General features: G+C 42.7%; 1 protein-coding gene and 18 long non-coding RNA genes across 21 annotated transcripts; 15 read left to right on the forward strand and 4 right to left on the reverse strand.

The window, feature by feature from the left end:
• Positions 1 to 101,105: 101,105 nt before the first annotated feature.
• Positions 101,106 to 643,632, reverse strand: LOC140693502 (uncharacterized). Its single transcript, XR_012069253.1, has 4 exons — positions 643,358 to 643,632; positions 640,542 to 640,692; positions 639,677 to 639,784; positions 101,106 to 101,177 (listed from the first exon to the last, which is right to left on the reverse strand). It is a non-coding gene; the product is annotated as an uncharacterized lncRNA (long non-coding RNA).
• On the reverse strand, positions 506,185 to 511,127 carry LOC140693504 (uncharacterized). The gene is made up of 3 exons (XR_012069255.1): positions 510,946 to 511,127; positions 507,684 to 507,756; positions 506,185 to 506,310 (listed from the first exon to the last, which is right to left on the reverse strand). It is a non-coding gene; the product is annotated as an uncharacterized lncRNA (long non-coding RNA).
• On the reverse strand, positions 553,709 to 558,581 carry LOC140693503 (uncharacterized). Its single transcript, XR_012069254.1, has 3 exons — positions 558,476 to 558,581; positions 555,214 to 555,286; positions 553,709 to 553,840 (listed from the first exon to the last, which is right to left on the reverse strand). It is a non-coding gene; the product is annotated as an uncharacterized lncRNA (long non-coding RNA).
• Positions 643,633 to 655,960: 12,328 nt separating the features above from the next.
• On the reverse strand, positions 655,961 to 677,777 carry LOC140693501 (uncharacterized). The gene is made up of 12 exons (XM_072957323.1): positions 673,384 to 677,777; positions 671,808 to 671,893; positions 671,221 to 671,341; positions 669,861 to 669,926; positions 669,000 to 669,063; positions 667,580 to 667,647; positions 665,487 to 665,618; positions 664,009 to 664,116; positions 661,989 to 662,099; positions 661,546 to 661,607; positions 659,236 to 659,320; positions 655,961 to 656,325 (listed from the first exon to the last, which is right to left on the reverse strand). The coding sequence occupies exons 1-2, from the start codon at positions 677,637 to 677,639 to the stop codon at positions 671,824 to 671,826; spliced, it is 4,326 nt and encodes a 1,441-aa protein (XP_072813424.1). The 5' UTR covers positions 677,640 to 677,777; the 3' UTR covers positions 655,961 to 656,325; positions 659,236 to 659,320; positions 661,546 to 661,607; positions 661,989 to 662,099; positions 664,009 to 664,116; positions 665,487 to 665,618; positions 667,580 to 667,647; positions 669,000 to 669,063; positions 669,861 to 669,926; positions 671,221 to 671,341; positions 671,808 to 671,823.
• A 185,464-nt stretch (positions 677,778 to 863,241) lies between these two features.
• Positions 863,242 to 914,302, forward strand: LOC140693022 (uncharacterized). The gene is made up of 17 exons (XR_012068671.1): positions 863,242 to 863,358; positions 864,849 to 864,934; positions 865,401 to 865,521; positions 866,816 to 866,881; positions 867,681 to 867,744; positions 869,085 to 869,152; positions 871,115 to 871,246; positions 872,593 to 872,700; positions 874,552 to 874,662; positions 875,042 to 875,104; positions 877,329 to 877,413; positions 888,334 to 888,459; positions 892,095 to 892,138; positions 893,092 to 893,178; positions 895,843 to 895,993; positions 896,751 to 896,858; positions 914,054 to 914,302. It is a non-coding gene; the product is annotated as an uncharacterized lncRNA (long non-coding RNA).
• Positions 914,303 to 925,116: 10,814 nt separating this feature from the next.
• Positions 925,117 to 930,331, forward strand: LOC140693025 (uncharacterized). Its single transcript, XR_012068676.1, has 4 exons — positions 925,117 to 925,289; positions 929,662 to 929,732; positions 929,941 to 930,031; positions 930,114 to 930,331. It is a non-coding gene; the product is annotated as an uncharacterized lncRNA (long non-coding RNA).
• A 97-nt stretch (positions 930,332 to 930,428) lies between these two features.
• LOC140693023 (uncharacterized) lies at positions 930,429 to 935,486 on the forward strand. Of its 2 annotated transcripts, XR_012068673.1 has the most exons (4): positions 930,429 to 930,586; positions 934,959 to 935,029; positions 935,238 to 935,328; positions 935,411 to 935,486. It is a non-coding gene; the product is annotated as an uncharacterized lncRNA (long non-coding RNA). The 2 variants fall into 2 exon arrangements; XR_012068672.1 differs by lacking the exon at positions 930,429 to 930,586 and having other exon boundaries at positions 934,773 to 935,029.
• A 224-nt stretch (positions 935,487 to 935,710) lies between these two features.
• LOC140693024 (uncharacterized) lies at positions 935,711 to 940,925 on the forward strand. 2 transcript variants are annotated; one of them, XR_012068675.1, is made up of 4 exons: positions 935,711 to 935,883; positions 940,256 to 940,326; positions 940,535 to 940,625; positions 940,708 to 940,925. It is a non-coding gene; the product is annotated as an uncharacterized lncRNA (long non-coding RNA). The 2 variants fall into 2 exon arrangements; XR_012068674.1 differs by lacking the exon at positions 935,711 to 935,883 and having other exon boundaries at positions 940,070 to 940,326.
• Positions 940,926 to 972,787: 31,862 nt separating this feature from the next.
• Positions 972,788 to 977,738, forward strand: LOC140693028 (uncharacterized). The gene is made up of 3 exons (XR_012068679.1): positions 972,788 to 972,960; positions 977,333 to 977,403; positions 977,612 to 977,738. It is a non-coding gene; the product is annotated as an uncharacterized lncRNA (long non-coding RNA).
• A 48,010-nt stretch (positions 977,739 to 1,025,748) lies between these two features.
• Positions 1,025,749 to 1,030,734, forward strand: LOC140693026 (uncharacterized). The gene is made up of 3 exons (XR_012068677.1): positions 1,025,749 to 1,025,930; positions 1,030,303 to 1,030,373; positions 1,030,582 to 1,030,734. It is a non-coding gene; the product is annotated as an uncharacterized lncRNA (long non-coding RNA).
• Positions 1,030,735 to 1,041,639: 10,905 nt separating this feature from the next.
• Positions 1,041,640 to 1,046,554, forward strand: LOC140693033 (uncharacterized). Its single transcript, XR_012068684.1, has 3 exons — positions 1,041,640 to 1,041,821; positions 1,046,194 to 1,046,264; positions 1,046,473 to 1,046,554. It is a non-coding gene; the product is annotated as an uncharacterized lncRNA (long non-coding RNA).
• Positions 1,046,555 to 1,057,530: 10,976 nt separating this feature from the next.
• LOC140693027 (uncharacterized) lies at positions 1,057,531 to 1,062,462 on the forward strand. Its single transcript, XR_012068678.1, has 3 exons — positions 1,057,531 to 1,057,712; positions 1,062,085 to 1,062,155; positions 1,062,364 to 1,062,462. It is a non-coding gene; the product is annotated as an uncharacterized lncRNA (long non-coding RNA).
• Positions 1,062,463 to 1,062,836: 374 nt separating this feature from the next.
• LOC140693029 (uncharacterized) lies at positions 1,062,837 to 1,067,754 on the forward strand. The gene is made up of 3 exons (XR_012068680.1): positions 1,062,837 to 1,063,009; positions 1,067,382 to 1,067,452; positions 1,067,661 to 1,067,754. It is a non-coding gene; the product is annotated as an uncharacterized lncRNA (long non-coding RNA).
• A 393-nt stretch (positions 1,067,755 to 1,068,147) lies between these two features.
• Positions 1,068,148 to 1,073,044, forward strand: LOC140693032 (uncharacterized). Its single transcript, XR_012068683.1, has 3 exons — positions 1,068,148 to 1,068,306; positions 1,072,679 to 1,072,749; positions 1,072,958 to 1,073,044. It is a non-coding gene; the product is annotated as an uncharacterized lncRNA (long non-coding RNA).
• A 386-nt stretch (positions 1,073,045 to 1,073,430) lies between these two features.
• Positions 1,073,431 to 1,078,344, forward strand: LOC140693030 (uncharacterized). Its single transcript, XR_012068681.1, has 3 exons — positions 1,073,431 to 1,073,603; positions 1,077,976 to 1,078,046; positions 1,078,255 to 1,078,344. It is a non-coding gene; the product is annotated as an uncharacterized lncRNA (long non-coding RNA).
• Positions 1,078,345 to 1,089,334: 10,990 nt separating this feature from the next.
• Positions 1,089,335 to 1,094,238, forward strand: LOC140693031 (uncharacterized). The gene is made up of 3 exons (XR_012068682.1): positions 1,089,335 to 1,089,493; positions 1,093,866 to 1,093,936; positions 1,094,145 to 1,094,238. It is a non-coding gene; the product is annotated as an uncharacterized lncRNA (long non-coding RNA).
• A 10,972-nt stretch (positions 1,094,239 to 1,105,210) lies between these two features.
• Positions 1,105,211 to 1,110,128, forward strand: LOC140693039 (uncharacterized). Its single transcript, XR_012068690.1, has 3 exons — positions 1,105,211 to 1,105,383; positions 1,109,756 to 1,109,826; positions 1,110,035 to 1,110,128. It is a non-coding gene; the product is annotated as an uncharacterized lncRNA (long non-coding RNA).
• A 334-nt stretch (positions 1,110,129 to 1,110,462) lies between these two features.
• LOC140693034 (uncharacterized) lies at positions 1,110,463 to 1,115,515 on the forward strand. The gene is made up of 4 exons (XR_012068685.1): positions 1,110,463 to 1,110,680; positions 1,113,884 to 1,113,956; positions 1,115,053 to 1,115,123; positions 1,115,332 to 1,115,515. It is a non-coding gene; the product is annotated as an uncharacterized lncRNA (long non-coding RNA).
• Positions 1,115,516 to 1,121,101: 5,586 nt separating this feature from the next.
• On the forward strand, positions 1,121,102 to 1,126,012 carry LOC140693037 (uncharacterized). Its single transcript, XR_012068688.1, has 3 exons — positions 1,121,102 to 1,121,274; positions 1,125,647 to 1,125,717; positions 1,125,926 to 1,126,012. It is a non-coding gene; the product is annotated as an uncharacterized lncRNA (long non-coding RNA).
• The last annotated feature ends 11,121 nt before the right edge of the window (positions 1,126,013 to 1,137,133 follow it).

The raw sequence follows: 1,137,133 nt of genomic DNA on the forward strand, positions 1-1,137,133 counted from the left end.
ACAAATTTCACTTTGTTTCCAAAACTTCAACATTTTGTTTTTATTTTGTGCATTATTTATACTCTGTTCACAAATCTGGTATAAATTTTTGTACAAAAGGAAGTAGATTGGTTTCATTTCAAAACCCCAAAATTAAATTATTTAAAAAGATTTTAAGGGGAAAATATTTGCATATCACACTATAAAAATATTCATCCTATATGTTTCATTTTAACTGGATGTATGAGAAGGAAACACTGGCTGAATTTTACACTTGGGTTGCTAGGAGACCAGTCGTTTTGTGATGTCACAGCTACTCAGGTTAAGAACCATTTTAATGGCCTAGCAGTTTAACTGTGCAGGCTTGCCTAAGCAGCATTGGAAGCTGCAGTGCTCAAAATCATGCAAATTTGAAAAGTAGCTGTAGAAAAAGTTATTTGAGATGGCACATATTTCTTCAGAAATTCAAGATTTGTCTCCTTCAGATGGATGAACTGGTTCAGGAAACTCCAGTAGATCTCTATTGTGTGATCAAACATTCTCTGGGGACTTGGACTTAGGTGTATGATTGAAGAAAATGATTTTCAGACTTAGTCTGAAGAATCCTTGATTAAAAAAAAAACCATGTTACACATATTGTGTCTTTGAAACAGATGAAGATAATTATTTTCGTTCTCTGACATTTCCAAGAAAACTGTGGAAAATGGCTGGGAGTGGACAATTTATATCCCTCTGGTGTGATGATAACTGAACTTCCATAGTGATTGATGAAGATGTCTTTAATAAGAAAGTTTTGTAAAGAAAGGCCCATTTCACAATATTTGAAACTGGGAGTATGAAAAGTTTAGTTAGACAGCTTAACCTTTATGGGTTTAGTAAAGTGCGGCAGAATTTTCAGTGATCTGATTGTCTAGCTGACTTTCTGGCAGAAGAAAAAGAAGTCTATGTTTTAAGCAAGGAATTCAGAAATTTTAGCTATGACTTGGTAACTTATATATAAAATTTTATTTTCTAATTTAATCTATGGTAATATAAATGTAAAGCTAGATTTTGAAAATTGTATAAAACTACTAAGGCTAAAATTCTTTATTTTTTCTAAAAATGAAGACAGTGCCTTAAGTATTCAAGATTATGAGAAACTTTGCTAGCAAATATAAATCTTATCTGAAACCTAAATAAAGGTATTAAAGCTGCTTTTCAAAAGTGGCACTCACCGTTACTGCAAATGATAACTTCTTAAATTTGATGACTATACTATTTAAATGTGTATTTTCCAAATAAGGAACTTCAAAATATCATCAGCTATATTCATATTTTGATGATATTATCTTTGCATTGTAAACGTGAAATCTGAGGTTTTATAGGTTAGGCTTATTTTAGTCTTGTATTTTGATTTAAATATTACTAAAATCTTTCTCATTTTGTTGTAGCTGCAGACCTACCATAATCCAAATTTTAAACGAGGCTTTCCCCTGCTTTTAGAGAGAATAAATAGAAGAGTTGGGATTAAAATGCCTCTTTGGTATCTTTATTGGCTAAAGATTTTAACAAGAAGCAATTTAAAGGAGGAGGAAATGTGGTTAAAAATAATTGTTATTTTGTGCTGACACTAGTGGAGAAAGTGCATTTTTACCTTCTGCAAATTTAAACATGCCTCTAATAAGAAAGCCCTCTACTAGCCACAAAATTTGTGATACAAATACCATGATCAGAGGTGATTTTTTTCCTCCATCATCAATGTCAGTTAGACCACCAGAAAACCTGCAGTGGATCAACGTGCTATTTTAAATCAGTGGACCACTTTTCACGGGCAATCTGAAAGCAGCTACACTCAAGCAAATGGCTGTGTTGTGAACTTCATTACAACTACAACTTCTACTTCTCAGTACAGCATCTTGTCTCCCATACAGAGCAATTAATTTGGACTGATGGTTGAGCCTTCTACTTTTCCAAATAGATATCACAAAATATCTGCCAATGATGGTCGTTTTTCTCAACTTCAACCATGAAGCAACCCACAGTTCCCAGTGCCAGTGATAGCTGATACATCAGCTACCTCTCTTTCAAGGCCAACTCATCAGCCATCTTCAGTTTATGAACGTCAGCCTAATTACAAATTATCTACCAGAGGACTACCAGATTATGCAGGATAACAAAGATTGAAATTGATGTTGGCAAATGTTGACAAATATCTACAATTTTCTTATTTGAACAATAAACATAAATGTGTACCTGCATTTTCCTTATATTTTTTTAAAACACAGTAAAGTGTTAAATGGGAGACTAAGCTACCATTCAAAGAAGAAAAGAGATATTTGATTGATATGATCATTTGATGGAACAATATGGGTGTAAATTTAAATTATTTCTATAAGGAATAAGACAAAATGGAAGAATTTGGAAAAAGACTAAAATATGGAGAGAGGGAAAATAACTTAGTGGTTTCTGGTTCAACCTGGAAAGTATTAAATGTGTAAGTTACGATAGGTTGGAATGGGAAATAAATACTAGAACAGGCCCAGGGATCATGGTCTCTAAATTGTCATCCCTGGTATGATACAGGTCACATGATGTAGTCTCAGATGGCACATTCAGCATGTGGTAGAATTTAAGAAGTAATTTTATCTATGGTCTTCTTTGTGCTGTTTTGAATGCATTCCAATTGGAGCTTTCTTTTCCTCCCCTCAAGACTCTACACTATATTTTCATGTGAATATTTTATGTTACAATTATGTTCCAGCCAAAGACAAGCTTACATCCTCAGGGTTGCACTTAATTCCTTTCCAAATCTAAGCCCACAAGTTCAACATAGTTTAGCAATTTATTTTTAGATCTGGCATCTGACAACCTTGGCATATCTTTATGTTTCTATGCTTCTGGAGATACACCCAGGCAAATGCTTGTCAACCGTATTAAATCCAACCTCACATCTTTTGCTCCAGCTCAGCCTTGGACTTAGGATATCCTCCTTTTACCTATTTAGACATCCCCAGTCTCAGCACAGAAATCACCTCCACCAGATATTTTCTGTCTATCCCCCTTTCCTTGTCTTACTTGAATACCAGCACAGTAAGCACATCACATGCCACAGGATGCATTTTAGTATTTAGTGAATGAAAAATACATGTTGACTTTAAGCAAAATCTACTTTCCTGAAACAATAAAACTCTCATGGTTTTCAAAGTATTTCATTATGGTCTTTACTCTTCACCACAAACTAGCTATTTTCATAGTCCAAGGCCTTGTCAATCAAGACAGTAATTGGAGGTAGGTACTGGAGACAAAGTATTATTTTCTTCTTAATTCATGCCTCCAGAGTCCTAAAGCTTTCCATTATCATTTGCTGGATTTTTTCCTGTCTCTTTATCACCCACCCACCCCAAAATAGCTGATTCTCTTCCCCATGCCAATAACTATACTGCCTTCTATTTAATTTACTTCTTAGAATCAGAGGTTTATCCAGAAGAGAGAGTGATATTGCCATAATTTTATATAGGTTTAAATACCCCACAAAACTAGTGCCCCTTCTAACCTTCACACAGTAAGTATCAAAGAGGTACTAACCCTTTGGTTGCGGTGGTCGTATTCAGTAACCAAATTGCAATCCAAACTGTGTGGACTACAAAGTGGTGAGGGTGGTAGAATTAAAAATTTGTCCAACTACAAGAATACCAAATTTCTGCAGATATTAAGAAATATAAAATATTCATGGAAGACTTTGACTATTTCCCATTAATTTAAAATAAAAGGTGAAGCATTTTCAGAATGTGATATGCCCTGAAATGCTGGAAAAATTGTAGGCTAGATCAGGGAGCCTAAGGCTTCTGCTCACAATCATGCAGCCAGTGTCAGCCGATAAGACTAGAATGGAAACATTGAGTCCTGAAAATGTGTCACCAGTTGTGATGAAAGCTTTTGATAATCCGGAGAATGGGCAAATGGGCCAGGGTAAACTCTAGCATCATCATATAAATATGACTTTACCAAGAGAAGAAAAGAGCCCATTTGCAGCAGGAGATCTGTGTCTGGACAGCAGTGGTTGTTCCTACAACAGAAACATCAAGCTTTAAATTTGTCAGCTTAACTCTGATGATGGCTATGTTGTTGCTTACATTAGCAGTCTGGGGTTCAGATGGGCTGTTTCACCAGCTAGTTTCCAGCTCTCTTATCAGACAGTGGGTCTTACTGTGATCATCATAACATGGTTCTACACTGGTAAGTCAAAAGCTACAGTTTACTTTCAAAATTAGAAACCCTAAAGAAGAATATTGTTTGTTTGTCCATCTGTAGACTTCTACCTGGGAAAACTAGACTATTGGCAAAAGTACAAAATTTGGCTGTGGCTTTGAACACTAGTCTCTGATTTCTGCCCACTGAATTCTTCCCACTAAATACTACAAGTCTGTCTCCTGCCTCTGTTAACTGCAAATCTAATTTTTTTCTATAAGTATGTTTGTTTGTTTTTAATGTATAAAACTGTTTGTTTCTCTTACATAACATACTGTTTGCTTTTTTTAATACATTTAAAACTGATCACAATATTAAATCTATTTATTATATTTTGCTATTTAAAATATTTCATAGTTATTGACTATTCCCCATACTGTATATTTCTTGTCCCTGACTCATTTAATTTTCAACTGGAAAATATTCTCTCTTAATTATCCTCAACTATTTCTTTTTCTTCACCACAATTCCCTCCTTCTTGTGAGCAACCTGTTTCTTTCTATATCTATATCTCCATTTATGTTTTGTTATGTTCATTTGTTTTAAATTCCAAATATGTGTAAAACCATTCAGCATTTGTCATTCTCTGTCTGACTTATTTCACTTAGCGTATTACCCTCTTAGTCTACCCATTTGTTGCAAATGACAAGAACTTATTCTTTTTAGAGCTAAGTAATAACCCACTGAATTATATAGATATATTTATATATATATTTAGTGTGTTTATATATTATATATATATATATATATAAATCTCTAGTTAATAGATGGGTTGATATATATACTATAAGCACACATCTTCTTTACCCATCATCTATTGATGAGCAATTAATTTTCTTCTATATCCTGGGTATTGTAAATAATGCCACAGTGAATACAGGTTTGAATTTTTCTTTCCTGATTAGTGTTTTTATTTTCTTGCAATAAGTATCCAGATATGGAAATGTTAGATCATATTTCATTTTTAATTTTTAGATAAAACTCCATACTGTTTTCCACAGTGGCAGCACAAATTTACATTCACTCAAGTAGTGAATCAGGGTGCTTTTTCTTACATCCTCACCAAAACTTATATTTTTATCTTTTTGATAATAGTCATTCTGACAGGACTGACATAAAATCTCATTGTGTTATGGACTTGCATTTTTCAGATGGTTAGTTATATTTACTGATTTCATGTGCCTGTTTGTTACTTTCCCCCCACTGAATATTCATTTTTATAATGGTCTAAATGACCATAACTCTCTGATTTCATTTTTAGGCATTGTGTTGTGTTCCATTATTCTGTTTCTTTCGTGCCACTACCATATTCTTTTTAGTACTATTGCTTTCTATTATAGATTAAAAATAGGGACAGTGATACATCCTCTTTGTACTATGTCAAAGTTGTTTGTGTTTTTAGTTTGGTTGTTTTCTTTCCTTTTCTTTTTCTTGTGATTTCAACTCTTTTGTGTTTACATGTAAATTTAAGAATTATTTATTTTAAGTGTCTGAAAATGCCCTTGGTATTTTAAAAGGCTCTTAATTTAATTTGTGTAATTTCTTGTCTAGTACTGTCATTTAAACAATATTTTTTTCCTAATCTATTAACAGAGTATATCTTTTCATCTGTTTGCATTATGTTCAATTTGTGTTATAAATATTTTATAGGTTTCTGAGTATAGATCCTTTACCTCCTTGGATGGATACATTCCTTGATATTTTTTGTAATATAACTGTAAATGATACAGTTCCCTTACTTTCTCTATCTGTTAGCTTGTTGTTAGTGTGTAGAAATGCAAGATTTCTGTATGTTAATTTTACATTCTGAAATTTTACCAAATGCATTGATAAGCCTCGTAGTATTGTGGCATCTTCTATAGGATTTCTGTTTAAAGTATTTCATCTGCAAACAGATACTTTTACTCCTTTTCTGAAATAGCTATATTTTATTTACTTTTATTTTGGATAGCTATGGCTAGAATTTCCAATACGATACTTAATAAAAGTGATAAGAGTGAGAATTCTTCTCTTCCTCCTACTCTTAAAGGAGATGCTTTCAGCTTTTAATAAGTGAGTGTCATGTTAGATGAGTTCTTATCATATATGACCTTAACTGTGTTGAAGTATGTTTCCTTATGCCCACTTTGAGGAGAAATATAATCTTAAATAGATACTGAATATGTCACAATATTTTATGACTCTTTCTAGGCGACCATATAATTTTTATTCTTCAAATTGTTAGTGTGGTGTATCATATTAATTAATTTCTGGGTAATGAATTACTTTTGAATGCCTGGAAGGAAATGGACTTAATCATAATGTATAAACCTTTTAATGTATTGTTTGCTTTGCTAACATTTTAGTGATGAGTTTTCATCTATGATTATCAGTAGTATTTAACCAGAAATTTTATGTGGTATTTGTTCCAGTTTTATTAATAGTGTGATACAGATTGGTGGGGTAGGAGTCCTTCCTTCCTCTTCAAAATTTTGGAATTCTCTGAGATGTATTTTTGATTGCTCTTCTCTAAATGTTTGGCAGGAGTCACCTGTGACGCTGACTAGGGCTGGAATTTTGTTTCATGGGAGATTTTATTTAATTACTCATTCAATTTCATTAGTGATAACCTGTTCATATTTTCTATTTCTCATTCCATCCTGGAGATTAAGTTTTTCTAAGACATTGTCCAGTTCTTCTAGGTTATCCATTTTTATTGGCATATAATTTGTTGTGTCTTCTTATGATGTTTTGTGTTACTTTGATATAAGCTGAAACTTCTCATTTATTTTGGAGCTTATTAATTTGTACTCTCTATTTTGCTCATGAGTCTAGTTAAAGTTTATCAATTTTATTTTTCTTTTAAAAGGCATTATTTAGTTTGATTAGATGTTTCTATTTTTAATATTTATTTTATTAATTTATTTTCTGACCTTTCAGATGTCTTTCCTTCTAATAACAAGTTTGTTTATTATTTTGCTACATCTTTTGTTTGTAAGATTATGTTATATAAGAGAGATGTTTCTTTTTTGTATAAGTGGGATTATTTTGCTATAAGCATCCCTATTAATATTCCTTTGGCTATACCCCATGGACTTTGTTTTTGTAGTCATATTTCTTTTTATATTTTTTCTTTGATTTATACAGCAATCTATTTGCTGTTTAACATTGTATGATTTATCCTCCACACTTTACTGTTTTTCCCAGGTTTCTATTTTTAGTAAATTTCTATTCTCACAGAATCCATAAGTTTCTTCACAAAACAAGGAGAAAAATACTAAAATTTATACAAAAATATGAAATGCACAAATTTTCTAGAATTATCCTTGAAAAATGAACAAAGTTGTGGGTATTATCCTCCCTGCCTTTGAACATACTACAAGGCTACAGTAATGAAAACATCAAAATATTGCACTAAAAAAAATACATCAATGGAACAAAATAAAGAGTCCTAAAATAAACCCACACACATATGGTCAATTAGTCTACAATGAAGGAGGCAAGAGTATACAATGGAAAAAAGGCAGTCTCTTCAACAAGTAGTTCTGGGAAAACTGGACAGTACATGTAAAATGAAGGTGTAAGAGCACTTCCTTCTATAATATATAAAATAAGATAAAAATGGATTAATTTCCTAAATGGAAAGCCTGAAACTATACAATTTCTGACCAAGAAAAGGAGCAGAACTGACTTTGAGATAAATCAAGGCAATATTTATTTTTGATCTATCTCCTAAGTAGAAAAAAAGGAAAACTAACAATAACAATTTTTAGTTTACTGAAGAAGCAATAGATGTACCATGTGATATTCAGATTCCACTTCTTGTATAAGTGTGAAGTGCAAAACCTTTTGCAGAGCAAATGAAAGCTTCAGCAAGACTTATGACAGCACACAGAATAGAATGAAGAATTTTAGACAATTAAAGCAACATTTTGTTACTATCCATTATATATATGTAGCATATCAGACTCAATATTTAAAAACAAAGACCACAAGTTAAAAACAGTTTAAGGATCTTCATGGAAAGTTTTCAAAAACAGACATGTGGATGATTTTCATGCACAGAAATAGAAACGTAATGTTGATATTCATTAGGAAATTGTAAATCAAAACCAGGATGAAACATAATCTCACAGCAACCAAAATTGTTATTAAAAAAATTCTTCAAATGACAAATATTAATAAGAAATTCTATAAGAGGGAACCCAGGTACAATTTTGGTGGAAATAAAAATTGATGCATCCACTTTAAAAAATGTATGGAGAGTGCCCAGAAAATTTGTAATAGAAACATTATTTCTTGCAACAATTCAAGTTTTGGTACAAATCTGAAAAAAATGAAAACATTAAATTTAAAGGATATATTACCCTCAATGTTCTTAACAACATCATTTATAATAGCCAAGGATAGATGCACAACTCAAATGCCATTCAACGGATGATTGGCTGAAGTAGATGTGAAATATAGATAACATAATAAATACTTAGTCATTGTCATATCAAAAAATAAATTTCTGCCTTTCGGAGCAATGTGACTGGACCCAGACAGTGTTACACATAGGAAAATAAGTCATACGGAGAAAAACACTCTACGTTATCATTTACATGAGGAAACTAAAGATATAAGAGAAATAATCATAAAAAATAGAAACAGAATCACATATATATATGTGTAGTGTACCAAGTAGTGGTATCATGTGGGGACAAGGGAGAAGGATGGAGAAGACAGGAATGTGCAAGCTACTAGTTATAAATTAGAGAAGCAACAGGGCTGTATTTACAGCACAGAAATATATTTTAATATATTAAATGACTTTAAAGAGATTATAGTCATATATTATAGTAAAATGTGCATGTATGTGGGAAAAGCATTGAAGAAAAGACCCCAGGAAAAACAAAATATTGTGTAGAACTCTGATATTAAGGGAGGTGATTTGTTCACTTTCTTTACTGTTCTTAAAATTTCCATAGTAGAATTTAAGCTTTTAAATGAAAAATCATATACTTTTGAAAAAGTGATATGTTAAAATTATTTCTGTCTCTCCCCTTAAATCAACAGTCAGTGACGATCACATCTCAACAACGATAACTACAACACAAAACAATACTCCAGAAAGCATGTGTACAGCTGAAGTTTGGTGGGCTAAAACACATAAAGGTGCCTGAACTGAGGGAAGAGCAGGTTTGTTGCCTGCGTCCAAAGCCCACTGACTAGGGTATCTGAGCCCACAGGTTCAGAGTACCCAGTAGATACAGGGTCTCAGTGGTTCACACAGCTTTAGCCTCCAAGTTCACCAGTACACATGGTCACAGGTAACTAGGAGGGAGCCACAATGGAGACAGAAATTCCATCCTTCAGACACTCAGACATTCATGACACTGTCCCTACTCCCCATTCAAAGTGGTGGAGACAAGGTACCTTGCAACACTGTACATGGCAAAGGCACTTGCCTGAATCCAACTACCCACCTGCGTTTACACCTTTCTTCAATATGTACACTGAGTCTCAAGGGATATCAAATAAAAGGAAGGGTTTGCTGTCCCAGTGACAACAGTGGCATTAACCTCCATAGAATTCTAAGAAGTTACAATGAAAGCACATCTTTTATCCAAAAAGTAGCGACTGGAAAGTGCCATTTTGAAATATTATCAGAGGTAGATCAGGTAAGTAAAACCAAAAATTGTGCAATATTGCAAACTACCAGATAACAAAAGGAAAGACTCCAACTCCCTAGCTGTTATTTAGCGTCATCAGAGCAAAAATTTACTAAAATCATGACCAATCACAGTAACATTATAGCACACACGCACACAGATACACACACACAGACATCAACACAGACGCAGACACACATGTACAGGCACACGCACAAACACACGCGCACACACACACACAATTTCAACACTGCAGCAAACTTAAAGTCATGGAATATTGCCATATAACTAATAGGGGATCCAGAGACATATCATACAGAAACTCAATACAAAAAACAAAACCCAGAAAGAAGTTTACTCAGCTCTGGATTAAAATAAATGATGATATGGTATACATTACCTAAGAGATTGAAACTATAAAATAACCAAACATTATTGGAGGACCAGATGAACTTAGTAAATGAGATGAAGAATGCAACAGAAAGCATTGGAAGAAGACTGTCTTTGTGGAAGAGAGTTTAGAAAACTCACCAATACAAAACTGGAAATGAAAGGAGATGGCAGAGATACAAGTTATTGAAAAGTGAGGAAATTCTACAATACCCATCAGACTTCTTCAAGAAGTACACATTAGAGTGAAATTCTGGATGGGGAAGAAAGTTAGAAGGCAGCTAATGGTTTATTTTAAGAAGTAATAGTTGATAAATTCGCAAACCTGGAAAAGGAACTGATATACAAGTGTGTGAGCCAAGAAAACACCAATAACTTTAAGACAAAGAGACCTCCTTCAAGATATGTGATATGCAACTTGGAAAGTCAATGACAGAGTAAAATTTTAAAGGCAGCCAAAAAAAGTTGTGATAATCTACAAAGGAACCCTCATTAGGCTATCAGCAGTTTTCTGAGCAGAAAACATATGCCAAGCGTAAATAAAATGACATTTTCAAAATACTGAAATAAGAAATCTCTCACCTAAGAATACTCTACTTTGCACAGTTATTACTTAGGTATAAAGTGAAAATAAAAACTTTACCAGACAAACAAAACCTGAATGAGATAAAAAACAAAACCGAGACACCTTACAAGAGGAGCAGAAAAGAGCTCTTCTAAAAGAATAAAATGGCAAAAATACGCAAAACATTGAACAAAATACTAAGCAGAGACCACGAGAAAGTTGCAACTGTTTCTTTGTTTATGCTTTTAAATGCTAGTATTCTATATGGATTAAAGAGAGGAAAATACGAAATCATTTGCAATAAATGTAGATACATCAATCTGGTATGATGTTCACAAAAGTAAAAGAAATAATTTGAGTCAGTATTCATAAAAGGAAAAGAGTGAAAATAAAACAATATTAAAGGAAGATGCAATCAGTGGAAAAAGGACTAAATTATACATGAGATGTTTTATTTTTAATTGACGTACGGTAGATGTACTATATTGTGTTGTTTCATATGTACGACATAGTGATTCCAACCACATTGTAGATAATATTGCATTATAATTTATTACAATAATTGTAACATACAATTATTATATGTTATTGTGTATAATTCCCTGATCTATACAGATTATCCTTGTTGCTTATCTCCTTAATGTATACTACTTTCCATCTGTCAATGTCCTACCATTAATTACTCTTTCCCTTCCACTTTGGTAAACATAAATTTTTTCCATATCTTTCAGTCTGCTTCAGTCTTGTCTATCTAATCTCTCTATCTCTATACCACATCTCAATCAATCTATCTATCAATCTATCTGTCATCTATTATCTATCTATCTATCTATCTATCTATCTATCTGTCTATCATGTATCTATGTATCTATCCATATATCTATTGATCTGTCATTTATCAATAGATATCTATAGATAGATGTACCCAGATATTTGTTATTCTTTAGATTCCACATATAAATTATATTATTTACTTTTGTCTTTGTCTAAGTTACTTCACTAAGCACATTATTTACTAAGCCCATTCATGATGCTGAAATTGCAATGTGTCATAATTTTTCATGGCTGAGTAATATTCCATTGCATATTTACAGTAACATCACATATTCTTAAGTCCATATTCAACAGTGGACTCTTGGATTGCTTCCGTGTCTTGCATATTATAAACAGTGCTGTTGTGAACATTAGTTCTTCTCAATTTAATATTTTTCCCAAGATTTCTCCTAGGAGAAGTATTACTGTTTCATATGGTAGTTCTCTTTTAACTTTTTAAAAAATCTGAATACTGTTTTCCATAGAAGTTGTACCAATTTATATTCCTACCAAAGTATACAAGAGATTTGTTTCCTCCACATCGTCTCCAACACTTTCTATTTGAAGACTTTTTGATAATAGCCATTTGACCAGTGTGAAATGATACCTCATTGTGGTTTTGAACTGCAATTACCAATAATTATTATTGTTGTGCATTTTTATCACTTGCCTATTACTCATCTGTATGTTTTCTTTGGAAAAATATTAACTAAGGTACTCTGCTCTTTTTTTGATTGGGTTTTTTTTTTCACATTGAGTTGGGTAACTTAAATCCATGTTACATCTATTAACCTACATCTATTAACCCCTGGTCACTTGCATTGTTTGCATATATGTTCTCCAATTACATAGGCAATGTTTTCACTTCATTGATAGTGTCCTTAGCTGTGCAGAAGCTTTCAAGTTTGTGTATGTCTCACTTGCTTATTTTTGCTTTTATTTCTTTTGCTTTAGGAGACTGATATAAGAAAATGTTCCTATACTATATATCGAATTGAGTATCACCTATATAACATTCTGGCAGTTTTATAGTATCAGGTCTTACATTTAGGTCCTTAATAAACTTGGAGTTAATTTTTGTATTTGATGTCTGGGAATGCTCTAATATCACTGTTTTACATGTAGATGTCCAGCTTTCCCAACACCATTCATTGATGAGACTGTCTTTTCTCCATTGTGTACTCTTGCCTCTTTTATCATCGATTCATTACTCATAGGTGTGTGGAATTATTTCTAGGCTCTCTATCTGTTTTTATTGATTATATCTCTGTGCCAATGCCATGCTGTTTTTATTACTGTAGGCTTATAGTATACTAAGGAATCTGGCAGGCTTATACCTCCAGAGTTGTTGTTTTATCTAAAGACCATTTTGGCAATTTTTAATGGTTTCATGTAAAACGTAGAGTTATTTATTTTCTGGTTCTGTGTGAAATACTACAGCTTTGTAACAGGAATTGCAATAAATCTATAGGTTCCTTTGTGTAGTACGGCCATGTTAACAATATTAACTCCTTCAATCCAAGAGCACAAGGCATCTTTTCATTTCTTTGAGTCATTTTTAATTTCTTTATCAATTTTTTTAATTTTCAGTGTGTAGGTCTTTCATATATGTGGTTACATTTATTCCAAGATGTTCGGTGGGATGGGATTTTAAATAGTATTGCTTTCAATGGCCATTTTATGGTATCTCATGATTAACGTGTAGAAATGCAAGAGACTAATTTACATTAATCTTGTACCCTGCTCCATTGCTGAAATTATTTATTGTTCATAATAGTCTGTGTGGAGCACTTAGGACTCTATGTAGATTGTTATGTCATCAGTACTGGTGCCAATTTTGCCTCTTTCTTTCCATTTGGCATTTCTTTTACTTCTTTTTCTTTCCTTTCCTTTCTTCTTTTACTCTGGAACAGAAGTCCTGAGAGTAGAAATACTTGTGTTGTTCCTGAATTTACCCAGAAGACATTCAGCCTTTCCCCTGAGTATTATAAATGTTATAAATGGCCTTTAGTATGTTGAGAGATGTCCCCAATGTAATCACATTCACGAGATTTCTGATCATGAATGTATGTCGAATTTTGTCTAATGATTTTTCTGTGTGTATTGACATGGTCCTGTGAAATTTGTCCTTCCATATTAAATTTGTGTCATGCTGATTGACTTGTGTATGTTGAACCATCTTTGTGACTCTGGAAGGAATTGAACTGATCATTGTGTATAATCATTTCTATGTATTCCTGGATTAATTTGTTGATGTTCTGTTGAGGAATTTTTAATATATATTCATCAAGGATATTGGCTTTACATTTTCATTTTTTTTTTGTAGTATCTGTGACTGGTTTTGTTTTCATGATATTGGTGGCTTCATAGAATAACTGTGGGAATTTTCCTTCCTCCTTCATTTTTTGAAATAGTTGGGAGGAAAGAGGTTTTAGTGAATGCATCCAGGCATTTTGTTCAAGGGGTGTTTTTAAAATTATAGATATTATTTAACTTATACTGATTGCTCTTTTCAAGTTTACTGTTTTCTCTTTATTCAGTGTTGGCAGGCTGTATGTTTCAAGAAATTTGTCCATTTCTTTAAGGTCCAGTTGTTTGTCACGTAACTGCTCAGAATGCTTTTATAATCTTTGTTTGCATTTCTGTAATATCAGATGTTATTTCAACTGTTTCATTTCTTATTTTGTTTGTGTCCACTCTGTATTTCTTGATAAGCCTGGCTAAATGCTTATCAGTTTGTTAATATTTTTAGGAAAAATTAAAGCTGTTGATTTTATGACATTTAATTTATTTTTTAATTTTTTATTTATTTTCAATGTAATCATTAAAGATTTCTCATTCTACTGCCTTTGGGTTTTGTTTGTTCTTATTTCTAGTTATTTTTGGAGGTAAGCTTGGTCCTTTGTGTCAGGTTTTCCTTTTTCCTTGTAGAAGGCCTGAATTGTTTTAAACTTCCCACTTAGATTTGCTTTTCCTGCATCCTATACCTTTTATGAAGCTGTGTTTTCATTGTAATTTGTTCTGAGGTATGATTTTATTACCTCTTTGATTTCATCATTGACCTTGTTTTATTTTATTTTTTTAAAGGATGTGGTTTAATCTCATGTTGGTGCTTTTCATGTTCTTCTTTCTAGAGTTGATGCATAGTTTCATACTTTTTTGTATGGAAAAATACTTGCTGTAAACTATATTTGCTTAAATTTCCTGAGGCTCTTTTCATGACATAATATGTGGTTAATTCCTTAGAAAACATCCTGTGCACACTTCAGAAGCTTGTGTGTTCTTCTTTTCTGATCCAGTGTCCAATAACTCATTTAGGTTCAAATGATCTAATATGTTATTAAGACCTCTGTTTCCTTAAAGATATTCTTTCTGGGTGATCTGGCCATCAGAATAGTGAGGTGTTAAACTCATCTACTATTATTGTTTTATAATGAATTAATTACTTCATGTTTACTAATATATCTTTTTATACATATGATCTACACTTTTGGATCCATATATAATTTAATGAGTGTAATAATCTTTTTTTAATGTTGATCTCTTATTTCTTTATGTATTCTTATATTTATCTTTCATTGTGACCCTTATTTTAAAATGTATTTTGTATGATTTGAGCATTGCAATCTGCAATTTCTTGTCATTTTCATGAAATATCTTTTCTATATATTTCCTGGCTGTGTTTATCTTCCACCATAAAGTGAGACCTTGTGGGGTGGGATGCCAAGATGGTGGAGGAGAAGGATGCTTGTAGCACACTCTTTCTCACAAATGCACCAAGACTCATCCACAGACCCACACAATTAACCAGGGAACCTGCAGAACTCTGATAGTACATTGCCCTCTTCAAAAGATAAAGATGCAAAATACCTGGTAGAAGAAAAGGAAGAAAGAAAGAAGAAAAGGCAAAACAGATTGGGACAGTTCCCACAGGGAGGGAGCAGCTAAGAAGGACTGGTGCTCATTCACTGGGTCTCCCTTCTCCAATTGGGGGTTCGGCAGGAAGGAGAGGGAGCCTCCAAGGATTGGATCTCTACAGAGTATAAATTGACTGACAGAACCAAGTTAAACAGGCACAGAGGATCCTTGTGACACCCAGCCCAAGATGCATCCTGTCAGCTGAGGGCAGGGCCATGCTTCACGAGCTAGGTGGAAGATGGGGATGGCTGCACTGAGGCAGCGCAGGGGAATGGAGTGGTCTGTGTGCCATTGCTATGGGTCCACAGGACAGAAAAACCTAGGCCCTCCATAAAACAACAGGGCAGACATGCCCTGGGAGGGGAAAGGTGCATTCCCCATCTCTGAAAACCCACAGAATTTTCTAGGTGAAGAGAGATGGGGCTCAGACACAGCCACCATACCCTCTGGAGCTTTGCACACAGGTGGCAGTGGGGGCAAAACCTGCATCCACTCCTAAGGACTTAGTAGCCTCAAGAGCATGACGGGGACTTGTCTACACCATGAGGCAGATAGGATACATCCGTCCTATTTCCACAGAGATCATGCTCTGCCAAGACAAACAAGGAGCTGAGTTTTGGCCCAAACAGGGACAGGGATGTTCCTTAGTCTACCCTGAGCCCAATCTGGTGTGCAAACCTGAGGCGGAGCATACAGTGGTAAAGAGCAGTGGAGAGACTGGCAACCTGCGAGGCTGTTGGCCCCCCACCTTTTGGGATGGAATGCAGCCCCTGACCACGTGGCTGTGAGAGGTCTTGATGCCCACTCCTGCCTGGTCAGTCTGAAACATCTGACTGTACCATCGGGCAGGGCAGTGACAATCCAGCCCACAGTAAAGAGAGATGCTTGGGAACAAGTGTTGGGAGTAGGAGTGATCTGCTTGCTGACAGGCCCTGGGAGCAGCACAGAGGCGGGCTCCAATGGAGAGCCAATGGAAAAAGCAAGTTGAGCTTCCAAAACAGGATGAATAGAGAAAGAGTTCACATTAAAAGTACACAATATCCGGGAGGAAACTGAACACCCCCTTGTTTTAATCTGTTTTCACCTGTTCCATTTTCTATTACCCTCTTAATTTTTACTTTTTCTGCAATTATAAATACCCCATTTTAATCCCTTTGAAATTTTAAAAAATATTTTTATTAATATTATTTTTCAAAATTGTGCTTCAACTTGCTTTTATATTATTTATTATACAATGTCTTCAAACCTTTATTTCTCCCTTCTTTAAAATTCTTTATCTCTCTCAATTTTCTCTTTTCTTAGTTGTATTACTTCATAGGAATTAAGTAGATAAACTCTTTTAGGACCACAGTAGATAACTGATACTCCATAAACCACAGTGTCAGAGAGGTAGGAGCAAGATGAATAAGCAGAGAAACAAGTTGCAATTAAAAGAACAAGAGAAATCCCCTGAAAGAATGATAAGTGAAATAGGGATTTATAGCCTATGATATCATGATTTCAAAAAAGGAGAGATGAAATTACTGAAGTAAATAAAAGATAGGGTTTAGAGATATAAAATATGTTAAAAATGAAATGGAAGCTATAAAGAAGAGTCGAGTAAAATAGGTAAACCCATTGACTGAGATGAGGAATTAAATAAAGGCGTCACAAAGCTGACAAGACAATGCAGCAGAACTACTTAGTGACTTAGAAGACAGGACAGTACAAAGCATCCAATCAGAAGAGCTAGAAGAGAAACAATGGGAAACAAATGAAAAAAAGCATAAGAGACCTATGGGATAATATAAAGCATGTCAAACTTGGCATGATAAAAGTCCCAGAAGGGGAGGATAGATCAAAGGGGATTGCAAAGGTGTTTGAAGAAATGATGACTGAGAACTTCCCAAACATAAAAAAGGAATCAGATATCCAACTACAGGAAGCTCAGAGTGTCCCAAACAGGAAGAACACAAATACAGCCACACCAAGACATATAATTAAGATGGCCATAGTCAAGGATAAAGAAATAATCCAAAAGGAAACAAGAGAAAGTAAACATTGAGTTACAAAGGAATTCCCTTAAGGTTCACACCTGATTTCACTACAAAAATACTACAGGACTGAAGGGAGTGGAAAGATATATACAAAGTCCTGAATGAAAAAACTGATATACACTAGGATACTTTAACCAGCAGGGCTGCCCTTTTTGGTAGAAGGAGACATAAAGAATTTCACAGACAAGAAAAAGCTTCAAGAGTTTAGCAACACTAGACCCATGCTAGAAGAAATATTGAAAGGTCTACTGTAAATACAAAAGCAGCCGAATGCTTCAGAAATGTGAAACTCACAGCCGGAAACTTGATAACTCATGATCTACAAATAAAACACACACAAAATTTTAAAATAAGACATACAAATCATTGAGAGTGTTAGGGGGAGGCAGGAAAATAGAGAATTTTTTTTTTGGTCTTTCGTTTTAAAATTTTTTGTTATCGGCAGGATGGGTTTGAGACCATGTTACTATCAGTTAAATAAAAGCAGTTATAGTAGTTCTCTAAAAGACTTATAAAAAGGGTAACAAGAAGAAAAATACTTATCAGGGTGTCACTAAAACTAAATAAAATTCATGATAATACAAAGGAAAATGACCAAACCATAAAAGGAAGATGAAAGGAACAAAGAGGAAATACAAAATCATCTGCAAAGATAAGGTCAAATTGGCAATAAACACAAGCATATCATCAATTATTGTAAATGTTAGTGGGCTAAATGCTCCAGTCAAAAGTCATAGAGTGGCAGGCTGGATAATAAAGCAAGAACCTTCAATATGCTGCATACAAGAGACCCACTTCAGAGATAAGGACACATATAAATTGAGAGTGAAAGGATGGAAAAGTGTATTCCATTCAAACGGAAAAGCCAAAAAGCAGAGGTTGCAGTACTGATTTCAGACAAAATATTCTTTAAAACAAAGACCATAAAGAAATATAAAGAAGGACATTTTATAATGATTGAAAGAGTGATACAAGATGAGGATAGCACACTCGTTATTACATATGCACCAAATAGATGAGCACCTAAGCACATAAAATAATTACTAACAGATATAAAGGGGTATAGCAATGGGATTCTAATCACAGCTGCAGATTTCAACACTGCATTAACATCACTGTACAGATCACCAAAGCAGAAAATATATTAGGCAAAAGAGAAGTGAAATAATACAATAGAAATATTAAAGTTGGTGGATATTTTCAGAGCATTGCACCCCACACAAAATAGTACATACATTCTTCTCAAGTGCACATGGGATATTTTCCAGGATTCATGATATAGTTGGGCACAAAGGAAACTTCAGCAATTTTAAGAATATAGAAATTACCTCAAGCATCTTTACTGACCACAATGACATGAAGCTAGAAATCAACAAAAGAGAAACAAAGGAGAACAAAAGGAAGACATGGAGATTAAACAATATGTTATTAAAAAAAAATGGGTCAATGAAGAAATCAAAGCTGCAATGAAAATTACCTTGAGACAAAAGAAAATGAAAGCAAAACCACAGAAAATTTATGGGACAGAGCAAAAGCAGTGCTGAGATAGGAGTTTAGAGTGATACAGGCCTTTTTCAAAAAAGAAGAAGAATCACAAATAAACAATTTAACACACCAGCAGAATGAACTACAGAAAGAAGAAGAAAAAAAACCGTGAAGGGCAGCAGAAGGAAGGAAATCACAAATATTGGTGAGGAAATTAATAAAATAGAGATTAAAAAGACTATAGGAAAAAATTCAACCAATCCAAAAGCTGGTTTTCTGAAAAAGTAAGTAAAATCAACAAACCTCTGGCAGAACTCAAAAAGAAGAAAAGAGAGAGAGCACAAATTAGCAAAATAAAAAAGAGAATGGAGAAATTACAACAAATAAAAAAGAAACACAGAATATCATACGAAAATATTATGAAAAGTATGTGGAAACTTACTGGATAACCTACAGGAGATGAGCAAGTTTCTGGAAACATACTGTCCACCAAGAATGAATTAAGAAGAAACTGACCCCTTGAACAAGCAGAGCACTAGAAATGAAATCAAAATAGCAATATAAAACCTCCCTACAAATAACAGTCCAGGACCGGATGGCTTCACTGTGGAATTCTACCAAACATACAAAGAAGAGCTCATACCATTCCTTCTCAAACTCCTCCAGAATATTAAATAGGAAGGAATACTCACAAAGCCATTCTATGTAGTCAAAATCACCCTGAGACCACAATCAGAAGACACTACTAAAAAAGAGGATTACAGGGCAATGTCACTGATGAACACAGACGCCAAAATCCTCACCAGAATAGTATCAAAGAGACTCCAACAACACAGGAAAAAGATTATGCACCAGGACTAAGTGGGGATTATGACAGGGACACAGGGGTGGTTCAACATAGGCAAATCAATCAATGTAATACAGCACATCAACATGAGAAAGGACCAAAACCACATGATTTTCTCAGGAAAAGCATTTTATAATATTCAACACCCACGTATGATAAAAACTCACCAAAGTGGGCATAGAGTGAACATATCTCAGCATCATGAAAGCTATAGATGGAAAACCTACAGCTAGCATAGTACTCAATGGTGAGAAAGTTAAAAAAATCTTCCCACTAAAATCTGGGACAAGACAAGGATGCACACTATCACCATTCCAACTCTATATAATCTTGGAAGTCCTAGCCACAGCAATCAAACAAGAGAGAGAAATAAAAGGGATGCAAATTGGAAAGGAAGAGGAAAAAGTCTCACTATATGCAGATAATATGTCACTATATATAGAAAACCCTGCGAGATCCAGACAAAAACTTCTACAGCTGATCGAAGAATTCAGCAAGGTAGCAGGTTACAAGATTAAGGTTCAAAAATCAGTGGCATTATTTATGCTAATGATTCAGATAATACTATAGAGCTACAGTCAACATGACAGCAATGTATTGGAAGGAAAACAGACATATAGGCTAATGGAACAGAATAGAGAACCCAGAAAATAACCCACAAACTTTTGGTAAATTAGTCTTCAAACAAAGAGGCAAGAAAATACAATGGAATAGAGACAGTCCCTTCAGCAACTTGTGTTGGGAAAACTGGAAAGCAGCATGAAAATCAATGAAACTAGAACACTCCCAATGAAGCTAGAACACCATACACAAAAATAAACTCAGAATAGTACAAAGGCTTAAACATAAGACAAGATAAAATAAACCTCCTAGAAGAAAATATAGGCAAAATATTATCTGACATAAGTCTCAAAAATTTTCTCATAGAAGAAATAAAATCAAGAAAAAACAAATGAGACCTAGTGAAACTTACAAGCTTCTGCAAAGTAAAGAAACCAGAAGTGAAACAAAAAAACAACCTACGGAATGGGAAAAAATTTGAATATGAAACCAAAATAGGCTTGATCTCCAGAGTATATAAGCAGCTCATCCAACTGAACAAGAAAAAATAAACTACCCAATGGAAAAATGGGCAGGAGACCTAAACAAGCAATTCTCCAAGGAAGACATAAAAATGATCAAAAGGCAAATCAGAAAATGCTCAATATCACTGATTATCAGAGAAATGCAAATCAAAACTACAGTGAGGTATCACCTCATAACAGTCAGAATGGCCATCATTCAAAAATACACAAATGACAAATTCTGGAAAGGCTGTGGAGAAAAGGGTACAGTCCTTCACTGCTGGTGGCAATGCAGTTTGGTGCAGCCACTGTGGAAAACAGAATGGAGATTCTTCAAAAGCCTAAGAATATACTGACCATATGACTCAGGAATCCCGCCCCTGGGCATAAATACAGAAGGAACCCTACTTCAGGATAACACATGCACACCAATGTTCATAGCCAGCACTATTTACGATAGCCAGGACATGGAAACAACCTGAATGTCCATCGACTGTTGACTGGAAAAAGAAGAGGTGGTATATTTATACAATGGAACACTAGATAAACATATAAACCTATAACATAATGCCATTTTCAGCAACATGGATGCTCCTGGAGAAAATCAGTCTAAGTGAAGTAAGCCAGATAGGGAAAGAAAAATACCATATGAGATGGCTCTTCAGTGGAATCTAAAAACAAAACAAAACAAAACAAAACAAAAACACAAATACAAAGCTAAATAGACTCGCAGACATAGAATACAAAGTTTGGTTGCCATGGGGTTGGGGGTGGAAAGAGATAGACTGGGAGGTCAAAATTGTAGAATAGTTAACAGGATTGTACTTTATAGCACAGGGAAATATATAAAAGATCTTACAGCAGCCCACAGAGAAAAAAATGGGGCTACAAGTGTATATATGTTCATTGTAACTGCAAAATTGTGCTGTACACTGGAATTGGAGACAACTTTGTAAAATGACTGTAAATCAATAAAAAAGTTAAAAAACATAATCTTAAATATTACAGGTGTGAATATAAATTAGAGAGAATAAAAACAATGAAAAGAGTAATAAAACCAAAGATTTTGTTTTATGATTTCTTTTTAAAATAAACAAAATCAAAAAACCTCTAGCCATGTGCATCATGAAGAAAAGAGAGATGCTACAAAGAAATAAAGTAAGAAATAAAAGAAGAGAAATAACAATTGTTACCTCAGATATACAAAAAAGGGAACATTTTGTCAACACTTACAAGCCGAAAAACTGGACAACTTAGAAGAAATAGACAAGTATCTAGAAAGAGACAGAGATAAGGAGAAACAAACAATTTGAACAAACTGATTACTAGACGAAAGATAGAATCTGCACTTAAAAAAATCGTTAAACACTAGTGCAGATTTAAACAGCTCCCGTGGAGTACTGTACAAAAATACAAAGCAGAACTTATACTCTTCAAAGTATTCAAAAATATTGAAGATGTGGGAAACTCCCAAATTAATTTTATGAAGATTTCATCATCTTGATAGAAAAGCCAACAAACAAAGTACATGCAAAGAGAATTTCAAGCTAATATATTTGATTGATTTAGATGCAAAAATTCTACAAAATATTATTAGCAAACTAAATCCAGCAATACATAAAATGAATCAAACACCATGATCAACTTGGATTCATTGCAGAATCAAAAGAGAGGTTCAACATACACAAATCAATCAGTTTGATACACCATATTAAGAGAAGAAAAAGAAAATGACTTGGTCATCCCAATAAATCCATAACAATTATTTCACAAAATTCAATATTTATTAATTAATACAGCACAACAGCAACAACAATAACAACAACAGCAGAAACCTCTTACCAAAGAAGTATACAGGAAATAACTCTCAACATAACTAAAGTCATTAATTGCAGACCCACAGACAACATAATATGCAAAAGTGAAAAACTGAAAGCCAAATTAAAGAATAAAACAAGGATGCCCACTCTCACCATTTCTATTAAACACAGTATGGGATGTCCGAGAAACAGCAATCATAGTAGAAGAAAATTTATTCAAGTTGGATTGAATGAAGTAAAACTGTTATTATTTTAGATGACACAATAGTCTATATAGAGAACGCTAAAAATTCTCCACACCAGGACAACTAAAACTAATAAAGACATTTAGCAAACTTCCATGATTCATGATTAATGTACAAAAACTATCACATTTCTTTAAACTAAAAATGAAATATTTCATAATTTTAAAAAATCCATATGAAATCAAATCAAAAAATGAAAAATATATGGAAAAACCAAGATAATAAATTCAATAGGAAACTGAAAAACAAATTTGAAGGTGATGCAAAGAAATGGAAAGAAATCTCAAGGTCTTAGTTTAGAGGAATTATATTGTTAAAATATATATACTACAAAAGATGTCTACAAATATAAAGTGATTCATATCTAAATACATGATATTTTCCACAGAAACAAAAAAAGTCCAAAGATTTATAATGAACTGCAAAAGAACCAGAACTGCAAAAGGAACAATGAGGAAAAAGGTCAAAGATGGATGCATAACCCACACCCCTCCCAGATCCCAGAATTTATTACAAAAATACAGTAATTAAAACAGCACAATACTGGAAAAAAACAAACATGTATATCACTGGAATATAACACAGATGCAGAAATAAAACCTCACACCTATGGTCAACTAAACTATGACAAAGGAAACAAATACATACAATGCCTAAAACACAGTCTTCAGCAAGTTATGTTGAGAAAACTAGACAGCTACATGTAAATCAATGGAATTAGAACACTCCCTCACACTGTACAAAAATAAAATCAAAATGTTTTAAATATCTGAATCTAATACATGAGACAATGAAACTCCTGGAAATTAACATAGGCAAAAAAAGAGATAAAATGTCATGAAAGTTTCTTATGTCACTCTCCAAAGCTGAAAACAGTAAAAGCAAAATAATCAAATAGGTCCTAATTAAATTTAAAAGCTTGTACACAGCAAAATATACTGAATGAAAAGATGAACTTCCAAATGGGAGAAAACATTAGGAAACAATGCAATCAACAAGAGGCTAATTTCTAAAATACACACATCGTTCATTCAACTCCATTTCAAAAATCTACAAACAACTCAGCCAGAAAACGAGCAGAAAACAATTCCCAAAAGAAGACCCACCGATGACAAACAGGAATATAAAAACATGCTCACATAGCTAATCATTATACAAAGGCTAGGCAAAAATTAAATATTGTTTTTCTTCACACTAGTGAGAAGGGCTGTCATCCATATGTCTACAAATAATAAAGACTGTCTAGGTTGCATAGAAAAAGGGACTCTCCAACGCTGTTGGTGGGAATGAAAATTTGTGCAAACACTTTGGAAACAGTATGGAAGTTCTTTAAATAATAAAAATAGACCTATCATATCACCCGGCAATTCCACTCCTGGGCATATAAAACATAAAACCTGAAAACAAAGAATCCAAGGGTAAAACATAAGAAGTACACTTGACTTAATTTGATTTTTCATATCTCTCATCTGGCAAGGGAAGCAGAAGAAATTAACAAAAGATGATTACATCAGTTTAAACAGATTTACACTGCAGAAGAAATGATCAATAAAATGAAAAGTCAGCCAACACAAAGGTAGAATATATTTGCAAGTGATATTTTCCAATCAAGTGTTAATATCCAATATATATGGTAAACTCATACGCCACAACAATAAAAAACCCCAAGCAATCCAATTGAAAAAATTGTCCATAGGAACTGAATAGATAGATCTGAATCAATTTTCTGTGGAAAACATGCAGTTGGCTTAATGACACATGAAAATATATTCAGAGTTATAAATTATTAGGAAAGTCATAACCCAAAAATGAGGCAAGACCTCACATTTGTCAGAAGGCTCTCATCAAAAAGAAAAGAAATAGATGTTGGTGAGATTGTGGAGAAAAAGGAACACCGTGGACACTGCTGATAGGAATGCAAAGTATTGATTCCATTGCATATGTACATCAAATTTTCTTCATCCATTTGTCTGTCAAGGGGTGTTAGGTTTGCAGGCCCCTGTCTAAAGGCTCTAGAGTATAAGCCCATGGGCTGAACTGATAAACAAGCTGTGAGGAATGTCACATATCCAGGCTGGAGAAGAAATGGCCTACTCAATGTTTCCACTATGGATGGATGGATAGCCTATTCTCGGAAAGATCCTCAGAGGAGGACAATATAAGACAGGCACAGCCGGCTGGAGAAGAGATGGCCTACTTAATGAAGTTCTGTGATGAACTTTAAAGCCTTCCTTGATCATTTAACATCCTGTGCTTACTGCAGAAGCATGGGGGCGTAAAGAGCTTAAGATTATTAACATTGTTATAACTTAGATGATATGTGAGGCATTGTGCATGTCCTATATAAACCCTTTTTCTATGAATCAATAGACAGATAACTACTTCGCTTCTCTCCACACAGTGTTTGTGTGTATAAGATATCGTGCCACTGACAAGGTTAATTTAATTTGTTGGGAGTATCTTAAAAGGATGTTGCATTACATACAATGTCCTTTCTGCACCTATTGAGATGATTATGTGAGTTTTATTTCTCATTCTATTAGTGTGGCATGTCACCTTTATTGATTTGAATATTTTGAAGTATCCTTAAACCCAGGGATAAATCCCTTTACTCATGTAAGTGTATGATACATCAAATGTGTTTTTTAATTCATTTTGCTTGTGTTTTGTTGAGTATTTTGGCACATATATTCATCAGGGATAATATTCTATATTTTGTATATAATGTCTTTTCTAGCATTGTTATGCAAATAATGCTGGCATCAGAAAACAAGTTTGGAGTCTTTCACCCCCTTCAAATTCTTGGAAGATTTGGGAAAGAATTGGTGAAAAATTGTCTACAAATATATGACAGAATTCACCAGTAAAGTCATCTTGTAAATTTTTTCTGATTTGGGATGTATGGATTACTGATTTACTCATACACACTTTTGTTCTATTTCACTTTATAATTTCTTCTTCATTCTGTATTGGAAGACATATGTTTCTGGGAACTTGTCATTAGTTCTTGGTCATTAAAATCATTGGCTAGTGGTAATTTCTTATGATGCTATGCATCTCTACAACATCAGTGGTAATATTTTCTCTTTTACTTCTAATTTTATTTGAGTCTTAATTTTCTTAGCAAACCTAAACTTTTGTCCACTTTTTGTTAAAAAGAAACAGACTTAGGTATAAAATTTTCATCTTTTCAATTGTTTCTCTTATTATTTGCCTTAATCTCATTCATTCAATTTTCTTGTTTATTCTTTCTGTTTTATCCTAAATTCTTCATGTGTAAAATTAAGTAGTGTGAATCCTTTTATTTCTTTTATTATTAAATTTTATTTATTCATTTAGTATTAATTTATTTATTTGTTTATTTATTTGTTTACATAATAATTTATTTATCTTTGAAGGACTGCCATTTACAATGTGTCAATCTGTAGTGTAGAGCACAGTGTCCCCATAAACACATATATTTTTGTGCCTATTAAAGATTACTTCACGATACTTAACTTACTGCCCTGTGTCATAGAAGAGAAATTTTGAAAAAAATCTATTTTTATATATAGTGGATAACATTTATAAATCTACAGCTCCCAAATATATCCTCTCACAGCCCCTTTCCGCAGTAATCATAAAATTGTTTAGCATATCTGCGAGTGTGTTTCAGTTTTGAAGATGAAATCATAGTGCTCTCATCCAAATTTTTTTCTAAGGTTCCACATATGTCTTGTCATGTATTATTTTTCTTTCTCTTTCTGGCTAACTTCAATTAGAATGACACTTTATGGGGACATCAATTTGCTGCAAATGTCATTGTTTTATCATTTTTTATTGCACAATATTATTCCACTGTGTAAATATGACATAACTTCTGAATACTCTCATCTGCTTTTGGAAAATTACCTTGCTTCCATGTCATGGCTGTTGTATACAGCAGTGCTAAGAACATCAGGGTGCAGGTGTCTTTTTGAATTACTGTTCCCTTTGATATATACCCAGAAGTGGGATTGCTGGAATGTATATTGTCAATTTTTATTCTTTTGAGGAATACCCATCCTGTATTCCACAATGACTGCACCAAACTACATTCCTTCCAACAGTGTAGGAGGGTTCCCTTTCTCCACAGCTTCCCCAGCACTTATTGTCTGTAGACTTTTGAATGATGGCCATTGTGACTATTGTGAGGTGATACTTCATTATAATTTTGAATTGCCCTTCTCTGATAATGATAGTAAGAAATTATTTTTTTTCATATTGCTATGTGGCATTTCTATGTCTCTATTTGAGAATTGCTTGTTTAGGGCTTCTGCCCATTTTCAGATTGGGTTTCTTTTTTTTTAGGTTTTATGAAGTATTTATATTTTAGAAATTAAGACTTTGTCAGTTGCATCACTTCTAAATATTTTCTTTAATAATGTAGTTTGTCATTTTGCTTTGTTTATGGTTCCCTTTCTCTGAAAAAGCTTTTAAGTTTAATTAGGTCCCATTTATTAATTTTGCTCTTACATCCATTACCTGGGTAGTCAGTTCTAGGGGATCATTGATGAGATTTACCTCAAAGAGTTTTGCGTATGTTTTCTTCTAGGAGATTTATTTTGTCTTGCCTTACATTTAAATCTTCAAGCCATTTTGAGTTTATTCTTGTGTATGGAGTGAAGAAGAGTTCTACTCCATTGCTCTGCATGCTGCTATCCAGTTTTCCCAACACCAGTTGGTGAAGAGATCCTCTTTTCTCTGTCATATTCCCGGCTACTCTGTCAAAGGTTAATAGAACATAGGCCTGAAGATTTATTCCTAGGCCCTCTATTCTGTTCCATTGGTCAATATGCCTGTATCTGTACCAATATCATGTCATTTTGATTATTCTAACCATGCAATAGTTTATGGAGACATGGTGGTTTATTCCTCCAGCCTCTTTCTTTTTCTTTAATATTGCTTTGGGAATTATGTATCTTTTATGAATCTATGTATATCTTAGGATCATTTGTTTTAGTCCTAAAAAGAAATGTTTTGCATAATTTGATAAGAAATCACATTTAGTCTGTGGATTGCCTTGGGCAGTATGGCCATTTTATCAATATTGTTTCTTCCATTACAAGATCATTGGATATCTTTCCAATTCTTCATATCTTTTTTGATTTCCTCAATGTTTTCTTGTTCTCCATGTATAAGCCATTCACCTCTTTGATCAGATTTATTCTTAAGCATTTTATAGTTTTGGGTGCAGTTATAGAAGCGGTTGCTTCTATACTTTGTTTTCCTGTTGACTCAATGTTAGTGTAAAGAAATGCAATTGGTTTTTGTACATTACTATGGGTACCTTGCCCAGTTCTTTTTTCAGCCTAAGCAAATTTTTGTGAAGCTTTTACACTTTTCTATATATAGTGTCATGTCTGCATATCGTGACAATTTTACCTCTTCTTTTACAGTCTGAAAATTTACTTCTTTTTCTTGCCTGATCGTTGTGGCTAGGACTTCCAAGACTATATTGAATTGAAATTGTGAGAATGGGCAACCTTGACTTGTCTCAGGTTTTTGTGGGAAGGGTTTCAGTTTTTCACCACTGAGTATTTTGCTGGCTATATGTTTGTCATTAATAGCTTTCATAATGTTGAGATATGGTCCCTCTATTCCCACTGTGATAAGAACTTTTATTGCAAAAAGGGGTTAAATTTTATCAAATACTTTCTCTGCATCTACTGAGATGATCATGTAGTTTTTTGTCCTCTCTGTTGTTGATATGGTGTATAACAATTGATTGATTGATTTGTATATGTTAAACCATCCTTGTTTTCCTGGGGTGAACGTAACTTGACCATGGTGAGTGATCTTTTTTTACATGCTGTTGGATTCTGTTTGTTAATAGTTTCTTAAGGACATTTACATCTAGGTTTATCAATGATATTGGCCTAAAATTTTCTCTTGGGGAAGTGTCTTTGTCTGGTTTTGATACCATGTTGATGGCCTTATGGTGTGAGTTTGGGAGTACTCTCTACATATCAATCTTTTGGAAGAGATTGAGGAAGACTGGTATGGATTTTTCTTTGTATGTTTGGTCAAATTCCACAGTGAAGTTATTTGGGTCTGAATTTTGTTTTCAGAGGTTTTTTTTTATTTATAATGCCATTCCATTTCTGGTGATCTGTCTGTTCAAATGGTCAATTTCTTCTCGATGCAATAATGGTTGGCTAATGTTCCCAGAAACTTCTCCATGTCTTCTTGGTTATTCGGTTTGTTTCCATGCAGTTTTTCATGGTATTCCCTTATGATATTATGCAAATTTATTGTACTCTTTGTAGTTTCTCCATTTTCATTTCTTATGTTATTTGTGTTCTTTGTCTTTTCTTGTTGGTGAGCCTGTCCAGAGTTTTGTCAATGTTGTTTACTATTTCAAAAAAGAGTTTGAATGATTTTTTTCTGTTTTTTAATTTGTATTTCAATTCTTTCTTCCTTGATCTTTCTTATTTCCCTCTTTCTGCTGACTTTTGGTTTGTTTACTCTTCTTTTCATGATTAGTTTACATAGAACTTTAGATTATTTATTTGAAATTGCTCTTCTACTTTGAGGAGGGATTTGTCACTCTGAACTTCCCTCTTAAGCCTGCTTTAACTGTATTCCATAGACTTTGAGTAGTGTTTTGTCATATTTCTCAAGATTATTTTAATTTCTTCTTTTACTTCTTCACCTCCCCCCCTTATTTTAATACCATGTTGTTTAATCTACACACTGTCATTTTTTCTCCCTGTTTTTCTGTGATTGATTACTAGTTTCATGGTATTATACTCAGAAAAGATGCTTGAAATTATTTTTATCTTCTTAAAATTGTTGAGGCTTCTTCTGTGACTGAGTACATAATCTTTCCTAGAAAACGTTAAATGTGCATTGGAAAAGAATTTATATTCTGTTTTGGGGAGAAGTACTGTTTTGAAAATATCAACCAACATCAATTATTTTTTCGTAACATTTAGTATCTTTGTTCCCTTGTTAACTTTCTTTATGAAAGCCCAGTCTAATAATGGTAATGGGGAGTCATATTCTACTTCTGTGTTTGTGTTCCCATCGATTTCTCCATTTTTATCTATTAGTATTTGCTTTATGTATTAAGGTGCTCCTATATTGAGTGCATATATCTTAATGAGTGTAAAACCTTCATTTTGTATTCCTTCTTTAATCATTATATCATGTCCCTGTTTATCTTTCTCTATGGCCTTTGGTGTAAAGTCTATTTTGTGTGAAGTCAGTACAGCTAGTCCTGCTTTCTTGTCATGTCCATTAGCATGGAATATATTTTTCCATCTTCTGACATTCAATTGATGTGTAGTCCTCTTACAAAATTGGGTCTCTTGTATGCTTCAAAATGTAGGGTCTTGTTATATTATCCCACCTTACAATATATATCTTTTGATTGAACCACTTAGTGTATTAACATTTGTAACAATTATTCGGAGACTGGTGTTTATTTCCATTTTGAAGTTCATTTTCCAGTTGATTTGGTATTTCCTTTTTGTTCATTTCTTTTTCTTTTTGTGGCTTGGTAAGTTTTCTTTTATTATCTTGGTTTCTTTTTGGCTTTGTGACTTCATTGTAAGCTGTTGATTTATGGTTACCATGTTTTGCATGTATATTGACCTGTTACTATATATTTGTTTATTTTAACTGATAGGAATACAAACTCTATCCCATTCTACAGAGAACAGAAACAAGAAGAAAATACTCTGTATTGTCCTGTTTCACTTTCTGACCCTTAAAAATTTTCATGTCCTGTTTTACAACATCATGTTTAATCTGTTGTAAGTCATTGCAGGTATTGCCTTTCTAATTATGCCTTTCTCCCTTCTGTAGTATCCTGCTTCTTTTTTTTTTTAGGGTAAACCTTTCATTATTTCTTTTTCTGTTGCAAAATTCTTTAAGTATTTGATTTTGTGGAAGTTATTTATCTCTACTTCTATTCTAAAGGATAGCCTTGCTTGATAAATTGTCTTAGATTACAGCTTTCTTTCATTCAGGAATTTGAATATATCTTGTCACTGCCTTCTGTCACTTGTATTTGCGTAGGAAACGTGTTTACAAATAAATATATATTTATATATATATATATGTATATATGTAAAGAATACCTAGAAATGAAGTTAACAAATAAGGAGAAAACTTTTACTTTAAAAAATAGAAAACATTGATGAAGGAAATTAAAACTGATCCAAAGAAATGAAAAGATCTCTTATGTTAATGATGTGAAACAATGTGGTTGAAACAACCATACTACACAAAGCAATCTACATTTCATGTGATTCATGTCAAAACACCCATGAGATTTTCCATTTAATAGAACACATAATTTCAAAATTTGTATGTATTCACAAAGAACATGAGTTGCAAAAATAATCTTGAAAAAAGTGTATTAAATCTAATGGTGAAAATTTCTATGATGTCAAACAGCCCTACAAACTTTAGTAATTTAAACAACATGATATTGGCTCAAAAACAGACGCCAATCAATAGAAGAGAGTAGAGCAACCAGATATAATCCCTCACACGTCTGATCAATTAACCCATGAAAAACGAAGCAAGTGTATAAAGAAACTGTATAAAAGAAAAGACATTCTCCTCAATAAGTAGTGCTGGGGTGATTGAACATGTAAAAGATAGATTAGAATAGCTCCTCACATTTTATACAATCCATAAGCACAGAATATCTTTCTAATTATTTTGTTTACTTATATTTCTTGCCCCTGCAATTTATTGATCTATGTTTATTTCTTTTATTTCACTTATCAAATGTATTCCTATTTTATTCTTTTTTGTATAAATATATACACAATTGTTTTCCTAATTTCCCTTTCTGATAATGTGTTGTTACTATATAAAAATGCAAAGGATATTTGTATATTGATTTTGTATTTTGCAAGTTTACTAAGTTTGTTCATTATTTCTAACAGTCACTGGAGGAGTATATGGACTTTTCCATCAATGTATAATTATGTCAACTCTGAAAATTTTACTGCTTTTTTGTAAGTTGGATACCTTTTATATTTTGTATTGACTGGTTGTTCTGGCTAGGACTTCTTGTAGTGTAATTTAGGACAAGTGAGAATGAGCTACTTTTTCTTATTACTGGACCAGAGGAAAACCTACCTGTACGTTTACATTGAACTTATAGTCATGGGTTTTTCATAAATGGCTTTTATTATGTTTAGTTACATTCTATCTAAAGTGAATTTGTTTAGAATATTTTTATAAAAAATTAAGATCAGATCTGTCAATAATTTTCCTACATAATTTGAGATTTTTATTTTTGAATTCTCTGTATTTTAAGGGATGGTATGACATATATTGATTTGCATACATTAAATAATATTGATGAATCAGGACTAAATGCAACTTAACTATAGTTTCTAATACTTATATTATGCACAATTTCATGTTGCTAATATTGATTTAGAATGGAATATACACATACTGAAGGAAAAATTTACATTGTGGCTTGAGTTTACATTTATTTATTTAAAATTTTATCTCTCATTTTGAATTTGGCTTATCCTTAATGGAATTTATTTCTAAATACAGAATATAACTTTTGGTAGAACTTGATTTACTACAGTTAACTGATACAAAATATAGCTATTGTTTACATTTAGTGAACCAATCACTTGCCTCAAAATGCTGTATTTTGATAACAATGCCAACTGTTTCAGGACTGAGAAACATAATGCTTCCTAGAATGCATAACGTGGTCTTTTTCACCCCAACCAACATATACTGTTATATCTTTGTTTTTTGATTGTTTGTTTGCCCCTTAATGGAGTCAATGCTTATAGAACCCAGGATCTTGTGCATAAGTGTATTTATCAACATCATTTTGGAACACATAACAGAAGCCACAAGAGTATTGATTATAAAGATGGCAAGAAAATTTATTTCTTCTAAGGACTGAAAAACCTCTGAGTCAAAGAATGTCAAAAATAAAAATTTTTAAATACACAATAAGATTGGCTCTTTTGTAATTTTAAAGTAGGATATTAAATTACAATTGTTTTAATTATAGCACTGAATTAGATTTTAAAACAAAAATTCCCCACTTTGGGATTTCTTAAATTTGATTGATTATATTAATCTAATTTTATTTCAGAAATAATTACTATTTATTTATAAACATACCAGATAAACTGATATTTATTCTGCCCATGTTTTGAACATAGAGCTACTTATTGTAAAGTACACAGATAAATACCTACTTCCATTTCCAAATCAAATTATGTTTAACTTTAATTACAAATTATAATAAAATAGTTATACATTCTCTGAACAGGTTTTACACAAATTTCACTTTAAATTCCAAAACTTAAAATTTATTTTATATATTTTTGGCATTATTTATACTCTGTTCACAAATCAGGTATAAATTTCTGTATAACAGAATGGAGATTGGTTTTATTTCACAGACACCAAAATTAAATTATTTAAAAAGATTTTGTGGGGATAATATTTGCAGATAACACTATAAAAATAAGCATCCTATATATTTCAATTTAACTGGATGAATGAAAAGTAAACACTGGCTGAATGTTACACTTGAGTTTCTAGGAGACCAGTCATTTTGTGATGTCACAGCTTCTCAGGGTGAGAAACATTGTGACGGCCTAGCTGTTTATCTGTGCAGGCCTGCCAAAGCAGCATTTGAAGCTGCAGTGCTCAAAATTATGCAGATTAGAAAAGTGGCTGTAGAAAAAGTTATTTGAAATGGCACATATTTCTTCACAAATTCAAGATGTGTCTCGTAAAGATGGACCAACTGGTTCAGGAAACACTGGTAGATCTCTATTGTGTGATCAAACATTCTCTGGGGACTTGGACTTGAGGTCTATGATTGCAGAAATTGCTTTTCAGACTTTGTCTGAAGAATCCTTGATAAAAAGACCATGTTACACACTTTGTGTCTCTGAACCAGATGAAGATAATGATTTTTGCTCTCTGACATTTCTAATAAAACCCTCAAAAATGGCTGGGAGTGACCAATTTAAATCCATCTGGTGGGATGATAATGGAACTTCCATAGTGATTGACGAAGATGTCTTTAAGAAGGAAGTTTTGGAAAAAAATGCCTTTTTTATAATATTTGAAACTGGAAGTATGAAAAGTTTACTTAGACTGCTTAATCTTTATGGGTTTAGTAAAGTGCGGCAGAATTTTCAAAGATCTGCCTGTCTAGCTGACTTTCTGGCAAAAGAAAAGTAGTCTCTGTTTTAAGCAACATATTCAGTAATTTTAGTTACCACGTGTTAACTTATATATAGAAGTTTATTTTATATAACAATTTATGGTAATATAAATGTAAAGCTAGATTTTGATAATTGTATAAAACTCCAAATTTAAATCCTTTATTTTTTCTAAAAAAAGAGGACAGTGCCATAAGTATTCAAGATTATAAGAAACTTTGCTTGCAACTACGAATCTTACCAGAAATCTAAATAAATGTATTAAAGCTGCTTTTGAAAATTGGCATTCACAATTACTGCAAATGCTAACTTCTTAAATTTGATGTCTATACTTTTAAAATGTGAATTTCCTAATAAGGAATATCAAAATATCGTCAGCTGTGCATAGTAAACATGAAATCAGAGGTTTTATACATTACGCTTACTGTAGTCTTGTATTTTGGTTTAAAATATTACTAAAACCTTTCTCCTTTGGTTTTAGCTGCAGTTCTATCAAAATCCAAATTTTAAATGAGGCTTTCTCCCAATTTTTGTGAGAATAAAAAGAAGAGTTGCGATTACAAATGCCTCTCTGGTATCTTCATTGGTTGAAGATTTCAAAAAGAAGCACTTTAAAGGAGGGGGTAATGTGGATAATTATAATTCTGTTTTTGTGGCTGACACTAGTGACGAAAGGGCATTTTTACATTCTGCAAATTTAAACATGCCTCTAATAAGAACGCCCTGAACTAGCCACATAATTGGTGATACCACTACCCTGATCAGAGATGATATTTCTCCTCCATCATCAATTTCATTTAGACCACCAGAACAAATTGCAGTGTATCAACATGCTCTTTTAAATTGGTTGACCACTGTCCATGGGCACTCTCAAAGCAGCTACACTGAAGCAAATGGTCTTGTTGTGAACTTCATTACAACTACAACTTCTATTTCCAGGACAGCATATTGTCTCCCATACAGAGCAATTATTTTGGATTGATGGTGGAACCTTCTAATTTTCCAAATAGATATCACAACATATCTGCCAATGAAGGTCGTTTTTCTAAACTTCAACTAGGGAGCAACGCACGGTTTCCCATGCCAGTGAGAGCTGATACATCAGCCACCTCTCTTTCAAGGCCAACTCATCAGCCATCTTCAGTTTATAAACGTCATCCTAATTACAACTTATCTGCCAGAGGTCTACCATATTATGTAGAATAAAAAAGATTAAAATTGATGTTGGCAAATGTCGACAAATATCTGCAATTTTCTTATTTGAAAAATTAACATAGTTGTGTACCTTTATTTTATTTATTTTCTTTTTAAATAGAGTTAAGAGTTAAACGGGAGACAAAGATACCACTTAAAAAAAGATATTTGATTGATATGATCATTTGATGGAAAATAATGGGAGTAAATTTTAGTGCTTTCTTGTAAGAAAGAAGAGAAAATGGAAGAATTTGGAAAAACACAAAAACATGGAGAGAGGGAAAAGTACTAAATTGTGTCTGGTTCATCGTGGAAAGTATTAAAAGTGTTAAGTTAGGATAGGTTGCAACAGGAGATAAATGCAGGAACCGGCCCAGGGATCATTGTCTTTATTATGTCATCCCTGGAGTCATAAAGGTCACATGATGTAGTCTCAGATGGCACATTCAGCATGTGGTAGAATTTAAGAAGTAATTTTATCTATGGTCTTCTTTGTGCTGTTATCAAAGCATTTTAATTGGTGCTTTCATTTCCTGCCCTCAAGAGTCTACACTATATTTTCTAGTCAATAATTTATGTTGCATTTATCTTCCAGCAAAAGACAAGCTTACGTCCCCAGGGTGGCATTTAATATCTTTCTAAATCTAAGCACACAAGCTCAAGTTAGTTTAGTCATTTCTTTATAAATCTGGCATCTGATTACCTTGGCATATCTTTAAGTTTCACTGTATCTGGAGATATATCCAGGCAAATGATTGTCAACTATATTAGCTGCAAACTCACCACTTTTGCTCCAGCTCATCCTTGGATTTTGGGTGTCCTCGTATTACCTACTTAGACTTTCCGAGTCTCAGCACAGAAACCACCTTTTCCAGATGTTTCCTGTCTATCCCCCTTTCCTTGTCTAACTTGGGTACCAGCACAGTAAGCACAGCACACGCCACAGGATGCATTTTAATATTTAGTCAATGAGAAATACATGTTGACTTTAAGCAAAATCTACTTTCCTGAAACAACAAAACTTTCATGGTTTTCAAACTATTTCATTACGGTCTTTACTCTTCACCACAAACTAGCTCTTTTCATAGACTAAGGACTAGTCACTCAAGACAGTAAGTGGAGGTAGGTACAAGATACAGGTATTATTTTCTTCTTAATTCATGCCTCCAGAGGCCTAAAGCATTCCATTCTCATTTGCTGGATTTTTTCCTGTCTCTTCATCACCCACCCACCCCAAAATAGCTGATTCTCTTCCCCATACCAATAACTATACTGCCTTTAATTTACTTCTTAGAATTAGAGCTTTCTCCAGAAGAGAAAGTGTCATTGCAAACATTTAATATATGTTTATACACACCACATAATTTGTGCCCCTTCTAACCTTCACAATGGAAGTATCTAAGAGGTACTAGCCCCTTGGTTATGGTGGTGGTATTCAGTAACCAAATTGCAATCTATAATGTGTGGACTAGAAGGAGGTGTGGGTGGTAGAATAAAAAATGTGTCCGAATGCAAGAACACCAAATTTCTGCAGATATTATGAAATATAAAATATTCATGGAAGGCTTTGACAATTTCCCATTAATCTAAAATAATAGGTAAAGCATTTTCAGAGTGTGAAATGCCCTGAAATGCTGGAAAATTTGTGGGCAACATCAGGGAACCTAAGACTTCTGCTCACAATCATGCAGCCAGTGTCAGCTGATAAGACTGGAATGGCAAATTTGAGTCCTTAATATGTGTCACCAATTGTGAAGAAAGACTTTTGTAATCTGGAGAATAGGCAAATTGGCCAGGGTAAATTCTAGCAACATCCCACCAATATGACCTTTACCAAGAGAAGAAAGGAGCCCACTTGCAGCAGGAGAACTCTGTCTGGAGAGCAGTGGTTGTTCCTACAACAGAAACATCAAGATTTTAAGTTTGTCAGCTCATCTCTGATGGTGGCTTTGTTGTTGCTTACATTAGCAGTCTCGGGTTCAGATGGGCTGGTTCAGCAGCTAGTTTCCATCTCTCATATCAGAGAATGGGTCTTACCGTGAACATCTTAACAAGGTTCTATACTGATAAGTCACAAGCTACAGTTTACTTTCAAAATTAAAAATCCTAAAGAAGAATATTGTTTGTTTGTCCATCTGTAGTTTTCTAACTGGGAGAAGCTAGACTATTGACTAAAGTACAAAAGTTGGCTGTTGCATAGAAAACTATTCTCTGAGCTCTGCCCACTGAATTCCTCCGATTAAATACTACAAATCTGTCTACCACTGTGTGTTTGTGTGAAGATGGATTGTTAGGCAGTAACTAAGTTTTTCTTATTTGAGTCATCAGTGAATTATTCCCTTGCATCTGGCAGATTCTCTGTGAATTAAGAGATTTATTGAGCCACCAGATTTTCTTCAGATCAGGGAGAGGTAGATTATATTTCTCCCACAATACTAATTGTTACCTGTTCATTGAATCCCGAGCTGATGCTAGGGACAAGCCACTGAACCCTGGAATTGGACTGAGGCATATACATTCCCCATTCCCCATTCCCCAGACCCCAGTGCAGGACTGTCACCTTTTTAGTTTAAGCTTATGTCTAAGTATTTTGCTTTTAATTCTCATTGTTGACACACTTATTTTGGCTTTGAACACCCGTTGACTAATTTATAGAGACTGAACCACTGACTTATTCCCGTTCACCTAGAAATTGCAATAACCTTCCTTTCCTTGGACTACCTGGAATAGAGTGAGCATAGTCATCATTTTGAAAGCAGTCCTCAGTCCTAATAATGCAGAACCTTTACACTTCTTTGCCCAGGACTTGAGCAAGAATGTTTGTTTTGGATCTCAGGGATTATCCTCACATCCCCAAATGCAAACATGAGAAAACACCACATCTTTATCCAAAATCAAGCTTTTGTCAGTTTTGCATTCCCATTGCAAAACAGTTAACAATTGTAGGAGTTCTGAGATTTTACCATGCTGAGATTTTTAGCAACCCAGCATGTTCATTTCCTACAGATGCTGTCGGGGAGATGAGACCACCGTTCAGAGACAGTGAACTTTATCACTCACAGCAAGAGCAGCCAGTTTTAAATTTGTATCCATTCCCTAATCTCAGATGAATACACACAGTGAAATTTTGATGCCTACAGAAGCAGTGGGCTGTTTACATGAAGAAAGTTTAACGCATGGTAAAACACTAATTTTATTTTTATCTTTATATATAATTTATTAGAATCACTTATTTATTTGTATCTTTACCTAGGATAAGTATACCAGGACTCAAGTTTACTTGCTGCAAAAACAATCATGAGAAATGACATGGGAAAAAATGACCATTGAATTTTCATTTTTCCTTTTGCTTTTATTGAGGTTTAATTGGCATAAAACATTGTGTAAATTTTGGTGCACAGGATAGTGATTTGATTTACACGTATCATGAATAACTATCTTGGCAACTTTAGGGAGAATTCATTATCTCTTTTAGATACAATTTTAAAGAAATACAATTTGTCTTTTTGTTGTGATGTGAAAACTTATGGTCTACTCTCTTATCAACATTCATATAGAACATAAAGCATTATTAATTATACTTTTCATGTTACTATGGGGTATCCCTAAAACACGTTTATTTTATAGCTGGAGATTTGTAGCTTTCGAGTGTATTAATCAAATTCTCACTTACCAACGCCTGCCTCTGTTAACTACAAATCTATTTTTTCTATAAGTATGTTTCTTTGTTTTTGAAGTGTACTTTAATCTATAACACTGTCTTAGTTTCTCTTACACAATATACAGTTTACTATTTTTAATACATTTCCAACTGATCACCAGAATATATCTAGTTAGTATATGTTGCTATTTAAACTTATTACATTCTTATTGACTACTCCCCATACAGTAAATTTCTTGTCCCTGACTCATTTTATTTGCAACTGGAAAATTTTCTCTCTTCATTATCCTCAACTTTTTCTTTTCCTCACCCCATTTCCCTCTTTCTTGTGAAAAACCTGTTTCTTTCTATATCTATATTTGCTTTTCAGTGTTGTTATGTTCATTTGTTTTAAATTCGAATTATAAGTAAAATCATTCAAGAATTGTCATTCAATTTCTGAGATATTTCACTTAGCCTATTACCTTCTTGGTCTACCCATTTGCTGCAAATGACAAGAACTTATTCTTTTTAGAGCTGAGTAATAACCCATTGTATTTTTATGTGGGTGTGTGCATATATATATATATATATATATAATGCCTATATATAGTGTGTGTGTATATATATACATAAATATAGATGAATCTGTAGTTAAGCTGTGTAGATATATATAGTATAAACACACATCTTATTTATTCATCATCTATTGATGTGCAATTAATTTGCTTCTATATCCTGTCTATTGTGAATAATGCTGCAATGAATATATGGTTGAATATATCTTTTCTAATTAGTGCTTTTATTTTCTTGAAATATGTATCCAGTTATGGAAATGTTGGATAATATTTCATTTTTAATTTTTAGATCAAGCTCCATGTGTTTTTCCACAGTGGCAGCACATATTTACATTCACTCCAGCAGTGCATCAGGATCGTTTTTCTTACATCCTCACCAATAGTTAAGTTTGTTATCTTTTTGATAATAGTCGTTCTGACAGGAGTGACATAAAATCTCACTGTGTTTTGGACTTGCATTTTTCTGATGTTTAGTGATGTTGATGGGGTTCATATGCTTGTTGGTTACATTTACCCCACTGTAAATTCATGTTTTGTAATGGGCTAAATGACCATAACAGTCTGATTTCATTTTCATGCATTCTTTGTTTTCCATTATTCTGTTTGTTCTGTGCACTACCATATTCTTTTCATTACTGTTTCTTGTATTATAGTTTAAAATCAGGGACAGTGATACATCCTCTTTTTTCTTTGTCAAAGTTGTTAGTGTTTTTAATTTGTTTTCCTTTCTTTCTTTTTTTTTAGTGATTTCAACTATTTTGTGTTTATATGTAAATCTTAGAATTATTTTGTGTAAGTGTCTGAAAATGCCCTTGCTGGTTTGATAGGCACTGAGTTTAACTGATGTATTTTCTTGGCTTGTTCTGTCATTTAAACAATATTTTTTCCTAATCTATGAACACAGTATATCCTTTCATGTGTTTGCATTATCTTCAATTTCTTTTATAAATATATTATAGTTTTCTGAGTACAGGTATTTTACCTCCTTGGTTGTATACATTTCTCAATTTTTTTTTTGTAATGCAACTTTTAATGAGACAGTTCCCCCAATTTCTCTATCTGTTAGCTTCTTGTTAGTGTGTAGAAATGCAAGATTTCTGTATGTTAATTTTACATTCTGAAATTTTACCAAATGCATTGATAAACCCCAGTAGTTTTGTGGTGTCTCCTTTAGGATTTCTGTTTAAAGTATTTCATCTACAAACAGATTCTTTTACTCCTTTTATGAAATAGCTATATTGTATTTACTTTTATTTTGTAGAGCTTTGGGTAGAATTTCCAATACTATACTGAATAACAGTGGTAAGAGTGAGCATTCTTGTCTTCTTCCTGCTCTTACAGGAGATGCTTTCAGTTTTTAATCAGTGAGTGTCATATTAACTGAGTTCTTGTCATATATGACCTTAACTGTGTTGAGGTATGTTTCCTCATGCCCACTTTGAGGAGAAATATAAGCATAAATAGATGCTGAATTTATCAATACATTTTATGTCTCTTTTGAGGTGACCATATAATATTTATTTTTCAATTTGTTAGTTGGGTGTATCATATTGATTAATTTGTGGATTATGTGTCACTTTTGCATCCCTGGAATAAAAGAGACTTAAACATACTGTATAATCCTCTTAATGTATTGTTTGCTTTGCTAAAATTTTAGTGATGATTTTTGCATCTATGCTTATCAGTAGTATTTAACCTGTAATTTTATGAGGTATTTGTTCCAGTTTCAGTAGTAGTGTGATACAGAAATTTGGGGTAAGAAGCCTTCCTTCCTCTGCAAATTTTTGGAATTCTCTGAGAAGTATAGGTGATAGCTCTTCTTTAAATGTTTGGCAGAAGCTGTCTAGTCTTGGAATTTTGTTTCTTAGGAGATTTTATATAATTACTTATTCAATTTCATTAGTGAAAATCTGTTAATATTTCTATTTCTCATTCCATCCTGGAATTTTGGTCTTTCTAAGAAATTGTCCATTTCTTCAAGGGATTGCATTTTTATGTCATATAATTTGTTGTATCATCTTATGATGCTTTGTGTTACTTTGATATAAGCTGTAACTTCTCATTTATTTTGGAGCTTTTTTATCTGTACTCCCTTTTTTGCTCATGAGTCTCATTAAATTTTATCAGTTATATTTATCTTTCAAAAGCCATTATGTAGTTTGTTTAGATGTTTCTATTTTTAATCTTTATTTTATTTATTTATGTTCCTACCTTTCTGCTGTCTTTTCTTCTACTAACAAGTTCATTTAATATTTTGCTACATCATTGTTTGTAAGATTATATTATAAGAGAGAGATGTTTCTTATTTGCATAAGTGGGATTATTTTGTTATAAGCATCCCTATTAATACTGCTTTTGCTATATCACATGGACTTTGTTTTTGTTGTCATATTTCTTTATGTATTTTATCTTTGATTTATGCAGCAATCCATTTGTTGTTTAATATTGTATGATTTATCCTCCACATTTTACAATTTTTCTCAGGTTTTTCCTTTTAGTAAACTTCAGTTTTCATAGAAGCTGTATGTTTCTTCACAAAGCAAGGAGAAAAATAATAAAATTTATACAAAATTCTGAATGACCCAAATTTTCTAAAGTTATCTTTGAAAAATGAACAAAGCTGTGTGTATTATCCTCCCTGGCTTTAGAACATACTACAAAGCTACAGTAATCAAAACATCAAAATATATCACTAAAAGAGTCACATAGATCAATGGAACAAAATAAATAGTCCTAAAATAAACCTACACACATATGGTCAATTAGTCTACAATGAAGGATGCAAGAGTATACAATGGAAAAAGGCAGTCTCTTCAACAATTAGTTGTGGGAAAAATGGACAGTACATGTGAAATGAAGATGTAAGAACACTTTCTTCCATAGTATACAAAATAAGATAGATATTGATTAATTTCCTAAAGGTAAAATCTGAAACTGTAAAATTTCTGACCAAGAACAGGAGCAGAACTGCCTTTGAGAGAAATCATAGCAATATTTATTTTTGATCTATTTCCTAAGTAAAAAAAAAAAAAAAGGAAAACTAACCATAACAGTTTTAAATTTTACTAAGGAAAAATTAGGTGTATTATGTGATACAGGGATTCCACTTCTTGTATAAATGTGAAGTGCAAAACCTTTTGCAGAGCAAAGGAAACCTTCAGGAAGACTTATGACAAAACACAGAATTGAAGGAAGAGTTTCAGACAATGAAACCAACAAGGTGTTAATATCCATCTTATATATAAAGCACATTAGAGTAAATATTTAAAAACAAAGACCCCCACTTAAAAACAGTTGAAGGATCTTCATGGAAACTTTTCAAAAACAGACATGTGTATGATTTTCATGCACATAAAAAGAAACATAACGTTGCTATTCATTAGGAAAACATAAATAAAAACCAGAATGAAATTTAATCTCACAGCAACCAAAATTGCTATTAAAAAAAGTCTTCAAATGACAAACATTAATAAGAATGTTGATAAAAGGGAACCCAGGTACACTATTGGTGGAAATATAAATTGATGCATCCACTATTATAAAAGAGTGGACAGTGTGAAGAAAACTAGAAATAGAAACATTATATTTTGCAGCAATTCCATTTTTTGATATAAATATGGAAAAAATGAAAACATAAACTTTAAAGGATATATTACCCCGAATGTTCTTAACATCATCATTTATAATAGCCAAGGAGAGAAGCACAATTCAACTGCCCATCAACAGATGATTGTCTGAAGTAGATGTGAGATATAGGTAACATAATAAATACTTAGTAATTGTCATATCAAAAAATAAAATTCTGCTATTTGGAACAATGTGACTGGACCCAGAATGTGTTGCACATAGGAAAATAAGTCATACAGAGAAAAACTCTCTACATTACCACTTACATGAGGAAACTAAAGATACAAGAGAAATAATCTTAAAAAAACAGAAACAGAATCACATATATATGTGTAGTGTACCAAGCAGTGGTTTCCATTGGGGACAAGGAAGAAGGATGAGGAAGACAGAAATATGCAAGCTACTAGTTATATATTAGTGAAGCAACAGGGCTATATTTACCGCACAGAGAAATATTTTAATAATTTAAATGATCTTAAGAGACTATAGGCATATATTATACTAAAATGTGCATGCATGTGGGAAAAACATTGAAGTAAAGAACCCAGGATAAACAAAATATTTTGTAGTACTCTGATAAAAAGGGAAGTGATTTATTCACTTTCTTTACTGTTTTATAATGTCCTTATTAGAATTTAAGCTTTTAAATGAAAAATTATAGACTTTGAATAAAGTGGCATAAGTTTAAACTATTTCTGTCTCTCCCCTTAAATCTACAGTCAGTGAAATGATCACATCTCAACAAAAATTACTACAACACAAAACAATACTCCAGAACATATGTGTCCATCTGAAGTTTGGTGGGCTAAAACACAAAAATTCGGCTGAAATGAGGGAAGAGCAGAGTTGGTGCCTGCCACCAAGGTCCACTTACTAGGGTATCTGAGCCCACAGTTTCAGTGTAACATGTAGAAACAGGGTCTCAGTGGTTCACACAGCTTCAGCCTCCAACTGTACCAGTATTCATGGTCACAGTTAACTTGGAGGGAGCCGAAATGCAGACAGAATTTCCATCCTTTAGACACTCAGAGATTCATGACACTCTCCTTACTCCCCATTCACAGTGGTAGAGACAATGTACCTTGCAACATTGGACATGGCAAAGGCAATTGCCTGATTCCAACTACCCACCTGTTTTACACCATTCCTCAATGTGTGCACTGATTCATAAGGGATATAAGATAAAAGGAAGGGTTCACAGGCCCAGTGACAACAGTGGCATTAACTAACAGAGTTGTCTTAGAAGTGACAATGTAAGCAATCTTTTATCCAGACAATTGCGACTTGAATGTGCCATTTTGAAATATTATCAGAGGTAGCTCAGGTAAGTAAAACCAAAAATTGTGTAATATTACAAACTACCAAAAACAAAAGCAAGGACTCCAAATTCCAATCTGATTTTGCTGTCAGCAGAGCAATAATTCACCAGGATCATGACCAATCACAGTAAAATTATAGGGCATGCACACACACAGATACAAACACACGGACACCGACACAGACACAGACACACTTGCACAGGCACATGCACACACACATGCACACACACACACACCGAATGCAACCCTGCAGCAAACAAACTTAAAGTCATGGAATATTGCCATATAACTAATACAGAATCCAAAGAGCTGTCATAAAGAAACTCAATACAAAAAACAAAACTCAGATAGCAGTTTAGTGAGCTCAGGAATAAAATAAATCTTGATAAGGTGTACATTACCTAAGAGACTGAATCTATAAAACAAATAAACATTATTGGAAGACCAGATGAACTTAATAAATGAGATGAACAATGCAACAGAAAGCACTGTCCTCTGTAAGAAGACTGTCTTTGTGGAAGAGAGATAAGCAAACTCACCAATACAATACTAGGAATGATAGGAGAGGGCAAAGATACAAGATAGTAAAAAGTGAGGAAATTCTACAGTAGCCATCAGACTTCTTCAGGAAGTGCACATTAGAGTGAAATCCTGGAGGGAGAAGAAAGTTAGTAGGCAGCTGATGGTTTGTTTAAAGTAGTATTAGTTGATAACTTCCAGAACATGGATAAGTAACTGATATACAAGTCCGTGAGCCAACAAAACACCAATAACTTTAAGACAAAGACATCTCCTTCAAGAGACATCATATGATAATTGGCAAGTCAATTACAGAGTAAAATTTTAAAGGCAGCCAAAGAAAGTTATGATAATCTACAAAGGAACCCCCATTAGGCTATCAGCATATTGCTGAGAAGAAAACAGATGCCAAGGGTAATTAAAATGACATTTTCAAACTACTGAAATAAGAAATCTCTCACCCAAGAATACTCTACATTGCACAGTTATCACTTAAATATAAAGTGAAAATAAAGGTTTACCAGAAAAACTAACCTGACTGAGATGTAAAAAACAAAACCGAGGCACCTGAAAAGAGGTGCAGAAAAGAGGTATTCTAAGAAAAATAAAATGGCAAATATACGCAAAACATTGAGCATAATACTAAGCAGAGACCACGAGGAATTTGAAACTGTTTATTTGGGTACGTTTTTAAATGCTACTATTCTATATGAATTAAAGAGAGAAATACAGGAAATCAGTTGCAATAAATATAGATACATATATCTGGTAACATGTTCACAAAAGAAATAGAAATAATTTGAGTCAGTAATAATAAAAGGAAAAGAGTAAAAAATACAATATTAAAGGAAGATGCTATCATCAGAAAAAGGACTAAATTATACATGAGATGTTTTATTTTTAATTAGAGTTGATGAACTATAATATGTAGATTCAGATGTACAACATAGTGATTCCAATCCCTTTGTTGATTATATTTCATTATAATTTATTACAATAATTGTAACATACAATGATTATAAGTAATTGTGTGTAATTCCCTGATCTATACAGATCATCTTTGTTGCTTATCTCCTTTATGTATACTAATTTTTGTCTGTCAGTGTCCTACCATTTAATTGTCTATCCCTTCCACTTTGATAAACACAAATTTTTTCCCATATTTTTCAGTCTGCTTCAGTCTTGCTTATCTAAACTCTATATCTCTCTACCATTTCTCTATCAATCTATCTATCTATCTATCTATCATCTATCTATGTATCTATATATCTATCTATCTGTCTGTCGGTCTGTCTACCTATCTATCTATTTATCTATCTATCTATCATGTATCTAAGTATCTATCCTTCTATGTATCTATTTATCACTCATCTATCAATAGATAGCTACAGATAGATGTACACTGATATTTGTTATTCTTTAGATTCCACTTATAGATTACATTATATACTTATGTCTTTGTCTAAGTTACTTCACTAAGCACAATATTTACCAGGTCCATTCATGATGCTGAAATAGCAATGTGTTATACTTTTTCATGGCTGAGAAATATTCCATTGCATATTTATAGAAACATTATATCTTTGTAAGTCCATAGTCTACTGTGGACTCTTGGAATGCTTCCCTGTCTTGCATATTATAAACAGTGCTGTTGTGAACATTGGTTCTTCTCAATTTAGGGATTTTCCCCAGATTTTTCCTAGGGGAGTTATTACTGCTTCATTTGGTAATTCTGTTTTAGGATTTAAACAAATCTGAATACTCTTTTCCATAGAAGTTGTACCAATTTACATTCCTACCAAGAGTATACAAGAGATTTGTTTCCTCAACATCATCTCCAACACTTTCTATTTGTAGAACTTTTGATAATAGCCATGTGACCAGTGTGAAGTGATACCTCATTGTGGTTTTGAACTGAAATTAACTAAAAATTAGTAATGAACATTTTTATCACTTGCATGTTACTCATCTGCATGTTTCCATTGGAAAAATATTAACTCAGGTACTCTGCTCATTTTTTGATTGGGTTTTTGTTTTTCACATTGAGTTGTGTAACCTAAATCCATGTTACATCTATTAACCTACATCTATTAACCCCTGGTCACTTGCATTGTTTGCAAATATGTTCTCCAATTACACAGGCAGTGTTTTCATTTCATTCAAAGTGTCGTTAGCTGTGCAGAAGTTTTCAAGTTTATTTAGGTCCCACTTGCTTATTTTTGCTTTTATTTCTTTTGCCTTAGGACACTGATATAATAAAATATTCCTATGATATATATCCAATAGGATATCACCTATATCCCCTTCTAGCAGTGTTATAGTAACAGGTCTTACATTTAGGTCCTTAATACACTTGGAGTTTATTTTTGTATATGATGTCAGGGAATGCCCTCATTTCATTCTTTTACATGTAGATGTCCAGCTTTCCCAACACCATCCGTTGATGAGACTGTCTTTTCTCCATTGTGTACTCTTGCCTCTTTTATCATTGATTCATTGCTCATAGGTGTGTGGAATTATTTCTAGGCTGTCTATCTGATTTTATTGATTATATCTCTGTGCAAATGCCATGCTGTATTTATCACTGTAGCTTTGTTGTATAGTAAGGAATCTGGGAGGATTATACCTCCAGATTTGTTGTTTTTTCTCAAGATCATTTGGACAATTTTTAATGGTTTCATGTAAAACTTAGAGTTATTTATTTTCTGGTTCTGTGGGAAATACTACATCTTCATAACAGGAATTTCACTAAATATGTAGTTTTCTATGTGTAGTACGGCAATGTTAACAATGTTAACTCCTTCAATCCAAGAGCACAAGACATCTTTCCAATTTTTTGAATCATTTTTAAATTCTTTGTCAATGTTCTTTTAATTTTCAGTGTGTAGATCTTTCATATATATGGTTACATTTATTCCAAGGTATTCGGGGGGAAGGGATTTTAAGTAATATTGTTTTCAATGTCCATTTTAGGGTATTTCATGATTAATGTGTAGAAATGCAAGAGACTACTTTACATTAATCGTGCACCCTGCTCCCTTGTTGAAATTATTTATTGTTCATATTAATCTGTGTGGAGCCCTTAGGACTCTATGTAGATTGTTATGTCATCAGTACTGGTGACAATTTTGCCTCTTTCTCTCCAATTTGTGTTTCTTTTACTTATTTTTCTTTCCTTTTCCTTTCTTCTTTTACTATGGAACAGAAGTTCTGAGAGTAGAAATCCTTGTCATGTTCCCAAATTTACCCAGAAGTCTTTCTGCTTTTCCCAAAAGTATTATAAATTTTTATAAATGGCCTTTAGTATGTTGAGAGATTTTCCTATTGTATTCTCTTTCATGAGAGTTCTGATTATGAATGTATGTTGAATTTTGTGTAATGCTTTTTCTGTGTGTATTGAAATTGTCCTGTTAATTTAGTCCTTCCATTATTAAAAATGTGTCTTGCTGATTGACATGTGTATGTTGAGCCATCCCTGTGACTCTGGAAGGAATCAAATTCATCATCGTGTATAATACTTTCTATGAATTGCTGGATTAATTTGTTGAAGTTTTTTGAGGATTTTTAATGTATATTCATCAAGGATATTGGTTTACATTTTCTTTTTTCTTTTTTTTTTGGTAGTGTCTTTGACAGGTTATGTTATCATGCTATTGGTGGCCTCATAGAATAACTTTGGGAATGTTCCTTCTTCCTACATTTTTTGAAATAGATGAGAGGAAAGAGTTTTTAGTGAAGGCACCCAGGCATTTTGTTCAAGCGGTGTTTTTAACATTATAGATTTTATTTAACTTATACAGATTGCTCTTTTCAAGTTTTCAGTTTGCTCTTTATTCATTGTTGACAGGCTGTACATTTCAAGAAATTTGTCCATTTATTTAAGGTCATCCAGTTTTTGTCACGTAACTGCTCAGAGTGCTTTCAAAATCTTTGTTTGCATTTCTGTGCTATCAGATATTATTTCTTCTGTTTCATTTCTTATTTTGCGTGGTTCCACTCTGTATTTCTTGATAAGCCTGGCTAAATGATTATCAATTTGTTAATACTTTTAAGAAAAAAGCTGTTGATTTTATGAATTTTAGTTTATATGTTAATTTTTATTTTATTTATTTTCAACCTAATCATTAAAGATTTCTCATTCTACTCACTTTGGGTTTTGTTTGTTCATATGTCTAGTTATTTTTGGTGGCATGTTTGTCCTTTGTGTGAGGGTTTCCTTTTTCCTAGTAGAAGGCCAGAATTGTTCTAAACTTCCCTCTTAGATTTGCATTTGCTGCATCCCATACATTTTTTGAAGCTGTGTTTTCATTGTAATTTGTCTCCAGGTATGATTTTATTACTTCTTTGATTTAATCATTGACCTTATTTTATGTTATATTTTAAAGGATGTGATTTAATCTCATGTTTGTGCTTTTCCTGTTCTTCTTTCTACAGTTGATGCATAGTTTCATAATATTGTGTATTGAAAAATACATGCTGTAATATATATTTGCTTAAAATTCCTAAGGCTCATTTCATGACATAATATGTGGTTAATTCCTAAGATAACATCCTGTGCACACTTGAGAAATTATGTGTTCCCCTTTTCTGATGCAGTGTACAATATCTCAGGTTCAAATGATATAACTTGCCAATAAGACCTCTGTTTCCTTACAGATACTCTTTCTGGATGATATGTCTATCAGAATAGTGAGGTGTTAAACTCATCTACTATTATTATTTTATAATGAATTAATTCCTTCATGTCTACTAATATATCTTTTTATACTTAGGATCTACATTGTTGGGTTCATATATAACTCAATGAGTGTAAAGCTCTATTTTTATATTGATCTCTTCTTCTGTATATAATCTCATATTTATATTTCATTGTGGCCCTTATTTTAAAATGTATTTTCTATGAGTTGAGCATTGCAATCTGCACTTTCTTGTCATTTCCATGGAATATCTTTTCCATCTTTTTACTGGTTGCTTTTATTTTCCACCATAAAGTGAGACTTTTTGTGGGGGAATGCAAGATGGTGGAGCCAAAGGATCCTCATAGCTAACCCTTTACCACAAATGCACCAAGACTCATCCAGAGACCCACTCGGCTAACCAGAGAACCTGCAAGACTCTGATACAGCATTGTCCTCTTCAAAAGATAAAGATGCAAAAAATATGGTAGGAGAAAATGAAGAAAGAAAGAAGAAAAGGCAAAACAGATTGGGACAAGTCCCACAGTGAGGGAGCAGCAAAGAAGGACTGGCGCTCATTCACTGGGTCTCCCCTCTCCAACTGATAGGTCGGTATGATGGAGGGGGAGCCTCCAAGGATTAGACCTCTACAGACTATAAGTTGACTGACAGTACTAAGTTAAACAGGCACAGAGAATACTTGTGACACCCACCCCAATATGAATCTAGGCAGCTGGTGGCAGGGCCATGCTGCCCAAGCTGGGTGGAAAATGGGGATGGCTGTTCTGGGGCACTCTGGGTGAATGGACGGGACTGTGTGCCATTCCTGTGGGTGCACAGGGCAGGACATCTTGGGCCCTCCATTTAGCAACAGGGCTGACGTTCCCTGGGAGGGGAAGGGTACATTCCCCATCTCTGAAAATCCATAAAAGTTTCTAGGACAAGAGAGCTTGGGCTCAGACACAGCCACCATGCTCTCTGGTGTTTTGTACCCAGGCAACAGCGAGAGCAAAACCTGCATTCACTCCTAAGGACTTAGACTCAAGTGCCAGATGGGTACTTGTCTACAGCCTGAGGCAGATAAGATCATTCCGTCCTATTTCCTCAGAGAACTTGCTCCACCAGGACAAACAAGGAGATGGGTTTTGGCCCAGATCAGTGACAGGGCATAGTGCAGTATAGAGACTGGCACCCTCAGGGTGCTATTGGCCCCCCACCTTTTGGGATGGAACGCAGCCCCTGACCATGTGGCTGGGAGATGGTGTGATGCCCAATCCTGCCTTGTCATTCTGAAACATCTGACTGAGGCATTAGTCAGGTCAGTGACAAGCCAGTACTTAATAAAGAGAGCTTCACTGGAACAAGTGTTGGGAGAAGGAGTGATCTGCTTGCCGACAGGCCCTGGGAGCAGCACAGATAAGGGCTCCAATGGAGGGCCTCAGGAAAAAGCAACCTGAGCTTCCAAAACAGGATGAATTCAGAAAGACTTCACTTTAAAATTACACAGTCTCCAGGAGGACACTGACCACCCCCTAGGTTTAATCTGATTTTTCCTTTTCCATTTTCTATTACTCTCTTAATTTTTACTTCTTAAGCAAATATTTATACCCCCATTTAAATCCCATTTCAATTTTTAAAAATATTTTTATTATTATTATTTTTCTAAATTCTGCTTCAACTTGCTCTTCTATTATGTATTATAGAATGTCTTCAAACATTTATTTCCCCTTCTTTAAAATTCTTTGTCTCCCTCACTCTTTTTTCTCTTTTTTAGTTGTATTAATAATTAGGCATTAGGTAGATAAACTCATTTAGTACCACAGTAGGTAACTGATACTCCATAAATCACAGTCCCAGAGAGGTAGGAACAAGATGAAAAAGCAGAGAAACCATTCCCAATAAAAAGAACAGGAGAAATCCCCTGAAAGAACGATCAGAAAAATAGATATCGATAGCCTTCTAGATCAAGATTTCAAAAGAGGATTGATCAAATTACTGAAGGAAATAAAAGATAGTGTTTAGAGATATAAAATGTGATAAAAATGAAATGGAAGCTATAAAGAAGATCCGAGTAGAATAGGTAAAACCGTTGAATGAGATGAGAAATGATCTAAAGGTGTCACAAACCTGGCTATGTAACGCAGAGGAATGAATTAGTGACCTAGAAGACAGGACAATAGAAAGCACCCAATCAGAAGAGTTACAAGAGAAACTATGAGAGACAAAAGAAAAAAGCATAAGAGACATATGAGATAACAGAAAGCATTCCAAATTTTGCAGGATAGAATTCCCAGAAGGGGAGGAATGATCAAAGGCGATTGCAAAGGTTTTTGTAGAAATCATGACTGAGAACTTCCCAAACTTAAAGAAGGAATCAGATATCCAAGTACAGGAAGCTCAGAGTGTCCCAAACAGGAAGAATCCAAATAAACCCACACCTAGACATAATTAAGACGACCAGAGTCAAGGATAAAGAAATGATCCTAAAGGCAGCAAGAGATTAGCAAAGAGTGAGTTACAAGGGAATTACAATAGGCTCACAGCTGATTTCACAACACAAATACTAAAGGCCAGAAGGGAGTGGAAAGATATATTCAAAGTCCTGAATGAAAAAATGATATAAACTAGGATACTTTAACCAGCTAGGCTATCCTGTATGGTAGAAGGGTACATAAAGAATTTCACAGACAAAAAAATCTACAAGAGTCTAGCAACACTAGACCCATGCTAAAAGTAATATTGAAAGATCTACTCTAAAAAGTAAAGCAGCAGGATGCTACAAATATGTGAAATTCATAGCTGGAAAGGTGAAAACTCATGAACTACAATTAAAATAAACACAAAATTTTAAACAACACATACAAATCATTGAGAGTGAGAAAGGCAGGCAGGAAAATAGAGAAAAAATATTTTTGGTCTTTCCTTTTAAAATATTTTGTTCTCAGTAGGATGGTATTGAGATCATATTATTATCAGTTTAATAAAATCAGTTATAGTAATGGTCTAATAGACTTATATAAAAGGGTAAAAACAAGGCAAAAATTTATTCCTGGAGTCACTGAAACTAAATAAATTTCATGATAATAAAAAGGAAAATGACCAAACCAAAATAGGAAGATGAAACGAACAAAGTGGAAATACAAAATCAGCAGCAAAGATAAGGTCAAAATGGCAATAAACACAAACATATCATCGATTATTTTAAAAGTTAATGGACTAAATGCTCCTGTCAAATCATTGAGTGATAGGCTGGATAATAAAACAAGAATCTTCAATATGCTGAATACAAGAGACCCACTTCTTAGAGAAGGAAACACATAGACTGAGAGTGACAGGATGGAAATGGTTATTCCATACAAATGGAAAAGCCAGAAAAGCAGGTGTTGCAGTACTGACTTCAGAGAAAACAGTCTTTAAAGCAAAGGCCATAAAGAATGATAAAGAAGGACATTTTATAATGATTGAAGGAGTGATACAAGATGAGGATAGCACACTCATTAATACATATGCACCAAATAGAGGACTACCAAAGTACATAAAATAATTACTAACAGATATAAGGGGGATAGTGATGGGGAACTAATAATTGTTGGAGATTTCAACACTGCATTTAAATCACTGGACTTATCATCGATACAGAAAATAAATTAGGCAATAGAGAATTTAAATAATACAATAGAAATATTACACTTGGTGGATATATTCACAGCATTGCACCCCCCACAAAATAGTATATATATTCCTTTCAAGTGCACATGGGACATTTTCCAGGATTCATGATATACTTGGTACAAAAGAAACCTCAGCAATTTTAAGAAGACAGAAATTACCTCAAGCATATTTACTGACCACAATGCCATGAAGCTAGAAATCAACAACAGAGAAACAAAGGAGAACAAAAGGAAAACATGGAGATTAAACAAAATGTTATAAAAAAACAAATGGGTCAAAGAAGAAATCAAACCTGAAATGAAAAAGTACTTTGAGACAAAAGAATATTAAAGAAAAACCACACTAACCTTATGGGACACAGCAAAAGCAGTATTGAGAAGGGAGTTAATAGTGATACAGGCCTTCCTTAAATAAGAAGAAAAATCACAAATAAACAATTTAACCCATCAGGAGAATGAACTAGAAAAAGAAGGACAAAAAACCCCAAAAGGCGTCAGAAGGAAGGAAATCATAAATATTGGGGAGGAAATGGGTAAAATAGAGTTTAAAAAGACCATAGGAAAAATTCAACCAATCCAAAGGCTGGTTTTTCAAAAAAGCAAGTAAAATCGACAAACCTCTGGCCAAACTCAAAAAGAAGAATACAGAGACAGCACAAATTAGCAAAATAACGTAGGAGAATTGAGAAATTACAACTAATAAAATAGAAATACAGAATATCATATGAGAATATTATGAAATTTATGTGGAAACAAACTGGATAACCTAGAGTAGATGGACAAGTTTCTGGAAACATACTGTCCACCAAGACTGAATTAAGAAGAAACTGACCCCTTGAACAAACAGAGCATGAGAAATGAAATCAAAATAGCAATATAAAACCTCCCTACAAATAACAGTCTAGGACCGGACGGCTTCACTGTGGATTTCTACCAAACATGCAGAGAAGAACTCATACCAGTCCTTCTCAAACTCTTCCAGAAGATTGAAAAGGGAGGAATACTCCCAAAGTCATTCCTTGGATCCACAATCACCCTGATACCACAACTAGGAAAAGACACTACCAAATAAGAGAATTAGAAGCCAATATCACTGATGAACACAGATGCCAAAATTCTCACCTAAATATTAGCAAATATAATCCAACAACACAGAAAAAAGATTATACATCATGACCAAGTGGGGATCATGCCAGGGACAAAGGGGTAGTTCAACATATGCAAATCAATCAATGTAATGCAGCACATCAACAAGAGAAAGGAACAAAACCCCATGATCATCTCAAAAGATGCAGGAAAAGCATTTGATAAAATTCAACACACACTTACAATAGATAGTCTCACCAAAGTGGGAATAGAGGCAACATATCTCAGCATCATGAATGCTATAGATTACAAACCTACAGCCAGCATAGTACTCAATGGTGAGAAAGTTAAAATCTTCCCAATAAAATCTGGGACAAGACAAGGATGCACACTATCACCACTCCTACTCAACATAGACTTGGAAGTCCTAGCCACAGCAATCAAACAAGAGAAAGAAGTAAAAGGAATGCAAATTGGAAAGGAAGAGGTAAAAATCTCATGATATGCAGATAATGTTACTATATATAGAAAACCCTACAAGATCCAGACAAACACTCCCACAGCTGATCAAAGAATTCATCAATGCAGCTGGTTACAAGATTAAGGTTCAAAAATCAGTGGCATTTTTTACACTAAAGATTCAGATAATACTATAGAGCTTAAGTCAACATGACAGCACTGTATTGGTAGGAAAAGATACATATATTCCAATGGAACAGAATAGAGAGCCCAGAAATGAACCCACAAACTTTTGGTCAATTAATCTTCAACAAAGGAGGCAAGGAAATACAATGGAATAGAGACAGGCCCTTCAGGATCTGGTGTTGGGAAAACTGGACAGCATCATGTAAATCAAAGAAGCTAGAGCACTCCCAATGAAGCTAGAACACCATACACAAAAATAAACTCAGAATGGATCAAAGACTTATACATAAGAGAAGATACAATAAACCTCCTAGAGGAAAACATAGGCAAAACAGTATCTGACATATGTCTCGTAAATTTTCTCGTAGAAAAAATAAAAGCAAGAATAAACAAATGAGACCTAATGAAACTTAAAGCTTCTGCACAGTAAAGAAACCAGAACTAAAACAAAAAGACAACCTACGGAATGGGAAAAAATTTGAATAACAAACCGACGAAGGCTTGATCTCCAGAGTATATAAGCAGCTCATCCAACTGAATAAGAAAAAATAAGCTACACAATGCAAAAATGGGCAGAAGACCTAAACAAGCAATTCTCCAAGGAAGACATACAAATGATCAAAAGGCACATCAGAAAGTACTCAATATCACTGATTATCAGAGAAATGCAAATCAAAACTGCAATGAGGTATCAACTCACACCAGACAGAAAGGCCATCATCCAAAAATCCACAAATGACAAATGCTGGAGAGGCTGTGGAGAAAAGGGAACCGTCCTTCACTGCTGGGGGCAATGCAGTTTGGTGCAGCCACTGTGGAAAACAGGATGGAGATTCCTCAAAAGTCTTGGAATAGACGTACCATATGACCGAGGAATCCCGCTCCTGACCATAAATCATGAAGGAACCCTACTTTAGGATGACACCTGCACCCCAATTTTCATAGCCAGCACTATTTACAATAGCCAAGACATGGAAACAGCCTAAATGGCCATCGAAAGTTAACTGGATAAAGAAGAGTTCATATATTTTTACAATGGACTACTGGTCAGCCATATAAACCAACAACATAATGCCATTTTCAGCAACATGGATGCTCCTGGAGAAAATCAGTCTAAGTGAAGTAAGCCAGAAAGAGAAAGAAAATTACCATATGAGATTGCTCATATATTGAATCCAAAACAAAACAAAACAAAACAAGAAAACTCAAATACAAAACAGAAATAGACACACAGACATATAATAAAAAGTTTTGGTGGCCAAGGTGGCGGGGGGTGGGAATAGATAGACTGGGAGTTCTATGTTGTAGAATAGATAAACAGGATTGAATTATATAGCACAGGGAAATATATAAAAGATCTTACGGCCACCCACAGAGGAAAAAAATGGGACAATAAATTTATATATGTTCATTGCAACTGGAAAATTGTGCTGTACGCTGGAATTGGAGACAACTTTGTAAAATGACTGTAAATCAATAAAAAACTTAGAAACAGAAAAAAACATGATCCTAAATATTACAGGTGTAAATATAAAATAGAGATAAAAATAAAACTATGCAAAAGAGCAGTAAAATCAAAGATTTTTTATTTTTTTTAAGATAAGCAAAATCAAAAAACCTCTAGCCAGGTGCATCATGAAGAAAAGAGAGATGCTCCAAAGAAATAAAGGAATAAATAAAAGAAAAGAAATAACAACTATTCCCACAGGTATACAAAAAAGGGATAATTTGTCAACACTTACATGCCAATAAACTGGACAACTTAGAAGAAATAGACAAGTGTCTAGAAAGAGACAGAGATAAGGAGAAACAAGTAATTTGAACAAACTGTTTACTAGAAGAAAGATAGAATCTGCATTGTAAAAAATCGTTAAATAGAAGTGCAGATTTAAGAAACTCCCATGGAGAACTGTACAAAAATACAAAGCAGAACTTATACTCTTCAAACTATTAAAAAATACTGAAGATGTGGGAAACTACAAAATTCTATGTAACTTTCATCACCCTGATTGCAAAGTCAGCAAACAAAGTAGAGGCAAAGGGAACTTCAAGCCAGTAAATTTGATAGATTTAGAAGCAAAAATTCTACAAAATATTATTAGCAAACTATATTCAGCAATAACTAAAATGAATCATACACCATGGTCAACTTGGATTCATTGAAGGGTCACAAGAGATTTTCAAATACGCAAATCAATCTGTTTGATACATCACATTAACAAAAGGAAAAGAGAAAATGACGTGGTCATCCCAATAAATCCATAAAAAGTATTTCACAAAATTCAACATTTGTTCATTAAAACAGTAATAACAGCAACAACAACAAAAACAGCAACAACAGAAACCTCTTACATGAGTAGAATTCAGGAAATATATCTCAACATAACTAAAGTCATTAATTACAATCCCACAGACAACATAATATACCAGAATGAAAAACTGAAAGCCAAATTGAGGAATAAGACAAGGTTGCCCAATCTCACCAATTCTATTAAACACAGTATGGGAAGTCCTAGCAACAGCAGTCGGACAAGAAAATAATGTATTCAAGTTGGAATGAATGAAGTAAAACTGTTATTATTTTAGATGACATGATAATATATATAGAGATCCCTAAAGATTCTCCAAACCAAAACAACTAAATCTAATAAAGAGATTTAGCAAAGTTGCATGATTCATGATTAATATACAAAAACTGTCACATTTCTTTACACTAACAATGAAATATTCCAATTTTAAAAAAATCCATATGATATCAGATCATAAAATGAAAACTCTATGGAAAATCCAAGATAATAAAATCTATAGGGCACTGATAAAAAATTTGAAGATGATGCAAAGAAATGGAAAGAAATCTCAAAGTCTTAGATTAGAGGAATTAATAATGTTAACATATACACACTACAGTATGTCTACAGATATAATGTGGTTCAGATCGAACTACATGATATTTTCCACAGAAGTAAAAACAGTCCTATGATTTGTATGGAACTGCAAAAGAAACAGAACTGCCAAGGAAAGAATGAGGAAAAAGAACAAATTTGGAGGCATAACCCATAACCCTCCCAGATCTCAGACTATATTACAAAAATACAGTAATCAAAACAGCACAATACTGGATAACAAACAAACATCTATATCAATGGAACAGAACACAGAGGCAGAAATATAACATCACACCTATGGTCAACTAAACTATGAGAAAGGAAACAAAAATAAACAATGCCTTAAAGACAGTCTTCAGCAAGTGATGTTGAGAAAGCTAGACAGCTACATGTAAATCAAAGAAATAAGAACACTCCATCACACTGTATAAAGATAAACTCAAAATGTTTTAAATATATGAATCTAATACATAACAGAATAAAACTCCTGGAAACTAACATAGGCAAAACAAGACAAAAATTGTAGCAAAATTTTCTCATGTCACAATCCCAAGCTGAAAACAATAAAGGCAAACTAAACAAATAGGTCCTAATTAAACTTAAAAGCTTCTACACAGCAAAATAAATAGAATGAAAGTTGAAGTTCCAAATGGCAGAAAACATTAGGAAAGAATGCAATCAAAAATTGGCTAATTTCTAAAATACTCAAATCGTTCATTCAACTCCATTTCAAAAATCTACAAACATCTCAGCCAGAAAATGAGCAGAAGACAATTCCCTAAAAAAGACACACAGATGACAAACAGGAACATAAAAATGTGCACACATTGCTAATCATTATACAAAGGCAAGACAAAAATAAAATAATGTTATACCTCACTCTAGTGAGAAGGGCTGTCATTCAAATATCTACAAATAATAAAGACTGGGGAGGTTGTGGAGAAAAGGGACTCTCCAATGCTGCTGGTGGGAATGAAAATTTGTGCAACCACTTTGGAAACAGTATGGAAGTTCCTTTAAATAATAAAAATAGACCTATCCTATGACCCAGCAATCCCACTCCTGGACATATAAAATATAAACCTGAAAACAAAGAATCCTAGGGTAAAACATAAGAAGTACACTTGACTTAATTTGATTCTTTATATGTCTCCTCTGGCAAGGGAAGCAGAAGCAAAACTAACAAAATATGATTAGATCACTCTAAACAGATTTACACTGAAGAAGAAATGATCAATGAAATGAAAAGTCAACCAACACAATGGGAGAATATATTTTCAAGTGATATTTTCCAATCAAGTGTTAATATCCAAAATATATGGCAAACTCTTACCCCAAACAAAAACGAACAGACCAAAGAATCCAAATAAAAGAAAATGTCCATAAGGAACTGAATAGATAGATCTGAATCAATTATCTGTAGAAAACATACAGTTGGCTAAATGACACATGAAAATATGTTCAGAGTTATAAATTATTAGGAAAGTCATAAACCAAAAATGAGACAAGACCTCACAATTGTCAGAAAGCTCTCAACAAAAAGAAAATTTATATATGTTGGTGAGATTGTGGAGAAAAAGGAACACCGTGCACACTGTTGATAGCAATGCAAAATATTGATTCCATTGCATATATACATCAAATTTTCATCATCCATTTTTCTGTCAAGGGATGTCGAGTTTGTAGGCCCCTGTCTGAATGCTCTAGGGAATAAGCCCATGGGCTGAACTGATAAATAAGCTGTGAGGAATTCACATATCCAGGCTGGATGAGAAATGGCCTACTCAATGTATCCAGTATGGATGACTGGATAGCCTATGCTGGGTAAGATCCTCAGAGGAGGACAACCTAAGTCAGGCAAAGCCGGCTGGATAAGAGGTGGCCTACTTAATGAAGTTCCATGATGAACTTTAAAACAATCCTTGATCATTTAACATCCTGCACTTACTGCAGGAGCATGGGGACATAAATAGCTTAAGATTATTATCATTGTTATAACTTAGATGATATGTGAGTCATTGTGCAAGTCCTATATAAACCCTTCTTCTAAGAATCAATAAACAGAGAACTGCTTCGCTTCTCTCCACACAGTGTTTGTGTGTAAATGATATCGTGCCAGTGACAGGATTAATTTAATTTGTTGGGAGTATCATAAAAGGATGTTGCATTGTATACAATACACTTTCTGCACCTTTTGAGACGATTGTGAGTTTTATTTCTCATTCTATTAGTGTGGCATGTCACCTTTATTGATTTGAATATTTTGAAGTATTGTTAAACCAAGGGATAATTCCCTTTACTTATGTATGTGTATGATACATTAAATGTGTTGTTGAATTCATTTTGCTTGTTTTTTGTTGAGAATTTTGGCACATATGTTCATCAGGGATAATATTGTATATATTACATCTAATGTCCTTTCTAGCATTTTAGTGCAAATAAAGCTCACATCATAAAACATGTTTGGAATCTTTCACACCCTTCAAATTCTGGGATGATTTGGGGAAGAATTGGTGATATTTGATTTCAAATATATGACAGAATTCACCAGTAAATTAGTCTTGTAAATTTTTTCTGGTTTGGGAAGTTGGGATTATTGATTTACTCAAACACTCTTTTGCTCTATTTTACTTTCTAATTTCTTCTTGATTCAGGATTGGAAGACATGTTTCTGGGAATTTGTCTTTTGTTCTAAGTCATTCAAATCGTTGACTAGTGGTAATTTCTTTTGATGCTTTGCATCTCTACAACATCAGTGGTAATATCTTCTCTTTAATTTCTAAATTTATTTGAGTCTTTATTTTCTTAGCCAACTTAAATTTGTCCAGTTTATGTTGAAAAGAAACAGACTTAGATATTTTCTTTTTTATCTTTTCAATTGTTTCTGTTGTTATTTGTCTTACTCCCATTCATTCAATTTTCTTCTTTATTCTTTCTGTTGTTTCCTAGATTCTTGAGATGTAAAGTTAAGTATTGTGTATCTTTGTATATCATTTATTATTATATATTTTTATTTATTTATTATTTATTTATTTATTTATTTACATATTTTTTCATTTATTTATCATTGAATTACTGCCATTTACAATGTGTCAATCTGTGGTGTATAACACAGTGTCCCGTACATGCATATAATTGAGTGCCTATTAAACATTACCTCACGATATTTAAATTATTGCCCTGTGTCTTACAGGAGAAATTTTGAAAAAAATCTATTTTTATATATAGTGGATAACATTTTTAAATCTACAGCTCCCAAATATATCCTCTCACAGCCCCTTTTCACAGTAATCATAAAATTGTTTAGTAGATCTGCAAGTGTGTTTCAGTTTTGTAGATGAAATCATAGTGTTCTCACCCAAATATTTTCTAAGGTTCCACATATGTCATGTCTTGTATTATTTTTCTTTCTCTTTCTGTCTAACTTCAATTAGGATGACACTTTTTGGGAACATCCATTTTGCTGGAAAAGTCATTGTTTTATCATTTTTCATTGCAGAATATTATTCCATTGTATAAATATGACATAATTTCTGAATACTGTCATCTGTTTTGGGGAATTATGTTGCTTCCATGTCGTGGCTGTTGTTTATAGCACTGTGAAGAACATTGCGGCGCAGGTATCTTTTTGAATTAGGGTTCCCTTTGATATATACCCAGAAGTGGAATTGCTGGATCATATCTTAAGTCTATTTTCAGTCTTTTGAGGAATCCCCATCCTGGTTTCCACAATGACTGCACCAAACTACATTCCTTCCAAAAGTGTAGGAGGGTTCACTTTCTCCACAGCTACCCCAGCATTTAAAGTTTGTGGACTTTTGAATGATGGCCATTGTGACTATTGTGAGGTGATACTTCATTATAGTTTTGAATAACCCTTCTCTGATTATGATAGTGAGCAATTTTCTTTTTCATATTTGTATGTGGCATTTGTGTGTCTCTATTGGAGAATGGCTTGTTTAGGGCTTCTGCCCATTTTCAGATTGGGTTTCTTGTTTTTATTTTTTATTACTATTAGGATGTATGAAGTCTTTATATTTTAGAAATTAAGACTTTGTCAGTTGCATCACTTCTAAATATTTTCTTTAATCCTGTTGTTTGTCATTTTGCATTTTTTATGGTTCCCTTTGCTGTGCAAAAGCTTATAAGTTTAATTAGGTCCCATTTATTAATTTTGCTCTTACATCAATTACATAGGTAGGTTCTTCTAGGAGATCATTGCTGAGATTTATCTCAGAGTGTATTGCCTATGTTTTCTTCTAGGAGTTTAACTGTGTCTTGCCTTTCATTTAAGTCTTCAAGCCATTTTGAGTTTATTCTTGTGTATGGAGTGGTGGAGTGTTCTAACTCCATTGCTCTGCATGCTGCTATCCAGTTTTCCCAATGCCAGTTGGTGAAGGGATCGTCATTCTTTGTCATTTTCCTTTCTACTCTGTCAAAGATTAATTGAACATAGGCCTGTAGATTTCTTCCTAGGCCCTCTATTCTGTTCCATTGGTCCATATGCCTATTTCTATATCAATGTCATGTCATTTTGATTATTATAACTCTGCAATACTCTATGGAGACCTGGTGGTTAATTCTTCCAGCCTCTTTCTTTTTCTTTAATATTGCTTTGGAAATTATGGATCTTTTATGACTCTATGTAAATCTTAGCATCATTTGTTTCAGTCCTTAAAAGAAATGTTTTGCATAATTTGATAGGAAATCACATTAAGTCTGTGGACTGCCTTGGGCATTGTGACCATTTTAACCATAATGTTTATTCCATTACAAGACCATTGGGTATCTTTTCAATACTTCAAATGTTTTTTGATTTCTTCAATCAATCTTTTCTAGTTCTCCATGTATAATTCATTCACCTCTCTGGTCATATTTATTCTTAAGCATTTTATTATTTTCAGTGCAGTTATTAAAGCGGTTGTTTCTACACTTTGTTTTCCTGTTGATTCAATGGTAGTGTAAAGAAATCAAATTGGTATTTGACCTTACTCTGGGTACATTGCCCTGTTCCTTTTTTAGCCTTAGTAAATTTTTGTGAAGCTTTTATATTTTTCTATATATAGTATCATGTGTGCATATTGTGAAAATTTACCTCTTCTTTTCCAGTCTGAACATTTAATTTCTTTTTCTTGCCTGATCGTTGTGGCTAGGAATTCCAAGACTATATTGAATTGAAATTGTGAGAATGGGAAACTTTGTCTTGTCTCAGGATTTTGTGGGAAGGTTTCAGTTTTTCACAATTCAGTATTTTGCTGGCTATATATTTGTCATAATTAGCTTTTATTATGTTGAGATATGGTCCCTCTATTCCCACTGTGATAAGAACTTTTATTGCAAATAGGTGTTAAATTTTATCAAATGCTTTCTCTGCATCTACTGAGATGCTCATGTGGTTTTTTGTCCTCTCTGTTGTTGATATGGTGTATCACAATTGATTGATTGATTTACGTATGATAAACCATCATTTTTTTCCTGGGATGAACCTAAGTTGACTACGGTGTATAATCTTTTTTTACATGCTGTTGGATTCAGTATGTAATAATTTCTTAAGGACATTTACATTTATGTTTATCAATGATATTTGCCTATAGATTTCTCTTGGGGCAGTGTCTTTGTCTGGTTTTGGTATCAGATTGAAGTTGGCCTTACAGTGTGAGTTTGGGAATACTCTCTCTATATCAATCTTTTGGAAGAGTTTGAGGAGGACTGATATGTATTATTCTTTGTATGTTTTTTCCAATTCCGAAGTGAAGCTATTTGGGTCTGAATTTGTTTGCAGAGATTTTTTATTTTATTGATAATTTTTTTCGATTTCTGGTGATCGGACTGTTCAAATGGTTAATTCTTGATGCAATATAGGTGGGCTGAATATTTCCAGAAACTTCTCCATTATTTCCTGGTTATCCAGTTTGTTTCCATACATTTGCTCATGGTATTCACTTATGATATTATGCAAATTTGTTGTACACGTTTTAGTTTCTCCATTTTCATTTATTATGTTAATTGTGTTCTCTCTCTTTTTTTCTTGGTGGGTCTGTCCAGAGTTTTGTCAATTTTGTTTGCTATTTCAAAAAATAGTTTGATTGATTTTTTCTATTTTCTAATCTGTAATTCAATTTTTCTTCCTTGATCTTATTTCCCACTTTGTGCTGACCTTTGGCTTTTTTTAATCTTCTTTTCATGATTAGTTTACATAGAACGTAAGATTATTTATTTGTAATTGCTGTTCTTCATTGAAGAGGGCCGTGTCACTTTCAACTTCCCTCTTAAGCCAGCTTTAACTGTTTTCCATAGACTTTGTGTAGTGTTTTGTCATAATTGTCAAGATATTTTTTAATTACTTCTTTTCCTTCATCACCTCCCAGCCTTGGAATAGAATCACATTTTTTAATGTACATGTTTTCATATTTTCTCACAATTTTTCAGTGATAGAATTCTAGTTTCATGGTATTATACTCAGAAAAGTTGCCTAAAATAATTTTTATCTTCTTAAATTTGTTGACGCTTTTTCTTTGCCTGAGTCAATCCTAGAAAATGTACCATCTGCACTGGAAAAGAATGTATATACTGTTTTGGGAAGTAGTACTTCTACATTCATAACCTGGGTTGGGATGGTTTGGTTTGAGGCACAGGATGCACAACAGCTCTGTGGTTGTCTTCATGCATCCGGGCCACAAGGATGAGAGGACAAGGAAGAGTGGTCAAAGTCCACAGCATGAGAAGATGAAGCATTCCTCTCAGCATTATATCCCAAAAGCAGATGCTACATTTTGGATGGCACAGAAATGGTACGGCACAAAGGACACCAAGGTCGGTCTGCGGGATCATTCCAGCAGGCACTGATATATGACATCCATAGGTATGTTTCCACTGGTGTTTCTGTAGACAGACAAGCTCTGGGAAGAACTAGTTTCATTGGGACATTCCCATGGAACTAGAGAGCACAAGCACACTCTCAGTTTGCTGTTTTGGTAACACTCCAAAATGAAATAGAGCCGAATGCAGAGCTGAGAAGCTTTAGAAGCTTTAATTCCACAAGAGGAAGTGTCCTGTGCACTTTCAGAATTGAGAGATCAGCATAATAAATGTGTGGTTATGCTAATCGAAATAGTATGGGGTGTTAATCACAAACAAAGGAAACAACAGCAATTGGAAATATGCCAGACAACACACACAGGAACAGGACATGGCATCAATGTCTAGGAGAAATTGTCCTCACAGAAATCCCATGGAATTGCGTAGTGCCAAGAGTCTAAAACTTTCACTTAACAAAACATAGAATTCTGCATTAGATACCTGATATTACCTGACCAGTAGAGATGAAGAAGTACAGTAAAAGAAACAGGAAGTACCATTTTCAGTTCCAAAGAGAATGAAGGCACAAAAGATAAGCTTTCAAACAACTAGACTGCAAAACGCTACCAGAGCAAGTATTGAAAACAGAGGTGAGGGAAACACTGAAGAACAACAGGGTCTCAGAATCACAAAAGGCAGAATACCAGAAAAGGGGAAGAGAAAGTCTCAACACGAGCCAAAAACTATCAGAAAACTCAGTGGATGAGATAATATCAGGGCTAAAATTCAGTCCTAAGCAGACTAGATAATGCAAAGGGATGCGTGAATGTCTGTGAAGACAGGGGAACAGAAATCCCTCGGTCACAAGCACACATAGAAAAGCAAGTGCAAACCAATGAACACATTGCTGTTGAATCCTGGGTAAGAAAAGGCATGAAAGACAAGGAATCATAAGAGTCCCAGATGGAAAAGCAAGAGATAAAGAGAAAAAAATATCTGAAAAGATATCTGAAAAAAAAATTTGACTGAAACTTGCTTAAAGCCAAGAAAGAATCATCTATTCGGATTCAGGAAGTACACAGTGTCCAAAGGAGGTGGAATCCCAATAGAACTACCAGCAGCGGTATGATTCAAATCAACAGAGTTCACGAGCACCCCAGTGATTAAAATTGCACCTGGAGGAAAACAACATAGTCACCAGAGTACATCCAGAGGGGTTTCAGCTGATATATTGGCAGCAATATTGTAGGACATGGAGGAGTGCCAGGACATAGACCATATCCTGAATGGCAAAATGCTGCCATCTCTGGTAGCCTATGACACATGACCCCCATTTCTAATAATGGCAGAGATAGAGAATTCCACAGACCGGCAAATCTTAAAAGAATTCAGCAGTTCGAAACTTTTCCTAAAAGAAAGGTTGAGAATATTCCCCTGAATAGAAAAGCAGCAAGATGAAATGGAAAAGAAGCAAACCATTATTGGAAATGCAAGAAGAGCTTGAGTGGCAAAGAAGAAACAATAAGGCAAGGAGGACATCAAAACCCTAATGATGGGAGAGGGAAGCAGGAAATCCTAGGTGATTGGAAGCACTGTCTTAAGTGAATCAGCTTATATGACTCTCTCTTTGAAGCGAACGGAGAGATGAATGGCATGACATTTTGCTAAACAAACGAGAAGCAGGCCAACAAAGAATCAAACAGACAAACAAGTAACAAAAGGGTACGGTTGACTGACATATACCAAGGGAAACATGATTATTCAAAAGAAAATACTCAAAGTGATGTGAAGGATCATTTAGCACGCATCGAACTAGTATCGCGGCTTGCATATATTCAACACACTTGTTTTTGTAAATCGAAGGCGTGCATTTCTATTCATAAATATTGATTCATAAGAGCATATTGTGACCTAAACCAAATGCCGATTTGGTATCAGATGGATTCCTAGTCAGTGATATATACTTGCAAGTCTTCCAACAGGATGAATGAATGCCATATTATACCCTACATAGAGAAGAAATGGCATAAGCCTATAACAAAGACAAGTAGCTCTGCAAAAGTGTACCAAGAGCAAAAGGGATAGACATTAAAGTGCACATTGTTGTTGGTTTCATCTCTTGGAGTTTCAGCCCCAATGAAACCAATGGATCCATGTCCTGAGATTGTGGGGGTTTCAGCAGAAATCAACCAACGTATATGTATCCCGGATATACGGGTATTACAGGAACATAAGATTCTTTATTGGGTCTCTGTGTACTGTGAAGTGTAAGAAAGTTAAAAGACGTGTGGAACCATCAACTGAAAATGGACACACTTCCCTCCTTTGGTACTGTGCACACAAATCAGAACAAAAGGATACAGGGGAGAACAAAGGCCCTTGGGACGCTAGTGGGTAGAATCACATTTGCCTTAGGAACCTCTCGTCAGATGCAGCCACTCCCCTAACAATGACAAGAGGCAGCAGGCTTTGGGGGTGGCAGTTAGCGGTTGGATTCCAGGTGGAATGTTGGTGTGTACCGCGAGGCTTGTTGTGGCTGGTGGATCCTAGGTAACCGGGCAGAGTTCTGTGGGTGGATCAGTGTGATGGAGGGGCTGCCGCCCTCTGTGGAGCATGGCTTAGTTCTTTCGTCTGGGAAGCTGTGTAAGTTCGAGATTCTGCTGCTCTTCCCCTAAGACCTGAGTTCACGGGTAAGTTTCCAGAACCTGAAAGGCAGACAGTGGAAGATCAGCCTATCATCAGCTTACTGGTAAGGCTCCAAAGTACTTTCAGACATGCCCAGTCATGTTGAAGTTGACTTTATGGGAGAAACGAAGAGAAGCTGGCCAAAAAGCTGGCTGCACGGACTGAGGAGAGATGCGAACACACTGATTAGAAATATTCTGCTACAATGGAGAATACTGGCCTGGAGACAGCTGTAGACAATACCAGGTTCGAAAGACATTCATGAGACATATTGAACCTTGCTGATACTGGTAGAAACATACAGAGTGCCAACGTGGACTTGAGGAAGTTCCTCAATTCTCTGCTCCAAGAACGGGTCCAAGATGCCTGACGTCTAAAAGTGAAGAGATGGCAGAGATGATCAAAACGCTCATGTTCTTGGAAGAGGTCGTGAGAATCCACACTTCCCAAGGGGCATTTCCAAGCCATTCAGACCAAAATGAACCAAGCCCAGGTAAGCCTTATTCCAGGTTTGGGCCTAGCTAGCAAGCACTTTCTCTTCCCTCCCCTCCACTCAGGCATCCATTTTGAAGGATCAGTACCTGACCTGCAATGAGCCAGTAAGAGAAATGCAAGCCCCTCCTAGAATCAGAGTTCCTCCTGCTTCACACTCTGTGAACAACAGTGAACTCTTTAAAGGTCAAATAGTCTCGACTGAAATAGATAGGAATTGAATACTTCGCTCACACAAAGAAACGATGTCCTTCCTCTAGATTCAGCAAATGCTGGGTTTATGTCTACTCTGGGGTGAAGGGAATGTGGTAAGTGAGGGGAATCTTTGACTGAACTTGAATATGTATTAGGCCTCATATTTTCAAGACAGTATAGGTAAATATTATAAGTCTGATAGTGAGCTGAAATGTAAAATTCGCCAAAGACATTAAAGATTCAGCTTATGTGGACCGTCCTTCACTTGATTCAAGCCCCCGGGGCACTATATCATGGGGGAGCAGACTTGGTTGCGTTAAATGACTTTAACCAACATGATCGGAAGATTAAGCGTTCTCATCACGGATAGAAAAACACCTGGTTCTCAATAGCCTAACATAGCTGCAACAGGGTTCTCAAAACTATAATGCTTCTAGGTGGTTTTGGATTCAAACCTAAATGTATATATTTGGGTTGATTTCTTTTGTATTTTCCTAGAGTGGGATGTTACACCTAGAAATGCCAACACTGGCCAGTAGGAGTCATTGGGAGTAAAGGGCACAACATGCACAAGTGAATCCAATGTTGGGGGTTATTGCTATTTTCCAATAGGTATTTCATGTTTCCTGTTGGTTTCGGTGGCTTCAACAGGAAAGAGTTGACATGACTGCTTCAACAGTTTGGACTGCTAGTTTAGATTCTATCTGTCTATGTTTTCCTTGGAGCTGACAAAATGTTACCAAAAATGACAAGTCTCACTTCTAGGTCAATTTAGAAAGTTTCAAAAACTAACTTCATTTCCGTATAACTTCCAAAACATGTAAATCAATTCTATTAAGATTTTTAAAGCCTGCAAATGAGATATCAACACAATGTCAAAACTGGAGTCTTTGGACAATCCCTCCCAACATGGCTATATGGAAACAAAGAACAAAACAAAACACATTTCTATGAACTGTATCTGGAAAGTGTCGATTCATCGATGCCCAGTTGGCAGAGAAGCTGTTCAACCTGCGCTCACTCGTTCCCATGTACACAGAAATGGAAACATCCACTCACACAGCCCTTGGCACAGGACAATTGCAGAAGAGAGGTCTGTTAGTTCCAAAGACAGGATGAGACCACAGAACACCTGAAAGTTGTAGAAGGCAAAGCAGGGAATGGAAGCAAGTGCAGGGTCTGATCCCTGGTGATGGAGCAGCAAAGGTGAAACTCTGTTTATCTTGGACCCACAAATTCAAGCGGACAGGAGACTTGGGATTGAATGTGATGTGCTGAGTGTTAGAAGAGTGCAGAGCAGATGCTTGGATGACAGAATTCAAAGAAACGGGTGCAAAATATACCCACATTTGAATCTGAGACCAAGATCCGAGCTGCCAAATTTGAGGTAGCAGAGGCAACGGTCAGTGAGGGATAGGGCTACAGATGACGGCACACGCTGAGTCTCAGGGATCTGGAGTGCGTTGTGGGATGTGGTGGGACCTATCAAGAGAGCAAACCGACCTGTGACCCTATGAGAAAGCAACCTCAATATCACGTGCCTTTGATTTTTTGCATATGTCCCATGGCCACACCCAGTGCATCTGCAGGACCAGGGACCAATTGGGCATTTTGCCAATAGAGCACGTGTGGGGCTGAATCAGAGCTATCGTGCATCTGGTCTGAGGGATACAGGGGTCCTTGGGTTTGAAATCAGAATAAAAAGCCTTAGGATCTGCTACATTCATAACCTGGGCTGGGATTATGGTTTGGTTTGAGGCACAGGGTTTGCAACAGCTCTGTGTATTCCTTAGTGCACAGGTGCCACAAGGATGAGAGAACAAAGAAGAGTGGTCCAAGTGCACAGCGTGAGAAGAGGAAGAATTTCCTTCAGCATTATCTCCCAAAAGCCGATGCTACATTTTCAATGGCACCGGAACGGTACGGCACCGAGGACACCAAGGTAAGTCTGCGGGATCATTCCAGCAGGCCCTGATGTGTGACATCCATAGATCTGCTTCCAATGGTGTTTCTGTAAACAGAGAATCTGTGGGAAGAACTGGTTTAATTGGGACATTCCTGTAGCACTACAAAGCACAAACGCACTCTCAGTTGGCTGTTTTGGAAACACTCCAAAATGACACAGAACAGAATGCAGAGCTGAGAACCTTTAGAAGTTTCATTTCCACAAGAGGAAGTGTCCTGTGCACTTTCAGAAATTTAAGATAAGCATAAACAAAATGAGGGTATGCTAATCGAAACAGTATGGGGTGTTCATCGCAACAAAGGAAACATCAGCAATTGGAGGTGTACCAGACAACACACACAGGAACAGGACATGGCATCAATGTCATGGAGAAATAGTCCTCACAGGAATCCCATGGAATTGCGTAGAGGCAAGAGTCTAAAGTTTTCACATAACAAAGCCATAGAAGTCTACATTAGATACCTGATATTACCAGAGCAGTAGAGACGAAGACGTACAGTAAAAGAAGAAGGAAGTACCATTTTGTCTCACCAAAGTGGGAATAGAGGCAACATATCTCAGCATCATGAATGCTATAGATTACAATCCTACAGCCAGCATAGTACTCAATGGTGAGGAAGTTAAAACCTTCCCACTAAAATCTGGGACAAGTCAAGGATGCACACTATCACCACTCCTACTCAACATAGTCTTGGAAGTCCTAGCCACAGCAATCAAACAAGAGAAAGAAATAAAAGCAATGCAAATTGGAAAGGAAGATGTAAAAGTCTCACGATATGCAGATAATGTTATTATATATAGAAAACCCTACAAGATCCAGACAAACACTCCCACAGCTGATCAAAGAATTCAGCAATGCAGCAGGTTACAAGATTAAGGTTCAAAAATCAGTGGCAGTTTTTACACTAAAGATTCAGATAATACTGTAGAGCTAAAGTCAACATGACAGCACTGTATTGGTAGGAAAAGATACATATATTCCAATGGAAAAGAATAGAGAGCTCAGAAATGAACCCACAAACTTTTGGTCAATTAATCTTCAACAAAGGAGGCAAGGAAATAAAATGGAATAGAGACAGGAACTTCAGGAACTGGTGTTGGGAAAACTGGACAGCATCATGTAAATCAAAGAAGCTAGAACACTCCCAATGAAGCTAGAACACCATACACAAAAATAAACTCAGAATGGATCAAAGACTTATACATAAGAGAAAATACAATAAACCTCCTAGAGGGAAATATAGGCAAAACAGTATCTGACATATGTCTCGTAAATTTTCTCGTAGAAAAATTAAAAGCAAGAATAAACAAATGAGACCTAATGAAACTTACAAGCTTCTGCACAGTAAAGAAACCGGAAGTAAAACAAAAAGACAACCTACGGAATGGGAAAAAATTTGAATAACAAACCGACGAAGGCTTGATCTCCAGAGTATATAAGCAGCTCATCCAACTGAATAAGAAAAAATAAGCTACACAATGCAAAAATGGGCAGAAGACCTAAACAAGCAATTCTCCAAGGAAGACATACAAATTATCAAGAGGCACATCAGAAAGTGCTCAATATCACTGATTATCAGAGAAATGCAAATCAAAACTGCAATGAGGTATCAACACACACCAGACAGAATAGCCATCATTCAAAAATCCACAAATGACAAATGCTGGAGAGGCTGTGGAGAAAAGGGAACCGTCCTTCACTGCTGGGGGCAATGCAGTTTGGTGCAGCCACTGTGGAAAACAGGATGGAGATTCCTCAATAAGCCTTGGAATAGACTTACCATATGACCGAGGAATCCCGCTCCTGGCCATAAATCATGAAGGAACTCTACTTTAGGATGACACCTGCACCCCAATATTCATAGCCAGCACTATTTACAATAGCCAAGACATGGAAACAGCCTAAATGGCCATCAAAAGTTAACTGGATAAAGAAGAGGTCATATATTTTTACAATGGAGTACTGGTCAGCCATATAAACCAACAACATAATGCCATTTTCAGCAACATGGATGCTCCTGGAGAAAATAAGTCTAAGAGAAGTAAGCCAGAAAGAGGAAGAAAAATACCATATGAGATTGCTCATATATTGAATCCAAAACAAAACAAAACAAAACAAGAAAACTCAAATAGAAAACAGAAATAGACTCACAGACATAGAATACAAAGTTTTGGTGGCCTAGTTGGCAGGGGGTGGGAATAGATAGACTGGGAGTTATTTGTTGTAGAATAGATAAACAGGATTGAATTATATAGCACAGGGAAATATATAAAAGATCTTACGGCCACCCACAGAGGAAAAAATGGGACAACAAATGTATATATGTTCATTGCAACTGCAAAATTGTGCTGTACGCTGGAATTGGAGACAACTTTGTAAAATGACTGTAAATCAATAAAAAAACTTAAAAACAGAAAAAAACATGATCCTAAATATTACAGGTGTAAATATAAAATAGAGAGAAAAATAAAACTATGCATAAGAGCAGTAAAATCAAAGATTTTTTATTTTTTTAAGATAAGCAAAATCAAAAAACCTCTAGCCAGGTGCATCATGAAGAAAAGAGAGATGATCCAAAGAAATAAAGGAAGATAAAAAAGAAAAGAAATAACAACTATTCCCACAGATATACAAAAAAAAGGATCATTTGTCAACAACATGCCAATAAACTGGACAACTTAGAAGAAATAGACAAGTGTCTAGAAAGAGACAGAGATAAGGAGAAACAAGTAATTTGAACAAACTATTTACTAGAAGAAAGATAGAATCTGCATTTTAAAAAATCTTTAAATAGAAGTGCAGATTTAAACAACTCCCATGGAGAACTGTACAAAAATACAAAGCAGAACTTATACTCTTCAAACTATTCAAAAATACTGAAGATGTGGGAAACTACAAAATTCTATGTAACTTTCATCACCCTGATTGCAAAGTCAGCAAACAAAGTAGAGGCAAAGGGAACTTCAAGCCAGTAAATTTGATAGATTTAGAAGCAAAAATTCTACAAAATATTATTAGCAAACTATATTCAGCAATACCTAAAATGAATCATACACCATGGTCAACTTGGATTCATTGCAGGGTCACAAGAGATTTTCAACATACACAAATCAATCTGTTTGATACACCACATTAACAAAAGGAAAAGAGAAAATGATGTGGTCATCTCAATAAATCCATAAAAAGTATTTCAGAAAATTCAACATTTGTTCATTAAAACAGTAACAACAGCAACAACAACAAAAACAACAACAACAGAAACAAAAACAGAAAATTTTAACATGAGTAGGATTCAGGAAATATATCTCAACATAACTACAGTCATTAATTACAATCCCACAGACAACATAATATGCAAGAATGAAAAACTGAAAGCCAAATTGAGGAATAAGACAAGGATGCCCAATCTCACCAGTTCTATTAAACACAGTATGGGAAGTCCTAGCAACAGCAGTCGGACAAGAAAAAAATGTATTCAAGTTGAAATGAATGAAGTAAAACTGTTATTATTTTAGATGACATGATAATATATATAGAGATCCCTAAAGATTCTCCAAACCAAAACAACTAAATCTAATAAAGAGATTTAGCAAAGTAGCATGATTCATGATTAATATACAAAAACTGTCACATTTCTTTACACTAACAATGAAATATTCCAATTTTAAAAAAATCCATATGAAATCAGATCATAAAATGAAAACTCTATGGAAAATCCAAGATAATAAAATCTATAGGGCACTGATAAAAAATCTGAAGATGATTCAAAGAAATGGAAAGAAATCTCAAAGTCTTAGATTAGAGGAAATAATAATGTTAACATATACATACTACAATATGTCTACAGATATAATGTGATCCAGATCGAACTATATGATATTTTCCACAGAAGTATAAACAGTCCTATGGTTTGTATGGAACTGCAAAAGAACCAGAACTGCAAAAGAAAGAATGAGGAAAAAGAACAAATTTGGAGGCATAACCCATAACCCTCCCAGATCTCTGACTATATTACAAAAATACAGTAATCAAAACAGCACAATATTGGATAACAAACAAACATCTACATCAATGGAACAGAACACAGAGGCAGAAATATAACATCACACCTATGGTCAACTAAACTATGACAAAGGAAACAAAAATAAACAATGCCTTAAAGACAGTCTTCAGCAAGTGATGTTGAGAAAGCTAGACAGCTACATGTAAATCAATGAAATTAGAACACTCCCTCACACTGTATAAAGATAAACTCAAAATGTTTTAAATATCTGAATCTAATACATGACAGAATAAAACACCTGGAAACTAACATAGGCAAAACAAGACAAAAATTGTAGCAAAATTTTCTCATCTCACAATCCCAAGCTGAAAACAATAAAGGCAAACTAAACAAATAGGTCCTAATTAAACTTAAAAGCTTCTACACAGCAAAATAAATAGAATGAAAGTTGAAGTTCCAAATGGAAGAAAACATTAGGAAACAATGCAATCAAAAATTGGCTAATTTTTAAAATATTCAAACCGTTCATTCAACTCCATTTCAAAAATCTACAAACATCTCAGCCAGAAAATGAGCAGAAGACAATTCTCTAAAAGACACAAAGATGAAAAACAGGAACATAAAAATATGCACACATTGCTAATCATTATACAAAGGCAAGACAAAAATAAAATAATGTTTTACGTCACACTAGTGAGAAGGGCTGTCATTCAAATATCTACAAATAATAAATACTGGGGAGTTTGTGGAGAAAAAGGTACTCTCCAACGCTGCTGGTGGGAATGAAAATTTGTGCAACCACTTTGGAAACAGTATGGAAGTTCCTATAAATAATAAAAATAGACCTATCTTATGACCCAGCAATCCCCCTCCTGGACATATAAAATATAAATCTGAAAACAAAGAATCCTAGGGTAAAACGTTAGAAGTACACTCTGACATTGGACTTAATTTGATTCTACATATGTCTCCTCTGGCAAGGGAAGTAGAAGCAAAACTAACAAAATATGATTGTATCACTCTAAACAGATTTACACTGAAGAAGAAATGATCAATAAAATGAAAAGTCAACCAACACAATGGGAGAATATATTTTCAAGTGATATTTTCCAATCAAGTGTTAATATCCGAAATATATGGCAAACTCTTACCCCAAACAAAAACAAACAGACCTAAGAATCCAAATAAAAAAAAAAGTCCCTAAGGAACTGAATAGATAGATCTGAATCAATTATCTGTAGAAAACATACAGTTGGCTAAATGACACATGAAAATATGTTCAGAGTTATAAATTATTAGGAAAGTCATAAACCAAAAATGAGACAAGACCTCACAATTGTCAGAAAGCTCTCAACAAAAAGATAATATATATATGTTGGTGAAATTGTGGAGAAAAAGGAACACCATGCACACTGTTGATAGGAATGCAAAATATTGATTCCATTGCATATATACATCAAATTTGCATCAGCCATTTTTCTGTCAAGGGATGTCGAATTTGTAGGCCCCTGTCTGAAGGCTGTAGAGAATAAGCCCATGGGCTGAACTGATAAACAATCTTTGAGGAATTCACATATCTAGGCTGGATAAGAAATGGCCTACACAATATATCCAGTATGGATGACTGGATAGCCAATGCTGGGTAAGATCCTCAGAGGAGGACAACCTGACAAGCAAAGCCGGCTGGATAAGAGTTGGCCTACTTAATGAAGTTCCATGATGAACTTTAAAACAATCCTTGATCATTTACCATCCTGCGCTTACTGCAGGAGCATGGGGACATAAATAGCTTAAGATTATTATCATTGTTATAACTTAGATGATATGTGAGTCATTGTGCAAGTCCTATATAAACCCTTCTTCTAAGAATCAATAAACAGAGAAATGCTTCACTTCTCTCCACACAGTGTTTGTGTGTAAATGATATCGTGCCAGTGACAAGGTTAATTTAATTTGTTAGGAGTACCGTAAAAGGATGTTGCATTGTATACAATACTCTTTCTGCATCTTTTGAGACAATTGTGAGTTTTATTTCTCATTCTATTAGTGTGGCATGTCACCTTTATTGATTTGAATATTTTGAAGTATTGTTAAACCAAGGGATAAACCCCTTTACTTATGTATGTGTATGATACATTAAATGTGTTGTTGAATTCATTTTGCTTGTTTTTTGTTGAGAATTTTGGCACATATGTTCATCAGGGATAATATTGTATATATTACATCTAATGTCCTTTGTAGCATTTTAGTGCAAATAAAGCTCGCATCATAAAACATGTTTGGAATCTTTCACACCCTTCAAATTCTGGGAAGATTTGGGGAAGAATTGGTGAAAATTTGATTTCAAATATATGACAGAATTCACCAGTAAATTAGTCTTGTAAATTTTTTCTGGTTTGGGAAGTTTGGATTATTGATTTACTCAAACACACTTTTGCTCTATTTTACTATCTAATTTCTTCTTGATTCAGGATTGGAAGACATATGTTTCTGGGAATTTGTCTTTTGTTCTATGTCATTCAAATCGTTGACTAGTGGTAATTTCTTATGATGCTTTGCATCTCTACAACATCAGTGGTAATAACTTCTCTTTAATTTCTAATTTTATTTGAGTCTTTATTTTCTTAACCAACTAAAATTTGTCCAGTTTATGTTGAAAAGAATCAGACTTAGGTATTTTCTTTTTCATCTTTTCAGTTGTTTCTGTTGTTATTTGCCTTACTCCCATTCATTCAATTCTCTTCTTTATCCTTTCTGATGTTTTCTAGATTCTTGTGTTGTAAAGTTAAGTATTGTGTAGATTTGTATTTCATTTATTATTATATATTTTTTATTTAGTTATTATTTATTTATTTATTTATTTACATATTTTTTCATTTATTTATCATTGAATTACTGCCATTTACAATGTGTCAATCTGTGGTGTATCACACAGTGTCCCGTACACGCATATTATTGAGTGCCTATTAAACTTTACCTCACGATATTTAAATTATTGCCCTGTGTCTTACAAGAGAAAATTGGAAAAATCTATTTTTATATATAGTGGATAACATTTATAAATCTACAGCTCCCAAATATATCCTCTCACAGCCCCTTTACACAGTAATCAAAAAATTGTTTAGTAGATCTGCAAGTGTGTTTCAGTTTTGTAGATGAAATCATAGTGTTCTCATCCAAATAGTTTCTAAGATTCCACATATGTCATGTCTTGTATTATTTTTCTTTCTCTTTCTGTCTAACTTCAATTAGAATGACACTTTTTGGGAATATCCATTTTGCTGCAAATGTCATTGTTTTATCATTTTTCATGGCAGAATATTATTCCATTGTATAAATATGACATATTTTCTGAATACTGTCATTTGTTTTTGGGAATTATGTTGTTTCCATGCCGTGGCTGTTGTTTATAGCACTGTGAAGAACATTGCGGTGCAGGTATCTTTTTGAATTAGGGTTCCCTTTGATATATACCCAGAAGTGGAATTGCTGGATCGTATATTAAGTCTATTTTCATTCTTTTGAGGAATCCCCATCCTGGTTTCCACAATGACTGCACCAAACTACATTCCTTCCAAAAGTGTAGGAGGGTTCACTTTCTCCACAGCTACCCCAGCATTTAATGTTTGTGGACTTTTGAATGATGGCCATTGTGACTATTGTGAGGTGATACTTCATTATAGTTTTGAATAACCCTTCTCTGATAATGATAGTGAGCAATTTTCTTTTTCATATTTGTATGTGGCATTTGTGTGTCTCTATTGGAGAATGGCTTTTTTAGGGCTTCTGCCCATTTTCAGATTGGGTTTCTTGTTTTTTTTATTACTATTAGGATGTATGAAGTCTTTATATTTTAGAAATTAAGACTTTGTCAGTTGCATCAATTCTAAATATTTTCTTTAATCCTGTTGTTTGTCATTTTGCATTGTTTATGGTTCCCTTTGCTGTGCAAAAGCTTATAAGTTTAATTAGGTCCCATTTATTAATTTTGCTCTTACATCCATTACATAGGTAGATTCTTCTAGGAGATCATTGCTGAGATTTATCTCAGAGTGTTTTGCCTATGTTTTCTTCCAGGAGATTAACTGTGTCTTGCCTTTCATTTAAGTCTTCAAGCCATTTTCAGTTTATTCTTGTGTATGGAGTGGTGGAGTGTTCTAACTCCATTGCTCTGCATGCTGCTATCCAGTTTTCCCAACGCCAGTTGGTGAAGGGATCGTCTTTCTTTGTCATATTCCTTTCTACTCTGTCAAAGATTAAATGAACATAGGCCTGTAGATTTATTCCTAGGCCCTCGATTCTGTTCCATTGGTCCATATGCCTATTTCTGTACCAATATCATGTCATTTTGATTATTGTAAATCTGCAATACTCTATGGAGACCTGGTGGTTTATTCTTCCAGCCTCTTTCTTTTTCTTTAATATTGCTTTGGAAATTATGGATCATTTATGACTCTATGTAAATCTTAGCATCATTTGTTTCAGTCCTTAAAAGAAATATTTTGCATAATTTGATAGGAAATCAAATTAAGTCTGTGGATTGCCTTGGGCATTGTGACCATTTTAACCATACTGTTTATTCCATTACAAGACCATTGGGTATCTTTTCAATTCTTCGAATGTTTTTTGATTTCCTCAATCAATGTTTTCTAGTTCTCCATGTATAACTCATTCACCTCTCTGGTCATATTTATTCTTAACATTTTATTATTTTCATTGCAGTTATTAAAGCGGTTGTTTCTACAGTTTGTTTTCCTGTTGATTCAATGATAGTGTAAAGAAATGCAATTGGTATTTGTACCTTACTCTGGGTACATTGCCCAGTTCATTTTTTAGCCTAAGTAATTTTTTGTGAAGCTTTTATATTTTTCTATATATAGTGTCATGTGTGCATATTGTGAAAATTTACCTCTTCTTTTCCAGTCTGAACATTTAATTTCTTTTTCTTGCCTGATTGTTGTGGCTAGGAATTCCAAGACAATATTGAATTGAAATTGTGAGAATGGGCAACCTTGTCTTGTCTAAGGATTTTGTGGGAAGGTTTCAGTTTTTCACAATTGAGTATTTTACTGGCTATATATTTGTCATAATTAGATTTTATTATGTTGAGATATGGTCCCTCTATTCCCACTGTGATAAGAACTTTTATTGCAAATAGGTGTTAAATTTTATCAAATGCTTTCTCTGCATCTACTGAGATGATCATGTGGTTTTTTGTCCTCTCTGTTGTGGATAAGGTCTATCACAATTGATTGATTGATTTACGTATGATAAACCATCCTTTTGTTCCTGGGATGAACCTAACATGACTATGGTGTATAATCTTTTTTTACATGCTGTTGGATTCTGTTTGTAATAATTTCTTAAGGACATTTACATTTATGTTTATCAATGATATTTGCCTATAGATTTCCCTTGGAGTAATGTCTTTGTCTGGTTTTGGTATCAGATAGAAGTTGGCCTTACAGTGTGAGTTTGGGTGTACTATCTCTATATCAATCTTTTGGAAGAGTTTGAGGAGGACTGATATGTATTATTCTTTGTATGTTTCATCAAATTCTGAAGTGAAGCTATTTGGGCCTGAATTTGTATGCAGAGATTTTTATTTTTATTGATAATTCTAATCAATTTCCGGTGATCGGTCTGTTCAAATGGTTAATTCTTGATGCAATATAGGTGGGCTGAATATTTCCAAAAACTTCTCCATTATTACCTGGTTATCCAGTTTGTTTCCATACATTTGCTCATGGTATTCACTTATGATATTATGCAAATTTGTTGTACACGTTTAAGTTTCTCCATTTACATTACTTATGTTAATTGTGTTCCCTCTCTTTTCTTGTTGGTGAGTCTGTTCAGAGTTTTGTCAAATTTGTTTGCTATGTTAACAAAGAGTTTGATTGATTTTTACTATTTTTTAATCTGTATTTCAATTCTTTCTTCCTTGATCTTTCTTAGTCCCCACTTTCTGCTGACTTTTGGCTTTTTTACTAATCTTTACATGATTAGTTTACATAGAACGTAAGATTATTTATTTGTAATTGCTTTTCTAAATTGAAGAGGGCCGTGTCATTTTGAACTTCCCTATTAAGCCGGATTTAACTGTATTCCATAGACTTTGTGTAGTGCTTTGTCATATTTGTAAACATATTTTATAATTTCTTCTTTTACTTCATCACCATCCCCCCTTGGTATAGAATCACATTTTCTAATCTACATGCTTTCATATTTTCTCACTGTTATTCGGTGATTAAATTCAAGTTTCATGGTATTATACTCAGAAAAGTTGCTTAAAATAATTTTTAATTTCTTAAATTAGTAGAGGCTTCCTCATTGCCTGAGTAGATAATCATTCTTAGAAAATGTTCCATGTGCACAGGAAAAGAATGTATATTCTCTTTCGGAGAGAAGTACTGCTACATACATAACCTGGGCTGGGATTATGGTTTGGTTTCAGGCACAGGTTGTGCAACAGCTTTGTGGTTGCCTTCGTGCACATGGGCAACAAGGATGAGAGGACAAGGAATAGTGGTCCAAGTTCACAGCATGAGAACAGGAAGCATTTCCTTCAGCACTATCTCCCAAAAGCAGATGCTAAATTTTGGATGGCACCGGCAAGGTACGCCACCGAGGACACCAAGGTTGGTCTGCAGGATCATTCCAGCAGGCCCTGATGTATGATATCCATAGATATGTTTCCACTGGTGTTTCTGTAGACAGAGAAGCTCTTAGAAGAACTGGATCCATTGGGACATACCCATGGCACAAGAAAGCACAAACGCACTCGTAGTTTGCAGTTTTGGAAACACTCCAAAATGACATAGAGCCGAATGCAGACCTGAGAACCTTTAGAAGCTTCATTTCCACCAGAGGAAGTGTCCTGTGCACTTTCAGAATTGGGAGATAAACGTAATCAAAATGAGGTTATGCTAATCGAAATAGTAAGGGGTGTTCATCACAACAAAGGCAACACCAGCAAGTGGAGATAGACCAGACAACACACAAAGGAAAAGGACATGGCATCAATGTCTAGGAGAAATTGTCCTCACAGAAATCCCATAGAATTTTGTAGAGACAAGAGTCTAAAGTTTTCACATAACTAAGCCAAAGAATTCTACATTAGATACCTGATATTACCTGACCAGTAGAGGCGAAGAAGTATAGTAAAAGAAACAGGAAGTACCATTTTCAGTTCCAAAGAGATTGAAGGCCCAAAAGATAAGCTTTCAAACAACAACACTTCAAAACGCTACCCAGAGCAAGTATTGAAAACAGATGTGAGGGAAACACTGAAGAACAACAGTGTCTCACAATCACAAAAGGCAGAATACCAACAAAAGGGGAAGAGAAAGCCTAAAGATGAGCCAAATAATATCACAAAACTAAATGGACGAGATATTATCATAGCAAAAATACAGTAAAAAGCAGACTAGATAATGCAGAGGGACACGTGAATTTCTGTGAATACAGGGGAACAGAAATCTCTCGGGCAGAAGCAGACATAGGAAAGCAAGTGCAAACCTATGAAAATATTGCTGTTGAATCCTGGTTGAAGACAGGGCATAAAAGCCTAGAATTCATAAGAGTCCCAGATGGAAAAGCAAGAGAAAAAGAAACAAAAAAGTCTGAAATGTTATCTGTAGAACAATCAGACTGAAACTTGCTGAAAGCCAAGAGAGAATCATCTATGCAAATTCAGGAAGTGCACAGCGTTCAAAGGAGGTGGAATCCCAATAGACCTACCAGGAGCTCTATGATTCAATACAAGAAAGTTCATAAGCATCACAGTGATTTAAAATGTGCCTCAAGGAAAGCAATATAGTCAAAAGAGAACCACCAGAGTGGTTTCAGCTGATATTTCCACAGCAATATTGCAGGACAGGGAGGAGTGCCAGGACAAAGACCATATCCTGAATGGCAAAATGCTGCCATCTAGGGTAGACGATGACTCATGAATACCATTTCTAATAACGGCAGAGCTAGAGAATTTCACACACCTACAAATCTTAAAAGAAATCAGCAGTTCAAAACTTATTTTAAATAAAGTTTGAGAATTCTCTACTGAATAGAAAAGCAGCAAGATGAAATGGAAAGAAGAAAACCATTATTGGAAATGCAAGAAGAGCATGAGTGGAAAAGAAGAAACAAGAAGAAGGCAAGGAGGACATCAAAAGCCTAAAGAAGGGAGAGGGAAGCAGGAAATCATAGGTGATTGGAAGCACTATCGCAAGTGAGTCACCTGATATGACTATCTGTTTGAAGCGAACGGATAGATGCATGGCCTGAAGTGTTTGCAAAACAAACGAGAAGCAGACCAACAAAGATTCAAATCAACAAACAAGCACCAAAAGGGTACGGTTGGCAGACATATACCAAGGGAACCATGATTATTCACAAGAAAATACACAAGGTCATGTCAAGGATCATTCAGAACGCATCGACCCAGTATCGCGGCTTGAATGTACTCAGCACACCTGTATTCGGAAATCAGAGACGTGCATTTATATTCGTAAATATTGATTCATAAGAGCATATCGTGACCTAAAATAAATGCCGATTTAGAATACAATGGATTACAAGTCCGTGAAAAGACTTGCATGTCTTCCAACAGGATGAATAAATGCCATATTTTACCCTACGTAGAGAAGAAATGGCATAAGCCAATAACAAATATAGGAAGCTCTGCAAAAGTGTACTAACAGCAAAAGAGACAGACAGTAAAGTGCACATTGGGGATTGTATCATTCCTAGGAATTCCAGCCCCCTTGAAACAAATGGATAGATGTCCCGTGAATGCGGGTGTTTCAGCAGAAATCAACCGACGGCTATGTATTGCGGGTGTGCCCATATTACAGGAACAATAGTTTCCCTTAGTGGGTCTCTGTGTACTGTGAACTGTTAGAAAGTTTAAAGACGTGTGAAACATTCAACTGAAAATGGACACACTTCCCTCCGTTGCTACAGTGCATACAGATCTGAACAAAAGGAAAGAGGGAAGAACAAAGGCCCATGGGACGCTAGTGGGTAGAATCACATTTACCTTAGGAACCTCTCGTCGGATGCAGCCCCTCCCCCAACACTGACAAGATGCAGCAGCCATTGGGGATGGCAGTTAGCGGTTGGATTCCAGGTGGAATGTTGGTGTGTACCGCGAGGCTTGTTGTGGCTGGTGGATCCTAGGTAACCGGGCAGAGTTCTGTGGGTGGATCAGTGCGATGGAGGGGCTGCCGCCCTCTGTGGAGCTTGGCTTAGGTCTTTGGTCCGGGAAGCTGTGTCAGTTCGAGATACTGCTGCTGCCCAAAGACCTGAGTTCACGGGTCAGTTTCCAGAACCTGAAAGGGCAGACAGTGGAAGATCTGCCTGTCTTCAGCTTACTGGAGAGGCTCCGAGGTCCTTTCAGACTTGCCCAGTCCTGTTGAAGTCGACTTTATGGGAGACACGAAGAGAAGCTGGCCGAAAATATGGCTGCACGGATTGAGGAGAGATGCGAACACATTGATGAGAGATGTTCTGCTACAATAGAGAATACTGGCCTGGAGACAGCTGTAGAGGATAGCAGGCTCGAAAGGCATTCATGAGACATATTGAACCTCGCTGATACTAGCAGAAACATACGGAGGGCCACCGTGGACTGGAGCAAGTTCCTCAATTCTCTGCTCCAAGAACGGGTCCAAGATCCCTGACGTCTAAAGAGAAGAGATGGCAGAGATGATAAAAACGCTCATGTTCTTGAAAGAGGTCAGATAATCCACACGACCCAAGGGGCAATTCCAAGCCATTCAGATCAAAGTGCACCAAGCCCAGGTAAGCCTTTTCCCAGGTTTGGGCCTAGCTATCAAGCACTTGCTCTTCCCTCCCCTCCACTCAGGCATCCATTTTGAGGGATCAGTACCTGAGCTGCAATGAAGCCAGTAAGAGCAGAGCAAGCCACTCCTAGAATCAGATTTCCTCTAGCTTCATCCTCTGTGAACAACAGGGAACCCCATAAAGGTCAAATACTCTCGTATGAAATAGATAGGAATAGAATACTTAGCTCCCACAAAGAAACGATGGCCTTCCCCTAGATTCAGCAAATGCTGGGTTTATGTCTTCTCTGGGGTGAAGGGAGTGTGGTAAGTGAGGGGAATCCTTGACTGAACTTGAATCTGTATTAGGCCTCCGTTTTTCAAGACAGTGTAGGTAAATATTAGAAGTCAGATAGTGAACGGAACTGTAAAAGTCGCCAATGACATGAAAGACACAGCTTATGTGGACCGTCTTTCAATTGAGTCAAGCCCCCGGGGGCAATCTATCATGGGGGTGCAGACTTGGTTGCATTCAAGTGCTTTACCCAACATGATCGGATGATTAAACGTTCTCATCACTGATAGAAGAACACCAGGTTCTCAGTAGCCTAGCAGAGCTGCAGCAGGGTTCTCATAGCTATAATGCCTCTAGGTTCTTTGGATTCAAAGCTAAATGTATATATTTAGTTCGTTTCCTCTTGTATTTTCCTTAAGAGGGATGTTACACCTTGAAATGCCAACATTGACCAGTAGGTGTCATCGGGAGTAAAGGGCACCACATGCACAAGTGAATCCAAGCTTGGGGGTTATTTCATGTTTCCATTAGTTATTTCATGGTTCCTGTTGGTTTCGGAGGCTTCCACAGTAAAGAGTTGACATGACCCCTTTAACAGTTCAGACTGCTAGTTTGCATTCTATCTGTCTATGTTTTCCTTAGAGCTGACAAAATGTTACCGAAATTGACAAGTCTGGCTTCTAGGTCGATTTAGCATGTTTCAGAAACTAACTTCATTTTCGTATAACTCCCAAAACATTTATATAAATTCTATTAAATTTTTAAAGACTGCAAATGAGAGTTTAACACAATGTCACAACTGGAGTCTTCGGACAATCCCTCCCACCACGGCTGTATAGAAACCAAGAGATAAAAAAAAATCACATTTCTGTGAAATGTATCTGGAAAGTGTTGATTCATCGATGCCCAGTTGACAGAGAAACAGTGCAACCTGCGCTCACTCGCTCCCATGAACACAGCAATGGAAACATCCACTCACCCAGCCCTTGGCACAGGACACTTGCCGAAGAGAGGTCTGTTACTTCCAAAGACAGGATGAGGCCTCAGAACACCTGGAAGCAGGAGAAGGAAAAGCAGGGAATGGATACCAATGCATGGTCTGAGCCCTGTTGATGGAGCAGTAAAGGTGAAACTCTCTTTAACTTGGACGCACACTCTCAAGCGGACAGGAGACATGGGATTGAAGGTGATGCGCTGAGTGTTAGAAGAGTGCACAGCAGATGCTTGGCTGACAGAACTCAAAGAATCCAGTGCAAAATATCCCCAGAGTTGATTCTGAGACCGAGATCCGAGCTGCCAAATTTGAGGTAGCAGAGGCAGCGTTCACGGAGGGATAGGGCTACGGATGATGGCACACGCTGAGTCTCAGGGATCTGGAGTGCGTTGTGGGATGTGGTGGGTCCTATCAAGAGAGCAAACCGACCTGTGCCCCAATGAGCAAGCAACCACCCTGGCGCGTGCAGTTGAAATTATCGATATGTCCCATGGCCACAGCCAGTGCATCTGCAGGACCAGAGACCAATTTGGCATTTTGCCAATAGAGCATGTGTGGGGCTGAATGAGAGATATTGTGCATCGGGTCTGAGGGATCCAGGGGGCCTTGGGTTTGAACTCAGAATGAAAAGCCTTAGGATCTGCTACATTCATAACCTGGGCTGTGATTATGGTTTGGTTTGAGGCACAGGATGTGCAACAGCTCTGTGGTTGCCTTCGTGCACCCGTGCCACAAGGATGAGAGGACAAGGAAGTGTGGTCCAAGACCACAGCGTGAGAAGAGGAAGGATTTCCTTCAGTTTATCTCTCAAAAGCGGATGCTACATTTTGGATGGCACCGGCACGGTTCGGCAGCAAGGACACCAAGTTCGGCCTGCGGGATCATTCCAGCAAGCCGTGATGTGTGACATCCATAGATATGCTTCCACTGGTGTTTCTGTAGACATAGAAGCTCTTGGAAGAACTGGTTTCAGTGGGACATTCCCGTGGCACTACAAAGCACAAGCGCACTCACACTCTGCTCTTCTGGAAACACTCCAAAAAAACATAGAGTAGAATGCAGAGCTGAGAAGCTTTAGAAGCTCCACTTCCACCAGAGGAAGTGTCCTGTGCTCTTTCAGATTTGTGAGATAAGCGTAATCAAAATGAGGTTATCCTAATCGAAATAGTATGGGGGGTTCATGACAACAAAGGCAACACCAGCAATTGGAGATAGACCAGACAACACACACAGGAACAGGACATGGCATCAATGTCTAGGAAAATTTGTCCTCACAGAAATCCCATACAATTGTGTAGAGCCAAGAGTCTAAAGTTTTCACTTAACCAAGCCCTAGAATTCTACATTTGATACCTGAAATTACCTGACCAGTAGAGATGAAGAAATACAGTAAAAGGAAAAGGAAGTACCATTTTCCGTTCCAAAGGGATTGAAGGCCCTAAAGATAAGCTTTCAGACAACTAGACTGCAAAACGCTCTCCAGAGCAAGTATTGAAAATGGAGGTGAGGGAAACACTGAAGAACAACAGTGTCTCAGAATCACAAAAGGCAGAATACCAGAAAAGGGGAAGAGAAAGACTAAAGACGAGCCAAATAATATCAGAAAACTCAGTGGATGAGAAAATATCAGGGCTAACATTCCGTCCTAAGCAGACGAGATATTGCAGAGGGACGCGTGAATGACTTTGAAGACAGGGGAACACAAATCCCTCGGTCAGAAGCACACATAGGAAAGCAAGTGCAAACCAATGAAAACATTGCTGTTGAATCCTGGTTGAAGACAAGGCATGAAAGACTAAAATTCGCAAGAGTCCCAGATGGAAAAGCAAGAGATAAAGAAACAAACAATGTTTGAAAAGTTATGTGTAGAAAAATCAGACTGAAACTTGCTGAAAGCCAAGATAGAATCATCTAGGCGAATTCAGGAAGTACACAGCGTCCAAAAGAGGTGGAATCCCAATAGACTTAGCAGCAGCTGTATGATCCAAATCAACAAAGTTCATGAGCATCCCAGTGATTTAAAATGCGCCTGGAGGAAAGCAACATAGTCACAAGAGAACCTCCAGAGGGGTTTCAGCTGCTATCTCACCAGCAATATTGCAGGACAGGGAGGAGTGCCAGGACATAGACCATAGCTTGAATGGCAAAATGCTGCCATCTAGGGTAGCCTATGCCACATGACCACCATTTCTAATAACAGCAGAGCTAGAGAATGCCACAGACCTGCAAATCTTAAACGAATTCAGCAGTTCGAAACTTATCCTAAAAGAAAGGTTGAGAATTCTTCCCTGAAGGGATAAGCAGCAAGATGAAATGGAAAGAAGAAAACCCTTATTGGAAATGCAAGAAGAGCATGAGTGGAAAAGAAGAAACAAGAAGAAGGCAAGGAGGACATCAAAACCCTAAAGATGGGAGAGGGAAGCAGGAAATCATAGGGGATTGGAAGCACTATCTTAAGGGAGTCAGCTTATATGACTCTCTGTTGGAAGCAAACGGAGAGATGCATGGCCTGACGTGTTTGCAAAACAAACGAGAAGCAGACCAAGAAAGAATCAAACAAACAAACAACACAAAAAGGGTAGGGTAACATGAATATTCAAAAGAAATTACTCAAGGTGATGTCAAGGATCATTCAGTACGCATCGACCCAGTATCGCGGCTTGAATGTACTCAGCACACCTGTATTCGGAAATCAGAGGCGTGCATTTATATTCGTAAATATTGATTCATATGAGCATACCGTGACCTAACCCAAATGCCGCTTTGGAATCCAATGGATTCCTAGTCCGTGATATAGACTTGCAAGTCTTCCAACAGGATGAATGAATGCCATCTTCTACACTACGTCGAGAAGAAATGGCACAAGCCTATAACAAGGAAAAGTAGCTCCGCAAAAGTGTACTAAGATCAAAAGAGACAGGCAGTAAAGTGCACATTGGGGATTGTATCATTCCTAGGAATTCCAGCCCCCTTGAAACAAATGGATAGATGTCCCGTGAATGCGGGTGTTTCAGCAGAAATCAACCGACGGCTATGTATTGCGGGTGTGCCCATATTACAGGAACAATAGTTTCCCTTAGTGGGTCTCTGTGTACTGTGAACTGTTAGAAAGTTTAAAGACGTGTGAAACATTCAACTGAAAATGGACACACTTCCCTCCGTTGCTACAGTGCATACAGATCTGAACAAAAGGAAAGAGGGAAGAACAAAGGCCCATGGGACGCTAGTGGGTAGAATCACATTTACCTTAGGAACCTCTCGTCGGATGCAGCCCCTCCCCCAACACTGACAAGATGCAGCAGCCATTGGGGATGGCAGTTAGCGGTTGGATTCCAGGTGGAATGTTGGTGTGTACCGCGAGGCTTGTTGTGGCTGGTGGATCCTAGGTAACCGGGCAGAGTTCTGTGGGTGGATCAGTGCGATGGAGGGGCTGCCGCCCTCTGTGGAGCTTGGCTTAGGTCTTTGGTCCGGGAAGCTGTGTCAGTTCGAGATACTGCTGCTGCCCAAAGACCTGAGTTCACGGGTCAGTTTCCAGAACCTGAAAGGGCAGACAGTGGAAGATCTGCCTGTCTTCAGCTTACTGGAGAGGCTCCGAGGTCCTTTCAGACTTGCCCAGTCCTGTTGAAGTCGACTTTATGGGAGACACGAAGAGAAGCTGGCCGAAAATATGGCTGCACGGATTGAGGAGAGATGCGAACACATTGATGAGAGATGTTCTGCTACAATAGAGAATACTGGCCTGGAGACAGCTGTAGAGGATAGCAGGCTCGAAAGGCATTCATGAGACATATTGAACCTCGCTGATACTAGCAGAAACATACGGAGGGCCACCGTGGACTGGAGGAAGTTCCTCAATTCTCTGCTCCAAGAACGGGTCCAAGATCCTTGACGTCTAAAGAGAAGAGATGGCAGAGATGATAAAAACGCTCATGTTCTTGAAAGAGGTCAGATAATCCACACGACCCAAGGGGCAATTCCAAGCCATTCAGATCAAAGTGCACCAAGCCCAGGTAAGCCTTTTCCCAGGTTTGGGCCTAGCTATCAAGCACTTGCTCTTCCCTCCCCTCCACTCAGGCATCCATTTTGAGGGATCAGTACCTGAGCTGCAATGAAGCCAGTAAGAGAAGAGCAAGCCCCTCCTAGAATCAGAGTTCCTCTAGCTTCATCCTCTGTGAACAACAGGGAACCCCATAAAGGTCAAATACTCTCGTATGAAATAGATAGGAATTGAATACTTAGCTCCCACAAAGAAACGATGGCCTTCCGCTAGATTCAGCAAATGCTGGGTTTATGTCTTCTCTGGGGTGAAGGGAGTGTGGTAAGTGAGGGGAATCCTTGACTGAACTTGAATATGTATTAGGCCTCCGTTTTTCAAGACAGTGTAGGTAAATATTAGAAGTCAGATAGTGAACGGAACTGTAAAAGTCGCCAATGACATGAAAGACACAGCTTATGTGGACCGTCTTTCAATTGAGTCAAGCCCCAGGGGGCAATCTATCATGGGGGTGCAGACTTGGTTGCATTCAAGTGCTTTACCCAACATGATCGGATGATTAAGCGTTCTCATCACTGATAGAAGAACACCTGGTTCTCAGTAGCCTAGCAGAGCTGCAGCAGGGTTCTCATAGCTAAAATGCCTCTAGGTTCTTTGGATTCAAAGCTAAATGTATATATTTAGTTCGTTTTCTCTTGTATTTTCCTTGAGAGGGATGTTACACCTTGAAATGCCAACATTGACCAGTAGGTGTCATCGGGAGTAAAGGGCACCACATGCACAAGTGAATCCAAGCTTGGGGGTTATTTCATGTTTCCATTAGTTATTTCATGGTTCCTGTTGGTTTCGGAGGCTTCCAGAGTAAAGAGTTGACATGACCCCTTTAACAGTTCGGACTGCTAGTTTGCATTCTATCTGTCTATGTTTTCCTTAGAGCTGACAAAATGTTACCGAAATTGACAAGTCTGGCTTCTAGGTCGATTTAGCATGTTTCAGAAACTAACTTCATTTTCGTATAACTCCCAAAACATTTATATAAATTCTATTAAATTTTTAAAGACTGCAAATGAGAGATCAACACAATGTCACAACTGGAGTCTTCGGACAATCCCTCCCACCACGGCTGTATAGAAACCAAGAGATAAAAAAAAATCACATTTCTGTGAAATGTATCTGGAAAGTGTTGATTCATCGATGCCCAGTTGACAGAGAAGCAGTGCAACCTGCGCTCACTCGCTCCCATGAACACAGCAATGGAAACATCCACTCACCCAGCCCTTGGCACAGGACACTTGCCGAAGAGAGGTCTGTTACTTCCAAAGATAGGATGAGGCCTCAGAACACCTGGAAGCAGGAGAAGGAAAAGCAGGGAATGGATACCAGTGCATGGTCTGAGCCCTGTTGATGGAGCAGTAAAGGTGAAACTCTCTTTAACTTGGACGCACACTCTCAAGCGGACAGGAGACATGGGATTGAAGGTGATGCGCTGAGTGTTAGAAGAGTGCACAGCAGATGCTTGGCTGACAGAACTCAAAGAATCCAGTGCAAAATATCCCCAGAGTTGATTCTGAGACCGAGATCCGAGCTGCCAAATTTGAGGTAGCAGAGGCAGCGTTCAGGGAGGGATAGGGCTACGGATGATGGCACACGCTGAGTCTCAGGGATCTGGAGTGCGTTGTGGGATGTGGTGGGTCCTATCAAGAGAGCAAACCGACCTGTGTCCCCAATGAGCAAGCAACCACCCTGGCGCGCGCAGTTGAAATTATCGATATGTCCCATGGCCACAGCCAGTGCATCTGCAGGACCAGAGACCAATTTGGCATTTTGCCAATAGAGCATGTGTGGGGCTGAATCAGAGATACTGTGCATCGGGTCTGAGGGATCCAGGGGGCCTTGGGTTTGAATTCAGAATGAAAAGCCTTAGGATCTGCTACATTCATAACCTGGGCTGTGATTATGGTTTGGTTTGAGGCACAGGATGTGCAACAGCTCTGTGGTTGCCTTCGTGCACCCGTGCCACAAGGATGAGAGGACAAGGAAGTGTGGTCCAAGACCACAGCGTGAGAAGAGGAAGGATTTCCTTCAGTTTATCTCTCAAAAGCGGATGCTACATTTTGGATGGCACCGGCACGGTTCGGCAGCGAGGACACCAAGTTCGGGCTGCGGGATCATTCCAGCAGGCCCTGATGTGTGACATCCATAGATATGCTTCCACTGGTGTTTCTGTAGACAGAGAAGCTCTTGGAAGAACTGGTTTCAGTGGGACATTCCCGTGGCACTACAAAGCACAAGCGCACTCACACTCTGCTCTTCTGGAAACACTCCAAAATAACATAGAGTAGAATGCAGAGCTGAGAACCTTTAGAAGCTCCATTTCCACCAGAGTAAGTGTCCTGTGCTCTTTCAGATTTGTGAGATAAGCGTAATCAAAATGAGGTTATCCTAATCGAAACAGTATGGGGTGTTCATGACAACAAAGGCAACACCAGCAATTGGAGATAGACCAGACAACACACACAGGAACAGGACATGGCATCAATGTCTAGGAAAATTTGTCCTTACAGAAATCCCATGCAATTGTGTAGAGCCAAGAGTCTAAAGTTTTCACTTAACCAAGCCCTAGAAGTCTACATTAGATACCTGAAATTACCTGACCAGTAGAGATGAAGAAATACAGTAAAAGGAAAAGGAAGTACCATTTTCAGTTCCAAAGAGATTGAAGGCCCTAAAGATAAGCTTTCAGACAACTAGACTGCAAAACGCTCTCCAGAGCAAGTTTTGAAAATGGAGGTGAGGGAAACACTGAAGAACAACAGTGTCTCAGAATCACAAAAGGCAGAATACCAGAAAAGGGGAAGAGAAAGCCTAAAGACGAGCCAAATAATATCAGAAAACTCAGTGGATGAGAAAATATCAGGGCTAACATTCCGTCCTAAGCAGACGAGATATTGCAGAGGGACGCGTGAATGACTTTGAAGACAGGGGAACACAAATCCCTCGGTCAGAAGCACACATAGGAAAGCAAGTGCAAACCAATGAAAACATTGCTGTTGAATCCTGGTTGAAGACAAGGCATGAAAGAATACAATTCAAAAGAGTCCCAGATGGAAAAGCAAGAGATAAAGAAACAAAAAATATTTGAAAAGTTATGTGTAGAAAAATCAGACTGAAACTTGCTGAAAGCCAAGATAGAATCATCTAGGCGAATTCAGGAAGTACACAGCGTCCAAAAGAGGTGGAATCCCAATAGACTTAGCAGCAGCGGTATGATCCAAATCAACAAAGTTCATGAGCATCCCAGTGATTTAAAATGCGCCTGGAGGAAAGAAACAGTGTCACAAGAGAACCTCCAGAGGGGTTTCAGCCTCTATCTCAGCAGCAATATTGCAGGACAGGGAAGAGTGCCAGGACATAGACCATAGCTTGAATGGCAAAATGCTGCCATCTAGGGTAGCCTATGCCACATGACCACCATTTCTAATAACAGCAGAGCTAGAGAATGCCACAGACCTGCAAATCTTAAACGAAATCAGCAGTTCGAAACTTATCCTAAAAGAAAGGTTGAGAATTCTCCCCTGAAGGGATAAGCAGCAAGATGAAATGGAAAGAAGAAAACCCTTATTGGAAATGCAAGAAGAGCATGAGTGGAAAAGAAGAAACAAGAAGAAGGCAAGGAGGACATCAAAACCCTAAAGATGGGAGAGGGAAGCAGGAAATCATAGGGGATTGGAAGCACTATCTTAAGGGAGTCAGCTTATATGACTCTCTGTTGGAAGCAAACGGAGAGATGCATGGCCTGACGTGTTAGCAAAACAAACGAGAAGCAGACCAAGAAAGAATCAAACAAACAAACAACACAAAAAGGGTAGGGTAACATGAATATTCAAAAGAAATTACTCAAGGTGATGTCAAGGATCATTCAGTACGCATCGACCCAGTATCGCGGCTTGAATGTACTCAGCACACCTGTATTCGGAAATCAGAGGCGTGCATTTATATTCGTAAATATTGATTCATATGAGCATATCGTGACCTAACCCAAATGCCGATTTGGAATCCAATGGATTCCTAGTCCGTGATATAGACTTGCAAGTCTTCCAACAGGATGAATGAATGCCATCTTCTACACTACGTCGAGAAGAAATGGCACAAGCCTATAACAAGGAAAAGTAGCTCCACAAAAGTGTACTAAGATCAAAAGAGACAGGCAGTAAAGTGCACATTGGGGATTGTATCATTCCTAGGAATTTCAGCCCCCTTGAAACAAATGGATAGATGTCCCGTGAATGCGGGTGTTTCAGCAGAAATCAACCGACGGCTATGTATTGCGGGTGTGCCCATATTACAGGAACAATAGTTTCCCTTAGTGGGTCTCTGTGTACTGTGAACTGTTAGAAAGTTTAAAGACGTGTGAAACATTCAACTGAAAATGGACACACTTCCCTCCGTTGCTACAGTGCATACAGATCTGAACAAAAGGAAAGAGGGAAGAACAAAGGCCCATGGGACGCTAGTGGGTAGAATCACATTTACCTTAGGAACCTCTCGTCGGATGCAGCCCCTCCCCCAACACTGACAAGATGCAGCAGCCATTGGGGATGGCAGTTAGCGGTTGGATTCCAGGTGGAATGTTGGTGTGTACCGCGAGGCTTGTTGTGGCTGGTGGATCCTAGGTAACCGGGCAGAGTTCTGTGGGTGGATCAGTGCGATGGAGGGGCTGCCGCCCTCTGTGGAGCTTGGCTTAGGTCTTTGGTCCGGGAAGCTGTGTCAGTTCGAGATACTGCTGCTGCCCAAAGACCTGAGTTCACGGGTCAGTTTCCAGAACCTGAAAGGGCAGACAGTGGAAGATCTGCCTGTCTTCAGCTTACTGGAGAGGCTCCGAGGTCCTTTCAGACTTGCCCAGTCCTGTTGAAGTCGACTTTATGGGAGACACGAAGAGAAGCTGGCCGAAAATATGGCTGCACGGATTGAGGAGAGATGCGAACACATTGATGAGAGATGTTCTGCTACAATAGAGAATACTGGCCTGGAGACAGCTGTAGAGGATAGCAGGCTCGAAAGGCATTCATGAGACATATTGAACTTCGCTGATACTAGCAGAAACATACGGAGGGCCACCGTGGACTGGAGGAAGTTCCTCAATTCTCTGCTCCAAGAACGGGTCCAAGATCCTTGACGTCTAAAGAGAAGAGATGGCAGAGATGATAAAAACGCTCATGTTCTTGAAAGAGGTCAGATAATCCACACGACCCAAGGGGCAATTCCAAGCCATTCAGATCAAAGTGCACCAAGCCCAGGTAAGCCTTTTCCCAGGTTTGGGCCTAGCTATCAAGCACTTGCTCTTCCCTCCCCTCCACTCAGGCATCCATTTTGAGGGATCAGTACCTGAGCTGCAATGAAGCCAGTAAGAGAAGAGCAAGCCCCTCCTAGAATCAGAGTTCCTCTAGCTTCATCCTCTGTGAACAACAGGGAACCCCATAAAGGTCAAATACTCTCGTATGAAATAGATAGGAATTGAATACTTAGCTCCCACAAAGAAACGATGGCCTTCCGCTAGATTCAGCAAATGCTGGGTTTATGTCTTCTCTGGGGTGAAGGGAGTGTGGTAAGTGAGGGGAATCCTTGACTGAACTTGAATATGTATTAGGCCTACGTTTTTCAAGACAGTGTAGGTAAATATTAGAAGTCAGATAGTGAACGGAACTGTAAAAGTCGCCAATGACATGAAAGACACAGCTTATGTGGACCGTCTTTCAATTGAGTCAAGCCCCCGGGGGCAATCTATCATGGGGGTGCAGACTTGGTTGCATTCAAGTGCTTTACCCAACATGATCGGATGATTAAGTGTTCTCATCACTGATAGAAGAACACCTGGTTCTCAGTAGCCTAGCAGAGCTGCAGCAGGGTTCTCATAGCTATAATGCCTCTAGGTTCTTTGGATTCAAAGCTAAATGTATATATTTAGTTCGTTTTCTCTTGTATTTTCCTTGAGAGGGATGTTACACCTTGAAATGCCAACATTGACCAGTAGGTGTCATCAGGAGTAAAGGGCACCACATGCACAAGTGAATCCAAGCTTGGGGGTTATTTCATGTTTCCATTAGTTATTTCATGGTTCCTGTTGGTTTCGGAGGCTTCCACAGTAAAGAGTTGACATGACCCCTTTAACAGTTCGGACTGCTAGTTTGCATTCTATCTGTCTATGTTTTCCTTAGAGCTGACAAAATGTTACCGAAATTGACAAGTCTGGTTTCTAGGTCGATTTAGCATGTTTCAGAAACTAACTTCATTTTCGTATAACTCCCAAAACATTTATATAAATTCTATTAAATTTTTAAAGACTGCAAATGAGAGATCAACACAATGTCACAACTGGAGTCTTCGGACAATCCCTCCCACCACGGCTGTATAGAAACCAAGAGATAAAAAAAAATCACATTTCTGTGAAATGTATCTGGAAAGTGTTGATTCATCGATGCCCAGTTGACAGAGAAGCAGTGCAACCTGCGCTCACTCGCTCCCATGAACACAGCAATGGAAACATCCACTCACCCAGCCCTTGGCACAGGACACTTGCCGAAGAGAGGTCTGTTACTTCCAAAGACAGGATGAGGCCTCAGAACACCTGGAAGCAGGAGAAGGAAAAGCAGGGAATGGATACCAGTGCATGGTCTGAGCCCTGTTGATGGAGCAGTAAAGGTGAAACTCTCTTTAACTTGGACGCACACTCTCAAGCGGACAGGAGACATGGGATTGAAGGTGATGCGCTGAGTGTTAGAAGAGTGCACAGCAGATGCTTGGCTGACAGAACTCAAAGAATCCAGTGCAAAATATCCCCACAGTTGATTCTGAGACCGAGATACGAGCTGCCAAATTTGAGGTAGCAGAGGCAGCGTTCAGGGAGGGATAGGGCTACGGATGATGGCACACGCTGAGTCTCAGGGATCTGGAGTGCGTTGTGGGATGTGGTGGGTCCTATCAAGAGAGCAAACCGACCTGTGTCCCCAATGAGCAAGCAACCACCCTGGCGCGCGCAGTTGAAATTATCGATATGTCCCATGGCCACACCCAGTGCATCTGCAGGACCAGAGACCAATTTGGCATTTTGCCAATAGAGCATGTGTGGGGCTGAATCAGAGATACTGTGCATCGGGTCTGAGGGATCCAGGGGGCCTTGGGTTTGAATTCAGAATGAAAAGCCTTAGGATCTGCTACATTCATAACCTGGGCTGTGATTATGGTTTGGTTTGAGGCACAGGATGTGCAACAGCTCTGTGGTTGCCTTCGTGCACCCGTGCCACAAGGATGAGAGGACAAGGAAGTGTGGTCCAAGACCACAGCGTGAGAAGAGGAAGGATTTCCTTCAGTTTATCTCTCAAAAGCGGATGCTACATTTTGGATGGCACCGGCACGGTTCGGCAGCGAGGACACCAAGTTCGGGCTGCGGGATCATTCCAGCAGGCCCTGATGTGTGACATCCATAGATATGCTTCCACTGGTGTTTCTGTAGACAGAGAAGCTCTTGGAAGAACTGGTTTCAGTGGGACATTACCGTGGCACTACAAAGCACAAGCGCACTCACACTCTGCTCTTCTGGAAACACTCCAAAATAACATAGAGTAGAATGCAGAGCTGAGAACCTTTAGAAGCTCCATTTCCACCAGAGTAAGTGTCCTGTGCTCTTTCAGATTTGTGAGATAAGCGTAATCAAAATGAGGTTATCCTAATCGAAACAGTATGGGGTGTTCATGACAACAAAGGCAACACCAGCAATTGGAGATAGACCAGACAACACACACAGGAACAGGACATGGCATCAATGTCTAGGAAAATTTGTCCTTACAGAAATCCCATGCAATTGTGTAGAGCCAAGAGTCTAAAGTTTTCACTTAACCAAGCCCTAGAAGTCTACATTAGATACCTGAAATTACCTGACCAGTAGAGATGAAGAAATACAGTAAAAGGAAAAGGAAGTACCATTTTCAGTTCCAAAGAGATTGAAGGCCCTAAAGATAAGCTTTCAGACAACTAGACTGCAAAACGCTCTCCAGAGCAAGTTTTGAAAATGGAGGTGAGGGAAACACTGAAGAACAACAGTGTCTCAGAATCACAAAAGGCAGAATACCAGAAAAGGGGAAGAGAAAGCCTAAAGACGAGCCAAATAATATCAGAAAACTCAGTGGATGAGAAAATATCAGGGCTAACATTCCGTCCTAAGCAGACGAGATATTGCAGAGGGACGCGTGAATGACTTTGAAGACAGGGGAACACAAATCCCTCGGTCAGAAGCACACATAGGAAAGCAAGTGCAAACCAATGAAAACATTGCTGTTGAATCCTGGTTGAAGACAAGGCATGAAAGAATACAATTCAAAAGAGTCCCAGATGGAAAAGCAAGAGATAAAGAAACAAAAAATATTTGAAAAGTTATGTGTAGAAAAATCAGACTGAAACTTGCTGAAAGCCAAGATAGAATCATCTAGGCGAATTCAGGAAGTACACAGCGTCCAAAAGAGGTGGAATCCCAATAGACTTAGCAGCAGCGGTATGATCCAAATCAACAAAGTTCATGAGCATCCCAGTGATTTAAAATGCGCCTGGAGGAAAGAAACAGTGTCACAAGAGAACCTCCAGAGGGGTTTCAGCTGCTATCTCAGCAGCAATATTGCAGGACAGGGAAGAGTGCCAGGACATAGACCATAGCTTGAATGGCAAAATGCTGCCATCTAGGGTAGCCTATGCCACATGACCACCATTTCTAATAACAGCAGAGCTAGAGAATGCCACAGACCTGCAAATCTTAAACGAAATCAGCAGTTCGAAACTTATCCTAAAAGAAAGGTTGAGAATTCTCCCCTGAAGGGATAAGCAGCAAGATGAAATGGAAAGAAGAAAACCCTTATTGGAAATGCAAGAAGAGCATGAGTGGAAAAGAAGAAACAAGAAGAAGGCAAGGAGGACATCAAAACCCTAAAGATGGGAGAGGGAAGCAGGAAATCATAGGGGATTGGAAGCACTATCTTAAGGGAGTCAGCTTATATGACTCTCTGTTGGAAGCAAACGGAGAGATGCATGGCCTGACGTGTTAGCAAAACAAACGAGAAGCAGACCAAGAAAGAATCAAACAAACAAACAACACAAAAAGGGTAGGGTAACATGAATATTCAAAAGAAATTACTCAAGGTGATGTCAAGGATCATTCAGTACGCATCGACCCAGTATCGCGGCTTGAATGTACTCAGCACACCTGTATTCGGAAATCAGAGGCGTGCATTTATATTCGTAAATATTGATTCATATGAGCATATCGTGACCTAACCCAAATGCCGATTTGGAATCCAATGGATTCCTAGTCCGTGATATAGACTTGCAAGTCTTCCAACAGGATGAATGAATGCCATCTTCTACACTACGTCGAGAAGAAATGGCACAAGCCTATAACAAGGAAAAGTAGCTCCACAAAAGTGTACTAAGATCAAAAGAGACAGGCAGTAAAGTGCACATTGGGGATTGTATCATTCCTAGGAATTTCAGCCCCCTTGAAACAAATGGATAGATGTCCCGTGAATGCGGGTGTTTCAGCAGAAATCAACCGACGGCTATGTATTGCGGGTGTGCCCATATTACAGGAACAATAGTTTCCCTTAGTGGGTCTCTGTGTACTGTGAACTGTTAGAAAGTTTAAAGACGTGTGAAACATTCAACTGAAAATGGACACACTTCCCTCCGTTGCTACAGTGCATACAGATCTGAACAAAAGGAAAGAGGGAAGAACAAAGGCCCATGGGACGCTAGTGGGTAGAATCACATTTACCTTAGGAACCTCTCGTCGGATGCAGCCCCTCCCCCAACACTGACAAGATGCAGCAGCCATTGGGGATGGCAGTTAGCGGTTGGATTCCAGGTGGAATGTTGGTGTGTACCGCGAGGCTTGTTGTGGCTGGTGGATCCTAGGTAACCGGGCAGAGTTCTGTGGGTGGATCAGTGCGATGGAGGGGCTGCCGCCCTCTGTGGAGCTTGGCTTAGGTCTTTGGTCCGGGAAGCTGTGTCAGTTCGAGATACTGCTGCTGCCCAAAGACCTGAGTTCACGGGTCAGTTTCCAGAACCTGAAAGGGCAGACAGTGGAAGATCTGCCTGTCTTCAGCTTACTGGAGAGGCTCCGAGGTCCTTTCAGACTTGCCCAGTCCTGTTGAAGTCGACTTTATGGGAGACACGAAGAGAAGCTGGCCGAAAATATGGCTGCACGGATTGAGGAGAGATGCGAACACATTGATGAGAGATGTTCTGCTACAATAGAGAATACTGGCCTGGAGACAGCTGTAGAGGATAGCAGGCTCGAAAGGCATTCATGAGACATATTGAACTTCGCTGATACTAGCAGAAACATACGGAGGGCCACCGTGGACTGGAGGAAGTTCCTCAATTCTCTGCTCCAAGAACGGGTCCAAGATCCTTGACGTCTAAAGAGAAGAGATGGCAGAGATGATAAAAACGCTCATGTTCTTGAAAGAGGTCAGATAATCCACACGACCCAAGGGGCAATTCCAAGCCATTCAGATCAAAGTGCACCAAGCCCAGGTAAGCCTTTTCCCAGGTTTGGGCCTAGCTATCAAGCACTTGCTCTTCCCTCCCCTCCACTCAGGCATCCATTTTGAGGGATCAGTACCTGAGCTGCAATGAAGCCAGTAAGAGAAGAGCAAGCCCCTCCTAGAATCAGAGTTCCTCTAGCTTCATCCTCTGTGAACAACAGGGAACCCCATAAAGGTCAAATACTCTCGTATGAAATAGATAGGAATTGAATACTTAGCTCCCACAAAGAAACGATGGCCTTCCGCTAGATTCAGCAAATGCTGGGTTTATGTCTTCTCTGGGGTGAAGGGAGTGTGGTAAGTGAGGGGAATCCTTGACTGAACTTGAATATGTATTAGGCCTACGTTTTTCAAGACAGTGTAGGTAAATATTAGAAGTCAGATAGTGAACGGAACTGTAAAAGTCGCCAATGACATGAAAGACACAGCTTATGTGGACCGTCTTTCAATTGAGTCAAGCCCCCGGGGGCAATCTATCATGGGGGTGCAGACTTGGTTGCATTCAAGTGCTTTACCCAACATGATCGGATGATTAAGTGTTCTCATCACTGATAGAAGAACACCTGGTTCTCAGTAGCCTAGCAGAGCTGCAGCAGGGTTCTCATAGCTATAATGCCTCTAGGTTCTTTGGATTCAAAGCTAAATGTATATATTTAGTTCGTTTTCTCTTGTATTTTCCTTGAGAGGGATGTTACACCTTGAAATGCCAACATTGACCAGTAGGTGTCATCAGGAGTAAAGGGCACCACATGCACAAGTGAATCCAAGCTTGGGGGTTATTTCATGTTTCCATTAGTTATTTCATGGTTCCTGTTGGTTTCGGAGGCTTCCACAGTAAAGAGTTGACATGACCCCTTTAACAGTTCGGACTGCTAGTTTGCATTCTATCTGTCTATGTTTTCCTTAGAGCTGACAAAATGTTACCGAAATTGACAAGTCTGGTTTCTAGGTCGATTTAGCATGTTTCAGAAACTAACTTCATTTTCGTATAACTCCCAAAACATTTATATAAATTCTATTAAATTTTTAAAGACTGCAAATGAGAGATCAACACAATGTCACAACTGGAGTCTTCGGACAATCCCTCCCACCACGGCTGTATAGAAACCAAGAGATAAAAAAAAATCACATTTCTGTGAAATGTATCTGGAAAGTGTTGATTCATCGATGCCCAGTTGACAGAGAAGCAGTGCAACCTGCGCTCACTCGCTCCCATGAACACAGCAATGGAAACATCCACTCACCCAGCCCTTGGCACAGGACACTTGCCGAAGAGAGGTCTGTTACTTCCAATGACAGGATGAGGCCTCAGAACACCTGGAAGCAGGAGAAGGAAAAGCAGGGAATGGATACCAGTGCATGGTCTGAGCCCTGTTGATGGAGCAGTAAAGGTGAAACTCTCTTTAACTTGGACGCACACTCTCAAGCGGACAGGAGACATGGGATTGAAGGTGATGCGCTGAGTGTTAGAAGAGTGCACAGCAGATGCTTGGCTGACAGAACTCAAAGAATCCAGTGCAAAATATCCCCACAGTTGATTCTGAGACCGAGATCCGAGCTGCCAAATTTGAGGTAGCAGAGGCAGCGTTCAGGGAGGGATAGGGCTACGGATGATGGCACACGCTGAGTCTCAGGGATCTGGAGTGCGTTGTGGGATGTGGTGGGTCCTATCAAGAGAGGAAACCGACCTGTGTCCCCAATGAGCAAGCAACCACCCTGGCGCGCGCAGTTGAAATTATCGATATGTCCCATGGCCACACCCAGTGCATCTGCAGGACCAGAGACCAATTTGGCATTTTGCCAATAGAGCATGTGTGGGGCTGAATCAGAGATATTGTGCATCGGGTCTGAGGGATCCAGGGGGCCTTGGGTTTGAATTCAGAATGAAAAGCCTTAGGATCTGCTACATTCATAACCTGGGCTGTGATTATGGTTTGGTTTGAGGCACAGGATGTGCAACAGCTCTGTGGTTGCCTTCGTGCACCCGTGCCACAAGGATGAGAGGACAAGGAAGTGTGGTCCAAGACCACAGCGTGAGAAGAGGAAGGATTTCCTTCAGTTTATCTCTCAAAAGCGGATGCTACATTTTGGATGGCACCGGCACGGTTCGGCAGCGAGGACACCAAGTTCGGGCTGCGGGATCATTCCAGCAGGCCCTGATGTGTGACATCCATAGATATGCTTCCACTGGTGTTTCTGTAGACAGAGAAGCTCTTGGAAGAACTGATTTCAGTGGGACATACCCATGGCACTACAAAGCACAAGCGCACTCACACTCTGCTCTTCTGGAAACACTCCAAAATAACATAGAGTAGAATGCAGAGCTGAGAACCTTTAGAAGCTCCATTTCCACCAGAGGAAGTGTCCTGTGCTCTTTCAGATTTGTGAGATAAGCGTAATCAAAATGAGGTTATCCTAATCGAAACAGTATGGGGTGTTCATGACAACAAAGGCAACACCAGCAATTGGAGATAGACCAGACAACACACACAGGAACAGGACATGGCATCAATGTCTAGGAAAATTTGTCCTTACAGAAATCCCATGCAATTGTGTAGAGCCAAGAGTCTAAAGTTTTCACTTAACCAAGCCCTAGAAGTCTACATTAGATACCTGAAATTACCTGACCAGTAGAGATGAAGAAATACAGTAAAAGGAAAAGGAAGTACCATTTTCAGTTCCAAAGAGATTGAAGGCCCTAAAGATAAGCTTTCAGACAACTAGACTGCAAAACGCTCTCCAGAGCAAGTTTTGAAAATGGAGGTGAGGGAAACACTGAAGAACAACAGTGTCTCAGAATCACAAAAGGCAGAATACCAGAAAAGGGGAAGAGAAAGCCTAAAGACGAGCCAAATAATATCAGAAAACTCAGTGGATGAGAAAATATCAGGGCTAACATTCCGTCCTAAGCAGACGAGATATTGCAGAGGGACGCGTGAATGACTTTGAAGACAGGGGAACACAAATCCCTCGGTCAGAAGCACACATAGGAAAGCAAGTGCAAACCAATGAAAACATTGCTGTTGAATCCTGGTTGAAGACAAGGCATGAAAGAATACAATTCAAAAGGGTCCCAGATGGAAAAGCAAGAGATAAAGAAACAAAAAATATTTGAAAAGTTATGTGTAGAAAAATCAGACTGAAACTTGCTGAAAGCCAAGATAGAATCATCTAGGCGAATTCAGGAAGTACACAGCGTCCAAAAGAGGTGGAATCCCAATAGACTTAGCAGCAGCGGTATGATCCAAATCAACAAAGTTCATGAGCATCCCAGTGATTTAAAATGCGCCTGGAGGAAAGAAACAGTGTCACAAGAGAACCTCCAGAGGGGTTTCAGCTGCTATCTCAGCAGCAATATTGCAGGACAGGGAAGAGTGCCAGGACATAGACCATAGCTTGAATGGCAAAATGCTGCCATCTAGGGTAGCCTATGCCACATGACCACCATTTCTAATAACAGCAGAGCTAGAGAATGCCACAGACCTGCAAATCTTAAACGAAATCAGCAGTTCGAAACTTATCCTAAAAGAAAGGTTGAGAATTCTCCCCTGAAGGGATAAGCAGCAAGATGAAATGGAAAGAAGAAAACCCTTATTGGAAATGCAAGAAGAGCATGAGTGGAAAAGAAGAAACAAGAAGAAGGCAAGGAGGACATCAAAACCCTAAAGATGGGAGAGGGAAGCAGGAAATCATAGGGGATTGGAAGCACTATCTTAAGGGAGTCAGCTTATATGACTCTCTGTTGGAAGCAAACGGAGAGATGCATGGCCTGACGTGTTAGCAAAACAAACGAGAAGCAGACCAAGAAAGAATCAAACAAACAAACAACACAAAAAGGGTAGGGTAACATGAATATTCAAAAGAAATTACTCAAGGTGATGTCAAGGATCATTCAGTACGCATCGACCCAGTATCGCGGCTTGAATGTACTCAGCACACCTGTATTCGGAAATCAGAGGCGTGCATTTATATTCGTAAATATTGATTCATATGAGCATATCGTGACCTAACCCAAATGCCGATTTGGAATCCAATGGATTCCTAGTCCGTGATATAGACTTGCAAGTCTTCCAACAGGATGAATGAATGCCATCTTCTACACTACGTCGAGAAGAAATGGCACAAGCCTATAACAAGGAAAAGTAGCTCCACAAAAGTGTACTAAGATCAAAAGAGACAGGCAGTAAAGTGCACATTGGGGATTGTATCATTCCTAGGAATTTCAGCCCCCTTGAAACAAATGGATAGATGTCCCGTGAATGCGGGTGTTTCAGCAGAAATCAACCGACGGCTATGTATTGCGGGTGTGCCCATATTACAGGAACAATAGTTTCCCTTAGTGGGTCTCTGTGTACTGTGAACTGTTAGAAAGTTTAAAGACGTGTGAAACATTCAACTGAAAATGGACACACTTCCCTCCGTTGCTACAGTGCATACAGATCTGAACAAAAGGAAAGAGGGAAGAACAAAGGCCCATGGGACGCTAGTGGGTAGAATCACATTTACCTTAGGAACCTCTCGTCGGATGCAGCCCCTCCCCCAACACTGACAAGATGCAGCAGCCATTGGGGATGGCAGTTAGCGGTTGGATTCCAGGTGGAATGTTGGTGTGTACCGCGAGGCTTGTTGTGGCTGGTGGATCCTAGGTAACCGGGCAGAGTTCTGTGGGTGGATCAGTGCGATGGAGGGGCTGCCGCCCTCTGTGGAGCTTGGCTTAGGTCTTTGGTCCGGGAAGCTGTGTCAGTTCGAGATACTGCTGCTGCCCAAAGACCTGAGTTCACGGGTCAGTTTCCAGAACCTGAAAGGGCAGACAGTGGAAGATCTGCCTGTCTTCAGCTTACTGGAGAGGCTCCGAGGTCCTTTCAGACTTGCCCAGTCCTGTTGAAGTCGACTTTATGGGAGACACGAAGAGAAGCTGGCCGAAAATACGACTGCACGGATTGAGGAGAGATGCGAACACATTGATGAGAGATGTTCTGCTACAATAGAGAATACTGGCCTGGAGACAGCTGTAGAGGATAGCAGGCTCGAAAGGCATTCATGAGACATATTGAACTTCGCTGATACTAGCAGAAACATACGGAGGGCCACCGTGGACTGGAGGAAGTTCCTCAATTCTCTGCTCCAAGAACGGGTCCAAGATCCTTGACGTCTAAAGAGAAGAGATGGCAGAGATGATAAAAACACTCATGTTCTTGAAAGAGGTCAGATAATCCACACGACCCAAGGGGCAATTCCAAGCCATTCAGATCAAAGTGCACCAAGCCCAGGTAAGCCTTTTCCCAGGTTTGGGCCTAGCTATCAAGCACTTGCACTTCCCTCCCCTCCACTCAGGCATCCATTTTGAGGGATCAGTACCTGAGCTGCAATGAAGCCAGTAAGAGAAGAGCAAGCCCCTCCTAGAATCAGAGTTCCTCTAGCTTCATCCTCTGTGAACAACAGGGAACCCCATAAAGGTCAAATACTCTCGTATGAAATAGATAGGAATTGAATACTTAGCTCCCACAAAGAAACGATGGCCTTCCGCTAGATTCAGCAAATGCTGGGTTTATGTCTTCTCTGGGGTGAAGGGAGTGTGGTAAGTGAGGGGAATCCTTGACTGAACTTGAATATGTATTAGGCCTACGTTTTTCAAGACAGTGTAGGTAAATATTAGAAGTCAGATAGTGAACGGAACTGTAAAAGTCGCCAATGACATGAAAGACACAGCTTATGTGGACCGTCTTTCAATTGAGTCAAGCCCCCGGGGGCAATCTATCATGGGGGTGCAGACTTGGTTGCATTCAAGTGCTTTACCCAACATGATCGGATGATTAAGTGTTCTCATCACTGATAGAAGAACACCTGGTTCTCAGTAGCCTAGCAGAGCTGCAGCAGGGTTCTCATAGCTATAATGCCTCTAGGTTCTTTGGATTCAAAGCTAAATGTATATATTTAGTTCGTTTTCTCTTGTATTTTCCTTGAGAGGGATGTTACACCTTGAAATGCCAACATTGACCAGTAGGTGTCATCGGGAGTAAAGGGCACCACATGCACAAGTGAATCCAAGCTTGGGGGTTATTTCATGTTTCCATTAGTTATTTCATGGTTCCTGTTGGTTTCGGAGGCTTCCACAGTAAAGAGTTGACATGACCCCTTTAACAGTTCGGACTGCTAGTTTGCATTCTATCTGTCTATGTTTTCCTTAGAGCTGACAAAATGTTACCGAAATTGACAAGTCTGGCTTCTAGGTCGATTTAGCATGTTTCAGAAACTAACTTCATTTTCGTATAACTCCCAAAACATTTATATAAATTCTATTAAATTTTTAAAGACTGCAAATGAGAGATCAACACAATGTCACAACTGGAGTCTTCGGACAATCCCTCCCACCACGGCTGTATAGAAACCAAGAGATAAAAAAAAATCACATTTCTGTGAAATGTATCTGGAAAGTGTTGATTCATCGATGCCCAGTTGACAGAGAAGCAGTGCAACCTGCGCTCACTCGCTCCCATGAACACAGCAATGGAAACATCCACTCACCCAGCCCTTGGCACAGGACACTTGCCGAAGAGAGGTCTGTTACTTCCAAAGACAGGATGAGGCCTCAGAACACCTGGAAGCAGGAGAAGGAAAAGCAGGGAATGGATACCAGTGCATGGTCTGAGCCCTGTTGATGGAGCAGTAAAGGTGAAACTCTCTTTAACTTGGACGCACACTCTCAAGCGGACAGGAGACATGGGATTGAAGGTGATGCGCTGAGTGTTAGAAGAGTGCACAGCAGATGCTTGGCTGACAGAACTCAAAGAATCCAGTGCAAAATATCCCCACAGTTGATTCTGAGACCGAGATACGAGCTGCCAAATTTGAGGTAGCAGAGGCAGCGTTCAGGGAGGGATAGGGCTACGGATGATGGCACACGCTGAGTCTCAGGGATCTGGAGTGCGTTGTGGGATGTGGTGGGTCCTATCAAGAGAGCAAACCGACCTGTGTCCCCAATGAGCAAGCAACCACCCTGGCGCGCGCAGTTGAAATTATCGATATGTCCCATGGCCACACCCAGTGCATCTGCAGGACCAGAGACCAATTTGGCATTTTGCCAATAGAGCATGTGTGGGGCTGAATCAGAGATATTGTGCATCGGGTCTGAGGGATCCAGGGGGCCTTGGGTTTGAATTCAGAATGAAAAGCCTTAGGATCTGCTACATTCATAACCTGGGCTGTGATTATGGTTTGGTTTGAGGCACAGGATGTGCAACAGCTCTGTGGTTGCCTTCGTGCACCCGTGCCACAAGGATGAGAGGACAAGGAAGTGTGGTCCAAGACCACAGCGTGAGAAGAGGAAGGATTTCCTTCAGTTTATCTCTCAAAAGCGGATGCTACATTTTGGATGGCACCGGCACGGTTCGGCAGCGAGGACACCAAGTTCGGGCTGCGGGATCATTCCAGCAGGCCCTGATGTGTGACATCCATAGATATGCTTCCACTGGTGTTTCTGTAGACAGAGAAGCTCTTGGAAGAACTGATTTCAGTGGGACATACCCGTGGCACTACAAAGCACAAGCGCACTCACACTCTGCTCTTCTGGAAACACTCCAAAATAACATAGAGTAGAATGCAGAGCTGAGAACCTTTAGAAGCTCCATTTCCACCAGAGGAAGTGTCCTGTGCTCTTTCAGATTTGTGAGATAAGCGTAATCAAAATGAGGTTATCCTAATCGAAACAGTATGGGGTGTTCATGACAACAAAGGCAACACCAGCAATTGGAGATAGACCAGACAACACACACAGGAACAGGACATGGCATCAATGTCTAGGAAAATTTGTCCTCACAAAAATCCCATGCAATTGTGTAGAGCCAAGAGTCTAAAGTTTTCACTTAACCAAGCCCTAGAAGTCTACATTAGATACCTGAAATTACCTGACCAGTAGAGATGAAGAAATACAGTAAAAGGAAAAGGAAGTACCATTTTCAGATCCCAAGAGATTGAAGGCCCTAAAGATAAGCTTTCAGACAACTAGACTGCAAAACGCTCTCCAGAGCAAGTTTTGAAAATGGAGGTGAGGGAAACACTGAAGAACAACAGTGTCTCAGAATCACAAAAGGCAGAATACCAGAAAAGGGGAAGAGAAAGCCTAAAGACGAGCCAAATAATATCAGAAAACTCAGTGGATGAGAAAATATCAGGGCTAACATTCCGTCCTAAGCAGACGAGATATTGCAGAGGGACGCGTGAATGACTTTGAAGACAGGGGAACACAAATCCCTCGGTCAGAAGCACACATAGGAAAGCAAGTGCAAACCAATGAAAACATTGCTGTTGAATCCTGGTTGAAGACAAGGCATGAAAGACTAAAATTCGCAAGAGTCCCAGATGGAAAAGCAAGAGATAAAGAAACAAACAATGTTTGAAAAGTTATGTGTAGAAAAATCAGACTGAAACTTGCTGAAAGCCAAGATAGAATCATCTAGGCGAATTCAGGAAGTACACAGCGTCCAAAAGAGGTGGAATCCCAATAGACTTAGCAGCAGCGGTATGATCCAAATCAACAAAGTTCATGAGCATCCCAGTGATTTAAAATGCGCCTGGAGGAAAGCAACATAGTCACAAGAGAACCTCCAGAGGGGTTTCAGCTGCTATCTCAGCAGCAATATTGCAGGACAGGGAGGAGTGCCAGGACATAGACCATAGCTTGAATGGCAAAATGCTGCCATCTAGGGTAGCCTATGCCACATGACCACCATTTCTAATAACAGCAGAGCTAGAGAATTCCACAGACCTGCAAATCTTAAACGAATTCAGCAGTTCGAAACTTATCCTAAAAGAAAGGTTGAGAATTCTCCCCTGAAGGGATAAGCAGCAAGATGAAATGGAAAGAAGAAAACCCTTATTGGAAATGCAAGAAGAGCATGAGTGGAAAAGAAGAAACAAGAAGAAGGCAAGGAGGACATCAAAACCCTAAAGATGGGAGAGGGAAGCAGGAAATCATAGGGGATTGGAAGCACTATCTTAAGGGAGTCAGCTTATATGACTGTCTGTTGGAAGCAAACGGAGAGATGAATGGCCTGACGTGTTAGCAAAACAAACGAGAAGCAGACCAAGAAAGAATCAAACAAACAAACAACACAAAAATGGAAGGGTAACATGACTATTCATAAGAAATTACTCAAGGTGATGTCAAGGATCATTCAGTACGCATCGACCCAGTATCGCGGCTTGAATGTACTCAGCACACCTGTATTCGGAAATCAGAGGCGTGCATTTATATTCGTAAATATTGATTCATATGAGCATATCGTGACCTAACCCAAATACCGATTTGGAATCCAATGGATTCCTAGTCCATGATATAGACTTGCAAGTCTTCCAACAGGTTGAATGAATGCCATCTTCTACACTACGTCGAGAAGAAATGGCACAAGCCTATAACAAGGAAAAGTAGCTCCGCAAAAGTGTACTAAGATCAAAAGAGACAGGCAGTAAAGTGCACATTGGGGATTGTATCATTCCTAGGAATTTCAGCCCCCTTGAAACAAATGGATAGATGTCCCGTGAATGCGGGTGTTTCAGCAGAAATCAACCGACGGCTATGTATTGCGGGTGTGCCCATATTACAGGAACAATAGTTTCCCTTAGTGGGTCTCTGTGTACTGTGAACTGTTAGAAAGTTTAAAGACGTGTGAAACATTCAACTGAAAATGGACACACTTCCCTCCGTTGCTACAGTGCATACAGATCTGAACAAAAGGAAAGAGGGAAGAACAAAGGCCCATGGGACGCTAGTGGGTAGAATCACATTTACCTTAGGAACCTCTCGTCGGATGCAGCCCCTCCCCCAACACTGACAAGATGCAGCAGCCATTGGGGATGGCAGTTAGCGGTTGGATTCCAGGTGGAATGTTGGTGTGTACCGCGAGGCTTGTTGTGGCTGGTGGATCCTAGGTAACCGGGCAGAGTTCTGTGGGTGGATCAGTGCGATGGAGGGGCTGCCGCCCTCTGTGGAGCTTGGCTTAGGTCTTTGGTCCGGGAAGCTGTGTCAGTTCGAGATACTGCTGCTGCCCAAAGACCTGAGTTCACGGGTCAGTTTCCAGAACCTGAAAGGGCAGACAGTGGAAGATCTGCCTGTCTTCAGCTTACTGGAGAGGCTCCGAGGTCCTTTCAGACTTGCCCAGTCCTGTTGAAGTCGACTTTATGGGAGACACGAAGAGAAGCTGGCCGAAAATACGACTGCACGGATTGAGGAGCGATGCGAACACATTGATGAGAGATGTTCTGCTACAATAGAGAATACTGGCCTGGAGACAGCTGTAGAGGATAGCAGGCTCGAAAGGCATTCATGAGACATATTGAACCTCGCTGATACTAGCAGAAACATACGGAGGGCCACCGTGGACTGGAGGAAGTTCCTCAATTCTCTGCTCCAAGAACGGGTCCAAGATCCCTGACGTCTAAACAGAAGAGATGGCAGAGATGATAAAAACGCTCATGTTCTTGAAAGAGGTCAGATAATCCACACGACCCAAGGGGCAATTCCAAGCCATTCAGATCAAAGTGCACCAAGCCCAGGTAAGCCTTTTCCCAGGTTTGGGCCTAGCTATCAAGCACTTGCTCTTCCCTCCCCTCCACTCAGGCATCCATTTTGAGGGATCAGTACCTGAGCTGCAATGAAGCCAGTAAGAGAAGAGCAAGCCCCTCCTAGAATCAGAGTTCCTCTAGCTTCATCCTCTGTGAACAACAGGGAACCCCATAAAGGTCAAATACTCTCGTATGAAATAGATAGGAATTGAATACTTAGCTCCCACAAAGAAACGATGGCCTTCCGCTAGATTCAGCAAATGCTGGGTTTATGTCTTCTCTGGGGTGAAGGGAGTGTGGTAAGTGAGGGGAATCCTTGACTGAACTTGAATATGTATTAGGCCTCCGTATTTCAAGACAGTCTAGGTAAATATTAGAAGTCAGATAGTGAACTGAACTGTAAAAGTCGCCAATGACATGAAAGACACAGCTTATGTGGACCGTCTTTCTATTGAGTCAAGCCCCCGGGGGCAATCTATCATGGGGGTGCAGACTTGGTTGCATTCAAGTGCTTTACCCAACATGATCGGATGATTAAGTGTTCTCATCACTGATAGAAGAACACCTGGTTCTCAGTAGCCTAGCAGAGCTGCAGCAGGGTTCTCATAGCTATAATGCCTCTAGGTTCTTTGGATTCAAAGCTAAATGTATATATTTAGTTCGTTTTCTCTTGTATTTTCCTTGAGAGGGATGTTACACCTTGAAATGCCAACATTGACCAGTAGGTGTCATCGGGAGTAAAGGGCACCACATGCACAAGTGAATCCAAGCTTGGGGGTTATTTCATGTTTCCATTAGTTATTTCATGGTTCCTGTTGATTTCGGAGGCTTCCACAGTAAAGAGTTGACATGACCCCTTTAACAGTTCGGACTGCTAGTTTGCATTCTATCTGTCTATGTTTTCCTTAGAGCTGACAAAATGTTACCGAAATTGACAAGTCTGGCTTCTAGGTCGATTTAGCATGTTTCAGAAACTAACTTCATTTTCGTATAACTCCCAAAACATTTATATAAATTCTATTAAATTTTTAAAGACTGCAAATGAGAGATCAACACAATGTCACAACTGGAGTCTTCGGAAAATCCCTCCCACCACGGCTGTATAGAAACCAAGAGATAAAAAAAAATCACATTTCTGTGAAATGTATCTGGAAAGTGTTGATTCATCGATGCCCAGTTGACAGAGAAGCAGTGCAACCTGCGCTCACTCGCTCCCATGAACACAGCAATGGAAACATCCACTCACCCAGCCCTTGGCACAGGACACTTGCCGAAGAGAGGTCTGTTACTTCCAAAGACAGGATGAGGCCTCAGAACACCTGGAAGCAGGAGAAGGAAAAGCAGGGAATGGATACCAGTGCATGGTCTGAGCCCTGTTGATGGAGCAGTAAAGGTGAAACTCTCTTTAACTTGGACGCACACTCTCAAGCGGACAGGAGACATGGGATTTGAGGTGATGCGCTGAGTGTTAGAAGAGTGCACAGCAGATGCTTGGCTGACAGAACTCAAAGAATCCAGTGCAAAATATCCCCAGAGTTGATTCTGAGACCGAGATCCGAGCTGCCAAATTTGAGGTAGCAGAGGCAGCGTTCAGGGAGGGATAGGGCTACGGATGATGGCACACGCTGAGTCTCAGGGATCTGGAGTGCGTTGTGGGATGTGGTGGGTCCTATCAAGAGAGCAAACCGACCTGTGTCCCCAATGAGCAAGCAACCACCCTGGCGCGCGCAGTTGAAATTATCGATATGTCCCATGGCCACAGCCAGTGCATCTGCAGGACCAGAGACCAATTTGGCATTTTGCCAATAGAGCATGTGTGGGGCTGAATCAGAGATACTGTGCATCGGGTCTGAGGGATCCAGGGGGCCTTGGGTTTGAATTCAGAATGAAAAGCCTTAGGATCTGCTACATTCATAACCTGGGCTGTGATTATGGTTTGGTTTGAGGCACAGGATGTGCAACAGCTCTGTGGTTGCCTTCGTGCACCCGTGCCACAAGGATGAGAGGACAAGGAAGTGTGGTCCAAGACCACAGCGTGAGAAGAGGAAGGATTTCCTTCAGTTTATCTCTCAAAAGCGGATGCTACATTTTGGATGGCACCGGCACGGTTCGGCAGCGAGGACACCAAGTTCGGGCTGCGGGATCATTCCAGCAGGCCCTGATGTGTGACATCCATAGATATGCTTCCACTGGTGTTTCTGTAGACAGAGAAGCTCTTGGAAGAACTGGTTTCAGTGGGACATTCCCGTGGCACTACAAAGCACAAGCGCACTCACACTCTGCTCTTCTGGAAACACTCCAAAATAACATAGAGTAGAATGCAGAGCTGAGAACCTTTAGAAGCTCCATTTCCACCAGAGGAAGTGTCCTGTGCTCTTTCAGATTTGTGAGATAAGCGTAATCAAGATGAGGTTATCCTAATCGAAAGAGTATGGGGGATCATCACAACAAAGGCAACACCAGCAATTGGAGATAGACCAGACAACACACACAGGAACAGGACATGGCATCAATGTCTAGGAAAATTTGTCCTCACAGAAATCCCATGCAATTGTGTAGAGCCAAGAGTCTAAAGTTTTCACTTAACCAAGCCCTAGAAGTCTACATTAGATACCTGAAATTACCTGACCAGTAGAGATGAAGAAATACAGTAAAAGGAAAAGGAAGTACCATTTTCAGTTCCAAAGAGATTGAAGGCCCTAAAGATAAGCTTTCAGACAACTAGACTGCAAAACGCTCTCCAGAGCAAGTATTGAAAATGGAGGTGAGGGAAACACTGAAGAACAACAGTGTCTCAGAATCACAAAAGGCAGAATACCAGAAAAGGGGAAGAGAAAGCCTAAAGAGGAGCCAAATAATATCAGAAAACTCAGTGGATGAGAAAATATCAGGGCTAACATTCCGTCCTAAGCAGACGAGATATTGCAGAGGGACGCGTGAATGACTTTGAAGACAGGGGAACACAAATCCCTCGGTCAGAAGCACACATAGGAAAGCAAGTGCAAACCAATGAAAACATTGCTGTTGAATCCTGGTTGAAGACAAGGCATGAAAGACTAAAATTCGCAAGAGTCCCAGATGGAAAAGCAAGAGATATAGAAACAAACAATGTTTGAATAGTTATGTGTAGAAAAATCAGACTGAAACTTGCTGAAAGCCAAGATAGAATCATCTAGGCGAATTCAGGAAGTACACAGCGTCCAAAAGAGGTGGAATCCCAATAGACTTAGCAGCAGCTGTATGATCCAAATCAACAAAGTTCATGAGCATCCCAGTGATTTAAAATGCGCCTGGAGGAAAGCAACATAGTCACAAGAGAACCTCCAGAGGGGTTTCAGCTGCTATCTCAGCAGCAATATTGCAGGACAGGGAGGAGTGCCAGGACATAGACCATAGCTTGAATGGCAAAATGCTGCCATCTAGGGTAGCCTATGCCACATGACCACCATTTCTAATAACAGCAGAGCTAGAGAATGCCACAGACCTGCAAATCTTAAACGAAATCAGCAGTTCGAAACTTATCCTAAAAGAAAGGTTGAGAATTCTCCCCTGAAGGGATAAGCAGCAAGATGAAATGGAAAGAAGAAAACCCTTATTGGAAATGCAAGAAGAGCATGAGTGGAAAAGAAGAAACAAGAAGAAGGCAAGGAGGACATCAAAACCCTAAAGATGGGAGAGGGAAGCAGGAAATCATAGGGGATTGGAAGCACTATCTTAAGGGAGTCAGCTTATATGACTCTCTGTTGGAAGCAAACGGAGAGATGCATGGCCTGACGTGTTAGCAAAACAAACGAGAAGCAGACCAAGAAAGAATCAAACAAACAAACAACACAAAAAGGGTAGGGTAACATGAATATTCAAAAGAAATTACTCAAGGTGATGTCAAGGATCATTCAGTACGCATCGACCCAGTATCGCGGCTTGAATGTACTCAGCACACCTGTATTCGGAAATCAGAGGCGTGCATTTATATTCGTAAATATTGATTCATATGAGCATATCGTGACCTAACCCAAATGCCGTTTTGGAATCCAATGGATTCCTAGTCCGTGATATAGACTTGCAAGTCTTCCAACAGGATGAATGAATGCCATCTTCTACACTACGTCGAGAAGAAATGGCACAAGCCTATAACAAGGAAAAGTAGCTCCACAAAAGTGTACTAAGATCAAAAGAGACAGGCAGTAAAGTGCACATTGGGGATTGTATCATTCCTAGGAATTTCAGCCCCCTTGAAACAAATGGATAGATGTCCCGTGAATGCGGGTGTTTCAGCAGAAATCAACCGACGGCTATGTATTGCGGGTGTGCCCATATTACAGGAACAATAGTTTCCCTTAGTGGGTCTCTGTGTACTGTGAACTGTTAGAAAGTTTAAAGACGTGTGAAACATTCAACTGAAAATGGACACACTTCCCTCCGTTGCTACAGTGCATACAGATCTGAACAAAAGGAAAGAGGGAAGAACAAAGGCCCATGGGACGCTAGTGGGTAGAATCACATTTACCTTAGGAACCTCTGGTCGGATGCAGCCCCTCCCCCAACACTGACAAGATGCAGCAGCCATTGGGGATGGCAGTTAGCGGTTGGATTCCAGGTGGAATGTTGGTGTGTACCGCGAGGCTTGTTGTGGCTGGTGGATCCTAGGTAACCGGGCAGAGTTCTGTGGGTGGATCAGTGCGATGGAGGGGCTGCCGCCCTCTGTGGAGCTTGGCTTAGGTCTTTGGTCCGGGAAGCTGTGTCAGTTCGAGATACTGCTGCTGCCCAAAGACCTGAGTTCACGGGTCAGTTTCCAGAACCTGAAAGGGCAGACAGTGGAAGATCTGCCTGTCTTCAGCTTACTGGAGAGGCTCCGAGGTCCTTTCAGACTTGCCCAGTCCTGTTGAAGTCGACTTTATGGGAGACACGAAGAGAAGCTGGCCGAAAATACGACTGCACGGATTGAGGAGAGATGCGAACACATTGATGAGAGATGTTCTGCTACAATAGAGAATACTGGCCTGGAGACAGCTGTAGAGGATAGCAGGCTCGAAAGGCATTCATGAGACATATTGAACTTCGCTGATACTAGCAGAAACATACGGAGGGCCACCGTGGACTGGAGGAAGTTCCTCAATTCTCTGCTCCAAGAACGGGTCCAAGATCCTTGACGTCTAAAGAGAAGAGATGGCAGAGATGATAAAAACGCTCATGTTCTTGAAAGAGGTCAGATAATCCACACGACCCAAGGGGCAATTCCAAGCCATTCAGATCAAAGTGCACCAAGCCCAGGTAAGCCTTTTCCCAGGTTTGGGCCTAGCTATCAAGCACTTGCTCTTCCCTCCCCTCCACTCAGGCATCCATTTTGAGGGATCAGTACCTGAGCTGCAATGAAGCCAGTAAGAGAAGAGCAAGCCCCTCCTAGAATCAGAGTTCCTCTAGCTTCATCCTCTGTGAACAACAGGGAACCCCATAAAGGTCAAATACTCTCGTATGAAATAGATAGGAATTGAATACTTAGCTCCCACAAATAAACGATGGCCTTCCGCTAGATTCAGCAAATGCTGGGTTTATGTCTTCTCTGGGGTGAAGGGAGTGTGGTAAGTGAGGGGAATCTTTGACTGAACTTGAATCTGTATTAGGCCTCCGTTTTCCAAGACAGTCTAGGTAAATATTAGAAGTCAGATAGTGAACGGAACTGTAAAAGTCGCCAATGACATGAAAGACACAGCTTATGTGGACCGTCTTTCTATTGAGTCAAGCCCCCGGGGGCAATCTATCATGGGGGTGCAGACTTGGTTGCATTCAAGTGCTTTATCCAACATGATCGGATGATTAAGTGTTCTCATCACTGATAGAAGAACACCTGGTTCTCAGTAGCCTAGCAGAGCTGCAGCAGGGTTCTCATAGCTATAATGCCTCTAGGTTCTTTGGATTCAAAGCTAAATGTATATATTTAGTTCGTTTTCTGTTGTATTTTCCTTGAGAGGGATGTTACACCTTGAAATGCCAACATTGACCAGTAGGTGTCATCGGGAGTAAAGGGCACCACATGCACAAGTGAATCCAAGCTTGGGGGTTATTTCATGTTTCCATTAGTTATTTCATGGTTCCTGTTGATTTCGGAGGCTTCCACAGTAAAGAGTTGACATGACCCCTTTAACAGTTCGGACTGCTAGTTTGCATTCTATCTGTCTATGTTTTCCTTAGAGCTGACAAAATGTTACCGAAATTGACAAGTCTGGCTTCTAGGTCCATTTAGCATGTTTCAGAAACTAACTTCATTTTCGTATAACTCCCAAAACATTTATATAAATTCTATTAAATTTTTAAAGACTGCAAATGAGAGATCAACACAATGTCACAACTGGAGTCTTCGGACAATCCCTCCCACCACGGCTGTATAGAAACCAAGAGATAAAAAAAAATCACATTTCTGTGAAATGTATCTGGAAAGTGTTGATTCATCGATGCCCAGTTGACAGAGAAGCAGTGCAACCTGCGCTCACTCGCTCCCATGAACACAGCAATGGAAACATCCACTCACCCAGCCCTTGGCACAGGACACTTGCCGAAGAGAGGTCTGTTACTTCCAAAGACAGGATGAGGCCTCAGAACACCTGGAAGCAGGAGAAGGAAAAGCAGGGAATGGATACCAGTGCATGGTCTGAGCCCTGTTGATGGAGCAGTAAAGGTGAAACTCTCTTTTACTTGGACGCACACTCTCAAGCGGACAGGAGACATGGGATTGAAGGTGATGCGCTGAGTGTTAGAAGAGTGCACAGCAGATGCTTGGCTGACAGAACTCAAAGAATCCAGTGCAAAATATCCCCAGAGTTGATTCTGAGACCGAGATCCGAGCTGCCAAATTTGAGGTAGCAGAGGCAGCGTTCAGGGAGGGATAGGGCTACGGATGATGGCACACGCTGAGTCTCAGGGATCTGGAGTGTGTTGTGGGATGTGGTGGGTCCTATCAAGAGAGCAAACCGACCTGTGTCCCCAATGAGCAAGCAACCACCCTGGCGCGCGCAGTTGAAATTATCGATATGTCCCATGGCCACACCCAGTGCATCTGCAGGACCAGAGACCAATTTGGCATTTTGCCAATAGAGCATGTGTGGGGCTGAATCAGAGATATTGTGCATCGGGTCTGAGGGATCCAGGGGGCCTTGGGTTTGAATTCAGAATGAAAAGCCTTAGGATCTGCTACATTCATAACCTGGGCTGTGATTATGGTTTGGTTTGAGGCACAGGATGTGCAACAGCTCTGTGGTTGCCTTCGTGCACCCGTGCCACAAGGATGAGAGGACAAGGAAGTGTGGTCCAAGACCACAGCGTGAGAAGAGGAAGGATTTCCTTCAGTTTATCTCTCAAAAGCGGATGCTACATTTTGGATGGCACCGGCACGGTTCGGCAGCGAGGACACCAAGTTCGGGCTGCGGGATCATTCCAGCAGGCCCTGATGTGTGACATCCATAGATATGCTTCCACTGGTGTTTCTGTAGACAGAGAAGCTCTTGGAAGAACTGGTTTCAGTGGGACATTCCCGTGGCACTACAAAGCACAAGCGCACTCACACTCTGCTCTTCTGGAAACACTCCAAAATAACATAGAGTAGAATGCAGAGCTGAGAACCTTTAGAAGCTCCATTTCCACCAGAGGAAGTGTCCTGTGCTCTTTCAGATTTGTGAGATAAGCGTAATCAAAATGAGGTTATCCTAATCGAAAGAGTATGGGGGTTCATCACAACAAAGGCAACACCAGCAATTGGAGATAGACCAGACAACACACACAGGAACAGGACATGGCATCAATGTCTAGGAAAATTTGTCCTCACAGAAATCCCATGCAATTGTGTAGAGCCAAGAGTCTAAAGTTTTCACTTAACCAAGCCCTAGAAGTCTACATTAGATACCTGAAATTACCTGACCAGTAGAGATGAAGAAATACAGTAAAAGGAAAAGGAAGTACCATTTTCAGTTCCCAAGAGATTGAAGGCCCTAAAGATAAGCTTTCAGACAACTAGACTGCAAAACGCTCTCCAGAGCAAGTGTTGAAAATGGAGGTGAGGGAAACACTGAAGAACAACAGTGTCTCAGAATCACAAAAGGCAGAATACCAGAAAAGGGGAAGAGAAAGCCTAAAGATGAGCCAAATAATATCAGAAAACTCAGTGGATGAGAAAATATCAGGGCTAACATTCCGTCCTAAGCAGACGAAATATTGCAGAGGGACGCATGAATGACTTTGAAGACAGGGGAACACAAATCCCTCGGTCAGAAGCACACATAGGAAAGCAAGTGCAAACCAATGAAAACATTGCTGTTGAATCCTGGTTGAAGACAAGGCATGAAAGACTAAAATTCGCAAGAGTCCCAGATGGAAAAGCAAGAGATAAAGAAACAAACAATGTTTGAAAAGTTATGTGTAGAAAAATCAGACTGAAACTTGCTGAAAGCCAAGATAGAATCATCTAGGCGAATTCAGGAAGTACACAGCGTCCAAAAGAGGTGGAATCCCAATAGACTTAGCAGCAGCTGTATGATCCAAATCAACAAAGTTCATGAGCATCCCAGTGATTTAAAATGCGCCTGGAGGAAAGCAACATAGTCACAAGAGAACCTCCAGAGGGGTTTCAGCTGCTATCTCAGCAGCAATATTGCAGGACAGGGAGGAGTGCCAGGACATAGACCATAGCTTGAATGGCAAAATGCTGCCATCTAGGGTAGCCTATGCCACATGACCACCATTTCTAATAACAGCAGAGCTAGAGAATGCCACAGACCTGCAAATCTTAAACGAATTCAGCAGTTCGAAACTTATCCTAAAAGAAAGGTTGAGAATTCTCCCCTGAAGGGATAAGCAGCAAGATGAAATGGAAAGAAGAAAACCCTTATTGGAAATGCAAGAAGAGCATGAGTGGAAAAGAAGAAACAAGAAGAAGGCAAGGAGGACATCAAAACCCTAAAGATGGGAGAGGGAAGCAGGAAATCATAGGGGATTGGAAGCACTATCTTAAGGGAGTCAGCTTATATGACTCTCTGTTGGAAGCAAACGGAGAGATGCATGGCCTGACGTGTTTGCAAAACAAACGAGAAGCAGACCAACAAAGAATCAAACAAACAAACAACACAAAAATGGAAGGGTAACATGACTATTCATAAGAAATTACTCAAGGTGATGTCAAGGATCATTCAGTACGCATCGACCCAGTATCGCGGCTTGAATGTACTCAGCACACCTGTATTCGGAAATCAGAGGCGTGCATTTATATTCGTAAATATTGATTCATATGAGCATATCGTGACCTAACCCAAATACCGATTTGGAATCCAATGGATTCCTAGTCCGTGATATAGACTTGCAAGTCTTCCAACAGGTGGAATGAATGCCATCTTCTACACTACGTCGAGAAGAAATGGCACAAGCCTATAACAAGGAAAAGTAGCTCCGCAAAAGTGTACTAAGATCAAAAGAGACAGGCAGTAAAGTGCACATTGGGGATTGTATCATTCCTAGGAATTTCAGCCCCCTTGAAACAAAGGGATAGATGTCCCGTGAATGCGGGTGTTTCAGCAGAAATCAACCGACGGCTATGTATTGCGGGTGTGCCCATATTACAGGAACAATAGTTTCCCTTAGTGGGTCTCTGTGTACTGTGAACTGTTAGAAAGTTTAAAGACGTGTGAAACATTCAACTGAAAATGGACACACTTCCCTCCGTTGCTACAGTGCATACAGATCTGAACAAAAGGAAAGAGGGAAGAACAAAGGCCCATGGGACGCTAGTGGGTAGAATCACATTTACCTTAGGAACCTCTCGTCGGATGCAGCCCCTCCCCCAACACTGACAAGATGCAGCAGCCATTGGGGATGGCAGTTAGCGGTTGGATTCCAGGTGGAATGTTGGTGTGTACCGCGAGGCTTGTTGTGGCTGGTGGATCCTAGGTAACCGGGCAGAGTTCTGTGGGTGGATCAGTGCGATGGAGGGGCTGCCGCCCTCTGTGGAGCTTGGCTTAGGTCTTTGGTCCTGGAAGCTGTGTCAGTTCGAGATACTGCTGCTGCCCAGAGACCTGAGTTCACGGGTCAGTTTCCAGAACCTGAAAGGGCAGACAGTGGAAGATCTGCCTGTCTTCAGCTTACTGGAGAGGCTCCGAGGTCCTTTCAGACTTGCCCAGTCCTGTTGAAGTCGACTTTATGGGAGACACGAAGAGAAGCTGGCCGAAAATACGACTGCACGGATTGAGGAGCGATGCGAACACATTGATGAGAGATGTTCTGCTACAATAGAGAATACTGGCCTGGAGACAGCTGTAGAGGATAGCAGGCTCGAAAGGCATTCATGAGACATATTGAACCTCGCTGATACTAGCAGAAACATACGGAGGGCCACCGTGGACTGGAGGAAGTTCCTCAATTCTCTGCTCCAAGAACGGGTCCAAGATCCCTGACGTCTAAACAGAAGAGATGGCAGAGATGATAAAAACGCTCATGTTCTTGAAAGAGGTCAGATAATCCACACGACCCAAGGGGCAATTCCAAGCCATTCAGATCAAAGTGCACCAAGCCCAGGTAAGCCTTTTCCCAGGTTTGGGCCTAGCTATCAAGCACTTGCTCTTCCCTCCCCTCCACTCAGGCATCCATTTTGAGGGATCAGTACCTGAGCTGCAATGAAGCCAGTAAGAGAAGAGCAAGCCCCTCCTAGAATCAGAGTTCCTCTAGCTTCATCCTCTGTGAACAACAGGGAACCCCATAAAGGTCAAATACTCTCGTATGAAATAGATAGGAATTGAATACTTAGCTCCCACAAAGAAACGATGGCCTTCCGCTAGATTCAGCAAATGCTGGGTTTATGTCTTCTCTGGGGTGAAGGGAGTGTGGTAAGTGAGGGGAATCTTTGACTGAACTTGAATCTGTATTAGGCCTCCGTTTTTCAAGACAGTCTAGGTAAATATTAGAAGTCAGATAGTGAACGGAACTGTAAAAGTCGCCAATGACATGAAAGACACAGCTTATGTGGACCGTCTTTCAATTGAGTCAAGCCCCCGGGGGCAATCTATCATGGGGGTGCAGACTTGGTTGCATTCAAGTGCTTTACCCAACATGATCGGATGATTAAGTGTTCTCATCACTGATAGAAGAACACCTGGTTCTCAGTAGCCTAGCATAGCTGCAGCAGGGTTCTCATAGCTATAATGCCTCTAGGTTCTTTGGATTCAAAGCTAAATGTATATATTTAGTTCGTTTTCTGTTGTATTTTCCTTGAGAGGGATGTTACACCTTGAAATGCCAACATTGACCAGTAGGTGTCATCGGGAGTAAAGGGCACCACATGCACAAGTGAATCCAAGCTTGGGGGTTATTTCATGTTTCCATTAGTTATTTCATGGTTCCTGTTGATTTCGGAGGCTTCCACAGTAAAGAGTTGACATGACCCCTTTAACAGTTCGGACTGCTAGTTTGCATTCTATCTGTCTATGTTTTCCTTAGAGCTGACAAAATGTTACCGAAATTGACAAGTCTGGCTTCTAGGTCCATTTAGCATGTTTCAGAAACTAACTTCATTTTCGTATAACTCCCAAAACATTTATATAAATTCTATTATATTTTTAAAGACTGCAAATGAGAGATCAACACAATGTCACAACTGGAGTCTTCGGACAATCCCTCCCACCACGGCTGTATAGAAACCAAGAGATAAAAAAAAATCACATTTCTGTGAAATGTATCTGGAAAGTGTTGATTCATCGATGCCCAGTTGACAGAGAAGCAGTGCAACCTGCGCTCACTCGCTCCCATGAACACAGCAATGGAAACATCCACTCACCCAGCCCTTGGCACAGGACACTTGCCGAAGAGAGGTCTGTTACTTCCAAAGACAGGATGAGGCCTCAGAACACCTGGAAGCAGGAGAAGGAAAAGCAGGGAATGGATACCAGTGCATGGTCTGAGCCCTGTTGATGGAGCAGTAAAGGTGAAACTCTCTTTAACTTGGACGCACACTCTCAAGCGGACAGGAGACATGGGATTGAAGGTGATGCGCTGAGTGTTAGAAGAGTGCACAGCAGATGCTTGGCTGACAGAACTCAAAGAATCCAGTGCAAAATATCCCCACAGTTGATTCTGAGACCGAGATCCGAGCTGCCAAATTTGAGGTAGCAGAGGCAGCGTTCAGGGAGGGATAGGGCTACGGATGATGGCACACGCTGAGTCTCAGGGATCTGGAGTGCGTTGTGGGATGTGGTGGGTCCTATCAAGAGAGCAAACCGACCTGTGTCCCCAATGAGCAAGCAACCACCCTGGCGCGCACAGTTGAAATTATCGATATGTCCCATGGCCACAGCCAGTGCATCTACAGGACCAGAGACCAATTTGGCATTTTGCCAATAGAGCATGTGTGGGGCTGAATCAGAGATACTGTGCATCGGGTCTGAGGGATCCAGGGGGCCTTGGGTTTGAATTCAGAATGAAAAGCCTTAGGATCTGCTACATTCATAACCTGGGCTGTGATTATGGTTTGGTTTGAGGCACAGGATGTGCAACAGCTCTGTGGTTGCCTTCGTGCACCCGTGCCACAAGGATGAGAGGACAAGGAAGTGTGGTCCAAGACCACAGCGTGAGAAGAGGAAGGATTTCCTTCAGTTTATCTCTCAAAAGCGGATGCTACATTTTGGATGGCACCGGCACGGTTCGGCAGCGAGGACACCAAGTTCGGGCTGCGGGATCATTCCAGCAGGCCCTGATGTGTGACATCCATAGATATGCTTCCACTGGTGTTTCTGTAGACAGAGAAGCTCTTGGAAGAACTGGTTTCAGTGGGACATTCCCGTGGCACTACAAAGCACAAGCGCACTCACACTCTGCTCTTCTGGAAACACTCCAAAATAACATAGAGTAGAATGCAGAGCTGAGAACCTTTAGAAGCTCCATTTCCACCAGAGGAAGTGTCCTGTGCTCTTTCAGATTTGTGAGATAAGCGTAATCAAGATGAGGTTATCCTAATCGAAAGAGTATGGGGGTTCATCACAACAAAGGCAACACCAGCAATTGGAGATAGACCAGACAACACACACAGGAACAGGACATGGCATCAATGTCTAGGAAAATTTGTCCTCACAGAAATCCCATGCAATTGTGTAGAGACAAGAGTCTAAAGTTTTCACTTAACCAAGCCCTAGAAGTCTACATTAGATACCTGAAATTACCTGACCATTAGAGGTGAAGAAATACAGTAAAAGGAAAAGGAAGTACCATTTTCAGTTCCAAAGAGATTGAAGGCCCTAAAGATAAGCTTTCAGACAACTAGACTGCAAAACGCTCTCCAGAGCAAGTATTGAAAATGGAGGTGAGGGAAACACTGAAGAACAACAGTGTCTCAGAATCACAAAAGGCAGAATACCAGAAAAGGGGAAGAGAAAGCCTAAAGAGGAGCCAAATAATATCAGAAAACTCAGTGGATGAGAAAATATCAGGGCTAACATTCCGTCCTAAGTAGACGAGATATTGCAGAGGGACGCGTGAATGACTTTGAAGACAGGGGAACACAAATCCCTCGGTCAGAAGCACACATAGGAAAGCAAGTGCAAACCAATGAAAACATTGCTGTTGAATCCTGGTTGAAGACAAGGCATGAAAGACTAAAATTCGCAAGAGTCCCAGATGGAAAAGCAAGAGATAAAGAAACAAACAATGTTTGAATAGTTATGTGTAGAAAAATCAGACTGAAACTTGCTGAAAGCCAAGATAGAATCATCTAGGCGAATTCAGGAAGTACACAGCGTCCAAAAGAGGTGGAATCCCAATAGACTTAGCAGCAGCTGTATGATCCAAATCAACAAAGTTCATGAGCATCCCAGTGATTTAAAATGCGCCTGGAGGAAAGCAACATAGTCACAAGAGAACCTCCAGAGGGGTTTCAGCTGCTATCTCAGCAGCAATATTGCAGGACAGGGAGGAGTGCCAGGACATAGACCATAGCTTGAATGGCAAAATGCTGCCATCTAGGGTAGCCTATGCCACATGACCACCATTTCTAATAACAGCAGAGCTAGAGAATGCCACAGACCTGCAAATCTTAAACGAATTCAGCAGTTCGAAACTTATCCTCAAAGAAAGGTTGAGAATTCTCCCCTGAAGGGATAAGCAGCAAGATGAAATGGAAAGAAGAAAACCCTTATTGGAAATGCAAGAAGAGCATGAGTGGAAAAGAAGAAACAAGAAGAAGGCAAGGAGGACATCAAAACCCTAAAGATGGGAGAGGGAAGCAGGAAATCATAGGGGATTGGAAGCACTATCTTAAGGGAGTCAGCTTATATGACTCTCTGTTGGAAGCAAACGGAGAGATGCATGGCCTGACGTGTTTGCAAAACAAACGAGAAGCAGACCAACAAAGAATCAAACAAACAAACAACACAAAAATGGAAGGGTAACATGACTATTCATAAGAAATTACTCAAGGTGATGTCAAGGATCATTCAGTACGCATCGACCCAGTATCGCGGCTTGAATGTACTCAGCACACCTGTATTCGGAAATCAGAGGCGTGCATTTATATTCGTAAATATTGATTCATATGAGCATATCGTGACCTAACCCAAATACCGATTTGGAATCCAATGGATTCCTAGTCCGTGATATAGACTTGCAAGTCTTCCAACAGGTTGAATGAATGCCATCTTCTACACTACGTCGAGAAGAAATGGCACAAGCCTATAACAAGGAAAAGTAGCTCCACAAAAGTGTACTAAGATCAAAAGAGACAGGCAGTAAAGTGCACATTGGGGATTGTATCATTCCTAGGAATTTCAGCCCCCTTGAAACAAAGGGATAGATGTCCCGTGAATGCGGGTGTTTCAGCAGAAATCAACCGACGGCTATGTATTGCGGGTGTGCCCATATTACAGGAACAATAGTTTCCCTTAGTGGGTCTCTGTGTACTGTGAACTGTTAGAAAGTTTAAAGACGTGTGAAACATTCAACTGAAAATGGACACACTTCCCTCCGTTGCTACAGTGCATACAGATCTGAACAAAAGGAAAGAGGGAAGAACAAAGGCCCATGGGACGCTAGTGGGTAGAATCACATTTACCTTAGGAACCTCTCGTCGGATGCAGCCCCTCCCCCAACACTGACAAGATGCAGCAGCCATTGGGGATGGCAGTTAGCGGTTGGATTCCAGGTGGAATGTTGGTGTGTACCGCGAGGCTTGTTGTGGCTGGTGGATCCTAGGTAACCGGGCAGAGTTCTGTGGGTGGATCAGTGCGATGGAGGGGCTGCCGCCCTCTGTGGAGCTTGGCTTAGGTCTTTGGTCCTGGAAGCTGTGTCAGTTCGAGATACTGCTGCTGCCCAGAGACCTGAGTTCACGGGTCAGTTTCCAGAACCTGAAAGGGCAGACAGTGGAAGATCTGCCTGTCTTCAGCTTACTGGAGAGGCTCCGAGGTCCTTTCAGACTTGCCCAGTCCTGTTGAAGTCGACTTTATGGGAGACACGAAGAGAAGCTGGCCGAAAATACGACTGCACGGATTGAGGAGCGATGCGAACACATTGATGAGAGATGTTCTGCTACAATAGAGAATACTGGCCTGGAGACAGCTGTAGAGGATAGCAGGCTCGAAAGGCATTCATGAGACATATTGAACCTCGCTGATACTAGCAGAAACATACGGAGGGCCACCGTGGACTGGAGGAAGTTCCTCAATTCTCTGCTCCAAGAACGGGTCCAAGATCCCTGACGTCTAAACAGAAGAGATGGCAGAGATGATAAAAACGCTCATGTTCTTGAAAGAGGTCAGATAATCCACACGACCCAAGGGGCAATTCCAAGCCATTCAGATCAAAGTGCACCAAGCCCAGGTAAGCCTTTTCCCAGGTTTGGGCCTAGCTATCAAGCACTTGCTCTTCCCTCCCCTCCACTCAGGCATCCATTTTGAGGGATCAGTACCTGAGCTGCAATGAAGCCAGTAAGAGAAGAGCAAGCCCCTCCTAGAATCAGAGTTCCTCTAGCTTCATCCTCTGTGAACAACAGGGAACCCCATAAAGGTCAAATACTCTCGTATGAAATAGATAGGAATTGAATACTTAGCTCCCACAAAGAAACGATGGCCTTCCACAAGATTCAGCAAATGCTGGGTTTATGTCTTCTCTGGGGTGAAGGGAGTGTGGTAAGTGAGGGGAATCTTTGACTGAACTTGAATCTGTATTAGGCCTCCGTTTTTCAAGACAGTCTAGGTAAATATTAGAAGTCAGATAGTGAACGGAACTGTAAAAGTCGCCAATGACATGAAAGACACAGCTTATGTGGACCGTCTTTCAATTGAGTCAAGCCCCCGGGGGCAATCTATCATGGGGGTGCAGACTTGGTTGCATTCAAGTGCTTTACCCAACATGATCAGATGATTAAGCGTTCTCATCACTGATAGAAGAACACCTGGTTCTCAGTAGCCTAGCATAGCTGCAGCAGGGTTCTCATAGCTATAATGCCTCTAGGTTCTTTGGATTCAAAGCTAAATGTATATATTTAGTTCGTTTTCTGTTGTATTTTCCTTGAGAGGGATGTTACACCTTGAAATGCCAACATTGACCAGTAGGTGTCATCGGGAGTAAAGGGCACCACATGCACAAGTGAATCCAAGCTTGGGGGTTATTTCATGTTTCCATTAGTTATTTCATGGTTCCTGTTGATTTCGGAGGCTTCCACAGTAAAGAGTTGACATGACCCCTTTAACAGTTCGGACTGCTAGTTTGCATTCTATCTGTCTATGTTTTCCTTAGAGCTGACAAAATGTTACCGAAATTGACAAGTCTGGCTTCTAGGTCCATTTAGCATGTTTCAGAAACTAACTTCATTTTCGTATAACTCCCAAAACATTTATATAAATTCTATTAAATTTTTAAAGACTGCAAATGAGAGATCAACACAATGTCACAACTGGAGTCTTCGGACAATCCCTCCCACCACGGCTGTATAGAAACCAAGAGATAAAAAAAAATCACATTTCTGTGAAATGTATCTGGAAAGTGTTGATTCATCGATGCCCAGTTGACAGAGAAGCAGTGCAACCTGCGCTCACTCGCTCCCATGAACACAGCAATGGAAACATCCACTCACCCAGCCCTTGGCACAGGACACTTGCCGAAGAGAGGTCTGTTACTTCCAAAGACAGGGTGAGGCCTCAGAACACCTGGAAGCAGGAGAAGGAAAAGCAGGGAATGGATACCAGTGCATGGTCTGAGCCCTGTTGATGGAGCAGTAAAGGTGAAACTCTCTTTAACTTGGACGCACACTCTCAAGCGGACAGGAGACATGGGATTGAAGGTGATGCGCTGAGTGTTAGAAGAGTGCACAGCAGATGCTTGGCTGACAGAACTCAAAGAATCCAGTGCAAAATATCCCCACAGTTGATTCTGAGACCGAGATCCGAGCTGCCAAATTTGAGGTAGCAGAGGCAGCGTTCAGGGAGGGATAGGGCTACGGATGATGGCACACGCTGAGTCTCAGGGATCTGGAGTGCGTTGTGGGATGTGGTGGGTCCTATCAAGAGAGCAAACCGACCTGTGTCCCCAATGAGCAAGCAACCACCCTGGCGCGCGCAGTTAAAATTATCGATATGTCCCATGGCCACAGCCAGTGCATCTGCAGGACCAGAGACCAATTTGGCATTTTGCCAATAGAGCATGTGTGGGGCTGAATCAGAGATATTGTGCATCGGGTCTGAGGGATCCAGGGGGCCTTGGGTTTGAATTCAGAATGAAAAGCCTTAGGATCTGCTACATTCATAACCTGGGCTGTGATTATGGTTTGGTTTGAGGCACAGGATGTGCAACAGCTCTGTGGTTGCCTTCGTGCACCCGTGCCACAAGGATGAGAGGACAAGGAAGTGTGGTCCAAGACCACAGCGTGAGAAGAGGAAGGATTTCCTTCAGTTTATCTCTCAAAAGCGGATGCTACATTTTGGATGGCACCGGCACGGTTCGGCAGCGAGGACACCAAGTTCGGGCTGCGGGATCATTCCAGCAGGCCCTGATGTGTGACATCCATAGATATGCTTCCACTGGTGTTTCTGTAGACAGAGAAGCTCTTGGAAGAACTGGTTTCAGTGGGACATTCCCGTGGCACTACAAAGCACAAGCGCACTCACACTCTGCTCTTCTGGAAACACTCCAAAATAACATAGAGTAGAATGCAGAGCTGAGAAGATTTAGAAGCTCCATTTCCACCAGAGGAAGTGTCCTGTGCTCTTTCAGATTTGTGAGATAAGCGTAATCAAAATGAGGTTATCCTAATCGAAATAGTATGGGGTGTTCATCACAACAAAGGCAACACCAGCAATTGGAGATAGACCAGACAACACACACAGGAACAGGACATGGCATCAATGTCTAGGAAAATTTGTCCTCACAGAAATCCCATGCAATTGTGTAGAGCCAAGAGTCTAAAGTTTTCACTTAACCAAGCCCTAGAAGTCTACATTAGATACCTGAAATTACCTGACCACTAGAGATGAAGAAATACAGTAAAAGGAAAAGGAAGTACCATTTTCAGTTCCCAAGAGATTGAAGGCCCTAAAGATAAGCTTTCAGACAACTAGACTGCAAAACGCTCTCCAGAGCAAGTATTGAAAATGGAGGTGAGGGAAACACTGAAGAACAACAGTGTCTCAGAATCACAAAAGGCAGAATACCAGAAAAGGGGAAGAGAAAGCCTAAAGACGAGCCAAATAATATCAGAAAACTCAGTGGATGAGAAAATATCAGGGCTAACATTCCGTCCTAAGCAGACGAGATATTGCAGAGGGACGCGTGAATGACTTTGAAGACAGGGGAACACAAATCCCTCGGTCAGAAGCACACATAGGAAAGCAAGTGCAAACCAATGAAAACATTGCTGTTGAATCCTGGTTGAAGACAAGGCATGAAAGACTAAAATTCGCAAGAGTCCCAGATGGAAAAGCAAGAGATAAAGAAACAAACAATGTTTGAAAAGTTATGTGTAGAAAAATCAGACTGAAACTTGCTGAAAGCCAAGATAGAATCATCTAGGCGAATTCAGGAAGTACACAGCGTCCAAAAGAGGTGGAATCCCAATAGACTTAGCAGCAGCTGTATGATCCAAATCAACAAAGTTCATGAGCATCCCAGTGATTTAAAATGCGCCTGGAGGAAAGCAACATAGTCACAAGAGAACCTCCAGAGGGGTTTCAGCTGCTATCTCAGCAGCAATATTGCAGGACAGGGAGGAGTGCCAGGACATAGACCATAGCTTGAATGGCAAAATGCTGCCATCTAGGGTAGCCTATGCCACATGACCACCATTTCTAATAACAGCAGAGCTAGAGAATGCCACAGACCTGCAAATCTTAAACGAATTCAGCAGTTCGAAACTTATCCTAAAAGAAAGGTTGAGAATTCTCCCCTGAAGGGATAAGCAGCAAGATGAAATGGAAAGAAGAAAACCCTTATTGGAAATGCAAGAAGAGCATGAGTGGAAAAGAAGAAACAAGAAGAAGGCAAGGAGGACATCAAAACCCTATAGATGGGAGAGGGAAGCAGGAAATCATAGGGGATTGGAAGCACTATCTTAAGGGAGTCAGCTTATATGACTCTCTGTTGGAAGCAAACGGAGAGATGCATGGCCTGACGTGTTTGCAAAACAAACGAGAAGCAGACCAACAAAGAATCAAACAAACAAACAACACAAAAAGTGTAGGGTAACATGACTATTCAAAAGAAATTACTCAAGGTGATGTCAAGGATCATTCAGTACGCATCGACCCAGTATCGCGGCTTGAATGTACTCAGCACACCTGTATTCGGAAATCAGAGGCGTGCATTTATATTCGTAAATATTGATTCATATGAGCATACCGTGACCTAACCCAAATGCCGCTTTGGAATCCAATGGATTCCTAGCCCGTGATATAGACTTGCAAGTCTTCCAACAGGATGAATGAATGCCATCTTCTACACTACGTCGAGAAGAAATGGCACAAGCCTATAACAAGGAAAAGTAGCTCCGCAAAAGTGTACTAAGATCAAAAGAGACAGGCAGTAAAGTGCACATTGGGGATTGTATCATTCCTAGGAATTCCAGCCCCCTTGAAACAAATGGATAGATGTCCCGTGAATGCGGGTGTTTCAGCAGAAATCAACCGACGGCTATGTATTGCGGGTGTGCCCATATTACAGGAACAATAGTTTCCCTTAGTGGGTCTCTGTGTACTGTGAACTGTTAGAAAGTTTAAAGACGTGTGAAACATTCAACTGAAAATGGACACACTTCCCTCCGTTGCTACAGTGCATACAGATCTGAACAAAAGGAAAGAGGGAAGAACAAAGGCCCATGGGACGCTAGTGGGTAGAATCACATTTACCTTAGGAACCTCTGGTCGGATGCAGCCCCTCCCCCAACACTGACAAGATGCAGCAGCCATTGGGGATGGCAGTATGCGGTTGGATTCCAGGTGGAATGTTGGTGTGTACCGCGAGGCTTGTAGTGGCTGGTGGATCCTAGGTAACCGGGCAGAGTTCTGTGGGTGGATCAGTGCGATGGAGGGGCTGCCGCCCTCTGTGGAGCTTGGCTTAGGTCTTTGGTCCGGGAAGCTGTGTCAGTTCGAGATACTGCTGCTGCCCAAAGACCTGAGTTCACGGGTCAGTTTCCAGAACCTGAAAGGGCAGACAGTGGAAGATCTGCCTGTCTTCAGCTTACTGGAGAGGCTCCGAGGTCCTTTCAGACTTGCCCAGTCCTGTTGAAGTCGACTTTAGAGGAGACACGAAGAGAAGCTGGCCGAAAATATGGCTGCATGGATTGAGGAGAGATGCGAACACATTGATGAGAGATGTTCTGCTACAATAGAGAATACTGGCCTGGAGACAGCTGTAGAGGATAGCAGGCTCGAAAGGCATTCATGAGACATATTGAACCTCGCTGATACTAGCAGAAACATACGGAGGGCCACCGTGGACTGGAGGAAGTTCCTCAATTCTCTGCTCCAAGAACGGGTCCAAGATCCCTGACGTCTAAAGAGAAGAGATGGCAGAGATGATAAAAACGCTCATGTTCTTGAAAGAGGTCAGATAATCCACACGACCCAAGGGGCAACTCCAAGCCATTCAGATCAAAGTGCACCAAGCCCAGGTAAGCCTTTTCCCAGGTCTGGGCCTAGCTATCAAGCACTTGCTCTTCCCTCCCCTCCACTCAGGCATCCATTTTGAGGGATCAGTACCTGAGCTGCAATGAAGCCAGTAAGAGAAGAGCAAGCCCCTCCTAGAATCAGAGTTCCTCTAGCTTCATCCTCTGTGAACAACAGGGAACCCCATAAAGGTCAAATACTCTCGTATGAAATAGATAGGAATTGAATACTTAGCTCCCACAAAGAAACGATGGCCTTCCGCTAGATTCAGCAAATGCTGGGTTTATGTCTTCTCTGGGGTGAAGGGAGTGTGGTAAGTGAGGGGAATCCTTGACTGAACTTGAATATGTATTAGGCCTCCGTATTTCAAGACAGTCTAGGTAAATATTAGAAGTCAGATAGTGAACTGAACTGTAAAAGTCGCCAATGACATGAAAGACACAGCTTATGTGGACCGTCTTTCTATTGAGTCAAGCCCCCGGGGGCAATCTATCATGGGGGTGCAGACTTGGCTGCATTCAAGTGCTTTACCCAACATGATCGGATGATTAAGCGTTCTCATCACTGATAGAAGAACACCTGGTTCTCAGCAGTCTAACAGAGCTGCAGCAGGGTTCTCATAGCTATAATGCCTCTAGGTTCTTTGGATTCAATGCTAAATGTATATATTTAGTTCATTTTCTGTTGTATTTTCCTTGAGAGGGATGTTACACCTTGAAATGCCAACATTGACCAGTAGGTGTCATCGGGAGTAAAGGGCACCACATGCACAAGTGAATCCAAGCTTGGGGGTTATTTCATGTTTCCATTAGTTATTTCATGGTTCCTGTTGGTTTCGGAGGCTTCCACAGTAAAGAGTTGACATGACCCCTTTAACAGTTCGGACTGCTAGTTTGCATTCTATCTGTCTATGTTTTCCTTAGAGCTGACAAAATGTTACCGAAATTGACAAGTCTGGCTTCTAGGTCGATTTAGTATGTTTCAGAAACTAACTTCATTTTCGTATAACTCCCAAAACATTTATATAAATTCTATTAAATTTTTAAAGACTGCAAATGAGAGATCAACACAATGTCACAACTGGAGTCTTCGGACAATCCCTCCCACCACAGCTGTATAGAAACAAAGAGATAAAAAAAAATCACATTTCTGTGAAATGTATCTGGAAAGTGTTGATTCATCGATGCCCAGTTGACAGAGAAGCAGTGCAACCTGCGCTCACTCGCTCCCATGAACACAGCAATGGAAACATCCACTCACCCAGCCCTTGGCACAGGACACTTGCCGAAGAGAGTTCTGTTACTTCTAAAGACAGGATGAGGCCTCAGAACACCTGGAAGCAGGAGAAGGAAAAGCAGGGAATGCATACCAGTGCATGGTCTGAGCCCTGTTGATGGGCAGTAAAGGTGAAACTCTCTTTAACTTGGACGCACACTCTCAAGCGGACAGGAGACATGGGATTGAAGGTGATGCGCTGAGTGTTAGAAGAGTGCACAGCAGATGCTTGGCTGACAGAACTCAAAGAATCCAGTGCAAAATTATCCCTACAGTTGATTCTGAGACCGAGATCCGAGCTGCCAAATTTGAGGTAGCAGATGCAGCGTTCAGGGAGGGATAGGTCTACGGATGATGGCACACGCTGAGTCTCAGGGATCTGGAGTGCGTTGTGGGATGTGGTGGGTCCTATCAAGAGAGCAAACCGACCTGTGGCCCCAATGAGCAAGCAACCACCCTGGCGCGCGCAGTTGAAATTATCGATATGTCCCATGGCCACACCCAGTGCATCTGCAGGACCAGAGACCAATTTGGCATTTTGCCAATAGAGCATGTGTGGGGCTGAATCAGAGATATTGTGCATCGGGTCTGAGGGATCCAGGGGGCCTTGGGTTTGAATTCAGAATGAAAAGCCTTAGGATCTGCTACATTCATAACCTGGGCTGTGATTATGGTTTGGTTTGAGGCACAGGATGTGCAACAGCTCTGTGGTTGCCTTCGTGCACCCGTGCCACAAGGATGAGAGGACAAGGAAGTGTGGTCCAAGACCACAGCGTGAGAAGAGGAAGGATTTCCTTCAGTTTATCTCTCAAAAGCGGATGCTACATTTTGGATGGCACCGGCACGGTTCGGCAGCGAGGACACCAAGTTCGGGCTGCGGGATCATTCCAGCAGGCCCTGATGTGTGACATCCATAGATATGCTTCCACTGGTGTTTCTGTAGACAGAGAAGCTCTTGGAAGAACTGGTTTCAGTGGGACATTCCCGTGGCACTACAAAGCACAAGCGCACTCACACTCTGCTCTTCTGAAAACACTCCAAAATAACATAGAGTAGAATGCAGAGCTGAGAAGATTTAGAAGCTCCATTTCCACCAGAGGAAGTGTCCTGTGCTCTTTCAGATTTGTGAGATAAGCGTAATCAAAATGAGGTTATACTAATCTAAATAGTATGGGGTGTTCATCACAAAAAAGGCAACACCAGCAATTGGAGATAGACCAGACAACACACACAGGAACAGGACATGGCATCAATGTCTAGGAAAATTTGTCCTCACAGAAATCCCATGCAATTGTGTAGAGCCAAGAGTCTAAAGTTTTCACTTAACCAAGCCCTAGAAGTCTACATTAGATACCTGAAATTACCTGACCTGTAGAGATGAAGAAATACAGTAAAAAGAAAATGAAGTACCATTTTCAGTTCCCAAGAGATTGAAGGCCCTAAAGATAAGCTTTCAGACAACTAGACTGCAAAACGCTCTCCAGAGCAAGTATTGAAATTGGAGGTGAGGGAAACACTGAAGAACAACAGTGTCTCAGAATCACAAAAGGCAGAATACCAGAAAAGGGGAAGAGAAAGCCTAAAGAGGAGCCAAATAATAACAGAAAACTCAGTGGATGAGAAAATATCAGGGCTAACATTCCGTCCTAAGCAGACGAGATATTGCAGAGGGACGCGTGAATGACTTTGAAGACAGGGGAACACAAATCCCTCGGTCAGAAGCACACATAGGAAAGCAAGTGCAAACCAATGAAAACATTGCTGTTGAATCCTGGTTGAAGACAAGGCATGAAAGACTAAAATTCGCAAGAGTCCCAGATGGAAAAGCAAGAGATAAAGAAACAAACAATGTTTGAAAAGTTATGTGTAGAAAAATCAGACTGAAACTTGCTGAAAGCCAAGATAGAATCATCTAGGCGAATTCAGGAAGTACACAGCGTCCAAAAGAGGTGGAATCCCAATAGACTTAGCAGCAGCTGTATGATCCAAATCAACAAAGTTCATGAGCATCCCAGTGATTTAAAATGCGCCTGGAGGAAAGCAACATAGTCACAAGAGAACCTCCAGAGGGGTTTCAGCTGCTATCTCAGCAGCAATATTGCAGGACAGGGAGGAGTGCCAGGACATAGACCATAGCTTAAATGGCAAAATACTGCCATCTAGGGTAGCCTATGCCACATGACCACCATTTCTAATAACAGCAGAGCTAGAGAATGCCACAGACCTGCAAATCTTAAAAGAATTCAGCAGTTCGAAACTTATCCAAAAAGAAAGGTTGAGAATTCTCCCCTGAAGGGATAAGCAGCAAGATGAAATGGAAAGAAGAAAACCCTTATTGGAAATGCAAGAAGAGCATGAGTGGAAAAGAAGAAACAAGAAGAAGGCAAGGAGGACATCAAAACCCTAAAGATGGGAGAGGGAAGCAGGAAATCATAGGGGATTGGAAGCACTATCTTAAGGGAGTCAGCTTATATGACTCTCTGTTGGAAGCAAACGGAGAGATGCATGGCCTGACGTGTTTGCAAAACAAACGAGAAGCAGACCAACAAAGAATCAAACAAACAAACAACACAAAAAGGGTAGGGTAACATGACTATTCAAAAGAAATTACTCAAGGTGATGTCAAGGATCATTCAGTACGCATCGACCCAGTATCGCGGCTTGAATGTACTCAGCACACCTGTATTCGGAAATCAGAGGCGTGCATTTATATTCGTAAATATTGATTCATATGAGCATACCGTGACCTAACCCAAATGCCGCTTTGGAATCCAATGGATTCCTAGCCCGTGATATAGACTTGCAAGTCTTCCAACAGGATGAATGAATGCCATCTTCTACACTACGTCGAGAAGAAATGGCACAAGCCTATAACAAGGAAAAGTAGCTCCGCAAAAGTGTACTAAGATCAAAAGAGACAGGCAGTAAAGTGCACATTGGGGATTGTATCATTCCTAGGAATTCCAGCCCCCTTGAAACAAATGGATAGATGTCCCGTGAATGCGGGTGTTTCAGCAGAAATCAACCGACGGCTATGTATTGCGGGTGTGCCCATATTACAGGAACAGTAGTTTCCCTTAGTGGGTCTCTGTGTACTGTGAACTGTTAGAAAGTTTAAAGACGTGTGAAACATTCAACTGAAAATGGACACACTTCCCTCCGTTGCTACAGTGCATACAGATCTGAACAAAAGGAAAGAGGGAAGAACAAAGGCCCATGGGACGCTAGTGGGTAGAATCACATTTACCTTAGGAACCTCTGGTCGGATGCAGCCCCTCCCCCAACACTGACAAGATGCAGCAGCCATTGGGGATGGCAGTTTGCGGTTGGATTCCAGGTGGAATGTTGGTGTGTACCGCGAGGCTTGTTGTGGCTGGTGGATCCTAGGTAACCGGGCAGAGTTCTGTGGGTGGATCAGTGCGATGGAGGGGCTGCCGCCCTCTGTGGAGCTTGGCTTAGGTCTTTGGTCCGGGAAGCTGTGTCAGTTCGAGATACTGCTGCTGCCCAAAGACCTGAGTTCACGGGTCAGTTTCCAGAACCTGAAAGGGCAGACAGTGGAAGATCTGCCTGTCTTCAGCTTACTGGAGAGGCTCCGAGGTCCTTTCAGACTTGCCCAGTCCTGTTGAAGTCGACTTTATGGGAGACACGAAGAGAAGCTGGCCGAAAATATGGCTGCAAGGATTGAGGAGAGATGCGAACACATTGATGAGAGATGTTCTGCTACAATAGAGAATACTGGCCTGGAGACAGCTGTAGAGGATAGCAGGCTCGAAAGGCATTCATGAGACATATTGAACCTCGCTGATACTAGCAGAAACATACGGAGGGCCACCGTGGACTGGAGGAAGTTCCTCAATTCTCTGCTCCAAGAACGGGTCCAAGATCCCTGACGTCTAAAGAGAAGAGATGGCAGAGATGATAAAAACGCTCATGTTCTTGAAAGAGGTCAGATAATCCACACGACCCAAGGGGCAACTCCAAGCCATTCAGATCAAAGTGCACCAAGCCCAGGTAAGCCTTTTCCCAGGTTTGGGCCTAGCTATCAAGCACTTGCTCTTCCCTCCCCTCCACTCAGGCATCCATTTTGAGGGATCAGTACCTGAGCTGCAATGAAGCCAGTAAGAGAAGAGCAAGCCCCTCCTAGAATCAGAGTTCCTCTAGCTTCATCCTCTGTGAACAACAGGGAACCCCATAAAGGTCAAATACTCTCGTATGAAATAGATAGGAATTGAATACTTAGCTCCCACAAAGAAACGATGGCCTTCCGCTAGATTCAGCAAATGCTGGGTTTATGTCTTCTCTGGGGTGAAGGGAGTGTGGTAAGTGAGGGGAATCCTTGACTGAACTTGAATATGTATTAGGCCTCCGTATTTCAAGACAGTCTAGGTAAATATTAGAAGTCAGATAGTGAACTGAACTGTAAAAGTCGCCAATGACATGAAAGACACAGCTTATGTGGACCGTCTTTCTATTGAGTCAAGCCCCCGGGGGCAATCTATCATGGGGGTGCAGACTTGGTTGCATTCAAGTGCTTTACCCAACATGATCGGATGATTAAGCGTTCTCATCACTGATAGAAGAACACCTGGTTCTCAGTAGTCTAACAGAGCTGCAGCAGGGTTCTCATAGCTATAATGCCTCTAGGTTCTTTGGATTCAATGCTAAATGTATATATTTAGTTCATTTTCTGTTGTATTTTCCTTGAGAGGGATGTTACACCTTGAAATGCCAACATTGACCAGTAGGTGTCATCGGGAGTAAAGGGCACCACATGCACAAGTGAATCCAAGCTTGGGGGTTATTTCATGTTTCCATTAGTTATTTCATGGTTCCTGTTGGTTTCGGAGGCTTCCACAGTAAAGAGTTGACATGACCCCTTTAACAGTTCGGACTGCTAGTTTGCATTCTATCTGTCTATGTTTTCCTTAGAGCTGACAAAATGTTACCGAAATTGACAAGTCTGGCTTCTAGGTCGATTTAGTATGTTTCAGAAACTAACTTCATTTTCGTATAACTCCCAAAACATTTATATAAATTCTATTAAATTTTTAAAGACTGCAAATGAGAGATCAACACAATGTCACAACTGGAGTCTTCGGACAATCCCTCCCACCACAGCTGTATAGAAACAAAGAGATAAAAAAAAATCACATTTCTGTGAAATGTATCTGGAAAGTGTTGATTCATCGATGCCCAGTTGACAGAGAAGCAGTGCAACCTGCGCTCACTCGCTCCCATGAACACAGCAATGGAAACATCCACTCACCCAGCCCTTGGCACAGGACACTTGCCGAAGAGAGTTCTGTTACTTCTAAAGACAGGATGAGGCCTCAGAACACCTGGAAGCAGGAGAAGGAAAATCAGGGAATGCATACCAGTGCATGGTCTGAGCCCTGTTGATGGGCAGTAAAGGTGAAACTCTCTTTAACTTGGACGCACACTCTCAAGCGGACAGGAGACATGGGATTGAAGGTGATGCGCTGAGTGTTAGAAGAGTGCACAGCAGATGCTTGGCTGACAGAACTCAAAGAATCCAGTGCAAAATTATCCCTACAGTTGATTCTGAGACCGAAATACGAGCTGCCAAATTTGAGGTAGCAGATGCAGCGTTCAGGGAGGGATAGGTCTACGGATGATGGCACACGCTGAGTCTCAGGGATCTGGAGTGCGTTGTGGGATGTGGTGGGTCCTATCAAGAGAGCAAACCGACCTGTGGCCCCAATGAGCAAGCAACCACCCTGGCGCGCGCAGTTGAAATTATCGATATGTCCCATGGCCACACCCAGTGCATCTGCAGGACCAGAGACCAATTTGGCATTTTGCCAAAAGAGCATGTGTGGGGCTGAATCAGAGATACTGTGCATCGGGTCTGAGGGATCCAGGGGGCCTTGGGTTTGAATTCAGAATGAAAAGCCTTAGGATCTGCTACATTCATAACCTGGGCTGTGATTATGGTTTGGTTTGAGGCACAGGATGTGCAACAGCTCTGTGGTTGCCTTCGTGCACCCGTGCCACAAGGATGAGAGGACAAGGAAGTGTGGTCCAAGACCACAGCGTGAGAAGAGGAAGGATTTCCTTCAGTTTATCTCTCAAAAGCGGATGCTACATTTTGGATGGCACCGGCACGGTTCGGCAGCGAGGACACCAAGTTCGGGCTGCGGGATCATTCCAGCAGGCCCTGATGTGTGACATCCATAGATATGCTTCCACTGGTGTTTCTGTAGACAGAGAACCTCTTGGAAGAACTGGTTTCAGTGGGACATTCCCGTGGCACTACAAAGCACAAGCGCACTCACACTCTGCTCTTCTGGAAACACTCCAAAATAACATAGAGTAGAATGCAGAGCTGAGAAGATTTAGAAGCTCCATTTCCACCAGAGGAAGTGTCCTGTGCTCTTTCAGATTTGTGAGATAAGCGTAATCAAAATGAGGTTATACTAATCGAAATAGTATGGGTTGTTCATCACAAAAAAGGCAACACCAGCAATTGGAGATAGACCAGACAACACACACAGGAACAGGACATGGCATCAATGTCTAGGAAAATTTGTCCTCACAGAAATCCCATGCAATTGTGTAGAGCCAAGAGTCTAAAGTTTTCACTTAACCAAGCCCTAGAAGTCTACATTAGATACCTGAAATTACCTGACCTGTAGAGATGAAGAAATACAGTAAAAAGAAAATGAAGTACCATTTTCAGTTCCCAAGAGATTGAAGGCCCTAAAGATAAGCTTTCAGACAACTAGACTGCAAAACGCTCTCCAGAGCAAGTATTGAAATTGGAGGTGAGGGAAACACTGAAGAACAACAGTGTCTCAGAATCACAAAAGGCAGAATACCAGAAAAGGGGAAGAGAAAGCCTAAAGAGGAGCCAAATAATATCAGAATACTCAGTGGATGAGAAAATATCAGGGCTAACATTCCGTCCTAAGCAGACGAGATATTGCAGAGGGACGCGTGAATGACTTTGAAGACAGGGGAACACAAATCCCTCGGTCAGAAGCACACATAGGAAAGCAAGTGCAAACCAATGAAAACATTGCTGTTGAATCCTGGTTGAAGACAAGGCATGAAAGACTAAAATTCGCAAGAGTCCCAGATGGAAAAGCAAGAGATAAAGAAACAAACAATGTTTGAAAAGTTATGTGTAGAAAAATCAGACTGAAACTTGCTGAAAGCCAAGATAGAATCATCTAGGCGAATTCAGGAAGTACACAGCGTCCAAAAGAGGTGGAATCTCAATAGACTTAGCAGCAGCTGTATGATCCAAATCAACAAAGTTCATGAGCATCCCAGTGATTTAAAATGCGCCTGGAGGAAAGCAACATAGTCACAAGAGAACCTCCAGAGGGGTTTCAGCTGCTATCTCAGCAGCAATATTGCAGGACAGGGAGGAGTGCCAGGACATAGACCATAGCTTAAATGGCAAAATACTGCCATCTAGGGTAGCCTATGCCACATGACCACCATTTCTAATAACAGCAGAGCTAGAGAATGCCACAGACCTGCAAATCTTAAACGAATTCAGCAGTTAGAAACTTATCCAAAAAGAAAGGTTGAGAATTCTCCCCTGAAGGGATAAGCAGCAAGATGAAATGGAAAGAAGAAAACCCTTATTGGAAATGCAAGAAGAGCATGAGTGGAAAAGAAGAAACAAGAAGAAGGCAAGGAGGACATCAAAACCCTAAAGATGGGAGAGGGAAGCAGGAAATCATAGGGGATTGGAAGCACTATCTTAAGGGAGTCAGCTTATATGACTCTCTGTTGGAAGCAAACGGAGAGATGCATGGCCTGACGTGTTTGCAAAACAAACGAGAAGCAGACCAACAAAGAATCAAACAAACAAACAACACAAAAAGGGTAGGGTAACATGACTATTCAAAAGAAATTACTCAAGGTGATGTCAAGGATCATTCAGTACGCATCGACCCAGTATCGCGGCTTGAATGTACTCAGCACACCTGTATTCGGAAATCAGAGGCGTGCATTTATATTCGTAAATATTGATTCATATGAGCATACCGTGACCTAACCCAAATGCCGCTTTGGAATCCAATGGATTCCTAGCCCGTGATATAGACTTGGAAGTCTTCCAACAGGATGAATGAATGCCATCTTCTACACTACGTCGAGAAGAAATGGCACAAGCCTATAACAAGGAAAAGTAGCTCCGCAAAAGTGTACTAAGATCAAAAGAGACAGGCAGTAAAGTGCACATTGGGGATTGTATCATTCCTAGGAATTCCAGCCCCCTTGAAACAAATGGATAGATGTCCCGTGAATGCGGGTGTTTCAGCAGAAATCAACCGACGGCTATGTATTGCGGGTGTGCCCATATTACAGGAACAATAGTTTCCCTTAGTGGGTCTCTGTGTACTGTGAACTGTTAGAAAGTTTAAAGACGTGTGAAACATTCAACTGAAAATGGACACACTTCCCTCCGTTGCTACAGTGCATACAGATCTGAACAAAAGGAAAGAGGGAAGAACAAAGGCCCATGGGACGCTAGTGGGTAGAATCACATTTACCTTAGGAACCTCTGGTCGGATGCAGCCCCTCCCCCAACACTGACAAGATGCAGCAGCCATTGGGGATGGCAGTTTGCGGTTGGATTCCAGGTGGAATGTTGGTGTGTACCGCGAGGCTTGTTGTGGCTGGTGGATCCTAGGTAACCGGGCAGAGTTCTGTGGGTGGATCAGTGCGATGGAGGGGCTGCCGCCCTCTGTGGAGCTTGGCTTAGGTCTTTGGTCCGGGAAGCTGTGTCAGTTCGAGATACTGCTGCTGCCCAAAGACCTGAGTTCACGGGTCAGTTTCCAGAACCTGAAAGGGCAGACAGTGGAAGATCTGCCTGTCTTCAGCTTACTGGAGAGGCTCCGAGGTCCTTTCAGACTTGCCCAGTCCTGTTGAAGTCGACTTTATGGGAGACACGAAGAGAAGCTGGCCGAAAATATGGCTGCACGGATTGAGGAGAGATGCGAACACATTGATGAGAGATGTTCTGCTACAATAGAGAATACTGGCCTGGAGACAGCTGTAGAGGATAGCAGGCTCGAAAGGCATTCATGAGACATATTGAACCTCGCTGATACTAGCAGAAACATACGGAGGGCCACCGTGGACTGGAGGAAGTTCCTCAATTCTCTGCTCCAAGAACGGGTCCAAGATCCCTGACGTCTAAAGAGAAGAGATGGCAGAGATGATAAAAACGCTCATGTTCTTGAAAGAGGTCAGATAATCCACACGACCCAAGGGGCAACTCCAAGCCATTCAGATCAAAGTGCACCAAGCCCAGGTAAGCCTTTTCCCAGGTTTGGGCCTAGCTATCAAGCACTTGCTCTTCCCTCCCCTCCACTCAGGCATCCATTTTGAGGGATCAGTACCTGAGCTGCAATGAAGCCAGTAAGAGAAGAGCAAGCCCCTCCTAGAATCAGAGTTCCTCTAGCTTCATCCTCTGTGAACAACAGGGAACCCCATAAAGGTCAAATACTCTCGTATGAAATAGATAGGAATTGAATACTTAGCTCCCACAAAGAAACGATGGCCTTCCGCTAGATTCAGCAAATGCTGGGTTTATGTCTTCTCTGGGGTGAAGGGAGTGTGGTAAGTGAGGGGAATCCTTGACTGAACTTGAATATGTATTAGGCCTCCGTATTTCAAGACAGTCTAGGTAAATATTAGAAGTCAGATAGTGAACTGAACTGTAAAAGTCGCCAATGACATGAAAGACACAGCTTATGTGGACCGTCTTTCTATTGAGTCAAGCCCCCGGGGGCAATCTATCATGGGGGTGCAGACTTGGTTGCATTCAAGTGCTTTACCCAACATGATCGGATGATTAAGCGTTCTCATCACTGATAGAAGAACACCTGGTTCTCAGTAGTCTAACAGAGCTGCAGCAGGGTTCTCATAGCTATAATGCCTCTAGGTTCTTTGGATTCAATGCTAAATGTATATATTTAGTTCATTTTCTGTTGTATTTTCCTTGAGAGGGATGTTACACCTTGAAATGCCAACATTGACCAGTAGGTGTCATCGGGAGTAAAGGGCACCACATGCACAAGTGAATCCAAGCTTGGGGGTTATTTCATGTTTCCATTAGTTATTTCATGGTTCCTGTTGGTTTCGGAGGCTTCCACAGTAAAGAGTTGACATGACCCCTTTAACAGTTCGGACTGCTAGTTTGCATTCTATCTGTCTATGTTTTCCTTAGAGCTGACAAAATGTTACCGAAATTGACAAGTCTGGCTTCTAGGTCGATTTAGTATGTTTCAGAAACTAACTTCATTTTCGTATAACTCCCAAAACATTTATATAAATTCTATTAAATTTTTAAAGACTGCAAATGAGAGATCAACACAATGTCACAACTGGAGTCTTCGGACAATCCCTCCCACCACAGCTGTATAGAAACAAAGAGATAAAAAAAAATCACATTTCTGTGAAATGTATCTGGAAAGTGTTGATTCATCGATGCCCAGTTGACAGAGAAGCAGTGCAACCTGCGCTCACTCGCTCCCATGAACACAGCAATGGAAACATCCACTCACCCAGCCCTTGGCACAGGACACTTGCCGAAGAGAGTTCTGTTACTTCTAAAGACAGGATGAGGCCTCAGAAGACCTGGAAGCAGGAGAAGGAAAAGCAGGGAATGCATACCAGTGCATGGTCTGAGCCCTGTTGATGGGCAGTAAAGGTGAAACTCTCTTTAACTTGGATGCACACTCTCAAGCGGACAGGAGACATGGGATTGAAGGTGATGCGCTGAGTGTTAGAAGAGTGCACAGCAGATGCTTGGCTGACAGAACTCAAAGAATCCAGTGCAAAATTATCCCTACAGTTGATTCTGAGACCGAGATCCGAGCTGCCAAATTTGAGGTAGCAGATGCAGCGTTCAGGGAGGGATAGGTCTACGGATGATGGCACACGCTGAGTCTCAGGGATCTGGAGTGCGTTGTGGGATGTGGTGGGTCCTATCAAGAGAGCAAACCGACCTGTGGCCCCAATGAGCAAGCAACCACCCTGGCGCGTGCAGTTGAAATTATCGATATGTCCCATGGCCACACCCAGTGCATCTGCAGGACCAGAGACCAATTTGGCATTTTGCCAATAGAGCATGTGTGGGGCTGAATCAGAGATACTGTGCATCGGGTCTGAGGGATCCAGGGGGCCTTGGGTTTGAATTCAGAATGAAAAGCCTTAGGATCTGCTACATTCATAACCTGGGCTGTGATTATGGTTTGGTTTGAGGCACAGGATGTGCAACAGCTCTGTGGTTGCCTTCGTGCACCCGTGCCACAAGGATGAGAGGACAAGGAAGTGTGGTCCAAGACCACAGCGTGAGAAGAGGAAGGATTTCCTTCAGTTTATCTCTCAAAAGCGGATGCTACATTTTGGATGGCACCGGCACGGTTCGGCAGCGAGGACACCAAGTTCGGGCTGCGGGATCATTCCAGCAGGCCCTGATGTGTGACATCCATAGATATGCTTCCACTGGTGTTTCTGTAGACAGAGAAGCTCTTGGAAGAACTGGTTTCAGTGGGACATTCCCGTGGCACTACAAAGCACAAGCGCACTCACACTCTGCTCTTCTGAAAACACTCCAAAATAACATAGAGTAGAATGCAGAGCTGAGAAGATTTAGAAGCTCCATTTCCACCAGAGGAAGTGTCCTGTGCTCTTTCAGATTTGTGAGATAAGCGTAATCAAAATGAGGTTATACTAATCGAAATAGTATGGGTTGTTCATCACAAAAAAGGCAACACCAGCAATTGGAGATAGACCAGACAACACACACAGGAACAGGACATGGCATCAATGTCTAGGAAAATTTGTCCTCACAGAAATCCCATGCAATTGTGTAGAGCCAAGAGTCTAAAGTTTTCACTTAACCAAGCCCTAGAAGTCTACATTAGATACCTGAAATTACCTGACCTGTAGAGATGAAGAAATACAGTAAAAAGAAAATGAAGTACCATTTTCAGTTCCCAAGAGATTGAAGGCCCTAAAGATAAGCTTTCAGACAACTAGACTGCAAAACGCTCTCCAGAGCAAGTATTGAAATTGGAGGTGAGGGAAACACTGAAGAACAACAGTGTCTCAGAATCACAAAAGGCAGAATACCAGAAAAGGGGAAGAGAAAGCCTAAAGAGGAGCCAAATAATAACAGAAAACTCAGTGGATGAGAAAATATCAGGGCTAACATTCCGTCCTAAGCAGACGAGATATTGCAGAGGGACGCGTGAATGACTTTGAAGACAGGGGAACACAAATCCCTCGGTCAGAAGCACACATAGGAAAGCAAGTGCAAACCAATGAAAACATTGCTGTTGAATCCTGGTTGAAGACAAGGCATGAAAGACTAAAATTCGCAAGAGTCCCAGATGGAAAAGCAAGAGATAAAGAAACAAACAATGTTTGAAAAGTGATGTGTAGAAAAATCAGACTGAAACTTGCTGAAAGCCAAGATAGAATCATCTAGGCGAATTCAGGAAGTACACAGCGTCCAAAAGAGGTGGAATCTCAATAGACTTAGCAGCAGCTGTATGATCCAAATCAACAAAGTTCATGAGCATCCCAGTGATTTAAAATGCGCCTGGAGGAAAGCAACATAGTCACAAGAGAACCTCCAGAGGGGTTTCAGCTGCTATCTCAGCAGCAATATTGCAGGACAGGGAGGAGTGCCAGGACATAGACCATAGCTTAAATGGCAAAATACTGCCATCTAGGGTAGCCTATGCCACATGACCACCATTTCTAATAACAGCAGAGCTAGAGAATGCCACAGACCTGCAAATCTTAAACGAATTCAGCAGTTCGAAACTTATCCTAAAAGAAAGGTTGAGAATTCTCCCCTGAAGGGATAAGCAGCAAGATGAAATGGAAAGAAGAAAACCCTTATTGGAAATGCAAGAAGAGCATGAGTGGAAAAGAAGAAACAAGAAGAAGGCAAGGAGGACATCAAAACCCTAAAGATGGGAGAGGGAAGCAGGAAATCATAGGGGATTGGAAGCACTATCTTAAGGGAGTCAGCTTATATGACTCTCTGTTGGAAGCAAACGGAGAGATGCATGGCCTGACGTGTTTGCAAAACAAACGAGAAGCAGACCAACAAAGAATCAAACAAACAAACAACACAAAAGAGTAGGGTAACATGAATATTCAAAAGAAATTACTCAAGGTGATGTCAAGGATCATTCAGTTCTCTTCGACCCAGTATCGCGGCTTGAATGTACTCAGCACACCTGTATTCGGAAATCAGAGGCATACGTTTATATTCGTAAATATTGATTCATATGAGCATATCGTGACCTAACCCAAATGCCGCTTTGGAATCCAATGGATTCCTAGTCCGTGATATAGACTTGCAAGCCTTCCAACAGGATGAATGAATGCCATCTTCTACACTACGTTGAGAAGAAATGGCACAAGCCTATAACAAGGAAAAGTAGCTCCGCAAAAGTGTACTAAGATCAAAAGAGACAGGCAGTAAAGTGCACATTGGGGATTGTATCATTCCTAGGAATTCCAGCCCCCTTGAAACAAATGGATAGATGTCCCGTGAATGCGGGTGTTTCAGCAGAAATCAACCGACGGCTATGTATTGCGGGTGTGCCCATATTACAGGAACAATAGTTTCCCTTAGTGGGTCTCTGTGTACTGTGAACTGTTAGAAAGTTTAAAGACGTGTGAAACATTCAACTGAAAATGGACACACTTCCCTCCGTTGCTACAGTGCATACAGATCTGAACAAAAGGAAAGAGGGAAGAACAAAGGCCCATGGGACGCTAGTGGGTAGAATCACATTTACCTTAGGAACCTCTCGTCGGATGCAGCCCCTCCCCCAACACTGACAAGATGCAGCAGCCATTGGGGATGGCAGTTAGCGGTTGGATTCCAGGTGGAATGTTGGTGTGTACCGCGAGGCTTGTTGTGGCTGGTGGATCCTAGGTAACCGGGCAGAGTTCTGTGGGTGGATCAGTGCGATGGAGGGGCTGCCGCCCTCTGTGGAGCTTGGCTTAGGTCTTTGGTCCGGAAAACTGTGTCAGTTCGAGATACTGCTGCTGCCCAGAGACCTGAGTTCACGGGTCAGTTTCCAGAACCTGAAAGGGCAGACAGTGGAAGATCTGCCTGTCTTCAGCTTACTGGAGAGGCTCCGAGGTCCTTTCAGACTTGCCCAGTCCTGTTGAAGTCGACTTTATGGGAGACACGAAGAGAAGCTGGCCGAAAATATGGCTGCACGGATTGAGGAGAGATGCGAACACATTGATGAGAGATGTTCTGCTACAATAGAGAATACTGGCCTGGAGACAGCTGTAGAGGATAGCAGGCTCGAAAGGCATTCATGAGACATATTGAACCTCGCTGATACTAGCAGAAACTTACGGAGGGCCACCGTGGACTTGAGGAAGTTCCTCAATTCTCTGCTCAAAGAACGGGTCCAAGAACCCTGACGTCTAAAGAGAAGAGAAGGCAGAGATGATAAAAACGCTCATGTTCTTGAAAGAGGTCAGATAATCCAAAAGACCCAAGGGGCAATTCCAAGCCATTCAGATCAAAGTGCACCAAGCCCAGGTAAGCCTTTTCCCAGGTTTGGGCCTAGCTATCAAGCACTTGCTCTTCCCTCCCCTCCACTCAGGCATCCATTTTGAGGGATCAGTACCTGAGCTGCAATGAAGCCAGTAAGAGAAGAGCAAGCCCCTCCTAGAATCAGAGTTCCTCTAGCTTCATCCTCTGTGAACAACAGGGAACCCCATAAAGGTCAAATACTCTCGTATGAAATAGATAGGAATTGAATACTTAGCTCCCACAAAGAAAAGATGGCCTTCCGCTAGATTCAGCAAATGCTGGGTTTATGTCTTCTCTGGGGTGAAGGGAGTGTGGTAAGTGAGGGGAATCTTTGACTGAACTTGAATCTGTATTAGGCCTCCGTATTTCAAGACAGTCTAGGTAAATATTAGAAGTCAGATAGTGAACGGAACTGTAAAAGTCGCCAATGACATGAAAGACACAGTTTATGTGGACCGTCTTTCAATTGAGTCAAGCCCCCGGGGGCAATCTATCATGGGGGTGCAGACTTGGTTGCATTCAAGTGCTTTACCCAACATGATCGGATGATTAAGCGTTCTCATCACTGATAGAAGAACACCTGGTTCTCAGTAGCCTAGCAGAGCTGCAGCAGGGTTCTCATAGCTATAATGCCTCTAGGTTCTTTGGATTCAAAGCTAAATGTATATATTTAGTTCGTTTCCTCTTGTATTTTCCTTGAGAGGGATGTTACACCTTGAAATGCCAACATTGACCAGTAGGTGTCATCGGGAGTAAAGGGCACCACATGCACAAGTGAATCCAAGCTTGGGGGTTATTTCATGTTTCCATTAGTTATTTCATGGTTCCTGTTGGTTTCGGAGGCTTCCACAGTAAAGAGTTGACATGACCCCTTTAACAGTTCGGACTGCTAGTTTGCATTCTATCTGTCTATGTTTTCCTTAGAGCTGACAAAATGTTACCGAAATTGACAAGTCTGGCTTCTAGGTCGATTTAGCATGTTTCAGAAACTAACTTCATTTTCGTATAACTCCCAAAACATTTATATAAATTCTATTAAATTTTTAAAGACTGCAAATGAGAGATCAACACAATGTCACAACTGGAGTCTTCGGACAATCCCTCCCACCACGGCTGTATAGAAACAAAGAGATAAAAAAAAATCACATTTCTGTGAAATGTATCTGGAAAGTGTTGATTCATCGATGCCCAGTTGACAGAGAAGCAGTGCAACCTGCGCTCACTCGCTCCCATGAACACAGCAATGGAAACATCCACTCACCCAGCCCTTGGCACAGGACACTTGCCGAAGAGAGGTCTGTTACTTCCAAAGACAGGATGAGGCCTCAGAACACCTGGAAGCAGGAGAAGGAAAAGCAGGGAATGGATACCAGTGCATGGTCTGAGCCCTGTTGATGGAGCAGTAAAGGTGAAACTTTCTTTAACTTGGACGCACACTCTCAAGCGGACAGGAGACATGGGATTGAAGGTGATGCGCTGAGTGTTAGAAGAGTGCACAGCAGATGCTTGGCTGACAGAACTCAAAGAATCCAGTGCAAAATTATCCCTACAGTTGATTCTGAGACCGAGATCCGAGCTGCCAAATTTGAGGTAGCAGATGCAGCGTTCAGGGAGGGATAGGTCTACGGATGATGGCACACGCTGAGTCTCAGGGATCTGGAGTGCGTTGTGGGATGTGGTGGGTCCTATCAAGAGAGCAAACCGACCTGTGGCCCCAATGAGCAAGCAACCACCCTGGCGCGTGCAGTTGAAATTATCGATATGTCCCATGGCCACACCCAGTGCATCTGCAGGACCAGAGACCAATTTGGCATTTTGCCAATAGAGCATGTGTGGGGCTGAATCAGAGATACTGTGCATCGGGTCTGAGGGATCCAGGGGGCCTTGGGTTTGAATTCAGAATGAAAAGCCTTAGGATCTGCTACATTCATAACCTGGGCTGTGATTATGGTTTGGTTTGAGGCACAGGATGTGCAACAGCTCTGTGGTTGCCTTCGTGCACCCGTGCCACAAGGATGAGAGGACAAGGAAGTGTGGTCCAAGACCACAGCGTGAGAAGAGGAAGGATTTCCTTCAGTTTATCTCTCAAAAGCGGATGCTACATTTTGGATGGCACCGGCACGGTTCGGCAGCGAGGACACCAAGTTCGGGCTGCGGGATCATTCCAGCAGGCCCTGATGTGTGACATCCATAGATATGCTTCCACTGGTGTTTCTGTAGACAGAGAAGCTCTTGGAAGAACTGGTTTCAGTGGGACATTCCCGTGGCACTACAAAGCACAAGCGCACTCACACTCTGCTCTTCTGAAAACACTCCAAAATAACATAGAGTAGAATGCAGAGCTGAGAAGATTTAGAAGCTCCATTTCCACCAGAGGAAGTGTCCTGTGCTCTTTCAGATTTGTGAGATAAGCGTAATCAAAATGAGGTTATACTAATCGAAATAGTATGGGTTGTTCATCACAAAAAAGGCAACACCAGCAATTGGAGATAGACCAGACAACACACACAGGAACAGGACATGGCATCAATGTCTAGGAAAATTTGTCCTCACAGAAATCCCATGCAATTGTGTAGAGCCAAGAGTCTAAAGTTTTCACTTAACCAAGCCCTAGAAGTCTACATTAGATACCTGAAATTACCTGACCTGTAGAGATGAAGAAATACAGTAAAAAGAAAATGAAGTACCATTTTCAGTTCCCAAGAGATTGAAGGCCCTAAAGATAAGCTTTCAGACAACTAGACTGCAAAACGCTCTCCAGAGCAAGTATTGAAATTGGAGGTGAGGGAAACACTGAAGAACAACAGTGTCTCAGAATCACAAAAGGCAGAATACCAGAAAAGGGGAAGAGAAAGCCTAAAGAGGAGCCAAATAATAACAGAAAACTCAGTGGATGAGAAAATATCAGGGCTAACATTCCGTCCTAAGCAGACGAGATATTGCAGAGGGACGCGTGAATGACTTTGAAGACAGGGGAACACAAATCCCTCGGTCAGAAGCACACATAGGAAAGCAAGTGCAAACCAATGAAAACATTGCTGTTGAATCCTGGTTGAAGACAAGGCATGAAAGACTAAAATTCGCAAGAGTCCCAGATGGAAAAGCAAGAGATAAAGAAACAAACAATGTTTGAAAAGTTATGTGTAGAAAAATCAGACTGAAACTTGCTGAAAGCCAAGATAGAATCATCTAGGCGAATTCAGGAAGTACACAGCGTCCAAAAGAGGTGGAATCTCAATAGACTTAGCAGCAGCTGTATGATCCAAATCAACAAAGTTCATGAGCATCCCAGTGATTTAAAATGCGCCTGGAGGAAAGCAACATAGTCACAAGAGAACCTCCAGAGGGGTTTCAGCTGCTATCTCAGCAGCAATATTGCAGGACAGGGAGGAGTGCCAGGACATAGACCATAGCTTAAATGGCAAAATACTGCCATCTAGGGTAGCCTATGCCACATGACCACCATTTCTAATAACAGCAGAGCTAGAGAATGCCACAGACCTGCAAATCTTAAACGAATTCAGCAGTTCGAAACTTATCCTAAAAGAAAGGTTGAGAATTCTCCCCTGAAGGGATAAGCAGCAAGATGAAATGGAAAGAAGAAAACCCTTATTGGAAATGCAAGAAGAGCATGAGTGGAAAAGAAGAAACAAGAAGAAGGCAAGGAGGACATCAAAACCCTAAAGATGGGAGAGGGAAGCAGGAAATCATAGGGGATTGGAAGCACTATCTTAAGGGAGTCAGCTTATATGACTCTCTGTTGGAAGCAAACGGAGAGATGCATGGCCTGACGTGTTTGCAAAACAAACGAGAAGCAGACCAACAAAGAATCAAACAAACAAACAACACAAAAGAGTAGGGTAACATGAATATTCAAAAGAAATTACTCAAGGTGATGTCAAGGATCATTCAGTTCTCTTCGACCCAGTATCGCGGCTTGAATGTACTCAGCACACCTGTATTCGGAAATCAGAGGCATACGTTTATATTCGTAAATATTGATTCATATGAGCATATCGTGACCTAACCCAAATGCCGCTTTGGAATCCAATGGATTCCTAGTCCGTGATATAGACTTGCAAGCCTTCCAACAGGATGAATGAATGCCATCTTCTACACTACGTTGAGAAGAAATGGCACAAGCCTATAACAAGGAAAAGTAGCTCCGCAAAAGTGTACTAAGATCAAAAGAGACAGGCAGTAAAGTGCACATTGGGGATTGTATCATTCCTAGGAATTCCAGCCCCCTTGAAACAAATGGATAGATGTCCCGTGAATGCGGGTGTTTCAGCAGAAATCAACCGACGGCTATGTATTGCGGGTGTGCCCATATTACAGGAACAATAGTTTCCCTTAGTGGGTCTCTGTGTACTGTGAACTGTTAGAAAGTTTAAAGACGTGTGAAACATTCAACTGAAAATGGACACACTTCCCTCCGTTGCTACAGTGCATACAGATCTGAACAAAAGGAAAGAGGGAAGAACAAAGGCCCATGGGACGCTAGTGGGTAGAATCACATTTACCTTAGGAACCTCTGGTCGGATGCAGCCCCTCCCCCAACACTGACAAGATGCAGCAGCCATTGGGGATGGCAGTTAGCGGTTGGATTCCAGGTGGAATGTTGGTGTGTACCGCGAGGCTTGTTGTGGCTGGTGGATCCTAGGTAACCGGGCAGAGTTCTGTGGGTGGATCAGTGCGATGGAGGGGCTGCCGCCCTCTGTGGAGCTTGGCTTAGGTCTTTGGTCCGGAAAACTGTGTCAGTTCGAGATACTGCTGCTGCCCAGAGACCTGAGTTCACGGGTCAGTTTCCAGAACCTGAAAGGGCAGACAGTGGAAGATCTGCCTGTCTTCAGCTTACTGGAGAGGCTCCGAGGTCCTTTCAGACTTGCCCAGTCCTGTTGAAGTCGACTTTATGGGAGACACGAAGAGAAGCTGGCCGAAAATATGGCTGCACGGATTGAGGAGAGATGCGAACACATTGATGAGAGATGTTCTGCTACAATAGAGAATACTGGCCTGGAGACAGCTGTAGAGGATAGCAGGCTCGAAAGGCATTCATGAGACATATTGAACCTCGCTGATACTAGCAGAAACTTACGGAGGGCCACCGTGGACTTGAGGAAGTTCCTCAATTCTCTGCTCAAAGAACGGGTCCAAGAACCCTGACGTCTAAAGAGAAGAGAAGGCAGAGATGATAAAAACGCTCATGTTCTTGAAAGAGGTCAGATAATCCAAAAGACCCAAGGGGCAATTCCAAGCCATTCAGATCAAAGTGCACCAAGCCCAGGTAAGCCTTTTCCCAGGTTTGGGCCTAGCTATCAAGCACTTGCTCTTCCCTCCCCTCCACTCAGGCATCCATTTTGAGGGATCAGTACCTGAGCTGCAATGAAGCCAGTAAGAGAAGAGCAAGCCCCTCCTAGAATCAGAGTTCCTCTAGCTTCATCCTCTGTGAACAACAGGGAACCCCATAAAGGTCAAATACTCTCGTATGAAATAGATAGGAATTGAATACTTAGCTCCCACAAAGAAAAGATGGCCTTCCGCTAGATTCAGCAAATGCTGGGTTTATGTCTTCTCTGGGGTGAAGGGAGTGTGGTAAGTGAGGGGAATCTTTGACTGAACTTGAATCTGTATTAGGCCTCCGTATTTCAAGACAGTCTAGGTAAATATTAGAAGTCAGATAGTGAACGGAACTGTAAAAGTCGCCAATGACATGAAAGACACAGTTTATGTGGACCGTCTTTCAATTGAGTCAAGCCCCCGGGGGCAATCTATCATGGGGGTGCAGACTTGGTTGCATTCAAGTGCTTTACCCAACATGATCGGATGATTAAGCGTTCTCATCACTGATAGAAGAACACCTGGTTCTCAGTAGCCTAGCAGAGCTGCAGCAGGGTTCTTATAGCTATAATGCCTCTAGGTTCTTTGGATTCAAAGCTAAATGTATACATTTAGTTCGTTTCCTCTTGTATTTTCCTTGAGAGGGATGTTACACCTTGAAATGCCAACATTGACCAGTAGGTGTCATCGGGAGTAAAGGGCACCACATGCACAAGTGAATCCAAGCTTGGGGGTTATTTCATGTTTCCATTAGTTATTTCATGGTTCCTGTTGGTTTCGGAGGCTTCCACAGTAAAGAGTTGACATGACCCCTTTAACAGTTCGGACTGCTAGTTTGCATTCTATCTGTCTATGTTTTCCTTAGAGCTGACAAAATGTTACCGAAATTGACAAGTCTGGCTTCTAGGTCGATTTAGCATGTTTCAGAAACTAACTTCATTTTCGTATAACTCCCAAAACATTTATATAAATTCTATTAAATTTTTAAAGACTGCCAATGAGAGATCAACACAATGTCACAACTGGAGTCTTCGGACAATCCCTCCCACCACGGCTGTATAGAAACAAAGAGATAAAAAAAAATCACATTTCTGTGAAATGTATCTGGAAAGTGTTGATTCATCGATGCCCAGTTGACAGAGAAGCAGTGCAACCTGCGCTCACTCGCTCCCATGAACACAGCAATGGAAACATCCACTCACCCAGCCCTTGGCACAGGACACTTGCCGAAGAGAGGTCTGTTACTTCCAAAGACAGGATGAGGCCTCAGAACACCTGGAAGCAGGAGAAGGAAAAGCAGGGAATGGATACCAGTGCATGGTCTGAGCCCTGTTGATGGAGCAGTAAAGGTGAAACTTTCTTTAACTTGGACGCACACTCTCAAGCGGACAGGAGACATGGGATTGAAGGTGATGCGCTGAGTGTTAGAAGAGTGCACAGCAGATGCTTGGCTGACAGAACTCAAAGAATCCAGTGCAAAATATCCCCACAGTTGATTCTGAGACCGAGATCCGAGCTGCCAAATTTGAGGTAGCAGAGGCAGCGTTCAGGGAGGGATAGGGCTACGGATGATGGCACACGCTGAGTCTCAGGGATCTGGAGTGCGTTGTGGGATGTGGTGGGTCCTATCAAGAGAGCAAACCGACCTGTGTCCCCAATGAGCAAGCAACCACCCTGGCGCGCGCAGTTGAAATTATCGATATGTCCCATGGCCACAGCCAGTGCATCTGCAGGACCAGAGACCAATTTGGCATTTTGCCAATAGAGCATGTGTGGGGCTGAATCAGAGATATTGTGCATCGGGTCTGAGGGATCCAGGGGGCCTTGGGTTTGAATTCAGAATGAAAAGCCTTAGGATCTGCTACATTCATAACCTGGGCTGTGATTATGGTTTGGTTTGAGGCACAGGATGTGCAACAGCTCTGTGGTTGCCTTCGTGCACCCGTGCCACAAGGATGAGAGGACAAGGAAGTGTGGTCCAAGACCACAGCGTGAGAAGAGGAAGGATTTCCTTCAGTTTATCTCTCAAAAGCGGATGCTACATTTTGGATGGCACCGGCACGGTTCGGCAGCGAGGATACCAAGTTCGGGCTGCGGGATCATTCCAGCAGGCCCTGATGTGTGACATCCATAGATATGCTTCCACTGGTGTTTCTGTAGACAGAGAACCTCTTGGAAGAACTGGTTTCAGTGGGACATTCCCGTGGCACTACAAAGCACAAGCGCACTCACACTCTGCTCTTCTGGAAACACTCCAAAATAACATAGAGTAGAATGCAGAGCTGAGAAGCTTTAGAAGCTCCATTTTCACCAGAGGAAGTGTCCTGTACTCTTTCAGATTTGTGAGATAAGCGTAATCAAAATGAGGTTATCATAATCAAAATAGTATGGGGGGTTCATGACAACAAAGGCAACACCAGCAATTGGAGATAGACCAGACAACACACACAGGAACAGGACATGGCATCAATGTCTAGGAAACTTTGTCCTCACAGAAATCCCATGCAATTGTGTAGAGCCAAGAGTCTAAAGTTTTCACTTAACCAAGCCCTAGAAGTCTACATTAGATACCTGAAATTACCTGACCAGTAGAGGTGAAGAAATACAGTAAAAGGAAAAGGAAGTACCATTTTCAGTTCCAAAGATATTGAAGGCCCTAAAGATAAGCTTTCAGACAACTAGACTGCAAAACGCTCTCCAGAGCAAATATTGAAAATGGAGGTGAGGGAAACACTGAAGAACAACAGTGTCTCAGAATCACAAAAGGCAGAATACCAGAAAAGGGGAAGAGAAAGCCTAAAGACGAGCCAAATAATATCAGAAAACTCAGTGGATGAGAAAATATCAGGGCTAACATTCCGTCCTAAGCAGACGAGATATTGCAGAGGGACGCGTGAATGACTTTGAAGACAGGGGAACACAAATCCCTCGGTCAGAAGCACACATAGGAAAGCAAGTGCAAACCAATGAAAACATTGCTGTTGAATCCTGGTTGAAGACAAGGCATGAAAGACTAAAATTCGCAAGAGTCCCAGATGGAAAAGCAAGAGATAAAGAAACAAACAATGTTTGAAAAGTTATGTGTAGAAAAATCAGACTGAAACTTGCTGAAAGCCAAGATAGAATCATCTAGGCGAATTCAGGAAGTACACAGCGTCCAAAAGAGGTGGAATCCCAATAGACTTAGCAGCAGCTGTATGATCCAAATCAACAAAGTTCATGAGCATCCCAGTGATTTAAAATGCGCCTGGAGGAAAGCAACATATTCACAAGAGAACCTCCAGATGGGTTTCAGCTGCTATCTCAGCAGCAATATTGCAGGACAGGGAGGAGTGCCAGGACATAGACCATAGCTTGAATGGCAAAATACTGCCATCTAGGGTAGCCTATGCCACATGACCACCATTTCTAATAACAGCAGAGCTAGAGAATGCCACAGACCTGCAAATCTTAAACGAATTCAGCAGTTCGAAACTTATCCTAAAAGAAAGGTTGAGAATTCTCCCCTGAAGGGATAAGCAGCAAGATGAAATGGAAAGAAGAAAACCCTTATTGGAAATGCAAGAAGAGCATGAGTGGAAAAGAAGAAACAAGAAGAAAGCAAGGAGGACATCAAAACCCTAAAAATGGGAGAGGGAAGCAGGAAATCATAGGGGATTGGAAGCACTATCTTAAGGGAGTCAGCTTATATGACTCTCTGTTGGAAGCAAACGGAGAGATGCATGGCCTGACGTGTTTGCGAAACAAACGAGAAGCAGACCAACAATGAATCAAACAAACAAACAACACAAAAAGGGTAGGGTAACATGAATATTCAAAAGAAATTACTCAAGGTGATGTCAAGGATCATTCAGTACGCATCGACCCAGTATCGCGGCTTGAATGTACTCAGCACACCTGTATTCGGAAATCAGAGGCGTGCATTTATATTCGTAAATATTTATTCATATGAGCATACCGTGACCTAACCCAAATGCCGCTTTGGAATCCAATGGATTCCTAGTCCGTGATATAGACTTGCAAGTCTTCCAACAGGATGAATGAATACCATCTTCTGCACTACGTCGAGAAGAAATGGCACAAGCCTATAACAAGGAAAAGTAGCTCCGCAAAAGTGTACTAAGATCAAAAGAGACAGGCAGTAAAGTGCACATTGGGGATTGTATCATTCCTAGGAATTCCAGCCCCCTTGAAACAAATGGATAGATGTCCCGTGAATGCGGGTGTTTCAGCAGAAATCAACCGACGGCTATGTATTGCGGGTGTGCCCATATTACAGGAACAATAGTTTCCCTTAGTGGGTCTCTGTGTACTGTGAACTGTTAGAAAGTTTAAAGACGTGTGAAACATTCAACTGAAAATGGACACACTTCCCTCCGTTGCTACAGTGCATACAGATCAGAACAAAAGGAAAGAGGGAAGAACAAAGGCCCATGGGACGCTAGTGGGTAGAATCACATTTACCTTAGGAACCTCTGGTCGGATGCAGCCCCTCGCCCAACACTGACAAGATGCAGCAGCCTTTGCGGATAGCAGTTTGCGGTTGGATTCCAGGTGGAATGTTGGTGTGTACCGCGAGGCTTGTTGTGGCTGGTGGATCCTAGGTAACCGGGCAGAGTTCTGTGGGTGGATCAGTGCGATGGAGGGGCTGCCGCCCTCTGTGGAGCTTGGCTTAGGTCTTTGGTCCGGGAAGCTGTGTCAGTTCGAGATACTGCTGCTGCCCAAAGACCTGAGTTCACGGGTCAGTTTCCAGAACCTGAAAGGGCAGACAGTGGAAGATCTGCCTGTCTTCAGCTTACTGGAGCGGCTCCGAGGTCCTTTGAGACTTGCCCAGTCTTGTTGAAGTCGACTTTATGGGAGACACGAAGAGAAGCTGGCCGAAAATATGGCTGCAAGGATTGAGGAGAGATGCGAACACATTGATGAGAGATGTTCTGCTACAATAGAGAATACTGGCCTGGAGACAGCTGTAGAGGATAGCAGGCTCGAAAGGCATTCATGAGACATATTGAACCTCGCTGATACTAGCAGAAACATACGGAGGGCCACCGTGGACTGGAGCAAGTTCCTCAATTCTCTGCTCCAAGAACGGGTCCAAGATCCCTGACGTCTAAAGAGAAGAGATGGCAGAGATGATAAAAACGCTCATGTTCTTGAAAGAGGTCAGATAATCCACACGACCCAAGGGGCAATTCCAAGCCATTCAGATCAAAGTGCACCAAGCCCAGGTAAGCCTTTTCCCAGGTTTGGGCCTAGCTATCAAGCACTTGCTCTTCCCTCCCCTCCACTCAGGCATCCATTTTGAGGGATCAGTACCTGAGATGCAATGAAGCCAGTAAGAGAAGAGCAAGCCCCTCCTAGAATCAGAGTTCCTCTAGTTTCATCCTCTGTGAACAACAGGGAACCCCATAAAGGTCAAATACTCTCGTATGAAATAGATAGGAATTGAATACTTAGCTCCCACAAAGAAACGATGGCCTTCCGCTAGATTCAGCAAATGCTGGGTTTATGTCTTCTCTGGGGTGAAGGGAGTGTGGTAAGTGAGGGGAATCCTTGACTGAACTTGAATATGAATTAGGCCTCCGTATTTCAAGACAGTCTAGGTAAATATTAGAAGTCAGATAGTGAACTGAACTGTAAAAGTCGCCAATGACATGAAAGACACAGCTTATGTGGACCGTCTTTCAATTGAGTCAAGCCCCCGGGGGCAATCTATCATGGGGGTGCAGACTTGGTTGCATTCAAGTGCTTTACCCAACATGATCGGATGATTAAGCGTTCTCATCACTGATAGAAGAACACCTGGTTCTCAGTAGCCTAGCAGAGCTGCAGCAGGGTTCTCATAGCTATAATGCCTCTAGGTTCTTTGGATTCAATGCTAAATGTATATATTTAGTTCATTTTCTCTTGTATTTTCCTTGAGAGGGATGTTACACCTTGAAATGCCAACATTGACCAGTAGGTGTCATCGGGAGTAAAGGGCACCACATGCACAAGTGAATCCAAGCTTGGGGGTTATTTCATGTTTCCATTAGTTATTTCATGGTTCCTGTTGGTTTCGGAGGCTTCCACAGTAAAGAGTTGACATGACCCCTTTAACAGTTCGGACTGCTAGTTTGCATTCTATCTGTCTATGTTTTCCTTAGAGCTGACAAAATGTTACCGAAATTGACAAGTCTGGCTTCTAGGTCGATTTAGTATGTTTCAGAAACTAACTTCATTTTCGTATAACTCCCAAAACATTTATATAAATTCTATTAAATTTTTAAAGACTGCAAATGAGAGATCAACACAATGTCACAACTGGAGTCTTCGGACAATCCCTCCCACCACAGCTGTATAGAAACAAAGAGATAAAAAAAAATCACATTTCTGTGAAATGTATCTGGAAAGTGTTGATTCATCGATGCCCAGTTGACAGAGAAGCAGTGCAACCTGCGCTCACTCGCTCCCATGAACACAGCAATGGAAACATCCACTCACCCAGCCCTTGGCACAGGACACTTGCCGAAGAGAGGTCTGTTACTTCCAAAGACAGGATGAGGCCTCAGAACACCTGGAAGCAGGAGAAGGAAAAGCAGGGAATGGATACCAGTGCATGGTCTGAGCCCTGTTGATGGAGCAGTAAAGGTGAAACTCTCTTTAACTTGGACGCACACTCTCAAGCGGACAGGAGACATGGGATTGAAGGTGATGCGCTGAGTGTTAGAAGAGTGCACAGCAGATGCTTGGCTGACAGAACTCAAAGAATCCAGTGCAAAATATCCCCACAGTTGATTCTGAGACCAAGTTCCGAGCTGCCAATTTTGAGGTAGCAGAGGCAGCGTTCAGGGAGGGATAGGGCTACGGATGATGGCACACGCTGAGTCTCAGGGATCTGGAGTGCGTTGTGGGATGTGGTGGGTCCTATGAAGAGATCAAACCGACCTGTGGCCCCAATGAGCATGCAACCAACCTGGCGCGCGCAGTTGAAATTATCGATATGTCCCATGGCCACACCCAGTGCATCTGCAGGACCAGAGACCAATTTGGCATTTTGCCAATAGAGCATGTGTGGGGCTGAATCAGAGATATTGTGCATCGGGTCTGAGGGGTCCAGGGGGCCTTGGGTTTGAATTCAGAATGAAAAGCCTTAGGATCTGCTACATTCATAACCTGGGCTGTGATTATGGTTTGGTTTGAGGCACAGGATGTGCAACAGCTCTGTGGTTGCCTTCGTGCACCCGTGCCACAAGGATGAGAGGACAAGGAAGTGTGGTCCAAGACCACAGCGTGAGAAGAGGAAGGATTTCCTTCAGTTTATCTCTCAAAAGCAGATGCTACATTTTGGATGGCACCGGCACGGTTCGGCAGCGAGGACACCAAGTTCGGGCTGCGGGATCATTCCAGCAGGCCCTGATCTGTGACATCCATAGATATGCTTCCACTGGTGTTTCCGTAGACAGAGAAGCTCTTGGAAGAACTGGTTTCAGTGGGACATTCCCGTGGCACTACAAAGCACAAGCGCACTCACACTCTGCTCTTCTGGAAACACTCCAAAATAACATAGAGTAGAATGCAGAGCTGAGAAGCTTTAGAAGCTCCATTTCCACCAGAGGAAGTGTCCTGTGCTCTTTCAGATTTGTGAGATAAGCGTAATCAAAATGAGGTTATCCTATTCGAAATAGTATGGGGTGTTCATCACAACAAAGGCAACACCAGCAATTGGAGATAGACCAGACAACACACACAGGAACAGGACATGGCATCAATGTCTAGGAAAATTTGTCCTCACAGAAATCCCATGCAATTGTGTAGAGCCAAGAGTCTAAAATTTTCACTTTACCAAGCCCTAGAAGTCTACAATAGATACCTGAAATTACCTGACCAGTAGAGATGAAGAAATACAGTAAAAGGAAAAGGAAGTACCATTTTCAGTTCCCAAGAGATTGAAGGCCCTAAAGATAAGCTTTCAGACAACTAGACTGCAAAACGCTCTCCAGAGCAAGTATTGAAAATGGAGGTGAGGGAAACACTGAAGAACAACAGTGTCTCAGAATCAGAAAAGGCAGAATACCAGAAAAGGGGAAGAGAAAGCCTAAAGATGAGCCAAATAATATCAGAAAACTCAGTGGATGAGAAAATATCAGGGCTAACATTCCGTCCTAAGCAGACGAGATATTGCAGAGGGACGCGTGAATGACTTTGAAGACAGGGGAACACAAATCCCTCGGTCAGAAGCACACATAGGAAAGCAAGTGCAAACCAATGAAAACATTGCTGTTGAATCCTGGTTGAAGACAAGGCATGAAAGACTAAAATTCGCAAGAGTCCCAGATGGAAAAGCAAGAGATAAAGAAACAAACAATGTTTGAAAAGTTATGTGTAGAAAAATCAGACTGAAACTTGCTGAAAGCCAAGATAGAATCATCTAGGCGAATTCAGGAAGTACACAGCGTCCAAAAGAGGTGGAATCCCAATAGACTTAGCAGCAGCTGTATGATCCAAATCAACAAAGTTCATGAGCATCCCAGTGATTTAAAATGCGCCTGGAGGAAAGCAACATAGTCACAAGAGAACCTCCAGAGGGGTTTCAGCTGCTATCTCAGCAGCAATATTGCAGGACAGGGAGGAGTGCCAGGACATAGACCATAGCTTGAATGGCAAAATACTGCCATCTAGGGTAGCCTATGCCACATGACCACCATTTCTAATAACAGCAGAGCTAGAGAATGCCACAGACCTGCAAATCTTAAACGAAATCAGCAGTTCGAAACTTATCCTAAAAGAAAGGTTGAGAATTCTCCCCTGAAGGGATAAGCAGCAAGATGAAATGGAAAGAAGAAAACCCTTATTGGAAATGCAAGAAGAGCATGAGTGGAAAAGAAGAAACAAGAAGAAGGCAAGGAGGACATCAAAACCCTAAAGATGGGAGAGGGAAGCAGGAAATCATAGGGGATTGGAAGCACTATCTTAAGGGAGTCAGCTTATATGACTCTCTGTTGGAAGCAAACGGAGAGATGCATGGCCTGACGTGTTTGCGAATCAAAAGAGAAGCAGACCAACAAAGAATCAAACAAACAAACAACACAAAAAGGGTAGGGTAACATGACTATTCAAAAGAAATTACTCAAGGTGATGTCAAGGATGATTCAGTACGCATCGACCCAGTATCGCGGCTTGAATGTACTCAGCAGACCTGTATTCGGAAATCAGAGGCGTGCATTTATATTCGTAAATATTGATTCATATGAGCATACCGTGACCTAACCCAAATGCAGCTTTGGAATCCAATGGATTCCTAGTCCGTGATATAGACTTGCAAGTCTTCCAACAGGATGAATGAATGCCATCTTCTACACTACGTCGAGAAGAAATGGCACAAGCCTATAACAAGGAAAAGTAGCTCCGCAAAAGTGTACTAAGATCAAAAGAGACAGGCAGTAAAGTGCACATTGGGGATTGTATCATTCCTAGGAATTCCAGCCCCCTTGAAACAAATGGATAGATGTCCCGTGAATGCGGGTGTTTCAGCAGAAATCAACCGACGGCTATGTATTGCGGGTGTGCCCATATTACAGGAACAATAGTTTCCCTTAGTGGGTCTCTGTGTACTGTGAACTGTTAGAAAGTTTAAAGACGTGTGAAACATTCAACTGAAAATGGACACACTTCCCTCCGTTGCTAAAGTGCATACAGATCTGAACAAAAGGAAAGAGGGAAGAACAAAGGCCCATGGGACGCTAGTGGGTAGAATCACATTTACCTTAGGAACCTCTGGTCGGATGCAGCCCCTCCCCCAACACTGACAAGATGCAGCAGCCATTGTGGATGGCAGTTTGCGGTTGGATCCCAGGTGGAATGTTGGTGTGTACCGCGAGGCTTGTTGTGGCTGGTGGATCCTAGGTAACCGGGCAGAGTTCTGTGGGTGGATCAGTGCGATGGAGGGGCTGCCGCCCTCTGTGGAGCTTGGCTTAGGTCTTTGGTCCGGGAAGCTGTGTCAGTTCGAGATACTGCTGCTGCCCAAAGACCTGAGTTCACGGGTCAGTTTCCAGAACCTGAAAGGGCAGACAGTGGAAGATCTGCCTGTCTTCAGCTTACTGGAGAGGCTCCGAGGTCCTTTCAGACTTGCCCATTCCTGTTGAAGTCGACTTTACAGGAGACACGAAGAGAAGCTTGCCGAAAATATGGCTGCACGGATTGAGGAGAGATGCGAACACATTGATGAGAGATGTTCTGCTACAATAGAGAATACTGGCCTGGAGACAGCTGTAGAGGATAGCAGGCTCGAAAGGCATTCATGAGACATATTGAACCTCGCTGATACTAGCAGAAACATACGGAGGGCCACCGTGAACTGGAGCAAGTTCCTCAATTCTCTGCTCGAAGAACGGGTCCAAGATCCCTGACGTCTAAAGAGAAGAGATGGCAGAGATGATAAAAACGCTCATGTTCTTGAAAGAGGTCAGATAATCCACACGACCCAAGGGGCAATTCCAAGCCATTCAGATCAAAGTGCACCAAGCCCAGGTAAGCCTTTTCCCAGGTTTGGGCCTAGCTATCAAGCACTTGCTCTTCCCTCCCCTCCACTCAGGCATCCATTTTGAGGGATCAGTACCTGAGCTGCAATGAAGCCAGTAAGAGAAGAGCAAGCCCCTCCTAGAATCAGAGTTCCTCTAGCTTCATCCTCTGTGAACAACAGGGAACCCCATAAAGGTCAAATACTCTCGTATGAAATAGATAGGAATTGAATACTTAGCTCCCACAAAGAAACGATGGCCTTCCGCTAGATTCAGCAAATGCTGGGTTTATGTCTTCTCTGGGGTGAAGGGAGTGTGGTAAGTGAGGGGAATCCTTGACTGAACTTGAATATGAATTAGGCCTCCGTATTTCAAGACAGTCTAGGTAAATATTAGAAGTCAGATAGTGAACTGAACTGTAAAAGTCGCCAATGACATGAAAGACACAGCTTATGTGGACCGTCTTTCAATTGAGTCAAGCCCCCGGGGGCAATCTATCATGGGGGTGCAGACTTGGTTGCATTCAAGTGCTTTACCCAACATGATCGGATGATTAAGCGTTCTCATCACTGATAGAAGAACACCTGGTTCTCAGTAGCCTAGCAGAGCTGCAGCAGGGTTCTCATAGCTATAATGCCTCTAGGTTCTTTGGATTCAATGCTAAATGTATATATTTAGTTCATTTTCTCTTGTATTTTCCTTGAGAGGGATGTTACACCTTGAAATGCCAACATTGACCAGTAGGTGTCATCGGGAGTAAAGGGCACCACATGCACAAGTGAATCCAAGCTTGGGGGTTATTTCATGTTTCCATTAGTTATTTCATGGTTCCTGTTGGTTTCGGAGGCTTCCACAGTAAAGAGTTGACATGACCCCTTTAACAGTTCGGACTGCTAGTTTGCATTCTATCTGTCTATGTTTTCCTTAGAGCTGACAAAATGTTACCGAAATTGACAAGTCTGGCTTCTAGGTCGATTTAGTATGTTTCAGAAACTAACTTCATTTTCGTATAACTCCCAAAACATTTATATAAATTCTATTAAATTTTTAAAGACTGCAAATGAGAGATCAACACAATGTCACAACTGGAGTCTTCGGACAATCCCTCCCACCACAGCTGTATAGAAACAAAGAGATAAAAAAAAATCACATTTCTGTGAAATGTATCTGGAAAGTGTTGATTCATCGATGCCCAGTTGACAGAGAAGCAGTGCAACCTGCGCTCACTCGCTCCCATGAACACAGCAATGGAAACATCCACTCACCCAGCCCTTGGCACAGGACACTTGCCGAAGAGAGGTCTGTTACTTCCAAAGACAGGATGAGGCCTCAGAACACCTGGAAGCAGGAGAAGGAAAAGCAGGGAATGGATACCAGTGCATGGTCTGAGCCCTGTTGATGGAGCAGTAAAGGTGAAACTCTCTTTAACTTGGACGCACACTCTCAAGCGGACAGGAGACATGGGATTGAAGGTGATGCGCTGAGTGTTAGAAGAGTGCACAGCAGATGCTTGGCTGACAGAACTCAAAGAATCCAGTGCAAAATATCCCCACAGTTGATTCTGAGACCAAGTTCCGAGCTGCCAATTTTGAGGTAGCAGAGGCAGCGTTCAGGGAGGGATAGGGCTACGGATGATGGCACACGCTGAGTCTCAGGGATCTGGAGTGCGTTGTGGGATGTGGTGGGTCCTATGAAGAGATCAAACCGACCTGTGGCCCCAATGAGCATGCAACCAACCTGGCGCGCGCAGTTGAAATTATCGATATGTCCCATGGCCACACCCAGTGCATCTGCAGGACCAGAGACCAATTTGGCATTTTGCCAATAGAGCATGTGTGGGGCTGAATCAGAGATATTGTGCATCGGGTCTGAGGGGTCCAGGGGGCCTTGGGTTTGAATTCAGAATGAAAAGCCTTAGGATCTGCTACATTCATAACCTGGGCTGTGATTATGGTTTGGTTTGAGGCACAGGATGTGCAACAGCTCTGTGGTTGCCTTCGTGCACCCGTGCCACAAGGATGAGAGGACAAGGAAGTGTGGTCCAAGACCACAGCGTGAGAAGAGGAAGGATTTCCTTCAGTTTATCTCTCAAAAGCAGATGCTACATTTTGGATGGCACCGGCACGGTTCGGCAGCGAGGACACCAAGTTCGGGCTGCGGGATCATTCCAGCAGGCCCTGATCTGTGACATCCATAGATATGCTTCCACTGGTGTTTCCGTAGACAGAGAAGCTCTTGGAAGAACTGGTTTCAGTGGGACATTCCCGTGGCACTACAAAGCACAAGCGCACTCACACTCTGCTCTTCTGGAAACACTCCAAAATAACATAGAGTAGAATGCAGAGCTGAGAAGCTTTAGAAGCTCCATTTCCACCAGAGGAAGTGTCCTGTGCTCTTTCAGATTTGTGAGATAAGCGTAATCAAAATGAGGTTATCCTATTCGAAATAGTATGGGGTGTTCATCACAACAAAGGCAACACCAGCAATTGGAGATAGACCAGACAACACACACAGGAACAGGACATGGCATCAATGTCTAGGAAAATTTGTCCTCACAGAAATCCCATGCAATTGTGTAGAGCCAAGAGTCTAAAATTTTCACTTTACCAAGCCCTAGAAGTCTACAATAGATACCTGAAATTACCTGACCAGTAGAGATGAAGAAATACAGTAAAAGGAAAAGGAAGTACCATTTTCAGTTCCCAAGAGATTGAAGGCCCTAAAGATAAGCTTTCAGACAACTAGACTGCAAAACGCTCTCCAGAGCAAGTATTGAAAATGGAGGTGAGGGAAACACTGAAGAACAACAGTGTCTCAGAATCAGAAAAGGCAGAATACCAGAAAAGGGGAAGAGAAAGCCTAAAGATGAGCCAAATAATATCAGAAAACTCAGTGGATGAGAAAATATCAGGGCTAACATTCCGTCCTAAGCAGACGAGATATTGCAGAGGGACGCGTGAATGACTTTGAAGACAGGGGAACACAAATCCCTCGGTCAGAAGCACACATAGGAAAGCAAGTGCAAACCAATGAAAACATTGCTGTTGAATCCTGGTTGAAGACAAGGCATGAAAGACTAAAATTCGCAAGAGTCCCAGATGGAAAAGCAAGAGATAAAGAAACAAACAATGTTTGAAAAGTTATGTGTAGAAAAATCAGACTGAAACTTGCTGAAAGCCAAGATAGAATCATCTAGGCGAATTCAGGAAGTACACAGCGTCCAAAAGAGGTGGAATCCCAATAGACTTAGCAGCAGCTGTATGATCCAAATCAACAAAGTTCATGAGCATCCCAGTGATTTAAAATGCGCCTGGAGGAAAGCAACATAGTCACAAGAGAACCTCCAGAGGGGTTTCAGCTGCTATCTCAGCAGCAATATTGCAGGACAGGGAGGAGTGCCAGGACATAGACCATAGCTTGAATGGCAAAATACTGCCATCTAGGGTAGCCTATGCCACATGACCACCATTTCTAATAACAGCAGAGCTAGAGAATGCCACAGACCTGCAAATCTTAAACGAAATCAGCAGTTCGAAACTTATCCTAAAAGAAAGGTTGAGAATTCTCCCCTGAAGGGATAAGCAGCAAGATGAAATGGAAAGAAGAAAACCCTTATTGGAAATGCAAGAAGAGCATGAGTGGAAAAGAAGAAACAAGAAGAAGGCAAGGAGGACATCAAAACCCTAAAGATGGGAGAGGGAAGCAGGAAATCATAGGGGATTGGAAGCACTATCTTAAGGGAGTCAGCTTATATGACTCTCTGTTGGAAGCAAACGGAGAGATGCATGGCCTGACGTGTTTGCGAATCAAAAGAGAAGCAGACCAACAAAGAATCAAACAAACAAACAACACAAAAAGGGTAGGGTAACATGACTATTCAAAAGAAATTACTCAAGGTGATGTCAAGGATGATTCAGTACGCATCGACCCAGTATCGCGGCTTGAATGTACTCAGCAGACCTGTATTCGGAAATCAGAGGCGTGCATTTATATTCGTAAATATTGATTCATATGAGCATACCGTGACCTAACCCAAATGCAGCTTTGGAATCCAATGGATTCCTAGTCCGTGATATAGACTTGCAAGTCTTCCAACAGGATGAATGAATGCCATCTTCTACACTACGTCGAGAAGAAATGGCACAAGCCTATAACAAGGAAAAGTAGCTCCGCAAAAGTGTACTAAGATCAAAAGAGACAGGCAGTAAAGTGCACATTGGGGATTGTATCATTCCTAGGAATTCCAGCCCCCTTGAAACAAATGGATAGATGTCCCGTGAATGCGGGTGTTTCAGCAGAAATCAACCGACGGCTATGTATTGCGGGTGTGCCCATATTACAGGAACAATAGTTTCCCTTAGTGGGTCTCTGTGTACTGTGAACTGTTAGAAAGTTTAAAGACGTGTGAAACATTCAACTGAAAATGGACACACTTCCCTCCGTTGCTAAAGTGCATACAGATCTGAACAAAAGGAAAGAGGGAAGAACAAAGGCCCATGGGACGCTAGTGGGTAGAATCACATTTACCTTAGGAACCTCTGGTCGGATGCAGCCCCTCCCCCAACACTGACAAGATGCAGCAGCCATTGTGGATGGCAGTTTGCGGTTGGATCCCAGGTGGAATGTTGGTGTGTACCGCGAGGCTTGTTGTGGCTGGTGGATCCTAGGTAACCGGGCAGAGTTCTGTGGGTGGATCAGTGCGATGGAGGGGCTGCCGCCCTCTGTGGAGCTTGGCTTAGGTCTTTGGTCCGGGAAGCTGTGTCAGTTCGAGATACTGCTGCTGCCCAAAGACCTGAGTTCACGGGTCAGTTTCCAGAACCTGAAAGGGCAGACAGTGGAAGATCTGCCTGTCTTCAGCTTACTGGAGAGGCTCCGAGGTCCTTTCAGACTTGCCCATTCCTGTTGAAGTCGACTTTACAGGAGACACGAAGAGAAGCTTGCCGAAAATATGGCTGCACGGATTGAGGAGAGATGCGAACACATTGATGAGAGATGTTCTGCTACAATAGAGAATACTGGCCTGGAGACAGCTGTAGAGGATAGCAGGCTCGAAAGGCATTCATGAGACATATTGAACCTCGCTGATACTAGCAGAAACATACGGAGGGCCACCGTGAACTGGAGCAAGTTCCTCAATTCTCTGCTCGAAGAACGGGTCCAAGATCCCTGACGTCTAAAGAGAAGAGATGGCAGAGATGATAAAAACGCTCATGTTCTTGAAAGAGGTCAGATAATCCACACGACCCAAGGGGCAATTCCAAGCCATTCAGATCAAAGTGCACCAAGCCCAGGTAAGCCTTTTCCCAGGTTTGGGCCTAGCTATCAAGCACTTGCTCTTCCCTCCCCTCCACTCAGGCATCCATTTTGAGGGATCAGTACCTGAGCTGCAATGAAGCCAGTAAGAGAAGAGCAAGCCCCTCCTAGAATCAGAGTTCCTCTAGCTTCATCCTCTGTGAACAACAGGGAAACCCATAAAGGTCAAATACTCTCGTATGAAATAGATAGGAATTGAATTCTTAGCTCCCACAAAGAAACGATGGCCTTCCGCTAGATTCAGCAAATGCTGGGTTTATGTCTTCTCTGGGGTGAAGGGAGTGTGGTAAGTGAGGGGAATCCTTGACTGAACTTGAATATGTATTAGGCCTCCGTATTTCAAGACAGTCTAGGTAAATATTAGAAGTCAGATAGTGAACTGAACTGTAAAAGTCGCCAATGACATGAAAGACACAGCTTATGTGGACCGTCTTTCTATTGAGTCAAGCCCCCGGGGGCAATCTATCATGGGGGTGCAGACTTGGTTGCATTCAAGTGCTTTACCCAACATGATCGGATGATTAAGCGTTCTCATCACTGATAGAAGAACACCTGGTTCTCAGTAGTCTAACAGAGCTGCAGCAGGGTTCTCATAGCTATAATGCCTCTAGGTTCTTTTGATTTAATGCTAAATGTATATATTTAGTTCATTATCTCTTGTATTTTCTTTGAGAGGGATGTTACACCTTGAAATGCCAACATTGACCAGTAGGTGTCATCGGGAGTAAAGGGCACCACATGCACAAGTGAATCCAAGCTTGGGGGTTATTTCATGTTTCCATTAGTTATTTCATGGTTCCTGTTGGTTTCGGAGGCTTCCACAGTAAAGAGTTGACATGACCCCTTTAACAGTTCGGACTGCTAGTTTGCATTCTATCTGTCTATGTTTTCCTTAGAGCTGAAAAAATGTTACCGAAATTGACAAGTCTGGCTTCTAGGTCGATTTAGTATGTTTCAGAAACTAACTTCATTTTCGTATAACTCCCAAAACATTTATATAAATTCTATTAAATTTTTAAAGACTGCAAATGAGAGATCAACACAATGTCACAACTGGAGTCTTCGGACAATCCCTCCCACCACAGCTGTATAGAAACAAAGAGATAAAAAAAAATCACATTTCTGTGAAATGTATCTGGAAAGTGTTGATTCATCGATGCCCAGTTGACAGAGAAGCAGTGCAACCTGCGCTCACTCGCTCCCATGAACACAGCAATGGAAACATCCACTCACCCAGCCCTTGGCACAGGACACTTGCCGAAGAGAGGTCTGTTACTTCCAAAGACAGGATGAGGCCTCAGAACACCTGGAAGCAGGAGAAGGAAAAGCAGGGAATGGATACCAGTGCATGGTCTGAGCCCTGTTGATGGAGCAGTAAAGGTGAAACTCTCTTTAACTTGGACGCACACTCTCAAGCGGACAGGAGACATGGGATTGAAGGTGATGCGCTGAGTGTTAGAAGAGTGCACAGCAGATGCTTGGCTGACAGAACTCAAAGAATCCAGTGCAAAATATCCCCACAGTTGATTCTGAGACCAAGTTCCGAGCTGCCAATTTTGAGGTAGCAGAGGCAGCGTTCAGGGAGGGATAGGGCTACGGATGATGGCACACGCTGAGTCTCAGGGATCTGGAGTGCGTTGTGGGATGTGGTGGGTCCTATGAAGAGATCAAACCGACCTGTGGCCCCAATGAGCATGCAACCAACCTGGCGCGCGCAGTTGAAATTATCGATATGTCCCATGGCCACACCCAGTGCATCTGCAGGACCAGAGACCAATTTGGCATTTTGCCAATAGAGCATGTGTGGGGCTGAATCAGAGATATTGTGCATCGGGTCTGAGGGGTCCAGGGGGCCTTGGGTTTGAATTCAGAATGAAAAGCCTTAGGATCTGCTACATTCATAACCTGGGCTGTGATTATGGTTTGGTTTGAGGCACAGGATGTGCAACAGCTCTGTGGTTGCCTTCGTGCACCCGTGCCACAAGGATGAGAGGACAAGGAAGTGTGGTCCAAGACCACAGCGTGAGAAGAGGAAGGATTTCCTTCAGTTTATCTCTCAAAAGCAGATGCTACATTTTGGATGGCACCGGCACGGTTCGGCAGCGAGGACACCAAGTTCGGGCTGCGGGATCATTCCAGCAGGCCCTGATCTGTGACATCCATAGATATGCTTCCACTGGTGTTTCCGTAGACAGAGAAGCTCTTGGAAGAACTGGTTTCAGTGGGACATTCCCGTGGCACTACAAAGCACAAGCGCACTCACACTCTGCTCTTCTGGAAACACTCCAAAATAACATAGAGTAGAATGCAGAGCTGAGAAGCTTTAGAAGCTCCATTTCCACCAGAGGAAGTGTCCTGTGCTCTTTCAGATTTGTGAGATAAGCGTAATCAAAATGAGGTTATCCTATTCGAAATAGTATGGGGTGTTCATCACAACAAAGGCAACACCAGCAATTGGAGATAGACCAGACAACACACACAGGAACAGGACATGGCATCAATGTCTAGGAAAATTTGTCCTCACAGAAATCCCATGCAATTGTGTAGAGCCAAGAGTCTAAAATTTTCACTTTACCAAGCCCTAGAAGTCTACAATAGATACCTGAAATTACCTGACCAGTAGAGATGAAGAAATACAGTAAAAGGAAAAGGAAGTACCATTTTCAGTTCCCAAGAGATTGAAGGCCCTAAAGATAAGCTTTCAGACAACTAGACTGCAAAACGCTCTCCAGAGCAAGTATTGAAAATGGAGGTGAGGGAAACACTGAAGAACAACAGTGTCTCAGAATCAGAAAAGGCAGAATACCAGAAAAGGGGAAGAGAAAGCCTAAAGATGAGCCAAATAATATCAGAAAACTCAGTGGATGAGAAAATATCAGGGCTAACATTCCGTCCTAAGCAGACGAGATATTGCAGAGGGACGCGTGAATGACTTTGAAGACAGGGGAACACAAATCCCTCGGTCAGAAGCACACATAGGAAAGCAAGTGCAAACCAATGAAAACATTGCTGTTGAATCCTGGTTGAAGACAAGGCATGAAAGACTAAAATTCGCAAGAGTCCCAGATGGAAAAGCAAGAGATAAAGAAACAAACAATGTTTGAAAAGTTATGTGTAGAAAAATCAGACTGAAACTTGCTGAAAGCCAAGATAGAATCATCTAGGCGAATTCAGGAAGTACACAGCGTCCAAAAGAGGTGGAATCCCAATAGACTTAGCAGCAGCTGTATGATCCAAATCAACAAAGTTCATGAGCATCCCAGTGATTTAAAATGCGCCTGGAGGAAAGCAACATAGTCACAAGAGAACCTCCAGAGGGGTTTCAGCTGCTATCTCAGCAGCAATATTGCAGGACAGGGAGGAGTGCCAGGACATAGACCATAGCTTGAATGGCAAAATACTGCCATCTAGGGTAGCCTATGCCACATGACCACCATTTCTAATAACAGCAGAGCTAGAGAATGCCACAGACCTGCAAATCTTAAACGAAATCAGCAGTTCGAAACTTATCCTAAAAGAAAGGTTGAGAATTCTCCCCTGAAGGGATAAGCAGCAAGATGAAATGGAAAGAAGAAAACCCTTATTGGAAATGCAAGAAGAGCATGAGTGGAAAAGAAGAAACAAGAAGAAGGCAAGGAGGACATCAAAACCCTAAAGATGGGAGAGGGAAGCAGGAAATCATAGGGGATTGGAAGCACTATCTTAAGGGAGTCAGCTTATATGACTCTCTGTTGGAAGCAAACGGAGAGATGCATGGCCTGACGTGTTTGCGAATCAAAAGAGAAGCAGACCAACAAAGAATCAAACAAACAAACAACACAAAAAGGGTAGGGTAACATGACTATTCAAAAGAAATTACTCAAGGTGATGTCAAGGATGATTCAGTACGCATCGACCCAGTATCGCGGCTTGAATGTACTCAGCAGACCTGTATTCGGAAATCAGAGGCGTGCATTTATATTCGTAAATATTGATTCATATGAGCATACCGTGACCTAACCCAAATGCAGCTTTGGAATCCAATGGATTCCTAGTCCGTGATATAGACTTGCAAGTCTTCCAACAGGATGAATGAATGCCATCTTCTACACTACGTCGAGAAGAAATGGCACAAGCCTATAACAAGGAAAAGTAGCTCCGCAAAAGTGTACTAAGATCAAAAGAGACAGGCAGTAAAGTGCACATTGGGGATTGTATCATTCCTAGGAATTCCAGCCCCCTTGAAACAAATGGATAGATGTCCCGTGAATGCGGGTGTTTCAGCAGAAATCAACCGACGGCTATGTATTGCGGGTGTGCCCATATTACAGGAACAATAGTTTCCCTTAGTGGGTCTCTGTGTACTGTGAACTGTTAGAAAGTTTAAAGACGTGTGAAACATTCAACTGAAAATGGACACACTTCCCTCCGTTGCTAAAGTGCATACAGATCTGAACAAAAGGAAAGAGGGAAGAACAAAGGCCCATGGGACGCTAGTGGGTAGAATCACATTTACCTTAGGAACCTCTGGTCGGATGCAGCCCCTCCCCCAACACTGACAAGATGCAGCAGCCATTGTGGATGGCAGTTTGCGGTTGGATCCCAGGTGGAATGTTGGTGTGTACCGCGAGGCTTGTTGTGGCTGGTGGATCCTAGGTAACCGGGCAGAGTTCTGTGGGTGGATCAGTGCGATGGAGGGGCTGCCGCCCTCTGTGGAGCTTGGCTTAGGTCTTTGGTCCGGGAAGCTGTGTCAGTTCGAGATACTGCTGCTGCCCAAAGACCTGAGTTCACGGGTCAGTTTCCAGAACCTGAAAGGGCAGACAGTGGAAGATCTGCCTGTCTTCAGCTTACTGGAGAGGCTCCGAGGTCCTTTCAGACTTGCCCATTCCTGTTGAAGTCGACTTTACAGGAGACACGAAGAGAAGCTTGCCGAAAATATGGCTGCACGGATTGAGGAGAGATGCGAACACATTGATGAGAGATGTTCTGCTACAATAGAGAATACTGGCCTGGAGACAGCTGTAGAGGATAGCAGGCTCGAAAGGCATTCATGAGACATATTGAACCTCGCTGATACTAGCAGAAACATACGGAGGGCCACCGTGAACTGGAGCAAGTTCCTCAATTCTCTGCTCGAAGAACGGGTCCAAGATCCCTGACGTCTAAAGAGAAGAGATGGCAGAGATGATAAAAACGCTCATGTTCTTGAAAGAGGTCAGATAATCCACACGACCCAAGGGGCAATTCCAAGCCATTCAGATCAAAGTGCACCAAGCCCAGGTAAGCCTTTTCCCAGGTTTGGGCCTAGCTATCAAGCACTTGCTCTTCCCTCCCCTCCACTCAGGCATCCATTTTGAGGGATCAGTACCTGAGCTGCAATGAAGCCAGTAAGAGAAGAGCAAGCCCCTCCTAGAATCAGAGTTCCTCTAGCTTCATCCTCTGTGAACAACAGGGAAACCCATAAAGGTCAAATACTCTCGTATGAAATAGATAGGAATTGAATTCTTAGCTCCCACAAAGAAACGATGGCCTTCCGCTAGATTCAGCAAATGCTGGGTTTATGTCTTCTCTGGGGTGAAGGGAGTGTGGTAAGTGAGGGGAATCCTTGACTGAACTTGAATATGTATTAGGCCTCCGTATTTCAAGACAGTCTAGGTAAATATTAGAAGTCAGATAGTGAACTGAACTGTAAAAGTCGCCAATGACATGAAAGACACAGCTTATGTGGACCGTCTTTCTATTGAGTCAAGCCCCCGGGGGCAATCTATCATGGGGGTGCAGACTTGGTTGCATTCAAGTGCTTTACCCAACATGATCGGATGATTAAGCATTCTCATCACTGATAGAAGAACACCTGGTTCTCAGTAGTCTAACAGAGCTGCAGCAGGGTTCTCATAGCTATAATGCCTCTAGGTTCTTTTGATTTAATGCTAAATGTATATATTTAGTTCATTATCTCTTGTATTTTCTTTGAGAGGGATGTTACACCTTGAAATGCCAACATTGACCAGTAGGTGTCATCGGGAGTAAAGGGCACCACATGCACAAGTGAATCCAAGCTTGGGGGTTATTTCATGTTTCCATTAGTTATTTCATGGTTCCTGTTGGTTTCGGAGGCTTCCACAGTAAAGAGTTGACATGACCCCTTTAACAGTTCGGACTGCTAGTTTGCATTCTATCTGTCTATGTTTTCCTTAGAGCTGAAAAAATGTTACCGAAATTGACAAGTCTGGCTTCTAGGTCGATTTAGTATGTTTCAGAAACTAACTTCATTTTCGTATAACTCCCAAAACATTTATATAAATTCTATTAAATTTTTAAAGACTGCAAATGAGAGATCAACACAATGTCACAACTGGAGTCTTCGGACAATCCCTCCCACCACAGCTGTATAGAAACAAAGAGATAAAAAAAAATCACATTTCTGTGAAATGTATCTGGAAAGTGTTGATTCATCGATGCCCAGTTGACAGAGAAGCAGTGCAACCTGCGCTCACTCGCTCCCATGAACACAGCAATGGAAACATCCACTCACACAGCCCTTGGCACAGGACACTTGCCGAAGAGAGTTCTGTTACTTCCAAAGACAGGATGAGGCCTCAGAACAACTGGAAGCAGGAGAAGGAAAAGCAGGGAATGGATACCAGTGCATGGTCTGAGCCCTTTTGATGGGCAGTAAAGGTGAAACTCTCTTTAACTTGGACGCACACTCTCAAGCGGACAGGAGACATGGGATTGAAGGTGATGCGCTGAGTGTTAGAAGAGTGCACAGCAGATGCTTGGCTGACAGAACTCAAAGAATCCAGTGCAAAATTATCCCCAGAGTTGATTCTGAGACCGAGATCCGAGCTGCCAAATTTGAGGTAGCAGATGCAGCGTTCAGGGAGGGATAGGTCTACGGATGATGGCACACGCTGAGTCTCAGGGATCTGGAGTGCTTTGTGGGATGTGGTGGGTCCTATCAAGAGAGCAAACCGACCTGTGGCCCCAATGAGCAAGCAACCACCCTGGCGCGCGCAGTTGAAATTATCGATATGTCCCATGGCCACACCCAGTGCATCTGCAGGAACAGAGACCAATTTGGCATTTTGCCAATAGAGCATGTGTGGGGCTGAATCAGAGATATTGTGCATCGGGTCTGAGGGATCCAGGGGGCCTTGGGTTTGAATTCAGAATGAAAAGCCTTAGGATCTGCTACATTCATAACCTGGGCTGTGATTATGGTTTGGTTTGAGGCACAGGATGTGCAACAGCTCTGTGGTTGCCTTCGTGCACCCGTGCCACAAGGATGAGAGGACAAGGAAGTGTGGTCCAAGACCACAGCGTGAGAAGAGGAAGGATTTCCTTCAGTTTATCTCTCAAAAGCGGATGCTACATTATGGATGGCACCAGCACGGTTCGGCAGCGAGGACACCAAGTTCGGGCTGCGGGATCATTCCAGCAGGCCCTGATGTGTTACATCCATAGATATGCTTCCACTGGTGTTTCTGTAGACAGAGAAGCTCTTGGAAGAACTGGTTTCAGTGGGACATTCCCGTGGCACTACAAAGCACAAGCGCACTCACACTCTGCTCTTCTGAAAACACTCCAAAATAACATAGAGTAGAATGCAGAGCTGAGAAGATTTAGAAGCTCCATTTCCACCAGAGGAAGTGTCCTGTGCTCTTTCAGATTTGTGAGATAAGAGTAATCAAAATGAGGTTATACTAATCGAAATAGTATGGGGTGTTCATCACAAAAAAGGCAACACCAGCAATTGGAGATTGACCAGACAACACACACAGGAACAGGACATGGCATCAATGTCTAGGAAAATTTGTCCTCACAGAAATCCCATGCAATTGTGTAGACCCAAGAGTCTAAAGTTTTCACTTAACCAAGCCCTAGAAGTCTACATTAGATACCTGAAATTACCTGACCAGTAGAGATGAAGAAATACTGTAAAAAGTAAATGAAGTACCATTTTCAGTTCCCAAGAGATTGAAGGCCCTAAAGATAAGCTTTCAGACAACTAGACTGCAAAACGCTCTCCAGAGCAAGTATTGAAAATGGAGGTGAGGGAAACACTGAAGAACAACAGTGTCTCAGAATCACAAAAGGCAGAATACCAGAAAAGGGGAAGAGAAAGCCTAAAGAGGAGCCAAATAATAACACAAAACTCAGTGGATGAGAAAATATCAGGGCTAACATTCCGTCCTAAGCAGACGAGATATTGCAGAGGGACGCGTGAATGACTTTGAAGACAGGGGAACACAAATCCCTCGGTCAGAAGCACACATAGGAAAGCAAGTGAAAACCAATGAAAACATTGCTGTTGAATCCTGGTTGAAGACAAGGCATGAAAGACTAAAATTCGCAAGAGTCCCAGATGGAAAAGCAAGAGATAAAGAAACAAACAATGTTTGAAAAGTTATGTGTAGAAAAATCAGACTGAAACTTGCTGAAAGCCAAGATAGAATCATCTAGGCGAATTCAGGAAGTACACAGCGTCCAAAAGAGGTGGAATCCCAATAGACTTAGCAGCAGCTGTATGATCCAAATCAACAAAGTTCATGAGCATCCCAGTGATTTAAAATGCGCCTGGAGGAAAGCAACATAGTCACAAGAGAACCTCCAGAGGGGTTTCAGCTGCTATCTCAGCAGCAATATTGCAGGACAGGGAGGAGTGCCAGGACATAGACCATAGCTTGAATGGCAAAATACTGCCATCTAGGGTAGCCTATGCCACATGACCACCATTTCTAATAACAGCAGAGCTAGAGAATGCCACAGACCTGCAAATCTTAAACGAATTCAGCAGTTAGAAACTTATCCAAAAAGAAAGGTTGAGAATTCTCCCCTGAAGGGATAAGAAGCAAGATGAAATGGAAAGAAGAAAACCCTTATTGGAAATGCAAGAAGAGCATGAGTGGAAAAGAAGAAACAAGAAGAAGGCAAGGAGGACATCAAAACCCTAAAGATGGGAGAGGGAAGCAGGAAATCATAGGGGATTGGAAGCACTATCTTAAGGGAGTCAGCTTATATGACTCTCTGTTGGAAGCAAACGGAGAGATGCATGGCCTGACGTGTTTGCAAAACAAACGAGAAGCAGACTAACAAAGAATCAAACAAACAAACAACACAAAAGGGTAGGGTAACATGAATATTCAAAAGAAATTACTCAAGGTGATGTCAAGGATCATTCAGTTCTCATCGACCCAGTATCGCGGCTTGAATGTACTCAGCACACCTGTATTCGGAAATCAGAGGCATACGTTAATATTCGTAAATATTGATTCATATGAGCATTCCGTGACCTAACCAAAATGCCGCTTTGGAATCCAATGGATTAATAGCCCGTAATATAGACTTGCAAGTCTTCCAACAGGATGAATGAATGCCATCTTCTACACTACGTCGAGAAGCAATGGCACAAGCCTATAACAAGGGAAGTAGCTCTGCAAAAGTGTACTAAGATCAAAAGAGACAGGCAGTAAAGTGCACATTGGGGATTGTATCATTCCTAGGAATTCCAGCCCCCTTGAAACAAATGGATAGCTGTCCCGTGAATGCGGGTGTTTCAGCAGAAATCAACCGACGGCTATGTATTGCGGGTGTGCCCATATTACAGGAACAATAGTTTCCCTTAGTGGGTCTCTGTGTACTGTGAACTGTTAGAAAGTTTAAAGACGTGTGAAACATTCAACTGAAAATGGACACACTTCCCTCCGTTGCTACAGTGCATACAGATCTGAACAAAAGGAAAGAGGGAAGAACAAAGGCCCATGGGACGCTAGTGGGTAGAATCACATTTACCTTAGGAACCTCTGGTCGGATGCAGCCCCTCCCCCAACACTGACAAGATGCAGCAGCCATTGGGGATGGCAGTTAGCGGTTGGATTCCAGGTGGAATGTTGGTGTGTACCGCGAGGCTTGTTGTGGCTGGTGGATCCTAGGTAACCGGGCAGAGATCTGTGGGTGGATCAGTGTGATGGAGGGGCTGCCGCCCTCTGTGGAGCTTGGCTTAGGTCTTTGGTCCGGGAAGCTGTGTCAGTTCGAGATACTGCTGCTGCCCAGAGACCTGAGTTCACGGGTCAGTTTCCAGAACCTGAAAGGGCAGACAGTGGAAGATCTGCCTGTCTTCAGCTTACTGGAGAGGCTCCGAGGTCCTTTCAGACTTGCCCAGTCCTGTTGAAGTCGACTTTATGGGAGACAGGAAGAGAAGCTGGCCGAAAATATGGCTGCACGGATTGAGGAGAGATGCGAACACATTGATGAGAGATGTTCTGCTACAATAGAGAATACTGGCCTGGAGACAGCTGTAGAGGATAGCAGGCTCGAAAGGCATTCATGAGACATATTGAACCTTGCTGAAACTAGCAGAAACATATGGAGGGCCACCGTGGACTGGGGGAAGTTCCTCAATTCTCTGCTCGAAGAACGGGTCCAAGATCCCTGACGTCTAAAGAGAAGAGATGGCAGAGATGATAAAAACGCTCATGTTCTTGAAAGAGGTCAGATAATCCACACGACCCAAGGGGCAATTCCAAGCCATTCAGATCAAAGTGCACCAAGCCCAGGTAAGCCTTTTCCCAGGTTTGGGCCTAGCTATCAAGCACTTGCTCTTCCCTCCCCTCCACTCAGGCATCCATTTTGAGGGATCAGTACCTGAGCTGAAATGAAGCCAGTAAGAGAAGAGCAAGCCCCTCCTAGAATCAGAGTTCCTCTAGCTTCATCCTCTGTGAACAACAGGGAACCCCATAAAGGTCAAATACTCTCGTATGAAATAGATAGGAATTGAATACTTAGCTCCCACAAAGAAACGATGGCCTTCCGCTAGATTCAGCAAATGCTGGGTTTATGTCTTCTCTGGGGTGAAGGGAGTGTGGTAAGTGAGGGGAATCCTTGACTGAACTTGAATATATATTAGGCCTCCGTTTTTCAAGACAGTCTAGGTAAATATTAGAAGTCAGATAGTGAACTGAACTGTAAAAGTCGCCAATGACATGAAAGACACAGCTTATGTGGACCGTCTTTCAATTGAGTCAATCCCCCGGGGGCAATCTATCATGCGGGTGCAGACTTGGTTGCATTCAAGTGCTTTACCCAACATGATCGGATGATTAAGCGTTCTCATCACTGATAGAAGAACACCTGGTTCTCAGTAGCCTAGCAGAGCTGCAGCAGGGTTCTCATAGCTATAATGCCTCTAGGTTCTTTGGATTCAAAGCTAAATGTATATATTTAGTTCGTTTTCTCTTGTATTTCCCTTGAGAGGGATGTTATACCTTGAAATGCCAACATTGACCAGTAGGTGTCATGGGGAGTAAAGGGCACCACATGCACAAGTGAATCCAACCTTGGGGGTTATTTCATGTTTCCATTAGTTATTTCATGGTTCCTGTTGGTTTCGGAGGCTTCCACAGTAAAGAGTTGACATGACCCCTTTAACAGTTCGGACTGCTTGTTTGCATTCTATCTGTCTATGTTTTCCTTAGAGCTGACAAAATGTTACCGAAATTGACAAGTCTGGCTTCTAGGTCGATTTAGTATGTTTCAGAAAATAACTTAATTTTCGTATAACTCCCAAAACATTTATATAAATTCTATTAAATTTTTAAAGACTGCAAATGAGAGATCAACACAATGTCACAACTGGAGTCTTCGGACAATCCCTCCCACCACGGCTGTATAGAAACAAAGAGATAAAAAAAAATCACATTTCTGTGAAATGTATCTGGAAAGTGTTGATTCATCGATGCCCAGTTGACAGAGAAGCAGTGCAACCTGCGCTCACTCGCTCCCATGAACACAGCAATGGAAACATCCACTCACCCAGCCCTTGGCACAGGACACTTGCCGAAGAGAGGTCTGTTACTTCCAAAGACAGGATGAGGCCTCAGAACACCTGGAAGCAGGAGAAGGAAAAGCAGGGAATGGATACCAGTGCATGGTCTGAGCCCTGTTGATGGAGCAGTAAAGGTGAAACTCTCTTTAACTTGGACGCACACTCTCAAGCGGACAGGAGACATGGGATTGAAGGTGATGCGCTGAGTGTTAGAAGAGTGCACAGCAGATGCTTGGCTGACAGAACTCAAAGAATCCAGTGCAAAATATCCCCACATTTGATTCTGAGACCGAGATCCGAGCTGCCAAATTTGAGGTAGCAGAGGCAGCGTTCAGGGAGGGATAGGGCTACGGATGATGGCACACGCTGAGTCTCAGGGATCTGGAGTGCGTTGTGGGATGTGGTGGGTCCTATCAAGAGAGCAAACCGACCTGTGACCCCAATGAGCAAGCAACCACCCTGGCGCGTGCAGTTGAAATTATCGATATGTCCCATGGCCACACCCAGTGCATCTGCAGGACCAGAGACCAATTTGGCATTTTGCCAATAGAGCATGTGTGGGGCTGAATCAGAGATATTGTGCATCGGGTCTGAGGGATCCAGGGGGCCTTGGGTTTGAATTCAGAATGAAAAGCCTTAGGATCTGCTACATTCATAACCTGGGCTGTGATTATGGTTTGGTTTGAGGCACAGGATGTGCAACAGCTCTGTGGTTGCCTTCGTGCACCCGTGCCACAAGGATGAGAGGACAAGGAAGTGTGGTCCAAGACCACAGCGTGAGAAGAGGAAGGATTTCCTTCAGTTTATCTCTCAAAATCGGATGCTACATTTTGGATGGCACCGGCATGGTTCGGCAGCGAGGACACCAAGTTCGGGCTGCGGGATCATTCCAGCAGGCCCTGATGTGTGACATCCATAGATATGCTTCCACTGGTGTTTCTGTAGACAGAGAAGCTCTTGGAAGAACTGGTTTCAGTGGGACATTCCCGTGGCACTACAAAGCACAAGCGCACTCACACTCTGCTCTTCTGAAAACACTCCAAAATAACATAGAGTAGAATGCAGAGCTGAGAACCTTTAGAAGCTCCATTTCCACCAGAGGAAGTGTCCTGTGCTCTTTCAGATTTGTGAGATAATCGTAATCAAAATGAGGTTATACTAATCGAAATAGTATGGGGTGTTCATCACAAAAAAGGCAACACCAGCAATTGGAGATTGACCAGACAACACACACAGGAACAGGACATGGCATCAATGTCTAGGAAAATTTGTCCTCACAGAAATCCCATGCAATTGTGTAGAGCCAAGAGTCTAAAGTTTTCACTTAACCAAGCCCTAGAAGTCTACATTAGATACCTGAAATTACCTGACCAGTAGAGATGAAGAAATACAGTAAAAAGAAAATGAAGTACCATTTTCAGTTCCCAAGAGATTGAAGGCCCTAAAGATAAGCTTTCAGACAACTAGACTGCAAAACGCTCTCCAGAGCAAGTATTGAAAATGGAGGTGAGGGAAACACTGAAGAACAACAGTGTCTCAGAATCACAAAAGGCAGAATACCAGAAAAGGGGAAGAGAAAGCCTAAAGAGGAGCCAAATAATAACACAAAACTCAGTGGATGAGAAAATATCAGGGCTAACATTCCGTCCTAAGCAGACGAGATATTGCAGAGGGACGCGTGAATGTCTTTGAAGACAGGGGAACACAAATCCCTCGGTCAGAAGCACACATAGGAAAGCAAGTGCAAACCAATGAAAACATTGCTGTTGTATCCTGGTTGAAGACAAGGCATGAAAGACTAAAATTCGCAAGAGTCCCAGATGGAAAAGCAAGAGATAAAGAAACAAACAATGTTTGAAAAGTTATGTGTAGAAAAATCAGACTGAAACTTGCTGAAAGCCAAGATAGAAACATCTAGGCGAATTCAGGAAGTACACAGCGTCCAAAAGAGGTGGAATCCCAATAGACTTAGCAGCAGCTGTATGATCCAAATCAACAAAGTTCATGAGCATCCCAGTGATTTAAAATGCGCCTGGAGGAAAGCAACATAGTCACAAGAGAACCTCCAGAGGGGTTTCAGCTGCTCTCTCAGCAGCAATATTGCAGGACAGGGAGGAGTGCCAGGACATAGACCATAGCTTAAATGGCAAAATACTGCCATCTAGGGTAGCCTATGCCACATGACCACCATTTCTAATAACAGCAGAGCTAGAGAATGCCACAGACCTGCAAATCTTAAACGAATTCAGCAGTTCGAAACTTATCCAAAAAGAAAGGTTGAGAATTCTCCCCTGAAGGGATAAGCAGCAAGATGAAATGGAAAGAAGAAAACCCTTATTGGAAATGCAAGAAGAGCATGAGTGGAAAAGAAGAAACAAGAAGAAGGCAAGGAGGACATCAAAACCCTAAAGATGGGAGAGGGAAGCAGGAAATCATAGGGGATTGGAAGCACTATCTTAAGGGAGTCAGCTTATATGACTCTCTGTTGGAAGCAAACGGAGAGGTACATGGCCTGACGTGTTTGCAAAACAAACGAGAAGCAGACCAACAAAGAATCAAACAAACAAACAACACAAAAGGGTAGGGTAACATGAATATTCAAAAGAAATTACTCAAGGTGATGTCAAGGATCATTCAGTTCTCATCGACCCAGTATCGCGGCTTGAATGTACTCAGCACACCTGTATTCGGAAATCAGAGGCATACGTTTATATTCGTAAATATTGATTCATATGAGCATTCCGTGACCTAACCCAAATGCCGCTTTGGAATCCAATGGATTCCTAGTGCGTGATATAGACTTGCAAGTCTTCCAACAGGATGAATGAATGCCATCTTCTACACTACGTCGAGAAGAAATGGCACAAGCCTATAACAAGGAAAGTAGCTCTGCAAAAGTGTACTAAGATCAAAAGAGACAGGCAGTAAAGTGCACATTGGGGATTGTATCATTCCTAGGAATTCCAGCCCCCTTGAAACAAATAGATAGATGTCCCGTGAATGCGGGTGTTTCAGCAGAAATCAACCGACGGCTATGTATTGCGGGTGTGCCCATATTACAGGAACAATAGTTTCCCTTAGTGGGTCTCTGTGTACTGTGAACTGTTAGAAAGTTTAAAGACGTGTGAAACATTCAACTGAAAATGGACACACTTCCCTCCGTTGCTACAGTGCATACAGATATGAACAAAAGGAAAGAGGGAAGAACAAAGGCCCATGGGACGCTAGTGGGTAGAATCACATTTACCTTAGGAACCTCTGGTCGGATGCAGCCCCTCCCCCAACAATGACAAGATGCAGCAGCCATTGGGGATGGCAGTTAGCGGTTGGATTCCAGGTGGAATGTTGGTGTGTACCGCGAGACTTGTTGTGGCTGGTGGATCCTAGGTAACCGGGCAGAGTTCTGTGGGTGGATCAGTGCGATGGAGGGGCTGCCGCCCTCTGTGGAGCTTGGCTTAGGTCTTTGGTCCGGGAAGCTGTGTCAGTTCGAGATACTGCTGCTGCCCAGAGACCTGAGTTCACGGGTCAGTTTCCAGAACCTGAAAGGGCAGACAGTGGAAGATCTGCCTGTCTTCAGCTTACTGGAGAGGCTCCGAGGTCCTTTCAGACTTGCCCAGTCCTGTTGAAGTCGACTTTATGGGAGACACGAAGAGAAGCTGGCCGAAAATATGGCTGCACGGATTGAGGAGAGATGCGAACACATTGATGAGAGATGTTCTGCTACAATAGAGAATACTGGCCTGGAGACAGCTGTAGAGGATAGCAGGCTCGAAAGGCATTCATGAGACATATTTAACCTCGCTGATACTAGCAGAAACTTACGGAGGGCCACCGTGGACTGGAGGAAGTTCCTCAATTCTCTGCTCCAAGAACGGGTCCAAGATCCCTGACGTCTAAATAGAAGAGAAGGCAGAGATGATAAAAACGCTCATGTTCTTGAAAGAGGTCAGATAATCCACACGACCCAAGGGGCAATTCCAAGCCATTCAGATCAAAGTGCACCAAGCCCAGGTAAGCCTTTTCCCAGGTTTGGGCCTAGCTATCAAGCACTTGCTCTTCCCTCCCCTCCACTCAGGCATCCATTTTGAGGGATCAGTACCTGAGCTGCAATGAAGCCAGTAAGAGAAGAGCAAGCCCCTCCTAGAATCAGAGTTCCTCTAGCTTCATCCTCTGTGAACAACAGGGAACCCCATAAAGGTCAAATACTCTCGTATGAAATAGATAGGAATTGAATACTTAGCTCCCACAAAGAAACGATGGCCTTCCGCTAGATTCAGCAAATGCTGGGTTTATGTCTTCTCTGGGGTGAAGGGAGTGTGGTAAGTGAGGGGAATCTTTGACTGAACTTGAATCTGTATTAGGCCTCCGTTTTTCAAGACAGTCTAGGTAAATATTAGAAGTCAGATAGTGAACGGAACTGTAAAAGTCGCCAATGACATGAAAGACACAGCTTATGTGGACCGTCTTTCAATTGAGTCAAGCCCCCGGGGGCAATCTATCATGGGGGTGCAGACTTGGTTGCATTCAAGTGCTTTACCCAACATGATCGGATGATTAAGCGTTCTCATCACTGATAGAAGAACACCTGGTTCTCAGTAGCCTAGCAGAGCTGCAGCAGGGTTCTCATAGCTATAATGCCTCTAGGTTCTTTGGATTGAAAGCTAAATGTATATATTTAGTTCGTTTCCTCTTGTATTTTCCTTGAGAGGGATGTTACACCTTGAAATGCCAACATTGACCAGTAGGTGTCATCGGGAGTAAAGGGCACCACATGCACAAGTGAATCCAAGCTTGGGGGTTATTTCATGTTTCCATTAGTTATTTCATGGTTCCTGATGGTTTCGGAGGCTTCCACAGTAAAGAGTTGACATGACCCCTTTAACAGTTCGGACTGCTAGTTTGCATTCTATCTGTCTATGTTTTCCTTAGAGCTGACAAAATGTTACCGAAATTGACAAGTCTGGCTTCTAGGTCGATTTAGTATGTTTCAGAAACTATCTTCATTTTCGTATAACTCCCAAAACATTTATATAAATTCTGTTAAATTTTTAAAGAGTGCAAATGAGATATCAACACAATGTCACAACTGGAGTCTTCGGACAATCCCTCCCACCACGGCTGTATAGAAACAAAGAGATAAAAAAAAATCACATTTCTGTGAAATGTATCTGGAAAGTGTTGATTCATCGATGCCCAGTTGACAGAGAAGCAGTGCAACCTGCGCTCACTCGCTCCCATGAACACAGCAATGGAAACATCCACTCACCCAGCCCTTGGCACAGGACACTTGCCGAAGAGAGGTCTGTTACTTCCAAAGACAGGATGAGGCCTCAGAACACCTGGAAGCAGGAGAAGGAAAAGCAGGGAATGGATACCAGTGCATGGTCTGAGCCCTGTTGATGGAGCAGTAAAGGTGAAACTCTCTTTAACTTGGACGCACACTCTCAAGCGGACAGGAGACATGGGATTGAAGGTGATGCGCTGAGTGTTAGAAGAGTGCACAGCAGATGCTTGGCTGACAGAACTCAAAGAATCCAGTGCAAAATATCCCCACAGTTGATTCTGTGACCAAGCTCCGAGCTGCCAAATTTGAGGTAGCAGAGGCAGCGTTCAGGGAGGGATAGGGCTATGGATGATGGCACACGCTGAGTCTCAGGGATCTGGAGTGCGTTGTGGGATGTGGTGGGTCCTATCAAGAGAGCAAACCGACCTGTGTCCCCAATGAGCAAGCAACCACCCTGGCGCGCGCAGTTGAAATAATCGATATGTCCAATGGCCACACCCAGTGCATCTGCAGGACCAGAGACCAATTTGGCATTTTGCCAATAGAGTATGTGTGGGGCTGAATCAGAGATATTGTTCATCGGGTCTGAGGGATCCAGGGGGCCTTGGGTTTGAATTCAGAATGAAAAGCCTTAGGATCTGCTACATTCATAACCTGGGCTGTGATTATGGTTTGGTTTGAGGCACAGGATGTGCAACAGCTCTGTGGTTGCCTTCGTGCACCCGTGCCACAAGGATGAGAGGACAAGGAAGTGTGGTCCAAGACCACAGCGTGAGAAGAGGAAGGATTTCCTTCAGTTTATCTCTCAAAAGCGGATGCTACATTTTGGATGGCACCGGCACGGTTCGGCAGCGAGGACACCAAGTTCGGGCTGCGGGATCATTCCAGCAGGCCCTGATGTGTGACATCCATAGATATGCTTCCACTGGTGTTTCTGTAGACAGAGAAGCTCTTGGAAGAACTGGTTTCAGTGGGATATTCCCGTGGCACTACAAAGCACAAGCGCACTCACACTCTGCTCTTCTGGAAACACTCCAAAATAACATAGAGTAGAATGCAGAGCTGAGAAGATTTAGAAGCGCCATTTCCACCAGAGGAAGTGTCCTGTGCTCTTTCAGATTTGTGAGATAAGCGTAATCAAAATGAGGTTATCCTAATCGAAATAGTATGGGTTGTTCATCACAACAAAGGCAACACCAGCAATTGGAGATAGACCAGACAACACACACAGGAACAGGACATGGCATCAATGTCTAGGAAAATTTGTCCTCACAGAAATCCCATGCAATTGTGTAGAGCCAGGAGTGTAAAATTTTCACTTAACCAAGCCCTAGAAGTCTACATTAGATACCTGAAATTACCTGACCAGTAGAGATGAAGAAATACAGTAAAAGGAAAAGGAAGTACCATTTTCAGTTCCCAAGAGATTGAAGGCCCTAAAGATAAGCTTTCAGACAACTAGACTGCAAAACGCTCTCCAGAGCAAGTATTGAAAATGGAGGTGAGGGAAACACTGAAGAACAACAGTGTCTCAGAATCACAAAAGGCAGAATACCAGAAAAGCGGAAGAGAAAGCCTAAAGACGAGCCAAATAATATCAGAAAACTCAGTGGATGAGAAAATATCAGGGCTAACATTCCGTCCTAAGCAGACGAGATATTGCAGAGGGACGCGTGAATGACTTTGAAGACAGGGGAACACAAATCCCTCGGTCAGAAGCACACATAGGAAAGCAAGTGCAAACCAATGAAAACATTGCTGTTGAATCCTGGTTGAAGACAAGGCATGAAAGACTAAAATTCGCAAGAGTCCCAGATGGAAAAGCAAGAGATAAAGAAACAAACAATGTTTGAAAAGTTATGTGTAGAAAAATCAGACTGAAACTTGCTGAAAGCCAAGATAGAATCATCTAGGTGAATTCAGGAAGTACACAGCGTCCAAAAGAGGTGGAATCCCAATAGACTTAGCAGCAGCTGTATGATCCAAATCAACAAAGTTCATGAGCATCCCAGTGATTTAAAATGCGCCTGGAGGAAAGCATCATAGTCACAAGAGAACCTCCAGAGGGGTTTCAGCTGCTATCTCAGCAGCAATATTGCAGGACAGGGAGGAGTGCCAGGACATAGACCATAGCTTGAATGGCAAAATGCTGCCATCTAGGGTAGCCTATGCCACATGACCACCATTTCTAATAACTGCAGAGCTAGAGAATGCCACAGACCTGCAAATCTTAAACAAATTCAGCAGTTCGAAACTTATCCTAAAAGAAAGGTTGAGAATTCTCCCCTGAAGGGATAAGCAGCAAGATGAAATGGAAAGAAGAAAACCCTTATTGGAAATGCAAGAAGAGCATGAGTGGAAAAGAAGAAACAAGAAGAAGGCAAGGAGGACATCAAAACCCTAAAGATGGGAGAGGGAAGCAGGAAATCATAGGGGATTGGAAGCACTATCTTAAGGGAGTCAGCTTATATGACTCTCTGTTGGAAGCAAACGGAGAGATGCATGGCCTGACGTGTTTGCAAAACAAACGAGAAGCAGACCAAGAAAGAATCAAACAAACAAACAACACAAAAATGGTAGGGTAACATGAATATTCAAAAGAAGTTATTCAAGGTGATGTCAAGGATCATTCAGTACGCATCGACCCAGTATCGCGGCTTGAATGTACTCAGCACACCTGTATTCGGAAATCAGAGGCGTGCATTTATATTCGTAAATATTGATTCATATGAGCATACCGTGACCTAACCCAAATGCCGATTTGGAATCCAATGGATTCCTAGTCCGTGATATAGACTTGCAAGTCTTCCAACAGGATGAATGAATGCCATCTTCTACACTACGTCGAGAAGAAATGGCACAAGCCTATAACAAGGAAAAGTAGCTCCGCAAAAGTGTACTAAGATCAAAAGAGACAGGCAGTAAAGTGCACATTGGGGATTGTATCATTCCTAGGAATTCCAGCCCCCTTGAAACAAATGGATAGATGTCCCGTGAATGCGGGTGTTTCAGCAGAAATCAACCGACGGCTATGTATTGCGGGTGTGCCCATATTACAGGAACAATAGTTTCCCTTAGTGGGTCTCTGTGTACTGTGAACTGTTAGAAAGTTTAAAGACGTGTGAAACATTCAACTGAAAATGGACACACTTCCCTCCGTTGCTACAGTGCATACAGATCTGAACAAAAGGAAAGAGGGAAGAACAAAGGCCCATGGGACGCTAGTGGGTAGAATCACATTTACCTTAGGAACCTCTGGTCGGATGCAGCCCCTCCCCCAACACTGACAAGATGCAGCAGCCATTGGGGATGGCAGTTAGCGGTTGGATTCCAGGTGGAATGTTGGTGTGTACCGCGAGGCTTGTTGTGGCTGGTGGATCCTAGGTAACTGGGCAGAGTTCTGTGGGTGGATCAGTGCGATGGAGGGGCTGCCGCCCTCTGTGGAGCTTGGCTTAAGTGTTTGGTCCGGGAAGCTGTGTCAGTTCGAGATACTGCTGCTGCCCAAAGACCTGAGTTCACGGGTCAGTTTCCAGAACCTGAAAGGGCAGACAGTGGAAGATCTGCCTGTCTTCAGCTTACTGGAGAGGCTCCAAGGTCCTTTCAGACTTGCCCAGTCCTGTTGAAGTCGACTTTATGGGAGACACGAAGAGAAGCTGGCCGAAAATACGGCTGCACGGATTGAGGAGAGATGCGAACACATTGATGAGAGATGTTCTGCTACAATAGAGAATACTGGCCTGGAGACAGCTGTAGAAAATAGCAGGCTCGAAAGGCATTCATGAGACATACTGAACATCGCTGATACTAGCAGAAACATACGGAGGGCCACCGTGGACTGGAGGAAGTTCCTCAATTCTCTACTCCAAGAACGGGTCCAAGATCCCTGACGTCTAAAGAGAAGAGATGGCAGAGATGATAAAAACGCTCATGTTCTTGAAAGAGGTCAGATAATCCACACGACCCAAGGGGCAATTCCAAGCCATTCAGATCAAAGTGCACCAAGCCCAGGTAAGCCTTTTCCCAGGTTTGGGCCTAGCTATCAAGCACTTGCTCTTCCCTCCCCTCCACTCAGGCATCCATTTTGAGGGATCAGTACCTGAGCTGCAATGAAGCCAGTAAGAGAAGAGCAAGCCCCTCCTAGAATCAGAGTTCCTCTAGCTTCATCCTCTGTGAACAACAGGGAACCCCATAAAGGTCAAATACTCTCGTATGAAATAGATAGGAATTGAATACTTAGCTCCCACAAAGAAACGATGGCCTTCCGCTAGATTCAGCAAATGCTGGGTTTATGTCTTCTCTGGGGTGAAGGGAGTGTGGTAAGTGAGGGGAATCTTTGACTGAACTTGAATCTGTATTAGGCCTCCGTTTTTCAAGACAGTCTAGGTAAATATTAGAAGTCAGATAGTGAACGGAACTGTAAAAGTCGCCAATGACATGAAAGACACAGCTTATGTGGACCGTCTTTCAATTGAGTCAAGCCCCCGGGGGCAATCTATCATGGGGGTGCAGACTTGGTTGCATTCAAGTGCTTTACCCAACATGATCGGATGATTAAGCGTTCTCATCACTGATAGAAGAACACCTGGTTCTCAGTAGCCTAGCAGAGCTGCAGCAGGGTTCTCATAGCTATAATGCCTCTAGGTTCTTTGGATTGAAAGCTAAATGTATATATTTAGTTCGTTTTCTCTTGTATTTTCCTTGAGAGGGATGTTACACCTTGAAATGCCAACATTGACCACTAGGTGTCATCGGGAGTAAAGGGCACCATATGCACAAGTGAATCCAAGCTTGGGGGTTATTTCATGATTCCATTAGTTATTTCATGGTTCCTGTTGGTTTCGGAGGCTTCCACAGTAAAGAGTTGACATGACCCCTTTAACAGTTCGGACTGCTAGTTTGCATTCTATCTGTCTATGTTTTCCTTAGAGCTGACAAAATGTTACCGAAATTGACAAGTCTGGCTTCTAGGTCGATTTAGCATGTTTCAGAAACTAACTTCATTTTCGTATAACTCCCAAAACATTTATATAAATTCTATTAAATTTTTAAAGAGTGCAAATGAGAGATCAACACAATGTCACAACTGGAGTCTTCGGACAATCCCTCCCACCACGGCTGTATAGAAACAAAGAGATAAAAAAAAATCACATTTCTGTGAAATGTATCTGGAAAGTGTTGATTCATCGATGCCCAGTTGACAGAGAAGCAGTGCAACCTGCGCTCACTCGCTCCCATGAACACAGCAATGGAAACATCCACTCACCCAGCCCTTGGCACAGGACACTTGCCGAAGAGAGGTCTGTTACTTCCAAAGACAGGATGAGGCCTCAGAACACCTGGAAGCAGCAGAAGGAAAAGCAGGGAATGGATACCAGTGCATGGTCTGAGCCCTGTTGATGGAGCAGTAAAGGTGAAACTCTCTTTAACTTGGACGCACACTCTCAAGCGGACAGGAGACATGGGATTGAAGGTGATGCGCTGAGTGTTAGAAGAGTGCACAGCAGATGCTTGGCTGACAGAACTCAAAGAATCCAGTGCAAAATATCCCCACAGTTGATTCTGAGACCGAGATCCGAGCTGCCAAATTTGAGGTAGCAGAGGCAGCGTTCAGGGAGGGATAGGGCTACGGATGATGGCACACGCTGAGTCTCAGGGATCTGGAGTGCGTTGTGGGATGTGGTGGGTCCTATCAAGAGAGCAAACCGACCTGTGGCCCCAATGAGCAAGCAACCACCCTGGCGCGCGCAGTTGAAATTATCGATATGTCCCATGGCCACACCCAGTGCATCTGCAGGACCAGAGACCAATTTGGCATTTTGCCAATAGAGCATGTGTGGGGCTGAATCAGAGATATTGTGCATCGGGTCTGAGGGATCCAGGGGTCCTTGGGTTTGAATTCAGAATGAAAAGCCTTAGGATCTGCTACATTCATAACCTGGGCTGTGATTATGGTTTGGTTTGAGGCACAGGATGTGCAACAGCTCTGTGGTTGCCTTCGTGCACCCGTGCCACAAGGATGAGAGGACAAGGAAGTGTGGTCCAAGACCACAGCGTGAGAAGAGGAAGGATTTCCTTCAGTTTATCTCTCAAAAGCGGATGCTACATTTTGGATGGCACCGGCACGGTTCGGCAGCGAGGACACCAAGTTCGGGCTGCGGGATCATTCCAGCAGGCCTTGATGTGTGACATCCATAGATATGCTTCCACTGGTGTTTCTGTAGACAGAGAAGCTCTTGGAAGAACTGGTTTCAGTGGGACATTCCCGTGGCACTACAAAGCACAAGCGCACTCACACTCTGCACTTCTGGAAAAACTCCAAAATAACATAGAGTAGAATGCAGAGCTGAGAAGATTTAGAAGCTCCATTTCCACCAGAGGAAGTGTCCTGTGCTCTTTCAGATTTGTGAGATAAGCGTAATCAAAATGAGGTTATCCTAATCGAAATAGTATGGGGTGTTCATCACAACAAAGGCAACACCAGCAATTGGAGATAGACCAGACAACACACACAGGAACAGGACATGGCATCAATGTCTAGGAAAATTTGTCCTCACAGAAATCCCATGCAATTGTGTAGAGCCAAGAGTCTAAAGTTTTCACTTAACCAAGCCCTAGAAGTCTACATTAGATACCTGAAATTACCTGACCACTAGAGATGAAGAAATACAGTAAAAGGAAAAGGAAGTACCATTTTCAGTTCCCAAGAGATTGAAGGCCCTAAAGATAAGCTTTCAGACAACTAGACTGCAAAACGCTCTCCAGAGCAAGTATTGAAAATGGAGGTGAGGGAAACACTGAAGAACAACAGTGTCTCAGAATCACAAAAGGCAGAATACCAGAAAAGGGGTAGAGAAAGCCTAAAGACGAGCCAAATAATATCAGAAAACTCAGTGGATGATAAAATATCAGGGCTAACATTCCGTCCTAAGCAGACGAGATATTGCAGAGGGACCCGTGAATGACTTTGAAGACAGGGGAACACAAATCCCTCGGTCAGAAGCACACATAGGAAAGCAAGTGCAAACCAATGAAAACATTGCTGTTGAATCCTGGTTGAAGACAAGGCATGAAAGACTAAAATTCGCAAGAGTCCCAGATGGAAAAGCAAGAGATAAAGAAACAAACAATGTTTGAAAGGTTATGTGTAGAAAAATCAGACTGAAACTTGCTGAAAGCCAAGATAGAATCATCTAGGCGAATTCAGGAAGTACACAGCGTCCAAAAGAGGTGGAATCCCAATAGACTTAGCAGCAGCTGTATGATCCAAATCAACAAAGTTCATGAGCATCCCAGTGATTTAAAATGCGCCTGGAGGAAAGCAACATAGTCACAAGAGAACCTCCAGAGGGGTTTCAGCTGCTATCTCAGCAGCAATATTGCAGGACAGGGAGGAGTGCCAGGACATAGACCATAGCTTGAATGGCAAAATGCTGCCATCTAGGGTAGCCTATGCCACATGACCACCATTTCTAATAACAGCAGAGCTAGAGAATGCCACAGACCTGCAAATCTTAAACGAATTCAGCAGTTCGAAACTTATCCTAAAAGAAAGGTTGAGAATTCTCCCCTGAAGGGATAAGCAGCAAGATGAAATGGAAAGAAGAAAACCCTTATTGGAAAAGCAAGAAGAGCATGAGTGGAAAAGAAGAAACAAGAAGAAGGCAAGGAGGACATCAAAACCCTAATAATGGGAGAGGGAAGCAGGAAATCATAGGGGATTGGAAGCACTATCTTAAGGGAGTCAGCTTATATGACTCTCTGTTGGAAGCAAACGGAGAGATGCATGGCCTGACGTGTTTGCGAAACAAACGAGAAGCAGACCAACAATGAATCAAACAAACAACACAAAAAGGGTAGGGTAACATGAATATTCAAAAGAAGTTACTCAAGGTGATGTCAAGGATCATTCAGTACGCATCGACCCAGTATCGCGGCTTGAATGTACTCAGCACACCTGTATTCGGAAATCAGAGGCGTGCATTTATATTCGTAAATATTGATTCATATGAGCATACCGTGACCTAACCCAAATGCCGCTTTGGAATCCAATGGATTCCTAGTCCGTGATATAGACTTGCAAGTCTTCCAACAGGATGAATGAATGCCATCTTCTACACTACGTCGAGAAGAAATGGCACAAGCCTATAACAAGGAAAAGTAGCTCCGCAAAAGTGTACTAAGATCAAAAGAGACAGGCAGTAAAGTGCACATTGGGGATTGTATCATTCCTAGGAATTCCAGCCCCCTTGAAACAAATGAATAGATGTCCCGTGAATGCGGGTGTTTCAGCAGAAATCAACCAACGGCTATGTATTGCGGGTGTGCCCATATTACAGGAACAATAGTTTCCCTTAGTGGGTCTCTGTGTACTGTGAACTGTTAGAAAGTTTAAAGACGTGTGAAACATTCAACTGAAAATGGACACACTTCCCTCCGTTGCTACAGTGCATACAGATCTGAACAAAAGGAAAGAGGGAAGAACAAAGGCCCATGGGACGCTAGTGGGTAGAATCACATTTACCTTAGGAACCTCTGGTCGGATGCAGCCCCTCCCCCAACACTGACAAGATGCAGCAGCCATTGGGGATGGCAGTTAGCGGTTGGATTCCAGGTGGAATGTTGGTGTGTACCGCGAGGCTTGTTGTGGCTGGTGGATCCTAGGTAACCGGGCAGAGTTCTGTGGGTGGATCAGTGCGATGGAGGGGCTGCCGCCCTCTGTGGAGCTTGGCTTAGGTCTTTGTTCCGGGAAGCTGTGTCAGTTCGAGATACTGCTGCTGCCCAAAGACCTGAGTTCACGGGTCAGTTTCCAGAACCTGAAAGGGCAGACAGTGGAAGATCTGCCTGTCTTCAGCTTACTGGAGAGGCTCCGAGGTCCTTTCAGACTTGCCCAGTCCTGTTGAAGTCGACTTTATGGGAGACACGAAGAGAAGCTGGCCGAAAATACGGCTGCACGGATTGAGGAGAGATGCGAACACATTGATGAGAGATGTTCTGCTACAATAGAGAATACTGGCCTGGAGACAGCTGTAGAAAATAGCAGGCTCGAAAGGCATTCATGAGACATATTGAACCTCGCTGATACTAGCAGAAACATACGGAGGGCCACCGTGGACTGGAGGAAGTTCCTCAATTCTCTACTCCAAGAACGGGTCCAAGATCCCTGACGTCTAAAGAGAAGAGATGGCAGAGATGATAAAAACGCTCATGTTCTTGAAAGAGGTCAGATAATCCACACGACCCAAGGGGCAATTCCAAGCCATTCAGATCAAAGTGCACCAAGCCCAGGTAAGCCTTTTCCCAGGTTTGGGCCTAGCTATCAAGCACTTGCTCTTCCCTCCCCTCCACTCAGGCATCCATTTTGAGGGATCAGTACCTGAGCTGCAATGAAGCCAGTAAGAGAAGAGCAAGCCCCTCCTAGAATCAGAGTTCCTCTAGCTTCATCCTCTGTGAACAACAGGGAACCCCATAAAGGTCAAATACTCTCGTATGAAATAGATAGGAATTGAATACTTAGCTCCCACAAAGAAACGATGGCCTTCCGCTAGATTCAGCAAATGCTGGGTTTATGTCTTCTCTGGGGTGAAGGGAGTGTGGTAAGTGAGGGGAATCTTTGACTGAACTTGAATCTGTATTAGGCCTCCGTTTTTCAAGACAGTCTAGGTAAATATTAGAAGTCAGATAGTGAACGGAACTGTAAAAGTCGCCAATGACATGAAAGACACAGCTTATGTGGACCGTCTTTCAATTGAGTCAAGCCCCCGGGGGCAATCTATCATGGGGGTGCAGACTTGGTTGCATTCAAGTGCTTTACCCAACATGATCGGATGATTAAGCGTTCTCATCACTGATAGAAGAACACCTGGTTCTCAGTAGCCTAGCAGAGCTGCAGCAGGGTTCTCATAGCTATAATGCCTCTAGGTTCTTTGGATTGAAAGCTAAATGTATATATTTAGTTCGTTTTCTCTTGTATTTTCCTTGAGAGGGATGTTACACCTTGAAATGCCAACATTGACCACTAGGTGTCATCGGGAGTAAAGGGCACCATATGCACAAGTGAATCCAAGCTTGGGGGTTATTTCATGATTCCATTAGTTATTTCATGGTTCCTGTTGGTTTCGGAGGCTTCCACAGTAAAGAGTTGACATGACCCCTTTAACAGTTCGGACTGCTAGTTTGCATTCTATCTTTCTATGTTTTCCTTAGAGCTGACAAAATGTTACCGAAATTGACAAGTCTGGCTTCTAGGTCGATTTAGCATGTTTCAGAAACTAACTTCATTTTCGTATAACTCACAAAACATTTATATAAATTCTATTAAATTTTTAAAGACTGCAAATGAGAGATCAACACAATGTCACAACTGGAGTCTTCGGACAATCCCTCCCACCACGGCTGTATAGAAACAAAGAGATAAAAAAAAATCACATTTCTGTGAAATGTATCTGGAAAGTGTTGATTCATCGATGCCCAGTTGACAGAGAAGCAGTGCAACCTGCGCTCACTCGCTCCCATGAACACAGCAATGGAAACATCCACTCACCCAGCCCTTGGCACAGGACACTTGCCGAAGAGAGGTCTGTTACTTCCAAAGACAGGATGAGGCCTCAGAACACCTGGAAGCAGGAGAAGGAAAAGCAGGGAATGGATACCAGTGCATGGTCTGAGCCCTGTTGATGGAGCAGTAAAGGTGAAACTCTCTTTAACTTGGACGCACACTCTCAAGCGGACAGGAGACATGGGATTGAAGGTGATGCGCTGAGTGTTAGAAGAGTGCACAGCAGATGCTTGGCTGACAGAACTCAAAGAATCCAGTGCAAAATATCCCCACAGTTGATTCTGAGACCGAGATCCGAGCTGCCAAATTTGAGGTAGCAGAGGCAGCGTTCAGAGAGGGATAGGGCTATGGATGATGGCACACGCTGGGTCTCAGGGATCTGGAGTGCGTTGTGGGATGTGGTGGGTCCTATCAAGGGAGCAAACCGGCCTGTGTCCCCAATGAGCAAGCAACCACCCTGGCGCGCGCAGTTGAAATAATCGATATGTCCAATGGCCACACCCAGTGCATCTGCAGGACCAGAGACCAATTTGGCATTTTGCCAATAGAGTATGTGTGGGGCTGAATCAGAGATATTGTGCATCGGGTCTGAGGGATCCAGGGGGCCTTGGGTTTGAATTCAGAATGAAAAGCCTTAGGATCTGCTACATTCATAACCTGGGCTATGATTATGGTTTGGTTTGAGGCACAGGATGTGCAACAGCTCTGTGGTTGCCTTCGTGCACCCGTGCCACAAGTATGAGAGGACAAGGAAGTGTGGTCCAAGACCACAGCGTGAGAAGAGGAAGGATTTCCTTCAGTTTATCTCTCAAAAGCGGATGCTACATTTTAGATGGCACCGGCACGGTTCGGCAGCGAGGACACCAAGTTCGGGCTGCGGGATCATTCCAGCAGGCCCTGATGTGTGACATCCATAGATATGCTTCCACTGGTGTTTCTGTAGACAGAGAAGCTCTTGGAAGAACTGGTTTCAGTGGGACATTCCCGCGGCACTACAAAGCACAAGCGCACTCACACTCTGCTCTTCTGGAAACACTCCAAAATAACATAGAGTAGAATGCAGAGCTGAGAAGATTTAGAAGCGCCATTTCCACCAGAGGAAGTGTCCTGTGCTCTTTCAGATTTGTGAGATAAGCGTAATCAAAATGAGGTTATCCTAATTGAAATAGTATGGGCTGTTCATCACAACAAAGGCAACACCAGCAATTGGAGATAGACCAGACAACACACACAGGAACAGGACATGGCATCAATGTCTAGGAAAATTTGTCCTCACAGAAATCCCATGCAATTGTGTAGAGCCAGGAGTGTAAAATTTTCACTTAACCAAACCATAGAAGTCTACATTAGATACCTGAAATTACCTGACCAGTAGAGATGAAGAAATACAGTAAAAGGAAAAGGAAGTACCATTTTCAGTTCCAAAGAGATTGAAGGCCCTAAAGATAAGCTTTCAGACAACTAGACTGCAAAACACTCTCCAGAGCAAGTATTGAAAATGGAGGTGAGGGAAACACTGAAGAACAACAGTGTCTCAGAATCACAAAAGGCAGAATACCAGAAAAGGGGAAGAGAAAGCCTAAAGACGAGCCAAATAATATCAGAAAACTCAGTGGATGAGAAAATATCAGGGCTAACATTCCGTCCTAAGCAGACGAGATATTGCAGAGGGACGCGTGAATGACTTTGAAGACAGGGGAACACAAATCCCTCGGTCATAAGCACACATAGGAAAGCAAGTGCAAACCAATGAAAACATTGCTGTTGAATCCTGGTTGAAGACAAGGCATGAAAGACTACAATTCGAAAGAGTCCCAGATGGAAAAGCAAGAGATAAAGAATCAAACAATGTTTGAAAGGTTATGTGTAGAAAAATCAGACTGAAACTTGCTGAAAGCCAAGATAGAATCATCTAGGCGAATTCAGGAAGTACACAGCGTCCAAAAGAGGTGGAATCCCAATAGACTTAGCAGCAGCTGTATGATCCAAATCAACAAAGTTCATGAGCATCCCAGTGATTTAAAATGCGCCTGGAGGAAAGCAACATAGTCACAAGAGAACCTCCAGAGGGGTTTCAGCTGCTATCTCAGCAGCAATATTGCAGGACAGGGAGGAGTGCCAGGACATAGACCATAGCTTGAATGGCAAAATGCTGCCATCTAGGGTAGCCTATGCCACATGACCACCATTTCTAATAACAGCAGAGCTAGAGAATGCCACAGACCTGCAAATCTTAAAAGAATTCAGCAGTTCGAAACTTATCCTAAAAGAAAGGTTGAGAAATCTCCCCTTAAGGGATAAGCAGCAAGATGAAATGGAAAGAAGAAAACCCTTATTGGAAATGCAAGAAGAGCATGAGTGGAAAAGAAGAAACAAGAAGAAGGCAAGGAGGACATCAAAACCCTAAAGATGGGAGAGGGAAGCAGGAAATCATAGGGGATTGGAAGCACTATCTTAAGGGAGTCAGCTTATATGACTCTCTGTTGGAAGCAAACGGAGAGATGCATGGCCTGACGTGTTTGCGAAACAAACGAGAAGCAGACCAAGAAAGAATCAAACAAACAAGCAACACAAAAAGGGTAGGGTAACATGACTATTCAAAAGAAATTACTCAAGGTGATGTCAAGGATCATTCAGTACGCATCGACCCAGTATCGCGGCTTGAATGTACTCAGCACACCTGTATTCGGAAATCAGAGGCGTGCATTTATATTCGTAAATATTGATTCATATGAGCATATTGTGACCTAACCCAAATGCCGATTTGGAATCCAATGGATTCCTTGTCCGTGATATACACTTGCAAGTCTTCCAACAGGATGAATGAATGCCATCTTCTACACTACGTCGAGAAGAAATGGCACAAGCCTATAATAAGGAAAAGTAGCTCCGCAAAAGTGTACTAAGATCAAAAGAGACAGGCAGTAAAGTGCACATTGGGGATTGTATCATTCCTAGGAATTCCAGCCCCCTTGAAACAAATGGATAGATGTCCCGTGAATGCGGGTGTTTCACCAGAAATCAACCGACGGCTATGTATTGCGGGTGTGCCCATATTACAGGAACAATAGTTTCCCTTAGTGGGTCTCTGTGTACTGTGAACTGTTAGAAAGTTTAAAGACGTGTGAAACATTCAACTGAAAATGGACACACTTCCCTCCGTTGCTACAGTGCATACAGATCTGAACAAAAGGAAAGAGGGAAGAACAAAGGCCCATGGGATGCTAGTGGGTAGAATCACATTTAACTTAGGAACCTCTCGTCGGATGCAGCCACTCCCCCAACACTGACAAGATGCAGCAGCCATTGGGGATGGCAGTTAGCGGTTGGATTCCAGGTGGAATGTTGGTGTGTACCGCGAGGCTTGTTGTGGCTGGTGGATCCTAGGTAACCGGGCAGAGTTCTGTGGGTGGATCAGTGCGATGGAGGGGCTGCCGCCCTCTGTGGAGCTTGGCTTAGGTCTTTGGTCCGGGAAGCTGTGTCAGTTCGAGATACTGCTGCTGCCCAAAGACCTGAGTTCACGGGTCAGTTTCCAGAACCTGAAAGGGCAGACAGTGGAAGATCTGCCTGTCTTCAGCTTACTGGAGAGGCTCCGAGGTCCTTTCAGACTTGCCCAGTCCTGTTGAAGTCGACTTATGGGAGACACGAAGAGAAGCTGGCCGAAAATATGGCTGCACGGATTGAGGAGAGATGCGAACACATTGATGAGAGATGTTCTGCTACAATAGAGAATACTGGCCTGGAGACAGCTGTAGAGGATAGCAGGCTCGAAAGGCATTCATGAGACATATTGAACCTCGCTGATACTAGCAGAAACATACGGAGGGCCACCGTGGACTGGAGCAAGTTCCTCAATTCTCTGCTCCAAGAACGGGTCCAAGATCCCTGACGTCTAAAGAGAAGAGAAGGCAGAGGTGATAAAGACGCTCATGTTCTTGAAAGAGGTCAGATAATCCACACGACCCAAGGGGCAATTCCAAGCCATTCAGATCAAAGTGCACCAAGCCCAGGTAAGCCTTTTCCCAGGTTTGGGCCTAGCTATCAAGCACTTGCTCTTCCCTCCCCTCCACTCAGGCATCCATTTTGAGGGATCAGTACCTGAGCTGCAATGAAGCCAGTAAGAGAAGAGCAAGCCCCTCCTAGAATCAGAGTTCCTCGAGCTTCATCCTCTGTGAACAACAGGGAACCCCATAAAGGTCAAATACTCTCGTATGAAATAGATAGGAATTGAATACTTAGCTCCCACAAAGAAACGATGGCCTTCCGCTAGATTCAGCAAATGTTGGGTTTATGTCTTCTCTGGGGTGAAGGGAGTGTGGTAAGTGAGGGGAATCTTTGACTGAACTTGAATCTGTATTTGGCCTCCGTTTTTCAAGACAGTCTAGGTAAATATTAGAAGTCAGATAGTGAACGGAACTGTAAAAGTCGCCAATGACATGAAAGACACAGCTTATTTGGACCGTCTTTCAATTGAGTCAAGCCCCCGGGGGCAATCTATCATGGGGGTGCAGACTTGGTTGCATTCAAGTGCTTTACCCAACATGATCGGATGATTAAGCGTTCTCATCACTGATAGAAGAACACCTGGTTCTCAGTAGACTAGCAGAGCTGCAGCAGGGTTCTCATAGCTATAATGCCTCTAGGTTCTTTGGATTCAAAGCGAAATGTATATATTTAGTTCGTTTTCTCTTGTATTTTCCTTGAGAGGGATGTTACACCTTGAAATGCCAACATTGACCAGTAGGTGTCATCGGGAGTAAAGGGCACCACATGCACAAGTGAATCCAAGCTTGGGGGTTATTTCATGTTTCCATTAGTTATTTCATGGTTCCTGTTGGTTTCGGAGGCTTCCACAGTAAAGAGTTGACATGACCCCTTTAACAGTTCGGACTGCTAGTTTGCATTCTATCTGTCTATGTTTTCCTTAGAGCTGACAAAATGTTACCGAAATTGACAAGTCTGGCTTCTAGGTCGATTTAGTATGTTTCAGAAACTAACTTCATTTTCGTATAACTCCCAAAACATTTATATCAATTCTATTAAATATTTATGACTGCAAATGAGAGATCAACACAATGTCACAACTGGAGTCTTCGGACAATCCCTCCCACCAAGGCTGTATAGAAACAAAGAGATAAAAAAAAAATCACATTTCTGTGAAATGTATCTGGAAAGTGTTGATTCATCGATGCCCAGTTGACAGAGAAGAAGTGCAACCTGCGCTCACTCGCTCCCATGAACACAGCAATGGAAACATCCACTCACCCAGCCCTTGGCACAGGACACTTGCCGAAGAGAGGTCTGTTACTTCCAAAGACAGGATGAGGCCTCAGAACACCTGGAAGCAGGAGAAGGAAAAGCAGGGAATGGATACCAGTGCATGGTCTGAGCCCTGTTGATGGAGCAGTAAAGGTGAAACTCTCTTTAACTTGGACGCACACTCTCAAGCGGACAGGAGACATGGGATTGAAGGTGATGCGCTGAGTGTTAGAAGAGTGCACAGCAGATGCTTGGCGGACAGAACTCAAAGAATCCAGTGCAAAATATCCCCACAGTTGATTCTGTGACCAAGCTCCGAGCTGCCAAATTTGAGGTAGCAGAGGCAGCGTTCAGGGAGGGATAGGGCTATGGATGATGGCACACGCTGAGTCTCAGGGATCTGGAGTGCGTTGTGGGATGTGGTGGGTCCTATCAAGAGAGCAAACCGACCTGTGACCCCAATGAGCAAGCAACCACCCTGGCGCGCGCAGCTGAAATTATCGATATGTCCCATGGCCACACCCAGTGCATCTGCAGGACCAGAGACCAATTTGGCATTTTGCCAATAGAGCATGTGTGGGGCTGAATCAGAGATATTGTGCATCGGGTCTGAGGGATCCAGGGGGCCTTGGGTTTGAATTCAGAATGAAAAGCCTTAGGATCTGCTACATTCATAACCTGGGCTGTGATTATGGTTTGGTTTGAGGCACAGGATGTGCAACAGCTCTGTGGTTGCCTTCGTGCACCCGTGCCACAAGGATGAGAGGACAAGGAAGTGTGGTCCAAGACCACAGCGTGAGAAGAGGAAGGATTTCCTTCAGTTTATCTCTCAAAAGCGGATGCTACATTTTGGATGGCACCGGCACGGTTCGGCAGCGAGGACACCAAGTTCGGGCTGCGGGATCATTCCAGCAGGCCCTGATGTGTGACATCCATAGATATGCTTCCACTGGTGTTTCTGTAGACAGAGAAGCTCTTGGAAGAACTGGTTTCAGTGGGACATTCCCGCGGCACTACAAAGCACAAGCGCACTCACACTCTGCTCTTCTGGAAACACTCCAAAATAACATAGAGTAGAATGCAGAGCTGAGAAGATTTAGAAGCGCCATTTCCACCAGAGGAAGTGTCCTGTGCTCTTTCAGATTTGTGAGATAACCGTAATCAAAATGAGGTTATCCTAATCGAAATAGTATGGGGTGTTCATCACAACAAAGGCAACACCAACAATTGGAGATAGACCAGACAACACACACAGGAACAGGACATGGCATCAATGTCTAGGAAAATTTGTCCTCACAGAAATCCCATGCAATTGTGTAGAGCCAGGAGTCTAAAATTTTCACTTAACCAAGCCCTAGGAGTCTACATTAGATACCTGAAAGTACCTGACCAGTAGAGATGAAGAAATACAGTAAAAGGAAAAGGAAGTACCATTTTCAGTTCCCAAGAGATTGAAGGCCCTAAAGATAAGCTTTCAGACAACTAGACTGCAAAACGCTCTCCAGAGCAAGTATTGAAAATGGAGGTGAGGGAAACACTGAAGAACAAGAGTGTCTCAGAATCACAAAAGGCAGAATACCAGAAAAGGGGAAGAGAAAGCCTAAAGACGAGCCAAATAATATCAGAAAACTCAGTGGATGAGAAAATATCAGGGCTAACATTCCGTCCTAAGCAGACGAGATATTGCAGAGGGACGCGTGAATGACTTTGAAGACAGGGGAACACAAATCCCTCGGTCAGAAGCACACATAGGAAAGCAAGTGCAAACCAATGAAAACATTGCTGTTGAATCCTGGTTGAAGACAAGGCATGAAAGACTACAATTCGAAAGAGTCCCAGATGGAAAAGCAAGAGATAAAGAATCAAAAAATGTTTGAAAGGTTATGTGTAGAAAAATCAGACTGAAACTTGCTGAAAGCCAAGATAGAATCATCTAGGCGAATTCAGGAAGTACACAGCGTCCAAAAGAGGTGGAATCCCAATAGACTTAGCAGCAGCTGTATGATCCAAATCAACAAAGTTCATGAGCATCCCAGTGATTTAAAATGCGCCTGGAGGAAAGCAACATAGTCACAAGAGAACCTCCAGAGGGGTTTCAGCTGCTATCTCAGAAGCAATATTGCAGGACAGGGAGGAGTGCCAGGACATAGACCATAGCTTGAATGGCAAAATGCTGCCATCTAGGGTAGCCTATGCCACATGACCACCATTTCTAATAACAGCAGAGCTAGAGAATGCCACAGACCTGCAAATCTTAAAAGAATTCAGCAGTTCGAAACTTATCCTAAAAGTAAGGTTGAGAAATCTCCCCTGAAGGGATAAGCAGCAAGAAGAAATGGAAAGAAGAAAACCCTTATTGGAAATGCAAGAAGAGCATGAGTGGAAAAGAAGAAACAAGAAGAAGGCAAGGAGGACATCAAAACCCTAAAGATGGGAGAGGGAAGCAGGAAATCATAGGGGATTGGAAGCACTATCTTAAGGGAGTCAGCTTATATGACTCTCTGTTGGAAGCAAACGGAGAGATGCATGGCCTGACGTGTTTGCAAAACAAACGAGAAGCAGACCAACAAAGAATCAAACAAACAAACAACACAAAAAGTGTAGGGTAACATGAATATTCAAAAGAAATTACTCAAGGTGATGTCAAGGATCATTCAGTACGCATCGACCCAGTATCGCGGCTTGAATGTACTCAGCACACCTGTATTCGGAAATCAGAGGCGTGCATTTATATTCGTAAATATTGATTCATATGAGCATATCGTGACCTAACCCAAATGCCGATTTGGAATCCAATGGATTCCTTGTCCGTGATATACACTTGCAAGTCTTCCAACAGGATGAATGAATGCCATCTTCTACACTACGTCGAGAAGAAATGGCACAAGCCTATAACAAGGAAAAGTAGCTCCGCAAAAGTGTACTAAGATCAAAAGAGACAGGCAGTAAAGTGCACATTGGGGATTGTATCATTCCTAGGAATTCCAGCCCCCTTGAAACAAATGGATAGATGTCCCGTGAATGCGGGTGTTTCAGCAGAAATCAACCGACGGCTATGTATTGCGGGTGTGCCCATATTACAGGAACAATAGTTTCCCTTAGTGGGTCTCTGTGTACTGTGAACTGTTAGAAAGTTTAAAGACGTGTGAAACATTCAACTGAAAATGGACACACTTCCCTCCGTTGCTACAGTGCATACAGATCTGAACAAAAGGAAAGAGGGAAGAACAAAGGCCCATGGGATGCTAGTGGGTAGAATCACATTTAACTTAGGAACCTCTCGTCGGATGCAGCCACTCCCCCAACACTGACAAGATGCAGCAGCCATTGGGGATGGCAGTTAGCGGTTGGATTCCAGGTGGAATGTTGGTGTGTACCGCGAGGCTTGTTGTGGCTGGTGGATCCTAGGTAACCGGGCAGAGTTCTGTGGGTGGATCAGTGCGATGGAGGGGCTGCCGCCCTCTGTGGAGCTTGGCTTAGGTCTTTGGTCCGGGAAGCTGTGTCAGTTCGAGATACTGCTGCTGCCCAAAGACCTGAGTTCACGGGTCAGTTTCCAGAACCTGAAAGGGCAGACAGTGGAAGATCTGCCAGTCTTCAACTTACTGGAGAGGCTCCGAGGTCCTTTCAGACTTGCCCAGTCCTGTTGAAGTCGACTTATGGGAGACACGAAGAGAAGCTGGCCGAAAATATGGCTGCACGGATTGAGGAGAGATGCGAACACATTGATGAGAGATGTTCTGCTACAATAGAGAATACTGGCCTGGAGACAGCTGTAGAGGATAGCAGGCTCGAAAGGCATTCATGAGACATATTGAACCTCGCTGATACTAGCAGAAACATACGGAGGGCCACCGTGGACTGGAGCAAGTTCCTCAATTCTCTGCTCCAAGAACGGGTCCAAGATCCCTGACGTCTAAAGAGAAGAGAAGGCAGAGGTGATAAAGACGCTCATGTTCTTGAAAGAGGTCAGATAATCCACACGACCCAAGGGGCAATTCCAAGCCATTCAGATCAAAGTGCACCAAGCCCAGGTAAGCCTTTTCCCAGGTTTGGGCCTAGCTATCAAGCACTTGCTCTTCCCTCCCCTCCACTCAGGCATCCATTTTGAGGGATCAGTACCTGAGCTGCAATGAAGCCAGTAAGAGAAGAGCAAGCCCCTCCTAGAATCAGAGTTCCTCTAGCTTCATCCTCTGTGAACAACAGGGAACCCCATAAAGGTCAAATACTCTCGTATGAAATAGATAGGAATTGAATACTTAGCTCCCACAAAGAAACGATGGCCTTCCGCTAGATTCAGCAAATGTTGGGTTTATGTCTTCTCTGGGGTGAAGGGAGTGTGGTAAGTGAGGGGAATCTTTGACTGAACTTGAATCTGTATTTGGCCTCCGTTTTTCAAGACAGTCTAGGTAAATATTAGTAGTCAGATAGTGAACGGAACTGTAAAAGTCGCCAATGACATGAAAGACACAGCTTATTTGGACCGTCTTTCAATTGAGTCAAGCCCCCGGGGGCAATCTATCATGGGGGTGCAGACTTGGTTGCATTCAAGTGCTTTACCCAACATGATCGGATGATTAAGCGTTCTCATCACTGATAGAAGAACACCTGGTTCTCAGTAGACTAGCAGAGCTGCAGCAGGGTTCTCATAGCTATAATGCCTCTAGGTTCTTTGGATTCAAAGCGAAATGTATATATTTAGTTCGTTTTCTCTTGTATTTTCCTTGAGAGGGATGTTACACCTTGAAATGCCAACATTGACCAGTAGGTGTCATCGGGAGTAAAGGGCACCACATGCACAAGTGAATCCAAGCTTGGGGGTTATTTCATGTTTCCATTAGTTATTTCATGGTTCCTGTTGGTTTCGGAGGCTTCCACAGTAAAGAGTTGACATGACCCCTTTAACAGTTCGGACTGCTAGTTTGCATTCTATCTGTCTATGTTTTCCTTAGAGCTGACAAAATGTTACCGAAATTGACAAGTCTGGCTTCTAGGTCGATTTAGTATGTTTCAGAAACTAACTTCATTTTCATATAACTCCCAAAACATTTATATCAATTCTATTAAATATTTAAGACTGCAAAAGAGAGATCAACACAATGTCACAACTGGAGTCTTCGGACAATCCCTCCCACCAAGGCTGTATAGAAACAAAGAGATAAAAAAAAAATCACATTTCTGTGAAATGTATCTGGAAAGTGTTGATTCATCGATGCCCAGTTGACAGAGAAGAAGTGCAACCTGCGCTCACTCGCTCCCATGAACACAGCAATGGAAACATCCACTCACCCAGCCCTTGGCACAGGACACTTGCCGAAGAGAGGTCTGTTACTTCCAAAGACAGGATGAGGCCTCAGAACACCTGGAAGCAGGAGAAGGAAAAGCAGGGAATGGATACCAGTACATGGTCTGAGCCCTGTTGATGGAGCAGTAAAGGTGAAACTCTCTTTAACTTGGACGCACACTCTCAAGCGGACAGGAGACATGGGATTGAAGGTGATGCGCTGAGTGTTAGAAGAGTGCACAGCAGATGCTTGGCGGACAGAACTCAAAGAATCCAGTGCAAAATATCCCCACAGTTGATTCTGTGACCAAGATCCGAGCTGCCAAATTTGAGGTAGCAGAGGCAGCGTTCAGGGAGGGATAGGGCTATGGATGTTGGCACACGCTGAGTCTCAGGGATCTGGAGTGCGTTGTGGGATGTGGTGGGTCCTATCAAGAGAGCAAACCGACCTGTGACCCCAATGAGCAAGCAACCACCCTGGCGCGCGCAGCTGAAATTATCGATATGTCCCATGGCCACACCCAGTGCATCTGCAGGACCAGAGACCAATTTGGCATTTTGCCAATAGAGCATGTGTGGGGCTGAATCAGAGATATTGTGCATCGGGTCTGAGGGATCCAGGGGGCCTTGGGTTTGAATTCAGAATGAAAAGCCTTAGGATCTGCTACATTCATAACCTGGGCTGTGATTATGGTTTGGTTTGAGGCACAGGATGTGCAACAGCTCTGTGGTTGCCTTCGTGCACCCGTGCCACAAGGATGAGAGGACAAGGAAGTGTGGTCCAAGACCACAGCGTGAGAAGAGGAAGGATTTCCTTCAGTTTATCTCTCAAAAGCGGATGCTACATTTTGGATGGCACCGGCACGGTTCGGCAGCGAGGACACCAAGTTCGGGCTGCGGGATCATTCCAGCAGGCCCTGATGTGTGACATCCATAGATATGCTTCCACTGGTGTTTCTGTAGACAGAGAAGCTCTTGGAAGAACTGGTTTCAGTGGGACATTCCCGCGGCACTACAAAGCACAAGCGCACTCACACTCTGCTCTTCTGGAAACACTCCAAAATAACATAGAGTAGAATGCAGAGCTGAGAAGATTTAGAAGCGCCATTTCCACCAGAGGAAGTGTCCTGTGCTCTTTCAGATTTGTGAGATAAGCGTAATCAAAATGAGGTTATCCTAATCGAAATAGTATGGGGTGTTCATCACAACAAAGGCAACACCAACAATTGGAGATAGACCAGACAACACACACAGGAACAGGACATGGCATCAATGTCTAGGAAAATTTGTCCTCACAGAAATCCCATGCAATTGTGTAGAGCCAGGAGTCTAAAATTTTCACTTAACCAAGCCCTAGGAGTCTACATTAGATACCTGAAAGTACCTGACCAGTAGAGATGAAGAAATACAGTAAAAGGAAAAGGAAGTACCATTTTCAGTTCCCAAGAGATTGAAGGCCCTAAAGATAAGCTTTCAGACAACTAGACTGCAAAACGCTCTCCAGAGCAAGTATTGAAAATGGAGGTGAGGGAAACACTGAAGAACAAGAGTGTCTCAGAATCACAAAAGGCAGAATACCAGAAAAGGGGAAGAGAAAGCCTAAAGACGAGCCAAATAATATCAGAAAACTCAGTGGATGAGAAAATATCAGGGCTAACATTCCGTCCTAAGCAGACGAGATATTGCAGAGGGACGCGTGAATGACTTTGAAGACAGGGGAACACAAATCCCTCGGTCAGAAGCACACATAGGAAAGCAAGTGCAAACCAATGAAAACATTGCTGTTGAATCCTGGTTGAAGACAAGGCATGAAAGACTACAATTCGAAAGAGTCCCAGATGGAAAAGCAAGAGATAAATAATCAAAAAATGTTTGAAAGGTTATGTGTAGAAAAATCAGACTGAAACTTGCTGAAAGCCAAGATAGAATCATCTAGGCGAATTCAGGAAGTACACAGCGTCCAAAAGAGGTGGAATCCCAATAGACTTAGCAGCAGCTGTATGATCCAAATCAACAAAGTTCATGAGCATCCCAGTGATTTAAAATGCGCCTGGAGGAAAGCAACATAGTCACAAGAGAACCTCCAGAGGGGTTTCAGCTGCTATCTCAGAAGCAATATTGCAGGACAGGGAGGAGTGCCAGGACATAGACCATAGCTTGAATGGCAAAATGCTGCCATCTAGGGTAGCCTATGCCACATGACCACCATTTCTAATAACAGCAGAGCTAGAGAATGCCACAGACCTGCAAATCTTAAAAGAATTCAGCAGTTCGAAACTTATCCTAAAAGTAAGGTTGAGAAATCTCCCCTGAAGGGATAAGCAGCAAGAAGAAATGGAAAGAAGAAAACCCTTATTGGAAATGCAAGAAGAGCATGAGTGGAAAAGAAGAAACAAGAAGAAGGCAAGGAGGACATCAAAACCCTAAAGATGGGAGAGGGAAGCAGGAAATCATAGGGGATTGGAAGCACTATCTTAAGGGAGTCAGCTTATATGACTCTCTGTTGGAAGCAAACGGAGAGATGCATGGCCTGACGTGTTTGCAAAACAAACGAGAAGCAGACCAACAAAGAATCAAACAAACAAACAACACAAAAAGTGTAGGGTAACATGAATATTCAAAAGAAATTACTCAAGGTGATGTCAAGGATCATTCAGTACGCATCGACCCAGTATCGCGGCTTGAATGTACTCAGCACACCTGTATTCGGAAATCAGAGGCGTGCATTTATATTCGTAAATATTGATTCATATGAGCATATCGTGACCTAACCCAAATGCCGATTTGGAATCCAATGGATTCCTTGTCCGTGATATACACTTGCAAGTCTTCCAACAGGATGAATGAATGCCATCTTCTACACTACGTCGAGAAGAAATGGCACAAGCCTATAACAAGGAAAAGTAGCTCCGCAAAAGTGTACTAAGATCAAAAGAGACAGGCAGTAAAGTGCACATTGGGGATTGTATCATTCCTAGGAATTCCAGCCCCCTTGAAACAAATGGATAGATGTCCCGTGAATGCGGGTGTTTCAGCAGAAATCAACCGACGGCTATGTATTGCGGGTGTGCCCATATTACAGGAACAATAGTTTCCCTTAGTGGGTCTCTGTGTACTGTGAACTGTTAGAAAGTTTAAAGACGTGTGAAACATTCAACTGAAAATGGACACACTTCCCTCCGTTGCTACAGTGCATACAGATCTGAACAAAAGGAAAGAGGGAAGAACAAAGGCCCATGGGATGCTAGTGGGTAGAATCACATTTAACTTAGGAACCTCTCGTCGGATGCAGCCACTCCCCCAACACTGACAAGATGCAGCAGCCATTGGGGATGGCAGTTAGCGGTTGGATTCCAGGTGGAATGTTGGTGTGTACCGCGAGGCTTGTTGTGGCTGGTGGATCCTAGGTAACCGGGCAGAGTTCTGTGGGTGGATCAGTGCGATGGAGGGGCTGCCGCCCTCTGTGGAGCTTGGCTTAGGTCTTTGGTCCGGGAAGCTGTGTCAGTTCGAGATACTGCTGCTGCCCAAAGACCTGAGTTCACGGGTCAGTTTCCAGAACCTGAAAGGGCAGACAGTGGAAGATCTGCCAGTCTTCAACTTACTGGAGAGGCTCCGAGGTCCTTTCAGACTTGCCCAGTCCTGTTGAAGTCGACTTATGGGAGACACGAAGAGAAGCTGGCCGAAAATATGGCTGCACGGATTGAGGAGAGATGCGAACACATTGATGAGAGATGTTCTGCTACAATAGAGAATACTGGCCTGGAGACAGCTGTAGAGGATAGCAGGCTCGAAAGGCATTCATGAGACATATTGAACCTCGCTGATACTAGCAGAAACATACGGAGGGCCACCGTGGACTGGAGCAAGTTCCTCAATTCTCTGCTCCAAGAACGGGTCCAAGATCCCTGACGTCTAAAGAGAAGAGAAGGCAGAGGTGATAAAGACGCTCATGTTCTTGAAAGAGGTCAGATAATCCACACGACCCAAGGGGCAATTCCAAGCCATTCAGATCAAAGTGCACCAAGCCCAGGTAAGCCTTTTCCCAGGTTTGGGCCTAGCTATCAAGCACTTGCTCTTCCCTCCCCTCCACTCAGGCATCCATTTTGAGGGATCAGTACCTGAGCTGCAATGAAGCCAGTAAGAGAAGAGCAAGCCCCTCCTAGAATCAGAGTTCCTCTAGCTTCATCCTCTGTGAACAACAGGGAACCCCATAAAGGTCAAATACTCTCGTATGAAATAGATAGGAATTGAATACTTAGCTCCCACAAAGAAACGATGGCCTTCCGCTAGATTCAGCAAATGTTGGGTTTATGTCTTCTCTGGGGTGAAGGGAGTGTGGTAAGTGAGGGGAATCTTTGACTGAACTTGAATCTGTATTTGGCCTCCGTTTTTCAAGACAGTCTAGGTAAATATTAGTAGTCAGATAGTGAACGGAACTGTAAAAGTCGCCAATGACATGAAAGACACAGCTTATTTGGACCGTCTTTCAATTGAGTCAAGCCCCCGGGGGCAATCTATCATGGGGGTGCAGACTTGGTTGCATTCAAGTGCTTTACCCAACATGATCGGATGATTAAGCGTTCTCATCACTGATAGAAGAACACCTGGTTCTCAGTAGACTAGCAGAGCTGCAGCAGGGTTCTCATAGCTATAATGCCTCTAGGTTCTTTGGATTCAAAGCGAAATGTATATATTTAGTTCGTTTTCTCTTGTATTTTCCTTGAGAGGGATGTTACACCTTGAAATGCCAACATTGACCAGTAGGTGTCATCGGGAGTAAAGGGCACCACATGCACAAGTGAATCCAAGCTTGGGGGTTATTTCATGTTTCCATTAGTTATTTCATGGTTCCTGTTGGTTTCGGAGGCTTCCACAGTAAAGAGTTGACATGACCCCTTTAACAGTTCGGACTGCTAGTTTGCATTCTATCTGTCTATGTTTTCCTTAGAGCTGACAAAATGTTACCGAAATTGACAAGTCTGGCTTCTAGGTCGATTTAGTATGTTTCAGAAACTAACTTCATTTTCATATAACTCCCAAAACATTTATATCAATTCTATTAAATATTTAAGACTGCAAAAGAGAGATCAACACAATGTCACAACTGGAGTCTTCGGACAATCCCTCCCACCAAGGCTGTATAGAAACAAAGAGATAAAAAAAAAATCACATTTCTGTGAAATGTATCTGGAAAGTGTTGATTCATCGATGCCCAGTTGACAGAGAAGAAGTGCAACCTGCGCTCACTCGCTCCCATGAACACAGCAATGGAAACATCCACTCACCCAGCCCTTGGCACAGGACACTTGCCGAAGAGAGGTCTGTTACTTCCAAAGACAGGATGAGGCCTCAGAACACCTGGAAGCAGGAGAAGGAAAAGCAGGGAATGGATACCAGTACATGGTCTGAGCCCTGTTGATGGAGCAGTAAAGGTGAAACTCTCTTTAACTTGGACGCACACTCTCAAGCGGACAGGAGACATGGGATTGAAGGTGATGCGCTGAGTGTTAGAAGAGTGCACAGCAGATGCTTGGCGGACAGAACTCAAAGAATCCAGTGCAAAATATCCCCACAGTTGATTCTGTGACCAAGATCCGAGCTGCCAAATTTGAGGTAGCAGAGGCAGCGTTCAGGGAGGGATAGGGCTACGGATGTTGGCACACGCTGAGTCTCAGGGATCTGGAGTGCGTTGTGGGATGTGGTGGGTCCTATCAAGAGAGCAAACCGACCTGGGACCCCAATGAGCAAGCAACCACCCTGGCGCGCGCAGCTGAAATTATCGATATGTCCCATGGCCACACCCAGTGCATCTGCAGGACCAGAGACCAATTTGGCATTTTGCCAATAGAGCATGTGTGGGGCTGAATCAGAGATATTGTGCATCGGGTCTGAGGGATCCAGGGGGCCTTGGGTTTGAATTCAGAATGAAAAGCCTTAGGATCTGCTACATTCATAACCTGGGCTGTGATTATGGTTTGGTTTGAGGCACAGGATGTGCAACAGCTCTGTGGTTGCCTTCGTGCACCCGTGCCACAAGGATGAGAGGACAAGGAAGTGTGGTCCAAGACCACAGCGTGAGAAGAGGAAGGATTTCCTTCAGTTTATCTCTCAAAAGCGGATGCTACATTTTGGATGGCACCGGCACGGTTCGGCAGCGAGGACACCAAGTTCGGGCTGCGGGATCATTCCAGCAGGCCCTGATGTGTGACATCCATAGATATGCTTCCACTGGTGTTTCTGTAGACAGAGAAGCTCTTGGAAGAACTGGTTTCAGTGGGACATTCCCGCGGCACTACAAAGCACAAGCGCACTCACACTCTGCTCTTCTGGAAACACTCCAAAATAACATAGAGTAGAATGCAGAGCTGAGAAGATTTAGAAGCGCCATTTCCACCAGAGGAAGTGTCCTGTGCTCTTCAGATTTGTGAGATAAGCGTAATCAAAATGAGGTTATCCTAATCGAAATAGTATGGGGTGTTCATCACAACAAAGGCAACACCAACAATTGGAGATAGACCAGACAACACACACAGGAACAGGACATGGCATCAATGTCTAGGAAAATTTGTCCTCACAGAAATCCCATGCAATTGTGTAGAGCCAGGAGTCTAAAATTTTCACTTAACCAAGCCCTAGGAGTCTACATTAGATACCTGAAAGTACCTGACCAGTAGAGATGAAGAAATACAGTAAAAGGAAAAGGAAGTACCATTTTCAGTTCCCAAGAGATTGAAGGCCATAAAGATAAGCTTTCAGACAACTAGACTGCAAAACGCTCTCCAGAGCAAGTATTGAAAATGGAGGTGAGGGAAACACTGAAGAACAAGAGTGTCTCAGAATCACAAAAGGCAGAATACCAGAAAAGGGGAAGAGAAAGCCTAAAGACGAGCCAAATAATATCAGAAAACTCAGTGGATGAGAAAATATCAGGGCTAACATTCCGTCCTAAGCAGACGAGATATTGCAGAGGGACGCGTGAATGACTTTGAAGACAGGGGAACACAAATCCCTCGGTCAGAAGCACACATAGGAAAGCAAGTGCAAACCAATGAAAACATTGCTGTTGAATCCTGGTTGAAGACAAGGCATGAAAGACTACAATTCGAAAGAGTCCCAGATGGAAAAGCAAGAGATAAAGAATCAAAAAATGTTTGAAAGGTTATGTGTAGAAAAATCAGACTGAAACTTGCTGAAAGCCAAGATAGAATCATCTAGGCGAATTCAGGCAGTACACAGCGTCCAAAAGAGGTGGAATCCCAATAGACTTAGCAGCAGCTGTATGATCCAAATCAACAAAAGTTCATGAGCATCCCAGTGATTTAAAATGCGCCTGGAGGAAAGCAACATAGTCACAAGAGAACCTCCAGAGGGGTTTCAGCTGCTATCTCAGCAGCAATATTGCAGGACAGGGAGGAGTGCCAGGACATAGACCATAGCTTGAATGGCAAAATGCTGCCATCTAGGGTAGCCTATGCCACATGACCACCATTTCTAATAACAGCAGAGCTAGAGAATGCCACAGACCTGCAAATCTTAAAAGAATTCAGCAGTTCGAAACTTATCCTAAAAGTAAGGTTGAGAAATCTCCCCTGAAGGGATAAGCAGCAAGAAGAAATGGAAAGAAGAAAACCCTTATTGGAAATGCAAGAAGAGCATGAGTGGAAAAGAAGAAACAAGAAGAAGGAAAGGAGGACATCAAAACCCTAATGATGGGAGAGGGAAGCAGGAAATCATAGGGGATTGGAAGCACTATCTTAAGGGAGTCAGCTTATATGACTCTCTGTTGGAAGCAAACGGAGAGATGCATGGCCTGACGTGTTTGCAAAACAAACGAGAAGCAGACCAACAAAGAATCAAACAAACAAACAACACAAAAAGTGTAGGGTAACATGAATATTCAAAAGAAATTACTCAAGGTGATGTCAAGGATCATTCAGTACGCATCGACCCAGTATCGCGGCTTGAATGTACTCAGCACACCTGTATTCGGAAATCAGAGGCGTGCATTTATATTCGTAAATATTGATTCATATGAGCATACCGTGACCTAACCCAAATGCCGATTTGGAATCCAATGGATTCCTAGTCCGTGATATACACTTGCAAGTTTTCCAACAGGATGAATGAATGCCATCTTCTACACTACGTCGAGAAGAAATGGCACAAGCCTATAACAAGGAAAAGTAGCTCCGCAAAAGTGTACTAAGATCAAAAGAGACAGGCAGTAAAGTGCACATTGGGGATTGTATCATTCCTAGGAATTCCAGCCCCCTTGAAACAAATGGATAGATGTCCCGTGAATGCGGGTGTTTCAGCAGAAATCAACCGACGGCTATGTATTGCGGGTGTGCCCATATTACAGGAACAATAGTTTCCCTTAGTGGGTCTCTGTGTACTGTGAACTGTTAGAAAGTTTAAAGACGTGTGAAACATTCAACTGAAAATGGACACACTTCCCTCCGTTGCTACAGTGCATACAGATCTGAACAAAAGGAAAGAGGGAAGAACAAAGGCCCATGGGACGCTAGTGGGTAGAATCACATTTACCTTAGGAACCTCTGGTCGGATGCAGCCCCTCCCCCAACACTGACAAGATGCAGCAGCCATTGGGGATGGCAGTTAGCGGTTGGATTCCAGGTGGAATGTTGGTGTGTACCGCGAGGCTTGTTGTGGCTGGTGGATCCTAGGTAACCGGGCAGAGTTCTGTGGGTGGATCAGTGCGATGGAGGGGCTGCCGCCCTCTGTGGAGCTTGGCTTAGGTCTTTGGTCCGGGAAGCTGTGTCAGTTCGAGATACTGCTGCTGCTCAAAGACCTGAGTTCACGGGTCAGTTTCCAGAACCTGAAAGGGCAGACAGTGGAAGATCTGCCTGTCTTCAGCTTACTGGAGAGGCTCCGAGGTCCTTTCAGACTTGCCCATTCCTGTTGAAGTCGACTTATTGGAGACACGAAGAGAAGCTGGCCGAAAATATGGCTGCACGGATTGAGGAGAGATGCGAACACATTGATGAGAGATGTTCTGCTACAATAGAGAATACTGGCCTGGAGACAGCTGTAGAGGATAGCAGGCTCGAAAGGCATTCATGAGACATATTGAACCTCGCTGATACTAGCAGAAACATACGGAGGGCCACCGTGGACTGGAGCAAGTTCCTCAATTCTCTGCTCCAAGAACGGGTCCAAGAACCCTGACGTCTAAAGAGAAGAGATGGCAGAGATGATAAAAACGCTCATGTTCTTGAAAGAGGTCAGATAATCCACACGACCCAAGGGGCAATTCCAAGCCATTCAGATCAAAGTGCACCAAGCCCAGGTAAGCCTTTTCCCAGGTTTGGGCCTAGCTATCAAGCACTTGCTCTTCCCTCCCCTCCACTCAGGCATCCATTTTGAGGGATCAGTACCTGAGCTGCAATGAAGCCAGTAAGAGAAGAGCAAGCCCCTCCTAGAATCAGAGTTCCTCTAGCTTCATCCTCTGTGAACAACAGGGAACCCCATAAAGGTCAAATACTCTCGTATGAAATAGATAGGAATTGAATACTTAGCTCCCACAAAGAAACGATGGCCTTCCGCTAGATTCAGCAAATGCTGGGTTTATGTCTTCTCTGGGGTGAAGGGAGTGTGGTAAGTGAGGGGAATCCTTGACTGAACTTGAATCTGTATTAGGCCTCCGGTTTTCAAGACAGTCTAGGTAAATATTAGAAGTCAGATAGTGAACTGAACTGTAAAAGTCGCCAATGACATGAAAGACACAGCTTATGTGGACCGTCTTTCAATTGAGTCAAGCCCCCGGGGGCAATCTATCATGGGGGTGCAGACTTGGTTGCATTCAAGTGCTTTACCCAACATGATCGGATGATTAAGCGTTCTCATCACTGATAGAAGAACACCTGGTTCTCAGTAGCCTAGCAGAGCTGCAGCAGGGTTCTCATAGCTATAATGCCTCTAGGTTCTTTGGATTCAAAGCTAAATGTATATATTTAGTTCGTTTTCTCTTGTATTTTCCTTGAGAGGGATGTTACACCTTGAAATGCCAACGTTGACCAGTAGGTGTCATCGGGAGTAAAGGGCACCACATGCACAAGTGAATCCAAGCTTGGGGGTTATTTCATGTTTCCATTAGTTATTTCATGGTTCCTGTTGGTTTCGGAGGCTTCCACAGTAAAGAGTTGACATGACCCCTTTAACAGTTCGGACTGCTAGTTTGCATTCTATCTGTCTATGTTTTCCTTAGAGCTGACAAAATGTTACCGAAATTGACAAGTCTGGCTTCTAGGTCGATTTAGCATGTTTCAGAAACTAACTTCATTTTCGTATAACTCCCAAAACATTTATATAAATTCTATTAAATTTTTAAAGACTGCAAATGAGAGATCAACACAATGTCACAACTGGAGTCTTCGGACAATCCCTCCCACCACGGCTGTATAGAAACAAAGAGATAAAAAAAAATCACATTTCTGTGAAATGTATCTGGAAAGTGTTGATTCATCGATGCCCAGTTGACAGAGAAGCAGTGCAACCTGCGCTCACTCGCTCCCATGAACACAGCAATGGAAACATCCACTCACCCAGCCCTTGGCACAGGACACTTGCCGAAGAGAGGTCTGTTACTTCCAAAGACAGGATGAGGCCTCAGAACACCTGGAAGCAGGAGAAGGAAAAGCAGGGAATGGATACCAGTGCATGGTCTGAGCCCTGTTGATGGAGCAGTAAAGGTGAAACTCTCTTTAACTTGGACGCACACTCTCAAGCGGACAGGAGACATGGGATTGAAGGTGATGCGCTGAGTGTTAGAAGAGTGCACAGCAGATGCTTGGCTGACAGAACTCAAAGAATCCAGTGCAAAATATCCCCACAGTTGATTCTGAGACCAAGCTCCGAGCTGCCAATTTTGAGGTAGCAGAGGCAGCGTTCAGGGAGGGATAGGGCTACGGATGATGGCACACGCTGAGTCTCAGGGATCTGGAGTGCGTTGTGGGATGTGGTGGGTCCTATCAAGAGAGCAAACCGACCTGGGACCCCAATGAGCAAGCAACCACCCTGGCGCGCGCAGTTGAAATTATCGATATGTCCCATGGCCACAGCCAGTGCATCTGCAGGACCAGAGACCAATTTGGCATTTTGCCAATAGAGCATGTGTGGGGCTGAATCAGAGATATTGTGCATCGGGTCTGAGGGATCCAGGGGGCCTTGGGTTTGAATTCAGAATGAAAAGCCTTAGGATCTGCTACATTCATAACCTGGGCTGTGATTATGGTTTGGTTTGAGGCACAGGATGTGCAACAGCTCTGTGGTTGCCTTCGTGCACCCGTGCCACAAGGATGAGAGGACAAGGAAGTGTGGTCCAAGACCACAGCGTGAGAAGAGGAAGGATTTCCTTCAGTTTATCTCTCAAAAGCGGATGCTACATTTTGGACGGCACCGGCATGGTTCGGCAGCGAGGACACCAAGATCGGGCTGCGGGATCATTCCAGCAGGCCCTGATGTGTGACATCCATAGATATGCTGCCACTGGTGTTTCTGTACACAGAGAAGCTCTTGGAAGAACTGGTTTCAGTGGGACATTCCCGTGGCACTACAAAGCACAAGCGCACTCACACTCTGCTCTTCTGGAAACACTCCAAAATAACATAGAGAAGAATGCAGAGCTGAGAACCTTTAGAAGCTCCATTTCCACCAGAGGAAGTGTCCTGTGCTCTTTCAGATTTGTGAGATAAGCGTAATCAAAATGAGGTTATCCTAATTGAAATATTATGGGGTGTTCATCACAACAAAGGCAACACCAGCAATTGGAGATAGACCAGACAACACACACAGGAACAGGACATGGCATCAATGTCTAGGAAAATTTGTCCTCACAGAAATCCCATGCAATTGTGTAGAGCCAAGAGTCTAAAATTTTCACTTAACAAAGCCCTAGAAGTCTACATAAGATACCTGAAATTACCTGACCAGTAGAGATGAAGAAATACAGTAAAAGGAAAAGGAAGTACCATTTTCAGTTCCCAAGAGATTGAAGGCCCTAAAGATAAGCTTTCAGACAACTAGACTGCAAAACGCTCTCCAGAGCAAGTATTGAAAATGGAGGTGAGGGAAACACTGAAGAACAACAGTGTCTCAGAATCACAAAAGGCAGAATACCAGAAAAGGGGAAGAGAAAGCCTAAAGACGAGCCAAATAATATCAGAAAACTCAGTGGATGAGAAAATATCAGGGCTAACATTCCGTCCTAAGCAGACGAGATATTGCAGAGGGACGCGTGAATGACTTTGAAGACAGGGGAACACAAATCCCTCGGTCAGAAGCACACATAGGAAAGCAAGTGCAAACCAATGAAAACATTGCTGTTGAATCCTGGTTGAAGACAAGGCATGAAAGACTAAAATTCGCAAGAGTCCCAGATGGAAAAACAAGAGATAAAGAAACAAACAATGTTTGAAAAGTTATGTGTAGAAAAATCAGACTGAAACTTGCTGAAAGCCAAGATAGAATCATCTAGGCGAATTCAGGAAGTACACAGCGTCCAAAAGAGGTGGAATCCCAATAGACTTAGCAGCAGCTGTATGATCCAAATCAACAAAGTTCATGAGCATCCCAGTGATTTAAAATGCGCCTGGAGGAAAGCAACATAGTCACAAGAGAACCTCCAGAGGGGTTTCAGCTGCTATCTCAGCAGCAATATTGCAGGACAGGGAGGAGTGCCAGGACATAGACCATAGCTTGAATGGCAAAATGCTGCCATCTAGGGTAGCCTATGCCACATGACCACCATTTCTAATAACAGCAGAGCTAGAGAATGCCACAGACCTGCAAATCTTAAAAGAATTCAGCAGTTCGAAACTTATCCTAAAAGAAAGGTTGAGAATTCTCCCCTGAAGGGATAAGCAGCAAGATGAAATGGAAAGAAGAAAACCCTTATTGGAAATGCAAGAAGAGCATGAGTGGAAAAGAAGAAACAAGAAGAAGGCAAGGAGGACATCAAAACCCTAAAGATGGGAGAGGGAAGCAGGAAATCATAGGGGATTGGAAGCACTATCTTAAGGGAGTCAGCTTATATGACTCTCTGTTGGAAGCAAACGGAGAGATGCATGGCCTGACGTGTTTGCGAAACAAACGAGAAGCAGACCAAGAAAGAATCAAACAAACAAACAACACAAAAAGGGTAGGGTAACATGACTATTCAAAAGAAATTACTCAAGGTGATGTCAAGGATCATTCAGTACACATCGACCCAGTATCGCGGCTTGAATGTACTCAGCACACCTGTATTCGGAAATCAGAGGCGTGCATTTATATTCATAAATATTGATTCATATGAGCATATCGTGACCTAACCCAAATGCCGATTTGGAATCCAATGGATTCCTAGTCCGTCATATAGACTTGCAAGTCTTCCAACAGGATGAATGAATGCCATCTTCTACACTACGTCGAGAAGAAATGGCACAAGCCTATAACAAGGAAAAGTAGCTCCGCAAAAGTGTACTAAGATCAAAAGAGACAGGCAGTAAAGTGCACATTGGGGATTGTATCATTCCTAGGAATTCCAGCCCCCTTGAAACAAATGGATAGATGTCCCGTGAATGCGGGTGTTTCAGCAGAAATCAACCGACGGCTATGTATTGCGGGTGTGCCCATATTACAGGAACAATAGTTTCCCTTAGTGGGTCTCTGTGTACTGTGAACTGTTAGAAAGTTTAAAGACGTGTGAAACATTCAACTGAAAATGGACACACTTCCCTCCGTTGCTACAGTGCATACAGATCTGAACAAAAGGAAAGAGGGAAGAACAAAGGCCCATGGGACGCTAGTGGGTAGAATCACATTTACCTTAGGAACCTCTGGTCGGATGCAGCCCCTCCCCCAACACTGACAAGATGCAGCAGCCATTGGGGATGGCAGTTAGCGGTTGGATTCCAGGTGGAATGTTGGTGTGTACCGCGAGGCTTGTTGTGGCTGGTGGATCCTAGGTAACCGGGCAGAGTTCTGTTGGTGGATCAGTGCGATGGAGGGGCTGCCGCCCTCTGTGGAGCTTGGCTTAGGTCTTTGGTCCGGGAAGCTGTGTCAGTTCGAGATACTGCTGCTGCCCAAAGACCTGAGTTCACGGGTCAGTTTCCAGAACCTGAAAGGGCAGACAGTGGAAGATCTGCCTGTCTTCAGCTTACTGGAGAGGCTCCGAGGTCCTTTCAGACTTGCCCATTCCTGTTGAAGTCGACTTATTGGAGACACGAAGAGAAGCTGGCCGAAAATATGGCTGCACGGATTGAGGAGAGATGCGAACACATTGATGAGAGATGTTCTGCTACAATAGAGAATACTGGCCTGGAGACAGCTGTAGAGGATAGCAGGCTCGAAAGGCATTCATGAGACATATTGAACCTCGCTGATACTAGCAGAAACATACGGAGGGCCACCGTGGACTGGAGGAAGTTCCTCAATTCTCTGCTCCAAGAACGGGTCCAAGATCCCTGACGTCTAAAGAGAAGAGATGGCAGAGATGATAAAAACGCTCATGTTCTTGAAAGAGGTCAGATAATCCACACGACCCAAGGGGCAATTCCAAGCCATTCAGATCAAAGTGCACCAAGCCCAGGTAAGCCTTTTCCCAGGTTTGGGCCTAGCTATCAAGCACTTGCTCTTCCCTCCCCTCCACTCAGGCATCCATTTTGAGGGATCAGTACCTGAGCTGCAATGAAGCCAGTAAGAGAAGAGCAAGCCCCTCCTAGAATCAGAGTTCCTCTAGCTTCATCCTCTGTGAACAACAGGGAACCCCATAAAGGTCAAATACTCTCGTATGAAATAGATAGGAATTGAATACTTAGCTCCCACAAAGAAACGATGGCCTTCCGCTAGATTCAGCAAATGCTGGGTTTATGTCTTCTCTGGGGTGAAGGGAGTGTGGTAAGTGAGGGGAATCCTTGACTGAACTTGAATCTGTATTAGGCCTCCGGTTTTCAAGACAGTCTAGGTAAATATTAGAAGTCAGATAGTGAACTGAACTGTAAAAGTCGCCAATGACATGAAAGACACAGCTTATGTGGACCGTCTTTCAATTGAGTCAAGCCCCCGGGGGCAATCTATCATGGGGGTGCAGACTTGGTTGCATTCAAGTGCTTTACCCAACATGATCGGATGATTAAGCGTTCTCATCACTGATAGAAGAACACCTGGTTCTCAGTAGCCTAGCAGAGCTGCAGCAGGGTTCTCATAGCTATAATGCCTCTAGGTTCTTTGGATTCAAAGCTAAATGTATATATTTAGTTCGTTTTCTCTTGTATTTTCCTTGAGAGGGATGTTACACCTTGAAATGCCAACGTTGACCAGTAGGTGTCATCGGGAGTAAAGGGCACCACATGCACAAGTGAATCCAAGCTTGGGGGTTATTTCATGTTTCCATTAGTTATTTCATGGTTCCTGTTGGTTTCGGAGGCTTCCACAGTAAAGAGTTGACATGACCCCTTTAACAGTTCGGACTGCTAGTTTGCATTCTATCTGTCTATGTTTTCCTTAGAGCTGACAAAATGTTACCGAAATTGACAAGTCTGGCTTCTAGGTCGATTTAGCATGTTTCAGAAACTAACTTCATTTTCGTATAACTCCCAAAACATTTATATAAATTCTATTAAATTTTTAAAGACTGCAAATGAGAGATCAACACAATGTCACAACTGGAGTCTTCGGACAATCCCTCCCACCACGGCTGTATAGAAACAAAGAGATAAAAAAAAATCACATTTCTGTGAAATGTATCTGGAAAGTGTTGATTCATCGATGCCCAGTTGACAGAGAAGAAGTGCAACCTGCGCTCACTCGCTCCCATGAACACAGCAATGGAAACATCCACTCACCCAGCCCTTGGCACAGGACACTTGCCGAAGAGAGGTCTGTTACTTCCAAAGACAGGATGAGGCCTCAGAACACCTGGAAGCAGGAGAAGGAAAAGCAGGGAATGGATACCAGTACATGGTCTGAGCCCTGTTGATGGAGCAGTAAAGGTGAAACTCTCTTTAACTTGGACGCACACTCTCAAGCGGACAGGAGACATGGGATTGAAGGTGATGCGCTGAGTGTTAGAAGAGTGCACAGCAGATGCTTGGCGGACAGAACTCAAAGAATCCAGTGCAAAATATCCCCACAGTTGATTCTGTGACCAAGATCCGAGCTGCCAAATTTGAGGTAGCAGAGGCAGCGTTCAGGGAGGGATAGGGCTACGGATGTTGGCACACGCTGAGTCTCAGGGATCTGGAGTGCGTTGTGGGATGTGGTGGGTCCTATCAAGAGAGCAAACCGACCTGTGACCCCAATGAGCAAGCAACCACCCTGGCGCGCGCAGCTGAAATTATCGATATGTCCCATGGCCACACCCAGTGCATCTGCAGGACCAGAGACCAATTTGGCATTTTGCCAATAGAGCATGTGTGGGGCTGAATCAGAGATATTGTGCATCGGGTCTGAGGGATCCAGGGGGCCTTGGGTTTGAATTCAGAATGAAAAGCCTTAGGATCTGCTACATTCATAACCTGGGCTGTGATTATGGTTTGGTTTGAGGCACAGGATGTGCAACAGCTCTGTGGTTGCCTTCGTGCACCCGTGCCACAAGGATGAGAGGACAAGGAAGTGTGGTCCAAGACCACAGCGTGAGAAGAGGAAGGATTTCCTTCAGTTTATCTCTCAAAAGCGGATGCTACATTTTGGATGGCACCGGCACGGTTCGGCAGCGAGGACACCAAGTTCGGGCTGCGGGATCATTCCAGCAGGCCCTGATGTGTGACATCCATAGATATGCTTCCACTGGTGTTTCTGTAGACAGAGAAGCTCTTGGAAGAACTGGTTTCAGTGGGACATTCCCGCGGCACTACAAAGCACAAGCGCACTCACACTCTGCTCTTCTGGAAACACTCCAAAATAACATAGAGTAGAATGCAGAGCTGAGAAATTTAGAAGCGCCATTTCCACCAGAGGAAGTGTCCTGTGCTCTTCAGATTTGTGAGATAAGCGTAATCAAAATGAGGTTATCCTAATCGAAATAGTATGGGGTGTTCATCACAACAAAGGCAACACCAACAATTGGAGATAGACCAGACAACACACACAGGAACAGGACATGGCATCAATGTCTAGGAAAATTTGTCCTCACAGAAATCCCATGCAATTGTGTAGAGCCAGGAGTCTAAAATTTTCACTTAACCAAGCCCTAGGAGTCTACATTAGATACCTGAAAGTACCTGACCAGTAGAGATGAAGAAATACAGTAAAAGGAAAAGGAAGTACCATTTTCAGTTCCCAAGAGATTGAAGGCCATAAAGATAAGCTTTCAGACAACTAGACTGCAAAACGCTCTCCAGAGCAAGTATTGAAAATGGAGGTGAGGGAAACACTGAAGAACAAGAGTGTCTCAGAATCACAAAAGGCAGAATACCAGAAAAGGGGAAGAGAAAGCCTAAAGACGAGCCAAATAATATCAGAAAACTCAGTGGATGAGAAAATATCAGGGCTAACATTCCGTCCTAAGCAGACGAGATATTGCAGAGGGACGCGTGAATGACTTTGAAGACAGGGGAACACAAATCCCTCGGTCAGAAGCACACATAGGAAAGCAAGTGCAAACCAATGAAAACATTGCTGTTGAATCCTGGTTGAAGACAAGGCATGAAAGACTACAATTCGAAAGAGTCCCAGATGGAAAAGCAAGAGATAAAGAATCAAAAAATGTTTGAAAGGTTATGTGTAGAAAAATCAGACTGAAACTTGCTGAAAGCCAAGATAGAATCATCTAGGCGAATTCAGGAAGTACACAGCGTCCAAAAGAGGTGGAATCCCAATAGACTTAGCAGCAGCTGTATGATCCAAATCAACAAAAGTTCATGAGCATCCCAGTGATTTAAAATGCGCCTGGAGGAAAGCAACATAGTCACAAGAGAACCTCCAGAGGGGTTTCAGCTGCTATCTCAGCAGCAATATTGCAGGACAGGGAGGAGTGCCAGGACATAGACCATAGCTTGAATGGCAAAATGCTGCCATCTAGGGTAGCCTATGCCACATGACCACCATTTCTAATAACAGCAGAGCTAGAGAATGCCACAGACCTGCAAATCTTAAAAGAATTCAGCAGTTCGAAACTTATCCTAAAAGTAAGGTTGAGAAATCTCCCCTGAAGGGATAAGCAGCAAGAAGAAATGGAAAGAAGAAAACCCTTATTGGAAATGCAAGAAGAGCATGAGTGGAAAAGAAGAAACAAGAAGAAGGAAAGGAGGACATCAAAACCCTAATGATGGGAGAGGGAAGCAGGAAATCATAGGGGATTGGAAGCACTATCTTAAGGGAGTCAGCTTATATGACTCTCTGTTGGAAGCAAACGGAGAGATGCATGGCCTGACGTGTTTGCAAAACAAACGAGAAGCAGACCAACAAAGAATCAAACAAACAAACAACACAAAAAGTGTAGGGTAACATGAATATTCAAAAGAAATTACTCAAGGTGATGTCAAGGATCATTCAGTACGCATCGACCCAGTATCGCGGCTTGAATGTACTCAGCACACCTGTATTCGGAAATCAGAGGCGTGCATTTATATTCGTAAATATTGATTCATATGAGCATACCGTGACCTAACCCAAATGCCGATTTGGAATCCAATGGATTCCTAGTCCGTGATATACACTTGCAAGTTTTCCAACAGGATGAATGAATGCCATCTTCTACACTACGTCGAGAAGAAATGGCACAAGCCTATAACAAGGAAAAGTAGCTCCGCAAAAGTGTACTAAGATCAAAAGAGACAGGCAGTAAAGTGCACATTGGGGATTGTATCATTCCTAGGAATTCCAGCCCCCTTGAAACAAATGGATAGATGTCCCGTGAATGCGGGTGTTTCAGCAGAAATCAACCGACGGCTATGTATTGCGGGTGTGCCCATATTACAGGAACAATAGTTTCCCTTAGTGGGTCTCTGTGTACTGTGAACTGTTAGAAAGTTTAAAGACGTGTGAAACATTCAACTGAAAATGGACACACTTCCCTCCGTTGCTACAGTGCATACAGATCTGAACAAAAGGAAAGAGGGAAGAACAAAGGCCCATGGGACGCTAGTGGGTAGAATCACATTTACCTTAGGAACCTCTGGTCGGATGCAGCCCCTCCCCCAACACTGACAAGATGCAGCAGCCATTGGGGATGGCAGTTAGCGGTTGGATTCCAGGTGGAATGTTGGTGTGTACCGCGAGGCTTGTTGTGGCTGGTGGATCCTAGGTAACCGGGCAGAGTTCTGTGGGTGGATCAGTGCGATGGAGGGGCTGCCGCCCTCTGTGGAGCTTGGCTTAGGTCTTTGGTCCGGGAAGCTGTGTCAGTTCGAGATACTGCTGCTGCTCAAAGACCTGAGTTCACGGGTCAGTTTCCAGAACCTGAAAGGGCAGACAGTGGAAGATCTGCCTGTCTTCAGCTTACTGGAGAGGCTCCGAGGTCCTTTCAGACTTGCCCATTCCTGTTGAAGTCGACTTATTGGAGACACGAAGAGAAGCTGGCCGAAAATATGGCTGCACGGATTGAGGAGAGATGCGAACACATTGATGAGAGATGTTCTGCTACAATAGAGAATACTGGCCTGGAGACAGCTGTAGAGGATAGCAGGCTCGAAAGGCATTCATGAGACATATTGAACCTCGCTGATACTAGCAGAAACATACGGAGGGCCACCGTGGACTGGAGCAAGTTCCTCAATTCTCTGCTCCAAGAACGGGTCCAAGAACCCTGACGTCTAAAGAGAAGAGATGGCAGAGATGATAAAAACGCTCATGTTCTTGAAAGAGGTCAGATAATCCACACGACCCAAGGGGCAATTCCAAGCCATTCAGATCAAAGTGCACCAAGCCCAGGTAAGCCTTTTCCCAGGTTTGGGCCTAGCTATCAAGCACTTGCTCTTCCCTCCCCTCCACTCAGGCATCCATTTTGAGGGATCAGTACCTGAGCTGCAATGAAGCCAGTAAGAGAAGAGCAAGCCCCTCCTAGAATCAGAGTTCCTCTAGCTTCATCCTCTGTGAACAACAGGGAACCCCATAAAGGTCAAATACTCTCGTATGAAATAGATAGGAATTGAATACTTAGCTCCCACAAAGAAACGATGGCCTTCCGCTAGATTCAGCAAATGCTGGGTTTATGTCTTCTCTGGGGTGAAGGGAGTGTGGTAAGTGAGGGGAATCCTTGACTGAACTTGAATCTGTATTAGGCCTCCGGTTTTCAAGACAGTCTAGGTAAATATTAGAAGTCAGATAGTGAACTGAACTGTAAAAGTCGCCAATGACATGAAAGACACAGCTTATGTGGACCGTCTTTCAATTGAGTCAAGCCCCCGGGGGCAATCTATCATGGGGGTGCAGACTTGGTTGCATTCAAGTGCTTTACCCAACATGATCGGATGATTAAGCGTTCTCATCACTGATAGAAGAACACCTGGTTCTCAGTAGCCTAGCAGAGCTGCAGCAGGGTTCTCATAGCTATAATGCCTCTAGGTTCTTTGGATTCAAAGCTAAATGTATATATTTAGTTCGTTTTCTCTTGTATTTTCCTTGAGAGGGATGTTACACCTTGAAATGCCAACGTTGACCAGTAGGTGTCATCGGGAGTAAAGGGCACCACATGCACAAGTGAATCCAAGCTTGGGGGTTATTTCATGTTTCCATTAGTTATTTCATGGTTCCTGTTGGTTTCGGAGGCTTCCACAGTAAAGAGTTGACATGACCCCTTTAACAGTTCGGACTGCTAGTTTGCATTCTATCTGTCTATGTTTTCCTTAGAGCTGACAAAATGTTACCGAAATTGACAAGTCTGGCTTCTAGGTCGATTTAGCATGTTTCAGAAACTAACTTCATTTTCGTATAACTCCCAAAACATTTATATAAATTCTATTAAATTTTTAAAGACTGCAAATGAGAGATCAACACAATGTCACAACTGGAGTCTTCGGACAATCCCTCCCACCACGGCTGTATAGAAACAAAGAGATAAAAAAAAATCACATTTCTGTGAAATGTATCTGGAAAGTGTTGATTCATCGATGCCCAGTTGACAGAGAAGCAGTGCAACCTGCGCTCACTCGCTCCCATGAACACAGCAATGGAAACATCCACTCACCCAGCCCTTGGCACAGGACACTTGCCGAAGAGAGGTCTGTTACTTCCAAAGACAGGATGAGGCCTCAGAACACCTGGAAGCAGGAGAAGGAAAAGCAGGGAATGGATACCAGTGCATGGTCTGAGCCCTGTTGATGGAGCAGTAAAGGTGAAACTCTCTTTAACTTGGACGCACACTCTCAAGCGGACAGGAGACATGGGATTGAAGGTGATGCGCTGAGTGTTAGAAGAGTGCACAGCAGATGCTTGGCTGACAGAACTCAAAGAATCCAGTGCAAAATATCCCCACAGTTGATTCTGAGACCAAGCTCCGAGCTGCCAATTTTGAGGTAGCAGAGGCAGCGTTCAGGGAGGGATAGGGCTACGGATGATGGCACACGCTGAGTCTCAGGGATCTGGAGTGCGTTGTGGGATGTGGTGGGTCCTATCAAGAGAGCAAACCGACCTGGGACCCCAATGAGCAAGCAACCACCCTGGCGCGCGCAGTTGAAATTATCGATATGTCCCATGGCCACAGCCAGTGCATCTGCAGGACCAGAGACCAATTTGGCATTTTGCCAATAGAGCATGTGTGGGGCTGAATCAGAGATATTGTGCATCGGGTCTGAGGGATCCAGGGGGCCTTGGGTTTGAATTCAGAATGAAAAGCCTTAGGATCTGCTACATTCATAACCTGGGCTGTGATTATGGTTTGGTTTGAGGCACAGGATGTGCAACAGCTCTGTGGTTGCCTTCGTGCACCCGTGCCACAAGGATGAGAGGACAAGGAAGTGTGGTCCAAGACCACAGCGTGAGAAGAGGAAGGATTTCCTTCAGTTTATCTCTCAAAAGCGGATGCTACATTTTGGACGGCACCGGCATGGTTCGGCAGCGAGGACACCAAGATCGGGCTGCGGGATCATTCCAGCAGGCCCTGATGTGTGACATCCATAGATATGCTGCCACTGGTGTTTCTGTACACAGAGAAGCTCTTGGAAGAACTGGTTTCAGTGGGACATTCCCGTGGCACTACAAAGCACAAGCGCACTCACACTCTGCTCTTCTGGAAACACTCCAAAATAACATAGAGAAGAATGCAGAGCTGAGAACCTTTAGAAGCTCCATTTCCACCAGAGGAAGTGTCCTGTGCTCTTTCAGATTTGTGAGATAAGCGTAATCAAAATGAGGTTATCCTAATTGAAATATTATGGGGTGTTCATCACAACAAAGGCAACACCAGCAATTGGAGATAGACCAGACAACACACACAGGAACAGGACATGGCATCAATGTCTAGGAAAATTTGTCCTCACAGAAATCCCATGCAATTGTGTAGAGCCAAGAGTCTAAAATTTTCACTTAACAAAGCCCTAGAAGTCTACATAAGATACCTGAAATTACCTGACCAGTAGAGATGAAGAAATACAGTAAAAGGAAAAGGAAGTACCATTTTCAGTTCCCAAGAGATTGAAGGCCCTAAAGATAAGCTTTCAGACAACTAGACTGCAAAACGCTCTCCAGAGCAAGTATTGAAAATGGAGGTGAGGGAAACACTGAAGAACAACAGTGTCTCAGAATCACAAAAGGCAGAATACCAGAAAAGGGGAAGAGAAAGCCTAAAGACGAGCCAAATAATATCAGAAAACTCAGTGGATGAGAAAATATCAGGGCTAACATTCCGTCCTAAGCAGACGAGATATTGCAGAGGGACGCGTGAATGACTTTGAAGACAGGGGAACACAAATCCCTCGGTCAGAAGCACACATAGGAAAGCAAGTGCAAACCAATGAAAACATTGCTGTTGAATCCTGGTTGAAGACAAGGCATGAAAGACTAAAATTCGCAAGAGTCCCAGATGGAAAAACAAGAGATAAAGAAACAAACAATGTTTGAAAAGTTATGTGTAGAAAAATCAGACTGAAACTTGCTGAAAGCCAAGATAGAATCATCTAGGCGAATTCAGGAAGTACACAGCGTCCAAAAGAGGTGGAATCCCAATAGACTTAGCAGCAGCTGTATGATCCAAATCAACAAAGTTCATGAGCATCCCAGTGATTTAAAATGCGCCTGGAGGAAAGCAACATAGTCACAAGAGAACCTCCAGAGGGGTTTCAGCTGCTATCTCAGCAGCAATATTGCAGGACAGGGAGGAGTGCCAGGACATAGACCATAGCTTGAATGGCAAAATGCTGCCATCTAGGGTAGCCTATGCCACATGACCACCATTTCTAATAACAGCAGAGCTAGAGAATGCCACAGACCTGCAAATCTTAAAAGAATTCAGCAGTTCGAAACTTATCCTAAAAGAAAGGTTGAGAATTCTCCCCTGAAGGGATAAGCAGCAAGATGAAATGGAAAGAAGAAAACCCTTATTGGAAATGCAAGAAGAGCATGAGTGGAAAAGAAGAAACAAGAAGAAGGCAAGGAGGACATCAAAACCCTAAAGATGGGAGAGGGAAGCAGGAAATCATAGGGGATTGGAAGCACTATCTTAAGGGAGTCAGCTTATATGACTCTCTGTTGGAAGCAAACGGAGAGATGCATGGCCTGACGTGTTTGCGAAACAAACGAGAAGCAGACCAAGAAAGAATCAAACAAACAAACAACACAAAAAGGGTAGGGTAACATGACTATTCAAAAGAAATTACTCAAGGTGATGTCAAGGATCATTCAGTACACATCGACCCAGTATCGCGGCTTGAATGTACTCAGCACACCTGTATTCGGAAATCAGAGGCGTGCATTTATATTCATAAATATTGATTCATATGAGCATATCGTGACCTAACCCAAATGCCGATTTGGAATCCAATGGATTCCTAGTCCGTCATATAGACTTGCAAGTCTTCCAACAGGATGAATGAATGCCATCTTCTACACTACGTCGAGAAGAAATGGCACAAGCCTATAACAAGGAAAAGTAGCTCCGCAAAAGTGTACTAAGATCAAAAGAGACAGGCAGTAAAGTGCACATTGGGGATTGTATCATTCCTAGGAATTCCAGCCCCCTTGAAACAAATGGATAGATGTCCCGTGAATGCGGGTGTTTCAGCAGAAATCAACCGACGGCTATGTATTGCGGGTGTGCCCATATTACAGGAACAATAGTTTCCCTTAGTGGGTCTCTGTGTACTGTGAACTGTTAGAAAGTTTAAAGACGTGTGAAACATTCAACTGAAAATGGACACACTTCCCTCCGTTGCTACAGTGCATACAGATCTGAACAAAAGGAAAGAGGGAAGAACAAAGGCCCATGGGACGCTAGTGGGTAGAATCACATTTACCTTAGGAACCTCTGGTCGGATGCAGCCCCTCCCCCAACACTGACAAGATGCAGCAGCCATTGGGGATGGCAGTTAGCGGTTGGATTCCAGGTGGAATGTTGGTGTGTACCGCGAGGCTTGTTGTGGCTGGTGGATCCTAGGTAACCGGGCAGAGTTCTGTTGGTGGATCAGTGCGATGGAGGGGCTGCCGCCCTCTGTGGAGCTTGGCTTAGGTCTTTGGTCCGGGAAGCTGTGTCAGTTCGAGATACTGCTGCTGCCCAAAGACCTGAGTTCACGGGTCAGTTTCCAGAACCTGAAAGGGCAGACAGTGGAAGATCTGCCTGTCTTCAGCTTACTGGAGAGGCTCCGAGGTCCTTTCAGACTTGCCCATTCCTGTTGAAGTCGACTTATTGGAGACACGAAGAGAAGCTGGCCGAAAATATGGCTGCACGGATTGAGGAGAGATGCGAACACATTGATGAGAGATGTTCTGCTACAATAGAGAATACTGGCCTGGAGACAGCTGTAGAGGATAGCAGGCTCGAAAGGCATTCATGAGACATATTGAACCTCGCTGATACTAGCAGAAACATACGGAGGGCCACCGTGGACTGGAGGAAGTTCCTCAATTCTCTGCTCCAAGAACGGGTCCAAGATCCCTGACGTCTAAACAGAAGAGATGGCAGAGATGATAAAAACGCTCATGTTCTTGAAAGAGGTCAGATAATCCACACGACCCAAGGGGCAATTCCAAGCCATTCAGATCAAAGTGCACCAAGCCCAGGTAAGCCTTTTCCCAGGTTTGGGCCTAGCTATCAAGCACTTGCTCTTCCCTCCCCTCCACTCAGGCATCCATTTTGAGGGATCAGTACCTGAGCTGCAATGAAGCCAGTAAGAGAAGAGCAAGCCCCTCCTAGAATCAGAGTTCCTCTAGCTTCATCCTCTGTGAACAACAGGGAACCCCATAAAGGTCAAATACTCTCGTATGAAATAGATAGGAATTGAATACTTAGCTCCCACAAAGAAACGATGGCCTTCCGCTAGATTCAGCAAATGCTGGGTTTATGTCTTCTCTGGGGTGAAGGGAGTGTGGTAAGTGAGGGGAATCCTTGACTGAACTTGAATCTGTATTAGGCCTCCGGTTTTCAAGACAGTCTAGGTAAATATTAGAAGTCAGATAGTGAACTGAACTGTAAAAGTCGCCAATGACATGAAAGACACAGCTTATGTGGACCGTCTTTCAATTGAGTCAAGCCCCCGGGGGCAATCTATCATGGGGGTGCAGACTTGGTTGCATTCAAGTGCTTTACCCAACATGATCGGATGATTAAGCGTTCTCATCACTGATAGAAGAACACCTGGTTCTCAGTAGCCTAGCAGAGCTGCAGCAGGGTTCTCATAGCTATAATGCCTCTAGGTTCTTTGGATTCAAAGCTAAATGTATATATTTAGTTCGTTTTCTCTTGTATTTTCCTTGAGAGGGATGTTACACCTTGAAATGCCAACGTTGACCAGTAGGTGTCATCGGGAGTAAAGGGCACCACATGCACAAGTGAATCCAAGCTTGGGGGTTATTTCATGTTTCCATTAGTTATTTCATGGTTCCTGTTGGTTTCGGAGGCTTCCACAGTAAAGAGTTGACATGACCCCTTTAACAGTTCGGACTGCTAGTTTGCATTCTATCTGTCTATGTTTTCCTTAGAGCTGACAAAATGTTACCGAAATTGACAAGTCTGGCTTCTAGGTCGATTTAGCATGTTTCAGAAACTAACTTCATTTTCGTATAACTCCCAAAACATTTATATAAATTCTATTAAATTTTTAAAGACTGCAAATGAGAGATCAACACAATGTCACAACTGGAGTCTTCGGACAATCCCTCCCACCACGGCTGTATAGAAACAAAGAGATAAAAAAAAATCACATTTCTGTGAAATGTATCTGGAAAGTGTTGATTCATCGATGCCCAGTTGACAGAGAAGCAGTGCAACCTGCGCTCACTCGCTCCCATGAACACAGCAATGGAAACATCCACTCACCCAGCCCTTGGCACAGGACACTTGCCGAAGAGAGGTCTGTTACTTCCAAAGACAGGATGAGGCCTCAGAACACCTGGAAGCAGGAGAAGGAAAAGCAGGGAATGGATACCAGTGCATGGTCTGAGCCCTGTTGATGGAGCAGTAAAGGTGAAACTCTCTTTAACTTGGACGCACACTCTCAAGCGGACAGGAGACATGGGATTGAAGGTGATGCGCTGAGTGTTAGAAGAGTGCACAGCAGATGCTTGGCTGACAGAACTCAAAGAATCCAGTGCAAAATATCCCCACAGTTGATTCTGAGACCAAGCTCCGAGCTGCCAATTTTGAGGTAGCAGAGGCAGCGTTCAGGGAGGGATAGGGCTACGGATGATGGCACACGCTGAGTCTCAGGGATCTGGAGTGCGTTGTGGGATGTGGTGGGTCCTATCAAGAGAGCAAACCGACCTGTGACCCCAATGAGCAAGCAACCACCCTGGCGCGCGCAGTTGGAATTATCGATATGTCCCATGGCCACAGCCAGTGCATCTGCAGGACCAGAGACCAATTTGGCATTTTGCCAATAGAGCATGTGTGGGGCTGAATCAGAGATATTGTGCATCGGGTCTGAGGGATCCAGGGGGCCTTGGGTTTGAATTCAGAATGAAAAGCCTTAGGATCTGCTACATTCATAACCTGGGCTGTGATTATGGTTTGGTTTGAGGCACAGGATGTGCAACAGCTCTGTGGTTGCCTTCGTGCACCCGTGCCACAAGGATGAGAGGACAAGGAAGTGTGGTCCAAGACCACAGCGTGAGAAGAGGAAGGATTTCCTTCAGTTTATCTCTCAAAAGCGGATGCTACATTTTGGACGGCACCGGCATGGTTCGGCAGCGAGGACACCAAGATCGGGCTGCGGGATCATTCCAGCAGGCCCTGATGTGTGACATCCATAGATATGCTTCCACTGGTGTTTCTGTAGACAGAGAAGCTCTTGGAAGAACTGGTTTCAGTGGGACATTCCCGTGGCACTACAAAGGACAAGCACACTCACACTCTGCTCTTCTGGAAACACTCCAAAATAACATAGAGAAGAATGCAGAGCTGAGAACCTTTAGAAGCTCCATTTCCACCAGAGGAAGTGTCCTGTGCTCTTTCAGATTTGTGAGATAAGCGTAATCAAAATGAGGTTATCCTAATTGAAATAGTATGGGGTGTTCATCACAACAAAGGCAACACCAGCAATTGGAGATAGACCAGACAACACACACAAGAACAGGACATGGCATCAATGTCTAGGAAAATTTGTCCTCACAGAAATCCCATGCAATTGTGTAGAGCCAAGAGTCTAAAATTTTCACTTAACAAAGCCCTAGAAGTCTACATAAGATACCTGAAATTACCTGACCAGTAGAGATGAAGAAATACAGTAAAAGGAAAAGGAAGTACCATTTTCAGTTCCCAAGAGATTGAAGGCCCTAAAGATAAGCTTTCAGACAACTAGACTGCAAAACGCTCTCCAGAGCAAGTATTGAAAATGGAGGTGAGGGAAACACTGAAGAACAACAGTGTCTCAGAATCACAAAAGGCAGAATACCAGAAAAGGGGAAGAGAAAGCCTAAAGACGAGCCAAATAATATCGGAAAACTCAGTGGATGAGAAAATATCAGGGCTAACATTCCGTCCTAAGCAGACGAGGTATTGCAGTGGGACGCGTGAATGACTTTGAAGACAGGGGAACACAAATCCCTCGGTCAGAAGCACACATAGGAAAGCAAGTGCAAACCAATGAAAACATTGCTGTTGAATCCTGGTTGAAGACAAGCCATGAAAGACTACAATTCGAAAGAGTCCCAGATGGAAAAGCAAGAGATAAAGAATCAAACAACGTTTGAAAGGTTATGTGTAGAAAAATCAGACTGAAACTTGCTGAAAGCCAAGATAGAATCATCTAGGCGAATTCAGGAAGTACACAGCGTCCAAAAGAGGTGGAATCCCAATAGACTTAGCAGCAGCTGTATGATCCAAATCAACAAAGTTCATGAGCATCCCAGTGATTTAAAATGCGCCTGGAGGAAAGCAACATAGTCACAAGAGAACCTCCAGAGGGGTTTCAGCTTCTATCTCAGCAGCAATATTGCAGGACAGGGAGGAGTGCCAGGACATAGACCATAGCTCGAATGGCAAAATGCTGCCATCTAGGGTAGCCTATGCCACATGACCACCATTTCTAATAACAGCAGAGCTAGAGAATGCCACAGACCTGCAAATCTTAAAAGAATTCAGCAGTTCGAAACTTATCCTAAAAGAAAGGTTGAGAATTCTCCCCTGAAGGGATAAGCAGCAAGATGAAATGGAAAGAAGAAAACCCTTATTGGAAATGCAAGAAGAGCATGAGTGGAAAAGAAGAAACAAGAAGAAGGCAAGGAGGACATCAAAACCCTAAAGATGGGAGAGGGAAGCAGGAAATCATAGGGGATTGGAAGCACTATCTTAAGGGAGTCAGCTTATATGACTCTCTGTTGGAAGCAAACGGAGAGATGCATGGCCTGACGTGTTTGCGAAACAAACGAGAAGCAGTCCAAGAAAGAATCAAACAAACAAACAACACAAAAAGGGTAGGGTAACATGACTATTCAAAAGAAATTACTCAAGGTGATGTCAAGGATCATTCAGTACGCATCGACCCAGTATCGCGGCTTGAATGTACTCAGCACACCTGTATTCGGAAATCAGAGGCGTGCATTTATATTCGTAAATATTGATTCATATGAGCATATCGTGACCTAACCCAAATGCCGATTTGGAATCCAATGGATTCCTAGTCCGTGATATAGACTTGCAAGTCTTCCAACAGGATGAATGAATGCCATCTTCTACACTACGTCGAGAAGAAATGGCACAAGCCTATAACAAGGAAAAGTAGCTCCGCAAAAGTGTACTAAGATCAAAAGAGACAGGCAGTAAAGTGCACATTGGGGATTGTATCATTCCTAGGAATTCCAGCCCCCTTGAAACAAATGGATAGATGTCCCGTGAATGCGGGTGTTTCAGCAGAAATCAACCGACGGCTATGTATTGCGGGTGTGCCCATATTACAGGAACAATAGTTTCCCTTAGTGGGTCTCTGTGTACTGTGAACTGTTAGAAAGTTTAAAGACGTGTGAAACATTCAACTGAAAATGGACACACTTCCCTCCGTTGCTACAGTGCATACAGATCTGAACAAAAGGAAAGAGGGAAGAACAAAGGCCCATGGGACGCTAGTGGGTAGAATCACATTTACCTTAGGAACCTCTGGTCGGATGCAGCCCCTCCCCCAACACTGACAAGATGCAGCAGCCATTGGGGATGGCAGTTAGCGGTTGGATTCCAGGTGGAATGTTGGTGTGTACCGCGAGGCTTGTTGTGGCTGGTGGATCCTAGGTAACCGGGCAGAGTTCTGTGAGTGGATCAGTGCGATGGAGGGGCTGCCGCCCTCTGTGGAGCTTGGCTTAGGTCTTTGGTCCGGGAAGCTGTGTCAGTTCGAGATACTGCTGCTGCCCAAAGACCTGAGTTCACGGGTCAGTTTCCAGAACCTGAAAGGGCAGACAGTGGAAGATCTGCCTGTCTTCAGCTTACTGGAGAGGCTCCGAGGTCCTTTCAGACTTGCCCATTCCTGTTGAAGTCGACTTATGGGAGACACGAAGAGAAGCTGGCCGAAAATATGGCTGCACGGATTGAGGAGAGATGCGAACACATTGATGAGAGATGTTCTGCTACAATAGAGAATACTGGCCTGGAGACAGCTGTAGAGGATAGCAGGCTCGAAAGGCATTCATGAGACATATTGAACCTCGCTGATACTAGCAGAAACATACGGAGGGCCACCGTGGACTGGAGGAAGTTCCTCAATTCTCTGCTCCAAGAACGGGTCCAAGATCCCTGACGTCTAAAGAGAAGAGATGGCAGAGATGATAAAAACGCTCATGTTCTTGAAAGAGGTCAGATAGTCCACACGACCCAAGGGGCAATTCCAAGCCATTCAGATCAAAGTGCACCAAGCCCAGGTAAGCCTTTTCCCAGGTTTGGGCCTAGCTATCAAGCACTTGCTCTTCCCTCCCCTCCACTCAGGCATCCATTTTGAGGGATCAGTACCTGAGCTGCAATGAAGCCAGTAAGAGAAGAGCAAGCCCCTCCTAGAATCAGAGTTCCTCTAGCTTCATCCTCTGTGAACAACAGGGAACCCCATAAAGGTCAAATACTCTCGTATGAAATAGATAGGAATTGAATACTTAGCTCCCACAAAGAAACGATGGCCTTCCGCTAGATTCAGCAAATGCTGGGTTTATGTCTTCTCTGGGGTGAAGGGAGTGTGGTAAGTGAGGGGAATCCTTGACTGAACTTGAATCTGTATTAGGCCTCCGGTTTTCAAGACAGTCTAGGTAAATATTAGAAGTCAGATAGTGAACTGAACTGTAAAAGTCGCCAATGACATGAAAGACACAGCTTATGTGGACCGTCTTTCAATTGAGTCAAGCCCCCGGGGGCAATCTATCATGGGGGTGCAGACTTGGTTGCATTCAAGTGCTTTACCCAACATGATCGGATGATTAAGCGTTCTCATCACTGATAGAAGAACACCTGGTTCTCAGTAGCCTAGCAGAGCTGCAGCAGGGTTCTCATAGCTATAATGCCTCTAGGTTCTTTGGATTCAAAGCTAAATGTATATATTTAGTTCGTTTTCTCTTGTATTTTCCTTGAGAGGGATGTTACACCTTGAAATGCCAACGTTGACCAGTAGGTGTCATCGGGAGTAAAGGGCACCACATGCACAAGTGAATCCAAGCTTGGGGGTTATTTCATGTTTCCATTAGTTATTTCATGGTTCCTGTTGGTTTCGGAGGCTTCCACAGTAAAGAGTTGACATGACCCCTTTAACAGTTCGGACTGCTAGTTTGCATTCTATCTGTCTATGTTTTCCTTAGAGCTGACAAAATGTTACCGAAATTGACAAGTCTGGCTTCTAGGTCGATTTAGCATGTTTCAGAAACTAACTTCATTTTCGTATAACTCCCAAAACATTAATATAAATTCTATTAAATTTTTAAAGACTGCAAATGAGAGATCAACACAATGTCACAACTGGAGTCTTCGGACAATCCCTCCCACCACGGCTGTATAGAAACAAAGAGATAAAAAAAAATCACATTTCTGTGAAATGTATCTGGAAAGTGTTGATTCATCGATGCCCAGTTGACAGAGAAGCAGTGCAACCTGCGCTCACTCGCTCCCATGAACACAGCAATGGAAACATCCACTCACCCAGCCCTTGGCACAGGACACTTGCCGAAGAGAGGTCTGTTACTTCCAAAGACAGGATGAGGCCTCAGAACACCTGGAAGCAGGAGAAGGAAAAGCAGGGAATGGATACCAGTGCATGGTCTGAGCCCTGTTGATGGAGCAGTAAAGGTGAAACTCTCTTTAACTTGGACGCACACTCTCAAGCGGACAGGAGACATGGGATTGAAGGTGATGCGCTGAGTGTTAGAAGAGTGCACAGCAGATGCTTGGCTGACAGAACTCAAAGAATCCAGTGCAAAATATCCCCACAGTTGATTCTGAGACCAAGTTCCGAGCTGCCAATTTTGAGGTAGCAGAGGCAGCATTCAGGGAGGGATAGGGCTACGGATGATGGCACACGCTGAGTCTCAGGGATCTGGAGTGCGTTGTGGGATGTGGTGGGTCCTATCAAGAGAGCAAACCGACCTGTGACCCCAATGAGCAAGCAACCACCCTGGCGCGCGCAGTTGAAATTATCGATATGTCCCATGGCCACAGCCAGTACATCTGCAGGACCAGAGACCAATTTGGCATTTTGCCAATAGAGCATGTGTGGGGCTGAATCAGAGATATTGTGCATCGGGTCTGAGGGATCCAGGGGGCCTTGGGTTTGAATTCAGAATGAAAAGCCTTAGGATCTGCTACATTCATAACCTGGGCTGTGATTGTGGTTTGGTTTGAGGCACAGGATGTGCAACAGCTCTGTGGTTGCCTTCGTGCACCCGTGCCACAAGAATGAGAGGACAAGGAAGTGTGGTCCAAGACCACAGCGTGAGAAGAGGAAGGATTTCCTTCAGTTTATCTCTCAAAAGCGGATGCTACATTTTGGACGGCACCGGCATGGTTCGGCAGTGAGGACACCAAGTTCGGGCTGCGGGATCATTCCAGCAGGCCCTGATGTGTGACATCCATAGATATGCTTCCACTGGTGTTTCTGTAGACAGAGAAGCTCTTGGAAGAACTGGTTTCAGTGGGACATTCCCGTGGCACTACAAAGCACAAGCACACTCACACTCTGCTCTTCTGGAAACACTCCAAAATAACATAGAGTAGAATGCAGAGCTGAGAAGCTTTAGAAGCTCCATTTCCACCAGAGGAAGTGTCCTGTGCTCTTTCAGATTTGTGAGATAAGCGTAATCAAAATGAGGTTATCCTAATCGAAATAGTATGGGGTGTTCATCACAACAAAGGCAACACCAGCAATTGGAGATAGACCAGACAACACACACAGGAACAGGACATGGCATCAATGTCTAGGAAAATTTGTCCTCACAGAAATCCCATGCAATTGTGTAGAGCCAAGGGTCTAAAGTTTTCACTTAACCAAGCCCTAGAAGTCTACATAAGATACCTGAAATTACCTGACCAGTAGAGATGAAGAAATACAGTAAAAGGAAAAGGAAGTACCATTTTCAGTTCCCAAGAAATTGAAGGCCCTAAAGATAAGCTTTCAGACAACTAGACTGCAAAACGCTCTCCAGAGCAAGTATTGAAAATGGAGGTGAGGGAAACACTGAAGAACAACAGTGTCTCAGAATCACAAAAGGCAGAATACCAGAAAAGGGGAAGAGAAAGCCTAAAGACGAGCCAAATAATATCAGAAAACTCAGTGGATGAGAAAATATCAGGGCTAACATTCCGTCCTAAGCAGACGAGATATTGCAGAGGGACGCGTGAATGACTTTGAAGACAGGGGAACACAAATCCCTCGGTCAGAAGCACACATAGGAAAGCAAGTGCAAACCAATGAAAATATTGCTGTTGAATCCTGGTTGAAGACAAGGCATGAAAGACTAAAATTCGCAAGAGTCCCAGATGGAAAAGCAAGAGATAAAGAAACAAACAATGTTTGAAAAGTTATGTGTAGAAAAATCAGACTGAAACTTGTTGAAAGCCAAGATAGAATCATCTAGGCGAATTCAGGAAGTACACAGCGTCCAAAAGAGGTGGAATCCCAATAGACTTAGCAGCAGCTGTATGATCCAAATCAACAAAGTTCATGAGCATCCCAGTGATTTAAAATGCGCCTGGAGGAAAGCAACATAGTCACAAGAGAACCTCCAGAGGGGTTTCAGCTGCTATCTCAGCAGCAATATTGTAGGACAGGGAGGAGTGCCAGGACATAGACCATAGCTTGAATGGCAAAATGCTGCCATCTAGGGTAGCCTATGCCACATGACCACCATTTCTAATAACAGCAGAGCTAGAGAATGCCACAGACCTGCAAATCTTAAAAGAATTCAGCAGTTCGAAACTTATCCTAAAAGAAAGGTTGAGAATTCTCCCCTGAAGGGATAAGCAGCAAGATGAAATGGAAAGAAGAAAACCCTTATTGGAAATGCAAGAAGAGCATGAGTGGAAAAGAAGAAACAAGAAGAAGGCAAGGAGGACATCAAAACCCTAAAGATGGTAGAGGGAAGCAGGAAATCATAGGGGATTGGAAGCACTATCTTAAGGGAGTCAGCTTATATGACTCTCTGTTGGAAGCAAACGGAGAGATGCATGGCCTGACGTGTTTGCGAAACAAACGAGAAGCAGACCAAGAAAGAATCAAACAAACAAACAACACAAAAAGGGTAGGGTAACATGACTATTCAAAAGAAATTACTCAAGGTGATGTCAAGGATCATTCAGTACGCATCGACCCAGTATCGCGGCTTGAATGTACTCAGCACACCTGTATTCGGAAATCACAGGCGTGCATTTATATTCATAAATATTGATTCATATGAGCATATCGTGACCTAACCCAAATGCCGATTTGGAATCCAATGGTTTCCTAGTCCGTCATATAGACTTGGAAGTCTTCCAACAGGATGAATGAATGCCATCTTCTACACTACGTCGAGAAGAAATGGCACAAGCCTATAACAAGGAAAAGTAGCTCCGCAAAAGTGTACTAAGATCAAAAGAGACAGGCAGTAAAGTGCACATTGGGGATTGTATCATTCCTAGGAATTCCAGCCCCCTTGAAACAAATGGATAAATGTCCCGTGAATGCGGGTGTTTCAGCAGAAATCAACCGACGGCTATGTATTGCGGGTGTGCCCATATTACAGGAACAATAGTTTCCCTTAGTGGGTCTCTGTGTACTGTGAACTGTTAGAAAGTTTAAAGACGTGTGAAACATTCAACTGAAAATGGACACACTTCCCTCCGTTGCTACAGTGCATACAGATCTGAACAAAAGGAAAGAGGGAAGAACAAAGGCCCATGGGACGCTAGTGGGTAGAATCACATTTACCTTAGGAACCTCTGGTCGGATGCAGCCCCTCCCCCAACACTGACAAGATGCAGCAGCCATTGGGGATGGCAGTTAGCGGTTGGATTCCAGGTGGAATGTTGGTGTGTACCGCGAGGCTTGTTGTGGCTGGTGGATCCTAGGTAACCGGGCAGAGTTCTGTGGGTGGATCAGTGCGATGGAGGGGCTGCCGCCCTCTGTGGAGCTTGGCTTAGGTCTTTGGTCCGGGAAGCTGTGTCAGTTCGAGATACTGCTGCTGCCCAAAGACCTGAGTTCACGGGTCAGTTTCCAGAACCTGAAAGGGCAGACAGTGGAAGATCTGCCTGTCTTCAGCTTACTGGAGAGGCTCCGAGGTCCTTTCAGACTTGCCCATTCCTGTTGAAGTCGACTTATTGGAGACACGAAGAGAAGCTGGCCGAAAATATGGCTGCACGGATTGAGGAGAGATGCGAACACATTGATGAGAGATGTTCTGCTACAATAGAGAATACTGGCCTGGAGACAGCTGTAGAGGATAGCAGGCTCGAAAGGCATTCATGAGACATATTGAACCTCGCTGATACTAGCAGAAACATACGGAGGGCCACCGTGGACTGGAGGAAGTTCCTCAATTCTCTGCTCCAAGAACGGGTCCAAGATCCCTGACGTCTAAAGAGAAGAGATGGCAGAGATGATAAAAACGCTCATGTTCTTGAAAGAGGTCAGATAATCCACACGACCCAAGGGGCAATTCCAAGCCATTCAGATCAAAGTGCACCAAGCCCAGGTAAGCCTTTTCCCAGGTTTGGGCCTAGCTATCAAGCACTTGCTCTTCCCTCCCCTCCACTCAGGCATCCATTTTGAGGGATCAGTACCTGAGCTGCAATGAAGCCAGTAAGAGAAGAGCAAGCCCCTCCTAGAATCAGAGTTCCTCTAGCTTCATCCTCTGTGAACAACAGGGAACCCCATAAAGGTCAAATACTCTCGTATGAAATAGATAGGAATTGAATACTTAGCTCCCACAAAGAAACGATGGCCTTCCGCTAGATTCAGCAAATGCTGGGTTTATGTCTTCTCTGGGGTGAAGGGAGTGTGGTAAGTGAGGGGAATCTTTGACTGAACTTGAATCTGTATTAGGCCTCCGTTTTTCAAGACAGTCTAGGTAAATATTAGAAGTCAGATAGTGAACGGAACTGTAAAAGTCGCCAATGACATGAAAGACACAGCTTATGTGGACCGTCTTTCAATTGAGTCAAGCCCCCGGGGGCAATCTATCATGGGGGTGCAGACTTGGTTGCATTCAAGTGCTTTACCCAACATGATCGGATGATTAAGCGTTCTCATCACTGATAGAAGAACACCTGGTTCTCAGTAGCCTAGCATAGCTGCAGCAGGGTTCTCATAGCTATAATGCCTCTAGGTTCTTTGGATTCAAAGCTAAATGTATATATTTAGTTCGTTTTCTCTTGTATTTTCTTTGAGAGGGATGTTACACCTTGAAATGCCAACATTGACCAGTAGGTGTCATCGGGAGTAAAGGGCACCACATGCACAAGTGAATCCAAGCTTGGGGGTTATTTCATGTTTCCATTAGTTATTTCATGGTTCCTGTTGGTTTCGGAGGCTTCCACAGTAAAGAGTTGACATGACCCCTTTAACAGTTCGGACTGCTAGTTTGCATTCTATCTGTCTATGTTTTCCTTAGAGCTGACAAAATGTTACCGAAATTGACAAGTCTGGCTTCTAGGTCGATTTAGTATGTTTCAGAAACTAACTTCATTTTCGTATAACTCCCAAAACATTTATATAAATTCTGTTAAATTTTTAAAGACTGCAAATGAGAGATCAACACAATGTCAAAACTGGAGTCTTCGGACAATCCCTCCCACCACGGCTGTATAGAAACAAAGAGATAAAAAAAAATCACATTTCTGTGAAATGTATCTGGAAAGTGTTGATTCATCGATGCCCAGTTGACAGAGAAGCAGTGCAACCTGCGCTCACTCGCTCCCATGAACACAGCAATGGAAACATCCACTCACCCAGCCCTTGGCACAGGACACTTGCCGAAGAGAGGTCTGTTACTTCCAAAGACAGGATGAGGCCTCAGAACACCTGGAAGCAGGAGAAGGAAAAGCAGGGAATGGATACCAGTGCATGGTCTGAGCCCTGTTGATGGAGCAGTAAAGGTGAAACTCTCTTTAACTTGGACGCACACTCTCAAGCGGACAGGAGACATGGGATTGAAGGTGATGCGCTGAGTGTTAGAAGAGTGCACAGCAGATGCTTGGCTGACAGAACTCAAAGAATCCAGTGCAAAATATCCCCACAGTTGATTCTGAGACCAAGCTCCGAGCTGCCAATTTTGAGGTAGCAGAGGCAGCGTTCAGGGAGGGATAGAGCTACGGATGATGGCACACGCTGAGTCTCAGGGATCTGGAGTGCGTTGTGGGATGTGGTGGGTCCTATCAAGATAGCAAACCGACCTGGGACCCCAATGAGCAAGCAACCACCCTGGCGCACGCAGTTGAAATTATCGATATGTCCCATGGCCACAGCCAGTGCATCTGCAGGACCAGAGACCAATTTGGCATTTTGCCAATAGAGCATGTGTGGGGCTGAATCAGAGATATTGTGCATCGGGTCTGAGGGATCCAGGGGGCCTTGGGTTTGAATTCAGAATGAAAAGCCTTAGGATCTGCTACATTCATAACCTGGGCTGTGATTATGGTTTGGTTTGAGGCACAGGATGTGCAACAGCTCTGTGGTTGCCTTCGTGCACCCGTGCCACAAGGATGAGAGGACAAGGAAGTGTGCTCCAAGACCACAGCGTGAGAAGAGGAAGGATTTCCTTCAGTTTATCTCTCAAAAGCGGATGCTACATTTTGGACGGCACCGGCATGGTTCGGCAGCGAGGACACCAAGATCGGGCTGCGGGATCATTCCAGCAGGCCCTGATGTGTGACATCCATAGATATGCTTCCACTGGTGTTTCTGTAGACAGAGAAGCTCTTGGAAGAACTGGTTTCAGTGGGACATTCCCGTGGCACTACAAAGCACAAGCGCACTCACACTCTGCTCTTCTGGAAACACTCCAAAATAACATAGAGAAGAATGCAGAGCTGAGAAGCTTTAGAAGCTCCATTTCCACCAGAGGAAGTGTCCTGTGCTCTTTCAGATTTGTGAGATAAGCGTAATCAAAATGAGGTTATCCTAATTGAAATAGTATGGGGTGTTCATCACAACAAAAGCAACACCAGCAATTGTAGATAGACCAGACAACACACACAGGAACAGGACATGGCATCAATGTCTAGGAAAATTTGTCCTCACAGAAATCCCATGCAATTGTGTAGAGCCAAGTGTCTAAAGTGTTCACTTAACAAAGCCCTAGAAGTCTACATAAGATACCTGAAATTACCTGACCAGTAGAGATGAAGAAATACAGTAAAAGGAAAAGGAAGTACCATTTTCAGTTCCCAAGAGATTGAAGGCCCTAAAGATAAGCTTTCAGACAACTAGACTGCAAAACGCTCTCCAGAGCAAGTATTGAAAATGGAGGTGAGGGAAACACTGAAGAACAACAGTGTCTCAGAATCACAAAAGGCAGAATACCAGAAAAGGGGAAGAGAAAGCCTAAAGACGAGCCAAATAATATCGGAAAACTCAGTGGATGAGAAAATATCAGGGCTAACATTCCGTCCTAAGCAGACGAGATATTGCAGAGGGACGCGTGAATGACTTTGAAGACAGGGGAACACAAATCCCTCGGTCAGAAGCACACATAGGAAAGCAAGTGCAAACCAATGAAAACATTGCTGTTGAATCCTGGTTGAAGACAAGGCATGAAAGCCTAAAATTCGCAAGAGTCCCAGATGGAAAAGCAAGAGATAAAGAAACAAACAATGTTTCAAAAGTTATGTGTTGAAAAATCAGACTGAAACTTGCTGAAAGCCAAGATAGAATCATCTAGGCGAATTCAGGAAGTACACAGCGTCCAATAGAGGTGGAATCCCAATAGACTTAGCAGCAGCTGTATGATCCAAATCAACAAAGTTCATGAGCATCCCAGTGATTTAAAATGCGCCTGGAGGAAAGCAACATAGTCACAATAGAACCTCCAGAGGGGTTTCAGCTGCTATCTCAGCAGCAATATTGCAGGACAGGGAGGAGTGCCAGGACATAGACCATAGCTCGAATGGCAAAATGCTGCCATCTAGGGTAGCCTATGCCACATGACCACCATTTCTAATAACAGCAGAGCTAGAGAATGCCACAGACCTGCAAATCTTAAAAGAATTCAGCAGTTCGAAACTTATCCTAAAAGAAAGGTTGAGAATTCTCCCCTGAAGGGATAAGCAGCAAGATGAAATGGAAAGAAGAACACCCTTATTGGAAATGCAAGAAGAGCATGAGTGGAAAAGAAGCAACAAGAAGAAGGCAAGGAGGACATCAAAACCCTAAAGATGGGAGAGGGAAGCAGGAAATCATAGGGGATTGGAAGCACTATCTTAAGGGAGTCAGCTTATATGACTCTCTGTTGGAAGCAAACGGAGAGATGCATGGCCTGACGTGTTTGCGAAACAAACGAGAAGCAGACCAAGAAAGAATCAAACAAACAAACAACACAAAAAGGGTAGGGTAACATGACTATTCAAAAGAAATTACTCAAGGTGATGTCAAGGATCATTCAGTACGCATCGACCCAGTATCGCGGCTTGAATGTACTCAGCACACCTGTATTCGGAAATCAGAGGCGTGCATTTATATTCATAAATATTGATTCATATGAGCATATCGTGACCTAACCCAAATGCCGATTTGGAGTCCAATGGATTCCTACTCCGTCATATAGACTTGCAAGTCTTCCAACAGGATGAATGAATGCCATCTTCTACACTACGTCGAGAAGAAATGGCACAAGCCTATAACAAGGAAAAGTAGCTCTGCAAAAGTGTACTAAGATCAAAAGAGACAGGCAGTAAAGTGCACATTGGGGATTGTATCATTCCTAGGAATTCCAGCCCCCTTGAAACAAATGGATAGATGTCCCGTGAATGCGGGTGTTTCAGCAGAAATCAACCGACGGCTATGTATTGCGGGTGTGCCCATATTACAGGAACAATAGTTTCCCTTAGTGGGTCTCTGTGTACTGTGAACTGTTAGAAAGTTTAAAGACGTGTGAAACATTCAACTGAAAATGGACACACTTCCCTCCGTTGCTACAGTGCATACAGATCTGAACAAAAGGAAAGAGGGAAGAACAAAGGCCCATGGGACGCTAGTGGGTAGAATCACATTTACCTTAGGAACCTCTGGTCGGATGCAGCCCCTCCCCCAACATTGACAAGATGCAGCAGCCATTGGGGATGGCAGTTAGCGGTTGGATTCCAGGTGGAATGTCGGTGTGTACCGCGAGGCTTGTTGTGGCTGGTGGATCCTAGGTAACCGGGCAGAGTGCTGTGGGTGGATCAGTGCGATGGAGGGGCTGCCGCCCTCTGTGGAGCTTGGCTTAGGTCTTTGGTCTGGGAAGCTGTGTCAGTTCGAGATACTGCTGCTGCCCAAAGACCTGAGTTCACGGGTCAGTTTCCAGAACCTGAAAGGGCAGACAGTGGAAGATCTGCCTGTCTTCAGCTTACTGGAGAGGCTCCGAGGTCCTTTCAGACTTGCCCATTCCTGTTGAAGTCGACTTATTGGAGACATGAAGAGAAGCTGGCCGAAAATATGGCTGCACGGATTGAGGAGAGATGCGAACACATTGATGAGAGATGTTCTGCTACAATAGAGAATACTGGCCTGGAGACAGCTGTAGAGGATAGCAGGCTCGAAAGGCATTCATGAGACATATTGAACCTCGCTGATACTAGCAGAAACATACGGAGGGCCACCGTGGACTGGAGCAAGTTCCTCAATTCTCTGCTCCAAGAACGGGTCCAAGATCCCTGACGTCTAAAGAGAAGAGATGGCAGAGATGATAAAAACGCTCATGTTCTTGATAGAGGTCAGATAATCCACACGACCCAAGGGGCAATTCCAAGCCATTCAGATCAAAGTGCACCAAGCCCAGGTAAGCCTTTTCCCAGGTTTGGGCCTAGCTATCAAGCACTTGCTCTTCCCTCCCCTCCACTCAGGCATCCATTTTGAGGGATCAGTACCTGAGCTGCAATGAAGCCAGTAAGAGAATAGCAAGCCCCTCCTAGAATCAGAGTTCCTCTAGCTTCATCCTCTGTGAACAACAGGGAACCCCATAAAGGTCAAATACTCTCGTATGAAATAGATAGGAATTGAATACTTAGCTCCCACAAAGAAACGATGGCCTTCCGCTAGATTCAGCAAATGCTGGGTTTATATCTTCTCTGGAGTGAAGGGAGTGTGGTAAGTGAGGGGAATCCTTGACTGAACTTGAATCTGTATTAGGCCTCCGGTTTTCAAGACAGTCTATGTAAATATTAGAAGTCAGATAGTGAACTGAACTGTAAAAGTCGCCAATGACATGAAAGACACAGCTTATGTGGACCGTCTTTCAATTGAGTCAAGCCCCCGGGGGCAATCTATCATGGGGGTGCAGACTTGGTTGCATTCAAGTGCTTTACCCAACATGATCGGATGATTAAGCGTTCTCATCACTGATAGAAGAACACCTGGTTCTCAGTAGCCTAGCATAGCTGCAGCAGGGTTCTCATAGCTATAATGCCTCTAGGTTCTTTGGATTCAAAGCTAAATGTATATATTTAGTTCGTTTTCTCTTGTATTTTCCTTGAGAGGGATGTTACACCTTGAAATGCCAACGTTGACCAGTAGGTGTCATCGGGAGTAAAGGGCACCACATGCACAAGTGAATCCAAGCTTGGGGGTTATTTCATGTTTCCATTAGTTATTTCATGGTTCCTGTTGGTTTCGGAGGCTTCCACAGTAAAGAGTTGACATGACCCCTTTAACAGTTCGGACTGCTAGTTTGCATTCTATCTGTCTATGTTTTCCTTAGAGCTGACAAAATGTTACCGAAATTGACAAGTCTGGCTTCTAGGTCGATTTAGCATGTTTCAGAAACTAACTTCATTTTCGTATAACTCCCAAAACATTTATATAAATTCTATTAAATTTTTAAAGACTGCAAATGAGAGATCAACACAATGTCACAACTGGAGTCTTCGGACAATCCCTCCCACCACGGCTGTATAGAAACAAAGAGATAAAAAAAAAATCACATTTCTGTGAAATGTATCTGGAAAGTGTTGATTCATCGATGCCCAGTTGACAGAGAAGCAGTGCAACCTGCGCTCACTCGCTCCCATGAACACAGCAATGGAAACATCCACTCACCCAGCCCTTGGCACAGGACACTTGCCGAAGAGAGGTCTGTTACTTCCAAAGACAGGATGAGGCCTCAGAACACCTGGAAGCAGGAGAAGGAAAAGCAGGGAATGGATACCAATGCATGGTCTGAGCCCTGTTGATGGAGCAGTAAAGGTGAAACTCTCTTTAACTTGGACGCACACTCTCAAGCGGACAGGAGACATGGGATTGAAGGTGATGCGCTGAGTGTTAGAAGAGTGCACAGCAGATGCTTGGCTGACAGAACTCAAAGAATCCAGTGCAAAATATCCCCACAGTTGATTCTGAGATCAAGTTCCGAGCTGCCAATTTTGAGGTAGCAGAGGCAGCGTTCAGGGAGGGATAGGGCTACGGATGATGGCACACGCTGAGTCTCAGGGATCTGGAGTGCGTTGTGGGATGTGGTGGGTCCTATCAAGAGAGCAAACCGACCTGGGACCCCAATGAGCAAGCAACCACCCTGGCGCGCGCAGTTGAAATTATCGATATGTCCCATGGCCACAGCCAGTGCATCTGCAGGACCAGAGACCAATTTGGCATTTTGCCAATAGAGCATGTGTGGGGCTGAATCAGAGATATTGTGCATCGGGTCTGAGGGATCCAGGGGGCCTTGGGTTTGAATTCAGAATGAAAAGCCTTAGGATCTGCTACATTCATAACCTGGGCTGTGATTGTGGTTTGGTTTGAGGCACAGGATGTGCAACAGCTCTGTGGTTGCCTTCGTGCACCCGTGCCACAAGAATGAGAGGACAAGGAAGTGTGGTCCAAGACCACAGCGTGAGAAGAGGAAGGATTTCCTTCAGTTTATCTCTCAAAAGCGGATGCTACATTTTGGACGGCACCGGCATGGTTCGGCAGTGAGGACACCAAGTTCGGGCTGCGGGATCATTCCAGCAGGCCCTGATGTGTGACATCCATAGATATGCTTCCACTGGTGTTTCTGTAGACAGAGAAGCTCTTGGAAGAACTGGTTTCAGTGGGACATTCCCGTGGCACTACAAAGCACAAGCACACTCACACTCTGCTCTTCTGGAAACACTCCAAAATAACATAGAGTAGAATGCAGAGCTGAGAAGCTTTAGAAGCTCCATTTCCACCAGAGGAAGTGTCCTGTGCTCTTTCAGATTTGTGAGATAAGCGTAATCAAAATGAGGTTATCCTAATCGAAATAGTATGGGGTGTTCATCACAACAAAGGCAACACCAGCAATTGGAGATAGACCAGACAACACACACAGGAACAGGACATGGCATCAATGTCTAGGAAAATTTGTCCTCACAGAAATCCCATGCAATTGTGTAGAGCCAAGAGTCTAAAGTTTTCACTTAACCAAGCCCTAGAAGTCTACATAAGATACCTGAAATTACCTGACCAGTAGAGATGAAGAAATACAGTAAAAGGAAAAGGAAGTACCATTTTCAGTTCCCAAGAGATTGAAGGCCCTAAAGATAAGCTTTCAGACAACTAGACTGCAAAACGCTCTCCAGAGCAAGTATTGAAAATGGAGGTGAGGGAAACACTGAAGAACAACAGTGTCTCAGAATCACAAAAGGCAGAATACCAGAAAAGGGGAAGAGAAAGCCTAAAGACGAGCCAAATAATGTCAGAAAACTCAGTGGATGAGAAAATATCAGGGCTAACATTCCGTCCTAAGCAGACGAGATATTGCAGAGGGACGCGTGAATGACTTTGAAGACAGGGGAACACAAATCCCTCGGTCAGAAGCACACATAGGAAAGCAAGTGCAAACCAATGAAAACATTGCTGTTGAATCCTGGTTGAAGACAAGGCATGAAAGCCTAAAATTCGCAAGAGTCCCAGATGGAAAAGCAAGAGATAAAGAAACAAACAATGTTTGAAAAGATATGTGTTGAAAAATCAGACTGAAACTTGCTGAAAGCCAAGATAGAATCATCTAGGCGAATTCAGGAAGTACACAGCGTCCAATAGAGGTGGAATCCCAATAGACTTAGCAGCAGCTGTATGATCCAAATCAACAAAGTTCATGAGCATCCCAGTGATTTAAAATGCGCCTGGAGGAAAGCAACATAGTCACAAGAGAACCTCCAGAGGGGTTTCAGCTGCTATCTCAGCAGCAATATTGCAGGACAGGGAGGAGTGCCAGGACATAGACCATAGCTCGAATGGCAAAATGCTGCCATCTAGGGTAGCCTATGCCACATGACCACCATTTCTAATAACAGCAGAGCTAGAGAATGCCACAGACCTGCAAATCTTAAAAGAATTCAGCAGTTCGAAACTTATCCTAAAAGAAAGGTTGAGAATTCTCCCCTGAAGGGATAAGCAGCAAGATGAAATGGAAAGAAGAAAACCCTTATTGGAAATGCAAGAAGAGCATGAGTGGAAAAGAAGCAACAAGAAGAAGGCAAGGAGGACATCAAAACCCTAAAGATGGGAGAGGGAAGCAGGAAATCATAGGGGATTGGAAGCACTATCTTAAGGGAGTCAGCTTATATGACTCTCTGTTGGAAGCAAACGGAGAGATGCATGGCCTGACGTGTTTGCGAAACAAACGAGAAGCAGACCAAGAAAGAATCAAACAAACAAACAACACAAAAAGGGTAGGGTAACATGACTATTCAAAAGAAATTACTCAAGGTGATGTCAAGGATCATTCAGTACGCATCGACCCAGTATCGCGGCTTGAATGTACTCAGCACACCTGTATTCGGAAATCAGAGGCGTGCATTTATATTCATAAATATTGATTCATATGAGCATATCGTGACCTAACCCAAATGCCGCTTTGGAATCCAATGGATTCCTAGTCCGTGATATAGACTTGCAAGTCTTCCAACAGAATGAATGAATGCCATCTTCTACACTACGTCGAGAAGAAATGGCACAAGCCTATAACAAGGAAAAGTAGCTCCGCAAAAGTGTACTAAGATCAAAAGAGACAGGCAGTAAAGTGCACATTGGGGATTGTATCATTCCTAGGAATTCCAGCCCCCTTGAAACAAATGGATAGATGTCCCGTGAATGCGGGTGTTTCAGCAGAAATCAACCGACGGCTATGTATTGCGGGTGTGCCCATATTACAGGAACAATAGTTTCCCTTAGTGGGTCTCTGTGTACTGTGAACTGTTAGAAAGTTTAAAGACGTGTGAAACATTCAACTGAAAATGGACACACTTCCCTCCGTTGCTACAGTGCATACAGATCTGAACAAAAGGAAAGAGGGAAGAACAAAGGCCCATGGGACACTAGTGGGTAGAATCACATTTACCTTAGGAACCTCTGGTCGGATGCAGCCCCTCCCCCAACATTGACAAGATGCAGCAGCCATTGGGGATGGCAGTTAGCGGTTGGATTCCAGGTGGAATGTCGGTGTGTACCGCGAGGCTTGTTGTGGCTGGTGGATCCTAGGCAACCGGGCAGAGTGCTGTGGGTGGATCAGTGCGATGGAGGGGCTGCCGCCCTCTGTGGAGCTTGGCTTAGGTCTTTGGTCTGGGAAGCTGTGTCAGTTCGAGATACTGCTGCTGCCCAAAGACCTGAGTTCACGGGTCAGTTTCCAGAACCTGAAAGGGCAGACAGTGGAAGATCTGCCTGTCTTCAGCTTACTGGAGAGGCTCCGAGGTCCTTTCAGACTTGCCCAGTCCTGTTGAAGTCGACTTATTGGAGACATGAAGAGAAGCTGGCCGAAAATATGGCTGCACGGATTGAGGAGAGATGCGAACACATTGATGAGAGATGTTCTGCTACAATAGAGAATACTGGCCTGGAGACAGCTGTAGAGGATAGCAGGCTCGAAAGGCATTCATGAGACATATTGAACCTCGCTGATACTAGCAGAAACATACGGAGGGCCACCGTGGACTGGAGGAAGTTCCTCAATTCTCTGCTCCAAGAACGGGTCCAAGATCCCTGACGTCTAAAGAGAAGAGATGGCAGAGATGATAAAAACGCTCATGTTCTTGAAAGAGGTCAGATAATCCACACGACCCAAGGGGCAATTCCAAGCCATTCAGATCAAAGTGCACCAAGCCCAGGTAAGCCTTTTCCCAGGTTTGGGCCTAGCTATCAAGCACTTGCTCTTCCCTCCCCTCCACTCAGGCATCCATTTTGAGGGATCAGTACCTGAGCTGCAATGAAGCCAGTAAGAGAAGAGCAAGCCCCTCCTAGAATCAGAGTTCCTCTAGCTTCATCCTCTGTGAACAACAGGGAACCCCATAAAGGTCAAATACTCTCGTATGAAATAGATAGGAATTGAATACTTAGCTCCCACAAAGAAACGATGGCCTTCCGCTAGATTCAGCAAATGCTGGGTTTATGTCTTCTCTGGGGTGAAGGGAGTGTGGTAAGTGAGGGGAATCCTTGACTGAACTTGAATCTGTATTAGGCCTCCGGTTTTCAAGACAGTCTAGGTAAATATTAGAAGTCAGATAGTGAACTGAACTGTAAAAGTCGCCAATGACATGAAAGACACAGCTTATGTGGACCGTCTTTCAATTGAGTCAAGCCCCCGGGGGCAATCTATCATGGGGGTGCAGACTTGGTTGCATTCAAGTGCTTTACCCAACATGATCGGATGATTAAGCGTTCTCATCACTGATAGAAGAACACCTGGTTCTCAGTAGCCTAGCAGAGCTGCAGCAGGGTTCTCATAGCTATAATGCCTCTAGGTTCTTTGGATTCAAAGCTAAATGTATATATTTAGTTCGTTTTCTCTTGTATTTTCCTTGAGAGGGATGTTACACCTTGAAATGCCAACGTTGACCAGTAGGTGTCATCGGGAGTAAAGGGCACCACATGCACAAGTGAATCCAAGCTTGGGGGTTATTTCATGTTTCCATTAGTTATTTCATGGTTCCTGTTGGTTTCGGAGGCTTCCACAGTAAAGAGTTGACATGACCCCTTTAACAGTTCGGACTGCTAGTTTGCATTCTATCTGTCTATGTTTTCCTTAGAGCTGACAAAATGTTACCGAAATTGACAAGTCTGGCTTCTAGGTCGATTTAGCATGTTTCAGAAACTAACTTCATTTTCGTATAACTCCCAAAACATTAATATAAATTCTATTAAATTTTTAAAGACTGCAAATGAGAGATCAACACAATGTCACAACTGGAGTCTTCGGACAATCCCTCCCACCACGGCTGTATAGAAACAAAGAGATAAAAAAAAATCACATTTCTGTGAAATGTATCTGGAAAGTGTTGATTCATCGATGCCCAGTTGACAGAGAAGCAGTGCAACCTGCGCTCACTCGCTCCCATGAACACAGCAATGGAAACATCCACTCACCCAGCCCTTGGCACAGGACACTTGCCGAAGAGAGGTCTGTTACTTCCAAAGACAGGATGAGGCCTCAGAACACCTGGAAGCAGGAGAAGGAAAAGCAGGGAATGGATACCAGTGCATGGTCTGAGCCCTGTTGATGGAGCAGTAAAGGTGAAACTCTCTTTAACTTGGACGCACACTCTCAAGCGGACAGGAGACATGGGATTGAAGGTGATGCGCTGAGTGTTAGAAGAGTGCACAGCAGATGCTTGGCTGACAGAACTCAAAGAATCCAGTGCAAAATATCCCCACAGTTGATTCTGAGACCAAGTTCCGAGCTGCCAATTTTGAGGTAGCAGAGGCAGCGTTCAGGGAGGGATAGGGCTACGGATGATGGCACACGCTGAGTCTCAGGGATCTGGAGTGCGTTGTGGGATGTGGTGGGTCCTATCAAGAGAGCAAACCGACCTGGGACCCCAATGAGCAAGCAACCACCCTGGCGCGCGCAGTTGAAATTATCGATATGTCCCATGGCCACAGCCAGTGCATCTGCAGGACCAGAGACCAATTTGGCATTTTGCCAATAGAGCATGTGTGGGGCTGAATCAGAGATATTGTGCATCGGGTCTGAGGGATCCAGGGGGCCTTGGGTTTGAATTCAGAATGAAAAGCCTTAGGATCTGCTACATTCATAACCTGGGCTGTGATTGTGGTTTGGTTTGAGGCACAGGATGTGCAACAGCTCTGTGGTTGCCTTCGTGAACCCGTGCCACAAGGATGAGAGGACAAGGAAGTGTGGTCCAAGACCACAGCGTGAGAAGAGGAAGGATTTCCTTCAGTTTATCTCTCAAAAGCGGATGCTACATTTTGGACGGCACCGGCATGGTTCGGCAGTGAGGACACCAAGTTCGGGCTGCGGGATCATTCCAGCAGGCCCTGATGTGTGACATCCATAGATATGCTTCCACTGGTGTTTCTGTAGACAGAGAAGCTCTTGGAAGAACTGGTTTCAGTGGGACATTCCCGTGGCACTACAAAGCACAAGCACACTCACACTCTGCTCTTCTGGAAACACTCCAAAATAACATAGAGTAGAATGCAGAGCTGAGAAGCTTTAGAAGCTCCATTTCCACCAGAGGAAGTGTCCTGTGCTCTTTCAGATTTGTGAGATAAGCGTAATCAAAATGAGGTTATCCTAATCGAAATAGTATGGGGGATTCATGACAACAAAGGCAACACCAACATTTGGAGATAGACCAGACAACACACAAAGGAACAGGATATGGCATCAAAGTCTAGGAAAATTTGTCCTCACAGAAATCCCATGCAATTGTGTAGAGCCAAGAGTCTAAAGTTTTCACTTAACCAAGCCCTAGAAGTCTACATAAGATACCTGAAATTACCTGACCAGTAGAGATGAAGAAATACAGTAAAAGGAAAAGGAAGTACCATTTTCAGTTCCCAAGAGATTGAAGGCCCTAAAGATAAGCTTTCAGACAACTAGACTGCAAAACGCTCTCCAGAGCAAGTATTGAAAATGGAGGTGAGGGAAACACTGAAGAACAACAGTGTCTCAGAATCACAAAAGGCAGAATACCAGAAAAGGGGAAGAGAAAGCCTAAAGACGAGCCAAATAATATCAGAAAACTCAGTGGATGAGAAAATATCAGGGCTAACATTCCGTCCTAAGCAGACGAGATATTGCAGAGGGACGCGTGAATGACTTTGAAGACAGGGGAACAGAAATCCCTCGGTCAGAAGCACACATAGGAAAGCAAGTGCCAACCAATGAAAACATTGCTGTTGAATCCTGGTTGAAGACAAGGCATGAAAGACTAAAATTCGCAAGTGTCCCAGATGGAAAAGCAAGAGATAAAGAAACAAACAATGTTTGAAAAGTTATGTGTAGAAAAATCAGACTGAAACTTGTTGAAAGCCAAGATAGAATCATCTAGGCGAATTCAGGAAGTACACAGCGTCCAAAAGAGGTGGAATCCCAATAGACTTAGCAGCAGCTGTATGATCCAAATCAACAAAGTTCATGAGCATCCCAGTGATTTAAAATGCGCCTGGAGGAAAGCAACATAGTCACAAGAGAACCTCCAGAGGGGTTTCAGCTGCTATCTCAGCAGCAATATTGCAGGACAGGGAGGAGTGCCAGGACATAGACCATAGCTCGAATGGCAAAATGCTGCCATCTAGGGTACCCTATGCCACATGACCACCATTCTAATAACAGCAGAGCTAGAGAATGCCACAGACCTGCAAATCTTAAAAGAATTCAGCAGTTCAAAACTTATCCTAAAAGAAAGGTTGAGAATTCTCCCTTGAAGGGATAAGCAGCAAGATGAAATGGAAAGAAGAAAACCCTTATTGGAAATGCAAGAAGAGCATGAGTGGAAAAGAAGAAACAAGAAGAAGGCAAGGAGGACATCAAAACCCTAAAGATGGGAGAGGGAAGCAGGAAATCATAGGGGATTGGAAGCACTATCTTAAGGGAGTCAGCTTATATGACTCTCTGTTGGAAGCAAACGGAGAGATGCATGGCCTGACGTGTTTGCGAAACAAACGAGAAGCAGACCAAGAAAGAATCAAACAAACAAACAACACAAAAAGGGTAGGGTAACATGAATATTCAAAAGAAATTACTCAAGGTGATGTCAAGGATCATTCAGTACGCATCGACCCAGTATCGCGGCTTGAATGTACTCAGCACACCTGTATTCGGAAATCAGAGGCGTGCATTTATATTCGTAAATATTGATTCATAGGAGCATATCGTGACCTAACCCAAATGCCGCTTTGGAATCCAATGGATTCCTAGTCCGTGATATAGACTTGCAAGTCTTCCAACAGGATGAATGAATGCCATCTTCTACACTACGTCGAGAAGAAATGGCACAAGCCTATAACAAGGAAAAGTAGCTCTGCAAAAGTGTACTAAGATCAAAAGAGACAGGCAGTAAAGTGCACATTGGGGATTGTATCATTCCTAGGAATTTCAGCCCCCTTTAAACAAATGGATAGATGTCCCGTGAATGCGGGTGTTTCAGCAGAAATCAACCGACGGCTATGTATTGCGGGTGTGCCCATATTACAGGAACAATAGTTTCCCTTAGTGGGTCTCTGTGTACTGTGAACTGTTAGAAAGTTTAAAGACGTGTGAAACATTCAACTGAAAATGGACACACTTCCCTCCATTGCTACAGTGCATACAGATCTGAACAAAAGGAAAGAGGGAAGAACAAAGGCCCATGGGACGCTAGTGGGTAGAATCACATTTACCTTAGGAACCTCTGGTCGGATGCAGCCCCTCCCCCAACACTGACAAGATGCAGCAGCCATTGGGGATGGCAGTTAGCGGTTGGATTCCAGGTGGAATGTTGGTGTGTACCGCGAGGCTTGTTGTGGCTGGTGGATCCTAGGTAACCGGGCAGAGTTCTGTGGGTGGATCAGTGCGATGGAGGGGCTGCCGCCCTCTGTGGAGCTTGGCTTAGGTCTTTGGTCCGGGAAGCTGTGTCAGTTCGAGGTACTGCTGCTGCCCAAAGACCTGAGTTCACGGGTCAGTTTCCAGAACCTGAAAGGGCAGACAGTGGAAGATCTGCCTGTCTTCAGCTTACTGGAGAGGCTCCGAGGTCCTTTCAGACTTGCCCATTCCTGTTGAAGTCGACTTATGGGAGACACGAAGAGAAGCTGGCCGAAAATATGGCTGCACGGATTGAGGAGAGATGCGAACACATTGATGAGAGATGTTCTGCTACAATAGAGAATACTGGCCTGGAGACAGCTGTAGAGGATAGCAGGCTCGAAAGTCATTCATGAGACATATTTAACCTCGCTGATACTAGCAGAAACATACGGAGGGCCACCGTGGACTGGAGCAAGTTCCTCAATTCTCTGCTCCAAGAACGGGTCCAAGATCCCTGACGTCTAAAGAGAAGAGATGGCAGAGATGATAAAAACGCTCATGTTCTTGAAAGAGGTCAGATAATCCACACGACCCAAGGGGCAATTCCAAGCCATTCAGATCAAAGTGCACCAAGCCCAGGTAAGCCTTTTCCCAGGTTTGGGCCTAGCTATCAAGCACTTGCTCTTCCCTCCCCTCCACTCAGGCATCCATTTTGAGGGATCAGTACCTGAGCTGCAATGAAGCCAGTAAGAGAAGAGCAAGCCCCTCCTAGAATCAGAGTTCCTCTAGCTTCATCCTCTGTGAACAACAGGGAACCCCATAAAGGTCAAATACTCTCGTATGAAATAGATAGGAATTGAATACTTAGCTCCCACAAAGAAACGATGGCCTTCCGCTAGATTCAGCAAATGCTGGGTTTATGTCTTCTCTGGGGTGAAGGGAGTGTGGTAAGTGAGGGGAATCCTTGACTGAACTTGAATCTGTATTAGGCCTCCGGTTTTCAAGACAGTCTAGGTAAATATTAGAAGTCAGATAGTGAACTGAACTGTAAAAGTCGCCAATGACATGAAAGACACAGCTTATGTGGACCGTCTTTCAATTGAGTCAAGCCCCCGGGGGCAATCTATCATGGGGGTGCAGACTTGGTTGCATTCAAGTGCTTTACCCAACATGATCGGATGATTAAGCGTTCTCATCACTGATAGAAGAACACCTGGTTCTCAGTAGCCTAGCAGAGCTGCAGCAGGGTTCTCATAGCTATAATGCCTCTAGGTTCTTTGGATTCAAAGCTAAATGTATATATTTAGTTCGTTTTCTCTTGTATTTTCCTTGAGAGGGATGTTACACCTTGAAATGCCAACGTTGACCAGTAGGTGTCATCGGGAGTAAAGGGCACCACATGCACAAGTGAATCCAAGCTTGGGGGTTATTTCATGTTTCCATTAGTTATTTCATGGTTCCTGTTGGTTTCGGAGGCTTCCACAGTAAAGAGTTGACATGACCCCTTTAACAGTTCGGACTGCTAGTTTGCATTCTATCTGTCTATGTTTTCCTTAGAGCTGACAAAATGTTACCGAAATTGACAAGTCTGGCTTCTAGGTCGATTTAGCATGTTTCAGAAACTAACTTCATTTTCGTATAACTCCCAAAACATTAATATAAATTCTATTAAATTTTTAAAGACTGCAAATGAGAGATCAACACAATGTCACAACTGGAGTCTTCGGACAATCCCTCCCACCACGGCTGTATAGAAACAAAGAGATAAAAAAAAATCACATTTCTGTGAAATGTATCTGGAAAGTGTTGATTCATCGATGCCCAGTTGACAGAGAAGCAGTGCAACCTGCGCTCACTCGCTCCCATGAACACAGCAATGGAAACATCCACTCACCCAGCCCTTGGCACAGGACACTTGCCGAAGAGAGGTCTGTTACTTCCAAAGACAGGATGAGGCCTCAGAACACCTGGAAGCAGGAGAAGGAAAAGCAGGGAATGGATACCAGTGCATGGTCTGAGCCCTGTTGATGGAGCAGTAAAGGTGAAACTCTCTTTAACTTGGACGCACACTCTCAAGCGGACAGGAGACATGGGATTGAAGGTGATGCGCTGAGTGTTAGAAGAGTGCACAGCAGATGCTTGGCTGACAGAACTCAAAGAATCCAGTGCAAAATATCCCCACAGTTGATTCTGAGACCAAGTTCCGAGCTGCCAATTTTGAGGTAGCAGAGGCAGCGTTCAGGGAGGGATAGGGCTACGGATGATGGCACACGCTGAGTCTCAGGGATCTGGAGTGCGTTGTGGGATGTGGTGGGTCCTATCAAGAGAGCAAACCGACCTGGGACCCCAATGAGCAAGCAACCACCCTGGCGCGCGCAGTTGAAATTATCGATATGTCCCATGGCCACAGCCAGTGCATCTGCAGGACCAGAGACCAATTTGGCATTTTGCCAATAGAGCATGTGTGGGGCTGAATCAGAGATATTGTGCATCGGGTCTGAGGGATCCAGGGGGCCTTGGGTTTGAATTCAGAATGAAAAGCCTTAGGATCTGCTACATTCATAACCTGGGCTGTGATTGTGGTTTGGTTTGAGGCACAGGATGTGCAACAGCTCTGTGGTTGCCCTCGTGCACCCGTGCCACAAGAATGAGAGGACAAGGAAGTGTGGTCCAAGACCACAGCGTGAGAAGAGGAAGGATTTCCTTCAGTTTATCTCTCAAAAGCGGATGCTACATTTTGGACGGCACTGGCATGGTTCGGCAGTGAGGACACCAAGTTCGGGCTGCGGGATCATTCCAGCAGGCCCTGATGTGTGACATCCATAGATATGCTTCCACTGGTGTTTCTGTAGACAGAGAAGCTCTTGGAAGAACTGGTTTCAGTGGGACATTCCCGTGGCACTACAAAGCACAAGCACACTCACACTCTGCTCTTCTGGAAACACTCCAAAATAACATAGAGTAGAATGCAGAGCTGAGAAGCTTTAGAAGCTCCATTTCCACCAGAGGAAGTGTCCTGTGCTCTTTCAGATTTGTGAGATAAGCGTAATCAAAATGAGGTTATCCTAATCGAAATAGTATGGGGTGTTCATCACAACAAAGGCAACACCAGCAATTGGAGATAGACCAGACAACACACACAGGAACAGGACATGGCATCAATGTCTAGGAAAATTTGTCCTCACAGAAATCCCATGCAATTGTGTAGAGCCAAGAGTCTAAAGTTTTCACTTAACCAAGCCCTAGAAGTCTACATAAGATACCTGAAATTACCTGACCAGTAGAGATGAAGAAATACAGTAAAAGGAAAAGGAAGTACCATTTTCAGTTCCCAAGAGATTGAAGGCCCTAAAGATAAGCTTTCAGACAACTAGACTGCAAAACGCTCTCCAGAGCAAGTATTGAAAATGGAGGTGAGGGAAACACTGAAGAACAACAGTGTCTCAGAATCACAAAAGGCAGAATACCAGAAAAGGGGAAGAGAAAGCCTAAAGACGAGCCAAATAATATCAGAAAACTCAGTGGATGAGAAAATATCAGGGCTAACATTCCGTCCTAAGCAGACGAGATATTGCAGAGGGACGCGTGAATGACTTTGAAGACAGGGGAACACAAATCCCTCGGTCAGAAGCACACATAGGAAAGCAAGTGCCAACCAATGAAAACATTGCTGTTGAATCGTGGTTGAAGACAAGGCATGAAAGCCTAAATTTCGCAAGAGTCCCAGATGGAAAAGCAAGAGATAAAGAAACAAACAATGTTTGAAAAGTTATGTGTAGAAAAATCAGACTGAAACTTGCTGAAAGCCAAGATAGAATCATCTAGGCGAATTCAGGAAGTACACAGCGTCCAAAAGAGGTGGAATCCCAATAGACTTAGCAGCAGCTGTATGATCCAAATCAACAAAGTTCATGAGCATCCCAGTGATTTAAAATGCGCCTGGAGGAAAGCAACATAGTCACAAGAGAACCTCCAGAGGGGTTTCAGCTGCTATCTCAGCAGCAATATTGCAGGACAAGGAGGAGTGCCAGGACATAGACCATAGCTCGAATGGCAAAATGCTGCCATCTAGGGTAGCCTATGCCACATGACCACCATTTCTAATAACAGCAGAGCTAGAGAATGCCACAGACCTGCAAATCTTAAAAGAATTCAGCAGTTCGAAACTTATCCTAAAAGAAAGGTTGAGAATTCTCCCCTGAAGGGATAAGCAGCAAGATGAAATGGAAAGAAGAAAACCCTTATTGGAAATGCAAGAAGAGCATGAGTGGAAAAGAAGAAACAAGAAGAAGGCAAGGAGGACATCAAAACCCTAAAGATGGGAGAGGGAAGCAGGAAATCATAGGGGATTGGAAGCACTATCTTAAGGGAGTCAGCTTATATGACTCTCTGTTGGAAGCAAACGGAGAGATGCATGGCCTGACGTGTTTGCGAAACAAACGAGAAGCAGACCAAGAAAGAATCAAACAAACAAACAACACAAAAAGGGTAGGGTAACATGACTATTCAAAAGAAATTACTCAAGGTGATGTCAAGGATCATTCAGTACGCATCGACCCAGTATCGCGGCTTGAATGTACTCAGCACACCTGTATTCGGAAATCAGAGTCGTGCATTTATATTCATAAATATTGATTCATATGAGCATATCGTGACCTAACCCAAATGCCGATTTGGAATCCAATGGATTCCTAGTCCGTGATATAGACTTGCAAGTCTTCCAACAGGATGAATGAATGCCATCTTCTACACTACGTCGAGAAGAAATGGCACAAGCCTATAACAAGGAAAAGTAGCTCCGCAAAAGTGGACTAAGATCAAAAGAGACAGGCAGTAAAGTGCACATTGGGGATTGTATCATTCCTAGGAATTCCAGCCCCCTTGAAACAAATGGATAGATGTCCCGTGAATGCGGGTGTTTCAGCAGAAATCAACCGACGGCTATGTATTGCGGGTGTGCCCATATTACAGGAACAATAGTTTCCCTTAGTGGGTCTCTGTGTACTGTGAACTGTTAGAAAGTTTAAAGACGTGTGAAACATTCAACTGAAAATGGACACACTTCCCTCCGTTGCTACAGTGCATACAGATCTGAACAAAAGGAAAGAGGGAAGAACAAAGGCCCATGGGACGCTAGTGGGTAGAATCACATTTACCTTAGGAACCTCTGGTCGGATGCAGCCCCTCCCCCAACATTGACAAGATGCAGCAGCCATTGGGGATGGCAGTTAGCGGTTGGATTCCAGGTGGAATGTCGGTGTGTACCGCGAGGCTTGTTGTGGCTGGTGGATCCTAGGCAACCGGGCAGAGTTCTGTGGGTGGATCAGTGCGATGGAGGGGCTGCCGCCCTCTGTGGAGCTTGGCTTAAGTCTTTGGTCTGGGAAGCTGTGTCAGTTCGAGATTCTGCTGCTGCCCAAAGACCTGAGTTCACGGGTCAGTTTCCAGAACCTGAAAGGGCAGACAGTGGAAGATCTGCCTGTCTTCAGCTTACTGGAGAGGCTCCGAGGTCCTTTCAGACTTGCCCATTCCTGTTGAAGTCGACTTATTGGAGACATGATGAGAAGCTGGCCGAAAATATGGCTGCACGGATTGAGGAGAGATGCGAACACATTGATGAGAGATGTTCTGCTACAATAGAGAATACTGGCCTGGAGACAGCTGTAGAGGATAGCAGGCTCGAAAGGCATTCATGAGACATATTGAACCTCGCTGATACTAGCAGAAACATACGGAGGGCCACCGTGGACTGGAGGAAGTTCCTCAATTCTCTGCTCCAAGAACGGGTCCAAGATCCCTGACGTCTAAACAGAAGAGATGGCAGAGATGATAAAAACGCTCATGTTCTTGAAAGAGGTCAGATAATCCACACGACCCAAGGGGCAATTCCAAGCCATTCAGATCAAAGTGCACCAAGCCCAGGTAAGCCTTTTCCCAGGTTTGGGCCTAGCTATCAAGCACTTGCTCTTCCCTCCCCTCCACTCAGGCATCCATTTTGAGGGATCAGTACCTGAGCTGCAATGAAGCCAGTAAGAGAAGAGCAAGCACCTCCTAGAATCAGAGTTCCTCTAGCTTCATCCTCTGTGAACAACAGGGAACCCCATAAAGGTCAAATACTCTCGTATGAAATAGATAGGAATTGAATACTTAGCTCCCACAAAGAAACGATGGCCTTCCGCTAGATTCAGCAAATGCTGGGTTTATGTCTTCTCTGGGGTGAAGGGAGTGTGGTAAGTGAGGGGAATCCTTGACTGAACTTGAATCTGTATTAGGCCTCCGGTTTTCAAGACAGTCTAGGTAAATATTAGAAGTCAGATAGTGAACTGAACTGTAAAAGTCGCCAATGACATGAAAGACACAGCTTATGTGGACCGTCTTTCAATTGAGTCAAGCCCCCGGGGGCAATCTATCATGGGGGTGCAGACTTGGTTGCATTCAAGTGCTTTACCCAACATGATCGGATGATTAAGCGTTCTCATCACTGATAGAAGAACACCTGGTTCTCAGTAGCCTAGCAGAGCTGCAGCAGGGTTCTCATAGCTATAATGCCTCTAGGTTCTTTGGATTCAAAGCTAAATGTATATATTTAGTTCGTTTTCTCTTGTATTTCCCTTGAGAGGGATGTTACACCTTGAAATGCCAACGTTGACCAGTAGGTGTCATCGGGAGTAAAGGGCACCACATGCACAAGTGAATCCAAGCTTGGGGGTTATTTCATGTTTCCATTAGTTATTTCATGGTTCCTGTTGGTTTCGGAGGCTTCCACAGTAAAGAGTTGACATGACCCCTTTAACAGTTCGGACTGCTAGTTTGCATTCTATCTGTCTATGTTTTCCTTAGAGCTGACAAAATGTTACCGAAATTGACAAGTCTGGCTTCTAGGTCGATTTAGCATGTTTCAGAAACTAACTTCATTTTCGTATAACTCCCAAAACATTAATATAAATTCTATTAAATTTTTAAAGACTGCAAATGAGAGATCAACACAATGTCACAACTGGAGTCTTCGGACAATCCCTCCCACCACGGCTGTATAGAAACAAAGAGATAAAAAAAATCACATTTCTGTGAAATGTATCTGGAAAGTGTTGATTCATCGATGCCCAGTTGACAGAGAAGCAGTGCAACCTGCGCTCACTCGCTCCCATGAACACAGCAATGGAAACATCCACTCACCCAGCCCTTGGCACAGGACACTTGCCGAAGAGAGGTCTGTTACTTCCAAAGACAAGATGAGGCCTCAGAACACCTGGAAGCAGGAGAAGGAAAAGCAGGGAATGGATACCAGTGCATGGTCTGAGCCCTGTTGATGGAGCAGTAAAGGTGAAACTCTCTTTAACTTGGACGCACACTCTCAAGCGGACAGGAGACATGGGATTGAAGGTGATGCGCTGAGTGTTAGAAGAGTGCACAGCAGATGCTTGGCTGACAGAACTCAAAGAATCCAGTGCAAAATATCCCCACAGTTGATTCTGAGACCAAGTTCCGAGCTGCCAATTTTGAGGTAGCAGAGGCAGCGTTCAGGGAGGGATAGGGCTACGGATGATGGCACACGCTGAGTCTCAGGGATCTGGAGTGCGTTGTGGGATGTGGTGGGTCCTATCAAGAGAGCAAACCGACCTGGGACCCCAATGAGCAAGCAACCACCCTGGCGCGCGCAGTTGAAATTATCGATATGTCCCATGGCCACAGCCAGTGCATCTGCAGGACCAGAGACCAATTTGGCATTTTGCCAATAGAGCATGTGTGGGGCTGAATCAGAGATATTGTGCATCGGGTCTGAGGGATCCAGGGGGCCTTGGGTTTGAATTCAGAATGAAAAGCCTTAGGATCTGCTACATTCATAACCTGGGCTGTGATTGTGGTTTGGTTTGAGGCACAGGATGTGCAACAGCTCTGTGGTTGCCTTCGTGCACCCGTGCCACAAGAATGAGAGGACAAGGAAGTGTGGTCCAAGACCACAGCGTGAGAAGAGGAAGGATTTCCTTCAGTTTATCTCTCAAAAGCGGATGCTACATTTTGGACAGCACCGGCATGGTTCGGCAGTGAGGACACCAAGTTCGGGCTGCGGGATCATTCCAGCAGGCCCTGATGTGTGACATCCATAGATATGCTTCCACTGGTGTTTCTGTAGACAGAGAAGCTCTTGGAAGAACTGGTTTCAGTGGGACATTCCCGTGGCACTACAAAGCACAAGCACACTCACACTCTGCTCTTCTGGAAACACTCCAAAATAACATAGAGTAGAATGCAGAGCTGAGAAGCTTTAGAAGCTCCATTTCCACCAGAGGAAGTGTCCTGTGCTCTTTCAGATTTGTGAGATAAGCGTAATCAAAATGAGGTTATCCTAATCGAAATAGTATGGGGTGTTCATCACAACAAAGGCAACAACAGCAATTGGAGATAGACCAGACAACACACACAGGAACAGGACATGGCATCAATGTCTAGGAAAATTTGTCCTCACAGAAATCCCATGCAACTGTGTAGAGCCAAGAGTCTAAAGTTTTCACTTAACCAAGCCCTAGAAGTCTACATAAGATACCTGAAATTAACTGACCAGTAGAGATGAAGAAATACAGTAAAAGGAAAAGGAAGTACCATTTTCAGTTCCCAAGAGATTGAAGGCCCTAAAGATAAGCTTTCAGACAACTAGACTGCAAAACGCTCTCCAGAGCAAGTATTGAAAATGGAGGTGAGGGAAACACTGAAGAACAACAGTGTCTCAGAATCACAAAAGGCAGAATACCAGAAAAGGGGAAGAGAAAGCCTAAAGACGAGCCAAATAATATCAGAAAACTCAGTGGATGAGAAAATATCAGGGCTAACATACCGTCCTAAGCAGACGAGATATTGCAGAGGGACGCGTGAATGACTTTGAAGACAGGGGAACACAAATCACTCGGTCAGAAGCACACATAGGAAAGCAAGTGCAAACCAATGAAAACATTGCGGTTGAATCCTGGTTGAAGACAAGGCATGAAAGACTAAAATTCGCAAGAGTCCCAGATGGAAAAGCAAGAGATAAAGAAACAAACAATGTTTGAAAAGTTATGTGTAGAAAAATCAGACTGAAACTTGTTGAAAGCCAAGATAGAATCATCTAGGCGAATTCAGGAAGTACACAGCGTCCAAAAGAGGTGGAATCCCAATAGACTTAGCAGCAGCTGTATGATCCAAATCAACAAAGTTCATGAGCATCCCAGTGATTTAAAATGCGCCTGGAGGAAAGCAACATAGTCACAAGAGAACCTCCAGAGGGGTTTCAGCTGCTATCTCAGCAGCAATATTGCAGGACAGGGAGGAGTGCCAGGACATAGACCATAGCTCGAATGGCAAAATGCTGCCATCTAGGGTACCCTATGCCACATGACCACCATTTCTAATAACAGCAGAGCTAGAGAATGCCACAGACCTGCAAATCTTAAAAGAATTCAGCAGTTCAAAACTTATCCTAAAAGAAAGGTTGAGAATTCTCCCTTGAAGGGATAAGCAGCAAGATGAAATGGAAAGAAGAAAACCCTTATTGGAAATGCAAGAAGAGCATGAGTGGAAAAGAAGAAACAAGAAGAAGGCAAGGAGGACATCAAAACCCTAAAGATGGGAGAGGGAAGCAGGAAATCATAGGGGATTGGAAGCACTATCTTAAGGGAGTCAGCTTATATGACTCTCTGTTGGAAGCAAACGGAGAGATGCATGGCCTGACGTGTTTGCGAAACAAACGAGAAGCAGACCAAGAAAGAATCAAACAAACAAACAACACAAAAAGGGTAGGGTAACATGAATATTCAAAAGAAATTACTCAAGGTGATGTCAAGGATCATTCAGTACGCATCGACCCAGTATCGCGGCTTGAATGTACTCAGCACACCTGTATTCGGAAATCAGAGGCGTGCATTTATATTCGTAAATATTGATTCATAGGAGCATATCGTGACCTAACCCAAATGCCGCTTTGGAATCCAATGGATTCCTAGTCCGTGATATAGACTTGCAAGTCTTCCAAAAGGATGAATGAATGCCATCTTCTACACTACGTCGAGAAGAAATGGCACAAGCCTATAACAAGGAAAAGTAGCTCCGCAAAAGTGTACTAAGATCAAAAGAGACAGGCAGTAAAGTTCACATTGGGGATTGTATCATTCCTAGGAATTTCAGCCCCCTTGAAACAAATGGATAGATGTCCCGTGAATGCGGGTGTTTCAGCAGAAATCAACCGACGGCTATGTATTGCGGGTGTGCCCATATTACAGGAACAATAGTTTCCCTTAGTGGGTCTCTGTGTACTGTGAACTGTTAGAAAGTTTAAAGACGTGTGAAACATTCAACTGAAAATGGACACACTTCCCTCCGTTGCTACAGTGCATACAGATCTGAACAAAAGGAAAGAGGGAAGAACAAAGGCCCATGGGACGCTAGTGGGTAGAATCACATTTACCTTAGGAACCTCTGGTCGGATGCAGCCCCTCCCCCAACACTGACAAGATGCAGCAGCCATTGGGGATGGCAGTTAGCGGTTGGATTCCAGGTGGAATGTTGGTGTGTACCGCGAGGCTTGTTGTGGCTGGTGGATCCTAGGTAACCGGGCAGAGTTCTGTGGGTGGATCAGTGCGATGGAGGGGCTGCCGCCCTCTGTGGAGCTTGGCTTAGGTCTTTGGTCCGGGAAGCTGTGTCAGTTCGAGGTACTGCTGCTGCCCAAAGACCTGAGTTCACGGGTCAGTTTCCAGAACCTGAAAGGGCAGACAGTGGAAGATCTGCCTGTCTTCAGCTTACTGGAGAGGCTCCGAGGTCCTTTCAGACTTGCCCATTCCTGTTGAAGTCGACTTATGGGAGACACGAAGAGAAGCTGGCCGAAAATATGGCTGCACGGATTGAGGAGAGATGCGAACACATTGATGAGAGATGTTCTGCTACAATAGAGAATACTGGCCTGGAGACAGCTGTAGAGGATAGCAGGCTCGAAAGGCATTCATGAGACATATTGAACCTCGCTGATACTAGCAGAAACATACGGAGGGCCACCGTGGACTGGAGCAAGTTCCTCAATTCTCTGCTCCAAGAACGGGTCCAAGATCCCTGACGTCTAAAGAGAAGAGATGGCAGAGATGATAAAAACGCTCATGTTCTTGAAAGAGGTCAGATAATCCACACGACCCAAGGGGCAATTCCAAGCCATTCAGATCAAAGTGCACCAAGCCCAGGTAAGCCTTTTCCCAGGTTTGGGCCTAGCTATCAAGCACTTGCTCTTCCCTCCCCTCCACTCAGGCATCCATTTTGAGGGATCAGTACCTGAGCTGCAATGAAGCCAGTAAGAGAAGAGCAAGCCCCTCCTAGAATCAGAGTTCCTCTAGCTTCATCCTCTGTGAACAACAGGGAACCCCATAAAGGTCAAATACTCTCGTATGAAATAGATAGGAATTGAATACTTAGCTCCCACAAAGAAACGATGGCCTTCCGCTAGATTCAGCAAATGCTGGGTTTATGTCTTCTCTGGGGTGAAGGGAGTGTGGTAAGTGAGGGGAATCCTTGACTGAACTTGAATCTGTATTAGGCCTCCGGTTTTCAAGACAGTCTAGGTAAATATTAGAAGTCAGATAGTGAACTGAACTGTAAAAGTCGCCAATGACATGAAAGACACAGCTTATGTGGACCGTCTTTCAATTGAGTCAAGCCCCCGGGGGCAATCTATCATGGGGGTGCAGACTTGGTTGCATTCAAGTGCTTTACCCAACATGATCGGATGATTAAGCGTTCTCATCACTGATAGAAGAACACCTGGTTCTCAGTAGCCTAGCAGAGCTGCAGCAGGGTTCTCATAGCTATAATGCCTCTAGGTTCTTTGGATTCAAAGCTAAATGTATATATTTAGTTCGTTTTCTCTTGTATTTTCCTTGAGAGGGATGTTACACCTTGAAATGCCAACGTTGACCAGTAGGTGTCATCGGGAGTAAAGGGCACCACATGCACAAGTGAATCCAAGCTTGGGGGTTATTTCATGTTTCCATTAGTTATTTCATGGTTCCTGTTGGTTTCGGAGGCTTCCACAGTAAAGAGTTGACATGACCCCTTTAACAGTTCGGACTGCTAGTTTGCATTCTATCTGTCTATGTTTTCCTTAGAGCTGACAAAATGTTACCGAAATTGACAAGTCTGGCTTCTAGGTCGATTTAGCATGTTTCAGAAACTAACTTCATTTTCGTATAACTCCCAAAACATTAATATAAATTCTATTAAATTTTTAAAGACTGCAAATGAGAGATCAACACAATGTCAAAACTGGAGTCTTCGGACAATCCCTCCCACCACGGCTGTATAGAAACAAAGAGATAAAAAAAAATCACATTTCTGTGAAATGTATCTGGAAAGTGTTGATTCATCGATGCCCAGTTGACAGAGAAGCAGTGCAACCTGCGCTCACTCGCTCCCATGAACACAGCAATGGAAACATCCACTCACCCAGCCCTTGGCACAGGACACTTGCCGAAGAGAGGTCTGTTACTTCCAAAGACAGGATGAGGCCTCAGAACACCTGGAAGCAGGAGAAGGAAAAGCAGGGAATGGATACCAGTGCATGGTCTGAGCCCTGTTGATGGAGCAGTAAAGGTGAAACTCTCTTTAACTTGGACGCACACTCTCAAGCGGACAGGAGACATGGGATTGAAGGTGATGCGCTGAGTGTTAGAAGAGTGCACAGCAGATGCTTGGCTGACAGAACTCAAAGAATCCAGTGCAAAATATCCCCACAGTTGATTCTGAGACCAAGTTCCGAGCTGCCAATTTTGAGGTAGCAGAGGCAGCGTTCAGGGAGGGATAGGGCTACGGATGATGGCACACGCTGAGTCTCAGGGATCTGGAGTGCGTTGTGGGATGTGGTGGGTCCTATCAAGAGAGCAAACCGACCTGGGACCCCAATGAGCAAGCAACCACCCTGGCGCGCGCAGTTGAAATTATCGATATGTCCCATGGCCACAGCCAGTGCATCTGCAGGACCAGAGACCAATTTGGCATTTTGCCAATAGAGCATGTGTGGGGCTGAATCAGAGATATTGTGCATCGGGTCTGAGGGATCCAGGGGGCCTTGGGTTTGAATTCAGAATGAAAAGCCTTAGGATCTGCTACATTCATAACCTGGGCTGTGATTGTGGTTTGGTTTGAGGCACAGGATGTGCAACAGCTCTGTGGTTGCCTTCGTGCACCCGTGCCACAAGAATGAGAGGACAAGGAAGTGTGGTCCAAGACCACAGCGTGAGAAGAGGAAGGATTTCCTTCAGTTTATCTCTCAAAAGCGGATGCTACATTTTGGACGGCACCGGCATGGTTCGGCAGTGAGGACAGCAAGTTCGGGCTGCGGGATCATTCCAGCAGGCCCTGATGTGTGACATCCATAGATATGCTTCCACTGGTGTTTCTGTAGACAGAGAAGCTCTTGGAAGAACTGGTTTCAGTGGGACATTCCCGTGGCACTACAAAGCACAAGCACACTCACACTCTGCTCTTCTGGAAACACTCCAAAATAACATAGAGTAGAATGCAGAGCTGAGAAGATTTAGAAGCTCCATTTCCACCAGAGGAAGTGTCCTGTGCTCTTTCAGATTTGTGAGATAAGCGTAATCAAAATGAGGTTATCCTAATCGAAATAGTATGGGGTGTTCATCACAACAAAGGCAACACCAGCAATTGGAGATAGACCAGACAACACACACAGGAACAGGACATGGCATCAATGTCTAGGAAAATTTGTCCTCACAGAAATCCCATGCAACTGTGTAGAGCCAAGAGTCTAAAGTTTTCACTTAACCAAGCCCTAGAAGTCTACATAAGATACCTGAAATTAACTGACCAGTAGAGATGAAGAAATACAGTAAAAGGAAAAGGAAGTACCATTTTCAGTTCCCAAGAGATTGAAGGCCCTAAAGATAAGCTTTCAGACAACTAGACTGCAAAACGCTCTCCAGAGCAAGTATTGAAAATGGAGGTGAGGGAAACACTGAAGAACAACAGTGTCTCAGAATCACAAAAGGCAGAATACCAGAAAAGGGGAAGAGAAAGCCTAAAGACGAGCCAAATAATATCAGAAAACTCAGTGGATGAGAAAATATCAGGGCTAACATTCCGTCCTAAGCAGACGAGATATTGCAGAGGGACGCGTGAATGACTTTGAAGACAGGGGAACACAAATCCCTCGGTCAGAAGCACACATAGGAAAGCAAGTGCAAACCAATGAAAACATTGCTGTTGAATCCTGGTTGAAGACAAGGCATGAAAGACTAAAATTCGCAAGAGTCCCAGATGGAAAAGCAAGAGATAAAGAAACAAACAATGTTTGAAAAGTTATGTGTAGAAAAATCAGACTGAAACTTGTTGAAAGCCAAGATAGAATCATCTAGGCGAATTCAGGAAGTACACAGCGTCCAAAAGAGGTGGAATCCCAATAGACTTAGCAGCAGCTGTATGATCCAAATCAACAAAGTTCATGAGCATCCCAGTGATTTAAAATGCGCCTGGAGGAAAGCAACATAGTCACAAGAGAACCTCCAGAGGGGTTTCAGCTGCTATCTCAGCAGCAATATTGCAGGACAGGGAGGAGTGCCAGGACATAGACCATAGCTTGAATGGCAAAATGCTGCCATCTAGGGTAGCCTATGCCACATGACCACCATTTCTAATAACAGCAGAGCTAGAGAATGCCACAGACCTGCAAATCTTAAAAGAATTCAGCAGTTCAAAACTTATCCTAAAAGAAAGGTTGAGAATTCTCCCTTGAAGGGATAAGCAGCAAGATGAAATGGAAAGAAGAAAACCCTTATTGGAAATGCAAGAAGAGCATGAGTGGAAAAGAAGAAACAAGAAGAAGGCAAGGAGGACATCAAAACCCTAAAGATGGGAGAGGGAAGCAGGAAATCATAGGGGATTGGAAGCACTATCTTAAGGGAGTCAGCTTATATGACTCTCTGTTGGAAGCAAACGGAGAGATGCATGGCCTGACGTGTTTGCGAAACAAACGAGAAGCAGACCAAGAAAGAATCAAACAAACAAACAACACAAAAATGGTAGGGTAACATGAATATTCAAAAGAAATTACTCAAGGTGATGTCAAGGATCATTCAGTACGCATCGACCCAGTATCGCGGCTTGAATGTACTCAGCACACCTGTATTCGGAAATCAGAGGCGTGCATTTATATTCGTAAATATTGATTCATAGGAGCATATCGTGACCTAACCCAAATGCCGCTTTGGAATCCAATGGATTCCTAGTCCGTGATATAGACTTGCAAGTCTTCCAACAGGATGAATGAATGCCATCTTCTACACTACGTCGAGAAGAAATGGCACAAGCCTATAACAAGGAAAAGTAGCTCCGCAAAAGTGTACTAAGATCAAAAGAGACAGGCAGTAAAGTGCACATTGGGGATTGTATCATTCCTAGGAATTTCAGCCCCCTTGAAACAAATGGATAGATGTCCCGTGAATGCGGGTGTTTCAGCAGAAATCAACCGACGGCTATGTATTGCGGGTGTGCCCATATTACAGGAACAATAGTTTCCCTTAGTGGGTCTCTGTGTACTGTGAACTGTTAGAAAGTTTAAAGACGTGTGAAACATTCAACTGAAAATGGACACACTTCCCTCCGTTGCTACAGTGCATACAGATCTGAACAAAAGGAAAGAGGGAAGAACAAAGGCCCATGGGACGCTAGTGGGTAGAATCACATTTACCTTAGGAACCTCTGGTCGGATGCAGCCCCTCCCCCAACACTGACAAGATGCAGCAGCCATTGGGGATGGCAGTTAGCGGTTGGATTCCAGGTGGAATGTTGGTGTGTACCGCGAGGCTTGTTGTGGCTGGTGGATCCTAGGTAACCGGGCAGAGTTCTGTGGGTGGATCAGTGCGATGGAGGGGCTGCCGCCCTCTGTGGAGCTTGGCTTAGGTCTTTGGTCCGGGAAGCTGTGTCAGTTCGAGATACTGCTGCTGCCCAAAGACCTGAGTTCACGGGTCAGTTTCCAGAACCTGAAAGGGCAGACAGTGGAAGATCTGCCTGTCTTCAGCTTACTGGAGAGGCTCCGAGGTCCTTTCAGACTTGCCCATTCCTGTTGAAGTCGACTTATGGGAGACACGAAGAGAAGCTGGCCGAAAATATGGCTGCACGGATTGAGGAGAGATGCGAACACATTGATGAGAGATGTTCTGCTACAATAGAGAATACTGGCCTGGAGACAGCTGTAGAGGATAGCAGGCTCGAAAGGCATTCATGAGACATATTGAACCTCGCTGATACTAGCAGAAACATACGGAGGGCCACCGTGGACTGGAGCAAGTTCCTCAATTCTCTGCTCCAAGAACGGGTCCAAGATCCCTGACGTCTAAAGAGAAGAGATGGCAGAGATGATAAAAACGCTCATGTTCTTGAAAGAGGTCAGATAATCCACACGACCCAAGGGGCAATTCCAAGCCATTCAGATCAAAGTGCACCAAGCCCAGGTAAGCCTTTTCCCAGGTTTGGGCCTAGCTATCAAGCACTTGCTCTTCCCTCCCCTCCACTCAGGCATCCATTTTGAGGGATCAGTACCTGAGCTGCAATGAAGCCAGTAAGAGAAGAGCAAGCCCCTCCTAGAATCAGAGTTCCTCTAGCTTCATCCTCTGTGAACAACAGGGAACCCCATAAAGGTCAAATACTCTCGTATGAAATAGATAGGAATTGAATACTTAGCTCCCACAAAGAAACGATGGCCTTCCGCTAGATTCAGCAAATGCTGGGTTTATGTCTTCTCTGGGGTGAAGGGAGTGTGGTAAGTGAGGGGAATCCTTGACTGAACTTGAATCTGTATTAGGCCTCCGGTTTTCAAGACAGTCTAGGTAAATATTAGAAGTCAGATAGTGAACTGAACTGTAAAAGTCGCCAATGACATGAAAGACACAGCTTATGTGGACCGTCTTTCAATTGAGTCAAGCCCCCGGGGGCAATCTATCATGGGGGTGCAGACTTGGTTGCATTCAAGTGCTTTACCCAACATGATCGGATGATTAAGCGTTCTCATCACTGATAGAAGAACACCTGGTTCTCAGTAGCCTAGCAGAGCTGCAGCAGGGTTCTCATAGCTATAATGCCTCTAGGTTCTTTGGATTCAAAGCTAAATGTATATATTTAGTTCGTTTTCTCTTGTATTTTCCTTGAGAGGGATGTTACACCTTGAAATGCCAACGTTGACCAGTAGGTGTCATCGGGAGTAAAGGGCACCACATGCACAAGTGAATCCAAGCTTGGGGGTTATTTCATGTTTCCATTAGTTATTTCATGGTTCCTGTTGGTTTCGGAGGCTTCCACAGTAAAGAGTTGACATGACCCCTTTAACAGTTCGGACTGCTAGTTTGCATTCTATCTGTCTATGTTTTCCTTAGAGCTGACAAAATGTTACCGAAATTGACAAGTCTGGCTTCTAGGTCGATTTAGCATGTTTCAGAAACTAACTTCATTTTCGTATAACTCCCAAAACATTAATATAAATTCTATTAAATTTTTAAAGACTGCAAATGAGAGATCAACACAATGTCACAACTGGAGTCTTCGGACAATCCCTCCCACCACGGCTGTATAGAAACAAAGAGATAAAAAAAAATCACATTTCTGTGAAATGTATCTGGAAAGTGTTGATTCATCGATGCCCAGTTGACAGAGAAGCAGTGCAACCTGCGCTCACTCGCTCCCATGAACACAGCAATGGAAACATCCACTCACCCAGCCCTTGGCACAGGACACTTGCCGAAGAGAGGTCTGTTACTTCCAAAGACAGGATGAGGCCTCAGAACACCTGGAAGCAGGAGAAGGAAAAGCAGGGAATGGATACCAGTGCATGGTCTGAGCCCTGTTGATGGAGCAGTAAAGGTGAAACTCTCTTTAACTTGGACGCACACTCTCAAGCGGACAGGAGACATGGGATTGAAGGTGATGCGCTGAGTGTTAGAAGAGTGCACAGCAGATGCTTGGCTGACAGAACTCAAAGAATCCAGTGCAAAATATCCCCACAGTTGATTCTGAGACCAAGCTCCGAGCTGCCAATTTTGAGGTAGCAGAGGCAGCGTTCAGGGAGGGATAGGGCTACGGATGATGGCACACGCTGAGTCTCAGGGATCTGGAGTGCGTTGTGGGATGTGGTGGGTCCTATCAAGAGAGCAAACCGACCTGGGACCCCAATGAGCAAGCAACCACCCTGGCGCGCGCAGTTGAAATTATCGATATGTCCCATGGCCACAGCCAGTGCATCTGCAGGACCAGAGACCAATTTGGCATTTTGCCAATAGAGCATGTGTGGGGCTGAATCAGAGATATTGTGCATCGGGTCTGAGGGATCCAGGGGGCCTTGGGTTTGAATTCAGAATGAAAAGCCTTAGGATCTGCTACATTCATAACCTGGGCTGTGATTGTGGTTTGGTTTGAGGCACAGGATGTGCAACAGCTCTGTGGTTGCCTTCGTGCACCCGTGCCACAAGAATGAGAGAACAAGGAAGTGTGGTCCAAGACCACAGCGTGAGAAGAGGAAGGATTTCCTTCAGTTTATCTCTCAAAAGCGGATGCTACATTTTGGACGACACCGGCATGGTTCGGCAGTGAGGACACCAAGTTCGGGCTGCGGGATCATTCCAGCAGGCCCTGATGTGTGACATCCATAGATATGCTTCCACTGGTGTTTCTGTAGACAGAGAAGCTCTTGGAAGAACTGGTTTCAGTGGGACATTCCCGTGGCACTACAAAGCACAAGCACACTCACACTCTGCTCTTCTGGAAACACTCCAAAATAACATAGAGTAGAATGCAGAGCTGAGAAGCTTTAGAAGCTCCATTTCCACCAGAGGAAGTGTCCTGTGCTCTTTCAGATTTGTGAGATAAGCGTAATCAAAATGAGGTTATCCTAATCGAAATAGTATGGGGTGTTCATCACAACAAAGGCAACACCAGCAATTGGAGATAGACCAGACAACACACACAGGAACAGGACATGGCATCAATGTCTAGGAAAATTTGTCCTCACAGAAATCCCATGCAATTGTGTAGAGCCAAGAGTCTAAAGTTTTCACTTAACCAAGCCCTAGAAGTCTACATAAGATACCTGAAATTACCTGACCAGTAGAGATGAAGAAATACAGTAAAAGGAAAAGGAAGTACCATTTTCAGTTCCCAAGAGATTGAAGGCCCTAAAGATAAGCTTTCAGACAACTAGACTGCAAAACGCTCTCCAGAGCAAGTATTGAAAATGGAGGTGAGGGAAACACTGAAGAACAACAGTGTCTCAGAATCACAAAAGGCAGAATACCAGAAAAGGGGAAGAGAAAGCCTAAAGACGAGCCAAATAATATCAGAAAACTCAGTGGATGAGAAAATATCAGGGCTAACATTCCGTCCTAAGCAGACGAGATATTGCAGAGGGACGCGTGAATGACTTTGAAGACAGGGGAACACAAATCCCTCGGTCAGAAGCACACATAGGAAAGCAAGTGCAAACCAATGAAAACATTGCTGTTGAATCCTGGTTGAAGACAAGGCATGAAAGACTAAAATTCGCAAGAGTCCCAGATGGAAAAGCAAGAGATAAAGAAACAAACAATGTTTGAAAAGTTATGTGTAGAAAAATCAGACTGAAACTTGTTGAAAGCCAAGATAGAATCATCTAGGCGAATTCAGGAAGTACACAGCGTCCAAAAGAGGTGGAATCCCAATAGACTTAGCAGCAGCTGTATGATCCAAATCAACAAAGTTCATGAGCATCCCAGTGATTTAAAATGCGCCTGGAGGAAAGCAACATAGTCACAAGAGAACCTCCAGAGGGGTTTCAGCTGCTATCTCAGCAGCAATATTGCAGGACAGGGAGGAGTGCCAGGACATAGACCATAGCTTGAATGGCAAAATGCTGCCATCTAGGGTAGCCTATGCCACATGACCACCATTTCTAATAACAGCAGAGCTAGAGAATGCCACAGACCTGCAAATCTTAAACGAATTCAGCAGTTCGAAACTTATCCTAAAAGAAAGGTTGAGAATTCTCCCCTGAAGGGATAAGCAGCAAGATGAAATGGAAAGAAGAAAACCCTTATTGGAAATGCAAGAAGAGCATGAGTGGAAAAGAAGAAACAAGAAGAAGGCAAGGAGGACATCAAAACACTAAAGATGGGAGAGGGAAGCAGGAAATCATAGGGGATTGGAAGCACTATCTTAAGGGAGTCAGCTTATATGACTCTCTGTTGGAAGCAAACGGAGAGATGCATGGCCTGACGTGTTTGCGAAACAAACGAGAAGCAGACCAAGAAAGAATCAAACAAACAAACAACACAAAAAGGGTAGGGTAACATGAATATTCAAAAGAAATTACTCAAGGTGATGTCAAGGATCATTCAGTACGCATCGACCCAGTATCGCGGCTTGAATGTACTCAGCACACCTGTATTCGGAAATCAGAGGCGTGCATTTATATTCATAAATATTGATTCATATGAGCATATCGTGACCTAACCCAAATGCCGATTTCGAATCCAATGGATTCCTAGTCCGTGATATAGACTTGCAAGTCTTCCAACAGGATGAATGAATGCCATCTTCTACACTACGTCGAGAAGAAATGGCACAAGCCTATAACAAGGAAAAGTAGCTCCGCAAAAGTGTACTAAGATCAAAAGAGACAGGCAGTAAAGTGCACATTGGGGATTGTATCATTCCTAGGAATTCCAGCCCCCTTGAAACAAATGGATAGATGTCCCGTGAATGCGGGTGTTTCAGCAGAAATCAACCGACGGCTATGTATTGCGGGTGTGCCCATATTACAGGAACAATAGTTTCCCTTAGTGGGTCTCTGTGTACTGTGAACTGTTAGAAAGTTTAAAGACGTGTGAAACATTCAACTGAAAATGGACACACTTCCCTCCGTTGCTACAGTGCATACAGATCTGAACAAAAGGAAAGAGGGAAGAACAAAGGCCCATGGGACGCTAGTGGGTAGAATCACATTTACCTTAGGAACCTCTCGTCGGATGCAGCCCCTCCCCCAACACTGACAAGATGCAGCAGCCATTGGGGATGGCAGTTAGCGGTTGGATTCCAGGTGGAATGTTGGTGTGTACCGCGAGGCTTGTTGTGGTTGGTGGATCCTAGGTAACCGGGCAGAGTTCTGTGGGTGGATCAGTGCGATGGAGGGGCTGCCGCCCTCTTTGGAGCTTGGCTTAGGTCTTTGGTACGGGAAGCTGTGTCAGTTCGAGATACTGCTGCTGCCCAAAGACCTGAGTTCACAGGTCAGTTTCCAGAACCTGAAAGGGCAGACAGTGGAAGATCTGCCTGTCTTCAGCTTACTGGAGAGGCTCCGAGGTCCTTTCAGACTTGCCCAGTCCTGTTGAAGTCGACTTATGGGAGACACGAAGAGAAGCTGGCCGAAAATATGGCTGCACGGATTGAGGAGAGATGCGAACACATTGATGAGAGATGTTCTGCTACAATAGAGAATACTGGCCTGGAGACAGCTGTAGAGGATAGCAGGCTCGAAAGGCATTCATGAGACATATTGAACCTCGCTTATACTAGCAGAAACATACGGAGGGCCACCGTGGACTGGAGCAAGTTCCTCAATTCTCTGCTCCAAGAACGGGTCCAAGATCCCTGACGTCTAAAGAGAAGAGATGGCAGAGATGATAAAAACGCTCATGTTCTTGAAAGAGGTCAGATAATCCACACGACCCAAGGGGCAATTCCAAGCCATTCAGATCAAAGTGCACCAAGCCCAGGTAAGCCTTTTCCCAGGTTTGGGCCTAGCTATCAAGCACTTGCTCTTCCCTCCCCTCCACTCAGGCATCCATTTTGAGGGATCAGTACCTGAGCTGCAATGAAGCCAGTAAGAGAAGAGCAAGCCCCTCCTAGAATCAGAGTTCCTCTAGCTTCATCCTCTGTGAACAACAGGGAACCCCATAAAGGTCAAATACTCTCGTATGAAATAGATAGGAATTGAATACTTAGCTCCCACAAAGAAACGATGGCCTTCCGCTAGATTCAGCAAATGCTGGGTTTATGTCTTCTCTGGGGTGAAGGGAGTGTGGTAAGTGAGGGGAATCCTTGACTGAACTTGAATCTGTATTAGGCCTCCGTTTTTCAAGACAGTCTAGGTAAATATTAGAAGTCAGATAGTGAACGGAACTGTAAAAGTCGCCAATGACATGAAAGACACAGCTTATGTGGACCGTCTTTCAATTGAGTCAAGCCCCCGGGGGCAATCTATCATGGGGGTGCAGACTTGGTTGCATTCAAGTGCTTTACCCAACATGATCGGATGATTAAGCGTTCTCATCACTGATAGAAGAACACCTGGTTCTCAGTAGCCTAGCAGAGCTGCAGCAGGGTTCTCATAGCTATAATGCCTCTAGGTTCTTTGGATTCAAAGCTAAATGTATATATTTAGTTCGTTTTCTCTTGTATTTTCCTTGAGAGGGATGTTACACCTTGAAATGCCAACATTGACCAGTAGGTGTCATCGGGAGTAAAGGGCACCACATGCACAAGTGAATCCAAGCTTGGGGGTTATTTCATGTTTCCATTAGTTATTTCATGGTTCCTGTTGGTTTCGGAGGATTCCACAGTAAAGAGTTGACATGACCCCTTTAACAGTTCGGACAGCTAGTTTGCATTCTATCTGTCTATGTTTTCCTTAGAGCTGACAAAATGTTACTGAAATTGACAAGTCTGGCTTCTAGGTCGATTTAGCATGTTTCAGAAACTAACTTCATTTTCGTATAACTCCCAAAACATTTATATAAATTCTATTAAATTTTTAAAGACTGCAAATGAGAGATCAACACAATGTCACAACTGGAGTCTTCGGACAATCCCTCCCACCACGGCTGTATAGAAACAAAGAGATAAAAAAAAATCACATTTCTGTGAAATGTATCTGGAAAGTGTTGATTCATCGATGCCCAGTTGACAGAGAAGCAGTGCAACCTGCGCTCACTCGCTCCCATGAACACAGCAATGGAAACATCCACTCACCCAGCCCTTGGCACAGGACACTTGCCGAAGAGAGGTCTGTTACTCCCAAAGACAGGATGAGGCCTCAGAACACCTGGAAGCAGGAGAAGGAAAAGCAGGGAATGGATACCAGTGCATGGTCTGAGCCCTGTTGATGGAGCAGTAAAGGTGAAACTCTCTTTAACTTGGACGCACACTCTCAAGCGGACAGGAGACATGGGATTGAAGGTGATGCGCTGAGTGTTAGAAGAGTGCACAGCAGATGCTTGGCTGACAGAACTCAAAGAATCCAGTGCAAAATATCCCCACAGTTGATTCTGAGACCAAGTTCCGAGCTGCCAATTTTGAGGTAGCAGAGGCAGCGTTCAGGGAGGGATAGGGCTACGGATGATGGCACACGCTGAGTCTCAGGGATCTGGAGTGCGTTGTGGGATGTGGTGGGTCCTATCAAGAGAGCAAACCGACCTGGGACCCCAATGAGCAAGCAACCACCCTGGCGCGCGCAGTTGAAATTATCGATATGTCCCATGGCCACAGCCAGTGCATCTGCAGGACCAGAGACCAATTTGGCATTTTGCCAATAGAGCATGTGTGGGGCTGAATCAGAGATATTGTGCATCGGGTCTGAGGGATCCAGGGGGCCTTGGGTTTGAATTCAGAATGAAAAGCCTTAGGATCTGCTACATTCATAACCTGGGCTGTGATTGTGGTTTGGTTTGAGGCACAGGATGTGCAACAGCTCTGTGGTTGCCTTCGTGCACCCGTGCCACAAGAATGAGAGGACAAGGAAGTGTGGTCCAAGACCACAGCGTGAGAAGAGGAAGGATTTCCTTCAGTTTATCTCTCAAAAGCGGATGCTACATTTTGGACGGCACCGGCATGGTTCGGCAGTGAGGACACCAAGTTCGGGCTGCGGGATCATTCCAGCAGGCCCTGATGTGTGACATCCATAGATATGCTTCCACTGGTGTTTCTGTAGACAGAGAAGCTCTTGGAAGAACTGGTTTCAGTGGGACATTCCCGTGGCACTACAAAGCACAAGCACACTCACACTCTGCTCTTCTGGAAACACTCCAAAATAACATAGAGTAGAATGCAGAGCTGAGAAGCTTTAGAAGCTCCATTTCCACCAGAGGAAGTGTCCTGTGCTCTTTCAGATTTGTGAGATAAGCGTAATCAAAATGAGGTTATCCTAATCGAAATAGTATGGGGTGTTCATCACAACAAAGGCAACACCAGCAATTGGAGATAGACCAGACAACACACACAGGAACAGGACATGGCATCAATGTCTAGGAAAATTTGTCCTCACAGAAATCCCATGCAATTGTGTAGAGCCAAGAGTCTAAAGTTTTCACTTAACCAAGCCCTAGAAGTCTACATAAGATACCTGAAATTACCTGACCAGTAGAGATGAAGAAATACAGTAAAAGGAAAAGGAAGTACCATTTTCAGTTCCAAAGAGATTGAAGGCCCTAAAGATAAGCTTTCAGACAACTAGACTGCAAAACGCTCTCCAGAGCAAGTATTGAAAATGGAGGTGAGGGAAACACTGAAGAACAACAGTGTCTCAGAATCACAAAAGGCAGAATACCAGAAAAGGGGAAGAGAAAGCCTAAAGACGAGCCAAATAATATCAGAAAACTCAGTGGATGAGAAAATATCAGGGCTAACATTCCGTCCTAAGCAGACGAGATATTGCAGAGGGACGCGTGAATGACTTTGAAGACAGGGGAACACAAATCCCTCGGTCAGAAGCACACATTGGAAAGCAAGTGCAAACCAATGAAAACATTGCTGTTGAATCGTGGTTGAAGACAAGGCATGAAAGCCTAAAATTCGCAAGAGTCCCAGATGGAAAAGCAAGAGATAAAGAAACAAACAATGTTTGAAAAGTTATGTGTAGAAAAATCAGACTGAAACTTGTTGAAAGCCAAGATAGAATCATCTAGGCGAATTCAGGAAGTACACAGCGTCCAAAAGAGGTGGAATCCCAATAGACTTAGCAGCAGCTGTATGATCCAAATCAACAAAGTTCATGAGCATCCCAGTGATTTAAAATGCGCCTGGAGGAAAGCAACATAGTCACAAGAGAACCTCCAGAGGGGTTTCAGCTGCTATCTCAGCAGCAATATTGCAGGACAGGGAGGAGTGCCAGGACATAGACCATAGCTTGAATGGCAAAATGCTGCCATCTAGGGTAGCCTATGCCACATGACCACCATTTCTAATAACAGCAGAGCTAGAGAATGCCACAGACCTGCAAATCTTAAACGAATTCAGCAGTTCGAAACTTATCCTAAAAGAAAGGTTGAGAATTCTCCCCTGAAGGGATAAGCAGCAAGATGAAATGGAAAGAAGAAAACCCTTATTGGAAATGCAAGAAGAGCATGAGTGGAAAAGAAGAAACAAGAAGAAGGCAAGGAGGACATCAAAACACTAAAGATGGGAGAGGGAAGCAGGAAATCATAGGGGATTGGAAGCACTATCTTAAGGGAGTCAGCTTATATGACTCTCTGTTGGAAGCAAACGGAGAGATGCATGGCCTGACGTGTTTGCGAAACAAACGAGAAGCAGACCAAGAAAGAATCAAACAAACAAACAACACAAAAAGGGTAGGGTAACATGAATATTCAAAAGAAATTACTCAAGGTGATGTCAAGGATCATTCAGTACGCATCGACCCAGTATCGCGGCTTGAATGTACTCAGCACACCTGTATTCGGAAATCACAGGCGTGCATTTATATTCATAAATATTGATTCATATGAGCATATCGTGACCTAACCCAAATGCCGCTTTGGAATCCAATGGATTCCTAGTCCGTGATATAGACTTGCAAGTCTTCCAACAGGATGAATGAATGCCATCTTCTACACTACGTCGAGAAGAAATGGCACAGGCCTATAACAAGGAAAAGTAGCTCCGCAAAAGTGTACTAAGATCAAAAGAGACAGGCAGTAAAGTGCACATTGGGGATTGTATCATTCCTAGGAATTCCAGCCCCCTTGAAACAAATGGATAGATGTCCCGTGAATGCGGGTGTTTCAGCAGAAATCAACCGACGGCTATGTATTGCGGGTGTGCCCATATTACAGGAACAATAGTTTCCCTTAGTGGGTCTCTGTGTACTGTGAACTGTTAGAAAGTTTAAAGACGTGTGAAACATTCAACTGAAAATGGACACACTTCCCTCCGTTGCTACAGTGCATACAGATCTGAACAAAAGGAAAGAGGGAAGAACAAAGGCCCATGGGACGCTAGTGGGTAGAATCACATTTACCTTAGGAACCTCTGGTCGGATGCAGCCCCTCCCCCAACACTGACAAGATGCAGCAGCCATTGGGGATGGCAGTTAGCGGTTGGATTCCAGGTGGAATGTTGGTGTGTACCGCGAGGCTTGTTGTGGCTGGTGGATCCTAGGTAACCGGGCAGAGTTCTGTGGGTGGATCAGTGCGATGGAGGGGCTGCCGCCCTCTGTGGAGCTTGGCTTAGGTCTTTGGTCCGGGAAGCTGTGTCAGTTCGAGATACTGCTGCTGCCCAAAGACCTGAGTTCACGGGTCAGTTTCCAGAACCTGAAAGGGCAGACAGTGGAAGATCTGCCTGTCTTCAGCTTACTGGAGAGGCTCCGAGGTCCTTTCAGACTTGCCCAGTCCTGTTGAAGTCGACTTATGGGAGACACGAATAGAAGCTGGCCGAAAATATGGCTGCACGGATTGAGGAGAGATGCGAACACATTGATGAGAGATGTTCTGCTACAATAGAGAATACTGGCCTGGAGACAGCTGTAGAGGATAGCAGGCTCGAAAGGCATTCATGAGACATATTGAACCTCGCTGATACTAGCAGAAACATACGGAGGGCCACCGTGGACTGGAGGAAGTTCCTCAATTCTCTGCTCCAAGAACGGGTCCAAGATCCCTGACGTCTAAAGAGAAGAGATGGCAGAGATGATAAAAACGCTCATGTTCTTGAAAGAGGTCAGATAATCCACACGACCCAAGGGGCAATTCCAAGCCATTCAGATCAAAGTGCACCAAGCCCAGGTAAGCCTTTTCCCAGGTTTGGGCCTAGCTATCAAGCACTTGCTCTTCCCTCCCCTCCACTCAGGCATCCATTTTGAGGGATCAGTACCTGAGCTGCAATGAAGCCAGTAAGAGAAGAGCAAGCCCCTCCTAGAATCAGAGTTCCTCTAGCTTCATCCTCTGTGAACAACAGGGAACCCCATAAAGGTCAAATACTCTCGCATGAAATAGATAGGAATTGAATACTTAGCTCCCACAAAGAAACGATGGCCTTCCGCTAGATTCAGCAAATGCTGGGTTTATGTCTTCTCTGGGGTGAAGGGAGTGTGGTAAGTGAGGGGAATCTTTGACTGAACTTGAATCTGTATTAGGCCTCCGTTTTTCAAGACAGTCTAGGTAAATATTAGAAGTCAGATAGTGAACGGAAGTGTAAAAGTCGCCAATGACATGAAAGACACAGCTTATGTGGACCGTCTTTCAATTGAGTCAAGCCCCCGGGGGCAATCTATCATGGGGGTGCAGACTTGGTTGCATTCAAGTGCTTTACCCAACATGATCGGATGATTAAGCGTTCTCATCACTGATAGAAGAACACCTGGTTCTCAGTAGCCTAGCATAGCTGCAGCAGGGTTCTCATAGCTATAATGCCTCTAGGTTCTTTGGATTCAAAGCTAAATGTATATATTTAGTTCGTTTTCTCTTGTATTTTCCTTGAGAGGGATGTTACACCTTGAAATGCCAACATTGACCAGTAGGTGTCATCGGGAGTAAAGGGCACCACATGCACAAGTGAATCCAAGCTTGGGGGTTATTTCATGTTTCCATTAGTTATTTCATGGTTCCTGTTGGTTTCGGAGGCTTCCACAGTAAAGAGTTGACATGACCCCTTTAACAGTTCGGACTGCTAGTTTGCATTCTATCTGTCTATGTTTTCCTTAGAGCTGACAAAATGTTACCGAAATTGACAAGTCTGGCTTCTAGGTCGATTTAGTATGTTTCAGAAACTAACTTCATTTTCGTATAACTCCCAAAACATTTATATAAATTCTGTTAAATTTTTAAAGACTGCAAATGAGAGATCAACACAATGTCAAAACTGGAGTCTTCGGACAATCCCTCCCACCACGGCTGTATAGAAACAAAGAGATAAAAAAAAATCACATTTCTGTGAAATGTATCTGGAAAGTGTTGATTCATCGATGCCCAGTTGACAGAGAAGCAGTGCAACCTGCGCTCACTCGCTCCCATGAACACAGCAATGGAAACATCCACTCACCCAGCCCTTGGCACAGGACACTTGCCGAAGACAGGTCTGTTACTTCCAAAGACAGGATGAGGCCTCAGAACACCTGGAAGCAGGAGAAGGAAAAGCAGGGAATGGATACCAGTGCATGGTCTGAGCCCTGTTGATGGAGCAGTAAAGGTGAAACTCTCTTTAACTTGGACGCACACTCTCAAGCGGACAGGAGACATGGGATTGAAGGTGATGCGCTGAGTGTTAGAAGAGTGCAGAGCAGATGCTTGGCTGACAGAACTCAAAGGATCCAGTGCAAAATATCCCCACAGTTGATTCTGAGACCAAGCTCCGAGCTGCCAAATTTGAGGTAGCAGAGGCAGCGTTCAGGGAGGGATAGGGCTACGGATGATGGCACATGCTGGGTCTCAGGGATTTGGAGTGCGTTGTGGGATGTGGTGGGTCCTATCAAGAGAGCAAACCGACCTGTGACCCCAATGAGCAAGCAACCACCCTGGCGCGCGCAGTTGAAATTATCGATATGTCCCATGGCCACAGCCAGTGCATCTGCAGGACCAGAGACCAATTTGGCATTTTGCCAATAGAGCATGTGTGGGGCTGAATCAGAGATATTGTGCATCGGGTCTGAGGGATCCAGGGGGCCTTGGGTTTCAATTCAGAATGAAAAGCCTTAGGATCTGCTACATTCATAACCTGGGCTGTGATTATGGTTTTGGTTGAGGCACAGGATGTCTAACAGCTCTGTGGTTGCCTTCGTGCACCCGTGACACAAGGATGAGAGGACAAGGAAGTGTGGTCCAAGACCACAGTGTGAGAAGAGGAAGGATTTCCTTCAGTTTATCTCTCAAAAGCGGATGCTACATTTTGGATGGCACCGGCACGGTTCGGCAGCGAGGACACCAAGTTCGGGCTGCGGGATCATTCCAGCAGGCCCTGATGTGTGACATCCATAGATATGCTTCCACTGGTGTTTCTGTAGACAGAGAAGCTCTTGGAAGAACTGGTTTCAGTGGGACATTCCCGTGGCACTACAAAGCAAAGGGCACTCACACTCTGCACTTCTGGAAACACTCCAAAATAACAGAGAGTAGAATGCAGAGCTGAGAAGCTTTAGAAGCTCCATTTCCACCAGAGGAAGTGTCCTGTGCTCTTTCAGATTTGTGAGATAAGCGTAATCAAAATGAGGTTATCCTTATCGAAATAGTATGGGGTGTTCATCACAACAAAGGCAACACCAGCAATTGGAGATAGACCAGACAACACACACAGGAACAGGACATGGCATCAATGTCTAGGAAAATTTGTCCTCACAGAAATCCCATGCAATTGTGTAGAGCCAAGAGTCTAAAGTTTTCACTTAACCAAGCCCTAGAAGTCTACATTAGATACCTGAAATTACCTGACCAGTAGAGATGAAGAAATACAGTAAAAGGAAAAGGAAGTACCATTTTCAGTTCCAAAGAGATTGAAGGCCCTAAAGATAAGCTTTCAGACAACTAGACTGCAAAACGCTCTCCAGAGCAAGTATTGAAAATGGAGGTGAGGGAAACACTGAAGAAAAACAGTGTCTCAGAATCACAAAAGTCAGAATACCAGGAAAGGGGAAGAGAAAGCCTAAAGACGAGCCAAATAATATAGGAAAACTCAGTGGATGAGAATATATCAGGGCTAACATTCCGTCCTAAGCAGACGAGATATTGCAGAGGGACGCGTGAATGACTTTGAAGACAGGGGAACACAAATCCCTCGGTCAGAAGCACACATAGGAAATCAAGTGCAAACCAATGAAAACATTGCTGTTGAATCCTGGTTGAAGACAAGGCATGAAAGACTACAATTCGCAAGAGTCCCAGATGGAAAAGCAAGAGATAAAGAAACAAACAATGTTTGAAAAGTTATGTGTAGAAAAATCAGACTGAAACTTGCTGAAAGCCAAGATAGAATCATCTAGGCGAATTCAGGAAGTACACAGTGTCCAAAAGAGGTGGAATCCCAATAGACTTAGCAGCAGCAGTATGATCCAAATCAACAAAGTTCATGAGCATCCCAGTGATTTAAAATGTGCCTGGAGGAAAGCAACATAGTCACAAGAGAACCTCCAGAGGGGTTTCAGCTGCTATCTCAGCAGCAATATTGCAGGACAGGGAGGAGTGCCAGGACATAGATAGCTCGAATGGCAAAATGCTGCCATCTAGGGTAGCCTAAGCCACATGACCACCATTTCTAATAACAGCAGAGCTAGAGAATGCCACAGACCTGCAAATCTTAAAAGAATTCAGCAGTTCGAAATTTATCCTAAAAGAAAGGTTGAGAATTCTCCCCTGAAGGGATAAGCAGCAAGATGAAATGGAAAGAAGAAAACCCTTATTGGAAATGCAAGAAGAGCATGAGTGGAAAAGAAGAAACAAGAAGAAGGCAAGGAGGACATCAAAACACTAAAGATGGGAGAGGGAAGCAGGAAATCATAGGGGATTGGAAGCACTATCTTAAGGGAGTCAGCTTATATGACTCTCTGTTGGAAGCATACGGAGAGATGCATGGCCTGACGTGTTTGCGAAACAAACGAGAAGCAGACCAAGAAAGAATCAAACAAACAAACAACACAAAAAGGGTAGGGTAACATGAATATTCAAAAGAAATTACTCAAGGTGATGTCAAGGATCATTCAGTACGCATCGACCCAGTATCGCGGCTTGAATGTACTCAGCACACCTGTATTCGGAAATCAGAGGCGTGCATTTATATTCGTAAATATTGATTCATAGGAGCATATCGTGACCTAACCCAAATGCCGCTTTGGAATCCAATGGATTCCTAGTCCGTGATATAGACTTGCAAGTCTTCCAACAGGATGAATGAATGCCATCTTCTACACTACGTCGAGAAGAAATGGCACAAGCCTATAACAAGGAAAAGTAGCTCCGCAAAAGTGTACTAAGATCAAAAGAGACAGGCAGTAAAGTGCACATTGGGGATTGTATCATTCCTAGGAATTTCAGCCCCCTTGAAACAAATGGATAGATGTCCCGTGAATGCGGGTGTTTCAGCAGAAATCAACCGACGGCTATGTATTGCGGGTGTGCCCATATTACAGGAACAATAGTTTCCCTTAGTGGGTCTCTGTGTACTGTGAACTGTTAGAAAGTTTAAAGACGTGTGAAACATTCAACTGAAAATGGACACACTTCCCTCCGTTGCTACAGTGCATACAGATCTGAACAAAAGGAAAGAGGGAAGAACAAAGGCCCATGGGACGCTAGTGGGTAGAATCACATTTACCTTAGGAACCTCTGGTCGGATGCAGCCCCTCCCCCAACACTGACAAGATGCAGCAGCCATTGGGGATGGCAGTTAGCGGTTGGATTCCAGGTGGAATGTTGGTGTGTACCGCGAGGCTTGTTGTGGCTGGTGGATCCTAGGTAACCGGGCAGAGTTCTGTGGGTGGATCAGTGCGATGGAGGGGCTGCCGCCCTCTGTGGAGCTTGGCTTAGGTCTTTGGTCCGGGAAGCTGTGTCAGTTCGAGATACTGCTGCTGCCCAAAGACCTGAGTTCACGGGTCATTTTCCAGAACCTGAAAGGGCAGACAGTGGAAGATCTGCCTGTCTTCAGCTTACTGGAGAGGCTCCGAGGTCCTTTCAGACTTGCCCAGTCCTGTTGAAGTCGACTTATGGGAGACACGAAGAGAAGCTGGCCGAAAATATGGCTGCACGGATTGAGGAGAGATGCGAACACATTGATGAGAGATGTTCTGCTACAATAGAGAATACTGGCCTGGAGACAGCTGTAGAGGATAGCAGGCTCGAAAGGCATTCATGAGACATATTGAACCTCGCTGATACTAGCAGAAACATACGGAGGGCCACCGTGGACTGGAGGAAGTTCCTCAATTCTCTGCTCCAAGAACGGGTCCAAGATCCCTGACGTCTAAAGAGAAGAGATGGCAGAGATGATAAAAACGCTCATGTTCTTGAAAGAGGTCAGATAATCCACACGACCCAAGGGGCAATTCCAAGCCATTCAGATCAAAGTGCACCAAGCCCAGGTAAGCCTTTTCCCAGGTTTGGGCCTAGCTATCAAGCACTTGCTCTTCCCTCCCCTCCACTCAGGCATCCATTTTGAGGGATCAGTACCTGAGCTGCAATGAAGCCAGTAAGAGAAGAGCAAGCCCCTCCTAGAATCAGAGTTCCTCTAGCTTCATCCTCTGTGAACAACAGGGAACCCCATAAAGGTCAAATACTCTCGTATGAAATAGATAGGAATTGAATACTTAGCTCCCACAAAGAAACGATGGCCTTCCACTAGATTCAGCAAATGCTGGGTTTATGTCTTCTCTGGGGTGAAGGGAGTGTGGTAAGTGAGGGGAATCTTTGACTGAACTTGAATCTGTATTAGGCCTCCGTTTTTCAAGACAGTCTAGGTAAATATTAGAAGTCAGATAGTGAACGGAACTGTAAAAGTCGCCAATGACATGAAAGACACAGCTTATGTGGACCGTCTTTCAATTGAGTCAAGCCCCCGGGGGCAATCTATCATGGGGGTGCAGACTTGGTTGCATTCAAGTGCTTTACCCAACATGATCGGATGATTAAGCGTTCTCATCACTGATAGAAGAACACCTGGTTCTCAGTAGCCTAGCATAGCTGCAGCAGGGTTCTCATAGCTATAATGCCTCTAGGTTCTTTGGATTCAAAGCTAAATGTATATATTTAGTTCGTTTTCTCTTGTATTTTCCTTGAGAGGGATGTTACACCTTGAAATGCCAACATTGACCAGTAGGTGTCATCGGGAGTAAAGGGCACCACATGCACAAGTGAATCCAAGCTTGGGGGTTATTTCATGTTTCCATTAGTTATTTCATGGTTCCTGTTGGTTTCGGAGGCTTCCACAGTAAAGAGTTGACATGACCCCTTTAACAGTTTGGACTGCTAGTTTGCATTCTATCTGTCTATGTTTTCCTTAGAGCTGACAAAATGTTACCGAAATTGACAAGTCTGGCTTCTAGGTCGATTTAGTATGTTTCAGAAACTAACTTCATTTTCGTATAACTCCCAAAACATTTATATAAATTCTGTTAAATTTTTAAAGACTGCAAATGAGAGATCAACACAATGTCAAAACTGGAGTCTTCGGACAATCCCTCCCACCACGGCTGTATAGAAACAAAGACATAAAAAAAAAATCACATTTCTGTGAAATGTATCTGGAAAGTGTTGATTCATCGATGCCCAGTTGACAGAGAAGCAGTGCAACCTGCGCTCACTCGCTCCCATGAACACAGCAATGGAAACATCCACTCACAGAGCCCTTGGCACAGGACACTTGCCGAAGAAAGGTCTGTTACTTCCAAAGACAGGATGAGGCCTCAGAACACCTGGAAGCAGGAGAAGGAAAAGCAGGGAATGGATACCAGTGCATGGTCTGAGCCCTGTTGATGGAGCAGTAAAGGTGAAACTCTCTTTAACTTGGACGCACACTCTCAAGCGGACAGGAGACATGGGATTGAAGGTGATGCGCTGAGTGTTACAAGAGTGCACAGCAGATGCTTGGCTGACTGAACTCAAAGGATCCAGTGCAAAATATCCCCACAGTTGATTCTGAGACCAAGCTCCGAGCTGCCAAATTTGAGGTAGCAGAGGCAGCGTTCAGGGAGGGATAGGGCTACGGATGATGGCACATGCTGGGTCTCAGGGATCTGGAGTGCATTGTGGGATGTGGTGGGTCCTATCAAGAGAGCAAACCGACCTGTGACCCCAATGAGCAAGCAACCACCCTGGCGCGCGCAGTTGAAATTATCGATATGTCCCATGGCCACAGCCAGTGCATCTGCAGGACCAGAGACCAATTTGGCATTTTGCCAATAGAGCATGTGTGGGGCTGAATGAGAGATATTGTGCATCGGGTCTGAGGGATCCAGGGGGCCTTGGGTTTCAATTCAGAATGAAAAGCCTTAGGATCTGCTACATTCATAACCTGGGCTGTGATTATGGTTTTGGTTGAGGCACAGGATGTGCAACAGCTCTGTGGTTGCCTTCGTGCACCCGTGACACAAGGATGAGAGGACAAGGAAGTGTGGTCCAAGACCACATTGTGAGAAGAGGAAGGATTTCCTTCAGTTTATCTCTCAAAATCGGATGCTACATTTTGGATGGCACCGGCACAGTTCGGCACCGAGGACACCAAGTTCGGGCTGCGGGATCATTCCAGCAGGCCCTGATGTGTGACATCCATAGATATGCTTCCACTGGTGTTTCTGTAGACAGAGAAGCTCTTGGAAGAACTGGTTTCAGTGGGACATTCCCGTGGCACTACAAAGCACAAGCGCACTCACACTCTGCTCTTCTGGAAACACTCCAAAATAACATAGAGTAGAATGCAGAGCTGAGAACCTTTAGAAGCTCCATTTCCACCAGAGGAAGTGTCCTGTGCTCTTTCAGATTTGTGAGATAAGCGTAATCAAAATGAGGTTATCCTAATCGAAATAGTATGGGGGATTCATCACAACAAAGGCAACACCAGCAATTGGAGAAAGACCAGACAACACACACATGAACAGGACATGGCATCAATGTCTAGGAAAATTTGTCCTCACAGAAATCCCATGCAATTGTGTAGAGCCAAGAGTCTAAAGCTTTCACTTAACCAAGCCCTAGAAGTCTACATTAGATACCTGAAATTACCTGACCAGTAGAGATGAAGAAATACAGTAAAAGGAAAACGAAGTACCATTTTCAGTTCCCAAGAGATTGAAGGCCCTAAAGATAAGCTTTCAGACAACTAGACTGCAAAACGCTCTCCAGAGCAAGTATTGAAAATGGAGGTGAGGGAAACACTGAAGAAAAACAGTGTCTCAGAATCACAAAAGTCAGAATACCAGGAAAGGGGAAGAGAAAGCCTAAATACGAGCCAAATAATATAGGAAAACTCAGTGAATGAGAATATATCAGGGCTAACATTCCGTCCTAAGCAGACGAGATATTGCAGAGGGACGCGTGAATGACTTTGAAGACAGGGGAACAGAAATCCCTCGGTCAGAAGCACACATAGGAAAGCAAGTGCAAACCAATGAAAACATTGCTGTTGAATCCTGGTTTAAGACAAGGCATGAAAGACTAAAATTCGCAAGAGTCCCAGATGGAAAAGCAAGAGATAAAGAAACAAACAATGTTTGAAAAGTTATGTGTAGGAAAATCAGACTGAAACTTGCTGAAAGCCAAGATAGAATCATCTAGGCGAATTCAGGAAGTACACAGCGTCCAAAAGAGGTGGAATCCCAATAGACTTAGCAGCAGCAGTATGATCCAAATCAACAAAGTTCATGAGCATCCCAGTGATTTAAAATGCGCCTGGAGGAAAGCAACATAGTCACAAGAGAACCTCCAGAGGGGTTTCAGCTGCTATCTCAGCAGCAATATTGCAGGACAGGGAGGAGTGCCAGGACATAGACCATAGCTTGAATGGCAAAATGCTGCCATCTAGGGTAGCCTATGCCACATGACCACCATTTCTAATAACAGCAGAGCTAGAGAATGCCACAGACCTGCAAATCTTAAAAGAATTCAGCAGTTCGAAACTTATCCTTAAAGAAACGTTGAGAATTCTCCCCTGAAGGGATAAGCAGCAAGATGAAATGGAAAGAAGAAAACCCTTATTGGAAATGCAAGAAGAGCATGAGTGGAAAAGAAGAAACAAGAAGAAGGCAAGGAGGACATCAAAACCCTAAAGATGGGAGAGGGAAGCAGGAAATCATAGGGGATTGGAAGCACTATCTTAAGGGAGTCAGCTTATATGACTCTCTGTTGGAAGCAAACGGAGAGATGCATGGACTGACGTGTTTGCGAAACAAACGAGAAGCAGACCAAGAAAGAATCAAACAGACAAACAACACAAAAAGGTAGGGTAACATGAATTTTCAAAACAAATTACTCAAGGTGATGTCAAGGATCTTTCAGTACGCATCGACCCAGTATCGCGGCTTGAATGTACTCAGCACACCTGTATTCGGAAATCAGAGGCGTGCATTTATATTCGTAAATATTGATTCATAGGAGCATATCGTGACCTAACCCAAATGCCGCTTTGGAATCCAATGGATTCCTAGTCCGTGATATAGACTTGCAAGTCTTCCAACAGGATGAATGAATGCCATCTTCTACACTACGTCGAGAAGAAATGGCACAAGCCTATAACAAGGAAAAGTAGCTCCGCAAAAGTGTACTAAGATCAAAAGAGACAGGCAGTAAAGTGCACATTGGGGATTGTATCATTCCTAGGAATTTCAGCCCCCTTGAAACAAATGGATAGATGTCCCGTGAATGCGGGTGTTTCAGCAGAAATCAACCGACGGCTATGTATTGCGGGTGTGCCCATATTACAGGAACAATAGTTTCCCTTAGTGGGTCTCTGTGTACTGTGAACTGTTAGAAAGTTTAAAGACGTGTGAAACATTCAACTGAAAATGGACACACTTCCCTCCGTTGCTACAGTGCATACAGATCTGAACAAAAGGAAAGAGGGAAGAACAAAGGCCCATGGGATGCTAGTGGGTAGAATCACATTTACCTTAGGAACCTCTGGTCGGATGCAGCCCCTCCCCCAACACTGACAAGATGCAGCAGCCATTGGGGATGGCAGTTAGCGGTTGGATTCCAGGTGGAATGTTGGTGTGTACCGCGAGGCTTGTTGTGGCTGGTGGATCCTAGGTAACCGGGCAGAGTTCTGTGGGTGGATCAGTGCGATGGAGGGGCTGCCGCCCTCTGTGGAGCTTGGCTTAGGTCTTTGGTCCGGGAAGCTGTGTCAGTTCGAGATACTGCTGCTGCCCAAAGACCTGAGTTCACGGGTCAGTTTCCAGAACCTGAAAGGGCAGACAGTGGAAGATCTGCCTGTCTTCAGCTTACTGGAGAGGCTCCGAGGTCCTTTCAGACTTGCCCAGTCCTGTTGAAGTCGACTTTATGGGAGACACGAAGAGAAGCTGGCCGAAAATATGGCTGCACGGATTGAGGAGAGATGCGAACACATTGATGAGAGATGTTCTGCTACAATAGAGAATACTGGCCTGGAGACAGCTGTAGAGGATAGCAGGCTCGAAAGGCATTCATGAGACATATTGAACCTCGCTGATACTAGCAGAAACTTACGGAGGGCCACCGTGGACTGGAGGAAGTTCCTCAATTCTCTGCTCCAAGAACGGGTCCAAGATCCCTGACGTCTAAATAGAAGAGAAGGCAGAGATGATAAAAACGCTCATGTTCTTGAAAGAGGTCAGATAATCCACACGACCCAAGGGGCAATTCCAAGCCATTCAGATCAAAGTGCACCAAGCCCAGGTAAGCCTTTTCCCAGGTTTGGGCCTAGCTATCAAGCACTTGCTCTTCCCTCCCCTCCACTCAGGCATCCATTTTGAGGGATCAGTACCTGAGCTGCAATGAAGCCAGTAAGAGAAGAGCAAGCCCCTCCTAGAATCAGAGATCCTCTAGCTTCATCCTCTGTGAACAACAGGGAACCCCATAAAGGTCAAATACTCTCGTATGAAATAGATAGGAATTGAATACTTAGCTCCCACAAAGAAACGATGGCCTTCCGCTAGATTCAGCAAATGCTGGGTTTATGTCTTCTCTGGGGTGAAGGGAGTGTGGTAAGTGAGGGGAATCTTTGACTGAACTTGAATCTGTATTAGGCCTCCGTTTTTCAAGACAGTCTAGGTAAATATTAGAAGTCAGATAGTGAACGGAACTGTAAAAGTCGCCAATGACATGAAAGACACAGCTTATGTGGACCGTCTTTCAATTGAGTCAAGCCCCCGGGGGCAATCTATCATGGGGGTGCAGACTTGGTTGCATTCAAGTGCTTTACCCAACATGATCGGATGATTAAGCGTTCTCATCACTGATAGAAGAACACCTGGTTCTCAGTAGCCTAGCAGAGCAGCAGCAGGGTTCTCATAGCTATAATGCCTCTAGGTTCTTTGGATTCAAAGCTAAATGTGTATATTTAGTTCGTTTCCTCTTGTATTTTCCTTGAGAGGGATGTTACACCTTGAAATGCCAACATTGACCAGTAGGTGTCATCGGGAGTAAAGGGCACCACATGCACAAGTGAATCCAAGCTTGGGGGTTATTTCATGTTTCCATTAGTTATTTCATGGTTCCTGTTGGTTTCGGAGGCTTCCACAGTAAAGAGTTGACATGACCCCTTTAACAGTTCGGACTGCTAGTTTGCATTCTATCTGTCTATGTTTTCCTTAGAGCTGACAAAATGTTACCGAAATTGACAAGTCTGGCTTCTAGGTCGATTTAGTATGTTTCAGAAACTAACTTCATTTTCGTATAACTCCCAAAACATTAATATAAATTCTATTAAATTTTTAAAGACGGCAAATGAGATATCCACACAATGTCAAAACTGGAGTCTTCGGACAATCCCTCCCACCACGGCTGTATAGAAACAAAGAGATAAAAAAAAATCACATTTCTGTGAAATGTATCTGGAAAGTGTTGATTCATCGATGCCCAGTTGACAGAGAAGCAGTGCAACCTGCGCTCACTCGCTCCCATGAACACAGCAATGGAAACATCCACTCACCCAGCCCTTGGCACAGGACACTTGCCGAAGAGAGGTCTGTTACTCCCAAAGACAGGATGAGGCCTCAGAACACCTGGAAGCAGGAGAAGGAAAAGCAGGGAATGGATACCAGTGCATGGTCTGAGCCCTGTTGATGGAGCAGTAAAGGTGAAACTCTCTTTAACTTGGACGCACACTCTCAAGCGGACAGGAGACATGGGATTGAAGGTGATGCGCTGAGTGTTAGAAGAGTGCACAGCAGATGCTTGGCTGACAGAACTCAAAGAATCCAGTGCAAAATATCCCCACAGTTGATTCTGACACCGAGATCCGAGCTGCCGAATTTGAGGTAGCAGAGGCAGCGTTCAGGGAGGGATAGGGCTACGGATGATGGCACACGCTGAGTCTCAGGGATCTGGAGTGCGTTGTGGGATGTGGTGGGTCCTATCAAGAGAGCAAACCGACCTGTGACCCCAATGAGCAAGCAACCACCCTGGCGCGCGCAGTTGAAATTATCGATATGTCCCATGGCCACAGCCAGTGCATCTGCAGGACCAGAGACCAATTTGGCATTTTGCCAATAGAGCATGTGTGGGGCTGAATCAGAGATATTGTGCATCGGGTCTGAGGGATCCAGGGGGCCTTGGGTTTGAATTCAGAATGAAAAGACTTAGGATCTGCTACATTCATAACCTGGGCTGTGATTATGGTTTGGTTTGAGGCACAGGATGTGCATCAGCTCTGTGGTTGCCTTCGTGCACCCGTGCCACAAGGATGAGAGGACAAGGAAGTGTGGTCCAAGACCACAGCGTGAGAAGAGGAAGGATTTCCTTCAGTTTAACTCTCAAAAGCGGATGCTACATTTTGGATGGCACCGGCACGGTTCGGCAGCGAGGACACCAAGTTCGGGCTGCGGGATCATTCCAGCAGGCCCTGATGTGTGACATCCATAGATATGCTTCCACTGGTGTTTCTGTAGACAGAGAAGCTCTTGGAAGAACTGGTTTCAGTGGGACATTCCCGTGGCACTACAAAGCACAAGCGCACTCACACTCTGCTCTTCTGGAAACACTCCAAAATAACATGGAGTAGAATGCAGAGCTGAGAAGCTTTAGAAGCTCCATTTCCACCAGAGGAAGTGTCCTGTGCTCTTTCAGATTTGTGAGATAAGCGTAATCAAAATGAGGTTATCCTAATCGAAATAGTATGGGGTGTTCATCACAACAAAGGCAACACCAGCAATTGGAGATAGACCAGACAACACACACAGGAACAGGACATGGCATCAATGTCTAGGAAAATTTGTCCTCACAGAAATCCCATGCAATTGTGTAGAGCCAAGAGTCTAAAGTTTTCACTTAACCAAGCCCAAGAATTCTACATTAGATACCTGAAATTACCTGACCACTAGATTTGAAGAAATACAGTAAAAGGAAAAGGAAGTACCATTTTCAGTTCCAAAGAGATTGAAGGCCCTAAAGATAAGCTTCAGACAACTAGACTGCAAAACGCTCTCCAGAGCAAGTATTGAAAATGGAGGTGAGGGAAACACTGAAGAACAACAGTGTCTCAGAATCACAAAAGGCAGAATACCAGAAAAGGGGAAGAGAAAGCCTAAAGACGAGCCAAATAATATCGGAAAACTCAGTGGATGAGAAAATATCAGGGCTAACATTCCGTCCTAAGCAGACGAGATATTGCAGAGGGACGCGTGAATGACTTTGAAGACAGGGGAACACAAATCCCTCGGTCAGAAGCACACATAGGAAAGCAAGTGCAAACCAATGAAAACATTGTTGTTGAATCCTGGTTGAAGACAAGGCATGAAAGACTACAATTCGAAAGAGTCCCAGATGGAAAAGCAAGAGATAAAGAATCAAACAATGTTTGAAAGGTTATGTGTAGAAAAATCAGACTGAAACTTGCTGAAAGCCAAGATAGAATCATCTAGGCGAATTCAGGAAGTACACAGCGTCCAAAAGAGGTGGAATCCCAATAGACTTAGCAGCAGCTGTATGATCCAAATCAACAAAGTTCATGAGCATCCCAGTGATTTAAAATGCGCCTGGAGGAAAGCAACATAGTCACAAGAGAACCTCCAGAGGGGTTTCAGCTGCTATCTCAGCAGCAATATTGCAGGACAGGGAGGAGTGCCAGGACATAGACCATAGCTTGAATGGCAAAATGCTGCCATCTAGGGTAGCCTATGCCACATGACCACCATTTCTAATAACAGCAGAGCTAGAGAATGCCACAGACCTGCACATCTTAAAAGAATTCAGCAGTTCGAAACTTATCCTAAAAGAAAGGTTGAGAATTCTCACCTGAAGGGATAAGCAGCAAGATGAAATGGAAAGAAGAAAACCCTTATTGGAAATGCAAGAAGAGCATGAGTGGAAAAGAAGAAACAAGAAGAAGGCAAGGAGGACATCAAAACACTAAAGATGGGAGAGGGAAGCAGGAAATCATAGGGGATTGGAAGCACTATCTTAAGGGAGTCAGCTTATATGACTCTCTGTTGGAAGCAAACGGAGAGATGCATGGCCTGACGTGTTTGCGAAACAAACGAGAAGCAGACCAAGAAAGAATCAAACAAACAAACAACACAAAAAGGGTAGGGTAACATGAATATTCAAAAGAAATTACTCAAGGTGATGTCAAGGATCATTCAGTACGCATCGACCCAGTATCGCGGCTTGAATGTACTCAGCACACCTGTATTCGGAAATCAGAGGCGTGCATTTATATTCGTAAATATTGATTCATAGGAGCATATCGTGACCTAACCCAAATGCCGATTTGGAATCCAATGGATTCCTAGTCCGTGATATACACTTGCAAGTCTTCCAACAGGATGAATGAATGCCATCTTCTACACTACGTCGAGAAGAAATGGCACAAGCCTATAACAAGGAAAAGTAGCTCCGCAAAAGTGTACTAAGATCAAAAGAGACAGGCAGTAAAGTGCACATTGGGGATTGTATCATTCCTAGGAATTTCAGCCCCCTTGAAACAAATGGATAGATGTCCCGTGAATGCGGGTGTTTCAGCAGAAATCAACCGACGGCTATGTATTGCGGGTGTGCCCATATTACAGGAACAATAGTTTCCCTTAGTGGGTCTCTGTGTACTGTGAACTGTTAGAAAGTTTAAAGACGTGTGAAACATTCAACTGAAAATGGACACACTTCCCTCCGTTGCTACAGTGCATACAGATCTGAACAAAAGGAAAGAGGGAAGAACAAAGGCCCATGGGACGCTAGTGGGTAGAATCACATTTACCTTAGGAACCTCTCGTCGGATGCAGCCCCTCCCCCAACACTGACAAGATGCAGTAGCCATTGGGGATGGCAGTTAGCCGTTGGATTCCAGGTGGAATGTTGGTGTGTACCGCGAGGCTTGTTGTGGCTGGTGGATCCTAGGTAACCGGGCAGAGTTCTGTGGGTGGATCAGTGCGATGGAGGGGCTGCCGCCCTCTGTGGAGCTTGGCTTAGGTCTTTGGTCCGGGAAGCTGTGTCAGTTCGAGATACTGCTGCTGCCCAAAGACCTGAGTTCACGGGTCAGTTTCCAGAACCTGAAAGGGCAGACAGTGGAAGATCTGCCTGTCTTCAGCTTACTGGAGAGGCTCCGAGGTCCTTTCAGACATGCCCAGTCCTGTTGAAGTCGACTTTATGGGAGACACGAAGAGAAGTTGGCCGAAAATATGGCTGCACGGATTGAGGAGAGATGCGAACACATTGATGAGAGATGTTCTGCTACAATAGAGAATACTGGCCTGGAGACAGCTGTAGAGGATAGCAGGCTCGAAAGGCATTCATGAGACATATTGAACCTCGCTGATACTAGCAGAAACATACGGAGGGCCACCGTGGACTGGAGGAAGTTCCTCAATTCTCTGCTCCAAGAACGGGTCCAAGATCCCTGACGTCTAAAGAGAAGAGATGGCAGAGATGATAAAAACGCTCATGTTCTTGAAAGAGGTCAGATAATCCACACGACCCAAGGGGCAATTCCAAGCCATTCAGATCAAAGTGCACCAAGCCCAGGTAAGCCTTTTCCCAGGTTTGGGCCTAGCTATCAAGCACTTGCTCTTCCCTCCCCTCCACTCAGGCATCCATTTTGAGGGATCAGTACCTGAGCTGCAATGAAGCCAGTAAGAGAAGAGCAAGCCCCTCCTAGAATCAGAGTTCCTCTAGCTTCATCCTCTGTGAACAACAGGGAACCCCATAAAGGTCAAATACTCTCGTATGAAATAGATAGGAATTGAATACTTAGCTCCCACAAAGAAACGATGGCCTTCCGCTAGATTCAGCAAATGCTGGGTTTATGTCTTCTCTGGGGTGAAGGGAGTGTGGTAAGTGAGGGGAATCTTTGACTGAACTTGAATCTGTATTAGGCCTCCGGTTTTCAAGACAGTCTAGGTAAATATTAGAAGTCAGATAGTGAACGGAACTGTAAAAGTCGCCAATGACATGAAAGACACAGCTTATGTGGACCGTCTTTCAATTGAGTCAAGCCCCCGGGGGCAATCTATCATGGGGGTGCAGACTTGGTTGCATTCAAGTGCTTTACCCAACATGATCGGATGATTAAGCGTTCTCATCACTGATAGAAGAACACCTGGTTCTCAGTAGGCTAGCAGAGCAGCAGCAGGGTTCTCATAGCTATAATGCCTCTAGGTTCTTTGGATTCAAAGCTAAATGTGTAAATTTAGTTCGTTTCCTCTTGTATTTTCCTTGAGAGGGATGTTACACCTTGAAATGCCAACATTGACCAGTAGGTGTCATCGGGAGTAAAGGGCACCACATGCACAAGTGAATCCAAGCTTGGGGGTTATTTCATGTTTCCATTAGTTATTTCATGGTTCCTGTTGGTTTCGGAGGCTTCAACAGTAAAGAGTTGACATGACCCCTTTAACAGTTCGGACTGCTAGTTTGCATTCTATCTGTCTATGTTTTCCTTAGAGCTGACAAAATGTTACCGAAATTGACAAGTCTGTCTTCTAGGTCGATTTAGTATGTTTCAGAAACTAACTTCATTTTCGTATAACTCCCAAAACATTAATATAAATTCTATTAAATTTTTAAAGACGGCAAATGAGATATCCACACAATGTCAAAACTGGAGTCTTCGGACAATCCCTCCCACCACGGCTGTATAGAAACAAAGAGATAAAAAAAAATCACATTTCTGTGAAATGTATCTGGAAAGTGTTGATTCATCGATGCCCAGTTGACAGAGAAGCAGTGCAACCTGCGCTCACTCGCTCCCATGAACACAGCAATGGAAACATCCACTCACCCAGCCCTTGGCACAGGACACTTGCCGAAGAGAGGTCTGTTACTCCCAAAGACAGGATGAGGCCTCAGAACACCTGGAAGCAGGAGAAGGAAAAGCAGGGAATGGATACCAGTGCATGGTCTGAGCCCTGTTGATGGAGCAGTAAAGGTGAAACTCTCTTTAACTTGGACGCACACTCTCAAGCGGACAGGAGACATGGGATTGAAGGTGATGCGCTGAGTGTTAGAAGAGTGCACAGCAGATGCTTGGCTGACAGAACTCAAAGAATCCAGTGCAAAATATCCCCACAGTTGATTCTGAGACCGAGATCCGAACTGCCAAATTTGAGGTAGCAGAGGCAGCGTTCAGGGAGGGATAGGGCTACGGATGATGGCACATGCTGGGTCTCAGGGATCTGGAGTGCGTTGTGGGATGTGGTGGGTCCTATCAAGAGAGCAAACCGACCTGTGACCCCAATGAGCAAGCAACCACCCTGGCGCGCGCAGTTGAAATTATCGATATGTCCCATGGCCACAGCCAGTGCATCTGCAGGACCAGAGACCAATTTGGCATTTTGCCAATAGAGCATGTGTGGGGCTGAATCAGAGATATTGAGCATCGGGTCTGAGGGATCCAGGGGGCCTTGGGTTTGAATTCAGAATGAAAAGCCTTAGGATCTGCTACATTCATAACCTGGGCTGTGATTATGGTTTGGTTTGAGGCACAGGATGTGCAACAGCTCTGTGGTTGCCTTCGTGCACCCGTGCCACAAGGATGAGAGGACAAGGAAGTGTGGTCCAAGACCACAGCGTGAGAAGAGGAAGGATTTCCTTCAGTTTAACTCTCAAAAGCGGATGCTACATTTTGGATGGCACCGGCACGGTTCGGCAGCGAGGACACCAAGTTCGGGCTGCGGGATCATTTCAGCAGGCCCTGATGTGTGACATCCATAGATATGCTTCCACTGGTGTTTCTGTAGACAGAGAAGCTCTTGGAAGAACTGGTTTCAGTGGGACATTCCCGTGGCACTACAAAGCACAAGCGCACTCACACTCTGCTCTTCTGGAAACACTCCAAAATAACATAGAGTAGAATGCAGAGCTGAGAAGCTTTAGAAGCTCCATTTCCACCAGAGGAAGTGTCCTGTGCTCTTACAGATTTGTGAGATAAGCGTAATCAAAATGAGGTTATCCTAATCGAAATAGTATGGGGTGTTCATCACAACAAAGGCAACACCAGCAATTGGAGATAGACCAGACAACACACACAGGAACAGGACATGGCATCAATGTCTAAGAAAATTTGTCCTCACAGAAATCCCATGCAATTGTGTAGAGCCAAGAGTCTAAAGTTTTCACTTAACCAAGCCCTAGAAGTCTACATTAGATACCTGAAATTACCTGACCAGTAGAGATGAAGAAATACAGTAAAAGGAAAAGGAAGTACCATTTTCAGTTCCAAAGAGATTGAAGGCCCTAAAGATAAGCTTCAGACAACTAGACTGCAAAACGCTCTCCAGAGCAAGTATTGAAAATGGAGGTGAGGGAAACACTGAAGAACAACAGTGTCTCAGAATCACAAAAGGCAGAATACCAGAAAAGGGGAAGAGAAAGCCTAAAGACGAGCCAAATAATATCGGAAAACTCAGTGGATGAGAAAATATCAGGGCTAACATTCCGTCCTAAGCAGACGAGATATTGCAGAGGGACGCGTGAATGACTTTGAAGACAGGGGAACAGAAAACCCTCGGTCAGAAGCACACATAGGAAAGCAAGTGCAAACCAATGAAAACATTGCTGTTGAATCCTGGTTGAAGACAAGGCATGAAAGACTAAAATTCGAAAGAGTCCCAGATGGAAAAGCAAGAGATAAAGAATCAAACAGTATTTGAAAGGTTATGTGTAGAAAAATCAGACTGAAACTTGCTGAAAGCCAAGATAGAATCATCTAGGCGAATTCAGGAAGTACACAGCGTCTAAAAGAGGTGGAATCCCAATAGACTTAGCAGCAGCTGTATGATCCAAATCAACAAAGTTCATGAGCATCCCAGTGATTTAAAATGCGCCTGGAGGAAAGCAACATAGTCACAAGAGAACCTCCAGAGGGGTTTCAGCTGCTATCTCAGCAGCAATATTGCAGGACAGGGAGGAGTGCCAGGACATAGACCATAGCTTGAATGGCAAAATGCTGCCATCTAGGGTAGCCTATGCCAGATGACCACCATTTCTAATAACAGCAGAGCTAGAGAATGCCACAGACCTGCAAATCTTAAAAGAATTCAGCAGTTCGAAACTTATCCTAAAAGAAAGGTTGAGAATTCTCCCCTGAAGGGATAAGCAGCAAGATGAAATGGAAAGAAGAAAACCCTTATTGGAAATGCAAGAAGAGCATGAGTGGAAAAGAAGAAACAAGAAGAAGGCAAGGAGGACATCAAAACCCTAAAGATGGGAGAGGGAAGCAGGAAATCATAGGGGATTGGAAGCACTATCTTAAGGGAGTCAGCTTATATGACTCTCTGTTGGAAGCAAACGGAGAGATGCATGGCCTGACGTGTTTGCGAAACAAACGAGAAGCAGACCAAGAAAGAATCAAACAAACAAACAACACAAAAATGGTAGGGTAACATGAATATTCAAAAGAAATTACTCAAGGTGATGTCAAGGATCATTCAGTACGCATCGACCCAGTATCGCGGCTTGAATGTACTCAGCACACCTGTATTCGGAAATCAGAGGCGTCCATATATATTCGTAAATATTGATTCATAGGAGCATATCGTGACCTAACCCAAATGCCGCTTTGGAATCCAATGGATTCCTAGTCCGTGATATAGACTTGCAAGTCTTCCAGCAGGATGAATGAATGCCATCTTCTACACTACGTCGAGAAGAAATGGCACAAGCCTATAACAAGGAAAAGTAGCTCCGCAAAAGTGTACTAAGATCAAAAGAGACAGGCAGTAAAGTGCACATTGGGGATTGTATCATTCCTAGGAATTCCAGCCCCCTTGAAACAAATGGATAGATGTCCCGTGAATGCGGGTGTTTCAGCAGAAATCAACCGACGGCTATGTATTGCGGGTGTGCCCATATTACAGGAACAATAGTTTCCCTTAGTGGGTCTCTGTGTACTGTGAACTGTTAGAAAGTTTAAAGACGTGTGAAACATTCAACTGAAAATGGACACACTTCCCTCCGTTGCTACAGTGCATACAGATCTGAACAAAAGGAAAGAGGGAAGAACAAAGGCCCATGGGACGCTAGTGGGTAGAATCACATTTACCTTAGGAACCTCTCGTCGGATGCAGCCCCTCCCCCAACACTGACAAGATGCAGCAGCCATTGGGGATGGCAGTTAGCAGTTGGATTCCAGGTGGAATGTTGGTGTGTACCGCGAGGCTTGTTGTGGCTGGTGGATCCTAGGTAACCGGGCAGAGTGCTGTGGGTGGATCAGTGCGTTGGAGGGGCTGCCGCCCTCTGTGGAGCTTGGCTTAGGTCTTTGGTCCGGGAAGCTGTGTCAGTTTGAGATACTGCTGCTGCCCAAAGACCTGAGTTCACGGGTCAGTTTCCAGAACCTGAAAGGGCAGACAGTGGAAGATGTGACTGTCTTCAGCTTACTGGAGAGGCTCCGAGGTCCTTTCAGACTTGCCCAGTCCTGTTGAAGTCGACTTTATGGGAGACACGAAGAGAAGCTGGCCGAAAATATGGCTGCACGGATTGAGGAGAGATGTGAACACATTGATGAGAGATGTTCTGCTACAATAGAGAATACTGGCCTGGAGACAGGTGTAGAGGATAGCAGGCTCGAAAGGCATTCATGAGACATATTGAACCTCGCTGATGCTAGCAGAAACATACGGAGGGCCACCGTGGACTGGAGCAAGTTCCTCAATTCTCTGCTCCAAGAACGGGTCCAAGATCCCTGACGTCTAAAGAGAAGAGATGGCAGAGATGATAAAAACGCTCATGTTCTTGAAAGAGGTCAGATAATCCACACGACCCAAGGGGCAATTCCAAGCCATTCAGATCAAAGTGCACCAAGCCCAGGTAAGCCTTTTCCCAGGTTTGGGCCTAGCTATCAAGCACTTGCTCTTCCCTCCCCTCCACTCAGGCACCCATTTTGAGGGATCAGTACCTGAGCTGCAATGAAGCCAGTAAGAGAAGAGCAAGCCCCTCCTATAATCAGAGTTCCTCTAGCTTCATCCTCTGTGAACAACAGGGAACCCCATAAAGGTCAAATACTCTCGTATGAAATAGATAGGAATTGAATACTTAGCTCCCACAAAGAAACGATGGCCTTCCGCTAGATTCAGCAAATGCTGGTTTTATGTCTTCTCTGGGGTGAAGGGAGTGTGGTAAGTGAGGGGAATCTTTGACTGAACTTGAATCTGTATTAGGCCTCCGTTTTTCAAGACAGTCTTGGTAAATATTAGAAGTCAGATAGTGAACGGAACTGTAAAAGTCGCCAATGACATGAAAGACACAGCTTATGTGGACCGTCTTTCAATTGAGTCAAGCCCCCGGGGGCAATCTATCATGGGGGTGCAGACTTGGTTGCATTCAAGTGCTTTACCCAACATGATCGGATGATTAAGCGTTCTCATCACTGATAGAAGAACACCTGGTTCTCAGTAGACTAGCATAGCTGCAGCAAGGTTCTCATAGCTATAATGCCTCTAGGTTCTTTGGATTCAAAGCTAAATGTATATATTTAGTTCGTTTTCTCTTGTATTTTCCTTGAGAGGGATGTTACACCTTGAAATGCCAACATTGACCAGTAGGTGTCATCGGGAGTAAAGGGCACCACATGCACAAGTGAATCCAAGCTTGGGGGTTATTTCATGTTTCCATTAGTTATTTCATGGTTCCTGTTGGTTTCGGAGGCTTCCACAGTAAAGAGTTGACATGACCCCTTTAACAGTTCGGACTGCTAGTTTGCATTCTATCTGTCTATGTTTTCCTTAGAGCTGACAAAATGTTACCGAAATTGACAAGTCTGGCTTCTAGGTCGATTTAGTATGTTTCAGAAACTAACTTCATTTTCGTATAACTCCCAAAACATTTATATCAATTCTGTTAAATTTTTAAAGACTGCAAATGAGATATCAACACAATGTCAAAACTGGAGTCTTCGGACAATCCCTCCCACCACGGCTGTATAGAAACGAAGAGATTAAAAAAAAATCACATTTCTGTGAAATGTATCTGGAAAGTGTTGATTCATCGATGCCCAGTTGACAGAGAAGCAGTGCAACCTGCGCTCACTCGCTCCCATGAACACAGCAATGGAAACATCCACTCACCCAGCCCTTGGCACAGGACACTTGCCGAAGAGAGGTCTGTTACTCCCAAAGACAGGATGAGGCCTCAGAACACCTGGAAGCAGGAGAAGGAAAAGCAGGGAATGGATACCAGTGCATGGTCTGAGCCCTGTTGATGGAGCAGTAAAGGTGAAACTCTCTTTAACTTGGACGCACACTCTCAAGCGGACAGGAGACATGGGATTGAAGGTGATGCGCTGAGTGTTAGAAGAGTGCACAGCAGATGCTTGGCTGACAGAACTCAAAGAATCCAGTGCAAAATATCCCCACAGTTGATTCTGAGACCAAGCTCCGAGCTGCCAAATTTGAGGAAGCAGAGGCAGCGTTCAGGGAGGGATAGGGCTACGGATGATGGCACACGCTGAGTCTCAGGGATCTGGAGTGCGTTGTGGGATGTGGTGGGTCCTATCAAGAGAGCAAACCGACCTGGGACCCCAATGAGCAAGCAACCACCCTGGCGCGCGCAGTTGAAGTTATCGATATGTCCCATGGCCACACCCAGTGCATCTGCAGGACCAGAGACCAATTTGGCATTTTGCCAATAGAGCATGTGTGGGGCTGAATCAGAGATATTGTGCATCGGGTCTGAGGGATCCAGGGGGCCTTGGGTTTGAATTCAGAATGAAAAGCCTTAGGATCTGCTACATTCATAACCTGGGCTGTGATTATGGTTTGGTTTGAGGCACAGGATGTGCAACAGCTCTGTGGTTGCCTTCGTGCACCCGTGCCACAAGGATGAGAGGACAAGGAAGTGTGGTCCAAGACCACAGCGTGAGAAGAGGAAGGATTTCCTTCAGTTTATCTCTCAAAAGCGGATGCTACATTTTGGATGGCACCGGCACGGTTCGGCAGCGAGGACACCAAGTTCGGGCTGCGGGATCATTCCAGCAAGCCCTGATGGGTGACATCCATAGATATGCTTCCACTGGTGTTTCTGTAGACAGAGAAGCTCTTGGAAGAACTGGTTTCAGTGGGACATTCCCGTGGCACTACAAAGCACAAGCGCACTCACACTCTGCTCTTCTGGAAACACTCCAAAATAACATAGAGTAGAATGCAGAGCTGAGAAGCTTTAGAAGCTCCATTTCCACCAGAGGAAGTGTCCTGTGCTCTTTCAGATTTGTGAGATAAGCGTAATCAAATTGAGGTTATCCTAATCGAAATAGTATGGGGGGTTCATCACAACAAAGGCAACACCAGCAATTGGAGATAGACCAGACAACACACACAGGAACAGGACACGGCATCAATGTCTAGGAAAATTTGTCCTCACAGAAATCCCATGCAATTGTGTAGAGCCAAGAGTCTAAAGTTTTCACTTAACCAAGCCCTAGAAGTCTACATTAGATACCTGAAATTACCTGACCAGTCGAGATGAAGAAATACAGTAAAAGGAAAAGGAAGTACCATTTTCAGTTCCAAAGAGATTGAAGGCCCTAAAGATAAGCTTTCAGACAACTAGACTGCAAACCGCTCTCCAGAGCAAGTATTGAAAATGGAGGTGAGGGAAACACTGAAGAACAACAGTGTCTCAGAATCACAAAAGTCAGAATACCAGAAAAGGGGAAGAGAAAGCCTAAAGATGAGCCAAATAATATCGGAAAACTCAGTGGATGAGAAAATATCAGGGCTAACATTCCGTCCTAAGCAGACTAGATATTGCAGAGAGACGCGTGAATGACTTTGAAGACAGGGGAACACAAATCCCTCGGTCAGAAGCACACATAGGAAAGCAAGGGCAAAACAATGAAAACATTGCTGTTGAATCCTGGTTGAAGACAAGGCATGAAAGACTAAAATTCGCAAGAGTCCCAGATGGAAAAGCAAGAGATAAAGAAACAAACAATGTTTGAAAAGTTATGTGTAGAAAAATCAGACTGAAACTTGCTGAAACCCAAGATAGAATCATCTAGGCGAATTCAGGAAGTACACAGCGTTCAAAAGCGGTGGAATCCCAATAGACTTAGCAGCAGCTGTATGATCCAAATCAACAAAGTTCATGAGCATCCCAGTGATTTAAAATGCGCCTGGAGGAAAGCAACATAGTCACAAGAGAACCTCCAGAGGGGTTTCAGCTGCTATCTCAGCAGCAATATTGCAGGACAGGGAGGAGTGCCAGGGCATAGACCATAGCTCGAATGGCAAAATGCTGCCATCTAGGGTAGCCTATGCCACATGACCACCATTTCTAATAACAGCAGACCTAGAGAATGCCACAGACCTGCAAATCTTAAAAGAATTCAGCAGTACGAAACTTATACTAAAAGAAAGGTTGAGAATTCTCCCCTGAAGGGATAAGCAGCAAGATGAAATGGAAAGAAGAAAACCCTTATTGGAAATGCAAGAAGAGCATGAGTGGAAAAGAAGAAACAAGAAGAAGGCAAGGAGGACATCAAAACCCTAAAGATGGGAGAGGGAAGCAGGAAATCATAGGGGATTGGAAGCACTATCTTAAGGGAGTCAGCTTATATGACTCTCTGTTGGAAGCAAACGGAGAGATGCATGGCCTGACGTGTTTGCGAAACAAACGAGAAGCAGACCAAGAAAGAATCAAACAAACAAACAACACAAAAATGGTAGGGTAACATGAATATTCAAAAGAAATTACTCAAGGTGATGTCAAGGATCATTCAGTACGCATCGACCCAGTATCGCGGCTTGAATGTACTCAGCACACCTGTATTCGGAAATCAGAGGCGTGCATATATATTCGTAAATATTGATTCATAGGAGCATATCGTGTCCTAACCCAAATGCCGCTTTGGAATCCAATGGATTCCTAGTCCGTGATATAGACTTGCAAGTCTTCCAGCAGGATGAATGAATGCCATCTTCTACACTACGTCGAGAAGAAATGGCACAAGCCTATAACAAGGAAAAGTAGCTCCGCAAAAGTGTACTAAGATCAAAAGAGACAGGCAGTAAAGTGCACATTGGGGATTGTATCATTCCTAGGAATTCCAGCCCCCTTGAAACAAATGGATAGATGTCCCGTGAATGCGGGTGTTTCAGCAGAAATCAACCGACGGCTATGTATTGCGGGTGTGCCCATATTACAGGAACAATAGTTTCCCTTAGTGGGTCTCTGTGTACTGTGAACTGTTAGAAAGTTTAAAGACGTGTGAAACATTCAACTGAAAATGGACACACTTCCCTCCGTTGCTACAGTGCATACAGATCTGAACAAAAGGAAAGAGGGAAGAACAAAGGCCCATGGGACGCTAGTGGGTAGAATCACATTTACCTTAGGAACCTCTCGTCGGATGCAGCCCCTCCCCCAACACTGACAAGATGCAGCAGCCATTGGGGATGGCAGTTAGCAGTTGGATTCCAGGTGGAATGTTGGTGTGTACCGCGAGGCTTGTTGTGGCTGGTGGATCCTAGGTAACCGGGCAGAGTGCTGTGGGTGGATCAGTGCGTTGGAGGGGCTGCCGCCCTCTGTGGAGCTTGGCTTAGGTCTTTGGTCCGGGAAGCTGTGTCAGTTTGAGATACTGCTGCTGCCCAAAGACCTGAGTTCACGGGTCAGTTTCCAGAACCTGAAAGGGCAGACAGTGGAAGATGTGACTGTCTTCAGCTTACTGGAGAGGCTCCGAGGTCCTTTCAGACTTGCCCAGTCCTGTTGAAGTCGACTTTATGGGAGACACGAAGAGAAGCTGGCCGAAAATATGGCTGCACGGATTGAGGAGAGATGTGAACACATTGATGAGAGATGTTCTGCTACAATAGAGAATACTGGCCTGGAGACAGGTGTAGAGGATAGCAGGCTCGAAAGGCATTCATGAGACATATTGAACCTCGCTGATGCTAGCAGAAACATACGGAGGGCCACCGTGGACTGGAGCAAGTTCCTCAATTCTCTGCTCCAAGAACGGGTCCAAGATCCCTGACGTCTAAAGAGAAGAGATGGCAGAGATGATAAAAACGCTCATGTTCTTGAAAGAGGTCAGATAATCCACACGACCCAAGGGGCAATTCCAAGCCATTCAGATCAAAGTGCACCAAGCCCAGGTAAGCCTTTTCCCAGGTTTGGGCCTAGCTATCAAGCACTTGCTCTTCCCTCCCCTCCACTCAGGCACCCATTTTGAGGGATCAGTACCTGAGCTGCAATGAAGCCAGTAAGAGAAGAGCAAGCCCCTCCTAGAATCAGAGTTCCTCTAGCTTCATCCTCTGTGAACAACAGGGAACCCCATAAAGGTCAAATACTCTCGTATGAAATAGATAGGAATTGAATACTTAGCTCCCACAAAGAAACGATGGCCTTCCGCTAGATTCAGCAAATGCTGGTTTTATGTCTTCTCTGGGGTGAAGGGAGTGTGGTAAGTGAGGGGAATCTTTGACTGAACTTGAATCTGTATTAGGCCTCCGTTTTTCAAGACAGTCTTGGTAAATATTAGAAGTCAGATAGTGAACGGAACTGTAAAAGTCGCCAATGACATGAAAGACACAGCTTATGTGGACCGTCTTTCAATTGAGTCAAGCCCCCGGGGGCAATCTATCATGGGGGTGCAGACTTGGTTGCATTCAAGTGCTTTACCCAACATGATCGGATGATTAAGCGTTCTCATCACTGATAGAAGAACACCTGGTTCTCAGTAGACTAGCATAGCTGCAGCAAGGTTCTCATAGCTATAATGCCTCTAGGTTCTTTGGATTCAAAGCTAAATGTATATATTTAGTTCGTTTTCTCTTGTATTTTCCTTGAGAGGGATGTTAAACCTTGAAATGCCAACATTGACCAGTAGGTGTCATCGGGAGTAAAGGGCACCACATGCACAAGTGAATCCAAGCTTGGGGGTTATTTCATGTTTCCATTAGTTATTTCATGGTTCCTGTTGGTTTCGGAGGCTTCCACAGTAAATAGTTGACATGACCCCTTTAACAGTTCGGACTGCTAGTTTGCATTCTATCTGTCTATGTTTTCCTTAGAGCTGACAAAATGTTACCGAAATTGACAAGTCTGGCTTCTAGGTCGATTTAGTATGTTTCAGAAACTAACTTCATTTTCGTATAACTCCCAAAACATTTATATCAATTCTGTTAAATTTTTAAAGACTGCAAATGAGAGAGCAACACAATGTCAAAACTGGAGTCTTCGGACAATCCCTCCCACCACGGCTGTATAGAAACGAAGAGATTAAAAAAAAATCACATTTCTGTGAAATGTATCTGGAAAGTGTTGATTCATCGATGCCCAATTGACAGAGAAGCAGTGCAACCTGCGCTCACTCGCTCCCATGAACACAGCAATGGAAACATCCACTCACCCAGCCCTTGGCACAGGACACTTGCCGAAGAGAGGTCTGTTACTCCCAAAGACAGGATGAGGCCTCAGAACACCTGGAAGCAGGAGAAGGAAAAGCAGGGAATGGATACCAGTGCATGGTCTGAGCCCTGTTGATGGAGCAGTAAAGGTGAAACTCTCTTTAACTTGGACGCACACTCTCAAGCGGACAGGAGACATGGGATTGAAGGTGATGCGCTGAGTGTTAGAAGAGTGCACAGCAGATGCTTGGCTGACAGAACTCAAAGAATCCAGTGCAAAATATCCCCACAGTTGATTCTGAGACCAAGCTCCGAGCTGCCAAATTTGAGGAAGCAGAGGCAGCGTTCAGGGAGGGATAGGGCTACGGATGATGGCACACGCTGAGTCTCAGGGATCTGGAGTGCGTTGTGGGATGTGGTGGGTCCTATCAAGAGAGCAAACCGACCTGGGACCCCAAAGAGCAAGCAACCACCCTGGCGCGCGCAGTTGAAGTTATCGATATGTCCCATGGCCACACCCAGTGCATCTGCAGGACCAGAGACCAATTTGGCATTTTGCCAAAAGAGCATGTGTGGGGCTGAATCAGAGATATTGTGCATCGGGTCTGAGGGATCCAGGGGGCCTTGGGTTTGAATTCAGAATGAAAAGCCTTAGGATCTGCTACATTCATAACCTGGGCTGTGATTATGGTTTGGTTTGAGGCACAGGATGTGCAACAGCTCTGTGGTTGCCTTCGTGCACCCGTGCCACAAGGATGAGAGGACAAGGAAGTGTGGTCCAAGACCACAGCGTGAGAAGAGGAAGGATTTCCTTCAGTTTATCTCTCAAAAGCGGATGCTACATTTTGGATGGCACCGGCACGGTTCGGCAGCGAGGACACCAAGTTCGGGCTGCGGGATCATTCCAGCAAGCCCTGATGGGTGACATCCATAGATATGCTTCCACTGGTGTTTCTGTAGACAGAGAAGCTCTTGGAAGAACTGGTTTCAGTGGGACATTCCCGTGGCACTACAAAGCACAAGCGCACTCACACTCTGCTCTTCTGGAAACACTCCAAAATAACATAGAGTAGAATGCAGAGCTGAGAAGCTTTAGAAGCTCCATTTCCACCAGAGGAAGTGTCCTGTGCTCTTTCAGATTTGTGAGATAAGCGTAATCAAATTGAGGTTATCCTAATCGAAATAGTATGGGGGGTTCATCACAACAAAGGCAACACCAGCAATTGGAGATAGACCAGACAACACACACAGGAACAGGACACGGCATCAATGTCTAGGATAATTTGTCCTCACAGAAATCCCATGCAATTGTGTAGAGCCAAGAGTCTAAAGTTTTCACTTAACCAAGCCCTAGAAGTCTACATTAGATACCTGAAATTACCTGACCAGTCGAGATGAAGAAATACAATAAAAGGAAAAGGAAGTACCATTTTCAGTTCCAAAGAGATTGAAGGCCCTAAAGATAAGCTTTCAGACAACTAGACTGCAAAACGCTCTCCAGAGCAAGTATTGAAAATGGAGGTGAGGGAAACACTGAAGAACAACAGTGTCTCAGAATCACAAAAGGCAGAATACCAGAAAAGGGGAAGAGAAAGCCTAAAGACGAGCCAAATAATATCGGAAAACTCAGTGGATGAGAAAATATCAGGGCTAACATTCCGTCCTAAGCAGACGAGATATTGCAGAGGGACGCGTGAATGCCTTTGAAGACAGGGGAACAGAAATCCCTCGGTCAGAAGCACACATAGGAAAGCAAGTGCAAACCAATGAAAACATTGCTGTTGAATCCTGGTTGAAGACAAGGCATGAAAGACTACAATTCAAAAGAGTCCCAGATGGAAAAGCAAGAGATAAAGAAACAAACAATGTTTGAAAAGTTATGTGTAGAAAAATCAGACTGAAACTTGCTGAAAGCCAAGATAGAATCATCTAGGCGAATTCAGGAAGTATACAGCGTCCAAAAGAGGTGGAATCCCAATAGACTTAGCAGCAGCTGTATGATCCAAATCAACAAAGTTCATGAACATCCCAGTGATTTAAAATGCGTCTGGAGGAAAGCAACATAATCACAAGAGAACCTCCAGAGGGGTTTCAGTTGCTATCTCAGCAGCAATATTGCAGGACAGGGAGGAGTGCCAGGACATAGACCATAGCTCGAATGGCAAAATGCTGCCATCTAGGGTAGCCTATGCCACATGACCACCATTTCTAATAACAGCAGAGCTAGAGAATGCCACAGACCTGCAAATCTTAAAAGAATTCAGCAGTTCGAAACTTATCCTAAAAGAAAGGTTGAGAATTCTCCCCTGAAGGGATAAGCAGCAAGATGAAATGGAAAGAAGAAAACCTTTATTGGAAATGCAAGAAGAGCATGAGTGGAAAAGAAGAAACAAGAAGAAGGCAAGGAGGACATCAAAACCCTAAAGATGGGAGAGGGAAGCAGGAAATCATAGGGGATTGGAAGCACTATCCTAAGGGAGTCAGTTTATATGACTCTCTGTTGGAAGCAAACGGAGAGATGCATGGTCTGACGTGTTTGCGAAACAAACGAGAAGCAGACCAAGAAAGAATCAAACAAACAAACAACACAAAAAGGGTAGGGTAACATGAATATTCAAAAGAAATTACTCAAGGTGATGTCAAGGATCATTCAGTACGCATCGACCCAGTATCGCGGCTTGAATGTACTCAGCACACCTGTATTCGGAAATCAGAGGCGTGCATTTATATTCGTAAATATTGTTTCATAGGAGCATATCGTGACCTAACCCAAATGCCGATTTGGAATCCAATGGATTCCTAGTCCGTGATATAGTCTTGCAAGTCTTCCAACAGGATGAATGAATGCCATCTTCTACACTACGTCGAGAAGAAATGGCACAAGCCTATAACAAGGAAAAGTAGCTCCGCAAAAGTGTACTAAGATCAAAAGAGACAGGCAGTAAATTGCACATTGGGGATTGTATCATTCCTAGGAAATTCAGCCCCCTTGAAACAAATGGATAGATGTCCCGTGAATGCGGGTGTTTCAGCAGAAATCAACCGACGGCTATGTATTGCGGGTGTGCCCATATTACAGGATCAATAGTTTCCCTTAGTGGGTCTCTGTGTACTGTGAACTTTTAGAAAGTTTAAAGACGTGTGAAACATTCAACTGAAAATGGACACACTTCCCTCCGTTGCTACAGTGCATACAGATCTGAACAAAAGGAAAGAGGGAAGAACAAAGGCCCATGGGACGCTAGTGGGTAGAATCACATTTACCTTAGGAACCTCTCGTCGGATGCAGCCCCTCCCCCAACACTGACAAGATGCAGCAGCCATTGGGGATGGCAGTTAGCAGTTGGATTCCAGGTGGAATGTTGGTGTGTACCGCGAGGCTTGTTGTGGCTGGTGGATCCTAGGTAACCGGGCAGAGTGCTGTGGGTGGATCAGTGCGTTGGAGGGGCTGCCGCCCTCTGTGGAGCTTGGCTTAGGTCTTTGGTCCGGGAAGCTGTGTCAGTTTGAGATACTGCTGCTGCCCAAAGACCTGAGTTCACGGGTCAGTTTCCAGAACCTGAAAGGGCAGACAGTGGAAGATGTGACTGTCTTCAGCTTACTGGAGAGGCTCCGAGGTCCTTTCAGACTTGCCCAGTCCTGTTGAAGTCGACTTTATGGGAGACACGAAGAGAAGCTGGCCGAAAATATGGCTGCACGGATTGAGGAGAGATGTGAACACATTGATGAGAGATGTTCTGCTACAATAGAGAATACTGGCCTGGAGACAGGTGTAGAGGATAGCAGGCTCGAAAGGCATTCATGAGACATATTGAACCTCGCTGATGCTAGCAGAAACATACGGAGGGCCACCGTGGACTGGAGCAAGTTCCTCAATTCTCTGCTCCAAGAACGGGTCCAAGATCCCTGACGTCTAAAGAGAAGAGATGGCAGAGATGATAAAAACGCTCATGTTCTTGAAAGAGGTCAGATAATCCACACGACCCAAGGGGCAATTCCAAGCCATTCAGATCAAAGTGCACCAAGCCCAGGTAAGCCTTTTCCCAGGTTTGGGCCTAGCTATCAAGCACTTGCTCTTCCCTCCCCTCCACTCAGGCACCCATTTTGAGGGATCAGTACCTGAGCTGCAATGAAGCCAGTAAGAGAAGAGCAAGCCCCTCCTAGAATCAGAGTTCCTCTAGCTTCATCCTCTGTGAACAACAGGGAACCCCATAAAGGTCAAATACTCTCGTATGAAATAGATAGGAATTGAATACTTAGCTCCCACAAAGAAACGATGGCCTTCCGCTAGATTCAGCAAATGCTGGTTTTATGTCTTCTCTGGGGTGAAGGGAGTGTGGTAAGTGAGGGGAATCTTTGACTGAACTTGAATCTGTATTAGGCCTCCGTTTTTCAAGACAGTCTTGGTAAATATTAGAAGTCAGATAGTGAACGGAACTGTAAAAGTCGCCAATGACATGAAAGACACAGCTTATGTGGACCGTCTTTCAATTGAGTCAAGCCCCCGGGGGCAATCTATCATGGGGGTGCAGACTTGGTTGCATTCAAGTGCTTTACCCAACATGATCGGATGATTAAGCGTTCTCATCACTGATAGAAGAACACCTGGTTCTCAGTAGACTAGCATAGCTGCAGCAAGGTTCTCATAGCTATAATGCCTCTAGGTTCTTTGGATTCAAAGCTAAATGTATATATTTAGTTCGTTTTCTCTTGTATTTTCCTTGAGAGGGATGTTACACCTTGAAATGCCAACATTGACCAGTAGGTGTCATCGGGAGTAAAGGGCACCACATGCACAAGTGAATCCAAGCTTGGGGGTTATTTCATGTTTCCATTAGTTATTTCATGGTTCCTGTTGGTTTCGGAGGCTTCCACAGTAAAGAGTTGACATGACCCCTTTAACAGTTCGGACTGCTAGTTTGCATTCTATCTGTCTATGTTTTCCTTAGAGCTGACAAAATGTTACCGAAATTGACAAGTCTGGCTTCTAGGTCGATTTAGTATGTTTCAGAAACTAACTTCATTTTCGTATAACTCCCAAAACATTTATATCAATTCTGTTAAATTTTTAAAGACTGCAAATGAGATATCAACACAATGTCAAAACTGGAGTCTTCGGACAATCCCTCCCACCACGGCTGTATAGAAACGAAGAGATTAAAAAAAAATCACATTTCTGTGAAATGTATCTGGAAAGTGTTGATTCATCGATGCCCAGTTGACAGAGAAGCAGTGCAACCTGCGCTCACTCGCTCCCATGAACACAGCAATGGAAACATCCACTCACCCAGCCCTTGGCACAGGACACTTGCCGAAGAGAGGTCTGTTACTCCCAAAGACAGGATGAGGCCTCAGAACACCTGGAAGCAGGAGAAGGAAAAGCAGGGAATGGATACCAGTGCATGGTCTGAGCCCTGTTGATGGAGCAGTAAAGGTGAAACTCTCTTTAACTTGGACGCACACTCTCAAGCGGACAGGAGACATGGGATTGAAGGTGATGCGCTGAGTGTTAGAAGAGTGCACAGCAGATGCTTGGCTGACAGAACTCAAAGAATCCAGTGCAAAATATCCCCACAGTTGATTCTGAGACCAAGCTCCGAGCTGCCAAATTTGAGGAAGCAGAGGCAGCGTTCAGGGAGGGATAGGGCTACGGATGATGGCACACGCTGAGTCTCAGGGATCTGGAGTGCGTTGTGGGATGTGGTGGGTCCTATCAAGAGAGCAAACCGACCTGGGACCCCAATGAGCAAGCAACCACCCTGGCGCGCGCAGTTGAAGTTATCGATATGTCCCATGGCCACACCCAGTGCATCTGCAGGACCAGAGACCAATTTGGCATTTTGCCAATAGAGCATGTGTGGGGCTGAATCAGAGATATTGTGCATCGGGTCTGAGGGATCCAGGGGGCCTTGGGTTTGAATTCAGAATGAAAAGCCTTAGGATCTGCTACATTCATAACCTGGGCTGTGATTATGGTTTGGTTTGAGGCACAGGATGTGCAACAGCTCTGTGGTTGCCTTCGTGCACCCGTGCCACAAGGATGAGAGGACAAGGAAGTGTGGTCCAAGACCACAGCGTGAGAAGAGGAAGGATTTCCTTCAGTTTATCTCTCAAAAGCGGATGCTACATTTTGGATGGCACCGGCACGGTTCGGCAGCGAGGACACCAAGTTCGGGCTGCGGGATCATTCCAGCAAGCCCTGATGGGTGACATCCATAGATATGCTTCCACTGGTGTTTCTGTAGACAGAGAAGCTCTTGGAAGAACTGGTTTCAGTGGGACATTCCCGTGGCACTACAAAGCACAAGCGCACTCACACTCTGCTCTTCTGGAAACACTCCAAAATAACATAGAGTAGAATGCAGAGCTGAGAAGCTTTAGAAGCTCCATTTCCACCAGAGGAAGTGTCCTGTGCTCTTTCAGATTTGTGAGATAAGCGTAATCAAATTGAGGTTATCCTAATCGAAATAGTATGGGGGGTTCATCACAACAAAGGCAACACCAGCAATTGGAGATAGACCAGACAACACACACAGGAACAGGACACGGCATCAATGTCTAGGAAAATTTGTCCTCACAGAAATCCCATGCAATTGTGTAGAGCCAAGAGTCTAAAGTTTTCACTTAACCAAGCCCTAGAAGTCTACATTAGATACCTGAAATTACCTGACCAGTCGAGATGAAGAAATACAGTAAAAGGAAAAGGAAGTACCATTTTCAGTTCCAAAGAGATTGAAGGCCCTAAAGATAAGCTTTCAGACAACTAGACTGCAAACCGCTCTCCAGAGCAAGTATTGAAAATGGAGGTGAGGGAAACACTGAAGAACAACAGTGTCTCAGAATCACAAAAGTCAGAATACCAGAAAAGGGGAAGAGAAAGCCTAAAGATGAGCCAAATAATATCGGAAAACTCAGTGGATGAGAAAATATCAGGGCTAACATTCCGTCCTAAGCAGACTAGATATTGCAGAGAGACGCGTGAATGACTTTGAAGACAGGGGAACACAAATCCCTCGGTCAGAAGCACACATAGGAAATCAAGGGCAAAACAATGAAAACATTGCTGTTGAATCCTGGTTGAAGACAAGGCATGAAAGACTAAAATTCGCAAGAGTCCCAGATGGAAAAGCAAGAGATAAAGAAACAAACAATGTTTGAAAAGTTATGTGTAGAAAAATCAGACTGAAACTTGCTGAAACCCAAGATAGAATCATCTAGGCGAATTCAGGAAGTACACAGCGTTCAAAAGCGGTGGAATCCCAATAGACTTAGCAGCAGCTGTATGATCCAAATCAACAAAGTTCATGAGCATCCCAGTGATTTAAAATGCGCCTGGAGGAAAGCAACATAGTCACAAGAGAACCTCCAGAGGGGTTTCAGCTGCTATCTCAGCAGCAATATTGCAGGACAGGGAGGAGTGCCAGGGCATAGACCATAGCTCGAATGGCAAAATGCTGCCATCTAGGGTAGCCTATGCCACATGACCACCATTTCTAATAACAGCAGACCTAGAGAATGCCACAGACCTGCAAATCTTAAAAGAATTCAGCAGTACGAAACTTATACTAAAAGAAAGGTTGAGAATTCTCCCCTGAAGGGATAAGCAGCAAGATGAAATGGAAAGAAGAAAACCCTTATTGGAAATGCAAGAAGAGCATGAGTGGAAAAGAAGAAACAAGAAGAAGGCAAGGAGGACATCAAAACCCTAAAGATGGGAGAGGGAAGCAGGAAATCATAGGGGATTGGAAGCACTATCTTAAGGGAGTCAGCTTATATGACTCTCTGTTGGAAGCAAACGGAGAGATGCATGGCCTGACGTGTTTGCGAAACAAACGAGAAGCAGACCAAGAAAGAATCAAACAAACAAACAACACAAAAATGGTAGGGTAACATGAATATTCAAAAGAAATTACTCAAGGTGATGTCAAGGATCATTCAGTACGCATCGACCCAGTATCGCGGCTTGAATGTACTCAGCACACCTGTATTCGGAAATCAGAGGCGTGCATATATATTCGTAAATATTGATTCATAGGAGCATATCGTGTCCTAACCCAAATGCCGCTTTGGAATCCAATGGATTCCTAGTCCGTGATATAGACTTGCAAGTCTTCCAGCAGGATGAATGAATGCCATCTTCTACACTACGTCGAGAAGAAATGGCACAAGCCTATAACAAGGAAAAGTAGCTCCGCAAAAGTGTACTAAGATCAAAAGAGACAGGCAGTAAAGTGCACATTGGGGATTGTATCATTCCTAGGAATTCCAGCCCCCTTGAAACAAATGGATAGATGTCCCGTGAATGCGGGTGTTTCAGCAGAAATCAACCGACGGCTATGTATTGCGGGTGTGCCCATATTACAGGAACAATAGTTTCCCTTAGTGGGTCTCTGTGTACTGTGAACTGTTAGAAAGTTTAAAGACGTGTGAAACATTCAACTGAAAATGGACACACTTCCCTCCGTTGCTACAGTGCATACAGATCTGAACAAAAGGAAAGAGGGAAGAACAAAGGCCCATGGGACGCTAGTGGGTAGAATCACATTTACCTTAGGAACCTCTCGTCGGATGCAGCCCCTCCCCCAACACTGACAAGATGCAGCAGCCATTGGGGATGGCAGTTAGCAGTTGGATTCCAGGTGGAATGTTGGTGTGTACCGCGAGGCTTGTTGTGGCTGGTGGATCCTAGGTAACCGGGCAGAGTGCTGTGGGTGGATCAGTGCGTTGGAGGGGCTGCCGCCCTCTGTGGAGCTTGGCTTAGGTCTTTGGTCCGGGAAGCTGTGTCAGTTTGAGATACTGCTGCTGCCCAAAGACCTGAGTTCACGGGTCAGTTTCCAGAACCTGAAAGGGCAGACAGTGGAAGATGTGACTGTCTTCAGCTTACTGGAGAGGCTCCGAGGTCCTTTCAGACTTGCCCAGTCCTGTTGAAGTCGACTTTATGGGAGACACGAAGAGAAGCTGGCCGAAAATATGGCTGCACGGATTGAGGAGAGATGTGAACACATTGATGAGAGATGTTCTGCTACAATAGAGAATACTGGCCTGGAGACAGGTGTAGAGGATAGCAGGCTCGAAAGGCATTCATGAGACATATTGAACCTCGCTGATGCTAGCAGAAACATACGGAGGGCCACCGTGGACTGGAGCAAGTTCCTCAATTCTCTGCTCCAAGAACGGGTCCAAGATCCCTGACGTCTAAAGAGAAGAGATGGCAGAGATGATAAAAACGCTCATGTTCTTGAAAGAGGTCAGATAATCCACACGACCCAAGGGGCAATTCCAAGCCATTCAGATCAAAGTGCACCAAGCCCAGGTAAGCCTTTTCCCAGGTTTGGGCCTAGCTATCAAGCACTTGCTCTTCCCTCCCCTCCACTCAGGCACCCATTTTGAGGGATCAGTACCTGAGCTGCAATGAAGCCAGTAAGAGAAGAGCAAGCCCCTCCTAGAATCAGAGTTCCTCTAGCTTCATCCTCTGTGAACAACAGGGAACCCCATAAAGGTCAAATACTCTCGTATGAAATAGATAGGAATTGAATACTTAGCTCCCACAAAGAAACGATGGCCTTCCGCTAGATTCAGCAAATGCTGGTTTTATGTCTTCTCTGGGGTGAAGGGAGTGTGGTAAGTGAGGGGAATCTTTGACTGAACTTGAATCTGTATTAGGCCTCCGTTTTTCAAGACAGTCTTGGTAAATATTAGAAGTCAGATAGTGAACGGAACTGTAAAAGTCGCCAATGACATGAAAGACACAGCTTATGTGGACCGTCTTTCAATTGAGTCAAGCCCCCGGGGGCAATCTATCATGGGGGTGCAGACTTGGTTGCATTCAAGTGCTTTACCCAACATGATCGGATGATTAAGCGTTCTCATCACTGATAGAAGAACACCTGGTTCTCAGTAGACTAGCATAGCTGCAGCAAGGTTCTCATAGCTATAATGCCTCTAGGTTCTTTGGATTCAAAGCTAAATGTATATATTTAGTTCGTTTTCTCTTGTATTTTCCTTGAGAGGGATGTTAAACCTTGAAATGCCAACATTGACCAGTAGGTGTCATCGGGAGTAAAGGGCACCACATGCACAAGTGAATCCAAGCTTGGGGGTTATTTCATGTTTCCATTAGTTATTTCATGGTTCCTGTTGGTTTCGGAGGCTTCCACAGTAAATAGTTGACATGACCCCTTTAACAGTTCGGACTGCTAGTTTGCATTCTATCTGTCTATGTTTTCCTTAGAGCTGACAAAATGTTACCGAAATTGACAAGTCTGGCTTCTAGGTCGATTTAGTATGTTTCAGAAACTAACTTCATTTTCGTATAACTCCCAAAACATTTATATCAATTCTGTTAAATTTTTAAAGACTGCAAATGAGAGAGCAACACAATGTCAAAACTGGAGTCTTCGGACAATCCCTCCCACCACGGCTGTATAGAAACGAAGAGATTAAAAAAAAATCACATTTCTGTGAAATGTATCTGGAAAGTGTTGATTCATCGATGCCCAGTTGACAGAGAAGCAGTGCAACCTGCGCTCACTCGCTCCCATGAACACAGCAATGGAAACATCCACTCACCCAGCCCTTGGCACAGGACACTTGCCGAAGAGAGGTCTGTTACTCCCAAAGACAGGATGAGGCCTCAGAACACCTGGAAGCAGGAGAAGGAAAAGCAGGGAATGGATACCAGTGCATGGTCTGAGCCCTGTTGATGGAGCAGTAAAGGTGAAACTCTCTTTAACTTGGACGCACACTCTCAAGCGGACAGGAGACATGGGATTGAAGGTGATGCGCTGAGTGTTAGAAGAGTGCACAGCAGATGCTTGGCTGACAGAACTCAAAGAATCCAGTGCAAAATATCCCCACAGTTGATTCTGAGACCAAGCTCCGAGCTGCCAAATTTGAGGAAGCAGAGGCAGCGTTCAGGGAGGGATAGGGCTACGGATGATGGCACACGCTGAGTCTCAGGGATCTGGAGTGCGTTGTGGGATGTGGTGGGTCCTATCAAGAGAGCAAACCGACCTGGGACCCCAAAGAGCAAGCAACCACCCTGGCGCGCGCAGTTGAAGTTATCGATATGTCCCATGGCCACACCCAGTGCATCTGCAGGACCAGAGACCAATTTGGCATTTTGCCAAAAGAGCATGTGTGGGGCTGAATCAGAGATATTGTGCATCGGGTCTGAGGGATCCAGGGGGCCTTGGGTTTGAATTCAGAATGAAAAGCCTTAGGATCTGCTACATTCATAACCTGGGCTGTGATTATGGTTTGGTTTGAGGCACAGGATGTGCAACAGCTCTGTGGTTGCCTTCGTGCACCCGTGCCACAAGGATGAGAGGACAAGGAAGTGTGGTCCAAGACCACAGCGTGAGAAGAGGAAGGATTTCCTTCAGTTTATCTCTCAAAAGCGGATGCTACATTTTGGATGGCACCGGCACGGTTCGGCAGCGAGGACACCAAGTTCGGGCTGCGGGATCATTCCAGCAAGCCCTGATGGGTGACATCCATAGATATGCTTCCACTGGTGTTTCTGTAGACAGAGAAGCTCTTGGAAGAACTGGTTTCAGTGGGACATTCCCGTGGCACTACAAAGCACAAGCGCACTCACACTCTGCTCTTCTGGAAACACTCCAAAATAACATAGAGTAGAATGCAGAGCTGAGAAGCTTTAGAAGCTCCATTTCCACCAGAGGAAGTGTCCTGTGCTCTTTCAGATTTGTGAGATAAGCGTAATCAAATTGAGGTTATCCTAATCGAAATAGTATGGGGGGTTCATCACAACAAAGGCAACACCAGCAATTGGAGATAGACCAGACAACACACACAGGAACAGGACACGGCATCAATGTCTAGGAAAATTTGTCCTCACAGAAATCCCATGCAATTGTGTAGAGCCAAGAGTCTAAAGTTTTCACTTAACCAAGCCCTAGAAGTCTACATTAGATACCTGAAATTACCTGACCAGTCGAGATGAAGAAATACAATAAAAGGAAAAGGAAGTACCATTTTCAGTTCCAAAGAGATTGAAGGCCCTAAAGATAAGCTTTCAGACAACTAGACTGCAAAACGCTCTCCAGAGCAAGTATTGAAAATGGAGGTGAGGGAAACACTGAAGAACAACAGTGTCTCAGAATCACAAAAGGCAGAATACCAGAAAAGGGGAAGAGAAAGCCTAAAGACGAGCCAAATAATATCGGAAAACTCAGTGGATGAGAAAATATCAGGGCTAACATTCCGTCCTAAGCAGACGAGATATTGCAGAGGGACGCGTGAATGACTTTGAAGACAGGGGAACAGAAATCCCTCGGTCAGAAGCACACATAGGAAAGCAAGTGCAAACCAATGAAAACATTGCTGTTGAATCCTGGTTGAAGACAAGGCATGAAAGACTACAATTCAAAAGAGTCCCAGATGGAAAAGCAAGAGATAAAGAAACAAACAATGTTTGAAAAGTTATGTGTAGAAAAATCAGACTGAAACTTGCTGAAAGCCAAGATAGAATCATCTAGGCGAATTCAGGAAGTATACAGCGTCCAAAAGAGGTGGAATCCCAATAGACTTAGCAGCAGCTGTATGATCCAAATCAACAAAGTTCATGAACATCCCAGTGATTTAAAATGCGTCTGGAGGAAAGCAACATAATCACAAGAGAACCTCCAGAGGGGTTTCAGTTGCTATCTCAGCAGCAATATTGCAGGACAGGGAGGAGTGCCAGGACATAGACCATAGCTCGAATGGCAAAATGCTGCCATCTAGGGTAGCCTATGCCACATGACCACCATTTCTAATAACAGCAGAGCTAGAGAATGCCACAGACCTGCAAATCTTAAAAGAATTCAGCAGTTCGAAACTTATCCTAAAAGAAAGGTTGAGAATTCTCCCCTGAAGGGATAAGCAGCAAGATGAAATGGAAAGAAGAAAACCTTTATTGGAAATGCAAGAAGAGCATGAGTGGAAAAGAAGAAACAAGAAGAAGGCAAGGAGGACATCAAAACCCTAAAGATGGGAGAGGGAAGCAGGAAATCATAGGGGATTGGAAGCACTATCCTAAGGGAGTCAGTTTATATGACTCTCTGTTGGAAGCAAACGGAGAGATGCATGGTCTGACGTGTTTGCGAAACAAACGAGAAGCAGACCAAGAAAGAATCAAACAAACAAACAACACAAAAAGGGTAGGGTAACATGAATATTCAAAAGAAATTACTCAAGGTGATGTCAAGGATCATTCAGTACGCATCGACCCAGTATCGCGGCTTGAATGTACTCAGCACACCTGTATTCGGAAATCAGAGGCGTGCATTTATATTCGTAAATATTGTTTCATAGGAGCATATCGTGACCTAACCCAAATGCCGATTTGGAATCCAATGGATTCCTAGTCCGTGATATAGTCTTGCAAGTCTTCCAACAGGATGAATGAATGCCATCTTCTACACTACGTCGAGAAGAAATGGCACAAGCCTATAACAAGGAAAAGTAGCTCCGCAAAAGTGTACTAAGATCAAAAGAGACAGGCAGTAAATTGCACATTGGGGATTGTATCATTCCTAGGAAATTCAGCCCCCTTGAAACAAATGGATAGATGTCCCGTGAATGCGGGTGTTTCAGCAGAAATCAACCGACGGCTATGTATTGCGGGTGTGCCCATATTACAGGATCAATAGTTTCCCTTAGTGGGTCTCTGTGTACTGTGAACTTTTAGAAAGTTTAAAGACGTGTGAAACATTCAACTGAAAATGGACACACTTCCCTCCGTTGCTACAGTGCATACAGATCTGAACAAAAGTAAAGAGGGAAGAACAAAGGCCCATGGGACGCTAGTGGGTAGAATCACATTTACCTTAGGAACCTCTCATCGGATGCAGCCCCTCCCCCAACACTGACAAGATGCAGCAGCCATTGGGGATGGCAGTTAGCGGTTGGATTCCAGGTGGAATGTTGGTGTGTACCGCGAGGCTTGTTGTGGCTGGTGGATCCTAGGTAACCGGGCAGAGTGCTGTGGGTGGATCAGTGCGATGGAGGGGCTGCCACCCTCTGTGGAGCTTGGCTTAGGTCTTTGGTCCGGGAAGCTGTGTCAGTTCGAGATACTGCTGCAGCCCAAAGACCTGAGTTCACGGGTCAGTTTCCAGAACCTGAAAGGGCAGACAGTGGAAGATCTGCCTGTCTTCAGCTTACTGGAGAGGCTCCGAGGTCCTTTCAGACTTGCCCAGTCCTGTTGAAGTCGACTTTATGGGAGACACGAAGAGAAGCTGGCCGAAAATATGGCTGCACGGATTGAGGAGAGATGCGAACACATTGATGAGAGATGTTCTGCTACAATAGAGAATACTGGCCTGGAGACAGCTGTAGAGGATAGCAGGCTCGAAAGGCATTCATGAGACATATTGAACCTCGCTGATGCTAGCAGAAACATGCGGAGGGCCACCGTGGACTGGAGCAAGTTCCTCAATTCTCTGCTCCAAGAAAGGGTCCAAGATCCCTGACGTCTAAAGAGAAGAGATGGCAGAGATGACAAAGACGCTCATGTTCTTGAAAGAAGTCATATAATCCACAAGACCCAAGGGGCAATTCCAAGCCATTCAGATCAAAGTGCACCAAGCCCAGGTAAGCCTTTTCCCAGGTTTGGGCCTAGCTATCAAGCACTTGCTCTTCCCTCCCCTCCACTCAGGCATCCATTTTGAGGGATCAGTACCTGAGCTGCAATGAAGCCAGTAAGAGAAGAGCAAGCACCTCCTAGAATCAGAGTTCCTCTAGCTTCATCCTCTGTGAACAACAGGGAACCCCATAAAGGTCAAATACTCTCGTATGAAATAGATAGGAATTGAATACTTAGCTCCCACAAAGAAACGATGGCCTTCCGCTAGATTCAGCAAATGCTGGGTTTATGTCTTCTCTGGGGTGAAGGGAGTGTGGTAAGTGAGGGGAATCTTTGACTGAACTTGAATCTGTATTAGGCCTCCGTTTTTCAAGACAGTCTAGGTAAATATTAGAAGTCAGATAGTGAACGGAACTGTAAAAGTCGCCAATGACATGAAAGACACAGCTTATGTGGACCGTCTTTCAATTGAGTCAAGCCCCCGGGGGCAATCTATCATGGGGGTGCAGACTTGGTTGCATTCAAGTGCTTTACCCAACATGATCGGATGATTAAGCGTTCTCATCACTGATAGAAGAACACCTGGTTCTCAGTAGCCTAGCATAGCTGCAGCAGGGTTCTCATAGCTATAATGCCTCTAGGTTCTTTGGATTCAAAGCTAAATGTGTAAATTTAGTTCGTTTCCTCTTGTATTTTCCTTGAGAGGGATGTTACACCTTGAAATGCCAACATTGACCAGTAGGTGTCATCGGGAGTAAAGGGCACCACATGCACAAGTGAATCCAAGCTTGGGGGTTATTTCATGTTTCCATTAGTTATTTCATGGTTCCTGTTGGTTTCGGAGGCTTCCACAGTAAAGAGTTGACATGACCCCTTTAACAGTTCGGACTGCTAGTTTGCATTCTATCTGTCTATGTTTTCCTTAGAGCTGACAAAATGTTACCGAAATTGACAAGTCTGGCTTCTAGGTCGATTTAGTATGTTTCAGAAACTAACTTCATTTTCGTATAACTCCCAAAACATTTATATAAATTCTGTTAAATTTTTAAAGACTGCAAATGAGAGAGCAACACAATGTCAAAACTGGAGTCTTCGGACAATCCCTCCCACCACGGCTGTATAGAAACAAAGAGATAAAAAAAATCACATTTCTGTGAAATGTATCTGGAAAGTGTTGATTCATCGATGCCCAGTTGACAGAGAAGCAGTGCAACCTGCGCTAACTCGCTCCCATGAACACAGCAATGGAAACATCCACTCACCCAGCCCTTGGCACAGGACACTTGCCGAAGAGAGGTCTGTTACTTCCAAAGACAGGATGAGGCCTCAGAACACCTGGAAGCAGGAGAAGGAAAAGCAGGGAATGGATACCAGTGCATGGTCTGAGCCCTGTTGATGGAGCAGTAAAGGTGAAACTCTCTTTAACTTGGACGCACACTCTCAAGCGGACAGGAGACATGGGATTGAAGGTGATGCGCTGAGTGTTAGAAGAGTGCACAGCAGATGCTTGGCTGACAGAACTCAAAGAATCCAGTGCAAAATATCCCCACAGTTGATTCTGAGACCAAGCTCCGAGCTGCCAAATTTGAGGTAGCAGAGGCAGCGCTCAGGGAGGGATAAGGCTACGGATGATGGCACACGCTGAGTCTCAGGGATCTGGAGTGCGTTGTGGGATGTGGTGGGTCCTATCAAGAGAGCAAACCGACCTGTGACCCCAATGAGCAAGCAACCACCCTGGCGCGCGCAGTTGAAATTATCGATATGTCCCATGGCCACAGCCAGTGCATCTGCAGGACCAGAGACCAATTTGGCATTTTGCCAATAGAGCATGTGTGGGGCTGAATGAGAGATATTGTGCATCGGGTCTGAGGGATCCAGGGGTCCTTGGGTTTGAATTCAGAATGAAAAGCCTTAGGATCTGCTACATTCATAACCTGGGCTGTGATTATGGTTTGGTTTGAGGCACAGGATGTGCAACAGCTCTGTGGTTGCCTTCGTGCACCCGTGCCACAAGGATGAGAGGACAAGGAAGTGTGGTCCAAGACCACAGCGTGAGAAGAGGAAGGATTTCCTTCAGTTTATCTCTCAAAAGCGGATGCTACATTTTGGATGGCACCGGCACGGTTCGGCAGCGAGGACACCAAGTTCGGGCTGCGGGATCATTCCAGCAGGCCCTGATGTGTGACATCCATAGATATGCTTCCACTGGTGTTTCTGTAGACAGAGAAGCTCTTGGAAGAACTGGTTTCAGTGGGACATTCCCGTGGCACTACAAAGCACAAGCGCACTCACACTCTGCTCTTCTGGAAACACTCCAAAATAACAGAGAGTAGAATGCAGAGCTGAGAACCTTTAGAAGCTCCATTTCCACCAGAGGAAGTGTCCTGTGCTCTTTCAGATTTGTGAGATAAGCGTAATCAAAATGAGGTTATCCTAATCGAAATAGTATGGGGGGTTCATCACAACAAAGGCAACACCAGCAATTGGAGATAGACCAGACAACACACACAGGAACAGGACATGGCATCAATGTCTAGGAAAATTTGTCCTCACAGAAATCCCATGCAATTGTGTAGAGCCAAGAGTCTAAAGTTTTCACTTAACCAAGCCCTAGAAGTCTACATTAGATACCTGAAATTACCTGACCATTAGAGATGAAGAAATACAGTAAAAGGAAAAGGAAGTGCCATTTTCAGTTCCAAAGAGATTGAAGGCCCTAAAGATAAGCTTTCAGACAACTAGACTGCAAAACGCTCTCCAGAGCAAGTATTGAAAATGGAGGTGAGGGAAACACTGAAGAACAACAGTGTCTCAGAATCACAAAAGGAAGAATACCAGAAAAGGGGAAGAGAAAGCCTAAAGACGAGCCAAATAATATCGGAAAACTCAGTGGATTAGAAAATATGAGGGCTAACCTTCCGTCCTAAGCAGACGAGATATTGCAGAGGGACGCGTGAATGACTTTGAAGACAGGGGAACAGAAACCCCTCGGTCAGAAGCACACATAGGAAAGCAAGTGCAAACCAATTAAAACATTGCTGTTGAATCCTGGTTGAAGACAAGGCATGAAAGACTACAATTCAAAAGAGTCCCAGATGGAAAAGCAAGAGATAAAGAAACAAACAATGTTTGAAAAGTTATGTGTAGAAAAATCAGACTGAAACTTGCTGAAAGCCAAGATAGAATCATCTAGGCGAATTCAGGAAGTACACAGCGTCCAAAAGAGGTGGAATCCCAATAGACTTAGCAGCAGCTGTATGATCCAAATCAACAAAGTTCATGAGCATCCCAATGAATTAAAATGCGCCTGGAGGAAAGCAACATAGTCACAAGAGAACCTCCAGAGGGGTTTCTGCTGCTATCTCAGCAGCAATATTGCAGGACAGGTAGGAGTGCCAGGACATAGACAATAGCTCGAATGGCAAAACGCTGCCATCTAGGGTAGCCTATGACACATGACCACCATTTCTAATAACAGCAGAGCTAGAGAATGCCACAGACCTGCAAATCTTAAAAGAATTCAGCACTTCGAAACTTATCCTAAAAGAAAGGTTGAGAATTCTCCCCTGAAGGGATAAGCAGCAAGATGAAATGGAAAGAAGAAAACCCTTATTGGAAATGCAAGAAGAGCATGAGTGGAAAAGAAGAAACAAGAGGAAGGCAAGGAGGACATCAAAACCCTAAAGATGGGAGAGGGAAGCAGGAAATCATAGGGGATTGGAAGCACTATCTTAAGGGAGTCAGCTTATATGACTCTCTGTTGGAAGCAAACGGAGAGATGCATGGCCTGACGTGTTTGCGAAACAAACGAGAAGCCGACCAAGAAAGAATCAAACAAACAAACAACACAAAAAGGGTAGGGTAACATGAATATTCAAAAGAAATTACTCAAGGTGATGTCAAGGATCATTCAGTACGCATCGACCCAGTATCGCGGCTTGAATGTACTCAGCACACCTGTATTCGGAAATCAGAGGCGTGCATTTACATTCGTAAATATTGATTATTATGAGCATATCGTGACCTAACCCAAATGCCGCTTGGGAATCCAATGGATTCCTTGTCCGTGATATAGACTTGCAAGTCTTCCAACAGGATGAATGAATGCCATCTTCTACACTACGTCGAGAAGAAATGGCACAAGCATATAACAAGGAAAAGTAGCTCGGCAAAAGTGTACTAAGATCAAAAGAGACAGGCAGTAAAGTGCACATTGGGGATTGTATCATTCCTAGGAATTCCAGCCCCCTTGAAACAAATGGATACATGTCCCGTGAATGCGGGTGTATCAGCAGAAATCAACCGACGGCTATGTATTGCGGGTGTGCCCATATTACAGGAACAATAGTTTCCCTTAGTGGGTCTCTGTGTACTGTGAACTGTTAGAAAGTTTAAAGACGTGTGAAACATTCAACTGAAAATGGACACACTTCCCTCCGTTGCTACAGTGCATACAGATCTGAACAAAAGGAAAGAGGGAAGAACAAAGGCCCATGGGACGCTAGTGGGTAGAATCACATTTACCTTAGGAACCTCTCGTCGGATGGAGCCCCTCCCCCAACACTGACAAGATGCAGCAGCCATTGGGGATGGCAGTTAGCGGTTGGATTCCAGGTGGAATGTTGGTGTGTACCGCGAGGCTTGTTGTGGCTGGTGGATCATAGGTAACCGGGCAGAGTGCTGTGGGTGGATCAGTGCGATGGAGGGGCTGCCACCCTCTGTGGAGCTTGGCTTAGGTCTTTGGTCCGGGAAGCTGTGTCAGTTCGAGATACTGCTGCTGCCCAAAGACCTGAGTTCACGGGTCAGTTTCCAGAACCTGAAAGGGCAGACAGTGGAAGATCTGCCTGTCTTCAACTTACTGGAGAGGCTCCGAGGTAATTTCAGTTATGCCCAGTCCTGTTGAAATCGACTTTATGGGAGACACGAAGAGAAGCTGGCCGAAAATATGGCTGCACGGATTGAGGAGAGATGCGAACACATTGATGAGAGATGTTCTGCTACAATAGAGAATACTGGCATGGAGACAGCTGTAGAGGATAGCAGGCTCGAAAGGCATTCATGAGACATATTGAACCTCGCTGATGCTAGCAGAAACATACGGAGGGCCACCGTGGACTGGAGCAAGTTCCTCAATTCTCTGCTCCAAGAACGGGTCCAAGATCCCTGACGTCTAAAGAGAAGAGATGGCAGAGATGATAAAAACGCTCATGTTCTTGAAAGAGGTCAGATAATCCACACGACCCAAGGGGCAATTCCAAGCCATTCAGATCAAAGTGCACCAAGCCCAGGTAAGCCTTTTCCCAGGTTTGGGCCTAGCTATCAAGCACTTGCTCTTCCCTCCCCTCCACTCAGGCATCCATTTTGAGGGATCAGTACCTGAGCTGCAATGAAGCCAGTAAGAGAAGAGCAAGCCCCTCCTAGAATCAGAGTTCCTCTAGCTTCATCCTCTGTGAACAACAGGGAACCCCATAAAGGTCAAATTCTCTCGTATGAAATAGACACGAATTGAATACTTAGCTCCCACAAAGAAACGATGGCCTTCCGCTAGATTCAGCAAATGCTGGGTTTATGTCTTCTCTGGGGTGAAGGGAGTGTGGTAAGTGAGGGGAATCCTTGACTGAACTTGAATCTGTATTAGGCCTCCGTTTTTCAAGACAGTCTAGGTAAATATTAGAAGTCAGATAGTGAACTGAACTGTAAAAGTCGCCAATGACATGAAAGACACAGCTTATGTGGACCGTCTTTCAATTGAGTCAAGCCCCCGGGGGCAATCTATCATGGGGGTGCAGACTTGGTTGCATTCAAGTGCTTTACCCAACATGATCGGATGATTAAGCGTTCTCATCACTGATAGAAGAACACCTGGTTCTCAGTAGCCTAGCATAGCTGCAGCAGGGTTCTCATAGCTATAATGCCTCTAGGTTCTTTGGATTCAAAGATAAATGTATATATTTAGTTCGTTTTCTCTTGTATTTTCCTTGAGAGGGATGTTACACCTTGAAATGCCAACATTGACCAGTAGGTGTCATCGGGAGTAAAGGGCACCACATGCACAAGTGAATCCAAGCTTGGGGGTTATTTCATGTTTCCATTAGTTATTTCATGGTTCCTGTTGGTTTCGGAGGCTTCCACAGTAAAGAGTTGACATGACCCCTTTAACAGTTCGGACTGCTAGTTTGCATTCTATCTGTCTATGTTTTCCTTAGAGCTGACAAAATGTTACCGAAATTGACAAGTCTGGCTTCTAGGTCGATTTAGTATGTTTCAGAAACTAACTTCATTTTCGTATAACTCCCAAAACATTTATATAAATTCTGTTAAATTTTTAAAGACTGCAAATGAGAGATCAACACAATGTCACAACTGGAGTCTTCGGACAATCCCTCCCACCACGGCTGTATAGAAACAAAGAGATAAAAAAAAATCACATTTCTGTGAAATGTATCTGGAAAGTGTTGATTCATCGATGCCCAGTTGACAGAGAAGCAGTGCAACCTGCGCTCACTCGCTCCCATGAACACAGCAATGGAAACATCCACTCACCCAGCCCTTGGCACAGGACACTTGCCGAAGAGAGGTCTGTTACTTCCAAAGACAGGATGAGGCCTCAGAACACCTGGAAGCAGGAGAAGGAAAAGCAGGGAATGGATACCAGTGCATGGTCTGAGCCCTGTTGATGGAGCAGTAAAGGTGAAACTCTCTTTAACTTGGACGCACACTCTCAAGCGGACAGGAGACATGGGATTGAAGGTGATGCGCTGAGTGTTAGAAGAGTGCACAGCAGATGCTTGGCTGACAGAACTCAAAGAATCCAGTGCAAAATATCCCCACAGTTGATTCTGAGACCAAGCTCCGAGCTGCCAATTTTGAGGTAGCAGAGGCAGCGTTCAGGGAGGGATAGGGCTACGGATGACGGCACACGCTGAGTCTCAGGGATCTGGAGTGCGTTGTGGGATGTGGTGGGTCCTATCAAGAGAGCAAACCGACCTGGGACCCCAATGAGCAAGCAACCACCCTGGCGCACGCAGTTGAAATTATCAATATGTCCCATGGCCACACCCAGTGCATCTGCAGGACCAGAGACCAATTTGGCATTTTGCCAATAGAGCATGTGTGGGGCTGAATGAGAGATATTGTGCATCGGGTCTGAGGGATCCAGGGGGCCTTGGGTTTGAATTCAGAATGAAAAGCCTTAGGATCTGCTACATTCATAACCTGGGCTGTGATTATGGTTTGGTTTGAGGCACAGGATGTGCAACAGCTCTGTGGTTGCTTTCGTGCACCCGTGCCACAAGGATGAGAGGACAAGGAAGTGTGGTCCAAGACCACAGCGTGAGAAGAGGAAGGATTTCCTTCAGTTTATCTCTCAAAAGCGGATGCTACATTTTGGATGGCACTGGCACGGTTCGGCAGCGAGGACAACAATTTCGGGCTGCGGGATCATTCCAGCAGGCCCTGATGGGTGTCATCCATAGATATGCTTCCACTGGTGTTTCTGTAGACAGAGAAGCTCTTGGAAGAACTGGTTTCAGTGGGACATTCCCGTGGCACTACAAAGCACAAGCGCACTCACACTCTGCTCTTCTGGAAACACTCCAAAATAACATAGAGTAGAATGCAGAGCTGAGAACCTTTAGAAGCTCCATTTCCACCAGAGGAAGTGTCCTGTGCTCTTTCAGATTTGTGAGATAAGCGTAATCAAAGTGAGATTATGCTAATCGAAATAGTAAGTGGTGTTCATCACAACAAAGGCAACACCAGCATTTGGAGATAGACCAGACAACACACACAGGAACAGGACATGGCATCAATGTCTAGGAAAATTTGTCCTCACAGAAATCCCTTGCAATTGTGTAGAGCCAAGAGTCTAAAGTTTTCACTTAACCAAGCCTTAGAAGTCTACATTAGATACCTGAAATTACCTGACCAGTAGAGATGAAGAAATACAGTAAAAGGAAAAGGAAGTACCATTTTCAGTTCCAAAGAGATTGAAGGCCCTAAAGATAAGCTTTCAGACAACTAGACTGCAAAACGCTCTCCAGAGCAAGTATTGAAAATGGAGGTGAGGGAAACAATGAAGAACAACAGTGTCTCAGAATCACAAAAGGCAGAATACCAGAAAAGGGGAAGAGAAAGCCTAAAGACGAGCCAAATAATATCGGAAAACTCAGTGGATGAGAAAATATCAGGGCTAACCTTCCGTCCTAAGCAGACGAGATATTGCAGAGGGACGCGTGAATGACTTTGAAGACAGGGGAACAGAAATCCCTCGGTCAGAAGCACACATAGGAAAGCAAGTGCAAACCAATGAAAACATTGCTGTTGAATCCTGGTTGAAGACAAGGCATGAAAGACTACAATTCAAAAGAGTCCCAGATGGAAAAGCAAGAGATAAAGAAACAAACAATGTTTGAAAAGTGATGTGTAGAAAAATCAGACTGAAACTTGCTGAAAGCCAAGATAGAATCATCTAGGCGAATTCAGGAAGTACACAGCGTCCAAAAGAGGTGGAATCCCAATAGACTTAGCAGCAGCTGTATGATCCAAATCAACAAAGTTCATGAGCATCCCAGAGATTTAAAATGCGCCTGGAGGAAAGCAACATAGTCACAAGAGAACCTCCAGAGGGGTTTCAGCTGCTATCTCAGCAGCAATATTGCAGGACAGGGAGGAGTGCCAGGACATAGACCATAGCTTGAATGGCAAAATGCTGCCATCTAGGGTAGCCTATGCCACATGACCACCATTTCTAATAACAGCAGAGCTAGAGAATGCCACAGACCTGCAAATCTTAAAAGAATTCAGCACTTCGAAACTTATCCTAAAAGAAAGGTTGAGAATTCTCCCCTGAAGGGATAAGCAGCAAGATGAAATGGAAAGAAGAAAACCCTTATTGGAAATGCAAGAAGAGCATGAGTGGAAAAGAAGAAACAAGAAGAAGGCAAGGAGGACATCAAAACCCTAAAGATGGGAGAGGGAAGCAGGAAATCATAGGGGATTGGAAGCACTATCTTAAGGGAGTCAGCTTATATGACTCTCTGTTGGAAGCAAACGGAGAGATGCATGGCCTGACGTGTTTGCGAAACAAACGAGAAGCCGACCAAGAAAGAATCAAACAAACAAACAACACAAAAAGGGTAGGGTAACATGAATATTCAAAAGAAATTACTCAAGGTGATGTCAAGGATCATTCAGTACGCATTGACCCAGTATCGCGGCATGAATGTACTCAGCACACCTGTATTCGGAAATCAGAGGCGTGCATTTATATTCGTAAATATTGATTCATAGGAGCATATCGTGACCTAACCCAAATGCCGCTTTGGAATCCAATGGATTCCTAGTCCGTGATATAGACTTGCAAGTCTTCAAACAGGATGAATGAATGCCATCTTCTACACTACGTCGAGAAGAAATGGCACAAGCCTATAACAAGGAAAAGTAGCTCCGCAAAAGTGTACTAAGATCAAAAGAGACAGGCAGTAAAGTGCACATTGGGGATTGTATCATTCCTAGGAATTTCAGCCCCCTTGAAACAAATGGATAGATGTCCCGTGAATGCGGGTGTTTCACCAGAAATCAACCGACGGCTATGTATTGCGGGTGTGCCCATATTACAGGAACAATAGTTTCCCTTAGTGGGTCTCTGTGTACTGTGAACTGTTAGAAAGTTTAAAGACGTGTGAAACATTCAACTGAAAATGGACACACTTCCCTCCGTTGCTACAGTGCATACAGATCTGAACAAAAGGAAAGAGGGAAGAACAAAGGCCCATGGGACGCTAGTGGGTAGAATCACATTTACCTTAGGAACCTCTCGTCGGATGGAGCCCCTCCCCCAACACTGACAAGATGCAGCAGCCATTGGGGATGGCAGTTAGCGGTTGGATTCCAGGTGGAATGTTGGTGTGTACCGCGAGGCTTGTTGTGGCTGGTGGATCCTAGGTAACCGGGCAGAGTTCTGTGGGTGGATCAGTGCGATGGAGGGGCTGCCGCCCTCTGTGGAGCTTGGCTTAGGTCTTTGGTCCGGGAAGCTGTGTCAGTTCGAGATACTGCTGCAGCCCAAAGACCTGAGTTCACGGGTCAGTTTCCAGAACCTGAAAGGGCAGACAGTGGAAGATCTGCCTGTCTTCAGCTTTCTGGAGAGGTTCCGAGGTCCTTTCAGACTTGCCCAGTCCTGTTGAAGTCGACTTTATGGGAGACACGAAGAGAAGCTGGCCGAAAATATGGCTGCACGTATTGAGGAGAGATGCGTACACATTGATGAGAGATGTTCTGCTACAATAGAGAATACTGGCCTGGAGACAGCTGTAGAGGATAGCAGGCTCGAAAGGCATTCATGAGACATATTGAACCTCGCTGATACTAGCAGAAACATACCGAGGGCCACCGTGGACTTGAGCAAGTTCCTCAATTCTCTGCTCCAAGAACGGGTCCAAGATCCCTGACGTCTAAAGAGAAGAGTTGGCAGAGATGATAAAAACGCTCATGTTCTTGAAAGAGGTCAGATAATCCACACGACCCAAGGGGCAATTCCAAGCCATTCAGATCAAAGTGCACCAAGCCCAGGTAAGCCTTTTCCCAGGTTTGGGCCTAGCTATCAAGCACTTGCTCTTCCCTCCCCTCCACTCAGGCATCCATTTTGAGGGATCAGTACCTGAGCTGCAATGAAGCCAGTAAGAGAAGAGCAAGCCCCTCCTAGAATCAGAGTTCCTCTAGCTTCATCCTCTGTGAACAACAGGGAACCCCATAAAGGTCAAATACTCTCGTATGAAATAGACACGAATTGAATACTTAGCTCCCACAAAGAAACGATGGCCTTCCGCTAGATTCAGCAAATGCTGGGTTTATGTCTTCTCTGGGGTGAAGGGAGTGTGGTAAGTGAGGGGAATCTTTGACTGAACTTGAATCTGTATTAGGCCTCCGTTTTTCAAGACAGTCTAGGTAAATATTAGAAGTCAGATAGTGAACTGAACTGTAAAAGTCGCCAATGACATGAAAGACACAGCTTATGTGGACCGTCTTTCAATTGAGTCAAGCCCCCGGGGGCAATCTATCATGGGGGTGCAGACTTGGTTGCATTCAAGTGCTTTACCCAACATGATCGGATGATTAAGCGTTCTCATCACTGATAGAAGAACACCTGGTTCTCAGTAGCCTAGCATAGCTGCAGCAGGGTTCTCATAGCTATAATGCCTCTAGGTTCTTTGGATTCAAAGCTAAATGTATATATTTAGTTCGTTTTCTCTTGTATTTTCCTTGAGAGGGATGTTACACCTTGAAATGCCAACATTGACCAGTAGGTGTCATCGGGAGTAAAGGGCACCACATGCACAAGTGAATCCAAGCTTGGGGGTTATTTCATGTTTCCATTAGTTATTTCATGGTTCCTGTTGGTTTCGGAGGCTTCCACAGTAAAGAGTTGACATGACCCCTTTAACAGTTCGGACTGCTAGTTTGCATTCTATCTGTCTATGTTTTCCTTAGAGCTGACAAAATGTTACCGAAATTGGCAAGTCTGGCTTCTAGGTCGATTTAGTATGTTTCAGAAACTAACTTCATTTTCGTATAACTCCCAAAACATTTATATAAATTCTATTAAATTTTTAAAGACTGCAAATGAGAGAGCAACACAATCTCTAAACTGGAGTCTTCGGACAATCCCTCCCACCACGGCTGTATAGAAACAAAGACATAAAAAAAATCACATTTCTGTGAAATGTATCTGGAAAGTGTTGATTCATCGATGCCCAGTTGACAGAGAAGCAGTGTAACCTGCGCTCACTCGCTCCCATGAACACAGCAATGGAAACATCCACTCACCCAGCCCTTGGCACAGGACACTTGCCGAAGAGAGGTCTGTTACTTCCAAAGACAGGATGAGGCCTCAGAACACCTGGAAGCAGGAGAAGGAAAAGCAGGGAATGGATACCAGTGCATGGTCTGAGCCCTGTTGATGGAGCAGTAAAGGTGAAACTCTCTTTAACTTGGACGCACACTCTCAAGCGGACAGGAGACATGGGATTGAAGGTGATGCGCTGAGTGTTAGAAGAGTGCACAGCAGATGCTTGGCTGACAGAACTCAAAGAATCCAGTGCAAAATATCCCCACAGTTGATTCTGAGACCAAGCTCCGAGCTGCCAAATTTGAGGAAGCAGAGGCAGCGTTCAGGGAGGGATAGGGCTACGGATGATGGCACACGCTGAGTCTCAGGGATCTGGAGTGCGTTGTGGGATGTGGTGGGTCCTATCAAGAGAGCAAACCGACCTGGGACCCCAATGAGCAAGCAACCACCCTGGCGCGCGCAGTGGAAGTTATCGATATGTCCCATGGCCACACCCAGTGCATCTGCAGGACCAGAGACCAATTTGGCATTTTGCCAATAGAGCATGTGCGGGGCTGAATGAGAGATATTGTGCATCGGGTCTGAGGGATCCAGGGAGCCTTGGGTTTGAATTCAGAATGAAAAGCCTTAGGATCTGCTACATTCATAACCTGGGCTGTGATTATGGTTTGGTTTGAGGCACAGGATGTGCAACAGCTCTGTGGTTGCTTTCGTGCACCCGTGCCACAAGGATGAGAGGACAAGGAAGTGTGGTCCAAGACCACAGCGTGAGAAGAGGAAGGATTTCCTTCAGTTTATCTCTCAAAAGCGGATGCTACATTTTGGATGGCACCGGCACGGTTCGGCAGCGAGGACACCAAGTTCGGGCTGCGGGATCATTCCAGCAGGCCCTGATGCGTGACACCCATAGATATGCTTCCACTGGTGCTTCTGTAGACAGAGAAGCTCTTGGAAGAACTGGTTTCAGTGGGACATTCCCGTGGCACTACAAAGCACAAGCGCACTGACACTCTGCTCTTCTGGAAACACTCCAAAATAACATAGAGTAGAATGCAGAGCTGAGAAGCTTGAGAAGCTCCATTTCCACCAGAGGAAGTGTCCTGTGCTCTTTCAGATTTTGAGATAAGCGTAATCAAAATGAGATTATGCTAATCGAAATAGTATGGGGTGTTCATCACAACAAAGGCAACACCAGCATTTGGAGATAGACCAGACAACACACACAGGAACAGGACATGGCATCAATGTCTAGGAAAATTTTTCCTCACAGAAATCCCATGCAATTGTGTAAAGCCAAGAGTCTAAAATTTTCACTTAACCAAGCCCTAGAAGTCTACATTAGATACCTGAAATTACCTGACCAGTAGAGATGAAGAAATACAGTAAAAGGAAAAGGAAGTACCATTTTCAGTTCCAAAGAGATTGAAGGCCCTAAAGATAAGCTTTCAGACAACTAGACTGCAAAACGCTCTCCAGAGCAAGTATTGAAAATGGAGGTGAGGGAAACAATGAAGAACAACAGTGTCTCAGAATCACAAAAGGCAGAATACCAGAAAAGGGGAAGAGAAAGCCTAAAGACGAGCCAAATAATATTGGAAAACTCAGTGGATGAGAAAATATCAGGGCTAACCTTCCGCCCTAAGCAGACGAGATATTGCAGAGGGACGCGTGAATGACTTTGAAGACAGGGGAACAGAAATCCCTCGGTCAGAAGCACACATAGGAAAGCAAGTGCAAACCAATGAAAAATTGCTGTTGAATCCTGGTTGAAGACAAGGCATGAAAGACTACAATTCAAAAGAGTCCCAGATGGAAAAGCAAGAGATAAAGAAACAAACAATGTTTGAAAATTGATGTGTAGAAAAATCAGACTGAAACTTGCTGAAAGCCAAGATAGAATCATCTAGGCGAATTCAGGAAGTACACAGCGTCCAAAAGAGGTGGAATCCCAATAGACTTAGCAGCAGCTGTATGATCCAAATCAACAAAGTTCATGAGCATCCCAGAGATTTAAAATGCGCCTGGAGGAAAGCAACATAGTCACAAGAGAACCTCCAGAGGGGTTTCAGCTGCTATCTCAGCAGCAATATTGCAGGACAGGGAGGAGTGCCAGGACATACACCATAGCTTGAATGGCAAAATGCTGCCATCTAGGGTAGCCTATGCCACATGACCACCATTTCTAATAACAGCAGAGCTAGAGAATGCCACAGACCTGCAAATCTTAAAAGAATTCAGCACTTCGAAACTTATCCTAAAAGAAAGGTTGAGAATTCTCCCCTGAAGGGATAAGCAGCAAGATGAAATGGAAAGAAGAAAACCCTTATTGGAAATGCAAGAAGAGCATGAGTGGAAAAGAAGAAACAAGAAGAAGGCAAGGAGGACATCAAAACCCTAAAGATGGGAGAGGGAAGCAGGAAATCATAGGGGATTGGAAGCACCATCTTAAGGGAGTCAGCTTATATGACTCTCTGTTGGAAGCAAACGGAGAGATGCATGGCCTGACGTGTTTGCGAAACAAACGAGAAGCCGACCAAGAAAGAATCAAACAAACAAACAACACAAAAAGGGTAGGGTAACATGAATATTCAAAAGAAATTACTCAAGGTGATGTCAAGGATCATTCAGTACGCATCGACCCAGTATCGCGGCTTGAATGTACTCAGCACACCTGTATTCGGAAATCAGAGGCGTGCATTTATATTCGTAAATATTGATTCATAGGAGCATATCGTGACCTAACCCAAATGCCGCTTTGGAATCCAATGGATTCCTAGTCCGTGATATAGACTTGCAAGTCTTCCAACAGGATGAATGAATGCCATCTTCTACACTACGTCGAGAAGAAATGGCACAAGCCTATAACAAGGAAAAGTAGCTCCGCAAAAGTGTACTAAGATCAAAAGAGACAGGCAGTAAAGTGCACATTGGGGATTGTATCATTCCTAGGAATTTCAGCCCCCTTGAAACAAATGGATAGATGTCCCGTGAATGCGGGTGTTTCACCAGAAATCAACCGACGGCTATGTATTGCGGGTGTGCCCATATTACAGGAACAATAGTTTCCCTTAGTGGGTCTCTGTGTACTGTGAACTGTTAGAAAGTTTAAAGACGTGTGAAACATTCAATTGAAAATGGACACACTTCCCTCCGTTGCTACAGTGCATACAGATCTGAACAAAAGGAAAGAGGGAAGAACAAAGGCCCATGGGACGCTAGTGGGTAGAATCACATTTACCTTAGGAACCTCTCGTCGGATGCAGCCCCTCCCCCAACACTGACAAGATGCAGCAGCCATTGGGGATGGCAGTTAGCGGTTGGATTCCAGGTGGAATGTTGGTGTGTACCGCGAGGCTTGTTGTGGCTGGTGGATCCTAGGTAACCGGGCAGAGTTCTGTGGGTGGATCAGTGCGATGGAGGGGCTGCCGCCCTCTGTGGAGCTTGGCTTAGGTCTTTGGTCCGGGAAGCTGTGTCAGTTCGAGATACTGCTGCAGCCCAAAGACCTGAGTTCACGGGTCAGTTTCCAGAACCTGAAAGGGCAGACAGTGGAAGATCTGCCTGTCTTCAGCTTTCTGGAGAGGTTCCGAGGTCCTTTCAGACTTGCCCAGTCCTGTTGAAGTCGACTTTATGGGAGACACGAAGAGAAGCTGGCCGAAAATATGGCTGCACGGATTGAGGAGAGATGCGAACACATTGATGAGAGATGTTCTGCTACAATAGAGAATACTGGCCTGGAGACAGCTGTAGAGGATAGCAGGCTCGAAAGGCATTCATGAGACATATTGAACCTCGCTGATACTAGCAGAAACATACGGAGGGCCACCGTGGACTGGAGCAAGTTCCTCAATTCTCTGCTCCAAGAACGGGTCCAAGATCCCTGACGTCTAAAGAGAAGAGTTGGCAGAGATGATAAAAACGCTCATGTTCTTGAAAGAGGTCAGATAATCCACACGACCCAAGGGGCAATTCCAAGCCATTCAGATCAAAGTGCACCAAGCCCAGGTAAGCCTTTTCCCAGGTTTGGGCCTAGCTATCAAGCACTTGCTCTTCCCTCCCCTCCACTCAGGCATCCATTTTGAGGGATCAGTACCTGAGCTGCAATGAAGCCAGTAAGAGAAGAGCAAGCCCCTCCTAGAATCAGAGTTCCTCTAGCTTCATCCTCTGTGAACAACAGGGAACCCCATAAAGGTCAAATACTCTCGTATGAAATAGATAGGAATTGAATACTTAGCTCCCACAAAGAAACGATGGCCTTCCGCTAGATTCAGCAAATGCTGGGTTTATGTCTTCTCTGGGGTGAAGGGAGTGTGGTAAGTGAGGGGAATCTTTGACTGAACTTGAATCTGTATTAGGCCTCCGTTTTTCAAGACAGTCTAGGTAAATATTAGAAGTCAGATAGTGAACGGAACTGTAAAAGTCGCCAATGACATGAAAGACACAGCTTATGTGGACCGTCTTTCAATTGAGTCAAGCCCCCAGGGGCAAACTATCATGGGGGTGCAGACTTGGTTGCATTCAAGTGCTTTACCCAACATGATCGGATGATTAAGCGTTCTCATCACTGATAGAAGCACACCTGGTTCTCAGTAGCCTAGCATAGCTGCAGCAGGGTTCTCATAGCTATAATGCCTCTAGGTTCTTTGGATTTAAAGCTAAATGTATATATTTAGTTCGTTTTCTCTTGTATTTTCCTTGAGAGGGATGTTACACCTTGAAATGCCAACATTGACCAGTAGGTGTCATCGGGAGTAAAGGGCACCACATGCACAAGTGAATCCAAGCTTGGGGGTTATTTCATGTTTCCATTAGTTATTTCATGGTTCCTGTTGGTTTCGGAGGCTTCCACAGTAAAGAGTTGACATGACCCCTTTAACAGTTCGGACTGCTAGTTTGCATTCTATCTGTCTATGTTTTCCTTTGAGCTGACAAAATGTTACCGAAATTGACAAGTCTGGCTTCTAGGTCGATTAAGTATGTTTCAGAAACTAACTTCATTTTCGTATAACTCCCAAAACATTTACATGAATTCTATTAAATTTTTAAAGACTGCAAATGAGATATCAACACAATGTCAAAACTGGAGTCTTCGGACAATCCCTCCCACCACGGCTGTATAGAAACAAAGAGATAAAAAAAAATCACATTTCTGTGAAATGTATCTGGAAAGTGTTGATTCATCGATGCCCAGTTGACAGAGAAGAAGTGCAACCTGCGCTCACTCGCTCCCATGAACACAGCAATGGAAACATCCACTCACCCAGCCCTTGGCACAGGACACTTGCCGAAGAGAGGTCTGTTACTTCCAAAGACAGGATGAGGCCTCAGAACACCTGGAAGCAGGAGAAGGAAAAGCAGGGAATGGATACCAGTGCATGGTCTGAGCCCTGTTGATGGAGCAGTAAAGGTGAAACTCTCTTTAACTTGGACGCACACTCTCAAGCAGACAGGAGACATGGGATTGAAGGTGATGCGCTGAGTGTTAGAAGAGTGCACAGCAGATGCTTGGCTGACAGAACTCAAAGAATCCAGTGCAAAATATCCCCACAGTTGATTCTGAGACCAAGCTCCGAGCTGCCAAATTTGAGGTAGCAGAGGCAGCGTTCAGGGAGGTATAGGGCTACGGATGACGACACACGCTGAGTCTCAGGGATCTGGAGTGCGTTGTGGGATGTGGTGGGTCCTATCAAGAGAGCAAACCGACCTGTGACCCCAATGAGCAAGCAACCACCCTGGCGCGCGCAGTTGAAATTATCAATATGTCCCATGGCCACACCCAGTGCATCTGCAGGACCAGAGACCAATTTGGCATTTTGCCAATAGAGCATGTGTGGGGCTGAATGAGAGATATTGTGCATCGGGTCTGAGGGATCCAGGGGGCCTTGGGTTTGAATTCAGAATGAAAAGCCTTAGGATCTGCTACATTCATAACCTGGGCTGTGATTATGGTTTGGTTTGAGGCACAGGATGTGCAACAGCTCTGTGGTTGCTTTCGTGCACCCGTGCCACAAGGATGAGAGGACAAGGAAGTGTGGTCCAAGACCACAGCGTGAGAAGAGGAAGGATTTCCTTCAGTTTATCTCTCAAAAGCGGATGCTACATTTTGGATGGCACCGGCACGGTTCGGCAGCGAGGACACCAAGTTCGGTCTGCGGGATCATTCCAGCAGGCCCTGATGGGTGACACCCATAGATATGCTTCCACTGGTGTTTCTGTAGACAGAGAAGCTCTTGGAAGAACTGGTTTCAGTGGGACATTCCCGTGGCACTACAAAGCACAAGCGCACTCACACTCTGCTCTTCTGGAAACACTCCAAAATAACATAGAGTAGAATGCAGAGCTGAGAAGCTTGAGAAGCTCCATTTCCACCAGAGGAAGTGTCCTGTGCTCTTTCAGATTTGTGAGATAAGCGTAATCAAAATGAGATTATGCTAATCGAAATAGTATGGGGTGTTCATCACAACAATGGCAACACCAGCAGTTGGAGATAGACCAGACCACACACACAGGAACAGGACATGGCATCAATGTCTAGGAAAATTTGTCCTCACAGAAATCCCATGCAATTGTGTAAAGCCAAAAGTCTAAAGTTTTCACTTAACCAAGCCCTAGAAGTCTACATTAGATACCTGAAATTACCTGACCAGTAGAGATGAAGAAATACAGTAAAAGGAAAAGGAAGTACCATTTTCAGTTCCCAAGAGATTGAAGGCCCTAAAGATAAGCTTTCAGACAACTAGACTGCAAAACGCTCTCCAGAGCAAGTATTGAAAATGGAGGTGAGGGAAACACTGAAGAACAACAGTGTCTCAGAATCACAAAAGGCAGAATACCAGAAAAGGGGAAGAGAAAGCCTAAAGACGAGCCAAATAATATCAGAAAACTCAGTGGATGAGAAAATATCAGGGCTAACATTCCGTCCTAAGCAGACGAGATATTGCAGAGGGACGCGTGAATGACTTTGAAGACAGGGGAACAGAAATCCCTCGGTCAGAAGCACACATAGGAAAGCAAGTGCAAACCAATGAAAAATTGCTGTTGAATCCTGGTTGAAGACAAGGCATGAAAGACTACAATTCAAAAGAGTCCCAGATGGAAAAGCAAGAGATAAAGAAACAAACAATGTTTGAAAAGTGATGTGTAGAAAAATCAGACTGAAACTTGCTGAAAGCCAAGATAGAATCATCTAGGCGAATTCAGGAAGTACACAGCGTCCAAAAGAGGTGGAATCCCAATAGACTTAGCAGCAGCTGTATGATCCAAATCAACAAAGTTCATGAGCATCCCAGAGATTTAAAATGCGCCTGGAGGAAAGCAACATAGTCACAAGAGAACCTCCAGAGGGGTTTCAGCTGCTATCTCAGCAGCAATATTGCAGGACAGGGAGGAGTGCCAGGACATAGACCATAGCTTGAATGGCAAAATGCTGCCATCTAGGGTAGCCTATGCCACATGACCACCATTTCTAATAACAGCAGAGCTAGAGAATGCCACAGACCTGCAAATCTTAAAAGAATTCAGCACTTCGAAACTTATCCTAAAAGAAAGGTTGAGAATTCTCCCCTGAAGGGATAAGCAGCAAGATGAAATGGAAAGAAGAAAACCCTTATTGGAAATGCAAGAAGAGCATGAGTGGAAAAGAAGAAACAAGAAGAAGGCAAGGAGGACATCAAAACCCTAAAGATGGGAGAGGGAAGCAGGAAATCATAGGGGATTGGAAGCACTATCTTAAGGGAGTCAGCTTATATGACTCTCTGTTGGAAGCAAACGGAGAGATGCATGGCCTGACGTGTTTGCGAAACAAACGAGAAGCCGACCAAGAAAGAATCAAACAAACAAACAACACAAAAAGGGTAGGGTAACATGAATATTCAAAAGAAATTACTCAAGGTGATGTCAAGGATCATTCAGTACGCATCGACCCAGTATCGCGGCTTGAATGTACTCAGCACACCTGTATTCGGAAATCAGAGGCGTGCATTTATATTCGTAAATATTGATTCATAGGAGCATATCGTGACCTAACCCAAATGCCGCTTTGGAATCCAATGGATTCCTAGTCCGTGATATAGACTTGCAAGTCTTCCAACAGGATGAATGAATGCCATCTTCTACACTACGTCGAGAAGAAATGGCACAAGCCTATAACAAGGAAAAGTAGCTCCGCAAAAGTGTACTAAGATCAAAAGAGACAGGCAGTAAAGTGCACATTGGGGATTGTATCATTCCTAGGAATTTCAGCCCCCTTGAAACAAATGGATAGATGTCCCGTGAATGCGGGTGTTTCACCAGAAATCAACCGACGGCTATGTATTGCGGGTGTGCCCATATTACAGGAACAATAGTTTCCCTTAGTGGGTCTCTGTGTACTGTGAACTGTTAGAAAGTTTAAAGACGTGTGAAACATTCAACTGAAAATGGACACACTTCCCTCCGTTGCTACAGTGCATACAGATCTGAACAAAAGGAAAGAGGGAAGAACAAAGGCCCATGGGACGCTAGTGGGTAGAATCACATTTACCTTAGGAACCTCTGGTCGGATGCAGCCCCTCCCCCAACACTGACAAGATGCAGCAGCCATTGGGGATGGCAGTTAGCGGTTGGATTCCAGGTGGAATGTTGGTGTGTACCGCGAGGCTTGTTGTGGCTGGTGGATCCTAGGTAACCGGGCAGAGTTCTGTGGGTGGATCAGTGCGATGGAGGGGCTGCCGCCCTCTGTGGAGCTTGGCTTAGGTCTTTGGTCCGGGAAGCTGTGTCAGTTCGAGATACTGCTGCAGCCCAAAGACCTGAGTTCACGGGTCAGTTTCCAGAACCTGAAAGGGCAGACAGTGGAAGATCTGCCTGTCTTCAGCTTTCTGGAGAGGTTCCGAGGTCCTTTCAGACTTGCCCAGTCCTGTTGAAGTCGACTTTATGGGAGACACGAAGAGAAGCTGGCCGAAAATATGGCTGCACGGATTGAGGAGAGATGCGTACACATTGATGAGAGATGTTCTGCTACAATAGAGAATACTGGCCTGGAGACAGCTGTAGAGGATAGCAGGCTCGAAAGGCATTCATGAGACATATTGAACCTCGCTGATACTAGCAGAAACATACGGAGGGCCACCGTGGACTGGAGCAAGTTCCTCAATTCTCTGCTCCAAGAAAGGGTCCAAGATCCCTGACGTCTAAAGAGAAGAGTTGGCAGAGATGATAAAAACGCTCATGTTCTTGAAAGAGGTCAGATAATCCACACGACCCAAGGGGCAATTCCAAGCCATTCAGATCAAAGTGCACCAAGCCCAGGTAAGCGTTTTCCCAGGTTTGGGCCTAGCTATCAAGCACTTGCTCTTCCCTCCCCTCCACTCAGGCATCCATTTTGAGGGATCAGTACCTGAGCTGCAATGAAGCCAGTAAGAGAAGAGCAAGCCCCTCCTAGAATCAGAGTTCCTCTAGCTTCATCCTCTGTGAACAACAGGGAACCCCATTAAGGTCAAATACTCTCGTATGAAATAGATAGGAATTGAATACTTAGCTCCCACAAAGAAACGATGGCCTTCCGCTAGATTCAGCAAATGCTGGGTTTATGTCTTCTCTGGGGTGAAGGGAGTGTGGTAAGTGAGGGGAATCTTTGACTGAACTTGAATCTGTATTAGGCCTCCGTTTTTCAAGACAGTCTAGGTAAATATTAGAAGTCAGATAGTGAACGGAACTGTAAAAGTCGCCAATGACATGAAAGACACAGCTTATGTGGACCGTCTTTCAATTGAGTCAAGCCCCCGGGGGCAATCTATCATGGGGGTGCAGACTTGGTTGCATTCAAGTGCTTTACCCAACATGATCGGATGATTAAGCGTTCTCATCACTGATAGAAGCACACCTGGTTCTCAGTAGCCTAGCATAGCTGCAGCAGGGTTCTCATAGCTATAATGCCTCTAGGTTCTTTGGATTTAAAGCTAAATGTATATATTTAGTTCGTTTTCTCTTGTATTTTCCTTGAGAGGGATGTTACACCTTGAAATGCCAACATTGACCAGTAGGTGTCATCGGGAGTAAAGGGCACCACATGCACAAGTGAATCCAAGCTTGGGGGTTATTTCATGTTTCCATTAGTTATTTCATGGTTCCTGTTGGTTTCGGAGGCTTCCACAGTAAAGAGTTGACATGACCCCTTTAACAGTTCGGACTGCTAGTTTGCATTCTATCTGTCTATGTTTTCCTTAGAGCTGACAAAATGTTACCGAAATTGAGAAGTCTGGCTTCTAGGTCGATTTAGTATGTTTCAGAAACTAACTTCATTTTCGTATAACTCCCAAAACATTTACATGAATTCTATTAAATTTTTAAAGACTGCAAATGAGATATCAACACAATGTCAAAACTGGAGTCTTCGGACAATCCCTCCCACCACGGCTGTATAGAAACAAAGACATAAAAAAAAATCACATTTCTGTGAAATATATCTGGAAAGTGTTGATTCATCGATGCCCAGTTGACAGAGAAGAAGTGCAACCTGCGCTCACTCGCTCCCATGAACACAGCAATGGAAACATCCACTCACCCAGCCCTTGGCACAGGACACTTGCCGAAGAGAGGTCTGTTACTTCCAAAGACAGGATGAGGCCTCAGAACACCTGGAAGCAGGAGAAGGAAAAGCAGGGAATGGATACCAGTGCATGGTCTGAGCCCTGTTGATGGAGCAGTAAAGGTGAAACTCTCTTTAACTTGGACGCACACTCTCAAGCGGACAGGAGACATGGGATTGAAGGTGATGCGCTGAGTGTTAGAAGAGTGCACAGCAGATGCTTGGCTGACAGAACTCAAAGAATCCAGTGCAAAATATCCCCACAGTTGATTCTGAGACCAAGCTCCGAGCTGCCAAATTTGAGGTAGCAGAGGCATTGTTCAGGGAGGGATAGGGCTACGGATGATGGAACACGCTGAGTCTCAGGGATCTGGAGTGCGTTGTGGGATGTGGTGTGTCCTATCAAGAGAGCAAACCGACCTGGGTCCCCAATGAGCAAGCAACCACCCTGGCGCGCGCAGTTGAAATTATCGATATGTCCCATGGCCACACCCAGTGCATCTGCAGGACCAGAGACCAATTTGGCATTTTGCCAATAGAGCATGTGTGGGGCTGAATCAGAGATATTGTGCATCGGGTCTGAGGGATCCAGGGGGCCTTGGGTTTGAATTCAGAATGAAAAGCTTTAGGATCTGCTACATTCAAAACCTGGGCTGTGATTATGGTTTGGTTTGAGGCACAGGATGTGCAACAGCTCTGTGGTTGCCTTCGTGCACCCGTGCCACAAGGATGAGAGGACAAGGAAGTGTGGTCCAAGACCACAGCGTGAGAAGAGGAAGGATTTCCTTCAGTTTATCTCTCAAAAGCGGATGCTACATTTTGGATGGCACCAGCACGGTTCGGCAGCGAGGACACCAAGTTCGGGCTGCGGGATCATTCCAGCAGGCCCTAATGGGTGACACCCATAGATATGCTTCCACTGGTGTTTCTGTAGACAGAGAAGCTCTTGGAAGAACTGGTTTCAGTGGGACATTCCCGTGGCACTACAAAGCACAAGCGCACTCACACTCTGCACTTCTGGAAACACTCCAAAGTAACATAGAGTAGAATGCAGAGCTGAGAAGCTTGAGAAGCTCCATTTCCACCAGAGGAAGTGTCCTGTGCTCTTTCAGATTTGTGAGATAAGCGTAATCAAAATGAGATTATGCTAATCGAAATAGTATGGGGTGTTCATCACAACAAAGGCAACACCAGCAGTTGGAGATAGACCTGACAACACACACAGGAACAGGACATGGCATCAATGTCTAGGAAAATTTGTCCTCACAGAAATCCCATGCAATTGTGTAAAGCCAAGAGTCTAAAATTTTCACTTAACAAAGCCCTAGAAGTCTACATTGGATACCTGAAATTACCTGACCAGTACAGATGAAGAAATACAGTAAAAGGAAAAGGAAGTACCATTTTCAGTTCCAAAGAGATTGAAGGCCCTAAAGATAAGCTTTCAGACAACTAGACTGCAAAACGCTCTCCAGAGCAAGTATTGAAAATGGAGGTGAGGGAAACACTGAAGAACAACAGTGTCTCAGAATCACAAAAGGCAGAATACCAGAAAAGGGGAAGAGAAAGCCTAAAGACGAGCCAAATAATATCGGAAAACTCAGTGGATGAGAAAATATCAGGGCTAACCTTCCGTCCTAAGCAGACGAGATATTGCAGAGGGACGCGTGAATGACTTTGAAGACAGGGGAACACAAATCCCTCGGTCAGAAGCACACATAGGAAAGCAAGTGCAAACCAATGAAAACATTGCTGTTGAATCCTGGTTGAAGACAAGGCATGAAAGACTACAATTCAAAAGAGTCCCAGATGGAAAAGCAAGAGATAAAGAAACAAACAATGTTTGAAAAGTGATGTGTAGAAAAATCAGACTGAAACTTGCTGAAAGCCAAGATAGAATCATCTAGGCGAATTCAGGAAGTACACAGCGTCCAAAAGAGGTGGAATCCCAATAGACTTAGCAGCAGCTGTATGATCCAAATCAACAAAGTTCATGAGCATCCCAGAGATTTAAAATGCGCCTGGAGGAAAGCAACATAGTCACAAGAGAACCTCCAGAGGGGTTTCAGCTGCTATCTCAGCAGCAATATTGCAGGACAGGGAGGAGTGCCAGGACATAGACCATAGCTTGAATGGCAAAATGCTGCCATCTAGGGTAGCCTATGCCACATGACCACCATTTCTAATAACAGCAGAGCTAGAGAATGCCACAGACCTGCAAATCTTAAAAGAATTCAGCACTTCGAAACTTATCCTAAAAGAAAGGTTGAGAATTCTCCCCTGAAGGGATAAGCAGCAAGATGAAATGGAAAGAAGAAAACCCTTATTGGAAATGCAAGAAGAGCATGAGTGGAAAAGAAGAAACAAGAAGAAGGCAAGGAGGACATCAAAACCCTAAAGATGGGAGAGGGAAGCAGGAAATCATAGGGGATTGGAAGCACTATCTTAAGGGAGTCAGCTTATATGACTCTCTGTTGGAAGCAAACGGAGAGATGCATGGCCTGACGTGTTTGCGAAACAAACGAGAAGCCGACCAAGAAAGAATCAAACAAACAAACAACACAAAAAGGGTAGGGTAACATGAATATTCAAAAGAAATTACTCAAGGTGATGTCAAGGATCATTCAGTACGCATCGACCCAGTATCGCGGCTTGAATGTACTCAGCACACCTGTATTCGGAAATCAGAGGCGTGCATTTATATTCGTAAATATTGATTCATAGGAGCATATCGTGACCTAACCCAAATGCCGCTTTGGAATCCAATGGATTCCTAGTCCGTGATATAGACTTGCAAGTCTTCCAACAGGATGAATGAATGCCATCTTCTACACTACGTCGAGAAGAAATGGCACAAGCCTATAACAAGGAAAAGTAGCTCCGCAAAAGTGTACTAAGATCAAAAGAGACAGGCAGTAAAGTGCACATTGGGGATTGTATCATTCCTAGGAATTTCAGCCCCCTTGAAACAAATGGATAGATGTCCCGTGAATGCGGGTGTTTCACCAGAAATCAACCGACGGCTATGTATTGCGGGTGTGCCCATATTACAGGAACAATAGTTTCCCTTAGTGGGTCTCTGTGTACTGTGAACTGTTAGAAAGTTTAAAGACGTGTGAAACATTCAACTGAAAATGGACACACTTCCCTCCGTTGCTACAGTGCATACAGATCTGAACAAAAGGAAAGAGGGAAGAACAAAGGCCCATGGGACGCTAGTGGGTAGAATCACATTTACCTTAGGAACCTCTGGTCGGATGCAGCCCCTCCCCCAACACTGACAAGATGCAGCAGCCATTGGGGATGGCAGTTAGCGGTTGGATTCCAGGTGGAATGTTGGTGTGTACCGCGAGGCTTGTTGTGGCTGGTGGATCCTAGGTAACCGGGCAGAGTTCTGTGGGTGGATCAGTGCGATGGAGGGGCTGCCGCCCTCTGTGGAGCTTGGCTTAGGTCTTTGGTCCGGGAAGCTGTGTCAGTTCGAGATACTGCTGCAGCCCAAAGACCTGAGTTCACGGGTCAGTTTCCAGAACCTGAAAGGGCAGACAGTGGAAGATCTGCCTGTCTTCAGCTTTCTGGAGAGGTTCCGAGGTCCTTTCAGACTTGCCCAGTCCTGTTGAAGTCGACTTTATGGGAGACACGAAGAGAAGCTGGCCGAAAATATGGCTGCACGGATTGAGGAGAGATGCGTACACATTGATGAGAGATGTTCTGCTACAATAGAGAATACTGGCCTGGAGACAGCTGTAGAGGATAGCAGGCTCGAAAGGCATTCATGAGACATATTGAACCTCGCTGATACTAGCAGAAACATACCGAGGGCCACCGTGGACTGGAGCAAGTTCCTCAATTCTCTGCTCCAAGAAAGGGTCCAAGATCCCTGACGTCTAAAGAGAAGAGTTGGCAGAGATGATAAAAACGCTCATGTTCTTGAAAGAGGTCAGATAATCCACACGACCCAAGGGGCAATTCCAAGCCATTCAGATCAAAGTGCACCAAGCCCAGGTAAGCCTTTTCCCAGGTTTGGGCCTAGCTATCAAGCACTTGCTCTTCCCTCCCCTCCACTCAGGCATCCATTTTGAGGGATCAGTACCTGAGCTGCAATGAAGCCAGTAAGAGAAGAGCAAGCCCCTCCTAGAATCAGAGTTCCTCTAGCTTCATCCTCTGTGAACAACAGGGAACCCCATTAAGGTCAAATACTCTCGTATGAAATAGATAGGAATTGAATACTTAGCTCCCACAAAGAAACGATGGCCTTCCGCTAGATTCAGCAAATGCTGGGTTTATGTCTTCTCTGGGGTGAAGGGAGTGTGATAAGTGAGGGGAATCTTTGACTGAACTTGAATCTGTATTAGGCCTCCGTTTTTCAAGACAGTCTAGGTAAATATTAGAAGTCAGATAGTGAACGGAACTGTAAAAGTCGCCAATGACATGAAAGACACAGCTTATGTGGACCGTCTTTCAATTGAGTCAAGCCCCCGGGGGCAATCTATCATGGGGGTGCAGACTTGGTTGCATTCAAGTGCTTTACCCAACATGATCGGATGATTAAGCGTTCTCATCACTGATAGAAGAACACCTGGTTCTCAGTAGCCTAGCATAGCTGCAGCAGGGTTCTCATAGCTATAATGCCTCTAGGTTCTTTGGATTCAAAGCTAAATGTATATATTTAGTTGGTTTTCTCTTGTATTTTCCTTGAGAGGGATGTTACACCTTGAAATGCCAACATTGACCAGTAGGTGTCATCGGGAGTAAAGGGCACCACATGCACAAGTGAATCCAAGCTTGGGGGTTATTTCATGTTTCCATTAGTTATTTCATGGTTCCTGTTGGTTTCGGAGGCTTCCACAGTAAACAGTTGACATGACCCCTTTAAGAGTTCGGACTGCTAGTTTGCATTCTATCTGTCTATGTTTTCCTTAGAGCTGACAAAATGTTACCGAAATTGACAAGTCTGGCTTCTAGGTCGATTTAGTATGTTTCAGAAACTAACTTCATTTTCGTATAACTCCCAAAACATTTATATCAATTCTATTAAATTTTTAAAGACTGCAAATGAGATATCAACACAATGTCAAAACTGGAGTCTTCGGACAATCCCTCCCACCACGGCTGTATAGAAACAAAGACATAAAAAAAAATCACATTTCTGTGAAATGTATCTGGAAAGTGTTGATTCATCGATGCCCAGTTGACAGAGAAGAAGTGCAACCTGCGCTCACTCGCTCCCATGAACACAGCAATGGAAACATCCACTCACCCAGCCCTTGGCACAGGACACTTGCCGAAGAGAGGTCTGTTACTTCCAAAGACAGGATGAGGCCTCAGAACACCTGGAAGCAGGAGAAGGAAAAGCAGGGAATGGATACCAGTGCATGGTCTGAGCCCTGTTGATGGAGCAGTAAAGGTGAAACTCTCTTTAACTTGGACGCACACTCTCAAGCGGACAGGAGACATGGGATTGAAGGTGATGCGCTGAGTGTTAGAAGAGTGCACAGCAGATGCTTGGCTGACAGAACTCAAAGAATCCAGTGCAAAATATCCCCACAGTTGATTCTGAGACCAAGCTCCGAGCTGCCAAATTTGAGGTAGCAGAGGCATTGTTCAGGGAGGGATAGGGCTACGGATGATGGAACACGCTGAGTCTCAGGGATCTGGAGTGCGTTGTGGGATGTGGTGGGTCCTATCAAGAGAGCAAACCGACCTGGGTCCCCAATGAGCAAGCAACCACCCTGGCGCGCGCAGTTGAAATTATCGATATGTCCCATGGCCACACCCAGTGCATCTGCAGGACCAGAGACCAATTTGGCATTTTGCCAATAGAGCATGTGTGGGGCTGAATCAGAGATATTGTGCATCGGGTCTGAGGGATCCAGGGGGCCTTGGGTTTGAATTCAGAATGAAAAGCTTTAGGATCTGCTACATTCAAAACCTGGGCTGTGATTATGGTTTGGTTTGAGGCACAGGATGTGCAACAGCTCTGTGGTTGCCTTCGTGCACCCGTGCCACAAGGATGAGAGGACAAGGAAGTGTGGTCCAAGACCACAGCGTGAGAAGAGGAAGGATTTCCTTCAGTTTATCTCTCAAAAGCGAATGCTACATTTTGGATGGCACTGGCACGGTTCGGCAGCGAGGACAACAATTTCGGGCTGCGGGATCATTCCAGCAGGCCCTGAAGGGTGACATCCATAGATATGCTTCCACAGGTGTTTCTGTAGACAGAGAAGCTCTTGGAAGAACTGGTTTCAGTGGGACATTCCCGTGGCACTACAAAGCACAAGCGCACTCACACTCTGCTCTTCTGGAAACACTCCAAAATAACATAGAGTAGAATGCAGAGCTGAGAAGCTTGAGAAGCTCCTTTTCCACCAGAGGAAGTGTCCTGTGCTCTTTCAGATTTGTGAGATAAGCGTAATCAAAATGAGGTTATCCTAATCGAAATAGTATGGGGTGTTCATCACAACAAAGGCAACACCAGCAGTTGGAGATAGACCAGACAACACACACAGGAACAGGACATGGCATCAATGTCTAGGAAAATTTGTCCTCACAGAAATCCCATGCAATTGTGTAAAGCCAAGAGTCTAAAGTTTTCACTTAAGCAAGCCCTAGAAGTCTACATTAGATACCTGAAATTACCTGACCAGTAGAGATGAAGAAATACAGTAAAAGGAAAAGGAAGTACCATTTTCAGTTCCCAAGAGATTGAAGGCCCTAAAGATAAGCTTTCAGACAACTAGACTGCAAAACGCTCTCCAGAGCAAGTATTGAAAATGGAGGTGAGGGAAACACTGAAGAACAACAGTGTCTCAGAATCACAAAAGGCAGAATACCAGAAAAGGGGAAGAGAAAGCCTAAAGACGAGCCAAATAATGTCAGAAAACTCAGTGGATGAGAAAATATCAGGGCTAACATTCCGTCCTAAGCAGACGAGATATTGCAGAGGGACGCGTGAATGACTTTGAAGACAGGGGAACACAAACCCTCGGTCAGAAGCACACATAGGAAAGCAAGTGCCAACCAATGAAAACATTGCTGTTGAATCCTGGTTGAAGACAAGGCATGAAAGACTACAATTCAAAAGAGTCCCAGATGGAAAAGCAAGAGATAAAGAAACAAACAATGTTTGAAAAGTGATGTGTAGAAAAATCAGACTGAAACTTGCTGAAAGCCAAGATAGAATCATCTAGGCGAATTCAGGAAGTACACAGCGTCCAAAAGAGGTGGAATCCCAATAGACTTAGCAGCAGCTGTATGATCCAAATCAACAAAGTTCATGAGCATCCCAGAGATTTAAAATGCGCCTGGAGGAAAGCAACATAGTCACAAGAGAACCTCCAGAGGGGTTTCAGCTGCTATCTCAGCAGCAATATTGCAGGACAGGGAGGAGTGCCAGGACATAGACCATAGCTTGAATGGCAAAATGCTGCCATCTAGGGTAGCCTATGCCACATGACCACCATTTCTAATAACAGCAGAGCTAGAGAATGCCACAGACCTGCAAATCTTAAAAGAATTCAGCACTTCGAAACTTATCCTAAAAGAAAGGTTGAGAATTCTCCCCTGAAGGGATAAGCAGCAAGATGAAATGGAAAGAAGAAAACCCTTATTGGAAATGCAAGAAGAGCATGAGTGGAAAAGAAGAAACAAGAAGAAGGCAAGGAGGACATCAAAACCCTAAAGATGGGAGAGGGAAGCAGGAAATCATAGGGGATTGGAAGCACTATCTTAAGGGAGTCAGCTTATATGACTCTCTGTTGGAAGCAAACGGAGAGATGCATGGCCTGACGTGTTTGCGAAACAAACGAGAAGCCGACCAAGAAAGAATCAAACAAACAAACAACACAAAAAGGGTAGGGTAACATGAATATTCAAAAGAAATTACTCAAGGTGATGTCAAGGATCATTCAGTACGCATCGACCCAGTATCGCGGCTTGAATGTACTCAGCACACCTGTATTCGGAAATCAGAGGCGTGCATTTATATTCGTAAATATTGATTCATAGGAGCATATCGTGACCTAACCCAAATGCCGCTTTGGAATCCAATGGATTCCTAGTCCGTGATATAGACTTGCAAGTCTTCCAACAGGATGAATGAATGCCATCTTCTACACTACGTCGAGAAGAAATGGCACAAGCCTATAACAAGGAAAAGTAGCTCCGCAAAAGTGTACTAAGATCAAAAGAGACAGGCAGTAAAGTGCACATTGGGGATTGTATCATTCCTAGGAATTTCAGCCCCCTTGAAACAAATGGATAGATGTCCCGTGAATGCGGGTGTTTCACCAGAAATCAACCGACGGCTATGTATTGCGGGTGTGCCCATATTACAGGAACAATAGTTTCCCTTAGTGGGTCTCTGTGTACTGTGAACTGTTAGAAAGTTTAAAGACGTGTGAAACATTCAACTGAAAATGGACACACTTCCCTCCGTTGCTACAGTGCATACAGATCTGAACAAAAGGAAAGAGGGAAGAACAAAGGCCCATGGGACGCTAGTGGGTAGAATCACATTTACCTTAGGAACCTCTGGTCGGATGCAGCCCCTCCCCCAACACTGACAAGATGCAGCAGCCATTGGGGATGGCAGTTAGCGGTTGGATTCCAGGTGGAATGTTGGTGTGTACCGCGAGGCTTGTTGTGGCTGGTGGATCCTAGGTAACCGGGCAGAGTTCTGTGGGTGGATCAGTGCGATGGAGGGGCTGCCGCCCTCTGTGGAGCTTGGCTTAGGTCTTTGGTCCGGGAAGCTGTGTCAGTTCGAGATACTGCTGCAGCCCAAAGACCTGAGTTCACGGGTCAGTTTCCAGAACCTGAAAGGGCAGACAGTGGAAGATCTGCCTGTCTTCAGCTTTCTGGAGAGGTTCCGAGGTCCTTTCAGACTTGCCCAGTCCTGTTGAAGTCGACTTTATGGGAGACACGAAGAGAAGCTGGCCGAAAATATGGCTGCACGGATTGAGGAGAGATGCGTACACATTGATGAGAGATGTTCTGCTACAATAGAGAATACTGGCCTGGAGACAGCTGTAGAGGATAGCAGGCTCGAAAGGCATTCATGAGACATATTGAACCTCGCTGATACTAGCAGAAACATACGGAGGGCCACCGTGGACTGGAGCAAGTTCCTCAATTCTCTGCTCCAAGAACGGGTCCAAGATCCCTGACGTCTAAAGAGAAGAGTTGGCAGAGATGATAAAAACGCTCATGTTCTTGAAAGAGGTCAGATAATCCACACGACTCAAGGGGCAATTCCAAGCCATTCAGATCAAAGTGCACCAAGCCCAGGTAAGCCTTTTCCCAGGTTTGGGCCTAGCTATCAAGCACTTGCTCTTCCCTCCCCTCCACTCAGGCATCCATTTTGAGGGATCAGTACCTGAGCTGCAATGAAGCCAGTAAGAGAAGAGCAAGCCCCTCCTAGAATCAGAGTTCCTCTAGCTTCATCCTCTGTGAACAACAGGGAACCCCATTAAGGTCAAATACTCTCGTATGAAATAGATAGGAATTGAATACTTAGCTCCCACAAAGAAACGATGGCCTTCCGCTAGATTCAGCAAATGCTGGGTTTATGTCTTCTCTGGGGTGAAGGGAGTGTGGTAAGTGAGGGGAATCTTTGACTGAACTTGAATCTGTATTAGGCCTCCGTTTTTCAAGACAGTCTAGGTAAATATTAGAAGTCAGATAGTGAACGGAACTGTAAAAGTCGCCAATGACATGAAAGACACAGCTTATGTGGACCGTCTTTCAATTGAGTCAAGCCCCCGGGGGCAATCTATCATGGGGGTGCAGACTTGGTTGCATTCAAGTGCTTTACCCAACATGATCGGATGATTAAGCGTTCTCATCACTGATAGAAGAACACCTGGTTCTCAGTAGCCTAGCATAGCTGCAGCAGGGTTCTCATAGCTATAATGCCTCTAGGTTCTTTGGATTCAAAGCTAAATGTATATATTTAGTTCGTTTCCTCTTGTATTTTCCTTGAGAGGGATGTTACACCTTGAAATGCCAACATTGACCAGTAGGTGTCATCGGGAGTAAAGGGCACCACATGCACAAGTGAATCCAAGCTTGGGGGTTATTTCATGTTTCCATTAGTTATTTCATGGTTCCTGTTGGTTTCGGAGGCTTCCACAGTAAAGAGTTGACATGACCCATTTAGCAGTTCGGACTGCTAGTTTGCATTCTATCTGTCTATGTTTTCCTTAGAGCTGACAAAATGTTACCGAAATTGACAAGTCTGGCTTCTAGGTCGATTTAGTATGTTTCAGAAACTAACTTCATTTTCGTATAACTCCCAAAACATTTATATCAATTCTATTAAATTTTTAAAGACTGCAAATGAGATATCAACACAATGTCAAAACTGGAGTCTTCGGACAATCCCTCCCACCACGGCTGTATAGAAACAAAGAGATAAAAAAAAATCACATTTCTGTGAAATGTATCTGGAAAGTGTTGATTCATCGATGCCCAGTTGACAGAGAAGAAGTGCAACCTGCGCTCACTCGCTCCCATGAACACAGCAATGGAAACATCCACTCACCCAGCCCTTGGCACAGGACACTTGCCGAAGAGAGGTCTGTTACTTCCAAAGACAGGATGAGGCCTCAGAACACCTGGAAGCAGGAGAAGGAAAAGCAGGGAATGGATACCAGTGCATGGTCTGAGCCCTGTTGATGGAGCAGTAAAGGTGAAACTCTCTTTAACTTGGACGCACACTCTCAAGCGGACAGGAGACATGGGATTGAAGGTGATGCGCTGAGTGTTAGAAGAGTGCACAGCAGATGCTTGGCTGACAGAACTCAAAGAATCCAGTGCAAAATATCCCCACAGTTGATTCTGAGACCAAGCTCCGAGCTGCCAAATTTGAGGTAGCAGAGGCAGCGTTCAGGGAGGGATAGGGCTACGGATGATGGCACACGCTGAGTCTCAGGGATCTGGAGTGCGTTGTGGGATGTGGTGGGTCCTATCAAGAGAGCAAACCGACCTGGGTCCCCAATGAGCAAGCAACCACCCTGGCGCGCGCAGTTGAAATTATCGATATGTCCCATGGCCACACCCAGTGCATCTGCAGGACCAGAGACCAATTTGGCATTTTGCCAATAGAGCATGTGTGGGGCTGAATCAGAGATATTGTGCATCGGGTCTGAGGGATCCAGGGGGCCTTGGGTTTGAATTCAGAATGAAGAGCTTTAGGATCTGCTACATTCAAAACCTGGGCTGTGATTATGGTTTGGTTTGAGGCACAGGATGTGCAACAGCTCTGTGGTTGCCTTCGTGCACCCGTGCCACAAGGATGAGAGGACAAGGAAGTGTGGTCCAAGACCACAGCGTGAGAAGAGGAAGGATTTCCTTCAGTTTATCTCTCAAAAGCGGATGCTACATTTTGGATGGCACCGGCACGGTTCGGCAGCGAGGACACCAAGTTCGGGCTGCGGGATCATTCCAGCAGGCCCTGATGGGTGACACCCATAGATATGCTTCCACTGGTGTTTCTGTAGACAGAGAAGCTCTTGGAAGAACTGGTTTCAGTGGGACATTCCCGTGGCACTACAAAGCACAAGCGCACTCACACTCTGCTCTTCTGGAAACACTCCAAAATAACATAGAGTAGAATGCAGAGCTGAGAAGCTTGAGAAGCTCCATTTCCACCAGAGGAAGTGTCCTGTGCTCTTTCAGATTTGTGAGATAAGCGTAATCAAAATGAGATTATGCTAATCGAAATAGTATGGGGTGTTCATCACAACAAAGGCAACACCAGCAGTTGGAGATAGACCAGACAACACACACAGGAACAGGACATGGCATCAATGTCTAGGAAAATTTGTCCTCACAGAAATCCCATGCAATTGTGTAAAGCCAAGAGTCTAAAGTTTTCACTTAACAAAGCCCTAGAAGTCTACATTAGATACCTGAAATTACCTGACCAGTAGAGATGAAGAAATACAGTAAAAGGAAAAGGAAGTACCATTTTCAGTTCCAAAGAGATTGAAGGCCCTAAAGATAAGCCTTCAGACAACTAGACTGCAAAACGCTCTCCAGAGCAAGTATTGAAAATGGAGGTGAGGGAAACACTGAAGAACAACAGTGTCTCAGAATCACAAAAGGCAGAATACCAGAAAAGGGGAAGAGAAAGCCTAAAGACGAGCCAAATAATATCGGAAAACTCAGTGGATGAGAAAATATCAGGGCTAACCTTCCGTCCTAAGCAGACGAGATATTGCAGAGGGACGCGTGAATGACTTTGAAGACAGGGGAACAGAAATCCCTCGGTCAGAAGCACACATAGGAAAGCAAGTGCAAACCAATGAAAACATTGCTGTTGAATCCTGGTTGAAGACAAGGCATGAAAGACTACAATTCAAAAGAGTCCCAGATGGAAAAGCAAGAGATAAAGAAACAAACAATGTTTGAAAATTGATGTGTAGAAAAATCAGACTGAAACTTGCTGAAAGCCAAGATAGAATCATCTAGGCGAATTCAGGAAGTACACAGCGTCCAAAAGAGGTGGAATCCCAATAGACTTAGCAGCAGCTGTATGATCCAAATCAACAAAGTTCATGAGCATCCCAGAGATTTAAAATGCGCCTGGAGGAAAGCAACATAGTCACAAGAGAACCTCCAGAGGGGTTTCAGCTGCTATCTCAGCAGCAATATTGCAGGACAGGGAGGAGTGCCAGGACATAGACCATAACTTGAATGGCAAAATGCTGCCATCTAGGGTAGCCTATGCCACATGACCACCATTTCTAATAACAGCAGAGCTAGAGAATGCCACAGACCTGCAAATCTTAAAAGAATTCAGCACTTCGAAACTTATCCTAAAAGAAAGGTTGAGAATTCTCCCCTGAAGGGATAAGCAGCAAGATGAAATGGAAAGAAGAAAACCCTTATTGGAAATGCAAGAAGAGCATGAGTGGAAAAGAAGAAACAAGAAGAAGGCAAGGAGGACATCAAAACCCTAAAGATGGGAGAGGGAAGCAGGAAATCATAGGGGATTGGAAGCACTATCTTAAGGGAGTCAGCTTATATGACTCTCTGTTGGAAGCAAACGGAGAGATGCATGGCCTGACGTGTTTGCGAAACAAACGAGAAGCCGACCAAGAAAGAATCAAACAAACAAACAACACAAAAAGGGTAGGGTAACATGAATATTCAAAAGAAATTACTCAAGGTGATGTCAAGGATCATTCAGTACGCATCGACCCAGTATCGCGGCTTGAATGTACTCAGCACACCTGTATTCGGAAATCAGAGGCGTGCATTTATATTCGTAAATATTGATTCATAGGAGCATATCGTGACCTAACCCAAATGCCGCTTTGGAATCCAATGGATTCCTAGTCCGTGATATAGACTTGCAAGTCTTCCAACAGGATGAATGAATGCCATCTTCTACACTACGTCGAGAAGAAATGGCACAAGCCTATAACAAGGAAAAGTAGCTCCGCAAAAGTGTACTAAGTTCAAAAGAGACAGGCAGTAAAGTGCACATTGGGGATTGTATCATTCCTAGGAATTTCAGCCCCCTTGAAACAAATGGATAGATGTCCCGTGAATGCGGGTGTTTCACCAGAAATCAACCGAAGGCTATGTATTGCGGGTGTGCCCATATTACAGGAACAATAGTTTCCCTTAGTGGGTCTCTGTGTACTGTGAACTGTTAGAAAGTTTAAAGACGTGTGAAATATTCAACTGAAAATGGACACACTTCCCTCCGTTGCTACAGTGCATACAGATCTGAACAAAAGGAAAGAGGGAAGAACAAAGGCCCATGGGACGCTAGTGGGTAGAATCACATTTACCTTAGGAACCTCTCGTCGGATGCAGCCCCTCCCCCAACACTGACAAGATGCAGCAGCCATTGGGGATGGCAGTTAGCGGTTGGATTCCAGGTGGAATGTTGGTGTGTACCGCGAGGCTTGTTGTGGCTGGTGGATCCTAGGTAACCGGGCAGAGTTCTGTGGGTGGATCAGTGCGATGGAGGGGCTGCCGCCCTCTGTGGAGCTTGGCTTAGGTCTTTGGTCCGGGAAGCTGTGTCAGTTCGAGATACTGCTGCAGCCCAAAGACCTGAGTTCACGGGTCAGTTTCCAGAACCTGAAAGGGCAGACAGTGGAAGATCTGCCTGTCTTCAGCTTTCTGGAGAGGTTCCGAGGTCCTTTCAGACTTGCCAAGTCCTGTTGAAGTCGACTTTATGGGAGACACGAAGAGAAGCTGGCCGAAAATATGGCTGCACGGATTGAGGAGAGATGCGTACACATTGATGAGAGATGTTCTGCTACAATAGAGAATACTGGCCTGGAGACAGCTGTAGAGGATAGCAGGCTCGAAAGGCATTCATGAGACATATTGAACCTCGCTGATACTAGCAGAAACATACCGAGGGCCACCGTGGACTGGAGCAAGTTCCTCAATTCTCTGCTCCAAGAACGGGTCCAAGATCCCTGACTTCTAAAGAGAAGAGTTGGCAGAGATGATAAAAACGCTCATGTTCTTGAAAGAGGTCAGATAATCCACACGACCCAAGGGGCAATTCCAAGCCATTCAGATCAAAGTGCACCAAGCCCAGGTAAGCCTTTTCCCAGGTTTGGGCCTAGCTATCAAGCACTTGCTCTTCCCTCCCCTCCACTCAGGCATCCATTTTGAGGGATCAGTACCTGAGCTGCAATGAAGCCAGTAAGAGGAGAGCAAGCCCCTCCTAGAATCAGAGTTCCTCTAGCTTCATCCTCTGTGAACAACAGGGAACCCCATAAAGGTCAAATACTCTCGTATGAAATAGATAGGAATTGAATACTTAGCTCCCACAAAGAAACGATGGCCTTCCGCTAGATTCAGCAAATGCTGGGTTTATGTCTTCTCTGGGGTGAAGGGAGTGTGGTAAGTGAGGGGAATCTTTGACTGAACTTGAATCTGTATTAGGCCTCCGTTTTTCAAGACAGTCTAGGTAAATATTAGAAGTCAGATAGTGAACGGAACTGTAAAAGTCGCCAATGACATGAAAGACACAGCTTATGTGGACCGTCTTTCAATTGAGTCAAGCCCCCGGGGGCAATCTATCATGGGGGTGCAGACTTGGTTGCATTCAAGTGCTTTACCCAACATGATCGGATGATTAAGCGTTCTCATCACTGATAGAAGAACACCTGGTTCTCAGTAGCCTAGCATAGCTGCAGCAGGGTTCTCATAGCTATAATGCCTCTAGGTTCTTTGGATTCAAAGCTAAATGTATATATTTAGTTCGTTTTCTCTTGTATTTTCCTTGAGAGGGATGTTACACCTTGAAATGCCAACATTGACCAGTAGGTGTCATCGGGAGTAAAGGGCACCACATGCACAAGTGAATCCAAGCTTGGGGGTTATTTCATGTTTCCATTAGTTATTTCATGGTTCCTGTTGGTTTCGGAGGCTTCAACAGTAAAGAGTTGACATGACCCCTTTAACAGTTCGGACTGCTAGTTTGCATTCTATCTGTCTATGTTTTCCTTAGAGCTGACAAAATGTTACCGAAATTGACAAGTCTGGCTTCTAGGTCGATTTAGTATGTTTCAGAAACTAACTTCATTTTCGTATAACTCCCAAAACATTTATATCAATTCTATTAAATTTTTAAAGACTGCAAATGAGATATCAACACAATGTCAAAACTGGAGTCTTCGGACAATCCCTCCCACCACGGCTGTATAGAAACAAAGAGATAAAAAAAAATCACATTTCTGTGAAATGTATCTGGAAAGTGTTGATTCATCGATGCCCAGTTGACAGAGAAGAAGTGCAACCTGCGCTCACTCGCTCCCATGAACACAGCAATGGAAACATCCACTCACCCAGCCCTTGGCACAGGACACTTGCCGAAGAGAGGTCTGTTACTTCCAAAGACAGGATGAGGCCTCAGAACACCTGGAAGCAGGAGAAGGAAAAGCAGGGAATGGATACCAGTGCATGGTCTGAGCCCTGTTGATGGAGCAGTAAAGGTGAAACTCTCTTTAACTTGGACGCACACTCTCAAGCGGACAGGAGACATGGGATTGAAGGTGATGCGCTGAGTGTTAGAAGAGTGCACAGCAGATGCTTGGCTGATAGAACTCAAAGAATCCAGTGCAAAATATCCCCACAGTTGATTCTGAGACCAAGCTCCGAGCTGCCAAATTTGAGGTAGCAGAGGCAGCGTTCAGGGAGGGATAGGGCTACGGATGATGGCACACGCTGAGTCTCAGGGATCTGGAGTGCGTTGTGGGATGTGGTGGGTCCTATCAAGAGAGCAAACCGACCTGGGACCCCAATGAGCAAGCAACCACCCTGGCGCGCGCAGTTGAAATTATCGATATGTCCCATGGCCACACCCAGTGCATCTGCAGGACCAGAGACCAATTTGGCATTTTGCCAATAGAGCATGTGTGGGGCTGAATCAGAGATATTGTGCATCGGGTCTGAGGGATCCAGGGGGCCTTGGGTTTGAATTCAGAATGAAAAGCTTTAGGATCTGCTACATTCAAATCCTGGGCTGTGATTATGGTTTGGTTTGAGGCACAGGATGTGCAACAGCTCTGTGGTTGCCTTCGTGCACCCGTGCCATAAGGATGAGAGGACAAGGAAGTGTGGTCCAAGACCACAGCGTGAGAAGAGGAAGGATTTCCTTCAGTTTATCTCTCAAAAGCGAATGCTACATTTTGGATGGCACTGGCACGGTTCGGCAGCGAGGACAACAATTTCGGGCTGCGGGATCATTCCAGCAGGCCCTGATGGGTGACATCCATAGATATGCTTCCACTGGTGTTTCTGTAGACAGAGAAGCTCTTGGAAGAACTGGTTTCAGTGGGACATTCCCGTGGCACTACAAAGCACAAGCGCACTCACACTCTGCTCTTCTGGAAACACTCCAAAATAACATAGAGTAGAATGCAGAGCTGAGAAGCTTGAGAAGCTCCATTTCCACCAGAGGAAGTGTCCTGTGCTCTATCAGATTTGTGAGATAAGCGAAATCAAAATGAGGTTATCCTAATCGAAATAGTATGGGGTGTTCATCACAACAAAGTCAACACAAGTAATTGGAGATATACCAGACAACACACACAGGAACAGGACATGACATCAATGTCTAGGAAAATTTGTCCTCACAGAAATCCCATGCAATTGTGTAGAGCCAAGAGTCTAAAGTTTTCACTTAAGCAAGCCCTAGAAGTCTACATTAGATACCTGAAATTACCTGACCAGTAGAGATGAAGAAATACAGTAAAAGGAAAGGAAGTACCATTTTCAGTTCCCAAGAGATTGAAGGCCCTAAAGATAAGCTTTCAGACAACTAGACTGCAAAACGCTCTCCAGAGCAAGTATTGAAAATGGAGGTGAGGGAAACACTGAAGAACAACAGTGTCTCAGAATCACAAAAGGCAGAATACCAGAAAAGGGGAAGAGAAAGCCTAAAGACGAGCCAAATAATGTCAGAAAACTCAGTGGATGAGAAAATATCAGGGCTAACATTCCGTCCTAAGCAGACGAGATATTGCAGAGGGACGCGTGAATGACTTTGAAGACAGGGGAACATAAATCCCTCGGTCAGAAGCACACATAGGAAAGCAAGTGCAAACCAATGAAAACATTGCTGTTAATCCTGGTTGAAGACAAGGCATGAAAGACTACAATTCAAAAGAGTACCAGATGGAAAAGCAAGAGATAAAGAAACAAACAATGTTTGAAAAGTGATGTGTAGAAAAATCAGACTGAAACTTGCTGAAAGCCAAGATAGAATCATCTAGGCGAATTCAGGAAGTACACAGCGTCCAAAAGAGGTGGAATCCCAATAGACTTAGCAGCAGCTGTATGATCCAAATCAACAAAGTTCATGAGCATCCCAGAGATTTAAAATGCGCCTGGAGGAAAGCAACATAGTCACAAGAGAACCTCCAGAGGGGTTTCAGCTGCTATCTCAGCAGCAATATTGCAGGACAGGGAGGAGTGCCAGGACATAGACCATAGCTTGAATGGCAAAATGCTGCCATCTAGGGTAGCCTATGCCACATGACCACCATTTCTAATAACAGCAGAGGTAGAGAATGCCACAGACCTGCAAATCTTAAACGAATTCAGCACTTCGAAACTTATCCTAAAAGAAAGGTTGAGAATTCTCCCCTGAAGGGATAAGCAGCAAGATGAAATGGAAAGAAGAAAACCCTTATTGGAAATGCAAGAAGAGCATGAGTGGAAAAGAAGAAACAAGAAGAAGGCAAGGAGGACATCAAAACCCTAAAGATGGGAGAGGGAAGCAGGAAATCATAGGGGATTGGAAGCACTATCTTAAGGGAGTCAGCTTATATGACTCTCTGTTGGAAGCAAACGGAGAGATGCATGGCCTGACGTGTTTGCGAAACAAACGAGAAGCCGACCAAGAAAGAATCAAACAAACAAACAACACAAAAAGGGTAGGGTAACATGAATATTCAAAAGAAATTACTCAAGGTGATGTCAAGGATCATTCAGTACGCATCGACCCAGTATCGCGGCTTGAATGTACTCAGCACACCTGTATTCGGAAATCAGAGGCGTGCATTTATATTCGTAAATATTGATTCATAGGAGCATATCGTGACCTAACCCAAATGCCGCTTTGGAATCCAATGGATTCCTAGTCCGTGATATAGACTTGCAAGTCTTCCAACAGGATGAATGAATGCCATCTTCCACACTACGTCGAGAAGAAATGGCACAAGCCTATAACAAGGAAAAGTAGCTCCGCAAAAGTGTACTAAGATCAAAAGAGACAGGCAGTAAAGTGCACATTGGGGATTGTATCATTCCTAGGAATTTCAGCCCCCTTGAAACAAATGGATAGATGTCCCGTGAATGCGGGTGTTTCACCAGAAATCAACCGACGGCTATGTATTGTGGGTGTGCCCATATTACAGGAACAATAGTTTCCCTTAGTGGGTCTCTGTGTACTGTGAACTGTTAGAAAGTTTAAAGACGTGTGAAACATTCAACTGAAAATGGACACACTTCCCTCCGTTGCTACAGTGCATACAGATCTGAACAAAAGGAAAGAGGGAAGAACAAAGGCCCATGGGACGCTAGTGGGTAGAATCACATTTACCTTAGGAACCTCTCGTCGGATGCAGCCCCTCCCCCAACACTGAGAAGATGCAGCAGCCATTGGGGATGGCAGTTAGCGGTTGGATTCCAGGTGGAATGTTGGTGTGTACCACGAGGCTTGTTGTGGCTGGTGGATCCTAGGTAACCGGGCAGAGTTCTGTGGGTGGATCAGTGCGATGGAGGGGCTGCCGCCCTCTGTGGAGCTTGGCTTAGGTCTTTGGTCCGGGAAGCTGTGTCAGTTCGAGATACTGCTGCAGCCCAAAGACCTGAGTTCACGGGTCAGTTTCCAGAACCTGAAAGGGCAGACAGTGGAAGATCTGCCTGTCTTCAGCTTTCTGGAGAGGTTCCGAGGTCCTTTCAGAATTGCCCAGTCCTGTTGAAGTCGACTTTATGGGAGACACGAAGAGAAGCTGGCCGAAAATATGGCTGCACGGATTGAGGAGAGATGCGTACACATTGATGAGAGATGTTCTGCTACAATAGAGAATACTGGCCTGGAGACAGCTGTAGAGGATAGCAGGCTCGAAAGGCATTCATGAGACATATTGAACCTCGCTGATACTAGCAGAAACATACGGAGGGCCACCGTGGACTGGAGCAAGTCCCTCAGTTCTCTGCTCCAAGAACGGGTCCAAGATCCCTGACGTCTAAAGAGAAGAGATGGCAGAGGTGATAAAAACGCTCATGTTCTTGAAAGAGGTCAGATAATCCACACGACCCAAGGGGCAATTCCAAGCCATTCAGATCAAAGTGCACCAAGCCCAGGTAAGCCTTTTCCCAGGTTTGGGCCTAGCTATCAAGCACTTGCTCTTCCCTCCCCACCACTCAGGCATCCATTTTGAGGGATCAGTACCTGAGCTGCAATGAAGCCAGTAAGAGAAGAGCAAGCCCCTCCTAGAATCAGAGTTCCTCTAGCTTCATCCTCTGTGAACAACAGGGAACCCCATACAGGTCAAATACTCTCGTATGAATTAGATAGGAATTGAATACTTAGCTCCCACAAAGAAACGATGGCCTTCCGCTAGATTCAGCAAATGCTGGGTTTATGTCTTCTCTGGGGTGAAGGGAGTGTGGTAAGTGAGGGGAATCTTTGACTGAACTTGAATCTGTATTAGGCCTCCGTTTTTCAAGACAGTCTAGGTAAATATTAGAAGTCAGATAGTGAACGGAACTGTAAAAGTCGCCAATGACATGAAAGACACAGCTTATGTGGACCGTCTTTCAATTGAGTCAAGCCCCCGGGGGCAATCTATCATGGGGGTGCAGACTTGGTTGCATTCAAGTGCTTTACCCAAAATGATCGGATGATTAAGCGTTCTCATCACTGATAGAAGAACACCTGGTTCTCAGTAGCCTAGCATAGCTGCAGCAGGGTTCTCATAGCTATAATGCCTCTAGGTTCTTTGGATTCAAAGCTAAATGTATATATTTAGTTCGTTTTCTCTCGTATTTTCCTTGAGAGGGATGTTACACCTTGAAATGCCAACATTGACCAGTAGGTGTCATCGGGAGTAAAGGGCACCACATGCACAAGTGCATCCAAGCTTGGGGGTTATTTCATGTTTCCATTAGTTATTTCATGGTTCCTGTTGGTTTCGGAGGCTTCAACAGTAAAGAGTTGACATGACCCCTTTAACAGTTCGGACTGCTAGTTTGCATTCTATCTGTCTATGTTTTCCTTAGAGCTGACAAAATGTTACCGAAATTGACAAGTCTGGCTTCTAGGTCGATTTAGTATGTTTCAGAAACTAACTTCATTTTCGTATAACTCCCAAAACATTTATATCAATTCTATTAAATTTTTAAAGACAGCAAACGAGATATCAACACAATGTCAAAACTGGAGTCTTCGGACAATCCCTCCCACCACGGCTGTATAGAAACAAAGACATAAAAAAAAATCACATTTCTGTGAAATGTATCTGGAAAGTGTTGATTCATCGATGCCCAGTTGACAGAGAAGCAGTGCAACCTGCGCTCACTCGCTCCCATGAACACAGCAATGGAAACATCCACTCACCCAGCCCTTGGCACAGGACACTTGCCGAAGAGAGGTCTGTTACTCCCAAAGACAGGATGAGGCCTCAGAACACCTGGAAGCAGGAGAAGGAAAAGCAGGGAATGGATACCACTGAGCCCTGTCGATGGAGCAGTAAATGTGAAACTCTCTTTAACTTGGACGCACACTCTCAAGCGGACAGGAGACATGGGATTGAAGGTGATGCGCTGAGTGTTAGAAGAGTGCACAGCAGATGCTTGGCTGACAGAACTCAAAGAATCCAGTGCAAAATATCCCCACAGTTGATTCTGAGACCAAGCTCCGAGCTGCCAAATTTGAGGTAGCAGAGGCAGCGTTCAGGGAGGGATAGGGCTACGGATGATGGCACACGCTGAGTCTCAGGGATCTGGAGTGCGTTGTGGGATGTGGTGGGTCCTATCAAGAGAGCAAACCGACCTGGGACCCCAATGAGCAAGCAACCACCCTGGCGCGCGCAGTTGAACTTATCGATATGTCCCATGGCCACACCCAGTGCATCTGCAGGACCAGAGACCAATTTGGCATTTTGCCAATAGAGCATGTGTGGGGCTGAATGAGAGATATTGTGCATCGGGTCTGAGGGATCCAGGGGGCCTTGGGTTTGAATTCAGAATGAAAAGCCTTAGGATCTGCTACATTCAAAACCTGGGCTGTGATTATGGTTTGGTTTGAGGCACAGGATGTGCAACAGCTCTGTGGTTGCCTTCGTGCACCCGTGCCACAAGGATGAGAGGACAAGGAAGTGTGGTCCAAGACCACAGCGTGAGAAGAGGAAGGATTTCCTTCAGTTTATCTCTCAAAAGCGGATGCTACATTTTGGATGGCACCGGCACGGTTCGGCAGCGAGGACACCAAGTTCGGGCTGCGGGATCATTCCAGCAGGCCCTGATGGGTGACATCCATAGATATGCTTCCACTGGTGTTTCTGTAGACAGAGAAGCTCTTGGAAGAACTGGTTTCAGTGGGACATTCCCGTGGCACTACAAAGCACAAGCGCACTCACACTCTGCTCTTCTGGAAACACTCCAAAATAACAGAGAGTAGAATGCAGAGCTGAGAAGCTTGAGAAGCTCCATTTCCACCAGAGGAATGTCCTGTGCTCTTTCAGATTTGTGAGATAAGCGTAATCAAAATGAGGTTATCCTAATCGAAATAGTATGGGGTGTTCATCACAACAAAGGCAACACCAGCAGTAGGAGATAGACCAGACAACACGCACAGGAACAGGACATGGCATCAATGTCTAGGAAAATTTGTCCTCACAGAAATCCCATGCAATTGTGTAGAGCCAAGAGTCTAAAGTTTTCACTTAACAAAGCCCTAAAATTCTACATTAGATACCTGAAATTACCTGACCAGTAGAGATGAAGAAATACAGTAAAAGGAAAAGGAAGTACCATTTTCAGTTCCCAAGAGATTGAAGGCCCTAAAGATAAGCTTTCAGACAACTAGACTGTAAAACGCTCTCCAGAGCAAGTATTGACAATGGAGGTGAGGGAAACACTGAAGAACAACAGTGTCTCAGAATCACAAAAGGCAGAATACCAGAAAAGGGGAAGAGAAAGCCTAAAGACGAGCCAAATAATGTTAGAAAACTCAGTGGATGAGAAAATATCAGGGCTAACATTCCGTCCTAAGCAGACGAGATATTGCAGAGGGACGCGTGAATGACTTTGAAGACAGGGGAACACAAATCCCTCGGTCAGAAGCACACATAGGAAAGCAAGTGCCAACCAATGAAAACATTGCTGTTGAATCCTGGTTGAAGACAAGGCATGAAAGACTACACTTCGAAAGAGTCCCAGATGGAAAAGCAAGAGATAAAGAAACAAACAATGTTTGAAAAGTTATGTGTAGAAAAATCAGACTGAAACTTGCTGAAAGCCAAGATAGAACCATCTAGGCGAATTCAGGAAGTACACAGCGTCCAAAAGAGGTGGAATCCCAATAGACTTAGCAGCAGCTGTATGATCCAAATCAACAAAGTTCATGAGCACCCCAGAGATTTAAAATGCGCCTGGAGGAAAGCAACATATTCACAAGAGAACCTCCAGAGGGGTTTCAACGGCGATCTTAGCAGCAATATTGCAGGACAGGGAGGAGTGCCAGGACACAGACCATAGCTTGAATGGCAAAATGCTGCCATCTAGGGTAGCCTATGCCACATGACCACCATTTCTAATAACAGCAGAGCTAGAGAATGCCACAGACCTGCAAATCTTAAAAGAATTCAGCAGTTCGAAACTTATCCTAAAAGAAAGGTTGAGAATTCTCCCCTGAAGGGATAAGCAGCAAGATGAAATGGAAAGAAGAAAACCCTTATTGGAAATGCAAGAAGAGCATGAGTGGAAAAGAAGAAACAAGAAGAAGGCAAGGAGGACATCAAAACCCTAAAGATGGGAGAGGGAAGCAGGAAATCATAGGGGATTGGAAGCACTATCTTAAGGGAGTCAGCTTATATGACTCTCTGTTGGAAGCAAACGGAGAGATGCATGGCCTGACGTGTTTGCGAAACAAACGAGAAGCCGACCAAGAAAGAATCAAACAAACAAACAACACAAAAAGGGTAGGGTAACATGAATATTCAAAAGAAATTACTCAAGGTGATGTCAAGGATCATTCAGAATGCATCGACCCAGTATCGCGGCTTGAATGTACTCAGCACACCTGTATTCGGAAATCAGAGGCGTGCATTTATATTCGTAAATATTGATTCATATGAGCATATCGTGACCTAACCCAAATGCCGATTTGGAATCCAATGGATTCCTAGTCCGTGATATAGACTTGCAAGTCTTCCAACAGGATGAATGAATGCCATCTTCTACACTACGTCGAGAAGAAATGGCACAAGCCTATAACAAGGAAAAGTAGCTCCGCAAAAGTGTACTAAGATCAAAAGAGACAGGCAGTAAAGTGCACATTGGGGATTGTATCATTCCTAGGAATTTCAGCCCCCTTGAAACAAATGGATAGATGTCCCGTGAATGCGGGTGTTTCACCAGAAATCAACCGACGGCTATGTATTGCGGGTGTGCCCATATTACAGGAACAATAGTTTCCCTTAGTGGGTCTCTGTGTACTGTGAACTGTTAGAAAGTTTAAAGACGTGTGAAACATTCAACTGAAAATGGACACACTTCCCTCCGTTGCTACAGTGCATACAGATCTGAACAAAAGGAAAGAGGGAAGAACAAAGGCCCATGGGACGCTAGTGGGTAGAATCACATTTACCTTAGGAACCTCTCGTCGGATGCAGCCACTCCCCCAACACTGACAAGATGCAGCAGCCATTGGGGATGGCAGTTAGCCGTTGGATTCCAGGTGGAATGTTGGTGTGTACCACGAGGCTTGTTGTGGCTGGTGGATCCTAGGTAACCGGGCAGAGTTCTGTGGGTGGATCAGTGCGATGGAGGGGCTGCCGCCCTCTGTGGAGCTTGGCTTATTTCTTTTTTCCGGGAAGCTGTGTCAGTTCGAGATACTGCTGCTGCCCAAAGACCTGAGTTCACGGGTAAGGTTCCAGAACCTGAAAGGGCAGACAGTGGAAGATCTGCCTGTCTTCAGCTTACTGGAGAGGCTCCGAGGTCCTTTCAGACTTGCCCAGTCCTGTTGAAGTCGACTTTATGGGAGACACGAAGAGAAGCTGGCCGAAAATATGGCTGCACGGATTGAGGAGAGATGCGAACACATTGATGAGAGATGTTCTGCTACAATAGAGAATACTGGCCTGGAGACAGCTGTAGAGGATAGCAGGCTCGAAAGGCATTCATGAGACATATTGAACCTCGCTGATACTAGCAGAAACATACGGAGTGCCACCGTGGACTGGAGGAAGTTCCTCAATTCTCTGCTTCAAGAACGGGTCCAAGATCCCTGACGTCTAAAGAGAAGAGATGGCAGAGATGATAAAAACGCTCATGTTCTTGAAAGAGGTCAGATAATCCACACGACCCAAGGGGCAATTCCAAGCCATTCAGATCAAAGTGCACCAAGCCCAGGTAAGCCTTTTCCCAGGTTTGGGCCTAGCTATCAAGCACTTGCTCTTCCCTCCCCTCCACTCAGGCATCCATTTTGAGGGATCAGTACCTGAGCTGCAATGAAGCCAGTAAGAGAAGAGCAAGCCCCTCCTAGAATCAGAGTTCCTCTAGCTTCATCCTCTGTGAACAACAGGGAACCCCATAAAGGTCAAATACTCTCGTATGAAATAGATAGGAATTGAATACTTAGCTCCCACAAAGAAACGATGGCCTTCCGCTAGATTCAGCAAATGCTGGGTTTATGTCTTCTCTGGGGTGAAGGGAGTGTGGTAAGTGAGGGGAATCCTTGACTGAACTTGAATCTGTATTAGGCCTCCGGTTTTCAAGACAGTCTAGGTAAATATTAGAAGTCAGATAGTGAACTGAACTGTAAAAGTCGCCAATGACATGAAAGACACAGCTTATGTGGACCGTCTTTCAATTGAGTCAAGCCCCCGGGGGCAATCTATCATGGGGGTGCAGACTTGGTTGCATTCAAGTGCTTTACCCAACATGATCGGATGATTAAGCGTTCTCATCACTGATAGAAGAACACCTGGTTCTCAGTAGCCTAGCATAGCTGCAGCAGGGTTCTCATAGCTATAATGCCTCTAGGTTCTTTGGATTCAAAGCTAAATGTATATATTTAGTTGGTTTTCTCTTGTATTTTCCTTGAGAGGGATGTTACACCTTGAAATGCCAACATTGACCAGTAGGTGTCATCGGGAGTAAAGGGCACCACATGCACAAGTGAATCCAAGCTTGGGGGTTATTTCATGTTTCCATTAGTTATTTCATGGTTCCTGTTGGTTTCGGAGGCTTCCACAGTAAAGAGTTGACATGACCCCTTTAACAGTTCGGACTGCTAGTTTGCATTCTATCTGTCTATGTTTTCCTTAGAGCTGACAAAATGTTACCGAAATTGACAAGTCTGGCTTCTAGGTCGATTTAGTATGTTTCAGAAACTAACTTCATTTTCGTATAACTCCCAAAACATTTATATAAATTCTATTAAATTTTTAAAGACTGCAAATGAGAGATCAACACAATGTCAAAACTGGAGTCTTCGGACAATCCCTCCCACCACGGCTGTATAGAAACAAAGAGATAAAAAAAAATCACATTTCTGTGAAATGTATCTGGAAAGTGTTGATTCATCGATGCCCAGTTGACAGAGAAGCAGTGCAACCTGCGCTCACTCGCTCCCATGAACACAGCAATGGAAACATCCACTCACCCAGCCCTTGGCACAGGACACTTGCCGAAGAGAGGTCTGTTACTTCCAAAGACAGGATGAGGCCTCAGAACACCTGGAAGCAGGAGAAGGAAAAGCAGGGAATGGATACCAGTGCATGGTCTGAGCCCTGTTGATGGAGCAGTAAAGGTGAAACTCTCTTTAACTTGGACGCACACTCTCAAGCGGACAGGAGACATGGGATTGAAGGTGATGCGCTGAGTGTTAGAAGAGTGCCCAGCAGATGCTTGGCTGACAGAACTCAAAGAATCCAGTGCAAAATATCCCCACAGTTGATTCTGAGACCAAGCTCCGAGCTGCCAAATTTGAGGTAGCAGAGGCAGCGTTCAGGGAGGGATAGGGCTACGGATGATGGCACACGCTGAGTCTCAGGGATCTGGAGTGCGTTGTGGGATGTGGTGGGTCCTATCAAGAGAGCAAACCGACCTGGGACCCCAATGAGCAAGCAACCACCCTGGCGCGCGCAGTTGAACTTATCGATATGTCCCATGGCCACAGCCAGTGCATCTGCAGGACCAGAGACCAATTTGGCATTTTTCCAATAGAGCATGTGTGGGGCTGAATCACACATATTGTGCATCGGGTCTGAGGGATCCAGGGGGCCTTGGGTTTGAATTCAGAATGAAAAGCCTTAGGATCTGCTACATTCATATCCTGGGCTGTGATTATGGTTTGGTTTGAGGCACAGGATGTGCAACAGCTCTGTGGTTGCCTTCGTGCACCCATGCCACAAGGATGAGAGGACAAGGAATTGTGGTCCAAGACCACAGCGTGAGAAGAGGAAGGATTTCCTTCAGTTTATCTCTCAAAAGCGGATGCTACATTTTGGATGGCACCGGCACGGTTCGGCAGCGAGGACACCAAGTTCGGGCTGCGGGATCATTCCAGCAGGCCCTGATGTGTGACATCCATAGATATGCTTCCACTGGTGTTTCTGTAGACAGAGAAGCTCTTGGAAGAACTGGTTTCAGTGGGATATTCCCATGGAACTACAAAGCACAAGCGCACTCACACTCTGCTCTTCTGGAAACACTCCAAAATAACATAGAGTAGAATGCAGAGCTGAGAAGCTTTAGAAGCTCCATTTCCACCAGAGGAAGTGTCCTGTGCTCTTTCAGATTTGTGAGATAAGCGTAATCAAAATGAGGTTATCCTAATCGAAATAGTATGGGGTGTTCATCACAACAAAGGCAACACCAGCAATTGGAGATAGACCAGACAACACACACAGGAACAGGACATGGCATCAATGTCTAGGAAAATTTGTCCTCACAGAAATCCCATGCAATGGTGTAGAGCCAAGAGTCTAAAGTTTTCACTTAACCAAGCCCTAGAATTCTACATTAGATACCTGAAATTACCTGACCAGTAGAGATGAAGAAATACAGTAAAAGGAAAAGGAAGTACCATTTTCAGTTCCAAAGAGATTGAAGGCCCTAAAGATAAGCTTTCAGACAACTAGACTGCAAAACGCTCTCCAGAGCAAGTATTGAAAATGGAGGTGAGGGAAACACTGAAGAACAACAGTGTCTCAGAATCACAAAAGGCAGAATACCAGAAAAGGGGAAGAGAAAGCCTAAAGACGAGCCAAATAATATCAGAAAACTCAGTGGATGAGAAAATATCAGGGCTAACATTCCGTCCTAAGCAGACTAGATATTGCAGAGGGACGCGTGAATGACTTTGAAGACAGGGGAACAGAAATCCCTCGGTCAGAAGCACACATAGGAAAGCAAGTGCCAACCAATGAAAACATTGCTGTTGAATCCTGGTTGAAGACAAGGCATGAAAGACTAAAATTCGAAAGGGTCCCAGATGGAATAGTAAGAGATAAAGAAACAAACAATGTTTGAAAAGTTATGTGTAGAGAAATCAGACTGAAACTTGCTGAAAGCCAAGATAGAATCATCTAGGCGATTTCAGGAAGTACACAGCGTCCAAAAGAGGTGGAATCCCAATAGACTTAGCAGCAGCTGTATGATCCAAATCAACAAAGTTCATGAGCATCTCAGAGATTTAAAATGCGCCTGGAAGAAAGCAACATATTCACAAGAGAACCTCCAGAGGGGTTTCAACTGCTATCTCAGCAGCAATATTGCAGGACAGGGAGGAGTGCCAGGACATAGACCATAGTTTGAATGGCAAAATGATGCCATCTAGGGTAGCCTATGCCAAATGACCACCATTTCTAATAACAGCAGAGCTAGAGAATGCCACAGACCTGCACATCTTAAACGAATTCAGCAGTTCGAAACTTATACTAAAAGAAAGGTTGAGAATTCTCCCCTGAAGGGATAAGCAGCAAGATGAAATGGAAAGAAGAAAACCCTTATTGGAAATGCAAGAAGAGCATGAGTGGAAAAGAAGAAACAAGAAGAAGGCAAGGAGGACATCAAAACCCTAAAGATGGGAGAGGGAAGCAGGAAATCATAGGGGATTGGAAGCAGTATCTTAAGGGAGTCAGCTTATATGACTCTCTGTTGGAAGCAAACGGAGAGATGCATGGCCTGACGTGTTTGTGAAACAAACGAGAAGCAGACCAAGAAAGAATCAAATAAACAAACAACACAAAAAGGGTAGGGTAACATGAATATTCAAAAGAAATTACTCAAGGTGATGTCAAGGATCATTCAGTACGCATCGACCCAGTATAGCGGCTTGAATGTACTCAACACAGCTGTATTGGGAAATCAGAGGCGTGCATTTATATTCGTAAATATTGATTCATATGAGCATATAGTGACCTAACCCAAATGCCGATTTGGAATCCAATGGATTCCTAGTCCGTGATATAGACTTGCAAGTCTTCCAACAGGATTAATGAATGCCATCTTCTACACTACGTCGAGAAGAAATGGCACAAGCCTACAACAAGGAAAAGTAGCTCCGCAAAAGTGTACTAAGATCAAAAGAGACAGGCAGTAAAGTGCACATTGGGGATTGTATCATTCCTAGGAATTTCAGCCCCCTTGAAACAAATGGATAGATGTCCCGTGAATGCGGGTGTTTCAGCAGAAATCAACCGACGGCTATGTATTGCGGATGTGTCCATATTACAGGAACAATAGTTTCCCTTAGTGGGTCTCTGTGTACTGTGAACTGTTAGAAAGTTTAAAGACGTGTGAAACATTCAACTGAAAATGGACACACTTCCCTCCGTTGCTACAGTGCATACAGATCTGAACAAAAGGAAAGAGGGAAGAACAAAGGCCCATGGGACGCTAGTGGGTAGAATCACATTTACCTTAGGAACCTCTCGTCGGATGCAGCCCCTCCCCCAACACTGACAAGATGCAGCAGCCATTGGGGATGGCAGTTAGCGGTTGGATTCCAGGTGGAATGTTGGTGTGTACCGCGAGGCTTGTTGTGGCTGGTGGATCCTAGGTAACCGGGCAGAGTTCTGTGGGTGGATCAGTGCGATGGAGGGGCTGCCGCCCTCTGTGGAGCTTGGCTTAGGTCTTTGGTCCGGGAAGCTGTGTCAGTTCGAGATACTGCTGCTGCCCAAAGACCTGAGTTCACGGGTCAGTTTCCAGAACCTGAAAGGGCAGACAGTGGAAGATCTGCCTGTCTTCAGCTTACTGGAGAGGCTCCGAGGTCCTTTCAGACTTGCCCAGTCCTGTTGAAGTCGACTTTATGGGAAACACGAAGAGAAGCTGGCCGAAAATATGGCTGCACGGATTGAGGAGAGATGCGAACACATTGATGAGAGATGTTCTGCTACAATAGAGAATACTGGCCTGGAGATAGCTGTAGAGGATAGCAGGCTCGAAAGGCATTCATGAGACATATTGAACCTCGCTGATACTAGCAGAAACCTACGGAGGGCCACCGTGGACTGGAGCAAGTTCCTCAATTCTCTGCTCCAAGAACGGGTCCAAGATCCCTGACGTCTAAAGAGAAGAGATGGCAGAGATGATAAAAACGCTCATGTTCTTGAAAGAGGTCAGATAATCCACACGACCCAAGGGGCAATTCCAAGCCATTCAGATCAAAGTGCACCAAGCCCAGGTAAGCCTTTTCCCAGGTTTAGGCCTAGCTATCAAGCACTTGCTCTTCCCTCCCCTCCACTCAGGCATCCATTTTGAGGGATCAGTACCTGAGCTGCAATGAAGCCAGTAAGAGAAGAGCAAGCCCCTCCTAGAATCAGAGTTCCTCTAGCTTCATCCTCTGTGAACAACAGGGAACCCCATAAAGGTCAAATACTCTCGTATGAAATAGATAGGAATTGAATACTTAGCTCCCACAAAGAAACGATGGCCTTCCGCTAGATTCAGCAAATGCTGGGTTTATGTCTTCTCTGGGGTGAAGGGAGTGTGGTAAGTGAGGGGAATCTTTGACTGAACTTGAAACTGTATTAGGCCTCCGTTTTTCAAGACAGTCTAGGTAAATATTAGAAGTCAGATAGTGAACGGAACTGTAAAAGTCGCCAATGACATGAAAGACACAGCTTATGTGGACCGTCTTTCAATAGAGTCAAGCCCCCGGGGGCAATCTATCATGGGGGTGCAGACTTGGTTGCATTCAAGTGCTTTACCCAACATGATCGGATGATTAAGCGTTCTCATCACTGATAGAAGAACACCTGGTTCTCAGTAGCCTAGCATAGCTGCAGCAGGGTTCTCATAGCTATAATGCCTCTAGGTTCTTTGGATTCAAAGCTAAATGTATATATTTAGTTCGTTTCCTCTTGTATTTTCCTTGAGAGGGATGTTACACCTTGAAATGCCAACATTGACCAGTAGGTGTCATCGGGAATAAAGGGCACCACATGCACAAGGGAATACAAGCTTGGGGGTTATTTCATGTTTCCATTAGTTATTTCATGGTTCCTGTTGGTTTCGGAGGCTTCAACAGTAAAGAGTTGACATGACCCCTTTAACAGTTCGGACTGCTAGTTTGCATTCTATCTGTCTATGTTTTCCTTAGAGCTGACAATATGTTACCGAAATTGACAAGTCTGGCTTCTAGGTCGATTTAGTATGTTTCAGAAACTAACTTCATTTTCGTATAACTCCCAAAACATTTATATCAATTCTATTAAATTTTTAAAGACAGCAAGTGAGATATCAACACAATGTCAAAACTGGAGTCTTCGGACAATCCCTCCCACCATGGCTGTATAGAAACAAAGAGATAAAAAAAAATCACATTTCTGTGAAATGTATCTGGAAAGTGTTGATTCATCGATGCCCAGTTGACAGAGAAGCAGTGCAACCTGCGCTCACTCGCTCCCATGAACACAGCAATGGAAACATCCACTCACCCAGCCCTTGGCACAGGACACTTGCCGAAGAGAGGTCTGTTACTTCCAAAGACAGGATGAGGCCTCAGAACACCTGGAAGCAGGAGAAGGAAAAGCAGGGAATGGATACCAGTGCATGGTCTGAGCCCTGTTGATGGAGCAGTAAAGGTGAAACTCTCTTTAACTTGGACGCACACTCTCAAGCGGACAGGAGACATGGGATTGAAGGTGATGCGCTGAGTGTTAGAAGAGTGCCCAGCAGATGCTTGGCTGACAGAACTCAAAGAATCCAGTGCAAAATATCCCCACAGTTGATTCTGAGACCAAGCTCCGAGCTGCCAAATTTGAGGTAGCAGAGGCAGCGTTCAGGGAGGGATAGGGCTACGGATGATGGCACACGCTGAGTCTCAGGGATCTGGAGTGCGTTGTGGGATGTGGTGGGTCCTATCAAGAGAGCAAACCGACCTGGGACCCCAATGAGCAAGCAACCACCCTGGCGCGCGCAGTTGAACTTATCGATATGTCCCATGGCCACAGCCAGTGCATCTGCAGGACCAGAGACCAATTTGGCATTTTTCCAATAGAGCATGTGTGGGGCTGAATCACACATATTGTGCATCGGGTCTGAGGGATCCAGGGGGCCTTGGGTTTGAATTCAGAATGAAAAGCCTTAGGATCTGCTACATTCATATCCTGGGCTGTGATTATGGTTTGGTTTGAGGCACAGGATGTGCAACAGCTCTGTGGTTGCCTTCGTGCACCCATGCCACAAGGATGAGAGGACAAGGAATTGTGGTCCAAGACCACAGCGTGAGAAGAGGAAGGATTTCCTTCAGTTTATCTCTCAAAAGCGGATGCTACATTTTGGATGGCACCGGCACGGTTCGGCAGCGAGGACACCAAGTTCGGGCTGCGGGATCATTCCAGCAGGCCCTGATGTGTGACATCCATAGATATGCTTCCACTGGTGTTTCTGTAGACAGAGAAGCTCTTGGAAGAACTGGTTTCAGTGGGATATTCCCATGGAACTACAAAGCACAAGCGCACTCACACTCTGCTCTTCTGGAAACACTCCAAAATAACATAGAGTAGAATGCAGAGCTGAGAAGCTTTAGAAGCTCCATTTCCACCAGAGGAAGTGTCCTGTGCTCTTTCAGATTTGTGAGATAAGCGTAATCAAAATGAGGTTATCCTAATCGAAATAGTATGGGGTGTTCATCACAACAAAGGCAACACCAGCAATTGGAGATAGACCAGACAACACACACAGGAACAGGACATGGCATCAATGTCTAGGAAAATTTGTCCTCACAGAAATCCCATGCAATGGTGTAGAGCCAAGAGTCTAAAGTTTTCACTTAACCAAGCCCTAGAATTCTACATTAGATACCTGAAATTACCTGACCAGTAGAGATGAAGAAATACAGTAAAAGGAAAAGGAAGTACCATTTTCAGTTCCAAAGAGATTGAAGGCCCTAAAGATAAGCTTTCAGACAACTAGACTGCAAAACGCTCTCCAGAGCAAGTATTGAAAATGGAGGTGAGGGAAACACTGAAGAACAACAGTGTCTCAGAATCACAAAAGGCAGAATACCAGAAAAGGGGAAGAGAAAGCCTAAAGACGAGCCAAATAATATCAGAAAACTCAGTGGATGAGAAAATATCAGGGCTAACATTCCGTCCTAAGCAGACTAGATATTGCAGAGGGACGCGTGAATGACTTTGAAGACAGGGGAACAGAAATCCCTCGGTCAGAAGCACACATAGGAAAGCAAGTGCCAACCAATGAAAACATTGCTGTTGAATCCTGGTTGAAGACAAGGCATGAAAGACTAAAATTCGAAAGGGTCCCAGATGGAATAGTAAGAGATAAAGAAACAAACAATGTTTGAAAAGTTATGTGTAGAGAAATCAGACTGAAACTTGCTGAAAGCCAAGATAGAATCATCTAGGCGATTTCAGGAAGTACACAGCGTCCAAAAGAGGTGGAATCCCAATAGACTTAGCAGCAGCTGTATGATCCAAATCAACAAAGTTCATGAGCATCTCAGAGATTTAAAATGCGCCTGGAAGAAAGCAACATATTCACAAGAGAACCTCCAGAGGGGTTTCAACTGCTATCTCAGCAGCAATATTGCAGGACAGGGAGGAGTGCCAGGACATAGACCATAGTTTGAATGGCAAAATGATGCCATCTAGGGTAGCCTATGCCAAATGACCACCATTTCTAATAACAGCAGAGCTAGAGAATGCCACAGACCTGCACATCTTAAACGAATTCAGCAGTTCGAAACTTATACTAAAAGAAAGGTTGAGAATTCTCCCCTGAAGGGATAAGCAGCAAGATGAAATGGAAAGAAGAAAACCCTTATTGGAAATGCAAGAAGAGCATGAGTGGAAAAGAAGAAACAAGAAGAAGGCAAGGAGGACATCAAAACCCTAAAGATGGGAGAGGGAAGCAGGAAATCATAGGGGATTGGAAGCAGTATCTTAAGGGAGTCAGCTTATATGACTCTCTGTTGGAAGCAAACGGAGAGATGCATGGCCTGACGTGTTTGTGAAACAAACGAGAAGCAGACCAAGAAAGAATCAAATAAACAAACAACACAAAAAGGGTAGGGTAACATGAATATTCAAAAGAAATTACTCAAGGTGATGTCAAGGATCATTCAGTACGCATCGACCCAGTATAGCGGCTTGAATGTACTCAACACAGCTGTATTGGGAAATCAGAGGCGTGCATTTATATTCGTAAATATTGATTCATATGAGCATATAGTGACCTAACCCAAATGCCGATTTGGAATCCAATGGATTCCTAGTCCGTGATATAGACTTGCAAGTCTTCCAACAGGATTAATGAATGCCATCTTCTACACTACGTCGAGAAGAAATGGCACAAGCCTACAACAAGGAAAAGTAGCTCCGCAAAAGTGTACTAAGATCAAAAGAGACAGGCAGTAAAGTGCACATTGGGGATTGTATCATTCCTAGGAATTTCAGCCCCCTTGAAACAAATGGATAGATGTCCCGTGAATGCGGGTGTTTCAGCAGAAATCAACCGACGGCTATGTATTGCGGATGTGTCCATATTACAGGAACAATAGTTTCCCTTAGTGGGTCTCTGTGTACTGTGAACTGTTAGAAAGTTTAAAGACGTGTGAAACATTCAACTGAAAATGGACACACTTCCCTCCGTTGCTACAGTGCATACAGATCTGAACAAAAGGAAAGAGGGAAGAACAAAGGCCCATGGGACGCTAGTGGGTAGAATCACATTTACCTTAGGAACCTCTCGTCGGATGCAGCCCCTCCCCCAACACTGACAAGATGCAGCAGCCATTGGGGATGGCAGTTAGCGGTTGGATTCCAGGTGGAATGTTGGTGTGTACCGCGAGGCTTGTTGTGGCTGGTGGATCCTAGGTAACCGGGCAGAGTTCTGTGGGTGGATCAGTGCGATGGAGGGGCTGCCGCCCTCTGTGGAGCTTGGCTTAGGTCTTTGGTCCGGGAAGCTGTGTCAGTTCGAGATACTGCTGCTGCCCAAAGACCTGAGTTCACGGGTCAGTTTCCAGAACCTGAAAGGGCAGACAGTGGAAGATCTGCCTGTCTTCAGCTTACTGGAGAGGCTCCGAGGTCCTTTCAGACTTGCCCAGTCCTGTTGAAGTCGACTTTATGGGAGACACGAAGAGAAGCTGGCCGAAAATATGGCTGCACGGATTGAGGAGAGATGCGAACACATTGATGAGAGATGTTCTGCTACAATAGAGAATACTGGCCTGGAGATAGCTGTAGAGGATAGCAGGCTCGAAAGGCATTCATGAGACATATTGAACCTCGCTGATACTAGCAGAAACCTACGGAGGGCCACCGTGGACTGGAGCAAGTTCCTCAATTCTCTGCTCCAAGAACGGGTCCAAGATCCCTGACGTCTAAAGAGAAGAGATGGCAGAGATGATAAAAACGCTCATGTTCTTGAAAGAGGTCAGATAATCCACACGACCCAAGGGGCAATTCCAAGCCATTCAGATCAAAGTGCACCAAGCCCAGGTAAGCCTTTTCCCAGGTTTAGGCCTAGCTATCAAGCACTTGCTCTTCCCTCCCCTCCACTCAGGCATCCATTTTGAGGGATCAGTACCTGAGCTGCAATGAAGCCAGTAAGAGAAGAGCAAGCCCCTCCTAGAATCAGAGTTCCTCTAGCTTCATCCTCTGTGAACAACAGGGAACCCCATAAAGGTCAAATACTCTCGTATGAAATAGATAGGAATTGAATACTTAGCTCCCACAAAGAAACGATGGCCTTCCGCTAGATTCAGCAAATGCTGGGTTTATGTCTTCTCTGGGGTGAAGGGAGTGTGGTAAGTGAGGGGAATCTTTGACTGAACTTGAAACTGTATTAGGCCTCCGTTTTTCAAGACAGTCTAGGTAAATATTAGAAGTCAGATAGTGAACGGAACTGTAAAAGTCGCCAATGACATGAAAGACACAGCTTATGTGGACCGTCTTTCAATAGAGTCAAGCCCCCGGGGGCAATCTATCATGGGGGTGCAGACTTGGTTGCATTCAAGTGCTTTACCCAACATGATCGGATGATTAAGCGTTCTCATCACTGATAGAAGAACACCTGGTTCTCAGTAGCCTAGCATAGCTGCAGCAGGGTTCTCATAGCTATAATGCCTCTAGGTTCTTTGGATTCAAAGCTAAATGTATATATTTAGTTCGTTTCCTCTTGTATTTTCCTTGAGAGGGATGTTACACCTTGAAATGCCAACATTGACCAGTAGGTGTCATCGGGAATAAAGGGCACCACATGCACAAGGGAATACAAGCTTGGGGGTTATTTCATGTTTCCATTAGTTATTTCATGGTTCCTGTTGGTTTCGGAGGCTTCAACAGTAAAGAGTTGACATGACCCCTTTAACAGTTCGGACTGCTAGTTTGCATTCTATCTGTCTATGTTTTCCTTAGAGCTGACAATATGTTACCGAAATTGACAAGTCTGGCTTCTAGGTCGATTTAGTATGTTTCAGAAACTAACTTCATTTTCGTATAACTCCCAAAACATTTATATCAATTCTATTAAATTTTTAAAGACAGCAAGTGAGATATCAACACAATGTCAAAACTGGAGTCTTCGGACAATCCCTCCCACCATGGCTGTATAGAAACAAAGAGATAAAAAAAAATCACATTTCTGTGAAATGTATCTGGAAAGTGTTGATTCATCGATGCCCAGTTGACAGAGAAGCAGTGCAACCTGTGCTCACTCGCTCCCATGTACACAGCAATGGAAAAAACCACTCACCCAGCCTTTGGCACAGGACACTTGCCGAAGAGAGGTCTGTTACTTCCAAAGACAGGATGAGGCCTCAGAACACCTGGAAGCAGGAGAAGGAAAAGCAGGGAATGGATACCAGTGCATGGTCTGAGCCCTGTTGATGGAGCAGTAAAGGTGAAACTCTCTTTAACTTGGACGCACACTCTCAAGCAGACAGGAGACATGGGATTGAAGGTGATGCGCTGAGTGTTAGAAGAGTGCACAGCAGATGCTTGGCTGACAGAACTCAAAGAATCCAGTGCAAAATATCCCCACAGTTGATTCTGAGACCAAGCTCCGAGCTGCCAAATTTGAGGTAGCAGAGGCAGCGTTCAGGGAGGGATAGGGCTACGGATGATGGCACACGCTGAGTCTCAGGGATCTGGAGTGCGTTGTGGGATGTGGTGGGTCCTATCAAGAGAGCAAACCGACCTGGGACCCCAATGAGCAAGCAACCACCCTGGCGCGCGCAGTTGAAATTATCGATATGTCCCATGGCCACACCCAGTGCATCTGCAGGACCAGAGACCAATTTAGCATTTTGCCAATAGAGCATGTGTGGGGCTGAATGAGAGATATTGTGCATCGGGTCTGAGGGATCCAGGGGGCCTTGGGTTTGAATTCAGAATGAAAAGCCTTAGGATCTGCTACATTCATAACCTGGGCTGTGATTATGGTTTGGTTTGAGGCACAGGATGTGCAACAGCTCTGTGGTTGCCTTCGTGCACCCGTGCCACAAGGATGAGAGGACAAGGAAGTGTGGTCCTAGACCACAGCGTGAGAAGAGGAAGGATTTCCTTCAGTTTATCTCTCAAAAGCGGATGCTATATTTTGGATGGCACCGGCACGGTTCGGCAGCGAGGACACCAAGTTCGGGCTGCGGGATCATTCCAGCAGGCCCTGATGTGTGACATCCATAGATATGCTTCCACTGGTGTTTCTGTAGACAGAGAAGCTCTTGGAAGAACTGGTTTCAGTGGGACATTCCCGTGGCACTACAAAGCACAAGCGCACTCACACTCTGCTCTTCTGGAAACACTCCAAAATAACATAGAGTAGAATGCAGAGCTGAGAACCTTGAGAAGCTCCATTTCCACCAGAGGAAGTGTCCTGTGCTCTTTCAGATTTGTGAGATAAGCGTAATCAAAATGAGGTTATCCTAATCGAAATTGTATGGGGGGTTCATCACAACAAAGGCAACACCAGCAATTGGAGATAGACCAGACAACACACACAGGAACAGGACATGGCATCAATGTCTAGGAAAATTTGTCCTCACAGAAATCCCATGCAATAGTGTAGAGCCAAGAGTCTAAAGTTTTCACTTAACCAAGCCCTAGAAGTCTACATTAGATACCTGAAATTACCTGACCAGTAGAGATGAAGAAATACAGTAAAAGGAAAAGGAAGTACCATTTTCAGTTCCAAAGAGATTGAAGGCCCTAAAGATAAGTTTTCAGACAACTAGACTGCAAAACGCTCTCCAGAGCAAGTATTGAAAATGGAGGTGAGGGGAACACTGAAGAACAACAGTGTCTCAGAATCACAAAAGGCAGAATACCAGAAAAGGGGAAGAGAAAGCCTAAAGACGAGCCAAATAATATCAGAAAACTCAGTGGATGAGAAAATATCAGGGCTAACATTCCGTCCTAAGCAGACTAGATATTGCAGAGGGACGCGTGAATGACTTTGAAGACAGGGGAACACAAATCCCTCGGTCAGAAGCACACATAGGAAAGCAAGTGCCAACCAATGAAAACATTGCTGTTGAATCCTGGTTGAAGACAAGGCATGAAAGACTACAATTCGCAAGAGTCCCAGATGGAAAAGCAAGAGATAAAGAAACAAACAATGTTTGAAAAGTTATGTGTAGAAAAATCAGACTGAAACTTGCTGAAAGCCAAGATAGAATCATCTAGGCGAATTCAGGAAGTACACAGCGTCCAAAAGAGGTGGAATCCCAATAGACTTAGCAGCAGCTGTATGATCCAAATCAACAAAGTTCATGGGCATCCCAGTGATTTAAAATGCGCCTGGAAGAAAGCAACATATTCACAAGAGAACCTCCAGAGGGGTTTCAGCTGCTATCTCAGCAGCAATATTGCAGGACAGGGAGGAGTGCCAGGACATAGTCCATAGCTTGAATGGCAAAATGCTGCCATCTAGGGTAGCCTATGCCACATGACCACCATTTCTAATAACAGCAGAGCTAGAGAATGCCACAGACCTGCAAATCTTAAAAGAATTCAGCAGTCCGAAACTTATCCTAAAAGAAAGGTTGAGAATTCTCCCCTGAAGGGATAAGCAGCAAGATGAAATGGAAAGAAGAAAACCCTTATTGGAAATGCAAGAAGAGCATGAGTGGAAAAGAAGAAACAAGAAGAAGGCAAGGAGGACATCAAAACCCTAAAGATGGGAGAGGGAAGCAGGAAATCATAGGGGATTGGAAGCAGTATCTTAAGGGAGTCAGCTTATATGACTCTCTGTTGGAAGCAAACGGAGAGATGCATGGCCTGACGTGTTTGCGAAACAAACGAGAAGCAGACCAAGAAAGAATCAAACAAACAAACAACACAAAAAGGGTAGGGTAACATGAATATTCAAAAGAAATTACTCAAGGTGATGTCAAGGATCATTCAGTACGCATCGACCCAGTATCGCGGCTTGAATGTACTCAGCACACCTGTATTCGGAAATCAGAGGCGTGCATTTATATTCGTAAATATTGATTCATAAGAGCATTTCGTGACCTAACCCAAATGCCAATTTGGAATCCAATGGATTCCTAGTCCGTGATATAGACTTGCAAGTCTTCCAACAGGATGAATGAATGCCATCTTCTACACTACGTCGAGAAGAAATGGCACAAGCCTATAACAAGGAAAAGTAGCTCCGCAAAAGTGTACTAAGATCAAAAGAGACAGGCAGTAAAGTGCACAATGGGGATTGTATCATTCCTAGGAATTTCAGCCCCCTTGAAACAAATGGATAGATGTCCCGTGAATGCGGGTGTTTCAGCAGAAATCAACCGACGGCTATGTATTGTGGGTGTGCCCATATTACAGGAACAATAGTTTCCCTTAGTGGGTCTCTGTGTACTGTGAACTGTTAGAAAGTTTAAAGACGTGTGAAACATTCAACTGAAAATGGACACACTTCCCTCCGTTGCTACAGTGCATACAGATCTGAACAAAAGAAAAGAGGGAAGAACAAAGGCCCATGGGACGCTAGTGGGTAGAATCACATTTACCTTAGGAACCTCTCGTCGGATGCAGCCCCTCCCCCAACACTGACAAGATGCAGCAGCCATTGGGGATGGCAGTTAGCGGTTGGATTCCAGGTGGAATGTTGGTGTGTACCGCGAGGCTTGTTGTGGCTGGTGGATCCTAGGTAACCGGGCAGAGTTCTGTGGGTGGATCAGTGCGATGGAGGGGCTGCCGCCCTCTGTGGAGCTTGGCTTAGGTCTTTGGTCCGGGAAGCTGTGTCAGTTCGAGATACTGCTGCTGCCCAGAGACCTGAGTTCACGGGTCAGTTTCCAGAACCTGAAAGGGCAGACAGTGGAAGATCTGCCTGTCTTCAGCTTACTGGAGAGGCTCCGAGGTCCTTTCAGACTTGCCCAGTCCTGTTGAAGTCGACTTTATGGGAGACACGAAGAGAAGCTGGCCGAAAATATGGCTGCACGGATTGAGGAGAGATGCGAACACATTGATGAGAGATGTTCTGCTACAATAGAGAATACTGGCCTGGAGACAGCTGTAGAGGATAGCAGGCTCGAAAGGCATTCATGAGACATATTGAACCTCGCTGATACTAGCAGAAACTTACGGAGGGCCACCGTGGACTGGAGGAAGTTCCTCAATTCTCTGCTCCAAGAACGGGTCCAAGATCCCTGACGTCTAAAGAGAAGAGATGGCAGAGATGATAAAAACGCTCATGTTCTTGAAAGAGGTCAGATAATCCACACGACCCAAGGGGCAATTCCAAGCCATTCAGATCAAAGTGCACCAAGCCCAGGTAAGCCTTTTCCCAGGTTTAGGCCTAGCTATCAAGCACTTGCTCTTCCCTCCCCTCCACTCAGGCATCCATTTTGAGGGATCAGTACCTGAGCTGCAATGAAGCCAGTAAGAGAAGAGCAAGCCCCTCCTAGAATCAGAGTTCCTCTAGCTTCATCCTCTGTGAACAACAGGGAACCCCATAAAGGTCAAATACTCTCGTATGAAATAGATAGGAATTGAATACTTAGCTCCCACAAAGAAACGATGGCCTTCCGCTAGATTCAGCAAATGCTGGGTTTATGTCTTCTCTGGGGTGAAGGGAGTGTGGTAAGTGAGGGGAATCTTTGACTGAACTTGAATCTGTATTAGGCCTCCGTTTTTCAAGACAGTCTAGGTAAATATTAGAAGTCAGATAGTGAACGGAACTGTAAAAGTCGCCAATGACATGAAAGACACAGCTTATGTGGACCGTCTTTCAATTGAGTCAAGCCCCCGGGGGCAATCTATCATGGGGGTGCAGACTTGGTTGCATTCAAGTGCTTTACCCAACATGATCGGATGATTAAGCGTTCTCATCACTGATAGAAGAACACCTGGTTCTCAGTAGCCTAGCATAGCTGCAGCAGGGTTCTCATAGCTATAATGCCTCTAGGTTCTTTGGATTCAAAGCTAAATGTATATATTTAGTTCGTTTCCTCTTGTATTTTCCTTGAGAGGGATGTTACACCTTGAAATGCCAACATTGACCAGTAGGTGTCATCGGGAATAAAGGGCACCACATGCACAAGGGAATACAAGCTTGGGGGTTATTTCATGTTTCCATTAGTTACTTCATTGTTCCTGTTGGTTTCGGAGGCTTCAACAGTAAAGAGTTGACATGACCCCTTTAACAGTTCGGACTGCTAGTTTGCATTCTATCTGTCTATGTTTTCCTTAGAGCTGACAATATGTTACCGAAATTGACAAGTCTGGCTTCTAGGTCGATTTAGTATGTTTCAGAAACTAACTTCATTTTCGTATAACTCCCAAAACATTTATATCAATTCTATTAAATTTTTAAAGACAGCAAGTGAGATATCAACACAATGTCAAAACTGGAGTCTTCGGACAATCCCTCCCACCATGGCTGTATAGAAACAAAGAGATAAAAAAAAATCACATTTCTGTGAAATGTATCTGGAAAGTGTTGATTCATCGATGCCCAGTTGACAGAGAAGCAGTGCAACCTGTGCTCACTCGCTCCCATGAACACAGCAATGGAAACAACCACTCACCCAGCCTTTGGCACAGGACACTTGCCGAAGAGAGGTCTGTTACTTCCAAAGACAGGATGAGGCCTCAGAACACCTGGAAGCAGGAGAAGGAAAAGCAGGGAATGGATACCAGTGCATGGTCTGAGCCCTGTTGATGGAGCAGTAAAGGTGAAACTCTCTTTAACTTGGACGCACACTCTCAAGCAGACAGGAGACATGGGATTGAAGGTGATGCGCTGAGTGTTAGAAGAGTGCACAGCAGATGCTTGGCTGACAGAACTCAAAGAATCCAGTGCAAAATATCCCCACAGTTGATTCTGAGACCAAGCTCCGAGCTGCCAAATTTGAGGTAGCAGAGGCAGCGTTCAGGGAGGGATAGGGCTACGGATGATGGCACACGCTGAGTCTCAGGGATCTGGAGTGCGTTGTGGGATGTGGTGGGTCCTATCAAGAGAGCAAACCGACCTGGGACCCCAATGAGCAAGCAACCACCCTGGCGCGCGCAGTTGAAATTATCGATATGTCCCATGGCCACACCCAGTGCATCTGCAGGACCAGAGACCAATTTAGCATTTTGCCAATAGAGCATGTGTGGGGCTGAATGAGAGATATTGTGCATCGGGTCTGAGGGATCCAGGGGGCCTTGGGTTTGAATTCAGAATGAAAAGCCTTAGGATCTGCTACATTCATAACCTGGGCTGTGATTATGGTTTGGTTTGAGGCACAGGATGTGCAACAGCTCTGTTGTTGCCTTCGTGCACCCATGCCACAAGGATGAGAGGACAAGGAAGTGTGGTCCTAGACCACAGCGTGAGAAGAGGAAGGATTTCCTTCAGTTTATCTCTCAAAAGCGGATGCTATATTTTGGATGGCACCGGCACGGTTCGGCAGCGAGGACACCAAGTTCGGGCTGCGGGATCATTCCAGCAGGCCCTGATGTGTGACATCCATAGATAAGCTTCCACTGGTGTTTCTGTAGACAGAGAAGCTCTTGGAAGAACTGGTTTCAGTGGGACATTCCCGTGGCACTACAAAGCACAAGCGCACTCACACTCTGCTCTTCTGGAAACACTCCAAAATAACATAGAGTAGAATGCAGAGCTGAGAACCTTGAGAAGCTCCATTTCCACCAGAGGAAGTGTCCTGTGCTCTTTCAGATTTGTGAGATAAGCGTAATCAAAATGAGGTTATCCTAATCGAAATTGTATGGGGGGTTCATCACAACAAAGGCAACACCAGCAATTGGAGATAGACCAGACAACACACACAGGAACAGGACTTGGCATCAATGTCTAGGAAAATTTGTCCTCACAGAAATCCCATGCAATAGTGTAGAGCCAAGAGTCTAAAGTTTTCACTTAACCAAGCCCTAGAAGTCTACATTAGATACCTGAAATTACCTGACCAGTAGAGATGAAGAAATACAGTAAAAGGAAAAGGAAGTACCATTTTCAGTTCCAAAGAGATTGAAGGCCCTAAAGATAAGTTTTCAGACAACTAGACTGCAAAACGCTCTCCAGAGCAAGTATTGAAAATGGAGGTGAGGGGAACACTGAAGAACAACAGTGTCTCAGAATCACAAAAGGCAGAATACCAGAAAAGGGGAAGAGAAAGCCTAAAGACGAGCCAAATAATATCAGAAAACTCAGTGGATGAGAAAATATCAGGGCTAACATTCCGTCCTAAGCAGACTAGATATTGCAGAGGGACGCGTGAATGACTTTGAAGACAGGGGAACACAAATCCCTCGGTCAGAAGCACACATAGGAAAGCAAGTGCCAACCAATGAAAACATTGCTGTTGAATCCTGGTTGAAGACAAGGCATGAAAGACTACAATTCAAAAGAGTCCCAGATGGAAAAGCAAGAGATAAAGAAACAAACAATGTTTGAAAAGTTATGTGTAGAAAAATCAGACTGAAACTTGCTGAAAGCCAAGATAGAATCATCTAGGCGAATTCAGGAAGTACACAGCGTCCAAAAGAGGTGGAATCCCAATAGACTTAGCAGCAGCTGTATGATCCAAATCAACAAAGTTCATGGGCATCCCAGTGATTTAAAATGCGCCTGGAAGAAAGCAACATAGTCACAAGAGAACCTCCAGAGGGGTTTCAGCTGCTATCTCAGCAGCAATATTGCAGGACAGGGAGGAGTGCCAGGACATAGTCCATAGCTTGAATGGCAAAATGCTGCCATCTAGGGTAGCCTATGCCACATGACCACCATTTCTAATAACAGCAGAGCTAGAGAATGCCACAGACCTGCAAATCTTAAAAGAATTCAGCAGTTCGAAACTTATCCTAAAAGAAAGGTTGAGAATTCTCCCCTGAAGGGATAAGCAGCAAGATGAAATGGAAAGAAGAAAACCCTTATTGGAAATGCAAGAAGAGCATGAGTGGAAAAGAAGAAACAAGAAGAAGGCAAGGAGGACATCAAAACCCTAAAGATGGGAGAGGGAAGCAGGAAATCATAGGGGATTGGAAGCACCATCTTAAGGGAGTCAGCTTATATGACTCTCTGTTGGAAGCAAACGGAGAGATGCATGGCCTGACGTGTTTGCGAAACAAACGAGAAGCAGACCAAGAAAGAATCAAACAAACAAACAACACAAAAAGGGTAGGGTAACATGAATATTCAAAAGAAATTACTCAAGGTGATGTCAAGGATCATTCAGTACGCATCGACCCAGTATCGCGGCTTGAATGTACTCAGCACACCTGTATTCGGAAATCAGAGGCGTGCATTTATATTCGTAAATATTGATTCATAAGAGCATTTCGTGACCTAAACCAAATGCCGATTGGGAATCCAATGGATTCCTAGTCCGTGATATAGACTTGCAAGTCTTCCAACAGGATGAATGAATGCCATCTTCTACACTACGTCGAGAAGAAATGGCACAAGCCTATAACAAGGAAAAGTAGCTCCGCAAAAGTGTACTAAGATCAAAAGAGACAGGCAGTAAAGTGCACATTGGGGATTGTATCATTCCTAGGAATTTCAGCCCCCTTGAAACAAATGGATAGATGTCCCGTGAATGCGGGTGTTTCAGCAGAAATCAACCGACGGCTATGTATTGTGGGTGTGCCCATATTACAGGAACAATAGATTCCCTTAGTGGGTCTCTGTGTACTGTGAACTTTTAGAAAGTTTAAAGACGTGTGAAACATTCAACTGAAAATGGACACACTTCCCTCCGTTGCTACAGTGCATACAGATCTGAACAAAAGAAAAGAGGGAAGAACAAAGGCCCATGGGACGCTAGTGGGTAGAATCACATTTACCTTAGGAACCTCTCGTCGGATGCAGCCCCTCCCCCAACACTGACAAGATGCAGCAGCCATTGGGGATGGCAGTTAGCGGTTGGATTCCAGGTGGAATGTTGGTGTGTACCGCGAGGCTTGTTGTGGCTGGTGGATCCTAGGTAACCGGGCAGAGTTCTGTGGGTGGATCAGTGCGATGGAGGGGCTGCCGCCCTCTGTGGAGCTTGGCTTAGGTCTTTGGTCCGGGAAGCTGTGTCAGTTCGAGATACTGCTGCTGCCCAGAGACCTGAGTTCACGGGTCAGTTTCCAGAACCTGAAAGGGCAGACAGTGGAAGATCTGCCTGTCTTCAGCTTACTGGAGAGGCTCCGAGGTCCTTTCAGACTTGCCCAGTCCTGTTGAAGTCGACTTTATGGGAGACACGAAGAGAAGCTGGCCGAAAATATGGCTGCACGGATTGAGGAGAGTTGCGAACACATTGATGAGAGATGTTCTGCTACAATAGAGAATACTGGCCTGGAGACAGCTGTAGAGGATAGCAGGCTCGAAAGGCATTCATGAGACATATTGAACCTCGCTGATACTAGCAGAAACTTACGGAGGGCCACCGTGGACTGGAGGAAGTTCCTCAATTCTCTGCTCCAAGAACGGGTCCAAGATCCCTGACGTCTAAAGAGAAGAGATGGCAGAGATGATAAAAACGCTCATGTTCTTGAAAGAGGTCAGATAATCCACACGACCCAAGGGGCAATTCCAAGCCATTCAGATCAAAGTGCACCAAGCCCAGGTAAGCCTTTTCCCAGGTTTAGGCCTAGCTATCAAGCACTTGCTCTTCCCTCCCCTCCACTCAGGCATCCATTTTGAGGGATCAGTACCTGAGCTGCAATGAAGCCAGTAAGAGAAGAGCAAGCCCCTCCTAGAATCAGAGTTCCTCTAGCTTCATCCTCTGTGAACAACAGGGAACCCCATAAAGGTCAAATACTCTCGTATGAAATAGATAGGAATTGAATACTTAGCTCCCACAAAGAAACGATGGCCTTCCGCTAGATTCAGCAAATGCTGGGTTTATGTCTTCTCTGGGGTGAAGGGAGTGTGGTAAGTGAGGGGAATCTTTGACTGAACTTGAATCTGTATTAGGCCTCCGTTTTTCAAGACAGTCTAGGTAAATATTAGAAGTCAGATAGTGAACGGAACTGTAAAAGTCGCCAATGACATGAAAGACACAGCTTATGTGGACCGTCTTTCAATTGAGTCAAGCCCCCGGGGGCAATCTATCATGGGGGTGCAGACTTGGTTGCATTCAAGTGCTTTACCCAACATGATCGGATGATTAAGCGTTCTCATCACTGATAGAAGAACACCTGGTTCTCAGTAGCCTAGCATAGCTGCAGCAGGGTTCTCATAGCTATAATGCCTCTAGGTTCTTTGGATTCAAAGCTAAATGTATATATTTAGTTCGTTTCCTCTTGTATTTTCCTTGAGAGGGATGTTACACCTTGAAATGCCAACATTGACCAGTAGGTGTCATCGGGAATAAAGGGCACCACATGCACAAGGGAATACAAGCTTGGGGGTTATTTCATGTTTCCATTAGTTACTTCATTGTTCCTGTTGGTTTCGGAGGCTTCAACAGTAAAGAGTTGACATGACCCCTTTAACAGTTCGGACTGCTAGTTTGCATTCTATCTGTCTATGTTTTCCTTAGAGCTGACAATATGTTACCGAAATTGACAAGTCTGGCTTCTAGGTCGATTTAGTATGTTTCAGAAACTAACTTCATTTTCGTATAACTCCCAAAACATTTATATCAATTCTATTAAATTTTTAAAGACAGCAAGTGAGATATCAACACAATGTCAAAACTGGAGTCTTCGGACAATCCCTCCCACCATGGCTGTATAGAAACAAAGAGATAAAAAAAAATCACATTTCTGTGAAATGTATCTGGAAAGTGTTGATTCATCGATGCCCAGTTGACAGAGAAGCAGTGCAACTTGTGCTCACTCGCTCCCATGAACACAGCAATGGAAACAACCACTCACCCAGCCTTTGGCACAGGACACTTGCCGAAGAGAGGTCTGTTACTTCCAAAGACAGGATGAGGCCTCAGAACACCTGGAAGCAGGAGAAGGAAAAGCAGGGAATGGATACCAGTGCATGGTCTGAGCCCTGTTGATGGAGCAGTAAAGGTGAAACTCTCTTTAACTTGGACGCACACTCTCAAGCAGACAGGAGACATGGGATTGAAGGTGATGCGCTGAGTGTTAGAAGAGTGCACAGCAGATGCTTGGCTGACAGAACTCAAAGAATCCAGTGCAAAATATCCCCACAGTTGATTCTGAGACCAAGCTCCGAGCTGCCAAATTTGAGGTAGCAGAGGCAGCGTTCAGGGAGGGATAGGGCTACGGATGATGGCACACGCTGAGTCTCAGGGATCTGGAGTGCGTTGTGGGATGTGGTGGGTCCTATCAAGAGAGCAAACCGACCTGGGACCCCAATGAGCAAGCAACCACCCTGGCGCGCGCAGTTGAAATTATCGATATGTCCCATGGCCACACCCAGTGCATCTGCAGGACCAGAGACCAATTTAGCATTTTGCCAATAGAGCATGTGTGGGGCTGAATGAGAGATATTGTGCATCGGGTCTGAGGGATCCAGGGGGCCTTGGGTTTGAATTCAGAATGAAAAGCCTTAGGATCTGCTACATTCATAACCTGGGCTGTGATTATGGTTTGGTTTGAGGCACAGGATGTGCAACAGCTCTGTGGTTGCCTTCGTGCACCCATGCCACAAGGATGAGAGGACAAGGAAGTGTGGTCCTAGACCACAGCGTGAGAAGAGGAAGGATTTCCTTCAGTTTATCTCTCAAAAGCGGATGCTATATTTTGGATGGCACCGGCACGGTTCGGCAGCGAGGACACCAAGTTCGGGCTGCGGGATCATTCCAGCAGGCCCTGATGTGTGACATCCATAGATAAGCTTCCACTGGTGTTTCTGTAGACAGAGAAGCTCTTGGAAGAACTGGTTTCAGTGGGACATTCCCGTGGCACTACAAAGCACAAGCGCACTCACACTCTGCTCTTCTGGAAACACTCCAAAATAACATAGAGTAGAATGCAGAGCTGAGAACCTTGAGAAGCTCCATTTCCACCAGAGGAAGTGTCCTGTGCTCTTTCAGATTTGTGAGATAAGCGTAATCAAAATGAGGTTATCCTAATCGAAATTGTATGGGGGGTTCATCACAACAAAGGCAACACCAGCAATTGGAGATAGACCAGACAACACACACAGGAACAGGACTTGGCATCAATGTCTAGGAAAATTTGTCCTCACAGAAATCCCATGCAATAGTGTAGAGCCAAGAGTCTAAAGTTTTCACTTAACCAAGCCCTAGAAGTCTACATTAGATACCTGAAATTACCTGACCAGTAGAGATGAAGAAATACAGTAAAAGGAAAAGGAAGTACCATTTTCAGTTCCAAAGAGATTGAAGGCCCTAAAGATAAGTTTTCAGACAACTAGACTGCAAAACGCTCTCCAGAGCAAGTATTGAAAATGGAGGTGAGGGGAACACTGAAGAACAACAGTGTCTCAGAATCACAAAAGGCAGAATACCAGAAAAGGGGAAGAGAAAGCCTAAAGACGAGCCAAATAATATCAGAAAACTCAGTGGATGAGAAAATATCAGGGCTAACATTCCGTCCTAAGCAGACTAGATATTGCAGAGGGACGCGTGAATGACTTTGAAGACAGGGGAACACAAATCCCTCGGTCAGAAGCACACATAGGAAAGCAAGTGCCAACCAATGAAAACATTGCTGTTGAATCCTGGTTGAAGACAAGGCATGAAAGACTACAATTCAAAAGAGTCCCAGATGGAAAAGCAAGAGATAAAGAAACAAACAATGTTTGAAAAGTTATGTGTAGAAAAATCAGACTGAAACTTGCTGAAAGCCAAGATAGAATCATCTAGGCGAATTCAGGAAGTACACAGCGTCCAAAAGAGGTGGAATCCCAATAGACTTAGCAGCAGCTGTATGATCCAAATCAACAAAGTTCATGGGCATCCCAGTGATTTAAAATGCGCCTGGAAGAAAGCAACATAGTCACAAGAGAACCTCCAGAGGGGTTTCAGCTGCTATCTCAGCAGCAATATTGCAGGACAGGGAGGAGTGCCAGGACATAGTCCATAGCTTGAATGGCAAAATGCTGCCATCTAGGGTAGCCTATGCCACATGACCACCATTTCTAATAACAGCAGAGCTAGAGAATGCCACAGACCTGCAAATCTTAAAAGAATTCAGCAGTTCGAAACTTATCCTAAAAGAAAGGTTGAGAATTCTCCCCTGAAGGGATAAGCAGCAAGATGAAATGGAAAGAAGAAAACCCTTATTGGAAATGCAAGAAGAGCATGAGTGGAAAAGAAGAAACAAGAAGAAGGCAAGGAGGACATCAAAACCCTAAAGATGGGAGAGGGAAGCAGGAAATCATAGGGGATTGGAAGCACCATCTTAAGGGAGTCAGCTTATATGACTCTCTGTTGGAAGCAAACGGAGAGATGCATGGCCTGACGTGTTTGCGAAACAAACGAGAAGCAGACCAAGAAAGAATCAAACAAACAAACAACACAAAAAGGGTAGGGTAACATGAATATTCAAAAGAAATTACTCAAGGTGATGTCAAGGATCATTCAGTACGCATCGACCCAGTATCGCGGCTTGAATGTACTCAGCACACCTGTATTCGGAAATCAGAGGCGTGCATTTATATTCGTAAATATTGATTCATAAGAGCATTTCGTGACCTAAACCAAATGCCGATTTGGAATCCAATGGATTCCTAGTCCGTGATATAGACTTGCAAGTCTTCCAACAGGATGAATGAATGCCATCTTCTACACTACGTCGAGAAGAAATGGCACAAGCCTATAACAAGGAAAAGTAGCTCCGCAAAAGTGTACTAAGATCAAAAGAGACAGGCAGTAAAGTGCACATTGGGGATTGTATCATTCCTAGGAATTTCAGCCCCCTTGAAACAAATGGATAGATGTCCCGTGAATGCGGGTGTTTCAGCAGAAATCAACCGACGGCTATGTATTGTGGGTGTGCCCATATTACAGGAACAATAGATTCCCTTAGTGGGTCTCTGTGTACTGTGAACTTTTAGAAAGTTTAAAGACGTGTGAAACATTCAACTGAAAATGGACACACTTCCCTCCGTTGCTACAGTGCATACAGATCTGAACAAAAGAAAAGAGGGAAGAACAAAGGCCCATGGGACGCTAGTGGGTAGAATCACATTTACCTTAGGAACCTCTCGTCGGATGCAGCCCCTCCCCCAACACTGACAAGATGCAGCAGCCATTGGGGATGGCAGTTAGCGGTTGGATTCCAGGTGGAATGTTGGTGTGTACCGCGAGGCTTGTTGTGGCTGGTGGATCCTAGGTAACCGGGCAGAGTTCTGTGGGTGGATCAGTGCGATGGAGGGGCTGCCGCCCTCTGTGGAGCTTGGCTTAGGTCTTTGGTCCGGGAAGCTGTGTCAGTTCGAGATACTGCTGCTGCCCAGAGACCTGAGTTCACGGGTCAGTTTCCAGAACCTGAAAGGGCAGACAGTGGAAGATCTGCCTGTCTTCAGCTTACTGGAGAGGCTCCGAGGTCCTTTCAGACTTGCCCAGTCCTGTTGAAGTCGACTTTATGGGAGACACGAAGAGAAGCTGGCCGAAAATATGGCTGCACGGATTGAGGAGAGTTGCGAACACATTGATGAGAGATGTTCTGCTACAATAGAGAATACTGGCCTGGAGACAGCTGTAGAGGATAGCAGGCTCGAAAGGCATTCATGAGACATATTGAACCTCGCTGATACTAGCAGAAACTTACGGAGGGCCACCGTGGACTGGAGGAAGTTCCTCAATTCTCTGCTCCAAGAACGGGTCCAAGATCCCTGACGTCTAAAGAGAAGAGATGGCAGAGATGATAAAAACGCTCATGTTCTTGAAAGAGGTCAGATAATCCACACGACCCAAGGGGCAATTCCAAGCCATTCAGATCAAAGTGCACCAAGCCCAGGTAAGCCTTTTCCCAGGTTTGGGCCTAGCTATCAAGCACTTGCTCTTCCCTCCCCTCCACTCAGGCATCCATTTTGAGGGATCAGTACCTGAGCTGCAATGAAGCCAGTAAGAGAAGAGCAAGCCCCTCCTAGAATCAGAGTTCCTCTAGCTTCATCCTCTGTGAACAACAGGGAACCCCATAAAGGTCAAATACTCTCGTATGAAATAGACAGGAATTGAATACTTAGCTCCCACAAAGAAACGATGGCCTTCCGCTAGATTCAGCAAATGTTGGGTTTATGTCTTCTCTGGGGTGAAGGGAGTGTGGTAAGTGAGGGGAATCTTTGACTGAACTTGAATCTGTATTAGGCCTCCGTTTTTCAAGACAGTCTAGGTAAATATTAGAAGTCAGATAGTGAACGGAACAGTAAAAGTCGCCAATGACATGAAAGACACAGCTTATGTGGACCGTCTTTCAATTGAGTCAAGCCCCCGGGGGCAATCTATCATGGGGGTGCAGACTTGGTTGCATTCAAGTGCTTTACCCAACATGATCGGATGATTAAGCGTTCTCATCACTGATAGAAGAACACCTGGTTCTCAGTAGCCTAGCATAGCTGCAGCAGGGTTCTCATAGCTATAATGCCTCTAGGTTCTTTGGATTCAAAGCTAAATGTATATATTTAGTTCGTTTCCTCTTGTATTTTCCTTGAGAGGGATGTTACACCTTGAAATGCCAACATTGACCAGTAGGTGTCATCGGGAGTAAAGGGCACCACATGCACAAGGGAATCCAAGCTTGGGGGTTATTTCATGTTTCCATTAGTTATTTCATGGTTCCTGTTGGTTTCGGAGGCTTCCACAGTAAAGAGTTGACATGACCCCTTTAACAGTTCGGACTGCTAGTTTGCATTCTATCTGTCTATGTTTTCCTTAGAGCTGACAAAATGTTACCGAAATTGACAAGTCTGGCTTCTAGGTCGATTTAGTATGTTTCAGAAACTAACTTCATTTTCGTATAACTCCCAAAACATTTATATCAATTCTATTAAATTTTTAAAGACTGCAAATGAGATATCAACACAATGTCAAAACTGGAGTCTTCGGACAATCCCTCCCACCACGGCTGTATAGAAACAAAGAGATAAAAAAAAATCACATTTCTGTGAAATGTATCTGGAAAGTGTTGATTCCTCGATGCCCAGTTGACAGAGAAGCAGTGCAACCTGCGCTCACTCGCTCCCATGAACACAGCAATGGAAACATCCACTCACCCAGCCCTTGGCACAGGACACTTGCCGAAGAGAGGTCTGTTACTTCCAAAGACAGGATGAGGCCTCAGAACACCTGGAAGCAGGAGAAGGAAAAGCAGGGAATGGATACCAGTGCATGGTCTGAGCCCTGTTGATGGAGCAGTAAAGGTGAAACTCTCTTTAACTTGGACGCACACTCTCAAGCGGACAGGAGACATGGGATTGAAGGTGATGCGCTGAGTGTTAGAAGAGTGCACAGCAGATGCTTGGCTGACAGAACTCAAAGAATCCAGTGCAAAATATCCCCACAGTTGATTCTGAGACCAAGCTCCGAGCTGCCAAATTTGAGGTAGCAAAGGCAGTGTTCAGGGAGGGATAGGGCTACGGATGATGGCACACGCTGAGTCTCAGGGATCTGGAGTGCGTTGTGGGATGTGGTGGGTCCTATCAAGAGAGCAAACCGACCTGGGACCCTAATGAGCAAGCAACCACCCTGGCGCGTGCAGTTGAAATTATCCATATGTCCCATGGCCACACCCAGTGCATCTGCAGGACCAGAGACCAATTTGGCATTTTGCTAATAGAGCATGTGTGGGGCTGAATGAGAGATATTGTGCATCGGGTCTGAGGGATCCAGGGGGCCTTGGGTTTGAATTCAGAATGAAAAGCCTTAGGATCTGCTACATTCAAAACCTGGGCTGTGATTATGGTTTGGTTTGAGGCACAGGATGTGCAACAGCTCTGTGGTTGCCTTCGTGCACCCGTGCCACAAGGATGAGAGGACAAGGAAGTGTGGTCCAAGACCACAGCGTGAGAAGAGGAAGGATTTCCTTCAGTTTATCTCTCAAAATCGGATGCTACATTTTGGATGGCACCGGCACGGTTCGGCAGCGAGGACACCAAGTTCGGGCTGCGGGATCATTCCAGCAGGCCCTGATGTGTGACATCCATAGATATGCTTCCACTGGTGTTTCTGTAGACAGAGAAGCTCTTGGAAGAACTGGTTTCAGTGGGATATTCCCGTGGCACTACAAAGCACAAGCGCACTCACACTCTGCTCTTCTGGAAACACTCCAAAATAACAGAGAGTAGAATGCAGAGCTGAGAACCTTGAGAAGCTCCATTTCCACCAGAGGAAGTGTCCTGTGCTCTTTCAGATTTGTGAGATAAGCGTAATCAAAATGAGGTTATCCTAATCGAAATTGTATGGGGGGTTCATCACAACAAAGGCAACACCAGCAATTGGAGATAGACCAGACAACACACACAGGAACAGGACATGGCATCAATGTCTAGGAAAATTTGTCCTCACAGAAATCCCATGCAATAGTGTAGAGCCAAGAGTCTAAAGTTTTCACTTAACCAAGCCCTAGAAGTCTACATTAGATACCTGAAATTACCTGACCAGTAGAGATGAAGAAATACAGTAAAAGGAAAAGGAAGTACCATTTTCAGTTCCAAAGAGATTGAAGGCCCTAAAGATAAGTTTTCAGACAACTAGACTGCAAAACGCTCTCCAGAGCAAGTATTGAAAATGGAGGTGAGGGGAACACTGAAGAACAACAGTGTCTCAGAATCACAAAAGGCAGAATACCAGAAAAGTGGAAGAGAAAGCCTAAAGACGAGCCAAATAATATCAGAAAACTCAGTGGATGAGAAAATATCAGGGCTAACATTCCGTCCTAAGCAGACTAGATATTGCAGAGGGACGCGTGAATGACTTTGAAGACAGGGGAACACAAATCCCTCGGTCAGAAGCACACATAGGAAAGCAAGTGCCAACCAATGAAAACATTGCTGTTGAATCCTGGTTGAAGACAAGGCATGAAAGACTACAATTCGCAAGAGTCCCAGATGGAAAAGCAAGAGATAAAGAAACAAACAATGTTTGAAAAGTTATGTGTAGAAAAATCAGACTGAAACTTGCTGAAAGCCAAGATAGAATCATCTAGGCGAATTCAGGAAGTACACAGCGTCCAAAAGAGGTGGAATCCCAATAGACTTAGCAGCAGCTGTATGATCCAAATCAACAAAGTTCATGGGCATCCCAGTGATTTAAAATGCGCCTGGAAGAAAGCAACATAGTCACAAGAGAACCTCCAGAGGGGTTTCAGCTGCTATCTCAGCAGCAATATTGCAGGACAGGGAGGAGTGCCAGGACATAGTCCATAGCTTGAATGGCAAAATGCTGCCATCTAGGGTAGCCTATGCCACATGACCACCATTTCTAATAACAGCAGAGCTAGAGAATGCCACAGACCTGCAAATCTTAAAAGAATTCAGCAGTCCGAAACTTATCCTAAAAGAAAGGTTGAGAATTCTCCCCTGAAGGGATAAGCAGCAAGATGAAATGGAAAGAAGAAAACCCTTATTGGAAATGCAAGAAGAGCATGAGTGGAAAAGAAGAAACAAGAAGAAGGCAAGGAGGACATCAAAACCCTAAAGATGGGAGAGGGAAGCAGGAAATCATAGGGGATTGGAAGCACCATCTTAAGGGAGTCAGCTTATATGACTCTCTGTTGGAAGCAAACGGAGAGATGCATGGCCTGACGTGTTTGCGAAACAAACGAGAAGCCGACCAAGAAAGAATCAAACAAACAAACAACACAAAAAGGGTAGGGTAACATGAATATTCAAAAGAAATTACTCAAGGTGATGTCAAGGATCATTCAGTACGCATCGACCCAGTATCGCGGCTTGAATGTACTCAGCACACCTGTATTCGGAAATCAGAGGCGTGCATTTATATTCGTAAATATTGATTCATAAGAGCATTTCGTGACCTAACCCAAATGCCGATTTGGAATCCAATGGATTCCTAGTCCGTGATATAGACTTGCAAGTCTTCCAACAGGATGAATGAATGCCATCTTCTACACTACGTCGAGAAGAAATGGCACAAGCCTATAACAAGGAAAAGTAGCTCCGCAAAAGTGTACTAAGATCAAAAGAGACAGGCAGTAAAGTGCACAATGGGGATTGTATCATTCCTAGGAATTTCAGCCCCCTTGAAACAAATGGATAGATGTCCCGTGAATGCGGGTGTTTCAGCAGAAATCAACCGACGGCTATGTATTGTGGGTGTGCCCATATTACAGGAACAATAGTTTCCCTTTGTGGGTCTCTGTGTACTGTGAACTGTTAGAAAGTTTAAAGACGTGTGAAACATTCAACTGAAAATGGACACACTTCCCTCCGTTGCTACAGTGCATACAGATCTGAACAAAAGGAAAGAGGGAAGAACAAAGGCCCATGGGACGCTAGTGGGTAGAATCACATTTACCTTAGGAACCTCTGGTCGGATGCAGCCCCTCCCCCAACACTGACAAGATGCAGCAGCCATTGGGGATGGCAGTTAGCGGTTGGATTCCAGGTGGAATGTTGGTGTGTACCGCGAGGCTTGTTGTGGCTGGTGGATCCTAGGTAACCGGGCAGAGTTCTGTGGGTGGATCAGTGCGATGGAGGGGCTGCCGCCCTCTGTGGAGCTTGGCTTAGGTCTTTGTTCCGGGAAGCTGTGTCAGTTCGAGATACTGCTGCTGCCCAGAGACCTGAGTTCACGGGTCAGTTTCCAGAACCTGAAAGGGCAGACAGTGGAAGATCTGCCTGTCTTCAGCTTACTGGAGAGGCTCCGAGGTCCTTTCAGACTTGCCCAGTCCTGTTGAAGTCGACTTTATGGGAGACACGAAGAGAAGCTGGCCGAAAATATGGCTGCACGGATTGAGGAGAGTTGCGAACACATTGATGAGAGATGTTCTGCTACAATAGAGAATACTGGCCTGGAGACAGCTGTAGAGGATAGCAGGCTCGAAAGGCATTCATGAGACATATTGAACCTCGCTGATACTAGCAGAAACTTACGGAGGGCCACCGTGGACTGGAGGAAGTTCCTCAATTCTCTGCTCCAAGAACGGGTCCAAGATCCCTGACGTCTAAAGAGAAGAGATGGCAGAGATGATAAAAACGCTCATGTTCTTGAAAGAGGTCAGATAATCCACACGACCCAAGGGGCAATTCCAAGCCAATCAGATCAAAGTGCACCAAGCCCAGGTAAGCCTTTTCCCAGGTTTGGGCCTAGCTATCAAGCACTTGCTCTTCCCTCCCCTCCACTCAGGCATCCATTTTGAGGGATCAGTACCTGAGCTGCAATGAAGCCAGTAAGAGAAGAGCAAGCCCCTCCTAGAATCAGAGTTCCTCTAGCTTCATCCTCTGTGAACAACAGGGAACCCCATAAAGGTCAAATACTCTCGTATGAAATAGATAGGAATTGAATACTTAGCTCCCACAAAGAAACGATGGCCTTCCGCTAGATTCAGCAAATGTTGGGTTTATGTCTTCTCTGGGGTGAAGGGAGTGTGGTAAGTGAGGGGAATCTTTGACTGAACTTGAATCTGTATTAGGCCTCCGTTTTTCAAGACAGTCTAGGTAAATATTAGAAGTCAGATAGTGAACGGAACAGTAAAAGTCGCCAATGACATGAAAGACACAGCTTATGTGGACCGTCTTTCAATTGAGTCAAGCCCCCGGGGGCAATCTATCATGGGGGTGCAGACTTGGTTGCATTCAAGTGCTTTACCCAACATGATCGGATGATTAAGCGTTCTCATCACTGATAGAAGAACACCTGGTTCTCAGTAGCCTAGCATAGCTGCAGCAGGGTTCTCATAGCTATAATGCCTCTAGGTTCTTTGGATTCAAAGCTAAATGTATATATTTAGTTCGTTTCCTCTTGTATTTTCCTTGAGAGGGATGTTACACCTTGAAATGCCAACATTGACCAGTAGGTGTCATCGGGAGTAAAGGGCACCACATGCACAAGGGAATCCAAGCTTGGGGGTTATTTCATGTTTCCATTAGTTATTTCATGGTTCCTGTTGGTTTCGGAGGCTTCCACAGTAAAGAGTTGACATGACCCCTTTAACAGTTCGGACTGCTAGTTTGCATTCTATCTGTCTATGTTTTCCTTAGAGCTGACAAAATGTTACCGAAATTGACAAGTCTGGCTTCTAGGTCGATTTAGTATGTTTCAGAAACTAACTTCATTTTCGTATAACTCCCAAAACATTTATATCAATTCTATTAAATTTTTAAAGACTGCAAATGAGATATCAACACAATGTCAAAACTGGAGTCTTCGGACAATCCCTCCCACCACGGCTGTATAGAAACAAAGAGATAAAAAAAAATCACATTTCTGTGAAATGTATCTGGAAAGTGTTGATTCCTCGATGCCCAGTTGACAGAGAAGCAGTGCAACCTGCGCTCACTCGCTCCCATGAACACAGCAATGGAAACATCCACTCACCCAGCCCTTGGCACAGGACACTTGCCGAAGAGAGGTCTGTTACTTCCAAAGACAGGATGAGGCCTCAGAACACCTGGAAGCAGGAGAAGGAAAAGCAGGGAATGGATACCAGTGCATGGTCTGAGCCCTGTTGATGGAGCAGTAAAGGTGAAACTCTCTTTAACTTGGACGCACACTCTCAAGCGGACAGGAGACATGGGATTGAAGGTGATGCGCTGAGTGTTAGAAGAGTGCACAGCAGATGCTTGGCTGACAGAACTCAAAGAATCCAGTGCAAAATATCCCCACAGTTGATTCTGAGACCAAGCTCCGAGCTGCCAAATTTGAGGTAGCAAAGGCAGTGTTCAGGGAGGGATAGGGCTACGGATGATGGCACACGCTGAGTCTCAGGGATCTGGAGTGCGTTGTGGGATGTGGTGGGTCCTATCAAGAGAGCAAACCGACCTGGGACCCTAATGAGCAAGCAACCACCCTGGCGCGTGCAGTTGAAATTATCCATATGTCCCATGGCCACACCCAGTGCATCTGCAGGACCAGAGACCAATTTGGCATTTTGCTAATAGAGCATGTGTGGGGCTGAATGAGAGATATTGTGCATCGGGTCTGAGGGATCCAGGGGGCCTTGGGTTTGAATTCAGAATGAAAAGCCTTAGGATCTGCTACATTCATAACCTGGGCTGTGATTATGGTTTGGTTTGAGGCACAGGATGTGCAACAGCTCTGTGGTTGCCTTCGTGCACCCGTGCCACAAGGATGAGAGGACAAGGAAGTGTGGTCCAAGACCACAGCGTGAGAAGAGGAAGGATTTCCTTCAGTTTATCTCTCAAAAGCGGATGCTACATTTTGGGTGGCACCGGCACGGTTCGGCAGCGAGGACACCAAGTTCGGGCTGCGGGATCATTCCAGCAGGCCCTGATGTGTGACATCCATAGATATGCTTCCACTGGTGTTTCTGTAGACAGAGAAGCTCTTGGAAGAACTGGTTTCAGTGGGATATTCCCGTGGCACTACAAAGCACAAGCGCACTCACACTCTGCTCTTCTGGAAACACTCCAAAATAACAGAGAGTAGAATGCAGAGCTGAGAACCTTTAGAAGCTCCATTTCCACCAGAGGAAGTGTCCTGTGCTCTTTCAGATTTGTGAGATAAGCGTAATCAAAATGAGGTTATCCTAATCGAAATAGTATGGGGTGTTCATCACAACAAAGGCAACACCAGCAATTGGAGATAGACCAGACAACACACACAGGAACAGGACATGGCATCAATGTCTAGGAAAATTTGTCCTCACAGAAATCCCATGCAATAGTGTAGAGCCAAGAGTCTAAATTTTTCACTTAACCAAGCCCTAGAAGTCTACATTAGATACCTGAAATTACCTGACCAGTAGAGATGAAGAAATACAGTAAAAGGAAAAGGAAGTACCATTTTCAGTTCCAAAGAGATTGAAGGCCCTAAAGATAAGTTTTCAGACAACTAGACTGCAAAACGCTCTCCAGAGCAAGTATTGAAAATGGAGGTGAGGGGAACACTGAAGAACAACAGTGTCTCAGAATCACAAAAGGCAGAATACCAGAAAAGGGGAAGAGAAAGCCTAAAGACGAGCCAAATAATATCAGAAAACTCAGTGGATGAGAAAATATCAGGGCTAACATTCCGTCCTAAGCAGACTAGATATTGCAGAGGGACGCGTGAATGACTTTGAAGACAGGGGAACACAAATCCCTCGGTCAGAAGCACACATAGGAAAGCAAGTGCCAACCAATGAAAACATTGCTGTTGAATCCTGGTTGAAGACAAGGCATGAAAGACTACAATTCAAAAGAGTCCCAGATGGAAAAGCAAGAGATAAAGAAACAAACAATGTTTGAAAAGTTATGTGTAGAAAAATCAGACTGAAACTTGCTGAAAGCCAAGATAGAATCATCTAGGCGAATTCAGGAAGTACACAGCGTCCAAAAGAGGTGGAATCCCAATAGACTTAGCAGCAGCTGTATGATCCAAATCAACAAAGTTCATGGGCATCCCAGTGATTTAAAATGCGCCTGGAAGAAAGCAACATAGTCACAAGAGAACCTCCAGAGGGGTTTCAGCTGCTATCTCAGCAGCAATATTGCAGGACAGGGAGGAGTGCCAGGACATAGTCCATAGCTTGAATGGCAAAATGCTGCCATCTAGGGTAGCCTATGCCACATGACCACCATTTCTAATAACAGCAGAGCTAGAGAATGCCACAGACCTGCAAATCTTAAAAGAATTCAGCAGTCCGAAACTTATCCTAAAAGAAAGGTTGAGAATTCTCCCCTGAAGGGATAAGCAGCAAGATGAAATGGAAAGAAGAAAACCCTTATTGGAAATGCAAGAAGAGCATGAGTGGAAAAGAAGAAACAAGAAGAAGGCAAGGAGGACATCAAAACCCTAAAGATGGGAGAGGGAAGCAGGAAATCATAGGGGATTGGAAGCACCATCTTAAGGGAGTCAGCTTATATGACTCTCTGTTGGAAGCAAACGGAGAGATGCATGGCCTGACGTGTTTGCGAAACAAACGAGAAGCAGACCAAGAAAGAATCAAACAAACAAACAACACAAAAAGGGTAGGGTAACATGAATATTCAAAAGAAATTACTCAAGGTGATGTCAAGGATCATTCAGTACGCATCGACCCAGTATCGCGGCTTGAATGTACTCAGCACACCTGTATTCGGAAATCAGAGGCGTGCATTTATATTCGTAAATATTGATTCATAAGAGCATTTCGTGACCTAACCCAAATGCCAATTTGGAATCCAATGGATTCCTAGTCCGTGATATAGACTTGCAAGTCTTCCAACAGGATGAATGAATGCCATCTTCTACACTACGTCGAGAAGAAATGGCACAAGCCTATAACAAGGAAAAGTAGCTCCGCAAAAGTGTACTAAGATCAAAAGAGACAGGCAGTAAAGTGCACAATGGGGATTGTATCATTCCTAGGAATTTCAGCCCCCTTGAAACAAATGGATAGATGTCCCGTGAATGCGGGTGTTTCAGCAGAAATCAACCGACGGCTATGTATTGTGGGTGTGCCCATATTACAGGAACAATAGTTTCCCTTAGTGGGTCTCTGTGTACTGTGAACTGTTAGAAAGTTTAAAGACGTGTGAAACATTCAACTGAAAATGGACACACTTCCCTCCGTTGCTACAGTGCATACAGATCTGAACAAAAGAAAAGAGGGAAGAACAAAGGCCCATGGGACGCTAGTGGGTAGAATCACATTTACCTTAGGAACCTCTCGTCGGATGCAGCCCCTCCCCCAACACTGACAAGATGCAGCAGCCATTGGGGATGGCAGTTAGCGGTTGGATTCCAGGTGGAATGTTGGTGTGTACCGCGAGGCTTGTTGTGGCTGGTGGATCCTAGGTAACCGGGCAGAGTTCTGTGGGTGGATCAGTGCGATGGAGGGGCTGCCGCCCTCTGTGGAGCTTGGCTTAGGTCTTTGGTCCGGGAAGCTGTGTCAGTTCGAGATACTGCTGCTGCCCAGAGACCTGAGTTCACGGGTCAGTTTCCAGAACCTGAAAGGGCAGACAGTGGAAGATCTGCCTGTCTTCAGCTTACTGGAGAGGCTCCGAGGTCCTTTCAGACTTGCCCAGTCCTGTTGAAGTCGACTTTATGGGAGACACGAAGAGAAGCTGGCCGAAAATATGGCTGCACGGATTGAGGAGAGTTGCGAACACATTGATGAGAGATGTTCTGCTACAATAGAGAATACTGGCCTGGAGACAGCTGTAGAGGATAGCAGGCTCGAAAGGCATTCATGAGACATATTGAACCTCGCTGATACTAGCAGAAACTTACGGAGGGCCACCGTGGACTGGAGGAAGTTCCTCAATTCTCTGCTCCAAGAACGGGTCCAAGATCCCTGACGTCTAAAGAGAAGAGATGGCAGAGATGATAAAAACGCTCATGTTCTTGAAAGAGGTCAGATAATCCACACGACCCAAGGGGCAATTCCAAGCCATTCAGATCAAAGTGCACCAAGCCCAGGTAAGCCTTTTCCCAGGTTTGGGCCTAGCTATCAAGCACTTGCTCTTCCCTCCCCTCCACTCAGGCATCCATTTTGAGGGATCAGTACCTGAGCTGCAATGAAGCCAGTAAGAGAAGAGCAAGCCCCTCCTAGAATCAGAGTTCCTCTAGCTTCATCCTCTGTGAACAACAGGGAACCCCATAAAGGTCAAATACTCTCGTATGAAATAGATAGGAATTGAATACTTAGCTCCCACAAAGAAACGATGGCCTTCCGCTAGATTCAGCAAATGCTGGGTTTATGTCTTCTCTGGGGTGAAGGGAGTGTGGTAAGTGAGGGGAATCTTTGACTGAACTTGAATCTGTATTAGGCCTCCGTTTTTCAAGACAGTCTAGGTAAATATTAGAAGTCAGATAGTGAACGGAACAGTAAAAGTCGCCAATGACATGAAAGACACAGCTTATGTGGACCGTCTTTCAATTGAGTCAAGCCCCCGGGGGCAATCTATCATGGGGGTGCAGACTTGGTTGCATTCAAGTGCTTTACCCAACATGATCGGATGATTAAGCGTTCTCATCACTGATAGAAGAACACCTGGTTCTCAGTAGCCTAGCATAGCTGCAGCAGGGTTCTCATAGCTATAATGCCTCTAGGTTCTTTGGATTCAAAGCTAAATGTATATATTTAGTTCGTTTCCTCTTGTATTTTCCTTGAGAGGGATGTTACACCTTGAAATGCCAACATTGACCAGTAGGTGTCATCGGGAGTAAAGGGCACCACATGCACAAGGGAATCCAAGCTTGGGGGTTATTTCATGTTTCCATTAGTTATTTCATGGTTCCTGTTGGTTTCGGAGGCTTCCACAGTAAAGAGTTGACATGACCCCTTTAACAGTTCGGACTGCTAGTTTGCATTCTATCTGTCTATGTTTTCCTTAGAGCTGACAAAATGTTACCGAAATTGACAAGTCTGGCTTCTAGGTCGATTTAGTATGTTTCAGAAACTAACTTCATTTTCGTATAACTCCCAAAACATTTATATCAATTCTATTAAATTTTTAAAGACTGCAAATGAGATATCAACACAATGTCAAAACTGGAGTCTTCGGACAATCCCTCCCACCACGGCTGTATAGAAACAAAGAGATAAAAAAAAATCACATTTCTGTGAAATGTATCTGGAAAGTGTTGATTCCTCGATGCCCAGTTGACAGAGAAGCAGTGCAACCTGCGCTCACTCGCTCCCATGAACACAGCAATGGAAACATCCACTCACCCAGCCCTTGGCACAGGACACTTGCCGAAGAGAGGTCTGTTACTTCCAAAGACAGGATGAGGCCTCAGAACACCTGGAAGCAGGAGAAGGAAAAGCAGGGAATGGATACCAGTGCATGGTCTGAGCCCTGTTGATGGAGCAGTAAAGGTGAAACTCTCTTTAACTTGGACGCACACTCTCAAGCGGACAGGAGACATGGGATTGAAGGTGATGCGCTGAGTGTTAGAAGAGTGCACAGCAGATGCTTGGCTGACAGAACTCAAAGAATCCAGTGCAAAATATCCCCACAGTTGATTCTGAGACCAAGCTCCGAGCTGCCAAATTTGAGGTAGCAAAGGCAGTGTTCAGGGAGGGATAGGGCTACGGATGATGGCACACGCTGAGTCTCAGGGATCTGGAGTGCGTTGTGGGATGTGGTGGGTCCTATCAAGAGAGCAAACCGACCTGGGACCCTAATGAGCAAGCAACCACCCTGGCGCGTGCAGTTGAAATTATCGATATGTCCCATGGCCACACCCAGTGCATCTGCAGGACCAGAGACCAATTTGGCATTTTGCTAATAGAGCATGTGTGGGGCTGAATGAGAGATATTGTGCATCGGGTCTGAGGGATCCAGGGGGCCTTGGGTTTGAATTCAGAATGAAAAGCCTTAGGATCTGCTACATTCATAACCTGGGCTGTGATTATGGTTTGGTTTGAGGCACAGGATGTGCAACAGCTCTGTGGTTGCCTTCGTGCACCCGTGCCACAAGGATGAGAGGACAAGGAAGTGTGGTCCTAGACCACAGCGTGAGAAGAGGAAGGATTTCCTTCAGTTTATCTCTCAAAAGCGGATGCTACATTTTGGATGGCACCGGCACGGTTCGGCAGCGAGGACACCAAGTTCGGGCTGCGGGATCATTCCAGCAGGCCCTGATGTGTGACATCCATAGATATGCTTCCACTGGTGTTTCTGTAGACAGAGAAGCTCTTGGAAGAACTGGTTTCAGTGGGATATTCCCGTGGCACTACAAAGCACAAGCGCACTCACACTCTGCTCTTCTGGAAACACTCCAAAATAACAGAGAGTAGAATGCAGAGCTGAGAACCTTGAGAAGCTCCATTTCCACCAGAGGAAGTGTCCTGTGCTCTTTCAGATTTGTGAGATAAGCGTAATCAAAATGAGGTTATCCTAATCGAAATAGTATGGGGTGTTCATCACAACAAAGGCAACACCAGCAATTGGAGATAGACCAGACAACACACACAGGAACAGGACATGGCATCAATGTCTAGGAAAATTTGTCCTCACAGAAATCCCATGCAATAGTGTAGAGCCAAGAGTCTAAAGTTTTCACTTAACCAAGCCCTAGAAGTCTACATTAGATACCTGAAATTACCTGACCAGTAGAGATGAAGAAATACAGTAAAAGGAAAAGGAAGTACCATTTTCAGTTCCAAAGAGATTGAAGGCCCTAAAGATAAGTTTTCAGACAACTAGACTGCAAAACGCTCTCCAGAGCAAGTATTGAAAATGGAGGTGAGGGGAACACTGAAGAACAACAGTGTCTCAGAATCACAAACGGCAGAATACCAGAAAAGGGGAAGAGAAAGCCTAAAGACGAGCCAAATAATATCAGAAAACTCAGTGGATGAGAAAATATCAGGGCTAACATTCCGTCCTAAGCAGACTAGATATTGCAGAGGGACGCGTGAATGACTTTGTAGACAGGGGAACACAAATCCCTCGGTCAGAAGCACACATAGGAAAGCAAGTGCCAACCAATGAAAACATTGCTGTTGAATCCTGGTTGAAGACAAGGCATGAAAGACTACAATTCGCAAGAGTCCCAGATGGAAAAGCACGAGATAAAGAAACAAACAATGTTTGAAAAGTTATGTGTAGAAAAATCAGACTGAAACTTGCTGAAAGCCAAGATAGAATCATCTAGGCGAATTCAGGAAGTACACAGCGTCCAAAAGAGGTGGAATCCCAATAGACTTAGCAGCAGCTGTATGATCCAAATCAACAAAGTTCATGGGCATCCCAGTGATTTAAAATGCGCCTGGAAGAAAGCAACATAGTCACAAGAGAACCTCCAGAGGGGTTTCAGCTGCTATCTCAGCAGCAATATTGCAGGACAGGGAGGAGTGCCAGGACATAGACCATAGCTTGAATGGCAAAATGCTGCCATCTAGGGTAGCCTATGCCACATGACCACCATTTCTAATAACAGCAGAGCTAGAGAATGCCACAGACCTGCAAATCTTAAAAGAATTCAGCAGTCCGAAACTTATCCTAAAAGAAAGGTTGAGAATTCTCCCCTGAAGGGATAAGCAGCAAGATGAAATGGAAAGAAGAAAACCCTTATTGGAAATGCAAGAAGAGCATGAGTGGAAAAGAAGAAACAAGAAGAAGGCAAGGAGGACATCAAAACCCTAAAGATGGGAGAGGGAAGCAGGAAATCATAGGGGATTGGAAGCACCATCTTAAGGGAGTCAGCTTATATGACTCTCTGTTGGAAGCAAACGGAGAGATGCATGGCCTGACGTGTTTGCGAAACAAACGAGAAGCCGACCAAGAAAGAATCAAACAAACAAACAACACAAAAAGGGTAGGGTAACATGAATATTCAAAAGAAATTACTCAAGGTGATGTCAAGGATCATTCAGTACGCATCGACCCAGTATCGCGGCTTGAATGTACTCAGCACACCTGTATTCGGAAATCAGAGGCGTGCATTTATATTCGTAAATATTGATTCATAAGAGCATTTCGTGACCTAACCCAAATGCCGATTTGGAATCCAATGGATTCCTAGTCCGTGATATAGACTTGCAAGTCTTCCAACAGGATGAATGAATGCCATCTTCTACACTACGTCGAGAAGAAATGGCACAAGCCTATAACAAGGAAAAGTAGCTCCGCAAAAGTGTACTAAGATCAAAAGAGACAGGCAGTAAAGTGCACAATGGGGATTGTATCATTCCTAGGAATTTCAGCCCCCTTGAAACAAATGGATAGATGTCCCGTGAATGCGGGTGTTTCAGCAGAAATCAACCGACGGCTATGTATTGTGGGTGTGCCCATATTACAGGAACAATAGTTTCCCTTAGTGGGTCTCTGTGTACTGTGAACTGTTAGAAAGTTTAAAGACGTGTGAAACATTCAACTGAAAATGGACACACTTCCCTCCGTTGCTACAGTGCATACAGATCTGAACAAAAGAAAAGAGGGAAGAACAAAGGCCCATGGGACGCTAGTGGGTAGAATCACATTTACCTTAGGAACCTCTCGTCGGATGCAGCCCCTCCCCCAACACTGACAAGATGCAGCAGCCATTGGGGATGGCAGTTAGCGGTTGGATTCCAGGTGGAATGTTGGTGTGTACCGCGAGGCTTGTTGTGGCTGGTGGATCCTAGGTAACCGGGCAGAGTTCTGTGGGTGGATCAGTGCGATGGAGGGGCTGCCGCCCTCTGTGGAGCTTGGCTTAGGTCTTTGGTCCGGGGAGCTGTGTCAGTTCGAGATACTGCTGCTGCCCAGAGACCTGAGTTCACGGGTCAGTTTCCAGAACCTGAAAGGGCAGACAGTGGAAGATCTGCCTGTCTTCAGCTTACTGGAGAGGCTCCGAGGTCCTTTCAGACTTGCCCAGTCCTGTTGAAGTCGACTTTATGGGAGACACGAAGAGAAGCTGGCCGAAAATATGGCTGCACGGATTGAGGAGAGTTGCGAACACATTGATGAGAGATGTTCTGCTACAATAGAGAATACTGGCCTGGAGACAGCTGTAGAGGATAGCAGGCTCGAAAGGCATTCATGAGACATATTGAACCTCGCTGATACTAGCAGAAACTTACGGAGGGCCACCGTGGACTGGAGGAAGTTCCTCAATTCTCTGCTCCAAGAACGGGTCCAAGATCCCTGACGTCTAAAGAGAAGAGATGGCAGAGATGATAAAAACGCTCATGTTCTTGAAAGAGGTCAGATAATCCACACGACCCAAGGGGCAATTCCAAGCCATTCAGATCAAAGTGCACCAAGCCCAGGTAAGCCTTTTCCCAGGTTTGGGCCTAGCTATCAAGCACTTGCTCTTCCCTCCCCTCCACTCAGGCATCCATTTTGAGGGATCAGTACCTGAGCTGCAATGAAGCCAGTAAGAGAAGAGCAAGCCCCTCCTAGAATCAGAGTTCCTCTAGCTTCATCCTCTGTGAACAACAGGGAACCCCATAAAGGTCAAATACTCTCGTATGAAATAGACAGGAATTGAATACTTAGCTCCCACAAAGAAATGATGGCCTTCCGCTAGATTCAGCAAATGTTGGGTTTATGTCTTCTCTGGGGTGAAGGGAGTGTGGTAAGTGAGGGGAATCTTTGACTGAACTTGAATCTGTATTAGGCCTCCGTTTTTCAAGACAGTCTAGGTAAATATTAGAAGTCAGATAGTGAACGGAACAGTAAAAGTCGCCAATGACATGAAAGACACAGCTTATGTGGACCGTCTTTCAATTGAGTCAAGCCCCCGGGGGCAATCTATCATGGGGGTGCAGACTTGGTTGCATTCAAGTGCTTTACCCAACATGATCGGATGATTAAGCGTTCTCATCACTGATAGAAGAACACCTGGTTCTCAGTAGCCTAGCATAGCTGCAGCAGGGTTCTCATAGCTATAATGCCTCTAGGTTCTTTGGATTCAAAGCTAAATGTATATATTTAGTTCGTTTCCTCTTGTATTTTCCTTGAGAGGGATGTTACACCTTGAAATGCCAACATTGACCAGTAGGTGTCATCGGGAGTAAAGGGCACCACATGCACAAGGGAATCCAAGCTTGGGGGTTATTTCATGTTTCCATTAGTTATTTCATGGTTCCTGTTGGTTTCGGAGGCTTCCACAGTAAAGAGTTGACATGACCCCTTTAACAGTTCGGACTGCTAGTTTGCATTCTATCTGTCTATGTTTTCCTTAGAGCTGACAAAATGTTACCGAAATTGACAAGTCTGGCTTCTAGGTCGATTTAGTATGTTTCAGAAACTAACTTCATTTTCGTATAACTCCCAAAACATTTATATCAATTCTATTAAATTTTTAAAGACTGCAAATGAGATATCAACACAATGTCAAAACTGGAGTCTTCGGACAATCCCTCCCACCACGGCTGTATAGAAACAAAGAGATAAAAAAAAATCACATTTCTGTGAAATGTATCTGGAAAGTGTTGATTCCTCGATGCCCAGTTGACAGAGAAGCAGTGCAACCTGCGCTCACTCGCTCCCATGAACACAGCAATGGAAACATCCACTCACCCAGCCCTTGGCACAGGACACTTGCCGAAGAGAGGTCTGTTACTTCCAAAGACAGGATGAGGCCTCAGAACACCTGGAAGCAGGAGAAGGAAAAGCAGGGAATGGATACCAGTGCATGGTCTGAGCCCTGTTGATGGAGCAGTAAAGGTGAAACTCTCTTTAACTTGGACGCACACTCTCAAGCGGACAGGAGACATGGGATTGAAGGTGATGCGCTGAGTGTTAGAAGAGTGCACAGCAGATGCTTGGCTGACAGAACTCAAAGAATCCAGTGCAAAATATCCCCACAGTTGATTCTGAGACCAAGCTCCGAGCTGCCAAATTTGAGGTAGCAAAGGCAGTGTTCAGGGAGGGATAGGGCTACGGATGATGGCACACGCTGAGTCTCAGGGATCTGGAGTGCGTTGTGGGATGTGGTGGGTCCTATCAAGAGAGCAAACCGACATGGGACCCTAATGAGCAAGCAACCACCCTGGCGCGTGCAGTTGAAATTATCGATATGTCCCATGGCCACACCCAGTGCATCTGCAGGACCAGAGACCAATTTGGCATTTTGCTAATAGAGCATGTGTGGGGCTGAATGAGAGATATTGTGCATCGGGTCTGAGGGATCCAGGGGGCCTTGGGTTTGAATTCAGAATGAAAATCCTTAGGATCTGCTACATTCATAACCTGGGCTGTGATTATGGTTTGGTTTGAGGCACAGGATGTGCAACAGCTCTGTGGTTGCCTTCGTGCACCCGTGCCACAAGGATGAGAGGACAAGGAAGTGTGGTCCTAGACCACAGCGTGAGAAGAGGAAGGATTTCCTTCAGTTTATCTCTCAAAAGCGGATGCTACATTTTGGATGGCACCGGCACGGTTCGGCAGCGAGGACACCAAGTTCGGGCTGCGGGATCATTCCAGCAGGCCCTGATGTGTGACATCCATAGATATGCTTCCACTGGTGTTTCTGTAGACAGAGAAGCTCTTGGAAGAACTGGTTTCAGTGGGATATTCCCGTGGCACTACAAAGCACAAGCGCACTCACACTCTGCTCTTCTGGAAACACTCCAAAATAACAGAGAGTAGAATGCAGAGCTGAGAACCTTGAGAAGCTCCATTTCCACCAGAGGAAGTGTCCTGTGCTCTTTCAGATTTGTGAGATAAGCATAATCAAAATGAGGTTATCCTAATCGAAATTGTATGGGGGGTTCATCACAACAAAGGCAACACCAGCAATTGGAGATAGACCAGACAACACACACAGGAACAGGACATGGCATCAATGTCTAGGAAAATTTGTCCTCACAGAAATCCCATGCAATAGTGTAGAGCCAAGAGTCTAAAGTTTTCACTTAACCAAGCCCTAGAAGTCTACATTAGATACCTGAAATTACCTGACCAGTAGAGATGAAGAAATACAGTAAAAGGAAAAGGAAGTACCATTTTCAGTTCCAAAGAGATTGAAGGCCCTAAAGATAAGTTTTCAGACAACTAGACTGCAAAACGCTCTCCAGAGCAAGTATTGAAAATGGAGGTGAGGGGAACACTGAAGAACAACAGTGTCTCAGAATCACAAACGGCAGAATACCAGAAAAGGGGAAGAGAAAGCCTAAAGACGAGCCAAATAATATCAGAAAACTCAGTGGATGAGAAAATATCAGGGCTAACATTCCGTCCTAAGCAGACTAGATATTGCAGAGGGACGCGTGAATGACTTTGTAGACAGGGGAACACAAATCCCTCGGTCAGAAGCACACATAGGAAAGCAAGTGCCAACCAATGAAAACATTGCTGTTGAATCCTGGTTGAAGACAAGGCATGAAAGACTACAATTCGCAAGAGTCCCAGATGGAAAAGCAAGAGATAAAGAAACAAACAATGTTTGAAAAGTTATGTGTAGAAAAATCAGACTGAAACTTGCTGAAAGCCAAGATAGAATCATCTAGGCGAATTCAGGAAGTACACAGCGTCCAAAAGAGGTGGAATCCCAATAGACTTAGCAGCAGCTGTATGATCCAAATCAACAAAGTTCATGGGCATCCCAGTGATTTAAAATGCGCCTGGAAGAAAGCAACATAGTCACAAGAGAACCTCCAGAGGGGTTTCAGCTGCTATCTCAGCAGCAATATTGCAGGACAGGGAGGAGTGCCAGGACATAGTCCATAGCTTGAATGGCAAAATGCTGCCATCTAGGGTAGCCTATGCCACATGACCACCATTTCTAATAACAGCAGAGCTAGAGAATGCCACAGACCTGCAAATCTTAAAAGAATTCAGCAGTCCGAAACTTATCCTAAAAGAAAGGTTGAGAATTCTCCCCTGAAGGGATAAGCAGCAAGATGAAATGGAAAGAAGAAAACCCTTATTGGAAATGCAAGAAGAGCATGAGTGGAAAAGAAGAAACAAGAAGAAGGCAAGGAGGACATCAAAACCCTAAAGATGGGAGAGGGAAGCAGGAAATCATAGGGGATTGGAAGCACCATCTTAAGGGAGTCAGCTTATATGACTCTCTGTTGGAAGCAAACGGAGAGATGCATGGCCTGACGTGTTTGCGAAACAAACGAGAAGCCGACCAAGAAAGAATCAAACAAACAAACAACACAAAAAGGGTAGGGTAACATGAATATTCAAAAGAAATTACTCAAGGTGATGTCAAGGATAATTCAGTACGCATCGACCCAGTATCACGGCTTGAATGTACTCAGCACACCTGTATTCGGAAATCAGAGGCGTGCATTTATATTCGTAAATATTGATTCATAAGAGCATTTCGTGACCTAACCCAAATGCCGATTTGGAATCCAATGGATTCCTAGTCCGTGATATAGACTTGCAAGTCTTCCAACAGGATGAATGAATGCCATCTTCTACACTACGTCGAGAAGAAATGGCACAAGCCTATAACAAGGAAAAGTAGCTCCGCAAAAGTGTACTAAGATCAAAAGAGACAGGCAGTAAAGTGCACAATGGGGATTGTATCATTCCTAGGAATTTCAGCCCCCTTGAAACAAATGGATAGATGTCCCGTGAATGCGGGTGTTTCAGCAGAAATCAACCGACGGCTATGTATTGTGGGTGTGCCCATATTACAGGAACAATAGTTTCCCTTAGTGGGTCTCTGTGTACTGTGAACTGTTAGAAAGTTTAAAGACGTGTGAAACATTCAACTGAAAATGGACACACTTCCCTCCGTTGCTACAGTGCATACAGATCTGAACAAAAGAAAAGAGGGAAGAACAAAGGCCCATGGGACGCTAGTGGGTAGAATCACATTTACCTTAGGAACCTCTCGTCGGATGCAGCCCCTCCCCCAACACTGACAAGATGCAGCAGCCATTGGGGATGGCAGTTAGCGGTTGGATTCCAGGTGGAATGTTGGTGTGTACCGCGAGGCTTGTTGTGGCTGGTGGATCCTAGGTAACCGGGCAGAGTTCTGTGGGTGGATCAGTGCGATGGAGGGGCTGCCGCCCTCTGCGGAGCTTGGCTTAAGTCTTTGGTCCGGGAAGCTGTGTCAGTTCGAGATACTGCTGCTGCCCAGAGACCTGAGTTCACGGGTCAGTTTCCAGAACCTGAAAGGGCAGACAGTGGAAGATCTGCCTGTCTTCAGCTTACTGGAGAGGCTCCGAGGTCCTTTCAGACTTGCCCAGTCCTGTTGAAGTCGACTTTATGGGAGACACGAAGAGAAGCTGGCCGAAAATATGGCTGCACGGATTGAGGAGAGTTGCGAACACATTGATGAGAGATGTTCTGCTACAATAGAGAATACTGGCCTGGAGACAGCTGTAGAGGATAGCAGGCTCGAAAGGCATTCATGAGACATATTGAACCTCGCTGATACTAGCAGAAACTTACGGAGGGCCACCGTGGACTGGAGGAAGTTCCTCAATTCTCTGCTCCAAGAACGGGTCCAAGATCCCTGACGTCTAAAGAGAAGAGATGGCAGAGATGATAAAAACGCTCATGTTCTTGAAAGAGGTCAGATAATCCACACGACCCAAGGGGCAATTCCAAGCCATTCAGATCAAAGTGCACCAAGCCCAGGTAAGCCTTTTCCCAGGTTTGGGCCTAGCTATCAAGCACTTGCTCTTCCCTCCCCTCCACTCAGGCATCCATTTTGAGGGATCAGTACCTGAGCTGCAATGAAGCCAGTAAGAGAAGAGCAAGCCCCTCCTAGAATCAGAGTTCCTCTAGCTTCATCCTCTGTGAACAACAGGGAACCCCATAAAGGTCAAATACTCTCGTATGAAATAGACAGGAATTGAATACTTAGCTCCCACAAAGAAACGATGGCCTTCCGCTAGATTCAGCAAATGTTGGGTTTATGTCTTCTCTGGGGTGAAGGGAGTGTGGTAAGTGAGGGGAATCTTTGACTGAACTTGAATCTGTATTAGGCCTCCGTTTTTCAAGACAGTCTAGGTAAATATTAGAAGTCAGATAGTGAACGGAACAGTAAAAGTCGCCAATGACATGAAAGACACAGCTTATGTGGACCGTCTTTCAATTGAGTCAAGCCCCCGGGGGCAATCTATCATGGGGGTGCAGACTTGGTTGCATTCAAGTGCTTTACCCAACATGATCGGATGATTAAGCGTTCTCATCACTGATAGAAGAACACCTGGTTCTCAGTAGCCTAGCATAGCTGCAGCAGGGTTCTCATAGCTATAATGCCTCTAGGTTCTTTGGATTCAAAGCTAAATGTATATATTTAGTTCGTTTCCTCTTGTATTTTCCTTGAGAGGGATGTTACACCTTGAAATGCCAACATTGACCAGTAGGTGTCATCGGGAGTAAAGGGCACCACATGCACAAGGGAATCCAAGCTTGGGGGTTATTTCATGTTTCCATTAGTTATTTCATGGTTCCTGTTGGTTTCGGAGGCTTCCACAGTAAAGAGTTGACATGACCCCTTTAACAGTTCGGACTGCTAGTTTGCATTCTATCTGTCTATGTTTTCCTTAGAGCTGACAAAATGTTACCGAAATTGACAAGTCTGGCTTCTAGGTCGATTTAGTATGTTTCAGAAACTAACTTCATTTTCGTATAACTCCCAAAACATTTATATCAATTCTATTAAATTTTTAAAGACTGCAAATGAGAGATCAACACAATGTCAAAACTGGAGTCTTCGGACAATCCCTCCCACCACGGCTGTATAGAAACAAAGAGATAAAAAAAAATCACATTTCTGTGAAATGTATCTGGAAAGTGTTGATTCCTCGATGCCCAGTTGACAGAGAAGCAGTGCAACCTGCGCTCACTCGCTCCCATGAACACAGCAATGGAAACATCCACTCACCCAGCCCTTGGCACAGGACACTTGCCGAAGAGAGGTCTGTTACTTCCAAAGACAGGATGAGGCCTCAGAACACCTGGAAGCAGGAGAAGGAAAAGCAGGGAATGGATACCAGTGCATGGTCTGAGCCCTGTTGATGGAGCAGTAAAGGTGAAACTCTCTTTAACTTGGACGCACACTCTCAAGCGGACAGGAGACATGGGATTGAAGGTGATGCGCTGAGTGTTAGAAGAGTGCACAGCAGATGCTTGGCTGACAGAACTCAAAGAATCCAGTGCAAAATATCCCCACAGTTGATTCTGAGACCAAGCTCCGAGCTGCCAAATTTGAGGTAGCAAAGGCAGTGCTCAGGGAGGGATAGGGCTACGGATGATGGCACATGCTGAGTCTCAGGGATCTGGAGTGCGTTGTGGGATGTGGTGGGTCCTATCAAGAGAGCAAACCGACCTGGGACCCTAATGAGCAAGCAACCACCCTGGCGCGTGCAGTTGAAATTATCGATATGTCCCATGGCCACACCCAGTGCATCTGCAGGACCAGAGACCAATTTGGCATTTTGCTAATAGAGCATGTGTGGGGCTGAATGAGAGATATTGTGCATCGGGTCTGAGGGATCCAGGGGGCCTTGGGTTTGAATTCAGAATGAAAATCCTTAGGATCTGCTACATTCATAACCTGGGCTGTGATTATGGTTTGGTTTGAGGCACAGGATGTGCAACAGCTCTGTGGTTGCCTTCGTGCACCCGTGCCACAAGGATGAGAGGAGAAGGAAGTGTGGTCCAAGACCACAGCGTGAGAATAGGAAGGATTTCCTTCAGTTTATCTCTCAAAAGCGGATGCTACATTTTGGGTGGCACCGGCACGGTTCGGCAGCGAGGACACCAAGTTCGGGCTGCGGGATCATTCCAGCAGGCCCTGATGTGTGACATCCATAGATATGCTTCCACTGGTGTTTCTGTAGACAGAGAAGCTCTTGGAAGAACTGGTTTCAGTGGGATATTCCCGTGGCACTACAAAGCACAAGCGCACTCACACTCTGCTCTTCTGGAAACACTCCAAAATAACAGAGAGTAGAATGCAGAGCTGAGAACCTTTAGAAGCTCCATTTCCACCAGAGGAAGTGTCCTGTGCTCTTTCAGATTTGTGAGATAAGCGTAATCAAAATGAGGTTATCCTAATCGAAATTGTATGGGGGGTTCATCACAACAAAGGCAACACCAGCAATTGGAGATAGACCAGACAACACACACAGGAACAGGACATGGCATCAATGTCTAGGAAAATTTGTCCTCACAGAAATCCCATGCAATAGTGTAGAGCCAACAGTCTAAAGTTTTCACTTAACCAAGCCCTAGAAGTCTACATTAGATACCTGAAATTACCTGACCAGTAGAGATGAAGAAATACAGTAAAAGGAAAAGGAAGTACCATTTTCAGTTCCAAAGAGATTGAAGGCCCTAAAGATAAGTTTTCAGACAACTAGACTGCAAAACGCTCTCCAGAGCAAGTACTGAAAATGGAGGTGAGGGGAACACTGAAGAACAACAGTGTCTCAGAATCACAAACGGCAGAATACCAGAAAAGGGGAAGAGAAAGCCTAAAGACGAGCCAAATAATATCAGAAAACTCAGTGGATGAGAAAATATCAGGGCTAACATTCCGTCCTAAGCAGACTAGATATTGCAGAGGGACGCGTGAATGACTTTGAAGACAGGGGAACACAAATCCCTCGGTCAGAAGCACACATAGGAAAGCAAGTGCCAACCAATGAAAACATTGCTGTTGAATCCTGGTTGAAGACAAGGCATGAAAGACTACAATTCAAAAGAGTCCCAGATGGAAAAGCAAGAGATAAAGAAACAAACAATGTTTGAAAAGTTATGTGTAGAAAAATCAGACTGAAACTTGCTGAAAGCCAAGATAGAATCATCTAGGCGAATTCAGGAAGTACACAGCGTCCAAAAGAGGTGGAATCCCAATAGACTTAGCAGCAGCTGTATGATCCAAATCAACAAAGTTCATGGGCATCCCAGTGATTTAAAATGCGCCTGGAAGAAAGCAACATAGTCACAAGAGAACCTCCAGAGGGGTTTCAGCTGCTATCTCAGCAGCAATATTGCAGGACAGGGAGGAGTGCCAGGACATAGTCCATAGCTTGAATGGCAAAATGCTGCCATCTAGGGTAGCCTATGCCACATGACCACCATTTCTAATAACAGCAGAGCTAGAGAATGCCACAGACCTGCAAATCTTAAAAGAATTCAGCAGTTCGAAACTTATCCTAAAAGAAAGGTTGAGAATTCTCCCCTGAAGGGATAAGCAGCAAGATGAAATGGAAAGAAGAAAACCCTTATTGGAAATGCAAGAAGAGCATGAGTGGAAAAGAAGAAACAAGAAGAAGGCAAGGAGGACATCAAAACCCTAAAGATGGGAGAGGGAAGCAGGAAATCATAGGGGATTGGAAGCACCATCTTAAGGGAGTCAGCTTATATGACTCTCTGTTGGAAGCAAACGGAGAGATGCATGGCCTGACGTGTTTGCGAAACAAACGAGAAGCCGACCAAGAAAGAATCAAACAAACAAACAACACAAAAAGGGTAGGGTAACATGAATATTCAAAAGAAATTACTCAAGGTGATGTCAAGGATCATTCAGTACGCATCGACCCAGTATCGCGGCTTGAATGTACTCAGCACACCTGTATTCGGAAATCAGAGGCGTGCATTTATATTCGTAAATATTGATTCATAAGAGCATTTCGTGACCTAACCCAAATGCCGATTTGGAATCCAATGGATTCCTAGTCCGTGATATAGACTTGCAAGTCTTCCAACAGGATGAATGAATGCCATCTTCTACACTACGTCGAGAAGAAATGGCACAAGCCTATAACAAGGAAAAGTAGCTCCGCAAAAGTGTACTAAGATCAAAAGAGACAGGCAGTAAAGTGCACATTGGGGATTGTATCATTCCTAGGAATTTCAGCCCCCTTGAAACAAATGGATAGATGTCCCGTGAATGCGGGTGTTTCAGCAGAAATCAACCGACGGCTATGTATTGTGGGTGTGCCCATATTACAGGAACAATAGATTCCCTTAGTGGGTCTCTGTGTACTGTGAACTTTTAGAAAGTTTAAAGACGTGTGAAACATTCAACTGAAAATGGACACACTTCCCTCCGTTGCTACAGTGCATACAGATCTGAACAAAAGAAAAGAGGGAAGAACAAAGGCCCATGGGACGCTAGTGGGTAGAATCACATTTACCTTAGGAACCTCTCGTCGGATGCAGCCCCTCCCCCAACACTGACAAGATGCAGCAGCCATTGGGGATGGCAGTTAGCGGTTGGATTCCAGGTGGAATGTTGGTGTGTACCGCGAGGCTTGTTGTGGCTGGTGGATCCTAGGTAACCGGGCAGAGTTCTGTGGGTGGATCAGTGCGATGGAGGGGCTGCCGCCCTCTGTGGAGCTTGGCTTAGGTCTTTGTTCCGGGAAGCTGTGTCAGTTCGAGATACTGCTGCTGCCCAGAGACCTGAGTTCACGGGTCAGTTTCCAGAACCTGAAAGGGCAGACAGTGGAAGATCTGCCTGTCTTCAGCTTACTGGAGAGGCTCCGAGGTCCTTTCAGACTTGCCCAGTCCTGTTGAAGTCGACTTTATGGGAGACACGAAGAGAAGCTGGCCGAAAATATGGCTGCACGGATTGAGGAGAGTTGCGAACACATTGATGAGAGATGTTCTGCTACAATAGAGAATACTGGCCTGGAGACAGCTGTAGAGGATAGCAGGCTCGAAAGGCATTCATGAGACATATTGAACCTCGCTGATACTAGCAGAAACTTACGGAGGGCCACCGTGGACTGGAGGAAGTTCCTCAATTCTCTGCTCCAAGAACGGGTCCAAGATCCCTGACGTCTAAAGAGAAGAGATGGCAGAGATGATAAAAACGCTCATGTTCTTGAAAGAGGTCAGATAATCCACACGACCCAAGGGGCAATTCCAAGCCATTCAGATCAAAGTGCACCAAGCCCAGGTAAGCCTTTTCCCAGGTTTGGGCCTAGCTATCAAGCACTTGCTCTTCCCTCCCCTCCACTCAGGCATCCATTTTGAGGGATCAGTACCTGAGCTGCAATGAAGCCAGTAAGAGAAGAGCAAGCCCCTCCTAGAATCAGAGTTCCTCTAGCTTCATCCTCTGTGAACAACAGGGAACCCCATAAAGGTCAAATACTCTCGTATGAAATAGACAGGAATTGAATACTTAGCTCCCACAAAGAAACGATGGCCTTCCGCTAGATTCAGCAAATGTTGGGTTTATGTCTTCTCTGGGGTGAAGGGAGTGTGGTAAGTGAGGGGAATCTTTGACTGAACTTGAATCTGTATTAGGCCTCCGTTTTTCAAGACAGTCTAGGTAAATATTAGAAGTCAGATAGTGAACGGAACAGTAAAAGTCGCCAATGACATGAAAGACACAGCTTATGTGGACCGTCTTTCAATTGAGTCAAGCCCCCGGGGGCAATCTATCATGGGGGTGCAGACTTGGTTGCATTCAAGTGCTTTACCCAACATGATCGGATGATTAAGCGTTCTCATCACTGATAGAAGAACACCTGGTTCTCAGTAGCCTAGCATAGCTGCAGCAGGGTTCTCATAGCTATAATGCCTCTAGGTTCTTTGGATTCAAAGCTAAATGTATATATTTAGTTCGTTTCCTCTTGTATTTTCCTTGAGAGGGATGTTACACCTTGAAATGCCAACATTGACCAGTAGGTGTCATCGGGAGTAAAGGGCACCACATGCACAAGGGAATCCAAGCTTGGGGGTTATTTCATGTTTCCATTAGTTATTTCATGGTTCCTGTTGGTTTCGGAGGCTTCCACAGTAAAGAGTTGACATGACCCCTTTAACAGTTCGGACTGCTAGTTTGCATTCTATCTGTCTATGTTTTCCTTAGAGCTGACAAAATGTTACCGAAATTGACAAGTCTGGCTTCTAGGTCGATTTAGTATGTTTCAGAAACTAACTTCATTTTCGTATAACTCCCAAAACATTTATATCAATTCTATTAAATTTTTAAAGACTGCAAATGAGATATCAACACAATGTCAAAACTGGAGTCTTCGGACAATCCCTCCCACCACGGCTGTATAGAAACAAAGAGATAAAAAAAAATCACATTTCTGTGAAATGTATCTGGAAAGTGTTGATTCCTCGATGCCCAGTTGACAGAGAAGCAGTGCAACCTGCGCTCACTCGCTCCCATGAACACAGCAATGGAAACAACCACTCACCCAGCCCTTGGCACAGGACACTTGCCGAAGAGAGGTCTGTTACTTCCAAAGACAGGATGAGGCCTCAGAACACCTGGAAGCAGGAGAAGGAAAAGCAGGGAATGGATACCAGTGCATGGTCTGAGCCCTGTTGATGGAGCAGTAAAGGTGAAACTCTCTTTAACTTGGACGCACACTCTCAAGCGGACAGGAGACATGGGATTGAAGGTGATGCGCTGAGTGTTAGAAGAGTGCACAGCAGATGCTTGGCTGACAGAACTCAAAGAATCCAGTGCAAAATATCCCCACAGTTGATTCTGAGACCAAGCTTCGAGCTGCCAAATTTGAGGTAGCAAAGGCAGTGTTCAGGGAGGGATAGGGCTACGGATGATGGCACACGCTGAGTCTCAGGGATCTGGAGTGCGTTGTGGGATGTGGTGGGTCCTATCAAGAGAGCAAACCGACCTGGGACCCTAATGAGCAAGCAACCACCCTGGCGCGTGCAGTTGAAATTATCGATATGTCCCATGGCCACACCCAGTGCATCTGCAGGACCAGAGACCAATTTGGCATTTTGCTAATAGAGCATGTGTGGGGCTGAATGAGAGATATTGTGCATCGGGTCTGAGGGATCCAGGGGGCCTTGGGTTTGAATTCAGAATGAAAAGCCTTAGGATCTGCTACATTCATAACCTGGGCTGTGATTATGGTTTGGTTTGAGGCACAGGATGTGCAACAGCTCTGTGGTTGCCTTCGTGCACCCGTGCCACAAGGATGAGAGGACAAGGAAGTGTGGTCCAAGACCACAGCGTGAGAAGAGGAAGGATTTCCTTCAGTTTATCTCTCAAAAGCGGATGCTACATTTTGGATGGCACCGGCACGGTTCGGCAGCGAGGACACCAAGTTCGGGCTGCGGGATCATTCCAGCAGGCCCTGATGTGTGACATCCATAGATATGCTTCCACTGGTGTTTCTGTAGACAGAGAAGCTCTTGGAAGAACTGGTTTCAGTGGGATATTCCCGTGGCACTACAAAGCACAAGCGCACTCACACTCTGCTCTTCTGGAAACACTCCAAAATAACAGAGAGTAGAATGCAGAGCTGAGAACCTTTAGAAGCTCCATTTCCACCAGAGGAAGTGTCCTGTGCTCTTTCAGATTTGTGAGATAAGCGTAATCAAAATGAGGTTATGCTAATCGAAATAGTATGGGGTGTTCATCACAACAAAGGCAACACCAGCAATTGGAGATAGACCAGACAACACACACAGGAACAGGACATGGCATCAATGTCTAGGAAAATTTATCCTCACAGAAATCCCATGCAATTGTGTAGAGCCAAGAGTCTAAAGATTTCACTTAACCAAGCCCTAGAAGTCTACATTAGATACCTGAAATTACCTGACCAGTAGAGATGAAGAAATACAGTAAAAGGAAAAGGAAGTACCATTTTCATTTCCAAAGAGATTTCAGGCCATAAAGATAAGCTTTCAGACAACTAGACTGCAAAACGCTCTCCAGAGCAAGTATTGAAAATCGAGGTGAGGGAAACACTGAAGAACAACAGTGTCTTAGAATCACAAAAGGCAGAATACCAGAAAAGGGGAAGAGAAAGCCTAAAGACGAGCCAAATAATCTCAGAAAACTCAGTGGATGAGAAAATATCAGGGCTAACATTCCGTCCTAAGCAGACTAGATATTGCAGAGGATCGCGTGAATGACTTTGAAGACAGGGGAACACAAATCCCTCGGTCAGAAGCACACATAGGAAAGCAAGTGCCAACCAATGAAAACATTGCTGTTGAATCCTGGTTGAAGACAAGGCATGAAAGACTACAATTCGCAAGAGTCCCAGATGGAAAAGCAAGAGATAAAGAAACAAACAATGTTTGAAAAGTTATGTGTAGAAAAATCAGACTGAAACTTGCTGAAAGCCAAGATAGAATCATCTAGGCGAATTCAGGAAGTACACAGCGTCCAAAAGAGGTGGAATCCCAATAGACTTAGCAGGAGCTGTATGATCCAAATCAACAAAGTTCATGGGCATCCCAGTGATTTAAAATGCGCCTGGAGGAAAGCAACATAGTCACAAGAGAACCTCCAGAGGGGTTTCAGCTGCTATCTCAGCAGCAATATTGCAGGACAGGGAGGAGTGCCAGGAAATAGACCATAGCTTGAATGGCAAAATGCTGCCATCTAGGGTAGCCTATGCCACATGACCACCATTTCTAATAACAGCAGAGCTAGAGAATGCCACAGACCTGCAAATCTTAAACGAATTCAGCAGTTCGAAACTTATCCTAAAAGAAAGGTTGAGAATTCTCCCCTGAAGGGATAAGCAGCAAGATGAAATGGAAAGAAGAAAACCCTTATTGGAAATGCAAAAGAGCATGAGTGGAAAAGAAGAAACAAGAAGAAGGCAAGGAGGACATCAAAACCCTAAAGATGGGAGAGGGAAGCAGGTAATCAAAGGGGATTGGAAGCACTATCTTAAGGGAGTCAGCTTATATGACTCTCTGTTGGAAGCAAACGGAGAGATGCATGGCCTGACGTGTTTGCGAAACAAACGAGAAGCAGACCAAGAAAGAATCAAACAAACAAACAACACAAAAAGGGTAGGGTAACATGAATATTCAAAAGAAATTACTCAAGGTGATGTCAAGGATCATTCAGTACGCATCGACCCAGTATCGCGGCTTGAATGTACTCAGCACACCTGTATTCGGAAATCAGAGGCGTGCATTTATATTCGTAAATATTGATTCATAGGAGCATATCGTGACCTAACCCAAAAGCCGCTTTGGAATCCAATGGATTCCTAGTCCGTGATATAGACTTGCAAGTCTTCCAACAGGATGAATGAATGCCATCTTCTACACTACGTCGAGAAGAAATGGCACAAGCCTATAACAAGGAAAAGTAGCTCCGCAAAAGTGTACTAAGATCAAAAGAGACAGGCAGTAAAGTGCACATTGGGGATTGTATCATTCCTAGGAATTTCAGCCCCCTTGAAACAAATGGATAGATGTCCCGTGAATGCGGGTGTTTCACCAGAAATCAACCGACGGCTATGTATTGCGGGTGTGCCCATATTACAGGAACAATAGTTTCCCTTAGTGGGTCTCTGTGTACTGTGAACTGTTAGAAAGTTTAAAGACGTGTGAAACATTCAACTGAAAATGGACACACTTCCCTCCGTAGCTACAGTGCATACAGATCTGAACAAAAGGAAAGAGGGAAGAACAAAGGCCCATGGGACGCTAGTGGGTAGAATCACATTTACCTTAGGAACCTCTCGTCGGATGCAGCCCCTCCCCCAACACTGACAAGATGCAGCAGCCATTGGGGATGGCAGTTAGCGGTTGGATTCCAGGTGGAATGTTGGTGTGTACCGCGAGGCTTGTTGTGGCTGGTGGATCCTAGGTAACCGGGCAGAGTTCTGTGGGTGGATCAGTGCTATGGAGGGGTTGCCGCCCTCTGTGGAGCTTGGCTTAGGTCTTTGTTCCGGGAAGCTGTGTCAGTTCGAGATACTGCTGCTGCCCAAAGACCTGAGTTCACGGGTCAGTTTCCAGAACCTGAAAGGGCAGACAGTGGAAGATCTGCCTGTCTTCAGCTTAATGGAGAGGCTCCGAGGTCCTTTCAGACTTGCCCAGTCCTGTTGAAGTCGACTTTATGGGAGACACGAAGAGAAGCTGGCCGAAAATATGGCTGCACGGATTGAGGAGAGATGCGAACACATTGATGAGAGATGTTCTGCTACAATAGAGAATACTGGCCTGGAGACAGCTGTAGAGGATAGCAGGCTCGAAAGGCATTCATGAGACATATTGAACCTCGCTGATACTAGCAGAAACATACGGAGGGCCACCGTGGACTGGAGGAAGTTCCTCAATTCTCTGCTCCAAGAACGGGTCCAAGATCCCTGACGTCTAAAGAGAAGAGATGGCAGAGATGATAAAAACGCTCATGTTCTTGAAAGAGGTCAGATAATCCACACGACCCAAGGGGCAATTCCAAGCCATTCAGATCAAAGTGCACCAAGCCCAGGTAAGCCTGTTCCCAGGTTTGGGCCTAGCTATCAAGCACTTGCTCTTCCCTCCCCTCCACTCAGGCATCCATTTTGAGGGATCAGTACCTGAGCTGCAATGAAGCCAGTAAGAGAAGAGCAAGCCCCTCCTAGAATCAGAGTTCCTCTATCTTCATCCTCTGTGAACAACAGGGAACCCCATAAAGGTCAAACACTCTCGTATGAAATAGACAGGAATTGAACACTTAGCTCCCACAAAGAAACGATGGCCTTCCGCTAGATTCAGCAAATGCTGGGTTTATGTCTTCTCTGGGGTGAAGGGAGTGTGGTAAGTGAGGGGAATCTTTGACTGAACTTGAATCTGTATTAGGCCTCCGTTTTTCAAGACAGTCTAGGTAAATATTAGAAGTCAGATAGTGAACGGAACTGTAAAAGTCGCCAATGACATGAAAGACACAGCTTATGTGGACCGTCTTTCAATTGAGTCAAGCCCCCGGGGGCAATCTATCATGGGGGTGCAGACTTGGTTGCATTCAAGTGCTTTACCCAACATGATCGGATGATTAAGCGTTCTCATCACTGATAGAAGAACACCTGGTTCTCAGTAGCCTAGCATAGCTGCAGCAGGGTTCTCATAGCTATAATGCCTCTAGGTTCTTTGGATTCAAAGCTAAATGTATATATTTAGTTCGTTTTCTCTTGTATTTTCCTTGAGAGGGATGTTACACCTTGAAATGCCAACATTGACCAGTAGGTGTCATCGGGAGTAAAGGGCACCACATGCACAAGGGAATCCAAGCTTGGGGGTTATTTCATGTTTCCATTAGTTATTTCATGGTTCCTGTTGGTTTCGGAGGCTTCCATAGTAAAGAGTTGACATGACCCCTTTAACAGTTCGGACTGCTAGTTTGCATTCTATCTGTCTATGTTTTCCTTAGAGCTGACAAAATGTTACCGATATTGACAAGTCTGGCTTCTAGGTCGATTTAGTATGTTTCAGAAACTAACTTCATTTTCGTATAACTCCCAAAACATTTATATCAATTCTATTAAATTTTTAAAGACTGCAAATGAGATATCAACACAATGTCAAAACTGGAGTCTTCGGACAATCCCTCCCACCACGGCTGTATAGAAACAAAGAGATAAAAAAAAATCACATTTCTGTGAAATGTATCTGGAAAGTGTTGATTCATCGATGCCCAGTTGACAGAGAAGCAGTGCAACCTGCGCTCACTCGCTCCCATGAACACAGCAATGGAAACATCCACTCACCCAGCCCTTGGCACAGGACACTTGCCGAAGAGAGGTCTGTTACTTCCAAAGACAGGATGAGGCCTCAGAACACCTGGAAGCAGGAGAAGGAAAAGCAGGGAATGGATACCAGTGCATGGTCTGAGCCCTGTTGATGGAGCAGTAAAGGTGAAACTCTCTTTAACTTGGACGCACACTCTCAAGCGGACAGGAGACATGGGATTGAAGGTGATGCGCTGAGTGTTAGAAGAGTGCACAGCAGATGCTTGGCTGACAGAACTCAAAGAATCCAGTGCAAAATATCCCCACAGTTGATTCTGAGACCAAGCTCCGAGCTGCCAAATTTGAGGTTGCAGAGGCAGCGTTCAGGGAGGGATAGGGCTACGGATGATGGCACACGCTGAGTCTCAGGGATCTGGAGTGCGTTGTGGGATGTGGTGGGACCTATCAAGAGAGCAAACCGACCTGGGACCCCAATGAGCAAGCAACCACCCTGGCGCGCGCAGTTGAAATTATGGATATGTCCCATGGCCACACCCATTGCATCTGCAGGACCAGAGACCAATTTGGCATTTTGCTAATAGAGCATGTGTGGGGCTGAATGAGAGATATTGTGCATCGGGTCTGAGGGATCCAGGGGGCCTTGGGTTTGAATTCAGAATGAAAAGCCTTAGGATCTGCTACATTCATAACCTGGGCTGTGATTATGGTTTGGTTTGAGGCACAGGCTGTGCAACAACTCTGTGGTTGCCTTCGTGCACCCGTGCCACAAGGATGAGAGGACAAGTAAGTGTGGTCCAAGACCACAGCGTGAGAAGAGGAAGGATTTCCTTCAGTTTATCTCTCAAAAGCGGATGCTACATTTTGGATGGTACCGGAACGGTTCGGCAGCGAGGACACCAAGTTCGGGCTGCGGGATCATTCCAGCAGGCCCTGATGGGTGACATCCATAGATATGCTTCCACTGGTGTTTCTGTAGACAGAGAAGCTCTTGGAAGGACTGGTTTCAGTGGGACATTCCCGTGGCACTAAAATGCACAAGTGCACCCATACTCTGCTGTTCTGGAAACACTCCAAAACAACATAGAGTAGAATGCAGAGCTGAGAAGCTTTAGAAGCTCCATTTCCACCAGAGGAAGTGTCCTGTGCTCTTTCAGATTTGTGAGATAAGCGTAATCAAAATGAGGTTATCCTAATCGAAATAGTATGGGGTGTTCATCACAACAAAGGCAACACCAGCAGTTGGAGATAGACCAGCAACACACACAGGAACAGGACATGGCATCAATGTCTAGGAAAATTTGTCCTCACAGAAATCCCATGCAATTGTGTAGAGCCAAGAGTCTAAAGTTTTCACTTAACCAAGCCCTAGAAGTCTACATTAGATACCTGAAATTACCTGACCAGTAGAGATGAAGAAATACAGTAAAAGGAAAAGGAAGTACCATTTTCAGTTCCAAAGAGATTGAAGGCCCTAAAGATAAGCTTTCAGACAACTAGACTGCAAAACGCTCTCCAGAGCAAGTATTGAAAATGGAGGTGAGGGAAACACTGAAGAACAAGAGTGTCTCAGAATCACAAAAGGCAGAATACCAGAAAAGGGGAAGAGAAAGCCTAAAGACGAGCCAAATAATATCAGAAAACTCAGTGGATGAGAAAATATCAGGGCTAAAATTCCGTCCTAAGCAGACGAGATATTGCAGAGGGACGCGTGAATGACTTTGAAGACAGGGGAACCCAAATCCCTCGGTCAGAAGCACACATAGGAAAGCAAGTGCCAACCAATGAAAACATTGCTGTTGAATCCTGGTTGAAGACAAGGCATGAAAGACTAAAATTCGCAAGAGTCCCAGATGGAAAAGCAAGAGATAAAGAAACAAACAATGTTTGAAAAGTTATGTGTAGAAAAATCAGACTGAAACTTGCTGAAAGCCAAGATAGAATCATCTAGGCGAATTCAGGAAGTACACAGCGTCCAAAAGAGGTGGAATCCCAATAGACTTAGCAGCAGCTGTATGATCCAAATCAACAAAGTTCATGAGCATCCCAGTGATTTAAAATGCGCTTGGAGGAAAGCAACATCGTCACAAGAGAACCTCCAGAGGGGTTTCAGCTGCTATCTCAGCAGCAATATTGCAGGACAGGGAGGAGTGCCAGGACATAGACCATAGCTTGAATGGCAAAATGCTGCCATCTAGGGTAGCCTATGCCACATGACCACCATTTCTAATAACAGCAGAGCTAGAGAATGCCACAGACCTGCAAATCTTAAAAGAATTCAGCAGTTCGAAACTTATCCTAAAAGAAAGGTTGAGAATTCTCCCCTGAAGGGATAAGCAGCAAGATGAAATGGAAAGAAGAAAACCCTTATTGGAAATGCAAGAAGAGCATGAGTGGAAAAGAAGAAACAAGAAGAAGGCAAGGAGGACATCAAAACCCTAAAGATGGGAGAGGGAAGCAGGAAATCATAGGGGATTGGAAGCACTATCTTAAGGGAGTCAGCTTATATGACTCTCTGTTGGAAGCAAACGGAGAGATGCATGGCCTGACGTGTTTGCGAAACAAACGAGAAGCAGACCAAGAAAGAATCAAACAAACAAACAACACAAAAAGGGTAGGGTAACATGAATATTCAAAAGAAATTACTCAAGGTGATGTCAAGGATCATTCAGTACGCATCGACCCAGTATCGCGGCTTGAATGTACTCAGCACACCTGTATTCGGAAATCAGAGGCGTGCATTTATATTCGTAAATATTGATTCATAGGAGCATATCGTGACCTAACCCAAATGCCGCTTTGGAATCCAATGGATTCCTAGTCCGTGATATAGACTTGCAAGTCTTCCAACAGGATGAATGAATGCCATCTTCTACACTACGTCGAGAAGAAATGGCACAAGCCTATAACAAGGAAAAGTAGCTCCGCAAAAGTGTACTAAGATCAAAAGAGACAGGCAGTAAAGTGCACATTGGGGATTGTATCATTCCTAGGAATTTCAGCCCCCTTGAAACAAATGGATAGATGTCCCGTGAATGCGGGTGTTTCACCAGAAATCAACCGACGGCTATGTATTGCGGGTGTGCCCATATTACAGGAACAATAGTTTCCCTTAGTGGGTCTCTGTGTACTGTGAACTGTTAGAAAGTTTAAAGACGTGTGAAACATTCAACTGAAAATGGACACACTTCCCTCCGTTGCTACAGTGCATACAGATCTGAACAAAAGGAAAGAGGGAAGAACAAAGGCCCATGGGACGCTAGTGGGTAGAATCACATTTACCTTAGGAACCTCTCGTCGGATGCAGCCCCTCCCCCAACACTGACAAGATGCAGCAGCCATTGGGGATGGCAGTTAGCGGTTGGATTCCAGGTGGAATGTTGGTGTGTACCGCGAGGCTTGTTGTGGTTGGTGGATCCTAGGTAACCGGGCAGAGTTCTGTGGGTGGATCAGTGCGATGGAGGGGCTGCCGCCCTCTGTGGAGCTTGGCTTAGGTCTTTGGTCCGGGAAGCTGTGTCAGTTCGAGATACTGCTGCTGCCCAAAGACCTGAGTTCACGGGTCAGTTTCCAGAACCTGAAAGGGCAGACAGTGGAAGATCTGCCTGTCTTCAGCTTACTGGAGAGGCTCCGAGGTCCTTTCAGACTTGCCCAGTCCTGTTGAAGTCGACTTTATGGGAGACACGAAGAGAAGCTGGCCGAAAATATGGCTGCACGGATTGAGGAGAGATGCGAACACATTGATGAGAGATGTTCTGCTACAATAGAGAATACTGGCCTGGAGACAGCTGTAGAGGATAGCAGGCTCGAAAGGCATTCATGAGACATATTGAACCTCGCTGATACTAGCAGAAACCTACGGAGGGCCACCGTGGACTGGAGCAAGTTCCTCAATTCTCTGCTCCAAGAACGGGTCCAAGATCCCTGACGTCTAAAGAGAAGAGATGGCAGAGATGATAAAAACGCTCATGTTCTTGAAAGAGGTCAGATAATCCACACGACCCAAGGGGCAATTCCTAGCCATTCAGATCAAAGTGCACCAAGCCCAGGTAAGCCTGTTCCTAGGTTTGGGCCAACCTATCAAGAACTTGCTCTTCTCTCCCCCTCACTCAGGCATCCATTTTGAGGGATCAGTACCTGAGCTGCAATGAAGCCATTAAGAGAAGAGCAAGCCCCTCCTAGAATCAGAGTTCCTCTAGCTTCATCCTCTGTGAACAACAGGGAACCCCATAAAGGTCAAATACTCTCGTATGAAATAGATAGGAATTGAATACTTAGCTCCCACAAAGAAACGATGGCCTTCCGCTAGATTCAGCAAATGCTGGGTTTATGTCTTCTCTGGGGTGAAGGGAGTGTGGTAAGTGAGGGGAATCTTTGACTGAACTTGAATCTGTATTAGGCCTCCGTTTTTCAAGACAGTCTAGGTAAATATTAGAAGTCAGATAGTGAACGGAACTGTTAAAGTCGCCAATGACATGAAAGACACAGCTTATGTGGACCGTCTTTCAATTGAGTCAAGCCCCCGGGGGCAATCTATCATGGGGGTGCAGACTTGGTTGCATTCAAGTGCTTTACCCAACATGATCGGATGATTAAGCGTTCTCATCACTGATAGAAGAACACCTGGTTCTCAGTAGCCTAGCATAGCTGCAGCAGGGTTCTCATAGCTATAATGCCTCTAGGTTCTTTGGATTCAAAGCTAAATGTATATATTTAGTTCGTTTCCTCTTGTATTTTCCTTGAGAGGGATGTTACACCTTGAAATGCCAACATTGACCAGTAGGTGTCATCGGGAGTAAAGGGCACCACATGCACAAGGGAATCCAAGCTTGGGGGTTATTTCATGTTTCCATTAGTTATTTCATGGTTCCTGTTGGTTTCGGAGGCTTCCACAGTAAAGAGTTGACATGACCCCTTTAACAGTTCGGACTGCTAGTTTGCATTCTATCTGTCTATGTTTTCCTTAGAGCTGACAAAATGTTACCGAAATTGACAAGTCTGGCTTCTAGGTCGATTTAGTATGTTTCAGAAACTAACTTCATTTTCGTATAACTCCCAAAACATTTATATCAATTCTATTAAATTTTTAAAGACTGCAAATGAGAGATCAACACAATGTCAAAACTGGAGTCTTCGGACAATCCCTCCCACCACGGCTGTATAGAAACAAAGAGATAAAAAAAAATCACATTTCTGTGAAATGTATCTGGAAAGTGTTGATTCCTCGATGCCCAGTTGACAGAGAAGCAGTGCAACCTGCGCTCACTCGCTCCCATGAACACAGCAATGGAAACATCCACTCACCCAGCCCTTGGCACAGGACACTTGCCGAAGAGAGGTCTGTTACTTCCAAAGACAGGATGAGGCCTCAGAACACCTGGAAGCAGGAGAAGGAAAAGCAGGGAATGGATACCAGTGCATGGTCTGAGCCCTGTTGATGGAGCAGTAAAGGTGAAACTCTCTTTAACTTGGACGCACACTCTCAAGCGGACAGGAGACATGGGATTGAAGGTGATGCGCTGAGTGTTAGAAGAGTGCACAGCAGATGCTTGGCTGACAGAACTCAAAGAATCCAGTGCAAAATATCCCCACAGTTGATTCTGAGACCAAGCTCCGAGCTGCCAAATTTGAGGTAGCAGAGGCAGCGTTCAGGGAGGGATAGGGCTACGGATGATGGCACACGCTGAGTCTCAGGGATCTGGAGTGCGTTGTGGGATGTGGTGGGACCTATCAAGAGAGCAAACCGACCTGGGACCCCAATGAGCAAGCAACCACCCTGGCGCGCGCAGTTGAAATTATCGATATGTCCCATGGCCACACCCATTGCATCTGCAGGACCAGAGACCAATTTGGCATTTTGCTAATAGAGCATGTGTGGGGCTGAATGAGAGATATTGTGCATCGGGTCTGAGGGATCCAGGGGGCCTTGGGTTTGAATTCAGAATGAAAAGCCTTAGGATCTGCTACATTCATAACCTGGGCTGTGATTATGGTTTGGTTTGAGGCACAGGATGTGCAACAGCTCTGTGGTTGCCTTCGTGCACCCGTGCCACAAGGATGAGAGGACAAGGAAGTGTGGTCCAAGACCACAGCGTGAGAAGAGGAAGGATTTCCTTCAGTTTATCTCTCAAAAGCGGATGCTACATTTTGGATGGCACCGGCACGGTTCGGCAGCGAGGACACCAAGTTCGGGCTGCGGGATCATTCCAGCAGGCCCTGATGGGTGACATCCATAGATATGCTTCCACTGGTGTTTCTGTAGACAGAGAAGCTCTTGGAAGAACTGGTTTCAGTGGGATATTCCCGTGGCACTACAAAGCACAAGCGCACTCACACTCTGCTCTTCTGGAAACACTCCAAAATAACAGAGAGTAGAATGCAGAGCTGAGAACCTTTAGAAGCTCCATTTCCACCAGAGGAAGTGTCCTGTGCTCTTTCAGATTTGTGAGATAAGCGTAATCAAAATGAGGTTATCCTAATCGAAATAGTATGGGGTGTTCATCACAACAAAGGCAACACCAGCAATTGGAGATAGACCAGACAACACACACAGGAACAGGACATGGCATCAATGTCTAGGAAAATTTATCCTCACAGAAATCCCATGCAATTGTGTAGAGCCAAGAGTCTAAAGATTTCACTTAACCAAGCCCTAGAAGTCTACATTAGATACCTGAAATTACCTGACCAGTAGAGATGAAGAAATACAGTAAAAGGAAAAGGAAGTACCATTTTCATTTCCAAAGAGATTTCAGGCCATAAAGATAAGCTTTCAGACAACTAGACTGCAAAACGCTCTCCAGAGCAAGTATTGAAAATCGAGGTGAGGGAAACACTGAAGAACAACAGTGTCTCAGAATCACAAAAGGCAGAATACCAGAAAAGGGGAAGAGAAAGCCTAAAGACGAGCCAAATAATATCAGAAAACTCAGTGGATGAGAAAATATCAGGGCTAACATTCCGTCCTAAGCAGACGAGATATTGCAGAGGGACGCGTGAATGACTTTGAAGACAGGGGAACACAAATCCCTCGGTCAGAAGCACACATAGGAAAGCAAGTGCCAACCAATGAAAACATTGCTGTTGAATCCTGGTTGAAGACAAGGCATGAAAGACTACAATTCGAAAGAGTCCCAGATGGAAAAGCAAGAGATAAAGAAACAAACAATGTTTGAAAAGTTATGTGTAGAAAAATCAGACTGAAACTTGCTGAAAGCCAAGATAGAATCATCTAGGCGAATTCAGGAAGTACACAGCGTCCAAAAGAGGTGGAATCCCAATAGACTTAGCAGCAGCTGTATGATCCAAATCAACAAAGTTCATGGGCATCCCAGTGATTTAAAATGCGCCTGGAGGAAAGCAACATAGTCACAAGAGAACCTCCAGAGGGGTTTCAGCTGCTATCTCAGCAGCAATATTGCAGGACAGGGAGGAGTGCCAGGAAATAGACCATAGCTTGAATGGCAAAATGCTGCCATCTAGGGTAGCCTATGCCACATGACCACCATTTCTAATAACAGCAGAGCTAGAGAATGCCACAGACCTGCAAATCTTAAACGAATTCAGCAGTTCGAAACTTATCCTAAAAGAAAGGTTGAGAATTCTCCCCTGAAGGGATAAGCAGCAAGATGAAATGGAAAGAAGAAAACCCTTATTGGAAATGCAAAAGAGCATGAGTGGAAAAGAAGAAACAAGAAGAAGGCAAGGAGGACATCAAAACCCTAAAGATGGGAGAGGGAAGCAGGTAATCATAGGGGATTGGAAGCACTATCTTAAGGGAGTCAGCTTATATGACTCTCTGTTGGAAGCAAACGGAGAGATGCATGGCCTGACGTGTTTGCGAAACAAACGAGAAGCAGACCAAGAAAGAATCAAACAAACAAACAACACAAAAAGGGTAGGGTAACATGAATATTCAAAAGAAATTACTCAAGGTGATGTCAAGGATCATTCAGTACGCATCGACCCAGTATCGCGGCTTGAATGTACTCAGCACACCTGTATTCGGAAATCAGAGGCGTGCATTTATATTCGTAAATATTGATTCATAGGAGCATTTCGTGACCTTACCCAAATGCCGATTTGGAATCCAATGGATTCCTAGTCCGTGATATAGACTTGCAAGTCTTCCAACAGGATGAATGAATGCCATCTTCTACACTACGTCGAGAAGAAATGGCACAAGCCTATAACAAGGAAAAGTAGCTCCGCAAAAGTGTACTAAGATCAAAAGAGACAGGCAGTAAAGTGCACAATGGGGATTGTATCATTCCTAGGAATTTCAGCCCCCTTGAAACAAATGGATAGATGTCCCGTGAATGCGGGTGTTTCAGCAGAAATCAACCGACGGCTATGTATTGTGGGTGTGCCCATATTACAGGAACAATAGTTTCCCTTAGTGGGTCTCTGTGTACTGTGAACTTTTAGAAAGTTTAAAGACGTGTGAAACATTCAACTGAAAATGGACACACTTCCCTCCGTTGCTACAGTGCATACAGATCTGAACAAAAGAAAAGAGGGAAGAACAAAGGCCCATGGGACGCTAGTGGGTAGAATCACATTTACCTTAGGAACCTCTCGTCGGATGCAGCCCCTCCCCCAACACTGACAAGATGCAGCAGCCATTGGGGATGGCAGTTAGCGGTTGGATTCCAGGTGGAATGTTGGTGTGTACCGCGAGGCTTGTTGTGGCTGGTGGATCCTAGGTAACCGGGCAGAGTTCTGTGGGTGGATCAGTGCGATGGAGGGGCTGCCGCCCTCTGTGGAGCTTGGCTTAGGTCTTTAGTCCGGGGAGCTGTGTCAGTTCGAGATACTGCTGCTGCCCAGAGACCTGAGTTCACGGGTCAGTTTCCAGAACCTGAAAGGGCAGACAGTGGAAGATCTGCCTGTCTTCAGCTTACTGGAGAGGCTCCGAGGTCCTTTCAGACTTGCCCAGTCCTGTTGAAGTCGACTTTATGGGAGACACGAAGAGAAGCTGGCCGAAAATATGGCTGCACGGATTGAGGAGAGTTGCGAACACATTGATGAGAGATGTTCTGCTACAATAGAGAATACTGGCCTGGAGACAGCTGTAGAGGATAGCAGGCTCGAAAGGCATTCATGAGACATATTGAACCTCGCTGATACTAGCAGAAACTTACGGAGGGCCACCGTGGACTGGAGGAAGTTCCTCAATTCTCTGCTCCAAGAACGGGTCCAAGATCCCTGACGTCTAAAGAGAAGAGATGGCAGAGATGATAAAAACGCTCATGTTCTTGAAAGAGGTCAGATAATCCACACGACCCAAGGGGCAATTCCAAGCCATTCAGATCAAAGTGCACCAAGCCCAGGTAAGCCTTTTCCCAGGTTTGGGCCTAGCTATCAAGCACTTGCTCTTCCCTCCCCTCCACTCAGGCATCCATTTTGAGGGATCAGTACCTGAGCTGCAATGAAGCCAGTAAGAGAAGAGCAAGCCCCTCCTAGAATCAGAGTTCCTCTAGCTTCATCCTCTGTGAACAACAGGGAACCCCATAAAGGTCAAATACTCTCATATGAAATAGACAGGAATTGAACACTTAGCTCCCACAAAGAAACGATGGTCTTCCGCTAGATTCAGCAAATGTTGGGTTTATGTCTTCTCTGGGGTGAAGGGAGTGTGGTAAGTGAGGGGAATCTTTGACTGAACTTGAATCTGTATTAGGCCTCCGTTTTTCAAGACAGTCTAGGTAAATATTAGAAGTCAGATAGTGAACGGAACAGTAAAAGTCGCCAATGACATGAAAGACACAGCTTATGTGGACCGTCTTTCAATTGAGTCAAGCCCCCGGGGGCAATCTATCATGGGGGTGCAGACTTGGTTGCATTCAAGTGCTTTACCCAACATGATCGGATGATTAAGCGTTCTCATCACTGATAGAAGAACACCTGGTTCTCAGTAGCCTAGCATAGCTGCAGCAGGGTTCTCATAGCTATAATGCCTCTAGGTTCTTTGGATTCAAAGCTAAATGTATATATTTAGTTCGTTTCCTCTTGTATTTTCCTTGAGAGGGATGTTACACCTTGAAATGCCAACATTGACCAGTAGGTGTCATCGGGAGTAAAGGGCACCACATGCACAAGGGAATCCAAGCTTGGGGGTTATTTCATGTTTCCATTAGTTATTTCATGGTTCCTGTTGGTTTCGGAGGCTTCCACAGTAAAGAGTTGACATGACCCCTTTAACAGTTCGGACTGCTAGTTTGCATTCTATCTGTCTATGTTTTCCTTAGAGCTGACAAAATGTTACCGAAATTGACAAGTCTGGCTTCTAGGTCGATTTAGTATGTTTCAGAAACTAACTTCATTTTCGTATAACTCCCAAAACATTTATATCAATTCTATTAAATTTTTAAAGACTGCAAATGAGATATCAACACAATGTCAAAACTGGAGTCTTCGGACAATCCCTCCCACCACGGCTGTATAGAAACAAAGAGATAAAAAAAAATCACATTTCTGTGAAATGTATCTGGAAAGTGTTGATTCCTCGATGCCCAGTTGACAGAGAAGCAGTGCAACCTGCGCTCACTCGCTCCCATGAACACAGCAATGGAAACATCCACTCACCCAGCCCTTGGCACAGGACACTTGCCGAAGAGAGGTCTGTTACTTCCAAAGACAGGATGAGGCCTCAGAACACCTGGAAGCAGGAGAAGGAAAAGCAGGGAATGGATACCAGTGCATGGTCTGAGCCCTGTTGATGGAGCAGTAAAGGTGAAACTCTCTTTAACTTGGACGCACACTCTCAAGCGGACAGGAGACATGGGATTGAAGGTGATGCGCTGAGTGTTAGAAGAGTGCACAGCAGATGCTTGGCTGACAGAACTCAAAGAATCCAGTGCAAAATATCCCCACAGTTGATTCTGAGACCAAGCTCCGAGCTGCCAAATTTGAGGTAGCAAAGGCAGTGTTCAGGGAGGGATAGGGCTACGGATGATGGCACACGCTGAGTCTCAGGGATCTGGAGTGCGTTGTGGGATGTGGTGGGTCCTATCAAGAGAGCAAACCGACCTGGGACCCTAATGAGCAAGCAACCACCCTGGCGCGTGCAGTTGAATTTATCGATATGTCCCATGGCCACACCCAGTGCATCTGCAGGACCAGAGACCAATTTGGCATTTTGCTAATAGAGCATGTGTGGGGCTGAATGAGAGATATTGTGCATCGGGTCTGAGGGATCCAGGGGGCCTTGGGTTTGAATTCAGAATGAAAAGCCTTAGGATCTGCTACATTCATAACCTGGGCTGTGATTATGGTTTGGTTTGAGGCACAGGATGTGCAACAGCTCTGTGGTTGCCTTCGTGCACCCGTGCCACAAGGATGAGAGGACAAGGAAGTGTGGTCCAAGACCACAGCGTGAGAAGAGGAAGGATTTCCTTCAGTTTATCTCTCAAAAGCGGATGCTACATTTTGGATGGCACCGGCACGGTTCGGCAGCGAGGACACCAAGTTCGGGCTGCGGGATCATTCCAGCAGGCCCTGATGGGTGACATCCATAGATATGCTTCCACTGGTGTTTCTGTAGACAGAGAAGCTCTTGGAAGAACTGGTTTCAGTGGGATATTCCCGTGGCACTACAAAGCACAAGCGCACTCACACTCTGCTCTTCTGGAAACACTCCAAAATAACAGAGAGTAGAATGCAGAGCTGAGAACCTTTAGAAGCTCCATTTCCACCAGAGGAAGTGTCCTGTGCTCTTTCAGATTTGTGAGATAAGCATAATCAAAATGAGGTTATCCTAATCGAAATAGTATGGGGTGTTCATCACAACAAAGGCAACACCAGCAATTGGAGATAGACCAGACAACACACACAGGAACAGGACATGGCATCAATGTCTAGGAAAATTTGTCCTCACAGAAATCCCATGCAATAGTGTAGAGCCAAGAGTCTAAAGTTTTCACTTAACCAAGCCCTAGAAGTCTACATTAGATACCTGAAATTACCTGACCAGTAGAGATGAAGAAATACAGTAAAAGGAAAAGGAAGTACCATTTTCAGTTCCAAAGAGATTGAAGGCCCTAAAGATAAGTTTTCAGACAACTAGACTGTAAAACGCTCTCCAGAGCAAGTATTGAAAATGGAGGTGAGGGGAACACTGAAGAACAACAGTGTCTCAGAATCACAAAAGGCAGAATACCAGAAAAGGGGAAGAGAAAGCCTAAAGACGAGCCAAATAATATCAGAAAACTCAGTGGATGAGAAAATATCAGGGCTAACATTCCGTCCTAAGCAGACTAGATATTGCAGAGGGACGCGTGAATGACTTTGAAGACAGGGGAACACAAATCCCTCGGTCAGAAGCACACATAGGAAAGCAAGTGCCAACCAATGAAAACATTGCTGTTGAATCCTGGTTGAAGACAAGGCATGAAAGACTACAATTCGCAAGAGTCCCAGATGGAAAAGCAAGAGATAAAGAAACAAACAATGTTTGAAAAGTTATGTGTAGAAAAATCAGACTGAAACTTGCTGAAAGCCAAGATAGAATCATCTAGGCGAATTCAGGAAGTACACAGCGTCCAAAAGAGGTGGAATCCCAATAGACTTAGCAGCAGCTCTATGATCCAAATCAACAAAGTTCATGGGCATCCCAGTGATTTAAAATGCGCCTGGAAGAAAGCAACATAGTCACAAGAGAACCTCCAGAGGGGTTTCAGCTGCTATCTCAGCAGCAATATTGCAGGACAGGGAGGAGTGCCAGGACATAGTCCATAGCTTGAATGGCAAAATGCTGCCATCTAGGGTAGCCTATGCCACATGACCACCATTTCTAATAACAGCAGAGCTAGAGAATGCCACAGACCTGCAAATCTTAAAAGAATTCAGCAGTTCGAAACTTATCCTAAAAGAAAGGTTGAGAATTCTCCCCTGAAGGGATAAGCAGCAAGATGAAATGGAAAGAAGAAAACCCTTATTGGAAATGCAAGAAGAGCATGAGTGGAAAAGAAGAAACAAGAAGAAGGCAAGGAGGACATCAAAACCCTAAAGATGGGAGAGGGAAGCAGGAAATCATAGGGGATTGGAAGCACCATCTTAAGGGAGTCAGCTTATATGACTCTCTGTTGGAAGCAAACGGAGAGATGCATGGCCTGACGTGTTTGCGAAACAAACGAGAAGCCGACCAAGAAAGAATCAAACAAACAAACAACACAAAAAGGGTAGGGTAACATGAATATTCAAAAGAAATTACTCAAGGTGATGTCAAGGATCATTCAGTACGCATCGACCCAGTATCGCGGCTTGAATGTACTCAGCACACCTGTATTCGGAAATCAGAGGCGTGCATTTATATTCGTAAATATTGATTCATAAGAGCATTTCGTGACCTAACCCAAATGCCGATTTGGAATCCAATGGATTCCTAGTCCGTGATATAGACTTGCAAGTCTTCCAACAGGATGAATGAATGCCATCTTCTACACTACGTCGAGAAGAAATGGCACAAGCCTATAACAAGGAAAAGTAGCTCCGCAAAAGTGTACTAAGATCAAAAGAGACAGGCAGTAAAGTGCACAATGGGGATTGTATCATTCCTAGGAATTTCAGCCCCCTTGAAACAAATGGATAGATGTCCCGTGAATGCGGGTGTTTCAGCAGAAATCAACCGACGGCTATGTATTGTGGGTGTGCCCATATTACAGGAACAATAGTTTCCCTTAGTGGGTCTCTGTGTACTGTGAACTTTTAGAAAGTTTAAAGACGTGTGAAACATTCAACTGAAAATGGACACACTTCCCTCCGTTGCTACAGTGCATACAGATCTGAACAAAAGAAAAGAGGGAAGAACAAAGGCCCATGGGACGCTAGTGGGTAGAATCACATTTACCTTAGGAACCTCTCGTCGGATGCAGCCCCTCCCCCAACACTGACAAGATGCAGCAGCCATTGGGGATGGCAGTTAGCGGTTGGATTCCAGGTGGAATGTTGGTGTGTACCGCGAGGCTTGTTGTGGCTGGTGGATCCTAGGTAACCGGGCAGAGTTCTGTGGGTGGATCAGTGCGATGGAGGGGCTGCCGCCCTCTGTGGAGCTTGGCTTAGGTCTTTGGTCCGGGAAGCTGTGTCAGTTCGAGATACTGCTGCTGCCCAGAGACCTGAGTTCACGGGTCAGTTTCCAGAACCTGAAAGGGCAGACAGTGGAAGATCTGCCTGTCTTCAGCTTACTGGAGAGGCTCCGAGGTCCTTTCAGACTTGCCCAGTCCTGTTGAAGTCGACTTTATGGGAGACACGAAGAGAAGCTGGCCGAAAATATGGCTGCACGGATTGAGGAGAGTTGCGAACACATTGATGAGAGATGTTCTGCTACAATAGAGAATACTGGCCTGGAGACAGCTGTAGAGGATAGCAGGCTCGAAAGGCATTCATGAGACATATTGAACCTCGCTGATACTAGCAGAAACTTACGGAGGGCCACCGTGGACTGGAGGAAGTTCCTCAATTCTCTGCTCCAAGAACGGGTCCAAGATCCCTGACGACTAAAGAGAAGAGATGGCAGAGATGATAAAAACGCTCATGTTCTTGAAAGAGGTCAGATAATCCACACGACCCAAGGGGCAATTCCAAGCCATTCAGATCAAAGTGCACCAAGCCCAGGTAAGCCTTTTCCCAGGTTTGGGCCTAGCTATCAAGCACTTGCTCTTCCCTCCCCTCCACTCAGGCATCCATTTTGAGGGATCAGTACCTGAGCTGCAATGAAGCCAGTAAGAGAAGAGCAAGCCCCTCCTAGAATCAGAGTTCCTCTAGCTTCATCCTCTGTGAACAACAGGGAACCCCATAAAGGTCAAATACTCTCGTATGAAATAGACAGGAATTGAATACTTAGCTCCCACAAAGAAACGATGGCCTTCCGCTAGATTCAGCAAATGTTGGGTTTATGTCTTCTCTGGGGTGAAGGGAGTGTGGTAAGTGAGGGGAATCTTTGACTGAACTTGAATCTGTATTAGGCCTCCGTTTTTCAAGACAGTCTAGGTAAATATTAGAAGTCAGATAGTGAACGGAACAGTAAAAGTCGCCAATGACATGAAAGACACAGCTTATGTGGACCGTCTTTCAATTGAGTCAAGCCCCCGGGGGCAATCTATCATGGGGGTGCAGACTTGGTTGCATTCAAGTGCTTTACCCAACATGATCGGATGATTAAGCGTTCTCATCACTGATAGAAGAACACCTGGTTCTCAGTAGCCTAGCATAGCTGCAGCAGGGTTCTCATAGCTATAATGCCTCTAGGTTCTTTGGATTCAAAGCTAAATGTATATATTTAGTTCGTTTCCTCTTGTATTTTCCTTGAGAGGGATGTTACACCTTGAAATGCCAACATTGACCAGTAGGTGTCATCGGGAGTAAAGGGCACCACATGCACAAGGGAATCCAAGCTTGGGGGTTATTTCATGTTTCCATTAGTTATTTCATGGTTCCTGTTGGTTTCGGAGGCTTCCACAGTAAAGAGTTGACATGACCCCTTTAACAGTTCGGACTGCTAGTTTGCATTCTATCTGTCTATGTTTTCCTTAGAGCTGACAAAATGTTACCGAAATTGACAAGTCTGGCTTCTAGGTCGATTTAGTATGTTTCAGAAACTAACTTCATTTTCGTATAACTCCCAAAACATTTATATCAATTCTATTAAATTTTTAAAGACTGCAAATGAGATATCAACACAATGTCAAAACTGGAGTCTTCGGACAATCCCTCCCACCACGGCTGTATAGAAACAAAGAGATAAAAAAAAATCACATTTCTGTGAAATGTATCTGGAAAGTGTTGATTCCTCGATGCCCAGTTGACAGAGAAGCAGTGCAACCTGCGCTCACTCGCTCCCATGAACACAGCAATGGAAACAACCACTCACCCAGCCCTTGGCACAGGACACTTGCCGAAGAGAGGTCTGTTACTTCCAAAGACAGGATGAGGCCTCAGAACACCTGGAAGCAGGAGAAGGAAAAGCAGGGAATGGATACCAGTGCATGGTCTGAGCCCTGTTGATGGAGCAGTAAAGGTGAAACTCTCTTTAACTTGGACGCACACTCTCAAGCGGACAGGAGACATGGGATTGAAGGTGATGCGCTGAGTGTTAGAAGAGTGCACAGCAGATGCTTGGCTGACAGAACTCAAAGAATCCAGTGCAAAATATCCCCACAGTTGATTCTGAGACCAAGCTCCGAGCTGCCAAATTTGAGGTAGCAAAGGCAGTGTTCAGGGAGGGATAGGGCTACGGATGATGGCACACGCTGAGTCTCAGGGATCTGGAGTGCGTTGTGGGATGTGGTGGGTCCTATCAAGAGAGCAAACCGACCTGGGACCCTAATGAGCAAGCAACCACCCTGGCGCGTGCAGTTGAAATTATCGATATGTCCCATGGCCACACCCAGTGCATCTGCAGGACCAGAGACCAATTTGGCATTTTGCTAATAGAGCATGTGTGGGGCTGAATGAGAGATATTGTGCATCGGGTCTGAGGGATCCAGGGGGCCTTGGGTTTGAATTCAGAATGAAAAGCCTTAGGATCTGCTACATTCATAACCTGGGCTGTGATTATGCTTTGGTTTGAGGCACAGGATGTGCAACAGCTCTGTGGTTGCCTTCGTGCACCCGTGCCACAAGGATGAGAGGACAAGGAAGTGTGGTCCAAGACCACAGCGTGAGAAGAGGAAGGATTTCCTTCAGTTTATCTCTCAAAAGCGGATGCTACATTTTGGATGGCACCGGCACGGTTCGGCAGCGAGGACACCAAGTTCGGGCTGCGGGATCATTCCAGCAGGCCCTGATGTGTGACATCCATAGATATGCTTCCACTGGTGTTTCTGTAGACAGAGAAGCTCTTGGAAGAACTGGTTTCAGTGGGATATTCCCGTGGCACTACAAAGCACAAGCGCACTCACACTCTGCTCTTCTGGAAACACTCCAAAATAACAGAGAGTAGAATGCAGAGCTGAGAACCTTTAGAAGCTCCATTTCCACCAGAGGAAGTGTCCTGTGCTCTTTCAGATTTGTGAGATAAGCGTAATCAAAATGAGGTTATCCTAATCGAAATAGTATGGGGTGTTCATCACAACAAAGGCAACACCAGCAATTGGAGATAGACCAGACAACACACACAGGAACAGGACATGGCATCAATGTCTAGGAAAATTTATCCTCACAGAAATCCCATGCAATTGTGTAGAGCCAAGAGTCTAAAGATTTCACTTAACCAAGCCCTAGAAGTCTACATTAGATACCTGAAATTACCTGACCAGTAGAGATGAAGAAATACAGTAAAAGGAAAAGGAAGTACCATTTTCATTTCCAAAGAGATTTCAGGCCATAAAGATAAGCTTTCAGACAACTAGACTGCAAAACGCTCTCCAGAGCAAGTATTGAAAATCGAGGTGAGGGAAACACTGAAGAACAACAGTGTCTTAGAATCACAAAAGGCAGAATACCAGAAAAGGGGAAGAGAAAGCCTAAAGACGAGCCAAATAATCTCAGAAAACTCAGTGGATGAGAAAATATCAGGGCTAACATTCCGTCCTAAGCAGACTAGATATTGCAGAGGATCGCGTGAATGACTTTGAAGACAGGGGAACACAAATCCCTCGGTCAGAAGCACACATAGGAAAGCAAGTGCCAACCAATGAAAACATTGCTGTTGAATCCTGGTTGAAGACAAGGCATGAAAGACTACAATTCGCAAGAGTCCCAGATGGAAAAGCAAGAGATAAAGAAACAAACAATGTTTGAAAAGTTATGTGTAGAAAAATCAGACTGAAACTTGCTGAAAGCCAAGATAGAATCATCTAGGCGAATTCAGGAAGTACACAGCGTCCAAAAGAGGTGGAATCCCAATAGACTTAGCAGGAGCTGTATGATCCAAATCAACAAAGTTCATGGGCATCCCAGTGATTTAAAATGCGCCTGGAGGAAAGCAACATAGTCACAAGAGAACCTCCAGAGGGGTTTCAGCTGCTATCTCAGCAGCAATATTGCAGGACAGGGAGGAGTGCCAGGAAATAGACCATAGCTTGAATGGCAAAATGCTGCCATCTAGGGTAGCCTATGCCACATGACCACCATTTCTAATAACAGCAGAGCTAGAGAATGCCACAGACCTGCAAATCTTAAACGAATTCAGCAGTTCGAAACTTATCCTAAAAGAAAGGTTGAGAATTCTCCCCTGAAGGGATAAGCAGCAAGATGAAATGGAAAGAAGAAAACCCTTATTGGAAATGCAAAAGAGCATGAGTGGAAAAGAAGAAACAAGAAGAAGGCAAGGAGGACATCAAAACCCTAAAGATGGGAGAGGGAAGCAGGTAATCATAGGGGATTGGAAGCACTATCTTAAGGGAGTCAGCTTATATGACTCTCTGTTGGAAGCAAACGGAGAGATGCATGGCCTGACGTGTTTGCGAAACAAACGAGAAGCAGACCAAGAAAGAATCAAACAAACAAACAACACAAAAAGGGTAGGGTAACATGAATATTCAAAAGAAATTACTCAAGGTGATGTCAAGGATCATTCAGTACGCATCGACCCAGTATCGCGGCTTGAATGTACTCAGCACACCTGTATTCGGAAATCAGAGGCGTGCATTTATATTCGTAAATATTGATTCATAGGAGCATATCGTGACCTAACCCAAATGCCGCTTTGGAATCCAATGGATTCCTAGTCCGTGATATAGACTTGCAAGTCTTCCAACAGGATGAATGAATGCCATCTTCTACACTACGTCGAGAAGAAATGGCACAAGCCTATAACAAGGAAAAGTAGCTCCGCAAAAGTGTACTAAGATCAAAAGAGACAGGCAGTAAAGTGCACATTGGGGATTGTATCATTCCTAGGAATTTCAGCCCCCTTGAAACAAATGGATAGATGTCCCGTGAATGCGGGTGTTTCACCAGAAATCAACCGACGGCTATGTATTGCGGGTGTGCCCATATTACAGGAACAATAGTTTCCCTTAGTGGGTCTCTGTGTACTGTGAACTGTTAGAAAGTTTAAAGACGTGTGAAACATTCAACTGAAAATGGACACACTTCCCTCCGTAGCTACAGTGCATACAGATCTGAACAAAAGGAAAGAGGGAAGAACAAAGGCCCATGGGACGCTAGTGGGTAGAATCACATTTACCTTAGGAACCTCTCGTCGGATGCAGCCCCTCCCCCAACACTGACAAGATGCAGCAGCCATTGGGGATGGCAGTTAGCGGTTGGATTCCAGGTGGAATGTTGGTGTGTACCGCGAGGCTTGTTGTGGCTGGTGGATCCTAGGTAACCGGGCAGAGTTCTGTGGGTGGATCAGTGCTATGGAGGGGTTGCCGCCCTCTGTGGAGCTTGGCTTAGGTCTTTGTTCCGGGAAGCTGTGTCAGTTCGAGATACTGCTGCTGCCCAAAGACCTGAGTTCACGGGTCAGTTTCCAGAACCTGAAAGGGCAGACAGTGGAAGATCTGCCTGTCTTCAGCTTAATGGAGAGGCTCCGAGGTCCTTTCAGACTTGCCCAGTCCTGTTGAAGTCGACTTTATGGGAGACACGAAGAGAAGCTGGCCGAAAATATGGCTGCACGGATTGAGGAGAGATGCGAACACATTGATGAGAGATGTTCTGCTACAATAGAGAATACTGGCCTGGAGACAGCTGTAGAGGATAGCAGGCTCGAAAGGCATTCATGAGACATATTGAACCTCGCTGATACTAGCAGAAACATACGGAGGGCCACCGTGGACTGGAGGAAGTTCCTCAATTCTCTGCTCCAAGAACGGGTCCAAGATCCCTGACGTCTAAAGAGAAGAGATGGCAGAGATGATAAAAACGCTCATGTTCTTGAAAGAGGTCAGATAATCCACACGACCCAAGGGGCAATTCCAAGCCATTCAGATCAAAGTGCACCAAGCCCAGGTAAGCCTGTTCCCAGGTTTGGGCCTAGCTATCAAGCACTTGCTCTTCCCTCCCCTCCACTCAGGCATCCATTTTGAGGGATCAGTACCTGAGCTGCAATGAAGCCAGTAAGAGAAGAGCAAGCCCCTCCTAGAATCAGAGTTCCTCTATCTTCATCCTCTGTGAACAACAGGGAACCCCATAAAGGTCAAACACTCTCGTATGAAATAGACAGGAATTGAACACTTAGCTCCCACAAAGAAACGATGGCCTTCCGCTAGATTCAGCAAATGCTGGGTTTATGTCTTCTCTGGGGTGAAGGGAGTGTGGTAAGTGAGGGGAATCTTTGACTGAACTTGAATCTGTATTAGGCCTCCGTTTTTCAAGACAGTCTAGGTAAATATTAGAAGTCAGATAGTGAACGGAACTGTAAAAGTCGCCAATGACATGAAAGACACAGCTTATGTGGACCGTCTTTCAATTGAGTCAAGCCCCCGGGGGCAATCTATCATGGGGGTGCAGACTTGGTTGCATTCAAGTGCTTTACCCAACATGATCGGATGATTAAGCGTTCTCATCACTGATAGAAGAACACCTGGTTCTCAGTAGCCTAGCATAGCTGCAGCAGGGTTCTCATAGCTATAATGCCTCTAGGTTCTTTGGATTCAAAGCTAAATGTATATATTTAGTTCGTTTTCTCTTGTATTTTCCTTGAGAGGGATGTTACACCTTGAAATGCCAACATTGACCAGTAGGTGTCATCGGGAGTAAAGGGCACCACATGCACAAGGGAATCCAAGCTTGGGGGTTATTTCATGTTTCCATTAGTTATTTCATGGTTCCTGTTGGTTTCGGAGGCTTCCATAGTAAAGAGTTGACATGACCCCTTTAACAGTTCGGACTGCTAGTTTGCATTCTATCTGTCTATGTTTTCCTTAGAGCTGACAAAATGTTACCGATATTGACAAGTCTGGCTTCTAGGTCGATTTAGTATGTTTCAGAAACTAACTTCATTTTCGTATAACTCCCAAAACATTTATATCAATTCTATTAAATTTTTAAAGACTGCAAATGAGATATCAACACAATGTCAAAACTGGAGTCTTCGGACAATCCCTCCCACCACGGCTGTATAGAAACAAAGAGATAAAAAAAAATCACATTTCTGTGAAATGTATCTGGAAAGTGTTGATTCATCGATGCCCAGTTGACAGAGAAGCAGTGCAACCTGCGCTCACTCGCTCCCATGAACACAGCAATGGAAACATCCACTCACCCAGCCCTTGGCACAGGACACTTGCCGAAGAGAGGTCTGTTACTTCCAAAGACAGGATGAGGCCTCAGAACACCTGGAAGCAGGAGAAGGAAAAGCAGGGAATGGATACCAGTGCATGGTCTGAGCCCTGTTGATGGAGCAGTAAAGGTGAAACTCTCTTTAACTTGGACGCACACTCTCAAGCGGACAGGAGACATGGGATTGAAGGTGATGCGCTGAGTGTTAGAAGAGTGCACAGCAGATGCTTGGCTGACAGAACTCAAAGAATCCAGTGCAAAATATCCCCACAGTTGATTCTGAGACCAAGCTCCGAGCTGCCAAATTTGAGGTTGCAGAGGCAGCGTTCAGGGAGGGATAGGGCTACGGATGATGGCACACGCTGAGTCTCAGGGATCTGGAGTGCGTTGTGGGATGTGGTGGGACCTATCAAGAGAGCAAACCGACCTGGGACCCCAATGAGCAAGCAACCACCCTGGCGCGCGCAGTTGAAATTATGGATATGTCCCATGGCCACACCCAGTGCATCTGCAGGACCAGAGACCAATTTGGCATTTTGCTAATAGAGCATGTGTGGGGCTGAATGAGAGATATTGTGCATCGGGTCTGAGGGATCCAGGGGGCCTTGGGTTTGAATTCAGAATGAAAAGCCTTAGGATCTGCTACATTCATAACCTGGGCTGTGATTATGGTTTGGTTTGAGGCACAGGCTGTGCAACAACTCTGTGGTTGCCTTCGTGCACCCGTGCCACAAGGATGAGAGGACAAGTAAGTGTGGTCCAAGACCACAGCGTGAGAAGAGGAAGGATTTCCTTCAGTTTATCTCTCAAAAGCGGATGCTACATTTTGGATGGTACCGGAACGGTTCGGCAGCGAGGACACCAAGTTCGGGCTGCGGGATCATTCCAGCAGGCCCTGATGGGTGACATCCATAGATATGCTTCCACTGGTGTTTCTGTAGACAGAGAAGCTCTTGGAAGGAATGGTTTCAGTGGGACATTCCCGTGGCACTAAAATGCACAAGTGCACCCATACTCTGCTGTTCTGGAAACACTCCAAAACAACATAGAGTAGAATGCAGAGCTGAGAAGCTTTAGAAGCTCCATTTCCACCAGAGGAAGTGTCCTGTGCTCTTTCAGATTTGTGAGATAAGCGTAATCAAAATGAGGTTATCCTAATCGAAATAGTATGGGGTGTTCATCACAACAAAGGCAACACCAGCAGTTGGAGATAGACCAGCAACACACACAGGAACAGGACATGGCATCAATGTCTAGGAAAATTTGTCCTCACAGAAATCCCATGCAATTGTGTAGAGCCAAGAGTCTAAAGTTTTCACTTAACCAAGCCCTAGAAGTCTACATTAGATACCTGAAATTACCTGACCAGTAGAGATGAAGAAATACAGTAAAAGGAAAAGGAAGTACCATTTTCAGTTCCAAAGAGATTGAAGGCCCTAAAGATAAGCTTTCAGACAAATAGACTGCAAAACGCTCTCCAGAGCAAGTATTGAAAATGGAGGTGAGGGAAACACTGAAGAACAAGAGTGTCTCAGAATCACAAAAGGCAGAATACCAGAAAAGGGGAAGAGAAAGCCTAAAGACGAGCCAAATAATATCAGAAAACTCAGTGGATGAGAAAATATCAGGGCTAAAATTCCGTCCTAAGCAGACGAGATATTGCAGAGGGACGCGTGAATGACTTTGAAGACAGGGGAACCCAAATCCCTCGGTCAGAAGCACACATAGGAAAGCAAGTGCCAACCAATGAAAACATTGCTGTTGAATCCTGGTTGAAGACAAGGCATGAAAGACTAAAATTCGCAAGAGTCCCAGATGGAAAAGCAAGAGATAAAGAAACAAACAATGTTTGAAAAGTTATGTGTAGAAAAATCAGACTGAAACTTGCTGAAAGCCAAGATAGAATCATCTAGGCGAATTCAGGAAGTACACAGCGTCCAAAAGAGGTGGAATCCCAATAGACTTAGCAGCAGCTGTATGATCCAAATCAACAAAGTTCATGAGCATCCCAGTGATTTAAAATGCGCTTGGAGGAAAGCAACATCGTCACAAGAGAACCTCCAGAGGGGTTTCAGCTGCTATCTCAGCAGCAATATTGCAGGACAGGGAGGAGTGCCAGGACATAGACCATAGCTTGAATGGCAAAATGCTGCCATCTAGGGTAGCCTATGCCACATGACCACCATTTCTAATAACAGCAGAGCTAGAGAATGCCACAGACCTGCAAATCTTAAAAGAATTCAGCAGTTCGAAACTTATCCTAAAAGAAAGGTTGAGAATTCTCCCCTGAAGGGATAAGCAGCAAGATGAAATGGAAAGAAGAAAACCCTTATTGGAAATGCAAGAAGAGCATGAGTGGAAAAGAAGAAACAAGAAGAAGGCAAGGAGGACATCAAAACCCTAAAGATGGGAGAGGGAAGCAGGAAATCATAGGGGATTGGAAGCACTATCTTAAGGGAGTCAGCTTATATGACTCTCTGTTGGAAGCAAACGGAGAGATGCATGGCCTGACGTGTTTGCGAAACAAACGAGAAGCAGACCAAGAAAGAATCAAACAAACAAACAACACAAAAAGGGTAGGGTAACATGAATATTCAAAAGAAATTACTCAAGGTGATGTCAAGGATCATTCAGTACGCATCGACCCAGTATCGCGGCTTGAATGTACTCAGCACACCTGTATTCGGAAATCAGAGGCGTGCATTTATATTCGTAAATATTGATTCATAGGAGCATATCGTGACCTAACCCAAATGCCGCTTTGGAATCCAATGGATTCCTAGTCCGTGATATAGACTTGCAAGTCTTCCAACAGGATGAATGAATGCCATCTTCTACACTACGTCGAGAAGAAATGGCACAAGCCTATAACAAGGAAAAGTAGCTCCGCAAAAGTGTACTAAGATCAAAAGAGACAGGCAGTAAAGTGCACATTGGGGATTGTATCATTCCTAGGAATTTCAGCCCCCTTGAAACAAATGGATAGATGTCCCGTGAATGCGGGTGTTTCACCAGAAATCAACCGACGGCTATGTATTGCGGGTGTGCCCATATTACAGGAACAATAGTTTCCCTTAGTGGGTCTCTGTGTACTGTGAACTGTTAGAAAGTTTAAAGACGTGTGAAACATTCAACTGAAAATGGACACACTTCCCTCCGTTGCTACAGTGCATACAGATCTGAACAAAAGGAAAGAGGGAAGAACAAAGGCCCATGGGACGCTAGTGGGTAGAATCACATTTACCTTAGGAACCTCTCGTCGGATGCAGCCCCTCCCCCAACACTGACAAGATGCAGCAGCCATTGGGGATGGCAGTTAGCGGTTGGATTCCAGGTGGAATGTTGGTGTGTACCGCGAGGCTTGTTGTGGTTGGTGGATCCTAGGTAACCGGGCAGAGTTCTGTGGGTGGATCAGTGCGATGGAGGGGCTGCCGCCCTCTGTGGAGCTTGGCTTAGGTCTTTGGTCCGGGAAGCTGTGTCAGTTCGAGATACTGCTGCTGCCCAAAGACCTGAGTTCACGGGTCAGTTTCCAGAACCTGAAAGGGCAGACAGTGGAAGATCTGCCTGTCTTCAGCTTACTGGAGAGGCTCCGAGGTCCTTTCAGACTTGCCCAGTCCTGTTGAAGTCGACTTTATGGGAGACACGAAGAGAAGCTGGCCGAAAATATGGCTGCACGGATTGAGGAGAGATGCGAACACATTGATGAGAGATGTTCTGCTACAATAGAGAATACTGGCCTGGAGACAGCTGTAGAGGATAGCAGGCTCGAAAGGCATTCATGAGACATATTGAACCTCGCTGATACTAGCAGAAACCTACGGAGGGCCACCGTGGACTGGAGCAAGTTCCTCAATTCTCTGCTCCAAGAACGGGTCCAAGATCCCTGACGTCTAAAGAGAAGAGATGGCAGAGATGATAAAAACGCTCATGTTCTTGAAAGAGTTCAGATAATCCACACGACCCAAGGGGCAATTCCAAGCCATTCAGATCAAAGTGCACCAAGCCCAGGTAAGCCTTTTCCCAGGTTTGGGCCTAGCTATCAAGCACTTGCTCTTCCCTCCCCTCCACTCAGGCATCCATTTTGAGGGATCAGTACCTGAGCTGCAATGAAGCCAGTAAGAGAAGAGCAAGCCCCTCCTAGAATCAGAGTTCCTCTAGCTTCATCCTCTGTGAACAACAGGGAACCCCATAAAGGTCAAACACTCTCGTATGAAATAGACAGGAATTGAACACTTAGCTCCCACAAAGAAACGATGGCCTTCCACTAGATTCAGCAAATGCTGGGTTTATGTCTTCTCTGGGGTGAAGGGAGTGTGGTAAGTGAGGGGAATCTTTGACTGAACTTGAATCTGTATTAGGCCTCCGTTTTTCAAGACAGTCTAGGTAAATATTAGAAGTCAGATAGTGAACGGAACTGTAAAAGTCGCCAATGACATGAAAGACACAGCTTATGTGGACCGTCTTTCAATTGAGTCAAGCCCCCGGGGGCAATCTATCATGCGGGTGCAGACTTGGTTGCATTCAAGTGCTTTACCCAACATGATCGGATGATTAAGCGTTCTCATCACTGATAGAAGAACACCTGGTTCTCAGTAGCCTAGCATAGCTGCAGCAGGGTTCTCATAGCTATAATGCCTCTAGGTTCTTTGGATTCAAAGCTAAATGTATATATTTAGTTCGTTTTCTCTTGTATTTTCCTTGAGAGGGATGTTACACCTTGAAATGCCAACATTGACCAGTAGGTGTCATCGGGAGTAAAGGGCACCACATGCACAAGGGAATCCAAGCTTGGGGGTTATTTCATGTTTCCATTAGTTATTTCATGGTTCCTGTTGGTTTCGGAGGCTTCCATAGTAAAGAGTTGACATGACCCCTTTAACAGTTCGGACTGCTAGTTTGCATTCTATCTGTCTATGTTTTCCTTAGAGCTGACAAAATGTTACCGATATTGACAAGTCTGGCTTCTAGGTCGATTTAGTATGTTTCAGAAACTAACTTCATTTTCGTATAACTCCCAAAACATTTATATCAATTCTATTAAATTTTTAAAGACTGCAAATGAGATATCAACACAATGTCAAAACTGGGGTCTTCTGACAATCCCTCCCACCACGGCTGTATAGAAACAAAGAGATAAAAAAAAATCACATTTCTGTGAAATGTATCTGGAAAGTGTTGATTCATCGATGCCCAGTTGACAGAGAAGCAGTGCAACCTGCGCTCACTCGCTCCCATGAACACAGCAATGGAAACATCCACTCACCCAGCCCTTGGCACAGGACACTTGCCGAAGAGAGGTCTGTTACTTCCAAAGACAGGATGAGGCCTCAGAACACCTGGAAGCAGGAGAAGGAAAAGCAGGGAATGGATACCAGTGCATGGTCTGAGCCCTGTTGATGGAGCAGTAAAGGTGAAACTCTCTTTAACTTGGACGCACACTCTCAAGCGGACAGGAGACATGGGATTGAAGGTGATGCGCTGAGTGTTAGAAGAGTGCACAGCAGATGCTTGGCTGACAGAACTCAAAGAATCCAGTGCAAAATATCCCCACAGTTGATTCTGAGACCAAGCTCCGAGCTGCCAAATTTGAGGTAGCAGAGGCAGCGTTCAGGGAGGGATAGGGCTACGGATGATGGCACACGCTGAGTCTCAGGGATCTGGAGTGCGTTGTGGGATGTGGTGGGACCTATCAAGAGAGCAAACCGACCTGGGACCCCAATGAGCAAGCAACCACCCTGGCGCGCGCAGTTGAAATTATCGATATGTCCCATGGCCACACCCATTGCATCTGCAGGACCAGAGACCAATTTGGCATTTTGCTAATAGAGCATGTGTGGGGCTGAATGAGAGATATTGTGCATCGGGTCTGAGGGATCCAGGGGGCCTTGGGTTTGAATTCAGAATGAAAAGCCTTAGGATCTGCTACATTCATAACCTGGGCTGTGATTATGGTTTGGTTTGAGGCACAGGATGTGCAACAGCTCTGTGGTTGCCTTCGTGCACCCGTGCCACAAGGATGAGAGGACAAGGAAGTGTGGTCCAAGACCACAGCGTGAGAAGAGGAAGGATTTCCTTCAGTTTATCTCTCAAAAGCGGATGCTACATTTTGGATGGCACCGGCACGGTTCGGCAGCGAGGACACCAAGTTCGGGCTGCGGGATCATTCCAGCAGGCCCTGATGTGTGACATCCATAGATATGCTTCCACTGGTGTTTCTGTAGACAGAGAAGCTCTTGGAAGAACTGGTTTCAGTGGGATATTCCCGTGGCACTACAAAGCACAAGCGCACTCACACTCTGCTCTTCTGGAAACACTCCAAAATAACAGAGAGTAGAATGCAGAGCTGAGAAGCTTGAGAAGCTCCATTTCCACCAGAGGAAGTGTCCTGTGCTCTTTCAGATTTGTGAGATAAGCGTAATCAAAATGAGGTTATCCTAATCGAAATAGTATGGGGTGTTCATCACAACAAAGGCAACACCAGCAATTGGAGATAGACCAGACAACACACACAGGAACAGGACATGGCATCAATGTCTAGGAAAATTTGTCCTCACAGAAATCCCATGCAATTGTGTAGAGCCAAGAGTCTAAAGTTTTCACTTAACCAAGCCCTAGAAGTCTACATTAGATACCTGAAATTACCTGACCAGTAGAGATGAAGAAATACAGTAAAAGGAAAAGGAAGTACCATTTTCAGTTCCAAAGAGATTGAAGGCCCTAAAGATAAGCTTTCAGACAACTAGACTGCAAAACGCTCTCCAGAGCAAGTATTGAAAATGGAGGTGAGGGAAACACTGAAGAACAAGAGTGTCTCAGAATCACAAAAGGCAGAATACCAGAAAAGGGGAAGAGAAAGCCTAAAGACGAGCCAAATAATATCAGAAAACTCAGTGGATGAGAAAATATCAGGGCTAAAATTCCGTCCTAAGCAGACGAGATATTGCAGAGGGACGCGTGAATGACTTTGAAGACAGGGGAACACAAATCCCTCGGTCAGAAGCACACATAGGAAAGCAAGTGCCAACCAATGAAAACATTGCTGTTGAATCCTGGTTGAAGACAAGGCATGAAAGACTAAAATTCGCAAGAGTCCCAGATGGAAAAGCAAGAGATAAAGAAACAAACAATGTTTGAAAAGTTATGTGTAGAAAAATCAGACTGAAACTTGCTGAAAGCCAAGATAGAATCATCTAGGCGAATTCAGGAAGTACACAGCGTCCAAAAGAGGTGGAATCCCAATAGACTTAGCAGCAGCTGTATGATCAAAATCAACAAAGTTCATGAGCATCCCAGTGATTTAAAATGCGCTTGGAGGAAAGCAACATCGTCACAAGAGAACCTCCAGAGGGGTTTCAGCTGCTATCTCAGCAGCAATATTGCAGGACAGGGAGGAGTGCCAGGACATAGACCATAGCTTGAATGGCAAAATGCTGCCATCTAGGGTAGCCTATGCCACATGACCACCATTTCTAATAACAGCAGAGCTAGAGAATGCCACAGACCTGCAAATCTTAAAAGAATTCAGCAGTTCGAAACTTATCCTAAAAGAAAGGTTGAGAATTCTCCCCTGAAGGGATAAGCAGCAAGATGAAATGGAAAGAAGAAAACCCTTATTGGAAATGCAAGAAGAGCATGAGTGGAAAAGAAGAAACAAGAAGAAGGCAAGGAGGACATCAAAACCCTAAAGATGGGAGAGGGAAGCAGGAAATCATAGGGGATTGGAAGCACCATCTTAAGGGAGTCAGCTTATATGACTCTCTGTTGGAAGCAAACGGAGAGATGCATGGCCTGACGTGTTTGCGAAACAAACGAGAAGCAGACCAAGAAAGAATCAAACAAACAAACAACACAAAAAGGGTAGGGTAACATGAATATTCAAAAGAAATTACTCAAGGTGATGTCAAGGATCATTCAGTACGCATCGACCCAGTATCGCGGCTTGAATGTACTCAGCACACCTGTATTCGGAAATCAGAGGCGTGCATTTATATTCGTAAATATTGATTCATAGGAGCATTTCGTGACCTTACCCAAATGCCGATTTGGAATCCAATGGATTCCTAGTCCGTGATATAGACTTGCAAGTCTTCCAACAGGATGAATGAATGCCATCTTCTACACTACGTCGAGAAGAAATGGCACAAGCCTATAACAAGGAAAAGTAGCTCCGCAAAAGTGTACTAAGATCAAAAGAGACAGGCAGTAAAGTGCACAATGGGGATTGTATCATTCCTAGGAATTTCAGCCCCCTTGAAACAAATGGATAGATGTCCCGTGAATGCGGGTGTTTCAGCAGAAATCAACCGACGGCTATGTATTGTGGGTGTGCCCATATTACAGGAACAATAGTTTCCCTTAGTGGGTCTCTGTGTACTGTGAACTTTTAGAAAGTTTAAAGACGTGTGAAACATTCAACTGAAAATGGACACACTTCCCTCCGTTGCTACAGTGCATACAGATCTGAACAAAAGAAAAGAGGGAAGAACAAAGGCCCATGGGACGCTAGTGGGTAGAATCACATTTACCTTAGGAACCTCTCGTCGGATGCAGCCCCTCCCCCAACACTGACAAGATGCAGCAGCCATTGGGGATGGCAGTTAGCGGTTGGATTCCAGGTGGAATGTTGGTGTGTACCGCGAGGCTTGTTGTGGCTGGTGGATCCTAGGTAACCGGGCAGAGTTCTGTGGGTGGATCAGTGCGATGGAGGGGCTGCCGCCCTCTGTGGAGCTTGGCTTAGGTCTTTAGTCCGGGAAGCTTTGTCAGTTCGAGATACTGCTGCTGCCCAGAGACCTGAGTTCACGGGTCAGTTTCCAGAACCTGAAAGGGCAGACAGTGGAAGATCTGCCTGTCTTCAGCTTACTGGAGAGGCTCCGAGGTCCTTTCAGACTTGCCCAGTCCTGTTGAAGTCGACTTTATGGGAGACACGAAGAGAAGCTGGCCGAAAATATGGCTGCACGGATTGAGGAGAGTTGCGAACACATTGATGAGAGATGTTCTGCTACAATAGAGAATACTGGCCTGGAGACAGCTGTAGAGGATAGCAGGCTCGAAAGGCATTCATGAGACATATTGAACCTCGCTGATACTAGCAGAAACTTACGGAGGGCCACCGTGGAATGGAGGAAGTTCCTCAATTCTCTGCTCCAAGAACGGGTCCAAGATCCCTGACGTCTAAAGAGAAGAGATGGCAGAGATGATAAAAACGCTCATGTTCTTGAAAGAGGTCAGATAATCCACACGACCCAAGGGGCAATTCCAAGCCATTCAGATCAAAGTGCACCAAGCCCAGGTAAGCCTTTTCCCAGGTTTGGGCCTAGCTATCAAGCACTTGCTCTTCCCTCCCCTCCACTCAGGCATCCATTTTGAGGGATCAGTACCTGAGCTGCAATGAAGCCAGTAAGAGAAGAGCAAGCCCCTCCTAGAATCAGAGTTCCTCTAGCTTCATCCTCTGTGAACAACAGGGAACCCCATAAAGGTCAAATACTCTCATATGAAATAGACAGGAATTGAACACTTAGCTCCCACAAAGAAACGATGGTCTTCCGCTAGATTCAGCAAATGTTGGGTTTATGTCTTCTCTGGGGTGAAGGGAGTGTGGTAAGTGAGGGGAATCTTTGACTGAACTTGAATCTGTATTAGGCCTCCGTTTTTCAAGACAGTCTAGGTAAATATTAGAAGTCAGATAGTGAACGGAACAGTAAAAGTCGCCAATGACATGAAAGACACAGCTTATGTGGACCGTCTTTCAATTGAGTCAAGCCCCCGGGGGCAATCTATCATGGGGGTACAGACTTGGTTGCATTCAAGTGCTTTACCCAACATGATCGGATGATTAAGCGTTCTCATCACTGATAGAAGAACACCTGGTTCTCAGTAGCCTAGCATAGCTGCAGCAGGGTTCTCATAGCTATAATGCCTCTAGGTTCTTTGGATTCAAAGCTAAATGTATATATTTAGTTCGTTTCCTCTTGTATTTTCCTTGAGAGGGATGTTACACCTTGAAATGCCAACATTGACCAGTAGGTGTCATCGGGAGTAAAGGGCACCACATGCACAAGGGAATCCAAGCTTGGGGGTTATTTCATGTTTCCATTAGTTATTTCATGGTTCCTGTTGGTTTCGGAGGCTTCCACAGTAAAGAGTTGACATGACCCCTTTAACAGTTCGGACTGCTAGTTTGCATTCTATCTGTCTATGTTTTCCTTAGAGCTGACAAAATGTTACCGAAATTGACAAGTCTGGCTTCTAGGTCGATTTAGTATGTTTCAGAAACTAACTTCATTTTCGTATAACTCCCAAAACATTTATATCAATTCTATTAAATTTTTAAAGACTGCAAATGAGATATCAACACAATGTCAAAACTGGAGTCTTCGGACAATCCCTCCCACCACGGCTGTATAGAAACAAAGAGATAAAAAAAAATCACATTTCTGTGAAATGTATCTGGAAAGTGTTGATTCCTCGATGCCCAGTTGACAGAGAAGCAGTGCAACCTGCGCTCACTCGCTCCCATGAACACAGCAATGGAAACATCCACTCACCCAGCCCTTGGCACAGGACACTTGCCGAAGAGAGGTCTGTTACTTCCAAAGACAGGATGAGGCCTCAGAACACCTGGAAGCAGGAGAAGGAAAAGCAGGGAATGGATACCAGTGCATGGTCTGAGCCCTGTTGATGGAGCAGTAAAGGTGAAACTCTCTTTAACTTGGACGCACACTCTCAAGCGGACAGGAGACATGGGATTGAAGGTGATGCGCTGAGTGTTAGAAGAGTGCACAGCAGATGCTTGGCTGACAGAACTCAAAGAATCCAGTGCAAAATATCCCCACAGTTGATTCTGAGACCAAGCTCCGAGCTGCCAAATTTGAGGTAGCAAAGGCAGTGTTCAGGGAGGGATAGGGCTACGGATGATGGCACACGCTGAGTCTCAGGGATCTGGAGTGCGTTGTGGGATGTGGTGGGTCCTATCAAGAGAGCAAACCGACCTGGGACCCTAATGAGCAAGCAACCACCCTGGCGCGTGCAGTTGAATTTATCGATATGTCCCATGGCCACACCCAGTGCATCTGCAGGACCAGAGACCAATTTGGCATTTTGCTAATAGAGCATGTGTGGGGCTGAATGAGAGATATTGTGCATCGGGTCTGAGGGATCCAGGGGGCCTTGGGTTTGAATTCAGAATGAAAAGCCTTAGGATCTGCTACATTCATAACCTGGGCTGTGATTATGGTTTGGTTTGAGGCACAGGATGTGCAACAGCTCTGTGGTTGCCTTCGTGCACCCGTGCCACAAGGATGAGAGGACAAGGAAGTGTGGTCCAAGACCACAGCGTGAGAAGAGGAAGGATTTCCTTCAGTTTATCTCTCAAAAGCGGATGCTACATTTTGGATGGCACCGGCACGGTTCGGCAGCGAGGACACCAAGTTCGGGCTGCGGGATCATTCCAGCAGGCCCTGATGGGTGACATCCATAGATATGCTTCCACTGGTGTTTCTGTAGACAGAGAAGCTCTTGGAAGAACTGGTTTCAGTGGGATATTCCCGTGGCACTACAAAGCACAAGCGCACTCACACTCTGCTCTTCTGGAAACACTCCAAAATAACAGAGAGTAGAATGCAGAGCTGAGAACCTTTAGAAGCTCCATTTCCACCAGAGGAAGTGTCCTGTGCTCTTTCAGATTTGTGAGATAAGCATAATCAAAATGAGGTTATCCTAATCGAAATTGGATGGGGGGTTCATCACAACAAAGGCAACACCAGCAATTGGAGATAGACCAGACAACACACACAGGAACAGGACATGGCATCAATGTCTAGGAAAATTTGTCCTCACAGAAATCCCATGCAATAGTGTAGAGCCAAGAGTCTAAAGTTTTCACTTAACCAAGCCCTAGAAGTCTACATTAGATACCTGAAATTACCTGACCAGTAGAGATGAAGAAATACAGTAAAAGGAAAAGGAAGTACCATTTTCAGTTCCAAAGAGATTGAAGGCCCTAAAGATAAGTTTTCAGACAACTAGACTGCAAAACGCTCTCCAGAGCAAGTATTGAAAATGGAGGTGAGGGGAACACTGAAGAACAACAGTGTCTCAGAATCACAAAAGGCAGAATACCAGAAAAGGGGAAGAGAAAGCCTAAAGACGAGCCAAATAATATCAGAAAACTCAGTGGATGAGAAAATATCAGGGCTAACATTCCGTCCTAAGCAGACTAGATATTGCAGAGGGACGCGTGAATGACTTTGAAGACAGGGGAACACAAATCCCTCGGTCAGAAGCACACATAGGAAAGCAAGTGCCAACCAATGAAAACATTGCTGTTGAATCCTGGTTGAAGACAAGGCATGAAAGACTACAATTCGCAAGAGTCCCAGATGGAAAAGCAAGAGATAAAGAAACAAACAATGTTTGAAAAGTTATGTGTAGAAAAATCAGACTGAAACTTGCTGAAAGCCAAGATAGAATCATCTAGGCGAATTCAGGAAGTACACAGCGTCCAAAAGAGGTGGAATCCCAATAGACTTAGCAGCAGCTCTATGATCCAAATCAACAAAGTTCATGGGCATCCCAGTGATTTAAAATGCGCCTGGAAGAAAGCAACATAGTCACAAGAGAACCTCCAGAGGGGTTTCAGCTGCTATCTCAGCAGCAATATTGCAGGACAGGGAGGAGTGCCAGGACATAGTCCATAGCTTGAATGGCAAAATGCTGCCATCTAGGGTAGCCTATGCCACATGACCACCATTTCTAATAACAGCAGAGCTAGAGAATGCCACAGACCTGCAAATCTTAAAAGAATTCAGCAGTTCGAAACTTATCCTAAAAGAAAGGTTGAGAATTCTCCCCTGAAGGGATAAGCAGCAAGATGAAATGGAAAGAAGAAAACCCTTATTGGAAATGCAAGAAGAGCATGAGTGGAAAAGAAGAAACAAGAAGAAGGCAAGGAGGACATCAAAACCCTAAAGATGGGAGAGGGAAGCAGGAAATCATAGGGGATTGGAAGCACCATCTTAAGGGAGTCAGCTTATATGACTCTCTGTTGGAAGCAAACGGAGAGATGCATGGCCTGACGTGTTTGCGAAACAAACGAGAAGCCGACCAAGAAAGAATCAAACAAACAAACAACACAAAAAGGGTAGGGTAACATGAATATTCAAAAGAAATTACTCAAGGTGATGTCAAGGATCATTCAGTACGCATCGACCCAGTATCGCGGCTTGAATGTACTCAGCACACCTGTATTCGGAAATCAGAGGCGTGCATTTATATTCGTAAATATTGATTCATAAGAGCATTTCGTGACCTAACCCAAATGCCGATTTGGAATCCAATGGATTCCTAGTCCGTGATATAGACTTGCAAGTCTTCCAACAGGATGAATGAATGCCATCTTCTACACTACGTCGAGAAGAAATGGCACAAGCCTATAACAAGGAAAAGTAGCTCCGCAAAAGTGTACTAAGATCAAAAGAGACAGGCAGTAAAGTGCACAATGGGGATTGTATCATTCCTAGGAATTTCAGCCCCCTTGAAACAAATGGATAGATGTCCCGTGAATGCGGGTGTTTCAGCAGAAATCAACCGACGGCTATGTATTGTGGGTGTGCCCATATTACAGGAACAATAGTTTCCCTTAGTGGGTCTCTGTGTACTGTGAACTTTTAGAAAGTTTAAAGACGTGTGAAACATTCAACTGAAAATGGACACACTTCCCTCCGTTGCTACAGTGCATACAGATCTGAACAAAAGAAAAGAGGGAAGAACAAAGGCCCATGGGACGCTAGTGGGTAGAATCACATTTACCTTAGGAACCTCTCGTCGGATGCAGCCCCTCCCCCAACACTGACAAGATGCAGCAGCCATTGGGGATGGCAGTTAGCGGTTGGATTCCAGGTGGAATGTTGGTGTGTACCGCGAGGCTTGTTGTGGCTGGTGGATCCTAGGTAACCGGGCAGAGTTCTGTGGGTGGATCAGTGCGATGGAGGGGCTGCCGCCCTCTGTGGAGCTTGGCTTAGGTCTTTGGTCCGGGAAGCTTTGTCAGTTCGAGATACTGCTGCTGCCCAGAGACCTGAGTTCACGGGTCAGTTTCCAGAACCTGAAAGGGCAGACAGTGGAAGATCTGCCTGTCTTCAGCTTACTGGAGAGGCTCCGAGGTCCTTTCAGACTTGCCCAGTCCTGTTGAAGTCGACTTTATGGGAGACACGAAGAGAAGCTGGCCGAAAATATGGCTGCACGGATTGAGGAGAGTTGCGAACACATTGATGAGAGATGTTCTGCTACAATAGAGAATACTGGCCTGGAGACAGCTGTAGAGGATAGCAGGCTCGAAAGGCATTCATGAGACATATTGAACCTCGCTGATACTAGCAGAAACTTACGGAGGGCCACCGTGGACTGGAGGAAGTTCCTCAATTCTCTGCTCCAAGAACGGGTCCAAGATCCCTGACGACTAAAGAGAAGAGATGGCAGAGATGATAAAAACGCTCATGTTCTTGAAAGAGGTCAGATAATCCACACGACCCAAGGGGCAATTCCAAGCCATTCAGATCAAAGTGCACCAAGCCCAGGTAAGCCTTTTCCCAGGTTTGGGCCTAGCTATCAAGCACTTGCTCTTCCCTCCCCTCCACTCAGGCATCCATTTTGAGGGATCAGTACCTGAGCTGCAATGAAGCCAGTAAGAGAAGAGCAAGCCCCTCCTAGAATCAGAGTTCCTCTAGCTTCATCCTCTGTGAACAACAGGGAACCCCATAAAGGTCAAATACTCTCGTATGAAATAGACAGGAATTGAATACTTAGCTCCCACAAAGAAACGATGGCCTTCCGCTAGATTCAGCAAATGTTGGGTTTATGTCTTCTCTGGGGTGAAGGGAGTGTGGTAAGTGAGGGGAATCTTTGACTGAACTTGAATCTGTATTAGGCCTCCGTTTTTCAAGACAGTCTAGGTAAATATTAGAAGTCAGATAGTGAACGGAACAGTAAAAGTCGCCAATGACATGAAAGACACAGCTTATGTGGACCGTCTTTCAATTGAGTCAAGCCCCCGGGGGCAATCTATCATGGGGGTGCAGACTTGGTTGCATTCAAGTGCTTTACCCAACATGATCGGATGATTAAGCGTTCTCATCACTGATAGAAGAACACCTGGTTCTCAGTAGCCTAGCATAGCTGCAGCAGGGTTCTCATAGCTATAATGCCTCTAGGTTCTTTGGATTCAAAGCTAAATGTATATATTTAGTTCGTTTCCTCTTGTATTTTCCTTGAGAGGGATGTTACACCTTGAAATGCCAACATTGACCAGTAGGTGTCATCGGGAGTAAAGGGCACCACATGCACAAGGGAATCCAAGCTTGGGGGTTATTTCATGTTTCCATTAGTTATTTCATGGTTCCTGTTGGTTTCGGAGGCTTCCACAGTAAAGAGTTGACATGACCCCTTTAACAGTTCGGACTGCTAGTTTGCATTCTATCTGTCTATGTTTTCCTTAGAGCTGACAAAATGTTACCGAAATTGACAAGTCTGGCTTCTAGGTCGATTTAGTATGTTTCAGAAACTAACTTCATTTTCGTATAACTCCCAAAACATTTATATCAATTCTATTAAATTTTTAAAGACTGCAAATGAGATATCAACACAATGTCAAAACTGGAGTCTTCGGACAATCCCTCCCACCACGGCTGTATAGAAACAAAGAGATAAAAAAAAATCACATTTCTGTGAAATGTATCTGGAAAGTGTTGATTCCTCGATGCCCAGTTGACAGAGAAGCAGTGCAACCTGCGCTCACTCGCTCCCATGAACACAGCAATGGAAACATCCACTCACCCAGCCCTTGGCACAGGACACTTGCCGAAGAGAGGTCTGTTACTTCCAAAGACAGGATGAGGCCTCAGAACACCTGGAAGCAGGAGAAGGAAAAGCAGGGAATGGATACCAGTGCATGGTCTGAGCCCTGTTAATGGAGCAGTAAAGGTGAAACTCTCTTTAACTTGGACGCACACTCTCAAGCGGACAGGAGACATGGGATTGAAGGTGATGCGCTGAGTGTTAGAAGAGTGCACAGCAGATGCTTGGCTGACAGAACTCAAAGAATCCAGTGCAAAATATCCCCACAGTTGATTCTGAGACCAAGCTCCGAGCTGCCAAATTTGAGGTAGCAAAGGCAGTGTTCAGGGAGGGATAGGGCTACGGATGATGGCACACGCTGAGTCTCAGGGATCTGGAGTGCGTTGTGGGATGTGGTGGGTCCTATCAAGAGAGCAAACTGACCTGGGACCCTAATGAGCAAGCAACCACCCTGGCGCGTGCAGTTGAAATTATCGATATGTCCCATGGCCACACCCAGTGCATCTGCAGGACCAGAGACCAATTTGGCATTTTGCTAATAGAGCATGTGTGGGGCTGAATGAGAGATATTGTGCATCGGGTCTGAGGGATCCAGGGGGCCTTGGGTTTGAATTCAGAATGAAAAGCCTTAGGATCTGCTACATTCATAACCTGGGCTGTGATTATGCTTTGGTTTGAGGCACAGGATGTGCAACAGCTCTGTGGTTGCCTTCGTGCACCCGTGCCACAAGGATGAGAGGACAAGGAAGTGTGGTCCAAGACCACAGCGTGAGAAGAGGAAGGATTTCCTTCAGTTTATCTCTCAAAAGCGGATGCTACATTTTGGATGGCACCGGCACGGTTCGGCAGCGAGGACACCAAGTTCGGGCTGCGGGATCATTCCAGCAGGCCCTGATGTGTGACATCCATAGATATGCTTCCACTGGTGTTTCTGTAGACAGAGAAGCTCTTGGAAGAACTGGTTTCAGTGGGATATTCCCGTGGCACTACAAAGCACAAGCGCACTCACACTCTGCTCTTCTGGAAACACTCCAAAATAACAGAGAGTAGAATGCAGAGCTGAGAACCTTTAGAAGCTCCATTTCCACCAGAGGAAGTGTCCTGTGCTCTTTCAGATTTGTGAGATAAGCATAATCAAAATGAGGTTATCCTAATCGAAATAGTATGGGGTGTTCATCACAACAAAGGCAACACCAGCAATTGGAGATAGACCAGACAACACACACAGGAACAGGACATGGCATCAATGTCTAGGAAAATTTATCCTCACAGAAATCCCATGCAATTGTGTAGAGCCAAGAGTCTAAAGATTTCACTTAACCAAGCCCTAGAAGTCTACATTAGATACCTGAAATTACCTGACCAGTAGAGATGAAGAAATACAGTAAAAGGAAAAGGAAGTACCATTTTCATTTCCAAAGAGATTTCAGGCCATAAAGATAAGCTTTCAGACAACTAGACTGCAAAACGCTCTCCAGAGCAAGTATTGAAAATCGAGGTGAGGGAAACACTGAAGAACAACAGTGTCTCAGAATCACAAAAGGCAGAATACCAGAAAAGGGGAAGAGAAAGCCTAAAGACGAGCCAAATAATCTCAGAAAACTCAGTGGATGAGAAAATATCAGGGCTAACATTCCGTCCTAAGCAGACTAGATATTGCAGAGGATCGCGTGAATGACTTTGAAGACAGGGGAACACAAATCCCTCGGTCAGAAGCACACATAGGAAAGCAAGTGCCAACCAATGAAAACATTGCTGTTGAATCCTGGTTGAAGACAAGGCATGAAAGACTAAAATTCGAAAGAGTCCCAGATGGAAAAGCAAGAGATAAAGAAACAAACAATGTTTGAAAAGTTATGTGTAGAAAAATCAGACTGAAACTTGCTGAAAGCCAAGATAGAATCATCTAGGCGAATTCAGGAAGTACACAGCGTCCAAAAGAGGTGGAATCCCAATAGACTTAGCAGGAGCTGTATGATCCAAATCAACAAAGTTCATGGGCATCCCAGTGATTTAAAATGCGCCTGGAGGAAAGCAACATAGTCACAAGAGAACCTCCAGAGGGGTTTCAGCTGCTATCTCAGCAGCAATATTGCAGGACAGGGAGGAGTGCCAGGAAATAGACCATAGCATGAATGGCAAAATGCTGCCATCTAGGGTAGCCTATGCCACATGACCACCATTTCTAATAACAGCAGAGTTAGAGAATGCCACAGACCTGCAAATCTTAAAAGAATTCAGCAGTTCGAAACTTATCCTAAAAGAAAGGTTGAGAATTCTCCCCTGAAGGGATAAGCAGCAAGATGAAATGGAAAGAAGAAAACCCTTATTGGAAATGCAAGAAGAGCATGAGTGGAAAAGAAGAAACAAGAAGAAGGCAAGGAGGACATCAAAACCCTAAAGATGGGAGAGGGAAGCAGGAAATCATAGGGGATTGGAAGCACCATCTTAAGGGAGTCAGCTTATATGACTCTCTGTTGGAAGCAAACGGAGAGATGCATGGCCTGACGTGTTTGCGAAACAAACGAGAAGCAGACCAAGAAAGAATCAAACAAACAAACAACACAAAAAGGGTAGGGTAACATGAATATTCAAAAGAAATTACTCAAGGTGATGTCAAGGATCATTCAGTACGCATCGACCCAGTATCGCGGCTTGAATGTACTCAGCACACCTGTATTCGGAAATCAGAGGCGTGCATTTATATTCGTAAATATTGATTCATAAGAGCATTTCGTGACCTAACCCAAATGCCGATTTGGAATCCAATGGATTCCTAGTCCGTGATATAGACTTGCAAGTCTTCCAACAGGATGAATGAATGCCATCTTCTACACTACGTCGAGAAGAAATGGCACAAGCCTATAACAAGGAAAAGTAGCTCCGCAAAAGTGTACTAAGATCAAAAGAGACAGGCAGTAAAGTGCACAATGGGGATTGTATCATTCCTAGGAATTTCAGCCCCCTTGAAACAAATGGATAGATGTCCCGTGAATGCGGGTGTTTCAGCAGAAATCAACCGACGGCTATGTATTGTGGGTGTGCCCATATTACAGGAACAATAGTTTCCCTTAGTGGGTCTCTGTGTACTGTGAACTTTTAGAAAGTTTAAAGACGTGTGAAACATTCAACTGAAAATGGACACACTTCCCTCCGTTGCTACAGTGCATACAGATCTGAACAAAAGAAAAGAGGGAAGAACAAAGGCCCATGGGACGCTAGTGGGTAGAATCACATTTACCTTAGGAACCTCTCGTCGGATGCAGCCCCTCCCCCAACACTGACAAGATGCAGCAGCCATTGGGGATGGCAGTTAGCGGTTGGATTCCAGGTGGAATGTTGGTGTGTACCGCGAGGCTTGTTGTGGCTGGTGGATCCTAGGTAACCGGGCAGAGTTCTGTGGGTGGATCAGTGCGATGGAGGGGCTGCCGCCCTCTGTGGAGCTTGGCTTAGGTCTTTGGTCCGGGAAGCTTTGTCAGTTCGAGATACTGCTGCTGCCCAGAGACCTGAGTTCACGGGTCAGTTTCCAGAACCTGAAAGGGCAGACAGTGGAAGATCTGCCTGTCTTCAGCTTACTGGAGAGGCTCCGAGGTCCTTTCAGACTTGCCCAGTCCTGTTGAAGTCGACTTTATGGGAGACACGAAGAGAAGCTGGCCGAAAATATGGCTGCACGGATTGAGGAGAGTTGCGAACACATTGATGAGAGATGTTCTGCTACAATAGAGAATACTGGCCTGGAGACAGCTGTAGAGGATAGCAGGCTCGAAAGGCATTCATGAGACATATTGAACCTCGCTGATACTAGCAGAAACTTACGGAGGGCCACCGTGGACTGGAGGAAGTTCCTCAATTCTCTGCTCCAAGAACGGGTCCAAGATCCCTGACGTCTAAAGAGAAGAGATGGCAGAGATGATAAAAACGCTCATGTTCTTGAAAGAGGTCAGATAATCCACACGACCCAAGGGGCAATTCCAAGCCATTCAGATCAAAGTGCACCAAGCCCAGGTAAGCCTTTTCCCAGGTTTGGGCCTAGCTATCAAGCACTTGCTCTTCCCTCCCCTCCACTCAGGCATCCATTTTGAGGGATCAGTACCTGAGCTGCAATGAAGCCAGTAAGAGAAGAGCAAGCCCCTCCTAGAATCAGAGTTCCTCTAGCTTCATCCTCTGTGAACAACAGGGAACCCCATAAAGGTCAAATACTCTCGTATGAAATAGACAGGAATTGAATACTTAGCTCCCACAAAGAAACGATGGCCTTCCGCTAGATTCAGCAAATGTTGGGTTTATGTCTTCTCTGGGGTGAAGGGAGTGTGGTAAGTGAGGGGAATCTTTGACTGAACTTGAATCTGTATTAGGCCTCCGTTTTTCAAGACAGTCTAGGTAAATATTAGAAGTCAGATAGTGAACGGAACAGTAAAAGTCGCCAATGACATGAAAGACACAGCTTATGTGGACCGGCTTTCAATTGAGTCAAGCCCCCGGGGGCAATCTATCATGGGGGTGCAGACTTGGTTGCATTCAAGTGCTTTACCCAACATGATCGGATGATTAAGCGTTCTCATCACTGATAGAAGAACACCTGGTTCTCAGTAGCCTAGCATAGCTGCAGCAGGGTTCTCATAGCTATAATGCCTCTAGGTTCTTTGGATTCAAAGCTAAATGTATATATTTAGTTCGTTTCCTCTTGTATTTTCCTTGAGAGGGATGTTACACCTTGAAATGCCAACATTGACCAGTAGGTGTCATCGGGAGTAAAGGGCACCACATGCACAAGGGAATCCAAGCTTGGGGGTTATTTCATGTTTCCATTAGTTATTTCATGGTTCCTGTTGGTTTCGGAGGCTTCCACAGTAAAGAGTTGACATGACCCCTTTAACAGTTCGGACTGCTAGTTTGCATTCTATCTGTCTATGTTTTCCTTAGAGCTGACAAAATGTTACCGAAATTGACAAGTCTGGCTTCTAGGTCGATTTAGTATGTTTCAGAAACTAACTTCATTTTCGTATAACTCCCAAAACATTTATATCAATTCTATTAAATTTTTAAAGACGGCAAATGAGATATCAACACAATGTCAAAACTGGAGTCTTCGGACAATCCCTCCCACCACGGCTGTATAGAAACAAAGAGATAAAAAAAAATCACATTTCTGTGAAATGTATCTGGAAAGTGTTGATTCCTCGATGCCCAGTTGACAGAGAAGCAGTGCAACCTGCGCTCACTCGCTCCCATGAACACAGCAATGGAAACATCCACTCACCCAGCCCTTGGCACAGGACACTTGCCGAAGAGAGGTCTGTTACTTCCAAAGACAGGATGAGGCCTCAGAACACCTGGAAGCAGGAGAAGGAAAAGCAGGGAATGGATACCAGTGCATGGTCTGAGCCCTGTTAATGGAGCAGTAAAGGTGAAACTCTCTTTAACTTGGACGCACACTCTCAAGCGGACAGGAGACATGGGATTGAAGGTGATGCGCTGAGTGTTAGAAGAGTGCACAGCAGATGCTTGGCTGACAGAACTCAAAGAATCCAGTGCAAAATATCCCCACAGTTGATTCTGAGACCAAGCTCCGAGCTGCCAAATTTGAGGTAGCAAAGGCAGTGTTCAGGGAGGGATAGGGCTACGGATGATGGCACACGCTGAGTCTCAGGGATCTGGAGTGCGTTGTGGGATGTGGTGGGTCCTATCAAGAGAGCAAACTGACCTGGGACCCTAATGAGCAAGCAACCACCCTGGCGCGTGCAGTTGAAATTATCGATATGTCCCATGGCCACACCCAGTGCATCTGCAGGACCAGAGACCAATTTGGCATTTTGCTAATAGAGCATGTGTGGGGCTGAATGAGAGATATTGTGCATCGGGTCTGAGGGATCCAGGGGGCCTTGGGTTTGAATTCAGAATGAAAAGCCTTAGGATCTGCTACATTCATAACCTGGGCTGTGATTATGGTTTGGTTTGAGGCACAGGATGTGCAACAGCTCTGTGGTTGCCTTCGTGCACCCGTGCCACAAGGATGAGAGGACAAGGAAGTGTGGTCCAAGACCACAGCGTGAGAAGAGGAAGGATTTCCTTCAGTTTATCTCTCAAAAGCGGATGCTACATTTTGGATGGCACCGGCACGGTTCGGCAGCGAGGACACCAAGTTCGGGCTGCGGGATCATTCCAGCAGGCCCTGATGTGTGACATCCATAGATATGCTTCCACTGGTGTTTCTGTAGACAGAGAAGCTCTTGGAAGGACTGGTTTCAGTGGGACATTCCCGTGGCACTAAAATGCACAAGTGCACCCACACTCTGCAGTTCTGGAAACACTCCAAAACAACATAGAGTAGAATGCAGAGCTGAGAAGCTTTAGAAGCTCCATTTCCACCAGAGGAAGTGTCCTGTGCTCTTTCAGATTTGTGAGATAAGCGTAATCAAAATGAGGTTATCCTAATCGAAATAGTATGGGGTGTTCATCACAACAAAGGCAACACCAGCAGTTGGAGATAGACCAGCAACACACACAGGAACAGGACATGGCATCAATGTCTAGGAAAATTTGTCCTCACAGAAATCCCATGCAATTGTGTAGAGCCAAGAGTCTAAAGTTTTCACTTAACCAAGCCCTAGAAGTCTACATTAGATACCTGAAATTACCTGACCAGTAGAGATGAAGAAATACAGTAAAAGGAAAAGGAAGTACCATTTTCAGTTCCAAAGAGATTGAAGGCCCTAAAGATAAGCTTTCAGACAACTAGACTGCAAAACGCTCTCCAGAGCAAGTATTGAAAATGGAGGTGAGGGAAACACTGAAGAACAAGAGTGTCTCAGAATCACAAAAGGCAGAATACCAGAAAAGGGGAAGAGAAAGCCTAAAGACGAGCCAAATAATATCAGAAAACTCAGTGGATGAGAAAATATCAGGGCTAACATTCCGTCCTAAGCAGACGAGATATTGCAGAGGGACGCGTGAATGACTTTGAAGACAGGGGAACACAAATCCCTCGGTCAGAAGCACACATAGGAAAGCAAGTGCCAACCAATGAAAACATTGCTGTTGAATCCTGGTTGAAGACAAGGCATGAAAGACTACAATTCGAAAGAGTCCCAGATGGAAAAGCAAGAGATAAAGAAACAAACAATGTTTGAAAAGTTATGTGTAGAAAAATCAGACTGAAACTTGCTGAAAGCCAAGATAGAATCATCTAGGCGAATTCAGGAAGTACACAGCGACCAAAAGAGGTGGAATCCCAATAGACTTAGCAGCAGCTGTATGATCCAAATCAACAAAGTTCATGAGCATCCCAGTGATTTAAAATGCGCTTGGAGGAAAGCAACATCGTCACAAGAGAACCTCCAGAGGGGTTTCAGCTGCTATCTCAGCAGCAATATTGCAGGACAGGGAGGAGTGCCAGGACATAGACCATAGCTTGAATGGCAAAATGCTGCCATCTAGGGTAGCCTATGCCACATGACCACCATTTCTAATAACAGCAGAGCTAGAGAATGCCACAGACCTGCAAATCTTAAAAGAATTCAGCAGTTCGAAACTTATCCTAAAAGAAAGGTTGAGAATTCTCCCCTGAAGGGATAAGCAGCAAGATGAAATGGAAAGAAGAAAACCCTTATTGGAAATGCAAGAAGAGCATGAGTGGAAAAGAAGAAACAAGAAGAAGGCAAGGAGGACATCAAAACCCTAAAGATGGGAGAGGGAAGCAGGAAATCATAGGGGATTGGAAGCACTATCTTAAGGGAGTCAGCTTATATGACTCTCTGTTGGAAGCAAACGGAGAGATGCATGGCCTGACGTGTTTGCGAAACAAACGAGAAGCAGACCAAGAAAGAATCAAACAAACAAACAACACAAAAAGGGTAGGGTAACATGAATATTCAAAAGAAATTGCTCAAGGTGATGTCAAGGATCATTCAGTACGCATCGACCCAGTATCGCGGCTTGAATGTACTCAGCACACCTGTATTCGGAAATCAGAGGCGTGCATTTATATTCGTAAATATTGATTCATAGGAGCATATCGTGACCTAACCCAAATGCCGCTTTGGAATCCAATGGATTCCTAGTCCGTGATATAGACTTGCAAGTCTTCCAACAGGATGAATGAATGCCATCTTCTACACTACGTCGAGAAGAAATGGCACAAGCCTATAACAAGGAAAAGTAGCTCCGCAAAAGTGTACTAAGATCAAAAGAGACAGGCAGTAAAGTGCACATTGGGGATTGTATCATTCCTAGGAATTTCAGCCCCCTTGAAACAAATGGATAGATGTCCCGTGAATGCGGGTGTTTCACCAGAAATCAACCGACGGCTATGTATTGCGGGTGTGCCCATATTACAGGAACAATAGTTTCCCTTAGTGGGTCTCTGTGTACTGTGAACTGTTAGAAAGTTTAAAGACGTGTGAAACATTCAACTGAAAATGGACACACTTCCCTCCGTTGCTACAGTGCATACAGATCTGAACAAAAGGAAAGAGGGAAGAACAAAGGCCCATGGGACGCTAGTGGGTAGAATCACATTTACCTTAGGAACCTCTCGTCGGATGCAGCCCCTCCCCCAACAATGACAAGATGCAGCAGCCATTGGGGATGGCAGTTAGCGGTTGGATTCCAGGTGGAATGTTGGTGTGTACCGCGAGGCTTGTTGTGGCTGGTGGATCCTAGGTAACCGGGCAGAGTTCTGTGGGTGGATCAGTGCGATGGAGGGGCTGCCGCCCTCTGTGGAGCTTGGCTTAGGTCTTTGTTCCGGGAAGCTGTGTCAGTTCGAGATACTGCTGCTGCCCAAAGACCTGAGTTCACGGGTCAGTTTCCAGAACCTGAAAGGGCAGACAGTGGAAGATCTGCCTGTCTTCAGCTTACTGGAGAGGCTCCGAGGTCCTTTCAGACTTGCCCAGTCCTGTTGAAGTCGACTTTATGGGAGACACGAAGAGAAGCTGGCCGAAAATATGGCTGCACGGATTGAGGAGAGATGCGAACACATTGATGAGAGATGTTCTGCTACAATAGAGAATACTGGCCTGGAGACAGCTGTAGAGGATAGCAGGCTCGAAAGGCATTCATGAGACATATTGAACCTCGCTGATACTAGCAGAAACATACGGAGGGCCACCGTGGACTGGAGGAAGTTCCTCAATTCTCTGCTCCAAGAACGGGTCCAAGATCCCTGACGTCTAAAGAGAAGAGATGGCAGAGATGATAAAAACGCTCATGTTCTTGAAAGAGGTCAGATAATCCACACGACCCAAGGGGCAATTCCAAGCCATTCAGATCAAAGTGCACCAAGCCCAGGTAAGCCTTTTCCCAGGTTTGGGCCTAGCTATCAAGCACTTGCTCTTCCCTCCCCTCCACTCAGGCATCCATTTTGAGGGATCAGTACCTGAGCTGCAATGAAGCCAGTAAGAGAAGAGCAAGCCCCTCCTAGAATCAGAGTTCCTCTAGCTTCATCCTCTGTGAACAACAGGGAACCCCATAAAGGTCAAACACTCTCGTATGAAATAGACAGGAATTGAACACTTAGCTCCCACAAAGAAACGATGGCCTTCCGCTAGATTCAGCAAATGCTGGGTTTATGTCTTCTCTGGGGTGAAGGGAGTGTGGTAAGTGAGGGGAATCTTTGACTGAACTTGAATCTGTATTAGGCCTCCGTTTTTCAAGACAGTCTAGGTAAATATTAGAAGTCAGATAGTGAACGGAACTGTAAAAGTCGCCAATGACATGAAAGACACAGCTTATGTGGACCGTCTTTCAATTGAGTCAAGCCCCCGGGGGCAATCTATCATGCGGGTGCAGACTTGGTTGCATTCAAGTGCTTTACCCAACATGATCGGATGATTAAGCGTTCTCATCACTGATAGAAGAACACCTGGTTCTCAGTAGCCTAGCATAGCTGCAGCAGGGTTCTCATAGCTATAATGCCTCTAGGTTCTTTGGATTCAAAGCTAAATGTATATATTTAGTTCGTTTTCTCTTGTATTTTCCTTGAGAGGGATGTTACACCTTGAAATGCCAACATTGACCAGTAGGTGTCATCGGGAGTAAAGGGCACCACATGCACAAGGGAATCCAAGCTTGGGGGTTATTTCATGTTTCCATTAGTTATTTCATGGTTCCTGTAGGTTTCGGAGGCTTCCATAGTAAAGAGTTGACATGACCCCTTTAACAGTTCGGACTGCTAGTTTGCATTCTATCTGTCTATGTTTTCCTTAGAGCTGACAAAATGTTACCGATATTGACAAGTCTGGCTTCTAGGTCGATTTAGTATGTTTCAGAAACTAACTTCATTTTCGTATAACTCCCAAAACATTTATATCAATTCTATTAAATTTTTAAAGACTGCAAATGAGATATCAACACAATGTCAAAACTGGAGTCTTCGGACAATCCCTCCCACCACGGCTGTATAGAAACAAAGAGATAAAAAAAAATCACATTTCTGTGAAATGTATCTGGAAAGTGTTGATTCATCGATGCCCAGTTGACAGAGAAGCAGTGCAACCTGCGCTCACTCGCTCCCATGAACACAGCAATGGAAACATCCACTCACCCAGCCCTTGGCACAGGACATTTGCCGAAGAGAGGTCTGTTACTTCCAAAGACAGGATGAGGCCTCAGAACACCTGGAAGCAGGAGAAGGAAAAGCAGGGAATGGATACCAGTGCATGGTCTGAGCCCTGTTGATGGAGCAGTAAAGGTGAAACTCTCTTTAACTTGGACGCACACTCTCAAGCGGACAGGAGACATGGGATTGAAGGTGATGCGCTGAGTGTTAGAAGAGTGCACAGCAGATGCTTGGCTGACAGAACTCAAAGAATCCAGTGCAAAATATCCCCACAGTTGATTCTGAGACCAAGCTCCGAGCTGCCAAATTTGAGGTAGCAGAGGCAGCGTTCAGGGAGGGATAGGGCTACGGATGATGGCACACGCTGAGTCTCAGGGATCTGGAGTGCGTTGTGGGATGTGGTGGGACCTATCAAGAGAGCAAACCGACCTGGGACCCCAATGAGCAAGCAACCACCCTGGCGCGCGCAGTTGAAATTATCGATATGTCCCATGGCCACACCCATTGCATCTGCAGGACCAGAGACCAATTTGGCATTTTGCTAATAGAGCATGTGTGGGGCTGAATGAGAGATATTGTGCATCGGGTCTGAGGGATCCAGGGGGCCTTGGGTTTGAATTCAGAATGAAAAGCCTTAGGATCTGCTACATTCATAACCTGGGCTGTGATTATGGTTTGGTTTGAGGCACAGGATGTGCAACAGCTCTGTGGTTGCCTTCGTGCACCCGTGCCACAAGGATGAGAGGACAAGGAAGTGTGGTCCAAGACCACAGCATGAGAAGAGGAAGGATTTCCTTCAGTTTATCTCTCAAAAGCGGATGCTACATTTTGGATGGCACCGGCACGGTTCGGCAGCGAGGACACCAAGTTCGGGCTGCGGGATCATTCCAGCAGGCCCTGATGGGTGACATCCATAGATATGCTTCCACTGGTGTTTCTGTAGACAGAGAAGCTCTTGGAAGAACTGGTTTCAGTGGGACATTCCCGTGGCACTACAAAGCACAAGCGCACTCACACTCTGCCCTTCTGGAAACACTCCAAAATAACATAGAGTAGAATGCAGAGCTGAGAACCTTTAGAAGCTCCATTTCCACCAGAGGAAGTGTCCTGTGCTCTTTCAGATTTGTGAGATAAGCGTAATCAAAATGAGGTTATCCTAATCGAAATAGTATGGGGTGTTCATCACAACAAAGGCAACACCAGCAATTGGAGATAGACCAGACAACACACACAGGAACAGGACATGGCATCAATGTCTAGGAAAATTTGTCCTCACAGAAATCCCATGCAATTGTGTAGAGCCAAGAGTCTAAAGTTTTCACTTAACCAAGCCCTAGAAGTCTACATTAGATACCTGAAATTACCTGACCAGTAGAGATGAAGAAATACAGTAAAAGGAAAAGGAAGTACCATTTTCAGTTCCAAAGAGATTGAAGGCCCTAAAGATAAGCTTTCAGACAACTAGACTGCAAAACGTTCTCCAGAGCAAGTATTGAAAATGGAGGTGAGGGAAACACTGAAGAACAACAGTGTCTCAGAATCACAAAAGGCAGAATACCAGAAAAGGGGAAGAGAAAGCCTAAAGACGAGCCAAATAATATCAGAAAACACAGTGGATGAGAATATATCAGGGCTAACATTCCGTCCTAAGCAGACTAGATATTGCAGAGGGACGCGTGAATGAATTTGAAGACAGGGGAACAGAAATCCCTCCGTCAGAAGCACACATAGGAAAGCAAGTGCCAACCAATGAAAACATTGCTGTTGAATCCTGGTTGAAGACAAGGCATGAAAGACTAAAATTCGCAAGAGTCCCAGATGGAAAAGCAAGAGATAAAGAAACAAACAATGTTTGAAAAGTTATGTGTTGAAATATCAGACTGAAACTTGCTGAAAGCCAAGATAGAATCATCTAGGCGAATTCAGGAAGTACACAGCGTCCAAAAGAGGTGGAATCCCAATAGACTTAGCAGCAGCTGTATGATCCAAATCAACAAAGTTCATGAGCATCCCAGAGATTTAAAATGCGCCTGGAGGAAAGCAACATAGTCACAAGAGAACCTCCAGAGGGGTTTCAGCTGCTATCTCAGCAGCAATATTGCAGGACAGGGAGGAGTGCCAGGACATAGACCATAGCTTGAATGGCAAAATGCTGCCATCTAGGGTAGCCTATGCCACATGACCACCATTTCTAATAACAGCAGAGCTAGAGAATGCCACAGACCTGCAAATCTTAAAAGAATTCAGCAGTTCGAAACTTATCCTAAAAGAAAGGTTGAGAATTCTCCCCTGAAGGGATAAGCAGCAAGATGAAATGGAAAGAAGAAAACCCTTATTGGAAATGCAAGAAGAGCATGAGTGGAAAAGAAGAAACAAGAAGAAGGCAAGGAGGACATCAAAACCCTAAAGATGGGAGAGGGAAGCAGGAAATCATAGGGGATTGGAAGCAGTATCTTAAGGGAGTCAGCTTATATGACTCTCTGTTGGAAGCAAACGGAGAGATGCATGGCCTGACGTGTTTGCGAAACAAACGAGAAGCAGACCAAGAAAGAATCAAACAAACAAACAACACAAAAAGGGTAGGGTAACATGAATATTCAAAAGAAATTACTCAAGGTGATGTCAAGGATCATTCAGTACGCATCGACCCAGTATCGCGGCTTGAATGTACTCAGCACACCTGTATTCGGAAATCAGAGGCGTGCATTTATATTAGTAAATATTGATTCATACGAGCATATCGTGACCTAACCCAAATGCCGCTTTGGAATCCAATGGATTCCTAGTCCGTGATATAGACTTGCAAGTCTTCCAACAGGATGAATGAATGCCATCTTCTACACTACGTCGAGAAGAAATGGCACAAGCCTATAACAAGGAAAAGTAGCTCCGCAAAAGTGTACTAAGATCAAAAGAGACAGGCAGTAAAGTGCACATTGGGGATTGTATCATTCCTAGGAATTTCAGCCCCCTTGAAACAAATGGATAGATGTCCCGTGAATGCGGGTGTTTCAGCAGAAATCAACCGACGGCTATGTATTGCGGGTGTGCCCATATTACAGGAACAATAGTTTCCCTTAGTGGGTCTCTGTGTACTGTGAACTGTTAGAAAGTTTAAAGACGTGTGAAACATTCAACTGAAAATGGACACACTTCCCTCCGTTGCTACAGTGCATACAGATCTGAACAAAAGGAAAGAGGGAAGAACAAAGGCCCATGGGACGCTAGTGGGTAGAATCACATTTACCTTAGGAACCTCTGGTCGGATGCAGCCCTTCCCCCAACACTGACAAGATGCAGCAGCCATTGGGGATGGCAGTTAGCGGTTGGATTCCAGGTGGAATGTTGGTGTGTACCGCGAGGCTTGTTGTGGCTGGTGGATCCTAGGTAACCGGGCAGAGTTCTGTGGGTGGATCAGTGCGATGGAGGGGCTGCCGCCCTCTGTGGAGCTTGGCTTAGGTCTTTGGTCCGGGAAGCTGTGTCAGTTCGAGATACTGCTGCTGCCCAAAGACCTGAGTTCACGGGTCAGTTTCCAGAACCTGAAAGGGCAGACAGTGGAAGATCTGCCTGTCTTCAGCTTACTGGAGAGGCTCCGAGGTCCTTTCAGACTTGCCCAGTCCTGTTGAAGTCGACTTTATGGGAGACACGAAGAGAAGCTGGCCGAAAATATGGCTGCACGGATTGAGGAGAGATGCGAACACATTGATGAGAGATGTTCTGCTACAATAGAGAATACTGGCCTGGAGACAGCTGTAGAGGATAGCAGGCTCGAAAGGCATTCATGAGACATATTGAACCTCGCTGATACTAGCAGAATCATACGGAGGGCCACCGTGGACTGGAGGAAGTTCCTCAATTCTCTGCTCCAATAACGGGTCCAAGATCCCTGACTTCTAAAGAGAAGAGATGGCAGAGATGATAAAAACGCTCATGTTTTTGAAAGAGGTCAGATAATCCACACGACCCAAGGGGCAATTCCAAGCCATTCAGATCAAAGTGCACCAAGCCCAGGTAAGCCTTTTCCCAGGTTTGGGCCTAGCTATCAAGCACTTGCTCTTCCCTCCCCTCCACTCAGGCATCCATTTTGAGGGATCAGTACCTGAGCTGCAATGAAGCCAGTAAGAGAAGAGCAAGCCCCTCCTAGAATCAGAGTTCCTCTAGCTTCATCCTCTGTGAACAACAGGGAACCCCATAAAGGTCAAATACTCTCGTGGGAAATAGACAGGAATTGAATAATTAGCTCCCACAAAGAAACGATGGCCTTCCGCTAGATTCAGCAAATGCTGGGTTTATGTCTTCTCTGGGGTGAAGGGAGTGTGGTAAGTGAGGGGAATCTTTGACTGAACTTGAATCTGTATTAGGCCTCCGTTTTTCAAGACAGTCTAGGTAAATATTAGAAGTCAGATAGTGAACGGAACTGTAAAAGTCGCCAATGACATGAAAGACACAGCTTATGTGGACCGTCTTTCAATTGAGTCAAGCCCCCGGGGGCAATCTATCATGGGGGTGCAGACTTGGTTGCATTCAAGTGCTTTACCCAACATGATCGGATGATTAAGCGTTCTCATCACTGATAGAAGAACACCTGGTTCTCAGTAGCCTAGCATAGCTGCAGCAGGGTTCTCATAGCTATAATGCCTCTAGGTTCTTTGGATTCAAAGCTAAATGTATATATTTAGTTCGTTTCCTCTTGTATTTTCCTTGAGAGTGATGTTACACCTTGAAATGCCAACATTGACCAGTAGGTGTCATCGGGAGTAAAGGGCACCACATGCACAAGTGAATCCAAGCTTGGGGGTTATTTCATGTTTCCATTAGTTATTTCATGGTTCCTGTTGGTTTCGGAGGCTTCAACAGTAAAGAGTTGACATGACCCCTTTAACAGTTCAGACTGCCATTTTGCATTTTATCTGTCTATGTTTTCCTTAGAGCTGACAAAATGTTACCGAAATTGACAAGTCTGGCTTCTAGGTCGATTTAGTATGTTTCAGAAACTAACTTCATTTTCGTATAACTCCCAAAACATTTATATCAATTCTATTAAATTTTTAAAGACTGCAAATGAGAGATCAACACAATGTCAAAACTGGAGTCTTCGGACAATCCCTCCCACCACGGCTGTATAGAAACAAAGAGATAAAAAAAAATCACATTTCTGTGAAATGTATCTGGAAAGTGTTGATTCATCGATGCCCAGTTGACAGAGAAGCAGTGCAACCTGCGCTCACTCGCTCCCATGAACACAGCAATGGAAACATCCACTCACCCAGCCCTTGGCACAGGACACTTGCCGAAGAGAGGTCTGTTACTTCCAAAGACAGGATGAGGCCTCAGAACACCTGGAAGCAGGAGAAGGAAAAGCAGGGAATGGATACCAGTGCATGGTCTGAGCCCTGTTGATGGAGCAGTAAAGGTGAAACTCTCTTTAACTTGGACGCACACTCTCAAGCGGACAGGAGACATGGGATTGAAGGTGATGCGCTGAGTGTTAGAAGAGTGCACAGCAGATGCTTGGCTGACAGAACTCAAAGAATCCAGTGCAAAATATCCCCACAGTTGATTCTGAGACCAAGCTCCGAGCTGCCAAATTTGATGTAGCAGAGGCAGCGTTCAGGGAGGGATAGGGCTACGGATGATGGCACACGTTGAGTCTCAGGGATCTGGAGTGTGTTGTGGGATGTGGTGGGACCTATCAAGAGAGCAAACCGACCTGGGACCCCAATGAGCAAGCAACCACCCTGGCGCACGCAGTTGAAATTATCGATATGTCCCATGGCCACACCCAGTGAATCTGCAGGACCAGAGACCAATTTGGCATTTTGCCAATAGAGCATGTGTGGGGCTGAATGAGAGATATTGTGCATCGGGTCTGAGGGATCCAGGGGTCCTTGGGTTTGAATTCAGAATGAAAAGCCTTAGGATCTGCTACATTCATAACCTGGGCTGTGATTATGGTTTGGTTTGAGGCACAGGATGTGCAACAGCTCTGTGGTTGCCTTCGTGCACCCGTGCCACAAGGATGAGAGGACAAGGAAGTGTGGTCCAAGACCACAGCGTGAGAAGAGGAAGGATTTCCTTCAGTTTATCTCTCAAAAGCGGATGCTACATTTTGGATGGCATCGGCACGGTTCGGCAGCGAGGACACCAAGTTCGGGCTGCGGGATCATTCCAGCAGGCCCTGATGGGTGACATCCATAGATATGCTTCCACTGGTGTTTCTGTAGACAGAGAAGCTCTTGGAAGAACTGGTTTCAGTGGGACATTCCCGTGGCACTACAAAGCACAAGCGCACTCACACTCTACTCTTCTGGAAACACTCCAAAATAACATAGAGTAGAATGCAGAGCTGAGAAGCTTTAGAAACTCCATTTCCACCAGAGGAAGTGTCCTGTGCTCTTTCAGATTTGTGAGATAAGCGTAATCAAAATGAGGTTATCCTAATCGAAATAGTATGGGGTGTTCATCACAACAAAGGCAACACCAGCAATTGTAGATAGACCAGACAACACACACAGGAACAGGACATGGCATCAATGTCTAGGAAAATTTGTCCTCACAGAAATCCCATGCAATTGTGTAGAGCCAAGAGTCTAAAGTTTTCACTTAACCAAGCCCTAGAAGTCTACATTAGATACCTGAAATTACCTGACCAGTAGAGATGAAGAAATACAGTAAAAGGAAAAGGAAGTACCATTTTCAGTTCCAAAGAGATTGAAGGCCCTAAAGATAAGCTTTCAGACAACTAGACTGCAAAACGCTCTCCAGAGCAAGTATTGAAAATGGAGGTGAGGGAAACACTGAAGAACAACAGTGTCTCAGAAGCACAAAAGGCAGAATACCGGAAAAGGGGAAGAGAAAGCCTAAAGACGAGCCAAATGATATCAGAAAACTCAGTGGATGAGAAAATATCAGGGCTAACATTCCGTCCTAAGCAGACTAGATATTGCAGAGGGACGCGTGAATGACTTTGAAGACAGGGGAACACAAATCCCTCGGTCAGAAGCACACATAGGAAAGCAAGTGCCAACCAATGAAAACATTGCTGTTGAATCCTGGTTGAAGACAAGGCATGAAAGACTAAAATTCGAAAGAGTCCCAGATGGAAAAGCAAGAGATAAAGAAACAAACAATGTTTGAAAAGTTATGTGTAGAAAAATCAGACTGAAACTTGCTGAAAGCCAAGATAGAATCATCTAGGCGAATTCAGGAAGTACACAGCGTCCAAAAGAGGTGGAATCCCAATGGACTTAGCAGCAGCTGTATGATCCAAATCAACAAAGTTCATGGGCATCCCAGTGATTTAAAATGCGCCTGGAGGAAAGCAACATAGTCACAAGAGAACCTCCAGAGGGGTTTCAGCTGCTATCTCAGCAGCAATATTGCAGGACAGGGAGGAGTGCCAGGACATAGACCATAGCTTGAATGGCAAAATGATGCCATCTTGGGTAGCCTATGCCACATGACCACCATTTCTAATAACAGCAGAGCTAGAGAATGCCACAGAACTGCAAATCTTAAAAGAATTCAGCAGTTCGAAACTTATCCTAAAAGAAAGGTTGAGAATTCTCCCCTGAAGGGATAAGCAGCAAGATGAAATGGAAAGAACAAAACCCTTATTGGAAATGCAAGAAGAGCATGAGTGGAAAAGAAGAAACAAGAAGAAGGCAAGGAGGACATCAAAACCCTAAAGATGGGAGAGGGAAGCAGGAAATCATAGGGGATTGGAAGCACTATCTTAAGGGAGTCAGCTTATATGACTCTCTGTTGGAAGCAAACGGAGAGATGCATGGCCTGACGTGTTTGTGAAACAAACGAGAAGCAGACCAAGAAAGAATCAAGCAAACAAACAACACAAAAAGGGTAGGGTAACATGAATATTCAAAAGAAATTACTCAAGGTGATGTCAAGGATCATTCAGTACGCATCGACCCAGTATCGCGGCTTGAATGTACTCAGCACACCTGTATTCGGAAATCAGAGGCGTGCATTTATATTCGTAAATATTGATTCATAGGAGCATATCGTGACCTAACCCAAATGCCGATTTGGAATCCAATGGATTCCTAGTCCGTGATATAGACTTGCAAGTCTTCCAACAGGATGAATGAATGCCATCTTCTACACTACGTCGAGAAGAAATGGCACAAGCCTATAAGAAGGAAAATTAGCTCCGCAAAAGTGTACTAAGATCAAAAGAGACAGGCAGTAAAGTGCACATTGGGGATTGTATCATTCCTAGGAATTTCAGCCCCGTTGAAACAAATGGATAGATGTCCCGTGAATGCGGGTGTTTCAGCAGAAATCAACCGACGGCTATGTATTGCGGGTGTGCCCATATTACAGGAACAATAGTTTCCCTTAGTGGGTCTCTGTGTACTGTGAACTGTTAGAAAGTTTAAAGACGTGTGAAACATTCAACTGAAAATGGACACACTTCCCTCCGTTGCTACAGTGCATACAGATCTGAACAAAAGGAAAGAGGGAAGAACAAAGGCCCATGGGACGCTAGTGGGTAGAATCACATTTACCTTAGGAACCTCTCGTCGGATGCAGCCCCTCCCCCAACACTGACAAGATGCAGCAGCCATTGGGGATGGCAGTTAGCGGTTGGATTCCAGGTGGAATGTTGGTGTGTACCGCGAGGCTTGTTGTGGTTGGTGGATCCTAGGTAACCGGGCAGAGTTCTGTGGGTGGATCAGTGCGATGGAGGGGCTGCCGCCCTCTGTGGAGCTTGGCTTAGGTCTTTGGTCCGGGAAGCTGTGTCAGTTCGAGATACTGCTGCTGCCCAAAGACCTGAGTTCACGGGTCAGTTTCCAGAACCTGAAAGGGCAGACAGTGGAAGATCTGCCTGTCTTCAGCTTACTGGAGAGGCTCCGAGGTCCTTTCAGACTTGCCCAGTCCTGTTGAAGTCGACTTTATGGGAGACACGAAGAGAAGCTGGCCGAAAATATGGCTGCACGGATTGAGGAGAGATGCGAACACATTGATGAGAGATGTTCTGCTACAATAGAGAATACTGGCCTGGAGACAGCTGTAGAGGATAGCAGGCTCGAAAGGCATTCATGAGACATATTGAACCTCGCTGATACTAGCAGAAACATACGGAGGGCCACCGTGGACTGGAGCAAGTTCCTCAATTCTCTGCTCCAAGAACGGGTCCAAGATCCCTGACGTCTAAAGAGAAGAGATGGCAGAGATGATAAAAACGCTCATGTTCTTGAAAGAGGTCAGATAATCCACACGACCCAAGGGGCAATTCCTAGCCATTCAGATCAAAGTGCACCAAGCCCAGGTAAGCCTGTTCCCAGGTTTGGGCCAACCTATCAAGCACTTGCTCTTCTCTCCCCCTCACTCAGGCATCCATTTTGAGGGATCAGTACCTGATCTGCAATGAAGCCATTAAGAGAAGAGCAAGCCCCTCCTAGAATCAGAGTTCCTCTAGCTTCATCCTCTGTGAACAACAGGGAACCCCATAAAGGTCAAATACTCTCGTATGAAATAGATAGGAATTGAATACTTAGCTCCCACAAAGAAACGATGGCCTTCCGCTAGATTCAGCAAATGCTGGGTTTATGTCTTCTCTGGGGTGAAGGGAGTGTGGTAAGTGAGGGGAATCTTTGACTGAACTTGAATCTGTATTAGGCCTCCGTTTTTCAAGACAGTCTAGGTAAATATTAGAAGTCAGATAGTGAACGGAACAGTAAAAGTCGCCAATGACATGAAAGACACAGCTTATGTGGACCGTCTTTCAATTGAGTCAAGCCCCCGGGGGCAATCTATCATGGGGGTGCAGACTTGGTTGCATTCAAGTGCTTTACCCAACATGATCGGATGATTAAGCGTTCTCACCACTGATAGAAGAACACCTGGTTCTCAGTAGCCTAGCATAGCTGCAGCAGGGTTCTCATAGCTATAATGCCTCTAGGTTCTTTGGATTCAAAGCTAAATGTATATATTTAGTTCGTTTTCTCTTGTATTTTCCTTGAGAGGGATGTTACACCTTGAAATGCCAACATTGACCAGTAGGTGTCATCGGGAGTAAAGGGCACCACATGCACAAGGGAATCCAAGCTTGGGGGTTATTTCATGTTTCCATTAATTATTTCATGGTTCCTGTTGGTTTCGGAGGCTTCCACAGTAAAGAGTTGACATGACCCCTTTAACAGTTCGGACTGCTAGTTTGCATTCTATCTGTCTATGTTTTCCTTAGAGCTGACAAAATGTTACCGAAATTGACAAGTCTGGCTTCTAGGTCGATTTAGTATGTTTCAGAAACTAACTTCATTTTCGTATAACTCCCAAAACATTTATATCAATTCTATTAAATTTTTAAAGACTGCAAATGAGAGATCAACACAATGTCAAAACTGGAGTCTTCGGACAATCCCTCCCACCACGGCGGTATAGAAACAAAGACATAAAAAAAAATCACATTTCTGTGAAATGTATCTGGAAAGTGTTGATTCATCGATGCCCAGTTGACAGAGAAGCAGTGCAACCTGCGCTCACTCGCTCCCATGAACACAGCAATGGAAACATCCACTCACCCAGCCCTTGGCACAGGACACTTGCCGAAGAGAGGTCTGTTACTTCCAAAGACAGGATGAGGCCTCAGAACACCTGGAAGCAGGAGAAGGAAAAGCAGGGAATGGATACCAGTGCATGGTCTGAGCCCTGTTGATGGAGCAGTAAAGGTGAAACTCTCTTTAACTTGGACGCACACTCTCAAGCGGACAGGAGACATGGGATTGAAGGTGATGCGCTGAGTGTTAGAAGAGTGCACAGCAGATGCTTGGCTGACAGAACTCAAAGAATCCAGTGCAAAATACCCCCACAGTTGATTCTGAGACCAAGCTCCGAGCTGCCAAATTTGAGGTAGCAGAGGCAGCGTTCAGGGAGGGATAGGGCTACGGATGATGGCACACGCTGAGTCTCAGGGATCTGGAGTGCGTTGTGGGATGTGGTGGGACCTATCAAGAGAGCAAACCGACCTGGGACCCCAATGAGCAAGCAACCACCCTGGCGCACGCAGTTGAAATTATCGATATGTCCCATGGCCACACCCAGTGCATCTGCAGGACCAGAGACCAATTTGGCATTTTGCTAATAGAGCATGTGTGGGGCTGAATGAGAGATATTGTGCATCGGGTCTGAGGGATCCAGGGGGCCTTGGGTTTGAATTCAGAATGAAAAGCCTTAGGATCTGCTACATTCATAACCTGGGCTGTGATTATGGTTTGGTTTGAGGCACAGGATGTGCAACAGCTCTGTGGTTGCCTTCGTGCACCCGTGCCACAAGGATGAGAGGACAAGGAAGTGTGGTCCAAGACCACAGCGTGAGAAGAGGAAGGATTTCCTTCAGTTTATCTCTCAAAAGCGGATGCTACATTTTGGATGGCACCGGCACGGTTCGGCAGCGAGGACACCAAGTTCGGGCTGCGGGATCATTCCAGCAGGCCCTGATGGGTGACATCCATAGATATGCTTCCACTGGTGTTTCTGTAGACAGAGAAGCTCTTGGAAGAACTGGTTTCAGTGGGACATTCCCGTGGCACTACAAAGCACAAGCGCACTCACACTCTGCTCTTCTGGAAACACTCCAAAATAACATAGAGTAGAATGCAGAGCTGAGAAGCTTGAGAAACTCCATTTCCACCAGAGGAAGTGTCCTGTGCTCTTTCAGATTTGTGAGATAAGCGTAATCAAAATGAGGTTATCCTAATCGAAATAGTATGGGGTGTTCATCACAACAAAGGCAACACCAGCAATTGGAGATAGACCAAACAACACACACAGGAACAGGACATGGCATCAATGTCTAGGAAAATTTGTCCTCACAGAAATCCCATGCAATAGTGTAGAGCCAAGAGTCTAAAGTTTTCACTTAACCAAGCCCTAGAAGTCTACATTAGATACCTGAAATTACCTGACCAGTAGAGATGAAGAAATACAGTAAAAGGAAAAGGAAGTACCATTTTCAGTTCCAAAGAGATTGAAGGCCCTAAAGATAAGCGTTCAGACAACTAGACTGCAAAACGCTCTCCAGAGCAAGTATTGAAAATGGAGGTGAGGGAAACACTGAAGAACAACAGTGTCTCAGAATCACAAAAGGCAGAATACCAGAAAAGGGGAAGAGAAAGCCTAAAGACGAGCCAAATAATCTCAGAAAACTCAGTGGATGAGAAAATATCAGGGCTAACATTCCGTCCTAAGCAGACGAGATATTGCAGGGGGACGCGTGAATGACTTTGAAGACAGGGGAACACAAATCCCTCGGTCAGAAGCACACATAGGAAAGCAAGTGCCAACCAATGAAAACATTGCTGTTGAATCCTGGTTGAAGACAAGGCATGAAAGACTAAAATTCGAAAGAGTCCCAGATGGAAAAGCAAGAGATAAAGAAACAAACAATGTTTGAAAAGTTATGTGTAGAAAAATCAGACTGAAACTTGCTGAAAGCCAAGATAGAATCATCTAGGCGAATTCAGGAAGTACACAGCGTCCAAAAGAGGTGGAATCCCAATAGACTTAGCAGCAGCTGTATGATCCAAATCAACAAAGTTCATGAGCATCCCAGTGATTTAAAATGCGCTTGGAGGAAAGCAACATCGTCACAAGAGAACCTCCAGAGGGGTTTCAGCTGCTATCTCAGCAGCAATATTGCAGGACAGGGAGGAGTGCCAGGACATAGACCATAGCTTGAATGGCAAAATGCTGCCATCTAGGGTAGCCTATGCCACATGACCACCATTTCTAATAACAGCAGAGCTAGAGATTGCCACAGACCTGCAAATCTTAAAAGAATTCAGCACTTCGAAACTTATCCTAAAAGAAAGGTTGAGAATTCTCCCCTGAAGGGATAAGCTGCAAGATGAAATGGAAAGAAGAAAACCCTTATTGGAAATGCAAGAAGAGCATGAGTGGAAAAGAAGAAACAAGAAGAAGGCAAGGAGGACATCAAAACCCTAAAGATGGGAGAGGGAAGCAGGAAATCATAGGGGATTGGAAGCAGTATCTTAAGGGAGTCAGCTTATATGACTCTCTGTTGGAAGCAAACGGAGAGATGCATGGCCTGACGTGTTTGTGAAAAAAACGAGAAGCAGACCAAGAAAGAATCAAACAAACAAACAACACAAAAAGGGTAGGGTAACATGAATATTCAAAAGAAATTACTCAAGGTGATATCAAGGATCATTCAGTACGCATCGACCCAGTATCGCGGCTTGAATGTACTCAACACAGCTGTATTCGGAAATCAGAGGCGTGCATTTATATTCGTAAATATTGATTCATATGAGCATATAGTGACCTAACCCAAATGCCGATTTGGAATCCAATGGATTCCTAGTCCGTGATATAGACTTGCAAGTCTTCCAACAGGATGAATGAATGCCATCTTCTACACTACGTCGAGAAGAAATGGCACAAGCCTATAACAAGGAAAAGTAGCTCCGCAAAAGTGTACTAAGATCAAAAGAGACAGGCAGTAAAGTGCACATTGGGGATTGTATCATTCCTAGGAATTTCAGCCCCCTTGAAACAAATGGATAGATGTCCCGTGAATGCGGGTGTTTCAGCAGAAATCAACCGACGGCTATGTATTGTGGGTGTGCCCATATTACAGGAACAATAGTTTCCCTTAGTGGGTCTCTGTGTACTGTGAACTGTTAGAAAGTTTAAAGACGTGTGAAACATTCAACTGAAAATGGACACACTTCCCTCCGTTGCTACAGTGCATACAGATCTGAACAAAAGGAAAGAGGGAAGAACAAAGGCCCATGGGACGCTAGTGGGTAGAATCACATTTACCTTAGGAACCTCTCGTCGGATGCAGCCCCTCCCCCAACACTGACAAGATGCAGCAGCCATTGGGGATGGCAGTTAGCGGTTGGATTCCAGGTGGAATGTTGGTGTGTACCGCGAGGCTTGTTGTGGTTGGTGGATCCTAGGTAACCGGGCAGAGTTCTGTGGGTGGATCAGTGCGATGGAGGGGCTGCCGCCCTCTGTGGAGCTTGGCTTAGGTCTTTGGTCCGGGAAGCTGTGTCAGTTCGAGATACTGCTGCTGCCCAAAGACCTGAGTTCACGGGTCAGTTTCCAGAACCTGAAAGGGCAGACAGTGGAAGATCTGCCTGTCTTCAGCTTACTGGAGAGGCTCCGAGGTCCTTTCAGACTTGCCCAGTCCTGTTGAAGTCGACTTTATGGGAGACACGAAGAGAAGCTGGCCGAAAATATGGCTGCACGGATTGAGGAGAGATGCGAACACATTGATGAGAGATGTTCTGCTACAATAGAGAATACTGGCCTGGAGACAGCTGTAGAGGATAGCAGGCTCGAAAGGCATTCATGAGACATATTGAACCTCGCTGATACTAGCAGAAACATACGGAGGGCCACCGTGGACTGGAGCAAGTTCCTCAATTCTCTGCTCCAAGAACGGGTCCAAGATCCCTGACGTCTAAAGAGAAGAGATGGCAGAGATGATAAAAACGCTCATGTTCTTGAAAGAGGTCAGATAATCCACACGACCCAAGGGGCAATTCCTAGCCATTCAGATCAAAGTGCACCAAGCCCAGGTAAGCCTGTTCCCAGGTTTGGGCCAACCTATCAAGCACTTGCTCTTCTCTCCCCCTCACTCAGGCATCCATTTTGAGGGATCAGTACCTGATCTGCAATGAAGCCATTAAGAGAAGAGCAAGCCCCTCCTAGAATCAGAGTTCCTCTAGCTTCATCCTCTGTGAACAACAGGGAACCCCATAAAGGTCAAATACTCTCGTATGAAATAGATAGGAATTGAATACTTAGCTCCCACAAAGAAACGATGGCCTTCCGCTAGATTCAGCAAATGCTGGGTTTATGTCTTCTCTGGGGTGAAGGGAGTGTGGTAAGTGAGGGGAATCTTTGACTGAACTTGAATCTGTATTAGGCCTCCGTTTTTCAAGACAGTCTAGGTAAATATTAGAAGTCAGATAGTGAACGGAACAGTAAAAGTCGCCAATGACATGAAAGACACAGCTTATGTGGACCGTCTTTCAATTGAGTCAAGCCCCCGGGGGCAATCTATCATGGGGGTGCAGACTTGGTTGCATTCAAGTGCTTTACCCAACATGATCGGATGATTAAGCGTTCTCACCACTGATAGAAGAACACCTGGTTCTCAGTAGCCTAGCATAGCTGCAGCAGGGTTCTCATAGCTATAATGCCTCTAGGTTCTTTGGATTCAAAGCTAAATGTATATATTTAGTTCGTTTTCTCTTGTATTTTCCTTGAGAGGGATGTTACACCTTGAAATGCCAACATTGACCAGTAGGTGTCATCGGGAGTAAAGGGCACCACATGCACAAGGGAATCCAAGCTTGGGGGTTATTTCATGTTTCCATTAATTATTTCATGGTTCCTGTTGGTTTCGGAGGCTTCCACAGTAAAGAGTTGACATGACCCCTTTAACAGTTCGGACTGCTAGTTTGCATTCTATCTGTCTATGTTTTCCTTAGAGCTGACAAAATGTTACCGAAATTGACAAGTCTGGCTTCTAGGTCGATTTAGTATGTTTCAGAAACTAACTTCATTTTCGTATAACTCCCAAAACATTTATATCAATTCTATTAAATTTTTAAAGACTGCAAATGAGAGATCAACACAATGTCAAAACTGGAGTCTTCGGACAATCCCTCCCACCACGGCGGTATAGAAACAAAGACATAAAAAAAAATCACATTTCTGTGAAATGTATCTGGAAAGTGTTGATTCATCGATGCCCAGTTGACAGAGAAGCAGTGCAACCTGCGCTCACTCGCTCCCATGAACACAGCAATGGAAACATCCACTCACCCAGCCCTTGGCACAGGACACTTGCCGAAGAGAGGTCTGTTACTTCCAAAGACAGGATGAGGCCTCAGAACACCTGGAAGCAGGAGAAGGAAAAGCAGGGAATGGATACCAGTGCATGGTCTGAGCCCTGTTGATGGAGCAGTAAAGGTGAAACTCTCTTTAACTTGGACGCACACTCTCAAGCGGACAGGAGACATGGGATTGAAGGTGATGCGCTGAGTGTTAGAAGAGTGCACAGCAGATGCTTGGCTGACAGAACTCAAAGAATCCAGTGCAAAATACCCCCACAGTTGATTCTGAGACCAAGCTCCGAGCTGCCAAATTTGAGGTAGCAGAGGCAGCGTTCAGGGAGGGATAGGGCTACGGATGATGGCACACGCTGAGTCTCAGGGATCTGGAGTGCGTTGTGGGATGTGGTGGGACCTATCAAGAGAGCAAACCGACCTGGGACCCCAATGAGCAAGCAACCACCCTGGCGCACGCAGTTGAAATTATCGATATGTCCCATGGCCACACCCAGTGCATCTGCAGGACCAGAGACCAATTTGGCATTTTGCTAATAGAGCATGTGTGGGGCTGAATGAGAGATATTGTGCATCGGGTCTGAGGGATCCAGGGGGCCTTGGGTTTGAATTCAGAATGAAAAGCCTTAGGATCTGCTACATTCATAACCTGGGCTGTGATTATGGTTTGGTTTGAGGCACAGGATGTGCAACAGCTCTGTGGTTGCCTTCGTGCACCCGTGCCACAAGGATGAGAGGACAAGGAAGTGTGGTCCAAGACCACAGCGTGAGAAGAGGAAGGATTTCCTTCAGTTTATCTCTCAAAAGCGGATGCTACATTTTGGATGGCACCGGCACGGTTCGGCAGCGAGGACACCAAGTTCGGGCTGCGGGATCATTCCAGCAGGCCCTGATGGGTGACATCCATAGATATGCTTCCACTGGTGTTTCTGTAGACAGAGAAGCTCTTGGAAGAACTGGTTTCAGTGGGACATTCCCGTGGCACTACAAAGCACAAGCGCACTCACACTCTGCTCTTCTGGAAACACTCCAAAATAACATAGAGTAGAATGCAGAGCTGAGAAGCTTGAGAAACTCCATTTCCACCAGAGGAAGTGTCCTGTGCTCTTTCAGATTTGTGAGATAAGCGTAATCAAAATGAGGTTATCCTAATCGAAATAGTATGGGGTGTTCATCACAACAAAGGCAACACCAGCAATTGGAGATAGACCAAACAACACACACAGGAACAGGACATGGCATCAATGTCTAGGAAAATTTGTCCTCACAGAAATCCCATGCAATAGTGTAGAGCCAAGAGTCTAAAGTTTTCACTTAACCAAGCCCTAGAAGTCTACATTAGATACCTGAAATTACCTGACCAGTAGAGATGAAGAAATACAGTAAAAGGAAAAGGAAGTACCATTTTCAGTTCCAAAGAGATTGAAGGCCCTAAAGATAAGCGTTCAGACAACTAGACTGCAAAACGCTCTCCAGAGCAAGTATTGAAAATGGAGGTGAGGGAAACACTGAAGAACAACAGTGTCTCAGAATCACAAAAGGCAGAATACCAGAAAAGGGGAAGAGAAAGCCTAAAGACGAGCCAAATAATCTCAGAAAACTCAGTGGATGAGAAAATATCAGGGCTAACATTCCGTCCTAAGCAGACGAGATATTGCAGGGGGACGCGTGAATGACTTTGAAGACAGGGGAACACAAATCCCTCGGTCAGAAGCACACATAGGAAAGCAAGTGCCAACCAATGAAAACATTGCTGTTGAATCCTGGTTGAAGACAAGGCATGAAAGACTAAAATTCGAAAGAGTCCCAGATGGAAAAGCAAGAGATAAAGAAACAAACAATGTTTGAAAAGTTATGTGTAGAAAAATCAGACTGAAACTTGCTGAAAGCCAAGATAGAATCATCTAGGCGAATTCAGGAAGTACACAGCGTCCAAAAGAGGTGGAATCCCAATAGACTTAGCAGCAGCTGTATGATCCAAATCAACAAAGTTCATGAGCATCCCAGTGATTTAAAATGCGCTTGGAGGAAAGCAACATCGTCACAAGAGAACCTCCAGAGGGGTTTCAGCTGCTATCTCAGCAGCAATATTGCAGGACAGGGAGGAGTGCCAGGACATAGACCATAGCTTGAATGGCAAAATGCTGCCATCTAGGGTAGCCTATGCCACATGACCACCATTTCTAATAACAGCAGAGCTAGAGATTGCCACAGACCTGCAAATCTTAAAAGAATTCAGCACTTCGAAACTTATCCTAAAAGAAAGGTTGAGAATTCTCCCCTGAAGGGATAAGCTGCAAGATGAAATGGAAAGAAGAAAACCCTTATTGGAAATGCAAGAAGAGCATGAGTGGAAAAGAAGAAACAAGAAGAAGGCAAGGAGGACATCAAAACCCTAAAGATGGGAGAGGGAAGCAGGAAATCATAGGGGATTGGAAGCAGTATCTTAAGGGAGTCAGCTTATATGACTCTCTGTTGGAAGCAAACGGAGAGATGCATGGCCTGACGTGTTTGTGAAAAAAACGAGAAGCAGACCAAGAAAGAATCAAACAAACAAACAACACAAAAAGGGTAGGGTAACATGAATATTCAAAAGAAATTACTCAAGGTGATATCAAGGATCATTCAGTACGCATCGACCCAGTATCGCGGCTTGAATGTACTCAACACAGCTGTATTCGGAAATCAGAGGCGTGCATTTATATTCGTAAATATTGATTCATATGAGCATATAGTGACCTAACCCAAATGCCGATTTGGAATCCAATGGATTCCTAGTCCGTGATATAGACTTGCAAGTCTTCCAACAGGATGAATGAATGCCATCTTCTACACTACGTCGAGAAGAAATGGCACAAGCCTATAACAAGGAAAAGTAGCTCCGCAAAAGTGTACTAAGATCAAAAGAGACAGGCAGTAAAGTGCACATTGGGGATTGTATCATTCCTAGGAATTTCAGCCCCCTTGAAACAAATGGATAGATGTCCCGTGAATGCGGGTGTTTCAGCAGAAATCAACCGACGGCTATGTATTGTGGGTGTGCCCATATTACAGGAACAATAGTTTCCCTTAGTGGGTCTCTGTGTACTGTGAACTGTTAGAAAGTTTAAAGACGTGTGAAACATTCAACTGAAAATGGACACAATTCCCTCCGTTGCTACAGTGCATACAGATCTGAACAAAAAGAAAGAGGGAAGAACAAAGGCCCATGGGACGCTAGTGGGTAGAATCACATTTACCTTAGGAACCTCTCGTCGGATGCAGCCCCTCCCCCAACACTGACAAGATGCAGCAGCCATTGGGGATGGCAGTTAGCGGTTGGATTCCAGGTGGAATGTTGGTGTGTACCGCGAGGCTTGTTGTGGCTGGTGGATCCTAGGTAACCGGGCAGAGTTCTGTGGGTGGATCAGTGCGATGGAGGGGCTGCCGCCCTCTGTGGAGCTTGGCTTAGGTCTTTGGTCCGGGAAGCTGTGTCAGTTCGAGATACTGCTGCTGCCCAAAGACCTGAGTTCACGGGTCAGTTTCCAGAACCTGAAAGGGCAGACAGTGGAAGATCTGCCTGTCTTCAGCTTACTGGAGAGGCTCCGAGGTCCTTTCAGACTTGCCCAGTCCTGTTGAAGTCGACTTTATGGGAGACACGAAGAGAAGCTGGCCGAAAATATGGCTGCACGGATTGAGGAGAGATGCGAACACATTGATGAGAGATGTTCTGCTACAATAGAGAATACTGGCCTGGAGACAGCTGTAGAGGATAGCAGGCTCGAAAGGCATTCATGAGACATATTGAACCTCGCTGATACTAGCAGAAATCTACGGAGGGCCACCGTGGACTGGAGGAAGTTCCTCAATTCTCTGCTCCAAGAATGGGTCCAAGATCCCTGACGTCTAAAGAGAAGAGATGGCAGAGATGATAAAAACGCTCATGTTCTTGAAAGAGGTCAGATAATCCACACGACCCAAGGGGCAATTCCAAGCCATTCATATCAAAGTGCACCAAGCCCAGGTAAGCCTGTTCCCAGGTTTGGGCCAACCTATCAAGCACTTGCTCTTCTCTCCCCCTCACTCAGGCATCCATTTTGAGGGATCAGTACCTGATCTGCAATGAAGCCATTAAGAGAAGAGCAAGCCCCTCCTAGAATCAGAGTTCCTCTAGCTTCATCCTCTGTGAACAACAGGGAACCCCATAAAGGTCAAATACTCTCGTATGAAATAGATAGGAATTGAATACTTAGCTCCCACAAAGAAACGATGGCCTTCCGCTAGATTCAGCAAATGCTGGGTTTATGTCTTCTCTGGGGTGAAGGGAGTGTGGTAAGTGAGGGGAATCTTTGACTGAACTTGAATCTGTATTAGGCCTCCGTTTTTCAAGACAGTCTAGGTAAATATTAGAAGTCAGATAGTGAACGGAACTGTAAAAGTCGCCAATGACATGAAAGACACAGCTTATGTGGACCGTCTTTCAATTGAGTCAAGCCCCCGGGGGCAATCTATCATGGGGGTGCAGACTTGGTTGCATTCAAGTGCTTTACCCAACATGATCGGATGATTAAGCGTTCTCATCACTGATAGAAGAACACCTGGTTCTCAGTAGCCTAGCATAGCTGCAGCAGGGTTCTCATAGCTATAATGCCTCTAGGTTCTTTGGATTCAAAGCTAAATGTATATATTTAGTTGGTTTTCTCTTGTATTTTCCTTGAGAGGGATGTTACACCTTGAAATGCCAACATTGACCAGTAGGTGTCATCGGGAGTAAAGGGCACCACATGCACAAGGGAATCCAAGCTTGGGGGTTATTTCATGTTTCCATTAGTTATTTCATGGTTCCTGTTGGTTTCGGAGGCTTCCACAGTAAAGAGTTGACATGACCCCTTTAACAGTTCGGACTGCTAGTTTGCATTCTATCTGTCTATGTTTTCCTTAGAGCTGACAAAATGTTACCGAAATTGACAAGTCTGGCTTCTAGGTCGATTTAGTATGTTTCAGAAACTAACTTCATTTTCGTATAACTCCCAAAACATTTATATCAATTCTATTAAATTTTTAAAGACTGCAAATGAGAGATCAACACAATGTCAAAACTGGAGTCTTCGGACAATCCCTCCCACCACGGCTGTATAGAAACCAAGAGATAAAAAAAAATCACATTTCTGTGAAATGTATCTGGAAAGTGTTGATTCATCGATGCCCAGTTGACAGAGAAGCAGTGCAACCTGCGCTCACTCGCTCCCATGAACACAGCAATGGAAACATCCACTCACCCAGCCCTTGGCACAGGACACTTGCCGAAGAGAGGTCTGTTACTTCCAAAGACAGGATGAGGCCTCAGAACACCTGGAAGCAGGAGAAGGAAAAGCAGGGAATGGATACCAGTGCATGGTCTGAGCCCTGTTGATGGAGCAGTAAAGGTGAAACTCTCTTTAACTTGGACGCACACTCTCAAGCGGACAGGAGACATGGGATTGAAGGTGATGCGCTGAGTGTTAGAAGAGTGCACAGCAGATGCTTGGCTGACAGAACTCAAAGAATCCAGTGCAAAATATCCCCACAGTTGATTCTGAGACCAAGCTCCGAGCTGCCAAATTTGAGGTAGCAGAGGCAGCGTTCAGGGAGGGATAGGGCTACGGATGATGGCACACGCTGAGTCTCAGGGATCTGGAGTGCGTTGTGGGATGTGGTGGGACCTATCAAGAGATCAAACCGACCTGGGACCCCAATGAGCAAGCAACCACCCTGGCGCACGCAGTTGAAATTATCGATATGTCCCATGGCCACACCCAGTGCATCTGCAGGACCAGAGACCAATTTGGCATTTTGCTAATAGAGCATGTGTGGGGCTGAATGAGAGATATTGTGCATCGGGTCTGAGGGATCCAGGGGGCCTTGGGTTTGAATTCAGAATGAAAAGACTTAGGATCTGCTACATTCATAACCTGGGCTGTGATTATGGTTTGGTTTGAGGCACAGGATGTGCAACAGCTCTGTGGTTGCCTTCGTGCACCCGTGCCACAAGGATGAGAGGACAAGGAAGTGTGGTCCAAGACCACAGCGTGAGAAGAGGAAGGATTTCCTTCAGTTTATCTCTCAAAAGCGGATGCTACATTTTGGATGGCACCGGCACGGTTCGGCAGCGAGGACACCAAGTTCGGGCTGCGGGATCATTCCAGCAGGCCCTGATGGGTGACATCCATAGATATGCTTCCACTGGTGTTTCTGTAGACAGAGAAGCTCTTGGAAGAACTGGTTTCAGTGGGACATTCCCGTGGCACTACAAAGCACAAGCGCACTCACACTCTGCTCTTCTGGAAACACTCCAAAATAACATAGAGTAGAATGCAGAGCTGAGAACCTTGAGAAGCTCCATTTCCACCAGAGGAAGTGTCCTGTGCTCTTTCAGATTTGTGAGATAAGCGTAATCAAAATGAGGTTATCCTAATCGAAATAGTATGGGGTGTTCATCACAACAAAGGCAACACCAGCAATTGGAGATAGACCAGACAACACACACAGGAACAGGACATGGCATCAATGTCTAGGAAAATTTGTCCTCACAGAAATCCCATGCAATAGTGTAGAGCCAAGAGTCTAAAGTTTTCACTTAACCAAGCCCTAGAAGTCTACATTAGATACCTGAAATTACCTGACCAGTAGAGATGAAGAAATACAGTAAAAGGAAAAGGAAGTACCATTTTCAGTTCCAAAGAGATTGAAGGCCCTAAAGATAAGCGTTCAGACAACTAGACTGCAAACCGCTCTCCAGAGCAAGTATTGAAAATGGAGGTGAGGGAAACACTGAAGAACAACAGTGTCTCAGAATCACAAAAGGCAGAATACCAGAAAAGGGGAAGAGAAAGCCTAAAGACGAGCCAAATAATCTCAGAAAACTCAGTGGATGAGAAAATATCAGGGCTAACATTCCGTCCTAAGCAGACGAGTTATTGCAGAGGGACGCGTGAATGACTTTGAAGACAGGGGAACACAAATCCCTCGGTCAGAAGCACACATAGGAAAGCAAGTGCCAACCAATGAAAACATTGCTGTTGAATCCTGGTTGAAGACAAGGCATGAAAGACTAAAATTCGAAAGAGTCCCAGATGGAAAAGCAAGAGATAAAGAAACAAACAATGTTTGAAAATTTATGTGTAGAAAAATCAGACTGAAACTTGCTGAAAGCCAAGATAGAATCATCTAGGCGAATTCAGGAAGTACACAGCGTCCAAAAGAGGTGGAATCCCAATAGACTTAGCAGCAGCTGTATGATCCAAATCAACAAAGTTCATGAGCATCCCAGTGATTTAAAATGCGCTTGGAGGAAAGCAACATCGTCACAAGAGAACCTCCAGAGGGGTTTCAGCTGCTATCTCAGCAGCAATATTGCAGGACAGGGAGGAGTGCCAGGACATAGACCATAGCTTGAATGGCAAAATGCTGCCATCTAGGGTAGCCTATGCCACATGACCACCATTTCTAATAACAGCAGAGCTAGAGATTGCCACAGACCTGCAAATCTTAAAAGAATTCAGCAGTTCGAAACTTATCCTAAAAGAAAGGTTGAGAATTCTCCCCTGAAGGGATAAGCTGCAAGATGAAATGGAAAGAAGAAAACCCTTATTGGAAATGCAAGAAGAGCATGAGTGGAAAAGAAGAAACAAGAAGAAGGCAAGGAGGACATCAAAACCCTAAAGATGGGAGAGGGAAGCAGGAAATCATAGGGGATTGGAAGCAGTATCTTAAGGGAGTCAGCTTATATGACTCTCTGTTGGAAGCAAACGGAGAGATGCATGGCCTGACGTGTTTGTGAAAAAAACGAGAAGCAGACCAAGAAAGAATCAAATAAACAAACAACACAAAAAGGGTAGGGTAACATGAATATTCAAAAGAAATTACTCAAGGTGATGTCAAGGATCATTCAGTACGCATCGACCCAGTATCGCGGCTTGAATGTACTCAACACAGCTGTATTCGGAAATCAGAGGCGTGCATTTATATTCGTAAATATTGATTCATATGAGCATATCGTGACCTAACCCAAATGCCGATTTGGAATCCAATGGATTCCTAGTCCGTGAAATAGAGTTGCAAGTCTTCCAACAGGATGAATGAATGCCATCTTCTACACTACGTCGAGAAGAAATGGCACAAGCCTATAACAAGGAAAAGTAGCTCCGCAAAAGTGTACTAAGATCAAAAGAGACAGGCAGTAAAGTGCACATTGGGGATTGTATCATTCCTAGGAATTTCAGCCCCCTTGAAACAAATGGATAGATGTCCCGTGAATGCGGGTGTTTCAGCAGAAATCAACCGACGGCTATGTATTGTGGGTGTGCCCATATTACAGGAACAATAGTTTCCCTTAGTGGGTCTCTGTGTACTGTGAACTGTTAGAAAGTTTAAAGACGTGTGAAACATTCAACTGAAAATGGACACACTTCCCTCCGTTGCTACAGTGCATACAGATCTGAACAAAAGGAAAGAGGGAAGAACAAAGGCCCATGGGACGCTAGTGGGTAGAATCACATTTACCTTAGGAACCTCTCGTCGGATGCAGCCCCTCCCCCAACAATGACAAGATGCAGCAGCCATTGGGGATGGCAGTTAGCGGTTGGATTCCAGGTGGAATGTTGGTGTGTACCGCGAGGCTTGTTGTGGTTGGTGGATCCTAGGTAACCGGGCAGAGTTCTGTGGGTGGATCAGTGCGATGGAGGGGCTGCCGCCCTCTGTGGAGCTTGGCTTATGTCTTTGGTCCGGGAAGCTGTGTCAGTTCGAGATACTGCTGCTGCCCAAAGACCTGAGTTCACGGGTCAGTTTCCAGAACCTGAAAGGGCAGACAGTGGAAGATCTGCCTGTCTTCAGCTTACTGGAGAGGCTCTGAGGTCCTTTCAGACTTGCCCAGTCCTGTTGAAGTCGACTTTATGGGAGACACGAAGAGAAGCTGGCCGAAAATATGGCTGCACGGATTGAGGAGAGATGCGAACACATTGATGAGAGATGTTCTGCTACAATAGAGAATACTGGCCTGGAGACAGCTGTAGAGGATAGCAGGCTCGAAAGGCATTCATGAGACATATTGAACCTCGCTGATACTAGCAGAAACCTACGGAGGGCCACCGTGGACTGGAGGAAGTTCCTCAATTCTCTGCTCCAAGAATGGGTCCAAGATCCCTGACGTCTAAAGAGAAGAGATGGCAGAGATGATAAAAACGCTCATGTTCTTGAAAGAGGTCAGATAATCCACACGACCCAAGGGGCAATTCCAAGCCATTCATATCAAAGTGCACCAAGCCCAGGTAAGCCTGTTCCCAGGTTTGGGCCAACCTATCAAGCACTTGCTCTTCTCTCCCCCTCACTCAGGCATCCATTTTGAGGGATCAGTACCTGAGCTGCAATGAAGCCATTAAGAGAAGAGCAAGCCCCTCCTAGAATCAGAGTTCCTCTAGCTTCATCCTCTGTGAACAACAGGGAACCCCATAAAGGTCAAATACTCTCATATGAAATAGATAGGAATTGAATACTTAGCTCCCACAAAGAAACGATGGCCTTCCGCTAGATTCAGCAAATGCTGGGTTTATGTCTTCTCTGGGGTGAAGGGAGTGTGGTAAGTGAGGGGAATCTTTGACTGAACTTGAAACTGTATTAGGCCTCCGTTTTTCAAGACAGTCTAGGTAAATATTAGAAGTCAGATAGTGAACGGAACTGTAAAAGTCGCCAATGACATGAAAGACACAGCTTATGTGGACCGTCTTTCAATTGAGTCAAGCCCCCGGGGGCAATCTATCATGGGGGTGCAGACTTGGTTGCATTCAAGTGCTTTACCCAACATGATCGGATGATTAAGCGTTCTCATCACTGATAGAAGAACACCTGGTTCTCAGTAGCCTAGCATAGCTGCAGCAGGGTTCTCATAGCTATAATGCCTCTAGGTTCTTTGGATTCAAAGCTAAATGTATATATTTAGTTCGTTTTCTCTTGTATTTTCCTTGAGAGGGATGTTACACCTTGAAATGCCAACATTGACCAGTAGGTGTCATCGGGAGTAAAGGGCACCACATGCACAAGTGAATCCAAGCTTGGGGGTTATTTCATGTTTCCATTAGTTATTTCATGGTTCCTGTTGGTTTCGGAGGCTTCAACAGTAAAGAGTTGACATGACCCCTTTAACAGTTCGGACTGCCAGTTTGCATTCTATCTGTCTATGTTTTCCTTAGAGCTGACAAAATGTTACCGAAATTGACAAGTCTGGCTTCTAGGTCGATTTAGTATGTTTCAGAAACTAACTTCATTTTCGTATAACTCCCAAAACATTTATATCAATTCTATTAAATTTTTAAAGACTGCAAATGAGATATCAACACAATGTCAAAACTGGAGTCTTCGGACAATCCCTCCCACCACGGCTGTATAGAAACAAAGAGATAAAAAAAAATCACATTTCTGTGAAATGTATCTGGAAAGTGTTGATTCATCGATGCCCAGTTGACAGAGAAGCAGTGCAACCTGCGCTCACTCGCTCCCATGAACACAGCAATGGAAACATCCACTCACCCAGCCCTTGGCACAGGACACTTGCCGAAGAGAGGTCTGTTACTTCCAAAGACAGGATGAGGCCTCAGAACACCTGGAAGCAGGAGAAGGAAAAGCAGGGAATGGATACCAGTGCATGGTCTGAGCCCTGTTGATGGAGCAGTAAAGGTGAAACTCTCTTTAACTTGGACGCACACTCTCAAGCGGACAGGAGACATGGGATTGAAGGTGATGCGCTGAGTGTTAGAAGAGTGCACAGCAGATGCTTGGCTGACAGAACTCAAAGAATCCAGTGCAAAATATCCCCACAGTTGATTCTGAGACCAAGCTCCGAGCTGCCAAATTTGAGGTAGCAGAGGCAGCGTTCAGGGAGGGATAGGGCTACGGATGATGGCACACGCTGAGTCTCAGGGATCTGGAGTGCGTTGTGGGATGTGGTGGGACCTATCAAGAGAGCAAACCGACCTGGGACCCCAATGAGCAAGCAACCACCCTGGCGCACGCAGTTGAAATTATCGATATGTCCCATGGCCACACCCAGTGCATCTGCAGGACCAGAGACCAATTTGGCATTTTGCTAATAGAGCATGTGTGGGGCTGAATGAGAGATATTGTGCATCGGGTCTGAGGGATCCAGGGGGCCTTGGGTTTGAATTCAGAATGAAAAGCCTTAGGATCTGCTACATTCATAACCTGGGCTGTGATTATGGTTTGGTTTGAGGCACAGGATGTGCAACAGCTCTGTGGTTGCCTTCGTGCACCCGTGCCACAAGGATGAGAGGACAAGGAAGTGTGGTCCAAGACCACAGCGTGAGAAGAGGAAGGATTTCCTTCAGTTTATCTCTCAAAAGCGGATGCTACATTTTGGATGGCACCGGCACGGTTCGGCAGCGAGGACACCAAGTTCGGGCTGCGGGATCATTCCAGCAGGCCCTGATGGGTGACATCCATAGATATGCTTCCACTGGTGTTTCTGTAGACAGAGAAGCTCTTGGAAGAACTGGTTTCAGTGGGACATTCCCGTGGCACTACAAAGCACAAGCGCACTCACACTCTGCTCTTCTGGAAACACTCCAAAATAACATAGAGTAGAATGAAGAGCTGAGAACCTTGAGAAGCTCCATTTCCACCAGAGGAAGTGTCCTGTGCTCTTTCAGATTTGTGAGATAAGCGTAATCAAAATGAGGTTATCCTAATCGAAATAGTATGGGGTGTTCATCACAACAAAGGCAACACCAGCAATTGGAGATAGACCAGACAACACACACAGGAACAGGACATGGCATCAATGTCTAGGAAAATTTGTCCTCACAGAAATCCCATGCAATAGTGTAGAGCCAAGAGTCTAAATTTTTCACTTAACCAAGCCCTAGAAGTCTACATTAGATACCTGAAATTACCTGACCAGTAGAGATGAAGAAATACAGTAAAAGGAAAAGGAAGTACCATTTTCAGTTCCAAAGAGATTGAAGGCCCTAAAGATAAGCGTTCAGACAACTAGACTGCAAAACGCTCTCCAGAGCAAGTATTGAAAATGGAGGTGAGGGAAACACTGAAGAACAACAGTGTCTCAGAATCACAAAAGGCAGAATACCAGAAAAGGGGAAGAGAAAGCCTAAAGACGAGCCAAATAATCTCAGAAAACTCAGTGGATGAGAAAATATCAGGGCTAACATTCCGTCCTAAGCAGACGAGATATTGCAGAGGGACGCGTGAATGACTTTGAAGACAGGGGAACACAAATCCCTCGGTCAGAAGCACACATAGGAAAGCAAGTGCCAACCAATGAAAACATTGCTGTTGAATCCTGGTTGAAGACAAGGCATGAAAGACTAAAATTCGCAAGAGTCCCAGATGGAAAAGCAAGAGATAAAGAAACAAACAATGTTTGAAAAGTTATGTGTAGAAAAATCAGACTGAAACTTGCTGAAAGCCAAGATAGAATCATCTAGGCGAATTCAGGAAGTACACAGCGTCCAAAAGAGGTGGAATCCCAATAGACTTAGCAGCAGCTGTATGATCCAAATCAACAAAGTTCATGAGCATCCCAGTAATTTAAAATGCGCTTGGAGGAAAGCAACATCGTCACAAGAGAACCTCCAGAGGGGTTTCAGCTGCTATCTCAGCAGCAATATTGCAGGACAGGGAGGAGTGCCAGGACATAGACCATAGCTTGAATGGCAAAATGCTGCCATCTAGGGTAGCCTATGCCACATGACCACCATTTCTAATAACAGCAGAGCTAGAGAATGCCACAGACCTGCAAATCTTAAAAGAATTCAGCAGTTCGAAACTTATCCTAAAAGAAAGGTTGAGAATTCTCCCCTGAAGGGATAAGCAGCAAGATGAAATGGAAAGAAGAATACCCTTATTGGAAATGCAAGAAGAGCATGAGTGGAAAAGAAGAAACAAGAAGAAGGCAAGGAGGACATCAAAACCCTAAAGATGGGAGAGGGAAGAAGGAAATCATAGGGGATTGGAAGCAGTATCTTAAGGGAGTCAGCTTATATGACTCTCTGTTGGAAGCAAACGGAGAGATGCATGGCCTGACGTGTTTGTGAAACAAACGAGAAGCAGACCAAGAAAGAATCAAATAAACAAACAACACAAAAAGGGTAGGGTAACATGAATATTCAAAAGAAATTACTCAAGGAGATGTCAAGGATCATTCAGTACGCATCGACCCAGTATCGCGGCTTGAATGTACTCAACACAGCTGTATTCGGAAATCAGAGGCGTGCATTTATATTCGTAAATATTGATTCATATGAGCATATAGTGACCTAACCCAAATGCCGATTTGGAATCCAATGGATTCCTAGTCCGTGATATAGACTTGCAAGTCTTCCAACAGGATGAATGAATGCCATCTTCTACACTACGTCGAGAAGAAATGGCACAAGCCTACAACAAGGAAAAGTAGCTCCGCAAAAGTGTACTAAGATCAAAAGAGACAGGCAGTAAAGTGCACATTGGGGATTGTATCATTCCTAGGAATTTCAGCCCCCTTGAAACAAATGGATAGATGTCCCGTGAATGCGGGTGTTTCAGCAGAAATCAACCGACGGCTATGTATTGCGGATGTGCCCATATTACAGGAACAATAGTTTCCCTTAGTGGGTCTCTGTGTACTGTGAACTGTTAGAAAGTTTAAAGACGTGTGAAACATTCAACTGAAAATGGACACACTTCCCTCCGTTGCTACAGTGCATACAGATCTGAACAAAAGGAAAGAGGGAAGAACAAAGGCCCATGGGTTGCTAGTGGGTAGAATCACATTTACCTTAGGAACCTCTCGTCGGATGCAGCCCCTCCCCCAACACTGACAAGATGCAGCAGCCATTGGGGATGGCAGTTAGCCGTTGGATTCCAGGTGGAATGTTGGTGTGTACCGCGAGGCTTGTTGTGGCTGGTGGAACCTAGGTAACCGGGCAGAGTTCTGTGGGTGGATCAGTGCGATGGAGGGGCTGCCGCCCTCTGTGGAGCTTGGCTTAGGTCTTTGGTCCGGGAAGCTGTGTCAGTTCGAGATACTGCTGCTGCCCAAAGACCTGAGTTCACGGGTCAGTTTCCAGAACCTGAAAGGGCAGACAGTGGAAGATCTGTCTGTCTTCAGCTTACTGGAGAGGCTCCGAGGTCCTTTCAGACTTGCCCAGTCCTGTTGAAGTCGACTTTATGGGAGACACGAAGAGAAGCTGGCCGAAAATATGGCTGCACGGATTGAGGGGAGATGCGAACACATTGATGAGAGATGTTCTGCTACAATAGAGAATACTGGCCTGGAGACAGGTGCAGAGGATAGCAGGCTCGAAAGGCATTCATGAGACATATTGAACCTCGCTAATACTAGCAGAAACATACGGAGGGCCACCATGGACTGGAGCAAGTTCCTCAATTCTCTGCCCCAAGAACGGGTCAAAGATCCCTGACGTCTAAAGAGAAGAGATGGCAGAGATGATAAAGACGCTCATGTTCTTGAAAGAGGTCAGATAATCCACACGACCCAAGGGGCAATTCCAAGCCATTCAGATCAAAGTGCACCAAGCCCAGGTAAGCCTTTTCCCAGGTTTGGGCCTAGCTATCAAGCACTTGCTCTTCCCTCCCCTCCACTCAGGCATCCATTTTGAGGGATCAGTACCTGAGCTGCAATGAAGCCAGTAAGAGAAGAGCAAGCCCCTCCTAGAATCAGAGTTCCTCTAGCTTCATCCTCTGTGAACAACAGGGAACCCCATAAAGGTCAAATACTCTCGTATGAAATAGATAGGAATTGAATACTTAGCTCCCACAAAGAAACGATGGCCTTCCACTAGATTCAGCAAATGCTGGGTTTATGTCTTCTCTGGGGTGAAGGGAGTGTGGTAAGTGAGGGGAATCTTTGACTGAACTTGAATCTGTATTAGGCCTCCGTTTTTCAAGACAGTCTAGGTAAATATTAGAAGTCAGATAGTGAACTGAACTGTAAAAGTCGCCAATGACATGAAAGACACAGCTTATGTGGACCGTCTTTCAATTGAGTCAAGCCCCCGGGGGCAATCTATCATGGGGGTGCAGACTTGGTTGCATTCAAGTGCTTTACCCAACATGATCGGATGATTAAGCGTTCTCATCACTGATAGAAGAACACCTGGTTCTCAGTAGCCTAGCATAGCTGCAGCAGGGTTCTCATAGCTATAATGCCTCTAGGTTCTTTGGATTCAAAGCTAAATGTATATATTTAGTTGGTTTTCTCTTGTATTTTCCTTGAGAGGGATGTTACACCTTGAAATGCCAACATTGACCAGTAGGTGTCATCGGGAGTAAAGGGCACCACATGCACAAGGGAATCCAAGCTTGGGGGTTATTTCATGTTTCCATTAATTATTTCATGGTTCCTGTTGGTTTCGGAGGCTTCCACAGTAAAGAGTTGACATGACCCCTTTAACAGTTCGGACTGCTAGTTTGCATTCTATCTGTCTATGTTTTCCTTAGAGCTGACAAAATGTTACCGAAATTGACAAGTCTGGCTTCTAGGTCGATTTAGTATGTTTCAGAAACTAACTTCATTTTCGTATAACTCCCAAAACATTTATATCAATTCTATTAAATTTTTAAAGACTGCAAATGAGATATCAACACAATGTCAAAACTGGAGTCTTCGGACAATCCCTCCCACCACGGCTGTATAGAAACCAAGAGATAAAAAAAAATCACATTTCTGTGAAATGTATCTGGAAAGTGTTGATTCATCGATGCCCAGTTGACAGAGAAGCAGTGCAACCTGCGCTCACTCGCTCCCATGAACACAGCAATGGAAACATCCACTCACCCAGCCCTTGGCACAGGACACTTGCCGAAGAGAGGTCTGTTACTTCCAAAGACAGGATGAGGCCTCAGAACACCTGGAAGCAGGAGAAGGAAAAGCAGGGAATGGATACCAGTGCATGGTCTGAGCCCTGTTGATGGAGCAGTAAAGGTGAAACTCTCTTTAACTTGGACGCACACTCTCAAGCGGACAGGAGACATGGGATTGAAGGTGATGCGCTGAGTGTTAGAAGAGTGCACAGCAGATGCTTGGCTGACAGAACTCAAAGAATCCAGTGCAAAATATCCCCACAGTTGATTCTGAGACCAAGCTCCGAGCTGCCAAATTTGAGGTAGCAGAGGCAGCGTTCAGGGAGGGATAGGGCTACGGATGATGGCACACGCTGAGTCTCAGGGATCTGGAGTGCGTTGTGGGATGTGGTGGGACCTATCAAGAGAGCAAACCGACCTGGGACCCCAATGAGCAAGCAACCACCCTGGCGCGCGCAGTTGAAATTATCGATATGTCCCATGGCCACACCCATTGCATCTGCAGGACCAGAGACCAATTTGGCATTTTGCTAATAGAGCATGTGTGGGGCTGAATGAGAGATATTGTGCATCGGGTCTGAGGGATCCAGGGGGCCTTGGGTTTGAATTCAGAATGAAAAGCCTTAGGATCTGCTACATTCATAACCTGGGCTGTGATTATGGTTTGGTTTGAGGCACAGGATGTGCAACAGCTCTGTGGTTGCCTTCGTGCACCCGTGCCACAAGGATGAGAGGACAAGGAAGTGTGGTCCAAGACCACAGCGTGAGAAGAGGAAGGATTTCCTTCAGTTTATCTCTCAAAAGCGGATGCTACATTTTGGATGGCACCGGCACGGTTCGGCAGCGAGGACACCAAGTTCGGGCTGCGGGATCATTCCAGCAGGCCCTGATGGGTGACATCCATAGATATGCTTCCACTGGTGTTTCTGTAGACAGAGAAGCTCTTGGAAGAACTGGTTTCAGTGGGACATTCCCGTGGCACTACAAAGCACAAGCGCACTCACACTCTGCTCTTCTGGAAACACTCCAAAATAACATAGAGTAGAATGCAGAGCTGAGAACCTTGAGAAGCTCCATTTCCACCAGAGGAAGTGTCCTGTGCTCTTTCAGATTTGTGAGATAAGCGTAATCAAAATGAGGTTATCCTAATCGAAATAGTATGGGGTGTTCATCACAACAAAGGCAACACCAGCAATTGGAGATAGACCAGACAACACACACAGGAACAGGACATGGCATCAATGTCTAGGAAAATTTGTCCTCACAGAAATCCCATGCAATAGTGTAGAGCCAAGAGTCTAAAGTTTTCACTTAACCAAGCCCTAGAAGTCTACATTAGATACCTGAAATTACCTGACCAGTAGAGATGAAGAAATACAGTAAAAGGAAAAGGAAGTACCATTTTCAGTTCCAAAGAGATTGAAGGCCCTAAAGATAAGCGTTCAGACAACTAGACTGCAAAACGCTCTCCAGAGCAAGTATTGAAAATGGAGGTGAGGGAAACACTGAAGAACAACAGTGTCTCAGAATCACAAAAGGCAGAATACCAGAAAAGGGGAAGAGAAAGCCTAAAGACGAGCCAAATAATCTCAGAAAACTCAGTGGATGAGAAAATATCAGGGCTAACATTCCGTCCTAAGCAGACGAGATATTGCAGGGGGACGCGTGAATGACTTTGAAGACAGGGGAACACAAATCCCTCGGTCAGAAGCACACATAGGAAAGCAAGTGCCAACCAATGAAAACATTGCTGTTGAATCCTGGTTGAAGACAAGGCATGAAAGACTAAAATTCGAAAGAGTCCCAGATGGAAAAGCAAGAGATAAAAAAACAAACAATGTTTGAAAAGTTATGTGTAGAAAAATCAGACTGAAACTTGCTGAAAGCCAAGATAGAATCATCTAGGCGAATTCAGGAAGTACACAGCGTCCAAAAGAGGTGGAATCCCAATGGACTTAGCAGCAGCTGTATGATCCAAATCAACAAAGTTCATGGGCATCCCAGTGATTTAAAATGCGCCTGGAGGAAAGCAACATAGTCACAAGAGAACCTCCAGAGGGGTTTCAGCTGCTATCTCAGCAGCAATATTGCAGGACAGGGAGGAGTGCCAGGACATAGACCATAGCTTGAATGGCAAAATGCTGCCATCTAGGGTAGCCTATGCCACATGACCACCATTTCTAATAACAGCAGAGCTAGAGAATGCCACAGAACTGCAAATCTTAAAAGAATTCAGCAGTTCGAAACTTATCCTAAAAGAAAGGTTGAGAATTCTCCCCTGAAGGGATAAGCAGCAAGATGAAATGGAAAGAAGAAAACCCTTATTGGAAATGCAAGAAGAGCATGAGTGGAAAAGAAGAAACAAGAAGAAGGCAAGGAGGACATCAAAACCCTAAAGATGGGAGAGGGAAGCAGGAAATCATAGGGGATTGGAAGCACTATCTTAAGGGAGTCAGCTTATATGACTCTCTGTTGGAAGCAAACGGAGAGATGCATGGCCTGACGTGTTTGTGAAACAAACGAGAAGCAGACCAAGAAAGAATCAAGCAAACAAACAACACAAAAAGGGTAGGGTAACATGAATATTCAAAAGAAATTACTCAAGGTTATGTGAAGGATCATTCAGTACGCATCGACCCAGTATCGCGGCTTGAATGTACTCAGCACACCTGTATTCGGAAATCAGAGGCGTGCATTTATATTCGTAAATATTGATTCATAGGAGCATATCGTGACCTAACCCAAATGCCGATTTGGAATCCAATGGATTCCTAGTCCGTGATATAGACTTGCAAGTCTTCCAACAGGATGAATGAATGCCATCTTCTACACTACGTCGAGAAGAAATGGCACAAGCCTATAACAAGGAAAGGTAGCTCCGCAAAAGTGTACTAAGATCAAAAGAGACAGGCAGTAAAGTGCACATTGGGGATTGTATCATTCCTAGGAATTTCAGCCCCGTTGAAACAAATGGATAGATGTCCCGTGAATGCGGGTGTTTCAGCAGAAATCAACCGACGGCTATGTATTGCGGGTGTGCCCATATTACAGGAACAATAGTTTCCCTTAGTGGGTCTCTGTGTACTGTGAACTGTTAGAAAGTTTAAAGACGTGTGAAACATTCAACTGAAAATGGACACACTTCCCTCCGTTGCTACAGTGCATACAGATCTGAACAAAAGGAAAGAGGGAAGAACAAAGGCCCATGGGACGCTAGTGGGTAGAATCACATTTACCTTAGGAACCTCTCGTCGGATGCAGCCCCTCCCCCAACACTGACAAGATGCAGCAGCCATTGGGGATGGCAGTTAGCGGTTGGATTCCAGGTGGAATGTTGGTGTGTACCGCGAGGCTTGTTGTGGTTGGTGGATCCTAGGTAACCGGGCAGAGTTCTGTGGGTGGATCTGTGCGATGGAGGGGCTGCCGCCCTCTGTGGAGCTTGGCTTAGGTCTTTGGTCCGGGAAGCTGTGTCAGTTCGAGATACTGCTGCTGCCCAAAGACCTGAGTTCACGGGTCAGTTTCCAGAACCTGAAAGGGCAGACAGTGGAAGATCTGCCTGTCTTCAGCTTACTGGAGAGGCTCCGAGGTCCTTTCAGACTTGCCCAGTCCTGTTGAAGTCGACTTTATGGGAGACACGAAGAGAAGCTGGCCGAAAATATGGCTGCACGGATTGAGGAGAGATGCGAACACATTGATGAGAGATGTTCTGCTACAATAGAGAATACTGGCCTGGAGACAGCTGTAGAGGATAGCAGGCTCGAAAGGCATTCATGAGACATATTGAACCTCGCTGATACTAGCAGAAACCTACGGAGGGCCACCGTGGACTGGAGGAAGTTCCTCAATTCTCTGCTCCAAGAATGGGTCCAAGATCCCTGACGTCTAAAGAGAAGAGATGGCAGAGATGATAAAAACGCTCATGTTCTTGAAAGAGGTCAGATAATCCACACGACCCAAGGGGCAATTCCAAGCCATTCATATCAAAGTGCACCAAGCCCAGGTAAGCCTGTTCCCAGGTTTGGGCCAACCTATCAAGCACTTGCTCTTCTCTCCCCCTCACTCAGGCATCCATTTTGAGGGATCAGTACCTGAGCTGCAATGAAGCCATTAAGAGAAGAGCAAGCCCCTCCTAGAATCAGAGTTCCTCTAGCTTCATCCTCTGTGAACAACAGGGAAACCCATAAAGGTCAAATACTCTCGTATGAAATAGATAGGAATTGAATACTTAGCTCCCACAAAGAAACGATGGCCTTCCGCTAGATTCAGCAAATGCTGGGTTTATGTCTTCTCTGGGGTGAAGGGAGTGTGGTAAGTGAGGGGAATCTTTGACTGAACTTGAATCTGTATTAGGCCTCCGTTTTTCAAGACAGTCTAGGTAAATATTAGAAGTCAGATAGTGAACGGAACTGTAAAAGTCGCCAATGACATGAAAGACACAGCTTATGTGGACCGTCTTTCAATTGAGTCAAGCCCCCGGGGGCAATCTATCATGGGGGTGCAGACTTGGTTGCATTCAAGTGCTTTACCCAACATGATCGGATGATTAAGCGTTCTCATCACTGATAGAAGAACACCTGGTTCTCAGTAGCCTAGCATAGCTGCAGCAGGGTTCTCATAGCTATAATGCCTCTAGGTTCTTTGGATTCACAGCTAAATGTATATATTTAGTTCGTTTTCTCTCGTATTTTCCTTGAGAGGGATGTTACACCTTGAAATGCCAACATTGACCAGTAGGTGTCATCGGGAGTAAAGGGCACCACATGCACAAGTGAATCCAAGCTTGGGGGTTATTTCATGTTTCCATTAGTTATTTCATGGTTCCTGTTGGTTTCGGAGGCTTCCACAGTAAAGAGTTGACATGACCCCTTTAACAGTTCGGACTGCTAGTTTGCATTCTATCTGTCTATGTTTTCCTTAGAGCTGACAAAATGTTACCGAAATTGACAAGTCTGGCTTCTAGGTCGATTTAGTATGTTTCAGAAACTAACTTCATTTTCGTATAACTCCCAAAACATTTATATCAATTCTATTAAATTTTTAAAGACTGCAAATGAGAGATCAACACAATGTCAAAACTGGAGTCTTCGGACAATCCCTCCCACCACGGCTGTATAGAAACAAAGAGATAAAAAAAAATCACATTTCTGTGAAATGTATCTGGAAAGTGTTGATTCATCGATGCCCAGTTGACAGAGAAGCAGTGCAACCTTCGCTCACTCGCTCCCATGAACACAGCAATGGAAACATCCACTCACCCAGCCCTTGGCACAGGACACTTGCCGAAGAGAGGTCTGTTACTTCCAAAGACAGGATGAGGCCTCAGAACACCTGGAAGCAGGAGAAGGAAAAGCAGGGAATGGATACCAGTGCATGGTCTGAGCCCTGTTGATGGAGCAGTAAAGGTGAAACTCTCTTTAACTTGGACGCACACTCTCAAGCGGACAGGAGACATGGGATTGAAGGTGATGCGCTGAGTGTTAGAAGAGTGCACAGCAGATGCTTGGCTGACAGAACTCAAAGAATCCAGTGCAAAATATCCCCACAGTTGATTCTGAGACCAAGCTCCGAGCTGCCAAATTTGAGGTAGCAGAGGCAGCGTTCAGGGAGGGATAGGGCTACGGATGATGGCACACGCTGAGTCTCAGGGATCTGGAGTGCGTTGTGGGATGTGGTGGGACCTATCAAGAGAGCAAACCGACCTGGGACCCCAATGAGCAAGCAACCACCCTGGCGCACGCAGTTGAAATTATCGATATGTCCCATGGCCACACCCAGTGCATCTGCAGGACCAGAGACCAATTTGGCATTTTGCTAATAGAGCATGTGTGGGGCTGAATGAGAGATATTGTGCATCGGGTCTGAGGGATCCAGGGGGCCTTGGGTTTGAATTCAGAATGAAAAGCCTTAGGATCTGCTACATTCATAACCTGGGCTGTGATTATGGTTTGGTTTGAGGCACAGGATGTGCAACAGCTCTGTGGTTGCCTTCGTGCACCCGTGCCACAAGGATGAGAGGACAAGGAAGTGTGGTCCAAGACCACAGCGTGAGAAGAGGAAGGATTTCCTTCAGTTTATCTCTCAAAAGCGGATGCTACATTTTGGATGGCACCGGCACGGTTCGGCAGCGAGGACACCAAGTTCGGGCTGCGGGATCATTCCAGCAGGCCCTGATGGGTGACATCCATAGATATGCTTCCACTGGTGTTTCTGTAGACAGAGAAGCTCTTGGAAGAACTGGTTTCAGTGGGACATTCCCGTGGCACTAAAAAGCACAAGCGCACTCACACTCTGCTCTTCTGGAAACACTCCAAAATAACATAGAGTAGAATGCAGAGCTGAGAACCTTGAGAAGCTCCATTTCCACCAGAGGAAGTGTCCTGTGCTCTTTCAGATTTGTGAGATAAGCGTAATCAAAATGAGGTTATCCTAATCGAAATAGTATGGGGTGTTCATCACAACAAAGGCAACACCAGCAATTGGAGATAGACCAGACAACACACACAGGAACAGGACATGGCATCAATGTCTAGGAAAATTTGTCCTCACAGAAATCCCATGCAATAGTGTAGAGCCAAGAGTCTAAAGTTTTCACTTAACCAAGCCCTAGAAGTCTACATTAGATACCTGAAATTACCTGACCAGTAGAGATGAAGAAATACAGTAAAAGGAAAAGGAAGTACCATTTTCAGTTCCAAAGAGATTGAAGGCCCTAAAGATAAGCGTTCAGACAACTAGACTGCAAAACGCTCTCCAGAGCAAGTATTGAAAATGGAGGTGAGGGAAACACTGAAGAACAACAGTGTCTCAGAATCACAAAAGGCAGAATACCAGAAAAGGGGAAGAGAAAGCCTAAAGACGAGCCAAATAATCTCAGAAAACTCAGTGGATGAGAAAATATCAGGGCTAACATTCCGTCCTAAGCAGACGAGTTATTGCAGAGGGACGCGTGAATGACTTTGAAGACAGGGGAACACAAATCCCTCGGTCAGAAGCACACATAGGAAAGCAAGTGCCAACCAATGAAAACATTGCTGTTGAATCCTGGTTGAAGACAAGGCATGAAAGACTAAAATTCGAAAGAGTCCCAGATGGAAAAGCAAGAGATAAAAAAACAAACAATGTTTGAAAAGTTATGTGTAGAAAAATCAGACTGAAACTTGCTGAAAGCCAAGATAGAATCATCTAGGCGAATTCAGGAAGTACACAGCGTCCAAAAGAGGTGGAATCCCAATGGACTTAGCAGCAGCTGTATGATCCAAATCAACAAAGTTCATGGGCATCCCAGTGATTTAAAATGCGCCTGGAGGAAAGCAACATAGTCACAAGAGAACCTCCAGAGGGGTTTCAGCTGCTATCTCAGCAGCAATATTGCAGGACAGGGAGGAGTGCCAGGACATAGACCATAGCTTGAATGGCAAAATGCTGCCATCTAGGGTAGCCTATGCCACATGACCACCATTTCTAATAACAGCAGAGCTAGAGAATGCCACAGAACTGCAAATCTTAAAAGAATTCAGCAGTTCGAAACTTATCCTAAAAGAAAGGTTGAGAATTCTCCCCTGAAGGGATAAGCAGCAAGATGAAATGGAAAGAAGAAAACCCTTATTGGAAATGCAAGAAGAGCATGAGTGGAAAAGAAGAAACAAGAAGAAGGCAAGGAGGACATCAAAACCCTAAAGATGGGAGAGGGAAGCAGGAAATCATAGGGGATTGGAAGCACTATCTTAAGGGAGTCAGCTTATATGACTCTCTGTTGGAAGCAAACGGAGAGATGCATGGCCTGACGTGTTTGCGAAACAAACGAGAAGCCGACCAAGAAAGAATCAAACAAACAAACAACACAAAAAGGGTAGGGTAACATGAATATTCAAAAGAAATTACTCAAGGTGATGTCAAGGATCATTCAGTACGCATCGACCCAGTATCGCGGCTTGAATGTACTCAGCACACCTGTATTCGGAAATCAGAGGCGTGCATTTATATTCGTAAATATTGATTCATATGAGCATATCGTGACCTAACCCAAATGCCGATTTGGAATCCAATGGATTCCTAGTCCGTGATATAGACTTGCAAGTCTTCCAACAGGATGAATGAATGCCATCTTCTACACTACGTCGAGAAGAAATGGCACAACCCTATAACAAGGAAAAGTAGCTCCGCAAAAGTGTACTAAGATCAAAAGAGACAGGCAGTAAAGTGCACATTGGGGATTGTATCATTCCTAGGAATTTCAGCCCCCTTGAAACAAATGGATAGATGTCCCGTGAATGCGGGTGTTTCAGCAGAAATCAACCGACGGCTATGTATTGCGGGTGTGCCCATATTACAGGAACAATAGTTTCCCTAAGTGGGTGTCTGTGTACTGTGAACTGTTAGAAAGTTTAAAGACGTGTGAAACATTCAACTGAAAATGGACACACTTCCCTCCGTTGCTACAGTGCATACAGATCTGAACAAAAGGAAAGAGGGAAGAACAAAGGCCCATGGGACGCTAGTGGGTAGAATCACATTTACCTTAGGAACCTCTCGTCGGATGCAGCCCCTCGCCCAACACTGACAAGATGCAGCAGCCATTGGGAATGGCAGTTAGCCGTTGGATTCCAGGTGGAATGTTGGTGTGTACCGCGAGGCTTGTTGTGGCTGGTGGATCCTAGGTAACCGGGCAGAGTTCTGTGGGTGGATCAGTGCGATGGAGGAGCTGCCGCCCTCTGTGGAGCTTGGCTTAGGTCTTTGGTCCGGGAAGCTGTGTCAGTTCGAGATACTGCTGCTGCCCGAAGACCTGAGTTCACGGGTCAGTTTCCAGAACCTGAAAGGGCAGACAGTGGAAGATCTGCCTGTCTTCAGCTTACTGGCGAGGCTCTGAGGTCCTTTCAGACTTGCCCAGTCCTGTTGAAGTCGACTTTATGGGAGACACGAAGAGAAGCTGGCCGAAAATATGGCTGCACGGATTGAGGAGAGATGCGAACACATTGATGAGAGATGTTCTGCTACAATAGAGAATACTGGCCTGGAGACAGCTGCAGAGGATAGCAGGCTCGAAAGGCATTCATGAGACATATTGAACCTCGCTGATACTAGCAGAAACCTACGGAGGGCCACCGTAGACTGGAGGAAGTTCCTCAATTCTCTGCTCCAAGAACGGGTCCAAGATCCCTGACGTCTAAAGAGAAGAGATGGCAGAGATGATAAAGACGCTCATGTTCTTGAAAGAGGTCAGATAATCCACACGACCCAAGGGGCAATTCCAAGCCATTCAGATCAAAGTGCACCAAGCCCAGGTAAGCCTTTTCCCAGGTTTGGGCCTAGCTATCAAGCACTTGCTCTTCCCTCCCCTCCACTCAGGCATCCATTTTGAGGGATCAGTACCTGAGGTGAAATGAAGCCAGTAAGAGAAGAGCAAGCCCCTCCTAGAATCAGAGTTCCTCTAGCTTCATCCTCTGTGAACAACAGGGAACCCCATAAAGGTCAAATACTCTCGTGTGAAATAGATAGGAATTGAATACTTAGCTCCCACAAAGAAACGATGGCCTTCCGCTAGATTCAGCAAATGCTGGGTTTATGTCTTCTCTGGGGTGAAGGGAGTGTGGTAAGTGAGGGGAATCTTTGACTGAACTTGAATCTGTATTAGGCCTCCTTTTTTCAAGACAGTCTAGGTAAATATTAGAAGTCAGATAGTGAACTGAACTGTAAAAGTCGCCAATGACATGAAAGACACAGCTTATGTGGACCGTCTTTCAATTGAGTCAAGCCCCCGGGGGCAATCTATCATGGGGGTGCAGACTTGGTTGCATTCAAGTGCTTTACCCAACATGATCGGATGATTAAGCGTTCTCATCACTGATAGAAGAACACCTGGTTCTCAGTAGCCTAGCATAGCTGCAGCAGGGTTCTCATAGCTATAATGCCTCTAGGTTCTTTGGATTCAAAGCTAAATGTATATATTTAGTTGGTTTTCTCTTGTATTTTCCTTGAGAGGGATGTTACACCTTGAAATGCCAACATTGACCAGTAGGTGTCATCGGGAGTAAAGGGCACCACATGCACAAGGGAATCCAAGCTTGGGGGTTATTTCATGTTTCCATTAGTTATTTCATGGTTCCTGTTGGTTTCGGAGGCTTCCACAGTAAAGAGTTGACATGACCCCTTTAACAGTTCGGACTGCTAGTTTGCATTCTATCTGTCTATGTTTTCCTTAGAGCTGACAAAATGTTACCGAAATTGACAAGTCTGGCTTCTAGGTCGATTTAGTATGTTTCAGAAACTAACTTCATTTTCGTATAACTCCCAAAACATTTATATCAATTCTATTAAATTTTTAAAGACTGCAAATGAGATATCAACACAATGTCAAAACTGGAGTCTTCGGACAATCCCTCCCACCACGGCTGTATAGAAACAAAGAGATAAAAAAAAATCACATTTCTGTGAAATGTATCTGGAAAGTGTTGATTCATCGATGCCCAGTTGACAGAGAAGCAGTGCAACCTTCGCTCACTCGCTCCCATGAACACAGCAATGGAAACATCCACTCACCCAGCCCTTGGCACAGGACACTTGCCGAAGAGAGGTCTGTTACTTCCAAAGACAGGATGAGGCCTCAGAACACCTGGAAGCAGGAGAAGGAAAAGCAGGGAATGGATACCAGTGCATGGTCTGAGCCCTGTTGATGGAGCAGTAAAGGTGAAACTCTCTTTAACTTGGACGCACACTCTCAAGCGGACAGGAGACATGGGATTGAAGGTGATGCGCTGAGTGTTAGAAGAGTGCACAGCAGATGCTTGGCTGACAGAACTCAAAGAATCCAGTGCAAAATATCCCCACAGTTGATTCTGAGACCAAGCTCCGAGCTGCCAAATTTGAGGTAGCAGAGGCAGCGTTCAGGGAGGGATAGGGCTACGGATGATGGCACACGCTGAGTCTCAGGGATCTGGAGTGCGTTGTGGGATGTGGTGGGACCTATCAAGAGAGCAAACCGACCTGGGACCCCAATGAGCAAGCAACCACCCTGGCGCACGCAGTTGAAATTATCGATATGTCCCATGGCCACACCCAGTGCATCTGCAGGACCAGAGACCAATTTGGCAATTTGCTAATAGAGCATGGGTGGGGCTGAATGAGAGATATTGTGCATCGGGTCTGAGGGATCCAGGGGGCCTTGGGTTTGAATTCAGAATGAAAAGCCTTAGGATCTGCTACATTCATAACCTGGGCTGTGATTATGGTTTGGTTTGAGGCACAGGATGTGCAACAGCTCTGTGGTTGCCTTCGTGCACCCGTGCCACAAGGATGAGAGGACAAGGAAGTGTGGTCCAAGACCACAGCGTGAGAAGAGGAAGGATTTCCTTCAGTTTATCTCTCAAAAGCGGATGCTACATTTTGGATGGCACCGGCACGGTTCGGCAGCGAGGACACCAAGTTCGGGCTGCGGGATCATTCCAGCAGGCCCTGATGGGTGACATCCATAGATATGCTTCCACTGGTGTTTCTGTAGACAGAGAAGCTCTTGGAAGAACTGGTTTCAGTGGGACATTCCCGTGGCACTACAAAGCACAAGCGCACTCACACTCTGCTCTTCTGGAAACACTCCAAAATAACATAGAGTAGAATGCAGAGCTGAGAAGCTTGAGAAGCTCCATTTCCACCAGAGGAAGTGTCCTGTGCTCTTTCAGATTTGTGAGATAAGCGTAATCAAAATGAGGTTATCCTAATCGAAATAGTATGGGGTGTTCATCACAACAAAGGCAACACCAGCAATTGGAGATAGACCAGACAACACACACAGGAACAGGACATGGCATCAATGTCTAGGAAAATTTGTCCTCACAGAAATCCCATGCAATAGTGTAGAGCCAAGAGTCTAAAGTTTTCACTTAACCAAGCCCTAGAAGTCTACATTAGATACCTGAAATTACCTGACCAGTAGAGATGAAGAAATACAGTAAAAGGAAAAGGAAGTACCATTTTCAGTTCCAAAGAGATTGAAGGCCCTAAAGATAAGCGTTCAGACAACTAGACTGCAAAACGCTCTCCAGAGCAAGTATTGAAAATGGAGGTGAGGGAAACACTGAAGAACAACAGTGTCTCAGAATCACAAAAGGCAGAATACCAGAAAAGGGGAAGAGAAAGCCTAAAGACGAGCCAAATAATCTCAGAAAACTCAGTGGATGAGAAAATATCAGGGCTAACATTCCGTCCTAAGCAGACGAGTTATTGCAGAGGGACGCGTGAATGACTTTGAAGACAGGGGAACACAAATCCCTCGGTCAGAAGCACACATAGGAAAGCAAGTGCCAACCAATGAAAACATTGCTGTTGAATCCTGGTTGAAGACAAGGCATGAAAGACTAAAATTCGAAAGAGTCCCAGATGGAAAAGCAAGAGATAAAGAAACAAACAATGTTTGAAAAGTGATGTGTAGAAAAATCAGACTGAAACTTGCTGAAAGCCAAGATAGAATCATCTAGGCGAATTCAGGAAGTACACAGCGTCCAAAAGAGGTGGAATCCCAATAGACTTAGCAGCAGCTGTATGATCCAAATCAACAAAGTTCATGAGCATCCCAGTGATTTAAAATGCGCTTGGAGGAAAGCAACATCGTCACAAGAGAACCTCCAGAGGGGTTTCAGCTGCTATCTCAGCAGCAATATTGCAGGACAGGGAGGAGTGCCAGGACATAGACCATAGCTTGAATGGCAAAATGCTGCCATCTAGGGTAGCCTATGCCACATGACCACCATTTCTAATAACAGCAGAGCTAGAGATTGCCACAGACCTGCAAATCTTAAAAGAATTCAGCAGTTCGAAACTTATCCTAAAAGAAAGGTTGAGAATTCTCCCCTGAAGGGATAAGCTGCAAGATGAAATGGAAAGAAGAAAACCCTTATTGGAAATGCAAGAAGAGCATGAGTGGAAAAGAAGAAACAAGAAGAAGGCAAGGAGGACATCAAAACCCTAAAGATGGGAGAGGGAAGCAGGAAATCATAGGGGATTGGAAGCACTATCTTAAGGGAGTCAGCTTATATGACTCTCTGTTGGAAGCAAACGGAGAGATGCATGGCCTGACGTGTTTGTGAAACAAACGAGAAGCAGACCAAGAAAGAATCAAGCAAACAAACAACACAAAAAGGGTAGGGTAACATGAATATTCAAAAGAAATTACTCAAGGTGATGTGAAGGATCATTCAGTACGCATCGACCCAGTATCGCGGCTTGAATGTACTCAGCACACCTGTATTCGGAAATCAGAGGCGTGCATTTATATTCGTAAATATTGATTCATAGGAGCATATCGTGACCTAACCCAAATGCCGATTTGGAATCCAATGGATTCCTAGTCCGTGATATAGACTTGCAAGTCTTCCAACAGGATGAATGAATGCCATCTTCTACACTACGTCGAGAAGAAATGGCACAAGCCTATAACAAGGAAAAGTAGCTCCGCAAAAGTGTACTAAGATCAAAAGAGACAGGCAGTAAAGTGCACATTGGGGATTGTATCATTCCTAGGAATTTCAGCCCCATTGAAACAAATGGATAGATGTCCCGTGAATGCGGGTGTTTCAGCAGAAATCAACCGACGGCTATGTATTGCGGGTGTGCCCATATTACAGGAACAATAGTTTCCCTTAGTGGGTCTCTGTGTACTGTGAACTGTTAGAAAGTTTAAAGACGTGTGAAACATTCAACTGAAAATGGACACACTTCCCTCCGTTGCTACAGTGCATACAGATCTGAACAAAAGGAAAGAGGGAAGAACAAAGGCCCATGGGACGCTAGTGGGTAGAATCACATTTACCTTAGGAACCTCTCGTCGGATGCAGCCCCTCCCCCAACACTGACAAGATGCAGCAGCCATTGGGGATGGCAGTTAGCGGTTGGATTCCAGGTGGAATGTTGGTGTGTACCGCGAGGCTTGTTGTGGCTGGTGGATCCTAGGTAACCGGGCAGAGTTCTGTGGGTGGATCAGTGCGATGGAGGGGCTGCCGCCCTCTGTGGAGCTTGGCTTAGGTCTTTGGTCCGGGAAGCTGTGTCAGTTCGAGATACTGCTGCTGCCCAAAGACCTGAGTTCACGGGTCAGTTTCCAGAACCTGAAAGGGCAGACAGTGGAAGATCTGCCTGTCTTCAGCTTACTGGAGAGGCTCCGAGGTCCTTTCAGACTTGCCCAGTCCTGTTGAAGTCGACTTTATGGGAGACACGAAGAGAAGCTGGCCGAAAATATGGCTGCACGGATTGAGGAGAGATGCGAACACATTGATGAGAGATGTTCTGCTACAATAGAGAATACTGGCCTGGAGACAGCTGTAGAGGATAGCAGGCTCGAAAGGCATTCATGAGACATATTGAACCTCGCTGATACTAGCAGAAACATACGGAGGGCCACCGTGGACTGGAGCAAGTTCCTCAATTCTCTGCTCCAAGAACGGGTCCAAGATCCCTGACGTCTAAAGAGAAGAGATGGCAGAGATGATAAAAACGCTCATGTTCTTGAAAGAGGTCAGATAATCCACACGACCCAAGGGGCAATTCCTAGCCATTCAGATCAAAGTGCACCAAGCCCAGGTAAGCCTGTTCCCAGGTTTGGGCCAACCTATCAAGCACTTGCTCTTCTCTCCCCCTCACTCAGGCATCCATTTTGAGGGATCAGTACCTGAGCTGCAATGAAGCCATTAAGAGAAGAGCAAGCCCCTCCTAGAATCAGAGTTCCTCTAGCTTCATCCTCTGTGAACAACAGGGAACCCCATAAAGGTCAAATACTCTCGTATGAAATAGATAGGAATTGAATACTTAGCTCCCACAAAGAAACGATGGCCTTCCGCTAGATTCAGCAAATGCTGGGTTTATGTCTTCTCTGGGGTGAAGGGAGTGTGGTAAGTGAGGGGAATCTTTGACTGAACTTGAATCTGTATTAGGCCTCCTTTTTTCAAGACAGTCTAGGTAAATATTAGAAGTCAGATAGTGAACTGAACTGTAAAAGTCGCCAATGACATGAAAGACACAGCTTATGTGGACCGTCTTTCAATTGAGTCAAGCCCCCGGGGGCAATCTATCATGGGGGTGCAGACTTGGTTGCATTCAAGTGCTTTACCCAACATGATCGGATGATTAAGCGTTCTCATCACTGATAGAAGAACACCTGGTTCTCAGTAGCCTAGCATAGCTGCAGCAGGGTTCTCATAGCTATAATGCCTCTAGGTTCTTTGGATTCAAAGCTAAATGTATATATTTAGTTCGTTTTCTCTCGTATTTTCCTTGAGAGGGATGTTACACCTTGAAATGCCAACATTGACCAGTAGGTGTCATCGGGAGTAAAGGGCACCACATGCACAAGGGAATCCAAGCTTGGGGGTTATTTCATGTTTCCATTAGTTATTTCATGGTTCCTGTTGGTTTCGGAGGCTTCAACAGTAAAGAGTTGACATGACCCCTTTAACAGTTCGGACTGCTAGTTTGCATTCTATCTGTCTATGTTTTCCTTAGAGCTGACAAAATGTTACCGAAATTGACAAGTCTGGCTTCTAGGTCGATTTAGCATGTTTCAGAAACTAACTTCATTTTCGTATAACTCCCAAAACATTTATATCAATTCTATTAAATTTTTAAAGACTGCAAATGAGATATCAACACAATGTCAAAACTGGAGTCTTCGGACAATCCCTCCCACCACGGCTGTATAGAAACAAAGACATAAAAAAAAATCACATTTCTGTGAAATGTATCTGGAAAGTGTTGATTCATCGATGCCCAGTTGACAGAGAAGCAGTGCAACCTGCGCTCACTCGCTCCCATGAACACAGCAATGGAAAGTTCCACTCACCCAGCCCTTGGCACAGGACACTTGCCGAAGAGAGGTCTGTTACTTCCAAAGACAGGATGAGGCCTCAGAACACCTGGAAGCAGGAGAAGGAAAAGCAGGGAATGGATACCAGTGCATGGTCTGAGCCCTGTTGATGGAGCAGTAAAGGTGAAACTCTCTTTAACTTGGACGCACACTCTCAAGCGGACAGGAGACATGGGATTGAAGGTGATGCGCTGAGTGTTAGAAGAGTGCACAGCAGATGCTTGGCTGACAGAACTCAAAGAATCCAGTGCAAAATATCCCCACAGTTGATTCTGAGACCAAGCTCCGAGCTGCCAAATTTGAGGTAGCAGAGGCAGCGTTCAGGGAGGGATAGGGCTACGGATGATGGCACACGCTGAGTCTCAGGGATCTGGAGTGCGTTGTGGGATGTGGTGGGACCTATCAAGAGAGCAAACCGACCTGGGACCCCAATGAGCAAGCAACCACCCTGGCGCACGCAGTTGAAATTATCGATATTTCCCATGGCCACACCCAGTGCATCTGCAGGACCAGAGACCAATTTGGCAATTTGCTAATAGAGCATGTGTGGGGCTGAATGAGAGATATTGTGCATCGGGTCTGAGGGATCCAGGGGGCCTTGGGTTTGAATTCAGAATGAAAAGCCTTAGGATCTGCTACATTCATAACCTGGGCTGTGATTATGGTTTGGTTTGAGGCACAGGATGTGCAACAGCTCTGTGGTTGCCTTCGTGCACCCGTGCCACAAGGATGAGAGGACAAGGAAGTGTGGTCCAAGACCACAGCGTGAGAAGAGGAAGGATTTCCTTCAGTTTATCTCTCAAAAGCGGATGCTACATTTTGGATGGCACCGGCACGGTTCGGCAGCGAGGACACCAAGTTCGGGCTGCGGGATCATTCCAGCAGGCCCTGATGGGTGACATCCATAGATATGCTTCCACTGGTGTTTCTGTAGACAGAGAAGCTCTTGGAAGAACTGGTTTCAGTGGGACATTCCCGTGGCACTACAAAGCACAAGCGCACTCACACTCTGCTCTTCTGGAAACACTCCAAAATAACATAGAGTAGAATGCAGAGCTGAGAAGCTTGAGAAGCTCCATTTCCACCAGAGGAAGTGTCCTGTGCTCTTTCAGATTTGTGAGATAAGCGTAATCAAAATGAGGTTATCCTAATCGAAATAGTATGGGGTGTTCATCACAACAAAGGCAACACCAGCAATTGGAGATAGACCAGACAACACACACAGGAACAGGACATGGCATCAATGTCTAGGAAAATTTGTCCTCACAGAAATCCCATGCAATAGTGTAGAGCCAAGAGTCTAAAGTTTTCACTTAACCAAGCCCTAGAAGTCTACATTAGATACCTGAAATTACCTGACCAGTAGAGATGAAGAAATACAGTAAAAGGAAAAGGAAGTACCATTTTCAGTTCCAAAGAGATTGAAGGCCCTAAAGATAAGCGTTCAGACAACTAGACTGCAAAACGCTCTCCAGAGCAAGTATTGAAAATGGAGGTGAGGGGAACACTGAAGAACAACAGTGTCTCAGAATCACAAAAGGCAGAATACCAGAAAAGGGGAAGAGAAAGCCTAAAGACGAGCCAAATAATCTCAGAAAACTCAGTGGATGAGAAAATATCAGGGCTAACATTCCGTCCTAAGCAGACGAGTTATTGCAGAGGGACGCGTGAATGACTTTGAAGACAGGGGAACACAAATCCCTCGGTCAGAAGCACACATAGGAAAGCAAGTGCCAACCAATGAAAACATTGCTGTTGAATCCTGGTTGAAGACAAGGCATGAAAGACTAAAATTCGAAAGAGTCCCAGATGGAAAAGCAAGAGATAAAGAAACAAACAATGTTTGAAAAGTGATGTGTAGAAAAATCAGACTGAAACTTGCTGAAAGCCAAGATAGAATCATCTAGGCGAATTCAGGAAGTACACAGCGTCCAAAAGAGGTGGAATCCCAATAGACTTAGCAGCAGCTGTATGATCCAAATCAACAAAGTTCATGAGCATCCCAGTGATTTAAAATGCGCTTGGAGGAAAGCAACATCGTCACAAGAGAACCTCCAGAGGGGTTTCAGCTGCTATCTCAGCAGCAATATTGCAGGACAGGGAGGAGTGCCAGGACATAGACCATAGCTTGAATGGCAAAATGCTGCCATCTAGGGTAGCCTATGCCACATGACCACCATTTCTAATAACAGCAGAGCTAGAGATTGCCACAGACCTGCAAATCTTAAAAGAATTCAGCAGTTCGAAACTTATCCTAAAAGAAAGGTTGAGAATTCTCCCCTGAAGGGATAAGCTGCAAGATGAAATGGAAAGAAGAAAACCCTTATTGGAAATGCAAGAAGAGCATGAGTGGAAAAGAAGAAACAAGAAGAAGGCAAGGAGGACATCAAAACCCTAAAGATGGGAGAGGGAAGCAGGAAATCATAGGGGATTGGAAGCAGTATCTTAAGGGAGTCAGCTTATATGACTCTCTGTTGGAAGCAAACGGAGAGATGCATGGCCTGACGTGTTTGTGAAACAAACGAGAAGCAGACCAAGAAAGAATCAAACAAACAAACAACACAAAAAGGGTAGGGTAACATGAATATTCAAAAGAAATTACTCAAGGTGATGTCAAGGATCATTCAGTACGCATCGACCCAGTATCGCGGCTTGAATGTACTCAACACAGCTGTATTCGGAAATCAGAGGCGTGCATTTATATTCGTAAATATTGATTCATATGAGCATATAGTGACCTAACCCAAATGCCGATTTGGAATCCAATGGATTCCTAGTCCGTGATATAGACTTGCAAGTCTTCCAACAGGATGAATGAATGCCATCTTCTACACTACGTCGAGAAGAAATGGCACAAGCCTATAACAAGGAAAAGTAGCTCCGCAAAAGTGTACTAAGATCAAAAGAGACAGGCAGTAAAGTGCACATTGGGGATTGTATCATTCCTAGGAATTTCAGCCCCGTTGAAACAAATGGATAGATGTCCCGTGAATGCGGGTGTTTCAGCAGAAATCAACCGACGGCTATGTATTGCGGATGTGCCCATATTACAGGAACAATAGTTTCCCTTAGTGGGTCTCTGTGTACTGTGAACTGTTAGAAAGTTTAAAGACGTGTGAAACATTCAACTGAAAATGGACACAATTCCCTCCGTTGCTACAGTGCATACAGATCTGAACAAAAAGAAAGAGGGAAGAACAAAGGCCCATGGGACGCTAGTGGGTAGAATCACATTTACCTTAGGAACCTCTCGTCGGATGCAGCCCCTCCCCCAACACTGACAAGATGCAGCAGCCATTGGGGATGGCAGTTAGCGGTTGGATTCCAGGTGGAATGTTGGTGTGTACCGCGAGGCTTGTTGTGGCTGGTGGATCCTAGGTAACCGGGCAGAGTTCTGTGGGTGGATCAGTGCGATGGAGGGGCTGCCGCCCTCTGTGGAGCTTGGCTTAGGTCTTTGGTCCGGGAAGCTGTGTCAGTTCGAGATACTGCTGCTGCCCAAAGACCTGAGTTCACGGGTCAGTTTCCAGAACCTGAAAGGGCAGACAGTGGAAGATCTGCCTGTCTTCAGCTTACTGGAGAGGCTCCGAGGTCCTTTCAGACTTGCCCAGTCCTGTTGAAGTCGACTTTATGGGAGACACGAAGAGAAGCTGGCCGAAAATATGGCTGCACGGATTGAGGAGAGATGCGAACACATTGATGAGAGATGTTCTGCTACAATAGAGAATACTGGCCTGGAGACAGCTGTAGAGGATAGCAGGCTCGAAAGGCATTCATGAGACATATTGAACCTCGCTGATACTAGCAGAAACATACGGAGGGCCACCGTGGACTGGAGCAAGTTCCTCAATTCTCTGCTCCAAGAACGGGTCCAAGATCTCTGACGTCTAAAGAGAAGAGATGGCAGAGATGATAAAAACGCTCATGTTCTTGAAAGAGGTCAGATAATCCACACGACCCAAGGGGCAATTCCTAGCCATTCAGATCAAAGTGCACCAAGCCCAGGTAAGCCTGTTCCCAGGTTTGGGCCAACCTATCAAGCACTTGCTCTTCTCTCCCCCTCACTCAGGCATCCATTTTGAGGGATCAGTACCTGAGCTGCAATGAAGCCATTAAGAGAAGAGCAAGCCCCTCCTAGAATCAGAGTTCCTCTAGCTTCATCCTCTGTGAACAACAGGGAACCCCATAAAGGTCAAATACTCTCGTATGAAATAGATAGGAATTGAATACTTAGCTCCCACAAAGAAACGATGGCCTTCCGCTAGATTCAGCAAATGCTGGGTTTATGTCTTCTCTGGGGTGAAGGGAGTGTGGTAAGTGAGGGGAATCTTTGACTGAACTTGAATCTGTATTAGGCCTCCGTTTTTCAAGACAGTCTAGGTAAATATTAGAAGTCAGATAGTGAACGGAACTGTAAAAGTCGCCAATGACATGAAAGACACAGCTTATGTGGACCGTCTTTCAATTGAGTCAAGCCCCCGGGGGCAATCTATCATGGGGGTGCAGACTTGGTTGCATTCAAGTGCTTTACCCAACATGATCGGATGATTAAGCGTTCTCATCACTGATAGAAGAACACCTGGTTCTCAGTAGCCTAGCATAGCTGCAGCAGGGTTCTCATAGCTATAATGCCTCTAGGTTCTTTGGATTCAAAGCTAAATATATATATTTAGTTCGTTTTCTCTTGTATTTTCCTTGAGAGGGATGTTACACCTTGAAATGCCAACATTGACCAGTAGGTGTCATCGGGAGTAAAGGGCACCACATGCACAAGGGAATCCAAGCTTGGGGGTTATTTCATGTTTCCATTAATTATTTCATGGTTCCTGTTGGTTTCGGAGGCTTCCACAGTAAAGAGTTGACATGACCCCTTTAACAGTTCGGACTGCTAGTTTGCATTCTATCTGTCTATGTTTTCCTTAGAGCTGACAAAATGTTACCGAAATTGACAAGTCTGGCTTCTAGGTCGATTTAGTATGTTTCAGAAACTAACTTCATTTTCGTATAACTCCCAAAACATTTATATCAATTCTATTAAATTTTTAAAGACTGCAAATGAGATATCAACACAATGTCAAAACTGGAGTCTTCGGACAATCCCTCCCACCACGGCTGTATAGAAACAAAGAGATAAAAAAAAATCACATTTCTGTGAAATGTATCTGGAAAGTGTTGATTCATCGATGCCCAGTTGACAGAGAAGCAGTGCAACCTGCGCTCACTCGCTCCCATGAACACAGCAATGGAAAGTTCCACTCACCCAGCCCTTGGCACAGGACACTTGCCGAAGAGAGGTCTGTTACTTCCAAAGACAGGATGAGGCCTCAGAACACCTGGAAGCAGGAGAAGGAAAAGCAGGGAATGGATACCAGTGCATGGTCTGAGCCCTGTTGATGGAGCAGTAAAGGTGAAACTCTCTTTAACTTGGACGCACACTCTCAAGCGGACAGGAGACATGGGATTGAAGGTGATGCGCTGAGTGTTAGAAGAGTGCACAGCAGATGCTTGGCTGACAGAACTCAAAGAATCCAGTGCAAAATATCCCCACAGTTGATTCTGAGACCAAGCTCCGAGCTGCCAAATTTGAGGTAGCAGAGGCAGCGTTCAGGGAGGGATAGGGCTACGGATGATGGCACACGCTGAGTCTCAGGGATCTGGAGTGCGTTGTGGGATGTGGTGGGACCTATCAAGAGAGCAAACCGACCTGGGACCCCAATGAGCAAGCAACCACCCTGGCGCACGCAGTTGAAATTATCGATATTTCCCATGGCCACACCCAGTGCATCTGCAGGACCAGAGACCAATTTGGCAATTTGCTAATAGAGCATGTGTGGGGCTGAATGAGAGATATTGTGCATCGGGTCTGAGGGATCCAGGGGGCCTTGGGTTTGAATTCAGAATGAAAAGCCTTAGGATCTGCTACATTCATAACCTGGGCTGTGATTATGGTTTGGTTTGAGGCACAGGATGTGCAACAGCTCTGTGGTTGCCTTCGTGCACCCGTGCCACAAGGATGAGAGGACAAGGAAGTGTGGTCCAAGACCACAGCGTGAGAAGAGGAAGGATTTCCTTCAGTTTATCTCTCAAAAGCGGATGCTACATTTTGGATGGCACCGGCACGGTTCGGCAGCGAGGACACCAAGTTCGGGCTGCGGGATCATTCCAGCAGGCCCTGATGGGTGACATCCATAGATATGCTTCCACTGGTGTTTCTGTAGACAGAGAAGCTCTTGGAAGAACTGGTTTCAGTGGGACATTCCCGTGGCACTACAAAGCACAAGCGCACTCACACTCTGCTCTTCTGGAAACACTCCAAAATAACATAGAGTAGAATGCAGAGCTGAGAAGCTTGAGAAGCTCCATTTCCACCAGAGGAAGTGTCCTGTGCTCTTTCAGATTTGTGAGATAAGCGTAATCAAAATGAGGTTATCCTAATCGAAATAGTATGGGGTGTTCATCACAACAAAGGCAACACCAGCAATTGGAGATAGACCAGACAACACACACAGGAACAGGACATGGCATCAATGTCTAGGAAAATTTGTCCTCACAGAAATCCCATGCAATAGTGTAGAGCCAAGAGTCTAAAGTTTTCACTTAACCAAGCCCTAGAAGTCTACATTAGATACCTGAAATTACCTGACCAGTAGAGATGAAGAAATACAGTAAAAGGAAAAGGAAGTACCATTTTCAGTTCCAAAGAGATTGAAGGCCCTAAAGATAAGCGTTCAGACAACTAGACTGCAAAACGCTCTGCAGAGCAAGTATTGAAAATGGAGGTGAGGGAAACACTGAAGAACAACAGTGTCTCAGAATCACAAAAGGCAGAATACCAGAAAAGGGGAAGAGAAAGCCTAAAGACGAGCCAAATAATCTCAGAAAACTCAGTGGATGAGAAAATATCAGGGCTAACATTCCGTCCTAAGCAGACGAGTTATTGCAGAGGGACGCGTGAATGACTTTGAAGACAGGGGAACACAAATCCCTCGGTCAGAAGCACACATAGGAAAGCAAGTGCCAACCAATGAAAACATTGCTGTTGAATCCTGGTTGAAGACAAGGCATGAAAGACTAAAATTCGAAAGAGTCCCAGATGGAAAAGCAAGAGATAAAGAAACAAACAATGTTTGAAAAGTGATGTGTAGAAAAATCAGACTGAAACTTGCTGAAAGCCAAGATAGAATCATCTAGGCGAATTCAGGAAGTACACAGCGTCCAAAAGAGGTGGAATCCCAATAGACTTAGCAGCAGCTGTATGATCCAAATCAACAAAGTTCATGAGCATCCCAGTGATTTAAAATGCGCTTGGAGGAAAGCAACATCGTCACAAGAGAACCTCCAGAGGGGTTTCAGCTGCTATCTCAGCAGCAATATTGCAGGACAGGGAGGAGTGCCAGGACATAGACCATAGCTTGAATGGCAAAATGCTGCCATCTAGGGTAGCCTATGCCACATGACCACCATTTCTAATAACAGCAGAGCTAGAGATTGCCACAGACCTGCAAATCTTAAAAGAATTCAGCAGTTCGAAACTTATCCTAAAAGAAAGGTTGAGAATTCTCCCCTGAAGGGATAAGCTGCAAGATGAAATGGAAAGAAGAAAACCCTTATTGGAAATGCAAGAAGAGCATGAGTGGAAAAGAAGAAACAAGAAGAAGGCAAGGAGGACATCAAAACCCTAAAGATGGGAGAGGGAAGCAGGAAATCATAGGGGATTGGAAGCAGTATCTTAAGGGAGTCAGCTTATATGACTCTCTGTTGGAAGCAAACGGAGAGATGCATGGCCTGACGTGTTTGTGAAACAAACGAGAAGCAGACCAAGAAAGAATCAAACAAACAAACAACACAAAAAGGGTAGGGTAACATGAATATTCAAAAGAAATTACTCAAGGTGATGTCAAGGATCATTCAGTACGCATCGACCCAGTATCGCGGCTTGAATGTACTCAACACAGCTGTATTCGGAAATCAGAGGCGTGCATTTATATTCGTAAATATTGATTCATATGAGCATATAGTGACCTAACCCAAATGCCGATTTGGAATCCAATGGATTCCTAGTCCGTGATATAGACTTGCAAGTCTTCCAACAGGATGAATGAATGCCATCTTCTACACTACGTCGAGAAGAAATGGCACAAGCCTATAACAAGGAAAAGTAGCTCCGCAAAAGTGTACTAAGATCAAAAGAGACAGGCAGTAAAGTGCACATTGGGGATTGTATCATTCCTAGGAATTTCAGCCCCGTTGAAACAAATGGATAGATGTCCCGTGAATGCGGGTGTTTCAGCAGAAATCAACCGACGGCTATGTATTGCGGATGTGCCCATATTACAGGAACAATAGTTTCCCTTAGTGGGTCTCTGTGTACTGTGAACTGTTAGAAAGTTTAAAGACGTGTGAAACATTCAACTGAAAATGGACACAATTCCCTCCGTTGCTACAGTGCATACAGATCTGAACAAAAAGAAAGAGGGAAGAACAAAGGCCCATGGGACGCTAGTGGGTAGAATCACATTTACCTTAGGAACCTCTCGTCGGATGCAGCCCCTCCCCCAACACTGACAAGATGCAGCAGCCATTGGGGATGGCAGTTAGCGGTTGGATTCCAGGTGGAATGTTGGTGTGTACCGCGAGGCTTGTTGTGGTTGGTGGATCCTAGGTAACCGGGCAGAGTTCTGTGGGTGGATCAGTGCGATGGAGGGGCTGCCGCCCTCTGTGGAGCTTGGCTTAGGTCTTTGGTCCGGGAAGCTGTGTCAGTTCGAGATACTGCTGCTGCCCAAAGACCTGAGTTCACGGGTCAGTTTCCAGAACCTGAAAGGGCAGACAGTGGAAGATCTGCCTGTCTTCAGCTTACTGGAGAGGCTCCGAGGTCCTTTCAGACTTGCCCAGTCCTGTTGAAGTCGACTTTATGGGAGACACGAAGAGAAGCTGGCCGAAAATATGGCTGCACGGATTGAGGAGAGATGCGAACACATTGATGAGAGATGTTCTGCTACAATAGAGAATACTGGCCTGGAGACAGCTGTAGAGGATAGCAGGCTCGAAAGGCATTCATGAGACATATTGAACCTCGCTGATACTAGCAGAAACCTACGGAGGGCCACCGTGGACTGGAGGAAGTTCCTCAATTCTCTGCTCCAAGAATGGGTCCAAGATCCCTGACGTCTAAAGAGAAGAGATGGCAGAGATGATAAAAACGCTCATGTTCTTGAAAGAGGTCAGATAATCCACACGACCCAAGGGGCAATTCCAAGCCATTCATATCAAAGTGCACCAAGCCCAGGTAAGCCTGTTCCCAGGTTTGGGCCAACCTATTCAAGCACTTGCTCTTCTCTCCCCCTCACTCAGGCATCCATTTTGAGGGATCAGTACCTGAGCTGCAATGAAGCCATTAAGAGAAGAGCAAGCCCCTCCTAGAATCAGAGTTCCTCTAGCTTCATCCTCTGTGAACAACAGGGAACCCCATAAAGGTCAAATACTCTCGTATGAAATAGATAGGAATTGAATACTTAGCTCCCACAAAGAAACGATGGCCTTCCACAAGATTCAGCAAATGCTGGGTTTATGTCTTCTCTGGGGTGAAGGGAGTGTGGTAAGTGAGGGGAATCTTTGACTGAACTTGAATCTGTATTAGGCCTCCGTTTTTCAAGACAGTCTAGGTAAATATTAGAAGTCAGATAGTGAACGGAACTGTAAAAGTCGCCAATGACATGAAAGACACAGCTTATGTGGACCGTCTTTCAATTGAGTCAAGCCCCCGGGGGCAATCTATCATGGGGGTGCAGACTTGGTTGCATTCAAGTGCTTTACCCAACATGATCGGATGATTAAGCGTTCTCATCACTGATAGAAGAACACCTGGTTCTCAGTAGCCTAGCATAGCTGCAGCAGGGTTCTCATAGCTATAATGCCTCTAGGTTCTTTGGATTCAAAGCTAAATGTATATATTTAGTTCGTTTTCTCTTGTATTTTCCTTGAGAGGGATGTTACACCTTGAAATGCCAACATTGACCAGTAGGTGTCATCGGGAGTAAAGGGCACCACATGCACAAGGGAATCCAAGCTTGGGGGTTATTTCATGTTTCCAACAGTTATTTCATGGTTCCTGTTGGTTTCGGAGGCTTCCACAGTAAAGAGTTGACATGACCCCTTTAACAGTTCGGACTGCTAGTTTGCATTCTATCTGTCTATGTTTTCCTTAGAGCTGACAAAATGTTACCGAAATTGACAAGTCTGGATTCTAGGTCAATTTAGTATGTTTCAGAAACTAACTTCATTTTCGTATAACTCCCAAAACATTAATATAAATTCTATTAAATTTTTAAAGACTGCAAATGAGAGATCAACACAATGTCACAACTGGAGTCTTCGGACAATCCCTCCCACCACGGCTGTATAGAAACAAAGAGATAAAAAAAAATCACATTTCTGTGAAATGTATCTGGAAAGTGTTGATTCATCGATGCCCAGTTGACAGAGAAGCAGTGCAACCTGCGCTCACTCGCTCCCATGAACACAGCAATGGAAACATCCACTCACCCAGCCCTTGGCACAGGACACTTGCCGAAGAGAGGTCTGTTACTTCCAAAGACAGGATGAGGCCTCAGAACACCTGGAAGCAGGAGAAGGAAAAGCAGGGAATGGATACCAGTGCATGGTCTGAGCCCTGTTGATGGAGCAGTAAAGGTGAAACTCTCTTTAACTTGGACGCACACTCTCAAGCGGACAGGAGACATGGGATTGAAGGTGATGCGCTGAGTGTTAGAAGAGTGCACAGCAGATGCTTGGCTGACAGAACTCAAAGAATCCAGTGCAAAATATCCCCACAGTTGATTCTGAGACCAAGCTCCGAGCTGCCAAATTTGAGGTAGCAGAGGCAGCGTTCAGGGAGGGATAGGGCTACGGATGATGGCACACGCTGAGTCTCAGGGATCTGGAGTGCGTTGTGGGATGTGGTGGGACCTATCAAGAGAGCAAACCGACCTGGGACCCCAATGAGCAAGCAACCACCCTGGCGCACGCAGTTGAAATTATCGATATGTCCCATGGCCACACCCAGTGCATCTGCAGGACCAGAGACCAATTTGGCATTTTGCTAATAGAGCATGTGTGGGGCTGAATGAGAGATATTGTGCATCGGGTCTGAGGGATCCAGGGGGCCTTGGGTTTGAATTCAGAATGAAAAGCCTTAGGATCTGCTACATTCATAACCTGGGCTGTGATTATGGTTTGGTTTGAGGCACAGGATGTGCAACAGCTCTGTGGTTGCCTTCGTGCACCCGTGCCACAAGGATGAGAGGACAAGGAAGTGTGGTCCAAGACCACAGCGTGAGAAGAGGAAGGATTTCCTTCAGTTTATCTCTCAAAAGCGGATGCTACATTTTGGATGGCACCGGCACGGTTCGGCAGCGAGGACACCAAGTTCGGGCTGCGGGATCATTCCAGCAGGCCCTGATGGGTGACATCCATAGATATGCTTCCACTGGTGTTTCTGTAGACAGAGAAGCTCTTGGAAGAACTGGTTTCAGTGGGACATTCCCGTGGCACTACAAAGCACAAGCGCACTCACACTCTGCTCTTCTGGAAACACTCCAAAATAACATAGAGTAGAATGCAGAGCTGAGAAGCTTGAGAAGCTCCATTTCCACCAGAGGAAGTGTCCTGTGCTCTTTCAGATTTGTGAGATAAGCGTAATCAAAATGAGGTTATCCTAATCGAAATAGTATGGGGTGTTCATCACAACAAAGGCAACACCAGCAATTGGAGATAGACCAGACAACACACACAGGAACAGGACATGGCATCAATGTCTAGGAAAATTTGTCCTCACAGAAATCCCATGCAATAGTGTAGAGCCAAGAGTCTAAAGTTTTCACTTAACCAAGCCCTAGAAGTCTACATTAGATACCTGAAATTACCTGACCAGTAGAGATGAAGAAATACAGTAAAAGGAAAAGGAAGTACCATTTTCAGTTCCAAAGAGATTGAAGGCCCTAAAGATAAGCGTTCAGACAACTAGACTGCAAACCGCTCTCCAGAGCAAGTATTGAAAATGGAGGTGAGGGAAACACTGAAGAACAACAGTGTCTCAGAATCACAAAAGGCAGAATACCAGAAAAGGGGAAGAGAAAGCCTAAAGACGAGCCAAATAATGTTAGAAAACTCAGTGGATGAGAAAATATCAGGGCTAACATTCCGTCCTAAGCAGACGAGTTATTGCAGAGGGACGCGTGAATGACTTTGAAGACAGGGGAACACAAATCCCTCGGTCAGAAGCACACATAGGAAAGCAAGTGCCAACCAATGAAAACATTGCTGTTGAATCCTGGTTGAAGACAAGGCATGAAAGACTAAAATTCGAAAGAGTCCCAGATGGAAAAGCAAGAGATAAAGAAACAAACAATGTTTGAAAAGTTATGTGTAGAAAAATCAGACTGAAACTTGCTGAAAGCCAAGATAGAATCATCTAGGCGAATTCAGGAAGTACACAGCGTCCAAAAGAGGTGGAATCCCAATAGACTTAGCAGCAGCTGTATGATCCAAATCAACAAAGTTCATGAGCATCCCAGTGATTTAAAATGCGCTTGGAGGAAAGCAACATCGTCACAAGAGAACCTCCAGAGGGGTTTCAGCTGCTATCTCAGCAGCAATATTGCAGGACAGGGAGGAGTGCCAGGACATAGACCATAGCTTGAATGGCAAAATGCTGCCATCTAGGGTAGCCTATGCCACATGACCACCATTTCTAATAACAGCAGAGCTAGAGAATGCCACAGACCTGCAAATCTTAAAAGAATTCAGCAGTTCGAAACTTATCCTAAAAGAAAGGTTGAGAATTCTCCCCTGAAGGGATAAGCAGCAAGATGAAATGGAAAGAAGAAAACCCTTATTGGAAATGCAAGAAGAGCATGAGTGGAAAAGAAGAAACAAGAAGAAGGCAAGGAGGACATCAAAACCCTAAAGATGGGAGAGGGAAGCAGGAAATCATAGGGGATTGGAAGCAGTATCTTAAGGGAGTCAGCTTATATGACTCTCTGTTGGAAGCAAACGGAGAGATGCATGGCCTGACGTGTTTGTGAAACAAACGAGAAGCAGACCAAGAAAGAATCAAATAAACAAACAACACAAAAAGGGTAGGGTAACATGAATATTCAAAAGAAATTACTCAAGGTGATGTCAAGGATCATTCAGTACGCATCGACCCAGTATCGCGGCTTGAATGTACTCAACACAGCTGTATTCGGAAATCAGAGGCGTGCATTTATATTCGTAAATATTGATTCATATGAGCATATAGTGACCTAACCCAAATGCCGATTTGGAATCCAATGGATTCCTAGTCCGTGATATAGACTTGCAAGTCTTCCAACAGGATGAATGAATGCCATCTTCTACACTACGTCGAGAAGAAATGGCACAAGCCTACAACAAGGAAAAGTAGCTCCGCAAAAGTGTACTAAGATCAAAAGAGACAGGCAGTAAAGTGCACATTGGGGATTGTATCATTCCTAGGAATTTCAGCCCCCTTGAAACAACTGGATAGATGTCCCGTGAATGCGGGTGTTTCAGCAGAAATCAACCGACGGCTATGTATTGCGGATGTGCCCATATTACAGGAACAATAGTTTCCCTTAGTGGGTCTCTGTGTACTGTGAACTGTTAGAAAGTTTAAAGACGTGTGAAACATTCAACTGAAAATGGACACAATTCCCTCCGTTGCTACAGTGCATACAGATCTGAACAAAAGGAAAGAGGGAAGAACAAAGGCCCATGGGACGCTAGTGGGTAGAATCACATTTACCTTAGGAACCTCTCGTCGGATGCAGCCCCTCGCCCAACACTGACAAGATGCAGCAGCCATTGGGGATGCCAGTTAGCCGTTGGATTCCAGGTGGAATGTTGGTGTGTACCGCGAGGCTTGTTGTGGCTGGTGGATCCTAGGTAACCGGGCAGAGTTCTGTGGGTGGATCAGTGCGATGGAGGGGCTGCCGCCCTCTGTGGAGCTTGGCTTAGGTCTTTGGTCCGGGAAGCTGTGTCAGTTCGAGATACTGCTGCTGCCCAAAGACCTGAGTTCACGGGTCAGTTTCCAGAACCTGAAAGGGCAGACAGTGGAAGATCTGCCTGTCTTCAGCTTACTGGAGAGGCTCCGAGGTCCTTTCAGACTTGCCCAGTCCTGTTGAAGTCAACTTTATGGGAGACACGAAGAGAAGCTGGCCGAAAATATGGCTGCACGGATTGAGGAGAGATGCGAACACATTGATGAGAGATGTTCTGCTACAATAGAGAATACTGGCCTGGAGACAGCTGCAGAGGATAGCAGGCTCGAAAGGCATTCATGAGACATATTGAACCTCGCTAATACTAGCAGAAACATACGGAGGGCCACCGTGGACTGGAGCAAGTTCCTCAATTCTCTGCTCCAAGAACGGGTCCAAGATCCCTGACGTCTAAAGAGAAGAGATGGCAGAGATGATAGAGACGCTCATGTTCTTGAAAGAGGTCAGATAATCCACACGACCCAAGGGGCAATTCCAAGCCATTCAAATCAAAGTGCACCAAGCCCTGGTAAGCCTTTTCCCAGGTTTGGGCCTAGCTATCAAGCACTTGCTCTTTCCTCCCCTCCACTCAGGCATCCATTTTGAGGGATCAGTACCTGAGCTGCAATGAAGCCAGTAAGAGAAGAGCAAGCCCCTCCTAGAATCAGAGTTCCTCTAGCTTCATCCTCTGTGAACAACAGGGAACCCCATAAAGGTCAAATACTCTCGTGGGAAAAAAACAGGAATTGAATACTTAGCTCCCACAAAGAAACGATGGCCTTCCGCTAGATTCAGCAAATGCTGGGTTTATGTCTTCTCTGGGGTGAAGGGAGTGTGGTAAGTGAGGGGAATCTTTGACTGAACTTGAATCTGTATTAGGCCTCCGTTTTTCAAGACAGTCTACGTAATTATTAGAAGTCAGATAGTGAACTGAACTGTAAAAGTCGCCAATGACATGAAAGACACAGCTTATGTGGACCGTCTTTCAATTGAGTCAAGCCCCCGGGGGCAATCTATCATGGGGGTGCAGACTTGGTTGCATTCAAGTGCTTTACCCAACATGATCGGATGATTAAGCGTTCTCATCACTGATAGAAGAACACCTGGTTCTCAGTAGCCTAGCATAGCTGCAGCAGGGTTCTCATAGCTATAATGCCTCTAGGTTCTTTGGATTCAAAGCTAAATGTATATATTTAGTTCGTTTTCTCTCGTATTTTCCTTGAGAGGGATGTTACACCTTGAAATGCCAACATTGACCAGTAGGTGTCATCGGGAGTAAAGGGCACCACATGCACAAGTGAATCCAAGCTTGGGGGTTATTTCATGTTTCCATTAGTTATTTCATGGTTCCTGTTGGTTTCGGAGGCTTCAACAGTAAAGAGTTGACATGACCCCTTTAACAGTTCGGACTGCTAGTTTGCATTCTATCTGTCTATGTTTTCCTTAGAGCTGACAAAATGTTACCGAAATTGACAAGTCTGGCTTCTAGGTCGATTTAGCATGTTTCAGAAACTAACTTCATTTTCGTATAACTCCCAAAACATTTATATCAATTCTATTAAATTTTTAAAGACTGCAAATGAGATATCAACACAATGTCAAAACTGGAGTCTTCGGACAATCCCTCCCACCACGGCTGTATAGAAACAAAGACATAAAAAAAAATCACATTTCTGTGAAATGTATCTGGAAAGTGTTGATTCATCGATGCCCAGTTGACAGAGAAGCAGTGCAACCTGCGCTCACTCGCTCCCATGAACACAGCAATGGAAAGTTCCACTCACCCAGCCCTTGGCACAGGACACTTGCCGAAGAGAGGTCTGTTACTTCCAAAGACAGGATGAGGCCTCAGAACACCTGGAAGCAGGAGAAGGAAAAGCAGGGAATGGATACCAGTGCATGGTCTGAGCCCTGTTGATGGAGCAGTAAAGGTGAAACTCTCTTTAACTTGGACGCACACTCTCAAGCGGACAGGAGACATGGGATTGAAGGTGATGCGCTGAGTGTTAGAAGAGTGCACAGCAGATGCTTGGCTGACAGAACTCAAAGAATCCAGTGCAAAATATCCCCACAGTTGATTCTGAGACCAAGCTCCGAGCTGCCAAATTTGAGGTAGCAGAGGCAGCGTTCAGGGAGGGATAGGGCTACGGATGATGGCACACGCTGAGTCTCAGGGATCTGGAGTGCGTTGTGGGATGTGGTGGGACCTATCAAGAGAGCAAACCGACCTGTGACCCCAATGAGCAAGCAACCACCCTGGCGCACGCAGTTGAAATTATCGATATGTCCCATGGCCACACCCAGTGCATCTGCAGGACCAGAGACCAATTTGGCATTTTGCTAATAGAGCATGTGTGGGGCTGAATGAGAGATATTGTGCATCGGGTCTGAGGGATCCAGGGGGCCTTGGGTTTGAATTCAGAATGAAAAGCCTTAGGATCTGCTACATTCATAACCTGGGCTGTGATTATGGTTTGGTTTGAGGCACAGGATGTGCAACAGCTCTGTGGTTGCCTTCGTGCACCCGTGCCACAAGGATGAGAGGACAAGGAAGTGTGGTCCAAGACCACAGCGTGAGAAGAGGAAGGATTTCCTTCAGTTTATCTCTCACAAGCGGATGCTACATTTTGGATGGCACCGGCACGGTTCGGCAGCGAGGACACCAAGTTCGGGCTGCGGGATCATTCCAGCAGGCCCTGATGGGTGACATCCATAGATATGCTTCCACTGGTGTTTCTGTAGACAGAGAAGCTCTTGGAAGAACTGGTTTCAGTGGGACATTCCCGTGGCACTACAAAGCACAAGCGCACTCACACTCTGCTCTTCTGGAAACACTCCAAAATAACATAGAGTAGAATGCAGAGCTGAGAAGCTTTAGAAGCTCCATTTCCACCAGAGGAAGTGTCCTGTGCTCTTTCAGATTTGTGAGATAAGCGTAATCAAAATGAGGTTATCCTAATCGAAATTGTATGGGGGGTTCATCACAACAAAGGCAACACCAGCAATTGGAGATAGACCAGACAACACACACAGGAACAGGACATGGCATCAATGTCTAGGAAAATTTGTCCTCACAGAAATCCCATGCAATTGTGTAAAGCCAAGAGTCTAAAATTTTCACTTAACCAAGCCCTAGAAGTCTACATTAGATACCTGAAATTACCTGACCAGAAGAGATGAAGAAATACAGTAAAAGGAAAAGGAAGTACCATTTTCAGTTCCAAAGAGATTGAAGGCCCTAAAGATAAGCTTTCAGACAACTAGACTGCAAAACGCTCTCCAGAGCAAGTATTGAAAATGGAGGTGAGGGAAACACTGAAGAACAACAGTGTCTCAGAATCACAAAAGGCAGAATACCAGAAAAGGGGAAGAGAAAGCCTAAAGACGAGCCAAATAATATCAGAAAACTCAGTGGATGAGAAAATATCAGGGCTAACATTCCGTCCTAAGCAGACTAGATATTGCAGAGGGACGCGTGAATGACTTTGAAGACAGGGGAACAGAAATCCCTCCGTCAGAAGCACACATAGGAAAGCAAGTGCCAACCAATGAAAACATTGCTGTTGAATCCTGGTTGAAGACAAGGCATGAAAGACTAAAATTCGCAAGAGTCCCAGATGGAAAAGCAAGAGATAAAGAAACAAACAATGTTTGAAAAGTTATGTGTTGAAAAATCAGACTGAAACTTGCTGAAAGCCAAGATAGAATCATCTAGGCGAATTCAGGAAGTACACAGCGTCCAAAAGAGGTGGAATCCCAATAGACTTAGCAGCAGCTGTATGATCCAAATCAACAAAGTTCATGAGCATCCCAGAGATTTAAAATGCGCCTGGAGGAAAGCAACATAGTCACAAGAGAACCTCCAGAGGGGTTTCAGCTGCTATCTCAGCAGCAATATTGCAGGACAGGGAGGAGTGCCAGGACATAGACCATAGCTTGAATGGCAAAATGCTGCCATCTAGGGTAGCCTATGCCACATGACCACCATTTCTAATAACAGCAGAGCTAGAGAATGCCACAGACCTGCAAATCTTAAAAGAATTCAGCAGTTCGAAACTTATCCTAAAAGAAATGTTGAGAATTCTCCCCTGAAGGGATAAGCAGCAAGATGAAATGGAAAGAAGAAAACCCTTATTGGAAATGCAAGAAGAGCATGAGTGGAAAAGAAAAAACAAGAAGAAGGCAAGGAGGACATCAAAACCCTAAAGATGGGAGAGGGAAGCAGGAAATCATAGGGGATTGGAAGCACTATCTTAAGGGAGTCAGCTTATATGACTCTCTGTTGGAAGCAAACGGAGAGATGCATGGCCTGACGTGTTTGCGAAACAAACGAGAAGCAGACCAAGAAAGAATCAAACAAACAAACAACACAAAAAGGGTAGGGTAACATGAATATTCAAAAGAAATTACTCAAGGTGATGTCAAGGATCATTCAGTACGCATCGACCCAGTATCGCGGCTTGAATGTACTCAGCACACCTGTATTCGGAAATCAGAGGCGTGCATTTATATTCGTAAATATTGATTCATATGAGCATATCGTGACCTAACCCAAATGCCGCTTTGGAATCCAATGGATTCCTAGTCCGTGATATAGACTTGCAAGTCTTCCAACAGGATGAATGAATGCCATCTTCTACACTACGTCGAGAAGAAATGGCACAAGCCTATAACAAGGAAAAGTAGCTCCGCAAAAGTGTACTAAGATCAAAAGAGACAGGCAGTAAAGTGCACATTGGGGATTGTATCATTCCTAGGAATTTCAGCCCCCTTGAAACAAATGGATAGATGTCCCGTGAATGCGGGTGTTTCAGCAGAAATCAACCGACGGCTATGTATTGCGGGTGTGCCCATATTACAGGAACAATAGTTTCCCTTAGTGGGTTTCTGTGTACTGTGAACTGTTAGAAAGTTTAAAGACGTGTGAAACATTCAACTGAAAATGGACACACTTCCCTCCGTTGCTACAGTGCATACAGATCTGAACAAAAGGAAAGAGGGAAGAACAAAGGCCCATGGGACGCTAGTGGGTAGAATCACATTTACCTTAGGAACCTCTGGTCGGATGCAGCCCTTCCCCCAACACTGACAAGATGCAGCAGCCATTGGGGATGGCAGTTAGCCGTTGGATTCCAGGTGGAATGTTGGTGTGTACCGCGAGGCTTGTGGTGGCTGGTGGATCCTAGGTAACCGGGCAGAGTTCTGTGGGTGGATCAGTGCGATGGAGGGGCTGCCGCCCTCTGTGGAGCTTGGCTTAGGTCTTTGGTCCGGGAAGCTGTGTCAGTTCGAGATACTGCTGCTGCCCAAAGACCTGAGTTCACGGGTCAGTTTCCAGAACCTGAAAGGGCAGACAGTGGAAGATCTGCCTGTCTTCAGCTTACTGGAGAGGCTCCGAGGTCCTTTCAGACTTGCCCAGTCCTGTTGAAGTCGACTTTATGGGAGACATGAAGAGAAGCTGGCCGAAAATATGGCTGCACGGATTGAGGAGAGATGCGAACACATTGATGAGAGATGTTCTGCTACAATAGAGAATACTGGCCTGGAGACAGCTGTAGAGGATAGCAGGCTCGAAAGGCATTCATGAGACATATTGAACCTCGCTGATACTAGCAGAAACATACCGAGGGCCACCGTGGACTGGAGCAAGTTCCTCAATTCTCTGCTCCAAGAAAGGGTCCAAGATCCCTGACGTCTAAAGAGAAGAGTTGGCAGAGATGATAAAAACGCTCATGTTCTTGAAAGAGGTCAGATAATCCACACGACCCAAGGGGCAATTCCAAGCCATTCAGATCAAAGTGCACCAAGCCCAGGTAAGCCTTTTCCCAGGTTTGGGCCTAGCTATCAAGCACTTGCTCTTCCCTCCCCTCCACTCAGGCATCCATTTTGAGGGATCAGTACCTGAGCTGCAATGAAGCCAGTAAGAGAAGAGCAAGCCCCTCCTAGAATCAGAGTTCCTCTAGCTTCATCCTCTGTGAACAACAGGGAACCCCATAAAGGTCAAATACTCTCGTGGGAAATAGACAGGAATTGAATACTTAGCTCCCACAAAGAAACGATGGCCTTCCGCTAGATTCAGCAAATGCTGGGTTTATGTCTTCTCTGGGGTGAAGGGAGTGTGGTAAGTGAGGGGAATCTTTGACTGAACTTGAATCTGTATTAGGCCTCCGTTTTTCAAGACAGTCTAGGTAAATATTAGAAGTCAGATAGTGAACGGAACTGTAAAAGTCGCCAATGACATGAAAGACACAGCTTATGTGGACCGTCTTTCAATTGAGTCAAGCCCCCGGGGGCAATCTATCATGGGGGTGCAGACTTGGTTGCATTCAATTGCTTTACCCAACATGATCGGATGATTAAGTGTTCTCATCACTGATAGAAGAACACCTGGTTCTCAGTAGCCTAGCAGAGCTGCAGCAGGGTTCTCATAGCTATAATGCCTCTAGGTTCTTTGGATTCAAAGCTAAATGTATATATTTAGTTCGTTTCCTCTTGTATTTTCCTTGAGAGTGATGTTACACCTTGAAATGCCAACATTGACCAGTAGGTGTCATCGGGAGTAAAGGGCACCACATGCACAAGTGAATCCAAGCTTGGGGGTTATTTCATGTTTCCATTAGTTATTTCATGGTTCCTGTTGGTTTCGGAGGCTTCAACAGTAAAGAGTTGACATGACCCCTTTAACAGTTCGGGCTGCCAGTTTGCATTCTATCTGTCTATGTTTTCCTTAGAGCTGACAAAATGTTACCGAAATTGACAAGTCTGGCTTCTAGGTCGATTTAGTATGTTTCAGAAACTAACTTCATTTTCGTATAACTCCCAAAACATTTATATCAATTCTATTAAATTTTTAAAGACTGCAAATGAGATATCAACACAATGTCAAAACTGGAGTCTTCGGACAATCCCTCCCACCACGGCTGTATAGAAACAAAGAGATAAAAAAAAATCACATTTCTGTGAAATGTATCTGGAAAGTGTTGATTCATCGATGCCCAGTTGACAGAGAAGCAGTGCAACCTGCGCTCACTCGCTCCCATGAACACAGCAATGGAAACATCCACTCACCCAGCCCTTGGCACAGGACACTTGCCGAAGAGAGGTCTGTTACTTCCAAAGACAGGATGAGGCCTCAGAACACCTGGAAGCAGGAGAAGGAAAAGCAGGGAATGGATACCAGTGCATGGTCTGAGCCCTGTTGATGGAGCAGTAAAGGTGAAACTCTCTTTAACTTGGACGCACACTCTCAAGCGGACAGGAGACATGGGATTGAAGGTGATGCGCTGAGTGTTAGAAGAGTGCACAGCAGATGCTTGGCTGACAGAACTCAAAGAATCCAGTGCAAAATATCCCCACATTTGATTCTGAGACCAAGCTCCGAGCTGCCAAATTTGAGGTAGCAGAGGCAGCGTTCAGGGAGGGATAGGGCTACGGATGACGGCACACGCTGAGTCTCAGGGATCTAGAGTGCGTTGTGGGATGTGGTGGGACCTATCAAGAGAGCAAACCGACCTGGGACCCCAATGAGCAAGCAACCACCCTGGCGCACGCAGTTGAAATTATCGATATGTCCCATGGCCACACCCAGTGAATCTGCAGGACCAGAGACCAATTTGGCATTTTGCCAATAGAGCATGTGTGGGGCTGAATGAGAGATATTGTGCATCGGGTCTGAGGGATCCAGGGGGCCTTGGGTTTGAATTCAGAATGAAAAGCCTTAGGATCTGCTACATTCATAACCTGGTCTGTGATTATGGTTTGGTTTGAGGCACAGGATTTGCAACAGCTCTGTGGTTGCCTTCGTGCACCCGTGCCACAAGGATGAGAGGACAAGGAAGTGTGGTCCAAGACCACAGCGTGAGAAGAGGAAGGATTTCCTTCAGATTATCTCTCAAATGCGGATGCTACATTTTGGATGGCACCGGCACGGTTCGGCAGCGAGGACACCAAGTTCGGGCTGCGGGATCATTCCAGCAGGCCCTGATGTGTGACATCCATAGATATGCTTCCACTGGTGTTTCTGTAGACAGAGAAGCTCTTGGAAGAACTGGTTTCAGTGGGACATTCCCGTGGCACTACAAAGCACAAGCGCACTCACACTCTACTCTTCTGGAAACACTCCAAAATAACAGAGAGTAGAATGCAGAGCGGAGAACCTTTAGAAGCTCCATTTCCACCAGAGGAAGTGTCCTGTGCTCTTTCAGATTTGTGAGATAAGCGTAATCAAAATGAGGTTATCTTAATCGAAATAGTATGGGGTGTTCATCACAACAAAGGCAACACAAGCAATTGGAGATAGACCAGACAACACACACAGGAACAGGACATGGCATCAATGTCTAGGAAAATTTGTCCTCACAGAAATCCCATGCAATTGTGTAGAGCCAAGAGTCTAAAATTTTCACTTAACCAAGCCCTAGAAGTCTACATTAGATACCTGAAATTACCTGACCAGTAGAGATGAAGAAATACAGTAAAAGGAAAAGGAAGTACCATTTTCAGTTCCAAAGAGATTGAAGGCCCTAAAGATAAGCTTTCAGACAACTAGACTGCAAAACGCTCTCCAGAGCAAGTATTGAAAATGGAGGTGAGGGAAACACTGAAGAACAACAGTGTCTCAGAATCACAAAAGGCAGAATACCAGAAAAGGGGAAGAGAAAGCCTAAAGACGAGCCAAATGATATCAGAAAACTCAGTGGATGAGAAAATATCAGGGCTAACATTCCGTCCTAAGCAGACTAGATATTGCAGAGGTAAGCGTGAATGACTTTGAAGACAGGGGAACACAAATCCCTCGGTCAGAAGCACACATAGGAAAGCAAGTGCCAACCAATGAAAACATTGCTGTTGAATCCTGGTTGAAGACAAGGCATGAAAGACTAAAATTCGAAAGAGTCCCAGATGGAAAAGCAAGAGATAAAGAAACAAACAATGTTTGAAAAGTTATGTGTAGAAAAATCAGACTGAAACTTGCTGAAAGCCAAGATAGAATCATCTAGGCGAATTCAGGAAGTACACAGCGTCCAAAAGAGGTGGAATCCCAATGGACTTAGCAGCAGCTGTATGATCCAAATCAACAAAGTTCATGGGCATCCCAGTGATTTAAAATGCGCCTGGAGGAAAGCAACATAGTCACAACAGAACCTCCAGAGGGGTTTCAGCTGCTATCTCAGCAGCAATATTGCAGGACAGGGAGGAGTGCCAGGACATAGACCATAGCTTGAATGGCAAAATGCTGCCATCTAGGGTAGCCTATGCCACATGACCACCATTTCTAATAACAGCAGAGCTAGAGAATGCCACAGAACTGCAAATCTTAAAAGAATTCAGCAGTTCGAAACTTATCCTAAAAGAAAGGTTGAGAATTCTCCCCTGAAGGGATAAGCAGCAAGATGAAATGGAAAGAAGAAAACCCTTATTGGAAATGCAAGAAGAGCATGAGTGGAAAAGAAGAAACAAGAAGAAGGCAAGGAGGACATCAAAACCCTAAAGATGGGAGAGGGAAGCAGGAAATCATAGGGGATTGGAAGCACTATCTTAAGGGAGTCAGCTTATATGACTCTCTGTTGGAAGCAAACGGAGAGATGCATGGCCTGACGTGTTTGTGAAACAAACGAGAAGCAGACCAAGAAAGAATCAAGCAAACAAACAACACAAAAAGGGTAGGGTAACATGAATATTCAAAAGAAATTACTCAAGGTGATGTCAAGGATCATTCAGTACGCATCGACCCAGTATCGCGGCTTGAATGTACTCAGCACACCTGTATTCGGAAATCAGAGGCTTGCATTTATATTCGTAAATATTGATTCATAGGAGCATATCGTGACCTAACCCAAATGCCGATTTGGAATCCAATGGATTCCTAGTCCGTGATATAGACTTGCAAGTCTTCCAACAGGATGAATGAATGCCATCTTCTACACTACGTCGAGAAGAAATGGCACAAGCCTATAACAAGGAAAAGTAGCTCCGCAAAAGTGTACTAAGATCAAAAGAGACAGGCAGTAAAGTGCACATTGGGGATTGTATCATTCCTAGGAATTTCAGCCCCGTTGAAACAAATGGATAGATGTCCCGTGAATGCGGGTGTTTCAGCAGAAATCAACCGACGGCTATGTATTGCGGGTGTGCCCATATTACAGGAACAATAGTTTCCCTTAGTGGGTCTCTGTGTACTGTGAACTGTTAGAAAGTTTAAAGACGTGTGAAACATTCAACTGAAAATGGACACACTTCCCTCCGTTGCTACAGTGCATACAGATCTGAACAAAAGGAAAGAGGGAAGAACAAAGGCCCATGGGACGCTAGTGGGTAGAATCACATTTACCTTAGGAACCTCTCGTCGGATGCAGCCCCTCCCCCAACACTGACAAGATGCAGCAGCCATTGGGGATGGCAGTTAGCGGTTGGATTCCAGGTGGAATGTTGGTGTGTACCGCGAGGCTTGTTGTGGTTGGTGGATCCTAGGTAACCGGGCAGAGTTCTGTGGGTGGATCAGTGCGATGGAGGGGCTGCCGCCCTCTGTGGAGCTTGGCTTAGGTCTTTGGTCCGGGAAGCTGTGTCAGTTCGAGATACTGCTGCTGCCCAAAGACCTGAGTTCACGGGTCAGTTTCCAGAACCTGAAAGGGCAGACAGTGGAAGATCTGCCTGTCTTGAGCTTACTGGAGAGGCTCCGAGGTCCTTTCAGACTTGCCCAGTCCTGTTGAAGTCGACTTTATGGGAGACACGAAGAGAAGCTGGCCGAAAATATGGCTGCACGGATTGAGGAGAGATGCGAACACATTGATGAGAGATGTTCTGCTACAATAGAGAATACTGGCCTGGAGACAGCTGTAGAGGATAGCAGGCTCGAAAGGCATTCATGAGACATATTGAACCTCGCTGATACTAGCAGAAACCTACGGAGGGCCACCGTGGACTGGAGGAAGTTCCTCAATTCTCTGCTCCAAGAACGGGTCCAAGATCCCTGACGTCTAAAGAGAAGAGATGGCAGAGATGATAAAAACGCTCATGTTTTTGAAAGAGGTCAGATAATCCACACGACCCAAGGGGCAATTCCAAGCCATTCAGATCAAAGTGCACCAAGCCCAGGTAAGCCTTTTCCCAGGTTTGGGCCTAGCTATCAAGCACTTTCTCTTCCCTCCCCTCCACTCAGGCATCCATTTTGAGGGATCAGTACCTGAGCTGCAATGAAGCCAGTAAGAGAAGAGCAAGCCCCTCCTAGAATCAGAGTTCCTCTAGCTTCATCCTCTGTGAACAACAGGGAACCCCATAAACGTCAAATACTCTCGTATGAAATAGATAGGAATTGAATACGTAGCTCCCACAAAGAAACGATGGCCTTCCGCTAGATTCAGCAAATGCTGGGTTTATGTTTTCTCTGGGGTGAAGGGAGTGTGGTAAGTGAGGGGAATCTTTGACTGAACTTGAATCTATATTAGGCCTCCGTTTTTCAAGACAGTCTAGGTAAATATTAGAAGTCAGATAGTGAACGGAACTGTAAAAGTCGCCAATGACATGAAAGACACAGCTTATGTGGACCGTCTTTCAATTGAGTCAAGCCCCCGGGGGCAATCTATCATGGGGGTGCAGACTTGGTTGCATTCAAGTGCTTTACCCAACATGATCGGATGATTAAGCGTTCTCATCACTGATAGAAGAACACCTGGTTCTCAGTAGCCTAGCATAGCTGCAGCAGGGTTCTCATAGCTTTAATGCCTCTAGGTTCTTTGGATTCAAAGCTAAATATATATATTTAGTTCGTTTACTCTTGTATTTTCCTTGAGAGGGATGTTACACCTTGAAATGCCAACATTGACCAGTAGGTGTCATCGGGAGTAAAGGGCACCACATGCACAAGTGAATCCAAGCTTGGGGGTTATTTCATGTTTCCATTAGTTATTTCATGGTTCCTGTTGGTTTCGGAGGCTTCCACAGTAAAGAGTTGACATGACCCCTTTAACAGTTCGGACTGCTAGTTTGCATTCTATCTGTCTATGTTTTCCTTAGAGCTGACAAAATGTTACCGAAATTGACAAGTCTTGCTTCTAGGTCGATTTAGTATGTTTCAGAAACTAACTTCATTTTCGTATAACTCCCAAAACATTTATATCAATTCTATTAAATTTTTAAAGACTGCAAATGAGAGATCAACACAATGTCAAAACTGGAGTCTTCGGACAATCCCTCCCACCACGGCTGTATAGAAACAAAGAGATAAAAAAAAATCACATTTCTGTGAAATGTATCTGGAAAGTGTTGATTCATCGATGCCCAGTTGACAGAGAAGCAGTGCAACCTGCGCTCACTCGCTCCCATGAACACAGCAATGGAAACATCCACTCACCCAGCCCTTGGCACAGGACACTTGCCGAAGAGAGGTCTGTTACTTCCAAAGACAGGATGAGGCCTCAGAACACCTGGAAGCAGGAGAAGGAAAAGCAGGGAATGGATACCAGTGCATGGTCTGAGCCCTGTTGATGGAGCAGTAAAGGTGAAACTCTCTTTAACTTGGACGCACACTCTCAAGCGGACAGGAGACATGGGATTGAAGGTGATGCGCTGAGTGTTAGAAGAGTGCACAGCAGATGCTTGGCTGACAGAACTCAAAGAATCCAGTGCAAAATATCCCCACAGTTGATTCTGAGACCAAGCTCCGAGCTGCCAAATTTGAGGTAGCAGAGGCAGCGTTCAGGGAGGGATAGGGCTACGGATGATGGCACACGCTGAGTCTCAGGGATCTGGAGTGCGTTGTGGGATGTGGTGGGACCTATCAAGAGAGCAAACCGACCTGTGACCCCAATGAGCAAGCAACCACCCTGGCGCACGCAGTTGAAATTATCGATATGTCCCATGGCCACACCCAGTGCATCTGCAGGACCAGAGACCAATTTGGCATTTTGCTAATAGAGCATGTGTGGGGCTGAATGAGAGATATTGTGCATCGGGTCTGAGGGATCCAGGGGGCCTTGGGTTTGAATTCAGAATGAAAAGCCTTAGGATCTGCTACATTCATAACCTGGGCTGTGATTATGGTTTGGTTTGAGGCACAGGATGTGCAACAGCTCTGTGGTTGCCTTCGTGCACCCGTGCCACAAGGATGAGAGGACAAGGAAGTGTTGTCCTAGAATACAGCGTGAGAAGAGGAAGGATTTCCTTCAGTTTATCTCTCAAAAGCGGATGCTACATTTTGGATGGCACCGGCACGGTTCGGCAGCGAGGACACCAAGTTCGGGCTGCGGGATCATTCCAGCAGGCCCTGATGGGTGACATCCATAGATATGCTTCCACTGGTGTTTCTGTAGACAGAGAAGCTCTTGGAAGAACTGGTTTCAGTGGGACATTCCCGTGGCACTACAAAGCACAAGCGCACTCACACTCTGCTCTTCTGGAAACACTCCAAAATAACATAGAGTAGAATGCAGAGCTGAGAACCTTTAGAAGCTCCATTTCCACCAGAGGAAGTGTCCTGTGCTCTTTCAGATTTGTGAGATAAGCGTAATCAAAATGAGGTTGTCCTAATCGAAATAGTATGGGGTGTTCATCACAACAAAGGCAACACCAGCAATTGGAGATAGACCAGACAACACACACAGGAAAAGGACATGGCATCAATGTCTAGGAAAATTTGTCCTCACAGAAATCCCATGCAATTGTGTAGAGCCAAGAGTCTAAAGTTTTCACTTAACAAAGCCCTAGAAGTCTACATAAGATACCTGAAATTACCTGACCAGTAGAGATGAAGAAATACAGTAAAAGGAAAAGGAAGTACCATATTCAGTTCCCAAGAGATTTAAGGCCCTAAAGATAAGCTTTCAGACAACTAGACTGCAAAACGCTCTCCAGAGCAAGTATTGAAAATGGAGGTGAGGGAAACACTGAAGAACAACAGTGTCTCAGAATCACAAAAGACAGAATACCAGAAAAGGGGAAGAGAAAGCCTAAAGACGAGCCAAATAATATCAGAAAACTCAGTGGATGAGAAAATATCAGGGCTAACATTCCATCCTAAGCAGACGAGATATTGCAGAGGGACGTGTGAATGACTTTGAAGACAGGGGAACAGAAATCCCTCGGTCAGAAAAACACATAGGAAAGCAAGTGCAAACCAATGAAAACATTGCTGTTGAATCCTGGTTGAAGACAAGGCATGAAAGACTAAAATTCGAAAGAGTCCCAGATGGAAAAGCAAGAGATAAAGAAACAAACAATGTTTGAAAAGTGATGTGTAGAAAAATCAGACTGAAACTTGCTGAAAGCCAAGATAGAATCATCTAGGCGAATTCAGGAAGTACACAGCGACCAAAAGAGGTGGAATCCCAATAGACTTAGCAGCAGCTGTATGATCCAAATCAACAAAGTTCATGAGCATCCCAGTGATTTAAAATGCGCCTGGAGGAAAGCAACATAGTCACAAGAGAACCTCCAGAGGGGTTTCAGCTGCTATCTCAGCAGCAATATTGCAGGACAGGGAGGAGTGCCAGGACATAGACCATAGCTTGAATGGCAAAATGCTGTCATCTAGGGTAGCCTATGCCACATGACCACCATTTCTAATAACAGCAGAGCTAGAGAATGCCACAGACCTGCAAATCTTAAAAGAATTCAGCAGTTCGAAACTTATCCTAAAAGAAAGGTTGAGAATTCTCCCCTGAAGGGATAAGCAGGAAGATGAAATGGAAAGAAGAAAACCCTTATTGGAAATGCAAGAAGAGCATGAGTGGAAAAGAAGAAACAAGAAGAAGGCAAGGAGGACATCAAAACCCTAAAGATGGGAGAGGGAAGCAGGAAATCATAGGGGATTGGAAGCACTATCTTAAGGGAGTCAGCTTATATGACTCTCTGTTGGAAGCAAACGGAGAGATGCATGGCCTGACGTGTTAGCGAAACAAACGAGAAGCAGACCAAGAAAGAATCAAAGAAACAAACAACACAAAACGGGTAGGGTAACATGAATATTCAAAAGAAATTACTCAAGGTGATGTCAAGGATCATTCAGTACGCATCGACCCAGTATCGCGGCTTGAATGTACTCAGCACACCTGTATTCGGAAATCAGAGGCGTGCATTTATATTCGTAAATATTGATTCATAAGAGCATTTCGTGACCTAACCCAAATGCCGATTTGGAATCCAATGGTTTCCTAGTCCGTGATATAGACTTGCAAGTCTTCCAACAGGATGAATGAATGCCATCTTCTACACTACGTCGAGAAGAAATGGCACAAGCCTATAACAAGGAAAAGTAGCTCCGCAAAAGTGTACTAAGATCAAAAGAGACAGGCAGTAAAGTGCACATTGGGGATTGTATCATTCCTAGGAATTTCAGCCCCCTTGAAACAAATGGATAGATGTCCCGTGAATGCGGGTGTTTCAGCAGAAATCAACCGACGGCTATGTATTGCGGGTGTGCCCATATTACAGGAACAATAGTTTCCCTTAGTGGGTCTCTGTGTACTGTGAACTGTTAGAAAGTTTAAAGACGTGTGAAACATTCAACTGAAAATGGACACACTTCCCTCCGTTGCTACAGTGCATACAGATCTGAACAAAAGGAAAGAGGGAAGAACAAAGGCCCATGGGACGCTAGTGGGTAGAATCACATTTACCTTAGGAACCTCTCGTCGGATGCAGCCCCTCCCCCAACACTGACAAGATGCAGCAGCCATTGGGGATGGCAGTTAGCCGTTGGATTCCAGGTGGAATGTTGGTGTGTAGCGGGAGGCTTGTTGTGGCTGGTGGATCCTAGGTAACCGGGCAGAGTTCTGTGGGTGGATCAGTGCGATGGAGGGGCTGCCGCCCTCTGTGGAGCTTGGCTTAGGTCTTTGGTCCGGGAAGCTGTGTCAGTTCGAGATACTGCTGCTGCCCAAAGACCTGAGTTCACGGGTCAGTTTCCAGAACCTGAAAGGGCAGACAGTGGAAGATCTGCCTGTCTTCAGTTACTGGAGAGGCTCCGAGGTCCTTTCAGACTTGCCCAGTCCTGTTGAAGTCGACTTTATGGGAGACACGAAGAGAAGCTGGCCGAAAATATGGCTGCACGGATTGAGGAGAGATGCGAACACATTGATGAGAGATGTTCTGCTACAATAGAGAATACTGGCCTGGAGACCGCTGCAGAGGATAGCAGGCTCGAAAGGCATTCATGAGACATATTGAACCTCGCTGATACTAGCAGAAACCTACGGAGGGCCACCGTGGACTGGAGGAAGTTCCTCAATTCTCTGCTCCAAGAACGAGTCCAAGATCCCTGACGTCTAAATAGAAGAGATGGCAGAGATGATAAAAACGCTCATGTTCTTGAAAGAGGTCAGATAATCCACACGACCCAAGGGGCAATTCCAAGCCATTCAGATCAAAGTGCACCAAGCCCAGGTAAGCCTTTTCCCAGGTTTGGGCCTAGCTATCAAGCACTTGCTCTTCCCTCCCCTCCACTCAGGCATCCATTTTGAGGGATCAGTACCTGAGGTGAAATGAAGCCAGTAAGAGAAGAGCAAGCCCCTCCTAGAATCAGAGTTCCTCTAGCTTCATCCTCTGTGAACAACAGGGAACCCCATAAAGGTCAAATACTCTCGTATGAAATAGACAGGAATTGAATATTTAGCTCCCACAAAGAAACGATGGCCTTCCGCTAGATTCAGCAAATGCTGGGTTTATGTCTTCTCTGGGGTGAAGGGAGTGTGGTAAGTGAGGGGAATCTTTGACTGAACTTGAATCTGTATTAGGCCTCCGTTTTTCAAGACAGTCTACGTAATTATTAGAAGTCAGATAGTGAACGGAACAGTAAAAGTCGCCAATGACATGAAAGACACAGCTTATGTGGACCGTCTTTCAATTGAGTCAAGCCCCCGGGGGCAATCTATCATGGGGGTGCAGACTTGGTTGCATTCAAGTGCTTTACCCAACATGATCGGATGATTAAGCGTTCTCATCACTGATAGAAGAACACCTTGTTCTCAGTAGCCTAGCATAGCTGCAGCAGGGTTCTCATAGCTATAATGCCTCTAGGTTCTTTGGATTCAAAGCTAAATGTATATATTTAGTTCGTTTTCTCTTGTATTTTCCTTGAGAGGGATGTTACACCTTGAAATGCCAACATTGACCAGTAGGTGTCATCGGGAGTAAAGGGCACCACATGCACAAGGGAATCCAAGCTTGGGGGTTATTTCATGTTTCCATTAGTTATTTCATGGTTCCTGTTGGTTTCGGAGGCTTCCACAGTAAAGAGTTGACATGACCCCTTTAACAGTTCGGACTGCTAGTTTGCATTCTATCTGTCTATGTTTTCCTTAGAGCTGACAAAATGTTACCGAAATTGACAAGTCTGGCTTCTAGGTCGATTTAGTATGTTTCAGAAACTAACTGCATTTTCGTATAACTCCCAAAACATTTATATCAATTCTATTAAATTTTTAAAGACTGCAAATGAGATATCAACACAATGTCAAAACTGGAGTCTTCGGACAATCCCTCCCACCACGGCTGTATAGAAACAAAGAGATAAAAAAAAATCACATTTCTGTGAAATGTATCTGGAAAGTGTTGATTCATCGATGCCCAGTTGACAGAGAAGCAGTGCAACCTGCGCTCACTCGCTCCCATGAACACAGCAATGGAAACATCCACTCACCCAGCCCTTGGCACAGGACACTTGCCGAAGAGAGGTCTGTTACTTCCAAAGACAGGATGAGGCCTCAGAACACCTGGAAGCAGGAGAAGGAAAAGCAGGGAATGGATACCAGTGCATGGTCTGAGCCCTGTTGATGGAGCAGTAAAGGTGAAACTCTCTTTAACTTGGACGCACACTCTCAAGCGGACAGGAGACATGGGATTGAAGGTGATGCGCTGAGTGTTAGAAGAGTGCACAGCAGATGCTTGGCTGACAGAACTCAAAGAATCCAGTGCAAAATATCCCCACAGTTGATTCTGAGACCAAGCTCCGAGCTGCCAAATTTGAGGTAGCAGAGGCAGCGTTCAGGGAGGGATAGGGCTACGGATGATGGCACACGCTGAGTCTCAGGGATCTGGAGTGCGTTGTGGGATGTGGTGGGTCCTATCAAGAGAGCAAACCGACCTGTGACCCCAATGAGCAAGCAACCACCCTGGCGCGCGCAGTTGAAATTATCGATATGTCCCATGGCCACACCCAGTGCATCTGCAGGACCAGAGACCAATTTGGCATTTTGCCAATAGAGCATGTGTGGGGCTGAATCAGAGATATTGTGCATCGGGTCTGAGGGATCCAGGGGGCCTTGGGTTTGAATTCAGAATGAAAAGCCTTAGGATCTGCTACATTCATAACCTGGGCTGTGATTATGGTTTGGTTTGAGGCACAGGATGTGCAACAGCTCTGTGGTTGCCTTCGTGCACCCGTGCCACAAGGATGAGAGGACAAGGAAGTGTGGTCCTAGACCACAGCGTAAGAAGAGGAAGGATTTCCTTCAGTTTATCTCTCAAAAGCGGATGCTACATTTTGGATGGCACCGGCACGGTTCGGCAGCGAGGACACCAAGTTCGGGCTGCGGGATCATTCCAGCAGGCCCTGATGGGTGACATCCATAGATATGCTTCCACTGGTGTTTCTGTAGACAGAGAAGCTCTTGGAAGAACTGGTTTCAGTGGGACATTCCCGTGGCACTACAAAGCACAAGCGCACTCACACTCTGCTCTTCTGGAAACACTCCAAAATAACATAGAGTAGAATGCAGAGCTGAGAACCTTTAGAAGCTCCATTTCCACCAGAGGAAGTGTCCTGTGCTCTTTCAGATTTGTGAGATAAGCGTAATCAAAATGAGGTTGTCCTAATCGAAATAGTATGGGGTGTTCATCACAACAAAGGCAACACCAGCAATTGGAGATAGAGCAGACAACACACACAGGAAAAGGACACGGCATCAATGTCTAGGAAAATTTGTCCTCACAGAAATCCCATGCAATAGTGTAGAGCCAAGAGTCTAAAGTTTTCACTTAAAAAAGCCCTAGAAGTCTACATAAGATACCTGAAATTACCTGACCAGTAGAGATGAAGAAATACAGTAAAAGGAAAAGGAAGTACCATTTTCAGTTCCCAAGAGATTTAAGGCCCTAAAGATAAGCTTTCAGACAACTAGACTGCAAAACGCTCTCCAGAGCAAGTATTGAAAATGAAGGTGAGGGAAAACTGAAGAACAACAGTGTCTCAGAATCACAAAAGACAGAATACCAGAAAAGGGGAACAGAAAGCCTAAAGACGAGCCAAATAATATCAGAAAACTCAGTGGATGAGAAAATATCAGGGCTAACATTCCATCCTAACCAGACGAGATATTGCAGAGGGACGCGTGAATGACTTTGAAGACAGGGGAACAGAAATCCCTCGGTCAGAAGCACACATAGGAAAGCAAGTGCAAATCAATGAAAACATTGCTGTTGAATCCTGGTTGAAGACAAGGCATGAAAGACTAAATTTCGAAAGAGTCCCAGATGGAAAAGCAAGAGATAAAGAAACAAACAATGTTTGAAAAGTTATGTGTAGAAAAATCAGACTGAAACTTGCTGAAAGCCAAGATAGAATCATCTAGGCGAATTCAGGAAGTACACAGCGACCAAAAGAGGTGGAATCCCAATAGACTTAGCAGCAGCTGTATGATCCAAATCAACAAAGTTCATGAGCATCCCAGTGATTTAAAATGCGCCTGGAGGAAAGCAACATAGTCACAAGAGAACCTCCAGAGGGGTTTCAGCTGCTATCTCAGCAGCAATATTGCAGGACAGGGAGGAGTGCCAGGACATAGACCATAGCTTGAATGGCAAAATGCTGTCATCTAGGGTAGCCTATGCCACATGACCACCATTTCTAATAACAGCAGAGCTAGAGAATGCCACAGACCTGCAAATCTTAAAAGAATTCAGCAGTTCGAAACTTATCCTAAAAGAAAGGTTGAGAATTCTCCCCTGAAGGGATAAGCAGCAAGATGAAATGGAAAGAAGAAAACCCTTATTGGAAATGCAAGAAGAGCATGAGTGGAAAAGAAGAAACAAGAAGAAGGCAAGGAGGACATCAAAACCCTAAAGATGGGAGAGGGAAGCAGGAAATCATAGGGGATTGGAAGCACTATCTTAAGGGAGTCAGCTTATATGACTCTCTGTTGGAAGCAAACGGAGAGATGCATGGCCTGACGTGTTAGCGAAACAAACGAGAAGCAGACCAAGAAAGAATCAAAGAAACAAACAACACAAAACGGGTAGGGTAACATGAATATTCAAAAGAAATTACTCAAGGTGATGTCAAGGATCATTCAGTACGCATCGACCCAGTATCGCGGCTTGAATGTACTCAGCACACCTGTATTCGGAAATCAGAGGCGTGCATTTATATTCGTAAATATTGATTCATAAGAGCATTTCGTGACCTAACCCAAATGCCGATTTGGAATCCAATGGTTTCCTAGTCCGTGATATAGACTTGCAAGTCTTCCAACAGGATGAATGAATGCCATCTTCTACACTACGTCGAGAAGAAATGGCACAAGCCTATAACAAGGAAAAGTAGCTCCGCAAAAGTGTACTAAGATCAAAAGAGACAGGCAGTAAAGTGCACATTGGGGATTGTATCATTCCTAGGAATTTCAGCCCCCTTGAAACAAATGGATAGATGTCCCGTGAATGCGGGTGTTTCAGCAGAAATCAACCGACGGCTATGTATTGCGGGTGTGCCCATATTACAGGAACAATAGTTTCCCTTAGTGGGTCTCTGTGTACTGTGAACTGTTAGAAAGTTTAAAGACGTGTGAAACATTCAACTGAAAATGGACACACTTCCCTCCGTTGCTACAGTGCATACAGATCTGAACAAAAGGAAAGAGGGAAGAACAAAGGCCCATGGGACGCTAGTGGGTAGAATCACATTTACCTTAGGAACCTCTCGTCGGATGCAGCCCCTCCCCCAACACTGACAAGATGCAGCAGCCATTGGGGATGGCAGTTAGCCGTTGGATTCCAGGTGGAATGTTGGTGTGTAGCGGGAGGCTTGTTGTGGCTGGTGGATCCTAGGTAACCGGGCAGAGTTCTGTGGGTGGATCAGTGCGATGGAGGGGCTGCCGCCCTCTGTGGAGCTTGGCTTATGTCTTTGGTCCGGGAAGCTGTGTCAGTTCGAGATACTGCTGCTGCCCAAAGACCTGAGTTCACGGGTCAGTTTCCAGAACCTGAAAGGGCAGACAGTGGAAGATCTGCCTGTCTTCAGTTACTGGAGAGGCTCCGAGGTCCTTTCAGACTTGCCCAGTCCTGTTGAAGTCGACTTTATGGGAGACACGAAGAGAAGCTGGCCGAAAATATGGCTGCACGGATTGAGGAGAGATGCGAACACATTGATGAGAGATGTTCTGCTACAATAGAGAATACTGGCCTGGAGACAGCTGTAGAGGATAGCAGGCTCAAAAGGCATTCATGAGACATATTGAACCTCGCTGATACTAGCAGAAACCTACGGAGGGCCACCGTGGACTGGAGGAAGTTCCTCAATTCTCTGCTCCAAGAACGAGTCCAAGATACCTGACGTCTAAATAGAAGAGATGGCAGAGATGATAAAAACGCTCATGTTCTTGAAAGAGGTCAGATAATCCACACGACCCAAGGGGCAATTCCAAGCCATTCAGATCAAAGTGCACCAAGCCCAGGTAAGCCTTTTCCCAGGTTTGGGCCTAGCTATCAAGCACTTGCTCTTCCCTCCCCTCCACTCAGGCATCCATTTTGAGGGATCAGTACCTGAGCTGCAATGAAGCCAGTAAGAGAAGAGCAAGCCCCTCCTAGAATCAGAGTTCCTCTAGCTTCATCCTCTGTGAACAACAGGGAACCCCATAAAGGTCAAATACTCTCGTATGAAATAGACAGGAATTGAATACTTAGCTCCCACAAAGAAACGATGGCCTTCCGCTAGATTCAGCAAATGCTGGGTTTATGTCTTCTCTGGGGTGAAGGGAGTGTGGTAAGTGAGGGGAATCTTTGACTGAACTTGAATCTGTATTAGGCCTCCGTTTTTCAAGACAGTCTAGGTAAATATTAGAAGTCAGATAGTGAACGGAATTGTAAAAGTCGCCAATGACATGAAAGACACAGCTTATGTGGACCGTCTTTCAATTGAGTCAAGCCCCCGGGGGCAATCTATCATGGGGGTGCAGACTTGGTTGCATTCAAGTGCTTTACCCAACATGATCGGATGATTAAGCGTTCTCATCACTGATAGAAGAACACCTGGTTCTCAGTAGCCTAGCATAGCTGCAGCAGGGTTCTCATAGCTATAATGCCTCTAGGTTCTTTGGATTCAAAGCTAAATGTATATATTTAGTTGGTTTTCTCTTGTATTTTCCTTGAGAGGGATGTTACACCTTGAAATGCCAACATTGACCAGTAGGTGTCATCGGGAGTAAAGGGCACCACATGCACAAGGGAATCCAAGCTTGGGGGTTATTTCATGTTTCCATTAGTTATTTCATGGTTCCTGTTGGTTTCGGAGGCTTCCACAGTAAAGAGTTGACATGACCCCTTTAACAGTTCGGACTGCTAGTTTGCATTCTATCTGTCTATGTTTTCCTTAGAGCTGACAAAATGTTACCGAAATTGACAAGTCTGGCTTCTAGGTCGATTTAGTATGTTTCAGAAACTAACTGCATTTTCGTATAACTCCCAAAACATTTATATCAATTCTATTAAATTTTTAAAGACTGCAAATGAGATATCAACACAATGTCAAAACTGGAGTCTTCGGACAATCCCTCCCACCACGGCTGTATAGAAACAAAGAGATAAAAAAAAATCACATTTCTGTGAAATGTATCTGGAAAGTGTTGATTCATCGATGCCCAGTTGACAGAGAAGCAGTGCAACCTGCGCTCACTCGCTCCCATGAACACAGCAATGGAAACATCCACTCACCCAGCCCTTGGCACAGGACACTTGCCGAAGAGAGGTCTGTTACTTCCAAAGACAGGATGAGGCCTCAGAACACCTGGAAGCAGGAGAAGGAAAAGCAGGGAATGGATACCAGTGCATGGTCTGAGCCCTGTTGATGGAGCAGTAAAGGTGAAACTCTCTTTAACTTGGACGCACACTCTCAAGCGGACAGGAGACATGGGATTGAAGGTGATGCGCTGAGTGTTAGAAGAGTGCACAGCAGATGCTTGGCTGACAGAACTCAAAGAATCCAGTGCAAAATATCCCCACAGTTGATTCTGAGACCAAGCTCGGAGCTGCCAAATTTGAGGTAGCAGAGGCAGCGTTCAGGGAGGGATAGGGCTATGGATGACGGCACACGCTGAGTCTCAGGGATCTGGAGTGCGTTGTGGGATGTGGTGGGTCCTATCAAGAGAGCAAACCGACCTGTGACCCCAATGAGCAAGCAACCACCCTGGCGCGCGCAGTTGAAATTATCGATATGTCCCATGGCCACACCCAGTGCATCTGCAGGACCAGAGACCAATTTGGCATTTTGCCAATAGAGCATGTGTGGGGCTGAATGAGAGATATTGTGCATCGGGTCTGAGGGATCCAGGGGGCCTTGGGTTTGAATTCAGAATGAAAAGCCTTAGGATCTGCTACATTCATAACCTGGGCTGTGATTATGGTTTGGTTTGAGGCACAGGATGTGCAACAGCTCTGTGGTTGCCTTCGTGCACCCGTGCCACAAGGATGAGAGGACAAGGAAGTGTGGTCCTAGACCACAGCGTAAGAAGAGGAAGGATTTCCTTCAGTTTATCTCTCAAAAGCGGATGCTACATTTTGGATGGCACCGGCACGGTTCGGTAGCGAGGACACCAAGTTCGGGCTGCGGGATCATTCCAGCAGGCCCTGATGGGTGACATCCATAGATATGCTTCCACTGGTGTTTCTGTAGACAGAGAAGCTCTTGGAAGAACTGGTTTCAGTGGGACATTCCCGTGGCACTACAAAGCACAAGCGCACTCACACTCTGCTCTTCTGGAAACACTCCAAAATAACATAGAGTAGAATGCAGAGCTGAGAACCTTTAGAAGCTCCATTTCCACCAGAGGAAGTGTCCTGTGCTCTTTCAGATTTGTGAGATAAGCGTAATCAAAATGAGGTTGTCCTAATCGAAATAGTATGGGGTGTTCTTCACAACAAAGGCAACACCAGCAATTGGAGATAGACCAGACAACACACACAGGAAAAGGACATGGCATCACTGTCTAGGAAAATTTGTCCTCACAGAAATCCCATGCAATTGTGTAGAGCCAAGAGTCTAAAGTTTTCACTTAACAAAGCCCTAGAAGTCTACATAAGATACCTGAAATTACCTGACCAGTAGAGATGAAGAAATACAGTAAAAGGAAAAGGAAGTACCATTTTCAGTTCCCAAGAGATTTAAGGCCCTAAAGATAAGCTTTCAGACAACTAGACTGCAAAACGCTCTCCAGAGCAAGTATTGAAAATGGAGGTGAGGGAAACACTGAAGAACAACAGTGTCTCAGAATCACAAAAGGCAGAATACCAGAAAAGGGGAAGAGAAAGCCTAAAGACGAGCCAAATAATCTCAGAAAACTCAGTGGATGAGAAAATATCAGGGCTAACATTCCGTCCTAAGCAGACGAGATATTGCAGAGGGACGCGTGAATGACTTTGAAGACAGGGGAACACAAATCCCTCGGTCAGAAGCACACATAGGAAAGCAAGTGCAAACCAATGAAAACATTGCTGTTGAATCCTGGTTGAAGACAAGGCATGAAAGACTAAAATTCGCAAGAGTCCCAGATGGAAAAGCAAGAGATAAAGAAACAAACAATGTTTGAAAAGTTATGTGTAGAAAAATCAGACTGAAACTTGCTGAAAGCCAAGATAGAATCATCTAGGCGAATTCAGGAAGTACACAGCGTCCAAAAGAGGTGGAATCCCAATAGACTTAGCAGCAGCTGTATGATCCAAATCAACAAAGTTCATGGGCATCCCAGAGATTTAAAATGCGCCTGGAGGAAAGCAACATAGTCACAAGAGAACCTCCAGAGGGGTTTCAGCTGCTATCTCAGCAGCAATATTGCAGGACAGGGAGGAGTGCCAGGACATAGACCATAGCTTGAATGGCAAAATGCTGCAATCTAAGGTAGCCTATGCCACATGACCACCATTTCTAATAACAGCAGAGCTAGAGAATGCCACAGACCTGCAAATCTTAAACGAATTCAGCAGTTCGAAACTTATCCTAAAAGAAAGGTTGAGAATTCTCCCCTGAAGGGATAAGCAGCAAGATGAAATGGAAAGAAGAAAACCCTTATTGGAAATGCAAGAAGAGCATGAGTGGAAAAGAAGAAACAAGAAGAAGGCAAGGAGGACATCAAAACCCTAAAGATGGGAGAGGGAAGCAGGAAATCATAGGGGATTGGAAGCACTATTTTAAGGGAGTCAGCTTATATGACTCTCTGTTGGAAGCAAACGGAGAGATGCATGGCCTGACGTGTTTGCGAAACAAACGAGAAGCAGACCAAGAAAGAATCAAACAAACAAACAACACAAAAAGGGTAGGGTAACATGAATATTCAAAAGAAATTACTCAAGGTGATGTCAAGGATCATTCAGTACGCATCGACCCAGTATCGCGGCTTGAATGTACTCAGCACACCTGTATTCGGAAATCAGAGGCGTGCATTTATATTCGTAAATATTGATTCATAGGAGCATATCGTGACCTAACCCAAATGCCGCTTTGGAATCCAATGGATTCCTAGTCCGTGATATAGACTTGCAAGTCTTCCAACAGGATGAATGAATGCCATCTTCTACACTACGTCGAGAAGAAATGGCACAAGCCTATAACAAGGAAAAGTAGCTCCGCAAAAGTGTACTAAGATCAAAAGAGACAGGCAGTAAAGTGCACATTGGGGATTGTATCATTCCTAGGAATTTCAGCCCCCTTGAAACAAATGGATAGATGTCCCGTGAATGCGGGTGTTTCAGCAGAAATCAACCGACGGCTATGTATTGCGGATGTGCCCATATTACAGGAACAATAGTTTCCCTTAGTGGGTCTCTGTGTACTGTGAACTGTTCGAAAGTTTAAAGACGTGTGAAACATTCAACTGAAAATGGACACACTTCCCTCCGTTGCTACAGTGCATACAGATCTGAACAAAAGGAAAGAGGGAAGAACAAAGGCCCATGGGACGCTAGTGGGTAGAATCACATTTACCTTAGGAACCTCTCGTCGGATGCAGCCCCTCGCCCAACACTGACAAGATGCAGCAGCCATTGGGGATGGCAGTTAGCCGTTGGATTCCAGGTGGAATGTTGGTGTGTACCGCGAGGCTTGTTGTGGCTGGTGGATCCTAGGTAACCGGGCAGAGTTCTGTGGGTGGATCAGTGCGATGGAGGGGCTGCCGCCCTCTGTGGAGCTTGGCTTAGGTCTTTGGTCCGGGAAGCTGTGTCAGTTCGAGATACTGCTGCTGCCCGAAGACCTGAGTTCACGGGTCAGTTTCCAGAAACTGAAAGGGCAGACAGTGGAAGATCTGCCTGTCTTCAGCTTACTGGCGAGGCTCTGAGGTCCTTTCAGACTTGCCCAGTCCTGTTGAAGTCGACTTTATGGGAGACACGAAGAGAAGCTGGCCGAAAATATGGCTGCACGGATTGAGGAGAGATGCGAACACATTGATGAGAGATGTTCTGCTACAATAGAGAATACTGGCCTGGAGACAGCTGCAGAGGATAGCAGGCTCGAAAGGCATTCATGAGACATATTGAACCTCGCTGATACTAGCAGAAACCTACGGAGGGCCCCGTGGACTGGAGGAAGTTCCTCAATTCTCTGCTCCAAGAACGGGTCCAAGATCCCTGACGTCTAAAGAGAAGAGATGGCAGAGATGATAAAGACGCTCATGTTCTTGAAAGAGGTCAGATAATCCACACGACCCAAGGGGCAATTCCAAGCCATTCAGATCAAAGTGCACCAAGCCCAGGTAAGCCTTTTCCCAGGTTTGGGCCTAGCTATCAAGCACTTGCTCTTCCCTCCCCTCCACTCAGGCATCCATTTTGAGGGATCAGTACCTGAGGTGAAATGAAGCCAGTAAGAGAAGAGCAAGCCCCTCCTAGAATCAGAGTTCCTCTAGCTTCATCCTCTGTGAACAACAGGGAACCCCATAAAGGTCAAATACTCTCGTGTGAAATAGATAGGAATTGAATACTTAGCTCCCACAAAGAAACGATGGCCTTCCGCTAGATTCAGCAAATGCTGGGTTTATGTCTTCTCTGGGGTGAAGGGAGTGTGGTAAGTGAGGGGAATCTTTGACTGAACTTGAATCTGTATTAGGCCTCCTTTTTTCAAGACAGTCTAGGTAAATATTAGAAGTCAGATAGTGAACTGAACTGTAAAAGTCGCCAATGACATGAAAGACACAGCTTATGTGGACCGTCTTTCAATTGAGTCAAGCCCCCGGGGGCAATCTATCATGGGGGTGCAGACTTGGTTGCATTCAAGTGCTTTACCCAACATGATCGGATGATTAAGCGTTCTCATCACTGATAGAAGAACACCTGGTTCTCAGTAGCCTAGCATAGCTGCAGCAGGGTTCTCATAGCTATAATGCCTCTAGGTTCTTTGGATTCAAAGCTAAATGTATATATTTAGTTCGTTTTCTCTTGTATTTTCCTTGAGAGGGATGTTACACCTTGAAATGCCAACATTGACCAGTAGGTGTCATCGGGAGTAAAGGGCACCACATGCACAAGGGAATCCAAGCTTGGGGGTTATTTCATGTTTCCATTAGTTATTTCATGGTTCCTGTTGGTTTCGGAGGCTTCAACAGTAAAGAGTTGACATGACCCCTTTAACAGTTCGGACTGCTAGTTTGCATTCTATCTGTCTATGTTTTCCTTAGAGCTGACAAAATGTTACCGAAATTGACAAGTCTGGCTTCTAGGTCGATTTAGTATGTTTCAGAAACTAACTTCATTTTCGTATAACTCCCAAAACATTTATATCAATTCTATTAAATTTTTAAAGACTGCAAATGAGATATCAACACAATGTCAAAACTGGAGTCTTCGGACAATCCCTCCCACCACGGCTGTATAGAAACAAAGAGATTAAAAAAAATCACATTTCTGTGAAATGTATCTGGAAAGTGTTGATTCATCGATGCCCAGTTGACAGAGAAGCAGTGCAACCTGCGCTCACTCGCTCCCATGAACACAGCAATGGAAACATCCACTCACCCAGCCCTTGGCACAGGACACTTGCCGAAGAGAGGTCTGTTACTTCCAAAGACAAGATGAGGCCTCAGAACACCTGGAAGCAGGAGAAGGAAAAGCAGGGAATGGATACCAGTGCATGGTCTGAGCCCTGTTGATGGAGCAGTAAAGGTGAAACTCTCTTTAACTTGGACGCACACTCTCAAGCGGACAGGAGACATGGGATTGAAGGTGATGCGCTGAGTGTTAGAAGAGTGCACAGCAGATGCTTGGCTGACAGAACTCAAAGAATCCAGTGCAAAATATCCCCACAGTTGATTCTGAGACCAAGCTCCGAGCTGCCAAATTTGAGGTAGCAGAGGCAGCGTTCAGGGAGGGATAGGGCTACGGATGATGGCACACGCTGAGTCTCAGGGATCTGGAGTGCGTTGTGGGATGTGGTGGGTCCTATCAAGAGAGCAAACCGACCTGTGACCCCAATGAGCAAGCAACCACCCTGGCGCGCGCAGTTGAAATTATCGATATGTCCCATGGCCACACCCAGTGCATCTGCAGGACCAGAGACCAATTTGGCATTTTGCCAATAGAGCATGTGTGGGGCTGAATGAGAGATATTGTGCATCGGGTCTGAGGGATCCAGGGGGCCTTGGGTTTGAATTCAGAATGAAAAGCCTTAGGATCTGCTACATTCATAACCTGGGCTGTGATTATGGTTTGGTTTGAGGCACAGGATGTGCAACAGCTCTGTGGTTGCCTTCGTGCACCCGTGCCACAAGGATGAGAGGACAAGGAAGTGTGGTCCAAGACCACAGCGTGAGAAGAGGAAGGATTTCCTTCAGTTTATCTCTCAAAAGCGGATGCTACATTTTGGATGGCACCGGCACGGTTCGGCAGCGAGGACACCAAGTTCGGGCTGCGGGATCATTCCAGCAGGCCCTGATGGGTGACATCCATAGATATGCTTCCACTGGTGTTTCTGTAGACAGAGAAGCTCTTGGAAGAACTGGTTTCAGTGGGACATTCCCGTGGCACTACAAAGCACAAGCGCACTCACACTCTGCCCTTCTGGAAACACTCCAAAATAACAGAGAGTAGAATGCAGAGCTGAGAACCTTTAGAAGCTCCATTTCCACCAGAGGAAGTGTCCTGTGCTCTTTCAGATTTGTGAGATAAGCGTAATCAAAATGAGGTTATCCTAATCGAAATAGTATGGGGTGTTCATCACAACAAAGGCAACACCAGCAATTGGAGATAGACCAGACAACACACACAGGAACAGGACATGGCATCAATGTCTAGGAAAATTTGTCCTCACAGAAATCCCATGCAATAGTGTAGAGCCAAGAGTCTAAAGTTTTCACTTAACCAAGCCCTAGAAGTCTACATTAGATACCTGAAATTACCTGACCAGTAGAGATGAAGAAATACAGTAAAAGGAAAAGGAAGTACCATTTTCAGTTCCCAAGAGATTGAAGGCCCTAAAGATAAGCGTTCAGACAACTAGACTGCAAAACGCTCTCCAGAGCAAGTATTGAAAATGAAGGTGAGGGAAACACTGAAGAACAACAGTGTCTCAGAATCACAAAAGGCAGAATACCAGAAAAGGGGAAGAGAAAGCCTAAAGACGAGCCAAATAATATCAGAAAACTCAGTGGATGAGAATATATCAGGGCTAACATTCCGTCCAAAGCAGACGAGATATTGCAGAGGGACGCGTGAATGACTTTGAAGACAGGGGAACACAAATCCCTCGGTCAGAAGCACACATAGGAAAGCAAGTGCAAACCAATGAAAACATTGCTGTTGAATCCTGGTTGAAGACAAGGCATGAAAGACTAAAATTCGAAAGAGTCCCAGATGGAAAAGCAAGAGATAAAGAAACAAACAATGTTTGAAAAGTGATGTATAGAAAAATCAGACTGAAACTTGCTGAAAGCCAAGATAGAATCATCTAGGCGAATTCAGGAAGTACACAGCGTCCAAAAGAGGTGGAATCCCAATAGACTTAGCAGCAGCTGTATGATCCAAATCAACAAAGTTCATGGGCATCCCAGTGATTTAAAATGCGCCTGGAGGAAAGCAACATAGTCACAAGAGAACCTCCAGAGGGGTTTCAGCTGCTATCTCAGCAGCAATATTGCAGGACAGGGAGGAGTGCCAGGACATAGACCATAGCTTGAATGGCAAAATGCTGCCATCTAGGGTAGCCTATGCCACATGACCACCATTTCTAATAACAGCAGAGCTAGAGAATGCCACAGACCTGCAAATCTTAAAAGAATTCAGCAGTTCGAAACTTATCCTAAAAGAAAGGTTGAGAATTCTCCCCTGAAGGGATAAGCAGCAAGATGAAATGGAAAGAAGAAAACCCTTATTGGAAATGCAAGAAGAGCATGAGTGGAAAAGAAGAAACAAGAAGAAGGCAAGGAGGACATCAAAACCCTAAAGATGGGAGAGGGAAGCAGGAAATCATAGGGGATTGGAAGCACTATCTTAAGGGAGTCAGCTTATATGACTCTCTGTTGGAAGCAAACGGAGAGATGCATGGCCTGACGTGTTTGCGAAACAAACGAGAAGCCGACCAAGAAAGAATCAAACAAACAAACAACACAAAAAGGGTAGGGTAACATGAATATTCAAAAGAAATTACTCAAGGTGATGTCAAGGATCATTCAGTACGCATCGACCCAGTATCGCGGCTTGAATGTACTCAGCACACCTGTATTCGGAAATCAGAGGCGTGCATTTATATTCGTAAATATTGATTCATATGAGCATATCGTGACCTAACCCAAATGCCGATTTGGAATCCAATGGATTCCTAGTCCGTGATATAGACTTGCAAGTCTTCCAACAGGATGAATGAATGCCATCTTCTACACTACGTCGAGAAGAAATGGCACAAGCCTATAACAAGGAAAAGTAGCTCCGCAAAAGTGTACTAAGATCAAAAGAGACAGGCAGTAAAGTGCACATTGGGGATTGTATCATTCCTAGGAATTTCAGCCCCCTTGAAACAAATGGATAGATGTCCCGTGAATGCGGGTGTTTCAGCAGAAATCAACCGACGGCTATGTATTGCGGGTGTGCCCATATTACAGGAACAATAGTTTCCCTAAGTGGGTGTCTGTGTACTGTGAACTGTTAGAAAGTTTAAAGACGTGTGAAACATTCAACTGAAAATGGACACACTTCCCTCCGTTGCTACAGTGCATACAGATCTGAACAAAAGGAAAGAGGGAAGAACAAAGGCCCATGGGACGCTAGTGGGTAGAATCACATTTACCTTAGGAACCTCTCGTCGGATGCAGCCCCTCGCCCAACACTGACAAGATGCAGCAGCCATTGGGGATGGCAGTTAGCCGTTGGATTCCAGGTGGAATGTTGGTGTGTACCGCGAGGCTTGTTGTGGCTGGTGGATCCTAGGTAACCGGGCAGAGTTCTGTGGGTGGATCAGTGCGATGGAGGGGCTGCCGCCCTCTGTGGAGCTTGGCTTAGGTCTTTGGTCCGGGAAGCTGTGTCAGTTCGAGATACTGCTGCTGCCCGAAGACCTGAGTTCACGGGTCAGTTTCCAGAACCTGAAAGGGCAGACAGTGGAAGATCTGCCTGTCTTCAGCTTACTGGCGAGGCTCTGAGGTCCTTTCAGACTTGCCCAGTCCTGTTGAAGTCGACTTTATGGGAGACACGAAGAGAAGCTGGCCGAAAATATGGCTGCACGGATTGAGGAGAGATGCGAACACATTGATGAGAGATGTTCTGCTACAATAGAGAATACTGGCCTGGAGACAGCTGCAGAGGATAGCAGGCTCGAAAGGCATTCATGAGACATATTGAACCTCGCTGATACTAGCAGAAACCTACGGAGGGCCACCGTGGACTGGAGGAAGTTCCTCAATTCTCTGCTCCAAGAACGGGTCCAAGATCCCTGACGTCTAAACAGAAGAGATGGCAGAGATGATAAAGACGCTCATGTTCTTGAAAGAGGTCAGATAATCCACACGACCCAAGGGGCAATTCCAAGCCATTCAGATCAAAGTGCACCAAGCCCAGGTAAGCCTTTTCCCAGGTTTGGGCCTAGCTATCAAGCACTTGCTCTTCCCTCCCCTCCACTCAGGCATCCATTTTGAGGGATCAGTACCTGAGGTGAAATGAAGCCAGTAAGAGAAGAGCAAGCCCCTCCTAGAATCAGAGTTCCTCTAGCTTCATCCTCTGTGAACAACAGGGAACCCCATGAAGGTCAAATACTCTCGTTTGAAATAGATAGGAATTGAATACTTAGCTCCCACAAAGAAACGATGGCCTTCCGCTAGATTCAGCAAATGCTGGGTTTATGTCTTCTCTGGGGTGAAGGGAGTGTGGTAAGTGAGGGGAATCTTTGACTGAACTTGAATCTGTATTAGGCCTCCTTTTTTCAAGACAGTCTAGGTAAATATTAGAAGTCAGATAGTGAACTGAACTGTAAAAGTCGCCAATGACATGAAAGACACAGCTTATGTGGACCGTCTTTCAATTGAGTCAAGCCCCCGGGGGCAATCTATCATGGGGGTGCAGACTTGGTTGCATTCAAGTGCTTTACCCAACATGATCGGATGATTAAGCGTTCTCATCACTGATAGAAGAACACCTGGTTCTCAGTAGCCTAGCATAGCTGCAGCAGGGTTCTCATAGCTATAATGCCTCTAGGTTCTTTGGATTCAAAGCTAAATGTATATATTTAGTTGGTTTTCTCTTGTATTTTCCTTGAGAGGGATGTTACACCTTGAAATGCCAACATTGACCAGTAGGTGTCATCGGGAGTAAAGGGCACCACATGCACAAGGGAATCCAAGCTTGGGGGTTATTTCATGTTTCCATTAGTTATTTCATGGTTCCTGTTGGTTTCGGAGGCTTCAACAGTAAAGAGTTGACATGACCCCTTTAAAAGTTCGGACTGCTAGTTTGCATTCTATCTGTCTATGTTTTCCTTAGAGCTGACAAAATGTTACCGAAATTGACAAGTCTGGCTTCTAGGTCGATTTAGTATGTTTCAGAAACTAACTTCATTTTCGTATAACTCCCAAAACATTTATATCAATTCTATTAAATTTTTAAAGACTGCAAATGAGATATCAACACAATGTCAAAACTGGAGTCTTCGGACAATCCCTCCCACCACGGCTGTATAGAAACAAAGAGATTAAAAAAAATCACATTTCTGTGAAATGTATCTGGAAAGTGTTGATTCATCGATGCCCAGTTGACAGAGAAGCAGTGCAACCTGCGCTCACTCGCTCCCATGAACACAGCAATGGAAACATCCACTCACCCAGCCCTTGGCACAGGACACTTGCCGAAGAGAGGTCTGTTACTTCCAAAGACAGGATGAGGCCTCAGAACACCTGGAAGCAGGAGAAGGAAAAGCAGGGAATGGATACCAGTGCATGGTCTGAGCCCTGTTGATGGAGCAGTAAAGGTGAAACTCTCTTTAACTTGGACGCACACTCTCAAGCGGACAGGAGACATGGGATTGAAGGTGATGCGCTGAGTGTTAGAAGAGTGCACAGCAGATGCTTGGCTGACAGAACTCAAAGAATCCAGTGCAAAATATCCCCACAGTTGATTCTGAGACCAAGCTCCGAGCTGCCAAATTTGAGGTAGCAGAGGCAGCGTTCAGGGAGGGATAGGGCTACGGATGATGGCACACGCTGAGTCTCAGGGATCTGGAGTGCGTTGTGGGATGTGGTGGATCCTATCAAGAGAGCAAACCGACCTGGGACCCCAATGAGCAAGCAACCACCCTGGCGCGCGCAGTTGAAATTATCGATATGTCCCATGGCCAAACCCAGTGCATCTGCAGGACCAGAGACCAATTTGGCATTTTGCCAATAGAGCATGTGTGGGGCTGAATCAGAGATATTGTGCATCGGGTCTGAGGGATCCAGGGGGCCTTGGGTTTGAATTCAGAATGAAAAGCCTTAGGATCTGCTACATTCATAACCTGGGCTGTGATTATGGTTTGGTTTGAGGCACAGGATGTGCAACAGCTCTGTGGTTGCCTTCGTGCACCCGTGCCACAAGGATGAGAGGACAAGGAAGTGTGGTCCTAGACCACAGCGTGAGAAGAGGAAGGATTTCCTTCAGTTTATCTCTCAAAAGCGGATGCTACATTTTGGATGGCACCGGCACGGTTCGGCAGCGAGGACACCAAGTTCGGGCTGCGGGATCATTTCAGCAGGCCCTGATGTGTGACATCCATAGATATGCTTCCACTGTTGTTCCTTTAGACAGAGAAGCTCTTGGAAGAACTGGTTTCAGTGGGACATTCCCGTGGCACTAAAAGCACAAGCGCACTCACACTCTGCTCTTCTGGAAACACTCCAAAATAACATAGAGTAGAATGCAGAGCTGAGAACCTTTAGAAGCTCCATTTCCACCAGAGGAAGTGTCCTGTGCTCTTTCAGATTTGTGAGATAAGCGTAATCAAAATGAGGTTATCCTAATCGAAATAGTATGGGGTGTACATCACAACAAAGGCAACACCAGCAATTGGAGATAGACCAGACAACACACACAGGAACAGGACATGGCATCAATGTCTAGGAAAATTTGTCCTCACAGAAATCCCATGCAATAGTGTAGAGCCAAGAGTCTAAAGTTTTCACTTAACCAAGCCCTAGAAGTCTACATTAGATACCTGAAATTACCTGACCAGTAGAGATGAAGAAATACAGTAAAAGGAAAGGGAAGTACCATTTACAGTTCCCAAGAGATTGAAGGCCCTAAAGATAAGCGTTCAGACAACTAGACTGCAAAACGCTCTCCAGAGCAAGTATTGAAAATGGAGGTGAGGGAAACACTGAAGAACAACAGTGTCTCAGAATCACAAAAGGCAGAATACCAGAAAAGGGGAAGAGAAAGCCTAAAGACGAGCCAAATAATATCAGAAAACTCAGTGGATGAGAATATATCAGGGCTAACATTCCGTCCTAAGCAGACGAGATATTGCAGAGGGACGTGTGAATGACTTTGAAGACAGGGGAACACAAATCCCTCGGTCAGAAGCATACATAGGAAAGCAAGTGCCAACCAATGAAAACATTGCTGTTGAATCCTGGTTGAAGACAAGGCATGAAAGACTACAATTCGAAAGAGTCCCAGATGGAAAAGCAAGAGGTAAAGAAACAAACAATGTTTGAAAAGTGATGTGTAGAAAAATCAGACTGAAACTTGCTGAAAGCCAAGATAGAATCATCTAGGCGAATTCAGGAAGTACACAGCGTCCAAAAGAGGTGGAATCCCAATAGACTTAGCAGCAGCTGTATGTTCCAAATCAACAAAGTTCATGGGCATCCCAGTGATTTAAAATGCGCCTGGAGGAAAGCAACATAGTCACAAGAGAACCTCCAGAGGGGTTTCAGCTGCTATCTCAGCAGCAATATTGCAGGACAGGGAGGAGTGCCAGGACATAGACCATAGCTTGAATGGCAAAATGCTGCCATCTAGGGTAGCCTATGCCACATGACCACCATTTCTAATAACAGCAGAGCTAGAGAATGCCACAGACCTGCAAATCTTAAAAGAATTCAGCAGTTCGAAACTTATCCTAAAAGAAAGGTTGAGAATTCTCCCCTGAAGGGATAAGCAGCAAGATGAAATGGAAAGAAGAAAACCCTTATTGGAAATGCAAGAAGAGCATGAGTGGAAAAGAAGAAACAAGAAGAAGGCAAGGAGGACATCAAAACCCTAAAGATGGGAGAGGGAAGCAGGAAATCATAGGGGATTGGAAGCACTATCTTAAGGGAGTCAGCTTATATGACTCTCTGTTGGAAGCAAACGGAGAGATGCATGGCCTGACGTGTTTGCGAAACAAACGAGAAGCCGACCAAGAAAGAATCAAACAAACAAACAACACAAAAAGGGTAGGGTAACATGAATATTCAAAAGAAATTACTCAAGGTGATGTCAAGGATCATTCAGTACGCATCGACCCAGTATCGCGGCTTGAATGTACTCAGCACACCTGTATTCGGAAATCAGAGGCGTGCATTTATATTCGTAAATATTGATTCATATGAGCATATCGTGACCTAACCCAAATGCCGATTTGGAATCCAATGGATTCCTAGTCCGTGATATAGACTTGCAAGTCTTCCAACAGGATGAATGAATGCCATCTTCTACACTACGTCGAGAAGAAATGGCACAACCCTATAACAAGGAAAAGTAGCTCCGCAAAAGTGTACTAAGATCAAAAGAGACAGGCAGTAAAGTGCACATTGGGGATTGTATCATTCCTAGGAATTTCAGCCCCCTTGAAACAAATGGATAGATGTCCCGTGAATGCGGGTGTTTCAGCAGAAATCAACCGACGGCTATGTATTGCGGGTGTGCCCATATTACAGGAACAATAGTTTCCCTAAGTGGGTGTCTGTGTACTGTGAACTGTTAGAAAGTTTAAAGACGTGTGAAACATTCAACTGAAAATGGACACACTTCCCTCCGTTGCTACAGTGCATACAGATCTGAACAAAAGGAAAGAGGGAAGAACAAAGGCCCATGGGACGCTAGTGGGTAGAATCACATTTACCTTAGGAACCTCTCGTCGGATGCAGCCCCTCGCCCAACACTGACAAGATGCAGCAGCCATTGGGGATGGCAGTTAGCCGTTGGATTCCAGGTGGAATGTTGGTGTGTACCGCGAGGCTTGTTGTGGCTGGTGGATCCTAGGTAACCGGGCAGAGTTCTGTGGGTGGATCAGTGCGATGGAGGGGCTGCCGCCCTCTGTGGAGCTTGGCTTAGGTCTTTGGTCCGGGAAGCTGTGTCAGTTCGAGATACTGCTGCTGCCCGAAGACCTGAGTTCACGGGTCAGTTTCCAGAACCTGAAAGGGCAGACAGTGGAAGATCTGCCTGTCTTCAGCTTACTGGCGAGGCTCTGAGGTCCTTTCAGACTTGCCCAGTCCTGTTGAAGTCGACTTTATGGGAGACACGAAGAGAAGCTGGCCGAAAATATGGCTGCACGGATTGAGGAGAGATGCGAACACATTGATGAGAGATGTTCTGCTACAATAGAGAATACTGGCCTGGAGACAGCTGCAGAGGATAGCAGGCTCGAAAGGCATTCATGAGACATATTGAACCTCGCTGATACTAGCAGAAACCTACGGAGGGCCACCGTGGACTGGAGGAAGTTCCTCAATTCTCTGCTCCAAGAACGGGTCCAAGATCCCTGACGTCTAAACAGAAGAGATGGCAGAGATGATAAAGACGCTCATGTTCTTGAAAGAGGTCAGATAATCCACACGACCCAAGGGGCAATTCCAAGCCATTCAGATCAAAGTGCACCAAGCCCAGGTAAGCCTTTTCCCAGGTTTGGGCCTAGCTATCAAGCACTTGCTCTTCCCTCCCCTCCACTCAGGCATCCATTTTGAGGGATCAGTACCTGAGGTGAAATGAAGCCAGTAAGAGAAGAGCAAGCCCCTCCTAGAATCAGAGCTCCTCTAGCTTCATCCTCTGTGAACAACAGGGAACCCCATGAAGGTCAAATACTCTCGTTTGAAATAGATAGGAATTGAATACTTAGCTCCCACAAAGAAACGATGGCCTTCCGCTAGATTCAGCAAATGCTGGGTTTATGTCTTCTCTGGGGTGAAGGGAGTGTGGTAAGTGAGGGGAATCTTTGACTGAACTTGAATCTGTATTAGGCCTCCTTTTTTCAAGACAGTCTAGGTAAATATTAGAAGTCAGATAGTGAACTGAACTGTAAAAGTCGCCAATGACATGAAAGACACAGCTTATGTGGACCGTCTTTCAATTGAGTCAAGCCCCCGGGGGCAATCTATCATGGGGGTGCAGACTTGGTTGCATTCAAGTGCTTTACCCAACATGATCGGATGATTAAGCGTTCTCATCACTGATAGAAGAACACCTGGTTCTCAGTAGCCTAGCATAGCTGCAGCAGGGTTCTCATAGCTATAATGCCTCTAGGTTCTTTGGATTCAAAGCTAAATGTATATATTTAGTTGGTTTTCTCTTGTATTTTCCTTGAGAGGGATGTTACACCTTGAAATGCCAACATTGACCAGTAGGTGTCATCGGGAGTAAAGGGCACCACATGCACAAGGGAATCCAAGCTTGGGGGTTATTTCATGTTTCCATTAGTTATTTCATGGTTCCTGTTGGTTTCGGAGGCTTCAACAGTAAAGAGTTGACATGACCCCTTTAAAAGTTCGGACTGCTAGTTTGCATTCTATCTGTCTATGTTTTCCTTAGAGCTGACAAAATGTTACCGAAATTGACAAGTCTGGCTTCTAGGTCGATTTAGTATGTTTCAGAAACTAACTGCATTTTCGTATAACTCCCAAAACATTTATATCAATTCTATTAAATTTTTAAAGACTGCAAATGAGATATCAACACAATGTCAAAACTGGAGTCTTCGGACAATCCCTCCCACCACGGCTGTATAGAAACAAAGAGATTAAAAAAAATCACATTTCTGTGAAATGTATCTGGAAAGTGTTGATTCATCGATGCCCAGTTGACAGAGAAGCAGTGCAACCTGCGCTCACTCGCTCCCATGAACACAGCAATGGAAACATCCACTCACCCAGCCCTTGGCACAGGACACTTGCCGAAGAGAGGTCTGTTACTTCCAAAGACAGGATGAGGCCTCAGAACACCTGGAAGCAGGAGAAGGAAAAGCAGGGAATGGATACCAGTGCATGGTCTGAGCCCTGTTGATGGAGCAGTAAAGGTGAAACTCTCTTTAACTTGGACGCACACTCTCAAGCGGACAGGAGACATGGGATTGAAGGTGATGCGCTGAGTGTTAGAAGAGTGCACAGCAGATGCTTGGCTGACAGAACTCAAAGAATCCAGTGCAAAATATCCCCACAGTTGATTCTGAGACCAAGCTCCGAGCTGCCAAATTTGAGGTAGCAGAGGCAGCGTTCAGGGAGGGATAGGGCTACGGATGATGGCACACGCTGAGTCTCAGGGATCTGGAGTGCGTTGTGGGATGTGGTGGATCCTATCAAGAGAGCAAACCGACCTGGGACCCCAATGAGCAAGCAACCACCCTGGCGCGCGCAGTTGAAATTATCGATATGTCCCATGGCCAAACCCAGTGCATCTGCAGGACCAGAGACCAATTTGGCATTTTGCCAATAGAGCATGTGTGGGGCTGAATCAGAGATATTGTGCATCGGGTCTGAGGGATCCAGGGGGCCTTGGGTTTGAATTCAGAATGAAAAGCCTTAGGATCTGCTACATTCATAACCTGGGCTGTGATTATGGTTTGGTTTGAGGCACAGGATGTGCAACAGCTCTGTGGTTGCCTTCGTGCACCCGTGCCACAAGGATGAGAGGACAAGGAAGTGTGGTCCTAGACCACAGCGTGAGAAGAGGAAGGATTTCCTTCAGTTTATCTCTCAAAAGCGGATGCTACATTTTGGATGGCACCGGCACGGTTCGGCAGCGAGGACACCAAGTTCGGGCTGCGGGATCATTTCAGCAGGCCCTGATGTGTGACATCCATAGATATGCTTCCACTGTTGTTCCTTTAGACAGAGAAGCTCTTGGAAGAACTGGTTTCAGTGGGACATTCCCGTGGCACTAAAAGCACAAGCGCACTCACACTCTGCTCTTCTGGAAACACTCCAAAATAACATAGAGTAGAATGCAGAGCTGAGAACCTTTAGAAGCTCCATTTCCACCAGAGGAAGTGTCCTGTGCTCTTTCAGATTTGTGAGATAAGCGTAATCAAAATGAGGTTATCCTAATCGAAATAGTATGGGGTGTACATCACAACAAAGGCAACACCAGCAATTGGAGATAGACCAGACAACACACACAGGAACAGGACATGGCATCAATGTCTAGGAAAATTTGTCCTCACAGAAATCCCATGCAATAGTGTAGAGCCAAGAGTCTAAAGTTTTCACTTAACCAAGCCCTAGAAGTCTACATTAGATACCTGAAATTACCTGACCAGTAGAGATGAAGAAATACAGTAAAAGGAAAGGGAAGTACCATTTACAGTTCCCAAGAGATTGAAGGCCCTAAAGATAAGCGTTCAGACAACTAGACTGCAAAACGCTCTCCAGAGCAAGTATTGAAAATGGAGGTGAGGGAAACACTGAAGAACAACAGTGTCTCAGAATCACAAAAGGCAGAATACCAGAAAAGGGGAAGAGAAAGCCTAAAGACGAGCCAAATAATATCAGAAAACTCAGTGGATGAGAATATATCAGGGCTAACATTCCGTCCTAAGCAGACGAGATATTGCAGAGGGACGTGTGAATGACTTTGAAGACAGGGGAACACAAATCCCTCGGTCAGAAGCATACATAGGAAAGCAAGTGCCAACCAATGAAAACATTGCTGTTGAATCCTGGTTGAAGACAAGGCATGAAAGACTACAATTCGAAAGAGTCCCAGATGGAAAAGCAAGAGGTAAAGAAACAAACAATGTTTGAAAAGTGATGTGTAGAAAAATCAGACTGAAACTTGCTGAAAGCCAAGATAGAATCATCTAGGCGAATTCAGGAAGTACACAGCGTCCAAAAGAGGTGGAATCCCAATAGACTTAGCAGCAGCTGTATGTTCCAAATCAACAAAGTTCATGGGCATCCCAGTGATTTAAAATGCGCCTGGAGGAAAGCAACATAGTCACAAGAGAACCTCCAGAGGGGTTTCAGCTGCTATCTCAGCAGCAATATTGCAGGACAGGGAGGAGTGCCAGGACATAGACCATAGCTTGAATGGCAAAATGCTGCCATCTAGGGTAGCCTATGCCACATGACCACCATTTCTAATAACAGCAGAGCTAGAGAATGCCACAGACCTGCAAATCTTAAAAGAATTCAGCAGTTCGAAACTTATCCTAAAAGAAAGGTTGAGAATTCTCCCCTGAAGGGATAAGCAGCAAGATGAAATGGAAAGAAGAAAACCCTTATTGGAAATGCAAGAAGAGCATGAGTGGAAAAGAAGAAACAAGAAGAAGGCAAGGAGGACATCAAAACCCTAAAGATGGGAGAGGGAAGCAGGAAATCATAGGGGATTGGAAGCACTATCTTAAGGGAGTCAGCTTATATGACTCTCTGTTGGAAGCAAACGGAGAGATGCATGGCCTGACGTGTTTGCGAAACAAACGAGAAGCCGACCAAGAAAGAATCAAACAAACAAACAACACAAAAAGGGTAGGGTAACATGAATATTCAAAAGAAATTACTCAAGGTGATGTCAAGGATCATTCAGTACGCATCGACCCAGTATCGCGGCTTGAATGTACTCAGCACACCTGTATTCGGAAATCAGAGGCGTGCATTTATATTCGTAAATATTGATTCATATGAGCATATCGTGACCTAAACCAAATGCCGATTTGGAATCCAATGGATTCCTAGTCCGTGATATAGACTTGCAAGTCTTCCAACAGGATGAATGAATGCCATCTTCTACACTACGTCGAGAAGAAATGGCACAAGCCTATAACAAGGAAAAGTAGCTCTGCAAAATTGTACTAAGATCAAAAGAGACAGGCAGTAAAGTGCACATTGGGGATTGTATCATTCCTAGGAATTTCAGCCCCCTTGAAACAAATGGATAGATGTCCCGTGAATGCGGGTGTTTCAGCAGAAATCAACCGACGGCTATGTATTGCGGGTGTGCCCATATTACAGGAACAATAGTTTCCCTAAGTGGGTGTCTGTGTACTGTGAACTGTTAGAAAGTTTAAAGACGTGTGAAACATTCAACTGAAAATGGACACACTTCCCTCCGTTGCTACAGTGCATACAGATCTGAACAAAAGGAAAGAGGGAAGAACAAAGGCCCATGGGACGCTAGTGGGTAGAATCACATTTACCTTAGGAACCTCTCGTCGGATGCAGCCCCTCGCCCAACACTGACAAGATGCAGCAGCCATTGGGGATGGCAGTTAGCCGTTGGATTCCAGGTGGAATGTTGGTGTGTACCGCGAGGCTTGTTGTGGCTGGTGGATCCTAGGTAACCGGGCAGAGTTCTGTGGGTGGATCAGTGCGATGGAGGGGCTGCCGCCCTCTGTGGAGCTTGGCTTAGGTCTTTGGTCCGGGAAGCTGTGTCAGTTCGAGATACTGCTGCTGCCTAAAGACCTGAGTTCACGGGTCAGTTTCCAGAACTTGAAAGGGCAGACAGTGGAAGATCTGCCTGTCTTCAGCTTACTGGAGAGGCTCCGAGGTCCTTTCAGACTTGCCCAGTCCTGTTGAAGTCGACTTTATGGGAGACACGAAGAGAAGCTGGCCGAAAATATGGCTGCACGGATTGAGGAGAGATGCGAACACATTGATGAGAGATGTTCTGCTACAATAGAGAATACTGGCCTGGAGACAGCTGCAGAGGATAGCAGGCTCGAAAGGCATTCATGAGACATATTGAACCTCGCTGATACTAGAAGAAACCTACGGAGGGCCACCGTGGACTGGAGGAAGTTCCTCAATTCTCTGCTAGAAGAACGGGTCCAAGATCCCTGACGTCTAAAGAGAAGAGATGGCAGAGATGATAAAAACGCTCATGTTCTTGAAAGAGGTCAGATAATCCACACGACCCAAGGGGCAATTCTAAGCCATTCAGATCAAAGTGCACCAAGCCCAGGTAAGCCTTTTCCCAGGTTTGGGCCTAGCTATCAAGCACTTGCTCTTCCCTCCCCTCCACTCAGGCATCCATTTTGAGGGATCAGTACCTGAGCTGCAATGAAGCCTGTAAGAGAAGAGCAAGCCCCTCCTAGAATCAGAGTTCCTCTAGCTTCATCCTCTGTGAACAACAGGGAACCCCATAAAGGTCAAATACTCTCGTATGAAATAGACAGGAATTGAATACTTAGCTCCCACAAAGAAACGATGGCCTTCCGCTAGATTCAGCAAATGCTGGGTTTATATCTTCTCTGAGGTGAAGGGAGTGTGGTAAGTGAGGGGAATCTTTGACTGAACTTGAATCTGTATTAGGCCTCCGTTTTCCAAGATAGTCTAGGTAAATATTAGAAGTCAGATAGTGAACGGAACTGTAAAAGTCGCCAATGACATGAAAGACACAGATTATGTGGACCGTCTTTCAATAGAGTCAAGCCCCCGGGGGCCATCTATCATGGGGGTGCAGACTTGGTTGCATTCAAGTGCTTTACCCAACATGATCGGATGATTAAGCGTTCTCATCACTGATAGAAGAACACCTGGTTCTCAGTAGACTAGCATAGCTGCAGCAGGGTTCTCATAGCTATAATGCCTCTAGGTTCTTTGGATTCAAAGCTAAATGTATATATTTAGCTCGTTTCCTCTTGTATTTTCCTTGAGAGGGATGTTACACCTTGAAATGCCAACATTGACCAGTAGGTGTCATCGGGAGTAAAGGGCACCACATGCACAAGTGAATCCAAGCTTGGGGGTTATTTCATGTTTCCATTAGTTATTTCATGGTTCCTGTTGGTTTCGGAGGCTTCAACAGTAAAGAGTTGACATGACCCCTTTAACAGTTCGGACTGCTAGTTTGCATTCTATCTGTCTATGTTTTCCTTAGAGCTGACAAAATGTTACCGAAATTGACAAGTCTGGCTTCTAGGTCGATTTAGTATGTTTCAGAAACTAACTTCATTTTCGTATAACTCCCAAAACATTTATATCAATTCTATTAAATTTTTAAAGACTGCAAATGAGATATCAACACAATGTCAAAACTGGAGTCTTCGGACAATCCCTCCCACCACGGCTGTATAGAAACAAAGACATAAAAAAAAATCACATTTCTGTGAAATGTATCTGGAAAGTGTTGATTCATCGATGCCCAGTTGACAGAGAAGCAGTGCAACCTGCGCTCACTCGCTCCCATGAACACAGCAATGGAAACATCCACTCACCCAGCCCTTGGCACAGGACACTTGCCGAAGAGAGGTCTGTTACTTCCAAAGACAGGATGAGGCCTCAGAACACCTGGAAGCAGGAGAAGGAAAAGCAGGGAATGGATACCAGTGCATGGTCTGAGCCCTGTTGATGGAGCAGTAAAGGTGAAACTCTCTTTAACTTGGACGCACACTCTCAAGCGGACAGGAGACATGGGATTGAAGGTGATGCGCTGAGTGTTAGAAGAGTGCACAGCAGATGCTTGGCTGACAGAACTCAAAGAATCCAGTGCAAAATATCCCCACAGTTGATTCTGAGACCAAGCTCCGAGCTGCCAAATTTGAGGTAGCAGAGGCAGCGTTCAGGGAGGGATAGGGCTACGGATGATGGCACACGCTGAGTCTCAGGGATCTGGAGTGCGTTGTGGGATGTGGTGGGTCCTATCAACAGAGCAAACCGACCTGTGACCCCAATGAGCAAGCAACCACCCTGGCGCGCGCAGTTGAAATTATCGATATGTCCCATGGCCACACCCAGTGCATCTGCAGGACCAGAGACCAATTTGGCATTTTGCCAATAGAGCATGTGTGGGGCTGAATGAGAGATATGGTGCATTGGGTCTGAGGGATCCAGGGGGCCTTGGGTTTGAATTCAGAATGAAAAGCCTTAGGATCTGCTACATTCATAACCTGGGCTGTGATTATGCTTTGGTTTGAGGCACAGGATGTGCAACAGCTCTGTGGTTGCCTTCGTGCACCCGTGCCACAAGGATGAGAGGACAAGGAAGTGTGGTCCAAGACCACAGCGTGAGAAGAGGAAGGATTTCCTTCAGTTTATCTCTCAAAAGCGGATGCTACATTTTGGATGGCACCGGAATGGTTCGGCAGCGAGGACACCAAGTTCGGGCTGCGGGATCATTCCAGCACGCCCTGATGGGTGACATCCATAGATATGCTTCCACTGGTGTTTCTGTAGACAGAGAAGCTCTTGGAAGAACTGGTTTCAGTGGGACATTCCCGTGGCACTAAAAGCACAAGCGCACTCACACTCTGCTCTTCTGGAACACTCCAAAATAACATAGAGTAGAATGCAGAGCTGAGAACCTTTAGAAGCTCCATTTCCACCAGAGGAAGTGTCCTGTGCTCTTTCAGATTTGTGAGATAAGCGTAATCAAAATGAGGTTATCCTAATCGAAATAGTATGGGGGGTTCATCACAACAAAGGCAACAGCAGCAATTGGAGATAGACCAGACAACACACACAGGAACAGGACATGGCATCAATGTCTAGGAAAATTTGTCCTCACAGAAATCCCATGCAATATTGTAGAGCCAAGAGTCTAAAGTTTTCACTTAACCAAGCCCTAGAAGTCTACATTAGATACCTGAAATTACCTGACCAGTAGAGATGAAGAAATACAGTAAAAGGAAAGGGAAGTACCATTTACAGTTCCCAAGAGATTGAAGGCCCTAAAGATAAGCGTTCAGACAACTAGACTGCAAAACGCTCTCCAGAGCAAGTATTGAAAATGGAGGTGAGGGAAACACTGAAGAACAACAGTGTCTCAGAATCACAAAAGGCAGAATACCAGAAAAGGGGAAGAGAAAGCCTAAAGACGAGCCAAATAATATCAGAAAACTCAGTGGATGAGAATATATCAGGGCTAACATTCCGTCCTAAGCAGACGAGATATTGCAGAGGGACGTGTGAATGACTTTGAAGACAGGGGAACACAAATCCCTCGGTCAGAAGCACACATAGGAAAGCAAGTGCCAACCAATGAAAACATTGCTGTTGAATCCTGGTTGAAGACAAGGCATGAAAGACTAAAATTCGAAAGAGTCCCAGATGGAAAAGCAGGAGATAAAGAAACAAACAATGTTTGAAAAGTGATGTGTAGAAAAATCAGACTGAAACTTGCTGAAAGCCAAGATAGAATCATCTAGGCGAATTCAGGAAGTACACAGCGTCCAAAAGAGGTGGAATCCCAATAGACTTAGCAGCAGCTGTATGATCCAAATCAACAAAGTTCATGGGCATCCCAGTGATTTAAAATGCGCCTGGAGGAAAGCAACATAGTCACAAGAGAACCTCCAGAGGGGTTTCAGCTGCTATCTCAGCAGCAATATTGCAGGACAGGGAGGAGTGCCAGGACATAGACCATAGCTTGAATGGCAAAATGCTGCCATCTAGGGTAGCCTATGCCACATGACCACCATTTCTAATAACAGCAGAGCTAGAGAAAGCCACAGACCTGCAAATCTTAAAAGAATTCAGCAGTTCGAAACTTATCCTAAAAGAAAGGTTGAGAATTCTCCCCTGAAGGGATAAGCAGCAAGATGAAATGGAAAGAAGAAAACCCTTATTGGAAATGCAAGAAGAGCATGAGTGGAAAAGAAGAAACAAGAAGAAGGCAAGGAGGACATCAAAACCCTAAAGATGGGAGAGGGAAGCAGGAAATCATAGGGGATTGGAAGCACTATCTTAAGGGAGTCAGCTTATATGACTCTCTGTTGGAAGCAAACGGAGAGATGCATGGCCTGACGTGTTTGCGAAACAAACGAGAAGCCGACCAAGAAAGAATCAAACAAACAAACAACACAAAAAGGGTAGGGTAACATGAATATTCAAAAGAAATTACTCAAGGTGATGTCAAGGATCATTCAGTACGCATCGACCCAGTATCGCGGCTTGAATGTACTCAGCACACCTGTATTCGGAAATCAGAGGCGTGCATTTATATTCGTAAATATTGATTCATATGAGCATATCGTGACCTAAACCAAATGCCGATTTGGAATCCAATGGATTCCTAGTCCGTGATATAGACTTGCAAGTCTTCCAACAGGATGAATGAATGCCATCTTCTACACTACGTCGAGAAGAAATGGCACAAGCCTATAACAAGGAAAAGTAGCTCCGCAAAAGTGTACTAAGATCAAAAGAGACAGGCAGTAAAGTGCACATTGGGGATTGTATCATTCCTAGGAATTTCAGCCCCCTTGAAACAAATGGATAGATGTCCCGTGAATGCGGGTGTTTCAGCAGAAATCAACCGACGGCTATGTATTGCGGGTGTGCCCATATTACAGGAACAATAGTTTCCCTAAGTGGGTGTCTGTGTACTGTGAACTGTTAGAAAGTTTAAAGACGTGTGAAACATTCAACTGAAAATGGACACACTTCCCTCCGTTGCTACAGTGCATACAGATCTGAACAAAAGGAAAGAGGGAAGAACAAAGGCCCATGGGACGCTAGTGGGTAGAATCACATTTACCTTAGGAACCTCTCGTCGGATGCAGCCCCTCGCCCAACACTGACAAGATGCAGCAGCCATTGGGGATGGCAGTTAGCCGTTGGATTCCAGGTGGAATGTTGGTGTGTACCGCGAGGCTTGTTGTGGCTGGTGGATCCTAGGTAACCGGGCAGAGTTCTGTGGGTGGATCAGTGCGATGGAGGGGCTGCCGCCCTCTGTGGAGCTTGGCTTAGGTCTTTGGTCCGGGAAGCTGTGTCAGTTCGAGATACTGCTGCTGCCTAAAGACCTGAGTTCACGGGTCAGTTTCCAGAACCTGAAAGGGCAGACAGTGGAATATCTGCCTGTCTTCAGCTTACTGGAGAGGCTCCGAGGTCCTTTCAGACTTGCCCAGTCCTGTTGAAGTCGACTTTATGGGAGACACGAAGAGAAGCTGGCCGAAAATATGGCTGCACGGATTGAGGAGAGATGCGAACACATTGATGAGAGATGTTCTGCTACAATAGAGAATACTGGCCTGGAGACAGCTGCAGAGGATAGCAGGCTCGAAAGGCATTCATGAGACATATTGAACCTCGCTGATACTAGCAGAAACCTACGGAGGGCCACCGTGGACTGGAGGAAGTTCCTCAATTCTCTGCTCCAAGAACGGGTCCAAGATCCCTGACGTCTAAAGAGAAGAGATGGCAGAGATGATAAAAACGCTCATGTTCTTGAAAGAGGTCAGATAATCCACACGACCCAAGGGGCAATTCTAAGCCATTCAGATCAACGTGCACCAAGCCCAGGTAAGCCTTTTCCCAGGTTTGGGCCTAGCTATCAAGCACTTGCTCTTCCCTCCCCTCCACTCAGGCATCCATTTTGAGGGATCAGTACCTGAGCTGCAATGAAGCCAGTAAGAGAAGAGCAAGCCCCTCCTAGAATCAGAGTTCCTCTAGCTTCATCCTCTGTGAACAACAGGGAACCCCATAAAGGTCAAATACTCTCGTATGAAATAGACAGGAATTGAATACTTAGCTCCCACAAAGAAACGATGGCCTTCCGCTAGATTCAGCAAATGCTGGGTTTATATCTTCTCTGAGGTGAAGGGAGTGTGGTAAGTGAGGGGAATCTTTGACTGAACTTGAATCTGTATTAGGCCTCCGTTTTCCAAGATAGTCTAGGTAAATATTAGAAGTCAGATAGTGAACGGAACTGTAAAAGTCGCCAATGACATGAAAGACACAGATTATGTGGACCGTCTTTCAATAGAGTCAAGCCCCCGGGGGCCATCTATCATGGGGGTGCAGACTTGGTTGCATTCAAGTGCTTTACCCAACATGATCGGATGATTAAGCGTTCTCATCACTGATAGAAGAACACCTGGTTCTCAGTAGACTAGCATAGCTGCAGCAGGGTTCTCATAGCTATAATGCCTCTAGGTTCTTTGGATTCAAAGCTAAATGTATATATTTAGCTCGTTTCCTCTTGTATTTTCCTTGAGAGGGATGTTACACCTTGAAATGCCAACATTGACCAGTAGGTGTCATCGGGAGTAAAGGGCACCACATGCACAAGTGAATCCAAGCTTGGGGGTTATTTCATGTTTCCATTAGTTATTTCATGGTTCCTGTTGGTTTCGGAGGCTTCAACAGTAAAGAGTTGACATGACCCCTTTAACAGTTCGGACTGCTAGTTTGCATTCTATCTGTCTATGTTTTCCTTAGAGCTGACAAAATGTTACCGAAATTGACAAGTCTGGCTTCTAGGTCGATTTAGTGTGTTTCAGAAACTAACTTCATTTTCGTATAACTCCCAAAACATTTATATCAATTCTATTAAATTTTTAAAGACTGCAAATGAGATATCAACACAATGTCAAAACTGGAGTCTTCGGACAATCCCTCCCACCACGGCTGTATAGAAACAAAGACATAAAAAAAAATCACATTTCTGTGAAATGTATCTGGAAAGTGTTGATTCATCGATGCCCAGTTGACAGAGAAGCAGTGCAACCTGCGCTCACTCGCTCCCATGAACACAGCAATGGAAACATCCACTCACCCAGCCCTTGGCACAGGACACTTGCCGAAGAGAGGTCTGTTACTTCCAAAGACAGGATGAGGCCTCAGAACACCTGGAAGCAGGAGAAGGAAAAGCAGGGAATGGATACCAGTGCATGGTCTGAGCCCTGTTGATGGAGCAGTAAAGGTGAAACTCTCTTTAACTTGGACGCACACTCTCAAGCGGACAGGAGACATGGGATTGAAGGTGATGCGCTGAGTGTTAGAAGAGTGCACAGCAGATGCTTGGCTGACAGAACTCAAAGAATCCAGTGCAAAATATCCCCACAGTTGATTCTGAGACCAAGCTCCGAGCTGCCAAATTTGAGGTAGCAGAGGCAGCGTTCAGGGAGGGATAGGGCTACGGATGATGGCACACGCTGAGTCTCAGGGATCTGGAGTGCGTTGTGGGATGTGGTGGGTCCTATCAAGAGAGCAAACCGACCTGGGACCCCAATGAGCAAGCAACCACCCTGGCGCGCGCAGTTGAAATTATCGATATGTCCCATGGCCAAACCCAGTGCATCTGCAGGACCAGAGACCAATTTGGCATTTTGCCAATAGAGCATGTGTGGGGCTGAATCAGAGATATTGTGCATCGGGTCTGAGGGATCCAGGGGGCCTTGGGTTTGAATTCAGAATGAAAAGCCTTAGGATCTGCTACATTCATAACCTGGGCTGTGATTATGCTTTGGTTTGAGGCACAGGATGTGCAACAGCTCTGTGGTTGCCTTCGTGCACCCGTGCCACAAGGATGAGAGGACAAGGAAGTGTGGTCCAAGACCACAGCGTGAGAAGAGGAAGGATTTCCTTCAGTTTATCTCTCAAAAGCGGATGCTACATTTTGGATGGCACCGGCACAGTTCGGCAGCGAGGACACCAAGTTCGGGCTGCGGGATCATTCCAGCAGGCCTTGATGTGTGACATCCATAGATATGCTTCCACTGGTGTTTCTGTAGACAGAGAAGCTCTTGGAAGAACTGGTTTCAGTGGGACATTCCCGTGGCACTACAAAGCACAAGCGCACTCACACTCTGCTCTTCTGGAAACACTCCAAAATAACAGAGAGTAGAATGCAGAGCTGAGAACCTTTAGAAGCTCCATTTCCACCAGAGGACGTGTCCTGTGCTCTTTCAGATTTGTGAGATAAGCGTAATCAAAATGAGGTTATCCTAATCGAAATAGTATGGGGTGTTCATCACAACAAAGGCAACAAAAGCAATTGGAGATAGACCAGACAACACACACAGGAACAGGACATGGCATCAATGTCTAGGAAAATTTGTCCTCACAGAAATCCCATGCAATAGTGTAGAGCCAAGAGTCTAAAGTTTTCACTTAACAAAGCCCTAGAAGTCTACATTAGATACCTGAAATTACCTGACCAGTAGAGATGAAGAAATACAGTAAAAGGAAAGGGAAGTACCATTTACAGTTCCCAAGAGATTGAAGGCCCTAAAGATAAGCGTTCAGACAACTAGACTGCAAAACGCTCTCCAGAGCAAGTATTGAAAATGGAGGTGAGGGAAACACTGAAGAACAACAGTGTCTCAGAATCACAAAAGGCAGAATACCAGAAAAGGGGAAGAGAAAGCCTAAAGACGAGCCAAATAATATCAGAAAACTCAGTGGATGAGAAAATATCAGGGCTAACATTCCGTCCTAAGCAGATGAGATATTGCAGAGGGACGCGTGAATGACTTTGAAGACAGGGGAACAGAAATCCCTCGGTCAGAAGCACACATAGGAAAGCAAGTGCAAACCAATGAAAACATTGCTGTTGAATCCTGGTTGAAGACAAGGCATGAAAGACTAAAATTCGAAAGAGTCCCAGATGGAAAAGCAAGAGATAAAGAAACAAACAATGTTTGAAAAGTGATGTGTAGAAAAATCAGACTGAAACTTGCTGAAAGCCAAGATAGAATCATCTAGGCGAATTCAGGAAGTACACAGCGTCCAAAAGAGGTGGAATCCCAATAGACTTAGCAGCAGCTGTATGATCCAAATCAACAAAGTTCATGGGCATCCCAGTGATTTAAAATGCGCCTGGAGGAAAGCAACATAGTCACAAGAGAACCTCCAGAGGGGTTTCAGCTGCTATCTCAGCAGCAATATTGCAGGACAGGGAGGAGTGCCAGGACATAGACCATAGCTTGAATGGCAAAATGCTGCCATCTAGGGTAGCCTATGCCACATGACCACCATTTCTAATAACAGCAGAGCTAGAGAATGCCACAGACCTGCAAATCTTAAAAGAATTCAGCAGTTCGAAACTTATCCTAAAAGAAAGGTTGAGAATTCTCCCCTGAAGGGATAAGCAGCAAGATGAAATGGAAAGAAGAAAACCCTTATTGGAAATGCAAGAAGAGCATGAGTGGAAAAGAAGAAACAAGAAGAAGGCAAGGAGGACATCAAAACCCTAAAGATGGGAGAGGGAAGCAGGAAATCATAGGGGATTGGATTCACTATCTTAAGGGAGTCAGCTTATATGACTCTCTGTTGGAAGCAAACGGAGAGATGCATGGCCTGACGTGTTTGCGAAACAAACGAGAAGCCGACCAAGAAAGAATCAAACAAACAAACAACACAAAAAGGGTAGGGTAACATGAATATTCAAAAGAAATTACTCAAGGTGATGTCAAGGATCATTCAGTACGCATCGACCCAGTATCGCGGCTTGAATGTACTCAGCACACCTGTATTCGGAAATCAGAGGCGTGCATTTATATTCGTAAATATTGATTCATATGAGCATATCGTGACCTAACCCAAATGCCGATTTGGAATCCAATGGATTCCTAGTCCGTGAAATAGACTTGCAAGTCTTCCAACAGGATGAATGAATGCCATCTTCTACACTACGTCGAGAAGAAATGGCACAAGCCTATAACAAGGAAAAGTAGCTCCGCAAAAGTGTACTAAGATCAAAAGAGACAGGCAGTAAAGTGCACATTGGGGATTGTATCATTCCTAGGAATTTCAGCCCCCTTGAAACAAATGGATAGATGTCCCGTGAATGCGGGTGTTTCAGCAGAAATCAACCGACGGCTATGTATTGCGGGTGTGCCCATATTACAGGAACAATAGTTTCCCTAAGTGGGTGTCTGTGTACTGTGAACTGTTAGAAAGTTTAAAGACGTGTGAAACATTCAACTGAAAATGGACACACTTCCCTCCGTTGCTACAGTGCATACAGATCTGAACAAAAGGAAAGAGGGAAGAACAAAGGCCCATGGGACGCTAGTGGGTAGAATCACATTTACCTTAGGAACCTCTCGTCGGATGCAGCCCCTCGCCCAACACTGACAAGATGCAGCAGCCATTGGGGATGGCAGTTAGCCGTTGGATTCCAGGTGGAATGTTGGTGTGTACCGCGAGGCTTGTTGTGGCTGGTGGATCCTAGGTAACCGGGCAGAGTTCTGTGGGTGGATCAGTGCGATGGAGGGGCTGCCGCCCTCTGTGGAGCTTGGCTTAGGTCTTTGGTCCGGGAAGCTGTGTCAGTTCGAGATACTGCTGCTGCCCGAAGACCTGAGTTCACGGGTCAGTTTCCAGAACCTGAAAGGGCAGACAGTGGAAGATCTGCCTGTCTTCAGCTTACTGGCGAGGCTCTGAGGTCCTTTCAGACTTGCCCAGTCCTGTTGAAGTCGACTTTATGGGAGACACGAAGAGAAGCTGGCCGAAAATATGGCTGCACGGATTGAGGAGAGATGCGAACACATTGATGAGAGATGTTCTGCTACAATTGAGAATACTGGCCTGGAGACAGCTGCAGAGGATAGCAGGCTCGAAAGGCATTCATGAGACATATTGAACCTCGCTGATACTAGCAGAAACCTACGGAGGGCCACCGTGGACTGGAGGAAGTTCCTCAATTCTCTGCTCCAAGAACGGGTCCAAGATCCCTGACGTCTAAAGAGAAGAGATGGCAGAGATGATAAAGACGCTCATGTTCTTGAAAGAGGTCAGATAATCCACACGACCCAAGGGGCAATTCCAAGCCATTCAGATCAAAGTGCACCAAGCCCAGGTAAGCCTTTTCCCAGGTTTGGGCCTAGCTATCCAGCACTTGCTCTTCCCTCCCCTCCACTCAGGCATCCATTTTGAGGGATCAGTACCTGAGGTGAAATGAAGCCAGTAAGAGAAGAGCAAGCCCCTCCTAGAATCAGAGTTCCTCTAGCTTCATCCTCTGTGAACAACAGGGAACCCCATAAAGGTCAAATACTCTCGTGTGAAATAGATAGGAATTGAATACTTAGCTCCCACAAAGAAACGATGGCCTTCCGCTAGATTCAGCAAATGCTGGGTTTATGTCTTCTCTGGGGTGAAGGGAGTGTGGTAAGTGAGGGGAATCTTTGACTGAACTTGAATCTGTATTAGGCCTCCTTTTTTCAAGACAGTCTAGGTAAATATTAGAAGTCAGATAGTGAACTGAACTGTAAAAGTCGCCAATGACATGAAAGACACAGCTTATGTGGACCGTCTTTCAATTGAGTCAAGCCCCCGGGGGCAATCTATCATGGGGGTGCAGACTTGGTTGCATTCAAGTGCTTTACCCAACATGATCGGATGATTAAGCGTTCTCATCACTGATAGAAGAACACCTGGTTCTCAGTAGCCTAGCATAGCTGCAGCAGGGTTCTCATAGCTATAATGCCTCTAGGTTCTTTGGATTCAAAGCTAAATGTATATATTTAGCTCGTTTCCTCTTGTATTTTCCTTGAGAGGGATGTTACACCTTGAAATGCCAACATTGACCAGTAGGTGTCATCGGGAGTAAAGGGCACCACATGCACAAGGGAATCCAAGCTTGGGGGTTATTTCATGTTTCCATTAGTTATTTCATGGTTCCTGTTGGTTTCGGAGGCTTCAACAGTAAAGAGCTGACATGACCCCTTTAACAGTTCGGACTGCTAGTTTGCATTCTATCTGTCTATGTTTTCCTTAGAGCTGACAAAATGTTACCGAAATTGACAAGTCTGGCTTCTAGGTCGATTTAGTATGTTTCAGAAACTAACTTCATTTTCGTATAACTCCCAAAACATTTATATCAATTCTATTAAATTTTTAAAGACTGCAAATGAGATATCAACACAATGTCAAAACTGGAGTCTTCGGACAATCCCTCCCACCACGGCTGTATAGAAACAAAGAGATAAAAAAAAATCACATTTCTGTGAAATGTATCTGGAAAGTGTTGATTCCTCGATGCCCAGTTGACAGAGAAGCAGTGCAACCTGCGCTCACTCGCTCCCATGAACACAGCAATGGAAACATCCACTCACCCAGCCCTTGGCACAGGACACTTGCCGAAGAGAGGTCTGTTACTTCCAAAGACAGGATGAGGCCTCAGAACACCTGGAAGCAGGAGAAGGAAAAGCAGGGAATGGATACCAGTGCATGGTCTGAGCCCTGTTGATGGAGCAGTAAAGGTGAAACTCTCTTTAACTTGGACGCACACTCTCAAGCGGACAGGAGACATGGGATTGAAGGTGATGCGCTGAGTGTTAGAAGAGTGCACAGCAGATGCTTGGCTGACAGAACTCAAAGAATCCAGTGCAAAATATCCCCACAGTTGATTCTGAGACCAAGCTCCGAGCTGCCAAATTTGAGGTAGCAGAGGCAGCGTTCAGGGAGGGATAGGGCTACGGATGATGGCACACGCTGAGTCTCAGGGATCTGGAGTGCGTTGTGGGATGTGGTGGGTCCTATCAAGAGAGCAAACCGACCTGTGACCCCAATGAGCAAGCAACCACCCTGGCGCACGCAGTTGAAATTATCGATATGTCCCATGGCCACACCCAGTGCATCTGCAGGACCAGAGACCAATTTGGCATTTTGCCAATAGAGCATGTGTGGGGCTGAATGAGAGATATTGTGCATCGGGTCTGAGGGATCCAGGGGGCCTTGGGTTTGAATTCAGAATGAAAAGCCTTAGGATCTGCTACATTCATAACCTGGGCTGTGATTATGGTTTGGTTTGAGGCACAGGATGTGCAACAGCTCTGTGGTTGCCTTCGTGCACCCGTGCCACAAGGATGAGAGGACAAGGAAGTGTGGTCCAAGACCACAGCGTGAGAAGAGGAAGGATTTCCTTCAGTTTATCTCTCAAAAGCGGATGCTACATTTTGGATGGCACCGGCACGGTTCGGCAGCGAGGACACCAAGTTCGGGCTGCGGGATCATTCCAGCACGCCCTGATGGGTGACATCCATAGATATGCTTCCACTGGTGTTTCTGTAGACAGAGAAGCTCTTGGAAGAACTGGTTTCAGTGGGACATTCCCGTGGCACTACAAAGCACAAGCGCACTCACACTCTGCTCTTCTGGAAACACTCCAAAATAACATAGAGTAGAATGCAGAGCTGAGAACCTTGAGAAGCTCCATTTCCACCAGAGGACGTGTCCTGTGCTCTTTCAGATTTGTGAGATAAGCGTAATCAAAATGAGGTTATCCTAATCGAAATAGTATGGGGTGTTCATCACAACAAAGGCAACACCAGCAATTGGAGATAGACCAGACAACACACACAGGAAAAGGACATGGCATCAGTGTCTAGGAAAATTTGTCCTCACAGAAATCCCATGCAATTATGTAGAGCCAAGAGTCTAAAGTTTTCACTTAACAAAGCCCTAGAAGTCTACATTAGATACCTGAAATTACCTGACCAGTAGAGATGAAGAAATACAGTAAAAGGAAAAGGAAGTAACATTTTCAGTTCCCAAGAGATTTAAGGCCCTAAAGATAAGCTTTCAGACAACTAGACTGCAAAACGCTCTCCAGAGCAAGTATTGAAAATGGAGGTGAGGGAAACACTGAAGAACAACAGTGTCTCAGAATCACAAAAGGCAGAATACCAGAAAAGGGGAAGAGAAAGCCTAAAGATGAGCCAAATAATATCAGAAAACTCAGTGGATGAGAAAATATCAGGGCTAACATTCCGTCCTAAGCAGATGAGATATTGCAGAGGGACGCGTGAATGACTTTGAAGACAGGGGAACACAAATCCCTCGGTCAGAAGCACACATAGGAAAGCAAGTGCAAACCAATGAAAACATTGCTGTTGAATCCTGGTTGAAGACAAGGCATGAAAGACTAAAATTCGCAAGAGTCCCAGATGGAAAAGCAAGAGATAAAGAAACAAACAATGTTTGAAAAGTTATGTGTAGAAAAATCAGACTGAAACTTGCTGAAAGCCAAGATAGAATCATCTAGGCGAATTCAGGAAGTACACAGCGTCCAAAAGAGGTGGAATCCCAATAGACTTAGCAGCAGCTGTATGATCCAAATCAACAAAGTTCATGAGCATCCCAGTGATTTAAAATGCGCCTGGAGGAAAGCAACATAGTCACAAGAGAACCTCCAGAGGGGTTTCAGCTGCTATCTCAGCAGCAATATTGCAGGACAGGGAGGAGTGCCAGGACATAGACCATAGCTTGAATGGCAAAATGATGCCATCTAGGGTAGCCTATGCCACATGACCACCATTTCTAATAACAGCAGAGCTAGAGAATGCCACAGACCTGCACATCTTAAACGAATTCAGCAGTTCGAAACTTATCCTAAAAGAAAGGTTGAGAATTCTCCCCTGAAGGGATAAGCAGCAAGATGAAATGGAAAGCAGAAAACCCTTATTGGAAATGCAAGAAGAGCATGAGTGGAAAAGAAGAAACAAGAAGAAGGCAAGGAGGACATCAAAACCCTAAAGATGGGAGAGGGAAGCAGGAAATCATAGGGGATTGGAAGCACTATCTTAAGGGAGTCAGCTTATATGACTCTCTGTTGGAAGCAAACGGAGAGATGCATGGCCTGACGTGTTTGCGAAAAAAACGAGAAGCAGACCAAGAAAGAATCAAACAAACAAACAACACAAAAAGGGTAGGGTAACATGAATATTCAAAAGAAATTACTCAAGGTAATGTCAAGGATCATTCAGTACGCATCGACCCAGTATCGCGGCTTGAATGTACTCAGCACACCTGTATTCGGAAATCAGAGGCGTGCATTTATATTCGTAAATATTGATTCATATGAGCATATCGTGACCTAACCCAAATGCCGATTTGGAATCCAATGGATTCCTAGTCCGTGATATAGACTTGCAAGTCTTCCAACAGGATGAATGAATGCCATCTTCTACACTACGTCGAGAAGAAATGGCACAAGCCTATAACAAGGAAAAGTAGCTCCGCAAAAGTGTACTAAGATCAAAAGAGACAGACAGTAAAGTGCACATTGGGGATTGTATCATTCCTAGGAATTTCAGCCCCCTTGAAACAAATGGATAGATGTCCCGTGAATGCGGGTGTTTCAGCAGAAATCATCCGACGGCTATGTATTGCGGGTGTGCCCATATTACAGGAACAATAGTTTCCCTAAGTGGGTGTCTGTGTACTGTGAACTGTTAGAAAGTTTAAAGACGTGTGAAACATTCAACTGAAAATGGACACACTTCCCTCCGTTGCTACAGTGCATACAGATCTGAACAAAAGGAAAGAGGGAAGAACAAAGGCCCATGGGACGCTAGTGGGTAGAATCACATTTACCTTAGGAACCTCTCGTCGGATGCAGCCCCTCCCCCAACATTGACAAGATGCAGCAGCCATTGGGGATGGCAGTTAGCCGTTGGATTCCTGGTGGAATGTTGGTGTGTACCGGGAGGCTTGTTGTGGCTGGTGGATCCTAGGTAACTGGGCAGAGTTCTGTGGGTGGATCAGTGCGATGGAGGGGCTGCCGCCCTCTGTGGAGCTTGGCTTAGTTCTTTGGTCCTGGAAGCTGTGTCAGTTCGAGATACTGCTGCTGCCCATAGACCTGAGTTCACGGGTCAGTTTCCAGAACCTGAAAGGGCAGACAGTGGAAGATCTGCCTGTCTTCAGCTTACTGGAGAGGCTCCGAGGTCCTTTTAGATTGCCCAGTCCTGTTGAAGTCGACTTTATGGGAGACACGAAGAGAAGCTGGCCGAAAATATGGCTGCACGGATTGAGGAGAGATGCGAACACATTGATGAGAGATGTTCTGCTACAATAGAGAATACTGGCCTGGAGACAGCTGCAGAGGATAGCAGGCTCGAAAGGCATTCATGAGACATATTGAACCTCGCTGATACTAGCAGAAACCTACGGAGGGCCACCGTGGACTGGAGCAAGTTCCTCAATTCTCTGTTCCAAGAACGGATCCAAGATCCCTGACGTCTAAAGAGAAGAGATGGCAGAAATGATAAAAATGCTCATGTTCTTGAAAGAGGTCAGATAATCCACACGACCCAAGGGGCAATTCCAAGCCATTCAGATCAAAGTGCACCAAGCCCAGGTAAGCCTTTTCCCAGGTTTGGGCCTAGCTATCAAGCACTTGCTCTTCCCTCCCCTCCACTCAGGCATCCATTTTGAGGGATCAGTACCTGAGCTGCAATGAAGCCAGTAAGAGAAGAGCAAGCCCCTCCTAGAATCAGAGTTCCTCTAGCTTCATCCTCTGTGAACAACAGGGAACCCCATAAAGGTCAAATACTCTCGTATGAAATAGATAGGAATTGAATACTTAGCTCCCACAAAGAAACGATGGCCTTCCGCTAGATTCAGCAAATGCTGGGTTTATGTCTTCTCTGGGGTGAAGGGAGTGTGGTAAGTGAGGGGAATCTTTGACTGAACTTGAATCTGTATTAGGCCTCCATTTTTCAAGACAGTCTACGTAATTATTAGAAGTCAGATAGTGAACGGAACAGTAAAAGTCGCCAATGACATGAAAGACACAGCTTATGTGGACCGTCTTTCAATTGAGTCAAGCCCCCGGGGGCAATCTATCATGGGGGTGCAGACTTGGTTGCATTCAAGTGCTTTACCCAACATGATCGGATGATTAAGCGTTCTCATCACTGATAGAAGAACACCTTGTTCTCAGTAGCCTAGCATAGCTGCAGCAGGGTTCTCATAGCTATAATGCCTCTAGGTTCTTTGGATTCAAAGCTAAATGTATATATTTAGTTCGTTTCCTCTTGTATTTTCCTTGAGAGGGATGTTACACCTTGAAATGCCAACATTGACCAGTAGGTGTCATCGGGAGTAAAGGGCACCACATGCACAAGGGAATCCAAGCTTGGGGGTTATTTCATGTTTCCATTAGTTATTTCATGGTTCCTGTTGGTTTCGGAGGCTTCAACAGTAAAGAGTTGACATGACCCCTTTAACAGTTCGGACTGCTAGTTTGCATTCTATCTGTCTATGTTTTCCTTAGAGCTGACAAAATGTTACCGAAATTGACAAGTCTGGCTTCTAGGTCGATTTAGTATGTTTCAGAAACTAACTTCATTTTCGTATAACTCCCAAAACATTTATATCAATTCTATTAAATTTTTAAAGACTGCAAATGAGATATCAACACAATGTCAAAACTGGAGTCTTCGGACAATCCCTCCCACCACGGCTGTATAGAAACAAAGAGATAAAAAAAAATCACATTTCTGTGAAATGTATCTGGAAAGTGTTGATTCCTCGATGCCCAGTTGACAGAGAAGCAGTGCAACCTGCGCTCACTCGCTCCCATGAACACAGCAATGGAAACATCCACTCACCCAGCCCTTGGCACAGGACACTTGCCGAAGAGAGGTCTGTTACTTCCAAAGACAGGATGAGGCCTCAGAACACCTGGAAGCAGGAGAAGGAAAAGCAGGGAATGGATACCAGTGCATGGTCTGAGCCCTGTTGATGGAGCAGTAAAGGTGAAACTCTCTTTAACTTGGACGCACACTCTCAAGCGGACAGGAGACATGGGATTGAAGGTGATGCGCTGAGTGTTAGAAGAGTGCACAGCAGATGCTTGGCTGACAGAACTCAAAGAATCCAGTGCAAAATATCCCCACAGTTGATTCTGAGACCAAGCTCCGAGCTGCCAAATTTGAGGTAGCAGAGGCAGCGTTCAGGGAGGGATAGGGCTACGGATGATGGCACACGCTGAGTCTCAGGGATCTGGAGTGCGTTGTGGGATGTGGTGGGTCCTATCAAGAGAGCAAACCGACCTGTGACCCCAATGAGCAAGCAACCACCCTGGCGCACGCAGTTGAAATTATCGATATGTCCCATGGCCACACCCAGTGCATCTGCAGGACCAGAGACCAATTTGGCATTTTGCCAATAGAGCATGTGTGGGGCTGAATGAGAGATATTGTGCATCGGGTCTGAGGGATCCAGGGGGCCTTGGGTTTGAATTCAGAATGAAAAGCCTTAGGATCTGCTACATTCATAACCTGGGCTGTGATTATGGTTTGGTTTGAGGCACAGGATGTGCAACAGCTCTGTGGTTGCCTTCGTGCACCCGTGCCACAAGGATGAGAGGACAAGGAAGTGTGGTCCTAGACCACAGCGTGAGAAGAGGAAGGATTTCCTTCAGTTTATCTCTCAAAAGCGGATGCTACATTTTGGATGGCACCGGCACGGTTCGGCAGAGAGGACACCAAGTTCGGGTTTCGGGATCATTCCAGCAGGCCCTGATGTGTGACATCCATAGATATGCTTCCACTGGTGTTTCTGTAGACAGAGAAGCTCTTGGAAGAACTGGTTTCAGTGGGACATTCCCGTGGCACTACAAAGCACAAGCGCACTCACACTCTGCTCTTCTGGAAACACTCCAAAATAACATAGAGTAGAATGCAGAGCTGAGAACCTTGAGAAGCTCCATTTCCACCAGAGGACGTGTCCTGTGCTCTTTCAGATTTGTGAGATAAGCGTAATCAAAATGAGGTTATCCTAATCGAAATAGTATGGGGTGTTCATCACAACAAAGGCAACACCAGCAATTGGAGATAGACCAGACAACACACACAGGAAAAGGACATGGCATCAGTGTCTAGGAAAATTTGTCCTCACAGAAATCCCATGCAATTATGTAGAGCCAAGGGTCTAAAGTTTTCACTTAACAAAGCCCTAGAAGTCTACATTAGATACCTGAAATTACCTTACCAGTAGAGATGAAGAAATACAGTAAAAGGAAAAGGAAGTACCATTTTCAGTTCCCAAGAGATTTAAGGCCCTAAAGATAAGCTTTCAGACAACTAGACTGCAAAACGCTCTCCAGAGCAAGTATTGAAAATGGAGGTGAGGGAAACACTGAAGAACAACAGTGTCTCAGAATCACAAAAGGCAGAATACCAGAAAAGGGGAAGAGAAAGCCTAAAGATGAGCCAAATAATATCAGAAAACTCAGTGGATGAGAAAATATCAGGGCTAACATTCCGTCCTAAGCAGATGAGATATTGCAGAGGGACGCGTGAATGACTTTGAAGACAGGGGAACACAAATCCCTCGGTCAGAAGCACACATAGGAAAGCAAGTGCAAACCAATGAAAACATTGCTGTTGAATCCTGGTTGAAGACAAGGCATGAAAGACTAAAATTCGCAAGAGTCCCAGATGGAAAAGCAAGAGATAAAGAAACAAACAATGTTTGAAAAGTTATGTGTAGAAAAATCAGACTGAAACTTGCTGAAAGCCAAGATAGAATCATCTAGGCGAATTCAGGAAGTACACAGCGTCCAAAAGAGGTGGAATCCCAATAGACTTAGCAGCAGCTGTATGATCCAAATCAACAAAGTTCATGAGCATCCCAGTGATTTAAAATGCGCCTGGAGGAAAGCAACATAGTCACAAGAGAACCTCCAGAGGGGTTTCAGCTGCTATCTCAGCAGCAATATTGCAGGACAGGGAGGAGTGCCAGGACATAGACCATAGCTTGAATGGCAAAATGCTGCCATCTAGGGTAGCCTATGCCACATGACCACCATTTCTAATAACAGCAGAGCTAGAGAATGCCACAGACCTGCACATCTTAAACGAATTCAGCAGTTCGAAACTTATCCTAAAAGAAAGGTTGAGAATTCTCCCCTGAAGGGATAAGCAGCAAGATGAAATGGAAAGCAGAAAACCCTTATTGGAAATGCAAGAAGAGCATGAGTGGAAAAGAAGAAACAAGAAGAAGGCAAGGAGGACATCAAAACCCTAAAGATGGGAGAGGGAAGCAGGAAATCATAGGGGATTGGAAGCACTATCTTAAGGGAGTCAGCTTATATGACTCTCTGTTGGAAGCAAACGGAGAGATGCATGGCCTGACGTGTTTGCGAAAAAAACGAGAAGCAGACCAAGAAAGAATCAAACAAACAAACAACACAAAAAGGGTAGGGTAACATGAATATTCAAAAGAAATTACTCAAGGTAATGTCAAGGATCATTCAGTACGCATCGACCCAGTATCGCGGCTTGAATGTACTCAGCACACCTGTATTCGGAAATCAGAGGCGTGCATTTATATTCGTAAATATTGATTCATATGAGCATATCGTGACCTAACCCAAATGCCGATTTGGAATCCAATGGATTCCTAGTCCGTGATATAGACTTGCAAGTCTTCCAACAGGATGAATGAATGCCATCTTCTACACTACGTCGAGAAGAAATGGCACAAGCCTATAACAAGGAAAAGTAGCTCCGCAAAAGTGTACTAAGATCAAAAGAGACAGACAGTAAAGTGCACATTGGGGATTGTATCATTCCTAGGAATTTCAGCCCCCTTGAAACAAATGGATAGATGTCCCGTGAATGCGGGTGTTTCAGCAGAAATCATCCGACGGCTATGTATTGCGGGTGTGCCCATATTACAGGAACAATAGTTTCCCTAAGTGGGTGTCTGTGTACTGTGAACTGTTAGAAAGTTTAAAGACGTGTGAAACATTCAACTGAAAATGGACACACTTCCCTCCGTTGCTACAGTGCATACAGATCTGAACAAAAGGAAAGAGGGAAGAACAAAGGCCCATGGGACGCTAGTGGGTAGAATCACATTTACCTTAGGAACCTCTCGTCGGATGCAGCCCCTCCCCCAACATTGACAAGATGCAGCAGCCATTGGGGATGGCAGTTAGCCGTTGGATTCCTGGTGGAATGTTGGTGTGTACCGGGAGGCTTGTTGTGGCTGGTGGATCCTAGGTAACTGGGCAGAGTTCTGTGGGTGGATCAGTGCGATGGAGGGGCTGCCGCCCTCTGTGGAGCTTGGCTTAGGTCTTTGGTCCTGGAAGCTGTGTCAGTTCGAGATACTGCTGCTGCCCATAGACCTGAGTTCACGGGTCAGTTTCCAGAACCTGAAAGGGCAGACAGTGGAAGATCTGCCTGTCTTCAGCTTACTGGAGAGGCTCCGAGGTCCTTTTAGATTGCCCAGTCCTGTTGAAGTCGACTTTATGGGAGACACGAAGAGAAGCTGGCCGAAAATATGGCTGCACGGATTGAGGAGAGATGCGAACACATTGATGAGAGATGTTCTGCTACAATAGAGAATACTGGCCTGGAGACAGCTGCAGAGGATAGCAGGCTCGAAAGGCATTCATGAGACATATTGAACCTCGCTGATACTAGCAGAAACCTACGGAGGGCCACCGTGGACTGGAGCAAGTTCCTCAATTCTCTGTTCCAAGAACGGGTCCAAGATCCCTGACGTCTAAAGAGAAGAGATGGCAGAAATGATAAAAATGCTCATGTTCTTGAAAGAGGTCAGATAATCCACACGACCCAAGGGGCAATTCCAAGCCATTCAGATCAAAGTGCACCAAGCCCAGGTAAGCCTTTTCCCAGGTTTGGGCCTAGCTATCAAGCACTTGCTCTTCCCTCCCCTCCACTCAGGCATCCATTTTGAGGGATCAGTACCTGAGCTGCAATGAAGCCAGTAAGAGAAGAGCAAGCCCCTCCTAGAATCAGAGTTCCTCTAGCTTCATCCTCTGTGAACAACAGGGAACCCCATAAAGGTCAAATACTCTCGTATGAAATAGATAGGAATTGAATACTTAGCTCCCACAAAGAAACGATGGCCTTCCGCTAGATTCAGCAAATGCTGGGTTTATGTCTTCTCTGGGGTGAAGGGAGTGTGGTAAGTGAGGGGAATCTTTGACTGAACTTGAATCTGTTTTAGGCCTCCGTTTTTCAAGACAGTCTACGTAATTATTAGAAGTCAGATAGTGAACGGAACAGTAAAAGTCGCCAATGACATGAAAGACACAGCTTATGTGGACCGTCTTTCAATTGAGTCAAGCCCCCGGGGGCAATCTATCATGGGGGTGCAGACTTGGTTGCATTCAAGTGCTTTACCCAACATGATCGGATGATTAAGCGTTCTCATCACTGATAGAAGAACACCTGGTTCTCAGTAGCCTAGCATAGCTGCAGCAGGGTTCTCATAGCTATAATGCCTCTAGGTTCTTTGGATTCAAAGCTAAATGTATATATTTAGTTCGTTTCCTCTTGTATTTTCCTTGACAGGGATGTTACACCTTGAAATGCCAACATTGACCAGTAGGTGTCATCGGGAGTAAAGGGCACCACATGCACAAGGGAATCCAAGCTTGGGGGTTATTTCATGTTTCCATTAGTTATTTCATGGTTCCTGTTGGTTTCGGAGGCTTCAACAGTAAAGAGTTGACATGACCCCTTTAACAGTTCGGACTGCTAGTTTGCATTCTATCTGTCTATGTTTTCCTTAGAGCTGACAAAATGTTACCGAAATTGACAAGTCTGGCTTCTAGGTCGATTTAGTATGTTTCAGAAACTAACTTCATTTTCGTATAACTCCCAAAACATTTATATCAATTCTATTAAATTTTTAAAGACTGCAAATGAGATATCAACACAATGTCAAAACTGGAGTCTTCGGACAATCCCTCCCACCACGGCTGTATAGAAACAAAGAGATAAAAAAAATCACATTTCTGTGAAATGTATCTGGAAAGTGTTGATTCATCAATGCCCAGTTGACAGAGAAGCAGTGCAACCTGCGCTCACTTGCTCCCATGAACACAGCAATGGAAACATCCACTCACCCAGCCCTTGGCACAGGACACTTGCCGAAGAGAGGTCTGTTACTTCCAAAGACAGGATGAGGCCTCAGAACACCTGGAAGCAGGAGAAGGAAAAGCAGGGAATGGATACCAGTGCATGGTCTGAGCCCTGTTGATGGAGCAGTAAAGGTGAAACTCTCTTTAACTTGGACGCACACTCTCAAGCGGACAGGAGACATGGGATTGAAGGTGATGCGCTGAGTGTTAGAAGAGTGCACAGCAGATGCTTGGCTGACAGAACTCAAAGAATCCAGTGCAAAATATCCCCACAGTTGATTCTGAGACCAAGCTCCGAGCTGCCAAATTTGAGGTAGCAGAGGCAGCGTTCAGGGAGGGATAGGGCTACGGATGATGGCACACGCTGAGTCTCAGGGATCTGGAGTGCGTTGTGGGATGTGGTGGGTCCTATCAAGAGAGCAAACCGACCTGTAACCCCAATGAGCAAGCAACCACCCTGGCGCACGCAGTTGAAATTATCGATATGTCCCATGGCCACACCCAGTGCATCTGCAGGACCAGAGACCAATTTGGCATTTTGCCAATAGAGCATGTGTGGGGCTGAATGAGAGATATTGTGCATCGGGTCTGAGGGATCCAGGGGGCCTTGGGTTTGAATTCAGAATGAAAAGCCTTAGGATCTGCTACATTCATAACCTGGGCTGTGATTATGGTTTGGTTTGAGGCACAGGATGTGCAACAGCTCTGTGGTTGCCTTCGTGCACCCGTGCCACAAGGATGAGAGGACAAGGAAGTGTGGTCCAAGACCACAGCGTGAGAAGAGGAAGGATTTCCTTCAGTTTATCTCTCAAAAGCGGATGCTACATTTTGGATGGCACCGGCACGGTTCGGCAGAGAAGACACCAAGTTCGGGCTTCGGGATCATTCCAGCAGGCCCTGATGTGTGACATCCATAGATATGCTTCCACTGGTGTTTCTGTAGACAGAGAAGCTCTTGGAAGAACTGGTTTCAGTGGGACATTCCCGTGGCACTACAAAGCACAAGCGCACTCACACTCTGCTCTTCTGGAAACACTCCAAAATAACATAGAGTAGAATGCAGAGCTGAGAACCTTGAGAAGCTCCATTTCCACCAGAGGACGTGTCCTGTGCTCTTTCAGATTTGTGAGATAAGCGTAATCAAAATGAGGTTATCCTAATCGAAATAGTATGGGGTGTTCATCACAACAAAGGCAACACCAGCAATTGGAGATAGACCAGACAACACACACAGGAAAAGGACATGGCATCAGTGTCTAGGAAAATTTGTCCTCACAGAAATCCCATGCAATTATGTAGAGTCAAGAGTCTAAATTTTTCTCTTAACCAAGCCCTAGAAGTCTACATTAGATACCTGAAATTACCTGACCAGTAGAGATGAAGAAATACAGTAAAAGGAAAAGGAAGTACCATTTTCAGTTCCCAAGAGATTTAAGGCCCTAAAGATAAGCTTTCAGACATCTAGACTGCAAAACGCTCTCCAGAGCAAGTATTGAAAATGGAGGTGAGGGAAACACTGAAGAACAACAGTGTCTCAGAATCACAAAAGGCAGAATACCAGAAAAGGGGAAGAGAAAGCCTAAAGATGAGCCAAATAATATCAGAAAACTCAGTGGATGAGAAAATATCAGGGCTAACATTCCGTCCTAAGCAGATGAGATATTGCAGAGGGACGCGTGAATGACTTTGAAGACAGGGGAACACAAATCCCTCGGTCAGAAGCACACATAGGAAAGCAAGTGCAAACCAATGAAAACATTGCTGTTGAATCCTGGTTGAAGACAAGGCATGAAAGACTAAAATTCGCAAGAGTCCCAGATGGAAAAACAAGAGATAAAGAAACAAACAATGTTTGAAAAGTTATGTGTAGAAAAATCAGACTGAAACTTGCTGAAAGCCAAGATAGAATCATCTAGGCGAATTCAGGAAGTACACAGCGTCCAAAAGAGGTGGAATCCCAATAGACTTAGCAGCAGCTGTATGATCCAAATCAACAAAGTTCATGAGCATCCCAGTGATTTAAAATGCGCCTGGAGGAAAGCAACATAGTCACAAGAGAACCTCCAGAGGGGTTTCAGCTGCTATCTCAGCAGCAATATTGCAGGACAGGGAGGAGTGCCAGGACATAGACCATAGCTTGAATGGCAAAATGATGCCATCTAGGGTAGCCTATGCCACATGACCACCATTTCTAATAACAGCAGAGCTAGAGAATGCCACAGACCTGCACATCTTAAACGAATTCAGCAGTTCGAAACTTATCCTAAAAGAAAGGTTGAGAATTCTCCCCTGAAGGGATAAGCAGCAAGATGAAATGGAAAGCAGAAAACCCTTATTGGAAATGCAAGAAGAGCATGAGTGGAAAAGAAGAAACAAGAAGAAGGCAAGGAGGACATCAAAACCCTAAAGATGGGAGAGGGAAGCAGGAAATCATAGGGGATTGGAAGCACTATCTTAAGGGAGTCAGCTTATATGACTCTCTGTTGGAAGCAAACGGAGAGATGCATGGCCTGACGTGTTTGCGAAAAAAACGAGAAGCAGACCAAGAAAGAATCAAACAAACAAACAACACAAAAAGGGTAGGGTAACATGAATATTCAAAAGAAATTACTCAAGGTAATGTCAAGGATCATTCAGTACGCATCGACCCAGTATCGCGGCTTGAATGTACTCAGCACACCTGTATTCGGAAATCAGAGGCGTGCATTTATATTCGTAAATATTGATTCATATGAGCATATCGTGACCTAACCCAAATGCCGATTTGGAATCCAATGGATTCCTAGTCCGTGATATAGACTTGCAAGTCTTCCAACAGGATGAATGAATGCCATCTTCTACACTACGTCGAGAAGAAATGGCACAAGCCTATAACAAGGAAAAGTAGCTCCGCAAAAGTGTACTAAGATCAAAAGAGACAGACAGTAAAGTGCACATTGGGGATTGTATCATTCCTAGGAATTTCAGCCCCCTTGAAACAAATGGATAGATGTCCCGTGAATGCGGGTGTTTCAGCAGAAATCATCCGACGGCTATGTATTGCGGGTGTGCCCATATTACAGGAACAATAGTTTCCCTAAGTGGGTGTCTGTGTACTGTGAACTGTTAGAAAGTTTAAAGACGTGTGAAACATTCAACTGAAAATGGACACACTTCCCTCCGTTGCTACAGTGCATACAGATCTGAACAAAAGGAAAGAGGGAAGAACAAAGGCCCATGGGACGCTAGTGGGTAGAATCACATTTACCTTAGGAACCTCTCGTCGGATGCAGCCCCTCCCCCAACATTGACAAGATGCAGCAGCCATTGGGGATGGCAGTTAGCCGTTGGATTCCTGGTGGAATGTTGGTGTGTACCGGGAGGCTTGTTGTGGCTGGTGGATCCTAGGTAACTGGGCAGAGTTCTGTGGGTGGATCAGTGCGATGGAGGGGCTGCCGCCCTCTGTGGAGCTTGGCTTAGGTCTTTGGTCCTGGAAGCTGTGTCAGTTCGAGATACTGCTGCTGCCCATAGACCTGAGTTCACGGGTCAGTTTCCAGAACCTGAAAGGGCAGACAGTGGAAGATCTGCCTGTCTTCAGCTTACTGGAGAGGCTCCGAGGTCCTTTTAGATTGCCCAGTCCTGTTGAAGTCGACTTTATGGGAGACACGAAGAGAAGCTGGCCGAAAATATGGCTGCACGGATTGAGGAGAGATGCGAACACATTGATGAGAGATGTTCTGCTACAATAGAGAATACTGGCCTGGAGACAGCTGCAGAGGATAGCAGGCTCGAAAGGCATTCATGAGACATATTGAACCTCGCTGATACTAGCAGAAACCTACGGAGGGCCACCGTGGACTGGAGCAAGTTCCTCAATTCTCTGTTCCAAGAACGGGTCCAAGATCCCTGACGTCTAAAGAGAAGAGATGGCAGAAATGATAAAAATGCTCATGTTCTTGAAAGAGGTCAGATAATCCACACGACCCAAGGGGCAATTCCAAGCCATTCAGATCAAAGTGCACCAAGCCCAGGTAAGCCTTTTCCCAGGTTTGGGCCTAGCTATCAAGCACTTGCTCTTCCCTCCCCTCCACTCAGGCATCCATTTTGAGGGATCAGTACCTGAGCTGCAATGAAGCCAGTAAGAGAAGAGCAAGCCCCTCCTAGAATCAGAGTTCCTCTAGCTTCATCCTCTGTGAACAACAGGGAACCCCATAAAGGTCAAATACTCTCGTATGAAATAGATAGGAATTGAATACTTAGCTCCCACAAAGAAACGATGGCCTTCCGCTAGATTCAGCAAATGCTGGGTTTATGTCTTCTCTGGGGTGAAGGGAGTGTGGTAAGTGAGGGGAATCTTTGACTGAACTTGAATCTGTTTTAGGCCTCCGTTTTTCAAGACAGTCTACGTAATTATTAGAAGTCAGATAGTGAACGGAACAGTAAAAGTCGCCAATGACATGAAAGACACAGCTTATGTGGACCGTCTTTCAATTGAGTCAAGCCCCCGGGGGCAATCTATCATGGGGGTGCAGACTTGGTTGCATTCAAGTGCTTTACCCAACATGATCGGATGATTAAGCGTTCTCATCACTGATAGAAGAACACCTTGTTCTCAGTAGCCTAGCATAGCTGCAGCAGGGTTCTCATAGCTATAATGCCTCTAGGTTCTTTGGATTCAAAGCTAAATGTATATATTTAGTTCGTTTCCTCTTGTATTTTCCTTGAGAGGGATGTTACACCTTGAAATGCCAACATTGACCAGTAGGTGTCATCGGGAGTAAAGGGCACCACATGCACAAGGGAATCCAAGCTTGGGGGTTATTTCATGTTTCCATTAGTTATTTCATGGTTCCTGTTGGTTTCGGAGGCTTCAACAGTAAAGAGTTGACATGACCCCTTTAACAGTTCGGACTGCTAGTTTGCATTCTATCTGTCTATGTTTTCCTTAGAGCTGACAAAATGTTACCGAAATTGACAAGTCTGGCTTCTAGGTCGATTTAGTATGTTTCAGAAACTAACTTCATTTTCGTATAACTCCCAAAACATTTATATCAATTCTATTAAATTTTTAAAGACTGCAAATGAGATATCAACACAATGTCAAAACTGGAGTCTTCGGACAATCCCTCCCACCACGGCTGTATAGAAACAAAGAGATAAAAAAAATCACATTTCTGTGAAATGTATCTGGAAAGTGTTGATTCATCAATGCCCAGTTGACAGAGAAGCAGTGCAACCTGCGCTCACTTGCTCCCATGAACACAGCAATGGAAACATCCACTCACCCAGCCCTTGGCACAGGACACTTGCCGAAGAGAGGTCTGTTACTTCCAAAGACAGGATGAGGCCTCAGAACACCTGGAAGCAGGAGAAGGAAAAGCAGGGAATGGATACCAGTGCATGGTCTGAGCCCTGTTGATGGAGCAGTAAAGGTGAAACTCTCTTTAACTTGGACGCACACTCTCAAGCGGACAGGAGACATGGGATTGAAGGTGATGCGCTGAGTGTTAGAAGAGTGCACAGCAGATGCTTGGCTGACAGAACTCAAAGAATCCAGTGCAAAATATCCCCACAGTTGATTCTGAGACCAAGCTCCGAGCTGCCAAATTTGAGGTAGCAGAGGCAGCGTTCAGGGAGGGATAGGGCTACGGATGATGGCACACGCTGAGTCTCAGGGATCTGGAGTGCGTTGTGGGATGTGGTGGGTCCTATCAAGAGAGCAAACCGACCTGTGACCCCAATGAGCAAGCAACCACCCTGGCGCACGCAGTTGAAATTATCGATATGTCCCATGGCCACACCCAGTGCATCTGCAGGACCAGAGACCAATTTGGCATTTTGCCAATAGAGCATGTGTGGGGCTGAATGAGAGATATTGTGCATCGGGTCTGAGGGATCCAGGGGGCCTTGGGTTTGAATTCAGAATGAAAAGCCTTAGGATCTGCTACATTCATAACCTGGGCTGTGATTATGGTTTGGTTTGAGGCACAGGATGTGCAACAGCTCTGTGGTTGCCTTCGTGCACCCGTGCCACAAGGATGAGAGGACAAGGAAGTGTGGTCCTAGACCACAGCGTGAGAAGAGGAAGGATTTCCTTCAGTTTATCTCTCAAAAGCGGATGCTACATTTTGGATGGCACCGGCACGGTTCGGCAGCGAGGACACCAAGTTCGGGCTGCGGGATCATTCCAGCAGGCCCTGATGTGTGACATCCATAGATATGCTTCCACTGGTGTTTCTGTAGACAGAGAAGCTCTTGGAAGAACTGGTTTCAGTGGGACATTCCCGTGGCACTACAAAGCACAAGCGCACTCACACTCTGCTCTTCTGGAAACACTCCAAAATAACATAGAGTAGAATGCAGAGCTGAGAACCTTGAGAAGCTCCATTTCCACCAGAGGACGTGTCCTGTGCTCTTTCAGATTTGTGAGATAAGCGTAATCAAAATGAGGTTATCCTAATCGAAATAGTATGGGGTGTTCATCACAACAAAGGCAACACCAGCAATTGGAGATAGACCAGACAACACACACAGGAACAGGACATGGCATCAATGTCTAGGAAAATTTGTCCTCACAGAAATCCCATGCAATTGTGTAGAGCCAAGAGTCTAAATTTTTCTCTTAACCAAGCCCAAGAAGTCTACATTAGATACCTGAAATTACCTGACCAGAAGAGATGAAGAAATACAGTAAAAGGAAAAGGAAGTACCATTTTCAGTTCCAAAGAGATTGAAGGCCCTAGAGATAAGCTTTCAGACAACTAGACTGCAAAACGCTCTCCAGAGTAAGTATTGAAAATGGAGGTGAGGGAAACACTGAAGAACAACAGTGTCTCTGAATCACAAAAGACAGAATACCAGAAAAGAGGAAGAGAAAGCCTAAAGACGAGCCAAATAATATCAGAAAACTCAGTGGATGAGAAAATATCAGGGCTAACATTCCGTCCTAAGCAGATGAGATATTGCAGAGGGACGCGTGAATGACTTTGAAGACAGGGGAACACAAATCCCTCGGTCAGAAGCACACATAGGAAAGCAAGTGCAAACCAATGAAAACATTGCTGTTGAATCCTGGTTGAAGACAAGGCATGAAAGACTAAAATTCGCAAGAGTCCCAGATGGAAAAGCAAGAGATAAAGAAACAAACAATGTTTGAAAAGTTATGTGTAGAAAAATCAGACTGAAACTTGCTGAAAGCCAAGATAGAATCATCTAGGCGAATTCAGGAAGTACACAGCGTCCAAAAGAGGTGGAATCCCAATAGACTTAGCAGCAGCTGTATGATCCAAATCAACAAAGTTCATGAGCATCCCAGTGATTTAAAATGCGCCTGGAGGAAAGCAACATAGTCACAAGAGAACCTCCAGAGGGGTTTCAGCTGCTATCTCAGCAGCAATATTGCAGGACAGGGAGGAGTGCCAGGACATAGACCATAGCTTGAATGGCAAAATGCTGCCATCTAGGGTAGCCTATGCCACATGACCACCATTTCTAATAACAGCAGAGCTAGAGAATGCCACAGACCTGCAAATCTTAAAAGAATTCAGCAGTTCGAAACTTATCCTAAAAGAAAGGTTGAGAATTCTCCCCTGAAGGGATAAGCAGCAAGATGAAATGGAAAGAAGAAAACCCTTATTGGAAATGCAAGAAGAGCATGAGTGGAAAAGAAGAAACAAGAAGAAGGCAAGGAGGACATCAAAACCCTAAAGATGGGAGAGGGAAGCAGGAAATCATAGGGGATTGGAAGCACTATCTTAAGGGAGTCAGCTTATATGACTCTCTGTTGGAAGCAAACGGAGAGATGCATGGCCTGACGTGTTTGCAAAGCAAACGAGAAGCAGACCAAGAAAGAATCAAACAAACAAACAACACAAAAAGGGTAGGGTAACATGAATATTCAAAAGAAATTACTCAAGGTGATTTCAAGGATCATTCAGTACGCATCGACCCAGTATCGCGGCTTGAATGTACTCAGCACACCTGTATTCGGAAATCAGAGGCGTGCATTTATATTCGTAAATATTGATTCATATGAGCATATCGTGACCTAACCCAAATGCCGATTTGGAATCCAATGGATTCCTAGTCCGTGATATAGACTTGCAAGTCTTCCAACAGGATGAATGAATGCCATCTTCTACACTACGTCGAGAAGAAATGGCACAAGCCTATAACAAGGAAAAGTAGCTCCGCAAAAGTGTACTAAGATCAAAAGAGACAGGCAGTAAAGTGCACATTGGGGATTGTATCATTCCTAGGAATTTCAGCCCCCTTGAAACAAATGGATAGATGTCCCGTGAATGCGGGTGTTTCAGCAGAAATCATCCGACGGCTATGTATTGCGGGTGTGCCCATATTACAGGAACAATAGTTTCCCTAAGTGGGTGTCTGTGTACTGTGAACTGTTAGAAAGTTTAAAGACGTGTGAAACATTCAACTGAAAATGGACACACTTCCCTCCGTTGCTACAGTGCATACAGATCTGAACAAAAGGAAAGAGGGAAGAACAAAGGCCCATGGGACGCTAGTGGGTAGAATCACATTTACCTTAGGAACCTCTCGTGGGATGCAGCCCCTCCCCCAACATTGACAAGATGCAGCAGCCATTGGGGATGGCAGTTAGCCGTTGGATTCCTGGTGGAATGTTGGTGTGTACCGCGAGGCTTGTTGTGGCTGGTGGATCATAGGTAACCGGGCAGAGTTCTGTGGGTGGATCAGTGCGATGGAGGGGCTGCCGCCCTCTGTGGAGCTTGGCTTAGGTCTTTGGTCCGGGAAGCTGTGTCAGTTCGAGATACTGCTGCTGCCCAAAGACCTGAGTTCACGGGTCAGTTTCCAGAACCTGAAAGGGCAGACAGTGGAAGATCTGCCTGTCTTCAGCTTACTGGAGAGGCTCCGAGGTCCTTTCAGACTTGCCCAGTCCTGTTGAAGTCGACTTTATGGGAGACACGAAGAGAAGCTGGCCGAAAATATGGCTGCACGGATTGAGGAGAGATGCGAACACATTGATGAGAGATGTTCTGCTACAATAGAGAATACTGGCCTGGAGACAGCTGTAGAGGATAGCAGGCTCGAAAGGCATTCATGAGACATATTGAACCTCGCTGATACTAGCAGAAACCTACGGAGGGCCACCGTGGACTGGAGGAAGTTCCTCAATTCTCTGCTCCAAGAATGGGTCCAAGATCCCTGACGTCTAAAGAGAAGAGATGGCAGAGATGATAAAAACGCTCATGTTCTTGAAAGAGGTCAGATAATCCACACGACCCAAGGGGCAATTCCAAGCCATTCAGATCAAAGTGCACCAAGCCCAGGTAAGCCTTTTCCCAGGTTTGGGCCTAGCTATCCAGCACTTGCTCTTCCCTCCCCTCCACTCAGGCATCCATTTTGAGGGATCAGTACCTGAGCTGCAATGAAGCCAGTAAGAGAAGAGCAAGCCCCTCCTAGAATCAGAGTTCCTCTAGCTTCATCCTCTGTGAACAACAGGGAACCCCATAAAGGTCAAATACTCTCGTATGAAATAGATAGGAATTGAATACTTAGCTCCCACAAAGAAACGATGGCCTTCCGCTAGATTCAGCAAATGCTGGGATTATGTCCTCTCTGGGGTGAAGGGAGTGTGGTAAGTGAGGGGAATCTTTGACTGAACTTGAATCTGTATTAGGCCTCCGTTTTTCAAGACAGTCTACGTAATTATTAGAAGTCAGATAGTGAACGGAACTGTAAAAGTCGCCAATGACATGAAAGACACAGCTTATGTGGACCGTCTTTCAATTGAGTCAAGCCCCCGGGGGCAATCTATCATGGGGGTGCAGACTTGGTTGCATTCAAGTGCTTTACCCAACATGATCGGATGATTAAGCGTTCTCATCACTGATAGAAGAACACCTGGTTCTCAGTAGCCTAGCATAGCTGCAGCAGGGTTCTCATAGCTATAATGCCTCTAGGTTCTTTGGATTCAAAGCTAAATGTATATATTTAGTTCGTTTCCTCTTGTATTTTCCTTGACAGGGATGTTACACCTTGAAATGCCAACATTGACCAGTAGGTGTCATCGGGAGTAAAGGGCACCACATGCACAAGGGAATCCAAGCTTGGGGGTTATTTCATGTTTCCATTAGTTATTTCATGGTTCCTGTTGGTTTCGGAGGCTTCCACAGTAAAGAGCTGACATGACCCCTTTAACAGTTCGGACTGCTAGTTTGCATTCTATCTGTCTATGTTTTCCTTAGAGCTGACAAAATGTTACCGAAATTGACAAGTCTGGCTTCTAGGTCGATTTAGTATGTTTCAGAAACTAACTTCATTTTCGTATAACTCCCAAAACATTTATATCAATTCTATTAAATTTTTAAAGACTGCAAATGAGATATCAACACAATGTCAAAACTGGAGTCTTCGGACAATCCCTCCCACCACGGCTGTATAGAAACAAAGAGATAAAAAAAAATCACATTTCTGTGAAATGTATCTGGAAAGTGTTGATTCATCGATGCCCAGTTGACAGAGAAGCAGTGCAACCTGCGCTCACTCGCTCCCATGAACACAGCAATGGAAACATCCACTCACCCAGCCCTTGGCACAGGACACTTGCCGAAGAGAGGTCTGTTACTTCCAAAGACAGGATGAGGCCTCAGAACACCTGGAAGCAGGAGAAGGAAAAGCAGGGAATGGATACCAGTGCATGGTCTGAGCCCTGTTGATGGAGCAGTAAAGGTGAAACTCTCTTTAACTTGGACGCACACTCTCAAGCGGACAGGAGACATGGGATTGAAGGTGATGCGCTGAGTGTTAGAAGAGTGCACAGCAGATGCTTGGCTGACAGAACTCAAAGAATCCAGTGCAAAATATCCCCACAGTTGATTCTGAGACCAAGCTCCGAGCTGCCAAATTTGAGGTAGCAGAGGCAGCGTTCAGGGAGGGATAGGGCTACGGATGGTGGCACACGCTGAGTCTCAGGGATCTGGAGTGCGTTGTGGGATGTGGTGGGTCCTATCAAGAGAGCAAACCGACCTGGGACCCCAATGAGCAAGCAACCACCCTGGCGCGCGCAGTTGAAATTATCGATATGTCCCATGGCCACACCCAGTGCATCTGCAGGACCAGAGACCAATTTGGCCTTTTGCCAATAGAGCATGTGTGGGGCTGAATCAGAGATATTGTGCATCGGGTCTGAGGGATCCAGGGGGCCTTGGGTTTGAATTCAGAATGAAAAGCCTTAGGATCTGCTACATTCATAACCTGGGCTGTGATTATGGTTTGGTTTGAGGCACAGGGTGTGCAACAGCTCTGTGGTTGCCTTCGTGCACCCGTGCCACAAGGATGAGAGGACAAGGAAGTGTGGTCCAAGACCACAGCGTGAGAAGAGGAAGGATTTCCTTCAGTTTATCTCTCAAAAGCGGATGCTACATTTTGGATGGCACCGGCACGGTTCGGCAGCGAGGACACCAAGTTCGGGCTGCGGGATCATTCCAGCAGGCCCTGATGGGTGACATCCATAGATATGCTTCCACTGGTGTTTCTGTAGACAGAGAAGCTCTTGGAAGGACTGGTTTCAGTGGGACATTCCCGTGGCACTACAAAGCACAAGCGCACTCACACTCTGCTCTTCTGGAAACACTCCAAAATAACATAGAGTAGAATGCAGAGCTGAGAACCTTGAGAAGCTCCATTTCCACCAGAGGACGTGTCCTGTGCTCTTTCAGATTTGTGAGATAAGCGTAATCAAAATGAGGTTATCCTAATCGAAATAGTATGGGGTGTTCATCACAACAAAGGCAACACCAGCAATTGGAGATAGACCAGACAACACACACAGGAACAGGACATGGCATCAATGTCTAGGAAAATTTGTCCTCACAGAAATCCCATGCAATTGTGTAGAGCCAAGAGTCTAAATTTTTCTCTTAACCAAGCCCAAGAAGTCTACATTAGATACCTGAAATTACCTGACCAGAAGAGATGAAGAAATACAGTAAAAGGAAAAGGAAGTACCATTTTCAGTTCCAAAGAGATTGAAGGCCCTAAAGATAAGCTTTCAGACAACTAGAATGCAAAACGCTCTCCAGAGTAAGTATTGAAAATGGAGGTGAGGGAAACACTGAAGAACAACAGTGTCTCTGAATCACAAAAGACAGAATACCAGAAAAGGGGAAGAGAAAGCCTAAAGATGAGCCAAATAATATCAGAAAACTCAGTGGATGAGAAAATATCAGGGCTAACATTCCGTCCTAAGCAGATGAGATATTGCAGAGGGACGCGTGAATGACTTTGAAGACAGGGGAACACAAATCCCTCGGTCAGAATCACACATAGGAAAGCAAGTGCAAACCAATGAAAACATTGCTGTTGAATCCTGGTTGAAGACAAGGCATGAAAGACTAAAATTCGCAAGAGTCCCAGATGGAAAAGCAAGAGATAAAGAAACAAACAATGTTTGAAAAGTTATGTGTAGAAAAATCAGACTGAAACTTGCTGAAAGCCAAGATAGAATCATCTAGGCGAATTCAGGAAGTACACAGCGTCCAAAAGAGGTGGAATCCCAATAGACTTAGCAGCAGCTGTATGATCCAAATCAACAAAGTTCATGAGCATCCCAGTGATTTAAAATGCGCCTGGAGGAAAGCAACATAGTCACAAGAGAACCTCCAGAGGGGTTTCAGCTGCTATCTCAGCAGCAATATTGCAGGACAGGGAGGAGTGCCAGGACATAGACCATAGCTTGAATGGCAAAATGCTGCCATCTAGGGTAGCCTATGCCACATGACCACCATTTCTAATAACAGCAGAGCTAGAGAATGCCACAGACCTGCAAATCTTAAAAGAATTCAGCAGTTCGAAACTTATCCTAAAAGAAAGGTTGAGAATTCTCCCCTGAAGGGATAAGCAGCAAGATGAAATGGAAAGAAGAAAACCCTTATTGGAAATGCAAGAAGAGCATGAGTGGAAAAGAAGAAACAAGAAGAAGGCAAGGAGGACATCAAAACCCTAAAGATGGGAGAGGGAAGCAGGAAATCATAGGGGATTGGAAGCACTATCTTAAGGGAGTCAGCTTATATGACTCTCTGTTGGAAGCAAACGGAGAGATGCATGGCCTGACGTGTTTGCAAAGCAAACGAGAAGCCGACCAAGAAAGAATCAAACAAACAAACAACACAAAAAGGGTAGGGTAACATGAATATTCAAAAGAAATTACTCAAGGTGATGTCAAGGATCATTCAGTACGCATCGACCCAGTATCGCGGCTTGAATGTACTCAGCACACCTGTATTCGGAAATCAGAGGCGTGCATTTATATTCGTAAATATTGATTCATATGAGCATATCGTGACTTAACCCAAATGCCGATTTGGAATCCAATGGATTCCTAGTCCGTGATATAGACTTGCAAGTCTTCCAACAGGATGAATGAATGCCATCTTCTACACTACGTCGAGAAGAAATGGCACAAGCCTATAACAAGGAAAAGTAGCTCCGCAAAAGTGTACTAAGATCAAAAGAGACAGGCAGTAAAGTGCACATTGGGGATTGTATCATTCCTAGGAATTTCAGCCCCCTTGAAACAAATGGATAGATGTCCCGTGAATGCGGGTGTTTCAGCAGAAATCATCCGACGGCTATGTATTGCGGGTGTGCCCATATTACAGGAACAATAGTTTCCCTAAGTGGGTCTCTGTGTACTGTGAACTGTTAGAAATTTTAAAGACGTGTGAAACATTCAACTGAAAATGGACACACTTCCCTCCGTTGCTACAGTGCATACAGATCTGAACAAAAGGAAAGAGGGAAGAACAAAGGCCCATGGGACGCTAGTGGGTAGAATCACATTTACCTTAGGAACCTCTCGTCGGATGCAGCCCCTCCCCCAACACTGACAAGATGCAGCAGCCATTGGGGATGGCAGTTAGCGGTTGGATTCCAGGTGGAATGTTGGTGTGTACCGCGAGGCTTGTTGTGGCTGGTGGATCCTAGGTAACCGGGCAGAGTTCTGTGGGTGGATCAGTGCGATGGAGGGGCTGCCGCCCTCTGTGGAGCTTGGCTTTGGTCTTTGGTCCGGGAAGCTGTGTCAGTTCGAGATACTGCTGCTGCCCAAAGACCTGAGTTCACGGGTCAGTTTCCAGAACCTGAAAGGGCAGACAGTGGAAGATCTGCCTGTCTTCAGCTTACTGGAGAGGCTCCGAGGTCCTTTCAGACTTGCCCAGTCCTGTTGAAGTCGACTTTATGGGAGACACGAAGAGAAGCTGGCCGAAAATATGGCTGCACGGATTGAGGAGAGATGCGAACACATTGATGAGAGATGTTCTGCTACAATAGAGAATACTGGCCTGGAGACAGCTGTAGAGGATAGCAGGCTCGAAAGGCATTCATGAGACATATTGAACCTCGCTGATACTAGCAGAAACATACGGAGGGCCAACGTGGACTGGAGGAAGTTCCTCAATTCTCTGCTCCAAGAACGGGTCCAATATCCCTGACGTCTAAAGAGAAGAGATGGCAGAGATGATAAAAACGCTCATGTTCTTGAAAGAGGTCAGATAATCCACACGACCCAAGGGGCAATTCCAAGCCATTCAGATCAAAGTGCACCAAGCCCAGGTAAGCCTTTTCCCAGGTTTGGGCCTAGCTATCCAGCACTTGCTCTTCCCTCCCCTCCACTCAGGCATCCATTTTGAGGGATCAGTACCTGAGCTGCAATGAAGCCAGTAAGAGAAGAGCAAGCCCCTCCTAGAATCAGAGTTCCTCTAGCTTCATCCTCTGTGAACAACAGGGAACCCCATAAAGGTCAAATACTCTCGTATGAAATAGATAGGAATTGAATACTTAGCTCCCACAAAGAAACGATGGCCTTCCGCTAGATTCAGCAAATGCTGGGTTTATGTCTTCTCTGGGGTGAAGGGAGTGTGGTAAGTGAGTGGATTCTTTGCCTGAATTTGAATATTTATTTATCCTCAGTTTTTCAAAACAGTATTTGTAACTATTATAATTCTCTTATTGAAATGAAGTGTAATTGTTGGCATAGATATGTAGTGACAAATTTTTTGTGGACCATTTTTCCCTTCAGGCATGTACCGGGTGCAAATATGTGGTTGCCATATTTTTCAGGTTTAATTGTGTTTCTCAACATAATTGGATGATTAAACATTCTCATCTTTCATAGAAGAGTACATGATTCTCAATAGCCTAGCAAAACTTTTGCAGTGTTCTCGTATCTTTAATGTCTCTAAGTGCTATTGAAACCAAGCCTATATAAAAATATATTGTTTGGATTTCTTTGTGCTTTCCTAAATAGTAATGTTGCCCCTTGAATCGCCAACATTGACCAGTATGTGCCATTATTTGGAAAGGGCACCACAAGAACAATGGAAACCCATGGTTGTGGTTGTTAATGATTCTGAGAAATATTTCATTGTTTTTCTTAGTGTTGGAAGCACCAAGAGAAAAGTGTTGACCTGCCTCCTTCATGACTTTTGGCTGCTAATTTATGTTTTCTGTGTATTTTTCTTATTTGTGTATTTCAAGCTGATACCTAAATATGGCAACTCTGTCTTGTACTTAGATTTAGTATATATCTAAAACTATCTTTATTTTGATACATTTCCCATAGTATGTAATTTAATTCTGTCAACTATTTGAAAGTCTGCAATGAAGGTATGTACACATTGTCAGACTTGGAATCTTCAAACACATCCTTCCACCATTGATATAGAGAAAAATAGCTAAACAAGGATCAAGTGTCTGTGAGTTATGTCTAAATTGTGTTAATTTATCCATGCCAAACTGGCAGAGTACCAGTGCAAACTTCGCTCACTCTCTCCCATGTATACAGCAAGATAAACATCCACTCTCCCGGCCCTTGGCTCAGGATCCCTGCTGAATAATGGCCAAACATCTCTTACTTCAAAAGTCAGAAAGAATTCTCACATAACCGGGAAAGAGTAGAAGGCAAGTAGAGAATGGAAATCAGTGCAGGACCTGACCTTTGGTGAAGGAGCAGTAAAGGGAAACTGTGTTTTACTGGGATGCACACTCTAAAGTGGACAGGTCATTTAAGATGGAAGACGATGCGCTGAGGGTTAAAAGAGTGCATAGTGGACGTTTGATTGACATAACTGAAAGCAATAATCACAAAATTTCTCTGCAATTGATTCCCAGACCAAGACTGCATCTGCCAGTTTTGAGCTAGGAGTGCCTGTGGAATCTGTGTTAGGGGTGTGGCTGATGTCACAAATTTATTCCCAGGGGTTTGGAGATTGTTTTGGGCTGTGGTTGGTACTATCTAGAGAACAGATCTGCCTGGGTCCTCTCTTAATATTAAATCTGCTGGCATATGTGTTGTGGATTAGCTTAGTAACCCAGGGCCTTAGTCACAGCCTTTTCACATCCACAGTATAATTGCTCATTTTCTCCATAAAGGAGAAATGGTCTCAATCAGAGCCATCTTTATCTGGTTTCTGGAATCCAGGGCAATTTCGTGTTGAAATAAGATTCTATAGCCAAAAGATCTGCAACTATCATAGGCAGGATTGAAATTTCTTATTGTCCAAAGCAGAGGTTTTTGAAATGCTCCATGCTTGCCTTTGAGTTCCCATGCCTTATTGACAAAAGTTCTTGGAGCAGAGATCTGATGAAAAATAGGAGAATTTGAAGCCTTTCCATCAACCTTGCCTACCACATGCTAATGCAACTATAGTTGTGGTGCTGACCCAGTACTACACTAAGGACCCAATTGTGGCACTGCAGGATTGTTTCAGCAGGTTCTAATGCGTGACATCATTAGATTTGTTTTCACTTTTACTTTTGTTTGCAGAGAACCTGAGGGAACCCACTATAAAATTTTGACTTTTCCGTGGCAACAGTGAGGACGAATGCACTTTCATGAGTGTGTATTGGAACAATTCCCTCTCCACATATCCAGCCTGCAGCCCAGAAACCATTTGGAAACCTCTATTCCAGCCAAAATTAGTAGTCCCAGCACTGTCAGAGCTATGATAAACATTTAACCAAAATGACACTCTGCTAACCTTACTAGAATAGGTTATATTCACCACAACAAAAACCGCAGTAGCAATCATAGATATAACAGGCAACAGACACAGAAGGAATGCATGGCATCATTACATACCAAAAACAATCCTCACAGCATTAAAACTAAATGTGCACAGAAATGATTTCACTTACAAAAGCCGTTCAAGTCTATAATAGATAACTGATAATCCTTAACCCATAGCGATAGAGAGATATAATAAAGTTAAAAGAACTATTCCAAATTTTCAAAAAACAGGAGTCTCCTGAAAGAACATCCAATGTATTAGACCCCCAAAATTTAATAGAACATGACTTGAAAAGGGAGGACATAAAAACATTGAAGGAAATCTTGAGTCTATGAATACAAATGCAGGCTAGTATAAATGGAAAGAGAAACACTTTAGATGAGCCAAATATAATCAGAAAACTCAATGGTGAGAATAGCTAAGCTAAAGACAGTCCAAATCGGACTAAATAATGCACAGGAACAAATAAATGACTTAGAAAACAGGATAACCGCAATCACTCAGTCAGAACACGACATAGAAAAGCTAGTGAAAAGCAATGCAAGCAATGCAAATGAAATCTGGGATAAGAGAAAACATACCAGTGTATGACTCATAGGGATCCCACATGGAAAAGAATAAAGACAAATGGTTTGAAAAGGTATTTGAAGAAATCAGACTGAAATTTTCTTAAACCAAATATAGAACCGGCTATCTCAACACAACAAGCACAGAGCGTCCAAGCATAACGAACCCCAGTAGGCCTACAACAATATATATTCTAATTTAAATGGCAAAAATTGATAATAAGGAAATGATTCTAATTGCACCAAAATAGAAACAAGTGTATTGCAAGAGAACTTTTTAATGTCTTCAGCTGATTTCTCAACAGATAGATTGGTATTTTTTTCTTCCCTCTTTCCTTTTGTGTTGATCTCTATTCCAAGAACTGATGAAAGGCAGATTTCTTCAGTCTAAACAAGATGAATGGGCAGAGATTCTAAAAGTGTTCAAGTTCTTGGAAGAGGTCATCAGAATCAACACATCTCAAGGGGCTTTTTCAGACAATACAAGAGACCATGCACCAAGCCCTGTTTATCCTTTTCCCAGGAGTGGGCCAATGTATTAAGACTTGCTGTTCCTTCACACTAAACCAGCCATGCAGGTATACCCTCAGTCTGCTACTGCAGGAGAATTAGATCCAGGTCCAATTTTACCAATACTGTAGGGAGAACCTGAGCCTGCTACTGCAGGAGACACAGCACTGTGTCCCATTTCACCAATCTTTCAAGGAGACCCTAAGCCTACTCCTGCAGGAGACTGAGAGCCGAATCACATTCCACCAGCTGCATAGGAAGACCATCATGCCTTCACTTGCAATGGATCCAGGAATGTGTCCAATTACACTAGCCTTGTAGGGAGACCTTGAGCCTGTTCCTGCAGGAGAAACAGATCTCTGTCATTTTCCACCATCCCTCCAGGAAGATGCAGGGCCTCCTCCTGCAGGAGACTCAGGAATTGGTCCAATTTCACCAGTCCTGCAGGAAGACTCTAAGCCAATTCCTGCAGGAGACCCAGGACTGGGTCCCATTCCATCAATCATGCACTAAGACCTTGAAGTGGGTCCAATTCCACTAGCCTTGCTGGGTGACCCACAAGCCTGATCCTGCAGGAAAATTAGAGATATGTCATATTCCAGAAGCCCTGCAGGAAGACTGAAAGCCTGCTTCTGCAGGAGACCCAGGAATAGGTCCAAATACGCCAGCCTTGCTGGGAGAGCACAAACCTTATCCTGCAGGTGATACACAGTGAGGTACAATTCCAACAGCCCTGCAGGGATATCGTGAGGCCACTTCAGCAGGAAACACATGACTGGGTCACATTCCAATACCCCAGAAGGGAGACCGTGAGCCTGCTACTCCAGGAAACCCAGAACTTCGTCCCATTCCACCAAACCTGCAGTCAAACACTAAGACTGTATCTGCAGAAAACACAGTGCGGGTCACATAACACCAGCCCTGTAGTGAGACTACAAACCTGCTCCTGGGGGAGACCAAGCCATTCACAGAGAATATGAGCCAGCTCCTGCAGAAGAACAAGAGTTGTGTGACATTCTACCAGCTCTGCAGGTAATCCATAGGCTTGCTCCTGCAGGAGACAGACATCCCAGTCCAATTCCATCAGCCTCTCCAGGGAGAACCCCAGCCTCCTCCTGCAGGAGAGCCAGAACTAGATCCCATTCCACCAACCCTGCATGGAAACACTGAGCTTGCTCCTGCAGCATACCCACAGCCAAGTCATATTCAACAAACCCTCCAGGGAGACACTGAGCCTGCAATTGTAAGAGACCCAGGACTGGGACCAATTCCAACAGCTCTCCAGGGAATCCCTCACCTGCTCCCATAGGAGACTAAGAGCCATCAGTTCTGGTGGGGTCCCTGAGCCTGCATCTGCAAAAGAACCACAGGGTGGAGTCACATTCCACCAGCCATGCAAAGAGAACAGAACCTGCTACTGCAGGTGACACAGGACTATGTCCCATCCCACCAACCTTGCAGGGATACCCTGAGCCTTGGACCAAGGAATGGGACAAATTCTGCTAACCTTCTAGGGAGACCATGAGCTTCTCCTGCAAGAGAACCAGAGATGGGTCATATTACAGTATTCTTCCAGGAAGAACCAAGGCCTGCTCCTGCAGGAGATGCAAGAACAGGCCCAATTCCACCAGCCTGAAGGCAGAGTCCAAATCTGTTCTGGCAGGTGACCTAGAGAAGGGGCCCATTCCACCAGCCCTGCAGGGAGACTCTGAGCCTACTACTACAGGAGACCCAGGAATGGGTCCCACTAAACCAACCCTGAAGGGAGACACAGAATCTACACTTGCAGGAACCACAGAGCCAGGACACATTTCATCAGCCCTGTAGTGACCCCTGAGCTGGGTCCAATTACACTATCCTTGCAAGGAGACTCTGTGCCTACTCCTGAAGCAGAACCAGTGATGGGTCATGTTCCAACAGCCCTGCAGGAAGACCTGGAGCTGCTTCTGCAGAAGACTCAGGACAGGGTCTGATTCCACCATCCCAGCAGTGAGAAAACTAGCCTGCTCCTGCAAGTGACCAAGGTCTGAGTCATATTCAACTAGCCATGCAGGAAGGACATAAGCCTGCTGTTGCAGGAAACTCAGAACCATGTGCCATTCCAGCAACACTGCAAGGAGACTCTGAGCCTGCCCCTGCAGGAAACAGAAACCCAGTCACATTCCACAAGCCCTACAGGGATACCAAAGCCTGTACATGTAGGAGACCCAGGCCTGAGACCAATTCTACCAACCCTGTGGAAAGACCCTGAATCAGCTCTAGCATTAGACTAAGAGCCATGTCACATTCCACCAGCCCTACAGGTAATTTATCAGCCTGCAACCTACACCTTCAAAAGACCCAAGAATTGGACCAATTCCAATGGCACTGCAGGGAGACCATGAGCCATGTCCAATTCCACTAGCCCTTCAGGAAGGCCCCAAGCCTACTCCTGCAGGAGAACCTGAGATTGGTCATGTTGCAACATGAGCCTGCTCCTCCAGGAGACCCAGGACTATGTCCCATCCACCAGCCCTGCAGGGAAACCCTGAGACTGTCCCTTCAGGAGAACCACAACTGGGTCACATTTCACTAGCAATGCAGGGAGACTTAGAGCCTACACCTTCAAGACACCCAAGAATTGGAACAATTCCAGCAGCACTGCAGGGACACCATTAGCCAGGTCCAATTCCACTAGCCCTGCATGTAGACCCCGAGCATGCTCCTGTAAGAGACTCAGCAATGGGTCTCATTCCACAAGTCTTGCAGGGAGAAACTCTTCCTGTTTCTGCAAGAGACCAACAGCTGAGTCACATTTCACCAGCCCTGAAGGGAGACCCCAGTCCTGCACCTGCAAAGGACCTAAGACTGGAACAAAATCGACTAGCCCTGTAGGGGGACCCTGAGCCTGCTTCTGAAAGAGAATCAGAGATGGGTCATATTCCAACAACCCAGCAGGGACAGTCCAAGCCTGCTCCTGCAGGAGTTATAGAGCAGGGTGAAATTGCAAAACCTTGCAGGGACACCCTGAATCTGCTGCTGCAGGAGAAAAATGATGGGGTCTCATTCCACAAGCATTACAAGGATACCCTGAGCCTGGTCTTGCATGAGATCCTGAGCTGGCTCCTTCAGGAGACCCAGGACTGTGTCCCATTCTAACAACCCTGCTGGGGAACCCGAGCCTGCACCTGCAAAACACACAGGACCGTGTCACATCCCACCAGCTTTGCAGACTGTAAGACTAGCCCTACAGGAGACCTAGAACCAGGTTACATTACCAGTCCTGCAGGGAGACCCTGAGCCTGATTTTGTAGCTCCCCCTGCACCTACACACATACTTCTATGAGACCCAGAGCCAATTCAGGCATCACCACCCCTACGGGCTGAGATGTCTCTGCAACCACCAACACTGTCATCTAATTCTAAGAATCAACCCACTCTCAGACCCGAACTTTACTTCCCTTCTCCTGGCATCATTTTTGTTTCTTTTTTCTGTCATTTCCTTGTTTTCTTTCATGTCATTTAGAGTACCATCTATTTTTATGTTTTAAGTTTACCATAATAAAATTTAGATGTTTTTCCATTTTAAATTGTGCAATTCAGGAGAATTAAGTGCATTCACAATGCTGTGTAACCATCGTCACTGTCTAGTTTCAGACTGTTTCTTTCCTCAAAATAAAACCCCGTATCCAAAGCACACATTCTCTTTTCTCCCTCCCCCAACCCCTGACAAGCCCTAATCCTCTTTCTCTCTGTGTGTCTTTCCCTACACTGGATGTTCCCTATCAATGAAATCATACAAAAGATGGCTGTTTGTGTCTGCTCTCATATTTTAACAAGGGATTGGTGTTTTTTTTTTTTACTTGAAGTAGCATTTTGGTTATTTCAAAGGGAAATCCAGGTGGATTAAATATGAGATATACAAAATGAATATTTTTAGAAACTATGTGCATAATCTCGAGATAGGCACTGCTATTCTATGTGTGAAACCAGAGCCAGGAGGGAGATGCTTAGCTCTTCCTGTGGCAAAACATAACCTAACAAAATAAAAAAAAATAATACTCAAAATCCATGAAAGACAAACCACAACATGGAAATATCATTTTTCATAACCTAAAGTCAGAGAAAGGTTTCACATCCCTGTGGTCCAAAAATATCTTGAAACACTGTGTTCTAAACAGAAACAGAACAAACACATGCAATTCCAACAAGAGGCAATGCAGGTGGCCAGTGTATATTAGAGATGCTCGACCTCTCAAGTGAGAATGCAAGATGTTCACACTTCGGAGACAGCATTGGTCAACATCACACTGGCAGGCCTTTAGCCTGGTGACAACCAGCTCTAGTGACAACATGAGGAGACAGAGGCCACAGTAGATCCCCTGGAGGAAAGAGTGAGCAGACTCTCCTCTCTGGGAGAACAGTATGCAGGATGCATCACAGTTCCACAAGTGCACCACTTTTCGAGCAGTGCTAATGCTTACCGTTGATCATACTAAAATTCTTGCACAATTGTTCAAAGATGTCTTTTCAAGGATGTTCATCACAGTCCTGTTTAAACTACTAGGGAAATGGAAGCAACACTAATGTTCATGGAGAGGGGGTGGGATTCATCAGTTCTGGTTCAGATGGAGGAATGATTGTTGTGCAGCTGGAAAAATGAGTGCTAGGTCTTTACCTGATGTCAAGGAAGCCCTCAGTTTGGATGCCTGTTAATCCATCATCTACATCCAAGATGCCATCTCTATGACCACATATGTGTCAAATCATCATAGATGTAAATGAATCTTGTGGTGTGTGAGAGACAGAGGCAGAGAGAATGAGAGAGATAGAGACTGAGAGATGTTCACCAAACCATTAATGACGGTCACTTCTGGGAGTGGGATTTGCAAATCTCTGCACTTTTCCTTTAGGCAACATTTCAAGCGTTTATAATGTATCTATATTGCTTTACTAATTCTAAGGTATTAAAAGCATATGTTACTTGAGATTCATTCATATTTCATCTATAGAATAAAGTTTATTATTTTTATTTTAAAATATTTGTTACAAGTACAATCAGCATTTATGAGAGTAAAATGATAAATTCTAAAGAATTAAGAATCAGATAAAGAACAAAACTTTTTGGTGACTCAGACACAGGCCAGCTATTTGGCAGTAAATGGCAGGGTGGGACAGGTTTCTCCAGAAGGTTGTGTATGTTCTGAATCAGCATCCAATAGAGGCAAGGAAAAATTACAAGACATGTACGCTGAAAACTACAACAGCTTGTTAAGAGTAATTAAGAAAGACCTAGCCCTATTTTAAAATTTGAAGGAGCCAAAATGGCAGAGTAGACAGACTCACAGCTTGACCTCTCCCACAAATACGCAAAGAATTACATCTACAAAAACATTGAATTGCACAGAAACCTCCTGAACTCTGGTAGAGTGTCTTTTATTTTGAAATACAGGAAGATTCTCACAAAATATGGTAAGGAATAAAAAGAGAAAAGAAAAATTCAGTGCAGAACTGATCCTGCAGGGAAAGAGTAGCATAGGAAGAAAGGCACACTCACACTGGGACACAACCTCTCTAGCTGGGAGATCAGCTAGGAAAGAAGCAGAGCTTCCAAGGTTTGGAGGAGACAGTGGCAACTGCATGGCAGGCAGAACTGGAGAAAACTGACACAGAGGGTCCCTGTGATGACCAGCCCTAGACATGAGCTAGAAGGGATGAGCCAGAACTGGCTACTGGAGTCAGTGAAGAGCCCAGGCAGAGGGCTGGGTCACACTGCAGACAGGCAGCCTCAGGAAACTAGAGGGCAGTGTGAGCTCTGGCTGTGTGTGTGTGTGTGGAACAGAACAGACTGAAACTCTCATAAAAAAGCACCGATGTTGGTATAATGGGGGAGGAATGAAACACAGCTGTGCCAAAGTCACTTTCTCCACTTGGCTCCATTGTTGGTGTGTTCTCATGAGAAGAGAAATGGGGCTTGGTGATAGGCAACACTTCTGCACAAAGGCAGAGCTGAATGTTGACTCCATACCCTGTGCCATTGCAACTTCACAGGCAGGAATGAGATTTGTTTACAGCCCCAGGCAGAGAGGGTGGATTTGCTGTATCTGGTCACTTTGTGGATCCACACCTCTGAGACTTACAGGCAGTGAGTGGAGTTCTGACTCAAGAAGGGTGGCCAGTGAGGGTATTTACAACAGGGTGGTGTATGGTTCCATATGTGGGTGCGGGATTAGGGTTTGAGCTGAACCTGTAGTGGACCACAAATTCATGTGTGTGACTGCACACTTGCTAAGGCAGGTCCAAGGGACTGACACTGCTGGATCTGCACTGATGTTTCCTGGGGCTCAGAACCTGAGGGGCACCAGAGTAGGTGGCTGACATTCCCATAGCTAAGGCAGGGATAAAGCCAACATCAACAAATAGTACTTTGTAAGTCTGCATAACAAGTGACAGGCAACACCACAGAGAGAACTCCCCAGTGAACATCTTCTGCCTATTCTTCTTCACAACTGAATTGCTCCAACCCTGCCTACTACATATCACAGCTCAGAAACGGGTCTAAAAGAAATACATAGAGCCAGAGAAATATAAGTAAAATAAAGAAGCCGAGGAACCACTTTCAATTAAAAGAACAAGAGAAATCCCCTGAAAGAACAATCAGTAAAATAGACTTTGATAGTCTACTAGACTTCAAAAAGGAAATGATCAACTCACTGAAAGAAATAAAAGAGACTATCAATAGAGACAGAAAACTTTAAAAAGAAAATTTAAACTATAAAGAAGAGCTAGTTAAAAATAGAAAATTCAACTACAGGCAATCAAAAGAAGACTAGATAATGCAGAGGAATGAATAAATGGCTTAGGAGACAAGATAAAAGAAATAACCCAAAAAGAACAGCAGACAGAAAAGTCAATAAAAACCAATTAAAGCAAGATAATATAAAGTGTGCCAGCCTATGCATAATGGTGAGTCCCAGAAGGAGAAGAAAGTGAAAGGGGGATTGAAAAGTTAGTTAAAGAAATCATGACTGAAAACTTTCCAAACCTTAAGAAGGAAAGAATTATCTAACTACAGGAGGCACACAGGGTCCCAAACAAGGAGAAACCAAACAGACCTACACCAAGACATATTATAGTTAAAATGGTTAAAGTAAAATAAAATATTCTAAAGGCAGTGAGAGAAAAACAAAGTGTTTGTTACAAGGGAGTCCCATAAGCATTCAGCAGATTTCACTACCTAAAATCTTCTGGCCAGAAGGGAGTGGCAAGATGTATTCAAAGTCCTGAATAAGAAAAAGGCTGCAAACTAGGATATTCTATCTAGAAAGACTATCCTTTAGAACAGAAAGAGAGAAAGATTTTCACAGACAAGCAAAAACTAAAAGAATTCAGCAGTACTAAATCTATGCTAAAAAACAATTTGAAAGTTCTAATCTAAATAAAAAATAAACAGGAAGCTATAGAAATTAAGAAACCATAATTGGAAATGCGATAAATACAGTGAGTTGCAAGGGAAAACATGAGGATATAAATAAGTCAGTAAGTCAATAAAGAAAACAAGAAGGCAAACAAGAAAGAGAGAATAGCAAAATCATGAAAGGTGGAAGAGGAGAGCAAGAGAATATATATTTTTTTCTCTTTTTTTTCTTTTTTCTCTTTGTCTTCTTTCTTTTTAGGATGCACTTGAGCCCACATGACTATCAACTAAAACCAAACAGATGAAGTAAGGGGTTACCATACTTGAATGACAAGATAACCACAAATCAGAAGTATATAATAGAGTCATAAAACCCAAAAAGAAACCAAGCTAATAGAAAAGGAATTTATCAAACCACAAAAATAAAAATAATTAAAAGAAAGAAACAAATAATTACCAAAATCAACTGGAAAACAAATTTCAAAATAGCAATAAACCCACATCTATAAAATAGCTACTATAAATGTCAATGGACTAAATGTTCCAATCAAAAGAAAAAGAGTGAAGGAGGAGGAAAGATGGTGGAGTAAAAAAGATGCTCAGAGCTCACCCTCTCCCACAAATTCACCAAGAGTGACATCAACAGACACACCCACCACCCAGAACACCTGCTGAACTTTGACAGAATATTGGCTTCTTCAAAAGATAAAATTTTCCACAAATCTGGTGGGAGAACAGGAGAAAAGGAGAAAAAGGAAAATAGTTCTGGACCATTCCAATGGGGAGGGAGCTGCAAAGGAGGAATAGCATTAATACACTGGGTCTCTCCAACTCCAATGGCCAGTTCAGCAGGATGGAGATGGAACCTCAGAGGCTCAGATCTGTATAGAATAGACTTTGACTGACAGAACTAAGTTAATGGGGCACAAAGGGTCCCAACGATCCCCAGCCCTAGATGCGAACCAGCAGGTGTGGGATGGGACAGCCTGCCTGAGTTGAGCAGAGGACTCGGGCTGACTCTACAGAGGAAACCTTGGGGGACTGCAATGTTCTGTGTGCCATGGCTGGGAGAGTATACAGAACAGCCTGGGTCCCCCATAAAATAAAAAAAAAGGCAGAAAACACTGCTGGTGTGCCCTGGGGGGAAGGGTAGCCATAGCCTTTGTGTCCGCAGACCCACAGTGCCATTATTGGAGACTTCTTGGGAGAAGAGAGTCAAGGCTCAGCCATAGCCACTATATTTTCTGGTGCATGGTTCCCAGATAGAGGAGGGGTCAAAACCCAAATCCCTACCTAGGGGCTCCACAACCTCATAGGTGGGAATGAGATTTGTTTACAGTCCCAAGAAGAAGGGACCATTACACACCGATGCCTCTCTGAGTTGGCTCTTCTAAGACAAATGCACAAGAAGCAGTGTTCTGGAACAGAGCAGGGGTGAGGGCTAGTGCAGCTGTTTCCTCTGAGTCCACCTACAAAGCATGGACCTAATGCGGCAGGGGAGCTACCTGCCAACTACCTTGCACAAGTGTGGTCCTGGGACCAGGCATCTGGTGGGGGGTGCAGACCAACCATTTACAGATGCTGGGACACAGACCAGGGGCACGACTAGACGGCCTCTGGAACCAGCAAGTGGAGTTTTCACAGCAGGATATGGGCAGGAGTGTGACAACCACAGGAAAAAAAGGAGCTCCTGCTCAATAGCCAGGGCAGATTCAGGCCACCAGAACACCAGCCACACCACCAACAAAGGGGATAACAGGCAAAAGGCGTGGAAGGAAGACTTGGTAACCACCCATAGTTAAAAATAACCTTATGACAAAATTATTAAGAGTGTATATTCTTGCAGAAAGGCCAAGATAGTGGAGTAGAAGGATGCTTGTATCTTATCCTCTCCAATAAATTCACCAAGACTGACATTCACAGACACACCCATCCACTCAGGACATCTGCTGAACTTTGATAAAACATTGCCATCTTCAAAAGACAAAATGTGCCACCAATCTGGTAGGAGAAAAGGAAAAAAGAAGGAAGAAAATGCAAAATGGCTTGGGGTTGGTCCTTTGAAGAGGGAGCAGCAAAGGAGGGATAGTGCTGGTTGACTGGGTCTCCCTCTTTCCAATGGAGAGGTCAGCAGGATGGACAGGGAACCTCTGAGGCCCAGATGTGTACAGAACCACCCTTGACTGACAGAATTAAGTTAAATGGGCACAAAGTGTGACAACAACCCCCAAACCTAGAAGTGAATCAGGGATGGGAAGGGACAGGCTGCTGGATCCAGGCAGACTCTGGATGACTGTACATAGGTAACCCTGGGGGACTGCAGTGTGCTGTGGACATCTGCTTGGATTGTATACAGGTCAGAACAGCCTGGGCCTCCCATAAAATAAGAAAAAAAATAAAGCAAAGCAATATTGCTGGCTTGCCTGGGGGAAGGGGTGTTTCGTCCTTTGTTTCTGCTGACTCATGGCAACGTAACTGGTGATTTCTCAGAATAAGAGAGATGAGGCTCAGCCACAGCCATCATACCCACCCAGGCAGACATGGGGTTGAAACCTGAATATGTACCTGGCAGTTCTGCAACCTCATAGGTGAGACTGAGACTTGTTTACATCCCCAGACATATAGGAAGTTTCTGTCCTGGTGCCTCTACGAACTCACACCTCTAAGACAAATGAACAAGGAGCAAAGTTCTGGCAAAGAGCAGGGACTAGGGCTGGTGTGGCCATTTGCCTCAAGCCCACCCACAGAGTGTGGAACAGATGTGGAGTGGGGAGTTGCACTGAATATGGGAGCAACCAACCCAACTATTGTGGAGGACTGCTGCACCTGGACACGGCATTGGGAAGGGGCACAACCTGCCCACCTACCATGCAGGAGTGCAGCACCAAGATGCAGCACTGGGAGGAGATGTGACATGTCTACCTACAGGCACTGGGAGCAGCACAGACCAAGGGTGTGACCAGAGGGTCTCTGGAAACAACGAGCTGAGTTCATGAAGCAAGGCAAGGGCAGGAGCTGTGACAACCACAAAACAAAGAGGAGTCCCCATTCAATAGCCAGGGTAGGCTCTGGTTAACAGGTTAATGGCCACATCATTAACCAAAGGGATAACAGACAAAAGGCACAGAAGTAAGACTTGGTAACCACACATATTTAAGAAGGACCTCTTGATAAAATTACTAAGGGCACACAATCTCCACGGGAACATACTCTTTTCTTTTTCTGTTCCATTTTCTTTTACTTTTTAAATGTTACTTCTTAAATAATTTTTATATTTCTATTTTTAATCCCTTTTAAAATTTTCTTTTAAAATACTTTTATTATTATCTTTCAATTTGTCTAATTTCATTTTTATCCTTGTTTTTTTCTTCTGTTGTGATTATACTCTGTTCTCAAATATTTTTTCTTCCTTTAATATTTTAAAAATTCATCCCAACTCAATTGTTATCTTGTTTCAATATGTTCTTCTGTTATTGATTATACTGCTTTTAAAACTAATTTCTTTGTGCTTAGTTTTATTTCTGCATCCATTTTATATAAATAAGTAAACTCTTAAAAGACCACAATAGATAATTGATACTCCATAAGCCATAGTGCCAGAGAGATATAAGCAAGATAAAAAAGCAGAGCAACCTGTCTCAATTAAAAGAACAAGATAAACCCCCTGAAAGAACAATCAATGAAATAGACATTGATAGTCTACTAGATGATTTCAAAAAAGGAGTGATCAAAGTACTGAAGAAACTAAGAGATTGTGTATAGAGACAGAGAATATGTCAAATAACGAAATTGAAACTCTAAAGAGGAGCCAGTGAAAATTGGAAAACTCATTTGCTGAGATGAGAGTTGAGGTAAAGGATGTAAAATGTAGGCTGGATAATTGAGAGGAATGAATATGTGACTTAGAAGACAGGACAACAAAACAGCTGAGAGACAACAAATAAAAACCAATGAAAGCAATATAAGGGACCTATGGAATAACATAAAGCATGCCAACCTACTCATAATGGGGGTCTCAGAAGGAGAAGAAAGAACAAAGGAGATTGAAAAGATATTTGAAGGAATCATGACTGAAAACTTCCCAAACCTAAAGAAGGAATCAGATATCCAAGTACAGGAAACACAGAGCGTCCCAAACAAGGAGGACCCAAACAGACCCACACCAAGACATATTACAATCAGGATGACCAGGGTTGAGAATGGGAAATGATTCTAAAGGCAGCAAGAGAAAAACAAAGAATGAGATACAAGGGAACCCCCATAAGACTTTCAGCTGATTTCTCTACAAAAACAGTAAAGGCCAGAAGGGAGAAGCAAGGTATATTCAAAGTCCTGAATGAAAAAATGATGCAGCCTAGGATACTTTATCCAGCAAGGGTATCCTTTAGAATAGAAGGAGAGATAAAGAACTTCACAGACAAGCAAAAACTAAAAGAAGTTAGCAACACTAAACCTATGCTAAAGGAAATATTGAAAGACCTACTCTAAATAGAAAAGAAGCAGGATGCTACAAAAAGGAGAAAACCATAATTGGAAAGGTGATTGCTACAATGAATTACAACAGAATAAACATGAAATCATAAAAGAGGGCATCTAAATCATTAAGGGTGGGAGAGGCGAGCAAGAAAATATACAGGTTTCTCTGTCTCTCTCTTTCTCTCTGTCTCTCTCTCTTTTTTGTTCTTGGTAGGATGGGTTTGAGCTTATATTACTATCTGTTTAAAACAAACAGATATAGTAATGGGTTAATATATGTACAAAGTAGGTTAACCACAAGCCAAAAAGTTACAATAGAGTCACAAAACTAAAAAGACACCAAGATAATAAAAAGGAAAATTATCAAACCACAAAAAGAAAAAGTAAGGAACAAAGAGGAAATACAAAATGAACTGCAAAACAAAGTTCAAAGTGTAATAAACACATTTCTATCAATAATTAATATAAATGTCAGTGGACTAAATGCTTTAATCAAAGGACATAGAGTGCAGAGTGGATAATAAAGCAAGTATCTACAATACGCTGTATAGAAGAGACCCACGTTAGGGAGAAGGACACACATAGATTGAAAGTGAGAGGATTGAAAAAGATATTCCACACAAATGGAAATGACCAGAAAGCAGGAATATCAACAGTGATTTCAAATAAAATAGACTTTAAAACAAAGATTATAAAGAAAGATTAAGAAGGATATTTTATAATGATTACAGGAGTCATAGATGAAGATATTTCACTCATTAACATATATGAACACAACATAGGAGCACCTAAATACATAACAGATAACAAGAAAATACTAACAGATAAAAAGGGAAAATTTGATCGGAACACAATCACAGTAGAAGACTTTAACAATCCATTAACATCACTGGACAGATATTCCATACATAAAATTAATAAGACAACATAGAAATTAAATGATACAATAGAACAATTTGTCTTGGGTAATATTTTCAGAACATTATATTTCCCTAAAATAGAACATACATTCTTCTCAAGTGCACATACCACATTTTCTAGGATAGATCATATACTTTGTCACAAAAGAAGTATTAACAATTTGAAGAAGATAGAAAATATTTGAAGCAACTTTTTCTGACCACAATACCATGAAACTAGAAATGAACTACAGAAAAATAAAGGAGAAATAAATGACAGTATGGAGGTTAAACAACATACTACTTTAAAAAAAATGGGTGGATGATGAAATCAAAGAAGAAATAAAAAACACATTCAGACAAATGATGATGAAAACACAACCATACAGAACCTATGGGATCCAGAAAAGGCAGTGCTTAGAGGGAAGTTTATAGCGAGAGAATCAGGTCTACCTCAAAAACGAGGAACAACTGCAATAAACAATCAAACTTACCACCTAAAAGAATTAGAAAAAGAAGAGCAAAAATAACAAAAGTAAGCAGAAGGAAGGAAATAATAAAGATCAGGGAGGAAATAAATAAAATAGAGATATAAGAATCATTTGAAAAAATCAAGCCAAGAGATGGTTTCTTGAAAGAGTAAACACAATTGACAAAATTATGTTCTATGCTGGAAATTGACACAACAATGCAAACTGACTATAACTCAATAAAATAAAAATTAAAAAAATAAATATATTAACAAAAGAAAAAAGAAAAGGTAGTTTCTACTCACCAGACTGGAGGAGGGGACTGCAACCCATGCGGGATCACACCCCATGGGAAAGCCTGGGGTCAGGATCGGAGGAGCAGGGTGCTGTGGACATGATCTGTCACAGGGTTTCTGCAGGAGGGGAGTGTGAGGCATGTGAGCAGGCTGAGGACTGGCCATTTGAGTAAGTTCATGGGCTCTGTGGTGGAGGGGCTCCCCCAAGTTTCTGGACTTGACTCTGGGTGAGTTGGGCAGGTGGACAGTGGCTCAGTGTGAGTCCAAGTCCAGTGGAGGAGGTAGTGAGTTAGATCTAGAAGGACTCCTTCTGGGGTGGGAGGGCCCACAAGGGAGGCAGGAGGCCAAGTCCAGGTGACTGAGAACAGGGTGTGTCCTGCACAGGGCTGCAGGGCAGATGAAAGCATCCAGTCGACAGAAGGTGGAAACACGGTCCATACAAGGGCTCAGCTCAGATGTCACCTCCTCAGAGGAGCCTTCTCTGCCTGCACAGTCTACAGGGACAGCCTCCTCCAAGCACATCTCCCCAGCAGACACCTGCTCCATTTCCTGCATAGCATTCAGGACACGGGCCCCTGCTCCGTACCCAGCCATGGTTCCGCTGCCCTGAGGAAAAGCCCTCACAGGAGCCATAAAGCCCTACACGACCTGGGCCCCACCTCTCTGTCTCCTCTGGCACCACTGTCTCCACCTGGCCCTCTTCTCCTCCACTCCTGCACTCCTGACTTCTCCCAGCCTTATGTGCTCTCCAGAGCACAGGTCCCTCCTAACATGCTGTGTGTGCTCACTGTGTCTAATCCACTGCATGCCTCCCACCCAGGTCAGTAACCAGCACACAGTAGGGCTCAGTAAGTAGAGTATGAATGACTCTTACCATGACTGCTGGGAAGGCTTTTGTCTGTGGCCTACAGTGATCACACACCCGTCACACAATCTCTGAGGTCCTACTGTGTTGGGTGGGTTCCAGATACCGGGCACAGCAGGTAGTGAAGCAGTCAGGTCTCCATCCACATGCAGCAGACAGCCTGGTGGGGGACACAGAGAAAATTAAGTAAAATATATACAATGTCCGGAGGTGATATGTTCCATGGAGAAAAATAAGGTCAGGGAGGACATTTGAGCAGATTCCTGGAGGTGTTTAAGAAGCAGGGGGAGAGAGAGCCTGGCTGAAAGAGCAGCCATCCCAAAGGCCCTAAGGGCAAAGTGGGATGTATGTGGAGGGTCTTAGTTATCCGTGTGAGTTCTTAGTCCTGCCTTGAGTATGTACGTTGCTTTCATTTGTAAACCTTGATTTCACCTTTATAGCAAATTAACCTGCATCATCAGTCTGCATAATTTAGTCAACTCTGTTTCAGGTGTTGTGGGCACAATGGCAGGCTAATTACTTGGGTTGGTAAAGAATTACCAGCGTCTGAGAAGGGTTTAGGAAAGTTCAATAGGGACACTGCTATAGGCAACATCAGGCCACACAGGCAAGAGGTGCCTACACGAGAGCCAATGTTGAGTGTGTGGGGTCTGTTATTGGGGGGGGTGCTGTGCACACAAGGAGGAGGGGGCTGCATGATCAATTCATGCACAGGTACCTTGTTGGTTGTGAGATCTGTCAGGGGCTTCTCTGAACAAAAGGCTTTACCAATTTAATAAGGGAAGGATGTGAGTTCTCTCTTCCTGGGGCAATGAGGTTTCATAGGGTAAACACACAGCAAGAGAAGATGTTTTATAGCTTGTGGAAATGCAGGTGTGCAAAGGGTCCTGCAGTGGGGAGTGGGAGGTAAGGGGCCACTGGGCTCTAGGCACACAGAGAGCCCATGGGTGAGGGTGTATGACTCTGAAGAGTGCCTGCTGGCTTCACACCAGGGACTTTATGTGGAAAGAGGAGAATCTAGGTTATCGGCACGTGTCTACTCAGTGACCTCCCTAAGCCTAACTCTGTCAGGCACCAGGTGGCTATGAAATGAACATGAAGGTCCCCACCCTGAGGACCCCAATGAATGAACATCTTGATATCCTCAAGCCCCTTCCCCTGCACCACCGCCCCACCACATCTGGGTCTCAGGCTTTGACCCTGACATCAGTGGCATCTTCGTTCCCTACATCCAGCTCCTCTGGACATCTCTGTGATGAGCTGTTCCATGTCAGCAAGCCCCAAACTGAGCTCTGCCTTTACCCCATGTTTGCTTCCTTCCTGTGAAGCCCCTCGTGAAGAAGCCACCACTAGCAGGATCCTACAGCTCTGAGGCTCTGCCTTCCCCACCCCTCCGATGTCTCCCAGCCCATGATCCCCTATGGAGGTCCCTATTATCCTCTCCCTCCCACTTCATTCTTGGGATGCACACCAAATCCCTCTTCACAATCTCCCACAAGACAGGTCCAGGTCCACTTGGGGACACTGAGGTGACACAGGCGGATGTTGCTGGGAATGAAGAGCAGGATACTTTAGCAGAGGAGAGGAAAGGGCTCTAAATCCACCAGAACACACGCTAAAGTGGTGGCAAGACACCCATAAAGGGTGAGGCAGGCATCACACTGCAGCCCCGCCCTCTGCTCCCCCAGGGTGCCCTGTGTTTCCTGCTTTGGCCTAGGGGACTCCCCCCCTCACTCTCTGTTAGAGGGGTGCCCATCCATTCATTCACACCCTCATTAACCATGTACATGGGTCCTGCTCAATGCCAGGCCTCAGCTAGATGACAGCTCATCCTTGGGGACACAGCTCAGATCTTACCTCCTCCATGAAGCAGTTCTGGATTCCCACCCCCCCTGAAGCTCCTCTGGCCTCAATTGAGACCACTAGGGCTGTGACCACACTCTGATTACATCCCAAGTCTGTGATCTCTGTGAAAGCCCTGGGCCCAATGTAGAAAGAGACTCAGAAAAATGGGGCCAAAACGGGCTAAGAAAAATGTTACTAGTTCTCTATTACAGAGAAGGGCACTGAGCAGAGAGAGGGCAGTGTCCAACCAAAGCCACAGAGGAGGGTCTCAGTGAGCCCTCCCATGGCCCTGTTACTAGTTCTCTGTTACAGATGAGGACACTGAGCCACAGAGAGGGAGCAGAGCCCTGCTATAGCCTTGGCCCCACGACCTGTGTCCTTTATGACTAGCTCCATGCTGCCAGCAGGGGTGTGGGCCTGGAATGGACGTTGAAAGCAGCCTGACCCCCAGGCCCCCTTCATACACAAAGTCAGTCTCAGGAACACCCCTCAAGACCTACCCTATACCCCTGGGATTGGGACCTGATTGCTGTTCCTGGAAGCTGTCTGGGTTTCCCTGTGAATTGCCCCAGGAGGTGCTTGGGACAGCCACAGGGCCCCTGAGGCTTCCTGTCCCCAGCTGAGCAGCTCTGGTCCCCTTGACTGTCCCTGGCCCAGGCCTGATTACACAACGTTTTGGCCGGGTAGCCAGCTGTGGAGATGAGGAAATGGGGGCAACATGCAGATACACACAGAGGTTCAGGTATTCACTCAACAATCACTGATTCAGGCTTTGCAGTGTGGCTGGCCTGGGCCCAGGCCTGGGTGTCCAGTAGTGAATACAGTCAACCCCTTGAGCCTTCTGGGAAAGCAGTCCTCAGAGAAACGGGCCCTCAGTGCAACCACCCTGCTCCCCATGAACAATCACACTGAGATGAGGCTGCGGCCATGGGTCCCAGTGGAGGATGAAGGGAGGAGGAAAACCCAGAATGGGCACTTACCATGAGCCTGGACACTGGAACCAGATGACCTGGGCTCTGTAATCTGGGGTGGTCACCTCAGCTGTTCTCTCTGCGCCTCAGTTACTTCTGCAGAAATGGGTGATAATGCCTGTCCCTGCCCCACAGATTTTCATGAGGAGTCAGTAAGCTTCTCTAAGGTGTGTAGGACAGTGCCTGGCTATGGGTCAGGATCCTGCTCACCTCACAAGAGTCTGTCCCACTTTAAAGATGATAAAGTCAAATCTAAGGGGGTTATGAGACCAGCCTGGGCTAGCCCCCTTCTCATGGTCTGCTGTCCATGTCTCCTGCTTTTACATCATACCTCTGCCCCCATATCCACCCAGCAAAGTAGGTGCTGAGAATCTGAGCAAATCAGAGTATGAATGGAGGCACACCCTCTCCCCATCTTGGGCACCTGGTGTGGTGGGCAGGTTGGGGATATCGGGCTCCTCCAGACTGTCCAGGAGGCCCAGCATGTCGGTCACCTCATTTCCACTCAACACGGAGTAGGTGTGTGGCCAAGGGCCAGAGGGCGCTGGAGTAACCCAGGGTGGGTGGATGCTAGGTAGGTGTGGGAGGCACAGAGTGGCCCCTGGAAGACAGTGTCCAGGCAGCCAAGGTGCAATGAATGAGGGTCCCCAAAAGGGGCAGAGGACAGAGTCCAGCCTGGACACCACCCCCTGCTGGACCCTGATCTGGGGTGAGAATTGGGACAAGCCAGTGCCCCTCTGGGACTCTACATCCAGCAAAGAGGTGAGGAAAAGTTAAGGAGACCGTGCTCCCTGTGTGAGGGCGCTGCTTCCAGGATCCTGGAGGTTCCATAGACCCTTGTGAAGTGGCTGCTGTTTGCAGCCCCATGTGGGCAGAAGAACTGAGGCAGGGAGGACAGAGTGACTCAGGACAGAGCTAGGATTCATCCAGGAGTGTGTGCTGAGCCTCTTGCTAAGAGCAGCCTCTGGGCATCATGGACTCAGGAAGTGTCTTGTCATCCCTCTTAAGGCTCCTGGCATGTTAGGCAGGAAAGGTCCCAGTGCCCATACCTGGGCCTCTCTGGGTGATTCTGACATGTGGGATCATGATGGTCCTGAGAAAGGAGAGAGAATGTGGGCTGGGCGTCAGGTCTGCATCAGACCCTAATGATGCCCCTAATGTTGTGTGACTTGGAAACTCCCTGACCTCTCTGTGCCTGGCTTTCCAGCCCTGACTCAGAGGACTGCTGTGATTGGCACACAGTAGGACCTCAATCAGAGGAAAAAGCCAGCCCTTCCCCAGGAACCTCTCCTCTTACATTCCCAAAGCTAAGCCCATGTTCCACACATCACCAGAGCTGAAACTTGACAAACAGGGCAAGTGAAATCCAGCAACTCCTCCCTCCTGCCTGAGGCCCTTCCCTCCTCAGTGACAGTGGCTCTGAGCAGGTCTCTGCATCCCAGAAGTCTGAACTGAGCCTTGTGACCTGGAGGAGTCCCTGTTCCACACAACTTTGTTTCCAGGTCCTTCCAACAAGACACAAGATCACCTGGTCAGTGTCTTAGCTACAAGGTCCTCCCTTTGCAAATTGCCCCATCACACCCGGGCTAGATGATGTGAGTTCCAGAGCACATGACCATCCAAATGATGACTTCAGGGAAACATCCCTGCCCACACTGCACTCTTCAGAGCCCACCTTCTAAACTAAGGGGTAGTGACCCACGGTTGTGCACACTTGTATCAGAACACAGCCCTCACCCACCCACCATTGGAAACACGTGAGAAGCAGAGATTCCCAAGTGCCTGGACCCCTGTCATCCAGAAAGCAGAGGGTAGGATAACAGACAGAAGGGGAGAAAGTACTTTCAGACTATATATCTGATAAGGGGTTAACACCCAAAACATATAAAAAACTCTTACAATTCAACAGCAAAAACAAGCAATCTGATTTAAAAAGTGGGCAGAGGAACTGAATAGACATTTTTCCAAAGAAGGCACACAGATGTCTATCAGGTACATGAAAAGGTGCTCAACATCACTCACCATCAGGGAAATGCAAATCAAAACCACAATGAGATACCCCCTCTCACCTGTCAGGGTGGGTGTCATCAAAATACAAGAGATAACAAGTGATGGTGGTGGTGTGAAGTAAAGGGAAACTTGTGCAATGTTGGTGGGAATGTAAATTGGTGCTATCACTCGGGAAAAGAGTAAGAAGGCTCCCCCAAAATTTAAAATTAGAACTTCCATATGATCCAGCAAGTCCACTGCAGGAAATATATCCAAAGGAAATGAAATCACTATGTCAATGAGACAACAGCACCCTCATGTTCACTGTATCATTATTTACAATAACCAAGATATGTAAACAACCTAAGTGTCCATCAGCAGATGAATGGGTACAGAAAACGTGATGCATATATATGTATATAAAATGGAATCTTATTCAGACATTAAAAAAGTGAAATACTGCCATTTGTGACAACTTGGGTGGACCTTCAGGGTATTATGCTAAGTGAAATAAATAAGACAGAAAGACAAATACCTATGATCTCATTTATATGTGGAATCTACAAAATAAACCGAAACACATAGAAACAGAGATCAGGTTGGTGGTTGCCAGAGGTGAGTCAGGGGGTGATTGAAATTCGGGAAGATAATCAAAATGTACAAACTTCCAGTTAGAAGATAAACAAGTCCTGGGGACATAATGTACTGCAAGGTGACTGTAGTTAACAGCACTGCGTTGTGCATTTGTTAGTTAAGAGAGTACTTCTTAAAATTTCTCATCACAAGGAAAATAGTGTGTCACTATGGGTGATGACAGACGTCAAGTAAAGTTAATGAACTGATCATTTCACAATATGCACATGTAACAAGTCATTATGCTGCACACCTAAAGCCAACAAAGTTATGTGAAAATTGTATCTCAGGAATACTTATGTCAGGAAGCGGGGGTGCGAGACTGGACTACCTACTGCAGGAGCTGCCTTTGCCCTCCAACAGCAGAGGGTGGTAGTTGTGACAGAGACTGTAGGTCCCTCAAAGCCTAGAATGTTTACTGTCTGGACCTTCACAGGGAACGAGTGCAGACCCTGCCCTGGAAGACAGTGGTCATGGCAGCAACAAAGGCCTGCCTGTATGCAGGCTCAGCCAAGACAGCTCCTGTGCTCTGCTGTCACCGCATTTACTTCCCTCCACACCCTCAGAGGGAGAGGCTTCAAAGTTCTCATTTTACACGTGAGAAAACTGAGGCTGATTTGCTCTGAATTATTGACAAAGTGGTGGGGGAAGCTTTGAATTCCAGTGTTCTGATTTCAAAGCCACATCTCAGTCCTGATTTTTAGAAGTTGGAGGTCCAGGCACTGGGGATCCTCCACCTTCCTCACTTGTAGTCGTACTCCAGGGCTGCCACTCCCAAGGCGTCTGGGTGAACACATTTAATCCGCTTACTCTGCACCAGCTGAGCCCTTGGCTGCCAGTCTGTGGTCACTGCCTGAAACCAGCTGAGGTTTTACAAGTGAACCATCAACCCCTGCCAGCCCACCTGCCCTGCCATGTGGAGAAGACCCCTCCTAGCCTGGACATTCTAAACCCTTAGCTCGCACATTTGCACAACTGCATCAAAAGGACCCTACTCCCTGTGTGGAGATATCGACAAGGGGAAGGGAGGGGAGTTTGGGGTGGCCGCTTACTGTGAAGGTGACACATGACAGGGACATGTTCATGTCCATAATGGCACTCAATTTGAAGCTTAGAACATGGTCACAGCGAGGGGTAAAAGCTGAGAGGCTACAAGGCTGCCTAGAAAGGGGCTTGACTATTGAATTGTAAATGTGTAATTTAATTTAAAAATTAGCCCCCTGGGTGATAAGAATTTGCCCCTAAGGCCAGAATTGGCCACCTGACCCCTGGGAACCCCTCAATTCCAGGATGTAATCATCTGAGCATGGAGGGGGCTTAAATTGGAGTGCTGTCCTCTCAGTCATGGTGCACCTGCCCACGTGTGCACCCATGATCTGCAGTGCTCACACATCAAGGAGGTCCAGGTCATAAGGAAGGGATGACAGACTGTGAGGTCACACGTGTGCCCCTGCAGGGGTGAATGTTGTATAGAGAAGAGCCCCCCACTCTCACCTCCAGGAGGGGTGATGGAGGGAACAGGACTCCTGAGCCCCGAGGCTTAGCAAGCATCCTGGCTGAGGGTGGGGAGGCTGTCCACTCCGAAGTCATAGGTCAGATGGTAGATTGGGGTCCCACCCCCACATCTCACCAGTGAGAACGTCTAGTCTGTTTTCTCTGTAAACTGGAACCCAGTCACCCTCACCCTCAGAACTGGGGGCAGCCTGTGTAAATTACTACACAAAGCCCTGGGCTGTTTCAGGTGCCCGGGGGTGTCCAGCCCCCCCTAGGCCTGGCAGGTGGGAGAGGAGAGTTGTGGGTTAGCAGGTGTGACAGCAGAGCTGAGACTTGGCTGAGTGCATGCACTCTAATATCCAGGAACTGGGAGCTACCAGTAGCAAATCTGTTCACTGAGGCCATGTGTACTCTCCCTTGTCATTTACAATCCCCTGTTTGAACAGAGGCCTCTGGAGTCTATTTGCCACATTGTTGCCTGTCACCTCACTGTTGCAGTTCCAGGGTCTCCATTTAGCCAGCTTGAAGGAATAGTCAAACTTTTTCTTAAAACCAGTGACAGAAAACCAAAGTGGCTTTAAGAAGCAAACAGGGCAGGAGAGAATGACTTACCTAACTGAGACGTCCACAGGGAGATAGCTTCAGGCAGGTCTGTACCTGGTGCTCAGTGACATCAACAAAAGTCATCCTTCCCCACCTCTGGGCTCTGCCACTGGTGTCATCTTCACATGGCTCTGCCTTTATAAAGCAAGATAGTCACCAAATGCCACAGGCTGACATCACCACCCCTCAACTCCCAACTGAAATAGAACTTCTCTGCTCCCAGGATTCCAGCAACTAGGCCTGACCTCCGTGGAGCCTGATTGGGCTGGTGCCCAGCCTTGAGCCAATCACAGTGGCCAGGGAGGATGGAAAATGCTGATCGGCCAGATCAAGGCCATGTGACCATCCTCTTCAGGAAACCTGTGAGCTGTTCACCTGTTTCCAGCTTGGGAGAGTGTGATGTCTCCCAGAGGATTCTGCTTCTAGCACAACCTGCTGGTGGCACAATGAGCTGGAATGAGCCTGTCTGCTTGGTGACAAGTGACAGGTCACTTAGTGGTTCCTTGCTCCGGGGAGGGAGGCATGTCCACACAGTATTGGGGCTTCAGAGCCAGAATGTAGTAGAAAAGCCTCCTGGTCTCCCAAAAGGTGGGAAAGTGAGCAGTGACACTGGAAAGGCACTCCTCTCTGTGGCCCTTGGCTTTCTCCTTGTTACAGTGGAGAGTGCAGTGCTGCCCCTGACAGCCTACTTCCCTGCTTGGAGGCCTTTGCAACAGGTGGAGAGTGCTTGGAAAAGCCCATTTATTCTGAGGAACTGTTATTGCTCCTGGTGGGATTATTATTTTCATGTCACTTGTGAGGTGGGCCCTGAGGGGTCCCTGATCTGGGGGCACAGACACCCACAGAAACTTGGCCCAGTATTGCTGTTCATTCAACAATGTCTTACCAAGCACCTACTGTGTGCCAGATTCCCAGGGTAGAGCAGTGATGTTGACAGCACAGGTCCCTGCCTCACCTCATCTCTGCATCCCAGGTGGGGTCACCAGAGTGGGAGTTCAGGAAGCAGAGGATGTGGCCGAAGCCTTGTGGGAACCCCTGGGTTTTTCTCTGTGCTGAGGACCCAAGCAGCACACCGGTTGTGGGACTCAGTACCCGCAGGACCCAGCATTGATGGGTAAAGGAGAGGGGCATTTCTACAAGCCCATCCTCACTAACCCCAGGCTCTGGAGGGCAGCTCCAGTCTGCTCAAACCCAGGGGGCATCTTCCTCCATCCTGATCACCCTCTGGTATTACTCCCCGCTCAGATGCAATTTTCCCTGTGGTAGCTACACTCAGAATATGTGTTTGTTTCTCTCCCATGTGGTTAAGTGGACTTCAGATGCATGATAGCGATGGAGTGGCTAAGCCTCTGGGCAGATTGCTGGGTGACCCGTGGAACTTGCTGCACATGGTGAGCTCCCTTCTGTCAACCAATGGGCCAGGCCCCACCACTGTTCTGTCTGTTCTACCTCACTTAATCTGCACAGACACTCTGTGCGGGACATCCTGTTATCCCCCATCTCTGCTAACCGTGGGTGGACAAAGCTTGGGTTTGAGAAAGTTGCCCAGGTCACATGGTTGACAAGTGCGGAGCTGGGGATTTGCACCCTGGTCCCAGGAGTCTGGATCATGGAAAGGGCTGGGTGGGGCAGCTTATTGCAAAGGGAAGTCCTGTCCAAGCCCCTCCCATGAGAGCCCACCCAACAGCACATCTCGGAGAGTCAGCATTTCCTGGACCAGATGGACAGAACCTCAAAACTTCTTTGCAGATAGTTTCCATGTTCTTTTGCAAGCACAGAAAGGCCGCAGACCAGGGAAGGATAAGGCCAAGAGTGTTTTCACTGGGGAGAGTGAAGGACAAGTGTGAAGACACACAGCACTCCCAGCAGCCCTCTCGGCAGAGCCTGCCACTGGGTGAGCAGCTACCGTGACTACCTACCATAATCCTGTGAGGTTCATGCCTGTACAACTCTGCCTGTGAGAAGAGCAAAGTGAAGCTCAGAGAGGTGTGGGGACATTCCAAAAAGAAACAGATAAGGTGGGATCATCACCACCATGCTGTGCAGGTGTCACACTGTCACACTGCTCATGCATGGCCTGCTGGGAGTAGTGAAGGCCTGATAGGAGCACAGGAACACTGTGGTGAAGGTGACGTTTCTACCTGGGACAGCTGGTACCGGGGACTCTAGCTGGTTCTTCATTGTGCCTGCTTTGAGTGTCAGCGTGTTGCAGCCTCATGTAGGGGAAGGGCTGTCTCCTTTCCACACCGGTGCAAAAGGAAGAGCATGTACACACTGGCATCACCATAGACCACCGGCAGGATCAGGATCTGGAGCTCAGAGCAGAAACTGCCAACACCTCAGGAACTGGTGCAAGAGGAGGACCTGAGTGCCCCCTGAAATATTTCTAGTTTTAAAAACATACTTCATTAGGGGGAAGTGATAAACTGTTGATCCCTTCAAAATATTCTGTTATCCAAGGAACAATAGCACCTCAGCATTGTAAGAGGTTTAACTCAGTCATCAATAACCATCACTATAGGTATGAGAAAACAGAGTGTTAGGAGTTACAAAAGGGTCTCAAGATCATGCAGGTCAGAACTGAGAACCATCCAAAGCATGTGCTGCATGATAGCCTCTCTAAGCTACCTGAGGCTTGGTCTGCTCCTGACACAGGGCAGATGGTTCTGAGAAAACCACACTCCTCAGGGGACCCCAGGGAGTTGACAGAGTTGAGTTTGGGTTCCTGGTCATCTTCTAAGTCTGGAATTTTGAGATTCTTCTGCACCTGTCCTTCCTCCAGAACAGAATCTGATTCAGGCAGGATTCCAAGGACTGAGGCATGTGCCAGGCAAGAGAGCAGGCATGGCTGGATGAGAGCATCACCAGTGCCATTAAAAAAGAGGCCAGGGCACTGAGATTTCCATTGATTTAGCATCATGGCTGGGAGGGGTCTTGTGTTCTACAGTGAGTTCCGAGTATCCTGCACCGCCCTCGAGGACCTGCAGGGGGCGAACGAAGCCAGCGTGTCTTAGGTGGCGGTGCGCATGCGCAGTCCGCGTCAGCAGCCAGCGTCTTCCCTGGGGGCGGAGCTTGCTTTCCTCAGGGCTGAGAGGGCGGCGCCAAGGAGGCTCCGGGACAGCGCTGCCTGCGTGTCTGCGGGAGGATGCTCCCCGCTCTCTGTCTGAAGTTACGCCGGTTTCCCACGGCCTGAGCCCGCTTCCTGCCGGGGTGTGTGTGGACCTGACCGAGCTGGGGCCCCGGCCAGCAGGGCAGGAGGGGACGGGTGCGCTGGCGGGCCCGCTTCGACTATTCTCCTCGCCCGCCGGGAGCGGGTGAGTGTCCGTGTCCATCGGGGCCGCTGGGGTGTCCGCGCCCCTGGTCCTCACCGCCCGGGTCCCCCCTTCCCCCGTGTGATCGTAGGTGTGTACACCGCGGGTCAGGAGCGGGGATGCGGGTGTGAGTGTCCGTGTCCATCCGGGCCGCGGGGGTGTCCGCTCCCCTGGTCCTCACCGCCCGGGTCCCCCCTTTCTCCGTGTGAACGGAGGTGTGTACACCAAGGGTCAGGAGCGGGGACGCGGGTGTAATGGGAAAGGGGCTGAGAAAGTACTGAGAGTTAAAGAGAAGTGTGTAAAATTACATTATGTTAATTTTTATATTTTAAGTGTGTCAAAGTCAGAGTTTATCATGCTTTTACTTTCTTGTCTTTAAAGGAATGCAATCATTTAGTTTATACTTAAAATATGCTTCTCAGCTTATCTCATTTTCAAGTCAAAATACTGCCACGGTTGACATTTTCTCATAATACAGTGACAATCTTAAACATGTGTGAATATAAACTCATTGAAAAAATCTTGCAGTATTCCATGGTGAGTTGTCTTCTTAAAAATAATATCCAGGCCATTGCTAAATTATTACAAAAATATAAATTTTTTGAAGCACTTTTAGAAGTTCCACACACAGTGGTATTTTTAAAACACCAACCACTGCATAGTGCTTAAGATCATTTAAGATGAAATATATTCAGACCTAAAACTTTAGAATACTCAAAAGGCAGGGTAATGGCTGCTTTTTCATTGCAAATACATTTTTTTCTTCATAAGTGCAAAATACGAAGGTATTCAGCTAAATTTTGTATATCTTAATTCAAAAGGTGAAATTAGAATATAATCTCCTTATTTTTTATTTTAAGGCTATTTCCCATAAAAATTGGTATTTTTATCTGTAGGACCTTAATTGTCTATTCATTTGTTTTTTTCTTTTCGTTTATTTTCTTTAACAGAGAGTGCATTCTTGTGTCTTGTTAGAGTTTTTAATTCTCCTAACTTATTCCAAGACTTTCTGACACTGATAGTAAATAATGGGAAAGGCCTTATAGTAACTGCATCTTTTCATGTAGTCAGGATTTTTTTTTTTTTTGGATAACTTTTTTTTACAATTTCCACTTGGTTCACAATATTATCCCATTATGACAACTCAATAAAAAATTGTAATCTGTTTACACCAAGACACTTATGTCAGCACAGTGCTTTTGCTGATATGATTTTACATTAGATAATAATATAATATTTGATTTGATTTACATATAGACTAATACCTATTTTATATATTTACACACATATATGAATATCTGCTAAATGTCATTAATTTGCATGGGGTGGTAGCTGATAACATGTGATCTTTCTGACCATTGGCTATTCTTATGTGTGTCTAACGTACTTCTTAGAACAGATACTAGAACATCACACCTCTCATTATACAGTATTTTAAAGGTTATATTTTATTTTATTTATTTTTAAACATTTTTTATTGAGTAATAGTCATTTTACAATGTTATGACAAATTCCAGTGTAGAGCACAATTTTTCAGTTATACATGAACTTACATATATTCATTGTCACTTTTTTTTTTGCTGTGAGTTACCACAAGATCTTGCATATATTTAAGATTCCACACATGAGTGATCTCACATGGTATTTCTCTTTCTCTTTCTGTACTGCTCCACCATGAATAACATTCTTCAGGAGCATCCATATCTCTGCAAATGGCGTTATGTAGTCAGTTTTTGTGGCTGAATAGTATCCCATCATATAAATATCCCACATCTTTATCCAGTCATCTGTTGATGGACATTTTAGGCTGTTTCCATGCCTTAGCTGTTGTAAATAGTGTAGAAAAATCAGCTGAAAACCTTATGGGGGTTCCCTTGTAACTCACTCTTTGTTTTTCTCTTGCTACCTTTAGGATCATTTCTTTATCCTTGAATCTGGCTATCTTGATTAGGATATGCCTTGGTGTGGGTCTGTTTCGGTTCTTCCTGCTTGGGACCATCTGAGCCTCCTGTGCTTGGATATGATTCCTTCTTTAGGTTTGGGAAATTTTCAGTCATGAGTCCTTCCCATACCTTTTCAATCCGCTTTGTTCTTTTTCCCCTTCTGGAACTCCTATTATGCATACATTGGCACAGTTTATATTACCCCATAGGTCCCGTATATTGTTTTGTTTTTCATTTGTTTTTCTCTCAGCTGTTCTGATTGGGTGCTTTCTGTTGTCCTGTCTTCTAGGTCACTTATTTATTCTTCTGTATTTTCTTGTCTGCTTTGCACAGCCTTTAGGTCAGCTCTCATCTCAGCCAATGAGTTTACTAATCCTACCTAGTTCTTCTTTATAGTTTCTATTTCATTTTTGATACATTTTATATACCTAAACACTATTTCTTTTAGTTCCTTCAGTACTTTGATCACTCTTTTTTGAAATCTTGATTTAATAGACCATCAATGTCTATTTCTTTGTTCATGCTTTCAGGGGATTTCTCTTGATCTTTTCATTGGGAGTGGTTTCTCTGCTTCTTCACATTGCTCATATCTCTCTGGCACCGTGGCTTAAGGAGTAGCAGTTACCTACTTATCCTGGAGATGGTGTGCCCTTAATGATTTTATCGAGAGGTCTTTGTGTCTTTGCCCTGCTTCATGAACTCAGCTTGCTGTTTCATAGGCCTTCTGTTGGCACCCTCATCTGTGCTGCTCTCAGTGGCTGTTGGCCAGCAGATTGTGCCCCCTCCTAACACTAGGTCAGGAGCTGAACTCTTATCCAGTGGGTGGGCAGGTCACTCCCCCTCCTGATGCCACAGTCAGATGCTGTGCTTAGGGGGAAGCAGGTGGGCAGATCACACCCTGTCCCAGCACTGTGGTCAGGTGCTGTGTTCCTGCCAGGAAGGTGGGTGGCTGCCCACCTGCCCTCTCCTGGTGCTGGTCGCTCCGCTGCTCTGTGCAGCTGCCTGCTCTGCCTCGGGTAGGCGGTCTGTAGGTGGGCTCAGGGAAGACCACGGAACAGCCCCGCCTACGCTCTGTGCCAAATCTGAGCTCCTTGTTTCCCTTGGCGGCACAAGTTCTCTGAGGTGTCAGGGTAGAAAAATCCTCTCTGCCTCAGGCTATAAACAAGTCTCAGTCCTGCCTAAAAGGTTGTGGGGCCCCCACGTGCAGATTCAGGTCTCAGCCCTGCCCCCGCCCTGGCAATATGCACAGGAGGAGATGGTAGCTGTGGCTGAGCCCTGCCTCTCTTCTTGCGAGATGTGCCAGTAATGGCACAGGTCTGAGGAGACAAAGGCTTCAGCACCCCTCCCCCCAGGGCACATGCCTGCTTATAGTTTTGTTTACCTTCTGAGTTAAAATTTACCTGACAATGAAATGTATAAATTAGGCTTTTGAGGTTCATCCTTGTATCAGTAGTTGATTCTTTTTTATTGTTGAATTGTATTCCATTGTTTGAATATACTATCATTTGTTTTATCCATTCTCCTACTGATAAATACTTAGGCTTTGGATATCTTTTTTTGCAAGCAAACATTTTTTTAAAAAAATGCAAATATAATATACATGCTTACATGTGAACATATCTTAAGTATACAGCTCAGTGATTTTTCACAAAGTAAACACATCTATGTAACCTTCATCCAGTCAAGAAACAGAACATTGCTGTTCCACTTTGGGTTTCTTCCCAGATACTATGGCACCCCTTTGATGGATTCACCATCCTAAATTCAGCCACCATGGATTGGTTTTTTTGCTTTTGAAATTTTTAGTCCCGTACATTCCACTCAACATTATGTAAGATTCATCCACTAGTGTTTTCTGTAAACTAGTATATTTATTTTTATTGCTTTAAAGTATACAACTTGTATGCATGTGCCACCACTTATGGTTATGTATTTATTGTTGACAGGTGTTTGGGTCATTTTCTATTTGGGGCTATAACAAATAGTGATTATGAGAATTTTCTGGATGTCCTTTTGTGCTCTGATGTAGAAGCTTCTGAAGGGTACACAGGGAGTGTGTGTTTGTATGTATGTATATGTGTGTGTGTGTACATATATACACACACACACATATACATATATAACTTTCATTCAAAAAGCCTACTTTCAAATTATTTGTAAGAATTTATATTCCCACTCGCCATGTGTAAGAGTCCCCATTGCATGTTACCCTCACCAATGCTTCATATCACTTAACAACTAACTATTCTAGTGGATGTCTAATGGTGTTCCAAGTGTGGTTTTAGTACGTATTTTTATTATTACTAACGAGCTCAGCCACTTTTCATAGCTTATTTGGATTTTTCTTTTTGTGTGTGAAGCACCTGTTCAATTTTTTTGCACATTTTAATATTGAGGTTTTGCCTTTTTCTCCACTGGTTTTTGTTCTCTATATGCCCTAGATACAAGTCTTTTGGTGGATATAGATATAGCAAATATATTTTCGCACCATGTGGCTTTTCACTTTCTTAATGGTATCTCTTGATAAAAATAATTCTTAATTTTACTGAAGTCCAACTTAAAACTCTTCTTTTATGTTTAGTGCTGTGTCCTGTTTAAGAACTCTTTGCCGCTTCAAAGTCATTAAAATATCTCCTACACTATTTTCTAGATGCTTTATTTTGGTGGGGGATTAGGTTATTTATTTTAATGGAGGTACTGGGAGTTGAACCCAAGACCTTATGCATGCTAAGCACACATTCCACCTGAGCTTTACCCTCCCCCAGATGCTTTGCTTTTTGTTTCAAATTTATTAGATTTATAATCTATCTAAAATTACTGTTCATGTATGGTACAGGGTTTAATTCAATACTGTTCCATTGGTCTATATGTCTAACTTTAGGTAGTTATCACATAGACTTAATATTGTTTTATAATAAGTTCTTTAACATTGTTCTTTAATATCAGCTTGGCTATTGTTGGCTCTTCAAGCTTCTCTATGTATTTAGAATCAGCTTGTCAAGTTCTACAAAGAAACAGTAACAACAATTAAGTTTTGGGGATTTTGATGTGCACATATAAATCTTTGAATCAGTTGAAGGGGAACTGACATCTTTAAAATGTTGAACCCTCCAATCCATAAATTTGGATTACCTCCCCTATACTTATTTTTATCACTGCTGTTACAAATTATCACAAATTTTGCAGCTTAAAGCAACACAAACTTATTATTTTATGATTCTGTAGGTCAAGTCAGGAACAGGTATCACTTGGCTAAAAATCAAGATGTCAGCAGGGCTGTATGCCCTTCTGTAAGTCAAAGGAAGAATATATTTCCTTGTCTTTTCCGGCTTCTAGTGTTCACCCACATTTCTTTACCCATGACCCTTCCTCTATCTTCAAAGCTAACAGCTTTACAGCTTTCTAATCCTTCTTCCAAAGTCATATCTTTCTGACCACATCTGGGAAAGATTTTCAATTTTTAAGGACTCCTGTTGTTAGACCAGGCCCATGTAGATAATCCAGGCTAATCTCCCTGTCTCAGAGTCCTTAACCTGATACATCTGCAAAATACCCTTTGCCATGTAAAATAACATATTCACAGATTTCAGGATTAGAACATGGATATAGGTAGGGGTCAGTGTGGTGCACTATTCTGTTTATCAAACTGTTTAACATTTGATACTTTCTGACAAACGTATAAGATAGAAGATCCTGGTCATGTTTAGAATGCTTCCTCTGCAAAATATTGGGCACTGAGTTTATTTGAAAGGACTGAAAATAATATTACCACAGGAATGGTTTCCTAATTCTACTGACATTTACTTACTTTATACTTAAATACCCAAAATGGTCAGCCAGGAGTGGGATCTTGGCAAATAAAATAAAAGTATAATTCAAGCTTTTATCAGTGAATTTATTAGCTAATTCTATTTTAGAAACAGACAGAAAATAAAACAATTTAGAGTAAGCCTGCTTGCTTATATATTAAGTGAAAATAAAGTTTTAAAAGCATGTCTGAATATGGGATAAAGTGAGCATCATAAAATGTAATGTTAATATTTAGTACCTGGAAATCTCAAACTCCCAAATTATAAACAAGTTCATACTGTATAGCACAGGGAACTATATCCAATAAAGTTTTGTAGTAACTTATGGTGAAAAAGAGTATGAAAATGAATATATGTATGTTCATGTATGACTGAAGCATTGTGCTGCACACCAGAAATTGACACAAAATTGAAAACTGACTATATATATATATATATTTGAAAGGACTGAAAGGACTATATATGCCAAGAAAAAAATTAGATTGCTAACCAATAAAAAATCTGTCAGTAATATAATGCTAGAAACCCTGAGACACAAAAGAAAATTTCAGGCATACATCTGTTTATAGAGTCATAGAAAAAATAGTGCCTATGCAAGTCCCTGATAAGCATGAGAAAATAGGAAAGGCAATATAAAAGTTCAAAATGCTTTGCTATGTAAGAGCTGCAACATGACTCAGACACAAACTTCAGTGGTCAAAATATCTATATAATTAATGATAACTTAAAGTAATTGAGGGCATCATTTTAAATGAGATAAAAATAGCTGCTCAATTTTCATATTACTAACCAAGTCATTTCTGTTTATAGTAGGTTTATATTATTTTTATATGTATTTATATTTTATAAAGACATATCAACTTAGATCCTGGCAGATAACTGACAGTGGAGCAACTGATTGATTTAAATGGGCATCACAGGCTTATCAGATTTCATATGCTTTAAATATACATTAGATATTAGCTGTCAGGAAGAGTTCAATTTTCATTTATTCTAACATAGCTGTGCCACAGGCAGGTTACTCTGTATTCACAATGGAGGATCATGATAGATATGAAGATATCAAGCCTTATTGATCTTCATAGGGGTGCTTTTATAAGAAAAGGAGAATAAAATAAAAAAAAATCTAAAATACTACTTTTTTTATAGTGTTCTAACAGTTATATCTTTTATTTTTTAACTGAGTTATAGTCCATTTACAATGTTGTGTCAATTTCTGGTGTACAGCACAATTTTTCAGTCCTTTATGAATATACGTATATTTGTTTTCATATTTTTTCACCATGAGCTACTACAAATTCTTGAATATATTTCCCTGTGCTATACAGTATAAGCTTGTTTATCTATTCTATATATACCTGTCAGTATTTACAAATCTTGAACATCCAGTCTGTCCCTACTCACACCCCTCCCCCCTGTAAAATACTATTAAATCAACATATATTTTTGAAGAATTATGAAAAATGGGAAACTATAAGTTGTTTCTTTAAATTGGAGCAAAGAGAACTACTTTAACTGGAAAAATACTTAAAATCTGGCAAGTTTTATGATTTCATGTTCACCCCTGACAGCTTTTCTTTCCTCCTTTCTCCTTCAATCTTTATTGGACCTTCTAAAGAATTAAATTACAAAAAAGAAAAAAAGAAAGAAAGAAAGAAAATTAAGAAACAGCTCTGCATCTAAAATAACCTCCTAACTGGAAAGATGGTATACTTTGTGAAAAATTTACAGCTGCCAACTTATGATCTATGTCTCTGTCCACACTGCCTTACTTGTTAGGGAGGGTCTTAAAAAAAAAGTAAAGAAAAATAGCAAATTATAATGGCTTTTACATTTTAAATGCTTTGCTATGTGTCTACAATCTGCTCTATCATGAGTTATTAAGATAAACATTATCAGCTATACTCTACTTTCCTATCATGCACATTGTGACTCTAAGAAGCACGCACGCTCTAACTTACCATCTGCTGGTGGTGTACAGGTTAATGCAGTTCTTTTGACAATATATGGTTTTGTAGTCTAGTTGTCTAACTACTACATAATGGAAAAGATGTAGAACTACTGGTACCACTGCCCTCGGTCTCTGTCATTTACCTTAAACATACCTGGAAAAGTAGATTCAAAAACTCATTGGCAAGAACATTTTTCACACTCCAGATCTGATATTCTTCTAGAGTTAAGATGGCCATTCTGAAAGAGAAACAATATTTAAGAATATCTTAAATCTTCATTTTCTTATATTATTTGAATTAAATTTGTTTTATTAAACTTGCAATGGTCATTTGTCTGAAAGAAAACTAATGATTTAATGTAGATGCTGTGTATTCATCCGAAAGTAGGCCAGCAAGAATAAGTTCAAAAGTAACCAAACTCTGAAGTAGTCACTCATAACGTGGGCAATTTATCACCAAAAATCTTCCTCCAGTAAGACCTGGGAAATAACTCACAGTATCTTCTGGTTCAAGGTGAAGTTTACTAACAGAACCCACAAAAGGTTCTGGGTAGAGAAAAAGGACTATTTACTAACTTTGAAAGCATTTTTCCAAACTCTTTGGATTATGCCCTTTGACCCTAACAATTTTCTAAGATCTTTAAAACATCTGGCAATATTATTAGACTTCTTAAGAGATTTAAAAGAACTAAATATATATAATAAATGAGTATCTATATTAACATTTCCTCAAAATAAAATGTAACATTACTTTCACAAATTGAGTAAAGCAGTATTTTTTTTTTTTTGGTGTCAAAGTGTACCAAAAATTACATTTATATACAGTAGACAATATTTCTTGGCAGGCAAAAATATAACCAAATGCTTCTTACTTCATGTTTTGAACAATCACCTTAACAATCCTAGATGAATAATAATGTTCTTAGCGTTTATTACTTAATTATATTTTTATTATCTAATGATTTATTATTTAAAGATATTTAATAATATTTACTATTAATGATATTCATGTATTCATTCAATATATATTACCATTTATTACAAGAAAAGATTTTAAAGCACTGTGATGGTGATTAATGGCTTTCATGATGCAACTTCCATTGAAGTATATTAACACCAATGTAATGGTACAAAATAATGGGTAATATTGTCACCGTCTAGTCACCAGTGAATATGGGTAATAGGTTTGGTTGAAAGGTCCAAAATCTATTCTAAATTTTTACCATTTCATTATTATGGTTACACGGAGATGGAGCAGCTAAATGATCTTTTTTTTTAATGTTCAAAAGTACAGCCATAAGAAGAAACTCGGTCTTATATAAAAATAGACAGCAATGATAACCTCCATACTTATCAAACACCCAGAAGAAAGGCGATGGAAATTGTATCTCTACATAAGGTATTTCCTAATAGAAACTTTCCTGTGTTTCTGTTTTCATATATACCAAATAGAAATGGCTACCTTAGTTTTGGGCAGAAAAGTAAATGAAGACGGTTATCTGAATTGCCAAACAAAGATCAAGCCCTGAAAAATTCATTTCTATTATTTATTTCTATTGAGTGTCAGTTAATAAGACTATGATGATTTCTTGTGGATTTGTGATTGAAAAAAATGTTACTTATTTTTCTAAGCCTGTGTAAGGCCACTATGGTCTACATCCTACCATTTGCAACTTGGTACATGTCAACATTTGAATAGAAAGGGTCAAATTAACTCATATGTGTCTCACATATATGGATTATCTTCAGTTTCACAGGGATACATAGACATTAAGGCAAACCTATTATAATATCTTTAATAAATGTTTTGAAACTAAAAAAATTCAAGGCTTTATTCTTTGTAAAGTACATGCTTGTTTCTGCTATTATACACTTATTCTGGCTGCTATTAAAGAACTTAGGACAGACCCTCACCAATATTATTGAAAAAAAAATTTAAAAACTATATACACCACCCAGATTAAGATGAAAAATAATTTCCATCATCCCAGATATCCTATGCTCCTTCTCAGTTAACTCACACATCTCCAAAATCACTATTGTAACACTTATTAACATTAGTTCTGTCTCTGTTCTAGAACTTCATATAAATTAAATTGTACAATGTGTTCTTTTATTGTGGCTTCTTTTGCTCAATATAAGTTTTGTCTTACCATAATGTATTAAACTGGGAGAAGTAAAGATTATAAACTACAGATGGCAAGGGCTGTCTCTACTTAATTTTTACAAAATGCCTAGCTTATAAAATATAATGTTTTTATGTAAATAACACTTAATGGAGTTGTTTAAAGGTCGAATGGGCTTTCCTTAGGGACAACTTGGAGTTATTGTAACCACAGGTCCAAATAAGCATTTAGCAGGGATGATGCAGAAGAGATTCAAGTATGTATATGTAACGTATGTATACCAATTCAGAATATAATGTATTTTTAGAAAAGAATAAATTAGTCTCTGCTAGACTCACCTTTGTGGTGTCATGTGCATTCTATGTGTCTCTACAATGTTGGATAGATCCACAAGTAATTCCTTTAAAACCAGAAACCCAAATCAGTAGTTAGGAAAGAGAAGGTATCATTTTTATTAGACAGTAGCTGAAGTATAAAATATTTTTTCGGTCAAGTTTTGTTTTTTTTTAATTCCAGAAATAGATTGCTTGTTTACCTTAAAAATTTATGACAATTTTCCAGTGGTTTCATTTTTTTTTTACATAATACATTCAGTTTATTAAATTTTCTAAGGTAAATTCTCTTCCCAATTTTGCATCTTTGGCTATGAATATTTTGAGTAGCATAATATAGAACCTAGAAGTAGTAAGAAATCTTTTTCTCAACCTCTTTTAAAAAATTCTTCACTCTATGTTCCTGTTGGAAGTTTACATGCAAGAAGATGTATACAATCAGACTTTACCAGGGTATCATCGGTGCAGTTGTCCTTCCAGACCTCTGTGCAACCACGTGTCTCTCAGTTCAACCCTACAGAGAACTCCATCACCATCAACATCAAATACCTTGAAGCAAACTAAAGAAAAGAAACTCTTATGGAGGAAAATTACTTTAATATTCTGAAGTATAATACATTTTATTACAACCTGCCCTAGTGAAATTACTTAGTTCCTCAAACAACTACATTCTGGATTAAGTTCTTATTTGGAGGAGATTGTGTCATTAAAGTCCTTTGAACTTGTAGGAATTCCTGTACACTTCACAAGTCTCTCTCCTTATATAATTAGCCAGCTTAGAGAACTCTATCCTTCATCTAAATCTAAAGTTAAATTTCTTGCAAACTGAAAAAGAAGGGCCAAGTTACTATACAATATCTCACAGATTTTGAGAAGGTAATTCAAGTTTTTAAATTAATTTCTAATATTTATAACTGATCACTTCAGAGTTGATTCTTACAATGCTGAAAATATTCCATCTACATTAAGAATCAACAAAAAGCTGGTACAGTCAGCTCCCCGTATCCATTGGTTCTGCATTCACAGGTATAAACAATAGATCAAAAGTATATATGTATATGTGTGTATATATATATATATATATATATATATATATATATATATATATATATATATATATATATAAATTTTCCCAGAAAGTTCTCAAAAGCAAAACTTGAATTTGCTATGCACTGACAACTATTCACATATCATTTACATTGTATTTACAAATAATTACATTGTATTAGGTACTAAAAGTAATCTAGAGATGATTTAAAGTATACAAGAGGATGTGCATAGATTATATGCAAATACTATGCCATTTTACATAAGGACATGAGCATCCATGGACTTGGTATCTGAGGGGGTCTCAGAACCAATTCTCAGCAGATAATGAGAGATGACTGTATAAAGATTTTGCCTCTCCAATGTAATTAATGTGCACCCAATATTTTTGCCTAAGAACAATTTCAATTCTTCAATGAAGTTTATATACAACAAGCTAAAAATCCAAAATATCAGCACTTTGCTAATTAACATCAATATCAGCAAAATTGCTAGTTAGTCTATTTGGTTAACTTCCACTAGTCCACTGGCAAAAAAATAAATTAAAAAAAAATGTAAGACAACAACCTCAATTGAGAAACAAAGACTTCAGCCTCTTTAATACCAGAACTTTAATGTGAACAAATAATCTATCACAAAGCCAGGTTAGAGTAATGGTATACTATCAGGGAAGATAAAAGAAATCTAAATTTTTAAGATTAAATAATTATCTACTTCACACACCCATGTAATAATTATGCTATTAAGTTAACTGAGTGCATCACAGTACAACATTACTAAAGAATATTGAACTATTAAGTATCATACCCAAAATATGCAGTATTTGTGAAGCTGTATTTTAGAAAGATGCAGAGATAATGACCCTAGTGAATATGTAAGAATTAGGTTCCAATTAAATGTAAACTGCTGCATTTTCCTAAACAAATATGGTTAAGATTTAGGAATGTAATATGCTTATAAATTATGCCATAATATTTTAGATAGGTTTAAAAGATAAATTTAGTATTTAATAAAATTGTTTTATCATAAATTTAATTTTGCTAATAAAATATCAATATACACAGTGATAGAAAATAAGTTGAAATTCAAGTTAAGACAAATTTTCTATATAGACTACCAGAAAATATTTTCTATATGCTTAACATTTTCAAACACATCATGACTGATGTAGTTCATTTATCATGAATTGTACATTTATCTGGAAAATCAACCATTATTAATAACAAAGATCTTAAATTACTCCACAGTAAAAAAGAATAGATGATTGAACCTTTACACTGACGTCAGTAAAACCTTAGCAAGAGATTGCTATTTGCAAAAGGGATGAAAATTCAAGCCTTAATCAGATGATTTTTTACATGAATGGATGCTAATTTTTTTCTCTGTATAGCTTCCAAATTTTGTGATGTTTAACACACTTACATTTCTGTCTTTCAGCCAGAGGTCCTCTGCAACAAGCTGATAGCCCACAGGATATCTCCTTAAAATCTATGTGGCTGTCATGATTTTCACCAAAAGCATTAAATAAACCTGTAAAATAGGAACACAGACAGAATAAATCACAGCCAACAAACTTTCTGTTAATAATGACATGCCTATGAAAGGAGGCATGACTCGCATAAACTGATTTAGTTTTTAAAAGTTATCAGTAGTTTCCACTGTCTTAGGAAGTTTTTCCCCCACCCCCTGGCATAATTATAACCAACATTTAACTTCCTAGAAGAAAATACTATCATTTAGTGTTTGGTTTTGTCTGCATACCTGTCTCTATCTTATATTAATTCCAAAAGTCAAAAGTGATTGTAGAATGTAAAAAATAAAAATGTATTTTAAAAATTTAACTGGAAAAATGTCAGAGACCACAATTATCCTAATTTGGAAAGACTAAGAAGAAAAAGGAAAAAAGATGAAGAAAAGTTGAACTCTATCAAAGATATACTGTGTTGTTATTAATGAGATTCATACAGCTCCTTCATGAAGCAAAGAAAACTAACACACTATATTATAAGAGACAGAAATTCTGTACTGCAGTCTTCATTGTACCACTTAATCTGTATAACTAAATATATTAAATTTCAGAAATAAAGGGCAATTTATAATCTAATCCTGTGGTTTTTAAACTTTTCCTAAAAAATAAATGGAATCATTTTATTTTCAAATGAAATGATTTCTCAATCTCTAATTATAAAAAGGTAAAAACATAACTGCACTGCTGAAGTGGAAACCCTGTCTGTTCTAGCTCCCCTAACAAATAAATATTTCTAAAACACACTAGAAACCTGAAGAATACAGACTGTCTATTTCAAGAATCTAATTCTGTGCCCTCAAAGAGCAGAAAATTGAAGGTAAGAAGTAGTTAAATGACTTGCTAAAAGTAAGAAATTTTTTTTAAAAAGGTCTGAATCAGAAGAAGAACCCAAGCTTTCAGATTTCAAATACAGTTTTTGTGATTATCACCCACAACTGCTCCTTGTAAACCTCATTTAAAGTATATATATATATATATATATATATATAGTAGTGAAAAGTTTAGAGCTAAGTGGGGACCTTAGAGATGGTCTAGTGGTTTCTTAATTTTTTAAGGGTGGGGGAAGTATACAGCAGTGGAACCTTCTTCTATATAAAAGAAATACAATAGACACTCCTCAGCTGAGGAAGAGGTGGGGTCATGTGTGGAAGCTAGAGCTTTGCCTATTCAGTGTCCACCACCCTGACCCTGCACCAGATGCTGAGGCACCACACTGGAGCACACTTTCATTATGATTGTCTTGGTCAAACTGATTTTATATATGAGAATATTCAAGTGCAGAAAGGTAAACCGACTTACACAAGGCTCCAAAGGTGGAACAAGGCTCAGGTGTTTAGCAAAGAACATTTGTAGAAAATAGAAGGATTCCCACCTTCACTCAGAGATGGACGAATTGGTGGTGAAGCCAATGGGCCAAATGTCTCTAAATCAAATCATCCAGTTCAGGATTGAGCCCTCAGCAACCAATAGCATTTCTCCAGATGAATGATGTCTGATTCTTCCACTGACAATCAAATCAAACAAGATTATAAAATCTCACTCTTCTCTTCTGGACAATTAATTAGTTCATCCTGATAATGTAACTTCTAAATACACATTTTAATTTCCCAGTTAAACTGTTAAAAAACTACCTAAAACAAAAACTCTGAAAGTCAAATATATTGTATCTAAAGTGGCATGAAAATTAAATTCAAATTAATGTAAAAGAGGCTTTAGAATGGAAAAAAATTTGCAATTTCCCATTAAGCAGGCTGTTTAATTCCAACATGTAAAATAATAAACTAAGATACTTATTTTTTGCTTCCCACACTTTTATCTGTATACCCTTTGGTGATTTTAATCTCTATCTTGGATTTGAAAATTCTTGATCATAGTCTGTCCTGGCTACACAGGTAACACACTAATAGCAGAAACTATGTTTGATTTATACTGTCACTATGGTAACCACTTACACATTTAATACTTATTAAATAAATGTACAAAGGGGATAGACCTAAGCTTCTCCTTCTTGGCCCTAAAATTCTTACTACCCCTCCTATAAAGGCAGGAGCCTCCTCTGTAGGACAGAGAGTAAATGTATCTCATGAGAAGGATTCCCCAACAAGGGCTGTCTTTTCAGCGTGCTTTTAGATGTTTTTATGGGACATTTCAATAAAAGGATCAAGGACCTAAGCTTCCCAGTATGGTGGGCGTTGTGATGGGCATGGGAGGATGCTCACTTGGGAGGATGAGATGTTAAAGACACTAACAGTGAAAAGGACAGGGCAAGATGAAGGGCGATTGGGAAACAGGACCACAGAGATGTGACATCTACTTCCCACTGTCATCTAAGTGATACCTACTTGAAAGAAACATTTCTACAGTTAAATTCTATAATGGGGGGTTATTTAAATGAAGCACAAATATACTCAATGAGTAGATCACATAATTTTTAGAGATTCAGAGTGCAGTAGCATTTTCAGAGTAGTTTTTACATCAATAACTAGTATTTATAAATTCCTGTGTGCTAAACAAGTATGTGGAATTATTTCCATTTTGCTTTTAGACTTACTACAGCTTAACGTATTCACTGCACTGATACAGAGTAATTTTTCTAATGAATAAAAATGATAATGTACAACCTTGTTAAAGATTCTTTAATTTCACCATCACCAGATTTATGAACATTTAGGCCTATGTGTCAGGCCCCGTTTCTTACCAGCTTTTTCACCAACACCTTACATTGAGGTTATATTGCATTACCCAGAGGTCAGGAAATGTTCTTTCACACATCCACATCTTTATTAGGTCCTGTGTCCTCTGAGGAGAAACATTCTCCCCACTTTCACATCCTTCCATTTTACAGCCTAACCACTAATCCTTCTCTAAACACCTTCTAATGCTTTCCAACCTCACCAGCTACCCTAGGATTTTAACTTCTCTCTTCTGCAACTGTCCTCCACTGTATATAGTATCCAATATTCAAGTGAAGTATGAGTCCTCATTTACAGGTCTGTGGCCTCTCTAGATTACAAAGTATTTGGATTCAGTAACCTTGTCCTTTTATCACTTTTGCTGCTAGAGTTCCTTTCATAGGACCTGATACATAGTAACCACACAATAAATACTTCCTGAATGAATAAATGAATGAATGAATGAATAGCCAAGGCAATCTTCACAGCCAAGGCTTCCCCAACCCAGCTCAGTATTCTTTCTGTTATATCAAAGAGACTCTGCCCCATGAAACAATAGACCCTGCACATTTTAACAAATGTATACAATTATTAGGAACTATTATTAGAACAGAGACTAGCACTACTGTTCTCATAGTTATGTCACATAAGTAGTGTATTAAAGCTCGTTCTGATTTCTTGTTTATACAAATCAGCTATGTCTGTCACCAGTTTAAATATTAGTAATTTAGAAAACAAAAGTTATTGATTTATCTACTCATCAGAAATCATTACAACAGATCTATTTACATACCTCTTTTGTCAGTTTATATACCAACAGGAAAAGAAGGGGTGTACAGTCAACTCTGAGAGTATAATTGCCTGCAAAATAAATAAGAGAGAATTTTAATACCTCCAAATGGACTACAAACCTGTATTTAATTCTAACTTTATTTTCTAATTATAAACAATATATAACAGATTTCAAATTCAAGGCATCATTCCTGGAGAATTAAAAATAGGGTGGACCTTACAGATTATCATATTCAGTGAAGTATGTCAGACAGAGAAAGGCAAATATCACATTCTATCACTTATATGTGGAATGTAAACAAACAAAAAAATGATACAAATGAACTTATTTACAAACCAGAAATAGACTCATGACATAGAAAAGAAACTATGGTTACCCAAGGGGAAAGGGGGAAGGGAAGAGATATGTTAGGAGTTCAGGATTAACAGATATACACTATTATATATGAAACAGATAACCAACAAGGACCTACTGTATAGTACAGGGAATTATATTCAGTATCTTATAATAACCTATAATGGAAAAGAATCTAAAAACAATGTATATGTATATGTATATGTATATGTATATATATATGTATATGTATATAACTGAGTAACTTTGCTGTACACGTGAAACTAATATTACAAATCAAATGTACTTCAGTAAAAAGAAATAAATAAAATTTTAGAATAGACAGATAGGTAGGGAGATAAATAGACAGGCAGACAGTCTGGCTAAAACTAAAACACAAGGTGGAAATAACTATTCAGGAGCCAGAGAGGCTGCAGCACACACTCAGGATAGGAGACTGCAGAGGCGGACTCTGCTGCTAAGGCTGCAGCTCCTGCAGTAAAAGTAAGGGTCATTGCTCATTACGGCAGCAGTACCTAGGGGTCTTTGGCAAAGGAAGTGGTAAGGCCATAATGTTCATGTTTTTATTCATTCATTCAATTCAATATGAAGACTTTAGACTAGAGCATGTCAGTAACTAACATGTGTCCTGTGACACTTACCTAGAAATAACCATAATACGATGAAAGCCTACAGATGCACATGCCACATGTCAGGGTCAAAAGGAAGTTTGTAGTGGGTGCTTATTTCAGAGTTGTTCCAATACATACAGGAACTATTTCTGTATGAAATATTTTAGCCCAACTTTTAAAAATAGCTCCACAGGAAGAATGTCAAAAGTACTAAAGTTTTAAGTAGTAATCCAAGATAGGCAAATGGTAAATATACTAAAGAAATTAGGATCAATAGCTTAGTTATGAATCATATTGATTCATTTGAATCATAATAATGTTCTCTCTGGTAAAATGGAGAAATGGAGGTATTATTGAGGCATCTCATAGAAAGAGGATAATCCTAGTTTATGAGTTGGAGTTTATAGACTTAAATACTGGTATACTATTTAATGACAATCTGAAATAAAATTTACCTTCTGTGTATGAGTCTGCATTGATATATGCAACCTCTCTCTCCTGGAGTGTTTTCACATTCTCCTGTAGTTGAAGCAAAGCAGTCACTTAACTCACAGCGTTTACAATTTTGGAAATACAAGCAAAACAAATTAATTCAGTAAAAGAGTGGTTTGCAGATACCATTATAAATCAAACACCTATGCTTTTGACCATAATTTTAAGAAAATGCTATTAACTGGTTGATAATATTAATGCAATTAAAACAAGAAAGAAAAATATTAGTGATGCTGTAGCCGCTGTTCATAGCAACAGCAGGGAGACCCAGAGGAAAACTGCCCCTGATCCCCTGCACCATAATATGAAGGGGGAAGGCTCGGAGATGCTCAGCCTCACCCTGGATCTACTGGAAGAGGACTGCTCAAAGTAAGGCCTGGAAATCTGTATTTTTAAAAGGTGTCTCTGGAAATCCTTACAGACATTAAAGTATGAGATCCCTTGATGTTGGGGATCCAAGTAACTTTACCATATTAAAAGTGAGGAAGTTGGAAATTTGATTTATCAAGAATTTTTTGAAAGAGAAGATATTGATGAAAAAGAAAAATATAGGAGGGGAGGATAGAGAAAAAAACTCGAGGGAGAGAAGAGTGGCTATTAGGACAAAGACAAGACATTTCTCACACATACATGCACACACGCACACACATTCTAGAAAAATACAGCAGAAGAAGACTAATGCCATCACACAACATGGGAATATGCAGAGAGAACTCTTTTCTTCTCTCTGTTTCTCTCTCTCTCTAGCTTGCTACCTTATAAAAGCAGTTACAGTAAAAACATTTAAAGCTGTGAGTGGTCATCCCACAAATGAGAATTCTCACCTCTGCGCTTGACCACATGGGATAGATGACAGCTGATTCTGCGGCAGAGTATCCATTATGACAGAGCTACAGTAGAAATAAAAAAGATTCCTTAATTATATGTAAAGGTAAATGTGCTGCTGAATATGATCAAGAAGCTAGTAGAAAATGGGAAACAATATTCAAATTGTCTTTTAACTCACATGAATTTAAATTAATGCAAGGCATATTATCTTGTATCTTGGATTTATTTTATCTGTATTTTAAGCTGCTTAAATTATAAAAAGACACATGTATTTCTATATACATGTGTTCACAAGAAATTACATATTTCTAAAAGTAAATGACCTTAATGAATAAGCTCTGATTCATCTAAATAAGTGTATTATGAAATGCATGTTCATAACAACAACATAATAATAAGACTTTGCCATATAAATGGAATCAAATGTGATACAAGTAAATGTGATTTTATTCCCATACTTATTTGATTCATATTATTATTTTAAAGTATGCAGAAATGAGTCAGAAGGAAAGCATTTTAAAAACCATTCACAATAATAAGAAAGATATGACATTCTTTAAATCAATTCTATAAAATTTGGACTCATAAATGAACAAAACAGAGGATAGTCACAGGAAAGTGCTTTTTGGTGCGCCTGCCTTTAAAAAAATACACAAGCCTACCTTGAACATGTAAGAACTTAGAGTTACTGGACAGAGAGCATAAGGGAAGAAGATGAAAGAAGGGGGTCTATGAGAGACACTTTAAAATAAAGCATTAAGAGCCAGTGACAAATGAAAATTAATCATAATTGAATTAAAAATAAATCCTTGAAATTTTAGAGTAATTCAATTTACAAAATCATTGTATTACACTCCCCAACCAGGCACTTTTGTAAATGGTAAAATATACCTATGGTTACAATTTAGTGTTGAATCCATAAAGGAGAGACTATAATCAGAGTATAGTCATCTAAAAAGAGCATGTTGTTTTCCTGGATAGAAGAAATCCAAGGAAAGTGTAAAAACTTGAAAATTAATGCCAAGGATCTAAATCAGATTTTCAATAGGCTAATTCACTTGTCAGAAGTAGTTTCCTAGGTTTGACTATTTTCTGAGCTTACAGATTTTACTTACTTATCACAAAACCAATATAAATAGAAACTAAAATATTTTAAAAATAATGAAAAAATTGGTTTGTGCTTAGTAATTAAGAGGTTGTTCTGTTTTGCCAAACTGATGTAAAAGCAAAAACAAACTCTATTTCTTAAATTTTCCTGTTTTTATCCAATTTAAAACAGTATCAGGTAATGGAACACATCTGTGATTACCCTGAGATACATGTTGACCAAGAAGATATGTTTACTGTCTTAGTTACCTCAGCCCATTTGTGGAACCCAGAAGTCCAAATTTTTCTGCATCCCAGCTGGCAAAAATGGCAGTTCTTCTCAGTCTTCAGCTTGAAATCATTGTTAACATACATGGTTAGGTACATCTGCCTAAAAACAAAGGAAAATTCACTGAAGTCACTTTCTGTCATCACTTGCCATGGAAACATTATTTACCTCTACTAATCAGTTTTCCAAAATTCTGGACAACTTCTTATAAATCAGCAGTTCCACTGGTTAGGTCAATACCTCCAAATACCCAGAAGTCCTGATGATCTCCCAGAATAACACATCTGTCTGGAAAGGAAGGCATTCAAAAGAATGACAACTTAGAATGCATTATAAAGAGCAGTAATTTATGTTTTTAAATTAAACTTCCTCCTGCTTGAGTTTCCTCCATAGAAAACATCAAGGTACTGTCTCCTTTTAGAATTTACCTTTTTTTCCCCACATTTAATTATATCACATCAACCAGGAAAAAAATATTAAGAGTTGATTAAGATTTACCTTCTCTTACTCCTGTAATCTTTGTAAAAACAAAATGTTTTAAGACATTTTAAAAAATTCACCAACTCACCAAGTTTCACAGATCCTCAGGTAGTTCTGATTACATCATAAATGCTTGTGACTTTCTTGAAGTTATGAACATGCATTTTAACCTTCCTAGAATTTCACAAAGGGAACAAATTACTTCACATAGAGCATTATGTCTAACAGGTTCCTTCCAATGTTTTATTGTAAGTCTCAGAAGTACAGAAAACTGTTTAATAAGATGATAAATTCCCATATGCCCACCACCTAAATTCAATCATTGTTAATACTGTTGAACTATTTGCAAGCGAGTTGTGCAAATCATGACAGTTGTCTCCTATGTATTTAAGAATGCACCTTACGGTGAAATCAAATAAAAAAATCAGTATTTTATATTTTTCCTCCCTCATAGCTCTATTGTTGGTATTTATTTAAACTCCAAAATTATTACTCAACATGAAAAAGAATCTTGTTTTTAGCAATTTTTTTTTAAAAAAAAAATGTGTATTTGTCCATTTAGAGCTCAAATCAATTAAGGGATATAAGCCCCAGGTGCTTTTTTTTGGTATTTTGACCAGGGAAGATTTCTGTTTCTGACTTTTCTCTTAAACTGTTACTGAAGCTACATGCTCTGTTTTCCTTGTGTCTGTATGTATCTGTTTATAAATCACATTTTTCATTGTGTACCTCTAGAGGGTATTAATACATGAGATAATAAAGTCTCCTATGTTAAAGGAACTCTGTTCTAATTGAGTTAAATAAACACTTTTTAAAAATTCTTATAAAATAAAACTGAACTTCTAATACCTTAAGAGTTCTGAAATTTTAAAACAAGCTTCTTACAGAACTTATAAAATACTTGCAGAATCCAAATTCAAATTGCTAAGGCAAATCATTAATCAACAAGGCTCATTCAACCATTTTAGTTTAATAAAAAACAGCTATCTCCTCTCTGATTCATCAGTGTGAAGTTTCCCTTTCCCTCTACATTTCAAGCCAGTCAAACTAAAGTTCTGATCATGCCATGCTCTTTCCCAGCCCTGCACAAGCTGTCCTCTGCAGCTGGCGTTTACTGCCTGTCTTGATTCCGTGGAAAACTTACTGTTTGTGTAAAATTAAGCTCAATGAGCACATGTTCTGTGGTCATGCCTCCTTAATACCAGAACTGTCTGGGGTTAGTAACAGTAACGACTATGATGGTAAGCGCACTGGGCCATGTAGCAGTTACGCGTTCACCACTGTGACCACTTAACCCTCCCCCGCAGAAGTGATCGGTGAACTTCGCTCCTTTCCCCCTTCTCTCCTACTCCTTCCCTTAAGTTAACCTAGTATTTTGCATGTACAGTGTTTTGACAGTTATCTGAAACACTGTTTTAAACCGTCAGTTGAAAAGGGAAGACAAAATGTTACACCTGGCCCAGAGGAGGAGAGGGGTGGGGAGTGGCTCAGAGAAAGCCAAACAGGACGCGCGGCCCCCGATCACAACACAGCCCTGTTCCTTCCCGAGTTTCGCAGCCGGGAAAGCAGAGGCGTGGGGCCCGGACCGCTTCGGGGCCTTCGTGGGAGGCCGAGGGAGGGACGGAGACCCGCGCAGGGCTGGGGAGGGGCCCGCAGGGACTCACCATCTGTGCAGCGGCTCCTGACCCACAGCTGGGCGGGCGGCGGTGGCGGTAGAGGCTGCGGTGCCGGCTGAAGGGGCTGAGGCGGCATCGGCGGCGTTACCTGCTGAGGCGGCTGTTCCGGCTGAGGGGGCCGAGGCGGCGGCGGCTGCAGTGCCGGCTGAGGGGGCTGAGGCGGCATCGGCGGCGGTCCCGGCTGAAGCGGCGGCGGCTGCGGTGCCAGCTGAGGGGGCTGGGCGGGCGGCGGTGGCGGTAGAGGCTGCGGTGCCGGCTGAAAGGGCTGAGACGGCGTCGGCGGCGGTGCCGGCTGAAGGGGCTGAGGCGGCATCGGCGGCCTTACCGGCTGAGGCGGCTGTTCCGGCTGAGGGGGCCGAGGCGGCGGCGGCTGCGGTGCCGGCTGAAGGGGCTGAGGCGGCGGCAGCTGCAGTGCCGGCTGAAGGGGTTGAAGCGGCGGCGGTTGCGGTGCCGGCTGAGGGGGCTGGGAGGGCGTCGATGGCGGTTGAGGCTGCGATGCCGGCTGAAGGGGCTGAGACGGCGTCGGCGGCCGTGCCTGCTGAGGCGGCATCGGCGCCGGTACCGGCTGAAGCGGCAGCGGCTTCGGTGTCAGCTGAGGGTGCTGGGCGGGCGGCGGTGCCGGTAGAGGCTGCGGTGCCGTCTGAAGGGGCCGAGGCGGCGGCGGCTGCGGTGCCGGCTGAAGGGGCTGAGGCGGCATCGCCGGCGTTACCGGCTGAGGCGGCTGTTCCGGCTGAGGGGGCTGGGGGGTCGGCGGCTGCGGTGCCGGCTGAGGGGGCTGGGCGGGCGGCGGCTGCGATGCCGGCTGAAGGGGCTGAAACGGCGTCGGCGGCCGTGCCTGCTGAGGCGGCATCGGCGGCGGTCCCGGCTGAAGCGGCGGCGGCTGCGGTGCCAGCTGAGGGGGCTGGGCGGGCGGCGGTGGCGGTAGAGGCTGCGGTGCCGGCTGAAAGGGCTGAGACGGCGTCGGCGGCGGTGCCGGCTGAAGGGGCTGAGGCGGCATCGGCGGCCTTACCGGCTGAGGCGGCTGTTCCGGCTGAGGGGGCCGAGGCGGCGGCGGCTGCGGTGCCGGCTGAAGGGGCTGAGGCGGCGGCAGCTGCAGTGCCGGCTGAAGGGGTTGAAGCGGCGGCGGTTGCGGTGCCGGCTGAGGGGGCTGGGAGGGCGTCGATGGCGGTTGAGGCTGCGATGCCGGCTGAAGGGGCTGAGACGGCGTCGGCGGCCGTGCCTGCTGAGGCGGCATCGGCGCCGGTACCGGCTGAAGCGGCAGCGGCTTCGGTGTCAGCTGAGGGTGCTGGGCGGGCGGCGGTGCCGGTAGAGGCTGCGGTGCCGTCTGAAGGGGCCGAGGCGGCGGCGGCTGCGGTGCCGGCTGAAGGGGCTGGGCGGGCGGCGGCTGCGATGCCGGCTGAAGGGGCTGAAACGGCGTCGGCGGCCGTGCCTGCTGAGGCGGCATCGGCGCCGGTACCGGCTGAAGCGGTGGCGGCTGCGGTGCCGGGTGAGGGGGCTGGAGGTTCGGCGGCTGCGGTGCAGGCTGAGGGGTCCGAGGCGGCGGCAGCTGCGGTGCCGGCTGAGGGGGCTGGGCGGGCGGCGGTGGCGGTTGAGGCTGCGATGCCGGCTGAGGGGGCCGAGGCGGCGGCGGCTTCAGTGCCGGCTGAGGGGGCTGAGGCGGCATCGGCGGCGGGTACCGGCTGAAGCGGCGGCGGCTGCGGTGCCTGGTGAGGGGGCTGGAGGTTCGGCGGCTGCGGTGCCGGCTGAGGGGGCTGGGCGGGCGGCGGTGGCGGTAGAGGCTGCGGTGCCGGCTGAAGGGGCTGAGGCGGCATCGGCGGCGTTACCTGCTGAGGCGGCTGTTCCGGCTGAGGGGGCCGAGGCGGCGGCGGCTGCAGTGCCGGCTGAGGGGGCTGAGGCGGCATCGGCGGCGGTCCCGGCTGAAGCGGCGGCGGCTGCGGTGCCAGCTGAGGGGGCTGGGCGGGCGGCGGTGGCGGTAGAGGCTGCGGTGCCGGCTGAAGGGGCTGAGACGGAGGCGGCGGCCGTGGCTGCTGAGGCGGCATCGGCGCCGGTACCGGCTGAAGCGGTGGCGCCTGCGGTGCCGGGTGAGGGGGCTGGAGGTTCGGCGGCTGCGGTGCCGGCTGAGGGGTCCGAGGCGGCGGCGGCTGCGGTGCCGGCTGAGGGGCCTGGGCGGGCGGCGGTGGCGGTAGAGGCTGCGGTGCCGGCTGAAGGGGCTGAGGCGGCATCGGCGGCGTTACCGGCTGAGGCGGCTGTTCCGGCTGATGGGGCCGAGGCGGCGGCGGCTGCGGTGCCGGCTGAAGGGGCTGAGGCGGCATCGGCGGCGTTACCTGCTGAGGCGGCTGTTCCGGCTGAGGGGGCCGAGGCGGCGGCGGCTGCAGTGCCGGCTGAGGGGGCTGAGGCGGCATCGGCGGCGGTCCCGGCTGAAGCGGCGGCGGCTGCGGTGCCTGGTGAGGGGGCTGGAGGTTCGGCGGCTGCGGTGCCGGCTGAGGGGGCTGGGCGGGCGGCGGTGGCGGTAGAGGCTGCGGTGCCGGCTGAAGGGGCTGAGGCGGCATCGGCGGCCGTGCCTGCTGAGGCGGCATCGGCGCCGGTACCGGCTGAAGCGGCAGCGGCTTCGGTGTCAGCTGAGGGTGCTGGGCGGGCGGCGGTGCCGGTAGAGGCTGCGGTGCCGTCTGAAGGGGCCGAGGCGGCGGCGGCTGCGGTGCCGGCTGAAGGGGCTGAGGCGGCATCGCCGGCGTTACCGGCTGAGGCGGCTGTTCCGGCTGAGGGGGCTGGGGGGTCGGCGGCTGCGGTGCCGGCTGAGGGGGCTGGGCGGGCGGCGGCTGCGATGCCGGCTGAAGGGGCTGAAACGGCGTCGGCGGCCGTGCCTGCTGAGGCGGCATCGGCGGCGGTCCCGGCTGAAGCGGCGGCGGCTGCGGTGCCAGCTGAGGGGGCTGGGCGGGCGGCGGTGGCGGTAGAGGCTGCGGTGCCGGCTGAAAGGGCTGAGACGGCGTCGGCGGCGGTGCCGGCTGAAGGGGCTGAGGCGGCATCGGCGGCCTTACCGGCTGAGGCGGCTGTTCCGGCTGAGGGGGCCGAGGCGGCGGCGGCTGCGGTGCCGGCTGAAGGGGCTGAGGCGGCGGCAGCTGCAGTGCCGGCTGAAGGGGTTGAAGCGGCGGCGGTTGCGGTGCCGGCTGAGGGGGCTGGGAGGGCGTCGATGGCGGTTGAGGCTGCGATGCCGGCTGAAGGGGCTGAGACGGCGTCGGCGGCCGTGCCTGCTGAGGCGGCATCGGCGCCGGTACCGGCTGAAGCGGCAGCGGCTTCGGTGTCAGCTGAGGGTGCTGGGCGGGCGGCGGTGCCGGTAGAGGCTGCGGTGCCGTCTGAAGGGGCCGAGGCGGCGGCGGCTGCGGTGCCGGCTGAAGGGGCTGAGGCGGCATCGCCGGCGTTACCGGCTGAGGCGGCTGTTCCGGCTGAGGGGGCTGGGGGGTCGGCGGCTGCGGTGCCGGCTGAGGGGGCTGGGCGGGCGGCGGCTGCGATGCCGGCTGAAGGGGCTGAAACGGCGTCGGCGGCCGTGCCTGCTGAGGCGGCATCGGCGCCGGTACCGGCTGAAGCGGTGGCGGCTGCGGTGCCGGGTGAGGGGGCTGGAGGTTCGGCGGCTGCGGTGCAGGCTGAGGGGTCCGAGGCGGCGGCGGCTGCGGTGCCGGCTGAGGGGGCTGGGCGGGCGGCGGTGGCGGTAGAGGCTGCGGTGCCGGCTGAAGGGGCTGAGGCGGCATCGGCGGCGTTACCTGCTGAGGCGGCTGTTCCGGCTGAGGGGGCCGAGGCGGCGGCGGCTGCAGTGCCGGCTGAGGGGGCTGAGGCGGCATCGGCGGCGGTCCCGGCTGAAGCGGCGGCGGCTGCGGTGCCAGCTGAGGGGGCTGGGCGGGCGGCGGTGGCGGTAGAGGCTGCGGTGCCGGCTGAAGGGGCTGAGACGGAGGCGGCGGCCGTGCCTGCTGAGGCGGCATCGGCGCCGGTACCGGCTGAAGCGGTGGCGCCTGCGGTGCCGGGTGAGGGGGCTGGAGGTTCGGCGGCTGCGGTGCCGGCTGAGGGGTCCGAGGCGGCGGCGGCTGCGGTGCCGGCTGAGGGGCCTGGGCGGGCGGCGGTGGCGGTAGAGGCTGCGGTGCCGGCTGAAGGGGCTGAGGCGGCATCGGCGGCGTTACCGGCTGAGGCGGCTGTTCCGGCTGATGGGGCCGAGGCGGCGGCGGCTGCGGTGCCGGCTGAAGGGGCTGAGGCGGCATCGGCGGCGTTACCTGCTGAGGCGGCTGTTCCGGCTGAGGGGGCCGAGGCGGCGGCGGCTGCAGTGCCGGCTGAGGGGGCTGGGCGGGCGGCGGTGCCGGTAGAGGCTGCGGTGCCGGCTGAAGGGGCTGAGGCGGCGGCAGCTGCAGTGCCGGCTGAAGGGGCTGAAGCGGCGGCGGTTGCGGTGCCGGCTGAGGGGGCTGGGAGGGCGGCGATGGCGGTTGAGGCTGCGGTGCCAGCTGAGGGGGCTGGGCGGGCGGCGATGGAGGTTGAGGGGGCTGGGCGGTCCGCGGTGGCGGTAGAGGCTGCAGTGCCGGCTGAAGGCGCTGAGCCGGCGGCGGTTGCGGTGCCGCGTGAGGGGGCTGGGGGTTCGGCGGCTGCGGTGCCGGCTGAGGGGGCCGAGGCGGCAGCAGTGGAGGTACCGGCTGAGGGGGCCGAGGCGGCAGCGGCTGCGGTGCCGGCTGAGGGGGCTGGGCGGGCGGCGGTGGCGGTAGAGGCTGCGGTGCCGGCTGAAGGGGCTGAGCCGGCGGCAGCTGCAGTGCCGGATTAAGGGGCTGAAGCGGCGGCGGTTGCGGTGCCGGCTGAGGGGGCTGGGAGGGCGGCTGTGGCGGTTGAGGATGCGGTGCCGGCTGAAGGGGCTGAGGCGGCATCGGCGGCGTTACCGGCTGAGGCGGCTGTTCCGGCTGAGGGGGCCGAGGCGTCGGCGGCTGCGGTGCCGGCTGAAGGGGCTGAGGCGGCGGCAGCTGCAGTGCCGGGTGAAGGGGCTGAAGCGGTGGCGGCTGCGGTGCCGGGTGAGGGGGCTGGAGGTTCGGCGGCTGCGGTGCCGGCTGAGGGGGCTGGGCGGGCGGCGGTGGCGGTAGAGGCTGCGGTGCCGGCTGAAGGGGCCGAGGCGGCGGCGGCTGCGGTGCCGGCTGAAGGGGCTGAGGCGGCGGCGGCGGCGGTACCGGCTGAAGCAGCGGCGGCTGCGGTGCCAGCTGAGGGGGCTGGGCGGTCGGCGGTGGCGGTAGAGGCTGCGGTGCCGGCTGAAGGGGCTGAGGCGGCATCGGCGGCGTTACCTGCTGAGGCGGCTGTTCCGGCTGAGGGGGCCGAGGCGGCGGCGGCTGCAGTGCCGGCTGAGGGGGCTGAGGCGGCATCGGCGGCGGTCCCGGCTGAAGCGGCGGCGGCTGCGGTGCCGGCTGAGGGGTCCGAGGCGGCGGCGGCTGCGATGCCGGCTGAAGGGGCTGGGCGGGCGGCGGTGCCGGCTGAGGGGGCTGGGCGGGCGGCGGTGCCGGCTGAGGGGTCTGAGGCGGCATCGGCGGCGGTATCGGCTGAAGGGATGAAGCGGCGGCGGCTGCGATGCCGGCTTAGGGGGCTGAGGCGGCGGCGGCGGCTGCTGGAAGGACTTGAGGGACTCGAAGGCCTTCACCATCTTTTCCAGGGTCGCCATGGCGGCCTCCCGCCACGCGGGGAGAGCACCCGGAGTCGCCGATCCGACCGGCGTCTCTGGTCAGCAGCGGTGGCAGTAAACGGGGCTCGGGGCCGCCAGCAGTTGCGGACCCCAAGCGCGCGGCCATCTTGGAATCGTCCCGACAGTCCCCGCGGCCCTGCGTCCTGCCACGCTCCGCCGATGGGGCGGGGCCGGGCCGCGGGATTGACAGCCAGAAGCAGCGGCCTCCGCCAATGGCTGCCTCGCTCGCCCCTTGGACTCAAAGAGCCGCCACGGCTGCTGGAGTTACTGCCGTTCTTCCCGGCGATGGACGGGGGGTACTACACGGGGATCGGGAGGGCGGTTCGGGGGCGGGGTTGCAAGGCACGGCGAGGAGGGTGGGGAGGGCGGGTGACTTGTGATTGAGGGTCTCTCTTGGCGAGGGGCGTCCCCGGATGACGCATAGCATGTGGCAGGGAGGCCGGGCAGTGGGCTGGGAGCCCGAGACCCCTGCGGGGCGCTTGCCCACCCCGCGGCGCGGGCGGAGGGCCGGCTCGCCGGACAGCCTGCTATAATATGTTGACTGTTACATATTTGGCCTTACCCTTGTTAGTAGCCTCAAATCACTCCTTGTTCACCTTCAGGATCATTATCATAGATATACTTATGACAATCCTCGTACTTAACTATGTTCCCTCATGCTACAGGGGCATGCACATGCTATTCTCACTCTTAGAAATAATCTTTTACAGATCAATCCCCTACTCCCCTCAAGGGATTTGCCTATCTAATTCCAATCACTCTCATTGCTCAGCTAATTTGTGAATTCATAAAGCCCATTACATTAACATAATTCCTTAACACCATGTAATTCTCCTTTATCACAATTATTAAAGTATACTTTATAATAACATAAAAACTCTTCCATGCATGAAGGTTGATATTCAACAATTAAGTTCACTGTATGAAGTTGTAAGTACATATACTCTATATTATGAAAAATGTTAAGGAATTACATACTATAGTTAAATTCATTCATATTTTTTCATAGAAATATGGAAATATTTATTCCAAGTTGGATCATCACTATATGTGTGTGTGTATATATGTATATATCTTTCATCCTTCATTCACATTATAAGTTCTGATAAAATATTGCCAACAATTAACTTTTATACCAAGGAAGGAAAGAGGAAGGAAGGAAAGAAGGAAATGGAGGGGTTTTAGAACTCTTGAGATTGAGACATATTAGATAAAAACTCAGATCTGTACATTTGTATATGATAATTATTTTCCTGAAATTATATAAAAACGCATAAAGAAAACTGAAAGCTAAATATAAAATTATTTACAACCCAAATTTGAGGTTAATTTATATCTTCAAATGATATGCAGTTTTTTAAATTTAATACTACACTGTTCCATTGCTATAATCAAATTCATAAACAGAAAACTATATATGATATATAATCCTCTCACCATTTATAACATCTCTGAAAGCATTTTTGAAGTAGAATATTTTATATTTAAAGTTTTTATCATTAGAAAGGCTTTGAATATTTTAACACTATTAGATTTAATTTACTTCATCGTATTATTTTTTCCAATACATGTGAAATAATATCTTATATGGTTTTGATTCATTCTTTAAGTAGTTTGTTAATATTGTGTAATAAGTGAATTCATGGAATATTGTTATAGAGTTAGACATTTTTATTTGAAGATGTCATCTTTTGTAGTATAATAATAAGGCCATTATTGTAGGAATGTGAAGGAGTTAGACATTGCTTTTAGTAAAATCATCACTCTAACGGGCATATTGGCAATAGCAGCATGCGGTTAAGATCATGTCAATTTTTTGTAAATCTTTAACAAATTCTGAAATCACTCTGGTTGCTTGCAAATTTATAAAACACAATTACTTAATGGAAGAACAAGGCTGTAGTCAGTGCATGACAAAGGAATGCTGCTTAATAAATAAGTGAGAAGAATTAAGTTTAATTCAAGGAAAGCAGCATTCTTAAAATATTTTGAATTGATTCGAGAAACAGATTTTATGATTATTTAGCAGAGCTTATATAGACATTTATGTGTGTGTATGTATCCTTCATCTCTGTATCAATTCAAATAAGATTTTGCCAAAAAAATAAATTTTAGAGCCAAAAATACCAATCAAAAAGAAAGAAAAGAAGAGGGAAGGAAAGCAGGAAGGCAACTTAACATCAAAAAATTTCATCATTATTTAGAGTAAAGATCTATATCAACTAAACATTTGTATTGTGACCTCCACATTCCACTAAAACTTATGCCATTTACCTACAAATATAAGCTTTTATTTGCTTCTACAATAAATAATACATAAATTTAATGAAACTGCAGCTCAAAAGACGGAAATAGCATTAGAAATTCAGTCATCCAGTGCAGTAGCTAAAGCATGGGTATGACCTGACTCTAAGCAATCAGAGAACAACCAAGAAAATGTGCCGAACTGTTGGATATCCAGATTTGTTCCCAGGGCAGGGAAATAGGCATATCAAGATAAGTAAAAGAATATACCATGTTTAAAGCTTAATTATAATGCAAAATAGATATATATCTATATCTATTTCAAAATGTTAAATTTAAAAGTGGACCAGAAAAAAAACAAAAAACAAAATTACTTCTATAGAGAAAACAAAGAATAGCCTTGTCTTCTTCTATTAAAGACTGACTAGCCACCAAATATTATGGAAATAGCTATAAAGCTTTAAGAAAAAATATTATAATTCTATAATTGTGTTACCACTAATGTTGTTATGTTTGTAGTTAAGCCAAAGTAATACGAAGACATTCAAAGAATCAGAAGGAATGGTAACTATATATTTATCCTAAAAAATAAATATAAATACTAAGTAAAGGATACATTTTTTAAAATTTAAGAAGTACGATATGATTATATAAATGCTATGTTAAAGGGTATTGAATCTACAGGTAGACAAAATAAGGATCACGTCTATTTTGAAAATATTTCAAAATAAATGCCAATAAATAAAAGTAATTCTTAAAATGATACTTCCGTCTAACTTGTTTGATTTTGTAAATGCATGTTACTTTATATCAATTTGCATTATTGATTATTATATGGTTAATAACACAGATACAATTAAAAGAAAATTATAAAAAAGTTGAGATAGCAAAAATAACTTTCTTTTCTAATATTTACAAATAAAAGATTTAACAGTGAATTTTTATCAATCATAAGTCTTTATATTTTAAGTATAATATAAAATTATAATGGAGAAAAAAGTAAGCAAAAAATGATTCAAATAAAAATGTTAAGGGGAATAATCGTTTATAACATTTGCCAGCTACCTCTGCTTGGTACTATATCCAATCACAAGCCACTGTAGCCGCTGACCTCCATCACTCCCTAAAAGTTCACAGTGGAGATCAGGAATGGAGCACTTTTTGCTGTGGGGAAACTGACAAAATAGAGCTTCAGATAGATGTTTTCAGGAGAAGATTTTATAAGCCCCAATTCTTGCATCTCCTTATATCTAGAAGAGCACAAAATTCATTAATGGTGACGTCTGCTCCTCATAACTGGCAAAAGAACTCAATGTGTGTTTGATTGCACGTAATCCCCTTCACTAAAATTACATATATAATATTGAATTTCCCCCTGCCTCTTCAGAAAAGGTCCTCAGAGCCATCTGAGGTGCTGTCTCCTAGATTATAGTCCTCATTTTGCCCCAAATAAAACTTAATCCACAACTCTCATGTTATACAATTTTATTTTAGTAAACAGCATGTATATTAAAATAGTTCAAAACATTGATGTAACAATTGGTGAAAAGATACCTCTGCCTATATAATTTCAAATTGAAATAAAAAAAAAAAACTGGGCCACCATGATAATTAATCTGTGTAAGGAGAGACATTTTCAGCATGATGAAAGGAAGATAAATCACTCTAAGCTTAAAACTATGCATCTGGACAAATTAGCAGTTGTGAGAGTAATAACCAAATATACTTCTAGAAATAAAAAGGATGAAAAAAAATTTACACCCAGACATCTTCACAGAGAGAATTTCTGGAGGATGTACTTCAGCCCAGTCTGCTTGATGATCCATGAACTGGTCCAACACAGACGGGAAGGAGACCATAGAAAGAAGCAGAGCCCTGCAGCTTAGTGGGCAGCAGGTTTTATCAGCAAGATAACTTAATTATGAGACTTGTCTTAAGCAGCCACAAGAGTCTCCCTGCAACCCCACCAGAATCTTAAAAGTTTATATAGAAGCCTTAAAATACTGTCCGATGGTCTCGGCAACAAGCACATTACTGTCGCAAGGCTGAGTACTTGGTGGGACTTCTGCAGGGAAGGCAAGCGAAACACATTCCAGTAGTCATGTCCTCTTGATGATCCCTTCAAGACTGATCCCTATCAGGTATAAGTAGTGGGGAAAAAGAAGAAAAGGAAAACAGAGTTAATGACTTCTTGGATATGTAAAACATTTTAAAATTTCTGTGCAAAATTTATAATTAAAATAATGAGTATATTTTTAATGATAGCATTCTGGAAGTCTCTATATCAAAGATTAAATTTAGTTAATTATGGGCTTGTGAGTAATATTTTTTCTGTTTCTATATTTCATAATCTATATTATTCACTAAAGATATTTAATAATTTAATTACAAAGTTAAAATCATTTCAAATGTATAAATAAAGAGATATTAGAATGGTTATTTTAATAGAAAAATTACAGTGTGAAGCATTAAAAACAATGTAACAACATCAGTAAAGCTGAGTAATTATATTTCTTATGGTTTTCACAAATAAAATGTTACTTTGTTATTAATAATTATATTTACAGTCTTTGAAAACAATCAGGGATTCTCAATATAGAATGTCTAATGTTCATAAAGCAAAATTGTGTGCATAATTTGATTCTAGGACAAAAATATACATATATATAATATACACACACATAATACCCAGGAATTACATACAAAAAAGAATGTTTAATTCTTTATTTGTTACATTACAGTAAGATTTGATTATATTTTTTATTTGCATTTCTAAATTATGAAACATTTGATACATACAGGTTATGATTATAAAATATTTATCCATTACTCTACCACCCAAACTGAGAAATAAAACATGACATTTCCAATATATTTACCCTTGCTCATTTATGTTGCTTAAAACTAAAACTGATATAACTACATTTTATAGTAATAGGTATTTCTTTCTGGTGTTTCTTTTTCTATATTTTTATTTTCAATAATTTTTGCAGCATGTTTAAGTGTTCCTCTTGCAAATATCCTAGAGCTTCCCCCCAAATATCTGAGAATTTATGCATTTTAATGTCTTTTAATAGGGAAATTGACTTAATTTAGGCTTATCCATATGTATTATTGACTAATTTATTTATGACTTTATTTTGTTTTCCACATATAACTTTGTTCATTAATTTTCTTTTTTTTGAGTGACTTTCTTTTGTTTTTCCTTCAGATGCGTTTTTCAGGCATTAAACACCTCATTCATTATACCACTGAAGATAATTTCATTTATTTCATACTTGTATAATATTTTGGCCTTTTCTAGATTTTAAAATTCAGGATGACTTTTCTACAAAGCATACATTTCAAGAAGCTGTCTTCTAATCCAGTTTTGCCAATATTATATAAAAAACAACCTGTTTATTGTTATTTTCTGATAGTTATTATTCTATCCTACACAAGGATAGTTAAATTTTTTCTAATTATATATTTTTGTATATATTTTCTACTTTATATCAAGAAAATAGTCATGTTAACTGTTTTTTATATTATAAGTTCATTATGGTATTTTGCTCCATCTTTGGAAATTAGTTTCTGCTATTTAAAGGATTATCTAGTCCATATTTTGACTTTGTTCACTTTACTTTTTGATATACCATCAAAGGCATGATCAATGAAAGGAATAATTTCTAAGCTGAACTTTAAAAAAAATTACAATTTGTTTTCTTTGCAAAAGACATTGTCAAAAGAATGATAAGACGCCACAGATTGGGAGGATGCATATTCAAAAGATATATCTGATAAAAGGCTATTAGCCAAAATATACAAAGAATTCTAAAAAGCTCAACAATAGAACATTAAACAACCTGATTTAAAAAATGAGCAAATTACCTGAGCAGATACCTCACCAAGGATGATGACAGATAACAAACATACGAAAATATGTTCAGCATTGTATGCCATTAGGAAACTACAAATTAAAACAAGAAGATACTACTACATACCTATTAGACTAACCAAATGTAGAACACTGACAACACCAAACATCCTGCCAAGATGTAGAGCAACAGGAACTCTTACTTATTGCTGATGGAAATACAAAATGATTAAAACAGTTTGGAAAGTAGTTTGGCAGTTTCTTACAAAACTAAATGTGCTCTTACCATAAAATCCTTCAAGTCTACTCTTTACAGTTTACCTAAAGGAGCTGAAAACTATGTCCACATGAGAACCTACACAAGGATATTTACATCAGATTTGTTTGTAATTATCAAAACATGGAAGCAACAAAAAATCCTTCAGTAGGAGAATGGATAAACCATAGAACAATCAGACAATGGATTATTATTCAGTGCTGAAAATAAATGAGCTATTAAGCCATAAAAAGATAATATAGATCCTTAAGTGTATAATGATAAGTGAAAGAAGCCAATCTACAAAGGCTATGTATTATATGATTCCAACCTCATGATATTCTGGAAAAAACAATACTATGGAGATAATAAAAAGATGAAAAGTTGCTAAGTGTTATGAGAAAGGGAAGATTGATTAGGTAAAGCATAGAGGATTTTTAGGGCAGTGAAACAATTGTGTGTGGTACTGTAACAGTGGATAAATACCATTGTACACTTGTCCAGACACATAGAGTATTCAATACCAAGAGTGAGTCCAAAGGTAATTATGAGTGATTATAATGTGCCAGTGTAGATAAGTATATATTTATATATGCTGCTGGGTCCTATAGATCCCAGGACATGGGCTTTCTCTGGGAAGAATGATTGTTGCATCAGGGTCTTGGTCCTCTCACATATGTAGATATAGGGTAGACTGACAAAAAAAGAATGTCTGGATACTGAGAAACTCAAAATTAAAGTGAGAAGATTTACAATAATAAAAACCAACTAATCCCTTGAAGATTTCTAGATTATTTAGACAAAAAAGAACAGGGAGGACTTTCTTATAGAGTTTCCAACCTTTGTCTAACAATTTGTACACCTCACAGAATATATATTTTTAAATGTACATATAAAAATGACAAAAAATAACTATATAGTAAGTCAGAAAGGAAGTGTCCACAAATTTCATGATGCTAAAGTTGTACTATTTTTATAAAAATAAGTAAGATAAAATTTAAACAACAAAAATGGCTAATTGTCTGGCTAACTGAAATTTATCAACCTTCTTTTTGAAATTAACTAAAACATGTACTTTATTATTAAAGCCCTTAATGTGCTTTTATTTTATCCTATTTACCTCTCTTTCTTCACTATGGAGTATCCTGAGATTTTAAAATGCATTCTCCTGCTTTTCTTTATAATTTCTTGAACACACTTATATATCAATAAAATGATATCATTTAGTTTAAGTTGCCATTTATATTTATTAAATGTTATATTGTTGTTCAATTTCCCCTGAAACATTCTCTTTACTGCAATTTTTATATTTAGAATTATTAATTTTTATAAAACTGAAATTTTTAGAATGCAACTTAAAAATTACTCCATTAATCCATTTTCCAAAAAGTGGATGTTTGAGTTATTTATGATGTTTGATTACTATAAGCAATGATGTTATAAACATACTTGTATATTTATCTTGGTGCACACTGAACACAGGCAGAAGGTTGAAGGTAACGTAGGAAAGAAATTGCTAGAGTTTGTGTGTTGAAACCTTTAATTTACAAGGATATTATAATTTTCTGAAGTTAATGTAATAGAGGAGAAAAAATCTGACTCTATATTAGATCTGTTCCTTTAGCTTTGACCACTGTGCCCTGTTTCCTAGGCTTGGTCTTGCTAGCTTTGCACTCACATAAAGATAACAAGCTGTAGAATAGAGAATAACATTTGTTTTTTGGAGGTTTACAGGGACACCATGAACTGCCCCTCATGGACAGCTGCAAGAACAAAGAATTTCTACAGCAAGATGTTTGCAACAACCTACCATACACCTTCCCTTGTTTTTTATTTGTTTGTTGTTGTTGTTTGTTTTTGTTTTTGTTTTGTATAAAAGAAGCCTGTATTGTGACTGGACCTGGATGGTTCTCCAAGACATTATTCAGCCATCCTCTCGGTCTGCCAGCTTTCCAAATAAAGTCGCTATTCCTTGCCCCAACACCACATCTCTTGTACTTAAAGTTTAAAGTTTAAACTTAAAGTTTCAAGTTTGGGTAAGTGTTTTTCTAACTTTTCTGCTAAGTGTTACTGCCTAATATTTATGGCTGGAATTTACACTCACCTAAATTTCTTCAAGAATAACTTGACTATCATTGGCTGTGTCTTTTTCCATATAAATTTTAGAGTAAGTTTGTTGAGTACCATTCAAACCTCTGCCAGCATTTAATCATAGAGATTAAATCTGTGAATCACTTTGGTAAGATTTTATATGGTTAAAATATAGGCTTTCCATATTCATGAAGAAGCTATATTTCTCCATTTACTTTTGTATCTTTAATGCATTTCCACACAGTCATATTTTTTTTCTGATGGCTCACAAGACATTTACTTGGTGAATTCCTTTTCTTCATATTTTCTGTGGTTAAAATTGTATCTGTTTATTGTATTCCTAACATTTTGTTTCTAGGCATAGAAATACACCTGATATTTAGTCCCTGAAAACTACTCTTTTATATTTATTTTTTTAAACATAAACAGTTTAGATTATTTCTTTCAGATTCTAGTAAATAATACATTTGGTTCTGTTTCTTACTAAGTTCTTATGTACCTCCCTTACAATGATGAATGGAAGAGGTCATAGAGGATATTGTTATCTTGTTTCTAATTTTGAATTTAATGTTTTTACCTTTTTTGTATTAATCACAATAGTTTACTTTGGGTGTTTTTTTTTTCCAGATATTCTTTGTCAGAATAAAGAAGTTCTTTCATTTCTTGTTTTCTAAGAGCTTTTTATCAGGAATAGTATTGGACTTTAATCACGTACTTTCTCTGCATCTTCTGAAATGATCAATTGCTTTTCCCCTTGTAGTTTTGTAATCTATTAATGTGCCATAATACATTAATTTATTGTATACAGGCAAACTAATTTGCATTGTTGGAATAATCCCATTTATTTTTACAGGTCAATTTTGCCTACAGATTCATATTTTTCTACTGTATTTACTTATTTTTGTTCTGTTATTTTGTGTGATAGTAAATATGAGACAGTTTACGCTTTAAGAATTAAATATGCAATGCTGAATCTCACTTTTTTCATAAGGGGTACCTGAGCTCAAACTATTTAAATTGTGAGTTATGAACAAGTAACATTTAGTCAACCTGTGATGAAAGATTCATGGTGAAAAAACGCCCACTATAAAACTATGTAAAGTGAACGCTAGGTCCTTGCTTCACCTAATCCACATAACTGGATATTTACATTTGCTTTTCTCACAGGAGGGTACATCCTTCTTTTAATTTTATATTTATATATAATATGCTGGAAGGAGCATATTCTTGTCAGAGATTTTATAGTTACTAAAAATTTAATCTAATTTTAAGGGGGTCGATGTCAAAGTGTACCAAATAACTACTTCCAGAGATTTGAGGTGTGACCATAATCACTGAAAATACACAGTTAATTTATGCCAAATGACTTTCTATTATTAATGTACATATGTACATGAAAAGGTTGTTTTAGTAAATTTAGTACATTATACAAGGACTAACAATACAAAGGTCCCTAAACATTTAAATTTTCATTAGTAATATATTTATGTGTGATCATTGTTTTAATCACGTAATACTATTTATTGCTCATACATGATATACCAAAATCATGAAAGACATAGCTCTAAGGACTAGAGGTGTATAATATAAAATAAGAGTGTGCTTTATTTTAAGGAGTTAACAGTTACATATTAATGGCTTTAAGTCTAGCATATATTTCTTTCTCTTAGTGGCCTTGAATTTTTATATTTACATTGCCTATTTGTCATTTTTTGAGCCAACTCAGATCAAACACAAACACAACTCTAAAAAATTACCTAAACACACTGACAGAACTTTTTTTTAAATCAAGAAGCAACTCCATCACTGTCTTCCATGTTTATGTAAACTGGTTAACTACACAGGGAGCTTACAGGGCCTTCTGAGGAGAATAATTTGCCTATACTTTGATGATCACTTAAGAAATTGTCATGGATACATTTGGTAGAATATAATCATTCATATTATTACATTTATACCATTGATGTTTTCACTGTTTCTGCCTTTGTTGCTTGGTTCTTAAATTATAGTTAAATAATGATGAAGCCTCTGTTTCCTTAAAACAGGGAACACATATTTATACTCCTGTAAATATTTTTAAATAGAAGATCTAAAAAGAAAAACATATCTGATATTGCAATCACTGTAAAACACAGATTCATTTGTGTCTGTCAGCTATGGGTCTGCAACAAAACATCCCATAACTTAGAGGCTGATAAAGATAAATATTCTTATGCACTGACTAATTGTTCAGCTGGGGTTCTAACTCAAACTGTTGACCCACTAGGCCAGCTCTGCTGAGACCTCTGATGCCCTCACTTTTGTTTAGTTCTAGGACATGGTTTCAGTTCAGGTCTAATCTTAAGTGCCTTTGATTTGTTTGAAACCAATCAGCCTACTCAGCATGTCTTCATGGTAGAGGTAGAGTACAAGAGAGAAAGCCCAGTGCATAGGCACATTTCAAGCCTTGGCTTGCATCACATCATATCTGCTGATAGCCTAAGGGCCAAAGCAGGTTACAAGTTCAAGCCCAAAAGTAGGAGAAGATAAATACTCCTCATGTGGAAATATAATGGCAAAGGATATTCTAATATGCACCATAACCTTCCCTGACCTCCACTCAAAAGTTCCCCACTGAAAATTAGAAGCTTAATTGTAATGGTTAGTAATTTTAAAAAAGATCTTTTTTAGAAAAAGGACTCTATATTAACACTTTCTATATCACTGACATTTAAGACAGTGCTGGTCACGTATTAGGCACTCTCTAAATGTTTACTGGCTAGCTGGCTGGGTGACCTGGTGTCAGACACATAGACATGTTATCAATATAATAATGTCCAACTAAAAGAAAGTTACATTATTGTACCAAGAACTGGATTGTCTTGCCCACGCAGTTTTTAAAAAATATGCATATAAAATACAATATACAGTATAATTCACTCAATTCACAATATGAAACACAACAATGAAGGTAATATTCCCACTGGATATTCCCCGTTGACATTCTCTGATGTATTAACTCTCCTGGAAGGAGTTCCATTAATTATTAGATATTTAATTAGATTTTCACTAATGGTGTAAACACAATATGAAAATTGACTTTGATTTGCATTGTCATTTAGATTCATTAATCAACTGAGAGATATGAACAATCATGGCAGGAGACTGAAACTTCAGCATTGAGGGGTTTTTAAAATATGCTTGGCATCATTAGATGAACATATAGTCTCGATTACAGAATGTGAAATTCCATTAAATTACCCCATATGAGTCAATGCCCAGAGGACCATTTTTGATCAGGGTAGAATAACTCATTCTCTAGGACCTTAGGATGGAAAATTTTATATCTTAATGAAAAGTAACATCATGAATACTCTTTATTCCTTCACTGTAAAAGGCAGGAACTGTTATTCCCCTTCAGTAAGTATAACAGTTGCTTGAAAGAATAAACAAACTTTGAATTTAAAAACTAGAAAAATTCTTTGTTTTTGTTTTTGTGATTTAGATTCCACGTATGAGCGATCTCATATGGTATTTTTCTTTCTCTTTCTGTCATACTTCACTAAGAATGACATTCTCCAGGAGCATCTATGTTGCTGCAAATGGCATTATGTTGTCAGTTTTTATGGCTGAATAGAATTCCATTGTATAAATATACCACATCTTCTTTATCCAGTCACCTGTTGATGGACATTTAGGCTGTTTCCATGTTTTGGCTTTTGTAAATAGTGCTGCTATGAACATTGGGGTGCAGATGTCATCCTGAAGTAGATTTCCTTCTGGATACAAGCCCAGAAGTGGGATTCCTGGGTCATATGGTAAGTCTATTCCTAGTCTTTTGAGGAATCTCCACACTGTTTTCCATAGTGGCTGCACCAAACAGGACAGAAGTAGACTCACAGACAGAGAATACAGACTTGTGGTTACCAGGGGGGTGGAGGGTGGGAAGGGTAGACTGGGATTTTAAAATTGTAGAATAGATAAACAAGATTACACTCTATAGCACATGGAAATATACACAAAATGTTATGATAACTCACAGAGAAAAAAATGTGACAATGAGTGTGTATATGTCCATTTTTGACTGAAAAATTGTGCTGAACACTGGAATTTGACACAACATTGTAAAATGATTATAAATCAATAAAAATGTTTAAAAAAGAAAATAAAAAATAAAAAATAATAAAAAAACTAGAAAAATTCTGTACTTTTTACTTATTTTGCCAGTGTTTTTCTTTATAATTATTAGTAGTAAAAAATCACAAAGTCACTTGGGATCTATTGTCCACCCCCTTTTTTTTTAGTATTGGCTAAATGAGCTAACCCTGCAAAATACACATTATCTTTGCCCACAACAGGCATGTGTGTGTGTGCCCCCACATACAGAACACAATATATCCACACACCCTCCTTACTACTATTTATTGTAGTATAAAATCTCCTAAGTTTAGGACCAAAGTCATTGTTTTGAACTCTATGTCTCTGATGAAAACACAGAAATGAATCCTTCACTGCCTCTCCTATGAAACAGTCATTGTCAAACACTTGCACTGCTCTGTAACTACTGACTACATGTCTTTCACTATCTTAATAAGACCACATACTCCCAACATCAAGCACTGTGGTTTGAACCTCAGTCTATATACCGTGTACATAACAAGGCCTAGCCCAGATTTGTTTAAAATCTGTTTTCTGCAATAGGGCCATAGGTTTGATTGGGATAGTCTCTTGCAAATTCTCCTTTGATTTTTGTTTAAAATGAATTTCTAATTCCTCAGTTGTCTTAGTTATGATAAGGTTTGCAAACCCAAATGAATTTGGAACACACCATAATCAACATTTGTATGAATGAATCATAGAAATATGTGCACAATTGGTAAAATATATACCACAGTGGTTGGTGTAAGTAGTCAGTTGTATTACAAAAAACAATAATAAAATAAAACAGGCACATGAATAGTTCAGTAAATTATACAAAAAGTTTATTTATGATCTATATAATTTTTCTTACTTTGGGTAATTTTCTATTTTATCTATCAAATGATAGGATTAAGAAAGATAATTTTGAAATTTCTCTTCATTTCCAAGAAAAATATAGTAGAACTTTAGAAATCTATATATTAATGGCATTTGCATTTATTTATACACAGTTCCTATGTGTTTCTGGCTAGAAGTAGAAATTACTGGCTTAAATGTGTGCTGGTTTCCACTGTTCACTAGCTAAAATTGAAGTAAATAACTATTAAAAATAATAACTATTTAAAATTCAAAGTACTGAATTTTCTTCCAACTAATTTTATCAGAGCAGCAGTTACATAAGATTCAAATCTATATTTATATTTTTCTTGGTAGTACATGAACTTCAGAATTCCATGTAATAGAATATGTAAGCTATCCACCTCTTTGTATGTGTCATGAATATTAAATTATTAATATATTATCTTAGAAGTTAAAAGTAAGGATTTAGTTAACAAATGATTATTGAATTTTTTATGTAAATTTTGTGTCCTGCACTGTAAAAATTTGAAATCTACAATCATAGACTATAGAACAAGCAGATATACACAAGACAAGTTAAGCCCACACTGTTTCAAGAGGCTTCTATTTTTAAAATGTATTAAATATTTATTTTCACAGATTGATGTGTTTAGGCAAATCGTTTTAAAATATGTTGTCACAATTACTTTGGAAACAACAATAATTTTTATCACTATCCTAATTTTCAGTGTATATTCACATGTGATTCCAACAACTATGACACTGAGTTGCTGAAGCAAAATCAAACATTTTAGAAATAAAGAAATTAAAGTATAGGAAAATTAATTGACTTGCAGCAATTTTTTGCACTGTCATCTTGGCTAAGCTAGAATAGTTTACAAGAATCCCCTATCCTGTATGATACTTTGTTAACTGGCCCAAATAAGAAATTCTTTTTACAAATTTTGGAAGGGGAAAATAAAGCAGCTCATCTGAAATCTGTTATTTTAGAGGTACGAGTAACAAACAAACAGATACATGTGGATTCTAGCTAGTTCTTGCTGTCTTTCTCTCCACACCCACATCATCTTCCCAAATGAAAATCTTGCTGACCAAGAGCCACTGAGACCCAACAGATAATTGGAGACAGCAGCTTTCCATAATCTTTTCCACCTTTGCAGACCCACTTGGGCAGCCCAAACTGCTTTATTTCAAAGGGTTGGATATCGTCTTTTCTCTGATCCTCCAATTCTCCCTTTTAGAAATTTATGACCCCAGCAATACACACAATTTGGGGAAGTGCTATCACATATCTAACCCTTTTTTACATAATACTCATATTTTTTTTCATTTTCAGATTGAATATGACTGAGATATAACTTTGATGAGATCACACTGTTATTAAATGTCAGTATTGAAAATCAAATATTTCTTACTATATCTCAATCTTGAAAGAAAAAATATTTCCAAAAAAAAAAAAGAGGATTTGTTAGGGTATGTATTTACTCAAAAAGAATTTGGGAGCAAGAATAAGAGGTTTCAAGAGAGAAAGAAGTGAGAAAAAAGGAGATAATCTAGCAGGAGAGAATAATTCATGCTTAAGAATGTTTTCATGGTACCCAATGCTAACTGCCAGGTGGCTGGTTATATCAGAAAATACTGGTATAATTGATAACATGGAAAACTTTCAAAGTTTCATGCTCTTAAATTTCATTGAGGATAAAAATGTCCTGATTTTGTATATAGGCTAGGTATACTCATGTGTGTGTGTGTGTGTGTGTATGTATGTGTGTGTGTGTACACACACACACACATATATATATATCTCCAAATTTCAGTGGATTAAACAACAAAGATTTAGAATTTACTCAAGCAAAGTCTGTATCCAGATAAGAAGCGAGATGAACTGTTCCAAAACCAGAAACTCAGTGATTCAGAACAAGGAAATTACCACCATCTTGAAGCAACACCATATGGAGCTTACTGCCTCCTCATGGGCATCTCAGAAAAAGAGGCACCTGCAGAGCCATTGCTGGGTTTTCCATGTTTTGTGCCAAAACTTATACATGTAAATTTGACTCATGGCCATTGGACAAAGCTAATTACATGACCTCAATTATCTTCAAGTGGATAAATAATATAGTCTTGCTTGTGCACAGAAAGGATACTAATGAACACTGATAATAATTTTTCCATAAAGCTTAATATTTGAAATATTTGACTTTGGCATAGGGCTTTATGGTATTGGGTATATTATCTGTTAAATTATCTGTTCCTCAATTTTCTCACTAATAAAATGGAAGGCAGTAATATTCCACTATTAGAACAATTAGGGAATCAAATGCAGGCATATAGCACTCAATAATATTAAACATTATCAAAATCATCATTATCATCATCATCATTCTCTATATCTCTAGTCTTTGACAACATGTATCACTGAGGCTGATAGATTTTGACAAAAAAATAAAATATTAGAGTTGAAAAGAATTTTAGAAATTACGTACTCTGGTCCTGTCCTTTCATTTATGAGAAAAGAGATGTCCATCAGTTAAGTGACCTTCCTTGGCCCAAATCTCCTTAACAGCAAAATTGAAAAAAGATGTCTAAGTCCAGTGTCCTTTTTTCTCAAGATAGGGAAATTAGAACTTTCTATCAAGCATAGACTGAAGATATCCAACTCTTTTGTATATTGCTAAATCTGTTCCATGTTACCTTTGCCCATTTTACTCCATCGATTAATTGACATTTTGTAATTAATTAAAATCTTCCCAAAGGTGCAAGCTTAATGACTTTATAAGCATGGCAGAAATATGTTGATATAGTAAAGTGCTTATTGCCTGAGCAAATGCATTTTACAATTTCTAAGAACTAGTCACCCAAGGAAATTTTGCTTACTGTGCTAAAAATTAGGGATATTCATGGGGGGAAATGAACAAGAAAAAATTAAAAAGAGAAACTGTTAATAGATAAGTTTACTTAAAATATTTCATTATTGAAAGAAAGTAGTATTTGACTTATAATGATACAAATGATTTTTTATTCTCCCATTTCCATCAAAACAGAAAAAAAGATGCTATTAGAATTGTATGGATCAATAAAACCTTACAGAACACAAAATAAAGAACATAACTAACATTCTTGCCATTATGAACTTTCTTTGGGGAAGAAATTTGTACCATCTGGAAATATATGAATAAGACAGAAAAGGCCAGGTGACAAAAACACATAAAATTGCTTAATAAATGGATAAAACTTAAAATGCTAAATGCCAAAATGTCAAAATTCCACTTCAAGTTTAGAAATGCTATTTTAAAAGACATTCCAAAGCATTTTACCACTTTTCTATGAAATCAAAAATTCCCTTTTAATCACCTACAGATGCACAAGGACCTCATTTAGACTCACAAAAAGACCAACCAAGAAATATGTTTGCTATATCCATGGCATGTTGCTGACACAAAAGAGAAAAAAAGAGAGTGATGACTTTGTGTGTGTGTGTGTGTGTGTGTGTGTGTGTGTGTGTGTATGCATGTGTTTGGGGAGGGGAAGGAGGTTTGAAGGTGAAGTAGACAGGGAAAAAGAGGCTTTGATTATGGTGTTTTAAACTTAAGAGATAATAAAAACTCTGATGTAAATTTATTTAAATCTGCAATGTTTCATCATTACAAAGAATGGAAATCAAAATGCATTAAGATTAAAGAAACCTAGATGCTAAAAATAGATAGATGTTTTGCATAAATGAACTGCATCTAAAAACTGTTATTCTCATTAATGTGTATTAAGAAACACAATTTCAATTTATTTGTCAATTATTCCTGAGTTAAATAAAAAATAAAATTAAAAAGTCACAATACACTCTGTTATATCTTTCAGAACAGAATGGGTCTTTAAACAGAACAACTTTCAAGCAATGAATTGGGGGAAGTACATAAGGCAGAAGTCAGAAATGCTAGGTAGGAAAGTACTGTAGTTGACCAGGAGAGAATGTAAAGTGTTATAAAAAGCTGGATTTATTGAAGAATTTTTAAGGAGATAGAATTGATGGGCTTATGTACTATTTAAAATTAGGACATGAAGTTGACAAATATAGATTGACCTTCATTCAAGATTCTTGCTGGAGTAACTGAGTCAAAGGAGTGACTTACAACAATAGAGAGAGTGGGGAAGAGACAAGAAGATAGGGAAATTCACCAAGTGTAGTGAATTCAGTTTAAGATATGTTGGGTAATCTGTGCCTGATTTTAGAAGGCATATGCAATTTCGGTATATAAATGAGTACTAGTTTAAACCACAGATTTTGATATTATTCTAAAACTGTATATAAAGGACGATCCTCAAGAAGACCAGCATTTTAGGCATTATAGGGGATGGTAAATTCAAATTTTTTAGAGACTCTTAAAGAATCATAATAAAGATGAAAAAGCCTGGAAAGAATAGTGGATTTGATAAAGAAAAGAAAAGGCTATATATTAACCGATGAGGCCTGCAAAATACCACAAACTAAGTGGCTTAAGCAGCAATTTATTGATTAGGATACTAAAAGTCTGAGATCTAGGTTTTAGTGGGGCTGATTCCTTCTAGGGTTTCTCCCCTAGTTTCTGGTGGTTTTCTGGCAGTCCTGAGAATTCCTTGGTGTGAAGAAGCATTGCCCCAATCTCTACCTTCATTTTCACGTGGCATTGTCCCTGTGTCCATGTGTATTCATGCTCTAATATTCCCTTATCACAGGGACTCCGGTCATATTAGGTTAGAGGCCCACACTAGTCCAGCATGATTTCATCTTCACTAATCACACCTTCAACAGCTCTATTCCATATAAGGTCACATTCTGAGGCAGCCAAATTTTAGACTTCACATACAAATTATACAGGGACACAGTTCATTCTATAACAAAATTCTTGCTCAGTGGTAGAGTGCATGCTCAGTATACACAGGATCCTGGATTCAATTCCCAGTATCTTCATTTAAAGACACAAACAAACAAACAAATGATAAATAGATAGATAGATAAACAAATAAATAAATACCTCCCCCATCAAAACAAAATTTAAAAAATATGATCACAAGGAAAGTCATTTTTTCTAACCAATTTCAATTGGTGGTATAGGCTGATGTTGAAAATCATTTACTTAGTTTAAAACATAAACTAGAGACAATAAATTAAAACTCATTTAAAAAGGCACTTGGATTTGAAGTGAAGGCCAAATATAAAGACACGGTTAGAAGAGGGAGATTGATCTTGAATTAAATATGAGAAAAAGGTAGATGTTCATTTTTTTATTTAATTTGGCCTACCTTGAAATTTCTTTTGAGAAAGTATTCTGTGGAGATAGACCTGGACTGCCTGGATCTATTTCTGGAAGTAGCATGGTCTAGCAGAATGAGTAAGAGATTTTGAGTCACAAGATTCACTGTGTGGTTCTGGATCTGAAATCTAAACTGTGCAACTTTGAACATGTTTACTGACCTCTCTCGGACTCACTTCTCTTCAATTGTAGATAATAGCATTCCTGTACCACAGTGTTATGAAAATTAAATATTATAATGTTGTCTAAATGCACTTTTATCAAAATATTATATGTGTATAATTTTTTTATATTGTCAGCATCATTTTATACTGTCTAGCTATAAAGCTTTTATAAACATTTAGAAAATGCAGAATTTGACTTCCTATGATTACCAGAGCATAAGAAGGATTGTTAGAAACATAACCATCTTTCCAAAATAGTACAACTTTTTGTCTTAAAATACTAAAGGAATGTATTACTATAAAAATGTGTTGTATTGTGGCAATGGCAGAAACAAATCTTAAGAAAACTTTGTGAACATCACTCAAGACACAGAATGTGCAAACCAAATGGGCAGCAAAACAGAAATATTTTTGAATTTAATAAAATAGTACAATTGCATTCTGGTGCATGGACATCAACCCACAGGAAATATTAATAGCTATTATACTCACATTTATAATTCAATAAAATGTAATTTTATATCCTTTTTAAAATCAGAAAACACTAATAAGATGGATTGATTAAATTAGATGTGAGTAATGACTATGATGCCATTGAGAAAATGGTAAACCACAATGTTGTTTCAATCACAAAAGCCCTCGGTGTTTGCTTCCCCAAAATAAAGCAGATAGTGCCCTTTAAAGATTGATATGAAAATTTTGAAATTGTGAATTTTCTCATCTTAAAGTGCTCTTTTCTATACAGTGAATTAAAATGTGTTAAATTTATATTCTATTTACCTGTAACATCAGGTTGTCTGACAGACTATAAGACTGCATAATTTATCCAAAAGTTTAATTGAATTAAACTAAATATCTAAGGAGATATATTATATATATATCTATATATATTATAATATTATATATATGTATATGTATATAAAAATACTAAAAAGTAGCTTATTTTTGGGGGGGTGCACATTGTAAGAGGAGTAGAAATCTATCGTGTCATATTCCAGAGCATTCTGTGCCCACCATCCCCTCCAGCCATCCACAGGTAGTGTGATTGCCCTGATCACCTACTCCAATTACCCCGCAAGCAAGCTTCATGTAAGGAGCATGACCTCAGTGTTTCACATACAAAAGGGAAACTTAAATCTTCTTAGTGCTGTACTTAGACATTTACACTGAATCTGTCATTCTAGCCAGTGGCAGAAATCTCCAGTTGAGTATGCTATGGAGTTTCCTATTGAAACACTCATCTTCACCCAGCATCTTCATGATGTGTACATGTTAGTGATCAAAATGCTCAAGTACACTTCTACAAGAAAGTACATGTATTGAGGAACACATAAAAAAAGAAGTACCCTAAACTCATTTGCCTTATTGATTGAGTATATTTACATGTTGTCTCTTTCCCGATACAAGTGGAAACATTTCTTCTTCTACTTTCCCTTTGAATGCAAATTACTAAGGATTTATCTCCTGGAAAATGGGAAGAATGTATTACTCACCTCTACAGTAAAGTGTATAGTATAATACATTATAGTATAATATAATATGTAGCATATATGTTATAGCATGTATAACATAACATATTCTATATGTGGCATGTGTATGTGTGGTAAAGCTGTTCATGCTGGTTGTTGAAATACTTGTCATATTCTCATTGTATTATGGGTGCCTGGGGGTCTGTAACACATCACAATTTTATGTATATTTTGTTCTCTCCTAAAGTAATTATCAGGACTAACACAGATCTTCATATGCATTAAGTCCGATCAAAATTTACTCAATGAATAGTATCATCCAAATATATTTAAAATAAAATACAACTACCTGTCCCATGCTCTAAGCTTAAACTTAAAGGAACCAAAAATAATTATAACAATCTCATAACATCCTGAAGGCCTTCAGTGTCGAGGACAGAGAAGTGTCTAAAGTTTCTTTAGAACACAGTTCATCTCTTTCACAATAGATCAATTTTGCTTTTGGCATCTGATAGTTTCTCCTCTGAATGAGCAGCTGACTTACTGAGAGCAAGTGACATTAGAGCAGAGGAAGGCAGGACACAAATGCTTACTCTTGATTCTGAAACTCACTTTTCTTTTCTGTGAGACAAGGGTTGAGAGTCATAAAACTACAGGCTTATAAGAGGATTTACACTGATTCTTCGTTAAAGGAGTTGTGGGCCAGACTGCCAGTTTTCTATCATTCAATGTCTGCTGCTCCTTTCCTGGGTAGAAATGATAGTTGTTCTTATCTGGGAACATTTCCCAGCATGACTTGTAGCTAGATTTAGTGACTAAATTGTAGTCAGCCACATATAAAAGTAAGTGTTACTTGTTCTTTGAGTACAATTTTAAAGGGTTTCAATGCCCTTCTTCATCCTTCTTCTTTTCAGCTGCCCCGGATACATATGCGCTGGCTTGAGGACCAGCATATTGAAAGAACTTGAAAATGGAATCCCACCTCCACCCTACTGCCCTCCTTAACAGAAAAGCAACAGGACTGGTTCCTGACATTGTGCCCTGTGGAGCTGTCATTACAGCTTAATCATTCCACTCACCAGAGAACTCGACATATCACATCACATGTCTTAAGACTATTTAGGATGATGGCACACATTCCAAGCCAACTTTATGATTTCCTTATTGGTGATCTCCTACTATTGAAAAGTAAAATGTCCTCCCAAAGTTTGTTTTCTGACGTTGGTTAAGTGTCCACTATCAGATTGCCATTCTCCCCTCTCTTTTCTCATGTTCTCCTCTGAATGGATAGCCATCCCTTTGTCATCATTTTGTCTAGTTTTCTAATATCCTAACCATTCTCTTAATTTGCAGTTCCATCTCCTGTATACAAGGAACATTATTCTGGAAGACACTTCCCTGAAACATGAGTTTCAACAGAAACTTGGGGGCAAGGGTTCTGCCCATACAGTGAGAACAAGCAATTATAACCTTAAGAGAGCATGGGAATTCTGATGTCACTACTCCATGATTCTTTATTTTCAGTCAATAAATAACATGTACCTCTAATGATGGCTGTATGGTCAGGCAACTCAAGATGGCTGCTCTCTATACATCTCCTGCTTGACTGGTGCCTGCTTCACCTACACACAACTCACATGACTGATCTTCCTTCATATTTGCCCCAGGCCCCAGCTAATGACTGTTCTAGATTTAGAGCAGAACTCACCACTATGCTTATCATAGGGGTGGTAAGAGCCATGACCCTCTGCTGATTACCCTGGTAACCAATGAGCCAACCTGACATCAACTCCCCTATAACTGGTAACCTTTCCTTCCCCACCAGAAGCAAAGACTGCCATCATGTCCTGCCCTCCAGCTCCCACACATGGCAGGATTTTGCTCCAGGACTTTGCTTCAGATGTGCAAGATCACCCTAATCATTAAACTATTGATTATCTCTGTTGCTGACTCTGGGATTTTTCTCAGGTCTTGAAGCTGGGCAAGTACAGGGCTTGTAGACCTGCAGGGTGCAGTCCAGTGCTGACATAGCTAATTAATATCCTCACATAAAACACTTTGTTTTTATAAACATAATGTAACTAGTAGCCAAATTGGGTTCAAAAGAATAGAAATACATGGAGATCAGAAGCAACCTTAGCTCTAGGGTCCCTCAGTGGGATATCATGTTACAGCACAAGGCTTGTGGGGAGAAATGAATAGCAGGCACAGCTTTGTCCATCTCTTATCTAATTCTCAATAGTTCCTTCCGCTATTGGACCAACCTGGGATGTGTCTATGTCCATCCAAATACTATCCCTTTCTGAAACTCTTATGAAAATTTCAGTGCAAAGTCATGTTAATTATGATGTTTCACTCATGATGCCACTTAAACATATCATCATCTTGCATTGTTTCAAAATATTGAAAGTATGTAATTACTCTAATTATTTATGTTGCCTTATTTTAGTTGTAATGGCTATATGTTTTTCCAGGTTTATTTTCTTCAATTGTAAAACTGTCTGCTCAAGCAAAGTAGATCTACCCTGTGTTTCACAATGATACCCTGTACACTTTGCCTTCCCAAAATGTTACTTTAAATATTCTATTTGAAGAGTTTTCTCTCTCTTCTCACTCTGTGTGAATAGTGTTCATCCTTCAAAAAGCAGTCAATGCCGGTGACTTCAAAAGTGTCATTCCTCTCACAAAAGAGTATCTGACCTTGTGACTATGCTTATTCTCAGAAAAAAAACATGAATTTGCATAATTTGTTTGGAAGTTTCTATATACAGGTATATCTTATTTTATTGTGCTTCACTTAACGGTACTTTGCAGATATTGAGTTTTTTCCTTACAAGTTGAAAGTTTGTGGCAACCTGGTCTCTGGAAGTCTATCACTGCCATTTTTCCACATTGTATCTCTCTGTCACACTTTGGTAATTTTACCAGTATTTCAAACAATTTCATTGTTATTATATTTGTTATGGTGACCTGTGGTCTTTGATGTTACTACTGTAATTGTTTCAGGGTGCCATGAACCCCACCCACATGAGATGAAAACCAGATTCACAGATGATGTGTGTGTTCTGACTGCTCCATTGACTTGACTGTTCCCCCCTCTCTCTTTCTTTTCTTGGGCCTCACTATTCCCTGAGACACAATAATATTTAAATTAGATGAGTTGATAAACCTACAGTGGCCTCTAAGTGTTCAAGTGAAAGAGGAATCAATCAATGTTTCACTATCAATTATTATTTATTGTTATTTTAAGAAATTGCCAGACATCTCAACTTTCAGCAACTGCTAGCCTGATCTGCCAGCATCGAGGCAAGACACTCCACCAGTAAAAAAATTATGACTCACTGAAGTCTCAGATGATGCCTAACAGATTTTAAAGTATTTTTAATTAAGATATGTGTATTGCTTTTTAGATATAATACTATTGCAAGCTAAATAGACTACAGTGTAGTATAACATAAATTTTATATGCACTTGGAAACCAAAAAAATTATGTGGCTCATTTTACTGTGATATGTGCTTTATTGTAGTTGTCTGGAATTGAACATGCAATATCTTTGAGATATTCCTGTATACCTTTTTCTATCATGTATCTAATTATGTCCCTATGAATCTAGTTTCATATCTACCTGTATATCACATAGTTTGTAAATGCTAAGAAAGTTAATACAATTTTAGGTACCACTTCACACCTACCAGGATAGCTATCATTAAAAAAAAAAAGACAAGCAATAACAGGAAAGAATGTGAAGTAATTGGAAACACCATACATTGCTTTGAGTTGGGGGGATGTAAAATAGTGAAGCCAATTGGTAAGGCAGCTGGTTCTTCAAAAAGTTAAAGAAAGAATTATCATATGATCCAGCAACTCCACTGTTATGCCCAAGAAAATTTTAAAAATACGTTCAAAAATTTGTACACAAATATTCACAGCATCAATATGCATGATAGCCCCAAAATGAAAACAAGCCAAAGTCTATCAATAAGAAATTGGGTAAATAAAATGTGGTATATCCATACAATACAACATTATTTGGACATAAAAAGAATGAAGTTCTGATTATGCTAAGTGAAAGGAGTCATACACAAAAAGCCATATATTGGATTCCATTTATATGAAATGTTTGGAATAAGTAGGACAATAGAGAGAGAAAGTAGGTCAGTGAAGGTCAGGGGCAATAACCAATTGATATATGGTTAAATAGAGGACTGACTAAATTATAAATAATAAGATAAAGGGGTACTTTGAAAAAATCCAATCCAATTTTCCTCTTTTTGTTTATTATTTTTGTTGGCCTTCTTTATCCCTTTTAAATTTTTTAGTTTCTTTCTTTCTTTCTTTCTTTCTTTCTTTCTTTCTTTCTTTCTTTCTTTCTTTCTTTCTTTCTTTCTTTCTTTCTTTCTTTCTTTCAACTGAAGTAAAGTCAGTTTACAAAGTTGTGTCAATTTTTGGTGCACAGCATAATGTTTCTGTCATATATGTATTCATACATATATTTGTTTTCATATTACTTTTCATTTTAGGTTGCTACAAAATACTGAATATACTTCCCTGTGCTATAGAGAAGAAGCTTGTTGCTTATCTATTATATATATAATAGTACATATATCTACAAACTCCTAATTTATTCATTCCCACCTCCTTTCACCCTAGTATCCATAAGTTTACTTTCTATGTCTGTGAGTCTTTTTCTGCTTTGTAAAGAAGTTCATTTGTGTCTTTATTTTTAATTTGTTTTAGATTCCACATATGAGTGATATCACATATAATTTTTTTTTTCTTTCTGGCTTACTTCACTTAGAATGATAACCTCCAGGTCCATCCATATTGCTGCAAATGACATTCTTTTATTCTTTTTATGGCTGAGTGGTTTTCCATTGTATAAATATTCCACAGTTTCTTTATCCAGCCATCTGTCAATGGACACTTAGGCTTCTTCCATGTCTTGGCTACCTGTATATATTGCTGCTATGAACACTGGGGTGCATGTATCTTTTTGAATTAGAGTTATCTCCAGATATATGCCCAGGAGTGGGATTGCTGGATAATATTGTAACTTTATTTTTAGTTTTTGTTAAGGAATCTCCATATTGTTTTCCGTAATAGCTGTACCAATCTACATTCTCACCAGCAGTGTGTGAGGGCTCCCTTTTCTCCACACTCTCTCTTGCGTTTATCATTCATGGACTTTTTAATGATTGCTTTTGGTAGTGTGACCATTTTAACAATATTAATTCCTCCAATCCAAGAACATGGGATATCTTTTTATTTCTTTGAGTTATCTTTAATCCCCTTAATTAATGTTTTCTAGTTCTCCTGATAAAAATCATTCCCCTCCTTGGTCAGATTTATTCCTAAGAATTTTTTTTATTTGGATGAGATTTTAAAAGAGATTGTTTCTTTATTTTCCTTTTCTGATATTTCATTGTTAGTGTGAAGAAATGCAACTGACTTGTCTATGTTAATCTTGTATCCTGCTACCTTGCCAAATATTTTATCAGCTTTATTAGTTTTAGTGTAGAGCCTTTAAGGTTTTCTATATATTGTATCATGTAATCCACATTTAGTGACAATTTTACTTCTTCTCTTTGAATTTAGATTCCTTTTATTTCTTTTTCTTGTCTAATTGCTCTGGCCAGTACTTCCACTACTCTGTTGAATAAAAGTGATGAGAATGGGCATCTTTGTCTTGTTCCAGATTTTAGAGGGAAGGTTTTCACCTTTTCACTGTTGAGTATTATGCTGGCTGTGGGTTTGTTATAAATAGCTTTCATTATGTTGAGATATGTTCCTTCTATGCTCACTTAGGTAAGAATTTTTATCATAAATGATTTTTGAATTTTATCAAATGCTTTTTCTGCATATATTGAGATGATCATGTGATTTTTGTCCTTTCTTTCGTTGATTTGGTGTATCACATTGTTTGATTTGTGTATATTGAACCATCCCGGTGAAGAATCCAACTTGATCATTGTGTATGATCTTTTTATGTGTCATTGGAGTCTGCTAATATTTTGTGAGGGATTTTTGCATCTATGTTCATCAATGATATTGGCCTATAATTTTCTTTTTTGGTAGTATATTTACGTGGTTTTGATATTGGGTGATGGTGTCTTTGTAGAATGAGTTTGGTAGTATTCCCTCCTCTTCAATCTTTTGGAAGAGTTTGAGAAGGATCAATAGGAGTTCTTCTTTGTATGTTTGGTAGAATTCCCCAGTGAAACCAAATGTAAATTATCTTTGCATTCTTCATAGGATGTGTTAGAGCCTTTATGACTACCACTCTAAAGCAAATAGATATACTAATGGGCTAACATAATTAAAAAACTGGGTAACCACAAATCGAAAACAGGGTACACAGACCTACGGTTGATGCCAAACACATCCCCAATGTGCACCAAATCTCCACTCATTTGTCTTAGAGGCACAGTTCTACAAAGGCACCAGGAGACCAAATCCACCACCTCTGCCTGGGACTAAAATGACAGTCTTGCCTGTGATGTTGCAGGGCCCCTGAGTAATGGTTCATGTTTCAGCCCCTCCTCTGCCCAGAAGACGAGCACCAGCAGTTGTAACGCTCCAGAGCATGCTGAGAAGATGGTTGTGACTGAACCCCGCCTCTCTTCTCACAAGAATGCTCATCAACATTGGTGCAGAGCAACACCCTGTGCACTAGTAGAGATGGCAGCTATGAAGGTTGCAATGCACCCCTCATCCCACATGCAATGGTGCTTTCTATGGAGGGACCCAGATTGATTTGCACTCTCTTCTAGCCACAGCCCGCACCACACTCCAGGCTCCTGAGGCTGCCTGTGTGCAGTCAACCCCAGTCCTCTCCCCAGGCTCATCCGTGTAAGCCTGAGTTCCAGCAGCCCAGCCCAGCCTGTCCCCACTGGCATGCATCTTAGGCTAGGATTCAAAGTGACTCTCACTGCTGGTTTCTCTTAGTTCTTTCTGCTAAGCAGCTGTTGCTGCCTCCTCTGAACCTCTGAAGCTCCTGTTCTGTCCCTGTGGATCTCCTTGCTGGAGAGGGAGCTTCCCAGGGTGAGGGCACTATTCTTTCTATGCTGCTCTCTTTCTGTGAAGAATATCATGCACCAATTTCCTTTTTCTTTCTTTTTTTTCCTCTACCTGGTTTTGTGGGGCTTTCCTTGTATTTCCAAAGTAAGAGAAATTATGTCAAATTTCAGGAGTTATTCTGTGTGAATTGTTCTGTATTTGTATATAATTTTTGGTGTGTTCATGGGACAGGGTGGGCCATGTGTCCTTCTACTCTTGTCATCTTGTCAATCCCTTTTCTGGTTTCTAATTGCCATACATTTTCTTAACAAATAACACCAACTGTAAGTGCATAGCAGTTATATGACTGTCCACTGCTGAGCTTCCCTAAAGAGTCTTAAAGAATGTGAATGGATCTACACTTAAAAGTGCAAGTTTTCAATCTTTGATCTCAATTTTTCAAAGGCATTCCTTGCAGTTGCAGTCAGTGCTTGGCTGTGTGGCTGAAATGCATGAATTCAGTCGGTGAGTTTATTGACGTTGAACAGCAGGAACTTGTAAATACAGACAGTTGAAATTGTCAGTTTACTGATAAACCCTTGCATGGGTAAGCAGTTGAAAGTCCCCTGCAGTCAGCCTTGCAGAGCAATCTCTAGTAAAATGGTAGAATTTCTTAACTTTTTCTCCCCGTTTTCTGCCCTAAAGAAGTCAAATACAATTCCTTGGTTTGACCCATTTTAATTATTCACAAGAAGTACCATGCACAAAATTTTGCAAATGTTGATTTAAGATTAATATAAAATAAGGAGAAACAAAATATGAGGTCAAGCTATGGCCAAAGGTGCTATTTTAAATACCAACATCTAAAATATAATATGGAAATATCCTATCTTTTGTTTCTAAAGTTATTAAATGGAAATAATTCACCTTATCCCACAGGAAAACCACATAACATTCAGATATGAAGATACAAATATGTCTAATTCCTTTTTAAGACTCAAATAAGCTGAATCATCTATAGAAGCAAGTACTGATATTGCCAAGTACTGCACTTCTTTCCATTAAGGCTTTTTAAAATATGCTCATGACAGGTAGCTGAAGTATATTTTAAGTTAGTGTGTTATTTTTTCTTTCTAATTTGTTGGTAGAGATTTCATATCCTTTCACTCATATCAATTTTTATTTAACATGCAAAATCATTGCAGGGGAATGAGCGAACTGCATAAATGATGGTCACTTATTTAGATGGCCAAACTCCCTTAGCCAAGCACTTCCCTTTAGCATAGTTTAATTTAGTATAGTTTAATTTTGTACTGAGAAACAAAGCTGACCTTATGCTTGTGTTTCAGAATTTGCATTTATGCAAGTTTAGTAAAACAGGAATAATTCTATTTGTATTATATTATCACAACCTTTCAAAAGTGTATCTCAAAAAAGTAACTATTTTTATTATTAAGAGATATCCCAACAAGACGTCATAAAAAATGACATGTAGAACAGACTGTGAAATAAATATTTTAAGGAACAATTAGGCCCTTTGTCCCATTCAATTTCTTGCTGATTAATTTTAACTACCATTAATTGAATTTATCTTCAGCATGCTGAGTAAAAAATACCTTAAAATCAAATGTTTTGTATAGGAAATATTTTTTCTATTTCTACTGTTACAATGGTGAAATAAAGAGACATTACAACCTGAGTTTTTGCTGGTGATTATCATAGTTACAGGAAAGTGGGTAAATGATAAAAATAAATAGTAGTAAATATTTGTTTAATCAGTCTATGTTTAAGTAACTTTTGTTGTCCAGATATAATAAAAAGTCAATAGTTTAAAGTCCTGTTTCTTCCTTCATTATTTATGTGTTCACAGGAAGTTTATTTGATATTCTTAAACCTTGATGTTTTCACCTTGGGAAAAAAAAGCTAAAATAAATTCTGGGTACAATAGAGCCAGTGTTGGAGAATTAAGGAAATAATTTATTTTAGGGCCTGACATGTAACAGTTTGACTACAAATCGTTCCTTCCTTCCCTTCTTTTTCTCTTTAACTCCCTCTCATCTTCCTCTCTCCCTCTCTTCCCTACTTTCTTCTTATTCCTTCCTGAATTTAATAATCAGACTTACTAGCTAGCAGGACCATTTTACTACCTCTGTAGATCCAGTCATCCACAATTATAGCCATCTTATTCCACATTATATTAGTGTGATAAGCACACATATAGATTACTTTTATCAAATATGCAACTTATAGTTTTGATTTTAAGTTAATTAGCTATTTAATTCAGATTGTCCATCATTTCTTAGAAGTCACTGAGTATTCTTTCCAACACTTAAATGAGATATGTAACCAATGGAATTTTTTCAACAGAATAGTGAAATTGAATTTTAACAGTGACATGCAATAGTTTTGTGGATATTTATTGGTAGAATTTTGTAAGATCTCTTCTGTAATGTATACAGTATTTACATTTTTCCACCTGTCAAAGAACTCCAGGATTTGATAAGAGAGATTCTAATGGATCATGTGTTAAACTGCATTGGTTGCTTGATCCTTATAAAAGCATGTTTAATCATTGCTGTTTTTGGTAGTGGCTTTACCAAAAATTCTGACAAATTTAATTGTGATAGTTAACAAATAATTGATAGATTATGTGTTATCATATAACATAGAATGAATAATTGAATACAAAAAATTCAACATGACTACTTCTACTCTATTGAAGTGTTCATATTGACAACTACCATCTCCTTGCACAATAGTTGCATTTAGTTAAATGTCTTGAAAAACATTATTTGGAAAACTCAAGGTCGTCGGGAGCCAGAACCTTTAATGTGCAATTCATTTTCACAATTTATGGTTCTAAGAGAGTTGCTCCAAGTCAAGATGAGGGAATCTGTTAATCAAAATTGGCAGAGAGGTACAGAGAGGATTGCTTCCAGGTAGTTTTCTTTTTTCAAAGACACACAGGCATTGTGTGAACAAGACACTTCTGTTGTATTTGTTTTGAATTAAGATTTTATTGATGATTTCTGATCAAAATAATTTATACATTTTAAACTTGCACTGAATGAAGGGAAAATCTGCACAAGATGGATTGGTTAGATTGAACTTTGTATTCTCTTTTGACAAGTGTGTGTCCCTATACTTTTGCATATAGATCAAGAACAATATTTCAAAGCATTCTCGCCAACAGCAAGCAGATCTCCAATTTAGAGTGTCTTGTCTTGCTTTTAATTTGCGTTTAGAGTGTACCTTATTCTATTTGGGAAGTTGTAGTCTCACTTCTGTATGTGGAATAGTGAAGCTGTTTATATATCTGAACTTGTTATATGTTGGTATCATTGTGTCTGTTGGGGACTGGGAAATAAATAAGCTTAATAAATTGATTCAATATTGAGTGTGTTTGAATTTAATGAAACCTAAATTGTACTGATTAATTCTCAACACTATAATTACAGGTTAATTTCAGATCACTGAATTGTTTTACTTATATCAGGGCATCACAGATAGGTTAGAATGATATGTTGTAATATTTTGGATACAGTTATTTTGGTTTTCACACTAATTAAAAGTTTTACCTCCATCTCTGCCAAGGACAAAGGGACAAGAATACAGTTTTTTAGAAAATGATACATTTGTAGACCATTTGATGTTTCCATAGAACTGCATGAGCATTTGCTTATAAGAAGGAATTATGCTCCTCTTTTTACTGTACAGATTAAAGACAAGTCAGGAGAGAAAATATTAATACAGACAATGAGAGGGCAAAAGCAATATGATTTGTTAATTACTACAGGAATGTAAAGTAAAGGTGAAAATGTACATCAGTGAAGGTTAAACTAAATCTTGAATTGTGAAACAAACTATAACCATGTAATTAAGCTGAACTATTTACAATTGTTCAAATGCTTTAAATTTTTTTAATCTCAAATCTTTACTCAGAATGTTCTTGCCTGTTTCCTATTAGCATGTTATTTATTTTGAAGATTTTTCAGAAATGCTCCATATTATCCTACTGTAACTCTCCTCTGAACTACCCTCAGTAGAGTTAAATGTTTCTTCCATTGTGCTCCCTTAGTAGATAGTACATACCTTTATCATATAACTATTCAGATACTTGTTTATCTCTTCAGCTTGACCTTAATCCCCTAGAAGTCAAAGCTTTTTCTATTTTTTCCATATCTCCATTTCCTAGTGCATTCTCCCAGATTTTATTCCTCTATTCAAACCTTACTATTGAATCTATACTGGAAGTATCTTCTCAAGACACTCTTTGGGGAACCTGTTTTTATGACTTATACTATCAGCTCAAGACATCTCTCATTATACCTCTAACTTCAATCTGATCACCTCCTCTGAAGTTTGACCTATACTCAGCTTTCCGTCTGACATCTCTGCTTTAGTGCCAGAAAAGGTGTCTCTAACACATTTTGCAAACTCATCTCATTCCTTCCATAAACTATGTCCCCTGTTTTGCTGCTTAAGCTCAGGTTTAGGGGTCATCCTTGATACTTCTGTATTCCTTAGTCCTCACATAAAAAATATCACCAATTCCTGATTAGTACATTTCCAAAAAACACCTTCTTGATCTTCAACATCATGGCCACCACCCAGCATCTTCTAATATCTTTCTCTCCTTTTATTCACTGAATTTCAGTTGCACTGGACTCTGGTGTACTGAAGACTGTGACTTTTACCCATCTCAGTACTTAAATGTGATGATATTCTATCAGAAAAACATGAATTTGAATTCTTGGGCATGGCTATATCCTTCTCTTCACTCAGCTCTCAGGTTGATTTACTTCTTTTAAGGAAAATACTGGGCTACAAATTCTATATAAGAATCTGCTACCCTGATTGTTTTCTTACAGAGAATTTGTCTCTTTCTGAGTGCTTAAAATCTCATTATTTTGTATTCAGGTCTGCCTTTATTATATAATATTCATTTCCCCATTCTAATTTAAAAAACACAAAGATAGTAATCATCTCACCATTATGTACCAAATATGTAGAACAAAGCCAAGCACATAAGAACACCATAAATATTTGTTAAAAAGATGAATGCATAGATTGAGAAAGAATCAAGAGAAACACCATAATCAGAAGGATAGAGGGTGCTATAATACAAGCTTCATGGAGGGAAGCATATTTTGTTTTATACATTATATCCCTTTGTCTAAGGATATTCTGATGTGTTATATGTATTCAATATTTGTTGAATAAATGTTAGAATTTAGAAAGCAATGCCTAAAGCAGTTTTGAATGACAGCATCAATGTCAGGATATAGATTCAAGAAAAATAAAATTAAATTCTTCCACATACATGAGACACTTCAGTTTTTACAAAATTTCTGCTAACTATATTCACTGCCTTATCAATCAGTGAATAAAAGGGGTAACAGCAGTTTTTTGTGTCACTGTATAAGATAATGTAATCAAGATAATGAAGAAGCAGAAACAACTTAAAATCAAGGAACACAGTAATAAATGGATTAATTAACAAAATGACTTTCATGGAGAAGAAAAAATAACAAAAAGCACTCATTTTAAATTTTGATCTGTAAGTAACAAAAGCAAAAAGAAGAATTTAAAGAAAAAAATTAAGTATGCATTTAATGGTATAAAACTTCTATTAATATTGGTTTTCTGTCACTTCATACAGTAGTTATCCAACTGCAAAACTGCAATAACAGCTTTCACATTTATTTCTTCTTAAAGTCTATGTTTTAGGCTAATTTCTCCTATCCCATTTCTGTTTCTTTTCACTCTTTCCAGAAGGCAATGGAAAAGATTTCTAAATAACTACAGCATTTGCCCAGTTCACAATGGAGGAAAAAATGAACAGCGTAAGGAGCTAAAAATCATCTATAGTCTGAGTTTTAACTTTCAGATGATAAACAATACTCAATCTATTCTAGATTCTATTTTAGAAAGAACGAGAGGAGTAAATATGATATAATTAAATGCCCATCCAAATAAATTTCAGAAATACACATAAATAGATTTTTAAAAAAGTTATCATAAAAGCATAATTTAAATTACAACTTAAAAAAGGCTTAAATTTAATCCAATTAAGCTACACATAACTTAGTATAAAGTTCAGTGTGAGGATCTTATTAAATAAGTGTTTTTTCTAAGTCTTCTCAAAAAGCAAGAACATTATATTTCTTTCCATATGCTTAATGATATTTGTTTTGTAGCGTACTCTGATAGACACTAAAAAAATTCCTTTTATGGGCCCCAAGATTCCTGACATCACAAGGAAATGATTCATTTACAACTTGGGTAACAGATGAGTTTTTTAAGCACTGATTTGGGGCTATTGTTAATAACAAGGTACATGAAAGCTTCTTTATAAAACTAAAATTGTATAATAAGGGAGGGTTTATTATAGTAAATGGTAAATGTATAATGTAAGTTTTTTCATGGAATCCCACACTTGGAACCTGGGCCTATTTTTTTCCCTTTGAATAACAGATTCTTCCCTAAATCATTTGAAATCTGTTCCCTGTAAATTTTAAATAGGATAACATTATTTTGTTATAATAGAGTAGTGTAAATTTAAGCACAACCATTCTGTTTCAATTATAGAAGTGTCATTGGGATTTCATTACACAATTTGAAAGACTGACAGCAAAAACCACCTGCATGTTCCTGATCTGGTAAGGAAGGCCTGGCTCCTCTAGACCAGGGTTTCTGGACTTTGGCATTATTGCCATTTTGGATGGGATTGTGCTTGTGTGTGTGTCTGTGGTGGGGGGGAGTGAGGAGGAATGCTGACTTGTACATTTTATGACATTTAGCTGCATCTTATATGAAATCGCAATAGCATTTCACTCCTAGTATGACAATCAAAAATCTTTCCAGATCTTACCAAATGTCCCAGGAGAGAATTACTCAAGGTGGAGACCTACTGCTTAAAAAAAAAAAAAAAACTCTGAGCAACCCACCTAGCCACTTAAAAGCATAATCCTTCAGCCTCTCTTCCTTGGAAACCTGGTGGAATCAGTGCTGCAGCTGTCACCCATTCCCTACGAAAATCACTGCCTTTGTATGAAGTAGTAAAGCTGAGATATTGCACTTAAGAGCTCACTACCAAGCAGTGAGCAATCTCCTCTCTACAAACATCATGGACTCAAGTCAGGAGCCCTTTATCCCTTGCCCTCTTCCTCCACCCTCTAAGGTAGATGGAGGTAATAACCAGATGTGCTTTATTCAATCTATGGTTTGTTCTAATAGCCACATTAGAGAAATGAAGCTGCTCTTGTTGGTTTAAAAACTGATCCCCATACATAGAGTGCAAAGAGAGACTGAAGAAAGAGGCAAACCACTCCAGACTGGTATGTGGCAGGTTTAATAAGCATGGGAAGTTACACATGAGGTTTGTCTTGGGTGGCTATGGGACAAATAGACTTCTGAACCTGCCCACCAGAATCTTAAAAGTTTATTTGGAGGCCTTTACTGGATTCAGTCACATGTACTTTCCAGATTGTCTCCATCATACATTGCTTTCTCAAGGCTGTGTCCTTGAAAACAGCTCCAGCTGTGGGAGAGGTGGTCAGAAGGTACATGGCAAGGGCAGAGGAGAGGGTGAGGAGCCTCTGATTGGTGGGTCCAGCTCATGAGTCAGCTGAAGTCACATCCTCTCATTGATGACCTCCAATAGCTCTTTGTTTCTTTTTTGAAGTTCAAAGATCAATCTTTACCTAAGCTTTTATTAAGGACCTGTGTGTGTTAATAAGCCAGGCCTGTTGACATTTTATATCTATTTAAAAGACCATGGTGATGTGTCCTTCCATAGATTGTGATCTCATGTAACCATAGGTCCACAGTTTCTGCTCTGGAGAAAATAATAAATAGGAACAGTGCAGAATCCCACCTTTAGATGAGCAGCTAACTTCAGAGGTGGCTGACAGAGGACAAGGTCAACAAGCAGGCTAGTACACTCTCATCCATCCTCTCTAAGAAAGAAGCAACCTCAGCTCAGGGTCTCTAGAATTTCTAACAGGTGAAGAAAGCCACATTCTGGCAGAAGGCATGAATAATGAACTTAATATCTAGATCTCACTTGATATTTTATTTGTCAAGGAAAACTTATCGAAATAATTTTGTCCAATTCCTGTTGATCAGTGTTGTATCAGTTATTTTGTGTTGAATAAAAGAAACACCAGGAAACTTAACAACTTAAAAAGATAACCACTACTTCTGTCAGGTTCTCTAGGTCAAAGCAAGTCATAGACAAGCCCAGATTCACAGAACTGAGAAGCAGATTCCATCTCTTGAATAGGAGGTGCTGTAAAATATGTTAGTCATTTGTTTTGTAATTTTTCTTAGATGTTCTGAATTTCATTAATTTTGCAGTTAAAACAATTAAATGCGGTGTTTTTCAAAGTAAGAAAATATCCTTAATTTTGGCAGAAGCTATGAAATTTATAATATGGATTTGCACAACGTTTATAAATGATTCTATTTGAAGAGCAGGCATAGACAATTGTATTTTATAAAGCACCAAGCCCAGGAATGAGGTACTGCTTCTAGGAAAATTGACTGCAAGCCTTTTTCCTACTTATTTCTTTTTCTTCCTTTGTTCTTTCCAGTCAAATTCTTGATACATGAATGTCTTCAGGTGGTAGAATAGAAGTAATTTTTTAAAATAACATTAAATAAATATTTTACTATATCCTCTTACACAGTTTCCTGTAATATTAATCTATAGGTTTATTCACTTTTAGGGGAAATCATGATTCCATTAATGTGCCCAGGATCTTTTAAAGAGTGTTTTCAGTTCTTATTCAGATAACAGATGCTCCGAGGCTATGTAAACTACATAACTTTCTCTCCGCCATGCCAACAATTATAAGCACTTTGCTTATGGCTTATTTCTGTAGCTTTTAATATATAAAAATTCTAAATTATATGATTTTATATTTGGTGTCTGTGTATTTGCAAACATACTCTTCACATGGAGATTTTGCTTATAAGCTTAAAAATGACCGAAATATTCATATAAAATTATAGATTTAGGAGCCCTATAAAGTTTGCTATTCTATGATCATATATATATTACATATTTTTCTCTTAAAAAGATAAGATATATTACAAATGTACTCTAAGACTGTAGATCTAAGAATAAAGGCTTATGCCACAAAGAAATAAAGCACAGTAGGAAAAAGGACATGAAGAAGGGATATAAGAAAGATTGAAGCCATTAAGTAAGAAAGGACAGTAGAAAAGAGGATGAGGAGGAGAATGATATAGAGTAGTTTAAAAAATAACAAAAAAAGTATATGTTTTCTTTCCTCTTTTTCATAGTTTTATGTGCTTTTATTGTTTTCAGAGTAAGCCACACAGTAAAGGAAAACCCACATTCTATTGCTGAATACTCAAGCATGCTTTGAAAGTAGCCATGGTTTAAACTGTGTGGGACAGCAGAATAATTCGATGGACTTGAGCTCAGGTCTAGTCCTACCCCGACATTTGCCATCTGAAATGAGCTGGGGAAGCCTCCCTGAAACTCATTTTCTTCAACAGGAAATTGAACATGATAATAGTTCCCTGTTAGTGTCAATGTAAATTTTGAATTTCTTTTTTTAAATGCAATCTTTTCTTGAGGTGAGTAGGGGCCAAGGTAATTTGGTCTGTTTTTTTGGTTTGTTTGTTTAATGGAGGTCCGGGATTGAACATAGGACCTCGTGCATGCTAGGCATGCACTCTACCACTGAACTCTACCCTACCCCTCAAATCTGAATTCTTGAAAAATTAAAATATGTACAGAACAGTGTAATAGTCCAATAAAGGGTAGATATTTTACAAATATACAACAACATATTTTTGAGGAACCACTTTTTATTCTGTTTCTGGTATACAAGAAATTTTTATATTTGAAGTAAATAAAATATATGCAGATACTTGAGAAGTCAACCTCCCAACCTTTACTCAAACTTTAAGCAAATATGTCTAGATTGTTTAAAACTTCAGGGATGTCAAAAAATTTCAGTTGCATCTTGTTTATATTTGTTTTTTGACAAAATCAAGAGTTTAAAAATGTTAGTGTACAGTTGATTCACCAATACTTAAATACTTAAAAAATGCTTTTTTCCTCTGGTTCATCTGGACTGGAACTCAAAGCTTTCACAATTCAGTTCTCGCATTGATTCCTTTGGATACATTTCTCTGACTTCTTTAAGTACCTGGTGTCCTATCTCTGTGTCTAGACAACTTTTTCATAAGACACAAGATGTTGGAGTAGTGTGTGTGTGTGTGTGTGTGTATGTATGTGTGTGTAAAACCTTTTAGAAATTATCTAATAGATAATATCACTGCCTTAGAGAAAATGCTCCACTGAAGATCAATTGCAATTAGCAGAAAACCTAAGACTTTTTCATGGCCAAATTGAGCCCATATTATTCCTTCACATCCACCCCATAAAACTTGTCATTGTTTCCTTCAATCCCACTAACATTTTCTCCTCTTTTTCTCTCTTTCTCCCTCTCTCCCCCTCTTCCTTCCTTCCTTTCCTTCTTCAATTCTTTAGAAACATCAAGCCACTATCCTCTTTGGAAATTAAGCCTGACACTCTCTTCTCCCAATATCCTGTTGTGGCTGAGTGTCCATTTGTCACACCCCAGCTTGAACTATAACTCCCTAAGAGAAGCCATTCAGAATGCTAGCTCTAAAGTAGCCATGAAAACTTCCTCACTCTATACCTCTCCTCCTTATTTCTTCTTTACTTTTTTTTATTTTTTGCATTCTGAAATTACTTTACTTATTTTCTTTCATTTAGAGTGTCTCTCTCCCAGTTAGAATGTAAGTTCTTGGAATGCAAAAATTCCACAGCCCTTTAGTATAGAGAAAATGTGTGATGAATGCATAGTATATATATTTGAATGACTAACCTTTTGAATCAATAGATGTATGAATATATAAATAAGGGCTGGAGAGGGGACAAGGAGACACACTCTGACTTACTCCATTCATAATTGTTTCCTAAAGAATGGGTGAGTGATATATCTCCTGGAACATGTCTAAGTCAGCGTTACACTCCTATGTGTGTGTGGGAAGGAAGTTTATTATGACATCACTGAGTGGCTCACTCGAATCTCCTTTTATCCTGAAAATGTTTAGATATATCTGCTGTGCTACACACAGAAAAAGTGATAGAGAAAACTGCCCACCACTTGGTTTACTCCCTTCCAAGTCCATTATATTTTTCAATTTAAATATGAGAGATAATCAATACACTGGTTGCACTCCAGATGTTTTTAAGAAAGTAAACTGTAAATGTGATATGACCTGAGATTGAAAAAAGAAAACTGTGTGCAGAGGGATCAGTGAATTTCAGTGCCGTCACTGAGCAGAAGTAGCAAGAAGGATTTTGAAAGCAGGGAATGCAGCTTTTTCCTAGGGGCATTCTAAGCTTTGGGCAGTTTCTGCTTTTTTTCTCTTCCAAAAATATTAAATGATCTTACCAATGTTATTCATCTTTCTTACAGTAATTATATTTTACATATTTACCATGGCTGATTCTACTAGAACCTGAGCTAACCTACCACAAGGAAATCATTCTGAACAGAGACACAGTAAATTACCACAAGGTATGGGTTAAAGCAGTTTCTGAAAAAAGTATCTATTTTACTCAGGAAAGAACTTAAAGGGAAATTGGATTAATTCTATTAAGGAAGCAGAAAATGTTTATTTAGTTATCTGCTTAGACATCAGGCATATAATGTAATTATAGATAGATATGCACGTATATGTATATAAAGTCCTGCTCTTCTTTCTTCAAAAATCCTAGACTTTCTATGAAGTCTTTTCTATTAGCTTCATTACATTCACCCTTTTATTCATTTATCTATAAATAAAGTTGTATTATAAAATTACCAAATGCCAGGCACTAATCTATAGTAGTGAATTCACAGGTCCTTAGCCTCACAGAGTTTACACTGTATTGGAAATTATTAGCTGGCATTTAAGAGCACTCCTGATACTCCAGCAGTCTTAGTTCTTTGGTGGGCATTATGTTAATATCATTTCTCATTCAAAGGACAAGGAGATGAAGTCTCATACCATCCAAATCACTTCTTCAAGATCATCAAGCTAGTAAGCATTAAATATGAGATTTAACCCCATCCAGGTTGCCCATGCCCACGAGTCCAGCTGCCATGCTAACAGACTCACCTTTTTAACACATATTCTTCTAATACATATTATCTATGCTACTCACATGTTTCCTTGATTTTTTAAGTAAACTTAATATTTTAATGGTGAAAATAGAAAACAACACAGAAATTTGGAAAATGGAGAAAATATTCATATTGACACCATGTTATAACTATTATTCTCTAAATATTCTCATGTTTCTATCTGTTAACACTTGGAATCATAGTTCATGAGCAATTTCACCTCTTGTCTTTTCCTTTTTATTATAATGTTTCTATTATGTTACATGCAATTCACATACATTTTATTATAATGTTTCCACAATGCTACACAGAGTTCATAATCATTACTTTTAGAGGCCACTTAAATGTCTATTGAGTTGATATAGCATAATATAATTAATAATCTCATTGGTAGATATTTTACTTCACTGCAGGGAAGAACCACATAAAAAAGGTCTTTAGAATTTCAATTCAAGTTAAATTGAACATGTACAATTGTTTGACATCTTTATGGTAGCTAGCCTTCCAGGTACTGATATGTCTCCAAAAATGCACTTCAACAAACATTTCTTGTAGCCTAACATTCACCACTCCCTGCGATAGGTCTTAAAGATGTCTAATTGGTGGGAAACAGTCTCTAAACTTAAGAAGCTTCTAAATCAGTCACAGATGACAGAAATCCAAAACAGTATGAGCAAGAACATATCAAAATGCAGCAAGTCTAATAATGTGGTGTGATGAAAATGGATGTGATAGAAAGGGCTTTGGAAAAGGTGATATTTACATAGAAATCTGAAAGGGCGGTAGAAATTAGTGGTTTAGGATGAGCCTGCTTAGGCTGCTATAACAAGATACCACATGTTGGGTGGCTTAAACAACAGGCACACTTATTTCCATACCATTCTGGAGGCTGGCAGTCTGATATCTAGTTGCCAAAAGGTTGGTCTCTGGGAGACCTCTCTTTCTGCCTTGTAGATGATGATCTGCTCTCTGTGTCTTCATATGTCCCCTTTTTTGTATGTACATGGAGAGAGACCCGGTATCTTTTTCTCTTTTGATAAAGACAGAAGTCCTGTGGGATTAGGGTCCTACCCTAATGACTTAATTTAACTAATTACCTCATAAATGTCCTATGTATGGCCACAATTACATTGGGGGTTAGGACATCATATGACATCATATGAATTTTAGAAAGACACAATTCAGTCCACAACAAATAAGCAGAAGTGTGGAGATGAGAAATGAGTTAAATCCTGAGGAAGGGAAGGGATAGATAGATAGGTAGGTAAAGTTCATCAATAATCCATTTAGAAAATTGTTTTAAAAATTTATGATGGGGAGAGAAGAAACTAGTAAAATAACTGCATACTATCTTAGAGGAGATTAAATTGAAATTTCCAGCAAAATTAACAATCACAGTTTGAACAAGTCGCTTAAAACAAGAAAGGAAATCAATTATTTAACAGCATTTTTAGTTTATAGATTTGCTTCTAGTTAGGGTCAAGAATGAATAACTTAGTTGATTACAAAATCATTCTGAATAATCTGCTCATATTTTTAAAGATAATATGAAAACTATAATCTTAAAATGTGAGAGAAGAGAATATACAGAGAGACAAAAGAAGATTGTTAACAAGAAATATGTACCTCCAACAGAAGCCTCTAAAGAAATTAACTAAACCTTTGTCAGGGCAGGAGACTGGAATAAGATTATAGACTCAGATTCCTCTTTTGACCAATATTTGGACAAACTTGATCAGATTGATAAAGATGGAAAGATGACATCTGCCTTAAACTTATTATCTAATAATGATGTACAAATGTTTTCAAAGGCTGTCTGTATTTCAATATATGAAATCTCTTTCTGTATTATGGGAGTTAGAGTTCAAAAAATCTTCCTTTGTGGACTCACAATATATTAATATGACAGCTAAATTTTTTACATATTTTTAGAAAACGAAAGTGATTTATTAAATACAATTTTAAAAATTTGATTTATAAAAGAGCTGGAGGTGGCAACCCACAATAAATTAATCTATTGTGAACTATGAAAATATTAATCAGCTTGATGTAAACATCTGTGGTTCACAGAAATGGCCTGGAATTATTTATCAGTGTCATTTCTCCTTTCTGCCTCACCTAACTCCACTTAATGACAGGGACTCGCATATCTTTGTCATTACATAGGGAATAGAATATGTGCCAAAACATACAGCTCAGGGTTTAAAAGTTAAATTTCATGAATATTTATGAATACACTGTCTAGTATACAAAAATTCTAAAATACCTGAATGATTGAGATTTAGCATTCAACTTGACAGAGTGAGAAAATGTTAGCTTTAAATTTAAAATAAAATAACTACCATTTCTTAATCTGTTAGACTGTACTAACGGCTTTACTGCCCCTATTTAATTTAACTGTTCAAAACATTTTATTTAAAAAATACTGAAGAATGCATGGAAATGCAAATTGATCGTAAGTTACAAAGCCAGAATTTGAAATCGAGTATATCTGATTCAAGATGCCATGTTCATTTTTCTCATCTGCAAAATTGAAAAAACATATACCATGTCCTCCTTAACTCACATTATATTGAGGTTCAAATGTAAGAGTGAAAATATTGTAAATTGTGACATCTAAATAGTTGTACAATTATTTATTTAGCTATGGGTGATGGTTGCTAGTACAAGCTAATAACAACTTAAAACTCATATATATGTGGATAGTTGAGTTAGAATGAAGTTCTTCAGTGGATTAACAGGAATTAGTGAAAACTAGTTTTGTGGTTGTTAAGTTCATCAAATCATTGAAGAAGAAGTGTTTGAAAAGTCCTTTAAATCACATAAAGAAGGTAGATGTTTGATCCAATTCCAAATCAATATCCCTTCCTCCTTTAAAAATATATGTCTAATTCCCAGCTCACTTTACCAATATTTTCCCAAATCTTTCAAACCTCTATGGCATTCTTCTCTGGTGTTTCTATATGAAAAGCTTCCTGGATGTCTGTTTTATATTGTTCTAGTACTTATCCAAATATTCATTTTTAATTAACATTTCCTATCTCTGTTTCCTAAGGCTGTTATGTAACTGTGTCTATGATACCAGAGAGATCACGGACTTTGCTTCTGTAAGTCACAAAACCCTTCAACTAATTATCCTGCAATTAGCAATGCACAATGAAGAAGTAAGTTCTTAATATTTGCTTGTGGTTGACAAGTATCATGACAATGCAATTTTCTGAAAAGTTTACCAGCTCACTGGGAGTGTTTAACAACCTGGGGCCTGACATAATGGATCATATTGCATTCATATCTAACATCATGAGGCCCACTATAATATAAATGATGAAACTAAGCAAATAGATAACTGATAGAGACTTTATGCATGGATTAATGTCTTTGAAAAATGTTTATTAGTGTATTTGTACCTCCAGTATGTCTGAAAAATGTAGGTAATAATCTACCTTCTGGAACAGCACTGAATATATATATATGTATATGTGTGTATATAAATATATATATGTATATGTGTATATATGTATGTGTATATATGAATACATTTACTTAGTTTCACATCCACACATCCACAAGCAAACATACAAAATATCCATTATATATATTTGTAAACTTATATAGAGGACTTCCTTTTTTATGTGTGAACTATTCACGTGGTATCTTATTTTTAAAACACAATATGCATATAAGAAAGACTGCATTACACATATCCATATGTAGGAGCCTAAGCGATTGTTGATCTTTTTTTTAAATAGGACTATTATTCCATGATCTCTTATTTCTAAATCCAGAACTCTCTTCCCTACTGTCCTATGAAGGGGAAAGTGGAGTGTGTGTTGGAGAGCAGTAGATGAGAGGCCTTAGTAAATCAAAGAATGAAAACTCATCATTTTGTCCTTAGATATGTGACATACAATTTAACCACATTCATCATAGGAAAAACATTCAGGAAAAATTTTAAGTCCCCTAGTTCCATTTGTTAAAGGTGATATAAGTTGATCTTTTTTATTGCTTTATGTTTTTTTTTTTTTTGAAAAATGAATTTTCCTCATGGAAGAACTTTGCCCTGCCTTGGAAAACAGCTTGCCATCAAACATGTTCACCAGATATTTACAAGCTTGATGCATTAAAGGGAAGGATGTTTGCATACAAATCTTTTCAAATTTTCTTGGATGTAATGCCAGAAGGGTTTGATTTGTATGAGATTCTACTTGATGGAAAGCAGGGCAGAGCTATCACATGGTTCCCAGTAGGCTTACACCCAACAGCATGAAAACTTGGAAGTCTGCCTGTATTAGCTTATGTGATGACTGCAGAGCTCAATCGCATTTAAGATTTAATATCATTGGCAAGATGCCTCCAGCAGCCACCGAATAATATGGAGTAAAAATGTCTTAATCTCCAAAAGATTGCTGCCTTGTGAAGTAAATTACTCTAGTTACATTAACAAGTTACCTAGGTACAAGGTGAGAATATAAAATCTTAGAACTTAACTCTGGTTCATATATATTCAAAAGGTAGCAGGATAAAAGCAATGGATAGACTAAGAAGAAGCAGGGAGAAATTTGTGATGTTTGGACACCAAAGAAGACTGAAATTTATGAGAAAGAAGTATCAACCTAGTGTAAAAAGTCGGGTCTCCTTTGGCTCTAATAGTAAGTTTGTCATTTATAAGTAGTGTGATCTTGCACAAGTAACTTAAATTCTTTACTTCTGTTTTCTTGATTGTAAAATTAGATTAATAATGAAATCTAGCTCATGGAATTATCAGGGAGGCTTAAAAGGACAAAATACATTAAATTATTAGAACATCTAGACTTTTATACTATAGTTTGATGTTATTATCATTATCAAAGTCACTAAAATTAGGAATTAAAAGTGATCATTTTCTTTACTTTTCTATGTGTAACTTCTATTGTTACCACAATTTCTTTATTTCTTAATGCCTACATTCAGTTCAAGCTCTAAAGAGAAAAGACTAAAATTTTTCTATTATTTTAAATGGTTAATAACATATTCTTTATAATGGAACAAAGTCTCTTATTCTTTACCCTAAAATGACCCACTAAAATTTAAACTGTGAGTTACAGAGAATTTGGTAAATCTAAAAACTCACCGTGCTTTTTATTTTAACAACATTAAATTAAGATGAATGCAAAGATTCTTTAATCCGGAAATAAAGATGAGAGCTGCATCAGTACATATTTGGAGATTGAAGCCAAAAAATTAGTAATTTTGGACATTAGGAAATTTAAATCCTAGGACATTATTTAAGAACGTACAACTGCTAGACTGACACTAAAACACAAACACTGGTGTGGAGGCTACCAATTGTAAAGCTAGTATTCATAAACACTAAGAACTTCTCTCACAATACTTTGATATTTTTTTCCCTAAAGTGTGACCAAGGATAGAGTATTTATCGAGACTTAATTGTGATAAATATCAGGATTATGTGTTTTTCTGAAATCCATCAATGAAACATAATGAAATAATCTATAACCACTGATTTAATATTTCCCCTGTTATTTGATTGTGAATATGGGGGGTGGAGAATAAAATTTAATAAAATTTCAATCACATAGGTGCAATAGCATTCAATCTCAATATCCCAAACGAGTTGTTCAAAACAGATTGTCATATATCAAATCACTGATATGCTCATCCAGGACAATGACCTTAGCATTTGTCATCTTGTCACTCGTAAAAACCCTCAAGACCTTGAGGCAGAAATGTCCATTTTCCTGCCCACAAAGGCTTGTCTCAGATAGGTTGATTTAAATTCTCATGTATTTAGAATCAATTGGAGACTTTTCAATATAACTAAAATTATATAGCAGTTTTGAAAAGAATTTTGCTATCAGAGGAAACACAGCAGTAATGAGATAGAGAAAAAAATAATAAAAAACCCCTTGCATTTACTTGGCATTAGTTTTGGCTATTTAGATTCTTCTTTCAAAGGATGTCCGCGATAATTATTTTTCTTTGTTTTCCTTCGGATTGGCTCTTCATTTGACAATGACTGTGTAAGCTCTATGTTTTGAATATGTGCATGATTGACAACAGCAAAAGGGGAAGAAATGGTCACTTAACTTGAAACTCCACAGGAAAACAGGACACTCATATAAAGATGATTTTAAGAGCTGAATATATGTTATTCTGCTTGAAAATCATTGTACTGAGAGAATTTTAATAACATTTTAATTAATGTGTGACGAGAAGAAAGTCTGCATTTATGGTACTTGTACAATATTAGCTTTGATTTTACGTCTTTTAAAAATATATTTTCTACAGTAACATATTTGGTTCATTGACAGTCATTTATATTACTCATTAGATGATAATATATGAATGAAATTGCAGTTAAATGCATAAAACATTGCTACATGAGGCAAAAATTCTAAAACAAATGTATTAAAGCTGTCTCCCATTCTGTCTGACACTCCAGTTGATCTCTGATATTTAGGTTACCATGACAACATGAAATTTGTGTACTACTTAGCATTTAAGAATTTATTTTTAATTTTTATCCTTATTTGATTTTTTAATATATTTAACGATAATTTCTCATAAATTTCTGTTTTATATCAAAATAATAAAACATTTGAGCACCGTAAATTTTCTAATAAGTTATTATAAATATTATTTTAATAAATTATATAGTTACTGTTTATGAGTTACAACAAATTATATAATTAATAAAAATATATAGGTATTTAGTTTTCTGACAAATTATTAAAATACTATAATAAAAGACACAAAAAATTATGGCAAATGTTTTTCCCTTCTTTATTCCTAATAATAAAATTAATCCTAAGAATTTACAGCAGCCCTGATATTTAATAATTTAGTCCATACACACACATGCAGACACACATACACTCACACACTAACACACAAAATTCATATACTGGCCAATGTTAAGGGCTCCTTTTTAAGAAGACAGTGTCATATCTAACACTTGTTTGGTTGTTTTGGTGGTTGAAACTCTCCCAGTAGGGACTTTGCTTTATTTGTAACCCTCTTCCCAAAATGCAATCACAAGGAAATGATTGATTCAACTGTGGCTAAAGAGTTTATGAGTGATTTGTTCACAACTTATTTCTATTTTTCATTTTGTGAAGATCAATGGAAGTCAGCAGTTGTGATACTTAAAAATCTAAAAAGCATTAAGTGCACCACCACATAGTAGGTCCAGAAATGTTCCCATGTGTGTTTATCAACTTTACTTATACAAAATCCTACAGCAAAACTCCAAAAAAGGGCTCCATGTTTTCACCTCCTGCTCCTGGGAAGGCGGTGGGGATACTCAGCCTGAGGGGCAAATCATATTAAAATAAAAGTTAAAGAAATGAAGAACAATCTTATACAAGGCCCAAAATAATATAGACCTTGTTTAGAACTATTACCTATTAAAGGACATGTGAAAAGGAAGAACAACTACAAATAAACAAACACACTTTGACCCAACAGTCTGTCTTTCCTTCCCACTTATCTGTTAAAAACCACAAATAAACTTAATAAGGATATCAGTGTTTTCAGATGGCACCTTAAACTCAGGGAATGACCAATATTCAGCCCAATTGGCTTAGTTTGCTGGAGATTGTCTTCAAAGAGAACATAAGAGAAAATACTTGGTGTTTCAGGGAACATTATTTCTTCCTGATGAAAAGGGAGAGTAGTAAGAAAGATCTCCTCTACACACTCCTTCCTTGCTGCTTTCAGATGTTGTTAACTGAGGATGTGATACTGAAACCCCAGCACCATCTGATGAATGGAGGAGTAGCCAGAATACTCAGCAGAATGCTTGAAAAGGATTCCATCATTCCATCACTGGAGCACGCTCTGTGAGATTCTCTTTTTCTAAAATCTCTATTAAAGGAAAGCATACAAGTGCCTACAGTAGAAGCCAAAATTATTCAGATTTTCTACAACTTGAAGACAACACATCCTCACTGATTCAGATGCCCATTTGGAAATCAGATTCAGGATTACACATATTTGTTGATTTTCTCCATTCTCTTATTCCACTAGAAAGCAGTTTTGGTTAATTTGTGAAACAAGAAAGAATTTGAAGCCATAGGAAATATATAAATTATGATGGCTATAGAATCTGCTTGCCCTCATTTTGTCCATTTGTAATTTTATCTGGTACCCTTCTTTTCTCTATTTTACTTACTTTTACTGCTTCATTTTCATGTGCTTTATGCAATCAATTAACAATTCATATTACCATATTTGGTTGGGCAAGATAAGAAATGATTACCCATGCTAATCCAAATAGCATAACATTCAACTATCAGTGAGTACACATATATAGCATAAAATTTTGTGCCTTATGTTTATTTTTGCAATTATGCTCTGTTTACCATGATATTAAAATTACTTTGATGCCTTCTACTGGTGCCAATTGAGGACAGAAAGAGGACAAAGATAGAACACATTCAGGAAAAAGTCAGAGAATACCACAAAAATGCAATAAATTAGAAAGCTAGAAGGTGAATAGTAACTACTTAATCCAGTTCCATTCATGAGAAAACTAAGATGAGAGACACAAAGCAGTATCAATCCCTTGTGGTGGTATAGTCAAGAAATGAATCCAGGTTCCTATTTACTGACATGGTCCTCTCTTAATTGCAATACATGGCATGCTTTCAAATGGAGCATCTTGGGTGTCACATAATTTTCCCTGTTGATAAGCCAAGGCAAGTTAGCCTTACCTATGTAAAGTATTAAATGAAGGATGGATGCAGAAATGAGCTAACAAAAGAGTGAAACTAAAAGAACAATTTAATTTAATTCAAAACAGTACAGATAGATTTTCTTTTTAATCCTCTCTTCTCCCAATTCCCTGTTTGAATACTTCTTCTGGGCATTATCTTATTTAATTATTATTATTTGTTGATGTCTTCTTGCATCTGTATGTATATTTTTTAACTCTGGCCTTTCTATTCATGTATAGGCCAGGCATTTTTTCTAGGATCTAGGAAGATTGTGTAGATAAACTGACAAATTGCCCCTTCTCATGTATCTTTCACTCTAATGTGAGAAATAAATAATAACAAATAAATATATAACTTAACATTGGGTATTTTCCATGTGCCAGGCCCTGTTTTAAGCCCCTTAGATAAAGTAACATTATCACTATCAAGGTACTATTATTAGCCTCATTTTTAGGGTTATGGAAACCAGAGCACAGAGTGGTAAGGTAAAATTGCTCAAGGTCACATAACTACTAAAAAGTAAAACCCAGAAAATATGGCTCCAAAAAATCTGTACTCTTAACCACTATGCTGTGACAGTTCTCCATGTAAGAAGAGTTCTGAAAACAAATTAGAGTTTAACTTGTTAAGAGAAAATAGAACGAATGTTTGAAAGGTGAGAGAGTTTTTATTTAATGAAATAGAGGCATGCACCCCAATGTTCATAGCAGCAATATATACAACAGACAAGACAAGGAAGCAACCGAAATGTCCATTGATAGATGACTGGATAAAGAAGTTGTGGTATATTTATACAATTGAATGCCACTCACTGATTAAAAAAAAAAAGAATAAAACAATACCATTTTCAGCAACATGGGTGGATCTGGAGATTGTCATTCTAAGTGAAGTAAGCCAGAAAGAGAAAGAAAAATACCATATGATATTACTCATATGAGGAATCTAAAAAAAAAAAAAGAGAAAAGAAAAGAAAAAGGAAAAAGAGGGCACTAATGGACTCATCTACAAAACAGACACAGATTTTCAGACATAGTAAACAATCTTATGATTACTGGGGGAAATGGTTTAGGAAGGGATAAATTTGGAAGTTTGAGATTTGCATATGGCAACAATTACATATAGAAATAGATTAAAAACAGATTTCTTTTATATAGCACAAGGAACTATATTCAATATTTTAGAATAACCTTTAATGGAAAAGAATATGAAAATGAATATAGGTATGTATATATGTATGACTGGGACATGATGCTGTACACCAGAAACTGATACATTGTAACTGACTATACTTCAATTAAAAAAATGAAATAAAATAAAAAAATAGGAGAGCCTCAATGAGAAGATAAGGGAGTTAGCCAAGTAACTAGATGAGAAATAACTTCAAAGCGGTCTGCAAAGGTAAAGCCTTACTGTGGGATGTGCTTCCTGTGGTCAGGGCATAATCAGGAAAACACCTTGGATGATCTGCAGATGGCGGATGAGTCAACAGAGCGAAAATTGACCAGATCATGTCAGACTTTTGATTGCAGTATGTTTTTTATGAGTAATGAAAATATTTTGAGGAACTCTGAGCAACTAAGTAGCACATTCAGATGAAAAGGATTAGTTAGCCTGGGAAATAGCATATAGGCACTAAAAGTGAAAGAAGAAGAATCAATAAATATTTGAGCTTTAACAGCAGAGGTGGTGAATGGTGGTCAGTTTTTTTTTTTTTTTACATTTATATTACAATTTCCTGGACACTGAATATGAGGGGTGGAAATAGCCTAGAGTTGTCTGACTTCAAGTTTTTTGACCTTAGCCCACTGGTAAATGACAGTGCCAGGTACTGTAGTCGGGAAGCCTAGGAGAGAAGCAGATTTGAGGGTAGGGTAAACATGCAATTTGTGAATCTGTAACTTTGAGACACCTGTTTTTCCTACATTGTTTTGTGTGGTAGCCTCTGGTACTTAGCAGAGACAAAATTTTACATTTTATTTAATCTACTGAAGTTAAACTTAAATTTAAAGCTGCTACTCAACTCACTGAAAAATTTTCCTTGTATTTGGATCAACTTAGGTTGTGACTCTACTTTCTGAACTGCAAATTTTATAAAATCCAAATACAGATCAAGTAATTGATGAAAATCTAGTATCTGAATTGGATATCTTTTAAGTGTAAAATACATGCTAGTTTTCAAAAATTTGAGTTGAGTACCCCATAAAATATATTGTCTTCCATTCATTGGAGATATTGAGATTGGAGATACACATTTTGAAAGCATCAGTAAAAACACGATGTTGAAGCTTTGGAACTTAATCATTTGATTCAAGAATGTGGTTAGCAAGGAGTAACATCTTCCCATGGTTTGACAATGTGATCATGGTGAGCACCTGGCTTCTTCAGAGGAGGTCTGGTTTGCTTATCTGTGTTCAGGAGTTGGAGGATGGGTGGGGAAGGAAGGGAGAGGAAGGAGAGCTTTTATCCTCTTTGTTTTCATACAATCTTAGAAATATAGCTAGATGCTTAGATTTAGTCCTTTTCACCCACCGTTCTTCAGTACATCTAGACCAATTTTGGCAAGATAAAACTAACCCTCAAATCATTTAGCTAATTTTGAAAAATTTTCCCAGAAAAGTAGTGATTAATTAAGATTAGGATTTAAATACATTTCAATGTATAATTCAGCAATGATTCCATTATCCTCAGGGTGACCAGATGCCCAGGTTTTCACAAGCCTGCTCTAGTTAGAAGCTTCTTGTTTGATTTAATTATCAATAGTGTTCCTTTTCACCCTAAACTGTTTCCTGATTCAGATGATATATTATATATTCACCCAAATTATTCTACTGTTTTTCTTTAGTCTGATGAATCAAGGTTTTTTTGTTAGTTTATTTCATCTGGTTTTCTGTTTTTGCCTTTATTTTGTTTTTTGGTTTTGTGCTTTACTTTGTTTAATTTCACATTTTTATTTTATATTACCTAATACCTTTCTTATTGTTTTCTGTTCATCTCCACCACATTACTTTATATCAGGTCAGCATCAATTCTTACTTGGATTATGCAATCAGACTCTTAAATAGTGTTCCTGCCTCCTCATCTCATTACTCTAATCCTATCAACACTGCAGGACTGATTTTTCTAAACTACTATAAAGGAAGTAAATGTGAACGATTCAGAATTGCAGAAAATGAGGAGATTAACAAAAGAAAGACAGAACTGGAGGTGAGACCAGCCTCACAATGTGCTGACATTTAAATCTGACCTTGATAAAGAGACAGACATTTCCCCATGGGGGTGAAAAGTGAAAAGAAAAGACAGAGACTCTGATAAGGAAGAAAAGAAAGTAAAAGCAGGAGAAGGTTGTAGACCTTCCTGACATAGGACTGTTCAGTTTATGCTTTCCTGCTACAAAGCTCTTAAACATTTTTTTAATCTATACTCAGAAAACATTTTTTGCAGAATAATGTTTATTTTTTACATAAATGCATACTAAATGCACTATAAAATGTGATAAATCAACAATGTGATTCCAAACAAAGACACACTCAAAAATGAAAAGAGGTTTCTAGTGACAAATTGTCTAGCTTGTACAATGTCACTTGGCGCATCTTTGAGTCACTTGCCGTGTTTTGATGGACCCCAAGCAATTTACATTCCCCTACCTATGCCAATCAACACAAGTAAAAATGTAGCATTTTCTGCAACTCCTCTATCTGTTTTGCATGTGCAATATTTCCAAGTATTTTAAAATCCTCTCTAATATAGCCTTTATCTTTTCCTAAGCATGATTTCTGTGTTGTAACAGTATTTAAGGGCTGCTTGTTTGTTTGCCAGAATAACTGGCACACTAAAAGACTGGAAACATAAACAAAGAATAATGTAACTTTCTAAGAATGATCCCTTTGCTGCTTTTATCTACCAACCACAAGTCATTTATTCATTTTTTAGTGAGGCCAGCACACATTCAGTAGAATACATTTTATGGAAATAATTTTCTAATTAATAATTTGGTGTTTTAAATAATTATATTTATGACCAGAGATTCTTAGCATGTTAAAATGCTAAACGTAGCCACTTCTTCCAAAAATACACACCAGGTTCATGCCATCATTGAGGTCACTTTCACTAGGGCATGGGTGTAATGAGGTAGGCAGAGTAATTGGGAATTGGGAAATCAGAACAAGAATCTTAATTCTGCTAAGAAGATCCCCAGAATAGGGACTTTCTTTTATTTACTGCTGTGTTCTAGCATCTAGACCAAAGCCTGACTTTTATTAGCACTAAATAAGCACTGATGAATGAACTCAAGGATACCAAGCACAGCAGTTCTTCAGTTTTCTCATCTGATGTTAAAGGGTCATATCAAAGAATTCTGATGTTTCTGTTGCATCCTATATTCTATAGTTTAGCTAACAAAACAATGTTAAATGTTATTTTTGTTGCCTATCATTTTCCCTATATCATTCTTTCTTCCTTCCTTTCCTTTCCTTCCTTTTCTTCTCTTTGCTTATTTCTCTTTTGTCCTCTCCATCTTTGTCTGTTTTCTTTTTTCTCTTTTTTCTTTCTTATTAACACCTTAAATATAGTAGCACTGAATCTTTTCAAGTTTAAATAGCATGAGTGATCTTTGCTTAGAAGTAGATGACAAGTAGTGGTCCAGAAAAAAGGAAACAAGGAGCCCTTCTATGCCTTTCAGAGAATGCACAGAACATAGGAAACACTTCTTTTCACATAGAAAAGGAAAAGCTGTCAGCCCTGAGACACAGGGAGGTGCTGAGATACAGGTAGAAATGATTGATTATTAACTCAATTTTTGGCCTATCTCTCCTCCCTGGAGAACAGGGGATGAGGCTGAAAGTTCCAAACTTCTGGTAATGGCTTGGTCTTTCTGGTGACCAGCTCTGATGCTGAAGCTATCCAAAAGCCACCAAGAGTTTACTCATTAGAACAAAAGATATTCTCATCATCCAGGAAGTTACAAGAGATTTAGAAGCTCTGTGTCAGAAATTGGCAGCAAAGACCAAATATATATCCTATGTTTCATATATATTCATACACTCAAGATAAGAAAATGTATTTAATAATTAAAATAATATGCCTTCAATGAGCATTTTATCTGTATTGTAATGTCAATAACCATAATCACTCATTTGGAAAGTACTATTTTAATCCTTAGTTTTACAGATAAGGAAATTAACACATAAGTTACTTGATTATATCCAGAATATGCCTGAGCCAGAATTCCAGTCCACGCAGTTTACTCTAGAGTTTACTATTTTAAACATTTGTACATTTATGTAGTGATAGCTGCAATTGTTTGGATAAAATAATTATGAAATATTTTAAATAAGATTCTTTAGATAAGTGGCTTTTCATGGTTCTACTGCACATCATCATACAGTGATGTCTGAGTTTACCATATTGAATGGAAAATAATAATATTGTTTTTTAAAATCATAAGTAGAAGGTTTGCCGGAAGTGTTAATAATTTCCTGGAAGTGCTATAACACTTGAGTAAAGAAGTTGTTTTGATCTATGTGCTATATTTATTACTTTACAAGAAAGAACAATTCTGAGAATATCAGATAGTGACAATTTAATTTGAATATATCACAAAAACATACATGAGTTTGTAGATTGAATCAAATCTATGTCTGGGGACTCATTAAAATAATTTGTTATCTTTTCCTCCCAATGAATTATATGAATAGCAATAATTACATACCCTATAGAACTACCATCAATGACAGTTCATTTTTTTCTATAAAGTAATTTAAGATAAAACAGTTGATCAAAATATTCATATTGATGAAAAATATTTTTAATGTATTAATGTCCATATGCATAAAATAAAACCTTCACGTAGTATCATGTAAAGAGTAAAACATATTGAAATCAGATGGGTTTTCCTACCCACAGGCTTAGTCTTCTACATTTCTAATGAAATCATCAAGACATAGAAAATAAGTAAAATTTTGTATCAGCAAAATAGATTAAAATTTTCTTACAGATTTGACATTTAAAAAATTACTCCCAGACAAAAACAAGTAAAGCCAGCTTCAAAAATTTGCCAACCAAAAAATTTGTAAAGCAGAATTGAACACATAGGAATCAAAGAATGACCAAATTCATGACCTCCAATATCACACTAGATGAGAAAGATTATTATTCTTATTCAGATTTATTAAGAAAATTCTCAATTCTGTAGGAATCCCTGCTGGGTGCAGAAAAAAAATTCACCCATTCAGGACACAAATCTCATTGAAATTCTTAGTCTAGCCCGGTCTTCCATGTGCTTATTTGGCTGTGCAAGGCACTATGGGACTATTTTCATGAGTTTTTGATAATGCAGGCCACTGGGCTATTAATCCCAGCTTGTGGACTTTGTTGTAGATAAATTCAATGACTTTGTCTTCAGAAAAAGACATTTTTACTGCAGGATGAATTTACCCACCTAGGCTACATCAGTATGCAGCAACTTCCTTCCTGTTCATCAGCCATTAGCCTCATCTGAGGGCTGGACAAATCAAACACCCTCAGGATGGCAAAGAAGAAAGATGAGAAGAACTGGGTCTTTGTTGATGTCACTGCATGTCAACAAATAACGTTTCAAGATATCCTGTCTCTAAATGTCTTGTATACAAATAATATACATACAGTTAAATGCAAATTGTGTTGGAGTCTTCTGTTATTTGAAATCTAACAATATGTACTGGCCTGTTGTGCTTGATTCTCTAGAAAATTTCCTGATGGACTTTATTGCCTTACAATATTGTTTCTGGGATGTAGAAGGTTTGTATCTAACTCTTGAATTTTATAATCTATGTCCTAAAGCTTAAAATCTGTACCTTAATATATTCTAACTTTTATTTTTAAACAGCAAAATTTGCAGTACTGAGATATGCTCCTCTAATTTTTGTACCTTCTTTATTTATTAAATACTTTGTGAAAGGAGCAAAACAAGCTGATTTAGTGATTTTCATGTTACATGTTGCAACATCAAGTAAAATATTCACTTGCAGCTTAGACTAATCATGAAAAAAATCCAAGTTTCCTGGATAAACTATAATCCTTGCCATTCAGTGGTCAGAGATAAATTTATTATGGTTATTTATGTTGTTATATTTTATTTTATCTAAACAATCTTCCAATCCCCCAAATGTGAGGTTTTTTGCTTGTGTTTTTTCTGCAATCTGACACCTATAGGTGAGAGAGAAAAGCCCTACACTCATTTCTTTCTTTATACACATTCTCTGAAAGCATCCTCAAATATATTGCATGCCTCTAAAGAAAAGCATAGTACATCCTCTGAAATTTTCCTGGTTCCCTTACCAGGCACATGTCCAGCATCATGTTGATAGGCCATTTCCGAGTGTCAGCATCAGTGATTTTATGCTTACACTGTAGGGAAAACTGAATATGTAGTTAGGTGATGCAACCAACCTATATCCTTTAGCTTGACCATGATAATTTCAGTTAGACTTCATCAAACTATATGCACTTGGTTTTGTTTGTCTAAAGCTAAAGAATAACAAAGAAATACAACATTGAATATCTTTGTAGCACAGATGTTTTATCAGGAAAATATATGTGCTTCTTCTTTTTTTTTTTTTTTTTTGCCTGTTACAGCAGAGCCTCTAAATACTCCACAAACAATATATAAAAAATGAAACCAATGGATTTGTCAATATCTGAAATGTTGTCATAAGGAGAAGCCAAGAACTTAGATATATTGGGAAAGTCTTTAAAAACATGAGGAAAACAGATTAAATGGAGATACACATCTTGAATAATCCTTTATAATAAAAAAAAAGAAGAAAAAGACTCTAGAGGGAATGTATAGAACTATTGTGTATTCATTTTAAAGGTTCTATTTGTTGGTACTTTACTTAAGACTCACTCCCTAGAATTCTAACTAGAGCACTCAGCTTTTCTTTTGTGAAATGGCATTCCCATTCCACTCTCTCCTTGAGTTTGATGGGAATGATTAATCTTAAACTCCGTGAAGGACTCCCATTCTCCTAGCCACAGAATTCAGTTCTGAGATGACCACAAAATCTAATCCAGGTCACGCGACATTGAGAACACTTAGCTAAGGCAGCAAGGAAAGAAGCATTGTCTAACTCCTTGAGAACAATAGAATATTGGACTGGTTGGAGTAGCATAGGGATTTTAGGAACTCCTATGTATATTTTACTCATCAGATAAGCTGTCTTAATGGTGAAAGTGACTCACAGAGGAGAAAAATGCCCAAAACATAACAGAATGCACAGAAATAAAGCAAAATTTCTGAGGATGTGTGAATGTGGAAATTAGCATTCAAAAGAATCCAGGTCTCTTTAAGGTTTTCTGCTGTGATCTAATCAGTTACAGTTTTATTTAAATGAGTATATATACATTTATTTACAAATATTTCATATATTAAATATATTATGTATATAGTCATATTTAACTATAAGACTCTTAAATTTTTCAAAGACCAAGTTCAAAATTGAGACTATCAGTAAGCTTTAGAAGTAAGTGAAACAATACTGAATGCAGATTTCTAATCACTTAATAATGATGAAATAACATTGCAATATCATTTATTCTAAATACTGTACATAGTATAGTATATATATATTTTTATTTATTTTAAAATTTTGTTTATATATATATATAAACAATCAAAAATTTCAAGAAGGCAATTTTGCTGAGCTTTTAATATGTCTCAAACATTGTTCTAAATATTTTCCCATATTAAATCATGTAGTCTTTAAAACAGCACAATGAATTAGGTTTCTTTATTATCTTGATATTATAGGAAAACATACCCAATATATTGGGCATCAGCATCCAGGAAATTAACATTTATTTGTTATATAAATAATAGTTTGATTGTGAAAAGGGATTGTAGGAGGTAAAGTATAAAACCAGTGTATCACAGGTTAAGATTTAAGTTTTACCCATTAGGTTAGAATAGCTGTATTTTTGTTTTTCCTCTCACTATTGCAGACTTGTAGTACAAGAATTAAGTACATATTTCCCAATTCTACTTTCTACATGCTTTCAATATCCCCAGTTCCCCCAACAGAGATATTCTAATGCTTTGGGCATGAATAATTGAATATATGTGTCTACACACATATGTTGAATATTATGTATCCTTTTAAGTATAATGTATTTTTTTTCACATATCTTCATTGTTTACATGCATAAATGGGATTGAGAAATGATAATACAATGACATTTTATTTTTCTTCTTGTTTTTACCCAACTTCATGTTTTAAGATTCATCAAAATGCTCTGAGGGCCTCTAGTTAATACATATCTGTTTTGCTACCTATTATGGCATCGTATGTATTACACATATCCTACATTTGCATTGTTATTTTTAGTAATCACTAACAAGGATGGTTCCAATTATTTGCTTCCACATAGAATGCTGTAATAAATATCTTGAAAATATACACTAAAGGACATATCATGTACAGAATATGTACAGAGGTCTCTCTTTGCTTTGCTTATTAGTGAGATTTGTTCTCTTTGCATTTGGTCTCTATTGTTTTTTATTATGTTTATATAAACTTGTATAGTGTAGATGTGAAGTATTTTTCAGATACTAATTTTGCAAATACCTTCATTTCTCTATCATCTCAGCTTATTTTCCAATTGTGCCTTTGATTGAACAACAATATTAAATTTGCCAATACTGAACCAGAGTTTTTAAATTTTGGCCTTGTATATGTGCTTTCAAATGCTTTATTAAAATCCCTTACTGAACACAATGTTGCATATAGTTTCCTTGGTTTTATTCTATTACCTTTATGATTTTACTATTCCCATATAGGTCTTTGTGTATCTTGATATGTAGAAATCAAAAGTTATAATCTTCTCTGTGATTCAGTTTTTCCAACACCTTCCCTTAAACAAGCAGCACTTTGCCCAATTTTTGTGATACTTTTATCACAGAATAGATTCATTCAAATGTGTTTTATTTCTATTTTAAAATTTTCCATTTTATTTCAAGAAGCTGATTTGTTGACTGTGATGTTTATACTACGTTGTTTTATTTCTTTAAAATATGAAAATATGACATCTTCTCAGGTAGGAAAAGCCTTCCAGGTTCTTTTTTTTTTAAATGATTGAACTATTATTAAATAGATGCCCTTGTGTATGTATGTTGAGTATTTACTAAAAATAATTTGTCAGGAATTATAATTTAAACTTCACTGAAGTTATGATGAAATGGGTGACCTGGTCTTATTGTCAATCTTAAGAAAATATGGAATGAGCAAATGCAAACTGCAGTATATAAAATAGATGAGCAATAAGGATTTACTGTATAACATGGGGAATTATACCTAATATCTTGTAATAACATATACTGAAATAAAATCAGCAAATATACTGAATCACTATGCTGCATACCTGAAAGTAATACCAAGAAAACCCATATAAAATTTTCTAGCACATTTAACTTTTACAGAAAGTTATATATGATTTACAATCTTAAAATAGCTACCCTCTGTTCACTGCATTAATAGGATAATATTCTTTAAGTACTTTTCTGTATCTATTTAAATATAAACAAATATGAAGCACTTCCTGAAGTTGGTGTCCCAATAGGGTAGAATAGATTTGGACTACCCCATAGAGCCTCATTCCTACAGATATTTTATTATTATTTGGCATGGCAGCCCCCTGTGAGCCCAAATTCAACAGCTGCTTTTTATTTGATATGAGTCAGAAAGTAGAGTGGAAATTTTTACCCCAGGACACATGTTAAAAATCATCAGCCATAATTGTTTAGTACCAAAACTGCTTGAGCCAATAACAACAACTGGGGCAAATGGGAAGAAGACCAAAAGACTTAAAAGGAAAAATTGTAAAATAGGACATCCATGGGGGTTTTAAATAGCTCTGATATATTCCTGAGAATGTGGAAGGTCATGTATTGGGCAGTTTTTAAGCCCAGGAGGAACTGAGAAGGTCTTAATATCTCACTGCTGGCTGATATTGAAACTCCAAAGTGAGAGATGAAGCATAGCTGTAAACTGAAGGAGCATTAAAGATGTGTCTAACATGCACATAAAACCCCTCAGCAATATCCAGGAGACTTATTGGAATATCACATTTAAGTAAAATGTGTGAAGTTATTAAGTGACCGCTAAGCTAACAAAAGAGATAGTTCTGCTGACAAGTGATATAGAACACAGACTTTATAGATTTGTTCAGGAAATGTACCAAAAAAAAAGCAGTAAGAACAAAAATCTTTTTTCCACAATTGCCACATTATATTACTTTAAATGTTCAGTTTTTTTTAAAAAAAAGAACAAGTTTATGAGACATGCAAAGAATCACAAAACTGTGTTACACAATAGGGAAAAAAAGAGTAAAGAAACTGTCCCTGAGAAAACTTAGATGTGGGATACACTTTACAAAGACTTTATATCAACTTCTACAAATATCTCCCAAGAACTAATGTAAATCATGTTTCATGAACTAAAGGAAAACATGAGTTATGCCTTGCCAAATATAAAAATGTTTCCATATACTTATAGATGACATGTGAGTGGATACAGAAATTACAAAGGATTTCACACACACTGAAACACAATTAGAAGTAACAAATGAGTTTAGCAAGATTGTTGGATATCAAATCAGTATAAAATATTATTTGAAATTCTATACAATAGCAGTGGACAAATTCCATACATTTATGATCTTGCATATAAAAGAATAAAATGTTTAAAATCTATTTATCAAAAGAACTACAAGACTTGTACTCTGAAAACTGTAAAACCTCTTTTAAAGGAATTAAGATAAACTTACATAAGTGGAAAGGGATATCATATTCATAAATTAGCAAACAATATATCTGAAGCATCAGTAGTTTCCAGACTGATTAAGATTCAGTGAATTCCCTATTGAAATTCTACCAAACTTTTTCACAGAAATTGATAAACTGACTGTAAAATTGATATGGAAATTCAAGGGCCCAGGATACCACGAAAATGGAAAAGATAAACAAAGGTAGAAGACTCACATTTCCCAATTTCAAAACTTTCTATAAATTACATTATTCAAGATGGTGTGGCACTCTCAGAAGAATAGAGATCAAGTTAACATAACCCACCTCTTGATAAACAATGTTGGAAGGATTACAATTCAAATGATATTAAAAGAAAAACATAGTTATTAACAACTTGTGAGCCGTGAAAGTATAGTACAGAATCAAATATATTGAACAAAATACAGAACACTTAAAGGAGGATATTAATTCTGAAAATGATCTATTCCATAATTTGGAAAATGTTTGGGAAATTGTTTTGAATTCTCAGAAGAATGTTATTGATTAAGTGACATGGGGAACAATTTGAAAAGGTTTCCCTGAATTCACAGGACAAGATGAAATTAACAGAAAAAAGATGCAAGTATCTGTAGAAGCTGTAAACTGGTGATTCTAAAATGCAGATTACAGGTGATTACTGATAGAACAGAACAAAAAGGGAAGAAGTTGTAGCCAAAATTATAGTGTGGATATGTTTTCTAGACAAATAAAAATATTTAAAAATCATTGCATGTGTAATGAAATGCTCACTATGTTACATGTAATATAATTCTTAAGACACCTACATGTAAACAAAGAGGAGAGACGAAGGAACTTCATCCCATAAAATATATAACAGAAAAGTCAAAGATAAAGGTTAGCTTCATACTAAAAATAGCATATAAACAAACTCATATTCCTCACATTTTCTTTTGAAACACAAAATGATAGAAGAAAAAACAAACTCACAGCATCATCCATAGTTTAATGTTGAAAATAAAAGCTTATGATCAGATATTCCTTTTCAAGATAAAATCCACTTAAAGTAAACAGGACTCAAGAAGAATTTGAACCTGTTTACTTTGCCTAAAAAAAAATTCATAAAGATCTATTTTAACCAATTGATAGAAAAATGAAAATTAATACTCATAAATAGAAAGATTGATTAAAATGTCTAACAATGAAAAAGGCTTAGTGATAATTCAGAGATGATATAAATAATTGTTAACTTTATTAGACCTGTAATAGCAAATTATAATTAATTAGATAATATCTATAGCATATTGGGCTATTAAAACTAAAATTGATTGTTATTATTATGTATTTATTTCTTACATGGTTGTAACAAACATATACACCCCCCCTTTTTTTTTTTGTTATCTATTCTTCTACTTTGTGGGAATTTCTATCAAAATGTGTCATTTACCACTCCTGAAATAAGGCACATTGAGGTTGTTTCAAACATGTTCTCAAATTGTCACAAGATATGTGAGTCTTTGGAATATGGACTGGTTTATTGACTCACTTCTAATGAATATAATGTGTCAGAAGTTACATTGTATAAATTCTGACTCTAAGAAAAAGGAAATGCAACTTCCTTCCACCTGGATCTCTTGTTCTGGAACTTTTGAGCTGACACATTAAAAGCCTGATTACCCTAAGCATCATACTGAGGTCAGGTGATGAGACCACATGGAGTAAGAGAGAGATGCCATAGGATTCCTGTCTATTCTGTCCCTAATCTGTCCAACTCCCTCTAACTTCAATCTGCAGACATATGAGTGAGAGAGACTTCAGATTACTTCAGACCCCTGCCTCTGAGATGCCCTGGCAGATATCAAGTGAAGCAGAAAGGCTTCCCCATCATTCCCTGTCTGAATCACTGACCCAGAGAACCAAAAAGCAAAATGAATTTTCACAACTAAAGTTTGGATAATTTGTCAAGAAGCAGTCACTGCAAAACACAGAGACCAACATTTCTGTTAGAATGTAACTTCCACAGATTGCAATTGGTTTAAGGATGATTATGTGGTTTAAGTTAAGCAAGAGAGAATTGGGATTGCTTGATTAATTTGATTTATCTTGATTGATTCTTTTTCTGTGTGGTAGAAGTAGACATATATGGATTTTCCAGGTGGAATTTGGAAAGGGGGTTCTCTCTACATGTGAGGTCCTGAAAAATAAGTTCTTTGTTAAACTGGAACTCTATGAGCATCAGTCATAAAAATTAAGAGAGGGTGTCTCAGAAAGAAGTCAGAAACGAGATGCAGAAAATGATACAAGTTGCTAGTGACATATTTGAAGCCTGGAATCCATTCTCACCTGAAATAAGCACTTTTCCTCTCGGTTGGCCTGCTCCCAATTGTCAGGAGTGTACTCTCTTTTAGTACCTTTTAATTTACTAATAAACATCTTGCTTACATCACACTTTCTGTCTCTCATTAATTTTTTTTTCATTTCACTAAGAACCATGGTAATTCTTATTTCCCTTATCACAGTATCTATCCTTCTCAAGGTATGGACTGATAAGTAATCTTTTATGGCTTAAACTAGTTTGAATCAATGTCACTTTTAACCAAACGGTTACTGAATAATGCAGCAGTAAAACATGTTTTATTGTCCTCTTACAATCTGATTCTCACAGATTTCTTCCAAACAGTATTCAATTTCTATCAGTGTTGTTCCTCAGTAATTCTCCAAAGGGACATCATACCCTAAGAGAGCAGCCCTACATCAAAGGTAAAAAAGTCAGTTTAATTTATTTGGTTATAATATAAATTTGGGAACACTTTTTTCTAAGGAAGTTGCTTTTTAAAAAATTTGGATCTGATACAATTGTGATTTATTACAAGTCAAAAACCCCCAGAAAATATCAAAAGTTTGAGCAATTGACAATGGATATTTGAAAATGGATAATTGAAAAGAGATATTTGACAGTATCTCATTTCCATACTCATAAAGGAAGACAAGAAGGGTTGCAGATGCAATTTCTCATCTATTGATATTATGCTATCAGATTCTAATAACATATCTGATGTTGTATATAGTTTCAGATGCATTAAAAAGCTATTTTTAAGACATTCAAAAATTAATTGTTGTAAGTTTATTAAAGGAATAAACTCAAAATGTTTTCTTCTTTAAAATATTAAAAAACAATTTGAGAATTAATATTTTAAGAGACTAGTTTTATTCTCCATTTCAAACTTGGGGATTGTAAATAAATAGAAACATGTATGAAACTCAGTTTTAGAAAATAATATGGATAACCATATATTTTGTTCTACAATATTCTTTTCTTTCTTGTTTTAAACCTGAAGCTGCCAGTCATGTTTTCCATAGGACATATATTCTTCTGATTTTATTCCTTTTAAAATCTAGTTTTTCCCTTAGGGAAAAATATTTATATTTTTAAAAAATCTGGAATTTCTCAACAGAGTCAAGGAACCATGCTGTATGATTCAAGGGTACAAATGGTGTCTCTTTCCCTGTACTGCTCCCACCCAATCAATCTGCATGAAACACTGATGCATGGCAAATTCCAGAATATAAAAATTATAGTGTCAAAAGGAATAAAGCATGACAACAAGAGTGAGGCAAGATTCACTTTTCTGATTGTGTGCACATTCTCCATTTCCCCATTGTATTGTCATTAACTTCTCACAATATGTAACAGTGCAGAGTGGCCAGAAGTTGGTGAACTATCCTTTCCATCAGAAAGCATGCATGCATAAACAAACAAACAAACAAACAAACAAATAAGTACAACTGCAAAACACAAAACCCAAAAAAAATAAGGAAAGAGAAGAGGAGTAGAGGGGAGATGAAGATCATAAGAGATAATGCTGTCAAAAACCCACTAGCATAAATATTAAACACACAGGAAAGAGAAGCAGGTGTGACTCAGAAAGAGAGCAATTGACTTAAGATACAGGAGAGATTAAGTCTTGGAAGGATAACACAGAAAGAATATTTTCCTATCACACATTTGACAGGATTGTTTAATAAATGTTAATTTCTATTTTATTCTTATAACTGTATCCTACACAGCAAAGAGTGAGAGACCATGGTAACCCTCCTCAAAGTCAGAGAAGCATTGTGTCCTGGGAATTGTGGCTATTCTGGACTTAAAAGGACAATGGTTAGAAACTAATTTTAATATTCAAATTTTAGAATTACAGTATTCCAAAATGTGTAAAGGCAAAAAGGGTATAAATGAAAAACAGCTGTATGGCCGAAAATGATGATGTTCATAGAGTATTTTCCTAAGCTCTGGCTCTATTACTACACACTTCATTTGTTGCTGTGCATCATTTGTTACTGTGCCCCATCTCTGGGCCTTACCCAGAGCCTTCTGAGCTAAAGAGAGATAAGCTGTCAGATGTTGAAGTAGTTGATCAAGACAAAAGGCCAGATGAATGTAACAGTAAAGCCTTCTATCACTTGCTGAGATGACACAGTTAGAGGTTAAACAGGAGAAAGTGCCAGTTCCCATGGCGGTTCACTTTCCCCCAGGATATTGCCCAAGACAATGGTCAGGTGGATCAGTGAAAATATTTGTCTTAATTTCCAAGGAGCCCCCAAACCAAATGCTCCTGTCACATTGAGCCTGAGGTCTGTGGGGAGCCAAAGGGTAAGGGCAAGGATAGCATGGAGAAAAATATTTTCAAGGGCCCCTGATAAGGTTAACTTGGCAGAGGTGCCTGAGAGTCTCCCCTGCAGTAAGACCCTGATGATGAAGCCTCCAAGAGGAGGGCCTGGGCCAGGAAATGAGGTAAGTGTAAAGGCATGCATGACTAGGGGCCTTGGGTTCTGAGACTGCAATTCATTGGCTGGGCACTGAGTCTGGGTGGGCTGAGCAGCTTTCCCTTGTGAGTTTCCTCAAGTAAATACTTTGCAATTGCCTATAGTTGGACTTATATTAGACATAGGTTTTTGGCTTGGAGCCTGACAACCTCAATTCTGTCTATGTGAATGATAGTAGTGACAGGACATTAGCCAACTAGTTTGGATGCTTTCAAAATGAGCAGAGACCCAAGATTATGTGCTGAATAGATCATGTCAGGGAGAGAGTGTGTGTGTAGGGGAGTGCATTGTCTAACATACCAGCCAGTGAAAGTCCCCAAGGGTCAAATATAAAAATGCCAGTGAGGAGGGAACATCTCCCCATTGAGTAACTGGGCTGAATAGAACAAATATTTCTCACCACATAAGGAAGAGGTGTTAATATACAAGTGATTTGATTTAAGGAAATTAAAGCAACATAATATTTCTTAACCTGAAAGATATTCAGCAAAAATATACCCATTATACAACTATAAAAATATAACAGTGAGTATTGTATTCAGCAGAATGTTACAACTTCATGTTCACCACAAACACAGGACTTTTCTGATTATTATTATTATTATTATTTAACAACATGTCAAGTGATAGATTTTACAAAGGGGACCTAATTTATGTTATCCCAGAAAAGACATAATGTCTCAAGGATATGTAGGAGATATTCTGAAAAGTGTATCCCAGGTGACAAATATGTGGACTACAAGATATGAAGTATCCTGGGCTGCTGGAGGGTCTAGATGAGGCCTCTCTGGGCCAAGCCTGATGGCAGGAGATAAAAGTGGAGAGGCAATCAGATATTCTTTTTGGATATAAAATTTAAAACTCTCAGAAAAATGATCACTCATGGCATTTTCTTTTATTGTACCATATGTGTCCTCCCTTATAACTATTAACCTAAGGTATGAAATATTTTTTAGTGATATGTAGTAATGATTTCCTAGAAAGGCAATATAATATAAAGTCTAGAAACCCACAAGATTACTTTTTTAAGATTTATAGTCATGACTTTTTACTGTATGATTTTTCGTGATTTGAGAAATGTGCATAAATTTTCCAAATTGTGAAAATAGTTTGATTTCCAGTTATTCTTTGCCTTCCTATTTTTCTCTGAATGTTAAGCTATCATCTGAACAATGAAGCTGTCTGATCCCTCACAGCCAAAATGAAAGAGACCCTTAGAAATGTAGTCCTTCCCTGAGAAAGCAAGAATATGCAGCTTCACTTATAAGGGAACCCAGAACATCTTAAATTTACCAACCTCACAAAGAATACAGGGATGTGATATTGGAATGAATGGCTAGAATTAATTATAAAACATTCACCCTTACAACCCTAACAGGATTATTCCCATTTAGAAATTTCCAATGCATGAGAAATCAGATATGTCAATGTACGAACTTTTAATTCCTTATCATTAAGGGAGTATGCTTCACGTTTCATTGTAATTAACTAAGTTCTTTCTGAAACTGCATTTCATGTTCTTCTTACACCTATCTGTGGGATAAAGTGAGCAAATGTTTTAATTCCAATTTTGTACGTATGGAAATTAAAGCTGAGAGAGATAGGAAATAATTTTCTCCAATTTCTTGAAACCAGTCAGTGACCAAATTGGGTTTCAAATCTAAGTCTTTCTTTTTCAAACACTTAATGGCCTAAATAAATAATTGGATCTGAAGTGCTGTAAAGTTAACCCAAGCAACAATAGATTTTCTCTAAGAAGCTTCATTTTCATGGGAAAATTATTGTGCACATGTGGGTAGATAATGTCATCCAATGTAGCTCAAAGAAGCAGAAAGGATAGGTCAAAAGAAAAAACATTTAGAGATGATAAATAATCATCATTCAAGAATACTGTATATATCTTCTTAGCTATATAAGCAAACATAAAATTGGAGAGTTGAAATTACATAAGACTAGAAGTAGAAGAAGAATCAGATGGCTTTTTTCAGGTCCTCAACATCAATTATAACTTTTCCTTTGTGATTAGTTAAAAGGATATTATTTCTTCCCATCCAACTTCTGCAAGGAGAGTTAGACAGTCTTTGCCTGTGACTCATAGTAGCTGGTAAAGAAGAGGTGCTCAACAAACATTTCTCAAAAAAATAGTCTTAGAGAATGTTTTTAGTGCTCTTCGTTTTTAAAATTCTTGTTTATTCTTATCTCCAAAACAGACAGACAGTATAAAAATAAAAACAAAGGGTCATTGTTTTGGAATACGATATATGTTTTAGCTGTTGTGTGTGCTATTAACAGAATAATGCTCCCCATTCTCTCTTGACCCATGAATCACAGCTGAGCCCAACATGTGGCATCACCGAGTGACACACACACACAAATCTTCATAAAATATAGTAATGCATTTCTCACATAAATTATATTTATTGGCTATTCATCAAGTCACAGGTTGTTTCCCTGAGTTTTCACAATGATTCAGGACTTGGGACAGTTTGGTTTGGGCAGCTGTTCATCATTATTGCCCTAATTGTCAGTCATTAAATTTGCTCTGTTTTTTTTAATAACCTATGGGTTGATGCACACTTGGTGTAACAATGATTAAGCCTACACTTATTCAATTATCACTTTTTTATTGTAAAATATTTCTAAACAATTTTGAAAAAAAATTCACTTAACTCTTGCAACATCTCTTAATGAGGGAATCAGATCACCAGTATTGTCTTTTTTGGTTTTTTGTTTGTTTTTGTTTTGCCAATGACCAGCACTGAGAGATTGCTGGCTTTATTATATTTTTTTAAATTAAGGTATAGTTGATTTACAATATTGTGTTAATTTCAGTTGTAAAGCATAGTGATTTAGTATATATATATATATAATTTTTCAGACTCCTTCCCATTATTGGTAATTACAAGAGATTGAATAGAGTTCCCTGTGCTATACCTTGTGTGTCTGTTGATCCCAGACTCCTAATTTAGCCCTCCGCTGCCTTTTCCCCTTTTGTAACCATAGTTTGTTTTTCTATGTCTCTAAGTCTGGTTCAGTTTTGTAAATATGTTCATTTGTATCATTTTTAGATTCAGCATATAATATGATATTTGATTTTCTCTGACTTCAGATAATATGATCATCTCTAGGTCCAAAAGTAATTAATAAAAACCATTATTATTTTCTAATCAATTCTCTCATTTGGTGGACTCAACACTTGTAGATTTTAACTTTAAATTTTTAACTCTTCCCAAGGAACCCTACAAGTTCATAGTACATAATATTCTGTATCTTAGTTATAGTGAAATTTAGATTCACAATTTCTCTTGCTAGTATGAAGAAAAATGTTTTCTAACTATAATAAATTCACATGACCATCTCATGTAAGAATATCACTGCTTTTTCTGGTTCTTAATTCCTTGTTAATGCATAAAACTCAAGAGGTGTCCTATGAATAATATTTCCTAAGGAAATAAAAAACATTTTTTTTAATTTTAAAATATTGAGTGAGAGAGAAACCTTCTGTCAGAAGTGAAAAGTTATGCTATGTCGATATTTTCCCATGACATATCAAAATTTAGTGACTTAAATTTTACATCTACCTGTTATTTTTTGCAAGGTTTTGATTCAGTTTGGAGGTCTTGCTATTCTGAAATGAGTTGGACTGACATTGCTAAAGGTTCTCTCTCCTGTATAATAAGCTTATGGGTTAGTAGTGAACTGATCAGACTTGGCTGGCTTTAGCTGGGGTGACAACCCTGCTTGATGCAGTCTCTTAGCTGCCAGGAAGCTAGTCTCAGCTCATTCTCAGGTTGATGGTGAGGATTCAAGAGAGAGTAGGTCATGTCATGAACAGGACAAGCAAAAGTGCACTCTTCTATCTTCAATGAATTTTCAGCTTATATCACACTTGTTAACATTGTTTTGACCAGAGCTTGAGACGTAGTAAAGCCCATTGTCAAAGGGAAGAGCAGAAAATTACAAAGAAAATGACAGGATTTAGAAAAGAATTAATGAGACCATGAATGAAATTAGCCTACCACAAAAGGTGATTCACTTGTTAATAACAATGTTGAAGACATGTCTTCTAAGACAGGGACTGATTCTCCATTGAATGGTGAAGACAGTAATAATAATAATAATAATAGTAATAATAATAATAATAATAATAATAACAACGGTAATAATGGAAGAGATATAACAAAGCAGAAACAGACTCACAGATACAGAGAACGGACTGTTGGTTTTCAGGAGAGAGGGGTGTGGGGCGGGGCAAAGCTAATATAAAGGATTATGGAATACAAGCTACTATGCATAAAACAAGATACAAAAAGACCTAATGGATAGCAAAAGGAAAAGAGTCACTATTTTACAATAGCTTTGTATGCAGTATAATCTATAAAAATATATAATTTCCATGCTGTACACCTGAACTAATATATTGTAAGTCAAAAATACTTCAGTTCAAAATAAAAGAACTTAGTGAATGAAATGAGGGTCATTTGGTTTTTTACCATAAAGTAATTACCATACAATAATTACTAGCTTCCTGATCGCATTTATAATGGCTATAACTTTCAGTTAGAGGCAACCTAGGAACCTCTAAGAAGTCAAAGAAAACACATATTTTGCATGATTGACAAATCATTCCTTCCAAAATACACTCATACTTCAATTTAAAAAAAAATCTTTATTGAGAGCCTGGAAATACAATTATGTTCAATTCAGAGTCATTGCAATTGAATTGGCAATTGAAATATAAAGAAATCCATGTGCCAATAGAGCTAAATATATGAATTCTATGGAGTGCTACGTAATCAGAAATTAAACTTTGCCACATATATGCCTTACTTTAAAAGTCTTTATTGAAATATGAAAATGATAAGGCAAGTGCATAAAACTTAACTTTACAGCTTGATGAGATTTCACAAATTGAAAGCACTGACATAACCATCTCTGGGATGCTTTTGAATGTTTTCTCTCTGTTGTCTCTTTCTTTCCCCTTATTATTGGCAAATACTTAGAATAGCAAGTGCATGTAGTGCAAAATGTGTGGCTCACACTAGACCAGATGGCTGACAGTGTTTTTTTTCCAGATGCATTTTTCTTGGGAGACATTAAAATGTAGTATACTTGTTATCAGTGCATTGCCTCTCTGCTGCAAACCACTCTTAAATGACTGCTGTGAAATAATATATCTGGACCCTGTAGATGTTTCTCCTGTGGCAGATGGCATGCTTTGTTAGTAGAGAGTACCAGAGAGACAATAGAGTAAGAAAGGTGTTTCTCTTCCAAGTCTGCTCTGTTTTCCTAGGCAGGCTCCTGCACCATGTCAACTTCCAAGCTCAGCAGAGGGCATAGCTCCTCCAGTCCCTTGACTCCAGAAGTACCTGACTTATAAGAAGCTCAGGATATTCCTTGGGGGTAGATTTTTCCAGCAACTCCACAGTGGCTTCTTAGTGGGGATTTTCCAGCAGGGTACCTCCTATTAAAAATTTCTTCCTGTACTCCCTGGGAGGCTTGTGGCCTCGGTGAACTTCTCCACTCTCTCATGAGCCATAGATATACCCACCATCTAAAAAGAGGTCTGGGTGTTCTCCACACTTCAGGAAATGTGTCTTTCCCTGTAGTTCATGAACTCATCTCTAGGAGATCTGGTTGTTCTTTTATCTGTTATTCCTAGATTTTTTTATAGGACCCTTTACACTTTAGTAGATGATTCCCTGTTATAGTTAATACTTTTAATTAAAATGTCCACATTCAAGGTACCACATGGTTCCTGCCTCTGGATTAGTGCTTGACTGATGTGGTTGCTTCATTCAGGGTCCCAGAGCTCTTCTGATTCAAGACATGATTCACAGTAGTAAAGTTGAGTGCACTTTGCATAGTAATATTTGTCAGTTTAAACTATGAACTTTAAAATATCTGTCAATGAATATTAAGCTCAACTTAGTAGAATATTAAAATCAACCTAAGATTTTGGAAACATAATTACTGAAATTACATTGAAAGAAAGAAGCAAATGTTATTGAAAAGCAAATCAAAGGGGAGTGGGAAGGAATAAATTGGGAGTTTGAGATTTGCTGACACTACTATGTATAAGATAGATAAACAACAAGCTTATACTGTTTAGCACAGGAAACTATGTTCAATATTTTTCAGTGACCTATAATAAAAAATAGTATGAAAAGGGATATATGTATTTATATGCCTGATTGAAATATTATGCTGTACACCAGAAATTGATACATTGTAAACTGACTATACTTACATTAAAAAAATCATCAGAAATGTATATTATTTGAGTACGAATACCGAGACATATTTTGTTTTATCATTTGGATATATAATAGCATCAGAATATAATTTTAAGTTGTATTTATTTGTTATTTATGTATGTTCATACAGTTAATTAGTTGATTCATTGATTTGTACACTATATATGACTGGGTGATCCAACTTCTAGCCAGGAAAAGCATACTTTACACTGTATAACTGACCTTGTTACCTCCCTACTCTGATTTCTCTTAACCCCTTTTGCAGATCATTCACTCCTCTAAATTATACATAATTTTTTTAGGCACGTTGATATCTTTATTCTGGTTCCACCTGGCCTCAAACACCTGGGAGACACCCCATTTCCTAAAGATGATCATGTATTTTCTCTGACAGAGTTTAATGCTTCCCTTCATCTTTGGCCTTTAGCAGTATGAATTTATTTCTAGGTTGTTTTTTAATTCATTATTTGTTGAAAATTCTTGACCATTCATTTTGCAATATATTTTTCCTCATTCTTTTACTTTCTTTTTCCTTCTGGGACTTCAATTAAATATATTTCAGACTGATAGGCCTACATCTCTTGGATACTCTGTTCTTTTAAATTTAAATTATTAAAATTTTCCAAGAATTTCCTCTTTTGTTTTCATTTGAGTAATGTCTGTTGACCTATATTCAAGTCCACCAAGGCTCTCCTTGAATGTGTCAGGCCTACTGATGAGCCTGTCAAAGGCATTCTTCATCTCCTTCGCTGGGCATGTGTTTAAATTTATTCCTAGCCTGCTCTTTGACATTTTCTTATTGTTTCCATTTCTCTGCTGAAATGACCCATCTATTCATGAATAGCTTCAAGTCTTTTCACTGGAAATTCTGATGTATTAATCATAGTGATTTTATAGCCCCTGTCTGATTTTCACTTCTATTATTTGTTTTATCTTTCAACAGTGGATTTTTTTCTTTCAATTTCATAGGTCTCATAACTTTTATTTTAAATCTACATATTCCATGTAGGGGGTCAGAAGCCTAAGTAAATAATGTTTAAGGCTGGAAATAGGCACGCCTCTTTTCCTGCTAGGCTTTCTTGGGGAGCTGAGCTGTGTTTCTGTTTTGCTGGTTGTTTCAATTACCTGCCATGCATGGCTAACCTCAGGTTCCTTCAGTGTCACCTTGTGGTTAGGATGGGAGCTAGACTGACAGACAATCTGAGTTTTATTCTGGAATGTGCTTGGTCCACCTTCAGTTGTAGATGTTCCCTGTGACCCTGCATCTTGGTCCCTGTGTGCTCTTATCCCTCTGCTGGGGGTTGGTCTGCTGTTGCTTGTTTCTTTGTCCTGGTTACTCCAGATGGTGAGGAACAAAGAGGCTTTCCACATTTTCCTCATTTAGTATCAGTCATAGGTAGCTCACATGTCTCTGAGTCTTTGGAGCCAAGTTTCCTTGGTGATCCTGCTCAGCATTCCATGGTAAAAAAAATCTTTAATTTTCTGAAACAAGGAGGATGTCTGCCTGTCTCAATTAATCAAACTCTGAGTTTTCACCTGCTGAAAGTGACAGGATTTACTGCCCTTTATTTTCAGCATCTTAAGACATTATTCCACTGGGGAAAGCATCCAGGTAAGAATTGTTTTCTCCCTCAGCAGTGCCATTCCAGGGCAACAGGAACACACCAGCTGAGGGATGTTTTCTCCACTCTTTCCTGCCCCCAGGCTTTTTCACAAGCAAACAGTGAGGTCCATGGAGAAGGGGCTGCAACCATCTGTGTTCCCAGGACTCCACACTCTCCCAACTGGGAGTGCTCAGCTTTGAGCAGTTCATTAAGGAGTTATTTGATACTTTTGTATCTGTTTGCATGGCCACCTTGTCTGCTTCTGTTACCCTAAAAGGGGGAAAGAAAAGGCCCCAGTTCTTGACTTACCCGAAAGATAAGAATTCACATGGGAGATGAATGCATTGTGCAGTGAAATATTTTATTAGGAAAGGTGAAGTACCCCTCCAAGAACAGGAGGCAGGCTGATCCAAGTGCAGACAGCAATGGTCCTTGCTCCCTTCTCTTGTACCCTCACTTAGAGGTGGTCTTTTGATTGATTGATGGCTCTTGCCCCTGGAGTGATCAGTCATGTTTGTCCCATTTTGTGAATGCCCTTATCCATGATGAACACAGAAAAACCCACGGAGGGGCCTGAACCTCAATACTAATTATATTACAATGAGCACTGGGTCTTGTCCGGTTAGGTTCTTGTCACTACCATGCAGTTCCAGCCTTTTAGCTCTAACTGGTTTCTTGCTGGCACTCACTTAAAAGAAGTAAAGTCCCTTTATGCTGGAATCAGGCATGCCACCATCTTCCGGACCATCCTCCCTCTCCTCCACCTGTCTGCCTCGTGCCCCTGCTTATCTAACTACCTAACACTTCCAGTGCTCTGGGAGAGGTGAGGGATTGCCAGTGTCTTGTCTGTCTGGAGGCTCATGCCAGCATTCCTCAAATTTTACCCTGATGATATCCCTTCAAAGTCAGCACTCTGATGGGTTCAGCAGCAGTGTGATTTTGCAGATTTCCCAGCTTCTTCTTATGGTCTGATAAGTATGACACTCTTTCCATGTGTCTATCCTTAGATGGAACCAGGTCTTGGTAATACATGTGATTAAATCACTAATTATTCATGGTTACCAAGATTCCAGGTACTTTTGGTTATTATGTTATTAATATTTCATGATGAAACCAAAATAAAGATGTGTTCTCCTTTGAAATATGCCAAAATATAGCTTAAAATCTAAATGTATTATTTTTATTCCATTAAATTAAAAAATACAGTTCCTGTCTATTTAAAGTAAAAAGAAAGAGATTTGGGATTTTCTACATATACTTAGGGGAACCTATGTACTTTGAAATATTTGACAACTTTTTATTGAATTTTTTATACGTATTGCACACATGAGGGTATCTATTAGCTACATATGACTTAAAGTAAAATAATACTCTGATAATCATTTAAAAATATACGATGGCAAAGACACTTGAAGCCCTTGGAGGCTCCTCCCCACTAAATTCTCCTTTTTCTCTAGAGGTAACTCCTACCATGGGTCCTATGTTAACCAGTTCCTTGCTAGTCTTTGTATTTTTAATGTAAATGTATGTATCTGTAAAACATGCCATTTATTTTTGCCTGTTTGGAATTTTACATAAATTAAGCCATACTGCATACATATATGACAGAGTCTGGAGTTCCATCTGTGTTAATATCTATGTCTATAAGCGTGGACTTTCAGAACAGGGACTCAAGAGCCAGACGGCCTTGTTTTGAATATTATATCATTAACTAAACAGCCTTCATAGAGAAGTTCCTTAACTTTCCTGTCCTGTTTCTTTGTGTGTAAAGCATATTGTCATATTAATTAAACAAATTAATGCAGTGCATTCATATAGCTAACTAATACAGCTCAAGGCTATATGACCCTTTAAATTTTAAAGCCCCTCCTTTTTGAAGTGGCTTTATTTAAGAAATAGAAGACAAATTATAAATATCAGTGACAAACTAAAATATTAACTGCAATAAGAAAAAAAATCACAATTATAATTATATTTCTAAATGTAACAAAAATAACTGCCCATATAAACACATTCTAGGACTATTTTCAGGTCCCTGGAAAGGCTTGTACAAATGAGGTGCTCGGAAACAAATTCCATCAGCTTCATGGCAAGTCTGACTCTGCAAATGTAAAACACTTTGAATAATAATTCTGTAAAAGTGAGTGATATTTATATGTATTTTTATTGCGCATGTTAATAGAAATTTTTTACAGTATTGTTTCCTTAAGTGAAATAAAATATAATTAATCTAACTAATTACATGTACCAACAAATAATATTGTCACATAGAATTTTCATAGTTTTGGTTTTAGTTTTCTTTTGTTGTTGTTCTCAAAGTTTATTGTTGCAGGGATTAAAACGAAGTTGAAACTAATGCTGTTATTCACTCGTGCAGTTAAATACCTTCAGGCACATTTAAGACACGGAGTGCAAATTTGAAGCTTATCTTTCTGCAGTCAGGGGTGGGGGACGAGGGAGGGAAACACGCTTCAGCTCCGGGGGAGGGGGCTGTTTGCGAGTGTATGCGATGCGCGGTCCAGATCTGGGGATGCCCGCGGGCAACGGGGTTACCGCGGGGCGATCCCATCTCGCAGCTGCCGCCCTGGGTCTCTAGACCCCGCACGCTTAGCACGACCAGCAGCGCCCCAGCACCTTCCACTCCAATTCGGACTCACGCGTGGGCGTCAGAGGGCGCACATACTTCCCGCTGGAGACCTTTTCTCTCTCTGATTCGGACAGCCCAAAGCCCCAGCTCCGGGAGCCAGGCTCTGACCCCGGACACTCGCCAGCCCTGCACTGGGGCCCGCGTGCCAGGACCTGAGGCCCCAACCTGCCTGGAGAGGGTCTACGTGGGGCCAGGGCCGGCCACGTGGGCAGTCCTCCCTTCCACGCCAGGCCTAGATGCTGGATGTCCCCGCACCGCGTGTCCCGCCGCCCCTGCCCAGGTCCGAATCCCGGCTGGGCGACTTTCTGGGCGTCGCAGCCACGTTAGGGACAGGAGTGCGCATCGCTGAACGGTGGCGCCCGCGCCGGGCTTACGTTGGTGCGGGAGCGGCGGAGCGGCCTCGGGCGCAGCCACGCCGCCTGTGCCCGCGGCGCGGGGCGCTCTGGTCTCGTCCTGGAGTTACTTTCTCGGTCCCAACCCTGCCAGCACCCCTCCCGGCCTGGCCCCAGCTTCGCGAGGCCCCTCCCCTACTCTCCCCTCCCCCTTCCCTCCCCTTACCGCCTCCTCGCCCTGCTCTCTGGCTGCCCTCCCGCCGCTCCCACCCCCTGTCCTCCCTCCCCTCTCTCCAGCGGCCTTCCCCGATGGCCGGCGAGAAAACCAGCCCCGACCCGAGCCGGTAGCTGGCGCCCCACGGCGGCCAGCCCAGGCGCAGAGGGCAGCGATACGGCTCCCAGTTACCCAGCGCGGCGCCCGCGAGCGGGAGCGCGCGGCCACTCCTGGCTGGGGGATCAGCTGCGCCGCCTGGTGGTAGCTTGTCTACCAAATAACGCAGTTGCTTCACTTTTTGTTTGCTACGAATTTGAAATAAAAATTTTAATTCCTGTACATTTCGGTTTCTACTGTGTTTCTTTGAAATGATACATGAATTTTTTTTTACTTTAGGAAAGAATGGTGTTAAGAGTAATGTATCTATCAAATTCAATATATATATATATATATAATTTATATTTCACTGTGCTATTTTAAATATCTAAGTAAATAGGCCGGTAAGAAATTTCCATAATTTTTAGAAAACCACATAAATTTTTAGATAATAGTATTTCTTTAACCTTCAATAATTAGAAGCTTGCCTAAATTACTTTTATTGCTAATTTATAAACATATATTGTGTACACATTAAAAGCTAGGAAAATAGTTTTCACAATATTGCCAAGTAAAAATCATACTGACATAATCAAACTTAGAAAGGAAATGACTTTAATGTCACTGTATATCAAAGCAATGTATATTACACAGAAAACTGCATTTAAAGTGTACTATGCGGAGACCATGTTATTTAGAACCGTGAGTACAAACTTAATATGAAATGGGAAAATAAACTTAACTTTAAAATTGATCACATTGTAACAGACAGAATTTATCTTTTAGATCGTGACAAACGCTTGTGGTTAAACACAGGTCTGAAATTCAGCTGCTGGAGTCCAGTGTAATCACACCTGATGTTCACTGCCTTGTACATTCTGACTGAAAAGTGTTCATCACCTACAGTTTGTCAAACCTTGTGATTATTATTCTCACACAATATATAACAGTCAATTAGCAGTAGCCATACAATTTTCAAAATTTTAGGAATGTACTACAAATTTTCTTCCCCCCCAGTTCCCTTCTGTACTGTCTTGAAAATAAAATTAGCAATCAACTCAATATAATACATTATTTTAGGTTTTTCCAATTAACTTTTCAGATACTAGCACCCTAAGGCAACTGTTTAATAGTGTTGAGGCCTATAAAGATTTACTCACTGAGGAAATATTTATGGAGTATCTATTAGCAGCAAGACTATAGAGATGTAATAGGTGTTCTGAATAAGTCAAGATTTTGTCCCTGAATATAGGAAGTGTCGGTTCTAAGGCCATAGCTCTCCCTGGTGACTGAGCATCACAATCACACATTTGATTTCCTCTGTTTAAGATTGGGAGAATGCTGAGAATATCAAAGAGTAAAACTCAGAATTGCTGAATCAGGATGGAGGTAAAGAGTAGAATTGATGAATCTGTGTTAAAGAAAAACTCAACAGGTGATTTTGATGTTTGGCTAAAGTAGTGGAGAATTGGGAAAGAGGAAGAAGGGTTAGTAATTGTAAAATCACAAGAGCAGGTCAGTTCTGGAGTCTGACTGGTTGGATGCCAATCTTAGACCATTGCTTTGACAGATGTCTTATTCTGCTGGGCTGCTGTGACAAAATCCTACCACATTAGTGACATAAACAACAAAAATGTCTTTCTCACAGTTCTAAGGCTAAGTCCAAGATCAAGGTATGAGCACGTTAATGTCCTGGGTGAGGGCCTCACCTTATGGCTCATAGCAAGTCTTCTCCTGTGTTCTCAAATGATGGAATGGGTGAGAGATCCCTGTGGGGTCTCTTTTCTAAGGACACTGACCCAATCTTGGGGGCTTCACCCTCACAACCTAATCACCTCGCTTTCAACAGATGAACTATGGGGTGGATTTCAACAGATGAACTATGGGGTGGGGCACACAAACATTCAGTCCATAGTGGTCAATGACCCCCAAACTTAATTTAACATCAGTATGTTTCAGTTTTCTTGTATATAACATGGGGCTAACAGTAGTGCATTTTAAAAAAATAGTTTAAAGGATGAAATTTATTTATTTATATTCTTAATCACAGTGCCTGATATATTTAAGTGATCAATAAATATTTATCAAGTTTTATTTTAAGTGTAGTGAAAAGATCCATGCTTTATTCAAAGTGAAGAAGCAATATTAAAATATGACTTATTCAGAAATGCTGTCTGGAATGGTGATAGTAAAGTTGAGACTGGAAGATTCTGCTTCCACTTAGAAGAAAGAGGAAAAAACATGAAAAGATATATAAGTTAGAAGTGATAACACAATATTCTGATTAAGACAATATCTAAATTAAAGGGATTTCCTGTTGCAGAATGACACAAATAGCTAAATAAGATACTTTAATAAATATTCTCAAGGTTATATTTTTGGATAATTTTCACTTCATTGAGTGAAGGGATCTTGATTATAGCAGATAGCGAAGGGCTGTGCTTTCTAGATAGCCATATAGGAAAATAGTGGAAAACTAGTTTATTTCAGGTCTTAAGGGTTATTTTTAAAAGATTATTTGAAAATAGACTTTAAAAATACGTTATGCCGCTTGAGATAAAAGAATATATAAATGTAATTACAAATAACAGATATACTTTGTGTTCGGATGATCATTTCCAGTTATTTTCATCCAGCAAAGGGGCTCATCTTTGTTCTGATGTGGTCCCCTGAGCTTTTGTGATTGTGACAAAGCTTTCTCATACTTGCATCCCTGTGTGCTTGTCTATCTTTTTATTTTTTTAACATTTTTTATTGATTTATAATCATTTTACAATGTTGTGTCAAATTCCAGTGTTCAGCAAATTTTTCAGTCATTCATGGACATATACACACTCATTGTCACATTTTTTCTCTGTGAGTTGTCATAACATTCTGTGTATATTTCCCTGTGCTATACAGTATAATCTTGTTTATCTATTCTACAATTTTGAAATCCAAGTCTATCCCTTCCCACCCTCCACCCCCCTGGTAACCACAAGTCTGTATTCTCTGTCTGTGTGTCTATTTCTGTCCTGTATTTATGCTTTGTTTTTGTTTATTTGTTTGTTTTTGTTTTTTAGATTTCACATATGAGCGATCTCATATGGTATTTTTCTTTCTCTTTCTGGCTTACTTCACTTAGAGTGACATTCTCCAGGAGCATACATGATGCTGCAAATGGCATTATGTTGTTGGTTTTTATGGCTGAGTAGTATTCCATTGTATAAATATACCACATCTTCTTTATCCAGTCCCCGGTTGACGGACATTTAGGCTGTTTCCATGTTTTGGCTATTGTAAATAGTGCTGCTATGAACATTGGGGTGCAGGTGTCATCCTGAAGTAGATTTCCTTCTGGATACAAGCCCAGGAGTGGGATTCCTGGGTCCTATGGTAAGTCTATTCCTAGTCTTTTGAGGAATCTCCACACTGTTTTTCACAGTGGCTGCACCAAACTGCATTCCCACCAACAGTGTAGGAGGGTGGGCTTGTCTATCTTGCACACACTGGTTATCTTATTGTTACACTTCAGGTCATCGAGAATTATTTTTGGCTTGTGAGATTTTTCAAAATATTTTTAACTTGAATCATCCTGAATTGATATCTGCAGAGGTTTGACCTCTTCCATATGATACCCGGCCATGTGTCCACTACCTATCTTGGTGTTAAATGGACAGATGACTCTGGCTTTTCTGTTTGGAATCTCTGTTCTACTGCGTAAATGCTCGCCCAGGAACCCTGTTTTTCATGATAGCCTGAGGTGGTGTTGGGGGTGTTATCACACAGTAGTGCTACACGGTGATGTCTTTGTTAGAGTCTAAGCCCCAGATCCTCTCCCATTGTCCAGATCATGAGGCTTTTCCTGTAAATCCACAAAAGCTCCCCCTGGGAGCTTCAGAAACATGATATGCATAATCTTCTATAATATGACATTGAGAAATGTTATTTTATTTGATAGTTATTAAGAATATATTCTTCTTGAGCTAAATAATATGGAAGCCAGAACACAAAGGATGTTTCCCTTTCTCTTCAGCCCCTCCTCATCTTCACCCTCTCTTTGACTTTCTTCATGAAGAGAATATTTTCATCATTTGAGACCTAGATTCAACAGCCCCATAATAATTTTTTTGATTGCATTCATTCTGTGTCTATCAGTTGGAGGGAAGCCATTTTTAACAGAAATGCACATGTTGTGAATACAGGTAAATTCAGAAACAAAATAGAGTAGATTTTTGAGACATGCTTTGTGGATATTGCTAAGTCCCTGGATACTACCTCATTTTAAAAATACAGGGATAAAAAATAACAGATGAGGGAAAGTTTTCTTAAACAAATGATGCTGACACAATTAGTTACAGATTAGAAAAAGAAGTAAAGATGGATACTTACTTCCTAAAAAAGAAATTTGATAATGAAACTTACAAGCTTCTGCAGAGCAAAGGAAACCAGAAATAAAACAAGAAGAAAACCTATGGAATGGGAGAAAATTTTTGCAAGTGAAACTGACAAAGGCTTGATTTCCAAAATGTATAAGCAGCTCATATGACTCAATAAGAAAAAATAAACAACCCAATCCAAAAATGGGCAGAAGACCTAAACAAGCAATTCTCCAAGGAAGACATACAAATGATCAAAAAGCACAAGAAAAAACGCTCAATATCACTAATTATCAGAGAAATGCAAATCAAAACTACAATGAGGTATCACCTCACACCAGTCAGAATGGCCGTCATTCAAAAATCCACAAATGACAAATGCTGGAGAGGCTGTGGATAAAGGGGGACCCTCCTACACTGCTGGTGGGAATGCACTTTGGTGCAGCCACTGTGGAAATCAGTGTGGAGATTCCTCAAAAGACTAGGAATAGACTTACCAGATGATCCAGGAATCCCACTCCTGGGCTTGTATCCAGAAGGAAATCTACTTCAGGATGACATCTGCACCCCAGTTTTCATAGCAGCACTGTTTACATTAGCCAAAACGTGGAAACAGCCTAAATGTCCATCAACCGGTGACTGGATAAAGAAGATGTGGTATATTTATACAATGGAATACTACTCAGCCATAAAAACCAACAACATAATGCCATTTGCAGCAAAATGGGTGCTCCTGGAGAATGTCATTCTAAGTGAAGTAAGCCAGAAAGAGAAAGAAAAATACCATATGAGATCGCTCATATGTGGAATCTTAAAAACAAAAACAAAAACAAAAACAGAAACAAACAAACAAACAAAAACAAAGCATAAATACAGGACAGAAATAGACTCACAGACAGAGATTACAGACTTGTGGTTACCAGGGGGGTGGAGGGTGGGAAGGGATAGACTGGGATTTCAAAATTGTAGAATAGATAAACAAGATTACACTGTATAGCACAGGGAAATATACACAAAATATTATGATAACTCACAGAGAAAAAATGTGACAATGAGTGTGTATATGTCCATGAATGACTGAAAAATTGTGCTGAACACTGGAATTTGACACAACATTGTAAAATGATTATAAATCAATAAAAATGTTAAAAAAATAAAATGAGATGATGCAGGTGAAAATATTTTAGAAGCTATCAAGTTATCCTGAAATGAAAAAAAAACACTGTGATTGTATATTCCCTAAAAATAATGGAGCCGATATTTAGCTTGGATGCTATCAAAATAAACCCAGAAATGACTTTCTGTGATCCTTTTATATCCAATATGATTTAGGTTCATGTGTCCATATAGAAGCAACTTGAAGCCAATAAGATAGTTGATAACTTTGAAATTCAAAAAATATTTAGTAAGACAGCCAGTATGAAACTTAAGGAAATTTTAGGAGGATGGGTTCTTAAGAGAGTTAAGGATAAAATGTATAAAATAAGTCACGAAATTCCCTTGAAACACCTCTAAGAATCACTGACATGTTAATTATGAATTTTAGTGATGAACAATTTTTATTGCATTCTTACTTTTCCAGTCACTGTCCTGATTCTTTTACGTTTATTTATTTCTTTAAATACTCGAACAACCCTATGTGTAAATGTAAATGATTAAAATTTTTGTTTTATAGATGAAGAAAGATTAGGTAATTTATATAGGGATGATATATTATATTATATTATATTATTTTATATTATATTATATTATAATATATTATATTATATTATATTACATGTTTATTAACAGTCAACCCTTAGAATTTATATGCTAGGGACAATTTTGAGCACGTATTTATGTATATATAATACATATAAAAATTCAGTCCTCACCACAACACTGTGAGATTGTGTTATTAGCATTTCCATTTTATAGATATGGCCCAGAAAATTATACAGCTTGCGTGAAATCACACACCTGGTAAGTGACAGCGCATCAGGCCCAGAGTCCTCGTGCAAACCCTGGGACAAGCAGGTCCTCGTCTATCTCACTGAGGAGAGTGGTGATGTCCAGGGAACGCTGGCTGGCTGCTCTATTCCAGAGCTCTTCACCACGCCCCGTGCATTTACTGTTAATGCCCACCGGGCACCACATCTGCAGCAGAGATGAGCCTCTGCTCTCTAGGAAACCACATCACAGGGGAGAGCCCGATTTGCTGAGAACATTGATGCTGCCTCTGTGTTGTAAGGGGTTTTGCACCATACATTTCGTGTAAGTTCATGGACTTTGGTCTTTTGCTATCTGGGATTTTAGTGTCTGTGGTCCCCAAATTCCTACAGATGTCTGCCTGTGCTGTCTTCCTCTTCGTAATCATCACGGGCGTTTATTTAATCCTGCTACTTAGGGTGCTCCGTGCCCAAGTTGTGCTTACATGATTTCATCCAGAAGCCAGCATGTTTCCTTCACCAATTCTTGAAAAGAGGTCTAGGGCTCAGTGAGGGTGAGTGATTTGGCCAAGTCGGGCTATGGCACAATAAACCCGGGAACTGAAATCACTATCGTCCCTGTAATCAGCCAGGATACCCCCATTCTGTCACACTTGGGGTAGAACAGTTGAGGTTTACCAGTTGACAAAAGAAGCCATCTGTCACTTCTATGTCCAGATACATAGAGAAAGTTACTTTGAAACAGATCCAGTTGAACATAACTTTTGTGGTTTTTGTTTCCCTCAGGGAAGGTTATGACAACACTTGACACTGTTTTCATTTTTATTGAGGTATAATTGACGTACAAAAAACGTTTACATGTTTAATGTGCACATTTTCATGAGTTTGGACAGACATTCATACTCCTATGGTACCCTCGCCACAGTCAAGGAGCTAAACGTACATCACCTCCAGAAACGTCCCTGTTTCTTCTGGGAGATGCTTGTTGGCAACAGTGGCTACTGAAAAGGTCAGGACATTTGCGGAGGGAAAAAGCCTGCTGGGACAGTGAGCCCCAGACCGTCACTTCCCTTTGTGGTTCAGTGTTAGCAGAACTTCTTTGATGAATGATGTCCACTTGTAGTTAAGGGAATCAGTGAAACTCAACATGAAGAACAGTGTGTTAATGTGGACTGCTGTCCTGAGCCCCAGAGCGGCCGTCTCCAGGTTTGTGGGGATGAGATTTCTGTGTAACACAGCACATCAAAGCTCAGGGCTCAAGACAGCAATCGCCTGTTACTGCTGTCAATCCAGGGTTAGCCGTGTGGCTCTGCTGACCTGGCCATGCATGATGGATCATAGCTTGGCTTTGCGTGTTTCTCTGATGGGTTGGCTGGGGACAACCTTCATCCTGGAGACCTCACTCACTATGGGGTCTGGTGACAGGGGTGACATGCCTCTCTTCACTCAGCTGGCTGGCCTGGGTGTGTCCAACTGGCAGCAGCAGGATTCAATGAGGATGAGAAGGAGGGTGCAAGACCCATGGATCCTAGATTTAGAGCTGCCATACGTGACGTCCTCCATTTTCTGTTGGTCAAAGCAAGAGACAAGACCATCCCAGATTCAAGGGGTAGAAGAATAAACTCATTTCTTGCTGGAAGGAGCTGCTTTGGTGTGATGCCACACGTCAAATAGCGGTGGATTAGGGAAGGGTAGGAAACTGTGCCCCCCCTTTATTTTTTTTTTGAAGCACCATGATAATAGTGTGTGTGACTTAGGAACAATGGCTGTGCAGGTCCCTTTTGATTAAAAAGCTGCAACTTCAAGAACTAGAATGTGTGATGCACACAGAAATCTGTGAAGAAATGACTTTGCAGGAAGAATTTTCAGGAACACCACAATGAAGCATTGGCAGAGGCAAAAACAGTGAAATGAATCCTCCGATTTCCTCTTCACCTGATACTTAGAAACATGATTGATTCTTTTTTTAATGGTCTATGATTTTTTTTATTAAAGTATAATCAGTTTACAATGTTGCATCAATGTCTGATGTACAGCATAATAGTTCAGTCATACATATACATACGTATATTCCTTTTCATATTCTTTTCCTCTAGAGGTGACTACAAGACACTGAATAACGTTCCGTGTGCTGTACAGAAGAAACTTGTTATTTATTTATTTTATATATACTAGTTAATATTTGAAAACATTGAACTCCCAATTTATCCCTTCCCACCCCCTTTCCTCCCTGGTAACTGGGAGTTTGTTTCCTATGTCTGTGAGTCTGTTTCTGTTTTATACATAAGTTCATTAGTTTCTTTGTTCTTCTTTTAGACTGCAAGTATGAGTGACATTGTATGGTACTTGTCTTTCTCTTTCTGGCTGACTTCACTTAGAAGGATGATGATCTCCAGCTGACAGACCATTTTCAGTGGAAGAGTTCTGAGTTCTTGGGATGATTCAAGCCCAAACTGGGTTTCATGAGAGAGAGATGGATGTCTTGATATACTTCAAAAGATGGATGCTGAAACAACTGATTTGAAAAATAAAAGATTTCACAATACTCATACCCCTTAGTTGGTACACGTGTTTGTCTCAGGGACACAAATGTTTGAGATTTTGACATTTGTCAACGATTATAACTGAAATGCATTCTCTTACTTTCTCCCATCATGTCTTCTCAGCTACAGAGTTTATTATCTTTTTATTCCTGTTTTGACAGTTTGTTTTTTATAGTTTTAGCATAAACTTACAAATATTATGCTACCACATTGACAGAATACATTTAACTGTGTTTAAGTTGTTCAATCTTAAAATCTAATTATTTATGATCATACATTTTATATTACCCACCACAAAGTGAATGCTAACAGAATACAGTTATTTTTAACTGAGAGAAAAAGTGATTTAAAAAATAAAAGTAAATGAACAGTTTCTAAAAATAATAAAAAGCTAAGATTATATGACATGGAGTCAATGATTACTTGGCAGTTTCAATATTTTCATTTTTATTTTTTAACAATTTCTTTTGATTTATAATCATTTTACAGTGTTGTGTCAAATTCCAGTGTAGAGCAGTTCAGTTATACATGAACATATATATATTCATTGTCACATTTTTTCTCTGTGAGCTACCATAAGATCTTGTAGATATTTGCCTGTGCTATACAGTATAATCTTGTTTATCTATTCTACACTTTGAAATCCCAGTCTGTCCCTTCCCACCCACCCCCACCTTGGAAACGACAAGTTTGTATTCTATGTCTAAGAATCTGTTTCTGTTTTGTATTTATATTTCATTTGTTTTGTTTTGCTTCTTAGATTCCACATATAAGTGAGCTCATATGGTATTTTTCTTTCTCTTTCTGGCTTACTTCACTTAGAATGAAATTTTCCAGGAACATCCATGTTGCTGCAAATGGCGTTACTTTGTCCATTTTTTATGGCTGAATAATATTCCATTGTATAAATATACCACTGCTTCTTTATCCAGTCATCCGTTGATGGACATTTAGGCTGTCTCCATGTCTTGGCTATTGTAAATAGTGCTGCTATGAACAATGGGGTACAGGTGTCATCCTGAAGTAGGGTTCCTTCTGGATATATGCCCAGGAGTGGGACTCCTGGGTCATATGGTAAGTTTATTACTAGTCTTTTGAGGAATCTCCATACTGTTTTCCACAGTGGCTGCACCAAACTGCATTCCCACCAGCAGTATAGGAGGGTTCCCTTTTCTCCACAGCCTCTCCAGCATTTGTCATTTGTGGATTTTTGAATGATGGCCATTCTGACTGGTGTGAGGTGATACCTCATTGTAGTTTTGATTTGCATTTCTCTGATAATTAGTGATATTGAGCATTTTCCCATGTGCCTATTGATCATTTGTATGTCTTCCTTGGAGAATTGCTTGTTTAGGTCTTCTGCCCAGTTTTGGACTGGGGTGTTTGTTTTATTCTTATTAAATTGTGTGAGCTGCTTATATATTCTGGAGATCAAGCCCTTGTCAGTTTCATTTGCAAAAATTTTCTCCCATTCTGTAGGTTGTCGTTTTGTTTTACTTACAGTTTCGTTTGCTATGCAGGAGCTTGTAAGTTTTGTTAGGTCCCATTTGTTTATTCTTGCTTTTATTTCTTCTAGGAGAACATTATTGAGATGTATGTCAGATAATGTTTTGCTTATATTTTCTTCTAGGAGGTTTATTGTATCTTGTCTTATATTTAAGTCTTTGATCCATCTTGAGTTGATTTTTGTGTATGGTGTAAGGGAGTGTTCTAGCGTCATTGCTTTACATGCTGCTGTCCAGTTTTCCCAACACCATTTGCTAAAGAGACTGTCTTTATTCCATTGTATATTCTTGCCTCCTTTGTCAAAGTTGAGTTGACCAGAAGTTTGTGGGTTCATTTCTGGGCTCTCTATTCAGTTCCATTGGTCCATATGTCTTTTTTTATACCAATACCATGCTGTTTTGATGACTATAGCTCTGTAGTATTGTCTGAAGTCTGGGAGAGTTATTCCTCCAGCCTCTTACTTTCTCTTCAGTCATGCTTTGGCAATTCTAGGTCTTTTGTGGTTCCATATAAATTTTATTATGATTTGTTCTAGTTCTGTGAAATATGTGCTGGGTAATTTGATAGGGGTTGCATTAAATCTGTAGATTGCCTTGGGCAGTGTGACCATTTTAACAATATTGATTCTTCCAATCCAGGAGCATGGGATATCTTTCCATTTTTTTAACTCTTCTTTAATTTCCTTCATCAACAGTTTATACTTTTTTGTGTATAAGTCTTTCACCTCCTTGGTTAGATTTGTTCCTAGGTATTTTATTACTTTGGGTGCTATTTTAAAAGGGATTGTTTCTTTACTTTCTTTCTCTGTTGATTCATCATTAGTGTAAAGAAATGCAACTGATTTTTTTACGTTAATATTGTAACCTGCTACCTTGCTGAATACTTTGATCAGCTCTAGTAGTTTTTGTGTGGGTCTTTTAGGATTTTCTATATATAATAACATGTCATTGGCATATAGTGACACTTTTACCTCTTCTTTTCCAGTTTGTATCCCTTTTATTTCTCTCTCTTGCCTGACTGCTGTGGCTTGGACTTCCAGGACTATGTTGAATAGGAGTGGTGATAGTGGGCATCCTTGTCTTGTCCCAGACTTTAGTGGGAAGCTTTTGAGTTTTTCACCGTTGAGTACTATGCTGGCTGTAGGTTTGTCATATATAGCTTTTATGATGTTGAGATATGTTCCCTCTATACCCACTTTGACGGGAGTTTTTATCACAAATGGGTGTTGAATTTTATCAAATGCTTTTACTGCATCTATTGAGATGATCATGTGGTTTTTGTCTTTTCTCTTGTTGACGTGACATATGACATTGATTGATTTGCATATGTTGAACTACCTTGTGTCCCTGGGATGAACTCCACTTGGTCATGATGTATAATCTTTTTTATGTGCTGTTGGATTCTATTTGCTAATATTTTGGTAAGGATTTTTTTGTCTATATTCACCAGTGATATTGGCCTACAATTCTCTTTTCTGGTGGTGTCTTTGCCTGGTTTTGGTATCAGGGTGATGGTGGCTTCATAGAATGAGTTTGGGAGTATTCCCTCCTTTTCAGTCTTCTGGAAGAGTTTGAGAAGGACTGGTATGTGTTCTTCTTTGTATGTTTGGTAGAATTCCCTGGTGAAGCCGTCTGGTCTTGGACTTTTATTTGTAGGGAGATTTTTTATTGCTAATTTGAATTCATTTCCAGTGATTGGTTTGTTCAAGTGGTCAGTTTCTTCTTGGTTCAGTCTTGGTGGACTGTATGTTTCCAGAAATTTGTCCATCTCCTCTAGATTATACATTTTGGTTCCATATAGTTTTTCATAATATTCTTGTATGATATTCTGTATTTCTATTTTATTTGTTGTAATTTCTCCATTTTCATTTCTTATTTTGCTTATTAGTGCTTCTCTCTCTTTTCTTCTTTGTGAGTTTGGCCAGAGGTTTGTCAATTTTATTTACTTTTCAGAAACATCAGTTTTTGATTTGACTGATGTTTTTTCTATGGTTTATTTTAATCTCTATTTTATTTATTTCCTCCCTGATCTTTATAATTTCCTTCCTTCTGCTGCCTTTTGTGGTTTTTTGCTCTTCTTTTTCTAGTTCTTTTAGCTGGTGGGTTAGATTGTTCATTTGAGATTGTTCTTTTTTGAGGAAGGCCTGTATCACTATAAAATTCCCTCTTAGCACTGCCTTTGCTGTGTCCCATAAATTTCATGTGGTTGTATTTTCATTTTCATTTGTCTCAAGATATTTTTTAACTGCTGATTTGATTTCATCATTGACTCATTGATTTTTTTAATAGCATGTTGTTTAATCTCCATGCTTTCCTTTTTTTCTCCTTTGTTCCTCTGTAGTTGATTTCTAGTTTCATGGCATTGTGGTCAGTAAAGATGCTTGAGATAATTTCTATCTTCTTAAAGTTGTTGAGGCTTCTTTGGTGCCCAACTACATGATCAATACTAGAAAATGTTCCATGTGCACTTGAAAAGAATATATATAATAATATGACATGGAGTCAATGACTACTTGGCAGTTTCAATACTTTCAAAATTACTTTATGGAAACATTATATATTATGGAGTATTTGGGAAAGGGGAGAAAAGTACAAATTGAAATTAACCATAATCAAACACTCAGAAAGCTATGAATATCTTGATGTTAATAGCATCCTTCATAAAGAATATTTTATTCTCTAAAGGTAGTACATTTGTGGCAGAGTTAGTGTTCACCAGATGCTCCTGCATCCCTGTCATTTCCTAGGATCTCTTGAATGTGTGTGTGGGCTTGGGGTCCAGTTCTGGAGGATGGATGTGGTGACAAAACATGCTTCACCCTCTGGGCATGCCAGCTCGGGCTGGTGTAGCTCCTTCACCCCTCCCTTCTTAAACACAGTGCCCTTGGGGACCACATGTGCCACTGACATGGCTTCAAGATGAAGGAGGGTTCCCTGACCCTTGTCTGCCTTTGTGTGTATGAGTGATCCAAAACTGAAAGCTCTGTCTTTGACTGCCAAATGGCCGATCCTATCCTAATAAATGCCATGTCTCAAAAGTGTGATCATTCTACATATTAACTTTGTATTTCAGCTTTTTTTTTACTGAACATTATATAGTAATACATACAGGTGAGATATATATATATACACTTAAAATAATAATTTAATTAGCCATAAATAGTGTGTGTATATACATTTACATAAAGTATTAATAGCATTGGTAAAATAATATACACATATACTACTATTTGTGGTCAGTTAAATTATTATTTTACTACTATTTTAAAATAAACATATAAGTAAATAAATAGTAGTGTAGTGTGTGTATATATATATATATATTTTATTTTATTGCAGGCATTCAGACGTATAAATGTCACATACATTTTATTCCTGAGCACACAAATGGATACATTTTAAGTGTCAGCCTATATATTGTCAGACTATGTGATCACATCTTCTGAAACTAGGAAATTCATGCTTAGTTTCTCCTTTCCTGTGGAGTGACTGTATTTTTGGATGTCTCCTAATGAGGATCAAAGTGGGCTTCACATGTACTGTAGAGTCTTTCCTATTAAGCCAAACTATCACAAGCATGCTTTTCAAATTTAGTTGAAAGCTCTTTATCACTTTTGAGTAATGCTGTATCAGATGGACAAAAATGTCACTGTATTTTGGTGGCTAATTAGATTAAGTGATACTTTTTTAGATTCAGAGTGTAAAACGCTGCATTTTAATAATCCACACTACTCCAATCACAAGCACCTTAATATCTTATTTATTTCATTCGAATTTTTCAAATATACCATTCATTTCATCAAACTATGGAAGAAAGGAACATGACTAAGTCAAGAGTAAAGTTGTACAGTGAAAAATGCCCTTTCTGAATGAATAGTACGTTTTCAGTTTTGTATGCCAGCATTTGTATTTTACATAATGTTGGATATATTGGACTTTTGCCAAATTCAAAAAAATTTGGTAATTTTTAATATCCTGTTTTTAGTTTTTTTTGTTGTTGTTTGTTTGTTTTGCCAGCATTGATTTATGAATCTGTTAACTATATAACAGAAAATGTTTGTAAACTAAGGGAGTGGCAATTATTATACGTTATGATCTGCTCTATCAGTCACCATAACTTCTTGCAAGTTGCCTCCCACTGCGTCTGCCTTGACATTTGTGGCTCAGTGTATGATAGGGCTTGGTCTTTTCCCAGAAACAAGTCACCAAAAGAATAAAGATTTAACCTAAAAATATTTCCTGGACAAGAAATGTGGATTATTTCATCCTTAAAGGAAACTCATATACACTTAAGGAGACATATTTTTTCTAAAGATGAGTTTATTTCTGTTCTACTTTAACATAAGGCATTTCAGAGATTTACTGGTTTCCACAGCAAGTGTCTAGCTGTATTTTATAATAAATGAGCATAAACTCAAGACTGCAATGGAAATTATTCCTTTGTGATTTTTAAGTGAAGAAATTCCAGAAATAAGTAGACCCACAAGAAGTGTATAGACATGCAACAGAGTGAGACCCATTGTGCTGCCTGGCAAAATCACTGTGACATCAAGGGTTTGGAGATGTTTCATAATAAGCTAAAAGAGTATAAGCCAGCAAGACAGTCACCAAAACCTCAAGAATTTTAGCAATTTTAGTCAAGCAAAGTTTCCATTGCTTTGATCTCCATCTGAAGCACTGAAGGAAGTCTGGCACTGCCATCTTGCACTATAATTGTTATTATGACATCTTACCCTGATGGTGGTCTTGCGATATTTCACTTGGCCTAAGATGAGCCAAAAAGACATAGGCTGATCAGTGAAGTAACATCTGGGCAGGAAGAGGGAAAATCTAACAGAGCAAACTTTGAGAGCTAAGCCAACAATGCTAGGAGGGTAGTTACCAGGCTGACCTCGCTCCAGGTGATAATTTACATTAGCATTCCATCAGGAGGAGGAACGGTTTGGAGAAATGAATCGTTTTCTAGTTCTTTCTGAGTCTTTGGTTTATTAAATTTTAATCAATGATTAACTCATATAATACTAGATATCCAATATACCCTCAAGTATTAGAGTCCAAACTATCTGTCATTCCGCTTCAATCCTTGACAAAATTTGTAGAGCAAATGTAAGATTAATTACCAAACAAATCTCTCATTCTCCACCTACCCCCAATTACGCTCACCAAATATTCATATTTTCATCAAATATTTGTCAGACTTGCATTCACTCTTCAGAAAATGAGCAAAGAGATTGAAGGAATTCTGTTCATGAGAACTTAGAAAAATATTTGCGACAGGACTTCCAACCTGGTAAATGTCCTGCAGTGCCCAGCTCTTGACTGAAATATTTGTTATACATGCTCCCAAAACTATTTTTAGATGAAGTAGAGTAATAGACAAATTGCGGAGACAGATAAGTAGATGTGAAAACAGACAGACATACTGATTTAGAGATAAAGAGACAAAGCATGCAAGCATAAAGGGTATAAAACTTTGAAAGTCAAAATTTTAAAAATCTGTCATTTATATCCATTATTGCTGATATTTGTAGATGTCATCTTGAATTTGAAAAGCATGTTTTCTAAAGACATACAAAACTTCCTGTAAGTCCGAATTCTAAATATCCTTGTCTTACATATCATTATTCGAGTTGGTCTTGATCTGTTATTTATATCTTAATCCACTTAACCAATGGATTTATCCCTAAAAGCAGGAATACTCAAGTGTGTCCAATGGGAATGCATTTGGAGACTTATTCTTTGGCTCAAAAAAAATGTTACTCTAGAAAAGTATCTTTTTTGAAATATTTTACTCTAAATATAAAATATCTGCATACCTTGGCATGGTCAGAAGTAGTAATTCTATGTGCTTTACTTATCAGAAAAAAATCCAATTTTAATGTTCTTTGGTCATTGCCAAAGTGATGGTAGAGAAATACCCTCCAGCAGTCCTGAAGACCTTGTCCATAAAGAATGCTCAATAAATTCATTAGTGTTAATGTTTTTATATTTGGGCAAAGAAGCACAATATTGATCAACTATTATCAGAGCTATGAATTTCTCAATAAACTATGTTTCTTTTAAAGAAAAGCAATTATTCAATTTAGTTTGTAATTCTTTTAAAAACACATCATTGCTTAATTTTCCTTACATATGTTTTTATGCAAAAAAAAAAAAAAAAAAGAGAGAGACAAATGACCCTGAGTAAAATTCTCTTGGGAATTAACACTGACTGAGTGCTTTAGTATGCTATCTCCTTTTTCACCTGCACACCTGAAACTAAGTCATGCTGGAAAATGTTTTTACTTTTTCAATTGTAGCCACTTAAAGCATAACAAAATTTATTAGGTTTTGAATACTGCTTCTCTTCATGATGATATATTAGACATTATAACAGGCAAAGGAAAAATAATAAGCCAATCATGGCCACTGAAAATAGATATTAATAATGTAATGCTCCTATTGACTTATGTGATGTTTCATAAAAAATGTCTTTGCTGATTTCTAAAATTAGTCAAGCACACTAAGGGTTTAAAAAAAGATTAAATGAGCCAAAATGCATTTTAAGCAAAAGGTGTTTTTGAAAGTTTAAAAAAAATTCTTTAGGAAATTCTACTCATAACTACACTATTAGATTCCTTTCTAGTAAAAATGTATATTTCAAAAGAGATTTACTGGAGTGATATCAGCAAGATAGTGGAGTAGGAAGTTTCAGGCCCAGGTTCCCCTACAGAAGCATGGAGTTAACAACATATGGCCCAAAGTGCCTTTGGGAGAACGCCAGAAACCAGGTAAGATATTGCAGCTCCCTGGATGAGTGCAAAGCCAGAAGGCACTGGGCAGAATCCAGGAGGAAGGTTCCTTGCATCTGCCCACCACACCCTGTCACAGCAAAGCCTGATCTGGATAAAATCGCCAACCCCCAGGCTCATCTCTCTACTCAGAAGAGAAAAAGAAGAGTGCACTGTGAGTCAATGGTCTAGCTTTCCAGAAGGCTACCCAAGGGATGGGTCTCATCTGGCCTGACTCAGAGCACCAACATGATTGGCAGTTTGGGGCCAGGTTGAAGGCCACCAAGACACAATCGGAGAGACCACCTTACTGCAGATGGACACCAAGGAGGAGCAAGAGCTTACACGATCCAGAGAAGGGGGTAAACTTCTTTAGCTGGGGAATATTCGCACAAGCTCAGAAAAGATACAGCTTCAGAAAAGGTTTTAGGTACTCCCCAAATCTCCAGCCAAGCTTACAGTCAAGGTCTTTCCCTGAGTGAAGGTATGAAGACAGTAAAACTGAGAGGTGTGGCTGTTGGTTTGTTTGTTTGTAATTAAAAAAAATTTTTTAAGACATTATTTCTTTTAGAGCAGATTTAGGTTCACAGAAAAACTGAAGGGAAAGTACAGAGATTTCCCATATACCCCCTGCCCCCACACATGCACAGCCTCCCCTGTTATCCACAACCCCCATCAGAGTGGTTCATTTGTTAAACCTGGTGAAACTACACTGGCACATCCTAACCAGACATCATTGACATCACAGGTCACTCTCGGTATTGTACATTCTGTGGGTTTGGACAAATGTGTGATGACAACTATCAATCACTATGTAGCCTACAGATATTTTCGCTGCCCTAAAAGTCCTCTGTGCTCAATCTATTCATCCCCCGACCCCCAACTTGTGGTAATCAATAATTTTACTGTCTCCATAGTTTGCCTTTTCCAAAATATATAGGAATCTTACAGAACATAGCATTTTCAAATTAGCTTCTTTCACAGGAATATGCATTTGAAGTTCTGCATGTATTTTCATGGCTCCATAGCTCATTTCTTTTTAGTGCTGAATATTATTTCATTGTCTGGACATACAGCTGTTTATTTATCCATTCATCTAATGAAGGACATCTTCCAAGGTTGCTTCCAAGTTTTGGCAATTATGAATAAATATGCTATAAAAATCTGTGTGCAGGTTTTTGTGTGGACATAAGTTTTCAGATCCTTTGGGTGAATACCAAGAAATGTGACTGTCGGATAACATGGAAAGTGTATGTTTAGTTTTCTAAGAAACTGCTAAAACTATCTTTCAAAGTGGCTATACTAATTTGAGGTCCCACCAACAACAAATGGGAGTTCCTGTTGCTCCACATACTTGCCAGCATTTGGTGTTGTCAGTGTTCTGGATTTTGGCCATTCTAATAACTGTGTAATCATATCTCATTGCTATTCTGATTTGCATTTCCCTGATGACATATGATATGCAGCATATTTTCATGTGCTTATTGCCACCTGTACATCTTCGTTGGTGAGGTGTCTGTTAAGGCTCTTGACCCATTTTTTAATTGGTTTGTGTTCTTACTGAGTTTTAAGAGTTCTTCAAATGTTTTGGGTACCATTCTTTTATCAGACATGTCTTTGCCAATGTCATCTCCCAGTGTATGGCTTATCTTCTCATTCTCTTGACACTGTCTTTCACAGAGTAGAAGTTTTTAATTTTAATAAAATCCAACCTGTCAACTATTTATTTTACAAATCATGCCATGGGTATTGCATTGCCATACCCAAGGTCATTGAGACTTCCTCCTATGTTATCTTCTAGGACTTTTATTTTATATTTACCTAGTAGGTCTGTTGTTTTACATTTAGTCCTGTGATCCATTTTGAGTTATTTTTTGTGAAGGCTCTAAGGTCAATGTCTAGATTCATTTTTCAAAGTGTGGATGTCCAGCTATTCTAGCGCCATTTGCCGTTGCTTCTTCACTGATGAGCAGTTGACTATATTTATGTGGGTCTGTTTCTCGGCTTTCTGTTGTGCTCCATTGATACTTTTGTCTATTACTTTGTCAAAACCACACTGCCTCGATTACTGTAGCTTTATAGTAAGGCTTGAAGTCAGAGAGTGTCACTCTTCCAACTTCATTCTTCTGTGATATTGTGTTGGATGTTCTGGGTCTTTTGCCTCTTCATATAAACTTTAAAGTCAGTTTCTATATATATATCCATGAAATAGTTTGCTGAGATTTTGATTGGGAGGAAGAACTAACAGTTTGAAAATACTGAGTCATCCTGTCCATTTATTAAGGTCTTGTTTGATTTCTTTTGTCAGTATTTTGTAGTTTTCCTCATATAGATCTTGTAAATCTTAGGTAAATTTATACCTAAGTATTTCATTTTATTGGTCACTAATATAAATGATATTGTGGATTTAATGCCATATTATACTTGTTCATTGCTGGCATATAGGAAGGCAATTAACTTTTGTATATCAACCTTATATCCTGCAACTTTGCTATAATCACATCTGTTTTTTTGAATGCCCAAATCTCAACAAAATACCACAAAGTATACAAAGAAGCTGGGGGAAGTAGCCTAATCAAATGAACAAAATAAATCTCCAGAAACTGACTATACAGAAACAGATCTGCAAATATTTCACAAGGAATTCAAAATAACTGTCTTAAAGATGCTCGATAAGCTAAAGATAACTTGGATAGACAACTAAATACAATCATGATGACAATGAATGCACAGATTGGGAATATCAAGAGAGACAGAAACTATGAAAAAGCACCAAATAGAAATTCTGATGCTAAGGAATACAATAACTAAATTGACATTTTCTCTAGAGAGCTTCAGAAGCAGATATCATGAAAAAGAGAGAATCAGACTTAAGGACAGGTCACTTGAATATTGAATCAGAGATACTAAAAGAAAAAAAATGAAGAAACACAAGAGAAATTAAGAGTCTATGAAATAATGCCAGGAAAGCAATAGATTCATGATGCATATGAAATAGCAAGAAACAGAGAGCCTATTTGAATAAATAATGATCAAAACTTTACAAACTTGAGGAAGGAAATGGAAGTGCAAATTCAAGAAACTCTACAAATTCCAATTAACATAAATCCAAAGAGACTCACACCAACAGATTATAATCAAACTGGCAAATCACAATCAAAAAGAGAATCTTGAAAACAGCAAAAGAATAATGATTCATTACATACAAGGGAGCTTCTATAAGATTATCAATGGATTTCTCAGCAGAAATCTTGCAGACCAGAAGGGTATGGGTTGATAAATTCAAAATACTAAAAGAAGACAAAAACAAAAACACCAAGCAAAAATACAGCATGCAGTAAACTGTCCTTCAGAATGACAGATATTTGCATTTTCATGATGATTAATGCCATTGAGCCCCTTTCCTATACCTGTTGACCACTTGTATGTCTTCTTTGGAGAAGTGACTACTCAAGTCTTTCTGCATTACTAAATCAGGTTATTTACTGTTTGGCTTCTAAGCTGTAAGAGTTCCTTATATATTTGGATATTTACACCTATTCAGATACATGTTTGCATATATTTTCTTCAGTTCCATAATCTGACGTTTCATGCTGTTTACTTCTTTTGCTGTGCAGAAGCTTTTTAATTTGATGCAATCCCACTTGTTATGTTTTGCTTTTATTTCATGTGTTTTGGGGGTCATATCCAAAAAAAAAAAAAACATTGTCCAGACCAATGCCAAGAAGCCTTTACTCAATGTTTTATTTTGGTCGTTTTAAATTTTCACATCTTACATTTAAATCTTTAATCCATTTTGAGTTGATTTTTGTAAAACGTGTGTAAGAATCCCGTTTAATTCTTCTGCATGTAGCTTTGCCAGCACCATTTATTGAAAAGACTATCCTTTCCCCAGTGTGTGTTCTTGGTAACATTGTTAATGGGTATATCAAAAAGACAAATGATAAATGTTAGTGAAGATGTGGAGGAAAGGAATCCTTGTATCTTGTTGGTGGGAATGTAAATTGGTACAACCCCTACAAAGACAGAATGGGAGTTCTTCAAAAAATTACAGATAGATCCAGCAATCCACTTTTGGTTATATATTTTTTAAAAAGATGAAATTAGTATCTTGAAGAAATATCTGCACTCCCATATTAATTGCAGCATCTTTGACAATAACCAAATTTGAACATAACTTAAACATGTGTCAACAGACAAATGTTAATAAACAAATTTGTGCTAATGAACAAACAACTTTAATATGTGTGGATGTATATATACATTCATGTTTTATTTATATACATATAATTGTATATGTGCAAATGATACACACACAAATGAATGTTATTCAGTCTTAAAAAAAGAAGGAAATCTAGCCATTTGTGACAACATGGATCAACCTGGAAGACATACTCCTAAGTGACATATGTCAGACACAGAAAGACAAATGCTCCATGATCTCACTCATATGTGGAAACTAAAATAGTCAAATTCATACAAGCAGAACAGAGAATGGTGGTTGCCAGGGACCAGGGAGAGGGGGAACAGGGAGATGTTGATTAAGGATATAAAATGTCAGTTAATTAGGATCAATAAATTCTGGAGACCTAATGTAAAGCATGGTAACTATAGTTAACACTTCGTTTCATACTTGAACTTTGATGGAAGGGCAAGTCTTAGGTAATCTCACCACATACACTAAAATGAAATCTATGTGAAGTGATGGATATATTCGTTAACTTGAGTGTGGTGGTTACCTCATAAAGTATATGTATATTGAACGTCAAGTCATATACCTTAAATATATACAATATTTATCTGTCAATTATACCTTTATGAAGCTGGAAAAAAATGGAGACATTAATACTTTCCAAGATAAACAAAAGCTGAGAGTATTCATCACCACTGCCCTAGCCCTAGCAGAAACACTAAAAGGATTCCTTCAAGTAGAAATGAAAAGAAGCTAGACAGAAACATAAAAACATATAAAACTATAAGGCTATGTGGTAAAGGAGATATATACACAAGTAAATAATCCTGTAGCATTGTAGTGTTGATAGTTAAATCACTTTTTATTCTGTACATAATTTAAAAGATAAAATCATAGAAGTAGCTATAAATCTCTGTTAATGTTACACACTATAAAAGATGTCACTTGTGAAATCAGTAAATAAAGCAGGTGGTAAGGGTTCAACTTTATTCTTGTGCATGTTGGATATACGGCCTCTGGGTACCAGTTTTGCAAGATGAAAAAGCTCTAGAGATCTGTTGCACAATGATGGGACTATAGTTAGTACTGTTAAACTGTACTGAACTCTACACTTAAAAATGGTTAAAATGGTAAATTTTATGTGATGTGTTTTTTTTACCACAATTTCTTGAAAAATTAAAAACGTGATTTTTAAGTAACTACAGTGTTTGGTGTTAACCCCCTGCCTCCAAGAAGTCGTATCATAATTTGCACAGTACTATATACTCCAGACTGGTAATTGTCTGAGGACCCATGTGGGTCCTTTACAGAGGACCTCGGGGGGTCAAAATTATTTTTCAGTATACAAAGATATCATTTGCCTTTCATATTTTTATTCTGTTTCATGTGCACAGTGCAGGCTACATGACAAATCCACAATTATTTGGAAAGGCTATTAAAATATTCTTCTTTTTTTAACTACATATTTATACCAAGTCCACATCTCTTCATATAATTCCACCAAAAAACGTACTGTGCTATAGTGGATGCAAATGCAGATATGAGAATCCAGCATCTTCTATTAAGCCAGAACATTAAAGAAATGTTTACAAAAATCATGTAAAACAATGCCACTTTTATCTTTATAGATGTTGGGAGAAAAATCTTTGTATTTATCTTTTTAAAAATAAATGAATAGTCATTTTGCATTAAAAATGTTTATATCACTATGTACTGTGTGGATTATTGTCATTTAAAAATAAATTAATAATACAAAACAATATGAATATACTTAAAGCTACTAAACTGTACACTCAAAAATGGTTAACATTGCAAATTTTAGGGTAAGTGTACTTTACCACAAATAGAATTAAAAATGAATTAATAAATATTTTAAAGTTACACAGTTTTAATTTCTAATAGTATGAACACCAATAGTAGATACAATTGACATAAACAAAACACTCCTTCATGCTCTAAGTTTTGAATGGGAATGTGTTCTGAGACCACAAAGTCTGAGAAAAGCTACTCTCAACCATTCCTGCTATTTTAGCTGATTATTACATTAGAATTAAAATCTGTTGCAAAAATGGAAAGAAGCTCAGTTCCTTCAAAAAAAATTTCACAATTATCTTGAAACAAATGAAAATTGACTTTTTTATTACTCATCAATTCAGTTTTTTAAACAAAGGCTGTGACAGCTCTGCCAGCAATAATAAAAATAGCTGATGTACTTGGTACCTGAAATTAGCTTTTCCATCACCTGATGGCACAATTCAAGTTTTTCTCTTCTGTTTGTAAAGTGTGATGTCTGCTGAGTTTTCATGCATGAGACAGAGGCATATAAAGCTTTTCTCCAAAAGAGAGAAAATGGATAATCTCCTCAGTAAACACAACAAATTTCAATTTTTAAATAAATGGTTGGTATATGTGGCATGTAATAGATCTGAATTTCTCATCTATAATGACTGGATAAAGAAGCTGTGGTATATATATACAATGGAATACTACTCAGCCATAAAAAAGAATGAAATAATGCCATTTGCAGCAACATGGATGGACCTGGAGAATGTCATTCTAAGTTAAGTCAGTCAGAAAGATAAAGAAAAATGCCATATGATATCACTTATATGTGGAATGTAAAAAAGACAAATGAACTTATGTATGAAATGGAAACAGACTCACAGACTTAGAAAACAAACTAATGGTCACCGGGGGGAGGGAGTGGGAAGGAATATACTGGGAGTTCGACAGTTGCAGATACTAACTACTATATATGAAATAGATAAACAGGTTTATACTGTATAGCACAGGGAACTATATTTGATACCTCATAGTAGCTTATGGTGTAAAAGAATTTGAAAATAAATATTTGTATATTTATGTATAACTGGAACATTGTGCTGTACACCAGAAATTGACACAACATTGTAAACTGACTATATTTCAATAAAAAGAAATACAAAAAAAAAAGTAAATTGCCTTTCCATTGTGATCGCAGCAAGCAGCAGTTTTCTTTCATGTAGCTTGAAAACAACACTATTATAATAAAAGGCACTGAGAACAAAAAGATGACTTACTGCCTTGGTCAAGAAACGTGAGTGTTAACAATTGTTTGGTGTGTTGCTAACTCGTTGTGTTGGTATTAGTCTGGTCCGTAAAAATAAATACACCTCTTCCTAAGGCAACCAAAAACGTTACTGCTACAGAATTTGGGAAAATCTATTTTTACTTTTACTAATAAATCAGACGTTGAATGATGGTGGATGTTCACAGAAGCTCTCCGTAAGCAACCACACTCACAGCTGTTTCATGAGGCCCCTGGCTTCTCTTAAAAGAATGGACACAACAAATTTTTTGTATGAAAAGTCACATAGTAATCACACATGTGGCTCTGGGTGCATGGAATCTCTATAGCAACTACTCAGCTCTGCCATGGTGTTGGAAAAACAGCCATCAGCAATGCAGCCATGAATGCAGTTGGCTGTATTTCAATAAAACTTTATTTATAAAAATAAGCTGGAGGGGGGCAGATTTGGTCCATGGGCCGCAGTTCAAGGAACCTTGTCTTAGACCCTTGCTTTCTGTTTCTCCCCATCAGTAAATGACTGTGTGTTGTAATCAGGGCATTGCTGTATATTTCCATGCCAGATTTGACTCATTTAAGCCAGTAACAACAACTAAGTGTTGACATGAATAGATCACCAGCAATTCATAAAACATATTTGAAACACTGTTGCTCTTTATTCACAAAATGCTCCCTTACACCTTTTTGATTTTGGCTCAGAAAATGAAACTTTCCAGCTCACGTATGTAAACTGACTTCAGTTAGCTTAACCATCCACTGACAGTGACAACTCAGTTAATGGGGATTACTTTGCAAAACCAGTCAAGGTTGAAAAGAATGTTTCTCTCATCTTCTATACTTGCTAAAGGTCACATATAGAAAATAGAATTTCCCAAATTCCCCACTCACCTAAGAGTATACCCTGCCATCAGCAAGTCCCCCACAGTCATAAACACTGGTCTAGTGTGGCCAGTTAGAAACTTATTGCATTTTGCAGTCCAATGGCTCGGCAAAAACAATTTTTATTTTTACCTCGTGTATCAACCTGTGTGAAAATCTTTCCATGTCAGAGAAGCAGTAGGAAGCAAACATTAAAGTCCTTTTTTATTATTATTATTTTACTGTTAGAAAAAAAGGCTTCAAAACATTGTCTCCTCTCAAAATGTGGACAACTGAATGATCAGCGGGGGTTAGCCTGAGGTTACTCCACTGCAGTAAATGTTCACACGTTACCACATTCTTCATACTAGATTACCATTATCAATGGCTCCATCCATACAGAAGCACTGAAATTCACAAACCGGGGGCGAAATTCAAAGTCCACTGAGGGCAAGGAATCGAAGTTTGAATTTTCAAACTGCTGTAGAAATCAGTTTTCTTTTTTCTCTATTTTTCCTCTTGTCTCTTGTCCTGCTCTGGTCTCTCTCCAATGTATTCAAAGTCTGGAGGTCAAAAACTTCCAAGATTCTGAACTCTTCTCTCTTATCACATGCAAGTTTCTTTTCATATCTTTTGAGGCCATCAGTAGTTTAGTTCCACAGTTGTTATCCCATCCCAGGAGGTTTTCTCAATTCAGGGCAAAGTAGGCACCTTACCTTGAAGGCCTCTAAAGGTCTCAACCATGTCTTTGCTCAGATTGAGATTTTTATTCATAATAATACACTAATTCACACTATCCACCTATCAAAATCCGGTTCCAATTTCAAATCCTGAAGTTATCCTTTTTCCTATCCTGAAACAGACTGCCAGACATTTCCCCAGCAAAGATGGTTTATTTGGAGTCAGCAGAGAATTACAAATCAGGGTCTGCAGTCTTGGGAGCCACATGCAAGTCTCCACAGGGCAAGGGGAGGAGCCGCTTTTATAGAGGGGAAAGGAAGTTGGGGGGTGCTGCAGTAAACAAAGAGCCCATGGCTTTTCAATGGCTGAGTCCTTGCTAGGAAAGAAGTGGAGACTTCCTTCTTCCTGTTGGGTTCTGCCTGAGAGCACCCCTGCTGGTCTCCCGGCTCTACTTAAGTGAGGTTTCTGTTTATTAATTTCTTACACTATCTACCGACCATTTGATTTCTGTCCCTTCTTATCTCAAAGCTGTCTCACACCAAGTGAAAACCAAAGTTCTTACAATGAACTACATTTAATGATCTGGCACCCCATAATCCAATGCTCCCTCTGTCTTTGCTTCATCTACTATTGTGCCCCTTTAAACATATTCCTGCCACAGGACATTTGCACTTGACATCCCTGCTGCCCGAATGTGCTTTTCCAGGTACCTCTATGGCCAATTCAGTCCTTCATTTCCTTCAGATTTCTACCCAGTGAGTCCTTCACTGAGTGCCCTGCAGAGATTCCTCAACTGACCCTGACTTGCCCAGTAACACTTTCTTCCTCAATGCTCCTGCTTAGCTTTCTTTTTAATATATTTACTTTTTACCTTGCTTACTGTCTGCTCTACTGCATTTTAAGCCATGCTGGAACAGGTATCTCATCAGTTTTGTTCAGTTTTGTATGAACAGCCCCTAGAAGAGCATCTGAAACAATATGCCCTGTGAATGTTTGCTGGGGGAACGCATGTCATAAGCATGACTTAACCACTAACTTTCCGCCTTGTTTCCTGGTCTTTATTCCCTGCACAATGCTAATCAGCCCCAGTTAGATTGCCAGGGCTTGAGGTCATGGCCTCGGTTTCATCTTTTTGAATTCCTGACACAACTAGAACAGTGCTGAGCATATGAAAAAAATTCAATATATATATAGGTTTTGATCTTTAAGGTGTTGTAACTGAAAAAAACATCTAAAGTAAAAAAAAAAAAGAATGTAAATTTTCCAGAAATAGAACAAGCTCACTGTTTGGCTGAGAAGTTCTGGGAAATATAGTTCTGGTTAGGATGAAAAATTCAAGAACCAATTTCCATTTATTACTGTCTCTTCTCAGTAACGCTCTACCCCTATTTAAACACTGAGCCTGAATAACTCAAGACATTGTGAAATGCGAGGAAGATGAAGGTAAGAACATCAACAGAAAACCAGAATGGACGAGGGGAGCTTTGTAAAACCTTTAATGAAACTGATGCCAGTCTTCCTTTGAGCATGAAACAACTTAATTAAAATGTCCCCTTACCAGTTTCAGAATCTCTAGTGTTACACTTTAATTATATGCAAACTGAAATTTTGTTTGTGTTAAATATTTTGCTCCACTTAGAAGTATTATTCCCTAGCCCTTAAATTATACACAGTGACCTCAGTATACCAGTTAGAAAAACCTCTGCTTTAAAGCAGGAACCATAGCTGGTGCAATAATAAATCAGCTCCAGTTTGTGCAGTAGTGATGACCGAGCAGCCTCCAGACGTTAGAAATCTGTGGGTCCATACTTAACCAAGCTCACCTGCAGGAAATGTGGACCTGTCTCCAGTGTAGGTGTCCAGCTCATTTTTGTGGTCTGCTGCTCTGTGTGTGAGAGTCCACCCTGATCTCCAGCCTTTCTGCCAAACAGCCTCGCCAAATTGATTCTCAGATGGAGGCACTGCTGCTGTGATGTGACGTTTTAAAGAACAGAGCTCTGAATCTGTATATTCTCGTTTGGGCAACAATTAGAATTTCTCCACAAAGAAGTAAGATTCAGAACTGAACCTGTCCCTGCCCTATAACTTTTGCACCTTTGGACGTAGCCAGTGCTCAATAAATTGAACTAAAGGTGAGTTTCATACCCTCCTTGTCACTGAGCCAACATTTTCAAAAGCCAGACCTCACTTACAACTACCAGGAAGCATAGAAGTCACGTTACACAACATCGCTGTTCTTAGATAGTCTCAAGGAAATTCCCTGCTATTACCAGGGAATAAATCTTCCTTCTCACAGTAATATTTTCTCCCCTACATTCAGGAATTATCCAGCATCCCTATACTGAAAGAGAAGGAAGTTCTATAGAATCACTTGCTTAAGATTTTTGCTTTGGAAGCCTTCTTGCCTATTTCCTGCAAAGAACTGAGGAAGAAATTTATCATGTTTTCCTTTGTATTTCAAAAGAAAAAGAGGGAATTCATGATTGAATATTAATAAGGGGCCACAGTCCCTGCCCTGGGGCCCTAGGCTTACTCTGAATGGGCCAGAACACCCCACCACCTGCCATGTTTTTCAGGAAAATACTTCTGGTGATCAGAGGTAACTTTCATTGTCCATTCATGGTCAAATGACTCATATCAGGTAAGCTGAAGGAATTTTCTTGAAAAACCATCTCATACGATCAGGCATCTATACTTTGGGGTATAAATATTGCTGATTAAATTTCCAGTCTAGCTCTTTTTACTCCTGTGTCTTCAAGTGACTTAAATTACATTTCTGAACTTCACATGCAGTGCAGTTGTCAAAATAATTCTTTTTTTAACAGAGAATTTATTAGGATTAAATGAGATGATGCTTCTGACAGTATTTTGAAAATGCAAAGCACTCTCCAGCTCTCAGTTACGATTTCCATTTTTAAATTTGCTTGTCTTTTGTATAATCCTCTCATCCTAGTGAACCCAATTGGCATGTTTTCACTATTACATAATAATGACCAAGATCACTATTTTAATTTTCTATATGGCAGCTCTGATCATGTTTATCCCTATGAATAGCTCCATGGCATCTACTAAGTTGATGATCCTCTGACAGGTATATTTATATATTTTAAAACACATTTATTGTTGTATAGTTCCTGTATAAATTAGGATTTTGAAACTGCACCCCTTGGGGAGTGATGGAAATGTTAGCAATCTTGATTGTGTGCTGGTTTCATGGGCATGTACATCTATCAAAATTCATTCAGTTGTACATCTCAAATATGTGTAGTTTATTGACATACTTATTTTTAAGAACCATTTTTTTGTATCTTCTCTATGTTTTATGCCTCACCCCTGGAAAATTACAGTGGGGAACATTCTAGAAATTTACTAATGACACCTCAGTGACAGATGCTCAACACAAACTAGTTGAGGAAAATGAGCTTTCATGAAATGGCATGACTGGAAGCCATGGCTCAGGGTCTAACCAGTATCACATTCATTTTAGTCAAGCTGGACGGCCTCAGATACAGACAAAAATATTCTCTTCCTTAGACCTCAGATTTTCAGATGATTTCTCTGGTGTCAGTACTCAATGGCCAGTGGTCCAAAATGGACTTTATCACTGCCAGTGTGAATGACTTAACAAAAACTACAATTAATTTCGATTGTTTGCAAAGGCAGTAATAGTACCTCTGGATATCCTCACAAAGCATCTGATGCAGTCTAGACATGGCCTGTGCATTCCAGTATTTGAATTACTTTTTGACAACATTTTAAAGAATTTATAATTTCTTCAACTAAGGTCTTGTAAATTCCTCTTGTATGCCAAGTACAAAATATATTTTCTTTGGCATATGCAGAAATGAAACTTAAATAATATATACCTGGGGTTATAACTCTCTGAGCCATTAAAAAAAAACCTACATTGAAAATGTTGCTTTTCTTTCCATTACATGCACCTTCTGTTTCATAGTCTGAGAACAAATCAAGTTCTCTTTGACAATTTGAACACAGAAAATGCCATGATATTGTGATGGATATATACTTGGATTCAAAGGGAGCTGAGATCTGTTTTAGACTGGAGTGGTGTTTTTGTTTTGATACAGTTAGGCATCTTAAATATATGCTGTTGAATTTAGGATTTTAGGTGGCAGGAAACATTTCTTTGTTACTGATTTAATAAACTGTATACATTGTAGTACCTACATTCCAAGGAGCTTCATTGAAAAGTTAGATGCCGTGCCCTCTAGAAGTCCATCATAAAGTTCTTACACTGTTACGGGTTCTCTTTTTGGTATTCTTACAATATCCCAAGCACATCTCTACATTTGCATTTAATACATATTCTCTGTTTATGTGAGTTTTCCTTCAGATGTGAGCTCTTTGAGTGGCAGGTTTTTCTTACTCATCTTCAAAACTCTTGGACTCAGTCATAGCATTTGGCATGCAGGATACACAGCACCAAGCCAGAGGTGATTAAGTGAATGAATTAAAAAATAAACTGTGGTCTATCATCTAAAGTCAAAGTGGTGCAACTACTATTGATTTTGACTCATTCTTATTTCCTTATTCATTCTACTCATCACCATTCTAAGTGAGATTATCACTTAATGCTTTATAAATGTAAAGAAAATGTATTTGAGTCTTTTTCAGAAACTACTCTAACAGGGTTTGGATTCAGGAGTGTGCTTGTAAATCTTTAAGAGTTGGCTCTGGAGAGGGGAAAAGGAAAGACAGAGAGAGAGGAAGGAAGGAAGGAAAAAAGAAGAAAAGAAAGAAAGGCAGACTTGATTTGTAGCATTTCTGACCTACCACGTACCGTGGCCAGTATTAAGCGACCAACATGCCACCAGCACAGAGCTGGGGAGAGAGGCACCACTGGCTCTCCTGAGCAGCAAGGACCCTCCAGGTCCTCCCTGGGGGCCTCTACACCCTCTCCTGTGTCACTCACTCAACCAGCTTCACTCAGTTGCTTTCTTCTCCAGGTTTTCAGTCTCCTTTTTCAGGGACTGACTTCTATGTAGAGAAGTCATGTCAACATTAGAGCAGTAGGTTGCCAGATTCCTTAAAAATGTTATCTTTAAATAGAATCTTTAAGATCACCAGTCAACCACGAGAAAAAATTACAAGTAACTTTTGGGGGGAAGCATATTTTAAAACTCATATAAAAGTATGATGAGTATGAGATGGATTTTTGGAATCTATTTTGGTTTGTGTTGGGGAAGGTTGTATTATAGTTGATACATTTACTCTTTTTGAGGGGAAAAGCAGATCATTATCTCTAAAAAGAATTCTGTATTGTTTGATAACTACTTCCTTCCTGATTTTTCAATTAATTTAAGCTTAGATTGCCTCTGGTAGAAGAACTCTGGAGCTTTAGACATTTGAGGTAAACCACATCTTTATATATTTATGTATTTAAGGTATCTTGGTTTCTGGCCTACAGTTGTTAGAATCAAATGAGAAAAGACTGCTCAGGAATTCTTTGAGCATCCGACCAACTGAGGTTTTGAAAGAAACCAAGGAGAATGAGAGCTACTTAATTTGTAAGCTGACTTCTGGTGACTCACTATTTGTGTGTTTGTTTTTTTACCATCAGGGCTAAATGGAAAAATGGTAAAATTCTAACACATTTTGTTAGTAGTGATAAAGTCCTGTGATTACTCTAAATCACAGTAGTGATTAATGTACAAGGGAGAAAAGAGATTTCAAATAGACATTTGTGAATATCTTCACTATCCATGCTGTCAAAAATCATTTGATAGTGTTTAAAAATTCTTTAAAATCTTGAAATATGTAAAACTTCCAATAGTCAAAATGTGCACTTTGGTAACAATGCGTTTCTAGTTTTGCTGGGTACAAGTCACCTGTGGAGTTCAACAAAAAGTATCATCTTCTTCCAGAATTCAAACTCAGTATGGTCTTAGAAGAAACAAGATAATTCATCAATTTCTGGGTGTACATATTAAGTTCATGTCTCTCTGAAAAAGAGCAAACAGGGGTAAACACCTTGAGCATTGTGGTGTCACAAAGCTCTAATCCCACAGTCAGGCTACTACTGCATTCAGACTGCAGGTAAATTAAAGGCGAAGCAGTATGATTTTTATTGATTTGTACCAGGTGACACGTGATAAAAAACTGTAACTATCAGGTGAAATGAAAGTAATAATCTGAATATCCCAGGGCCCTCGGGTGCAAGCTCAGGAGTCGTGTTCACTTTTGCGGAATGAAGACCAGAAGGTTAATTATGATCAACACAGCTGTTTACTAAACTCTACTGAGACCAAAAATTGTGCAATATATTTAGACAATTATATAGTCATATATACATTTATACAAATATGTATATATATGCGGTGTAAAGAAAAATGTCACTGAAAGTTATTTTTATAACTCAAAGTAAATTTTTTTAATTGAAGTATAATCAGATTACAACATTGTGTTAAATTCTGGTGTGCAGCACAATGATTCATTCATACAAGTACATTTCTTTTCATATTCTTTTCCATTTTAGTTATTACAAGATATTGAATATAGTTCCCAGTGCTATGCAGTAGAAATTTGTTTTTTATTTTACATATATAGTAATGTGTGTCTGCAAATCCCAAACTCCCAATTTTTCCCTCCCTCCACCCTTTTACCCTGGTAACCATAAGTTTGTTTTCTATGTGAGTCTGCTCCTGTCTGGTAAATAATTTCTTTTGTGTCATGTTTTTAGATTCCACATATAACTTATATCATATGGTATCACTTTCCTTTCTCCTTCTGGTTTACTTCACTTAGTATGACAATCTCTGGTCCATCCATGGTGCTGCAAATGTCATTATTTTATTCTTATTTATTGCTGAGTAGTATTCTATTGTATATATATACCACATCTTAGACTACAATGAGGTACCACCTCACACCAATCAGAATGGCCATCATTCACAAGTCCCAAATGACAAATGCTGGAGAGGCTGTGGAGAAAAGGGAACCCTCTTCACTGCTGGTGGGAATGTAGTTTGGTGCAACCATTATGGAAAACAGTATGAAGATTTCTCAAGAAGCTAAAAATAGACATACCCTATGACCCAGCAATCCAACTCCTGGGCATATATCCAGAAGGAACCCTAATTCAAAAAGACACCTGCACCCCAATGTTCAGAGCAGCACTAGTTAAAATAGCCAAGAAATGGAGACAGCCTAAATGTCCATTGACAGATGAAAGGGTACAAGGTAAATGTTGATTGCATTTTTATTTTATGAAGTCTAGATTTTACCAATTTGTACGAGTTGAAACATGAAAGGCATGTATTTCATTTGCCTTGTTTTCAAGACCAAATTTATTTCTTCCTAATGTTGCTGTTACATATAACTGGTGGTTAACATGTGAAAACCTTTGGAATCACTTAGTTTAATGTGAATCCAGCTTAATTAAATACAGCAGATTATCCAGTTTTCTTTAATTCTAAAGTGTCTAGGTTTAGCATTTCCTATTTTGCCTATTCCTACCTTTATCCCCCAAATTGATTGACTAAATGAAAGTGTGTTCAATTAAAGCAATACAGAGCTGTTTTAGATATTGTAAGTAACATACATACAAAACTAAAGGGGAAAAAACACCAAAAGTTATTGGGCAATAAAAATTTCAAAAACAAAATTGTTCCTAATTAAATAATATCTGTGTCAGGTTGAACTGCATAAATGGCATGACTTATGAATTATGTAATATATAATATTAGGGAGAGAAGAATGATAATCATACAGTGTATATATTATATTATATTATATAGTATTTCTATAATCTTAGAGAAAAGTGAGAACACTGCTAAGGTATATTAACTGCTTTTCATGTGTCCAAATACACTCTGCTAAGCACTTTACATGAATTATCTGGGTCATTATCTCCAATTTTTTTTGAATTTTTTTTATTGAGTTACAGTCAATTTACAATGTAGTGTCTATTTCTGGTGTGCAGCACAATTTTTCAGTCATACATGAATATACATACATTCATTTTCATATTCTTTTTCACCATGAGCTACTACTACAAGATCTTGAATATATTTCTCTGTGCTACACAGTATAAACTTGTTTATCTATTCTATATATACCTGTTAGTATTGAACTCCCAGTTTGTCCCTTCCCATTCCCTTCTCCCCTGGCAACCACAACTTTATATTCTATGTCTGTGAATCTGTTTCTGTTTTATATCTAAGTTCATTTGTCTTCTTTTTTTTTAGATTCCATATATGAGTGATATCATATGGTATTTTTCTTTCTCTTTCTGGCTTACTTCTCTTAAAATGACACTCTTCAGGAACATCCATGTTGCTGCAAATGGCTTTATGTTCTTTTTTATATCTGAGTAATATTTCATTGTATAAACATTCCACAACTTCTTTGCCCAGCCATCTGTTGATGGACATTTAGGCTGTTTCCATGTCTTGGCTACTGTAAATAGTGCTGCTATGAACATTGGGGTGAAGGTGTCTTTTTGAATTAGGGTTTCTTCTGGATATATGCCCAGGAGTGGAATTGCTGGGTCTTATGGTAAGTCTTTATTTAGTCTTTTGAGGAATCTCCATACTGTTTTCCACAATGGCTGCACCAAACTGAATTCTCCAATATTTTTTCACAAAATAGGTTTTATTTCCATTTGCAGTTGAAGAATTTGAAACACAAAGTAACTTGTCAAACATCATAGAGCTGGGAAAGGTTGGGTTGGGAGTCAAACCCAGGTTTAGATGCCAAACTCTGAGATCCAAAACAACACTGTTACCTCAGGGACATTTTGGTCACAATGTAGGCATGGGTTTCTGAACACTTGAGTTCAGAGGTCAGCCAGTTTTGGTCCGTGGATCAAATCCAGTCTGCTGCCTGTTTTGCAAATTTGATGGAACACGGCTACAGCTGTTGGTTTATGTTCTGCCTCTGGATGTTTCACTGCAACGGAGTTGAATAGCTTCGGCAAAGACCTCACCACCTGCAAAGCCTACGATGTTTGCTACCTGGCTTCTTACAAGAAAAGTTCCCTGACCTGTGCTTCAGATTTCCAGTCTGCAATTTGAAATCAAAATTCTATGTTTTTAGACATCTACTGCATTTTTCACTTATCTAACTTAGTTAATATGGTTGAAATAATCATTATCTATTTAATAAACACATCAATATTTTGTAATTAAAACTGAAATTCTAACAGTTGCTCTAAAGAGAAACTAACAAGAAAGAATGGAAACTGTCACCACTTATCGCCGAGCTAGGATTTTTTCTTATTACCTCCCATAATAAAAATTGCTATTTTACATGAATGAGTTATTTACTACTATTACAATTCAACCCAAGAACTTTTCTAGCTTAAAAGTGTGCATGCTGGGGCTAAAACATAGCTAGTATATTTCATAAAGTACCTGATAAAACCCTAAAGAAATCAAAATAAAAATGAGACATCACTGACTTCCTTAAAATAAGTAGAAAATAAACCATCAACACTGACTTAAATTTTACTGAAGGAGTTAATTACTTATAAGAAACTTAGTTATCAGAAATAATGTTAGTCATTTTGGAAATAATGAAGAGGCCCTTTGTTTATTACAAAAGATGCAGCACTGTAATTATTTTTGCAGATTTATTTATTCTAAATTAAATTTAAATTTGTCAGCAGATTCCTTTGCATTAGAAGGTTAAAAAAAAAAGCATAATAGACTTTCAAGTAACAGTTCACAGAAAAGCTCGTGGGGTCCCCCTGGACCAGTTTCACACAGTGCATCCTCTTGGTAAGTTCACCACCATCTAGCATCTGGTCTTTTTATGCAAAGAGCTGATGTGACAGTCCACTGAGTGCATTCCTCTCTTGTGAGCTGGCACGCATTAAGTTCACAGACATGATTGCATAAAACTAAATTGCTATTTTATTTATGTTCATTCAAGAAATGCAACTGCTGAGCAAATGAGGCTCTGATTTCTCTTTCCTAATAGTTTGGGAAACTCATGCAGAAGATCTCCCCACAAGTACTTAGATAGCATCACTTTCAATGCCTGTTGGACCCATTGCCCCCATTATTCATGTTTTCAAGGCCTTCCTGACACAAATATTCAAGTTACTTAAGAGCACAGTGGGGGTGGTCAGGTTCCTCTAACCAAGCGTCCTGGGAGGATGGGTCCTAAACAGATCTCTGCTCTTAACAAAATGCCACATAATCCCTCACAAGATACAGGACAGAAGGGAAAAATGACTGTTGCCATGTTCTTTTGAAGATGACTGACCAGAAGAGTGTATTGTTTAAAGATTCAATATTATTTAAATATTTAGAATAGTAGAATGTGTCCAAGTTTTTATATATGGTGCCAAGGATATCGGACTTTGTGCTGTGTGGAGAGGGTGATCTTGAAGTGACAGCAGATTCATCTCTGCTCATCACCTGTCCATGTGGTGAAACAGGCTGGGAAGAGGTGGGGCAGACCAAGAGGACATTCCGACTTAGGATGGGCACGTGTTACAGAACACAGGTCAGTTTCCTTTTGGAAAAGTTGAGTTTCAGATGCCTTCATTTAACCTGTCATAAGCAAAAATTCTGTGCTTTGTACATTCAGAGCTTATGCTCTGTTTTACTGATACCATACATCCTTGTCAAATCTAGAAGCTGGTTCTCATCCCACTTGAGTTTAAAATTTTTTATTTATTATTTTTTTTTATTGAGGTATAGTCAAATATGAACTGTCAGTTTCTGGTGCACAGCATCATGTCGCAGTCATGCATGTATTTACATATATTCATTTTCATTAAAGGTTGTCACAAGATATTTAATATTGTTTTTAATCTATTTTTATACCTAGTGGTTAACATTTGCAAACCTCAAACTCCCAAATTTATCCCTTCCCACACACTGTCCCCTGGTAACCATAAGACTGTTGACCATGTCTGAGTCTCTTTCTGTTTTGTAGATGAGTTCATTAATGTCCTATTTTTCTTTTCTTTTCCCTTTCTTTTTTTAGATTCCACATATGACTGATATCATATGGTATTTTTCTTTCTTTTCCTGGCTTACTTCACTTTTTATAACAATGCCATGAATTGGGTGCTGTTTCTTGGTTCTACAGCACAGAATACTTAAGTAACCTGTTCGATGTTACTTAACTAGTAAGGAAGGAGTGAAGAAACAAATTCCCACGTGACTGGCTGTTAATCATATACCTATAACTGTTGCTGGTTTTGCCCTTATATTCCTAGAAATGAACAATAGCTTGTTTTGTTTTGTTTCTAACATATCAAGTGTTCTTTTGTAACATGATGAGACCACACTCGTGTTCCTGATGAGAACAAAAAACAGGCAAAGCGCCATGGTCCTCGGATGGTTGTTACTTGTTTGGATGTAAGTGACGCTGAATCTGGGCTGACTCACACCACTAACACATTTTCATGAAAATATGTAATTGTTTTAATCTGATCCTCTAAAGTAACTTTACAGAATTTGTTTCCATAGGGCCAGATTCACTTTTCAACTGACAACAAACATGACTCACTTCATTTCAGTTAATTAGTTTGGTTACAAGCTACTGAAAACAGAGGCTTTGAGGCAGGAAAGCCTTTCAATCCTAGCTCTCTGAGCCAATGCATCCAAAAAGGACTGGAAATCACAAATCCTGCTTTGAATTGCTGCAAAATGGACCAGCGAGCGGACAACAAATGCAGATTTTCTTTTCCTCTATAAAATCCTTTTCAAGGATTCAAGGATTTAAAGACAGGAAAGTGAATTAAGACTCTGACTGCTTGAAACCCAGCAAAACTACCTGAGGAAATAAGTAGAAATTTTCCTCTTTTAAACCTAATCACCAGGATATTTATTTGTGGCTCACAAGCAACAATACTAAAAGCATAATCATCATCATGAATTTGTTTTGGACCACCTAAATTTATTAAGAAAATACTAAAAGATGTGAAGAGAGAAATAGACAATAATGCAATAATAATAGGGGGTTTCAATACACCAATGTTGGTAAACGGTAGGTCACCCAGACAGAAAATCAACAAGAAAATATGTAAACTGAAACATACATTAGACCAAACGGACACAGACAAAGCATTTCATCCAGCAGCACCAGAACGCACATTCTTCCCAGGAGCACACAGATCGTTCTCCAGGGTGGATTATACAATAAGACACAAAACAAGTCTTTGCCAATTCAAGAACACCGAAATCTTCTGAAAGAATCTCTTCCACACTGGTTGGAAAAACTGGACAGCCACATGCAAAACAATGAAACTGGACCATTACCTTACACTATACACAAAAATTAACACAAATAGATCAAGTCTGAAAGTGTGCCAAGTAGATTTTCTTTTTTTGTTTTGCACATTTAATGGATTAAACTTTAATTTTTAAAAAGATACAAATAAAATTTAGGTGTAGTAAATTTGTGAAGAAATCATCTGGTAGCCAGCCTTTTATCCAATTATGAAATAGTTATATTATTTTTTTCTTGAAAGAAGGCGCTATTTACAAAAAGATTTTCTCCTTTTCCTCTGGTGGATGTTGGACACAGCTTCACAGAGGAGGTGACAGTGAAGCAGGATTCGAAAGATGCATTGCAGTCAAATACGGTTTTTACCATCAGGTGGGTGTGACTGATGAAATAGATGCTCTTAAGAGTAACATGACCAGCACACTCTCCTCCCCAGGCCGTCATCTGGACGGACTCGCCAAGCCCAGAGCCTGGCGTGTCTGAGACTGCATCAGCCCCAAACCAGAGCTGGCCAGGATGTGCCCAGCCCCCAGATGTTTACAGAGTGGGTAAGTGGTTAATAGGCTTTGGAGGAAAAAGAAAAAAGGAGGGCTATGACTTGAGCCGAAATCCACACAGTAAAAGCTGATTCTTATGCTATTATTTGTTTTGCAGCTGAAACGATTAAATATTCTCCAGAACATCAATTTATGGTCCTATTGACCTGGACCACTTTAAAATATTTAAGTGTAGTTAGAGCCATCAAAAATGCACTAAGTAACGTTCAGTAGAGTTTTAGCATTAGTGTCTTGTTATTTTTAATGACCAATAATGGCAAAGCTTTTTTGGATAAAGAAATTTCTAGTGCATGCAGATAGCCACACGTCAGTCACTGGGCCTCAGACCTGCTCCAGGCCTCGGGACACACAGAGCAAGTGTGACCCTCGCGTTCCCATTTGTAACACAAGGGGCTAATTGATTCTGCTATTCCTCTATCCTTAAAAATCCCCCAGTTTCTAAAATCCTTTTATAGTCATGAAGTTTTACAATACACCTTCATAAAATATTGCTCATCAGGACTAACAATGTATATCTGTCATAATTTAGGGTTAGGAGTTAATGCTGTCCAAACAAAGCGATTTCAGAGAATCGGCTAGAAAATGTAAATTACTCTATAAGCTCAGTGAAATTTCAGTTCAGAATCTGGAGACGGTTTACTAAACTATTTGAAATGCTGGCTTTAAAATGTACAGAGTATAACACCGAGAAGAATCAAGACAATTTTGAATCCTGACTAATTATTACGCATTTACTATTTTCTAGGAACAATTCTAATGCTTTGGGTGAAGAAGGATATTTAACTTTTGAAAGAACACTATGATATAGGAACCAATAATGTTTTTATTTTGCAGATGAGAAACCGAAACATGGGAAACCTAAGTAACTTGCCGATGGCATGTTGGCAAATGAGGCTAAAACTGAGATTTGAACCCTGGTGTGTTACCTTCAAATATTACATGATAAACCAGTGTGTTATACTGCACTCATAGAAGAGCAAAAAGGGAAGACTTGACTTAAAAAGTGGCAAAATAGATTAAAGTTAAGATACTATAAGGAGGACAGGGTATAGCTCAGTGTTGGAGCGCATGCCTAGAATGCACAAGGTCCTGGGTTCAATCCCCAGTACCTCCTCTAAAAGTAAATAAAGAAATAAACCTACTTACCTCCCTCCACCCAAAATTAAAAATAAGAGATTAAAAAAAGATATTATAGTTCTGGCATGAGGATAGACAGTTGAGAAATGGAACTGAAAAGGTGGCCCAGAAGCAAACCACACATACATGTTGATACAGAAGGTACCAGAAGTAGTGGTTTTCAACCATAATTGCTAGAGAGATGATGGCTTATTTAATACGTGATGTTGGAAACATTGGATGTCCAAATGGAAAAACAAAATATAAAAGAGTATTTACCTTGTATTATGCAAAAATAGAATCTAGATAGAAGAAACATAATTTAAAAGAATATATAACTTGAGGAAAAGAAGAATTTTTAAAATAATTATGTGTACATCATACGCAAACACACAGTCTGCCACACACATCCACCCACAAGTGAGAAGCACAATTTAATTCACTACGTGGAAATCTGGAATCTCTGGATAATAAAAGAAGATAAAACAGAAGCTGTGAACTGCAAAATTATGTTAGCATTACATATGACTAGACAAGATTTAGTATCTGAATGCATTAACAGTTTCTAAAAATAAAAACAAAGCATAACTAAAATCAACCAAGGATTTGAACAGACAAATTACAGAAGGAGAATTGGGATGACCAAAAATATCCCCGTATTTTCCAAGCTCGAGATTATTAGAAATTAAGGAAATTATTTCTTTTTTGATTTTTATTTTTTTTATTGAGTAATAGTCAGTTTACAATGTTGTGTTAATTTCTGGTGCATCGCACAATTCTTCAGTCATATATGAATATACATATATTCATTTCCATAATCTTTTTCATAAAATATTTATTAAGGCAGTGAGATACAATTTCACATCTATCAATGGTAAAAATATAAACATATGGTATAGATATGTAAAAGAACATTATATATATGATAATGTCAACTAGGCACAGACTTGGAGAAGCAGAACCTTGCTTACATTGCTAGTAAGCATACATATATAAGAATAACTATTTTGGAGAACATGGCGTTTAGCAATATCCTCGAGAGTCATCCACATACATGAAGGATCAGTAATTCTTTGTGCAAAGATACCGATTAAGGAATGATTTTAATATTGAAAAACAAAACAACCTACATTTGGGGTAATAGAGAAATGAATTTTCAATTATTCTACATTTTCTTATATCCATGACATTGTAAATGTGTAGCTACTAAAACACTCTGTATTTAGTAATATAAATCTTGAAAAATGAAAGACTAAAAGAAAATCAAAAAGGAATATGTATATCATAGTGTCATTTACATAAATATGAAAACAATAAAGTAACGTTATGTCTGTGAATGTATCATTATAATTTTGGATATGGATTCGAATATACATGATTATTTATTTGTTGAATGGAGGGACTGCGGATTGAACCTGTGACCTCGCGCATGCTAAGCATACACTCTACCACTGAGCTGTACCCTCCCCCTCAAACATCTTCTATTACTTGCTCTTTTCTCTCACAGAGCTCAGCCCTAAAACAGAAACTTTGGCCAGAAAGAGAACAAAAAAAGAGATACTTGGGTAGGTCCTCGGGACTGACACTGCAGTTGTAGAACATCAAATGTCTCGGTATGTGGTTGTGTCCTTGGAATTGAGGTGCCGGCTGCAGGGGAATAGAAAAGGTCCTGTTTTTCAACAGCCTGGCACCTTCTTCCCTTTGTTGATAACCAGCCTGAATCAGGAAGCCTGTCTAATCATCTCTCTCAATAAGATTTGATTTCTGCAAAGCTATTTTGAAAGATACATATTCAAAGTGCAGAGATTAAATATATCTTAAGTGATATATCTAAGGAAGATACTTGACTTGGAAATACAGGTTAAAACAAAGGAAAAAGGCAATGCACTCATCAAGTAGGTTGTAACATCTTATAAATATCACATTTTATTTACAAATAATTATATAATGATGACATCTATTATGTGTATATTATACATAGACATACACACACTGATTTTTCATTTTAAAATGCAGTGCCCAGATCTTGGTTTCTAAAATGCTAGTGAGGTGACTAGCGTCCTTCCAAATTTCATGTCCACCCAGAACCTCAGAATATGACCTTATTTGGAAGTAGGGTTCTTGCCGAAGTCATTATTTAATATGAGGTCATACTGGATTAGGGTGCACCCTAGATCCAATAACTGGCATCCTTAGCAAAACAGGGGAAGACATGGAGAGACATGCAAGGAGGAGGTTTCTGTGATGACACCAAACCAAAGAGAGCCAGGTCACCAGCAGCCACCAGGGCTGGGAGACAGGCACAGAACAGATAGGGGAACAACCTTGCTCACACCTTGATTTCAGACTTCTGGCCTCCCAACTGTGAGAAAGTCATTTCTACTGTTTTGAAGCCCCCCAGCTTGTGGTAACGTGCTAGGAATAGAAGTCCTAGGAAACTAATAGGGCTCCATGGAGGCAGGGATGGTCCTAGGGTGGAGGCAGTGAAACTACAAGATGAACATTATCCTGCAGTCCATCAGATACAAAGTATGCAAGTGAACATGTTATGTAGTTAGATTAGTGGGAGGCACCTGACAGGTAAGGTGGAGGAGAGGGAGGCTGGTCCATTAGATGTTGGTGTGCCCGCCTTCAGCATAAAGGGACTTTATTTCCTCAAAATGAGTGCCAGCAAGAAACTGGATAGAACCCAACAGCCATGACTGTGCAGTAGCAACAAGGGTCTAACCAGACATGACTCAGTGCTCATTGTGAAATAATCAGCATTGTGGTCGAGGCACCCCCTTGGGTTTCTCTGTGTGCAACGTGGGTAAGGACACGTGCAAAAGGGGACAAGCATGACTCAGCACTCCAGGGGCAAGAGCCATCAGTCAGTCAAGAGACCACCTCTAAGCAAGGGTGTAAGAGGAGAGACAAAGCCCACTGCTCTCTGCCCTTGGATCAGCCCGCCTCCCGTTCTTGGAGGTGTTAAATAAATCCTTTAAAATCTTTCACTACACAGCACTGCATGTTCTGTCTGAATTCTTATCTTTTGGGTATGACAAGAACTGAGGTCTTTTCTCTTCCCCTTCTGGGGCAACAAACACACACAAACACAAAGCAAAAAGCCATGATGTGTACGTCAAAGGGCCCCAGGAGCCAATTGGAGAGGACTCTCAATGGCAAAATTTGGAAAAGCTGAACAATGCAATAATGATAATATTAGATTATAATGCAAAAAATAGAGTAAATCTCCATGAGGTTTCTACATTGCATAAAGCAGTGTAGAAGAAGAGGCAAATCTTTCTTCAGAAGAATTCTCATTAAATATTGTAGAGGCATTTGCAGCAGGTGAGATCCATTGACAGGCATTAGAACCCATAGGTAGGAAACTGAAAGAGAAACAGGGTCTTTGTGTAGTCGCCAAACTTGCTCTATATGGTGTGGTTTTAATATATGAACACAAGTTCTGCAATGCCCTTCCCTCAGCAGGTGCAGCTTCATTCCCCTTCCCTGTAGTGTGGGCTGGACTTAGAGACTGTGCTTCTGGGAGAATGGAAAGAGAAAACAGAAGGAAAGAAACTGGACAGACACCGACTTAACCCGTGATCAAAGCCAGTGCCCCCAGTGCAAGGTCATATTGATATCACGTCACTCTGATAGGATGCAGTGAGAAGGGCAGCTGTGATGTTCTTCCTCAGAATCTAAAACCTCTGTGAGAGCAGGCAGAGAGCTAGATATGAACAGAGAAAAGGGGACGCAGGTCAAATGGCAGGAATTGGGCAGAAAGGAGGGGCACCGGCCAAATGCAGGAAACCCTTCACCATGCAGACACCAGGGGTCCCTGGGCAGAGAAAGACAAGCAGGTACCTCTGGGCTGATAAGTGGTCACACAGTTTGGGGTAGCATGGTGTCTGGAATCGACAAGGAAAGGTGGGAAAAGGCAGGAATCTCCAGTGTCTGAATGTAACCTCTTGCTTATTATGTCCTCATTTCAATAAAATTAGCATTGTAGATTAGAACCACCCATCACGCACCGACACCATGACACTTCTGATCCAGACTAAATAAGAACAAAAATCCTTCCTCCCTTCAGGAAGCTGGAGTTGGGATGAAAATGAGGGAATAGGACCCCAAACCCTCCCCTCCCCAATGAGTATTCTGTCCATTCATTTTTACACTCTATGTAACCAACTTCTCAAAGAAACTCAGGGAAGCTGCTCACCTGAGCCTGCCCACCTACCGTTGAGAGTGTGTTTTCCATCCTCACTTTGCTTTCTTAACCTCCACATCTTGTCTCTGAATTCTCTCTGGGATGGGACAAGAACCTGGACAATGGTTACATCCACCAGCAACATCTTCATCTGTGCCTAGAAATGTTGGACATGGCCAAGGAGGGACATTAACTAAGGAGTATTTCCAGGAGAGTCGTGAAGACAAGGAAAGACTGAGAAATGGTCTCAGGTTGACAGAGGCTATGGAGACCTGAGCACTAAATGCAGTGTGGGATCTGGGGATTAGATCCCAGATTAGATTAGACAGGAAAAATAAAAAGGCAGCAGAAACATTGGTGAAGCACAAACAAAGCCAAAGTTTTAACTAGTAATACTGTATACATGTTAATTTCTTAGTTTTGACAAATAGATCATCAACACTAAAAAGCTGAATGAAAAGTAAACCAAAACTCTCTATTATCTTTGCAGCTTTTCAACAGATCTAAAATTATTCCAAAATTAAATGCTCAAAAAATGCATGGTATCAAAATTTTGCTATATAATTAATTTCAGACTCTGTAAAGTTCAAACACTTATCATCTTAATTATATATGGGGTTGATCAAAAGCCTATAGCCAAGTAAACAATTTGCTCAAGGTCATGGAGCATACTAGCAATAGAGGAAAAAGTTTTACCAAAGATGAAAGGCTTTGGAAAGAGTCAAAAAATGTTTCCTTGAAATAAAAGAACTAGAATGACTAATAATATATATGGAGCCACACGTCAGAAAGTCTCATCCAAATTTTTTTTGCAAGTGTTCAGTAGCTTCCCAAGTATTGTGGATGTCATATTCAACTTAGGGCTCCACTAAAAATTCAGCAAAGTTTAGTTTTAACGCTTTTTAAAAATGTTGTTAAATTTTACATTTCTCTACCATAGGACACAGAAGATTTATGGATAATTTCAGAGGAAATGGCCCTTAGAATTGGGTGAGTGAATTTATGCTGAAATGTTTGATTAAAATGAGAAAGAGGACTGACTAATCTTTCTGCAGCTAAGGTTCTCAAAAGGTTTGAAATGCTCTGTAACTATTCTAAATGGATTAAGGTAGCTGGATTTTTCATGAGATGCTTTGAAAAAATATCTTATTTAGAAACAGTTTTACCTCTATGCCATAATATTTCTTTACTTATCTTTTCATATTTTTATTACAGATTCTCTCATATCTTAATGTCTAGTTGCTAAAGTTTGAGTAATAAAAACCAGCAAAATAAAAACTGAGCAATTGTTTTCCAATAAGGAAAATGGTATTCGAATAAGATCAATATGTCAAATCGTAGCTGGGATTCTCAGAGCCCAATCTGCATACAGAAATGATTGAGAATGTTTCTTTGCAACTTATCTTTGCTACAATTTATTTGGGGAAAGATATTATTAGTCAAAAGATGAAACTTAACTCTGTTCAGTGATCACAAATTAACTTTAAGCCATGAAGATTGTAGCTCCACACTCATTGACAAAACTGTGCGGTTTCTTTTGACTTTGGACTTTTTATAAACTTTTTATAGGTGACTTCTGTGATTTGTCACTGAAAGTGATGGATTACAATTTAGATTGTGCTGCTAAATTATCTTGCATTCCCTTCTCATCTGCCTCCAACTATAACCAGCCAAGAGCCTTTAGGATAGTGTCATGAGGTGTATTCCAGCACACAGGTTCTGACTCATCAGAGCTATGCACAAATGACTTTTAAGTGAAGAAAGAATATGGATCAGTTTTCATCTTAGCCTCTGACATGATGCTGACATAAAGAGAATTTTTAAACACTTGGTAGAGTTGCTAATTTTTCCTTACAAAGCTGTGATGGTCTCTTTCAACCCAGCAAGTCCTGATGGACTGCAGTGGGCTACTTGTTTTAATAGAACACATGTCTAATACTGTTCATTGTCCAGAAAGATGAAACCCTGCTTTTATTGACTCATTATCTTTACAAAGGCTATGAGCTTAGTTGTATCTATTTTTCTGTTCTGAATCTTTCCCATTTATTGAGAAGAGATTCATGTTTAGAAAAAAAAACCTGTCAGTGGACATTTAGGTTGCTTCCATTTCTATATATAAAAATAGATAAAAAACCAAACTTCTTCTGTATAGCACAAGGAACTATACTCAACATCTTGTAATAGCCTTTAATGGAAAAGATTATGGAAATGAATATATGTATATATACGCATGACTGGGACATGATGCTGTGCACCAGAAATTGACACATTGTAATTGACTACACTTCAATTAAAAAAAGGAACAAACATCAGGGACTGTAAACTCAAATGCTTCTAGGGTCCACGCTGATAACAGAAGCAAAGGAGACCAGCAGGGGTTCCACCCAGGACACCCCCCTTTTATAAGAGGCAGTGCAACTTAGCAAAAGCCGAGGGTGGCCTTGAGGGAAGATATTTCTAACACTGGCAGATGCTCTCCAGTGTCAGGCAGCGCCAGAAATGAATATTTTTATTTGAATCTTCTGATTTTTCAATGCTGAGTCCATGTTTCTTTTAAGCTGCTTAAGCCAAACTGTAACATGTCTGCAGGTTGGAATTAGCCGGCCACCGCTTGGAGCCCACTGGTAATTCATGATTACCCTTTATAGCAATTCTCTCATAATTCATTGGAAGTTGAAGTTGAAATTCTCCCTAAGTCCCTTTTTTCTAATGTTAAAGTGAGCTTGTTAAGGACTAATCCATGTAAAAATTAGCATTTCTGAAAATCTAGAAATAGATACATACTATTGAAGTTTTTTCAAATTATGTTTTGAGAACCTTAGAGTTCAGAGAGATGTTAACAGGGGTTAAAGACTGTAGATTCCAAAGACAGGCTTGTGAAGACTTTATAGTCACACTGCAAGCCTCTCAGAATCTTTAGTATTTATGCCAATATTAGGGTATTTTCCCTGAATTCCAAGTGGTCATAGGAAGTAAGATATCACTCCAAGAATGTTCCATTTCACTTTACATAAACAGAGCTGACTACATCGAGAAACAGAGATAAGAAGAAAGACAAAGGTTTTCTCAGGCACCCATCAGAAAACAGAACTTTAATAGCAAGACTAATCACAGCACAAACATCTCATGAGCTCTTCCTCACTCATTTCATTTTTCTCTATAATTAATTCTCATTCAGTTGATTTTGGGTTAGCTTTTGTGAAGACATCTGTCTCAGGAGCTGGAGATCCTGACTCAGGCCCTCAGACCACCCTGACCGGGTGCTCATGGTGGTGCCAGGCTCCAAGGTGTCCCCAGGGAGATGACACCGACACCCTCAGCCCCAAAGCCATGCACAGCCCGTGTGGAGCCATCATTCTTCAAGACTCAATTCTGATAACTTATTATAGTAACAAACAACATAAGATCAGAGGGTTATAGAATCCTTTTGTAGGGTCTCATGACACTAAACTATTGAATCAATCTTTTGATTACCCTGAGGGTGAAACCAGATTACGGACAGTGAAGACACTGTCAAATTTCTAGAGCCTTCCAACTCATCCAGTGAACCATACGTCACAAAGTCCAGCAATCCACACAGATCTTTAAACCATGAAGCAACATACTCTGTAATGTCAACTAAGTCACAAAGCCAGTCTTTGAACGTGAACGTCTGTACGCATCCATCTATCTTGAAAAGTACATAAATTTTGAATAGTGTAGGAACATAATAGATGCAGAGAAAATTTAGCTCCTTCATTGGATATGACATTGTGACTTAATAAAATGATCATAACAGCAGTGTACTAATTAAATACACAGTAAATACCAACACATGCAGCTAACTCAAGCTTTCCTCCCTTTTGAAGGTGGAAAGTCAAACTTGGTGCTCTCCCATGGCCAAGTGCTAATCTTCAAAAATGGTTTGCATGTAAAAAGTCCAACCTCTGTATTATTCTGAGTTTGGGGCCTGAAAGTCATTGTGATGTAAGTCATGAAAATAAGTCATGGAAATCGACCTGAAAACAAGAAACCACTCCAGGCTTTGGAAGCATAAGAACATTCAAAACGAACACAGGGGCGGGTAGTAATTGCTAAGAATTCTCACTCTTCTGCTAAAAACAGCACAAACAAAGAAGTCCGTTGCTGTTGTGAAGTGAGTGTATCCTGGTAGCACACAAGCCTGTGCTCGCTGGGCGACAAAGCAGGCTGGGCTGCTCCGCGCTGCTTTTCTTAAACCAGACTGATGGCGGTCATTTTCCTTCCAAACTATTGAGTTTCCCTTTTTATAGTTCACAGACTTTTTCAAATAATAATGGTGTACGGTTATAGGCTTGTCTTTAAATATGCACACAGTTACACACAAACCCAAATATACAAATCTTGTCCACATAATACATGGGTCACAATAAAGGTATATGATTTTAACTGGAGTTTACAACTAGCAAAAATATTTTATATAAACATGAATATGTGAGCTAAACCACAACAGTGACCCAGATCTTTTGTGCTCTCTTTATATATACATATAATTTAAATCTTTTCAATCCTAGTTCTTTAGTTCAATTTCCTATTAGCCCAAGGTCTTAAAGTCAATTAGTTGTATTAAAACTACAATTTAAGTTGAAAGTATCAAATGAGTTATATTGAAACTGCAATTTAAGTTGATCTATCGAACTGTTCAGATTCAACATTTTTCAAAGAAATGATATTTTAAAATTGATCCAGGTGGTAAAAAGCAGAGAAACACTTATGGGGAACATTGTCTGAGATTCACAGAAAGAAATCTTTTGAAAAAAGGCAGTATAATTGAATATAGTTAAGCAAATGTTTACGTTCCATGAATTTAAGTGATTTGATCATTTATCAGACACATACAAGCAATAAGAGAAACTGAGAAAGTTCAAAGAAATGGAAAGAAAAAAAGAAATACGAATCAAACGTAAAAGAAAATGTTACATTTGCATAATAACTCACACTGTGGCAAGATCAAAGATTACAAAGAATACATGCAAATACTTTTATAGGAAATTATTAAGCTGGTGCATAGTGTTCAAGGATTTACCTTAATTAGTAATAGTACATGAACTTGAAATCTTACTCTTTTTGTATTTATTTTACAATATACTAAAAAAAAGTTTACTAATTTTATTTGTGCCGTTTGATGACTTTGTTATTCCTATTTCTTAGTTTTTGTTGTTCTGAAGTAGCAATCAGCCATTTTTATCACAATTTTCCTGAGCTGGCAGTTTCTGTGATGGAAATTTTTCTCTTCACAAAGAAAATATTTTTCTTCTGTCTTCCCTAAGAATTTCTGGAGTTCCCTTATCTTAGAGATATATGAACAGCTGTTTCATAATAACAGGTCTTTTGAATACAAATGATTACATGATTTAATATACTGATCTATTCCAGAGACATGCAACTGAGTATAAATCACGTTTTGCTCAGGAAATGTTTAATATTGCATAACAGAGGAAGATTATAAACCTTGGCAGTCTAGACACAGTCTGTTCTGGAGAACAGGGTCTTTTCTCCAAGGGCTGAGCTCTGGGCAGGAGTCTGAGTTCACAGAAATGTCCAGGAGAAGGAGTTCAAGGTCACGGGCACACTTCTCGCTGTGCGTCTGTGCTGTTTTCTGTAGCGCTTCCTCGTGCAGACTGTGGGTCAGGCTAACGGCTCAAATATACAATTTAACACTTTGTTCCCATAACATAAAGCTTTGTCTCACAGTTTGACCTCATTGATTTGTGTACATTTTTGGAACTTACTCTGTATGAAAGAAAAGAAGAAAAAAGCACCCACTCGTATCTAAGTCTCAACAGTAGGAGGTCATGAACTTGCAGAAGGCAAACACCAAAGGACTGAAAGGACCGGTGCCTGCCAGGCAGGTGGGTGCCCAAAATTAAAAATGCGCATTAAGACTCGTTCCTGCAGGCATTATGCAAACCAGACATTAGTTTGAGATTTGCAGACACTAACTGCATATATAAAATACACAAACAACAAGTTCATACTGTACAGCACAGGGAACTATATTCAATATCTTGCAGTAACCTGTGGTGAAAAAGAATATGAAAATGAATGTATGTATGTGTACATATGACTGAAGCATTAGGCTGTACGTCAGAAATTGACACAACATTGTAAACTGACTATACTTCAGTTATATATATCTATATATAAAAAAAGTAATCTTTTATCCTCAAGTCATGAAAACCCAGGTTTAAATATTTAAATATCTGCATGTATGTCTTTCTTTTGGATAGTGCGTCCATCTGTTTTGAATTACATATCCCTGTAGTACGTATAGACAGATCTGTTTGCCAGATAAATCCCTACGAGAGAGTCTCCAGGAAAGTTGTCCAGAGATTCAAAGGGGAAATGATTGCAATTAAATCATCCCTGGCAGTTACTGATGCTTTTTTATAAAGTGAAAGAGGAGGCTTTTCTCACAGAGCAGCACACTGAGATCTGGTACCATTTGGCAACTCAGCTAGGACTCAGAAATGAATACATTCACAAACACACTTGCAAACCACTTCTGCAAGGAAGGCAGACATGTGGAGAATCACTTTCAAAGCCAAATGAGAATAACATCAGTCATGCCGGATGTGACACAGGGCAGGTTTTCACTCGTGTGGTTGAGAATGACTGGCCAATGATTTATCTTTTAATTGAAGTGTAGTCAGTTACAGTGTGTCAATTTCCAGTGTACAGCATCATGTTTCAGCCACACATACACCTACATATATTCAATTTCATATTCTTTTTCATTACAGTTTACTTTAAGGCATTGAATATAGTTTAGTGTCTGGAAAGCTTGGAGTCCCAATTTATCATTCCCTCCCCCCTTTCCCCTCTGGTAACCATGAGTTTGCATTTGATTTTTATAAAATGACTGTGAATGAGTGAAAATCCTATTGCTGTATAGTGAAAACAACCCTCCCCACACTCAGAACCAAGGAAGACAAGACTGGCACAAGGGATCTGTGAAATTCACTCATTAGGCAGCACAATTCATTTAACTACATTGAGGGCTTTCTGTGGGTTATTGCCCTGGAACTCCACCATGTAAATTGCATGCATGTGTGTGTGTGTGTGTGTGTGTGTGTGTGAAACAAAACTACAGTAGAAAATCTTTTTTAAAACTGAGCATAAATACAATAGAGATTAACAAGACCATAGAAAAAATCAACCAAACCAAAAGCTGGTTTTTTGAAAAAGTAAATAAAATCAACAAACCTCTGGCCAAACTCAAAAAGAAGAAAAAAGAGAGAGAACAAATTAGCAAAATAAGAAAGGAAAATGGAGAAATTACAACAAACAAAATAGAAATACAGAATATCATACGAGAATATTATGAAAAACTATATGGAACCAAACTGGATATCCTAGAGGACATGGACAAGTTTCTGGAAACATACTGTCCACCAAAGCTGAATCAAGAAGAAACTGAACACTTGAACAATCCGATCACTAGAAAGGAAATAGAAATAGCAATTAAAAACCTCCCTACAAATAAAAGTCCAGGACCGGATGGCTTCACAGGGGAATTCTACCAAACATACAAAGAAGAACTCATACCAGTCCTTCTCAAACTCTTCCAGATGATTGAAAAGGAGGGAATACTCCCAAACTCATTCTATGAAGCCACCATCACCCTGATACCAAAACCAGGCAAAGACACTACAAAAAAAGAGAATTATAGGCCAATATCACTGATGAACATAGACGCCAAAATCCTCACCAAAATTTTAGCAAATAGAATCCAACAACACATAAAAAAGATTATACATCATGACCAAGTGGGGTTCATCCCAGGGACACAAGGCTGGCTCAACATATGCAAATCAATCAATGTAATACATCACATCAACAAGAGAAAGGACAAAAGCCACATGATCATCTCAATCGATGGAGAAAAAGCATTTGGTAAAATTCAACACCGATTTATGATAAAAACTCTCGCCAAAGTGGGTATAGAGGGAACATATCTCAACATAATAAAAGCTATATATGACAAACCTATAGCCAGCAAAGTTCTCAATGGTGAAAAACTCAAAAGCTTCCCACTAAAATCTGGGACAAGACAAGGATGCCCACTATCACCACTCCTATTCAATATAGTCCTGGAAGTCCTAGCCACAGCAATCAGGCAAGAGAAAGAAATAAAAGGGATCCAAATTGGAAAAGAAGAGGTAAAAGTGTCATTATATGCTGACGACATGTTACTATATATAGAAAACCCTAAAAGGTCCACAAAAAAGCTACTAGAGCTGATCGAAGAATTCAGCAAGGTAGCAGGTTACAAAATTAATGTTCAAAAATCAGTTGCCTTTCTTTGCACTAACGATAAATCAACAGAAAAAGAAAGTAAAGAAACAATCCCCTTTAAAATAGCACCCAAAGTAATAAAATATCTGGGAATAAATCTAACCAAGGAGTCGAAAGAATTATACACAGAAAACTATAAACCATTGATGAAGGAAATTAAAGAAGACTTTAAAAAATGGAAAGATATTCCATGCTCTTGGATTGGAAGAATCAATATTGTCAAAATGATAACACTGCCCAAGGCAATCTTCAGATTTAATGCAATCCCTATCCAATTACCCAGGACATATTTCACAGAACTAGAACAAATCATAATAAAATTGATATGGAACCATCAAAGACCTAGAATTGCTAAAGCATTACTGAAGAGAAAGAAAGAGGCTGGAGGAATAACTCTCCCAGACTTCAGACAATACTATAGAGATACAGTCATGAAGACAGCATGGTATTGGTACCAAAACAGTCATATAGACCAATGGAACAGAATAGAGAGCCCAGAAATGAACCCACAAACTTTTGGTCAACTCATCTTTGACAAAGGAGGCAAGAATATACAATGGAATAAAGACAGTCTCTTCAGCAAATGGTGTTGGGAAAACTGGACAGCAGCATGTAAAACAATGAAGCTAGAACACACCATTACACCTTATACAAAAATCAACTCAAAATGGATTAAAGACTTAAACATAAGACAAGAGACAATAAACCTCCTAGAGGAAAACATAGGCAAAATATTATCTGACATACATTTCAAAAATTTTCTCCTAGAAGAAATAAAAGCAAGAATAAACAAATGGGACCTAATGAAACTTACAAGCTTCTGCAGAGCAAAGGAAACCAGAAATAAAACAAGAAGAAAACCTTTGGAATGGGAGAAAATTTTTGCAAGTGAAACCGACGAAGGCTTGATCTCCAAAATATATAAGCAGCTCATACGACTCAATAAGGAAAAAATAAACAACCCAATCCAAAAATGGGCAGAAGACCTAAACAAGCAACTCTCCAAGGAAGACATACAAATGATCAAAAAGCACATGAAAAATGTTCAATATCACTAATTATCAGAGAAATGCAAATCAAAACTACAATGAGGTATCACCTCACACCAGTCAGAATGGCCGTCATTCAAAAATCCACAAATGACAAATGCTGGAGAGGCTGTGGAGAAAGGGGAACCCTCCTACACTGCTGGTGGGAATGCAGTTTGGTGCAGCCACTATGGAAAACAGTGTGTAGATTCCTCAAAAGACTAGGAATAGACTTACCATATGACCCAGGATTCCCACTCCTGGGCTTGTACCCAGAAAGAAATCTACTTCAGGATGACACCTGCACCCCAATGTTCATAGCAGCACTATTTACAATAGCCAAAACATGGAAACAACCTAAATGTCCATCAACAGGTGATTGGATAAAGAAGATGTGGTATATTTATACAATGGAATACTACTCAGCCATAAAAACCAACAACATAATGCCATTTGCAGCAACATGGATGATCCTAGGGAATGTCATTCTAAGTGAAGTAAGCCAGAAATAGAAAGAAAAATACCATATGAGATCGCTCATATGTGGAATCTAAAAAACAAAAACAAACAAAAACAAAGCATGAATAAAGGACAGAAATAGACTCATGGACAGAGAATACAGACTTGTGGTTACCGGGGGGGTAGAGGGTGGGAAGGGATAGACTGGGATTTCAAAATTGTAGAATAGATAAACAAGATTACACTGTATAGCACAGGGAAATATACACAAAATGTTATGATAAATCACAGAGAAAAAAATGTGACAATGAGTGTGTATATGTCCATGAATGACTGAAAAATTGTGCTGAACACTGCAATTTGACACAACACTGTAAAATGATCATGAATCAATAAAAAATGTAAAAAAAAAAACCAAAACTGAGCATAATTTTACTCAGAATAAAGTATGATGCAAAGGAGTCCAGTTTTCAGAGTAACTGTGATTCCAGAATAAGAAAAAAGAGATTTCATCTATTGTTCAAATCATTATAAGACAGTAGACAATTCTGATGGGATAATGCATGGATAAATCTAGACAAAAAGCTGAAGATTTGGTCTTAGATAATGAGGGGAGAAAAAAGGATCCTTGTTTATTTTAGTATGTATAGCTTTTGTGATGACACTGAAATTCATAGCTTTTGAAATTCTGGGTTTTCTGAAATGGAAATCTTTTTCCCAGACATAAGTGAAATGTCCCAGATCAGAGAAGGGGAAAGGTAAAAAAGAGCCAGCTTCACTATTTCAACTTGAAAATTTATTTAAGTTTAAGAATTTGGAGTCTGTGCCATTACTAAGTCAATCTCTTAGGTTAATTAAAAAATATAACATATGCACACCCATGTTCATAGCAGCATTATTCACAATAGCCAAAAAGTGGAAGCAACTCCGGTGTCCATGTATGAATGAATGGAAAAACAAAATATGGTACATGTACACAGTGGAATATTATTCAGTCTTGTAAAAGAAAGGAAATTCTGGCACAGGCAACATCATGGATGAACCTTGAGGACATTGTGCTTTGGGTTTTAAACCAATCACAACAAGATATATAATGTATGATATCATTTATCTGAGGACCCGATAGTAGTCAAATTCATAGAGAAAGGAAGTAGAATGGTTGCCAAGAAGAGCAGAAAGTGTAAGTGGGGAACAGCTTAAAGGGCACAAAGCTTCAGTTTTGCAAGATGATAAGTTTCTGGCGATTATGTGCACAAGGTGAACACGCTTAACACCACTGGCCTGCACACTGAAAATTGGTTAAAATGGTAAATTTCATCTGACATATATTTCACCACAACTAATAAGAAATAGACATTCTCACCACAAAATTGAGTCTTTGGGGTTACTGGGCTTTTAATATTATGCACACACAAACATGGTAAGTGATTGATTACATTTTCTTCTCTAGTTGAACAAAAATTTTAAAAATATTAAGCAGAAGAAGCAATTTTCTAAGTGCAACACCATTAGGCAAAAAGATGCGCATTTTTGATGGCGTCCTTTCTACCTTTTTAAACCAAAGAATGATTCACACTGGACGGCTTATCACAAGAGAGCAACAGTGGGGGCTGCAGGAGTCATAGCCCGTCCACAGGAAGACTTCAACAGCGGCTCCTTCTGGAGTTGGTAAGAAAAGAAAGGTTGTACTCTGAGTACTCATTTATAGTTGCTGTGAACTGAATCAGATGTTGCTGAATCAAATTGGAAAGAAAAGCATGAGAAAGCCGACTGGTAGAAAATTAAGACCTGCCTTTTTTTTCCTTTTTAACCTTCTTTCCTTGTTTAGTTGCTGCAATGTCTAATACCAAATCAGGGGATACAATGAATTGGATAATTTATTGTTGTGGCGTTAAGAGTGGGAGGGTGAAGGAAGATTCATGGGGTGTTTACAAAGCTAATCCTAATCCATTTACGGGTTGAGGATCCTCCCAACAGCTGGCTTCAAGCTACTAAAGTGGAATCACGGAGAGGGACTGGAGAGGGATGAGCTCGGGTAGCTCCTCTAGCCCTTTCAGACGACCCCAGTGCCCCACTAATGGGAGTCGGGTCATTTATGCACAAAGAGTACTGGCTTTTTAGTTACATAGGCCTCATGTGTGCAGTTCATTCTCAACTGGTTCAAAAATAATTATATGCGGGTTGAAGTTCCTAAGATGGCAGAGGAGAAGGACCCTGAGCTCACCTCCATCATGGGCACCCCGAAATTACAATTATTTACAGAACAACTATTGATGAAAATGACCAGAACCTACCAGAAAAGATCTTCTACAGCCAAAGATACAAAGAAAGAGCCACAATGAGATGGGCAGGAGGGGCAGAGTAATGCTGGAGTCAAGTCCTGCACCCCAAGGCGGGCAACCCACAGACAAGAGAGTAACTACAATTGCTGAGGCTGCCCCCAAGGAGCAAGGGCTCCAAGCCCCACATCAGGCCCCCCAGCTCAGGGGTCCTGCACAAGGAAGATGAGCCCCCAGAATGTTTGTCTTTAAATTTAAAATTTAAAATTCAAAAATAAGCAATTCCATTCTGGGGAATATATCTGAACTAAAAAACAACAACAACACTAATTCAAAAAGTTACATGCACCTCAATGTCCATAGCAGCTTTATTTACAATAGCCAAGGTATGGAAGCAACCCTAGTGCCCAACAGCAGATGACTGGGTAAGAAGTGGTGTAAATGTATACAATGGAAGATTATTCAGCCATAAAAAAGAAAGAAATTTTGCCACTTGCGGCAATATGGATGGACTAGAAGGTATTATGCTAGTGAAATAAGTTAGAGAAAGACATATCTTTTGATATCACTTATATGTGCTATCTAAAAAATAAAACAAACTAGTGAATACAACAAAACTAGACAGATTCACAGATACAGAGACTAAACTACTGGTTACCATTGGAGAAAGGGAAGGGGGTGCAAAACACGGGTAGGGAGTTAGAAGGTACAAACTACTGGGTATAGAATAAATAAGCTACAAGGATATACTGTACAACACAGAGAATATTGTCAATATTTTATAATAACTATAAATGGAGTACAATCTATAAAAATATTAAATCATTATATTATACACCTGAAATTAGTATAATATTATAAATGACTATACCTCAAAACACTCAAATAATTACTCATAGTATATAAATATAAAATATTTATGTAATATGTAAGTGAATAGAAACTACATTTCTAAATTTAAATATGTACACATATTGAGTGAGAGAAAAATAAAGCAAATAAAATGAGAAATCAAAGTGGTATCAAGGATAAAACATAAATCAACCATTAAATGCACAAAAAGAGCTATACCTAATAAGTCAACAAATAAAAGATATAAAATACTATCCAGTTAATCCCCAAAGAGGCCAGAAAAGAGGAGGAAATATCAAAGAAAAAATGGTACAAATGAAAAAAAAGCATGAGAGTAAAATGAAACTCAACACATCCATAATCACATTAAGTGTAAATGTCTAAAAAAACCCCACTAAATGCAGAGATTCTCAGATTAGATGAATAAACAGTATCCAATTGCATGTTACCTGCAAAAAAACTCACTTTAAATAACAACCAAAGAGTTTTACAATAAAAGGATAGAAAACAATCATGTTAACATTAGTCAAAAGAAAACTGTAGTGGTTGTATTACTATCAGAGAAAATAAGTTTTAGAGCAAAGAATTTTACCTGGGATAAAGAGGGTCACTTCTTAATGATAAAAGAGCTCAGTTTATCAAGAAGGCATAGTGAACTCAAATATTTATGTCCCTCATAAATGAGCTTCAAGATTTACAAAGCAGCAACTGACAGAATTGGGGGAAAATAGATAAATCCACAATTACAGCTGAAGAATTCAGCACCACTCCCTCAGTAACTGACCGAGCGAGTAGACAGAAAATCAGTAGAAATATACAAGTTAGCCTAGACTGCCTGGGCAGAAGTCATTGCTGCACTTTTCTCAAGCTTTGTAGTTGAAATTTAATAATGCCGTTAAGAGGTTATAGGAGAAAAATGATTTTGTGGGCTTAAGTTCAAATAGGAGAGAGCTAGTAACTTTTATTTAGAAATTTAACTATAACTTTGGTGTTACATACCCTCATATTATGTTTCAGTTGATTTAATTTATATAAATATAAATTTATACAAATTTATTTAACCTGTGCTGCTTTGCAGAATTCAATAATATTTATGGATAAAAAATGTTCATTAAGTGATTCTTATATAACTACTATTAAGAAAATGAGATATAGTGTAAGCAGTATATATATTAAAGTCAGAAAATGTACTAAGTATGCTTTCTAGTACTCATGATCAAAATTTGTTTTCAATTAGAAAGAGCTTAAATACTAATCTTAAATACTAATTACTCCCAGATAAGATTTCTGCCAATCATTAATAATACATTTAGAATCTAAATCCCGATTTTAATCAGAGCTTTCTGGACCACAAAGTAATGACAAAATACAATTAGCAAAAAAATCCTTTTAGGGAACTCATTGCTAATTCTATATATAATTATAAGAACTTGATTTGGTCTTAGCAATTTTTCAATGAAAAATTGAAACACAATCTTTCAGTGTAATGTATTCGTGTCTGATAATTAGGTAAGTAATTCTTCCATTAGACCACACTTCCTTTGTGATGGCTAGCCTCATAAAGATGGTGTGAAATTACTTTATCACACTTAATCCTTGGAAGCCCATTTACTTTCACAGGCAACACATTTTCAAGGTATCACATGTAAGTAAATCTTAGCTAAAGTGAGGTGATGACGTAGGTGTATTTGTCTTTCAGACCTTGTGACTGCTTTTGACACAAGATCCCATGGGTGTATAATTTTTTCTGGAGACATTCTGGGTCACCAACCTGTGTAGCACAGGGAACTATATTCAATGTCTTACAGTGACCTATAATGAAAAAGAATATGACAAAGAGTCTATGTATGTCTGTGTATGACTGAAACATGCTGTACACCAGAAATTGACACAACATTGTAAACTGGCTGTACTTCAATAATAAATAATAATAAAATAAAATACAATGATTAAATAAAAAATTAATTTCCTTTTTCTTTTTTTAAAATTTTATTTGTTTTAATTAAAGTGTAGTTGATTTACAATGTTAGTTTCAGGTGTATAGCAAATCGATTGAGTTATGCATATACATACATATATTTTCAGATTCTTTTCCATTATAGCTTTTATAAGAAATTGAATAAAGTTCCCTGTGCTATACAGCAGGTCTTTAAAATTAATTTCTATTGAAATTAAATAGTGTGTGAACACAGGTGAATGCTAACATCACAGAATGAGATGCATATCCGTAGTTGTAACATGCAGTGAATTGATGCTCTAGGTCAACTTGAGGTGTTTACATAGGATTACAGAGCTAGCATAGACCATTAGAACACTTGGAAAAATTCCAGATGACCTAAGAATTTAGGAGACACCTCTGGCCCAAATCATGGCAATAGTAGAGAAAATGTATTGAAAGAGCTAACTAAAAGGTATGATTGGGGTATATAAAAATACAACCATCAAAAAAATGCTCAATATCGCTATTTATCAGAGAAATACTGGTCAAAACTACAGTGAGGTATCACCTCACACCAGCCAGAATGGCCATCATTCAAACGTCCACAAACAATAAATGCTGGAGAGGCTGTGGAGACAAGGGAACCCTCCTACACTGAAGGTGGGAATGCAGTTTGGTGCAGCCATTATGGAGAACAGTATGGAGAGTCCTCAAAAGACTAGGAATAGACTTACCACATGATTCAGCAATCCCACTTCTGGGCATATATCTAGAGGGAACTCTAATTTTAAAAGATATATGTACCCCAATGTTCATAGCAGCACCTTATTACCTTATTCAATAGCCAAGATATGGAAGCAATCTAAATGCCCATAACAGGTGATTGGATAAAGAAGTTGTGGTATATTTATACAATGGAACACTACTCAGCCATAAAAAATAATAAAATATTGCCATTTGCAGTAACATGGATGGACCTGGAGATTATCATTCTAAGTGAAGTAAGCTAGGAAGAGAAAGAAAAATGCCATATGATATCACTCATATGTGGAATCTAAAAAAGAGAAAAACAGAGGACACTAGTGAACTCATCTACAAAATAGAAACAGACTTGCAGACATAGTAAACAATCTTTTGGTCACTGAAAGAAAAAGGTTAGGAAGGGATAAATTTGGGAGTTCGATATTTGCAAACATTAGTCACTACATATAAAAGTAGATTAAAAAAACAAGTATCTTCTGTATAGCACAGTGAATGATATTCAATATCTTGTAATAATCTTTAATGAAAAAGAGTGAAAACAATAACAAATATATGTATGTATATGCATGACTGGGGCAAGATGCTGTACACCAGAAACTGACATATTGTAACTGTACTTCAGTAAAGTAATAAAATAAAATCAAAAGTAGTAAAATAAAATCAAAAGAAATGACCATGTGTAGAATTAAAAATGTATGATTATCTCAAAAGATTATAAGCTGAGCAGAGAGTGCAAAACCCTGAATGGACAAAAGTTGTGAAGTGGCTGTACCCCCATCTGAGAGCAGGGAATAAAGGACAAGGAATCAAATTTTCTCGAATGACCCAGACTCAAAACTCTACAAAGCAGAAAGTCAGATTCAGTATTAGAAACCAAGGTTAAAGTTTCCACTCGAGATAGAACACTTAAGCAATAGATAACCAACCACTTCAAGGTGCAGACACTTCTCATGATGGCTTAGGACTGGTTTAGAGTGGGAGGTGGGTCAGGGAGTGATATGATGAAGAAAACCATAAAATTGTTGAAATACTGGACAGAAAGCAGTGGGAAGAGAAAAATAACAGTAACTAATATAATATAAGCATGAAAGAAAAATAACATTCAAATTGCAAATGCAAAACAAAATTCTTAAACACAAAAATATTTAATGTTAAGAAAGACGGCTGTCAAAATGTACAAGTCAAATATGAATTTATTCTACATGCAATTAGGTAAGCACTGACAATGATTTAAAAATAAGCAATTCCACTCTTGAATATACAGCTGAAAAAGGCAAAAACATGAATTCGAAAAGGTACATGAATCCTAATGTTCATAGTAGCATTATTTACAATTGCTAAAGTGTTGAAGCAACCTGACAGTCCATCAACAGAGGACTGGATAAAGAAGATGTGGTGTATATATAATGGAATACTATTCAGCCATAAAAAGAATGAAATGTTGCCATTTGCAGCAACATGGATGGACTTGGAGGGCATTATGCTAAATGAAATAAACCAGATAGATAAAGACAAACACTGTACAATATCATTTATACATTGAATCTAAAAAATACAGCAAACTAGTGAATAAATCAACAAAAAAAAAGCAGATTCACGGACATAGATAACAAACTAGTGGTTATCCGTGGGGAGAGATAAGGGGACGAGGGGCAATATAGGGATGGGGAAAAAGGGGTTTTATCAGATTATATGAAATCATCTGTGTGGAACTTATGAAACCTGTAAAGCACTATAATATTTAAAGAACCTTTCATTCAATAAAAAAGACAAAAACTAAAATAAAAATGAGCAGGTTTATATGGCTTAGAGATAATATATGACACCATAATTTTATTTTAAAGTGGTACTTAGAGAAGATGAAAAGATTTTGACATCAATAGGCATGAAGAAAATGCAGATTAAAACCACTATAGGCTATCACTGCATGTTTATTATAACAGACAGAATTAAAAGTACTGATGACATACACATATATGACAATACATATACACCCACATAGCTACACACATCCATACTAAGCTCTCATAAATGGGTTTTTTTAAGCATCTTTTTTGGGGGGCTGTAATTACATTTATTTTATTAATTTATCTCTAATGGAGGTACTGGGAATTGAACCCAGGACCTTGTGCATGCTAAGCACTCACTCTACCACTGAGCTACACCCTCCCCCTCATAAATTGCTGATAGCAATGCAAATTAGTGTAACTACTCTGGAAAAATCTGTTGGCAATTTCTTATAGAGTTAAACATAGACTACCATACGACCTGACAATGTTGCTCACTAGTATACGCCCCTGAGAAAAGAAGATTTATGTTTACACAAAAACCTGTATATAAATATTTACAAAAACTCTGTTAAATCTTCAAATGTGGAAGCAGCTCAAATGTTCTTCAACGAGTTAACATATTTAAAACAAAACCAAAAGCTTTGCCACGTCCATACAAAGAATGCTACTGAACAATAAAAAGGAATAAACTATTGATGCATGCAACAGCTCGATTGGATCACAGGCGTATTATTTTGATGGAGAGTAGCTGGTCTTAAAAGATTACATACTATGTGAATCTACATATATTAACCTTCATCATGAAGCTCAAACTTCACAAGGTAAGGGTGAAAAACAACCACTGGGGAGTTTACGACTGATTATTCCTCGAGCTCAAACAGGTGGAAAACATTTAGATTCCATTGACATGACATGGTCTAAAAGATAAAAGCTGTGACCCTGGCCGTGGATTGGGACATTCCTGTCCCACGTGGACGTGGGTTCAACTCCTCCCACCCACACCCCGTCATCAGCCCTGCCAAGGGAACCGGAGGGTCTGTGCCCATCAGTAAACCAGCAACACATAGAGATCTGGTAGAATTAAACTCAAATTCACTCTTATCCAAAACATTTTATTAACTACAAACTATTTAAATATTCCAAATAAACACAGATTATCAAACTGGAAGAATGCAAAATAAAACTTTATGCTGTCTGTGAAAAAGCTAAATTAAATATCTTTAATACAAAGAAAAAAGTTCGATTATAAGTAAAATATTGGTTAAAGAGGTCATATACCACACGACCAGTAATCATAACAAAGGTAGAGTGGTTACATTAGTATCATACCACATAAGCTTAAGGGAGAGGAATATTATTAAGTATAAAGAAGAAACCAATCAATTAACATTAAGACATAGGAATCCTGGATGTCTATATATTCAACAATCAAACTTCAAATACATAAGCAAAGAGTTGACAGAACTTGAAGGAGAAATAGACAAATGTCACTCCTCTGTTATTAAATGATAGAAAAGACAAGAAATCTTTAAAAACTAAGATTAACACAACACCATCAGCTAACTTGACCTACTGTATAAAATTCTAAAGCATATATAAAAAAATTATCAGAACTGAAAAATGAGTAAATCAAGAGAATTTTATTTTTATATGCTAACAATAACAAAATGGAAAATGAAATTTTGAGAAATAGCATGTATAATAGAATCTGGAAACATAAAAGACTTAGAAATAATGTAACAAAACATGTGCAAGATGCTGAAAATGATAAAACATCACTGAGAGAAAATAAAGATGACTTAAATTAATGAAAATTTATACCAGATTCATAAATTGAAAGATTCAATATTATTAAGTTGTCAATTATCACATGATTGACTGATAGATTCAGTGCAGTCTCAGTTACAATGTTAAGCTAATTCTAATATTTATAGGAAAATCCAAGCTGTAATATACAAAGAGGTATCTAGACAAAATAATTTTGAAAAAGAAGTTTATTTGACTGATACTACCTGACTTTAAAAAACCCAGTGAGTCGAGAAAAAGCACACTTTTCAAACTGCAGACTCATCTTTTTAATAAAGTTTGAAATGCAACTAGATTTATGTTTAGAAAAATTAATCTTGAGCCAGACACTATACAGAAAAATTAATTCAAAATGAGCCAAAGAGTGAACAAACAAACAAAAAACTAAAATTACACAATTTATAGAAGAAAATATGATTGAAAATTTGCAACTCTAAAAGGGGATAGGTAAATAGTTGTGGCACATCCATGTAGTGGAATACAACTCTGAAGTAGGAAGACTGAATTACTGATACATTCATTACAGTGTATGAATTTCAAAAGAATGATGCTGAAAATACTCAGTTGGACACAAAAGATTGCATACTGTCTGACTGAATTTACATAAAATTCTATAAACAAAAAATTTATTCTTTAGTGATTAAAAGCAGAAGAGTGGTTTCCAGAGGCCAGGAAAGAAGAAATAATTAACTGCAATGAGGCAGAAAAAAACTTTTTACAATGATGAAAATGTCCTATATTCTGATTATGGTGTTGGTTATACTGATTAAATATAAAAATGTAATGAGCTACATACTGAAAAATAATGTTTTACTTTACATAGTATATCCTTCTATAAATTTCATGCAAAAGGTTATACTTAATGATAAACAAAACCAGATAAAAATAAAATAATATCTATAGATTTGTAAGACTGTTAAACTGAAAATGAAAAATCAATAGATTCTAGAAAATTCTGAATTATCAAAATTGGTTAAATACGGAGAATGTCTGAATAAACCAGCAACCTGTAACTTAATTGCACTGATAATAAGAATCCTTCCCAACACCCCATGCCCAAAACACCATGCTCAGTTGGTTATATCAATCTTTTAAGTAGCATATTATCTTTATTTATTTATGAACATTCAGAGTAAACTAAGGAACAAAGCAAGCAACCTTAGCTTGTGAGGCTAGTAAAAACCTCATACAACACTTGACACTGGACCAAGTCAGGAAAGAAAAGAAAGTTGTAGGTTTTATTGACCAAAGCAGTCTAAACCCAAGCTGTTCAATATGGTAGCCACAAGCCACATGTAAGCTACTGAGCACCTGAAACGCGGTTAGTCTAAATTAAGATGTGCTGTAAGTTTAAAGTACTTAGTATGAGAGATGCATGTAAATTTGTCAATAAGAATGTTTACACTAATTATATTGAAATGATGATAGTTTGGATATATTGGGTTAAATAAAACATACTTAGTATTATTAATAGCAATTTACCTGTTTCCTTTTTGATTATTTTAATATAGTAAATATAAAATTATATAGATTGCTCATATTCGTGACCTGGATATTATTTTTATTGAAAAGTTCAGTTCTGCAGTGTGGTAGGCATAAAGTTCTACTCTCTATACCCTAGAATATGGGAATATGGTATGTGACGTGGAAAAAGAGACTTAGCAGATATTATGAAGTTTACAGGCCATAAAATAGGAGATGACCAAGTGGTAAGCAGGTAGAACATATCGTATCACATGAGTCCTTAAAAGAGGGCACATTCTCCCACTGCAGCCAGTGAAGTGGGCTGAAGGAGAAGCTGGAGTCAGAACTGCCACCCCAACTGGCAATAGCAAAAGCCCCTCCTCTTTCTACATCAACAAAGCATAGATGAGAATCCTGACTGCTCCTCCACATGGTAAGAATATAGCACCCCTCTCCATTCTGCCACTGGAATAGTGCCAGAGGAAATTAGTTAAAATAGATTATTTAAGGAAGATCTACACTCTCACAACATAATGTCCCAAATGTCTAGGGTCCAATAAAAAAAAATCCCTTATTAAACCAAGAAACAGGAAAACTTTACTTGAATGAGAAATGACAATCAACAGATGTCAACAGCAAAATGACACAGATATTAGGGGTCCTGAAGGAAAAGGAGAAAGAGGGTGGGGCTGAAAAAGTACTTAAATAACTAATAGCTGAAATTAACCTAAATTGGCAAAAGACATAAACCTACAGATTCCAGAAGCTGAGCAAGGATTTATCCAAAAAGGACAAAGCCAAAGAAACCCAAGCCAAGACACGCCACAGTCAAACTGCTGGGAACTGAAGAAAAAGAAAAGGATCTCAGATGCAGACAGAGGGAAACCACCTGCAGGGGAGCACAGTTCAAAGGACAGCAGACTTCACGCTGGAAATGGTGGAGACCAGCAGGAATTTGAAGGACATATTTCAAGTGCTGAGAGAAAAGAACTGTCAGCTCTGAATTCTATTTCCAGCAAAAATATCCTTCAGAAATGAAGCAGAGATCAAGGCAGACTCAGAGAATTCAGATGGAGGAAAACCAAGAGAACTTGTCATCAGCGAACCTACGCTAAAAGAACAGCTAATGTAAGTGCTTGCAAGCAGAAAGGAAATGATAAAAAAGCATCTTGGGACATCAGGAAGGAAGAAAGAACAATGGGAAAAGTAAAAATATGGGTAAATACAATATCCTTTCCTTCTCCTCTCGAGTTTTCTAAATCATGCATGAGTCTTAAAACAAACCACCAACAAATAGTTAAATTCCACACAGATTAAAGACATAAACATAAAAAGCAAACATTAAAGAATGCAAGAGAAAATGCTGATTATCAAAGCAGATACTGGTTTCCTAAATAAGGCCCCCAAAGCCAAGAGGTCAGAGGACAAAAATGATCAATGTGAGGACATTGAAATATTTTCATGAAGTGGCAATGTTACAAAAAATAAGAGTGAATCTTCTGATGTGCATAACCTATTTGTGCATGTTTAAGCAACAAAGAATTGATATCTTCATCTTATAAAGATCCACTGCACATCAAGCTTTTAAAACCTGAATAATTAAATAAAAAATGGCCTAGCCTAGGAAAGGGCAGATTCTTAAAATGGGATGCCAAATGAACAACAGACAAAATTTGCTCCATCTAACTAGTAAACAGCAAAATGAAAATTCAAGTGTCATTGAAATTTTTCCCTCTCTTAAAATTGGAAAACTTTAAAGAATAACAGAATGTCAAGTGTTGATGGTGATATGAGATAACATAAAAACTCTAATATACTTCTTGTATAAATGTAAATTGGTACATTTTGAAAAGTATTTACTGATGCCTGGTACAGTCAAAGGTGCACTTAACCCATCACCCAGCAGCTGTACCCTGAGAAGGTGGAGGAACACTTACCTAGTGGGGAACTCTCACACAATTGCCCCCAAAAGAAATTTATAGTTATATGCATATAATGGTGAAGACCAAATAGAGAGAGAGAGAAACTAACACAATGGCTCTGAAAAGGGAATTGGACACGTCTAGGGGAAGTGTCCCACCTAAATTCACGTAATTAGTAAGGGATTCAAGAACCAAAGTCTGCTTGGATTGGCACTGGGCCCCCTGTGGCACACCTGGGAAACCACGTTTAACAAAATATTCACAAACAGCCAACCTGCAGGATGTAGGAACCATGCCAAGGGATTCCCCAGCAAGAAGGGAATTAATAAGAGCCAAATTTATGTCTAAAACTCAGTCTCAGACACAGTAAGATTAAATAGCACACACCCTCTTTTGTCTTTCTATTCTGTGCTGGCAACTCATTAATTCAATACATATTTACTGAATCCCTTGAACACAGTAAATGTGCCCAGTTCGCTGGTATCTGTTTAATTTGGAGTTAATCAAATAGACTGTTTGTTGGTTCACAACCTTGGGAGCTTCTCGGGTGAAACCTGAAACTGCCCCCTTACTCAGAACATAAGGAGAGAAGAAAGAGGCAGAGCCTCCAGTTTGGTAGATCGAAAAAGCAATGGCACTTACACGTGAGGTTTATCTCCAGTGGCCACAAGACAAGATCTCCGTATCCACTTGCAGAATCTCAAAAGTTCATGGAGGATTAACGGGGTGCAGCCCGCATGCCACCCAGATGGTCCCTGCAACGCGCTCTCTTGGGGCTGCATCCCCCAAAGCAGCTGCTGCTGCGGGAACAGGGAGTGGCACTGACAACCCGAGGATGGGCGGAGGAGCAGCCGCAGGTCACTGGGTCTGGCTTCAGGGGCGGCCGGCGGCCCTGTCCTCCCCGGGACCTCCTCCACCACTGCTCCCTGTTTCTGCGTTTCTTCTCAGCAGTAACACAGGTACCTAATTTCTGGGGTGACGTGGTACTTCCAGGTACCATGTGGATGAGCTTGGTGTCGGGACTAGAAGACAGGTGAAATGTTTTGACCTGCGGAGTTATAATTTTTCTTGGATTCTACTTCAGAAGCTACGTTCAGAAGCTGAATTTATAACATGTTTGCCTGTAGCAAATAGTGTGGAAATTTTTCTGTTGGCTTGTGTCCTTTTCTACAGAAAACAAGGACACAATGGCAGGATTCCAGTCCAGCTGGTGTAATACATTTTTTTTCTGACATGGTCTTAGAACTTTTGTCTCTCTAATACATGTTAATTCATTTTTTGTGTCCTCTGTTCAGGAATGCCTACTCGGAAACTCCTCATTTATTAATTTAAAAGTGATGATTGGATTCCTTACACATCCCGCTGTGTTTCGCTCTAACCACGTCTGCAGTCAGGACTGGATCAAGAAGTCTGCAACATCTTAATTTATTTCCCAAAATAAGAAGTGAAAAAAATTATCTTCGCCTCTTTGGAATTCTTTTTTTTTCTTTGAAATTCTTTAAATTCATAGCTATTTCAGAAATAGCAAATCGGAGAAAGATTTTCCCGATGTTTAATGGTTTACTTATAAGAGTTAACAACTTCATGCATATTGGCCCCCAGTGTTACGATACCATTTTAATTTGGAAACAGGTGACCATTACTTCACAGTGAGGCATTCTGCAGATTTATAGAATCATAAACCTGATGGCATTTCAGATGTTCAGAATGGCGAGCTGTAATGAGCATCAGTATAATTGTAACAGAAATGTTATCACATCTCTCAATTGTTTTATGTGTTTAGCAGCTTTGGTGTTTTTCTCTCAGTGAGTTCACTGAAAGTCAGAAGGGCTGTGGAAATTCTGCACGTAAGTGCTAAGTAGCCCTTAATGATTCGATGAGCTCAAACTTGAACCACCTCTCAGTCAAAAGGCAAAATAGCAATTTCTCATAGTGATTCTTGAATGCCCTACAGTGAGTCAATAAGTTCAGTTGATTAAAATAATATAATAAAAGATAACTAGTGATCCTCTTCACATTCAAATGGTTTTCCTCTTTCCCCTGCCTAAATACTGATTCCTAAATTCAATAAACAATCTTTCAACTGAGGGCCATTGATTACCAAATAGAAAATAAGTAAAAATATCTGCCCCTCTGTAGGAAAAATATCCTACTGCTGATGAATCAGTGATATGATCTCTTTTAAAAACAATATATTATTATTATGCTATTATTATTATTTCCAGCTAAAAAAATGGATAGTTTTTACTCTTGCCAACATTTTCAATTTAAAACTTAGAATCCATATGAGCATATCAACGTCTCAATGCATATTAGTCCCTTTTCATTTGAAATACAGTCATCTTTCCACTACTCACAAAAATAAGAGGAGAGTATTGTGGATAATTCAATAGCAAGTCAATAACATTCCTCTATAAATTGTACTGTATTTTATTTTATTGAAGTACAGTCAGTTACAATGTGTCAAATTCTGGTGTACATCATGTCCCTGTCATGCACATATGTATATATATATACACACATATATTTATTTTCATATTCTTTTTCATTAAAGGTTATTACAAGATATTGAATATATTTCCCTGTGCTATACAGAATAAATCTGGTTTTTATCTATTTTTATATATAGTGGCTAACATTTGCAAATCTCAAACTCCCAAATTTATCCCTTCCCACTCTCTTTCCCCTGGTAACCTTAAGATTACTTACTATGTCTGCAAGTCTGTTATTGTTTTGCAGATGAATTCATTAGTGTCCTCTTTTTTAAATATATATTCCACATATGAGTGATATGATATGGCATTTTTCTTTCTCTTTCTGGTTTACTTCATGTAGAATGATGATCTCTGGGTCCATTCATGTTGCTGGAAATGGCATTATTTTATTACTTTTTATGGCTGAGTAGTATTCCATTGTATAAATATACCAGAACTTCTTTATCCAGTCATCTGTTGATGGAAATTTTAGATTATTCCATGTCTTGGATATTGTATATAGCACTGCTATGAACATTGGGGTGCATTTTATAATAACATGTATCAAATTTTCTTTTCTTGCTCTTTTGATTGAGCCAAAATGAATGGATTATTTATTCCCCAAGTGCACACATGCTCACCAGATTTGACAGGTCAAAAAACAAACAAACAAATGAAAAAAAGCAGTTACAAAATAGGAAAAGAGAGTTTGGTGAACACACTGGACAGTTATGTGTGAGGGAAAACTTGAAAGTTTTCCCTCGCACATGAAAAAACAAAGACTTAATCTGGATTCAGCCTATCTTCAGATAATAATTTTCAAATATATTCCTTTTCAAAAAAGTATTCCTTAAAATGTTCTATGTGTAGCCCTCTGCCGGTCAAGGGGAATACTGAAAAAGACACAAGTCTCAAAATTTAATATAGCCTAGATGAGAAGCTCCAATATGTTTCCTTTTTATAATATTGAAGTTTAGCCAGTTACAATGTGTCAATTTCTGGTATAGGAGCTGTTTACTCACTCTGTCTCCACCTCTGTATTTGGGCTGTAGTCCAATGTCCCATCCACATTATTAAGTCAAAGGGCAGCTTTTGTTTGCTTGGACACCCAGAAGCTTTTTGCACAAACATTCTCTTCATTTATCTAAAATCGGCCCAGCACTTGGCTTCCCGATTCCACACTGTGGTCTATTCGTCTGCCTTATCCACTTTGCGTTCTTTAAAACTGTCCAGCTTTCCTCCGGCCTGCTTCCTAATTGATCTCTTCAGATGACTCATCAGTTCCCATGGCCTCAATTAATATATTTCTGCCAGTCCCTCTCAACTCTCTGGCCCAGGGCTTTCTCCTTGGTTTCTGACCCTTTTATACAACTGCTCACTGAAAGCCTTCCCTTTCACATTTTCTAATCAGTTCAAACTTGACTTATCTAAAACTGACCATATTTTGGACTTCCAGATCGATTTCCCCTACTAATGTTTACTTATCTCAGCTGTTGGCCCCATCTACCTTGTTGCCCAAATATAGGCAATCCTTAATTCCCTTGCTCTCTTTTACCTCCTATTTTGAATTAATCCCCAAGTCCTGCAGATGCTGACTCATAAACAACTCTAGCGTCTACATCCTTCTCTTGGGCACTACTGTGGGATGCCCTAGTTCAAGTGATCCCACCATTCCAAAAGTCTGAATTCAGTCTTCATGCCTATAACCTTCTCCTTTTTCCATCTAGCCTCCATATGTTACTGTATGTTCTATATATCAGGCTTAAGATCCTTTAAGCCTTTGCCATCACTTTCATGATCAATCCAAAATGTATAACATAGATTTATAGTTTCTGCAGGTAGAAAAGAAAGAATTAATAGCATGACTGTGAGAACATTCTCACTTTACCATGAAATGTCCTCAAAATAGAAAAGAGGACCTGGTCGAATCTCCTTGAAAGCGTGTTATTGACAGACCTGCTGTTGAGCCCCACATTGGTATTTCCTAGTGGGAGAGTCATTATTTATAGAATGCTTGTAGCAGAACGTACCTGGTGTGTATAGGATGGTTCATGGCAATAAAACATGAACTCTGGACTTACGGGGCATGGCGCCAGGGGAAGTGTTACATAAGCTTTGCAATGGGCAGTGTGATTCCTTTTCATGTAAACGGTGACTCCATGCATCCTTTAGACAGTGCATCTTTAAATATGGGCCAAAGGACACATTGTAATGTGTGAAGAAGGACATGTGGAGTTGTACTGGTTGGTCCCAATCCTTCCTCTGTTGTAGCTAATTCTTCAGATTAGTTATATCCTTAACACTATTAGTAAAGCTTGACACTATATACGATTGCAGATTCCAGTAAGTCTGATTTGACAAAATGATACTTTGAGCAAATTCAGATAGATCTTAATGCAAGATAGTCTAATTTAAGTCCTTGGGCCTCATCTTTTGTTCATCATAAACCTTATACTCCAGTCCTGCTGGGCTTCTTGGACTTTCTTTGGTTCTCCCTTTTGTCTGTTCATCCCTAGTTAGTCTTTAATTTTCAGTTTAACACAATTACCATAGGCAGGACCGCCTGACCCCTCTCTCTGTGTTATGATAGCATCTTCCTCTGATACTTCTTCTGGAGCATTGGCTGCACGTACAATTACCTGTAAGGCTTTGAACTCCACAGAAGAAAGGATCTTGTCTTTCCTGGTCCTTCTGTTTAACAAAGCCTGTAACATAACAGATGCTGAAATACATGTCGAACAAAGCTGACTATTTTGGAACATGTCACAATTATTGGCCTGAAATAGCTCATAGCTGCTGAGTGGATTTCAGAAAGATCTATATGATATTTAAGGCAGAGTAAAACCTCAAACGGGTCTAAAGAAAACATTTGAGAATACATCATTCTATAAGATTTCATTTTCTTGTTTCATATTATCCAGGAGCAAACTTTTTTCCTACCCAGTGTGTGACCTCCGGAAAGTCATGAAATTATTGAAATTCCTCACTATAAATTGAGAATAGTAGTAATGTTCTTTTAAAAGAATGTCTCTATAAATTGCTAACATTTCTATAAAATTGGGAGCTCGATATATGAAGAGATTCACTTTAAATGTAAGTCATTTAAAATTGAATGGAAGCCATTTTCCTGCAATTTTTTCCTTCATCCCTCATTTTATTAGCAGTGTACATAGAATGCATGCCAACCGTCAGTTCCTAATAGGAACTACACTTGATGCTTCTGTCTCTTTTATATTTACTATTCTCCTGCTTTTGAGACAGCTTTCCAGGGGTATGACAGCAAGTTTGATAATTGTATGTATGTTTCTGTTAAGCAATGCTGAAGGATCTCCCAATATATTCTTGTTAATACACAAAAAAGCTAGGAAATATATCAGAAATGAGACATGTGATTGCCAAACAATCATAGCAATTCTTCTGCCCTACAAAAGGCACATCACTTCCACTGTGAAAGAGCCCTCATGTATTATAAATTCCTTCCTGCATTACCAAAGTTCCTCTGTCATCATCTCTACCCTTAATTGTTTACCTAAATGTATAGGATGGACGTCAGTCAATACTGGAAAAATGCAGTGCCTGGTGGGCTTTATGATTTTAGAAAGAAGATAAAAGCCTTCTGACTCAAAGAAAGCAATCAAATGCATTTTTTGTAGCCACAAGCATCGTATTTGCTTAAATGATTGTGACTATAAAAGCAAATCTCTCTTACTGGAAGCCGGGACAAAAGCTGTCAGATAACAGGGGAGTAAATAGCTCTGAAATTGTTTTCTCTGCTTCATTTCAAAAGCTTGGGGCTACCAATGTTTGACCTTTTTACAAATGGAATGGTTTCCTGCGGGTCTTGGTGTCGCGCTGAATGCTGATGGTGATGCGGGCTTGATGCAGCCATCGGGAGCGGGGAACGCACTCATCACGGTGCATTCTTCTGCACTGAGAACATTTCTCATTAAGTGACATTTGCAGGTTCCCTCTAAAAGAAGGGAGAGTGATTCAATTTCCCCCCAAACATTTTTTTTTTCCTTTAGTGTCTCCTGACCAAGCCGGGCAAGGAAAATTGCGTCATTGTCCAAAATGACTCCATGTAGCGTAGTCAAAGGAAAACAAAGTCAGGTCGGAAAATGAGGCATGTTAAGCCAGCCTGGTCTCAGAGTTTGCTATCTGGTAATAGAAAACATCAAAGTGTATTTGAGGATTATTGAGATTTGCTGCCTTTTCGTCAATTGTATATTAACATTCATCTCCGTCTCTGGTTTTAGAATATTTGCCTGAAACTTTCAAATGCATGGATATTGATCTATTAATGTAGGGTAATCCATGGACAGTGTTTAAAATATCTACGTAAAATAAATCTTTTTAATATTAAAAAGAAAACACTCTGAGCAGCAAAAGAAAGGTCTGCCATGTATCTGCGCTGTATAATATCTAGTACCACACTGAGCTGCTGTGGAGATGGCAAAGCATAACGTTGCTAAGTTCTGAGCCTCTGTGCTGTGTTAGACCCTGTCTTACTTTTGATACACATCTGTAAGGTAGTGGTTATTTTTCCTTTATTTTTATGGGTGAAAAACAACATTGGCTCATGTTAAATACACCATTGCCCAGGTCACAGGAAATGATTAGTAAAGATACTGGAGACCAGATTGGAGCCAGGGTTTTTCTGAATCCAAACATCATGTCAAGAAAGTTTGCAACTATACAAACTTGTGGGTATATTATCCTAAAAATGGGAGGCACATTCTTGGATTCTATTTCGTTTGTTTTAAAATAAGAGACTTATTAGAAAAGAATTGTTTTCACCAGTTAGGTTCCCTCTGATCAGAGTCTCGAGCAACCTTCAGAGGCTACTTTAATCCTGAACAAGTATTAACAATGTGCTAAGCTTCATGCTGAATGCTTTGCATCCGTTATCCCATCTGGTCCTCGTCCATGCGGAGGAGATGATTATAATCCCCAATTTGCAGAAAGAGAAATTGATGATTAGGGAATATCTTTATCACCTCCAGATCTCTTCTTTGCATTGTTCTGCCTTGTTCTACACCTGGAGAGTCTGACCCCGCAGGACTTCTCTTCCCGGGCTCCATGGTGCTTCAGCTTCTGGTTGGGTGTGGAAGTTGGAAGAACTAAGAGGGGATGAAGTGTGAGACAGAGATCAGAACATTTACTCACCTTCTAAGGTTCTGGCAGGGACGGCCTCTCCGGGATCACCGCTCGGCTCGGCAGCCGCACTTCCATGCCTCCCGCTGTCTCTGTGACGTGGTGGCATCCCTCCTGTCCTGTCCCTTCCAGGCCTCAGGTGGAGACAGCTTTCTGCTGTTGCCAGACCTGGCTCTTCCTCGCCCTTTGTCACTTCTGTGACTCTTGTCGGTTTCTCTTCAATTACACCCTTTGGGGCACGCCAATCACTGACCGCTAGGACCTTCACTGACATGAAAGGCTTAAGTAAATCGCCTTAGGGTTACCTGATTAGGACTTGGCAGAGTTGGAGTTCAGCTCGGGTTTGTTTGATGCCAACACCACTTACTCACAGATTAATCACAGCAGGAAAGAGAAAGGATTGTGTGTCAGATCCTAAGGACATTGGCATTCTTTCTCAGGGTCTGTTCATTATCTGGAAAAGGGGACCCTTGCCATCAAGGGAACCTGACCTCAGGCCATCAAAAGCAGTACATATCCTGAAGATCTAACCAAGCAGAAGGCTGTTGAGCAGGCAGACCAAACTTTTCCACATTAAAAGCTGGCGGTTGTTAGAGTGATTCCTGCCAGGCAGTGCTCCTGTCTGCCCCACCACAAATCCTGGAGGCTCTGTACAACTGCATCTTGACCTCAGGCCCAGATACTGTCTTCTAAATTCATCAAGCTCTGCACCACCACATTTGAGTCATTCTTTATCTCGTCAAAAATTTTGTATTAAATGTCTGCTACGGACTAGGCATTGTGCCTAAGTTCAAGGCATATAAAGATGAATAAGACAATACTTTTGTCCACAAAGAAATCACACAGCAGATACGCAAACACATAGTCTGAAAGTCCACTGGAAGTTACACCAGCTATGATTCAGGCTTTTCTGGGTTGTTGTGGAAGGAAAAAAAAGGTCTTTCTTCACTCTTACCCTTTCCCCTAGCATCGCTCAACTGTCACCCAGCCACACACTGCTTTTTCCCTAACACCTAAAATTCATAACCTAAACCCTAAGCTATAAAAGCGTAGTTGACCACATCAGCAGGGGAGTCATGGATAGTCAGCACACATAACACGCTGAACAGCTCAACAAACCCTCGGCCCTTTTCACATCCAAATACCTCTCAAAGTGATGACTAGGATTTAGTCATAATTTATAGACAGAAGTGTTGCTTTTTTTCTCTTTTTCTAAACATTTTTTATTGAATTATAATCATTTTACAATGTTGTGTCAAATTCCATTGATGAGCACAACTTTTCAGTTATACATGAACATATATATAGTCACTTGTCACATTTTTTTCGCTGTGAGCTAATGTAAGATCTTGTATATATTTCCCTGTGCTGTACAATGTAATTTTGTTTATCTATTCTACATTTTGAAAGCCCAGTCTGTCCCTTCCCACCCTCCATCCCCCTGGCAACCACAAGTTTGTATTCTATGTCCATCAGTCTGTTTCTGTTTTGTATTTCTGTTTTTTGTTTTCGTATTTTTTTTTAGATTCTGCGCATGAGCGATCTCATATGGTACTTTTCTTTCTCTTTCTGGCTTACTTCACTTAGAATGACATTCTCTAGGAGCATTCATGTTTCTGCAAATGGCGTTATGTTGTCGGGTTTTATGGCTGAGTAGTATTCCATTGTATAAATATACCACATCTTCTTTATCCGGTCATCTGTTGATGGACATTTAGGCTGTTTCCATGTCTTGGCTATTGTAAATAGTGCTGCTATGAACATTGGGGTGCAGACGTCATCCTGAAGTAGGGTTCCTTCTGGACACAAGCCCAGGAGTGGGATTCCTAGATCCTATGGTAAGTCTGTTCCTAGTCTTTTGAGGAATCTCCATACTGTTTTCCACAGTGGCTGCACCAAACTGCATTCCCACCAGCAGTGTAGGAGGGCTCCCTTTTCCCCACAGCCTCTCCAGCATTTGTCATTCATGGACTTTTGAATGACGGCCATTCTGACTGGTGTGAGGTGATACCTCATTGTAGTTTTGATTTGCATTTCTCTGATAATTAGTGATATTGAGCATTTTTTCATGTGCCTTTTGATCATTTGTACGTCTTCTTTGGAGAATTGCTTGTTTAGGTCTTCTGCCCATTTTTGGATTTGGTTGTTTTTCCCTTATTATGTCATATTAGCTGCTTATAAACTCTGGAGATCAAGCCTTTGTCAGTTTCATTGTTTGTAAAAATTTTCTCCCATTCCATAGGTTGTTGTTTTGTTTTACTTCTGGTTTCCTTTGCTGTGCAGAAGCTTGTAAGTTTCATTAGGTCCCGTTTGTTTATTCTTGCTTTTATTTCTATTGCTTGGGTAAACTGTCCTAGGAGAACGTTTTTGAGATGTATGTCAGATAATGTTTTGCCTATATTTTCCTCTAGGAGGTTTATTGTATCTTGTCTTATGTTTAAGTCTTTGATTCGTTTTGAGTTGATTTTTGTGTATGGTGTAAGGGAGTGTTCTAGCTTCATTGCTTTACATGCTGCTGCCCAGTTTTCCCAAAGAGACTGTCTTTATTCCATTGTATATTCTTGTCTCCTTTGTCAAAGTTTAGTTGACTGATCAATCAAAGTTTTTACCTTAAAAATTTAAGTCATATATTCTCAGAAGATATCACTAACTGTGGATAGTTCTTAGACTCAGATGGAAAAACCTACTTCCTCAAATTTTCATGCATTCCTTGCAAGTTCATTGTTAGAGTTAGCTAGTCTATGCTACTTTTAACCCCCAAACTAAGCTTTCTATAGAGAAAGCTTCAACTGATGATGAAAATGTATTGGGATTTCCTCAGTCGATAAAGGGAGGCCTCAAACATCAGTAAACCTTAAAGTCAAAAGCCCCATGATACAATGAAATTGGGAAAATACACGAACCTCTGGAGCTACAAGAGGTTCCCTTCATGCTACTGAGTAGTTTTCCCACCTGTTTACTCACAAAGATCCGCCATCACTGCCCTGCCTGGGAAACTCTCATAGTGTTTTTCCTTAGTTGCCAATTGTTGCAATTGTCACTTATCCTGCGTCACAGTTTTCCTTTTGTTTAACAGCTAATGTCTGAAAACGACCGTCCCATGTGTTTAAAGAGAAAAAAAAATAGGGGCCCATGAAAGCATCACCAGTTACAGAAGATTCTCCAGGTTCTCTGCAATTAATAAAATAAAAACAGTTAAATTGTTCACTGAGCAAAATTGAAATGCTTGATGATTTCCTGCACTATTTGTCTTTAATTTAAGGCCAATTTTACTGTCCCTGAAATCAGCCAAAATATAGATGTTCAACCCCTAAATACAAATGTTTAGAGCTATAAAGCAGGTAGTTTTGACATTAACATTATGGCATTCTTCAGGATTTTGTTTCATTTAGCTAAAGACCACGCGATGGCTAATTTTACATATCCACTTGACTGGGCCACGGAGTGTGTAGATATTTGGTCCAACGTTATTCTGAGTGTGTCTGGGAGGGTGTTTTTGGAGGCGATTAACATTTGGATCAGTAGACTAAGTGAAGGGTTGTCCTGACTAGAGTGGGTGGGCCTCGTTCAATCAGGGGAAGGCATGAGTATAACTAAAAGGTTGACCCTCCCTCAAGGAAGGGGGAGCTCTTCCTGCCTGACTGCAAGGGCAGGGGTATCACTTTTTTTTTGCCTTCAGATTCAAAGTGATGTGCCTGCTCTTCATTGGTCTCAAGTCTGCTGGTATCAGACTAGACCCATGTTACTGGCCCACCTACATTTCCAGCTAGCAGACTGCAGACAGTGGGAGTCTCAGACTCCACAATGCTGTGAGCCAATGGCTTACAATAAATCAGATCTATATGTATGTGTACATATATATATATACACATATGTAAATACATACTGCTGGCTCTGTTTCTCTAGAGAAACCTGACTGATACTAACACAGACCATGAATAAAGCTCTACTCAATTGCAAAGCATACTTCAATTCAATTTCTCATTCTCTAAGACCACCTGATAAAGACAAAAGAAGTAATAACACTCTATCCAACAGGCATTGAAAGAATTATTGTAGGGGGAGGTATGGCTCAGTGGCAGAGCACATGCTTAGCATGCATGAGGTCCTGGGTTCCATCCCCAGTACCTCCACTAAAAAAAGTAATAATAAAATAATTTTTTTTTTAAAAAAGAACTATTGCTAAATGAAATACAGAAAACACAAAATGGACCTGTTTCCTCTACTCAAGATTAACAACCCTTGTTAGAAAATGAGTAAATGTGCATTTTTAATTAGACTTTTAGCATCAGGGGAAAAATGTATAACTTTCTAGTCATACACTTCCCTAGCCCATATATATGATGGAGAATATATATATTTACATATAAACACATGCTTTATATATATACACATACACACACATACATATACATGTATAGGCATCTGTACACACTTTATACACACACCTATGTGCATATCTGTGTGCTCCTAAATTCAAATTAGAAAACATTGATTGTGAATTTTCTTAAAAAGGTTATTAGAAACCTGAAATTTGTCATAACTCTGTAATATATTATTCTCAGAGGAAATTCAATAGAGCAAGAGGTATTGTTTGAAAGTTAAATAAGAGCCAGCAAGATATACTAACCACAGAAGTTAAAATTTATAACAAAAAATACTGACAAAAGAAGATAAATAGCTGTATATATTAAATGCCAAATTAGCCAGGAAAATAGTAAAGTTGGTTCTTGAGGCCATATTTCCTTAAAGGAGGGTTTCAGTACACGATTTAGTCAGATCACATTTGACAATGTCAACAACACATACAATATTGTATAGGTTAGCATTGGGAAAAGATGATTAATCTTAAAAATAAATGCAGATTTTATTTTAGTTGTACTCTTAAATCACTCTCTTATTCTACCTATTTGCAGTTCGTCCCAAGCATCTTATTCTGCACAGTATTTGGAGATCATAAATATTTTCCATGGTAAAATATTAAGCCCTCAAATTGAACCATATGGAGATCCTAATAACATATTTGAATATGTGAATTACATAAAACTAGTAAGTCATTGAGGCAGAAAATGAAAAAGGCTTCACTCTTAATGCACAGGGGAAGGCAGGCCTTGTCCACTGAGTAAGCCTCTCCACCTGCGTGGACTAACAGTAACGTGACTGGCCATGCTTATATGCCTGACGGAAAATTTCTTCAGCTTTTCATTTGTTAAGTGGTCATTATTCATTTTCCTTTACTCATTTCGATAGTTTAAGCTAATTTTCATAGGTGAAGATAAATGTAACTAATATTTTAAAGTTTCATTGTTCGTCTGGTGTTTTGAGCTGACATTTATTTTCTGAGATAAAATGATTCAACCTTTAGAAAATGTTCTTTCCCTCAAATGTCATCATATGTAAAAAGTTAAATGAGCCTTATAGTTTTAAGGATTAAGCAGTTATTTTTTTTTTTTGTAAACTGAAGTATAATCAGTTACATTGTTGTGTCGGTTTCTGGTGTACAGCATAATGTTGCAGTCATACATGTACACATATATATTCCTTTTCATATTCTTTTTCATTGTAGGTTTCCATAAGAAATAGAATATAGTTCCCTGTGCTGTACAGAAGAAATCGTTGTTTTTCTATTTTACATATAGTAGTTAATACTGCACATTTTGAACTCCCAGTTTATCCCTTCCCATGTCGTTCCCCCCAGTAACTGTGAGTTGACTTTCTGTCTGTGAGTCTGTTTCTGTTTTGCAAATAAGTTCATTTGTGTACTTTTTTTTTTAAGATTACACATATAAGTGATATCATATGTATTTTTCTTTCTCTTTCTGGCTTACTTCACTTAGAATGACAATCTCCATGTCCAACCATGTTGCTGCAAATGGCATTATTTTATTATTTTTTTCTAGCAGAGTAGTATTCCATTTTATAAATATACTAAAACATCTTTATCCAGTCACCTGTCAATGGACATTTAGGTTGTTTCTATGCCTTGGCTATTGTAAATAGTGCTGCTATGAACATTGAGGTGCATGTATCTTTTTGAATTAAGGTTCCCCCTGGATATACATCCAGGATTGGAATTGCTGGATCATAGGGTAAGTCTATTTTTAGCTTTTTGAGGAATCTCCATAGTGTTTTCCATAACAGCCGCACCAAACTTCATTCCCACAAGCAGTGTAGGAGGGTTCCCCTTTCTCCACACCCTCTCCAGTTCTCCAGCATTTATCAGAACTACAATGAGGTATCACTTCACACCAGTCAGAATGGCCATGATTCAAAAGTTAATTTGTACTTTTCAGAGTAAGATATTTTCAAGTACAAAAAATACAAAATTTTACAGCACATCTAAATGATATAATTCATAGAGTTTAATGGCTAACATCTTAAAAATACAGGCTTATGTACTACATACTAGATATCTATATTTAAATATAATGAAAAAAACTATCACTTTACAAATAACCACTGATTAATAAGGAGAAATTTGCAATCTAAATTCTGTGACAAAAATCAGATAAATGTGAATGAAAATAAATAAACTGTAATTATGTAGAAATTATTAAAGCTATTTTAGTTGTGGATGCATCATTTGTGGTTCAGATTACCCATGACTGAGAAGCATCCTGATATTATTTGTCAACATTTTAGTGATTTTACATATGTGTGGTTTTTGGGCTTTCTCAAGTTCAATGATGGTTCCTGGACATAGACATACATGACTCCTTCAAATAACCCTCATTACAAAAAGTAGATAAAACTGCTAATACAAATGATTTGTCATTTGAAAACTTTGTTATATATCAAAGCTTATGAAATGTGGCAAAACCTATATTTTTGGGAATTTATAGCAATAAATGGTTTTATTAAGTGAAAAGATTGATTTTATAAAGCTTTGTGAGTTGGTTGTGAAATATGTGGATTTCCAAAGAAAAGCAGACATTTATTAGATTACATGCTAAAAAAAAACAGTGGAATTAATAAATAAAAACCAGGAGTTATTTTTTGAAAATCCTAATTAACTAGGCAAACCTCTGGCAATTTTAATCAAGGGGAAAATGGATAAAAAAAAATATATGCATAGCATAAAAATTTATTGAGATTATACTTACTGATGTAAAAGAGATTTTTAAAATTAGAATGCTCTATATAACTCAGTTAAAATTTTACCATTTTAATAAAATGAACACATGTTAAAAGTACTAATACAAATTTTGCAGGCTTAATCAGGAAGTGATAATAAACGTGCAACAGGTGAGTAATTATGGACCAAAATTAAAAGTTTCACAAAGGACTAAACTCCATTAAGTATTAAACAAATAAGTTTTAAGAAATGAGCATTAGATAGGAAAGTCTATGTTACCTAATTTGTTCCAGAGGATAAATAAAAATGCATGCTCCATTTTTTTAAGAAATTGGCACTAATTCCAATAGCTGAATAAAAGGAAAAATAGAGACAAGTGCCTAATATTAGTTATAGTTATAGATATGAATATCTTAAATAAATTATTATTTACTTGTGAACAACTATGTATTGTTAGTAAGTTATGCCCAAATAAAATTTAATTGAGAAATGTAATTGTGACCACACCTGCGAGATAACTTATTGGTGGACTTCATCTTATTAATGCAACAAAGCTGATAAAGCATATGATCATTTTTATGGATAGTGAAAAGGCTTTGCACCAGAAACTTACCGTAACCCTCCACTCTGCCTATCTTTTTATTCCATGTGTGTTTAAAAGTTGACAGATCATGCCTCAGTTGCCCCTTCATCTCTGGCCCTCTGCCCAAGGCTTCTCTACTGCCAGCATGGGGGTCAGATTCTAACACGTCCACACAGAGGGACAAGCGGAGGGGTCAATTGTCCACAGCCAAAACTTGACAAATTGGGGCTTTACAGGAACCAGTATACTCCTCCGTCTCTCAGAAAAATAATTCTAATGTAAATTCTACACAATTCCTTGATGGTCAAGGCTGAATTTCAATGGCTCAAGATAGGTGACGAGCTCTGCTTCCTGTTTTGATCATTTCAGGGACCCACTTCTGTGCTTGAGATCATAATACCTGTAAGATTTTGCTGTTAAAGTGGAACTTGACATTTTTGAAAAAATTATGTGGTGACTGTCCTTTGTAGGTATTAGGAAAATAAAAAATTATGACCCAGAGAACATGGCCAATTCAAAAATATTGGATTATCTAAAGTTATTACTGAGAAAGAAAAAATAAACCAGGATGCGCGAAGATAGCCTGGGTACAAAGCTATGGTGAATTTTCAAGTCTCTTTTATGAAATTAAAGCTACAGTTGTTGCACATCCTCCTACTGCTAGTAAAAAGTCTGTACTTCCTCAATTTGCACCAGCAGTTGAACATTAAGTTGACTCTGACATCGTGATTGTGATTTTCATAAATCTTTACCAGTATCTCCTACAGTGACCCCTGACAGTGCCTCTACTTGGCAGTACATATGGTTAGTAATGATCTTATTTCTCTGTAAGATTAAATTCAGTTCAGTTTCCCACAAGCATTCCAGTTTTTGGTACTATTTGTAGCATCTGGTTTTCTGTACATTCAGAGTTGATTTCTTTCTGAGATGTTCTTAATTTTGTACATATCCAAGAAGCCTTAACTTTTCTTACATTAAATATAAGAAAATTATATTAAAAATGAGAAACCACTGTATTTAATTTAAAAATACACACATATTTCTGTAAGTTAATAGTGTTTGAGTATATATCAGTGATACATAATTAAAGCAGACTTTTGACTAGCTATGTATAAGGATTTTCCTTCATCATACAAAAGTTCTACAAATTATTGTTAAGTTTTAATGTTTATTTTTTCCATGGACTTTGTAATTTGATAGCTATTCTTCAGCTATCTTTTGTTTTTCCCAGTTGGTATGTAATACATAATTAACACGAGGGACTCTGTAGTCTACAGCTTTGGGTTGAATTTTTTCTCCATAATTATGAATATCTCTTATGAATAACAATTTTTATATGTTATATTATTCTTACAGGTTGAGCCAGGGCCAATGGGAGCAGTGCCATCATTTCACATAATGTTCCTAATGTAAGACACACATATTATACTAAGACCATTATCCATTATTAATGTTAAATCATGAAATATTCATTTTAAGGAACATATAAAACTATTCAATTATAATGAATAGTGTTTAATTTGTTCCTATTATTTGAGACAATCTCATCTAAATGACCATTGCTCCTGGTTTGCAATGTCAGTGGTAACACCTGAATTAAAATTATTTAGCCTTCCTTGAATGGCAGGCACCCATCTAACAGATTTGCTCCATAACTGTATAGGAAAAAATGTACTTTAGTAAGGATAGTTTAGTAATCTTTTTAGCAGTTCCAACCTGCACTAGCCAAATTTCAACTTTTCTAATTATAATATGAGTGAACATTTTACAGCATCCTTCAATCTCACCATAAATAGCACTGAGCCTCATACTCGAGTGTTCCAGTAAGTAGGTAAAATTCTAACTGGGTTAGTGCTAGTAAACACAGATTTTAGCTGTTGACTAACTATTGTTATATAATTATATAGGTGAGAGATTGTTACAATTCTTTAGCTATAGTTTGTTACAATGAAATTTGATTCAATTTTGTCCAGTTCCAGATGCAGCCCCCGTTTCATTCTTGTGCAGTTGCCAGGTCTTACAGTGGGTCATGATCCCATAATGCTTGCATCTGAACTCAACATTGCTGACTATAAGCCCTATATCTCTGTTCATATATCTCTAGGGCCATAAGTAGATCTATAGGATTAATTAATATTGCACAACTAAAACTTTGTCCCCTTTGGCTAATCCGTCCCTGTTTTCCCCTCCCTCCTAGACCTTGGAAACCACCATTCTATTCTCTGTTGCTATGAGTTTGACTATTTTAGAGCCCTCATACAAGTGGGGTCATGTAGTATTTGTCCTTCTATGCCTGGCATATTTCACTTAGCATAATGTCCTCCAGGTCCATCCATAGTGTCACAAATGGCAGAATTTCCTCCTTCTTTAAGGCTGAATAATATTCCATTGTATATGTATAGCACATTTGTTTAAAAAATCTGTTCATCCACTAATGGACATTTAGGTTATTTCTGCATATTGACTATTGCAAATAATGTTGCAGTGAAGGTAAGAGTGCAGATATCCCTGCTAAGAGTGAATTCATTTCCTCCAAATGAATACCCAGAAGTGGGTAATTTGCTGGATTATGTGCTGGTTTTATTTTTTCTTCTCTGATGAACTGTTTTCCATAGTGGTTGCACCAATTTACATTACCACCAACAGTGTTCAAGGCTTTTCTTTTCTCCACATGCTCACCAACACTTGTTATCTTTTCTTAAACTTATTTTATTGATGTATGGTCAGTTCATAATGTGTCAATTTTGAGTTCACAGTATAATAGTTCAGTCATATATATACATACATTATTTGTTTTCATATTCTTTTTCATTATAGGTTATTATAAGATATTGAATATAGCTCCCTGTGCTATATGGAAGAAACTTGTTAATCTATTTTATAATAGTATTTAGTATCTACAAATTGTGAACTCCCAATTTATCCCTTCCCACCCCTCTTCCCCCTTGGTCACCATAAGTTTGTTTTCTATGTCTATGAGTCTCTTTCTGTTTTTTTTTTAAATAAGTTCACTTGTCTTTTATTTAGATTCCACATATGAATGATATAATATGGTATTTTTCTTTCTCTTTCTGACTGACTTCACTTAGAATGACAATCTCCAGGTCCATCCATGTTGCTGCCAATATTATCCATTTTTATGGCTGAGTAGTATTCTGGTGTGTGTATGGGTGTGTGTATATGTGTGTGTATATCACAACTTCTTTATCCAGTCATCTGTCAATGGACATTTAGGTTGTTTCTATGTCTTGACTATTGTAAATAGTGCTGCTATGAACTTTGGGGTGCATGTATCTTTTAAAATTAAAGTTCCCTCTGGATATATGCCCAGGAGTGCAATTGCTGAATCATATTTTTAGTTTTTTGAAGAATCTCCATACTGTTTTCCATAATGTATGCACAAAACTACATTCCCACCAGTAGTGTAGGAGAGTTCCCTTTTCTGCACACCACCTTCAGCATTTATCATTTGTGGACTTTTTAATGATGGTCATTCTAACTGGTGTGAGGTGATGATAATAACCAACTTAAGAAGTATGAGATGATACCTCGTTGTGGTTTTGATCTGTGTTTCCCTGATGATTAGTGATGCTGAGGAACTTTTCATACACCTCTTGTCCATTTGTATGTCTTTGAAATAACATCTATACAGTTTCTGTGCCCATCTGGCCTGGTATTTTGTTTTTTGAGTTGTAGGAGATTCTTATATGTTTTGGATATTAACCTTTAACCACATATATGGTTTTCAAACCTTTTTCTCCCTTTTCACTATAGCATTTTCAAACTTCATCTATGTTGTAGTATCAGTTCTTCATCTCTTTTTTGGCAAAATAATGCTCTATTGTATAGGTATACTACATTTAGTTTATATATTTTTCAGTTAATACACATCTGGGTTGCTCCCACCTTTTGGCTATTGTGAGTAACTGAAATCATATCTATCATTTTTCTGACCACAGCAATATGAGACAAGAAATAAGCAAGAAAAAACCTACAAAAAACTAAAACCATGTTGAGGCTAAAAAGTATAATGCTAACCAACCAGGGGATCACTAAAGATATCAGAAAAGAAATTTAAAAAACACTAGAGACTAATGAAAATGTAAACACAATGATCCAAAATGTATTGGACATAGCAAAGCAGTTCTCAGAGGGAAGTTCACAGCAATATAAGCCCACCTCAGGAAAGAAGAAAAATCTCAAATGAACCACCTATCCTTACACATAAACAAACTAGAAAAAGAATAAACAAAACCCAAATTTAGTATAATGATATAAATATTAAAGACAGAGCTGAAATAAAAGAAATGAATACAAAGAAAATAATAGACAAGGTCAATGAAACCTGAGGGCTCATTCTTGAAAAGATAAATAAATTTGACATATCTTTAGCCAGACTAATCACAAGGAAAAAAGGTGGAAGGGCAAATGAATAAAATCAGAAATCAAAAAGTAGAAGTTGAAGCTTGCATCATGGATATATAAAAGATCATAAAACATTACTATGGACAATTATTCATCACTAAAATAGAAAACATAAGAGAAATGGGCAAATTCCTAGAAATTGACTGAATCAGGAAGAAATAGAAAATGTGAACAGATCAGTAATGAAATTAAAAAGTCCAGGATCAGATGGCTTCACAGATGAACTTTACCAAATATTTAAAGAAGAGTTAACGCTCATACTTCTTAAACTATTCCAAAAAATTACAGATTAAAAATGCATCCAAACTCAGTCTGTGAGACCAACATCACTCTGATACCAAAGCCAAACAAGGATAAGACAAAAAAATTATAGGCCAATACTACTGATGAATATAGATGTCAAAATCCTCAAAAAAATTTTAGTTAAACAAATTGAACAATACATTAAAAGGACCATAAAACATGAACAAATAAGTTTTATCCTAGGGCTACAATGATGGTTTAATGTCTGAAAATCAATCAATGTGACACACTACATTAACAAATTGAAGAATAATAATTATTTGATTCTCTCAATAAATGTAGAAAAATATTTTGACAAAATTCAGCACCTATTCATGATAAAAAAAAAAACTCTCAACAAAGTAGCTATAAAGGGAAAATACCTGAACATAATAATGGTCATACAGGAGAAGCCCACAGCTAGCATCATCCTTAACAGTGAAAAGCTGAAAACATTTTGCCTACGATGAGGAACAAGACAAGGATGTCCACTGTTGCTACTTTTACTCAACATAGTGTTGGATGTCCTAGCCACAACAATCAGACAAGAAAAATAAATAAATGACATCCAAAGTGGGGGGAGGAGATAAAGTAAAACTATCACTGTTTACTGATGACATGATACTACACATAGAAAATTCTAAAGATGTCAGCAAAGAAAGCTACTAAAACTCACCAGTGAACTCAGCAAATTTGCAAGATACAAAATTAACATACATATGTCTATTACATTTCTATACTCTAACAATGATCTATCAAAAAAAGAAATTAAGGAAACAATACCATTTATAATTGCATCAAAAGGTATAAAATATTTAGGAATAAATGTAACTAAGGAGGTAAAATTCCTGTACTTGGGAAACTGTAAGATACCAAGGAAAAAATTGAAGACAACACAAATAGATGGAAAAATATAGTGTGTTTGTGGAAACAAAACAATCCTGAGAAAGAAGAACAAAGCTGGAGATTTCTTGGCTGTAAACTATACTACAAAGCTACAGTAATCAAAACACTATGGTACTGGTACACAATCAGACACATAGGTCACTGGAACCGAATAGAGAGCCCAGAAATGAACGCACACCTGTATGATCAATTAATCTATGACAAAGGAAGGAAGAATATACAACGGGGAAAACACTGCCACTTCAACAATGTTGTTGGGAAAACTGGACATCTACATGCAAAAAAACCATATTGGACTACTCTTTCATGCCACGCACATAAATAAATTCAAAATAAAGTAGAGACTTAAATCTTAAATGTAATTTCTGAAACCATAAAACTTCTAGAAGATCACATAGGCAGTGTGATCTTTTACATTGGTCTGAGCAATATATTTTTTGATATGTCTCCTCAGTCAAGAGAAACAAAAGCAAGAACAAATGGGACTGCATCAAACTAAAAAGCTTTGCACAATGAAGGAAACTATCAACAAAATGAAAAGGGCACCTACCAAACGGGAAAAGATATTTGCAAATGATATATCTGAGAAGGGCATAATATTCACAACATACAATGAACTCATAAAACTGAACTTCAAAAAATAACTCCATTAAAAATGGGCAGAAGACCTGAATGGTCATTTTTTCCAAATAAGACCTAATGGATGGCCAGTAAGCACAAAAATATTCACAACATGACTAATTATCAGGAAAATGCAAATCAATACCACAATGAGATACCACCTCACTCCTTTCAGAATGGCTATTATCAAAAAGACAGAAAATAACAAGTGCTGGGGTTGATGCAGAGAAAAGAGAGCCCTCGGGCACTGTTGGTGGGAATGTATATTGGTGCAGCCACTGCAGAAAACAGGATGGATATTCCTCCAAAAATTAAAAATAGAGCTACCATATGACCCAACAAATCCACTCCTGGGTATTTAGCTGAAGAAAATGAAAACACTAATTCAAAATGATATATGAACCCCTTTGTTCATTATAGCATTATTTACAATTGCCAAGATATGGAAAACTTTTTAATGTTCGTCAATTGATGAATGGATAAAGAAGCTGTGCTATATGTGTGTGTCTGTGTTTACATACAACGGATTATTACTTAGTTACAAAAAATGAAATCTTGACATTTGCAACAACATGGGTGGATCTACAAGGTGTTATTCTAGTTAAATATGTCAGATAGAGAAAGAAAAAATGATTTTATTTATATGTGGCATTTAAAAAGGAATGCAAATAAATGTAACTTAACAGAACAGAGTTAGCTCTAGATACATAGAAGAAACAGGTGGTTGCCAGAGGGGAGAGGGGTGGGGGGAGGAAAGAAATAGGTAGGGAGATAAAGAGGTACAAACTTCTAGATGCAAAATAAATGAATCATGGATGTGAAATTTGCAGTGTGGGGGATATAGTCAATAAATGTGGAATATCTTAGTATGGCAACAGATCATAACTAGACTGATAGTGGTGACCATCTTAAAATGTATAGAAACATGGAATCACTATGCTGTGCACTGGCAACTAATGTAATGTTGTAAGTCAACTGTACTTCAAAAAGATACAAAGAAGTAAGTAAACAAACTCATACAATAAGAGATCAGATTTGGGGTTACCAGAGGCAGGTGTTCAGAGTAGGAAGAACTGGATGGAGGTAGCCAAAAGGAATAAACTTCCAGTGAGAAGATAGGTTAAGTATGATGGAATGTAATGCACAATGTGATAAATGTAATTAACACTGCTCTATGTTTAGATGAAAGTTGTTGAGAGCAAATTCTAAGCGGTCTCATCAGAAGGAAAATTTTTTTCTATTTCTTTAGCTTTGTATCTATGTGAGTTGATGGGTTTCTGTAAACTTATTGTGATAATCATTTTATGATGTATGTTAAGTCAAATCATCATGTTATACACCTGAAACTGATACAGTGCTGTATCTCGATTATATGTCAATAAAAGTGGAAGAAAAAAAAATTTAGCTCCATGTAAAATTTCAAGTTTGATACTGAAGTTCTCTTTCTTCAGCTCTATAGCAAAAGAAAATCCATTGTTTTCTTAACATACATTGTTGCTGTTGAAAAGTCTGATGTCATATTAATTTCCTCTTCCTTTCTGAGTGATTTTTTTTTTCTCTCTGGAATTTTTGAGGTTTTTCCTTTCACTTTGATGTCCTAAGTTTTTATAACATGTTTATGGATTTGGGGGGTTTTTCTGGTCCTCTCTATCCTGTTTAGCATTACTCAATTTGACACTTTTAAAATTGACCTTAACATAGAAAATTCTCTATCATTTAAAAATTATCATTTTCTCCACATTGCTTTCTACTCTCCTAGTGCTTTCGTTATACAGAAATACGACCTCTACTTTCGCCACTCATATCCCTGAAGGTATTTCTCATTCTTTACATTTCTTTATCAACCTAATTTCTTGGCAGAGTTTTATCAATTGCATTTTCCAGCTTCTAGCTCTAAAACGGCAGTAGTGAAGATGTGATACTCAGATTATCACATGTGAAAATTTCATCAACGCCTGTCATTCATCAGTAGCACTCAGGTCTCATTTGCCATTTCCCTCCCTTATTTCCATCATTTCTGTCTCTACAAGCCTATCTCATAATTTTGTATTACATATTGGAATACATAAATTACCTCCTGAAGCATTTCCTGTTTCACCATCTTCTTTTAAATAAGAACTCTCCAAGTATTTATTTTCTTACACATCAATTTTGTGCTATGCAGTTTTTTATGTGTGAACAAAAAAAATTAAATTGAATATACAGTATATTTAAAACGAATTTGCAATTGCCATACTTCTTGTTTCAGTTGCTCACTTTAATTTCAAACTATTTGATCCTAATTTTGGATATATTTTTCTTCTCTAAAAGTGTGTGTATATTTGTATTTTTTTATCTTAAAACTGAGTAATTAGAGACAATATGTTCTTAACATAGGAAGGTGATAACTAAATGTCTATCCAAATCCTTTTGGACATAGCTTGCTTTCAATTGTACTCATAAAATGTGTCAAGATATATTTTTCTTCTGCTATTAGTACATTGGGAAACATTAATCTCGGATATTTGAGAAACACTGACTAAGCTACTAATTTCCAATGACACATTTGTACCTGTCATTTAAATTGATAGAGTTATAATGGAGTATAATAGTAAAAAGGGTACCTTCTTTATCATTGAATATTTAGTGATTATTGAATTACTTACCTAATGCAACCATGAGCCTTGAAGTTGCTTACAGTAACTAAATATCAGAGTCATAACAATAAAGGTAGATGATCTGTTTAAGTAGATGTAACCTTTTTTAGGGTAATACTTCATCTTTTGTGTTAAGTTTTTGCATCTAAATTTGGAAATCAAACATTTTTTCCCAGAAAAACGTTAAGGCAATGAGTATTCCTGAAATCTATAACTGAATCAAATATCCTGGGAAATTTAACAAGAAAATATAGGCAACAAGGATGTTAAAACATGCACTGTTCTGCGTAGGGATGTTACACGGCGTTTGTCTCTGTGCAAAAGCCATAGTTTGAGTAATTTAAGAACTGGGGGGAGAAATGTTAACTTTTATTTATTTCATTAATCTTATACTATTATTTTGCATAAATTGATAAACGAACTTGTGTGTGTCTGTGTGTGTGTAGAATAGAAAGCATGATACTGAGAGAAATTTTAATTAAACGGGAAAAAACTGCATTCATACCAGTTGTCTAACAAAATGACAGCAAGTTTGTTTCTGAAAGAGAAAGCATTCATTTGGTTGCAGTGAAAGGACTCTAATGATAGTATTTCTAAGATTCAAAAGGAAATTTGGAATGAACATGGCTACTTCCCAAACTGAAATACTTTGAATGTGGGATTACCTTCAAATATATATCCTGAAAAGGATCTCTCTGATGAAAAACAGCTAACGTTTCTGTCCATTTTAAATCAGAGAAATACATTTTAAATTTCACTTCCTTTTACCCTGTGTGAAAAAATAACTCTTCCTCTTTTGGGGGGAGAAACAGTAATAATCACACAGGGGTACCCTTGTGATTTCAACAGCTCGGTATATTTTACATATTAACAAGTTTTTAAATTATGAGTTTTTAAGGATATTGAATCATGCATAAGATTGCAATATTTAATTGCATAACTAACAGAATCTATGATAATGATTGAATGGTTTCTTCAATACAAAGTGAATTTTATGTTTAATTTAAATGTAAAGATCAAATTTGCCTGAAATGCTCAGGGAGTGGAAAAATCAGTTTTCCTTAAATTGGATTAATTGCTTCATTTCTTTGTTATATATTGTATTCATACCAATGCTTCATTTTTTAAATTTAAATTGGCATTGGTGGAATTATTTGTATAATTTAAAAAATGTCTGAAGTACAGTCTTCGCTCAGATTTCTTTGGTCAGAACAGAGCCACCTTTTGCTGCAATGCTATGTCTGTATATAACACATCTAAATGATACATTTGCCATCTTCCGTGATATGCATTGTCCTACTGTGGATAATATTCCACTTAAAACATTTGATAATTTGCTATTAAGTATGAGGCACTATTTAGGGACAACATTAAACACCAAAGTGCACATAACACAGCTCCTGGTTGCAGGACCAGTGCCCAGCTGAGGTTCCTGCTCCAGACTGCATCAACTTGATGGCTTCTTTTTCCTTCCTTCCTCCCTCTCTCCCTTCCTTCTTCCTTCCTTCCTTCCTCCCTCCCTCCCTTTCCTTTTTCCTTCCTTCCTTCCCTCCTTCCTTCCTTCCTTCCTTCCCTCCTTCCTTCCTTTCTCTCTTTCTTTCTCTTTCTTTCTTTCTTTCTTTCTTTCTTTCTTTCTTTCTTTCTTTCTTTCTTTCTTTCTTTCTTTCTTTCTTTCTTCTTTCCTCTCTCTCTTTATTTTCCTTTTTGTTAAAAATATGTCTTTTTTTAATTTCATTTTATTGAGTTATAGTCAGTTTACAATCTTGTGTCAATTTCCAGTGTAGAGCACAATTTTTCAGTTATACGCTAACATACATATATTCATTGTCACATTCTTTTTCACTATGAGATACCACAAGATCTTGTATATATTTCCCTGTGCTAGACAGTATAATCTTGTTTATCTATTCTACATATACTGTCAGTATCTAAAAATCTCGAACTCCCAGGCTGCCCCTTCCCACCCCTCTCCCTCCGACAACCAGAAGTTTATATTCTATGTGAGTCAGTATCTGTTTTGTATTTATGTTCATTTGTCTTTTTCTTTTTCATTTTTTTAAATAAGCCTTTAAACAGGACACACATTTATGGGGAATTTGTTATTTGTGCAAGAAAGTGTACAGTGAATTTTAAAGCTGCTTGTAACAGTGGCCTCAGTGCCTGTGTGCCCTGGAGGAGCTAGCCTTATTTCTGCTCTGCAGGTGAGCCAATGAGACCCACAGAGAGAAGTAACATAAAATTCTGACACAGCAGATGAAGTGTTTTATTACTTTCGTGAGTAGGACCACCAAGGTAACATATGGTTAAGCAGTTAATTAATAAATGCTCCCTAGTGAAATAATAATGGTCAGCAACATTCAGTGTTTCCACAATGTCTAAATGTATATTATAATATTTCCCAATTTTGAGAGGCATAAACAGTTCAAAATATAAGTAATGCTCCGATCTATATGCATGTTGGTTTGCACAGTCCTCTCTGCAGTGGAGAAGGCCTTTAGCTTTAAAGGGGTGCCTGTGGTGAGAGGAAATATAGCTGAGGATAATGGAGACAGTGGGAATTCATACACTTCAAATGAATCTCGCACCCACTTCCTTGCAAGTCATCTAACCAAGGTCCATGATGCATTTCCATGATGTTGTTAATTGCAGCTAAGGGTCATCTGGACAGACAGGAGCTACAGTTTCCAGGTTCCTCTGCAGCTGGATGGAGCCATGTGACTAGTCCTCACCCACAGAACAAGAGGAAGGATGTGCCTCACCTCCAAGTCAATATGAGCACGAAGAGGGGAACTTTCTCTGCCATCTCCTCCCCCATGTGCTGACTCGCAGAAACTGACAGTATCTCCAGGACTGATCCCTAAGTGATAGCTGAAGACGGAAACCACCCCCAACCCCTGATGAAGAACACTTGGATTGTACAGTCATGTGAACAAAGAATACATTTTTATTGTAAAAAGCCTCTGACATTTTCAAACATGAGAGTCAGAAGAGCTCTTATTGGCTCATCGAATACAAGTTACTTCCACCGCGAGCCCTGTGGTCACTTTTGACCTTCAAGGTGTGTGATTGACTTATTTTGATTTTTATTGGTTCTTATTTAGAGTTAAAATAAGAGTAAAAGAGAATTATTCAATATAAGGAAAGAAGGAAAGTGTAAATGATGCCAGACAAATTAAAAGCCAATCAAAGAAGAAAGCTAGGAATTTGCTAGAGTACTTTCAACGAGTCAGTGAGAAATGCAGGCAGAAAAAAATATGGAGGGTTCTATACGACATCCCCACTGGACACTAATTGATTTAACACTATCAGAATGAAAATATACAAATTCACAATCAAACAGGGGAAAACATACACCGGAGTGTGTTGAAGAAACTCTGTCAAAATACAAACAGGTTGTAGGCACTATTTTTCCCCCTTGGCACACCAGAGTAAGGTTGAAATCCAATAAAAGAAAACAAATGTAAAAACACAGGGCTCAGAGATGTGAGTGAAATATTTCCAAAGCTCTACAAAGACTATTTGGAAAACTGTGTACCTGAATCACCACATTGCAATTCAGAAGATGCTTTTACAAAGCTAGAAATAATTTCATCATGTAAAGAAAAGGAGCTGAAACGGTAGGAAATGCTGTCAGTCTCCAAGGAACTACAAAGAACGACTTCCAGAGGCTTCCTTCTGGAAAGGCAGGAAGAGTCCATGAGTGGCTGAGCTAGCATTCTTCCCGTGGGCCAAAACGTTATCTAAATAAAGCCTTCTTCCTATGCGTGTGAAGTTCAACCAACTTCTGAAACCAGATTAAAGCCAAGTTACTACAGATCTCAGCGGAAGAAAGGATCTCTCACAGCAAGATTAGAACATTTGATGATGAACTGCATGGTAATGTAAGTGCCACTGTGATGATTTAGTGCCTGCGCCACACCGGCTGTTCTGTGGTTTTGAGAGATTCTCTGTTTTAACTCCACAGAGAGTCATTTTCTTCCTCTGAAATGCAAGGTGATAGCTAAGGCTCTGAGATGACATATACATAAAAAGTGTCTGGGACCTTTTTCTTTCTTTTTAAATAGTTGTGATTTTTATCTCCAAATCATCCTGTTTACAGCATGTGATTAATTTTTAGTGGATATTTTAACCTACACTTCTTTTGCATGGATTAGGAATAAAAATGTTTAAAATTAAATATTTTTAAAGAAAAACTCCCTCACCTTTTTTATCCATGTTCTCGGCTCCAGTGTTTTTAGTTTTTCTCCAGTTTCTCAGGAAGGAAACCCCAAGGCAAGCTGTGCTCCATAAAAAAGAGCTTTCCCCATTTCTTCAGTGACTGCCCTGATGTTCAGGTGCTGTATTTCTGGAGATTATACCAGACCCCAGAACTCTATTACAAAATTCTTCTAAATGCAGCAGGAATGAAGGCTCTGGACTAGCTAATGACAGTGCCACTTCCCTTCATGGATTTTTACATCTGTCTCCTTCTGAACATCTGTACATCCACCTGCACGGTAAACTTAACTTGAGAATAGACATGAATATGCCTGTAAGTGTGATGGAATCCTGGTTTGCTTGAACAGAGCGCAGTGACAAGCTCATGTTATTCTTTTTTTTTTTAACACCTTTATTGTGATATGGTTCCTGTACAGTACACTACACCTTCCTCAGATGTATACTTGGATGAATTTTGATAGATGTCTTCACCCATGATACCACCACCACAGTCAAGATATAGTTAGCATTTCCATCACTCCCCAAGTGGTGCAATTTTCTTTTCTTTTTTTAATATACATTTTCTATTCAATTATAGTTGGTTTATAATGTTGTGTCAACTTCTGATGTACAGCACAGTGATTCAGTCAGACATGAACATAAAGATATTCTTTTTCACATTCTTTTTCACTGCAAGTTACTACAAGATATTGAATATAGTTCCCTTTGCTATATGGTATGAACTTGTTGTTTGTCTATTTTATAAATATTAGTATCTGCAAATCTCCAACTCCCAATTCACCCTTTCCCACGCTCTTAACCCCCCAGGTAACCATAGTTTGTTTTCTATGTCTGTGAGTCTTTGTTTTGTAAATAAGTTTGTTTTTCTTTTTTGGTTGTTGTTAAGATCCATGTATAAGCGATGTCATATGGTATTTTTTTCTTGCTGGCTGACTTCACTTAGGATGACAGACCACGCTTCAATGGACTTGTAAAAGCAGAAGGCTGGACAGAAGTCATCTAGCCCAGTCCCTCACTCTGTGGTTCAGGAAACTGAAATCTAGAGATGTGAGGTGATTTGCCAAAGGTCGTATGGGAAATTGGTGACAGAGCTAGAATAAAAACTGTCAATGCATTCCCCTTGTGACATAAGACAGTGACTATCGTGGCTGGATAACGACCTGTCCATAAAGATTCCTGAGAGCATGGGAGGAATGTCTGTGTTCCCCTTATTGCCATTATCCTCAAATAAAAGGCTGTATAACAGTCACCAGGGAGGCTGGCTTTAAAATGTGGTTTTCCTGGACACTGTGGCCAAATATTCTGAGCCGAGAAGTCCAGTATGGGACAGAGCACCTGCTCAGAGGCGGATGTCCTGCACACCACCTTTACAAAGCAGCTCATGCTGAGCAAGTAACTTTCTGTGACGTCTTTCACATCCTTGCTTCAGCCAAGATCAGGAAACTCAAGTTCAACATGTTTTTATTTATTAACAATGAGTTTATTAATTTATGAACAATGAGTAGTGTACTCAGGACCCATTTTACCATTCAGATGATGGCTTCCATCATTTTAAATACTTCTCAAAAGACATACGCCATCATCTGATACACCAGGGCTTATGTAATTATACCCGTGAATTATTTAAGAGTCCGGATAATTCATGTATGGTTTTTATTGGCACTTGGACATTTATAAGTTATACAGATAATTCTTCATTGACCTTGATAACTTACTCTGAGGAAGGTGACTTCTCTACTTAGAGTTGTCTTTTCTGTAGAAAATAAACAGCTCATTTAATTCGCCCAATAACAAATGGAAATATTTCATAGATTCACTCAAAGACATAACCCAAACCTGTGAAATGTTCATACTTTAAATGGAAGAACTTACAATGAGTTTTTTCAAAGGCTATTTAAAGTCTGGTTAAAATTGAAATATTGATACAAGCACTCAGGTCTGTCTCACATGGGAAATCATTTTAATTCTCCACTAAGATCGAGAATTTACAGGCATCACCTGGAAAAACAAATGCCAGCATCTACGTCATTCTTTCCTGTTAGATGTTCACACTGTGTTAGCCTAGTCTTTGTTCCCCACGTTATGGGAGGAAAGGTGATCTTACTGAAAGTGTGCTGGTTTTAAATGATTTTAAATCATCAACACCCAACAATTTCTGCAGAATTAAAGTATAAATTCCTATGTGGAGAATAAGAAAATAATTTGGTTTCACACAATGTTCCTTAAGAGAGATTTTACAGCTTTTCTGCCAACTTTCATCTCTTAACATAAAAACCTCATCACAGAGTAGAACTGAAAATGTAACATGTTATAACACAGAGTAGATTTACAGAAAGCATTTTTAGCCAGAACTACTGAGTCATAAAAGAGATAAAGTGCTAATTAACTTACCCAAGACTGCTGATAGTATATGAGAAAAGCAAATACTTGTATCTGAGATTTTCTCTTTATTCAGGACTTTTTGTCCAGAAGGATAAGTGTTTGAATATCTGATATAGTAAATAATTCTGGGACTAGAACCTCATACATTGTTTGCCATTCTTACTAGTTTTCTCACAAGGGCTGGCATTATTTTAGACAATTTTATACTTCCTATCATGAATTTTATAGCATAATGTCATAAGTCTGTTAGTCAAGGTTAAAACTCTAATGCAGCTTTGTGCCCAAATTGAGAAGCTACGTACCTTTAAAACAACCTTCTGTTTGGAAGGAAATACTAAACTCAAATTACCCTCTTGAATTTGCACTGTGTTTTAGCCTCTGTGTCAAAATACAATTGATGTTCTGTATGTTGATACTATACACAGCCAGCTTAGACATCTATTGTTTCTAACAAATTCTCTGGGAATGATTTAGCTTCTTTTCATGCTGATAATTATATAATTGATACATGTTACTCTTGTTTCCCCCTCCTTACGTTCCTGGAAAATTTCCAAATATCTACTTTTATCAAAAGTAGAAATCAGAATGCAAAGCTCCCATATATCTATCAATTTTGTACAATAATAATCAACTCATAGGTGGTCTTATTTTAAAGCATAATGACAAAGCATCACACCTAAAAATTGTTTACATGATTTCTTATCATCATCACCTGTTTAACCAGTATTCAGTGTCCTCAGCTGTCACATGTATCTGTATTTTTACAACAGCTTTATTGAGACACAGTTCCATAGAATGAATCCCGCCATTTTAAAGGGTACCATTCAGTCATTTTTAGTATATTCGTGAAGTCGTGCAACCATAATCACCATCTCCATTTTAGAATATTTTCATCAACCCCGAAACAAACCTCATATTTAATCCCCTGGCCACTAGCAACTCCTAATTTCCTTTATGGATTTGCCTCTTCTGGACAGTTCATATAAATACAATTATTATATATGTTAAGATTTTTGCAACTTCCTTGACTTAGCACATATTTTCAAAGCACATCCACATTGTAGCACATCAGTGCTTCATTTTTCCCCCAAAACCTATTTTATAACAGGTGCACAGAACCAGGAATATGAACAATCTGCTAAATGAACCCGAAATTCATTTTTCTGTTTATGAGTTAAGTTACTGCACCTGTTGGTTAGCGGGTGCATTCCAAAAGTAGGCTATTTCCAGAAATAAAGCCTGAGGGTGGAGAAAACATCACAATAAGACAGGGAGACACAGGGCTCTTCACAGGAGGGGCTCACAAGCTCTCTGGTCACAGCTCCCGTGGGTGGGGCATAGCCAGCTGTGCACAGCACACTCCTACAGACACAACAGAGCCCTTTGTTAAATACCTAGAAAATTTGTCAGCCTGTTGTTAAACATAGCCACTGTTATGAATTAAATTGTAGAAATTTATAATTAATAATTATATTAAAACAGAGGTAATAATACTCACAATTCCTCACCTTTTAATAATTTTGCTACTTTCTACTAATATCTTTGCTACTGAGGTTATTTAAGTCCATTACAGCCAACACAGAAATACCATGTGATGGTGTGCTACTCTCATCCCTTCTCACTTTGTTTTAAAGCCAAATATTATTCCATTTTACAGATATGCCATATTTTGTTTAGTCATTCATCATATGATAGACAGTTGAGTCATTTCCATCTTTCTTCCTACTAAATAAACACTCATGCACAAGTTTTAATGTGGACGTATTTCAGCTCAGTTGGTCGTATACCTAAGAGTGAAATTCCTACATTATAAGAGTGTTTAATGTTTTGAGGAACTGCCAAACTGTCTTCCAAAGTGTCTGCACCGTTTTACATTCCCCACCACCAATGGAGGAGGGTATTAATTCCTCCACACCCTCGCTGACACGAGTGATAGTCTGTCATTTTGATTCTAGCTAACATAGTGGGTATGAAGTGTATCTCACTGTGGCTTTGATTGTATTTCCCTAATGACTAGTGGTATTTGGCAACCTTTCATGTGCTTATTGGCCATGTGTGCATCGTCATTGGAAAAATATCTCTCCTAAGCCTTTCCTAATTTTAAAATTATTCATCTTTTGATGATGGTTGAGCTGTGAACATTCTCTATATAATTTGAATCTAAGTCTCGCATCAGATGTATGATTTGTGAGTATCACTTCTCATTCTGCGAGTTGTCTTTTCAATCTCCTGCTGGGGTTCTTTGAAGCACAACATGTTTAATTTTAATAATGTCTACTTTATCTGTTTTTTTTCTTTTGTTGCTTATGCTTTTGTGATTAAGTGATTAAGGGATCACTAAATGATTCAAGGTTATGAAATAATTCTACTTGATTTTCTTCTATTAGTTTTATTGTTTTGTTCTTACTTTTAGGTCTTCAATTCACTTTGAGTTAATTTTTGCACAAACCATGAAGTACAGGTCCAACTTTTTTTTTTTTGCATATAGATAACCAAGTGTTTAGAAACCATTTGTTGAAAAGACTATTTTTCCTTCATTGTCTTAGTACCCTAAGTCAAAAATCAGTTGACCATAAAGGTGAGAGTTTATTTCTGGATGCTCAATTCTGTTTCTCTGATCTCTATGTCTAGTCTTATGCCAACATAATCCTGTTTTGATTACTGAACTTTGTAGTAAGTTTTGAAATTGGGACATGTGAATCTTCCAACTTTAATTTTTAAAAATTGTTTTGGTTATTCTGATCCTCTTGCATTTCCTAATGATTTTTAAGATCAGCTTGTCCAATGCTGCATATAAAAAAGACATCTGAGTTCTTGGTAAGAAATCACCTTGAAATTGTAGATCAATTTTGAGGAGTATAGTATTTCTGTGTGCTAACATTGAAGAAACAAATTAAAAACAAGAAGGCAATTTCATTTACAACAACATCAAAAAGTCTAATATACTCAGGAATAAATTTTGAAAACTAAAAGTAAAACTTCGACTCTGAAACCATAAAAATTATTTTTTATGTTTCAGAAAGAATCATAAAAGAAATGAAAGGAAACTTAAATAGGGAAACCATTTCAAATTCATAGGTCAAACTTAATATTATGAAAACGTCAATACTTCCCAAATTGGTTTAAATGACATATTTTACGGGTACAGAATTCTAGGTTGATAACGATTTTCTCTCATGAATTTGAACATTTTTCACTTTTTAAAAAATATTTCTGGTGCTGTTGAGAAATCTGTCAGTTTAATACTCACTTCCTTGTAGGTAAACTTTTTTTCTTTTTCTTTCAAAATAAATCTTTTGTTTCTACAGTTTTATTGCAGTATTTCCATTTATTTTTGCTTTAGTTTATCCTGTTGGGTATAGATTGTGAGTTAATACCTGTGGATCCTTATCCTTCTTCAGTTTTGGAAAATTCAACGTGTTATAATTACAAGTGTAACTTCACCTTCCTTCTCTCTCTCCTATCCTTTGAAGGCACTCATTAGACAAATGTTAGATATTCTTAATTTTCCTTCGTAGGTTTCAATGTTTCAAAAAATATTTTCCATCTCCCCTAAATGAAAATTATAGACAATTTGGGGGGTGTCTTCCGTTCACCAGTTTTCTTTAAGTCTGAAGAGGTCCACTCATTTTGTTTGTTTGCTTTTTTTCCCCAGCTATCTAAATTTTTTTTCCTAAATGTTTCATTTGGTTCTCTTTCAAATCTGCCTGGTCATTTTTGATAGTCTCTTACTGGTCATTTTTGTGACCTCATTGGTCTTACCTTTAAACATTCATACGTGGTTATTTTATATTCTGCTACTGATGTTTGCAAGTCTGAAGTCCTCTGGGGGATGCAGGTCTCCCCATCCAACCTACTGATTCTCACTCCTCGTGGAGGTTTTGTCCTGGGCTTGGTGGCCTTTAACTCTAAACTCGAATGCCGTTGGTTTTCATCAGTGGCAGCCAGAGGCCCTTATTTCTGTGAGACCCTGCGACGGTCTTTGTCAGGAACCTGGGGATGCCACCAACCTTGGGCACTTTACCCCTTTTGTAGGACTTCAGACTTAAAGCCACAGTCTCCAGTCAGCTCTAACGACCTGCCCAGACCCAGACTTAGGAATCCAATGACAGTGCAGATGTGGGGTTTGTTCACAGAATGAGTTGTTATTAGTAGTTTCTCGGTGCTCAAGATTTTGCTCCAGCTTTATTTGCTTATTTGTTTGAACAGGAGGAACTTAGCAGTTTCCTTGGCCAGAAATGTCTTTAAAACATCTCTCATCCAAAAACTAGTTGTTTTGTATGAGGACTTTTCATAGTGTCTCATTTGTCAGACTAACAAAAACATGTGTTGTTATATTTTTTAAATATTAGTTTTATGTTTTTTAACGAATTTAGACAGGTGTCTCTACCCATAATATTAGAATGACAGAGCCCAAATATTATGAAAGTTATCTGAGTTAGTGACTTAGATAAAACGTATCTGATAAATGACAATTACTGTCATCACTAGCATCAGTATTAATATCACACGTTGTTTATGTATATCAGACATCAAACTAAAGCTCAGAACTTCTCTGATGATATCCAGTGTTTCCAACAGTTCATGTTGTTTTGACCAATCAAGTGCAATACAGGTGTTTTATAAGTGTCCTACTAGAATGTTATGTTATATCTTATTACATGTAAAAGCCAGGAAATACTGATAGAATTTCAAAAATACAAGGTTCTCAAAAATTATTACTTATGCTATTTTAATAAAACAGTTTATGTGATATAAAGAGAGGTTTATATTGAAGTAAGAATTGGAAAGAGATTAGAAAAATTTAATCTAGCCAAGTTTAGGCTGATTAATTTGTTCACTCAATGGATATTTCTGGAGCCAGAATTTGTGGGGGGAAAAAACCAACAGTGCATTTCATGGTATGTAGAATCACTTAACAAACATTGCTTGAGCCAAGAATATTTATGGTATGATTCAGGATACAGGCACCTCAAGGATTTAGTTTTTTTTTTTTCCTGTAATGGTAAGAATTGCAAATATATACAAATCGATGCATATGCCAGGAAGTATGCAAAATATTGTGTATGCAAGATCCAAATTAATGCTCTGAATTAAACCAACAAAATGGGTTCAGTGATTACCTATGATTTTTCTGATGAGAAAATTTGAACCTAGAAATTATGTAAATTTCCCAAGGTCACTCTCCTCTTAACAGACATGGATTAGCCCTCATCCCCTCAGGCGTCAGAATTTATGCTTCTAGTGACTACACAACGCCCCTCTGTATCACTGAATTAGATTCAATAATTAAAGGGCACGACACAAGGTCCTGATACTCCGTATGGAAAGACGTACGCTGCCTTGGAGAGAAGACAAAGGTGTCGGAGTGGAAGCGTATTTGAGGTGGATATGGGAGCAAGCCAGTCTGAGCTGGGGCATTGGCACAGAGGAACTGACCACGCTTAGATGCCAAGGCTAGAGAGCAGGATGACCTGTTCAGAAAGAAAAAGGGTCCGGGGCGGTTGACGCTTTACTGAGAACCCCAGCAGGTGAACAGACAGATCGAGACCAGCGTGTGGAAGGCTCTGAAGCCAAGATAAGAAACTTGAATAACTTTCCCAGTAGGCACATTTACAAGCCAGTGAACCTTTTGTAGGGGACAGAAATGAGACGTGACTTGGATTTTAGTGGATGACTTTAGCAGCATCCTCAAGACAGAGAGCTGAGAACTTCTATGCAGGTAGAGCACTTAAAATGTTATAATGTTATTGACAGGGCATAAGCATCAAAGGAAGGGGTCAGAGCTGTGGAAATGGAATCTTTCCAGCCGTAAAAGTGTTATACATTTTTAAGCTCCTAACCCATTTCCAAATTTCTGAAACTATAGTGTTCTCCTTTAGATCTAATTAAAATGTAGCTTTATATAATTTGACAATATTCCATATTTCCTTCTGTGGCAATTTAATGTTCAAGTAGTAGAAATATCTGGAGTGCATATATTAAATTTTGGTTCATCTTTTCATGGTTGAGTTGTAAACGTTCTTTATATACTTTGAATCTATGCCTCACATCAGATGTATGATTTGCGAGTATCTTTTCTTATTCTGCGAGTTGTCTTTTCATTATTTTAGACAATGTTTTACTTCCTATCATGAATTTTATAGCATGGATTTTATAAATTTCAGTTCTTATTTATATTACTCAGATGTTAAACCCCAAATCTAATCTAATTTGGGGGGAGTGTATAGCCCAGTGGTAGAGCACAGGTTGAGCATGTATGAAGTCCTGGGCTCAGTCCCCATACTCTCCACTAAAAACATTTTACACACATAAATTATAAATTCAAATTGGAAACCAAAGAAATTACACTTCAATTGGTACTCCATGTTTGGCAGTCTTTTCTGAGGTCTTTGTGAAATAACATTGTGAGTGTTGTACTGTCAACAGCTGATGAAAATACTTTTAGACTTGTATGCGTTAGTAAAGCTAAGAGAGTGATGAAAGGAAACATCTGTTAATCACTTCCATAATTGATCATCTCAATATTAAATTACAAGATGCATAACTTGGTCTCCACGTATCCTGCAGTACAAAATAAACACCGAAATGCAGAAAAATTTCAAAACAGTAAAATCGTGCCCCGATGTGGTCAAGCACCAAATGCAACACAGAGTGTCACTGCAACGGTCATGTTTTCTTTTTTTGATTATTCACACTGTCTTTCTACTCTGTCTCAGGAGGAGTATGAAACATTCCTGAGTCATAAAGCATGTAAAGAAAAATCAGCATCTCCCAGAAGATCAGTTTATCACATTACCATATTTCTTATTCATGAAGTTTGATCTAATTGCCTCAGCATAAAAGTGTATTACTTTTACGGATCATAATGATGCATGAATGTAATTACATTACTGATTTTCACATATTAGCAAAATAATGTCTGTTTTTAGCAGTGAAATAGTGTTTGATTTCTTTGAATTGCAACCTACAAATTACATGCATATTAAAATTATTACATTCATTTCAATAGCTTATGATACTATGACAAGTGTAAATTATAAATATTTTTATATATACTGTTTTCCTCTTAAATACATGGTTCAATGCATTTAGGTGACTTTATAGTTCACATAGTTTACCATCAACATAATTCCTGTTTCCAAATAATTTCCTAGATTACTGTCTTTATTAAGCCTTTAAAATTTCCTGTCCTTCTGTCCAAATTCCAGGCATACGTTATCCAAAAGTCAAATAGCATATTGTCAGTCAACCAAACTGAAAGACATCAACCCTTCCAAAATAGCCTTTCAGATTATTACTTCCATCAGTTGCATTATGATGCCATTTCTCTGAAAAAACAAAAATGTTATAAACGATTATTCCCCTTAACATTTTTATTTGAATCATTTTTTGCTTACTTTTTTCTCCATTATAATTTTATATTATACTTAAAATATAAAGACTTATGATTGATAAAAATTCACTGTTAAATCTTTTATTTGTAAATATTAGAAAAGAAAGTTATTTTTGCTATCTCAACTTTTTTATAATTTTCTTTTAATTGTATCTGTGTTATTAACCATATAATAATCAATAATGCAAATTGATATAAAGTAACATGCATTTACAAAATCAAACAAGTTAGACGGAAGTATCATTTTAAGAATTACTTTTATTTATTGGCATTTATTTTGAAATATTTTCAAAATAGACGTGATCCTTATTTTGTCTACCTGTAGATTCAATACCCTTTAACATAGCATTTATATAATCATATCGTACTTCTTAAATTTTAAAAAATGTATCCTTTACTTAGTATTTATATTTATTTTTTAGGATAAATATATAGTTACCATTCCTTCTGATTCTTTGAATGTCTTGGTATTACTTTGGCTTAACTACAAACATAACAACATTAGTGGTAACACAATTATAGAATTATAATATTTTTTCTTAAAGCTTTATAGCTATTTCCATAATATTTGGTGGCTAGTCAGTCTTTAATAGAAGAAGACAAGGCTATTCTTTGTTTTCTCTATAGAAGTAATTTTGTTTTTTGTTTTTTTTCTGGTCCACTTTTAAATTTAACATTTTGAAATAGATATAGATATATATCTATTTTGCATTATAATTAAGCTTTAAACATGGTATATTCTTTTACTTATCTTGATATGCCTATTTCCCTGCCCTGGGAACAAATCTGGATATCCAACAGTTTGGCACATTTTCTTGGTTGTTCTCTGATTGCTTAGAGTCAGGTCATACCCATGCTTTAGCTACTGCACTGGATGACTGAATTTCTAATGCTATTTCCGTCTTTTGAGCTGCAGTTTCATTAAATTTATGTATTATTTATTGTAGAAGCAAATAAAAGCTTATATTTGTAGGTAAATGGCATAAGTTTTAGTGGAATGTGGAGGTCACAATACAAATGTTTAGTTGATATAGATCTTTACTCTAAATAATGATGAAATTTTTTGATGTTAAGTTGCCTTCCTGCTTTCCTTCCCTCTTCTTTTCTTTCTTTTTGATTGGTATTTTTGGCTCTAAAATTTATTTTTTTGGCAAAATCTTATTTGAATTGATACAGAGATGAAGGATACATACACACACATAAATGTCTATATAAGCTCTGCTAAATAATCATAAAATCTGTTTCTCGAATCAATTCAAAATATTTTAAGAATGCTGCTTTCCTTGAATTAAACTTAATTCTTCTCACTTATTTATTAAGCAGCATTCCTTTGTCATGCACTGACTACAGCCTTGTTCTTCCATTAAGTAATTGTGTTTTATAAATTTGCAAGCAACCAGAGTGATTTCAGAATTTGTTAAAGATTTACAAAAAATTGACATGATCTTAACCGCATGCTGCTATTGCCAATATGCCCGTTAGAGTGATGATTTTACTAAAAGCAATGTCTAACTCCTTCACATTCCTACAATAATGGCCTTATTATTATACTACAAAAGATGACATCTTCAAATAAAAATGTCTAACTCTATAACAATATTCCATGAATTCACTTATTACACAATATTAACAAACTACTTAAAGAATGAATCAAAACCATATAAGATATTATTTCACATGTATTGGAAAAAATAATACGATGAAGTAAATTAAATCTAATAGTGTTAAAATATTCAAAGCCTTTCTAATGATAAAAACTTTAAATATAAAATATTCTACTTCAAAAATGCTTTCAGAGATGTTATAAATGGTGAGAGGATTATATATCATATATAGTTTTCTGTTTATGAATTTGATTATAGCAATGGAACAGTGTAGTATTAAATTTAAAAAAATGCATATCATTTGAAGATATAAATTAACCTCAAATTTGGGTTGTAAATAATTTTATATTTAGCTTTCAGTTTTCTTTATGCGTTTTTATATAATTTCAGGAAAATAATTATCATATACAAATGTACAGATCTGAGTTTTTATCTAATATGTCTCAATCTCAAGAGTTCTAAAACCCCTCCATTTCCTTCTTTCCTTCCTCTTTCCTTCCTTGGTATAAAAGTTAATTGTTGGCAATATTTTATCAGAACTTATAATGTGAATGAAGGATGAAAGATATATACATATATACACACACACATATAGTGATGATCCAACTTGGAATAAATATTTCCATATTTCTATGAAAAAATATGAATGAATTTAACTATAGTATGTAATTCCTTAACATTTTTCATAATATAGAGTATATGTACTTACAACTTCATACAGTGAACTTAATTGTTGAATATCAACCTTCATGCATGGAAGAGTTTTTATGTTATTATAAAGTATACTTTAATAATTGTGATAAAGGAGAATTACATGGTGTTAAGGAATTATGTTAATGTAATGGGCTTTATGAATTCACAAATTAGCTGAGCAATGAGAGTGATTGGAATTAGATAGGCAAATCCCTTGAGGGCAGTAGGGGATTGATCTGTAAAAGATTATTTCTAAGAGTGAGAATAGCATGTGCATGCCCCTGTAGCATGAGGGAACATAGTTAAGTACGAGGATTGTCAGAAGTATATCTATGATAATGATCCTGAAGGTGAACAAGGAGTGATTTGAGGCTACTAACAAGGGTAAGGCCAAATATGTAACAGTCAACATATTATAGCAGGCTGTCCGGCGAGCCGGCCCTCCGCCCGCGCCGCGGGGTGGGCAAGCGCCCCGCAGGGGTCTCGGGCTCCCAGCCCACTGCCCGGCCTCCCTGCCACATGCTATGCGTCATCCGGGGACGCCCCTCGCCAAGAGAGACCCTCAATCACAAGTCACCCGCCCTCCCCACCCTCCTCGCCGTGCCTTGCAACCCCGCCCCCGAACCGCCCTCCCGATCCCCGTGTAGTACCCCCCGTCCATCGCCGGGAAGAACGGCAGTAACTCCAGCAGCCGTGGCGGCTCTTTGAGCCCAAGGGGCGAGCGAGGCAGCCATTGGCGGAGGCCGCTGCCTCCCGCTGTCAATCCCGCGGCCCGGCCCCGCCCCACCGGCCGAGCGTGGCAGGACGCAGGGCCGCGGGGACTGTCGGGACGGCTCCAAGATGGCTGCGCGCTTGGGGTCCGCACCGGCTGGTGGCTCCGGGCTTCGTTCACTGCCACCGCTGCTGACCGGAGCCGCTGGTCGGGCCGGCGACTCCAGGGGCTGTACACGCGGGGCGGGAGGCCGCCATGGCGACCCTGGATAACCAGGCGAAAGCCTTCGCGTCCCACAAGTCTTTCCAGCAGCCGCTGCCAACGCCTCAGCCCCCTCAGCCGGAACAGCCGCCTCAGCCGGCACCGCAGCCTCTACCGTCACCGCCGACCACCCAGCCCCCTCAGCTGGCACCGCAGCCGCGGCCGCTTCAGCCGGTACCGCCGCGCAGCCGTCTCAGCCCCTTCAGGCGGCACCGCAGCCTCTACCGCCACCGCCGCCCGCCCAGCTGTGGGTCAGGAGCCGCTGCACAGACGGTGAGTCCCTGCGGGCCCCTCCCCAGCCCTGCGCGGGTCTCCGTCCCTCCCTCGGCCTCCCACGAAGGCCCCGAAGCGGTCCGGGCCCCACGCCTCTGCTTTCCCGGCTGCGAAACTCGGGAAGGAACAGGGCTGTGTTGTGATCGGGGGCCGCGCGTCCTGTTCGGCTTTCTCTGAGCCACTCCCCACCCCTCTCCTCCTCTGGGCCAGGTGTAACATTTTGTCTTCCCTTTTCAACTGACGGTTTAAAACAGTGTTTCAGATAACTGTCAAAACACTGTACATGCAAAATACTAGGTTAACTTAAGGGAAGGAGTAGGAGAGAAGGGGGAAAGGAGCGAAGTTCACCGATCACTTCTGCGGGGGAGGGTTAAGTGGTCACAGTGGTGAACGCGTAACTGCTACATGGCCCAGTGCGCCTACCATCATAGTCGTTACTGTTACTAACCCCAGACAGTTCTGGTATTAAGGAGGCATGACCACAGAACATGTGCTCATTGAGCTTAATTTTACACAAACAGTAAGTTTTCCACGGAATCAAGACAGGCAGTAAACGCCAGCTGCAGAGGACAGCTTGTGCAGGGCTGGGAAAGAGCATGGCATGATCAGAACTTTAGTTTGACTGGCTTGAAATGTAGAGGGAAAGGGAAACTTCACACTGATGAATCAGAGAGGAGATAGCTGTTTTTTATTAAACTAAAATGGTTGAATGAGCCTTGTTGATTAATGATTTGCCTTAGCAATTTGAATTTGGATTCTGCAAGTATTTTATAAGTTCTGTAAGAAGCTTGTTTTAAAATTTCAGAACTCTTAAGGTATTAGAAGTTCAGTTTTATTTTATAAGAATTTTTAAAAAGTGTTTATTTAACTCAATTAGAACAGAGTTCCTTTAACATAGGAGACTTTATTATCTCATGTATTAATACCCTCTAGAGGTACACAATGAAAAATGTGATTTATAAACAGATACATACAGACACAAGGAAAACAGAGCATGTAGCTTCAGTAACAGTTTAAGAGAAAAGTCAGAAACAGAAATCTTCCCTGGTCAAACTATCAAAAAAAAGCACCTGGGGCTTATATCCCTTAATTGATTTGAGCTCTAAATGGACAAATACACATTTTTTTTTTAAAAAAAAATTGGTAAGAACAAGATTCTTTTTCATGTTGAGTAATAATTTTGGAGTTTAAATAAATACCAACAATAGAGCTATGAGGGAGAAAAAATACAAAATACTGATTTTTTTATTTGATTTCACCGTAAGGTGCATTCTTAAATACATAGGAGACAACTGTCATGATTTGCACAACTCGCTTGCAAATAGTTCAACAGTATTAACAATGATTGAATTTAGGTGGTGGGCATATGGGAATTTATCATCCTATTAGACAGTTTTCTGTACTTCTGAGACTTATAATAAAACATTGGAAGGAACCTGTTAGACATAATGCTCTATGTGAAGTAATTTGTTCCCTTTGTGAAATTCTAGGAAGGTTAAAATGCATGTTCATAACTTCAAGAAAGTCACAAGCATTTATGATGTAATCAGAACTACCTGAGGATCTGTGAAACTTGGTGAGTTGGTGAATTTTTTAAAATGTCTTAAAACATTTTGTTTTTACAAAGATTACAGGAGTAAGAGAAGGTAAATCTTAATCAACTCTTAATATTTTTTTCCTGGTTGATGTGATATAATTAAATGTGGGGAAAAAAGGTAAATTCTAAAAGGAGACACTACCTTGATGGTTTTCTATAGAGGAAACTCAAGCAGGAGGAAGTTTAATTTAAAAACATAAATTACTGCTCTTTATAATACATTCTAAGTTGTCATTCTTTTGAATGCCTTCCTTTCCAGACAGATGTGTTATTCTGGGAGATCATCAGGACTTCTGGGTATTTGGAGGTATTGACCTAACCAGTGGAACTGCTGATTTATAAGAAGTTGTCCAGAATTTTGGAAAACTGATTAGTAGAGGTAAATAATGTTTCCATGGCAAGTGATGACAGAAAGTGACTTCAGTGAATTTTCCTTTGTTTTTAGGCAGATGTACCTAACCATGTACGTTAACAATGATTACAAGCTGAAGACTGAGAAGAACTGCCATTTTTGCCAGCTGGGATGCAGAAAAATTTGGACTTCTGGGTTCCACAAATGGGCTGAGGTAACTAAGACAGTAAACATATCTTCTTGGTCAACATGTATCTCAGGGTAATCACAGATGTGTTCCATTACCTGATACTGTTTTAATTTGGATAAAAACAAGAAAATTTAAGAAATAGAGTTTGTTTTTGCTTTTACATCAGTTTGGCAAAACAGAACAACCTCTTAATTACTAAGCACAAACCAATTTTTTCATTATTTTTAAAATATTTTAGTTTCTATTTATATTGGTTTTGTGATAAGTAAGTAAAATCTGTAAGCTCAGAAAATAGTCAAACCTAGGAAGCTGCTTCTGACAAGTGAATTAGCCTATTGAAAATCTGATTTAGATCCTTGGCATTAATTTTCAAGTTTTTACAGTTTCCTTGGATTTCTTCTATCCAGGAAAACAACATGCTCTTTTTAGATGACTATACTCTGATTATAGTCTCTCCTTTATGGATTCAACACTAAATTGTAACCATAGGTATATTTTACCTTTTACAAAAGTGCCTGGTTGGGAAGTGTAATACAATGATTTTGTAAATTGAATTACTCTAAAATTTCAAGGATTTATTTTTAATTCAATTATGATTAATTTTCATTTGTCACTGGCTCTTAATGCTTTATTTTAAAGTGTCTCTCATAGACCCCCTTCTTTCATCTTCTTCCCTTAGTCTCTCTTTCCAGTAACTCTAAGTTCTTACATGTTCAAGGTAGGCTTGTGTATTTTTTTAAAGGCAGGTGCACCAAAAAGCACTTTCCTGTGACTATCCTCTGTTTTGTTCATCATTTATGAGTCCAAATTTTATAGAATTGATTTAAAGAATGTCATATCTTTCTTATTATTGTGAATGGTTTTTAAAATGCTTTCCTTCTGACTCATTTCTGCATACTTTAAAATAATAATATGAATCAAATAAGTATGGGAATAAAATCACAGTTACTTGTATCACATTTGATTCCATTTATATGGCAAAGTCTTATTATTATGTTGTTATGAACATGCATTTCATAATACACTTATTTAGATGAATCAGAGCTTATTCATTAAGGTCATTTACTTTTAGAAATATGTAATTTCTTGTGAACACATGTATATAGAAATACATGTGTCTTTTTATAATTTAAGCAGCTTAAAATACAGATAAAATAAATCCAAGATACAAGATAATATGCCTTGCATTAATTTAAATTCATGTGAGTTAAAAGACAATTTGAATATTGTTTCCCATTTTCTACTAGCTTCTTGATCATATTCAGCAGCACATTTACCTTTACATATAATTAAGGAATCTTTTTTATTTCTACTGTAGCTCTGTCATAATGGAAACTCTGCCGCAGAATCAGCTGTCATCTATCCCATGTGGTCAAGTGCAGAGGTGAAAATTCTCATTTGTGGGATGACCACTCACAGCTTTAAATGTTTTTACTGTAACTGCTTTTATAAGGTAGCAAGCTAGAGAGAGAGAGAGAAACAGAGAGAAGAAAAGAGTTCTCTCTGCATATTCCCATGTTGTGTGATGGCATTAGTCTTCTTCTGCTGTATTTTTCTAGAATGTGTGTGCGTGTGTGCATGTATGTGTGAGAAATGTCTTGTCTTTGTCCTAATAGCCACTCTTCTCTCCCTCGAGTTTTTTTCTCTATCCTCCCCTCCTATATTTTTCTTTTTCATCAATATCTTCTCTTTCAAAAAATTCTTGATAAATCAAATTTCCAACTTCCTCACTTTTAATATGGTAAAGTTACTTGGATCCCCAACATCAAGGGATCTCATACTTTAATGTCTGTAAGGATTTCCAGAGACACCTTTTAAAAGTACAGATTTCCAGGCCTTAATTTGAGCAGTCCTCTTCCAGTAGATCCAGGGTGAGGCTGAGCATCTCCGAGCCTTCCCCCTTCATATTATGGTGCAGGGGATCAGGGGCAGTTTTCCTCTGGGTCTCCCTGCTGTTGCTATGAACAGCGGCTACAGCATCACTAATATTTTTCTTTCTTGTTTTAATTGCATTAATATTATCAACCAGTTAATAGCATTTTCTTAAAATTATGGTCAAAAGCATAGGTGTTTGATTTATAATGGTATCTGCAAACCACTCTTTTACTGAATTAATTTGTTTTGCTTGTATTTCCAAAATTGTAAACACTGTGAGTTAAGTGACTGCTTTGCTTCAACTACAGGAGAATGTGAAAACACTCCAGGAGAGAGAGGTTGCATATATCAATGCAGACTCATACACAGAAGGTAAATTTTATTTCAGATTGTCATTAAATAGTATACCAGTATTTAAGTCTATCAACTCCAACTCATAAACTAGGATTATCCTCTTTCTATGAGATGCCTCAATAATACCTCCATTTCTCCATTTTACCAGAGAGAACATTATTATGATTCAAATGAATCAATATGATTCATAACTAAGCTATTGATCCTAATTTCTTTAGTATATTTACCATTTGCCTATCTTGGATTACTACTTAAAACTTTAGTACTTTTGACATTCTTCCTGTGGAGCTATTTTTAAAAGTTGGGCTAAAATATTTCATACAGAAATAGTTCCTGTATGTATTGGAACAACTCTGAAATAAGCACCCACTACAAACTTCCTTTTGACCCTGACATGTGGCATGTGCATCTGTAGGCTTTCATCGTATTATGGTTATTTCTAGGTAAGTGTCACAGGACACATGTTAGTTACTGACATGCTCTAGTCTAAAGTCTTCATATTGAATTGAATGAATGAATAAAAACATGAACATTATGGCCTTACCACTTCCTTTGCCAAAGACCCCTAGGTACTGCTGCCGTAATAAGCAATGACCCTTTTACTGCAGGAGCTGCAGCCTTAGCAGCAGAGTCCGCCTCTGCAGTCTCCTATCCTGAGTGTGTGCTGCAGCCTCTCTGGCTCCTGAAGAGTTATTTCCACCTTGTGTTTTAGTTTTAGCCAGACTGTCTGCCTGTCTGTCTATTTATCTCCCTACCTATCTATCTATTCTAAAATTTTATTTATTTCTTTTTACTGAAGTACATTTGATTTGTAATATTAGTTTCAGGTGTACAGCAAAGTTACTCAGTTATATAAATATACATATACATATACATATACATATACATTGTTTTTAGATTCTTTTCCATTATAGGTTATTATAAGTTACTGAATATAATTCCCTGTACTATACAGTAGGTCCTTGTTGGTTATCTGTTTCATATATAATAGTGTATATCTGTTAATCCTGAACTCCTAACATATCTCTTCCCTTCCCCCTTTCCCCTTGGGTAACCATAGTTTCATTTCTATGTCATGAGTCTATTTCTGGTTTGTAAATAAGTTCATTTGTATCATTTTTTTGTTTGTTTACATTCCACATATAAGTGATAGAATGTGATATTTACCTTTCTCTGTCTGACATACTTCACTGAATATAATAATCTGTAACGTCCACCCTATTTCTAATTCTCCAGGAATGATGCCTTGAATTTGAAATCTGTTATATATTGTTTATAATTAGAAAATAAAGTTAGAATTAAATACAGGTTTGTAGTCCATTTGGAGGTATTAAAATTCTCTCTTATTTATTTTGCAGGCAATTATTCTCTCAGAGTTGACTGTACACCCCTTCTTTTCCTGTTGGTATATAAACTGACAAAAGAGGTATGTAAATAGATCTGTTGTAATGATTTCTGATGAGTAGATAAATCAATAACTTTTGTTTTCTAAATTACTAATATTTAAACTGGTGACAGACATAGCTGATTTGTATAAACAAGAAATCAGAACGAGCTTTAATACACTACTTATGTGACATAACTATGAGAACAGTAGTGCTAGTCTCTGTTCTAATAATAGTTCCTAATAATTGTATACATTTGTTAAAATGTGCAGGGTCTATTGTTTCATGGGGCAGAGTCTCTTTGATATAACAGAAAGAATACTGAGCTGGGTTGGGGAAGCCTTGGCTGTGAAGATTGCCTTGGCTATTCATTCATTCATTCATTTATTCATTCAGGAAGTATTTATTGTGTGGTTACTATGTATCAGGTCCTATGAAAGGAACTCTAGCAGCAAAAGTGTTAAAAGGACAAGGTTACTGAATCCAAATACTTTGTAATCTAGAGAGGCCACAGACCTGTAAATGAGGACTCATACTTCACTTGAATATTGGATACTATATACAGTGGAGGACAGTTGCAGAAGAGAGAAGTTAAAATCCTAGGGTAGCTGGTGAGGTTGGAAAGCATTAGAAGGTGTTTAGAGAAGGATTAGTGGTTAGGCTGTAAAATGGAAGGATGTGAAAGTGGGGAGAATGTTTCTCCTCAGAGGACACAGGACCTAATAAAGATGTGGATGTGTGAAAGAACATTTCCTGACCTCTGGGTAATGCAATATAACCTCAATGTAAGGTGTTGGTGAAAAAGCTGGTAAGAAACGGGGCCTGACACATAGGCCTAAATGTTCATAAATCTGGTGATGGTGAAATTAAAGAATCTTTAACAAGGTTGTACATTTTCATTTTTATTCATTAGAAAAATTACTCTGTATCAGTGCAGTGAATACGTTAAGCTGTAGTAAGTCTAAAAGCAAAATGGAAATAATTCCACATACTTGTTTAGCACACAGGAATTTATAAATACTAGTTATTGATGTAAAAACTACTCTGAAAATGCTACTGCACTCTGAATCTCTAAAAATTATGTGATCTACTCATTGAGTATATTTGTGCTTCATTTAAATAACCCCCCATTATAGAATTTAACTGTAGAAATGTTTCTTTCAAGTAGGTATCACTTAGATGACAGTGGAAAGTAGATGTCACATCTCTGTGGTCCTGTTTCCCAATCGCCCTTCATCTTGTCCTGTCCTTTTCACTGTTAGTGTCTTTAACATCTCATCCTCCCAAGTGAGCATCCTCCCATGCCCATCACAACTCCCACCATACTGGGAAGCTTAGGTCCTTGATTCTTTTATTGAAATGTCCCATAAAAACATCTAAAAGCATGCTGTAAAGACAGCCCTTGTTGGGGAATCCTTCTCAGGAGATACATTTACACTCTGTCCTACAGAGGAGGCTCCTGCCTTTATAGGAGGGGTAGTAAGAATTTTAGGGCCAAGAAGGAGAAGCTTAGGTCTATCCCCTTTGTACATTTATTTAATAAGTATTAAATGTGTAAGTGGTTACAATAGTGACAGGATAAATCAAACACAGTTTCTGCTATTAGTGTGTTACCTGTGTAGCCAGGAGAGACTATGATCAAGAATTTTCAAATCCAAGATACAGATTAAAATCACCAAAGGGTATACAGATAAAAGTGTGGGAAGCAAAAAATAAGTATCTTAGTTTATTATTTTACATGTTGGAATTAAACAGCCTGCTTAATGGGAAATTGCAAACTTTTTTCCCATTTTAAAGCCTCTTTTATGTTAATTTGAATTGAATTTTCATGCCCCTTTAGATACAATATATTTGTCTTTCAGAGTTTTTGTTTTAGGTAGTTTTTTAACAGTTTAACTGGGAAATTAAAATGTATATTTAGAAGTTACATTATCAGGATGAACTACTTAATTGTCCAGAAGAGAAGAGTGAGATTTTATAATCTTGTTTGATTTGATTGTCAGTGGAAGAATCAGACTTCATTCATCTGGAGAAATGCTATTGGTTGCTGAGGGCTCAATCCCGAACTGGATGATTTGATTTAGAAACATTTGGCCCATTGCCTTCACCACCAATTCGTCCATCTCTGAGTGAAGGTGGGAATCCTTCTATTTTCTACAAATGTTCTTTCTAAACACGTGAGCCTTGTTCCAACTTTGGAGCCTTGTGTAAGTCGGTTTACCTTTCTGCACCTGAATATTCTCATATATAAAATCAGTTTGAACAAGACAATCTTTATGAAACTGTGCTCCAGTGCGGTGCCTCAGCGTCTGGTGCAGGGTCAGGGTGGTGGACACTGAATAGGCAAAGCTCTAGCTTCCACACTTGACCCCACCTCTTCCTCAGCTGAGGAATGTCTGTTGTATTTCTTTTATATAGAAGAAGGTTCCACTGCTGTATCCTTCCCCCACCCTTAAAAAATTAAAAACCACTGGACTAGACCATCTCTAAGGTCCCCACTTAGCTCTAAACTTTTCACTACTATATATATTAAATGAGGTTTACAAGGAGCAGTTGTGGGTGATAATCACAAAAACTGTATTTGAAATCTGAAAGCTTGGTTTCTTCTTCTGATTCAGAACTTTTTAAAAAATTTCTTACTTTTAGCAAGTCATTTAACTACTTCTTAGCTTCAATTTTCTGCTCTTTGAGGACACAGAATTAGATTCTTGAAATAGACAGTCTGTATTCTTCAGGTTTCTAGTGTGTTTTAGAAATATTTGTTAGGGGAACTAGAACAGACAGGGCTTCTACTTCAGCAGTGCAGTTATGTTTTTACCTTTTTATAATTAGAGATTGAGAAATCATTTCATTTGAAAATAAAATGATTCCATTTATTTTTTAGGAAAAGTTTAAAAACCACAGGATTAGATTATAAATTGCCCTTTATTTCTGAAATTTAATATATTTAGTTATACAGATTAAGTGTTACAATGAAGACTGCAGTACAGAATTTCTGTCTCTTATAATATAGTGTGTTAGTTTTCTTTGCTTCATGAAGGAGCTGTATGTAGCTCATTAATAACAACACAGTATATCTTTGATACAGTTCAACTTTTCTTCTTCTTTTTTCCTTTTTCTTCTTAGTCTTTCCAAATTAGGATAATTGTGGTCTCTGACTTTTTTCCAGTTAAATTTTTAAAATACATTTTTTTTTTTACATTCTACAATCACTTTTGACTTTTGGAATTAATATAAGATAGAGACAGGTATGCAGACAAAACCAAACACTAAATGATAGTATTTTCTTCTAGGAAGTTAAATTTTGGTTATAATTATGCCGGGGGGGGGGAAAAAAAAACAAACTTCCTAAGACAGTGGAAACTACTGATAACTTTTAAAAACTAAATCAGTTTATGTGAGTCATGCCTCCTTTCATAAGTATGTCAATATTAACAGGAAGTTTGTTGGCTGTGATTTATTCTGTGTTCCTATTTTACAGGTTTATTTAATGCTTTTGATGAAAATCATGACAGCCACATAGATTTTAAGGAGATATCCTGTGGGCTATCAGCTTGTTGCAGAGGACCTCCGGCTGAAAGACAGAAATGTAAGTGTGTTAAACATCACAAAATTTGGAAGCTATACAGAGAAAAAATTAGCATCCATTCATGTGAAAAATCATCTGATTAAGGCTTGAATTTTCATCCCTTTTGCAAATAGCAATCTCTTGCTGAGGTTTTACTGAGGTCAGTGTAAAAGTTCAATCATCTATTCTTTTTTACTGTGGAGTAATTTAAGATCTTTGTTATTAATAATGGTTGATTTTCCAGATAAATGTGCAATTCATGATAAATGAACTACATCAGTCATGATGTGTTTGAAAATGTTAAGCATATAGAAAATATTTTCTGGTAGTCTATATAGAAAATTTGTCTTGCTTAACTTGAATTGCAACTTATTTTCTATCACTGTGTATATTGATATTTTATTAGCAAAATTAAATTTATGATAAAACAATTTTATTAAATACTAAATTTATCTTTTAAGCCTAGCTAAAATATTATGGCATAATTTATAAGCATATTACATTCATAAATCTTAACCATATTTGTTTAGAAAAATGCAGCAGTTTACATTTAATTGGAACCTAATTCTTACATATTCACTAGGGTCATTATCTCTGCATCTTTCTAAAATACAGCTTCACAAATACTGCATATTTTGGGTATGATACTTAATAGTTCAATATTCTTTAGTAATGTTGTACTGTGATGCACTCAGTTAACTTAATAGCATAATTATTACATGGGTGTGTGAAGTAGATAATTATTTAATCTTAAAAATTTAGATTTCTTTTATCTTCCCTGATAGTATACCATTACTCTAACCTGGCTTTGTGATAGATTATTTGTTCACATTAAAGTTCTGGTATTAAAGAGGCTGAAGTCTTTGTTTCTCAATTGAGGTTAATTGTTGTCTTAAATTTTTTTTAAATTTATTTTTTTGCCAGTGGACTAGTGGAAGTTAACCAACTAGACTAACTAGCAATTTTGCTGATATTGTTGTTAATTAGCAAAGTGCTGATTCTTTGGGTTTTTAGCTTGTTGTATATAAACTTCATTGAAGATTTGAAATTGTTCTTAGGCAAAAATATTGGGTGCACATTAATTACATTGGAGAGGCAAAATCTTTATACAGTCATGTCTCATTATCTGCTGAGGATTGGTTCTGAGACCCCCTCAGATACCAAATCCATGGATGCTCATGTCCTTATGTAAAATGGCATAGTATTTGCATATAAACTATGCACATCCTCCTGTATACTTTAAATCATCTCTAGGTTACTTGTAATACCTAATACAATGTAATTATTTGTAAATACAATTTAAACGATATGTGAATAGTTGTCAGTGCATAGCAAATTCAAGTTTTGCTTTTGAGAACTTTCTGGGAAAATTTATATATATATATATATTTTGATCTATTGTTTATACCTGTGAATGCAGAACCAATGGATACAGGGGGCTGACTGTAGCAGCTTTTTGTTGATTCTTAATGTAGATGGAATATTTTCTGCATTGTAAGAATCAACTCTGAAGTGATCAGTTATAAATATTAGAAATTAATTTAAAAGCTTGAATTACCTTCTCAAAATCTGAGATATTGTATAGTAACTTGGCCCTTCTTTTTCAGTTTGCAAGAAATTTAACTTTAGATTTAGGTGAAGGATAGAGTTCTCTAAGCTGGCTAATTATATAAGGAGAGAGACTTGTGAAGTGTACAGGAATTCCTACAAGTTCAAAGGACTTTAATGACACAATCTCCTCCAAATATTAACTTAATCCAGAATGTAGTTGTTTGAGGAAATAAGTAATTTCATTAGGGCAGCTTGTAATAAAATGTATTATACTTCAGAATATAAAAGTAATTTTCCTCCATAAGAGTTTCTTTTCTTTAGTTTGCTTCAAGGTATTTGATGTTGACGGTGATGGAGTTCTCTGTAGGGTTGAACTGAGAGACACGTGGTTGCACAGAGGTCTGGAAGGACAACTGCAACGATGATACCCTGGTAAAGTCTGATTGTATACATCTTGCATGTAAACTTCCAACAGGAACATAGAGTGAAGAATTTTTTAAAAGAGGTTGAGAAAAAGATTTCTTACTACTTCTAGGTTCTATATTATGCTACTCAAAATATTCATAGCCAAAGATGCAAAATTGGGAAGAGAATTTGCCTTAGAAAATTTAGTAAACTGTATGTATTATGTAAAATTAAAAAATGAAACCACTGGAAAATTGTCATAAATTTTTAAGGCAAACAAGCAATCTATTTCTGGAATTAAAAAAAAAAAAAAACTTGACCGAAAATATTTTATACTTCAGCTACTGTCTAATAAAAATGATACCTTCTCTTTCCTAACTACTGATTTGGGTTTCTGGTTTTAAAGGAATTACTTGTGGATCTATCCAACATTGTAGAAGACACATAGAATGCACATGACACCACAAAGGTGAGTCTAGCAGAGACTAATTTATTCTCTTCTAAAAATACATTATATTCTGAATTGGTATACATACCTTACATATACATACTTGAATCTCTTCTACATCATCCCTGCTAAATGCTTATTTGGACCTGTGGTTACAATAACTCCAAGTTGTCCCTAAGGAAAGCCCATTTGACCTTTAAAAAACTCCATTAAGTGTTATTTACATAAAAACATATTTTATAAACTAGGCACTTTGTAAAAATTAAGTAGAGACAGCCCTTGCCATCTGTAGTTTATAATCTTTACTTCTCCCAGTTTAATACATTATGGTAAGACAAAACTTATATTGAGCAAAAGAAGCCACAGAATAAAAGAACACATTGTACAATTTAATTTATATGAAGTTCTAGAAGAGAGACAGAACTAATTTTAATAAGTGTTACAATAGTGATTTTGGAGATGGGTGATTTAACTGGGAAGGACAATAGGATATCTGGGATGTTGGAAATTATTTTTTATCTCAATCTGGGTGGTGTATATAGTTTTTAAATTTTTTTTCAATAATATTGGTGATGGTCTGTCCTAAGTTCTTTAATAGCAGCCAGAATAAGTGTATAATAGTAGAAACAAGCATGTACTTTACAAAGAATAAATCCTTGAATTTTTTTAGTTTCACAACATTTATTAAAGATATTATAATAGGTTTGCCTTAATGTCTATGTATCCCTGTGAAACTGAAGATAATCCATATATGTGAGACACATATGAGTTAATTTGACCCTTTCTATTCAAATGTTGATGTGTACCAAGTTGCAGATGGTAGGATGTAGACCATAGTGGTCTTCCACAGGCTTAGAAAAATAAGTAACATTTTTTTCAATCACAAATCCAGAAGAAATCATCATAGTCTTATTAACTGACACTCAATAGAAATAAATAATAGAAATGAATTTTTCAGCGCTTGATCTTTGTTTGGCAATTCAGATAACCGTCTTCATTTACTTTTCTGCCCAAATCTAAGGTAGCCATTTCTATCTGATATATATGAAAACAGAAAAACAGGAAAGTTTCTATTAGGAAATACCTTATGTAGAGATACAATTTCCATCGCCTTTCTTCTGGGTGTTTGATAAGTATGGAGGTTATCATTCTTGTCTATTTTTATATAACACCGAGTTTCTTCTTATGGCTGTACTTTTGAACATTAAAAAAAAAGATCATTTAGCTTCTCCATCTCCGTGTAACCATAATAATGAAATGGTAAAAATTTAGATTAGAATTTGGACCTTTCAACCAAACCTATTACCCATATTCACTGGTGACTAGATGGTGACAATATTACCCATTATTTTGTATCATTACATTGGTGTTAATATACTTCAATGGAAGTTGCATCATGAAAGCCAATAATTACCATCACAGTGCTTTAAAATCTTTTCTTGTAATAAATGGTAATATATATTGAATGAATACATGAATGTCATTAATAGTATATATTATTAAATATCTTTAAATAATAAATCATTAGATAATAAAAATATAATTAAGTTATAAACACAAAGAACATTATTATTCATCTAGGATTGTTAACGTGATTGTTCAAAACATGAAGTAAGAAGCATTTGGTTATATTTTTGCCTGCCAAGAAATATTGTCTACTGTATATAAATGTAATTTTTGGTACACTTTGACACCAAAAATAAAAGATACTGCTTTACTCAACTTGTGAAAGTAATGTTAAATTTTTTTTGAGGAAATGTTAATATAGATACTCATTTATTATATATATTTAATTCTTTTAAATCTCTTAAGAAGTCTAATAATATTGCCAGATGTTTTAAAGATCTTAGAAAATTGTTAGGGTCAAAGGGCATAATCCAAAGAGTTTGGAAAAATGCTTTCAAAGTTAGTAAATAGTCCTTTTTCTCTACCCAGAGCCTTTTGTGGGTTCTGTTAGTAAACTTCACCTTGAACCGGAAGATACTGTGAGTTATTTCCCAGGTCTTACTGGAGGAAGAAGATTTTTGGTGATAAATTGCCCATGTTATGACTGACTACTTCAGAGTTTGGTTACTTTTGAACTTACTCTTGCTGGCCTACTTTCAGATGAATACACAGCATCTACATTAAATCATTAGTTTTCTTTCAGACAAATGACCATTGCAAGTTTAATAAAACAAATTTAATTCAAATAATATAAGAAAATGAAGATTTAAGGTATTCTTAAATATTGCTTCTCTTTCAGAATGGCCATCTTAACTCTAGAAGAATATCAGATCTGGAGTGTGAAAAATGTTCTTGCCAATGAGTTTTTGAATCTACTTTTCCAGGTATGTTTAAGGTAAATGACAGAGACTGAGGGCAGTGGTACCAGTAGTTCTACATCTTTTCCATTGTGTAGTAGTTAGACAAGTAGACTACAAACCGTATATTGTCAAGAGAACTGCATTAACCTGTACACCACCTGCAGATGGTAAGTTAGAACGTGCGTACTTCTCAGAGTCACAATGTGCATGATAGGAAAGTAGAGTATAGCTGATAATGTTTATCTTAATAACTCATGATAGAGCAGATTGTAGACACATAGAAAAGAATTTAAAATGTAAAAGCCATTATAATTTGCTATTTTTCTTTACTTTTTTTTAAGACCCTCCCTAACAAGTAAGGCAGTGTGGACAGAGACATAGATCATAAGTTGGCAGCTGTAAATTTTTCACAATGTATACCATCTTTTCAGTTAGGAGGTTATTTTAGATGCAGAACTGTTTCTTAATTTTCTTTCTTTCTTTTTTTCTTTTTTGTAATTTAATTCTTTAGAAGGTCCAATAAAGATTGAAGGAGAAAGGAGGAAAGAAAAGCTGTCAGGGGTGAACATGAAATCATAAAACTTGCCAGATTTTAAGTATTTCCCCAGTTAAAGTAGTTCTCTTTGCTCCAATTTAAAGAAACAACTTATAGTTTCCCATTTTTCATAGTTCTTCAAAAATATATGTTGATTTAGTAGTATTTTACAGGGGGGAGGGGTGTGAGTAGGGACAGACTGGAAGTTCAAGATTTGTAAATACTGACAAGTATATATAGAATAGATAAACAAGCTTATACTGTACAGCACAGGGAGATATATTCAAGATTTTGTAGTAGCTCATGGTGAAAAAATATGAAAATAAATATACGTATATTCATAAAGGACTGAAAAATTGTGCTGTACACCAGAAACTGACACATTGTAAATGGACTATAACTCAGTAAAAAAATAAAAGATAAAACTGTTAGAACACTATAAAAAAAGTAGTATTTTAGATTTTCCTTATTTTATTCTCCTTTTCTTATAAAAGCACCCCTATGAAGATCAATAAGGCTTGATATCTTTATATCTATCGTGATCCTCCATTGTAAATAGAGTAACATGCCTGTGGCACAGCTATGTTAGAATAAATGAAAATTGAACTCTTCCTGACAGCTAATAACTAATGTATATTTAAAGCATATGAAATCTGATAAGCCTATGATGCCCATTTAAATCACTCAGTTGCTCCACTGTCAGTTATCAGCCAGGATCTAATTTGATGTCTTTATAAAATATAAATACATATAAAAATAATATAAACCTACTATAAACAGAAATGACTTGGTTAGTAATATGAAAATTGAGCAGCTATTTTTATCTCATTTAAAATGATGCCCTCAATTACTTTAAATTATCATTAATTATATAGACATTTTGACCACTTAAGTTTGTGTCTGAGTCATCTTGCAGCTCTTACATAGCAAAGCATTTTGAACTTTATATTGCCTTTCCTATTTTCTCATGCTTATCAGGGACTTGCATAGGCACTATTTTTTCTATGACTCTATAAACAGATGTATGCCTGAAATTTTCTTTTGTGTCTCAGTGTTTCTAGCATTATATTACTGACAGATTTTTTGTTGGTTAGCAATCTAATTTTTTTCTTGGTATATATAGTCCTTTCAGTCCTTTCAAATATATATATATATATATATATGTAGTCAGTTTACAATATTGTGTCAATTTCTGGTGTGCAGTACAATGCTTCAGTCATACATGAACATACATATATTCATTTTCATACTCTTTTTCACCATAAGTTACTACAAAACAGTATTGGATATAGTTTCCTGTGCTATACAGTATGAACTTGTTTATGACTTGGGAGTTTGAGATTTGCAGGTACTAAATATTAACATTACATTTTATGATGCTCACTTTATCCCATATTCAGACATGCTTTTAAAACTTTATGTTCACTTAATATATAATTAAGCAGACTTACTCTAAATTGTTTTATTTTCTGTCTGTTTCTAAAATAGAATTAGCTAATAAATTCAGTGATAAAAGCTTGAATTATACTTTTATTTTATTTGCCAAGATCCCACTCCTGGCTGACCATTTTGGGTATTTAAGTATAAAGTAAGTAAATGTCAGTAGAATTAGGAAACCATTCCTATGGTAATATTATTTTCAGTCCTTTCAAATAAACTCAGTGCCCAATATTTTGCAGAGGAAGCATTCTAAACATGATCAGGATCTTCTGTCTTGTACGTTTGTCAGAAAGCGTGAAATGTTAAACAGTTTGATAAACAGAATAGTGCACCACACTGGCCCCTACCTATATCCATGTTCTAATCCTGAAATCTGTGAATATGTTATTTTACATGGCAAAGGGTATTTTGCAGATGTATCAGGTTAAGGACTCTGAGACAGGGAGATTAGCCTGGATTATCTACATGGGCCTAGTCTAACAACAGGAGTCCTTAAAAATTGAAAATCTTTCCCAGATGTGGTCAGAAAGATATGACTTTGGAAGAAGGATTAGAAAGCTGTAAAGCTGTTAGCTTTGAAGATAGAGGAAGGGCCATGGGTAAAGAAATGTGGGTGAACTCTAGAAGCCAGAGAAGAGAAGGAAATATATTCTTCCTTTGACTTACAGAAGGGCATACAGCCCTGCTGACATCTTGATTTTTAGCCAAGTGATACCTGTTCCTGACTTGACCTACAGAACCATAAAATAATGTTTGTGTTGCTTTAAGCTGCAAAATTTGTGATAATTTGTTACAGCAGTGATAAAAACAAGTATAGGGGAAGTAATCCAAATTTATGGATTGGAGGGCTCAACATTTTAAAGATGTCAGTTCCCCTTCAACTGATTCAAAGATTTATATGTGCACATCAAAATCCCCAAAACTTAATTGTTGTTACTGTTTTTTTGTAGAACTTGACAAGCTGATTCTAAATACATAGAGAAGCTTGAAGAGCCAACAATAGCCAAGCTGATATTAAAGAACAATGTTAAAGAACTTATTATAAAACAATATTAAGTCTATGTGATAACTACCTAAAGTTAGACATATAGACCAATGGAACAGTATTGAATTAAACCCTGTAACATACATGAACAGTAATTTTAGATAGATTATAAATCTAATAAATTTGAAACATAAAGCACAGCATCTGGGGGAGGGTAAAGCTCAGGTGGAATGTGTGCTTAGCATGCATAAGGTCTTGGGTTCAACTCCCAGTACCTCCATTAAAATAAATAACATTATCCTCCACCAAAATAAAGCATCTAGAAAATAGTGTAGGAGATATTTTAATGTCTTTGAAATGGCAAAGAGTTCTTAAATAGGACACAGCACTAAACATAAAAGAAGAATTTTAAGTTGGACTTCAGTAAAATTCAGAATTATTTTTATCAACAGATACCATTAAGAAAGTGAAAAGCCACACGGTGGGAAAATATATTTTCTATACCTATATCCAACAAAAGACTTATATCTAGGGCAAATAGAGAACAAAAACCAGTGGGGAAAAAGGCAAAACCTCAATATTAAAATGTGCAAAAAAATTGAACAGGTGCTTCATAAAAAAAAAAAATCCAAATAAGCTATGAAAAGGGGCTGACCTCTTTAGTAATAATAAAAATACATACTAAAACCACACATGGAACACCATTAGACATCCACTAGAATAGTTAGTTGTTAAGTGATATGAAGCATTGGTGAGGGCAACATGCAATGGGGACTCTTACACATGGCCAGCGGGAATATAAATTCTTACAAATACTTTGAAAATAGGCTTTTTGAAAGTTATATATATATATATATATATATATATATATATATATATATATATATATGTGTGTATATATGTACACACACACATATATACATACATACACACACACACACTCCCTGTGTACCCTTCAGAAGCTTCTACATCTGAGCACAAAAGGACATCCAGAAAATTCTCATAATCACTATTTGTTATAGCCCCAAATAGAAAATGACCCAAACACCTGTCAACAATAAATACATAACCATAAGTGGTGGCACATGCATACAAGTTGTATACTTTAAAGCAATAAAAATAAATATACTAGTTTACAGAAAACACTAGTGGATGAATCTTACATAATGTTAAGTGGAATGTACGGGACTAAAAATTTCAAAAGCAAAAAAACCAATCCATGGTGGCTGAATTTAGGATGGTGAATCCATCAAAGGGGTGCCATAGTATCTGGGAAGAAACCCAAAGTGGAACAGCAATGTTCTGTTTCTTGACTGGATGAAGGTTACATAGATTTGTTTACTTTGTGAAAAATCACTGAGCTGTATACTTAAGATATGTGCACATTTAAGCATGTATATTATATTTGCATTTTTAAAAAAAAATGTTTGCTTGCAAAAAAAGATATCCAAAGCCTAAGTATTTATCAGTAGGAGAATGGATAAAACAAATGATAGTATATTCAAACAATGGAATACAATTCAACAATAAAAAAGAATCAACTACTGATACAAGGATGAACCTCAAAAGCCTAATTTATACATTTCATTGTCAGGTAAATTTTAACTCAGAAGGTAAACAAAACTATAAGCAGGCATGTGCCCTGGGGGGAGGGGTGCTGAAGCCTTTGTCTCCTCAGACCTGTGCTATTACTGGCACATCTCGCAAGAAGAGAGGCAGGGCTCAGCCAAAGCTACCATCTCCTCCTGTGCATAGTGCCCGGGCGGGTGCAGGGCTGAGACCTGAATCTGCACGTGGGGGCCCCACAACCTTTTAGGCAGGACTGAGACTTGTTTATAGCCTGAGGCAGAGAGGATTTTTCTACCCTGACACCTCAGAGAACTTGTGCCGCCAAGGGAAACAAGGAGCTCAGATTTGGCACAGAGCGTAGGCGGGGCTGTTCCGTGGTCTTCCCTGAGCCCACCTACAGACCACCTACCCGAGGCAAAGCAGGCAGCTGCACAGAGCAGCAGAGCGACCAGCACCAGGAGAGGGCAGGTGGGCAGCCACCCACCTTCCTGGCAGGAACACAGCACCTGACCACAGTGCTGGGACAGGGTGTGATCTGCCCACCTGCTTCCCCCCAAGCACAGCATCTGACTGTGGCATCAGGAGGGGGAGTGACCTGCCCACCCACTGGTTAAGAGCTCAGCTCCTGACCTAGTGTTAGGAGGGGGCACAATCTGCTGGCCAACAGCCACTGAGAGCAGCACAGATGAGGGTGCCAACAGAAGGCCTATGAAACAGCAAGCTGAGTTCATGAAGCAGGGCAAAGACACAAAGACCTCTCGATAAAATCATTAAGGGCACACCATCTCCAGGATAAGTAGGTAACTTCTACTCCTTAAGCCACGGTGCCAGAGAGATATGAGCAATGTGAAGAAGCAGAGAAACCACTCCCAATGAAAAGATCAAGAGAAATCCCCTGAAAGCATGAACAAAGAAATAGACATTGATGGTCTATTAGATCAAGATTTCAAGAAAGAGTGATCAAAGTACTGAAGGAACTAAAAGAAATAGTGTTTAGGTATATAAAATGTATCAAAAATGAAATAGAAACTATAAAGAAGAACTAGGTAGGGTTAGTAAACTCATTGGCTGAGATGAGAGCTGACCTAAAGGCTGTGCAAAGCAGACAAGAAAATACAGAAGAATAAATAAGTGACCTAGAAGACAGGACAACAGAAAGCACCCAATCAGAACAGCTGAGAGAAAAACAAATGAAAAACAAAACAATATACGGGACCTATGGGGTAATATAAACTGTGCCAATGTATGCATAATAGGAGTTCCAGAAGGGGAAAAAGAACAAAGCGGATTGAAAAGGTATGGGAAGGACTCATGACTGAAAATTTCCCAAACCTAAAGAAGGAATCATATCCAAGCACAGGAGGCTCAGAGGGTCCCAAGCAGGAAGAACTGAAACAGACCCACACCAAGGCATATCCTAATCAAGATAGCCAGATTCAAGGATAAAGAAATGATCCTAAAGGTAGCAAGAGAAAAACAAAGAGTGAGTTACAAGGGAACCCCCATAAGGTTTTCAGCTGATTTTTCTACACTATTTACAACAGCTAAGACATGGAAACAGCCTAAAATGTCCATCAAAAGATGACTGGATAAAGATGTGGGATATTTATATGATGGGATACTATTCAGCCACAAAAACTGACTACATAACACCATTTGCAGAGATATGGATGCTCCTGAAGAATGTTATTCAAGGTGGAGTAGTTCAGAAAGAGAAAGAGGAATACCATGTGAGATCACTCATGTGTGGAATCTTAAATATATGCAAGATCTTGTGGTAACTCACAGCAAAAAAAAAAAAGTGACAATGAATATATGTAAGTTCATGTATAACTGAAAAATTGTGCTCTACACTGGAATTTGTCATAACATTGTAAAATGACTATTACTCAATAAAAAATGTTTAAAAATAAGTAAAATAAAATATAACCTTTAAAATACTGTATAATGAGAGGTGTGATGTTCTAGTATCTGTTCTAAGTAGTACGTTAGAGACACATAAGAATAGCCAATGGTCAGAAAGATCACATATTATCAGCTACCACGCCATGCAAATTAATGGCATTTAGCAGATATTCATATATGTGTGTAAATATATAAAATAGGTATTAGTCTATATGTAAATCAAATAAAATATTATATTATAATCTAATGTAAAATTATATCAGCAAAAGCACTGTGCTGACATAAGTGTCTTGGTGTAAACAGATTACAATTTTTTATTGAGTTGTCATAATGGGATAATATTGTGAACCAAGTGGAAATTGTAAAAAAAAGTTATCCAAAAAAAAAAAAATCCTGACTACATGACAAGATGCAGTTACTATAAGGCCTTTCCCATTATTTACTATCAGTGTCAGAAAGTCTTGGAATAAGTTAGGAGAATTAAAAACTCTAACAAGACACAAGAATGCACTCTCTGTTAAAGAAAATAAACGAAAAGAAAAAAACAAATGAATAGACAATTAAGGTCCTACAGATAAAAATACCAATTTTTATGGGAAATAGCCTTAAAATAAAAAATAAGGAGATTATATTCTAATTTCACCTTTTGAATTAAGATATACAAAATTTAGCTGAATACCTTCGTATTTTGCACTTATGAAGAAAAAAATGTATTTGCAATGAAAAAACAGCCATTACCCTGCCTTTTGAGTATTCTAAAGTTTTAGGTTTGAATATGTTTCATCTTAAATGATCTTAAGCACTATGCACTGGTTGGTGTTTTAAAAATACCACTGTGTGTGGAACTTCTAAAAGTGCTTCAAAAATTTTATATTTTTGTAATAATTTAGCAATGGCCTGGATATTATTTTTAAGAAGACAACTCACCATGGAATACTGCAAGATTTTTTCAATGAGTTTATATTCACACATGTTTAAGATTGTCACTGTATTATGAGAAAATGTCAACCGTGGCAGTATTTTGACTTGAAAATGAGATAAGCTGAGAAGCATATTTTAAGTATAAACTAAATGATTGCATTCCTTTAAAGACAAGAAAGTAAAAGCATGATAAACTCTGACTTTGACACACTTAAAATATAAAAATTAACATAATGTAATTTTACACACTTCTCTTTAACTCTCAGTACTTTCTCAGCCCCTTTCCCATTACACCCGCGTCCCCGCACCTGACCCTTGGTGTACACACCTCCGTTCACACGGGGGAAGGGGGGACCCGGGCGGTGAGGACCAGGGGCGCGGACACCCCAGCGGCCCCGATGGACACAGACACTCACCCTCTCCCGGCGAGCGAGGAGAATAGTCGAAGCGGGCCCGCCAGCGCACCCGTCCCCTCCTGCCCTGTTTGCCGGGGCCCCAGCTCGGTCAGGTCCACACACACCCCGGCAGGAAGCGGGCTCAGGCCATGGGAAACCGGCATAACTTCAGAGAGCGGGGAGCATCCTCTGGCAGACAGGCAGGCAGCGCTGTCCCGGAGCCTCCTTGGCGCCGCCCTCTCAGCCCTGAGGAAAGCAAGCTCCGCCCCCAGGGAAGACGCTGGCTGCTGACGCGGACTGCGCATGCGCACCGCCACCTAAGGCACGCTGGCTTCGTGCGCCCCCTGCAGGTCCTCGAGGGCGGTGCAGAATACTCGGAACTCAAGTAGAACACATGACCCCTCCCAGCCGTGATGCTAAATCACTGGAAATCTCAGTGCCCTGGCCTCTTTTTTAATGGCACTGGTGATGCTCTCATCCAGCCATGCCTGCTCTCTTGCCTGGCACATGCCTCAGTCCTTGGAATCCCGCCTGAATCAGATTCTGTTCTGGAGGAAGGACAGGTGCAGAAGAATCTCAAAATTCCAGACTTAGAAGATGACCAGGAACCCAAACTCAACTCTGTCAACTCCCTGGGGTCCCCTGAGGAGTGTGGTTTTCTCAGAACCATCTTCCCTGTGTCAGGAGCAGACCAAGCCTCAGGTAGCTTAGAGAGGCTATCATGCAGCACATGCTTTGGATGGTTCTCAGTTCAGACCTGCATGATCTTGAGACCCTTTTGTAACTCCTAACACTCTGTTTTCTCATACCTATAGTGATGGTTATTGATGACTGAGTTAAACCTCTTACAATGCTGAGGTGCTATTGTTCCTTGGATAACAGAATATTTTGAAGGGATCAACTGTTTATCACTTCCCCCTAATGAAGTATGTTTTTAAAACTAGAAATGTTTCAGGGGCACTCAGGTCCTCCTCTTGCACCAGTTCCTGAGGTGTTGGCAGTTTCTGCTCTGAGCTCCAGATCCTGATCCTGCCGGTGGTCTATGGTGATGCCAGTGTGTACATGCTCTTCCTTTTGCACCGGTGTGGAAAGGAGACAGCCCTTCCCCTACATGAGGCTGCAACATGCTGACACTCAAAGCAGGCACAATGAAGAACCAGCTAGAGTCCCCGGTACCAGCTGTCCCAGGTAGAAAAGTCACCTTCACCACAGTGTTCCTGTGCTCCTATCAGGCCTTCACTACTCCCAGCAGGCCATGCATGAGCAGTGTGACAGTGTGACACCTGCACAGCATGGTGGTGATGATCCCACCTTATCTGTTTCTTTTTGGAATGTCCCCACACCTCTCTGAGCTTCACTTTGCTCTTCTCACAGGCAGAGTTGTACAGGCATGAACCTCACAGGGTTATGGTAGGTAGTCACGGTAGCTGCTCACCCAGTGGCAGGCTCTGCCGAGAGGGCTGCTGGGAGTGCTGTGTGTCTTCACACTTGTCCTTCACTCTCCCCAGTGAAAACACTCTTGGCCTTATCCTTCCCTGGCCTGCGGCCTTTCTGTGCTTGCAAAAGAGCATGGAAACAATCTGCAAAGAAGTTTTGAGGTTCTGTCCATCTGGTCCAGGAAACGCTGACTCTCCTAGATGTGCTGTTGGGTGGGCTCTCATGGGAGGGGCTTGGGCAGGACTTCCCTTTGCAATAAGCTGCCCCACCCAGGCCTTTCCATGATCCAGACTCCTGGGACCAGGGTGCAAATCCCCAGCTCCCCACTTGTCAACCATGTGACCTGGGCAACTTTCTCAAACCCAAGCTTTGTCCACCCAAGGTCAGCAGAGATGGGGGATAACAGGATGTCCCGCAAGAGTGTCTGTGCAGATTAAGTGAGGTAGAACAGACAGAACAGTGGTGGGGCCTGGCCCATTGGTTGGCAGAAGGGAGCTTAACATGTGCAGCAAGTTCCACGGGTCACCCAGCAATCTGCCCAGAGGCTTAGCCACTCCATCGCTATCATGCATCTGAAGTCCACTTAACCACATGGGAGAGAAACAAACACATTTTCTGAGTGTAGCTACCACAGGGAAAATTGCATCTGAGCGGGGAGTAATACCAGAGGGTGATCAGAATGTCGGAAGATGCCCCCTGGGTTTGAGCAGACTGGAGCTGCCCTCCAGAGCCTGGGGTTAGTGAGGATGGGCTTGTAGAAATGCCCCTCTCCTTTACCCATCAATGCTGGGTCCTGCGGGTACTGAGTCCCACAATCGGTGTGCTGCTAGGTCCCTCAGCACAGAGAAAAACCCAGGGGTTCCCACAAGGCTTCGGCCACATCCTCTGCTTCCTGAACTCCCACTCTGGTGACCCCACCTGGGATGCAGAGATGAGGTGAGGCAGGGACCTGTGCTGTCAACATCACTGCTCTACCCTGGGAATCTGGCACACAGTAGGTGCTTGGTAAGACATTGTTGAATGAACAGCAATACTGGGCCAAGTTTGTGTGGGTGTCTGTGCCCCCATATCAGGGACCCCTCAGGGCCCACCTCACAAGTGACATGAAAATAATGATCCCACCAGGAGCAATAACAGTTCCTCAGAATAAATGGGCTTTTCCAAGCACTCTCCACCTGTTGCAAAGGCCTCCCAGCAGGGAAGTGGGCTGTCAGGGGCAGCACTGCACTCTCCACTGTAACAAGGAGAAAGCCAAGGGCCACAGAGGGGAGTGCCTTTCCAGTGTCACTGCTCACTTTCTCACCTTTTGGGAGACGAGGAGGCTTTTCTACTACATTCTGGCTCTGAAGCCCCAATACTGTGTGGACATGCCTCCCTCCCTGGAGCAAGGAACCACTAAGTGACCTGTCACTTGTCACCAAGCAGACAGGCTCATTCCAGCTCATTGTGCCACCAGCAGGTTGTGCTAGAAGCAGAATCCTCTGGGAGACATCACACTCTCCCAAGCTGGAAACAGGTGAACAGCTCACAGGTTTCCTGAAGAGGATGGTCACATGGCCTTGATCTGGCCGATCAGCATTTTCCATCCTCCCTGGCCACTGTGATTGGCTCAAGGCTGGGCACCAGCCCAATCAGGCTCCACGGAGGTCAGGCCTAGTTGCTGGAATCCTGGGAGCAGAGAAGTTCTATTTCAGTTGGGAGTTGAGGGGTGGTGATGTCAGCATGTGGCAGTTGGTGACTATCTTGCTTTCATAAAGGCAGAGCCATGTGAAGATGACACCAGTGGCAGAGCCCAGAGGTGGGGAAGGATGACTTTTGTTGATGTCACTGAGCACCAGGTACAGACCTGCCTGAAGCTATCTCCCTGTGGACGTCTCAGTTAGGTAAGTCATTCTCTCCTGCCCTGTTTGCTTCTTAAAGCCACTTTGGTTTTCTGACACTGGTTTTAAGAAAAAGTTTGACTATTCTTTCAAGCTGGCTAAATGGAGACCCTGGAACTGCAACAGTGAGGTGACAGGCAACAATGTGGCAAATAGACTCCAGAGGCCTCTGTTCAAACAGGGGATTGTAAATGACAAGGGAGAGTACACATGGCCTCAGTGAACAGATTTGCTACTGGTAGCTCCCAGTTCCTGGATATTAGAGTGCATTCACTCAGCCAAGTCTCAACTCTGCTGTCACACCTGCTAACCCACACCACTCCTCTCCCACCTGCCGGGCCTAGGGGGGCTGGACACCCCCGGGCACCTGAAACAGCCCAGGGCTTTGTGTTGTAATTTACACAGGCTGCCCCTAGTTCTGAGGGTGAGGGTGACTGGGTTCCAGTTTACAGAGAAAACAGACTAGACGTTCTCACTGGTGAGATGTGGGGGTGGGACCCCAATCTACCATCTGACCTATGACTTCGGAGTGGACAGCCTCCCCACCCTCAGCCAGGATGCTTGCTAAGCCTAGGGGCTCAGGAGTCCTGTTCCCTCCATCACCCCTCCTGGAGGTGAGAGTGGGGGGCTCTTCTCTATACAACATTCACCCCTGCAGGGGCACACGTGTGACCTCACAGTCTGTCATCCCTTCCTTATGACCTGGACCTCCTTGATGTGTGAGCACTGCAGATCATGGGTGCACACGTGGGCAGGTGCACCATGACTGAGAGGACAGCACTCCAATTTAAGCCCCCTCCATGCTCAGATGATTACATCCTGGAATTGAGGGGTTCCCAGGGGTCAGGTGGCCAATTCTTGCCTTAGGGGCAAATTCTTATCACCCAGGGGGCTAATGTTTAAATTAAATTACACATTTACAATTCAATAGTCAAGCCTCTTTCTAGGCAGCCTTGTAGCCTCTCAGCTTTTACCCCTCGCTGTGACCATGTTCTAAGCTTCAAACTGAGTGCCATTATGGACATGAACATGTCCCTGTCATGTGTCACCTTCACAGTAAGCGGCCACCCCAAACTCCCCTCCTTTCCCCTTGTCGATATCTCCACACAGGGAGTAGGGCCCTTTTGATGCAGTTGTGCAAATGTGTGAGCTAAGGGTTTAGAATGTCCAGGCTAGGAGGGGTCTGCTCCACATGGCAGGGCAGGTGGGCTGGCAGGGGGTGATGGTTCACTTGTAAAACCTCAGCTGGTTTCAGGCAGTGACAACAGACTGGCAGCCAAGGGCTCACCTGGTGCAGAGTAAGCGGATTAAATGTGTTCACCCAGACGCCTTGGGGGTGGCAGCCCTGGAGTACGACTACAAGTGAGGAAGGTGGAGGGTCCCCAGTGCCTGGACCTCCACCTTCTAAAAATCAGGACTGAGATGTGGCTTTGAAATCAGAACACTGGAGTTCAAAGCTTCTCCCACCACTTTGTCAATAATTCAAAGCAAATGAGCCTCAGTTTTCTCATGTGTAAAATGAGAACTTTGAAGCCTCTCCCTCTGAGGGTGTGGAGGGAAGTAAATGCGGTGACAGCAGAGCACAGGAGCTGTCTTGGCTGAGCCTGCATACAGGCAGGCCTTTGTTGCTGCCATGACCACTGTCTTCCAGGGCAGGGTCTGCACTCGTTCCCTGTGAAGGTCCAGACAGTAAACATTCTAGGCTTTGAGGGACCTACAGTCTCTGTCACAACTACCACCCTCTGCTGTTGGAGGGCAAAGGCAGCTCCTGCAGTAGGTAGTCCAGGCTCGCACCCCCGCTTCCTGACATAAGTATTCCTGAGATACAATTTTCACATAATTTTGTTGGCTTTAGGTGTGCAGCATAATGACTTGTTACATGTGCATATTGTGAAATGATCAGTTCATTAACTTTACTTGACGTCTGTCATCACCCATAGTGACACACTATTTTCCTTGTGATGAGAAATTTTAAGAAGTACTCTCTTAACTAACAAATGCACAACGCAGTGCTGTTAACTACAGTCACCTTGCAGTACATTATGTCCCCAGGACTTGTTTATCTTCTAACTGGAAGTTTGTACATTTTGATTATCTTCCCGAATTTCAATCACCCCCTGACTCACCTCTGGCAACCACCAACCTGATCTCTGTTTCTATGTGTTTTGGTTTATTTTGTAGATTCCACATATAAATGAGATCATAGGTATTTGTCTTTCTGTCTTATTTATTTCACTTAGCATAATACCCTGAAGGTCCACCCAAGTTGTCACAAATGGCAGTATTTCACTTTTTTAATGTCTGAATAAGATTCCATTTTATATACATATATATGCATCACTTTTTCTGTACCCATTCATCTGCTGATGGACACTTAGGTTGTTTACATATCTTGGTTATTGTAAATAATGATACAGTGAACATGAGGGTGCAGTTGTCTCATTGACATAGTGATTTCATTTCCTTTGGATATATTTCCTGCAGTGGACTTGCTGGATCATATGGAAGTTCTAATTTTAAATTTTGGGGGAGCCTTCTTACTTTTTTCCCGAGTGATAGCACCAATTTACATTCCCACCAACATTGCACAAGTTTCCCTTTACTTCACACCACCACCATCACTTGTTATCTCTTGTATTTTGATGACACCCATCCTGACAGGTGAGAGGGGGTATCTCATTGTGGTTTTGATTTGCATTTCCCTGATGGTGAGTGATGTTGAGCACCTTTTCATGTACCTGATAGACATCTGTGTGCCTTCTTTGGAAAAATGTCTATTCAGTTCCTCTGCCCACTTTTTAAATCAGATTGCTTGTTTTTTGCTGTTGAATTGTAAGAGTTTTTTATATGTTTTGGGTGTTAACCCCTTATCAGATATATAGTCTGAAAGTACTTTCTCCCCTTCTGTCTGTTATCCTACCCTCTGCTTTATGGATGACAGGGGTCCAGGCACTTGGGAATCTCTGCTTCTCACGTGTTTCCAATGGTGGGTGGGTGAGGGCTGTGTTCTGATAAAAGTGTGCACAACCGTGGGTCACTACCCCTTAGTTTAGAAGGTGGGCTCTGAAGAGTGCAGTGTGGGCAGGGATGTTTCCCTGAAGTCATCATTTGGATGGTCATGTGCTCTGGAACTCACATCATCTAGCCCGGGTGTGATGGGGCAATTTGCAAAGGGAGGACCTTGTAGCTAAGACACTGACCAGGTGATCTTGTGTCTTGTTGGAAGGACCTGGAAACAAAGTTGTGTGGAACAGGGACTCCTCCAGGTCACAAGGCTCAGTTCAGACTTCTGGGATGCAGAGACCTGCTCAGAGCCACTGTCACTGAGGAGGGAAGGGCCTCAGGCAGGAGGGAGGAGTTGCTGGATTTCACTTGCCCTGTTTGTCAAGTTTCAGCTCTGGTGATGTGTGGAACATGGGCTTAGCTTTGGGAATGTAAGAGGAGAGGTTCCTGGGGAAGGGCTGGCTTTTTCCTCTGATTGAGGTCCTACTGTGTGCCAATCACAGCAGTCCTCTGAGTCAGGGCTGGAAAGCCAGGCACAGAGAGGTCAGGGAGTTTCCAAGTCACACAACATTAGGGGCATCATTAGGGTCTGATGCAGACCTGATGCCCAGCCCACATTCTCTCTCCTTTCTCAGGACCATCATGATCCCACATGTCAGAATCACCCAGAGAGGCCCAGGTATGGGCACTGGGACCTTTCCTGCCTAACATGCCAGGAGCCTTAAGAGGGACGACAAGACACTTCCTGAGTCCATGATGCCCAGAGGCTGCTCTTAGCAAGAGGCTCAGCACACACTCCTGGATGAATCCTAGCTCTGTCCTGAGTCACTCTGTCCTCCCTGCCTCAGTTCTTCTGCCCACATGGGGCTGCAAACAGCAGCCACTTCACAAGGGTCTATGGAACCTCCAGGATCCTGGAAGCAGCGCCCTCACACAGGGAGCACGGTCTCCTTAACTTTTCCTCACCTCTTTGCTGGATGTAGAGTCCCAGAGGGGCACTGGCTTGTCCCAATTCTCACCCCAGATCAGGGTCCAGCAGGGGGTGGTGTCCAGGCTGGACTCTGTCCTCTGCCCCTTTTGGGGACCCTCATTCATTGCACCTTGGCTGCCTGGACACTGTCTTCCAGGGGCCACTCTGTGCCTCCCACACCTACCTAGCATCCACCCACCCTGGGTTACTCCAGCGCCCTCTGGCCCTTGGCCACACACCTACTCCGTGTTGAGTGGAAATGAGGTGACCGACATGCTGGGCCTCCTGGACAGTCTGGAGGAGCCCGATATCCCCAACCTGCCCACCACACCAGGTGCCCAAGATGCGGAGAGGGTGTGCCTCCATTCATACTCTGATTTGCTCAGATTCTCAGCACCTACTTTGCTGGGTGGATATGGGGGCAGAGGTATGATGTAAAAGCAGGAGACATGGACAGCAGACCATGAGAAGGGGGCTAGCCCAGGCTGGTCTCATAACCCCCTTAGATTTGACTTTATCATCTTTAAAGTGGGACAGACTCTTGTGAGGTGAGCAGGATCCTGACCCATAGCCAGGCACTGTCCTACACACCTTAGAGAAGCTTACTGACTCCTCATGAAAATCTGTGGGGCAGGGACAGGCATTATCACCCATTTCTGCAGAAGTAACTGAGGCGCAGAGAGAACAGCTGAGGTGACCACCCCAGATTACAGAGCCCAGGTCATCTGGTTCCAGTGTCCAGGCTCATGGTAAGTGCCCATTCTGGGTTTTCCTCCTCCCTTCATCCTCCACTGGGACCCATGGCCGCAGCCTCATCTCAGTGTGATTGTTCATGGGGAGCAGGGTGGTTGCACTGAGGGCCCGTTTCTCTGAGGACTGCTTTCCCAGAAGGCTCAAGGGGTTGACTGTATTCACTACTGGACACCCAGGCCTGGGCCCAGGCCAGCCACACTGCAAAGCCTGAATCAGTGATTGTTGAGTGAATACCTGAACCTCTGCGTGTATCTGCATGTTGCCCCCATTTCCTCATCTCCACAGCTGGCTACCCGGCCAAAACGTTGTGTAATCAGGCCTGGGCCAGGGACAGTCAAGGGGACCAGAGCTGCTCAGCTGGGGACAGGAAGCCTCAGGGGCCCTGTGGCTGTCCCAAGCACCTCCTGGGGCAATTCACAGGGAAACCCAGACAGCTTCCAGGAACAGCAATCAGGTCCCAATCCCAGGGGTATAGGGTAGGTCTTGAGGGGTGTTCCTGAGACTGACTTTGTGTATGAAGGGGGCCTGGGGGTCAGGCTGCTTTCAACGTCCATTCCAGGCCCACACCCCTGCTGGCAGCATGGAGCTAGTCATAAAGGACACAGGTCGTGGGGCCAAGGCTATAGCAGGGCTCTGCTCCCTCTCTGTGGCTCAGTGTCCTCATCTGTAACAGAGAACTAGTAACAGGGCCATGGGAGGGCTCACTGAGACCCTCCTCTGTGGCTTTGGTTGGACACTGCCCTCTCTCTGCTCAGTGCCCTTCTCTGTAATAGAGAACTAGTAACATTTTTCTTAGCCCGTTTTGGCCCCATTTTTCTGAGTCTCTTTCTACATTGGGCCCAGGGCTTTCACAGAGATCACAGACTTGGGATGTAATCAGAGTGTGGTCACAGCCCTAGTGGTCTCAATTGAGGCCAGAGGAGCTTCAGGGGGGGTGGGAATCCAGAACTGCTTCATGGAGGAGGTAAGATCTGAGCTGTGTCCCCAAGGATGAGCTGTCATCTAGCTGAGGCCTGGCATTGAGCAGGACCCATGTACATGGTTAATGAGGGTGTGAATGAATGGATGGGCACCCCTCTAACAGAGAGTGAGGGGGGAGTCCCCTAGGCCAAAGCAGGAAACACAGGGCACCCTGGGGGAGCAGAGGGCGGGGCTGCAGTGTGATGCCTGCCTCACCCTTTATGGGTGTCTTGCCACCACTTTAGCGTGTGTTCTGGTGGATTTAGAGCCCTTTCCTCTCCTCTGCTAAAGTATCCTGCTCTTCATTCCCAGCAACATCCGCCTGTGTCACCTCAGTGTCCCCAAGTGGACCTGGACCTGTCTTATGGGAGATTGTGATGAGGGATTTGGTGTGCATCCCAAGAATGAAGTGGGAGGGAGAGGATAATAGGGACCTCCATAGGGGATCATGGGCTGGGAGACATCGGAGGGGTGCGGAAGGCAGAGCCTCAGAGCTGTAGGATCCTGCTAGTGGTGGCTCCTTCACGAGGGGCTTCACAGGAAGGAAGCAAACATGGGGTAAAGGCAGAGCTCAGTTTGGGGCTTGCTGACATGGAACAGCTCATCACAGAGATGTCCAGAGGAGCTGGATGTAGGGAACGAAGATGCCACTGATGTCAGGGTCAAAGCCTGAGACCCAGATGTGGTGGGGCGGTGGTGCAGGGGAAGGGGCTTGAGGATATCAAGATGTTCATTCATTGGGGTCCTCAGGGTGGGGACCTTCATGTTCATTTCATAGCCACCTGGTGCCTGACAGAGTTAGGCTTAGGGAGGTCACTGAGTAGACACGTGCCGATAACCTAGATTCTCCTCTTTCCACATAAAGTCCCTGGTGTGAAGCCAGCAGGCACTCTTCAGAGTCATACACCCTCACCCATGGGCTCTCTGTGTGCCTAGAGCCCAGTGGCCCCTTACCTCCCACTCCCCACTGCAGGACCCTTTGCACACCTGCATTTCCACAAGCTATAAAACATCTTCTCTTGCTGTGTGTTTACCCTATGAAACCTCATTGCCCCAGGAAGAGAGAACTCACATCCTTCCCTTATTAAATTGGTAAAGCCTTTTGTTCAGAGAAGCCCCTGACAGATCTCACAACCAACAAGGTACCTGTGCATGAATTGATCATGCAGCCCCCTCCTCCTTGTGTGCACAGCACCCCCCCCAATAACAGACCCCACACACTCAACATTGGCTCTCGTGTAGGCACCTCTTGCCTGTGTGGCCTGATGTTGCCTATAGCAGTGTCCCTATTGAACTTTCCTAAACCCTTCTCAGACGCTGGTAATTCTTTACCAACCCAAGTAATTAGCCTGCCATTGTGCCCACAACACCTGAAACAGAGTTGACTAAATTATGCAGACTGATGATGCAGGTTAATTTGCTATAAAGGGGAAATCAAGGTTTACAAATGAAAGCAACATACATACTCAAGGCAGGACTAAGAACTCACACGGATAACTAAGACCCTCCACATACATCCCACTTTGCCCTTAGGGCCTTTGGGATGGCTGCTCTTTCAGCCAGGCTCTCTCTCCCCCTGCTTCTTAAACACCTCCAGGAATCTGCTCAAATATCCTCCCTGACCTTATTTTTCTCCATGGAACATATCACCTCCGGACATTGTATATATTTTACTTAATTTTCTCTGTGTCCCCCACCAGGCTGTCTGCTGCATGTGGATGGAGACCTGACTGCTTCACTACCTGCTGTGCCCGGTATCTGGAACCCACCCAACACAGTAGGACCTCAGAGATTGTGTGACGGGTGTGTGATCACTGTAGGCCACAGACAAAAGCCTTCCCAGCAGTCATGGTAAGAGTCATTCATACTCTACTTACTGAGCCCTACTGTGTGCTGGTTACTGACCTGGGTGGGAGGCATGCAGTGGATTAGACACAGTGAGCACACACAGCATGTTAGGAGGGACCTGTGCTCTGGAGAGCACATAAGGCTGGGGGAAGTCAGGAGTGCAGGAGTGGAGGAGAAGAGGGCCAGGTGGAGACAGTGGTGCCAGAGGAGAAAGAGAGGTGGGGCCCAGGTCGTGTAGGGCTTTATGGCTCCTGTGAGGGCTTTTCCTCAGGGCAGCGGAACCATGGCTGGGTACGGAGCAGGGGCCCGTGTCCTGAATGCTATGCAGGAAATGGAGCAGGTGTCTGCTGGGGAGATGTGCTTGGAGGAGGCTGTCCCTGTAGACTGTGCAGGCAGAGAAGGCTCCTCTGAGGAGGTGACATCTGAGCTGAGCCCTTGTATGGACCGTGTTTCCACCTTCTGTAGACTGGATGCTTTCATCTGCCCTGCAGCCCTGTGCAGGACACACCCTGTTCTCAGTCACCTGGACTTGGCCTCCTGCCTCCCTTGTGGGCCCTCCCACCCCAGAAGGAGTCCTTCTAGATCTAACTCACTACCTCCTCCACTGGACTTGGACTCACACTGAGCCACTGTCCACCTGCCCAACTCACCCAGAGTCAAGTCCAGAAACTTGGGGGAGCCCCTCCACCACAGAGCCCATGAACTTACTCAAATGGCCAGTCCTCAGCCTGCTCACATGCCTCACACTCCCCTCCTGCAGAAACCCTGTGACAGATCATGTCCACAGCACCCTGCTCCTCCGATCCTGACCCCAGGCTTTCCCATGGGGTGTGACCCCGCATGGGTTGCAGTCCCCTCCTCCAGTCTGGTGAGTAGAAACTACCTTTTCTTTTTTCTTTTGTTAATATATTTATTTTTTTAATTTTTATTTTATTGAGTTATAGTCAGTTTGCATTGTTGTGTCAATTTCCAGCATAGAACATAATTTTGTCAATTGTGTTTACTCTTTCAAGAAACCATCTCTTGGCTTGATTTTTTCAAATGTTTCTTATATCTCTATTTTATTTATTTCCTCCCTGATCTTTATTATTTCCTTCCTTCTGCTTACTTTTGTTATTTTTGCTCTTCTTTTTCTAATTCTTTTAGGTGGTAAGTTTGATTGTTTATTGCAGTTGTTCCTCGTTTTTGAGGTAGACCTGATTCTCTCGCTATAAACTTCCCTCTAAGCACTGCCTTTTCTGGATCCCATAGGTTCTGTATGGTTGTGTTTTCATCATCATTTGTCTGAATGTGTTTTTTATTTCTTCTTTGATTTCATCATCCACCCATTTTTTTTAAAGTAGTATGTTGTTTAACCTCCATACTGTCATTTATTTCTCCTTTATTTTTCTGTAGTTCATTTCTAGTTTCATGGTATTGTGGTCAGAAAAAGTTGCTTCAAATATTTTCTATCTTCTTCAAATTGTTAATACTTCTTTTGTGACAAAGTATATGATCTATCCTAGAAAATGTGGTATGTGCACTTGAGAAGAATGTATGTTCTATTTTAGGGAAATATAATGTTCTGAAAATATTACCCAAGACAAATTGTTCTATTGTATCATTTAATTTCTATGTTGTCTTATTAATTTTATGTATGGAATATCTGTCCAGTGATGTTAATGGATTGTTAAAGTCTTCTACTGTGATTGTGTTCCGATCAAATTTTCCCTTTTTATCTGTTAGTATTTTCTTGTTATCTGTTATGTATTTAGGTGCTCCTATGTTGTGTTCATATATGTTAATGAGTGAAATATCTTCATCTATGACTCCTGTAATCATTATAAAATATCCTTCTTAATCTTTCTTTATAATCTTTGTTTTAAAGTCTATTTTATTTGAAATCACTGTTGATATTCCTGCTTTCTGGTCATTTCCATTTGTGTGGAATATCTTTTTCAATTCTCTCACTTTCAATCTATGTGTGTCCTTCTCCCTAACGTGGGTTTCTTCTATACAGCGTATTGTAGATACTTGCTTTATTATCCACTCTGCACTCTATGTCCTTTGATTAAAGCATTTAGTCCACTGACATTTATATTAATTATTGATAGAAATGTGTTTATTACACTTTGAACTTTGTTTTGCAGTTCATTTTGTATTTCCTCTTTGTTCCTTACTTTTTCTTTTTGTGGTTTGATAATTTTCCTTTTTATTATCTTGGTGTCTTTTTAGTTTTGTGACTCTATTGTAACTTTTTGGCTTGTGGTTAACCTACTTTGTACATATATTAACCCATTACTATATCTGTTTGTTTTAAACAGATAGTAATATAAGCTCAAACCCATCCTACCAAGAACAAAAAAGAGAGAGAGACAGAGAGAAAGAGAGAGAGAGAGAAACCTGTATATTTTCTTGCTCGCCTCTCCCACCCTTAATGATTTAGATGCCCTCTTTTATGATTTCATGTTTATTCTGTTGTAATTCATTGTAGCAATCACCTTTCCAATTATGGTTTTCTCCTTTTTGTAGCATCCTGCTTCTTTTCTATTTAGAGTAGGTCTTTCAATATTTCCTTTAGCATAGGTTTAGTGTTGCTAACTTCTTTTAGTTTTTGCTTGTCTGTGAAGTTCTTTATCTCTCCTTCTATTCTAAAGGATACCCTTGCTGGATAAAGTATCCTAGGCTGCATCATTTTTTCATTCAGGACTTTGAATATACCTTGCTTCTCCCTTCTGGCCTTTACTGTTTTTGTAGAGAAATCAGCTGAAAGTCTTATGGGGGTTCCCTTGTATCTCATTCTTTGTTTTTCTCTTGCTGCCTTTAGAATCATTTCCCATTCTCAACCCTGGTCATCCTGATTGTAATATGTCTTGGTGTGGGTCTGTTTGGGTCCTCCTTGTTTGGGACGCTCTGTGTTTCCTGTACTTGGATATCTGATTCCTTCTTTAGGTTTGGGAAGTTTTCAGTCATGATTCCTTCAAATATCTTTTCAATCTCCTTTGTTCTTTCTTCTCCTTCTGAGACCCCCATTATGAGTAGGTTGGCATGCTTTATGTTATTCCATAGGTCCCTTATATTGCTTTCATTGGTTTTTATTTGTTGTCTCTCAGCTGTTTTGTTGTCCTGTCTTCTAAGTCACATATTCATTCCTCTCAATTATCCAGCCTACATTTTACATCCTTTACCTCAACTCTCATCTCAGCAAATGAGTTTTCCAATTTTCACTGGCTCCTCTTTAGAGTTTCAATTTCGTTATTTGACATATTCTCTGTCTCTATACACAATCTCTTAGTTTCTTCAGTACTTTGATCACTCCTTTTTTGAAATTATCTAGTGGACTATCAATGTCTATTTCATTGATTGTTCTTTCAGGGGGTTTATCTTGTTCTTTTAATTGAGACAGGTTGCTCTGCTTTTTTATCTTGCTTATATCTCTCTGGCACTATGGCTTATGGAGTATCAATTATCTACTGTGGTCTTTTAAGAGTTTACTTATTTATATAAAATGGATGCAGAAATAAAACTAAGCACAAAGAAATTAGTTTTAAAAGCAGTATAATCAATAACAGAAGAACATATTGAAACAAGATAACAATTGAGTTGGGATGAATTTTTAAAATATTAAAGGAAGAAAAAATATTTGAGAACAGAGTATAATCACAACAGAAGAAAAAAACAAGGATAAAAATGAAATTAGACAAATTGAAAGATAATAATAAAAGTATTTTAAAAGAAAATTTTAAAAGGGATTAAAAATAGAAATATAAAAATTATTTAAGAAGTAACATTTAAAAAGTAAAAGAAAATGGAACAGAAAAAGAAAAGAGTATGTTCCCGTGGAGATTGTGTGCCCTTAGTAATTTTATCAAGAGGTCCTTCTTAAATATGTGTGGTTACCAAGTCTTACTTCTGTGCCTTTTGTCTGTTATCCCTTTGGTTAATGATGTGGCCATTAACCTGTTAACCAGAGCCTACCCTGGCTATTGAATGGGGACTCCTCTTTGTTTTGTGGTTGTCACAGCTCCTGCCCTTGCCTTGCTTCATGAACTCAGCTCGTTGTTTCCAGAGACCCTCTGGTCACACCCTTGGTCTGTGCTGCTCCCAGTGCCTGTAGGTAGACATGTCACATCTCCTCCCAGTGCTGCATCTTGGTGCTGCACTCCTGCATGGTAGGTGGGCAGGTTGTGCCCCTTCCCAATGCCGTGTCCAGGTGCAGCAGTCCTCCACAATAGTTGGGTTGGTTGCTCCCATATTCAGTGCAACTCCCCACTCCACATCTGTTCCACACTCTGTGGGTGGGCTTGAGGCAAATGGCCACACCAGCCCTAGTCCCTGCTCTTTGCCAGAACTTTGCTCCTTGTTCATTTGTCTTAGAGGTGTGAGTTCGTAGAGGCACCAGGACAGAAACTTCCTATATGTCTGGGGATGTAAACAAGTCTCAGTCTCACCTATGAGGTTGCAGAACTGCCAGGTACATATTCAGGTTTCAACCCCATGTCTGCCTGGGTGGGTATGATGGCTGTGGCTGAGCCTCATCTCTCTTATTCTGAGAAATCACCAGTTATGTTGCCATGAGTCAGCAGAAACAAAGGACGAAACACCCCTTCCCCCAGGCAAGCCAGCAATATTGCTTTGCTTTATTTTTTTTCTTATTTTATGGGAGGCCCAGGCTGTTCTGACCTGTATACAATCCAAGCAGATGTCCACAGCACACTGCAGTCCCCCAGGGTTACCTATGTACAGTCATCCAGAGTCTGCCTGGATCCAGCAGCCTGTCCCTTCCCATCCCTGATTCACTTCTAGGTTTGGGGGTTGTTGTCACACTTTGTGCCCATTTAACTTAATTCTGTCAGTCAAAGGTGGTTCTGTACACATCTGGGCCTCAGAGGTTCCCTGTCCATCCTGCTGACCTCTCCATTGGAAAGAGGGAGACCCAGTCAACCAGCACTATCCCTCCTTTGCTGCTCCCTCTTCAAAGGACCAACCCCAAGCCATTTTGCATTTTCTTCCTTCTTTTTTCCTTTTCTCCTACCAGATTGGTGGCACATTTTGTCTTTTGAAGATGGCAATGTTTTATCAAAGTTCAGCAGATGTCCTGAGTGGATGGGTGTGTCTGTGAATGTCAGTCTTGGTGAATTTATTGGAGAGGATAAGATACAAGCATCCTTCTACTCCACTATCTTGGCCTTTCTGCAAGAATATACACTCTTAATAATTTTGTCATAAGGTTATTTTTAACTATGGGTGGTTACCAAGTCTTCCTTCCACGCCTTTTGCCTGTTATCCCCTTTGTTGGTGGTGTGGCTGGTGTTCTGGTGGCCTGAATCTGCCCTGGCTATTGAGCAGGAGCTCCTTTTTTTCCTGTGGTTGTCACACTCCTGCCCATATCCTGCTGTGAAAACTCCACTTGCTGGTTCCACAGGCCGTCTAGTCGTGCCCCTGGTCTGTGTCCCAGCATCTGTAAATGGGTGGTCTGCACCCCCCACCAGATGCCTGGTCCCAGGACCACACTTGTGCAAGGTAGTTGGCAGGTAGCTCCCCTGCCGCATTAGGTCCATGCTTTGTAGGTGGACTCAGAGGAAACAGCTGCACTAGCCCTCACCCCTGCTCTGTTCCAGAACACTGCTTCTTGTGCATTTGTCTTAGAAGAGCCAACTCAGAGAGGCATCGGTGTGTAATGGTCCCTTCTTCTTGGGACTGTAAACAAATCTCATTCCCACCTATGAGGTTGTGGAGCCCCTAGGTAGGGATTTGGGTTTTGACCCCTCCTCTATCTGGGAACCATGCACCAGAAAATATAGTGGCTATGGCTGAGCCTTGACTCTCTTCTCCCAAGAAGTCTCCAATAATGGCACTGTGGGTCTGCGGACACAAAGGCTATGGCTACCCTTCCCCCCAGGGCACACCAGCAGTGTTTTCTGCCTTTTTTTTTTATTTTATGGGGGACCCAGGCTGTTCTGTATACTCTCCCAGCCATGGCACACAGAACATTGCAGTCCCCCAAGGTTTCCTCTGTAGAGTCAGCCCGAGTCCTCTGCTCAACTCAGGCAGGCTGTCCCATCCCACACCTGCTGGTTCGCATCTAGGGCTGGGGATCGTTGGGACCCTTTGTGCCCCATTAACTTAGTTCTGTCAGTCAAAGTCTATTCTATACAGATCTGAGCCTCTGAGGTTCCATCTCCATCCTGCTGAACTGGCCATTGGAGTTGGAGAGACCCAGTGTATTAATGCTATTCCTCCTTTGCAGCTCCCTCCCCATTGGAATGGTCCAGAACTATTTTCCTTTTTCTCCTTTTCTCCTGTTCTCCCACCAGATTTGTGGAAAATTTTATCTTTTGAAGAAGCCAATATTCTGTCAAAGTTCAGCAGGTGTTCTGGGTGGTGGGTGTGTCTGTTGATGTCACTCTTGGTGAATTTGTGGGAGAGGGTGAGCTCTGAGCATCTTTTTTACTCCACCATCTTTCCTCCTCCTTCACTCTTTTTCTTTTGATTGGAACATTTAGTCCATTGACATTTATAGTAGCTATTTTATAGATGTGGGTTTATTGCTATTTTGAAATTTGTTTTCCAGTTGATTTTGGTAATTATTTGTTTCTTTCTTTTAATTATTTTTATTTTTGTGGTTTGATAAATTCCTTTTCTATTAGCTTGGTTTCTTTTTGGGTTTTATGACTCTATTATATACTTCTGATTTGTGGTTATCTTGTCATTCAAGTATGGTAACCCCTTACTTCATCTGTTTGGTTTTAGTTGATAGTCATGTGGGCTCAAGTGCATCCTAAAAAGAAAGAAGACAAAGAGAAAAAAGAAAAAAAAGAGAAAAAAATATATATTCTCTTGCTCTCCTCTTCCACCTTTCATGATTTTGCTATTCTCTCTTTCTTGTTTGCCTTCTTGTTTTCTTTATTGACTTACTGACTTATTTATATCCTCATGTTTTCCCTTGCAACTCACTGTATTTATCGCATTTCCAATTATGGTTTCTTAATTTCTATAGCTTCCTGTTTATTTTTTATTTAGATTAGAACTTTCAAATTGTTTTTTAGCATAGATTTAGTACTGCTGAATTCTTTTAGTTTTTGCTTGTCTGTGAAAATCTTTCTCTCTTTCTGTTCTAAAGGATAGTCTTTCTAGATAGAATATCCTAGTTTGCAGCCTTTTTCTTATTCAGGACTTTGAATACATCTTGCCACTCCCTTCTGGCCAGAAGATTTTAGGTAGTGAAATCTGCTGAATGCTTATGGGACTCCCTTGTAACAAACACTTTGTTTTTCTCTCACTGCCTTTAGAATATTTTATTTTACTTTAACCATTTTAACTATAATATGTCTTGGTGTAGGTCTGTTTGGTTTCTCCTTGTTTGGGACCCTGTGTGCCTCCTGTAGTTAGATAATTCTTTCCTTCTTAAGGTTTGGAAAGTTTTCAGTCATGATTTCTTTAACTAACTTTTCAATCCCCCTTTCACTTTCTTCTCCTTCTGGGACTCACCATTATGCATAGGCTGGCACACTTTATATTATCTTGCTTTAATTGGTTTTTATTGACTTTTCTGTCTGCTGTTCTTTTTGGGTTATTTCTTTTATCTTGTCTCCTAAGCCATTTATTCATTCCTCTGCATTATCTAGTCTTCTTTTGATTGCCTGTAGTTGAATTTTCTATTTTTAACTAGCTCTTCTTTATAGTTTAAATTTTCTTTTTAAAGTTTTCTGTCTCTATTGATAGTCTCTTTTATTTCTTTCAGTGAGTTGATCATTTCCTTTTTGAAGTCTAGTAGACTATCAAAGTCTATTTTACTGATTGTTCTTTCAGGGGATTTCTCTTGTTCTTTTAATTGAAAGTGGTTCCTCGGCTTCTTTATTTTACTTATATTTCTCTGGCTCTATGTATTTCTTTTAGACCTGTTTCTGAGCTGTGATATGTAGTAGGCAGGGTTGGAGCAATTCAGTTGTGAAGAAGAATAGGCAGAAGATGTTCACTGGGGAGTTCTCTCTGTGGTGTTGCCTGTCACTTGTTATGCAGACTTACAAAGTACTATTTGTTGATGTTGGCTTTATCCCTGCCTTAGCTATGGGAATGTCAGCCACCTACTCTGGTGCCCCTCAGGTTCTGAGCCCCAGGAAACATCAGTGCAGATCCAGCAGTGTCAGTCCCTTGGACCTGCCTTAGCAAGTGTGCAGTCACACACATGAATTTGTGGTCCACTACAGGTTCAGCTCAAACCCTAATCCCGCACCCACATATGGAACCATACACCACCCTGTTGTAAATACCCTCACTGGCCACCCTTCTTGAGTCAGAACTCCACTCACTGCCTGTAAGTCTCAGAGGTGTGGATCCACAAAGTGACCAGATACAGCAAATCCACCCTCTCTGCCTGGGGCTGTAAACAAATCTCATTCCTGCCTGTGAAGTTGCAATGGCACAGGGTATGGAGTCAACATTCAGCTCTGCCTTTGTGCAGAAGTGTTGCCTATCACCAAGCCCCATTTCTCTTCTCATGAGAACACACCAACAATGGAGCCAAGTGGAGAAAGTGACTTTGGCACAGCTGTGTTTCATTCCTCCCCCATTATACCAACATCGGTGCTTTTTTATGAGAGTTTCAGTCTGTTCTGTTCCACACACACACACACAGCCAGAGCTCACACTGCCCTCTAGTTTCCTGAGGCTGCCTGTCTGCAGTGTGACCCAGCCCTCTGCCTGGGCTCTTCACTGACTCCAGTAGCCAGTTCTGGCTCATCCCTTCTAGCTCATGTCTAGGGCTGGTCATCACAGGGACCCTCTGTGTCAGTTTTCTCCAGTTCTGCCTGCCATGCAGTTGCCACTGTCTCCTCCAAACCTTGGAAGCTCTGCTTCTTTCCTAGCTGATCTCCCAGCTAGAGAGGTTGTGTCCCAGTGTGAGTGTGCCTTTCTTCCTATGCTACTCTTTCCCTGCAGGATCAGTTCTGCACTGAATTTTTCTTTTCTCTTTTTATTCCTTACCATATTTTGTGAGAATCTTCCTGTATTTCAAAATAAAAGACACTCTACCAGAGTTCAGGAGGTTTCTGTGCAATTCAATGTTTTTGTAGATGTAATTCTTTGCGTATTTGTGGGAGAGGTCAAGCTGTGAGTCTGTCTACTCTGCCATTTTGGCTCCTTCAAATTTTAAAATAGGGCTAGGTCTTTCTTAATTACTCTTAACAAGCTGTTGTAGTTTTCAGCGTACATGTCTTGTAATTTTTCCTTGCCTCTATTGGATGCTGATTCAGAACATACACAACCTTCTGGAGAAACCTGTCCCACCCTGCCATTTACTGCCAAATAGCTGGCCTGTGTCTGAGTCACCAAAAAGTTTTGTTCTTTATCTGATTCTTAATTCTTAAGAATTTATCATTTTACTCTCATAAATGCTGATTGTACTTGTAACAAATATTTTAAAATAAAAATAATAAACTTTATTCTATAGATGAAATATGAATGAATCTCAAGTAACATATGCTTTTAATACCTTAGAATTAGTAAAGCAATATAGATACATTATAAACGCTTGAAATGTTGCCTAAAGGAAAAGTGCAGAGATTTGCAAATCCCACTCCCAGAAGTGACCGTCATTAATGGTTTGGTGAACATCTCTCAGTCTCTATCTCTCTCATTCTCTCTGCCTCTGTCTCTCACACACCACAAGATTCATTTACATCTATGATGATTTGACACATATGTGGTCATAGAGATGGCATCTTGGATGTAGATGATGGATTAACAGGCATCCAAACTGAGGGCTTCCTTGACATCAGGTAAAGACCTAGCACTCATTTTTCCAGCTGCACAACAATCATTCCTCCATCTGAACCAGAACTGATGAATCCCACCCCCTCTCCATGAACATTAGTGTTGCTTCCATTTCCCTAGTAGTTTAAACAGGACTGTGATGAACATCCTTGAAAAGACATCTTTGAACAATTGTGCAAGAATTTTAGTATGATCAACGGTAAGCATTAGCACTGCTCGAAAAGTGGTGCACTTGTGGAACTGTGATGCATCCTGCATACTGTTCTCCCAGAGAGGAGAGTCTGCTCACTCTTCCCTCCAGGGGATCTACTGTGGCCTCTGTCTCCTCATGTTGTCACTAGAGCTGGTTGTCACCAGGCTAAAGGCCTGCCAGTGTGATGTTGACCAATGCTGTCTCCGAAGTGTGAACATCTTGCATTCTCACTTGAGAGGTCGAGCATCTCTAATATACACTGGCCACCTGCATTGCCTCTTGTTGGAATTGCATGTGTTTGTTCTGTTTCTGTTTAGAACACAGTGTTTCAAGATATTTTTGGACCACAGGGATGTGAAACCTTTCTCTGACTTTAGGTTATGAAAAATGATATTTCCATGTTGTGGTTTGTCTTTCATGGATTTTGATTATTATTTTTTTTTATTTTGTTAGGTTATGTTTTGCCACAGGAAGAGCTAAGCATCTCCCTCCTGGCTCTGGTTTCACACATAGAATAGCAGTGCCTATCTCGAGATTATGCACATAGTTTCTAAAAATATTCATTTTGTATATCTCATATTTAATCCACCTGGATTTCCCTTTGAAATAACCAAAATGCTACTTCAAGTAAAAAAAAAAACACCAATCCCTTGTTAAAATATGAGAGCAGACACAAACAGCCATCTTTTGTATGATTTCATTGATAGGGAACATCCAGTGTAGGGAAAGACACACAGAGAGAAAGAGGATTAGGGCTTGTCAGGGGTTGGGGGAGGGAGAAAAGAGAATGTGTGCTTTGGATACGGGGTTTTATTTTGAGGAAAGAAACAGTCTGAAACTAGACAGTGACGATGGTTACACAGCATTGTGAATGCACTTAATGCTCCTGAATTGCACAATTTAAAATGGAAAAACATCTAAATTTTATTATGGTAAACTTAAAACATAAAAATAGATGGTACTCTAAATGACATGAAAGAAAACAAGGAAATGACAGAAAAAAGAAACAAAAATGATGCCAGGAGAAGGGAAGTAAAGTTCGGGTCTGAGAGTGGGTTGATTCTTAGAATTAGATGACAGTGTTGGTGGTTGCAGAGACATCTCAGCCCGTAGGGGTGGTGATGCCTGAATTGGCTCTGGGTCTCATAGAAGTATGTGTGTAGGTGCAGGGGGAGCTACAAAATCAGGCTCAGGGTCTCCCTGCAGGACTGGTAATGTAACCTGGTTCTAGGTCTCCTGTAGGGCTAGTCTTACAGTCTGCAAAGCTGGTGGGATGTGACACGGTCCTGTGTGTTTTGCAGGTGCAGGCTCGGGTTCCCCAGCAGGGTTGTTAGAATGGGACACAGTCCTGGGTCTCCTGAAGGAGCCAGCTCAGGATCTCATGCAAGACCAGGCTCAGGGTATCCTTGTAATGCTTGTGGAATGAGACCCCATCATTTTTCTCCTGCAGCAGCAGATTCAGGGTGTCCCTGCAAGGTTTTGCAATTTCACCCTGCTCTATAACTCCTGCAGGAGCAGGCTTGGACTGTCCCTGCTGGGTTGTTGGAATATGACCCATCTCTGATTCTCTTTCAGAAGCAGGCTCAGGGTCCCCCTACAGGGCTAGTCGATTTTGTTCCAGTCTTAGGTCCTTTGCAGGTGCAGGAATGGGGTCTCCCTTCAGGGCTGGTGAAATGTGACTCAGCTGTTGGTCTCTTGCAGAAACAGGAAGAGTTTCTCCCTGCAAGACTTGTGGAATGAGACCCATTGCTGAGTCTCTTACAGGAGCATGCTCGGGGTCTACATGCAGGGCTAGTGGAATTGGACCTGGCTAATGGTGTCCCTGCAGTGCTGCTGGAATTGTTCCAATTCTTGGGTGTCTTGAAGGTGTAGGCTCTAAGTCTCCCTGCATTGCTAGTGAAATGTGACCCAGTTGTGGTTCTCCTGAAGGGACAGTCTCAGGGTTTCCCTGCAGGGCTGGTGGATGGGACATAGTCCTGGGTCTCCTGGAGGAGCAGGCTCATGTTGCAACATGACCAATCTCAGGTTCTCCTGCAGGAGTAGGCTTGGGGCCTTCCTGAAGGGCTAGTGGAATTGGACATGGCTCATGGTCTCCCTGCAGTGCCATTGGAATTGGTCCAATTCTTGGGTCTTTTGAAGGTGTAGGTTGCAGGCTGATAAATTACCTGTAGGGCTGGTGGAATGTGACATGGCTCTTAGTCTAATGCTAGAGCTGATTCAGGGTCTTTCCACAGGGTTGGTAGAATTGGTCCCAGGCCTGGGTCTCCTACATGTACAGGCTCTGGTATCCCTGTAGGGCTTGTGGAATGTGACTGGGTTTCTGTTTCCTGCAGGGGCAGGCTCAGAGTCTCCTTGCAGTGTTGCTGGAATGGCACATGGTTCTGAGTTTCCTGCAACAGCAGGCTTATGTCCTTCCTGCATGGCTAGTTGAATATGACTCAGACCTTGGTCACTTGCAGGAGCAGGCTAGTTTTCTCACTGCTGGGATGGTGGAATCAGACCCTGTCCTGAGTCTTCTGCAGAAGCAGCTCCAGGTCTTCCTGCAGGGCTGTTGGAACATGACCCATCACTGGTTCTGCTTCAGGAGTAGGCACAGAGTCTCCTTGCAAGGATAGTGTAATTGGACCCAGCTCAGGGGTCACTACAGGGCTGATGAAATGTGTCCTGGCTCTGTGGTTCCTGCAAGTGTAGATTCTGTGTCTCCCTTCAGGGTTGGTTTAGTGGGACCCATTCCTGGGTCTCCTGTAGTAGTAGGCTCAGAGTCTCCCTGCAGGGCTGGTGGAATGGGCCCCTTCTCTAGGTCACCTGCCAGAACAGATTTGGACTCTGCCTTCAGGCTGGTGGAATTGGGCCTGTTCTTGCATCTCCTGCAGGAGCAGGCCTTGGTTCTTCCTGGAAGAATACTGTAATATGACCCATCTCTGGTTCTCTTGCAGGAGAAGCTCATGGTCTCCCTAGAAGGTTAGCAGAATTTGTCCCATTCCTTGGTCCAAGGCTCAGGGTATCCCTGCAAGGTTGGTGGGATGGGACATAGTCCTGTGTCTCCTGCAGTAGCAGGTTCTGTTCTCTTTGCAGGGCTGGTGGAATGTGACTCCACCCTGTGGTTCTTTTGCAGATGCAGGCTCAGGGACCCCACCAGAACTGATGGCTCTTAGTCTCCTATGGGAGCAGGTGAGGGATTCCCTGGAGAGCTGTTGGAATTGGTCCCAGTCCTGGGTCTCTTACAATTGCAGGCTCAGTGTCTCCCTGGAGGGTTTGTTGAATATGACTTGGCTGTGGGTATGCTGCAGGAGCAAGCTCAGTGTTTCCATGCAGGGTTGGTGGAATGGGATCTAGTTCTGGCTCTCCTGCAGGAGGAGGCTGGGGTTCTCCCTGGAGAGGCTGATGGAATTGGACTGGGATGTCTGTCTTCTGCAGGAGCAAGCCTATGGATTACCTGCAGAGCTGGTAGAATGTCACACAACTCTTGTTCTTCTGCAGGAGCTGGCTCATATTCTCTGTGAATGGCTTGGTCTCCCCCAGGAGCAGGTTTGTAGTCTCACTACAGGGCTGGTGTTATGTGACCCGCACTGTGTTTTCTGCAGATACAGTCTTAGTGTTTGACTGCAGGTTTGGTGGAATGGGACGAAGTTCTGGGTTTCCTGGAGTAGCAGGCTCACGGTCTCCCTTCTGGGGTATTGGAATGTGACCCAGTCATGTGTTTCCTGCTGAAGTGGCCTCACGATATCCCTGCAGGGCTGTTGGAATTGTACCTCACTGTGTATCACCTGCAGGATAAGGTTTGTGCTCTCCCAGCAAGGCTGGCGTATTTGGACCTATTCCTGGGTCTCCTGCAGAAGCAGGCTTTCAGTCTTCCTGCAGGGCTTCTGGAATATGACATATCTCTAATTTTCCTGCAGGATCAGGCTTGTGGGTCACCCAGCAAGGCTAGTGGAATTGGACCCACTTCAAGGTCTTAGTGCATGATTGATGGAATGGGACCCAGCCCTGGGTCTCCTGCAGGAATTGGCTCAGAGTCTTCCTGCAGGACTGGTGAAATTGGACCAATTCCTGAGTCTCCTGCAGGAGGAGGCCCTGCATCTTCCTTGAGGGATGGTGGAATACGACAGAGATCTGTTTCTCCTGCAGGAACAGGCTCAAGGTCTCCCTACAAGGCTAGTGTAATTGGACACATTCCTGGATCCATTGCAAGTGAAGGCATGATGGTCTTCCTACACAGCTGGTGGAATGTGATTCGGCTCTGAGTCTCCAGCAGGAGTAGGCTTAGGGTCTCCTTGAAAGATTGGTGAAATGGGACACAGTGCTGTCTCTCCTGCAGTAGCAGGCTCAGGTTCTCCCTACAGTATTGGTAAAATTGGACCTGGCTCTAATTCTCCTGCAGTAGCAGACTGAGGTTATACCTGCATGGCTGGTTGAGTGTGAAGGAACAGCAAGTCTTAATACATTGGCCCACTCCTGGGAAAAGGATAAACAGGGCTTGGTGCATGGTCTCTTGTATTCTCTGAAAAAGACCCTTGAGATGTGTTGATTCTGATGACCTCTTCCAAGAACTTGAACACTTTTAGAATCTCTGCCCATTCATCTTGTTTAGACTGAAGGAATCTGCCTTTCATCAGTTCTTGGAATAGAGATCAACACAAAAGGAAAGAGGGAAGAAAAAAATACCAATCTATCTGTTGAGAAATCAGCTGAAGACATTAAAAAGTTCTCTTGCAATGCACTTGTTTCTATTTTGGTGCATTTAGAATCATTTCCTTATTATCAATTTTGGCCATTTAAATTAGAATACATATTGTTCTAGGCCTACTGGGGTTCATTATGCTTGGACGCTCTGTGCTTGCTGTGTTGAGATAGCCGGTTCTATCTTTGGTTTAAGAAAATTTCAGTCTGATTTCTTCAAATACCTTTTCAAATCATTTGTCTTTATTCTTTTCCATGTGGGATCCCTATGAGTCATACACTGGTATGTTTTCTCTTATCCCAGGTTTCAGTTGCATTGCTTGCATTGCTTTTCACTAGCTTTTCTATGTCGTGTTCTGACTGAGTGATTGTGATTATCCTGTTTTCTAAGTCATTTATTTGTTCCTGTGCATTATCTAGTCCGATTTGGACTGTCTTTAGCTTAGCTATTCTCACCATTGAGTTTTCTGATTATATTTGGCTCATCTAAAGTGTTTCTCTTTCCATTTATACTAGCCTGCATTTGTATTCATAGACTCAAGATTTCCTTCAGTGTTTTATGTCCTCCCTTTTCAAGTCATGTTCTAGTAAATTTTGGGGGTCTAATACATTGGATGTTCTTTCAGGAGACTCCTGTCTTTTGAAAATTTGGAATAGTTCTTTTAACTTTATTATATCTCTCTATCACTATGGGTTAAGGATTATCAGTTATCTATTATAGAGTTGAACGGCTTTTGTAAGTGAAATCATTTCTGTGCACATTTAGTTTTAATGCTGTGAGGATTGTTTTTGGTATGTAATGATGCCATGCATTCCTTCTGTGTCTGTTGCCTGTTATATCTATGATTGCTACTGCGGTTTTTGTTGTGGTGAATATAACCTATTCTAGTAAAGTTAGCAGAGTGTCATTTTGGTTAAATGTTTATCATAACTCTGACAGTGCTGGGACTACTAATTTTTGCTGGAATAGAGGTTTCCAAATGATTTCTGGGCTGCAGGCTGGATATGTGGAGAGGGAATTGTTCCAATACACACTCATGAAAGTGCATTCGTCCTCACTGTTGCCACGGAAAAGTCAAAATTTTATAATGGGTTCCCTCAGGTTCTCTGCAAACAAAGACAAAAGTGGAAACAAATTTAATGATGTCACACATTAGAAACTGCTGAAACAATCCTGCAGTGCCACAATTGGGTCCTAAGTGTAGTACTGGGTCAGCACCACAACTATAGTTGCATTAGCATGTGGTAGGCAAGGTTGATGGAAAAGCTTCAAATTCTCCTATTTTTCATCAGATCTCTGCTCCAAGAACTCTTGTCAATAAGGCATGGGAACTCAAAGGCAAGCATGGAGCATTTCAAAAACCTCTGCACTGGACAATAAGAAATTTCAATCCTGCCTATGAAAGTTGCAGATCTTTTGGCTATAGAATCTTATTTCAACACTAAATTGCCCTGGATTCTAGAAACCAGATAAAGATGGCTCTGATTGAGACCATTTCTCCTTTATGGAGAAAATGAGCAATTATACTGTGGATGTGAAAATGCTGTGACTAAGGCCCTGGGTTACTAAGCTAATCCACAACACATATGCCAGCAGATTTAATATTAAGAGAGGACCCAGGCAGATCTGTTCTCTAGATAGTACCAACCACAGCCCAAAACAATCTCCAAACCCCTGGGAATAAATTTGTGACATCAGCCACACCCCTAACACAGATTCCACAGGCACTCCTAGCTCAAAACTGGCAGATGCAGTCTTGGTCTGGGAATCAATTGCAGAGAAATTTTGTGATTATTGCTTTCAGTTATGTCAATCAAACGTCCACTATGCACTCTTTTAACCCTCAGCGCATCGTCTTCCATCTTAAATGACCTGTCCACTTTAGAGTGTGCATCCCAGTAAAACAGTTTCCCCTTTGCTGCTCCTTCACCAAAGGTCAGGACCTGTACTGATTTCCATTCTCTACTTTGCCTTCTACTCTTTCCCGGTTATGTGAGAATTCTTTCTGACTTTTGAAGTAAGAGATGTTTGGCCATTATTCAGCAGGGATCCTGAGCCAAGGGCCGGGAGAGTGGATGTTTATCTTGCTGTATACATGGGAGAGAGTGAGCGAAGTTTGCACTGGTACTCTGCCAGTTTGGCATGGATAAATTAACACAATTTAGACATAACTCACAGACACTTGATCCTTGTTTAGCTATTTTTCTCTATATCAATGGTGGAAGGATGTGTTCGAAGACTCCAGGTCTGACAATGTGTACATACCTCCATTGCAGACTTCCAAATAGTTAACAGAATTGAATTACATACTATGGGAAGTGTATCAAAATAAATATAGTTTTAGAAATATACTAAATCTAACTACAAGACAGAGTTGCCATATTTAGGTATCAGCTTGAAATACCCAAATAAGAAAAATACAGAGAAAATACTAGTTAGCAGCCAAAATTCATGAAGGAGGCAGGTCAACACTTTTCTCTTGGTGCTTCCAACACTAAGAAAAACAATGAAATAATTCTTAGAATCATTAACAACCACAACCATGGGTTTCCATTGTTCATGTGGTGCCCTTTCCTAATAATGGCACATACTGGTCAATGTTGGCGATTCAAGGGGCAACATTACTATTTAGGAAAGCACAAAGAAATCCAAACAATGTATTTTTATATAGGCTTGGTTTCAATAGCACTTAGAGACATTAAAGATACGAGAACACTGCAAAAGTTTTGCTAGGCTATTGAGAATCATGTACTCTTCTATGAAAGATGAGAATGTTTAATCATCCAATTATGTTGAGAAACACAATTAAACCTGACAAATATGGCAACCACATATTTGCACCCGGTACATGCCTGAAGGGAAAAATGGTCCACAAAAAATTTGTCACTACATATCTATGCCAACAATTACACTTCATTTCAATAAGAGAATTATAATAGTTACAAATACTGTTTTGAAAAACTGAGGATAAATAAATATTCAAATTCAGGCAAAGAATCCACTCACTTACCACACTCCCTTCACCCCAGAGAAGACATAAACCCAGCATTTGCTGAATCTAGCGGAAGGCCATTGTTTCTTTGTGGGAGCTAAGTATTCAATTCCTATCTATTTCATACGAGAGTATTTGACCTTTATGGGGTTCCCTGTTGTTCACAGAGGATGAAGCTAGAGGAACTCTGATTCTAGGAGGGGCTTGCTCTTCTCTTACTGGCTTCATTGCAGCTGAGGTACTGATCCCTCAAAATGGATGCCTGAGTGGAGGGGAGGGAAGAGCAAGTGCTTGATAGCTAGGCCCAAACCTGGGAAAAGGCTTACCTGGGCTTGGTGCACTTTGATCTGAATGGCTTGGAATTGCCCCTTGGGTCGTGTGGATTATCTGACCTCTTTCAAGAACATGAGCGTTTTTATCATCTCTGCCATCTCTTCTCTGTAGACGTCAGGGATCTTGGACCCGTTCTTGGAGCAGAGAATTGAGGAACTTCCTCAAGTCCACGGTGGCCCTCCGTAGGTTTCTGCTAGTATCAGCGAGGTTCAATATGTCTCATGAATGCCTTTCGAGCCTGCTATCCTCTACAGCTGTCTCCAGGCCAGTATTCTCTATTGTAGCAGAACATCTCTCATCAATGTGTTCGCATCTCTCCTCAATCCGTGCAGCCATATTTTCGGCCAGCTTCTTTTCGTGTCTCCCATAAAGTCGACTTCAACAGGACTGGGCAAGTCTGAAAGGACCTCGGAGCCTCTCCAGTAAGCTGAAGACAGGGAGATCTTCCACTGTCTGCCCTTTCAGGTTCTGGAAACTGACCCGTGAACTCAGGTCTTTGGGCAGCAGCAGTATCTCGAACTGACACAGCTTCCCGGACCAAAGACCTAAGCCAAGCTCCACAGAGGGCGGCAGCCCCTCCATCGCACTGATCCACCCACAGAACTCTGCCCGGTTACCTAGGATCCACCAGCCACAACAAGCCTCGCGGTACACACCAACATTCCACCTGGAATCCAACCGCTAACTGCCATCCCCAATGGCTGCTGCATCTTGTCAGTGTTGGGGGAGGGGCTGCATCCGACGAGAGGTTCCTAAGGTAAATGTGATTCTACCCACTAGCGTCACATGGGCCTTTGTTCTTCCCTCTTTCCTTTTGTTCAGATCTGTATGCACTGTAGCAACGGAGGGAAGTGTGTCCATTTTCAGTTGATGTTTTCACACGTCTTTAAACTTTCTAAAAGTTCACACCACACAGTGACCCAATAAAGGAAACGTATGTTCCTGTAATATCCGTACATCCGGAATACATATGCGTCGCCTGATTTCTGCTGAAACACCCGCACTCTCAGGACATGGAACCTTTTGTTTAATGGGGGCTGAAATTCCAAGAAATGAAACCAACCCCAATGTGCACTTTACTGTCTGTCTCTTTTGCTCTTAGTACACTATTGCAGAGCTACTTGTCTTTGTTATAGGCTTATACCATTTCTTATCTACGTAGGGTAGAATATGGCAATCATTCATCCTATTGGAAGACTTGCAACTCTATATCACGGACAAGGACTCCATTTTCTTCCAAATCGGCATTTGGGTTAGGTCACGATATGCTCTTATGAATCAAAATTTACGAATATGAATGCACGCGTCTGATTTCCGAATACAAGTGTGCTGAGTACATGCAAGCCACGATACTGGGTCAATGCGTGCTGAATGATCCTTGATATCACCTTGAGTATTTACTTTTGAATAATCATGGTTCACTTTTTATATGTCAGCCAACCATACACTGTTGGTGCTTGTTTGTTGGTTTGATTCTTTGTTGGTCTACATCCCATTAGTTTTGCAAACACATCAGGACATGCATCTATCCTTTCGCTTAAACAGAGAGTCAAATAAGCTGATTCACTTAAGAGAGTGCTTCCAATCACCTATGATTTCCTGCTTCCCTCTCCCATCTTTAGGGTTTTGATGTCATCCTTGCCTTCTTCTTGTTTCTTCTTTGCCACTCATGCTCTTTTTGCATTTGCAATTATGGTTCTCTTCTTTCCATTTCATCTTGCTGCTTTTCTATTCAGGGGAGTATTCTCAACCATCCTTTTAGAAGAAGTTTTGAACTGCTGAATTCTTTTAAGATTTGCCGGTTTGTGGAATTCTCTAGCACTGCCGTTATTAGAAATGGTGGTCATGGGGCATAGGCTACCCTAGGTGGCAGCATTTGGCTATTCAGGATATGGTCATTGTCCTGGCACTCCTCCCTGTCCTGCAATATTGCTGCCGAGATATCAGCTGAAACCCCTCTGGAGGTTTCCTTGTGACTATGTTGTTTCCTCCAGGTGCATTTTAAATCACTCAGATATTCGTGAACTTTGTTGATTTGAATCATACAGCTGCTGGTAGGTCTATTGGGATTCCTCCTAATTTGGATGCTGTGTAATTCCTGAATTCGCATAGATGATACTTTCCTGGCTTTCAGCAATTTTCAGTCTGATTTTTCTACAGATAAATTTTCAGACATTTTTTGTTTCTTTATCTCTTGCTTTTCCTTCTGGGACTCTTATGAATTCTAGTCTTTCATGCCCTGTCTTAACCCAGTATTCAACAGCAATGTTTTCATTGGTTTGCACTTGCATTGCTATGTCCGCTTCTGACCGAAGGATTTCTGTTCCCCTGTTTTCACAGTCATTCACGCGTCCCTCTGCATTATCAAGTCTGCTAAGGACTGAATTTTGCCCTGATATTATCACATCCATTGAGTTTTCTAACATTTTTTGGCTTGTCTTTAGACTTTCTCTTCCCCTTTTCTGGTATTCTGCCTTTTGTGATTCTGATACACTGTTGTACTTCAGGGATTTCCTAACCTCCATTTTCAACACTTGGTCTGGAAAGCATTTTGCAGTCTACTTGTTTGAAAGCTTAACTCTTGGGCCTTCAATATCTTTGGAAGTGAAAATGGAACTTCCTGTATCTTTTACTGTACTTCTTCAAATATTCTGGTCAGGTAATATCAGGTATCTAATGTAAAATCCAGGGCTTTGTTAAGTGAAAATTTTAGACTCTTGGCTTTACACAATTCCATGGGATTTCTGTGAGGACAATTTCTCCTAGACATTGATGCCATATCGTGTTCCTGTGTGTGTTGTCTGGTATATCTCCAATTGCTGGTGTTGCATTTGTTGTGATGAACAACCCATACTATTTCAATTAGCATAACTTCAATTTGATTACACTTATCTCACAATTCTGGAAGTGCGCAGGGCACTTCCTCTTGTGGAAATGAGGCTTCTAAAGGATCTCAGCTCTGCATTCTGCTCTATGTCATTTTGGAGTGTTTCCAAAACAGCAAACTGAGAGTGCGCTTGTGCTTTGTAGTGCCACGGGAATGTTCCAAAGAAAGCAGTTCGTCTCAGAGCTTCTCTGTCTACTGAAACACCAGTGGAAGCACAACCATGGATGTCACACATCAGGGCCTGCTGGAATGATCCCGCAGACGGACCTTGGTGTCCTCGGTGCCGTACCGTGCCTGTGCCATCCAAAATGTAGCATCCGCTTTTGGGAGATAGTGCTGAAGGAAATGCTTCCTCTTCTCATGCTGTGGACTTGGACCACTTTTAGTTGTCCTCTCATTTTTGTGGCATGGGTGCACGAAGGCCACCACAGAGCTGTTGCGCATCCTGTGCCTCAAACCAAACCATAATCCCAGCCCAGGTGATGAATGTAGCATATCCTAAGGCTTTTCATTCTGATTTCAAACACAAGGCCCCCTGGATACTTCAGAACAGATGCACGATAGCTCTGATTCAGCCCCACACGTGCTCTATTGGCAAAATGCCCAATTGGTCCCAGGTCCTGCAGATGCACTGGGTGTGGCCATGGGACATACCAGTAATCTCAACCGCGCGACAAGTGTGGTTGCTTTATCATTGGTACACAGTTCGGTTTGCTCTCTTGATTCGACCCACCACATCCCACAATGCACTCCAGATCCCTGAGACTCAGCATGTGCCATCATCCATATCCCTATCCCTCACTGAACGTTGCCTCTGCTACCTCAAATTTTGCAGCTGGGATCTTGGTCTCAGAATCAACTGTGGGGATATTTTGCGCTGGTTTCTTTGAGTTCTCTCAGCCAAGCATCTGCTGTGCACTCTTGTAAATCTCAGCACATCACCTTCAAACCCATGTCTCCTGTCCGCTTGAGAGTGTGCGTCCAAGTTAAACAGAGTTTCACCCTTGTTGCTCCATCTCCAGGGGTCAGACCCTGCACTGGTTTCCATTCCCTGCTTTGCCTTCTCCTGCTTTAGGGGTTCTGAGGCCTCATTCTATCTTTGGAAGTAACAGACCTCTCTTCGGCAAGTGTCCTCTGCCAAGGGCTGTGTGAGTGGTTGTTTCCATTGTTCTGTTCATGGGAGCGAGTGAGTGCAGGTTGCACTTATTCTCTGCCAACTGGGCATCGATGAATCAACACTATCCAGATACATTTCACAGAAATGTGATATTTGCTTAGCTCTTTGTTTCTATACAGCTGTGGTTGGAGGGATTATCCGAAGACACCTGTTTTGACATTGTGTTGATACCTCTTTTGCAGTCTTTAAGAAGTTTAAAAGAATTCATTTACATGTTTTGGGAGTTATATGAAAATGAAATTATTTTTTGAAACACACTCAATCGACCTAGAAGCCTGACTTGTCAATTTTGGTAACATTGTGTCAGCTCTACGGAAAACCTAGACAGATAGAATGCAAACTAGCAGTCCAAACTATTAAAGGGGTCATGTCAGCTCTTTACGGTTGAAGCCTCTGAACCCAACAGGAACCATGAAATAACTATTGGAAATATGAAATAACCCCAACCTTGAATAAAGTTGTGCATGTGGTGCCCTTTACTCCCAATGACACCTACTGGCCAATGTTGGCATTTCAAGGGGTAACATCCCTCTCTAGGAAAATACAAGAGGAAAGAAACCAAATATATACATTTAGGTTTGAATCCAAAAGGACCTAGAGGCATTATAGCTAGGAGAACCCTGCTGCAGTTATGCTAGTCTATTGAGAACCAGGTGTTCTTCTATCAGTGATGAGAACGCTTAATCATCCGATCATGTTGGGTAAAGCCATTTAACGCAACCAAGTCTGCACCCGCATGATATAGTGCCCCCGGGGGCTTGACTCAAGTGAAAGACGATCCACATAAGCTGTGTCTTTAATATAATTGGCGACTTTTACAGTACAGTTCACTTTCTGACTTGTACTATTTACCTATACTGTCTGGAAAAACTGAGGCCTAATACAGATTCAAGTTCAGTCAAAGATTCCCCTCACTTACCACACTCCCTTCACCCCAGGGAAGACATAAACACAACATTTGCTGAATCTAGCGGAAGGACATCGTTTCTAGGTTTGAGCTAAGTATTCAATTCCTATCTAGTTCAGCCGAGACTATTTGACTTTAAGGAGATCACTGTTTTTCACAGAGTGTGAAGCGGGAGGAAATCTGATTCTAGGAGGGGCGTGCTCCTCTCATAACGGCTTCATTGCAGCTCAGGTACTGATCCTTCAAAATGGATGAATGAGTGGAGGGGAGGGAAGGGCAAGTGCTCACTAGCTAGGCCCAAACCTGGGAAAAGGCTTACCTGGGCTTGGTGAATTCTGGTCTGAGTGGCTTGGGAAGGCCCATTTTGACGTGTGGATTCTCACGACCAAGAACAGGAGCATTTTGATCATCTCTGCCATCTCTTCTCTTGCCGACGTCAGGGACCTTGGACCCGTTATTGGAGAAGAGAATTGAGGAACTTCCTCAAGTCCACGTTGGCACTCCGTATGTTTCTGCCTGTATCAGTGAGTTTCAATATGTCTCATGAATGTCTTTTGAGCCTGGTATCCTCTACAGCTGTCTCCACGCCAGTATTCTCCATTGTAGCAGAACATCTCTCATCCATGTGTTCGCATCTCTCCTCAATCCGTGCAGCCAGCTTATCGGCCAGCTTCTCTTCGTGTCTCCCCTAAAGTCGACTTCACCAGGACTGGGCAAGTCTGAAAGTACCTCGGAGCCTGACCAGTAAGCTGATGACAGGCAGATCTTCCACTGTCTGCCCTTTCAGGTTCTGGAAACTGACCTGTGACCTCAGGTCTTTGGGCAGCAGCAGTATCTCAAACTGACACAGCTTCCCGGACCAAAGACCTAAGCCAAGCTCCACAGAGGGCGGCAGCCCCTCCATCACACTGATCCACCCACAGAACTCTGCCCGGTTACCTAGGATCCAACAGCCACAACAAGCCTCGCGGTAAACACCAACATTCCACCTGGAATCCAACCGCTAACTGCCATCCCCAATGGCTGCTGCATCTTGTCAGTGTTGGGGGAGGGGCTGCATCCGACGAGAGGTTCCTAAGGTAAATGTGATTCTACCCACTAGCGTCCCATGGGCCTTTCTTCTTCCCTCTTTCCTTTTGTTCAGAGCTCTATGCACCGTACCAATGGAGGGAAGTGTGTCCCTTTTCAGTTGATGGTTTCACACGTCTTTAAACTTTCTAACAGTTCACAGTACACAGGGACCCACTAAAGGAGACTTATGTTCCTATAATATCCGTACACCCGGAATACATATGCGTCGCCTGATTTCTGCTGAAACACCCACACTCTCAGGACATGGATCCATTGGATTCATGGGGGCTGAAATTCCAAGAAATGAAACCAACCCCAATGTGCACTTTGCTGTCGGTCTCTTTTGCACTTAGTACACTTTGGCAGAGCTACTTGCCTTTGTTATAGGCTTCTTACATTTCTTCTCTACGTAGCCTAGAATATGGCATTCCTTCATCCTGTTGGAAGACATACAAGTCTACATCACGGACTAGGAAACCATTTGATTCCAAATCGGCATTAGTGTTAGGTCACGATATGCTCTTATGAATCAAAATTTACGAATATGAATGCACGCTTCTGATTTCCGAATACAAGTGTGCTGAGTACATGCAAGCCACGATACTGGGTCGATGCGTTCTGAATGACCCTTGACCTCACCTTGAGTATTTTCTTTTGAATAATCATGGTTCCCTTTGTATATGTCAGCCAACCATACCATTTTGGTGCTTGTTTGTTGGTTTGATTCTTTGTTGGTCTTCTTCTCGCTTGTTTTGCAAACACGTCAGGCCATGCATCTCTCCTTTCGCTTCAAACAGAGTCAAATAAGCTGATTCACTTAAGAGAGTGCTTCCAATCACCTGTGATTTCCTGCTTCCCTCTCCCATCTTTAGGGTTTTGATGTCCTCCTTAAGTTCTTCTTCTTTCTTCTCTGCCACACATGCTCTTCTTGCATTTCCAATAATGGTTTCTTCTTTCCATTCCATCTTGCTGCTTTTCTATTCAGGGGAGTTTTCTCAACCTTTCTTTTAGAAAAACTTTTGAACTGCTGAATTCTTTTAAGATTTGCCGGTCTGTAGAATTCTCTAGCTCTGCCGTTATTTGAAATGGTGTTCATGTGGCATAGGCTACCCTAGGTGGCAGCATTTGGCCATTCAGGATATGGTCTGTGTCCTGGCACTCCTCCCTGTCCTGCAATATTGCTGCCGAGATATCAGCTGAAACCCCTCTGGAGGTTTCCTTGTGACTATGTTGTTTCCTCCAGGTGCATTTTAAATCACTCGGATATTCGTGAACTTTGTTGATTTGAATCATACAGCTGCTGGTAGGTCTATTGGGATTCCACCTCCTTCGGATGCTGTGTAATTCCTGAATTCGCATAGATGATTCTTTCTTGGCTTTCAGCAAGTTTCAGTCTGATTTTTCTACAGATAAATTTTCAGACACTTTTTGTTACTTTATCTCTTGCTTTTCCATCTGGGACTCATGATTTCTATTCTTTCATGCCCTGTCTTAACCCAGGGTTCAACTGCAATGTTTTCATTTGTTTGCACTTGCTTTCCTATGTCTGCTTCTGACCGAGGTTTTTCTCTTCCCCTGTCTTCACAGTCATTCACGCGTCCCTCTGCATTATCTAGTCTGCTAAGGACTGAATTTTAGCCCTGATATTATCACAACCATTGAGTTTCCTGATATTTTTGGCTCGTGTTGAGACTTTCTCTTCCCCTTTTCTGGTATTCTGCCTTTTGTGATTCTGAGACACTGGTGTTCTTCAGTGTTTTCCTGACCTTCATTTTCAACACTTGTTCTGGATAGCGTTTTGCAGACTAGTTGTTTGAAAGCTTATCTTTTGCGCCTTCAATATCTTTGGAACTGAAAATGGTACTTCCTGTTTCTTTTACTGTTCTTCTTCATCTCTACTGGTCAGGTAATATCAGGTATCTAATGTAGACTTCTAGGGCTTTGTTAATTGAAAATTTTAGACTCTTGTCTCTACGCAATTCCATGGGATTTCTGTGAGGACAATTTCTCCTAGGCATTGATGCCATAACCTGTACCTGTGTGTGTTGTTTGGTATATCTCCAATTGCTGGTGTTGCATTAGTTGTGATGAACAACCCATACTACTTCGATTAGCATAACTTCATTTTGATTATACTTATCTCACACTTCTGAAAGTGCACAGGACACTTCCTCTTGTGGAAATGAAGCTTCTAAAAGTTCTCAGCTCTGCATTCTTCTCTATGTCATTTTGGAGTGTTTCCAAAACAGCAAACTGAGAGTGCTCTTCTGCTTTTTATTGCCACGGGAATGTCCCAAAGAAATCAGTTCTTTCCAGAGCTTCTCTGTCTACAGAAACACCAGTGGAAGCATATCTATGGATGTCACATATCAGGGCCTGCTGGAATGATCCCGCAGACCTTCCTTGTTGTCCTAGGTGCCGTACCGTGCCGGTGCCATCCAAAATGTAGCATCCGCTTTTGGGAGATAGTGCTGAAGGGAATGCTTCCTCTTCTCGCGCTGTGGACTTGGACCACTCTTCCTTGTCCTCTCATCCTTGTGGCACGGGTGCACGAAGGCAACCACAGAGTTGTTGCGCATCCTGTGACTCAAACCAAACCATAATCCCAGCCCAGGTTATGAATGTAGCATATCCTAAGGCTTTTCATTCTGATTTCAAATTCAAGGCCCCCTGGATCCCTCAGACCAGATGCACGATATCTCTGATTCAGCCCCACACGTGCTCTATTGGCAAAATTCCCAATTGGTCCCTGGTCCTGCAGATGTACTGGGTGTGGCCATGGGACATATCGGTAATCGCAACCGCGCGAGCATTGTGGTTGATTTATTATTGGTACACAGTTCGGTTTGCTCTCTTGATTCGACACACCACATCCCACAACGCACTCCAGATCCCTGAGACTCAGCGTGTGCCATCATCCGTAGCTCTATGCCTCACTGACCATTGCCTCTGCTACCTCAAATTTGGCAGCTTGGATCTTGGTCTCAGAATTAACTGTGGGGATATTTTGCGCTGGTTTCTTTGAGTTCTCTCAGCCAAGCATCTGCTGTGCACTCTTGTAAATCTCAGCACATCACCTTCAAACCCATGTCTCCTGTCCGCTTGAGAGTGTGCGTCCAAGTTAAACAGAGTTTCACCCTTGTTGCTCCATCACCAGGGGTCCGAACCTGCACTGGTTTCCATTCCCTGCTTTGCCTTCTCCTGCTTCCAGGTGTCCTGAGGCCTCATCCTGTCTTTGGGAGTAACAGACCTCTCTTCGGCCAGTGTCCTATGCTAAGGGCTGGGTGAGTGGATGTTTCCATTGCTCTGTACATGGGAGCGAGTGAGTGCAGGTTGCACTTCTTCTCTGCCAACTGGGCATCGATGAATCAACACTATCCAGATACATTTCACAGAAATGTGATATTTGCTTAGCTCTTTGTTTCTATACAGCCGTGGTGGGAGGGATTGTCCGAAGACAACTATTTTGACATTGTGTTGATATCCCATTTGCAGTCTTTAAGAAGTTTAACAGAACTCATTTACATGTTTTGGGAGTTATGCAAAAATGGAGTTATATTTTGAAACACACTAAATCGACCTAGAAGCCAGACTTGTCAATTTTGGTAACATTTTGTCAGCTCTACGGAAAAGCTAGACAGATAGAATGCAAACTAGCAGTCCAAACTGTTCAAGGGGTCATGTCAGCTCTTTAAGGTTGATGCCTCCGAAACCAACAGGAACCATGAAATAACTTTTGGAAACATGGAATAACCCCCAACCTTGGATACACTTGTGCATGTGGTGCCCTGTATCCCAATGACACCAACTGGCCAATGTTGGCATTTCAAGGGGTAACATCCCTCTCTAGGAAAATACAAGAGGAAACAAACCAAATATATACATTTAGGTTTGAATCCAAAAGCACCTAGAGGCATTCTAGCTAGGAGAATCCTGCTGCAGTTATGCTAGTCTATTGAGAACCAGGTGTTTTTCTATCAGTGTTGAGAACGCTTAATCATCCGATCCTGTAGTTTAAAGCCATTTAACGCAACCAAGTCTGCACCCCCATGATATAGTGCCCCCGGGGGCTTGACTCAACTGATAGACGATCCACATAAGCTGTGTCTTTAATGTCATTGGCGACTTTTACAGTTCAGTTCACTTTCTGACTTGTACTATTTACCTTCACTGTCTTGAAAAACTGAAGCCTAATACAGATTCATGTTCAGTCAAAGATTCCCCTCACTTACCACACTCCCTTCACCCCAGGGAAGACATAAACACAACATTTGCTGAATCTAGCAGAAGGACATCGTTTCTAGGTGTGAGCTAAGTATTCAATTTTATCTATTTCAGCCGAGACTATTTGACCTTTAAGGTGTTCACTGTTGTTCACAGAGAGTGAAGCTGGAGGAACTCTGATTCTAGGAGGGGCTTGCTCTTCTCGTAATGGCTTCATTGCAGCTCAGGTACTGATCCTTCAAAATGGATGCCTGAGTGGAGGGGAGGCAAGGGCAAGTGCTCACTAGCTAGGCCCAAACCTGGGAAAAGGCTTACCTGGGCTTGTTGAATTTTGGTCTGAATGGCTTGGGAATGCCCCTTGGGACGTGTGGATTCTCACGACCTCTTCCAAGAACAGGAGCGTTTTGATCATCTCTGCCATTTCTTCTCCTTCAGACGTCAGGGACCTTGGACCCGTTATTGGAGAAGAGAATTGAGGAACTTCCTCAAGTCCACGTTGGCACTCCGTATGTTTCTGCCTGTATCAGTGAGTTTCAATATGTCTCATGAATGTCTTTTGAGCCTGGTATCCTCTACAGCTGTCTCCACGCCAGTATTCTCCATTGTAGCAGAACATCTCTCATCCATGTGTTCGCATCTCTCCTCAATCCGTGCAGCCAGCTTACCGGCCAGCTTCTCTTCGTGTCTCCCCTAAAGTCGACTTCACCAGGACTGGGCAATTCTGAAAGTACCTCGGAGCCTGACCAGTAAGCTGATGACAGGCAGATCTTCCACTGTCTGCCCTTTCAGGTTCTGGAAACTGACCTGTGACCTCAGGTCTTTGGGCAGCAGCAGTATCTCGAACTTACACAGCTTCCCGGACCAAAGACCTAAGCCAAGCTCCACAGAGGGCGGCAGCCCCTCCATCACACTGATCCACCCACAGAACTCTGCCCGGTTACCTAGGATCCAACAGCCACAACAAGCCTCGCGGTAAACACCAACATTCCACCTGGAATCCAACCGCTAACTGCCATCCCCAATGGCTGCTGCATCTTGTCAGTGTTGGGGGAGGGGCTGCATCCGACGAGAGGTTCCTAAGGTAAATGTGATTCTACCCACTAGCGTCCCATGGGCCTTTCTTCTTCCCTCTTTCCTTTTGTTCAGAGCTCTATGCACCGTACCAATGGAGGGAAGTGTGTCCCTTTTCAGTTGATGGTTTCACACGTCTTTAAACTTTCTAACAGTTCACAGTACACAGGGACCCACTAAAGGAGACTTATGTTCCTATAATATCCGTACACCCGGAATACATATGCGTCGCCTGATTTCTGCTGAAACACCCACACTCTCAGGACATGGATCCATTGGATTCATGGGGGCTGAAATTCCAAGAAATGAAACCAACCCCAATGTGCACTTTGCTGTCGGTCTCTTTTGCACTTAGTACACTTTGGCAGAGCTACTTGCCTTTGTTATAGGCTTCTTACATTTCTTCTCTACGTAGCCTAGAATATGGCATTCCTTCATCCTGTTGGAAGACATACAAGTCTACATCACGGACTAGGAAACCATTTGATTCCAAATCGGCATTAGTGTTAGGTCACGATATGCTCTTATGAATCAAAATTTACGAATATGAATGCACGCTTCTGATTTCCGAATACAAGTGTGCTGAGTACATGCAAGCCACGATACTGGGTCGATGCGTTCTGAATGACCCTTGACCTCACCTTGAGTATTTTCTTTTGAATAATCATGGTTCCCTTTGTATATGTCAGCCAACCATACCATTTTGGTGCTTGTTTGTTGGTTTGATTCTTTGTTGGTCTTCTTCTCGCTTGTTTTGCAAACACGTCAGGCCATGCATCTCTCCTTTCGCTTCAAACAGAGTCAAATAAGCTGATTCACTTAAGAGAGTGCTTCCAATCACCTATGATTTCCTGCTTCCCTCTCCCATCTTTAGGGTTTTGATGTCCTCCTTAAGGTCTTCTTCTTTCTTCTCTGCCACACATGCTCTTCTTGCATTTCCAATAATGGTTTCTTCTTTCCATTCCATCTTGCTGCTTTTCTATTCAGGGGAGTTTTCTCAACCTTTCTTTTAGAAAAACTTTTGAACTGCTGAATTCTTTTAAGATTTGCCGGTCTGTAGAATTCTCTAGCTCTGCCGTTATTTGAAATGGTGTTCATGTGGCATAGGCTACCCTAGGTGGCAGCATTTGGCCATTCAGGATATGGTCTGTGTCCTGGCACTCCTACCTGTCCTGCAATATTGCTGCCGAGATATCAGCTGAAACCCCTCTGGAGGTTTCCTTGTGACTATGTTGTTTCCTCCAGGTGCATTTTAAATCACTCGGATATTCGTGAACTTTGTTGATTTGAATCATACAGCTGCTGGTAGGTCTATTGGGATTCCACCTCCTTCGGATGCTGTGTAATTCCTGAATTCGCATAGATGATTCTTTCTTGGCTTTCAGCAAGTTTCAGTCTGATTTTTCTACAGATAAATTTTCAGACACTTTTTGTTTCTTTATCTCTTGCTTTTCCATCTGGGACTCATGATTTCTATTCTTTCATGCCCTGTCTTAACCCAGGGTTCAACTGCAATGTTTTCATTTGTTTGCACTTGCTTTCCTATGTCTGCTTCTGACCGAGGTTTTTCTCTTCCCCTGTCTTCACAGTCATTCACGCGTCCCTCTGCATTATCTAGTCTGCTAAGGACTGAATTTTGGCCCTGATATTATCACAACCATTGAGTTTCCTGATATTTTTGGCTCGTGTTGAGACTTTCTCTTCCCCTTTTCTGGTATTCTGCCTTTTGTGATTCTGAGACACTGGTGTTCTTCAGTGTTTTCCTGACCTTCATTTTCAACACTTGTTCTGGATAGCGTTTTGCAGACTAGTTGTTTGAAAGCTTATCTTTTGCGCCTTCAATATCTTTGGAACTGAAAATGGTACTTCCTGTTTCTTTTACTGTTCTTCTTCATCTCTACTGGTCAGGTAATATCAGGTATCTAATGTAGACTTCTAGGGCTTTGTTAATTGAAAATTTTAGACTCTTGTCTCTACGCAATTCCATGGGATTTCTGTGAGGACAATTTCTCCTAGGCATTGATGCCATAACCTGTACCTGTGTGTGTTGTTTGGTATATCTCCAATTGCTGGTGTTGCATTAGTTGTGATGAACAACCCATACTACTTCGATTAGCATAACTTCATTTTGATTATACTTATCTCACACTTCTGAAAGTGCACAGGACACTTCCTCTTGTGGAAATGAAGCTTCTAAAAGTTCTCAGCTCTGCATTCTTCTCTATGTCATTTTGGAGTGTTTCCAAAACAGCAAACTGAGAGTGCTCTTCTGCTTTTTATTGCCACGGGAATGTCCCAATGAAATGAGTTCTTTCCAGAGCTTCTCTGTCTACAGAAACACCAGTGGAAGCATATCTATGGATGTCACATATCAGGGCCTGCTGGAATGATCCCGCAGACCTTCCTTGTTGTCCTAGGTGCCGTACCGTGCCGGTGCCATCCAAAATGTAGCATCCGCTTTTGGGAGATAGTGCTGAAGGGAATGCTTCCTCTTCTCGCGCTGTGGACTTGGACCACTCTTCCTTGTACTCTCATCCTTGTGGCACGGGTGCACGAAGGCAACCACAGAGTTGTTGCGCATCCTGTGACTCAAACCAAACCATAATCCCAGCCCAGGTTATGAATGTAGCATATCCTAAGGCTTTTCATTCTGATTTCAAATTCAAGGCCCCCTGGATCCCTCAGACCAGATGCACGATATCTCTGATTCAGCCCCACACGTGCTCTATTGGCAAAATTCCCAATTGGTCCCTGGTCCTGCAGATGTACTGGGTGTGGCCATGGGACATATCGGTAATCGCAACCGCGCGACCAGTGTGGTTGATTTATTATTGGTACACAGTTCGGTTTGCTCTCTTGATTCGACCCACCACATCCCACAACGCACTCCAGATCCCTGAGACTCAGCGTGTGCCATCATCCGTAGCTCTATGCCTCACTGACCATTGCCTCTGCTACCTCAAATTTGGCAGCTTGGATCTTGGTCTCAGAATTAACTGTGGGGATATTTTGCGCTGGTTTCTTTGAGTTCTCTCAGCCAAGCATCTGCTGTGCACTCTTGTAAATCTCAGCACATCACCTTCAAACCCATGTCTCCTGTCCGCTTGAGAGTGTGCGTCCAAGTTAAACAGAGTTTCACCCTTGTTGCTCCATCACCAGGGGTCCGAACCTGCACTGGTTTCCATTCCCTGCTTTGCCTTCTCCTGCTTCCAGGTGTCCTGAGGCCTCATCCTGTCTTTGGGAGTAACAGACCTCTCTTCGGCCAGTGTCCTATGCTAAGGGCTGGGTGAGTGGATGTTTCCATTGCTCTGTACATGGGAGCGAGTGAGTGCAGGTTGCACTTCTTCTCTGCCAACTGGGCATCGATGAATCAACACTATCCAGATACATTTCACAGAAATGTGATATTTGCTTAGCTCTTTGTTTCTATACAGCCGTGGTGGGAGGGATTGTCCGAAGACAACTATTTTGACATTGTGTTGATATCCCATTTGCAGTCTTTAAGAAGTTTAACAGAACTCATTTACATGTTTTGGGAGTTATGCAAAAATGGAGTTATATTTTGAAACACACTAAATCGACCTAGAAGCCAGACTTGTCAATTTTGGTAACATTTTGTCAGCTCTACGGAAAAGCTAGACAGATAGAATGCAAACTAGCAGTCCAAACTGTTCAAGGGGTCATGTCAGCTCTTTAAGGTTGATGCCTCCGAAACCAACAGGAACCATGAAATAACTTTTGGAAACATGGAATAACCCCCAACCTTGGATACACTTGTGCATGTGGTGCCCTGTATCCCAATGACACCTACTGGCCAATGTTGGCATTTCAAGGGGTAACATCCCTCTCTAGGAAAATACAAGAGGAAACAAACCAAATATATACATTTAGGTTTGAATCCAAAAGCACCTAGAGGCATTCTAGCTAGGAGAATCCTGCTGCAGTTATGCTAGTCTATTGAGAACCAGGTGTTTTTCTATCAGTGTTGAGAACGCTTAATCATCCGATCCTGTAGTTTAAAGCCATTTAACGCAACCAAGTCTGCACCCCCATGATATAGTGCCCCCGGGGGCTTGACTCAACTGATAGACGATCCACATAAGCTGTGTCTTTAATGTCATTGGCGACTTTTACAGTTCAGTTCACTTTCTGACTTGTACTATTTACCTTCACTGTCTTGAAAAACTGAAGCCTAATACAGATTCATGTTCAGTCAAAGATTCCCCTCACTTACCACACTCCCTTCACCCCAGGGAAGACATAAACACAACATTTGCTGAATCTAGCGGAAGGACATCGTTTCTAGGTGTGAGCTAAGTATTCAATTTTATCTATTTCAGCCGAGACTATTTGACCTTTAAGGTGTTCACTGTTGTTCACAGAGAGTGAAGCTGGAGGAACTCTGATTCTAGGAGGGGCTTGCTCTTCTCGTAATGGCTTCATTGCAGCTCAGGTACTGATCCTTCAAAATGGATGCCTGAGTGGAGGGGAGGCAAGGGCAAGTGCTCACTAGCTAGGCCCAAACCTGGGAAAAGGCTTACCTGGGCTTGTTGAATTTTGGTCTGAATGGCTTGGGAATGCCCCTTGGGACGTGTGGATTCTCACGACCTCTTCCAAGAACAGGAGCGTTTTGATCATCTCTGCCATTTCTTCTCCTTCAGACGTCAGGGACCTTGGACCCGTTATTGGAGAAGAGAATTGAGGAACTTCCTCAAGTCCACGTTGGCACTCCGTATGTTTCTGCCTGTATCAGTGAGTTTCAATATGTCTCATGAATGTCTTTTGAGCCTGGTATCCTCTACAGCTGTCTCCACGCCAGTATTCTCCATTGTAGCAGAACATCTCTCATCCATGTGTTCGCATCTCTCCTCAATCCGTGCAGCCAGCTTACCGGCCAGCTTCTCTTCGTGTCTCCCCTAAAGTCGACTTCACCAGGACTGGGCAAGTCTGAAAGTACCTCGGAGCCTGACCAGTAAGCTGATGACAGGCAGATCTTCCACTGTCTGCCCTTTCAGGTTCTGGAAACTGACCTGTGACCTCAGGTCTTTGGGCAGCAGCAGTATCTCGAACTGACACAGCTTCCCGGACCAAAGACCTAAGCCAAGCTCCACAGAGGGCGGCAGCCCCTCCATCACACTGATCCACCCACAGAACTCTGCCCGGTTACCTAGGATCCAACAGCCACAACAAGCCTCGCGGTAAACACCAACATTCCACCTGGAATCCAACCGCTAACTGCCATCCCCAATGGCTGCTGCATCTTGTCAGTGTTGGGGGAGGGGCTGCATCCGACGAGAGGTTCCTAAGGTAAATGTGATTCTACCCACTAGCGTCCCATGGGCCTTTCTTCTTCCCTCTTTCCTTTTGTTCAGAGCTCTATGCACCGTACCAATGGAGGGAAGTGTGTCCCTTTTCAGTTGATGGTTTCACACGTCTTTAAACTTTCTAACAGTTCACAGTACACAGGGACCCACTAAAGGAGACTTATGTTCCTATAAGATCCGTACACCCGGAATACATATGCGTCGCCTGATTTCTGCTGAAACACCCACACTCTCAGGACATGGATCCATTGGATTCATGGGGGCTGAAATTCCAAGAAATGAAACCAACCCCAATGTGCACTTTGCTGTCGGTCTCTTTTGCACTTAGTACACTTTGGCAGAGCTACTTGCCTTTGTTATAGGCTTCTTACATTTCTTCTCTACGTAGCCTAGAATATGGCATTCCTTCATCCTGTTGGAAGACATACAAGTCTACATCACGGACTAGGAAACCATTTGATTCCAAATCGGCATTAGTGTTAGGTCACGATATGCTCTTATGAATCAAAATTTACGAATATGAATGCACGCTTCTGATTTCCGAATACAAGTGTGCTGAGTACATGCAAGCCACGATACTGGGTCGATGCGTTCTGAATGACCCTTGACCTCACCTTGAGTATTTTCTTTTGAATAATCATGGTTCCCTTTGTATATGTCAGCCAACCATACCATTTTGGTGCTTGTTTGTTGGTTTGATTCTTTGTTGGTCTTCTTCTCGCTTGTTTTGCAAACACGTCAGGCCATGCATCTCTCCTTTCGCTTCAAACAGAGTCAAATAAGCTGATTCACTTAAGAGAGTGCTTCCAATCACCTATGATTTCCTGCTTCCCTCTCCCATCTTTAGGGTTTTGATGTCCTCCTTAAGGTCTTCTTCTTTCTTCTCTGCCACACATGCTCTTCTTGCATTTCCAATAATGGTTTCTTCTTTCCATTCCATCTTGCTGCTTTTCTATTCAGGGGAGTTTTCTCAACCTTTCTTTTAGAAAAACTTTTGAACTGCTGAATTCTTTTAAGATTTGCCGGTCTGTAGAATTCTCTAGCTCTGCCGTTATTTGAAATGGTGTTCATGTGGCATAGGCTACCCTAGGTGGCAGCATTTGGCCATTCAGGATATGGTCTGTGTCCTGGCACTCCTCCCTGTCCTGCAATATTGCTGCCGAGATATCAGCTGAAACCCCTCTGGAGGTTTCCTTGTGACTATGTTGTTTCCTCCAGGTGCATTTTAAATCACTCGGATATTCGTGAACTTTGTTGATTTGAATCATACAGCTGCTGGTAGGTCTATTGGGATTCCACCTCCTTCGGATGCTGTGTAATTCCTGAATTCGCATAGATGATTCTTTCTTGGCTTTCAGCAAGTTTCAGTCTGATTTTTCTACAGATAAATTTTCAGACACTTTTTGTTTCTTTATCTCTTGCTTTTCCATCTGGGACTCATGATTTCTATTCTTTCATGCCCTGTCTTAACCCAGGGTTCAACTGCAATGTTTTCATTTGTTTGCACTTGCTTTCCTATGTCTGCTTCTGACCGAGGTTTTTCTCTTCCCCTGTCTTCACAGTCATTCACGCGTCCCTCTGCATTATCTAGTCTGCTAAGGACTGAATTTTAGCCCTGATATTATCACAACCATTGAGTTTCCTGATATTTTTGGCTCGTGTTGAGACTTTCTCTTCCCCTTTTCTGGTATTCTGCCTTTTGTGATTCTGAGACACTGGTGTTCTTCAGTGTTTTCCTGACCTTCATTTTCAACACTTGTTCTTGATAGCGTTTTGCAGACTAGTTGTTTGAAAGCTTATCTTTTGCGCCTTCAATATCTTTGGAACTGAAAATGGTACTTCCTGTTTCTTTTACTGTTCTTCTTCATCTCTACTGGTCAGGTAATATCAGGTATCTAATGTAGACTTCTAGGGCTTTGTTAATTGAAAAATTTAGACTCTTGTCTCTACGCAATTCCATGGGATTTCTGTGAGGACAATTTCTCCTAGGCATTGATGCCATAACCTGTACCTGTGTGTGTTGTTTGGTATATCTCCAATTGCTGGTGTTGCATTAGTTGTGATGAACAACCCATACTACTTCGATTAGCATAACTTCATTTTGATTATACTTATCTCACACTTCTGAAAGTGCACAGGACACTTCCTCTTGTGGAAATGAAGCTTCTAAAAGTTCTCAGCTCTGCATTCTTCTCTATGTCATTTTGGAGTGTTTCCAAAACAGCAAACTGAGAGTGCTCTTCTACTTTTTATTGCCACGGGAATGTCCCAATGAAATCAGTTCTTTCCAGAGCTTCTCTGTCTACAGAAACACCAGTGGAAGCATATCTATGGATGTCACATATCAGGGCCTGCTGGAATGATCCCGCAGACCTTCCTTGTTGTCCTAGGTGCCGTACCGTGCCGGTGCCATCCAAAATGTAGCATCCGCTTTTGGGAGATAGTGCTGAAGGGAATGCTTCCTCTTCTCGCGCTGTGGACTTGGACCACTCTTCCTTGTCCTCTCATCCTTGTGGCACGGGTGCACGAAGGCAACCACAGAGTTGTTGCGCATCCTGTGACTCAAACCAAACCATAATCCCAGCCCAGGTTATGAATGTAGCATATCCTAAGGCTTTTCATTCTGATTTCAAATTCAAGGCCCCCTGGATCCCTCAGACCAGATGCACGATATCTCTGATTCAGCCCCACACGTGCTCTATTGGCAAAATTCCCAATTGGTCCCTGGTCCTGCAGATGTACTGGGTGTGGCCATGGGACATATCGGTAATCGCAACCGCGCGACCAGTGTGGTTGATTTATTATTGGTACACAGTTCGGTTTGCTCTCTTGATTCGACCCACCACATCCCACAACGCACTCCAGATCCCTGAGACTCAGCGTGTGCCATCATCCGTAGCTCTATGCCTCACTGACCATTGCCTCTGCTACCTCAAATTTGGCAGCTTGGATCTTGGTCTCAGAATTAACTGTGGGGATATTTTGCGCTGGTTTCTTTGAGTTCTCTCAGCCAAGCATCTGCTGTGCACTCTTGTAAATCTCAGCACATCACCTTCAAACCCATGTCTCCTGTCCGCTTGAGAGTGTGCGTCCAAGTTAAACAGAGTTTCACCCTTGTTGCTCCATCACCAGGGGTCCGAACCTGCACTGGTTTCCATTCCCTGCTTTGCCTTCTCCTGCTTCCAGGTGTCCTGAGGCCTCATCCTGTCTTTGGGAGTAACAGACCTCTCTTCGGCCAGTGTCCTATGCTAAGGGCTGGGTGAGTGGATGTTTCCATTGCTCTGTACATGGGAGCGAGTGAGTGCAGGTTGCACTTCTTCTCTGCCAACTGGGCATCGATGAATCAACACTATCCAGATACATTTCACAGAAATGTGATATTTGCTTAGCTCTTTGTTTCTATACAGCCGTGGTGGGAGGGATTGTCCGAAGACAACTATTTTGACATTGTGTTGATATCCCATTTGCAGTCTTTAAGAAGTTTAACAGAACTCATTTACATGTTTTGGGAGTTATGCAAAAATGGAGTTATATTTTGAAACACACTAAATCGACCTAGAAGCCAGACTTGTCAATTTTGGTAACATTTTGTCAGCTCTACGGAAAAGCTAGACAGATAGAATGCAAACTAGCAGTCCAAACTGTTCAAGGGGTCATGTCAGCTCTTTAAGGTTGATGCCTCCGAAACCAACAGGAACCATGAAATAACTTTTGGAAACATGGAATAACCCCCAACCTTGGATACACTTGTGCATGTGGTGCCCTGTATCCCAATGACACCTACTGGCCAATGTTGGCATTTCAAGGGGTAACATCCCTCTCTAGGAAAATACAAGAGGAAACAAACCAAATATATACATTTAGGTTTGAATCCAAAAGCACCTAGAGGCATTCTAGCTAGGAGAATCCTGCTGCAGTTATGCTAGTCTATTGAGAACCAGGTGTTTTTCTATCAGTGTTGAGAACGCTTAATCATCCGATCCTGTAGTTTAAAGCCATTTAACGCAACCAAGTCTGCACCCCCATGATATAGTGCCCCCGGGGGCTTGACTCAACTGATAGACGATCCACATAAGCTGTGTCTTTAATGTCATTGGCGACTTTTACAGTTCAGTTCACTTTCTGACTTGTACTATTTACCTTCACTGTCTTGAAAAACTGAAGCCTAATACAGATTCATGTTCAGTCAAAGATTCCCCTCACTTACCACACTCCCTTCACCCCAGGGAAGACATAAACACAACATTTGCTGAATCTAGCAGAAGGACATCGTTTCTAGGTGTGAGCTAAGTATTCAATTTTATCTATTTCAGCCGAGACTATTTGACCTTTAAGGTGTTCACTGTTGTTCACAGAGAGTGAAGCTGGAGGAACTCTGATTCTAGGAGGGGCTTGCTCTTCTCGTAATGGCTTCATTGCAGCTCAGGTACTGATCCTTCAAAATGGATGCCTGAGTGGAGGGGAGGCAAGGGCAAGTGCTCACTAGCTAGGCCCAAACCTGGGAAAAGGCTTACCTGGGCTTGTTGAATTTTGGTCTGAATGGCTTGGGAATGCCCCTTGGGACGTGTGGATTCTCACGACCTCTTCCAAGAACAGGAGCGTTTTGATCATCTCTGCCATTTCTTCTCCTTCAGACGTCAGGGACCTTGGACCCGTTATTGGAGAAGAGAATTGAGGAACTTCCTCAAGTCCACGTTGGCACTCCGTATGTTTCTGCCTGTATCAGTGAGTTTCAATATGTCTCATGAATGTCTTTTGAGCCTGGTATCCTCTACAGCTGTCTCCACGCCAGTATTCTCCATTGTAGCAGAACATCTCTCATCCATGTGTTCGCATCTCTCCTCAATCCGTGCAGCCAGCTTACCGGCCAGCTTCTCTTCGTGTCTCCCCTAAAGTCGACTTCACCAGGACTGGGCAAGTCTGAAAGTACCTCAGAGCCTGACCAGTAAGCTGATGACAGGCAGATCTTCCACTGTCTGCCCTTTCAGGTTCTGGAAACTGACCTGTGACCTCAGGTCTTTGGGCAGCAGCAGTATCTCGAACTGACACAGCTTCCCGGACCAAAGACCTAAGCCAAGCTCCACAGAGGGCGGCAGCCCCTCCATCACACTGATCCACCCACAGAACTCTGCCCGGTTACCTAGGATCCAACAGCCACAACAAGCCTCGCGGTAAACACCAACATTCCACCTGGAATCCAACCGCTAACTGCCATCCCCAATGGCTGCTGCATCTTGTCAGTGTTGGGGGAGGGGCTGCATCCGACGAGAGGTTCCTAAGGTAAATGTGATTCTACCCACTAGCGTCCCATGGGCCTTTCTTCTTCCCTCTTTCCTTTTGTTCAGAGCTCTATGCACCGTACCAATGGAGGGAAGTGTGTCCCTTTTCAGTTGATGGTTTCACACGTCTTTAAACTTTCTAACAGTTCACAGTACACAGGGACCCACTAAAGGAGACTTATGTTCCTATAATATCCGTACACCCGGAATACATATGCGTCGCCTGATTTCTGCTGAAACACCCACACTCTCAGGACATGGATCCATTGGATTCATGGGGGCTGAAATTCCAAGAAATGAAACCAACCCCAATGTGCACTTTGCTGTCGGTCTCTTTTGCACTTAGTACACTTTGGCAGAGCTACTTGCCTTTGTTATAGGCTTCTTACATTTCTTCTCTACGTAGCCTAGAATATGGCATTCCTTCATCCTGTTGGAAGACATACAAGTCTACATCACGGACTAGGAAACCATTTGATTCCAAATCGGCATTAGTGTTAGGTCACGATATGCTCTTATGAATCAAAATTTACGAATATGAATGCACGCTTCTGATTTCCGAATACAAGTGTGCTGAGTACATGCAAGCCACGATACTGGGTCGATGCGTTCTGAATGACCCTTGACCTCACCTTGAGTATTTTCTTTTGAATAATCATGGTTCCCTTTGTATATGTCAGCCAACCATACCATTTTGGTGCTTGTTTGTTGGTTTGATTCTTTGTTGGTCTTCTTCTCGCTTGTTTTGCAAACACGTCAGGCCATGCATCTCTCCTTTCGCTTCAAACAGAGTCAAATAAGCTGATTCACTTAAGAGAGTGCTTCCAATCACCTATGATTTCCTGCTTCCCTCTCCCATCTTTAGGGTTTTGATGTCCTCCTTAAGTTCTTCTTCTTTCTTCTCTGCCACACATGCTCTTCTTGCATTTCCAATAATGGTTTCTTCTTTCCATTCCATCTTGCTGCTTTTCTATTCAGGGGAGTTTTCTCAACCTTTCTTTTAGAAAAACTTTTGAACTGCTGAATTCTTTTAAGATTTGCCGGTCTGTAGAATTCTCTAGCTCTGCCGTTATTTGAAATGGTGTTCATGTGGCATAGGCTACCCTAGGTGGCAGCATTTGGCCATTCAGGATATGGTCTGTGTCCTGGCACTCCTCCCTGTCCTGCAATATTGCTGCCGAGATATCAGCTGAAACCCCTCTGGAGGTTTCCTTGTGACTATGTTGTTTCCTCCAGGTGCATTTTAAATCACTCGGATATTCGTGAACTTTGTTGATTTGAATCATACAGCTGCTGGTAGGTCTATTGGGATTCCACCTCCTTCGGATGCTGTGTAATTCCTGAATTCGCATAGATGATTCTTTCTTGGCTTTCAGCAAGTTTCAGTCTGATTTTTCTACAGATAAATTTTCAGACACTTTTTGTTTCTTTATCTCTTGCTTTTCCATCTGGGACTCATGATTTCTATTCTTTCATGCCCTGTCTTAACCCAGGGTTCAACTGCAATGTTTTCATTTGTTTGCACTTGCTTTCCTATGTCTGCTTCTGACCGAGGTTTTTCTCTTCCCCTGTCTTCACAGTCATTCACGCGTCCCTCTGCATTATCTAGTCTGCTAAGGACTGAATTTTAGCCCTGATATTATCACAACCATTGAGTTTCCTGATATTTTTGGCTCGTGTTGAGACTTTCTCTTCCCCTTTTCTGGTATTCTGCCTTTTGTGATTCTGAGACACTGGTGTTCTTCAGTGTTTTCCTGACCTTCATTTTCAACACTTGTTCTGGATAGCGTTTTGCAGACTAGTTGTTTGAAAGCTTATCTTTTGCGCCTTCAATATCTTTGGAACTGAAAATGGTACTTCCTGTTTCTTTTACTGTTCTTCTTCATCTCTACTGGTCAGGTAATATCAGGTATCTAATGTAGACTTCTAGGGCTTTGTTAATTGAAAATTTTAGACTCTTGTCTCTACGCAATTCCATGGGATTTCTGTGAGGACAATTTCTCCTAGGCATTGATGCCATAACCTGTACCTGTGTGTGTTGTTTGGTATATCTCCAATTGCTGGTGTTGCATTAGTTGTGATGAACAACCCATACTACTTCGATTAGCATAACTTCATTTTGATTATACTTATCTCACACTTCTGAAAGTGCACAGGACACTTCCTCTTGTGGAAATGAAGCTTCTAAAAGTTCTCAGCTCTGCATTCTTCTCTATGTCATTTTGGAGTGTTTCCAAAACAGCAAACTGAGAGTGCTCTTCTGCTTTTTATTGCCACGGGAATGTCCCAAAGAAATCAGTTCTTTCCAGAGCTTCTCTGTCTACAGAAACACCAGTGGAAGCATATCTATGGATGTCACATATCAGGGCCTGCTGGAATGATCCCGCAGACCTTCCTTGTTGTCCTAGGTGCCGTACCGTGCCGGTGCCATCCAAAATGTAGCATCCGCTTTTGGGAGATAGTGCTGAAGGGAATGCTTCCTCTTCTCGCGCTGTGGACTTGGACCACTCTTCCTTGTCCTCTCATCCTTGTGGCACGGGTGCACGAAGGCAACCACAGAGTTGTTGCGCATCCTGTGACTCAAACCAAACCATAATCCCAGCCCAGGTTATGAATGTAGCATATCCTAAGGCTTTTCATTCTGATTTCAAATTCAAGGCCCCCTGGATCCCTCAGACCAGATGCACGATATCTCTGATTCAGCCCCACACGTGCTCTATTGGCAAAATTCCCAATTGGTCCCTGGTCCTGCAGATGTACTGGGTGTGGCCATGGGACATATCGGTAATCGCAACCGCGCGACCAGTGTGGTTGATTTATTATTGGTACACAGTTCGGTTTGCTCTCTTGATTCGACCCACCACATCCCACAACGCACTCCAGATCCCTGAGACTCAGCGTGTGCCATCATCCGTAGCTCTATGCCTCACTGACCATTGCCTCTGCTACCTCAAATTTGGCAGCTTGGATCTTGGTCTCAGAATTAACTGTGGGGATATTTTGCGCTGGTTTCTTTGAGTTCTCTCAGCCAAGGATCTGCTGTGCACTCTTGTAAATCTCAGCACATCACCTTCAAACCCATGTCTCCTGTCCGCTTGAGAGTGTGCGTCCAAGTTAAACAGAGTTTCACCCTTGTTGCTCCATCACCAGGGGTCCGAACCTGCACTGGTTTCCATTCCCTGCTTTGCCTTCTCCTGCTTCCAGGTGTCCTGAGGCCTCATCCTGTCTTTGGGAGTAACAGACCTCTCTTCGGCCAGTGTCCTATGCTAAGGGCTGGGTGAGTGGATGTTTCCATTGCTCTGTACATGGGAGCGAGTGAGTGCAGGTTGCACTTCTTCTCTGCCAACTGGGCATCGATGAATCAACACTATCCAGATACATTTCACAGAAATGTGATATTTGCTTAGCTCTTTGTTTCTATACAGCCGTGGTGGGAGGGATTGTCCGAAGACAACTATTTTGACATTGTGTTGATATCCCATTTGCAGTCTTTAAGAAGTTTAACAGAACTCATTTACATGTTTTGGGAGTTATGCAAAAATGGAGTTATATTTTGAAACACACTAAATCGACCTAGAAGCCAGACTTGTCAATTTTGGTAACATTTTGTCAGCTCTACGGAAAAGCTAGACAGATAGAATGCAAACTAGCAGTCCAAACTGTTCAAGGGGTCATGTCAGCTCTTTAAGGTTGATGCCTCCGAAACCAACAGGAACCATGAAATAACTTTTGGAAACATGGAATAACCCCCAACCTTGGATACACTTGTGCATGTGGTGCCCTGTATCCCAATGACACCTACTGGCCAATGTTGGCATTTCAAGGGGTAACATCCCTCTCTAGGAAAATACAAGAGGAAACAAACCAAATATATACATTTAGGTTTGAATCCAAAAGCACCTAGAGGCATTCTAGCTAGGAGAATCCTGCTGCAGTTATGCTAGTCTATTGAGAACCAGGTGTTTTTCTATCAGTGTTGAGAACGCTTAATCATCCGATCCTGTAGTTTAAAGCCATTTAACGCAACCAAGTCTGCACCCCCATGATATAGTGCCCCCGGGGGCTTGACTCAACTGATAGACGATCCACATAAGCTGTGTCTTTAATGTCATTGGCGACTTTTACAGTTCAGTTCACTTTCTGACTTGTACTATTTACCTTCACTGTCTTGAAAAACTGAAGCCTAATACAGATTCATGTTCAGTCAAAGATTCCCCTCACTTACCACACTCCCTTCACCCCAGGGAAGACATAAACACAACATTTGCTGAATCTAGCAGAAGGACATCGTTTCTAGGTGTGAGCTAAGTATTCAATTTTATCTATTTCAGCCGAGACTATTTGACCTTTAAGGTGTTCACTGTTGTTCACAGAGAGTGAAGCTGGAGGAACTCTGATTCTAGGAGGGGCTTGCTCTTCTCGTAATGGCTTCATTGCAGCTCAGGTACTGATCCTTCAAAATGGATGCCTGAGTGGAGGGGAGGCAAGGGCAAGTGCTCACTAGCTAGGCCCAAACCTGGGAAAAGGCTTACCTGGGCTTGTTGAATTTTGGTCTGAATGGCTTGGGAATGCCCCTTGGGACGTGTGGATTCTCACGACCTCTTCCAAGAACAGGAGCGTTTTGATCATCTCTGCCATTTCTTCTCCTTCAGACGTCAGGGACCTTGGACCCGTTATTGGAGAAGAGAATTGAGGAACTTCCTCAAGTCCACGTTGGCACTCCGTATGTTTCTGCCTGTATCAGTGAGTTTCAATATGTCTCATGAATGTCTTTTGAGCCTGGTATCCTCTACAGCTGTCTCCACGCCAGTATTCTCCATTGTAGCAGAACATCTCTCATCCATGTGTTCGCATCTCTCCTCAATCCGTGCAGCCAGCTTACCGGCCAGCTTCTCTTCGTGTCTCCCCTAAAGTCGACTTCACCAGGACTGGGCAAGTCTGAAAGTACCTCGGAGCCTGACCAGTAAGCTGATGACAGGCAGATCTTCCACTGTCTGCCCTTTCAGGTTCTGGAAACTGACCTGTGACCTCAGGTCTTTGGGCAGCAGCAGTATCTCGAACTGACACAGCTTCCCGGAACAAAGACCTAAGCCAAGCTCCACAGAGGGCGGCAGCCCCTCCATCACACTGATCCACCCACAGAACTCTGCCCGGTTACCTAGGATCCAACAGCCACAACAAGCCTCGCGGTAAACACCAACATTCCACCTGGAATCCAACCGCTAACTGCCATCCCCAATGGCTGCTGCATCTTGTCAGTGTTGGGGGAGGGGCTGCATCCGACGAGAGGTTCCTAAGGTAAATGTGATTCTACCCACTAGCGTCCCATGGGCCTTTCTTCTTCCCTCTTTCCTTTTGTTCAGAGCTCTATGCACCGTACCAATGGAGGGAAGTGTGTCCCTTTTCAGTTGATGGTTTCACACGTCTTTAAACTTTCTAACAGTTCACAGTACACAGGGACCCACTAAAGGAGACTTATGTTCCTATAAGATCCGTACACCCGGAATACATATGCGTCGCCTGATTTCTGCTGAAACACCCACACTCTCAGGACATGGATCCATTGGATTCATGGGGGCTGAAATTCCAAGAAATGAAACCAACCCCAATGTGCACTTTGCTGTCGGTCTCTTTTGCACTTAGTACACTTTGGCAGAGCTACTTGCCTTTGTTATAGGCTTCTTACATTTCTTCTCTACGTAGCCTAGAATATGGCATTCCTTCATCCTGTTGGAAGACATACAAGTCTACATCACGGACTAGGAATCCATTTGATTCCAAATCGGCATTAGTGTTAGGTCACGATATGCTCTTATGAATCAAAATTTACGAATATGAATGCACGCTTCTGATTTCCGAATACAAGTGTGCTGAGTACATGCAAGCCACGATACTGGGTCGATGCGTTCTGAATGACCCTTGACCTCACCTTGAGTATTTTCTTTTGAATAATCATGGTTCCCTTTGTATATGTCAGCCAACCATACCATTTTGGTGCTTGTTTGTTGGTTTGATTCTTTGTTGGTCTTCTTCTCGCTTGTTTTGCAAACACGTCAGGCCATGCATCTCTCCTTTCGCTTCAAACAGAGTCAAATAAGCTGATTCACTTAAGAGAGTGCTTCCAATCACCTATGATTTCCTGCTTCCCTCTCCCATCTTTAGGGTTTTGATGTCCTCCTTAAGTTCTTCTTCTTTCTTCTCTGCCACACATGCTCTTCTTGCATTTCCAATAATGGTTTCTTCTTTCCATTCCATCTTGCTGCTTTTCTATTCAGGGGAGTTTTCTCAACCTTTCTTTTAGAAAAACTTTTGAACTGCTGAATTCTTTTAAGATTTGCCGGTCTGTAGAATTCTCTAGCTCTGCCGTTATTTGAAATGGTGTTCATGTGGCATAGGCTACCCTAGGTGGCAGCATTTGGCCATTCAGGATATGGTCTGTGTCCTGGCACTCCTCCCTGTCCTGCAATATTGCTGCCGAGATATCAGCTGAAACCCCTCTGGAGGTTTCCTTGTGACTATGTTGTTTCCTCCAGGTGCATTTTAAATCACTCGGATATTCGTGAACTTTGTTGATTTGAATCATACAGCTGCTGGTAGGTCTATTGGGATTCCACCTCCTTCGGATGCTGTGTAATTCCTGAATTCGCATAGATGATTCTTTCTTGGCTTTCAGCAAGTTTCAGTCTGATTTTTCTACAGATAAATTTTCAGACACTTTTTGTTTCTTTATCTCTTGCTTTTCCATCTGGGACTCATGATTTCTATTCTTTCATGCCCTGTCTTAACCCAGGGTTCAACTGCAATGTTTTCATTTGTTTGCACTTGCTTTCCTATGTCTGCTTCTGACCGAGGTTTTTCTCTTCCCCTGTCTTCACAGTCATTCACGCGTCCCTCTGCATTATCTAGTCTGCTAAGGACTGAATTTTAGCCCTGATATTATCACAACCATTGAGTTTCCTGATATTTTTGGCTCGTGTTGAGACTTTCTCTTCCCCTTTTCTGGTATTCTGCCTTTTGTGATTCTGAGACACTGGTGTTCTTCAGTGTTTTCCTGACCTTCATTTTCAACACTTGTTCTGGATAGCGTTTTGCAGACTAGTTGTTTGAAAGCTTATCTTTTGCGCCTTCAATATCTTTGGAACTGAAAATGGTACTTCCTGTTTCTTTTACTGTTCTTCTTCATCTCTACTGGTCAGGTAATATCAGGTATCTAATGTAGACTTCTAGGGCTTTGTTAATTGAAAATTTTAGACTCTTGTCTCTACGCAATTCCATGGGATTTCTGTGAGGACAATTTCTCCTAGGCATTGATGCCATAACCTGTACCTGTGTGTGTTGTTTGGTATATCTCCAATTGCTGGTGTTGCATTAGTTGTGATGAACAACCCATACTACTTCGATTAGCATAACTTCATTTTGATTATACTTATCTCACACTTCTGAAAGTGCACAGGACACTTCCTCTTGTGGAAATGAAGCTTCTAAAAGTTCTCAGCTCTGCATTCTTCTCTATGTCATTTTGGAGTGTTTCCAAAACAGCAAACTGAGAGTGCTCTTCTGCTTTTTATTGCCACGGGAATGTCCCAAAGAAATCAGTTCTTTCCAGAGCTTCTCTGTCTACAGAAACACCAGTGGAAGCATATCTATGGATGTCACATATCAGGGCCTGCTGGAATGATCCCACAGACCTTCCTTGTTGTCCTAGGTGCCGTACCGTGCCGGTGCCATCCAAAATGTAGCATCCGCTTTTGGGAGATAGTGCTGAAGGGAATGCTTCCTCTTCTCGCGCTGTGGACTTGGACCACTCTTCCTTGTCCTCTCATCCTTGTGGCACGGGTGCACGAAGGCAACCACAGAGTTGTTGCGCATCCTGTGACTCAAACCAAACCATAATCCCAGCCCAGGTTATGAATGTAGCATATCCTAAGGCTTTTCATTCTGATTTCAAATTCAAGGCCCCCTGGATCCCTCAGACCAGATGCACGATATCTCTGATTCAGCCCCACACGTGCTCTATTGGCAAAATTCCCAATTGGTCCCTGGTCCTGCAGATGTACTGGGTGTGGCCATGGAACATATCGGTAATCGCAACCGCGCGACCAGTGTGGTTGGTTTATTATTGGTACACAGTTCGGTTTGCTCTCTTGATTCGACCCACCACATCCCACAACGCACTCCAGATCCCTGAGACTCAGCGTGTGCCATCATCCGTAGCTCTATGCCTCACTGACCATTGCCTCTGCTACCTCAAATTTGGCAGCTTGGATCTTGGTCTCAGAATTAACTGTGGGGATATTTTGCGCTGGTTTCTTTGAGTTCTCTCAGCCAAGCATCTGCTGTGCACTCTTGTAAATCTCAGCACATCACCTTCAAACCCATGTCTCCTGTCCGCTTGAGAGTGTGCGTCCAAGTTAAACAGAGTTTCACCCTTGTTGCTCCATCACCAGGGGTCCGAACCTGCACTGGTTTCCATTCCCTGCTTTGCATTCTCCTGCTTCCAGGTGTCCTGAGGCCTCATCCTGTTTTTGGGAGTAACAGACCTCTCTTCGGCCAGTGTCCTATGCTAAGGGCTGGGTGAGTGGATGTTTCCATTGCTCTGTACATGGGAGCGAGTGAGTGCCGGTTGCACTTCTTCTCTGCCAACTGGGCATCGATGAATCAACACTATCCAGATACATTTCACAGAAATGTGATATTTGCTTAGCTCTTTGTTTCTATACAGCCGTGGTGGGAGGGATTGTCCGAAGACAACTATTTTGACATTGTGTTGATATCCCATTTGCAGTCTTTAAGAAGTTTAACAGAACTCATTTACATGTTTTGGGAGTTATACGAAAATGGAGTTATTTTTTGAAACACACTAAATCGACCTAGAAGCCAGACTTGTCAATTTTGGTAACATTTTGTCAGCTCTACGGAAAAGCTAGACAGATAGAATGCAAACTAGCAGTCCAAACTGTTCAAGGGGTCATGTCAGCTCTTTAAGGTTGAAGCCTCCGAAACCAACAGGAACCATGAAATAACTTTTGGAAACATGGAATAACCCCAACCTTGGATACACTTGTGCATGTGGTGCCCTGTATCCCAATGACACCTACTGGCCAATGTTGGCATTTCAAGGGGTAACATCCCTCTCTAGGAAAATACAAGAGGAAACAAACCAAATATATACATTTAGGTTTGAATCCAAAAGCACCTAGAGGCATTCTAGCTAGGAGAATCCTGCTGCAGTTATGCTAGTCTATTGAGAACCAGGTGTTTTTCTATCAGTGTTGAGAACGCTTAATCATCCGTTCCTGTAGTTTAAAGCCATTTAACGCAACCAAGTCTGCACCCCCATGATATAGTGCCCCCGGGGTCTTGACTCAAGTGAAAGACCATCCACATAAGCTGTGTCTTTAATGTCATTGGCGACTTTTACAGTTCAGTTCACTTTCTGACTTGTACTATTTACCTTCACTGTCTTGAAAAACTGAAGCCTAATACAGATTCATGTTCAGTCAAAGATTCCCCTCACTTACCACACTCCCTTCACCCCAGGGAAGACATAAACACAACATTTGCTGAATCTAGCGGAAGGACATCGTTTCTAGGTGTGAGCTAAGTATTCAATTTTATCTATTTCAGCCGAGACTATTTGACCTTTAAGGTGTTCACTGTTGTTCACAGGGAGTGAAGCTGGAGGAACTCTGATTCTAGTAGGGGCTTGCTCTTCTCGTAATGGCTTCATTGCAGCTCAGGTACTGATCCTTCAAAATGGATGCCTGAGTGGAGGGGAGGCAAGGGCAAGTGCTCACTAGCTAGGCCCAAACCTGGGAAAAGGCTTACCTGGGCTTGTTGAATTTTGGTCTGAATGGCTTGGGAATGCCCCTTGGGACGTGTGGATTCTCACGACCTCTTCCAAGAACAGGAGCGTTTTGATCATCTCTGCCATTTCTTCTCCTTCAGACGTCAGGGACCTTGGACCCGTTATTGGAGAAGAGAATTGAGGAACTTCCTCAAGTCCACGTTGGCACTCCGTATGTTTCTGCCTGTATCAGTGAGTTTCAATATGTCTCATGAATGTCTTTTGAGCCTGGTATCCTCTACAGCTGTCTCCACGCCAGTATTCTCCATTGTAGCAGAACATCTCTCATCCATGTGTTCGCATCTCTCCTCAATCCGTGCAGCCAGCTTATCGGCCAGCTTCTCTTCGTGTCTCCCCTAAAGTCGACTTCACCAGGACTGGGCAAGTCTGAAAGTACCTCGGAGCCTGACCAGTAAGCTGATGACAGGCAGATCTTCCACTGTCTGCCCTTTCAGGTTCTGGAAACTGACCTGTGACCTCAGGTCTTTGGGCAGCAGCAGTATCTCGAACTGACACAGCTTCCCGGACCAAAGACCTAAGCCAAGCTCCACAGAGGGCGGCAGCCCCTCCATCACACTGATCCACCCACAGAACTCTGCCCGGTTACCTAGGATCCAACAGCCACAACAAGCCTCGCGGTAAACACCAACATTCCACCTGGAATCCAACCGCTAACTGCCATCCCCAATGGCTGCTGCATCTTGTCAGTGTTGGGGGAGGGGCTGCATCCGACGAGAGGTTCCTAAGGTAAATGTGATTCTACCCACTAGCGTCCCATGGGCCTTTCTTCTTCCCTCTTTCCTTTTGTTCAGAGCTCTATGCACCGTACCAATGGAGGGAAGTGTGTCCCTTTTCAGTTGATGGTTTCACACGTCTTTAAACTTTCTAACAGTTCACAGTACACAGGGACCCACTAAAGGAGACTTATGTTCCTATAATATCCGTACACCCGGAATACATATGCGTCGCCTGATTTCTGCTGAAACACCCACACTCTCAGGACATGGATCCATTGGATTCATGGGGGCTGAAATTCCAAGAAATGAAACCAACCCCAATGTGCACTTTGCTGTCGGTCTCTTTTGCACTTAGTACACTTTGGCAGAGCTACTTGCCTTTGTTATAGGCTTCTTACATTTCTTCTCTACGTAGCCTAGAATATGGCATTCCTTCATCCTGTTGGAAGACATACAAGTCTACATCACGGACTAGGAAACCATTTGATTCCAAATCGGCATTAGTGTTAGGTCACGATATGCTCTTATGAATCAAAATTTACGAATATGAATGCACGCTTCTGATTTCCGAATACAAGTGTGCTGAGTACATGCAAGCCACGATACTGGGTCGATGCGTTCTGAATGACCCTTGACCTCACCTTGAGTATTTTCTTTTGAATAATCATGGTTCCCTTTGTATATGTCAGCCAACCATACCATTTTGGTGCTTGTTTGTTGGTTTGATTCTTTGTTGGTCTTCTTCTCGCTTGTTTTGCAAACACGTCAGGCCATGCATCTCTCCTTTCGCTTCAAACAGAGTCAAATAAGCTGATTCACTTAAGAGAGTGCTTCCAATCACCTATGATTTCCTGCTTCCCTCTCCCATCTTTAGGGTTTTGATGTCCTCCTTAAGTTCTTCTTCTTTCTTCTCTGCCACACATGCTCTTCTTGCATTTCCAATAATGGTTTCTTCTTTCCATTCCATCTTGCTGCTTTTCTATTCAGGGGAGTTTTCTCAACCTTTCTTTTAGAAAAACTTTTGAACTGCTGAATTCTTTTAAGATTTGCCGGTCTGTAGAATTCTCTAGCTCTGCCGTTATTTGAAATGGTGTTCATGTGGCATAGGCTACCCTAGGTGGCAGCATTTGGCCATTCAGGATATGGTCTGTGTCCTGGCACTCCTCCCTGTCCTGCAATATTGCTGCCGAGATATCAGCTGAAACCCCTCTGGAGGTTTCCTTGTGACTATGTTGTTTCCTCCAGGTGCATTTTAAATCACTCGGATATTCGTGAACTTTGTTGATTTGAATCATACAGCTGCTGGTAGGTCTATTGGGATTCCACCTCCTTCGGATGCTGTGTAATTCCTGAATTCGCATAGATGATTCTTTCTTGGCTTTCAGCAAGTTTCAGTCTGATTTTTCTACAGATAAATTTTCAGACACTTTTTGTTTCTTTATCTCTTGCTTTTCCATCTGGGACTCATGATTTCTATTCTTTCATGCCCTGTCTTAACCCAGGGTTCAACTGCAATGTTTTCATTTGTTTGCACTTGCTTTCCTATGTCTGCTTCTGACCGAGGTTTTTCTCTTCCCCTGTCTTCACAGTCATTCACGCGTCCCTCTGCATTATCTAGTCTGCTAAGGACTGAATTTTAGCCCTGATATTATCACAACCATTGAGTTTCCTGATATTTTTGGCTCGTGTTGAGACTTTCTCTTCCCCTTTTCTGGTATTCTGCCTTTTGTGATTCTGAGACACTGGTGTTCTTCAGTGTTTTCCTGACCTTCATTTTCAACACTTGTTCTGGATAGCGTTTTGCAGACTAGTTGTTTGAAAGCTTATCTTTTGCGCCTTCAATATCTTTGGAACTGAAAATGGTACTTCCTGTTTCTTTTACTGTTCTTCTTCATCTCTACTGGTCAGGTAATATCAGGTATCTAATGTAGACTTCTAGGGCTTTGTTAATTGAAAATTTTAGACTCTTGTCTCTACGCAATTCCATGGGATTTCTGTGAGGACAATTTCTCCTAGGCATTGATGCCATAACCTGTACCTGTGTGTGTTGTTTGGTATATCTCCAATTGCTGGTGTTGCATTAGTTGTGATGAACAACCCATACTACTTCGATTAGCATAACTTCATTTTGATTATACTTATCTCACACTTCTGAAAGTGCACAGGACACTTCCTCTTGTGGAAATGAAGCTTCTAAAAGTTCTCAGCTCTGCATTCTTCTCTATGTCATTTTGGAGTGTTTCCAAAACAGCAAACTGAGAGTGCTCTTCTGCTTTTTATTGCCACGGGAATGTCCCAAAGAAATCAGTTCTTTCCAGAGCTTCTCTGTCTACAGAAACACCAGTGGAAGCATATCTATGGATGTCACATATCAGGGCCTGCTGGAATGATCCCGCAGACCTTCCTTGTTGTCCTAGGTGCCGTACCGTGCCGGTGCCATCCAAAATGTAGCATCCGCTTTTGGGAGATAGTGCTGAAGGGAATGCTTCCTCTTCTCGCGCTGTGGACTTGGACCACTCTTCCTTGTCCTCTCATCCTTGTGGCACGGGTGCACGAAGGCAACCACAGAGTTGTTGCGCATCCTGTGACTCAAACCAAACCATAATCCCAGCCCAGGTTATGAATGTAGCATATCCTAAGGCTTTTCATTCTGATTTCAAATTCAAGGTCCCCTGGAACCCTCAGACCAGATGCACGATATCTCTGATTCAGCCCCACACGTGCTCTATTGGCAAAATTCCCAATTGGTCCCTGGTCCTGCAGATATACTGGGTGTGGCCATGGAACATATCGGTAATCGCAACCGCGCGACCAGTGTGGTTGGTTTATTATTGGTACACAGTTCGGTTTGCTCTCTTGATTCGACCCACCACATCCCACAACGCACTCCAGACCCCTGAGACTCAGCGTGTGCCATCATCCGTAGCTCTATGCCTCACTGACCATTGCCTCTGCTACCTCAAATTTGGCAGCTTGGATCTTGGTCTCAGAATTAACTGTGGGGATATTTTGCGCTGGTTTCTTTGAGTTCTCTCAGCCAAGCATCTGCTGTGCACTCTTGTAAATCTCAGCACATCACCTTCAAACCCATGTCTCCTGTCCGCTTGAGAGTGTGCGTCCAAGTTAAACAGAGTTTCACCCTTGTTGCTCCATCACCAGGGGTCCGAACCTGCACTGGTTTCCATTCCCTGCTTTGCATTCTCCTGCTTCCAGGTGTCCTGAGGCCTCATCCTGTTTTTGGGAGTAACAGACCTCTCTTCGGCCAGTGTCCTATGCTAAGGGCTGGGTGAGTGGATGTTTCCATTGCTCTGTACATGGGAGCGAGTGAGTGCAGGTTGCACTTCTTCTCTGCCAACTGGGCATCGATGAATCAACACTATCCAGATACATTTCACAGAAATGTGATATTTGCTTAGCTCTTTGTTTCTATACAGCCGTGGTGGGAGGGATTGTCCGAAGACAACTATTTTGACATTGTGTTGATATCCCATTTGCAGTCTTTAAGAAGTTTAACAGAACTCATCTACATGTTTTGGGAGTTATACGAAAATGGAGTTATTTTTTGAAACACACTAAATCGACGTAGAAGCCAGACTTGTCAATTTTGGTAACATTTTGTCAGCTCTACGGAAAAGCTAGACAGATAGAATGCAAACTAGCAGTCCAAACTGTTCAAGGGGTCATGTCAGCTCTTTAAGGTTGAAGCCTCCGAAACCAACAGGAACCATGAAATAACTTTTGGAAACATGGAATAACCCCAACCTTGGATACACTTGTGCATGTGGTGCCCTGTATCCCAATGACACCTACTGGCCAATGTTGGCATTTCAAGGGGTAACATCCCTCTCTAGGAAAATACAAGAGGAAACAAACCAAATATATACATTTAGGTTTGAATCCAAAAGCACCTAGAGGCATTCTAGCTAGGAGAATCCTGCTGCAGTTATGCTAGTCTATTGAGAACCAGGTGTTTTTCTATCAGTGTTGAGAACGCTTAATCATCCGATCCTGTAGTTTAAAGCCATTTAACGCAACCAAGTCTGCACCCCCATGATATAGTGCCCCCGGGGTCTTGACTCAAGTGAAAGACCATCCACATAAGCTGTGTCTTTAATGTCATTGGCGACTTTTACAATTCAGTTCACTTTCTGACTTGTACTATTTACCTTCACTGTCTTGAAAAACTGAAGCCTAATACAGATTCATGTTCAGTCAAAGATTCCCCTCACTTACCACACTCCCTTCACCCCAGGGAAGACATAAACACAACATTTGCTGAATCTAGCGGAAGGACATCGTTTCTAGGTGTGAGCTAAGTTTTCAATTTTATCTATTTCAGCCGAGACTATTTGACCTTTAAGGTGTTCACTGTTGTTCACAGAGAGTGAAGCTGGAGGAACTCTGATTCTAGGAGGGGCTTGCTCTTCTCGTAATGGCTTCATTGCAGCTCAGGTACTGATCCTTCAAAATGGATGCCTGAGTGGAGGGGAGGCAAGGGCAAGTGCTCACTAGCTAGGCCCAAACCTGGGAAAAGGCTTACCTGGGCTTGTTGAATTTTGGTCTGAATGGCTTGGGAATGCCCCTTGGGACGTGTGGATTCTCACGACCTCTTCCAAGAACAGGAGCGTTTTGATCATCTCTGCCATTTCTTCTCCTTCAGACGTCAGGGACCTTGGACCCGTTATTGGAGAAGAGAATTGAGGAACTTCCTCAAGTCCACGTTGGCACTCCGTATGTTTCTGCCTGTATCAGTGAGTTTCAATATGTCTCATGAATGTCTTTTGAGCCTGGTATCCTCTACAGCTGTCTCCACGCCAGTATTCTCCATTGTAGCAGAACATCTCTCATCCATGTGTTCGCATCTCTCCTCAATCCGTGCAGCCAGCTTATCGGCCAGCTTCTCTTCGTGTCTCCCCTAAAGTCGACTTCACCAGGACTGGGCAAGTCTGAAAGTACCTCGGAGCCTGACCAGTAAGCTGATGACAGGCAGATCTTCCACTGTCTGCCCTTTCAGGTTCTGGAAACTGACCTGTGACCTCAGGTCTTTGGGCAGCAGCAGTATCTCGAACTGACACAGCTTCCCGGACCAAAGACCTAAGCCAAGCTCCACAGAGGGCGGCAGCCCCTCCATCACACTGATCCACCCACAGAACTCTGCCCGGTTACCTAGGATCCAACAGCCACAACAAGCCTCGCGGTAAACACCAACATTCCACCTGGAATCCAACCGCTAACTGCCATCCCCAATGGCTGCTGCATCTTGTCAGTGTTGGGGGAGGGGCTGCATCCGACGAGAGGTTCCTAAGGTAAATGTGATTCTACCCACTAGCGTCCCATGGGCCTTTCTTCTTCCCTCTTTCCTTTTGTTCAGAGCTCTATGCACCGTACCAATGGAGGGAAGTGTGTCCCTTTTCAGTTGATGGTTTCACACGTCTTTAAACTTTCTAACAGTTCACAGTACACAGGGACCCACTAAAGGAGACTTATGTTCCTATAATATCCGTACACCCGGAATACATATGCGTCGCCTGATTTCTGCTGAAACACCCACACTCTCAGGACATGGATCCATTGGATTCATGGGGGCTGAAATTCCAAGAAATGAAACCAACCCCAATGTGCACTTTGCTGTCGGTCTCTTTTGCACTTAGTACACTTTGGCAGAGCTACTTGCCTTTGTTATAGGCTTCTTACATTTCTTCTCTACGTAGCCTAGAATATGGCATTCCTTCATCCTGTTGGAAGACATACAAGTCTACATCACGGACTAGGAATCCATTTGATTCCAAATCGGCATTAGTGTTAGGTCACGATATGCTCTTATGAATCAAAATTTACGAATATGAATGCACGCTTCTGATTTCCGAATACAAGTGTGCTGAGTACATGCAAGCCACGATACTGGGTCGATGCGTTCTGAATGACCCTTGACCTCACCTTGAGTATTTTCTTTTGAATAATCATGGTTCCCTTTGTATATGTCAGCCAACCATACCATTTTGGTGCTTGTTTGTTGGTTTGATTCTTTGTTGGTCTTCTTCTCGCTTGTTTTGCAAACACGTCAGGCCATGCATCTCTCCTTTCGCTTCAAACAGAGTCAAATAAGCTGATTCACTTAAGAGAGTGCTTCCAATCACCTATGATTTCCTGCTTCCCTCTCCCATCTTTAGGGTTTTGATGTCCTCCTTAAGTTCTTCTTCTTTCTTCTCTGCCACACATGCTCTTCTTGCATTTCCAATAATGGTTTCTTCTTTCCATTCCATCTTGCTGCTTTTCTATTCAGGGGAGTTTTCTCAACCTTTCTTTTAGAAAAACTTTTGAACTGCTGAATTCTTTTAAGATTTGCCGGTCTGTAGAATTCTCTAGCTCTGCCGTTATTTGAAATGGTGTTCATGTGGCATAGGCTACCCTAGGTGGCAGCATTTGGCCATTCAGGATATGGTCTGTGTCCTGGCACTCCTCCCTGTCCTGCAATATTGCTGCCGAGATATCAGCTGAAACCCCTCTGGAGGTTTCCTTGTGACTATGTTGTTTCCTCCAGGTGCATTTTAAATCACTCGGATATTCGTGAACTTTGTTGATTTGAATCATACAGCTGCTGGTAGGTCTATTGGGATTCCACCTCCTTCGGATGCTGTGTAATTCCTGAATTCGCATAGATGATTCTTTCTTGGCTTTCAGCAAGTTTCAGTCTGATTTTTCTACAGATAAATTTTCAGACACTTTTTGTTACTTTATCTCTTGCTTTTCCATCTGGGACTCATGATTTCTATTCTTTCATGCCCTGTCTTAACCCAGGGTTCAACTGCAATGTTTTCATTTGTTTGCACTTGCTTTCCTATGTCTGCTTCTGACCGAGGTTTTTCTCTTCCCCTGTCTTCACAGTCATTCACGCGTCCCTCTGCATTATCTAGTCTGCTAAGGACTGAATTTTAGCCCTGATATTATCACAACCATTGAGTTTCCTGATATTTTTGGCTCGTGTTGAGACTTTCTCTTCCCCTTTTCTGGTATTCTGCCTTTTGTGATTCTGAGACACTGGTGTTCTTCAGTGTTTTCCTGACCTTCATTTTCAACACTTGTTCTGGATAGCGTTTTGCAGACTAGTTGTTTGAAAGCTTATCTTTTGCGCCTTCAATATCTTTGGAACTGAAAATGGTACTTCCTGTTTCTTTTACTGTTCTTCTTCATCTCTACTGGTCAGGTAATATCAGGTATCTAATGTAGACTTCTAGGGCTTTGTTAATTGAAAAATTTAGACTCTTGTCTCTACGCAATTCCATGGGATTTCTGTGAGGACAATTTCTCCTAGGCATTGATGCCATAACCTGTACCTGTGTGTGTTGTTTGGTATATATCCAATTGCTGGTGTTGCATTAGTTGTGATGAACAACACATTCTACTTCGATTAGCATAACTTCATTTTGATTATAGTTATCTCACACTTCTGAAAGTGCACAGGACACTTCCTCTTGTGGAAATGAAGCTTCTAAAAGTTCTCAGCTCTGCATTCTTCTCTATGTCATTTTGGAGTGTTTCCAAAACAGCAAACTGAGAGTGCTCTTCTGCTTTTTATTGCCACGGGAATGTCCCAATGAAATCAGTTCTTTCCAGAGCTTCTCTGTCTACAGAAACACCAGTGGAAGCATATCTATGGATGTCACATATCAGGGCCTGCTGGAATGATCCCGCAGACCTTCCTTGTTGTCCTAGGTGCCGTACCGTGCCGGTGCCATTAAAAATGTAGCATCCGCTTTTGGGAGATAGTGCTGAAGGGAATGCTTCCTCTTCTCGCGCTGTGGACTTGGACCACTCTCCCTTGTCTTCTCATCCTTGTGGCACGGGTGCACGAAGGCAACCACAGAGTTGTTGCGCATCCTGTGACTCAAACCAAACCATAATCCCAGCCCAGGTTATGAATGTAGCATATCCTAAGGCTTTTCATTCTGATTTCAAATTCCAGGCCCCCTGGATCTCTCAGACCAGATGCACGATATCTCTGATTCAGCCCCACACGTGCTCTATTGGCAAAATTCCCAATTGGTCCCTGGTCCTGCAGATGTACTGGGTGTGGCCATGGGACATATCGGTAATCGCAACCGCGCGACCATTGTGGTTGGTTTATTATTGGTACACAGTTCGGTTTGCTCTCTTGATTCGACCCACCACATCCCACAACGCACTCCAGATCCCTGAGACTCAGCGTGTGCCATCATCCGTAGCTCTATGCCTCACTGACCATTGCCTCTGCTACCTCAAATTTGGCAGCTTGGATCTTGGTCTCAGAATTAACTGTGGGGATATTTTGCGCTGGTTTCTTTGAGTTCTCTCAGCCAAGCATCTGCTGTGCACTCTTGTAAATCTCAGCACATCACCTTCAAACCCATGTCTCCTGTCCGCTTGAGAGTGTGCGTCCAAGTTAAACAGAGTTTCACCCTTGTTGCTCCATCACCAGGGGTCCGAACCTGCACTGGTTTCCATTCCCTGCTTTGCCTTCTCCTGCTTCCAGGTGTCCTGAGGCCTCATCCTGTCTTTGGAAGTAACAGACCTCTCTTCGGCCAGTGTCCTATGCTAAGGGCTGGGTGAGTGGATGTTTCCATTGCTCTGTACATGGGAGCGAGTGAGTGCAGGTTGCACTTCTTCTCTGCCAACTGGGCATCGATGAATCAACACTATCCAGATACATTTCACAGAAATGTGATATTTGCTTAGCTCTTTGTTTCTATACAGCCGTGGTGGGAGGGATTGTCCGAAGACAACTATTTTGACATTGTGTTGATATCCCATTTGCAGTCTTTAAGAAGTTTAACAGAACTCATTTACATGTTTTGGGAGTTATACGAAAATGGAGTTATTTTTTGAAACACACTAAATCGACCTAGAAGCCAGACTTGTCAATTTTGGTAACATTTTGTCAGCTCTACGGAAAAGCTAGACAGATAGAATGCAAACTAGCAGTCCAAACTGTTCAAGGGGTCATGTCAGCTCTTTAAGGTTGATGCCTCCGAAACCAACAGGAACCATGAAATAACTTTTGGAAACATGGAATAACCCCCAACCTTGGATACACTTGTGCATGTGGTACCCTGTATCCGAATGACACCTACTGGCCAATGTTGGCATTTCAAGGGGTAACATCCCTCTCTAGGAAAATACAAGAGGAAACAAACCAAATATATACATTTAGGTTTGAATCCAAAAGCACCTAGAGGCATTCTAGCTAGGAGAATCCTGCTGCAGTTATGCTAGTCTATTGAGAACCAGGTGTTTTTCTATCAGTGTTGAGAACGCTTAATCATCCGATCCTGTAGTTTAAAGCCATTTAACGCAACCAAGTCTGCACCCCCATGATATAGTGCCCCCGGGGGCTTGACTCAAGTGATAGACGATCCACATAAGCTGTATCTTTAATGTCATTGGCGACTTTTACAGTTCAGTTCACTTTCTGACTTGTACTATTTACCTTCACTGTCTTGAAAAACTGAAGCCTAATACAGATTCATGTTCAGTCAAAGATTCCCCTCACTTACCACACTCCCTTCACCCCAGGGAAGACATAAACACAACATTTGCTGAATCTAGCGGAAGGACATCGTTTCTAGGTGTGAGCTAAGTATTCAATTTTATCTATTTCAGCCGAGACTATTTGACCTTTAAGGTGTTCACTGTTGTTCACAGAGAGTGAAGCTGGAGGAACTCTGATTCTAGGAGGGGCTTGCTCTTCTCGTAATGGCTTCATTGCAGCTCAGGTACTGATCCTTCAAAATGGATGCCTGAGTGGAGGGGAGGCAAGGGCAAGTGCTCACTAGCTAGGCCCAAACCTGGGAAAAGGCTTACCTGGGCTTGTTGAATTTTGGTCTGAATGGCTTGGGAATGCCCCTTGGGACGTGTGGATTCTCACGACCTCTTCCAAGAACAGGAGCGTTTTGATCATCTCTGCCATTTCTTCTCCTTCAGACGTCAGGGACCTTGGACCCGTTATTGGAGAAGAGAATTGAGGAACTTCCTCAAGTCCACGTTGGCACTCCGTATGTTTCTGCCTGTATCAGTGAGTTTCAATATGTCTCATGAATGTCTTTTGAGCCTGGTATCCTCTACAGCTGTCTCCACGCCAGTATTCTCCATTGTAGCAGAACATCTCTCATCCATGTGTTCGCATCTCTCCTCAATCCGTGCAGCCAGCTTATCGGCCAGCTTCTCTTCGTGTCTCCCCTAAAGTCGACTTCACCAGGACTGGGCAAGTCTGAAAGTACCTCGGAGCCTCACCAGTAAGCTGATGACAGGCAGATCTTCCACTGTCTGCCCTTTCAGGTTCTGGAAACTGACCTGTGACCTCAGGTCTTTGGGCAGCAGCAGTATCTCGAACTGACACAGCTTCCCGGACCAAAGACCTAAGCCAAGCTCCACAGAGGGCGGCAGCCCCTCCATCACACTGATCCACCCACAGAACTCTGCCCGGTTACCTAGGATCCAACAGCCACAACAAGCCTCGCGGTAAACACCAACATTCCACCTGGAATCCAACCGCTAACTGCCATCCCCAATAGCTGCTGCATCTTGTCAGTGTTGGGGGAGGGGCTGCATCCGACGAGAGGTTCCTAAGGTAAATGTGATTCTACCCACTAGCGTCCCATGGGCCTTTCTTCTTCCCTCTTTCCTTTTGTTCAGAGCTCTATGCACCGTACCAATGGAGGGAAGTGTGTCCCTTTTCAGTTGATGGTTTCACACGTCTTTAAACTTTCTAACAGTTCACAGTACACAGGGACCCACTAAAGGAGACTTATGTTCCTATAATATCCGTACACCCGGAATACATATGCGTCGCCTGATTTCTGCTGAAACACCCACACTCTCAGGACATGGATCCATTGGATTCATGGGGGCTGAAATTCCAAGAAATGAAACCAACCCCAATGTGCACTTTGCTGTCGGTCTCTTTTGCACTTAGTACACTTTGGCAGAGCTACTTGCCTTTGTTATAGGCTTCTTACATTTCTTCTCTACGTAGCCTAGAATATGGCATTCCTTCATCCTGTTGGAAGACATACAAGTCTACATCACGGACTAGGAATCCATTTGATTCCAAATCGGCATTAGTGTTAGGTCACGATATGCTCTTATGAATCAAAATTTACGAATATGAATGCACGCTTCTGATTTCCGAATACAAGTGTGCTGAGTACATGCAAGCCACGATACTGGGTCGATGCGTTCTGAATGACCCTTGACCTCACCTTGAGTATTTTCTTTTGAATAATCATGGTTCCCTTTGTATATGTCAGCCAACTATACCATTTTGGTGCTTGTTTGTTGGTTTGATTCTTTGTTGGTCTTCTTCTCGCTTGTTTTGCAAACACGTCAGGCCATGCATCTCTCCTTTCGCTTCAAACAGAGTCAAATAAGCTGATTCACTTAAGAGAGTGCTTCCAATCACCTATGATTTCCTGCTTCCCTCTCCCATCTTTAGGGTTTTGATGTCCTCCTTAAGTTCTTCTTCTTTCTTCTCTGCCACACATGCTCTTCTTGCATTTCCAATAATGGTTTCTTCTTTCCATTCCATCTTGCTGCTTTTCTATTCAGGGGAGTTTTCTCAACCTTTCTTTTAGAAAAACTTTTGAACTGCTGAATTCTTTTAAGATTTGCCGGTCTGTAGAATTCTCTAGCTCTGCCGTTATTTGAAATGGTGTTCATGTGGCATAGGCTACCCTAGGTGGCAGCATTTGGCCATTCAGGATATGGTCTGTGTCCTGGCACTCCTCCCTGTCCTGCAATATTGCTGCCGAGATATCAGCTGAAACCCCTCTGGAGGTTTCCTTGTGACTATGTTGTTTCCTCCAGGTGCATTTTAAATCACTCGGATATTCGTGAACTTTGTTGATTTGAATCATACAGCTGCTGGTAGGTCTATTGGGATTCCACCTCCTTCGGATGCTGTGTAATTCCTGAATTCGCATAGATGATTCTTTCTTGGCTTTCAGCAAGTTTCAGTCTGATTTTTCTACAGATAAATTTTCAGACACTTTTTGTTACTTTATCTCTTGCTTTTCCATCTGGGACTCATGATTTCTATTCTTTCATGCCCTGTCTTAACCCAGGGTTCAACTGCAATGTTTTCATTTGTTTGCACTTGCTTTCCTATGTCTGCTTCTGACCGAGGTTTTTCTCTTCCCCTGTCTTCACAGTCATTCACGCGTCCCTCTGCATTATCTAGTCTGCTAAGGACTGAATTTTAGCCCTGATATTATCACAACCATTGAGTTTCCTGATATTTTTGGCTCGTGTTGAGACTTTCTCTTCCCCTTTTCTGGTATTCTGCCTTTTGTGATTCTGAGACACTGGTGTTCTTCAGTGTTTTCCTGACCTTCATTTTCAACACTTGTTCTGGATAGCGTTTTGCAGACTAGTTGTTTGAAAGCTTATCTTTTGCGCCTTCAATATCTTTGGAACTGAAAATGGTACTTCCTGTTTCTTTTACTGTTCTTCTTCATCTCTACTGGTCAGGTAATATCAGGTATCTAATGTAGACTTCTAGGGCTTTGTTAATTGAAAAATTTAGACTCTTGTCTCTACGCAATTCCATGGGATTTCTGTGAGGACAATTTCTCCTAGGCATTGATGCCATAACCTGTACCTGTGTGTGTTGTTTGGTATATCTCCAATTGCTGGTGTTGCATTAGTTGTGATGAACAACCCATACTACTTCGATTAGCATAACTTCATTTTGATTATACTTATCTCACACTTCTGAAAGTGCACAGGACACTTCCTCTTGTGGAAATGAAGCTTCTAAAAGTTCTCAGCTCTGCATTCTTCTCTATGTCATTTTGGAGTGTTTCCAAAACAGCAAACTGAGAGTGCTCTTCTGCTTTTTATTGCCACGGGAATGTCCCAATGAAATCAGTTCTTTCCAGAGCTTCTCTGTCTACAGAAACACCAGTGGAAGCATATCTATGGATGTCACATATCAGGGCCTGCTGGAATGATCCCGCAGACCTTCCTTGTTGTCCTAGGTGCCGTACCGTGCCGGTGCCATTAAAAATGTAGCATCCGCTTTTGGGAGATAGTGCTGAAGGGAATGCTTCCTCTTCTCGCGCTGTGGACTTGGACCACTCTCCCTTGTCTTCTCATCCTTGTGGCACGGGTGCACGAAGGCAACCACAGAGTTGTTGCGCATCCTGTGACTCAAACCAAACCATAATCCCAGCCCAGGTTATGAATGTAGCATATCCTAAGGCTTTTCATTCTGATTTCAAATTCCAGGCCCCCTGGATCTCTCAGACCAGATGCACGATATCTCTGATTCAGCCCCACACGTGCTCTATTGGCAAAATTCCCAATTGGTCCCTGGTCCTGCAGATGTACTGGGTGTGGCCATGGGACATATCGGTAATCGCAACCGCGCGACCATTGTGGTTGGTTTATTATTGGTACACAGTTCGGTTTGCTCTCTTGATTCGACCCACCACATCCCACAACGCACTCCAGATCCCTGAGACTCAGCGTGTGCCATCATCCGTAGCTCTATGCCTCACTGACCATTGCCTCTGCTACCTCAAATTTGGCAGCTTGGATCTTGGTCTCAGAATTAACTGTGGGGATATTTTGCGCTGGTTTCTTTGAGTTCTCTCAGCCAAGCATCTGCTGTGCACTCTTGTAAATCTCAGCACATCACCTTCAAACCCATGTCTCCTGTCCGCTTGAGAGTGTGCGTCCAAGTTAAACAGAGTTTCACCCTTGTTGCTCCATCACCAGGGGTCCGAACCTGCACTGGTTTCCATTCCCTGCTTTGCCTTCTCCTGCTTCCAGGTGTCCTGAGGCCTCATCCTGTCTTTGGAAGTAACAGACCTCTCTTCGGCCAGTGTCCTATGCTAAGGGCTGGGTGAGTGGATGTTTCCATTGCTCTGTACATGGGAGCGAGTGAGTGCAGGTTGCACTTCTTCTCTGCCAACTGGGCATCGATGAATCAACACTATCCAGATACATTTCACAGAAATGTGATATTTGCTTAGCTCTTTGTTTCTATACAGCCGTGGTGGGAGGGATTGTCCGAAGACAACTATTTTGACATTGTGTTGATATCCCATTTGCAGTCTTTAAGAAGTTTAACAGAACTCATTTACATGTTTTGGGAGTTATACGAAAATGGAGTTATTTTTTGAAACACACTAAATCGACCTAGAAGCCAGACTTGTCAATTTTGGTAACATTTTGTCAGCTCTACGGAAAAGCTAGACAGATAGAATGCAAACTAGCAGTCCAAACTGTTCAAGGGGTCATGTCAGCTCTTTAAGGTTGATGCCTCCGAAACCAACAGGAACCATGAAATAACTTTTGGAAACATGGAATAACCCCCAACCTTGGATACACTTGTGCATGTGGTACCCTGTATCCGAATGACACCTACTGGCCAATGTTGGCATTTCAAGGGGTAACATCCCTCTCTAGGAAAATACAAGAGGAAACAAACCAAATATATACATTTAGGTTTGAATCCAAAAGCACCTAGAGGCATTCTAGCTAGGAGAATCCTGCTGCAGTTATGCTAGTCTATTGAGAACCAGGTGTTTTTCTATCAGTGTTGAGAACGCTTAATCATCCGATCCTGTAGTTTAAAGCCATTTAACGCAACCAAGTCTGCACCCCCATGATATAGTGCCCCCGGGGGCTTGACTCAAGTGATAGACGATCCACATAAGCTGTATCTTTAATGTCATTGGCGACTTTTACAGTTCAGTTCACTTTCTGACTTGTACTATTTACCTTCACTGTCTTGAAAAACTGAAGCCTAATACAGATTCATGTTCAGTCAAAGATTCCCCTCACTTACCACACTCCCTTCACCCCAGGGAAGACATAAACACAACATTTGCTGAATCTAGCGGAAGGACATCGTTTCTAGGTGTGAGCTAAGTATTCAATTTTATCTATTTCAGCCGAGACTATTTGACCTTTAAGGTGTTCACTGTTGTTCACAGAGAGTGAAGCTGGAGGAACTCTGATTCTAGGAGGGGCTTGCTCTTCTCGTAATGGCTTCATTGCAGCTCAGGTACTGATCCTTCAAAATGGATGCCTGAGTGGAGGGGAGGCAAGGGCAAGTGCTCACTAGCTAGGCCCAAACCTGGGAAAAGGCTTACCTGGGCTTGTTGAATTTTGGTCTGAATGGCTTGGGAATGCCCCTTGGGACGTGTGGATTCTCACGACCTCTTCCAAGAACAGGAGCGTTTTGATCATCTCTGCCATTTCTTCTCCTTCAGACGTCAGGGACCTTGGACCCGTTATTGGAGAAGAGAATTGAGGAACTTCCTCAAGTCCACGTTGGCACTCCGTATGTTTCTGCCTGTATCAGTGAGTTTCAATATGTCTCATGAATGTCTTTTGAGCCTGGTATCCTCTACAGCTGTCTCCACGCCAGTATTCTCCATTGTAGCAGAACATCTCTCATCCATGTGTTCGCATCTCTCCTCAATCCGTGCAGCCAGCTTATCGGCCAGCTTCTCTTCGTGTCTCCCCTAAAGTCGACTTCACCAGGACTGGGCAAGTCTGAAAGTACCTCGGAGCCTGACCAGTAAGCTGATGACAGGCAGATCTTCCACTGTCTGCCCTTTCAGGTTCTGGAAACTGACCTGTGACCTCAGGTCTTTGGGCAGCAGCAGTATCTCGAACTGACACAGCTTCCCGGACCAAAGACCTAAGCCAAGCTCCACAGAGGGCGGCAGCCCCTCCATCACACTGATCCACCCACAGAACTCTGCCCGGTTACCTAGGATCCAACAGCCACAACAAGCCTCGCGGTAAACACCAACATTCCACCTGGAATCCAACCGCTAACTGCCATCCCCAATGGCTGCTGCATCTTGTCAGTGTTGGGGGAGGGGCTGCATCCGACGAGAGGTTCCTAAGGTAAATGTGATTCTACCCACTAGCGTCCCATGGGCCTTTCTTCTTCCCTCTTTCCTTTTGTTCAGAGCTCTATGCACCGTACCAATGGAGGGAAGTGTGTCCCTTTTCAGTTGATGGTTTCACACGTCTTTAAACTTTCTAACAGTTCACAGTACACAGGGACCCACTAAAGGAGACTTATGTTCCTATAATATCCGTACACCCGGAATACATATGCGTCGCCTGATTTCTGCTGAAACACCCACACTCTCAGGACATGGATCCATTGGATTCATGGGGGCTGAAATTCCAAGAAATGAAACCAACCCCAATGTGCACTTTGCTGTCGGTCTCTTTTGCACTTAGTACACTTTGGCAGAGCTACTTGCCTTTGTTATAGGCTTCTTACATTTCTTCTCTACGTAGCCTAGAATATGGCATTCCTTCATCCTGTTGGAAGACATACAAGTCTACATCACGGACTAGGAATCCATTTGATTCCAAATCGGCATTAGTGTTAGGTCACGATATGCTCTTATGAATCAAAATTTACGAATATGAATGCACGCTTCTGATTTCCGAATACAAGTGTGCTGAGTACATGCAAGCCACGATACTGGGTCGATGCGTTCTGAATGACCCTTGACCTCACCTTGAGTATTTTCTTTTGAATAATCATGGTTCCCTTTGTATATGTCAGCCAACCATACCATTTTGGTGCTTGTTTGTTGGTTTGATTCTTTGTTGGTCTTCTTCTCGCTTGTTTTGCAAACACGTCAGGCCATGCATCTCTCCTTTCGCTTCAAACAGAGTCAAATAAGCTGATTCACTTAAGAGAGTGCTTCCAATCACCTATGATTTCCTGCTTCCCTCTCCCATCTTTAGGGTTTTGATGTCCTCCTTAAGTTCTTCTTCTTTCTTCTCTGCCACACAAGCTCTTCTTGCATTTCCAATAATGGTTTCTTCTTTCCATTCCATCTTGCTGCTTTTCTATTCAGGGGAGTTTTCTCAACCTTTCTTTTAGAAAAACTTTTGAACTGCTGAATTCTTTTAAGATTTGCCGGTCTGTAGAATTCTCTAGCTCTGCCGTTATTTGAAATGGTGTTCATGTGGCATAGGCTACCCTAGGTGGCAGCATTTGGCCATTCAGGATATGGTCTGTGTCCTGGCACTCCTCCCTGTCCTGCAATATTGCTGCCGAGATATCAGCTGAAACCCCTCTGGAGGTTTCCTTGTGACTATGTTGTTTCCTCCAGGTGCATTTTAAATCACTCGGATATTAGTGAACTTTGTTGATTTGAATCATACAGCTGCTGGTAGGTCTATTGGGATTCCACCTCCTTCGGATGCTGTGTAATTCCTGAATTCGCATAGATGATTCTTTCTTGGCTTTCAGCAAGTTTCAGTCTGATTTTTCTACAGATAAATTTTCAGACACTTTTTGTTTCTTTATCTCTTGCTTTTCCATCTGGGACTCATGATTTCTATTCTTTCATGCCCTGTCTTAACCCAGGGTTCAACTGCAATGTTTTCATTTGTTTGCACATGCTTTCCTATGTCTGCTTCTGACCGAGGTTTTTCTCTTCCCCTGTCTTCACAGTCATTCACGCGTCCCTCTGCATTATCTAGTCTGCTAAGGACTGAATTTTAGCCCTGATATTATCACAACCATTGAGTTTCCTGATATTTTTGGCTTGTGTTGAGACTTTCTCTTCCCCTTTTCTGGTATTCTGCCTTTTGTGATTCTGAGACACTGGTGTTCTTCAGTGTTTTCCTGACCTTCATTTTCAACACTTGTTCTGGATAGCGTTTTGCAGACTAGTTGTTTGAAAGCTTATCTTTTGCGCCTTCAATATCTTTGGAACTGAAAATGGTACTTCCTGTTTCTTTTACTGTTCTTCTTCATCTCTACTGGTCAGGTAATATCAGGTATCTAATGTAGACTTCTAGGGCTTTGTTAATTGAAAATTTTAGACTCTTGTCTCTACGCAATTCCATGGGATTTCTGTGAGGACATTTTCTCCTAGGCATTGATGCCATAACCTGTACCTGTGTGTGTTGTTTGGTATATCTCCAATTGCTGGTGTTGCATTAGTTGTGATGAACAACCCATACTACTTCGATTAGCATAACTTCATTTTGATTATACTTATCTCACACTTCTGAAAGTGCACAGGACACTTCCTCTTGTGGAAATGAAGCTTCTAAAAGTTCTCAGCTCTGCATTCTTCTCTATGTCATTTTGGAGTGTTTCCAAAACAGCAAACTGAGAGTGCTCTTCTGCTTTTTATTGCCACGGGAATGTCCCAAAGAAATCAGTTCTTTCCAGAGCTTCTCTGTCTACAGAAACACCAGTGGAAGCACATCTATGGATGTCACATATCAGGGCCTGCTGGAATGATCCCACAGACCTTCCTTGTTGTCCTAGGTGCCGTACCGTGCCGGTGCCATCCAAAATGTAGCATCCGCTTTTGGGAGATAGTGCTGAAGGGAATGCTTCCTCTTCTCGCGCTGTGGACTTGGACCACTCTTCCTTGTCCTCTCATCCTTGTGGCACGGGTGCACGAAGGCAACCACAGAGTTGTTGCGCATCCTGTGACTCAAACCAAACCATAATCCCAGCCCAGGTTATGAATGTAGCATATCCTAAGGCTTTTCATTCTGATTTCAAATTCAAGGCCCCCTGGATCCCTCAGACCAGATGCACGATATCTCTGATTCAGCCCCACACGTGCTCTATTGGCAAAATTCCCAATTGGTCCCTGGTCCTGCAGATGTACTGGGTGTGGCCATGGGACATATCGGTAATCGCAACCGCGCGACCAGTGTGGTTGGTTTATTATTGGTACACAGTTCGGTTTGCTGTCTTGATTCGACCCACCACATCCCACAACGCACTCCAGATCCCTGAGACTCAGCGTGTGCCATCATCCGTAGCTCTATGCCTCACTGACCATTGCCTCTGCTACCTCAAATTTGGCAGCTTGGATCTTGGTCTCAGAATTAACTGTGGGGATATTTTGCGCTGGTTTCTTTGAGTTCTCTCAGCCAAGCATCTGCTGTGCACTCTTGTAAATCTCAGCACATCACCTTCAAACCCATGTCTCCTGTCCGCTTGAGAGTGTGCGTCCAAGTTAAACAGAGTTTCACCCTTGTTACTCCATCACCAGGGGTCCGAACCTGCACTGGTTTCCATTCCCTGCTTTGCATTCTCCTGCTTCCAGGTGTCCTGAGGCCTCATCCTGTTTTTGGGAGTAACAGACCTCTCTTCGGCCAGTGTCCTATGCTAAGGGCTGGGTGAGTGGATGTTTCCATTGCTCTGTACATGGGAGCGAGTGAGTGCAGGTTGCACTTCTTCTCTGCCAACTGGGCATCGATGAATCAACACTATCCAGATACATTTCACAGAAATGTGATATTTGCTTAGCTCTTTGTTTCTATACAGCCGTGGTGGGAGGGATTGTCCGAAGACAACTATTTTGACATTGTGTTGATATCCCATTTGCAGTCTTTAAGAAGTTTAACAGAACTCATTTACATGTTTTGGGAGTTATGCAAAAATGGAGTTATATTTTGAAACACACTAAATCGACCTAGAAGCCAGACTTGTCAATTTTGGTAACATTTTGTCAGCTCTACGGAAAAGCTAGACAGATAGAATGCAAACTAGCAGTCCAAACTGTTCAAGGGGTCATGTCAGCTATTTAAGGTTGAAGCCTCCGAAACCAACAGGAACCATGAAATAACTTTTGGAAACATAGAATAACCCCCAACCTTGGATACACTTGTGCATGTGGTACCCTGTATCCGAATGACACCTACTGGCCAATGTTGGCATTTCAAGGGGTAACATCCCTCTCTAGGAAAATACAAGAGGAAACAAACCAAATATATACATTTAGGTTTGAATCCAAAAGCACCTAGAGGCATTCTAGCTAGGAGAATCCTGCTGCAGTTATGCTAGTCTATTGAGAACCAGGTGTTTTTCTATCAGTGTTGAGAACGCTTAATCATCCGATCCTGTAGTTTAAAGCCATTTAACGCAACCAAGTCTGCACCCCCATGATATAGTGCCCCCGGGGGCTTGACTCAAGTGATAGACGATCCACATAAGCTGTGTCTTTAATGTCATTGGCGACTTTTACAGTTCAGTTCACTTTCTGACTTGTACTATTTACCTTCACTGTCTTGAAAAACTGAAGCCTAATACAGATTCATGTTCAGTCAAAGATTCCCCTCACTTACCACACTCCCTTCACCCCAGGGAAGACATAAACACAACATTTGCTGAATCTAGCGGAAGGACATCGTTTCTAGGTGTGAGCTAAGTATTCAATTTTATCTATTTCAGCCGAGACTATTTGACCTTTAAGGTGTTCACTGTTGTTCACAGAGAGTGAAGCTGGAGGAACTCTGATTCTAGGAGGGGCTTGCTCTTCTCGTAATGGCTTCATTGCAGCTCAGGTACTGATCCTTCAAAATGGATGCCTGAGTGGAGGGGAGGCAAGGGCAAGTGCTCACTAGCTAGGCCCAAACCTGGGAAAAGGCTTACCTGGGCTTGTTGAATTTTGGTCTGAATGGCTTGGGAATGCCCCTTGGGACGTGTGGATTCTCACGACCTCTTCCAAGAACAGGAGCGTTTTGATCATCTCTGCCATTTCTTCTCCTTCAGACGTCAGGGACCTTGGACCCGTTATTGGAGAAGAGAATTGAGGAACTTCCTCAAGTCCACGTTGGCACTCCGTATGTTTCTGCCTGTATCAGTGAGTTTCAATATGTCTCATGAATGTCTTTTGAGCCTGGTATCCTCTACAGCTGTCTCCACGCCAGTATTCTCCATTGTAGCAGAACATCTCTCATCCATGTGTTCGCATCTCTCCTCAATCCGTGCAGCCAGCTTATCGGCCAGCTTCTCTTCGTGTCTCCCCTAAAGTCGACTTCACCAGGACTGGGCAAGTCTGAAAGTACCTCGGAGCCTGACCAGTAAGCTGATGACAGGCAGATCTTCCACTGTCTGCCCTTTCAGGTTCTGGAAACTGACCTGTGACCTCAGGTCTTTGGGCAGCAGCAGTATCTCGAACTGACACAGCTTCCCGGACCAAAGACCTAAGCCAAGCTCCACAGAGGGCGGCAGCCCCTCCATCACACTGATCCACCCACAGAACTCTGCCCGGTTACCTAGGATCCAACAGCCACAACAAGCCTCGCGGTAAACACCAACATTCCACCTGGAATCCAACCGCTAACTGCCATCCCCAATAGCTGCTGCATCTTGTCAGTGTTGGGGGAGGGGCTGCATCCGACGAGAGGTTCCTAAGGTAAATGTGATTCTACCCACTAGCGTCCCATGGGCCTTTCTTCTTCCCTCTTTCCTTTTGTTCAGAGCTCTATGCACCGTACCAATGGAGGGAAGTGTGTCCCTTTTCAGTTGATGGTTTCACACGTCTTTAAACTTTCTAACAGTTCACAGTACACAGGGACCCACTAAAGGAGACTTATGTTCCTATAATATCCGTACACCCGGAATACATATGCGTCGCCTGATTTCTGCTGAAACACCCACACTCTCAGGACATGGATCCATTGGATTCATGGGGGCTGAAATTCCAAGAAATGAAACCAACCCCAATGTGCACTTTGCTGTCGGTCTCTTTTGCACTTAGTACACTTTGGCAGAGCTACTTGCCTTTGTTATAGGCTTCTTACATTTCTTCTCTACGTAGCCTAGAATATGGCATTCCTTCATCCTGTTGGAAGACATACAAGTCTACATCACGGACTAGGAATCCATTTGATTCCAAATCGGCATTAGTGTTAGGTCACGATATGCTCTTATGAATCAAAATTTACGAATATGAATGCACGCTTCTGATTTCCGAATACAAGTGTGCTGAGTACATGCAAGCCACGATACTGGGTCGATGCGTTCTGAATGACCCTTGACCTCACCTTGAGTATTTTCTTTTGAATAATCATGGTTCCCTTTGTATATGTCAGCCAACCATACCATTTTGGTGCTTGTTTGTTGGTTTGATTCTTTGTTGGTCTTCTTCTCGCTTGTTTTGCAAACACGTCAGGCCATGCATCTCTCCTTTCGCTTCAAACAGAGTCAAATAAGCTGATTCACTTAAGAGAGTGCTTCCAATCACCTATGATTTCCTGCTTCCCTCTCCCATCTTTAGGGTTTTGATGTCCTCCTTAAGTTCTTCTTCTTTCTTCTCTGCCACACAAGCTCTTCTTGCATTTCCAATAATGGTTTCTTCTTTCCATTCCATCTTGCTGCTTTTCTATTCAGGGGAGTTTTCTCAACCTTTCTTTTAGAAAAACTTTTGAACTGCTGAATTCTTTTAAGATTTGCCGGTCTGTAGAATTCTCTAGCTCTGCCGTTATTTGAAATGGTGTTCATGTGGCATAGGCTACCCTAGGTGGCAGCATTTGGCCATTCAGGATATGGTCTGTGTCCTGGCACTCCTCCCTGTCCTGCAATATTGCTGCCGAGATATCAGCTGAAACCCCTCTGGAGGTTTCCTTGTGACTATGTTGTTTCCTCCAGGTGCATTTTAAATCACTCGGATATTCGTGAACTTTGTTGATTTGAATCATACAGCTGCTGGTAGGTCTATTGGGATTCCACCTCCTTCGGATGCTGTGTAATTCCTGAATTCGCATAGATGATTCTTTCTTGGCTTTCAGCAAGTTTCAGTCTGATTTTTCTACAGATAAATTTTCAGACACTTTTTGTTTCTTTATCTCTTGCTTTTCCATCTGGGACTCATGATTTCTATTCTTTCATGCCCTGTCTTAACCCAGGGTTCAACTGCAATGTTTTCATTTGTTTGCACATGCTTTCCTATGTCTGCTTCTGACCGAGGTTTTTCTCTTCCCCTGTCTTCACAGTCATTCACGCGTCCCTCTGCATTATCTAGTCTGCTAAGGACTGAATTTTAGCCCTGATATTATCACAACCATTGAGTTTCCTGATATTTTTGGCTTGTGTTGAGACTTTCTCTTCCCCTTTTCTGGTATTCTGCCTTTTGTGATTCTGAGACACTGGTGTTCTTCAGTGTTTTCCTGACCTTCATTTTCAACACTTGTTCTGGATAGCGTTTTGCAGACTAGTTGTTTGAAAGCTTATCTTTTGCGCCTTCAATATCTTTGGAACTGAAAATGGTACTTCCTGTTTCTTTTACTGTTCTTCTTCATCTCTACTGGTCAGGTAATATCAGGTATCTAATGTAGACTTCTAGGGCTTTGTTAATTGAAAATTTTAGACTCTTGTCTCTACGCAATTCCATGGGATTTCTGTGAGGACAATTTCTCCTAGGCATTGATGCCATAACCTGTACCTGTGTGTGTTGTTTGGTATATCTCCAATTGCTGGTGTTGCATTAGTTGTGATGAACAACCCATACTACTTCGATTAGCATAACTTCATTTTGATTATACTTATCTCACACTTCTGAAAGTGCACAGGACACTTCCTCTTGTGGAAATGAAGCTTCTAAAAGTTCTCAGCTCTGCATTCTTCTCTATGTCATTTTGGAGTGTTTCCAAAACAGCAAACTGAGAGTGCTCTTCTGCTTTTTATTGCCACGGGTATGTCCCAAAGAAATCAGTTCTTTCCAGAGCTTCTCTGTCTACAGAAACACCAGTGGAAGCATATCTATGGATGTCACATATCAGGGCCTGCTGGAATGATCCCGCAGACCTTCCTTGTTGTCCTAGGTGCCGTACCGTGCCGGTGCCATCCAAAATGTAGCATCCGCTTTTGGGAGATAGTGCTGAAGGGAATGCTTCCTCTTCTCGCGCTGTGGACTTGGACCACTCTTCCTTGTCCTCTCATCCTTGTGGCACGGGTGCACGAAGGCAACCACAGAGTTGTTGCGCATCCTGTGACTCAAACCAAACCATAATCCCAGCCCAGGTTATGAATGTAGCATATCCTAAGGCTTTTCATTCTGATTTCAAATTCAAGGCCCCCTGGATCCCTCAGACCAGATGCACGATATCTCTGATTCAGCCCCACACGTGCTCTATTGGCAAAATTCCCAATTGGTCCCTGGTCCTGCAGATGTACTGGGTGTGGCCATGGGACATATCGGTAATCGCAACCGCGCGACCAGTGTGGTTGGTTTATTATTGGTACACAGTTCGGTTTGCTGTCTTGATTCGACCCACCACATCCCACAACGCACTCCAGATCCCTGAGACTCAGCGTGTGCCATCATCCGTAGCTCTATGCCTCACTGACCATTGCCTCTGCTACCTCAAATTTGGCAGCTTGGATCTTGGTCTCAGAATTAACTGTGGGGATATTTTGCGCTGGTTTCTTTGAGTTCTCTCAGCCAAGCATCTGCTGTGCACTCTTGTAAATCTCAGCACATCACCTTCAAACCCATGTCTCCTGTCCGCTTGAGAGTGTGCGTCCAAGTTAAACAGAGTTTCACCCTTGTTGCTCCATCACCAGGGGTCCGAACCTGCACTGGTTTCCATTCCCTGCTTTGCCTTCTCCTGCTTCCAGGTGTCCTGAGGCCTCATCCTGTCTTTGGAAGTAACAGACCTCTCTTCGGCCAGTGTCCTATGCTAAGGGCTGGGTGAGTGGATGTTTCCATTGCTCTGTACATGGGAGCGAGTGAGTGCAGGTTGCACTTCTTCTCTGCCAACTGGGCATCGATGAATCAACACTATCCAGATACATTTCACAGAAATGTGATATTTGCTTAGCTCTTTGTTTCTATACAGCCGTGGTGGGAGGGATTGTCCGAAGACAACTATTTTGACATTGTGTTGATATCCCATTTGCAGTCTTTAAGAAGTTTAACAGAACTCATTTACATGTTTTGGGAGTTATACGAAAATGGAGTTATTTTTTGAAACACACTAAATCGACCTAGAAGCCAGACTTGTCAATTTTGGTAACATTTTGTCAGCTCTACGGAAAAGCTAGACAGATAGAATGCAAACTAGCAGTCCAAACTGTTCAAGGGGTCATGTCAGCTCTTTAAGGTTGAAGCCTCCGAAACCAACAGGAACCATGAAATAACTTTTGGAAACATGGAATAACCCCCAACCTTGGATACACTTGTGCATGTGGTACCCTGTATCCGAATGACACCTACTGGCCAATGTTGGCATTTCAAGGGGTAACATCCCTCTCTAGGAAAATACAAGAGGAAACAAACCAAATATATACATTTAGGTTTGAATCCAAAAGCACCTAGAGGCATTCTAGCTAGGAGAATCCTGCTGCAGTTATGCTAGTCTATTGAGAACCAGGTGTTTTTCTATCAGTGTTGAGAACGCTTAATCATCCGATCCTGTAGTTTAAAGCCATTTAACGCAACCAAGTCTGCACCCCCATGATATAGTGCCCCCGGGGGCTTGACTCAAGTGATAGACGATCCACATAAGCTGTATCTTTAATGTCATTGGCGACTTTTACAGTTCAGTTCACTTTCTGACTTGTACTATTTACCTTCACTGTCTTGAAAAACTGAAGCCTAATACAGATTCATGTTCAGTCAAAGATTCCCCTCACTTACCACACTCCCTTCACCCCAGGGAAGACATAAACACAACATTTGCTGAATCTAGCGGAAGGACATCGTTTCTAGGTGTGAGCTAAGTATTCAATTTTATCTATTTCAGCCGAGACTATTTGACCTTTAAGGTGTTCACTGTTGTTCACAGAGAGTGAAGCTGGAGGAACTCTGATTCTAGGAGGGGCTTGCTCTTCTCGTAATGGCTTCATTGCAGCTCAGGTACTGATCCTTCAAAATGGATGCCTGAGTGGAGGGGAGGCAAGGGCAAGTGCTCACTAGCTAGGCCCAAACCTGGGAAAAGGCTTACCTGGGCTTGTTGAATTTTGGTCTGAATGGCTTGGGAATGCCCCTTGGGACGTGTGGATTCTCACGACCTCTTCCAAGAACAGGAGCGTTTTGATCATCTCTGCCATTTCTTCTCCTTCAGACGTCAGGGACCTTGGACCCGTTATTGGAGAAGAGAATTGAGGAACTTCCTCAAGTCCACGTTGGCACTCCGTATGTTTCTGCCTGTATCAGTGAGTTTCAATATGTCTCATGAATGTCTTTTGAGCCTGGTATCCTCTACAGCTGTCTCCACGCCAGTATTCTCCATTGTAGCAGAACATCTCTCATCCATGTGTTCGCATCTCTCCTCAATCCGTGCAGCCAGCTTATCGGCCAGCTTCTCTTCGTGTCTCCCCTAAAGTCGACTTCACCAGGACTGGGCAAGTCTGAAAGTACCTCGGAGCCTGACCAGTAAGCTGATGACAGGCAGATCTTCCACTGTCTGCCCTTTCAGGTTCTGGAAACTGACCTGTGACCTCAGGTCTTTGGGCAGCAGCAGTATCTCGAACTGACACAGCTTCCCGGACCAAAGACCTAAGCCAAGCTCCACAGAGGGCGGCAGCCCCTCCATCACACTGATCCACCCACAGAACTCTGCCCGGTTACCTAGGATCCAACAGCCACAACAAGCCTCGCGGTAAACACCAACATTCCACCTGGAATCCAACCGCTAACTGCCATCCCCAATGGCTGCTGCATCTTGTCAGTGTTGGGGGAGGGGCTGCATCCGACGAGAGGTTCCTAAGGTAAATGTGATTCTACCCACTAGCGTCCCATGGGCCTTTCTTCTTCCCTCTTTCCTTTTGTTCAGAGCTCTATGCACCGTACCAATGGAGGGAAGTGTGTCCCTTTTCAGTTGATGGTTTCACACGTCTTTAAACTTTCTAACAGTTCACAGTACACAGGGACCCACTAAAGGAGACTTATGTTCCTATAATATCCGTACACCCGGAATACATATGCGTCGCCTGATTTCTGCTGAAACACCCACACTCTCAGGACATGGATCCATTGGATTCATGGGGGCTGAAATTCCAAGAAATGAAACCAACCCCAATGTGCACTTTGCTGTCGGTCTCTTTTGCACTTAGTACACTTTGGCAGAGCTACTTGCCTTTGTTATAGGCTTCTTACATTTCTTCTCTACGTAGCCTAGAATATGGCATTCCTTCATCCTGTTGGAAGACATACAAGTCTACATCACGGACTAGGAATCCATTTGATTCCAAATCGGCATTAGTGTTAGGTCACGATATGCTCTTATGAATCAAAATTTACGAATATGAATGCACGCTTCTGATTTCCGAATACAAGTGTGCTGAGTACATGCAAGCCACGATACTGGGTCGATGCGTTCTGAATGACCCTTGACCTCACCTTGAGTATTTTCTTTTGAATAATCATGGTTCCCTTTGTATATGTCAGCCAACCATACCATTTTGGTGCTTGTTTGTTGGTTTGATTCTTTGTTGGTCTTCTTCTCGCTTGTTTTGCAAACACGTCAGGCCATGCATCTCTCCTTTCGCTTCAAACAGAGTCAAATAAGCTGATTCACTTAAGAGAGTGCTTCCAATCACCTATGATTTCCTGCTTCCCTCTCCCATCTTTAGGGTTTTGATGTCCTCCTTAAGTTCTTCTTCTTTCTTCTCTGCCACACATGCTCTTCTTGCATTTCCAATAATGGTTTCTTCTTTCCATTCCATCTTGCTGCTTTTCTATTCAGGGGAGTTTTCTCAACCTTTCTTTTAGAAAAACTTTTGAACTGCTGAATTCTTTTAAGATTTGCCGGTCTGTAGAATTCTCTAGCTCTGCCGTTATTTGAAATGGTGTTCATGTGGCATAGGCTACCCTAGGTGGCAGCATTTGGCCATTCAGGATATGGTCTGTGTCCTGGCACTCCTCCCTGTCCTGCAATATTGCTGCCGAGATATCAGCTGAAACCCCTCTGGAGGTTTCCTTGTGACTATGTTGTTTCCTCCAGGTGCATTTTAAATCACTCGGATATTCGTGAACTTTGTTGATTTGAATCATACAGCTGCTGGTAGGTCTATTGGGATTCCACCTCCTTCGGATGCTGTGTAATTCCCGAATTCGCATAGATGATTCTTTCTTGGCTTTCAGCAAGTTTCAGTCTGATTTTTCTACAGATAAATTTTCAGACACTTTTTGTTACTTTATCTCTTGCTTTTCCATCTGGGACTCATGATTTCTATTCTTTCATGCCCTGTCTTAACCCAGGGTTCAACTGCAATGTTTTCATTTGTTTGCACTTGCTTTCCTATGTCTGCTTCTGACCGAGGTTTTTCTCTTCCCCTGTCTTCACAGTCATTCACGCGTCCCTCTGCATTATCTAGTCTGCTAAGGACTGAATTTTAGCCCTGATATTATCACAACCATTGAGTTTCCTGATATTTTTGGCTCGTGTTGAGACTTTCTCTTCCCCTTTTCTGGTATTCTGCCTTTTGTGATTCTGAGACACTGGTGTTCTTCAGTGTTTTCCTGACCTTCATTTTCAACACTTGTTCTGGATAGCGTTTTGCAGACTAGTTGTTTGAAAGCTTATCTTTTGCGCCTTCAATATCTTTGGAACTGAAAATGGTACTTCCTGTTTCTTTTACTGTTCTTCTTCATCTCTACTGGTCAGGTAATATCAGGTATCTAATGTAGACTTCTAGGGCTTTGTTAATTGAAAAATTTAGACTCTTGTCTCTACGCAATTCCATGGGATTTCTGTGAGGACAATTTCTCCTAGGCATTGATGCCATAACCTGTACCTGTGTGTGTTGTTTGGTATATCTCCAATTGCTGGTGTTGCATTAGTTGTGATGAACAACCCATACTACTTCGATTAGCATAACTTCATTTTGATTATACTTATCTCACACTTCTGAAAGTGCACAGGACACTTCCTCTTGTGGAAATGAAGCTTCTAAAAGTTCTCAGCTCTGCATTCTTCTCTATGTCATTTTGGAGTGTTTCCAAAACAGCAAACTGAGAGTGCTCTTCTGCTTTTTATTGCCACGGGAATGTCCCAATGAAATCAGTTCTTTCCAGAGCTTCTCTGTCTACAGAAACATCAGTGGAAGCATATCTATGGATGTCACATATCAGGGCCTGCTGGAATGATCCCGCAGACCTTCCTTGTTGTCCTAGGTGCCGTACCGTGCCGGTGCCATCCAAAATGTAGCATCCGCTTTTGGGAGATAGTGCTGAAGGGAATGCTTCCTCTTCTCGCGCTGTGGACTTGGACCACTCTCCCTTGTCCTCTCATCCTTGTGGCAAGGGTGCACGAAGGCAACCACAGAGTTGTTGCGCATCCTGTGACTCAAACCAAACCATAATCCCAGCCCAGGTTATGAATGTAGCATATCCTAAGGCTTTTCATTCTGATTTCAAATTCCAGGCCCCCTGGATCCCTCAGACCAGATGCACGATATCTCTGATTCAGCCCCACACGTGCTCTATTGGCAAAATTCCCAATTGGTCCCTGGTCCTGCAGATGTACTGGGTGTGGCCATGGGACATATCGGTAATCGCAACCGCGCGAGCATTGTGGTTGGTTTATTATTGGTACACAGTTCGGTTTGCTCTCTTGATTCAACCCACCACATCCCACAATGCACTCCAGATCCCTGAGACTCAGCGTGTGCCATCATCCGTAGCTCTATGCCTCACTGACCATTGCCTCTGCTACCTCAAATTTGGCAGCTTGGATCTTGGTCTCAGAATTAACTGTGGGGATATTTTGCGCTGGTTTCTTTGAGTTCTCTCAGCCAAGCATCTGCTGGGCACTCTTGTAAATCTCAGCACATCACCTTCAAACCCATGTCTCCTGTCCGCTTGAGAGTGTGCGTCCAAGTTAAACAGAGTTTCACCCTTGTTGCTCCATCACCAGGGGTCCGAACCTGCACTGGTTTCCATTCCCTGCTTTGCATTCTCCTGCTTCCAGGTGTCCTGAGGCCTCATCCTGTCTTTGGGAGTAACAGACCTCTCTTCGGCCAGTGTCCTATGCTAAGGGCTGGGTGAGTGGATGTTTCCATTGCTCTGTACATGGGAGCGAGTGAGTGCAGGTTGCACTTCTTCTCTGCCAACTGGGCATCGATGAATCAACACTATCCAGATACATTTCACAGAAATGTGATATTTGCTTAGCTCTTTGTTTCTATACAGCCGTGGTGGGAGGGATTGTCCGAAGACAACTATTTTGACATTGTGTTGATATCCCATTTGCAGTCTTTAAGAAGTTTAACAGAACTCATTTACATGTTTTGGGAGTTATACGAAAATGGAGTTATTTTTTGAAACACACTAAATCGACCTAGAAGCCAGACTTGTCAATTTTGGTAACATTTTGTCAGCTCTACGGAAAAGCTAGACAGATAGAATGCAAACTAGCAGTCCAAACTGTTCAAGGGGTCATGTCAGCTCTTTAAGGTTGAAGCCTCCGAAACCAACAGGAACCATGAAATAACTTTTGGAAACATGGAATAACCCCCAACCTTGGATACACTTGTGCATGTGGTACCCTGTATCCGAATGACACCTACTGGCCAATGTTGGCATTTCAAGGGGTAACATCCCTCTCTAGGAAAATACAAGAGGAAACAAACCAAATATATACATTTAGGTTTGAATCCAAAAGCACCTAGAGGCATTCTAGCTAGGAGAATCCTGCTGCAGTTATGCTAGTCTATTGAGAACCAGGTGTTTTTCTATCAGTGTTGAGAACGCTTAATCATCCGATCCTGTAGTTTAAAGCCATTTAACGCAACCAAGTCTGCACCCCCATGATATAGTGCCCCCGGGGGCTTGACTCAAGTGATAGACGATCCACATAAGCTGTATCTTTAATGTCATTGGCGACTTTTACAGTTCAGTTCACTTTCTGACTTGTACTATTTACCTTCACTGTCTTGAAAAACTGAAGCCTAATACAGATTCATGTTCAGTCAAAGATTCCCCTCACTTACCACACTCCCTTCACCCCAGGGAAGACATAAACACAACATTTGCTGAATCTAGCGGAAGGACATCGTTTCTAGGTGTGAGCTAAGTATTCAATTTTATCTATTTCAGCCGAGACTATTTGACCTTTAAGGTGTTCACTGTTGTTCACAGAGAGTGAAGCTGGAGGAACTCTGATTCTAGGAGGGGCTTGCTCTTCTCGTAATGGCTTCATTGCAGCTCAGGTACTGATCCTTCAAAATGGATGCCTGAGTGGAGGGGAGGCAAGGGCAAGTGCTCACTAGCTAGGCCCAAACCTGGGAAAAGGCTTACCTGGGCTTGTTGAATTTTGGTCTGAATGGCTTGGGAATGCCCCTTGGGACGTGTGGATTCTCACGACCTCTTCCAAGAACAGGAGCGTTTTGATCATCTCTGCCATTTCTTCTCCTTCAGACGTCAGGGACCTTGGACCCGTTATTGGAGAAGAGAATTGAGGAACTTCCTCAAGTCCACGTTGGCACTCCGTATGTTTCTGCCTGTATCAGTGAGTTTCAATATGTCTCATGAATGTCTTTTGAGCCTGGTATCCTCTACAGCTGTCTCCACGCCAGTATTCTCCATTGTAGCAGAACATCTCTCATCCATGTGTTCGCATCTCTCCTCAATCCGTGCAGCCAGCTTATCGGCCAGCTTCTCTTCGTGTCTCCCCTAAAGTCGACTTCACCAGGACTGGGCAAGTCTGAAAGTACCTCGGAGCCTGACCAGTAAGCTGATGACAGGCAGATCTTCCACTGTCTGCCCTTTCAGGTTCTGGAAACTGACCTGTGACCTCAGGTCTTTGGGCAGCAGCAGTATCTCGAACTGACACAGCTTCCCGGACCAAAGACCTAAGCCAAGCTCCACAGAGGGCGGCAGCCCCTCCATCACACTGATCCACCCACAGAACTCTGCCCGGTTACCTAGGATCCAACAGCCACAACAAGCCTCGCGGTAAACACCAACATTCCACCTGGAATCCAACCGCTAACTGCCATCCCCAATGGCTGCTGCATCTTGTCAGTGTTGGGGGAGGGGCTGCATCCGACGAGAGGTTCCTAAGGTAAATGTGATTCTACCCACTAGCGTCCCATGGGCCTTTCTTCTTCCCTCTTTCCTTTTGTTCAGAGCTCTATGCACCGTACCAATGGAGGGAAGTGTGTCCCTTTTCAGTTGATGGTTTCACACGTCTTTAAACTTTCTAACAGTTCACAGTACACAGGGACCCACTAAAGGAGACTTATGTTCCTATAATATCCGTACACCCGGAATACATATGCGTCGCCTGATTTCTGCTGAAACACCCACACTCTCAGGACATGGATCCATTGGATTCATGGGGGCTGAAATTCCAAGAAATGAAACCAACCCCAATGTGCACTTTGCTGTCGGTCTCTTTTGCACTTAGTACACTTTGGCAGAGCTACTTGCCTTTGTTATAGGCTTCTTACATTTCTTCTCTACGTAGCCTAGAATATGGCATTCCTTCATCCTGTTGGAAGACATACAAGTCTACATCACGGACTAGGAATCCATTTGATTCCAAATCGGCATTAGTGTTAGGTCACGATATGCTCTTATGAATCAAAATTTACGAATATGAATGCACGCTTCTGATTTCCGAATACAAGTGTGCTGAGTACATGCAAGCCACGATACTGGGTCGATGCGTTCTGAATGACCCTTGACCTCACCTTGAGTATTTTCTTTTGAATAATCATGGTTCCCTTTGTATATGTCAGCCAACCATACCATTTTGGTGCTTGTTTGTTGGTTTGATTCTTTGTTGGTCTTCTTCTCGCTTGTTTTGCAAACACGTCAGGCCATGCATCTCTCCTTTCGCTTCAAACAGAGTCAAATAAGCTGATTCACTTAAGAGAGTGCTTCCAATCACCTATGATTTCCTGCTTCCCTCTCCCATCTTTAGGGTTTTGATGTCCTCCTTAAGTTCTTCTTCTTTCTTCTCTGCCACACATGCTCTTCTTGCATTTCCAATAATGGTTTCTTCTTTCCATTCCATCTTGCTGCTTTTCTATTCAGGGGAGTTTTCTCAACCTTTCTTTTAGAAAAACTTTTGAACTGCTGAATTCTTTTAAGATTTGCCGGTCTGTAGAATTCTCTAGCTCTGCCGTTATTTGAAATGGTGTTCATGTGGCATAGGCTACCCTAGGTGGCAGCATTTGGCCATTCAGGATATGGTCTGTGTCCTGGCACTCCTCCCTGTCCTGCAATATTGCTGCCGAGATATCAGCTGAAACCCCTCTGGAGGTTTCCTTGTGACTATGTTGTTTCCTCCAGGTGCATTTTAAATCACTCGGATATTCGTGAACTTTGTTGATTTGAATCATACAGCTGCTGGTAGGTCTATTGGGATTCCACCTCCTTCGGATGCTGTGTAATTCCTGAATTCGCATAGATGATTCTTTCTTGGCTTTCAGCAAGTTTCAGTCTGATTTTTCTACAGATAAATTTTCAGACACTTTTTGTTACTTTATCTCTTGCTTTTCCATCTGGGACTCATGATTTCTATTCTTTCATGCCCTGTCTTAACCCAGGGTTCAACTGCAATGTTTTCATTTGTTTGCACTTGCTTTCCTATGTCTGCTTCTGACCGAGGTTTTTCTCTTCCCCTGTCTTCACAGTCATTCACGCGTCCCTCTGCATTATCTAGTCTGCTAAGGACTGAATTTTAGCCCTGATATTATCACAACCATTGAGTTTCCTGATATTTTTGGCTCGTGTTGAGACTTTCTCTTCCCCTTTTCTGGTATTCTGCCTTTTGTGATTCTGAGACACTGGTGTTCTTCAGTGTTTTCCTGACCTTCATTTTCAACACTTGTTCTGGATAGCGTTTTGCAGACTAGTTGTTTGAAAGCTTATCTTTTGCGCCTTCAATATCTTTGGAACTGAAAATGGTACTTCCTGTTTCTTTTACTGTTCTTCTTCATCTCTACTGGTCAGGTAATATCAGGTATCTAATGTAGACTTCTAGGGCTTTGTTAATTGAAAAATTTAGACTCTTGTCTCTACGCAATTCCATGGGATTTCTGTGAGGACAATTTCTCCTAGGCATTGATGCCATAACCTGTACCTGTGTGTGTTGTTTGGTATATCTCCAATTGCTGGTGTTGCATTAGTTGTGATGAACAACCCATACTACTTCGATTAGCATAACTTCATTTTGATTATACTTATCTCACACTTCTGAAAGTGCACAGGACACTTCCTCTTGTGGAAATGAAGCTTCTAAAAGTTCTCAGCTCTGCATTCTTCTCTATGTCATTTTGGAGTGTTTCCAAAACAGCAAACTGAGAGTGCTCTTCTGCTTTTTATTGCCACGGGAATGTCCCAATGAAATCAGTTCTTTCCAGAGCTTCTCTGTCTACAGAAACATCAGTGGAAGCATATCTATGGATGTCACATATCAGGGCCTGCTGGAATGATCCCGCAGACCTTCCTTGTTGTCCTAGGTGCCGTACCGTGCCGGTGCCATCCAAAATGTAGCATCCGCTTTTGGGAGATAGTGCTGAAGGGAATGCTTCCTCTTCTCGCGCTGTGGACTTGGACCACTCTCCCTTGTCCTCTCATCCTTGTGGCAAGGGTGCACGAAGGCAACCACAGAGTTGTTGCGCATCCTGTGACTCAAACCAAACCATAATCCCAGCCCAGGTTATGAATGTAGCATATCCTAAGGCTTTTCATTCTGATTTCAAATTCCAGGCCCCCTGGATCCCTCAGACCAGATGCACGATATCTCTGATTCAGCCCCACACGTGCTCTATTGGCAAAATTCCCAATTGGTCCCTGGTCCTGCAGATGTACTGGGTGTGGCCATGGGACATATCGGTAATCGCAACCGCGCGAGCATTGTGGTTGGTTTATTATTGGTACACAGTTCGGTTTGCTCTCTTGATTCAACCCACCACATCCCACAATGCACTCCAGATCCCTGAGACTCAGCGTGTGCCATCATCCGTAGCTCTATGCCTCACTGACCATTGCCTCTGCTACCTCAAATTTGGCAGCTTGGATCTTGGTCTCAGAATTAACTGTGGGGATATTTTGCGCTGGTTTCTTTGAGTTCTCTCAGCCAAGCATCTGCTGTGCACTCTTGTAAATCTCAGCACATCACCTTCAAACCCATGTCTCCTGTCCGCTTGAGAGTGTGCGTCCAAGTTAAACAGAGTTTCACCCTTGTTGCTCCATCACCAGGGGTCCGAACCTGCACTGGTTTCCATTCCCTGCTTTGCCTTCTCCTGCTTCCAGGTGTCCTGAGGCCTCATCCTGTCTTTGGGAGTAACAGACCTCTCTTCGGCCAGTGTCCTATGCTAAGGGCTGGGTGAGTGGATGTTTCCATTGCTCTGTACATGGGAGCGAGTGAGTGCAGGTTGCACTTCTTCTCTGCCAACTGGGCATCGATGAATCAACACTATCCAGATACATTTCACAGAAATGTGATATTTGCTTAGCTCTTTGTTTCTATACAGCCGTGGTGGGAGGGATTGTCCGAAGACAACTATTTTGACATTGTGTTGATATCCCATTTGCAGTCTTTAAGAAGTTTAACAGAACTCATTTACATGTTTTGGGAGTTATGCAAAAATGGAGTTATATTTTGAAACACACTAAATCGACCTAGAAGCCAGACTTGTCAATTTTGGTAACATTTTGTCAGCTCTACGGAAAAGCTAGACAGATAGAATGCAAACTAGCAGTCCAAACTGTTCAAGGGGTCATGTCAGCTCTTTAAGGTTGAAGCCTCCGAAACCAACAGGAACCATGAAATAACTTTTGGAAACATGGAATAACCCCCAACCTTGGATACACTTGTGCATGTGGTACCCTGTATCCGAATGTCACCTACTGGCCAATGTTGGCATTTCAAGGGGTAACATCCCTCTCTAGGAAAATACAAGAGGAAACAAACCAAATATATACATTTAGGTTTGAATCCAAAAGCACCTAGAGGCATTCTAGCTAGGAGAATCCTGCTGCAGTTATGCTAGTCTATTGAGAACCAGGTGTTTTTCTATCAGTGTTGAGAACGCTTAATCATCCGATCCTGTAGTTTAAAGCCATTTAACGCAACCAAGTCTGCACCCCCATGATATAGTGCCCCCGGGGGCTTGACTCAAGTGATAGACGATCCACATAAGCTGTATCTTTAATGTCATTGGCGACTTTTACAGTTCAGTTCACTTTCTGACTTGTACTATTTACCTTCACTGTCTTGAAAAACTGAAGCCTAATACAGATTCATGTTCAGTCAAAGATTCCCCTCACTTACCACACTCCCTTCACCCCAGGGAAGACATAAACACAACATTTGCTGAATCTAGCGGAAGGACATCGTTTCTAGGTGTGAGCTAAGTATTCAATTTTATCTATTTCAGCCGAGACTATTTGACCTTTAAGGTGTTCACTGTTGTTCACAGAGAGTGAAGCTGGAGGAACTCTGATTCTAGGAGGGGCTTGCTCTTCTCGTAATGGCTTCATTGCAGCTCAGGTACTGATCCTTCAAAATGGATGCCTGAGTGGAGGGGAGGCAAGGGCAAGTGCTCACTAGCTAGGCCCAAACCTGGGAAAAGGCTTACCTGGGCTTGTTGAATTTTGGTCTGAATGGCTTGGGAATGCCCCTTGGGACGTGTGGATTCTCACGACCTCTTCCAAGAACAGGAGCGTTTTGATCATCTCTGCCATTTCTTCTCCTTCAGACGTCAGGGACCTTGGACCCGTTATTGGAGAAGAGAATTGAGGAACTTCCTCAAGTCCACGTTGGCACTCCGTATGTTTCTGCCTGTATCAGTGAGTTTCAATATGTCTCATGAATGTCTTTTGAGCCTGGTATCCTCTACAGCTGTCTCCACGCCAGTATTCTCCATTGTAGCAGAACATCTCTCATCCATGTGTTCGCATCTCTCCTCAATCCGTGCAGCCAGCTTATCGGCCAGCTTCTCTTCGTGTCTCCCCTAAAGTCGACTTCACCAGGACTGGGCAAGTCTGAAAGTACCTCGGAGCCTGACCAGTAAGCTGATGACAGGCAGATCTTCCACTGTCTGCCCTTTCAGGTTCTGGAAACTGACCTGTGACCTCAGGTCTTTGGGCAGCAGCAGTATCTCGAACTGACACAGCTTCCCGGACCAAAGACCTAAGCCAAGCTCCACAGAGGGCGGCAGCCCCTCCATCACACTGATCCACCCACAGAACTCTGCCCGGTTACCTAGGATCCAACAGCCACAACAAGCCTCGCGGTAAACACCAACATTCCACCTGGAATCCAACCGCTAACTGCCATCCCCAATAGCTGCTGCATCTTGTCAGTGTTGGGGGAGGGGCTGCATCCGACGAGAGGTTCCTAAGGTAAATGTGATTCTACCCACTAGCGTCCCATGGGCCTTTCTTCTTCCCTCTTTCCTTTTGTTCAGAGCTCTATGCACCGTACCAATGGAGGGAAGTGTGTCCCTTTTCAGTTGATGGTTTCACACGTCTTTAAACTTTCTAACAGTTCACAGTACACAGGGACCCACTAAAGGAGACTTATGTTCCTATAATATCCGTACACCCGGAATACATATGCGTCGCCTGATTTCTGCTGAAACACCCACACTCTCAGGACATGGATCCATTGGATTCATGGGGGCTGAAATTCCAAGAAATGAAACCAACCCCAATGTGCACTTTGCTGTCGGTCTCTTTTGCACTTAGTACACTTTGGCAGAGCTACTTGCCTTTGTTATAGGCTTCTTACATTTCTTCTCTACGTAGCCTAGAATATGGCATTCCTTCATCCTGTTGGAAGACATACAAGTCTACATCACGGACTAGGAATCCATTTGATTCCAAATCGGCATTAGTGTTAGGTCACGATATGCTCTTATGAATCAAAATTTACGAATATGAATGCACGCTTCTGATTTCCGAATACAAGTGTGCTGAGTACATGCAAGCCACGATACTGGGTCGATGCGTTCTGAATGACCCTTGACCTCACCTTGAGTATTTTCTTTTGAATAATCATGGTTCCCTTTGTATATGTCAGCCAACCATACCATTTTGGTGCTTGTTTGTTGGTTTGATTCTTTGTTGGTCTTCTTCTCGCTTGTTTTGCAAACACGTCAGGCCATGCATCTCTCCTTTCGCTTCAAACAGAGTCAAATAAGCTGATTCACTTAAGAGAGTGCTTCCAATCACCTATGATTTCCTGCTTCCCTCTCCCATCTTTAGGGTTTTGATGTCCTCCTTAAGTTCTTCTTCTTTCTTCTCTGCCACACATGCTCTTCTTGCATTTCCAATAATGGTTTCTTCTTTCCATTCCATCTTGCTGCTTTTCTATTCAGGGGAGTTTTCTCAACCTTTCTTTTAGAAAAACTTTTGAACTGCTGAATTCTTTTAAGATTTGCCGGTCTGTAGAATTCTCTAGCTCTGCCGTTATTTGAAATGGTGTTCATGTGGCATAGGCTACCCTAGGTGGCAGCATTTGGCCATTCAGGATATGGTCTGTGTCCTGGCACTCCTCCCTGTCCTGCAATATTGCTGCCGAGATATCAGCTGAAACCCCTCTGGAGGTTTCCTTGTGACTATGTTGTTTCCTCCAGGTGCATTTTAAATCACTCGGATATTCGTGAACTTTGTTGATTTGAATCATACAGCTGCTGGTAGGTCTATTGGGATTCCACCTCCTTCGGATGCTGTGTAATTCCTGAATTCGCATAGATGATTCTTTCTTGGCTTTCAGCAAGTTTCAGTCTGATTTTTCTACAGATAAATTTTCAGACACTTTTTGTTACTTTATCTCTTGCTTTTCCATCTGGGACTCATGATTTCTATTCTTTCATGCCCTGTCTTAACCCAGGGTTCAACTGCAATGTTTTCATTTGTTTGCACTTGCTTTCCTATGTCTGCTTCTGACCGAGGTTTTTCTCTTCCCCTGTCTTCACAGTCATTCACGCGTCCCTCTGCATTATCTAGTCTGCTAAGGACTGAATTTTAGCCCTGATATTATCACAACCATTGAGTTTCCTGATATTTTTGGCTCGTGTTGAGACTTTCTCTTCCCCTTTTCTGGTATTCTGCCTTTTGTGATTCTGAGACACTGGTGTTCTTCAGTGTTTTCCTGACCTTCATTTTCAACACTTGTTCTGGATAGCGTTTTGCAGACTAGTTGTTTGAAAGCTTATCTTTTGCGCCTTCAATATCTTTGGAACTGAAAATGGTACTTCCTGTTTCTTTTACTGTTCTTCTTCATCTCTACTGGTCAGGTAATATCAGGTATCTAATGTAGACTTCTAGGGCTTTGTTAATTGAAAAATTTAGACTCTTGTCTCTACGCAATTCCATGGGATTTCTGTGAGGACAATTTCTCCTAGGCATTGATGCCATAACCTGTACCTGTGTGTGTTGTTTGGTATATCTCCAATTGCTGGTGTTGCATTAGTTGTGATGAACAACCCATACTACTTCGATTAGCATAACTTCATTTTGATTATACTTATCTCACACTTCTGAAAGTGCACAGGACACTTCCTCTTGTGGAAATGAAGCTTCTAAAAGTTCTCAGCTCTGCATTCTTCTCTATGTCATTTTGGAGTGTTTCCAAAACAGCAAACTGAGAGTGCTCTTCTGCTTTTTATTGCCACGGTAATGTCCCAATGAAATCAGTTCTTTCCAGAGCTTCTCTGTCTACAGAAACATCAGTGGAAGCATATCTATGGATGTCACATATCAGGGCCTGCTGGAATGATCCCGCAGACCTTCCTTGTTGTCCTAGGTGCCGTACCGTGCCGGTGCCATCCAAAATGTAGCATCCGCTTTTGGGAGATAGTGCTGAAGGGAATGCTTCCTCTTCTCGCGCTGTGGACTTGGACCACTCTCCCTTGTCCTCTCATCCTTGTGGCAAGGGTGCACGAAGGCAACCACAGAGTTGTTGCGCATCCTGTGACTCAAACCAAACCATAATCCCAGCCCAGGTTATGAATGTAGCATATCCTAAGGCTTTTCATTCTGATTTCAAATTCCAGGCCCCCTGGATCCCTCAGACCAGATGCACGATATCTCTGATTCAGCCCCACACGTGCTCTATTGGCAAAATTCCCAATTGGTCCCTGGTCCTGCAGATGTACTGGGTGTGGCCATGGGACATATCGGTAATCGCAACCGCGCGAGCATTGTGGTTGGTTTATTATTGGTACACAGTTCGGTTTGCTCTCTTGATTCAACCCACCACATCCCACAATGCACTCCAGATCCCTGAGACTCAGCGTGTGCCATCATCCGTAGCTCTATGCCTCACTGACCATTGCCTCTGCTACCTCAAATTTGGCAGCTTGGATCTTGGTCTCAGAATTAACTGTGGGGATATTTTGCGCTGGTTTCTTTGAGTTCTCTCAGCCAAGCATCTGCTGGGCACTCTTGTAAATCTCAGCACATCACCTTCAAACCCATGTCTCCTGTCCGCTTGAGAGTGTGCGTCCAAGTTAAACAGAGTTTCACCCTTGTTGCTCCATCACCAGGGGTCCGAACCTGCACTGGTTTCCATTCCCTGCTTTGCATTCTCCTGCTTCCAGGTGTCCTGAGGCCTCATCCTGTCTTTGGGAGTAACAGACCTCTCTTCGGCCAGTGTCCTATGCTAAGGGCTGGGTGAGTGGATGTTTCCATTGCTCTGTACATGGGAGCGAGTGAGTGCAGGTTGCACTTCTTCTCTGCCAACTGGGCATCGATGAATCAACACTATCCAGATACATTTCACAGAAATGTGATATTTGCTTAGCTCTTTGTTTCTATACAGCCGTGGTGGGAGGGATTGTCCGAAGACAACTATTTTGACATTGTGTTGATATCCCATTTGCAGTCTTTAAGAAGTTTAACAGAACTCATTTACATGTTTTGGGAGTTATGCAAAAATGGAGTTATATTTTGAAACACACTAAATCGACCTAGAAGCCAGACTTGTCAATTTTGGTAACATTTTGTCAGCTCTACGGAAAAGCTAGACAGATAGAATGCAAACTAGCAGTCCAAACTGTTCAAGGGGTCATGTCAGCTCTTTAAGGTTGAAGCCTCCGAAACCAACAGGAACCATGAAATAACTTTTGGAAACATGGAATAACCCCCAACCTTGGATACACTTGTGCATGTGGTACCCTGTATCCGAATGTCACCTACTGGCCAATGTTGGCATTTCAAGGGGTAACATCCCTCTCTAGGAAAATACAAGAGGAAACAAACCAAATATATACATTTAGGTTTGAATCCAAAAGCACCTAGAGGCATTCTAGCTAGGAGAATCCTGCTGCAGTTATGCTAGTCTATTGAGAACCAGGTGTTTTTCTATCAGTGTTGAGAACGCTTAATCATCCGATCCTGTAGTTTAAAGCCATTTAACGCAACCAAGTCTGCACCCCCATGATATAGTGCCCCCGGGGGCTTGACTCAAGTGATAGACGATCCACATAAGCTGTATCTTTAATGTCATTGGCGACTTTTACAGTTCAGTTCACTTTCTGACTTGTACTATTTACCTTCACTGTCTTGAAAAACTGAAGCCTAATACAGATTCATGTTCAGTCAAAGATTCCCCTCACTTACCACACTCCCTTCACCCCAGGGAAGACATAAACACAACATTTGCTGAATCTAGCGGAAGGACATCGTTTCTAGGTGTGAGCTAAGTATTCAATTTTATCTATTTCAGCCGAGACTATTTGACCTTTAAGGTGTTCACTGTTGTTCACAGAGAGTGAAGCTGGAGGAACTCTGATTCTAGGAGGGGCTTGCTCTTCTCGTAATGGCTTCATTGCAGCTCAGGTACTGATCCTTCAAAATGGATGCCTGAGTGGAGGGGAGGCAAGGGCAAGTGCTCACTAGCTAGGCCCAAACCTGGGAAAAGGCTTACCTGGGCTTGTTGAATTTTGGTCTGAATGGCTTGGGAATGCCCCTTGGGACGTGTGGATTCTCACGACCTCTTCCAAGAACAGGAGCGTTTTGATCATCTCTGCCATTTCTTCTCCTTCAGACGTCAGGGACCTTGGACCCGTTATTGGAGAAGAGAATTGAGGAACTTCCTCAAGTCCACGTTGGCACTCCGTATGTTTCTGCCTGTATCAGTGAGTTTCAATATGTCTCATGAATGTCTTTTGAGCCTGGTATCCTCTACAGCTGTCTCCACGCCAGTATTCTCCATTGTAGCAGAACATCTCTCATCCATGTGTTCGCATCTCTCCTCAATCCGTGCAGCCAGCTTATCGGCCAGCTTCTCTTCGTGTCTCCCCTAAAGTCGACTTCACCAGGACTGGGCAAGTCTGAAAGTACCTCGGAGCCTGACCAGTAAGCTGATGACAGGCAGATCTTCCACTGTCTGCCCTTTCAGGTTCTGGAAACTGACCTGTGACCTCAGGTCTTTGGGCAGCAGCAGTATCTCGAACTGACACAGCTTCCCGGACCAAAGACCTAAGCCAAGCTCCACAGAGGGCGGCAGCCCCTCCATCACACTGATCCACCCACAGAACTCTGCCCGGTTACCTAGGATCCAACAGCCACAACAAGCCTCGCGGTAAACACCAACATTCCACCTGGAATCCAACCGCTAACTGCCATCCCCAATAGCTGCTGCATCTTGTCAGTGTTGGGGGAGGGGCTGCATCCGACGAGAGGTTCCTAAGGTAAATGTGATTCTACCCACTAGCGTCCCATGGGCCTTTCTTCTTCCCTCTTTCCTTTTGTTCAGAGCTCTATGCACCGTACCAATGGAGGGAAGTGTGTCCCTTTTCAGTTGATGGTTTCACACGTCTTTAAACTTTCTAACAGTTCACAGTACACAGGGACCCACTAAAGGAGACTTATGTTCCTATAATATCCGTACACCCGGAATACATATGCGTCGCCTGATTTCTGCTGAAACACCCACACTCTCAGGACATGGATCCATTGGATTCATGGGGGCTGAAATTCCAAGAAATGAAACCAACCCCAATGTGCACTTTGCTGTCGGTCTCTTTTGCACTTAGTACACTTTGGCAGAGCTACTTGCCTTTGTTATAGGCTTCTTACATTTCTTCTCTACGTAGCCTAGAATATGGCATTCCTTCATCCTGTTGGAAGACATACAAGTCTACATCACGGACTAGGAATCCATTTGATTCCAAATCGGCATTAGTGTTAGGTCACGATATGCTCTTATGAATCAAAATTTACGAATATGAATGCACGCTTCTGATTTCCGAATACAAGTGTGCTGAGTACATGCAAGCCACGATACTGGGTCGATGCGTTCTGAATGACCCTTGACCTCACCTTGAGTATTTTCTTTTGAATAATCATGGTTCCCTTTGTATATGTCAGCCAACCATACCATTTTGGTGCTTGTTTGTTGGTTTGATTCTTTGTTGGTCTTCTTCTCGCTTGTTTTGCAAACACGTCAGGCCATGCATCTCTCCTTTCGCTTCAAACAGAGTCAAATAAGCTGATTCACTTAAGAGAGTGCTTCCAATCACCTATGATTTCCTGCTTCCCTCTCCCATCTTTAGGGTTTTGATGTCCTCCTTAAGTTCTTCTTCTTTCTTCTCTGCCACACATGCTCTTCTTGCATTTCCAATAATGGTTTCTTCTTTCCATTCCATCTTGCTGCTTTTCTATTCAGGGGAGTTTTCTCAACCTTTCTTTTAGAAAAACTTTTGAACTGCTGAATTCTTTTAAGATTTGCCGGTCTGTAGAATTCTCTAGCTCTGCCGTTATTTGAAATGGTGTTCATGTGGCATAGGCTACCCTAGGTGGCAGCATTTGGCCATTCAGGATATGGTCTGTGTCCTGGCACTCCTCCCTGTCCTGCAATATTGCTGCCGAGATATCAGCTGAAACCCCTCTGGAGGTTTCCTTGTGACTATGTTGTTTCCTCCAGGTGCATTTTAAATCACTCGGATATTCGTGAACTTTGTTGATTTGAATCATACAGCTGCTGGTAGGTCTATTGGGATTCCACCTCCTTCGGATGCTGTGTAATTCCTGAATTCGCATAGATGATTCTTTCTTGGCTTTCAGCAAGTTTCAGTCTGATTTTTCTACAGATAAATTTTCAGACACTTTTTGTTACTTTATCTCTTGCTTTTCCATCTGGGACTCATGATTTCTATTCTTTCATGCCCTGTCTTAACCCAGGGTTCAACTGCAATGTTTTCATTTGTTTGCACTTGCTTTCCTATGTCTGCTTCTGACCGAGGTTTTTCTCTTCCCCTGTCTTCACAGTCATTCACGCGTCCCTCTGCATTATCTAGTCTGCTAAGGACTGAATTTTAGCCCTGATATTATCACAACCATTGAGTTTCCTGATATTTTTGGCTCGTGTTGAGACTTTCTCTTCCCCTTTTCTGGTATTCTGCCTTTTGTGATTCTGAGACACTGGTGTTCTTCAGTGTTTTCCTGACCTTCATTTTCAACACTTGTTCTGGATAGCGTTTTGCAGACTAGTTGTTTGAAAGCTTATCTTTTGCGCCTTCAATATCTTTGGAACTGAAAATGGTACTTCCTGTTTCTTTTACTGTTCTTCTTCATCTCTACTGGTCAGGTAATATCAGGTATCTAATGTAGACTTCTAGGGCTTTGTTAATTGAAAAATTTAGACTCTTGTCTCTACGCAATTCCATGGGATTTCTGTGAGGACAATTTCTCCTAGGCATTGATGCCATAACCTGTACCTGTGTGTGTTGTTTGGTATATCTCCAATTGCTGGTGTTGCATTAGTTGTGATGAACAACCCATACTACTTCGATTAGCATAACTTCATTTTGATTATACTTATCTCACACTTCTGAAAGTGCACAGGACACTTCCTCTTGTGGAAATGAAGCTTCTAAAAGTTCTCAGCTCTGCATTCTTCTCTATGTCATTTTGGAGTGTTTCCAAAACAGCAAACTGAGAGTGCTCTTCTGCTTTTTATTGCCACGGGAATGTCCCAATGAAATCAGTTCTTTCCAGAGCTTCTCTGTCTACAGAAACATCAGTGGAAGCATATCTATGGATGTCACATATCAGGGCCTGCTGGAATGATCCCGCAGACCTTCCTTGTTGTCCTAGGTGCCGTACCGTGCCGGTGCCATCCAAAATGTAGCATCCGCTTTTGGGAGATAGTGCTGAAGGGAATGCTTCCTCTTCTCGCGCTGTGGACTTGGACCACTCTCCCTTGTCCTCTCATCCTTGTGGCAAGGGTGCACGAAGGCAACCACAGAGTTGTTGCGCATCCTGTGACTCAAACCAAACCATAATCCCAGCCCAGGTTATGAATGTAGCATATCCTAAGGCTTTTCATTCTGATTTCAAATTCCAGGCCCCCTGGATCCCTCAGACCAGATGCACGATATCTCTGATTCAGCCCCACACGTGCTCTATTGGCAAAATTCCCAATTGGTCCCTGGTCCTGCAGATGTACTGGGTGTGGCCATGGGACATATCGGTAATCGCAACCGCGCGAGCATTGTGGTTGGTTTATTATTGGTACACAGTTCGGTTTGCTCTCTTGATTCAACCCACCACATCCCACAATGCACTCCAGATCCCTGAGACTCAGCGTGTGCCATCATCCGTAGCTCTATGCCTCACTGACCATTGCCTCTGCTACCTCAAATTTGGCAGCTTGGATCTTGGTCTCAGAATTAACTGTGGGGATATTTTGCGCTGGTTTCTTTGAGTTCTCTCAGCCAAGCATCTGCTGTGCACTCTTGTAAATCTCAGCACATCACCTTCAAACCCATGTCTCCTGTCCGCTTGAGAGTGTGCGTCCAAGTTAAACAGAGTTTCACCCTTGTTGCTCCATCACCAGGGGTCCGAACCTGCACTGGTTTCCATTCCCTGCTTTGCATTCTCCTGCTTCCAGGTGTCCTGAGGCCTCATCCTGTCTTTGGGAGTAACAGACCTCTCTTCGGCCAGTGTCCTATGCTAAGGGCTGGGTGAGTGGATGTTTCCATTGCTCTGTACATGGGAGCGAGTGAGTGCAGGTTGCACTTCTTCTCTGCCAACTGGGCATCGATGAATCAACACTATCCAGATACATTTCACAGAAATGTGATATTTGCTTAGCTCTTTGTTTCTATACAGCCGTGGTGGGAGGGATTGTCCGAAGACAACTATTTTGACATTGTGTTGATATCCCATTTGCAGTCTTTAAGAAGTTTAACAGAACTCATTTACATGTTTTGGGAGTTATGCAAAAATGGAGTTATATTTTGAAACACACTAAATCGACCTAGAAGCCAGACTTGTCAATTTTGGTAACATTTTGTCAGCTCTACGGAAAAGCTAGACAGATAGAATGCAAACTAGCAGTCCAAACTGTTCAAGGGGTCATGTCAGCTCTTTAAGGTTGAAGCCTCCGAAACCAACAGGAACCATGAAATAACTTTTGGAAACATGGAATAACCCCCAACCTTGGATACACTTGTGCATGTGGTACCCTGTATCCGAATGTCACCTACTGGCCAATGTTGGCATTTCAAGGGGTAACATCCCTCTCTAGGAAAATACAAGAGGAAACAAACCAAATATATACATTTAGGTTTGAATCCAAAAGCACCTAGAGGCATTCTAGCTAGGAGAATCCTGCTGCAGTTATGCTAGTCTATTGAGAACCAGGTGTTTTTCTATCAGTGTTGAGAACGCTTAATCATCCGATCCTGTAGTTTAAAGCCATTTAACGCAACCAAGTCTGCACCCCCATGATATAGTGCCCCCGGGGGCTTGACTCAAGTGATAGACGATCCACATAAGCTGTATCTTTAATGTCATTGGCGACTTTTACAGTTCAGTTCACTTTCTGACTTGTACTATTTACCTTCACTGTCTTGAAAAACTGAAGCCTAATACAGATTCATGTTCAGTCAAAGATTCCCCTCACTTACCACACTCCCTTCACCCCAGGGAAGACATAAACACAACATTTGCTGAATCTAGCGGAAGGACATCGTTTCTAGGTGTGAGCTAAGTATTCAATTTTATCTATTTCAGCCGAGACTATTTGACCTTTAAGGTGTTCACTGTTGTTCACAGAGAGTGAAGCTGGAGGAACTCTGATTCTAGGAGGGGCTTGCTCTTCTCGTAATGGCTTCATTGCAGCTCAGGTACTGATCCTTCAAAATGGATGCCTGAGTGGAGGGGAGGCAAGGGCAAGTGCTCACTAGCTAGGCCCAAACCTGGGAAAAGGCTTACCTGGGCTTGTTGAATTTTGGTCTGAATGGCTTGGGAATGCCCCTTGGGACGTGTGGATTCTCACGACCTCTTCCAAGAACAGGAGCGTTTTGATCATCTCTGCCATTTCTTCTCCTTCAGACGTCAGGGACCTTGGACCCGTTATTGGAGAAGAGAATTGAGGAACTTCCTCAAGTCCACGTTGGCACTCCGTATGTTTCTGCCTGTATCAGTGAGTTTCAATATGTCTCATGAATGTCTTTTGAGCCTGGTATCCTCTACAGCTGTCTCCACGCCAGTATTCTCCATTGTAGCAGAACATCTCTCATCCATGTGTTCGCATCTCTCCTCAATCCGTGCAGCCAGCTTATCGGCCAGCTTCTCTTCGTGTCTCCCCTAAAGTCGACTTCACCAGGACTGGGCAAGTCTGAAAGTACCTCGGAGCCTCACCAGTAAGCTGATGACAGGCAGATCTTCCACTGTCTGCCCTTTCAGGTTCTGGAAACTGACCTGTGACCTCAGGTCTTTGGGCAGCAGCAGTATCTCGAACTGACACAGCTTCCCGGACCAAAGACCTAAGCCAAGCTCCACAGAGGGCGGCAGCCCCTCCATCACACTGATCCACCCACAGAACTCTGCCCGGTTACCTAGGATCCAACAGCCACAACAAGCCTCGCGGTAAACACCAACATTCCACCTGGAATCCAACCGCTAACTGCCATCCCCAATAGCTGCTGCATCTTGTCAGTGTTGGGGGAGGGGCTGCATCCGACGAGAGGTTCCTAAGGTAAATGTGATTCTACCCACTAGCGTCCCATGGGCCTTTCTTCTTCCCTCTTTCCTTTTGTTCAGAGCTCTATGCACCGTACCAATGGAGGGAAGTGTGTCCCTTTTCAGTTGATGGTTTCACACGTCTTTAAACTTTCTAACAGTTCACAGTACACAGGGACCCACTAAAGGAGACTTATGTTCCTATAATATCCGTACACCCGGAATACATATGCGTCGCCTGATTTCTGCTGAAACACCCACACTCTCAGGACATGGATCCATTGGATTCATGGGGGCTGAAATTCCAAGAAATGAAACCAACCCCAATGTGCACTTTGCTGTCGGTCTCTTTTGCACTTAGTACACTTTGGCAGAGCTACTTGCCTTTGTTATAGGCTTCTTACATTTCTTCTCTACGTAGCCTAGAATATGGCATTCCTTCATCCTGTTGGAAGACATACAAGTCTACATCACGGACTAGGAATCCATTTGATTCCAAATCGGCATTAGTGTTAGGTCACGATATGCTCTTATGAATCAAAATTTACGAATATGAATGCACGCTTCTGATTTCCGAATACAAGTGTGCTGAGTACATGCAAGCCACGATACTGGGTCGATGCGTTCTGAATGACCCTTGACCTCACCTTGAGTATTTTCTTTTGAATAATCATGGTTCCCTTTGTATATGTCAGCCAACCATACCATTTTGGTGCTTGTTTGTTGGTTTGATTCTTTGTTGGTCTTCTTCTCGCTTGTTTTGCAAACACGTCAGGCCATGCATCTCTCCTTTCGCTTCAAACAGAGTCAAATAAGCTGATTCACTTAAGAGAGTGCTTCCAATCACCTATGATTTCCTGCTTCCCTCTCCCATCTTTAGGGTTTTGATGTCCTCCTTAAGTTCTTCTTCTTTCTTCTCTGCCACACATGCTCTTCTTGCATTTCCAATAATGGTTTCTTCTTTCCATTCCATCTTGCTGCTTTTCTATTCAGGGGAGTTTTCTCAACCTTTCTTTTAGAAAAACTTTTGAACTGCTGAATTCTTTTAAGATTTGCCGGTCTGTAGAATTCTCTAGCTCTGCCGTTATTTGAAATGGTGTTCATGTGGCATAGGCTACCCTAGGTGGCAGCATTTGGCCATTCAGGATATGGTCTGTGTCCTGGCACTCCTCCCTGTCCTGCAATATTGCTGCCGAGATATCAGCTGAAACCCCTCTGGAGGTTTCCTTGTGACTATGTTGTTTCCTCCAGGTGCATTTTAAATCACTCGGATATTCGTGAACTTTGTTGATTTGAATCATACAGCTGCTGGTAGGTCTATTGGGATTCCACCTCCTTCGGATGCTGTGTAATTCCTGAATTCGCATAGATGATTCTTTCTTGGCTTTCAGCAAGTTTCAGTCTGATTTTTCTACAGATAAATTTTCAGACACTTTTTGTTACTTTATCTCTTGCTTTTCCATCTGGGACTCATGATTTCTATTCTTTCATGCCCTGTCTTAACCCAGGGTTCAACTGCAATGTTTTCATTTGTTTGCACTTGCTTTCCTATGTCTGCTTCTGACCGAGGTTTTTCTCTTCCCCTGTCTTCACAGTCATTCACGCGTCCCTCTGCATTATCTAGTCTGCTAAGGACTGAATTTTAGCCCTGATATTATCACAACCATTGAGTTTCCTGATATTTTTGGCTCGTGTTGAGACTTTCTCTTCCCCTTTTCTGGTATTCTGCCTTTTGTGATTCTGAGACACTGGTGTTCTTCAGTGTTTTCCTGACCTTCATTTTCAACACTTGTTCTGGATAGCGTTTTGCAGACTAGTTGTTTGAAAGCTTATCTTTTGCGCCTTCAATATCTTTGGAACTGAAAATGGTACTTCCTGTTTCTTTTACTGTTCTTCTTCATCTCTACTGGTCAGGTAATATCAGGTATCTAATGTAGACTTCTAGGGCTTTGTTAATTGAAAAATTTAGACTCTTGTCTCTACGCAATTCCATGGGATTTCTGTGAGGACAATTTCTCCTAGGCATTGATGCCATAACCTGTACCTGTGTGTGTTGTTTGGTATATCTCCAATTGCTGGTGTTGCATTAGTTGTGATGAACAACCCATACTACTTCGATTAGCATAACTTCATTTTGATTATACTTATCTCACACTTCTGAAAGTGCACAGGACACTTCCTCTTGTGGAAATGAAGCTTCTAAAAGTTCTCAGCTCTGCATTCTTCTCTATGTCATTTTGGAGTGTTTCCAAAACAGCAAACTGAGAGTGCTCTTCTGCTTTTTATTGCCACGGGAATGTCCCAATGAAATCAGTTCTTTCCAGAGCTTCTCTGTCTACAGAAACATCAGTGGAAGCATATCTATGGATGTCACATATCAGGGCCTGCTGGAATGATCCCGCAGACCTTCCTTGTTGTCCTAGGTGCCGTACCGTGCCGGTGCCATCCAAAATGTAGCATCCGCTTTTGGGAGATAGTGCTGAAGGGAATGCTTCCTCTTCTCGCGCTGTGGACTTGGACCACTCTCCCTTGTCCTCTCATCCTTGTGGCAAGGGTGCACGAAGGCAACCACAGAGTTGTTGCGCATCCTGTGACTCAAACCAAACCATAATCCCAGCCCAGGTTATGAATGTAGCATATCCTAAGGCTTTTCATTCTGATTTCAAATTCCAGGCCCCCTGGATCCCTCAGACCAGATGCACGATATCTCTGATTCAGCCCCACACGTGCTCTATTGGCAAAATTCCCAATTGGTCCCTGGTCCTGCAGATGTACTGGGTGTGGCCATGGGACATATCGGTAATCGCAACCGCGCGAGCATTGTGGTTGGTTTATTATTGGTACACAGTTCGGTTTGCTCTCTTGATTCAACCCACCACATCCCACAATGCACTCCAGATCCCTGAGACTCAGCGTGTGCCATCATCCGTAGCTCTATGCCTCACTGACCATTGCCTCTGCTACCTCAAATTTGGCAGCTTGGATCTTGGTCTCAGAATTAACTGTGGGGATATTTTGCGCTGGTTTCTTTGAGTTCTCTCAGCCAAGCATCTGCTGTGCACTCTTGTAAATCTCAGCACATCACCTTCAAACCCATGTCTCCTGTCCGCTTGAGAGTGTGCGTCCAAGTTAAACAGAGTTTCACCCTTGTTGCTCCATCACCAGGGGTCCGAACCTGCACTGGTTTCCATTCCCTGCTTTGCATTCTCCTGCTTCCAGGTGTCCTGAGGCCTCATCCTGTCTTTGGGAGTAACAGACCTCTCTTCGGCCAGTGTCCTATGCTAAGGGCTGGGTGAGTGGATGTTTCCATTGCTCTGTACATGGGAGCGAGTGAGTGCAGGTTGCACTTCTTCTCTGCCAACTGGGCATCGATGAATCAACACTATCCAGATACATTTCACAGAAATGTGATATTTGCTTAGCTCTTTGTTTCTATACAGCCGTGGTGGGAGGGATTGTCCGAAGACAACTATTTTGACATTGTGTTGATATCCCATTTGCAGTCTTTAAGAAGTTTAACAGAACTCATTTACATGTTTTGGGAGTTATGCAAAAATGGAGTTATATTTTGAAACACACTAAATCGACCTAGAAGCCAGACTTGTCAATTTTGGTAACATTTTGTCAGCTCTACGGAAAAGCTAGACAGATAGAATGCAAACTAGCAGTCCAAACTGTTCAAGGGGTCATGTCAGCTCTTTAAGGTTGAAGCCTCCGAAACCAACAGGAACCATGAAATAACTTTTGGAAACATGGAATAACCCCCAACCTTGGATACACTTGTGCATGTGGTACCCTGTATCCGAATGTCACCTACTGGCCAATGTTGGCATTTCAAGGGGTAACATCCCTCTCTAGGAAAATACAAGAGGAAACAAACCAAATATATACATTTAGGTTTGAATCCAAAAGCACCTAGAGGCATTCTAGCTAGGAGAATCCTGCTGCAGTTATGCTAGTCTATTGAGAACCAGGTGTTTTTCTATCAGTGTTGAGAACGCTTAATCATCCGATCCTGTAGTTTAAAGCCATTTAACGCAACCAAGTCTGCACCCCCATGATATAGTGCCCCCGGGGGCTTGACTCAAGTGATAGACGATCCACATAAGCTGTATCTTTAATGTCATTGGCGACTTTTACAGTTCAGTTCACTTTCTGACTTGTACTATTTACCTTCACTGTCTTGAAAAACTGAAGCCTAATACAGATTCATGTTCAGTCAAAGATTCCCCTCACTTACCACACTCCCTTCACCCCAGGGAAGACATAAACACAACATTTGCTGAATCTAGCGGAAGGACATCGTTTCTAGGTGTGAGCTAAGTATTCAATTTTATCTATTTCAGCCGAGACTATTTGACCTTTAAGGTGTTCACTGTTGTTCACAGAGAGTGAAGCTGGAGGAACTCTGATTCTAGGAGGGGCTTGCTCTTCTCGTAATGGCTTCATTGCAGCTCAGGTACTGATCCTTCAAAATGGATGCCTGAGTGGAGGGGAGGCAAGGGCAAGTGCTCACTAGCTAGGCCCAAACCTGGGAAAAGGCTTACCTGGGCTTGTTGAATTTTGGTCTGAATGGCTTGGGAATGCCCCTTGGGACGTGTGGATTCTCACGACCTCTTCCAAGAACAGGAGCGTTTTGATCATCTCTGCCATTTCTTCTCCTTCAGACGTCAGGGACCTTGGACCCGTTATTGGAGAAGAGAATTGAGGAACTTCCTCAAGTCCACGTTGGCACTCCGTATGTTTCTGCCTGTATCAGTGAGTTTCAATATGTCTCATGAATGTCTTTTGAGCCTGGTATCCTCTACAGCTGTCTCCACGCCAGTATTCTCCATTGTAGCAGAACATCTCTCATCCATGTGTTCGCATCTCTCCTCAATCCGTGCAGCCAGCTTATCGGCCAGCTTCTCTTCGTGTCTCCCCTAAAGTCGACTTCACCAGGACTGGGCAAGTCTGAAAGTACCTCGGAGCCTGACCAGTAAGCTGATGACAGGCAGATCTTCCACTGTCTGCCCTTTCAGGTTCTGGAAACTGACCTGTGACCTCAGGTCTTTGGGCAGCAGCAGTATCTCGAACTGACACAGCTTCCCGGACCAAAGACCTAAGCCAAGCTCCACAGAGGGCGGCAGCCCCTCCATCACACTGATCCACCCACAGAACTCTGCCCGGTTACCTAGGATCCAACAGCCACAACAAGCCTCGCGGTAAACACCAACATTCCACCTGGAATCCAACCGCTAACTGCCATCCCCAATAGCTGCTGCATCTTGTCAGTGTTGGGGGAGGGGCTGCATCCGACGAGAGGTTCCTAAGGTAAATGTGATTCTACCCACTAGCGTCCCATGGGCCTTTCTTCTTCCCTCTTTCCTTTTGTTCAGAGCTCTATGCACCGTACCAATGGAGGGAAGTGTGTCCCTTTTCAGTTGATGGTTTCACACGTCTTTAAACTTTCTAACAGTTCACAGTACACAGGGACCCACTAAAGGAGACTTATGTTCCTATAATATCCGTACACCCGGAATACATATGCGTCGCCTGATTTCTGCTGAAACACCCACACTCTCAGGACATGGATCCATTGGATTCATGGGGGCTGAAATTCCAAGAAATGAAACCAACCCCAATGTGCACTTTGCTGTCGGTCTCTTTTGCACTTAGTACACTTTGGCAGAGCTACTTGCCTTTGTTATAGGCTTCTTACATTTCTTCTCTACGTAGCCTAGAATATGGCATTCCTTCATCCTGTTGGAAGACATACAAGTCTACATCACGGACTAGGAATCCATTTGATTCCAAATCGGCATTAGTGTTAGGTCACGATATGCTCTTATGAATCAAAATTTACGAATATGAATGCACGCTTCTGATTTCCGAATACAAGTGTGCTGAGTACATGCAAGCCACGATACTGGGTCGATGCGTTCTGAATGACCCTTGACCTCACCTTGAGTATTTTCTTTTGAATAATCATGGTTCCCTTTGTATATGTCAGCCAACCATACCATTTTGGTGCTTGTTTGTTGGTTTGATTCTTTGTTGGTCTTCTTCTCGCTTGTTTTGCAAACACGTCAGGCCATGCATCTCTCCTTTCGCTTCAAACAGAGTCAAATAAGCTGATTCACTTAAGAGAGTGCTTCCAATCACCTATGATTTCCTGCTTCCCTCTCCCATCTTTAGGGTTTTGATGTCCTCCTTAAGTTCTTCTTCTTTCTTCTCTGCCACACATGCTCTTCTTGCATTTCCAATAATGGTTTCTTCTTTCCATTCCATCTTGCTGCTTTTCTATTCAGGGGAGTTTTCTCAACCTTTCTTTTAGAAAAACTTTTGAACTGCTGAATTCTTTTAAGATTTGCCGGTCTGTAGAATTCTCTAGCTCTGCCGTTATTTGAAATGGTGTTCATGTGGCATAGGCTACCCTAGGTGGCAGCATTTGGCCATTCAGGATATGGTCTGTGTCCTGGCACTCCTCCCTGTCCTGCAATATTGCTGCCGAGATATCAGCTGAAACCCCTCTGGAGGTTTCCTTGTGACTATGTTGTTTCCTCCAGGTGCATTTTAAATCACTCGGATATTCGTGAACTTTGTTGATTTGAATCATACAGCTGCTGGTAGGTCTATTGGGATTCCACCTCCTTCGGATGCTGTGTAATTCCTGAATTCGCATAGATGATTCTTTCTTGGCTTTCAGCAAGTTTCAGTCTGATTTTTCTACAGATAAATTTTCAGACACTTTTTGTTACTTTATCTCTTGCTTTTCCATCTGGGACTCATGATTTCTATTCTTTCATGCCCTGTCTTAACCCAGGGTTCAACTGCAATGTTTTCATTTGTTTGCACTTGCTTTCCTATGTCTGCTTCTGACCGAGGTTTTTCTCTTCCCCTGTCTTCACAGTCATTCACGCGTCCCTCTGCATTATCTAGTCTGCTAAGGACTGAATTTTAGCCCTGATATTATCACAACCATTGAGTTTCCTGATATTTTTGGCTCGTGTTGAGACTTTCTCTTCCCCTTTTCTGGTATTCTGCCTTTTGTGATTCTGAGACACTGGTGTTCTTCAGTGTTTTCCTGACCTTCATTTTCAACACTTGTTCTGGATAGCGTTTTGCAGACTAGTTGTTTGAAAGCTTATCTTTTGCGCCTTCAATATCTTTGGAACTGAAAATGGTACTTCCTGTTTCTTTTACTGTTCTTCTTCATCTCTACTGGTCAGGTAATATCAGGTATCTAATGTAGACTTCTAGGGCTTTGTTAATTGAAAAATTTAGACTCTTGTCTCTACGCAATTCCATGGGATTTCTGTGAGGACAATTTCTCCTAGGCATTGATGCCATAACCTGTACCTGTGTGTGTTGTTTGGTATATCTCCAATTGCTGGTGTTGCATTAGTTGTGATGAACAACCCATACTACTTCGATTAGCATAACTTCATTTTGATTATACTTATCTCACACTTCTGAAAGTGCACAGGACACTTCCTCTTGTGGAAATGAAGCTTCTAAAAGTTCTCAGCTCTGCATTCTTCTCTATGTCATTTTGGAGTGTTTCCAAAACAGCAAACTGAGAGTGCTCTTCTGCTTTTTATTGCCACGGGAATGTCCCAATGAAATCAGTTCTTTCCAGAGCTTCTCTGTCTACAGAAACATCAGTGGAAGCATATCTATGGATGTCACATATCAGGGCCTGCTGGAATGATCCCGCAGACCTTCCTTGTTGTCCTAGGTGCCGTACCGTGCCGGTGCCATCCAAAATGTAGCATCCGCTTTTGGGAGATAGTGCTGAAGGGAATGCTTCCTCTTCTCGCGCTGTGGACTTGGACCACTCTCCCTTGTCCTCTCATCCTTGTGGCAAGGGTGCACGAAGGCAACCACAGAGTTGTTGCGCATCCTGTGACTCAAACCAAACCATAATCCCAGCCCAGGTTATGAATGTAGCATATCCTAAGGCTTTTCATTCTGATTTCAAATTCCAGGCCCCCTGGATCCCTCAGACCAGATGCACGATATCTCTGATTCAGCCCCACACGTGCTCTATTGGCAAAATTCCCAATTGGTCCCTGGTCCTGCAGATGTACTGGGTGTGGCCATGGGACATATCGGTAATCGCAACCGCGCGAGCATTGTGGTTGGTTTATTATTGGTACACAGTTCGGTTTGCTCTCTTGATTCAACCCACCACATCCCACAATGCACTCCAGATCCCTGAGACTCAGCGTGTGCCATCATCCGTAGCTCTATGCCTCACTGACCATTGCCTCTGCTACCTCAAATTTGGCAGCTTGGATCTTGGTCTCAGAATTAACTGTGGGGATATTTTGCGCTGGTTTCTTTGAGTTCTCTCAGCCAAGCATCTGCTGTGCACTCTTGTAAATCTCAGCACATCACCTTCAAACCCATGTCTCCTGTCCGCTTGAGAGTGTGCGTCCAAGTTAAACAGAGTTTCACCCTTGTTGCTCCATCACCAGGGGTCCGAACCTGCACTGGTTTCCATTCCCTGCTTTGCATTCTCCTGCTTCCAGGTGTCCTGAGGCCTCATCCTGTCTTTGGGAGTAACAGACCTCTCTTCGGCCAGTGTCCTATGCTAAGGGCTGGGTGAGTGGATGTTTCCATTGCTCTGTACATGGGAGCGAGTGAGTGCAGGTTGCACTTCTTCTCTGCCAACTGGGCATCGATGAATCAACACTATCCAGATACATTTCACAGAAATGTGATATTTGCTTAGCTCTTTGTTTCTATACAGCCGTGGTGGGAGGGATTGTCCGAAGACAACTATTTTGACATTGTGTTGATATCCCATTTGCAGTCTTTAAGAAGTTTAACAGAACTCATTTACATGTTTTGGGAGTTATGCAAAAATGGAGTTATATTTTGAAACACACTAAATCGACCTAGAAGCCAGACTTGTCAATTTTGGTAACATTTTGTCAGCTCTACGGAAAAGCTAGACAGATAGAATGCAAACTAGCAGTCCAAACTGTTCAAGGGGTCATGTCAGCTCTTTAAGGTTGAAGCCTCCGAAACCAACAGGAACCATGAAATAACTTTTGGAAACATGGAATAACCCCCAACCTTGGATACACTTGTGCATGTGGTACCCTGTATCCGAATGTCACCTACTGGCCAATGTTGGCATTTCAAGGGGTAACATCCCTCTCTAGGAAAATACAAGAGGAAACAAACCAAATATATACATTTAGGTTTGAATCCAAAAGCACCTAGAGGCATTCTAGCTAGGAGAATCCTGCTGCAGTTATGCTAGTCTATTGAGAACCAGGTGTTTTTCTATCAGTGTTGAGAACGCTTAATCATCCGATCCTGTAGTTTAAAGCCATTTAACGCAACCAAGTCTGCACCCCCATGATATAGTGCCCCCGGGGGCTTGACTCAAGTGATAGACGATCCACATAAGCTGTATCTTTAATGTCATTGGCGACTTTTACAGTTCAGTTCACTTTCTGACTTGTACTATTTACCTTCACTGTCTTGAAAAACTGAAGCCTAATACAGATTCATGTTCAGTCAAAGATTCCCCTCACTTACCACACTCCCTTCACCCCAGGGAAGACATAAACACAACATTTGCTGAATCTAGCGGAAGGACATCGTTTCTAGGTGTGAGCTAAGTATTCAATTTTATCTATTTCAGCCGAGACTATTTGACCTTTAAGGTGTTCACTGTTGTTCACAGAGAGTGAAGCTGGAGGAACTCTGATTCTAGGAGGGGCTTGCTCTTCTCGTAATGGCTTCATTGCAGCTCAGGTACTGATCCTTCAAAATGGATGCCTGAGTGGAGGGGAGGCAAGGGCAAGTGCTCACTAGCTAGGCCCAAACCTGGGAAAAGGCTTACCTGGGCTTGTTGAATTTTGGTCTGAATGGCTTGGGAATGCCCCTTGGGACGTGTGGATTCTCACGACCTCTTCCAAGAACAGGAGCGTTTTGATCATCTCTGCCATTTCTTCTCCTTCAGACGTCAGGGACCTTGGACCCGTTATTGGAGAAGAGAATTGAGGAACTTCCTCAAGTCCACGTTGGCACTCCGTATGTTTCTGCCTGTATCAGTGAGTTTCAATATGTCTCATGAATGTCTTTTGAGCCTGGTATCCTCTACAGCTGTCTCCACGCCAGTATTCTCCATTGTAGCAGAACATCTCTCATCCATGTGTTCGCATCTCTCCTCAATCCGTGCAGCCAGCTTATCGGCCAGCTTCTCTTCGTGTCTCCCCTAAAGTCGACTTCACCAGGACTGGGCAAGTCTGAAAGTACCTCGGAGCCTGACCAGTAAGCTGATGACAGGCAGATCTTCCACTGTCTGCCCTTTCAGGTTCTGGAAACTGACCTGTGACCTCAGGTCTTTGGGCAGCAGCAGTATCTCGAACTGACACAGCTTCCCGGACCAAAGACCTAAGCCAAGCTCCACAGAGGGCGGCAGCCCCTCCATCACACTGATCCACCCACAGAACTCTGCCCGGTTACCTAGGATCCAACAGCCACAACAAGCCTCGCGGTAAACACCAACATTCCACCTGGAATCCAACCGCTAACTGCCATCCCCAATGGCTGCTGCATCTTGTCAGTGTTGGGGGAGGGGCTGCATCCGACGAGAGGTTCCTAAGGTAAATGTGATTCTACCCACTAGCGTCCCATGGGCCTTTCTTCTTCCCTCTTTCCTTTTGTTCAGAGCTCTATGCACCGTACCAATGGAGGGAAGTGTGTCCCTTTTCAGTTGATGGTTTCACACGTCTTTAAACTTTCTAACAGTTCACAGTACACAGGGACCCACTAAAGGAGACTTATGTTCCTATAATATCCGTACACCCGGAATACATATGCGTCGCCTGATTTCTGCTGAAACACCCACACTCTCAGGACATGGATCCATTGGATTCATGGGGGCTGAAATTCCAAGAAATGAAACCAACCCCAATGTGCACTTTGCTGTCGGTCTCTTTTGCACTTAGTACACTTTGGCAGAGCTACTTGCCTTTGTTATAGGCTTCTTACATTTCTTCTCTACGTAGCCTAGAATATGGCATTCCTTCATCCTGTTGGAAGACATACAAGTCTACATCACGGACTAGGAATCCATTTGATTCCAAATCGGCATTAGTGTTAGGTCACGATATGCTCTTATGAATCAAAATTTACGAATATGAATGCACGCTTCTGATTTCCGAATACAAGTGTGCTGAGTACATGCAAGCCACGATACTGGGTCGATGCGTTCTGAATGACCCTTGACCTCACCTTGAGTATTTTCTTTTGAATAATCATGGTTCCCTTTGTATATGTCAGCCAACCATACCATTTTGGTGCTTGTTTGTTGGTTTGATTCTTTGTTGGTCTTCTTCTCGCTTGTTTTGCAAACACGTCAGGCCATGCATCTCTCCTTTCGCTTCAAACAGAGTCAAATAAGCTGATTCACTTAAGAGAGTGCTTCCAATCACCTATGATTTCCTGCTTCCCTCTCCCATCTTTAGGGTTTTGATGTCCTCCTTAAGTTCTTCTTCTTTCTTCTCTGCCACACATGCTCTTCTTGCATTTCCAATAATGGTTTCTTCTTTCCATTCCATCTTGCTGCTTTTCTATTCAGGGGAGTTTTCTCAACCTTTCTTTTAGAAAAACTTTTGAACTGCTGAATTCTTTTAAGATTTGCCGGTCTGTAGAATTCTCTAGCTCTGCCGTTATTTGAAATGGTGTTCATGTGGCATAGGCTACCCTAGGTGGCAGCATTTGGCCATTCAGGATATGGTCTGTGTCCTGGCACTCCTCCCTGTCCTGCAATATTGCTGCCGAGATATCAGCTGAAACCCCTCTGGAGGTTTCCTTGTGACTATGTTGTTTCCTCCAGGTGCATTTTAAATCACTCGGATATTCGTGAACTTTGTTGATTTGAATCATACAGCTGCTGGTAGGTCTATTGGGATTCCACCTCCTTCGGATGCTGTGTAATTCCTGAATTCGCATAGATGATTCTTTCTTGGCTTTCAGCAAGTTTCAGTCTGATTTTTCTACAGATAAATTTTCAGACACTTTTTGTTACTTTATCTCTTGCTTTTCCATCTGGGACTCATGATTTCTATTCTTTCATGCCCTGTCTTAACCCAGGGTTCAACTGCAATGTTTTCATTTGTTTGCACTTGCTTTCCTATGTCTGCTTCTGACCGAGGTTTTTCTCTTCCCCTGTCTTCACAGTCATTCACGCGTCCCTCTGCATTATCTAGTCTGCTAAGGACTGAATTTTAGCCCTGATATTATCACAACCATTGAGTTTCCTGATATTTTTGGCTCGTGTTGAGACTTTCTCTTCCCCTTTTCTGGTATTCTGCCTTTTGTGATTCTGAGACACTGGTGTTCTTCAGTGTTTTCCTGACCTTCATTTTCAACACTTGTTCTGGATAGCGTTTTGCAGACTAGTTGTTTGAAAGCTTATCTTTTGCGCCTTCAATATCTTTGGAACTGAAAATGGTACTTCCTGTTTCTTTTACTGTTCTTCTTCATCTCTACTGGTCAGGTAATATCAGGTATCTAATGTAGACTTCTAGGGCTTTGTTAATTGAAAATTTTAGACTCTTGTCTCTACGCAATTCCATGGGATTTCTGTGAGGACAATTTCTCCTAGGCATTGATGCCATAACCTGTACCTGTGTGTGTTGTTTGGTATATCTCCAATTGCTGGTGTTGCATTAGTTGTGATGAACAACCCATACTACTTCGATTAGCATAACTTCATTTTGATTATACTTATCTCACACTTCTGAAAGTGCACAGGACACTTCCTCTTGTGGAAATGAAGCTTCTAAAAGTTCTCAGCTCTGCATTCTTCTCTATGTCATTTTGGAGTGTTTCCAAAACAGCAAACTGAGAGTGCTCTTCTGCTTTTTATTGCCACGGGAATGTCCCAATGAAATCAGTTCTTTCCAGAGCTTCTCTGTCTACAGAAACATCAGTGGAAGCATATCTATGGATGTCACATATCAGGGCCTGCTGGAATGATCCCGCAGACCTTCCTTGTTGTCCTAGGTGCCGTACCGTGCCGGTGCCATCCAAAATGTAGCATCCGCTTTTGGGAGATAGTGCTGAAGGGAATGCTTCCTCTTCTCGCGCTGTGGACTTGGACCACTCTCCCTTGTCCTCTCATCCTTGTGGCAAGGGTGCACGAAGGCAACCACAGAGTTGTTGCGCATCCTGTGACTCAAACCAAACCATAATCCCAGCCCAGGTTATGAATGTAGCATATCCTAAGGCTTTTCATTCTGATTTCAAATTCCAGGCCCCCTGGATCCCTCAGACCAGATGCACGATATCTCTGATTCAGCCCCACACGTGCTCTATTGGCAAAATTCCCAATTGGTCCCTGGTCCTGCAGATGTACTGGGTGTGGCCATGGGACATATCGGTAATCGCAACCGCGCGAGCATTGTGGTTGGTTTATTATTGGTACACAGTTCGGTTTGCTCTCTTGATTCAACCCACCACATCCCACAATGCACTCCAGATCCCTGAGACTCAGCGTGTGCCATCATCCGTAGCTCTATGCCTCACTGACCATTGCCTCTGCTACCTCAAATTTGGCAGCTTGGATCTTGGTCTCAGAATTAACTGTGGGGATATTTTGCGCTGGTTTCTTTGAGTTCTCTCAGCCAAGCATCTGCTGTGCACTCTTGTAAATCTCAGCACATCACCTTCAAACCCATGTCTCCTGTCCGCTTGAGAGTGTGCGTCCAAGTTAAACAGAGTTTCACCCTTGTTGCTCCATCACCAGGGGTCCGAACCTGCACTGGTTTCCATTCCCTGCTTTGCCTTCTCCTGCTTCCAGGTGTCCTGAGGCCTCATCCTGTCTTTGGGAGTAACAGACCTCTCTTCGGCCAGTGTCCTATGCTAAGGGCTGGGTGAGTGGATGTTTCCATTGCTCTGTACATGGGAGCGAGTGAGTGCAGGTTGCACTTCTTCTCTGCCAACTGGGCATCGATGAATCAACACTATCCAGATACATTTCACAGAAATGTGATATTTGCTTAGCTCTTTGTTTCTATACAGCCGTGGTGGGAGGGATTGTCCGAAGACAACTATTTTGACATTGTGTTGATATCCCATTTGCAGTCTTTAAGAAGTTTAACAGAACTCATTTACATGTTTTGGGAGTTATGCAAAAATGGAGTTATATTTTGAAACACACTAAATCGACCTAGAAGCCAGACTTGTCAATTTTGGTAACATTTTGTCAGCTCTACGGAAAAGCTAGACAGATAGAATGCAAACTAGCAGTCCAAACTGTTCAAGGGGTCATGTCAGCTCTTTAAGGTTGAAGCCTCCGAAACCAACAGGAACCATGAAATAACTTTTGGAAACATGGAATAACCCCCAACCTTGGATACACTTGTGCATGTGGTACCCTGTATCCGAATGTCACCTACTGGCCAATGTTGGCATTTCAAGGGGTAACATCCCTCTCTAGGAAAATACAAGAGGAAACAAACCAAATATATACATTTAGGTTTGAATCCAAAAGCACCTAGAGGCATTCTAGCTAGGAGAATCCTGCTGCAGTTATGCTAGTCTATTGAGAACCAGGTGTTTTTCTATCAGTGTTGAGAACGCTTAATCATCCGATCCTGTAGTTTAAAGCCATTTAACGCAACCAAGTCTGCACCCCCATGATATAGTGCCCCCGGGGGCTTGACTCAAGTGATAGACGATCCACATAAGCTGTATCTTTAATGTCATTGGCGACTTTTACAGTTCAGTTCACTTTCTGACTTGTACTATTTACCTTCACTGTCTTGAAAAACTGAAGCCTAATACAGATTCATGTTCAGTCAAAGATTCCCCTCACTTACCACACTCCCTTCACCCCAGGGAAGACATAAACACAACATTTGCTGAATCTAGCAGAAGGACATCGTTTCTAGGTGTGAGCTAAGTATTCAATTTTATCTATTTCAGCCGAGACTATTTGACCTTTAAGGTGTTCACTGTTGTTCACAGAGAGTGAAGCTGGAGGAACTCTGATTCTAGGAGGGGCTTGCTCTTCTCGTAATGGCTTCATTGCAGCTCAGGTACTGATCCTTCAAAATGGATGCCTGAGTGGAGGGGAGGCAAGGGCAAGTGCTCACTAGCTAGGCCCAAACCTGGGAAAAGGCTTACCTGGGCTTGTTGAATTTTGGTCTGAATGGCTTGGGAATGCCCCTTGGGACGTGTGGATTCTCACGACCTCTTCCAAGAACAGGAGCGTTTTGATCATCTCTGCCATTTCTTCTCCTTCAGACGTCAGGGACCTTGGACCCGTTATTGGAGAAGAGAATTGAGGAACTTCCTCAAGTCCACGTTGGCACTCCGTATGTTTCTGCCTGTATCAGTGAGTTTCAATATGTCTCATGAATGTCTTTTGAGCCTGGTATCCTCTACAGCTGTCTCCACGCCAGTATTCTCCATTGTAGCAGAACATCTCTCATCCATGTGTTCGCATCTCTCCTCAATCCGTGCAGCCAGCTTATCGGCCAGCTTCTCTTCGTGTCTCCCCTAAAGTCGACTTCACCAGGACTGGGCAAGTCTGAAAGTACCTCGGAGCCTGACCAGTAAGCTGATGACAGGCAGATCTTCCACTGTCTGCCCTTTCAGGTTCTGGAAACTGACCTGTGACCTCAGGTCTTTGGGCAGCAGCAGTATCTCGAACTGACACAGCTTCCCGGACCAAAGACCTAAGCCAAGCTCCACAGAGGGCGGCAGCCCCTCCATCACACTGATCCACCCACAGAACTCTGCCCGGTTACCTAGGATCCAACAGCCACAACAAGCCTCGCGGTAAACACCAACATTCCACCTGGAATCCAACCGCTAACTGCCATCCCCAATAGCTGCTGCATCTTGTCAGTGTTGGGGGAGGGGCTGCATCCGACGAGAGGTTCCTAAGGTAAATGTGATTCTACCCACTAGCGTCCCATGGGCCTTTCTTCTTCCCTCTTTCCTTTTGTTCAGAGCTCTATGCACCGTACCAATGGAGGGAAGTGTGTCCCTTTTCAGTTGATGGTTTCACACGTCTTTAAACTTTCTAACAGTTCACAGTACACAGGGACCCACTAAAGGAGACTTATGTTCCTATAATATCCGTACACCCGGAATACATATGCGTCGCCTGATTTCTGCTGAAACACCCACACTCTCAGGACATGGATCCATTGGATTCATGGGGGCTGAAATTCCAAGAAATGAAACCAACCCCAATGTGCACTTTGCTGTCGGTCTCTTTTGCACTTAGTACACTTTGGCAGAGCTACTTGCCTTTGTTATAGGCTTCTTACATTTCTTCTCTACGTAGCCTAGAATATGGCATTCCTTCATCCTGTTGGAAGACATACAAGTCTACATCACGGACTAGGAATCCATTTGATTCCAAATCGGCATTAGTGTTAGGTCACGATATGCTCTTATGAATCAAAATTTACGAATATGAATGCACGCTTCTGATTTCCGAATACAAGTGTGCTGAGTACATGCAAGCCACGATACTGGGTCGATGCGTTCTGAATGACCCTTGACCTCACCTTGAGTATTTTCTTTTGAATAATCATGGTTCCCTTTGTATATGTCAGCCAACCATACCATTTTGGTGCTTGTTTGTTGGTTTGATTCTTTGTTGGTCTTCTTCTCGCTTGTTTTGCAAACACGTCAGGCCATGCATCTCTCCTTTCGCTTCAAACAGAGTCAAATAAGCTGATTCACTTAAGAGAGTGCTTCCAATCACCTATGATTTCCTGCTTCCCTCTCCCATCTTTAGGGTTTTGATGTCCTCCTTAAGTTCTTCTTCTTTCTTCTCTGCCACACATGCTCTTCTTGCATTTCCAATAATGGTTTCTTCTTTCCATTCCATCTTGCTGCTTTTCTATTCAGGGGAGTTTTCTCAACCTTTCTTTTAGAAAAACTTTTGAACTGCTGAATTCTTTTAAGATTTGCCGGTCTGTAGAATTCTCTAGCTCTGCCGTTATTTGAAATGGTGTTCATGTGGCATAGGCTACCCTAGGTGGCAGCATTTGGCCATTCAGGATATGGTCTGTGTCCTGGCACTCCTCCCTGTCCTGCAATATTGCTGCCGAGATATCAGCTGAAACCCCTCTGGAGGTTTCCTTGTGACTATGTTGTTTCCTCCAGGTGCATTTTAAATCACTCGGATATTCGTGAACTTTGTTGATTTGAATCATACAGCTGCTGGTAGGTCTATTGGGATTCCACCTCCTTCGGATGCTGTGTAATTCCTGAATTCGCATAGATGATTCTTTCTTGGCTTTCAGCAAGTTTCAGTCTGATTTTTCTACAGATAAATTTTCAGACACTTTTTGTTACTTTATCTCTTGCTTTTCCATCTGGGACTCATGATTTCTATTCTTTCATGCCCTGTCTTAACCCAGGGTTCAACTGCAATGTTTTCATTTGTTTGCACTTGCTTTCCTATGTCTGCTTCTGACCGAGGTTTTTCTCTTCCCCTGTCTTCACAGTCATTCACGCGTCCCTCTGCATTATCTAGTCTGCTAAGGACTGAATTTTAGCCCTGATATTATCACAACCATTGAGTTTCCTGATATTTTTGGCTCGTGTTGAGACTTTCTCTTCCCCTTTTCTGGTATTCTGCCTTTTGTGATTCTGAGACACTGGTGTTCTTCAGTGTTTTCCTGACCTTCATTTTCAACACTTGTTCTGGATAGCGTTTTGCAGACTAGTTGTTTGAAAGCTTATCTTTTGCGCCTTCAATATCTTTGGAACTGAAAATGGTACTTCCTGTTTCTTTTACTGTTCTTCTTCATCTCTACTGGTCAGGTAATATCAGGTATCTAATGTAGACTTCTAGGGCTTTGTTAATTGAAAATTTTAGACTCTTGTCTCTACGCAATTCCATGGGATTTCTGTGAGGACAATTTCTCCTAGGCATTGATGCCATAACCTGTACCTGTGTGTGTTGTTTGGTATATCTCCAATTGCTGGTGTTGCATTAGTTGTGATGAACAACCCATACTACTTCGATTAGCATAACTTCATTTTGATTATACTTATCTCACACTTCTGAAAGTGCACAGGACACTTCCTCTTGTGGAAATGAAGCTTCTAAAAGTTCTCAGCTCTGCATTCTTCTCTATGTCATTTTGGAGTGTTTCCAAAACAGCAAACTGAGAGTGCTCTTCTGCTTTTTATTGCCACGGGAATGTCCCAATGAAATCAGTTCTTTCCAGAGCTTCTCTGTCTACAGAAACATCAGTGGAAGCATATCTATGGATGTCACATATCAGGGCCTGCTGGAATGATCCCGCAGACCTTCCTTGTTGTCCTAGGTGCCGTACCGTGCCGGTGCCATCCAAAATGTAGCATCCGCTTTTGGGAGATAGTGCTGAAGGGAATGCTTCCTCTTCTCGCGCTGTGGACTTGGACCACTCTCCCTTGTCCTCTCATCCTTGTGGCAAGGGTGCACGAAGGCAACCACAGAGTTGTTGCGCATCCTGTGACTCAAACCAAACCATAATCCCAGCCCAGGTTATGAATGTAGCATATCCTAAGGCTTTTCATTCTGATTTCAAATTCCAGGCCCCCTGGATCCCTCAGACCAGATGCACGATATCTCTGATTCAGCCCCACACGTGCTCTATTGGCAAAATTCCCAATTGGTCCCTGGTCCTGCAGATGTACTGGGTGTGGCCATGGGACATATCGGTAATCGCAACCGCGCGAGCATTGTGGTTGGTTTATTATTGGTACACAGTTCGGTTTGCTCTCTTGATTCAACCCACCACATCCCACAATGCACTCCAGATCCCTGAGACTCAGCGTGTGCCATCATCCGTAGCTCTATGCCTCACTGACCATTGCCTCTGCTACCTCAAATTTGGCAGCTTGGATCTTGGTCTCAGAATTAACTGTGGGGATATTTTGCGCTGGTTTCTTTGAGTTCTCTCAGCCAAGCATCTGCTGTGCACTCTTGTAAATCTCAGCACATCACCTTCAAACCCATGTCTCCTGTCCGCTTGAGAGTGTGCGTCCAAGTTAAACAGAGTTTCACCCTTGTTGCTCCATCACCAGGGGTCCGAACCTGCACTGGTTTCCATTCCCTGCTTTGCATTCTCCTGCTTCCAGGTGTCCTGAGGCCTCATCCTGTCTTTGGGAGTAACAGACCTCTCTTCGGCCAGTGTCCTATGCTAAGGGCTGGGTGAGTGGATGTTTCCATTGCTCTGTACATGGGAGCGAGTGAGTGCAGGTTGCACTTCTTCTCTGCCAACTGGGCATCGATGAATCAACACTATCCAGATACATTTCACAGAAATGTGATATTTGCTTAGCTCTTTGTTTCTATACAGCCGTGGTGGGAGGGATTGTCCGAAGACAACTATTTTGACATTGTGTTGATATCCCATTTGCAGTCTTTAAGAAGTTTAACAGAACTCATTTACATGTTTTGGGAGTTATGCAAAAATGGAGTTATATTTTGAAACACACTAAATCGACCTAGAAGCCAGACTTGTCAATTTTGGTAACATTTTGTCAGCTCTACGGAAAAGCTAGACAGATAGAATGCAAACTAGCAGTCCAAACTGTTCAAGGGGTCATGTCAGCTCTTTAAGGTTGAAGCCTCCGAAACCAACAGGAACCATGAAATAACTTTTGGAAACATGGAATAACCCCCAACCTTGGATACACTTGTGCATGTGGTACCCTGTATCCGAATGTCACCTACTGGCCAATGTTGGCATTTCAAGGGGTAACATCCCTCTCTAGGAAAATACAAGAGGAAACAAACCAAATATATACATTTAGGTTTGAATCCAAAAGCACCTAGAGGCATTCTAGCTAGGAGAATCCTGCTGCAGTTATGCTAGTCTATTGAGAACCAGGTGTTTTTCTATCAGTGTTGAGAACGCTTAATCATCCGATCCTGTAGTTTAAAGCCATTTAACGCAACCAAGTCTGCACCCCCATGATATAGTGCCCCCGGGGGCTTGACTCAAGTGATAGACGATCCACATAAGCTGTATCTTTAATGTCATTGGCGACTTTTACAGTTCAGTTCACTTTCTGACTTGTACTATTTACCTTCACTGTCTTGAAAAACTGAAGCCTAATACAGATTCATGTTCAGTCAAAGATTCCCCTCACTTACCACACTCCCTTCACCCCAGGGAAGACATAAACACAACATTTGCTGAATCTAGCAGAAGGACATCGTTTCTAGGTGTGAGCTAAGTATTCAATTTTATCTATTTCAGCCGAGACTATTTGACCTTTAAGGTGTTCACTGTTGTTCACAGAGAGTGAAGCTGGAGGAACTCTGATTCTAGGAGGGGCTTGCTCTTCTCGTAATGGCTTCATTGCAGCTCAGGTACTGATCCTTCAAAATGGATGCCTGAGTGGAGGGGAGGCAAGGGCAAGTGCTCACTAGCTAGGCCCAAACCTGGGAAAAGGCTTACCTGGGCTTGTTGAATTTTGGTCTGAATGGCTTGGGAATGCCCCTTGGGACGTGTGGATTCTCACGACCTCTTCCAAGAACAGGAGCGTTTTGATCATCTCTGCCATTTCTTCTCCTTCAGACGTCAGGGACCTTGGACCCGTTATTGGAGAAGAGAATTGAGGAACTTCCTCAAGTCCACGTTGGCACTCCGTATGTTTCTGCCTGTATCAGTGAGTTTCAATATGTCTCATGAATGTCTTTTGAGCCTGGTATCCTCTACAGCTGTCTCCACGCCAGTATTCTCCATTGTAGCAGAACATCTCTCATCCATGTGTTCGCATCTCTCCTCAATCCGTGCAGCCAGCTTATCGGCCAGCTTCTCTTCGTGTCTCCCCTAAAGTCGACTTCACCAGGACTGGGCAAGTCTGAAAGTACCTCGGAGCCTGACCAGTAAGCTGATGACAGGCAGATCTTCCACTGTCTGCCCTTTCAGGTTCTGGAAACTGACCTGTGACCTCAGGTCTTTGGGCAGCAGCAGTATCTCGAACTGACACAGCTTCCCGGACCAAAGACCTAAGCCAAGCTCCACAGAGGGCGGCAGCCCCTCCATCACACTGATCCACCCACAGAACTCTGCCCGGTTACCTAGGATCCAACAGCCACAACAAGCCTCGCGGTAAACACCAACATTCCACCTGGAATCCAACCGCTAACTGCCATCCCCAATGGCTGCTGCATCTTGTCAGTGTTGGGGGAGGGGCTGCATCCGACGAGAGGTTCCTAAGGTAAATGTGATTCTACCCACTAGCGTCCCATGGGCCTTTCTTCTTCCCTCTTTCCTTTTGTTCAGAGCTCTATGCACCGTACCAATGGAGGGAAGTGTGTCCCTTTTCAGTTGATGGTTTCACACGTCTTTAAACTTTCTAACAGTTCACAGTACACAGGGACCCACTAAAGGAGACTTATGTTCCTATAATATCCGTACACCCGGAATACATATGCGTCGCCTGATTTCTGCTGAAACACCCACACTCTCAGGACATGGATCCATTGGATTCATGGGGGCTGAAATTCCAAGAAATGAAACCAACCCCAATGTGCACTTTGCTGTCGGTCTCTTTTGCACTTAGTACACTTTGGCAGAGCTACTTGCCTTTGTTATAGGCTTCTTACATTTCTTCTCTACGTAGCCTAGAATATGGCATTCCTTCATCCTGTTGGAAGACATACAAGTCTACATCACGGACTAGGAATCCATTTGATTCCAAATCGGCATTAGTGTTAGGTCACGATATGCTCTTATGAATCAAAATTTACGAATATGAATGCACGCTTCTGATTTCCGAATACAAGTGTGCTGAGTACATGCAAGCCACGATACTGGGTCGATGCGTTCTGAATGACCCTTGACCTCACCTTGAGTATTTTCTTTTGAATAATCATGGTTCCCTTTGTATATGTCAGCCAACCATACCATTTTGGTGCTTGTTTGTTGGTTTGATTCTTTGTTGGTCTTCTTCTCGCTTGTTTTGCAAACACGTCAGGCCATGCATCTCTCCTTTCGCTTCAAACAGAGTCAAATAAGCTGATTCACTTAAGAGAGTGCTTCCAATCACCTATGATTTCCTGCTTCCCTCTCCCATCTTTAGGGTTTTGATGTCCTCCTTAAGTTCTTCTTCTTTCTTCTCTGCCACACATGCTCTTCTTGCATTTCCAATAATGGTTTCTTCTTTCCATTCCATCTTGCTGCTTTTCTATTCAGGGGAGTTTTCTCAACCTTTCTTTTAGAAAAACTTTTGAACTGCTGAATTCTTTTAAGATTTGCCGGTCTGTAGAATTCTCTAGCTCTGCCGTTATTTGAAATGGTGTTCATGTGGCATAGGCTACCCTAGGTGGCAGCATTTGGCCATTCAGGATATGGTCTGTGTCCTGGCACTCCTCCCTGTCCTGCAATATTGCTGCCGAGATATCAGCTGAAACCCCTCTGGAGGTTTCCTTGTGACTATGTTGTTTCCTCCAGGTGCATTTTAAATCACTCGGATATTCGTGAACTTTGTTGATTTGAATCATACAGCTGCTGGTAGGTCTATTGGGATTCCACCTCCTTCGGATGCTGTGTAATTCCTGAATTCGCATAGATGATTCTTTCTTGGCTTTCAGCAAGTTTCAGTCTGATTTTTCTACAGATAAATTTTCAGACACTTTTTGTTACTTTATCTCTTGCTTTTCCATCTGGGACTCATGATTTCTATTCTTTCATGCCCTGTCTTAACCCAGGGTTCAACTGCAATGTTTTCATTTGTTTGCACTTGCTTTCCTATGTCTGCTTCTGACCGAGGTTTTTCTCTTCCCCTGTCTTCACAGTCATTCACGCGTCCCTCTGCATTATCTAGTCTGCTAAGGACTGAATTTTAGCCCTGATATTATCACAACCATTGAGTTTCCTGATATTTTTGGCTCGTGTTGAGACTTTCTCTTCCCCTTTTCTGGTATTCTGCCTTTTGTGATTCTGAGACACTGGTGTTCTTCAGTGTTTTCCTGACCTTCATTTTCAACACTTGTTCTGGATAGCGTTTTGCAGACTAGTTGTTTGAAAGCTTATCTTTTGCGCCTTCAATATCTTTGGAACTGAAAATGGTACTTCCTGTTTCTTTTACTGTTCTTCTTCATCTCTACTGGTCAGGTAATATCAGGTATCTAATGTAGACTTCTAGGGCTTTGTTAATTGAAAATTTTAGACTCTTGTCTCTACGCAATTCCATGGGATTTCTGTGAGGACAATTTCTCCTAGGCATTGATGCCATAACCTGTACCTGTGTGTGTTGTTTGGTATATCTCCAATTGCTGGTGTTGCATTAGTTGTGATGAACAACCCATACTACTTCGATTAGCATAACTTCATTTTGATTATACTTATCTCACACTTCTGAAAGTGCACAGGACACTTCCTCTTGTGGAAATGAAGCTTCTAAAAGTTCTCAGCTCTGCATTCTTCTCTATGTCATTTTGGAGTGTTTCCAAAACAGCAAACTGAGAGTGCTCTTCTGCTTTTTATTGCCACGGGAATGTCCCAATGAAATCAGTTCTTTCCAGAGCTTCTCTGTCTACAGAAACATCAGTGGAAGCATATCTATGGATGTCACATATCAGGGCCTGCTGGAATGATCCCGCAGACCTTCCTTGTTGTCCTAGGTGCCGTACCGTGCCGGTGCCATCCAAAATGTAGCATCCGCTTTTGGGAGATAGTGCTGAAGGGAATGCTTCCTCTTCTCGCGCTGTGGACTTGGACCACTCTCCCTTGTCCTCTCATCCTTGTGGCAAGGGTGCACGAAGGCAACCACAGAGTTGTTGCGCATCCTGTGACTCAAACCAAACCATAATCCCAGCCCAGGTTATGAATGTAGCATATCCTAAGGCTTTTCATTCTGATTTCAAATTCCAGGCCCCCTGGATCCCTCAGACCAGATGCACGATATCTCTGATTCAGCCCCACACGTGCTCTATTGGCAAAATTCCCAATTGGTCCCTGGTCCTGCAGATGTACTGGGTGTGGCCATGGGACATATCGGTAATCGCAACCGCGCGAGCATTGTGGTTGGTTTATTATTGGTACACAGTTCGGTTTGCTCTCTTGATTCAACCCACCACATCCCACAATGCACTCCAGATCCCTGAGACTCAGCGTGTGCCATCATCCGTAGCTCTATGCCTCACTGACCATTGCCTCTGCTACCTCAAATTTGGCAGCTTGGATCTTGGTCTCAGAATTAACTGTGGGGATATTTTGCGCTGGTTTCTTTGAGTTCTCTCAGCCAAGCATCTGCTGTGCACTCTTGTAAATCTCAGCACATCACCTTCAAACCCATGTCTCCTGTCCGCTTGAGAGTGTGCGTCCAAGTTAAACAGAGTTTCACCCTTGTTGCTCCATCACCAGGGGTCCGAACCTGCACTGGTTTCCATTCCCTGCTTTGCATTCTCCTGCTTCCAGGTGTCCTGAGGCCTCATCCTGTCTTTGGGAGTAACAGACCTCTCTTCGGCCAGTGTCCTATGCTAAGGGCTGGGTGAGTGGATGTTTCCATTGCTCTGTACATGGGAGCGAGTGAGTGCAGGTTGCACTTCTTCTCTGCCAACTGGGCATCGATGAATCAACACTATCCAGATACATTTCACAGAAATGTGATATTTGCTTAGCTCTTTGTTTCTATACAGCCGTGGTGGGAGGGATTGTCCGAAGACAACTATTTTGACATTGTGTTGATATCCCATTTGCAGTCTTTAAGAAGTTTAACAGAACTCATTTACATGTTTTGGGAGTTATGCAAAAATGGAGTTATATTTTGAAACACACTAAATCGACCTAGAAGCCAGACTTGTCAATTTTGGTAACATTTTGTCAGCTCTACGGAAAAGCTAGACAGATAGAATGCAAACTAGCAGTCCAAACTGTTCAAGGGGTCATGTCAGCTCTTTAAGGTTGAAGCCTCCGAAACCAACAGGAACCATGAAATAACTTTTGGAAACATGGAATAACCCCCAACCTTGGATACACTTGTGCATGTGGTACCCTGTATCCGAATGTCACCTACTGGCCAATGTTGGCATTTCAAGGGGTAACATCCCTCTCTAGGAAAATACAAGAGGAAACAAACCAAATATATACATTTAGGTTTGAATCCAAAAGCACCTAGAGGCATTCTAGCTAGGAGAATCCTGCTGCAGTTATGCTAGTCTATTGAGAACCAGGTGTTTTTCTATCAGTGTTGAGAACGCTTAATCATCCGATCCTGTAGTTTAAAGCCATTTAACGCAACCAAGTCTGCACCCCCATGATATAGTGCCCCCGGGGGCTTGACTCAAGTGATAGACGATCCACATAAGCTGTATCTTTAATGTCATTGGCGACTTTTACAGTTCAGTTCACTTTCTGACTTGTACTATTTACCTTCACTGTCTTGAAAAACTGAAGCCTAATACAGATTCATGTTCAGTCAAAGATTCCCCTCACTTACCACACTCCCTTCACCCCAGGGAAGACATAAACACAACATTTGCTGAATCTAGCGGAAGGACATCGTTTCTAGGTGTGAGCTAAGTATTCAATTTTATCTATTTCAGCCGAGACTATTTGACCTTTAAGGTGTTCACTGTTGTTCACAGAGAGTGAAGCTGGAGGAACTCTGATTCTAGGAGGGGCTTGCTCTTCTCGTAATGGCTTCATTGCAGCTCAGGTACTGATCCTTCAAAATGGATGCCTGAGTGGAGGGGAGGCAAGGGCAAGTGCTCACTAGCTAGGCCCAAACCTGGGAAAAGGCTTACCTGGGCTTGTTGAATTTTGGTCTGAATGGCTTGGGAATGCCCCTTGGGACGTGTGGATTCTCACGACCTCTTCCAAGAACAGGAGCGTTTTGATCATCTCTGCCATTTCTTCTCCTTCAGACGTCAGGGACCTTGGACCCGTTATTGGAGAAGAGAATTGAGGAACTTCCTCAAGTCCACGTTGGCACTCCGTATGTTTCTGCCTGTATCAGTGAGTTTCAATATGTCTCATGAATGTCTTTTGAGCCTGGTATCCTCTACAGCTGTCTCCACGCCAGTATTCTCCATTGTAGCAGAACATCTCTCATCCATGTGTTCGCATCTCTCCTCAATCCGTGCAGCCAGCTTATCGGCCAGCTTCTCTTCGTGTCTCCCCTAAAGTCGACTTCACCAGGACTGGGCAAGTCTGAAAGTACCTCGGAGCCTGACCAGTAAGCTGATGACAGGCAGATCTTCCACTGTCTGCCCTTTCAGGTTCTGGAAACTGACCTGTGACCTCAGGTCTTTGGGCAGCAGCAGTATCTCGAACTGACACAGCTTCCCGGACCAAAGACCTAAGCCAAGCTCCACAGAGGGCGGCAGCCCCTCCATCACACTGATCCACCCACAGAACTCTGCCCGGTTACCTAGGATCCAACAGCCACAACAAGCCTCGCGGTAAACACCAACATTCCACCTGGAATCCAACCGCTAACTGCCATCCCCAATGGCTGCTGCATCTTGTCAGTGTTGGGGGAGGGGCTGCATCCGACGAGAGGTTCCTAAGGTAAATGTGATTCTACCCACTAGCGTCCCATGGGCCTTTCTTCTTCCCTCTTTCCTTTTGTTCAGAGCTCTATGCACCGTACCAATGGAGGGAAGTGTGTCCCTTTTCAGTTGATGGTTTCACACGTCTTTAAACTTTCTAACAGTTCACAGTACACAGGGACCCACTAAAGGAGACTTATGTTCCTATAATATCCGTACACCCGGAATACATATGCGTCGCCTGATTTCTGCTGAAACACCCACACTCTCAGGACATGGATCCATTGGATTCATGGGGGCTGAAATTCCAAGAAATGAAACCAACCCCAATGTGCACTTTGCTGTCGGTCTCTTTTGCACTTAGTACACTTTGGCAGAGCTACTTGCCTTTGTTATAGGCTTCTTACATTTCTTCTCTACGTAGCCTAGAATATGGCATTCCTTCATCCTGTTGGAAGACATACAAGTCTACATCACGGACTAGGAATCCATTTGATTCCAAATCGGCATTAGTGTTAGGTCACGATATGCTCTTATGAATCAAAATTTACGAATATGAATGCACGCTTCTGATTTCCGAATACAAGTGTGCTGAGTACATGCAAGCCACGATACTGGGTCGATGCGTTCTGAATGACCCTTGACCTCACCTTGAGTATTTTCTTTTGAATAATCATGGTTCCCTTTGTATATGTCAGCCAACCATACCATTTTGGTGCTTGTTTGTTGGTTTGATTCTTTGTTGGTCTTCTTCTCGCTTGTTTTGCAAACACGTCAGGCCATGCATCTCTCCTTTCGCTTCAAACAGAGTCAAATAAGCTGATTCACTTAAGAGAGTGCTTCCAATCACCTATGATTTCCTGCTTCCCTCTCCCATCTTTAGGGTTTTGATGTCCTCCTTAAGTTCTTCTTCTTTCTTCTCTGCCACACATGCTCTTCTTGCATTTCCAATAATGGTTTCTTCTTTCCATTCCATCTTGCTGCTTTTCTATTCAGGGGAGTTTTCTCAACCTTTCTTTTAGAAAAACTTTTGAACTGCTGAATTCTTTTAAGATTTGCCGGTCTGTAGAATTCTCTAGCTCTGCCGTTATTTGAAATGGTGTTCATGTGGCATAGGCTACCCTAGGTGGCAGCATTTGGCCATTCAGGATATGGTCTGTGTCCTGGCACTCCTCCCTGTCCTGCAATATTGCTGCCGAGATATCAGCTGAAACCCCTCTGGAGGTTTCCTTGTGACTATGTTGTTTCCTCCAGGTGCATTTTAAATCACTCGGATATTCGTGAACTTTGTTGATTTGAATCATACAGCTGCTGGTAGGTCTATTGGGATTCCACCTCCTTCGGATGCTGTGTAATTCCTGAATTCGCATAGATGATTCTTTCTTGGCTTTCAGCAAGTTTCAGTCTGATTTTTCTACAGATAAATTTTCAGACACTTTTTGTTACTTTATCTCTTGCTTTTCCATCTGGGACTCATGATTTCTATTCTTTCATGCCCTGTCTTAACCCAGGGTTCAACTGCAATGTTTTCATTTGTTTGCACTTGCTTTCCTATGTCTGCTTCTGACCGAGGTTTTTCTCTTCCCCTGTCTTCACAGTCATTCACGCGTCCCTCTGCATTATCTAGTCTGCTAAGGACTGAATTTTAGCCCTGATATTATCACAACCATTGAGTTTCCTGATATTTTTGGCTCGTGTTGAGACTTTCTCTTCCCCTTTTCTGGTATTCTGCCTTTTGTGATTCTGAGACACTGGTGTTCTTCAGTGTTTTCCTGACCTTCATTTTCAACACTTGTTCTGGATAGCGTTTTGCAGACTAGTTGTTTGAAAGCTTATCTTTTGCGCCTTCAATATCTTTGGAACTGAAAATGGTACTTCCTGTTTCTTTTACTGTTCTTCTTCATCTCTACTGGTCAGGTAATATCAGGTATCTAATGTAGACTTCTAGGGCTTTGTTAATTGAAAATTTTAGACTCTTGTCTCTACGCAATTCCATGGGATTTCTGTGAGGACAATTTCTCCTAGGCATTGATGCCATAACCTGTACCTGTGTGTGTTGTTTGGTATATCTCCAATTGCTGGTGTTGCATTAGTTGTGATGAACAACCCATACTACTTCGATTAGCATAACTTCATTTTGATTATACTTATCTCACACTTCTGAAAGTGCACAGGACACTTCCTCTTGTGGAAATGAAGCTTCTAAAAGTTCTCAGCTCTGCATTCTTCTCTATGTCATTTTGGAGTGTTTCCAAAACAGCAAACTGAGAGTGCTCTTCTGCTTTTTATTGCCACGGGAATGTCCCAATGAAATCAGTTCTTTCCAGAGCTTCTCTGTCTACAGAAACATCAGTGGAAGCATATCTATGGATGTCACATATCAGGGCCTGCTGGAATGATCCCGCAGACCTTCCTTGTTGTCCTAGGTGCCGTACCGTGCCGGTGCCATCCAAAATGTAGCATCCGCTTTTGGGAGATAGTGCTGAAGGGAATGCTTCCTCTTCTCGCGCTGTGGACTTGGACCACTCTCCCTTGTCCTCTCATCCTTGTGGCAAGGGTGCACGAAGGCAACCACAGAGTTGTTGCGCATCCTGTGACTCAAACCAAACCATAATCCCAGCCCAGGTTATGAATGTAGCATATCCTAAGGCTTTTCATTCTGATTTCAAATTCCAGGCCCCCTGGATCCCTCAGACCAGATGCACGATATCTCTGATTCAGCCCCACACGTGCTCTATTGGCAAAATTCCCAATTGGTCCCTGGTCCTGCAGATGTACTGGGTGTGGCCATGGGACATATCGGTAATCGCAACCGCGCGAGCATTGTGGTTGGTTTATTATTGGTACACAGTTCGGTTTGCTCTCTTGATTCAACCCACCACATCCCACAATGCACTCCAGATCCCTGAGACTCAGCGTGTGCCATCATCCGTAGCTCTATGCCTCACTGACCATTGCCTCTGCTACCTCAAATTTGGCAGCTTGGATCTTGGTCTCAGAATTAACTGTGGGGATATTTTGCGCTGGTTTCTTTGAGTTCTCTCAGCCAAGCATCTGCTGTGCACTCTTGTAAATCTCAGCACATCACCTTCAAACCCATGTCTCCTGTCCGCTTGAGAGTGTGCGTCCAAGTTAAACAGAGTTTCACCCTTGTTGCTCCATCACCAGGGGTCCGAACCTGCACTGGTTTCCATTCCCTGCTTTGCATTCTCCTGCTTCCAGGTGTCCTGAGGCCTCATCCTGTCTTTGGGAGTAACAGACCTCTCTTCGGCCAGTGTCCTATGCTAAGGGCTGGGTGAGTGGATGTTTCCATTGCTCTGTACATGGGAGCGAGTGAGTGCAGGTTGCACTTCTTCTCTGCCAACTGGGCATCGATGAATCAACACTATCCAGATACATTTCACAGAAATGTGATATTTGCTTAGCTCTTTGTTTCTATACAGCCGTGGTGGGAGGGATTGTCCGAAGACAACTATTTTGACATTGTGTTGATATCCCATTTGCAGTCTTTAAGAAGTTTAACAGAACTCATTTACATGTTTTGGGAGTTATGCAAAAATGGAGTTATATTTTGAAACACACTAAATCGACCTAGAAGCCAGACTTGTCAATTTTGGTAACATTTTGTCAGCTCTACGGAAAAGCTAGACAGATAGAATGCAAACTAGCAGTCCAAACTGTTCAAGGGGTCATGTCAGCTCTTTAAGGTTGAAGCCTCCGAAACCAACAGGAACCATGAAATAACTTTTGGAAACATGGAATAACCCCCAACCTTGGATACACTTGTGCATGTGGTACCCTGTATCCGAATGTCACCTACTGGCCAATGTTGGCATTTCAAGGGGTAACATCCCTCTCTAGGAAAATACAAGAGGAAACAAACCAAATATATACATTTAGGTTTGAATCCAAAAGCACCTAGAGGCATTCTAGCTAGGAGAATCCTGCTGCAGTTATGCTAGTCTATTGAGAACCAGGTGTTTTTCTATCAGTGTTGAGAACGCTTAATCATCCGATCCTGTAGTTTAAAGCCATTTAACGCAACCAAGTCTGCACCCCCATGATATAGTGCCCCCGGGGGCTTGACTCAAGTGATAGACGATCCACATAAGCTGTATCTTTAATGTCATTGGCGACTTTTACAGTTCAGTTCACTTTCTGACTTGTACTATTTACCTTCACTGTCTTGAAAAACTGAAGCCTAATACAGATTCATGTTCAGTCAAAGATTCCCCTCACTTACCACACTCCCTTCACCCCAGGGAAGACATAAACACAACATTTGCTGAATCTAGCGGAAGGACATCGTTTCTAGGTGTGAGCTAAGTATTCAATTTTATCTATTTCAGCCGAGACTATTTGACCTTTAAGGTGTTCACTGTTGTTCACAGAGAGTGAAGCTGGAGGAACTCTGATTCTAGGAGGGGCTTGCTCTTCTCGTAATGGCTTCATTGCAGCTCAGGTACTGATCCTTCAAAATGGATGCCTGAGTGGAGGGGAGGCAAGGGCAAGTGCTCACTAGCTAGGCCCAAACCTGGGAAAAGGCTTACCTGGGCTTGTTGAATTTTGGTCTGAATGGCTTGGGAATGCCCCTTGGGACGTGTGGATTCTCACGACCTCTTCCAAGAACAGGAGCGTTTTGATCATCTCTGCCATTTCTTCTCCTTCAGACGTCAGGGACCTTGGACCCGTTATTGGAGAAGAGAATTGAGGAACTTCCTCAAGTCCACGTTGGCACTCCGTATGTTTCTGCCTGTATCAGTGAGTTTCAATATGTCTCATGAATGTCTTTTGAGCCTGGTATCCTCTACAGCTGTCTCCACGCCAGTATTCTCCATTGTAGCAGAACATCTCTCATCCATGTGTTCGCATCTCTCCTCAATCCGTGCAGCCAGCTTATCGGCCAGCTTCTCTTCGTGTCTCCCCTAAAGTCGACTTCACCAGGACTGGGCAAGTCTGAAAGTACCTCGGAGCCTGACCAGTAAGCTGATGACAGGCAGATCTTCCACTGTCTGCCCTTTCAGGTTCTGGAAACTGACCTGTGACCTCAGGTCTTTGGGCAGCAGCAGTATCTCGAACTGACACAGCTTCCCGGACCAAAGACCTAAGCCAAGCTCCACAGAGGGCGGCAGCCCCTCCATCACACTGATCCACCCACAGAACTCTGCCCGGTTACCTAGGATCCAACAGCCACAACAAGCCTCGCGGTAAACACCAACATTCCACCTGGAATCCAACCGCTAACTGCCATCCCCAATGGCTGCTGCATCTTGTCAGTGTTGGGGGAGGGGCTGCATCCGACGAGAGGTTCCTAAGGTAAATGTGATTCTACCCACTAGCGTCCCATGGGCCTTTCTTCTTCCCTCTTTCCTTTTGTTCAGAGCTCTATGCACCGTACCAATGGAGGGAAGTGTGTCCCTTTTCAGTTGATGGTTTCACACGTCTTTAAACTTTCTAACAGTTCACAGTACACAGGGACCCACTAAAGGAGACTTATGTTCCTATAATATCCGTACACCCGGAATACATATGCGTCGCCTGATTTCTGCTGAAACACCCACACTCTCAGGACATGGATCCATTGGATTCATGGGGGCTGAAATTCCAAGAAATGAAACCAACCCCAATGTGCACTTTGCTGTCGGTCTCTTTTGCACTTAGTACACTTTGGCAGAGCTACTTGCCTTTGTTATAGGCTTCTTACATTTCTTCTCTACGTAGCCTAGAATATGGCATTCCTTCATCCTGTTGGAAGACATACAAGTCTACATCACGGACTAGGAATCCATTTGATTCCAAATCGGCATTAGTGTTAGGTCACGATATGCTCTTATGAATCAAAATTTACGAATATGAATGCACGCTTCTGATTTCCGAATACAAGTGTGCTGAGTACATGCAAGCCACGATACTGGGTCGATGCGTTCTGAATGACCCTTGACCTCACCTTGAGTATTTTCTTTTGAATAATCATGGTTCCCTTTGTATATGTCAGCCAACCATACCATTTTGGTGCTTGTTTGTTGGTTTGATTCTTTGTTGGTCTTCTTCTCGCTTGTTTTGCAAACACGTCAGGCCATGCATCTCTCCTTTCGCTTCAAACAGAGTCAAATAAGCTGATTCACTTAAGAGAGTGCTTCCAATCACCTATGATTTCCTGCTTCCCTCTCCCATCTTTAGGGTTTTGATGTCCTCCTTAAGTTCTTCTTCTTTCTTCTCTGCCACACATGCTCTTCTTGCATTTCCAATAATGGTTTCTTCTTTCCATTCCATCTTGCTGCTTTTCTATTCAGGGGAGTTTTCTCAACCTTTCTTTTAGAAAAACTTTTGAACTGCTGAATTCTTTTAAGATTTGCCGGTCTGTAGAATTCTCTAGCTCTGCCGTTATTTGAAATGGTGTTCATGTGGCATAGGCTACCCTAGGTGGCAGCATTTGGCCATTCAGGATATGGTCTGTGTCCTGGCACTCCTCCCTGTCCTGCAATATTGCTGCCGAGATATCAGCTGAAACCCCTCTGGAGGTTTCCTTGTGACTATGTTGTTTCCTCCAGGTGCATTTTAAATCACTCGGATATTCGTGAACTTTGTTGATTTGAATCATACAGCTGCTGGTAGGTCTATTGGGATTCCACCTCCTTCGGATGCTGTGTAATTCCTGAATTCGCATAGATGATTCTTTCTTGGCTTTCAGCAAGTTTCAGTCTGATTTTTCTACAGATAAATTTTCAGACACTTTTTGTTACTTTATCTCTTGCTTTTCCATCTGGGACTCATGATTTCTATTCTTTCATGCCCTGTCTTAACCCAGGGTTCAACTGCAATGTTTTCATTTGTTTGCACTTGCTTTCCTATGTCTGCTTCTGACCGAGGTTTTTCTCTTCCCCTGTCTTCACAGTCATTCACGCGTCCCTCTGCATTATCTAGTCTGCTAAGGACTGAATTTTAGCCCTGATATTATCACAACCATTGAGTTTCCTGATATTTTTGGCTCGTGTTGAGACTTTCTCTTCCCCTTTTCTGGTATTCTGCCTTTTGTGATTCTGAGACACTGGTGTTCTTCAGTGTTTTCCTGACCTTCATTTTCAACACTTGTTCTGGATAGCGTTTTGCAGACTAGTTGTTTGAAAGCTTATCTTTTGCGCCTTCAATATCTTTGGAACTGAAAATGGTACTTCCTGTTTCTTTTACTGTTCTTCTTCATCTCTACTGGTCAGGTAATATCAGGTATCTAATGTAGACTTCTAGGGCTTTGTTAATTGAAAAATTTAGACTCTTGTCTCTACACAATTCCATGGGATTTCTGTGAGGACAATTTCTCCTAGGCATTGATGCCATAACCTGTACCTGTGTGTGTTGTTTGGTATATCTCCAATTGCTGGTGTTGCATTAGTTGTGATGAACAACCCATACTACTTCGATTAGCATAACTTCATTTTGATTATACTTATCTCACACTTCTGAAAGTGCACAGGACACTTCCTCTTGTGGAAATGAAGCTTCTAAAAGTTCTCAGCTCTGCATTCTTCTCTATGTCATTTTGGAGTGTTTCCAAAACAGCAAACTGAGAGTGCTCTTCTGCTTTTTATTGCCACGGGAATGTCCCAATGAAATGAGTTCTTTCCAGAGATTCTCTGTCTACAGAAACACCAGTGGAAGCATATCTATGGATGTCACATATCAGGGCCTGCTGGAATGATCCCGCAGACCTTCCTTGTTGTCCTAGGTGCCGTACCGTGCCGGTGCCATCCAAAATGTAGCATCCGCTTTTGGGAGATAGTGCTGAAGGGAATGCTTCCTCTTCTCGCGCTGTGGACTTGGACCACTCTTCCTTGTCCTCTCATCCTTGTGGCACGGGTGCACGAAGGCAACCACAGAGTTGTTGCGCATCCTGTGACTCAAACCAAACCATAATCCCAGCCCAGGTTATGAATGTAGCATATCCTAAGGCTTTTCATTCTGATTTCAAATTCCAGGCCCCCTGGATCCCTCAGACCAGATGCACGATATCTCTGATTCAGCCCCACACGTGCTCTATTGGCAAAATTCCCAATTGGTCCCTGGTCCTGCAGATGTACTGGGTGTGGCCATGGGACATATCGGTAATCGCAACCGCGCGAGCATTGTGGTTGGTTTATTATTGGTACACAGTTCGGTTTGCTCTCTTGATTCAACCCACCACATCCCACAATGCACTCCAGATCCCTGAGACTCAGCGTGTGCCATCATCCGTAGCTCTATGCCTCACTGACCATTGCCTCTGCTACCTCAAATTTGGCAGCTTGGATCTTGGTCTCAGAATTAACTGTGGGGATATTTTGCGCTGGTTTCTTTGAGTTCTCTCAGCCAAGCATCTGCTGTGCACTCTTGTAAATCTCAGCACATCACCTTCAAACCCATGTCTCCTGTCCGCTTGAGAGTGTGCGTCCAAGTTAAACAGAGTTTCACCCTTGTTGCTCCATCACCAGGGGTCCGAACCTGCACTGGTTTCCATTCCCTGCTTTGCATTCTCCTGCTTCCAGGTGTCCTGAGGCCTCATCCTGTCTTTGGGAGTAACAGACCTCTCTTCGGCCAGTGTCCTATGCTAAGGGCTGGGTGAGTGGATGTTTCCATTGCTCTGTACATGGGAGCGAGTGAGTGCAGGTTGCACTTCTTCTCTGCCAACTGGGCATCGATGAATCAACACTATCCAGATACATTTCACAGAAATGTGATATTTGCTTAGCTCTTTGTTTCTATACAGCCGTGGTGGGAGGGATTGTCCGAAGACAACTATTTTGACATTGTGTTGATATCCCATTTGCAGTCTTTAAGAAGTTTAACAGAACTCATTTACATGTTTTGGGAGTTATGCAAAAATGGAGTTATATTTTGAAACACACTAAATCGACCTAGAAGCCAGACTTGTCAATTTTGGTAACATTTTGTCAGCTCTACGGAAAAGCTAGACAGATAGAATGCAAACTAGCAGTCCAAACTGTTCAAGGGGTCATGTCAGCTCTTTAAGGTTGAAGCCTCCGAAACCAACAGGAACCATGAAATAACTTTTGGAAACATGGAATAACCCCCAACCTTGGATACACTTGTGCATGTGGTACCCTGTATCCGAATGTCACCTACTGGCCAATGTTGGCATTTCAAGGGGTAACATCCCTCTCTAGGAAAATACAAGAGGAAACAAACCAAATATATACATTTAGGTTTGAATCCAAAAGCACCTAGAGGCATTCTAGCTAGGAGAATCCTGCTGCAGTTATGCTAGTCTATTGAGAACCAGGTGTTTTTCTATCAGTGTTGAGAACGCTTAATCATCCGATCCTGTAGTTTAAAGCCATTTAACGCAACCAAGTCTGCACCCCCATGATATAGTGCCCCCGGGGGCTTGACTCAAGTGATAGACGATCCACATAAGCTGTATCTTTAATGTCATTGGCGACTTTTACAGTTCAGTTCACTTTCTGACTTGTACTATTTACCTTCACTGTCTTGAAAAACTGAAGCCTAATACAGATTCATGTTCAGTCAAAGATTCCCCTCACTTACCACACTCCCTTCACCCCAGGGAAGACATAAACACAACATTTGCTGAATCTAGCGGAAGGACATCGTTTCTAGGTGTGAGCTAAGTATTCAATTTTATCTATTTCAGCCGAGACTATTTGACCTTTAAGGTGTTCACTGTTGTTCACAGAGAGTGAAGCTGGAGGAACTCTGATTCTAGGAGGGGCTTGCTCTTCTCGTAATGGCTTCATTGCAGCTCAGGTACTGATCCTTCAAAATGGATGCCTGAGTGGAGGGGAGGCAAGGGCAAGTGCTCACTAGCTAGGCCCAAACCTGGGAAAAGGCTTACCTGGGCTTGTTGAATTTTGGTCTGAATGGCTTGGGAATGCCCCTTGGGACGTGTGGATTCTCACGACCTCTTCCAAGAACAGGAGCGTTTTGATCATCTCTGCCATTTCTTCTCCTTCAGACGTCAGGGACCTTGGACCCGTTATTGGAGAAGAGAATTGAGGAACTTCCTCAAGTCCACGTTGGCACTCCGTATGTTTCTGCCTGTATCAGTGAGTTTCAATATGTCTCATGAATGTCTTTTGAGCCTGGTATCCTCTACAGCTGTCTCCACGCCAGTATTCTCCATTGTAGCAGAACATCTCTCATCCATGTGTTCGCATCTCTCCTCAATCCGTGCAGCCAGCTTATCGGCCAGCTTCTCTTCGTGTCTCCCCTAAAGTCGACTTCACCAGGACTGGGCAAGTCTGAAAGTACCTCGGAGCCTGACCAGTAAGCTGATGACAGGCAGATCTTCCACTGTCTGCCCTTTCAGGTTCTGGAAACTGACCTGTGACCTCAGGTCTTTGGGCAGCAGCAGTATCTCGAACTGACACAGCTTCCCGGACCAAAGACCTAAGCCAAGCTCCACAGAGGGCGGCAGCCCCTCCATCACACTGATCCACCCACAGAACTCTGCCCGGTTACCTAGGATCCAACAGCCACAACAAGCCTCGCGGTAAACACCAACATTCCACCTGGAATCCAACCGCTAACTGCCATCCCCAATGGCTGCTGCATCTTGTCAGTGTTGGGGGAGGGGCTGCATCCGACGAGAGGTTCCTAAGGTAAATGTGATTCTACCCACTAGCGTCCCATGGGCCTTTCTTCTTCCCTCTTTCCTTTTGTTCAGAGCTCTATGCACCGTACCAATGGAGGGAAGTGTGTCCCTTTTCAGTTGATGGTTTCACACGTCTTTAAACTTTCTAACAGTTCACAGTACACAGGGACCCACTAAAGGAGACTTATGTTCCTATAATATCTGTACACCCGGAATACATATGCGTCGCCTGATTTCTGCTGAAACACCCACACTCTCAGGACATGGATCCATTGGATTCATGGGGGCTGAAATTCCAAGAAATGAAACCAACCCCAATGTGCACTTTGCTGTCGGTCTCTTTTGCACTTAGTACACTTTGGCAGAGCTACTTGCCTTTGTTATAGGCTTCTTACATTTCTTCTCTACGTAGCCTAGAATATGGCATTCCTTCATCCTGTTGGAAGACATACAAGTCTACATCACGGACTAGGAATCCATTTGATTCCAAATCGGCATTAGTGTTAGGTCACGATATGCTCTTATGAATCAAAATTTACGAATATGAATGCACGCTTCTGATTTCCGAATACAAGTGTGCTGAGTACATGCAAGCCACGATACTGGGTCGATGCGTTCTGAATGACCCTTGACCTCACCTTGAGTATTTTCTTTTGAATAATCATGGTTCCCTTTGTATATGTCAGCCAACCATACCATTTTGGTGCTTGTTTGTTGGTTTGATTCTTTGTTGGTCTTCTTCTCGCTTGTTTTGCAAACACGTCAGGCCATGCATCTCTCCTTTCGCTTCAAACAGAGTCAAATAAGCTGATTCACTTAAGAGAGTGCTTCCAATCACCTATGATTTCCTGCTTCCCTCTCCCATCTTTAGGGTTTTGATGTCCTCCTTAAGTTCTTCTTCTTTCTTCTCTGCCACACATGCTCTTCTTGCATTTCCAATAATGGTTTCTTCTTTCCATTCCATCTTGCTGCTTTTCTATTCAGGGGAGTTTTCTCAACCTTTCTTTTAGAAAAACTTTTGAACTGCTGAATTCTTTTAAGATTTGCCGGTCTGTAGAATTCTCTAGCTCTGCCATTATTTGAAATGGTGTTCATGTGGCATAGGCTACCCTAGGTGGCAGCATTTGGCCATTCAGGATATGGTCTGTGTCCTGGCACTCCTCCCTGTCCTGCAATATTGCTGCCGAGATATCAGCTGAAACCCCTCTGGAGGTTTCCTTGTGACTATGTTGTTTCCTCCAGGTGCATTTTAAATCACTCGGATATTCGTGAACTTTGTTGATTTGAATCATACAGCTGCTGGTAGGTCTATTGGGATTCCACCTCCTTCGGATGCTGTGTAATTCCTGAATTCGCATAGATGATTCTTTCTTGGCTTTCAGCAAGTTTCAGTCTGATTTTTCTACAGATAAATTTTCAGACACTTTTTGTTTCTTTATCTCTTGCTTTTCCATCTGGGACTCATGATTTCTATTCTTTCATGCCCTGTCTTAACCCAGGGTTCAACTGCAATGTTTTCATTTGTTTGCACTTGCTTTCCTATGTCTGCTTCTGACCGAGGTTTTTCTCTTCCCCTGTCTTCACAGTCATTCACGTGTCCCTCTGCATTATCTAGTCTGCTAAGGACTGAATTTTAGCCCTGATATTATCACAACCATTGAGTTTCCTGATATTTTTGGCTCGTGTTGAGACTTTCTCTTCCCCTTTTCTGGTATTCTGCCTTTTGTGATTCTGAGACACTGGTGTTCTTCAGTGTTTTCCTGACCTTCATTTTCAACACTTGTTCTGGATAGCGTTTTGCAGACTAGTTGTTTGAAAGCTTATCTTTTGCGCCTTCAATATCTTTGGAACTGAAAATGGTACTTCCTGTTTCTTTTACTGTTCTTCTTCATCTCTACTGGTCAGGTAATATCAGGTATCTAATGTAGACTTCTAGGGCTTTGTTAATTGAAAAATTTAGACTCTTGTCTCTACGCAATTCCATGGGATTTCTGTGAGGACAATTTCTCCTAGGCATTGATGCCATAACCTGTACTTGTGTGTGTTGTTTGGTATATCTCTAATTGCTGGTGTTGCATTAGTTGTGATGAACAACCCATTCTACTTCGATTAGCATAACTTCATTTTGATTATAGTTATCTCACACTTCTGAAAGTGCACAGGACACTTCCTCTTGTGGAAATGAAGCTTCTAAAAGTTCTCAGCTCTGCATTCTTCTCTATGTCATTTTGGAGTGTTTCCAAAACAGCAAACTGAGAGTGCTCTTCTGCTTTTTATTGCCACGGGAATGTCCCAATGAAATCAGTTCTTTCCAGAGCTTCTCTGTCTACAGAAACACCAGTGGAAGCATATCTATGGATGTCACATATCAGGGCCTGCTGGAATGATCCCGCAGACCTTCCTTGTTGTCCTAGGTGCCGTACCGTGCCGGTGCCATCCAAAATGTAGCATCCGCTTTTGGGAGATAGTGCTGAAGGGAATGCTTCCTCTTCTCGCGCTGTGGACTTGGACCACTCTCCCTTGTCCTCTCATCCTTGTGGCACGGGTGCACGAAGGCAACCACAGAGTTGTTGCGCATCCTGTGACTCAAACCAAACCATAATCCCAGCCCAGGTTATGAATGTAGCATATCCTAAGGCTTTTCATTCTGATTTCAAATTCCAGGCCCCCTGGATCCCTCAGACCAGATGCACGATATCTCTGATTCAGCCCCACACGTGCTCTATTGGCAAAATTCCCAATTGGTCCCTGGTCCTGCAGATGTACTGGGTGTGGCCATGGGACATATCGGTAATCGCAACCGCGCGAGCATTGTGGTTGGTTTATTATTGGTACACAGTTCGGTTTGCTCTCTTGATTCGACCCACCACATCCCACAACGCACTCCAGATCCCTGAGACTCAGCGTGTGCCATCATCCGTAGCTCTATGCCTCACTGACCATTGCCTCTGCTACCTCAAATTTGGCAGCTTGGATCTTGGTCTCAGAATTAACTGTGGGGATATTTTGCGCTGGTTTCTTTGAGTTCTCTCAGCCAAGCATCTGCTGTGCACTCTTGTAAATCTCAGCACATCACCTTCAAACCCATGTCTCCTGTCCGCTTGAGAGTGTGCGTCCAAGTTAAACAGAGTTTCACCCTTGTTGCTCCATCACCAGGGGTCCGAACCTGCACTGGTTTCCATTCCCTGCTTTGCATTCTCCTGCTTCCAGGTGTCCTGAGGCCTCATCCTGTCTTTGGGAGTAACAGACCTCTCTTCGGCCAGTGTCCTATGCTAAGGGCTGGGTGAGTGGATGTTTCCATTGCTCTGTACATGGGAGCGAGTGAGTGCAGGTTGCACTTCTTCTCTGCCAACTGGGCATCGATGAATCAACACTATCCAGATACATTTCACAGAAATGTGATATTTGCTTAGCTCTTTGTTTCTATACAGCCGTGGTGGGAGGGATTGTCCGAAGACAACTATTTTGACATTGTGTTGATATCCCATTTGCAGTCTTTAAGAAGTTTAACAGAACTCATTTACATGTTTTGGGAGTTATGCAAAAATGGAGTTATATTTTGAAACACACTAAATCGACCTAGAAGCCAGACTTGTCAATTTTGGTAACATTTTGTCAGCTCTACGGAAAAGCTAGACAGATAGAATGCAAACTAGCAGTCCAAACTGTTCAAGGGGTCATGTCAGCTCTTTAAGGTTGAAGCCTCCGAAACCAACAGGAACCATGAAATAACTTTTGGAAACATGGAATAACCCCCAACCTTGGATAAACTTGTGCATGTGGTACCCTGTATCCGAATGACACCTACTGGCCAATGTTGGCATTTCAAGGGGTAACATCCCTCTCTAGGAAAATACAAGAGGAAACAAACCAAATATATACATTTAGGTTTGAATCCAAAAGCACCTAGAGGCATTCTAGCTAGGAGAATCCTGCTGCAGTTATGCTAGTCTATTGAGAACCAGGTGTTTTTCTATCAGTGTTGAGAACGCTTAATCATCCGATCCTGTAGTTTAAAGCCATTTAACGCAACCAAGTCTGCACCCCCATGATATAGTACCCCCGGGGGCTTGACTCAAGTGATAGACGATCCACATAAGCTGTATCTTTAATGTCATTGGCGACTTTTACAGTTCAGTTCACTTTCTGACTTGTACTATTTACCTTCACTGTCTTGAAAAACTGAAGCGTAATACAGATTCATGTTCAGTCAAAGATTCCCCTCACTTACCACACTCCCTTCACCCCAGGGAAGACATAAACACAACATTTGCTGAATCTAGTGGAAGGACATCGTTTCTAGGTGTGAGCTAAGTATTCAATTTTATCTATTTCAGCCGAGACTATTTGACCTTTAAGGTGTTCACTGTTGTTCACAGAGAGTGAAGCTGGAGGAACTCTGATTCTAGGAGGGGCTTGCTCTTCTCGTAATGGCTTCATTGCAGCTCAGGTACTGATCCTTCAAAATGGATGCCTGAGTGGAGGGGAGGCAAGGGCAAGTGCTCACTAGCTAGGCCCAAACCTGGGAAAAGGCTTACCTGGGCTTGTTGAATTTTGGTCTGAATGGCTTGGGAATGCCCCTTGGGACGTGTGGATTCTCACGACCTCTTCCAAGAACAGGAGCGTTTTGATCATCTCTGCCATTTCTTCTCCTTCAGACGTCAGGGACCTTGGACCCGTTATTGGAGAAGAGAATTGAGGAACTTCCTCAAGTCCACGTTGGCACTCCGTATGTTTCTGCCTGTATCAGTGAGTTTCAATATGTCTCATGAATGTCTTTTGAGCCTGGTATCCTCTACAGCTGTCTCCACGCCAGTATTCTCCATTGTAGCAGAACGTCTCTCATCCATGTGTTCGCATCTCTCCTCAATCCGTGCAGCCAGCTTATCGGCCAGCTTCTCTTTGTGTCTCCCCTAAAGTCGACTTCACCAGGACTGGGCAAGTCTGAAAGTACCTCGGAGCCTGACCAGTAAGCTGATGACAGGCAGATCTTCCACTGTCTGCCCTTTCAGGTTCTGGAAACTGACCTGTGACCTCAGGTCTTTGGGCAGCAGCAGTATCTCGAACTGACACAGCTTCCCGGACCAAAGACCTAAGCCAAGCTCCACAGAGGGCGGCAGCCCCTCCATCACACTGATCCACCCACAGAACTCTGCCCGGTTACCTAGGATCCAACAGCCACAACAAGCCTCGCGGTAAACACCAACATTCCACCTGGAATCCAACCGCTAACTGCCATCCCCAATGGCTGCTGCATCTTGTCAGTGTTGGGGGAGGGGCTGCATCCGACGAGAGGTTCCTAAGGTAAATGTGATTCTACCCACTAGCGTCCCATGGGCCTTTCTTCTTCCCTCTTTCCTTTTGTTCAGAGCTCTATGCACCGTACCAATGGAGGGAAGTGTGTCCCTTTTCAGTTGATGGTTTCACACGTCTTTAAACTTTCTAACAGTTCACAGTACACAGGGACCCACTAAAGGAGACTTATGTTCCTATAATATCTGTACACCCGGAATACATATGCGTCGCCTGATTTCTGCTGAAACACCCACACTCTCAGGACATGGATCCATTGGATTCATGGGGGCTGAAATTCCAAGAAATGAAACCAACCCCAATGTGCACTTTGCTGTCGGTCTCTTTTGCACTTAGTACACTTTGGCAGAGCTACTTGCCGTTGTTATAGGCTTCTTACATTATTTCTCTACGTAGCCTAGAATATGGCATTCCTTCATCCTGTTGGAAGACATACAAGTCTACATCACGGACTAGGAATCCATTTGATTCCAAATCGGCATTAGTGTTAGGTCACGATATGCTCTTATGAATCAAAATTTACGAATATGAATGCACGCTTCTGATTTCCGAATACAAGTGTGCTGAGTACATGCAAGCCACGATACTGGGTCGATGCGTTCTGAATGACCCTTGACCTCACCTTGAGTATTTTCTTTTGAATAATCATGGTTCCCTTTGTATATGTCAGCCAACCATACCATTTTGGTGCTTGTTTGTTGGTTTGATTCTTTGTTGGTCTTCTTCTCGCTTGTTTTGCAAACACGTCAGGCCATGCATCTCTCCTTTCGCTTCAAACAGAGTCAAATAAGCTGATTCACTTAAGAGAGTGCTTCCAATCACCTATGATTTCCTGCTTCCCTCTCCCATCTTTAGGGTTTTGATGTCCTCCTTAAGTTCTTCTTCTTTCTTCTCTGCCACACATGCTCTTCTTGCATTTCCAATAATGGTTTCTTCTTTCCATTCCATCTTGCTGCTTTTCTATTCAGGGGAGTTTTCTCAACCTTTCTTTTAGAAAAACTTTTGAACTGCTGAATTCTTTTAAGATTTGCCGGTCTGTAGAATTCTCTAGCTCTGCCGTTATTTGAAATGGTGTTCATGTGGCATAGGCTACCCTAGGTGGCAGCATTTGGCCATTCAGGATATGGTCTGTGTCCTGGCACTCCTCCCTGTCCTGCAATATTGCTGCCGAGATATCAGCTGAAACCCCTCTGGAGGTTTCCTTGTGACTATGTTGTTTCCTCCAGGTGCATTTTAAATCACTCGGATATTCGTGAACTTTGTTGATTTGAATCATACAGCTGCTGGTAGGTCTATTGGGATTCCACCTCCTTCGGATGCTGTGTAATTCCTGAATTCGCATAGATGATTCTTTCTTGGCTTTCAGCAAGTTTCAGTCTGATTTTTCTACAGATAAATTTTCAGACAATTTCTGTTACTTTATCTCTTGCTTTTCCATCTGGGACTCATGATTTCTATTCTTTCATGCCCTGTCTTAACCCAGGGTTCAACTGCAATGTTTTCATTTGTTTGCACTTGCTTTCCTATGTCTGCTTCTGACCGAGGTTTTTCTCTTCCCCTGTCTTCACAGTCATTCACGCGTCCCTCTGCATTATCTAGTCTGCTAAGGACTGAATTTTAGCCCTGATATTATCACAACCATTGAGTTTCCTGATATTTTTGGCTCGTGTTGAGACTTTCTCTTCCCCTTTTCTGGTATTCTGCCTTTTGTGATTCTGAGACACTGGTGTTCTTCAGTGTTTTCCTGACCTTCATTTTCAACACTTGTTCTGGATAGCGTTTTGCAGACTAGTTGTTTGAAAGCTTATCTTTTGCGCCTTCAATATCTTTGGAACTGAAAATGGTACTTCCTGTTTCTTTTACTGTTCTTCTTCATCTCTACTGGTCAGGTAATATCAGGTATCTAATGTAGACTTCTAGGGCTTTGTTAATTGAAAATTTTAGACTCTTGTCTCTACGCAATTCCATGGGATTTCTGTGAGGACAATTTCTCCTAGGCATTGATGCCATAACCTGTACCTGTGTGTGTTGTTTGGTATATCTCCAATTGCTGGTGTTGCATTAGTTGTGATGAACAACCCATACTACTTCGATTAGCATAACTTCATTTTGATTATACTTATCTCACACTTCTGAAAGTGCACAGGACACTTCCTCTTGTGGAAATGAAGCTTCTAAAAGTTCTCAGCTCTGCATTCTTCTCTATGTCATTTTGGAGTGTTTCCAAAACAGCAAACTGAGAGTGCTCTTCTGCTTTTTATTGCCACGGGAATGTCCCAATGAAATCAGTTCTTTCCAGAGCTTCTCTGTCTACAGAAACATCAGTGGAAGCATATCTATGGATGTCACATATCAGGGCCTGCTGGAATGATCCCGCAGACCTTCCTTGTTGTCCTAGGTGCCGTACCGTGCCGGTGCCATCCAAAATGTAGCATCCGCTTTTGGGAGATAGTGCTGAAGGGAATGCTTCCTCTTCTCGCGCTGTGGACTTGGACCACTCTCCCTTGTCCTCTCATCCTTGTGGCAAGGGTGCACGAAGGCAACCACAGAGTTGTTGCGCATCCTGTGACTCAAACCAAACCATAATCCCAGCCCAGGTTATGAATGTAGCATATCCTAAGGCTTTTCATTCTGATTTCAAATTCCAGGCCCCCTGGATCCCTCAGACCAGATGCACGATATCTCTGATTCAGCCCCACACGTGCTCTATTGGCAAAATTCCCAATTGGTCCCTGGTCCTGCAGATGTACTGGGTGTGGCCATGGGACATATCGGTAATCGCAACCGCGCGAGCATTGTGGTTGGTTTATTATTGGTACACAGTTCGGTTTGCTCTCTTGATTCAACCCACCACATCCCACAATGCACTCCAGATCCCTGAGACTCAGCGTGTGCCATCATCCGTAGCTCTATGCCTCACTGACCATTGCCTCTGCTACCTCAAATTTGGCAGCTTGGATCTTGGTCTCAGAATTAACTGTGGGGATATTTTGCGCTGGTTTCTTTGAGTTCTCTCAGCCAAGCATCTGCTGTGCACTCTTGTAAATCTCAGCACATCACCTTCAAACCCATGTCTCCTGTCCGCTTGAGAGTGTGCGTCCAAGTTAAACAGAGTTTCACCCTTGTTGCTCCATCACCAGGGGTCCGAACCTGCACTGGTTTCCATTCCCTGCTTTGCATTCTCCTGCTTCCAGGTGTCCTGAGGCCTCATCCTGTCTTTGGGAGTAACAGACCTCTCTTCGGCCAGTGTCCTATGCTAAGGGCTGGGTGAGTGGATGTTTCCATTGCTCTGTACATGGGAGCGAGTGAGTGCAGGTTGCACTTCTTCTCTGCCAACTGGGCATCGATGAATCAACACTATCCAGATACATTTCACAGAAATGTGATATTTGCTTAGCTCTTTGTTTCTATACAGCCGTGGTGGGAGGGATTGTCCGAAGACAACTATTTTGACATTGTGTTGATATCCCATTTGCAGTCTTTAAGAAGTTTAACAGAACTCATTTACATGTTTTGGGAGTTATGCAAAAATGGAGTTATATTTTGAAACACACTAAATCGACCTAGAAGCCAGACTTGTCAATTTTGGTAACATTTTGTCAGCTCTACGGAAAAGCTAGACAGATAGAATGCAAACTAGCAGTCCAAACTGTTCAAGGGGTCATGTCAGCTCTTTAAGGTTGAAGCCTCCGAAACCAACAGGAACCATGAAATAACTTTTGGAAACATGGAATAACCCCCAACCTTGGATACACTTGTGCATGTGGTACCCTGTATCCGAATGTCACCTACTGGCCAATGTTGGCATTTCAAGGGGTAACATCCCTCTCTAGGAAAATACAAGAGGAAACAAACCAAATATATACATTTAGGTTTGAATCCAAAAGCACCTAGAGGCATTCTAGCTAGGAGAATCCTGCTGCAGTTATGCTAGTCTATTGAGAACCAGGTGTTTTTCTATCAGTGTTGAGAACGCTTAATCATCCGATCCTGTAGTTTAAAGCCATTTAACGCAACCAAGTCTGCACCCCCATGATATAGTGCCCCCGGGGGCTTGACTCAAGTGATAGACGATCCACATAAGCTGTATCTTTAATGTCATTGGCGACTTTTACAGTTCAGTTCACTTTCTGACTTGTACTATTTACCTTCACTGTCTTGAAAAACTGAAGCGTAATACAGATTCATGTTCAGTCAAAGATTCCCCTCACTTACCACACTCCCTTCACCCCAGGGAAGACATAAACACAACATTTGCTGAATCTAGCGGAAGGACATCGTTTCTAGGTGTGAGCTAAGTATTCAATTTTATCTATTTCAGCCGAGACTATTTGACCTTTAAGGTGTTCACTGTTGTTCACAGAGAGTGAAGCTGGAGGAACTCTGATTCTAGGAGGGGCTTGCTCTTCTCGTAATGGCTTCATTGCAGCTCAGGTACTGATCCTTCAAAATGGATGCCTGAGTGGAGGGGAGGCAAGGGCAAGTGCTCACTAGCTAGGCCCAAACCTGGGAAAAGGCTTACCTGGGCTTGTTGAATTTTGGTCTGAATGGCTTGGGAATGCCCCTTGGGACGTGTGGATTCTCACGACCTCTTCCAAGAACAGGAGCGTTTTGATCATCTCTGCCATTTCTTCTCCTTCAGACGTCAGGGACCTTGGACCCGTTATTGGAGAAGAGAATTGAGGAACTTCCTCAAGTCCACGTTGGCACTCCGTATGTTTCTGCCTGTATCAGTGAGTTTCAATATGTCTCATGAATGTCTTTTGAGCCTGGTATCCTCTACAGCTGTCTCCACGCCAGTATTCTCCATTGTAGCAGAACATCTCTCATCCATGTGTTCGCATCTCTCCTCAATCCGTGCAGCCAGCTTATCGGCCAGCTTCTCTTCGTGTCTCCCCTAAAGTCGACTTCACCAGGACTGGGCAAGTCTGAAAGTACCTCGGAGCCTGACCAGTAAGCTGATGACAGGCAGATCTTCCACTGTCTGCCCTTTCAGGTTCTGGAAACTGACCTGTGACCTCAGGTCTTTGGGCAGCAGCAGTATCTCGAACTGACACAGCTTCCCGGACCAAAGACCTAAGCCAAGCTCCACAGAGGGCGGCAGCCCCTCCATCACACTGATCCACCCACAGAACTCTGCCCGGTTACCTAGGATCCAACAGCCACAACAAGCCTCGCGGTAAACACCAACATTCCACCTGGAATCCAACCGCTAACTGCCATCCCCAATGGCTGCTGCATCTTGTCAGTGTTGGGGGAGGGGCTGCATCCGACGAGAGGTTCCTAAGGTAAATGTGATTCTACCCACTAGCGTCCCATGGGCCTTTCTTCTTCCCTCTTTCCTTTTGTTCAGAGCTCTATGCACCGTACCAATGGAGGGAAGTGTGTCCCTTTTCAGTTGATGGTTTCACACGTCTTTAAACTTTCTAACAGTTCACAGTACACAGGGACCCACTAAAGGAGACTTATGTTCCTATAATATCCGTACACCCGGAATACATATGCGTCGCCTGATTTCTGCTGAAACACCCACACTCTCAGGACATGGATCCATTGGATTCATGGGGGCTGAAATTCCAAGAAATGAAACCAACCCCAATGTGCACTTTGCTGTCGGTCTCTTTTGCACTTAGTACACTTTGGCAGAGCTACTTGCCTTTGTTATAGGCTTCTTACATTTCTTCTCTACGTAGCCTAGAATATGGCATTCCTTCATCCTGTTGGAAGACATACAAGTCTACATCACGGACTAGGAATCCATTTGATTCCAAATCGGCATTAGTGTTAGGTCACGATATGCTCTTATGAATCAAAATTTACGAATATGAATGCACGCTTCTGATTTCCGAATACAAGTGTGCTGAGTACATGCAAGCCACGATACTGGGTCGATGCGTTCTGAATGACCCTTGACCTCACCTTGAGTATTTTCTTTTGAATAATCATGGTTCCCTTTGTATATGTCAGCCAACCATACCATTTTGGTGCTTGTTTGTCGGTTTGATTCTTTGTTGGTCTTCTTCTCGCTTGTTTTGCAAACACGTCAGGCCATGCATCTCTCCTTTCGCTTCAAACAGAGTCAAATAAGCTGATTCACTTAAGAGAGTGCTTCCAATCACCTATGATTTCCTGCTTCCCTCTCCCATCTTTAGGGTTTTGATGTCCTCCTTAAGTTCTTCTTCTTTCTTCTCTGCCACACATGCTCTTCTTGCATTTCCAATAATGGTTTCTTCTTTCCATTCCATCTTGCTGCTTTTCTATTCAGGGGAGTTTTCTCAACCTTTCTTTTAGAAAAACTTTTGAACTGCTGAATTCTTTTAAGATTTGCCAGTCTGTAGAATTCTCTAGCTCTGCCATTATTTGAAATGGTGCTCATGTGGCATAGGCTACCCTAGGTGGCAGCATTTGGCCATTCAGGATATGGTCTGTGTCCTGGCACTCCTCCCTGTCCTGCAATATTGCTGCCGAGATATCAGCTGAAACCCCTCTGGAGGTTTCCTTGTGACTATGTTGTTTCCTCCAGGTGCATTTTAAATCACTCGGATATTCGTGAACTTTGTTGATTTGAATCATACAGCTGCTGGTAGGTCTATTGGGATTCCACCTCCTTCGGATGCTGTGTAATTCCTGAATTCGCATAGATGATTCTTTCTTGGCTTTCAGCAAGTTTCAGTCTGATTTTTCTACAGATAAATTTTCAGACACTTTTTGTTTCTTTATCTCTTGCTTTTCCATCTGGGACTCATGATTTCTATTCTTTCATGCCCTGTCTTAACCCAGGGTTCAACTGCAATGTTTTCATTTGTTTGCACTTGCTTTCCTATGTCTGCTTCTGACCGAGGTTTTTCTCTTCCCCTGTCTTCACAGTCATTCACGCGTCCCTCTGCATTATCTAGTCTGCTAAGGACTGAATTTTAGCCCTGATATTATCACAACCATTGAGTTTCCTGATATTTTTGGCTCGTGTTGAGACTTTTTCTTCCCCTTTTCTGGTATTCTGCCTTTTGTGATTCTGAGACACTGGTGTTCTTCAGTGTTTTCCTGACCTTCATTTTCAACACTTGTTCTGGATAGCGTTTTGCAGACTAGTTGTTTGAAAGCTTATCTTTTGCGCCTTCAATATCTTTGGAACTGAAAATGGTACTTCCTGTTTCTTTTACTGTTCTTCTTCATCTCTACTGGTCAGGTAATATCAGGTATCTAATGTAGACTTCTAGGGCTTTGTTAATTGAAAATTTTAGACTCTTGTCTCTACGCAATTCCATGGGATTTCTGTGAGGACAATTTCTCCTAGGCATTGATGCCATAACCTGTACCTGTGTGTGTTGTTTGGTATATCTCCAATTGCTGGTGTTGCATTAGTTGTGATGAACAACCCATACTACTTCGATTAGCATAACTTCATTTTGATTATACTTATCTCACACTTCTGAAAGTGCACAGGACACTTCCTCTTGTGGAAATGAAGCTTCTAAAAGTTCTCAGCTCTGCATTCTTCTCTATGTCATTTTGGAGTGTTTCCAAAACAGCAAACTGAGAGTGCTCTTCTGCTTTTTATTGCCACGGGAATGTCCCAAAGAAATCAGTTCTTTCCAGAGCTTCTCTGTCTACAGAAACACCAGTGGAAGCATATCTATGGATGTCACATATCAGGGCCTGCTGGAATGATCCCACAGACCTTCCTTGTTGTCCTAGGTGCCGTACCGTGCCGGTGCCATCCAAAATGTAGCATCCGCTTTTGGGAGATAGTGCTGAAGGGAATGCTTCCTCTTCTCGCGCTGTGGACTTGGACCACTCTTCCTTGTCCTCTCATCCTTGTGGCACGGGTGCACGAAGGCAACCACAGAGTTGTTGCGCATCCTGTGACTCAAACCAAACCATAATCCCAGCCCAGGTTATGAATGTAGCATATCCTAAGGCTTTTCATTCTGATTTCAAATTCCAGGCCCCCTGGATCCCTCAGACCAGATGCACGATATCTCTGATTCAGCCCCACACGTGCTCTATTGGCAAAATTCCCAATTGGTCCCTGGTCCTGCAGATGTACTGGGTGTGGCCATGGGACATATCGGTAATCGCAACCGCGCGACCAGTGTGGTTGGTTTATTATTGGTACACAGTTCGGTTTGCTCTCTTGATTCGACCCACCACATCCCACAACGCACTCCAGATCCCTGAGACTCAGCGTGTGCCATCATCCGTAGCTCTATGCCTCACTGACCATTGCCTCTGCTACCTCAAATTTGGCAGCTTGGATCTTGGTCTCAGAATTAACTGTGGGGATATTTTGCGCTGGTTTCTTTGAGTTCTCTCAGCCAAGCATCTGCTGTGCACTCTTGTAAATCTCAGCACATCACCTTCAAACCCATGTCTCCTGTCCGCTTGAGAGTGTGCGTCCAAGTTAAACAGAGTTTCACCCTTGTTGCTCCATCACCAGGGGTCCGAACCTGCACTGGTTTCCATTCCCTGCTTTGCATTCTCCTGCTTCCAGGTGTCCTGAGGCCTCATCCTGTCTTTGGGAGTAACAGACCTCTCTTCGGCCAGTGTCCTATGCTAAGGGCTGGGTGAGTGGATGTTTCCATTGCTCTGTACATGGGAGCGAGTGAGTGCAGGTTGCACTTCTTCTCTGCCAACTGGGCATCGATGAATCAACACTATCCAGATACATTTCACAGAAATGTGATATTTGCTTAGCTCTTTGTTTCTATACAGCCGTGGTGGGAGGGATTGTCCGAAGACAACTATTTTGACATTGTGTTGATATCCCATTTGCAGTCTTTAAGAAGTTTAACAGAACTCATTTACATGTTTTGGGAGTTATGCAAAAATGGAGTTATATTTTGAAACACACTAAATCGACCTAGAAGCCAGACTTGTCAATTTTGGTAACATTTTGTCAGCTCTACGGAAAAGCTAGACAGATAGAATGCAAACTAGCAGTCCAAACTGTTCAAGGGGTCATGTCAGCTCTTTAAGGTTGAAGCCTCCGAAACCAACAGGAACCATGAAATAACTTTTGGAAACATGGAATAACCCCCAACCTTGGATACACTTGTGCATGTGGTACCCTGTATCCGAATGTCACCTACTGGCCAATGTTGGCATTTCAAGGGGTAACATCCCTCTCTAGGAAAATACAAGAGGAAACAAACCAAATATATACATTTAGGTTTGAATCCAAAAGCACCTAGAGGCATTCTAGCTAGGAGAATCCTGCTGCAGTTATGCTAGTCTATTGAGAACCAGGTGTTTTTCTATCAGTGTTGAGAACGCTTAATCATCCGATCCTGTAGTTTAAAGCCATTTAACGCAACCAAGTCTGCACCCCCATGATATAGTGCCCCCGGGGGCTTGACTCAAGTGATAGACGATCCACATAAGCTGTATCTTTAATGTCATTGGCGACTTTTACAGTTCAGTTCACTTTCTGACTTGTACTATTTACCTTCACTGTCTTGAAAAACTGAAGCGTAATACAGATTCATGTTCAGTCAAAGATTCCCCTCACTTACCACACTCCCTTCACCCCAGGGAAGACATAAACACAACATTTGCTGAATCTAGCGGAAGGACATCGTTTCTAGGTGTGAGCTAAGTATTCAATTTTATCTATTTCAGCCGAGACTATTTGACCTTTAAGGTGTTCACTGTTGTTCACAGAGAGTGAAGCTGGAGGAACTCTGATTCTAGGAGGGGCTTGCTCTTCTCGTAATGGCTTCATTGCAGCTCAGGTACTGATCCTTCAAAATGGATGCCTGAGTGGAGGGGAGGCAAGGGCAAGTGCTCACTAGCTAGGCCCAAACCTGGGAAAAGGCTTACCTGGGCTTGTTGAATTTTGGTCTGAATGGCTTGGGAATGCCCCTTGGGACGTGTGGATTCTCACGACCTCTTCCAAGAACAGGAGCGTTTTGATCATCTCTGCCATTTCTTCTCCTTCAGACGTCAGGGACCTTGGACCCGTTATTGGAGAAGAGAATTGAGGAACTTCCTCAAGTCCACGTTGGCACTCCGTATGTTTCTGCCTGTATCAGTGAGTTTCAATATGTCTCATGAATGTCTTTTGAGCCTGGTATCCTCTACAGCTGTCTCCACGCCAGTATTCTCCATTGTAGCAGAACATCTCTCATCCATGTGTTCGCATCTCTCCTCAATCCGTGCAGCCAGCTTATCGGCCAGCTTCTCTTTGTGTCTCCCCTAAAGTCGACTTCACCAGGACTGGGCAAGTCTGAAAGTACCTCGGAGCCTGACCAGTAAGCTGATGACAGGCAGATCTTCCACTGTCTGCCCTTTCAGGTTCTGGAAACTGACCTGTGACCTCAGGTCTTTGGGCAGCAGCAGTATCTCGAACTGACACAGCTTCCCGGACCAAAGACCTAAGCCAAGCTCCACAGAGGGCGGCAGCCCCTCCATCACACTGATCCACCCACAGAACTCTGCCCGGTTACCTAGGATCCAACAGCCACAACAAGCCTCGCGGTAAACACCAACATTCCACCTGGAATCCAACCGCTAACTGCCATCCCCAATGGCTGCTGCATCTTGTCAGTGTTGGGGGAGGGGCTGCATCCGACGAGAGGTTCCTAAGGTAAATGTGATTCTACCCACTAGCGTCCCATGGGCCTTTCTTCTTCCCTCTTTCCTTTTGTTCAGAGCTCTATGCACCGTACCAATGGAGGGAAGTGTGTCCCTTTTCAGTTGATGGTTTCACACGTCTTTAAACTTTCTAACAGTTCACAGTACACAGGGACCCACTAAAGGAGACTTATGTTCCTATAATATCCGTACACCCGGAATACATATGCGTCGCCTGATTTCTGCTGAAACACCCACACTCTCAGGACATGGATCCATTGGATTCATGGGGGCTGAAATTCCAAGAAATGAAACCAACCCCAATGTGCACTTTGCTGTCGGTCTCTTTTGCACTTAGTACACTTTGGCAGAGCTACTTGCCTTTGTTATAGGCTTCTTACATTTCTTCTCTACGTAGCCTAGAATATGGCATTCCTTCATCCTGTTGGAAGACATACAAGTCTACATCACGGACTAGGAATCCATTTGATTCCAAATCGGCATTAGTGTTAGGTCACGATATGCTCTTATGAATCAAAATTTACGAATATGAATGCACGCTTCTGATTTCCGAATACAAGTGTGCTGAGTACATGCAAGCCACGATACTGGGTCGATGCGTTCTGAATGACCCTTGACCTCACCTTGAGTATTTTCTTTTGAATAATCATGGTTCCCTTTGTATATGTCAGCCAACCATACCATTTTGGTGCTTGTTTGTCGGTTTGATTCTTTGTTGGTCTTCTTCTCGCTTGTTTTGCAAACACGTCAGGCCATGCATCTCTCCTTTCGCTTCAAACAGAGTCAAATAAGCTGATTCACTTAAGAGAGTGCTTCCAATCACCTATGATTTCCTGCTTCCCTCTCCCATCTTTAGGGTTTTGATGTCCTCCTTAAGTTCTTCTTCTTTCTTCTCTGCCACACATGCTCTTCTTGCATTTCCAATAATGGTTTCTTCTTTCCATTCCATCTTGCTGCTTTTCTATTCAGGGGAGTTTTCTCAACCTTTCTTTTAGAAAAACTTTTGAACTGCTGAATTCTTTTAAGATTTGCCAGTCTGTAGAATTCTCTAGCTCTGCCATTATTTGAAATGGTGCTCATGTGGCATAGGCTACCCTAGGTGGCAGCATTTGGCCATTCAGGATATGGTCTGTGTCCTGGCACTCCTCCCTGTCCTGCAATATTGCTGCCGAGATATCAGCTGAAACCCCTCTGGAGGTTTCCTTGTGACTATGTTGTTTCCTCCAGGTGCATTTTAAATCACTCGGATATTCGTGAACTTTGTTGATTTGAATCATACAGCTGCTGGTAGGTCTATTGGGATTCCACCTCCTTCGGATGCTGTGTAATTCCTGAATTCGCATAGATGATTCTTTCTTGGCTTTCAGCAAGTTTCAGTCTGATTTTTCTACAGATAAATTTTCAGACACTTTTTGTTTCTTTATCTCTTGCTTTTCCATCTGGGACTCATGATTTCTATTCTTTCATGCCCTGTCTTAACCCAGGGTTCAACTGCAATGTTTTCATTTGTTTGCACTTGCTTTCCTATGTCTGCTTCTGACCGAGGTTTTTCTCTTCCCCTGTCTTCACAGTCATTCACGCGTCCCTCTGCATTATCTAGTCTGCTAAGGACTGAATTTTAGCCCTGATATTATCACAACCATTGAGTTTCCTGATATTTTTGGCTCGTGTTGAGACTTTTTCTTCCCCTTTTCTGGTATTCTGCCTTTTGTGATTCTGAGACACTGGTGTTCTTCAGTGTTTTCCTGACCTTCATTTTCAACACTTGTTCTGGATAGCGTTTTGCAGACTAGTTGTTTGAAAGCTTATCTTTTGCGCCTTCAATATCTTTGGAACTGAAAATGGTACTTCCTGTTTCTTTTACTGTTCTTCTTCATCTCTACTGGTCAGGTAATATCAGGTATCTAATGTAGACTTCTAGGGCTTTGTTAATTGAAAATTTTAGACTCTTGTCTCTACGCAATTCCATGGGATTTCTGTGAGGACAATTTCTCCTAGGCATTGATGCCATAACCTGTACCTGTGTGTGTTGTTTGGTATATCTCCAATTGCTGGTGTTGCATTAGTTGTGATGAACAACCCATACTACTTCGATTAGCATAACTTCATTTTGATTATACTTATCTCACACTTCTGAAAGTGCACAGGACACTTCCTCTTGTGGAAATGAAGCTTCTAAAAGTTCTCAGCTCTGCATTCTTCTCTATGTCATTTTGGAGTGTTTCCAAAACAGCAAACTGAGAGTGCTCTTCTGCTTTTTATTGCCACGGGAATGTCCCAAAGAAATCAGTTCTTTCCAGAGCTTCTCTGTCTACAGAAACACCAGTGGAAGCATATCTATGGATGTCACATATCAGGGCCTGCTGGAATGATCCCACAGACCTTCCTTGTTGTCCTAGGTGCCGTACCGTGCCGGTGCCATCCAAAATGTAGCATCCGCTTTTGGGAGATAGTGCTGAAGGGAATGCTTCCTCTTCTCGCGCTGTGGACTTGGACCACTCTTCCTTGTCCTCTCATCCTTGTGGCACGGGTGCACGAAGGCAACCACAGAGTTGTTGCGCATCCTGTGACTCAAACCAAACCATAATCCCAGCCCAGGTTATGAATGTAGCATATCCTAAGGCTTTTCATTCTGATTTCAAATTCCAGGCCCCCTGGATCCCTCAGACCAGATGCACGATATCTCTGATTCAGCCCCACACGTGCTCTATTGGCAAAATTCCCAATTGGTCCCTGGTCCTGCAGATGTACTGGGTGTGGCCATGGGACATATCGGTAATCGCAACCGCGCGACCAGTGTGGTTGGTTTATTATTGGTACACAGTTCGGTTTGCTCTCTTGATTCGACCCACCACATCCCACAACGCACTCCAGATCCCTGAGACTCAGCGTGTGCCATCATCCGTAGCTCTATGCCTCACTGACCATTGCCTCTGCTACCTCAAATTTGGCAGCTTGGATCTTGGTCTCAGAATTAACTGTGGGGATATTTTGCGCTGGTTTCTTTGAGTTCTCTCAGCCAAGCATCTGCTGGGCACTCTTGTAAATCTCAGCACATCACCTTCAAACCCATGTCTCCTGTCCGCTTGAGAGTGTGCGTCCAAGTTAAACAGAGTTTCACCCTTGTTGCTCCATCACCAGGGGTCCGAACCTGCACTGGTTTCCATTCCCTGCTTTGCATTCTCCTGCTTCCAGGTGTCCTGAGGCCTCATCCTGTCTTTGGGAGTAACAGACCTCTCTTCGGCCAGTGTCCTATGCTAAGGGCTGGGTGAGTGGATGTTTCCATTGCTCTGTACATGGGAGCGAGTGAGTGCAGGTTGCACTTCTTCTCTGCCAACTGGGCATCGATGAATCAACACTATCCAGATACATTTCACAGAAATGTGATATTTGCTTAGCTCTTTGTTTCTATACAGCCGTGGTGGGAGGGATTGTCCGAAGACAACTATTTTGACATTGTGTTGATATCCCATTTGCAGTCTTTAAGAAGTTTAACAGAACTCATTTACATGTTTTGGGAGTTATGCAAAAATGGAGTTATATTTTGAAACACACTAAATCGACCTAGAAGCCAGACTTGTCAATTTTGGTAACATTTTGTCAGCTCTACGGAAAAGCTAGACAGATAGAATGCAAACTAGCAGTCCAAACTGTTCAAGGGGTCATGTCAGCTCTTTAAGGTTGAAGCCTCCGAAACCAACAGGAACCATGAAATAACTTTTGGAAACATGGAATAACCCCCAACCTTGGATAAACTTGTGCATGTGGTACCCTGTATCCGAATGACACCTACTGGCCAATGTTGGCATTTCAAGGGGTAACATCCCTCTCTAGGAAAATACAAGAGGAAACAAACCAAATATATACATTTAGGTTTGAATCCAAAAGCACCTAGAGGCATTCTAGCTAGGAGAATCCTGCTGCAGTTATGCTAGTCTATTGAGAACCAGGTGTTTTTCTATCAGTGTTGAGAACGCTTAATCATCCGATCCTGTAGTTTAAAGCCATTTAACGCAACCAAGTCTGCACCCCCATGATATAGTGCCCCCGGGGGCTTGACTCAAGTGATAGACGATCCACATAAGCTGTATCTTTAATGTCATTGGCGACTTTTACAGTTCAGTTCACTTTCTGACTTGTACTATTTACCTTCACTGTCTTGAAAAACTGAAGCGTAATACAGATTCATGTTCAGTCAAAGATTCCCCTCACTTACCACACTCCCTTCACCCCAGGGAAGACATAAACACAACATTTGCTGAATCTAGTGGAAGGACATCGTTTCTAGGTGTGAGCTAAGTATTCAATTTTATCTATTTCAGCCGAGACTATTTGACCTTTAAGGTGTTCACTGTTGTTCACAGAGAGTGAAGCTGGAGGAACTCTGATTCTAGGAGGGGCTTGCTCTTCTCGTAATGGCTTCATTGCAGCTCAGGTACTGATCCTTCAAAATGGATGCCTGAGTGGAGGGGAGGCAAGGGCAAGTGCTCACTAGCTAGGCCCAAACCTGGGAAAAGGCTTACCTGGGCTTGTTGAATTTTGGTCTGAATGGCTTGGGAATGCCCCTTGGGACGTGTGGATTCTCACGACCTCTTCCAAGAACAGGAGCGTTTTGATCATCTCTGCCATTTCTTCTCCTTCAGACGTCAGGGACCTTGGACCCGTTATTGGAGAAGAGAATTGAGGAACTTCCTCAAGTCCACGTTGGCACTCCGTATGTTTCTGCCTGTATCAGTGAGTTTCAATATGTCTCATGAATGTCTTTTGAGCCTGGTATCCTCTACAGCTGTCTCCACGCCAGTATTCTCCATTGTAGCAGAACATCTCTCATCCATGTGTTCGCATCTCTCCTCAATCCGTGCAGCCAGCTTATCGGCCAGCTTCTCTTCGTGTCTCCCCTAAAGTCGACTTCACCAGGACTGGGCAAGTCTGAAAGTACCTCGGAGCCTGACCAGTAAGCTGATGACAGGCAGATCTTCCACTGTCTGCCCTTTCAGGTTCTGGAAACTGACCTGTGACCTCAGGTCTTTGGGCAGCAGCAGTATCTCGAACTGACACAGCTTCCCGGACCAAAGACCTAAGCCAAGCTCCACAGAGGGCGGCAGCCCCTCCATCACACTGATCCACCCACAGAACTCTGCCCGGTTACCTAGGATCCAACAGCCACAACAAGCCTCGCGGTAAACACCAACATTCCACCTGGAATCCAACCGCTAACTGCCATCCCCAATGGCTGCTGCATCTTGTCAGTGTTGGGGGAGGGGCTGCATCCGACGAGAGGTTCCTAAGGTAAATGTGATTCTACCCACTAGCGTCCCATGGGCCTTTCTTCTTCCCTCTTTCCTTTTGTTCAGAGCTCTATGCACCGTACCAATGGAGGGAAGTGTGTCCCTTTTCAGTTGATGGTTTCACACGTCTTTAAACTTTCTAACAGTTCACAGTACACAGGGACCCACTAAAGGAGACTTATGTTCCTATAATATCCGTACACCCGGAATACATATGCGTCGCCTGATTTCTGCTGAAACACCCACACTCTCAGGACATGGATCCATTGGATTCATGGGGGCTGAAATTCCAAGAAATGAAACCAACCCCAATGTGCACTTTGCTGTCGGTCTCTTTTGCACTTAGTACACTTTGGCAGAGCTACTTGCCTTTGTTATAGGCTTCTTACATTTCTTCTCTACGTAGCCTAGAATATGGCATTCCTTCATCCTGTTGGAAGACATACAAGTCTACATCACGGACTAGGAAACCATTTGATTCCAAATCGGCATTAGTGTTAGGTCACGATATGCTCTTATGAATCAAAATTTACGAATATGAATGCACGCTTCTGATTTCCGAATACAAGTGTGCTGAGTACATGCAAGCCACGATACTGGGTCGATGCGTTCTGAATGACCCTTGACCTCACCTTGAGTATTTTCTTTTGAATAATCATGGTTCCCTTTGTATATGTCAGCCAACCATACCATTTTGGTGCTTGTTTGTTGGTTTGATTCTTTGTTGGTCTTCTTCTCGCTTGTTTTGCAAACACGTCAGGCCATGCATCTCTCCTTTCGCTTCAAACAGAGTCAAATAAGCTGATTCACTTAAGAGAGTGCTTCCAATCACCTATGATTTCCTGCTTCCCTCTCCCATCTTTAGGGTTTTGATGTCCTCCTTAAGTTCTTCTTCTTTCTTCTCTGCCACACATGCTCTTCTTGCATTTCCAATAATGGTTTCTTCTTTCCATTCCATCTTGCTGCTTTTCTATTCAGGGGAGTTTTCTCAACCTTTCTTTTAGAAAAACTTTTGAACTGCTGAATTCTTTTAAGATTTGCCGGTCTGTAGAATTCTCTAGCTCTGCCGTTATTTGAAATGGTGTTCATGTGGCATAGGCTACCCTAGGTGGCAGCATTTGGCCATTCAGGATATGGTCTGTGTCCTGGCACTCCTCCCTGTCCTGCAATATTGCTGCCGAGATATCAGCTGAAACCCCTCTGGAGGTTTCCTTGTGACTATGTTGTTTCCTCCAGGTGCATTTTAAATCACTCGGATATTCGTGAACTTTGTTGATTTGAATCATACAGCTGCTGGTAGGTCTATTGGGATTCCACCTCCTTCGGATGCTGTGTAATTCCTGAATTCGCATAGATGATTCTTTCTTGGCTTTCAGCAAGTTTCAGTCTGATTTTTCTACAGATAAATTTTCAGACACTTTTTGTTTCTTTATCTCTTGCTTTTCCATCTGGGACTCATGATTTCTATTCTTTCATGCCCTGTCTTAACCCAGGGTTCAACTGCAATGTTTTCATTTGTTTGCACTTGCTTTCCTATGTCTGCTTCTGACCGAGGTTTTTCTCTTCCCCTGTCTTCACAGTCATTCACGCGTCCCTCTGCATTATCTAGTCTGCTAAGGACTGAATTTTAGCCCTGATATTATCACAACCATTGAGTTTCCTGATATTTTTGGCTCGTGTTGAGACTTTCTCTTCCCCTTTTCTGGTATTCTGCCTTTTGTGATTCTGAGACACTGGTGTTCTTCAGTGTTTTCCTGACCTTCATTTTCAACACTTGTTCTGGATAGCGTTTTGCAGACTAGTTGTTTGAAAGCTTATCTTTTGCGCCTTCAATATCTTTGGAACTGAAAATGGTACTTCCTGTTTCTTTTACTGTTCTTCTTCATCTCTACTGGTCAGGTAATATCAGGTATCTAATGTAGACTTCTAGGGCTTTGTTAATTGAAAATTTTAGACTCTTGTCTCTACGCAATTCCATGGGATTTCTGTGAGGACAATTTCTCCTAGGCATTGATGCCATAACCTGTACCTGTGTGTGTTGTTTGGTATATCTCCAATTGCTGGTGTTGCATTAGTTGTGATGAACAACCCATACTACTTCGATTAGCATAACTTCATTTTGATTATACTTATCTCACACTTCTGAAAGTGCACAGGACACTTCCTCTTGTGGAAATGAAGCTTCTAAAAGTTCTCAGCTCTGCATTCTTCTCTATGTCATTTTGGAGTGTTTCCAAAACAGCAAACTGAGAGTGCTCTTCTGCTTTATATTGCCACGGGAATGTCCCAAAGAAATCAGTTCTTTCCAGAGCTTCTCTGTCTACAGAAACACCAGTGGAAGCATATCTATGGATGTCACATATCAGGGCCTGCTGGAATGATCCCACAGACCTTCCTTGTTGTCCTAGGTGCCGTACCGTGCCGGTGCCATCCAAAATGTAGCATCCGCTTTTGGGAGATAGTGCTGAAGGGAATGCTTCCTCTTCTCGCGCTGTGGACTTGGACCACTCTTCCTTGTCCTCTCATCCTTGTGGCACGGGTGCACGAAGGCAACCACAGAGTTGTTGCGCATCCTGTGACTCAAACCAAACCATAATCCCAGCCCAGGTTATGAATGTAGCATATCCTAAGGCTTTTCATTCTGATTTCAAATTCAAGGCCCCCTGGATCCCTCAGACCAGATGCACGATATCTCTGATTCAGCCCCACACGTGCTCTATTGGCAAAATTCCCAATTGGTCCCTGGTCCTGCAGATGTACTGGGTGTGGCCATGGGACATATCGGTAATCGCAACCGCGCGACCAGTGTGGTTGGTTTATTATTGGTACACAGTTCGGTTTGCTCTCTTGATTCGACCCACCACATCCCACAACGCACTCCAGATCCCTGAGACTCAGCGTGTGCCATCATCCGTAGCTCTATGCCTCACTGACCATTGCCTCTGCTACCTCAAATTTGGCAGCTTGGATCTTGGTCTCAGAATTAACTGTGGGGATATTTTGCGCTGGTTTCTTTGAGTTCTCTCAGCCAAGCATCTGCTGGGCACTCTTGTAAATCTCAGCACATCACCTTCAAACCCATGTCTCCTGTCCGCTTGAGAGTGTGCGTCCAAGTTAAACAGAGTTTCACCCTTGTTGCTCCATCACCAGGGGTCCGAACCTGCACTGGTTTCCATTCCCTGCTTTGCATTCCCCTGCTTCCAGGTGTCCTGAGGCCTCATCCTGTCTTTGGGAGTAACAGACCTCTCTTCGGCCAGTGTCCTATGCTAAGGGCTGGGTGAGTGGATGTTTCCATTGCTCTGTACATGGGAGCGAGTGAGTGCAGGTTGCACTTCTTCTCTGCCAACTGGGCATCGATGAATCAACACTATCCAGATACATTTCACAGAAATGTGATATTTGCTTAGCTCTTTGTTTCTATACAGCCGTGGTGGGAGGGATTGTCCGAAGACAACTATTTTGACATTGTGTTGATATCCCATTTGCAGTCTTTAAGAAGTTTAACAGAACTCATTTACATGTTTTGGGAGTTATGCAAAAATGGAGTTATATTTTGAAACACACTAAATCGACCAAGAAGCCAGACTTGTCAATTTTGGTAACATTTTGTCAGCTCTACGGAAAAGCTAGACAGATAGAATGCAAACTAGCAGTCCAAACTGTTCAAGGGGTCATGTCAGCTCTTTAAGGTTGAAGCCTCCGAAACCAACAGGAACCATGAAATAACTTTTGGAAACATGGAATAACCCCCAACCTTGGATAAACTTGTGCATGTGGTACCCTGTATCCGAATGACACCTACTGGCCAATGTTGGCATTTCAAGGGGTAACATCCCTCTCTAGGAAAATACAAGAGGAAACAAACCAAATATATACATTTAGGTTTGAATCCAAAAGCACCTAGAGGCATTCTAGCTAGGAGAATCCTGCTGCAGTTATGCTAGTCTATTGAGAACCAGGTGTTTTTCTATCAGTGTTGAGAATGCTTAATCATCCGATCCTGTAGTTTAAAGCCATTTAACGCAACCAAGTCTGCACCCCCATGATATAGTGCCCCCGGGGGCTTGACTCAAGTGATAGACGATCCACATAAGCTGTATCTTTAATGTCATTGGCGACTTTTACAGTTCAGTTCACTTTCTGACTTGTACTATTTACCTTCACTGTCTTGAAAAACTGAAGCCTAATACAGATTCATGTTCAGTCAAAGATTCCCCTCACTTACCACACTCCCTTCACCCCAGGGAAGACATAAACACAACATTTGCTGAATCTAGCGGAAGGACATCTTTTCTAGGTGTGAGCTAAGTATTCAATTTTATCTATTACAGCCGAGACTATTTGACCTTTAAGGTGTTCACTGTTGTTCACAGAGAGTGAAGCTGGAGGAACTCTGATTCTAGGAGGGGCTTGCTCTTCTCGTAATGGCTTCATTGCAGCTCAGGTACTGATCCTTCAAAATGGATGCCTGAGTGGAGGGGAGGCAAGGGCAAGTGCTCACTAGCTAGGCCCAAACCTGGGAAAAGGCTTACCTGGGCTTGTTGAATTTTGGTCTGAATGGCTTGGGAATGCCCCTTGGGACGTGTGGATTCTCACGACCTCTTCCAAGAACAGGAGCGTTTTGATCATCTCTGCCATTTCTTCTCCTTCAGACGTCAGGGACCTTGGACCCGTTATTGGAGAAGAGAATTGAGGAACTTCCTCAAGTCCACGTTGGCACTCCGTATGTTTCTGCCTGTATCAGTGAGTTTCAATATGTCTCATGAATGTCTTTTGAGCCTGGTATCCTCTACAGCTGTCTCCACGCCAGTATTCTCCATTGTAGCAGAACATCTCTCATCCATGTGTTCGCATCTCTCCTCAATCCGTGCAGCCAGCTTATCGGCCAGCTTCTCTTCGTGTCTCCCCTAAAGTCGACTTCATCAGGACTGGGCAAGTCTGAAAGTACCTCGGAGCCTCACCAGTAAGCTGATGACAGGCAGATCTTCCACTGTCTGCCCTTTCAGGTTCTGGAAACTGACCTGTGACCTCAGGTCTTTGGGCAGCAGCAGTATCTCGAACTTACACAGCTTCCCGGACCAAAGACCTAAGCCAAGCTCCACAGAGGGCGGCAGCCCCTCCATCACACTGATCCACCCACAGAACTCTGCCCGGTTACCTAGGATCCAACAGCCACAACAAGCCTCGCGGTAAACACCAACATTCCACCTGGAATCCAACCGCTAACTGCCATCCCCAATGGCTGCTGCATCTTGTCAGTGTTGGGGGAGGGGCTGCATCCGACGAGAGGTTCCTAAGGTAAATGTGATTCTACCCACTAGCGTCCCATGGGCCTTTCTTCTTCCCTCTTTCCTTTTGTTCAGAGCTCTATGCACCGTACCAATGGAGGGAAGTGTGTCCCTTTTCAGTTGATGGTTTCACACGTCTTTAAACTTTCTAACAGTTCACAGTACACAGGGACCCACTAAAGGAGACTTATGTTCCTATAATATCCGTACACCCGGAATACATATGCGTCGCCTGATTTCTGCTGAAACACCCACACTCTCAGGACATGGATCCATTGGATTCATGGGGGCTGAAATTCCAAGAAATGAAACCAACCCCAATGTGCACTTTGCTGTCGGTCTCTTTTGCACTTAGTACACTTTGGCAGAGCTACTTGCCTTTGTTATAGGCTTCTTACATTTCTTCTCTACGTAGCCTAGAATATGGCATTCCTTCATCCTGTTGGAAGACATACAAGTCTACATCACGGACTAGGAATCCATTTGATTCCAAATCGGCATTAGTGTTAGGTCACGATATGCTCTTATGAATCAAAATTTACGAATATGAATGCACGCTTCTGATTTCCGAATACAAGTGTGCTGAGTACATGCAAGCCACGATACTGGGTCGATGCGTTCTGAATGACCCTTGACCTCACCTTGAGTATTTTCTTTTGAATAATCATGGTTCCCTTTGTATATGTCAGCCAACCATACCATTTTGGTGCTTGTTTGTTGGTTTGATTCTTTGTTGGTCTTCTTCTCGCTTGTTTTGCAAACACGTCAGGCCATGCATCTCTCCTTTCGCTTCAAACAGAGTCAAATAAGCTGATTCACTTAAGAGAGTGCTTCCAATCACCTATGATTTCCTGCTTCCCTCTCCCATCTTTAGGGTTTTGATGTCCTCCTTAAGTTCTTCTTCTTTCTTCTCTGCCACACATGCTCTTCTTGCATTTCCAATAATGGTTTCTTCTTTCCATTCCATCTTGCTGCTTTTCTATTCAGGGGAGTTTTCTCAACCTTTCTTTTAGAAAAACTTTTGAACTGCTGAATTCTTTTAAGATTTGCCGGTCTGTAGAATTCTCTAGCTCTGCCGTTATTTGAAATGGTGTTCATGTGGCATAGGCTACCCTAGGTGGCAGCATTTGGCCATTCAGGATATGGTCTGTGTCCTGGCACTCCTCCCTGTCCTGCAATATTGCTGCCGAGATATCAGCTGAAACCCCTCTGGAGGTTTCCTTGTGACTATGTTGTTTCCTCCAGGTGCATTTTAAATCACTCGGATATTCGTGAACTTTGTTGATTTGAATCATACAGCTGCTGGTAGGTCTATTGGGATTCCACCTCCTTCGGATGCTGTGTAATTCCTGAATTCGCATAGATGATTCTTTCTTGGCTTTCAGCAAGTTTCAGTCTGATTTTTCTACAGATAAATTTTCAGACACTTTTTGTTTCTTTATCTCTTGCTTTTCCATCTGGGACTCATGATTTCTATTCTTTCATGCCCTGTCTTAACCCAGGGTTCAACTGCAATGTTTTCATTTGTTTGCACTTGCTTTCCTATGTCTGCTTCTGACCGAGGTTTTTCTCTTCCCCTGTCTTCACAGTCATTCACGCGTCCCTCTGCATTATCTAGTCTGCTAAGGACTGAATTTTAGCCCTGATATTATCACAACCATTGAGTTTCCTGATATTTTTGGCTCGTGTTGAGACTTTCTCTTCCCCTTTTCTGGTATTCTGCCTTTTGTGATTCTGAGACACTGGTGTTCTTCAGTGTTTTCCTGACCTTCATTTTCAACACTTGTTCTGGATAGCGTTTTGCAGACTAGTTGTTTGAAAGCTTATCTTTTGCGCCTTCAATATCTTTGGAACTGAAAATGGTACTTCCTGTTTCTTTTACTGTACTTCTTCATCTCTACTGGTCAGGTAATATCAGGTATCTAATGTAGACTTCTAGGGCTTTGTTAATTGAAAATTTTAGACTCTTGTCTCTACGCAATTCCATGGGATTTCTGTGAGGACAATTTCTCCTAGGCATTGATGCCATAACCTGTACCTGTGTGTGTTGTTTGGTATATCTCCAATTGCTGGTGTTGCATTAGTTGTGATGAACAACCCATACTACTTCGATTAGCATAACTTCATTTTGATTATACTTATCTCACACTTCTGAAAGTGCACAGGACACTTCCTCTTGTGGAAATGAAGCTTCTAAAAGTTCTCAGCTCTGCATTCTTCTCTATGTCATTTTGGAGTGTTTCCAAAACAGCAAACTGAGAGTGCTCTTCTGCTTTTTATTGCCACGGGAATGTCCCAAAGAAATCAGTTCTTTCCAGAGCTTCTCTGTCTACAGAAACACCAGTGGAAGCATATCTATGGATGTCACATATCAGGGCCTGCTGGAATGATCCCGCAGACCTTCCTTGTTGTCCTAGGTGCCGTACCGTGCCGGTGCCATCCAAAATGTAGCATCCGCTTTTGGGAGATAGTGCTGAAGGGAATGCTTCCTCTTCTCGCGCTGTGGACTTGGACCACTCTTCCTTGTCCTCTCATCCTTGTGGCACGGGTGCACGAAGGCAACCACAGAGTTGTTGCGCATCCTGTGACTCAAACCAAACCATAATCCCAGCCCAGGTTATGAATGTAGCATATCCTAAGGCTTTTCATTCTGATTTCAAATTCAAGGCCCCCTGGATCCCTCAGACCAGATGCACGATATCTCTGATTCAGCCCCACACGTGCTCTATTGGCAAAATTCCCAATTGGTCCTTGGTCCTGCAGATGTACTGGGTGTGGCCATGGGACATATCGGTAATCGCAACCGCGCGACCAGTGTGGTTGATTTATTATTGGTACACAGTTCGGTTTGCTCTCTTGATTCGACCCACCACATCCCACAACGCACTCCAGATCCCTGAGACTCAGCGTGTGCCATCATCCGTAGCTCTATGCCTCACTGACCATTGCCTCTGCTACCTCAAATTTGGCAGCTTGGATCTTGGTCTCAGAATTAACTGTGGGGATATTTTGCGCTGGTTTCTTTGAGTTCTCTCAGCCAAGCATCTGCTGGGCACTCTTGTAAATCTCAGCACATCACCTTCAAACCCATGTCTCCTGTCCGCTTGAGAGTGTGCGTCCAAGTTAAACAGAGTTTCACCCTTGTTGCTCCATCACCAGGGGTCCGAACCTGCACTGGTTTCCATTCCCTGCTTTGCATTCTCCTGCTTCCAGGTGTCCTGAGGCCTCATCCTGTCTTTGGGAGTAACAGACCTCTCTTCGGCCAGTGTCCTATGCTAAGGGCTGGGTGAGTGGATGTTTCCATTGCTCTGTACATGGGAGCGAGTGAGTGCAGGTTGCACTTCTTCTCTGCCAACTGGGCATCGATGAATCAACACTATCCAGATACATTTCACAGAAATGTGATATTTGCTTAGCTCTTTGTTTCTATACAGCCGTGGTGGGAGGGATTGTCCGAAGACAACTATTTTGACATTGTGTTGATATCCCATTTGCAGTCTTTAAGAAGTTTAACAGAACTCATTTACATGTTTTGGGAGTTATGCAAAAATGGAGTTATATTTTGAAACACACTAAATCGACCTAGAAGCCAGACTTGTCAATTTTGGTAACATTTTGTCAGCTCTACGGAAAAGCTAGACAGATAGAATGCAAACTAGCAGTCCAAACTGTTCAAGGGGTCATGTCAGCTCTTTAAGGTTGAAGCCTCCGAAACCAACAGGAACCATGAAATAACTTTTGGAAACATGGAATAACCCCCAACCTTGGATAAACTTGTGCATGTGGTACCCTGTATCCGAATGACACCTACTGGCCAATGTTGGCATTTCAAGGGGTAACATCCCTCTCTAGGAAAATACAAGAGGAAACAAACCAAATATATACATTTAGGTTTGAATCCAAAAGCACCTAGAGGCATTCTAGCTAGGAGAATCCTGCTGCAGTTATGCTAGTCTATTGAGAACCAGGTGTTTTTCTATCAGTGTTGAGAACGCTTAATCATCCGATCCTGTAGTTTAAAGCCATTTAACGCAACCAAGTCTGCACCCCCATGATATAGTGCCCCCGGGGGCTTGACTCAAGTGATAGACGATCCACATAAGCTGTATCTTTAATGTCATTGGCGACTTTTACAGTTCAGTTCACTTTCTGACTTGTACTATTTACCTTCACTGTCTTGAAAAACTGAAGCGTAATACAGATTCATGTTCAGTCAAAGATTCCCCTCACTTACCACACTCCCTTCACCCCAGGGAAGACATAAACACAACATTTGCTGAATCTAGTGGAAGGACATCGTTTCTAGGTGTGAGCTAAGTATTCAATTTTATCTATTTCAGCCGAGACTATTTGACCTTTAAGGTGTTCACTGTTGTTCACAGAGAGTGAAGCTGGAGGAACTCTGATTCTAGGAGGGGCTTGCTCTTCTCGTAATGGCTTCATTGCAGCTCAGGTACTGATCCTTCAAAATGGATGCCTGAGTGGAGGGGAGGCAAGGGCAAGTGCTCACTAGCTAGGCCCAAACCTGGGAAAAGGCTTACCTGGGCTTGTTGAATTTTGGTCTGAATGGCTTGGGAATGCCCCTTGGGACGTGTGGATTCTCACGACCTCTTCCAAGAACAGGAGCGTTTTGATCATCTCTGCCATTTCTTCTCCTTCAGACGTCAGGGACCTTGGACCCGTTATTGGAGAAGAGAATTGAGGAACTTCCTCAAGTCCACGTTGGCACTCCGTATGTTTCTGCCTGTATCAGTGAGTTTCAATATGTCTCATGAATGTCTTTTGAGCCTGGTATCCTCTACAGCTGTCTCCACGCCAGTATTCTCCATTGTAGCAGAACATCTCTCATCCATGTGTTCGCATCTCTCCTCAATCCGTGCAGCCAGCTTATCGGCCAGCTTCTCTTCGTGTCTCCCCTAAAGTCGACTTCACCAGGACTGGGCAAGTCTGAAAGTACCTCGGAGCCTGACCAGTAAGCTGATGACAGGCAGATCTTCCACTGTCTGCCCTTTCAGGTTCTGGAAACTGACCTGTGACCTCAGGTCTTTGGGCAGCAGCAGTATCTCGAACTGACACAGCTTCCCGGACCAAAGACCTAAGCCAAGCTCCACAGAGGGCGGCAGCCCCTCCATCACACTGATCCACCCACAGAACTCTGCCCGGTTACCTAGGATCCAACAGCCACAACAAGCCTCGCGGTAAACACCAACATTCCACCTGGAATCCAACCGCTAACTGCCATCCCCAATGGCTGCTGCATCTTGTCAGTGTTGGGGGAGGGGCTGCATCCGACGAGAGGTTCCTAAGGTAAATGTGATTCTACCCACTAGCGTCCCATGGGCCTTTCTTCTTCCCTCTTTCCTTTTGTTCAGAGCTCTATGCACCGTACCAATGGAGGGAAGTGTGTCCCTTTTCAGTTGATGGTTTCACACGTCTTTAAACTTTCTAACAGTTCACAGTACACAGGGACCCACTAAAGGAGACTTATGTTCCTATAATATCCGTACACCCGGAATACATATGCGTCGCCTGATTTCTGCTGAAACACCCACACTCTCAGGACATGGATCCATTGGATTCATGGGGGCTGAAATTCCAAGAAATGAAACCAACCCCAATGTGCACTTTGCTGTCGGTCTCTTTTGCACTTAGTACACTTTGGCAGAGCTACTTGCCTTTGTTATAGGCTTCTTACATTTCTTCTCTACGTAGCCTAGAATATGGCATTCCTTCATCCTGTTGGAAGACATACAAGTCTACATCACGGACTAGGAAACCATTTGATTCCAAATCGGCATTAGTGTTAGGTCACGATATGCTCTTATGAATCAAAATTTACGAATATGAATGCACGCTTCTGATTTCCGAATACAAGTGTGCTGAGTACATGCAAGCCACGATACTGGGTCGATGCGTTCTGAATGACCCTTGACCTCACCTTGAGTATTTTCTTTTGAATAATCATGGTTCCCTTTGTATATGTCAGCCAACCATACCATTTTGGTGCTTGTTTGTTGGTTTGATTCTTTGTTGGTCTTCTTCTCGCTTGTTTTGCAAACACGTCAGGCCATGCATCTCTCCTTTCGCTTCAAACAGAGTCAAATAAGCTGATTCACTTAAGAGAGTGCTTCCAATCACCTATGATTTCCTGCTTCCCTCTCCCATCTTTAGGGTTTTGATGTCCTCCTTAAGTTCTTCTTCTTTCTTCTCTGCCACACATGCTCTTCTTGCATTTCCAATAATGGTTTCTTCTTTCCATTCCATCTTGCTGCTTTTCTATTCAGGGGAGTTTTCTCAACCTTTCTTTTAGAAAAACTTTTGAACTGCTGAATTCTTTTAAGATTTGCCGGTCTGTAGAATTCTCTAGCTCTGCCGTTATTTGAAATGGTGTTCATGTGGCATAGGCTACCCTAGGTGGCAGCATTTGGCCATTCAGGATATGGTCTGTGTCCTGGCACTCCTCCCTGTCCTGCAATATTGCTGCCGAGATATCAGCTGAAACCCCTCTGGAGGTTTCCTTGTGACTATGTTGTTTCCTCCAGGTGCATTTTAAATCACTCGGATATTCGTGAACTTTGTTGATTTGAATCATACAGCTGCTGGTAGGTCTATTGGGATTCCACCTCCTTCGGATGCTGTGTAATTCCTGAATTCGCATAGATGATTCTTTCTTGGCTTTCAGCAAGTTTCAGTCTGATTTTTCTACAGATAAATTTTCAGACACTTTTTGTTTCTTTATCTCTTGCTTTTCCATCTGGGACTCATGATTTCTATTCTTTCATGCCCTGTCTTAACCCAGGGTTCAACTGCAATGTTTTCATTTGTTTGCACTTGCTTTCCTATGTCTGCTTCTGACCGAGGTTTTTCTCTTCCCCTGTCTTCACAGTCATTCACGCGTCCCTCTGCATTATCTAGTCTGCTAAGGACTGAATTTTAGCCCTGATATTATCACAACCATTGAGTTTCCTGATATTTTTGGCTCGTGTTGAGACTTTCTCTTCCCCTTTTCTGGTATTCTGCCTTTTGTGATTCTGAGACACTGGTGTTCTTCAGTGTTTTCCTGACCTTCATTTTCAACACTTGTTCTGGATAGCGTTTTGCAGACTAGTTGTTTGAAAGCTTATCTTTTGCGCCTTCAATATCTTTGGAACTGAAAATGGTACTTCCTGTTTCTTTTACTGTTCTTCTTCATCTCTACTGGTCAGGTAATATCAGGTATCTAATGTAGACTTCTAGGGCTTTGTTAATTGAAAATTTTAGACTCTTGTCTCTACGCAATTCCATGGGATTTCTGTGAGGACAATTTCTCCTAGGCATTGATGCCATAACCTGTACCTGTGTGTGTTGTTTGGTATATCTCCAATTGCTGGTGTTGCATTAGTTGTGATGAACAACCCATACTACTTCGATTAGCATAACTTCATTTTGATTATACTTATCTCACACTTCTGAAAGTGCACAGGACACTTCCTCTTGTGGAAATGAAGCTTCTAAAAGTTCTCAGCTCTGCATTCTTCTCTATGTCATTTTGGAGTGTTTCCAAAACAGCAAACTGAGAGTGCTCTTCTGCTTTATATTGCCACGGGAATGTCCCAAAGAAATCAGTTCTTTCCAGAGCTTCTCTGTCTACAGAAACACCAGTGGAAGCATATCTATGGATGTCACATATCAGGGCCTGCTGGAATGATCCCACAGACCTTCCTTGTTGTCCTAGGTGCCGTACCGTGCCGGTGCCATCCAAAATGTAGCATCCGCTTTTGGGAGATAGTGCTGAAGGGAATGCTTCCTCTTCTCGCGCTGTGGACTTGGACCACTCTTCCTTGTCCTCTCATCCTTGTGGCACGGGTGCACGAAGGCAACCACAGAGTTGTTGCGCATCCTGTGACTCAAACCAAACCATAATCCCAGCCCAGGTTATGAATGTAGCATATCCTAAGGCTTTTCATTCTGATTTCAAATTCAAGGCCCCCTGGATCCCTCAGACCAGATGCACGATATCTCTGATTCAGCCCCACACGTGCTCTATTGGCAAAATTCCCAATTGGTCCCTGGTCCTGCAGATGTACTGGGTGTGGCCATGGGACATATCGGTAATCGCAACCGCGCGACCAGTGTGGTTGGTTTATTATTGGTACACAGTTCGGTTTGCTCTCTTGATTCGACCCACCACATCCCACAACGCACTCCAGATCCCTGAGACTCAGCGTGTGCCATCATCCGTAGCTCTATGCCTCACTGACCATTGCCTCTGCTACCTCAAATTTGGCAGCTTGGATCTTGGTCTCAGAATTAACTGTGGGGATATTTTGCGCTGGTTTCTTTGAGTTCTCTCAGCCAAGCATCTGCTGGGCACTCTTGTAAATCTCAGCACATCACCTTCAAACCCATGTCTCCTGTCCGCTTGAGAGTGTGCGTCCAAGTTAAACAGAGTTTCACCCTTGTTGCTCCATCACCAGGGGTCCGAACCTGCACTGGTTTCCATTCCCTGCTTTGCATTCCCCTGCTTCCAGGTGTCCTGAGGCCTCATCCTGTCTTTGGGAGTAACAGACCTCTCTTCGGCCAGTGTCCTATGCTAAGGGCTGGGTGAGTGGATGTTTCCATTGCTCTGTACATGGGAGCGAGTGAGTGCAGGTTGCACTTCTTCTCTGCCAACTGGGCATCGATGAATCAACACTATCCAGATACATTTCACAGAAATGTGATATTTGCTTAGCTCTTTGTTTCTATACAGCCGTGGTGGGAGGGATTGTCCGAAGACAACTATTTTGACATTGTGTTGATATCCCATTTGCAGTCTTTAAGAAGTTTAACAGAACTCATTTACATGTTTTGGGAGTTATGCAAAAATGGAGTTATATTTTGAAACACACTAAATCGACCAAGAAGCCAGACTTGTCAATTTTGGTAACATTTTGTCAGCTCTACGGAAAAGCTAGACAGATAGAATGCAAACTAGCAGTCCAAACTGTTCAAGGGGTCATGTCAGCTCTTTAAGGTTGAAGCCTCCGAAACCAACAGGAACCATGAAATAACTTTTGGAAACATGGAATAACCCCCAACCTTGGATAAACTTGTGCATGTGGTACCCTGTATCCGAATGACACCTACTGGCCAATGTTGGCATTTCAAGGGGTAACATCCCTCTCTAGGAAAATACAAGAGGAAACAAACCAAATATATACATTTAGGTTTGAATCCAAAAGCACCTAGAGGCATTCTAGCTAGGAGAATCCTGCTGCAGTTATGCTAGTCTATTGAGAACCAGGTGTTTTTCTATCAGTGTTGAGAATGCTTAATCATCCGATCCTGTAGTTTAAAGCCATTTAACGCAACCAAGTCTGCACCCCCATGATATAGTGCCCCCGGGGGCTTGACTCAAGTGATAGACGATCCACATAAGCTGTATCTTTAATGTCATTGGCGACTTTTACAGTTCAGTTCACTTTCTGACTTGTACTATTTACCTTCACTGTCTTGAAAAACTGAAGCGTAATACAGATTCATGTTCAGTCAAAGATTCCCCTCACTTACCACACTCCCTTCACCCCAGGGAAGACATAAACACAACATTTGCTGAATCTAGCGGAAGGACATCTTTTCTAGGTGTGAGCTAAGTATTCAATTTTATCTATTACAGCCGAGACTATTTGACCTTTAAGGTGTTCACTGTTGTTCACAGAGAGTGAAGCTGGAGGAACTCTGATTCTAGGAGGGGCTTGCTCTTCTCGTAATGGCTTCATTGCAGCTCAGGTACTGATCCTTCAAAATGGATGCCTGAGTGGAGGGGAGGCAAGGGCAAGTGCTCACTAGCTAGGCCCAAACCTGGGAAAAGGCTTACCTGGGCTTGTTGAATTTTGGTCTGAATGGCTTGGGAATGCCCCTTGGGACGTGTGGATTCTCACGACCTCTTCCAAGAACAGGAGCGTTTTGATCATCTCTGCCATTTCTTCTCCTTCAGACGTCAGGGACCTTGGACCCGTTATTGGAGAAGAGAATTGAGGAACTTCCTCAAGTCCACGTTGGCACTCCGTATGTTTCTGCCTGTATCAGTGAGTTTCAATATGTCTCATGAATGTCTTTTGAGCCTGGTATCCTCTACAGCTGTCTCCACGCCAGTATTCTCCATTGTAGCAGAACATCTCTCATCCATGTGTTCGCATCTCTCCTCAATCCGTGCAGCCAGCTTATCGGCCAGCTTCTCTTCGTGTCTCCCCTAAAGTCGACTTCATCAGGACTGGGCAAGTCTGAAAGTACCTCGGAGCCTCACCAGTAAGCTGATGACAGGCAGATCTTCCACTGTCTGCCCTTTCAGGTTCTGGAAACTGACCTGTGACCTCAGGTCTTTGGGCAGCAGCAGTATCTCGAACTTACACAGCTTCCCGGACCAAAGACCTAAGCCAAGCTCCACAGAGGGCGGCAGCCCCTCCATCACACTGATCCACCCACAGAACTCTGCCCGGTTACCTAGGATCCAACAGCCACAACAAGCCTCGCGGTAAACACCAACATTCCACCTGGAATCCAACCGCTAACTGCCATCCCCAATGGCTGCTGCATCTTGTCAGTGTTGGGGGAGGGGCTGCATCCGACGAGAGGTTCCTAAGGTAAATGTGATTCTACCCACTAGCGTCCCATGGGCCTTTCTTCTTCCCTCTTTCCTTTTGTTCAGAGCTCTATGCACCGTACCAATGGAGGGAAGTGTGTCCCTTTTCAGTTGATGGTTTCACACGTCTTTAAACTTTCTAACAGTTCACAGTACACAGGGACCCACTAAAGGAGACTTATGTTCCTATAATATCCGTACACCCGGAATACATATGCGTCGCCTGATTTCTGCTGAAACACCCACACTCTCAGGACATGGATCCATTGGATTCATGGGGGCTGAAATTCCAAGAAATGAAACCAACCCCAATGTGCACTTTGCTGTCGGTCTCTTTTGCACTTAGTACACTTTGGCAGAGCTACTTGCCTTTGTTATAGGCTTCTTACATTTCTTCTCTACGTAGCCTAGAATATGGCATTCCTTCATCCTGTTGGAAGACATACAAGTCTACATCACGGACTAGGAATCCATTTGATTCCAAATCGGCATTAGTGTTAGGTCACGATATGCTCTTATGAATCAAAATTTACGAATATGAATGCACGCTTCTGATTTCCGAATACAAGTGTGCTGAGTACATGCAAGCCACGATACTGGGTCGATGCGTTCTGAATGACCCTTGACCTCACCTTGAGTATTTTCTTTTGAATAATCATGGTTCCCTTTGTATATGTCAGCCAACCATACCATTTTGGTGCTTGTTTGTTGGTTTGATTCTTTGTTGGTCTTCTTCTCGCTTGTTTTGCAAACACGTCAGGCCATGCATCTCTCCTTTCGCTTCAAACAGAGTCAAATAAGCTGATTCACTTAAGAGAGTGCTTCCAATCACCTATGATTTCCTGCTTCCCTCTCCCATCTTTAGGGTTTTGATGTCCTCCTTAAGTTCTTCTTCTTTCTTCTCTGCCACACATGCTCTTCTTGCATTTCCAATAATGGTTTCTTCTTTCCATTCCATCTTGCTGCTTTTCTATTCAGGGGAGTTTTCTCAACCTTTCTTTTAGAAAAACTTTTGAACTGCTGAATTCTTTTAAGATTTGCCGGTCTGTAGAATTCTCTAGCTCTGCCGTTATTTGAAATGGTGTTCATGTGGCATAGGCTACCCTAGGTGGCAGCATTTGGCCATTCAGGATATGGTCTGTGTCCTGGCACTCCTCCCTGTCCTGCAATATTGCTGCCGAGATATCAGCTGAAACCCCTCTGGAGGTTTCCTTGTGACTATGTTGTTTCCTCCAGGTGCATTTTAAATCACTCGGATATTCGTGAACTTTGTTGATTTGAATCATACAGCTGCTGGTAGGTCTATTGGGATTCCACCTCCTTCGGATGCTGTGTAATTCCTGAATTCGCATAGATGATTCTTTCTTGGCTTTCAGCAAGTTTCAGTCTGATTTTTCTACAGATAAATTTTCAGACACTTTTTGTTTCTTTATCTCTTGCTTTTCCATCTGGGACTCATGATTTCTATTCTTTCATGCCCTGTCTTAACCCAGGGTTCAACTGCAATGTTTTCATTTGTTTGCACTTGCTTTCCTATGTCTGCTTCTGACCGAGGTTTTTCTCTTCCCCTGTCTTCACAGTCATTCACGCGTCCCTCTGCATTATCTAGTCTGCTAAGGACTGAATTTTAGCCCTGATATTATCACAACCATTGAGTTTCCTGATATTTTTGGCTCGTGTTGAGACTTTCTCTTCCCCTTTTCTGGTATTCTGCCTTTTGTGATTCTGAGACACTGGTGTTCTTCAGTGTTTTCCTGACCTTCATTTTCAACACTTGTTCTGGATAGCGTTTTGCAGACTAGTTGTTTGAAAGCTTATCTTTTGCGCCTTCAATATCTTTGGAACTGAAAATGGTACTTCCTGTTTCTTTTACTGTACTTCTTCATCTCTACTGGTCAGGTAATATCAGGTATCTAATGTAGACTTCTAGGGCTTTGTTAATTGAAAATTTTAGACTCTTGTCTCTACGCAATTCCATGGGATTTCTGTGAGGACAATTTCTCCTAGGCATTGATGCCATAACCTGTACCTGTGTGTGTTGTTTGGTATATCTCCAATTGCTGGTGTTGCATTAGTTGTGATGAACAACCCATACTACTTCGATTAGCATAACTTCATTTTGATTATACTTATCTCACACTTCTGAAAGTGCACAGGACACTTCCTCTTGTGGAAATGAAGCTTCTAAAAGTTCTCAGCTCTGCATTCTTCTCTATGTCATTTTGGAGTGTTTCCAAAACAGCAAACTGAGAGTGCTCTTCTGCTTTTTATTGCCACGGGAATGTCCCAAAGAAATCAGTTCTTTCCAGAGCTTCTCTGTCTACAGAAACACCAGTGGAAGCATATCTATGGATGTCACATATCAGGGCCTGCTGGAATGATCCCGCAGACCTTCCTTGTTGTCCTAGGTGCCGTACCGTGCCGGTGCCATCCAAAATGTAGCATCCGCTTTTGGGAGATAGTGCTGAAGGGAATGCTTCCTCTTCTCGCGCTGTGGACTTGGACCACTCTTCCTTGTCCTCTCATCCTTGTGGCACGGGTGCACGAAGGCAACCACAGAGTTGTTGCGCATCCTGTGACTCAAACCAAACCATAATCCCAGCCCAGGTTATGAATGTAGCATATCCTAAGGCTTTTCATTCTGATTTCAAATTCAAGGCCCCCTGGATCCCTCAGACCAGATGCACGATATCTCTGATTCAGCCCCACACGTGCTCTATTGGCAAAATTCCCAATTGGTCCTTGGTCCTGCAGATGTACTGGGTGTGGCCATGGGACATATCGGTAATCGCAACCGCGCGACCAGTGTGGTTGATTTATTATTGGTACACAGTTCGGTTTGCTCTCTTGATTCGACCCACCACATCCCACAACGCACTCCAGATCCCTGAGACTCAGCGTGTGCCATCATCCGTAGCTCTATGCCTCACTGACCATTGCCTCTGCTACCTCAAATTTGGCAGCTTGGATCTTGGTCTCAGAATTAACTGTGGGGATATTTTGCGCTGGTTTCTTTGAGTTCTCTCAGCCAAGCATCTGCTGGGCACTCTTGTAAATCTCAGCACATCACCTTCAAACCCATGTCTCCTGTCCGCTTGAGAGTGTGCGTCCAAGTTAAACAGAGTTTCACCCTTGTTGCTCCATCACCAGGGGTCCGAACCTGCACTGGTTTCCATTCCCTGCTTTGCCTTCTCCTGCTTCCAGGTGTCCTGAGGCCTCATCCTGTCTTTGGGAGTAACAGACCTCTCTTCGGCCAGTGTCCTATGCTAAGGGCTGGGTGAGTGGATGTTTCCATTGCTCTGTACATGGGAGCGAGTGAGTGCAGGTTGCACTTCTTCTCTGCCAACTGGGCATCGATGAATCAACACTATCCAGATACATTTCACAGAAATGTGATATTTGCTTAGCTCTTTGTTTCTATACAGCCGTGGTGGGAGGGATTGTCCGAAGACAACTATTTTGACATTGTGTTGATATCCCATTTGCAGTCTTTAAGAAGTTTAACAGAACTCATTTACATGTTTTGGGAGTTATACGAAAATGGAGTTATATTTTGAAACACACTAAATCGACCTAGAAGCCAGACTTGTCAATTTTGGTAACATTTTGTCAGCTCTACGGAAAAGCTAGACAGATAGAATGCAAACTAGCAGTCCAAACTGTTCAAGGGGTCATGTCAGCTCTTTAAGGTTGATGCCTCCGAAACCAACAGGAACCATGAAATAACTTTTGGAAACATGGAATAACCCCCAACCTTGGATACACTTGTGCATGTTCTACCCTGTATCCGAATGACACCTACTGGCCAATGTTGGCATTTCAAGGGGTAACATCCCTCTCTAGGAAAATACAAGAGGAAACAAACCAAATATATACATTTAGGTTTGAATCCAAAAGCACCTAGAGGCATTCTAGCTAGGAGAATCCTGCTGCAGTTATGCTAGTCTATTGAGAACCAGGTGTTTTTCTATCAGTGTTGAGAACGCTTAATCATCCGATCCTGTAGTTTAAGGCCATTTAACGCAACCAAGTCTGCACCCCCATGATATAGTGCCCCCGGGGGCTTGACTCAAGTGATAGACGATCCACATAAGCTGTATCTTTAATGTCATTGGCGACTTTTACAGTTCAGTTCACTTTCTGACTTGTACTATTTACCTTCACTGTCTTGAAAAACTGAAGCCTAATACAGATTCATGTTCAGTCAAAGATTCCCCTCACTTACCACACTCCCTTCACCCCAGGGAAGACATAAACACAACATTTGCTGAATCTAGCGGAAGGACATCTTTTCTAGGTGTGAGCTAAGTATTCAATTTTATCTATTACAGCCGAGACTATTTGACCTTTAAGGTGTTCACTGTTGTTCACAGAGAGTGAAGCTGGAGGAACTCTGATTCTAGGAGGGGCTTGCTCTTCTCGTAATGGCTTCATTGCAGCTCAGGTACTGATCCTTCAAAATGGATGCCTGAGTGGAGGGGAGGCAAGGGCAAGTGCTCACTAGCTAGGCCCAAACCTGGGAAAAGGCTTACCTGGGCTTGTTGAATTTTGGTCTGAATGGCTTGGGAATGCCCCTTGGGACGTGTGGATTCTCACGACCTCTTCCAAGAACAGGAGCGTTTTGATCATCTCTGCCATTTCTTCTCCTTCAGACGTCAGGGACCTTGGACCCGTTATTGGAGAAGAGAATTGAGGAACTTCCTCAAGTCCACGTTGGCACTCCGTATGTTTCTGCCTGTATCAGTGAGTTTCAATATGTCTCATGAATGTCTTTTGAGCCTGGTATCCTCTACAGCTGTCTCCACGCCAGTATTCTCCATTGTAGCAGAACATCTCTCATCCATGTGTTCGCATCTCTCCTCAATCCGTGCAGCCAGCTTATCGGCCAGCTTCTCTTCGTGTCTCCCCTAAAGTCGACTTCATCAGGACTGGGCAAGTCTGAAAGTACCTCGGAGCCTCACCAGTAAGCTGATGACAGGCAGATCTTCCACTGTCTGCCCTTTCAGGTTCTGGAAACTGACCTGTGACCTCAGGTCTTTGGGCAGCAGCAGTATCTCGAACTTACACAGCTTCCCGGACCAAAGACCTAAGCCAAGCTCCACAGAGGGCGGCAGCCCCTCCATCACACTGATCCACCCACAGAACTCTGCCCGGTTACCTAGGATCCAACAGCCACAACAAGCCTCGCGGTAAACACCAACATTCCACCTGGAATCCAACCGCTAACTGCCATCCCCAATGGCTGCTGCATCTTGTCAGTGTTGGGGGAGGGGCTGCATCCGACGAGAGGTTCCTAAGGTAAATGTGATTCTACCCACTAGCGTCCCATGGGCCTTTCTTCTTCCCTCTTTCCTTTTGTTCAGAGCTCTATGCACCGTACCAATGGAGGGAAGTGTGTCCCTTTTCAGTTGATGGTTTCACACGTCTTTAAACTTTCTAACAGTTCACAGTACACAGGGACCCACTAAAGGAGACTTATGTTCCTATAATATCCGTACACCCGGAATACATATGCGTCGCCTGATTTCTGCTGAAACACCCACACTCTCAGGACATGGATCCATTGGATTCATGGGGGCTGAAATTCCAAGAAATGAAACCAACCCCAATGTGCACTTTGCTGTCGGTCTCTTTTGCACTTAGTACACTTTGGCAGAGCTACTTGCCTTTGTTATAGGCTTCTTACATTTCTTCTCTACGTAGCCTAGAATATGGCATTCCTTCATCCTGTTGGAAGACATACAAGTCTACATCACGGACTAGGAATCCATTTGATTCCAAATCGGCATTAGTGTTAGGTCACGATATGCTCTTATGAATCAAAATTTACGAATATGAATGCACGCTTCTGATTTCCGAATACAAGTGTGCTGAGTACATGCAAGCCACGATACTGGGTCGATGCGTTCTGAATGACCCTTGACCTCACCTTGAGTATTTTCTTTTGAATAATCATGGTTCCCTTTGTATATGTCAGCCAACCATACCATTTTGGTGCTTGTTTGTTGGTTTGATTCTTTGTTGGTCTTCTTCTCGCTTGTTTTGCAAACACGTCAGGCCATGCATCTCTCCTTTCGCTTCAAACAGAGTCAAATAAGCTGATTCACTTAAGAGAGTGCTTCCAATCACCTATGATTTCCTGCTTCCCTCTCCCATCTTTAGGGTTTTGATGTCCTCCTTAAGTTCTTCTTCTTTCTTCTCTGCCACACATGCTCTTCTTGCATTTCCAATAATGGTTTCTTCTTTCCATTCCATCTTGCTGCTTTTCTATTCAGGGGAGTTTTCTCAACCTTTCTTTTAGAAAAACTTTTGAACTGCTGAATTCTTTTAAGATTTGCCGGTCTGTAGAATTCTCTAGCTCTGCCGTTATTTGAAATGGTGTTCATGTGGCATAGGCTACCCTAGGTGGCAGCATTTGGCCATTCAGGATATGGTCTGTGTCCTGGCACTCCTCCCTGTCCTGCAATATTGCTGCCGAGATATCAGCTGAAACCCCTCTGGAGGTTTCCTTGTGACTATGTTGTTTCCTCCAGGTGCATTTTAAATCACTCGGATATTCGTGAACTTTGTTGATTTGAATCATACAGCTGCTGGTAGGTCTATTGGGATTCCACCTCCTTCGGATGCTGTGTAATTCCTGAATTCGCATAGATGATTCTTTCTTGGCTTTCAGCAAGTTTCAGTCTGATTTTTCTACAGATAAATTTTCAGACACTTTTTGTTTCTTTATCTCTTGCTTTTCCATCTGGGACTCATGATTTCTATTCTTTCATGCCCTGTCTTAACCCAGGGTTCAACTGCAATGTTTTCATTTGTTTGCACTTGCTTTCCTATGTCTGCTTCTGACCGAGGTTTTTCTCTTCCCCTGTCTTCACAGTCATTCACGCGTCCCTCTGCATTATCTAGTCTGCTAAGGACTGAATTTTAGCCCTGATATTATCACAACCATTGAGTTTCCTGATATTTTTGGCTCGTGTTGAGACTTTCTCTTCCCCTTTTCTGGTATTCTGCCTTTTGTGATTCTGAGACACTGGTGTTCTTCAGTGTTTTCCTGACCTTCATTTTCAACACTTGTTCTGGATAGCGTTTTGCAGACTAGTTGTTTGAAAGCTTATCTTTTGCGCCTTCAATATCTTTGGAACTGAAAATGGTACTTCCTGTTTCTTTTACTGTACTTCTTCATCTCTACTGGTCAGGTAATATCAGGTATCTAATGTAGACTTCTAGGGCTTTGTTAATTGAAAATTTTAGACTCTTGTCTCTACGCAATTCCATGGGATTTCTGTGAGGACAATTTCTCCTAGGCATTGATGCCATAACCTGTACCTGTGTGTGTTGTTTGGTATATCTCCAATTGCTGGTGTTGCATTAGTTGTGATGAACAACCCATACTACTTCGATTAGCATAACTTCATTTTGATTATACTTATCTCACACTTCTGAAAGTGCACAGGACACTTCCTCTTGTGGAAATGAAGCTTCTAAAAGTTCTCAGCTCTGCATTCTTCTCTATGTCATTTTGGAGTGTTTCCAAAACAGCAAACTGAGAGTGCTCTTCTGCTTTTTATTGCCACGGGAATGTCCCAAAGAAATCAGTTCTTTCCAGAGCTTCTCTGTCTACAGAAACACCAGTGGAAGCATATCTATGGATGTCACATATCAGGGCCTGCTGGAATGATCCCGCAGACCTTCCTTGTTGTCCTAGGTGCCGTACCGTGCCGGTGCCATCCAAAATGTAGCATCCGCTTTTGGGAGATAGTGCTGAAGGGAATGCTTCCTCTTCTCGCGCTGTGGACTTGGACCACTCTTCCTTGTCCTCTCATCCTTGTGGCACGGGTGCACGAAGGCAACCACAGAGTTGTTGCGCATCCTGTGACTCAAACCAAACCATAATCCCAGCCCAGGTTATGAATGTAGCATATCCTAAGGCTTTTCATTCTGATTTCAAATTCAAGGCCCCCTGGATCCCTCAGACCAGATGCACGATATCTCTGATTCAGCCCCACACGTGCTCTATTGGCAAAATTCCCAATTGGTCCCTGGTCCTGCAGATGTACTGGGTGTGGCCATGGGACATATCGGTAATCGCAACCGCGCGACCAGTGTGGTTGATTTATTATTGGTACACAGTTCGGTTTGCTCTCTTGATTCGACCCACCACATCCCACAACGCACTCCAGATCCCTGAGACTCAGCGTGTGCCATCATCCGTAGCTCTATGCCTCACTGACCATTGCCTCTGCTACCTCAAATTTGGCAGCTTGGATCTTGGTCTCAGAATTAACTGTGGGGATATTTTGCGCTGGTTTCTTTGAGTTCTCTCAGCCAAGCATCTGCTGGGCACTCTTGTAAATCTCAGCACATCACCTTCAAACCCATGTCTCCTGTCCGCTTGAGAGTGTGCGTCCAAGTTAAACAGAGTTTCACCCTTGTTGCTCCATCACCAGGGGTCCGAACCTGCACTGGTTTCCATTCCCTGCTTTGCCTTCTCCTGCTTCCAGGTGTCCTGAGGCCTCATCCTGTCTTTGGGAGTAACAGACCTCTCTTCGGCCAGTGTCCTATGCTAAGGGCTGGGTGAGTGGATGTTTCCATTGCTCTGTACATGGGAGCGAGTGAGTGCAGGTTGCACTTCTTCTCTGCCAACTGGGCATCGATGAATCAACACTATCCAGATACATTTCACAGAAATGTGATATTTGCTTAGCTCTTTGTTTCTATACAGCCGTGGTGGGAGGGATTGTCCGAAGACAACTATTTTGACATTGTGTTGATATCCCATTTGCAGTCTTTAAGAAGTTTAACAGAACTCATTTACATGTTTTGGGAGTTATACGAAAATGGAGTTATATTTTGAAACACACTAAATCGACCTAGAAGCCAGACTTGTCAATTTTGGTAACATTTTGTCAGCTCTACGGAAAAGCTAGACAGATAGAATGCAAACTAGCAGTCCAAACTGTTCAAGGGGTCATGTCAGCTCTTTAAGGTTGATGCCTCCGAAACCAACAGGAACCATGAAATAACTTTTGGAAACATGGAATAACCCCCAACCTTGGATACACTTGTGCATGTTCTACCCTGTATCCGAATGACACCTACTGGCCAATGTTGGCATTTCAAGGGGTAACATCCCTCTCTAGGAAAATACAAGAGGAAACAAACCAAATATATACATTTAGGTTTGAATCCAAAAGCACCTAGAGGCATTCTAGCTAGGAGAATCCTGCTGCAGTTATGCTAGTCTATTGAGAACCAGGTGTTTTTCTATCAGTGTTGAGAACGCTTAATCATCCGATCCTGTAGTTTAAGGCCATTTAACGCAACCAAGTCTGCACCCCCATGATATAGTGCCCCCGGGGGCTTGACTCAAGTGATAGACGATCCACATAAGCTGTATCTTTAATGTCATTGGCGACTTTTACAGTTCAGTTCACTTTCTGACTTGTACTATTTACCTTCACTGTCTTGAAAAACTGAAGCCTAATACAGATTCATGTTCAGTCAAAGATTCCCCTCACTTACCACACTCCCTTCACCCCAGGGAAGACATAAACACAACATTTGCTGAATCTAGCGGAAGGACATCTTTTCTAGGTGTGAGCTAAGTATTCAATTTTATCTATTACAGCCGAGACTATTTGACCTTTAAGGTGTTCACTGTTGTTCACAGAGAGTGAAGCTGGAGGAACTCTGATTCTAGGAGGGGCTTGCTCTTCTCGTAATGGCTTCATTGCAGCTCAGGTACTGATCCTTCAAAATGGATGCCTGAGTGGAGGGGAGGCAAGGGCAAGTGCTCACTAGCTAGGCCCAAACCTGGGAAAAGGCTTACCTGGGCTTGTTGAATTTTGGTCTGAATGGCTTGGGAATGCCCCTTGGGACGTGTGGATTCTCACGACCTCTTCCAAGAACAGGAGCGTTTTGATCATCTCTGCCATTTCTTCTCCTTCAGACGTCAGGGACCTTGGACCCGTTATTGGAGAAGAGAATTGAGGAACTTCCTCAAGTCCACGTTGGCACTCCGTATGTTTCTGCCTGTATCAGTGAGTTTCAATATGTCTCATGAATGTCTTTTGAGCCTGGTATCCTCTACAGCTGTCTCCACGCCAGTATTCTCCATTGTAGCAGAACATCTCTCATCCATGTGTTCGCATCTCTCCTCAATCCGTGCAGCCAGCTTATCGGCCAGCTTCTCTTCGTGTCTCCCCTAAAGTCGACTTCATCAGGACTGGGCAAGTCTGAAAGTACCTCGGAGCCTCACCAGTAAGCTGATGACAGGCAGATCTTCCACTGTCTGCCCTTTCAGGTTCTGGAAACTGACCTGTGACCTCAGGTCTTTGGGCAGCAGCAGTATCTCGAACTTACACAGCTTCCCGGACCAAAGACCTAAGCCAAGCTCCACAGAGGGCGGCAGCCCCTCCATCACACTGATCCACCCACAGAACTCTGCCCGGTTACCTAGGATCCAACAGCCACAACAAGCCTCGCGGTAAACACCAACATTCCACCTGGAATCCAACCGCTAACTGCCATCCCCAATGGCTGCTGCATCTTGTCAGTGTTGGGGGAGGGGCTGCATCCGACGAGAGGTTCCTAAGGTAAATGTGATTCTACCCACTAGCGTCCCATGGGCCTTTCTTCTTCCCTCTTTCCTTTTGTTCAGAGCTCTATGCACCGTACCAATGGAGGGAAGTGTGTCCCTTTTCAGTTGATGGTTTCACACGTCTTTAAACTTTCTAACAGTTCACAGTACACAGGGACCCACTAAAGGAGACTTATGTTCCTATAATATCCGTACACCCGGAATACATATGCGTCGCCTGATTTCTGCTGAAACACCCACACTCTCAGGACATGGATCCATTGGATTCATGGGGGCTGAAATTCCAAGAAATGAAACCAACCCCAATGTGCACTTTGCTGTCGGTCTCTTTTGCACTTAGTACACTTTGGCAGAGCTACTTGCCTTTGTTATAGGCTTCTTACATTTCTTCTCTACGTAGCCTAGAATATGGCATTCCTTCATCCTGTTGGAAGACATACAAGTCTACATCACGGACTAGGAATCCATTTGATTCCAAATCGGCATTAGTGTTAGGTCACGATATGCTCTTATGAATCAAAATTTACGAATATGAATGCACGCTTCTGATTTCCGAATACAAGTGTGCTGAGTACATGCAAGCCACGATACTGGGTCGATGCGTTCTGAATGACCCTTGACCTCACCTTGAGTATTTTCTTTTGAATAATCATGGTTCCCTTTGTATATGTCAGCCAACCATACCATTTTGGTGCTTGTTTGTTGGTTTGATTCTTTGTTGGTCTTCTTCTCGCTTGTTTTGCAAACACGTCAGGCCATGCATCTCTCCTTTCGCTTCAAACAGAGTCAAATAAGCTGATTCACTTAAGAGAGTGCTTCCAATCACCTATGATTTCCTGCTTCCCTCTCCCATCTTTAGGGTTTTGATGTCCTCCTTAAGTTCTTCTTCTTTCTTCTCTGCCACACATGCTCTTCTTGCATTTCCAATAATGGTTTCTTCTTTCCATTCCATCTTGCTGCTTTTCTATTCAGGGGAGTTTTCTCAACCTTTCTTTTAGAAAAACTTTTGAACTGCTGAATTCTTTTAAGATTTGCCGGTCTGTAGAATTCTCTAGCTCTGCCGTTATTTGAAATGGTGTTCATGTGGCATAGGCTACCCTAGGTGGCAGCATTTGGCCATTCAGGATATGGTCTGTGTCCTGGCACTCCTCCCTGTCCTGCAATATTGCTGCCGAGATATCAGCTGAAACCCCTCTGGAGGTTTCCTTGTGACTATGTTGTTTCCTCCAGGTGCATTTTAAATCACTCGGATATTCGTGAACTTTGTTGATTTGAATCATACAGCTGCTGGTAGGTCTATTGGGATTCCACCTCCTTCGGATGCTGTGTAATTCCTGAATTCGCATAGATGATTCTTTCTTGGCTTTCAGCAAGTTTCAGTCTGATTTTTCTACAGATAAATTTTCAGACACTTTTTGTTTCTTTATCTCTTGCTTTTCCATCTGGGACTCATGATTTCTATTCTTTCATGCCCTGTCTTAACCCAGGGTTCAACTGCAATGTTTTCATTTGTTTGCACTTGCTTTCCTATGTCTGCTTCTGACCGAGGTTTTTCTCTTCCCCTGTCTTCACAGTCATTCACGCGTCCCTCTGCATTATCTAGTCTGCTAAGGACTGAATTTTAGCCCTGATATTATCACAACCATTGAGTTTCCTGATATTTTTGGCTCGTGTTGAGACTTTCTCTTCCCCTTTTCTGGTATTCTGCCTTTTGTGATTCTGAGACACTGGTGTTCTTCAGTGTTTTCCTGACCTTCATTTTCAACACTTGTTCTGGATAGCGTTTTGCAGACTAGTTGTTTGAAAGCTTATCTTTTGCGCCTTCAATATCTTTGGAACTGAAAATGGTACTTCCTGTTTCTTTTACTGTTCTTCTTCATCTCTACTGGTCAGGTAATATCAGGTATCTAATGTAGACTTCTAGGGCTTTGTTAATTGAAAATTTTAGACTCTTGTCTCTACGCAATTCCATGGGATTTCTGTGAGGACAATTTCTCCTAGGCATTGATGCCATAACCTGTACCTGTGTGTGTTGTTTGGTATATCTCCAATTGCTGGTGTTGCATTAGTTGTGATGAACAACCCATACTACTTCGATTAGCATAACTTCATTTTGATTATACTTATCTCACACTTCTGAAAGTGCACAGGACACTTCCTCTTGTGGAAATGAAGCTTCTAAAAGTTCTCAGCTCTGCATTCTTCTCTATGTCATTTTGGAGTGTTTCCAAAACAGCAAACTGAGAGTGCTCTTCTGCTTTTTATTGCCACGGGAATGTCCCAAAGAAATCAGTTCTTTCCAGAGCTTCTCTGTCTACAGAAACACCAGTGGAAGCATATCTATGGATGTCACATATCAGGGCCTGCTGGAATGATCCCACAGACCTTCCTTGTTGTCCTAGGTGCCGTACCGTGCCGGTGCCATCCAAAATGTAGCATCCGCTTTTGGGAGATAGTGCTGAAGGGAATGCTTCCTCTTCTCGCGCTGTGGACTTGGACCACTCTTCCTTGTCCTCTCATCCTTGTGGCACGGGTGCACGAAGGCAACCACAGAGTTGTTGCGCATCCTGTGACTCAAACCAAACCATAATCCCAGCCCAGGTTATGAATGTAGCATATCCTAAGGCTTTTCATTCTGATTTCAAATTCAAGGCCCCCTGGATCCCTCAGACCAGATGCACGATATCTCTGATTCAGCCCCACACGTGCTCTATTGGCAAAATTCCCAATTGGTCCCTGGTCCTGCAGATGTACTGGGTGTGGCCATGGGACATATCGGTAATCGCAACCGCGCGACCAGTGTGGTTGGTTTATTATTGGTACACAGTTCGGTTTGCTCTCTTGATTCGACCCACCACATCCCACAACGCACTCCAGATCCCTGAGACTCAGCGTGTGCCATCATCCGTAGCTCTATGCCTCACTGACCATTGCCTCTGCTACCTCAAATTTGGCAGCTTGGATCTTGGTCTCAGAATTAACTGTGGGGATATTTTGCGCTGGTTTCTTTGAGTTCTCTCAGCCAAGCATCTGCTGGGCACTCTTGTAAATCTCAGCACATCACCTTCAAACCCATGTCTCCTGTCCGCTTGAGAGTGTGCGTCCAAGTTAAACAGAGTTTCACCCTTGTTGCTCCATCACCAGGGGTCCGAACCTGCACTGGTTTCCATTCCCTGCTTTGCATTCTCCTGCTTCCAGGTGTCCTGAGGCCTCATCCTGTCTTTGGGAGTAACAGACCTCTCTTCGGCCAGTGTCCTATGCTAAGGGCTGGGTGAGTGGATGTTTCCATTGCTCTGTACATGGGAGCGAGTGAGTGCAGGTTGCACTTCTTCTCTGCCAACTGGGCATCGATGAATCAACACTATCCAGATACATTTCACAGAAATGTGATATTTGCTTAGCTCTTTGTTTCTATACAGCCGTGGTGGGAGGGATTGTCCGAAGACAACTATTTTGACATTGTGTTGATATCCCATTTGCAGTCTTTAAGAAGTTTAACAGAACTCATTTACATGTTTTGGGAGTTATGCAAAAATGGAGTTATATTTTGAAACACACTAAATCGACCAAGAAGCCAGACTTGTCAATTTTGGTAACATTTTGTCAGCTCTACGGAAAAGCTAGACAGATAGAATGCAAACTAGCAGTCCAAACTGTTCAAGGGTTCATGTCAGCTCTATAAGGTTGAAGCCTCCGAAACCAACAGGAACCATGAAATAACTTTTGGAAACATGGAATAACCCCCAACCTTGGATAAACTTGTGCATGTGGTACCCTGTATCCGAATGACACCTACTGGCCAATGTTGGCATTTCAAGGGGTAACATCCCTCTCTAGGAAAATACAAGAGGAAACAAACCAAATATATACATTTAGGTTTGAATCCAAAAGCACCTAGAGGCATTCTAGCTAGGAGAATCCTGCTGCAGTTATGCTAGTCTATTGAGAACCAGGTGTTTTTCTATCAGTGTTGAGAATGCTTAATCATCCGATCCTGTAGTTTAAAGCCATTTAACGCAACCAAGTCTGCACCCCCATGATATAGTGCCCCCGGGGGCTTGACTCAAGTGATAGATGATCCACATAAGCTGTATCTTTAATGTCATTGGCGACTTTTACAGTTCAGTTCACTTTCTGACTTGTACTATTTACCTTCACTGTCTTGAAAAACTGAAGCCTAATACAGATTCATGTTCAGTCAAAGATTCCCCTCACTTACCACACTCCCTTCACCCCAGGGAAGACATAAACACAACATTTGCTGAATCTAGCGGAAGGACATCTTTTCTAGGTGTGAGCTAAGTATTCAATTTTATCTATTACAGCCGAGACTATTTGACCTTTAAGGTGTTCACTGTTGTTCACAGAGAGTGAAGCTGGAGGAACTCTGATTCTAGGAGGGGCTTGCTCTTCTCGTAATGGCTTCATTGCAGCTCAGGTACTGATCCTTCAAAATGGATGCCTGAGTGGAGGGGAGGCAAGGGCAAGTGCTCACTAGCTAGGCCCAAACCTGGGAAAAGGCTTACCTGGGCTTGTTGAATTTTGGTCTGAATGGCTTGGGAATGCCCCTTGGGACGTGTGGATTCTCACGACCTCTTCCAAGAACAGGAGCGTTTTGATCATCTCTGCCATTTCTTCTCCTTCAGACGTCAGGGACCTTGGACCCGTTATTGGAGAAGAGAATTGAGGAACTTCCTCAAGTCCACGTTGGCACTCCGTATGTTTCTGCCTGTATCAGTGAGTTTCAATATGTCTCATGAATGTCTTTTGAGCCTGGTATCCTCTACAGCTGTCTCCACGCCAGTATTCTCCATTGTAGCAGAACATCTCTCATCCATGTGTTCGCATCTCTCCTCAATCCGTGCAGCCAGCTTATCGGCCAGCTTCTCTTCGTGTCTCCCCTAAAGTCGACTTCACCAGGACTGGGCAAGTCTGAAAGTACCTCGGAGCCTCACCAGTAAGCTGATGACAGGCAGATCTTCCACTGTCTGCCCTTTCAGGTTCTGGAAACTGACCTGTGACCTCAGGTCTTTGGGCAGCAGCAGTATCTCGAACTTACACAGCTTCCCGGACCAAAGACCTAAGCCAAGCTCCACAGAGGGCGGCAGCCCCTCCATCACACTGATCCACCCACAGAACTCTGCCCGGTTACCTAGGATCCAACAGCCACAACAAGCCTCGCGGTAAACACCAACATTCCACCTGGAATCCAACCGCTAACTGCCATCCCCAATGGCTGCTGCATCTTGTCAGTGTTGGGGGAGGGGCTGCATCCGACGAGAGGTTCCTAAGGTAAATGTGATTCTACCCACTAGCGTCCCATGGGCCTTTCTTCTTCCCTCTTTCCTTTTGTTCAGAGCTCTATGCACCGTACCAATGGAGGGAAGTGTGTCCCTTTTCAGTTGATGGTTTCACACGTCTTTAAACTTTCTAACAGTTCACAGTACACAGGGACCCACTAAAGGAGACTTATGTTCCTATAATATCCGTACACCCGGAATACATATGCGTCGCCTGATTTCTGCTGAAACACCCACACTCTCAGGACATGGATCCATTGGATTCATGGGGGCTGAAATTCCAAGAAATGAAACCAACCCCAATGTGCACTTTGCTGTCGGTCTCTTTTGCACTTAGTACACTTTGGCAGAGCTACTTGCCTTTGTTATAGGCTTCTTACATTTCTTCTCTACGTAGCCTAGAATATGGCATTCCTTCATCCTGTTGGAAGACATACAAGTCTACATCACGGACTAGGAATCCATTTGATTCCAAATCGGCATTAGTGTTAGGTCACGATATGCTCTTATGAATCAAAATTTACGAATATGAATGCACGCTTCTGATTTCCGAATACAAGTGTGCTGAGTACATGCAAGCCACGATACTGGGTCGATGCGTTCTGAATGACCCTTGACCTCACCTTGAGTATTTTCTTTTGAATAATCATGGTTCCCTTTGTATATGTCAGCCAACCATACCATTTTGGTGCTTGTTTGTTGGTTTGATTCTTTGTTGGTCTTCTTCTCGCTTGTTTTGCAAACACGTCAGGCCATGCATCTCTCCTTTCGCTTCAAACAGAGTCAAATAAGCTGATTCACTTAAGAGAGTGCTTCCAATCACCTATGATTTCCTGCTTCCCTCTCCCATCTTTAGGGTTTTGATGTCCTCCTTAAGTTCTTCTTCTTTCTTCTCTGCCACACATGCTCTTCTTGCATTTCCAATAATGGTTTCTTCTTTCCATTCCATCTTGCTGCTTTTCTATTCAGGGGAGTTTTCTCAACCTTTCTTTTAGAAAAACTTTTGAACTGCTGAATTCTTTTAAGATTTGCCGGTCTGTAGAATTCTCTAGCTCTGCCGTTATTTGAAATGGTGTTCATGTGGCATAGGCTACCCTAGGTGGCAGCATTTGGCCATTCAGGATATGGTCTGTGTCCTGGCACTCCTCCCTGTCCTGCAATATTGCTGCCGAGATATCAGCTGAAACCCCTCTGGAGGTTTCCTTGTGACTATGTTGTTTCCTCCAGGTGCATTTTAAATCACTCGGATATTCGTGAACTTTGTTGATTTGAATCATACAGCTGCTGGTAGGTCTATTGGGATTCCACCTCCTTCGGATGCTGTGTAATTCCTGAATTCGCATAGATGATTCTTTCTTGGCTTTCAGCAAGTTTCAGTCTGATTTTTCTACAGATAAATTTTCAGACACTTTTTGTTTCTTTATCTCTTGCTTTTCCATCTGGGACTCATGATTTCTATTCTTTCATGCCCTGTCTTAACCCAGGGTTCAACTGCAATGTTTTCATTTGTTTGCACTTGCTTTCCTATGTCTGCTTCTGACCGAGGTTTTTCTCTTCCCCTGTCTTCACAGTCATTCACGCGTCCCTCTGCATTATCTAGTCTGCTAAGGACTGAATTTTAGCCCTGATATTATCACAACCATTGAGTTTCCTGATATTTTTGGCTCGTGTTGAGACTTTCTCTTCCCCTTTTCTGGTATTCTGCCTTTTGTGATTCTGAGACACTGGTGTTCTTCAGTGTTTTCCTGACCTTCATTTTCAACACTTGTTCTGGATAGCGTTTTGCAGACTAGTTGTTTGAAAGCTTATCTTTTGCGCCTTCAATATCTTTGGAACTGAAAATGGTACTTCCTGTTTCTTTTACTGTTCTTCTTCATCTCTACTGGTCAGGTAATATCAGGTATCTAATGTAGACTTCTAGGGCTTTGTTAATTGAAAATTTTAGACTCTTGTCTCTACGCAATTCCATGGGATTTCTGTGAGGACAATTTCTCCTAGGCATTGATGCCATAACCTGTACCTGTGTGTGTTGTTTGGTATATCTCCAATTGCTGGTGTTGCATTAGTTGTGATGAACAACCCATACTACTTCGATTAGCATAACTTCATTTTGATTATACTTATCTCACACTTCTGAAAGTGCACAGGACACTTCCTCTTGTGGAAATGAAGCTTCTAAAAGTTCTCAGCTCTGCATTCTTCTCTATGTCATTTTGGAGTGTTTCCAAAACAGCAAACTGAGAGTGCTCTTCTGCTTTTTATTGCCACGGGAATGTCCCAAAGAAATCAGTTCTTTCCAGAGCTTCTCTGTCTACAGAAACACCAGTGGAAGCATATCTATGGATGTCACATATCAGGGCCTGCTGGAATGATCCCACAGACCTTCCTTGTTGTCCTAGGTGCCGTACCGTGCCGGTGCCATCCAAAATGTAGCATCCGCTTTTGGGAGATAGTGCTGAAGGGAATGCTTCCTCTTCTCGCGCTGTGGACTTGGACCACTCTTCCTTGTCCTCTCATCCTTGTGGCACGGGTGCACGAAGGCAACCACAGAGTTGTTGCGCATCCTGTGACTCAAACCAAACCATAATCCCAGCCCAGGTTATGAATGTAGCATATCCTAAGGCTTTTCATTCTGATTTCAAATTCAAGGCCCCCTGGATCCCTCAGACCAGATGCACGATATCTCTGATTCAGCCCCACACGTGCTCTATTGGCAAAATTCCCAATTGGTCCCTGGTCCTGCAGATGTACTGGGTGTGGCCATGGGACATATCGGTAATCGCAACCGCGCGACCAGTGTGGTTGGTTTATTATTGGTACACAGTTCGGTTTGCTCTCTTGATTCGACCCACCACATCCCACAACGCACTCCAGATCCCTGAGACTCAGCGTGTGCCATCATCCGTAGCTCTATGCCTCACTGACCATTGCCTCTGCTACCTCAAATTTGGCAGCTTGGATCTTGGTCTCAGAATTAACTGTGGGGATATTTTGCGCTGGTTTCTTTGAGTTCTCTCAGCCAAGCATCTGCTGGGCACTCTTGTAAATCTCAGCACATCACCTTCAAACCCATGTCTCCTGTCCGCTTGAGAGTGTGCGTCCAAGTTAAACAGAGTTTCACCCTTGTTGCTCCATCACCAGGGGTCCGAACCTGCACTGGTTTCCATTCCCTGCTTTGCATTCTCCTGCTTCCAGGTGTCCTGAGGCCTCATCCTGTCTTTGGGAGTAACAGACCTCTCTTCGGCCAGTGTCCTATGCTAAGGGCTGGGTGAGTGGATGTTTCCATTGCTCTGTACATGGGAGCGAGTGAGTGCAGGTTGCACTTCTTCTCTGCCAACTGGGCATCGATGAATCAACACTATCCAGATACATTTCACAGAAATGTGATATTTGCTTAGCTCTTTGTTTCTATACAGCCGTGGTGGGAGGGATTGTCCGAAGACAACTATTTTGACATTGTGTTGATATCCCATTTGCAGTCTTTAAGAAGTTTAACAGAACTCATTTACATGTTTTGGGAGTTATGCAAAAATGGAGTTATATTTTGAAACACACTAAATCGACCAAGAAGCCAGACTTGTCAATTTTGGTAACATTTTGTCAGCTCTACGGAAAAGCTAGACAGATAGAATGCAAACTAGCAGTCCAAACTGTTCAAGGGTTCATGTCAGCTCTTTAAGGTTGAAGCCTCCGAAACCAACAGGAACCATGAAATAACTTTTGGAAACATGGAATAACCCCCAACCTTGGATAAACTTGTGCATGTGGTACCCTGTATCCGAATGACACCTACTGGCCAATGTTGGCATTTCAAGGGGTAACATCCCTCTCTAGGAAAATACAAGAGGAAACAAACCAAATATATACATTTAGGTTTGAATCCAAAAGCACCTAGAGGCATTCTAGCTAGGAGAATCCTGCTGCAGTTATGCTAGTCTATTGAGAACCAGGTGTTTTTCTATCAGTGTTGAGAATGCTTAATCATCCGATCCTGTAGTTTAAAGCCATTTAACGCAACCAAGTCTGCACCCCCATGATATAGTGCCCCCGGGGGCTTGACTCAAGTGATAGACGATCCACATAAGCTGTATCTTTAATGTCATTGGCGACTTTTACAGTTCAGTTCACTTTCTGACTTGTACTATTTACCTTCACTGTCTTGAAAAACTGAAGCCTAATACAGATTCATGTTCAGTCAAAGATTCCCCTCACTTACCACACTCCCTTCACCCCAGGGAAGACATAAACACAACATTTGCTGAATCTAGCGGAAGGACATCTTTTCTAGGTGTGAGCTAAGTATTCAATTTTATCTATTACAGCCGAGACTATTTGACCTTTAAGGTGTTCACTGTTGTTCACAGAGAGTGAAGCTGGAGGAACTCTGATTCTAGGAGGGGCTTGCTCTTCTCGTAATGGCTTCATTGCAGCTCAGGTACTGATCCTTCAAAATGGATGCCTGAGTGGAGGGGAGGCAAGGGCAAGTGCTCACTAGCTAGGCCCAAACCTGGGAAAAGGCTTACCTGGGCTTGTTGAATTTTGGTCTGAATGGCTTGGGAATGCCCCTTGGGACGTGTGGATTCTCACGACCTCTTCCAAGAACAGGAGCGTTTTGATCATCTCTGCCATTTCTTCTCCTTCAGACGTCAGGGACCTTGGACCCGTTATTGGAGAAGAGAATTGAGGAACTTCCTCAAGTCCACGTTGGCACTCCGTATGTTTCTGCCTGTATCAGTGAGTTTCAATATGTCTCATGAATGTCTTTTGAGCCTGGTATCCTCTACAGCTGTCTCCACGCCAGTATTCTCCATTGTAGCAGAACATCTCTCATCCATGTGTCGCATCTCTCCTCAATCCGTGCAGCCAGCTTATCGGCCAGCTTCTCTTTGTGTCTCCCCTAAAGTCGACTTCATCAGGACTGGGCAAGTCTGAAAGTACCTCGGAGCCTCACCAGTAAGCTGATGACAGGCAGATCTTCCACTGTCTGCCCTTTCAGGTTCTGGAAACTGACCTGTGACCTCAGGTCTTTGGGCAGCAGCAGTATCTCAAACTTACACAGCTTCCCGGACCAAAGACCTAAGCCAAGCTCCACAGAGGGCGGCAGCCCCTCCATCACACTGATCCACCCACAGAACTCTGCCCGGTTACCTAGGATCCAACAGCCACAACAAGCCTCGCGGTAAACACCAACATTCCACCTGGAATCCAACCGCTAACTGCCATCCCCAATGGCTGCTGCATCTTGTCAGTGTTGGGGGAGGGGCTGCATCCGACGAGAGGTTCCTAAGGTAAATGTGATTCTACCCACTAGCGTCCCATGGGCCTTTCTTCTTCCCTCTTTCCTTTTGTTCAGAGCTCTATGCACCGTACCAATGGAGGGAAGTGTGTCCCTTTTCAGTTGATGGTTTCACACGTCTTTAAACTTTCTAACAGTTCACAGTACACAGGGACCCACTAAAGGAGACTTATGTTCCTATAATATCCGTACACCCGGAATACATATGCGTCGCCTGATTTCTGCTGAAACACCCACACTCTCAGGACATGGATCCATTGGATTCATGGGGGCTGAAATTCCAAGAAATGAAACCAACCCCAATGTGCACTTTGCTGTCGGTCTCTTTTGCACTTAGTACACTTTGGCAGAGCTACTTGCCTTTGTTATAGGCTTCTTACATTTCTTCTCTACGTAGCCTAGAATATGGCATTCCTTCATCCTGTTGGAAGACATACAAGTCTACATCACGGACTAGGAATCCATTTGATTCCAAATCGGCATTAGTGTTAGGTCACGATATGCTCTTATGAATCAAAATTTACGAATATGAATGCACGCTTCTGATTTCCGAATACAAGTGTGCTGAGTACATGCAAGCCACGATACTGGGTCGATGCGTTCTGAATGACCCTTGACCTCACCTTGAGTATTTTCTTTTGAATAATCATGGTTCCCTTTGTATATGTCAGCCAACCATACCATTTTGGTGCTTGTTTGTTGGTTTGATTCTTTGTTGGTCTTCTTCTCGCTTGTTTTGCAAACACGTCAGGCCATGCATCTCTCCTTTCGCTTCAAACAGAGTCAAATAAGCTGATTCACTTAAGAGAGTGCTTCCAATCACCTATGATTTCCTGCTTCCCTCTCCCATCTTTAGGGTTTTGATGTCCTCCTTAAGTTCTTCTTCTTTCTTCTCTGCCACACATGCTCTTCTTGCATTTCCAATAATGGTTTCTTCTTTCCATTCCATCTTGCTGCTTTTCTATTCAGGGGAGTTTTCTCAACCTTTCTTTTAGAAAAACTTTTGAACTGCTGAATTCTTTTAAGATTTGCCGGTCTGTAGAATTCTCTAGCTCTGCCGTTATTTGAAATGGTGTTCATGTGGCATAGGCTACCCTAGGTGGCAGCATTTGGCCATTCAGGATATGGTCTGTGTCCTGGCACTCCTCCCTGTCCTGCAATATTGCTGCCGAGATATCAGCTGAAACCCCTCTGGAGGTTTCCTTGTGACTATGTTGTTTCCTCCAGGTGCATTTTAAATCACTCGGATATTCGTGAACTTTGTTGATTTGAATCATACAGCTGCTGGTAGGTCTATTGGGATTCCACCTCCTTCGGATGCTGTGTAATTCCTGAATTCGCATAGATGATTCTTTCTTGGCTTTCAGCAAGTTTCAGTCTGATTTTTCTACAGATAAATTTTCAGACACTTTTTGTTTCTTTATCTCTTGCTTTTCCATCTGGGACTCATGATTTCTATTCTTTCATGCCCTGTCTTAACCCAGGGTTCAACTGCAATGTTTTCATTTGTTTGCACTTGCTTTCCTATGTCTGCTTCTGACCGAGGTTTTTCTCTTCCCCTGTCTTCACAGTCATTCACGCGTCCCTCTGCATTATCTAGTCTGCTAAGGACTGAATTTTAGCCCTGATATTATCACAACCATTGAGTTTCCTGATATTTTTGGCTCGTGTTGAGACTTTCTCTTCCCCTTTTCTGGTATTCTGCCTTTTGTGATTCTGAGACACTGGTGTTCTTCAGTGTTTTCCTGACCTTCATTTTCAACACTTGTTCTGGATAGCGTTTTGCAGACTAGTTGTTTGAAAGCTTATCTTTTGCGCCTTCAATATCTTTGGAACTGAAAATGGTACTTCCTGTTTCTTTTACTGTTCTTCTTCATCTCTACTGGTCAGGTAATATCAGGTATCTAATGTAGACTTCTAGGGCTTTGTTAATTGAAAATTTTAGACTCTTGTCTCTACGCAATTCCATGGGATTTCTGTGAGGACAATTTCTCCTAGGCATTGATGCCATAACCTGTACCTGTGTGTGTTGTTTGGTATATCTCCAATTGCTGGTGTTGCATTAGTTGTGATGAACAACCCATACTACTTCGATTAGCATAACTTCATTTTGATTATACTTATCTCACACTTCTGAAAGTGCACAGGACACTTCCTCTTGTGGAAATGAAGCTTCTAAAAGTTCTCAGCTCTGCATTCTTCTCTATGTCATTTTGGAGTGTTTCCAAAACAGCAAACTGAGAGTGCTCTTCTGCTTTATATTGCCACGGGAATGTCCCAATGAAATCAGTTCTTTCCAGAGCTTCTCTGTCTACAGAAACACCAGTGGAAGCATATCTATGGATGTCACATATCAGGGCCTGCTGGAATGATCCCGCAGACCTTCCTTGTTGTCCTAGGTGCCGTACCGTGCCGGTGCCATCCAAAATGTAGCATCCGCTTTTGGGAGATAGTGCTGAAGGGAATGCTTCCTCTTCTCGCGCTGTGGACTTGGACCACTCTTCCTTGTCCTCTCATCCTTGTGGCACGGGTGCACGAAGGCAACCACAGAGTTGTTGCGCATCCTGTGACTCAAACCAAACCATAATCCCAGCCCAGGTTATGAATGTAGCATATCCTAAGGCTTTTCATTCTGATTTCAAATTCAAGGCCCCCTGGATCCCTCAGACCAGATGCACGATATCTCTGATTCAGCCCCACACGTGCTCTATTGGCAAAATTCCCAATTGGTCCCTGGTCCTGCAGATGTACTGGGTGTGGCCATGGGACATATCGGTAATCGCAACCGCGCGACCAGTGTGGTTGGTTTATTATTGGTACACAGTTCGGTTTGCTCTCTTGATTCGACCCACCACATCCCACAACGCACTCCAGATCCCTGAGACTCAGCGTGTGCCATCATCCGTAGCTCTATGCCTCACTGACCATTGCCTCTGCTACCTCAAATTTGGCAGCTTGGATCTTGGTCTCAGAATTAACTGTGGGGATATTTTGCGCTGGTTTCTTTGAGTTCTCTCAGCCAAGCATCTGCTGGGCACTCTTGTAAATCTCAGCACATCACCTTCAAACCCATGTCTCCTGTCCGCTTGAGAGTGTGCGTCCAAGTTAAACAGAGTTTCACCCTTGTTGCTCCATCACCAGGGGTCCGAACCTGCACTGGTTTCCATTCCCTGCTTTGCATTCTCCTGCTTCCAGGTGTCCTGAGGCCTCATCCTGTCTTTGGGAGTAACAGACCTCTCTTCGGCCAGTGTCCTATGCTAAGGGCTGGGTGAGTGGATGTTTCCATTGCTCTGTACATGGGAGCGAGTGAGTGCAGGTTGCACTTCTTCTCTGCCAACTGGGCATCGATGAATCAACACTATCCAGATACATTTCACAGAAATGTGATATTTGCTTAGCTCTTTGTTTCTATACAGCCGTGGTGGGAGGGATTGTCCGAAGACAACTATTTTGACATTGTGTTGATATCCCATTTGCAGTCTTTAAGAAGTTTAACAGAACTCATTTACATGTTTTGGGAGTTATGCAAAAATGGAGTTATATTTTGAAACACACTAAATCGACCAAGAAGCCAGACTTGTCAATTTTGGTAACATTTTGTCAGCTCTACGGAAAAGCTAGACAGATAGAATGCAAACTAGCAGTCCAAACTGTTCAAGGGTTCATGTCAGCTCTTTAAGGTTGAAGCCTCCGAAACCAACAGGAACCATGAAATAACTTTTGGAAACATGGAATAACCCCCAACCTTGGATAAACTTGTGCATGTGGTACCCTGTATCCGAATGACACCTACTGGCCAATGTTGGCATTTCAAGGGGTAACATCCCTCTCTAGGAAAATACAAGAGGAAACAAACCAAATATATACATTTAGGTTTGAATCCAAAAGCACCTAGAGGCATTCTAGCTAGGAGAATCCTGCTGCAGTTATGCTAGTCTATTGAGAACCAGGTGTTTTTCTATCAGTGTTGAGAATGCTTAATCATCCGATCCTGTAGTTTAAAGCCATTTAACGCAACCAAGTCTGCACCCCCATGATATAGTGCCCCCGGGGGCTTGACTCAAGTGATAGACGATCCACATAAGCTGTATCTTTAATGTCATTGGCGACTTTTACAGTTCAGTTCACTTTCTGACTTGTACTATTTACCTTCACTGTCTTGAAAAACTGAAGCCTAATACAGATTCATGTTCAGTCAAAGATTCCCCTCACTTACCACACTCCCTTCACCCCAGGGAAGACATAAACACAACATTTGCTGAATCTAGCGGAAGGACATCTTTTCTAGGTGTGAGCTAAGTATTCAATTTTATCTATTACAGCCGAGACTATTTGACCTTTAAGGTGTTCACTGTTGTTCACAGAGAGTGAAGCTGGAGGAACTCTGATTCTAGGAGGGGCTTGCTCTTCTCGTAATGGCTTCATTGCAGCTCAGGTACTGATCCTTCAAAATGGATGCCTGAGTGGAGGGGAGGCAAGGGCAAGTGCTCACTAGCTAGGCCCAAACCTGGGAAAAGGCTTACCTGGGCTTGTTGAATTTTGGTCTGAATGGCTTGGGAATGCCCCTTGGGACGTGTGGATTCTCACGACCTCTTCCAAGAACAGGAGCGTTTTGATCATCTCTGCCATTTCTTCTCCTTCAGACGTCAGGGACCTTGGACCCGTTATTGGAGAAGAGAATTGAGGAACTTCCTCAAGTCCACGTTGGCACTCCGTATGTTTCTGCCTGTATCAGTGAGTTTCAATATGTCTCATGAATGTCTTTTGAGCCTGGTATCCTCTACAGCTGTCTCCACGCCAGTATTCTCCATTGTAGCAGAACATCTCTCATCCATGTGTCGCATCTCTCCTCAATCCGTGCAGCCAGCTTATCGGCCAGCTTCTCTTTGTGTCTCCCCTAAAGTCGACTTCATCAGGACTGGGCAAGTCTGAAAGTACCTCGGAGCCTCACCAGTAAGCTGATGACAGGCAGATCTTCCACTGTCTGCCCTTTCAGGTTCTGGAAACTGACCTGTGACCTCAGGTCTTTGGGCAGCAGCAGTATCTCAAACTTACACAGCTTCCCGGACCAAAGACCTAAGCCAAGCTCCACAGAGGGCGGCAGCCCCTCCATCACACTGATCCACCCACAGAACTCTGCCCGGTTACCTAGGATCCAACAGCCACAACAAGCCTCGCGGTAAACACCAACATTCCACCTGGAATCCAACCGCTAACTGCCATCCCCAATGGCTGCTGCATCTTGTCAGTGTTGGGGGAGGGGCTGCATCCGACGAGAGGTTCCTAAGGTAAATGTGATTCTACCCACTAGCGTCCCATGGGCCTTTCTTCTTCCCTCTTTCCTTTTGTTCAGAGCTCTATGCACCGTACCAATGGAGGGAAGTGTGTCCCTTTTCAGTTGATGGTTTCACACGTCTTTAAACTTTCTAACAGTTCACAGTACACAGGGACCCACTAAAGGAGACTTATGTTCCTATAATATCCGTACACCCGGAATACATATGCGTCGCCTGATTTCTGCTGAAACACCCACACTCTCAGGACATGGATCCATTGGATTCATGGGGGCTGAAATTCCAAGAAATGAAACCAACCCCAATGTGCACTTTGCTGTCGGTCTCTTTTGCACTTAGTACACTTTGGCAGAGCTACTTGCCTTTGTTATAGGCTTCTTACATTTCTTCTCTACGTAGCCTAGAATATGGCATTCCTTCATCCTGTTGGAAGACATACAAGTCTACATCACGGACTAGGAATCCATTTGATTCCAAATCGGCATTAGTGTTAGGTCACGATATGCTCTTATGAATCAAAATTTACGAATATGAATGCACGCTTCTGATTTCCGAATACAAGTGTGCTGAGTACATGCAAGCCACGATACTGGGTCGATGCGTTCTGAATGACCCTTGACCTCACCTTGAGTATTTTCTTTTGAATAATCATGGTTCCCTTTGTATATGTCAGCCAACCATACCATTTTGGTGCTTGTTTGTTGGTTTGATTCTTTGTTGGTCTTCTTCTCGCTTGTTTTGCAAACACGTCAGGCCATGCATCTCTCCTTTCGCTTCAAACAGAGTCAAATAAGCTGATTCACTTAAGAGAGTGCTTCCAATCACCTATGATTTCCTGCTTCCCTCTCCCATCTTTAGGGTTTTGATGTCCTCCTTAAGTTCTTCTTCTTTCTTCTCTGCCACACATGCTCTTCTTGCATTTCCAATAATGGTTTCTTCTTTCCATTCCATCTTGCTGCTTTTCTATTCAGGGGAGTTTTCTCAACCTTTCTTTTAGAAAAACTTTTGAACTGCTGAATTCTTTTAAGATTTGCCGGTCTGTAGAATTCTCTAGCTCTGCCGTTATTTGAAATGGTGTTCATGTGGCATAGGCTACCCTAGGTGGCAGCATTTGGCCATTCAGGATATGGTCTGTGTCCTGGCACTCCTCCCTGTCCTGCAATATTGCTGCCGAGATATCAGCTGAAACCCCTCTGGAGGTTTCCTTGTGACTATGTTGTTTCCTCCAGGTGCATTTTAAATCACTCGGATATTCGTGAACTTTGTTGATTTGAATCATACAGCTGCTGGTAGGTCTATTGGGATTCCACCTCCTTCGGATGCTGTGTAATTCCTGAATTCGCATAGATGATTCTTTCTTGGCTTTCAGCAAGTTTCAGTCTGATTTTTCTACAGATAAATTTTCAGACACTTTTTGTTTCTTTATCTCTTGCTTTTCCATCTGGGACTCATGATTTCTATTCTTTCATGCCCTGTCTTAACCCAGGGTTCAACTGCAATGTTTTCATTTGTTTGCACTTGCTTTCCTATGTCTGCTTCTGACCGAGGTTTTTCTCTTCCCCTGTCTTCACAGTCATTCACGCGTCCCTCTGCATTATCTAGTCTGCTAAGGACTGAATTTTAGCCCTGATATTATCACAACCATTGAGTTTCCTGATATTTTTGGCTCGTGTTGAGACTTTCTCTTCCCCTTTTCTGGTATTCTGCCTTTTGTGATTCTGAGACACTGGTGTTCTTCAGTGTTTTCCTGACCTTCATTTTCAACACTTGTTCTGGATAGCGTTTTGCAGACTAGTTGTTTGAAAGCTTATCTTTTGCGCCTTCAATATCTTTGGAACTGAAAATGGTACTTCCTGTTTCTTTTACTGTTCTTCTTCATCTCTACTGGTCAGGTAATATCAGGTATCTAATGTAGACTTCTAGGGCTTTGTTAATTGAAAATTTTAGACTCTTGTCTCTACGCAATTCCATGGGATTTCTGTGAGGACAATTTCTCCTAGGCATTGATGCCATAACCTGTACCTGTGTGTGTTGTTTGGTATATCTCCAATTGCTGGTGTTGCATTAGTTGTGATGAACAACCCATACTACTTCGATTAGCATAACTTCATTTTGATTATACTTATCTCACACTTCTGAAAGTGCACAGGACACTTCCTCTTGTGGAAATGAAGCTTCTAAAAGTTCTCAGCTCTGCATTCTTCTCTATGTCATTTTGGAGTGTTTCCAAAACAGCAAACTGAGAGTGCTCTTCTGCTTTATATTGCCACGGGAATGTCCCAATGAAATCAGTTCTTTCCAGAGCTTCTCTGTCTACAGAAACACCAGTGGAAGCATATCTATGGATGTCACATATCAGGGCCTGCTGGAATGATCCCGCAGACCTTCCTTGTTGTCCTAGGTGCCGTACCGTGCCGGTGCCATCCAAAATGTAGCATCCGCTTTTGGGAGATAGTGCTGAAGGGAATGCTTCCTCTTCTCGCGCTGTGGACTTGGACCACTCTTCCTTGTCCTCTCATCCTTGTGGCACGGGTGCACGAAGGCAACCACAGAGTTGTTGCGCATCCTGTGACTCAAACCAAACCATAATCCCAGCCCAGGTTATGAATGTAGCATATCCTAAGGCTTTTCATTCTGATTTCAAATTCAAGGCCCCCTGGATCCCTCAGACCAGATGCACGATATCTCTGATTCAGCCCCACACGTGCTCTATTGGCAAAATTCCCAATTGGTCCCTGGTCCTGCAGATGTACTGGGTGTGGCCATGGGACATATCGGTAATCGCAACCGCGCGACCAGTGTGGTTGGTTTATTATTGGTACACAGTTCGGTTTGCTCTCTTGATTCGACCCACCACATCCCACAACGCACTCCAGATCCCTGAGACTCAGCGTGTGCCATCATCCGTAGCTCTATGCCTCACTGACCATTGCCTCTGCTACCTCAAATTTGGCAGCTTGGATCTTGGTCTCAGAATTAACTGTGGGGATATTTTGCGCTGGTTTCTTTGAGTTCTCTCAGCCAAGCATCTGCTGGGCACTCTTGTAAATCTCAGCACATCACCTTCAAACCCATGTCTCCTGTCCGCTTGAGAGTGTGCGTCCAAGTTAAACAGAGTTTCACCCTTGTTGCTCCATCACCAGGGGTCCGAACCTGCACTGGTTTCCATTCCCTGCTTTGCATTCTCCTGCTTCCAGGTGTCCTGAGGCCTCATCCTGTCTTTGGGAGTAACAGACCTCTCTTCGGCCAGTGTCCTATGCTAAGGGCTGGGTGAGTGGATGTTTCCATTGCTCTGTACATGGGAGCGAGTGAGTGCAGGTTGCACTTCTTCTCTGCCAACTGGGCATCGATGAATCAACACTATCCAGATACATTTCACAGAAATGTGATATTTGCTTAGCTCTTTGTTTCTATACAGCCGTGGTGGGAGGGATTGTCCGAAGACAACTATTTTGACATTGTGTTGATATCCCATTTGCAGTCTTTAAGAAGTTTAACAGAACTCATTTACATGTTTTGGGAGTTATACGAAAATGGAGTTATATTTTGAAACACACTAAATCGACCTAGAAGCCAGACTTGTCAATTTTGGTAACATTTTCTCAGCTCTACGGAAAAGCTAGACAGATAGAATGCAAACTAGCAGTCCAAACTGTTCAAGGGGTCATGTCAGCTCTTTAAGGTTGATGCCTCCGAAACCAACAGGAACCATGAAATAACTTTTGGAAACATGGAATAACCCCCAACCTTGGATACACTTGTGCATGTTCTACCCTGTATCCGAATGACACCTACTGGCCAATGTTGGCATTTCAAGGTGTAACATCCCTCTCTAGGAAAATACAAGAGGAAACAAACCAAATATATACATTTAGGTTTGAATCCAAAAGCACCTAGAGGCATTCTAGCTAGGAGAATCCTGCTGCAGTTATGCTAGTCTATTGAGAACCAGGTGTTTTTCTATCAGTGTTGAGAACGCTTAATCATCCGATCCTGTAGTTTAAGGCCATTTAACGCAACCAAGTCTGCACCCCCATGATATAGTGCCCCCGGGGGCTTGACTCAAGTGATAGACGATCCACATAAGCTGTATCTTTAATGTCATTGGCGACTTTTACAGTTCAGTTCACTTTCTGACTTGTACTATTTACCTTCACTGTCTTGAAAAACTGAAGCCTAATACAGATTCATGTTCAGTCAAAGATTCCCCTCACTTACCACACTCCCTTCACCCCAGGGAAGACATAAACACAACATTTGCTGAATCTAGCGGAAGGACATCTTTTCTAGGTGTGAGCTAAGTATTCAATTTTATCTATTACAGCCGAGACTATTTGACCTTTAAGGTGTTCACTGTTGTTCACAGAGAGTGAAGCTGGAGGAACTCTGATTCTAGGAGGGGCTTGCTCTTCTCGTAATGGCTTCATTGCAGCTCAGGTACTGATCCTTCAAAATGGATGCCTGAGTGGAGGGGAGGCAAGGGCAAGTGCTCACTAGCTAGGCCCAAACCTGGGAAAAGGCTTACCTGGGCTTGTTGAATTTTGGTCTGAATGGCTTGGGAATGCCCCTTGGGACGTGTGGATTCTCACGACCTCTTCCAAGAACAGGAGCGTTTTGATCATCTCTGCCATTTCTTCTCCTTCAGACGTCAGGGACCTTGGACCCGTTATTGGAGAAGAGAATTGAGGAACTTCCTCAAGTCCACGTTGGCACTCCGTATGTTTCTGCCTGTATCAGTGAGTTTCAATATGTCTCATGAATGTCTTTTGAGCCTGGTATCCTCTACAGCTGTCTCCACGCCAGTATTCTCCATTGTAGCAGAACATCTCTCATCCATGTGTTCGCATCTCTCCTCAATCCGTGCAGCCAGCTTATCGGCCAGCTTCTCTTCGTGTCTCCCCTAAAGTCGACTTCATCAGGACTGGGCAAGTCTGAAAGTACCTCGGAGCCTCACCAGTAAGTTGATGACAGGCAGATCTTCCACTGTCTGCCCTTTCAGGTTCTGGAAACTGACCTGTGACCTCAGGTCTTTGGGCAGCAGCAGTATCTCGAACTTACACAGCTTCCCGGACCAAAGACCTAAGCCAAGCTCCACAGAGGGCGGCAGCCCCTCCATCACACTGATCCACCCACAGAACTCTGCCCGGTTACCTAGGATCCAACAGCCACAACAAGCCTCGCGGTAAACACCAACATTCCACCTGGAATCCAACCGCTAACTGCCATCCCCAATGGCTGCTGCATCTTGTCAGTGTTGGGGGAGGGGCTGCATCCGACGAGAGGTTCCTAAGGTAAATGTGATTCTACCCACTAGCGTCCCATGGGCCTTTCTTCTTCCCTCTTTCCTTTTGTTCAGAGCTCTATGCACCGTACCAATGGAGGGAAGTGTGTCCCTTTTCAGTTGATGGTTTCACACGTCTTTAAACTTTCTAACAGTTCACAGTACACAGGGACCCACTAAAGGAGACTTATGTTCCTATAATATCCGTACACCCGGAATACATATGCGTCGCCTGATTTCTGCTGAAACACCCACACTCTCAGGACATGGATCCATTGGATTCATGGGGGCTGAAATTCCAAGAAATGAAACCAACCCCAATGTGCACTTTGCTGTCGGTCTCTTTTGCACTTAGTACACTTTGGCAGAGCTACTTGCCTTTGTTATAGGCTTCTTACATTTCTTCTCTACGTAGCCTAGAATATGGCATTCCTTCATCCTGTTGGAAGACATACAAGTCTACATCACGGACTAGGAATCCATTTGATTCCAAATCGGCATTAGTGTTAGGTCACGATATGCTCTTATGAATCAAAATTTACGAATATGAATGCACGCTTCTGATTTCCGAATACAAGTGTGCTGAGTACATGCAAGCCACGATACTGGGTCGATGCGTTCTGAATGACCCTTGACCTCACCTTGAGTATTTTCTTTTGAATAATCATGGTTCCCTTTGTATATGTCAGCCAACCATACCATTTTGGTGCTTGTTTGTTGGTTTGATTCTTTGTTGGTCTTCTTCTCGCTTGTTTTGCAAACACGTCAGGCCATGCATCTCTCCTTTCGCTTCAAACAGAGTCAAATAAGCTGATTCACTTAAGAGAGTGCTTCCAATCACCTATGATTTCCTGCTTCCCTCTCCCATCTTTAGGGTTTTGATGTCCTCCTTAAGTTCTTCTTCTTTCTTCTCTGCCACACATGCTCTTCTTGCATTTCCAATAATGGTTTCTTCTTTCCATTCCATCTTGCTGCTTTTCTATTCAGGGGAGTTTTCTCAACCTTTCTTTTAGAAAAACTTTTGAACTGCTGAATTCTTTTAAGATTTGCCGGTCTGTAGAATTCTCTAGCTCTGCCGTTATTTGAAATGGTGTTCATGTGGCATAGGCTACCCTAGGTGGCAGCATTTGGCCATTCAGGATATGGTCTGTGTCCTGGCACTCCTCCCTGTCCTGCAATATTGCTGCCGAGATATCAGCTGAAACCCCTCTGGAGGTTTCCTTGTGACTATGTTGTTTCCTCCAGGTGCATTTTAAATCACTCGGATATTCGTGAACTTTGTTGATTTGAATCATACAGCTGCTGGTAGGTCTATTGGGATTCCACCTCCTTCGGATGCTGTGTAATTCCTGAATTCGCATAGATGATTCTTTCTTGGCTTTCAGCAAGTTTCAGTCTGATTTTTCTACAGATAAATTTTCAGACACTTTTTGTTACTTTATCTCTTGCTTTTCCATCTGGGACTCATGATTTCTATTCTTTCATGCCCTGTCTTAACCCAGGGTTCAACTGCAATGTTTTCATTTGTTTGCACTTGCTTTCCTATGTCTGCTTCTGACCGAGGTTTTTCTCTTCCCCTGTCTTCACAGTCATTCACGCGTCCCTCTGCATTATCTAGTCTGCTAAGGACTGAATTTTAGCCCTGATATTATCACAACCATTGAGTTTCCTGATATTTTTGGCTCGTGTTGAGACTTTCTCTTCCCCTTTTCTGGTATTCTGCCTTTTGTGATTCTGAGACACTGGTGTTCTTCAGTGTTTTCCTGACCTTCATTTTCAACACTTGTTCTGGATAGCGTTTTGCAGACTAGTTGTTTGAAAGCTTATCTTTTGCGCCTTCAATATCTTTGGAACTGAAAATGGTACTTCCTGTTTCTTTTACTGTTCTTCTTCATCTCTACTGGTCAGGTAATATCAGGTATCTAATGTAGACTTCTAGGGCTTTGTTAATTGAAAAATTTAGACTCTTGTCTCTACGCAATTCCATGGGATTTCTGTGAGGACAATTTCTCCTAGGCATTGATGCCATAACCTGTACCTGTGTGTGTTGTTTGGTATATCTCCAATTGCTGGTGTTGCATTAGTTGTGATGAACAACCCATACTACTTCGATTAGCATAACTTCATTTTGATTATACTTATCTCACACTTCTGAAAGTGCACAGGACACTTCCTCTTGTGGAAATGAAGCTTCTAAAAGTTCTCAGCTCTGCATTCTTCTCTATGTCATTTTGGAGTGTTTCCAAAACAGCAAACTGAGAGTGCTCTTCTGCTTTTTATTGCCACGGGAATGTCCCAAAGAAATCAGTTCTTTTCAGAGCTTCTCTGTCTACAGAAACACCAGTGGAAGCATATCTATGGATGTCACATATCAGGGCCTGCTGGAATGATCCCGCAGACCTTCCTTGTTGTCCTAGGTGCCGTACCGTGCCGGTGCCATCCAAAATGTAGCATCCGCTTTTGGGAGATAGTGCTGAAGGGAATGCTTCCTCTTCTCGCGCTGTGGACTTGGACCACTCTTCCTTGTCCTCTCATCCTTGTGGCACGGGTGCACGAAGGCAACCACAGAGTTGTTGCGCATCCTGTGACTCAAACCAAACCATAATCCCAGCCCAGGTTATGAATGTAGCATATCCTAAGGCTTTTCATTCTGATTTCAAATTCAAGGCCCCCTGGATCCCTCAGACCAGATGCACGATATCTCTGATTCAGCCCCACACGTGCTCTATTGGCAAAATTCCCAATTGGTCCCTGGTCCTGCAGATGTACTGGGTGTGGCCATGGGACATATCGGTAATCGCAACCGCGCGACCAGTGTGGTTGATTTATTATTGGTACACAGTTCGGTTTGCTCTCTTGATTCGACCCACCACATCCCACAACGCACTCCAGATCCCTGAGACTCAGCGTGTGCCATCATCCGTAGCTCTATGCCTCACTGACCATTGCCTCTGCTACCTCAAATTTGGCAGCTTGGATCTTGGTCTCAGAATTAACTGTGGGGATATTTTGCGCTGGTTTCTTTGAGTTCTCTCAGCCAAGCATCTGCTGTGCACTCTTGTAAATCTCAGCACATCACCTTCAAACCCATGTCTCCTGTCCGCTTGAGAGTGTGCGTCCAAGTTAAACAGAGTTTCACCCTTGTTGCTCCATCACCAGGGGTCCGAACCTGCACTGGTTTCCATTACCTGCTTTGCCTTCTCCTGCTTCCAGGTGTCCTGAGGGCTCATCCTGTCTTTGGGAGTAACAGACCTCTCTTCAGCCAGTGTCCTATGCTAAGGGCTGGGTGAGTGGATGTTTCCATTGCTCTGTACATGGGAGCGAGTGAGTGCAGGTTGCACTTCTTCTCTGCCAACTGGGCATCGATGAATCAACACTATCCAGATACATTTCACAGAAATGTGATATTTGCTTAGCTGTTAGTTTCTATACAGCCGTGGTGGGAGGGATTGTCCGAAGACAACTATTTTGACATTGTGTTGATATCCCATTTGCAGTCTTTAAGAAGTTTAACAGAACTCATTTACATGTTTTGGGAGTTATACGAAAATGGAGCTATTTTTTGAAACACACTAAATCGACCTAGAAGCCAGACTTGTCAATTTTGGTAACATTTTGTCAGCTCTACGGAAAAGCTAGACAGATAGAATGCAAACTAGCAGTCCTAACTGTTCAAGGGGTCATGTCAGCTCTTTAAGTTTGAAGCCTCCGAAACCAACAGGAACCATGAAATAACTTTTGGAAACATGGAATAACCCCCAACCTTGGATACACTTGTGCATGTGGTACCCTGTATCCCAATGACACCTACTGGCCAATGTTGGCATTTCAAGGGGTAACATCCCTCTCTAGGAAAATACAAGAGGAAACAAACCAAATATATACATTTAGGTTTGAATCCAAAAGCACCTAGAGGCATTCTAGCTAGGAGAATCCTGCTGCAGTTATGCTAGTCTATTGAGAACCAGGTGTTTTTCTATCAGTGTTGAGAACGCTTAATCATCCGATCCTGTAGTTTAAAGCCATTTAACGCAACCAAGTCTGCACCCCCATGATATAGTGCCCCCGGGGGCTTGACTCAAGTGAAAGACCATCCACATAAGCTGTGTCTTTAATGTCATTGGCGACTTTTACAGTTCAGTTCACTTTCTGACTTGTACTATTTACCTTCACTGTCTTGAAAAACTGAAGCCTAATACAGATTCATGTTCAGTCAAAGATTCCCCTCACTTACCACACTCCCTTCACCCCAGGGAAGACATAAACACAACATTTGCTGAATCTAGCGGAAGGACATCGTTTCTAGGTGTGAGCTAAGTATTCAATTTTATCTATTACAGCCGAGACTATTTGACCTTTAAGGTGTTCACTGTTGTTCACAGAGAGTGAAGCTGGAGGAACTCTGATTCTAGGAGGGGCTTGCTCTTCTCGTAATGGCTTCATTGCAGCTCAGGTACTGATCCTTCAAAATGGATGCCTGAGTGGAGGGGAGGCAAGGGCAAGTGCTCACTAGCTAGGCCCAAACCTGGGAAAAGGCTTACCTGGGCTTGTTGAATTTTGGTCTGAATGGCTTGGGAATGCCCCTTGGGACGTGTGGATTCTCACGACCTCTTCCAAGAACAGGAGCGTTTTGATCATCTCTGCCATTTCTTCTCCTTCAGACGTCAGGGACCTTGGACCCGTTATTGGAGAAGAGAATTGAGGAACTTCCTCAAGTCCACGTTGGCACTCCGTATGTTTCTGCCTGTATCAGTGAGTTTCAATATGTCTCATGAATGTCTTTTGAGCCTGGTATCCTCTACAGCTGTCTCCACGCCAGTATTCTCCATTGTAGCAGAACATCTCTCATCCATGTGTTCGCATCTCTCCTCAATCCGTGCAGCCAGCTTATCGGCCAGCTTCTCTTCGTGTCTCCCCTAAAGTCGACTTCACCAGGACTGGGCAAGTCTGAAAGTACCTCGGAGCCTGACCAGTAAGCTGATGACAGGCAGATCTTCCACTGTCTGCCCTTTCAGGTTCTGGAAACTGACCTGTGACCTCAGGTCTTTGGGCAGCAGCAGTATCTCGAACTGACACAGCTTCCCGGACCAAAGACCTAAGCCAAGCTCCACAGAGGGCGGCAGCCCCTCCATCACACTGATCCACCCACAGAACTCTGCCCGGTTACCTAGGATCCAACAGCCACAACAAGCCTCGCGGTAAACACCAACATTCCACCTGGAATCCAACCGCTAACTGCCATCCCCAATGGCTGCTGCATCTTGTCAGTGTTGGGGGAGGGGCTGCATCCGACGAGAGGTTCCTAAGGTAAATGTGATTCTACCCACTAGCGTCCCATGGGCCTTTCTTCTTCCCTCTTTCCTTTTGTTCAGAGCTCTATGCACCGTACCAATGGAGGGAAGTGTGTCCCTTTTCAGTTGATGGTTTCACACGTCTTTAAACTTTCTAACAGTTCACAGTACACAGGGACCCACTAAAGGAGACTTATGTTCCTATAATATCCGTACACCCGGAATACATATGCGTCGCCTGATTTCTGCTGAAACACCCACACTCTCAGGACATGGATCCATTGGATTCATGGGGGCTGAAATTCCAAGAAATGAAACCAACCCCAATGTGCACTTTGCTGTCGGTCTCTTTTGCACTTAGTACACTTTGGCAGAGCTACTTGCCTTTGTTATAGGCTTCTTACATTTCTTCTCTACGTAGCCTAGAATATGGCATTCCTTCATCCTGTTGGAAGACATACAAGTCTACATCACGGACTAGGAATCCATTTGATTCCAAATCGGCATTAGTGTTAGGTCACGATATGCTCTTATGAATCAAAATTTACGAATATGAATGCACGCTTCTGATTTCCGAATACAAGTGTGCTGAGTACATGCAAGCCACGATACTGGGTCGATGCGTTCTGAATGACCCTTGACCTCACCTTGAGTATTTTCTTTTGAATAATCATGGTTCCCTTTGTATATGTCAGCCAACCATACCATTTTGGTGCTTGTTTGTTGGTTTGATTCTTTGTTGGTCTTCTTCTCGCTTGTTTTGCAAACACGTCAGGCCATGCATCTCTCCTTTCGCTTCAAACAGAGTCAAATAAGCTGATTCACTTAAGAGAGTGCTTCCAATCACCTATGATTTCCTGCTTCCCTCTCCCATCTTTAGGGTTTTGATGTCCTCCTTAAGTTCTTCTTCTTTCTTCTCTGCCACACATGCTCTTCTTGCATTTCCAATAATGGTTTCTTCTTTCCATTCCATCTTGCTGCTTTTCTATTCAGGGGAGTTTTCTCAACCTTTCTTTTAGAAAAACTTTTGAACTGCTGAATTCTTTTAAGATTTGCCGGTCTGTAGAATTCTCTAGCTCTGCCGTTATTTGAAATGGTGTTCATGTGGCATAGGCTACCCTAGGTGGCAGCATTTGGCCATTCAGGATATGGTCTGTGTCCTGGCACTCCTCCCTGTCCTGCAATATTGCTGCCGAGATATCAGCTGAAACCCCTCTGGAGGTTTCCTTGTGACTATGTTGTTTCCTCCAGGTGCATTTTAAATCACTCGGATATTCGTGAACTTTGTTGATTTGAATCATACAGCTGCTGGTAGGTCTATTGGGATTCCACCTCCTTCGGATGCTGTGTAATTCCTGAATTCGCATAGATGATTCTTTCTTGGCTTTCAGCAAGTTTCAGTCTGATTTTTCTACAGATAAATTTTCAGACACTTTTTGTTACTTTATCTCTTGCTTTTCCATCTGGGACTCATGATTTCTATTCTTTCATGCCCTGTCTTAACCCAGGGTTCAACTGCAATGTTTTCATTTGTTTGCACTTGCTTTCCTATGTCTGCTTCTGACCGAGGTTTTTCTCTTCCCCTGTCTTCACAGTCATTCACGCGTCCCTCTGCATTATCTAGTCTGCTAAGGACTGAATTTTAGCCCTGATATTATCACAACCATTGAGTTTCCTGATATTTTTGGCTCGTGTTGAGACTTTCTCTTCCCCTTTTCTGGTATTCTGCCTTTTGTGATTCTGAGACACTGGTGTTCTTCAGTGTTTTCCTGACCTTCATTTTCAACACTTGTTCTGGATAGCGTTTTGCAGACTAGTTGTTTGAAAGCTTATCTTTTGCGCCTTCAATATCTTTGGAACTGAAAATGGTACTTCCTGTTTCTTTTACTGTTCTTCTTCATCTCTACTGGTCAGGTAATATCAGGTATCTAATGTAGACTTCTAGGGCTTTGTTAATTGAAAAATTTAGACTCTTGTCTCTACACAATTCCATGGGATTTCTGTGAGGACAATTTCTCCTAGGCATTGATGCCATAACCTGTACCTGTGTGTGTTGTTTGGTATATCTCCAATTGCTGGTGTTGCATTAGTTGTGATGAACAACCCATACTACTTCGATTAGCATAACTTCATTTTGATTATACTTATCTCACACTTCTGAAAGTGCACAGGACACTTCCTCTTGTGGAAATGAAGCTTCTAAAAGTTCTCAGCTCTGCATTCTTCTCTATGTCATTTTGGAGTGTTTCCAAAACAGCAAACTGAGAGTGCTCTTCTGCTTTTTATTGCCACGGGAATGTCCCAATGAAATGAGTTCTTTCCAGAGATTCTCTGTCTACAGAAACACCAGTGGAAGCATATCTATGGATGTCACATATCAGGGCCTGCTGGAATGATCCCGCAGACCTTCCTTGTTGTCCTAGGTGCCGTACCGTGCCGGTGCCATCCAAAATGTAGCATCCGCTTTTGGGAGATAGTGCTGAAGGGAATGCTTCCTCTTCTCGCGCTGTGGACTTGGACCACTCTTCCTTGTCCTCTCATCCTTGTGGCACGGGTGCACGAAGGCAACCACAGAGTTGTTGCGCATCCTGTGACTCAAACCAAACCATAATCCCAGCCCAGGTTATGAATGTAGCATATCCTAAGGCTTTTCATTCTGATTTCAAATTCAAGGCCTCCTGGATCCCTCAGACCAGATGCACGATATCTCTGATTCAGCCCCACACGTGCTCTATTGGCAAAATTCCCAATTGGTCCCTGGTCCTGCAGATGTACTGGGTGTGGCCATGGGACATATCGGTAATCGCAACCGCGCGACCAGTGTGGTTGATTTATTATTGGTACACAGTTCGGTTTGCTCTCTTGATTCGACCCACCACATCCCACAACGCACTCCAGATCCCTGAGACTCAGCGTGTGCCATCATCCGTAGCTCTATGCCTCACTGACCATTGCCTCTGCTACCTCAAATTTGGCAGCTTGGATCTTGGTCTCAGAATTAACTGTGGGGATATTTTGCGCTGGTTTCTTTGAGTTCTCTCAGCCAAGCATCTGCTGTGCACTCTTGTAAATCTCAGCACATCACCTTCAAACCCATGTCTCCTGTCCGCTTGAGAGTGTGCGTCCAAGTTAAACAGAGTTTCACCCTTGTTGCTCCATCACCAGGGGTCCGAACCTGCACTGGTTTCCATTCCCTGCTTTGTCTTCTCCTGCTTCCTGGTGTCCTGAGGCCTCATCCTGTCTTTGGGAGTAACAGACCTCTCTTCGGCCAGTGTCCTATGCTAAGGGCTGGGTGAGTGGATGTTTCCATTGCTCTGTACATGGGAGCGAGTGAGTGCAGGTTGCACTTCTTCTCTGCCAACTGGGCATCGATGAATCAACACTATCCAGATACATTTCACAGAAATGTGATATTTGCTTAGCTCTTTGTTTCTATACAGCCGTGGTGGGAGGGATTGTCCGAAGACAACTATTTTGACATTGTGTTGATATCCCATTTGCAGTCTTTAAGAAGTTTAACAGAACTCATTTACATGTTTTGGGAGTTATACGAAAATGGAGTTATATTTTGAAACACACTAAATCGACCTAGAAGCCAGACTTGTCAATTTTGGTAACATTTTGTCAGCTCTACGGAAAAGCTAGACAGATAGAATGCAAACTAGCAGTCCAAACTGTTCAAGGGGTCATGTCAGCTCTTTAAGGTTGATGCCTCCGAAACCAACAGGAACCATGAAATAACTTTTGGAAACATGGAATAACCCCCAACCTTGGATACACTTGTGCATGTTCTACCCTGTATCCGAATGACACCTACTGGCCAATGTTGGCATTTCAAGGGGTAACATCCCTCTCTAGGAAAATACAAGAGGAAACAAACCAAATATATACATTTAGGTTTGAATCCAAAAGCACCTAGAGGCATTCTAGCTAGGAGAATCCTGCTGCAGTTATGCTAGTCTATTGAGAACCAGGTGTTTTTCTATCAGTGTTGAGAACGCTTAATCATCCGATCCTGTAGTTTAAGGCCATTTAACGCAACCAAGTCTGCACCCCCATGATATAGTGCCCCCGGGGGCTTGACTCAAGTGATAGACGATCCACATAAGCTGTATCTTTAATGTCATTGGCGACTTTTACAGTTCAGTTCACTTTCTGACTTGTACTATTTACCTTCACTGTCTTGAAAAACTGAAGCCTAATACAGATTCATGTTCAGTCAAAGATTCCCCTCACTTACCACACTCCCTTCACCCCAGGGAAGACATAAACACAACATTTGCTGAATCTAGCGGAAGGACATCTTTTCTAGGTGTGAGCTAAGTATTCAATTTTATCTATTACAGCCGAGACTATTTGACCTTTAAGGTGTTCACTGTTGTTCACAGAGAGTGAAGCTGGAGGAACTCTGATTCTAGGAGGGGCTTGCTCTTCTCGTAATGGCTTCATTGCAGCTCAGGTACTGATCCTTCAAAATGGATGCCTGAGTGGAGGGGAGGCAAGGGCAAGTGCTCACTAGCTAGGCCCAAACCTGGGAAAAGGCTTACCTGGGCTTGTTGAATTTTGGTCTGAATGGCTTGGGAATGCCCCTTGGGACGTGTGGATTCTCACGACCTCTTCCAAGAACAGGAGCGTTTTGATCATCTCTGCCATTTCTTCTCCTTCAGACGTCAGGGACCTTGGACCCGTTATTGGAGAAGAGAATTGAGGAACTTCCTCAAGTCCACGTTGGCACTCCGTATGTTTCTGCCTGTATCAGTGAGTTTCAATATGTCTCATGAATGTCTTTTGAGCCTGGTATCCTCTACAGCTGTCTCCACGCCAGTATTCTCCATTGTAGCAGAACATCTCTCATCCATGTGTTCGCATCTCTCCTCAATCCGTGCAGCCAGCTTATCGGCCAGCTTCTCTTTGTGTCTCCCCTAAAGTCGACTTCATCAGGACTGGGCAAGTCTGAAAGTACCTCGGAGCCTCACCAGTAAGCTGATGACAGGCAGATCTTCCACTGTCTGCCCTTTCAGGTTCTGGAAACTGACCTGTGACCTCAGGTCTTTGGGCAGCAGCAGTATCTCGAACTTACACAGCTTCCCGGACCAAAGACCTAAGCCAAGCTCCACAGAGGGCGGCAGCCCCTCCATCACACTGATCCACCCACAGAACTCTGCCCGGTTACCTAGGATCCAACAGCCACAACAAGCCTCGCGGTAAACACCAACATTCCACCTGGAATCCAACCGCTAACTGCCATCCCCAATGGCTGCTGCATCTTGTCAGTGTTGGGGGAGGGGCTGCATCCGACGAGAGGTTCCTAAGGTAAATGTGATTCTACCCACTAGCGTCCCATGGGCCTTTCTTCTTCCCTCTTTCCTTTTGTTCAGAGCTCTATGCACCGTACCAATGGAGGGAAGTGTGTCCCTTTTCAGTTGATGGTTTCACACGTCTTTAAACTTTCTAACAGTTCACAGTACACAGGGACCCACTAAAGGAGACTTATGTTCCTATAATATCCGTACACCCGGAATACATATGCGTCGCCTGATTTCTGCTGAAACACCCACACTCTCAGGACATGGATCCATTGGATTCATGGGGGCTGAAATTCCAAGAAATGAAACCAACCCCAATGTGCACTTTGCTGTCGGTCTCTTTTGCACTTAGTACACTTTGGCAGAGCTACTTGCCTTTGTTATAGGCTTCTTACATTTCTTCTCTACGTAGCCTAGAATATGGCATTCCTTCATCCTGTTGGAAGACATACAAGTCTACATCACGGACTAGGAATCCATTTGATTCCAAATCGGCATTAGTGTTAGGTCACGATATGCTCTTATGAATCAAAATTTACGAATATGAATGCACGCTTCTGATTTCCGAATACAAGTGTGCTGAGTACATGCAAGCCACGATACTGGGTCGATGCGTTCTGAATGACCCTTGACCTCACCTTGAGTATTTTCTTTTGAATAATCATGGTTCCCTTTGTATATGTCAGCCAACCATACCATTTTGGTGCTTGTTTGTTGGTTTGATTCTTTGTTGGTCTTCTTCTCGCTTGTTTTGCAAACACGTCAGGCCATGCATCTCTCCTTTCGCTTCAAACAGAGTCAAATAAGCTGATTCACTTAAGAGAGTGCTTCCAATCACCTATGATTTCCTGCTTCCCTCTCCCATCTTTAGGGTTTTGATGTCCTCCTTAAGTTCTTCTTCTTTCTTCTCTGCCACACATGCTCTTCTTGCATTTCCAATAATGGTTTCTTCTTTCCATTCCATCTTGCTGCTTTTCTATTCAGGGGAGTTTTCTCAACCTTTCTTTTAGAAAAACTTTTGAACTGCTGAATTCTTTTAAGATTTGCCGGTCTGTAGAATTCTCTAGCTCTGCCGTTATTTGAAATGGTGTTCATGTGGCATAGGCTACCCTAGGTGGCAGCATTTGGCCATTCAGGATATGGTCTGTGTCCTGGCACTCCTCCCTGTCCTGCAATATTGCTGCCGAGATATCAGCTGAAACCCCTCTGGAGGTTTCCTTGTGACTATGTTGTTTCCTCCAGGTGCATTTTAAATCACTCGGATATTCGTGAACTTTGTTGATTTGAATCATACAGCTGCTGGTAGGTCTATTGGGATTCCACCTCCTTCGGATGCTGTGTAATTCCTGAATTCGCATAGATGATTCTTTCTTGGCTTTCAGCAAGTTTCAGTCTGATTTTTCTACAGATAAATTTTCAGACACTTTTTGTTACTTTATCTCTTGCTTTTCCATCTGGGACTCATGATTTCTATTCTTTCATGCCCTGTCTTAACCCAGGGTTCAACTGCAATGTTTTCATTTGTTTGCACTTGCTTTCCTATGTCTGCTTCTGACCGAGGTTTTTCTCTTCCCCTGTCTTCACAGTCATTCACGCGTCCCTCTGCATTATCTAGTCTGCTAAGGACTGAATTTTAGCCCTGATATTATCACAACCATTGAGTTTCCTGATATTTTTGGCTCGTGTTGAGACTTTCTCTTCCCCTTTTCTGGTATTCTGCCTTTTGTGATTCTGAGACACTGGTGTTCTTCAGTGTTTTCCTGACCTTCATTTTCAACACTTGTTCTGGATAGCGTTTTGCAGACTAGTTGTTTGAAAGCTTATCTTTTGCGCCTTCAATATCTTTGGAACTGAAAATGGTACTTCCTGTTTCTTTTACTGTACTTCTTCATCTCTACTGGTCAGGTAATATCAGGTATCTAATGTAGACTTCTAGGGCTTTGTTAATTGAAAATTTTAGACTCTTGTCTCTACGCAATTCCATGGGATTTCTGTGAGGACAATTTCTCCTAGGCATTGATGCCATAACCTGTACCTGTGTGTGTTGTTTGGTATATCTCCAATTGCTGGTGTTGCATTAGTTGTGATGAACAACCCATACTACTTCGATTAGCATAACTTCATTTTGATTATACTTATCTCACACTTCTGAAAGTGCACAGGACACTTCCTCTTGTGGAAATGAAGCTTCTAAAAGTTCTCAGCTCTGCATTCTTCTCTATGTCATTTTGGAGTGTTTCCAAAACAGCAAACTGAGAGTGCTCTTCTGCTTTTTATTGCCACGGGAATGTCCCAAAGAAATCAGTTCTTTTCAGAGCTTCTCTGTCTACAGAAACACCAGTGGAAGCATATCTATGGATGTCACATATCAGGGCCTGCTGGAATGATCCCGCAGACCTTCCTTGTTGTCCTAGGTGCCGTACCGTGCCGGTGCCATCCAAAATGTAGCATCCGCTTTTGGGAGATAGTGCTGAAGGGAATGCTTCCTCTTCTCGCGCTGTGGACTTGGACCACTCTTCCTTGTCCTCTCATCCTTGTGGCACGGGTGCACGAAGGCAACCACAGAGTTGTTGCGCATCCTGTGACTCAAACCAAACCATAATCCCAGCCCAGGTTATGAATGTAGCATATCCTAAGGCTTTTCATTCTGATTTCAAATTCAAGGCCCCCTGGATCCCTCAGACCAGATGCACGATATCTCTGATTCAGCCCCACACGTGCTCTATTGGCAAAATTCCCAATTGGTCCCTGGTCCTGCAGATGTACTGGGTGTGGCCATGGGACATATCGGTAATCGCAACCGCGCGACCAGTGTGGTTGATTTATTATTGGTACACAGTTCGGTTTGCTCTCTTGATTCGACCCACCACATCCCACAACGCACTCCAGATCCCTGAGACTCAGCGTGTGCCATCATCCGTAGCTCTATGCCTCACTGACCATTGCCTCTGCTACCTCAAATTTGGCAGCTTGGATCTTGGTCTCAGAATTAACTGTGGGGATATTTTGCGCTGGTTTCTTTGAGTTCTCTCAGCCAAGCATCTGCTGTGCACTCTTGTAAATCTCAGCACATCACCTTCAAACCCATGTCTCCTGTCCGCTTGAGAGTGTGCGTCCAAGTTAAACAGAGTTTCACCCTTGTTGCTCCATCACCAGGGGTCCGAACCTGCACTGGTTTCCATTCCCTGCTTTGCCTTCTCCTGCTTCCAGGTGTCCTGAGGCCTCATCCTGTCTTTGGGAGTAACAGACCTCTCTTCAGCCAGTGTCCTATGCTAAGGGCTGGGTGAGTGGATGTTTCCATTGCTCTGTACATGGGAGCGAGTGAGTGCAGGTTGCACTTCTTCTCTGCCAACTGGGCATCGATGAATCAACACTATCCAGATACATTTCACAGAAATGTGATATTTGCTTAGCTCTTTGTTTCTATACAGCCGTGGTGGGAGGGATTGTCCGAAGACAACTATTTTGACATTGTGTTGATATCCCATTTGCAGTCTTTAAGAAGTTTAACAGAACTCATTTACATGTTTTGGGAGTTATACGAAAATGGAGTTATATTTTGAAACACACTAAATCGACCTAGAAGCCAGACTTGTCAATTTTGGTAACATTTTGTCAGCTCTACGGAAAAGCTAGACAGATAGAATGCAAACTAGCAGTCCAAACTGTTCAAGGGGTCATGTCAGCTCTTTAAGGTTGATGCCTCCGAAACCAACAGGAACCATGAAATAACTTTTGGAAACATGGAATAACCCCCAACCTTGGATACACTTGTGCATGTTCTACCCTGTATCCGAATGACACCTACTGGCCAATGTTGGCATTTCAAGGGGTAACATCCCTCTCTAGGAAAATACAAGAGGAAACAAACCAAATATATACATTTAGGTTTGAATCCAAAAGCACCTAGAGGCATTCTAGCTAGGAGAATCCTGCTGCAGTTATGCTAGTCTATTGAGAACCAGGTGTTTTTCTATCAGTGTTGAGAACGCTTAATCATCCGATCCTGTAGTTTAAGGCCATTTAACGCAACCAAGTCTGCACCCCCATGATATAGTGCCCCCGGGGGCTTGACTCAAGTGATAGACGATCCACATAAGCTGTATCTTTAATGTCATTGGCGACTTTTACAGTTCAGTTCACTTTCTGACTTGTACTATTTACCTTCACTGTCTTGAAAAACTGAAGCCTAATACAGATTCATGTTCAGTCAAAGATTCCCCTCACTTACCACACTCCCTTCACCCCAGGGAAGACATAAACACAACATTTGCTGAATCTAGCGGAAGGACATCTTTTCTAGGTGTGAGCTAAGTATTCAATTTTATCTATTACAGCCGAGACTATTTGACCTTTAAGGTGTTCACTGTTGTTCACAGAGAGTGAAGCTGGAGGAACTCTGATTCTAGGAGGGGCTTGCTCTTCTCGTAATGGCTTCATTGCAGCTCAGGTACTGATCCTTCAAAATGGATGCCTGAGTGGAGGGGAGGCAAGGGCAAGTGCTCACTAGCTAGGCCCAAACCTGGGAAAAGGCTTACCTGGGCTTGTTGAATTTTGGTCTGAATGGCTTGGGAATGCCCCTTGGGACGTGTGGATTCTCACGACCTCTTCCAAGAACAGGAGCGTTTTGATCATCTCTGCCATTTCTTCTCCTTCAGACGTCAGGGACCTTGGACCCGTTATTGGAGAAGAGAATTGAGGAACTTCCTCAAGTCCACGTTGGCACTCCGTATGTTTCTGCCTGTATCAGTGAGTTTCAATATGTCTCATGAATGTCTTTTGAGCCTGGTATCCTCTACAGCTGTCTCCACGCCAGTATTCTCCATTGTAGCAGAACATCTCTCATCCATGTGTTCGCATCTCTCCTCAATCCGTGCAGCCAGCTTATCGGCCAGCTTCTCTTTGTGTCTCCCCTAAAGTCGACTTCATCAGGACTGGGCAAGTCTGAAAGTACCTCGGAGCCTCACCAGTAAGCTGATGACAGGCAGATCTTCCACTGTCTGCCCTTTCAGGTTCTGGAAACTGACCTGTGACCTCAGGTCTTTGGGCAGCAGCAGTATCTCGAACTTACACAGCTTCCCGGACCAAAGACCTAAGCCAAGCTCCACAGAGGGCGGCAGCCCCTCCATCACACTGATCCACCCACAGAACTCTGCCCGGTTACCTAGGATCCAACAGCCACAACAAGCCTCGCGGTAAACACCAACATTCCACCTGGAATCCAACCGCTAACTGCCATCCCCAATGGCTGCTGCATCTTGTCAGTGTTGGGGGAGGGGCTGCATCCGACGAGAGGTTCCTAAGGTAAATGTGATTCTACCCACTAGCGTCCCATGGGCCTTTCTTCTTCCCTCTTTCCTTTTGTTCAGAGCTCTATGCACCGTACCAATGGAGGGAAGTGTGTCCCTTTTCAGTTGATGGTTTCACACGTCTTTAAACTTTCTAACAGTTCACAGTACACAGGGACCCACTAAAGGAGACTTATGTTCCTATAATATCCGTACACCCGGAATACATATGCGTCGCCTGATTTCTGCTGAAACACCCACACTCTCAGGACATGGATCCATTGGATTCATGGGGGCTGAAATTCCAAGAAATGAAACCAACCCCAATGTGCACTTTGCTGTCGGTCTCTTTTGCACTTAGTACACTTTGGCAGAGCTACTTGCCTTTGTTATAGGCTTCTTACATTTCTTCTCTACGTAGCCTAGAATATGGCATTCCTTCATCCTGTTGGAAGACATACAAGTCTACATCACGGACTAGGAATCCATTTGATTCCAAATCGGCATTAGTGTTAGGTCACGATATGCTCTTATGAATCAAAATTTACGAATATGAATGCACGCTTCTGATTTCCGAATACAAGTGTGCTGAGTACATGCAAGCCACGATACTGGGTCGATGCGTTCTGAATGACCCTTGACCTCACCTTGAGTATTTTCTTTTGAATAATCATGGTTCCCTTTGTATATGTCAGCCAACCATACCATTTTGGTGCTTGTTTGTTGGTTTGATTCTTTGTTGGTCTTCTTCTCGCTTGTTTTGCAAACACGTCAGGCCATGCATCTCTCCTTTCGCTTCAAACAGAGTCAAATAAGCTGATTCACTTAAGAGAGTGCTTCCAATCACCTATGATTTCCTGCTTCCCTCTCCCATCTTTAGGGTTTTGATGTCCTCCTTAAGTTCTTCTTCTTTCTTCTCTGCCACACATGCTCTTCTTGCATTTCCAATAATGGTTTCTTCTTTCCATTCCATCTTGCTGCTTTTCTATTCAGGGGAGTTTTCTCAACCTTTCTTTTAGAAAAACTTTTGAACTGCTGAATTCTTTTAAGATTTGCCGGTCTGTAGAATTCTCTAGCTCTGCCGTTATTTGAAATGGTGTTCATGTGGCATAGGCTACCCTAGGTGGCAGCATTTGGCCATTCAGGATATGGTCTGTGTCCTGGCACTCCTCCCTGTCCTGCAATATTGCTGCCGAGATATCAGCTGAAACCCCTCTGGAGGTTTCCTTGTGACTATGTTGTTTCCTCCAGGTGCATTTTAAATCACTCGGATATTCGTGAACTTTGTTGATTTGAATCATACAGCTGCTGGTAGGTCTATTGGGATTCCACCTCCTTCGGATGCTGTGTAATTCCTGAATTCGCATAGATGATTCTTTCTTGGCTTTCAGCAAGTTTCAGTCTGATTTTTCTACAGATAAATTTTCAGACACTTTTTGTTACTTTATCTCTTGCTTTTCCATCTGGGACTCATGATTTCTATTCTTTCATGCCCTGTCTTAACCCAGGGTTCAACTGCAATGTTTTCATTTGTTTGCACTTGCTTTCCTATGTCTGCTTCTGACCGAGGTTTTTCTCTTCCCCTGTCTTCACAGTCATTCACGCGTCCCTCTGCATTATCTAGTCTGCTAAGGACTGAATTTTAGCCCTGATATTATCACAACCATTGAGTTTCCTGATATTTTTGGCTCGTGTTGAGACTTTCTCTTCCCCTTTTCTGGTATTCTGCCTTTTGTGATTCTGAGACACTGGTGTTCTTCAGTGTTTTCCTGACCTTCATTTTCAACACTTGTTCTGGATAGCGTTTTGCAGACTAGTTGTTTGAAAGCTTATCTTTTGCGCCTTCAATATCTTTGGAACTGAAAATGGTACTTCCTGTTTCTTTTACTGTACTTCTTCATCTCTACTGGTCAGGTAATATCAGGTATCTAATGTAGACTTCTAGGGCTTTGTTAATTGAAAATTTTAGACTCTTGTCTCTACGCAATTCCATGGGATTTCTGTGAGGACAATTTCTCCTAGGCATTGATGCCATAACCTGTACCTGTGTGTGTTGTTTGGTATATCTCCAATTGCTGGTGTTGCATTAGTTGTGATGAACAACCCATACTACTTCGATTAGCATAACTTCATTTTGATTATACTTATCTCACACTTCTGAAAGTGCACAGGACACTTCCTCTTGTGGAAATGAAGCTTCTAAAAGTTCTCAGCTCTGCATTCTTCTCTATGTCATTTTGGAGTGTTTCCAAAACAGCAAACTGAGAGTGCTCTTCTGCTTTTTATTGCCACGGGAATGTCCCAATGAAATCAGTTCTTTCCAGAGCTTCTCTGTCTACAGAAACACCAGTGGAAGCATATCTATGGATGTCACATATCAGGGCCTGCTGGAATGATCCCGCAGACCTTCCTTGTTGTCCTAGGTGCCGTACCGTGCCGGTGCCATCCAAAATGTAGCATCCGCTTTTGGGAGATAGTGCTGAAGGGAATGCTTCCTCTTCTCGCGCTGTGGACTTGGACCACTCTTCCTTGTCCTCTCATCCTTGTGGCACGGGTGCACGAAGGCAACCACAGAGTTGTTGCGCATCCTGTGACTCAAACCAAACCATAATCCCAGCCCAGGTTATGAATGTAGCATATCCTAAGGCTTTTCATTCTGATTTCAAATTCAAGGCCCCCTGGATCCCTCAGACCAGATGCACGATATCTCTGATTCAGCCCCACACGTGCTCTATTGGCAAAATTCCCAATTGGTCCCTGGTCCTGCAGATGTACTGGGTGTGGCCATGGGACATATCGGTAATCGCAACCGCGCGACCAGTGTGGTTGATTTATTATTGGTACACAGTTCGGTTTGCTCTCTTGATTCGACCCACCACATCCCACAACGCACTCCAGATCCCTGAGACTCAGCGTGTGCCATCATCCGTAGCTCTATGCCTCACTGACCATTGCCTCTGCTACCTCAAATTTGGCAGCTTGGATCTTGGTCTCAGAATTAACTGTGGGGATATTTTGCGCTGGTTTCTTTGAGTTCTCTCAGCCAAGCATCTGCTGTGCACTCTTGTAAATCTCAGCACATCACCTTCAAACCCATGTCTCCTGTCCGCTTGAGAGTGTGCGTCCAAGTTAAACAGAGTTTCACCCTTGTTGCTCCATCACCAGGGGTCCGAACCTGCACTGGTTTCCATTCCCTGCTTTGCCTTCTCCTGCTTCCAGGTGTCCTGAGGCCTCATCCTGTCTTTGGGAGTAACAGACCTCTCTTCAGCCAGTGTCCTATGCTAAGGGCTGGGTGAGTGGATGTTTCCATTGCTCTGTACATGGGAGCGAGTGAGTGCAGGTTGCACTACTTCTCTGCCAACTGGGCATCGATGAATCAACACTATCCAGATACATTTCACAGAAATGTGATATTTGCTTAGCTGTTAGTTTCTATACAGCCGTGGTGGGAGGGATTGTCCGAAGACAACTATTTTGACATTGTGTTGATATCCCATTTGCAGTCTTTAAGAAGTTTAACAGAACTCATTTACATGTTTTGGGAGTTATACGAAAATGGAGTTATTTTTTGAAACACACTAAATCGACCTAGAAGCCAGACTTGTCAATTTTGGTAACATTTTGTCAGCTCTACGGAAAAGCTAGACAGATAGAATGCAAACTAGCAGTCCTAACTGTTCAAGGGGTCATGTCAGCTCTTTAAGTTTGAAGCCTCCGAAACCAACAGGAACCATGAAATAACTTTTGGAAACATGGAATAACCCCCAACCTTGGATACACTTGTGCATGTGGTACCCTGTATCCCAATGACACCTACTGGCCAATGTTGGCATTTCAAGGGGTAACATCCCTCTCTAGGAAAATACAAGAGGAAACAAACCAAATATATACATTTAGGTTTGAATCCAAAAGCACCTAGAGGCATTCTAGCTAGGAGAATCCTGCTGCAGTTATGCTAGTCTATTGAGAACCAGGTGTTTTTCTATCAGTGTTGAGAACGCTTAATCATCCGATCCTGTAGTTTAAAGCCATTTAACGCAACCAAGTCTGCACCCCCATGATATAGTGCCCCCGGGGGCTTGACTCAAGTGAAAGACCATCCACATAAGCTGTGTCTTTAATGTCATTGGCGACTTTTACAGTTCAGTTCACTTTCTGACTTGTACTATTTACCTTCACTGTCTTGAAAAACTGAAGCCTAATACAGATTCATGTTCAGTCAAAGATTCCCCTCACTTACCACACTCCCTTCACCCCAGGGAAGACATAAACACAACATTTGCTGAATCTAGCGGAAGGACATCGTTTCTAGGTGTGAGCTAAGTATTCAATTTTATCTATTACAGCCGAGACTATTTGACCTTTAAGGTGTTCACTGTTGTTCACAGAGAGTGAAGCTGGAGGAACTCTGATTCTAGGAGGGGCTTGCTCTTCTCGTAATGGCTTCATTGCAGCTCAGGTACTGATCCTTCAAAATGGATGCCTGAGTGGAGGGGAGGCAAGGGCAAGTGCTCACTAGCTAGGCCCAAACCTGGGAAAAGGCTTACCTGGGCTTGTTGAATTTTGGTCTGAATGGCTTGGGAATGCCCCTTGGGACGTGTGGATTCTCACGACCTCTTCCAAGAACAGGAGCGTTTTGATCATCTCTGCCATTTCTTCTCCTTCAGACGTCAGGGACCTTGGACCCGTTATTGGAGAAGAGAATTGAGGAACTTCCTCAAGTCCACGTTGGCACTCCGTATGTTTCTGCCTGTATCAGTGAGTTTCAATATGTCTCATGAATGTCTTTTGAGCCTGGTATCCTCTACAGCTGTCTCCACGCCAGTATTCTCCATTGTAGCAGAACATCTCTCATCCATGTGTTCGCATCTCTCCTCAATCCGTGCAGCCAGCTTATCGGCCAGCTTCTCTTTGTGTCTCCCCTAAAGTCGACTTCATCAGGACTGGGCAAGTCTGAAAGTACCTCGGAGCCTCACCAGTAAGCTGATGACAGGCAGATCTTCCACTGTCTGCCCTTTCAGGTTCTGGAAACTGACCTGTGACCTCAGGTCTTTGGGCAGCAGCAGTATCTCGAACTTACACAGCTTCCCGGACCAAAGACCTAAGCCAAGCTCCACAGAGGGCGGCAGCCCCTCCATCACACTGATCCACCCACAGAACTCTGCCCGGTTACCTAGGATCCAACAGCCACAACAAGCCTCGCGGTAAACACCAACATTCCACCTGGAATCCAACCGCTAACTGCCATCCCCAATGGCTGCTGCATCTTGTCAGTGTTGGGGGAGGGGCTGCATCCGACGAGAGGTTCCTAAGGTAAATGTGATTCTACCCACTAGCGTCCCATGGGCCTTTCTTCTTCCCTCTTTCCTTTTGTTCAGAGCTCTATGCACCGTACCAATGGAGGGAAGTGTGTCCCTTTTCAGTTGATGGTTTCACACGTCTTTAAACTTTCTAACAGTTCACAGTACACAGGGACCCACTAAAGGAGACTTATGTTCCTATAATATCCGTACACCCGGAATACATATGCGTCGCCTGATTTCTGCTGAAACACCCACACTCTCAGGACATGGATCCATTGGATTCATGGGGGCTGAAATTCCAAGAAATGAAACCAACCCCAATGTGCACTTTGCTGTCGGTCTCTTTTGCACTTAGTACACTTTGGCAGAGCTACTTGCCTTTGTTATAGGCTTCTTACATTTCTTCTCTACGTAGCCTAGAATATGGCATTCCTTCATCCTGTTGGAAGACATACAAGTCTACATCACGGACTAGGAATCCATTTGATTCCAAATCGGCATTAGTGTTAGGTCACGATATGCTCTTATGAATCAAAATTTACGAATATGAATGCACGCTTCTGATTTCCGAATACAAGTGTGCTGAGTACATGCAAGCCACGATACTGGGTCGATGCGTTCTGAATGACCCTTGACCTCACCTTGAGTATTTTCTTTTGAATAATCATGGTTCCCTTTGTATATGTCAGCCAACCATACCATTTTGGTGCTTGTTTGTTGGTTTGATTCTTTGTTGGTCTTCTTCTCGCTTGTTTTGCAAACACGTCAGGCCATGCATCTCTCCTTTCGCTTCAAACAGAGTCAAATAAGCTGATTCACTTAAGAGAGTGCTTCCAATCACCTATGATTTCCTGCTTCCCTCTCCCATCTTTAGGGTTTTGATGTCCTCCTTAAGTTCTTCTTCTTTCTTCTCTGCCACACATGCTCTTCTTGCATTTCCAATAATGGTTTCTTCTTTCCATTCCATCTTGCTGCTTTTCTATTCAGGGGAGTTTTCTCAACCTTTCTTTTAGAAAAACTTTTGAACTGCTGAATTCTTTTAAGATTTGCCGGTCTGTAGAATTCTCTAGCTCTGCCGTTATTTGAAATGGTGTTCATGTGGCATAGGCTACCCTAGGTGGCAGCATTTGGCCATTCAGGATATGGTCTGTGTCCTGGCACTCCTCCCTGTCCTGCAATATTGCTGCCGAGATATCAGCTGAAACCCCTCTGGAGGTTTCCTTGTGACTATGTTGTTTCCTCCAGGTGCATTTTAAATCACTCGGATATTCGTGAACTTTGTTGATTTGAATCATACAGCTGCTGGTAGGTCTATTGGGATTCCACCTCCTTCGGATGCTGTGTAATTCCTGAATTCGCATAGATGATTCTTTCTTGGCTTTCAGCAAGTTTCAGTCTGATTTTTCTACAGATAAATTTTCAGACACTTTTTGTTTCTTTATCTCTTGCTTTTCCATCTGGGACTCATGATTTCTATTCTTTCATGCCCTGTCTTAACCCAGGGTTCAACTGCAATGTTTTCATTTGTTTGCACTTGCTTTCCTATGTCTGCTTCTGACCGAGGTTTTTCTCTTCCCCTGTCTTCACAGTCATTCACGCGTCCCTCTGCATTATCTAGTCTGCTAAGGACTGAATTTTAGCCCTGATATTATCACAACCATTGAGTTTCCTGATATTTTTGGCTCGTGTTGAGACTTTCTCTTCCCCTTTTCTGGTATTCTGCCTTTTGTGATTCTGAGACACTGGTGTTCTTCAGTGTTTTCCTGACCTTCATTTTCAACACTTGTTCTGGATAGCGTTTTGCAGACTAGTTGTTTGAAAGCTTATCTTTTGCGCCTTCAATATCTTTGGAACTGAAAATGGTACTTCCTGTTTCTTTTACTGTTCTTCTTCATCTCTACTGGTCAGGTAATATCAGGTATCTAATGTAGACTTCTAGGGCTTTGTTAATTGAAAATTTTAGACTCTTGTCTCTACGCAATTCCATGGGATTTCTGTGAGGACAATTTCTCCTAGGCATTGATGCCATAACCTGTACCTGTGTGTGTTGTTTGGTATATCTCCAATTGCTGGTGTTGCATTAGTTGTGATGAACAACCCATACTACTTCGATTAGCATAACTTCATTTTGATTATACTTATCTCACACTTCTGAAAGTGCACAGGACACTTCCTCTTGTGGAAATGAAGCTTCTAAAAGTTCTCAGCTCTGCATTCTTCTCTATGTCATTTTGGAGTGTTTCCAAAACAGCAAACTGAGAGTGCTCTTCTGCTTTTTATTGCCACGGGAATGTCCCAAAGAAATCAGTTCTTTCCAGAGCTTCTCTGTCTACAGAAACACCAGTGGAAGCATATCTATGGATGTCACATATCAGGGCCTGCTGGAATGATCCCACAGACCTTCCTTGTTGTCCTAGGTGCCGTACCGTGCCGGTGCCATCCAAAATGTAGCATCCGCTTTTGGGAGATAGTGCTGAAGGGAATGCTTCCTCTTCTCGCGCTGTGGACTTGGACCACTCTTCCTTGTCCTCTCATCCTTGTGGCACGGGTGCACGAAGGCAACCACAGAGTTGTTGCGCATCCTGTGACTCAAACCAAACCATAATCCCAGCCCAGGTTACGAATGTAGCATATCCTAAGGCTTTTCATTCTGATTTCAAATTCAAGGCCCCCTGGATCCCTCAGACCAGATGCACGATATCTCTGATTCAGCCCCACACGTGCTCTATTGGCAAAATTCCCAATTGGTCCCTGGTCCTGCAGATGTACTGGGTGTGGCCATGGGACATATCGGTAATCGCAACCGCGCGACCAGTGTGGTTGGTTTATTATTGGTACACAGTTCGGTTTGCTCTCTTGATTCGACCCACCACATCCCACAACGCACTCCAGATCCCTGAGACTCAGCGTGTGCCATCATCCGTAGCTCTATGCCTCACTGACCATTGCCTCTGCTACCTCAAATTTGGCAGCTTGGATCTTGGTCTCAGAATTAACTGTGGGGATATTTTGCGCTGGTTTCTTTGAGTTCTCTCAGCCAAGCATCTGCTGGGCACTCTTGTAAATCTCAGCACATCACCTTCAAACCCATGTCTCCTGTCCGCTTGAGAGTGTGCGTCCAAGTTAAACAGAGTTTCACCCTTGTTGCTCCATCACCAGGGGTCCGAACCTGCACTGGTTTCCATTCCCTGCTTTGCATTCTCCTGCTTCCAGGTGTCCTGAGGCCTCATCCTGTCTTTGGGAGTAACAGACCTCTCTTCGGCCAGTGTCCTATGCTAAGGGCTGGGTGAGTGGATGTTTCCATTGCTCTGTACATGGGAGCGAGTGAGTGCAGGTTGCACTTCTTCTCTGCCAACTGGGCATCGATGAATCAACACTATCCAGATACATTTCACAGAAATGTGATATTTGCTTAGCTCTTTGTTTCTATACAGCCGTGGTGGGAGGGATTGTCCGAAGACAACTATTTTGACATTGTGTTGATATCCCATTTGCAGTCTTTAAGAAGTTTAACAGAACTCATTTACATGTTTTGGGAGTTATGCAAAAATGGAGTTATATTTTGAAACACACTAAATCGACCAAGAAGCCAGACTTGTCAATTTTGGTAACATTTTGTCAGCTCTACGGAAAAGCTAGACAGATAGAATGCAAACTAGCAGTCCAAACTGTTCAAGGGTTCATGTCAGCTCTTTAAGGTTGAAGCCTCCGAAACCAACAGGAACCATGAAATAACTTTTGGAAACATGGAATAACCCCCAACCTTGGATAAACTTGTGCATGTGGTACCCTGTATCCGAATGACACCTACTGGCCAATGTTGGCATTTCAAGGGGTAACATCCCTCTCTAGGAAAATACAAGAGGAAACAAACCAAATATATACATTTAGGTTTGAATCCAAAAGCACCTAGAGGCATTCTAGCTAGGAGAATCCTGCTGCAGTTATGCTAGTCTATTGAGAACCAGGTGTTTTTCTATCAGTGTTGAGAATGCTTAATCATCCGATCCTGTAGTTTAAAGCCATTTAACGCAACCAAGTCTGCACCCCCATGATATAGTGCCCCCGGGGGCTTGACTCAAGTGATAGACGATCCACATAAGCTGTATCTTTAATGTCATTGGCGACTTTTACAGTTCAGTTCACTTTCTGACTTGTACTATTTACCTTCACTGTCTTGAAAAACTGAAGCCTAATACAGATTCATGTTCAGTCAAAGATTCCCCTCACTTACCACACTCCCTTCACCCCAGGGAAGACATAAACACAACATTTGCTGAATCTAGCGGAAGGACATCTTTTCCAGGTGTGAGCTAAGTATTCAATTTTATCTATTACAGCCGAGACTATTTGACCTTTAAGGTGTTCACTGTTGTTCACAGAGAGTGAAGCTGGAGGAACTCTGATTCTAGGAGGGGCTTGCTCTTCTCGTAATGGCTTCATTGCAGCTCAGGTACTGATCCTTCAAAATGGATGCCTGAGTGGAGGGGAGGCAAGGGCAAGTGCTCACTAGCTAGGCCCAAACCTGGGAAAAGGCTTACCTGGGCTTGTTGAATTTTGGTCTGAATGGCTTGGGAATGCCCCTTGGGACGTGTGGATTCTCACGACCTCTTCCAAGAACAGGAGCGTTTTGATCATCTCTGCCATTTCTTCTCCTTCAGACGTCAGGGACCTTGGACCCGTTATTGGAGAAGAGAATTGAGGAACTTCCTCAAGTCCACGTTGGCACTCCGTATGTTTCTGCCTGTATCAGTGAGTTTCAATATGTCTCATGAATGTCTTTTGAGCCTGGTATCCTCTACAGCTGTCTCCACGCCAGTATTCTCCATTGTAGCAGAACATCTCTCATCCATGTGTTCGCATCTCTCCTCAATCCGTGCAGCCAGCTTATCGGCCAGCTTCTCTTTGTGTCTCCCCTAAAGTCGACTTCATCAGGACTGGGCAAGTCTGAAAGTACCTCGGAGCCTCACCAGTAAGCTGATGACAGGCAGATCTTCCACTGTCTGCCCTTTCAGGTTCTGGAAACTGACCTGTGACCTCAGGTCTTTGGGCAGCAGCAGTATCTCGAACTTACACAGCTTCCCGGAACAAAGACCTAAGCCAAGCTCCACAGAGGGCGGCAGCCCCTCCATCACACTGATCCACCCACAGAACTCTGCCCGGTTACCTAGGATCCAACAGCCACAACAAGCCTCGCGGTAAACACCAACATTCCACCTGGAATCCAACCGCTAACTGCCATCCCCAATGGCTGCTGCATCTTGTCAGTGTTGGGGGAGGGGCTGCATCCGACGAGAGGTTCCTAAGGTAAATGTGATTCTACCCACTAGCGTCCCATGGGCCTTTCTTCTTCCCTCTTTCCTTTTGTTCAGAGCTCTATGCACCGTACCAATGGAGGGAAGTGTGTCCCTTTTCAGTTGATGGTTTCACACGTCTTTAAACTTTCTAACAGTTCACAGTACACAGGGACCCACTAAAGGAGACTTATGTTCCTATAATATCCGTACACCCGGAATACATATGCGTCGCCTGATTTCTGCTGAAACACCCACACTCTCAGGACATGGATCCATTGGATTCATGGGGGCTGAAATTCCAAGAAATGAAACCAACCCCAATGTGCACTTTGCTGTCGGTCTCTTTTGCACTTAGTACACTTTGGCAGAGCTACTTGCCTTTGTTATAGGCTTCTTACATTTCTTCTCTACGTAGCCTAGAATATGGCATTCCTTCATCCTGTTGGAAGACATACAAGTCTACATCACGGACTAGGAATCCATTTGATTCCAAATCGGCATTAGTGTTAGGTCACGATATGCTCTTATGAATCAAAATTTACGAATATGAATGCACGCTTCTGATTTCCGAATACAAGTGTGCTGAGTACATGCAAGCCACGATACTGGGTCGATGCGTTCTGAATGACCCTTGACCTCACCTTGAGTATTTTCTTTTGAATAATCATGGTTCCCTTTGTATATGTCAGCCAACCATACCATTTTGGTGCTTGTTTGTTGGTTTGATTCTTTGTTGGTCTTCTTCTCGCTTGTTTTGCAAACACGTCAGGCCATGCATCTCTCCTTTCGCTTCAAACAGAGTCAAATAAGCTGATTCACTTAAGAGAGTGCTTCCAATCACCTATGATTTCCTGCTTCCCTCTCCCATCTTTAGGGTTTTGATGTCCTCCTTAAGTTCTTCTTCTTTCTTCTCTGCCACACATGCTCTTCTTGCATTTCCAATAATGGTTTCTTCTTTCCATTCCATCTTGCTGCTTTTCTATTCAGGGGAGTTTTCTCAACCTTTCTTTTAGAAAAACTTTTGAACTGCTGAATTCTTTTAAGATTTGCCGGTCTGTAGAATTCTCTAGCTCTGCCGTTATTTGAAATGGTGTTCATGTGGCATAGGCTACCCTAGGTGGCAGCATTTGGCCATTCAGGATATGGTCTGTGTCCTGGCACTCCTCCCTGTCCTGCAATATTGCTGCCGAGATATCAGCTGAAACCCCTCTGGAGGTTTCCTTGTGACTATGTTGTTTCCTCCAGGTGCATTTTAAATCACTCGGATATTCGTGAACTTTGTTGATTTGAATCATACAGCTGCTGGTAGGTCTATTGGGATTCCACCTCCTTCGGATGCTGTGTAATTCCTGAATTCGCATAGATGATTCTTTCTTGGCTTTCAGCAAGTTTCAGTCTGATTTTTCTACAGATAAATTTTCAGACACTTTTTGTTTCTTTATCTCTTGCTTTTCCATCTGGGACTCATGATTTCTATTCTTTCATGCCCTGTCTTAACCCAGGGTTCAACTGCAATGTTTTCATTTGTTTGCACTTGCTTTCCTATGTCTGCTTCTGACCGAGGTTTTTCTCTTCCCCTGTCTTCACAGTCATTCACGCGTCCCTCTGCATTATCTAGTCTGCTAAGGACTGAATTTTAGCCCTGATATTATCACAACCATTGAGTTTCCTGATATTTTTGGCTCGTGTTGAGACTTTCTCTTCCCCTTTTCTGGTATTCTGCCTTTTGTGATTCTGAGACACTGGTGTTCTTCAGTGTTTTCCTGACCTTCATTTTCAACACTTGTTCTGGATAGCGTTTTGCAGACTAGTTGTTTGAAAGCTTATCTTTTGCGCCTTCAATATCTTTGGAACTGAAAATGGTACTTCCTGTTTCTTTTACTGTTCTTCTTCATCTCTACTGGTCAGGTAATATCAGGTATCTAATGTAGACTTCTAGGGCTTTGTTAATTGAAAATTTTAGACTCTTGTCTCTACGCAATTCCATGGGATTTCTGTGAGGACAATTTCTCCTAGGCATTGATGCCATAACCTGTACCTGTGTGTGTTGTTTGGTATATCTCCAATTGCTGGTGTTGCATTAGTTGTGATGAACAACCCATACTACTTCGATTAGCATAACTTCATTTTGATTATACTTATCTCACACTTCTGAAAGTGCACAGGACACTTCCTCTTGTGGAAATGAAGCTTCTAAAAGTTCTCAGCTCTGCATTCTTCTCTATGTCATTTTGGAGTGTTTCCAAAACAGCAAACTGAGAGTGCTCTTCTGCTTTTTATTGCCACGGGAATGTCCCAAAGAAATCAGTTCTTTCCAGAGCTTCTCTGTCTACAGAAACACCAGTGGAAGCATATCTATGGATGTCACATATCAGGGCCTGCTGGAATGATCCCGCAGACCTTCCTTGTTGTCCTAGGTGCCATACCGTGCCGGTGCCATCCAAAATGTAGCATCCGCTTTTGGGAGATAGTGCTGAAGGGAATGCTTCCTCTTCTCGCGCTGTGGACTTGGACCACTCTTCCTTGTCCTCTCATCCTTGTGGCACGGGTGCACGAAGGCAACCACAGAGTTGTTGCGCATCCTGTGACTCAAACCAAACCATAATCCCAGCCCAGGTTACGAATGTAGCATATCCTAAGGCTTTTCATTCTGATTTCAAATTCAAGGCCCCCTGGATCCCTCAGACCAGATGCACGATATCTCTGATTCAGCCCCACACGTGCTCTATTGGCAAAATTCCCAATTGGTCCCTGGTCCTGCAGATGTACTGGGTGTGGCCATGGGACATATCGGTAATCGCAACCGCGCGACCAGTGTGGTTGGTTTATTATTGGTACACAGTTCGGTTTGCTCTCTTGATTCGACCCACCACATCCCACAACGCACTCCAGATCCCTGAGACTCAGCGTGTGCCATCATCCGTAGCTCTATGCCTCACTGACCATTGCCTCTGCTACCTCAAATTTGGCAGCTTGGATCTTGGTCTCAGAATTAACTGTGGGGATATTTTGCGCTGGTTTCTTTGAGTTCTCTCAGCCAAGCATCTGCTGGGCACTCTTGTAAATCTCAGCACATCACCTTCAAACCCATGTCTCCTGTCCGCTTGAGAGTGTGCGTCCAAGTTAAACAGAGTTTCACCCTTGTTGCTCCATCACCAGGGGTCCGAACCTGCACTGGTTTCCATTCCCTGCTTTGCATTCTCCTGCTTCCAGGTGTCCTGAGGCCTCATCCTGTCTTTGGGAGTAACAGACCTCTCTTCGGCCAGTGTCCTATGCTAAGGGCTGGGTGAGTGGATGTTTCCATTGCTCTGTACATGGGAGCGAGTGAGTGCAGGTTGCACTTCTTCTCTGCCAACTGGGCATCGATGAATCAACACTATCCAGATACATTTCACAGAAATGTGATATTTGCTTAGCTCTTTGTTTCTATACAGCCGTGGTGGGAGGGATTGTCCGAAGACAACTATTTTGACATTGTGTTGATATCCCATTTGCAGTCTTTAAGAAGTTTAACAGAACTCATTTACATGTTTTGGGAGTTATACGAAAATGGAGTTATATTTTGAAACACACTAAATCGACCTAGAAGCCAGACTTGTCAATTTTGGTAACATTTTGTCAGCTCTACGGAAAAGCTAGACAGATAGAATGCAAACTAGCAGTCCAAACTGTTCAAGGGGTCATGTCAGCTCTTTAAGGTTGAAGCCTCCGAAACCAACAGGAACCATGAAATAACTTTTGGAAACATGGAATAACCCCCAACCTTGGATACACTTGTGCATGTTCTACCCTGTATCCGAATGACACCTACTGGCCAATGTTGGCATTTCAAGGGGTAACATCCCTCTCTAGGAAAATACAAGAGGAAACAAACCAAATATATACATTTAGGTTTGAATCCAAAAGCACCTAGAGGCATTCTAGCTAGGAGAATCCTGCTGCAGTTATGCTAGTCTATTGAGAACCAGGTGTTTTTCTATCAGTGTTGAGAACGCTTAATCATCCGATCCTGTAGTTTAAGGCCATTTAACGCAACCAAGTCTGCACCCCCATGATATAGTGCCCCCGGGGGCTTGACTCAAGTGATAGACGATCCACATAAGCTGTATCTTTAATGTCATTGGCGACTTTTACAGTTCAGTTCACTTTCTGACTTGTACTATTTACCTTCACTGTCTTGAAAAACTGAAGCCTAATACAGATTCATGTTCAGTCAAAGATTCCCCTCACTTACCACACTCCCTTCACCCCAGGGAAGACATAAACACAACATTTGCTGAATCTAGCGGAAGGACATCTTTTCTAGGTGTGAGCTAAGTATTCAATTTTATCTATTACAGCCGAGACTATTTGACCTTTAAGGTGTTCACTGTTGTTCACAGAGAGTGAAGCTGGAGGAACTCTGATTCTAGGAGGGGCTTGCTCTTCTCGTAATGGCTTCATTGCAGCTCAGGTACTGATCCTTCAAAATGGATGCCTGAGTGGAGGGGAGGCAAGGGCAAGTGCTCACTAGCTAGGCCCAAACCTGGGAAAAGGCTTACCTGGGCTTGTTGAATTTTGGTCTGAATGGCTTGGGAATGCCCCTTGGGACGTGTGGATTCTCACGACCTCTTCCAAGAACAGGAGCGTTTTGATCATCTCTGCCATTTCTTCTCCTTCAGACGTCAGGGACCTTGGACCCGTTATTGGAGAAGAGAATTGAGGAACTTCCTCAAGTCCACGTTGGCACTCCGTATGTTTCTGCCTGTATCAGTGAGTTTCAATATGTCTCATGAATGTCTTTTGAGCCTGGTATCCTCTACAGCTGTCTCCACGCCAGTATTCTCCATTGTAGCAGAACATCTCTCATCCATGTGTTCGCATCTCTCCTCAATCCGTGCAGCCAGCTTATCGGCCAGCTTCTCTTCGTGTCTCCCCTAAAGTCGACTTCATCAGGACTGGGCAAGTCTGAAAGTACCTCGGAGCCTCACCAGTAAGTTGATGACAGGCAGATCTTCCACTGTCTGCCCTTTCAGGTTCTGGAAACTGACCTGTGACCTCAGGTCTTTGGGCAGCAGCAGTATCTCGAACTGACACAGCTTCCCGGACCAAAGACCTAAGCCAAGCTCCACAGAGGGCGGCAGCCCCTCCATCACACTGATCCACCCACAGAACTCTGCCCGGTTACCTAGGATCCAACAGCCACAACAAGCCTCGCGGTAAACACCAACATTCCACCTGGAATCCAACCGCTAACTGCCATCCCCAATGGCTGCTGCATCTTGTCAGTGTTGGGGGAGGGGCTGCATCCGACGAGAGGTTCCTAAGGTAAATGTGATTCTACCCACTAGCGTCCCATGGGCCTTTCTTCTTCCCTCTTTCCTTTTGTTCAGAGCTCTATGCACCGTACCAATGGAGGGAAGTGTGTCCCTTTTCAGTTGATGGTTTCACACGTCTTTAAACTTTCTAACAGTTCACAGTACACAGGGACCCACTAAAGGAGACTTATGTTCCTATAATATCCGTACACCCGGAATACATATGCGTCGCCTGATTTCTGCTGAAACACCCACACTCTCAGGACATGGATCCATTGGATTCATGGGGGCTGAAATTCCAAGAAATGAAACCAACCCCAATGTGCACTTTGCTGTCGGTCTCTTTTGCACTTAGTACACTTTGGCAGAGCTACTTGCCTTTGTTATAGGCTTCTTACATTTCTTCTCTACGTAGCCTAGAATATGGCATTCCTTCATCCTGTTGGAAGACATACAAGTCTACATCACGGACTAGGAATCCATTTGATTCCAAATCGGCATTAGTGTTAGGTCACGATATGCTCTTATGAATCAAAATTTACGAATATGAATGCACGCTTCTGATTTCCGAATACAAGTGTGCTGAGTACATGCAAGCCACGATACTGGGTCGATGCGTTCTGAATGACCCTTGACCTCACCTTGAGTATTTTCTTTTGAATAATCATGGTTCCCTTTGTATATGTCAGCCAACCATACCATTTTGGTGCTTGTTTGTTGGTTTGATTCTTTGTTGGTCTTCTTCTCGCTTGTTTTGCAAACACGTCAGGCCATGCATCTCTCCTTTCGCTTCAAACAGAGTCAAATAAGCTGATTCACTTAAGAGAGTGCTTCCAATCACCTATGATTTCCTGCTTCCCTCTCCCATCTTTAGGGTTTTGATGTCCTCCTTAAGTTCTTCTTCTTTCTTCTCTGCCACACATGCTCTTCTTGCATTTCCAATAATGGTTTCTTCTTTCCATTCCATCTTGCTGCTTTTCTATTCAGGGGAGTTTTCTCAACCTTTCTTTTAGAAAAACTTTTGAACTGCTGAATTCTTTTAAGATTTGCCGGTCTGTAGAATTCTCTAGCTCTGCCGTTATTTGAAATGGTGTTCATGTGGCATAGGCTACCCTAGGTGGCAGCATTTGGCCATTCAGGATATGGTCTGTGTCCTGGCACTCCTCCCTGTCCTGCAATATTGCTGCCGAGATATCAGCTGAAACCCCTCTGGAGGTTTCCTTGTGACTATGTTGTTTCCTCCAGGTGCATTTTAAATCACTCGGATATTCGTGAACTTTGTTGATTTGAATCATACAGCTGCTGGTAGGTCTATTGGGATTCCACCTCCTTCGGATGCTGTGTAATTCCTGAATTCGCATAGATGATTCTTTCTTGGCTTTCAGCAAGTTTCAGTCTGATTTTTCTACAGATAAATTTTCAGACACTTTTTGTTACTTTATCTCTTGCTTTTCCATCTGGGACTCATGATTTCTATTCTTTCATGCCCTGTCTTAACCCAGGGTTCAACTGCAATGTTTTCATTTGTTTGCACTTGCTTTCCTATGTCTGCTTCTGACCGAGGTTTTTCTCTTCCCCTGTCTTCACAGTCATTCACGCGTCCCTCTGCATTATCTAGTCTGCTAAGGACTGAATTTTAGCCCTGATATTATCACAACCATTGAGTTTCCTGATATTTTTGGCTCGTGTTGAGACTTTCTCTTCCCCTTTTCTGGTATTCTGCCTTTTGTGATTCTGAGACACTGGTGTTCTTCAGTGTTTTCCTGACCTTCATTTTCAACACTTGTTCTGGATAGCGTTTTGCAGACTAGTTGTTTGAAAGCTTATCTTTTGCGCCTTCAATATCTTTGGAACTGAAAATGGTACTTCCTGTTTCTTTTACTGTTCTTCTTCATCTCTACTGGTCAGGTAATATCAGGTATCTAATGTAGACTTCTAGGGCTTTGTTAATTGAAAATTTTAGACTCTTGTCTCTACGCAATTCCATGGGATTTCTGTGAGGACAATTTCTCCTAGGCATTGATGCCATAACCTGTACCTGTGTGTGTTGTTTGGTATATCTCCAATTGCTGGTGTTGCATTAGTTGTGATGAACAACCCATACTACTTCGATTAGCATAACTTCATTTTGATTATACTTATCTCACACTTCTGAAAGTGCACAGGACACTTCCTCTTGTGGAAATGAAGCTTCTAAAAGTTCTCAGCTCTGCATTCTTCTCTATGTCATTTTGGAGTGTTTCCAAAACAGCAAACTGAGAGTGCTCTTCTGCTTTTTATTGCCACGGGAATGTCCCAAAGAAATCAGTTCTTTTCAGAGCTTCTCTGTCTACAGAAACACCAGTGGAAGCATATCTATGGATGTCACATATCAGGGCCTGCTGGAATGATCCCGCAGACCTTCCTTGTTGTCCTAGGTGCCGTACCGTGCCGGTGCCATCCAAAATGTAGCATCCGCTTTTGGGAGATAGTGCTGAAGGGAATGCTTCCTCTTCTCGCGCTGTGGACTTGGACCACTCTTCCTTGTCCTCTCATCCTTGTGGCACGGGTGCACGAAGGCAACCACAGAGTTGTTGCGCATCCTGTGACTCAAACCAAACCATAATCCCAGCCCAGGTTATGAATGTAGCATATCCTAAGGCTTTTCATTCTGATTTCAAATTCAAGGCCCCCTGGATCCCTCAGACCAGATGCACGATATCTCTGATTCAGCCCCACACGTGCTCTATTGGCAAAATTCCCAATTGGTCCCTGGTCCTGCAGATGTACTGGGTGTGGCCATGGGACATATCGGTAATCGCAACCGCGCGACCAGTGTGGTTGATTTATTATTGGTACACAGTTCGGTTTGCTCTCTTGATTCGACCCACCACATCCCACAACGCACTCCAGATCCCTGAGACTCAGCGTGTGCCATCATCCGTAGCTCTATGCCTCACTGACCATTGCCTCTGCTACCTCAAATTTGGCAGCTTGGATCTTGGTCTCAGAATTAACTGTGGGGATATTTTGCGCTGGTTTCTTTGAGTTCTCTCAGCCAAGCATCTGCTGTGCACTCTTGTAAATCTCAGCACATCACCTTCAAACCCATGTCTCCTGTCCGCTTGAGAGTGTGCGTCCAAGTTAAACAGAGTTTCACCCTTGTTGCTCCATCACCAGGGGTCCGAACCTGCACTGGTTTCCATTCCCTGCTTTGCCTTCTCCTGCTTCCAGGTGTCCTGAGGCCTCATCCTGTCTTTGGGAGTAACAGACCTCTCTTCAGCCAGTGTCCTATGCTAAGGGCTGGGTGAGTGGATGTTTCCATTGCTCTGTACATGGGAGCGAGTGAGTGCAGGTTGCACTTCTTCTCTGCCAACTGGGCATCGATGAATCAACACTATCCAGATACATTTCACAGAAATGTGATATTTGCTTAGCTGTTAGTTTCTATACAGCCGTGGTGGGAGGGATTGTCCGAAGACAACTATTTTGACATTGTGTTGATATCCCATTTGCAGTCTTTAAGAAGTTTAACAGAACTCATTTACATGTTTTGGGAGTTATACGAAAATGGAGTTATTTTTTGAAACACACTAAATCGACCTAGAAGCCAGACTTGTCAATTTTGGTAACATTTTGTCAGCTCTACGGAAAAGCTAGACAGATAGAATGCAAACTAGCAGTCCTAACTGTTCAAGGGGTCATGTCAGCTCTTTAAGTTTGAAGCCTCCGAAACCAACAGGAACCATGAAATAACTTTTGGAAACATGGAATAACCCCCAACCTTGGATACACTTGTGCATGTGGTACCCTGTATCCCAATGACACCTACTGGCCAATGTTGGCATTTCAAGGGGTAACATCCCTCTCTAGGAAAATACAAGAGGAAACAAACCAAATATATACATTTAGGTTTGAATCCAAAAGCACCTAGAGGCATTCTAGCTAGGAGAATCCTGCTGCAGTTATGCTAGTCTATTGAGAACCAGGTGTTTTTCTATCAGTGTTGAGAACGCTTAATCATCCGATCCTGTAGTTTAAAGCCATTTAACGCAACCAAGTCTGCACCCCCATGATATAGTGCCCCCGGGGGCTTGACTCAAGTGAAAGACCATCCACATAAGCTGTGTCTTTAATGTCATTGGCGACTTTTACAGTTCAGTTCACTTTCTGACTTGTACTATTTACCTTCACTGTCTTGAAAAACTGAAGCCTAATACAGATTCATGTTCAGTCAAAGATTCCCCTCACTTACCACACTCCCTTCACCCCAGGGAAGACATAAACACAACATTTGCTGAATCTAGCGGAAGGACATCGTTTCTAGGTGTGAGCTAAGTATTCAATTTTATCTATTACAGCCGAGACTATTTGACCTTTAAGGTGTTCACTGTTGTTCACAGAGAGTGAAGCTGGAGGAACTCTGATTCTAGGAGGGGCTTGCTCTTCTCGTAATGGCTTCATTGCAGCTCAGGTACTGATCCTTCAAAATGGATGCCTGAGTGGAGGGGAGGCAAGGGCAAGTGCTCACTAGCTAGGCCCAAACCTGGGAAAAGGCTTACCTGGGCTTGTTGAATTTTGGTCTGAATGGCTTGGGAATGCCCCTTGGGACGTGTGGATTCTCACGACCTCTTCCAAGAACAGGAGCGTTTTGATCATCTCTGCCATTTCTTCTCCTTCAGACGTCAGGGACCTTGGACCCGTTATTGGAGAAGAGAATTGAGGAACTTCCTCAAGTCCACGTTGGCACTCCGTATGTTTCTGCCTGTATCAGTGAGTTTCAATATGTCTCATGAATGTCTTTTGAGCCTGGTATCCTCTACAGCTGTCTCCACGCCAGTATTCTCCATTGTAGCAGAACATCTCTCATCCATGTGTTCGCATCTCTCCTCAATCCGTGCAGCCAGCTTATCGGCCAGCTTCTCTTCGTGTCTCCCCTAAAGTCGACTTCACCAGGACTGGGCAAGTCTGAAAGTACCTCGGAGCCTGACCAGTAAGCTGATGACAGGCAGATCTTCCACTGTCTGCCCTTTCAGGTTCTGGAAACTGACCTGTGACCTCAGGTCTTTGGGCAGCAGCAGTATCTCGAACTGACACAGCTTCCCGGACCAAAGACCTAAGCCAAGCTCCACAGAGGGCGGCAGCCCCTCCATCACACTGATCCACCCACAGAACTCTGCCCGGTTACCTAGGATCCAACAGCCACAACAAGCCTCGCGGTAAACACCAACATTCCACCTGGAATCCAACCGCTAACTGCCATCCCCAATGGCTGCTGCATCTTGTCAGTGTTGGG

The sequence above is a fragment of the Vicugna pacos genome, unplaced genomic scaffold, assembly GCF_048564905.1.
Source record: "Vicugna pacos unplaced genomic scaffold, VicPac4 scaffold_19, whole genome shotgun sequence".
NCBI classification, from domain to species: Eukaryota; Metazoa; Chordata; class Mammalia; order Artiodactyla; family Camelidae; genus Vicugna; species Vicugna pacos.

Coding starts and splice junctions, on each gene's coding strand:
- LOC140693501 (XM_072957323.1), bottom strand. CDS start 677,639: ATGCCGCCTCAGCCCCTTCAGCCGGCACCGCAGCCGCCGCCGCCTCGG. Junction 671,894..673,383: donor CAGGAGCCGCTGCACAGATG/GTGAGTCCCTGC, acceptor GTGAAATTCTAG/GAAGGTTAAAATGCATGTTC.